Source organism: Antedon mediterranea, chromosome 7 (genome assembly GCF_964355755.1).
Source record: "Antedon mediterranea chromosome 7, ecAntMedi1.1, whole genome shotgun sequence".
Lineage (NCBI taxonomy): Eukaryota > Metazoa > Echinodermata > Crinoidea > Comatulida > Antedonidae > Antedon > Antedon mediterranea.
In genome coordinates, this window is record NC_092676.1 from 1,399,114 (window position 1) to 2,358,714 (window position 959,601).

The window sequence follows — 959,601 nt, forward strand, 5'->3', positions numbered from 1 at the left end:
TACTGTAATGGTTGTACTTATTTCTCCAAATACAAATAAAGAATGTTTATCCATCAAGTACACTAAGAGAACCATACACCAAAACATTTTCAAAGATTGCCAGCTCACAAAATCTTCTCTTTCTTGTTGTCCTAGACTTTGTAGATTATTCTTGGTCTTTACATAGCCACTGTCCCTGCTTAGTCAATCCTGTAGAAGAAATGGTTAAGATTTGTGTTAGCATTCTTCAGCAAATTTGACTCCTACTTCACTGAACCCACAAAATATTTGTGACTTGTGCATACACAGCATCTTTCTCACACATGAATTGTTCTATTATATCATATTTATGCCTGTCAATTTAACCTTTTAAAAAACAATCATTGATCATTTTAAAGGCTGTATAAAATCAAATTTCATATGATGTACTTAAGTAATAGTATTAGTAGACACTTTAACTTATTTTCCTCAAGAGAAATTTTAGCATGGCAATTAATGTTTGAGGTGACTTTCTTTCTGTTTAATCTATTCAACAGGCAGCCAAGTTACTGTCTGTATGCTTACTAGTAAAATAAATGATATGATTATGTAATGTCAGCAAAACTTAAAATGTAAGAATAAAAAGATATGATCACAGTGAATGGCACATAAAGTCATAATAACATTGTAATAGTTTATGAACAGGAAACTATTACATTTACTAACTAGAAAATATTTAGTTATTCATTGTAAGTTTATTCACATTGAAATATTCAAATTTACTTCCTTGTAATATTACCTTAGATTTGAAGGTGTATAAAATGAACACCATAATTTTAATACATCCAAATCATTGTTGAATATGATTTAAACTTAGAAAACAAATTAATATTTGAAAAAGGTATGTGGTCTTTGTTTTATAATTTTACAATTATTAATAATATAGCAAACTAGAAAGCAGTGACATAAAAATACTTTTTTTGGCAGAATTCTAATGTCCCCAAATCATCATGAGTACAATTTAAAACCTTATTGAATTTAAAAAAAAAATTAAAGAAATAGATAATTTTCATTTTCTAAACTAAATTGATGTCGGTTTTCCCTGACGCCATGTATCATTCCAGTTAGTAATTTTTTGATTTAATTGGACACATTGGTGTCTCAGCAATAGAGAGTGCAGGAAAAGTTTAGGTGAAGAAAAAAAAGTAAAACATAAATAAACACAGTACATTAATTATGAGTCCAACAAATATCTTAGAAAGGTGAAGTAGTCAAGATTCATATACCTATAAAAAAAACTTATCTGTTTTAATATAAAATTGACAAAAAGTTTATGTATGATATTACTTACCTCCATTAGAGAATACAACAAACTACATACTAAGTTCACTTCCTTATTGCCTGGTGTCACTGTCACTTTAGTGTTTTGTTATGTTGTATACCCCTGGGTGTTCTTTGTACATATTCAGACAATATACACTATTTGATTCTAATGTTCTATTTATGATCAATGATGCAAACAAATTATGACTGCTTGCATAATAAGTTTTAAAAATTGGGGGTCACCTTTGATCCTGAAGAGCTATAATAGATTCAAAATAGGCATGATTTTGACAATATTGTGTAACTTTTTCAACTAAAACGTGCACAATTTTCTAATTCAACATGTTCGTATGACGTGATTTAAAGTACAAATAGTTTTTAAAAATTTCAAATTACTAGGAAAAGCTGGAAAGATATAATTCAAAAGAAAAAAACATGTCTTTCATACACCGTACGCATAAAAAGTTTGCACGCGTGGGAATTTTCCTAATATCCATCCTCATCCAGTTTAAATTCATTGCTATCATCGTGTGTAGATGTCATGTTGGACATTCCATAGCGGTCAGTGTTGTTGTTGTTGTCTTCTGTTTGTTGACGCACAGTGTTCATGTTGTGTAGATTCTGTTTACATCAAGGGCTTTTTTATACATGATAAATGATGAAAATAACCAGAAATAGAATTATGACAGAAATGAGAAAATATCAAGACAATAGCTATACAATTCTGTTTATTGACTGGTTTAGAGAATAGGTTTTTTGCATTTTCAGTTGTAATTTATTTGTTGCTGCCTTTTGTTCTATCATCGTATTCTGTTGGAGTGGTCATGATACTTTGTAATGTTGATATTAATAATGTTGTTATACTTTTGCCTGCATATTATGCAGTTCTTTTAATTGAAGTTAATTATTTAGTTCATTTGAATAGAAGAATGTACTTTACTTTGCAGATTTTCTGTTGAGCACAAAATTAGTTTCCAATCAAAAATGGTAAAAGAATTATGAAAGTTTAGAACACAGTTTCACGTTACAGCTCAATGAGGAAGTAAACATCATTGTGCAATACAGATTTTTATTTTCAAATTCAAGTAAAGTTTCACTAATTTAAATTTTGTTTCTATTGTAAGACCATTAAAGCAGTAAAGATGGGCCCAAAAGTGGTTTCCTTCCTATAACGTTGGTTATATGTCAGATTTTAATGAGTGACTTATAATTTCTCCTTGTCTTAGGATAATTAAAAAAAGGTTATTTAATTTCTGCAAAAGCATTTTTGATTAATTTAAGCTCCGTCTGGTCTAAAATTGTTAATAGTTCAGTAAAGTTTTATTATTCTAGTTCTATTAGCACTTAAAAAGTTATTTTATTCTCCGATTCTAACAAGTAAAAGTTTAAAGTTTTGTTATTCTCATTTCATTTCATAAACATTTATTTATATTAATTAATTCTGGTTCTGTTAACACTTGCAAAGTTATTTTATTCTCATTCTAACAATTCAAGTAAAAGTTTCAAGTTTTGCTATTCTCGTTCCAACACTTCATAATGAACATAAGCTGGAATTTTAGTTCCTTTTTTGCCCGATTCCTTCTGATCTAACTTAGCATTATTTATATTGATGTCATTAAGAGATTCATATGCTTCATTTTCATGGTATACAATGATATCATTTGTTCCATCTTCATTGCTATTCTCTGATGCACCCTTCTTCTTAATTTCCATTTTTTGCTTCTTTGCAACATTACCATCATCATTAATCTGTTTCCCATTCATGTCAGCTGATTGATAAATCTGATTTTCCTCCATAACACTCTCTTTACTATTTTCCAGTATCTCTTGATTTTCACCGTTCTTTTGCTTATTTGCATCATTTTGTTTCCCATTCATGTCAGCTGATTCATAAATCCAGTTTTCTTCCATGACACTCTCCTTACTATTTTCTAGTATCTCTTGATTTTTTCCTTTTGTTGTAGAATTTACTTTAAAGTCAACCTCAACGTATTCGTGATCATCTTGTGGTGCTGATTTGAATGAAGGATTTTGTTTATATTGAGAGCATCTTCTTACAAAATAAATGATGAAAATAATCAGAAGTAGAATGATGACAAAGGCTACTGACATGATGGCTATTGGATGTATTGGAAAATCTGGATTTTCAGTTGAATTTATTTGTTCATTTGTTGCAAATTCTGTGGAAGTTGTAGGCATGATACTGGTTTGATTTACTGGTAACTCTGTAATTGTACCTTTGTCAATGTACTCTGTAGTAGAGAAAGATGTTTCAACTTTAGTCGATTGGTCTGGATTTTCTGTTGTGGATACGGTTTCTTTGGTTGTAATTGGTGAGGTTTGAAACATTGTAGTTGGTGGTGTATTTCTTATAGAAGATGTTTCAGAGTTTGAAGTGGTTTCAGTAAAAGATACACTAGTTGTGCTTCTTGGGAAAGACCGGTCCATTTTTGTTCCACCTGTTGATGTTGCAAAAGACATCTCATTTATAGAACATAATTTTGATACGCTTATCATTCCAGATACATTAACAGCACATGTGATACCATGTGGTACAATGTCAGCTGGGTTGTATGTGTAAGTTAATGTACATACATTAGATGATAAGCAGTTTATTGTGTTTAGATTCATTCCATTACTTCGCCATATCAGTGATTCCATTTCTGAAGGAATGTTGTAGGAACATGATGCGATAGAAGTGGTATCATTAATGTGTAAACTTGTGCATTTTGGTAATGACTGATAAATGTTCAAAGTAACTGTACTTAATATGCTATAATCACCACTCATAGGTGTTAACCTGCATTCATAGGTTTCTTCTAAAAATTCCCAGACATCAATGTTATCAGGAACCTTGATAAAAAGACTATAGTCTGCATCTTCACCACCAGGAATTGCAAAATAAGGTGCCTGTAAGCCAAGTGAGCTTTCATCTATCATCTTGTCAGCACTGATGTAAACTTCACGGGTAAACCACCTTACAACATTTGCATCATTCATGTTACCATTAGTACAAGGTAGAGATACATTCTGTCCAGATGTGGCTGTAATGGTTATCGTTTCTCCAAGCACAAACAAATTTGTATCCATCAAGTTCACAAAAAGAACCATACACAAGAAACTTGTTTTTCTCATTTTCAAAGATTGCCAGTTCACTTAAAATAAAAAATATTTGTCTTCTCTTTCTGTTGTCCTAGACTTCTCTATCTCTTCGTAGATTATTCTTGGCCACTGTTCCTGCATAGTCAATCCTGTAGAAGAAAATGGTTAAGATTTGTTAGCAAGCATTCTTCAGCAAATTTGACTCCTACTTCACTGAAAATATTTTTAACTTGTCCATACACAGCATATCTCTCACACATGAATTGTTTATTTAATAATTATATTATTATGCCTGTCAATTTAACCTTTTAAAAAACAAGAGGATGCTTGATAATTTTAAATGCTGTATAGTAAAACAAATTGTATATGGTGCACTTAAGTAATATAGTAGACAAATTATTTTTCTCAAGAGAAATATTTCAGGACTGCAAATAATGTTTGAGGTGACTTCCTTTCTGTTTAATCTATTCAACAGGCAGTTAAGTTACTGTTTGTATGCTTACTAGTAAAATAAATGATATGATTATGTAATGTCAGCAAAACTGAAAATGTAAGAATAAAAAGATATGGTCACATTCAAAGTACAGTGAACAGCACACACAGTCATAATTTACATTGTAAAAGTTTTGTACAGGAACCTATTTCAAGTTTGGTCTTTGCTAATTATTTACTTATGTTATTTCTCTATGTTTATTCACTTTGAAATATTCAAATTTACTTCCTTGTACAGTTTTACCTTAGAGTTGAAGGTGCAGAAAATGAGCATCCTCATTCTAATACCCCCAAATCATTGTTAGATATGATTTAAAAATTTAAAAAACAAATTAATATTTGAAAAAGGTATGTGGTCTTTTATAACTTTACTATGGGAAACTAGAACACTTTTTTTTGCAGAATTCTAATGCCCCAAAAGACAGAATACATTGGTATCTCTCAGGAAAAGTTTAAATTTCAGAGAAAAGAAGAAAAATAAACAATGATACAGTACAAGTCTAAGGCCCTGTTTCTGCTGCCAACTAAATACCGTATATTATACGGTATTTTTTGAATACCGTATATATACGGTATATTTTTGGCAGCAGAAACTGCGCTCATAAAAAATATACCGTATTTTGTATACCGTATTTTCCCCACAAAATTTGTGGATAAAATACGGTATTTACAAATTTATACCGTATTTTTTGTACCCGTTTCTGCTGCCAATAAAAAATACCGTATTTTTTTTTTACATGACAAAAGGTCAACATTCGTATTTTTATTTTCTGTCGCTGTCAGATGCTTTACACACGTGTATAGATATATTCGGCGAAAATGTGGAGCGAAGACGTCACAGTTTTACTAAATAAATGTGTGTGGGGAAGCTAAAATGTCTGGCCAACTAATAAAAGGGACAACCACATTTATAAAGACATTTCTAAAAAAATAAAGCAGGAGTATGGAATAGACTTGTCTCCAAAGCAAGTAAACTCAAAGCTGAAGAGCCTGCGAAAGCAATACAACATTGCAAAATACAATAACTCGGGGAGGGAACGAATTAATTGTCCCCATTACGATGTTTTCTGTGCTCTCACAACATCTCTATCACTAGGGCTAGGCTGTTGAAAGTGAGACGTAAAACTTCCTTTATTGCGACTTTTAATTATCGACCAAATAAATGAATGGCAATTTGGGTAAAAAAGATGGAATTTAACACGACCACCCAAGAAGTATTGTTAGCAGAAACGGGGTACTAAAAAATACGGTATAAAAAATACCGTATTTTATACCGTATTTTTATACCGTATTTTGAGCAGTTGCAGCAGAAACAGGCCCTAAGGAAGATCTCAGAAAGGTCACTAGTGAAGTTTGACATGATGTTTATGTAAGGGCGTGTGGCGCTGTGTGTTGGACGTTCAACTACTGATCTTGAGATCGAGTTTTGAATCCAACTCTCATCGCATTTCTTGTATCCTTAAGCAGGTACTTTTCTTACGTTTGCCGCTCCACCCAGGTGTATAAATGGGAACCCGGTTAGATCAAGACACAACTTTGCGCTGATTACTAGCTGCATTATGGGAGTATGTTTCAATATGTGTTTGATAAAAAAAAAATGGGGTAATAATGTTCAGTACTTATATGTTTCACAACATTAGGCGCTATATATATCCAGGATATTATTATTATTATTGTTAAAAAAATTGTAGAAAACACATACCTAATATTTGTGTTATTACATTATGAATACAATTTTAATAGAAAATTGACAAAAAGTATAATGTATCACTTACCTCCATTAGGATAGCAACAAACTACAGTACATACTAAGTTCACTTCCTTATTGCCTAGTGTCACTGTCACTTAGTTCACTGTTAATAATAAATAGTGTTTTGTTATGTTGTATACCCCATGACGTTCTTTGTACATTCACACAATATACATTATTTGATTCTAAAGGTCCATTTATGACCAATGATGCATACAAATGATGAATACAAACAAAGACATCCTGTAATTAAACATTAAAATGAAAGTAAAATGTAAAAATAAACAGATTTCATATCTTATTTTTATTTTATTTTTATTTATTTATTCGACTTCTCACTAATTCAGTTAGTGAAGGATCTGGACCAACAGGTGGTAAACACTTCTAAAACGGCCCAGTCCGAATTTGCACAGTGGCTGTGTGTGACAGTGGCTGTGTTTGTGTGGACTAGTACACCGGGGTAACCCCCCCTACTCGTCTCGAAAGATGTACTAGGTTCTTTAAAGTGCGCATGAGCTATGTGTACACTGGACCTACGGTTTATAGTCCTTATCCGAGAAGACTCGTTCTACCACCAGAACCATGGAGCGAGTGAGCCTCGAACCCTTGCCGATGTTATGGCTACTTAATTACGGTTCCACTGTCTTAACCGCTCGGCCACTCACTCACTATCTTATCTTTAACATTATTTTAAACACAAACCGTTTGTTTTATTTTGTTAATAGTATATATTTATATAGATTTATACTTAAGCATATGATTATCGATATTGATAATAAAATAAAAGTTTTGAAAGTAAGGTACTACCTGTACTGTTAAACAATAGACAAAAGTTTAAAATCTCAGTTTTCAATGTCTAAGTCAGAAATTAATATTAGTAGTAGACAGATACATTTAAAGTAACCGTTAAATATTTTCCCTCCATGTTTGGCTTATTTTAAGAGGATTGCCAAGTACAAGATTGATTCATAATATTGAAAGAATAAATTTATAGTGAATAGTTACTATTTTGTTATATATTCATATTCTTTAAAAACTTAGTCATTAATCATCAAGGACTGAAACAGAACACAGCATATGAGGAATTGTAGGAACATAAAGTAGATTATTGCATTTGACCCTGATGCGGAAATTTTTTGATATCACCCTATACTTACATCATACGTCTGTAGAAAAATAGAAAAAGTTTCAATTTTATACAAGATTTGTTTAGTGACAGAAAGACTAAAACAAAACATAGCATATATTACAGTTATTCAATATGATCTGGTAATAAGGAAATTTGACATAGCGCCCTCTATTTGTAAGCAACTATGAAATCTTTTAAAGAAAGTTAAAGCATAAAATAAGAACAGAGCATTTTTACAATACATAAAATATCCAAGTTTTATAGAATAAATTATTTTGCTTTGAAATTACATTATTTCAGTTTTCACATTACCTGTGTAATCATGTTTTCAATGATTGAACCTTAAATGAAATGTTCAAATTATGTCATGTGACAATCCTTCCATACATCCGATCACGTAGCAAACATCCGTCACAATTTGCATGTTTTGTTTTTTTTTTCACACAAATTCAATTCATATCCGTAAAGAATTGACGAAAACTGGAAGTGAGCAACATTGTTGTTTTCCCCTTTATAATGCAACTTTATTTTCAAATTGAAATTCTAAAGCAAAACTAGTTTGACAAACAAAAATTGTAATGTGCCCAAATATGGTTGTGATATGCCCAAATATTTATTTTTATTTATTTTATTTTATTCAATTTTCAGGCACAAAAATACATGGCAAGACAGCGGTGCAGCACCCTGAGGATTGCCATGAGTGCCAAGATGGCTCTCCATATACTGCACTTGAACATATAAGTAAACAATAAAAATACAAAGATATAACAATTGAAAAATTGCGAGGCATCAAATTGAACAATCGTTAAAATTGAATCTAAAAATAAATTGAACAATCGTTAAAATTGAATCTAAAAAATATAATATGGTAGTGATATGACATCATCATATCCATATATGAGCACATCACATTTTGTTGTCACATAAAGTTTAGACCTTTGCTTGGAGTGTTTGATTCAACATTAAGTCTAGCTTGTTTTTCATTTCCATCCACCTAATTTCCTCTACTACTACTTGCTTTTTTAAAGGCTCATGAACTTAACTATTATGCTGATACCAATAAAGTTTTATTCAGAAACTTCAGGCAGAAGAATATACTAAAAATGTAAGCACCACACTGTTGTATGTTAAGATGTGCAGTAATTGGGTTTTACTGTTTAAAGTCATTTCTTTCCATTTTTATAGAGTATCACGGTGTGACGTCACAACGATAGAGGGCGCTGCACGATTGCTAACCAACCAAAAAATGCGTTCAGCGCTACTATGTTGATAAACAGTAAAGATCTGTATTTCTATCAAATTATGTACCATAGCTTGATTTTTTTTAACTTAAACTGTAGTTGAAGAATAAGTATATTATTAAAAACAAATATTTAGTGATCTTAGGAAATTTTAGTTTGTTTTTATTGAAAATTATTAAGTTTTAAAATGACTACTTCAATAAGCCTATTCCAAACCATTGGTGACCTTGGAGTCACTCAGGCAGGCTGAACGCATTTTTGGTTGCGCTAGCAACCATGCAGCACCACTTACCGTCGTGACGTCAGCACAGTGATACTCTATAGGAAAATTTTTAATAATTTTAACTTTGAAATTTTCAACGTGTTAAAGAAGAAATGATTTACCTCACCTCAATTTCATTTGATACAAATCAGAGTTTCCATCGCCATGTGTTTAAACATATTTTGCTATTCATTAAATACATTTGCCATCTTCTCTTGTACTGGTTTGATTTCATGTTGTTCATGAATATTCATGATTTACTTTATATGACACCACTAAAAGCTGATTTAAAAATCTCAAATAAACACGACGACTTTACACAAACACAAGCATACCGAGATGTATAGTTTCACTGTATATTATTTATTTGTAATATTTACAAAATATAATTTATTTAAATTAAATATCATATACATGTTTTATATACATTCAAGATACAGTTATAGTCATTATTATGTACCAAATAACATTCTTTATGTTAACTATTTAATGTAACATTAATTTAAAAGTAGCCTTAATGTTATAACATTCTTTATGTTAACTATTTAATGTACCATTAACTTAAAAGTAGCCTTAATGTTTCAATGTAACTTAATTCAAATCTTTCTATTTCTCTCAAAATATGCAAGGCAAGTTTCCATGTAGTACTCTGTCGGACACACAACCGCAGAACACTATAAATCTGTAGACATGGTAACTTAAATCATGATACACAGCTAACTAATTAATCAACAGTAGTCAGAGAAATATTTTGAACAAAAATGTTTAAAATAGACTTGTTTTAGCATGTTTACTAAATATAAATACATTATGTTATTGATTAGCAAATAATCAGACTTTAATGTCCAAACTGTGTATTATTATTAATATTATTTAAAGTTGTTTTACCACATTTTTGTTATTTTTTTATTCAGTTTAATATTATTATCCACCGTTTAGTATATAAATCCTGTTTCACACAATAAAAAATGTTTTCCTACATCTCCACATTATATTCATTTTTTTACCACTGTTTTATCACAATTTTACTGGTTAAATTTCATATTTTGGTAACTTTTTGTTTACCAGCCTGACGATTTGTTTTTCTCATAAAATCAATTCACAAAGGACGTGACACACAGATCATCTGAGTTTTCCATTCTCGGCTGCCGACATCACTCATACCTCAACAACACAACTTAGAATAGAAGGATGCTCTCATAAGATGTCTGATTTCAGAACCAACACACATGTTTTTATAAAAAAGATCACATTTAACTTTGGAAAAACGGAAGTATTCTTAAACACTGTCTAAACTATCAAACTAGTTTGACAAACAAAAGTGTGATGTACCCAAATATTGTAGGGATATTCTCAAATATGGTATTGATATGACATCACCATGTCCATATATGGGCACATCACATTGTTTTGTCAATTAAAGTTTGATAGTGTAGATAGAGCTTTAAATATCTCAGTACACCATGAAATGTACTTTAATGTATTTCAGGGATTCGAAACGATAATGTATTACCATTATTACACTCACACACATTTATTCAGTACAGTATTTAAATATTAACCAATCAAATTAGAGAAAGTCAGGATGTTTAAATTACTTTCTATTATCATTGGATTGAAAACCTTTTTTGTATTCTTATTTACTTCACTTTTCTACTCATTTTATAACAATATGAATGTTATGCCTTTTTTATGTTTTCTACTATTTTTACCTTCTTATTGTACAGTAAGTGTTTTGTATTTGTTATCTTGTTTTGCCCTGCATATGCTTGGTCTTCCAAGCTGTAACCTGAGATGTTTGTTACATTCTTATGTTTTTAAAATAAAGGATGATTTTTACAATTTCTCTAATCCATTCATTTTTTCACTGTAAAGATTCTCGTTTCCGTGACCACCTCATTCTTTTCTCATATCATAACGCCTTTCATTAAACCTCTTAATGATTTGTTTACGTTTCTTCTACTTCCTATTACCATACAGCGAGTCACTCATTGTTACAGTAGGTTATATAACATTAAAACACATTATAAACACATTTCCTCAGAAATGATTAACTCATAAATATTTAAATGAAATCTGTTATGTAACAACTGATAAGTATTGTAAGGTATTTCCTTATACAAATTATTTAATTATTAGTTATAAAGGATTATTTGATATTAAAAACAAAAATGATGTTATATTTTGTTATATTCCTTGTTTAGTTTGTTATTTTTTATGATTATTGTATATTATTGTAGGTATTGACTGTTCCAGAGTTCTTTGTCATCAAAATATATCATCATCAAAGTTCTCTGCTCGCACAAAAATCAGGGTCACATTTTGTTAATGAAGTAAAAAATGTTTTAATTGCCAGATATTGGTAATTAAACATTTCCTACATGATGCATTGTTCAAACCGGATTAGATGGTGTACTGTCAGTCACTTGGAATTCTGTTTCAATGGGCAATTTAACTCCGGTCTTTGTCTTGAAACAAATGCAGTGACACGCAATTAAATATATCATAAACTGAAAAATTATTATTGCAGATAATGCTATGAAAAGTGTACCACCTTCAGAAGTTTTTAAATTAGAAATTGGAACATCTGGTAAAGAATATAATGTGTTTTCTGTAAATAAAGTCCTGTTTGTAGTATTTAGTATTGTGTTAGTTACTGTCTGAATTTCTGTAGTGCTCAATTGTTCCACTATTTTAAGTGTTTTTACTTTTTGAATTGTAAGGCGTGTTGTTGCCATTGATATACCTGCTTTTGTTCTCATATAACATGAAATAAGTTTGTTATCATCACTTTCAGATATTTCAGATATCGTAATCATTCTGTTATCATCAAAATATGAAATTCTATTTGTGCTGATACTCGTCTGTACTTGCCATGTATACTCTAAGATAGGCAGGTGTGATTCTCCTTTGCATAGATATGTGGCATCCCCTCCAATGCTTACAGATGGCTGCACAGATTCAATATAAGGTTCTTTGACAACATTTATATATCCCAGTAAACATGAAACTTCATAATTTGGAAAATGTGTTGACCTGGCGCGACAGCGAAATATAAATCCTTCCAGTTTGCGTGTGACGTTGACAAACAAGTAAACAAACGAAGGCTTGTACGAATAATCCAAATAAACTCCATCTTGATATACTTTACCGAGGTGATCCACAAGGTCAAGATGTATAGGAGGTGTACCGACCTGGGAGAAGCATAACGGAACTATCTCATTTTCTCGTATTCCACTTTCGCTTTCTCCTCGAATGCACTCTGGGTATTTGTCCGCTTTTGGGAGGTACGCCACTTGTACAAAAGACGTACGTGATTTTAACATAAGCATCCGATCTAGTGTTCTGTATACATGACACGTGTAATTCCCAGCATCGGCCCGCTGTGCATTTTGAATTCTAAGATTATACTGTCCTTTAGATAAGTCTCCAAAAATAACAAATCGCTTCTTATCTTTAATTGCCGTAATATTACGTCCAGTTGTTATCATCTGATCTCCTTTATACCATTCCACTGTATATTTGTTGTTAAGATGTGAGACACGACATGATAGTTTAATCTTTCTGTTCTCTGCAACTATTTTATCCTGCGGCTGATTTAATATTTCTAAATTTAAAGCATCCACTAATGTTGTTACAGATGCCATCAGTGTGAGTACAATCCAAGTATAAATAATCCTACGATACATTGCGTTCTTTCACTTCACAGACCCAGGAGAATTCCGAACACAAACGTTAAAGTTGGTCCGCCGCTGCAAGTTCTCGTATGTGCGTTTGCATCGGCAGTTATTCTCGAAATGAAGTATGAGTCAGACGTTGTTTGAATGCTCTCAAGCCTGAGCTAAAGCCATGTAGTTGTTCCCCTTGAGGTCAGACGTATTTCCTCTAGGTTTTTCTACGTTGACAGATGACAGTAGATTCAACGCCTATTAAACCAAGGTTTCAACCAACCACAGCCAAAAAAACCACTGTCACTCTCTTGTTTTTCAGCTTTACCTACGATGACACAGTTCGCAAGCAACAGGAAACAATCTCACTTTCCTAATTTTATATTCCTTTTATGTAATTGAAGGTATTTCTCTGGCAAATTGTTCAAAGTATTCAAACTTTAAAGGCCATTTTAGTTCATGAACTTTTAGGAATCGCTATTGAAATGTCCAAATTTCATTTATCTTATGAGTGTTTTCGGTCGGAACATAGCAATTGCACTTTTAGACCATGTTTCATTTCACATGTGCTATTCTTTGCTATTAATCAATTAAAGTGTGGTTTAAAACATGCCAAAAGAGAAGTACTGTAATAGTTGACAATATCCTTCTCATTATTTTAATCTACATAAACCTGACAATTCTAAATGTCACTCACTCAAAGTTCACTTATCCTTTAGAAAGCTCTGTCTATCAAACTTTATGTTATATGCCCATATATGGAAATGATGATGTCATATCACTACCATATTTAGGCATATCATTTGGCACATCACTACCATATAAAGTATGAAAGGTACAATGTCAAACATTTCATACTGAGTGCAGAATATACATGTTTTTATTGTTCTAAAGATTGAGTCCGTTTCTGTTTTTTGGTTTATAAAAAATAACTTTTTTTAGCCAAAAATTGCTCCATGGAAACAGTTTCAGAGACCCAATTCATTTTTTTGATTGATTTAGTAGTGTTAAACATAATTTGATGTATTTTTTATGGGTCTCCCCTATTTTAAAATCCCCGGAACTTCCACTTCAAAATATATAAAATCAGATATTTTAGTATGAATCAGCCTTGTCATACAATTGTAAGATGTTATGAAATCATAACCAAAAGATCTCCACTCATAAACTTTATTTGAAAAAAAAAATTGTACTGACATGTTATGAAATCACAACCAAATGATATCCACTGTTAAACTTTATATGCAAAAAAAAAATTGTACTACATGTTATATGTGGAGTGGAGCTGTGGCTTGGTGGTTATGATGCTTGGCTACCAATCTAAGGGTCCTGGGTTCAAGTCCTGTCATATGTCAGGGTTTTTTTCTCATGACAATTTACAACTCCACTCCCAAAGACTTAATAATAAGTCTTTGTCTATGTAGAGCATCTTGTGTATATGTTTGTCTTATATGTTCTAGTGCAGTATATGGAGAGCCATCTCGATAGTGCTTTGCACTCATGGCAATCCTCAGGGTGCTGCACCGCTGTGTTGTCATGTATGTTTGCCTGAAAATTAAATAAAATAAAATAAAATAAATAAATATGAAACCACAACCAAATGATTGATATCCACTGTTAAAGTTTAAAAACAAGCATATCCCTATTAAATGTAATATTAGCATGCTAATAAAACAATAACATCCTAAACATAATTGTTCAGAAGTACAACCTTCCTACACAGAACTCTGTCTTCTTGTATACTTTTTATTTTAATGATAAACATTCTTCCGTTTGTAGTAGAATGCTGACAGTCATTGAAATTTCAGTTATTGCCTTTGAGTTCACTAGCTAAAGTTTTGTACAACAACTCCCACACACTTATCTCAATTTACCGATCTTTATTAAACAATTAGTTTGTCAATTCAAACACAAAAACAACAGTTAGGCCCATTAAACAACAGTTGTGGTTTTTATTGTACTGTGTTGTTCCTGCCCACAAATGTCTTTTTTTCATAAAATGATTGAAAATTTGATTTATTCACTGTAGTGTCACTGTTGCAGTTTAATGGTGATCACTCAATGACACAATTCGCATTTATATACATAATGAAATTTATGGACAAACAAAACCAATGATATTTCAGATATTTCAGAAAAAAAAACCACAATTATGTGTTTAGTTTTGTTTGCTAAGCATTAAAGATATATGGTCCCCCTAAAAAAAATAAAACATAAAAAAAAAAAATTATTTTCCTAAAAAAAATGTAATTTAAAGCAAAAAATACATGAATTGTCTATGGTTAAATGCAACCATTTATTTCATATTTTTCTAGGCAAAATATTATTTTTTTTCATTTTTGGCTAATGAATAACTATAATTTGATATAATTTTGTTTTGCTGATGTATCTTTACTGATTTTTCTTTTCAAATTACAGCTGATGGTTCTTCTGGTGGGTTCAAAGCGGAGCCAAATCGGTACCATCTGTACGTTTCACTGGCGTGTCCATGGGCTCACCGCACGCTTATTATGCGCAAGTTGAAAGGTCTGGAAGACGTGATTTCATACACGGTTGTTGACTGGCTTATGGGACCAAAGGGATGGAATTTTACTGATAAGGTTTATCTTCTATTCTATCTATTGTTACATTTTATTAATTTTATAGTTTAAGTGTCAACTACATTTATATTAGATAAAGATAATTAAAGATAAAGTATAACATAAATGCAGCTGACACTAAAATTATAAAATTAATATTATCATCACAATCAAAATCTGTCTGCACACTTTTCTTTACGTTAAAACATACGGCAAACATCATTGCCAGATGAAGATTTGTTGACAACACGCACGTATCTTACTGGTTTAAGGTGAATAATTGTATACAGATAGTTATTAAATATAAAACCAGACGAACATTTGTTGTATTTTAAACTTTCTAATTCTTTCTTCTTAATATTGACCTTCCCAATTGTAAGCAGTTTTTCCCCAAAAGTTTTATTTTATTGTTTACCTTTCCCTATGATGTTATATTTACTTTTTACCTTAATCATTAAAATCTGGGAATGCAATTATATAATACAAATATAATATAAGCAGTTTACTATACAGTTGAAATTAAATTGTACAATACTGGTGCAACCACCTGCTGCTAAATAGCAGAAATATATTAATCAGTGTAATTTGCAACTGACGCCAATTTTCCTCGTTTCTGATCCCATAATATATTACTACAGTAAGCGTGTTATTTTAAGGGTCAAGCTATATACTGGAGCATTGCGCCAGTTTTCTATACGCTCTTCCTAAATTCCTCACGCCACAGCAATTTTTATTTCACTTCCTTCCGGATTTGTCGTGTTTATTTAACTTTTACTCATTCTATTGGCATGGTAATGGTTTATTTTAAATGGCCTTCGCTAATATTCTGTTTATTCTTGTCATATTTATGTATTTAGATAGTCCAAGGAGTTGTACTAAAGTTCATCAAACCCCTTTACCACCTCTAAGCTGCCTGATCACAGCAATTATCCTCTGCTTTTTGCATCGCAAAATTATGCAGTTTACTTGTCAAAATAATCTTGTTATATTATAAGAATTAAATTCTAATTTTAAATCCAGTCCTCCTTCAAGTTGTGAATCATTTCCCAGAATGCATTTGTTCTCTTTTACATAAAACTCAGCTACATTGTAACTGTTGGTATCATGTTTTTATTTTTGAGAAATAAATGTTGATTGACAGATTGACTGTGCACCATTTGAAATAAATCCAGTCATTGATTATTATTTCGTTATAAAATTTAGCGTCGAATCCTTTCTTGTTAATGTTATTATAAGAATTATTTTTCATAAAATGTCTTTATTTTCTTGTAGTGTTGACAAAAATGTTTTCTGGTTTTCTGATAATTGTTGTAATTTGAATTTGTTCATAGAATAGTTCTAGTAGATAAACAGTAGTATATTTTTCATAGCTAAAGAATATCTGATCTTTTCTAATCGAGTGTTATTTTGCGATTTTTCATAGAATACCTAATCTTTTATGATGGTTGGTGTTGTTTTGTCATTTTTTTCTAGTAGTATGTCTGTTTTTGCATTTGTTGACAAAATTGCAATTTTTCATAGAATAGTAGATACAGTAGTATGTTTTTTTTTTTATTTTTCATAGAAAAATTAATCTAATCTTTTCTAATAGATCAAGTGTTATTTTGCGATTTTTCATAGAATACCTAATCTTTTAATTATGGGTGTTTTTTGGTGTTTTTTTCTAGAAATGTGTTTGTTTTTGCATTTGTTCACAAAATTGCAATTTTTCATAGAATAGTAGATAAATTAGTATGTTTTTTTTTTCATAGAAAGAATATCTGATCTTTTTTAAAAGATCAAGTGTTATTTTGCGATTTTTCATAGAATACTGTAGCTAATCTTTTATGATGGGTGTTGTTGTGGAATTTTTAACTCGTTGAAGATACCTTGTATGGTTTGTGTTTTTTTGGTCCTATAGGACTAACTCCAAACCGGATATCCTCATCAAATACATACACCTGGAACTTGATAAAAAACATCTGAAGGTGTCAATCATCGCAAATTGGTGACCTTTGACATTGTTTGCGGCCTTTCCCAGAATCCATCATGCTACGGATACTTCCATCTATGCAGTCACCGCAAACTTTTTGTAAAATTATTCCGCTTTCTTGTTTGATATTGTTGTCGTGGAAATTAAACATGTGGAATGGATTTTTATCCCTTTCAAATTGACCTTACATTTCTAGGCCTGGGATTAAAAAATTATGCCCTAATGTTTTTCTTTCGCTTTTCCTAAACGATCAATAGATTTATCTCCGATAACTCTTTTTTATTGTTATTTCTTTCTTTCTTATTTGAGTTACCATTGTTGCTTCAAGGATTGTTTGGTATTTTATCATTATTAGGTTATATGCATGCATTCATGCATATAACCTCTTGATTCTGTCAGAATCTTTATTTATTTATTTATTTATTGGTTATCCGCAACGAAGTTGCAGGATAACCTCTTGTGATTGTACGAAATCATCATCATCATCATCATCAACTTTTTATTCTTCTTCTTTCTTTCTGTATGATTTTTGTGTAACGCTTTTCTGTAAAACTCGCAAACATAACATTTTGTTAACTATGTTAACATTTTGACATTTATGTAACGTCGTCAAGCGAAGCTTTTCATGATGTTTACAATTGCGCAACGTGACGTACGCGCGATTTAACGATTTTATCGTATTTAACATATGTCGAAAACCAAATAACATTTTAAAGTGAAACTTTGCAAAAGTTTAATTTATATCATGCGCTAAATTTCTGTTGAAAAAAAATTGCATGTTTTACACAAAGTTACGCGCGCACGCACATTTAAAATTTCAAAATGCGCAAAATTAATTTATAATCAACTTTCTACGCGTTTCATGTCGTTTTAAGCATGTCAAAAATTCCCACGCGTGCGCACATTTCTACGTGTGCGGTGCGCACGTAGCATTGAAAACGTATTTTTTTCGCGTGATTTATGTTTTTCCAGCCTTTTCTAGTAATTTTACCAAATTTTAAACAATTTCGACTTAAAGATACGTCATACGAGCACGTCGAATTGGACAATTTGCGCGCGTTTTTTATGAAAAGGTTAAAAAATTCGTTTAAAATATGCCTTTTTTTAAACAGTCGTAATTTCTAAACTAGACGGTCAAATTTTTGTGGATGACATATTCTGGAAGTAGATGAGTTGTAGATATCGGATCAGGTATTAATATGGCTAACCGGACATTGTGACGTCATCGTATGGCCACGCGAATATAAAATTTAGTATTTTTGTATCTTTCGTCATAGCTCATCACATTGAATAGAGCGCATCTCCACTTATCCGTTTTCCATTTTCACCCCGATTTTGATATTGTCTAGGTCAATCAACTATCTTTCGCATGAGTTAAAAATATTTTATTTTTTTTGACGTCATCATGCCTAAAAATTTAAATCACGTGTGGCATCAATTTCATGTTTACAGTAAATTTTAATCTGTTATAGCTCGTAAGAATAAAATGTGATAATCACGATTAAAACTTTTTCTGGAAGCTATTGGATTGTAGATATGGAATTATGTAAAAATGTTGCCAATCGGATGTTGTGACGTCATCATATGGCCAGTTAAATAAAAAAGGTCGTATTTTCATCTTTTTCGTCATAGTTCATTACATTTAAAAGAGCGCGCATCAATATTTAACGTATTCAAATTTCTTCTACACGCTAATACGTTGTTGCTGAGATAATTTGCTTTCGGAATTGCTAACTTCGCGTTTCATTTTAAAACCATCAACATGTTAAAAATTGCAATAAATAGCGGGTCCCGTAATTTCACCTATTCTACACTGTATGTGATATGGATACAGATTATACTGTGTATACTATATATGAATTTAAATAATAAAATTCAGCAATAACAACAGATCATATTCTTCAGTTCAGGTCATAATGCCAACGTGAACACTTCCTTTTGTCCTCAACCTATCCCCTTAATGTTAATGTTGCACCACTTGCGCGGCGGATAACCAAACTCGTCAAAGTGACGAGTTACATGTCTAGTTTATTTATTTATTCTTTCCTTAGCACTATTTGTCCGTCAATTATCTTGATATCAGTTTCATCTAACTAAGTCAATTTTTCAGAGTATATTCCTTATGGCCAGGAATCGATGTGGTTATGTTTTCACGATGCGCAATCAAAAATTACGCGGTCTACGCGCGATTTAACGAAATCACGTTTGTAATCATATCTTCACAAGCATGAATCACAATTAAACAAAATTTGGTACTCATAAATTTCAGGTCATATTTCATCATATGGCAATACAATTACGTGCGTAGCGCATATAACGCATGCGTACGCGCGCTTAAAATGTTGAAAATTGTCAGAATTTATTTTCGATGAAATTAGAGTACGTTTCAGGCAATTTTAAGCGTTTAAAAAATTGCCATGAGTGCGCAGATTATTGCACGCGCACTGCGCGTCAAACGTTAATGCGCACTGTTTTTGTCCGATTACTGTTGTATAACCTTTCTTTAATAATATCATCATATTTTATTCACTTTTCAACGCGAAACAGCGTTATACGAGCACGTCAAAAGTGACAGGCTACGCACGTGTAAGTTAACAAAATGGTGAAAATATGCAAAATTTTAAAATTAATATATATCGTTAGAATGCTCGGGAACACCTATTTTTTATTTAATTTTCTTGAAGTGTATGTATCATATGTATGATTTATTATGAAATTAGAAGAACAAAAGTTGATTAAGTCATCATTAATGGCATATTCACAAACAAGAGGTGAAATGGAATACGAGGAACGTCTCACTAAGCTAAATTGGCCTACACTATCTAATCGAAGAAATTATCTTCTGTTATCCTTTGTTTGTAAATCACTTATTGGAACGGTTGATTGTAGTAGTGTTCGTCAATCTTTAGTTGTTAATGGCCGTCACCTTGATACACTTAAGTTCATTCATCACTATGCTCGAACCAATTGTCTTCATCATTCCGCTATTAATATATTCCCTAGGTTGTGGGAAGAATTAACGGAAATGATTAAAAATTCTTTAATTTTAGACAGTTTTCAAATATTTTTAAATTCACTTAAATCACATGTTTTATATTGACTTTGTTGAATCGACTATTATGTATTTTATCCGTTTATTTTATATTGACACTGTTGATTCGTCTATTTGTTTTTTAATATTTTTATATAGTTTATTTTATATCATTGTTGTTACTTTGGGAGTACGGAACCTGAACTCTTGTTATAGTGATTAGGTTCACTTTTAGGTTCCTGCCTACTCCCTTAGTTTCTGTGTTTTGTTTGTTTGTAACTGGTTTTTGGCAATAAATAATAATAATAATAATAATTAAATTTAACAAAATTAATTTCGACAATCAAACAAATTATAACATTTTCTTAGGCCAAAATAACAAACTTAACATTAACTTTCTTCCTTAAGAAGTTCATATATTAAAGTTAAAAGTATATAGTTTGACAGTGCATCATTTTAAAAAATTGTTAAAGATGTCATCATAGTAAAACATTATAATTCATTGCGGTATGTAATAATCTATCTGCACCAAAGTGGTTACTGCATAGTAAATACACGGAGGAATTTTTCCATAACTTTTAGTCAGTTGTGTATGGCTCGGTGGTCTTTGCTAGTGTCTATAGCAGTCAAGTACCGAGTTCGAGTCTCACCTTGGGAAACCAAACGAAATAAGATTTTTTTTATTATCCGTATTGGTTGTTCAATTATATTTCTTAGTGTATAGATTATACACATGATTTATAATGAAATCTAAATAAAAACACCAATGTGGTTTATGACATTATATACGCAGAAAGATCTTTGATCGGATTATGATACCGGCTATTGTATTTGCGTTAGCAAGATCCTGTCATATATTATAAATAACTAATGATTCTGAGAAAATCAATCGATCAATATATCTTAAATCCATCAATTATCTTTATTTAAATCAATGCATATAACCTATAATTCGTCATAGTGACGAATTAAATCTAGTTTTTATTTTGAAATTATCAACTTTTCTACGAATCTGCTTGGGGTGTAATCATTGTGCCATGTTGTGCCATAAAGTGTAGGTTCAAATCCCCATTGTAGGTCACAGCATCCCTAACACTGTTCTTACCTTTGTTAAGTATATATTATTATAGATAGAAGAGAATTTTTCTTTCTTTTTTGTTGATCCATGGACCTATAAATTAGGTCCATGGTTGATCCAATAGATCGAAAGTACTAAACAAATTCTCTTCTATAATATTAGGATCCAAATGAAATTATTTCAAGATTATTTACATTATTCTCGAAAAAAATTCATCTGTTTTCAAATGATTTATGTTTTTACTAGTATTTTTTCCTTTATTATTTGTATTAGAAGCCAAAGTGTACGCTTGACAATGTCAACAATGCACAGTATATGCGAGAAATCTACCAAAAGGTTGAACCAGGTAAGTTTTCAAGAAATTTCCCTTTCTTTTCCTTACCAATCTTTTCCCTCCCTTTTTACCCATCTTTTCCCTCTATTACCTTAACCCATTCTTTTCTTGGAAAAACTTTTTACATTAATTTAACCAAAGAATTTAACATTAACAATTTATAGCGCACATTTCTATGATAAGCTCATAATCAGCGACGCTTCACATACTCTCATAACATTGGTTGAAATAAAAAGTCTTTCTTTTTTTTTTTACTGATAATTATTGTCATTCAATATTTTAATTGTTACTAAATTTCTAACAAGTTAACTCAGTAAATAAAATGATATCATAACTTTTTTTGTTATTTTTCATTCTCGATTTAATCCTGTATGTACAAGAAAATGTCATAATCAGTATGTGTATTTTTTTCTCAAAATTTTCCAGTGAAAGATTTTATTTTGCCAAAACTATAATTACATTTAAAAATGTCAGATTCCGTAATAAATTTCGTAACTGTATATTGATAATTTGGCATCAATTTAAGGATGTGTCTTCTAGACAGATATATCTTAATTAATCAACTTGTTCCCCCGGAAGAAATTACAAATTGAGAGCAAAAACGTGCAAAAAAAAAAGCAAATGTTGCTGGGAGCATTCGTCTCTATTGTCTTGCCAAGATTTTAATAGCAAAAAGCCCCAAAGAAACCCTGTGCCAATTAATAGCTACTTCCTAAACGCATCAAGTTTCCTGATATCTGTACAGATAGCTGTCCCATGTATTTGACATGTCAATGTAGAATTTTAAATGTTTGTAAGAATTTCCCTATTATCCCTTCCTTTGAATTTCCTCAAATCAGTGTAGATGAATTGCCTAACATTCTGACTACAGCAACCCTGAACTATTGTACATCTTTTTTCTATATAGGCCTATCACAATCTACTTATTTTTTTCAATATCAAAATGGTTCATTTGAATAATTATCTGTACTTATTATCTGTACTTATTATCTGTACTTATTATCTGTACTTATTATCTGTACTTATTATCTGTACTTATGATCTGTACTTCATGATTATGTGAAGCTCTTCTAAATCTTTTGCTTTCTTAAGCTCTGTCTACACTATCAAACTTTATGTGACAAAAAAATGTGTTGTATCCATATACTGTATGGACAAAAAGACATCATATCACTACCATATTTGGGAATATTACTACCATATTTGGGAATATCACTAACTTATTTTGGAATATCACTACCATTTTTGGGCACATCATATTTTTTTAATCAAAATAGTTTGCTAGTGTAGACAGAGTTTAAGATTTTGCCTCTCTTAATTTTACTCATGATCTAATACAGCTCAGAAAATAGAAATAAACATTCCAAAAAAATGTTAATAAAAGTTTTATTCAAAGGACATTGTTTTAGTGTCTAAAAGTTGAAATGATTTTTTGTAAACATTTATACTAGAAGGCATAAGTGTTAAATTGCTTTTTTTAGTTTTGCACTTAAACCGAATGCCTCGTATCTCAATCTTTCAGTTCATTCAAAATAAAAATATAATATACATTTTGTAGGATACTCTGGTGCTGTTACTGTTCCATGTTTGTGGGACAAAAAAACTTCAACAATCGTGAATAACGAATCTTCAGAAATTATACGCATGTTTAACAGCAGCTTTCAAGAATTCTGCAAAACAGACGAACAACGAAAGCTAGATTTCTATCCAGAGAATTTACGTGAAGAAATTGAAGAATTGAATAGCTGGATCTACCCGTAAGTGTTATACTTTTATACCTTGAATGGTACAGATAATGGTAAGGTTCATGTTGTATACACGCGCGGCAATTCCAGTATTTGTTGCTGCTCATGGTACTGTGGACTTACATTACAGATTTACACTTTTAAACGACATGTCCCATATCAGTACCCCCATAATTCAGGTACTCTTTCTACTGTTTATGACATCATGGTACCGCTATGATGACAGTAGGGGTATACAACTAGCCCCCTCAAATTTTGGTTGTTGGCAGTAGGGGAAGGTGTGTATATACACCTCAAATGTTGGTTGTTGGCAGTGAGGAAAGGTGTGTATATACATCTCAAATTTTGGTTGTTGACAGTGGATAGGTGGGGGGTTATACACCTCATTTTTTTTTTTCGTACATGATACATGGAGCATTATAGAGTTAACCACGCCCTTCCTAATAAGATCAACATTAAAATTATCTTCAATATTATGAACAAATTTTTGAGTACATTTAAACCTTTAATGACAGCCTTGTATGATAATGTTGAATTACAAATTCCTAAAATTTGCTATCTTTTTCGAAGGACAAAATTGATCCATATTTGTCTATTTTTAGTTTGAAGGTTTCAAGTGAGTCAACTAAAATCTTTACTAATTTACCAAATGTAAAAAAACATTGATCGAAATTGCAAAATTAATGTAATAATTCTTTATATATATATATATATATATAAACAAATCAGGCAAAGAACATTAATTCTAAACCGCCCGGTGATATACTGAAATTTAATTAATTAATTTGAAACGATAAAGATGAGGAAATCTGTGAGAATGAGAAAAAGTCGCCCCAACCGAGACTCGAACTCGGACCTATATATACATTTTTCCGGCACACACTAAACAAAGTTGTAATCTTTATGGTAAAAATGAATTTCAAAAACCAGAAATTATCAAAGGCATAATGTTCAGGGCATAAATGTAGAATGTATATTGGCATTTATAGTTTTTATGTTTTAACTTAACATTTCTTTTTTAAAATCACAAAATTTATTAACATTTCACAGTTTCACTTAAACCATACAAACAATATTCCACAATGCATTTGCTTTATAATTTAATACAATACTTTTAATTGATTGGCCGGATGCATTGCAAAACAGAATTGTTAAACCATGGGCCTATAAATTAATTTATAGGTCCGTGGTTAAACACAATAAAACTGTGGTAGTTAAGAATGATTTAAGGAATTATTTGTGTTTATTTAATTATCATCATCACAAACAATGACAGGATACAAATTTGTTTGTTTAATTAATATTGGAAGTCAACATTTGTGAAGTTTAATTAAACAATCTCCTACTCCAACAAATCCTTTTTATTAATTAATGATGGAAGTTACATTTTTTATGTTTAATTAAACAAAGTCCTGTTAGAATTCTCTAATTATTCTGTACTAGTCAAACAAGTTTGACAAAAATGTATGATGTGCCCAAATATGCTAGTGATATTCCCAAATATAGTAGTGATATGACATCATCATGTTCATATATGGGCACATCACATTTTGTTGTCACATGAAGTTTGATAGTGTAAACAGAGCTTTAGTTGGCAGATATAGGACTCGTATCCAAGTGAAATATTCCGGTTATTTACATTAATTTCTTATGAAGACAAATTTGTTACTCAACTTCATTCTCAACAAAATATAATCTAATTATTAGTGTGTGGTTTATTATGTAATAGATGGATATATCCAAGTTAATTAAGATACAGGACATGTAAGTCTAAAAATAAAATACTTAAAGGAACTTAAAATGACAGATACTTGCTTCTCTGGAAACGTCTTATTATTTTTGAAAGAACTATTTCACTGAAACTAAAATGGTGCTTTAGTGGTGTATGGTGCCTTTAATTGCTTATTTCACAAACAATTAATGTTTCTTGACTAGACGTTTATTAAGGTTCTAAAAAGATTGCGAAAAATTATATTTAAAGTGCATACATGTATATATTCTTAACTTTTGACCAGTTTAGATTGTATGTTCTGAAGTTGATCATTCTCAGGTTTTAAGCAGCAGATCTTTGGGTTTAGATTTTATTTAAGCATGTCTTGTAGCCTATATGCTGTACTGAATTAAATTATGCAAAGATAAGTCCATCATTCTTAACTTTTAACCAGCGGATCTATGGGTTTAGATTTTTTTAGCAAAGTATGGTATTAATATCCTGTTAAGAAATTGAGTTATACCATTGAACGACTCGTCATGTGGTATTTGGTTCATGAAAGGTCATCTCAACGGCTACCACGATGTTACAATTAGAGAGAGGGTGGTACCGCTTCTTAAGTTTCATAACAAAATCTGTCACGAAATTGTCTTTGGTTTTAGAATTTACTATCTTTTGAAATGATGTTAAAATACGATTTATTTTAAAAAAGAATGCCGAACTGCAGGAATTACTTTCAGTTTTGATGATTTGCGGAATATATTATTTTATACCTGATTAAACTTATTTCTTGTGCAATTTGTATTTTAATATATGAATTAGATACACATATGGTACTCAAAAACATGAACACAACTGAGACGCGCAATATCTAATGACGATTAACGTTTAAAATTATATGAATTAGATGAATAACTTAATTTCTCAAGTCAATTATTTATAATACAAATTAATTTTTAACATGTTTTTATAATTCAACCAATTACAACTCACCTCATTAAAACGTTTAACGTATAATTGATGTCATACTAAAATCAATTAAACTATCTGTATCTTATTTTCTTTTTTTCTATAAAACTGAATACTGTAGCGTTTAGGTTAAATATCACAGTTATTAGGACTAGAAATCTTGGATGATCTCAGGATGTTTCAAAGTCACTCATAAAGTATATCAAAATATATTGAAAATTTGATTTAGTTTACACACATGGTGAAAACCCTAGTAACCAAACCCTAGTAACCAAACCCTAGTAACCAAACCCTAGTAACCAAACCCTAGTAACCAACTTGTTAAAGTACACCAGCTTTTAAGTTTTATATAGTATCATATTACTTATAACTTTGTGAGATAATTTCCTGCATGATCGTAATCAAAACGGTACTGGGTTTGGTCTACTAGCGTTCCTGCTCCCAACTTTTCATCCATTCATAGAAGGCTTGATGAAGTAAGCCTACCTGGTGGTGGCCATAGAACAGTCCCGAGATAATGACTACACTTCGACCTTTATTGGCGATAGAAGATTGAAATATTGTTAGAGATAGAGTATACGATGTTTGATTATGTGTAGATCGTGAGGTAATTTCCCGCATGATCATAATCAAAACGGTACTGGGTTTGTATCATATTACTTATAACTTTTGGAGGACAGTTTACTGGGCCCATTTTGTCTTCAGTCATTCCCTCCCTCTATTCATTTAAGCATAGAGCAATTTGACTGTGATTTAACTTTCTTTTAATCTCACCACACTAAAACATCTCAAAAGCAAATTTTATATAGTAGATTTTTTTTTAAATATTTTTAGGATATTAAATACATTAGATTAGATTACAATAGTAGGCCTATATTATGCACTGCGACACACCCGACACACCCGACAAACCCCGCTCCCACTTCCAGCATTTCATTATGCCATAACATATACATGTATATAACTCAAAGCTAGATATGATTTTATCTGATGGATTTTGACAACTTCTACATATAGCCAAGGCTGATAGAATCAACTTAATTACCAAATTAGGATTAATTTAAAGTCGCAGAGCCCACAGCAAAGTTCTTGTTCTATTTCAATGTAATTAATTGTATAGCCTTGAATAGACCAAGAATTATTATGTACTTTTACTAGTTTAACAAACTGGAGGACTGATTTGGTGACCCTGTGACCTGCTATTTCTAAATTATTACTTATTAAGTTGTCACAAAATACCCTTTGTGTTTCCTAAAGTTTTGAGATGTTTTAAGGTTGGTCGGGTGATCACTTATTAGCTGATTTGATTATTTTATCAAAGGTACAGTAGCCAGTGAAAATGATCATTTAGTAGAGAGAGTTGGTCAGGGTAGAAAGATTGCCACTCAGAGAAAGATGGTAACTTAGTATGAGAGAGATGGCTACTTAGAGAAATGGCCACTTACTAGAGATATGGTGACTATTGTATAGAGCTCAGTTGATACTTATTATTACTGCAGCAATTTTGTATAAAGGTAAAAATATTTTGAAGCCCATAGTCAACTTCCGTTGAATGATAGTCTTTAGTTTGAATAGTGCCCATCGACAAAAAGAGAGGTGAGTGGAGGGTTTGTTCAATTAATTTTTGATGCAATTTTGGTTACAAAGCTAGAGAAACGCATAAAAGATAGACACCAAAAAAAACCAGAAAATATACCAACTTTCTATTACTGATTATATATACTACTTATTCTTTCTGATTTGTTACAAATATTTTTGACAAACACAGAGGGGATTGTAAAAAAATCCCCTTCCTCCTGCTCCATCCTGTTATTTTACTGAAACTGCAAGTGGGTGGGTAGCTACAAGGCAAACACAAGGGTCATGATATGTGACTAACACTTAAGTTAATTATATTATATATTGTGGGTTGAGACAAGTTAAATTATACAGTGAAAACAGATGTATTTTGGTATAGATTTTACAATAGATTATTATCCAAGTATTGTTAAGTCATTGTTCTGAAAACAATACAGTGTTACTAATTTAGAAATGTCTGGTAAACTTCTGTCATCGATGACATTGTTAGCAGTAATGCTGTATAAGCATTTTCCTGTATATATTGCATACCAACTTACTGTATAACCCGTCATATGGGACCTTAAAATATAGGAGATTTTATATAAGCATGGTAAATCAATTGAGGGTTCTATCATAAAAATAATGATACTTCAAAACATAGAGGGCTCAATTTAAACAAACAGTGACTGATTCAGGGAGCTTAGTGCGCGCTCCCTAATTTTGACAGTTAAAATGAATTCCTCTTTTGGACTATTTAAAATTAGCTCTCCCTGTTTGAAAAATGCTGGATCTGGGCCTGACGAATATCAGGCATCAGCATCTATAGTCACTTTCCGAAGCATAGCACCGTTACCATGTGCATTGTGCATTATCATATCTATATAGTAAACTATGGGTGTGCAACTCACAAGTCCAAGGCATGGCACCATATATATATCCAAAACAATCAAGAGAAATTACTTCTTGGACAAGAAATATGGTATTGGGAAACTCTTGTGATTATCAGAAGACTTTGGAGGTCTGTAAAGGCAGTGTTACTGATTTTGAAAATAATAGAATAATAATTATGCTATAAAGGATTTCACTATATGCATTGCATTTCACTATATGCATTGTATTTCACTATATGCATTGCATTTCACTATATGCATTGCATTTCACTATATGCATTGCATTTCACTATATGCATTGCGTCCTTTTAAAAAAATCCTATCTACTTTTACAGGTTATTATTTAAGTATCACATATCACATTATAACATATGATCACATTAAAAATGAACCTTTATCCCCGTAACTAATTACTAAATTAACATTAGGTTAAAAATTTAAAATTGAATGTTGAGTGATTGATGTTTAAAAGCGATTCCTGAGATGTGTTCGGTTTGCAGTGAGATGCATAATCCAATCACTGCATGTACATAGCATATCCTATCATAGCGCATGTATACATTAATATTAATGCAACTTTTTATTATCAAATATTAGGCTTCTTTCAACACGTGACAAAGTTGATATAATCATGTGCATTTGTAAGATTTACAAATTAGCGGGAGGAAATTAGCATTCATCGACAGAAGCTGTTTACACTCTCTTCTTTTAATGCATTCAAATCCTCAATTGCTAATTTTATTCAACTTTCTGAGAAGATTTAACAGAATTGTGTTTACTGAGAGAATGTTTAATAAGTTCTTTATTTCTTGTCCTGTCTGCTGATGAGACATCCTTATCTTTGTTTATCAAATGTTTATATATGGTCATACAAATTACAATTGTTATTTTTTTAATAAAAAAAAAATATTTCGGAAGAGAATTTAGTGATTACGTGAGTGGAGTCATGCTTCGTACGTAATTTATTAATGGATTTAACAAGATTGACATTTTTAGATTTAATAATTCATTAATTGTGAGAAAAGATTATGTGGCAAATAGTAAGATAATATAATTTGTATCTATGTTGTTATCTAAGTTTGCGGTACACCACGTATATTAGTTCTGAAAAGAACTGTTGAGTTTCTCGACGTTTCAATCAATATGCTTTGATCATCTTCAGGAGTGAGAATGCAGAAAGTCCAGGAACTTTTTATCTACCAACACTATTAAAGTACCATAAAGTTTTCATACATATTTTGTTTTAATGGTTTCTTTTTGTTTTTTGCACAGGTCCTAATTAGTATATAGTATATAAAGGTATATTCTACATAGTTTTTTACTTGTAGTTTTCTTTTCAAATCTGGACCTATGTGTGTCACAGACATACATACATAAAGATCTGGTCCACTGAGCTGTAAATGAGTACTTACAGTGCAGTAGTTGAAAAGAGAAAAAGGCTGCATGGAAGCCACCCTACCACATTCAGCTGATTTCCTTACCTTCATAATTAATTCACCTTTTCCTTACCCTTACTTACAAAATGGCAAAATAATATTCAATTTTAAGATTAATTAACAATGATTTGATGACATAATTTCAAGAACGAAAAATAAAAAGAGAATTGAGGAGGGATTGAGAGAAGCCCATATTTTTGCGGATCCTAAATTATACCTGGATGTAACATCAATTAGCTGTTTATTTAAATCTTTCTATTTTTAAACTTGTAAATTAAAAACAACACAGACAGACAAATGTCAAATAGTAGTTTTTCAATTAAAAAGAAAACCAAAGATTGTCCTCAAATGAAGGTCAGATATTCTTAGATCTTTATTTGTACTAAATATATGTATCCTGACTACATGTCATATATATGTATATTAGAGGGTCCCCAAGAGAGTTTAAGTTTACAAGATTATGAGCTAATTGTGATAGGAAGTGGGTTTAGTAAGGCTTTACCATCCACTGCCCCTGGCTTGTTATTTCACACTGATATACCTAACACATAGGGGCAGATCCAGGGAATTTTTAAACAGGGAGAGCACTAACATATAATGATATTAATAACAGTCTGTTAAAACTAAATAAAGAAATGTTAGTTCATAATGAAATTTTAGCTGTTAAGCTCTTCTACACTATCAAACTAATTTAACGACAAAAAAAGTGTGATGTGCCGCCCAAGTAGGGTAGTGATATGCCCAAATATGGTGGTGACATCATTATGTCCATATATGGCACATCACATTTTTAAAATAAAGTTCGATAGTGTAGACAGAGCTTAAACAGCCTCTTTTGGGTCACCCTCATTAAACAAGAAAATAATAATCTGAATCTGCTCCTCCAAAAAAAAGGTCCTACATGAAAAAGAATTATATATTATCAGTTAATTTTTGTTATAAATTTTGTGTTTAATCCTGTTGTACTGTGTATACTAATAAAAATTAAAAATATGTATCATACATTCAAATTCCAAATTTAATTTTTAAAAGCTGTTATTAGGGTAAAAAGTATTCCAGCATTAATTCAAAATGATGCAAAATTTAATTTAACATTTAATTTTATCAAATCAAAAATTTATTTGAAAATTAAAAGTGAACTTTAAAAGTACAAAGCTTTGAATCAAAAGGGCACAGAATCAACATTGGTAGGATTGAGTTTAAGAAGTATAGAAAGGGTGGAGAAATTAGTTTAAGTTTGCTTAAAACTAAGCCTATGTCCCTAGATTTTAAGACCGTCTAAATGACACCAAGGCCATTCCTGTACACGTGATTGCTATCTTTACTCTGCTCTTAATTTAACCCCTGCTAGCTTGTGTGAATCATTTGGTTTATTCAATTAATTTCCTTACAATTTCACTTTTTCATCAAATCTTAAACGATAGTTAAAATTAAATTTTACCATATCTGGTTTTACATCCTTTGATAAAATTATGTGTAGTGTAAATTACCTCGGGTATCATTTCATAATTATTACAATTTTAATATGAAATATTTGTAAATTCTGTGTTTTCAATTAGGAACCATATCAAAATTTTTCTACTGCAGTTACTGCAGAACTTGGGTTATCTAGACTAAAGCAATCTATTTTTTAAACCTTCTATTGTTAATGTGATGTTGTTTTTTTTTAGCAATTTAATGAATTAACCATCACAAATGCAGACAAAATCATAAACAGCCTTTATTTCACTTTTATTTCATATCAAAATTAGATAATGATATTACCAAAAAGAGTAAACAATATTACAAAGTGGAAGGGGAATTGAACCTAAAAAAAGCACCCATCACAGAGCAGGCCTTGCTGTTTATATAACTGTCCCATATATTATTACATATTAATTTGGCACCACTAAACCATGAACTTAGTGGATGAATAGAATAAGTAGAATTAATAATATAATCAGAACTGTCAATTTTTATTTTGCTGATAATTTGTTTTTGTCAATCATTTTAGTGTTATTGTTCTGTTTTATTGATGAATCGGCAAAAAAATAAATATTTTTGCCACGCTGAAGATAATTGATGATATAAAAATCAATCACTCATTCATTGAAATATTAATAATTTGAGACGACCAAGTTTGATCATACTAACAGTACCATCAATAACCAGGAATAAATTGCTGTCAAATTGCAGTCAGTAATACCACAGTCCAGGGTTCAAATCGTATATTGCTCACAATTGTTTTTTTAAATGTTCTTTTCTGAAATTATTTCAAATATATGTAGTAATCATGACATTTTCAGAAATTATTCAAACTGTGAATGTATATAATTGCCTACATTTTATTTCAACAATATTCTACAAGGTCTATCCAGCTGAAGCTGATCATTAGGGACCCTCACAAAAACACAATATGACAAGACATAAACATGAAACAATTGAAATTAAAATTAAAATAAATAGATTTATAAAGATTAACAAAATAAAATAATGTGTAATAACGAATGGCATAATAATGAATGCAAAAATGTATTTGGAAACTACACTTTTGAAACAGTAGCACACTTCTTGAATGAAGATGCGTCCGGAGTAAGTAAAATAGAAGTTAGAGAAAAAATGATTAACAATAGGCCTATTTACTAACTAAATTATGTACAAGAAAAAATAACATTGACAAACTAATACAGGATTTAAAAAGATAACGAATGCAATAATGACCTATATAAAATTATGATTGAATAGAATACAAAAATGTACAGTACTAACTCAATAAAAAAAAATTATGAGAAAGTGTAAACATGTATAATGTATATTGCAAAGTGGGAAATAATTAATAACCCTTCTTTCTTGATATCAGACTTGTCTGTCTACCTTAATAAGTATCAGAATGGACATACAAATATGTGGAATAAGAGTTTAGGAAGATGTAAGAGGAAAGATTGTCGTTTTACAGTATTTAAGATTACAAGAGACGTAATAATAAATCTGATAGACGCTTAATAAATCATCCTGGACGCCACGCCATCCTACTAAACCCAACATCCAATTACACAAGTTCCTGCTTTTTGCCGAGAAAATCACGAATAAATCCACCGTCAGTATTGCAGACTGTCAACTCATTACGACGAGAGTGACCGTGACATTGGGAATATACCCGGCACCAACTTTCTACGGGAAGTTATCACAAATACCAATCTTGTCAATCAGTTTTTGTCATGGCGTTATCGATGCAAACTATCTTGTCTGCATTTGTAATTTTTTAAACATTTTTCTTCATCTTTTCAAAGTGCAATGACATTACGATGCCACTTGTTTGTTTGCTTGCTTTCGGGTTTTGTTTGTCGTTGGTTTTTGCAGTCCATAGATGTTTCTGTTTTTTTTTTGACGAATGCATTTACTATTATTACTAATTTGTCCATAAACAAATAATTTTTTGTAATGAAAATTCCTTTACTATTATAAATTAATTTCTATAAATGTTGCATTTTCAAAATATCCCTTTTAAAATAAGTATTTTATTTTGCAATTTTTTTATTTTAGCAGTATACCTCTAAAAAAGTAATGATCTTCTTTTAATTACACTTTTCCAGAAAATTTCAAAAAAGTTAATATGTTATAAATCTCAAGGGGAAAAATGTGTTCAGTGTTGCACACAAAATCTAAAAATAGCATAAAATTAGTCGGATATCATCTTGCTATGTAAAATCTGGAAGTAAAATGGAATTGACATGTTAGATTTTAGGAGTTAGTAATTAAATAGTGACCATTCATCTGTTGTAAATTCTAACTCTCTGAGTCATCATATCCACTACAAGTTATCAAGGGTTTATTTTTTGTACCATTCAGGTTGTAAAAGCGATGTGTTGTTAACTTAAGCTCTGTTTACACTATCAAACTAGTTTGACAAAAAAGTGTGATGTGCTCAAATATGGTAGTGATATGATTAAATATGGTAGTGATATGACATCATCATGTCCATATATGGACACATAACATTTTTTTGTCACATCAAGTTTGATAGTGTAGACAGAGCTTTAGTAGCATTTTTTACTTTGAAAGAAACATTTCACATTTATAGAAATTCATTTAAATATTATTTTTTTTTTTAGATCATATTTTTTCTTCCAATATGAAAATTAAATAATCGTTACTTCTTTTATTATTTAACTAAAAAATAGATTTTTTTGTAAATCTACTGATTGCAACCTTCACTTAGCTAATGACAATATCCCGTGACTACATTGCCGCAGAATGCATTACTTCCAATTTTACATATAGTTTACTGGTTGTATAAAATAGTTTACATATTAATTTATAGAAATACTGATAGCTCTACATCAATTATGAAATGGTATATCAATAGGACTTTGCACAACAATGCCCTGATATTTTTTCAACTTCTTTTGAAGAACTTTACACTAGTGATTGTAATCCACATGTTGTTCAGCATCAAAACAAACAAGCCTGTAGTCGGGATTCTTACAGGAAAGTTCTTATTTTCCTCAAATGGCACTTATTTCCACAAACTAGCGGACAAAATCATCATAAGCTAGGCTTAGTCAGTCTCCTCCAAACCCAAACTCCAAAAAAGTTTTAAATTTATTCAAATATTTTAAATGTTTTTGTTGTTACAGGACAATAGTGATGGACTTAGTTTCTCTGTCGCCCAAAAATGACTTTTTATTTGTTTTGTCTATGTACATATGTTAATGTTTGATTTCGGTCTAAGTAAATGTTCAATTGAATGAGATTATAGCATTTAGAACAATATTATTTGGAAATGATATGCACTTTATATTTAGATTATTTTATGAACAATTGAGTGCTGAATAAAAGCTAGGAAGGAAACGAACGACAAATCAATCAAAGTGCATACTACATACGTCAAAGAAATAGTTGCTCACACATAAAGCTCTGTCTACACTATCAAATTTTATGTGACAACAAAATGTGATGTGTCCATATATGGATACGATGATGTCATATCACTACCATATTTGGGCATATCACTACCATATTTGGGCATATCACTACCATATTTGGGCACATTACACTAGCTTGATAGTGTAGACAGAGCTTAACATAATAAAGCTGAACACAGGAAACATATCCTCAGCGAAATCTGGACTAGAGAAGTCACAAACTTTGAAGCGGGTACATTTCATGGATATTGATAATGTACGCGGGAAACGATCTCTGACAAGTACAGTTCATGTTCTAATATAAACCACATGTTTACGGTTGTCCTTATGAAATCCAATTGCTTAGTATGCTATCTGTGTACCTTGCTAAAAAGCATCTTCATTGAAATAAGCAATGAATTTTAAAACACATTTTATTCAGATATTCTTTTAATGTATGATTGAATGTAAATGTTAATGTGCCTACAGTGTGCTTCTGTAATGACATTTTCAGATAGAAATGATTAGCTTTTCTTAATATACAACATATTATTATTACGATTATTCTATTATATTTTATAGTTTATGTACAGCGCTTAGAGGTTTCACAATATTAAGCGCTATAACTCCAGGATATTATTATTATTATTACTGTACAATGTTTACAAATTTAAATTTTTTTTAAAAATTAATTTTCAATTTAAACTATAAATTTTTATAATAATCTGAATTTTATGAGTTTTATACTATTTTTACTTTCTTATTTTAGTGTTTTGTATTTGTTTGTCTTGTTTTGCCTTACATATGTTTGGTCCTCCAAGCTGAGACCTGAAATGTTCGTTACATTCTTGTGTGTTTTATTTGAAACAAAAGATGATTTTACACATATTCTACTCTCTAAGATTTCTCAATGCAATAATGAGTGTACCTTAATACCTTTCAGGTATATTAACAATGGCGTATATAGATCTGGGTTTGCTACGACACAAGAGGCATATGACACAGCAGTGAGGGCTCTGTTTGTGCATCTTGACAAGGTAATAGCAAACGTGAAATGTGTACAATCAAGTGATTGTGATAATCATTTGTGAATAAAATCAAATCACATATTTGATGACTTTGATGTTAAAGCCACTGAATCATTTTAACTATTTCAAAAATAGTGAGTGAACTTCCCGACACATATCATTTTAGTTTATCATTTTCAGGTTGAAGAGATTCTTAGTCGCAAGAGATACCTGACAGGCAACACCCTAACTGAAGCAGACATTAGACTCTTTACAACTCTTGTGCGCTTTGACACCGTTTATGTTGGCCATTTTAAGGTATCACACACATTACATTACATATTTGACACCGTTTATGTTGGCCATTTTAAGGTATCACACACATTACATTACATATTTGACACCGTTTATGTTGACCATTTTAAGATATCACACACATTACATTACATATTTGACACCGTTTATGTTGGCCATTTTAAGGTATCACACACATTACATTACATATTTGACACCGTTTATGTTGGCCATTTTAAGGTATCACACACATTACATTACATATTTGACACCGTTTATTTCCACCATTTTAAGATATCATTCACAATATATATTTTATGCATTTCATACATCTTTTCAACATTTTTTTCCGATTTTTAAGAAATAAAATCACCCTTTAATGTAGACAAAACATTTTTTGGATGAAATAAAAACTCCTTTTTTTTATCTTTTTTTTTTACATATATTACCTCTGGATAGATTCATGATTTATGTCTGTTAGCTCTATGTCAATAGTTTTGTAAATTAACTGACTTTATTTTTATAGTGCAACAAGAAACGTATAATGGATTATCCAAATATTTGGGGATATGTACGAGATATCTACCAGATGGATGGAATAGCAGAAACCGTTGATCAAGAGCATATTCAAAAACATTACCAGGTTTGTAAACATTACATGTTTCAGAGGCTCCTAGACTGTGTGCGTTGTGAGGACCCTCTGAGTGAAATATTGAATAAAAAAAATGTAACAAACGTTCCAGTGTGGCAGGTATTTTGGATGCCAGGGTGTGGTCATATGTGGATAAAGCCAATTCAAAGAATGAAGAAAAAAAGATTTGGATTCTTATTTGGCTTTGTAGCAGTCCCAGTGTGGTTGGACCCAAAACAAATATTTTTATTTAATTCTCACAACATGCTTCCAAAGTTTATTTTTTCGATTCTGTGAAGTTCAGGGCATAGAAACCCTACTGTAGACCTCTGAGTAATCAATCAATCAATCAATCAATCAATATTGATATGCCACTATTATCCCTCAATACGTAATAATTTAATCTTTTCCTATTTTTTTTTCAAATCCCTGGCCACAGGCCTGCATTTCCGGGTAAACAGAGACCTATTGTCATAATGTAATTGGCCAAAACCCATTTACTTCGGCCATCTGTGTTTGCGCGTCACTTCCAATGCCAAGAACTGTCCCACAAACTATTTGATTCGACCTCGCGATCTCATCAGAATAGTGTGGCTCATCTTCAATGAAATGTAAGGCTCAATGGTCATGTATTCAGTTAGTTGATCACTCTTTGCTGTCCACTTGGCACAGGACTACCATAAACACACATTTTTTGGCCTTAAGCTCTGTTTACACTATCAAACTTTAAGTGACCAAAAAATGTGATGTGCCCATGATGTCATATGACTACCATGTTTGGGCATATCACTACCATATTTGGGCATATCACTACCATATTTGGGGATATCACTACCATATTTGGGCACATAACATTTGACATAAAGTTTCATAGTGTGGAGAGCTTAAGGGACTTTGTCAACATTATTCTACTGGACAGTTACTGCAGTACGTTTTTCATGCTGCTGCTCTAGCCTGCTACGTTACTGCAGTACGTTTTTCACGCTGCTGCTCTAGCCTGCTACGTTACTGCAGTACGTTTTTCACGCTGCTGCTCTAGCCTGCTACGTTACTGCAGTAGGTTTTTCACGCTGCTGCTCTAGCCTGCTACGTTACTGCAGTAGGTTTTTCATGCTGCTGCTCTAGCCCGCTACGTTACTGCAGTACGTTTTTCACGCTGCTGCTCTAGCCCGCTACGTTACTGCAGTACGTTTTTCACGCTGCTGCTCTAGCCCGCTACGTTACTGCAGTACGTTTTTCACGCTGCTGCTCTAGCCCGCTACGTCCCATTACGACTACTCAATCAGAAGCTAAAGCAAGCAGCAGTTATAGTTCTAAGGACAGACAGTTTTGTGAAAATGGAAACTCCACTATAATTTATTGATTCCAGCTGCTACAGTAGACCCAAAAAACGTCTGGGAAAGAGTCTATTAGGACATGTCATGCTAAAATTACAAATTCCTAAGCATTTCTGGTATATTCACTGTCAGATATTCATTGAATTATTATCGAAACAGTCCATTAAAGTTTGTGTTTGTAATAGGATACTTCACAATTGAAATATCTAGGGTGATGAAGTGACCCCCAGATTTGACCTTAGCAATAAAATTAACTAAAGTGACAGAAATTGAGTATTCACTTCTATAACAAAAAAATAATATTTATTCACATATAAAATAAGAAAAGAAACCCCAAAACCATTGTCTGACAGACAATTTAAGTATTTGTTGCTTTAAATTACATTTTTTTTCAGGTAAAATAACTATTATGTGACAATAAAATGACACATTCAAAAACATATGAAATAAAAAATATTTTTCAATAAGCGAGCAGCGTTTTTTGTAAGAAATATTTCTTGTTTAACCTGTTTATGCAATTATTTAGCAAACTTGTTATTTTTGTAATCACACACATTGTTTATTACAGGGACTGCTTAACTTAACTTAAATCATACATTGCATTACTGCAGTTACTGCAGTAAAATAAGTTTTGACAGGATCCATCATTGCAAATTTGATCTAGAGAATGTAATATTTGAAACATGTTTGGTTATAAAGACTTTATAAAATTCATTTTAACTATTAATTAAATTCCCCTAGCCAAAAAAGGTAATATATAATATAAATTCAGATGATATTCAACAACTTGTGTTTCACTTTTAGTCTAAAAAACTTTAAATGTCACATAAAATAATTCATTTTTAAACATTCCTAACATATCATATTAATCATACTATTTATTGTGAATGATTATTTATAGAGGCTAGAATATTAAATATGAATACTTTTTCCTATATGAATTTGACAATTGGGTTTACATATGGGGACTTGTTGACCATGGAATTGTAGTCTATTATTAGCTTATAATTAAACATTGTGGGTCAGGGATAAAGGAAGATATAGTCCCTTGGGTTTAGTAGGAACAGGAGACAGCTACAACCCACTGTCCCCATGTTTGTGTAGATGACAGGGAGCCACTGACAACTCACTCATGTCTACAAATGTCACACACAGGTCAATATGTGTTACTCCCCAGTAGAAACTGCTCTTCAATGTCTACAATGTTAAAGCTCTGTGTACACTATCATACTAGTTTGACAAAAAAGTGTGATGTGCCTAAAAATGGTAGTGGTATGCTTAAATATGGTAGTGATATGACATCATTTCCATATATGTGCACATCACATGTCTCATAAAGTTTGATAGTGCAGACTGAGCTTTACAGATAGTTTTATTCATTTACTTCGGATTCAGTTAGCTCTTTTTTATTAACAATTAAAGTAAAATTATTAACTACCTTTTCAAGACTTTTTATTTTACCCAATGTTATGAAAGTATGTAAAGCGCCGCTGTTTATGAACTTTTCATAGAAATGTATGCTATATAAAATCTGTTTACATTTCAGTGCTGCCATTTGAATCCTCCCAGTTACTTTCCGCCTTTACTCCACAGTCACATCCCCCCACCCCTAAGCAATTACTTTATCTCAGTGTGTACAAAGGTCACGTAACAGATAGTTAAATACATTCTACCATCAGACAACACCACTACAATGATCATGGCACATAGCTTGTGAGATGACCCGCAATTACTAATTATTTTATTGATTAGGTCATCAAAAATGGGCGACTACCTGCTGCCCCTTGTCAGTTGCGATTTGGCTGCAGGGAAGGGGATGTTAGCCAATGTGCAAGTTTTTAAATACTTCCCTGTTACCAATTAGCATCATTAATCAGGTTTACAGAATCAAGGTTGTTATCAGTTTGATTATAATTTGACAGCCTGTTCATGAGTAGTAAAGTTAATATGCAAATTATTCAGCAGCAAATTGGACTCTGTTGGGCTGCATGTCACCAAAGGCGTTACAAAACCATTTTCACACTGATCCGGCCGTCTCTTTTCGGTCCAATGGACACAGAAAACTCCGGCTTACATTTTTCGATCACACACATAGTTTGAATCAGATACGAGTTAATATTAAAGGTTATATTCTTAGGCTCTGTCTACACTATCAAACTAGTTTGACAAAAATGAGTGATGTGCTCAAATATATAGTTGTGATATACCAAAATATGGTAGTGATTTATTTTTGTTTAATCTGTTGACTGAAAGAGGTTAACAAACCAATTCAGTTCAGTTCAAAAAAGTGTAATATATAGGTGTATAAATTATTTAAATGAAACCCAAATATGGTAGTAATCTGACACCTTCATGTCCATATATGGACACATCACATTTTTTTTGTCACATAAAGTTTGATAGTGTAAACAGAACTTTAAACACTTTTAAAAAATGTTCACAGAATCCAGGCTCAGTGTGAGCATGGATTTTAAATTAATACACCGTAAATCTAAGAAGAATTTTAAAATACATCTGTTGTTTTATAGGCAAGCCATCTGAAAATAAACCCGCTAGGCATTGTTGCTATTGGCCCTGATGTGGACTTCAACTCTCCTCATGACAGAAAAGATAGGACTTAGATGGCAATTGGAATCTCTGAAATCAAACAAGAATTGAATGATGAATCTATTTATGATTGATAATTAATTGAAATTGGAAAAAAGGTTAATTATTTGTATAGTGATGGTCATTTTAAGTTTGTTTTAGTATTCATTTTATAAAATGTTAGTGTGTGTGTGGATATAGCTACATGGTGTGTGGGGTAAAAGATAATAATAGGTGTATATAGTACAGTAGTGTGTATATAGCTACATGGTGTGTATGTGGATATAGCTACATGGTGTGTGTGTGGATATAGCTACATGGTGTGTGTGTGGATATAGCTACATGATGTGTGTGTGGATATAGCTACATGGTGTGTGTGTGGATATAGCTACATGGTGTGTGGGGTAAAAGATAATAATAGGTGTATATAGTACAGTAGGTACAAAGTGGCAACAACATTAGAAATAACATTCAAAATAATTATATTTATTTAAGGTAATGATGAGAAATTTTCAATTTTTAGAATATTTTTACTATTAATAGATCCAAAGGCAAATTACTGAAAAAATGACAATTCTGTGGGTATCAGTTGCTGGATCTCAATGGAGATACCAAATAAAATAAGCACTGACAAAATGACAATTCTGTGGGTATCAGTGACTGGATCTCAATGGAGATACCAAATAAAATAAGCACTGACAAAATGACAATTCTGTGGGTATCAGTGGCTGGATCTCAATGGAGATACAAAATAAATAAGCACTGAAAAAATGACCATGCTGTTGGTATCAGTGGCTGGATCTCAATGGAGATACAAAATAAAATAAGCACTGAAAAAATGAAAATGCTGTGGGTATCAGTGGCTGGATCTCAATGGAGATACCAAATAAAATAAGCACTGACAAAATGACAATTCTGTGGGTATCAGTGACTGGATCTCAATGGAGATACAAAATAAATAAGCACTGAAAAAATGACCATGCTGTTGGTATCAGTGGCTGGATCTCAATGGAGATACAAAATAAATAAGCACTGAAAAAATGACCATGCTGTTGGTATCAGTGGCTGGATCTCAATGGAGATACAAAATAAAATAAGCACTGGGAAAATGACAATTCTGTGGGTATCAGTGACTGGATCTCAATGGAGATAAAAAAAATTCACAAAGAAAGGTTGAGTAAGAGACTGTACTTAACCATTACTACAGTATGAAATTTTATAAATTTGAAATATTTAATATAATAATGTACATATCATATGCATAAAATCGAATGAAAACTTGTTAAATATTTGGGCGACAAAGTTACTGACACAGTAACCGAAATTAACTTATTCTGGAGACGTATTTCCGCATTTAAAAATACATTTGTCATAAGTATTTTTAATCAGAGTAAAATTGTTCTTATATTGTTAATGAATGATTTCCAAATTATATTTAAATATGAACATTGGAAGGTTTTACCGGATACAAACTTATTCATTGGCCTTGTGTCCAGTGTTCTTGTTTGAAACAACAGGTGGTCGTTTCGAGTATGTAAATTTGATACTCACGAAAAGTAATGGAAATTAACATATCATGGTGCTTTTATGATAATCAAATATTTTTAATTGTATAATGATGGTCACCTTGACAACGCCTATGTCCGTATCAGTGTGTGATGCCGACTGTTCGTCGTAACAAAAAAAGGTTAAACTTAAAAGCTGGTACTGTACGTGTTACTGTTCGTCGTAACGCTACGTGGTACTTCAACTTTTAAGTTAAAGATAGGAGTATCCGATATTTACCCTATACACTGGTGTATCTGATATTTACCGTCCGTAATTGTATATTTCCAACATAAATGTCGGAGTTATAATAGTATTAGTTGTCGGTTATTGGATTATGACGTCATCAAATACGTCTAAAATGTGACGTCCGTATTTTCCACAACTTTATTAATATCTTCCTCTGTTTCTTCGGAATTTAATATCGGAAGAGTAAACACAGACAGGACCTTGCGATGTACACCATGAATTCACTTCAATAACATTTAAAGTTCAAAACACTGTTTTAGTTCCGTTTAGAGGAACTTTAATCTGTTTACGCTGTTAGCGGGGTTTAGCGATGTACAAGAGATAAACCACACATTCGTTTGATGCGTATGAATGAATTGTGAAGAGTTAATCGAGGAGAATTGACAGACACGTGCATGAAGGGTGACATATCGTACACACATCAGGCAAATAACTTGCTCACATCAGGATGAGAAGGGGAGGAGAACGACGCCAGTGATGTTCATGACAAAACATCCCGATGATATTTTTGAGAAAAATTAAATTGTCTAGGCCTATAACAACATCTTTCTGCTACCGATGCCGTTATTGTGTTGGGGATTGTTGAACTGTTGACATAAAGCATTGACAGCAGTCAACTTATAAATGGTCCTCCAGCAAAATTTATTTTGGCTTTTTAAAATAATATGGCCTATCATTTTGAATATTCATTAAAAACAAAATATAAACACAAACGTAGATAGATCCATTCATTTATTTGCCCGAGAAAATGTGTTTCATTGGCCATTTAGGCTATCTCTAACTTTGTTGAGTAGAGCTGGCCACCCTTACCAGGGTGAATATGCCTGAAATGGCCCCATACTAATGCTCGGACGATCGAAAACTTTTTGGAAAAAGAAAGAAAAAGGCATATATGGCGGAAGGCAGAAACCTTTTGCGCATTTTATCATCATATTTTATGATCTTTTGTGATTTGTGATCTTTTTTTAGTTCATTCAAAAATGTTTTTTTTAATTAGCCACCTAAATTTGTTCTTATCTTCTTTTCTTGTATAAAGAAAGTTAGAAAAAAAATCGAACTGTTGTATTTATCAAATTCTAATAATTGATGAACAACAGGTTTCTGTGAAATGGTGATTCCCACGTCACTTATTAAGTAATAAATGAACATATTTATTATGTCAAACAGTTTACTCATCAATTTATATCATTATTGTATGCTAAATTATAAGACATTTCTCAAGGTGTTCGAATACTTTCACTTCTTTATCGTCGATACAAAACTCAGGCCTAATCAGTTGAGATAATGCATGCAGGAGGAAGCGGCAGGAAGCCCGGGATAAAACGAGGAAACCAGGTGATGTGTGATGAGAGACATCATAATGAAGAGGAAATAACTAGGGCTAGGGGATCGCAAGAAAACATGAAAACAGACAACAGATGATGAGCTGAGTTACGAAAGAAAAACTGCAACAGGAAAGGAATGAAAGCCCCGAGGTACGACGGGGTGTTAATATACGGTTGTTTACATAGACCTAAGATGATGTTATCATTTTGATGTGCCTGTTACTTGTTAGCAATTTCTTCTTTGATGTTTTCATGAGTTTTAGCGTTATTCAGACCCTGGAAATAACGGTTGTTGTATTCTTCACAAAATTAACATTTATTTGGATACGAGTTTAAAAGATATCGAAGCATAATAAACTTTTACAACTCTTACGGTACTGCACTAGGAAAGGTTCTCCAATTAATGTCAGATGTTAATGTCAACTCAGAAAATAAGTTTGCAGAAGTCTACACTAGTAAACCTGAGCAAAATCCAAATTTGTCAAGAAAGGTTTTCCAACGTTTGTTCTGTAAGTTCCAGTCGAAGTTTGCAAACTTCGGTAAACTACAGAAAATAAGTTTGCAGAGCACTAGTAAACTTTAGTTTGATTTGATTTGACTTCATCACTGTAGGCCTAAACCGGGGCCTAAACAGAGATAGTTTTTTTTTAACCAAGCACAGCGAAAATTCGAGTAAAGTTTATTTATAGTAACATTACTGTGTTTTGTTGCGTGGTTATATTTGAAATAAAGTTGCGTGGTTATATTTGAAATAAAGTTGCGTGGTTATATTTGAAATAAAGTTGCGTGGTTATATTTGAAATAGTACTTTAGGCCCCTACTGTGTATTATTGTTCATTAGGCCTACATGTTCAACCAACAAGCTAACATCTGCATATGACAAAAAAAAAACCATTTTGATTTTAAACCACAAAAAAAAACTTGTTAAAAAGCCGGCATGAGAGTATTTCGCAATGTCTTTATTTAGGTTTACTGTTTCCTCTTCTAAAGTAGTATTTAAGAGCTTGTAAATTACATTTGTACGCTCAATTACATCTCGGTGGCAAATTGATTATGTCTTCCATTGTGTTTCAATTAAAAACTCGGAAGTTTTAATGCAAACTTCAACAACAATATTTCTTCACAAACTGAGTAAGGATCTTCTTACTATATACCGGTATATTGAATTATTCCAAGACAGGGAAGATTTTAGCGACATATTCAACGCGTATGCGCACTTTACTACGGAGTGCGATATCATTTTATGTTTGTCGCGACACAACAGGCGGTGCTTTTTAGTCTCGCGAACATTTCAACTCTATGCGCTTTTTACTATAATTATGGTGCCGTAGATGTTTGTCGCGACACAACACGCGGCGCTTTTTAGTCTCGCGAACATTTCAACTCTATGCGCTTTTTACTATGGTGCCGTAGATGTTTGTCGCGACACAACACGCGGCGCTTTTTAGTCTATCGCGAACATTTCAACTCTATGCGCTTTTTACTACGGTGCCAATTAGATGTTTGTCGAGAGACAACAGGCGGCGCTTTTTAGTCTCTCGCGAACATTTCAACTCCATGTGCTTTTTACTACGGTGCCAATTAGATGTTTGTCGCGACACAACACGCGGCGCTTTTTAGTCTATCGCGAACATTTCAACTCCATGCGCTTTTTACTACGGTGCCAATTAGATGTTTGTCGCGACACAACACGCGGCGCTTTTTAGTCTCTCGCGAACATTTCAACTCTATGCGCTTTTTACTACGGTGCCAATTAGATGTTTGTCGCGACACAACAGGCGGCGCTTTTTAGTCTCTCGCGAACATTTCAACTCAATGCGGCCGGTTGTTATTTTTACTACAGTACCATAGATGTTTGTCGCAACACAACACGCGGCGCTTTTTAGTTTACATTGAAATTTAGAAATGTATTAAGTCAATCTCTTGTGTAATAGACACATATAGTTCGTGTAATGTGTATTAACTATCAGAGACATTAATACCAAACATACGTACAATTAGACATCAATTCGATATTGTTGCAAAGGCGATAGAAAATCACATGATTTTAGCATTTCGACCTTATTTACATTGTTTGGTATGCTATTGATTATCGTATGAAAACGCATTTAATATGGGGAAACAATCACGAATGGAATTAATTTCCACAACCAACTTAATATATGGACAAGGATTTGCAACGATATACCCGAAATACTTTCCCTTTCTGCGATTCGATTGACTTACCAAACAGGCTTAGTAACAATTGAAAGTGAATCCTTGTTGACCCCCTAGCAGATGTGTTCAATTAACAAGGGGATGTGGTCGAGTCTTTCTTTTGTCGGCCTAAATTGAAAAGGTACATAGCTTGAGAGGGCAAGCAAGCCCCGGTCATATCTCTGCCATCTTTTCTCTAACGGCAGGTGAGAATATACGCGTTTCCGTTGTAACGCAATCCAAACGGAACAACGCAAATTAAACGCTTTTCCGTTTTCTGCTGCTCCCTCGTGTCGTTGACAGGGAGTGACCCTTCAATATCTATGGACTTTTACAGGAAAATGCCTGTGACGCACTATTGACGAATCCAGGGGACATGTTGACTGAATAAAGCTAAACGATCTTACTAAATAATTCTCACGTTTTAGACAGACACCGAGTCGAGGGACTTCAATATAGGCCTACTGGCCTATGGTACCTTTTTTAAATGCTCACGATCAGAAAACATTGTGGTCATATCTACGTTTTAGTCACCATATACTTACTTATACTTTTTAAGCATTGTGGTCAATCTACGTTTTAGTCAACCTACATTTTCTCTTTCTAAGTATTTTGTAAAAATGTTTCTCTATTTCGAGAAATGTCTCACACTGTAGTTACAAACAACCTGTGCAATTTGGACTAATACACCTTTTTGCACAAAACAATTAATTAAATAATAATTGTTAGTGTAAAAATGTATAAATTAAATAATTGTAGGCCTACGTAAACTTAAAACGATTCATTGAAATGATAAACATTTGTGGGGAGAGAGAGAGGGACGCAATTCGTCGGCGGAAGGAGGAACAATCCTTAAGCGGCATCTTATTCATGTTTATTGAAGTTTAGAAATTGTATTCGTGATTTGATTCGTGTATTCGTGATGACCAGTAACTCCTTTTAATACAGTAGAACCTTTTGGACACCCGGTGCCCTAAAAGAAGAGGACAATTTTGTTGGTCTGAAGGTGTTTATACATAAATAATAATTAGGTCTACAGGCAAATTTTAGTAAATCTCTGCTTAAACCTCGAATTATCAATTATGAATTTCAAAATCACAGCCTCTTCTTGCTGAAAGGTCGATCGGAAAACCCGCGTCCTGGTACGCATGCGCGTAAGCGACAAGATGGATAGATTAAATTGTTTATCGAGACCTTGACATATATCTCATTTTCCAATAAATCTATTCATCGGGGACTAAACTTGTTTTGTTTTATGTAGGTATCTGTCGTATCATATCTGTAATCGTTCAATTTTAGGATATAGAGATTAGAAATATTAAAATTGTCTAAATATATATTAAAGGGGATCTTTAATAGTGTGTAGTCCGACGTATGGCCACTACTTAATAGCAGTGATTTATTTACGATGTCACGAATAAGCCTATATTTGTATCGATTAAAAAAAGTGTCGCACCTTTAAATCTCTCTGGAAACCCTGATTTAAGTCCAGTTAAAATGTTGACATATCTTTGAGGTGTTGTGTGCGCGATTTGAGGTCTAAAACAAAATATTGAATTCATTTATATTTACGACATTCCGGTCTTGTTATAGCATTTCGCTCTCAAAGTTTCCCATAAAAAAATTCAAAAAATGAAAGCGCCATCAACGGTAGTGTAAAGTTTTTGATCGATGACGTAATGCAACAACCGCTTGTTTGAAACTTCATCATTATTTAATATGTAGGTTTATTTCCATCGTTTAATTTCAAAAGAATTTAATTTCCCATAGCAATGTCTCCGAAGGATACAACAAGTCTAAAATGTGACGTTTTATAAATATATTGACAGCGAAAAGAGCGCGTATCGCAAAATTTACAGTAGCTCTTTGAAGTATTGTAGGCCTACTTAAAACGGGTGACGAGGAGCAATTCAAATGTCATTTCTAATACTCGTAATCGTATTGTGGTTTTGGGAAGTCAAGTCGTAGCGAAGCCGTATTAATTAGAATGATGGAATACAAACAAGACGTTTAATTGATGATGTGAAGGGCCTGGCGCCGACACCGGTAGTTGAGTTCAGCTCTAAAGCAAATGCTTAGTTTAAAACAGTTGTTAGTTAAAGGAGAATTCTTTTCTTCTCGGCGAGGGCGCGATTGAATTTAAAGCAGTATTTTTCCTGTAATTTATTAATGTGGTAGTTCAAACACATAGGGAACATTCAATTTACAATCATGTAGGCCTACTAAGTTAATAAGTTAAGTTTATGGTTTGAAATAGAGTTAACCAAATACTGCGAAAGCTGTAGAACATCTTTTTAGGTGAGGTAGAGGCGTTTAATGTTGGTTACCACGCGCAAAGAAGTTCCACGTGACCACTCAAGACGAACTGACGCTTTCGATTGGTCAAATGCGTTGCGCGTACATCATTACGTTGTGTCTTTTGTGAGAAGGGCTCTTAAATGTGCTGTTTTTGGATCAACTCATTAAGTGATATGTCTACTATGGTATGCCTTCCTCCCCTTCATTACTCACACCTGCCCTCTCCCTCAATGACCACATCATTATCTATACACGACCTCGTTAAACGTTACACTATAATATTAGAATATTCAGCCTTATGAGTCACAGATCGATCACTTATACCTCTGACAGGCTGAGCATTCCACAAGTACATAATAACTTAATTATTTGTGCACTTGAAGCAATGCTTTGTCAGAGGCTCTTCGCCAAAAAAATGTACGCGTCGTATAACGTACTTCGTGCTCATATTTTACGCGTAATAAATTGTTAGCGTCTATCGAGAGGTGGGGCCCTGATGAACGCTGAGAGAGAGTCAGAGGAAATGCATTAATAGCTGTGAACGAAAGTAGTTTAGACAGGCAACCTTGGACGGCAGCCAGGCCTAATAATTCCGATTTATATCGGAGCCAAGTTGTGTACGTTGCATTCCGCCAATGTCGGTGATTTGCTTCGATGATATCTTTAATTGAAAAGTGTTCGGTGTAATAATGAATTTTCATGTTCTATGCGAGTGGTGAAATCGAAGTATTTCGATAATAAAGATAAGCTTAATAGACATAGCTAATATAAACATAACCGACTTTCTTTGAATTAGCACTTCCGATCGTCCACTGTCAAAGTTGATTATTATCGACAATTAGAGAGTCACGTGTCAATCAACTTTAAACCAATCGTTGATAGATATTCTGATCACATGGTACTAACGTCACGCAATGCTAGTAGTAATGTAATAGTATAATAATATTTATTTAATGTAACATGTTTATCTAAACCACATACACGAGTACAGAGGCCTGACGTGACGTGTTGGTGTTTTTATGGGGTGTACATTTAAACAGTATATGACTCGATTTTTTCTCTTGTCAAATTTGTTGTTTCTTGTGATATTAAAGAATTGCAATTACTCAGAGTAGCATATAGGCCTAGTGTCTATTGGCATCGGTAAATTCCCGAGCGGCATTGATACCTACACAGAGAGGTCCCCAAAAAAGCTAATTGTTTCTGGAACCAATCCTAATATTTTCTAAAAAGATCTGGTTTTTAAAATATTCTCAATGTACCGCTTTCATACGGTTTAATACGCCACGATCTAACCTATTCTCGAATAAGTTGGCATATACAGTATAGGCCTAGAACAATCCAAGGCTATATGAAACGATAAAGATAACGCCAGCCAATCTCATATCTTCACAATCCGGTTTTGTCAATCAGTTCTGTGTTGATGTTCCACCACTTCCCATCCCCTTCTTATAAATATGAATTATTTTATATTGTGTGATGACATCTGTTTTTGTTGTTTTACACTTTTTTTTTGCTGAATCAGTATATTTTGTATTATATTATTTGGCATGAGTTCAGTGAACAACATGCCAAGCTGAATGAGTATCAGGAAGAAGACGTGTTCCGTAAACAAGCCCAGACTATTAGATAACAATCAAGTATGTTTCCTTGGCGTTCCATACATTGGTGACTCATTCCATGTTGTAAAATATATAATAAATATTCTTCTCTTGTCTACACTATAAAACTTTATTTGACAAAAAAATGTAATGTGCCCATATATGGACACGATGATGTCATATCACTACCATATTTGAGTATTAGGCCTACTGCAATATTTGGCCACATCATACATGTTTTGTCAAACTAGTTTGATAGTGTAGACAGAGCTTAAAATATGAGAAAGCCGACTCTATGCATCCAACACATTTGGGATGATCTTAATATTTTTCGTGACCTAGTTAAAAATAAATCTTAATATGTCATTTAAAAGATTCACATCTTGGAAATTGCCGAATTTGAAATCACCGAATTAAGAATTGATAACACTATTTTATTGTAGTACTATAATGAGGGGCTTAAATAGTGTCAGTATAGAAAATTGACACTTAACACAGGCACGTGTATTGTTTCTATGATACTGTAGTGTATTTTATTTTCAATATCAATCCATTTTACTTTTTAATGGAGATTGTCAAATACACAACGCCCCAACTTAGCATAAACGCCCTCTCTTGGGAGAAAACTTCCGAAACAAAGTTTCAAGTTGTAGGCACACAATGCATGTTTAATATCCCAGGAGAGGTCAGTTGCTAAGACTTGATCTGTGCCCCTGATATGCACCAAGTCTTTAAACAAAACTTTGTTAAGAATTAATTCATTGTTTGGAATGACATGTGAGAATGCGTCACGTCAACACGTCCAATACACGTACGTTTTATTTTGTCTTTTCGTTCTCTAAATAATACAAAGATGAAAAGTATATAAATAACCTATTAATTGTAATTTATTTATTTTCAATGGTGTCTCCCGATCCAAACCATTCAAATTTAGAAAAGTGAGGATGTTAAAATCTTGAAAGCTGGAAAAAAGTGAACCTTTAAATTAAAAAAAAATATATACACAATCGAGCAACAGAACACTAAACTCGCCTTACCAAGATAGAAACTCATAACAGTCTTTGATCTTATGTCTGTCTGTATATATTCTCCGCGACGCGCGGTGTCTGATAAGGGGCGTGGAACTGATCGTGTCGCATCCACAGATAAACCTTTTGATCTCCGGAGCTCAGCATTATGTTGTTAAATTGCCTTGGTACTAGTAATACTACTGATTAGATTGCGTCGATGCTTAACACAATTCGAAACATCTTGATCAAGTGCTTATTGTTACAGGAGGCCTATGTATTGTTTGAACACTAAAAACGATATGATGTTCAGCACATTAATTCTCGTTAGTATGTTCTTTTGTAGTTAGCGTGCCTCCTTAAGCGTGGTTCCCACTAGAACGTAACGCAAGGACGTAAACGCAACGCAAGCGTTTTAACCAATGGCAAGCGAATATAAGCCATCGCTTGTGATTGGTCAATTCACTTGCGTTGCGTTACGTCCTTGTGTTGCGTCGCTAGTGGGAACCACGCTTTAATGTTCGTTTGGCGTTACTATTATTCTGTTTACATGGCATGAAATATTATAAGACATTAAAAAAACTTCAGAACAGTAGGCCTATGCAAACATTATGGGGATAGACGATGATAGTGTGCAGCAGCAGGAAATATGTTTGTGATCGTCGCTCGATATCACGCTCAATTTAGCATATCATGTAAAAAAGGTTATACTGTCATATAATACATTTAGATTGTGAAAGATTATTGGTTGGTTTGGCTGCTGGTGAACACGTGACATTTCACATTCATCAATGAGTATACCAGATGGTGGTGATATGCCAATGACATTCGTTTACCGTAAAAGGAAATTTGACTTCCTTATTTGGCCTCTTTTACCTTATTTGGCGCTGTATAGCAGTTTTGTTGGCAACTGTAGTAAGCAACTATTAAATTAAATTTTAAGAAGCGTGGGATAAGCAGGGGACTTTTGGGGTGTGGGTTGTGTTGGAAGAAGGTTTAGATAAATTCATAATCACTATTTTCAATAAATAAACAGTAAAACAACACCATAATAGCCATTGGTAACATGTATTTTAATGAAAAAAATACATGAATTGGTAGCACCTAGACTTGCCTCAAGTCTTTTTTAATTGGCTTTGTTAGTCTACCAGTCGGCGTTTCGATTTTTGTCCGAAAATACGAGCTAATGTATTATACGTATGAAACGCCATATGTGCCAAAATATTTATCTTTTTACTAATTTCGATCCACAACCAAGGCTTCAGCCATGTTTAGTCAATATTGCACAATATGTTACTCTATATCATCAAGTTTATTCAATTCAATTACTTAATTGTCCAGTTTATAATGTACTGTAGTATCTATTTTATTAACAATATCACGTAACTATTTGATATTTATTTCGTAATTTGATAATAAATTGTAATAGGTACATCTGTAATTTGATTTCTTGAGGATTGGTGGTGGGGAAGAAGCCAAGAACCCCGCTCTCTTGTAGCGTCACCTGTTGTTCATTCACGCGTTCATCCAACTGATTTACAATTTTTTCATCTAAGTTCTGAAGCTCTTCTTTTAGTCTTTCTTCAAGTTCCTATTATTATAATAAACAAAATATTTATATTAATGAAACCCGTAATGAAACCATCCAATATATACCAGAGATATATTGTCGGATAGAGGGCGAAATACAAAGAGATGAGAGGTACCTCCATATTATGTTATATTAAAATGTACTGCAAATAAAAACATCAAACCAGTTTAGTTTTTTATTAATTTGTCTATATGTAAAACATGCAGCATCTATACCTCCCTGTACATTATAATAGTTGCCAATGGTGGAATACTCGCCTGTTTTTCCCTCTCATTGGTTGCCTTGACAACATTCAAGTGATGCAGTCTGTTCTGACATGCTAGTAAATTAGCTTGGTGCATTCTTGCTTGTTCCAACTTTTGAACTGAAAAAACCTCTTTCTGTTAATTTTACTTTTCACATGTTTTTTTTTTTGTGATGTAGTGCAATTTACTGTACTAATTTATGTATTTAAATATAGAGGGCAGCAAACATTGATATTGCATGTACCACACTACCAAACTGGTTTGACAAAAAAAGTGTGATGTGCACAAATATGGTAGTGATATGACATCATTATGTCCATATATGGGCATATTTTTTTTGTGATAGTGTAGGCTTTAGATTTTTATATTGAAAGAATATTACAAGTAATTTATTGAAATAAACCTTTAATTGAATTTAGCAGTTTAGAACGCTGATCTAGCATCTTTTTTTCAGTCATTTGTTGAATTTCTTCCAAGTACTGAACAATTTCAAAAACGGTTCCATCAAGCAGAGCAAAGGCAAGATTTGACAATGTTGTATATGGAAGTCTTTGCTGGAAACTTCTGTAAAAAAAAAATTCATTTAAAAAAATCATATTATTGATCCCATTATTAGGTTCCCTATTAATGAAAATTGTACCATGAATTTGAATTTTTTTTTTTAAATCTAGATTGGATGATTATTGATTAAAATATATTTTTGTTAATTTCATATCTGCTATGCCATCAACTTACAAGGGTAAATCTCTAGACATTTCTTGAAAATCATTTAGCAATGCGTAATGTCGGTCTTGCTTTTCTTTATTAGAATAGTCTCCTCCAGATGATGATGATGGTTCCATCTTCTCAGATCTTATTCCTTCCTAGTACTACTAGTAGTATAGTAGTGTAGGTCTAACTAGGCTGGAATCTAGGGGGAAAATGTTTTACTTTAGTTCCACATAATTCTTCATAAAGATTAAGTCTAGGCCTAATTTAATCTCAACTTAAAAGAGTAAGGGTAAAGTTCAGGTAAAACAGTGTATGGATGGGGGCGAAACGACTCGAGCGAGAGTTTAACACTACAGCAGAGCAATACAACAGGCGACACAAACATCAGATACTCTATCAGGCCTACGCTAAGCCTAGACCGATTTTGTGAAATTGAAGGCTACCAGCATCATCCCAACTACAGAAAAATTATTAAAAAAACATAATATTGGGATTCGTTGGTTTAATTTACCCTATTTAGTCCTACTAAACGTAATTTATAAAGTCCTGTCCTGATTTTGACCTTTTGGCCGACTTCTTCTTTAAAAATTAATGTAGCGCCCTCTTTGGCAAAACATACTTCCGGTGGTAATTTAAAAAACGTTGATGGATCATATGGAGTAATATTCAAGGAAACCCTTATTTATTAATGTTTTTTATAATTAAATACTAATTACATTACATTTAATGTTACTTTACCGAAATTATTTGAAGTTATAGTCTAGAAAATAGCTAAATAAAGCATGCCCTGTTTAGCGCCTCCTACCTGCTGCTGAACAACTAGCCAATCACAGTCTGCTATTTTGTCCCTTTAAATCTCGCTCAAATTTTAAAATTTTAATTCTCAGCTGGTTTTCAGAGAGAGGTGAGCGTGTTTTTTTGATGATGATTTTTTTTTTCATAATTTGTTTTATTTCTAATTATTAATCCATTATTAATGTTAATTTAAGTTGTTCTTGATTTATTGTTTTCTTTTTATCGGTTATTTTAAGTTTGATATTGAATTTATTTCATTTAAAAATCATACACCACGAGAAAGAGATCATAACTTGTTTTACACGCGGCTGCTACACAGTTTTAGTGCAGCGCCGTCTTAGTTGTCTAGAATCTTCCTATGGCTAGGCTAGTGAGGGTACCTAAACTAGAGGTTTATATTTACAGTATAGGCTAGGCTGGGTCTAGGCTAGGCCTAGGCTAGCTAGCCTAGGTTTTAATTACCCTTAGTTAGTAGACTAGCTAGGCCTGTAGAGCCTACCTAGGCTAGGCCTAGTATAAGTAGGCTAGCCCTCTAGGTAGGTTTAGGCCTACCTACTAGACCTTAGGCTAACTCGAATCTCTGTATTTTTTCTAATCTCTGTTCTGACATTGCTTTTTTTTTGCTATTTAAAAAATGTAAATAGAATAGAAATGAATGTGTGGAGATAATTGATGATATTGATAAATCATAAATGATGTGCAGAAAACTGCTAAGGTGGTCTAGCCTTGCCTAAATAAATTCAAAGTAGGCCTAGCCTAGAACTAGGCCTACATGTCATGATAATAGATAGGACTCTTCTTAATCTTGGTAAACACAAGCAATTTCCTGGAAACCTGAATAATGATGCATATTAGACTGTATAAAAACTATATAAGCCTAGTAGTGTAGTCCTACTCCATTATTAAAAATTAACATTACAAATACAATTTTTAAATTTTTTTTTTTTCTTTTATTTCTTCAAGTATCAAAAATAAATTTTATAGTCACTCAGTTTTTCATCGAAACCGTTAGACACATAAACAACCAATCATGTCGAACCAAGAAAACCGAATGAAATCCTTCAAGAACAAAGGTCGCGACAACCAGGTATACATTTTTTTTTATTACTGTATTAACAAATTTTATCTAAAATAAATGGTAAAGTGTCACATTAAATTTTATCCTTTTTTTTAAACACAGGAAATGAGACGAAGGAGAGCAGACGTTTCTGTGGAGCTAAGAAAAAGTCGCAAAAATGACCAGCTTCTAAAAAGGAGAAACGTGACCGTTGATAATGAACCCACAAGTCCGCTCCAACAACAAAAACAGGTTTGTTATTAAGCTTGCTTTAGCCATTGATCTGCTGATTGTATATTAATACATCATAATTATTCTTTTTTTAAAGTAAAAAATTTGAAAGTTAGCAAGATAGCTATTCTGGTTAAAAAGCTGAGAATTTCTTCTTTCTTTTTTTCCAATTTTAGTTATAAAGATTTTAAAGATAATGATTAATTCAGGAAAAAATGCATTTTCAACATCTTTTGTTTGATAATATAAAATAATGTCTACACTATCAAATATGGTAGTGATATGACATCATCATGTCCATATATGGGCACATCACATTTGTTGTCACATCAAGTTTGATAGTGTAAACAGAGCTTAAGTTAACCATCTAATGACAGCTTTTCTCTTAACTATATTTAGCCCACCAATCAATTGTCCACATCAGAGATTGTGCAAGGTTTGAAAACTGTCAATTTCAAGGACACCAAAGCGTTATTCTTGGCGGTGCAAGCCATAAGAAAGCTGCTTTCACGTGAACTTCATCCTCCGATTAACGAAGTCATTGATGCTGACATCATACCGGTATTGAAAGCGCTTCTAGATCGTAATGATGAGTATGTTGGTTTGTGTGATGTCTATTGTCCTCCTTAATTTTAAAGCCAAACCTATAACAACTTCTGTGATACAGCCAGCCCCTATTAGGACCAGTTGCCTCCTTTTACAGGCACCACATGTGGCACTATTATTTGACTGTGATACCGTCCTTCAATGCTACACATTTGATGTAAATACAGTGTTCTTCATTTTATTGTAATTATTTAGACCCAGCATTCAGTTTGAAGCCGCCTGGGCTTTAACCAACATAGCATCTGGTACATCAGATCAGACAAGGACAGTGGTAAATTCCGGAGCTGTGCCAGAGTTCATTAAACTGCTCTCATCACCACATAAAAATGTGAGTGAGCAAGCTGTTTGGGCTCTAGGAAATATCGCAGGTAATTTCTCTTTACAAAAATAAGTTTACCTAGGCAATGTGGACCAAGAAGATTTTTGGGAAATTCACATTCTAACTAGGGACCTGTCTACACTATCAAACTAGTTACCCAAATATGGTAGTGATATGCCCAAATATGGTAGTGATGTGCCCAAATATGGTAGTGATATGCTCAAATATGGTAGTGATATGACATCATCATGTCCATATATGGGCACATCACATCTTTTTGTCACATAAAGTGTAGACAAGACATTTGAAAAATATATTTAAAAAAACTTTTTCTTCCAGGTGATGGACCTGATATGAGAGACTATGTAATTCGCAACGGGGTAATCCCGCCCCTAAAAGCTTTGATTGGTCCAGACACCGCTGCAACTTTTCTACGCAACATCACATGGACATTTTCCAATCTGTGTCGTAACAAGAACCCGTCGCCACCAGCAGCGGTAGCACAAGCCGTTCTACCCACTTTGACTGATCTCATTTATCACTGTGATAATGAAGTACTTGCAGATGCATGCTGGGCACTATCATACCTCACAGACGGCACCAACGATAGAATTCAGGTAACAATTTAACCATTTGATCAAGGCAATCTAACAATCGGGATGCTGAGCTCCGGAGATCAAAGGGTTTATCTGTGGCTGTGACACGATCAGTTTAGACACCGCATGTCACAGATTATGTACATGGTATAGAACTGTTGATATTTGTTGCAGCCAGACATAAGATCAAAGGACTGTTACGACTTCCTATCTAGGCAAGGCGAGCTCAGTGTCCTGTTGTTAGGACTGCCTTGGCTTGAAGTTTCTTTAGCCATTATGAATGAAACAAGCACGAATGTGCAATACTCGGGGTACAGCGAAAGAAGCTGTAATGACGTCATAAGACCGGATGTAACGTCACATACACATTAATAACCGCGCTACCAAATACTGCTATACGGTACCATCTTCGTGACGTCATGGCTGCATCCGGTATGAAATTACAAAATCCGGCTCTATAGCTTTGAGGACATGTCCCTGTAGTATATTCATATGCTAAATCCGAGCTCAATACTACAATAGTGTCCAGATGGAGAAAATGAGTAAGTACTAGACTCGGGTACCCCGAGTTAAAATAGTAGGGACATTTAAAAATTTTTAAATATTTATAAAATTTATTTTTCCATTGTAGCAAGTTGTTGCTGCCAATGTAATTCCACGACTTGTTCATCTTCTTAGCTGTGGTGAAGTGTCCGTTATGGTGAGTGTTTATTCAAGTAGTTTTAAATAAATTTTATGTTATATATCGTGGCTATAGTAAATTTAAGAGAGATTGAAGCAATTTTTTAAATGTCATGTAATTGTAATATTTCAGACACCATCACTACGAGCTCTTGGCAACATTGTTACTGGAACTGATGAGCAAACACAGGTATGGGAGTTCTTTTTTACTGCTTGAGCTCTGTCTACACTTTCATTGTCAAAGAGTAATGTGAAAAAAAAATGTGATGTGCCCATATATGGACATGTCACATCACACTTTTTTGATAGTGTAGACAGAACTTAAGTTGGCAAATAAATATATAATTTCTATTTTTTTCTACAATATGTATATTTATTGCTCACTGTATTCCTATTCAGCCCTTAAAAACAAATTCTAAAAACATTTGAATACTGTGCACTCTTTTTCAGGCTGTCGTGAATGCGAATGCTCTAGGCGGTTTTAAGACACTGTTGGAAAGTAAGCGTACCAATCTATGTAAGGAGGCTTGTTGGACATTGAGTAACATAACAGCTGGCAACGTAGATCAGATCCAGGCTGTGTGCGAGGCATCCAATGGCAAACTTATTGAAGCTTTGGTTACAGTTCTTCAATCGGTAAGCTTTGGACACCCTAGCTCGCTAAATATTCTTCTAACATAAATTGAATCAAACTAGTTTGACATGGTAGGGATATAAAAACATCATGTCCATATATGGGCACATCAAAATTTTCAAAGTTTGCTAGTGTAGACGGAGCTTAACAACATAAATTGAATCAAACCTCTTGTATAGTAACGTTTAGTAGAGTAATGAAATCAACATTATATTGTAGGGTGAATACAAATGCCAGAAAGAAGCCTGCTGGGCTGTGTCCAACTTTACAACCGGTGCCAACGTTCAACAGATTGTGGCTCTTGTACGTGCTGGTGTTGTTCCTCCACTCTGTAAAATGCTTGATGTTAAAGAAGCAAAGATTGTTATGATTTCACTTGATGCTCTTAACAATATTCTTATCGTAAGTTTGCTTCTTTTCTTTTCATACGCATCCAACAGAAAGCACAAACTGACTTACAGGATGGATAAACTATTTTATAGTTTATCATGCTTATAAACTAAGTCTCATGTGAGGCTTAGGGAGTGGAGTTAAAAGATTCGTGAGTTGCAACCCTGGCACTAGGTCAGGATTGTACCACGGACCTTGGGATTGGAAGGCAAGCACCAAGCTACAGCACCACTATTAATGATTTTGTTTACATTTGGTATACATGCATGCATGCATCATTTGTTTTATGAAATAGGCATTAATGTCTACATTTTTGCATGATTATGAAATACCAAGGTAGCTTCAGGTGAAGTTTTATAATGAATAATTGGTAGCATCTCTTAACATTATTACATTATGTTGTTACAGGCAGCGGACAAACTAGAACAGAAGCCTAAGATTACTGCAGTAATTGAGCAGATCGGTGCTCTTGACACCATTGAGAAACTACAAACACATACCAACGAAGAAATCTACCAGAAGGCTCTAAACATTATTGACAATCACTTCCCACTAGAGGTAGGTTGAAGCATAATTGACGTGAATAGCTTAAAGCTCTGTATACACTATCAAACTTTATGTGGCAATAAAATGTGATGTGACCATATATGGACATGATGATGTCATGTTGTATTACTGCTAATTATATATTGGGCTTATCAATACCATATTTGGGCCTATCACTACCATATTTGGACACATCACACTTTTTTGTCCAACTAGTTTGATAGTGTAGAGAAAGCTTAAGATAAAAAAGTTGGCGAAAGAACATTTTTGACTTTGCACATGTAGAATTGAATTCAATGGGAACGATAGAACCGTAGCATGTTTACCATTAATTTGTTTGATTTGTTAGGAGGAAGAGATTGTAGAAATTATGCCTGAAACAAACCCGCAAGGAAACTTCCAATTGAACGTAGCGGCAAGCCAACCAGTAGGTGGATTTAAGTTTTAGATCCTACTGTCAAACTACGCAAACGGTACCCTTTGACCTTTTAAATCCATTTTTATTTCAATCGTAAACTGGTCTGGTAGGTGCTGTCAAACTTATCAATGTCAGTCTATTCAGATAATACCTTTACTCATAGTCGCATAGTGAATATTGGATGGGTAACCCAGAGGTGGCCAAGCCATCGTCATACACTACAACTCAATCTTTGTAATTCCTTGTCTGGTTTCAAACCGTTTAAATTGAAAGAAAAAATAGAAAGACTAAGAAATTCAGTCTCTATAATTGTGAATATTTCTTGAAAAGATGTTTTCATATTAGAATAGTTTAATTTGTAGATAGATATAGGCAGAAGTAGAAAAGAACAGAAAAAAAACTTCTGTACAAAGAATTTGTATTGGCAAATTATCGGAAAAAATAATTGAAAAAGACCAAAAAAATGGTAAGAAATCTTTTAAATGTTTTTTTTTTTCAAAATCGTTTTTGCTTTCATTCCAGCCATTAATGTGATATATTTTTTGTATAAAGTTATATTTAATGTAGAATTGTATGCGAATGGTGCGTTGGAAAATTCATAATCCCCAGCTGCGTGTACATATCACCAGAAATATGATCTTCTAAACAAAATGCGAATAGCTGCAATGCGCGTGTATATTATGTATAATGCAATTCATACCAAATATGCGCAGCATGTATAGACAATGTACAGTGTATAAAATTCAAATGATAATGTAATAGGGCCAATAGACAATATATTAACAATATTGTGATACACAATGGTTTGTTTTGTGTTTGATTTGACTGATAGTAATAACGTATTGTAGCTGGATATAGAGCTCAGCTCTATGACATATGTGCCAAAATGGTTTCTTTATACGAATAAATGGCAGTCAAGAAACATTAGCTGTACACATGTTTCTATATCTGCTGATGTTATTGTCCATATGATTTTACCAAATATTCCCGGAATAAAGATACAGTACTTTCACATCGTGCCTGGATTCGGTTCAGCGGCCTAAGAAAAATATCGCGAGCGTCAAGTGTGCTTTCACGTCGAGCACGAATTCAGTCAAGCAAGGTTCTTCATGCTCACTAATTCGATTGTACGATTTAAGAAAACAATCGCTTCTTGATCGCTACTAATTCAGAGCCTGAATCCGGTTTTATCGCACAAATTTGGTGTGAATGATCTGACCCCATTTTCCACGAAATCCAGTTATATTTAGTAAGTAGAGATGGTTTTGTTTTGTTTATTTACTAACCAGCAATATATGCTACTGAACAGACAACATGTAAAGAAAAAGAACATGCTGAAATATTCACACAATTAAATACATTTTGCTTGAATAAATAGCTTACCTAAAATGGCAACTTCTTTAAATATTGTACTAAAAGGCAAGTTATATATAAACTCCTACATACTTAAGAAACCATAAATATGAATGAACCATAACATGAATACCCTTTAGTTTACAATATAATACTGTATATTAATGTAAATACAGTATTAAGCTGTACACAATACTCTAAAGTACTACTGTACAAAAAGTTATAAAAAATTACACACTTTGGTTGATATCTTAACTACTGTATATACTGTATCTAGTTATTTTGTATTTCCTCTACTGTTATGTTATAATAATCAAAGGGGTTGTCAACCGGTTTTCTTCATTGGATACTGTATAGGCAGGTGGGTGTGAGTGTTAGTGTTAGAGCCCGTTCGGACGGAACAAATTTACGTGTGTGGTGTAAATTTTGAGATAAACTTGCTGTTTTAAAAATCCACCTCGCCTTTTCAATTACACCTTAAACCGCAAGCTGATTAACCGCAAGATAAGGAGCAATTTGACCTTAATAGTGTAAAGAGATGCATGAAATATGACCTTCACATGTGTTAATTGTTCAAATTGTTCATCGTCCGAATGATCACGGATTACGCATGTAACGTTACTTACACATGTAACTGATTTTCGTTCGAACACAGCCATATAGATCTAAGAATGATATCCGTTAGTTCTTATCTTAGTTTTGGTCTTAATGATTTGTCTCGGATCTTGTTTTCTAGATTCATTTAGGGGCGTCAAATGCTGTAGCATGTTCCATTTCAAACAGATTTTAATTAAATTACCATGGGTTATATTATATATCAGGTCCTCCCGAGTATGAAGAAAAGAATCATCAGGTCCATATTGAGGTAATACTAAAGATAGGTAGTATTTTTTTGGCAAAAATACTGCATATCAAAAATTATTTGGCATCCCTATATTTTATACAGTATATTTGCCAATACTGACAATAGTGTGGTATCTATTTTGCAACCATATTATCTCTGCCATGCGGTGCATTGAAGTCCAGCTCTGGTCCAATAGCAACAATGCCATTTGGGTTAATGTGTCTATGGCTAACCTGCAATATAAACAGTTTGTCTTTAGTCAGGACAAATCCAAACTTTTTATTTAAACGGTTGAGCACTAACATAATATTAATTGTCTGTCAAAAATGGATATAAAAAGGTTAGTTAAAAAGGAGAGCATGTGCTAGGTGTCCAACCCTGGATCAAAATTGAATAACAAGGGCAAATGTTCTTAATTACCAACACATAAATAATGCCACATATTTGTGTAATTAGATGTAAATGTTTACCTGATAATGTTCTTGGATGTGTTGTTGGTCCACTGTGTCTGCCATGCCTTTCATCTGATATACCTCTCTCGTATAACCCCACATATTGGGGTAATCCATCACTCTCTTTTTATTACACTGTCAAAATAATTTATAAGATTATTGAGCCGTTGTCGAACATAATACTGTAATTGTAGTTTTTGCTACCAAACTAGTTTGACAAAAAAAAAGTGATGTGCCCAAATATGTTAGTGATCTTAAATATGGTAGTTCTATGACATCATTATGTCCATATATGGCCACATCAAATTTTTTTGTCACATGTTAGGTGAGGTAATTTCCTGCATCATCGCAACCAAAAACGGTACTGGGTTTGGTCTACTCGATATGATTCAGTTCTACTTAACTCTGTTCTATCCTAATTACTGTGGTAGTGATTTTTTGTTAACTAACCTTAAAGTGGCCCACGTAGACGGTGTCAAACCTCACAAGAGTGTTAAATAGACGGACGTCGGCTTCAGTGAATGTATCGCCTGTTAGGTAACGATTCTTTGACAGCACGTCTTCAACCTGTAACAAAATGTATTAAATTTAAAAGTTTGATCGTGAGAAGGCCAAAATGAACCTGGTGCTAACTGCATATCATTAGTACTTCAAACCCTGGTTAGTGACAATAAGGGCTATGCCTATACTTCAGTTTACCTGTTGGCATGAACCCCCTCTCTCCCATTTTCATTCATTTTTTATAAATTCAAACCTTAAATGTACAATTCATTTTATTACCCTGTCAAGATTTTCAAATAGGATTTTAACACCATTGTTGTAAGCTTCCTGAGTTGTGGCAAATCCAGCTTTGTAGACGGCCTGAGTGACATTCCTGTACACAACAAAGAAAACGTAAACCAATACGGTATTAAATTAGTATTCTACTTGTCTGTGTTTTATGCCCTTTTTATTTCTAGTTTATTGTTCATTGTTTGCAGAATGTTTCTGACTTCTGTTTACATAGTTCTGTATGAATGAATATAATATCTGAATATTCTATGAATTTAGAAAAGCATATAATAATGAAACACTTGTTCAAGTCTGGTTACTATAAAATATTTTAGCACATTTAGACACGTTGTATATTGTATAAATTTAAGCTGGAATTTATGGGATAAAAATTCCTGCGGTGGCGTTTGGTATTCAAAGTGAAGACTTTTTATAAATTTAGAAAGAAAATTCACAAAATTTTTACTTATTTGGCACGCTTAAATAAAAATTATTAAAAAATACTTACGGCGTAACCCATTCATTGACCTCGTCAATCTTGCCTCTCAGCAATTTCGGATAGAGGTCCAGATTCTTCTGTTCATCTGTAGCACAAAATTCATTAAATTCGCTGTTAAACATTCGCAGTATGTCCGCCGATTCATTGCTGACGATGGTGTTTTCCTTTTTGTCCCACAAAACTGGTGTAGATACTCTACCAGTATAATCTACAAAAAAATAAGATATATCAATTATGAGGTGGGAAAATTGGAGACATATCCCTGAATGGAAATGGTCCCCTCATTTTTCAACGGCATACCTCTTGCGTTGTACAGGTACTCTCAGAAACACAGTTTGATGTGGTTTTGCTTCCCTGATGTTACCCCTCCATCACCCTAACATTAAAAACGGATTGGCAATATGTTGGTAATAGTGCTGCATGGAGTAAACATGGGTGCAAATTGTGTGATCTCATCGTAACTGTGGGTAGGTATTAAAACATTTAATTTTTATATAAAGATTAGTTGTCTATTACTGTGCCACTACTTACTTGGGTTGGCTTTCAAGTAGATATCTCTGAGATATTTGGCATTAAACAGTGGATCAAGTGTACACTTTGGTCTCTGAAAATTGGGGAACAATGATACAAATTAGCAATTTGAATCTCATATCTACATATGTTCTGGTGTATTACTCATGCATTTAAAATTTAAATACAGTAATCTATTGGCACATCAATCTAAAGTATGTGGTCATGTCATAATATAGCTTTTTTATTTATTTATTTATTTGTGCTGGAAGTTTTTGCTGGGTGGTTACTGGTGCTCAGCTACTGGCGTCAGTGTCCTGGGTTCAAATCCTTGTCCTGTGTGTGTGTACAATGAGTGAATCCTTGGCAATTTTAAATGTTAAAATAAAAAAAATTACTATGGATTTTCGTACCTGGTCCGTAAAAGTCCAGCCATTTGGATCCAGTCTGATGTAATCAACGCTAGTCATAGAGATAACGTCCTCAAGGCCTTTAAGTTTGCGACCAACAACACAGCGACTAGCGAAGGGACATGCGTATGAAATGTAGAGATGATAGCGGTCACGTTCAGATTTGAATCCACTGCTGCCGTCCGCTGTAAATATTAGGGAAAAAATTGTAAAAACATAAAATGCAAATCATTTAATTTTTTTACCTTTTTAATTTAAATTTATTAACTTAGATGTATTGTTCTTGGCCCCTAAAAACATGAAAAATGAAGATTAATAAAATCGGACTTTAAATAGGCCATTTTGTAGTTTTAATAAAGTTATTCATTTCTGTAGAAAAAAAAAATATTATTTCACTTATTAAAGTATAATGTTTTGCTTTAAATTACATTTTTTTCAGGTGAATTATTTTTTTTTTTTAAGTTTAAAAAGCATAATAGGGTAATGCGCCTCCATAGTAACTGTTTAATTAACTGTATTTTCACCATTGTATTTGAAGAACCCGCATTATTTTTAAGTATTGTACAGTACAAACAGGTTGACGCACTTTTGCTAGTTGAACTTTTTCTAGGTCATTTCCGTTCCATTTTCACAAGGCTGTTTTATCTATATGATCGGAGTTATCACAATACGGAAATTTATTATCAATACTATGTTTAATTCATTTTCCTGGTACTGTATTTGTTTTATTTTTAATATTGATGAAATTTCTCCAGTTTAATACGTAAGAATCAATGAGCGAACACGCACTCATCAACCAAAGCTCAGACTCACTCGCTGATCATCACCCAGCTCACTCAGCACGACACAACCAATTCTCATTTGTCTCCCATCCAGGTACCACGACACCCAGGGACCAGCAGTAAAATTCTTACCTGTGATCCACTTTGTAAACTCCCCATCTGCTTTCACAAATTCTCCTTTAGCATTAGTAGACGGCAAAGACATATTTAAATGCGATATTGTTGAGAAGAAAATAAAATTACATCGAATACGAACTGACGCCGATAACCAAAATGGCATTTATTATTAATCCGTAATTTGATACATACGCCAAGCGCGTCATTTATTTTGATATAAAAACGCCATCTATTGGGTCGCCAATAACTAGGTCAAAGTTATTGGTTAAAATGGGATTATGGAACTATTGTGTGTAGCCCATATTTTGATAAAATTATCATCAGTTAAATAAATAATTTAAATCTTGTACGTTTTTATTAAATCATAGAGATATTAGAGTAGAGATATTATAATATCTCTGATTCAACCAAGGCCATCTACTAACAACAACGCGGAGCTCGCCTTGCCAACTCGTAACAGTCCTTTGATCTTTTGTCTGGCCGCGACAAATACCAACAGTACTGGACTATGTATATATTTCTCTGTAAGGGGCGGGTAACAGATAAACCTTTGATCTCCGGAGCTCAGCATCCTGTTAGTCCTGTTTCCCGTCGGTCTGACAGAATTAAATTGTCTATTAGATGGTTCTATTTATTTTAATAATAATAATTAATAAAGGTACAGTATTTCATTTTGTTTACACATGATTTTTTTTAATTTTTACTATAATGATTTGAATGAACGTTTTTATCTTAAATTTAACTTCTTATTTAGTAGTTTTTACTTGGCGTACTAGGCCTACTTTCTTTATATTTTTGACTTCAAATTTCCATGACTACAAATTAACATCTTTTTATTATTACGGCAGCGTATTCCAGACGCAACCCCATCTCTCCACGCAATCCCACATTCAAAACGGATAGGCACCAACATTGAGGCAAGACAAAAACCATTCCATACCATAATAGCAATCATTTATTGATATATACAATATTTTAGTTGTGTTTATTATTAGTTTTCATAAGTGTTTAAATTATGTTTTGAGAAGCTAAAATGGAAAATTAAATATTTCAATCTTTTGGAAACGAATCAATCTTATAGATTGAATTGCACTCCCACAGGTTTGAATGGTACTCTTGATGGATTGAATTTCCAGGTTAAATATAAATATTGTTCTATTACAAGCCTCAAGGCAGAGTGTCCAGTCAATTTATAATGTGTAGTTAAACCACTGGGCTAGTCATTTATAGAGTGTGTAGTTAAGCCACTGGGCTAGTCATTTATACAGTGTGTAGTTGAAACCACTGGGCTAGTCAATTATACAGTGTGTAGTTAAGCCACTGGGCTAGTCATTTATAGAGTGTGTAGTTGAAACCACTCTGGGCTAGTCATTTATACACTGTGTAGTTGAAACCACTGGGCTAGTCATTTATAAACTGTGTAGTTAAACCACTGGGCTAGTCATTTATACAGTGTGTAGTTGAAACCACTGGACTAGTCATTTGTACACTGTGTAGTTGAAACCACTGGGCTAGTCATTTATACAGTGTGTAGTTAAACCACTGGGCTAGTCATTTATACAGTGTGTAGTTGAAACCACTGGGCTAGTCATTTATACACTGTGTAGTTGAATCCACTGGGCTAGTCATTTATACACTGTGTAGTTGAAACCACTGTGTAGTTAAGCCACTGGGCTAGTCATTTATACACTGTGTAGTTGAAACCACTGGGCTAGTCATTTGTACACTGTGTAGTTGAAACCACTGGGCTAGTCATTTGTACACTGTGTAGTTGAATCCACTGGGCTAGTCATTTGTACACTGTGTAGTTGAAACCACTAGGCTAGTCATTTATACACTGTGTAGTTGAATCCACTGGGCTAGTCATTTATACACTGTGTAGTTAAGCCACTGGGCTAGTCATTTATACACTGTGTAGTTAAGCCACTGGGCTAGTCATTTATACACTGTGTAGTTAAGCCACTGGGCTAGTCATTTATACAGTGTGTAGTTAAGCCACTGGGCTAGTCATTTATAAACTGTGTAGTTAAGCCACTGGGCTAGTCATTTATAAACTGTGTAGTTGAAACCACTGGGCTAGTCATTTGTACACTGTGTAGTTAAAACCAACCATAGTCAACTTATCTTTATTTTGTGTACCAGTGAAAAGCATGCAGTAACTTAACAATTGTACCCTGTTATTTCATGAAGTGAATTTGGGCTAGTAACATAAACAGCTAACCAGCCCAGTGTGCAGAGAGGAAAAAAATATAGAATTGACTTTTCACTATTGACAACAATAATACAGTAATAATTTATTCCTTTGAGCAAAACCAATTCATACATGTTAGTTCCACATATTGACGTACTTTGAACAATACTCAACACCAAAGTGTGCATGCAACGGGGCAAGTGGTAAGAAGTAGACCCAGCGACAATCTTAAATTAACTCCAGTAGCAACGGGCAAGTGTCGGGTTTGCTTACTTTCAGTACAACAACAGTTTTTAATTTTTTTCATGTGTCTTGGTTCTTTTCATGTTGCTGTTTGCCCACTTCATCTATTTCGCGTTCCCAGTTACGAGACGTGTTCTGAAATCCGCTTTTGGATTTGTTGAATGACTTTGGTCCAGCAGACGTCGGAGTATCTCTATATTAACAACAAGTAGGTCATTATCAACATTTACATTATCTTAAACTCTGTTTACAATATCAAACTTGACAATAAAATGTGATGTGCCCATATTGGGACATGATGATGTCATATCATTAAAACTAGTTTGATAGTGTAGACAGAGCTTTAGAATAAGTTCTATTCTATTTATACAGTATTTCTATAGGATTCATATTTTATAATGAGCTGCCACAATAGATTAATTTCTTGTATGGTGTATTATACAAGACCAATAAAGCTTTCTGTATTTTTGTATTTGGACCTACCTGCCTATATTTTTCATCCTCATTTTTGCTGATTTTGGCATTTCTTCAACATCCTCCTAAAATAATTCAGAGATTGTTTAATGGATTGCCTATTGTACTATTCAAGGTACTGGACGCTGGGAAACAGAACATGGAATCTTAAAAAAAACCTTTAATTGCTTTTGGTAATTTGTATCAGAGAACGCTAAATAAGCATTCATTAGTAGTCACATATTATCTTACATCACTACTGTCTTTAAAAGCCGCAGCAACTGAAGAGCTTTGTACTGGTGGCAAGGGATCTGGCTCCTTAAGTTTCTGAAAAAAATAAAAATGTTACAAACGATAGATTTAAATTGTTTATTTTATGATCACTCAGTTTAACCACACCAGAGGTCAGAGGTCAGAACTGCTGCCACTACTACATTCTATAACAGGAACATTATTCATTCATAATTCAGAAGCCTACCTGAGAACCTAGTTTCATAGCAATTGAATTTGGTTTCTTGGTCATTGTTATCTGCATATTCTTTTTTGTAGAATCTGCTGAGACTAAGTTAACCTTTTAAGAAATCAAGACAAAATGATGTATTAATAAATTATACAGATAAAAAAGATGGTAATTAATAAAATAACTTTCTTTTATTTGAAGTCTTTTAAAATCTTTTTATTCGAAGTCTTTTCGGACCAGGTTGATAGTGTAGACAGAGCTTAAGTACTGTATTGCCAAGTAAAGTTACTCACTTTTGGTGTAAAACTTGGCGAGACTAATTTCACCTTGAAGAATAAGCCGTTAGTTAGTATGTTATGAGAAAATGAGATGACGGCTTGACATTGACCTTATCATGATTGTAATGAAAGGAAAGAAAACGAAGAAATAAGATTGAATGATAAAGAATAAGGCAAAACAGATCAACTTACTTTAGGCACTGCTGGCTTGGCAGAGAGGTTGATGCTAATACCACCAATTGATTTCGGTTTCTTTTCATCATCGTAAGTGAGTGTTTTAGAGCTCTTTCTCTTCACGGCTTTAGCTTCCATCTTGGTCCAGCTGCCAGGTGAGTCAGGTTGCGTCAGTTTGTTTTAGTCTGAAGTTGAAACAACTGGTAAACGTGAAACTCGATCTTACCTGCATTCTGTTGTTAACTGCATTTCAACATGAAAACAAATAAATATTTTATTTGTTTTTTTTTAAATTATTGTTTTTTAATATTTATTAATATAAAGACCATGAGTTTGTAAGTTGGGTCTCTCCCTCTTTTGGTTTCATCTCTCCCTTCCCTAAATGAATGCTTGGAACAGGAATTTTCCGGTACAATAGTCCTAGGCCTAACCAGCTGCTGTAGTCTAGTACTAGACTGCTCCATCTCGACTGAATAAATAAGGGCCTAAATCTACCAGCAGTTTTTAGGCCTCTAGCTAGCCAGTTGAGTTAGTTGAAATTAAAGGCATAATTAAAAGTCCCAGAGGTTTACATGCCGGTCTAGAAATAATATTGCATCATATTTACAAACCAAAAGGAAAACACCACGAAAAACACTCTTTACTTATGATAATTTAATGATGATGATGAGCTGGAAAAAACACAACTCTCACAAAACAACAACAGAGACCAGACCTGGACCACGACACCAATTTGGTATCCATGTGTTGAGGGCGATATCACAACAAAATTACGTCGTTTGCACGTCCACACGTTTGTTATGTTTTTCGAAAATAAATAAATAAATGTTACCTTAAATAAATATTACAATTTTGTATTTCAAGCTTGTGTTGAGATCCTGTGTTGTTTAATTGTAAAAATATAAACTCATAAACGTATTAGAGTAAGTAATAATAATTGGTAGCTCTTGTAAAAGATGACAACTTTTATAGGCCTAGCCTAGGCTAGGCCTTCCTTGATTTGTGAATTCCGACGAGCCAACAAACGAACAGAGAGGGGCACCGACTGCGGTCTGGTGGTGGTGGTGGCAGGAGGAGGATGCATTGTTGTATATCATGGCCTAGCCCTATAGTATGTAAATCCACTAACCAACTACAGTAATAGATTAGTGCTTTTAAGTAGGCTATTAAATCTTTAAATATATACATTCACTTTTTTTTCACCTGGACTGGAGTTCTGAGTTAGTTTTGTCATATATTTGATTGATATAGACCTAATTATAATTCTACTTATTTTATAAAATAATGAAAATAAACGTTTTCTTATTTACAGATACATCAGACACCAGATATGTAAATTTCATAGTTTAATATATAATTTTTTAAGTTTTTGACAACTAAAGATATTGTTAGCATGGCACTGGAAGAAGACTGCGTAAAACAAGAAGTCACAGACTTAAAATCCACCGAACCAGATAAAAATACAGACACTGCTCAACAAGAGGAGGTTGATGGTAGTGAACAGAAAGAATTAATAACAGAAAATAAAGATAATGATGTCCCTGTACCAGATGATAAAAGTGATAAACAAATAAACGATGACAAAGAAACAGTTAAGAATACTGAAGAAGATGAAAAGATGGATGTTACTGAAGAGAAGGGTGAAGTACAGGAAGAAAATAAAGAAGAAATAAAAGAAGAAGAAAAGAAACAAGAATCGGAGGATTGGATGATAGAATCAAGTGAAGATGAGTCTGAAGGAAAAGAGGGTGATATAAAAAGGAGGAAAAGATTATGGGAACCACCTGTAGATGTGATTGTTAAACTCTATGAAGAGTTGGACAAAAGGGGTGTTCTGGAACTGAACTGGAAATGTCCTGGTAGAAAAGATCTAGAGCAAGAACGAAGGGAGAAAGAAAAAGCTGTTGAAATAGTGACAGAAGAAGTTGTGGTTCCAGAAGAAAAGTATGCATTATTTTGTCCTATTTGTTTGCAAAATTCAAAATATTAAATACTTGTGTATAACATTGTTTTGATATAATAATTTATATTGTTTTACTAAATACACCAGTATTTTTATTGATTTTAGCTATAGATATATCTATCTACACTACCACATTTTATGTGAATATATATTAATTTTCTGTTAAATTTTGTTCTTTATGCAGAGAAGAGGAACCAACTGCTTTTGATGACTTTGAGGAAGAGACCACGCTAGTGAAGATAACTCCTCGTAGAAATACAGGTACGTAAGATGTCTCCGCGATCTCGTTCGCGAATCTCCACTTGCTCCATTCATCCATCAACAAGGCATTATGGTTATTGTTCTTTTACTTGACCTTTGTCCGGAATGTTTACCAACATTTAAAACAAGATGTTTTGATGTGTCCTGTACTACCTGGGGTGTAATGTAATGGACTAGTACACATACCTTTGTTTTGCTTTAAATTGCATTTTTTCCAGAAATTTTTTTTTTATCCAGTTTTTTAAACTATTATTTTATATATGTGACATTAAAATGTAATATTCAAAAAATTAAACAAACATTTTTTTAGGGGGACAATATATCTTTAATGATAATATAAAAAAAAATATAATAATTTTTTTGAAAACAGGTGACAAAGCACAAGGAAGTGGGCGGAAGCGGACAGCAAAGATGGAGAGCATTCTAGGTAATATGATGCGACATCAGAAGATTGATGAAGATATGGAAAAGGGAAAGACTGATACTGAAATTGATCCAATGCCAAAATCTGATATAACTCCACGTCGTCTTGGCAAGATTCATATAAGGAACAATATTGACAGTTGATGTTTATTTGTTGCTAAAGTCTGGTTCCCACTACGCAATGCAACACACGTATTGATGCAAAGTGCTGTATTGCATAATCACAAGTGGAATACGACAACGCAAGTTTGATTTCATGCAGCAGGGGTAAAACACAATTATTGGAAGGGCATTTTCTTACGTTGTGTAGGTTGTGTAACATTGCGTCACTAGTGGGGACCAAGCATAAAACAATTTGAATTATCTGCTGAATTTTAAAGCTTCAGTTGATCAACAAACAATAAAGTTTATGGGTTATGGACAGTAAACTGAGCCATATTTTGTAAATATGAATATGGCCATGGTGACCCTTCAAAATAGCTAAGAAGAGGAGGGAGGAGGGATAAATTAGCGTAATACCAATTTTGTTTAACTGTCATTTATGTATATTATATTTATACCTGAAGCAAGAAAGAAAATGTGAGTAAAAAGTGGCGAACACATTTGAAGTCCAAATAGTTACAAAGTCTCCTGATGTATGTGTTTTTATGATAGGAAATATGCCACTAAGTTGTTATCATTCCTAATAAGGATGATTTAATAAATATTGACATTTGTAATAATTATTTTCTTCTCATTATTTTATCATTTTATGAGATAATTAGTAAATTTATAGTACAGTATACAGCACTAATTTATAGTACAGTATACAGCACTAATTTATAGTACAGAATACAGCACTAATTTATAGTACAGTATACAGCACTAATTTATAGTACAGTATACAGCACTAATTTATAGTACAGTATACAGCACTAATTTATAGTACAGTATACAGCACTAATTTATAGTACAGTATACAGCACTAATTTATAGTACAGTATACAGCACTAATTTATAGTACAGTATACAGCACTAATTTATAGTACAGAATACAGCACTAATTTATAGTACAGTATACAGCACTAATTTATAGTACAGTATACAGCACTAATTTATAGTACAGTATGCAGCACTAATTTATAGTACAGTATGCAGCACTAATTTATAGTACAGTATGCAGCACTAATTTATAGTACAGTATACAGCACTAATTTATAGTACAGTATACAGCACTAATTTATAGTACAGTATACAGCACTAATTTATAGTACAGTATACAGCACTAATTTATAGTACAGTATACAGCACTAATTTATAGTACAGTATACAGCACTAATTTATAGTACAGTATACAGCACTAATTTATAGTACAGTATACAGCACTAATTTATAGTACAGTATACAGCACTAATTTATAGTACAGTATACAGCACTAATTTATAGTACAGTATACAGCACTAATTTATAGTACAGTATACAGCACTAATTTATAGTACAGTATACAGCACTAATTTATAGTACAGTATACAGCACTAATTTATAGTACAGTATACAGCACTAATTTATAGTACAGTATACAGCACTAATTTATAGTACAGTATGCAGCACTAATTTATAGTACAGTATGCAGCACTAATTTATAGTACAGTATACAGCACTAATTTATAGTACAGTATACAGCACTAATTTATAGTACAGTATACAGCACTAATTTATAGTACAGTATACAGCACTAATTTATAGTACAGTATACAGCACTAATTTATAGTACAGAATACAGCACTAATTTATAGTACAGTATACAGCACTAATTTATAGTACAGAATACAGCACTAATTTATAGTACAGTATACAGCACTAATTTATAGTACAGAATACAGCACTAATTTATAGTACAGTATACAGCACTAATTTATAGTACAGTATACAGCACTAATTTATAGTACAGTATACAGCACTAATTTATAGTACAGTATACAGCACTAATTTATAGTACTGAGTATACAGCACTAATTTATAGTACAGTATACAGCACTAATTTATAGTACAGTATACAGCACTAATTTATAGTACAGTATACAGCACTAATTTATAGTACAGAATACAGCACTAATTTATAGTACAGTATACAGCACTAATTTATAGTACAGTATACAGCACTAATTTATAGTACAGAATACAGCACTAATTTATAGTACAGTATACAGCACTAATTTATAGTACAGTATACAGCACTAATTTATAGTACAGTATACAGCACTAATTTATAGTACAGTATACAGCACTAATTTATAGTACAGTATACAGCACTAATTTATAGTACAGAATACAGCACTAATTTATAGTACAGTATACAGCACTAATTTATAGTACAGTATACAGCACTAATTTATAGTACAGAATACAGCACTAATTTATAGTACAGTATACAGCACTAATTTATAGTACAGTATACAGCACTAATTTATAGTACAGTATACAGCACTAATTTATAGTACAGTATACAGCACTAATTTATAGTACAGTATACAGCACTAATTTATAGTACAGTATACAGCACTAATTTATAGTACAGTATACAGCACTAATTTATAGTACAGTATACAGCACTAATTTATAGTACAGTATACAGCACTAATTTATAGTACAGTATACAGCACTAATTTATAGTACAGTATACAGCACTAATTTATAGTACAGAATACAGCACTAATTTATAGTACAGTATACAGCACTAATTTATAGTACAGTATACAGCACTAATTTATAGTACAGTATACAGCACTAATTTATAGTACAGTATACAGCACTAATTTATAGTACAGAATACAGCACTAATTTATAGTACAGTATACAGCACTAATTTATAGTACAGTATACAGCACTAATTTATAGTACAGTATACAGCACTAATTTATAGTACAGTATACAGCACTAATTTATAGTACAGTATACAGCACTAATTTATAGTACAGAATACAGCACTAATTTATAGTACAGTATACAGCACTAATTTATAGTACAGTATACAGCACTAATTTATAGTACAGTATACAGCACTAATTTATAGTACAGTATACAGCACTAATTTATAGTACAGTATACAGCACTAATTTATAGTACAGTATACAGCACTAATTTATAGTACAGTATACAGCACTAATTTATAGTACAGTATACAGCACTAATTTATAGTACAGTATACAGCACTAATTTATAGTACAGTATACAGCACTAATTTATAGTACAGTATACAGCACTAATTTATAGTACAGTATACAGCACTAATTTATAGTACAGTATACAGCACTAATTTATAGTACAGTATACAGCACTAATTTATAGTACAGAATACAGCACTAATTTATAGTACAGTATACAGCACTAATTTATAGTACAGTATACAGCACTAATTTATAGTACAGTATACAGCACTAATTTATAGTACAGTATACAGCACTAATTTATAGTACAGTATACAGCACTAATTTATAGTACAGTATACAGCACTAATTTATAGTACAGTATACAGCACTAATTTATAGTACAGAATACAGCACTAATTTATAGTACAGTATACAGCACTAATTTATAGTACAGTATACAGCACTAATTTATAGTACTGAGTATACAGCACTAATTTATAGTACAGTATACAGCACTAATTTATAGTACAGTATACAGCACTAATTTATAGTACAGTATACAGCACTAATTTATAGTACAGTATACAGCACTAATTTATAGTACAGTATACAGCACTAATTTATAGTACAGTATACAGCACTAATTTATAGTACAGTATACAGCACTAATTTATAGTACAGTATACAGCACTAATTTATAGTACAGTATACAGCACTAATTTATAGTACAGTATACAGCACTAATTTATAGTACAGTATACAGCACTAATTTATAGTACAGTATACAGCACTAATTTATAGTACAGAATACAGCACTAATTTATAGTACAGTATACAGCACTAATTTATAGTACAGTATACAGCACTAATTTATAGTACAGTATACAGCACTAATTTATAGTACAGTATACAGCACTAATTTATAGTACTGAGTATACAGCACTAATTTATAGTACAGTATACAGCACTAATTTATAGTACAGTATACAGCACTAATTTATAGTACAGTATACAGCACTAATTTATAGTACAGTATACAGCACTAATTTATAGTACAGTATACAGCACTAATTTATAGTACAGTATACAGCACTAATTTATAGTACAGTATACAGCACTAATTTATAGTACAGTATACAGCACTAATTTATAGTACAGTATACAGCACTAATTTATAGTACAGTATACAGCACTAATTTATAGTACAGAATACAGCACTAATTTATAGTACAGTATACAGCACTAATTTATAGTACAGTATACAGCACTAATTTATAGTACAGTATACAGCACTAATTTATAGTACAGAATACAGCACTAATTTATAGTACTGAGTATACAGCACTAATTTATAGTACAGTATACAGCACTAATTTATAGTACAGTATACAGCACTAATTTATAGTACAGTATACAGCACTAATTTATAGTACAGAATACAGCACTAATTTATAGTACTGAGTATACAGCACTAATTTATAGTACAGTATACAGCACTAATTTATAGTACAGTATACAGCACTAATTTATAGTACAGTATACAGCACTAATTTATAGTACAGTATACAGCACTAATTTATAGTACAGTATACAGCACTAATTTATAGTACAGTATACAGCACTAATTTACAGTACAGTATACAGCACTAATTTATAGTACAGTATACAGCACTAATTTATAGTACAGTATACAGCACTAATTTATAGTACAGTATACAGCACTAATTTATAGTACAGTATACAGCACTAATTTATAGTACAGTATACAGCACTAATTTATAGTACAGTATACAGCACTAATTTATAGTACAGTATACAGCACTAATTTATAGTACAGTATACAGCACTAATTTATAGTACAGTATACAGCACTAATTTATAGTACAGTATACAGCACTAATTTATAGTACAGTATACAGCACTAATTTATAGTACAGTATACAGCACTAATTTATAGTACAGTATACAGCACTAATTTATAGTACAGTATACAGCACTAATTTATAGTACAGTATACAGCACTAATTTATAGTACAGTATACAGCACTAATTTATAGTACAGTATACAGCACTAATTTATAGTACAGTATACAGCACTAATTTATAGTACAGTATACAGCACTAATTTATAGTACAGTATACAGCACTAATTTATAGTACAGTATACAGCACTAATTTATAGTACAGTATACAGCACTAATTTATAGTACAGTATACAGCACTAATTTATAGTACAGTATACAGCACTAATTTATAGTACTGAGTATACAGCACTAATTTATAGTACAGTATACAGCACTAATTTATAGTACAGTATACAGCACTAATTTATAGTACAGTATACAGCACTAATTTATAGTACAGTATACAGCACTAATTTATAGTACAGTATACAGCACTAATTTATAGTACAGAATACAGCACTAATTTATAGTACAGTATACAGCACTAATTTATAGTACAGTATACAGCACTAATTTATAGTACAGTATACAGCACTAATTTATAGTACAGTATACAGCACTAATTTATAGTACAGTATACAGCACTAATTTATAGTACAGTATACAGCACTAATTTATAGTACTGAGTATACAGCACTAATTTATAGTACAGTATACAGCACTAATTTATAGTACAGTATACAGCACTAATTTATAGTACAGTATACAGCACTAATTTATAGTACAGTATACAGCACTAATTTATAGTACAGTATACAGCACTAATTTATAGTACTGAGTATACAGCACTAATTTATAGTACTGAGTATACAGCACTAATTTATAGTACAGTATACAGCACTAATTTATAGTACAGTATACAGCACTAATTTATAGTACAGTATACAGCACTAATTTATAGTACAGTATACAGCACTAATTTATAGTACTGAGTATACAGCACTAATTTATTTCAGTAATTTTCTGAAGCTGAAATAATGGAAAAGGAAGCCTGCCATTGGTTCTTCCAATGACGCAACCAAGTAATTTGACCAATAACAAGCCACGATCGGTGATACTGCTCAGGGATTGGTCAACTTGTGGCACGTATACATCATCAGTCCTGGTGGTTCTGTTTCGTTTCCGATTTATTCGAAAACAGTTGATCATAATATAAATCCAACAACCGGAAAACTTGTGGGACAATTCTTTTGTGATTTATTATAAACTATAAAAAGGAAAACTAAAACCAAGTCTTGTTAAAATTAACTATTGAAAATGAACGGATTACGGATGGATAAAAATAATAATATGTATGTGTATGTGATTTAATATTTGTTTGTATCTCAAATAAAATGATTGTAAATGAGAACAGAAGTTTAGGACGAAAAAACGACAATAGTTATGTTACAATATTCAGTAGTACTACTACTAGTAGACGGATATTGATATAATATTATTATTTAGACGGAAGTATGCCGCCTGATTCATAAACTAAAATTGTTGTGGTTTTCGCATTGAATACATTGTGGTGGCGCTATTTTGTTACAAATATTTTGTTTTCAAATACAATAATAGAGAGCGTTCACACGACAATGGAATGGAATGTGATCGCTGCCAATTCTCACTACCTGTGGAATTTCCCAGAAGGCATCATTAAAATGGAGGATTGTCAGCTAAAGTGAAGTTTTTTAGTCGTATCGAAAACATCAAGAATGTGAGTGAAATAAGTCGACAAATGTGTTTTATAAAGTAAGAATTGACAAAATAGAAATCCTGAATCATTTAGTAATGTTTTTAAAATGTTACTGTATATTTTATAATTTTTATTTCGTGTTATAAAATTGATTTTACGCTTGTGATTTTAGCTTGGTGGGGGTGGTTGTTGTCGGCGATCCATGCATTTGGTGGTGGTGGTAGGTTGGGTTTGAGTTACGTATACCAACCTCTACTACTGGGCCTAGAATCTGCGGTTTTAGGGTTTGGTCACAGTAAATTCTTAATCAAAAATTAGATAAATAGAAATTAGACCAGGCCTAGTTAACTGATATCAAGAATATACATATGTTCTAAAACATTGTGAACACTTCCTTTTCGAAAACAAAAAAGGGAAACATTTTCCCCATGTTTTTCTTATTGTTGATTAGCCTAGGCTAGGCCTAGGTAGGTAGGCCTCTAGTAGCTAGGCCTCTAGTAGCTAAGGTCTGAGGGCCTACATATAAATGGACCAATGGGTACCCACTATCCCTATAGCCTATTAATTCATGGCAGTCTAAGGTCCCTAAAATAGTAATAATAATAATAGATAGCCCTAGCCTCTCTAGTTGGGATGAAATTATTGGGTGATCAACATTGTTCTAAATTCCATCCACACGTTTTAACAAATATGTAAATTAATTGTTTTTATTTTCCGTGTCACACAAACGTCTTATTAATTAGAATTTCATGTGGTAATGTTTTAATGAGTTTTTCATTTATTATACATTAAATACAAGATATATTTTATAATATTATGTTATGCAGCGAGCAGCTTCTAGAGAAGTCTATTAATTAATTGGTGTCCAAAAAGTCGAGGGTGGATCGAAATAAGTATTAAACAGTACAGTACTTGCTGGTACCTGAAGTTATTTTGGATGGGTGCTGTGTTAAAATTAGTCTGGTAGGTGGAAAACTGAAAAGTATTCCTTATTCTTGTGATACTGTACATTTACAAACACGTCTTCTTTATCATTGCAGGGTAACTGTTCAACATGGCCTCATTAAAGACTATCAGTTTATTTGTGAAAGGATAAAAATGACACTGTAGTGAGATACTAACTGTGAACATTGTATCCGGTGGCGGCGGCAGCGGGCAGCAGTGTGAAGGATGCAACAGAACACTGAAAAAGTGTTCATTAGCAACCACCGACAAATGCTCCTCGATATTAAACATAGTCTGAATCATCTACAATTAAATACCGACCCATCGGATTCAAGTACCGGCAACAGCAAACCGCAACAGGGACGACCAATGAGAAATACTGGTCGTCATAGCAATCATGATGCATTACAACGTATTAGAGCGGATCTTAACTCGCATTCAAAGGGTATCCCTAATGGACAAATAAGCAATTCCACAAGAAGGCTCGATAATGTAAGTTATGCTCTGTCCACACGATCAAACTAGTTGACCAAAAAAGTGTGATGTGCCCAAATATGGTAGTCATATGCCCAAATATGGTAGTCATATGCCCAAATATGGTAGTCATATGCCCAAATATGGTAGTCATATGAAATCATTATGTCCATAAATGGGCACATCAAATTTGTTGGTCACATAAAAGTTTGATTGTGTAGACAGCTTTATAGTACTATACATGCCAACTCGTAAATATGCAATTAACAATTACTGAATTAAAAATGTTTTCACAATCCATGACAGGAGGATGATTTGAATAACTATAAAAATGTATTTATTTTTTAGTCTAATGCTACTGTTCGTCCTGCTAAGAGTGTAATAACTTATAACGGGAAATCGAATTTTGGAGGACAACATACAAGTAAGTGTTCTTATTGGGTTTTTAAATATTTGATATGTGACGCATGTATTTTACTCAATTTAATTGATTTCACCATTTTTCTTAAAAAGTACACGTAAAATATAAAATTATCAATAAATCTAAAACTTATTGATTTTTGTCATTGTATATTGCATTGAAATGTTTTTTAATTTGTTTTTAATTTTAAAATGATTTTTTTTCTACTTTTCTTTGCAGATGGTGCGTACTTGCAAAATAAAACAAGTTTAGACGATAGAACACACATAGTTTCACCGTCACCAGAGTATCCTTCACGTGAAGGCACAAGAGTACCTATAAACAATGTTACAAAACATGTGCCCACAGACCCTAAACCTGGTTATACCACACGGTATGACGGTGCATTCGATTGGTCGAACTCTGTGCAATACAGAGGGCAGACACCGCCCCCTTCAAACGGAGAAGTTCGCACAACTCAAGGAATCGGTCATCAACCGCCATTGCGATCCAATCATCGTCAAATTGAAAGCATTCCAAATAGATATATGTATGTTGAACAACCTCCTCCTCCGCCGCATCCTTCGCATCTTGGTAACATGGGCGCTGGGCGTCTGAAACAACCTAATCGTGACTATCCCCAACCGAACTATTATACAAGTGATTCCCACACGAGGCAAAGACCTTATAGTACGACAATATCACCGCCTGTCTCGCAGTCTATAAACAAACATCAAAATGTTGATTTAACTTACTTAGAAAAAATACTTGATAGTCCATATAGTAATATACCGAGGTCGTCGCAGCACTCGCCGGCAAGCTACTCACCCGCTAGTTACTCACCCGGCTCAACTGCCGGTCAAGCGTTAGCTAAGCCTGATAGTTATTTAAGCACGTTTCAAGTGAGCATGACTCCGCCATCAGTTCATTTACCTAGCCAGTATTATATGGGACAGTCAAACCGCGTTAAGCCACCTCCAAGCTATGAGCGGAGTATACAAGACAAGAAAACAAATGATGTAGGCATACAGCAGCAGTCTAAATACATCGAACAGAATGAGAGACCGTCACCACCGGCTTACAGGTTACCAGACACTACTACAACTAAAGTTGAAAACGGTGTTTCAAATCTTCCTATCCCTGCAACAGCGACAACCACAACTACTTTTACTCCTGGGCCTTATAACTCGCCAATAACACAATACAAAACTAGTAGTTATATTGTATCAAAACCTGTATTGCAAACGGCTCACGCACCGAACGAACCTCCACCGACAAGGGGTGTGTCACCAGACACCATAAGTACGCAAAGCACACAGAGTACACAAAGCACACAAAGCTCAATGAGATCCGATTCTCCGTCTTTACGTAACTCTCCGTTGACCGCGATGCATAGTGATCAAGGAGAAACTAAAGATGACGAGGAAATTGCAGGAAAACAAAGAATCGAGTCGCCTAAACCTGAGCGTAAAACATTTCATGAAACTTCAGGTAAGCGATTAAAAAGCTATTCACCGCAAGCGTACAAGTTTTATATGGAGCAACACGTTGAGAACATTATGAAATCGCATCAACAACGAATTATGCGACGGAAGCAACTCGAGACTGAAATGGCGCGCGTCGGTTTAAGCGAGGACGCGCAGGAGCAGATGAGGCGGATGCTTTATCAAAAGGAATCCAACTACATTAGGCTGAAGCGAGCCAAAATGGCAAAGAATCTATTTAAAGTTCACAAAACCCTTGGAATTGGGGCGTTTGGTGAAGTGTCGTTAGTGCAAAAGAAAGACACTAAAGCGTTGTATGCAATGAAAACTTTACGTAAATCAGAGGTGCTTAAGCGTAACCAAGTTGCGCATGTAAAAGCCGAAAGAGATATCTTAGCGGAGGCCGACAACGAATGGGTAGTACGTTTATATTACTCGTTTCAAGATCAGAACAATCTGTATTTTATAATGGATTACATTCCTGGTGGTGACTTAATGAGCTTGTTGATTAAGTTCGGTATTTTTAGTGAGGATCTTGCGAGATTTTACATTGCAGAGCTGGTGCTTGCTATTGAGAGTGTACATTGTATGGGTTTCATACATCGTGATATCAAACCGGACAACATTTTAATTGACCGAGATGGTCATATTAAGTTGACAGACTTTGGCTTATGTACTGGCTTCCGCTGGACTCACGATTCCAAGTACTACCAAAAGGGTGAGTTAGTATTTTCGGTAATTTTTAACAATGACGACAGAACACAGTCATCTAGAACACCATTATGAATGCAATAAGCAATCTTTGAATTTTAACATAATTATGTTTACAGCTGGAACGCATGCACGTCAAGACAGCATGGAACCATCGGAGGCCTGGGGAGATGACAAGTGTAGTTGTGGTGAAGAGTATGGCCATCCTGTGAGATCAAAAAGCTTAAAGACGTTAGAAAGACGCAAACAACACAAGCGGTGCATAGCTCATTCACTTGTGGGGACGCCAAACTATATTGCACCAGAAGTGTTGTTACGGGAAGGTATGTAGAGGCGTGAAAATTAAGCGCACTTGAACGTCTTCTTGGTACAATGTTTGAATTATTTCTGTTTCAAACATGACCAATATCAATTAAGTTTGATAACATACATGTATTCAGTTCTTTTTCTTCTCAAGAAATATTCATTACCAAGGCCGTAGTGAGAGTTTAAAAACAGAAAGGCAAAGATGCTTTAAATATAATTATTAATATATGCTGGGGAATTGGAGTAGGTGGTGGAAATTGAAAATCTCAGACTCATGCTGGCGCCAGTCCTGATTACAGGTGGCTTACTATTTGGTTTCTTATTGTAATGTGTTTTTATTGTACTAGGTTATACAAAGGCTTGTGATTGGTGGAGTGTAGGGGTGATTATGTACGAGATGTTGGTTGGCCAACCTCCATTCCTTGCTGAAACACCAGGGGAAACTCAAAGAAAGGTAAGAATGGGATCAATTAATAGAAAAACCTCAAGCTCTGCCTACACTATCAAACTAGTTTGACAAAAAGTGTGATGTGCCCAAATATGGTGGTGATATACATAAAGTCATTTTAGCTGTCAAAAGAGAAGATGGTGCAAGTATGCTAATCCCTTATAAAGTCAATGGTCCATCAATCCATCCTTCCATTTGGTACTAATATCCATACTTTTTGCAGGTAATTTCTTGGAAGAAATCTCTTAGAATTCCACACGAGGCAGGACTGTGTTATGAAGCAGTGGACCTTATCTTAAAACTATGTAATGGAGACGATGTCCGACTAGGAAGAGGCGGAGCGGACGAGATAAAGCAACACGCGTTCTTTAATTCCATAGACTTTGCCAATAATATCCGACATACCAAAGCGCCACATCTTCCTCCAATCAACTTTCCGATGGATACGCAGAACTTTGACCCGATACCCTCCTCTGATCACGGCAACTCTTCGAGCGAAGAAGAAGAATTTGATTATTTCTACGGCCGGCCGAAGAATGGAAAACACCCGGAACATGCGTTCTTTGAGTTCACGTTTCGGAGGTTCTTCGATGAAGGAGGCCACCCGCATCCTTGCCCTATTCTTCCGATGAGTAGCAAAAGTCCTAGCCCATGCCCTAGTTCTACAAGTACAAGTTCTAAGTCTAGTAATAGAGAACAACAAGAACCTGTGTTTGTGTAACGCCATTTGCAATCATTAAAGCTGCAAACATAATGATTTAGTAAAACGTTAATTATTTCTGATTCGCAACTCAGTTCATTTATTTAATATTATTCATTTTTATTAACGTAATAATAAATTATCTGGAATGAATTGTGGGTAATTTGAGCTGTGCATCATGGGTAGCTATGTAAAATTATATATTATTGCTTTGCAGCCACGTTGATTTATTTTTTTTATATATATATTTTGATATTTATATGCTTGTACAATATTGATAGAAACTTGAAAAATTCCAGAAAATGTGTTTTAAAAGCTAAGACGTGCTGTGAAGTTGGGTCTCTTTAAGTCAGCTGTACTGCAGTAGTACAGTTGTTAGCTATTACCCTCGTGAAACAAAGTTAAATAAGTAAATAGGGTTAGAAGGTTGGGTGGTTTCAGACGGTAATCAACTGGATGCTTTACAGATATAGGATCTAAATCGCAGTGTAAACAGGGCTTTAATTTTACAACCAATAACTTATTGTGCATGATGCATTCTGGGATCTAATCTGAGATTAGTGCAACTACAGTATTTTCATTGGTTCCTTATTAATAATATAATACTCTAAATTATATAATAGATTATATTTTGTTCCTTTTACTAGGCAATATTTTATTTTTGTTAACCTACTATGTGAATGGATTGTAATTAACACATAGGGTCACAAAACAGAATGTAATTTTGTTAGGATGGCCTTAACATTATATAACCTTGATTTTGGGTTTTTGTGAAAGAAAAAATGTTCTAAATATTTTATTTTCATAATGAATCTTTGAAGGTGTGCTTAGGGATAAAAGAACAGTTTAGTAAATTAAATATACTAGTTTGAATTTGGTGAAAGAGTGAAAAAAGGTTTTAAAAAATACAACATAACCATGCTAATTTTAAACATGATCTCGTAATCGAATCGAAAATATCTCATTTAACTGAAGAACCGATTTTATTTGTATGAAGAAATGTATCTGGTTGGATTTGAACTTTGCAAACTTCACCAGCAGGTCGAGTATTATCCATTAGACCACAAAATATCATGTTGAAATATGAGTATTGTTTCTATAATTTATGATTTATATATACAGTGCTACGCAACAATCCTAATTATAATATTTAAATAATACTAATGCCTTGGGTCTAGTGTTTTATATTTAAGAGTAGCACAAACTGTACCTTGTATATACCTTGTGTTTTGTGCACCTTGTTGTACAGAGATGTCAAATCTATATAGCGGTGTTAAGATGGTGGTCTTAAATAAACCCTATCAATTCCACTACTATTAAAAGCTATTATATTTGCAAGAAATATCAAATAAAAGTTTATGTTATGGTATTGCTTTTTAAAATTCAATTATTAGGCCATAATATTGCCATACAAGCGCATATATAGTGTTATCATTATCTTAAAGTGCCATAGTAACTACTTTAACATGCGCAGAGTCGAATAATGTGTTCTGCGCATGTCAATTGTGCTATAGTAACCAGTTTTATCGAGAAAAAAAATGGTTACTTTAGCATAATAAACATGCGCAGAGGCGAATAATGGGTTCTGCGCATGTCAATTGTGCTATAGTAACCAGTTTTGACATAAATGGTTACTATAGCATAATAAACATGCGCAGAGGCGAATAATGGGTTCTGCGCATGTCAATTGTGCTATAGTAACCAGTTTTATCGAAAAATAAAAAGTTCGAAAAATCAACATTTTTTGAAAAGTCCCTGTACTATAGTACAGGAAAATTTTCGAAAAATGGCCGATTTTCGACCCTTTTATTTTTAGAAATAAATGGTTACTATTGCATAATAAACATGCGCAGAGACAAATAATGGGTTCTGTGCATGTCAATTGTGCTATAGTAACCAGTTTTGACATAAATGGTTACTATAGCATAATAAACATGCGCAGAGGCGAATAATGGGTTCTGCGCATGTCAATTGTGCTATAGTAACCAGTTTTATCGAAAAATAAAAAGTTCGAAAAATCAAAATTTTTTGAAAAATCCCTGTACTATAGTACAGGAAAATTTTCGAAAAATGGCCGATTTTCGACCCTTTTATTTTTAGAAATAAATGGTTACTATTGCATAATAAACATGCGCAGAGACAAATAATGGGTTCTGCGCATGTCAATTGTGCTATAGTAACAAGTTTTGACATAAATGGTTACTATAGCATAATAAACATGCGCAGAGGCAAATAATGGGTTCTGCGCATGTCAATTGTGCTATAATAACCAGTTTTATCGAAAAATAAAAAGTTCGAAAATTCACCATTTTTTGAAAAAATCCCTGTACTATAGTACAGGAAAATTTTCGAAAAATGGCCGATTTTCGACCCTTTTATTTTTAGAAATAAATGGTTACTATTGCATAATAAACATGCGCAGAGACAAATAATGGGTTCTGCGCAAGTCAATTGTGCTATAGTAACAAGTTTTGACATAAATGGTTACTATAGCATAATAAACATGCGCAGAGGCAAATAATGGGTTCTGCGCATGTCAATTGTGCTATAATAACCAGTTTTATCGAAAAATAAAAAGTTCGAAAATTCACCATTTTTTGAAAAAACCCTGTAGGCTACTATAGTACAGGAAAATTTTCGAAAAATGGCCGATTTTCGACCCTTTTATTTTTAGAAATAAATGGTTACTATTGCATAATAAACATGCGCAGAGACAAATAATGGGTTCTGCGCAAGTCAATTGTGCTATAGTAACAAGTTTTGACATAAATGGTTACTATAGCATAATAAACATGCGCAGAGGCAAATAATGGGTTCTGCGCATGCCAATTGTGCTATAATAACCAGTTTTATCGAAAAATAAAAAGTTCGAAAATTCACCATTTTTTGAAAAAATCCCTGTACTATAGTACAGGAAAATTTTCGAAAAATGGCCGATTTTCGACCCTTTTATTTTTAGAAATAAATGGTTACTATTGCATAATAAACATGCGCAGAGACAAATAATGGGTTCTGCGCATGTCAATTGTGCTATAGTAACAAGTTTTGACATAAATGGTTACTATAGCATAATAAACATGCGCAGACTCCAATAATGTGTTCTGCGCATGTCAATTGTGCTATAGTAACCAGTTTTATCGAAAAATAAAAAGGTCGAAAATTGGCCATTTTTAAAAAAAAATCCCTGTACTATAGTACAGGAAAATTTCAGAAAAATTGCCGATTTTCGACCCTTTTATTTTTTGACATAAATGTTACTATTGCATAATAAACATGCGCAGAGACAAATAATGGGTTCTGTGCATGTCAATTGTGCTATAGTAACCAGTTTTATCGAAAATAAAAAGGTCAAAAAGTTTCCATTAAAAAAAAAAATCCCTGTACTATAGTACAGGGATTTTTTCTAAAATAGGCAAAACAGCCACTTTTTAAATTCAATTATTAGGCCATAATATTGTCATATAAGTGCATATATAGTGTTATCATCATCTTAAAGAGCCATAGTAACCATTTATGTCCAAAAATTAAAAAAAGGGGAAATGTTCACAATTTTGTAATGGTGTCACTGCAAAAATAAAAAAAAGGAAAAGATGGATGTACGTTAAGATATTTATTTCAGAAAGTTGACGTTACTAACTTGGGCGCTAGTTCCGTTTCGCACCTGTTTTTATTTCAACTTCCTTTTGACTCCAAATTGTTAAGCAACTTATTGTGAATACCACACCTTAAAATTGGGCCTCATAAGTACTTTTATGAAGAAGAATCACATAAAAAGTAACAAATAAATCCTTAAATTGATGATTTTACAGACATGTTTCTCGTATACCGTTCGCCGCGAATTTAGCATACTCGAAGTTCAATATTTTCGTTTCTATGGAGCGCCAAAAGAGCAACAACAATAGATGGTTAAAACCTCAGTGGAATGCGTCTTCTTTTAATGCATTTATTATTGAAATACACGTTTAATTTTAATATATTTTGTCAATAAAAATGCTGTAACATTTTACTGCTAATAATTTGCTGTTTTCAAATAGCAACCAACCCTAGGCCTAAGAGTAAGACTAAGACTAACTAAGAGGCATATTATTTAGATTAAGGTATACCCCTACAGTACATGTAATATGATGATGAATTTGTCGATTTTCATTCCTAAAAGCTCCTGCAAAAACCATGTACAGTATTAACAGTAATATTTTTGTTGCATTGACATTGACAAAATATGATAAAATTGAACGTAATTTTCACCAATAAATGCATTAAATATACACAATTTACTGAGTTTTTAGCCCTCTATTATGATTGCTCTTTTGGCGCTCCATAGAAACAACAACATTGAACATGATGGAGTATGCGAAATTCACGAACCGATGTGCGAGAAACACGTCTGTAAATTCATCAATTTAAAGGATTCATTTTTTACTTTTTGTGTGATCTCCTTTGTAAAAGTATTTTTGAGACTTAATTCTAAGGTGTGGTACTCACGATAAAGTTACTTAACCAATTTTGAGTCGAAATAAACGACAGGTGCGAAACGGAACTAGCGCCCTAACTTGTTTTTGTTTTTCTCGTCAATCTTGAACAACTTGTAATAATCCCTCTGACCACATGGACACCAACATGGACAGACTTTCAGACTGACCAAGTTTCAGACTTTTTGCCGCTATTCCCATTTTTCCGGCATGGTTCAGTTGCTTTAGAGCTACAAGATGATCGTGACCAAATTTCAGTCCTGTTGGCTGGTAAAAATAAAAATAAAAAATAAATGCTAGAAGGTATCAGCAAGACATTACAATCAAGAACTACAGTAGAGCCAGTATAAATAATTTAAAGACTCAAAAAAGTTTCTTAGGGTCTGCTCAATATGTATATATGGGTTGGCTGTAATGTTTTTATGAATAATTTCAGATGAAAGTGTCTCCTGAACATGGATGTCCCAATGGAAGGGTTCTTTTGTACTGTTGTCGTTTGTTTTATCAAGTCAAGTCAAGTCAAGTCAAGTCAAGTCAAGTCAAGTATCATTTATTATCATTTGTTTTAAGAAAAAACATAGAAGTTCTGTTTGCTCTGTTGGCAGAGCACATTATCCAATGGACACAACACAAACTCAAAAACAAAAACATTACAAAAAAGTGTCTACATTATGTTTAAGGCTCTAATAGATCCTGGAAAGAAACTATTTGTAAATCGTGCCTTATTGGCCTTAATAGAACGAAATCGCCGACCACTGCGTATCAACTGGAACATACTAGAGGTAACTGTCCCTCTAATAGGGGTGTCCAAAAGGAGGAGTTTCTACTGTCTAAAGTATAGTTAAGAATTACATAGTAACCAAAGTATTTGAATAAAGATCTACTTGGGAGTTTTTCATACCTGACAATCATCGGCACTCATCATATGTTGATGGCGGTCATTTTGAAGGCAATGGTACAAGTAGACATATTTGGTACCATCCTCTTCCTCATTCTCCTCCTCCTCAACATCCTCATTTTCTTCTTCTTTTTCTTCTTCTTCATCTGTCATCTCAATGATTGACACAAAGTCTGGAAATCGGAGCTTAACATTATCTTTCATTGTTGGAATTGGACCTGAATAAAATACAATTAAATAACAAACAGTTTGTTTCTTAAGTTCTATTTTTTTTTTAGCCGAAACAGTTCAATTCATTTTAATGTAAATTTTTTTTATATATTTACAAATGACAATAAATTTACTTACCTAAATCACATCCCTTTTTTCTAATGTTATAAGTAGTCATAGTTGTGGCTTGTAGGAAGAAGGTTGGCATGGGGTGGGGATGTGGAGAGGGGGTAGGAGTGTGCTCGTTCATCTAATGCTGGCTTGTAGGAAGAAGGTTGGAATGGGAGGGGGGTGGAGAAGGGGTATGAGAGTGCTTGTTCATCTAATGCTGGCTTGTAGGAAGAAGGTTGGAACGGGAGGGGGGTGGGGAAGGGGTATGAGAGTGCTTGTTCATCTAATGCTGGCTTGTAGGAAGAAGGTTGGAATGGGAGGGGGGGGGGGGTGGAGAAGGGGTATGAGAGTGCTTGTTCATCTAATGCTGGCTTGTAGGAAGAAGGTTGGAATGGGAGGGGGGTGGAGAAGGGGTATGAGTGTGCTTGTTCATCTAATGCTGGCTTGTAGGAAGAAGGTTGGAATGGGAGGGGGGTGGAGAAGGGGTATGAGTGTGCTTGTTCATCTAATGCTGGCTTGTAGGAAGAAGGTTGGAATGGGAGGGGGGTGGAGAAGGGGTATGAGTGTACTTGTTCATCTAATGCTGGCTTGTAGGAAGAAGGTTGGAATGGGAGGGGGGTGGAGAAGGGGTATGAGTGTGCTTGTTCATCTAATGCTGGCTTGTAGGAAGAAGGTTGGAATGGGAGGGGGGTGGAGAAGGGGTATGAGTGTGCTTGTTCATCTAATGCTGGCTTGTAGGAAGGTGGTTATAATGAGAGGGGGTGGAGAAGGGGTATGAGTGTGCTTGTTCATCTAATGCTGGCTTGTAAGAAGAAGGTTGGAATGGGAGGTGGGTGGAAAAGGGGTATGAGTGTGCTTGTTCATCTAATGCTAGCTTGTAGGAAGAAGGTTGGAATGGGAGGGGGGGTGGAGAAGGGGTATGAGTGTGCTTGTTCATCTAATGCTGGCTTGTAGGAAGAAGGTTGGAATGGGAGGGGGGTGGAGAAGGGGTATGAGTGTGCTTGTTCATCTAATGCTGGCTTGTAGGAAGAAGGTTGGAATGGGAGGGGGGTGGAGAAGGGGTATGAGTGTGCTTGTTCATCTAATGCTGGCTTGTAGGAAGAAGGTTGGAATGGGAGGGGGGTGGAGAAGGGGTATGAGTGTGCTTGTTCATCTAATGCTGGCTTGTACTCACCTGCGCTTTGTAATTCTTCGGGTGTACTATGATACGGTGGCAGACGATTAGCCACAAAGTCCATCTGCATGTTCTGCATAGCTGAATTGTTAAAGCCAACAGCCAACATGTCCAGCAGAAATCTAATGTGATCTTTGTGATTTGAAACCTGTTCAGACAATAAACATTTTAGTAACAAATAGTAAAAATGTTTTATCATTTTAAAGCTCTGTCTACACTATCAAACTTTATGTGCCCATATAATATGGTAGTGATATATCAAAATATGGTAGTGATATGCTCAAATATAGTAGTAGTGATATGACATCATCATGTCTGTATGGGCACATCACATTTTGTTGTCGCATAGACAGAGCTTTAGAAAGAAAATATTTCTACAATGGAGATAAAGAGACCATACACAGAATGGATTATTAAATTAGGAAATTACCGATATTGACGACAGCCTGACACTAAACAACTATCCAAGTCTGTTGTACATGACATGACATGACATGACATGGTATTTAATTTATTAGAGTGAGTAAAAATAACTTGCAAAGCACAGAAAATGAGAAAATGGAATTGTAATGTTTTGAATCCTATATAAAGTAACTTGACAATAACCAATACATACATCCAATGGCTGACCAAGTGCAATTGGTAGACCTGTTCTTAATTCTCTCCTCTGACTCATCATCTGATCGACCAATGAGGGCAAAGATTGCTTAAATAGATCGCCCCATGTACTAAAAATAAATGAAGATATTACATTGTCAAAGTTCTCTCTTGTTTAGGGGTTGGTATTTGACAAGTTCTTTTACTTCTTTATCCGATCTCAGAAACAGTTCTTATTTTATGTTACCATTTAAGTTGTTGTAAATGTATGCTGCTTTCATTTCTTGTTGAACTGTTTCTAAATAAATATTACGTCAGAGTAGGGCAAAACATCTGACCAATAAAATACTTGCAGTTGTTTTTTTGTTGTTTTTGTCTTGTTTAGGGGTTGGTATTTGACAAGTTCTTTTACTTCTTTTTCTGATCCCAGAAACAGTTCTTATTTTATGTTACCATTTAAGTTGTTGTAAATGTATGCTGCTTTCATTTCTTGTTGAACTGTTTCTAAATAAATATTACGTCAGAGTAGGGCAAAACATCTGACCAATAAAATACTTGCAGTTGTTTTTTTGTTGTTTTTGTCTTGTTTAGGGGTTGGTATTTGACAAGTTCTTTTACTTCTTTTTCTGATCCCAGAAACAGTTCTTATTTAATGTTATCATTTAAGCTATTATAAATGTATGCTTCTTTTATTTCTTGGATTGTTTCTAAATAAATGTTGAATGAAAACACAAAGTAACACAAACTTTTCGTGGCATAAATGTCAAAAGCGTATAGCAACTTACTTATGCTGATAAGTACTGATGGTGATATGAGTTGAGTGAGGGCAGTGTTCAGGTGTATCAGCCTGATGAATTGTACCTCTCGGAAAATACATCAGGTCACCAGCCTAAAACAATAGAATTCCATTAAACTGTGCACAATCATATATCGTAAGACAACAGATCTAACTTATCTATTTTAAAAACACAAGGAAGATTTAACCTTAAAAATACGAAAAAAACGAAAATGAATTTCCCAAATTTGTGTATATTATTAATTAAATGGCATCTGCAAAATAGTATGAAAAACGAACCTTTAAAACAAAGTCATGCATGGGTTTGCCAAGAGTAGCTGGGTCCAAATCCCTGCTATAGTCTTGAGGCAGTCTGTCCTCTACAGGCAGTTCATACAAGCGCCAGTGCTTCTCTCCTTCCAATTGTAGTATGAAGACCTCGACATCATCGTAGTGAGGAGCTAAGCCTTGTGATCCTCCAGGAGTTATATACACATTGGAACCAACCAAGCATTGAAAATAACACTCCAATAAACAACAAATCTTCCAAAGTTTATCCTATGGGGGAAAAATATTTGAAACAATTAACTTATTTTGTATTTCTAAGCAACAAATGGAAACAAAATTTATTTATTCTTTGCTATATATGAATTAATTCACTATACTTCTCAAATGTTTTAAAATATACAAAGATAATAAACAAAGTCTTAAACTAGTCTCTTTGAGAGGTGACTGTAATTTGTCGCAATTCAGATTTGAACACAGGCCATGTGTTCAGTAGCCAAGCACCATCAAGCCACTCCAATGTTCCTAAGATAGAGTAGACAGTAGGAAATGCATGCATCTTGCATGGGTGCAATATTGTACATAGAAACATCTATGTAAAGTTTGGTTTCCACTAGGACCCAACACATAGGACAACAGTCCTTGCATTGTGTCCTAGTGGGAACCAAGATTAACATTGTACCTGAAAGCGTTGTGGTTGATGAAACTGAATAGTAGCACTCTTCTTCGCTATCAACTTCTCAAGATTCTTTATTTTAATAACGCCCTTATTATTCAAATTCTCACGATTCCCATTAACGTAACGACAAAAACTTAAATCTTGCACAAACTTTAAATTATTTTCCGTCACTAATCTTTTCAAGATATCAAGCGAAAAAAGTTGAGAATATTGGTTGGATATATCGGGGTCTTGTCTAGATATTATTAAAGGCTTTTTCTCCCAATAATCTGCAAAAAATTCACTTGGAGTGAGATTTGAACCAACAAGTAGAAACCTGAACACATCTTCTGAAGTTGTGTCAGATAAAGAATCATCAAAAAGACATCTTTTGCTAGTTATCATTTCAGAATCATCTTTATCATCATCTTTCCCTCTTCTTTTTCTTCCTTGTTTCCTTTTTGTTGCCTGCAAGAGAAAAAAATAAAAAAATTTTTTAATGAATGAAAGCTGATCTGTCTTATTTATTGGTGAATGTAGTAGCGTTGAGTGCAAGTGTGTTATCTCTCGCACCTGTTTCACACTAGCCTGTGTCCTAATTATTATTATTGCATATTATTAATATGAGTGTTCTATTAGTTAGCCTCTCTATGAACTTAGCTACCCTACGCCTAGTAGTAGAATAGAAATGCACCAATTTGTATTGGCCATCCCTCCGGAGCACCAATGCATGGCATATGGTGGACAAACGACTGATCATCAATCCTCTAGCTAGAATAATAGAAAAGCTTGGCCCCCTCTAGTCGGTGTCAGCCACACCGTTACTTACGGCCTACCATCTTATGATTATGAGCTAGCTAGACATATATACTACTATTTCTACCATTTCTTTAACATCTTCCTTGTTTCCTGACTTAGATTTTCTTTGCCGTTTATTCTCGGCCATGTTGGAATCCAAAAATTCTGTTTACCAAAACCATCGAAGCGTGAAAACATGTGCTTCACATTTAATTTATGTACGTCTGGACCTACCACAACTATGTTACTAAGATACAGACGCTTGTGGCGCCTGACAAAATCTTGTTTTTAATTTTGTGTTGTGATTTTTTGTTTTTTTTTCGATATTCATATAATAAAATTAAGTGGGTTTATTGAAGTAGCTTTTAGGCTCTTAGCTCAAGAGAGTGCAGCAGTGAGTACTAGTAAGACTAGTCGGGCACTAGCCATACCTAGCTAGCCTATTTTAGGCCTGGTCTAGCCTACCTAGCGTACTAGCCAGGCTAGTAATAGTTAGGCCTAGCCTAGCTAGTACTACCCTAGTACCTAGTCGTCCTAGGCTAGCCTAGGCCAAATAAGTACAAGGTAGGAGAGGGTCGGGACAGGAGGACATGGCGCCTTCCTTGCTTGCTTAGAAATAGAAGTAGATACTTCATCCATGGAGGTATCTCCACGCTTCACTGTTGTTATATATCGGCTTACATTTATTTACTCTGCTGGGCTGGGGTCCTAAGACAAATTTTGGATTATTTGATTTAGCTGTAATAAAATAGTAAATATTGATTGAAACATTTGACTTATTTACTTGTTTCCCGTACACTTGCGTCTACTTATTAAGTTTAAGTTTTCATCATAGTGTTTTAATTTGAAGGTGTGTTGAAACAGAATTAACTAGCCTCTAGGCCTAAATACATAGCATGGGGAAGAAAGGAAAGAAAAAAGATGGAAGTGGCAAGAAAAGTGGAAAGAAAAAGGGAGGAAAGAAAGGAAAAAAACCAAGTGAGCCTGAAATGACAATAAAGGAAGCAATATTGGCTTATCAGTAAGTTTGTTGAAACGACAATTAACTTAATTATAATTTAATAAATTGAAAATATATTAAAATGTGTGTACCTACCAACATGCTATACAAAATATAAATTATTTGTTTAATTTTACTAGAATAAATATAAAAGAGAAAAGCCTTGAAGAATTTATGTATGAAATTAAAGGATTGGAAGAACAGAACACAAGGCATAAAGAACGAGTAAGTATGCTGGACAGGTTCAAAGTACATGGAATGGCAAGTAGATTAAGTCTTGTACACAATGTACACTACAGTGTGTTCTGAGTTATGAGATGGTAACTGGTCTCAACAGAGCAGGGACTGTAGTTGTATCTGAAAAAAAAATACTATTCTAAATATTTCATGCTGAATTTATAATTAAAATGTTTTTATCTTACAGAACCAGCGTTTAAAAGAAGAACAACTTTACCACATTAAAACATTATTAAAAGAAGCGAAAGACGACGACAAAGATGTTGAGCAGAAATCTGTGATTAGCAAAGCAGAAGTCGAGACAACGATGAAAGAGAAATGGGCGATAGAAAAACAAGAACTTAAACATATCGAAGGTGTTTTCTTAGCAAATGATATTTCTAATATTTCGATTGTAGCTAATACAATTTGGCAATCGAAAGTAACCAGTGGTATTTAAACTGTTACATACTTGCAAGAAATGTTAACCTATGCAAACTGGGTCACACTCACAGCCAGCATTCAATTTTCTCCACCCATCCCCAATTCCCCAGCATAGATTGTCATATTTTATATAAATAATTATATTTAAAGCATCTTTGCCTCGTCTGTTTTTAACCTCTTGCTACGGCATTGGCAAAGCTAGATTTATGTTACCATCAATTTACCATAGTCTATAAAAGTATTTAATAATAACTATAAAATGTGTATATTACTTCTTAAAAATTTGATTTATTTCATTTTTCTCTCAGAAATTGAGCAGGAGATTGCAAAGAGAAAGCTTGAAGTTGAAGAAGCTAAAGGTCATGTGACTAAATGGCAGAACTACAAGGAAAAGGGAAGTCACGTGCACACCAAACAAATCATTGTTCTGGAACATGAACTTGGTGACATGCAAAACAGCTTCCTGGAAATGCAAGGTAATCCATATACCGTAGTCCTCCGGGTATAATCCCACCCCCCTTGTACGTGAAATTTGCCCGAATTTGGGAAGTGGGACTATACCCGGGGATTTCCCGGTGCATGAACTGAAAATGACAATATTTCTTCTGGCTACGATTTAGGCTATCTAAAGCTATATTCCGATGTAGGCCTAGACATTAGACTGCCAGGTCATCTAGGCCTAGGCGGCCTAATTGGTCTATGCCTACTGTATAGATTTTCTCCCAGATTTCTACTTAAAAAATACCCTAAAATGTGATCTGGGCCTGGCGACATAACTCATACAAGTTCTCCGTCTCTCCCGATTCCCCACGCTCGAGCTCTGTGCAAATCGCATGTTGTTGCATGGGACACGAACTACAGTACTGCTCCGGCCGGTATAGAGGGCGGTGTTTTTTTTATGGTAATCAAGCATGCAGTAGTGTAAACAAGGCATGCAGAATGTACACGGCGAGCGAGTGTGCGGCGAATGCATGATGTGCAGAACGCGAAGATCGGGGCGATGATATTAAGGTTGTATTCAATTTTACGACGGCCAATGTTTGATGAGTTTTAAGTCAGCCGAATTCAGAGAAATTACTCTATTTTTTGGTGAGAATTTCTTTAAAAAAAATCGACGTCGGCCAAGCTAGCTAGGCCTACCTCTTCTGTCCTAATGATAAATTATACACTGGGACTTTGCCCGGGGATATGCTTGCGTGCGAAGGTAATCGTAAAGTCGGGGGTGGGATTATACTCGAGGTGGGATTATACCCGAGGAACTACGGTACTATAAAGCACAGTTTACAAAAACTGTATGCCCAAAAGGCTTTTAGGCCAATATTTTTTTTTTCTTTTGTATTTTATGGTTTTTTGTTCTTTTTAAAGGGCATTTAGAGAAAACATTAGGTGTAGCAAAAGATGAAATTCGCAAATCAACTGAGCAACGGTTAGATGAGCAAAAGTACATTGCATCAGAGGTTAGTCATCTTTTTGGAAAAATTGTTATTGTTTTCTAATTTAAACAACACATCTGATAAGTGACAATTATAGCACCTTCTGTTGTTTGGAGGTGCTTATGTTTGTTATCAAAATGGTATAGCACCCTCTATTATAATAATACTAGGCAGTATGAAACTCAGGGCGCGTTTATACAACACGCTATTACACGCATATTCTACACGCCTACGAGAAGTGTGTTGTATAACAACAAAGAGATTCCGTGTAATGAGATTTTAATTGCAAAAAAGGCTACTTGGCTGAATCCTAAAATTTGGTGGATTCCCGGTCGCCGTTACCGTGTTGGAAGTGTCCTCAGGGTATATTTTGACCTCTCGTTAAACAGGTCGTAATATCAATCATGTCATGCGACGTCTAACAAGATTGGGCCCATTTATTGCTGCTTCGCTGCCAGCAATCATCCTCCTAGTCTTACGCCTAGCCTGGTAGGGCCAACTCGTAGTGGTAGTAGGCCTCTGTAGACTATCGTTTCCCACTCCAAACAGAATAAAAAATAACATCGCAAAAATGGCATCTTCTTCCATAGTGTATAGATGAAACAATGAAACCCTTAAAATAACTTTTATTAATTTAAATGAACCGAGAACAAAATAAACAACAATGCAAACGTGAACGAATACAATAATGAAAACGGTAAAAACCGCGCGAATACATCGGACAGCGAGGAGGCGACGATGATTTGTGGACAACCCAGCCAACAATTCAATTCAAGCGATCAACGATTTGACCTTTTATCCTAGCATGCACTGCGTGTTGATGAAACTTCCGGTACAACACGGTATCGTGATTTCTAGTATAACAGCAAACGTTAGGTGGGTTGACCTCGGTCCGAACAACACGCTAAAAATTAAAGCCGTGTTCAAATTTAGGGTGTTGTATAAACACGACCTAATTGACATCGTATATTTTAACATCATTTTTTAAATTATTTTTTTCAGAAAGCAATGACAACTTTAGATAAATTTAGCACACAAGAAGTAAAAGATAATGACTGGTTAAAAAGAGAGGTGAATTAATGGTTTATATTGTCAGTGTTTTTATAAAATGAATGATTACTTCAACAAAATAAATTAAAAATTTCACTAGCAGGGGATGTCGTGGACTACATCCAAGTGAATCAAGAAGCTAAACAATCTGCCTTGTATTTCAATCAAATAGCCAAAAAAAAAGTCTACTGTTGCGTTCTTGCAGCCGTCTTGTTCTGGTGACATATGGCCCTCATTGACAGATATTAGTATCACTGGTCAGTTGACTTCACTGCTGGTGTACTTGAGATCTACATTTTTACCATGTATACACTTTTATTCTAATTCTTTCTAGCATTTACTTTATATTTTTAAGGTGCACGGTACAAGGTAGCTCCCTCATAGCACCACCCTAAACACACCACAGTGTATTATTATGATATTCTTATTCTCTTCATAGACTCACATTCATAGAGAGGAAAAAAATTCTTTACAAGAGGAAGTTGAGCAGTTAGAACATGAAAACCTTGGTATTATGAGTGAACTGTTTGATTGTAAAGTGTCTGACCTCAAAATATCCAGGTGCACTACATATTTAAATATTAATATTAGCATAAACAGGTGTGCAATTTGATATATTAGATACACCACTAGGTATTAAAGTAACCAAATTATAAATTTTTTAAAACTTTTACTTTTCATTTGACAGAAACTTTTTCCTATCACAATATTCTGACGAAGATACACAACGTAAATTTGGACTTTTAGAAAATGATTTATCTCAAATTGAACCAACAAGTTCAAAGATTGTATCAGGTGTGTGCTTATTTTAATCAAATTTATAAATGCTATTTATATATTGTACATATAACTTTTAATAAAAAATAATATTGGCAGGGTAGCTATCATAGGATTTAGCTTATCATCTTAAATTGAGGTGCAATTTATTATTAGAAAAAGTACAATATTTTGAATTTACACTAAATAAAACGTTGGAAGATCCAAATTAGAATAAAGTTGTGTTTTTATCTTATTTATAAATAATGTGTATTCTCATACAGGTAGTAGGCCTCTCAGTGCAACCCAGAGGGCGGTAGAAGCCAAATTAGCTAGTTTGAAACTGCGTGAAGACGGTGCTTCCTCTGGTGCGGAGAGTGACCATCTGGATGATGACCCTACTGAATGTCTTCTGAGATATGAAGATGAAGAATTTGATGTAAGGAATAGCAATAACGATAATTAAATTGATTTATTTTACCAAAAAAAAAATGTGTCTTACATAAAGGGAGAATTGAATTACTTCCAGTTATGTCATAATGTCATATAAACTAACAAAAACAATTAAAAAGTGTCGCATCACTCTCATACGGTATACTGACAAGCATTCGGGGGAAATAAAAGGTTCCCCAGCTCCAATGGCGCGCTAGTATCAGTCGTGTGTTTTAGTAGATAGAGTAAACATTAGTGCTATTATAGATGTTACAAAGTTCGGATTTTTTTTCTTAATAGGAATACTTAAAACTCGGTCCTGTGGAGCTAAAGTTGTTGAGTATCAGTGGAGAACAGAAACCAATTCATCCTCCTAAGAAACTGTCAAATAAGGAAGTAGAAGCAAAGTTATCGGCACCTGATATTTGGCCAGTTACTGAAGACATGGTTAATAAGCTGGCTACTACATGATTACTTTTTATTATTAGGTTATATGCATGATATGCATATAACCTCTTGATTCTGTCAAAATCTTTATTTATTTATTTATTTATTTATTTATTCTTTCCTTAGCACTATTTTGTCCGTGCATTATCTTGGCATCAGTTTAATCTAGCTAAGTCAAGTTTTCAGAGTATATTCCTTATGGCCAGGAATCGATGTGGTTATATTTTCACGATGCGTAATCAAAAATTACGCGGTCTACGCGCGATTTTACGAAATCACGTTTGTAATCATATCTTCACAAGCATGAATCACAATTAAACAAAATTTGGTACTCATAAATTTCAGGTCATATTTCATCATATGGCAATACAATTACGTGCGTAGCGCATATAACGCTTGCGTACGCGCGCTTAAAATGTTCAAAATTGTCAAAATTTATTTTCGATGAAATTAGAGTACGTTTCAGGCAATTTTAAGCGTTTAAAAAATTGCCATGAGTGCGCAAATTTTTGCACGCGCACTGCGCGTTAAACGTTAATGCGCACTCTTTTTGCCCGATTTCTGTTTTACAATCTTTCTTTAATAATATCATCATATTTGATTCAGGTTTCAACTCGGAATTGCGTTATACGAGCACGTCAAAAGTGATTGGCTACGCACGTATAAGTTAACAAAATGGTGAAAATATGCTAAATTTTTAAATTAATATATATCGTCAGAATGCAGGGGAACACCTATTTTTTATTTCATTTTCTTGAAGTGTATGTATCATATGTATGATTTATTATCAAATTAAGAGAACCAAAGTTGATTAAGTCATCATTAATTGCATATTAAATTTAAAAAAAATAATTTCGACAATCAAACAAATTATGACATTTTCTTAGGCCAAAATAACAAACTTAACATTAACTTTCTTCCTTCAAAAGTTCATATATTAAAGTTAAAAGTATGTAGTTTGACAGTGCATCATTTGTTTACATTTTAAAGATGTCATCATAGTAAAAAATTATAATTCATTTCGGTATGTAATAATCTATTTGCATCAAAGTGGTTACTGCATAGTAAATACACGGAGGAATCTTTCTACAAATTTTAGTCAGTTGTGTATGGCTCGGTGGTCTGTGCTCGTGTCTATGGCATTCAAGGTACCGAGATCGAGTCTCACCTTGGGAAACGAAATAAGATTTTTTTTTTATTATCCGTATTGTTTGTTCAAATTTATTTCTTAGTGTATAGATTATACACATGATTTATAATGAAATCTAGATAAAAATTAACTTATGTCTTTATTATTATGTAACAACAAATGTGGTTTATGACATTATACGCATATGGATCTTTGATCGGATTGTGATACCGGCTATGGTGTTCGCGTTAGCAAGGTACTAGGTCCTATCATATATTATAAATAATTAAAGATTCTGAGAAAATCAATCAATCAATATATCTTTAAAAAATCAATTATCTTTATTTAAATCAATGCATATAACCTATAATTCGTCATAGTGACGAATTAAATCTAGTTAAATATTTAATTGTTTGATAATAAAAATAATGCACTGCCCTTGCAGCATTTATTTCGTTCAATAAAATAGAAAATTCTTTTCCATACACTACTGTATAACATCTAAAATATGTAAAGCAAAAACAACAAAGTTTACATACTATTCATTAATTAGTAATAAAAATCCATAAAATGTCTTACCAAGGACATATGCTAAGTGTACAGATTGCGATTCGAACTGCTGCCTCATAATCAAGACATCTGAACCGACTGGGCGACTTTAGCATGGTTCCTCATAATATTTAAGTATGTTAATGTATGTTAATGTATGTTAATGTATGTTGATTAATTCTGAAAATGAAAAGATAAATATTCCTTTAATGCAGAAATTCTTTTCAAATAAATTATTTATGAATTACCTGTTTTTTCCCTGTATTATTGTTTCCTATTTCAACTAAGGTACTAACTGCAACTAAAGCTCTGTCTACACTATCAAACTAGTTTGACCAAAAAAAGTGTGATGTGCCCAAATATGGTAGTGATATGACATCATGTCCATGTATGGGCACATCACATTTTTTGTTCACATAAAGTTTGATAGTGTAGATAGAGCTTTAGGTACAAATTGCAAATAACTAATTACATACAACCAAGATATGAATTACAACCAAGCTACTAATTACAACCATGCAACTCCATGAACTGAATACCACTTCTGGGCTGCAGCAGGCTTTTGATATTACCCATCATTCCTTTGGATAGTTTTAAATCTTTTTTGAAAGATTAGAAAAAAAAGTTTTTAAAAGGGTGTTTATACAAATTATATATCTATCTATATGTCTATACAAATTGTTGGGAATTCGCGATTTTCGCGCGCCCTTTATTTTCGCGATCGTAGTTCAATCGCGAAAATAAAGAGCGCGCAAAAATGTTGGGTTTTACAGTATCTATCCGTGTCTCTATTCAAATTGTATACAGTAACACAATGTTCCTATGGAAACATAGAACAATGGAAGACAGTATAGGCTACACCGTAAAAAAATACCGATCAAAATGACGACGACTCGACAACAATGTATGTGTATGCACCGTCCGTTTTGGCATTTAAGATTAATAGCTCCATAAAAGCTATGTACTACCAACAATTAGCAAACATAAGTCATCTCGCTACAATTAGCGCACGTTTCATCAGCCCGACAAAAAGGAATTTTATAACACAAGTATGTTTGTTAATACTGATCGCCTATTTCATTTACCAATCAACAAAGCCAAATGACTTTGTACGCGCGTTTACAAACGGCGATTCGCTAGTGCATCATCAGACAACTGACCAATCACAGGGTAGACTTTTGACTACCGGCAGACAAGTAGGGTGCTCCGAACGGAATTAAGCACCGCGCGGTCTCCACCTGCTTCGTTCCCATACTCTATTTTCAAATAACCGCGTATCATAAAAATCTTGAAGCTAGTTTATCGGATAGTAGGTAAATTACGCAAGATCGTCTCTCTGGTCCACAAGAGATGTTTTCGAGGTAAGAAGAAGAGCGACTGATGACGATGATGATGGAGGAAACACTATTTTCTCTCACTGTCAAATCGGCAGTCAAAGTTAGTAAGTACTAAAGTGTCATAGTTTTATTTACTTAACTTATCTTTCAGCTTTTTATCAATTAGGCCTGTATCATGAATAATAATAATTTTTACATTTTTATAATATTTCATGTTTTTTTATAAAATTACATTTTCAAGTGTTTGTTGCATTAATCCAATAAAGTCAGATATAATATGTACGTTGGTGGAACGGAACGATTTTGTCATGTTAGGAATATATATAATAACGAATTTGACGTATTGCTTTATACGTCAAGCGTTTGTGTCTGTATGATAGGCCGACTGTTACGTAGTCTATAGCACCTGAACAATGTCACAGGGTCCTGAAATAGACGCACGTCAACATAAATATTGTTAGTTTACGGTTCTGTCACTATAAAACTAATCTTTGACACAAAATTAAGATGTAAAACACAAAACTTTAACTGCATCGGCAACAACGAAATTAAATCTAAAGAAACATAAAAAAACTAAAAATTAAATAAGAATAACCGAAGTGCGACTGTGTTAAATATAGTGTATATTCTTGTCTTGTCATGTTGCTGTTTAACGGCAACTCATATTTGGCAAACAAAATTACTTTACATAATCAAATATCTCTGTATTAATTAGACCTAGGGCCTACCACAAACGAAAAGAATTTCAAATACAAAATGTATTGTTTTCTCTTTAAAAAAATGCATGCGTCAAAGCTTATTGCCATACCCTTTATTTTTATAGCGAATCCATCACAGGTTAATTAAAAACTATAAATGCATTGATTGGTAAATACGATACAGTAATTGGAATGGTTTCGGTAAAATACCAAACCATTTTCATGCCTAAAAAAAAATGATAACGTTTAAAGAATAATTTTAAAAAGTTAACTTGACATTTTGCATTTTATAGCGCGGCACAAACGCAATGCGCTCCGCACAAACGCAATACACTCGGTACAACGCAATGCACTCCGCACAAACGAAATGCGCTCCGCACAAACACGTTTAACTTGCACAAGACTCCTTATAAAGTGATACAATACTTAAAGGTTTTTTTTTATAAATTGAAAACAATGTTTAGGCTAATTGTTACAGAGAACAATTATTACATTTTATTCAAATATTAATTAATAAAATAATTATTTTATTTATAACTTGTAACGCTTGGAAGTGAAAGTTTGCTGTCAAGCTGTTGGATGATTACAATAAGTTATCGTTAAATGGAGCTAACACTTGTTAGGCCTGGCATCATCACGAATCAGTGAACAGTCCCAGCTGACTGCTGCTCTCGGTGTGAATGGCAACAAAGCAGTTAGCCGATGCTTGGCCTACGATGTACAAAACTACAGTAAATCACTAAACAGCTTATTCAATCAACCGATTATTACAAGAATGTCACAATTGCTTCGGGCCAATTTTTCTCAGTCATAAATTTCTTTTTTCACTTTAAATTCTATTCTCTATATTTATTCTACAGGATTAACAATTCTGGTTAGCATCTTTACATTTTTTAAATTTCATACGCATCCAATAGCGAGTAACTCGCCAATTATTACAGGATGGATAAACTATTTTATAACCCAGTCACCAGGTCAGGATTGAACCCTGGACCCTGGGATTGGGAGGAAAGCACGTTAACCACCAAGCTACAGCTCCACTACAATTCTGGTTTATTAATTAATTCAATGTTTATTTCATGATGATTCGACTTAATCTAGAAATATTGAATTTTATAAAGACGTTTTTGCTTTTCGTCGTTAAATTTTAATTTGAGTGCACGCGCGTGTAAGAAATTGGGCTGCGCAGTAATTGTGACTTACACAATTTTATCAACATACAAAAAAACGTAAAAAATTAAAGTATTTGGAATCAATTAGTAACCTGTTACGTTTTGAACACAAACAAAATACAACATATTACAACCTGTGACAAAGTTATCAAATTATTAAGCACAGATATTTCACAAACACAAACGAATATCATTTAGCAATTATTTCCAGTGTTATTAATTCAAAGACAGTTTTCGCTTTGTGACACTCGTTTTGTAGTGCAATGTTACCGTGCTTAGCGACGCTGTATTATAATACGACTTTTAGCAACTTGCTTATTTTGGTAGCATCTTTCTGACTAGTGATTGGCTAAGCCATCGGATAAGTTAGAGTAAAAGCGTCAAAAGCTCGCACACGCGGTGTACTTTTGCTTGGATTTTTAAAAGGAAGCCACGGCTAAAATATAAAATGACAATGAAAGTTACTAAAGGTAAGTTGGATTAATTAAGAAAATCTTACTAAGAGTTGTATGTTTAGGCAAACGGGACCGTAACCATGAGAACGAGAGGGGAAGGCGCGCGAAGTACACTCTCTTACATAATTATTTTAGTACATTATAAGCTACCGTATGTGTTTTCATATTTCTACAATTAACTACAACAAAGGTACGGTGTATATATACAAGGAAGGTTCTTGTTTTCATATTTCTTTTTCGCCACCAATCCATTGGAATATATAACACTGCAGATAAAATATCTGGAGTAGCCATCCCCACGACCAAAACGACAAAAACGACAAAAACGTATCCCGACTGCATAACTTTTGCTATTGGTCTACATTATTACAACTTTAACTGCGCTAGACACAAACGTGTCTCCTCTGATCCAAAAAGAACAACACAACTTTGACAAACTGTACATTTATCAATGGCGTAACGTGGAGACCCGAAGCCCCTGGTTTAGGAACCCGAAGTGGCTTTCCAACGCTGGCGGGCATCGGGCGTTTTTTTGACATTTTTCCGACATATTTTAATGTCTGTTTTTTCTTCTGGGCACTGCTCAGGCCCCCATAAGCTTCTTCGGGGCCAATGGGTTTAGCCAGTGAGCACTCATATACGTTATGCCATTGTTCATACTTATTTTGCGTCATTTGAATACTTGGGTAGCTATGATAGACCTTTAGATACAGACAACAATTCTCGACAGTGTTTACCAACGACGACGGAACGACGCGGCGACGTAACGCAAGTTGTTTCTCCGACAAAGTACTGCACTTCTCCGATGAATTATTAATGTAAACATACTAATTGATAATTAATAAGTGCTTTGTATATTACATGATGTATATTAAACACAATCAATGTGTCAAATTGTAATGTAATTCTATGTATTCATCTTTTAATACATTCGCCATATCGACTAATTAGTGTTGAATGTTTAATTCAACTCCAAATTATTTTATTTTTACTTGATGTGTTATCAGCGCATTCAGAGCTTGCTTATAATATGCTTCACTCTAAAGCTTGGTTCATAGAACGCAACGCAAAGACGTAAGCGCAACGCAAAGACGTAACCGCAACGCAAATACGTAAGCGCAACGAAAAGTCGTTAGCGCAACGCAAATGCGATTGGTCAACTTACTTGCGTTGCGCTTAGCGTTATGTCCTAGTGTGAACTAAGCTTTAATAATGATTAACTATCATCACATTAAAATGTGTCTTTTACAGGTGAGCGGTTGTTAGATATCCCATGTAAGGTGTGTGGGGACAGGAGCTCAGGTAAACATTACGGGGTGTATGCGTGTGACGGTTGCAGCGGCTTCTTTAAACGTAGTATCCATAGAAACCGCGCGTACTCGTGTAAGTTGTCAGGACAACGGAGTGGGAGCTGCCCGATTGACAAGACGCATCGTAATCAGTGTCGAGCCTGCCGACTTAGGAAATGTTTTGATGTCAACATGAACAAAGATGGTAAGATATTTATAACATTATTAGAAATAAATTATCGTCATAATTATTCTTATCACTAATTATTAGTCTTACTCAGCAATGTGGTGGTCCCATTAGTCCCATTTCGAGGAAAACCTCCACAAACCCACCATCAAATTTATGTAGGATTATATAGGTTTCAACTTTTAATCTTGGGATACCAAAGAAACATTAATGATTTATCTAAAATATATATCAGACATTCATCATATACATAAAACTTTGTTAAACATTTGTTACTAAACGTTCCTCAATACAAATATATTTGTTTTAATCTTACGCACGCATTCCTAAGCACGTCTCATGTATCCTTGTTACTTCGATTGATTTTTCAATTTCTCAACCGACTAAAAGCCCATCACAACACGATTGTGTGTTTGCCAAATCAGCGTAAAGAATAGGGAAAAAACAGTGTCAGTTAGTCGCTATATTCCCCGCGGCCTTATCTCTAGGAGTCGATCGTCTGGCATCTGTTTACACACCTTGATATTGGTTCGATAATTTTGAAACCGAACCCCGAAAAGAGGCAAAAAAACACTGTTACCGCTCCGGATTATGATGTTGTATATAATATGGCAATCGTGTTTATTGATTACCGATTGCAAGTACTTATGTTTCCTTCGCATGACCGATCACAAATTACTTATCAGTCAAAATGCATTAATAAATATTGCAAGATTATTATTAAGAAATCAAGTACCGTTACGCGATGACGTAATTAGAAGTATTGACCAATCGCAACACATGCCCGAAGTTATACATTAAGAGGTGCTTTTGCCAACACGGATGTATCTAATTAAAATAGTTTAACTATTCAACGGTTATAATAAAGTTATTATTATAAAATCGAGATATATATATATATATATACAAATGTTATCAAATCAAACTAGTAGTCGAACTATTCGGAACGGTTATAATAAAGTTATTATTATAAAATCTATCTACATGTCCACTTTTTATCCTCTTTTTTGTCCTCTTATTGACCAATCGCAACACACGCCCGAAGTTATACATTAAGAGGTGCTTTTGCCAACACGGATGTATCTAATTAAAATAGTTGAACAGTTATAATAAAGTTATTATTATAAAATCTATCTACATATCCACTTTTAGTTTTTTACAAGCTTTATTTTATCAGTGTGGTTGATCCCCACACCGTATGCCCCGATATTAACCAAACGGACACGTTAGAAGTAAAGTTAAAAAATTGTCTAATTGAAATACATATGGCATGCTGCTATGTCACAATTTAATATTTTGAAATATCGGATATTGATTAATTGATTGATCACTTCAGAATAAATATTCCATATATACAACAAACAATACAACGGAAAATCACACTAAAATAGGATTTTCTCTCATTTAGTTTAAGATGTATTGTCCCTTGAAACACAAAAAATGAAGATCAAAATATTCTAAATTTAAATTGGCCATATTAAAGCAATATTAAAGTTATTCACTTTAAGTCGAAAATTTGAGCCAAAAACAACAAATTTACGTAATTAACAGGTAAATTAATTTGATTACATTTCGTCTGGAAAATCACGAGCGAAAGTAAACAAAGATTTCAAACCACGAGTATGAATTATGCATGATGGTAATTAGGATTGTTTACAACTCGTCACGGTTGAGAAGGTGTTTTCACACAGATCGCGAGAAAGTTTTATGATTATGCATACAAAGTAGCCAAACAAGCGCGTTGCATTATGAGATATGTTTTGATCGAAAACAAAAAAACGTCCGTATTTCAGTTAAATTATTTTTTTTTCAACTAATTTTTGGTGAAAGTTAATAACTATTATGATACTTCAAAATGACCCACTTTTTTTCAAAACATTTTTAATTAGTCAAAGGGACAATACATCTTTAAGAGATATGAAGTAGTTCCGGTGTGTGCCATCATCATTGGGAATAATGAAAGTCAACTGTTCTACCAATATTTTACAAATTCCAATTGTTATTTTTACTACGGCTAGACGCATTGTAATACTTCCAACAAATTGTCCACGTTTATAATTACTTCGAATAACATGTATACCTTAAATAAACAAGTTCATTGATTTGATAATGACGTCAGTTGTTTAGCTTTTGTTCCCAACATTGATGCGACAAAATATCTATCGACTTCTTGACACGCGCTCTTCAGACGTCACGTGGTATGACACCCCTGTGTTGTTGCAACCGATTAGATGTTGTCCCCCTTGTTCTGATTTTCAATTATCAACTGTGACTTTAACAAGTCAACATATATTGATTATTGTTCATACCAACGGGTCTGAAAAACTGTTATCCTGACGGGTCAATTTCGTAGAAAAAACAAACAACTTTGTACGCACACAATGCAATCGTACATTTCTTTGTCTGAATTCCACCTCATGATTATAAACGCACTATTTTTAATTAAATTCAAAGTACATTATTAAATTAAAGAAATTATAAAAAGGCAGTGAAATGAGTACAAAATACAGATAGTAAAAACTTCAATGTACATTATAGAGTAATCAAATATTAAAAAAACACGTAACATTTAGAAAAAAAAACATGAAAAGAATAAAAAGACAACTAAACAATGTTGTAAAATTGGCATTCAAAACGCCTGATAATAAAATATTTAACATGTATAATGTATCATTGTTTCCATGTTTTTATTTTAAACGAATTTACGGTGAAAAAAGTTATGAAACTTGTTTTCATGAAACCACATATACAAACAAAATGGTTTACAATCTTTACAAAAGATGTGATACCTCGAAATTACATACATCGGCAGCTACATTCCGTTTCACGGAACAGAAGGCAGTGTGTCGTATTAAAAAATGGAAAATCATATACAGAATTGAACGGTGCCGTCTTCCGTTCCGGTAAACGGAAAAAGTAGGATGTAGCTTTATTCATTTAATGCGTAACGTAAATTCGTGTCACTGACACATTACGACTTTTACTTACGTTATTGATGATTTTTACCGAAAAACTAAGTTTTTGTTTCCACGAAAACCTTAATATATACTCTTTTATAAAATAAACGACAAACAAAATTGGTTTAATAATTATCATTGGGCAATAATTGAAAGCAGTCGGTACAAGTGACGATTGATCGTAGCCAATCAGTAGCTAGCGCGAAAACATCACTAACCGTTTTCACTTTAAGTACCTATATTGATCCAACTATTCCTTTCGATTGTAATCATTACGGACAACTTAAATCAACGAGCAATAGGTAAGGGAATACTGCTAGAAATGGATACATTTCTATTTGATTTGTTTGCAGATGACTGGTTATGAGCTAGGCCCAAGCTTTTTAGCTTTTTCCTATCGATTGGAACGAGCAGCAGAGCGAATGTGTGGGTAAAGCTGTGCGTAGAAAAGCGCCTGAACAAACATACATCTCAATAACATCAATAATCATCACAAGTCGGTTTCGTGTCATCAATCGACTACTGCAATTGATTGGTCGATTTTACTAACATGTCCATTGCTACCCGATACTTTGGTTCAATTTTATTACAAGTTTATCAGTGTACGCCCTATTAATGATTATTCTACTTGTTTTCTGTTTATTTATTATTACAATAGGCCTACGTTTGTTTTATTCCGTACTTACAATTAACATTCAGAAAGAAACATACCATGGTAGCTTAAACAGCTCATGTCAATAGGCATGAGTCCTGCATAACGAGTTCTCGAAAAACAGCGTTTGTTTACTTGGGCGATCAGGTCCGAATTCAGGGGGTTGTTAAATTTCACAAATTGTAAAGCAAAAGATAGGACATCAAATTAAGTTCTCCGCACTTCATTTCACTACTTTTAAGCCGATTTTCCACTAGGCGAATATGTTCGCGCGAATCGAAGGCGTCAGCTAATACGCATGCGTAGAGAAGGATTTGGAAGACGTAAACATGAATACACATGCGTACAAGCTGGCGCGTTCGATTCGCGCGAACAAATTCGCCTAGTGGAAAATCGGCTTTAGGCCCTACATCCTACTCCCCCTACCCTATATCAAAGCCATTGGCGATATGGTAATCAGTGTAGGCTTCCTAAAGTTAACCATACTCCTATAAATCTTTTTTCCCTCCGTTTTTACCCCAATATACACCCGTGGTTTAAGACTTTAAGAATTGTTTTACTGTTGGAATACAATAAACTCACCGCAACCGTGTATTTCATTATCATTATTAATCCTAAAAGGCAAGGTAAGGATCGACATACATGAAATGGCCGCTGATAACGGACACGAATGATTTTGATTTTTAAAAAAAATGTTTTTATACAACCGTACTATATCGTTACAACATCAAGAGAATTACTATACTCATCTCTACCAGTTCGGTTAAAATCGCGTAAAAGGCATTTTTTTTTTCAAAACGTCTCATAAAATTTAAAAAATTAATAAATAATTGTTTTAGTTTTGTTTATGGACCATAATCTTTTAAGACCACGAAGTGAGCGCGAACAATATTGACTGATCTCGCGTGCCTGGAAGCGCTATTTGAACAAGGCGATCATCAAATCAAACAAATCATTACATTTAATCGACATTTAATTTAATTCGGCTACGTAAATGATATGATTAATATAATGCTATTTGACCTTTCGCTGTCATTTCAAGGTAAATTTACTTATAGAAAATCGTTATTAACACGGTGTTATGAAAACTGTCGAGCTTGTCACACCGTGCGAGGGTTTATGCTCCATAGTGTGAAACGCATGTTATACGTAAACCTACAAGGTCATCCTCATTGGAGAGTGGGGGTGAAGGCTGTTCCACTAATGTAAGAGGGTTTATGCTCCATAGTGTGAAACGCATGTTATACGTAAGCCTACAAGGTCATCCTCATAGGAGAGTGGGGGTGAAGGCTGTTCCACTAATGTAAGAGGGTTCATGTTCCAACGTGTGAACGCATGTTATACGTAAGCCTACAAGGTCATCCTCATAGGAGAGTGGGGGTGAAGGCTGTTCCGCTTATGTAAGAGGTTTATGTTACAGCGTGTGAACGCATGTTATACGTAAACCTACAAGTTCATCATCATTGGAGAGTGGGGTGAATGCTCTTCTCCTAATTATAAGAGGGTTATGTTCCGTGTGAACGCATGTTATACGTAAGTGAGAGGGGATGGGAAATGTCCCTTGTGTGTAAGGTGGTTTATATTTACGTGTGAAACCAAAGGATGAGGGATCACTGTTCCTTAAGTCAAGTTATGTAACCGATTTTTTTATGGGGGGGGGGGGGCTTCACTTATTTACGAATTTTTAAAAATAAAATAAAAAATACAACGTTGTTGTTGTAAAAGTATTAAATTAAATGAATTTCGTTTCAGCTGTTCAACATGAACGAGGACCACGAAAGCCAAAATCCCTCGACACGTCCTTAACAAATTCACCAAACGGAGGACGTCTATCACCAGGTAGTGCAAATGGACACAGCAGCCCTAACTCGCCCACACAGTTAGCTTCAACTATCGTACGTGCTAGTCCTCCTGCTACGACGTACTACGGGACGTTTTACCACAGTTTACTCACGGCAGAACAATTCAATATCAACCCACTTCACATTGAAACATCGAGGAGTATAGTGAAGATTGAAAATGAGGGCACGAGTAAAGAAAGCGTTGCCGAAATTGCTGCACGACTGCTCTTTTTGTCCGTCAAGTGGGCCAAACATATTCCATCATTCCGCATTCTACCTTACAGGGATCAGGTACAAAACATACATTTATTTTAGTACTTTCTAAAAACGTTTATTTTAGTCTAGTTCACGTCGCGTATTGTACATCTTCGTACCCTTGTAAGGTATAACTTTACTATTTAATTTTCATCGATCTCAAAATTGATAGTACATTACCGTATAGTATCAGTACAACAAAATATATAGGCATAGCTCAAATTGTAAACGCGAGTACTTACCATACAGTCGACTCAACATGTGTAAGTGATTTAAAAAGACGTGCCTGCGTCACACATTGTCGTCTGCATCTGCGTACCACGTTTTCTGCGTGTCAGACGCGGCGTGTGGACATTTATTTTATAACTTTAAAACAAGGAACCATTCATCAATATTCTTTCTTTTTTTAGGTAATTTTACTCGAAGAAGGATGGAGGGATATTTTTCTTCTGGGTATGGCGCAATGGTCAATACCACTCATTGATGCCCACTCCGTCGACACCGCCGACAAACCAGAAACAGACGAGATGAGAAATCTGAGAGGGGTCCTAATGCGACTGCGCTCCTTTCACGTGGATTTCACAGAATACGCTTGCTTAAAAGCTATAGCACTTTTTAGACCCGGTAAGAACATCCCAGATGTTGGTACTAGCGAGTTTTCTTTTGAGGACGGTAAAGAAGACTTAAGCGTGGTTCCCACTAGCGACGCAACGCAAGGACGTAACGCAACGCAAGTGAATTGACCAATCACAAGCGATGGCTTATTCGCTTGTGATTGCTAACTGTCTATAACTTTGCTTGTCATTGGTTAAAACGCTTGCGTTGCGTTTACGTCCTTGCGTTACGTTCTAGTGGAAACCAAGCTTTAACGGTACTCGTTACGTTGACCAAAACAGTAACATACAGAGTCCCATACTTTGCCTTATGTACACATTAATATTTTAAAAATCACCGTCTAACGCCACTCGAGCCGGATATCGACTTTTTAACAGAGAACAATGTAGAAATTAATTTAATTATTTTTCCGACGATTATGGTCTTTTTTTGTAATAATTTTATAATCATGTGTAAATTGTGTCCAAACAAACTTTTTGAAAACCGGTTTAATTTTTTTTACAATTTTTTACTTTATTTTTGGGATAGTTTTGCACTGCTTTATCATCATTTCTGTATTTTATTTACATCAAATGTTGTCTTGTAAAAATTACAATTTCTTTTTTTTTTAGAAACGCACGCACTAAAAGAGCCACATCAAGTAGAGACATTACAGGACCAAGCGCAGGTGATGCTTAGTGATTACGAACGCACTGCTTACCCACGTGAATCCGTACGCTTCGGCAAGTTACTACTTCTTCTACCAGCGATACGAAGTGTTTGTCCAAAACTCATAGAAAATATGTTTTTTAGAGAGACGATCGGATCGGTACCAATAGAACGGCTGCTTGCTGATATGTTTCAAACAAGTTAAATCATCAAAGCTTATAAGGTCTAAGTCTTATAGGACTCCAATACAATTGCAATTTGATCAATCATCACAAGCGACGGTTCGATGCCATCGCTTGTGGTTGGTCAAATCACTTGCGTGTGCATCCTTGTATGAGCGAGTCTTACGCGTGGTTCCACTAGAGAGACGCAACGCAAGGACGTAGACACAACGCAAGCGAGTAGACCAATGACAAGCGACAGTTAGAATAATCCATTGCCTTGGTCAAATCACTTACGTTGCGCTTACGTCCTCGGCGTTGCGTCTCTAGTGGGAACCAAGCATTAGGAGTGATATTCACAGCATCTTACATAAAGACAATTGGAACAAAAACCTGTAGTTCACTACTAACGTTCCAAGCTAATCTATAAAGCCTGTTTGCACTAAACGCAAAAATATTCGCGCGAACATTCCTGAGATCTGATTGGTTGCGAATTTTTTCGTATCGCAAAATGTAATGGAAATACACCTTCACATTCGCGCGATAAATGACCCCAGTGGAAACCAGGCTTAAAAATATCAAATTTCTATAATTCTTGCAAGGTTAAAATAATAATCATCATCATTAATAATCTTGATGAGGAAAATGTAAATATAACATTGAAATAATTTAGGTATTTATCAGTATTTCATTCCGACCAAAGACAAATTTTACCAAAGAAAATGCAATAAAAAATTGAGAGTATTCGACACAGATAAACGTCCATAAACAATTAAATTAGGTGTCTTCACCAAACTGATGATAATGGTGACGTTGACCGAGGGATCAAGCCTTGCATTGACCGTGTATTTAAAGCTAAGAAAGGGGACCTGACAAAATGCGATGACCACTAAAGAGAGGGAAGAATCAGACTGCATGCAAAAAAAAAAAAACCAACCAAAAACTTAATTTAAAAAAAAAAGACAAGCGCCTCACTAAGATACATTTCTTGGGTTTATATTTTTTTTGACGAGCTTACAGCAATGTGTAGCAAAACAAAGCATGCAATAATAAACAAAAAATGTAAATTATAATTATAAATAATATATAATAATGATAACCATGGATGTCTACATGGAATTATGATCATTGTAGCAATAGTTCATTTATTAGTTTTTTAGACACCAGTTTTATTGAACTTTCCGCCAAGGCGCGTTTTTATATTTAAAGTGCAAATATGACAAAAATTAATGTAAACTGTGATATACTGTAGTTCGAAATAGGGAAGTGTGCAAAAGTGACGAGCAAATCGCTGGGAATGTATTCCCCCAATTTGCTGAGCTCCTAGGCTCTCTAGTAGTAGTAATTTATAAAGATAAATCTTGACAATAAATATTTATATTACATACAGTATTTTCAAATTATGAATAATGATAGATACATTATGCCTAACTGTAAACTGTAACTTAAAGACGCTTTAGCTGAAATTATCTAGACACACGAACGACACGACAACATTTAGTTTCGTGTAATATCAACGTTTACATACGATCCACCATGGAAATGTGGAAGACAAGCTGGCACAGCCTAGTTGGATGTTATACTAAAGACAAACACGTTTACATAAAATCAGACTTCGACAACCGTGTTCTGTACGAAAAATAAACGGTCGTATTGAACTCTGAATGTGTGCAAGTTGGTTAAACAAAGAGATTGATTTAATTCGCTCTTTGCAATCCGTTAAAAGTATGTTAACATTATAATACTGTCATAAGGTTGATCGCAAATAGCATTCGCGACGCATGGTGGGAAGGGTCTGGGAGAAAACCTCACGACGCGTACGTACGGGATTTGTCGTTTGTACCTACGCGCCGTGACGTTTGCTCCCAAACCTTTCCCATCATGCATTGTGCAATGACGTTCCTCGCGAAATCAAGCTATTTACAATCAACCTTATTATCATATGATACCTGGAACTGAAATAGTGTATTAAATGAATATTTAATTAATTTCGTTGGTGCAATATTTTTTTTGTGTGTTAACAAATGTGCTTAAACTCCAGACCTCTAAGGACAAAATGGCCACGAAACAAGACATCTCTGTGTAGTGTAGTGGCTAAACCATGCTAGTATTGAAGTCTCTCTAAAGCTTAGTGATCTATCGCGTCGTAATTGGTGTTTTGTTCCCACTAGAGACGCAACTCAAGGACGTAACGCAACGTAAGTTAGTTGACCAATCACAAGCGATGGATTATTCGAACTGTCGCTTGTCATTGGTCAACACGCTTGCGTTACGTTTACGTTACGTCCTAGTAGGAACGAAGCTTAAAGCTTGGTTCCCACTAGCGACGCAATGCAAGGACGTAACGCAACGTAAGTGAATTGACCAATCACAAGCGATGGCTTATTCCCTTGTGATTGCTAACTGTCTATAACTTCGCTTGTCATTGGTTAAAACGCTTGCGTTGCGTTTACGTCCTTGCGTTACGTTCTAGTGGGAATCAAGCTTAACTAGCGTTGCGCGTACGTCCTTGCGTGGGAACCAATCTTAAAGGACGAACTGCAGATTCTCCAAAATCGTTGATTGAAATTAGGGTATGTTGTGGTAGGAGAGCGTTTAAAGGATACACTGCATATGATGGTAACCTATATAGTTGTCTAATCTTCCAAATCTTTTTTAACTCAAGCACTGAAACTTCTTTAAAATCACCGTAGAATCAGTGTTGTACGTGGGAATGAAACTATAAACTTGAAGTCATCGAATGTGGAAGTTCATATAATATATTACCTGCAAAAATAAAAACAGTTTTCTCAGTTAATTTAAATACATTTATCTTATAATCGAATAAGCAATCCCTAAATGAAACTTCATTGAGTCATTTTAAGTTTCTGTTATATAGTTTTTATGAAATACACAAAGTTGCATCGCCTTATTGGCAAAAATCCATTATTCAATTTAGTGAATATTCTGGAAATTCGAAAATATGACTTTCAGAATTATAAAGAATGTGTCACTTCCTGCTGCTTCTCAGCTTCCTTCCTTTTGCTGCACTGCAACTCATTACATTGCAACATAAAACATTGAGTAGACATATTGAATATTAAACTCCTAAAACTACCACGATTTCAAGGTTAGTAGATCCGAGCAATTTTTCCATAAATTTTTCTATTTTCTATTATTATTTTTGTTAATAATTAGGTTTATTGTACACATTAAAATGTATTTTGTATTAAATTGCTACCAAGTATTTTAACAACATCATTTATGTATATGCATATACATTTGTACATGTAACTAATAAGAATCACTGGGTTTTTTTTCATTTTATCTTCTATTATCAACTTTATTCGTTTGTAATTGATGTTTTTACTTCTAATGACAAATTATTTTATGGTTTGTCTCATTACCTCCACCAAGGAGGTTATATAATCACCCTTTTTTCATTATTTGTCTTCTGTTAACAAGATTATATTATATTAGTTATGTTGTATACACGCGATTTTCCTACAGTTTTATATTTTCACCGGCCATTATCAATACAGGTACACTATATTTAGTGCTCGTAAACTTCAGGTCATAATATCATGAGAGAGTTAAAAACAAAAATGCGTCCCGCATGCAACACGCTCGCTGTTCTTCACTCTTTTCTTCGTCAATTCTTTTTTCAATTATAATTTTTTTCTCTAACGTTACTAGCATACTTTTTTCTTCTTCGAACTCTAGTTCTATCTTCAAAGCAGCTTCATCATTTAATAATAATAATTTCCGTTGTCTCAAAGACATATTGCTACCTGTATCTGAACAACGAGAAATACGTCTGGAATGGCTTGATGTTTGCGACATCGTTTCATATACGTTTAGACGAATGTCTTTAATATGTTCACGGGCAGTTATCGTTATTTCAAAGACTGCGCGCGCAGAACATTGGACTAAATAGTCTAAGCTATTCTTTTCTTCTCAAGAAACATACACAACTAATCCTCTAAAAGCATTAAGAAACGCTTCTTCTTCAATACCTGCACGTTTACCATCAGCTTCTGTTATCGGCGGTATGGTTGCATTACCAATCCGCCAGACCCTCCATTTGCACCAACAATTTCTTCGTCGGGGCCGAGACATATTCATGGATCAACTTTTACTTGTTGCAGCCGTACAACGCAACAATTCGATCAATTGGTAGAGAAAACAAAATTCGATTGCCCCTGTATTAAATACCTGTCGCGTATATCACTTTCTACTATTTTTTCAAGTTAAAATGGTATGTAATTTAAATTATGACTGCGATTTAATGTAAGCGCCTAAAGTTCTATACTACTCCATATTTATCCCTCCCCTACACCCACTTTAAAAAAAATATATCTCTATTTTCAATTGAAGTCCAAGATTATAATATATACAGATATCTATACATTTACAGTTATTATTTCTTTCCAGATGTCGAAACGAAAAGCTATAAAATTTAAAGATAAAAACGATCAATTTAAGTATGTTAAGAAGATTGAATCTGAAAAACCACAAATATGTTCAAGCTGTGATGATATAAACCAACCTGAATACTACTGCTCTGAATGTAAAATGTATCTATGTGGACAATGCACCCAACATCATAAGAGATTCCCTGTATTGAAAGACCATTCACTATACACATTGGATAAAAATAAGGAAGAACATCTGCCAAAAAAATGTAAATATCATGAAGACTGCATGCTTGAATTTTATTGTAGAACTTGCTTGAAGTATGGATGCAAAACTTGTGAGCATGTTTTCCATTGTTATCAAGATGAACATACTGTGATTCCATTCAAGATTGCTGCAGAAGAGTTCAACCAAAATGCGATAAAAGTTGGGAAGTGTGCTAAGGAAATAAAAAGAAAACTAATAAGAAAACGGGACGTTTTCCTATTAAAACGTGACAGTATAACTAAAGAAAGTGCAGACTTCGCATCTCGAATACAAATATGCAAAACAGCGATTGATTTACAAGAAAAAAACATTATCAAAAACATTCAGGAGAAAAGCAGAGAAATGAAGACAGATCTTGACAAGATTGAAAAAGAAACTAAAGAAAACGTTGATGATAGGGTTACAAATATTGATTTAAAGTTGACCAAAGTTGATGAGATGTTGCCAATAATTGACACAATGATGCATAAACCAGAAGATGGAGAAACACTTACATCTCATGAGGCAAATGTCAATGGCATTAGAGATGAAGTTTTAGAGATAAACATTGATGAATCAGATTTCAAGATAATTTCTCCTAGTTTCCTTCCATCTAAAAACTTGAATAAAGTGATAAATTTAGAAGGTATTGGTAAAATTTCAAACGTTGATTGCGAGTATAATGTTGCTGTAGGTGATACATTCATTACAGTCATAAAGAAACGGCAATTTTCGGTAACAGTATTCTCAAGTTCACAAGGAAGTGAGAACTCTTTATTGTCTGCCACTTTATTTAACAGGGCAGGTGTCCAATTCAAGGCTGAGGTGATGTCAATGAGAAATGGAAAGTACATGATAACAGGAAATTGCCCCGAAGAAGGAGATTGGAAGATGAAGATCACTGCTAGAGGAGAACAAATTACAGGATCACCAGTAAATATCAAGGTGGAAAAAACGGGAGTTGTACAAACCATTCGTTGTAGGCCTATAGAAGAAAGAGTTATAGATAAATATGGGTTTCAATTAGGACCTGCCAACAATGTTGCAGATGTAATACTAGATAAAGATGGATGTATACTTGTATCTAATTTAAGTAGATATTTATACAAGTTCAACAAAGAATATTCATTTATTGGTAGAATAGAGTTACCAGAAGATACCAGGGCTTCTTGTATGTATCGAATGGATGATGGTCACATTATGTATGTTAATTTTAACTCAAAAAAACAAGTTGTCATGTGTGATGATAAATTTCAGAAAATTCGTACATTTAGTGAAATATATGGGAAGCCATGTGGATTGACCGTAAACCAGGAAACTAGAACCTTGTATGTTGCAGACAGTGACAAAAAGTGTGTCTTTAAATTTGATGTTGATAGGGGAACATACCTTTCTACAATAAATACACAAAATTACAAAAAAGGAATATATTTTGGACCACATGCTGTTACAATATCGAAAGAGGGGAACTTGATTGTTGCAGACTGTAGAAATCAGAACATACACATGTTTGATGCAAATGATAGGTTTATGAAAATTTTTGTGGAAGGAGGTAGGGAAGATGGAAAAGTTATAAGTCCTCGTCATGTAACCATAGATTCTGAAGAAAACATGTTGGTATCATGTGATCACAGAATACAGTTATTTAATAAACATGGTTCTTTTATCAAGCAAATAGATTCTGGTGAGTTACATATTCCTGTTGGAATTGCAATAATCTCTAATAAACCAGAAAGAAGGGTAATAGCCGTAGCAAACACTGGGAGAGACAATGTCAAAATATATAATTATTAATTGTCACTGTATAAAGAATCACCTTCCTGTCTTCTTCTGTCCAATAGAATTAGTTTCTCCACTTGTTTGTAAAGCACTATTCTTCATGTTGGCATAACTTCTGTTCTTTTCCATCATGTCATCTAGTAACATTTCTATTGTTCTACTACAAGGGATATTTTTTTCCATTCTATCTTTTCAAATAAATTTGTAAATGTTATCCTTCAATCTGATTTCAGCATCTCTCTAGTTATTCACGGCATTTGATTTATTGTGTCCGATAATGCTTTCTTTATAAGCACTTTAATAATTTTTTAAGGTTGTTTAAATGATATCAACATATTAATTTTGCCATGCAAATCTTCAAACAAAATATTCTTTAAGGTTGTTTCACTGATCATCTATTTACTCTTACTACTGTTGTTCTTTTTTTTTTCTTCAACCAATCTTTGGTATTTTGAATTACTTTCTAATTGTTTGGTATTAGCTATCTTTAGGAACTTTAGTTTTACTCGGATCTTCATCACAACTGGCTACTCAGCTTTAAGCTTGGTTCTTACTAGGGACGCAGCGCAAGGACTTAAGTGATTTGACCAATCACAAGTGAAGGTATGTACGAACTGCCATGTTGTGTCTCTTACGTGGTCATACCCAATACCTGTTTCCATGTACATCGTTCTCTGTTCAAAACATAAAAAAAAAATTGCTTCTATTGATCAATGGTTGTAAAATGTATTTATCAAATAGAAGAACTTAAGTAAGATTTGCACAAGGATGTACTATAGTACTTGATAGAAATAGATGTATAGGCCTATATCAAGTTTTAGTAAAGATTTACTGTAGTTTAACAAAGCATATTCATGTTTTAGTAAATGTAGCTACTAGAAATTCATACTTTTGGTAACAAAGAAACTATTGTATTGAATGACAGAATGACAGAAATAAAGAAAGTAAGATTATGTATGTACGTAGATCATAAACACGCATGGTGTATTCAATGTAATATTTGTGTTGGTTTTCAATCATAATTTTTATCTGTAAGGCTAAATTTATAACAACTGTTAAGTATACTGTAATGAATTCAAGAACAAATAATAATGTAGACAAATGTTTTTAAATTGTAAATAAGAATAGAATATTACCTTCATTACCTTTCTTTTTATAAACAGTTGTACAACCAGATTTGTAAGTTGTGAAATTGTTAATTTCTTAACAGGAGTGGCATGCACATGATTCTATAACAAACAAAAACCAGAATTATTTCCTAAACAACAAATAGGATTTTTTTGTGGTTAATTCATTCATTCTCGTTATTTCGGATAGAACATCCATACACAAATCATACACAAAACAAACAGAGAAACAATTTCACCAAGAAATTAACAAGATAAAATAAAATGTATTGCAGATATAATTATAAATAACTTTCTCTACATTTTCCTGATCTTTGAAAATGAAGTGTAAATTAGGTCCTGCTCTGTCAAAAGTACCATAGTTGAAAGTCAACCAAAAGGTGACAACTTGGTGATGATGATTACGCTAGCTTTTTTACATGTATAAAGAAAAGCAAACTATTCCAGATTCTTGTTTATATCCCTCAAAAGATTAAGTTATAGAAGTCTTGTCCAATTATAAATTAATTTAATGAAATGTCGTTTTCAATGCCTTGCCCGGGCCTAATTACCTTACCTATTAAAACACTGTACCATGCCATCCATTATGGAAAACCATCCTTGTTGAAGTAATACTATTAGGTAATTAATTAATTAATTAATTATTTCATCTTCATTATACTGGTGTATTATTATTATGTAATCTTATCTTTATTTTGTATTTCAAAATGTATTTGAAATTTAGCCATATTGGCTAAAGTATTGATGGCATATGAGTATCAATAAAATAATTTAATTGATATTGCCAATGAACAGTTCTATTGATGCAACAATACAATCTGACTGATGAGAGTGAGGATGAGGATAACCAAACAGAAGGATATGCTTGATTGTATAATTATATATAATTACACAAACCAAGCTAATAAATTAATATAAAGGACCATACCAGTACAATTTTTTCTTCAAATACATAATAAATAAAATGTTGAGGCCAATTAAAAGCATGTGAAAAGTTAGTTACATTGGTCTATGAGTCTTTTCACATTATAACATTTTTTGAGCTTATTTGGCTTTCTTCCAGATTTTGCATCTTATTATTTTGTATACTTCTTACTTTACTTATAATCTATAATGGTACAGTATGTATGATGCATTGTGAAATAAAATGAATGAATATATAATATCATTTGTACTATGTATATTTATGCTACATTTATTTGTGTTTCACAAAATATTCTTAAAAGTTCAGACCTGAATGGACAACTACGCTTATGACAACAAGAAGTCTTTATACTTACGGGTGCTAGCCTGTAGGCAGTGAAACTTCTGAGAAGGATACAATGCAGCCTCTTTAAAACTTACTGTGTTTTAGTAGTTTCTAACATCTGTTGCATTAGAATACACATACACAACGGCTTCTCATAAATCAATTTTTCTTGGAGTAAATGTCATCAACTTTGAGCATTCAGATATTTAGTTAAATAATTGGTCAAACATATGAAAACATTAGCTAGAATATTAGTGTGTTTTGGTTTTAAACTCCTTTTTGCAGATATCTTTCATCTGAACCTGCAAGAATAAAGATTTACAAATAATATGTTAAATGTATTTATGATATGATGAATAATTTATTCATATCATGTGACCAGAAAATGTAATAAGTCCTAAAGGACTGCAACTCATTTTAACATTCTGTAGTTTTATGAAATTTGTTATGAAATTCATGATGAAAAAGTCTGTTTACACCATGGACTTTTGCCGTGCTTATTCATTATTCATTACTGTACTGAAATTATTAGTAAATATTCTGGAAATTCCCAAACCTTAGTTTCATAATATGATAATAATACACTCATTTCCTATCCTTCCTTTTTCCGGCATTGCAGTTCAATATAACGTGAGAATACACTGAATAGACGCATTGAATGTTGAACATCTAAAACAACAGCACCAGGATTTTAAGGTTAGTAGTAGATCTGAACAATTTTGCTTTAAATTGTTAAATTGTATATTTGTATTAAAATTGATAAACTATAGCACGACAATGACATAAACCAGTCAGAGTTTACTTAAAAAAGTTTTGGATGGGCCCGGTCCAAATAAGTTTAGATCATCACTTTGTGGTTTGATGTAATTCAGGACATTAGACTTCACCTTTATTTGTATCTTGCAACCGGGTTCGTGTGTTAATATTAAAAAAAAGTCTAAAGAAAGCTTTAGACTTGTGTTCTGCTGATAAGCAAATACTTGTATACTTTAAATTCAATAATTTGAACCTACCAAATTCAATTCTACAAAATGTATGTCTTTGTGACCAAAGGTCAAAGGTTGTATAAGGCCAGCAAATGGCACTATACACTATTTGGAAAGTACTTCAGATTCTCAGTTAATGCAAAGTTAATTTTCATTATATTAAACATCAACATTTTTTGTCTAGGTAATTTTTTGATAGTCAATATGTGATAATAGCTAAGAAAACATACTGAATTGCAGTGTGATGTGATTTACTAAGCTTTTATTTTTTCTTATTGACATATTTTTTACAGATGTCAGAACAAAAAGCAATTTTAGACAAGAAGAATCTTGAATGTGCAATCTGTCTAGAAAGATTCACAGAACCAAAAACACTTGAGTGTCTCCATAGTTACTGTCTTCATTGCCTGCAGAGTTTGATGAAAACAAGTGCCAAATTAAAATGTCCAAAATGCTATAAGATGTATGATGACCTAAATCAAGTTGATTTGAAAGATCTTACTACCAATGAAATGTTAAGTTATGAAGTTGAGCATTTTAAGAAGATTGAATCAGAAAAACCATCAACTTGCTCAAGCTGTGATAATCCACCTGAATACTACTGCTCTGAATGTCAAATGTATCTATGTGGTCAATGTACCCAAGATCATAAGAAATTCCCTGTATTGAAAGACCATTTACTGTACACACTAGATAAAAATGTTGAAGATGATTTGGCAAATAAATGTAAAATCCATGAAGACTGCATGCTTGAATTTTATTGTAGAACTTGCTCTGAAGATGGATGTAAGAAATGTGAACATGTTCTTTGTTGTTACCAAAATGAACATAATGTGATTCCATTCAAGATCGCTGTCGATGAGGTTAATCAGGACACTGAGGAAATCAAAAACAAACTAAAAGGAACACGTGATACAATAACTAAACACATTTCTGATTTTGAATCTCGAATACAAATATGCAAAACAGCGATTGGGTTACAAGAAGAAAACATTATTAAAAAAATTCAGGAAAAAAGCAGAGCACTGATGGCAGATCTTGACAAGATTGAAACAGAAAATAAAGAAGTTGTTGTTGATGTAGTGAAACAAATTGATTTAAAATTGTCCAAAGTTAATGAGATGTTCCCATTAATGAATACAAGGAACAAACAAGATGAAACACATCATGAGGCAAATGTCAATGCTTTTAGAGAAGAAGATTGGAAAACCACTTTAGATGAAATAATTTTAAGAATAAATGCGCCTAGTTTCATTCCATCTAAAAACTTGGACAGAGTTATAAATTTAGAAGGCATTGGTAAAATTGTGAATGCTGAATGTACATATGCGGTTGCTGAAGTTGATGAATCTATTACAGTAACCAAAGAACAGTCATTTGCAGTAAGAGTGGTTTCAAGTTTAGCAGGAAGTGAGACATCTTTATTGCATGCCACTATAATCAACGAATCAGGTAAAGAATCAGCCACTGAAGTGAAACACCATGGAAATAGAGTGTACAAAATAACAGGAAGATGTCCTAAAGAAGGAGACTGGAAGATGAAGATCATTGCTAGAGGAGAAAAAATCAAAGGATCACCAGTTGATATCAAGGTGGAAGCACTAGGACTAGTACATACCATTGATAACATACAACACCTACGATTACATCAGCACAATGTAAAAGATGTCATACTAGATAAAGATGGATGTATAATTGTATCAAGTCATAGTAAATATTTATTGAAGCTTAACAAAGAATATTCATTTATTGGTAGAATAGAGGTACCACAAGATGTACAGGTTGATCAGATGCATCAGATGGGTGATGGTCAAATTGTCTATAGTGATTTCTTAAACAATACTGTTGTTATGTGTGATGATAAATTTCAACAAATTATTCGTATATTTGGTAAAGGAAAAATAAAACATCCATGTGGATTGACATTAAATAAAAAAAAACTAGAACCATGTATGTTGCAGATTGGGAATGTCATTGTGTGTTTAAATTTAATGTTGATAATGGTGAATGCATTGGCACAATAGGTTCAGAAGGCACCAAAGGTGGCCAAATGGTTAAGCCATGTAGTGTTACTCTTACAAAAGAAGGAAACCCAATTGTTGCAGACTGGGAGACTCACAGAATACAAATGTTTGATGCAAATGATAAGTTTATGAGAATTCTTGTTTGTAGAGGTCATGAAGATGGCCATGTTTTACACCCTGATTATGTAGCCATAGATTCTGAGGAAAACATACTGGTAGTAACTAAAGACAAAGTACAATTATTTGATCAAAATGGGGCTTTTATCAGACGAATTGATGATGGTTGCTTTACTTCTCTTTTTGGAATTGAAATAATGACTAATCAACCAAGAATGATAGTAGTTACCACAACAAACAATGAAAAAGACAATTTAAAAATATATAATTATTAAAAACACATTATCTTACTTCAATATTCTAGTCGAAGAAATCAAAGTGGGCAAAATTTGCTAAAACAAAAATAAAACATGATATTTAGAGAAATATCAAAACTATAGGTCACTGTATATAAATAACATCACTGAAATTGTATTACAATTGTAAGGTAAGTCTCACATTTTATATTCAATATGTGACAATTAAAGTATGTCTATGTTTATGACAAGTAAACAATTCATTTAGAAGATGATGTCATAATCATCAGATCCCTAAATTATCAAACGTAAATATGAGTAAATAGGTGGTTTGTATAACCGGTGATTGTCACATCATTAGTGATTTCTTAAAACAAACTAATTTCTGATTGTAAATTTGAATCTTGATAATGGTGACTTTCTTGGTTTATTTTATTTACCTTTCAAAAGGCTGTAACCTCAGAACAAATGTCATTACCAAAAAAAAAGCATTACCATTTATTCATTAACTTTTTTTATATTATATGTAATGTAATGATAATGAACATGAGTCATTTTCAAGTGACATTTTTTAAGTCACTATAGACTACAAATCTACGTTTTCTTTTAACCATTTTTCTATCACTTGTCAAAATATAAAGTTAGATTGTTAAAAGTGTACATAGAATTATTAGTCACAGCTCACTATGTCGGTCGGTCAGTTGGTCGGTTGGTAAACACTAACTCAAATTTGAGCATGCGACTGCAGCCATGTATATGGCCTAGTTTATGAATGTGTATGTTTTCCTGCAAGTAGATTACCACCAATTATAGATATGATTCTATTCCATCTTGGCAATTTATGACAAGATTCTCTAATATTGCTAATAAATAAACATTCTTATATTAATACAAAGTTTAACTGCAACTGAAGGAATGAATTAAATGTATAATATTAAATATTGTTTGTACTTTGTGTTTCATTTATTTGTGTTTATTGTTTGAACAAATATTTAAATTTATTATTTTTTCAATTTTTCATTTCAATATGGCAATGCAAGAAGTTTCTTTATCTATAGAGATGTCAAAAAGTTGTAAAGAATACATAGTAGCTTCTTGTAAATCCATCTAAAATCTTCCATTGAATTAGAATATGTTGCGCCCGTAAAGCCTTTTAATACAAGGATGATAACAATGACAATGATTAGATAAATACCTTTTCTACAGAAAAAAAAATTAATCAGAAAAGTTTTCATCCTAGAACTATACCATAACCATGTATATTGTCTTGAAAATAAAATTTGAACAAATCAAATGACATCATGATTCTCTGATTAATATAATAATTGCTTATCAATAATCATTCTTATTAATATAAGCTGAACTGCTGGTTTGAAAGAACGTTCTTAAACTCCAAACAAATCTTTGCAGATATCATTCATAACCCCACAAAGTACTGTAATATTTTCTTAATATTATCATATTATCTAATAAGCAACTCAGTCGCAATAAAGCATACAACCACCAAATATAGGTATCAGTACCACAGATTTCAAATATGAATTCAAGTTTTAATGATTTATTTTTTAGATTATAATATTTCTAATGATTTTTATGATTCCTTATTTTAATAATTATTCATTGGCATCATACAATATAGGTAGTAAAATAAATTCAGTCCTTTTTTGTATCTGTTTTTATAGATGCATATGGTAACATTTCGAACATCAAATCCATAATCCTCACTCGGGCCCAAATTTGTTGTCAACATCTGGAATAAACCAACTGTAACAGTACCAAATCAATAATTTGATTGATTTCATTGTACTGACCAATCAGCTTCTTGGACAGTTAACAATGTATATCATAATACAGTAGACTGTAGACTACAAATAATCACTTCCTTCTCATCGCATTTGGACTAATGCTTCCATTGTAAAAGAAAAACTAGAACGTAAACGTAAGTGTAACACTTTAAAATGTTTAGAATGTTTAATTTGTTGTTAGTTTGTATCAATTGTAATAACTGTTTTTAAAGTTACAGAGATAATACTGAATATTTTAGAAATACCAACAAAATATGTTTAGAACACAACATCTTTCATACGGCATTAACATAATCATATGCTAGATACTGTTGAGACATACAGTACATTTGTTTTATTTTTTTATAGATGACGGAACAAAAAGCATTTCAGTTTTTAGATAAAAATGATCTTGAATGTGCAATCTGTCTAGAAAGACTGACAGAACCAAAAACACTTGAGTGTCTCCATAGTTACTGTCTTCATTGCCTGCAGAGTTTGATTAAAACAAGCGGCAAAATAAAATGTCCAAAATGCTGTAAGATGTATGATGACCTAAATCAATTTGACTTGAAAAATCTTACTAGCAATGAAATGTTAAGCTATCAAGTTGAGTATGTTAAGAAGATTGAAAAAGAAAAACCATCAACATGTTTAAGCTGTGATGATAACCAACCTGAATACTACTGCTCTGATTGTCAACTGTATTTATGTGGACAATGCATCCATCAGCATGAAATAATCCCTTTATTGAAAAACCATTCACTGTACACATTGGATAAAAATGAGGAAGATGATCTGCTACATAAATGTAAAAATCATGGAACCTGCATCCTTGAATTTTATTGTAAAACTTGTTCTAAAAGTGGATGTAACAAATGTGAACATGTTCTTTGTTGTTATCAAAATGAACATAATGTGATTCCATTCAAGATTGCTGTAGATGAGTTCAATCAGAATGCTACAGAAGTTAAGAAAAGTGCTGAAGAAATTAAAGACAAACTGAAAGCAGCCCGTGGTATTATAACTAAACAAAGTTCAGACTCTGCATCGAGAATACAAATATGCAGAACAGCAATTGATTTACAAGAAAAAAATATGATCAAAAAGATTCAGGAAAAAAGTAGAGCAATGATAACAGATCTTGACAAGATTTCCAAAGAAGATAAAGAACTTGCTGATGACAGAGTTAGAAATATTGATTCAAAGTTGTTGAAATTTGACGAGATTTTGCCAATAATTGACACAATGATGAACCAACCAGAAGAAAGAGAAACACTTAAATCTCACGAAGCAAATATCAATGCTGCTAAAGATGAGTTTTCGAAAACCAATTTTGATGAATCATCAACTTTAAGAATAAATGCGCCTAGTTTCATTCCATCTAAAAACTTGGACAGAGTTATAAATTTAGAAGGCATTGGTAAAATTGCGAATGCTGAATGTACATATGAAGTTGCTGAAGATAAAGTACCTATTACAGTCACAAAGGGACAGTCATTTGAGGTAAGAGTAGTTTCAAGTTCAGCAGGAAGTGAGAAATCTCTACAAATGTATGCCAGTTTATTTAATGAATCAGGTGAAAAATCAGCCATTGAAGTAAAACACCAGAGAAGTGGAGACTACAAAATAAAAGGAAGATGCCATAAAGAAGGAGATTGGAAGATGATGATAACTGCTAGAGGAGAACAAATCAAAGGATCACCAGTGGATATCAAGGTGGAAGCACTAGGTCTTGTACATACCATTGATGTACAATGCCTACAATTAGATAACAATGACATAGTAGTAAAAGATGTCATACTAGATAAAGATGGATGTATAATTGTATCTAGTCTTAATAAACATTTATTGAAGTTCAACCAAGAATATTCATTTATCGGTAGAATAGAGGTACCAGAAGATGTAGAAGTTTTTCTTATGCATCAAATGGGCGATGGTCACATTGTGTACAGTGATTACCTGAACAATACTGTTGTTAAGTGTGATGATCAATTTCAACAAATGGGTACATTTGGTAAGGGAACATTAAAATATCCACATGGCTTGACAGTGAATAAGCAAACTAGGATTATGTATGTGGCTGATAGACAATCCCATTGTGTGTTTAGATTTAATATTGATAACGGTATACTTCTTGGTCAAATTGGTTCAATAGGTAGAAAAAAAGGCAAAATGAAACAACCATATGGTGTCACTCTTACAAAAGAAGAGAATGTGATAATTACAGACTATGGAAATAACAGAATACAAATGTTTGATGCAAATGGTAATATAATGAGAATTCTTGTAGGCAGTGGTAATAAAGATGGTCATGTTCTTAAACCTCGTCATGTAGCTATAGATTCTGAGGAAAACATGTTAGTATCAAGTGATCACAAATTGCAATTATTTGATAAAAACGGGGTTTTTATCAAACGAATAGATGATGGTGGATTAAGTATTCCCTGTGGATTAAGCTTAATCTCCAACAGACCAAGAAGGGTAGCCGTAGTAAACCAGGGTAACAATGTAAAAATATATAATTATTGAACAATTTAATTATTTGTCACCGTCAACATAATATGCAGCTGTTGTTTTTTTTCCCAGCTATTTTAAATAATAATAATAGGATCAATTTGATTATTTTACTAAAAACAAGGAAATTCACCATATTATTTTTGCTTAGAAAGTAAATCATTGAAACTTGAAATTGAGAATAATATTAAAGTTCAACATAGAATGATAGCTGGCTTACTTCACATTTTTTTGGAGTTTTATATTATCATATAGTAATCTACTATTCAAACATTATCAACAATTCTCTTTTCTTATTTTATTATTCTCAAGCAACTGAAACAAATTCATATAAATAGTAATATTTTTGTTGATATTTCATTATGATATCAACCATTTGTTAATGGTCTCACCCAATTTATCTCCCATAGAACCAATTAATCAGCTTTGCGGACAGAACAAACGTTGGACTACAGACTATAGTTTTCCTTTTTCATTGCATTTGGAATAAAGCACACTCAGCTCCCATTGTATAAGCAATACACAAACGCAAGTAATAATAGGCCAACTATATAAAAAAAATGCTCTCAAATTCAAATTTTGTATCAAGTAGAAATAGAAAAAGAAACATAGTTGTCTATAGTTATTCCAACTGGGATTTTTCAATTATAGTTTACCACGTTATAATCTGCTTTTGCTTTTGCTAGATCAATAAAATACATTGTCGCGGAAGCTAGCAGCTGTCACTATAATGAAAACATTTTGGAAAGTCCAACTGAACTATTTTTGGAATATGACATCATCCCTTTCAGGCTCCGTTGAGTAAACATTTTTGATTTTATAAATGGGACTCGTTTCTGCTGCGAGAAAATGCAGTAAAGAGGAAAATACTGCAGTATGTGTATGAATTACCTTTATTTTTGGCAGCAGGAACAAGACAAATTTTAAATAGCTGTTTAAATGGTGCTCTCAAAATAATAAAAACATTCATACACATCCAAGGGTAATGTCAATTAAACGGTTCATACTGTAAAAAGATCTACAACAAATCTTGATGTTTTGTCCGCCTGAGCATATTGCATTTTTATGTAAAATATATAGATATTTACATAAAACAGATCATGGCCCAAACTTTTTAGCATAAATCTCAATTTCCAGGCATTTATATTTGCTTAATATTAAAGAAAATATTTTTAGCATTTTGTATATAAATTGTGATTGTCAAAAATGTTTAGGTCAATAACTATATTATCAGTCAGAAATGTTGGCCAACTCTGACGTAATTGTACTGAATGCTCATATGTTGGTGAAGTATCCACTGCTTCATTGGGCTTTTAAATATACTAAGGTTGAACTATAAAAGCCAGGCTTTAAATTAAAGTTTTCGCAAAGTGTTTCAGTCACACTAACATTCAGGACAATACACAAAACAATAGCAATAGTGGTAATCTATTGAATAATGGACTAATCGACTAACTATGTACTTACACAGTTGCCACATCCCAATGTATAACCATCTTCATTAAGTACAAATAACCTTATAAAATGCAACTTCAAATTGTCAAAATTATTACCAAAAAAATCCCAAACTTTATGGTAAAACATTCAGCATACAAAAGTATTTAGGTATCTGCTTATGAGAAATTTCACCACAGGCAGAATCGATTGTAGATTTTCATGAAATTTAGATAGCTCACAGATGTTCTTTTTGTTTTTTACACAGATGTCAGAACAAAAGGCATTGCAATTTTTAGACAAAACTGATCTTGAATGTGCAATCTGTCTAGAAAGACTGACAGAACCAAAAACACTTGAGTGTCTCCATAGTTACTGTCTTCATTGCCTGCATAGTTTCATTGAAAAATATGGGAAAATAAAGTGTCCAAAATGCTGTAAGATGCATGATGATGAGTTAAATCAAGTTGATTTGAAAAATCTTACTACTAATGAAATGTTAAGTTATCAGCTTGAGTATGTTAAGAAAATTGAAACTAAAAAACCACAAACATGTTTAAGCTGTGATGATCAACCTGAATACTACTGCTCTGAATGTCAAATTTATCAATGTGGACAATGTATCCAACAGCATAAAATAATCCCTGTACTGAAAGATCACTCACTGTACACACTGGACGAAAATGATCTGCCGAATAAATGTAAATATCACAGAGATTGCATGCTTGAATTTTGTTGTAGAACTTGCACCAAAAGTGGATGCAAGAAATGTGAACATGTTCTTTGTTGTTATCAAAATGAACATAATGTGATTCCATTCAAGATTGCTGTAGATGAGTTTAATCAAAATGCTACAAAAGTTAAACAAACTGCTGAAGAAATAAAAAAAAGTTCTGACTTTGAATCTAGAATACAGATATGCAGAACAGCAATTGATTTACAAGAAAAAAACATTATGAAAAAGATTCAGGAGAAAAGCAGAGCAATGATGACAGATCTTGACAAAATTGAAAAAGAAAATAAAGAAGTTGTTAAGGATGTTGTTAAACAAATTGATGCAAGGTTGACAAAAGTAAATGAGATGTTGCCATTATTGAATAGAAGAAACAAACCAGATGAAACAGAAACACTTAAATCTCATGAGGCAAATATCAATGCTTTGAATGAAGAAGTTTTGGAAGCAAATTTTGATGAATCAATTTTTAAAATAAATGTGCCTAGTTTCCTTCCATCTAAAAACTTGGATAATGTGATAAATTTAGAAGGTATTGGTAAAATTGTGAATGTTAAAAGTGCATATGAAATTGCGGAAGGTGATGAATCTATTACAGTCACAAAGGGACAGCCATTTGAAGTGAAAGCTGTTTCAAATTCAGTAGGAAGTGATGCATCTCTATTGTCTGCCACTATATTTAATGAATCAGGTGAAGAATCGGCCATTGAAGTAAAAGACCAGGGAAGTGGAGATTACAAAGTAACAGGAAGATGCCCTAAAGAAGGAGATTGGAAGATGATGATCACTGCTAGAGGAGAACAAATCAAAGGATCACCAGTGGATATCAAGGTGGAAGCACTAGGACTTGTACACACCATTGATAACATAACAGATCTTAAAACAGATATACAAGACCTAGCAATGGATCTGAGCAATGTAGAAGATGTCATACTAGATAAAGATGGATGTATAATTGTATCTAGTCATAGTAAATATTTATTGAAGTTCAACAAAGAATATTCATTTATTGGTAAAATAGAGGTACCTGAAAATATACAGGTTGATCAGATGCATCAGATGGGTGATGGTCACATTGTGTATCCTGATACATTAAACAAAACTGTTGTCATGTGTAATGATCAATTTCAACAAATTATTCGTACATTTTGTAAGGGAACATTAAAAGAACCACGTGGACTGGCAGTAAATAAGGAAACTAGAACAATGTATGTTGCAGATAGTGAATGTCATTGTGTGTTTAAATTTAATGTTGGTAATGGTGCACTTCTTGGTCAAATTGGGTCATATGGTATCAAAGGCGGCTATATGAATCGACCATATGATGTTACACTAACAAAGGAGGGTAACTTGATAGTGACTGACAGTGGAAATCACAGAATACAAATGTTTGATGGAAATGATAAGTTTATGAGAATTCTTATATGCAGAGGTAAAGAAGATGGCCATGTTAATTTTCCAAAATATGTAGCCATAGATTCTGAAGAAAACATACTGGTATCAAGTGATAGTAAAGTACAATTATTTGATAAAAATGGGGTTTTTATTAAACAAATACTTGGAGATAATCGCCCTGAAGGAATTGAAGTAATATCTAATCAACCAAGAAGAGTAGGTGTATTATTAAACACGCAACCTTTAAAAGCATTTCTTATAAGCAGTAGTAAATTTACTATATATAATTATTAATTGACATATTCTTTTCAATATTCTAAAAAGAATCACTTTTCAGTCAAACTAGCAAGGAAAAAAAAAATTATCCCAATGAACAGGAACTAAGGTAATCCTCAATGAAAACCAAGAAATACTTAATAAAACTGATATTTATTGTCATGAAACTGTATTTCAAATTAAAAGAACATGAAGTAAAAAAAAGAAATATCACACTAATATATTGTAGCAAATGTTACAAACGACAATGAAGTAAATTTGAAATGGTCAAACATGGGAAATTTTGATTTAAAATACTCTTTTTTGTTACTCCATAAGCTACACATTGATGGCAAAGTAAAAGCTTTCCAATTTAAATAACTACACAAAATTATTTTGACAAATGAAAGGTTGTTCAGGATCAGATTAACTGAATCCAACTTGTGTTCCTTTTGTATAAAAAAAAATAAAGACCAAATACAGTAAGTGGTTAAATCTAAAAAAAAAAAACCTTGTCTGACAGAAAATGTTAATTTTTTGCTTTAAAGGGTTATTGTCCTCATGAAAAAAAGTTGTTTTTTTCAAATTAGTTTATTGAATATGTCATTTTAATTTTCCCTAATAGATATTCCCTTTGACCAAAAATTGGATAAAAAACAATTATTCACCTGTAATTTAAAGCAAAAAATAGCTGCCAGCCAATGGGTTTTTGATTGAATTTAACAATTTGTTTTGTCTTTTTATATTAAGTTAAAACAACATTTTTTTGTTTCTGCAAAAGTGATTCTTTATTAAAACAAAAAAATGGCCTATTCAAAATCTGATTTTATTAATCATCATTTTTCAATTTTTTCGGGAACAATACATCTTTAAATTACAATTTTTCCAGTAAATATTTGTTTTTTGCTATTCGATGGAATATTTTAAAATGATATTGTAGAATCACATTTGTTTCATGTTATAATGTATTATAAATGAAAATGTCATTGTACATTATTTTATATTAGTTATTACAATTTAATTGTTCTCACCATACAATTCAATTAAGGTCTTTTTTATGTGGACAATAATAATTACATAATAAATATATTGAAACACTAAATTTATAATCTCTTTTTCTTTCGGGATATGCCAGACATCAATTTAATACTCAACGGCAACAGCTATTGATACTATTATTTTAGTATTGGTTTTACCAATGTTCCTTATATGGAACTGACCAATCAGCTTCAGGAACACACAATATTAACCACAGTTAAGACTTTAGACTTACAAATAGTCATGGACCAATGCACACTGCATTGTGAAAGGAAAACTAAGTGTGATAGGCTTATACAGAGTTTTTATTTTTTTGAAATAAAGAAAACATTTATTCACAATAACCATGTAAAATGCTATTATACTGTGCACAGTTTTTGTAAAATTTATTATATTATATTTATTGATAAACTTATTTCGTAGGGTTTCAGCAACGAAAGAATCTGCATAGTGAATATTTTGGAAAGTCCAATAAAGTATTTTTAGAGTGTGACATCATCACTTCCTTGAAAGTAGCTGCTCACATACATTGCATATAGGACCTCCTCACATTTACACCACTATATTTCTAAAATTCATCTTATATTAACGTAAGTATATTATGTACATTATTTTATTGTATACTCTTTTGTTAAAGTTATTAGTAAAACATGGAGTAAAAAGCATTGCAAATACCTGTTCATTTTATTACTGTACACTATTTATGTTTCGCCGTGACTAAAGATACGGTACCGTATCCTAACTTCCGTTAGCTAAAGGTACGGTAAAATTGCATTACGTCATAATCAGTCAATGGGGTGCTGGTACGTGTGTGACGTCATCGTATAAGGACTTTGGATTTATTTTCATATCGCAAAAACAGTGATTTGAACTGCTTAACATTTCTTTATGTTTCATTTATCGCTATTATCGCAGTCGTGTGTGACAAAAACTAAATGTAGCCTACGTCTGTACATGTTGATTTTGGTTCTAGAATACAGAAAACCGTTTCAAAAGAGGCCTAGGCCTACTTACTACGTACTATAACCTCATTATATGAGTTTGTTTGTGTAGAGAAAGCGGTGCCAGGCTGGGGACAGCTGCATGTACGTGTACGCTGATTTCTGTGACTCACTCAGCCCTGGGGCTACTGTCTAAATCATAGTATTTGAGGGCCCCTTAATGTCCGCATTTGCTTGTTGTTTATGGCTACGGGGGCTCTAGCCCCCTCATCGGGGAGCCTAGCCCCCCCCCGTCGGGGAACACGGGTACTTTTTGTCGGGGAATATAATATACAGTAAAAAACGTTCGCGTTCACTTCATACAGCGCCTAGAAAACCACGACGTTCCATTGACCGTGAGAGTACGTCAGAGGGCTATTATGCACTTTTATGCATTCATTATTGCCAGCGATCTAACTTACTACTAAACATTAGCTAGGTACGCACTTGTCTGGCGGTATCCCATTGTACGAATCGTTCAACATTGGGTCGAGACGCGTGATATCAAGTTCCATCCAGGGACTGAAATGTGTAATGTAGTTATTTTCCAGGCGAAGTTTACCGACGGTTTACCGAAGGGAACACGGGTACTTTTTGTCGGGGAATATAATATACAGTAAAAAGCGTTCGCGTTCACTTCGTAGCTAGCTTCAGCACCTAGAAAACCGCGACTTTTCATTGACCGTGAGAGTACGTCAGAGTGATATTATGCACTTTATATGCATTCATTATTGCCAGCGATCTAACTTACTACTAAACAATAGCTAGGTACGCACTTGTCTGGCGGTATCCCTTTGTACGAATCGTTCAACGTTGGGTCGAGACGCGTGATATCATGTTCCATCGGGGGACCAAAATGTGTACTGTAGTTATTTTCCAGGCAAAGTTTACCGACGGTTACGTTGTGTACTGTGTCGACGTACACTACACTACAGCAAAAAAAAATTAAGTTAATTGTTCGTATGTTCACCAATTTTTTAATTTACAAGTAACCTTCTGTACCGTGGGGCACCTAAAATAAATGTTTCATCCATTACTAAACAAAAAAAACGTGCCATTTTCGCTTAGCAAACATCTTATTATAGCTAAGTTATTACATTTTCAATGTCCTGTATGTCATGAATTTCTCACCACTCGGAAGTCCAGATAGTACGCACGCATACACTTGGGAGGAATAAACTTATTTCCCCGACTGAAAAAGGTCTACTTGCGTTTTTTAAGCCTCTAGGCCTGATGTTTCCAAAGTATGAAATGCAATTTTTTGAAGACCTGCAGCTCTAGTTTTCAACATTTTCTTAGCTCATCCCCAACAATAAAGCTGGTCATATTTCGAAGTACAAGAAGTGCATTTTCCGGGACCTAACATCTCTATTTTTCAAACATTTCTTAGCTCAATCACAACCATGATAGGGATATATTTTGTTTCATGTTTTGAAGTATAATAAGTCCAATTTCCGGGACCTCCAACTCTATTTTTCTAAATTTTCTTTGAACTTTTATTTTTGAAACAGTCATCGCGCATCGTTTTTTTGCACGCAGTATTTTATTTATGCATTATAAAAAATGGAAAAAATGGCTACCCTAAATCTGATTAAAATGACCTCAAATGACGCTAGAACGTTGCTTCCAGGGCCTTAGCCCCCTGGACCCCCACCGGGGGCCCTTGGCGGCCCCCTGGCCCCCAGCCTAGTGATGCTCGCTTTGCTCGCATAGCCCCCTCGTCGGGGAATGTAGCCCCCGCGTCGGGAACATCCTGGCGCCACCACTGCCACCAACCACATGAACTTGCTTTATTACTAAAGCATCGACGTTGTTGCCCGTTATTAAACTTCTGGATTCAACATTTCTGGGTCTAGCCCCAGGGCTGAGTCACAGAATCAGCCCACACATCCATGCAGCCTGTTGCCGCCATAGGCATTTTCTACACAGACGCGATATGAAAAAAAATCCAAAGAGCTTATACGATGACGTCACACACGTACCAGCACCCCATTGGCTGATTATGACGTCATGCAATTTTACCGTACCTTTAGTAAGCAGAAGTTAGGATACGGTACCGTATCTTTAGCCACGGCGTTTATGTTTAAGCCTGGCCCTACCTGGGATAGGATAGAGATTTAGGCAGGTTCTTTACACCCCTTATCTTAAAACACTTCATCATACTCACACCTTATAATTAGAAAAAAGTTATAAATTTATATCTTAACTTAAGTCAATCAACTTAAATATTTGCCAATTGAAATTTATTTTATAATTAGGGCCAAATTTATATTCTTTGCTTGTGAGTACTTTATTTGTATGTATGGCAGACAAAAAATATAGATAGTTTATAGAACATGCATTTGTTGAATTTTTTACAGATGTCTAAACAAAAGGCATTACAATTTTTGGACAAACATGATCTTGAATGTGCAATCTGTCTGGAAAGACTGACAGAACCAAAAACACTTGAGTGTCTCCATAGTTACTGTCTTCATTGCCTGCAGGGTTTATTTAAAACAAGAGGCAAAATAAAATGTCCAAAATGCTGTACACTGCATGATGAGTTAAATCAAGTTGATTTGAAAGATCTTACTACCAATGAAATGTTAAGTGATCAAGTTGAGTATGTTGAGAAGATTGAATCTGAAAAACCAACAAAATGTTTAAGTTGTGATGATAATCAACCTGAATACTACTGCTCTGAATGTCAAATGTATCTATGTGGACAATGCATCCATCAGCATAAAATAATCCCTGTATTGAAAGACCATTCATTGTACAAACTGGATAAAAATGTGGTAGATGATTTACCAAATAAATGTAAAATCCATGGAGACTGCATGCTTGAATTTTATTGCAAAACTTGTTCTAAAAGTGGATGTAAGAAATGTGAATATGTTCTTCGTTGTTATCAAAATGAACATAATGTGGTCCCATACATGATTGCTGTAGATGAGTTTAACCAAAATGCTAGAAAAGTTATAAAAACTGCTGAAGAAATTAAAGGAAAACTAAAAGCAACACGTGATACCATAACTAAAGAAAGTTCAGACTTTAAATCTCGAATACAGATATGCAGAACAGCAATTAGATTGCAAGAAAAAAACATTATGAAAAAGATTCAGGAAAAAAGCAGAGCAATGATGACAGATCTTGACAAAATTGAAAAAGAAAATGAAGAAGTTGTTGATGATCGAGTTAAAAATATTGACTCAAAGTTAATAAAAGTTAATGAGATGTCACCATTAATTAACACAATGATGAACAAACCAGATGAAAGAGAAACACTTAAATCCCATGAGGCAAATGTCAATGTTGTTAAAGATGAAGTTTTGAAACCAAACTTTGATGAATCAATATTCAAGAAAATTATCACACCTACTTTCATTCCAGCTAAAAACTTGGATAAAGTGATAAATTTAGATGGTATTGGTAAAATTTCAAATGCTGAATGTCCATATGAGGTTTCTGATAAAGATAAAGAACCTATTACAGTCACAAAAGGACAGCCGTTTGAAGTGAAAGTTGTCTCAAGTTCAGTAAGAAATAAGAAATCTCACTTGTCTACCACATTAATTAATGAAGCAGGTGAAGAATCAATCACTACAGTGAAACATCAAGGAAGTGGAGAGTACAAAATAAAAGGAAGATGCCATAAAGAAGGAGAATGGAAGATGATGATCACCACTGGCGGTGTGCACATCAAAAGTTCACCAGTGGATATCAAGGTGGAAGCACTAGGACTTGTACATACCATTGATATAGAACAGTTTAAAATGAGTGAGCAAGTAGCAGATGTAATATTAGATAAAGATGGATGTATAATTGTATCTAGTTTTAGTAAAGATTTATTGAAGTTCAATCAAGAATATTCATTTATTAGTAGAATAGAGGTACCAGAATATGTAAATGTTTATCGTATGCATCAAATAGGTGATGGTCACATTGTGTATAGTGACTTTTTGAACAAAAATGTTGTCATGTGTGATGATCAATTTCAACAAATTTGTACAATTGGTCAAGGAACATTAAAAGACCCACGTGGATTGACAGTGAATAAGGAAACTAGAACCATGTATGTTGCAGACCCTGAATGTCATTGTGTGTTCAAATTTAATGTTGATAATGGCAGACTTGTTGGTAAAATAGGTTCACATGGCAGCAGAATGGGCAAAATAGATCAACCAGAAGGAGCTACCCTTACAAAGAATGGAAACTTGATTATTGCAGAATTTGGAAATAGCAGAATACAAATGTTTGATGCAAATGGCAAGTTTATAAGATTCCTTGTAGGCAGTGGTGTTGAAGATGGTTATGTTAATGGTCCTTATAACATAACCACTGATTCTGATGAAAACATGCTGGTATCAAGTTATAACAAACTACAATTATTTGATAAAAATGGAGTTTTTATCAAACGAATTGATGCTTATGGTGATTTAAATGTTCCCGGTGGATTAACCTTAATATCTAACAGACCAAGGAGGGTAGCCGTAGCAAACAAAGAAACAAAAAATGTAAAAATATATAATTATTGATTAGCACACTGTTAGTTCTTAATACAAATGATGATTTACTAGTTTAGGATGAATTGGAAGCTAATGTTATTTTTGTAAAAATTTGTAACTAAAATATGTAAAAAAATTTTAATTAGTACTAGTAGTTGTGGTTTAAAAAAAATGTAAACATTATACTTGATGAAGTATGTGTGTGCGCTATAAAAATCTTATTATTATTTATTATTACTTAAACATTTCAATGGTTTTTTATCATTTCTGTTTGTACAATATGTCAAATTAATTAATGGGAAAAATAAATGAACAAAAGCTTTTTTTACAAGATAGATAACATTTAGCAGTACAGCTTCAAGAATAGTTTAGTTAAATAAAAAGTTAAATAACAATTGCTATACAATTGTTTACCTCTACTATAGTGTTATTTGGTTTATTTAAATGATTATTCATGGTACATAAATCAACATACATACCTGTACACATGATAATCTTCTTTTTACAAATAAACTTGACAGTTTCAGCCGTTTTTTGTTGGCAGTCGTTTGTTAGAAATAGAGAGTCAACCACAACGTCAAATGCACTCTAGCTCAGCTTGTAACACTAATGGTTTGTTATAATCATAGATTATAAAATCATCTCCATATATTGAAAAGTATTTATTAAATTCAAACAGTTTCAATGTACAGCCACATTTATCAGATTCTGAGTGTTGGCGTACATAGACATCCGATTCTGACAAAAAAAATTATCAAAATTATTATTAGTTCTTAATTAATGCTCTAAGGAATATTAAAATACATTTAACCATTCATAAACCACAAAGCTGGTTTTTGTTTTGAATATAAAGTGAATTATTGTAGCTACAGGATCAGTTACAGCAGTGGTTCATTTTGGCCACAGTAATGCCAACAAAAAAATAACATCCCTATGCAATTGTGAGTAAAGATGATGGTCACTAAAGATGAACGTCAGTAAAGCTGGCTAAAACCTTTCTACAGTATTTGATGGTTAGTAGCTTATAAATTATTAATTTAGCCCTTCACAACCAGCAACTGAAATGACTGCAGAAAAATTATTTACATAAAAAAACTGTAATTTAAATAAAAAAATAGTCAGCTGCCAGCCAAATGAATTTTTGGTTGATTATTTAACAATTAATTTTGTCATTTTATAAGTGAAAACATATTTTTCTGGTTTTTTTAATACAGAAGTGAATAACTTTGTTAAAATTACAAAATGGCCTATTATATTCAAAGTGTACTGCATAAAAGAAGAACATTACTTGTTATAAAGGCATTATTTGCGTTTCATACATCTGAATCCCTAGCGTTCTTCGGTCGTTCATAGATCACTTTGTTTCCAGTCAGTGGCCGAGGCTAGTCCCTTTCAACTATTACCCATCGACCGACCGAAGCCACTTTTTATTAGCCTAGCGTAACGGGCTAAATTTGTAATTGTTATAAAAGAAAATTAATTACCCAGTTTTCTTCAATATTTTCTACATTAGATGATTTATTTTTTTCCTTGCAGATATCTTTCATAACTTCACCTGCAAGAATAAAGTTGTACAAAATAATAAATGTATTGATGATATATGATGAATAATTTATTCATATCATGTGGCCAGAAAATGTAACAAATCCTAATGGAATGCAACTCATTTTATTCTGTATAGTTTTTATGAAACTTATAAAACTCATAATAAAACAGTTTGTTTTCACTATAAACTTTGCTGTGGATTAATTACAATGATCCATTATGAAATTTACCATTCTGAAAATTCCAAAACATGACTCTCATAATATAATAATCTAATATACACTGTCATTTCCGAGCTATTTTTCATAGAATACAATGTCAGGATACACTGAATGGACACATTTAAACTACAGACCTGGATTTTAAGGGTAATGTAGTAAGACAGCAATATCATTGTTGTCTATAAGGTAATAGTAGACTATGATTCATTATAGTATATACATTCTGTAGTTTTGATTGAACTTCAAATAAAATGTATAATCTAAAAAGTTTTGCATGTTTAAATGTTTAAAACATACACTTTGCTGTGCTTTATAAGCCATATAGCAGTTTCTAATCATCTATTGAAATTGAAATTTATATTTATACTGGGTAACCTCTTCAGTCAAAGACTGGTCTCCCAGAGGTCAGTGGCTGTGATGTACTAATACACCGGGGTAACCCCCTACTCGTCTCGAAAGATGTACTAGGTTCTTTAAAGTGCACACGAGCTAGATGTGTACACTGGACCTACGGTTTATAGTCCTTATCCGAGAAGACTCGTTCTACCATCAGAACCATGGAGTGAGTGAGCATCGAATCCCTGCCGATGTTATGGCTACGTAATTACGGTTCCACTGTCTTAACCGCTCGGCCACTCACTCAACACCCGTGCAATATTTTTGTCGCATAATTTTAAGATGGTCTGTACCTTCATTAAATGCCTTACGATATATTCTGGAAATTCCAAAACATTACTTTTTTTTTTTTTTTTTTTTTATTCAGTATATTACACAGAGGCGCCTTACAAGATGGAACCATCTTAGCTTCAAGGCGCCTCAGATTAACAAATACAACATTTTAAAATAACTAACAGAAACATCAATTAAATCTTCCAGAATTAACAAGAAATTGTTGTACATAATAAAATAATAAAGCATTTTCACAATTCGAAAGAAGATCGGAACCAAAAATAAAAATTTCACTTAAAAATGTAAAATTAAATGTTAAAGAAAAATCCTTGGCTAAGATATCCTCAATAATTGAGTTAGCGCTTACAAGTAGAATATCTCTTTGTGTATTATAATTAGGGCAGTAACATAAGAAATGAAGCGGATTCTCAACATTAAAGCCACAAGTACAATTTGGATTGTCCCGAAGTCCATGTAAGAATAAATGCGAATTGAGACAGCTGAAACCAAGTCGGATTCTAGTGTGAATTTGGTTAATCTTCTTATCACCTGTATCATAATAAGAACGTTTTTTTGTTTCAAACAAATTGGATTTCAGTAGCAATTTTTTAAACTCAACAAGAAATGAGGAATTTTTTATTTCATTATTTAACTCATTCCAATGTGTTATAATAGATGGGACAAAAGATAAACGATATGATGTGGTCTTACAAAATGGAATTATTATATTTCGGATGTTACGCAAATTATAAACTTCAATATTGTCAGAAAAATTAAATAAGGAGTAAAGATACACTGGTGTTAACTTATGAATAATTTTAAAAAACAGTATTAGGTTAAGAAATTGTCTACGTTTTTCCAATGATAACCAGCCTAATTCTTGTCTTAATGCATTATGACTTGTATGTTTCCACGCACCAGTACATATTCTACCTGCAGAAATCTGGATATTTTCTAGTTCATCACTTAATTTAACTGGGATATTACACCAAACAGGAGCTGCATATTCCATTAATGGTCTAACGTGTGATATGTAAATGTGACAGAGAGCCTGTCGAGGTAGAATATGTTTGACACGACGTAGCATATTTAAAGATAAAGACGCTTTGTTAATTACAGATTGGATATGGGAATCCCACTTGAGTTTTGCATTAAGCATTACACCAAGATGCCTATGATCATTTACAAATTGTAGATTTACATTATTGAAATTTAAACTAACATAGTTATCTAAATGTTTACGTGTAAACAGTATAGCTTTCGTTTTGTTAGCATTGAATGTTACTTTCCATTTTTTTGCCCAATTATAAATGACATTAAGATCACCATTTAATTTTTGTTCTGAAATATTACGATCTGTACAAATATCATATAACGAAGTATCATCTGCATATAAACTAATATTAGATTTGATATTATCAACCATATCATTTATGAATACAATAAATAAAAATGGACCCAAAACAGATCCTTGGGGTACTCCTGCTGTAATGGTCACCCAAGGACTGGTAGTTCCTTCAATAATAACACGTTGCTCACGTGAGTTTAAGTAACTTTGGAACCATTTTAGAAGAGTGCCATTAATTCCATATTGATTTAATTTGTATATAATCCCATTATGCCAAACTTTATCGAAGGCTTTGGAAATATCCAAAAATACCGAGATTACTTCTTTCCTTAAATCTAAAGCTCTATTAAATGTATCTATAAGATAAAGAAGTTGATACGTTGTCGAGTCACCTGGTGTAAAACCAGATTGGAATTGAGTAAGAAGTTTATTATCCACAAAGTATTTATATACTATATCAAAAACTGCACGCTCAAAAATTTTTGCAAAGTTGGAAAGTATGGATATAGGGCGGTAGTTCTCAATAAGGGATTTATTGCCTTTTTTATGCAGAGGAATGACATTTGATTTTTTCCATTCCACAGGAAAATATCCTTGGCTTATGCAGAAGTTATAAAGCTTTGTCAAATGGGGTGCAATAATTTCAGCAGATTCTATTAGTATGATACTGTGAATTTCATCAGGTCCCATCGCCTTGTTTTTATCCAGCATAGTTAATAATTTCATGATCTCATCAACAGATAATTTGAGAGTTGAGAGTCTCGATGCAGTTCTATATGTGAAGTCCGAAGGAAAATCATCATGATTAGGAATAAACGATTGAGATTTAAAATAATTGTTAAACGCTTTAACTTTCTCACTATTTAAAGTTAGGACATCATCGTTTAATTTGATTGGAGGAATCTTATAATATTGTTTGGAATTACAAACTGAATTTATGGTAGACCACCAAGTTTTTGAATCACAGTTTTTATTCATTAATAAATCAAATTGTTTATCCAAAAAAGTTTGTTTAGCTTTTCTTATTGCTTTAACAACTTTTGCGCGAATTTTCTTAAAACGTTGCATATGCGAATTTGAGTTATTTCGAGTGGAATGGGCGCGATTTCTTTTGCGAATAAGAGTTCTAATATGCGCATTAATCCAAGGCTTGTCATTAGGACGCACAGTTATAATTTTAGATATAATATAGTTATCAACACAATTATTAAATAAGTCAATCCAATTATGACAAACATCTTCAACCTTTGAAGATGAATAAACTTCTTCCCAATTTACAGAATTAAGAGCATTACGATATAAATTAAAATCAGTTTTTTCAAAAAGATATATTTTACGATTGTATGGCTTGTCCCGTGTGATACGAATATCAATATTTGCATATACTGGACTGTGATCACAATTTAAAAGTGGGCACAATGCACCAAAATCATTAATATATACATTTTGACTAGTAACTATATGGTCAATACAAGACCGTTGGTCTTTTATACAACGTGTTGGCATATTGATGTGTTGAGTTAAACCGTTTTGTTGTAAAAATTCGTAAAATGATTTTCCAAATCTATTTGTGTTTCCATCATTGTACCAGTTGTTATTTTGAGCATTCATATCGCCCATCATTAAAGTTAAGCTGTGTCGAGACAAAACAAAGTTATTAGTACTGTTTTGAAAATAGTCAAGTAGATCCTGATCAGATTGAACATCACTTTGTGGTGGCCTATAACATACATAAGTCAAAATCGTCCAGTTTGAAACTTGTATTTCACACCTTATCACATCTGACAAGAGATCATTACAAATATGGGAATTAACTAAGTGTATAGAATTAGATATGTAAAAAGCACATCCGCCGCCATGGCGGTTTCTATCATTTCTAATAGGTTCTTGATAACCGTCTAGTAAAATGTCATGGTTCAAGATAGTTTGATCTAGCCATGTTTCTGTTAAAGCAATAATATCATAGTTATTTAAATTTGCTAGGTGTTGAATTTCAGCTAGTTTACCTGGAACGATTAGACTACGTATGTTAATATGGCAAACTGTAAACTGTTCCGGACCAGGATTTGGATGTATATCGCCGCACATTAAAAGCATGCACATTAGAACATTATTACGCCCCAAATTTATGATAAATAAATTATCCATTATCAGTAAAAAAAATAAGTAAAGTACTCACTTTAAAAACGCTAGCACATATGAGAACACTTAGCCAAACGAACATAGTAAACATTGAAATAAAAACAAGAGAACACATTACTTTCATAATATAATAATACAGTGTCATTTCCTACTAACTATCATTCCCTTTTCCTGCATTGCAGTTCTATATAGTGTGAGAACAGAATGAATAGACACATTGAACGTTGAACAACTAAAGCTAAAGTACAGGATTTTAAGGTTAGTAGTAGATCTGAATAATTGTCTTCAAATTGTTAAATTAAATAGAAAACTGTATTACTGCTAATAAGCAAATATCTAAAGCTCTTTTAAATTCATTGATTAACTTTTGTTGTTTACTTACTGAATGATACAGTACCTGTCCTATAAACAAGTTGTTGTTTGTAGATAGGTAATATACAATAGCTAGCTTTAAAACCAGCTGATATTTCTAGGCCTATTGATTTTTAATAGTTCAACCTAATAAGAAATCCTAAAGATCCAAGGCATAATGTAAGGTAGGCCAGCAACTAACATAGGCCTAGTTTAGCAATAGACATGCTTTAAATATACAAAATAATTCATGATTGATGATAATAAGACATTCTCAATGTACAATGTGAATTAAAAGTGATTGAACATTTACCAACCTGTGTTGAGGCATTTGGCTATTTCAAAGAAATTGGTCTAATGCAACTCCTTTTTTTGTGGAAAATCGCCATGCTCTAAAAATAGCCTATCCATTTTTGGGAGAATTAGAAGGTGCCCCAGCACAAGTATAAGTTTTGTGGTTTAGGCTATTATAATATAGATTAAACCTCACAGTAGGTATTATTAAAATGCTATACTCTAATTATAAAATAATATTTGTATATATATACATGGAGGTATAAAAATAGAAAAAATGTTTATACCTCCATGATATATATATATATATAAATCCAAAGGCAAATTACTGAAAAAAATTACAATGCTGTGGGTATCAGTGACTGGATCTCAATGGAGATACAAAAATAAAAAGCGAAAAGCTAAATCAAAACGATACAGTAAACAGCCAGAAAAGTTAGCAGAGCTTTCGGGGAACACTAGCCCTTCATCAGTGCAAGACTATTGTATACGATATATATATATATATAAATAAAATAACAGCAGAAAACTTGGTTACTTCATTGTTTAAATCACTACAAATTTGTTTCGTACGACCAGCATGTAGCTGGCCGCACTCTTCAGGTGAAATATAAAACATAAGTGACACAGTTGTCTCATAGTGCTTAATAGAAGTGAGTCATCAGGAAGTCGTATACAATAGCCTATTGTTTTAGATAAACTATTTGGATCTACAATTTAGTAAGAATTTTTTCCTATGTCTACAAGTAGAGACTAACTCGTTCTTACGGTTCAGTGAGAATAGCTCTGGTTGACATATAATAATATACTTTTCATATATACATAAATTACATCTTTTGTTAATATTTGAGTAAGGTTTGCATTTCTTTATCATTTTCCATTTAATTGAGTAATTTGTTTTAGAGTCTTAAAGGGGGATTCTGGGTTTAAAATTGCTTTTAAATATCGTTTATTTATTAAATAAAAAACATTATAACAATATAGACATGTCAGAATGAAGAAGTAATAACGAGAAATTAAAAAAATTAAATTTCATATACATTTTAGGGTAAATTCATGGAAAGTCTGTTTTTCAGCAGCTTAGGGAAGCTCATTAATATTCATGAGATATTCACAAAATCACGTCATCAGTGGATTCCAAACTCGCGACGTCAAGCTTGTACGTTATGTTCTCTCTCCTCTGTCAAACGATGACCACCCGATCATTGTGAAATACATTTTTTTGTAGATTTGCTAAGCTAGGCCTAAAGTGTAATAATAACAGTAGTAGCATATATTTATTTGACATTTAATGAAATACAAAATTTAGTACAGATTACGGAGTCATAAATTATACTATTTTTATACCTCGAATTAATAGTACAGATCGTATATCGGCTTCACGTACTAGTAGGCTAGGCCTAGCCTAAATCATTTTATTCATGCCGGGGTGAGAGCCATTTCTGACTAGGGATTCCATGCCACGATGGCTACGTTAAAACATTGCATTGGGGCCATCATTCATGGGCCTAGCTAGCCTATTACTAAACGATTGGCCCATAAATAACAAAACTCAGTGGATTCCAAACCCATCCTATCAAAACCAAACTCCTAAACAATCTAGGCCTAAACCTAAAACGTTCTACAAAAATCGGCTGTAAATATTGAGGCAAAACAAGGTCCGATCGCCGTCCGCACGTCTAATAAGTAGGCCTAGTTAGTTTACTCTCCAAAAAAGCGGATACTGCATCAAGCAAGTAGACCGGTAGTAGGAAGGAGACCTAGCTAGCCTAGCCTAGCCGATCCGGCCCAGTTAAAAATTGAGCTAGCTAGTGTAGTAGACCCTATGCGAATTGATACTACCAGGCCTTTTACTATAGGCTACACTTGTTAAAATTAGCAATACTGTACTTATGTTTACAAATATTCCAACTCTTTCATTCGAGCTATATTATCTATACCATTCCGGTAGGTTGAGTCGACCTTCAATCAAATACTGTACATCGTTCATGTTGTGATATAGACGGGGTATACTCGACCCGACCAGTTTGGTATTGTATACTGTATCTGCTTATCACGTGACGATGCCAGGCATGGGCAGAGAGAGCACGTGTATCGTCGTCTCGCTCTCCTCGCTCAGCAGGTGGTGCAGGATTGTATACGTTACGCTTCATTGATTTTGAAGGCTTTCCCTAAGTCAGTGCGAAAATCGGCAAACGTAAAGTGCAAACTTATCTAATTTTTCACTGTTTTGATGGATTTTCATAGAAAATTGATTTTATAAATGGGAAGACCGACTAAAATTACATAAGATAAGTATAATTTTACAAAAGTAATTGATATGGTTAATGATAACGAGTCGTCGGAAGATTGACCATTTCACGAATTTCGTATTCTGTAACCACAGTGTGATTTTGCCGTAGCTGCACTTGTAATCTGGCCTCATTTCACAGCCTTCGTTCTGCTTCACTGGGCGCTTATATAAATTGAAACTTTTACCGTTCAAGAGACAAACAAATATATTTTACATTTTTTACTATTCAATTTAAACCCGGAACCCCCCTTTAAAGTGTCCATATATATTTACTGAGTTCCGGTGCGTTTCTTAGATTTTCGTTCCGGAATGAAGACGTATGGTTTCTGTATCTGGTTTTAAACTGGTTTTCAGTTAGTCCGACATATGTTTCTTCTTTTGATGAATCTTCTCTCTTTACTGTAGCTTGGTAAACTACACCTTTTGTTAGGCAGTTACCTGGGAGCGGGCATTCATTGGGATTGCGGCAGTTACATCCGCTTGTTTTCGCGTTGGTTTCAGTAGATAAGGTAGGTAATTACTTTGTCTACGCTGGGCATGCAACTGTAGCTTAGTTTCAAGGTATTTCTGTTAAATATTTTTCTGAGCTTGTTGCCGGCAGGAAAACAATCTTCTATATATATATATATATGTATATTCTATATTATATTTTATTTTCAAATATTAATGTGTAATGCTGTTGTAATCTGTTGATTGTCTGATTTAATCAATCAAAGTAGTGGGTCCAGACCATCCACAGACAAAGAAGGGGGTATAAGACCATCCACAGACAAAGAAGGGGGTATAAGACCATCCACAGACAAAGAAGGGGGTATAAGACCATCCACAGACAAAGAAAGGGGAAGGCCATCTACAGACAAAGAAGGGGGTGTAGGACCATCCACAGACAAAGAAGGGGGTGTAAGACCATTCACAGACAAAGAAGGGGGTGTAAGACCATCCACAGACAAAGAAGGGGGTGTAAGACCATCCACTGACAAAGAAGGGGATATATAGGACCACTTACAGACAAAGAAGGAGGTATAAGACCATCCACAGACAAAGGGGGTGTAAGACCATCCACACACAAAGAAGGGGGTATAAGACCATCCACAGACAAAGAAAGGGGTGTAAGGCCATCTACAGACAAAGAAGGGGGCATAGGACCCTCCACAGACAAAGAAGGGGGTGTAAGACCATCCACTGACAAAGAAGTGGGTATAGGACCACTTACAGACAAAGAAGTGGGTATAGGACCACTTACAGACAAAGAAGGGGGTGTAAGACCATCCACAGACAAAGAAGGGGGTGTAAGACCATCCACAGACAAAGAAGGGGATGTAAGACCATCCACACACAAAGAAGGGGGTATACTGTAAGACCATCCACAGACAAAGAAAGGGGTGTAAGGCCATCTACAGACAAAGAAGGGGGTGTAGGACCATCCACAGACAAAGAAGGGGGTGTAAGACCATCCACAGACAAAGAAGGGGTGTAAGACCATCCACAGACAAAGAAGGGGGCGTAGGACCCTCCACAGACAAAGAAGGGGGTGTAAGACCATTCACTGACAAAGAAGGGGGTATAGAACCACTTACAGACAAAGAAGGGGGCGTAGGACCCTCCACAGACAAAGAAGGGGGTATAAGACAAGGTGGTGTAGGACCATCCACAGACAAAGAAGGGGGTGTAGGACCATCCACAGACAAAGAAGGGGATGTAGGACCATCCACAGACAAAGAAGGGGATGTAGGACCATCCACAGACAAAGAAGGGGGTATAAGACCATCCACAGACAAAGAAGGGGTATAAGACCATCGACAGAGAAAGAAGGGGGTGTAAGACCATCCACATACAAAGAAGGGGTGTAAGACCATCCACACACAAAGAAAAAGGTGTAGACCATCCACACACAAAAAAGGGGTGTAATACCATCCACACACAAAAAAAGGGGTGTAATACCATCCACAGACAAAGAAAAGGGTGTAATACCATCAACAGACAAAGAAAAGGGTGTAATACCATCAACAGACAAAGAAAAGGGTGTAATACCATCAACAGACAAAACAAAGGGTGTAATACCATCAACAGGCACAGAAGGGGGTATAATACCGTCCACAGACAAAGAAAAGGGTGTAAGACCATCCACAGACAAAGAAGGGGGTGTAGGACCATCCACAGACAAAGAAGGGGGTGTAGGACCATCCACAGACAAAGAAGCGGGTGTAAGACCATCCACTGACAAAGAAAGGGTATAGGACCACTTACAGACAAAGAAGGGGGTATAAGACCATCCACAGACAAAGAAGGGGTTTTAGGACCATCCACAGACAAAGAAGGGGTGTAGGACCATCCACAGACAAAGAAGGAAGTGTAGGACCATCCACAGACAAAGAAGGGGTGGAAGACCATCTACATGCAAAGAAAGGGATGTAAGACCATCCACACACAAAGAAAGGGGTGTAATACCATCAACACGCACAGAAGGGGGTGTAAGACCATCCACAGACAAAGAAGGGGTATAAGACCATCCACAGACAAAGAATGGGGTATAAGACCATCCACAGACAAAGAATGGGGTATAAGACCATACAGACAAAGAAGGAGGAGTAGGACCATATTAACCAAGGAAGCATACAAAAAGAAGATACAATCAAAATACCACTTGGAAAACAATAAATTGTAGAATAACTGAGGCTTGATTGTTGAAATATAAAGGGTTCTTTGTAAGGTCATTAATAATATATTGATATAAACACGATCATCATACTTTTCATTTGACATTCAAATACAGTCCATCTCGAAAAGAAGCTCATACTATCACCTTTTCGAGGTTTTACGGTATTCCATAACATGTATGTTATTTCCTCTGTCAAACTATTAAAACTTTTAGCGAATCAGAAGGTGCCAACATCATTGAACTAATGGTACCACCAAGCACAATGTTTACCAATTTTATGTACTATATACAATTTAAGTCCATTAATCATTTAATATAATTACGCCTATCAGGTCAAAGTTCAAAGACCAACAAAAACCACATACAGTATATTCACCTAATTAAAAATCAATAAATAAATGTCAAAGGTCATAAATTGTATTTCCGGTCATTTTATGTGAGAATGTTTCATTACTACAAATATAAATGTATTTATTCTGAACAAAATGACACCAAAATCGATTGAAAATGACCAGTAGTTACAGAGATACAAATACGAGGTCAAAGGGCAAACTGAAAGAAACGTCATTTCCGGTCATTTTTGGACGAAAATTTTCATTAGAGCAAATAGAAATATATAGTTTGTGAACAATTTGAGACCATAATTAAGTCTCTAATATGTATAGTTGCCAAGATATGAACATTTTTTGTTTTTATGGTGGCCATTTTGAAATCAAGATGGCCGCCATACCGGACGTTGGACGCTTGGCACCCCCCGATATTTTGAATCTAAATACATTAAAGAAACTTTGTGCCAAGTTTCATGCTTTGGTAATAAAATGCACAGCACATGTCATTAACTGCTCTACTATATAGGACCTCGTCACCTCAGACATCTACACCTACTGTGTATTTCTAAAATTCATTTTATAAGGCAAGTATATTATGTACATTATTTAATTTTACAATCTTTTGTGCAAACATAATATTAATTACTATGTTTAAGCCTGGCCCTATAGTACAATGTACTACTCTGGGATGGGATAGCAGTAGGCAGGTTCTTACACCCTTTCTCTTAAAACACTTCATCATCGTCGGCCTTGATGAAAAACACCTTTTGGTGATTAAAGTGTTTCCGTGTGAAAATAAAGTATATTATTATTATTATACTCGCACCTATTATTACAAGGCCATACATGGTTGCCGTGCGCAAATTTGAGTTTGTGTTTACCGACCGAGTGAGCTTTAGTGAATAAAATTAAATATTTGCCAATTTAATTTTTTTTAATATAAGGCCTATATTTTGGCTTTGAGTACTTTATTTGTTTGTATATCAGAGAAAAAAAATGTAAAAATTTAGATAGTTTGTAGAACATGCATTTGTTGATTTTTTTACAGATGTCTGAACAAAAAGCATTACAATTCTTGGACAAACATGATCTTGAATGTGCAATTTGTCTAGAAAGACTGAGAGAACCAAAAACACTTGAGTGTCTCCATAGTTACTGTCTTCATTGCCTGCAGAGTTTTATTAAAACAAGCGGCAAAATAAAATGTCCAAAATGCTGTAAGATATATGATGACCTCAATCAATTTGATTTGAACAATCTTACGTCAAATGAAATGTTAAGTTGTCAAGTTAAATATGTGGGAAATATTGAATCAGGAAAACCTTCAACATGCTCAAGCTGTGATAATCAACCTGAATACTACTGCTCTGAATGTAAAATGTATCTATGTGGACAATGTACCCAGGATCATAAGAAATTCCCTGTATTGAAAGACCATTCACTGTACAGACTGGATAAAAAAGAGGAAGATGATTTTCCAGATAAATGTAAATTTCACAGTTACCGCATACTTGAATTTTATTGCAGCAATTGTTGTAAAAGTGGATGTGAGAAATGTGAACATGTTCTTCATTGTTATCAAAATGGACATAATGTGATTCCATTCAAGATTGCTGTTGAAGAGTTCAACAAAAATGTTACAGAAGTTATGAAAATTGCTGAGGAAATTAAAGATAAACTAAAAGAAACAAGTGATACAATAACTAAAGAAAGATCAGACTTTGAATCTCGAATACAGATATGCAGAACAGCAATTGGGTTACAAGAAGAAAACATGATGAAAAAGATTCAGGAAAAAAGCAGAACAACGATGGCAGATCTTGACAAGATTGAACAAGAAAATAAAAAAGTTGGTGTTGATGTAGTAAAACAAATTGATTCAAAGCTGACTCAAGTTAATGAGATGTTGCCATTATTTACCACAATGATGAACAAACCAGAAGAAAGAGAAACACTTAAATCTCATGAGGCAAATATCACTGATTTTAGAAATGAAGCTTGGGAAACCAAATTTGATGAATCAAGTTTTAAAAAACTTGCTCCTAGTTTCATTCCATCTAAAAACTTGGATAGAATGATAGATTTGGAAGGCATTGGCAAAATTGCAAATGCTAATTGTGCATATGAGGTTTCTGAAGATGACAAGTCTATTACAATCACAAAGGGACAGCCATTTGAAGTGAAAGTTTCAAGTTCAGCAGGAAGTGAGACATGTCTATTGTCTGCCACTATATTTAATGAATCAGGTGAAGAATCAGCAACTGAAGTGAAACACCAAGGAAGTGGAGAGTACAAAATAACAGGAAGATGCCAAAAAGTAGGAGATTGGAAGATGAAGATCACTGCTAAAGGAGAAGAAATCAAAGGATCACCAGTGGATATCAAAGTGGAAGCACCAGGACTTGTGCACACCATTGATAACACAGTTAATGAAAAGCTGATAGATGTAGTATTAGATAAAAATGGATGTTTAATTGTATCTAGTCAGAGTAAACAATTATTTAAGTTTAACCAAGAATATTCATTTATCGGAATAATGGAGGTACCAGGAGAAGCAAATGTATTTTGTATGCATCAAATGGATGATGGTCACATTGTGTATAGTGATTTCTTAAACAAAACTGTTGTCATGTGTGATGATCAATTTAAACAAATTTGTGTATTTGGTAAGGGAAGTTTAAAAGATCCACGTGGATTGACAGTAAATAAGGAAACTAGAACCATGTATGTTGCAGATTGGAAATGTCATTGTGTGTTTAAATTTCATCTTGATAGTGGTAAACTTCTCAGTAAAATTGGTCCAATGGGTAGCAACAAAGGCCAAATGATCAATCCAGAAGGAGTCACTCTTACAAAAGAGGGCAACCTGATTGTGGCAGACTCTAGAAATCACAGAATAAAAATGTTTGATGCAAATGATAAGTTTATGAGAATTCTTGTAGACAGTGGTGAGGAGGACGGTTATGTTGAAAGTCCTTATAACATAATTATAGATTGTGAGGAAAACATTCTCATATCAAGTATTAACAAACTGCAATTATTTGATAAAAATGGGGTTTTTATTAAACGAATAGATGATGGTGGATTAAGTATTCCCGGAGGATTAAGCTTAATTTCTAACAGACCAAGGCGGGTAGCCGTAGCAGATGAAGATCTAAACAATTTAAAAATATATAATTACTAGTAACTTTTGTACTTAAAGCCCCCTTCCCTACGTTTTTTAGATCTAATTTAAGATCACAAACTATATTTAATGTAAAAATAATACTATATGGTCCTATTGCGATAACTTTTTTCGTCTTTAAACGGTTAAAAATGTGAAAAATAAGTCGATTCTAATAATTATAGCGGCCCGCTATAAATCCCAAAATGCATTGCGCGCGGATTGATATTTTTGTTTTTCACCTGTAATTTGCCCACTTTTCGATCGATCGTGAGGCCAAAACAAATGGAAGACTCCTAACTTTTCAGCGAAAATACCGGGTTTTCCCCAATTTGTATCAACGGAGTCTGGCAAAAATAGAAAGACAATTAATGCAGCAACTATACAACGTCAGGCTAGGTATATAGCTAGCGTACGATGTTCGTACGTTACCGATGTTTACCAGCTAGGCCTACAAAACTAAGCCTAGCTAGGCTAGGCCTAAGACCGTCCACGAGAGGTCGATCGCCGCGAGCTACTTAGGTAGTGCATTGTTTCTCACTTTTTATCATAATTTACCATAAAAAAAACGTACATTTAAGACAAGGAATGACATGGTTTAATGTTTTTAAAGTGATATATATGTATTAATTTCCAAAAAACGTCCAAATTTGCAGGGAAGGGGTCTTTAATAATAATCTAAAAACATTCTATAATACATACTTACTTTCATCAAAAAGATGTATATATTTGTAGCTCACTTGAGTGTATACTTGCCACTTAAGAGCCATTGTCTGTAAGAATCAAAGAAATATCAAAAAGAGTGGCAGACTAAAAAAAAATGGATTTCTTTCAAATTTTGCATATGGCTATATATGTGTTGAGAGAAATCAAATATGAAGTATTTTTTATTTCACACGTATATTTCCATGGCAACGGCCAAATTTGTGTTTTTGACAAATTTTGTCCTTTTTTAAGGTTTTTAAAAATGGATATTGGTACTACTTTGATGAACGATATTTTTGTTTTGTTCATTTAATTATAAAAAATAATTAGTGTATGCATAATAACAATGCATTGTGTACCTGTTTCAAATTTTTTAATTTTTTTTAATTTCATACTTTGGGAGATACCATTTATTTAAAAAGGGGTGTTTTTCACTTTATTTAAATTGTTCAATGCAACTAAACTTTACTTCACCATAACGCCCAAAGTGGTGTATTTTTTTAGCTGATTTATTACAAATAGGTAGTTCTAATGTTTAATAATTGATTTCTAAAATAAAATACTGGGGTAAATTTAAAATCTACAAGCAGTGTTGCGAGAAACATAGGCATTTTTATAAAAAAAAAACATGGTATATTAGTAAAAACATTTTATTTTCTTTGATTATTTGATTTGAAACTCATTGGTCAGACAAATTCTTAATGTTTTATATAGTTCTAGTTGTGTTGTGAAAAAAAAAAAAAATTTTAATTATAGATTCTGTAATTCCCAGTTTTAATGTCATTTTATAGGTTATATCCTCTGGAAATTTGAATAAATTATCAGATCATAAATCGTCAGATTACTCCTCTTTTATTTTGAAGCTCCTCTTTCATTTGTTTACTTCTTTTATTTGCTAACCTAAGCAGATCCCACATGCCCATCCACCACCACTTTCGACTACCACCCCTCCCCCCCCCCACCCCGACTATAACCACAAAAAGATAAACTGCAACACTTTGGTCGATCATCCACTATAGAGTGTCAAATGCATGCATTCAAGCACCACCCACACTGCCGCTACTATCGCCCCAATGAATAGACCCTCGCCTTCAACCCCCTAACTATTTAAAAGTCCTGGATCCACCACTTTCCCCTCCCCAAAATAGAACCAATCAAAAGTCAATGATATACTCAGGTATGTTAATGCTACATAACAAATATTGAAGCCCTGATTTGAAATTTCATTTCATTTAAGGTCAGCATGTAAAATATCACACTTTATTATTAAATATTAGTTTTAAATTCTATATTTTTTTTACTGTCATGGTTGGATTCAGTATTAATTATTAATTAATAATTATCTGATAATTATTTAATTTCCCTTAGTTATGCATAGCAACAGTTACTATGGTAACTAAAATTGAGATATTCTTTAGATTTTGCATATTTATCTTATACAAATTTAAATTTGTAGATTATTAGCGCAGCAGGCATGCCTTATTTGCATTTTCAAATTACCGTTTCACAAGGTCATATTCGTAAGCACTTTCTTCTGTGATTATTTTTATTCATGAAAACCCCATATTTTATTTACAGCGGCCACCTCCCTTAACGGACGCACTTTGAAAAGTCTGTTTGTTGTTCCTATCTAATTAGTGCATTTGGTGCTTACCGTAAGCAGCTGCGGGCACCTTTTTATACAAAAAATGAGATTTTTTGTAAGCGGCCAATCGAAAAATGTGATACTTATTGCATGGACCTATGAATTAGAGGTGCATGTTTATTGTATTTCTTTATATATTAGCTTTATTTTGAAGAGGTTTTAAAAACATTACTGTGAAGAGATGAGAAAACTACAAAGATTTTGACCGACCATTTTTCATATGATAAAAGTTTTTAAAATTTGTCTGAAAATGCTAAAAAATACTAAACCACCTGATTATAAATAATAATAGGCCTACAATTATAAGCGGCCACTTTTCCAGGTCCCGAGGGTGGCCACTTACGGGAGGTTCAACTGTATTTAAAAAAACAATTATCCTTAGTTATGCATAGAAACAGGTTCTAAGATAACATAAATAATACATTTTGACATAACTGACCCAGCAAATGACCCTTTCACAAGGTCAGACATTTTCTGGGATCATTCAGTAGATAAGTAAATTTGGGAAAAAGTAGTAAAGCTATGTAATCAATTGTTTGTAGTCATGAAACCCCATATTAAAAATATTGTACTTAGTTAGGTATAGAAACAGTTGCTACAATACACTATAGGTAAAATGTTGATGTCATTTGACCTCAATATGTAAAAAAAATCATTAGTTACGTAAACAAATTTAAGATAACACTAAAGGTCATTTTTTTACCTTTATTCAGATTCGTCAAGACTTTCTTTCTGAGATTATTAGGATTCAGTATTTAAAGTAAATTTGGCAAAAAGTAGAAATGTAAAACTATGTAGAAAAAATGTTTTGTATTTATGAAAAACCCCTTATTTTTTTGGAAATTTTCGCATAGAAACAGTTACTATGGTTTGACCTCAAAATGAATGAATTTACAAGGTCAAGTTTGTCATTAATGGAATGCAGTAGAAGTAAAATTGAGAAAAATTACAAATGCAATCAATTCTTTGTATTTATAAAAACGCCATTTTTTACGTTTTTTTTAAAATTACTTTCCTTAGTTACACATAGAAATGGTTGCTAAGGTAACACTATAGGTAAAATATGAAAATTGTTGAGAATTGTTATGAACTATCTTGTAAATTTTGATCAAACATTAATAGTTGTAGTAAAGTGGGGACCTGTCCTGTTTTGCATTCTGACCCCTTTTGACCTCAAATAACCTATTTACAACGTCAGATTTTTTGGGAGGTCTTTCTGTATCTCTTTACACAAAATAGATTAAAAAATTTATAAAAACCATTGACGCAATTATTTCCAAGTTTAACATTATTTTCCATCAACTAAATATTTCAATGCAAAATACTGTTTTTCTGGCAATTAATTGAAATAAACCTGGCAACACATTCTCCTATTTTATCTAAACTATTCGTATGACTCTAGTAGCATTATGACAAGCCACATATACATTTTATTATTGGATTAGCCATATTTAAATTGTGTTTCATGTGTTTTGTTTGTTTATATTTTGTTATATTTTTTGTATTTTTCGTATTTTCCTGGCAACACAAAACCTATGTACGAAATTTACCCCAGTGTTTTTTTCGTGATTATTGTTGACAAACTTATTGACTATCAAATTAAAAAACCTCATAGATTTAAAAACACCACTTTGGAAGTTATAGGTACGGTTATGTATACTTTTATAAAAAAAATATTTTTTAAAAACACCCCTTTTTAAAATAATGGTATCAACCAAACTCCATTTTGTAATTTATTTTTTTTCTACATTAAATGGAACTCAATACATGTTGATTACACTGCTATAAACTAAAACTGTATACTGTAAGTATTTTTGGTTAAAATAAGTATACAAGTTTGTACTTTTTCACTATAGAAAATCTGTGAAAAATGGCAAAAACATCAACATTTTGATAATTGACCGTTGTCATGGCAACGGAGGCTAAAAATTACAATGAATGTTGTAGATATGCTTTTTATTGAAATGTCTATTCATGGTAAAAATTTGAGAGAAATCCATTTTTTTACATCTGCCACCAAATCTTTGATTTTTACAGACAATGGCTCTTAATGGGCTATGTTCTGTTTAGTATAGTTTTACTAAACAAATTGTGTTTTATGAAAAAGTATTTTATAACAGAACTGATTGTATTCTTACTATTTGATTGGTTAATTACACAACATGTGCCGTTATATTGTAATAATGAATGATGAATGTCACAATTGAACGTTCAGCTTTTGTAAAATATAGATACTTTTCTGCAGTGCAGATGACAATGACACATTAAATAATTTTCTTTGTGATTGTTTTCTTTCTTTTCCTTTCTGTTTTCTGTTTTTTTTTTTGTCATTTTATAAGTGAAAACATTACATTCAGAAGTGATGGCCTATATATATTCAAAGTTTACTGCATAAAAGAAGAACATTACTTGTTATAAGGCATTATTCGCGCTCCATACACCTGAATTCCTAGCGTTCTTCGGTAGTTGATAGATCACTCAGCGACCGGGACGCAGCGGGACTAACACCTTTCAACTATCACCCATCGACCGACCGAAGCCACTTTTTATTAGCCTAGCGCAACGGGCTAAATTTGTAATTTTTATAAAAGAAAATTAATTACCCAGTTTTCTTCAATATTTTCTGCATTACATGATTCATTTTTTCTTATAAAACTCTTGTAAAGCTGCTAATGTAGCGGCAGAGAGCTGCGGAATATCATCATCATCGGCGGACATCACACACATCGTGTGGTGAATGTCTATGTTCGCCTTTACATCAGCGTTGCCAGCGATAAAATTTAAATTATGCCGTATCCTGTCTCAAATAATGCCAGATTGGGAAAAATAATGCCAGATCCCCAAAATGTGGTCCTAAACAGCGCCACCAACGGTTGTATGTCTAATAAACGTTTGTAAAACCCCAACTGACACAAAATAGGGCCTAAATTGTATCCCTATGTCGTTCAAAAATTGTATTTTTAGTTTTGTGAGTAATAACTAATAATTCTAAAAATATCTGGGGTGCGAAAATGGTAATTGCAAATGACACAAACACCAACCCACGAACCCTTCTCCCCCCACCCCCCCCCCCCCCCAAAAAAAAAAACCTGTTACAGCCATGGAAATTTAGAATTTTTGAGCTGAATATGAGAGCTGCTCGATATTTGCACTTAATTTCAAATATGAAAGGATCTTAGCCCACGTCACCATAATTAGAAAATGGCAATTATAATTTAAAATAGGAAATTAAAATATATATTAAGTGTCTCCAGGACCTTAGCTCCACCATGGCTGGTGCTGAGGTAAGAAAATTTGGAAAAATAGAGCTGCTCAATGGGCGGAAATGGCACTTAATTTCAAATATGAAATAAAAATATATTTATTAGTACCTCCAGGATCTTAGCCCATCATAGTTTTGAAAATGGCAATTATAATTTAAAATAGAAAATAAAAATATATATTAAGTGTCTCCATGACCTCAGCCCCACAATGGTTGGGGCTGAGGTAAAAAAAAATGGAAAAATAGAGCTGCTCGATGGGCGGAGATGGCACTTAATTTTAAATAAAAATTACCTCGCCCACATGGTCACTACTGGGGCTGAGAGGTGAAGAACATTTGGAAAAATAGGGTTAGTTGCTACGACGATGCAAATGGAACATAATTTGAAATATGGAAAACAAATTCTCCTAGAAGAAATTCTTTTTAAAATTAGAGCTTCTAATTAGTTACTGGAAATTGCCATTTCAAGGGTTGGGGTAGGGGTGCGGCCACTTATAATTATGAACTGAAACAACAAAACCCCTTTCATAATGTTTTCGTTCAATTGTCTCTATATTCTGGGGATCCAATAACCTGCATGGTCTCTGAAATAGAGCAACATAATTGGCCAATAGCTAGCCTCTTCGGATTTGCTGTGCTGCCTATATCGCACACATGGTAGTTTTCGAGCAGCCTTCCTATCCGAAGAGTCTATTTAAGTCCGAAACAAAAGGATGGAAGAACTATTGTACCGAAAACCCGAACAGATCTGTTTTGTACGATATGATATTGTGTAAGGTGATGATATGTATTAAATTGCAAGATTAACAAAATATTTTATTTTTGTTCTGTGGTATATTATTTTTTTGGTTGTTCAAAAAACACAAAATTATGCCAGATTATGCTAAAAACGGCTAAATAATGCCGCGGCATTATGCCAGATGCCATGGGCCTCTAAATAATGCCAAAAAGCATAATAATGCCAGAAATGGCAACTATGCTTTACATGAATATGGAACGCCGAAAGTGACATTCATGATAGCAGCAAAAACAAATGGACCGTCAAAACTTTGCAACCAAAATTAGACCCTTCTCTCCTTCTAGTCAAGATTTCACTCCAGCCTCTTTTCTCCAGAAGTAAAATAATTTCAACATTTTCAAAATTCACTACTTTAAAAATCATGTTCAAATTAGAGAAAATCATATAACATTATCTTTTGAAATGCTTTCAATTAAGAATAAAATAATGCATACATTTCCCACTATGGTGGAACTTTTTACAGGTGCTAATACATTATGCGTGTTTGATTGGTCGGTAAACAAGCTCCTCAAACTGCTCGCAAAAAATCTACTAGCAGCGCTATTATAGAAACAGAGAGGAACTACATCTGCTCAAAACAAATCAGTCGGATAGGTTATGTTATGGTAATAATACCTTATCTCCATTTCATACACAGCTAGGCTTCCTCTAGCTGTGTGAGCTATGTTCCCAACATACTGGTTCCAATGTACAACACAGTCATATTTATATATCTAGGCTTGCTCTAGCTGTGTGAGCTATGTTCCCAACATACTGGTTCCAATGTACAACACAGTCATATTTATACATCTAGGCTTCCTCTAGCTGTGTGAGCTATGTTCCCAACATACTGGTTCCAATGTACAACACAGTCATATTTATACATCTAGGCTTCCTCTAGCTGTGTGAGCTATGTTCCCAACATACTGGTTCCAATGTACAACACAGTCATATTTATACATCTAGGCTTCCTCTAGCTGTGTGAGCTATGTTCCCAACATACTGGTTCCAATGTACAACACAGTCATATTTATACATCTAGGCTTGCTCTAGCTGTGTGAGCTATGTTCCCAACATACTGGTTCCAATGTACAACACAGTCATATTTATATATCTAGGCTTCCTCTAGCTGTGTGAGCTATGTTCCCAACATACCGGTTCCAATGTACAACACAGTCATATTTATACATCTAGGCTTGCTCTAGCTGTGTGAGCTATGTTCCCAACATACTGGTTCCAATGTACAACACAGTCATATTTATATATCTAGGCTTGCTCTAGCTGTGTGAGCTATGTCCCAACATACTGGTTCCAATGTACAACACAGTCATATTTATACATCTAGGCTTCCTCTAGCTGTGTGAGCTATGTTCCCAACATACCGGTTCCAATGTACAACACAGTCATATTTATACATCTAGGCTTCCTCTAGCTGTGTGAGCTATGTCCCAACATACTGGTTCCAATGTACAACACAGTCATATTTATATATCTAGGCTTCCTCTAGCTGTGTGAGCTATGTTCCCAACATACTGGTTCCAATGTACAACACAGTCATATTTATATATCTAGGCTTGCTCTAGCTGTGTGAGCTATGTCCCAACATACTGGTTCCAATGTACAACACAGTCATATTTATACATCTAGGCTTCCTCTAGCTGTGTGAGCTATGTTCCCAACATACCGGTTCCAATGTACAACACAGTCATATTTATACATCTAGGCTTCCTCTAGCTGTGTGAGCTATGTCCCAACATACCGGTTCCAATGTACAACACAGTCATATTTATACATCTAGGCTTCCTCTAGCTGTGTGAGCTATGTCCCAACATACCGGTTCCAATGTACAACACAGTCATATTTATACATCTAGGCTTGCTCTAGCTGTGTGAGCTATGTCCCAACATACTGGTTCCAATGTACAACACAGTCATATTTATACATCTAGGCTTCCTCTAGCTGTGTGAGCTATGTCCCAACATACCGGTTCCAATGTACAACACAGTCATATTTATACATCTAGGCTTGCTCTAGCTGTGTGAGCTATGTCCCAACATACTGGTTCCAATGTACAACACAGTCATATTTATACATCTAGGCTTCCTCTAGCTGTGTGAGCTATGTCCCAACATACCGGTTGTACAGTACAACACAGTCATATTTATACATCTAGGCTTCCTCTAGCTGTGTGAGCTATGTCCCAACATACCGGTTCCAATGTACAACACAGTCATATTTATACATCTAGGCTTCCTCTAGCTGTGTGAGCTATGTCCCAACATACTGGTTCCAATGTACAACACAGTCATATTTATATATCTAGGCTTCCTCTAGCTGTGTGAGCTATGTCCCAACATACCGGTTGTACAGTACAACACAGTCATATTTATACATCTAGGCTTGCTCTAGCTGTGTGAGCTATGTTCCCAACATACCGGTTCCAATGTACAACACAGTCATATTTATACATCTAGGCTTGCTCTAGCTGTGTGAGCTATGTCCCAACATACCGGTTCCAATGTACAACACAGTCATATTTATATATCTAGGCTTCCTCTAGCTGTGTGAGCTATGTCCCAACATACCGGTTGTACAGTACAACACAGTCATATTTATATATCTAGGCTTCCTCTAGCTGTGTGAGCTATGTTCCCAACATACTGGTTCCAATGTACAACACAGTCATATTTATATATCTAGGCTTCCTCTAGCTGTGTGAGCTATGTCCCAACATACCGGTTGTACAGTACAACACAGTCATATTTATATATCTAGGCTTCCTCTAGCTGTGTGAGCTATGTCCCAACATACTGGTTCCAATGTACAACACAGTTATATTTATACATCTAGGCTTGCTCTAGCTCTGTGAGCTATGTTCCCAACATACTGGTTCCAATGTACAACACAGTCATATTTATATATCTAGGCTTCCTCTAGCTGTGTGAGCTATGTCCCAACATACCGGTTGTACAGTACAACACAGTCATATTTATATATCTAGGCTTCCTCTAGCTGTGTGAGCTATGTCCCAACATACCGGTTGTACAGTACAACACAGTCATATTTATATATCTAGGCTTCCTCTAGCTGTGTGAGCTATGTTCCCAACATACTGGTTCCAATGTACAACACAGTCATATTTATATATCTAGGCTTGCTCTAGCTGTGTGAGCTATGTTCCCAACATACTGGTTCCAATGTACAACACAGTCATATTTATACATCTAGGCTTCCTCTAGCTGTGTGAGCTATGTTCCCAACATACTGGTTCCAATGTACAACACAGTCATATTTATACATCTAGGCTTCCTCTAGCTGTGTGAGCTATGTTCCCAACATACTGGTTCCAATGTACAACACAGTCATATTTATACATCTAGGCTTCCTCTAGCTGTGTGAGCTATGTTCCCAACATACTGGTTCCAATGTACAACACAGTCATATTTATACATCTAGGCTTGCTCTAGCTGTGTGAGCTATGTCCCAACATACCGGTTCCAATGTACAACACAGTCATATTTATACATCTAGGCTTGCTCTAGCTGTGTGAGCTATGTCCCAACATACCGGTTCCAATGTACAACACAGTCATATTTATACATCTAGGCTTGCTCTAGCTGTGTGAGCTATGTCCCAACATACCGGTTCCAATGTACAACACAGTCATATTTATACATCTAGGCTTGCTCTAGCTGTGTGAGCTATGTTCCCAACATACTGGTTCCAATGTACAACACAGTCATATTTATATATCTAGGCTTCCTCTAGCTGTGTGAGCTATGTTCCCAACATACTGGTTCCAATGTACAACACAGTCATATTTATACAGTATAACTTTTGTATTTTATTTCAAAATGTATATAATTACTAAACAATACATAATAAAGTGACTTATTAAATTGCTTTTGAATCAATAAAACATGTGTTTATTTCTAATAGATATTCAAACCTGACCTGATTAAGGTCAATGGAACTGTTAGTATGTCAATGATGAAATATACAAAACATTGTTTTCATCCAGTGTTAGCTAGTATCACATATATGAAAGCTATTTAAAAATGAATGTTCATACGTAATTGTACAATGAAGATTATAATATATTAGACGATTCTACATTAAAAAAAATTTGGTTTGATATTTGATCATATTGCCAACTTTGTATGTAATATTAAAAGCACCAATTTGCTAGCGCAAGCCTACTGCTATACACTAAGATGCTATTCAACAGTAGTATTGTGGGAACTTCTACAAACTTACTTTACACAAAGGAAGGTTGGTTGCTGAGGTTTATTGTACTGGACATGACAGTAAATCAAGTTCCAGAATTAACCGTAGCACTTTAAAGCCAAAGATTACACTAAAATACTGTCCTACTAGATGTCAACTGGGCTCATTTTGTACCAGCCCATTGGCCACAACCATGCGTCAATTGACTAGCCTGAGTAGACTGACCATTAAACTTAGCACTTAAAGCCATGGTTGCCAGCCAGGAAACAAACCAGCCAAATTCTTAACATCTCTAGCCTCTTGTATCAACCTGCTCACTTGCCCACTAACGCTAAGCACCACGCCATCCTCCTCTCCTTGTAGTTTTTGTCGTAACCTCAACAGCACCCTCTTTGCCATCTTATTGACCTCTTTGGTACTACTGCCACCAACGTTTGCGTTATCGTTGTAATCCAGAGTCCCTGTCAATGATGTATCTGGATCTTGTTGTATATTACGAGCTTTTAGTGATGATATCGTCCAATCAGATAGCGGATCGTAGAGTAACACCTGAAAGCCACAAACCAACATTTTAAAACATACTATCTTTATTTTAGTATTTTGAAAAATGGTTTTGAATTGATGTTAGTAAATTTGAGGACTGTCCTGCAATATAAATATTTCATTACTTTTACATCAAGAGAAACAATCAATTTACAAAATATTATTATAGATAATCTAATGCATGCAAATAGTAAAGATAGAGATTCCATCCTAGAAACCTTAAAGGGTCTTTCACATCTGTTCCGACACGGGTTCGGTCCGGCGAATCGAACATCAATGTTTCGTTTTCATGACTCTCCATGCGGCTATGCGCCAATCGATATACGCGTAGCCACGTCAAAACAAAACATTGACGTTCAGTTGCATTTTCCACCTCCGGACCGAAACAGGTGTGAAAGACCCTTTAGCCGTAAACATTACAAGTTTTAAACTCTGACCTCAAGAATAGTGAGAAGAGCTTCACATGAGTTGTGCATCACTTCCATAGTTTTTTCACAACATCTGAAATTAAAAAAAATATATACATATTTGTGTAATGTTTGTACAACAATCACTATGGAGACACAATTGACTTTGTGTTTAAAACAAACACCTAATGAAGTCTAGTATTGAGAGAGTTGACTGTATCAATGAGTATTTTACCTTCTAAAGACTCCTTCCACGCCAGCAACACCCATTCCATCTTCTATATCTCTTGTCAGTCTGAATGGAACAGTTTCTGGTGTCATCAGAATCTTGCCTTGCTCAAAAGCAACACCTACATGAAATAATTAATAATTGTTAATTAATGAGTTAAGTTAATCACCTTCCTATAAACTCATCCTCATTATTAAGCTAGGAAAACAACACTTGAAAAAGAGAAATAAGATAAAAATACAGATGTATACAAAGGGATGAATCTTCGTGACAATGTGAATGACAATAATGAAGATGATGATGAGAAGAATTACTAAGAAGAAAAGAGGTTTCAAGGAAATGATTGCGTACCATGATGATGATGATTACAAAGAGGATGGGAATGATGATGAAGATAATTTATAACAATACCAAATCTACTTACCCAAGTCAATGTGAATTAGTTCAGCTGTGTTACAGTCTATCAATATGTTCTGGACGTGTCGATCACCAAGGCCAACAATGTAACCAACTAAGATGGCAAAAAGAAAACAAAACATTTATAATAGAACAATTATATCACTTCTCTATCTACTTTTTAAAATGCATCCATTGGACCTCACCTCAAAAACAGGAATAGTGTTTCCAAAAGCTTGGTATATTTCCAATTTAGTTAATTATCATCTCTATTGAGCCACTGTAACCATATATTAATTTGCCTTTGCCAATTTTAAAATAGAACACAACTATTTATACAGTATTAACTATCGTGACAGAATTCATTTTCTATTTTCACAAATGCATTCAAGTATTTTACCTATGGATGAAGTAGCCACACTTCTAGTATACGCAAGACGTCTTTCAAACCAACAGGTTGGGTCAACAAAGTTCTCCATAAAAAAGTACCTGAATACAGGCCTGAAGTTCTTCATGACTTGCAGAAAGGTTGTGTACTTCTGTGCTTTATCATGGGCATTCTGAAAGACAAAATAATTTGCTTTTTTTTCTTTCTTAATAATGTAGAACATTAATGCAATATAGCATCACACCTCTATGGTTTAATATAGTTAAAGTAGCACCACTTCTACAGGTACTACTATCTGCTCTCTTAAGCTCTGTCTACACTATCAAACTTTATGTAACAAAAAATGCGATGTGCCCATACATTATGGGCATGATGATGTCATATCACTACCATATTTGGGCATAGCACTACAATATTTGGGCATAGCACTACAATATTTGGGCATATCACTCCTTTTTTGTCAAAAGACTTTATGTTTTTGGAATAGAGACTAGACACAACATACTGTATATTCCCTAAAAGTCTGTCTTGAAAATCAAACCACATCTTGATTAGGTTGTACAAAATAAACCTCACAAAAGCCAATGATTCTTTATAGATTGACACAAAAACAAACACAATTGCAGAATTTTCAACAATTTCATAGAAACATATTTCTGTTTTCTTGTCTATATAGTATAATTTTTCATTTTTTTATTCATTATTCAAAAATGCAGTTGAACAAATCCATGTTATTTCTTAATTCAAATAATGTATATTTCAAAACTAACATTACATACGCTCATTTTCTTGCGACACTCCAATGTTGTTAAGTCAGTTGGCCGATATCGTTTGTGGGCACCAGTCAATGGTTTTGTGTTTCCTGTTAGATACAGGCCTAACGGCATGGTTCCCGCACACCACTCCAACAAACCACTCCTCTGAGATAATGGAATAACCTAAACAAATTGAACAATAATATTCGTATTGTAAGAATTGTGGTTTAAAAAAAGTTAATTTTGGTTCTTAAATAGGCGCAACGCAAGTTACTTATAATACGTTGCATCAAAATGGGAACCAAACTCACAAGTAAACAATTTAATAAATTGAAACTAATCAAAAGATAAACTTATACCAGCCTCACCTTGTACGTTCTAACATGCAATTTTCGTTTCCTTGTTTCTGGATTCTTCAGCAACAGTGAATTGACCAATCCAAAGACTTGTTGCATAACCGCATCTTGACGCAAATCATCCCGACCCTAAAAGTAATAAATCTCACATTTCTGTAACAGCCGATTGTTTCTATTATCCCTTATTTTTTACAAGGGGTTCCGTTTGTCTTTTGAAAGCTAGAGGAGAGTTACCGATTCAATATCCTGGCCCATTTACTTACATATGAATAACGAATTAACCAATAATAATAAAATATTAATTATAACCAAAAATATCTGACCTTTACAAGTTGGGTATATTCACGTCCATTTGACCCGACACAGGTAAGGATTTTGGGAAGGTTCACGCCACCAGCCAGCTTGAAGGTTGGTTTAAAATCTTTGACATAAACTATATCGTCATAGTTACAAGATGGATCCACTGGTAAATCTAGTGTTGGCACGGCAACATGCTCAAGATCCTTAATCTGTACGAGTGGCTGATTGGATGGAATTTTGATGGGTTCTATGAAGGAAATATTCAGAACTTATTGATTAGTAAAGGTGTGTTTTGTAGTGTAAACAAAATGATATTTGTTCTGTTCTTTAATGCTTAAAATTCTTGTTCAAAAAAGATGTCCTGGTCATGTTAAATTTATATTGATATATAGATGTTAGATATTCATATGATTTTGTAAAAAGAAAAATATTAATAATGGATTGAAAGAAAAAAAAACTGATACTCAAAACTAGAATTCCTACTATTTTATTTTAAAACCAGATTTGAGACGGTGTCAGGTTAAGGAAGTGTTGCCTACTTACTTGTTTCTCTTTTATACATCATTACATCGTGGTAGGCCAGTTTGATATATGACAATGACAGTGTGTTTAGACTCTTGATAACTACACAGCAATCTGATGAGGATTTCAGATCCTCTAGAAGATTCTGAGCTGCTACCATTCTCTCCTAACAAAACAAATAATTAATCAAGAAATTAATTAACCAATAACTCAATCAATCAGGTCATCAATCAGGTCCCTTATTGGACAGTTGGGTGACCTCATTTGCATTTACAAGTGGCAGAAAAAATGATAAAAAACCTCAACATTTTGTCTTCTATAGATTGAAGACCGCTTATTGGACAGTTGGGTGTCCTCATTTGCATTTACAAGTGGCAAGAAAATTATAAAACAAACCTCAACATTTTGTCCAGCATCTCCTTTACGGCTTGCAGATCTCTTATTGGACAGTTGAGTGTCCCTATTTGCATTTGCAAGTGCCAGGATGACTGGTAATGTATGATGTGGATGATCAACTACCGTCTTGCGAATAACGTCAAGTAGAACCTGATGAAACTTGACCTTGCCGTTAACTTTGGTCGTCATACGAGCAGCTAGCTGGTACATCAACGGAAGGAATTTGCGACTTTCAAGCTTTGTGAGGGCAGTCTGTAATCAAAACAATTTGAAACAAGCAATTTAAGTAGTAATCTTAGATAACCTATAGCATTAACAAAATAAAATGTATCTATGTCAAGTATCGAAAATTTATTTATTTTTTTTTTTTTTCATACACAAATAAGAAAAATATTTTTCATTAATTGTTAACATTTTGTAGTCAAATCTTCCCATTAAATCATTTATAATCAATCATTTTACAGTAATACAAAACTTACTTCAATTGCGTGATTGACATCTGGGTCGTTGGCATTGTCAAACCAAAGTGAACAAACACGGAACGTCCGGATGTCGTTTTCATCTGATGACATCAAACACGTCAGATACCAATTAACGGCTTTGTGAAGATAATTTGATTTGTCATCTTCCATCGCTGCTACCTCTGTCTCATCTATTTCTTTCTGCTTCTCCAATGTCCGTTGATACCTTGGATGGAAAATAAAGTTTAAAAGTTTACTGTACAAGGATGTACATATTGGCAGATTAATCTTGTTAGTTTCTTTGGTTAAAGATGTATTGTCCCCAAAAACATGAACAATGAAGATTAATAAAATCAGACTTTAAAGAGGTCATTTTGCAGTTTTAATAAAGTTATTCATTTCTGTAAAAAAAAAAACAAATTATTTCACAATATTCACAATTTTCACCAAAACCATTTCAGGCAGTATTTTTTGCATTAAATTACATTTTTTCAGGTAATAAATTTTTTTTTTATCCAGTTTTTGGTCAAAGCGAATAAATATTATGGGACATTAAAATGGCATATTAAAAAAAAAGGGTTTTTTTTTAGGATACTAACTTGGTAGGCTGATGACCCATAGCCTCAAGACATTCCAGATCAGCCCGGCACTTTGACAACAATGCTTTCTTATCCTCAAACACTTTAGACTTCATGTAGGTGCTAATGTTTTGGTAATGAGTGTCAGCAAAGCGGGCCAGGGACAGGTAGGCTTGAATAGCAGGCCCACTGGTGTTGTTAGTGACGTCATAGATGTTCACAGCCTGTCAAACAAAATTACATTTTCCAGTTAAAAATTATTTTTTATAGATATTATGTGATATTGAAACGGCATATTCAACAAAAATTGTGAAAAAAACTTTTTTTAGGGAGACAATATACGTTTAAATAAGTTTAATTTGCATTACCTTTTCTAAATAGTCATCCATGATAGTATTGGGACTTGCTGTGTGTGTATCTGCCAACCATTGACCATAAATACCAAGGGATTGTGGGTAGATTAACCGAAATACTTCAGTTTGTTTTGGCGTCTGTTAAAATCAAATAGAATAAAAATTACAAAAGACACAACAGTCAATTATTGATTCTGCAGAACATGAAATTAATGTATTACCTTTGCAACCTGACAAATAAAGTTCCGAAGTAAGTGCTTAGCTGTGTCGCATTCCCCTCGTCCCCAAAACATCTTCGCCATTTCAAGTTGCCAAACCCACTTCCTGGTATCACCTACGTCACGTAACCCATTCAGCTTCGATAGCTGCATTATGGCTCGCTCAGCAATCTAAAATGAAACGAAATATATTCAATTATATTGTAATGGTAGCTTGATATAAAGACAAATATCGATATTTGTAACTGTAGTAGTGGAGGTTTAGCTTGGTGGTTAACATGCTTGCCTTCCAATCCCAAGGTCCAGGGTTCAATCCTGACCTAGTGCACAACTCTTTCAACTCCTCTCCCTAAGCCTAAAATTAAACTTAGTTTATAAGCACAATAAATTATTAAATAGTTTATCCATCCTGTAATTGGCAAGTTACTCACTGTATGAAAAAAAAATTAATATTTGTATCTTACATGGTATCGTTCAGCTTTCCTGGCCAGCTTTGATTGGCTCCATAGATGTTCTGACATCACATCCTGTATAGTTGTTGACCTAGGGGTCAAATCAGAAGCTATATCCAAGATGGATGACCTAATGGCGAGAATGGGTTCAACAAATTCAAACTCCAAATCTTGAGTTGTGTTTGCTTCTTTCCAGGATTCAGTGATTGCGTCTGAACTAGCGTTTCTGTAATAAATAATACCGCAATAATATACTCTTGTGTCAAGTACTGTATGTCTTTTAGCATTTAAGCCAAGTTGGGAATAAGTGTTCAAATTGCTTGTTGAAATTGAAGCAATATTTCTTCCAGATGAGCTAAAAATCTATATCTAAAGCTCTGTCTACGCTATCAAACTAGTTTGACAAAATTTGCCCAAATATGGTGGTGATATTCCCAAATATGGTAGTGATATGACATCATCATGTCCATATATGACCACATCACATTTTTTTTGTCACATAAAATTTGATAGTGTAGACAGACCTAAAGGTATGGCTAAAACCAATGAACTATCGATTGGCTAAAGTGCGGACTCCAATGTTATCACAGATCAAACAGTGATTCTTCATAAGAGAGGGGACTGTAACACATCTATGGCTAAAATTTGTTAATGGCTATACAGTCCACTCTCCCAAAATAAGACTTTAAAGTCTAAAAGGTTCCAAAAAACATATTCAGAATACCAGAATTTTTTTTAATAACTAGACATATTAGGCCAGCCCAAGGGTGTCCGGTAGTGGGAGAGTTGACTGTACCATGGTTCTTGCTTTATATAATGTCTATTACATTGTTTACTAATTGACTACTTACTGAATACACAGCATACTATGCTGAACCTCCATTAACATCTGTACTTGACACAGCAACGGATACACATTCTGGTTGCTCTCCAAGCTGACATGACAGAGGTCATCGATTACTTGACCTTTAGCCTTATCGATGTTAACTTTGAAAGCACGGTCATCTTTGTTCTTCATGGCAGTTAGAGCTTTGTAGATGCCTTCATGGAATCCAATATTTGCCTGTGAACTTTGACATTTACACAAACAAAATTACAAGTTTGATCATGGACCTATAGTATAAACTAATTTATCTTTTCAATCTTTTATTTTTACCATTGTTACAAGCACATCCCAAAAAGTCCACTACTATGATTGAATCAGACAATATGATTTATGTCAATAGAATTAGCATAAACTCACCTGGTATTGCAAATCTGCAAGTCCCATTGTCCTAGTCTCCATGCAGATTCATATTGAGCCTCACTGACCTCTTCTGACCTTTCACTTGTCTCACAACAATGCTTAAGATATGTATCCATCACATGGTTTAAACCAACATTTTTCAAACCCTATGAAAATGCAAAAGGTCAAAGATGAACAAAGTGTCTAGAAACTCTGTATTTTTCTTGAAATTCTTGTATTCCACAAATCTGCTCGCAGCATTCACTTGTAATTTTCAATTTCTAGTAATGAGTATTTTCAAAATTAAGCCTTAAAATTACAGCCTTTCATCAAATCAACTTAAAGCTATACACTTCTATGCATTTCTAAACGAGACAAAAGCTTCAATAACTTAATGCCATTAGGAAGCATTCAATTTGCGACTAACTAAACTATGTCATGTTAATTTATTTTGTGTATACATGGATATTGGAATGGTTTCTAGGTGCAGGCGACGACTGACGACACATACATTGACCTGACCTAGTGAGGTCATCGGTCGTCACAAATCGAAGGCTTCCCCTCCAAGCAACACTCTACCTCACCTGTAAGATGCCTGACACAGGTGCAGTTGGATCCTGTTGCAGGTGACAATCATAAGCAGACAATGACTTCATCCATTTCCCTTCATGCTCATATGTGTGGATTCTAGTAAACAAAACAATACTGTCTGTAGATGCACTTATCTTAGGCATGGTGGAAAGGTAATTATGATTGACCTCAAAGATCCTATCTTAAGCTCTGTCTACACTATCAAAGTAGTTTGACAAAAAAGTGTGATGTGCCCAAATATGGTAGATATGCTTAAATATGGTAGTGATATGACATCATCATGTCTATATATGGGCACATTACATAAAATTTGATAGTGTGGACAGAGCTTTAGTCGTCACAGTAGGAGTAGAGACCACCAAATACACACTGCATACAAGCTATAAAATGGATTCCACAACCAGGTGCACACAGACAACCAAATTGGTAAAACATCCTCCAGATGGTGAATTTCTGATTTAAATGTTCATATTGTTATGGTTGAATGTTTAAATACCTGGCACTGGTATCGGTTAAGCGACCTGCACCATAACCATAGATACCGTCTGGTTCACCAATATTGCGGTACGAATCAAGTAGAAGCTGTTGGACGTTGATTCCATGGTCACCACTTAAACTGGACAATACCTCAATGCCTGATGTCTGACCTGACCCATTCCTTCAAAGTTATAAAAGAAAAGAAAAAATAAAACCTTGTTTGATGAATTTTGCACTATATCATTTGAGTGCTGAATCTATTTATTCTAAAGTTTTATGTACACTATTAAAACTAGTTTTACAAAAGAAGTGTGATGTGCTCAAGTATGGTAGTGATATAGTCTAATATGATATGACATCACCATCTCTATATATGCACTTTTTTTTATCACGTAATAAGTTTGATAGTGTAGACAAAGCTTTACACTTATTCTCCCATTGGTTGATATTGTTTTGATTGCTAATTATATATTACCCATAATGCAACTCACTTTTGTTGATCACACCATATCTCTGTGTATAACATACAGGTGAAATGGGCGGAGCATGTTTTAGCTGCCATAGCAACCACTAGATAATCCAGATCTAGCCAAAAGTTATTGTCCCATGCTGTGTTTATTGCGTTCCTACCAAAAAAAAACACAAAAATCATAAAGATAAACACTGTTTAATTTGTTAGTAAATTTTCACTGTACTAGTAGCTAGTTCTGTTTTGAATGTGGTTGGGTAAACACTTACCTAGTGCTAGGTCTCTTCTGAGTTCGTAAGTAATGAACAACTTGTAACATCACTGATGTTGAGTGTTTACTCTTTGGTTGGCTAAACATGTCTAGAAAAATACAAAGACATATATCATATCTTGCTCTTCGAGGAGAAAGGGCTATTGTCGGTTTATCCAGGTAAGCTATGCACGAAATAGACAAAGAAATTTCTAAAAAAAACTTACCAATAGACATAGGTGTAGGGGCTCTATCACTACTGTTATCACCGCAATGTCTTGCGAAGAAGCTTTGAATGTGATTGGACAATATCTGACGATAGACATCATTCTCAGAGGTCAGTATGTCATGTATGAGGTAACCTAACACCTGCTCAGCAAACTCTACCTGTATACAAATTATCAGAAAAATCAGCTGAATAAATTAACTTCTACAGATATCAATTTAACAGTATAACCATGGAGAAATATTTATTTCTCCATGGTATAACATATAGGACATTAAACGGTGATATTGGAAGGAACCTGTTTTTCACAAATTAACTTTAAAAAAAAACAAGTTAAAAAATCTTTACAAACCTTAACTTTACAGACCGGCTTAACAAGCTGTAGAAATTCATCCTGGATAGCGCCACTGTCAATTAACGCACATGATAACTGACGAATCCAATCCTCATGACTGGTTGACTCGGGTTGCCATAGTGACGCATAATTCAAGGTGTCTTTAAAATCTTGATCATTTTTAGCTTGTTGAGAGAGTTTAGTTTTCTGTAAAGACATATAAAATACTACTTACAATACTATCTAGAAGGAAATAATGAGAAGACATTTACCATGCATCACTGAACATTTGACATGCTTCAGTGGATGTTTAACATGCTGAGCAGAACATTTGTTTCTGATTGGTTGATAATCAGACTTCATTTGAGTACTTCAATAATGTTTGAAATACCTCTTAAGCTCCACCAAACTATTACCCCCACTGAGCCCATTGACCCTGCATCCAACCAAGTGGTTTTAGTCTCACAAAAGCACTTTTAAAATTCAACAATGTTTTAATTAAATACCCTTTTCTTGTTAGGTCTGAATGGATGCAAGTATACAAAGAGTTGATCAATGTTCCTGTCTACGTAGTCATCTCTGAAGGCAATTCCAGATGGGGTTGCTAGGAGACACTTTAAACATTCAACAGCAGCTTGTTTTGTCTCAACACTAAAAAGTAATTAATTGATTTAAAAGTACTTTTTATTAGAAGAACAGCAATCTTCATCCAGATAATTTTTTTTAAATCAGATGAAAGTAGACTTACCATGCATCAGTGAGGTAAGACTTTAGCAAGTGGATTATTGTACATTTACGAACCATGTGTGGTTCATCCACATAAACTTCAACAGCGGTTGCGTAACTCTTATTCTCTTCTGATTGGTGGGATTTCAGTGACACGGTGCTAAGGTCAACTGGGCCTATCTCTCCTAAACAACATGCTGGAGAAACAAATTACACACAATACAGAAGGGAAGGTGAAAACATTGTTTTGGGGTGTTAATAACGATTTTTTGGGGAGTTGTTAATGATTGTTAATAGTTAATATATGTTATTGTTTCAATCCCCATCACATTTCATATTCATTGATGTAAAAACGTACCAGCCTGTTGTTTGATAGCATTGTCTTGGTTACCAGATCGTCTACATACACTCACTAAACTTGCAATCAGATTTCCAATGCTCTCTGAAAAAGGAAAACAAATTTTTATTAAAAGTGGTTGAATTATGACCAATATAATCATTGTTAACCTTAAGCTCTGTCTACATTATCAAACTAGTTTGACAAAACAAGTGTGATGTGTCCAAATATAGTAGTGATATTCCCAAATATGGTAGTGATATGACATCATTATGTCCCTATATGGGCACATCACATTTTTTTGTCACATAAAGTTTGAGATAGTGTAGATAGAGCTTTAGATCAAAGGCCAAAGTAATGTACTAGCCAATCTTCTCTTTTATTTCAGTTACCATATCACCAGCATTGATATTTTTATTTATTACCTAAATTATCTGTTAAAAGTAGTTTCATTTCATCTCGACACTTCGATAGTTTTTGATGCAAAAGCTGAAGACATTCAAGAGAGGGCACGTTGTTGTTTTGGCCGTCACAAACAAGAAAATGATTTATTTCCTGAAACGAACAAATATTTTACTTTTACATCAATTTTTACAAGCAAAAAAATGTATTATGTACCAGCATCAAAAGAAATAACAACTGATAGGAAAAACTGGAGGAATTGCCTCAAGGAATTAAGCAAAGCAACCGAAGCAGAGAATTTGAAAGATTTGCTGGTGGAACATCATCATTGCATCAGTAATTTACCTACTAAACTACTGTAGTTCTCTCTACAGTTCTTAATCTATAGCACATGTTGAGTATGAAACACAAGTGTACAATTGAGCATACCTCAAGAAGGTTGAACTTTGAACCCATATACTTGGCAACATCTAATGACCTCCTAGCAGCGTTCAGGCAGGGTACATCTGGTAAGGGGTCAACGTACTGTAAACTATCTGATATCTTTTTGCTGCCCTCAACCACTAGTAGGTTTACTACTAACACAGCCTAGAATGTAGATATTCATATAAGAGAATTTGAAATTAGAAATTTCACTGTGAATCTTTCAAAGTTGTAAGCTTAAAAGAGTCATGTGTAGCTATACTCAAAGAAGGTGATGAAAGATTCAGTTACGAAGAACTTAACTTAAGAATACTAATTAGAAGGTTGTAAATTTACATACTTGATTGCTAAGGTTTAAGTTTCTGTCTTGTTTTGCTAGTGGAACAAGCACTCTTACAATAGAAACTGCAAGTTTGCCAAGCTCCTGAAAAAATAAACATTTTAGATTAAGTACTTTCTCTATCACTGTCAATTTGTTCTAATACATATTGTTTTGTTTTTCTACTATTGTTCTAGAATCCACCAAAACTATGTAAAGGAATTGAGTGATGTCCCAACATGTGCACAATAAATAATTAATAATTGTTCCTTGGGGTCATAGGTCATCAAAAACTCCACAATACTCACCTTATGGTAGCACCCAAGAGCAACTTGGCAAATGTGATGAATGACAGAAACTGCCAAAAGACAAGAGCTGTCATCCTGACAACCAGATATGATCTGCAGGAGAGTGTGGATGGTATCATGAAGAACAAACGCCCAAGCGCCACCAAGACCAGTATCAAGTTCCTTCAGAAGGAGCGTCACAAAGAAACGATAGCACGTCAGTAGTCTTTGCTTTTCATAGTGGCAGTGACTTTGCTGCAGCTTTACTTGTAAGTTGAGAAGAATGTTTTGAATGCTATCCTGTTTATTAAAATTAAGAGTTTATTAAAATTGTTACAATTCTTTATTTCTATTCATCAGACACAATCATAAACATACATAAATAAGCATAGTATAAAGAGAAAAAAAGAAAAAAAACCTAAAAATAATAATAATATCCTGGATTTATATAGCGCCTAATGTTGTGAAACCTCTAACATTATTACCCTGGTAATTTTTGCATCAAACACGTATGGAAACATACTCCCATAATGCAGATAGTAATCAGCGCAAAGTTGTGTCTTGATCTAACCGGGTACAATAAGAGACCTCAATTACTACTTACAGGTGATCTTGACAGAAGTGAAATAAGAGTTTTCTGAGAATTTCCATGGCATGCTGTTAAATAATCCAAAGTAGCTTGGATCGTATAGGCTAGAAGGTAAGGTGGATTAGGCTCTGGGCTACAGCCACTTGGAATAAGAAAAAAACATTATTATAAACGTTATTCTTAATTTTCTTGGTTTAGTAAAACAATGATAAGCTCTGCATTCTAAAATTAGATAGGGACAGCTTTTGTAGGCTTTATGCATATAATGACTTTACATTAACACTCCACTTGCCTCTAGTAAGTAGAAGAGATCTTTAATAAAGTTTACATGAACATTTGTTTTACCTGCTTGAGGTCAGATCAGGGTCATAAAGCATCAGCAACAACTCGACTACAATCGTGTCCAGGTTACTCTGGATAAGTTGATCGATCTCCTTCATAAAAAATAAATGTTCAATGAAAATAAATACAAGAATTAAGAATATCAAATTTGATGGTTCAAAAGCGATTTGCATTATACATACTATATCTACTTTTGACAATCCTTGTGCCTATAAGTAAAACATTTACCCTTTTTCCTAATATTTCTTCCAATAATTTAAACGAAGCAGTAGCCTGTGCTTTTTTTTCAACATGAGACATGTTATTTGCTTCGTCCTCCTGCACATGAGCAAACAACGGCAAGATATGCACAATGCATTGTGGGAAGTCTTCTTGTATAAGTTGCTGTGTGGTCATTCCTATCTCTTTGGCAATTTTGTCAACATGATCAAAATTGTCACGATACATGACCAAATATGGAATGATGGTGCGATGGTATTTTCTGTACATGAAAAAGTAATAAATTGCGAATTTTACAATTAATTTAGAGAGCTATTTAAATTTAAAAATTAAAATAAACCTATGTATAATTGACAGATTTATCTTGTCATTTCTGTATAAATTAATGTTATATTATTATTATTATTTATAATTAATGTAATAATAAAACTATAACCCAGTTACATACGTGAAGAATTCTGCTTTGGTCCTACAGTCAATAAGTTGATAAGGAAACTCAAATATGTGATAGCCTACATCCAGCCACTGACTTATCAAGAAACCAAGGTGTGACTGCAAAAAGGCTAATGATGATGGATAACTGAGGCTGGATGATATACTGTGCACCACCTACAATATAATATTATATTTTAAGCTCTGTCTACAATATCAAACTAGTTTGACAACAAAAGTGTGATATTATACAGATATTGACTGCTTAGAGGTTAAATATAAGATTTGACATCCCCGAGGGAATGATATTAAGTTCGAGGAAATATATATTCCCCGAGAACTTAATATCATTCCCGAGGGGATGTCAAATCTTATATTTAACCGATATAAAAGGCAATATCTGTTATATTATATAGCCAAGAACAAGTCTGCTGGGTTGGGTGAAGCTAGGCTAGCTAGGCCTCCTTATAGTATTTGTATTGTATTTAAAACAAGCCTGCCTAGACACCTTACCTTGCGAAGAATAATATACAGATAATTACTAATTAATGATTCCTTGGCAATAAAATATTCACTTAGGCCTAGGTCGTTTAAATTAACAGAAGAATTTCCATCAATAAGCCTATTAATAATAATATTATAATCAGGTAGGCCGAATAAACAATTCGTCGTCTTCTCGATCTTCGAGGAGCCGAATCACCGGATGTTCAGCGCGTACTAGTTACTAGGTTACTACCGTGAGTTTTGACCAATCATAAACGGTGTTTCATCACATTTAGGGTGGACTTATAACAAATGAGGGCGCTATGTATGCATAGCTTAAATAGTTTAGAAGATTAAATTCTTCAAGCAAATTCCGTGGCCCAGCGGATGAAACGTTGTCTTGCGATGGAGTGACAATTCCACCCGAGTTCAAGATCGAGTAGATGACTTTTGTTTATTTATCGGCAAACTCGAGTGTTGCACACGAAAATTACACAGTCAATATCATCGTACTCGAGAATTTATATGATTAATGACAGGGGACACGATTATTACGCGAAAATTACACAGTCAATATCATCGTTCTCGAGGATATATACGATTTACGATCCTCGCAGCGGTAGTCATGTGATGCAGTTTCAACCAATCACGTTCGCGTATTTACATAGGCTATGTAATATACCTAAATATGGTAGTGATATGACATCATCATGTCCATATATAGGCACATCACATTTTTTGTCACATAAAGTTTGATAGTGCGGACAGAGCTTTAAATTAAAAAAATGTACTATCATCAAACCGTAACAAAAAAAAGAAGACAACATCAATAGCAACAGAAAAATAATCAAAGGGTAAATTTTACTACTACTTGAGGAAGAAACTAAACAATTTTAATAATTACAGTGAAAAATATCATCTAGTTTTTAAATCTAATTGGAAAACCAAAACAATGTAATTGAATTGAGTTTTGAATTATAATTGGTTGGTTAAAAAATATTGGAATTTCCAATTGAATAATTATATACCTTATCAAAAACATAATTAGTGACAAATTTGAGTAAACATTATATAAACTACAATTAAGTTACCCTTAACTAACATTCTAAATTGTTTTTTTATTTACTCACCCTGCTGATATGAGACGTAGTTATTCCGTTCAGTTTGACGGTCTGTGTAAGAGCAAACACCGATTTCTTCTGACATACAATACTTGATTTTGCTATTGTAGCCAACGTATGAAGCAAGGCTGAACTTCTGTTGACAAACTCATCACTAGAATCTCTTGCACCAGGCTCCTTGATAATGTCAGTCAAAAATATATTTAAAAAACATTATTTATTTTATTTTTATTTATATGAAAGTTTGGAGATTGGTTTTCTGTAGACTAGCAAAATAACCACATAGACATTAAAGCTCTGTCTACAGAGTTTAACAGTTATCAAAGAAAAAAACGATGACAAACCTGTTTAGGCATGGCCTCTTGGGCCTTCTGATAGATTAAGTCAAAAGCTGAATTCTGGATATCTTTTGAGAACATACGCCATGTTGCAGTCTCACCTGGGAACTGAAACAAACTACAAAGCAAAGAAATATTGACAAATGTCAAATTATTATTTAAAAAAAATCATAACACAATGGTTAATAAATATTTAAGGGTTTTACATGTTCACAGTTTCAATGATTCAGTGAATACAGCCATAGGATTCTACATACAATCCACCTAGCTAAATACTATCGCATTCCCATATGATTCTGGGATAGCTCATACAACCCGCCACACTATACTTACTATCGCACTCCCTCAGCAAGAAGCATTTGGATCTGGTGGTCAGAATCCAAGAGAAATTCTGGAAAATCAGCAATGACGGACTTGTAAGTGTTGTCAGTGTTGTTGCCAAGCGATTTCTGCCATACAGACCAGTTACCTTCAGGATCCAACTGAATCAGTGTTTTAACACATTTGGCAATTTCCATTCTGACTGCAGGGGTGTACATATTGTTTTCATTGATTCTCCTGCGAAAGGAAATTTAAAAAATGTTTTAATTAATTTTACTTTTAAGGTTAATTAAGGTAATTATTCATTTTACAAATGTAGCAAAAAAAACATATTCTATATTAGAATGAGAATATATATATATACATTTTTTATTTTTTTTTAAATTTTAACTTGTTAATATTACCTTTTAAAAGACATTTTATAATTCTAAGAGTTTTATATTTTATTTGGATGTTTTAATTTGTACTTTTGATTGTAAGCTGATGTAATCCATCTCCATCTTTTGTTAATTGCTCCATGAGGAATGAATGAAGATATATACTAATACTGAACATACTACCTAAATATACACAAGAGTTCTACAGCTAGAGTCTTGGCATCATCCATATCATCTGGTGAGTTTCCATCATTGGCTAGGTGACTCAAGAGAAGCTGTATCTGCTTCAGGATCTTGGCACATACTTTATGGTTTTTGCGCTGCTTTGATGCCATTTCTCTGCAACATGAAAATTGGAAATAAAAAAAAAAATTTACTATCATAATTTAATCTGTGAGAAGTGTTTATACACAAAAATTACTTACATCAAACTACAGTCAACTCTCTCAATTAGAAACTCTCTGCGAAACTGGAAACTTTCCCAATATCAGAATTTTCTTGGGGTTAAAATGGTTCCAAATTTTGTTTTACCATTATTAAAAACACTTTCATAATACCAGAATTTTCAGAAAACTAAAAATATCACCGCAGTCAAAAAGTATAAGTTTACTTTACCTTAGTGTTTTTAACAAAATGTCAGCCGTTGAGCCACTGAGACGTATGCAAGATGATGAATAGATTTCAATGATACAAAAACACTGAAATATGAACATTGTTAAAGTTTTAAAAAAAGGAAGAAATGTTCATTGGTAATTCTTAAAATAAAAAACAAACTTTACTTACAGATTGCAAACCAAATGATGTTGATTTATCCTGTAATGAAAATGAAAATAAAATTTAATATTTGGAAATGAATTAAAGGTCATCTTAAGGTCATCATGGTCATGGCTTAAGGTCATCATGGTCATCTTAAGGTCATGGATTAAGGTCATCATGGTCATCTTAAGGTAAATGTAAATAAGGGAATAACCTGCGACTTGCAGCATACTGGGTTGAATTGACACATACAACAACTTTATTTTCCTAAGGGACCATTCGTGTAGAGTGCTGCCACTAAAACGGTGCCGATTTGTCTGTCCACAACGACAGGGGCTGAATGGCTTACTCAAATCTAATAACTTTAGGTATCTATACAAAGCATTGTTTAAAATAATGTAGTCCCTCATTTATATTCAGCAACATTAATTTGTTTATACAAAATTTTATAATAAATTTTTTTTTTTTTACAAAAAAAATGTTTTCATAGATAAGTTACAATACTAACCTCATCATTCAGGTGTGTTAGTAGTTTCTGCATCACATTAGAAGAAGTTCCTGACAAGACATCTGGATTGAATGACCTCAGACAACTGTACGAGGTCAGTAGATGTAAACACTTGAGGGATAGCTGCTGTCGAGGCAGTAGGCTTTGGTTGGATACAATACTTGGACGATCTGAAAATACAACAAGTTGGAAATAAATATTGCAAAGAATTTATTTTTGAATAAAGCTTATGATTTTATGATGATATTATTATACAAGATTATTATACAATATATATTAAACTGGATTATTTCCTTTCAAAGTTTCTTTTAATTCACTATTCAGTCTTTTTCTAATTCTACTAATCACCAAAAACAGCATTTCTTTTCTGTAAAATGCATTAAAATCCAATTACTGAAAAATCAGACAATTTGGTCCAGTCCAAGAGTATCTGATTTTTTTTGGACATGTACAAGTTAACTACAGGCATTAAACTATGTGTAAATAAGAGTAAGTATATGACCTTTGACCTGTATGCTGTCCTCAACTTGAACTTTCTTTACGGATTCAATGTCGCCGAATCCATCATCAAAACTTTCACTAGAGTCTGGTAGGTCTATGTCCATCGCATCATCAAATGGGTCATATTCAACATCTCCCAACGGACTCCTTTGCTTCAGTGGGTTTAAAATCTAAATGCAAATAAATATTATCCATTAAGCTCTGTTTATGTGTCCATATATGGGCATGATGATGTCATATCACTACCATATTTAAGCTTATCACTACAATATTTGGGCCAATCATACTTTGTTTGTCAAACTAGTTTGATAGTGTAGACAGAGCTTTAATCAAATTTTGTGGCTGGGTAAATTGGGCTCTACTACTCCGATATAATATGTGAGGGCCTACAACCTACAACAAAAGAAAGTACCCTCTATATTATCAAAAATCTTTTTTAAAGCTCTGTCTACATTATCAAACTTTATGTGACAAAAAATGTGATGTGCACATATATGGACATAGTGATATCATATCAGTACCATATTTGGCCATATCACTAGCATATTTGTCAAACTAGTTTGATAGTGTAGACCATGGAGAAATATTCTCCATGTGTAGACAGAGACAGCTTTTGAATCTACTGATTATACTGCAAGTACCTCATTATTAGTGATTTTAAATAAATGTTTGATGAAGGCGGCAGGTACAGCATCTCGACTTATCTCTGTCACAGCATTCACTACATCAGTTGGCATTTCTGTTTCCTCCTCTTCTAGTGAAAATAAAGGTGACCACCTTGATAACACGCTGAACACAAATTCAATCTGTGTATCAATTGGCAAATCTTTCTTTTTGCATATTCGTAACAAACATTCCCAAGCATTTTGCAGTAATTTCTATGAAAAAATACACAAATTGATCAATACTTTACACTTTACTCATCAAATTAATTTAACAAAATATGTGCCTTCTTTGCACAATGTTTTAGAAATATCTTTAAAAACTTTAACATTATTATGAATAAGTAAACATGAACATTAATTATTTATGTTTATTTATTTACAGAATTTAATGTCGAATTACCTTAAACTGTTTGCATAGTTTGCAATCTGATAACTTATCGAAGGTCAACATTTGACCTTTAAGCAACTGCATTAGCACCTTCTGGATGACAACAGCCAATAGCAACACATACTCTACCGCTTTATCCTGTATTTAGTTACAATAACAAATGTAATGTATAAAAAAGCAATTACAAGAGAAAAAATACACAAAAAGAGAGTAATTGTACTTCATGGCGACATTGTAGCCCGGTCCTTGAAATGTTTGCTTACCAATTCCAAATTCTGGGTTCAAATCTTGACTGTACCATTATCAGGTTAGGTTTATAAATTTTATTTTAAGCGTGTATTTTCAACCAATCAGCATTGGTGACTAGGTGACACAATGTTAGACATTTTTTGAATCCCTATAAAGTATTTTATAAGTCTCACCTGTACTACTGCCGCATGTATCACTTGATTTGTAGCCTCGTCCAATCTCTCAATCATCATCTCCAATACCTCCTCATAGATCCTCTTTGTGCCATCCATTTCCCTAGGCCTAGTAACTTCTTTCGTTTCCTTCTCCTTCTTTAAGATGAAGCCTGATGTAAGGTATGACTGCGCTGCATCATCTAAGTAGTTTCTACTTGGCTTGGTATGTGAGGTTGTTTCAATCGTTGGCGTCTGTTCAACTAACGACACAAGCACTTTAGCAAATAAAGCAGGTGACACACTGGAACCAAAATAAACAAGTATTCGTTTATTTTATTTAAAATTTAAAAGTTAAAAATAATTGTAATTTTTTTTTTAATTCCATGGTCCTTAGTTCAAATTCCAAGAAAATACAATGTCACTACCAACGTCTCATATGAGAATTGGTTTATAAAAAATAGGTTTCAAATCCTGTATAGGTATGTCAAGTATTACACAATCCAACAGTGGTGTTGGTAGTCTATGAGTGAGATACCTACAGTACCTGTATAGACTATACAGATAGGGATCTCATGAAATAGACTCTGTTGGATGGTGTAAAAATTAAAATAAATTGGATTAACCTGGTTAGAGTCGTCTGAAGGAGGTCACTGCTTCCATCATCATCAGAGTCTTGCACACTAATGAGCCACTGCAGTAACTGACATCTCAGAGGGAATGGTGAATCTGAGAAACTCTGACCAAGAGACTGATAGTTCTCTGGAATAGTGGTCTTCTGAAGGCAGATAGCTAAGCACCTCACAGACACACTACAGTGGTGAAAACACAACACAATATTATACAATAAATACAAACCAAAAGCTCTCTGATAATAAAGTAAGTATTAAGGTTTGCCGCTCAGCATGTGATTGTAAAAAAAGGAAATGTGATTCCCAAAATATTTTAAGTGTTTCGGTTGTTATGCCACAAGAAAAGAATGCATTTATTATAGGTCTGTCTACACTATCAAACTAGAAAAGTGTGATGTGCCTATATGGTAGTGGTATGCCCAAATATGGTAGTGATATACCCAAATATGGTAGTGATATGACATCATCATGTCCATATATGGGCACATCACATTTTTTTAGACAGAGCTTTAGAAAAGTCTCTTAAATGTGTTAGATTACGACATCTTTACTAACCTCGTAGGCTGTGTAATACCAGGAATGAACAGCCTCCACTGGTCTTTATCCACAGTGACAAGGTCATAGGTCAAAAGTGTACATAACAGATCATATGCTTGATACTGGGTATCATTTGGTGATATACTCCTGTAAACGAATCAAACAGGTTGACTAAAAAATCAAAAGCTCATTCCATTTATACTGAAGTTTCGATTCAGCTAGAAAGTTGTTGCTAACAAAACGCAATAGTTGGTTGGTTAGTTCTTCTTCAATTCCGAAACAACAATTTTAATTTTTTAATTCTTAATTTCTCTTTTTGAGGAATTTCTAGGATTATGATTTCATGGATTTTCAAGGAACTAAAGAACGTAAATGAAGCAAACACCTTACCTTACAGCTGATGAGGCAGTGGACCACACCTTATTCCACAATGGTTTCAGTCTGTCTGCTAGCGATTGCCTTATTTTGATAGATTTCTGAGAGACAGCCAAAGCTGAAAGACACTGTAGTAGCAGGGTCTGTACCTCAGACCTGAAACAAATGATTTGTTTAAATTTAATTAAATATGAAGTTGTATTGCTTAGTTTAGTTGTATTGCTGTGATTGGTTTTTAAATAAAAACAAATTACAACTATTTTACCTTAGTATTTAAGTTTTACCTTTTGCATTGTACTCTAGCTTGAAGTAATGTGTTAAGAAAAACTGTAAGATCTTCTTTGGGTAAACTTGACGGATACTTTCGCAAAATTGCATTCAAAACTTGAAGCCTGTGAACAGATAAATTACTTTTAAATTTACAATATTTTTTGTAGTTACCAGAGTCTTTGGTTCTAATCCTGACATACACAAGAATTGACAAAAATTTACGTGGCCTCATTAAACCTGATCTAACATATACATTACAAAGTAGATCCATGTACATGTGACCGAGTACAGTCTCTGGGGGTATATGTACGAAAATGTGCAAAAAAAGGCGTGGGATTATATTTGAATTTCTTTAACAATGGAGTTGTATAATGTCTTGTGTCCAAATATGACAAAAAAATGTTTTTAAAAAAATTGTAAACAAAAAATGTAAAAAAAATGAAAAAAAAAATTATTTTTTTTTAATTAAAAAAAAAATGAAAAAAAAAAATAGGTATGTGGCTTAAATTAAATTTCTTAAGAATGGAATCAACCAAAATCTTATGACCATATTTAGCCTGAATTAGGGGTGGGATTATGCTCGAGCATGGAATTATGGTCAGTTGCACTTATTCAGTTACCATGCAATGCCTTGCAATGTTGACGCTTGCTCAGACAAATTGTCAGAGAGCACTTTCCATCCACAAACTATACGACGCCTCTTGGGGGCAGTAGATTGAGTTGCGCTAAAGTCTTGTGTCATTTCACAAACATAGTCTGAATGACTGGTAAACATCTAAACAAGACAAAGAACAGGTAAAATAACAACATGATGTGATGATAATGTTGTAAAAAATGATGATATCTGGATAATAGAAGATAATGTTGAAATCATAATGATGATGATGAAAATGATATAAATATTAATATTAATTTCAATAAATACCTGATAGAATACATCCGTAGCAAGATCAGTCAAGTTCTCATCTAAATAAAATACTTTTGCGCTACAAAATATCAAGTAATTACAATACAATATCATTTAGTGTTTTTAATTATTATAACATAGTTGTCCGAGTTGCTTCCTTCTCATTAAAAACTATCAATATGTACAGAATGTAATGTCTACATCACTGGCATAAGCTCTGTCTATACTATCAAACTCTATGTGACAAAAAAGTGTGCCCAAATATGGTAGTGATATGCCCAAATATGATAGAGATATGACATCATCATGTCCATTTATGGGCACATCACATTTTTTTATCACATAAAGTTTGACAGTGAAGACTAGTCTTCTCTTGTAATGCAAAAATATAATAAAAAAGAATATTCAGAATGCCTGTTGTATGCATTGTATTCACATTTGTCACCAAATTTGTTCATGCTCACTTCTAAGTTGGTTTTTGTTAGTTAGCAATAAGCCATATTTGTAGTAAAATATTATATATTTACCTGGTATTCTTTAACTTTGCCTTGTTACTTGTTTGCCTAATGTCTTCATATACTGCTTTATATAAACTTTTAATTAGCATCTTTAAAAGATAAAATAAAACCTCGTTAAAATGGGTAACTAGACAGGTGGCTGAATATGAATAATAGTGTGTTATTGGTGTATGGTACACCCTTGATATTAAAAAAGAAAAACCCAATAACAAAATAAAAATGGATTTAAAATAGATATAGTCTTAAAAATTGCTATTAAGCATTTAAATTCATATTTTCATTGAGATAAACAGTTATATTATTAAAAGTGTAGAGTTATTTGCATACCTTCCAGGTGTCTTGGTCATTTGCATATGCTCCTTGTTGTTCTGAGGCTGCTCCTAGTGGATGATGGACTGTCATCTGAATTTGCATAAATTCTATCATGTGATTCTAAAGAAAGAGCAAATAAAAATCACTGACCAGGCAAAATGGACATCACTGACCAGGCAAAATGGACATCATTGACCAGGCAAAATGGACATCATTGACCAGGCAAAATGGACATCATTGACCAGGCAAAATGACCATGTTACCTTAAAATGCGGCTCTGGACTACGATTCCAGAAGTGTAGAATGACTGGCAGTACATGCTCTCCAATATTACATAACTGCCTTCGATAGTTTGTCATCATGTGACATGAGAACTTGTTCAAGGAAGCAACGATTGAACTCCTTAAGCTGGTCGTTTTTTCATTTCTAAATTTAGAAGAATTTATGACATTTAAATAGAGAAAATAACAGTGAGTAAAGTAGAAACTTATATGCGACAGTTGAGTATAAAATGTATGGTATCTCAAGTTAAAATGCTTGATTTTCCATACCAAGTATTTTTAAAAATTTATTTATTAAACCTTATTTAAAGAGGGTAACCCTAAACAGCCTATACTATGAGAAGCCCTCATATAAACATATAAAACATACATATATGAAAGCAAACCAAAGAACTACACAAAAATATACTATACTATACGTGATTTGGTAAATTTTGTTTTAAGAAATAATGTAAATGTGTTTGCACATTAAAAAAGAAGAATTGAAGGTATGACGAACTTTAAAACTTACTTGATATGTGGCAGAACCTCTAAAAAGAACTTATACAGCCGTTTATGGTTGATTTCACACTGGTTCACAGCTTCAGTGATCAGAACATTTATGGCCTGACTTAACGATGTTTTGTTAATTCTACTGTCTTGATTCATGTAGACATTTGTACATAGTTTAATCAGATCTGTAAAGAATAAAAACAATGATCATATTTACTTAATAATAATAATAATCAGAATTCATTCAAATATGGAACCTATGATATCTACTTTAGGCTAAAAAAAAAAATTAAATATGAAAAGAAAGATATAAAAGACCACCTCACCATTCCATTCTTTTTGTTTTAATTCAGTAACATATTTCTGACTTCTTAGAACATTCTTGCAAAGAACACTAATTGCGTCTTCACCAATTGCACTTCTTAGAAAGTCGTCTGAGAATATTGAGAAGATGTACTGTAAAATGGCATCACATTTTATCCGTTCACCTCCTGAAAAAACAAGGTGACATGTTGGAACAAGGTGACATGTTGGAACAAGGTGACATGTTGGAACAGTGAAAACTAGTACTTGATTAAAACATAGACATCTAAGCTATTTGGTGGTCTAGATTCTTATTTTAGTTTTATTTAGATTTATTTGTTATGATGTCTTTTTTGATTTGTATAATGATCATTTCTTTAAATTCTATTTGTTTTTCTCCTCTCTCAGCGCAATTGCCTCGTGAGGTGGTTTCCCGAATGATCGTAAAATCAAAACGGTACTGGGTATGACCAACTAGCGTTATTGTCACCAACTAGTCATCCATTCATAGAAGTACTGATGTAGTAGCCTATCTGTACGGTGACCATTAGTTGATAGAAGATTGAAAACATTTTGTTAAGAAGAGTTGTACTGTATGTGGATGTTTATTGAAATGATGTCAATAATGTTTACACACTAGGCATATAAATATCTATTGATTGATTGACTCCCGCTGTTGATTGCGAATTGAAGTACCAACCTGGGCGCTGCTCACTGCGGACGACCAAGCTCACTTGTCCTGATTTTGTTGCTTTTTGGATGTGTGTAGTGATTTTTTCTGTATTTTTATTGTGGATTTTCGGTGTATTAATGTTGACTATTGTTTGTTCTTCGCTTTTTGTGGTGATTGTTAACATGATTAGACCGTTTTTTAACGTCAATGAGCCGACGCAAGCTAGGCCAAGGGTTGTTTGCTATACGCCTAAGGAAATGAAGGACATACGCAACCAAATCAAATACCCAGGTGCTGGAAAATGGCCTGACATACCTTTCGAGATGCGACGGCGAAAAAGAGGTAGGGCCAGTGGAGTTAGAAAACGGTTCCGTACTAGGAAATGTAGACCATATTTGCCTACAATCATTATGGGAAACGCACGTTCAATTGTAAATAAAATGGATGAATTAAATGCAAATATGCATTTGCATGAATATAGATCCGTTAGTGTGATGGCCTTTACGGAAACATGGTTAAGTGAAGAGAAAAGTGACGAACATTTTAGGATTGATGGGTTTACATTATTCAGAGGTGATAGAACGGTTAAATCCGGAAAAAATAGAGGAGGTGGTGTTATGGCATATATAAGCGAAAGGTATTGTCACCCAAATAATGTGCATCTAAAGAAAAACAGCTGCTCGCCTAACGTTGAAATAATGGTACTCTCAATACGTCCGTTCTACATACCGAGGGAATTTTCACATGTTGTTTTAGTGGTTGTATACATACCAAACAAAAATCTGGCCAAGGAAGCACAAAGAGAACTAACCGTAGTTATAGCGGAAATTGAAACGGCTTCCCCTGACGCATATATTGTAATAAATGGAGACTTTAATCATTGTACCCTAAAAAAGAGTAGCGTTTACTATTACCAACATGTGAAGTGCAGCACGCGGGAATCTGTTACCCTTGACGTATGTTATTCAAACGTAAAACACGCATATTTAGCAAGAAAATTGCCGAAACTTGGTAAATCTGACCATAATTTAATTATACTACAACCCAAGTATCGTCCATTAGTACAACGGCAGAAACCCAGGGTAATTACTGTAAAGAAGTGGACTCAAGATGCAATAGAACAGCTGAAATGCGAATTTGAAACTACGGACTGGAGTGTTTTTACGGAAAATTCAAACGGGTCAGACGAGGTAACGGAAGCGGTCAGTGCATATATTAACTTTTGTACTGAAAATGTAATACCAAAAAGGAAAGTAAAAATCTACGGAAACCGTAAACCATGGATAAATAGGGAGGTGACAGATGTTATTAAGAAAAAGAGACAGGCCTTCGATCGAGGTGATGTAAATGAACTAAATAAAATCCAAAAGGAACTTAAACGAGTAATACGTAAAAGTAAACTAAAGTACAAACGTGAAATAGAAGAACATTTTGTAGGTAATGATATGAGTAAGGTTTGGAGGGGAATGAGGCAAATGAGCGGATATGCAAAATCGCCACAAGGAAGTGGAATTGTGTCAAATTTGACTAAACAATATGCTAATGAATTAAATACTTTTTTTAATAGGTTCGATCGCTATAATTTTTCTGATGAACAGATCTTAATCAAAAGTAGGTTGGCCTTACCAGATGAAAGTGGTTTTGACCTTAAGACAAATGCGGATGAAGTTACCAGCCACTTTAAAGGTCTGAAAGCATCCAAATCAGCTGGACCAGACCAAATTCTACCCAAAGTTCTTAAATTATGCGCAACCCAATTGGCAGATATTTTTGTATATATTTTTAACTTGATTTTTGAAACACAAACCTTGCCAGAATCCTGGAAAACGTCATGCATCATCCCAATCCCTAAACGACAAAATATACAGTGTTATAACGATCTTAGACCTGTTGCGCTAACATCCGTCCCAATGAAAGTCTGTGAAAAGATTGTTCTAAAAAGCCTGAAACCATTAGTTGCAGATTTTTTGGACCCACATCAGTTCGCTTATCGGAGAAACAGGAACACTGAAGACGCATTAATATACAAAAATGAAAAAATGTATGCCCATCTTGACAATTGGAGAACATCCCCGTCTGTTAGGATTATGTACTTCGACTTTAGTTCAGCTTTTAATACCATCCAACCACACATTTTAATTAATAAGTTGTTCGGCATGAATATCCCCAATTTACTAATTTCGTTCGTTTTTAACTTCCTCGTTGGACGTCTCCAGTTTGTTAGGCTAAATCAAAATGTCAGATCGGACATTATTCGGACAAATACGGGAGCACCACAAGGTACTGTACTTGCACCGTTTTTGTTCACATTGTATACGTCAGATTTCCAACCTAGATTCCCGGACTGTCCAGTAATTAAATTTGCAGATGATTCTGCTATGATAGGTTTAATAAAAGAGGATGACGATACAAATTTCAAATCTGAAATAGTTAGGTTTACGAAATACTGTGATGAAAATTTCCTGGAACTTAATGTAGCAAAAACCAAAGAAATGCGAATAGATTTCCGCCGTAAAAAAAGAAGGGAAATTGAGCCTGTCCAGATTAAAGGACATGAGGTAGAAATCGTTAAAACATATAAGTATCTTGGGGTAACGTATGACAATAATTTATCATGGGGAGAGCATGTAGATCAACTAATTAAAAAATTAAATACTAGACTGTACTGTTTGAGGAAAATGAACGTTTTTAGGGTAAGGGAAGAGATACTTACTATGTTTTATTCATCTGTTATTTTTTCAATCTGGGATTATTGCCTATTAGGCTGGGGTGGGAACATAAACAAAGGAGATAAGGGCCGCATATGTAAAGTGTTAGAAAGGGCATTAAGAGTGATTGGCTCGTCGGCGCTGACAGCGGACTCAGTCTACGATTGTCACTACGGAGAACGATTGAAAAATGGTTTACAGGCGGTCATGGAGGAGGAAAGCCACCCCCTTCATTCGGATCTTCTTCGCTGCCACATTGGTAGAAGTGGTAGACTGAGGCCGGTGTTGGAGCGGACGGGTCGATACTCAAATTCGTTTCTCCCAGCTGGGATTAAAAAATTTAACGATGACTTTAAGAGGTAACTACAATAATTTTGATAACAATAATAAATAATATAATATAATAATTAATAATGAAATATAAGACAATTTTTAAACCGTTTTGTAATGATCTGTATTTTTAACTTAAATATTTTTGAGCTGTAATTTTATGATGTACTTTTTTAATCATTGTGTATTTTTATATTGTTATTCTGCATTTTATACTTTATTTTTATACGATATTTTTATGTGATAAGTGAGCAAATGCAATTTCCAGTTTATTTGGACAATAAAAGTTATCTGTATCTGTATCTGTATCTGTATCTGGAAATAAAAAATTTTAAAATAAAAAAAATTATATCCATGTTGAGTTTGTCAAAACATTCACTTGGCAACTTACTGCCATTTGCTACTTTGATAATCCACTTAAAAGTCGATCCTACATTTTTCTTTCTTGTTTGTTGTGATCTTGCAGTGGAGGCTGTGCCTATATAATGAAAATAATAAAGAACAAGGCTTACAATCATGGCTTGATAAATACAACTATTTTTAACCTATTTAAACATTTTACTAAAATATATTTCTAAAGCTCTGTCTACACCATAAATCTAGTTTGACAAAAAAGTTCCAAATAATGGTAGTGATATGCCCAAATATTGTAGTAACCTCCATCATCTCCATATATGGGCACATCACATTTTCTTTTTCATAAAGTTTGATAGTGTAGACAGAGCTTAATATTAATAGAGATAGAAATAATAGCTGAATTATATTCATGATTTGTATTTTACCTCATGAGATAGAGGCCAGATATATGAAACAAGTATTTTCTTCTTAAACTTTAAATTAAACCATTAAATGAAAATAAAAATGATTATACCAGCCTACCACTTTTGGATTTCTGGATAAGTTTTGCTTCATCTGATATATAATTCTGAATAAATTCAAATAACTTGTTCCAATTGAGTTCATGCTTTTTGTCTGTTGCCTCATCGAGTGACCTTTGAACTTTATCTTTCATTAGCTCTTCCTTCAATGTCTCTAGGCCTTGCTGTTAATAAACAAAAGGAAAGAAAATTGCAATAAATTGAGGATTTTAATGATTAAAAACAAAAACTTGCAAAAAGTTTACAAACAGGAATTGTACATTATTATCATTTCCTTTTTCAACAAATGTAAATTGTATAACTCTTCTAACTGAATTGATTTAATAATGTTTATTATGATTATGAATTAAATATACTTTACCTTTTTCTGAGTAATTTTTGCATCTCCCAGTTGAAGACATGCCGAACGTAGTCGAGACAATTCACTCATGATGAAAACGATCCTACCAATTTTTGAAAGAAAAAATAGAAAACAATTTTTTTATTTTTTTTTATTTTTTATTTACAACAATACTGACATTATTATTGTAAAATGCATTATTTCTTTTCATCATTTTAATTTTTTATTCTTTCACATACAAATAGCATATGTTTTAGCAATCCTATTACTTGGCCTGCCACTAGGAGTAGGCGGAGTAGTATTTGCAGCCACAACCTCTCGTTTTCTCTCAGTAGTCAGGTTGTTGACAATTGACACCAACCAATCAAGGTCACTAACCTAACAAGAACTACTAGTACTACTAAGCCTAGAGGTTAGGCCTACCACTCCATGCTACTACTGTACTGGCACTACATAATTAGCCTATCTTGAACATTTATAGAGTCGCCTAGTTTTTCTAGTTTATATTTTAAACATGTATTAATAATTATTACCTGTGTTACCTAAGTGTAAAGTCAATTTTTGGTTAAAACATTTGTTTACGAAACCTATCGTCTGCCTTGTGTGAGCGCACATGTTTTTACTTGTTTTGGAAATTTCCAAATGAAATGCTGCCACCTATTGATGAAAATAATTTTGAAGCTCTACGCGCAATTATTCTGCGCATTTAGTAACCAAACAAGACAATTCGAGGGCTAGCTGTCTGCCAAAAACGGCATTTTATTTGTGGAAATTCTAGATTTTTTTCTTAAATTTTTGCCGTAAATTATAGAATATGACATTTAGAGTATGAATATATTCAATTTTGTTACTTTTCGTTTAATTACTTTAGTAAATAAGGCATTTTAAGCTAGGCTTACAGAAAATACACAGGAGAATCCACCACCACACTGACTGACTCTGAGCGGCCAGGGCACTCACTACACTTTAGGCCTGTTTTTCAAGTTTTACTAGGCCTAGGCTAAGTATTATTCTCTAGACTACTAAGCTATATAATGATTAAATGGAATCATAAAAATAATCAAATAACAACAACTTTATTTTTTTAGCCTGCAGACTCGAAAAGAGAAGAGTTCAGGAAATACCTTGAGAAATCTGGTGTTCTTGATACTTTGACGAAGGTACTTGTCGGTCTTTATGAAGAACCAGAAAAACCAAGCAACGCATTGGAGTATCTTTTACAATTTAGCTGTGAAATCGCTTGCATGACTATTTTTAAATGTTTTTTCTAGAGCATACATCATACAAAAGCAGTTTTGATATACAAAATGTTTTTTTTTAATGTATCAATGTTTATTTTTCCTTTATTCAAATGTTTACCAGCTTTTTAAAACTCCATATTGGTAACACAGGACCACAAACTGCAGATGTTGAGGCACTTAGACTTGAGGTCACTGAACTTAGACAGAAAGTAGAACAGTTGACTGAAGAGAATGCTGAATTAAGAGCAAAGGTTTCTACCCTTTTCCATATTTGACAGTTGGATTTGGACATATAAATCAAATGTCAAATTAAAAGTTCGGAAAGATATTTAGAAAAGATAAGATATATCGTTTTTAATTTTTGCAACTAAATTTACCAAAAAGACTTTTTTTTACAGCTTCCACCAGAATCGCAAGATGCAGATGAACCTACCGAAAGCTGAAAAGACTTCAACAACATTCCATCTGTCCAGCTACTGTCTGTCTCCGTCACTCTCACTCTAGACTTCCTCTGACCCTGTTAATTTTGTGCATCAAACGTGTTTTATTTTAAAATAAATACATTTTGTAATGGTTTCAGTTTAAGTAGAAAGTAATTGTGCAAAGATTTCCTAATAAAAGCAAATGAAATATATTTTTATTTTAATATATGCATTTTTGATTCAAATTAAAACACCCAATGTTTAGCTATTTTATGGAGTTTGTTATTTAGGATGCACAACTGGTTAAGTTTGTTTGATATTATTGTAGAGATAGAAATGTTATGCTAGTTTTTTCTTTAATTGTGTAGAAGTTAGTTTAGTAGGAAACATAACATTTTATGTAGATTGTTAAATAGAAAAAAGTAGAAAACATTTAATTGATTTAATATTGAAAATAAAAAGGAACTATACAAAAGAATTGAATGTGTGGCGTTATATTTGTGCGTTTTTCGGCTTAATTTAAAAGAAAAATGTTGCCACACATGAATTAAAAAAAATCTTGTGACAAGCAGTCTATTTTACAGGCCTAATAAAAAAAACCACATCTTTCCATACACACTTAGTACATATTTTTATTATCAATAATTTTTAATCTTATTACTAAATAAATATATTTATATAGAAGTGCAAATATCCACTGTAAAATTCGATCAAAAAATAAAAATCGTATTTAACTGTGATTTTAGAAAAAAACCCACCCACAGACTCTTGCCTAAAGCATGGTTCCCACTAGTAATGCATTGCAAGAAAATGCCCTTTCTATATTTGTGTTTGCCCCCACTTGCGATGTTTGCAGCACTGTTTTGACGTTAGTTCCCACTTGTTATTACGCATTACAGCACGTTGCATGCTAGTGGGAGCCACGCTTAAATGTACCAATATTGTCGTGCATTCATTATTTTCCAAGTTCTTCTGTCTCCCCTTCCTCACTATCATAGCTTTGCAACACCGCTTTGTGTTGATTGTTCCACAGCTGTGTGTACAAACTATCGGGATTGCTAAGGAGTGTATAGTGGTTTCCACGTTCCTTCACAAACCCATCCTCAAAAACAAAGATCTCGTCGCAGTCCACGACGGTGGAAAGACGATGCGCTATGAAAAGCGACGTCCTTCCTTGTGTTACGGTTTCCATTGAGTTTAAAATGTTCTGAAAGAAAAGTTTACACATATTTTTCTGTAATTAAATTTGATTCACTTTTTCAAAGGCAAATGTTGACAAATAACCTCTTAAATTTTGGTAGTTGGCTTGGTTTATAGAAACTATTAGACATTCATCAGTGCTTTTTTGATTAGTGAATAGTTCTAAAGTAGAGGACTGAGCAGGTTGTAAAAAAGGGACTTTGTGGTAATTTTTCTTTTTGTGATGACTGATTTCCAAAGCACCTACTACCACCCTATCCCCCTACTCCTTGTGTCCACCTTTAATTACCTGTTCTGTTATAGAGTCAAGAGATGAGGTAGCTTCGTCATATAAAATAATCGATGGATTCTTCAAAATTGTTCTAGCTATTGCAACACGTTGTTTCTCACCACCTATAAGAAAAATATATCAATATATATTGGCCCATCATTTTTGTATCAAATTTTGATAATGTAGACAGAGCCTTAGAAACAGTTACTAATATGGCTTGAGAAGGGGATGTGTTAAGATAGTTCAGAGATGGGTCTTTCAAAAGCTGTTGCTCATACCTGATAGTTTCAGGCCTCGTTCACCAACTTGCGTGTCATACCCATGCGGCATCTTTAATATACTCTCATGAATGTTGGCCATCTTGGCTGCTGCATAAACCTCTTCTGCTGTTGCATTCATATTGCCGTAATTAATGTTATAAAATATTGAATTATGGAAGAGTACAGAATCCTACAAAATACAGAAAATTATTAATAAGAGCAACAATTTTGGCAAGGAATGAAATTATTAATAATTAAAGTATTTTGTTTATATAATATACAAGCATATTCTTCTTAAGCTCTGTCTACACTATCAAACTAGTTTGACAAAAAAAGTTTAATGTGCTCAAATATGGTAGTGATATGACATCATCATGTCCATATATGGGCACATCACATTGTTTTGTCACCTAAAGTTTGATAGTGTGGACAGAGCTTAATCAGCAAAACTCACCTGTGGAACAACACCTACATTGGATCGTAAACTTTCTAAACTGACGTCACGTATATTCTGACCATTAACTAAAATCCTTCCAGACTTTGGATCATAAAATCTGTATAATAAACGAACTATTGTAGACTTCCTATAAAAATAAAGCAACAAATTGTTTATTATATCATATCTACCAAGCTATCTTCATTGTTTTCAACTTTTAATCTCTCCACCCTCTATTTATCAGCCTGTGTCTCCTTTGTTTTTATTTCTTTCATCACTCTGTTTCACATTCTCACTTGCACTGATGAACAATCATTAATTTACAGAGGACAACAGCTTACCCTGAGCCACTTCCACCAACGATGGCAACCTTACTTCCGGCAGGTACATCAAACGAGATACCCTTGAATATAGGTTGGCCATTCACATATTCAAAACATATATCCTCAAATGTAATAGATGATTCCCGAGGACTAATTGACAACAATGGAGCATTAAGTTTTTCCTGAAGAATAAGTTAATAATAATAATGGTAAACATTTTTATATACAATACGATTGATAGTGGTTGTTTTCAATTAAATACATGTAATGTGCACCTTTTTAGCCAAATGAATGGTGAATATATAAGCATGTTATTTATTTGTTATTTATTTATACTGGGTAACCTCTTCAAAGACTGCTCTCCCAGAGAGTCCAGTTATGAACAGTGGCTGTGAGTGTACTAGTACACCGGGGTAGCCCCACTACTTGTCTCGAAAGATGTACTAGGTTCTTTAATGTGCACATGAGCTATGTTGTGGGAAAAATAATAACATTTTCTGAAAATTATCAAAAACTAAATTATAACTATACCTTAACATTTGGTTCCAGATTAAGGATATTAAACATGGTTTTCATGTCAATGAGAGACTGGCGAATTTCTCGGTAGACGGTACCTAGAAAGTTGAGCGGTAACGACAGCTGAAATAGCAGTCCATTCACCATTACCAGGTCACCAACCGTCATGTGACCTGTTTGAAAAAATTAATTCACATTTTACTATGCAGCTTATATGGCGACTTGGATACTAATTTATGGGTGGAGTGAGTGTGGGAGGAGAGATCTAATTAATTCCCAATTTTCTGTAAAGTCTTGTCTATACTATCAAACTTTATTTGACAAAAAAATGTGATGTGCCCATATATGGACATGATGTTATATCACTACCATATTTGGGCATATCACTACCATATTTGGCCACACCAGTTTTTTGTCACAAAAAGTTTGTTAGCGTAGACAGAGTTAAACATGAAATGAATGAATAACAGATCTGGTGCTGGTACACAAAACAAAAAATCAAAATGTGCACTAACATAACATAATCAATTTAGCAAAGATTTTATATTTTATTGGACGAAATAAATACTGCAAGAGCAGTGCATTATTATTATTATTATTTAATTGATAGGTTTGTAACAAACTATATCGTTTACCTGCAACGATTCCCTTACAAGCCATCACCATGATCAAAGCTAAGGACGAGCTGAATACAATATTCTGACCAAAGTTTAGCATTGCTAGACTCGTTGACGTCTTCAGCGATGCTTTCTCAAATTTCTCAAGTGACGAATCGTACATCTTTGCTTCATGTTGCTCATTGTTGAAATATTTAACAGTTTCGTAATTAATGAGGGAGTCAATAGCCAGATTGCCTGCCTGATTATCGGCTTTGTTCATTTGAACTCTGAACTTTGTCCTCCATGATGTAATACCAAGAGTAAGAGCAGCGTAGGCAGCGATAGTTGATAATGTTACTACAGCAAACTGGGGCCCACATCTCCAATACTTAAAATAATTATAAAAAACGAATATTAGGTATTAGGTATTAAGTATGGTATAGTTGACTATCTAAGTAATGTAGAATGTTTTATTTTAATTCATTGGACCAACTGGACGTTAGATACATACATTATTTTATTATGATCATCTTTGTAATAATCCAACTGATTCTCAGTACTGTATCTATATCCAAAGTATCATAGGAATATTTGGTAATACAACATCACATGTGTTTCACATGCATCTAGAGTAACCTAACCCTTAACCTAACTTTACATGATACAGGTACCACATGTGATGCTGTATTACTAAATATTCCTATGATACTTCGGAAATAGATTGTATGTGGAGATACAGCACTGGGAATCGGGTGTAATAATCAAGGAAAGGCTGCTGAGTATTAGCATCCAGCCATGACGACTGTGTTGCCTTCTGGTCCTGTTTCATAACTGGTCAAAAATGAAATAAAACTACTAAAATGAAATCTACTTAATAGAAAAGCTTACCAATATACCTGCAACTAAACTAACTTCAAAAGCAGTAGGAACAATGTTGAACACTAATGCAGAAAGTGTGAAATTAATGCCTCTGAAAAAATCAAACCAAATCAATGTCAAAATATTTATAGTTACCCAATTTAAATGAGGATTAATTAAAACTTTAAACAATATACTGTAATATCTTACCTACTACCTCTATCAATGGCTTTAGAGAGTGCTCCTGTTTGTCGACTTAAGTGGAAATTTAAATCTAAGGAATGCAGGTGAAGGAAGACATTCTTAGCAACTCGTCTGATTGAGTTCTGAGCTACTTTAGCAAATACTGCATTTCTAAGTTCATTGAAAAGAGATGCCCCTGCTCTTGCAGCACCGTCTGTACAAAATAAGTTAATATTAATGATTACGGTAAAGTTATTTTTTTTCAACATAATGGAATCAGCTGTTAAGCTCTGTCTACACACAAAAAAATGTGATGTGCCTAAATATGGTAGTGATATGCTTAAATATGGTAGTAATATGACATCATATCCATGTCCATATATGGGAACATCACATTTTTTTGTCACATAAAGTTTGATAGTGTGGACAGAGCTTTAGCAGCTCATTGTACTAAAGCAGGTGATGATGATCTCTACATATAATACTTTACAAGCTATAAATAAGCATCCAGTTGCTCTTAACTTACATCCTATTAATAATGTTGTAGCAACCGTGAGGGCGGTGCCTCCAGCAGCGGCAGCCACGCCCACTGCTTGCCCCGTGTTCAAAGTATCCACAGCATACTTAAACAGGAAAGGCACTGAAACACTTGCCATCTAAAAATAAGATAACAAAGTTGGGAAAGTGCTTTCTTCACTTTATAAAGTGTGACCAAACAATAGAGGGAGCTATTACTGAAACAAGAAAGTGTGATCAGCCAATAGAGGGAGCTAAAGATAACAATTTAGAACAATTAAATGATGAACTGTATAACTTTGATACTTTAATTTTATGGATAGATTTTAAATTTACCATACTATGAATTAACTGTATAGGTATTATTAAGCATGTACGGTCATTGAAAATTATATTATTAAGGATGCTTTGTATGTGAAGTTAACAGTAATAATATTCTATCATGCCATGCAGACAACAAAGTTTTTTAAATACCTTTGAGCCTAGAAGCAAGCTTACAGCGATAACTACTCTAACTTTGATAGAAGTTGCATCTTTTGGCCAAATATACCGGGCCATAGCCGTGACAATCTGCCAACCATTCACCTCGCCATTTTTACCATTTTGATTTCCTTCCCCCGGACCGTGTCCATGGAAACACGTCCTTGCCAACGTGCAAGAAGTCCATTTCTGAGAAAAAAAAAACCAATTAAATCATAATCAAGTGTAAACAACCCTTTAAAAATGACAATGTTGTAATTTTTTAGGAATAAAGTTTTTGTAGTTTACATGCAGCAAATAGATAACCAGATATAATAACAGTTCTGTAGTACAAATAAATAATACTATGCTTTTCAATTGAGTACTTACCTTTTTTATAAAAGGTACTTTTGAGGATTTTGAAAACTGTTGATTAACAAAACGTAAACAGAAGAACCTTGATGGATTCTAAAACGAAAAAAAAAAAAAAACATTTCACAAAATGTTGATTGTTTAATAAATAATGCATTACTACTACACAATATTTAATTTTTAAAAAGGTAATTTAATTTGATGTTAAGTAAAGGTATTATAATTTATATTACTAATTAATTAATTATTACTAATTAGGATTGCATTGACATAAATAATAGCAATGTTGTGTTGGGAGAGTGAAATCTGTGATAGGTGGGAGTGGCAGGCATCCAATCAGGAAACTGTCAAATCACTCTCCCTCCAAAAAAGGGCCAAAAAACAACAGGGTTGTCAGGGAGGGCCAATGTTTTGTTTCACTAAAAAAATGACAATGACACATGACGATCAGACTGCACCAAAACTGCTAGGCTTCTCCTAATGGTAATCAAATCAGATGATGATACATGCTATATAGAATTCTAGGCCTAGCCTACATGCATGTCTAGTGTTGAGCCGGCGGAGTCGACCCGACTTCATTCAATTCATCATAATACAATACAAGGCTACACAAGCAAGCCTAAATAATAAAAGTAAATGAATCGCTGACTCATTCTACCTTATTCAATGGGGATCTATTAAACCTAGTGCAGTTCTCAAAATACGATGAACTCAATTTTTTCCCGTAGTATTGTGAATACTGTAATATATTGGATTTTATCTTCCCTGTTCTTAAAAGCGCAACAGCCATTCCGATACCTTTTTTGCGCTCTCGTTTTTTTTACGCTCGAGTTGTTTTTCGCACAACAAATTTGCATGGTTGGTGGCAGCAGACAGCAAAACACGTTTGCGATAAATGGTTCCCATGCGGTGGTAAGATCTCGGTAATAATACCATTTTATAGCATAATTATACAGTTTTTATTAATAAAAAATACAGTACATATTATAGTATAGTATTATGTAACGTTTAGTACTGTTATTTATACTTTCGGTCGGTAATACGTTGTATTTTGGAGTCGTATAGTTGTAAGGCATGGTTGTCACTGCTATATCCAGCAAGTAGAAGTGGAAGCAGCCCGTTTGTAAATTGATCCAAAGTCGATTCGTCCCACACCATTTTAAAATTTACTTTTAATAAAGACAAAACTATATTTTTAGCCTTTTATTAATACTTTATTGGACTATTATAGTATTTAGTTCATTATCTGATATTACTTTTGATATAATTATAAATAATAAATTTTTTTCAAAAATGTAAAATTCATCAATTAATACTAGGCCTATACAGTATAAACTAGATTAATATCAAATAATATCCTTTTAATATTTTCACTAGCACGTCATAATGGAGGCAAGTAACAACGATGAAAAAACCAATACCAACATCTTAGAACGCTCAGAGTTTGGGGTTCAATTAAAGATTTTACGAATAAATGATCAAATACGAGAATTGCAAACTATTATACGAGACAAGTAGGTAGAACATTTCTCTGTCAATTGTATTCAAATGAATAGACAAATGAATATGCAAATGAATATGCAAATGAATATGCAAATGAATATGCAAATGAATAGACAAATGAATATGCAAATGAATATGCAAATTGGTCACTCAAAACTTCTATCAGTATGTTGATGTCATTCTAATTCTAATTCTGTTATATTTTTGTTAAAAAAGAACAATTTGATCAATAATGTTGGTCTTTCTTTTCAGACAAACAAGTAGGGGAGATTTCGTATTTTATGCAGATCGACTGGTATGGGATATTAATTATTATAATTAATATAATAATGAGTCTTAAATGACCATGTATTTCAATTTATTTTCCTATTTTAAAATTCTTGTATGTATGTATGTTCCTTGATTGTAAACCAAGAAAATGTTTTCACTATTAAGATAATATGTGTTGTATGTTTTATTTTACTTATCATTTATAGATTCGATTAGTGGTTGAGGAGGGATTGAACCAATTACCTTATACAAATTGTGTGGTGACCACCCCAACAGGCCAACCTTTTGACGGCATTCAATTTGCTAAGGGTAACTGTGGAGTGAGCATCATGAGAAGTGGTGAGTGCCAAATGAAAATTATTATTTATTATTATTATATATACATATACAGGTATTTATATTATATATCAATAACATGTTTTTAAATGCAAAAGACAGTTTATACTGTAGTATATATATATTATTCATTGAATAGGTGAAGCTATGGAGCATGGACTACGAGATTGTTGTCGCTCAATCCGTATTGGCAAGATATTAGTGAAGAGCAACGATGATACCGGAGAGGCTAAAGTATTCTATGCAAAATTCCCGTCAGATATTCACAATCGAAAGGTCCTACTCATGTACCCTATACTAAGTAAGTCTTCCTTTGATACAGACACTGGATCCTGTACCTGCTGTATATATAGTAATAAATAATTTAAAAGTGGAATTTCACAAAATAAAGTCTAGGGCAATTAGTAATTAAAAAAATGATATTTATTATGTATGTTTTAGTGATAATGTATTGACTGTTTTGTTGCTTTTGTGTTGTAGATTCAGGTAATACTGTAATCCAGGCAGTTAGAGTGCTAAGAGAACATGGTGTCAAAGATTCAAACATTATTCTGTTGACCCTATTCTGTACCCCACATGGTAAGTTACCACAGCAGGTGATATAAAACATTCAGTCTGTTTCAACCAAATTGTTAAATCATTGACATATATAAATCCATGGATTGTTAAAGACATAGATAACCATCTCCAGCAATAAACAATATCATTTTCTGTCCTTGAAACTACTGGGTATAAATCCTAAATTGAAGCTAAATTTGGACACAAGACTAAAGCATTAATTTTTAAAATCTGACCTACTCCCTAATTTAAACAAGAAAATCTAACAAAAGGATGCTGAGCTCTGGAGATCAAAGGGTTTATCTGTGGCTGCGACGCATCCTATAACAGGCACCGCGTGCTGCATAGAATATGTACATAGTACAGTACTGTTGGTATATTTGTTGCAGCCAGACTTAATTAAGATCAAAGGATTGTTACGAGTTCCTATCTTGGCAAGGCAAGCTCAGTGTCCCGCTGTTAGATTGCCTTGATTTAAGTAGCCAGACTCCCTCGGACAATACTCAATAATACATGGTTTTTGATTTATATTTTCTTATCTCATTAATATTATTCATGTTTTTAGGAGTGAGAGCCGTGATAAATAAAGCAAGAGATATTACAATATTAACATCAGAGGTCCATACGACGACTCCTAACCATTTTGGAACTAAGTACTTTGGAACAGATTGAACAGATTATACAAGTGTACTAAAATGAGGCCTGAAAAGACGTCGGGATGTAGAACTTGCCAGATATTTAATTTAGATATTTATTTTAAGATATTAAAGGATAGTGAGATGAGGGACATGCACTGTCAAGCAAAGATATAATATAAAGCAGAGGGTTTGGGATCTCAATGATGTTCTAAAAATGTCTTCTAAAATTATAATTTGTAAAGAGGTGCTTGGATGAAATCCAGTAATACCTGTATAAAGACCAATGTTTAATGCTCCAATTTTATCAAGGATTTAAAATGTTTAGTTTGTTAGTACATTAGAGAAAAGTGTAAATACAGTAGTGTAGTAGACAGTACCATACTTAAGTCAAGTGTCATTTTAATCATGTCCATATGGGCACATCACATTTTTTGTGAAATGAATTTTGATAGTTTAGACAGAGCTCAAGATTTATTTTCTGAGAATATCCATTTTGAGAATGGAACCTGTACCAGTTGTTTACTTACAGAACTGATTAAAGATGAAATTTTATATAGTATATCAAAGTGTGTTTTAATTTCTATGGACTAAACAAAACATTCACTGCTGGATATAAACTTAGTCTAGGTTCTAGACGGAGTTTTGGCACATATGGCATTTCATACGTATACTACTTGAGCTCAGAGACAAAACTCAAAAAGTCGATTGGTTAACTGACAAACTGGCACTTTCATACATATACTATTTGAACTCGTAGACAAAAAACGAAAAGCCAATTGGTGGAAGAACAATAAGAAAAGCCAATTGGTGGAAGAACAATAACTATAGACAAGAAAAAAAACTACAAGTACATCAGTGTATTCTTGGTGTTGTTAGATTACAATTTATTGATAACTTGAAACAATACACCATTCATGGTTTTATATTTTATACAATTGTCAGGTTGATGGTTTTCGATAGCATTCTTTTAGTTTTTTCTTTGTCTTATCGTTGCGCCAATCTCTTTTCCCTCTCCTCTGCAATTGACATTCTGATGCCCTTTCCTTTAGGAAGAGAAACCAGTGACTTGGTTCCCTTACCGATAATGAAGACATTGCTCAGACGGGTAGCAAAGGTATGGCCTACAGAACAAACACAAAATAAACATTTATAATATTTTTACACAGGAGTGAAAAAGTGAATAGCCGTGAATCTAGATATCCTAATCCTTACAGATATTGTATAAAGACTAATTTCACTGATACATTCAGGCAATTGTACCACACCACTCTCAGCTTATATTATGTTTAAGTATGTTTAATTGAAAGTGATTACATAAAAAAACAGGCAAAATATGGCAATATTTTCCAAAAACTCATTTCTAAAAAAATCGGACAGAAAATAGTATTTTTTAAATACATTACACTTTTTCAGTAACTTAGTGGTAATTAGTTTAGTATCTAACCCGAACCATTACACTTAAGTCAATCAAACCCAACTTAAGTACATACCTGTATTATCCTTGATATGTACAATGTCAAAAGATCCAGGATGTTTCTCACGGTGTACAACAACACCGACACGCCCCAAGTTACGCCCTCCGGTGATCATGCACATGTTGCCTTTAAACAAGAAAGTAAGTTAATCACAACATTTATCAATATAGCTCTAATAAAGTATATCATAGTATTTCCAATTCTATTTTTTAACATTGGCAGATGTTTCTATCATTTCAAGCTACCTTTTGTAGCCACGCAACTACGTAGCTATTGAGTCAAAAAGTCATTCAGTGCAGAAACATATGAGCATGCTTAGAATAACTTCTTTTCAACAGACAGTTGCAAAGTTTAAAAGATAAGATTTAAATACTAACCACTTTCAAACTTCAAGTAGTCTGTGATTTTTCCTGTGCCGATGTCGATTTTGACAGTGTCAAAGACCTTAGCAAGAGGGTCTGGGTAGCGCACTGTGCGGGCATCGTGGGTGCTCAAGAATGGGATTCCCTTTGGTCCTGTCCACACCTTCTTTACTTTACAAAGCTTGAACTGAGAATGTAATTTGTATGTTACTTAGTTGTATTTAGTAATTATATGGCATATAACAAAGTAATAGTACAGTAGTTCAGAATTGGAAACAATTATTGGAAACACAATTAAAGTGTAGTCTTAATATTGAGTGTAGCATTCTTGGGTGAATGCCAACAGAGTATGTAAAACCCTGCAGGCGACCGTTAAACGCAGGTTACTGTTGGCCTAATTTGACCATTTACATGACTAATAACATATAAATGACTTCGAATAGGCCTAATAAAATAACAGATATAATATAATGTTGGAATAAGGGATTCTGCAGCAGCATATTCATAAATCAAGTTCATCAAATTCCGATTATTATGTGTACTCTAAATGTTTATACTTTAAACTTGGTTGACGTTAATGGGTCGTTAAATAGCTTCCCTTCACCCTTCCTTTTCTTTATACTTTTTCAATACTATAATTACTGTAAAGAGGTTTGAGGGATCTGGGTACGAACATTGCTTATATTTAAAAGATAACCTGTATTGACAATATTTAGTTCAAAACCATTAATTAAATAAAATATATGTGTTAAAATCCTCATACCTTTGCTTCTTCAACTCCAATTCTGTGAACAGTAAATCGACCTTTGACATCATAAATGAGGCGGAAGTTCTCACCAGTTTTTTCAATAGTGATCACATCTAATAACAAAAAGCATAATTACAATAGTATACATTAAACTAAAATGGAAAAGAAAACAATTACTATTTATTGTAAACATTAGAATAAATGCGGGTAAACAGCATGTTATTGATTGAATTATTACAAAAAAAAATGAAATTGATTTTTGTCTCAATTAAATTCAAAGTAGAGTCATGTCTTGTGATCATTCTATTTTGACCTCCAGATAAAACTTTCTTTATCAGAACTATGAATGGATGACTAGACGAGAGCATGAATGTTGTTGTACCATTGAGCGCTGTACCGTTGAGCGCAGTACCGTTGAACGCAGTACCATTTTTTATTCAGGAAACTTACCCATGAATCCTGCTGGATAAGTGACGTCAGTTCGGACTTTGTTATCAACTTTGATTGATCGTTGCTTCATTATCTTCTTCACTTCATCATAAGTCAACGCATACTTTAAACGATTTCGGAGAAATACAGCCATTGGCAAACATTCTCGCAATTTGTGTGGGCCAGTTGATGGACGTGGAGCCTATATATTCATACCAAAAAAAATGTTTTTTTCCTTTTTTACTATGTTTTTGAAATCAACAAGACAATTAAAGTATTTTTAAGTCATTACCAACAAAGTGTTTGTTGGTGCCATATATTTCTGTTTTGGAAATAAGATAGAACATTTATTATTATAAATAAAGTATATATTTTTTTAACAATATTTCTGTTTAGTAAATCATTTTATTTTACCTATAATTAACATTTGTAGTACTTTTAATATCTTTAATTGACTTACGAATGAACCTGAAAGTTTGTCCAACATCCAATGTTTTGGTGCCGCAAGGCGCTTAAGATGCTTTTTAGGACCACGAGCCTGGAAGTAAAAACAAATTACATTTACATAGTTTTATAATATATACTATACTTTACCAGTACCTAGGCCAACTAAACAACAAGCATATTTCCTACACATGAACTGGTGACTGGATGTGTTATGCGCGATTTGAACGATTTGCGCAATTTGAAATTGCGCAAAAAAATCCTTGCGCAATTTTAAATTGCGCAAGAATTATTTGCGCAATTTCAAATTGCGCAAGGATTTTTTTGCGCAATTTCAAATTGCGCAATCAACTTGCGCAATTTCAAATTGCGCAAGAAAATCTTTGCGCAATTTTAAATTGCGCTGCACAATTTGTAAATTGCGCAAGATAGTTCTTGCGCAATATGACACCTTTGCGCAATTTGAAAACGAACTGTAAATTTTCCCATACATGGCTATAGGCTAGGCCTAGGCAGAGGAGTTTAAAATTTAGTATTTTATTATATAAATAAGACCATTTCAATGAAGATAATGTTTAATACTCACTTTTTAAGTTTTTAATATTAGTTTAAGCTAGGCCATGTAACCTAGTCAGTATCAGTAGTCCAGACCCTAGCTAGGCTAGAGTAGTATAGCCGGCCGCCCGCGCCGCGCCCGCCTGGTGGAACACCACCGCTTCGTTTTCCTTCGTCGGTTCTTCGACGGTATGCTAACTTATAACAATATTTGCACTACTAAAATAAGGAAATGCGATATTTATCTTTAAATTTGAATCATTCTTAGAAATTACTATAAAAATATGGGTGTACATGATTTCACAATCTGTCGAAAAACCTTGCGCAATTTGCAGATTACTTGCGCAATTTAATACGTTGCTTGCGCAATTTGAAACACATGTTTCAATTCAAATTGCGCAAGGATTTTTTTTGCGCAATTTCAAATTGCGCAAATCGTTCAAATCGCGCATAACAGATGAAATGATGAGGTTACTGTAGGCTATCTCATATATCTGTCTCACTCACTCAGAGAGAAGGACAGCAGGAATGCTAGCCTTTCTATGGCTTTCCCTGGACAACGTATAGTATAGATTAAGTAACCAAGTCTAGGCCTACCAATTTTCTTTAAAACCGCCTCAAGTTAAGTAGGAGTGCGGCTGCAGTTAATATGGGTCGTTATGCAACAGACCAATTTTAAATTAAAATTCACCACTATAATGACACCCAAATAAAAAAAAAGAAACAGTAATATTATGAACTAGTGTTATTAAATATATTTGTAGATCTTGTATGTAAATTTAAGCATTATTAAATGAGATTATAGCCGATTATTATAAGCTACATTATAATACGATACTCACCATTTTGCCAGTTTTGGCGAAGAGGTCGACTTTCCGGAATCACAAAATATCTGAGGTTAAATTTGATTTGTTTTAATTTTTAAAAATAATCATTTTTATTTTTTACTAACTGCTTAAAATAAAATATATTTTCGTCATTTTGCTTGAGTTTTTAGCGTTTGATGAGATTAAGTAGAAACAAATTAACAAATAAAAAATTGTAATTGGTTTTTTTTAAATATCATCGCAGCGAGCTAAAGGTCAAATGGCAAAGGTCATCTAATGTGTTTACGTTTTTGTCAAGTCAAATCTAGGCCACGGGGAATAAAATCGCTTTTTGTGTGGGTTATTCGTATTTATTTTTTTATTTTTCACACGCTGTTTAAACTAAATCGTTATTAAAATAATTTTGTATTAAAATGGAGGTGTTTAGTTCATGGTGGGGAGGAACTAAAACGCCACAAACTGATGAGGTAGGCAAAACCACAGAAAAGGACGACGAGACAAATGCTGACGCATCGACTGAGGAGGTTGTAATTTCGTCGTCGTCAGAGGCAGTTGAACAAGAACAAACAGAACAGGACCAAACTGTAGAGCAGCCTAGTAAAGACAATGAAGTTGATAATAAAGAAAATACAGATGATAAACCTCCCACAAATGCTGTTGATTCAGCAAAGGATTGGGGAAGTAAGTCTATACAAATACAGTCAAACTGAAAAAAAATATTAATTGTAGATTAAAATATAAAAATAAATATAATTCGCAATTCATGCTATGTTTTTATGGGATGGGCCTATCTATATATATTTTAAATAAAAATACCATTATGAATGAATGAATGAATATAGAATTAAAAGAATTGTTGTGCCCGATTTTAATTAGATTGCTGTAGCTGCGAATTAAATGGAATAAAGAAAAGGATGCAAGGAAGTCTAGTAAATTAAGAATGAAAATTATTTTATTTTATTTGTTTATGTCTACTTTTATTTTAGGTTACTTATATAATTTCGCAAAAGAAGGAACAAAAGTTGTGACCAACACCGCAACTAAAACAGCAAGTATATTGCAAAAAACTGTTCAAGATAAGGTATAGTACATGAGTAGAGTATGATGAAAATGTAGATACGCAATGCAATAATTGTAATGTTTGTACAAATTTAAATTGTTTTTCAATTCAACTTTTTTCCCCCCAATAAATGATTACACAAGCAATAACATGATCATTAAACGCACTTTTTATTATAGGTCTAAAGTTCAAACCATCCATTTTACAAACAAAAATTTAAAGCTCTGTCTACACTATCAAACTTTATGTGACAAACAATGTGATGACATATTACTACCATATTTGGGATATCACACTTTTTTTTTCAAACTAGTTTGATATTGTAGACAGAGCTTAAAGGTGAACATGTTTATCATATTAAAGTAGGCATAATAACTAATAAGTTAAACATTCCTTATTAATAAAGAAATGTTGTTTTAATTATTAGACATTCATGGGAGATTTCAACAAAGAACAAGAAAGATTTATGAAAGAGAAACACAGCAAACGATCCGAAGCTGCTGTTGCACCATGGGTAGGCTACAACGAAGAGGAACAGATGAAAGAACATATTCTAGCTCTATCAAAGGTAATCATTTACAATTCAACAACATTATTTTTTTTAAATTTATCAAATCTAGGATTTGTTTTTATCAAAATAACAACAAATTTCAATAACAACAAAATTAACAAAGTACATTATTTTTAACTGTATCATAATCAATTCTGATAAAAACAGTCACAGTATACGGTTATAACATTGTTTGTTAATTGTTTTCATTGTTTGTATTTAAACAAAGTAAGTTTATTTTTTTTAGGACAAGAGAAATTTCTTAAGAAATCCTCCCGCTGGTGTTCAATTCTATTTTGATTTTGACACTTCGTTTCCAGTTGCCATGGCAATGTTACAAGAGGACCCCAATTTAACCAAAATGAGATTTGAATTAGTACCTAAAAGGTAATTGCTGAATAATATTGGATTACAGTATAGTGTGAATGCTACTTTACAAATATAAGAATCTCTGATTTTTAACTGAGTTATGTTTATATGTTAATTTTTTTATTTTAACTCCTTATTTTTACATCCTGTCTTTACACATTTAAAAAAAATGAATGCTTTTTATATGACATCAATATTGCCCTGGAAGAAATTTTATAAGTTTTTTATTTATTTATTTCCACATAAACATTGCAACAGGAACAAAGTTTCCACTTACAGACGAAGTTATTAAAACATTGTTACTTGTAAACTGTGTCAAATAGACTAGGTACCAGATGTGAGCTTGTAAACTGTGTCAGATAGACTAGGGACCAGATGTGAGCTTGTAAACTGTGTCAGATAGACTAGGGACCAGATGTGAGCTTTTAAACTGTGTCAGATAGACTAGGGACCAGATGTGAGCTTGTAAACTGTGTCAGATAGACTAGGGACCAGATGTGAGCTTGTAAACTGTGTCAGATAGACTAGGGACCAGATGTGAGCTTGTAAACTGTGTCAGATAGACTAGGGACGTGAGCTTGTAAACTGTGTCAGATAGACTAGGGACCAGATGTGAGCTTGAAAACTGTGTCAGATAGACTAGGGACCAGATGTGAGCTTGTAAACTGTGTCAGATAGACTAGGGACCAGATGTGAGCTTGTAAACTGTGTCAGATAGACTAGGGACCAGATGTGAGCTTGTAAACTGTGTCAGATAGACTAGGGACCAGATGTGAGCTTGTAAACTGTGTCAGATAGACTAGGGACCAGATGTGAGCTTGTAAACTGTGTCAGATAGACTAGGGACCAGATGTGAGCTTGTAAACTGTGTCAGATAGACTAGGGACCAGATGTGAGCTTGTAAACTGTGTCAGATAGACTAGGGACCAGATGTGAGCTTGTAAACTGTGTCAGATAGACTAGGGACCAGATGTGAGCTTGTAAACTGTGTCAGATAGACTAGGGACCAGATGTGAGCTTGTAAACTGTGTCAGATAGACTAAGGACCAGATGTGAGCTGAACATTGTTCATTTTGACTTAAGTCAGAATATTCTTTGTACTTTAGTGTCTCTGAAGAACATTTTTGGAGGAATTATTTCTACAGAGTTTCTTTAATAAAACAATCGTCACAACTTACATCACTAGCTTCTGCCAAAGGTAAACAAGGTAATTTATGTTTAACATTTGACTTACTTGCTTGTTTCCCGTACACTTTCATCTAAGGTATCGAGGCGAAGCACTCAGTGCTTTAAACCCCTCTTGAAGATAAAGTCATATTCAATATAAGGTGAAAACTTCAGCGGGTGGTTGGACCATGCGACGTTAAGTTTAGCTTTGAACGAGTTTACAGTAGCACATGAAACATTACAGTTTTGTAACAGATTATATCATCCATTTCTTCATGAAAATTACTTTTTTATGCCACCACAAGAACTATATCAACTTCATAACTATTTTATATAATAATTCACAAAAAACACATTTTTTGTGAATTACTAGAGTATATACTGTACCTTTACATATTTAAAAAAACCTAGAATCGAAATTTTATTTAAACAGAATTACTTCGAAATTTATTTATCAAAAATATAATTTAATTTTTTTTACATTTTTCAGCAAGTAATGGGGAAAATGGTAAGCAAGATGGAACAATCAAAGATGACAGTACGACTGAGTCATCAAAAATAGGTTAGTATACAAATTGTTAGAAACAATTTCTTCACATATATTTATGACTGCTGTTTAATAGTGATATACTCTACTGTATATAAATGGTTAATAAAATGACAATGCTGTGGTTATCAGCGGATGGATCATAATTGTTTAATAGTGATATACGCTACTGTATATAAATGGTTAATAAAATGACAATGCTGTGGTTGTCAGCGGATGGATCATAATTATTTAATAGTGATATACTCTACTGTATATAAATGGTTAATAAAATGACAATGCTGTGGTTATCAGCGGATGGATCATAATTATTTAATAGTGATATACTCTACTGTATATAAATGGTTAATAAAATGACAATGCTGTGGTTATCAGCGGATGGATCATAATTATTTAATAGTGATATACTGTACTGTATATAAATGACAATGCTGTGGTTATCAGCGGATGGATCATATTTTACTGTAGAAAATTCTAAAAATGTTTCTATTTCATCCTAGATGTGTAGAATGCCTTAAGCTCTGTCTACACTATCAAACTAGTTTGACAAAAAATGTGTGATGTGCCTAAATATGGTAGTGATATACCCAAATATGGTAGTGATATGACATCATCATGTCCATATATGGGCACATCACATTTTTTTGTCACATAAAGTTTGATAGTGTAGACAGAGACTTAAAATAAACTTTATCCTTGGTGCTAACATCTTGAATATCTTTTTTTTTTTTGGTAGAATCAACTCCTCCAATTGCAATTGAAATTAAAGCCAATGAAACAGAGGAAGATTCATTAGCAGATCTTCCACCCGATAGTCCGCCAGCTAACGAGTTTGTTAGCGACGCATTTAGCTCTGTCGTTGATCAAGCTGACCTACAAAAAGGTATGGAACAACTGGGAATGACGGACAAAGAGGAACCATCTCCAGCCGGTATGTTGATTTGAAAACATTTTGACTATACTGACTCATCCTTCCCTGTTAATACAGATTTCAAGATTTCATGCTCTAGCATGGGCTTATGTCTTAGCATGGGCTTAGCATCAGTATACATATTTTTATTTATGTCAATTCAAATATTTTCTTTCATTGAATCCAAGCTGTTAAAAAAAACCAAATAAAAATATTTGGAAGGATTTGAAAAGCACAACCTTGTGTCTGGGAAAAATATATAAACATCAACAAAAATTGAGAACATTGGAAATACCGTACATATTTTTAAAGCAATTTTTTTTCTATTATTACATACATTTTGTAGCTTTTAGGTTGATGTGGCAGACAATTACAAAATCTGGTTTCAATAAGAAATTCATTAATAAATATGAAATATTAGTTTTAGCTATCTTCTGCCCTCTAGAGGCCAATGACAACATTTCCGTGAAGGATGAAAACAGTAGATGCAATACAATGTACAGTAATGTGAACATGACATGTTCTCTTATTGCACTACAGTCAATATATACCAGTAATTTTCTTTGTTTATTTTTTAAACAAAGACCAGTATTATTATCATATCTTGTGTAATAACATTTGCATACAATCATCTTTTTCCAAGTGATTCCAATATGTTAATTAGTTCAAATTCCAATTTAATTCATCTATTTTATGTTAAATAAACCCTTTCATACATTTTTTCCATTTTTTTTAATGCAAGTATAGGTATACAGATATATTTTATTTATTTGTTTATTCTCCAAAATGGAACACGTATACTAACACTAAAAACAAAATGTATATAATGTATCTTTACTATATAATAATTAAGCACTGAACATTATATTTTCCCCGGTCATTTTTGCATCAAACATGTATGGAAACATACTCCCATAATGCAGCTAGTAATCAGCGCAAAGTTGTGTCTTGATTTAACCAGGTACCCATTTATACACCTGGGTGGAAAGGGCAAATGTAAGTAAAGTATTTAGCCTAAGGATACAAGCAATGCGACGAGAGTTGGATTCGAACCTCGATCTTACGATCAGTAGTCCAACACACTGCGCCACACACCCTTACACAAGGCTATATTAAAATTTATTTACTAATTTATCCTATTTTTAATTTAAATTAAAATTTTAATTGGTTGTGTTGAATATGAGATTGTCTCTACAGTATTTTTTCTTCTGTAATTTTTGTTGTTTAGTATAGAGTATTCAAGATGTCAACAAATCTAGGCTGAATTATTGTGGGTTGCATCATCAAAATTGATTCATAAACATCTTATTAAATTGAGACTTATATTGTACTCAACAACAATATGATAAAAATACATATTCATTACAGAGATGATTTTTAAATAAATGGGTCATTTCATTGTTTTAAAGAGACATATTCATATTCAAAACATGTAAATGTGGACAGCTGTCGGATAGATTAGTTAAATAATAGATACAAGTCGTTCACATTCACATCATTTTAACACATTAAGTAGAGGTTAAGGATCGCTGCAACCTAGTTTTCACTTGTAAATGGGCCTTTGATGCTATCTCCTGAGAGCGATTCAAAGTGCAGTCTTAAACACACATTACTCAAGAGATTTCATGATATCAAAATGCTTTGTAAACAAACAACCTTTTGTTTTCGTATAGTAAACATATTTTTTGTTTTGCTTTTGTTTGTTATTTTTCTATGAATTTTGTGATCAAGTACACCAAGTGTCTGTCAATTGTTTGTACGATTTACTAGCAATGCATATATATGTAAATAATCTTAAAGGAGTTTGTATCTAGCCGGCACAAACAAACAAGCCTCTTTGAAACTAGAAATCAAACACCTATATAATAAACCATAAATAATTTATTTGATCATGATTGGGGTAGGGTGTGGCAGGGCTTTCAGAATAGTATTTTTTTGGTGTTAACCTTGCATTCACACTTCTGTAACTCCTAAGAACTATGAGTATAGTATTTGAACTCTACATTGTATTCATATTGTACTGTAGTAAACTTTCAACCAAATACATAACAGTTTCCACCTGTCCAAGATTCAAGTAAATAGAATAAAGGTCAACAAAGAATGAGTTCTTTGCAATTGGCATATATCCCAAATTACCTATTAAGCAAGTAATTCATTGACTGATATTTAATTTCAGTCTCTTTAGAAAGTCATCAACATGGTCTAGAAAAAAAAGAAACAGGTGAAAACATTGAATGAGAACATTGAGTGGGTGTGGTCTATTAGTGGATATGGTTTGAGTGAGTGGGTGTGGTCTATTAGTGGATATGGTTTGAGTGAGTCTTTGTAAATTACATTTTGAGGATGTAAAAAGTTGAAATATTGTAATGCACATATGAAATAAAAATCAAATCAGGACTTGAAAATTATCTATAAAAATGTAATAAATATCAATTTTCAATACAGTAGATTAGAACCCCCCCCCCCCCCCCACCCCTGAGAAAAAAACAAGGACTATTATATGTTTTAACACTACAGCCAACCCCTATTCAGGGGACACTTTGTTGGGCTCCTTCAGGACACTGTGACTTTGTTAAGCTCTGTCTACACTATCAATCTTTATGTGAAAAAAAGGTGTTTTTTGATAGTGTAGACCCAAAGTGTCTCTATACTTATAGAGATTGCACTGTATTTCTATTGTATATATATATACAGGCCACAAACAACAACATTAAACAAAATGATTAACAATAGGTACTATTGAATATAGATGCTGTTTTTCTTGTATATATGTTGGTAGCAACTGATGCATGTAACAAACACTTGTCCCAAAAATAAAACTTGGCACGGATGGTGAAGAGAAGCGATTAAATTTTGAAATTGGCAGAGAACCAAAATACTTTTGTAAGCTGATGAATCATGTGGTGCAAATCAGAGGATTTAATCAGATGTCCCTCAGGAAATCCTCTATAAATAAGATTCTAATTCTCTCAAATCCTTCAAATCTTGTCTTCTTGATTATTTAATAATTTATGCTCTGTTTTATGGTGTTGATGGTTCAGTAAGTAGATACTTCTTAATTCTTGGTTGGTCTTCTGGACAAGATTTTCATGCAAGCTAACTTAATTCAGACATACAGTACTAACTACTATTAGAATAGCATAACAATTCTGACAAAAAATCTTTAATTTGTCCTACTATGTTTTGAATGGTCACTAGCCCATGGGTGTAAACTTACGATGGAGAAGGTGTGGCATAACACAGAGGCTTAAGGCCTATGGTTCGGGAACCCTAAATGGCCCTCAAACGCTGGAGACCTTGGCCGTTTTTGACTTTTTTCGACATATTTTAATGCCTGTTTTTTCCTCCGGGCACTGCTCTGGGGGTTTAGGGAATCTGCTTTTCCAATTTTGTGTGGCCCTATACCTTTTCCAATTGAGTGTGGCCCTATACCTTTTCCAATTGAGTGTGGCCCTATACCTTTTCCAATTGAGTGTGGCCCTATACCTTTTCCAATTGAGTGTGGCCCTATACCTTTTCCAATTGAGTGTGGCCCTATACCTTTTCCAATTGAGTGTGGCCCTATACCTTTTCCAATTGTGTGTGGCCCTATACCTTTTCCAATTGAGTGTGGCCCTATACCTTTTCCAATTGAGTGTGGCCCTATACCTTTTCCAATTGAGTGTGGCCCTATACCTTTTCCAATTGTGTGTGGCCCTATACCTTTTCCAATTGAGTGTGGCCCTATACCTTTTCCAATTGAGTGTGGCCCTATACCTTTTCCAATTGAGTGTGGCCCTATACCTTTTCCAATTGTGTGTGGCCCTATACCTTTTCCAATTGTGTGTGGCCCTATACCTTTTCCAATTGTGTGTGGCCCTATACCTTTTCCAATTGAGTGTGGCCCTATACCTTTTCCAATTGTGTGTGGCCCTATACCTTTTCCAATTGAGTGTGGCCCTATACCTTTTCCAATTGAGTGTGGCCCTATACCTTTTCCAATTGAGTGTGGCCCTATACCTTTTCCAATTGAGTGTGGCCCTATACCTTTTCCAATTGAGTGTGGCCCTATACCTTTTCCAATTGTGTGTGGCCCTATACCTTTTCCAATTGAGTGTGGCCCTATACCTTTTCCAATTGAGTGTGGCCCTATACCTTTTCCAATTGAGTGTGGCCCTATACTTTTTCCAATTGAGTGTGGCCTTATACCTTTTCCAATTGAGTGTGGCCCTATACCTTTTCCAATTGTGTGTGGCCCTATACCTTTTCCAATTGAGTGTGGCCCTATACCTTTTTTGCATCTTTTTTTAGAAAATTGTTGTACTCTTTAATGTTGTTAGAATGTTTTTACTCTTCCTTTTTCTAAAATGTTGTCTTGCACAGTGTACTACTATACATACTGTTTTTGACACAGATCTTTGTTTCTTTGTGAAAGAATATTCTACATTGTCTGTCTAATGTCAGATTTTACATTATATATATATGTGTCTATAGTTACAGGCTGGTTGGTTCTTCTTGTCCTGACAGTAGTAAGAACAGCAGCTTATAGCATTTGCTATGTGACAGCAGGTTAGTGATGCTGCATGTCTCCACGACTGTTGCATCAACCTAACATGAATGGATTTGTCTTTATAACATGCTAGCATACTACATTATCTTGAAGCAACTTGCATATTTGCACATTCATTCATGTTTGCCGCCGTCAAAAGCCCTGGACAATGCTCCTCCTACTTTGTTTTTCAAGTACACCTTCTGAGAGTGATTTTTCTACAAATATTGTGCTTAGACATTGTGGTATTTGTAATGTATCAAGTTTTGATCTTATATGTATCAGAAAAGCTGGATTTTAGCAACTTTTTGCAACTCACAGCTAGCCCGAAAAAAAATATTGTGTACATTTAAAAGTAGCATTAATCTAAATGCAAACTTGATGTTAATGGCTACCAGATGTCTCTAAGAAGAAGGTTACTTGAACCAGTACCAGTATGTGTTGAAAACATTATCTGGTTTTTCACACTTTCCCATGACTCTTTTTAATCTTCCACTTGGTTTTTAGGAGATATCTGTACTTGTTACATTGCAATCACTTCATATGGAGATAATGTATCAGTATAAACTCTTGCAAAAGTATGTCCAATGTCACCTGTCATTTAATTCTATGCAAATCTATGATACACAATGTAATGAAAACAGATTGTTATGTTTATGTTTTGGCGATGCTTAGTGTGCTAGGTTGGCGTTTATCAATCTTTTTGCTTAAGTCAAGATAGTTGAACCATGCTTAAGTAAAAACACTGTTATTTATCCAACTTTTTTAGCTTAAAGAATGGACTAAGTAAGGTTAAAGAAAAGAATATGCACAAATATTTGCTTAGGTTATTTTGAAAAACAACATTATTGACTTAAAACAACAAAACAAAAGTTTAAATATTTGTTGTGTTAAGCATGTTTTGTAAATCTAACCCTCTATCTATTCAGTACCTACACTATTCTTAGGTAAAGGAAAACGAAAGTAAAAATATATTAAATAGTACTAGAAATACACATTGTGATATTTCTACTTAATGATGTCATCATCACGAATTTATATCAAAAGAAAATGAAATTATTTCACAACACATCATAACAGTATTAGTTATAAAAAGATTGAATAAATTATGATTATTCATAAGCAATAAATATGGCTAAATACAATAAAAACCCCTATTAAAGGACAATTTCAAGACCCAACAAAGTGTGCGAATAATAGGGATGTCTGAATTTGTGAGTTGTAGTGTTTAAATACCCCTCCACCCAAGAAAATTGTCCCAATAGGGTCTTTGGATTGGTTAGCTGTAGTGTTTAAACGTATATTCCCCCACCACTTCCACACAGGAAAGTGTCCTTTTCGTAGGGATGTCTGAACTGGTGAGCCTTAGTGTTTTAATATGTATTTCTCCCTCCACACAGGGAAGTGTCTGTTTAATACAGGTGTCTGAATTGGTGAGCCTTAGTGTTTAAACACCTCCCCACTCCCCCTTCACACAGGAAAGTTTCCTCTTAATAGGGTATCTCTTGGATATGGTGGTAAAGGACAGCTTCTACTGTATTTTATACAACAAAGTACATTTCTGCGAATGTCATTGCATTCACTAATCAGTAATACTGTAAGTAACATGTTTGTGAATGATTAAACATTCTTCTGTCAGAAATCATGTGGATCACATTAATGTGAATGTTTCTTCTTATGTTTCACCCTCAAGGTTAGCTGATGTTCTTTGCAAAATATGTAAGGTTATCCAACAAGTATGATTTATGATTTTTAGGTAGAATTTATTCTTTATCGTAACCAATGCAATGTCTTTACGAGGCTTGTATACTAAGGTATATGATTGATACTGAATTTTTACCGTAAGGCTTTTAGGACAAAAAGGTTTACAAACAATGAAAATGCAAATCAGTTTCTAATGCGAGGAAATAAATAGAACAATTTAGAGATAACCATTTAAATGGCCGCATCACCATTTATCGAACACTACTTTTCCTACATCAATGCAAAATCAAAAAATTTTACATCTCTCTGGCAAAATATAATACTTATTTGTTTACATTTTTATTTTTCGACAATGTTATTTTAAAGCTCTTTCTACTGTTCACCTATTGTACCTTTATTCTCTTTCTACACTATCAAACCTTATGTGACAAAAAAATGTGTCCAAACATGGTGGTAATATGCTCAAATATGGTAGTGATATGACATGTCCATACATGGCATACCACATTTTGTTGTCACTTAATTAAAGTTTGATAGTGTAGATAGAGCTGTAGGACCAAAAAATGCAACGTTCTGTTGTTTATATCAAAATATAACCGATTCCTAGTAGAAACACACCCTAAATCTCCTGTAGTTTGTTCTGTATCCATAACAAACATTTTAAAATGTCAGATTTGGTTTCCATAGGCTGGAACGCCTCTATCTTATTATGTATTTATGAACTATCTATTTTTAGATACAATTAAAAGAACTAATCTCCATTCATATACAAAACATATTATGTTGCTGCATTATTAAACAGATAATAACAATAACAATCAATGTACCAATGTACAACAGATAGCATGGTGTAGTGTATTTATATATCGTTATATAGCCTACCGTGGCTAAAAAAGATTTTCTAAGTTGATCCCTAGCATTATGATGGAATACGAGTTTGGTAGTTAAATATTTATTTATTTTATATTATTTACTTAGTGCTATTGGCTTATCTCTTGTATAGATACGACTGGAAGTATTTCATTTTTAATGTTCATATTTAAGTATTGACATTTAAAAATAACCTTATAAGATGCTCTAAATTCAAAATTAAATTTGCAGAGGCTTGGATCAGCTCAGTGGGGATCTAGTGTGCCTGCTGTATTTATCATTTAGTGAGTGTTGTATATAATATGGTGGTTTCATGGTTCTGGTCAAAACAACCCAAACACACTTACAACTTTTGTGTAAACCCTTGTCTACACTATCATTATCAAACTTTATGTGACAAAAAGTATCCAAATATGGTAGTTATATTCCCAAATATGGTAGTGATATGACATCATCATGGTCATATATGGGCACATTACATTTTTTTTTGTCATGTAAAGTTTGATAGTGTGGACAAGGCTTTACAATTTATAGTAGTAAACAATTTTGACAGGAATTATTTTATACAAGTTCTAGTGACTGCTGATTAGTTGTCCATTATAAATTCATATATATGGTTGTCCTGTCATGTATATATATATAGAAAATTATATTATTTATATGAATTAAAACACTATATTTAAAATTAAAAACATTGTTATTATTAGAATATTGTTGGGTAATGATAGAAACATAGGTGTCATCTAATAAAGGAGTCAGACCCTGAGTGAACAGGCTTCATTCCAAGAAATTGCTATCATGTTTAATGTAATAGCTCTGTATAGGGGGGAGGTGCTCTCATTGCCTCATCTTTTGGATAAGACAGTTAGCCGTTGGTCCAATCTACAACATTACATACAGTAGACCCTACATTTGTATGGCTATAATAAGTTAAGCTACATTAATATATTGACATACCTGGATTGACATTATTCAGTATGTGGTATAAATACATTAAATGACATAACATATGCTATCAACACATGGTCATGTTGACTGATAGGCTATTGATTTAATAACATATTCATGTTGCTCATAAAGTTACTGTCTCATTACCAACATTATTGTACCATTGGCATCATAGTATTAATAGAATTATATCATAAATGAATTATTTACATAGGTGGAACAGATCGAATAGAGTTAAGTTTCAGCAGTTTAAGTTTACAATGTTCAGACCCTATACATATATCTACCATTCATGTAGCTGGCCTTTATAAATCATAAAACTTTGTGCAAAAGCAGGTAGATTTTTAAGTAGTGTATGAACGGCGCCATACTGTAATGTAAAACATATAGAAAGTCTACTAAGTCAAGATATAATGTAGATTCATTTTCAATTTGTTTAGTATATTCTCAAGTGTGTAAACTAATTAATATATACTGATGTATCCAAAGGTTGTAATAAGACATAGCGAACTGGATTACATCTATTTATTCATCAAGCAGTGGGATTTACAGAGAGAGAGAAAAAGGAGATATAACATTCAGTGTATTCATGATAAAATAAATTAACAGGCACAGAAGAAATATTAAACCGCTCGTTATATATAATGAAAATTAATTATTTAAAAATGATAAAGATGAGGAAATCTGTGAGAATGAGGAAAAAAGGTGCACCAACCAAGATTCGAACCTGTAAGCTTCTGCTTGATATGCCTATCCATTCAACCACTGGGGCCCTCATTTATATATTGTATTTTATGATCTAAAACAGTACTGCTACCTATAAAGGTTATTTTATTTTCCATATTAATCAGAAGTTCACTCATCCAAAAAACAAATATTAAAGGGGGTATGATGACAAACTAATAACACACCTTTGGATGTCCGACACCTTTGCATGCATCCAATCAAAAGTGACTCCTACAATCAAATTATAATTAAAACTTTAATAATAAGCCTTGACTTGATCCAGGGTTTTATCATTCACACCCACCCTGGTAAAACGCTTGTTTGTTTACAAATTCCCTGGATGCGCTACTGTCGTACCACATGTTAATTTCAACACTTTGCATAATAATGTATTATAATAATGGGCTTTCATTACAATGCCAATATGTTTATCTTTTAAGTATCATCGAATATAATAATGTGTAGGTAGTGCTGTAGAATTTCTATGTCAAAGAAGTCCTAAATTTTAGTCTCTCAAATTGTGCTCAGAAGAATAGAATTTTTGAAGAGGGGTGGGCTCAGTATTTTTTGGGGGAGGGGGGTGGAGGGGGGGGGGGGTGTAAGAGTTGTACAAAAGTATGTTCAGTATTATTATCGGGAGAGTATGGTGGTACGATATTGATGTATCATTACATTAATGATGTATTCAGAATTGGAACTTTCTGTTTTACAATTTTTAAAAATATTTACTGTATACTGTAAATAAAAACGAAAAAATAACAAAATTGTGATACAATAAACCTCTGTTTCACTACTCCAATACTTAATACCATAAACCAAATAATATTGATTGTTATCTTTTCTTCTTGTTATCTTTTATCATACAATTTTTCTATATAATAATATTGAAGCGTTAAGTGTATTTTTGTACCGGTCACGGTTCAATGATCATGGACTTGGATAAGTGCCAAATGTTTTTGCATGCACCACCAGCAGCAGCAGCAGCAGCTAATGAAATCTGCTTGCATCAACAATGCAGAATATCGATAACATACTTATTATTGCTCAGTGTGCAGCGCTATTGTTATTATAATTATGTTGCGTTAAAATCATATATCAAAGGGTACTGGTGGAAATTCCAAACAGTTAATTTTGTCAACAATAACAAACACTATCGTATTGTGTACCTTTCGTAAATGGTGATTACATTTTCCAGGGGCGGATCGAGGATGGAAGCAGGCGCACTCTGCCCCATTTGGCATCTGAAATTAAAACTACGTTTTGATTTCTATTTTTTACATACTATTATTATTATTTAAACAAATTCTGGATCCGGCCCTTTTTTCTGTCAAATATTCCAACATTCACTATGATACCAAAAAAAATGAACGAAAATTTCCTTTGAAACATGGATTTTAGCCACTTAAAAGCAATCATCAGCTATCTCCGACACATTTGGCTGAAATAAAGATTTGGTAGCCTAATAATAAAAGTATACACAATTCTAGAGGAATAGTTGAATGGTATTAAACCATTGTGTCATGAGCTGCCCATTCAATAAACATTTTACAGCGAGCACATACTGGTAAATACTTGTAAACTTGCCAAATTCCATCCCATAATTGGGTCTAATACTACCTGCATATTATACAGATTTTAATATACATTTTAACTATTATTATTATTATTATTATCATTAATCTTATACAATAGAAGGTAAAGTAATTTAATAGAAATTTGAATTATTTCAATTTATCAGTTGCATAATTTCAGCATTTATTACAAATAAACGCTGTTTGTTTTCTTTTTTCTTGCTGTTTTCCTTCATCTGCCTTAATCTGCCTTAATCTGCCTTAATCTGTGTACACATAGCAAATGCTATTTTATTCCATGTATCATTATCTAAATATCAAAAGATGCTTTTTTTCAAAATCTTAAATAACAACTAATACTAGAAACCTAAAGAACGTTAAGAATTAGAAAAACCATCTGTTTAAAACTTGTGTCCTTAATTTTGATCCCTACTAATAGAAGATTAGAGAAAGCATATAGCTGTTGAAATGTCAGTAGCAGAACAAAGGTATGTTTATTCCTTTCCCTGGTTTTGCCAGCAAGATTTGCCAGACTTAATTGGGTCCAACCAGTGTTTAAAATGGTGTAAGAAAATTATACATAAAACAAGAGTAATCAATGGCTATTTTGTCAAATTTGATAAAAAAAAGTACAATATTATTTGACTCTTTTGTATTAATAGATTAGTTTATTTCATAGTATTTCAATAATTTGGTACTTCACTTAGTTGTCCGGACTTTGCAAATTGAGAGATCTAACAGCGAATACCTGCATCTTTCAAAGGTATCAAAGCCTGTAGTGTATCTCTTCTTTATTTTCAACCTATGACCTTTGACACATAATATTTTCTAAGAAAGTTGACAGGAATCTCGTTCTTGGAATTCGTATTATGATTTATATTACTCTATCAATTTTCTTTTCACTGCTGCAACTCTGATTTGCTATTGTAAATTACTAAAGCAAATAACTATAAATATATTTTATAAAATTAATCAAAATTTTGTATTGCATGTAAGTCTGTGCTAATTAGTTTTACAATCAATTCTTTGAAATGTGTAATATGCCTATAATTAATCATTTTTGTACAAATACAATTTTCAGCATTTTATGCTGCAATGTACTTGATTATTGAATGAAGATACTGAGTATATAATTGGAAAACTCAGTTCATCTATTTTTGCTTTTTTTTTTGTGAAATTAAAATGAAAAAATGTTGTATTTTTTTTTAGGAAAAAGTTTAGTTTCTAAGAGAGTAAATAAATAAATATAAATTTATAGTAAATTTTGAGTTGACCAATCACAAGCAACAGTTCAGACAATTCATTGCGTTGTGATTGGCCAAAGTACTTTCTCTCTGCCTATTTTGATACAACTGGGAACCAGGCGAAGGAATAACTTATTTGTAATTAAACTATTTAGATTGAAATATTGAATGATGTTATTTAAGTACAGTACACAAATTTCATTTCGTTAACTTCCCATCAAGATATTTCCTAAAATACTTAACTTTAACCTTGATGTTTATTTTTGTTTTGTAGGTGACGTTGAAGAAGAAGTTCCTGAATGGGAAAAGGAACTTCAGCAAGAGCTTGAAGTAAGTTGATTTAGTTACTTATTAATTAAGTTCATATAGTCACTTTTTAAGTTCATATAGTCACTTTGTAACTTCATATAGTCACTTTGTAACTTCATATAGTCACTTTGTAACTTCATATAGTCACTTTTTAAGTTCATATAGCCAATGGTCATCACTTGGTCTGATTATTCAATCATTCTATTTTTAATCGGAGAGGAAGAAATCCCACTGAGCATGCCCAGTAATTATAATCCAATTGATGACTCATCAAGTACTGATGTGTGATATTGCACATTGTTTCTAATCTTTCCTGTTTACAAAACATTAATATGAATAAAAAATGGATTAAATAGTTTATAAACTAATTCCTTCCGTGACACAAATAAAACAGGTCCAATTAAGATTCATAATCAAATCATCGTCAGATGTACTACAAGTGGTATACAAACTAATTACATTATTAATTTTAACTTGGTATCATAACATAGCATCCCAGAAAATAATTTTACCAATTTTTCACAATTGCTAGTTTAACATTTCAATACTGCTGGTTGGAATGTTGTTGTCTTGGACCTTGATCTGATAATTCTGACATGAATTAATGAATTTACCAACAAACTTGCTAGTTGTGTTGCTCATTTTGAGCAATAAATAAATAAATATCTAGCCCTGAAACCACGCCTTCTCTGTTTTCCTTTGAACTAGCTCCCTATATTATATATGTTGTTAAATTCCTGTAGGATTTTGAAGTAGTGGACGAGGCCGAGGGTGACGTCAACGATGAATGGGAGGATGAAATTAACCAGATGCTAGAAGCAGAGGTAGAGGCAGACCAGCATAAAAACTAAGGGTGTGTTCACACACCATGCTTACTGTAGCAGACCAACATGAAAACTAAGGATATGTTCAGACACACCATGCTTACTGTAGCAGCAGACCAACATGAAACTAAGGTTGTGTTCAGAAACCAGCCTTATTGTAGCAGCAGACCACCAACACAAAAACTAAGGGCATGTTCAGACACCAGGCTTACCTAGCAGCAGACTAACATAAATTCTAAGAGTGCGTTCAGACACACCAAACTTTGTGTAGAAGTAAATAATGTATTATACACTGTATATAAAAACTGTGGAATTGTGGGAATTATATACAACTAGATATTTAACAGGTAACACTAGTGTCACACTATTTTGTAAGATTTCACTAACTTATATTCTCATTTATTCGTTTCGAGTGTCAAATCCACACCATTGGTTGTCCACGTGTAAATACTGTACACAGAACAAGGATTTGTTAAGGAATGCATTTCAAAATTACTGATATTTGCATACATAAAGATGTTTGTCTTAATTCACTCTTCATGACTTGATATAATTAATAATTTATAATATATATTGCAATAAACTGAAAGTTATTAATACAATCATTAGAACACAGAAAATAACCACTTTAAAGAAAAGTGTCCAAAAAAAAAAATAAAAATAAATATATATACCGTATTTATGTGCCAGTATCCACCATCATTTAGATGCTCATGATGAAGAGTTAGGTTGTTCACACCACACTCATTGCAGACACAGAGATGTAGCATCAATGATCAACATTTAGATGCTCATGATTTAGAGTTAGCTTGTTCACACCACGCTCATTGCAGACACAGAGATGTAGCATCAATTATCAACATTTAGATGCTCATGATGTAGAGTTAGGTTGTTCACACCACGCTCATTGCAGACACAGATATGTAGCATCAATGATCAACATTTAGATGCTCATGATGTAGAGTTAGGTTGTTCACACCACGCGCAATGCAGACACAGAGATGTAGCATCAATTATCAACATTTAGATGCTCATGATGTAGAGTTAGGTTGTTCACACCACGCTCATTGCAGACACAGAGATGTAGCATCAATTATCAACATTTAGATGCTCATGATGTAGAGTTCGGTTGTTCACACCATGCTCATTGCAGACACAGAGATGTAGCATCAATTATCAACATTTAGATGCTCATGATGTAGAGTTAGGTTGTTCACACCACGCGCAATGCAGACACAGAGATGTAGCATCAATTATCAACATTTAGATGCTCATGATGTAGAGTTAGGTTGTTCACACCACGCTCATTGCAGACACAGATATGTAGCATCAATGATCAACATTTAGATGCTCATGATGTAGAGTTAGGTTGTTCACACCACGCGCAATGCAGACACAGATATGTAGCATCAATTATCAACATTTAGATGCTCATGATGTAGAGTTAGGTTGTTCACACCACGCTCATTGCAGACAGTACACAGAGTAATTAATATCTGTAAATTAAAATAAAGTATAACAGTTTATGGTATTAATTGATTAATTGGTGTCAGAATGTACCTTTATGGTATGGTGGACTAATTTATTATGTTTCACTGGTTAGATAAGTATATAGATAAGTATACAATTATTTAATTTAATTATACTTCTATTAATATTATTACATTTTTGTTATCACATTATAAATTGTTTTAGTAAAGATTAAAAATTAATATAACTTAATGTGTTTGATATCTGTTGACAGACTATTAATATTATATGTTCACGCCCTCTCAATAGCTCCTCTTCCCCGTTTGAAAATGATTTGATCCGTTGCCCATTCTCCCATACATTAAAGGAGATTTTATCAAGGGGAGGGTCATGTATATTACACTAGTACGGAATCTATGTCATTCATTGTCATTATTTTATAAATCCAAAGAAAGCCAATCCTACAAAAAACGCCAAAGTCAATTTTTTCATCCATTTTAATAAAACCAACCCAAAAACTACTGACAGTTTTACATGGTTTCCCTCATCATCCAGAGGAAATGATGCGTATTTTCAATGACCTAACATAAGTGCTTTTATGATAATTTAAAGGCCTTCCAATGAATGGAACAGGCAGGTTGTAAAAAGATAAGTGGACCATAACAGCGGAAATCGTTGTATAGGTCTACTATACAACGCAATAATAATACAAGGCAAAAAGTAGACTTCCAGTAGTCAGAGTCGTATCCGATGTAACGTAACCGGGGGAACGTGACACGCACATTTTGTGCCAAAAAAAGTTAAACCGATAGAAGAGTAGAAGCACCGTATTTAATTTTACTTTTATTGGCATCGCCGCAGTAAAGCACTTTTTACGCAACGCGCAGCTGTCGTGTGATTAAGATAAATTCAGTATAGATTTCCTTATTTGTTTGTCCTCCATCAATGAAATTACTGTGAAATTAAAACGACCTTGGTGGGGTTGATGACCTCTTAATACGCGGTTACTAATGGTCACCGTCCTAATTATGCAATTTAAAAACTTTGATTTTATTACGACGACGAAGTTCAATATTAATGATTACTTCCAGTCCGTATACAGCATACAAAGCGTCAATATTGTCGTCTGCCAACGATGTTGTCATGCATGAAACATGCTTTTGTCTCTCGCACTCAGTTTGTAACAATTCACTCGTTTGTTAATTATTATTTTAGAATGAATTATTAAGTTTCAGCGATGGTTTTATTGTTCGTGAATGCATGTGTTCGTAAATTTAATATAATATACATACTGTACATACAATTAAAATCAATGTGCAGGAGATACCATGCCAATAACATAATTATACGGTGATGGTTTAAGCTCTGTCTACACTATCAAACTAGTTTGACCAAAAAAAAGTGATGTGCCCAAAAATGGTAGTGAAATGCCCAAATATGGTAGTGATATGACACCAAAATGTCCATATGAGCATGTTTTTTGTCACATAAAGTTTGATAAGTGTAGACAGAGCTTAATATAACTGATATATTTTGATCTAGTGGAATTTCACACGCAACGACGACAACTAACGCGACGCAAGTAATTTGACCAATCACAACAGTTGCGGTAACCAACCTTAAAAAAAAAATGACGGATGCACAATGAATGTGCCACGATTTTAAATCGTACATAAGTTGGCCTATTGACTAAATAAAAAGAACAATATGCCCGACATAATCAACATCTGTAAAATCAGAATGATTGCATTTTGAAAGCCTTTCATTCGAAGGTTGCAAGCGGCTTAATTAATCCACCCATGGAGAAATGATTTCTCCATGATCCACCGGATCAAAAGGGCTTCTGTTACGTAATAAGAGAACCCTGGATTTAACCTTGCAACTTGACCTTGGTATTGACCATCATGACGTCACTTACACAAACGCCGATTTAAAAATCAATTGCACTTTGCAGTAGTATAGTAGATGTTCAAACATTATTTAGAAAAAAAGTGGACTTCATTCACAAGCGCAAAGCACCTATTATAAGAATAAATATTTATTTGATCCAATACAAATAACAAACACTACAATCAGTAAAATTTAAGAATGGATCAGTGCGACTTCCATTAATGCCAAAAATGGCGGCATACACAAGTTCTTTGATAAGAATTTAAGATCTTAAGTACGTATAGGCTATAACTATGGGATACAAACAATGGGACTTGAAAATGAATGTTATAAATAACATCTCAACAAAAGGTCACCATAGAGATAGCTCAATCGTATAATATGCTTTTATAATCTTAAAAAGATAAGCTTAACAATGAGGCATTGTAAAATAAGGACCGACATTTAATATAAAAAATATACTAGACCTACACTTGAGTGTTGTAACGGTTTTTTCACTTCGCTGTGTTATTGTTTTGATGTAAAACCACGCATGCGTAAAATGAAAGGCGTGAGTAATTCTAGCGGTTAACCGCATCTTCCAAACGGTATTCCACATTTTTATCTCCTTGCAGGCCGACTACGATTATGAATTACGATTACGTGCATCCTATCCGGTCATATCTCAACATTACGTGCAATTTAACATGAAATTAAATATCAGAATTATAAAATAATCGTTTACTTGGCCGGACATTGCTAATAACAACACTAAATACTACTAAATTGATGTGTTTTTGTTATATATAATAAAATAGATAAAGACTAACCAAGTACTATGTATCATAAATTGTTATAAAACGGTAAATAAAGACGACGAGAAAGCCATTTGAATTTTAAATGAAACTTCATCAATGCTTCCATATAAAGGTGTTTGTAATAAACAATAAGAAGTGGGGATGCTGTTTTTGTTACAGAGGAAAATAAATAAGTCGTTTAATAAAAACAAAGGCAGTACATTTACATAGTATACGCTACATTCCAACCACACGTGTTCTTTGTCTAATAATTGATAATACATTATGCATATACATACTATTTAATAAATCAATGCCTATTAATGTAATATTTATTATTAATATTTATTACATTACACGTTCATTTCTGAAAGCGTAATAAAAACATCAACCTGGGTTACTACCGGTTAAAATGAATTTTTCGTAGCTTTGTTTTGCTAATCTAAGGTTGAACACATGCTTGTGTTTACATCTACGGACAGTCAGCAAAAGCCTTGGCCTTGTTAATGTGTAACCAATCAGCTGCAAGAACTGCGAGCTACACCTGCAAGCCGACCAATCACAGACAATCAGCCAAAAAATCCGGGGTAGTTTTTCCCGGTCACCAATTTTCTCCACAGTTGTAAACATAACACAGAAAACCAAACCTTACGGTTGATGTGCTGAGCATTTTAGCTTGAAAACACCGTTTACTATCGGGCTTTTTACATTGTTTTTGTGATTTTATACATATTCACATGCCGTTTACCAAAGAAGAGAAGGCCAGGCAGCGTGCTGACCAATTTAGAGAGGTAAATAATAATGATTTAGAAGAAGAAGATCCGGATTATAAAACATGTTGTGTGCCGCCGTCTGGATGTGTAGTGGGTAATGCCGTGCATATACGAGACCCGGATGTTGTTATGAAAGTTGTATGCAACAACAAAGATTGTACCTATGGAGTGTATATGCACAAGCCGTGTTTTGCCGAGTGGGAAGAGAGTGTACTAACGTACCTACGATCGTCAGGACGGGCTAGAAGCTGGTCGGAAAAACAGCGTCGCCAAAATTTGTGGACAAAGAAAGGATACGACTTGGCATGGAAGGCATGTTCCTGTCGTTGCGGAAAGGGCCATCTACGAAAAGATCTCGATTGGCTACCACCAAAGTCCTTGGATGTAGCTGATCGTAAGAAAGCCAAGAAAAAGAAATCAAATGATAAGCCAACTATAGGTCGGGCTACGACTCTACAGCAACAGAATAGCAACGGATCGACAACATCAAACGGTGTTCATACTCACGGCGGTCATATATCAAACGGCCACCAACATACAGGCAATTCCGTAGGAGGAGGATCGTCGCATAACGGACGTCTTCGCCACACCTCCGGAGCTTCCGTATCTTCGACAGACAGCTTCAGCAGCACACCACCAACAAGTGCGGATGAGTTCCTGTACTCGCCTGGTCCATCACCACGTGTCAACAACGGACATATTATACGACTCGATTCGAATTCGTCGTCAGATCGTAGTTGGTCGCCGAATGGCTCCCAAACAAGCCAAAGGAATGGTTTTACATTCTCTCGCTCGAATTCGCTGAGCAGCAGCAAGGAACCACCGGTTGACAATGCTCCTCGACAGATGTCGCCGAAGACAGTCGATAATCTCAATGACTGTCTATTTCTACGCAGAATGGACTTGTCCACATTTTTCGAGGTCCTTCCACGACATAAGCTGAATCCGTACCACATCAAGATGGACGAAGACGGCTTTGCGGCAAACGAAGAGATTCGGAAATTTATATTCAACACCATGGTTCTGCACAAGGCAACCAGCATGGCATGCTCGATGTGTGCTCGACAACTACCAATCTTTGATCGGTACCCCTTGATTGACGGAACCTGTTACCTTACCCCCGTCAAACACAGCGATACCAATCTACAAGTGAACCTTAACGGTAAACTGCAGTATCTGGGCGCAGTGTGCATGTTATGTTTAGAAGGCGTGCACAGCGTTCTATGCCGCAAATGTAAGACACCGTGGGATGGCAGCCATCATCAACTCGGAACTCTATACTCGTACGATATATTCGCCGCATCGCCATGCTGCTCTGGCCGCGTTGGTTGCAAGCAATGCGGTAAACCGGTTATAGAACTGAGTCGTGGACCGTACTTCTTCAGTCAATATTCGCAGACTATACGTTGCCCTCATTGTGGAGTACCAGATTTCCATTTCATAAAACCATTGAGCAGCTACGAGGTTCGCGCCAACCAGATGTCTGCACAGCAACGACTAATATGTTAAGAAACATATCGTTTACGGGTATAATAACAGAACATTGTCGTATGTAAGACTATTTTTATAACGTTGATATTTTTAAACGCAAGTTGTGGACTAAAAGAAACATTTTTTACTGGAACATTGTTTTGAAAAGTGTTTAAAATGTGTTTACTCAAAAGAAGAATGAGTATTTGAACTTGAAGTTCTATAATAATCTTTAAAAAATAATAATTTGCATATTACGTTCATGATATCGTTATACGAGAATCTGTACGAATCCGATGTTACATTAAAATGTTGTAATGGATTCACGATATAGGCCTAAACAAAGTTAGGATCATCATACATAATATAGGCGTATAATATTACCGTAAGAGATATTTCCAGAACATAATAATAAATGATAGTTTTCTTTTTAAATTTATATATCATACACTTTATATATGATTACAATATATTAATATACAACTTAGTAAACTTAGTATGCCTTTAGGTAAATATAAGAAAATTGCGTTGCTTTGGTAACAACAATACGCATTATTCGCGATAACAATAAGTCAAATATTACCTTATCAGATATCAAGAAAAAAAATATATACTTTATTTTGTACTGTATATAAATTAAAAAATGCCTATATGGTTATTATCAGTCCTTTTTATCAAGGAATTTAACATATCATTTTGTGTGTAATTATTATTACTAATTAAGTTTAAGCAGCTTATTAAGGGATGTACAATTGTTGATCACCAAAGGACGGTTTTCATAGTAGAAAATAAGAAAAAACGAACGATGTATAAAATGTTTGTAAAGAAGTTAATAACAACAATTTTTGAAAAGTTGAATGTTTAATATTTGTTAAAAATTGCCTTGTATCGTCACGTGACGGATGCATAACCGAGAAAGTCTTTCTGATTGGTTTTTTTTTTAAATGAATGAAACTTTATATTGCCATATATGGTCAAATCAAACTAATAGGTCGTAAAATGTATTTTTTATCAGTAAACACGTTTTTCAGCAAGTACTACTTGTAGAGGTATTTACACTTTTGTATTTTTAGAAAGTTAAATCCTTACAACATTTATCATTTTTTTTAAATAATATTTAAAAATCATTTTAGGTTGGAATAGACATTTGTGATTGCAAATACTATTACGAAAATTCTTTTCAAATATTGTTATCAACTAAATAATATGTTTAAGCAAAATGTCTATAATGATTACGAAGTATAGCTAGCTAGGCCTATCATCATTTTGGCCAATAAGGTATTTTAGTTTGGAAGCGACAGGGTTATCTTGGCTTTCCGATATAGAGTGTGCCTCGTATTATAAGACTGATTTCTGCACTTGCCTATGTTATATCATCATTATTAAACTTTGAAGTAAAGTATAAGGAGTTGTAGATAGGCTAGCCCTATGTTTGTTTTGATTTCGATGGTGTTGTACCAGTGATGACAGGTTCATTATGTGTGACTTGTGGCGACGGCTATTCTTGCGGTTAACCACTAAATGACGAAACTCGCGATTTATATCGTATGGTGTTCAATGCATCCTATTTGAGTCAGTACGGTATACTATAGTACCCAAAACTTGGTTCCCACTAGGACGCGACGCAATGACGTAAACCGCAACGTGAATTGACCAATCACAAGCGACAATTGGATTCATCCATCGCTTTTGATTGGTCAATTCGCTTGCGTTGTCTCCTAGAGTGGAAAACTAAACTTAGAGGAACGCGCTATTAATGCTTGGTTCCCACTAGAGAGACGCAACGCAAAGTGATATAATTATTCGACTGTCGTTTGTCATAGGTCAACTCGTATGTGTTACGTCTACGTCTTGCATTGCGTCCCAATGGGAACCAAGCTTTAAGGAGACTCGGTGGTTCTCTCATTTGACGACGCAATGACGAAACCGCACAAGTACAGCGGCGGTTCACACTAATACACGCGCGCCATGCAAGTACACCAATCAGTCAGACGTGGTCTTACAGGAGGACAAGCGTTGAGCCTCGTGATTTTGGTAAATTACTTGCGTCCAAATTTGGAAACCAAGCTTAAAATGTAAGGTATACGATAAAATTGATCGATTTGGAATTTCCCATTTGCAACAACATCAACAGGTTCATATTATGAGTTTGTAGGGATGAGTGAAGTGTAACAAAATATTAATACTACCCGATGATTGGACGATGTTTTGTTTGTCTTCAGTAAAGAGGAAGAAATCAAGCAGATTACATCCGTCATAAAAAAAAACCTAAAACGCCGACACTTAAAAATCAAAACAAATGGCTTGCCTCGTATTTTAATACATCACCCTGGTAAGTTGTAGTCATGGGGGAATCGCTAATATACCTTTATGGGAAGGTTTACCCGAGTGAAGACAAAATATAGATACAAATTGGCATAGGTACATTTACCCAGTAAGTTGGTAGCTATACACACCAAAGTTAGCGATAATCGACCCGTGAGATCAACTTTATGAGGAACTAAAATAGCTGTACGCCTAATTTCCTCATGAAGCATGTTGATCATGATCACTCACGTTGATGACGACAATGATGATGTTGATCACGACGTCGACAAACGAATATTATGAAAACATGATGACAATTTGACAGCAGTAAATGAGAATGTTGTACAACAACAATGATGATGCGATGATTATGATGATGGTGATCACGTCAATGAGTAATTGATTACGGTGATGACAACCATTATGATCATGTTGATGATGGTGCAACAGACGACATGAGGCAAATGTTAATGTTTGATAATTGGACGGTTTACCAGAGCTTTTCTGCGACAGAGTGAATTTAAAAATACATTTGATGTCAAATTAAGATGTAGTACAACAAACACAATGTTTAATATCAACAATATAAACATCAATTTCTATATCATCGTCTCTTTATTTATATTTCATCCTATGAAGAAGATCCCTAGGAAAGGGTTTGAAGTCAACAGCAGTATTAAATTTCCCTTTGTGTTATTCATGTGGAACCAGCTTTTAAAATTCTTGGCACACTTCCAACATTCATCCAAGGGACGTTCTTAATTTCAAAATTCACATAAAAATAGCTTATGGTTTTTCCGAAATATTATTTTTAAACTTCGACACATTGACATTAACTTATATAGGTCTATATTTATTAAGGCATTGTTTGATTATTATTATTATTATTCATAATTACAATCCAATTTATATAGTGTAATATGTTTGATTGCAGATGTGCATATTCTTCTAGGGTGTGTGTGAAATATGATTTATATACATTCCATAATCCGTCTGTCGACTAGAGAGGGCCAACCGCGAATGAATAACAGTCGTTCGTAGTTGTTTTGTCTTATTTATACACTACAGTTAAAAAAAAAGTATATACACTAGTGTATACATTTTTTGTGAAGGATCGCCGGACTATGTCAATAAATAGAGTACGGTTTTATTTATTATATTGTCAATTAAACGACGATAAAATATATATAATTTACGTTTGGGGTAAAGTTTATTTTCGTATTTGGAATTTACAAATTTAAAGTGGCTTTAATCAATCAAAGTCCTCCACTAATAATCTTTGCTATAATACAGTTACTGCTTTTAAGCAGTTATTTAAAAATAACTTGAGGGCGCTAGACACATTTAACGTTCTATCAAGGATCTACGTCTCTCTGACCTGTTGGTAGAGGCAAAGCATGGGAAAAGTCATATTATTTAAAAAAATTATAAATATTTTTTTAAACAATTATACAAAATGTCTGGATGATGAAAATTGCATCCATACTGAAACATTGTTGTCTTCACAACATTTTTGTCTGAACTTGACAACATTTGTTTTTATTTTGGCCCAAATGGCTGCCCATAATCGATCAAAAGCACACCACCAACAACTTAAAAAACCGCACATCCATTTCGTCGTTGTTGCGGACTACCTACCTAGAATATAGGCCTAATACACGATTTGGATTAAAATCATCGAAGAAAATGGCTGAAACAAGCACAGTTACCCCTTTGGTAAAATGAATATTTTCTATTTAAAGTATAGCATAAGATGAATGTACAGACACTTTGCAAAACGTAATTTAATAAGTTACTAAACACATTCGTGTTTCTGTTAGGCCTAACCGTGCTAGCTAGGCCTCTCTGCTGCCTGTCCATGTATGGCCTACATTCCACACACGCACGCGGGCTTCCTTTGCAACTACCCTTACAGATTACAAGGTCATAGTTACTTAAATCTGAGGTAAAAGTGCGTGTTTAATCCTATATTCTAAGTGTTAACTTACGCCATTTGTAGGATGAAGGATCTTTGTTTTTAAATTAATGATTAAATTAATTTTTAATCTAAAAAATAAAAAAAATAAATAGAAGTTTCCTCCTAATAAAAATGCATGGTAAACTTGAAAATGATTTTTTTTTGTTTTCCTCTTTTTAATTTGTATATATACACATATGCATAAATCATAATTATAATGTTTATCAATGTAGGCATCTACAGAAGAAACTTCAGTGGAAGCTGTTGAGACAACCTTTGTCAATGGAGATGTAGATGAGATAAAACAAGTAAGACCGTATTGTGTGGTAACTTTTTATCACATTATATTATCAGATCCAAATGAACTTATTTAACAATCTAAGATCGTATTATATACAACTATAATAAAACATGTCATATTTAAAAAGAATTTTTAAAAAATATTTAGATTTTGCATAAATATAGCATACACATTCCACGGACAATTTTACATTCTCAGTTCAGTTAGACATTTAAATACAGTACTATGATGTGGTATATAGGTATATACAGTACTCAGTATAGTATATTAAATAGATATAAGTGATTTAATTAAAATTATGTTTTACAGTACATGACAGTAATCTTTTAACTTTTTAGAGTGAAAAAAGAGATCAGACACCATCGCCTAGTCCTATGGATAATTCGTCAGACGAAAGTAAAACCACCGCAGTGCCAGAGACGCAAATTGTCCCGCAAGACACCAATATAAAGAAGAAGAAAAAGAAAGGTCTTTAAAATAAAATTTAAAGGTTTCGATCAATTAAGAATAAAAATTGAATCTTAAATTGGATGGACTTCTTTTCTCTGAAGCTCGTCATCATTGGACAGTTTCAAGTCACTTCTAAAAACTCACTTGTTCTGATTTTCGTTTTGAAAGCCCCAGGAGCTATGATCGTTGGAATGGTACTTAAAATTTTAAATATTTATCTTAACTTTGTCAGGTCGTGATGCTGACCACATGAGTAGAGCCATCATCCAGGCATTAGATGGGCTTGACACGCCTGAAGAGAAAGTGACAGCTCTCAGCAAGAAATATGCAGATGTGGTAAATAAACATTGATTGATTATAATTCTAATACCAATAGACAAAGAATGATATACTCTCTGTGTCTCTGTTACGTATTGTGGTTATTTCAAATAAAAACTAAACGGCTCTTCAAAACTGTGGCCTTGAGGCTGTTCACAAACATACAAGGGGGAAAACATAACCTCCTAGGTGTAGATAACAACTATAAATATGTATAAAATATGCATAATTCTCTTGTTCATGGTGGACTAACAATTAAAACATATGTTTAAAAAGCACTGAAAAGGACAACACTATCTTTTAACTGTCTTTCGAAATGAATGATTTTGTATTTAATGCTCAGTATTTGGTTTTCACAATACCTAGTAAATGGAGGATTGGGGGTGGAGGGATGTCAGTTGAATTGCCAACTATTATTCCTGACATGCTGGTGAGAACCCTGTTCATAAGGTTTAATCAAATACTAGCTTGTATCTCTTGAAGCATTTAACGATAATATTTTCTTTAGTTAAGAGAACATCGTGAATTACAAGGCAAGTTGAAGCTTCACCAACGGCAACTGTCTCAACTGCAGAAGGAGCGAGATCATCTGCAGAGTGAGCATGGAAAGGCTCTGCTGGCAAAGAGCAAACTAGAGAGTCTCTGTAGGGAATTACAGAGACATAATAAAACTGTCAAGGTAAATTAATTATAAATTCCATTTGTATATCACCCTTTCATTGATAATGGTGCTGTGAACTTAGATGTCACACTTCCTCCCTAAGAGTCATGTCGTCAGTGCTGCCAATTCTAGCTCTCTTTCGGCCTGGATAACCCTTTACTCGTCTCAAAAGATGTACTAAGTTTAAAGTGCATGCAAGCATTTTGTAAACATTGGCTAGATGTCCTTTAAATAATCTTGACCCTTCAAGTTGACTCATATTCAATGGTTTAATTTCTTCCAATTCGGACTGCTGCATAATATGGAGAATCTTAATAACTTGTTGTTTTAGGAGGAGAGTTTGCAACGAGCCAGAGAGGAAGAAGAAAAAAGAAAAGAGGTTTCTGCCAAGTTTCAGGTAAAGATCCTCCTACTGTTCTGGGTTGATTAAATAAAAAAACATCTCTATCTAATCCTCTGGTTAGGTATAGGCAGGCAATCCAGTATCTGATTAATCATCATAGTATATCTCATCAACTTGTTTAATACACATTTAAATTTCAATATTAATAATTAATTTCTAAATTAAATTTTTAGCAAACAATAAATGAAATAACTTCACAAATGCAAGAAAATCATGCAAGAAATATGAAGCTGAAAGAAGAAAATCTAGAGTTAGCTACAAAGCTAAAGAACTTGGTTGAACAATATGAACGAAGAGAGGAGGTATATTAAAATTGACTCCCCAAGTTCTTCATATATGAAAAAAGAAGGCATATTAGAACTTGCTTCCTAAGTCCCTCAAATATGACAAAATAGAGGAGGTATGGTAAAATTTACTTAACTAAATCCCACAAATATTGACAACATTGAACATTGAATCCCTAAGTCCCTCAAATTTGAAAAAAGAGAAGATATTACATTGACTTGCACTAGTTAACTCCATTAAAACCAAAACTCTGATATTAAATCAATGTCATCATCATCTGTTTTTTCAAATATTTGTAGCATATTGATAAGATGCTAAAACACAAGGAATTAGAGGCTCAGCTGTTTGATGCTAAACTGCAGCAAGGTAACCTGACATTAGCAGAAGAGAAAGAAAAACACATCAGAGAAAAAGCTATAGTAAGAACTTTCTTTTATTAACTCAATTTCAGACTCTTCCATCTTGTGTCCATATTATCAATAACAGATTTCCTTGAATGAGGATCAACAATTTCAGACTCTTCCATCTTGTGTCCATATTATCAATAACAGATTTCCTTGAATGAGGATCAACAATTTCAGACTCTTCCATCTTGTGTCCATATTATCAATAACAGATTTCCTTGAATGAGGATCAACAATTTCAGACTCTTCCATCTTGTGTCCATAGTATCAATTGTCGTATTCGATTGGGAACTTTCGTTGTCAACGTAAAGATTCGTTGAGTACTTTTTGTATTCGAATTGTAAATTTGTGCTCAACAGAAAGTCATTCGAATAGAAAACATTACAACGAAAGCTTTTTCGTTAAGAACAATCTCAACGCTCAAAATACTCCGTTAAAGAAGTACTCAACGGAAAAACTGTACTCAACGGTGAAAGTCTAAATCGAATACGACAATTAACAGATTTCCTTGAATGAGGATCAACAATTTCAGACTCTTCCATCTTGTGTCCATATTATCAATAACAGATTTCCTTGAATGAGGATCAACAATTTCAGACTCTTCCATCTTGTGTCCATATTATCAATAACAGATTTCCTTGAATGAGGATCAACAATTTCACACTCAACTGGGATTTTTGCTTGTGTGAAGTAGTATAATTATTATTCCTTCATTATATTATGAATTGTACTTTATTTTATAATTATACAAGTTTGTCTTTACATATGAAATTTTTCTTTCTTTGATTTGTAGCTGCTTAATGAAACCGCTGAAGCGCATCGTAAGTGTGAAGTATTAACCAAGCAAGAAGCTCAGTTGAAATCACAGGTAAATTTTATTTTTCATTTTTTAAAAAACTTGTCGACAGCTAACAGCAACCAAAAATCTTTTCTCTTTTAAGAATATAAAAATATAGTTTATTGATGTTGTTTTTTATCTAATTTCAATTCAATCTTCCAGCTTGGTGTCTACACAGAAAAGTTTGAAGAATTTCAAACAACTTTGACTAAAAGCAATGAAGTATTTCAAACATTTAAACAGGAGATGGACAAGGTAGGCAATGTACAACAACATGGCTATGTACAATACTCTATTGTTATGATTTTCCTGCAGTAAAATACTAGATGCCTTTTGGCTGGCGTAATATGGTTTTCTGGAAAGTCTGGTACTGGGAATGTGTTTTTAAAACCATTTGGAACCTTTTGAACCTTAAGAAAAGGTGTTGGGAGAGTTTCTGGTTTTCAAAGAATTTGGTATTGGGAGAATTGACTTTAATACAACAAGATTTCTGAAGTAAAGGGAAATTCTTGAATATATATTATATTAACTAATATAAAAGTGCATATTGAAAAGTTGTTGTATTGTAGTAATACTGTATGCTTGTGTTGCACTTGTAGATGACTAAGAAAATCAAGAGGCTTGAGAAAGAAACAAACATGTGGAAAGTGAGATGGGAAGGAAGTAACAAAACACTGAAACAAATGACAGAGGAAGTAAGTGCCTGGCCTTCTAAACCAAAACATCTAGGTTCAAGCAAGTCAATTTGAAATGATTTTAATGAATGAACAGTAAAATAACAAATCTGTTTTTGTTTTTATTTTTTTAAAGAAAGTAGAGACTGTTAAACTAATGACCTCTCAAAAAGCTAGAATAGACAAACTAGAGAAGTTATGTCGCGCATTACAAGCTGAAAGAAACGCCATGGCGGATCAAGCTAAAACAAATGGTAAGCTTTCTTCATTATCTTTGTTGACCTCATCTGAAAAGGCCAAATGAGTGGCATGAACATTTGAATATTAACATAACAAACACCATTCTAGGAAACCAGTGACAATTTGCTAACATCTTTGTTTATAAACAAACTACCAAAAAAAGAAGGAAACCTGTTCATCATCATTGATCCTTTCCTCAATAGCAACAAGCCCTATGGTTGTCTTTGCCATCGTATCGTAGGGGACCTTTCAGGATGTAAATCACTTTTGAGGATTTAGAGAGAAAAAAGATTTTCAATTTTATCTGTTTTTGTTCATGTATGGTATCAAAATAAATCAAATCATCCTCATTATTTGTATCATTTTTGGGGAATATCAACTGTTCTATAAAATCTTTAATATTGTTTCTCAGAAGAACAATGCCAGGTTAGTTCACCATCTGTGAAAGAGGAACCAGATTCAGAAATAAACGTTGAGAATTCATCTGGAACACATGAAGAAACAACAACCGAAGCACAAGAGGAAACACAAGACACAGATAAAACAACATCATCTGAAATAATAGATAAAGATTTAGATAATGAAAAAGCTCAGTCACATGCCACACAATTACTATCAGAGAATTAAAAATATATTTTTGGAGAGTTATAACAAAATCAGATTAAGATAAGAAAATACGATATTGACTTTGTTATGATTAAAGTAAAGGTTTGCGGTACAACACATGTCTACAAAATCTCTATGGCCCTGTTTCTTCTGCCAACTAAATACCGTATATTATACGGTATTTTTTTAATACCGTATATATACGGTATATTTTTGGCAGCAGAAACTGCGCTCATAAAAAATATACCGTATTTTGTATACCGTATTTTCCCCACAAAATTTGTGGATAAAATACGGTATTTACAAATTTATACCGTATTTGTTGTACCCGTTTCTGCTGCCAATAAAAAACCGTTTTTTTTTTTTTACACGACAAAAGGTCAACATTCGTGTTTTTATTTTCTGTCACTGTACACACGTGTATAGATATATTCGGCGAAAATGTGGAGCGAAGACGTCACAGTTTTACTAAATAAATGTGTGTGGGGAAGCTAAAATGTCTGGCCAACTAAAAGGTAATAAAAGGGACAACCACATTTATAAAGACATTTCTAAAAAAATAAAGCAGGAGTATGGAATAGACTTGTCTCCAAAGCAAGTAAACTCAAAGCTGAAGAGCCTGCGAAAGCAGTACAACATTGCAAAATACAATAACTCGGGGAGGAGGGAATGAATTAATTGTCCCCATTATGATGTTTTCTCACAACATCTCTATCACAAGGGCTAGGCTGTTGAAAGTGAGACGTAATACTTCCTTTATTGCGACTTTTAATTATCGATCAAATAAATGAATGGCAATTTGGGTAAAAAAGATGAAATTTAACACGACCACCCAAGAAGTTTGTTAGCAGAAACGGGGTACTAAAAAATACCGTATTTTATACCGTATTTTTAGCAGTTGCAGCAGAAACAGGCCCTATCTGCACTATCAATGTGACAAAAAAATATGATGTGCCCATATATGAACATGATTTGGTCATATCACTACCATATTTGGTCATATCACTACCATATTTGGTCATATCACTACCATATTTTGGTACATCACACATTTTTTGTCCAACTAGTTTGATATTTGAAGCCTTGATGTTTAATCTACAGGACATTTGTATCATAGCAACCAAATTGTAAACACTCTCAATGTTGTTTCCTTTTTTTGGAAACATGCATGGTGTGTACTGCAAACCTTAATTTACTAGTACTAATAGTATGATTAAACACAAATTTAAAAGGGTATATTTTTATGTTGCTCACAGTTTAGCAGAATGTATGCACCACTTAAAAATGAGTCATTTTTGGTGAGAATATGTTTTTTTATGCCACCTTGGTTAAATATTAATCTACCTTGATAAATCTTGCTTTATCACCTCTATTGCATTGTGGGTTATATCATGGAGTTTACTCCATGGTTATATACAATACATTTATATTGTATGGTTTCAAGCCTGTCACCAGCATTATTTTGTAGGGGTTCTTTTTACCACAAAATGGGAAACAAAAATTCATTTATGGCTAGGCTTGTTATGGCCTATTTACCATCACAGTCCCTAGTCACAAAAAAGGTATAGGTTGGTTGGTTCGTTTGTACCCACCCCTTAAAGCCCTTGGCTTAGGTATTCTAATATAAAAACTATTTGTGGCATAATTTGTACTCAAGAATTATTTGCAGGAGTTTTTGTTATCGTGTTTGCAGAAGTAGGTGTAGAATTTGTGCTTTTTACTAATACAGTTGTCAACAATCATCACAATAGTTTTGTAAGGTATTTGAAGTGAATGCATGATTGAAGTACAGTAAAGTTTCACAGAGCTGGAAAACAACTTAGACTAAATGACGTAATGCATAATTTGCGCAGGTCGTAGGTCACAAATTGGACGCTTTTTACTGTTTATTTGAAGCATGTTTTGATCAGCACAAATTTACTTTTTTTAAAGGATTGAATGAATTAATTTGACAACCATCGAAGAAAATATTATTATTTTTTTTAGATCACAAACTCAACAGAAATACAAAACATGATTAATGTTTGATCATTGTATGTATGATCACACCTAATATTATTAGTGTGTGATCAACCGGTAAATGATATTACCGGTATGTCCTGTTTTTTACTGATAAGTAAATGATTATTATTAATTACTTAAATTGAAAAAAAAAAATAATAGAATTAAATCGAATAAACCATGGCAATAATTTCTTACCCCAATAAAATACAAGATTTCTGATGTGTAAGAGGTACAGCACTTACACAGTACGGACTTAAAAGTAAGAATTGATTTTATTCAGATGGATTAAAAGAAACTAAGGGATAGTAGATATATTTTCAAGATAACTTTTTGTAATTGTTAGACTATGCAGTCGGTCTGTGATCCTTTTCAGAAATAAAAGCGTTTGATATTTAAACAAAATGATTTTTCTTTTCTAAAAATCTCACTTTTTGACATCTCAAAAATCATTTGCAAAATTCCTCTACAAGTACAGTAGTACAGAGACTTTTTGTTTTAAAAAATGTTAATTTTTATATTCATATTTTGATAAAGCTATTTCCTATAAATATGACAAATAAAAATATGATAAAATAATGTGTGTATATATATACACCTGTAGTACTATAAATAATCAATATTTAATGATGAACATTTTCTTTACAAAAAATCTCTTATAGTAGAGATTTTTTATTTTCTTGCAAATACTATTCAAGAATTGAATGTTCATGCATACTGTATTTGAAAGACCATGAATAGGCACACCGCATACCAGCCAGGCCTTTTACAACTACTTACTAGCCTAGCATGGTGGGCTAAGCAGGCTAGCCTGCTCCACACTAGGCTGGTACTAAGCATGGAGGAAAGAACTAAGTAGGCCTATTTAGATAGATTTAGTTTGATAACTTACGTAGGGCCTGGGCCTGGCTAGGTTATATATTAATCTTCTCATGCCATGTTCCATGAAGTAACAAAGATAATCTTCATCATCGTAAAATCATGCAAAGTATAATTCAATTGATGTTCTTACTATCCGTTTTTATTTTGCCGTGATGGTCGTGAGGTGGTGGTATGTACGTCGTTCGTGGGACCTAGCTAGCTAGCACGTGGGTGATGACGATGTTGATGATGGTGGAGTTTCGTTGTTTTTGATTGGTCAGTAGTTCATTATGAATACGATTACGCACGCGCAATAACAATTTCCCCGTAAAACTACAAAATTAACGTTTAAAATAGTGTAGTGAACACCTGGCAAGGTACCTTGTGTTTTTAACGATATTTTCAATACATCATTTAATGGAGGTTTCTTCATCAGAAACTAACTTGGTAACTGATTGATTCTCGTGACCGGGATATACAAAAAATTCTTTCAGATCTCTGGATGTTTTTTTTTAATGCCAAAGCAATCCTCATTTAATGCTTTTTTTTTTCATTGAAAAGTTTGTAAGTGGGTGCAAACAAAAAATAACAATAACAACAACAAATGCTTTCCAATTTTTGGTTGATTTTACAATACAAGAATCTCTAGCACATAGAGGTACTACACAACTAGACAGTCAACTCCAAAATAGTTGTATATCATCTCTATGAGTACACATCATACAAAACATTATTTCAAGATTGGTTCCTACATAGGCCACCTGTCATGTATCTCCACATGTGAAGTGATCTGTCCAACATCATAAACACATTCTGTAATACAGTGTCAGGTTTGCAATCAAGCTTTCTATTGGCTATTCAACAAAATAATTTTTAAAATTTTCATAAAGTAGATTAAATTTTGTCATAACCTTAAACTAAACATAAATATTCCATTTCATTTATTTCGACAGAAAAGAAGAAATACAAAAAGAAAAAGAGTTCATAATCCAAATGACTGGTTAACCAAAAAGCAAAATGAATCACTGTCAAGTGGCTCACCAAAATGGAAATTGAAAACAAAATAAATAAATTACGCGATAAAAGCTTTCAAAATCTGTGTTACAGTAAAGCTGTCTACACTATTTTGACAAAAAAAGTGTGATATGCCAAAATATGGTATTGATGTGACATCAACGTGTCCATATCACATCACATTGATGTGACATCAACGTGTCCATACCACATCACATTTTTTGTCACATAAGGTTTGATAGTGTAGACCGCGCTTATTACACTATATTGGTTTTTTTTTAAATGTAATTTATAAACTTTTTGATCGTTTGATCTCTCTTTGAATAGTTTACTTGCATTCTCAATTTAGTAAATTTGATGGAATAATCATTAGAAACCCATCATTTTGATAATTAAAACAAATTATTTATTTGGAAAAATTTCCAACACCTTTACAACAACAATAACACTGGACACAGTAGTTTCAAATTTCAAATATACAGATAAATCAAACTAACTATTGCATATGTCTATCTACATTAAATTAAACTTTCTTTACATTCTTCCACACAGTATTGACCTTTGACACAGAGTAGATTGTACAATAATAAGATACTACTAAACATACTGTAATCAATTAACCATAATCCTAAGCTGAAATTACAACATCCAGGCTTGTTTTGTTTTTACTGTGGCATCAAAAGCGCAATAACTACAAGCAACCCATATTTGGCTACAAGCAACCCATATTTGGCTACAAGTTACCCATATTTGGCTACAAGCAACCCATATTTGGCTAAAAGCAACCCATATTTGGCCACCAGCAACCCATATTTGGCTATAATTTGTCCATATTAGGGCATGAACCTGTCATGATCTGTCTACATTATGGACCTTTTTATTTTTTTAAAGTACAACAATATTATTTCATAGTTGACAAAAAACCATATGCAATATGAAAAAATTTTAATTAGATAACTTTACCATATCGTCTAGTGTGAAGTGTCTATCACTACATTATTTACAGGTATAACAAAATAAAATTTATAAATTTGATTCCAATTCATTTTGAATGAAAGCATAATTGACACAAAAAAACAAAATAAATATATTATTTAGATAATTTGATTTCCAAATGTGTAGTGAATTGTCCATCAGAACAGGAAATAATGAAAGCAACAACAATTTATAATTGTTAATGTTATCCTTATAATTTAAATGAATAATCTTAAAAACCAATTTTTTCTAATAAGATAAATACTAACCCGTAAGATGAACCGATAATTTATACTATTAACAAAACAATTATATAAGGAAAGATAATCTTCAAAATAAAATGGATAAAATAATTCGATATATTAAATAAAAATATAATTAAATTAAAGTAATTCAACATGAACATAAAAACATTACATTATATTAAAAGATGTCATTATCATTGGATTGTCGTAGCAATGCATCTCTTTTATGGAAACGTGTCCAGTACAAGATTTATTGTTATCAATATCATGAGAATACAGTATTACACTCACTCTGTGTACTAAACCATTAGGTTAAAAATTTATACAAACTCTGAATTTTTCTATGGACAACATTTTTAGGAAACATCAATTTTCTGCAATCAAACATCTCACCAAAAAATGTAGCATTAATACACTAGTTTGATATTTAACATTCAATACGCCACATTACTGTACATAGAAAAATTGTGTCTAATCTTAAATTGTCTATAAAATTATAAAATAGTTTGTGCATAATACGACAGGCTATGAAAAGAAACTATAACATTGGTTATACAAGTTAAAATATTGATGAAGATCCTTAAAACGAAAACAAAAATTATGTGCATTTTAAACAAAAATATATTAATGTATATACTAATTAAAATTCAAGGTAACAGGAATTATTTCTCAGAAGGAAAAAAAAAATTTCCAGAATAGAGAATGTACATATTGTTGTCTTTTAAATATGTTAGTATTTTAGTAATATACAACTTTGATTAAATAGTAGGCCTACTAAGGTTCTGTCTATATTATCAAACTATGTGATGTGCCCATATATGGACATGATGATGTCATATCACTACCATATTTGAGCACATCACACTAATTTGATTGTAGACAGAGATTGAATAAGCTGTCATAGGAGAAGTACATGAAGAATAGAAGGTCTTTCAAAGATATTAATATTTAGTCCACGTTTTTTAAGTAAGTACTATCACATGCAATAATATTTAACACTAACAGTCCAATATATTAAGTGAGTGTGCAAATGATTTGAGCAATAAAACCCAGGCCAAAAGTCACAAATGCTGTCTCTAAATTTAACATGCTTAAGCTAAAAATGTTACTGGTGTCTCATTTCAACTTGAGTATGATTACTTAGCTATAGATTTTACTTTAGTGTCTCAGTTCAACTTGAGTATGATTACTTAAGCTACAAATGTTACTGGTGTATCAGTAAGTTCAACTTGAGTATGACTACTCAAGCTACAAATGTTACTGGTGTCTCAGTTCAATTTGAATATGACTACTTAAGCTACAGATGTTACTGGTGTCTCAGTAAGTTCAATTTGAGTATGACTACTTAAGTTACAGATGTTACTGGTGTATCAGTAAGTTCAACTTGAGTATGACTACTTAAGCTCAAAATGTTACTGGTGTATCAGGAAGTTCAACTTGAGTATGACTACTTAAGCTACAGATGTTACTGGTGTATCAGTAAGTACAACTTGAGTATGACTACTTAAGTTACAGAAGTTACTGATGTCTCAGTTCAACTTGAGTATGACTACTTAAGCTACAGATGTTACTGGTGTATCAGTTGTTGGCACAGTATTCCTGGAATCTTTGCAATCACAGGGACAGCTACAATGACAACTGCAATTTGAACAAGATACTGTGGACATACGATCCTTAAGGAATTCTGAATCAAATGATGATAATGACGGCAGATCATCAGGAATCTGTGAAGTTTGTCGCCCCTTCTGGTGCATTATGTCGTTCATAATCTCCTGCGTGAACCGGTTTAGAGATGCCTGACTGTCTTCTCCCACTTGTAAAGTATTTTCTTGCGATGTTGGTTGATTTATTGTGTCTGGCATGATAAAGTTTGGATGGTAAACACTTTGGGATGATACATTGCCAACTAATCCTGTGTTTGATGTAAGCGCCGTTGATGATGACGATACAAGTGTATTGATTGTGTTGATTACCTGTTGATCAGACTGTTGGAATATACTTGACGGAACTTGTCCGGTTTCTGTATCAACTAATCCTGAGTTTGATGTTAGCGTTGTTGATGAAGTTGACGCAAGCGTATCAACAGTGTTGATTACATGTTGGTCAGGATGTTGGAATATGCTTGCAGGAACTTGACTGGTCTCGCTACCACCCGATTGGTTGTTGATATTCTTTGCTGGAAAAACATTACAAACAGAATTTGATTGTAGTTCGACATGGCTCTGTTGTTGAGTAAGCTGAGTCAAAACAGTGGACGGCTGTGTGCACGCTGCGCCGCTGCCGGTTACTATTTGAATCTGCGGCTGTGTTGAATGACCATGGCTACAAACTCCTGAATTTCCATTGACCTGGATCACGCTGCTGCCTCCCTGGACTTGTATAACAGGTGCATTCTGGGATTCTGTTTGTGCTCCGCAATTTCCAGGTGTTATAATTAGTTTAGTAGGTGTTGCTCCATTATTTAACTGTATTACAATGCTTTGTGACTGGTTTGCAGTTGACTGTGTGTTACCTACTACTATCTTAGGTCCTCCCTCAACTTGAATCGAAGGTGCTGACAATGTTTCTAATTAAAATGATCAATTAAATTAATAATTAAATTTATATTGAATAAAACTTAAAGATAATGATAAACAAAGTCTCTTAATAAAGAATTAAAAATTCTTGGATCAGACAGGATGGTAGGCAAGAATCTCCTCCATCAAACCACTCTGAAAACAGATACAGCTTAACCACAGAATTAGAAGTCATTTTAAGTCATTAATTAATAGTTAATTAGTAGCAATCTGTAGCTGCAAATTACCTGAAGTTGGGACTGTGTTACTAGAAGATGGTACCACAATACCTGGAGATGATGCTACGATACCAGGAGATGGTGTCATGATAATGGGAGGTGGCGCTGTAATAGTCGATGGACTAACACCAGATTGTGTTACTGTAATTAAAGAAAACACTAACTTATTTACAACAAATAATTGAACAATACATACAGAACTTATCTATTCATTCATTGTCCCATGACCTAGGTGACCTAGGTGGTCGTAGGGGCGTAGCAGACAAGATACAGTAGTACTCATGATGATACGACACTCACGCATACGCCATATCTCAAAGCCCTCTCTGGGCTGGCGAGGGTATTATAACATACCTGAATAGATTCTTGTCATTTGATTGGCGGATTGTGGGTCACATGATTGTGATATACAAAGACCCAATTATGAAATAACATAGCTTAATTGTAAAGTTCAAATAGGTAAAAATTAAATAAAGGGAAGCAAAAATGGAAAATGAGCATAATAATGTGCAACCTACATACCAGCTTGTGGTACACTTATACCGACTGTTGGTACCGTAATAGTTGGAACGGTGGATGCCACAGCCTCATTGGTGCTTAGTGACCTGATGGTGACCCCTTGCTGGTCGTTTCCAAGTTCATTGATGGTTTTAAGTAACTGAGCTATTGCAACACTGGCTTGCTGATTTATCTGTTCACTCATTATTTTTTCACTCTGTGTAAAATAAAAAAAATAAAATATGGAGAACTTCATTAAATTACAGACTCAGGTTACAAATAGAGGGCATGCTTGACAACTGTACTCCTAGCAACCACTAACATAGTCATTGCCAGATGAACGGAACATCGTACACATACGTATTCATAAAATGGTTTAACGTAAAGAATTATAATACAGATATAAATGTAGTACGAAAACGATCCTCAAAAAGTGAAGAAATTCAAGTTAGGCTTTCTCCCAAGTTTTCTCAAGGTTTGCATATGCGTGTATGAAAACATGTAATGAATCGGGAGGACATGATGATGTCATATCACTACCATATTTGGGCACATCACACTTTTTTTGTCAAACTTGTTTGATAGTGTAGACAGAGCTTCAATATTGGTAACTGAACTTACGTCCTCTTGATCGTCTTTGCTCTTATCATGTCCTTTTTTGTGGTTTTTCAAACTATAATGCGTTGTAAATGATTTTTGGCATCCATCCTCAGCACAGGCAAATGGTTTTTCACCTGAACAAAAAAAAAATCATTATTTACTGGAAATAACAGGTTTAATTTACTCAACTGCATGCAAAAAAACTGATACTTTATAGCAAACAGTATACAGCAACTAAAATTTTTAAACAAAATCTATAAAAATTTAAAATATAGGAGAATGATTTACAGAAAGCACATGAATTCAAACTACTTGGTGTATATATCAACAGTAAATTAACATGCCACTCTCATGTAGATTATGTTTGTAGTAAGGCAAGCAAACTTCTTGGTTTTGTTTCAAGATGTAGTAAAGCAATGTCTTGGATGGCAATGCTAAATCTTTACAAAGCACTAATACTACCTGTTGTGACTTACTGTTGTTGTATGTGGGCACCTACTGAAATATCTCATATGTATAGACTTGAAAGGGTTCAGAGAAAGGCCACTAGAATAATTATGTACAGAAAAGAAGGAAATTGGGACACTTCATATTTATATAGGTTAAAGACCCTATATTTTAAGTATTGGAGATATATTTAAAGTGTATAGACTCACATTAGGTTTTAAAATAATGCATGGCCTCTGTCCATCATCCTTTAATGAGTTTGTGAGATCAAGTGAGAGGTGTGAAGGGCGGTTAATACATTGGAAGGCAAAGACCAATACATTTTTAAATTCATCGTTTGTTATTTTCCTTAGATTATGGGAGCAACTTCCCAATGAAATTAAACAATGTGCTACAATTTCAGACTTTAAAGCCCAACTCATCAAACATTTGATCTCAAAATATTAAGTTGTAATTGTTTATATTATTTATTCAATGCAGCTTATTTTTAATTGGTGTATCTCATTATAACTTTGTTTTGTTTTGTTTATTTTGACTTAATGTGTGCTACTTAGTTTTGTTATTTTTGTATTTTATAAGTAATGATGGAGTAAGAGCAGTTTTCTGTTTGGGCTCATGCCTATTACTTGCTCCTGGCAAGATGATTGTAAAATGTACTTTATGAACTTTTGCTGAATAAATATTATTATTATTATTATTATTATATGTACCACAAATACAGGACACTATAGATCTAAGTTCCCTGGTGTAGGCTGGTTACTCTGAAGCTCTGTCTACACTATCAAAAAGTGTAATATGGTAGTGATATACCCAAATATGGTAATGATATGACATCATGTCCATATATGGGCACATCACATTTTACTTTACTCATCATTTTACTTTTATCACATAAACTTTGATAATGTAGACATAGCTGTAGAATTAGCAAGCTGTTTCAGCAGATGAAGCAGAAGTAATTTTACTGTGGGTATTCAACTACGACGATCTGTTAAATTAAACGTCCCAAAGCTCACTATTATGCATTTTAAAACTGATTGTAATCAAATACCTGTATGAGTGCGTACATGTGTCTTGAGATGGTGACTAGCATTAAAGGCCTTCCCACAGCTATCAAACTCGCATCTAAACAAATATCAAAAAGAGATTTTAAAATAAACTGCTATGACTTGTCACAGATTTTAACACAAAAAAACATAATTCTTATAAAAAAAATCATATTAAATTGAAATACAGGAAAATCTCCCAAAACCAGACACATTTGCGCTGATATTATTGTTTTCCGAAAATTTGGTATTTGGAATGTGTTTTTAGAAAAGCCTGGTTTTGGGAGAGTTTCCAGTTCCCAGAAAATCCAGTTGGTAGAGTTGACTGTCCTTAATATAATTATGAAATCAATCAAATTTAAATTAATTCTTTTTAAATTATAAAATTCAATTAATGTTAGGACGGAAAACGTTAGCAACAACAATTAATAACATTACTTATTTCATTAAAGGAAAAAAGATAATACATATAAACTTAAGCTGTTTAGAAGTAGTACGTAACTTGCGGTACCTTGTCTTGCCATGACAAAAAAAATGTAAAAATACTTACTTGTACGGTCTTTCACCAGTGTGAATTCTGATATGTTTTCTAAGATCACTCAACGTTGTGAAGAACTTTGTACATCCTTCAGAATCACAGTTAAACGTGTTTCCTTCGTGTAAGCGTTTATGGGCTTTCAATCGATACAGAGTATTAAAACTTTTAGTGCAATTTTTCTCTTCGCATGAATACGGTTTCTCTTTTGTGTGAACGCGTATGTGAATTTTCAAACTATACGAGGTGAGAAACGCCTTACCGCAACCTCTCTCCTTACATGTGAAGCTGTATTCTCCCGTATGTGTTTTATGGTGCGTTTTAAGATTCCCCGCCGTGCTGTACGAACGTTGACAATTCTGGTATTGGCACTCGTAACGTTTGAATTCTCGCATTTTTGTATGAGGGTTGTCATTTTCAACAGTTAATGTTGCTCCATGAATATTGTCAGGCATAGGCTCAAATGAGCTAATTTGCATCTGAATTTGATCATCAGATATTGTATTATGTATAAAACCACCTTTAATATTGTGAACGGTGGTAGATGTACCGGGTTGATCAAACGAACCTAGGCCTAGACCCTCGGTATCCACAGATGAATATGTATGGTCTGTCAACCCACGTTCGCTGTCATGATCAAGCTCACTTGGATCGCCACCAAACAAATCGACTGGCTCACATTCTTCAATGAAGACAGAAGTTTGATCGAATGTCTGTTCAACTTGATGAATCCCCTGCTGTTGTTCATCCTCGTCCAGTTGCATTTCATCATTTACACTTTCAGGTTTATCCTCACCACTATTCATTTTTGCCATTTTTATTTTTTAATAAGTCTTCCAACGACGAGTTTGCCATATAAATATTTCAGTTGTATAAACTCTGGGTTCAATGCTGCTATATATATTGTACTACTAGTAGTATGCCTAGGCCTCCAAGTTGATTCATAATGGCATGCGGATGAAAGTAGGCCTTCTCTGCTTGGTTGGCCAAGCCTAGCCGAACCACCTACTTATCCTCTAGCAAAAGGCCTAAATTACCAGGAGATATTCTAGACGTGGTCTAGGCCTAGGCAGGCCTAAACTAAGAATAAGATCTTATATTTACTAAATAAACATTTATTTCGTTAACAACAAATGGATACTTGTTTCAGTAACGTATCGGTTCCTTAAGCTTCTTGAAATACTAATATTGATTGATAAATATAATATTTTCCAGAGAATTCCGTCACACAAAAAGTACACTAGCGAACAAAAAAGTATTTTCGCATGTCATTTTGGTGTCAAAGGTCGCTGGATAAAAACAAATTGAAAAGAGATAAGAACGGTCGCATACTAATATCTACGCCCGGTAGAACCCGGTAGGGTTTTATGATATAAAATGACGTATAGTACATTTTATTAACATGCTTTAGTGGTAAATTTAACTCATATATGTTTTTTCTTTCCACAAACGAGTTAAGATCAGTTAAAATATTGTTAATCCATGGAGGAGCCACAAAAAAAAAAATCACTTATCGCAGAGGGCGGTCTTCAGTTTCGGAATAAACCTAATCATCAGTTTGACAGTTTTTCACATTAAAAATGAAGCCTATAAACGTACATTTAAATATCACAATAACATTAAATTTAATGTTTGCATGTACTTGATAACATTTTATATCATAAAATCCTACCGGGCGATACCGGGCGTAGATTAGTAGGCTAATAATGACCCGATATAATTATCTTTGCTATAAATTAGACAAACTTTTTAATTATTTATTTGAATACGAAAATTGGGTGTGGTCATTTTGTGGGTCTAGACTCCTCTCCCATTATGTTCAATTCTATATTGTTTCCGACACTTTAGAATGAATGAGTGAGATGGAGTGAGGGAAGTTAGTATTTAGTAATACTGTAGTAGTCATATATAAATAGGACTGGGCGGCTGAATAATTTAAAAACAAAAATGATGCATATAAAAGAGTAGACAATTGGGTGACACCTATTTTATTTACATTATAAAAGGGAGGGGGAATTGTTTTCACGTGTACACTAATACACATTGATATTTCATTTCAAACCATAATAAAAAATAGCCTACAGAGGTGAATTGGTCAGGGACAGTGACTACTTGTACTAAAGTAAATAAGATTAGTTACTATAACTTATAACTAAAGATTCAGCATTCCCATGATCTGATATAAATTTATAATAAACAATTAATATTAGACGTGAATATACAGTACAAAAAAAATACCTTATATATACAAAATAAATTAAATATGCAAAACAAAAAAGAATTAAAGATAATTATCAAGAAGGAAAGAGTCAGTATTTCATAAAGGATGAAGAAGAGATTCATCATTATTAATAATACTGTACATATTAAAATTCAAAAATATTAAATTTATTTAGACTATAATAATAATATACTGTAGTTAATTTGAAAATATAGCAGCAGTTATTACTGAAATATGTTTTAGCGATTTTATCGTTGATATTTTATTACAATTGGAAGAATAAATGTACGGTTTTTAATTAGATTTATCAGTCATCATAGAGGAGAGCCAGGCCTTCACCTTTAGTTCAAACTCAAAAAATATATCCAAAAATCGCGCGAACAGTATTGCTAATTTACATACCTAACCATTCATTGGATCCCCTTATAAAGTCTTGATTGTGATTGGACATTTCATCGTACGCGCTGAAGCCTGGTAAAATGCTATAAATACCCGTGACGGAAGCACGTGGTTATTATTCGTTCGCCAAACACCAAGCTGCTTTGTCGTGTCGTTCAAATCAATACATTCTAAAATTACAAAATGTCTGGTCGTGGTAAAGGAGGCAAATCTAAAGCAAAGGCCAAGAGCCGATCAAGCCGTGCTGGACTTCAGTTCCCAGTCGGCCGTGTCCATCGTTTCCTGCGAAAGGGTAATTATGCTGGACGTGTTGGTGCTGGTGCTCCAGTTTACATGGCCGCCGTGCTCGAGTACTTGACGGCTGAAATTTTGGAGTTGGCGGGCAACGCTGCCCGTGACAACAAAAAGAGCAGAATCATCCCTCGTCATCTTCAACTTGCCATCCGTAACGATGAAGAGTTAAACCGCCTCCTCGGCAGTGTAACCATTGCACAAGGCGGTGTGCTACCAAATATCCAGGCTGTTCTTTTGCCCAAGAAGACTGCTGCTGCCAAAGGAAAAGGTGGCAAATCCAGCCAGAGCCAAGAATTCTAAACATTCTAGGTTCGTCCAGCAATAATTCAAACCAAACGGCCCTTTTCAGGGCCACCAAATGACAAAAGAAATTTGAAAGCATTTTACTAACTATACTTATTACTAGCCTAGGCATCGTACCTACCAGGGAGGGATATAATTTATAAATATACTGTAATATTAAAATATCGTTTCTAGTTTGCACGTGTGCTGATTTAGTAAATATTTTTATTTTTCAGGATTGAAGAAGAACTGCTCAGCTGCAGTGCAATAAATACAAAAATGGAGTAGGCCTAGTTTGATTGGCCAATGCAATATAGCCTTACTACTTACTGCACTACGCTAGGCTAAAAGTAAATAACTATATATAGTCCTACTAGGCTGTATGAATACATTATTTGGTCGTTTTACGCTGTAATATTACTTTTATTGTATGTACTTTTTAATAAAAGGTTTTTATATGGAATGTTCTCAATTTTATTTGTTTGTGCATTTAACAACTCCTGTATTACATAGGCAAACTGTTGTTAGGTTCTGTTGAATTTTTACTTCATACGTTGTTTGCAGAATTTTTCTGCCTTCTGTTTGTACTACTGTATTTATGTGTTTTATGAATAAATACCTACATATACAGTACTGTATATTAATTCCCATACACAGTACAGTGTTTCATTGGGTTTTCCCCCAGACGACCACACGCGACGATTGAAAAGGTAAAACTACAGAGGGCAGTCTTTCAGATATCTATGGAATGCCACAGGGTATAGGTTGGTTCAGTAATGAACAATACTAATACTGTACTGTGTACCAAACCGCAACCGTATCTAAATCGTGTAATTGAGATTGCTGTGAGATAAACGACATCCGCCTTCCATAGAAAGATTGTTAAAGCGGGGTTTTCTGATTCAGCAAAAAAACTGAACCGAGTAGTCGGTCTGAGATGGAATCTGCTGCATATTTTGGTGATGTTGTTAGACAAATTTCACGTGCTGTTGATGACGAAGAAGATGTTGAATTTAACGAATCCACATTGTAGGCTAGGCTCAATTGTTGTATTTAATTCCTAGGCCTATTTAGTACAGTATTTGTTTTCTGTAGGCATGTGCCAGGCCATGTCCAATAGTTGGCCTAGGCTATCCTACCACCAGCAGGCATTGTTCACTATGTATTTGTAGTGGCTTGTTGTACTCTAGCTGGGTATGGAACGTCAATACTGTATACAGTACTATATAATGTATGGCGCGCCACAAGTGCATATAAAGTAACCAAGATCCACAACATAGTGCTATAACATTTTGAAAAATATATCAAACAATAGAGGGGGCTATTTAAAAATCTAAAGATATTGGCAGAATTTATATTACTGTAGTAAACATGAGTATGATTTTATATCTGGAGGAGACTCCCATGATTACTGGGAGAGTTGTTAGTATATGCTTATTTTTTAACCAGATTTGTCTTAATTAATATTACAGACCTGTGTTAAGATGGTGTCCATCCATACGAAAACAGATTGAGGGCGGTAACCGTTTGACATGTAGTGTCCTAGTAGTGGCTGTTGGTGCAGAAGCTGTAGGTATGATCAAATTAGATCTGCATAAATATTTCATGTTTGAAACCTATTTAATCATCATCCAGACAGCTTGAGTCCCTTCCTTTACCTAAAAAAAAGAGATAAAAAATATGCAGTGACCTGATTGTCCACCATTCATTTTGGCCACCTTATTCGCCCAAAAAAACCACCATTGCTCTCTATGACATAGCAAGTAAAGGTAGCCTAATAACCCTTGTACAGTAATCTATGCATTCATATTGATGTACATACTGACATTGTTTTTCTACAGGATTTTGCCAAGCATACTTACTACCAGAAGATCCCGAGATTCTTGGCGTCTTCTCAACCAGGATGACCACTCTGGATAAGAACAGTTTTAGTCAGAAAGCTGATTTAGATAAAACATGTTATATACACAGAATCGCAAGTAGTCCAGAAGTTCTGGTTGTTTTATGCAAATCAACTGTTGCACCTGAGCAATCATTTACATGGACAGAACAGGTGATAAACACGGACGGGACATTTTTTATCTTCATTAATGTAGTAGTATAGTACAACTGTATAAATAAATTTTAGACCTTAGACCTAACCACTAGTAATTTGTAGGAAAACTAACTTCTATGTTTTGCATGTAAGGTGTTAGTCTGGGTTTAATATTAGTAAAAAGATAAATATTTTGGCACATATGGCATTTCATACGTATACTACTTTTGTTTTCAGACAAAAATCGAAATAAAAACAAATAAATGAATACAGAGTGGGGCAAGTCTAGTAAGGTGTATGAACCGTACTATTATAAATCCTACAAGTTTCTTTTCAGTAAGCTGGGGTGGCATAAAAGTACAGGCCCATTAAGCTTTTTCAACAAACTTCTTTATTACCTTAGTAATAATAAAGTAAAAGTTTGTTTTGTTTTTTTATCTCTTTTCAAATTAGTTGTTTGAACACATTAAGACTGAGAACTTGTATGTCACCGTGTTATCATCCAGTTTAGTAACGGAATACCGGAGCAGTCGACTAGTGTCCGAGTTACCGACACCATTTCTACGAGCGCTTCGCTCTACCGCATATAAGGCAAAACCGCAGAGCCCATTCTTGGAATCTCCAAATATGGTGAGCGGCTTACCAGCTGCAAGTATGTAAAAGCATTTTTGCTAAAATAATTGATTTATAAACATTTTAGTGAAAGCAACACGATTATGATTATTACATAATTGAACTGCAATGTTAGGTTTTCAATATTACAGTATACAAATGAATGTTTATTAGCTGAATGGTGAGAATATTTCATGATTTGAAAAATTCAGTCCTCTAACGAAATGGAGCCTAGTTAAATATACCTTTCCGGCATGTGATGCATAATTATTCAATCAAATTGCCAGAATACAATCAGGTGTGTTATAATAAGTATATATTTTTCCCATCCTCGCAGTTCTTAATCACTGTCAGATACAGTCCATAGCAGCTGTGTTGTATGTATCTTTCGTTGACTCACCACATGTGGACGTGGACTCTATGAAAGTATTCCAGCCGGTGCTAAGTGCAACACCTGTCAAACACCTTGTACAGGTATAATTATTCATTCTAAATATTTCACCTGGGTAGCTATTTAGTCTGGTTGGTACCATATATAGATAAAATAATAATAATAATAAAATCTAAACATGATATTAACACTAATAAAAGATGATTTGACCAATGGTCATAGCCAAAGCTAATGTTAAGTGCAGAATGAACATTATCAAAATGCCTCGTCTAAACTACTTATGCAAGCCCCCTAAGTCAATCAATTTAAGTAGAGACTTAAGTCAAGACACCTAACCTAATAATAGGCACTAGCCTGAATTTATTCCATCAAACAATAAGTGTATGTTTACTGTATAATAAAAAAAAAAGCCCAACCGTATTAATGTGTTAAAATATGACAAAAGCTGGTAATTATTTTTACCAGGTGGCATGTTGAAAGTGGTTAAAAACAATTGATGTTAACTACATGATGTAATTGGTTTTATTTTTGGATTAACAAAGAGACAAAAACTGATATTTTAGAAAGCTTTGTATAGTAATCACCAAGTCGTACCGCAATCCCTTCACCATTTACAATGTTGTAGACTTGTTTTCAATTATTGCAAGTATTAATTTAAGGTTGCCTTTCTTTTTCAGCCTGGACCAGAAGCATCTGACAGGCTCAAGAAATTTGTAGAAGTTCACCTAAACACAATCAACTTGTACACATGACCAAAGGTCACCTGCAAAAATAACTAACATAGTGAACGCAAGTGTTAACTAACTTAGTGAACGCAAGTGTTACCTAACTAACATAGTGAACACAAGCTTCAAATATAATTTTCATAAGTCATAAGAGTCATAATGTCCTTACAATCAGTAGATAGAACCCCAAGGTAACACCTTGGTGCCCAAAAAGTGTCCCTTAATAAAATATCTATCATTTCTTTCACCAGTGTCCCCTTAATCATAGAGATATTATAGTTCACTATAATATCTCTATGCCTTAATAGGGATGTCCCAATGTATTTTAATTGTATTAAAGAGGGCCCCTGAATATCAGTTAACCCACTGGGCTAAACTGGAAGGGTTACCCTCTTTAAAGATGGTTGAAATAAAAAAAAGCCAAATGCTGATTGATATAGTACTGTATCTTCTGTATCGTGCTGTCCAATAAACAACTACAAAAAACCTGACTATTTAAACATCAGACAGCCTTGGTATTGTATGTTATCAAAGGACAATTGTGTAACCAGTTGATTGACATAGTATTACATGTTCCACTAAATGACTACTGATAATGTGTTTATAAATTCTGTGAAGCTGTTTTGTGTATTTTTCAATAAAATAAACAATTAAATATTCGTTCGTTTGGTTATTGTTGCAATGTAAATAAAAGATTAAAAAAACCATACCTTTATTGGAAGCCACTTTTAATTTAAGTTATTATTAATGTACAATGTATTAAGTATGTACAGATAATTTTACAGACAAAAGGATTGGTTGTGATAAATAGAATAAGTTCAAATAGACACATAATTATATGTTCAAATAGACACATATAAGTTCAAATAGACACATATAAGTTCAAATAGACACATAATTATATGTTCAAATAGGCACATATAAGTTCAAATAGACACCCACTTACTGTATAGACATATTTGGCAAATATACATTTTTTACGAATTGGACAAAACATAGTAAACCCCAGGTTAACTCAGATGCTATGTATTTTTCATTTTCTATCGATACAAATTTATTGAAAAGTGGGGTGGGTGGAGTCAACAAAGGCTTTTAATTCCCCCGATTTCTGTTTTTTTTTAAATATGCCATTTTAATGTCACATAATAGTTATCCAAAATAAAAAAATAATGTATTTACCTGAAAAAACTGTAATTTAAAGCAAAAAATAGTCAAATTGGCTGCCAGCCAATAGGTTTTTGGTTGAATTTGACCATTTATTTTGTCGTTTTATATAAGAAAACATTTTTATTTTATTTTTTTATGGAAGGAATTAAATTGATTAAAACTACAAAATAACCTATTCAAAGTCTGAATAAATTAATCTTCATTTTTCATGTTTTTGGGGAACAATACATCTTTAAAGTTTTTTCTGAGACTGAGAGAGAAACTAGATGACCTAGCTACTATTACTAAATAAAAGGTCATATTACACATTTAGATAGTCTAGCTTTATTTTACAATGGCATATTAAAAACATTCTGTATTTAAAATTTAAAAAATACCATAAAATAGTGATTTGTAAATAATGATTTATGAACAATATATTCAAGGTGATTGTGTAATCAAGATTAATTTATTTTAATAATTGAAATATTTAATTATATTTATAGAAGAACCTCTTCTAGGTTGTCTTCAAAATCGTCGACTTCATTTACAGCTAATTTCCCAATAATTGGAGACTTTTTTTCAGCACCAAATAAGGAGTTATCGACCCCTACTGCCCTTCGACCTGTCTTGACACCACCAGTTTCTTTGCCACTATCAACGCCACTATCCCATGGAAACGCACTTTTATCCTTAATTGGTTTTGCTTTAGTGTTGGAGCTAAGTACGTCATCATTGTCTGACGAACCGTTTGAGTCTCCTTTACTAAATAGATTAGCAAGTAAGTCCGACTTCTTATCATTCGCGTACCCATTAGCAACTGGCTTATCCGGTTTCTTTTTCGTACTAGCTCCTTTACTGAATGTCGGTGCGTAGCTACCAAATGCGAGATCCTCATCATCTTCTTTTTGCAATGAGGCCGTAGAACCTAGCCCGTGCGATGGCCGACCATTGTGCAAATTTTCAACTGGATCTGTGAATTTGTAATTTTTGCGACTTCTACCTGATTCTGGTTTCTCGTTTTTCTGATCAATTTCTCTCATTTTTGCTAAGAGTTCTTCCTTCTTTCTTTTAGCTTCTTCTTTCTCTCTATTTACTCGTTCCAATTCCGATTTTCTTTCTGCAAGATAATTTAACAACATTTTTGTTTAACATTAACATTTTGAATCCTTCATAACATCAACAAAAGTTAGAAAAAGGTTAAAGTTAGTGGAAGTGATTAAAAATGAAGTACAAATGTCATTTAAAAGTTTGAGTCTATTTTATGACAGGTTTTAATGCTGTCTACACTATCAAACTTTATGTGACAACAAAATGTGATGTGCCCATATATGGACGTTATGTCATATCACTACTATATTTGAGCATATCACTGCCAGATTTGACACAACACACTTTTTTTGTCAAACTAGTTTGATAGTGTGGACAGAGCTTAACATGAAATAGTGTGGACAGAGCTTAAGAGTATGAAGCATGCTTTATGTGTGCAGGAAACATGAAGTATTAACAGTTAGGTTGAAGGTTTAAATTTAGAAATGTACTGTACACTGATAACAAAATACAGTGTACAAATACATCATTATTTTATTGCAGTAAACAATACCAATACTGCAGTAAATGTAGTATTGTTTGTAGTACTGTAGTAGTATCAATGAATACATCCCCAAGCAATGTTGTTTCACCTTTGTTGTTTGCTATTGCATTGTTTCCATTGTGCATCAGCGTTTGATTGAATTCTTCCTCAAAAACCTTTCCATTATTTGAGAATGTACTTGGATTGTAAGTCGGCTTTTGAGTGGTCTCCTCTCCAAGCACCTTCCCTCCCAACGGCCTGCTCCTTTTCTCGGCGCTTGAACTCCGTTCCGAATATTCCTGCAGACCTCGCACGCTATTTACCGCATAGGAGTTCTGATTTTTCTTTGGCTTATTAGAGCCAAAATATGGGACATTATCATCATCATCAGACGTCGTGAATAAAGATGAATTTTTAGGAAAAGAGTTGGGTTTATTTGCAGCAGTGTCTAGCAAGAAAAAGTGCAGAATAGAACAGAAATGTAAACAGCTAAATACATAGAATCTAAAGCTCTGTCTACACTATCAAACTTGTGCCCATATATGGACATGATGTCATATCACTACCATATTTGGGCATATATTTTTTGTCAAACTAGTTTGATAGTGTAGGCAGAGCTTTAGGGAAGGTTCAAACTTGGGGGTGGATCCAGGATTTTTTTTAATGGGGGAGCGCTAACATATAATATTATTAGGCTGTCAAAAAAAGATGTCAAAAAGCAGTTCATTTTTAGCTGTCAAAGATTGGGTTGGGGTGGGGAGTGCACACACTGGATCTGCCCCTGAGACAGACACTGATCTACTACTACTATAGATATAATATTATAAATGAACAGATCATTCTATTTTGACATTTTTATAATTTAAAAAAATAAAGAAAAATGACCATACCTTCTTCAAGTCTTTGCTTTTCCTGTATGAAAATGAAAAATAAAATAATATTAATTATTGGAATGTTATCTACAGTATTATTACATTATTAGACTATAAATTAGTATAGAAACATTGAGAATACATGCATTACTATGTTATCACATTAATGTATAGTTAGTAAGTATGCAACATTAAAAAATAATATAATGATCATGATGATATAATGGAGAATATTATATAAAATATATAAAAACACATGAAAGTAAACACAAAGTGCAAACACACAGACATGACTATACAGAATACTTTCTAGTAAATAAACAAAAGCACGTCGTAGAAAATATGTACCATATTAGAATTGCTTGAATTAGTTGTTTTTATCTCACTAAACCAGCTCGGTTTGTCTTTCCTCACCAAAGATGGCTTCGTTTCTGGCGAATTTCTTTTAGTTACCAAGTTATTTGTCTGTTTTGCGTCAACTTCAAGTGTTTGTTGAGGAAGAGCCATAGACTGTGCATTGCTACTGAGTGTGAGAGGTTTTGCGTTGACTTTAAGTGATTGTTGAGGAGGCTGAGCCATAGACTGTGCATTGAGTGCAAGAGGCTTTGCGTTGACTTTAAGTGATTGTTGAGGAGGCTGAGCCATAGACTGTGCATTGAGTGCAAGAGGCCTAGCAAGATTACTGGGTTTCTTAATAGAGGCAAATGATGGTACATAACCCTGATGAAAAATGAAAGAGACAAAACATGTGCAAGCGTGACAAACAATTAGCGGTGAAAACAAGTAAAAATGATCAAATAAGCTAAAGTTAAATATTAAAGAAAGAAAGAAGTATCACAAAGATTGAAAAATACCTCAAATTCTCCATATTGTATACAGTAGGGCTAAAGCTTGGTTCCCACTAGGACGTAAACCACAATGCAAACAATTGACCAATCAAAAGCGATGGATCATTCGAACTGTCGCTTGTCATTGGTCAACTCACTTGCGTTGCGGTTTACGTCCTTGCGTTACGTCCTAGTGGGAACCAAGCTTAAGGGGCCCAATGTCATCACATCACAGTGCTATAACAATGCTATAACAACAGCAGTGAATTGGAAGTTAATTTGACTTCAGAATGTTGCAATCTGGGACAAGGTTTAGCAATGAAATATGGAGAATGAGGCTGATTAGTATTTAACAATTAGAAGAACAAAGAAGACCTTTAGGAATTGTGAAGCATGTTAGAGTTAGTTAAGTGAAACATTACAACAGAAATTTTAAAAACAAATTACATAAATGAAACAAATAAGAATAAAGGCCCATTTACACTAGGGCGGTAACGATCGACGATAAATAGATAAACATACATTTTTCTTGGATAAAACGAAAGAAATTATTTGAAATAACATTTTGTTTAAATCCAATCAAATGACGTCATGATCAATAAAAGCAATAACATCGTTCTATCATGACGTCATTTGATTGGACGTGTGGAAATATTATTTTCATCAAAGGCAGCATAGGTGATAATCCTATAGTTCTAGGATGAAACCTTTTTTAAATTCTTTTTGTTTTAGGTATGAAAAATGCTTATTTATATTTTTATTGTCGATCGTTATCGCCCTAGTGTAAATGGGCCTTAAGCATATTAAGTTTTAACATCAATATTTAAAAAATAATAATATTGAAATTAAGAATTTAATATAATAAAACATGAAAGCTAATCTGTGTTAATGTTAGTGAATAATATTGTAAACGGAAAAATGGTAACTTTTGATTCCAACACTGAAACATTTTCGTCTATTGACTGCAGACTTCTTCAGTGAAAACGGGTCATCCTGCTGAAGAAGTCTGCAATAGTAGAGGAACAGTTTGACGAAGGTGGTGATCTAAAGTTTCAATTTTTCCCTTCAGTATAAATAAAACATTTAATTCTTCCACTTATTATAGCACACATTATACACACATTAAACAAGAAATTCTGATTAGTTTTGTAATCAAGTTCTTAATTTAGATTATAATATGTTTTCATTATTAAAGTTGTGACGTCCTTGTTTTGATTAAAAATAACCATTTTGCGTATTAAGCTGTAGAAAATGATGTTGCTATGGAAACAGTTATTAAATGTATTCCTCTTGTATTTTGTAAACATGTTATTACTGTGGTAAGAATATGCACAAACTGTACATTTACATTATAATATGCAATCAAAATGAAACAAATGATTTATTTATAGTCAATCCAGGAATAAATCAGAATTATAGTTTAACAAACTATTCGACATGTGCTTGGTGATTGTGACAAATTGTAGGTGACAAAAACTTACTGTTACTGTTAGTTCACAATTTACCTGATAATGATATCGAATCTGTTTGATGTAAAGAATATGTTATTGTACCAACCTGATTGGCTTCTTCCTTTTTCAATCTTAGCCTTTCTTCTTCTCTTTTTAATCTATTTTCTTCTTCTTTCTCTCTTGCTAACTCCTCTTTCTTTCTATTTTGTTCTTCCTCCTTCATTCGTTGTTGTTCCTCTCTACGTTTTTTTGCCATTGCTAAACTTTTCATCACGTCATCTTGATCGTCTTTCTTTTCTTTTTCTTTCAGTTGAATACCAAAGTCCAGCTGCTGTAAAATAAGTTCATGTTCGTTTAACTCTCTCTTTTCTTCAACGGGAAGTACCCTTTTCCCCTTTTCTTCAACGGGAGTTTTCTTTTCTTTCTCTACCGTCTTTTTCTCGTAAATCTGCTGACGGATTTCAGCGGAAGAAGCTCTCTTCGGTGCTTCTGGCGGATGCGGATTCGGAACCAAGTTTTCCGTCAACGTTGATTTATCAACCATCATATGTCTCGGTGACGTTGGTGACTTTGAGGTTTTTAATTTCACAGGTGGTTTGATCACTCTGTGACTGTAAATGTTTCTAATATCAAGTTCTTTATCTTTTTCCTAAAAAATAAATATATACATGTTTCGCAATAATAAATGATAGGTTTTTAAAATAGATTCTTCTGCTATTATTAAAAACCTAGCTTCACTCAATCAATTTCCCTAAACCTCTGTCAACACTATCAAACAAGTTTGGCAAAAAAAGTGTGATGTACCCAAATATGGTATTGATATGACATCATTTTCATTATGGGCACATCACATTTTTTTGTCACATAAAGTTTGATAGTGTAGACAGAGCTTTACACTTTGTCTCAAAATTAAGAGAAGCTACAATGTGTTTGTGTAATCAGCGATTAAAATAATCTTCTTACCCTGAGTTGCACTTGTAATCGTTCATTCTCCATCTCTAAAGTCGCATTTTGACCTTTCAACTCTTGTTCCCGAGTTTTAACCTCATTCATATGATGATTTTGATTTTTACGAATGTTTTCTATATATCGCTCCAATTCCTGGAAGGTAATAGAGAAGACTAATCATTTAGTGCGGAACACAAAAAATGTAGAAACCCATCTAGTACACCTCAGATCTGCCTGAGAATGGTACAGTGAAATTGAATAACTCCTTAACATTTAAAATTATTGAGAGATACCATCACTCTAAAGGTCAAATTTAGGATGTCTATTCACACCCAGACTTCATCTGAGTGTGAATAGACATCTTAAATATTAGCTTCATTGTGCCTGACTGGAATGCAGTACTTACAGTTATTCTTTTCTCCTTTTCAAAAATGTGCTCCGATTGTTTCTCTAATTTATGTTGTAATGAGTCTCTTTCTAGTAGATGTTTATCTCCGGCGACTTTCTTCATTTTTCTCAAATCTGCTTGTAATTTACAAAGTTCTTCGTGTTGTTCCTTCAACTGTTTATCCTTCATCCTATCTCTATCTTTATATTTTCTTACACGTTGGTGTAATGAGTCAATCTCCGCACTATGTTTGCGTAAAAGTTCTGGAAGCTCGCTTTCCGTGCCCTCAAACTTGTCTAACGCACGCTCTTGTTTTCTTTGCAGCTGTTTTAAAAGGCGGATCTCACGGACTGACTCTTCGTATTTTTGTTTTACTTCGTCATTTTCGCTCCTAAGACGATTGATTGTATGTCCCTTAGCAGACAGCATTCGTTTGGTAACTTCGTTGACATTACGTGGAGTAACGTTACCCGCAATGCTATTAGGACGCCCTTTGTTGCTACCTTTTTTAGTATTCCGTTTCGCTGCAAAATAATTACAAATTATTTAGTAAACACAATCAAAAGTAATATTGGTAAGTTTCATTTTATTCATTTATTTTGAAAACAAACTGGAACCAAAGCAGTGAATTGATTTTCCCTACAACAAGCAGCAAATATGGTCTCTTGCAGAGAGATTCAGTAAGGTAAATGTTTTTTTTTTAAATTTATTTATTTCAACAATATTTTATGAGGGTGGTCCATCCAGCATCAGCTGATCATTAGGGACCCTCAAACAATACAAACAGTAAATACAAAATAAACTATAAAAACACAAAATTAACAAAGATATAAAAAATAAATATATATAAATATAAATATAATTCGTGGTAAAATTAACACAGATCATGAAAGCGAAAATGCTCGATACAAAATGTAGAGCTAAATAGAAATAAAAAAATTATCATTTATTCCTATATATATAAATATACAGTAGGCCAACAATGAAAGAAGGATAAAAAGAAATAAAATCAGAGAGAGAGAAACAGGTGTTTTTTCAAAAGAGATTTAAAGGAGAAGAAATTGTAAGAGTTACGAATGCTTAAAGGTAGAGAATTAAAGAAAGAAGGAGCATTGAAAATGAAAATAAAATAATAATGAAAATAATAATTATTAACAAACAATAATAAATAACAATATTCATAGAACTAAAATGTTGATACTGTAAAAGCAAAACTATATTCAAATTACTATGTATACAATCATATTAATTTTGTTAATAAACAAAAAATAATAGATAACAGTATTGAGTTACGACAGTATTAATAATTAAAAATGCATTTAAAATAAATTCCTATTCTTAAATGTAAGCTGTTCTTTTGTGATTTTATTTAGTTAGAATTGTTTGCACATGGACTAGTCAATTTAATTTATTGATTGACACAATATCATTACTAAGTTTTAATTATACTGTATATCCTTTGATTTATTCAATTCCATTGGTTAACATAATGTAATACTTGATATGCATTTTGTGAGAAGAGTAATTAATTAATGGCTGTGATAAAATGATGGTACTTAATTTGTGACTAGATGTCAACTAAGCACTTACAGCAAAGCTGGTAAACAATGGAGTGTTGCTAAGCTAATGTTTACATGTCTGTTTGATAAATATAACAAGATAACAAAGTGGCAAAGCTGAAAATGTATGATAGCTCCTCAAACGACAACTTAAGGTTATGATGGCTCTTCCAAGCCACTTTCAACTGGTATAAGCATTGAGGAATAACTCCTAGTGAAGTTAAGTATGGGGGTTGATGTGTTTCATTGTGCATTATACTGTAGTGTGACAACATTTTAAAAAATGTAATAGAAAATATATGGCAAGTATCAATCATCTTATGGGAATAAAGCCCTGTCTACACTATCAAACTTTATGTGACAAAAAAATGTGATGTGCCTATATATGGATATGATGATGTCATATTACTACCATATTTAAGCATATCACTACCATATTTGGGCACATCACACTTTTTTGTCAAACTAGTTTGATATTGTTGACAGATCTTTACAGTAGTTTTATAAATAAAACAATAAAAATAGATGAAATGTTAATGGAAATGATGGAAAGAAATAATAACAAAAACACAAAATATACTCAAAATGACAAATGGAATGAAAAACATGCAAAATAAACAGAATAATTACCATGAATATCAACCAATCAGATGAAATGTCACAAAAGAAACAAACATTCCCAGGATAAAAAAAAAATGACAATTTTAGTTTTGAAAAATAATCATAATCTTCATGAATAAAGCAATATCAAAATCTGGAATTTTAATGTATTTAAAAAAAAAAGATATTTGAATATTTATAATCAAACGTGTTTGATCTGTAGCTGTTTTCAATTTTAATTCTTTATATTTTTCATGATATGCTTTAAAAAACCCTATATAAAATATGTGATGTGAATAAAAATATAACAATCAATAGTTTACCTGTACTATATGTTTTGCGTGCCTTGCCATAGCCACTGCTTGTGACGTTGGAGCTCCGACTATATCTACTATCCCGGCTATATCTACTATCCTGGCTATAGCCACTATTTGTACGTTTACTCGTAGTCGCTTTACTCTTCTTCCCTACTGTCTTACTTTTACCATATATGGATGCAGGCCGAGAGTCTTGTGCTGAATCTTCCGAATCAAAAGAGTCCGAGTAATTATCCGGGGATGGTGATCGTGACCTTGATGGTGACCTACTCCCCGATCTTGACCTTGAGTAGTAATTGCGGGATCCTTTCTTTTTAGACATGTTGTTTGGAGAGTGAATGGGAGAGTTTATTAAAGTCTTTTCTCTTGTTACTGGCGATGAAATAGTTTTATATTCTCCTTTTAATACAGCAGGCGAGTCGTCATGGGTATCAATATCAAAGAATGAATCTGCCCCTTCATAATTTGTCATCTTCATCTAACCTTTCTACAGAAAAAAAAAACCGATGAAAAACAAAAATGAAATATTTAATTTAAATATAGAAAATAATAATAGGCTAATGCAAATATTATCTAGCCCCTAGTAGGCCTATCTATCATGTCATTGGCTGGCCACATGAGTACTGTCAGTGTCACTGTCTTCAACTACCTAGCTAGGCCGGATACCCCCTTTAGTTGGCTCGACTACGGCTTCTAGGTCTATACACATCCGTCCATCATTTAAATTTTAAGTGATAGTCTAGCTAGGCCTAGTAGGCTAGGCCTAGCTAGCCTAAAGTAAACTCTCTACTATCCATCTATCTACCTAGGCCTAAAACAGTAACACTCTAACAACTACTAGGCCTACTAAAACTATCCTTAGTTAGGCCTCTCTAGTCTAGGCCTAGGCTTATTGTAATTTTATAAAAACTAAAAAAACCTTAGATTTCATATGAAGCTTCCTATTCTTATTCATCAATCAGTGTTTTTTACACATTGTCCATTGTTTACTTGCTATGGTGATCGTTGTTTATTATGCGGCCATGAAAAAAATGTGAGGCGAAGGCGAGCGTATGACGTCATTTATAGAGGGCGTCATCAAAATAAATAATTTATTTTGATGACGCCCTCTATAAATGACGTCAATTATTGCATTAGTACCATAATAATAATAAAATGTTATAAAGAGATTTTGATGTTTATTGTGTGATAGTTTTCGTTGGACGCCGCTGATACAAAACAAAAAATTAATTACAGTATTTCCAGAAACAACATTGCAGCAGAAACTGTGTTTTTAACTAACGATTCTCATTTTTATTTACAAATTACATTTATATGTGACCCCTTTTTTCTTTCAATCAATCAATCAGACAGAAATAAATTATAGGTAAATTTAAATGTTCACTTTTAATATAAACAGTAATTCAATAATGCACACAGTACTATAATTGGTAACTGTGTAAGCTATTCATTTATGTTGTAATGTGAAAACCAGGCAACAGTAAATCGTTCGATTTATATAGCGCCATTCCAACATTCATTGCTCATGGCGCTGTAGAAAAAATCAGAAAATAAAACATCAATTTAATATACTATCTAATTCTAGAATAACATAATGACGGAGACTAAATTGCCTGGTTTTCACATTACAACATAAATGAATAGCCTACACAGTTACCAATTATAGTACTGTGTGCATTATTGAATTACTGTTTATATTAAAAGTGAACATTTAAATTTACCTATAATTTATTTCTGTCGGTTTACTGTTCTATCAGTGGCAAAATTCTCCTGTAAAAAAAAAGAAATTTAAATCCAATATAATAGGTATGCACTGTTTATACAGCCAACCTTTATATATTTATATTTTTTTTAAAGTGAGAAAATCATATTTTTACTCTCTCAAACTAGATGCTTCACGTCTATTGGCTTATATAAATTTATTTGACATTGTTTTGTTAAGGCCAATTCAGACAGCGTCATACGACGAGTCCCGACGACTCATCTCGTCAGGAGAAAGTTAAACATTCTCATAAACAGTTCGAGTCCCGATGACCTAAAAACTACGCCCGACGCTATCTCAAGACGACTCGTCTCGTCGGGATTCAACTCTCAGACAGCACCGACGAGCCAATACGTTTCGTCGGGCCTCGTCGTACGACGCTGTCTTTTTCGAGTCTTTATAGTGTTATTTTTATTCCAAAGTTCTTCTTCTTCTTCATGTATCATGTTCTTCAAGAACATTGGCGGTTTGGTTATGGCTTTCCAAATAGTCCGGGTTCTCAGCGACTCTGAAAACTTCTTCAACGTTCAGTTCTTTTGCAATCCTTTCTATAAACATAGCTCTTTTTGATTTCCTTCCTTCGATCTTCCTGTACCGTATTTAAAACACTTTACTTGAACTTTCTGTATGTGCACGTAAATCCGGATACTGCAGTTTTTAATAACTTTACATTGCTAATTATAAAAACACAAATACACAGGTATCTGTACCGAATTACATCCTTTTGTTGCAATAATATCTATTTCACTGTTTTTCTTTCTAAAGCAAGATAGTACATTCACACTCATGTTCCGTTTCCCATTACCTTATTCGAATAATAAACGCCCCGCTTTGATAGAACATCTCATTTTGAATAAACGCCCTGCTTGAATAAAAATCGAAATAACGATGTCCTCAGCATTGTCTGTTAGTTTATATGTTTTAGTTCAAAAGTTGTGAATATTTTTACAACGTAAACATAATATGTTCATACTCATCTTCAATATTACATCGCGTTCAAAGTGGTGATTCAGTGAATTTCCATGAATACACAGATTTTCGTACGTAGAGATTAATTAATAATGCAGGAATTTAAAAGTAGCTAAATAACCAAACTTTATTCCAACACATTTTTTAACAATAAATAGGCCTATATTTCCCATTTTTCTTAATGTTAGGCTTAATAGTGGAGCTGTAACTTGGTGGTTAACGTGCTTGCCTTCCAATCCCAAGGTCCGGGTTCAATCCTGACCAGCTAATGCCAGGGTTGTGACTCTTTCAACTCCACCCCCTAAGTCTCAAGTGAGGCCCTCTGTGACATAATATCCTCCCTCTGTTTTAATAAGTTCTGAATCGATATTTATCATTATTTTTTTCATAATCGATCAGTTCTCAACACTATGTCAAAATATCAATAAAACTAAATTTGGTTAAATATCAGAATATCATAAACATTGGAGGGGGTTCGTTGTCACGGCATCCCCCTGTGACAGAATATCCCCCCTCTGCTTTAAGAAGTTCTATATTCATCATTATTTTTTTCATAATCGATAAGTTTTCACCACCATGTCAAATATTTAAACAAAATAAATGTGGTTATAATATCAGAATATCATAAAAATTGGAGGGGGTTCGTTGTCACGGCATCTATCAAGTTCAACCCCATGTGACAGAATATCCTCCCTACGGTTTTAATAAGTTCTGAATCGATATTCATCCTTATTTTTTGATAATCGATCAGTTCTCAACACTATGTCAAAATATCAATAAAAATAAATTTTGTTAAATATCAGAATATCATAAACATTGGAGGGGGTTCGTTTTCAAGGCATCTATTCAAGTTTAATCCCCCGACAGAATATCCCCACTCTCTTTTAATAAGTTCTGAATCGATATTCATCATTATTTTTTTCATAATCGAATAAGTTTTCACCACTATGTCAAATATTTAAACAAAATAAATGTGGTTGTATATCAGAATATCATAGAAATTGGAGGTGGTGAAAATGATGGGCGGAATTATGTAACCAATGACGTCATCTGATTGATACAGACCTCCCGCACAGGCGAGTTGGGAATCACGGGGATCAGGTTTAAGTTGGAATTTTTAGATGCCAGGCCTCTTGTTAGTAAGTAAAACCAGGTAAAAGCCTAGACTTCCTTGTATTTAAGCAAGGAATACAATAAAATTCATAGCCTTTGACCAAATTAGAAAGTTGGATTTTCACAAACTGATCAATACACAGAAAGATTGTTATAAAGATGACTTTAAAATTGCTTATTCTGTTTGTGATGACCTGCTTGTTGATATTCAGACATGGAGGAGCTACAAGAAGTTTGATATCATTTAACCAGAAGTTTCACTACTCATCAACAAGTAAGGTATACATTACAATCACACCAGTAATCAAACAACAGAAGGTTAATCGTTCAGGAAAATCTACACTAGTTAGATGTCCACTTTTCATTTCGTTTGGTTCTAATCAAGGAATATACGCATGTTACTTTGATGATAATACTCAATATACTATTTATACATCGTCGGGTGTGACATATACCACATCTCAACCAGATCTTGTAAAACTCTATTGTGACGGATTGAGAAACATCGTTGAAGGCGAGGAAGTAGACATTTCATGTGACTTGATCAGAAAAGATGACAACATACAATATGAAGTGACAACTATTTGGGCTCAAGGAAAGCACAACATTACACAGATTCATCGTGTAGATACTAACATTACAATTATTCAGACTCTTAAAGGTTTTCATTCTGGAGAAGGGGTATTTTTTTACTGTATTTCATTTGAGAATAGCATTAATTGCTATAGATTCACTATGACAGTTTATCCCCAATTAATGGTAGAGGTCACAAGGGTATATGAAAACTCTGAAGTTGATGTGAACCAGAATTGTTTCAAGTGTTATGCAGAAGGTGGGTCTGGTAAGATAATTTATAATTGGAGTTTGAATGGAGACGAATTGCAGTATTATTTCTATGAAACTGATGAAAGATGCTTTGGTAATTTACCAGCTGGTAACTACACTGTGAAGTGTCTGGTGAGTACTGATGTCCAGAACAGATCTGATGAGATAGCATTCACAATCAAAGATGACATGTTAAGAGATAAAATGGCAACTAGTAAAATAACCATAATCCTGGCAACAAGTAATATCATACTGATCATTGCACTTGTGTGTGTTGTGTGTTATGACAAACTTAAGAAGAAACATGACAACACACCACAACCTGCTGTGTACTATCAAAGAAACGGGGATTCAACTCGTACGTATGAATTCTTCTGACATTAGTTACTATACAATGGATGCACCAAAACATGGTGCAAATGCCTATGATTGATAATAGACTGATTAAAAACAATGAGTACAGTAACAAACTGAATGTTACAATTTATATGCATTATCTATATTACAGAACAATCAGAAAGTGCTTCTTTTTTATTTCTAATAAAAAGCATGCATTTGAATACCAATTTGTGTTTACACTTTGATATCATTAATAATCAATAGAAAATGTTTATAATAACCAATTATAAAGCCCACCATTTTGATTGTTTTGACACTCAAAAAGCATTAAACAGATAACACATGGTGTTAAATTGTTTTTAGTCGTGTGCAAACGCGACTATAGCTCACTATGTCGGTCGGTAGGTCGGTAAACACTAACTCAAATTTGCGCACGCGAATGCAGCCATGTATATGGCCTTGTTATTATTCTGTCTTGATTGATTAAAAGAAGGAACTAGATGTCACATTGATGATCTTACTGAATACAGTAGTTCAACTTAATTATAAAACAATAACTTTAAATCTGTAAAACAGCATTGCTTAGAATGACCTGTTCTGTTCAAGAAGCACACTATATCTGCTAGTTTATTGATAATTTATAATATAAAGTTTAGTTAATAATGATATAAAACATAATGTAGTATTAAACAATACTCTGGTATTAGACTGGTCCACTCTACACTCTCTGTGCATTGTGTTAGTATAATAATGAATACACAGTGTTACATTACTTTTAATATTCTGTCTTGATTGATTAAAAGAAGGAACTAGATGCCACAGTGATGATCTTACTGAATACAAAATTTGAACTGTAAAACAGCAATAGGCCTACTTAGAATTGATGTTTGCTTCATTTGTATGTTGACATACAATGAAGCACACTTTATCTACAACTTAATATAATCATTCCCAGCTAGCAATTTGACATTGGCCCGACGTCGGCAAGCGTCGGCAGACGTTGACAAAGTCGCGGGCAAATTGCCGACGTTATTACAACGTTATTACAACGTGTACTATAAGTCGTGAATTTAATGGTTGTTAACCTAACGTCCTGCCGACGTCGTATTTACGTTGAAAAATTGACAAAAAAATGTGCCTTGCGATTACATAAATCCAACGTCAGTTTGACGTCGTTATCTTTGGTTGGCACAACGTCTGCAAACGTCAACATATTAAAGTAATTTTGACACGTCGCATCAACGTTGGCAAAACGTTGTAAAGAGTTGTCAACAATCAAACGTCGTCACAACGTTGACAATTTGCCAATATATGACAACTTATCAAGTCGGCAAATTATTGTTGGTTTAACGTCGCCATTAGTCGTTGGTTCACCGTTAGCGAATGTCGACACACTAAAGTCATTTTCCTCACGTTGCACCGACATCGGCTAATGGTTGTAAAATTTATGTAGGCATTTTAACGTCTACCCAACGTTTGAAATTGGATACAAGACTTTAAGCATTTGGGTTGTTCATTTATGTCGATTCAACGTCAAATAAAAGTTGTTAAGCCAACGTCAGCAATTGTCAACAACATTACATTGACTTGTTCCACGTCATACAGACGTTGGCTTATAGTTGTATACGTTAAGTCGGATATCAAACGTCGTGCCAACGCTTGAAATTGACGCAAAATACTATCATTTATGGTCACTATTCTAGCGTCAGTTTAACGTCAAATAAAAGTTGTTAAGCCAACGTCAGCAATTGTCAAAAATATTACATTGACTTGTTCCACGTCATGCAGACGTTGGCTAATAGTTGTATACGTTAAGTCTGATATCAAACGTCGTGCCAACGCTTGAAATTGACGCAAAATACTATCATTTATGGTCACTATTCTAGCGTCAGTTTAACGTCAAATAAAAGTTGTTAAGCCAACGTCAGCAATTGTCAAAAATATTACATTGACTTGTTCCACGTCATACAGACGTTGGCTTATAGTTGTATACGTTAAGTCTGATATCAAACGTCATACCAACGCTTGAAATTGACGCAAAATACAATCATTTATGGTCACTATTCTAGCGTCAGTTTAACGTCAAATAAAAGTTGTTAAGCCAACGTCAGCAATTGTCAACAACATTACATTGACTTGTTCCACGTCATGCAGACGTTGGCTAAACGTTGTATACGTTAAGTCTGATATCAAACGTCGTGCCAACGCTTGAAATTGACGCAAAATACTAGCATTTATGGTCACTATTCTAGCGTCAGTTTAACGTCAAATAAAAGTTGTTAAGCCAACGTCAGCAATTGTCAACAACATTACATTGACTTGTTCCACGTCATACAGACGTTGGCTAATAGTTGTATACGTTAAGTCTGATATCAAACGTCGTGCCAACGCTTGAAATTGACGCAAAATACAATCATTTATGGTCACTATTCTAGCGTCAGTTTAACGTCAAATAAAAGTTGTTAAGCCAACGTCAGCAATTGTCAACAACATTACATTGACTTGTTCCACGTCATGCAGACGTTGGCTAAAAGTTGTATACGTTAAGTCTGATATCAAACGTCGTGCCAACGCTTGAAATTGACGCAAAATACTAGCATTTATGGTCACTATCCTAGCGTCAGTTTAACGTCAAATAAAAGTTGTTAAGCCAACGTCAGCAATTGTCAACAACATTACATTGACTTGTTCCACGTCATACAGACGTTGGCTAATAGTTGTATACGTTAAGTCTGATATCAAACGTCGTGCCAACGCTTGAAATTGACGCAAAATACAATCATTTATGGTCACTATTCTAGCGTCAGTTTAACGTCAAATAAAAGTTGTTAAGCCAACGTCAGCAATTGTCAACAACATTACATTGACTTGTTCCACGTCATGCAGACGTTGGCTAATAGTTGTATACGTTAAGTCTGATATCAAACGTCGTGCCAACGCTTGAAATTGACGCAAAATACTAGCATTTATGGTCACTATTCTAGCGTCAGTTTAACGTCAAATAAAAGTTGTTAAAACAACGTCAGCAATTGTCAAAAATATTACATTGACTTGTTCCACGTCATGCAGACGTTGGCTAATAGTTGTATACGTTAAGTCTGATATCAAACGTCATACCAACGCTTGAAATTGACGCAAAATACAATCATTTATGGTCACTATTCTAGCGTCAGTTTAACGTCAAATAAAAGTTGTTAAGCCAACGTCAGCAATTGTCAACAACATTACATTGACTTGTTCCACGTCATACAGACGTTGGCTAATAGTTGTATACGTTAAGTCTGATATCAAACGTCGTGCCAACGCTTGAAATTGACGCAAAATACAATCATTTATGGTCACTATTCTAGCGTCAGTTTAACGTCAAATAAAAGTTGTTAAGCCAACGTCAGCAATTGTCAACAACATTACATTGACTTGTTCCACGTCATGCAGACGTTGGCTAATAGTTGTATACGTTAAGTCTGATATCAAACGTCGTGCCAACGCTTGAAATTGACGCAAAATACTAGCATTTATGGTCACTATTCTAGCGTCAGTTTAACGTCAAATGAAAGTTGTTAAGCCAACGTCAGCAATTGTCAAAAATATTACATTGACTTGTTCCACGTCATGCAGACGTTGGCTAATAGTTGTATACGTTAAGTCTGATATCAAACGTCATACCAACGCTTGAAATTGACGCAAAATACAATCATTTATGGTCACTATTCTAGCGTCAGTTTAACGTCAAATAAAAGTTGTTAAGCCAACGTCAGCAATTGTCAACAACATTACATTGACTTGTTCCACGTCATGCAGACGTTGGCTTATAGTTGTATACGTTAAGTCTGATATCAAACGTCGTGCCAACGCTTGAAATTGATGCAAAATACAATCATTTATGGTCACTATTCTAGCGTCAGTTTAACGTCAAATAAAAGTTTGTTAAGCCAACGTCAGCAATTGTCAACGACATTACATTGACTTGTTTCACATTGACTTTATAGTAACAATTGTATTACTGGTTAAGTCGGATTTTAAACGTCGTACCAACGCTTAAATATTACAAACATATCGTGTTTATTCCAAACTTGTTAGAGTAACTGATTGACAACTTACTAAATAATACAATACCCCACATAGAAAAGTTGATTCAAACAAAATGCAATATTATGTTTTGATATGGATATTAAAGAAAAGTAGGCCTATATTCTTCTTTAGATTGTTTCTAAATATTTTTGAACATTAATTAGGACATCTAACTTTATATATTAAGAGAATGTCTGTACACTTATCGTTTGAATGCAGCTATTGAAATGGAATGATTGATTTAATGATGGTCATCCTAATTATGGTTCCATTTAAAATAAATGGCGCCCCCATTCAAGAAACTGAATGTAATCAAAGATCTTATAAAATTAATGAAAATACAAAATCTACAATTTACAAGGAACCAATTATTGGTATTAAAAGATAAATATTGAAATATGTACTTGGCTATTTTTCTAAACGGAAAAATGCAACCATACCACCATACATCATAAATGCAAAATAAAGAAAAACGATTAAGTTCATTCCACTGATAATACGTTTAATTGCATTTTCATTTCAACAGCCTAACATTAAATTTATTTAAAAACATTTGTCAAGATAGATATTGGGAATACACCTCCATTTTTTCGCAATATAAGAGAAGCTAATAACGAATTGACAAATGGTCAAACAATAAACGGTCTCAGAAAACGATGTTATAACGTTCATGATCTGTAATGTTCGCTGATATTATAAAAACTAAAAAGTAGGCATAGGTTAAGTTTAATTCGTAGTAAGATATATGTGTGTATTATATTATATACTCCAAAGTAACTAAATTCTACAGAGGCTTCAAATTTAATTTATGTAAAAATAAAAATTGTACATGAATGTTAATGAACTATTTGGGCTTATAAACTTATGTTATGTTATGTTCTAAATTACCGAACGTAAAACAAAAAATGATGAGATACAAAAATGTGGATAAAGAAAGAAATAATGCGCAAGACATAAAATTAAAATAATACATTATTATGTAAGCAGTGTATAAATTGTTGAACAAAGTATTAATATAGTTCATATGTTATATATTATTTGTCTTGTTAAATAAATTTGTAAGGCCCTATACTGTTATTCTTTAAGGAAAGTTGATATACCCTATTATTTTATGCCTATTAATAGTATTAATATTGTTTAAGTAAATATTTTGTCTAATTGCCTTGATTTTGTGTATAGGCCAATGGCATCAAATTTGTCTCAAAGCAAATTAAAGACACTTTTAGACACATGATTCATTGATTTCTGATATAATATTCTGTACTTGTGTATGCATTACTAAAATAGTTATATTATGTTTCATTTATAATGTATGTAAACATTTATTCATTTTTTTTAAAACAAATCGGTGCACTTTTTCTGTTGTTTTTGTTTAATTAATTTTAATTAAAATTATGACAACAATTCCTATCTAACCTAGATTCACACAAAAACAATTACTTCCTAATAAAATTGTATAATGGTATACATTACAGAGCATTGAATAAACTCGAGCGGAATATTAACGCACATAAAAAAACATTCATTTTCTTGTCGAAAAGTGCCCTCTCTAGTTTTCTATTGATTTAATAATTATTAATAATTAATTAATGGGTAATATTAAAATATTTTTAACTTTTAATGTTAGAAGTTGGTTCTACTCCTAACAAAGTTTCATATCTCCAAATTTCAACAAGGTAGACAAAGCACTTCAATAAATATCACATTTAACATCACAAATTAGGATTATGGATTGAATTTTTGCTAATAATTTTCGATAAAAAATACTTTTCGTATTTAAAAACATTTGATACTTGGTGTGAATATTCAATATAAGTTGCTCTATCCATATTGCTAAAGAAAAATAAATATCAAACCATAATTCACTGATTGTTGTGATTTAAGTTTTTACAAAATTTACACTTATGAACGACCATACAATTCCAACTCATTTTTTCAACCTAATAACGATTTAAAAAAAAAAAACCAACAGAAAAGGTTTATGAAAGCAATTTTGTTTCTGTGAATAGAGCAACCTATATTGAACATATAAAACGAGTTTCAACTGTTTTTAAATACGAAAAGTATTTTTTATCGACGTTTTTTATATATGTTTTTAGGCAAAAATTCCTTCAATAAACCTAATTTGTGATGTTAAATATGATATTTATTGAAGTAATTAGACAACGTTGTTGAAATTTGGAGATATGAAATTTTGTTAGGAGTAGATCCAACTTCCTACATTAAATGTTAAAAACATGTTAACCTTACCCAATAATTAATTATAAATAATTAATAAATCAATAGAAAACTAGAGAGGGCACTTTTCGATAAGAAAATGATTATGTTTTTTATGTACGTTATTATTCCGCTCGAGTTTATTCAACATACTGTATTGTATACTACAGTAATATACTATTTTATTGGAAAGTAAATATTTTTGTGTGAATCTTCTTGGAGTTCTTTGAAAGAGTATCCGCTTATACTTCTTTTCTTCAGATTCAACATCTGATTTAGGTCTTAAATGTGCACACACACTTCCTGAACCAACATAGTACATTGAAAGTCAAATGAATTGTTTTAACTTTTTTTATTGAAAACCATCTGACTCAAAACATATTATCAGTGACAATAATAGAAAGGTTAGATAGGTTTGTTGTAATAATTTTTAATTAAAATTAATTAAACAAAAAACAACAGAAAAGTGCACTTTTTTGTTTTAAAAAATGTAAAAAAATGAATAAATATTTACTTACATTATAAATGTAAACATTTCGATAAGAAAATGATTATGTTTTTTATGTACGGTATTATTCCGCCCGAGTTTATTCAACATACTGTATTATTATACTATTTTATTGGGAATACATTAATTTACACATTCATAGAAATATATGGTTCATACTTTTTTAACATAAATATTTAGCCATTTACTTTGATCGATACATTTATAATTTATACCGATAATAGTACACCTATTATTGTATAGCATTACCATGTTTTCACCCATATTAATAATTCTGCATTTTCAATTCAATAATCAATTTCATTTATTTATTTCAACACACATTTAAATCGGTGATTGACAGCAAAATAAATAAACAACAGGCGCGTATCTTAATACATGTATACTATTTGTAAATATTATAAACAAAAAACATATATATAGAAAATGAAATGAAGTACATTTAGACCATTTTGAGCATATTTTCACTTATTATTAGGCCTATGTCAAAAACCGAAATTGAAAATGATAAAAAAAAAAGCTGAATGAAAAAATATTTAGGCCTACACATGTTGCGGGGATATATTAAAAAATGATTTCGTAATTGGTACTTCTCTTTAAAATGTACTAATTTCACTATTTATTTTGTTTGGATTTTGAAATTATTAAATACGAATTATACTACTTTTATCCATATGTACTGTACGATATTTGTACTAAATCATTTCTCCAAATAAATATTGTGTTTAAAAACTTAAATTGCTCTCTGTTTGCGCTGTATGCAACATTACATATACGCATTGGCTCCGGTTGGGGGAGGAGGGGGAATTACCAACCTGACGTTTATTACAATATCGGAGCAACAGATACTGTAATGCGTAAGTTCAACAAAAGATGCGCGTAGGCCTACACAGTGTTTGTGCGAAATGTGTGTTTCATTAAAAATGCGAGACCCGTGACGTGTTAAAACTCTGTGAGCTGATATTATAGTTTGACAATAGGGAATGGTGTGTGGGGTGCTACAGTCCGCAGTAAATTGGAGGGATACGTGGGACTGTGGGCAGTAGCGAATTAAAAGTTCACACCATATTAATTCTAAAAAATAATTGATGAGATGCTCTTTAGTTTTCGTTTTAGCTATTAATGTATTTCATTCAGCAGAACATTTTATTTAAATTACATTCGTATACCCCTTCAGTTAAGATACATAAAAAGTGTGTGCGGGTGGCCGTTTCGAAAACGCGGATGTTAAGTTTTGATGGATGTAACTGAACATATTTGGAGGTGCGAAAAAGTCTCCACGACATTGGCCCATCATGTTTTTTACTTCATTTCCAAATAAACATATAGTGTTTTAAGGATGAATGATAAAATAATTTGATTTTTTTTTATTTGATTTGAGTATTTAAAAACTTTAATTACTCTCTGTTTTTGCATACGCTGTTTTTGATACTTTATTCACATGCCGATGTAAATGTCCTTCAATCCTGTCGGTTGTTTACGAAAACCGAATGTCAATGCTTATATCGTAAACAACCGACAGGATTGAAGGACATTCGCATCGGCATGTGAATAAAGTATCAAAAACAGCGTATGCAAAAACAGAGAGTAATTAAAGTTTTTAAATACTCAAATCAAATAAAAAAAAAACTCCTACCAGCGTGCAAAAATGCATTACTGTAGGTATTCTTGGGAATGGGATATGTAACTAATTCCACGTGTAAATCGAGTCGACTTGACACGGATGCCCGGATGTACTCTCCTAAATGTTTTTAAAAAAAGCCAGAGACGATATATATATATAAATCACTTGCACTGATGAAGGGCTAGTGTTGGCCGAAAGCTCTGCTAACTTTTCTGACTGTTTTACTTATCGTTTTGATTTAGCTTTCTCTTTTTTTTGTATCTCCATTGAGATCCAGCCACAGCATTGTCATTTTTTCAGTAATTTGCCTTTGGATTTATAAATCAATACATACTTTAATGTCCAATCATACTCAATTCATTCTATTGAATGTTTTAAGTAGAATTGGGCAATTGTAATAATTCATAATTATATTATTAGACCTATGTACAGAAAAATGAAAGAAATGTATCGGTTCAAATATACAGCCCAAACAACACATTTGAAATGTAACACAAACACACACACCCCAGACCCACTGTAGGTACAGAACATTCATTCTTAGCCGCCCGGTGATATAATTTAATTAACTAATTATTTTAAAACGATCATGTAATGAGGAAATCTGTGAGAATAAGAAAAATTTAGGAACCCTCGCTTGATATGCTGGTGCTTTCATAGTGTTTTTCAAATTCGACTGGGCATAATCAACAAACAAAAGCCCTAATGAGGTTTCGTAAAATAATACAGTGATATTTTATTTTACAAATACAATCAATTTTAGGATTTTCTTATACATAATAGTTTGGTTCTTTATCAGTATTGGATAGTGTAATAAATGGTCATTAATATTATACATAGAAATTATTTATTTAATTATAAATAGAAAATTAGGCCATATCAAATACCAGTGAACATCCATTTAGCCCGTTTGAAATTCAATCAAACCTATTTGGTTAATAATAATTTAATGAGTTCAGAATGTATACCTTTTTATCCGCATACGATATTTGACTATGTATTTATGTAAATTATTTGATATGTTTTCCAATAAACAATGTACTGATTTTTGTTTTAACACTTTGCAATGATGAATGATAAAAGGGTCTATTTTTTGTAATTGATTTGGGTATTTGTAACTTTCCATAGCTCTCTGTTTTTTACTTTATTCACATGCCGATATGAATGTCCTGGAGTCCAATCGGTCATTTACGAAAACAGAATACACTGTAATAAGCATGATTTGCATAGAATTCTCATAAAATCCTGTGTTTATATCTCAAAGGTCACTAAACAGTCCCAGAAGACAGATCATTCAAGGTTATGATATGAATGGTGAACTAGCAAATAGCTCAACATTTTGATTACAAAATGCTTAATTTAAACACAAAGGAGAATGTACATAGGTATACAACTCCCTGGGTAGACATTCTGTGAACACCACTACTCGTAGATTTGAATGTATAGATAGATAAACAATATATAATGTGATGATCAATGAAGAATGATAATCTCATGTAAAATCGAAACCTTGCATTGAATTGACAATGATTTTTAATACAACAAATTCAATCAAGGTGCTTGATATAAATATTCTTTTACATTTCACATTAACATTATACCGACGATAATGATGGTGTATAATTATATGTGACTTGGTGGAGACTCTTACCCCAACCCGGTTTATAAATTACAATTCCGTCTGCTGTATTGCTTATTGTTATTGGATATACTCTTGTTTTTAAACCGTAAATATTAAAAAAACGACGAACTCTTTCATGGTAAAGAAATAACCATCATCCATACAAAAAGATAGATCTCGCAGATTTTTCTTTGTTTAAAGGTTCATGTACAAAAATAAGGAAAAACTGGCATTTAGGGGTAATGTTGTATCAAAATAATCTGATTTAAAGTGTACATTTGAACCATCTCAAGGATGTATGGTATGTGGATGTTGGTTGAGAATGAGAGGATGAGCTGAGGTGGGGTTGGTGGTTAGATGGGGATTCAGAGATAATGAATCAAAATGAATTCTTCTGTGAAGGATTTAACCTGTGATTTCAATCATTGCAATCATGCATGGTCTCCATGAAGCAAATAACTCTCACCCTGGGGCAGGTATTTGTGTCTGCTACCTTCTAATAAATATAAGAAGTCTGACAGTTTAGCATACCAGATGATTTTAATGCATTTTTATTTTATACTTTACTTTTAACTTTATTAAATTGTACAATCATTTTCATAAATCATAATAAATAAATAAGTCTATATGCAGACTTTTGTACTAGGTTCTCCCAACCAAAGGGCCAATAAATTTACCTGTCATGGACACTTTTTGTGTGCTATACCAATTAAGGGATTGTGACTTAAAGTAAGATGTCATCTTTTTTGTGGCACGCCTAATTGGCGACAGAAGCTGTGTTAGCCTCTTTTGTTGCTCCATGGCGCAAAATCTAGCTATTTTTTGTATTGTTATGTTTGTATAATTGTTTTTGCCGAAATTAATAAAATAAAATATAATAATCTAAATTTCTTCTTAAAGATGATGAGTTATTTCAGTTTGATCAAAAACTAACTCATATATATCAAAGTTATGCGATGAGGTCATAATTGCTACACCCATTTTACAATCTTAGTTTGTGTACATTTTATCATCGAGTTGAACAACAACTAAAATACAACTGTATCACACATTCATCAAACAATACTGTATAAGTAATAATAATCCCTTCTACATTGTAGTTGTGGGCCCTGTACTCTGCTAAAGTTACTTTAAATACACGTAATACATTTGACATATGCCTACAATCATGTACTGTACGTGTACTTGAACAAAGCATGTATTTGTGTTTATTCTGCATGTTGTCAACCCCGATATCTACTCGCAGTTTCCGACTCGCAACTCGCACTTTCCGACTCGCAACTCGCACTTTCCGACTAGCAACTCGCAGTTTCTGACCCGCAACTCGCACTTTCTGACTCACAATTCGCACTTTCCGACCCGCAACTCGCACTTTATGACTCGCAATTCGCACTTTCCGACTCGCAACTCACACTTTCCGACCCGCAACTCCTAATAGGAGTTATCGCGGGAAAAACGAATACTGTAAGCCTATACTACAATGAATCATAATTTATCTGGACTCAAGAAAATAATTGAGAAGAATTGGGACAAGGTGGTGGTGATGGAACTGCAGTAATTTAATTTGATTCTATTTTGTATCTATACATACTGCTCTTATTCCGTTCTCTCATTCGGCTAGGATTTTTGTCAAACAGTTCGTTTAATCTTTAATCATCAGGGTCTATGTGTACTTGATGTAATACTTTTTTGTATGGAATCTCTGCCTCGACAAAATGATGCTTTTTGTTTTTGTTTTTTATTTTTATTACTATATTTTTGTTTATTAAATATACGTTGATGTTTGATTTTGGTAGAAATAAATGTTGAATTGAATGTTTGCGATATACTATGATATGACCTGATGCATATCTGATGCATATACAGTATATACACTTTTAGTACTGAGTGCCTATATTATTTGTACGTGTCATCTAGTTGATGAGCCTAGTACAGTATAATAATATATAGAATACAAATCCAACATTCTTCAAAATTCTATGATGTGGGTAACATGGGTACCTTACTGTCAAACTACTTTACATTGCATTCGTTTATCATGAACGGATTGTGATTGACTTTCCAGTCCGCGAATGTCCTTGCCTGTTGGAATTTGATTTACAAGCGTGATTGATTTTGACGGTAGCTTACCATTGAAAAGACCAAAAAACATTCTAGCACACGCTGTCGTCCCTGTATCACGCTCAGAACTTGCTGCTAAAAAACAGTGCAAGAAAAGATAAATGCTGGTGGCCTAATTACCGGTCCATCCAGAAAGTAAAACGTGCAATAGAAATACAGGAGAAACCAACAGAACTGTGGCAGGAGTTTGAAATACGGGTTCTAGAAGAGACAGGTATATTTTAATGTTCTTATTAGGCCCATACTTAAAATATTGGTAAAGTGTTTAAATCGGATCGTACTGGTCACCATAATTAGACGAAAATAATCATCATATTAGTAATTAGTATAGTAATTGGTAGTATATGTCTTCTTTTGTATAGCTACATATGAGAGGGTAAGGCAAAAACTGAAGAAAGCTACAGAAACGTCAGACTTAGAAACCACAGACAGTGAGGTTGAAATGCCCAGAAAGAGAAGGTATAAGACTAAGTACTTCATATTACGAACTATTGTACCCTTTCAGCAGCATTTTTCATTATTTGAAGGTTTTGATTGTTCATGTTATGTTAGATCTTATAATCAGCACGTCGTAACATCAGTACGAGCTTTTCCTTTAGTTAAATCAATTCATGTTTAGTTTGTGGATGAACTTCTGTTAATACTGTATGTAATGTTTTCTATGGATATTAAGGCCGAAATAAAGTTAAATGATTTACAGTAATGAATGAATAAGCACGTCAGCATGCAAGGTCCATAACAATTTGAGATCCCATACTTAATGTTTATGATACAGTATTTCTAATTATTTAATTCATTTATATATTTGTTAGTTTACCTGCCAGATTTTTTGAAAGCGATAAAGCTACAAGAACAAGCACGCCAGCCAAACAAAACTTGGGCCTACCTCCCGGCTTACCTGCTCTTCCTAATTTTGAGCCTGAAAATGACAGCATTTCTACCACCCCACCACTCGATGAAAGCATGGATTCGTACGGTATGTTATGTTTCTAGTACAGAGGAGGAGGGAATAGACAAATAGGCATATAGATACTGATAGATACAATAATAGGATCAAGGTTATATTGCACGTTATAATGTTACGTTTCATTTCTTTTTATAGCAAGTACGTCTTCACTTGAAACAAAAAGTAATGGTAAGAAATATTCAATTTTTCATCTATAATATTTCCATTTTATCTCAATATGACACACTTAGCTGTGGCTTGGTGGTTATGATGCTTGTCTACCAATCTAAGGGTCCTGGGTTCAAGCCCTGTCATATGTCAGGGTTTTTTTCTCATGACAATTTACAACTCCACTCCCAAAGACTTAATAATAAGTTCTTGTTTATGTAGAGCATCTTGTGCAATTTGCCTAAAATCAGAATAAATTTAAAAAAAATTAAATATAACGGAGGGAGACTTTTAGAATACTGTATAACTACAGCAAGCAAGTCATTATAGTGTTCATAGATGTAACTGTTGGGTTTTTGTTTTTGTCTGCTTCAATGTAACATTACTAATTATTACAACATTTGTTTAAACATAAATAATTTAAGTATTAAGAACGTTATTTCATATCAATAGATCATGAGATGTTTACGCTACTTGAAGAAATAAAGGGCCAGGTGCGGCAAAATTCCTTGTTGTTACAAGCAATTTTAAAAAGAGGTACCATGTCGGAGGAAGCCAGTGACACTAATGATGTTTTTGATTTGCCGGCGGCTTCAATGGATGACATCCAGAATATTGAAGAAAGAAAAGGCAAATCAAAAGGCCCTAGTAGGTTTAATATTTTACTTAAAATAATAATAACAACGTTCTCAATTAATTAATCATTCTGCTTTACATAGGATGTATTCAAATATTTCAATTAATGTTAAACCAAATTAATTAATTTTGAAGGTTTGCATGGCGAAATCAAATTTGCGTTTTGTGCTTTGATCATCCTCATGAGTGAGAATGAGCCTCCTGAGGAAGATTAAAGCACATTGATCGAAACGTCGAGAAACTCAACAGTTCTTTTCAGAACTAATTTACGTGGTGTGCCGCAAACTTTAATCAACAATATTAACTAATGTTTTTCATCTACGTTATGTTGAAAATGTCTTGTTTTAACAATTTCTTTATTTTTATATTTTAGATTTTGCGATTATGCAGTCTTGGTGGCCACAATGAAACAGATGTCCTCAATAGGATAATGGGTCATCTGCTTTCAAACACACTTGCCTCAGAATTTAATTGGATGGGAAGAGGGGATAAGAAGAGATTCAGAGGACTAAAGCTTTCAAAAATTGTAAAAGGTAAATACTCTAATAAACAGCACCCGCCATTCCAAGATATACACTGGTCCCAACATTGCTTCGGTGATTTGACGAGAACTGGTGTTTCAAAGTGTGTATATGAATTACCGTCTGACTGATTTTGGACGGAGATGCACACATAAAATTGGATGTCTCTTCCTCGTTTTCAAAATAATATTTTAAAAATCTTATTTAGTATTATTAAAATAATTATTTCAAATGCATAATTGCTTGTTTTATCTTGCTAATAGGGAAGCAAGAGGCTTTTGATTATATATTTTTCACATGAGATAAAGTATTCTGTTGATGCACAATGTTTGTACACTTTGCAGTTTCAGCTAGAAGATCATGGACCGGAATGACGGAGGCCACATGTGAAAATAAAATAAAATCTTGGCTGAAATACAGCAAGGACAGAGCTGGGGGAAGAAAACTTAGGGAACAAAAGAAGAAAGGTCAGTTCAATAGTTAAATTTAGTATTTAAAGATGTTTGTACTTTACTTGTAAATCAGGTATCAAGTCATTTTAAACCACCATCATGACGGCAACAACAATAATCCATGCTGGTGGTTATTTATTACGACTACTAATTTTCAAACTAGAATTTAATTCGTCTCTTTAACGAATTATAAGTGATGTCATTTTATAATTTTACTGACATTTATTTTAAAACAAATCATGCACTTACGTTAAAATACCATCGCAAAATGTTGATACTGTATAATTATGGCATCTTTTGACCTGATGCATTTACGCTTATAGTGCTGAGTTATAATTATCTACAGCATATGTACATCTATATACAATGTAGCATAGGTGAAATTACAGGACCCACATTATGTTCTATTTTTTTTGGTATGATGGCGTTATCAAAGTAAACATGAAGATGATGAATTGAGCAAAAAGATAAAAGATTTGGAATAAAATTAATTGGGCACGTAAAAGGGCGGCGGTGCGCGCTTTTTGAAATTTGTACAACTTTTACTAAAAACTAACATTGTGTTAAATAAATTGCAATGCGATAAGCTTTCTACTATAGCTTATGGTTTGTAATCACTATGTGTGTATTTAGTAAACGTATATAATTTACAGTTAATTGACAATAACTTGCTTTTCTTTTCTCTTTGTAAGCTCGGGCTCAGTATATTAGCAACATTAGGAAATGAAAATTCTCAAAAACAAATGTTGACGAAACATTTTATAATTGTTACTAAACTAAAGTGCAACATCTATATTTACTTCTCTGTTATTTTCCTCACATAATATTTATCAATGTAAAATTGTCAACAAAATGAATGATCGCAACTGGAATCGTGATTGTAACCTACGTTACATGTTTTATTTTCGACTTTCAATGTAAACGATTATAAAGGCAACAACATTATATTTCTATGAATATGAAACTATAAAATAGTGTATGTAATCAAACAAAAACATGTATAATAACTTACATATTGTTACATTCACTAGTACATATTGTATTTTATAGTTTATACTTTATTAACATCCATAATAAAATGAGTCGTCAATCAAAGGTTGTTGTTGATTTCTTGTATGTCCGCATACATTCCTGTCTTAAATTCACATAAAATAACACTCATTATTGTACTCTATTAAATAGTCATATGACAAAACTGGTGTTATCTTTCTTAGAAAATGTATACTGTGTTACAATTGAGTAACGTAAATTACGTATTCAGTAACGTAAATTACTGAATTGAAAGATGAATTCGTCATCAAAATAGTTAAATAAAAACAACATTTGTAACTTTTAACAATAAACCTCATTGGGATTTTAGATCATTGCCATCACTTTAGTAGGCAAACAAATTATGTGTTTCATTAAATCATCCTTTTTTTTTTATTTTCTATTAATTCAATGCATATTTTATTAATTATAATTATAAAAACTCCCATATGAAAATGTAAATTAGTGAGTTTTATAATGCTAGTGTACATACTATTGTTTTGGTTAATATGATTATTATTATTTATTATAATTCTGTGAACTTTACAGTTGCTTGGCCTAATGCTTATATCAGTCTCAACTTTCTAAGTAACGTAAGTTACATTTCCTTTAATGTTTCAACATTTTGATTTATCCGTTCCCTCTCCTGGTCTGAAATGTAGAACAATCTACCCGTACAACCCTTTGTTTCAATTTCAACACGGCAGATAACTTTATCAATAGGAATCCATATTTCATCCTTACTATTTGGCCACTGAAATATGTTCTTGTTAATTCTGCTGCCAGATTTTAAAAAAGACACCAACGCATCTTCATCATCTATATCAACAACTTTGCCGATGTACCATTCTTCATCATATAATGCCGATACCCAATCATCAACATGGAATTGAATTTTGCTGCTTTGCTTGGTATTTTGCTTTTGACGTTTCGTTAAGCTATGGACTATCCATCCGGGGCACATGTTATCAGCAGAAGAGGTTTCTTGACACGCTCTACAGTAGCAAGATACATCGCGTACCATCACTTCTCCACTGATGCCTCTCACTGCATGGAGATTTGTAGTCCCGGGAACAGGTCTTATGTTTGGCCATTTCATTTGTATTTCCGATTCTGCAGCCACACATTCCTCATTAGTAACAAAAAAGTACTCTATGCGTGAGTTTTCTCTTTCTTGACAAGCCCAAGCAAAGAAGTCGTGGCCATCTTGGATCACTGCCGCACCACGTTTTACGGCTTCGTCCGCCAAGCGTTTTACTGTTCCGCCAATGCCGTCGCATGGCCCTTTTCCATGCCCAGCTTCGAAGTAGTCCCAGCTGGCATTAATATTATGGAAAAGTATGTTGTGATTAGATATGATGGAGAATATTGTTTTATTCCGGTATTGTGATGTTGGACTATCGGTCCAATAATGGATAGTCTTTAATTCTGGCAAGATCCCTCTCAATTTTGGCACCAGCTTCTTTAAAATTGCAAACACAGTAGAAGCGTTGTGTGCGCGGGTGTCTGAAACCGCTACCATGCTATGATGCTTAATTTCGCCATCATGAAAGTAAGCAACTATAGGGTGTAAAGTAACACCGGTCTGATTCCAGTAGGCGCTTTGCACTTCTTCCATCGGCACACATGTGTAATTCTGAGCGAAATCCATATGTATGACGCATTCTCCTTCTTGCAGGTTTTCTTTACACTCTCTTATAGCAGTGTATTGTGCTGTAACCCGTTGTGCATGTTTTCGGAAATCAATAGTTGTAGTTACAAATAAGTCTGCAAATGTGCTTTTGTCGACTCTTTGTTGAACAAGTTTAGTTTTCTTCTTACCGAAATTGTCCGGGACACGTTTCCATTCTTCATACTGGATCTCTTGATCTGGTATACGTTTGGCAAGATCAGATATCTGTGTGTCGGTGATTGATTTGATTGCTTCATCGGGGCTTGTGATTGTGATCACACCTAGAGATTTTAATACCTTTAACTGAAGGGCAAAGTTCTGATGTTTTTGGCAAAGACTTGTGTTTCTTGCTGTGAATTTGACAAGTTTAATATTAGCATTTCTTTGTCGGATTTTCTTAAACGAGGAAAAAGAAACCTTCCGTTGCTCGGGATTTTCACTTTTGTACTTGGCAAACAAGTTCATCATGTAATCATTGAGGTATCTTATCTGGCGTTTTTCTTTGGTAGAAGATGTTTTGCAGGCATCTCGTTTTCCTGGCATCATCCTGGAGTTGTCATCTCTTTCCATGAAGCCTAATACTTCATTGTGAAGAACTCCCCACGCCTTTTTTACATACTTCGCAGCTGTGATTCCTTGCTTTTTCGTCTTGGATAGGTTACGTTGACCAAGGCCCGACTCCCTTGAAACACGCGCGATTAACCTGTATTTCTTGATTATCTTTCCAGATAGAACATTGCTAATCATTCTTCTGGCCTTCTGCCCTTGGTTTATCTCTGTGCTCTCTCTTATTTCATCAAGCAGTGCATGTGAAAGCAGGAGTTGTTTTTTCAACCCTTTGGGTACTGATCTTGGTGACATACCTAGAAAATTGGAAATTACATCAATACTAAATTAAGTACGGTTTAGAATATTTAAATATTATCTCAATTGATATGTTCAGGAAGATAATGGGTTAAGCGGCATGTAATGGGCAGAAAAAGAAAATACGTATATTCACATCACCATACACGACATGGAACAAGTTATCATTTATAAGGCCTTGAGTACATTTTGTGGATATTTGCTCTATATTATAAATAGCCAATATTATCATTATTAATAATAATTATGCGTGAATAAAACAGTACATTCATTCGTGACGTACCTGCATTTCGTAAATCCTGATTTGCTTTCGATCTTGGAGAGTCAGTACTACTCATGGACGAGTCATGACTGGTAGATGGGATGCAATTCTTATTTACTTTCTTCAGAGCTCTTTCATAGCGCTTGTTTATGGTTTTTTTTTGTCTGGTCATTTTCTGTAACTCCAGATTTAATTTTTCGATGCGACGATGGGCTCGACTTAGTGCTCTGCCAACACGTTTTCGAGTAGAAATACGTCTCTTAAACGACATCTTGATGCGTAGAGGAGAAGTTGGTGAAACCACATCGGAAGATATGGCTGAATCATCATTACTACTACTAGGTTCGTCAGCTTCTTCTGGTTGTTGTACTTGTAGTTGGGCTTGAACTTGCTTCACGTACCTTCGATGTTTCTGTACTCTTCTTTTCACCGTCGCTCTCCGTGCATTTCTATCTTTTGTTGTAAGTTCTGCTGACGGAACATAGTATTTCATTACACGTCTTGCTTCTGCTTGCAAGTACTCTGCTCCTCGCTTCTCTTTTTGTCGTTCCCGATACGCTGCCTGAATCTCGGCTCGTGACTTTACCATTATCACCAGTGTCACCTAGTGTTTAACAAAATGTATTAGTATTAAATCGAAATAAACAAATATTAAATTATATTTTTACATTTTAAATAACCATAATGTAAAAAAATACATTGACTTTGTATGTAGTAAATTATGTAACTTACGTTACCATGAACTTACTATTAATACTTGTGAGTATCGATATTACAAAGACACAAGATGTATCCAGGTACATGACATACGTTTGACAATGAATATTCATAAACATATATACACAGATATTATCTTAATATCATTGCTATGTTCGGTAATGTTACAACAACATAGACATACAACATCAATGTGAAACTTACGTTACCATAGTATCAAGGGCAAAGAAACTTCCCATAAAATAACCCTAAATAAAATCAACTCCGGTTGGAGGTAATGTTCATTATTGCCTGTATAATATAACTTAAATTATTTGAATATACTGAGTAGAAAAAAAACAAGACGTCTTAGAAATGAGGTATATAAAATGGTAACCTACGTTACATGTAGTGTAATTTACGTTACGTTGTTGCCTATGCTAGCTTACTAGTGTAAATTGTACAATGTAATAACATACTTGCATATCTGTCTAATTTCCTAAATTATGAACATTAGGAAAGTTGTTCTAAATGATCTTTAGTGAATTAAGCATTTGAATACTTACTAAAATATACTCGAAAATCTGATATGAAGAATAAACTATAAAATTGTGAAGACGTATTTATAAAAACGTGGTCAAAATTGCCGCTGTCTGCCGAATCACGTGGTTAAAACTTTTTATTGTGTCAGAGGGCGTTTTCTTGATCATAAGAATATCTGTATTCCTTAGAAATGTCCATAATATTAAAACTCATCAGTAACAATATATATGGTAACGTAAGTTACCATAACGTAAATTTCAAATGAACTTCAAAGGCTCAAATAATTAAATCTTAAAACAACAACAAAATAATCAGTTTAAAATTAAACTTGACGTAACTAATCTTATAAATTATTATAACATGTGTGTACACAAACCGGATCCTAAGAAGAAATGGGGTAACGTAGGTTACATCGCTTAACCAATCGTTTTTCATTAACACTTTCCAGGCAATTTTATAACGTATTTACATTATATTTCATCCGCGCAAGCAATATAATCGTTATCAAGAGTACAAATCACATATAATACGAAGAAAAATACTTTTATAGGTAATTATTAATTGATATTTAATGCATTTTTTAAAGTCTGTAACGTAAGTTACGTCATTTGTGCGACATATTTAATTGAAGAATTTTTTTAAATAAAACTCATTTTTTGTCAAAATTTCACTTACATGCGTTAAACGTATAGGTAAGGCTCCAAAATATACAGTATTTACAATGATAAATGGGATTATATTTAATTTTTACACTAGTGAATATTATGAAATTGGCCGGCGACAGGCAGTTTTGTGTCATATCATGAAGTTTAAAGTGACATTATTTTTTAAGGGCAAGGATTTTCAAAATAAAACTTGGCCAATACAAAGAATAACGTTTCCTGTACCGTCATAACGCTTTAAAACACACTTTTAGTGCATAGTTTTATATATATAACACAGTAATTATAGGCGACATTGGTTTTTCATATTCGTGTTGGTATAGTGAGCCTGAGCCTGTATAGCAGCTGCAGCAGCAGCAAATACCGACGAAGCCGAAGATACCATAGATGATGATGATGAACTTTTTATTTGAATTGTTGGTTATCCGTATACTGGATGCTTTTACGGCATCATATTGCCAGTAGATTTTGTAAAATAGGATTTGTTTTTTCTTTGGTACTATTATTCATATTTAAAAGAGCGCATCTCGCTTATCGATACCCCATTTCTCCCAGCTTTAAATATTTTCTTATTCAATAAATCATTCTTCGCATGAGTAGTAAACTTTTTAATTTTGATGACCTCATTATGTCTCAACATTTGAACAACATGGGTTAATTAATTTAATCTATATAGTAAATTGTAATCTATAGCCCCTCAGGATGAAAAGTGGCCCTCATGATTAAATGTGTGCTCAAATTAACTTCCGAATTGATGAAATGTTAAAAACTTGATTAAAATGTAATCAAACGTTGCAATTAATTATACATTTTTACATTCTTAAGAGACGAGTTCAAATCTATATAGTTTATTTGATTTTTAATTGTCTAGTTTTTAAATGTTTTACTTAAATTGTTTATCATTAAATAATTATACCTTTAATAAAAACAATTTCCAATCCAATATTTGCAGAGTACCGGCATTATTTAATTGTTAAGTTTCATTCATATTCATTCGATGGTACAATCTATTTACTACGGTGAATCGATGTAAATTAACACAGCTACTCCAACACGTTGTGCTCACGCATAACCGACGAATACAAAATACGATGACCGACGTAATCTATGACTTTAAGCCGACGTTGACCCAACACATTGGGCGAACTAATGCCCAACGAAGAACAATTACGTTAAACCAACGTCATCAAAAGTTGTTAGACCAATGTAATATAAATGACGTTAAGCCGACATCAACCCAACACGTTGAGCCAACCTAGACACGACAAATAAAAAAATACGTTGAACCAACGTCATAAAAAGTTATTAGACCAACGTAATGTATATGACGTTAAGCCGACGTCAACCAAACACATGTCGGGCCAACATCGTTAAAAGATGTTAAGCCAACCATAAATGACGACGTTTGTCCGACGTTGCCCGAACACGTTGTTGCAATGTCTGTCCAACGCGTTGGGCCCACTAAGGGCCGATGTAAAAAATAACGTTGGGTCTACGTTGGTAAAAGTAACGTCGGGCCTACGTCGGTAAAAGTTGTTAAGCCAACCATAAATAACGACGTTTGTCCGACGTCGCCCCAACACGTTGTTCCGATGTCTGTCCAACGCGTTGGGCCCACTAAGGGCCGACGGAAAATATTACGTCGGGCCTATGTCGCGGTATAAGATGTCGAGCCAACCATAAACGACGACGTTTGGCCGACGTCGCCCCAACACGTTGTTCCAATGTCTGTTCAACGCGTTGGGCCCACTAAGGGCCGATGGAAAAAATTACGTCGGGCCTACGTTGGTAACAGTAACGTCGGGCCTACGTCGGTAAAAGGTGTCAAGCCAACCATAAACGACGACGTTTGGCCGACGTCGCCCCAACACGTTGTTCCGATGTCTGTACAACGCGTTGGGCCCACTAAGGGCCGATGGAAAAAATTACGTCGGGCCTACGTCGCCTAAAGTTGTTGGCCCAACGTAACTGTTGACCTTACGCCAACGTCGGTACAACGTGTGATTGCTAGCTGGGTTATTATATATATATAGTTTACTGGTACAGTACAGCATTAGACCACTCGCCTACTCTACACTGTTAATGTAATGTCTTAGTATTAATTAATTACATATCCTTATTTCAACTTTATAACAAAATTATTCAACATTGTTCATTAGTGTGAGTGAACTTTCTGTGTATACATAATATATAGAACTACTTAAAGTACTTTTAAGTTTGAAAACAACTTTCAAATTAAAACTGAAAGACAAACATTTGTAGAGAATAACACAATGCTCCCTTTTGTTGCAATAACCACACCTAGAGTGAAGACTTTTACTACTTTTGTTTCTTTACAGTCAGAATATTCGTTTAACTGTAGTACGTATGAATGAACATTTTACAAACGTAGCGGTAAAAACAAACGATACATCCTTTTTGGCATATTTCCAAATTTCCTGTATACAAAATTCAAGAGAAACTTAGGAAACCCAAACAAAAGTTAAAATATCCTTATTGTTAAATCAAACATGATTCCTTATTTTATTTCAACTCATTAAACAACACTTTCAGTCTCTCATCTAATTCACAATTTAGAGGTTGGATGTTCACAAACTGCATAAACAGAAGTAGTTAATGATGACTTTGAAAATCGTTAATCTGTTGGTGATGACCTGCTTGTTGATATTCACACATGGAGGAGCTTCAAGAAGTTTGGTAAAATTTAATCAGAAGTTTCACTACTCATCAACAAGTAAGGTAAACATTACAATCACAGCATCAAGTATACAACTGAATGTTACTGATCGCTCAGGAAAATCTATGATACTTAAATGTCTAATTTTTTTTTCGTTTGGTTCTAATCAAGGACTATACGCTTGCGAAAATGATAATTCTCAATATACTATTAATACACCGAATGTAACATTAACCAAATCTCAACCAGAACTTGTAAAACTCTATTGTGACGGTATGAGAGACATCGTTGAAGGAGAGGAAGTACACATTTCATGTGATTTGATCAGAAAAGATGACAACATCCAATATGAAGTTACAATTGGTTGGATCCAAGGAAAGCACAACATCACACAGTCTCATCAAGCAGATACTAACATTACAATTGATCTGACTATAAAAGGTTTTCATTCTGGAGAAGGGGTATTTTACTACTGTATTTCAACTCAGAATAACATTAACTGCTGTAAATTGGAATTAACGGTTTACCGTCAATTAAAGGTAGAGGTTAAGAGGTTGCATGTAATACCTGAAGTTGATGTGAACCAGAATTGCTTCAAGTGCTATGCAGAAGGTGGATCTGGTGACAAAACAATTTATAATTGGAGTTTGAATGGAGAGTCCCAGTATCAGTATTATGACAATGATGAAAGGTGCTTTGGTAATTTACCAGCTGGTAACTACACTGTGAAGTGTCTGGTGAGTACTGATGTTCAGAACAAATCTGATGAGATAACATTAACAATTAAGGATGCCATAACAACAGACAAAATGGTAACATCTCAAAACATTAATAATATATTACCAACAGACACAATGACAACATCTCAAAATATCAATTATGTCATCCCAACAGAAACAATGACAACTAATGAAATAATCATAATCCTGGCAACAAGTAATATCATGATGGTGATGATTGCACCAAGTGTATGTGTGGTGTGTTATTACAAACGTAAGAAACACAGAAACAGACCACAACCTGTTGTGTACTATCAAAGAAACAGGGACTCATCTGGAAGTGAATATTCTGACGTTCTACCGATCGACATGGATGAACCGATATATCATGCAATAACACAGTAGATCTTGCGGAAAATGTATTCTAATGGTTGATTTTCATGCTCGCAAACCTTTTGTACTCAGGTGATTTTTGCCAAAGGAAAAATATATTAACGATAGCATACATCATCAACACTTGGATGAGACAAATGATAACGATTGGTGTTACGGTGTGGTGTCCTATGGCAGAATTTACTGCAACTTATTCACTTTATGCTGCATAACTAGTTTTAGCAAAATCATTCCAAGTGAAAGACTGCTTAATATTGATCTATAACACTACTATACATTTTTAAATCATACAAAAACACTTTAACTAACATAATAATGATATGTATTTAGTATGCTGTTTTTGTTTTCTAATCTTTACTATACAAAATTTAGTCTCAACTGTTTCATGTGAATTTTGTCAACACAAAAAATAAGATTCGTAGTGAAGCTGTAGCTTGGTGGTTAACGCGCTTGCCTTCCAATCCTAATGTCCGGGTTCAATCCTGACCTAGTGCCAGTGAGACGTTATAAGCATGATAAACTATTAAATAGTTTATCTCATCCTGTAATTGGCGAGGGAGTTTGTGTTCGCTGTTGGATGAGTATGAAATAAATAAATATACATATATATCTGATATCAAATAATAATTCATAAATATCTTTAGATTTTAATTTCTTAAATTTTCGGCTAGTTGTGATGTGCTTAAATGCATTTCAGATGTCACGAAAGGAGGCGAATAATTACATTTTATGTTTTATACTTTCGTTTAATTCTTAAATTGAAAGCCTAAAATCCAGCCAATCACGGACATTTTGACCGTTGTTCATTAGATATCATGGTCATCGGTCATGAGTCGAAACATTTTATCAATATTAATACAAAATTAGTCATTTTCATAATCAGTTCTCAACCCTATGTCAAATATCAATAAATCTGGTTATCTTCATCATCATCATTGCAGGGGGTTCGTTTTCACGGCATCTATCAAGTTCAGAATATTCCCCATCTGCTTTAATAAGTTCTGAATCGAAATTCATCATTATTTTTTTCTTAATCGATCAGTTCTCAACACTATGTCAAAATATTAATAAAAATAAATTTGGTTAAATATCAAAATATCATAAAAATTGGAGGGAGTTTGTTAGTCAAGGCATCTATCAAGTCCCAACCCCCTGTGACAGAATATTCATCAAAGATTTTTAACTTTTCATATTTTTATTAACATGATTGTACCTACTCTGAATTTTTAACTTTTTAACTTTTATACAATCAGAATTTTTAACTTTTATACAATCAGAATTTTTAACTTTTATACAATCAGAATTTTTAACTTTTATACAATCAGAATGTTTAACTTTTATACAATCAGAATTTTTAACTTTTACACAATCAGATTGTTCAGATAGCAATTGAATTTTTATAACACTTTTGTTAACATTTTATTATACTATATTTTTCTATGTATTTTTCTAAATTTGTTAAATGTCGGTTTTATTGTATCGTTCAAGTTGACAGGGGCTGGTCAAGCACATCACAAGATGACCGTTTTATACTTTTGCTTTTCCGCTACTCCCCTGTTATACTTATATGTTTGTTTTTTTAGAAAGATTGAAAATAAAATAAATAAATAAAATTCCCCCTCTGCTTTAATAAGTTCTGAATCGATATTCATTATTATTTTTTCATAATCGATCAGTTCTCAACACTATGTCAACTATTTAAAAATGTATTGTCCCTTTGACGAATTCCAAAAAAAAGAAGAAATATTTCGAAAAAATGTGGGTCATTTTGAAGTATCATAATAGTTATAATAACTTTCACCAAAAATTAGTCGAAAAAAAAACATTTAACTGAAAAACAGAAATGTTTTTGTTTAAAAAATAACTTTCGATCAAAACATATCTCATAATGCAACGCGCTTGTTTGGCTACTCTGATGCATAATCATAAAACTTCCTCGCGATCTGTGTGAAAACACCTTCTCAACCGTGACGAGTTGTAAACAATCCTAATAGCATCATGCATAATGCATAGGCCCCTACGCATGGTTTGAAATATTTGTTTACTTTTATATCAGGTTGGATTTTTTTTATGCCAGGCCTCTTCTTTGTAAAACCAGTTAAAACCTAGACTTTCTTGTATTTAAGCAAGGAATACAATAAACTGATAGTCTTTGACCAAATTAGAAAGTTGGACTGACCAGCAGTGCGCACAGAGGTTGCTAAAGATGAATTTGAAATTGCTTATTCTGTTTGTGATGACCTGCTTGTTGATATTCAGACATGGAGGAGCTACAAGACGTTTGGTAAAATTTAACAGGAAATATCACTACTCATCAACAAGTAAGGTAAACATTACAATCATACCGGTAATACACCAAAAGACTGTTGAGCGATTAGGAAAATATGAAACAGTTAAATGTCCACTTTTCATTTCGTTTGGTTCTAATCAAGGACTATACTTATGTCAATTGGATGATAATACTACATTTTCTATTTACACGTCGGGTGTAACATCGACCACATGTCAACCAGAACTTGTAAACCTCTATTGTGACGGTATGAGAGACATCGTTGAAGGAGAGGAAGTACACATTTCATGTGACTTGATCAAGAACTCTGACTATGATCAACACGAAGTAACAACTTTTTGGGTTCAAGGAAAGCACATTACACAGATTCATCATACAGATGCTGACATGACAATTAATCAGACTCTTAAAGGTTTTTATTCTGGACAAGGGATATTTTTGTACTGTATTTCATTTGAGAATAGCATTAACTGCTATAGATTGACTATGAAAGTTTATCCCCTATTAATGGAGAGGTCCAAGGTGTATATGAAAACTCTGAAGTTGATGTGAACCAGAATTGTTTCAAGTGTTATGCAGAAGGTGGATCTGGTAAGATAATATATAATTGGAGTTTGAATGGAGACGAATTGCAGTATCATTTCTATGAAACTGATGAAAGATGCTTTGGTAATTTACCAGCTGGTAACTACACTGTGAAGTGTCTGGTGAGTACTGATGTCCAGAACAGATCTGATGAGATAGCATTCACAATCAAAGATGACATGTTAAGAGATAAAATGGCAACTAGTAAAATAACCATAATCTTGGCAACAAGTAATATTATACTGATCATTGCACTTGTGTGTGTTGTGTGTTATGACAAACTTAAGAAGAAACATGACAACACACCACAACCTGCTGTGTACTATCAAAGAAACAGGGATTCAACTCGTACGTATGAATTCTTCTGACATTAGTTACTATACAATAGATGCACCAAAACATGGTGCAAATGCCTATGATTGATAATAGACTGATGAAAAACAATGAGTACAGTCATGACATTTTGAGCATGTCAAAAATTTCCACGCGCGCGAAAAAAATTACGCGTATGGTGCGCACGGACAATTTATATGCATTATCTATATTACAGAACAATCAGAAAGTGCTTCTTTTTTATTTCAAATAAAAAGCATGCATTTGAATACCAATTTGTGTTTACACTTTGATATCATAATCAATAGAAAATGTTTATAATAACCAATTATAAAGCCCACCATTTTGATTGTTTTGACACTCAAAAAGCATTAAACAGATAACACATGGTGTTAAATTGTTTTTAGTCGTGTGCAAACGCGACTATAGCTCACTATGTCGGTCGGTAGGTCGGTAAACACTAACTCCAATTTGCGCACGTGACTGTAGCCATGTATATGGCCTTGTTATTATTCTGTCTTGATTGATTAAAAGAAGGAACTAGATGTCACATTGATGATAGCTATCTTACTGAATACAGTAGTTCAACTTAATTATAAAACAATAACTTTAAATCTGTAAAACAGCATTGCTTATAATGACCTGTTTTTATAATAAGAAGCACACTATATCTGCTAGTTTATTGATAATTTATAATATAAAGTTTAGTTAATAATGATATAAAACATAATGTAGTATTAAACAATACTCTGGTATTAGACTGGTCCACTCTACACTCTCTGTGCATTGTGTTAGTATAATAATGAATACACAGTGTTAAATTGCTTTTAATATTCTGTCTTGATTGATTAAAAGAAAGAACTAGATACCACATTGATGATCTTACTGAATACAAAATTTGAACTGTAAAACAGCAATACTTAGAATGACCCGTTGACATACAATGAAGCAGACTTTATCTACAACTTAATATAATCATTATTATATATATCTAGTTTACTGGTACAATACAGCATTAGACCACTGGCCTACTATACACTGTCAATGTAATGTCTTAGTATTAAATAAGGATATACATTTACATATCCTTATTTCAACTTTATACAAAAATTATTCAACATTGTTCATTAGTGTGAGTGAACTTTCTGTGTATACATAATATATAGCACTACTTAAAGTACTTTTAAGTTTGAAAACAACTTTTAAATTAAAACTGAAAGACAAACGACACGTAGAGAACGACACAATGCTCCCTTTTGTTGCAATAACACCTAGAGTGAAAAGTTTCACTACTTTTGTTTCTTAATCTTTACAATCAGAATATTCTTTTAACTGTAGTATGAAAGAACATTTTACAAACTTAGCAGTAAAAACAAACAATACATCCTTTTTTATTTGGCATATTTCTAAATACAAAATTCAAGAGAAACTCAGGAAGCCCAAACAAAAGTTAAAATATTCTTATTGTTACATAACACGTTTCCTTATTTTATTTCAACAACACTTTCAGTCTCTCATTAAACTCACAATTTAGAGGTTGGATGTTCAGTCTCTCATCAAACTCACAATTTAAATGTTGGATGTTCAGTCTCTCATCAAACTCACAATTTAGACGTTGGATGTTCAGTCTCTCATCAAACTCACAATTTAGACGTTGGATGTTCACAAACTGCATAAACAGAAGTTGTTAATGATGACTTTAAAATCGTTTAGTCTTTTGGTGATGACTTGCTTGTTGATATTCAGACATGGAGAAGCTGCTTCCAAAAGTTTGATAACATTTAACAGGGAGTATCAATACTCATCAACACATGAGGTAAACATAATAATCAAACCATCAAGTTTACAACATGATGTTCTTTCATCAGGACAAGAAATCACAATTAAATGTCAACTTTTCATTTCTTTTGATCCTCAAGTAGGAATATGCATGTCAATATTATGAATATTATTATAGACAAAGTTACGTTTTTGCAGAGGTTATAAAATCATCCGCCTTATCTCAACCCCACTTGGTAACACTTTATTGTGACGGTTTAAGAAACATCATCAAAGGAGAGGAAGTACGCATTTCATGTGACATGAGGAAACAATTTGACAACATCCAGTATGATGGGACGATTGGGTGGATACAAGGAAAGCACCATGTTACACAGTCTTATTATAGTGCAGATACTGACATTACAATTAATCTGACTTTAAAAGGTTTTTATTCTGGAGAAGGGATGTTTTTCTACAGTTTTTCAGTTGAGAATACCATTAGATTCTATACAGTGGAGTTGATAGTTTACCCTCAATTAAAAGTAGAGATTAAAAGGTTATATAAAACACCTGAAGTTGATGTGAACCAGAATTGCTTCAAGTGCTATGCAGAAGGTGGATCTATAGACAAAACAATTTATGATTGGAGTTTGAGAGGAGAGGAATCTCAGTATCTGTATTACAATGAAACCAATGAAATGTGTTTTAGAAAGTTACCAGCTGGTAACTACACTGTGAAGTGCCTGGTGAGTACTGAAGTTCAAACCAGATCTGATGAGTTAACATTCATAACTGAAGATGCAATGAGAAGAGACATCATATTTACTTCATCTCAAAATGACAATAATGCATTACCAAAAGAAACCATGGCAACTAATAATAAAATAATCATAATCCTGGCAATAAGTAATATCATGATGGTGATGATTGCACTAAGTGTAATTGTGGTGTGTTGTTACAAACGTAAGAAACACAGAAACAGACCACAACCTGTTGTGTACTATCAAAGAAACAGGGACTCATCTGGAAGTGAATATTCTGACGTTTTACAGATCGACATGGATGAACCGATATATTATGCAATTAAAGATACAGTAGAAATTGCGGAAAATGTATTCTAATGGTTGATTTTCCGGCTCGAAAACCTTTTGTACTTTTGGGAGAGGGAAAATATATGTAACTATAGCAAACATCATCAGCACTTGGATGAGACAAATGATCATGATTGGTGTTCTGCTTTAGGGCTCCCATGGCAGAATTAAATGCAACTTATTCTTTTAAAAAAATTGTTTTTAAATGTGTACTTTAAAAAAAAATTTACACTTTTCCAACCTCAAAACTTTAAATAAATAACTTTAAATTGCATAAATAGTCTTTATTAAAATCATTCCAAAGGAAAACCTTAGTTTATAAGCATGATCAAATGTAAAATAGTTTATCCATTCCTTACTAAAACAAATTTTAGTAATGATAATTTTATCCATAATATTCAGAACATGCATCTATAGAAATATTGACAATTTCTTACTGTGAGTGTGGGTACTGTTAGATATATAAACACATAAATATACAAATAAACTTATTACTGATAGTTGCTTGTCAACATTTGTATTAATTAGTCATTTTTAAAAATCTAAACGTCGTAGTGATGTATCTTTACATATGTACTTTACTATTTCAATCGACTATGAAAGTGACAGTTCAACAAAAGTATTAAATCATCATTAGTGGTATATTATTTATAAATCATGAAAACAAATATTTCAATACTGAGTGGATAAAAGAATATATTTATAAATTGTTTCTCTTTGCACCCATCCTCTTACCTATTCCTGGCTCAACCCTAATGTTACATACAAAACAAAAATTTGGTTTGTTTAAATTTTCTGACAAGTTTTTTCTTTCAGAAGTGATTCTCAGGGTGCTAATTTTAATTGACTACATTCGAATCAGTGTCTATTTATTTGTTCCTGTAAACTACATGTATTTTATAGTCCTGCGGTATACGTACATTTGAAATTTCTTTTTTGAATTTTTTTTTTAATATTCTAAAACCATCTGTTGGCACGACCTCTAGTAGTTATCTAATTTGACCAAAAAATTGGATCGAGAAAAAAAATGTATTTACCTGAAAAAAAATGTAATTGAAAGCAAAAAATGGTCAAATTGGCTGCCAGGCAATGGGGTTTTGGTTGAATTTAACCATTCATTTTGTCATTTTATAAGTGAAAACATATTTTTTATTTTTCTTGTACGGAAGAGATTAACTTTATTAAAACTACAACATAACATATTCAAAGTCTGATTTTAATTCATCTTCATGTTTCATGTTCAAATTCAATGAGCAATTGTATTTACTGTAGTGTATGGGTGATGATTTTACTAAAGTGTCAACACCTTTTTGCTATATCATAACAATAATATTTTCTATACGTCAACAAAAGATATTTTTCTATTTCCTCAAACAAGGAATAGAAACTCTCTCTTAATCTTTACAATGAGCAATTGTATTTACTGAAGACTATGGGTGATGATTTTACAAAAATAGTAGGACAAACCAAAACACTATAAAACTAAAGTGTCATGAACTATGTTTACTTTTGTCACATCATAACAATAACATTTCCTATACAACATATTATATTTCTTCCTTTTCCTCAAACAAGGAATAATAAAGACTCTAGTCTCTGACTAAATTAGAAAGTTGGATTTTCACAACTGAACAACACACAAAAAGAATGTTATAAAGATGACTTTGAAAATTGTTAATCTGTTGGTGATGACCTGCTTGTTGATATTCACACATGGAGGAGCTACAAGAAGTTTAGTAATATTTCAAGCTAAGTTTCACTACTCATCAACAAGTAAGGTATACATTACAATCACACCAGTAATGAAACAACAGAAGGTTAATCGTTCAGGAAAATTGACACGAGTTAGATGTCCACTTTTCATTTCGTTTGGTTCTAATCAAGGAATATACGCATGTTACTTTGATGATAATACTCAATATACTCTTTATACATCGTCGGGTGTGACATATACCACATCTCAACCAGATCTTGTAAAACTCTATTGTGACGGATTGAGAAACATCGTTGAAGGCGAGGAAGTAGACATTTCATGTGACTTGATCAGAAAAGATGACAACATACAATATGAAGTGACAACTATTTGGGCTCAAGGAAAGCACAACATTACACAGATTCATCGTGTAGATACTAACATTACAATTATTCAGACTCTTAATGGTTTTCATTCTGGAGAAGGGGTATTTTTTTACTGTATTTCATTGGAGAATAGCATTAATTGCTATAGATTCACTATGACAGTTTATCCCCAATTAATGGTAGAGGTCACAAGGGTATATGAAAACTCTGAAGTTGATGTGAACCAGAATTGTTTCAAGTGTTATGCAGAAGGTGGATCTGGTAAGATAATTTATAATTGGAGTTTGAATGGAGACGAATTGCAGTATTATTTCTATGAAACTGATGAAAGATGCTTTCGTAATTTACCAGCTGGTAACTACACTGTGAAGTGTCTGGTGAGTACTGATGTCCAGAACAGATCTGATGAGATAGCATTCACAATCAAAGATGACATGTTAAGAGATAAAATGGCAACTAATAAAATAACCATAATCCTGGCAACAAGTAATATCATACTGATCATTGCACTTGTGTGTGTTGTATGTTATGACAAACTTAAGAAGAAACATGACAACGCACCACAACCTGCTGTGTACTATCAAATAAACGGGGATTCAACTCGTACGTATGAATTCTTCTGACATTAGTTACTATACAATGGATGCACCAAAACATGGTGCAAATGCCTATGATTGATAATAGACTGATTAAAAACAATGAGTACAGTCATGACATTTTGAGCATGTCAAAAATTCCCACGCGCGCGAAAAAAATTACGCGTATGGTGCGCACGGACAATTTATATGCATTATCTATATTACAGAACAATCAGAAAGTGCTTCTTTTTTATTTCAAATAAAAAGCATGCATTTGAATACCAATTTGTGTTTACACTTTGATATCATAATCAATAGAAAATGTTTATAATAACCAATTATAAAGCCCACCATTTTGATTGTTTTGACACTCAAAAAGCATTAAACAGATAACACATGGTGTTAAATTGTTTTTAGTCGTGTGCAAACGCGACTATAGCTCACTATGTCGGTCGGTAGGTCGGTAAACACTAACTCCAATTTGCGCACGTGACTGTAGCCATGTATATGGCCTTGTTATTATTCTGTCTTGATTCATTAAAAGAAGGAACTAGATGTCACATTGATGATAGCTATCTTACTGAATACAGTAGTTCAACTTAATTATAAAACAATAACTTTAAATCTGTAAAACAGCATTGCTTATAATGACCTGTTTTTATAATAAGAAGCACACTATATCTGCTAGTTTATTGATAATGTATAATATAAAGTTTAGTTAATAATGATATAAAACATAATGTAGTATTAAACAATACTCTGGTATTAGACTGGTCCACTCTACACTCTCTGTGCATTGTGTTAGTATAATAATGAATACACAGTGTTAAATTGCTTTTAATATTCTGTCTTGATTGATTAAAAGAAAGAACTAGATACCACATTGATGATCTTACTGAATACAAAATTTGTTTTGTAAAACAGCAATACTTAGAATGACCCGTTGACATACAATGAAGCAGACTTTATCTACAACTTAATATAATCATTATTATATATATCTAGTTTACTGGTACAGTACAGCATTAGACCACTGGCCTACTCTACACTGTTAATGTAATGTCTTAGTATTAATAAGGATATACATTTACATATCCTTATTTCAACTTTATAAAAAAATTATTCAACATTGTTCATTAGTGTGAGTGAACTTTCTGTGTATACATAATATATAGCACTACTTAAAGTACTTTTAAGTTTGAAAACAACTTTTAAATTAAAACTGAAAGACAAACATTGTAGACAACAACACAATGCTCCCTTTTGTTGCAATAACCTAGAATGAAATATTTTAACTACTTTTGTTTCTTAATCTTTACAATGAGAATATTCGTTTAACTGTAGTTTGAATGAACATTTTACAAACGTAGTGGTAAAAACAACACATCCTTTTTGGCATATTTCCAAATTTCCTGTATACAAAATTCAAGAGAAACTTAGGAAACCCAAACAAAAGTTAAAATATCCTTATTGTTAAATCAAACATGATTCCTTATTTTATTTCAACTCACTAAACACAAACAACACTTTCAGTCTCTCATCAAATTCACAATTTAGAGGTTGGATGTTCACAAACTGCATAAACAGAAGTTGTATGATGACTTTAAATTTGTATATTCTTTTGGTGGTGACTTGCTTGTTGATATTCAGACATGGAGGAGCTTCAAGAAGTTTGGTAACATTTGATGCTAAGTTTCACTACTCATCAACAAGTAAGGTAAACATTACAATCACACCATCAAGTAAACAACAGAATGTTACTCGTTCTGGAAAATCTATGATACTTAAATGTCCACTTTTCTTTTCGTTTGGTTCTAATCAGGGAATATACGCATGTGAATATGATAATTCTCAATATACTATTTATACATCAGATGTAACATTGACCAAATCTCAACCAGAACTTGTAAAACTCTATTGTGACGGTTTGAGAGACATCGCTGAAGGAGAGGAAGTACACATTTCATGTGATTTGATCAGAAAAGATGACAAAATCCAATATGAAGTGACAATTGGTTGGATCCAAGGAAAGCACAACATCACACAGTATCATCAAGCAGATACTAACATTACAATTGATCTGACTATAAAAGGTTTTTATTCTGGAGAAGGAGTATTTTACTACTGTATTTCAACTCAGAATAACATTAACTGCTATAAATTGGAATTAATGGTTTACCGTCAATTAAAGGTAGAGGTTAAGAGGTTGCATGTAATACCTGAAGTTGATGTGAACCAGAATTGCTTCAAGTGCTATGCAGAAGGTGGATCTGGTGGCACAACAATTTATAATTGGAGTTTGAATGGAGAGTCCCAGTATCAGTATTATGACAATGATGAAAGGTGCTTTGGTAATTTACCAGCTGGTAACTACACTGTTAAGTGTCTGGTGAGTACTGATGTTCAGAGAAGATCTGATGAGATAACATTAACAATTAAGGATGCCATAACAACAGACACAATGACAACATCTCAAAATATCAATTATGTCATCCCAACAGAAACAATGACAACTAATGAAAAAATCATAATCTTGGCAACAAGTAATATCATGATGGTGATGATTGCACTAAGTGTAAGTGTGGTGTGTTGTTACAAACGTAAGAAACACAGAAACAGACCACAACCTGTTGTGTACTACCAAAGAAACAGGGACTCATCTGGAAGTGAATATTCTGATGATCTACAGATCGACATGAATGAACCGATATATCACGCAATAACACAGTAGAACTTGTGGACAACGTTTTCAGGTTCCGGTGATTTCAGATGATGCAAACCAATTTTTAGTTTTGCTTTGGCAGAGGAAAAAACTATATGTACTATAGCATACATCATCAACACTCGGATGAGACAATGATCACGATTGGTGTTCCGCTGTGGGCTTTGCAAGGCAGAATTTATGAAACTGAAACTTATTCTTACAAACATTTTTTTTTAATGTGTGTAAACTTTTTTTAACCTCAATATACGGCTAATATAAGAAGGTTGATTTAAGAAGGGACAGTATCCTAGTAAATTAGTAACTTTAATTAACTAACTTTATACTGCATAGTTTTTAGTAAAATCATTCCAAGGGAAAGACTGCTTAACATTTAACTATAACACTACTATACATTTTAAAATTTATATGTACTACGGTATATATATATTAATATTATAAAATACAGTAAAAAACATATGTTTTTATTCAGATTAAAAAGCATGCATTTATATAAATTTGTTTTTACACTTGACTGATGTTAAGTTTGAGTATCTCATAATAATAGGCAATGTTTAAAACCAATTTTAAAGCCCACCATTTTAATTGTTGTTGGTTTTGACACTCAAAAGAATTACATAGATGAATACAGTGTTAAATTGTTTTTTATTAATTCTCTTTTGAATTATTAAAAGAAGGAACTAGATGCCACATTGATGATAGCTGAAAACAGTATTTCAACTTAATTATAAAGCAATTTAAATCTGTAAACAGCTTTGCTTTGCGTTGACATACAAAGAAGCACACTTAAAATTATGATCATTATAAAAAATATTAGTTTGTATAAAAGTTTACTTACAAAATACAGTAATATTAACGTTTTAAAAAATACGTTGTGTATGAAGCATATAATAATAAAAAAATTAAACTATTTATCAATGTAGAGTTAACTCTCAACACACACAAGTTTTTAATCAATCTTGTACATGTCATATATTATTTTATTTTATATCTTAACTTGTAATCATATATTAAATATGTCATATTGAATGAATGAATTGAATTTACCTAATGTTATTTATTTCTGTCATTAGTTACCATACTTTCTCTCATAACAACATTTTCCTGTCAAAAAAAACACAATTTAAATTGAATACTGTACATAGGCACTCAATACTCAAAAGCAAAAAAATTATAATAATAAACATACGTCTATGGAAACTTTAATAAAACATGCGTCTATGGAAACTTTAATAAAACATGCCTCTATGGAACCTTTAATAAAACATGCGTCTGTGGAACCTTTAATAAAACATGCGTCTATGGAAACTTTAATAAAACATGCGTCTATGGAAACTTTAATAAAACATGCGTCTATAGAACCTTTAATAAAACATGTGTCTATGGAACCTTTAATAAAACATGCGTCTGTCGAACCTTTAATAAAACATGCGTCTATGGAATCTTTAATAAAACATGCGTCTATGGAAACTTTAAGAAACTTTAATAAAACATGCGTCTATGGAACCTTTAATAAAACATGCGTTTATAGAACCTTTAATAAAACATGCGTCTATGGAAACTTTAATAAAACATGCGTCTATGGAACCTTTAATAAAACATGCGTCTATGGAAACTTTAATAAAACATGCGTCTATGGAAACTTTAATAAAACATGCGTCTATAGAACCTTTAATAAAACATGCGTCTATGGAACCTTTAATAAAACATGCGTCTGTCGAACCTTTAATAAAACATGCGTCTATGGAAACTTTAATAAAACATGCGTCTATGGAAACTTTAATAAACATGCGTCTATGGAAACTTTAATAAAACATGCGTCTATGGAACCTTTAATAAAACATGCGTCTATGGAAACTTTAATAAAACATGCGTCTATGGAACCTTTAATAAAACATGCGTCTATGGAACCTTTAATAAACATGCGTCTATGGAAACTTTAATAAAACATGCGTCTATGGAACCTTTAATAAAACATGCGTCTATTGAATCTTTAATAAAACATGCGTCTATGGAACCTTTAATAAAACATGCGTCTATGGAACCTTTAATAAAACATGCGTCTATTGAATCTTTAATAAAACATGCGTCTATGGAACCTTTAATAAACATGCGTCTATGGAACCTTTAATAAAACATGCGTCTATGGAAACTTTAATAAAACATGCGTCTATGGAACCTTTAATAAAACATGCGTCTATGGAAACTTTAATAAACATGCGTCTATGGAACCTTTAATAAAACATGTGTCTATGGAACCTTTAATAAAACATGCGTCTATGGAACCTTTAATAAAACATGCGTCTATGGAACCTTTAATAAAACATGCGTCTATTGAATCTTTAATAAAACATGCGTCTATGGAACCTTTAATAAAACATGCGTCTATGGAAACTTAAATAAAACATGCGTCTATGGAACCTTTAATCAAACATGCGTCTATGGAACCTTTAATAAACATGCGTTTATAGAACCTTTAATAAAACATGCGTCTATGGAACCTTTAATAAAACATGCGTCTATTGAAGCTTTAATAATAATAATAATAAATAACATTTATAAAGCGCAAGAGACAAAGGTTTCAAAGCGCTGTGTTTTCCAAGATCAGTGCAAGTAGTAGCGTGCGATTATGCTTCTCTGAAGAGATGAGTTTTGAGTTTAGTTTTAAATGTGATAACAGATTTTGATGAGCGTATTTCGAGTGGTAGAGTGTTCCAGAGTTTTGGGGCTGCGACAGCGAAAGCACGATCACCGTAAAACCGAGTTCTGGAACGGGGTCCAGGTTTTAGAAGAAGTCTGCTGGATGAACGAAGCGAAGAGTTGGTTGACGGAGTAATGATGTCACATATGTAGGCTGGAGCACATCCGTTGATGGTTTTGATAATAAAATATGCGTCTATGGAACCTTTAATAAAACATGCATCTATGGAAACTTTAATAAAACATGCTTCTATGGAACCTTTTATAAAACATGCGTCTATGGAACCTTTAATAAAACATGCGTCTATGGAATCTTTAATAAAACATGCGTCTATGGAACCTTTAATAAAACATGCGTCTATGGAACCTGGTCCAGTTTCAGGAAAATCGACTTTAAACACTATTATTCGACATTGTTTCTAAAAGTTCATTAGTTGTTAGTGTGAGTGAACTTTCTGTGCATACATAATATTATATAGAACTCCTTAAAGTACTTTTAAGTTTGAAACAACATGCTCCCTGTTGTTGCAATAACAACACCTAGAGTGAAGACTTTCACTACTTTTGTTTCTTAATCTTTACAATCTGAATATTCATTTAACTGTAGTTTGATTGAACATTTTACAAACGTAGCGGTAAACACAAACAATCTACACATCCTTTTTGGCACTTTACAAATTTCCTGTATACAAAATTAAAGAGAAACTCAGGAAACCCAAACAAAAGTTAAAATATCCTTATTGTTAAATCAAACATGATTCCTTAATTTATTTCAACTCACTAAACAACACTTTCAGTCTCTCATTAAACTCACAATTTAGAGGTTGGATGTTCAGTCTCTCATCTAACTCACAATTTAGACGTTGGGTGTTCAGTCTCTCATCTAATTCACAATTTAGAGGTTGGATGTTCACAAACTGCATAAACAGAAGTTGTTAATGATGACTTTAAATTTGTTTAGTCTTTTGTTGACCTGCTTGTTGATAATCAGATATGGAGAAGCTGCTTCCAAAAGTTTGATAATATTTAACGGAGAGTATCAATACTCATCAACACAAGAGGTAAACTTTACAATCACACCATCAAGTATAGAACATCAAGTTCGTTCATCAGGAAAAAGAATCACAACTAAATGTCAACTTTTCATTTCTTTTGATCCTCATTTTGGAATACACATATGTCAATATTATAAATATTATTATAGACAAAGTTACGTTACTCCAAAGGATATAATATTATCCCCCATACCTCAGCCACACTTGGTAACACTTTATTGTGAAGGTTTAAGAAACATCATCAAAGGAGAGGAAGTACGCATTTCATGTGACATGAGGAAACAATTTGACAACATCCAGTATGATGGGACAATTGGTTGGATACAAGGAAAGCACCATGTTACACAGTCTTATTATAGTGCAGATACTGACATTACAATTAATCTGACTTTAAAAGGTTTTTATTCTGGAGAAGGGATGTTTTTCTACAGTTTTTCAGTTGAGAATACCGTTAGATTCTATACAGTGGAATTGATGGTTTACCCTCGATTAATGGTAGAGGTCAAAAGGTTATATGAAACACCTGAAGTTGATGTGAGCAAGTGTTTCAAGTGTTTTGCAGAAAGTGGATCTATAGACAAAACAACTTATAATTGGAGTTTGAATGGAATGGAATCTCAGAATCAGGATTACAAGGAAACCAATGAAAAATGTTTTAGTAATTTAACAGCTGGTGACTACACTGTGAAGTGTCTGGTGAGTACTGATATACAGAGCAGATCAGATGATATAATTTTCAAAATTGAAGATGCCAGGCTAATGATGACAACACCTCAAGATATCACTAATGATACCATGTCAACAGATAAAAAAACAACATTCAATAAACTGATTATAACACTGGTAACAAGTACAATAATGATTGCACTTGTGTGTATGGTGTGTTATTATATTAAGAAGAAATACAACAACAGACCACAACCTGTTGTGTACTATCAAAGAAAGAGAGACTCATCTGGAAGTGAATATTCAGCAGATGAAGAGATCAACTTGGATGAACCAATTTATGATGCAATTAATGATACAGAAGAACTTGCTGAAACTGCAGTTTAATATTGACACTTATTAAACACTTTGTACTAAAATCATTTTGGAGGATGACTAATAACTAAACATAAAATAATATGAATATCATCAAAATAATATTAAGAAACCATATATGGACACATCACATTTTTTTACACATAAAGTTTGATAGTGTAGACAAGACTTAAATGCAGACAACTCTCCAAAGCTTTTTGTGTCTTTGGAACCTTTAAGTACCAATGTTTGAAGTAAAAAAAAAACCCAAAAAAAATTGACTGCACAGAAAATTATTTGACTTTGGTGTTTTTATTGTAGGTTGTTATATTTCTAATCCTAGTTCATTAGCTTACTAACAGTGAGCACACTTTCCGTGTATGCATAGTGCACTACTACATTTTATAAACAAACTTTTTACATTGAAAATTAATAAATGTATATTTGTAAAGAACAGCACATGCTTCTGATTGCTACAAAAAATAACAAATTTTGAGTAAATATTTCACAATTTTGTTTCTTAATATTATAATGAACAAAAATACTCTTCTAACTGTAGTACGTGTACACAATATTTAAAGATGTGTTGTCCACCAAAAACATGAAAAATGAAGATTAATTAAATCAGACTTTGAATAGGTTATTTTGTAGTTTTAATAAGGTTAATCACTTCTATAGAAAAAAAAGAAAAACAAATAATGTTTTCACTTATAAAATAACATAATAAATAGTTAAATTCGAGCAAAATTCCATTGGCTGACAGCCAATTTGACCATTTTTTTGTTTTAAATTACAGTTTTTTTTTAAATAAATTTTGTTTACATCCAATTTTTGGTCAAAGTGGATAACTGTTATGTAACATTAAAATGGCATATTCAACAAACAAAATTGTTAAAATTATTTTTCAGGGGAACAATACATCTTTTAAAAATATAGCAGTAACAACCTCATGACAGAAGTAAATGTATACATCCTTTTGATATCATAACACAAGATTTCCTGTGTATATACAACGTACTATATTCTTCTTCCTTTTTTTTTATTCAAACAAAAGAATGCAAACACCAGTCCAAATTACAAATTTAAATTCGCCATGCTTTTTAAAGATGAATATTGAAACACTGAAATTCCAATTCCATCTTTTGGTGACCTGTTTGCTGATGATTCAGACACGGAGCTTCAAAACATTTGGTAATTTTTTCAAGGAAGTATCAATACTTAACAACAGGTAAGCTAAACGTGACAATTACACCTTCACGTCACCATGAACTAGCTATTTTGTCAGGAAAAGGTGTCCCAATTATATGTCAAATCTTCATTTCTTTTTATCCTCAAAAAGGAATATACACATGCAAATATGATGACAATTTACAATATTTCATTTATACGTCGGATGTAAAATCAACCGTACGCCAACCAGATCTTGTAAAACTTTATTGTGACAATATGAGAAACATCATTGAAGGAGAGGAGCTACATATTTCATGCAAAATGATAGGAAAAATGACACCGAATATGACATCACAATTGGTTGGATTCAAGGAAAGCAACACATTACACAGTTTTATCATCTAAATACTGACAATACAATTAAAAGCTTTTCACTATGGAGAAGGCATATTTTTCTACTGTATTTCAATTGAGAATAGCATTAGTTGCTTTACATTGACATTGAATGTTCATCCTCAATTAAAGGTAGAGGTTAAAAGGTTATATGAAACACCTGAAGAATCGTCTGTTAGGAAGTTTGGTGAATGGATCACACAGTATGATTGGCTCCAAGTGTATAATGCGGATGATTGTTCTAGTAAAGCCGAAGAACTTCACTCCATACTTAAAGGTGAATTTTCGAAAGCGTTCCCGACCTCTACTAAGCGCAGGAGAGTATCTGAACCGCCGTGGTTAACACAAAGTGTTAAGAACGTCCTGGACAAGCGTCAAGAAGTATTTATTAAGTATGGAAAAAATAATGAATGGAGACGACTTCGCAATGCTGCACAAAGAGCAATTACAAGTTCGAAAGTATATTTTTTATGAGAGCTCGATTGCTAACCTGAAAAGTAATAACCCGTCTGGCTGGCATCTTCAATCCAGAAATTATGTAATCTTAAACCAAAACCACAATTTAAGATACCTGGTCTTGGACCACGCGATACAGTGGAGAAAATCAACGCTCACTTGGCCAGTGTTTGTCGTCAACTTTCATCCCTTGACAGGAAAACACTACCTGCATATTTACCATCAGCCGAACCTCCAATTATTTATGTTGGTCAAGTACAAGCAGAACTCAACAAGTTAATTGTTAGTAAGTCAGGACACCCAGATGACTTACCGTTGAAGCTCATCAAACAGTTTGCATTTGAGATTGCTCCACCTTTAACCAGTGTATTTAACTGCGCTTTGAAAGAAGGATTATTCCCTGACTCTCATGGAAGACTGCGACGATTATCCCTTTACCTTTACTTGACTAAATCTGCTAGTAGTTGTAATGATTTAAGACCTATCTCACTGACCCGCATTTTTGCACGCGTTTTCGAATCGTTTCTTGTGAAATGGATCGTTGAAGATACCAGTAGTAAATTGGATTCAAAACAGTTTGGAAGTAGAAAAGGTGCATCAACGACCCACTACTTGGTCAGCATGATTGACTCGATTGTTAAAGACCTTGAGGGGGGTAATAAGTATGTTAACCTTTGCACTATCGACTTCACTAAGGCTTTCGATCGTGTAGATCATTCGGTACTTATTCGTAAAATGATAGATATTGGTTAGACGATCCATTATTCCCACCTTCTGCAGCTTTCTTACTAACCGTACTATCAACACCAAGCACGATAATTTAGTTTCTTCTATTGCTCAAACTACTTGCGGCGTCCCTCAAGGAACTAAATTGGGCCCCATTCTTTTCCTCATCCTGATTAATGATGCTTGTTTAGAAAGCTGCAGACGGTGGAAATACGTAGATGACTTGTTTGTTTGTTTGTTTTATCTTTATACTGGGTAACCTCTTCAGTCAAAGACTGATCTCCCAGAGGGCCCAGTTGGTGATCAGTGGCTGTGATGTACTAGTACACCGGGGTAACCCCCTACTCGTCTCGAAAGATGTACTATAGGTTCTTTAAAGTGCACACGAGCAAGTTGTGTACACTGGACCTACGGTTTATAGTCCTTATCCGAGAAGACTCGTTCTACCACCAGAACCATGGAGTGAGTGAGCCTCGAACCCCTGCCGATGTTATGGCTACGTGATTACGGTTCCACTGTCTTAACCGCTCGGCCACTCACTCACTTAACTTTAAGTGAGATGAATAGAATTGGTGATAATTCAAATATGCAGTCTTTACTAGATGATTTTAACGAATGGAGTAACAATAATAACATGCTGGGGCGGTTCCAGAGGGGGGTCCACGGGGTCCGGACCCCCCCTAAATTTTAAGGGTGCCCTTTTTTTAGAGGTTCAATATTTTATTCGTGTGACATATTTCTGTGTATATTAGTATGCACAGAGTAGGCTACACTAAACCCCAAAAATAAAAACAGAAATTTATCACAATGAGCGCGATGTTAAGTTACGGCGGCCGCGGCCGATCAAAGAGCATCGTGAGAGGTGGTGACGCGTGATGATCTCTACTTAAACTTCTAAAAATAGATCGTTACACATACTACAGAGGGCGCATGTAAACTTTTTACGATTCAACTCCGCGTACGTATACCATGCGCGCTATGTCATTGACGCGATTATTTGTCCATTGGTAAACACATTTTTATGTATTATTATTCTGAAAATAATTGAACAGTAAACATATTTCTTTTTAGTATTTGTTTATTTACATATCATTCCATCAGATCAACTATTTTTTATTTCCATTACATCCATGGAGTAAAGAATATTACTCCATGATTACATCCAACCAAACATGTAAAAAATGTAGTTAAAATATCGTACTATCTAGCGCGTACGACCATACGCGGTAGATTGTTTACTCAAAAATCATCGAACGGTTCTTACACCAGGGAGTTGTTATCTAATAACAACTCCCTGCTTACACTATTCAACCTTGTTTTTGTAGTTGAGCCTCTCATGACCTGGGATTTGTTTGTCTTCCTACGCCAAGATAATATAGTTGTACAAGCCATGTGCTTTTTTCTCTGAGAAATATTTACTTAAGTTAAGTGCCAAAAAAATGTTTTTTTCTCGATATGAAGCCTTTATTACCTATCGAAAGTTGCAAACAAATGTAAAATAAGTATGTATGCTGACGATACTATAATTTATTGTTCTTCAAAAAATGAAAATGAAATATACCAAAGTATAAATGAAGAACTTATACAAATCGACGATTGGCTAAAAAATAATAAATTGAGTCTAAATGTCTCTAAATCCGAGTTCATGTTGATCGGATCGACAAACCGATTGGCAACCACCAAAGAAAAAAATAGATCAGTTAATATAGATAACGATGTTGTACCACGCGTTCTATATTGCAAACATCTCGGTATCATAATAGACGAACATTTATCATGGAAAAATCAGATTGAATACATTCGAGGTAAAGCTCTAAATGGATTGGGTATGCTTAGACGATGTAGCTATTATTTTCCACAAAACATATTAAAACATATTGCAAACTCTATTGTAATACCTTACTTGAGCTATTGTAACATAATTTGGGGAAATAGTAGTCAAACTCTAATGAAAAGAGTTCAAACTATCCAAAACAGAACAGCTCGAATCGTGTGTGGTCTAACATGGGACACACCTAGTAGTGAGGCACTAAGGCAAATTAATTGGTCACCTTTATTTTATCAAGATAGATATGAATGTTGTATGGTTATATATAAGGTTTTGACAGATAATGCCCCACCTTACCTAAATAATGTATTTACATTCAATGATATAAATTATAATCTAAGGAACAGTGATACACATCTATTCATCCCAAAGCCAAAAACAGATTTTAAAAAACGAAGTCTGTCTTATCGTGGAGCAATTATATGGAATAGTCTCAATGTTGATACCCTTCCAAAATCAGTCAAGTTGTTTAAAACGTATCTGAAAAATGCATTGTAAAACATAATGGTATGGTAATCTACGATCTACATCCAACTTTTAAAATGGCTAAATACTATGTAAAATGTGTGTTTTATCACTATTATTTTAACGTCAATGAAATCCAAAAGATTTATTATGTATTACAGTTGAATCCCCATGAATTATACACTTCGATAAGGGTTTCCGTTTACACGGGAAGTACCGGTATGGTGTACCCTAAATAGAGGTGTCAGATGAAGGGGATTCTGCTGTAATTTTGTTTCTTTTCAATTTCAATTTTTTTCGTTTCTGTTGTATTTATATGGTGTTGATTTTTTTTGTTTTGTAATACAGTATCACGAACTTGTGTAAAAACAATCAATATTGATTGAACGAGTTGTACTGCACATCAGTCTCGTGTCTAAATAAAGTTTATATATATATTAAAGAAGGTTCATTTATTTCATTTTTGAAACAATATTTGTGAAAATTACGTGAGGCTCAACTACAAAACCACCATTTTGTGATATGATGTCATCGTAAGCCAATCAAAGCTGAGCTTTCCCGCGATCGACAGAGCTCACGGTTGAATGATTTTGGATTATGGCTATTTGATTGGTGGACGCGAATCACCCACAGCGGAATGTTTTCTCTCGCTTGTACCAAGAAGTCACGTGATCTCTCTGTACTGAACGGTACTACACAAATTTAGAGCAATGAATTTGTACGAATTCCGTTAAATAAACAACTATATTTTATAAACATTTAATAACATATTTTATTGATATTTCCAATGTTGATATATAAAAGAAATTACTATAAAACGTAATTATATGTAATTATTTTAGCGAAAAATGGCGCAATTTGTTTACAACGTTCGTGGCTAAAAACGATCATTTTCGGCAATGTTTTAGACCCTATATTTCGAAAACTACAAGTCAGATTTTCGTAATTCTTTCTTTATTGGAATATTGAAACAAAATACCAACAGATAATGTTTAAATTGGTTGAAAAATAACAACTTTTAATTTTGCATCGTTATCCCTGCTAATAAAGTGTCATTTCCGGCGAACTAGAAAGGTATGGAACGCCTCCTCTGCCTTCAGTTCACATTTATCATGCAGTACACACCAATCGTCATGCAGTACACACCAATCGTCATGCAGTACACACCAATGGTCATGCAGTACACACCAATGGTCATGCAGTACACACCAATTGTCATGCAGTACACACCAATCGTCATGCAGTACACACCAATCGTCATGCAGTGAAATATTGCGTAATTTATACCGCCACCTATCGACAAAATCGAATATCACGTGACGTTTATTAGACGGCTGTAAAACTAGGCCATCGACTCTAAGATTTCTTTTATGTTTGACATACTGTACTTATTTTAACCGCTACACATCTCTGTGAATGCTCTGTTTTTTATATATACAATAATTTATTATGCGAGACACAGGCGCGGCTAGGAGGCCATTGCAATTATTGAATTCCATAAAAGAAGTTTAAATAGTCTTAGTTTTACAGCCGTCTAATAAAACTCACGTGATATTCGATTTTGTCGATAGGTGGCGGTATAAATACGCAATATTTGACTGCATGACGATTGGTGTGTACTGCATGACGATTGGTGTGTACTGCATGACAATTGGTGTGTACTGCATGATGTTTGGTGTGTACTGCATGACGATTGGTGTGTACTGCATGACGATTGGTGTGTACTGCATGACGATTGGTGTGTACTGCATGATAAATGTGAACGACGATTGGTGTGTACTGCATGACAATTGGTGTGTACTGCATGACCATTGGTGTGTACTGCATGACGATTGGTGTGTACTGCATGACGATTGGTGTGTACTGCATGACGATTGGTGTGTACTGCATGATGTTTGGTGTGTACTGCATGACGATTGGTGTGTACTGCATGACGATTGGTGTGTACTGCATGACGATTGGGGTGTACTGCATTACGATTGGTGTGTACTGCATGATAAATGTGAACTGAAGGCAGAGGAGGCGTTCCATACAACTACAAGGTGGACCTGGTGACACAGTTTATGATTGGAGTTTGAATGGAGTGGACTTTCATAATCAGTATTACAAGGAAACCAATGAAAAATGACTTAGTAATTTACCAGATGGTGACTACACTGTGAATTGTCTGGTGAGTACTGATGTTCAGAACAGATCTGATGAGATAACATTCACAATGCAATGAGAAGAGACATAATTACTTCATCTCCAAATGACAATAATGCAGTAATAACAGACACAATGACAACATCTCAAAATATAAATTATGTCATCCCAACAGAACCATGGATACTAATAAAATAATCATAATCCTGGCAACAAGTAATATCATGATGGTGATGATTGCACTTAGTGTAAGTATGGTGTGTTGTTACAAACGTAAGAAACACCGAAACAGACCACAACCTGTTGTGTACTACCAAAGAAACAGGGACTCATCTGGAAGTGAATATTCTGACGTTCTACAGATCGACATGGATGAACCGATATATTATGCAATTAATGATACAGTAGAAATTGGATGGTTGATCTTCCGGCTCGCAAACCTTTTGTACTCAGGTGATTTTTGGCAGAGGAAATATAAATAATAACTATAGCATACATCATCAGCACAATTAATGATCATGATTGGTGTTCCGGTTTAGGGTTTCCATGGCAGAATTAAATGCAACTTATTCTTTAAAAAATTGGTTTTTTCTAATGTGTACTTTTTTTTTAAATTTACACTTTTTTCAACCTCTAAAACTTTAAATAATTAACTTTATATTGCATAAATAGTTTTTATTAAATTCATTCCAAGGGAAAGACTTAGATTTATAAGCAGATAAATTACAAAATAGTTTATCCATCCTTTACTAAAACAAATTTTAGTAATGACAAATAACGATTATGATAATTTTATCCATAATATTCAGAACATGCGTCTATGGAAATATTGACAATACTGTAAATACATATTAACTATTTCTGTTCGCCATTTGAAGCGCAAATTTCTTACTGTGAGTGTGGGTACTGTTAGTATAGACACATGTACAAATAAATTCCTTTCTGTGAGTGTGGGTACTGTTAGATATATAAACACATGTACAAATAAATTTCTTACTGTGAGTAGGCCCTGTTAGATATATTAACTCATAAATTTACAAACAAACTTATTACTGACAGTTGCTTGTCAACATTTGTATTAATTAGAAATTTTTTAAAATCTAAAAGTCGTAGTGGTGTATATTCTTTCATATGTACTTTACTATTTCAATCGACTATGACAGTGACAGTTCAACAAAGTATTAAATCATCGTTAGTGGTATATTATTTATAAATCATGAAAACAAATATTTCAATACTGAATATATTTAAAAATTGTTCATTTTCCTGTAAACGAGATGTATTTTATAGTCCTGCGGTACACGTACATTTGGAATTGCCAGGTTTTTTTTATGTTGAAATGACTATATTCTAAAACCATCTGTGGGTACGACCTCTAGTAAAAAAACAAAAATGTATTTACCTGAAAAAATGTAATTGAAAGCAAAAAAATGGTCAAATTGGCTTTCAGGCAATGGGTTTTTGGTTGAATTTTATAAAGTGAAAACATTTTTTTTTTTTCATTTTTTTATACGCAAGAGATTAACTTTATTAAAACTACAAAATAACATATATTCAAAGTCTGATTTAATCTTCAAACACAATGAACAATTGTTTAAAAATAACTTTACATTGAAAAAAACCCCCAAATGTGTACAGAATTAACGAACAATGCCTCTTGTTAGTGTTGCAATAATACTACTGCCACTGAGGGATTATGGGTTGTTGGGAGTGATAATAACATAATTTGTTCTGGAACCGGCTTCAACACATCACCCAGTGTATCTGGGGTGTGTTTGTAGGGGGAGGAGGAGCGAAAATACTAGCGTAATGAAGTAGCCTATATGATTGGATTGTACTAGGAAAAGTTACTAAATTTGAACTGTCCAGGGGAGGAGTTAAGGTTTGTTGATGGTGGCTGGGGTGCTGAAAGGAGAAAGAAGGCTGGGGGACCGCAGTATCTAAATTACATATTTTAATTATCAGCCAATATGACACCTATTTATTTACACAATTTACAACGTACTTCAACCATTATTAGACCCATCGTAGCTATGCATACTCCTCTCAATTCGAAGCTTAGGTTGAATTGAATTTGTCGATCACTGGGAAGAATTTGTTTTTAAGAAAGAGTATGGGGTGTTATTGAAGAGGGGTGGAGGTTGGTGAGTATAGACAGATACTGCCGTCGGTTGTTATGTACTGAGAAGGCTGTAAACTAATTTTGAAACCCGCCCTGGGGCGGGTATAATTGCTAGTATTTTATATACCTGCATTGGCCAATGTTTAGCCTTTGTTACCCAGACGTGTGCAACTCGACTAAAAGCTCGACTTCATTAAGTCGAACTGCAAACTTTGACTACTTCGTTTTTGAATCGAATTTAAAGTAATAGCTCGAAATACGACTTTTTCAAGTCGAACTACGACTAAAGTCCGGTTTAAGAATACGGGCGTATGTTTGAGGAAAACGAAGAAATATATCATGTTGACGTATAGGAAATATTATTGTTATAATAATTATAGCAAAAGGAAACAGATGATAACACTTCAGTTTTATATTGTTTTGATTTGTCCTGCTATTTTAGTAAAATCTTCACCCATACTTCAGTAAACACAATTGCTCATTGTAAAGATCTATATCATAACAATAATATTTACAACATAATATATTTCTTCATTTTTCTCAAACAAGGAATAATAAAGACTCTAGTCTCTGACCAAATTAGAAAGTTGGATTTTCACAACTGAACAAAACACAAAAAGGTTGTTATAAAGATGAAAATCGTTAAGCTGTTGGTGATGACTTGCTTGTTGATATTCGAACATGGAGGAGCTTCAAGAAGTTTGGTAAAATTTGATTTAAAGTTTCAGTACACATCAACAAGTAAGGTAAACATTACAATCACACCATCAAGTGAACAACAGAATGTTACTCGTTCAGGAAAATTTACACTAGTTCAATGTCCACTTTTCATTTCGTTTGGTTCTAATCAAGGACTATACTCATGTCAATTTGATGATAAAACTCAATATACTTTTTATACATCGGATATACATACCACCACATCTCAACCAGAACTTGTAAAACTCTATTGTGACGGTATGGGAGACATCATTGAAGGAGAGGAAGTACACATTTCATGTGATTTGATCAGAAAAAATGACAACATCCAATATGAAGTGACAACTATTTGGGTTCAAGGAAATCACAACATTATACAGACTCATCATACAGATACTGACATGACAATTAATCAGACTCTTAAAGGTTTTCATTCTGGAGAAGGGCTGTTTTGGTACTGTATTTCATTTGAGAATAGAATTAATTGCTATAGATTGGCTATGACAGTTCATCCCCAATTAATGGTAAAGGTCACAAGGGTATATGAAGTTGATGTGAACCAGAATTGCTTCAAGTGCTATGCAGAAGGTGGATCTGGTGACAAGAAAATCTATAATTGGAGTTTGAATGGAGAGAAATTCAAGAATTACAATGAACCTGATGAAAGATGCTTTAGTGATTTACCCGCTGGTGACTACACTGTCAAGTGTCTGGTGAGTACCGATTTTCAGAACAGATCTGATGAGATAGAATTCACAATTGAAGCAGAAACCATGACAGCTAATAAAATAATCATAATACTGGTATCAAGTAACATCATACTGATATTGATAGTTTTACTCATGTTTGTTGTGTGTTGTTATGAACAACAAAAGAGACAACATCACAACACACCTGTACCAGCTGTGCACTATCAACGTAATAATGACACAAATAGTGTTGGTGACACTTTAAATGTTTCCGGTGAAAATAATGAGATTTACTGTTCAATTGATGATCATACAGAAGAATAAATATAGCACTCCTATGTCACCTTTGACACTGTGATTGAAAACAAAAGGTTACAAAATGCAAGAAATGAGAACAGAGAGACAGAATAACTATGTTAGCTCATGTAAATATTATTCTTCACAAAATTAGTTTGGATATTAAAGTAGCAACAAAAACCAAAACTCAAATACTAAATATTATTTTTTGTGTTACTATATTATAAACCTACACAAATACAAACTTCACTTTATCCCTGGCCACATCAGGAAAAGATTTGATTTTCACAAAAAACAATTCAGAGAGGTTTTTAAAGATGACTTTGAAATTCATTAACTTGTTGGTGATCTGCTTGTTGATATTCAGACATGGAGCTTCAAGACAGTTGGTACAATTTAAACGAGGTTTTTATTACCAATCAAACACAGACCTACAACCTGTGACAATTAAATCATTAAATGAAAAACAGGAAATGCTCGATTTACCAGGAAAAGATATAACTTTGAAATGCCAACTTTTAATTTCTTTTGGTCAACTAAATGGAATATACACATGTCAAGATGATTATAGTTTACAATATTTGGTTCCTTCATCAGATGTTTAAGAATACGGGCGTATGTTTGACGAAAACGAAGAAATATATCATGTTGACGTATAGGAAATATTATTGTTATAATAATATAGCAAAAGGAAACAGATGATAACACTTCAGTTTTATATTGTTTTGATTTGTCCTGCTATTTTAGTAAAATCTTCACCCATACTTCAGTAAACACAATTGCTCATTGTAAAGATCTATATCATAACAATAATATTTACAACATAATATATTTCTTCATTTTTCTCAAACAAGGAATAATAAAGACTCTAGTCTCTGACCAAATTAGAAAGTTGGATTTTCACAACTGAACAAAACACAAAAAGGTTGTTATAAAGATGAAAATCGTTAATCTGTTGGTGATGACCTGCTTGTTGATATTCAGACATGGAGGAGCTTCAAGAAGTTTGGTAACATTTGATGCTAAGTTTCACTACACATCAACAAGTAAGGTAAACATTACAATCACACCATCAAGTGAACAACATAATGTTACTCGTTCAGGAAAATTTACACTAGTTCAATGTCCACTTTTCATTTCGTTCTAATCAAGGACTATACTCATGTCACTTTGATGATAATTTTCAATATACTTTTTATACATCGGATCTACATACCACCACATCTCAACCAGAACTTGTAAAACTCTATTGTGACGGTATGGGAGACATCATTGAAGGAGAGGAAGTACACATTTCATGTGATTTGATCAGAAAAAATGACAACATCCAATATGAAGTGACAACTATTTGGGTTCAAGGAAATCACAACAACATATCAAAAAAGTATTAGTGACGCCATACAAACAGAATGACAACATCTCAAGATATCAAATGTTCCGTGCCAACAGAAACCATGACAGCTAATAAAATAATCATAATACTGGCAACAAGTAACATCATACTGATATTGATAGTTTTACTTGTGTGTGTTGTATGTTATTATGAACAACAAAAGAGGAAACATCAGAACACACCTGTACCTTTTGTGCACTATCAAAGTAATAATGACACAATTACGCCCGTATTCTCAAACTGGACTTTAGTCGTAGTTCGAGCTAAAACTTTAAAAATGACGTCATTTTAATTCATAAACCGAACTTCAACTAAATCGCCGACTAATTCAGGCCAACCTCGACTAAATCGAGACGGATTTTGATCGATTTTTTTAGTCCTGGAGGGAGCAGGCTAAATGGTCGACTAAATGGTTTTTAAACGATGTTTATGAAAAACGTAACAGTCATTGAGTTGTTATATTGGACAGATATTGAAGAATGAAATATCTATTTTTATATTAGCTTAATTAAACATACATTGGTATAAGTTATAATAATAATAATAATTTATCTGGAAAACGCTTTTTGAACAGCGGCACACATAATAATGGTGCATCCTTAAAACAATTAAACATACAATATAAAAATATATGAGTATAAAAATAAAGATAGACTAGATTAAAACAGATAATGCTCAGATAAAACGGAAGTTCGATAAAACCAAATTAAAAATAAACTGTAATACTAAAACCAATTAAATGCAACCCACATACATAAGCTTGGACACTAAATTAGCATATCAATTAGTATATGAACAAATGAATATACAGTACTTAGAATCTATGTTAAGATATACACATTCTTGATACACAGTGTCTACCAGCAAAAATAATAAGGAACAATAGGAACCCAAATTAGGGACATCAATAAACAGGAAAGCATAGATTAAATTATTTCAGCTGTGGTGAATTATTTGATGACTGTAAACAGAATTGATATAAAAAAAAAGAAAAAGAACAAAGTAAGATATAACTAAACCAAATTACATACAATAAAAAATATAAAAAATCATTCGATAATGTTAGACTTTATACGTTGTCTAAAGGCCCATGCTTTCTTAAGATATGATTTGCAGAATTTATCAAGAATGTCATGGGCTTTGTTTACCATATTAATCGACATTGTTGGAATGAGAACAAAACAATCACCACCAAGTATAATCATTAAGATAACCTCTGAATTATTTAACTGGAGTGAATTCCATAGATCTGAAAGACCAGAATCATTAAGGTTTTGTTCCAAGCATTCAAATTCTGAAATTCGCACTTCTTGTAGTACTTTACAATTTAACATAAAATGATATAAATCTTCAGGTTCATCCTTACATAACATACAATTACCAGTATTATTCATATCCCATTTACTTAATCTACTTTCAAGTTGAATAGTATTTGACCTTGCCTTAAATTTCAATTGAGCACCGTGAAAATCAGTTTTAACAGTAAGATAATTTTCTAACTCAGGCATTTTTTTAAATTTAACATAAAGTGATAATGATGGTTTGGTACAGCTTTTATTAAACCAATCCAATTAATACATTTTACGATTAACACACTTAAAAGATTTAAACCATGCTGAATCTATAGGTATGTTATTTGAAAATACATGATTAAATCCAGTATTATTCAGAATACTTTTAATTGAGTTTAACCATCGCCATTTTATATTAACATTATTATCATGCAAGGTAAATAATGCATGCAACAGCAGCTTTGGCCAACGATGGGCTTCTAAGTTGATAAGCCTGTCAAAATATTTAATTTTTATTTCATTAGGGGTATTTTCAATGCTATCCCATCCTAAGTCACCCAACAGAGCCAATGATGGCGTGTTCCTCGGTGCTTTTAGTAGTGTTTTAGCCATTTGTAGCTGACTGTTTTCGATTTTTTTGTAATCACTGCCACTATAAGCTGATATTGCACATGCGTAGTTAATTGAAGGTAGTGCTATAGTTTTCCACAAGATATTACCAAAATAAATCCTATTAAAATCTTCTTGCTCATTAATAATGGACTTGATATATCCAATTAATCTATTTCCTTTTCTAACTACATCATTAACATGTATACTTTCGGAGAAGTTTCTTGAAATATTCACTCCCAAGTATTTGTAACAATCTACTTCTTTGATGAAGTGGTTTGCAAGAGGCCATTGTTTAGTTTTATTAGTACGTTTACCAACAACCACAACATTTGATTTGTCATAATTAAAGTTAAGTTTCCATTTTTTGGGGAAAATTCCAGCGATAGATAACATTTTCTCCAGATCATTTTCATCTTTAGCAATCAAGACAACGTCGTCAGCCCAAAAAAGACAGCTAATTTTTGTGCCTAAAGTATGACATCCGACATTTTCATTATATAACATTTTGGAGAGTTCATTTATAAAAATACAAGGTCGGTGATAATACGCAGCCTTGCTTAACCCCTTCATCGACATCAAAATAATCAGTTACAAAATCACCAAACTTAACATTACATTTGACATTTGTCTAAAGTTTATCAATAATTTTCCAGACTTTACCATGGATACCAGTATTCCATGCTATTGACAAAAGGCCATTACGCCAAACCGTGTCAAAAGCCTTACGGAAATCCAGGAAGGCTAAGTATGTTAACTTATTTTCCGCATTTCGCGTAGCCAATATGCTTTTAAGTGTAAATATGTGGTCCTCACATCTATGATTTTTCCTAAAGCCTCCCTGGATTTCCGTAAGAATACTATTACTCTCAAGAAATTCTGAGATACGATCACAAATAATACGATTGAAAATTTTAGCAACACATGATAATAATGTGATACCTCTATAGTTATTTAAATCGTTCTTGCTACCTTTTTTATTGATAGGTATAATGATCCCTTTATTCCACTCGGTGGGAATTTTCTCTGATTTAACAAAATAGTTAAAAAGATATGTAAGTGACCTAATAAGGCAGTCACCTCCGTTCTTTAACAATTCGTTAGTGATGCCATCAACACCAGGTGCTTTATTGTTTTTAGAACGAAGTATTGAACTTTTAACATCTTCAAATGAAATTCTTATATCATCCAGTACTTTTTGTGGATCATCATTAACATAATTTATATAATTTTCCCTAACATCAGAAACATGACTATTGATAACTATATCATTATAAGTATTGACACCAGTTTGATTACCCAAGTTACTCCAATAAATTTTAATCAAGTTAGCCATAACCTGTTTGTCTGAGGTAACTTGTGTAGAGTCGGGAATTTTTAGGTTAGAAGGAACAATTACCTTCTTAGGCCCCTTAATTCGTTCCAAAAATCTTTAGAACTCTGACCACCTGCTTTCGCTATGGCAACACTTTTGTCAACTTTCAATTGCATCATTTTATTTTTTATTAAATTTTTCGCTTGAGTTTTTTTAATTTTATAATCCTTCCATAAAGCATCCCCCTTATCAAGATCTGTCCTATTATGTTTAGACCATGCACGGTGCTCCTTACAAGCACGTTTACGTTCTTGAATGGCGGCAGTGTCTATTGTCTTATCCACCATTGTTTACTTTTGCTTTTAACATCCTTAAAGCCAATTGTATTATTAGTAACTGAAATAAGAGTATCTTTCCATTTTCCCCACCATAATTTATATCACTAATATCCTCAAGGTTATTATTAAACCAAATGTTGTCAAATTTATCAATAATTGAATTTTTGTAAGCAGACCAGTCTTGATCGCTTTTAATTTTCCAAACTTGTCGTTTATTATCATTCGAATTTTTTACATTAGTATTATATTCAAATTTAAGATAGGCTAGTAGCACATTATGGTCACTACCCATGTGGACCATTTTATGTATAAATTTATCGACACTACACGAGGATTATTATAATAATGAAGATCATCTTTATTTACAACCGTATACAAATTACATTATTTTCTTCGCGCAAGTCCGACTTGAACTACGTCACGCCATAGCGACAATGGCAGATGCGGAAATTCACCACGCGATGGAATGTTTAGGGGGCCTGTAACGCCAAATGAAGTGACATTGCCAAATGAGGTTCGCGTGGTCTGTATCGCACAAGGCTAGGTCACTTAATTTGGCAGCACGATTCTGGCGAGCTAATTTTGTTATCAAATATTGATATTATTTATTTCCAAATAAACACAAACTGGAAATTTTTAACCTGAGTATTTCTAACCTAATAATCTTTACTCATTGTATGAAATTAAACCATTATAACTGAAACATACGACGAAAATTTACGATTTTAGTGTAAAAAAACGAAAGGCACTGTCATAGAAAAAGGCCAACAGCCATTAAGTCGCGTGCTACAATGCATAGTGATACCGGACCGACAGACAGACCGATAGACAGACCGACAGACAGACCGACAGACAGACAGACCGACAGACAGACAGACAGACCGACCGACATAGTGAACTATACTGACCGAAATTACTGAACATGTTTAAAAATGTTGAAATGTTTAAAAACATTTATATTTTTAGTCGCGTGGAAGCGACTCTATAGTTCACTATGTCGGTCGGTCGGTCTGTCTGTCTGTCTGTCTGTCGGTCTGTCTGTCGGTCTGTCTGTCTGTCTGTCTGTCGGTCCGGTATCACTATGCGTTTTATCGCATTATGACCTTATCTTGATATCAGTTTAATCTAGCTAAGTCAATTTTTCACAGAATATTCCTTATGGCCAGGAATCGATGTGGTTATGTTTTCACGGTGCGCAATAAAAAATTACGCGGTCTACGCACGATTTAACGAAATCACGTTTGTAATCATATCTTAACAACCATGAATCACAATTAAATAAAATTTGGTACTCATAAATTTCAGGGCATAAATCATCATATGGCAATACAATTACGTGCGTAGCGCATGTAACGCATGCGTAAGCGCGCTTAAAATTTTCAAAATTTATTTTCGATGAAATAAGAGTACGTTTCAGGCAATTTTAAGCGTTTACAAAATTGCCATGAGTGCGCAGATTTTTGCGCGCGCACTGCGCGTTAAATGTTATTGCGCACTCTTCTTGCCCGATTTCTGTTTTCTTGACTTACTTTTCAACTCGAAATTACGTTATACGAGCACGTCAAAAGTGACAGGCTACGCACGTTTAAATTAAAAAAATATAAATGTTTTTAAACATTTCAACATTTTTAAACATGTTCAGTAATTTTGGTCAGTATAGTTCACTATGTCGGTCGGTCCGTCTGTCTGTCGGTCTGTCTGTCGGTCTGTTTTTCTGTCGGTCCGGTATCACTATGCATTGTAGCACGCGACTTAATGGCTGTTGGCCTTGTTTTAATTTACACGTGCGTAGCCTGTCACTTTCGACGTGCTCGTATAACGTAATTTCGAGTTGAAAAGTAAGAGGACATCTTAATATCTGTTCTAAAGACTCCTTAATATCAGTTCTAGAATTAACCTTAATATCAGTTCTTTTCTAATGAAGAATCTTAAACTTAACAATATACAACAAAAAACAATGTACGATCCCGTTTAACACTGTTCTCAACTATAGTCATTTTGGTATGCTTGAGCACAGTGATAAAGAATAGGATAAACTTAACAATATACAACAAATAACATTAATGTACGATCCAGTTTAACACTGTTCTCGACTATAGTCATTTTGGTATACTTGAGCACAGTGATAAAGAATAGGATAAACTTCGATGCCGTTTAATACTGTTTAAACTATAGTCATTTGAGTATATTTAAGCACAGCTAAAGAATAAGATCAACTTTAATACTATTTATTAAATAAAAAAAACTAATTCTATATTAACGCATATTATTTACATATACTTTCACTGCTCATTTCTAGTATAAACAGGCCATAGGCCTATACATGGCTGCAGTCGCGTGCTCAAATTTGAGTTGGTGTTTACCGACCGACCGACATAGTGAGCTGTAGAGTCGCGTTTGCACGCTACTAAAAAGTTCACAAAAACCGTAGGACGGGGCACAGGGGAGTTTGTTCGAAACTCCAACCCCTCCCCTGGCTATGCGTTTTGACTTTTCATGCCTCCTTTACAAACCAAGATTATTAGAAGGATATTAGGAGGATCAAACACAATTCTTGTTGCCAGATTTCATTGACATTACAGGTATGAAGTCTATCAATATACAGTACCGCTTAATACAATACTTGTTGAGGCCAAAAAAAAAAGTCGATTTATATCAATATACTCATCAACATAATGTACGTGCAATTCACGTCTTTATTCATCTACAATCAATAGTGTTAATTCCACTTTTAAAAGTCGATTTATATCAATATACTCATCAACATATGTACGTGTCCACGTCATATTCATCTACAAATATTAGTGTTATTTCACTTTTAAAAGTCGATTTATCAATATACTCATCAATAAATGTACTTTTCCACGTCATATTCATTTACAAATCAGTGTTATTTCACTTTTCGAAGGCAATTATATCAATATAGGCCTACTCATCAACATGTACGTGCAATTCACGTCATATTCATATATGATCAATAGTGCCAATATGACACCTATTCATTTACACAGTTTACAACGTACCTCTCTCATTTTGAATTTGTCCTGCACTGGGAAGAATTTGTTTTTGAAAAAGAGTGTGGGGTTTTATTGAAGAGGAGTGGAGGTTGGTGAGTATAGGGAGATATTAAGAATTAGAAGAATTTATTTCTAACAAATCAGCCGAGTGTTTGGTGTGATTGAGTTGGTGAGTATAGGGAGATACTGACGTCCAGGGGGTTATGAGGTCCATCAAATTAATCGGAATTTCATTGAGACAGTTTTAAACTAACTTGGAAACCCGCCCTGGGGCGGGTATAATTGCTAGTATTTTATATACCTGCATTGGCCAATGTTTAGCCTTTGTTACCCAGACGTGTGCAACTCGACTAAAAGCTCGACTTTATTAAGTCGAACTGCAAACTTTGACTACTTCGTTTTTGAATCGAATATGAAGCAATAGCTCGAAATACGACTTTTTCAAGTCGAACTTCGAACTACGACTAAAGTCCGGTTTAAGAATACGGGCGTATGTTTGAGGAAAACGAAGAAATATATCATGTTGACGTATAGCAAATATTATTGTTATAATATAGCAAAGGAAACAGATGATAACACTTCAGTTTTATATTGTTTTGATTTGTCCTGCTATTTTAGTAAAATCTTCACCCATACTTCAGTAAACACAATTGCTCATTGTAAAGATCTATATCATAACAATAAAATTTACAACATAATTATTTCTTCATTTTTCTCAAACAAGGAATAATAAAGACTCTAGTCTCTGACCAAATTAGAAAGTTGGATTTTCACAACTGAACAAAACACAAAAAGGTTGTTATAAAGATGAAAATCGTTAATCTGTTGGTGATGACCTGCTTGTTGATATTCAGACATGGAGGAGCTTCAAGAAGTTTGGTAGCATTTGATGCTAAGTTTCACTACACATCAACAAGTAAGGTAAACATTACAATCACACCATCAAGTGAACAACAGAATGTTACTCGTTCAGGAAAATTTACACTAGTTCAATGTCCACTTTTCATTTCGTTTGGTTCTAATCAAGGACTATACTCATGTCAATTTGATGATAAAACTCAATATAGTCTTTATACATCGGATATAACACATACCACCACATCTCAACCAGAACTTGTAAAACTCTATTGTGACGGTATGGGAGACATCATTGAAGGAGAGGAAGTACACATTTCATGTGATTTGATCAGAAAAAATGACAACATCCAATATGAAGTGACAACTATTTGGGTTCAAGGAAATCACAACATTATACAGACTCATCATACAGATACTGACATGACAATTAATCAGACTCTTAAAGGTTTTCATTCTGGAGAAGGGCTGTTTTGGTACTGTATTTCATTTGAGAATAGAATTAATTGCTATAGATTGGCTATGACAGTTCATCCCCAATTAATGGTAAAGGTCACAAGGGTATATGAAGTTGATGTGAACCAGAATTGCTTCAAGTGCTATGCAGAAGGTGGATCTGGTGACAAGAAAATCTATAATTGGAGTTTGAATGGAGAGAAAATCAAGAATTACAATGAACCTGATGAAAGATGCTTTAGTGATTTACCCGCTGGTGACTACACTGTCAAGTGTCTGGTGAGTACCGATTTTCAGAACAGATCTGATGAGATAGAATTCACAATTGAAGCAGAAACCATGACAGCTAATAAAATAATCATAATACTGGTATCAAGTAACATCATACTGATATTGATAGTTTTACTCATGTTTGTTGTGTGTTGGTATGAACAACAAAAGAGAAAACATCACAACACACCTGTACCAGCTGTGCACTATCAAAGTAATAATGACACAAATAGTGTTGGTGACACTTTAAATGTTTCCGGTGAAAATAATGAGATTTACTGTTCAATTGATGATCATACAGAAGAATAAATATAGCACTCCTATGTCACCTTTGACACTGTGATTGAAAACAAAAGGTTACAAAATGCAAGAAATGAGAACAGAGAGACAGAATAACTATGTTAGCTCATGTAAATATTATTCTTCACAAAATTAGTTTGGATATTAAAGTAGCAACAAAAACCAAAACTCAAATACTAAATATTATTTTTTATGTTACTATATTATAAACCTACACAAATACAAACTTCACTTTATCCCTGGCCACATCAGGAAAAGATTTGATTTTCACAAAAAACAATTCAGAGAGGTTTTTAAAGATGACTTTGAAATTCATTAACTTGTTGGTGATCTGCTTGTTGATATTCAGACATGGAGCTTCAAGACAGTTGGTACAATTTAAACGAGGTTTTTATTACCAATCAAACACAGACCTACAACCTGTGACAATTAAATCATTAAATGAAAAACAGGAAATGCTCGATTTACCGGGAAAAGATGTAACTTTGAAATGCCAACTTTTAATTTCTTTTGGTCAAACTAAATGGAATATACACATGTCAAGATGATTATAGTTTACAATATTGGGTTCCTTCATCAGATGTTGCACAGAGAAAACGTCCACCACAGTATGTACAATTTTACTGTGACAAATATGAAAGACATTGTTGAAGGACAGAATGTATACATTTCATGTGACTTGAATAGGAAAAATGACAACTTCCAATATGACACAACAATTGGTTGGATCCAAGGATAACACAACATTACACAATTTCATCATCTAGATACTGACAACACTACAACCATTAATCAGACTTTAAAAGGATTTCATTCCAGAGAAGGAATATTTTTCTACTGTTTTTCAAATCTAAACCAAAGAACATATGTGAGTATTAAGTGCTACACATTGGTATTGCTGGTTCATCCTCAATTTAGGAGTGGAGCTGTGGCTTGGTGGCTACCAATCTAAGGGTCCTGGGTTCAAGTCCTGTCATATGTCAGGGTTTTTTTCTCATGAAAATTTACAACTCCACTCCCAAAGACTTTGTTTATGTAGAGCATCTTGTGTATATGTTTGTCTTATATGTTCTAGTGCAGTATAAGGAGAGCCATCTCGATAGTGCTTTGCACTCATGGCAATCCTCAGGGTGCTGCACCGCTGTATTGTCATGTATTGTTGTGCCTGAAAATTGAATAAAACATAAAATAAAACATAAAACAATTAAAGGTAGATGTTACCAGGTTGTATGAAACACATGATATTGATGTGAACCAGAATTGCTTCAAGTGCTATGCAGAAGGTGGATCTGGTGACAAGGGAATTTACAATTGGAGTTTGATAGGAGAGGGCTTCCAGTATCAGTATTATAATGAAACTGATGAAAGATGCTTTGGTAATTTACCAGCTGGTGACTACACTGTTACGTGTCTGGTGAGTACTGATATTCAGAACAGATCTGATGAGATAACATTTACAATTGAAGATGCTATGCTAGCAATGACAACATCTCAAGAAATTATTAGTGACGCCATACAAACAGACAGACTGACAACATCTCAAGATATCAAATGTTCCGTGCCAACAGAAATCATGACAGCTAATAAAATAATCATAATATTAGTAACAAGTAACATCATACTGATAGTTTTCCTTGTGTTTGTTGTGTGTTATTATGAACAACAAAAGAGGAAACAGCAGAACACACTTGTACCTTTTGTGCACTATCAAAGTAATAATGACACAATTACGCCCGTATTCTCAAACCGGACTTTAGTCGTAGTTTGAGCTAAAACTTTAAAAATGACGTCATTTTAATTCATAAACCGAACTTCAACTAAATCGCCGACTAATTCAGGCCAACCTCGACTAAATCGAGACGGATTTTGATCGATTTTTTTAGTCCTGGAGGGGGCAGGCTAAATGGTCGACTAAATGGTTTTTAAACGATGTTTATGAAAAACGTAACAGTCATTGAGTTGTTATATTGGCCAGATATTGAAGAATGAAATATCTATTTTTATATTAGCTTAATTAAATATACATTGGTATAAGTTATAATAATGAAAATCATCTTGAACTACGTCACGCCATATAATAGCGACAATGGCAGATGCGGAAATTCACAACGCGATGGAATGTTTACATTTATATATAAGTATATAATCTTACATGGCTTCCCAATTATATACAAGTTTTCAGTTGGATTTTTTTTTTCCAATTGATAGATAACTTTCTTGGGTTTTTTTGCCTCTTTCATTTTCAACTGAATCACCTTTTTCATACATTATGATTTACTTTATTATAACTCTAAAAAAAATATATATATAAAATATCAGTAATTATAATGTTTTACTTAAATATAAATATGAAAGAAATAAATGTTTATTTCAACCATTGAACACGCTATGAAGTGCGTAGTTCGTCGCGATCATACTTTGTTGGGGGCCTAGAAAATATAAAAGTTACCGTACCGCCATGGTTCCTAAATATAGTTGTTTGTTGTTAATCAAAAGTACTTCACTGTTAAATTAATACTGATCTTGTTCTAATAATTAACGATTACAATTATTTTTCATGTATATAGTCCTGATGCGTACCCTAAAAAGTGTTGTAAGAAAATGGAAAGTGATATCAATGCGCAAAATTTCGTCTGCTCCTCAAATACTCTCTTGTCATTGACCAATATTTAGCCTTTGTTACCCAGACGTGTGCAACTCGACTTCATTAAGTCGAACTGCAAACTTCGACTACTTCGTTTTTGAATCGAATTTGAAGTAATAGCTCGAACTATACGACTTTTTCAAGTCGAACTTCGAACTACGACTAAAGTCCGGTTTAAGAATACGGGCGAGAATCTTTACAATGAGCAATTGTGTTTACTGAAGTATGGGTGAAGATTTTACAAAAATAGCAGGACAAATCAAAACAATATAAAACTGAAGTGTTATCATCTGTTTCCTTTTGCTATATTATAACAATAATATTTGCTATACGTCAACATGATATATTTCTTCGTTTTCCTCAAACATACGCCCGTATTCTTAAACCGGACTTTAGTCGTAGTTCGAAGTTCGAGCCGGTCAGTCTAATTATCGAAAACAACCGAAAATAAGCAAAAACAACCGAAAACAACCATAAACAACCGAAAACGAACCGAAAACAAAATAAAACAATCTAAATACCGAAAACAAATTTGTATAATATTTTTTTAGGGACTATAAAGTATACTTAAAACAAGCTCACGATAAAGGATTCACAATAAAATCTATTTAGATTACCGTAGTCGAGTAAATAACGTTTTTATCCTTAATCACTTCAGTATCACTTCGAAAACCGGGGACGAAAACGCAAAGTTAGGTAAAATCATGCTTTGTTTTTTAAAAGACTAAAAACGAAATGTGTTTATAGATTTTGTAAGTAAATGTATTCTACGGTGTATTTCATTGAATTTGTACGATTTTGAGTTGTATTTTGTGCACACTACCATTTACTGAATTTTACAATTTATATGCACCACTATCTCTATAAGTATTACAAAATACAGTAAAAATAATATGTTTTTATTAATAAATAATAATATAGTCAGATTTATATTATAGCGCATATAAACGATGTCTCTATGTGCTCGATAATAAAGAGAAAGAGATTAAAAATCATGCATTTATATAAATTTATCATAGTTTAAGTTTAAACTTGACTGATGTTATAAGTTTGATAAATACACATTTGATTATCTCATAATCAATAGATAATTTTAAAGCCCACCATTTTGATTTGGTTGGTTGGTTTTGACACACAAAAGAATTACATAGATGAATACACAGTGTTAAATTGTTTTTATTATTCTGTCTTGATTGATTAAAAGAAGGAACTAGATGTCACATTGATGATAGCTACCTTACTGAATACAGTATTTCAACTTAATTATAAAACAATAACTTTAAATCTGTAAACAGCATTGCTTAGAATGACCTGTTCTTATAACAAGAAGCACACTATATCTACTAGTTTATTGATAATGTATAATATATAGTTTAGTTATTAAAGATATAAAACATAATGTAAACTAGTATTAAACATTACTGGTATTATACTGGTCCACTATACGCTGTCTGTGCACTGTGTAATAGGATAATATGAAGGAAGTACAGTAGGCCTATTTGGCATAGTATAGTGAGGGTGGCAGTGGAGTAGGCAATACGTAATTGTTCTGCTTGCATTTATCTAAAAATACACATTGGTTAAAACTAATTGACAATATTTCAAAAACTATATTGATACTAGTGTCTTGATCTATACTGTATAGTGAATAACAACCATCTGTTTAAAAATCTGAACAAAAAAAAACACATTAAGTTGTATAAATGTTTATCTTACAATAGTATTATATTAAAGTTTTAAAAGCCAATGTCAAATGATAAATCATAAAATAATTTATCCACGCATTCTGTAAATTGGTGAGTTACTCGCTGTTCGATGCGTATGAAATTAAAACAGATATACCGTATTGTTTCTAATAAATAAAAAGGGGGGGGGGGCGTTTATTGGAGGTAAATTTCAACACCCAAAATTACCTGAACAGGCTGCTTTAAAACAGTTAAAAAGTTTGTTATTTGTTGAAAAACAATTTAATGTGCAAGCTATATCTAGGCCATATTCCGTTTGCTACAGTAGTTATTTGAACAGCAATAAGTTCATCGCTAGTGGGTGAAATAAATATATTTTCTTTTATTACCAATCTAACGCTCCTATATGGACTGGATACACATGCAATTCTATTTGAGCACTCATTACAATATGGAAACAATCTCAGAGCGGGCGTTTATTAGGAAACAATACGGTAGGTATTCATGTGTAGAACATATAGCATATAGCATAACATAGCATTTGTATAGTGCAGAACAAAAGCTCATGAAGCTTAAATTAAAACATGGAGGTATAAAATTAGAATAATTAAATTTTATACCTCCATGATTGAAGGGTTATTTTTTCAATGAACTCCAAGTGCAAACAAGTTTTTAATTCATCTTGTACATGTCATAATATTACTGTATTTCATATATTTCTTTGCAATTGTAGTAGTGCATTAAAATATTACTGTTGAAAATGAATTAATTTACCTATATCAGTATCTGTCATTGGTTTACCATACTTTCTCTCATGGCAAAATTTTCCTGTAAAAAAATAAAAAAAAAAAAAAAATTTAATTTAGTACTGGACATTGACACTGGTTACAGCCGACACTTAACACTAAAAAGTAAGAAAACAAAAGTTAGTAAATCACAGATAATGATTATCTCGTTAAACTGTATGGGGTTTCAGGAAAATTAACTGTGCACAGAATTATTTTACAATGCTTTTTATAGTTAGCTTACACAAAATCTAGACTTCCTTTTGGCATAAATTATTATCCAATATTTCCGTATACAACAATATTCAACAATATTCTTCCTTGTTAAACCTATGCTTCCTTATATTATTAAAACACACTAAATGCAAACAGCACTTCAGTCTTTGAGCAAATTAGCAATTTAGATAATTGGATTTAACCAAACTGCATCAATACACAGAGGTTTTTTAAAGATGACCCTAAAATTCATTTTGGTAGTGAACTGCTTGTTGATATTCAGACATGGAGGAGCTTCAAGAAGTTTAGTAATAATTAGTGCTAAGTTTCACTACTCATCAACAAGTAAGGTAAACATTACAATCATACCAGTAATAAAACGACAGAATGTTGAGCGATTAGGAAAATATGTAACAGTTAAATGTCCACTTTTCATTTCGTTTGGTTCTAATCAAGGACTATACGCATGTCACTTTGATGATAATATTCAAAAAACTATTTATACACGGCCGGGTGTGAAATATACCACATCTCGACCAGATCTTGTAAAACTCTATTGTGACGGATTAAGGGACATCGTTGAAGGAGAGGAAGTACACATTTCATGTGATTTGATCAAAGAGTCTGACTATGACCAACATGAAGTAACAACTATTTGGGTTCAAGGAAATCACAACATTACACAGACTCATCGTATAGATACTGACATTACAATTAATCTGACTTTTAAAGGTTTTTATTCTGGAGACGGGGTGTTTTGGTACTGTATTTCATTTGAGAATAGCATTAATTGCTATGAATTGTTTATGACAGTTTATCCCCAATTAATGGTAGAGGTCAAAGGTGTATATGAAAATTCTGAAGTTGATGTGAACAATAATTGCTTCAAGTGTTATGCACAAGGTGGACCTGGTAAGATAATTTTAAATTGGAGTTTGAATGGAGTGGAATTGCAGTATCGGTTCTATGAAACTGATGAAAGATGCTTTGGAAATTTACCAGCTGGTAACTACACTGTTAAGTGTCTGGTGAGTACTGATGTTCAGAACAGATCTGATGAGATAACATTCACAATTGAAGATGCCAGGCTAGTAGCAATGACAACATATAAAAAAATCATTAATGAAGCCATGTCAGACAGAATGACAACATCTAATAAACTGATTATAACACTGGTAACAAGTACAATGGTGATTGCACTTGTATGTATGGTGTTGTGTTATTATATTAAGAAGAAATATACCAGCATACCACAACCTGTTGTGTACTATCAAAGAGACAGAGACCCATCTGGAAGTGAGTATTCTGATGAACATACCAACATGGCTGAAACGATTTATGATGCAATTAATGATACAGTAGAACATATTGAAACTGCAGTTTGATCTTCAGACTCTCAAACACTTTGTACTAACAATAACATCACATAAAAGAATGTTATTATTGTTGTCGTTATTGTCATTATTTGCCGCCATCATTATTACTGCCCCAGCGTGTGTATACTGTACATGTACAATAGTAGAGTAAGGTTTATGATACAACATGGGACTCTTCAGAAAAAAGATTGAGAATGTCTCAACACTTCAGTTGTTAGCAACTTCTGGAGTGATGATGACGAGGAGGCAGAGAATTCTTAACCTTTTTAGGAATCTCATGGTGCACTACAAAATTCATTTTACTAAAATTATTGTTTAGTATTTAAATGTAAAAAAAAGCCTGCAAATTTCTACTGTACTAAAATATTTGAATACGGTACTTGTTATTTTTAAACTATTTGAATCTACAACATTTATCAGATCACCTAAGATGTAAGCCTAAAATATTAATATACTTCCTTAATATACTAAAACATAGTATGCGTATATAACAATTTATGCAGGATGTGAAAAGGGTATTAAGACGTAAAACGCAAAAATATTATTATACAGTTGTATTAATACACTAAAACATAGTGGTTTTGACAAATTGGAATGCGAAAGCCTATAATATTTGAGCTACTTCCTTATTAGTAATACAGTAGTAATATAATACAACTAAACAATTTTATTATAATTATTGGCAATTAGTACAGATATTAGAAAACACATAGAAATATGTATGCAAAAGATTTTCCAACATAAACTGTTGGGTGGGTTTTTACTACAATTTATATTGTCTTACAAACATGTATGTATATATTTTTTTACTAGAATATATAATACATCGTATTTTGTATTTTTTTAACCCGAATAATACATTGCCATTGAAATGAATTAGGGGACTTGGAGAAAGAGGTAGTTTTCTAGTTTAGATGATTACCATAATAGTGTATGTAATATTCCACCCATTCAAAAAATTCAGAAACAGTATTGATCATATTAAACTTAATTAGTGTAAATATACTGTACAAAAAAATCAACAATAAATTCAGTATGTATGTTGTTATTGTTTCATGCGTGTGAACTTTTTACCAAAGTTTTGTTATTATTAGCGAAAACCAAACTAGAAATATATATATATATTCTTCCTTGTTGTCATAGTACAAACCGAAGCTTTCTGTATAAAAAATAAGCACAATTAAAACAATTTAATTGAAGAAAATAAATGAGTAACTCTTTAATCTTTGGCCAAAAATTATCAACATATAGAGACTTTTTTAGGAGGACTTTATAACTCCTTACCATCATACTACAAACATTTATACAAGTATAATGGTGTTAAGACTTACAGGCTCAATATTTCAAATTGAATTTTAGATAAATAGTTGTGAGATTACTCAGCACCAGTGCGCCCTCATGGACTGGCGTTGTTTGTTCGTTGTGGCTGTGATTTCCATGTTGTTTGTATTGAGTTAACTCAATATATTGACAGTTATTAAAATACATTATTCGCATTACATCAGTCTATGTGTGATCTGTAGCATATAACCATCAACCTTATTGGCGCAGCGAAAACCAAAACACAATTTAACACTGTATTTCATGTTGGCATCATATAAACCTAGACTTTCACACAAATAAAAAGAAATCAAAAACACTAATTCTGTCTCTGCTGATGATGATAACATCAAGAATTTAGAAGTTGGCTTTTTACAAACTGGTTATAGAGACGTTTTTAAAGATGTGGTATTTTTTTATCATCATTATTTTAATTGTTTCTGGCACTGGGTAATATTTATACTTGTGTGTGTGGTATGTTGTGACAAATGTAAAAACATAACAACAAAACACAACCTGCTATATACTATCAAAGAAACAGGGACTCAATGGCCAGTGAGAATTCTTTCTACAGACCAACGTCAATGAAGGACTTTACTGTGCAATTAATGAGTCACCAGAACATGTTGGAAATGCCTAAATGATACACTGTGGTTTGGAAACAATTGGTTTATAACAAAGCAAGTAGTGAGAACAAAACAATATAAATTGATATTATATTATTGCATTGTAATGATGAAGAAATGAATAAGAACATTGCAATGGTATGTTTAGACCTACTTACTTGCATATCATTTATAGTGAAGCACTTCTTAATTAGCATTGTTACAGCAATACAACGCTTTGTGATCAATTTGATGATTGGTTGTTGATTAGACTTAGGTGTTGTGGAGTAAGGTGCAGGATTGGTCCTTTTGGAGTTTTTACGCTTAGATAACTTAAAGTCAGTTTTGGAGAAGGTGGAAATCTTTCAGCTTTCTCTACTTACCTACTTCAGACGCTGTGTACAATGCAAAACCATACATTTGGAGGCTTGCAAAAAGCACTAGGGTTTTAGTCATCCTGCTCTCATCAGTATTTTTTACTATATTAAAAACTTGAACATTTATACTAAATAGTTAACAGGCTATGCATATCTAAACTGCCATATACACAGTGCACTAGCTAAGTCTAAAGTACAGTATTATGAAACATTTTTATAAAACATGTTACTTTACAGTTAATGTCCAAATTAATAAAACAATTATTAGTAACTTAGATGAAACAATATAATAATGATGTCACATGTTTAACTAACTGTATTGTGTATTGAAATTTCTTTCTTTATCTTTCTTTTGTTATCAGTGAAAACCGAAATAAAAACTTTAGAAATTACAAAATTAGTTTTGATTATAAAAACTATTATTATATTAGTATATTCTTCCTTGTAATATAGAAGAAATATTAACACCTCAGCAGTCCTGATGTCAGTCTTTGTCTACAGGACTTGGTTTTCCACAAACTGCATCAACACTAAAGTTTTTAAAGATGGTTTTGACATTTCTGAATATCACGATTGTATTGGTGACCTATTTGTTGATATTCAAACCTGGATCTTCCAAAAAGTTGGTAAAATTTGACAGAGTATTTTATTACTCAATATACCTCAAGCACAATGTGAATATTAAACCATCAAGTAGATGGGACACCATTAACTTGTCTGGAAAGTATGTTCAAGTTAAATGTCCACTTTACATTTCTTTTGTTGACCAACAAATATACACATGTCATGATGATCATAATTTACAATATTTGCGACCTTCATCAGGTATAAACGAGACCAGGCATCAACCAAAGCATGTGAAACTTTATTGTGAAGATATGAAAGACATCATTGAAGGAGAGGAAGTACACATTCAATGTGATTTTATCAAAAAAGATGACAACATCCAATATGAAGTGACAATTGGTTGGATCCAAGGAAAGCACAACATTACACAGACTCATCATCTAGATACTGACGTTGGAATTTATCAGACATTAAAAGGATTTCATTATGGAGAAGGCATATTTTTGTTCTGTTTTTCAAATATTAATCATTACACCGGGTGCTACACATTGATATTGATGGTTCACCCTCAATTAAAGGTAGAGGTTCAAAGGTTGTATGAAACACCTGAAGTTGATGTGAACCAGAATTGCTTCAAATGCTATGCTGAAGGTGGATCTGGTGACAAGATAATTTATCATTGGAATTTGAGAGGAGAGGAATATCAGTATCAGTATTACAATGAAACTGATGAAAGATGCTTTAGTAATTTATCAGCTGGTAACTACACTGTGAAGTGTCTGGTGAGTACTGATGTTCAGAACAGATCTGACGAGATAGGATTCATAATCAGAGTTGACATGCTAACAGACATGACCTCCAAAGATGACATGCCAACAGCCACAAAGGCAACTAAGAAGGCCAACACAATAATCATTATACTGGTAACAAGTACTATACTGATAGTTTTGCTTGTGTTTGTTGTGAGTTGTTATAAAAACCAGAAGAAACATCACAACACACCTGTACCTGTTGTGCACTATCAAAGTAATAATGACACAATTAGTGTTGGCGACACAATTAGTGTTGGTGACACTTCTGAGGTTTTACAACTGATGACAGAAAATGAGATTTACTGTTCAGTTGATGATAACATAACAGAACAAGCTGAAAATTCACATGAGAGCTGTGACACTGTGATTGAAAACAAAAGGTTACAAAATGCAAGAAATGAGAACAGAGAGACAGCAGAACAGACTGACTATGTTAGCTGTGACCCTGTGATTGAAAACAAGAGGTTACAAAATGCAAGAAATGAGAACAGAGAGACAGCAGAACAGACTGACTATGTTAGCTGTGACACTGTGATTGAAAACAAGAGGTTACAAAATGCAGGAAATGAGAACAGAGAGACAGCAGAACAGACTGACTATGTTAGCTGTGACACTGTGATTGAAAACAAGAGGTTACAAAATGCAAGAAATGAGAACAGAGAGACAGCAGAACAGACTGACTATGTTAGCTGTGACACTGTGATTGAAAACAAGAGGTTACAAAATGCAAGAAATGAGAACAGAGAGACACCAGAACAGTCTGACTATGTTAGCTGTGACACTGTGATTGAAAAGAAGAGGTTACAAAATGCAAGAAAAGAGAACAGAGAGACAGCAGAACAGACTGACTATGTTAGCTGTGACACTGTGATGGAAAACAAGAGGTTACAAAATGCAAGAAAAGAGAACAGAGAGACAGCAGAACAGACTGACTATGTTAGCTGTGACACTGTGATTGAAAAGAAGAGGTTACAAAATGCAAGAAAAGAGAACAGAGAGACAGCAGAACAGACTGACTATGTTAGCTGTGACACTGTGATTGAAAAGAAGAGGTTACAAAATGCAAGAAAAGAGAACAGAGAGACAGCAGAACAGACTGACTATGTTAGCTGTGACACTGTGATGGAAAACAAGAGGTTACAAAATGCAAGAAATGAGAACAGAGAGACAGCAGAACAGACTGACTATGTTAGCTGTGACACTGTGATTGAAAACAAAAGGTTACAAAATGCAAGAAATGAGAACAGAGAGACAGCAGAACAGACTGACTATGTTAGCTCAGACACTGTGATGGAAAACAAGAGGTTACAAAATGATGATTTGGAAATTATTGCAGAAAATGAGATATACCATTCAATTTATGATAATAATATAGAACAGGCATAAATAATACCGAAAAACACTAAAATATTTTGTACTAGAGTCTCAATAACTTGAACTCTATAAAGCAAACGTTTGTTCTCTCATACATTATGATACACTATTTTAATGTCAACAACTTCCTGTTACGTTTGAGATACATTTTATATTCTCAACTGAAGTGAAAAAGAGCAATAAAACTGGAAATGAAATATCGTGTGAAATTAGAGTTAACAAGAATGAATTCCTGGTGTATTTGGACAAAATAATTCTACCAAATTAAAATTAAAAACAAGAACCAGAGGTCATATTTTAAAAATAAAAAAATCAACAATGCAGAACTAGGAACAGGCAAAATCCATTTTTATTCAGAGCCATTAATAACTGGAATTCTTTACCCGGACATGTTGTGGAAGCCAACACAATAAACCAATTTAAATTAGTATTGGAGAAATAGCTAACCACCCAATGAAGTACGACCCTTACATCAAATGCACGCGAGAAGTAATGAGGGGCAAACAAATACCACCGCTTTCAGCCTCTACACCTAAATAAACCCAAGTAAGTAAGTAAATTGTTCTGAATAACTACTGCAGAACATTCTGAGTACAGTTTTTACTCTCTCTATGATTTTATCTGAACACTTTGCCTGGCTAAATTTAGCATTTTACATACTAATAAATTAACAGTAATATTTGTTAGTATAAACAGTTTTTGAGTTAATTAAGATATAAGGAAGAAAAGCAAAGAGACTATGGAGCGGCTATTCCTGAATATACAATACTAAGTATCGTAGATTTAAATTATAAATTTTAGGCGATCTTGTTAAATGTCAAGCACCAATAGCCTGCCACGTTTCAATTTTACACAAAATTGCTTTCAATATCGGTGAAAACATAAATAAAATCTGTTTTCAATCAAAACAAAAGGTTCTGTATAAAAATATCCACAAAATTAGTTTTGATTAGTAAAACTAAAACATAAAGTATATTCTTCTTCCTTGTTTCAATATTATAAACTGTGACTTTCTGTATTTTATTCACACTAACAGTAACACATGAAATGTAAACACCACTTCAGTCTTAAGCTACAACAGGACCTGGAATTTCTGCATCAATACATAGAGAAGTTGTTTAAGATGACTTTGAAATTCCCTAATATCATGTTTGTAATGGTGAACTGCTTGTTGATATTCAGACGTGGAGCTTCAAAAGAGTTGGTACAATTCGAAAGGGAGTTCAAATATGGAGCATACCTCAAGTCAAGTGTAGAAATTAAACCATCGGGTAACCTGTACACGATTAGTTTGTCTGGAAAGGATGTCATAGTTAAATGTCCACTTTACATTTCTTTTTTCCAAGAAGGAATATACACATGTCAAGATGATTATAATTTACAATATTTGATAGTTTCATCAGGTATAAACTGGAATATTAGCCCTCAACCAAACATTGTAAAACTTTATTGTGATAATATGAATGGCATCATCGAAGGAGAAGAAGTAAACATGTCATGTGACATCCGGAAATATGACAACATCAAATATGAAGTGACAATTGGTTGGATCCAAGGAAAGCACAACATTACACAGATTCATCGTACAGATACTGACACTGTTACAATTAATCAGACTTTAAAAGGTTTTCATTCTGGAGAAGGGGTATTTTTCTACTGTATTTTAAATAATTATTACACCAGATGCTACACATTGATATTGATGGTTCACCCTCAATTAAAGGTAGAGGTTCAAAGGTTGTATGAAACATGTAAAGTTGATGTGAACCAGAATTACTTTAAGTGCTATGCAGAAGGTGGATCTGGTAACAAAACAATTTATAAATGGAGTTTGAATGGAGAGAAATTCAAGAATCAATATTACAATGAAACTGATAAAAGATGCTTTAGTAATTTACCAGCTGGTAACTACACTGTGAAGTGTCTGGTGAGTACTGATGTTCAGAACAGATCTGAAGAGATAACATTCACAATAAAAAATGACAAAACCTCCAATGATATTCCTACAAAGACAACTCCACAAAAGGCCAATAAAATAACCATAATACTGGTAACAAGTAACATTATACTAATAGTTTTACTTGTGTGTGTTGTTATGAACAACAAAAGAGGAAACATCACAACACACCTGTACCAGTTGTGCACTTTCAACGAAACATTGACACAATTATTGCGAGTAACACAGTTGTAGAAAATGAGATGTATTATTTAACTGATGATAATATAGCAGAAGAGGTTGAAAATACATATGTTAGCTCTGACACTATTATTAAAAACAAGAGGTTACAAAATGCAAGAAATGAGAACAGAGAGACAGCAGAAAATAAGTCCCAATAACTCATTACAGTAAATAGTATTTGATCTCAATAAAACACAGAAAAAGATTTACAGTATCTTATGAAATGGAATGAATTCCTGAATTAATTTGTTTTTGGACAAACATAATTCTGAAACTAAAATTAAAATTGTACTGGAGTCCAAATAACTTGATTAATGAACAGTAACTGCAAAAAATGTTATTCTATGCTTCTATCTATCTAACACTTTGCTTCAAGGATATAATTGATCAAATGTAAAGTCTCTAATATAAATTTATTTTAATATGTTGGTTAGTTAAGTTTTAAATATTATAAACAGAAAATGCTACTGTATCATAATAATAATTGAATAATGCTAAACACAAAACACACAGAAATGAAAATAAAATAATGTTTTTGATTTTACAATTTTTGACGGATAGGTAGAAGGGGTGTGGAAGGGTTAGTATAAGGCTGGTGGAGGGGTTGGTAGAAGGGTTGTGGAAGGGTTAGTATAAGGCTGGTGGAGGGGTTGGTAGAAGGGGTGTGGAAGGGTTAGTATAAGGCTAGTGGAGGGGTTGGTAGAAGGGTTGTGGAAGGGTTAGTATAAGGCTGGTGGAGGGGTTGGTAGAAGGGGTGTGGAAGGGTTAGTATAAGGCTGGTGGAGGGGTTGGTAGAAGGGGTGTGGAAGGGTTAGTATAAGGCTGGTGGAGGGGTTGGTAGAAGGGGTGTGGAAGGGTTAGTATAAGGCTGGTGGAGGGGTTGGTAGAAGGGGTGTGGAAGGGTTAGTATAAGGCTGGTGGAGGGGTTGGTAGAAGGGTTGTGGAAGGGTTAGTATAAGGCTGGTGGAGGGGTTGGTAGAAGGGGTGTGGAAGGGTTAGTATAAGGCTGGTGGAGGGGTTGGTAGAAGGGGTGTGGAAGGGTTAGTATAAGGCTGGTGGAGGGGTTGGTAGAAGGGTTGTGGAAGGGTTAGTATAAGGCTGGTGGAGGGGTTGGTAGAAGGGGTGTGGAAGGGTTAGTATAAGGCTGGTGGAGGGGTTGGTAGAAGGGGTGTGAAAGGGTTAGTATAAGGCTGGTGGAGGGGTTGGTAGAAGGGTTGTGGAAGGGTTAGTATAAGGCTGGTGGAGGGGTTGGTAGAAGGGTTGTGAAAGGGTTAGTATAAGGCTGGTGGAGGGGTTGGTAGAAGGGTTGTGTAGGGTGAAACCACCATTATACCTTATCATTGGATTCGTTTCTGTGTTTGCTGCTTGCCATTCCTTGTTTCATGTCCCCTTGTGTCTTATAAACATCAACCATATTCACTGATTGTAGAGGCTGCCTACTAGCAGACCTTGCTTGCTTCGTTGGCGGTTGAGATAATGGGGGCGCCATCTCCAAGACTGGCGTAGCAGGAGGATCACTACCTAAAATCTAACAAAATCGCAGAAAACATTTTAGATGTAGATACTAGAAATGCATGTATTAAGCTATAGAGCCATGGCAGATTGGGTGAATGCTCAAATCTAACCTACTCTGAGAAAATGTGTGTGTAAATAGCTAGAGCGCCATGCCAGATTGGGTGAATGCTCAAATCTAACCTACTCTGAGAAAATGTGTGTGTAAATTTATACGGGGTAATAGCTTTTTAATTTTGGCATTTTCTCTTTACTTATATTTTAATTATGTACAGCCTGCTTATATAAGAATGAACTATTATTACAATTTTATTGGAGATATTAATAAAAACTTTTTGTGAAGCACACAATTCTTATCAATTCTATTTTAATGTTTACTTACTCTTTGATCGACCTCGGTTGATACTTCAGCCAGACCATTTCCTTTCTGAAGTTGTTCAATCAACACCTATGGAGACAGAAATTTTTTTTTCACATTGGGATGTCGTTGGGCAGGGTGTGGTTGGACAGGGTGAGGTGGGCAGTGTGTGGTTGGACAGGGTGTGTCATGAAAAACAAGTATATTTTGACTAAATGGTAATTAGAAGTGATTAAACGATACCTTGGCATTTGATATTGCACTCATACTTCTAGGAGAATGAACTCGTACTGACGACAGCTGACTGATCAACGCTTGCAGTTGATTGGATGATAGTTGACAGGTTCCAGAGTCAGATAAACTTCTACATTCTTCATCTACACCAAGAAGCACACATTAAATATAAGTTGTACTTTTAAAAACATTATTACATTCTGGCAATGATGTTGAGTAAAATAAAGTAATGTATTATGCGACTGTATAATGTCATTAACTTAAATATCAGCTATTTAGCAGAACTATTAGAGAGGTTTCGCAATCTTACGAATACGATAACGAAAACGGATACGTCACGCACACGTATTCGTAAGCCATAAAAAATCTGTTTCACATGGCAAAAAAATATTGAGGCGCGTCCAAAATATGACTGCGGTAAATTTGAGTGAAGCGCAGGTGGTACGTGTTGCTTGGTGCTTGGCTGCCTAGGCCTAGCGTAACATCAAAGCGAGTGATGGCCTTACAAACTGCTATTTATCAAAATTGACTTGGCATTTTAGTAAATTACTTTAGTAAATTACTTTCAATAAATCTATAATTATATTATAATCATGAATCATTCCTGATTCAAATGCAAAATGTGCAAAATAGATCATGAAATATGAAAAGGGGATCAGCTCTAAAGTTTCACAAAGTATGACGTATCCGTTTTCGTATTCGTAAGGTTGCGAAACCTCTCTATTATCATAATCTACTCAAGGATTGACACACAAGCAACAGCTGTCAAATTTTAATTGTTTTATTATTGTAAAGATCGACATAATATCTTACCTGGAGTCTTTTTCACCAGGAATGGATGCTCCAACAGTGTATCAATGGATGGACGGTGTTTTGGGTTACGAATCAAACATTTCTAATCACAAATAAACAGTTGATAAGTTTTATGCTATGATTTAGGTCATATAATGCAAAAGTAAAACATGTCACAGAAATAATAACTGAATTAAAACAATTTGAAAGGTTTCTGAATTGGGGTTAGGGTCAACAAAAAATGTAAGGATGCAAAGATTTGCCAATTTAGCAACAAATATGAGTGTGGTTTACCTGCAATACATCGTGAAGATCTTTATTACTAATGGCTGGAAAGTGTATTTCTTGATGAGGGTCAATAATAGCCTGTAACTTCATCAATCCATTGGTGATGTGTTGGAATGGTGTTTTGCCATACACCATGTAGTAAAGTATACAACCTAACGACCATACATCACTCCGACAATTTATCTGAAAAAACAAATTTGTCAATTACAGGATGGGAATCACATGCTGTCTAAAGCCTACACTATCAAACTTTATGTGACCAAAAAAATGTGATGGACCCATATATGGACATGATGTCATATCACTACCATATTTGGGCATATCACTACCATATTTGGACACATCACACTTTTTATGTCAAACTAGTTTGATAGTGTAGACAGAGCTTAAAACTAAGACTCCTATGAGTGACATTATTTTGGGCAGTGAGAAATATCCTGGTACTGTGACAGGATTTGAACCCAGGACCTTGCAATTGGTATGCAAACATATTAACCGCCACTCTATAGTGCCAGTCAAATTTTTTCAGTTTTTGTTTAAACAAAATGTACTGATTTAGCAAGTGTATTATGTATTATTACAGTAGGAGCATGAAAAGCATACACAAAAATTGAGCAAAATAATAAGTTTATTTTACCAACAGCTGGTTAAAGCACGTAAACTCACCAATTACAGGAATGGTAAACTTGGGGCCATGTTACAAACCAAGTTTTTTTTTATGCTTAGGAAGTGAAGTAGTTACCTTAAGCCTTGGTTTTCGGCGGCCAGATGAGTCGATTGGAGGAGGGGGAGAGGTGTCCTGGATTGCCTCAGGGGACATGTAATTTAGGGTGCCAATCTGTTGATCTCTTAACACACTAGTCTGGTCCACCTGAATTGCATTTGCAATGCCAAAGTCAATCAGTTTTAACGTAGCTTCTACAAATAGGAAGTTGGCTGGCTTCAGGTCACTGTGTACAATCCCTGTAGGAACAATTGTAAATATTACTACCGTATGAGAATCTGGACAAATTAGCATAGGTCTTCTGCAGTCCTCCATTCTTTCCCACAGAGTGTATTGGGTTCCTTTAGTTGTGTTCACATTACATTACAATTACCAGATTTTTCTTTATTAAAGAGAGAGCTTATGATGGTTTATGGTTTAAAGCTCTGTCTACACTATCAAACTAGTTTGACAAAAAAAGTGTGATGTGCCAAAATATGGTAGTGATATACCCCAATAATATGGTAGTGCAATGACATCATCATGCCCATATATGGGCAGATTACATTTTTTTGTCATATTAATTTTGATAGTGTAGACAGCGTTTAGTAGAAATGGTCACTGTCATTAAATATATAATGAAACACAATTAACAAAAATTTAGATGAGTATTGTAAAATTCAAGTATATAAAAGAAAAATGAAAGCATGGATATACAGAAAAGGACGACAAACCTTCTTGATGTATGACGTTGACGGCTTCAAGCATCTCACGCCAATAAAATCGTATCTTGTCCTCGCTAATGTTCTTGTTACGTCGTAAGAATGTGGATAAATCTATGCTACCACATTCCATCACCATTACAATGAACGAGTCTGTTAACTCACTGTATAAACAAAAGTTCATTACATAAACATCTTCTTTTTTTTTTTAAATGTCTTTAAGATACTGTATATAAATCCTTTGTTTAATGATCTTTATACATATTTATTAATTCAATCATTTGTCTGTATATTGGCATATTACACCAAATTCAGAACTTTGCTTTAAAGGCACAACTATTAGGCTCAGTCTACATTATCAAACTATTTTGACAAAAAAGTGTAATGTTCCCAAATATGGTAGTGATATGACATCATCGTGTCCATATATGGGCACATCACATGTGTTTGTCAAATAAAGTTTGATAGTGTAAACAGAGCTTAATAGATAATGATGATTGAATTACTTACAAATCATAGAGTTTAATAATCTTTTCTGTTTTCTTCTGAAGTTGTGTAAGCAACGTAATCTCATTGATGTATCCTTGTTTTGTGAGGTCATCGGCTAACTCTAGGTCGACTCGTTTAATCGCTAGCACGTTCTTTAAGTCTGGACTGTACACTTGGTACACCTGAAGAAAAAAAAATAAATAATAAAGGTCACTGTCACAAATAGATAGGTATCACACATTGAGGACAAATAAATTAATTCAACAGAAGTTTAAAGACATTTTTATTTACAAATTAACAATATCATATATTGAGGATACATTACCGTAACCACTTTAAAATAGGACTGAGCTTTTTAAAAAATGTGATTTATCTTAATAATAAAAGACCAGTAGTGTAACGCAGAGGCCCCTGGTTTCAGGACATTTAAATGGCCCTCCAAAGCTAGAGTACTTGGGCATTTTTCACTTTTTTTCACATATTTTAATACAATTTTTCCCTCTGAGCCCTACTCAGAGGCTCTCATAAGCGCTGGGTTTAGCCAGTGAGCGCTTATAGCTGTTACGCCACTGTACAAGTCAAAGAAAGCTAAATTAATCTGTACAACCCACCTTTGATGATCCTCCCTTGCCTACAAGCTTTAAAATTGTGTACAACTTGTTGTTAACGTAGATAACATTCTTACTTGTGTTCTATAAAAGCAAATCAAAATTGTTGCTTAAACTCTTTCCTTTATGTAAGTAACATAAACATATTTAAAAATAAAACATCAAAACATTTAGAAAATAAAACATATTTAATAAATAAAACATATTTAATAAATAAAACATATTTTATAAATAAAACATATTCTATAAATAAAATATAACACATATTTTATAATCAAAACAAATTTTATAAATAAAACACAAACATATTTCACTTACTTGCATTGGTGGTTGTTGGAAGTTTACCACTGGTGCAGAATGGACAACAGGAGGGGGTTGAACTATAGCTTTCACAGTTACAGGAGGGGTTACAACGGGAGAAGATTTTAGTACAGGAGGTGAAATTACTGCAGGTTTTATTGCTGAAGGAGGAGAAACAACAGGCTTGCTGCTGGCAGTGGCCATTACAGAAGCTGGAATGTCTGGTGGGGTGGTATTAATAGGGAGAGGGGTAAACACAGGGCCATGTGATGGATGAGGGGTGCTTGATGAGGGTGGCAAAACAGCTGTTGAGGCTTTACATGTTGGATGCTGCTTAGATGACATTAGGCTTGATGGTGCAGACACTTTTTGCGAATCTATTTGCATCTCTGATGGTGCTTGGCTGAAATTAAATGTTAGTTATTCCATGAAACTTATTTATTTTAGATAAAAACAGATTAAATAATAAAAGATTGTATTTTACAATTTAACAAATACCAATACTGATTTAAGAAAAAAATTTTTAATTAATTAATTCTAAATCTTAAAGCTCTGTCTTCACTATCAAACTTTATGTGACAAAAAAAATGTGATGTGCCCATATATGTACATGATGATGTCATATCACTACCATATTTGGAAATGTCATTACCATATTTGGGCACATCACACTTTTTGTCACACTAGTTTAGCTTTATGACAAAAATTATATTAAATTTACTAAGTACCTTTTATTTGGACTTAAAAATAGCTTGCATGATGCCCTCTTCTTATCATGTCGATCTGCACCATTATCCTGATTTGACCTTCCCAGCAAACTGAATGTGAGAGACGGTAGTGTGCTCTGGAGCGATGAATCTGTGTTATCGCTTGAATCTGAGCGAGATGAGTGACGATCACTTAGAGGCGCAATCCCGTGTAGCAGGGGTTTGTCATCGTCTTGAACATCTTCTTGTACGTTTGGTAACACATCTCTTTTGACTCGCATCGGAGCACCTAATGACCTAGTTAATGCATAAAGAAGATGTGTGTGAATTTAAATACAAGATGTAACTTGAACTATAAACATATAAACAAATAATGTAAATAATTTAATTCTTTGATTTTAATTGATTTCCCGTTTGATTGTAATCATTTTGTGCATTATACTATTTTGATTATCTTTATAAATTCTATTTATTTTAATTTTAATTGTTATTATTATTGTTGTATTTTTGTGAGGGTCCCTAATTATTAGCTTCCCTCGTAAAATATTGTTGAAATAAATAAATAAAATAAATGTACTGAGACTTAGTTTATAAGCATGATAAATATATATATATATAAATAAAACCCGTAATTGACGAGTTGCACGCTGTGGATGCTTTATGAAATAAAATTAAATAAACTAGTGATAATTCTACCTCATTTTGTGTTTTCCAGCCGTACTTGTACTTGTTACTACAGGTGGTTTTGTTAGCGGAGTGACACATGACTGTTTTGAAGCGCTCTGTGACAGATGTTTTTGTCTCTTCAGCCACATCATCGTGTCTGTTTCTTCTGTTTTATTGTCGCTGGAATTCATCTGCCTAAAACAAAAAAAATAATTTTAAAACGGTAATGAAATTCAAACAAAATATGTGTCGTAGCTTGCTAGGCCAAAATGGTCTCAGTCATTTAACAGATAAAAATTAATGTTATGATTGAAGCACAATTATTTTTTTTCATTTCCAGAGTGAATTTAACATTTCATGGTTTTAGCTCTAAAAAATACAAAATTACAGCGGGTCGAATTGGCACCATTCAAAATAAGTTATGGTTTGGTGGTTAAGGTGCTTGGCTTCCGATACAAGTGTCCCGGGTTCAAATTCTATTTTGTGAGCAGACGAAACAAAAATAAGACCATATAGTATTTATTTGTACATTAAATGTAGTTTGTGACCTGAAATTAGATCTAAAAAATAATACATTTTAAAACAACTATCTTACATGCTATGGCTTGATGATACGGTCTGTTGATTGGTTGCTGCATCGGCTAAAATAATCCCATTGCATTGTGGGTTTAGAATCTTCTCGCCATCTTCTAACCTTGCTTGTGCGGTCTTTAAGTATTCAATTGGAGTTGCTCCGACCTCAATTGCTTTGCACAAAATTCTCCTGCATTTTATTGTATCACCTGTCAAATAATAATATTTTTTAAAACTTAAAGATATATTGTCATAAAAAAATTTCTTTCTCCACATTTTTGTTTAACATACCATTTTAATGTCACATAAAATAGTTCCCTTTGACCAAAAACTGGATCGAAAAAAAAAAATATTTACCTGACTGAAAAAAAATATAATTCAAAGCAAAAAATACTTTAAAAATTGTCTGTCAGAAAATGGTTTTTGGTTAACAAACCTTTTCTTTGAAATTTTATAAGTGAAATAATTATTATTTTTTGTTTTTTTTACAGAAATGAACTTTATTAAAACTGCAAAATGGCCTATTTAAAGTATGACTTTATTAATTTTCATTTTTCATATTTTGGGGGACAACACATCTTTAACTATTCCTTTTTTAAAAATCATTTTTTTATTGTCTTTTTTTTGTAATGTAGCAACGTAAAAAAAAAAAAAAAAAAATGTTGGCATGTAATGAAGACGACAAATGATAACATATGAAGACCAACCGGTATCAAGTTCTAGCTGTGCGGCTGCAATGTGTATTCTTGAGATAAACCTAACATTAGCTCTCGCAAATTTAAACAATCTTCTTGCTTCATCCACATCTTGCGTCCTGTAATTAAACAAATTCACTTACTGGTATCCTGCATACATATCTAGCTGGAGTTGATTTCAGTAATAATTATTAAGTACTTTAGTATCAGCAGATATTCATCAATTCATTACGGGCAACAACAGCCAGGCAGTCAAAAGTACCATTTAGTATAAAGGTAAAGGTGAGTCCCATACATTTATTCTGAACGTAGGACAAATGAGCGGTTAGGAGCTCATGTCACTAAAGCTACACTATATGCCCATATATGGACATGACGACATCATATCACACACCATATTTGGGCACATTACACTTTTTTTTCAATCTAGTTTGATAGTGTAGACAATTTTAGACTTGGTATTTTGTGTTAAGGTATCCCGTTCCTTTCCATGTTCCCCTTTCCACCCTAGTATTTTTCAACCAGGTACTCATTTACATTAGGCTGTCAGTTGTTTTAATACAAATTAAACCTCCTTGGTCTTTCTCTAGTCAAGTGTCCTTATAGTATAGTATTTTATAAAATTATAATTATTTATAAAAAGTATAACTTACGCATTTAGTCTGGCAGAATTAATAAGTATTGTTGCATAGTTGTCATTTTTCTTGTGTTTATAAACTGGAATATCCCTTATTGCTTTATTGTAGATTATATTCAAAGTTGATGCATTGCTGTTTTCTCGTTTCTCAATTACTTTGAGATATTTTAACCAGTCCTCTGGTTTGTTTCCATCTTCAGCAATCCTATTGAGCCAATCTTTGTCAGTAGAACCTTGAAGGGCAAAAAAATGAATGTTTATTTTTGCAATCATTAGTGTAAATGAATTATGAAATATTACATATCTACTACTTGGGGGCGGACACAGAGCCTGGACAGCCTAAAAAACAGTGCTGGTTGTGGTTGAGCGGTTAACCTGTCCACAGCCTAAAGCTTTGTCTACAATATCAAACTAGTTTGCCAGAAAAGTGTGATGTGCCCTGTAGTCGTGTAGTGATATGTCGTCATCATGTCCATATATGGGCACATCACAGACACATAAACTTTGATTGTGTAGACAAAGCTTAAAACATTAAGCTGTACACAGCTATACAGGAGTTTCTGGCAAATTCATAATAATTCATTCAGTACAGCTGTTTTATTGTAAAATAAAAGTTGACTTACAATCTTTAAGTTCGGCAGTTAAGTTCTTTGTCGATGTACTTGATGTACTATTTGCTTTTAACGCTGAAATGCGTTGTTGCAGCGCCAACAATGACGTCGTTGAAGTTTCCAATTTCCTGAATAGATTATAAAAATTATACAAAGAAATTAACTTGGGTTAGAAAATTCTTTAAATTGATTTTTTTATACCAAGGAATTTATACAAAGCTGTAGTACAGCTGTTATAGCTGCTCTTGTAAAACAAGTTGAAATAAATATGCTGTTAAGCTTCAAATACCTTATTTTGTGTGTGGTTGCCAGAGTATTGCTAGCTGATGCATGCTGGGTATCAGGCATTTGTTTCAACATTGAATCTGTATCTTCAGTTATACCACTTGGATTTCGCTGCCTAAGTCAAGAGAAATAATTATCAAGTATCGACCAATATGCTTTGAACGTCCTCAGGAGTGAGAACGGACGATCAAAGCATATTGATCGAAACGTTGAGAAACTCAACATTTCTTTTCAGAACTAATACACTTGATGTACCGCAAACTTTATACCAACATTTGATTTCGCCATGTAAACCTTCAAACAATATAAGTATGGTTTAGTAAAAAATATCACTCTTCTCACGTGTAAAGGGAGTTTATTTAAAAGTATGTACATCACATGAGGTTCTCTTTATTTACACTGTCAGGTCTAGTAGTGGCAAGAGTTAATTTTATTATTTGTTTATCTGTTTTGATATGTAGCATACTACACAATGGTTTACTTCTGCATATTATGAATGGTTTGCTTTGTGAATTTTTAATACGCAACAGAATTCTTCCACTTTAGTGCTTTCCAAATTGAACATTTCTGATCCATTGAAGTTGACTAGTTACCTTTTCTTGAGACTGACAGCAGGATCAACTTCTAAATAGCTTGCTGTGTTTGTGCTATCCTCACTGTGGTCATGTGACGAATACCTAATTTGATGACCTGCCACGTCTGCTATGTTAAGCCCATTGCATTGTGGGTTGAGAATCTTCTCACCAGCTTTTAGACGAGCTAGTGCGGTCTTCAATAACTCAATTGGAGCAGCTCCGACGTCAATGCCCTTGCGTAGAACACTTCTACATTTTAATGTATCACCTGTGTATATGAAGTTATCGTAAACCTTACATTTCAAGTACAATCCTTAGTATTTTATGATTTTACACTCTCTTTGTTATCTTTTTTTTTATCTGTTTATATGAAAATAATGTCATTATAAATTGAAATAAATAAATATGATTTGTAAGCAACTAAGTTAGTAAATCACTAAACTTAAGTCTCTAAAAACGAGAGCTATATATTTAGTACATTTGGATTGTTGCTATCATGATATTCTATTGTTAACTTCAAAAAGTTCTGTTTAAAAAGTATTCTGTAAAATATAAATCACAGAATTAAATGAAACAGCATTTATAATTGTTAGTCAATATTTAAAGCTCTGTCTACAGTATGTATGTGACAAAAAAAATGTGATGTACCCAAATATGGTAGCGATATACTTAAATATGGTAGTGATATGACATCATCATGTCCATGGGCACATCACATTATTTTTTGTCAGTCAGATAAGTGTAGACAGAGCTTAACACAGAATTCACAAAACATACCAATATCAAGTTCCAGCTGGGCAGCCGCAACATGGATCCTTGCAAGAAACCTAATATTAGCCCTGGAGAATTTAAACAATGTTCTTGCTTCATCTACATCTTGTAGTCTAAAAATTAAAGAAATGTATATTCTAAGTTATGTGTACAAGCAATTGAATATTCTATTAGCTGCAAAAGTCCATTTACAAAATTCTTTATTTAGAAAAAAATATTTTAATCGATAAACTTGAAAACTCACGCTCTCAATCGGGCAGAATTGATGAGTATCGTTGCATAGTTGTCATTTTTCTTGTGTTTATAAACTGGAATATCCCTTATTGCTTTATTGTAGATTACATTCAAAGTTGATGCATTGCTGTTTTCTCGTTTCTCAATTACTTTGAGATATTCTAACCAGTCCTCCGGTTGGTTTCCATCTTCAGCAATCTTAAGTAGCCATGATTTATCATTATTAACTGTTGAGAAAAATGATAAGCATATATAATTTTACATTATTAATCAGTTGAGCTGGAGGTACAGAAGGCTACATACATACAATTGCACATTTTTCATTGTAAGGCCTTCCACAATATTGTTTATAGAAATCTACTGTATTTCACTTCTGAAAACCATCCAACAGCAAATGCATGAGGCTAAGGTAATTAAGGCCCTCAGAAAAATCATGGAACTGGGACACGGTTCGAACAAAGAACCCTGGAATTGTTAAATTAGCATGTCAACAACCAAGCCACTATATTAAATAAACATTGATCCGTCTTACAATGTGTAAATTCAGCAGTTAAGTTAGTTGATTTAGTTGTTGATGTACTGGTTGCTTTCAACGCTGACATGCGTTGTTGTAATGCTGACAATGATGTATTCGAATTGGTCATTTTCTGAAAGTGAAATGAAAAAAGAGTGTAAACTTTAACAACAAAAAACAAATTAAAACTAGGCCTAGCCTAATATTAATAATTAATATAATAGTATTAGTAGTAAAAAGTTTAAATTTAATTAATTATTAGAAAATAGGGTTAGCCTAGTTTAAACTAGTTTAACTGGTTTACTTTAGGCCTAGGCTAGTAGTCTAGCCATATGTCGAGATAAGAGGGCTACTACTACTACTACTAGGCTAGGCCTACTACTACAGCACTAGCACATTCCAACACAGTACAGTCTCTACACACACAGACAGGCAGGGGCCTAGCTAGGATAGGCGGCTTATAGTTATACATAAGGGCCAATAGTGATACAGCCTAATCATTCAATATATAAAAAAACTATCTTACGTTTAAAATATCACTTTTGCAGCCTAATAAACCAACTGTTCATCAAAACATTTGACGTTCTACATGGATCGATGCGATTCACCGCCGCCGACAAAACACTGAATTTTTAAAATCATATCTGCCGCCAGTTTAACTCCAGAGGGCGCTATTTATCATTTTTAGACAGAGCCATAATGGCTCTGTTTTTAGAAATTTCACTCTAACGCGACTCTAAAGCTCACCACTATGTCGGTCGTTTGGTTGGTCGGTCTGTAAACACCAACTCAAATTTGCGCACGCGACTGCAGCCATGTATATGGCCTTGTTAGTAGTAGGCCTATTAGCCTCGTGTCCCTATTAATAAGTACTCCATTTTTTTGAAACTCTATTTATGATACCATCGATAATCTCAGCAGAACGTCAATAGGCCTATTGTTTTATATTTTTTTAATTTAACTTAACTTAATTGGTTAAAGTGTTTAATTGTTTAATCATCAAACTTGCAAGCCAATATCAAACTTCAACTAAATATGCACCTGGACAATAAGTTAATTTATTGTTAGTAGGCCTAATCCATTGATATCATAACATCATAATGGAAACTTAAAGCTCTGTCTCTACCACTATCAAACTTTAGGTGACAACAAAATGTGATCTGCCCATATTTGGGCACATCAAACTTTCAAATTTGTTTTCAAACTAGTTTTATAGTGTAGACAGATAGTGCATTTACGAGTTCAAATATTAGGCCTATTTAACGATCAAAATCGCACTTGTCTTAAGAATAAATTCTGTTGAAACGAGTGAAAGTAATAGCACATGCTAAGTTGTCTGGTGATAAAACAGTAAAAAACGATTGATAGAATTCGCATTGTCTCTCCAGGGCAACAGATATTAGAAAGTACAGAGACCTACAAATACATTACAATAATAGGAATACTTTCGTGTGTTTGTTGCTGTGGCATCTTAAACTGTGTATGCAGTTAAGCTCTGTCTACACTATCAAACTAGTTTGACAACAAAAAAGTGTGATGTGCCCAAATATGGTATAGTGATATGCTTCAATATGTTAGTGATATTACATCATCATGTCCATTATATGGGCACGTCACAATTTTTTGTCACATAAAGTTTGATAGTGTAGGCAGAGCTTTAAATTTGAAACATACCAAACGAAAATTGTCAATAACATTCGTAAGTTCAGAAAACATCAAACTTTACCACAATTTTCATAAATTTCTCGATACTTACATTTATTAGAATTATTAGAATTATTATCGGTTTTTTTTACATGATTTATTGTTAAATTTTCTGACGTCACTACTTTAATCATGGAGCTATATAATCATAAATATCAATTTTATTTCGCGATGCATGTACGATAGCAACCAGGACAATTATGAGCGATATTTTTTTAATTGTTTATTTTACGAGGGATTAACGTACCATTATTGATGAAACGAATGGCAATAACATGACAACATAGTGTTGAAATCGATAGCATTCTATAAGGGTTATACAATATTCAACACGATTTTTCTATTTATGTCGGTATATGAACGTCTTAAACAAGGAAAACCCCTGATAGAGTAACAAATATCGTATCATCATAATGTACTCCATACAAAAACGTACCCAGATATGTTTTTTTTATTTCATACTCATCCTACATCGATTATAAACTCGACAATATTACAGAATGGATAAACTATTCTATATTTTATTGTGCTTATAAACTAAGTCTCATTTGAGGTTTGGGGAGTGGAGTTGAAAGAGTCGTGAGTTACAACACTGGCACTACGTCAGGATTTAACACCTGGACCTAGGGATTGGAAAGCAAGCATGTTAACCACCAAGCTACAGCTCCACTATCCGCATTTATACAATTTATACAATTCATAACTATCAATTAGTACGATAAAAAAAATACCAATTCCACGTATCAACAGGGATCTTGTCCAAAAAAGTGGGAAGGAGAGATCAATTCGCAGTTCAATATTTTGATTGGACGTAAAGCCGTCGGTTCGTGTACATAGTGCACTTGGCACACTATTTGCGAAGAGAGTAGGGGATCGTCTTCCGGTGTGCTTATCTGGTAGGCGATGCACTACTGGCTGTCGTGGATCCGTGGAGGGCCAAATCCAAATTTCCTCAATTTGAAGACAAATATAATATCTGTACTTTTTTTTCATTATATCTCCATTTCCCTGATGATGACATAATGCATACTGAAATATATTTGTACACCGCCAGGGCATGCATGTAGAGTTATGTAGGCCTATTTCATATTACGTACATTTTGTCACCGCGCTTTAAAAGGGCTAACACTGTTTGAGTCCTGTTCCTTGTCGTTAAACATGATGTGCTGATAAAGAACTAATAAGTTACTTAAAGGTATTGCAGCAAGAAGACAATATATCATTAATGTCGACGCTCTGAATCGACATCTCACGTATTTTAATAATTAATGATTGAAAAAAAAATGTTATAATCAATTTCAAAAACAATTATAACTTCAGTTCCCACAAGAAAAAGAGTCTCTTTCGCTGACACATTTATGATAGCATTCACACGAACGATGAATGTTATGAATTCATTTTATAAATCCATTGAGGGTATACGCCTGCTCTAAATCTTGGTTCTCACTAGAACGCAACGCAAGGACGTAGACGCGACACAAGCGAGTTGACCAATCACACGCGACTGTTCGAATAATTATTCATCGCTTGAGATTGGTGAAATCACTTTGCGTTGCGTTACGTCCTTGCGCTGCGTCCTAATAGGAACCAAGCTTAAAGCACTGTCTACACTATCAAACTCTATGTGACAAAAAAATTATGATGACGTCATATCACTATCATATTTCAGCACATCACATTTTTGGTTCAAATTAGTTTGATAGTGTAAACAGAGCTTTAATTCGCCATTTTAAGAAATCCAGTAACAAAAATTGTAACTGTAATATTTTTGATGATTTGTAGCTTGTGGTACGGACCACACTATTTAAACTTTTGTAAAGCATTGGAGCGCCCGCTACAATTCATGAACTCAACTGTGTTCGCATGTACTAAAATAATTATTTAGTGTGAACAGTTTTATATACTACTACACCCACTAATTTTCACGACTCTTTATCCGGCCATCGGGCCAGAATACGAAGTTCGTAGTATGAATGCAGCTTTAAGGTGATGGAACCATAGTAGCTGTTGCTCTGTCTACACCATCAAACTTTATGTGACAAATGTGATGTGCCCATATATGGACATGATGATGTCATATTACTACCATATTTAAGCATATCACTAGCATATTTAAGCATATCACTAGCATATTTAAGCATATCACTACCATATTTAAGCATATCACTACCATATTTAAGCACATCACACTATTTTTGTCACATAAAGTTTGATAGTGTAGACAGAGCTTTAAACGCATACATCCCAATTTAGATACTCCACGAATTTATCTTCTCGCTGTTGATCATCAACTTTGCAGAGTTTTTACGCATCAGTGCGCAAGGAATCGGTTCGCTACGCGGCTACTGTACAGTTGGTTAAGGCGGCATTAAAACCATATTAAATAACTTTAAGTATATACTTAATCTTGAATATTAAGCATTAAAATATAATTTATATAAATGTTGTTATGATTCGAAGCACATCAGACCTGTTGTCGTTCACGGGGGTTAATTACCGGACTACTGTATTAGCATTTCGATTGGAGTAATGTCTTCAATACAATATAATACAGACATAATTAGTAGTATAATTTAGAGTTGTTGATCAAAGTATCATGATAACATATGGGGCGGTTCACGTCACAATATACTTTTTTTTAAATGTTGTAAACATGCTGACATATTTGTGCTACATTTGAATATAAATAAGTAGGCCTACTTACGTTATGCGCCGTAAAACTCGTCTGAAATAAAACAAAAAATAACAATTTTTTTAAATCGAAAATAACGAAATGTGAGACTATAGTTTTGGGGACGGTGTAAGGTGGCAGCATTGAGGGGGTGAAATCATTTCAGTATTGATCCAGGTATATTTCTATAAAGCGTGTTTCCCACTAGAACGTCCTTGCATTGCGTTCTAGTGGGAACCAAGCTTAAATATTAGTTCCCACTAGAGTCCTACGGAAGTGAGTTGACAAGCGACAATTCGAATTGGTCAAGCGTTGCGCCTAAAGCTTGGTTCCCACTAGCGACGCAACGTAACGCAATCTACGCAACGTAAGAAAATGCCCTTCCAATCATTGTGTTTTCCCCCGCTAACGTGAAATCAAATCAAAGTTTGCAGCACTGTTGCGTCGTCGGTTCCCACTTGTGATTACGCAATTTACGCTTTAGTAATTGTGTTGCGTGGAAACCAAAAACTTTTAAGAACAGAAGGAGAATGTAAACGTACCACCCCATAGGGTTCAGTTAAGTCATTTTCAGTATATGTTCTTGGATTTGGATTGAAATAATATTCATTTAAACAAAATAATTTACCGTATAATCAGTACAAGATTTCCTTTTTAAAAAGAAAAAAAAAACCATAATATAAAATCGATATCTATGATGATATACATAATATATCGGTAAACACTGATGTAATATTGATTAGGTACGGTAAGCTTCTGATTAAGATGATAATAATTTTATCATAGAAGCCAAACATAACGTCGGTAGAGTTTAATTAGTTCCCTAGTTAATGACGTACAACATTGTAATATATACACTTTTAGTCAACCAAAGTAAATACAGCCTACAGAGTTATAATTACTGTTATCACTGCGTACATAATAATATATAATATGATAATGTAAAAAAAAAACATGGTGAGTGCACGTGCGCGTATAAACAATAAAATATGCATGTAGAATACATCTCTAATAATAATAACCGCCATTGTGGTATAAGATATTATTAAAGGTTGTAAGTTAATCAATCATACTTATTTCTAATGATAAATTATTACATTAGTGTCCATAAGAACAAATACTTATGGCGCATTGGCTGCAGAACAACTTAAACTAATTTCTACTACGTAGAGATCATCAAATGGAAGAATAGAGAGAGTATTATTTTGATGTTTTAGGAACTTTTTGGAATAATATAGTAATAATAATAGTAATAACGAGACATCAGATATATAAACACAGTTGCATCTGTTGTTGAGCCTCTCGCATTAGTCCTGTTAACATTTCAAAATAACGGGATCGGATCCGATAGACAATCATTAAATCTATTTCTATCACCTTGTATCATCGACCATATAACCTAAAGTTTGGATCTCACTAAAGCTTGGTTCCCAACTAGAACGTAACGCAAGGACGTAAACGCAACGCAAGCGTTTTAACCAATGACAAGCGACGTTATAGACAGTTAGCAATCACAAGCGAATAAGCCATCGCTTGTGATTGGTCAATTCACTTGCGTTGCGTTACGTCCTTGTGTTGCGTCGCTAGTGGGAACCACGCTTTATGCTTGGTTCCCACTAGCGACGCAACGCAATGATGTAGACGCAACGCGACGCAAAAGCGAGTTGACCAATGACTTGAATAATCAATCGCTTCTCATTGGTCGACACACTCACGTTGCGTCTACGGTCTTGAGTTAGGTCTTCAGTGGGAACCAAGCTTAACTCTTAATAACCAAACCTTACATGATACAGCCACCACATACGGCGTATTAGTTTTCATTCCAAAAATACACACATATAAAAAAGAAAAGTTTGCTGGGTTATCAATCAAAACAATTAGAGCTCTCGCGCTGAACTTACAGTTGCGCGTAACAGCTTTAAATGTTTCGTCTCGAGAGAGCTAAAATCTATTACTTCAAATGTCAAGTCTTTGAGACCATTTTTTCCCGAAATAAAAAAAAATGAGAAGCCGGTCGTCATTTACGTAATAGGATTTCTTGTATTGCTAGAATCATATCGCTTGAAAATAATAACAATGACATTTCTAAATACTTCTGAGTGAGTAAAATATAAACTATTGTATAAGGCAATGTTTATCGCAAATAGCTTGATTTCGCGAGAACATCATTGCACAATGCATGATGGTTTGGGAGAAAACGTCACGTCAACAAACAACAAATCACGTACGTACGCGTCGTGACGTTTTCTCCACAATCCTTCCCACCATGCGTCACGCACGGTATTTGCGATCAACCTTATGGTACAGATATGGCTTTAGAGGAGCATTCTAGAATATCATAAAAGCTATTTATATCGGAGTATCAAATAAATCTTATAATATTATTTAACATATAAAACTCGTTCACCGTACCAAAAACAAGAGAAAGGGGGTGGGGTAGGAGGTCGAAGCGTTTTCCGAGCAAAATGAACGACGGAGAAAGCAGAGGAGCCAAAAGGAGGCATATCAATACCATATTTGGGCACATCATATTTTTGTCAAACTAGTTTGAAAGTGAATACACACAGCTTAACACACATTTTAATACGTTACATTAAAATGTAAAGTCGATCATGAAGAATTGGAATCCTGGGCATCTGACGTGACAAATTAATGAATATTTTCAATTACCAAATCCCACATCATCGAAGTATCACTAAAATTAATGAATATACTGTATAATGTTTACACCGTAATGATATACTTGTCTGGTTTGACGCGATCTTTGTCAAATAAGTACACAAACTTAACAGCTGAATCTGTTGCGCGATAATGTGTTCAGCTAGAACAATTTAGAGATGTTTCCTACGTTCTAAATGTTATATTTAACATTATAACTTAGCACTATAAATCACACATTTAACTGTTAGATTTTCTAACTCGTTATTCTATAAACATTCCATTTGAACATTAATGTTATTGATAAGAATAGCGACGAAACATGAAATTGTAGCAGATGAAAATATTAATGAACATTCACGTAGGTACACATTATGATAAAAGAATACACATTTTTTGTATCCAGTTATAAAGCCTGGTTTAGATTAGACAGAGTAATTCGACCGAATCGATAGATTAGGTTTATACGTATTTGCTTCGTACGCATCGCAGCAATAAAAACTCATGTCTGTGAAATTGGTTACAATAAACTCGCCATGATTACCCAATGCACAAGCGGTTTTACGTCGTCAAACGTGATACCGTACGGGAACCGAATGCAACGATGGATACACTATAATCAGTGGCGTAACGGCTATGAGCGCTCACTGGCTAAACTTAAGGGCCCCGGAGCTTATGGGCCCGAGGCCTCCAGCGTTGGGGTTCCTAAACAAGGGGTTTCAGGCATCTACATTACGCCACTTAATATAATGACGTACGTTTGCCGTACCTAAAGAGCCAACAATATCAGCATCATGGGTTCGAGGTGGAACAAGTTTTCTACTCGGATGGACTATAACCCGTAGGTCCAGTAATTTTTCCATGTGAACCCAGTTCATCATTCGAGACGAGTTGGGGTTGTGGGGGTGGGGGGGTGAAGTGGATCAGTGTAGTGGGGGTGGGGGTTGGGAGATAGGACAGGGATATAATTTACTATTGGTAATCCTTGGCCATATGCATGAAGATACAGACTAAAATAATAATGACGTATGGTGCTTAAAACCCTGTAGGCACTAACCACAATTGAACCCTGGATTCAATCTACTTCAGGTCCCTGATTGTGATAAGAAACCAATACGAGAATGAACGATTCGCGTGAGGCAGATTTACTAGAAAAAAACAAGTCGATTTTGAAGCAATAGAAAATTATTATCATAATAAAACTAGATTTGAAAAATCAATTGTGTGTAAATGTAGGTTAGCATACTGTTTTATCACTGAAGTCGTAAAAAGTCATCTACATTTCTTCAAAATTGCTTCATTTAGGTTTATTATTAGCGTCAGTATTCAATGTTGGTTCTTTATTTAGAATTAATTTACACTTTGAATATTAATAATAAATAACATTAGCCCGTTTAGAAGAAGTAAAACAAACTAATGTGTTATATTTACGTAATATTAACACGTATATGTCGGTTAAATTTAATTAAATACTGGTATACTACAAATTGTTTCATATGTCCAAGTCATGCATAGTAGTGTTTTTAGTGTGCGCATGAGTCGTGCTCTGGGAGACGTAACAATTTACGCACATGTGATTGTGAAAACGCCATTGAAAACGGTTGAGCTCGTAAACTTAATTCAATTCAAATTGATTTGCAATCATCGTGTATTTTAAAAGGTCTATAGTTATTTACTAGGATAAGTTCATTATCGCTAACTTAGGTGGGTAGGCTTTTCACTACCCGGGTAAATATCTATAGCATGAACTGGCCCCCAATGATGTATACAGTGAGAAGATGTATATAATGAATGGCATTATCTTGTGCCGCCGACGGTATGATTTCATTTCATTCACTTTTATTGCGAGGAGAAAAAACAAGCAAAAATACATAACAGCAAATTATAAAATATCAATTAATGGAGGTTCAAAAAGATATTACTGTTATTGTCAAAAGGCAATACACCAACAAAGGAAAAAAGTCTAAAAATATGAGTCCAATGGAACTGGTGTTATAACCGGTGGTCTAACTTAAATTAGCAAAAAAAGTTCCTTTGAGTTTTATCAGTCTCACAAATTTAAAGTGATCAACACTAATTACCCAACAAGAAAAACATTACTCTTGTAATTCGAAAGGCAATACACGTTTAAAAACAAAACATTACCAAAAGGTCTAAAAAATATGAGTCAAAAGGAACCGGTGGTCTAACTGAGATTAGCAAAATAGTCCCTTTGAGTTTTATCAGTCTCACAAACTTAAAGTGATCAACACTAATTGTCTACTGATATACATCAAGTGTCGGTCTATATTCATTGGCGTGGCTCCGAATAATACTGTATTGATTTAACTGCAACATTACTTGAGTACATTTCTTTTCCCAAACGTAATCTATATAATTATGGTAATGCATCTTTATAAACCTAATAACTATACGTGTTTTCACCAAGAGGGTTTAATTATAAATCACAATATTGGTTAACAAAGATCAATTCAGATTAGATAGACTACAAACTCAGACAAATGAGCGAGATTATAATATGGTTGAACGCGGTGCGTATAATTGTTGAACGCGGTGCGTATAATGGTTGAACGCAGTGCGTATAAATATGGTTGAACGCGGTACGTATAAATCCCTGTGAATCCTCAACAATTCATATTCAGAATTCAAACATTTTTTTTATTCATTTCTTCTCCATAGGAGGACCCAAAGGTCTGTTCTAACAGAGGGCCATGGAGTAGCCTACTTAAGGCACTTGAGACAGTGGCTATGTGGACTACACCGTGGTATGAATTATTTATGATTTCTGCCTTAACATACTGGGAAAAAATAATGCCACCAGAGTAACCCCCTAGTCTCGAAAAAAGTACAAGGTTCTTTAAATCATAATCGCCATCATTTTTCAGAATCATGATGACGGCTTATATTCAAGTGTATTACGTAATTAACCACTTGATTTCGCATTTTGAATTGAACCACTACCGTACTATGGGTAGTAAAAGAGCATGTGACAGCATCAAGAGCATTCAGTGACGTCACGAGTGGTAATCACTAGTATCCTTTTATCAGATTGCTCTCTCAAGTTAAGACGCTTCTTGTTTTGTTGATTTTGTCAGAATACCCCTGGGCGCGCGGCAGCTAGCAATAATACCATAGTATGCCATTTGTGTCGTTGCGATTAAATTGTCGTCAGGCAGATCCTAATCGTCGCGCTTCACCATTCTATTCAGTAGGTTAATGATATTGCAAATAAAAATAAACGATATATAACGATGGTGGCGCTTGCTAATTAAACATTTAATTGACCGTTAAGTCGCCTGCACTGGTCGTCGTGTCTGAACAACATACGCGTAATGTGTGTAAGACCCGATCGTTAACATCATGTACGTATGTGCGTGAAACACCGATATCTAAAAACGCGTAATGTGTGTACAGTCCCGATTGTTATGTGCATAGCATGCGTAAAACACCGATATTGTTTTTAAAAAATAAATAGGCATATAGGGCCTATGCACAATTTACGTCAAGACCACCAACGCGGTATCAATATTACACGATTGTTATTCGATCGTAGATCCGACATTTGGGTGACATGCGTGACGGTCACAACGACAACGCGTCGCGCTCAATTTGAAGAAATCTTCGACTGAAAATGTAAGTCAATAGCCTAATTATTGATTATTAATAAAAAAAATAAAATAAAATATGGAGATAATATAACATGGCCTGCTCTACGGGTGGTATTCATTACGTCACGTATGCAAATCATTTGAGTAATTTGCATATTGGCGGTATAATTCTCATATAGAGTAGGCTAAAGAGTTTCTGACACGGGTACAAGAAAAACTGGTGTGTTTTAAACCAGTATCTCTACTGAGATGATAAGAATCTGGTTAATCGCTAAAGCTTGCTTCCCACTAGCAGGCGCGGGCAACACAATTATTAGAAGGGCATTTGCTTACGTTGCGTAGATTGCGTTACGTTGCGTCGCTAGTGGGAACCAAGGATCTATATTTGTTTATGTCTTGTACCACGAAATTCTAATAAAAAAAATACATCAAAAATTCTGTTCATGATGGTGTTTTTACTTCTTTAAACATTTTATTATCGCTGATATAAGACACAGATCACGTATTAATAAAACATAATAATATGGCTACATAAAACACGTAGGCGCAGCCTACAAATTAAGTTATAGATCATTTAGCATTGAAACAATTGTTCGAAATTATGTTTAGATGGCATTTATTGTATAAACGTGAGTTGATAATGGAATAACACGGTAAACATGTATTAGTGTACAGATGTATGATATTAATCAATAAAACATTTGATATATATCTTTGTGTAAATGTATACGTAAGCTGTTTCTACTACAAACTCTATTTCTGCATTTCTATTTCTGCATTGTTTGAATTATGTTTCGTCGTCAAAATGACGTGTTTAATAATCATAAAATAAAATCGTAAATTTACGTTGTGTGGATTATAGAGGAATTCCAAGACATACATTCTACATGTCTTCAACTCACGTGACCACCGCGCGCAAAATATATCTTTCTTTTTTTAATCATGATTGAGACGTAGGATACTTCACATGTTTTTCGTTTATCTTTTGGCTCTTTCTTTTTTTAAATCTTTTTTATAAATCCTGACCTCAAAATCTGTCTTTTTCAAAGCATGTCTATAATTTTCGTTTTAAATTTAGAATTAATATTGACAATTACACGGTCATTGTACGAGGAGGTCGTATAATATTTCGAATATAAACTTAAATTGTAAAAATGATATGAAATTATGACATTTATTTTATGAGTTCCTTATTGTATTATTGATATAATAGGTTATCTTGAACTTGTAAGAACTAGGTCCTATCTATACTACATGATGAGGCACATTCAATTAAATTATACAGTTCTAAAGTTGTATAACTAACTTTTTATGATACACAATAAGAAAGTTCATTCTGAGTTTCACAACTAATTGGTTCACACTATATGTAAGACGCAACGCATGGATGGATATACTATACGCGCGCGTTGCAAATAGTTGACCAACCAAGCGACGGATCATTAGAACTGTCATTGTGCGTTGCGTGCCAGTGGGAACTATAGCATGGCTTCCACTATAACGCAACGCAAGCTGAAATGCAAGCGAATTGACCAATCAAAAGCAACAGTTGGACTAAACCATCGCTTGTGATTGGTCATTCGCTTGCGTTGCGGCTTACGTTCTAGCGTTGCGTCCAAATGGGAACCAAGCTTAAGCTTACAAAATTACGATTAATTATGATTGTAAATATTATTACCTAAGGTACTTATAAATTAAGAAAATGAAGGCCTTGTACTCAATCAATGTATTGAGTTAGAAGGTTAATTACAAGCGGGGCCGAATCTGTTATTATTCTATACAAATTATCGTTCATATCGATTAACAACGATGAATAGACGTAGCCTATAACGAGAGAGTTAATACAAGAAAACGCGAGCAATTTATTAATTCAATTTATTTCACTAAAGAACAACGATTTACAAATAAATTGGATTTTGTTACTACGTAATTAGGAACTAATTTATTCATATATTTTATAGTATTTGAATTAACTGTCTTGCAGTGAATAGTGTAGTATTCATTCATTCATTTATTTGATCAAAATCACATAAAACAAGTAAATAGGTTCATGAATAAAACAGTATTTTAAAAAAAACATATACAAAAATGGTAAAATATTTTAAAACATCTAAAACCGTATAAAAACAAAGTTAAAAATATTTAAAAACCATTAAAAATTCTTAAAAGAGATAAAAAGGGTGATAAAAAGTGATTTCGATCAGGATCGTCCAAGAAAACCAATAACTCAGATTTATTTCCATTGGAGTCTTTGAGGTAAAAAAAAAATTAAAAAATAGTTAAAAATAAGTTTAGATGCTATGCCATAGAGTGACGATCCATCTATGACGCAACGAAAGAAATTGAACGCAACGCAATATCGTAGCAACGCAAGCGAATTGACCAATGGCAAGCGACAGTTCGAATTTTTTTCATCGTTTGTTATTTCGTCGAATTTCTTACGTTGCTCTTCCGTCCTTCTCCGGTTGCGTCTCTCAAATTCAAATTCAAATTCAATTCACATTTATTTACTCATCGTTTATAAATACAGTTTCATAGTATCGGACAAATTAGTTTGTTTTAATTGTTGATTCAATAATATTATATAGCAATAGGACAGAGTGTGTTTTTTAGGGGATGTGATTACGGGGCGCCGTTTGGGACTTTGCTAATGTGATGGGTGTCGGATCGCCTGAAGGGATTACGTGTAGTATTACACACATATCGTTTTATTCATGAACCCTTTACTTGTGATTTTGATCAAATAAATTAATGAATTTCCTCTCGTTCATCGTTTCAACGGGATAAAGTGTCCCTTAGTAATAATAATAATAATAATAAATACTTTATTTTAACACGGAAAAGCTTGTGTCACCATAAAGGTGTTCTTCTACAAGGCCGTGATCAACTAACAGTAGTACATTACACATTTAAAAATAACAAATTTTAAAAATAACAAATTTTAAAAATAACAAATTTTAAAAATAACAAATTAGAGAACAAAAATATATGAACAGAAACCTTAATTACATTTGTGATAAGAGTACAAAATAAATAATAAATCACACCAATAATTTTTTGAAAGTATTCAAATTTGTGGCATTTTGCATTGGTAAAGCAGCTCTGTCTACCAAACTGTATGTGACAAAAAATGTGATGTGCCCACATATTGACAAGATGATGTCATATCACCATATTTTGACATATCACTACCATATTTGGGCACATCACGCCTTTTTTATTCAACCAGATTGATAGTGTAGACAGAGCTTAAAGGTGATCCTGAACATGGTGTACTAAAGGAGGGCTCTACTGTATTTGTACTTGAATTACCCGTAGGCTTCTGAAATCATTCCTTAATATTGTAAATACTTGAGCTATACTTATAGAATACAAAACAGATACTATAAATTCCTGTAATAATTGCAACATTTACTGAAAATATTTAAAATGATACGAAGCACAAAAAAAACAAGAAAACATGATTCATGCATATTTTCAATTGCGTGTGCGAAATGCCAATCAGAGAAAACCATTGGAAAGCATACGAAGGAATGCTTACATAAATTAATGACAAAACACAAACAATATATAGAGCAATCTAATCCGATATGACAGTTCTGATTTCTTAACACGTTAATGCAGAAGGAATAGGCCAGTATTAATATGTTAATATCAGTATTATACATCAATGCATTTTATTTCGCCACAGTACAATGACCCCGCTCCACAAGAAACCTAAAGCTCTGTCTACACTATCAAACTAGTTTGACAAAAAAAGTGTTCCCACATATGGTGGTGATATACCTAAATATGGTAGTGATATGACATTATCATGTCCATATATGGGCACATGTATTTGTCACATACAGTTTGATAGTGTAGACAGAGCTTAATAATGCAAAAAGAAGAAAGGTAATAACAGTGCGTACAGTTTATTCGCGTATTTGTAGGTGTGCGCGTTAACTGTACAATGTGACGTAACGTGCATGTCGTCACTGATCAGACAGTTAATTGGTTTTGGAAATTAGTAATAAATAAAAAGCAAGGAGTTGGTCCAGTTTTGGACAGTGGCGTATACGAAAAGACATGAGGCCCCTGGTTTAGGAATCCTAAGTGGCCCTCCAATGCTGGAGACCTCTTTAGGCTTTTTCGACATATTTTAATGCCTATTTTATTCCTCAGGGCACTGCTCATGGGTCCCCATAAGCTCTGGGGCCCCTGGGTTTAGCAAGTGAGCGCTCATAGCCGTTACGCCACTGGTTTTGGATCGAATGGTGTAACTGGTATTATTTTTGTTGAAAACCATTGTTTCTTTAATTCTCTACAAGGCAATATAATACAAGTAAACGAAGTCAACGGTTTATTTAAATTGCAAGTTGGATTTGTGATTCATCTCGTATTTTTCGGTCTTTTGAGATTTGTATCAACTACTCAACCAGTTAGTCTCTGCACGTCGATATCAAATTACAAACACAATCTCTACAAAATTAAGATCTTTCGATTTTCAAATATAATATATATATGTATGTGGTTTCCTCATCTGCGATTTATAATATTCATTCAATTCATTTTTTTTCTGTAAGTCTAAAATATTAGGACTTAACTGATACGATATTTAATATGACATGCATGTATTTATTTACATAGATCTGGCAAACGATACAGACGGATTTAATTCGCCTAAATACCTCCCGTAAAATTTCATTCATTTCATTTCTGAGTTTTTTTTAATTTACAAATGGTAAAAATTAATTACTTACACATATAAAAATTGATTATTACAACAAACATAAACAAAATTACCACAGAAACGTAGAAATATAAAAAAGGTTCACAAAAACGAGACGTTTTTTACCCCGGGTCATTCTGGATCTAACACGTATGGAAACAACCAGCGTGTTGCCTTTTGAATCTACAGGTAGCGTACGCTTACACACCTGGATGGAGAGAAGCACGTAAGTAAAGTGTCTACCTTGCTTTAAAGCGTAGTTTCCACTAGAGACGCAACGGAAGGGCGCAGATCCAACGCAAGCGAGTTGACCAATGACAAGCTATACTAATAATCCATTGCTTGTGATGGGGTCAAATCATTTAAGTTGCGTTACACGTCTCTCGTTGCGTCTCAAGTGGAAACCCAGCTTAAAACAAAAAGCAAAGAGACGAGCGTTGAATTTGATCAGAAGTTCAACGCAACAATACGCTCTGCATATAATGCCTGGTTCCCACTAGGACGCAACGCAAGGACGTAAACGCTACGTAAAGCTTGGTTCCCACTAGAACGTAACGCAAGGACGTAAACGCAACGCAAGCGTTTTAACCAATGACAAGCGTTGCGTTACGTTCATGTGTTGCGTCGCTAGTGGGAACTACACTTAAGCGAGTTGACCAATCACAGGTTTTGGATTATTCAAACGCTTCTCATTGGTCAACACGAGTTGTATTGCGTTATGTTCCTGCCTTTTGTCTCCAGTGGAAACCAAGCGTTTAATAGTTAACAGTGGGTTTATATAATAGTAGGCCTAAATGTTAAGCTCCATCGTTCAATACAAATACCTTAAAAGTTAAGTACGGAGTCTTATGTAATTCCTCCATGCTTTAAGTAGATCTACTGCGAATCGCAAATACAACAAATAAATTAAATCTAGAATTATTATAAGCATATAATATATAATATAGAAGTATAATTTCTGCCTCACATACCGACGAATACTGTACATTACACGCACATCAAAGCAATTAATACACGTGGTCAATAATCGAGTGATACAATTTTGTGCTATAGACTCTTTTCAACCAAAAAGTGCATTCAAATCAGTATTACGATGGATGATTGTTTATAGAACAAAAGAACAACAATGACAAAAGGCGGTGTTAAAATTTAATAACCTCTTAACTTTCATTGTTATTTCAACTAATTATAAATATAACCTTTACTATACTGCGGAATGATGATTATTTATTAACCATTGACAAACTGAATTTACTTTCTGTATTATCGATTTATTAACATAATTCATTAATATATTTGTTTTTTTCCATTAATTGTGTCATAACCATTTTCTTGCTAATCATTCAAAGGAATTAGTCATTTTATTTCTATTGTTTAGCCTTATTGGTGAATCGTCATTATGCACAGTGTGAATTGGATCTTAAGCTTGGTTCCACCATGGAGTAATATTATTACTCCATGGCTCCACTGGGACGAAAGGTAAAAGAGTACGGTAGATAGACTTTGCTTACGTTGGAACAGTGATTCTTCTCGTAAGAAATTGATAGAATAGTATAGTTTTACGTTGCGCCGCTACGTTAAGTTGCGGCACGTTTTTTTTCTAGTGAGTAACTATATGTGACTTAGTAAATAACAAATGCGCGTCTTATATCACGAACGAATGACGCCAGCCAAACAAGCGCAACTTGCTTTATAAAGCTCTGTCACTATCAAACAAAAAATGCGATGTGCCCATATATAGACACGATGACGTCATATCACTACCATATTTGGGCACATAATACTTTCTTGTCAAATTGATAGTGTAGACAGAGCATAACACTAGCTATTATTATTATTTATTATTACTACTTTGTTTACCCAGGGTAAGCCCAAACAGTTAAAAACTGATTTCCATTGGGGCCCTGCATTGACTATAAGTACAATTTCATTAACATCTATATTGGCAATAAGCATATGTATTTCTTATTCTTAAAGCAGCAACGGATAAAGCAAATCCTATAAACCCATTCCATTTGAAATGGACTTAGGCTAAGCTTATGCTGGTACAATCTTACAATGCAACATGATCAATAAGACATACACGTTCTCGTCGTCGTCGTACGCGCAATATGCACATTTTTACAAGACATTTTATCTAACTTTCATCGCTTTCTTGATGTCTGTCAAACGTATCATTTCAAAGCTCAATAAAAAATAATGCATTTCTGTTTTACATATTCGAATCACTGTTTCGTGATTATATTGTTGAAATATTTTCCAATAGCCATCGGTTTTAACCATTCAAACTATTATTTACTTTCAACTCCACTCCCTAAGCCTCAAATGAGACTTAGTTTATAAGCACGATAAATTATAAAAAAAGTTTATCCATCCTGTAAGTTACTCGCTGTTGAAGCGTATGAAATAAAATATATATTCAACAGCAACATTTCCATGGTCTAATCTTGATATTTTAACTGCCTTTCTTTAGGAGTAACTACATCATACAGTTTAGCTACTATTGAATCAGATATTTGTTGTGTACATGGAGTTAAGCTGGGCACGGAAGAAATAACTTTTGTCATAACGTCACATTCAATTAATGGGAATCAAAACGAAATCAAATCCACTACGATCTCCCGTTGGTTTTAGAAGTTACACATCAGTTAAGATAAAGCTAGTTAATATTGTACTCTGTTCATTTTTCCAGTACAATTAATAGAGGCCCAATAAATACTTTGTTTGGCTGTTCTATTAAAGTCAGTTTGACCACCACGATGGATCATTGAAACTGTCGCATATGATTGGTTCCCACTAGATACGCAACCTAAGGACGTAAGCACAACCAATCACACACGATGGATTATTCGAACTGTCACTTGTCATTGGTCAACGTGCTTGCGTTGCGCTTACGTCATTGTTGCGTTCAACCATGCGTGGGAACTCAAGCTTTATGCTTTGTGAAATCACTTGCGTTGCGTTTACGTCGTGCGTTACGTTACGTTACGTTTTACTGGGAACCAAGCTTTAATTCCTGTCGTAATTGTTGGATTATATTAATTATTAATATTTTATGACGATATAAAAATATTCAATGTAAGAACAATCTCTCATTTGAATTCTTTTGGTCGGAATTTTGGTTTGATGTATTGATCAGAAACGCGTTCAACACGATCTCAACGCTTTCGGTTTGCTTTTGTCATAATTGCGTTGTTCTTTCTACACTTTATGTGACAAAAAATGTGCTGTGCCTATATATGGACATGATGATGTCATATCACTACCATTATCTGGGCACATCAAACTTATTTTGTCAAACTAGTTTGATAGTGTACACAGAGCTTTAGATTGGAATTTATTTATATGGTTTAACTGTCGGTTTTAGTTTTTCTGCAAACAGCGTATAGATTAGTTCAAAAAGTCATGCCTGGCGAGACTACTGTTAACTTATACGTCATCAATACTCACTTAATGCTAGGCTACAATACCGTCATTATATTTAGATCATCCTTCATTACCATCTGTAAATTGGGTAGCGAAACATCGAGTAAGACATTGCCAACGGCTGGCTGCCTCACTTCGCTACTGCTCTAATAATACTATATGTTACTATGATTCGTCATCGGTTAAAAGATTATAGCTTGTAGCTAGCTTTTTCAATCAATTATATCGATTGCAGTTAATGCCATTTAAAAAAAAATGATTTTATTAATTTAATTGTATAATGTACTTTGTGCATGCGTAAGGATCAGGTTTGATCATGCTTTCATTACCTTAAGGCTGCTGGCCGTGTTTGCAATAGTCGCCGTATCACATTTAAAGCTTGGTTCCCACTAGAGACGCAACGTAACGCAACCTACGCAACGTGAGAAAATGCCCTTCCAATCATTGTGTTTGCCTCCCTCTCAATCAAACCTGCGATTTTTGCAGCACTGTTGCTGCATCGCAGGTTTGATTTCACGCAGGCGGGGGAAAACACATTTATTAAAAGGGCATTTGCTTAAGCGTGGTTCCCACTAGCGACGCAACATATAGCGTGGTTCCCACTAGCGACGCAACACAAGGACGTAACGCAACGCAAGTGAATTGACCAATCACAAGCAATGGCTTATTCGCTTGTGATTGCTAACTGTCTATAATTTCGCTTGTCATTAGTTAAAACGCTTACGTTGCGTTTACGTCCTTGCGTTACGTTTTAGTGGGAACCAAGCTTTAGGACGTAACGCAACGCAAGTGAATTGACCAATCACTAGCGATGGCTTATTCGCTTGTGATTGCTAACTGTCTATAACTTCGCTTGTCATTGGTTAAAACGCTTGCGTTGCGTTTACGTCCTTGCGATACGTTCTAGTGGGCTTTACGTTGCGTAGATTGCGTTACGTTGCATCGCTAGTGGGAACCAAGCTTTAGGGCTCTTATTATTTACTTTGTATCCTATCCCGGAGAGTAGATAGGCACCAATAGGAGATATGGATTATGCCTTCTCTGTACCGTATCATGATGAGTACTACTACTACTACTGTATCTCATCTGCTACGCTCCTACGAACGACCCTAGGTCATGGGGGACAACTAGACCTAGATCCTGGGGAAGGAGTATAAGTAAAAGTACTTTAGTAATACGTTTGTCTGTCCTCCAGTCTCCATACCCATTCTGAATAATATGCAAAAAAATGAAAATGAACAATGTCATGAAAGCCTCAGTGGAAAAATGGTTGTGACATATCAAGAAGAAGGTTCCGGGTTCGAATCATGGTTGGATTTTCTTTCATTCTCACAGATTTCCTCATCTTGATCGTTTTCAAATAATTCAATTTCAGTTTAGGGCGGTTTAGAATTTATTCTGTGCCTGTGATTTTAATATAATATATATATATATTAATAATGCGCACAGTATGCATGCTTTTGAATCTGAAGGCATTGAACCCATACGATACGACAGATTGCTCAATGAATGTATTGATTTGTGAGATTTAAAATCAGCATTTAACATTACTTTCTGTACAATCATGTTAGTCAGACACAATTCAATTTCAACCAGTCTGTTAATGCATTTGCCTCTTTCAAGTTATATATAAATAAATTAACCAATATAGCTTAATGAAATGATTGATATGTCTATATATTTAAAAGACAAACATTGTAGTGATTGATTCAAATGTAGTTTTAAATAAAATAGTATTTTAATCAAACATCCACTATTTGTACGCCTACCTAAAATGTTCTTGTGTACAATCATTTTTTCCATTACATTACAACTTTTACAGATAATAACATTGATAATACCACCGTATAGAAAGTCTACATTATAATTGAAAGCAACATTCAAGGGCAATTTAACATTATACAACATTCAATTTCTGAACCTAGTAAATTGACTTACAACATGTGTTGTAGCAGATGATTTAATAAAATTGTTCAATAAAAGGGCGATATATGACAACATTTTGGATAGCGCTTTCTATCTGATTTGCTGCTATGGAAACGTCAATGCTATAAAAGGCAGCCTATAAGCAATGATTAGTGTAGTGCTGCTGTAGTGTCCGTCACACGCGCAGCTAACTTCATTCGGAGGAGAGGCATGTTCACGTATGTGTACTGCATATACGCCTGAGGATGTACTTATACTTGTACAACATTTGACCAACAACACGATGTTGCTGACCGCTAATGTAGCATTTACCAGTGGAGTATTAATAAGCACTTGATTCTGTCAGAAGTTGGATATGCACTTGATAAGCACACAATGTTTACTACACAACGATGGATTTTGATTCTATTACTTCTAACAGTTTCCATAAGTTTGGTTTCCACTGCAACTTACGAAAGAAAAGTTGCAATTATGAAAGGAGATATCATGTTTGGAGCTTTGTTTTCCCTGCACGATCCACCAGAGAGCGGCTCCAGAGTTTGCGGGATGATCCGAGAACAGTACGGAATACAAAGAGTTGAGGCAACGTTTAAGACGTTAGAAGAAATAAACAACAATACGAAGATTCTACCGAATATAACTTTAGGTGTAGAAATACGGGATTCCTGCTGGTATGAACAAGTAGCATTAGAACAGAGTATTAACTTTATCAGTGACTCGATACAAAAAGATGCTGAACCAGACACAAAGCAAGAAAACCAAAACTGCAGCAAAAGAACCACAAAACCAATTGTAGGTGTTATAGGCCCGGGGTCAAGCCAGGTCACGATCCAGATCCAAAATCTTCTTCAGTTATTTTCTATTCCACAAATTGGATATTCCGCAAGTAGTCCTGATCTGAGTAATAAAAAGTTGTATCAATATTTTTTACGAGTGGTTCCGTCAGATAAACTTCAAGCTCGCGTTATGGTGGACTTTTTAAAAGAGTTTAACTGGACGTTTGTACATGCAGTGCATTCAGACGGTAGGAATCTTTATTTATACTTCCTAATGTTGAAAGTCAGATTTGTTATTCTAAAGCTCTGTCTACACTATCAAACTTTATGCGACAACAAAATGTGATGTGGCCATATATGGACACGATGATGTCATATCACTACCATATTTGAGAATATCACTACCATATTTGGGCACATCACACTTTGTTGTCAAATTAGTTTGATAGTGTAAACAGAGCTTTAGGTATATATAACTCAGTCTACAGTAAGTACCGTAAATATTTATATCAACATTTGAAATACATACATTTTTTACAAAAGAATGGAACTCAATCAAAGGTTTTTATATTCCACAGGTTTTAATACCATAATTTACATATTCATATTTTTTATTTTTCATCGTGTCAATAGCCAATCATTAGGTCTATAAATACAGCGCATTATACATTTTTGTTCAAAGCAATATTCATAACAAGTGTCAAAATAATGGAATTTTAATGCATATAGCTATATCCATCGATTGACGATCATAAAATAAGACTCCTTTCACATGATTTTTATGTTAATAAATATCTAGATTGCGTTCACATGAATATCATGTTTCTTATGAATATCAAGTCTAAGTTTGATATTTTATAAATATCTTCACAATTTTAATTTCTAAATAACTAGACTGCTTCCATAAAGATTTTGTTACATTTTTCCTAAAAACCTGTCTGTGCCTGTGCACGGTATTATTTCACTTATAGGTTTGTATATATCATCAAACATATCATTCGCTTCCCTTGCGATTATAGCAACACTTGGCTTTCATAGCGTATTATACTTTCTTGATGATGGTGCCAGAATTATTATAGTCCAGCTTTTCTGTGTAATTTGCTTCACATCATTGCCATCTTGTGGATTCAAATGACGGTGTACAGATCAATTTTCTCATTAAAAAATATCGTTCTAATAATGGCCAATGTTTGCACTGTTTGCATTGCGCACCGTTGCACAATGCGCACCGTTGCATTGAACACCACTGTACTGCGCACTGTTGCACAATGCGCACCGTTGCATTGAGCACCATTGTACTGCGCACTGTTGCATTGCGCATCGATAAAATGTGCACCTTTACATTGCGCACCATTACACTGCGCGCTGTTGCATTGCGCAATATTGCATTGTACACCGTTTTATTGCGACCATTACTCGTACATTTTCGGAAACACCGAATTTGCACATTAAATGCTAGTATTAAGCTGAATGCCAATGTGCAACTTATTAAACACACTCTTGATCCATATTCATATCTTTTACTGTATATAATTAATTACAATATGAAAACAAATTTAGCTGACTGTCCTTTAGACAAGAACGTTAAGCCGTTGGTCACGTGCATTACAAATTTACGTACATCTGTCTGTATAAATAATCTAGTATAAATTATACTAAATTACCCATTATAATGAATGGCTATAATGTATCTATATTTTGGATTATTTATAATAGTGTTACCCATTATAAAAGCCATCCATCAGATATTTCTATTACCCCATGGGACACTGAAGACTTAACGTCATAATCGCTTCATGATTGCTCCTCTCCAAATATAATGTTTCCACACATCCCACAAATACATATTTGACTACGTTAAATTAAGGTTGTTGTTTTAGTAGTAATGTGTTGTCGATGCATTCAAGTGGATTTTCTTTATGCATCGCAAGTTATAGTTGCTACTGTTTGTCACAGCAGTTAAGCAACGATATATCATTCGAATCATACTTGATATAGCAAATGTACAATTCTTTTGACAACCACTCACAGCATATTATCAATAATTTTTATGCAAAATATCTCAATCGAGTTTTTGTTTCATATATTGTTATTCTGTCATTGATATGAACATGAAGGACGTGACAGTATTAATTAATATTTTTGAGAGATATTGAGAAATCAATGTACTTCCTAAATAAATCAAGATTATTTTGGCCTAAAGCTTTGTCTTACACTATCAAACTAGTTTGACAAATATGGTAGTGATATGATCAAATATGGTAGTGATATGCCTAAATATGGTAGTGATATGACATCATCATGTCCATATATGGGCACATCACATTTTTTTGTCACATAAAGTTTGATAGTGTTGACAGAACTTAAGTTCAGATGCTTATAGGCTTTGGCTATAGGTGTGTTACGCGGGGCATGGCTAAGAGGAAGATATATCAAATTTGGTTATATTGAAGAGATTTGGTAAAAGTGAAGAATCATCTTGGAGTAGATATTATAATTGAAATATGTGGCAGAAAAGTACATATACAACACTAACGACTACCAAATAACGATTACAATTATATAGGCCTCTATAGTAACTATTATTCCACTAAAACAATATTGGAATAAAGAATATAGGCCTAAAATAAGTAAGAACCTTTCCCGTTACATTTTGAAAATAGAGTAAAGAACCGAGTTTCATGCAAAGACGTATTTCTAATATCCCCTGTATTTGAATCGTTTTATTATTGTTTTTAAGTACATGAAAGTAAATTGTAACCGTAGGCTTAATAATATAAAATGACTTTGTACTTTTAAGTTCACGAAAATCAGCAAATTACAATGATTGGTATTCTAGTGATAATGTGTGTACTGACACAGGGACACTAAAGAGTTTGAAATGACTGTCGAGATATGACAAGACTCTTATATTGTTGTTTCTTAATAAGCCTAGAGCATCATCTGCATTATGAATATTGTACAATAAACGGTTTAACAACGTCTATTGTCAGTGAATCTTAAAAACATATGGTAAACTGTTATATAATACACTGTCAGTGATTAATACGCTGAATTAACATCTATGTTCGATCTTTTGATTTCTTTAGGTAATATTCTAACGTTTTCACAGGTGGAAATTCAAATGATGAGTCGCTTATAGATCAGCTTTAATTTCCGTGTCTTTGTTAACATTTTTTCATTTCTACAGAACCGTTTATTATTGTGTTGTTGTACGCTTGTACAGTTACCTTGATAGGGTTTCACTGGACAAAACTAATTTTAGCGATATATCATCGTGGCATTGGTGTAATTAATGAGATACTGGATTAGCCTATACATGACAAGCAATGTTGAACGTGATTGTAGATTAATTCTCTCCGTGTGAATAGCAACGCCTATTGGACCTGGAAATCTCATAATCTCTAATATACAATTATGAAATCTTTGCAAGTTATTTTGACACATATCATTTCGCCACAGTTGACCATTTCAATCCGAACAATTTAATGCATCATTTGAAATTCACACATGTAGATTTTGAATATGCTTACTACGGTGGCCTATAAGTGTCACGGCAACTTTCAAAAAATATCACGGCAATTTTTTCAAAAAAAGCCACGGCAATTTGAAAAAAGCCACGGCAATTTGAAAAAAGCCACGGCAATTTGAAAAAAGCCACGGCAATTTGAAAAAAGCCACGGCAAATTAAAAATAAAACATCACGGCAAATTAAAAATAAAACATCGCGGCAATTTAACAAAAATACCAGGGTAACTTAAAAATGAAACACCACGGCAAATTAGTATTGAAACACCACGGCAAATTAATAGTGAAACACCACGGCAAATTACAGAATGCCACGGCGGAAGTGAGTTACCACGGCGGAAGTGAAACCTTTGGAACCTTCGATTTTTTCTGAGGTAAGTAATTATTTGTGCATTGAAGTAAATATTATATTAATTTATTTAACTGCAGCAGTTTACGTGTTTATTGCACTCTTCTTGAACTTTCTAGGCCGGGCTAGACCATAGGCCTTATTACAAGGTAGGCCTAGGCCCTATAACATTCTACAATGTTTTAATATATTTACAGTAATCTGTTTTTTATATAACAAGTTGTTTTTACAGTAGACCTAGCTACTACTGTAGGCCTAAGGCCTAGGGCTAGTAGTAGGCATAGCTAGGCCTAGTGCAATAAACACGTAAATGCTGCAGTTAAATATTATAATAAATTAATATAATAATATTTACTTCAATGCACAAATAATTACTTACCTCAGAAAAAATCGAAGATTCCAAAGGTTTCACTTCCGCCGTGGTAACTCACTTCCGCCGTGGCATTCTGTAATTTGCCGTGGTGTTTCATTACTAATTTGCCGTGGTGTTTTAATACTAATTTGCCGTGGTGTTTCATTTTTAAGTTGCCGTGGTATTTTTGTTAAATTGCCGCGATGTTTTATTTTTAATTTGCCGTGATGTTTTATTTTTAATTTGCCGTGGCTTTTTTCAAATTGCCGTGGCTTTTTTTGAAAGTTGCCGTGATCTTTTTTGAAAGTTGCCGTGACACTTATAGGCCACCGTAGCTTACACATTCGTTTTTTCAATTTATAGATTTTGACGCTTCCGCGTGATTCTTATGGTTTACAGTACGTAGGCCTACATATACTCTTTCACAAGTTTCGTTAACACTGCAAAAAATAGACATAAAGTTGGAGCGCGCGTGCGCGTATCATCATTATCAACACTTTTACGCCGTCTTAGCCATCAAGATATGGAGAGTGCTGAAATCAATACAGATTTGATCTCGTTACTGTCTGTACGACAGTGTTTATTGCATTTTTTTCACTCAGTATTTTGCAATGCATTTGCTCATGTTTTTATATAATTAGTGTTTTAACGTATGATTATAAAAGAGAAGTTGAACAGTATGATCGCTCGTCAATGAAAGTACGTTTAATTGTTTATCAATATTCCTGTATTCGCCAAAATAAAGCCCCGAGCGTAGTAAAAACCATTACGCGCATGCTCACTTGTTACGCGCATGTTCAGTTGGACATACAGCGTTATTTTGTTCGTTTAAATCAGCAATGAAAATTATTTTATTTCTTACAATATAATTACAATATACATTAAATTATTTGAATAACAATTCAATTTGTTTTAAATGAGAACGGAAACGTCTTGAAGCATATGTTTATTAATTAATGCATGGTGAGTTGACCAATCACAATCGATGAATTCTAATTGTCACTTGTCATTGGTCAACTCGATTTCGTTGCGTATACGTGCTTGCGTTGCGTCTCTCTAGTGGGAACCAAGGTTAAAGAAACAAATCCCATTTAATATATTTTATAAGTGAAGTTCCACTTGAGCTGTACACCTATGAGTGAGATTATAGGCTAAAGCTCTGTCTACACTATCACACTTTATGTGACAAAAAATGTGATGTGCTCATATATGGACATAATGTCATATCACTACCATTTAAGCATATCACTACCATATTTGGGCACATCACACTTGTTCATTTCCAACTAGTTGATAGTGTAGACAAAGCTTTAGTAAATTTTGGGTGACACAGTACCACTTTCATTCATTTAATTAGAACATCAACCATTTTCAATATGCGAAGAACGTAATGTGTGAAATGACAGCAGTAAATTGGCCTAATAGCCCTATGGTGTAACATTCTCTCGCATCTGTTCACTGTTAACAGTAAATGTAATTGCAGTACTTTTCCATAGCAAATACAGTATATCGATACAATTATGTCATTACATATCAGGATTCCATTGCTTCGACGTACGTGAACATAACTCACCAAGTGTGAATGGGTGCACACTATGAACCAGTTAGGCTTGGTTCGCACTACAAAGCAACGCACGGACGTAAGCGTGACGTAAGTTGACCAATCACAAGTGATGGGACTACCTGTCGCTTGTGATTGGTCAACTCGCTTACGTCGCGTTTACATCCTAAAGCTTGGTTCCCACTAGAACGTAACGCAAGGACGTAAACGCAACGCAAGCGTTTTAACCAATGACAAGCGAAGTTATAGACAGTTAGCAATCACAAGCGAATAAGCCATCGCTTGTGATTGGTCAATTCACTTGCGTTGCGTTACGTCCTTGTGTTGCGTCGCTAGTGGGAACCACGCTTTACCCAAACCAAGCTTTACGTTTGCGTCCTATTGCAAACCAAGATTTACGTTGCCTCCTAGTGCGAACCAAGCTTAACGTTGCGTCCTAATGCGAACAAAGCTTTACGTTGCGTCCTAGTGCGAACCAAGCTTTACATTGCGTCCTAGTGCAAACCTAGCTTTACGCTGCGTCATAGTACGAACCAAGCTTTACGTTGCGTTTAGTGCGAACTAAGCTTTACGTTGCGCCCCAGTGCAAACCAAGCTTTACGTTGCGTCCTAGTGCTAACCAAGCTTTACATTGTGTCCCAGTACAAAACAAGCTTTACGTTGCGTCCTAGTGCGAACAAAGCTTTACGCTGCGTCCTAGTACGAACCAAGCTTTACGCTGCGTCCCAGTGTGAACCAAGATCTACGTTGCGTCCTACTGCAAAACAAGCTTTACGTTGCGTCCTCGTGCGAACCAAGCTTTAGCGTCGAGCATGGTAAAGCTTGGTTCCCACTAGAACGTAACGCAAGGACGTAAACGCAACGCAAGCGTTTTAACCAATGACAAGCGAAGTTATAGACAGTTAGTTAGCAATCACAAGCGAATAAGCCATCGCTTGTGATTGGTTAATTCACTTGCGTTGCGTTTACGTCCTTGCGTTACGTTCTCTAGTGGGAACCAAGCTTAAGCTTCGTTTGAAGCAATTTGTAAATTTAAATAAGATATATAATAATATTAATAAATTATTTCCTTTTACAATTGAATGTGGCCATGAACAAGCCTGTGTTGTCATTCATCGTCAATCGCATTATCGAATAACCTTAAAATTTTAATTTGCATCTTAAATGTGTTTAATATGCTATTAAACATTGTTTTTATCGATTACATTGACAAACGATAATAATGTTTCACATCGTTTCTATAGACTCAAAGAAGTACTTATTTTATTATTTGTTTTAAGAATTGAAATTAAAACGAATATAAAATTCATTAAAAAAAACGTTTCGTTGTATATACAGGTAATAAATTCATTTGTGTTAGTACGTCTGGAACAACACGGCTAGAAAAGTTATCAAGAACACGTGACATCATGATGCTTAATTGAATTATGATAATTATAATTAGACGTTAATTTACCAATGTAAACCTATTTTGAACAATAAACGGGAGAAGTAATACTGTTCTATCAAAGTTATCAAGTGAATTGGGAATTAATCTGAATGCTGATTTATTGTGCGTTATAACGAATAATGAAGTAACACATTTAGTTGTTTAATTGAAATTAATGATTATTCGCTGTAATAGACCTAAATATTAAGTAGAATAAATGAATTATATCCACATTAAATTTGACGACGGACGAACTGACTCGAAAAATGAATTTATTCGCAACATGGATGAATTAGCCCGATCCTATTTTTAAAGTTCAAGGGATGTTTATAGGTGTGGGAATAAAGCTTAGTTTCCACGTAACGGCGTTGGCGCAACACAAGTTGACCAATCACAAGAGACCGGTCAGATGATCCATCGCATTGTGATTGGTCAAATTGCTTGCGGTGCGCCATAGTTAGAACCAAGCTTTGTTCAAAGAGTTATGTTCAAGACGTACGTGCATTAATCTATATATAATTAAATGAATACATTAAATAAGAAATATTAATAAATAAAGAAGTCTTATATGTAAGTTTTTGAAGAAACAGCTAACTACTGTAACACACATTTATAAGAATAAACTCATAATCTATCAGCACATTCTTTCTTGTACACATTGTGAGCTGCTATCTACATTTCATACTAATTTTTAACAATAGAAATTGAATATCTTGTAGATGCATTAGGAATCAACATGTCTAACATAACTAAATTAATGTGACATGACAGTCTTATTTGAGCTTATAAGTGATTTGCACGTGACGCAATCTACCGCCTGTCAAATATCACTTTGTAAAACTAGCGCGACGCATTCACGTATGAAACGCCACATGTGACAAAACAGGAAACACATATATGTATTTAAGCTTATATATGTATTTAAGTTTATTCTTTTTAAATTTAAACTCGTGTCAAATGAGTGATCTCTAGGTGTCAATGACGTCATGTATGAAAACAATAATATTGGCTAAAACCGCGGTTCATTACCAAGGACACGGTGCTGCATTCAAAAGCGTTATACACGATTCCCATGTGTTTTCACAGTTGCTACGAAGTTGGTATTATTAATCACAAATGTGTGAGAGTTGTCACAATATAATATTTTTTACGTTGTATAACATTAATTGGTTCTATCTTCCATCCCTATTATATCTATTTGCCCGTCTCTGTGTCGCATTGTCTATTTGGCCATATGTGCCGCTAAATGCACGCACAACAGATCTGCGCCGCTTTACGTATTTATTCACGCATTTCTATGTACTAATGTCACATGACTCATCTATTTCACCGTACAGGTCCTATATATTTTGCTTTGCTGTTTTAAGTTTGGTTCCCAGTACGCAGGCGCAGGGAGGTAAGCGCAACTAAAGTAATTTGACCAATCACGACGCGGCGGATCATCTAGACTGTCGCTTGTGGTTAGTCAACTCACTGGGATTGGGCTTACGACGTCCTTGCGTTGCGTCCAGGTGAAAACCACAAAGTTAAAGTTTTTACACAATATGCAATGCAATAGGCAGATCATATTTGAAAATGTCTGCCTCACGCGCAAATATATCTATTGCGTTACAGATATTTTCCCCACATATTATATTTGCGACACATTTACATTTTGCTCCATATCTACATTATATATTCCCACAATTACGTCACTGTAATATTTTAGTCATCCAGTTAATGGATTGAATTGAATTATAACTCCCAATAGCATAATATATTCTACCATGAAAATTAATTTAACAAAATGTGTTAAACAAAGGGGAAAGTGAACATTTAATTGTAATTGCATCAAAGGCATGACGATGCACGTACAGCAACATCGATTTATTAGTGGGGGGTCTAAATATAATTTACTTTGTAAAAGTAGTAGACGAAGACATTCCGTAGAGTAACAGCGCGTAAAAATAACCGTTACAATATTTACACTAGTTTAGGGCACGCGTCTCTAGTTTAAGACACGCGTCTGTAGTTTAGGACGCGCGTCTCTAGTTTAAGACGCGCGTCTCTAGTTTAGGACACGGGTCTCTAGTTTAAGACGCGCGTCTCTAGTTTAGGACACGCGTCTTTTTCGCGTCTCTGATTTAAGACACTTGTCTCTAGTTTAAGACACGCAACACAAATATTTAAACGCAATGATGAAATGCTAGAAAGTCATCTACAATCATGAATGAACGAAACGCAAAATGAATGCGAACAATGACAAGGATCGTTACAATACACGTATTTCGTATCCTTGCATTGCCTCATCCCCATAGGTCGTGGCAGCCGAGTATTAATATAATTTAACCACAAAAACAGTAATTAATGTAACAAAATTAAATAAAAATTTATTGCGCATTAGCTTTTGTAAAAATTCAAAACTACTTTTTAACAATTAGGTATTAATGAATATAGATACGGTATCATTTACTCTATCTATGGGATGGGAGGCAACGCAAGGATGTGAGATTAATTTAAAATAAGTAAAATTGATTATTTATCTATGTAATTCTGATAGCATGCAATGCATTAATTAATTCCGAGCCCACTCTGCTTTGCCATAGAATTACCATATTATGTTGTGACAACAACAAAAACAGAACGTTTGCAGAGTGGCATGAATTTTTGTTTGCATATAACAAATAAAATAATTAATTTTATTTTGAAATATTTAATGTTTATATACGTCATGTATTTGAAATACAGAAGTCAGGGAAGAAGAAGTATAAAGCGGTAGTGACATGCCCAAATATGGTAGTTATATGACATCATCGTGTCCATTGGTACATCACATTTTTTTGTCACATAAAGTTCGATAGTGTAGACAGCTAGTGAGCTTAACGCATTTAAAGTTTTAAAAGCACTCAGTTTATATGGTCGTATGAACTCGAGCGTCCGTGAAAAATATAAATGTTTTGAAGCATTCCGTATGAACAGAAGTTTGTGTGAGAGTTTTTCAGATTACTGGCTCGAATTAATGAACAGTTGAAAAGTTCTAGTGTTAAAAAATAGCGTAACAATCTTCAAATGTTTTAAATGATATGCACAATATTCTGTATGTGAACAAGTTTGTGTGCGTATTATTGTGAATATCAATGAGAATGTATTGTAAAGAAAGTGTTAGTGTGTTAGCTTGCAGAAAGAAGTGTTTCATTAGCTATAGAAATAGAGAATGCGTTTGTGTGTGAACTGGTTATATATTCTCTAAAGTTGGATCATATTTTTGGACGCAACGACACGAGCGTGACCCAAGTGAGTTGACCAATCACGACGCGATGAATGATGATCCATCACACTGTGGTTGGTCAAACGTGCGTTGCGCTTGCGCTGCGTCCAAATTAGTGGGAGTCAAACTTGAAAGAGTCGAAGCCGCTTAATGGAAAGCTTTTGTTTTTTAAGTCAAGCTCTGATATACAGTTATTTCAGTTAAATGTTATGTTTTAACCTCTGTGCTTTTGTATTATTATGGATTCCTATAAAGAAAATGCAATAAGTTGAGTGGTGTGAGTTTACGGACCTGTCAATACCGATATTGTATGATCGGTAATGTTTACAAGTCACATATTGTTGCATCTCAACTTCTCTCAAGAGAATATCTTTCCATCTATTTATAGACACGATGAGCCTGTTTGTTTTACGGAGCTTTCTCCGAATGTCGTATAAAGCACCGGATCGTGCCACTGGGTCTTTTTATTTCAATGTATACATTTTAGTATACGGGAACTTTGGATGGAGAACATTAATGGGCCTATAACATAGTACGAAATAGAGGTTGTTATTGCAAGTTAAGAGGTTTCACAGATTAAAATCGTGTCTTTATCATTAGCAATTTAATTGCAATAGCGATGTCTATTTGTTGATTCATTCAACGGATATCTTAAAGATAAATAGTGTAAATAGACTTAACAACCTTTTTAATGATAACAAAACATAATACGAGGTGCGCGTTTAATAGTCGATGATGGATGTAATTGTGCTATGGCGAAGATTCAAAGCTGTCGTGTGCAATCATCAACCTAATGAATATAACAAAACCAATCGGTACATCAGGTCAATTGATCAGAATAGATAAGTTATATGTGTAATAAGAGGTCAACCGCTGTAGGTATACACCATACGCATTACACACAAAAAGAGATCGGCATGTTAAGAATTATATATTATTCGGGTATGTCGATTCTTGTAAAAATCATCATTAAGGGAATGATAAGCAAACGACAGCAGGTAACATTCTGAATTTAATTGTAAATAATTACCCGAAAGAGCCATACGAAATTAGATAAAAGTCACGTGCTAATATCCAACTGCTGAGCCGACAGACGTGTTATATGTTATGCAACCTTTATGATCCCGTCATCATCACCCAATATTATAAATTATTTATTGTCAGGTTTTAATTTTCGGCTTATCAATTAGGGGTTATGATCAAAAGTAGCAGTGGTTATCGCTTGGCGTAATCGTTTTAAAGTGAATGTTGCATGCAGGTGACATCAAAGTATTATGTAGATTAATCTATATGAAAAGGTTCATGCAAATATATTAATCAGGTTTTTTGAAATTATGTTATTTTCACGCTCATCTACAATAACAAAAAACAAAGGTACATACGTGTTAATAAATTAAATTGTTAACCTTGTTCTCATCTGAGATATAATATTAAGCCAAGACAAAATTTGAATTTACAGTTTCTAAATTGACGTTGATACAACAATAAACATAAGTTTCATAATTGACCATGTTTGTCTATGACGACACAACGCAAGGATATACGCGCAAGTAATTTGACCAATCACAATTACCGACAGAACTAGCTTTGTTTAAAACAGCCTAATGAATAATATAGGGTTCTTGTGAAATCATCCAAATAGTTAGGCCTACTCAATCAATATACGAAAACTTAAAGCACCTTTTTGTATTTAATATTTCTCGTCAATTACCGCTTGCATCCATTTATCAATTTAAGTTGTCGAGATGTCTCAACACTGTCGCAAAATAGTCAATTCTAAAAAGTTGAATGATAGGGCTTCATAATCATGTTAGCACTTGCTAACATTTTTGCGCTTTTTGCCCTTCAGCATAAATTAATACGCGCGTCCACGCCCGCGTAATCTGACGATAGAGGTCAAAGGTGAACTAGATATATCGGATATAAAACGTTCAGAATGATAATACATTAATGTCATGGCAACTGTTTTAACAAGTAAACGAGTTGTGTTAACGGACGACCATTAACTATATTTTTACTTCATTATCGGCATGACATTTAAGATGAAGGAAAATGTGAAGGTAATTCAAACGTAGTATTAACTCGAATTTGTTGGAAGACCTGGTTAGACGTCCAGTGATAATCATACTAAAGACTAGAGCGCGCATAACCCGACAAAAACAAATAACTCATGTCATGTACACGAATGGAATTATGTTAAATGAGAAAGACAAATTTAGTTTCATCGATACATTGTAGAGAGAAAAGAAAATCTTAATAGATTATGGAGAAAAACATGAGTTTACGACTCAATCAACCTTTACGGGACTTGTTTGTTTTCATGACGTAGGAGATTTCTCGATCATGGACCTATTTTTATAACATTATAATAGCTGAAACAAACTGACTATCTCTACTTATATCATACAATGGCTGTTTTATGGCAACTAATGTGCATTTAATGTTTAAATATAATAAATTGGTTTGAATGAAGGTCTGGATGTTTTCTATCTAAATTTGTACGTATTTAATGTATTTATTCTATTTCTAAAGTTACTATTAATAGAACGTTTGTTTATTTTACGCATTTGGCTGAATCACTTTTCAATTGTATTGTATATTATTATTTTTTATTGTAAGACTCGAAAAATGTTTTAACATCTCCAGATAGAGCATACTTTCGGAATCCGACTAATCCTCTTAATTTATGAATGTCCCTTAAATAGGGGTCAAAATATACTTCCTAATGTTCGTTTCATGAGAAAATACAGGGTGTCCTCTGTATATGGGGGTGTCCTAAATAGTGTCCCTTTTATGGGATGTATAAAATAGTGTCCCTATATAGGGGTGTCCTAAAGTAGTGTCCCCTGTATATATAGAGATGTCCTGAATTAGAGGTTTCACTGTATATCAATGTCAATACTAAGGTTTATTCACCAACTGTGTTTTTCTTTCATAGAAAACTATGGAACAAAAGGCATGGACGCCTTTGTCGAGGAAGCAGGAGAAGCAGGAATATGCGTAGCAACGCGACAGAAGGCCAAACAGAGTGACTCGGATGATATAAATCTATTTACCAAAATGGTACAGAGGTTCTTTGAGAAGAATACGACAAGAATTGTCGTATGTTTCTGCCAAGCAGACACCGTACGGGGACTTCTAAAAGCCATCGGTAAACTGGGCTATAAAAACAAGTTTCTGATTATTGGAGGGTTAGTATTTATTTATAGTATTAAAGATAGCTGTTCTTCTGATACTTACTGTACACTGCGCATGCGTAATCAGATTGACGATACCTATTCTGAGTACTCTTAGAAATTAAAGGTCTTCAAGATTTGAAAACCATGTGATTCGAATTTTGTTATAAAACATCCAATAGTATTATCTGTATCTAATTCGTTTAGGCCAAGCGTAAACTATATAAAAAAAAGGAACAGATAATGCGTACGCTAGGTAGATCAGAATGTATACTTGTTACGGAGCATTCTTGATACAAACGTCTGTCTATAATCAATTAGCCCAGATACGAAATCAACTAAGCCTATTATAATAATAATGTACAATTGTGCTATTTTACCATATTGGTATAGAACAGTAACTGGAATATAATTAAAACCGAAAATTGTCTTTACTCTTAGAGATGGATGGGCGGATAAAGACAATGTCGTGGAAGGTCTACAGAAAGAGGCGAACGGTAGTTTTACCATCAAGCCGAAGAACATTAGGATCGATGACTTTGACAAGTACTACATGTCTTTAGACCCGTTTACATACAAACGCAATCCTTGGTTCTGTGAATTCTGGGAGGAAAAGTTTAACTGCAGTTTGGGTCAATGCCAGAACGGTACCAAGCGTCCGAACTGTACTGGTAAGTTGGAGTTTGGTTCCCACTTAAGACACAACGCAGGGGACCGTGTAAACGCAACGCAAGCGAGATGACCACTCACGAGTGACAGTTCGGATGGTAAAATCGCTTGCTTAATTGTGCAAACATCTTTGCGTCCTATAGAAACCAATCTAGACAGAGCTTTGGGGTATGTACGGTGCAAAATCTAAATCTGAGAAGAGGAGTGATAACGTAAATTTTAGATCTAAAAACCCCTACTTGTGAAATGGTGGGAATGTGTTACACATCTATGATAGGGCCTATATCTCAAAAGTCAATATATTTAATTTATGAATATAGCGTTCGTTTCTCTGCATCTCTGTGACCTATGACCTAAAACAGAACTTAAACTATCTTTTTACTACTTATAACTTGATTTCTTTTGAAGACTTTAATGAATAAATGAAAGTAGAACTATTCTATGAACTTGTAATGATGATGATGATGTGAGGAAAATAATTAGTATATGTGGAGTATACAACGACGTAGGCCTAGATTAGAAGGCAACCTAATTCGCCCTCACGTATTGTCAATAAATTCATATAGAAATATCATGTATTTAGTCATTCAGTCAGCAAATAGGTGTATGATTAAGCATGAAATTTCAACATTTGAGACGTGATTTTAGTTAGTTGAGGTCGAATAAAGTTAAACTGTTAAATAAACAGAGAAACTAGATCCGTGTATATGTTTTACGGCCGATATTTATCTATCTCCTGAGATACAGCTGTTGATTAGTGCAGTAATTATCATTGCTGTTCATTATAATGATCCATGCATAGATAGATACAGACCTACGGCTAAGTTTCCGATCCAGGGGACGTGGTAATTGAAGTTGATTGGTAAATAATAATTGCTGTTTATCGGCTTCAGTTTTCACCCAATTCTCTGTACTGTATTTCCACATGACATAATTTATTTAGTATAGGGAAATCCCTTAATACATTGTCACATGGATCACATGCGATTCCTGTATTATGCTAACTTATGTTAGACTTAGAGTATGATACAGTCTGGTCTGGGTTCCAGATGGAGTTTTGACTTAATTTAGTCAAAAAGATAAATATATTGGCACGTATGGCGTTTCATACGTATAATACTTGGGCTTGTATTTTCAGACAAAAATCGAAACGTCGACTAGTGGACTAACATAACAAAGATAAATAAATACAGACTTAGGGCAAGTCTAGATACAGGCGTGTGATACTGTAAAGAATTAATCTATGAATTCTGATGAATTTTATTATAATAATTGAAATTATTCATAATGTACAGGGAATTTACCTGAGTTAGTTTTTACCATATTCGATCTTTTTTTTTGTAAAGGTCACGAAATGAAAAAGCGTGATGATTACCAACAAGATACTAAGATGGGTTACGTAATCGATGCGATCTACACGTTAGCGCACGGACTGCATAACCTACAGACAAAGTTGTGTAATGGTAAACCAGGCTTTTGCGAAGAATTTAAGAAAATGAATGGTAGCCAATTGAAGGCGGCGCTGTTTAACGTGTCTTTTAGAAGCGAGGTTGGACCAATGACGGTATCGTTTGATGAAAGTGGCGACCCTAAAGACGCAAGGTAAAAATGATATCAATAACAATACTAAAAACTGAACAGCATTTAGATTGGTAAACAAAATTAATTTATGTTGCTCCACATTTACCGGTTTACCGGTCTTAGGACTCAAACGAGTTCAAAAGAAAAGAGTGGTGACGGAGGGGGAAGTGGAGTATGTTGGCAGAACGTTAAAACCACTAGAACGTCATCGATCCCAAGAACACAGCATACAACTGCTCAAAAGATGGAACACCACACCATGAAAACATATTAAAAATAAAATGTATTCCTTCTCTGCCTTATAGAGAGAGACCTTACATAATACAACTGACCAATAAAAACACTACAGGAAACAATATGTGCGTAACGGAGTCTGGATGTCACTGCAAAACACTAAGACATTTCTAAAAGACAATTTCTTCGTCAGGGCTAACTAAAAATAGATAAATTTGTTAGACCACTGATGATAAACACTATACGTACAGTAGGTCTAGTTTGACACGAACAACTTTGTTGTAGCAATCTCAATTAGGTTAAATATATGTTTATGAGGTCGTTTATATTTATAAGAATATGAATGAACGAAATAACTCAATATAAACCTTACCACATGTGATTAAAGCAAGGTTCCCAATTAGCGACACAATGTACTTAAACGCCACGCAAGCGAGTTGACCAATGACAAGCGACAGTTGGAATAATCAATCGCTTCGGATTGGTCAAATCACTTGAGTTGTGTCTCTAGTGAGAATCAAGTAATATGTTAAGACTTCATTCAACGCTAATTGTTTACATGCATTTCAATAACTAATAATATCCGTGCAAAAAAAGCCATGCAGATAATTAGAAATGTATTCATGAATATATCTAATATATTAATAGATCCAAGGCTACAACAAAACTACGTACCTCATGGCTTAAATTATTCAATTTTTTTTTAGAGTCAATTTAAGTTCATTAACTTAAAGAAGGAGAAAAAATATATCGTTTTGTTTATTAATTCATGACAATATATTTTATGTTTTAATAATATATAATAAATTGCATGCTTGGTATCGTAATTATTAAATATTAAATATAGTATAAATAAAATTTACAATATGTTTTCTAACATTGAACTATTTCAGCGCCACACTGTTCTGCTTTGCTTTGTTTATAACAATTTAATATTTAATAATGTAATAGATAACTTGAGATTATATTTTCTTTCAACTCTCCTCTCTTTATTTTTAAAGCATCACACAGACCTCTTTAATGGTAAACACTCAATACAATAATTACATTGATAATAAAGATACGTAGATACATAGTTTATGGGTTAAGAAAAAAAACCAAAGTGAGATAAGCAAAATATTTACAACCCCAAATTTGAAGTAGCAATAGTAGCTAGCAATATGTTTCAAATATCATCTTTTTAATATTGTACTTTAGCATAGTGAGTGAGGTCTTGTGATTTTGTTCTAGAGTAGACTGAAGTTTATTCCAGTAAGTTGGTCCTTATACGAGTCAACAACCATTTCAATCAGGACAAAAATGTTTTCAAAAAACTATAATTCACATTTTCTCATCGTCACCGCTTATACAATAATTTCCAATATAATTTCTCTACCATAAGCACATGTATGATAATGATTGGTTCCCATTATAGCAACGAAAGTGATTTGATTTGCGTTGCGTCTACGTCTTTAAGTTGCATCTTAGTGCGAACCAAGCTTTACATACGATATATATATATATTTTAATTTCCTAACACTCTAACAATTTCTCTCATTTCTAGATATACTATTTATAATTACCGAATGAATGAGACAGGCGACTATTCGTACGTAAATGCGGGAGAATGGCTGAATAACAACTTAAGGTTACGTAGACCGACTCACATTAATCCGAGTTTCACTGGTTACTGTAGTGAGCCTTGTAAGCGAGATGAAATCAAAATAAAAGTAAGCACATTATGAGATTATATTATCTCTTTAAACGAACTATTCTAGGAGAAAAAAAAGAAACGCCTGATGAAAAAAAAAAGAGGAATCAGTGATATTTTGACGAACTATCTGGATTTCTAGAGTTGAAAGACACTTCTGATGAAAAAAAGAACAACATTGATATCTCTTAACGAACTATCTGGAAATCTAGAGTGAAAGTAACTGAAGTTAAGTTTTGATAAATAATAGTAGTAGTATGTTAGCACTATTTTTTTTTCTTCTAGAATGATTTGGTGGAATTGGCGCCATGTTGTTGGACGTGTAAACCTTGTGATGACGATTCTATTGTCGTTGGAGGCACCTGTGAAAAATGTGATCGAGGAACGTGGCCGAATGAAGACAGAAACTGTAAGAATAATGTTATAGTTTTCTTCTTCTTTAAAAGGAAAATCCAGAACAATTTAAAAAAAGTTTTTAAAAATACAAAAAATAAGTATTTCTCTCTATCTTATTTTACACCTTTAGATTGTTATGAAATTGAGAGAGAGTACAACAAATTTGGTGACGTAACGTCAATTATTGCCATCATATTTTCATCAACGGGAATCTTGCTAACAACTTTCATAACTGCAACTTTTATCCGATTCCACAACACTGCCATCGTCAAATCATCAAGCCGAGAAAACAGTTACATCATTTTATCTGGCATTTTTATGTGTTATTTTACAACATTTATACTTGTTTCCAAACCATCTACTGTCGTCTGCTACATGCAACGAGGTATCATAGGCTTCAGTTTTTCAGTTATTTACTCCGCGTTGCTGATTCGAACCAATAGGATGGCTCGTATCTTAGCTGGAAGTAAAAAGAGAATCATGACACGCCGACCACGGTTTTTAAGTGCGACTGCGCAGATTGTGATGACGTCAATATTAGTGATATTACAAGTTTCGCTAACAATTACGTTTATGTTTCTTGAACCACCAAAGGGTGTTTTTCTGTATCCCACAAGGCATCGAGTACTCCTAGTTTGTGAATTGGACACGTTGGGGATGCTAATGCCTTTAGCGTATGATGTTTTTCTTGTAGCAATGTGTACTTTATATGCATTCAAAACTAGAAATTTACCGCAAAATTTCAACGAGGCAAAATTCATTGCTTTTACAATGTACACAACTTGTATAATCTGGTTAGCATTTATACCTCTGTACTTTGGCGGGCCTGATATTCGGCCGATTGTGCTCTGCTTTACAATAAGTTTAAGCGCTTCTGTTGCCCTAGGTTGTTTGTTCTTTCCAAAGACTTATATCATTCTTTGTAAACCCGAAAGAAACTGTCGTGGAAATATGACCACGTCTACAATAGTGCGCATGCACGTTGGAAGCATATTTGACGCATCATTAAACAGCGCAAACTCCAGGAAAGATAGCTTTCGTTCAACAGCAGGGTAAGATAGTATTTTTTGTTTTGTCAAGAATAATCATAATTTTTCTTTCTTCAAATGAAACTACCGTATATTATTCAATCATATATTGCTATTTTTAGTAAATTCTAGAAGATTTGATTGATTCTTCTTTAAATATCCGTGCTTTTAGCCTTACTGCATATGTTAAGAAATATCATAATTGTGCCTTGGAGCTAAAGTTTACCTTGTAGGAGCCTTTGTAAAATATGCAGAATAACATATTTAGCACTATAATGAAACGTAACAGCTTAATAGAAGTTTATCTGAACATGGTCGTAAAGTCTTAAATTTAACATTGCCAATGGAAATAACCAAAGTTTGTTTATTTATTTCAAGTTCATTTGATCACGACTTGTTTTTACAACATATTATTTTGATATTTTCAGGGAATCACAAAACGGAAGTCTTCGTAAATCCGTACGAAGAGAATCGCTTCCAATTCTTCACCAAAGAACAACCACTCACAAGACCAGGTTTCTCAGCTTTCGTCGACGAAGCTTCTCCGACAAAAGACTAAAAGCCATCGACCGCGATCTTGCTCTACGAAGACGAGTTCCACCAGTTTACCGTTATGCGTCTTTGCCACAAGAAGACACCATTAGGACGTCTCCTAATGAAACGTGTAACGGAGACACATCATTAAAACAAATGTCTAAATCAAGATTTAAAAACTTGCGTCCAAAATCTTTAGAAATTGAGTCCGTTATGGAACCACTTCACGAAGCCGATTCAGAAAGATTAATTCCAAAGGAATGTGAGGATTGTGTGGACAGCGAAACGCAACAACTTCAGCCGTCTGAAGAAAATCTTGATACGAATTATCAAATTTTAGACTCTCAAAAATTAAATTCTATGGATACAGTCTTAGAAAATTGTGAAATATATTGTAATAACAACCATCATTCATTAAATGAAAATCTGTCGACTAATACTCATGAGAATATAAGCAAGCACTCTGACGATTTACCGTCTGAAAATAAACCACGTGATCGTTCTCAGTCTGTGATTACGTTTGGAAATGGCCGCATAAATCGAAAAAAACTTAAAGTTGTACCAAGATCTTTCAGTCAAGACTATAGTTCACAATATTCAAATGAATCATGTAGACAAGTTGATTTTTCAAAATCTATGCCAAATGTCGCTGCATTATCTCCACTTGATACAAAGAAATTAGAAGACAATGTACAAGAAATTACACAGGACAGTCAAAAAACTGAAAAGGAGTTACCTGGGGATGACGTCACGCAGTGTTCTACCGAGGATCTATACTGGAGCCAGACTAACCAACAGAATTTGGAACTATTACTGGAATTAGATTCATCAAACGTATAGTAACGGACCTGTTTTATATCCAGATGTTACTTCTAATGGAAACGAGGTACTTCATGTACATCAGTTACTAATTCATTGTAGGCCTACGCGCAAAGCAAGTGTTTTGACCAATCAAAGGTGTGGTTTGGTCCAATTAATTGCGTGTGCATCCGAGTTGGAATCTTTAAAAGGCAAACTTGTAAAACATTTGTATCTATGCTGAATGTTATTGTTAGCTTTTTGGGTCAATAATGTCGAGTAATTACGTCATTAATTGTTTAAACTTTTGTTTTTTGAATGTTTCATGTTCTTTATCGTGAACCAAAACTGCCAAGATGTACGTACCCCGCGCATGCGTAGTGGTAATGTTAAAATGGTGACGTTTTGTAAATGTCAATAGTGTAGCCTACTGTGCAAAACGCGTTTCTGTATTCCATTGTATGTAAATGAAATTACTAAAAAACATGTTATACCGTATGTGTCAAATTGTATTGCATTTGATAACACATAGTTGAATAAATTAAATCTGCATAATTAATGATTATGACGGCTATAGTTTAAGTTTACAAAAAGAGTGAATCTGTCTATTTGTAAACTGGTATAGAGTACGTTTATGATGATATAATGGCAAGTGATTAATATTTATATTTAAAAAAATGACAAGCTGATGATGATAATGATGATGTTGACTATGATATTGATGACTGACGTTGGAATACTGACACTGCTACTGATGACGACATAATAATAATTTATTTTAAAAAGTTACATCACGATAATAATAATAATAATAACAGGAATAATATTATACCATTTTTATGATGTCATAACCATGACGTAATCATCATTTTGATGATTGACGTAATCATAAATAATACATAAACTGTATTTTTTATAGTATCACCTGCTGCTACGTTCATTGTGCCACAATATAATAATTATAAAATATGATCCGTATCCTTCGTAGCTTAAGTGTTGTATATCTGTATATATAAATACTGTATACTGAAACTAAGTTAAAAAATGACAATTAAATAATATTATGTTTGTTTATTGATATTTTAAATTATTACAGTACTCACACAGATGATTGAGTTATGTTGTTTTAATGTATTCATTTTTCAATATACCGAGGACGGTAAAGCAATCTATCATATTATTTTATCAATAATGTTTATAAATCAATTACAAATATTAATAATGTTATATGTCATATAAATAAACTCACGGCCTACTGTATTATTTCTTTATTTACCAGTATCAACTAAAACTAATTTCACAATTCCTTGAAATCTATTTTTTTTTACCGTGTAAGGTGTAACATATTTATTAGTTCTTAGGGGATAAACCTAGGTGTCTACTCTATGATTCTGTTGTTACAACCTGCGTATTAAACACTGTAATGTTTGCACTGTCAAATATCATGGGCTAATATTAGGCATGTATATTTTATAAAAGATCGCATGTGTTCAATTATTTTGTCGCATGAATTATTATAAAATTTATGTTGCGTGAAAATACTGCAGCATCCAATCATATTGTTTTGCTGATGACTGTTGTTTATGAAAAAATAAAAATAAAAATACATATTAATTTGAAAAACCCATTATTCATTCTGAGAGATGAATTTGATTGTAAATTCGAACTCATAGGCCAAGTATAATTCGTAGAGCTACCGCGATATTATTGTTGTTCATTCATTTATTCATTAATTTTAAAAAATAAACAATTCACAGGAATATATAAATACAAAATTAATAGACATGATATATAAAAGTCAAACAAATGTATTTTCATGTTTTCTGGTAATTTTTGTACGGTTAAATGCGCATGCGCAATATTTACCCTCGTTGGGAGCAACATTAACTGGTAGGCCTTCGGCATTTTATGTCCTAATTCAGTTTTTGGTCTTTACGCAACGATTTTAGCAATAATAAAATATAAATTACACAATTTAGCTACGTAAAAAAGAATAATTGATTCTGATTTTGTTTTATTAGCCTAGAAATCGACAATCAGAAATAATTATTATTAATGTTTTACGTCATGCCGTGGGTGGGTGTCTTGATAAAATAGCCATGAGCCATATTCCTAATAATATATATCATATATAATATATATTACAAAAGTCGTCAAATGCAATATTATTAAAAATAGAATAATTCTGAATTTTTACAATATTTATCACTTGAACGTTAAAAAAATGAATCCTGACCATAAAAGAAAGATACGACACACGACGAATTTTGAAATACAGTTTGTTTGATTGATTGATTGGAATATTCATTTATAAAATTATAATTAGGCCCTATCATAGGGCCTAATTATAATTTTAGGCTATGCTATCTATAGTGTCTTCATTTGTGATAATTGACTTGAGGGGACGGGTTGCTTTATATCATATAATTAATATAGGCCTACACGCGATCAAATAATTTAACAATGTTTTTTAAAGTGTATAGTTTTCTAAGGATTTTTTAGGACAAGTAACGACGTTATAATTATTTATTACCTCTTTGGACAGACCTAGGCCTAATTAAAAATGTTTAAAAAAACACACATCACAGAGTTTGCATTCATTTTTCAGTACAGTGGCGTTAGTGTTGATTGATGGTGTGGCGGTAACACACACACACGGCGGATAGACAATTATGAATTGCGCCCTCACGCGTATGGTATTATAAACTCGAAAAATGGCCGCGAAGATCGGAGTCAAGTTTATCTCGAAGAAAGTGAGTAAAACACGATGGCAACCGGAAACATTTCAAAATGATAATGATATTTTTGCTACAGGCTCATGGGACAATAATGTAAGTATATCAATACAACCATCGTTAGTGTTGTTTATGAGTAATATTACAATAATAGGTCTAGGCCTACCTCCGTTTGGTCACGTTTGCATGAACATCCCTCGCTGCTGGCCTGCCTTCCCCTTTCTCCTCTAGTAGGCTAGTTCCGATCGATGTAGCCTAGGTAGGCCTCCTAGTCCTTGATGCTGGGCTTGCATATATCACAATATTAGTTGATGGTAGCTTTGCAAAAAAGTCAGTAATAATTATATTGATGGTATATAAGAATCAAGATGTTCTTGAAACTTATTAAATCACTCACACGTCACACAGAGTGACAGTCTACGTACTAATCGGATCGTCTGCTCTCCTCCTAGGATTCTCAGGACGCGCACCGGAAGGACGGACTTACGCGCAACGCAAGTCATTTTAACCAATAGCAAACGAAGTTGCTTGTGATTGGTCAATACTTTCTAGTCTCTAAACCACAAGAGTTAAGTTACTTCTTAAGAATCTTTTGACATATATTATGGTCTGTCTACAGGTAAATGAAATAGAAGTTTGGAGTTTACCTAAGATGTCCCATTTAACAACAGAGGTTGCAGATCCTGAATACGTGTGTGGCTGTGATCATATTGGGGATGTAACTGAACTAAAGGTACTATAAATTGTTTTTTATTTTTATCACCATAATGAGAATGAGGGAGACATTTGAACTGTGCATCTGTTCCCATCAATATGATTCTATATAACATTTAATTCAATTCCTTCATTATTTTAATTTAATAGCTTTATTTTTGTGGTATATTTCAGTTTGTTGGTGCTAACAGGTTACTGGCATCGTCTTCGACAGGAAGTGTAACTTTGTATCAGCTACAGACCAGGTCAAAGGTGAATAAAACAAGTATTCATATTATTTTAGATTGTATTATAATTATGCATTGACTCCAAAATAATAGGATTATTATGGATAATTATCTTGTGCAAAATGTGTTGTGCGTATATACAGACACGATGACATCAAATCACTACCATATTTGAGCATATCACCACCATATTTGGACATTATTCTGTCACATAAAGTTTGATAAACAGAGCTTAATGAATAAAATATTTACTACTTTAAATATTATAGACACTAACACTAGATCAACGCTGGGAAAAGCTGCACACACTGTGCGGTAAAGGCAGTGCATGTACAAGTATTGTTGTAAATGGTAGTGATTTTATCACAACTGGTGAAGATGGGAGTTTAAAGGTGTTAAGAATGGGTCAGCAGGAACCAGTAAGGTCTATGGGTAAGTAATAAACTTAGTAAAAAACTTAAGTAGCAAACTTAAGAACAAACTTAAGTAACTTAACCCAAAAGTAAAAAACTTATTTATATATGAAATTCACTGTATCACTGCCATAATGCAATTGGTACACCTTAAATACAAGCTTACAAACTTGTGTATTTCTACTCAGATTGCGCTGATAGTTGCTGTATAAATGCTGCCGTACAAGTAAAAAATCATGAGATTGTAACGGCCAACAGTAGAGGGCAGTTGAAGCAGTGGGACCTCCGACAGCCTGGTAATCAACCAGTCAATATATTCCTACTGTAAGTATGCCCTCTATGGACAGAACAATCTATAAAGCTCTGTCTACACTATCAAACTTTGTGATAAAAAAGTGTGATGTGCCCAAATATGGTAGTAATATGAAATCATAGTGTCCATATATGGGCATATATAGCTTAAAACAATGTACATTTTATCCATAAGTAAACTCTTTAATTATAATATAATATTGTGTTTTGATTGTTTTAGGACAGGTGAACAGTCCGGTCTGGTGTCTGTGGACAGGCATCCAAGCCAGGCCCATGTAGTCGCAGCAGGGGGTGAGGATGGCTGCCTTAATGTATGGGATCTAAGACAACAAAAATATCCTGCGACATTATTCACATCACATGATGGACCAGGTGTGTTAATTTGCATATTAGTTAATTTTCTGTAAAACAACCCAGGCAACAACCAATTTTAATTTTTCACAAACAGGATTAAACAAAGTATGCTGTAAAGGTTTATGATAGTGTAAAGCTTTGTCTACACTATCAAACTAGTTTGACCAAAAATGTGTAATGTGCCCAAATATGGAAGTGATATATACGGTATAAATATGGTAATGAAGTCACATCATATATAGGCTCATCACATTTTTTTGTCACATGAAGTTTGACAGAGCTTTAGATCAGAATATTAAAAAAATGTATATTTTGAAAATGTGCGGTTTATTTTTCACAGTATGGGACGTTTGTTTCCACCAATCAAGTCCTGATCATCTATTCACCTGTTCCAATGACGGATCTCTTCTCCACTGGGATAACTCTTCCACAAGTCTTCATTCTTCATCAATCCTAGCGTCACATGGACTACCAGAGCACCCACCACACACAGAAAGGAGTTCTGTGTCATGCTCCTGGTTATCTGGCGAGACGGGACAATCCGATGTTCAAATCAACTCGTTACTGCCCCCAAGCACAATGTCTATAAACTGTTTTGATATCTTAGGACAGAATATTGTGTGTGGGACAGACGGTGAAGCAGTCTATTTTCTTTATGGAATAAATACCAGATAAATATGATGGATTACATTGACACGCATGGATGACATCAACCTTTATTTGAATAATGTACCCACCGAAATAAGTGCAAATATATTATTTCTCTTGTTAAACATACAAAAGTTGGTAGGTGACTCATACTGTACAAAAGTCGACCGGTTACTAAACAAATCGGACCATTGCAATGATAAATAAAAGTTTAACTAGGTTCTGAGATCAGATGACTCAACATCAACCCTCATTTACATAATGTACACACTGAAATAAATGCGAATATATTATTTCTCATGTTAAACACAAATAAAAAAGGTTGTGTTGTACAGACGTCCCCCAGTTACTAAACAAAACGGACCATTGCAATGATAAATAAAAGTTTAACTAGGTTCTGAGGTCAACAAGATAAACAGGAACAATTTTAAAAACTTACCTTGGTTATTGTTGAAAACTGCTGAAAGAAATTTTGTATGAATAAAATGGTTTATATAGTATGTTGTAATGTATTCTAGTTTAGTCAATGCATGGACCTATTACAAGTCATTGTACCCCTTTAGTCAATGCATGGACCTATTACAGGTCATTGTACCCCTTTTCACCATACACTTTGTATTTCGTTACATTGTATATTTCACGCAACGTCCGTAAAATACAATGATCGTTTGCTCTTTTGACGTTGAAATAAATAAAAAACATTTGAAACGTTAGAAACATAACCGTCACTATATACTCCCCTATGATTGAACTGAAGCTTACGCAAATACACACATGCCTTATAAAGACGACAATCGTATTTTTTAAAAAATACATGGGTACACGCTACGGTTTACTGATAAATTGAGGGTCCTTCCAGATGTACAAAAGGGTCTAACCACCAAGTAAGTAAGTAAGCCTCCTGCATGGTGAATCTACAATTATAAAATCATCACCAACCCTATCTCAATAGTGAGTGGTGGGGGTGGGGGACGGGTGGTAGTAAAATACGTTAGAGGTGGATGCCATTTTCTAGGCTTTCAAACGGAACATCTGCATTTTCGAAGAAGTAGTGTATAATGCCAACTTTACTTTATATCAAATGGGTTAGAAACGGAGGGTGAAAAAGCAAAAAAAAAATTCATTTTTGTTACACAACCATATTTTGGTAATAATATTTTAATTGATAATAATTTAAGTTACTTAATACATCAATGTATATTTTAACCGTTTATTGATCCCACATAATACTTGTGTTTTGTTCAACAATTTGTAGACATCCATCATCACATTGTGCTTTTTGTTTGCCTGCACATTCCAATCGTATCTCGTATGCTTTCATCAATTTTCAATCATCATTAAACAAAAATCACAATTCCTTTCCTTGTAACCAAAAATTCCTTAACAAACATCGCCGTATCGGTTTAAAATTCACCGAATAGTAAAAACACATCTTTTCATTTCGGAACAAACAACGACTCTTGCAATAATACAGTAATTATCACAATTAAAGGAGAATAAATATTTTAATAGTTTTATTTATATTCCAATTTGCTTGTTTTGTGTTTTTTGCTTGTACATAAATACCGTACATACAATAAATGTGGCAAACCGCTCATGCGTGTAGCATTCCTGAAGGTTGACGCACTCCTGTGAACTCTACATCACCGACTGCCGTGTATACACGTACCTTTTACCATCTAATCAGCAATAATTTATATACCCGTTCTCATAAAAAATTGTATTTATGTAAACCATCAAAACCAGAATGGATCTTTACTTGAATCTTGATTATCTGTCATTGAGGTAGCTGTAGCTAGAAAATGAAAAATAAGTTTTTAAATTTAGTTATATGCTAATTTTTCTTACAGTATTTTATGATTATAAAAACATCAACCTAGTCAGAAAATTATTATAGAACTAAAAAGACATTGTATCTATAACAAACTGTGATTTTTATTGTATTTAGTTATGGCCGTAGGAATAGATTATCGTACCGTAAGTATACAAAATAGCTTATTAAATCGATTAAACTTGGTTCACATTCCAAAGCTTGGTTCCCACTAGCGACGCAATTCTCAAGGACGTAACGCAACGTAATGCGTGGTTCCCACTGGCGACGCAACACAAAGACCTAACGCAACGCAAGTGAATTGACCAATCACAAGCGATGGCTTATTCGCTTGTGATTGGTTAACACGCTTGCGTTGCGTTTACGTCCTTGCGTTACGTTCTAGTGGGAACCAAGCTTAAGTGATTTGACAGATCACAAGCGATGGATTATTAATTCGAACAGTGGCTTTGCGCCTACGTCCTTGCGTTGCGTTCTAGTGGGAACACAATTTAGGACGTATATGTAACGCAAGCGAGATGACCAATGACAAGCAACGAATAATCTATTGCTTGCGATTGATTATTTGCGTTGCGCGTACGTCCTTGCGTTGCGTGGTTGTGGGAGGAAACAAGCGTTAAGAGCAGCAATCGAGGCACCGTAAATCGTCTGCAACGCAGTATTGCGTCGCCGAGAAACAAAGCACATCATAATTAATATGTACAATCATGTTATACAATGTTCATATAACATAATCATGTTATTAAAGTACATATAAACTCCGTTGTTTAAAATGATAACAATGGCAATAAAAAATTATCACTTTTAGGTTTAAGTTTTAAACTGATAATGAACAAACTGTATGCCTACATGTACTATACACTCCGCTCTTCCTTTTCTTAAAGATATATTGTCCCCCTAAATCATTTTTTTTCTAAATTTTTGTTGAACAAAAATCGGAAAAAAAAAATTTACCTAAAAAGAATGTTTTTTTGTTAAAATTATCCGTTTCGTTTGTCTTTTTATAAGTGAATTAACTTTATTAAAATTGCAAAATGGCCTATTTAAAGTCTGACTTTTTTAATCTTCATTTTTCATGTTTTTGAGGGACAACACATCTTTAAAAATCGATATTACAGTACTTGCAATATACACACGCACACACATTTTTTGTTGTTTTTATGAAAATAACGTCATTAGGTCGTCAACCATATGAAGGTACAGTATAATTATGTATAATCATGTGATTAATGGCCCAAGTTCAAAATGTAATTAGACCAAACCGTAAAATAGTCTCTGAAATCCATGATTAATCGGAGTTGCAATATGAACAAACTAAGTACCGGTACTGAGTGGGATGGAATCAGATCAGTCCATCTAATTATTACCGCGTCGATGCAAGTTTACGCGGACGCGGACTCTACTCTCATTCATGGAATTCCAACAGCAATCCGAAACCCTGAAATATAATTAGCTATCCAGGTGAAAGCAACATAAATTAAGCTAGAGTTACTAAAAAACAAATTAGCAAACTATTTCATAAAATGTAATGGGTTGGAAGTCGGTGTTAATAAATGAGAAGAGTTGATGTGGTGCGCGTTGGTTAATGGTGCGCGTTGGTTAATGGTGCGCGTTGGTAATGGTGGGTGTCGGCAACGAGTGCGTGTCGGCAACGAGTGCGTGTCGGCAACGGGTGCGTGTCGGTAGTGGTGCGTGTCGGTAGTGATGGGGAGAGAACAAAAAAGAAACGATCTAACAATCAAACAAACCCGTTACAATAATTGGTAAAGGGTGGTGGTTGAGAGCTGTGTATGGTGGTAATGATGGTACTAGTGAAGATGATCGTACCGTGGTGTTGGTGAGTGGTTGGAAGTGTTGTCATAGATCAATAAAATGACGCTTTCAACGCGTTGTGTCATTCTTACCATTTGCTACCTCATACGAGTATTCATGTGGATTAGTGTACGCGATAGACCATCCAGGATCAGACGGCTTAGTATAATCACCATGATTCTCTAATCCGGGTAATCTACTCGCCCTCACTGGCGGCTGAATTAACAATGAAGAGTATCTAGGGTTGAACACTCCACAATTACTCTGAGCAACTCCATAACTTAACTCTGTGATTGGTCGATGATTGTACGCGCTCTGCGTCATGCTGTACTGCTGCAAGCACGCATCTGCACGATTGAAACTGAGATCACCAGTGACGTCACCAAACGCAGTCTGTTGGATTGTTGAAGTAATACCCATATTCATGTTGTTTCTCTTGATGTTGTGATAGTTACTGCTCCAGAAGGAAGGCGGGAAGACACGTTGGCTCATAAGAGGGCCTAAAAAACAAAACATCAGAATTCAACATTAATCATTTTTCTATTTAATTGGTAATTTATTCTACTTAGAGCAGTTGGTTCTGTCATGCCCGTTTGTCTTTCGACAAACCAATGGTAAATTTTACTAAAAAATATAAAACGTTGGTTGGATTGGATTTATTTGCTTCACTCACAAGTTAAATGAACTCAAATAATAATAACACACAACTCTAAACTCTAAAACAAATTTTGGCGATATTTGCCTTCCATATGTACACATAAAACATTAATAATGCACATACTACTAAATCGTGTAACATACTCAATCATTTCTAGCAGTGACATAGTTCAATGCCAACCAAATAAAAATACCTGAAAATATTTGTTGTTAAAATCCAGGAATGCGAATCGGCAGCTGTCTCGAGAACCAGCCGCTTCAATTCAATATCGCTATTTTTGGACATGACATTTTCTATGCTTAATCTGTATTTTTGTAACAATTTTGTATAATGACGTAATATTACACGGTTCTACGCATTGATCTGACACTTATTCGGTATCGCACACGTAATTCATAGAATTTAGCATGTGTCGTGTAATGTATACAACAATAGTCATAGTTCAGTCAGCCTATACTGTGTAGTAAAACACTTTCCACACTTTTTGACCAAAGTTGACTAATTCGACTTCTCTAAACATACTTTGCTGTGCATTATGGAATATTTTACATCTAATCATAATTCTTAGAACTGCATAGTTCAATATCCTATGTCTTAAGAACGTTTGTGAACTTGTGTCGAGTGGAACGCTCCACCGTTAAAATACGGTACCGTACTACGTCAAGTTTAACGTATACAAATAAACCGATATTCTAATCTTTGATAATAATAATAATATAGTTGAAACACTACTTACCGCTATTGTTATTGTTTATATCACCATTGTTATCATTCACTGATTTATTAGCCGTCATTATCACGTCTGACGTAAAACTACTCGGTCGATTCAACGCCTTCGTAAAATGGTCATCTACAACTTTGCTTGTATCCCCGGTAAAGTACGTAAATATAACACATTTAGCACTGACATACTCGGCCTCTGGGATCATTTCCTTATCACTGCCACCAGAATCAGACGAGTCCTCTTCCTCCACCTTAACATCACCGCCTCCTCCGACACTCAAATCCTGAGCTCGAATCTCAGACTCCTGCAACGAAACGTAACAATTACCTTGCATATCGGTTTTTTCTGTTATTGATCGTTTTAATGTCTACTTTAAAAATTCCGTAGCATTTCCGCATACGAATTACTGTGTGTTAAAATAGATATGCAAATTAGGTGCGACACATGTACACGCACTGATTACGTAACACGCGCACTGATTGCTTCTGTACCGTGAACTAAATACTAAGTATTTTCAAGCATATGAACAGGCATGTGATATTAAAACTATATTTTTTTATTACAAAATTAAACTATGTTTAAGCCAATACCAAACGTAGTACGCGTCTTATTGTCATCTCTCGTGTTTAGTCAAATATTAAAGTTTATTAGAGAATAACAGTCTGGTGTGTTGCATGCTCAATGTAAGAACAAAGAAAAATAACCAGTTTATTAGATGTAAAGTATTAATCTTGTCTGGGTGCAGGTATTTAAAAAGCAGTATGATTGGCTTTGTCGTGGGCAATTGGTCCGCATAGGCGTATCCAATTTGAAGGAGGAGGGGAGAAGGGGAGGGGAGAAGGGGGAGGGGAGAAGGGGAGGGGGAGAAGGGGGAGGGGAGAAGGGGTAGGGGAAAAGGGGAGGGGAGAAGGGGAGGGGAGAAGGGGAGGGGAGAAGGGGGAGTTCCATTTTCTTTTACATTTATATATAGGTTATAGTTCTTATTTCATATTCCACCCCTCTCCACTCCACCCCTCTCCCCTCCACCCCTCTCCCCTCCACCCCTCTCCCCTCCACCCCTCTCCACTCCACCCTCTCCCCTCCACCCCTCTCCACTCCACCCCTCTCCCCTCCACCCCTCTCCCCTCCACCCCTCTCCCCTCCACCCGTCTCCCCTCCACCCCTCTCCCCTCCACCCCTCTCCCCTCCATCCATCTCCCCTCCACCCCTCTCCCCTCCACCCCTCTCCCCTCCACCCCTCTCCCCTCCACCCCTCTCCCCTCCACCCCTCTCCCCTCCACCCCTCCACCCCTCCACCCCTCCACCCCTCTCCCCTCCACCCCTCTCCCCTCCACCCTCTCCCCTCCACCCCTCTCCACTCCACCCCTCTTCCCTCCACCCCTCTCCACTCCACCCCTCTCCCCTCCACCCCTCTCCCCTCCACCCCTCTCCCCTCCACCCCTCTCCACTCCACCCCTCTCCCCTCCACCCCTCTCCCCTCCACCCCTCTCCACTCCACCCCTCTCCACTCCACCCCTCTCCCCTCCACCCCTCTCCCCTCCACCCCTCTCCCCTCCACCCCTCTCCCCTCCACCCCTCTCCCCTCCACCCCTCTCCCCTCCACCCCTCTCCCCTCCACCCCTCTCCCCTCCACCCCTCTCCCCTCCACCCCTCTCCCTCCACCCCTCTCCACTCCACCTCTCTCCACTCCACCCCTCTCCACTCCACCCCTCTCCCCTCCACCCCTCTCCCCTCCACCCCTCTCCCCTCCACCCCTCTCCCCTCCACCCCTCTCCACTCCACCCTCTCCACCCCTCTCCACTCCACCCCTCTCCCCTCCACCCCTCTCCCCTCCACCCCTCTCCCCTCCACCCCTCTCCCCTCCACCCCTCTCCACTCCACCCCTCTCCCCTCCACCCCTCTCCCATCCACCTATTTCAAAATCATGGATCCTCCATTCGTCCAATATACCAACGGTTAACCCAACGCACTTATGATAATGATACTACTGTATGTGCTGTACGAGTACGCTTACCGTAATAATACGTATAACGTAATAATAGTAATACGCATAAACCGTGGTTCCCACTAGCGACGCAACGCAAGGACGTAACGCAACGCAAATGAATTGACCAATCACAAGCGATGGCTTATTCGCTTGTGATTGCTAACTGTCTATAACTTCGCTTGTCATTGGTTAAAACGCTTGCGTTGCGTTTACTTTACGTCCTTGCGTTACGTTCTAGTAGGAACCAAGCTTAACGTAAAATCGTTACATAAATAATCCCGAAATAAATATAAACATATGCCTACCTTTCTACAAGGATACTGAAAATATGGATGTCTTTGTAGTGACTGGTATACAACGTCTATACAACTCATCTTGTAATGTAAAATGTTTCACAAAATACATGAATTTATGTTCTGTTGAAGAAACTATTAAAAGTCGAGACATGAATATATTATACGTAATACGAACGGTAATTACACGCACAATACAGTATCGTCAAAGTTTGTCACCTGCTCATCAATACGTTGTCAGTATGTAACGTAAAGTTGTCACTGTCCCTTTGGCGCGCATCCGATAACATTAATGACATCGCAGATATTTCACAAATGAGCTGTGATGTGATTTCATTTTAAAAAGATTTTAACGAAAACCTTGATACCGCATCGTATATGAAGCGCCGTCGGTAATTGTGGCTTATAATGCTGCACGACCGTGATCTTTCCGGCGGTAACTTTTACTTTACTACTTTCTACGTTATATTCCTGTATTGGTAGTAGATCGAACGGGAGATCGAAGAAACAAGCACTTCGAAATCATCAAATAAAATCCAATCAAATTGTAAATGAAACTGTTTGAACGGGACATCAAAACTATACGTAGACGTCCTTCTCCACTTCTCCAGTCCAGTAAGAAAAATAGGCCTATACAGTATATTTTAAGTAGTAGCCAGCCTACTTCCAAACAATGTGTTCCGTTTACCCATTTCAAAAGATTGATACAATTTCTTAAACAAGTTCCCTAGACTCTCGACTCTAGCTCCAAGAGTGCAATGGCCCAGTCACGTGATGTAACATCATTATGTGACGAGTTGTCGTGGAATGCGTCGATCGCTACAAACTCCGCCTCCTAATTTATGAGATCACGGAAATTATGCGAATTTGTAAACAGTTTTTACCTCCCTGGTATTCATGTATGATTAAATCGGAAAAATAAATACAGTATCCTTTCCAGCGATCAACTATACTGTACAATGAATGAGAGAGAAGTAGATTATCTTAGATATATTGTCCCCCTAAAATAGTTTTTCAAATTTTTTTTAATATGCCATTTTAATGTCACATAATAGTTATTCACTTTGACCAAAAACTGGATCGAAAAAAAATGTAATTTAAAGCAAAAAATAAATTTCTGTCAGAGAATGGTTTTTGGTTAAAATTAAACGTTTCTTTTGTCTTTTTATAAGTGAAATGATTATTTGTTTTGGTCTTTTTTTTACAAAAGTAAATTAACTTTATTAAAACTGAAAAATGGCCTATTTAAAGTCTGATTTTATTAATCTAATTTTATTAATCTAATTTTTGATATTTTTTGGGGACAATACATCTTTAATCAAACGATATTTGCTTCCAACAAAAATTCCTAAACCCAATTGTAATGAAAAATGAGATGATTTGGCTGTGTACCCAATTACAAAACACCAATTAAAGCACTGATTGGCAGCTACGAAATCACAAACTAATTGTGACAAAAAAAAATGATCTGCTCTTGATTGATTTTGCAAAAACGAAAAAAAGGTAAGTTAAAATTTAATGCAAAAAATATGAAAACAAGTATAGGCTAAAACTAATTTGTTAACAGTTCGTTAATTAATTAAAGAGTGACCCACACGGTGACTCTCTGCTGCTCACTCATCCGTGCAAGATTAATAAGCTACTACCCAATTCATAAAGCAAGGCAGAATTACACGTCCGACAGCTAGACTTGCAAATTAAAGGCTCTCATTACAATTTTCTACTCATTTACTGTGTGCCCATTAGTACTCCTTGAATGATTATGGAGATTACACTCATGGAAGAATGAAGACTTGTTAATTACTCATCATACATAATATAGCATTTCTTAATTTGAACATTAATACCAGACCACTACCAAAACTAAAAACAAAGCAGATCTGAGATTGGAGAGCAACAAACTAAAACCTTTATGTTACAAAAAATTGTGATGTGCCCATATGGACATGATGATGTCATATCACTACCATATGTGGGCATATCACCACCATATTTGGGCACATTAAATTTTTTGTCAAACTAGTTTGATAGTGTAAACAGAGCTTAATACTTGGACACCATTTGATTACCTTATCTTCGCACACACAAATTGTCACAACAACCCTTGTATATACTGTTGTAATGTTTTATTATAAATTAATCATTCCGGTTTTGTAATACAAATTGTTAATTCAAATGATCTGAATACAGTATTGCTGTAAACTGAAATTAAAATACATGTTTTAAAAAATATTAAAGATATAAAATAATTAAGAATAGTGCAGATAAAATTAATAAATACATCTGATTTTGTTGTCATCAAAAATTTGTGAAAGAGATGACATTTGTAATGATAACATTAGTTTGTTATACTGTGTATGACAAAATACTTAATTCTGACTAAACGATGTTTTCTCAGAAAATTTTGTATGAGCAACTTTTGAAAAGACCTTAGAAGTGCAAGGTTGCATGCATTATGCTAATAAAGTACTCCGTGCCTTGTGTGCTTATTATAGCCTATCTCGTCAACCTCATTGAGAGAGGCAAGTCTCCTATCTTTTTGGTAATGATTTTTTTATACAAAATACTAAGTATGTGTGTCACTTATCGGAGGTGAAAAATCCCTCATTAGGGTAATGGTAAAATTGGCCAAAATAAATGTTCACAGTCAAACAAATTAAGTAACTGCAGTAGTAGTATTTACGGCAGTAGTAGGCTCTTGTTTATCATCAACTGACACTTCTTTGTTTTCTGTTTTATTAGGCTCATCATCTTTTTGTAAAAATTCCTCCCATTTTTGTAATCTTGCTTCCCTCTCTGTTTCGGTTTCTTCTATTTTGTAATCCGTTGTCCCGTCCCACTGCGTGGCAACGAGTTGACGCTGTGCGAACCATCTGAACGCAGAAAGAAATGGCGGGTTAATTTAATTTATGCAAGAGGTTAATAAATGGTGGCAAAAATGAATTAAACCAAAATAAAAGTACATTAAAATTAATCTATGAAAACTAAAAACAATAATTTTTAAAAGAAATTAAAATATTCTAATAACACAACACACCTTCCATTCAATCCCAGAATGCAAATGTCTGCTGCCTCCGCTGTTGAAAACTTTACCGAAGCCACGCCCTCTGCATGTTGCTGTAAAAGATACATGTTTACGTTATCAATCAATTGTTAGAGGAGTAATCAATCCAGAATGATTGAATTATCAGTACATGGATTGAAAATTAAATGTAATAATTGTGGATGTTATCACATTTCACTCTATAAATACACAACTAGTATAAAGTGAAAGAAAGTTTGAAAAAAAAAAAAAAATTTTTGAATGGCTCAGAAATTAATAGACACATAGAAGAAGTTTTATTTTGTTTATTTATTATTTAATAATAATAATTTTTTTTTTTGCAATTCATGAATGTTATATTGTATGTATTTCTTATATATATTCTGTTTTCGTAAATATTATGAGAAAAAGTTACACTTACATCAAATATCATCACTTTCTTAACTTCTCCAAACTTATTACACTCCATTGTTAAATCATCTTTAATTTCCGTGATAATTGTTGCATCCTCCTGTTAAAAAAAAAAAATTTTTTAATTTATTTCATTACTCTAGGACCATTAAAGATGTATTGTCATCCAAAATCATGAAAAAATTTTAAAAAAATCAGACTTTGTATAGGCCATTTTGCAGTATTGATTAAGTTATTCACCCATAAGAAAAAAACAAAAACAAAAAATGATTTCACATATAAAAAGTTACATTTAACCAAAAATTCATTTTGACTATTTTTTGCTTTAAATTACAGTTTTCTCAGGTAAATAATTTGTTTTGACCCAATTTTTGGTCAAAGTAAATTACTATTATGTGACATTAAAATAGCATATTCAACAACAAAATTTAAAATATTATTTTTTCAGGGTGATATAGGCCTATATTTAAATTTATTTTTTTTTACATAAATATATTTTTAAAGATAGGCAAATATTAGTCTGATAAAAAAACAGATACATATAAAATATAAACAACAGATTAATATATAGAATACACACACATACAATTAATTCATGTTCTGTGCAAATACCTCTATTATGAACAAAGGGATGTAGAAGAGCATATGACCATATAAGGAAGCATTGGAACAAATTATACGCTTGATGTATTTTGATTGATGTTTGCATAACAGTAAAGATCTGATTACTTTTGCTGAGGTAACACTACACTTGTAACTTAAATCAAATACTGGCCAATCAAATTGATTAATGCATGAAGCCTGGTGTAAAGTGGATAATGTACTAGCCAAGTAAATCTAGGTCTTAGATGTCTCTCTATGTTTTTTTTATGTACCAAAATGAAAAAATATGCAAATGTAATTTGGATGAATGAATTAGAAAATCATATATGATGACAGTGTAGCTAAATGCTACATAAAAAAGAGCTTAAAGATGTATTGTCCCCTAAAAACATGGAAAATGAAGAATAATAAAAAAAGACGTTGAAGAGGCCATTTCGCAGTTTTAATTACTTTTTTTAATCAATTCTGTAGAAAAAACATTTTTTTAAATATAATGTTTTCACTTAATAAAATTAAAAAGACAAAATAAACTATTAAATTCAACCGTAAATCCAGTAAATTTGATTCTTTTTTAAAGTTAAATTTCAGTTTTTTCAGGTAAATAATTTTCTTTTTTTCGATCAAAGTGAATAAATATTATGTGAAACAAAAAAAAATTGTTATTTTTCCAGGGGTAATACAGAAATAAATAAAACCCCCTCGAGGATTTTTTTAAAGATAGTAAACACAAAAATAAACTTACATCAAAATCTGTAGGATGAAATAAATGTTTAATTATGACCACCGTTTCATTCCTTTTTCGCTGTTGATCTTTCTTTTCAGGCCTCCAATCAAGCAACCTTAAAAGGAGAGAGGAAGTTTAGTGAGAAATAGAAAAAAAATTCAACCAAAAAAATGACCAAATTTAAAATATGCACATCATATTTTGAAAATATACTGGTATGTCTTACTTTTGTTGTGTACTTTTTTTCTTTTTCTTCTTCTTTTTCTTCTGTGAGCGGTACTCTCCTCTTTGTGAAAACTTTGCAATTTCTACCGATAATTTATGACCTCTTAAATCAGAATCATCTAAAATTTGCAGAGCAAGATCTACGGACTCTCTCTAAAAAAAATGCAGAAGAAAATATTTATGAAAGTTACTAGAGATGACTCGAGTAACATTGGTGATGAGATGGTAGTATACAGTAGAACTCATAAAAATGTAATGGGTATACCCAACATATTCATAATATAAGTTAAATAAAGTTTGACAAAAAAAAGTGTGATGTGCCCAAATATGGTAGTGATATTCTCAAATATGGTAGTGATATGACATCATCGTGTCCATATATGGACACATTTTCACATAAAGTTTGATAGTGTAGACAAAGCTTTACATATTGCCTTACCTTGAGGTAGCAACACAGTCCATCTCCTTTCAAGTTCCCTTCATTATCTCTGTACAGTTTCATCTTGAGTTCTTCCGTCTCCTCATTCATCATAATGATGCCACATTTGCCCATCAACTCCTTGAATTCATCCATCGTGACATCATCGGGTAGTCCTGATACGTACACATTTGTGTTCTTATCGTCTTCTATCTCAAACCATTCTACAGTAAAATAATGGGAAATTTATTTTAACTTATATCGGAAGCATACAGTTAACTTTGTTTTTGTTTGGTAAGACCAAGGCAATCTAACAACAGGACACTCAGCTCGCCTTCCCAAGATAGAAACTTGGAACAGTCATTTGATCTTATGTCTGGTTGCGACAAATAATGACTCGTAAATAAAGATTTTCTTTTCTTACGATCCTGTTGTTTCCGTTTCTTTGTACCAGAGTCTGGCTTTGATTCTCCAGCAGCCTGCGTTGCAGCACTTTTTGTATCTGTGACTTCTTTTGCATTGCTTGCATTATTCTCTTTGGTTGTCTTCCCATCTGTTGGTGCGGTATCTGTAGCAGTGTAGCCGTAACTAGCTTGGTAGGCAGCAAGAAAATCTTCATCTACCTAAAATAATTTATATAAAATTTGAAGGTGGTTATAAACAAATACAGTTTACATTTTTACTTTCATTTTCTAAAAAGCTGTAAAAATATTTGCTTATTGAGCTGCAAACTCAAGTTATGAGTTTTTGGTTTAAAAGACTTTTTACTCAAGCAATACTGCCTTATCTAAAGCTCTGTCTACACTATCAAACAAATGTTATGTGCTCATATATAGTCATGATGATGTTAAATCACTACCATATTTGGGCATATCCCTGCCATATTTGGGCACATTACACTTTATTTTCCAAACTAGTTTGATAGTGTAGACATAGCTTTAGAAAACATCAAAATGTCATTTATAAATTGTTGATTAACTCAACTTGTCTAACAATTATTTAACAAAAACAGCTACATATTTTTTTTAAACTTCTAGTCAATCAAAGTATCTCATTTTTATTATTATTTTAACTTGTGTGTTATTCCTTTTTTTTAGATCGAAAATAAATAAGAAATCTAAAAGAGATGGTTATTGCTAACCTTTGGAAACCAAGCCCTCTTTGACTCATCCCATTCGTACACAGTTCCGTCATTAGGGTCTGTATAAGTGCGGCTGGATTCATCCTTCTCTGCTGCTAATTCTTTTTCCAATTTTAACTGTCTTTCAAACTCAGTTTGATCATTCTCCATGTTAATCAATATACCTTAAAAAATGCACACTAATTTGCAATAACTCAAATGATTCATACTTTCAAAATTCAATCAATATAATATGAAGAAGTCATTTTATCAATATTGTAAAATATTAAAACAGAACATTAAACTTAATTTAAACAGACATAGGCCATCTAGCTGGGGCCTACATAAATAATTATTTTCAATGAAATTATTTAGGTTAATTAATAATAATAGGATACTAGGCCTAGCAGCTACACTTAGTGTGCATAACTAACAAAACTAGCCCGGCCTAAATAGTCAATAGGTCCCTCCCCTACTACAGTACTACTAGGCCTAGTATTAATATACAGTACCACACTAAAATATTACTAGGCTAGCCTCTAGGGCCTAGTCTAGGCTAGGCCTCTAGGCCTACTAAAAAAAGAGAGCTGGTAAGTTGTTAACAAGGTCTAAAGTTAGCTCTAGGAGTACTGGGGTCATGCTGGGTACTTTATATTCATACAATTATATCAATTACCATATAATTTGATTTGTCCGCTTTCAAAAAAAGCATACCATCAGGCTAGGCCTAAAACTTGAGACAGACCGCCACGGTGAATTTTGAAAATCGTCCTGTATGCGATTCGATTTTTTGTAGTGATTTGTACAAAAAGAGAGGGCGCAATTCATAATTATTGGTTATGGTGCGATTTAATTGTTTGTACATTTCAAAATTTTACAAAACTTTAGAACTGTTTATTTTATACCGCCTCTATGACGTTGTTTTCATCTACACTGTTTATTCATATATAGTATGTGAATTTATTAACATAACCTACTTATATGTTTTGTATTTGAATATATCTATGCATTTCTGTAGAATGAGAAAACACTACAAATGAAATTGCTTTAAAAGCATGATTTATACATATACTTTACAAACTATATTATACAAGTGACTATATATAAAAGATGAGAGTTGACACATTAATTTTGGTGGACTAACTTTTTTTGTTACTTTTCTCTTTTGTTGTAAACTTGATTATGGTTTTTCTCAAACCAATAAGCAAGCCAATTAAGCTAGGAACCACCAAAAGACTGGCACTGGTAAAGATTGACACCAGAAAATATTGGCACTGGTAAAGATTGACACCAGTAAAAGATTGACACCAGTAAAAGATTGGCACCGGTAAAGATTGTCACTGGTAAAGATAGGCATCGGTAAAGATTGGCACTGGTATTAAAGACTATACTGGTGATAGCAACGGCAGATACAAAGACAGATTGTATTCTGCATATGTTTATCTCTGACAGCACTGCTGTGTCTTTTCAACCAATACATTTTTTCCCATTTAATTAAAATGTTTTAATCCTAAAAAATTAATCCTCAATTTCAATATCGTCGTCTAAATCAAGATCATCGATATCTTCAAATAATGATTCATCTACTTCAACCCGGTCACCTGTAAAAAAATGAATTAAATCATGAATTATAAATTTTTAAAAATCAAAATTCCTATTCCCACTAGAGACTCAACGCAAGACGTAAGGGCAGTAATTTGATCAATCACAAACGATGGATCATCAGAACTGTTGCTTGTGATTGGTCAGCTCACATTTGTTGCGCCTACATCATTACATTGCGTCTAAGTGGAAACAAAGCAAACTGCTACTACTATCATATACAAAGTTTAATTGACATGTGTCGATAAAATATCTTTTCTCTTTAAAATATTGAATTATGAATAAAAATACCTTTTCTTTTTAAATTATTTATCAATTATATGACTTACTTTCATCCAATAGAGTTAAATCTGAATCGTCTTTAACCTTTCCATGTAAAAATAATTCTCTGCCTGCAAAGATAAAAGAAATAATCGATTAAATTTTAAAGGCCAAAACTTGATAACCCAAAGCATTTTTTGGTCTTTTATTTTAAGTTTTGATTTTTTTTTCAAAAAAGAATAATCTTCTTTAACAATCATCAGAAAATTGGGTAATTCATCACTGGAAGATGTTTATTAAAAAATTAAAATATTCAAATTTGATGGAAAAAAATCATGTTTAAACTGAACTGACTAATAGACTGACCTGTGAGTTTCTTTGACTTTATTTCAGTAACTTGTTTTGTTTTCATTTCACCTCCAAATGTTGTTTTCCATTTCAAGAATGACTCTATTGTTACTGGTGTGCCTATAAATACTTTTTCCTGCATAAACAAACAAAAACCATTGTATGTATATATATGGGAACATCACATTTTTTTGTCACATAGAGCAGATAGTGTAGACAGAGCTTTAAGGTACACAGAATGAACAAATTAACTGCCACGCTAACAATAGTCTAAACAGTCTACACTGTGTGTGGTGTGTGGATTATTTGTAGATTTAAGAATAAAATTCAGAAATACCTCCTCCTTCTTTAGCCTTTCTTCTTCTGCTACTTTTGCATTTTCTTTTTCTATTTTTATTCTGTCTAAACTTTCATTCAGGTATTCTTGTACAGCTGATACTAAAGTGAAAACCATTACCATTCCGAGATTTTCCTCTGCCTAAAAAGTAAAACATAACAGCAAACACTTTGAATATTTTCAGTGTTGTTACTAAAGATTTGTCTACACTATTGACACGATGATGTGATATCACTACCATATTTGGGCATATCTCTACCATATTTGGGCATATCACTACCATATTTGGGCACATCACACTTGTTTTTTGTCAGACTTGTTTGTAGACATTTCTTTAAGCAAGACAAACATTACATTTACATACATACAATAACATTTTAAAATCATTTTAATTAAATAATTGATGATAATCAATGTGATAATTCACCTGTTCTTTTAAAAGTTTCAATATCGCTTCTTCATCTTCTTCTTCTAAACTACAAGATACTATTTCAAAATTTGGGGATTCATCGGGGTACATTGCGGTATATTCAAAGTGTAGCACAACACAAACTGTAAATAAAAACATTTAATAATCTTGAATGTAGAGTAATAAAAATGATGACAATGAGGATGATTAATTAAATAATGTCTTAAGGCTCTGTCCACACTATCAAACTGTATGTAACAAAAACATTGATGTATATATGGACATGATGTCATATCACTACCATATTTGGGTATATCACTACCATATTTGGGTATATCACTACCATAATTGAGCACATCACACTTTTTTTTTGTCAAATTAGTTTGATAGTGTAGATCATTTTTTATACTCACCACTGTCTACTGCTTCATCTAAGTAATTATTTGATTCTGATGATATACTGATATCAAAGCTATCTGATGATATACCTACAATTAAATTACAATAAATTAATAATAAAAGATATTAAAGTTACATATTACGCAATACACTTACACTTAATGTTTGATGGAAATAGTTTAGGCTAGTGCCTATTAGATTCCATTTCTAGCCGAAAATAGTTGTCAAGTCTAGACTTAAAGATGTTCACTGAAGAGGCTTGTATTACATATTCAGGCAGAGAATTCCAGTGATGTATGACTCTGATGGTAAAAAAGTTGACCCTGCACTATGCAATATGCAATATACTATGCAATATGGAATGCAATATGGAGTACATTAATAAAATATAGTAGGCCTATTTATCGATACAAATACAAATAAGAGTAGACTACGTAGGTCTACTAACTAACATGAACTAGGCCTAGCCTAGCTAGCTAGGCCCTACCAAGACCGGGCACCATCACAATACTTCTACTACTACTCTCTCTATCTAGGCCTAGGCTACTAGGTTTTAGGCCAGCCAGGCTAGGACTCTGAGTCATGGCCTGCCGGCCGTGTGTGTTCGATAATGCGAAAGCAGCACATATTTTGACATTTCTAAATACCTGAGAATTCTTCTGGGTAAATACATTGCAGCGCTTCAATCTCGTTTCGTTGTTCTTCTTTATAATCTGTCATTTGTACAAGATTTTCTCACTACACCACCAAACGAAATGACTTCACTTCTTTTTTTTTTCCTGTTTTTGTACATGTGGTGAACTTTGACCCTTGTACCTACCCGTTCCGCAACAGTAAGTTTAGATCATAACACAAATCGGCTTGGTTTTTTCGTTTTAGTATTTACTCCATGTGTTAAAAAGTATACAGTATTTCATATGTTTTAATTCTTTTTTCTGAAGTCTTATTTGGTGTTTAAAAATCAATGTTCACTCCAATTTCTACTTTCATTCTCTATTATTATTGATTTGCATATATGAATAAATCAACACAACACAAAACAACATAATCATTGATTTCATCATTTATTTTATTCCATAACTATATTTTTTCACATGTATCTATTGTATACAAAATGACAGAATATATACAATAATTAATAATCGAAATATGAATATATATATTTAAGTGAAATTTGAATTACTTTACATAACAATGACAAATATTTCATTTGATTAAAAAGTTTATACAAATTGTACATATATATTATACTTTTTTGTCCAATTTGTACCAAAAAAAAGGAAGACAATTTTACCACTACAGACCAAAACTGACTCTCATCCTGAGGTATATGTCTTTGAGTGATGACATTGTTTAGTAGTGACAGTATAGACTGAGCCCCTTTTTTGGAAGGGATGGGGTTATAGTACTAATTCCTCTATTACAACTTCTACAAAATCGTATAAAGTTGAGAGTCAGTTTCAGAACACTTTTTACAAACTTCTGTCTTTTATTTTTAAGTTACAAATCAAATGACACTCTTCAGATTAGACATAAAGTAGTGATACTGTGTGCAATATGTGAATGTAATAAACATGAATATTTATATATCTAGGGTCTATAGTGTTCTTCCTTGTTTGATTGACAAACTTTGCGGACAATATTAATATTAATATTAATATTAATTCAATTAGTACACCATCATTTTGAATAAGAATACAATTTATAATCATTTCATTTGATTGAGGTATCCACGATTCATCTGCCAAATTTTAATACAATACAAAATTTCAAAAATAACTAACATTATAGTGTTGAAAAATAAGAAAGAAAAGGAATTAGGGTCATATAAGCTTTTTAGCTTGTTAACCAAACCATTAACATCAATCAAGTATTTCCCCCCCCCCCCCACCCACCCCCCACATTCATAACTATGAATAAACTTTATGATTATAAATTTAATGTTGTCTACATCATCATAATTCTAACACTCTCCTAATCCTATTGTTTAGCATAGTACTTTGATTTGGTCTCATAAATAAAGACACACGGTTAGAAAAAGTCAAAGGTCAAGATCTATAAATAGAAATCACCTGTATTGTATTAACACACAGTAAAAGTAAAAGAATATATTTTAAACAAATTAATTTACATTCAAATAATTTCAGATTTTAAAAATACATATTTACAATTATGTTGATTAAAATTATTTAACTTAATGCAATAATATAATATTTATAATAGAGTTTATATAATTATACAAATATATTTAAATTATTAATATAATTATATATATTAAAGGTTAATCATATTTATTTCTTTATTTATTTATTCTTTCTTTTGACTGGATTGAATTTTCAGTAACGCAGTACTGCTTTCCAAAATGGTCCAGTTATACGTTTAAAAGTAAATAAAATTTATAACATATATAAATACATAGTAGGCCTAATTTAAAAGATATACACAGAACAGTTAAAAAGAAAATTAAAAAAATAAATGTAGGATCACTTAGATGACATTAGAGTTGCTATATTTTTGAGTTTATAAATATTTTTCCCAGTTACTTTTGTTCTAGTTTCAGTTGGTAAAAGATTCCATTCTTTTGTTGCTCTGTATTTAAAGGTTCTTTTACCTTGAGCATTTTCCCAGTTTGGTGTTATTAGTGTTTTTAATTTCCTGCACGCGTATCTCGAGTCTACTGGTGAACTACGTTGTGAATTAATATTAATTATTTATGTACATGTATATGGTTATGGTAGTAATTTATTTATTAATATATTTTATACATTCAAGCCTAAAATGTTAATATTTTGTATCAAAACATATGAATATATTGTTACTTTAAATGAATATTTGAAATTAATATAGTAATCAGTTTAAATTATTAACTTTATAGGTGAAACATTATACTGCCCCCTATTGCCAATTCATGAACTAACACCATAATGCCCGAGTATCATCCTATGCTTGAGTATAACCCCACCCCTTAATTGTTGGCTAAATTCACACAAACATCCTTTTTTTTGGAATCCAAGTATAGACCCACCCGGGACTATAATAATACTCAAAAATATATATTTTTTGTGAATTAATATGAATGATGAATGAAATAGATATACAGTTTTATACTGACTGATAACCAACCTAAAATAAAATATTTTATAAATGCGTTTCACTTCCCTTCACACAAATAATAGAATTTTCCTGAATATCTTCTTGCATTTGCTGGCGCCCTCTAGCATCATCGTCAATGTCCGTTTCATTGTTCATATTTGATTCATGAGAATTATAAGTTGCACTATCAGTCTCTTCTTGTGATTTATTTTCATTTAAAGAATCTTTAGTTTCAGAATCTTTTGAGTCAACTATTGATTGTTCTTGTGAATTTCTATCACTGTTTTCAGTTGGTACAGTGGTGTCTTCTATTTTATTGTGTTCCACGCGGTTTTGACATGGTACCACTGTGTCCTCCTCCTCCTGTTCATCACTCTCTTGAGATGTTGCATGCATATCTGTTATTCTATATTCAACATTGTTTTCAACAGCTGTATCTCCTATTCTATCTTCTTCAACAACATTGTTTTCAACAGCTGTATCTCCTATTCTATCTTCTTCAACAACATTGTTTTCAGATGGTGCAATTGCTTCTTCTAATTTGTCACTACTTTCTTCATCTGTTAACCTATTTGATATTTCAGTCACTTCTTTTTCTTCACCATTCCTTTTGTTTTCTAATTCTTCATCTCCATTCTCCTCCACTTCCTGTTCTCCTTCACTACTTACATTATTCTCCTCTTTATCAAGAATGTTACCATAAATGTTTTTCCATTGCTGTAGAGTCTCTGAGGTAACTGGTCCAGACAAAATGTCCATTATGCATCCTAACTCGGATTGTTTGGCCTAAAATTAAGACAAAAATGTGAATTTTACAGTTGTGAACAACTGCTTATACGCAGATAACAAAAAATAATTATAGGCAAACAATAGACACACTGCAATACAAGAAGAAGTTAAATATTTTAAAGTCTCACCTTGATGGTTCTTTGTAGAGTTCTCTTTTCCAATAGCAGTTTGTTCCTCGTTGGATCCCTATGTAATACTGTTTGCTTGCGTATCAGACTTTTTCTTCCAGACATTCGTCTTGCCCTATCAAAGCCCTTTACCTCAGCGCCGCTAGACCGAACCTCCGTCATCATCATTAATAATGGATCCTTTGCGTCTATAGATGCAAGTAAACTTATTCATCAAATTTTATATTACATTCATCTTACCTTTAGAGTAGGTTCAAACCCAATGTTCACAAGTGAACTAGGGGGATGGATTAGCATAATATATCTGCTATTGGAGTAAATTACACAAGAATACACCACATAGGGTAGGTTATTCCATTTTATGTTACAGGGGTGTTACTCTCTACTCTAGATGTCAAGGAAATAAAAATATTATCTGATTTATTTTATTGAAGAATAATATAAAACTATTTGAATTTATGAAGTTGAAATAAGAATACTAAATAAATTAAAGAACTTGATAAAAATGATTTATATAAAAATGATTTATAATATAAAATATATAAAATGAATTTAACATAAAATGAATGTAGTGTATGACCAAGATAGTGAAACAGGAGCATCAATCTGCATAGAAAATGATGCAGAGCTGTAATTTGAAAAAATATTTGAACGATCAACAAAAATTAAAATGTTTTTGTTTGTTTGTTTTATTGGTTTCTCCCCACATTTTAAAATAAAAGATAAAAATTTCAAATTGCAAAAAAAATGTGTGGTATGGTAAACATAAAATGTGGATGATAAATGAAAACAAAAATATTCAAACCAAATACTACCAAACAAAAATATGGCAAAAGTAACAAAAGAGGAATTTAATAGAAATGATAGGGTTGTTAAAACATCACAGAAAGAAATTCTGAAAAAAACTGATTAATGAAACCACAGCAGTAAACCAATATTAGTAATAGGTACATTCAATGAAACAACAATATTTTTGGAGCAAAAGATTAAAAGCAATAAAAAAAACTGCAATACAATCATTGTAATAAAGGACTATCCATGGATGGCATTCACTAAATAAGTAATATAGTCACTCTAATTGAAATATAAAATAATAACATGTTATTATTTATTATCATCTTCATTACCATTAGTACTTTTTTGGTGTTGTTTTATAGACATATAGCTCTGTAATAGGTAAACAAATGATGTGAAATATGTTTTTAAGTTGCAACAAGGATGTTAAGGGCTTATTGGCTGTTCAAGCATTTTTTTTTCTTGTGCAATGAAGACGCCATAAGTGATTATATTAAACGTGATTGGCATGTTAGTACAGACAGAATGTCTAAAGCCCTGTCTACACTATCAAACTAGTTTGACAAAAAATGGTGATGTGCCCAAATATGGTAGTGATATGCCCAAATAGGGTAGTAATATTACATTGTCAAACTAGTTTGATAGTGCAGACAGAGCTTATGCATAGGGCATAGTCAAATATATGTTAGTACAGTAAAGACAGAATGAAATGAAATATTCAATTGTTTTACTTCTGAAGAATAAATGAAAAATTAAACTAAACATTCATGTTAAGGTTTGAAAAATAAAAATTATAAATACAACAAACAGTTAAAACATTTAATTATGATTAAATCAAGTGCAAGGGTAAATAATTAATTTTGCTTGCATACACATTATTAATTTGTTAGTAGAAATAATAATTGCCATAACATGACCATTATCAGTATACTATAGTGGATAACCAAAGCAATCAAATAATTCCAAATAATTAAATCTTTGTGGAGGCAACATGCTATTTCCCCACTGGGAGGTTTACATTTTTATTTTATTAGAGGTGCATTAAACCATGGAGGTATAAAACTAAATTTAAACCTCCATGATTAAACTTGAACTTTATTTAAAACAGGGTAAAATGGTGAATGATCAAAATTCTTTGTATTCGTAGAAATTAGATTGCTTTAGTTTAAATAGATATAAACTAAAAAATACCAAAAGTGCATTAGTAAATAATAATCACCAAAGGAAAGAAAGTATGAAAATGCTTTTTTGCCATTTGTGATTGGTAAGTACCTGGTTCTTGTTTTGTATCAACATCATCTGTCGCCATAGCAACATCAATTAACGATGTTGCCTTAGCATCAACTAACGAATGTTTCTTTGGTTTGGAAGATTCAGCGGCCGTAGTGTAGCTGCGTTTTATTTCGTTGTCTCCTCTGGATTTAAGGGCGTTCTTTAAGCGTCGCATTACACCCGGACTTGCTGTACCATTGAATATGTTTGATGCTGATTTGGCTTTAGGCCTGCCCTGTGTTGAATGTACACTGAGACTAGCATATGAATTTGATTTAGTAATATTTCCCAATTCAGTATTTGGCACGCTGCCATTTTGTGTTTGTATGCTGCCCTCTATTGCTAATGTACTCATGGACGATGCTCTTTTTATGGAATTTGGTTCTATTTCATCACCTGTGCTGCTGGAAGATGACCTTTGACTCTTGACTGACCCTTCTCCATTAATTGTGATATTTGGATTTGTATCACTATCACTCTCATCACCACTTTCGCTATGGTAACCAGCCATATCTAAATAATATTAAACAAATACATTACAATGGATTGTAAAAATATGTAATAAATCAAAAATATATTTATAAAAAAATGTATATACAGGAGAACATTTTTATTAAGGGGACATTTTCAGGACCCCACAAAGTGTTATTTAATCAGGATGTTCCCTAATAGTGGGTTGGCCATGCGTTAAAAAATATATATCAGAAATCTTCATAGAAAAGTTCCCTTTACTGTACTGCTGCTACTACCTATTGTATTGGTTTTTTAAAGAAACTTTCTAGAGTCGTAGACAGAGCCCTGTTTGGTGGCAGCTGTATGACACCAAAAAAAAACCTTAGAGAGAAGAAAGTCGCTGTCCACACCTGAGTCGCAGGTTAATCCCCCACATTTACAATTGATTAACTATTTGTATAGCTCCACAACTAAATGCATTAATTAGATACACCAAACTCACCATTCACCATCTGAACAAGTTCTTCATTTCCCTCCTCAGGTAGAGCTTCAGGTATATTAAACGTTACAGAAGCTAAGTGAAGTTTTTCCACCCAAGAATCCAAGTCTTTTTTGCTTTCAGCAGAAAATATAAAAGGTTTTAAACCTTTATGGCTGATTCGAAATTGGCTGAAATATAAATTAATTTGATAATTATCAAGTGAATTATGACCCTAACATAATAAAGTCAATAATAATGCTTACTTATTTTAATAAAGTTATGTGTAGAAAATTAACACCCAATAACAGAAATACTGTAAACGAATTTGTTATATCATACACACACTTAGGTGATTAGCAATAAAGCGTGGTTCCCACTGGCGACGCAACGCAAGGACGTAACGCAACGCAAGTGAATTGACCAATCACAAGCGATGGCTTATTCGCTTGTGATTGCTAACAGTCTATAACTTCGCTTGTCATTGGTTAAAACGCTTGCGTTGCGTTTACGTCCTTGCGTTACGTTCTAGTGGGAACCAAGCTTAAGTATTAACATGCCATTAATAACTGTTTCATTAATTTCATGATTAATTAATGTGTATATATTTAAAATAGAATCACATGGAACCAGTAATTATTTGTATACATTGTTAGCATCATTAAGACACTATGGATGTGTTACAGTTGGTTATGTGGTTTTGAGGATCTTAGTGGAGTGAACTCTTTCCTAGGATACATGCTAATGTAAAGTTTTGTGTTTTATTTTTTAATAGTAGTACTGTATATAAGAGTATAAAACCAGGGGCCTTGGTTATAAAATTTGAGTTGGTATTGTTTATATTAATAATGGATTGTGTCTGAATAATATAGTGAGGGGGGGGGGGGAGATATGCTTGAGCCTAGCATTATAAATAGCTATATAAAGTACATGGTAATAATTAACATCATCAAATCATAGCTTAAATGAAATTGAAACAATTAACGCTTTTGATGTCATAAAAGTGAACAAAAATGTTGTTTGACAGAAATATTGTGGATTGGTTGTCACTGTTGGTGACTAACTTAGTGTCGTCATTTATTTAGATACGTACAATTGTTTCTTGTGTTCTTCTTTTTTCTCCTCACGTTTTACTTCATATCCCACCAAACATATTATTCCTTTTGCTTTTAAATCCTGAAATCAAACAACATAGTTTTTATGGATCATGGATTTTTTCAGTAATTTACCTTTTACATTTAAAATAAAATCACCCAATTTATCACCAATATAGGATATAAAGATAATAATAATCAAATAATTTTGATACCTTTTTACTTTTGTAGTAGTAGAAAGCCAAGTCTTTGAGCACGCACCAAAACGGAGTCCATTTACCAAAGCGTGTATCCGCTTTCTTTTCCAGCCAACCCTCATACTGACCTGGACCGAGGTCAATACACGATACATGTCGGTCTTTGCGTGACCTTGTTGAGCCTTTCTTTGGACGTAACTTGACCTTTTGAATATATGATATGTTAGAAACTTTATGACTTTGCTTCTTAATAAAAGATAATTTGTTGATTTGCTAATCAATAAAACATTAATATTATATGTTTATTTAAAACCAATGATGCACTGATTATGTATAAATAACATAGTATAAAACATTAATTCAAATAATGAAAAGAAAGTCTAGATTTAACAGGTAGATATTAGTAACAATGAAAATTATACAAAATTACTGAATCATGACTTCCCTCTCATTAAGTGGAGTAAGTTTTATTCAATGTTATTTTCATTTTATTTTCACTTTATTTATTTGGCACAAGAGGTCAATCAGTTGCGTCAGCCACAACACAATAGTATTTGTAACTACAACCTCCAATCAATTATTGATCAATTATATTTACTTGTGACCGTGTTGATACAGTTAAACCTACAGGCTCTGACTTGATAGACGATGGTTCTGAGTTGATAGACGACGGTCTCTCACTACACACACTGTGAAATATAATCATTATTTGTTCATCTTTATTAAAATAAGTAAATACATAACTTCTGTCTACACTATCAAACTAGTTTAACAAAAAAAAGTGTGATGTGCCCAAAATGGTAGTGATAAGCCCAAATATGGTAGTAATATGACATCATCATGTCCATATATGGGCACATCACATTTTTTTGTTCCTAAAGTTTGATAGTGTAGACAGAGCTTTACAGAGAATGTCTTTAATTGAATGCTACACAAACAGTGTGCCGATTGCAGTTGAAATAACATGGAAAGTCAACAACAATATTCGATTTTTTAATAAAGAGTTTACGCTTTTTGGAGAAACAGAATAAACATGCCAGAAGTTCTCGCTTAATTACAATTTAAGTGAATTTGTGCTTTTCCATTTGTTGTACTTAATTATGCATTAGCACTTAAGATGATTATACAATGTATTTTGTACTGTTGAAATTGGTTCCATTAAAAATAAATTCAGAAACCTCAATCTTTTGTGTCAAACACATTAAACTCTCAACTTGACGAATGTTAAAGTGGGACATTAGAAAACTTAACTAACAATAGAAATCCCTTAAAAATGGAAAAACGTGTCCTGTTAAACTTTTGTCCTGGATTCCTTAATTTTTTTTAGAGACAAAATCTTAAAATTCCAATCTTTTGTGTGAAACACATTGAACTCTCAGCTCAAGTGGGACACTGGAAAACTGAACTAACAATAGAAGAGAGAACTCAAGTGCTTTTGTGATGTTTGTAAAAGTAAATTTCAAGAAAACAGTGTGGTACAACTTGTGGATAAGTACATGTAAATTATACCAAAGTCATGGTTACCTATTTGTATCTGTGGTATCAGACAAGTCAGAAGGTACAACTGGTTCCGGTGCAACTGGTTCCTCGTCACCCTCTCCAGCTGGTACCACCTCTTTGATGTCATCTAAAACCATCTTACTCTCATTCTCTTCATTTAATTCAACCTCTTTCTCCTCTTTTTCAATTGATTCAATGTCTTTTTCATTTATTTCATCCTCCTTGTTCTCCTTGTTGACATTTTGGTTCAATTCAATCTCCTCATCCTTTAATACACCATCTGATTGTGTTGTGTCTTCTACAATGTTGTCTGTAGATGTTTCAGTAGCATTTTTGATATTGTTTAAATTCTTTTCATCTTCGTTTGTTTCTTCTTTTTGTTTTACTTCAATTTCTACATTTTCCACTATAAAATCAGGCAAAATTATTTCATACATAAAAATAAACATTTTAACTTAAAATATGATTTATCAAATGATAATGATTTACCAAATGATTATCATTATTCATGTTAAGGATGGGGAATTGAATAATCACTATCATTGGGAAAGATGCTCGACATAATAAAGTCTTATAACAAATCTTAAGTGTTGTATTGATAAAAAAAAACCTGGCAGAAATCAGAATTATCAACTCAGTAGCCAGCATCTTAACCCTCAAACTACAGTTACATATTAAGTGTTAATCATTTTAAACTTATTTTTAATATATTGATTGAGTTATTATCAAATAGCCATGCATATTTTGTGTTCTAATTATAGAAGTAATCATTTATAAAACAAACATACACAAACCATACTTAATCCTATACTACATAGATATTTTAATACAATGTATATCCAAGTTTTAATGATGATAATGATTATGTACACATTAACCACCATTCCATCAATAGCTCATGGTTGTGTGGGCTTAGATGTTGACATTTTAAAGTGCATTCTTTTCCCCTAAGGGTCATGTCAGTGCAGTGGGATCTACTGAAACAGGGTAACCCCTTTAATATGGTGTTAGTAGAAAGATACTATATCAACTTACATTGCACTTTATCAGATTCAGTACTCATATCTGAAGATAAAGAGTTGATCTTCTGCTCCTCTTCTTTTGCATCAAGATCTGTTTCAACATACGGTCGATACGCACCATTCGTATCGTCCACTCCCGTACTCGGTTCTTTTGTTCCCAGTTCGCTGCTCTCTGCTCGATTCAGTCCTCCTGGTGGACTGTCATCCTTCTCAATACTGTAAAATATAACAAACAAAGAACAAAATAAAAAAGTATTCATTTACTAATTGCATTTATGACATGTAGTTTATAATTTCTTACATCCTTGATAAGAAATTAGATATCAATAACGATATCATAACTAACTGTGATGTAGCTATTTTATTGTTGTATATGATATGGTAACAGATGTCCGCCCATACATTGCCCATTGATTCAATATATGTCCAATCAATTTTAATTTATTACTATACAATTGACACGTTTGTTAGTTATGTCCAGGGATGTCACCAGCTTTTGGTAGTGCCGACCGGCTTGGATATAGTTCATAGTTCATTATTTGTCCAAAAGGAAATTCATGTCCAATTTCTAAAAATTAGTTGAAGGTTGTATAGTATTACAATTGTTTTTAACAATTTTAGATTAAATACATTAATATTTTGATTTCGCTGAGTGCCAACGTTTAATTGTTTTATGCCGTATGTTATGTCCTCGACGGTGAATATAAATGGAAATAGAGGTACTGGTGAACCTCAATGAACTAGGCCAACTTTTTAATTTACAATCGTTAAAATAAACTATATGCATTATACTATTCAATTGTTATCATCATACTCTCATATCCAAATTTTTTCTTTACCAAATTTCATTTGTACCTCGTTAAAGTGACAATAAATAATATTGTATCATAACAATGTATTTTATCATACTCTCATATCTTAATTAAAATTAATAGTGTATGATTTATTATATTATACTATTACAGTAGTATAAAGTCTATTTCACACCAACAATATCTATTTATAACATTTTCAACTGTAGCTAGAAGTTTTAATGTTAGATAATGATAAAATCCCTGTGCATTTGAAATCATGTTATAGCGCAACCACAAACCACTCCCTGTACTAACACTCCTGGCATGAGGTTGGATTGATGAACTAATATAAACTCTAGTTTCCTGGTACTTCCATGGAATAATAATAAAAAGTAGTCTAGTAACTGTGAACTTTACATTAAAAAAAAAAAATTTATATCCAGAAAAATTAGGTAATATAGAATGCTAGTTATGGAAAGGAATTAAAATCTTTTATTATACAGAGACGCTAAGCAACAACAAAATAAATAGAAACAAGTTCAAGTTCTATACTAAATAATATTGCCCTTTTCTTTTTTTGATATTTTAAAGTACAGTAAAATACAGTATATGGTTTGAAATTATTTTTTTGTTTGTTCAAACTTAAAAAGTTAAAAATTCACATAAAAATACAAAAATAAAGTTAAATCTCAACAGGGTAAAATCTTTAAGTTGATTGATATATCATCAAGACATGATTGCTCATAAAATATTTAGCAAATAAATCATTTATTCTGTCTGTCATGTGTACATAATGTGATTTAGTAACAATCACAGCTTAATGAATGTAATAATGTTGTGGCAGATAACATTTACTATCTCCCCTCTCAGGCCTAAGTACGATAACAACACTACAAATGAAATACACAATTCCTAAGTTTGATCTTATTTCTCCATGGTTTAAAACACTGCTCTAATCTTTGCATAAATTTGCATAAATTAACAAAGCAGACCCTTAACAGAGATACTACTACAGCTAAATGTTCATTTTGATAAATTTTCTAGTTTTATAAGGAACAGCATTTTTTATTAAAAAAGGAAGGAAATACATAAAAACACCTTTTCCTTTCATTTTTAGTAATTTCTTACCGAGAATGGTAGACAGAAACTCGATATATTCCCTTGCGTCCGGTCACAGACGACACAACGCCCCTGAAACAATTCATATTATCCTTGAATTTATACAAAATATAGCTTAAAATTCCATGTGAAAAGTTCCGTTTGGAAGATGTATCTCAGCAATGCTAACAGGTAATCACTATCTCTCCACGAGCAAATTATGATGTGATTGAATTGAAGAACGGAGATTTATTGTATTGTACTATTTCCTGCGGTGTAGCGTGAAATAAGGCGGCTTAATTGCCGAAGTACACCAGGTACTTGTGCCACGATAACTACATCAAAGTAATTAACTCAATGGAAAGATCTGTTGAAGTGAACGGTGCGAAAACGTTGCAATCTAATCTATAAAACTAGATTTAATCAATAAATCTGCAACACAACAATGTTTTCATTCCTCAATTAAATCAACACAGATACTGTACTACAATACATGTTTTGTCCAATCGTCACTAATATTAGTATTAGTAAGATCAACTAGATAAACATAACATCAAAGCATAAAATCCAACATCCCCCAATTTGCACGCACTATATACAGCTGGATACGCCAACGACTGTGATCAATTTCCCGAATTTAATCCTTGATAAAATCTGTTACGATTAAGCTAGTAGGAGTAGATAGACCGGACAAGGTTGGTGGTACACCTATCACAGCAACTGAACTTTCCAATCACTGACAGTAGGTTGTACTACGTCACAGTTCCCACTTCCGACGTCAATTTTTCCTGTACAACCTACTTAAACAATATTACTATTCAGTACAAAAGCCAGCTTGTTTATTTGCAGCTATACTTCTATTAACCACACCTCACAATTGAATGGATTAAAACAACTGAACGATAGTTGATCAAGTAACGCTCCGATAATCATAATAATATTTTATTTGAAAAACATGTCGGCTCTTATGTCAGATTATTAGATGAGTAATATTATTATGAATTCGCAAAATTAGTCATTAAATAAAAGAATATAGAACAGGTTTTGATTATAGTAACCATCATGTCTACATAATAAATATAGAATTTAACCTTGATGTGAAGGATATGTTTTATTTATTCAAATTATATTGCTATCAAAAATTGTTCTCGAAGCCGAAATTGCAAGTTTTACAAAAAAGCAGCGACCTCCTAAGTGTGGATAAATTTATTTTTAAATTATGTAGGACACAAAAATAATGTAGTGTTTTTTCCTGTGCACAAGACCAACAGCTAATCTCCCATTTGAAGGATGAGGAATGAGTTTAAAACATATTTTATATCTTTAAGATTTTGAATAGGCTATTTTGGGGTTTTAATAAAATTATTCACTTCTGTAGAAAAAAAAATCCATTATTTAACTTTTAAAAAGACAAAAAAAAACGGTTTTACCCAAAAAACCATTGTCTGACAGACAATTTAGGTATATTTTGGTTTAATACATTTTTTTCAGGGAAAAAAACTTTTTTTTTCGATCCAGTTTTTGGTCAAAGTGAATAACTATTATTAGACATTAAAATGGCATATTGAACAAAAAAATGTTTACAAATAATTTTATATATATTAAAATTTTTTTAGGGGGACAATATATTTTTAATAAAATAAAATTTACATTTGGAGGTTAAGCATTGTTATGTCACAATTCGCTAATGATATAAACACTCATTGCTTTAATGTATTATATACAGTATAAACGGTTATCATTTGAATTGAGTTTGTATAGATTGCCGTTTGTATATATTAGCGTGGCATTTGATGATTTTAAATGAGACACTGTACAGATTGCAGTCACATTTCTTGTGTTTAGTAATCTTTTAACATTTGATGAGGCTTTAATGTATCACTACTGGGAATTTTATCAAAACATTTTAAATATCACATGTTTATAAAAAATAACTGATTACATTCAATGCCTGTATTGATTCCATTTCTAAAATAAAAACTTCTTTTATAAATTAATTTATATATTTACCTTACTAAAACCTAAAAAATAAGAGTAATATTTCTTTTGTCAACTAAATTAGTTAATTGTCTTTTTATCCAAAATTTAACATATCAGAGATGACTTGCCAGGTTTAAAGCTCTGTCTACACTATCAAACTTTATGTGAAAAAAATGTAATGTGCCCATATGGACATGAAGATGTCATATCACTACCATATGTAGGCACACTACCATTATTTGGGCACATAACACTTTTTTGTCACATAAAGTTTGATAGTGCAGACAGAGCTTTAGAATGACTCTGTAGTCAGAGTCATTTCTCACCCAGCAAAAAAAATGTTAGTTCTTCTCTTCAGATATAATGACTTAATTTAACTCTGTCTTGAAAATGTTGCAAATCAGAAGGGGGACATACTCTAAAGCTCTGTCTACACTATCAAACTTTATGTGACAACAAAATGTGATGTGCCTATATATGGACATGATGATGTCATATCACTACTTATGCAGGCATATTCCTACCATATATTGGCACATCACACATAGTAATGTATAGACATGGCTTATACATACTTCCCTGTTGTTGTCATGCATGCTATCAAAGCAGACCTCCTCTCTAACTATGTTTCCCACTGGGCTACATTATACAACCTTTTGTCATTTTCTGGGCCTTGCAAACAATTTCAAACAAGGAAATACTAAGTCTACCAAAATAAACACAAAAATAACCCCACCATCATGAAGTAAACACACTCACCTAATCTAGGTACTTCAACAATGCAATCATGACATTACAACCTGCATGGTCGAAATCAACAAGTAGCCCTACATTCAACACAGTTATACTTTACTATACAATCAATTCTGAACAGTCAAATACTACTAGTTGCAGTCATAAAAACCAGTGACACAAATCGACCTTCTAAGGTACGCAGGTGAAATTCAATGCAAACACAGAAGCCCAAGGCAAACAGGGTGATGTTTAGCTACTAAATCCCTACAGAATACAATCAACTGGTTATGGTTAGCTACCTACAGTGCTAATGTCTATAGAAGATAACAAAAGTAAAAGAGGGTAATAACAAAGGAAAAGATAACAATTGAATCCAACATACATACTTGTATTGTTGCAAGATGTCAGATTTGTTCAATACAGTATCTGAGCAGGAAACAATGACATATTTATTAGAGGTCAGGAAATAAACTTTTCTAGGTTTTCCCCCAGTATGATTACCTATTTTAAACCTATCAACAAAATGAATCTATTGAGTATTTATATTACATTCTTATGTGAATACTAAACACACATGTCATGTTTGAGGTTGCTGCTGGCTTGGGATTTCTAAATTATGACACCGCCCCTTTCTCCTCAACTTTCTACTTCCCCCTCCACCGCCTCCTTCCCCTCCACCGCCCCCTTCCCCTCCACTTCCTCCTTCCCCTCCACTTCCTCCTTCCCCTCCACTGCCCCCTTTCCCTCAACTTCCTGCTTCCCCTCCACTGCCCTCTTCCCTACCCCCACACTCCAGATATTTGGTGCAGAAGTCAAAGAAGTTAACAATCACAATTATCAAGATCAGAAAATGCAAACCTATTTTAACTGTGTAATCAAATAGTCATTTACCAATATAGCATTTTTCATAACATTTTTTAATGTTGTTGTTTTTAATTACATATTATTTGCATCTGAAAGTTACAGTCAGTTATATAACATCTGGTGGTGAGAAGCCATGTTGGCAACACGCATTTCTAAATATATCTACAAGGTCGTGAGTGTCATGCACGTACTCAATGAAGCATCATAATGAATCCTCTACCGCAATATTGAACATGAATCAGTTTCGACCTTGAGAATAAAATACACTCACCATATTTGTAATCATTATCCTCAACCTAAAGATGACATAATGATTTATAATCGTTATCATTCTGATCATAATGATAATCAGGATTCAGTTCTAGTGGGTTATAAAATTATTGTATGAGTCCTGTTTTAAACAAATAAATGGTTAAATAATAAGTAAATCATCAATTTTCTCAAATAATTCCAAACATATGAAAATGAAAGAGTATATAAACATAGGATTGTTTGTAGGCTATCCTTGTTATTAAGAGTGTTTTTAAAATGATAAATTGTTAGCACTGTGCAACGTTTAGTTCCAATAAAAATGGTTTTTATTTTGACTGCCATTGACCGTTGAGTCAACTACCGTATCTGTAATCTTTTTGAGCTTTTAACTGCTGTGTGATGTGAGTGCAATACATTTGGGTAATGACATCATTAGTTTGTTGTTGATGATCATCACTCACCACAGTAAAAATTAAATTTTTTTAATCTTTTTTAAAATAAATCGCTTTTGTGTATGCAACAGGAACAGGTGGGCTGAAGATACAAAAAGTGAAGATATATACCTCCATGCTATTTCTATTTCACAAAAATTTAAAAAAAAATATTGTGGAATAAATTATCTAAAGAGATAAAGTCATCTCAAGCAATGATTTGTTATAAAAAGAATGTTTTTAAAAAGTCATACCATGATGTTAGCGTTTATATCAGGATATCCTACACATGATCACATCATGATTTTGTTAACATAATGAATGAACACAGTAAAAGCATCTTATAGTTAAAATAATTGGCTATAAAAACTGAAAACTTACGAGAAATTAACTTCAATAGTGACAACGGCTCTCAACCCTTCCTTAATCCACAATGGTATAACTTCTTTATGAATCAACATCTTCCGGTTACAATTAACCCGTTAAAAGAAACCCCAAATCATTACTAACAAGTGAAACAATTTAAGTAATAGAACACCAACTTAAAAATGTCAGAATTCTCTCCGCAACAGAACAGGAAATGGTTGAAAAGTTTTCAAGTTTCTTTCACAGCTACCATGAATTGACAACTTCATAATAGCATTTGAATAATCCTATAAAGGAAACTGACGACCGTCAGTGACAAAAAGGTAAACCGCTTTTAAAATCAAATCATTAAGTAAAGCCAACCTAATGAATGCAAAATAGACAATGACACACTATGGTACTGTACACCGACACTTGTCATTTACTGTGCTATCAAAATATTTTTTTTTACAAATTTATCTACCAAGCAGGAAGCCTTGAGGTAATTTTTTGGGACATTCCATTTAGTTGAACTTACTAGGAGTTCGTCTTGGAGGTACAAAATAACAAAAGTTTCTACCTCCATGAAGTACACCAACTGGGAGATAGTAGACCAATCAGACGCAGTGACAGGACAGGTAAATTAAACTCCCGGAGTGCCTCCGTTACCATGGTGAGGAAATCCCCAACGAGAGCTTCCTAATATTCTTCTGATTTCCTTCTTATTGTTTTAGTTTTCTCATTGCATTCACTTTCACAATTAACTTTTTGCATGTTGTTTTCAACTTAAAATTTTGCAACAAAGTTATTTATGCCAACTCATGCATATATAGAATTATTTAGATATTTCTTAACATAAAAGCTATTACATTTTACTGACCTGGGCTCCAACAAAACAAAACGAAATTTATGGTAGGGGTGTTGTATAAGTTGATTTCATTGGTTAGGTTCAACGTTCAATTGCAATAATTATTGGCGTCTTACTCAAAAACACTATATATAGAATAGTACCATCTGCACCTATCCTAAAGCTCTGTCTACACTATCAAACTAGTTTGACAAAAAAAGTATGATGTGCCCAAATATGGTAGTGATGTGCCCAAATATGGTAGTGATATGCTCAAATATGGTAGTGATATGACATCATCATGTTCATATATGGGCACATCACATTTTGTTGTCACATAAAGTTTGATAGTGTAGACAGAGCTTTAGATCATAACATGTTATTAGCACATATCCTCTAAATAAATCAACCTCACTTCTAAATATAACTGAACCTACCCCTCTGATTATTTCCCTCTATACCTATAATGTATATCACACCCCCACCCCTCCCCCATGTCATACATTTAATTATGCATAGCTTTGTGTTTCGTCGGTTTCGTATGATGTTAAAATCAAACCATGGATTCTTCTGGAATAATGACTGAACACAAAACTTAACTTATGATCAAACAAAAAATTACATTTATTTTTAACAATATTAGTAAGAATGAAAACCACCAACAAATGATAAAATTACCAAAGTTGTGTCCATCATAGAAAAAAAAAATCGATACCACATATCCGGGTTAATTATCTAGAATTAATACTTTAATTTTGTTTTATAGCAGGACATTGTTTCATCATGGATTACGATTTAAAGGAAAATCCATTTAAATATTACTGAGAACACAGAACAATGTTGGCTATTATCCCTAGTGTATATATTAAAATATTAATTAGTCAATTCCCTTAGGAAACCAACATCGGAAAACAGAACAAGGATTGAAAATAATGACAGGACACCACAAGATTTTACGGAAACATTTTTTTTAAATGACTAAATTTAGCTAAATAATTATTATTACATAATAAATTGGATAATTTTGTACTATTCCTATATTTTTTTATAATTGATAATGATAAAAGGTGTATGTATTAGGATATGACAATGATGCTGATATTATGATAAGAAGGGAAGCAGCACAAAGAAAAAGCTTAAGTTTCCACAATTAAGTAATGAGATAATGATAATAATGATGATGATGAGGATAATAAAAACGTATGAGTGAATAATGACAAAAAGACGGTTCATCTATTTAACAACAAAATGTTTACAAACATTAAAATGTTGGCAAACGGTTTTAAAGCTCTGTCTACACTATCAAACTTTATGTGACAAAAAAATGTGATGTGCCCATAATATGGACTTGATGATGTCATATCACTACCATATTTGGGCACATCACACTTTTTTTTGTCAAATTAGTTTAATAGTGTAGACAGAGCTTAAGGAAATATTATGTTCCGCTTGAATGAAGCAATCAAATGAAACAAGTGAGTACAGTATCCAAAACTTTGCTTTACATAATTAGTATTATGAAATATCACAGAAAAGGAAAGTACAATCCAAGCTGAAATAAAAATTGCCAAGGTAAACTATAGTCATCCTTATCTAAGCTTCCTGATTCCATGATTTCCTTCCTGTATTCCCAACGGATCTAATCCATTCACTCCGCAATTTAACATTTCCTTCTGAGTTATGTCAACATTGAACCAATCATAAAAGACAAAATCAATCTATCGCGACTATTTTGTATATAATAACATATGACCTGCTAGTTGTAGCGTTAAATATTGTCGCTGCTGTGTTTAATAGTTATACTGTATTTTATTATTTATACTTTTGTACATTTCTAGAGCTTAGATTACATATTTCGATAAGGAACAAACAATGTTAAACAAACACTTTTACAAATGGTATACAGTCTCTTAAGGGATAAGCACTATAAACACAAATTATTTCAACAAACTTTCATATAAATTACATGCAATAACGATGTTATAAGAGAAGTCTGGTGACCCAAAAAATATCTAGACTACATACAATGGGAGGAAGTAATAACAATTTAAAACTGAAAAAAACTTGAATGAACATAAATTTGAGAGCAGAAATACAGTAAACGTGGATAAAAGGAAAATGGCTAAGAGAGTCTGATTTAAAAAGAAACAAAAACAACAATATCCAAATTAGTGGTAGGGGTCCTTCAACAACACAAGCAAAACACCACATACTGCTACTATACTTAATAGTACACATACCCTAGACGCCAATGCATGTTAGTGCTCCTATCAACATGAATGAACCTCTCAAATATAACCGAAACTAACCATCTAAATACTCCCTTCAAGTACTAAAGTCCATTAGCATCCATACAAACCCACATACAGTGTATTCAAAGTTGGTTCAAGGGTAGGTGAGAATGGAACCAAATTGGCCCCTTTTTTATACCTATACAAAATACAACACATTTTGTAGTTTCCACTTTCCACACTTAGGCATTGCTAAAATACATTTGTCAGAATCTCACTATCTTTATACACTAATGCAAAGGCATGCCCAGTCCCAGTGGTCTAATGGTAGAGTGCCTGCATATCAAGCACAAGTTTCCAGGTTCATGTCTTAGTTGGGTAAATTGTATTCAAAGATTTTGTCCAGGTCTTTTTTTTTTTATTAACCATGACTTTTAATTTTTTACAGAATCAAATCGCGGACTGGTTACCGTTTACAACTTTAAAAATGTACTTAAAAGCATTCCAAACACTTTTATGTTCCTCAAGCCTATACAAAAAGATAACAATCTTTATCAGCTATTTCACAATGCACCATTTAACTCCTTTTCACAACCAAACGATTACTGACCTACAGCAGGTAAACTTGTCTTACCTTTTACTTTTGAAAAACCTTTGCAACAACTGACCCATGGTCAAGCACTTCCTTCCAGTCCAATTTTGAGTCCCGTCCTAACGCCAAATTCTGTTCTATATCGTGTTTACACAAACAATACAATATTCCATTTATACCAACGCAACAAAGCAATTGTTAGTGTTTAACCAAACTATGTACTATAACTCCTACACTAAAAATATTTAATTATATTTATCCAAGGTTCTGCTACTATATAACCCTTGCATGGTATCCTGTATAAGTCTATTGATGACATCACAAACACAGAGAATTACTTGAATCGCTCACAGCACTTAGCCTCCAAATAATAATTCACCTTTCGAAGCATTACAAAGTGATTTCTTTTCTTTGTAAAAACTGCCAGACTTGTTGAATTCATGCAAATAAAATAAACTATTAGAAATTGAGCCTTTCCCTATTGTTTGCACGTTTTTAGTTCCTGTTTTGCAAACTGCAACATAATCTAAACAAGGAAATTTACCAATGAAATGAGAGCTATAGACATTTACAGACCTATCACAGATTAGAGATTTTCAGCATGATATAGAAGAAGTTAATGGGCTGTTAGGCAATAACCGCTTGCTTTTGATAACATTCCTACGTAATAACAAACTTTAATGTTTAAATCAAGAATAAGGGAGAATAAGACAATGAGCACAAATTAATACTTATAGGCCTACGTGCTCTTAAATTGCAGTAGACGAGAACTAAAATTAAACGGTTTGATTTGAAAGTGATAATACATTTTTTTCATAACATTTTTAGAAAATTATTTTTACTTTCAAACCAAACTGTTACTTTAAACTTGTTTGCAACATCAGGAAATAGATACTAGGCTCTGTCTACACTATCAAACATGTGATGTGGCCATATATGGACATGATGATATCACTACCATATTTGGGCATATCACTACCATATTTAGGCATATCACTACCATATTTGGGCATATCACTACCATATTTAGGCATATCACACTCTTTTTTTTCAAACTAGGTTAATAATGTAGACAGAGATTTGTATTGTCTACTTCATTCATCTGTAAGCTTGACATGTCATATAAGTAACTCTAAATTACATTTAAAAAATATCTATATATGTCGATGTTGTATAATATATTATACAGAATTTCATCTTTAGGCATAATTTCTAAAAATATGATGTTTCTTCAAACAAACCAGTACCTAGACAACTCTTAATAATCCAATCATCTGATTGGTCAATTATTAGGGCAAGTATGAATATTCCTAATATGGAAAGTATTGTAGCCCAATTATACTCCTGGATAGTATAGTGTATATTTCCTCCATGCCTGGAACAATTACATGACTAATTTAGTCATTAAGATTTTTCAAAATGTATATAGGTCTGTTTACAAATAAAAGTTTATGTTTTAATTTTGGTACACTACTCCAGCTAGAAACCAGCTTCATAAAAAAAGAAAGAGGGCAGTAGATGAAATCAACTTGTGAAATTTTACAAATTTTGCCATCAATATCATTGATATAATATGTTTGAAGTCTTACAACTGAATACTCACAACCAAATACTCACAAAGAAGTCTCAAAAAGAAGTCTCACAAACTGCTCTCACAACCAAATACTCACAAACAAGTACTCACAACCAAATACTCACAACCAAATACACACAACAAAATACTCACAACAAAATACTCACAAAGAAGTCTCACAAACTGCTCTCACAACCAAATACTCACAAACAAGTCTCGCAACCAAGTCTCACAACCAAATACTCACAACCAAGTCTTGCAACTAAGTCTCACAACCAACACTCAAAACCAAATATTCACACTCTAGTCTACAACCAAGTACTCACAATTAAGTCTCACAATTAATTCTCACAAGTTTGAAAGATGGTCATAATCAATAACATCATTGTTATCCTTATCATCATCTCCTTCATATCAACATAACATATTCACTTCATATAGCATTCTTGTTAAAGTAGCGGTTTAGTAGCTTTAGCATATTAAAGACAGCCGAATAAAGTTAAGCAAACTGAATGTATATTAAGCACATAAAGTAAAATTAATGTTCTAAATATCCTATCTTCAACTAAGTATACAAGCCTAAAAGATTAGCAACATGAAGCAGTAGATTACAACAAACATTCAAATTATTAAACTATAATCAACAAATAAATTCATATCAGTATTACTTCAAATCCAATGTTCATTTTATAGCACAGAGGAAAAATGGCTAAATTCTAAAAATCAAGATTTGAGATTCTGCCTACTATTATAGATCACAAGTTTGAGCTGGAGAATAATCTTGAAGATCAAATTAAAATCAATCAAGCATTTACAGTTAAACAAAATGATGAGGAACTGTTGTCATAACGCCTATTTATCAACTGATAATGTAAAGAAACATTTCTGTCTAGAATAGAATCTTGAACTGAAAAATACTAGAGTCTTCCAATACTGGACACCTTTGGGCTGGCCTAATATGTCTGATGGTTCTGCGGAAAGTCCGGTATTAGGAATGCGTTTCTAATGGTAAAAATGACTTTGGGATATTTTGGACCTAAGAAAAGACTGGTTTTGGGAGAGTTTCTGGTTTTATCAAAGAGTCCAGCATTGGAAGAGTTGACTGTATATAAAAGAGTCACTTGAACCTGACGGGAGACACTCTCTACACTATAGCCCTACTGCAATTTAAGTATTAAATCTGAAATGCTACGAAATACTATAGTTCAAAAAATGAATTATGATAGAAGCAAAGGTGTTAGATTTTTAAAGCTGATGTACAAAATAAGTTTTTGAGTAATGAAAAATTAAATAAGTAGTTAATAAGGATTGAGAATCCAGCTTAATTAATACAAGTAAAAATAAAAGAGAGTTGATGGTGGTGAAGAGTGATTTCTAAACTCACAGTAAAAACAGTTTACCTAGTCATGGTTACCTAGTTGACTGACAGCAGGCAAGAGAATAACCTAGCATTCTATAAACATAACAAATAAACCTAAATCTCTCAAAAACAACTTCCTATTAATAATATGTTATAAATCATAAGCTTTCAAATTTAATAATCAAATAAAATTTGCATTTTTTGTTAATATTGCAAGCAATTTATCTTATTAAAACTTTGCCAGAAAGTTAAAATAAATATATACTTGACACATATCCTTTTAGATTCTTTATTATTTCATTTTCAGAATTTATTTTTTTAATCTAAAAAAAAGTTTGATAGAAAAATGTGTTTTATCTGTTGAAAAATACAAACTATTAAAAAAATAACAATTGATATAAAAAGTATTTTTTCTTTACCTCCTAAGTAACTGGTTTTGGAATAAACTATTGGAACAAAAACGACAACTTTAAAATTAAAAACAAACAAACTAACAAAAAGAAAAGGGTTAATATTTCTCTAGTACCCACCCATTGATGAGGTATATTGTACTATAGTACTGTAACCCGTAAATGGAAGTGATGTTGTATAACTGTATATATTGTATTAAATATGTATCATCATTAATTCTACATATACTCTAAATATGTTAATTATTAATTTTATTCTAAAACACCATAAGGTAGTAGTTGATTAGCACCATTATTTGTATTTTAGATATGCTAATTAAATCTAAAATCAAACTATATGTATAGTTATTGATTCAAATCCAAAAACATTATTTTTTAAATTTTGAATCAGAGTTAATTTACAAATTTGAACAAATAATATAGTAATATAGAAAATTCTAAAAATGCACTATTACTATATTAGTGATCATTTTTATCATTTTAATGAAATTAGTAAACCCATTATGAATAGATAAGTATATTAACATTACAATTCTCTCAATATCAGACAAGTATAGTATTGAAAAGAACTGTTTAAAGTGCCGACTAATATAATATATGAATACACAATAAATAAACCATTTGTTCTTATTGTTACATTAAGACATGAAGGCTTATCAAATTTGCAAATGAATACACGTACAACATGAATATCGTTTAATATATGAATATTCATTAAAATTTATGAATATTAATTAGTAATATTCAACAGTGAATGCATAACAACGAGTAGATGAGAAATGAACATTTCTTATTAAAATTTCAGTGATAAAGAATATAATGTAGAATACAATTAATGATATGTATGATTTTGTGAGGATAATGTTCTTGTTGACTTTAATAATTCACTAAGAAAACTCGCAAAGGTGAGGAAACAAGAATACAACGTGCAAACAGTGAATGACACAAGTATAATATATTATTGCAATAACTATTTAGTGGTGTAAAGACTAACTAAAGCACAACAAACACACAACAGTGGAGTTTGTATATAATGTAGTCTGAAGAAAGTTAACATTTTGATGTAGATTATGAACAAAACGGACAGAAATAACTCAAAAGGGAAAAATGCAGTGGCATAATACCTATGAGCACTTACTGGCTAAACCCAGGGGACCCAGAGCTTAAGGGATGAGCAGCCCCCAATGCAGACCAAGGGCCTTTTCCACCTGCGTTACACCACCGGGAAAATGGTCATAACAAAATTTACTTTCTTCAAAATACATATATATATAATGTGAAATTGAATACGTATTACATTGCATTTACCATTTCCTTGGTCTTCCGGTGTCCTGAGGGCGCTCTTCACTGTGTTCTTCCAACCTACTTTTACTTTGTTCAAGAAGTTTCCTTCGGCTGTAACTCTTGCTGGCTGGTTTGCCGGGCGGTGCGTGCGCCTTGCCGGCCCATCTGTGTGAGTTGATAACGTGACCAGGTGTTTTTAGATTACACGGCCGCTTTTTTAACGTTAACACAACACCAGTTTTGTCTGCCTTCAGTGCACCTATCAATTTGTTGTGACTCCATCCAACCTGTAAATAAAGAAAAAAAAATATGTTGACAAAATTGTTATTGTCATGACTCCATTCAATCTATATCAAGAAAAAAATGTGTTGGGACACTGTAGTGACTTAAACTTGTCTTCTGTTTAAAAGAAGTAAAACTTAATTTAAATTTTTATATACATATCTTGATATTCCTTTTATGAATATTTAATTGTTTCTTTTTAACATTTGTTTTCTGAGAAAGATAATTTTGTACGTAGTCATGTTGAGGTATAAAGAAAAAAAATATATGTTGTAGTTGTAACGTAATGTTGAATAGGAGTTGCAACATCTTATTATTTATTATTACAATATAAAACAGTTGTACAATAAAGACAGACCATAGTGAAAATTAAATATGTATTAGTTTATTCATTAGTAAATATATGCGTTGTTACTTTTTCAGTTTGTCATAAAATGAAACAGTTAAACAAATAAAGACAAGGAACATATGGACAATTAAAATGTGTTTTTGTTCGTAAGTAAATATATGCGTTTGTAGAAGAAGATGTTTGTTTGTTTGTTTTTATTTCTTGCTCATAAAAAAACAATTGTACAAAAATATACATCAAAAGTCGCAGACTTTAAAAACAACAAGAAGATGTTTGTTACTTCTATTGTTCGTCATAAAATGAAACAGTTATACAAATCAAGAAACGGAACAAATGGATAATTAAAATGTGTCAGTTCATAGTAAATATTTATTGAGAAAAGAGTTTTTAATATAATAATACATACAATCGGAACAATAGCTTAGTCAACATCATTTTCTTAAAGTGAAACCAGAAATTTAAATGACATTGTCCTTTGAGATAAAAAACAATAGACCTTTCCGCTGCTCAACAAGCATTTGTTTACTTAGAGTAGGTCTTGTGATGCTTAACACATATTCTATAAAAGACTGCAAGAAAGGATCCAGTGAAGACACACATTTTTTCCTCTGGACATATTTTAAAAGAATACTTACCACAGTTTGTTTGTTGATCTGTAAGACTTCATCTCCTGGATGGATCTTTTCATTGATATGAGCAGGAGACTAAAAAAACAACAAATACATATATTGATAATAATTGTTTTTGTTTTAAATTTAAAAAAAAAACTTTATTAGTAAATACCTAATGAAAATGTTAACATCAAATATTTTTTAAATCAACCAATTTTTTTTGTTTTTAATTTTTCAGATATCAGTAATTACATTCACAAGATATTTTTCTAATTTCAAATATTTACTAAATGAAGAAAACTGAAATGAGCAAAGCTTAATTTGTAGACAGGTCAACTTATACTGATTAGCTAATATATGCACTTCCTGCAGGAAGTAAACAGGCAAATGCCTTTACTAAAGAAATGTTTCAATTGCAGCAATTCATTCTCAACAACTGAGAAAATATAGTGTCAAGAATGCACATACAATGGAATGCCTTGTTACATTGACTTTATATATATATGTTTTTGTTTTTGTTCTATGAGCTCTTAGATTAAGATAATTGGTTTTCTCTCTTGCTATGGATATATTATGTCACCATGGTATTCCGAAATAAAAAGATGAAATGAAAAATGAAATAGACTTACTCCTCTTTTTGTTTCTGTTATATAATGAATGCCATCCAGTGTTGACGTCTTAATGTACAACCCCTACAAAATAAACATTTTTATTTAATATGAAAATTTGGTTTTTCTCATCCATTCCATCTCACCCATCCAAACTATGGTTTATTTTATAATTAGTATACATTTTATAAGCAACTGATTTGTAATTCTACTATTTTATAAATTAGTAAATTTGTCAGACCAAATTGGAATCTATTGATAAATATATGTAAATTGTAATTAAATGGAAAATGGACCTAAAGGGGTTTTAATGCCAAACAACCTTTTATACAAAGACCCTTAAATTATTATTAAATATATCTCGTTACCTAAATTTTAAATCGATCGAAGTTATGAAGTATATTATTATATTATTATTATTATATATTTTGTTATATTTCTTTTATTCCTGTCCAGGCAGCACTTGCCAGCTCTTATACTATGACGTTATTCAAATTCCTTCACTTGCACTGATGAAGGGCTAGTGTTGCCCGAAAGCTCTGCTAACTTTTTTGGCTGTTTTACTTTATTGTTTTGATTTAGCTTTTCGCATCAACTTTTTACTAACATTTTGTTCAATTGCATTATCTTTTATTATTTATTATGTATTTTGTATTGAGGACAATGAACCCAAGCCAAGTTAAGTTTATCAAAATAATTGTTTCTATCATCAGAATGCTTCACAGTGAGTGAGTGAGTGGCCGAGCGGTTAAGACAGTGGAACCGTAATCACGTAGCCATAACATCGGCAGGGGTTCGAGGCTCACTCACTCCATGGTTCTGGTGGTAGAACGAGTCTTCTCGGATAAGGACTATAAACCGTAGGTCCAGTGTACACAACTTGCTCGTGTGCACTTTAAAGAACCTAGTACATCTTTCGAGACGAGTAGGGGGTTACCCCGGTGCATTAGTACATCACAGCCACTGATCACCAACTGGGCCCTCTGGGAGATCAGTCTTTGACTGAAGAGGTCACCCAGTATAAAGATAAAACAAACAAACAAACACATAAACCATCTGAGACGATGGGGCTGCAATCTCTTAAGTCAAGTCATTGCTAATAATAGTGTAGGCTTACCAGTTGGACATCACTGGTGGATTTCCTCAATGTTACTAACTCAATATATGCTGGTTGTATTACCAAAGGATCACATGCGTTTCGGATAAACACTTCGCTCAAACTTAACAGCTCTTTACTCTGGGGAAAAAAACAAATATTGAAAATCAATTGTTAATTCTTAATAAAAGTCATTGTAATAACTATCAGTAAAAGTAGCATTATGTTGTAATTAGCATTGGTTGTCTATAGCAATTTACCTACCTATGGCTTGGTAGAAGTCCATAGTCTAATTGGCACAAGTTTTTTAAATGAAATTGACATTATTATTAATAAAATCAGTCATTACTTCACCATAAAGCTCTATCTACACTATCAAACTTTATGTGACAGAAAAATGTTAAGAGACCATATAATATATATATATTTACATATTATGTAAATGATGATGTCATATCACTACCTTATTTGGTCACATCACACTTTTTTTGTTTGATAGTAGACAAAGCTTTACATTAACATTATTATATTATCACTAATGGTGAAGAGATATTATATTATACAGATATTGCCTGCTAAGATGTTAAATATTATACAGATATTGACTGCTTAGAGGGTAAATATAAGATTTGACATCCCAGAGGGAATAATATTATGTTCGAGGGAATATATAATTCCAGAGAACTTAATATCATTCCCGAAGGGATGTCATATCTTATATTTTACCGATATAAAAGGCGATATCTGTTATATTACAGTACATATAGCCAACAACAAGTAGGCCTAGAATATCTGCTGGGTTGGGTAGCTAGGCTAGGCCTCCTTTTTGTATTGTATGTAAACAAGCTGCCCAGACACCTTACAGTACCTTTCAAAGAAAAATATACAGCTAATTACTAATTAATAATTCCTTCGCAATAAAATATTCACTAGCCTAGGTCGTTTAAATAATAACAGAAGAATTTCCATCAATACGCCTACATTAATAATAATATTATTATCAGGTAGGCCGAATAAATAATAATTCATCTTCTTCGTCGATCGAGCCGAATCACCGGATGTTCAGTGCGTCGCGCGCGTATCGGTTACTACAGTGCGTATTAACCAATCACAAACGGTCTTTCATCACATCTAGGGAGGACTAATAACAAATGAGGGCGCTATGTATTCATAGTTTAAATAGTTTAGTTGATTAATTTCTTCAAGCAAGTTCTGTGGCGCAGCGCATGAAGCGTTGTCTTGTGATAGAGTGACAATTTCATCGCGAGTTCAAGACCCAGTGATGACTTTTGTTTATTTATCGGCAAACGCGAGTGTTGCCACACGAAAATTACACAGTCAATATCATCGTACTCGAGAATTTGCTGGATTTTATATGTTTAATGACAGGGGACACGATAATTACGCAAAAATTACTCAGTCAATATCATTGGACTCGAGGATATATACGATTTACGATCCTCGCAGCGGTAGTCATGTGATGCAGTTTCAACCAATCACGTTCACGTATTTACATAGGCTATGTAATATAAGATGATATTTTGTTCGAGGAAATATATATTTCCAGCAGCGGTAGTCATGTGATGCAGTTTCAACCAATCACATTCACGTATTTACATAGGCTATGTATTTACTGTTATAAGCTTATCTAGTTGATTGTGACTGGTATTATTAAATTGCAGAGTTAGACTGAAATATTACAGATATCTTTATACATTTATGTACATTGCAAACTGCATGCAAATGGTTTATATAAAAATTAAAATCAGACTCATTTATATGTACAGAATACAAGAGCATGATAATGATATTCTAAAGTACAGAGATCAAAGGTCAATAACTGACAACAAACCTTGTGTACATTAATATTGAGAAATGTTATATATTAAAAACATCCTTTAAATTAAAAAAAATGAAATGCCGGTGGTACGTTTGGATATGCTCAATAGAAAAGTGGACTGTCCCATTGTGTGGTAGGGGGTGTTCTTGATTTGGTCGCAACATACCGTGGTTAATATTGCACGTTCAACAATTGCTGCATCGCCAGTGAGTTGAGAAAAGGAATTTAGTTTCATCACATGTTCCAATACTTTATTTCGAACTGCGATGTATTCAGGATTTCCGCAGAATGGAAGCCTGAAAATACAAATATTTTCTAAGATTATTCAATAAAGTTTAAAATAATATAATATCATATAGAAAAAAACCTAACATTTGTATGGATATATATAAGTGTTTAATATGTCACATACAAATATTGGGTATATGGGTATATTAATCTCCAAATCTGCCAACTTTTGCCACAAAAAAATAATTTGATTTGACAAAACTTTGCCTGGGTGTGGGGTACAGTACAATACCATAGTAATGACATATTCATCATAAAAAACACATTTACATAAGATAAATATCAAACAGCCAGCATATGAATATTTCATTATAGCCCTACTAATACTAAGTGAGAGAGAGCAGGCCTACTTTATATAGTAAGTTAGTAGTTACAGGTATATATTATCCTTTTAAAGAGTCAGTAGTGATAACACAAATTCTATTATGCTATATTTCATTGTATAAACGAAGGTTTCATTATATATTTATACACGCCAATAACCATGGTATTTCAAATATTGGCAAAATATACAGAATAGCTCGGATTAACAACACACAGATACACCTTTTGTCGGTAAACAATAATTTGACGTTTACAAGAATCAAACTGATACAGAATAAAAAGCTGTTTGAGTTTTGTTATTAGTGATTTACTATATGGTGTCTATTTTGGATAATTTATTAGAACACTAAAGGAAAATCCCAAGAGAAATAAGTACTTTTCATTTCAACTGCTAAATGGTATTACTGTTTTATAAGTACTTCGAAGGTTAATGCATTCAACATATTACCTTTACATTACATCATAACCACAACAACTATCATTTCTTTCTCATAATAATCCCATATTTTATCTTTTTTCCTGTTGAATTTTTCATATTTTTTTATATAAGGAGCTATATAAGTACTACACTGATAATAATTAATGTTAAAATTGTGACATTCGTCATAAGGAAATTGTTAAATAATAAAAGTCACTATCTCATATTAAATAAACAAATGTGTCAACAATAAAATGCTCAGTTGATTAATGTGTTACTTATTATAAAATGTGTAGCCACAAGTGTAAAGTACATTCAATGATTACATTGTTATATAAATAATATTTGATTTTATATATTTAATTTTTTGAATCTGTTAATCTTTAATGTGTATAAATTTCAATTTCTTGTAGATGTTTTAATATTATTTTTATTTGTGTGTTTTAGGTTTGTTTTTAATTGTTTTTCTGCACAAAAAAATTCTCAGAGAGCATAACTAAGAACAAAACATAAACACTACACTGCCTACATTTACAAACTTTATGTGTCCATATGTAAATGTTTAATGTTCAATATTAAAATGTTGTTTAATGTTCCTACCGATCTAGCCATGAAATAAGCAGTTTTGCTGATGTTATCACATGAGTGACAAATGTTAATACGTCCGATGTTAACCCATCTGTTCTAAAAAACTGTTCGTCGACTCTGGAGCCTTCCCGTTCCTGTTGTCGTTTGGAGACCACGCTGTGTAAGTGTTTGGCGTTGCAACTCAAGGAGAGTGTCACAGACTGCAGTGTGTCAGTGGGCAAGTTGTAATTCTGTGTGATAGGAAAAATAAAGTGACAATTTAATCAGGTGTATTACATAAACTTTCGTTGTTTTTGGTTTTTCTATTTTCAGTTAGTATATTTACTTTATTATTGTTTTATTCAATGCACAGCCAACACAGGGGCAGATGGGGAAGATCCCGGGAGATGGGTTTTGCAAATTGTAATGCAAAAGATAGGAGACCCTCATTTCACAATTTTTAGACCCTGGGGCCCTCCTACTTCAATTTCCCGGATCCGCCATTGCTAACAAAACAACTTCCAATAACAGGCTAAGAGACGCCCCCCTTGAAAAACCCCTGTTCAGGAGACACCAGGACATTTATTTTTGATAAATTTGGTAACAAAAACATTGACTGTGTTGGTCTATCTTCCAATTTTCTCACCGTACTAAGACCTAGCCTACAGTATGGCTTGTATGGGAAGAAACCTACTAAATCATGCAGAAGACAAATGGCTTCCAGTAGAAGTTCTTGATGGCCTATTTTCTGAATGTTAAGATCTTCTAAGTCTTCAGCAGACGTAGATAACAATCTTGTTCCATTGACTTGGTTGTCTTCAAACGTGCCACGATAACACTGTAAGTCATCGTCCAATCCTGTCAGCAGAATTATAAGTAATTGATTATTATTTTTCATTTATTAGTTTCAATAATGGCAAAACATAATACAATTAATACCTTATTGAGGACCCAGTAAAAAAAGAAAACAAGTTTCTGGTCAAATGAAGGATCCCAAAAAAAAAGATAACAAGATAACTAAAGCCATTCATTACTTTTTTAAACATTGTACACTCAAAAAACAAACAAACTTTTCACAATATTTGTAAATTTAGTGTTTACAAGATTCTTTTATCTAGTATACTAGTGTACCACTACTAGTGCCATTGTCACATACAGACACATAACTCATAATGAAGGCCCCTTGATTGTAAGAATACCCTGTTTAAGGGTCACCCTCTATAAATAAGGTTAAATAAATTCCATGTCAAAAGTTTGTCATGCAATTACTGTAGGTCAGCAGTTTGAATCAGTGTTAAAAGTACAGATTGAGAATATAGGCAAACTCCTGGCACCTTATGGTGTACAGTCAACTCCCCAAATATTTATTCTTTAAAAAACATTTTTTTGAAAACCAAACACTGTGTTAAACCAAACAATTTGAGAAAAATCCCAACTTTGTAGAAAATCCCACCAGAGTGTCCGGAGTAAAGGAGTTGATTGTATATTGATTGCATTGTTTGAAACAAATTTACTTCATACTATTAGAGAGCAAAACAATCATGCTTAGTTTTAACAAAATAAATGTTTTTTTATAACTCTGATACCATAAACAATAAATTATTTGTGTTGCAGATCAGAAGGGACAAAGATGAAAAGCATTAAAACAACAGTATTTAGATTCCATTGTATTCAATAGATTCTAAGATAAACAAATCAATTCTGAAACTTTTGTCTGATTTTATTGACTAATATAGATCCCAATTACTACTGTATGTGGACAGTAAGCCCATTCTGGTAGAGTGATTCAGTTTTAAACTGTGGGCAACCAAACCAGAAAAGACAAGGCCCATTCTGGTAGAGTGATTCAGTTTTAAACTGTGGGCAACCAAACCAGAAAAGACAAGGCCCATTCTGGTAGAGTGATTCAGTTTTAAACTGTGGGCAACCAAACCAGAAAAGACAAGGCCCATTCTGGTAGAGTGATTCAGTTTTAAACTGTGGGCAACCAAACCAGAAAAGACAAGGCCCATTCTGGTAGAGTGATTCAGACAATTTTTATGAATCACTCACTCAATCAATTCAATGAAATTAAACAAATATCACAGAACCGACGAAAACAATCGCGTTTGCATCGATGCGTGAAAGCAAAACTGTCAAGGCTAAGAAACTTTAAGCCAACAAAAGATAGTTTATGTACTGTATATACATTTTTTTAAATAGGCTCAATCACCAAATATTTACAGTAATATTATTTAAAAAAACATAAAAATAGTACAGTAAAAACAGAAGATTCTAATCTCTTTGGAATTTTTAGTTGAGAAGGTGGGCGGGTTACAAAGTATACAGTACCAAGGATTACATTTTTTTTTTTTTGGGAAGTTGTTGACCAGATCTACATACACAGTAAATTTATGGTTTAAATGTACTGTATGTATAGTAGATCCATCCAACCCCACCCTTTATCAAAAACATATCTAAATAAATATTTTTAATTATCATCAGTAATAATGGTACTATATAAGTATATTGACATCCATCTGGTTCAATCATTTCATACCATATTGTTTTTAAATAAATAAATATTTAATCACTATCAGATTATTCGGCAGCAATCTGTGAAATTTTAATTGTATTTGTAAATGTCTTGTTTATGACTGTCATAAATAATACATTTCTTATATAAACTTATATAAATTATAAGTTTTGTTCAATAAATGTTTGGTTTGTTTGTAACACAAAACCACCTGTTAATTAGCATAAACTTGCTTATTGTAATATTGAATAAAAAAATATTAGACTCTAAAAGTTGTTAAAAATTTCTAAACTAAGCTCTCATACAATAACTTCCGGGTTGTTTTTGATGAGTATTGTTGACTCTTCCAGGCCAGGGTCGTGTCTCTAGAGGTGATAAATCAGTCAAGTTTGTAGGTACCTCAGGCAGCCTCTTACGGCTGCTCATTCGTATATCCAGAACACAAACTTTTGGCTTGAGGAAACACCCCACAAACACCATACCAACAAATAAAGAAAGCGTTATTACCTTTCATCCATTCTTGAACATCTTGGACCGTCCAATTAGGTATGTTCACAATTTGAATCCATGCCATCGCATACAACAATCATACCGAAAATGTTGTCTATAAATTATTTAATTCACTTTCACAAAACTCACACTCTGCTGGTTCCAACGATTTGTGAACTTGGGACGAGCCATCATTTCCTTTTGTCATGGGAGAGTCCATTTAGTAAAAAAAGGGGTAACTGCTTTATATTTTTATGATTACAATGCTAAGATAAATAAATTTGCATATTAGGATATTTTCTATAATAACTATAGAATTTATTAAATATATTGATCATTAATGTATTATTCATACCATTTTATAAGTATTGTTTGAATATACTTACGCCATCACTACCCTTCCCAACAATGGTTGATCGTATGTTTTTTTTGTCGTGTTTTTAGTCTGTGAAATGAAAAGTTGAGTATCAAGGCTTAGCCTAGCCTCAAACAGATATAAACATGTCAAGACAAGGTAGCAGAACAACAGACTCCAAAAAAGTGGTATGTATTGCAGCTTTATAGCCTAGGTTATTCAGGTATTATTTTATAATTACGATGTTTGCACGATTTTATAACTAATTCGTTGCTTTTTAGTTAGGCCTAGCATATCCAATACAATAATGTGGTACGCTTCATTTTTAGTTGCAGTGGACCAGCTGCAGTTAACCGGATAGAATCTGAGTAAGCGTCCTACTAACCCAGGCCTAGCCCTGCACTCTTTAGCTATAATTTATTTTAGAAGCACCTAAGCAGGAATGTAATATTAATAATAGGTAGATTATATGTCCTAGAGCTAGCCTAGGCTAGATAGATTTTTTAACATTTAGATTCTACTATTATGACTATGTAACTATATGGGTTTTTCTTTGCCCAATGGTAATTTATATTGTACTTATTGAATCATTTAACTTCAACAATTTTTATTTTGTTTTAATAGAGTCAAGAACTATTCACCCTTACATATGGATCTCTTGTAGCACAACTTGTCAAAGACTATGAAAGTGATGAAGAAGTCAACAAACAACTTGATAAAATGTAAGAAGAAAACATCAAACACCATACTACTAATTACAGTAATTAAATATTACATACATGTACTTATTACTGAGGTGGATTTCTTACAGTAATATACCTCAGAAATAAGCAGCCTGTAAAGCTCTGTCTACACTATCAAACTCCTTTGACAAAAAAAGTGTGATGTGCCCAAATACGGTTGTGATATGACATCATCATGTCCATATATGTGCACCTCACATAAAATTTGATAGTGTTAGACAGAGCTTTATTGGTGGGTCAAAAAAACCTTAAGAATTTCACCCCCTGCAAGGACTTCTCTACTATCTTTTTGTATCTATCTTTACAATCTCGATATAGGGGTTACAATATTGGTGTACGACTAGTAGAAGATTTTCTTTCTCGTTCAAACGTTGGAAGGTGCCATGATTTTAGAGAAACAGCGGATGTAATCGCAAAAGTAAGTAGTTACACATTTAACATAGGTGTAGATACATTTAATATAATATTTTCCATCCATCTATAGTAAGCTCTGTCTACACTATCAAACTTTATGTGACAAAAAAATGTGATGTGCCCATATATGGACATGATGATGTCATATCACTACTATTTGGACACATCACACCTTTTTTGTCAAACTAGTTTGATAGTGTAGACAGAGCTTAAGAAGAATGTGTTGAAAAATGTATTCATGATCTACCAATTCAGATGATGAACAAAGGACTATGGCATTGCATTGTGAGCTCCATCTTAGATGATGAGGATATTATTCAGATGGAATAATTCTCATTTAATTATTTTTGTTTTTTAGAATGGTTTTAAGATGTTCCTGGGTATAACACCAACAGTGGCAAATTGGAGTGCCGGTGGCGATGAATTTTCTCTCATATTGGACAACAACCCACTCACAGATTTTGTGGAGCTACCTGAGGAGCACAACAACCTTAATTATTCCAATTTATTATGTGGTGTAATTAGAGGTGCTTGTGAAATGGTAAGCAACAGAAATTTACAATCAAAGTAGAACCATTCTATAGCTCTGTCTACACTATCAAACAATTTGACAAAAAAAAGTGTGATGTGCCCAAACATGGTAGTGATATACCCAAATATGGTAGTGATATGACATGTCCATATATAGGCACACATCACATTTGTTTCACATAAAGTTTGATAGTGTAGACAGAGCTTATGCCTATGTGTTGTACTGTAAAGTGAGATACGAGACAGACATTCTGAATTGCTTCTGACATTGGATTGGAGTAAAGATTCTTCAATTTTTTTAATTTTTGGATCATAATTGTTTTTCAGGTCCAAATGGAAGTAAATGTACGATTTGTTCAAGATGTACTTAAAGGAGATAACCAGACAGAAATTAAAGTAAAATTTATCAAACGGTTAGAAGATGCACTCCCAGCAGGAGAGGAGTGAGGTGAATGAAGTGTTACCTCTCAACAACTCAACTATATTATCATTATTTGTACTATGATTATTGCACTTTACCTAATATGTGCATTACTATAGTATATAATACCCCAATTATTAAAACCAGTTGTGCACCTAAGATTTGTAAAATGGGTGTGTACTGATGATGAAACCACACCCAAAATGCAGCACTAGTGATGATTTGAGACCACACCCAAAATGGTTTAAACAGCACTATTGATGATTGAGACCACACCCAAAATGGTTGAAACAGCACTAGTGATGATTTGAGACCACACCCAAAATGGTTTAAACTGCACTAGTGATGATTGAGACCACACCCAATCTCATCTAATATGGTTGGAACCACACCTAAAATGGTTGAGACCACATCCAAAATGGTTGAGACCACATCCAAAATGGTTTAGACCACATCCAAAATGCATTAAACTGCACTACTGATGATTGAGACCTCACCTAAAATGGTTGCGACCACACCTAAAATGGTTAAGACCACACCCAAAATGGCTGGGATTAAGATGTATATTTATTTATGTGGTTTGAAATTTCCCAAATGCTCAAAAATTTCAGGATTCTTCCACAACAAATTGAGGATGTCATTTTATTTAAAATAAGTAAGAAAATAAAGAAAACTAGAAGATCATATTTATCATTAATAGTAAAGTTAAATCTCTTTCTGTTTTTAAAACAAAAATCAATAATATGATTATTCCTCCCTCATTCTGTTTTATTTAAGATGTCACCATTTTAATAAATATGTAAATGCAAAAAAAAAACATATAAAATATTATAATTATGTAAAATATTGTTTTTCCGATTGTATTTGGAGAAAAGTAAAAATAAAAGATAAATGGTCAAGTCTACATTATAGTTATATTGTTATAAGCCTAGTAGTAGGTTTAGAATTGTCTAAGCTTACTTCTAAATTTAAAGAGCAGCGCTTGCACATATACACATATATTTAATATTCGAATTTATATAAAAAAACACTAAATATACGGTTTATAATAGAATAATCATTTTAATGATATTACTATTAAATTAGACTTGCCCCAAGTCTGTATTTATTGTCTTTTTTTATATTTATTTGTTTTTATTTCGACCGCGATTTTCTCTGAGTATCCAAACTCAAGTAATACACGTATGAAACGCCATATGTGCAAAAATATTTATATTTTTACTAATATTAAGACAAAACTCCGTCTGGAGCCCAGACTACTATTAAATGTACAAATATTTTAAGTTTCCCCAGTTGATGATTTTTTAAAGGTCGCCCTCTATTGGTAGAACCAAGGCAATAACAACATAATGCTTATAGCCCCAAAAATCAAAGCAGGGACGAGTTGTTATCAACTCCCTGATCAAAGTGTTTATCTGTGGCTGCGACACGATCAGTTACACGCCCCTTAACAGACACCGCGTAGAATATGTACATAGTACAGTACTGTTGGTATTTGTCGCAGCCAGACATAAGATCAAAGGACTGTTACAAGTATCTTGGTCAGGTGTGCTCAGTTGCCTTAGTAGAATCATACGCAACACATTTTACCAAACAATGAGACCAATATTATTATAAAAACGGAATAAAACTACATTTTTTCATTAATTCTGTTACTTTCCATTTTTTTAATGTCTAGAATGCCAAACTCCATATTTCGTTATGATAAAATCCTGAATCTTACAAATTTCAAGAAGTCCGTTTATAATGTACAAGTAATATACTTGGCACATTTAAAGTATTTACAGCAGCATTAAAATATATTGGCCCAAAGATTTTGAATTCCTCCCTTTTACAAAATATATAATGTGTATATCTTTAATTGTCTTCAATCTGAACAACATGGTCAGCATCAGAATGTAGTTCACTTTCACCACGAATTGGTTCCTCTGATCGTGGACTACATTGGTTGATTTCTGCATATACAATGGTGCTTGCTTGAGATATAGGAGATTGTTGGACGTTATTAGGCACACTTGCTGCAGGTATATCTCTTGCAGTAGCTGCATCATTCACCGGTGGTACACTATGTTGTATATTACTGCTTCCTCTTCCATCTGTTGTATCTATTGGTGGCACGACTTTGTTCGATTGTTGACCGGTTTGGTTACCTTGAATAGGTATTCTTCTCGGATCCCTTGGTGTTGTTGTTTTGCTTCTTATCCGATCTCTTTCACCTCGAGTTTTCCGTTTCTTGTATAAATTCTGTTGAGATGATGCACCTATTACATCACTAGCGTTGTTTGAGTTCGGGTGTACTCTATCTCTTCTGCGATGGTGGTATGAAGCCAAATTACGCATTTTATCGGTGGACGAATTTCGCTGATATTTATGTTGTCTGTGTCTGCTGTGGTTGTTGTTGTACTGCGATATATGTGGGACTTTCGATCTGTGATGACGATTACGTGTAGCACTCCTATGTGTACTAGACGAGTTATTAGCTTCTGGACTTGTCCTCAAAGATGAATGTCCACTGTCAGTCAATGGACGAGTGCTCTCGCTGGAATATCGATGTTTGCGGCGTGTAGAGGAGGACGGGGTTTCCGTAAGGTCACCACGAATGGCTCTTGTAACGTATTCACTGCCTCTCAAACCACTAACGTTGACATACCGTTGTGAGTACGGGCGTCGATCGACGGTAAAGACTTGCTGCTGCTGTTTTGGAGGTATGTTCTTATTGGCAGCATGCGTTTTATTTTGATTTTGTTCACGCTTTTTCTTAAAGTAAACATTACAAATAATTATTAACATTAAACCTCCTATTCCCAAACATCCTATAATCAAAATTAAGTACCAGTCACTTTCTGATGATTCAGCAGTATTGTCTCCTTCATTTTCAAATCGAATCCTTCCGGTAGCAATTGACGCTCCAATTGCGTTCTCGATTTCGCAGACAACATTCGTACCGTCGTCTGCGCTGATAATTTGATATATTGTAAGTTCGTTCGACACACTTGAAATTGTTCTTATTGAAAATCTATCTGAACTTGTGCTAATAATGTTACCTGCCATGAACCATGTGAATGTGACGTTAACTGGGTACGCATCTATGGCAGAACAAGTAAATGATATGACGTCATTCTGGTTAGAGATAACAGCCAGTATCGGATCCAGATTGACATAGGGTCTGAAACTAACGTGTAATGGTTGGAATAAGCATGATGTTTGTACCTCAAGACCTCCACCAGAAGCAAAGCATGCATACTCAGCTTCATGGTGATCTCGTTGTAAATTAAGCGTCATTTTAAGGTTTATGGTGTACTCACTTGCGGTATAAGTTGTCGAGCTCATTGCTAATGTTTCAAACCCTGTGGAAGTTTTCTGTTTTAGCTCTAACTTTTCACCTGATAGAGACGCCTGTTTAAAAGCACACACAACGTCTAATTGCTCATCAAGTAACACAGTTCCAGTTCTGCTTATCAAACATGTTGGGAAATTACTTATAGGAATTGGTGTGACACTAACAGTCATACTGACACTTTCAAGAACACCGTTCTCGTCATCCACTAACGCGCATACGTAAACGCCAGCGTCGTCAGCAGAAACGAACGGTATTCGCAAGTCGTAACTTCCCGATTCGTACCCGCCGAATACCTGCCACTGGCGTGGAATCGTGCCTCCTTCGACGGCTGTAATAGTTCCAAAAGACCATTGTAGCAGATATTTCTTACTAATAACAGTACTTGGTGTGAATGTACACATAATATATAGCGTGTCCTCTTCTGCTATGTTGATGCTGTCAGGGAAGACGTCTAAGCCACCTGACGTTAGGCCTATCTTTAGGCATAGCATTACTATCAGAAATAAAAAACAGTTCGTAATACAGCATTTTGATTCTTCGATGTAATTATCTATCTTTCTCCGTTTTCTAATCCTATAAAAACCACTGTATTTAGGTAACATTTCATCATTTGTTTGAATGAAAAGGCTGAGACAAGCGATCCATGACGAATGGCGGTAGGGGATGACGCTATAGCGTTTATTGCCATGGCAAACCAACTTAGTATTGATTAGCTTCTAAACAACAGCAGTGCGAAAAATGTTCAACGGTTGAATATGACAGACATTTTGAAAAGAATCAATTCTTTAGATCTCTAAAATATTTCACATTTTTTCTATTTCATTGTTGTTTTTTTTTAAATTCAAAATAAAATTAATATCGCATACACCCCAAATAACTACTGTCGGATAAAAAACGAACTTAATAATAACCTTTTCGAAAGGTGTTTTAAAGCGAGTGGAACAAAGCAAAGGGCTTTATTGATTTCCGTAATGTCTGCATGTGTATACATAAGACATTTGTGTCAATAGGCCAATTGTAAAATATAATTGCATATAACTCTCTCACACAGTAGGCAGACCATTGAGGCAGTTATTTTATACCTCCATGGGTACACCAGAATTCCGTGCGTCCTCAAAACGAACTCATTACGTAGGAGGAGCGTATATTTTCTTATAGGCCTACTTATAAAACAGATTAGTTTCAAAATGTAGTGTAGGCTATATTGGCCTGCGTGTTGAATTTGCATTTCCAACAGAAAGATATAATCTGCCTTCCTTTTTGGAAAAGATGAACATTTTTTGATCATTACAACAATAATGTGACGTGGTAAAGTTACCAAGACAATTTATAATTCCGGTGATCTTCTTCATTCCTCCTCCATCAATAATGGTAGGTTCCATCAAACTCCTAGGCAACAGTAATGAGTGCGCGCCACGGGTATGGAACGTCAATGTATTGCGTGCTGGGTGTGCCATACCTCGGTACATCAACAGATTGGGAAAATACAGCACATTAACACAATTGAAGGTGATAATTTAAACAATAAAATGTCAGGGATGAAAAATATATTTCAGCGATCCGATTTCTGTATTCTGTAACCTCCGAGGCCTGGAAGGGCCGATGCTCTACGACGGGTCAGGGTTGACATCTGCGCTGAAGACAGAGGGCCCTACTGCAATCGACACGTGATGTCAGTCAAAACCTGCCGCTGGAACACGGATCCGCCAGGAAGCGGACGCACAGACGACAGCAAAACCACTCAGATCACCTATACAGCATTATGTGACTGTATTCTATATAAATATAAATAACATTGTATTGTTGCCGCATTGGTGTTGAATACATTACATAATATTCATAAACCTAGCCTACATTTTAAACATGTTCTGTTTATTAAATAAATAATATTTTTGATAATTTTAGAAAGTAACCCAATGTCTCCTTTTGTTAAAACACACATTATTAAATATAAGAACATAACTTATATTAACTCTTAATCATTTTCGGTGTAGGCCTATAGGAAACAATTATATAATGTTAAAAGTCAGAATGGACCATTCCAAACAAAGGGAAGTCACATAGGTTTAAAACTTGGGTCCCACACAATAGTAACCTACTTAATCAGGCTCAATACATTTGGATAGTATAATAATTATAGTAGTACAAGAAAACAAATTTAAATGTTCTCAACTTACTCACTAGTATAGAGTCGGTTTTTAACCGGAAATATCTACTAGTGTAGGAAATTTTCTGTGCAATTATCAATTATGTAGATATTACGAGGTTCAATAGAAGACGGATGGAGTGCATGTCCACAAAAAAAATGTTTAAAATAAAAAAATATAAAATATTTATCGAATACAACCTAATATCGAAATAATACATTTCAACTTCTTTTTCATACGTCAGAAATGTCTACATAGCTAATAATTCGATAATAATGTTTGCTATAGAGTGGCACGAATAGGCTTTCGTAGTTTTAACAGTAAAGGTATGGAAAGGCAAATACGACATAAACAGAGTACGCTAACTGATATTTGATTTATAAGACTAAACTTCTTTTATTTACTTTAAACGTCTTTATGTATACTAGATTATATTTTGCCAATATTTACGATCTCTGGATGACCGAGACACAACTGGTGCTGACCAGAGTTCAATTTAGACCTACCCTGGCGAGAGCGCATCCTATCACATTCACATGGCATTGTTTCTCTCTTAGTTTCGATGTACAGCGCTTATTAGAGGTTTCACAACATATGATGCAGTATATTGTTATTATAGGCAATGACTATATAACATTATTTAAAAATAGCAAACGTTTATTTTATCAAAATTTGTTATCAAAGTTGTTTTGGTTCGCAGCACACTCTGTTGTAATTGACAACGTTCACAACATAAGATTGCGCCTGTGTAATACTATTCCACTCATATAATTAATATTACCAAATATGCCTACTACACATTAAACAGGACAAAGAAGAAATCTTTATTTTACATCAGTATTCTACATTTGGCAAACAAACATTGAAATGGAAAATGGTTTGTGTTTTTATCTTATCATCTAAAAATGTTATAATAATTATTTGTCAATTATTTATTGCTGCCAGATTGGTTGGGTGAGAGGAATGTTGTATGCATTTTTTAACAATTTTCTACAAAAATGGTTTCAGTGATCCAAGTGACAAACTAGTCCAAACCTTCTCACCTTGTGTCCTCCTTTAAGGCCTGGTGGAATCGGCTTTTATTCTTGCTTGGTGCATGCAGAACGCATACGTCCTATCCTAGCTAGTGACGTGGTTGTATGCCAGCAGAAGGGGAAATCCTGAGTTTTGATGCCACCAGGAGCGGCCGACTAGGACACCTTACAATCTTTCCAATACTCTCGTAAATGTCACTTGAACCACCTGACTTTATTCAACGTTAATCATTCTATTTATAGGCATTAAAGGTGTATTTTGTTGGTAAATAGGTGTTGAATTTAATACTTATTAAATAATAATAATCTTTCATTCGAATGTACAGCAATTAATTATGAAGTTTTTTGCACATTTTACAAATAGAAATGTATAAATAATATCTGCCTTTAGAAAAATTGGAAAAATATCTTTTGTGTGAACATGAAATGGCTTACTGTATTAACAAATGTTAACAAGAATTCAAGATTATCGTTACTCAAAATGGCATAATTAACGTTGATTGACGCGGGGTACGACGGACACATAAAAAGAGATGAGGTATAATCAAATGTCATTTTATTTATTTTCTTGACAAAAATAAATTGGTTGAGAGGATTAATTGCATGTAAGCATTTTAGTAGAAGAGAAAAAAAGTGGTTTCAATGATCCAAGCTAGAACAAACCTCTCTTCGTCCTGTGTCCTCCTTTAAGGCCTGACGGAAATGTGGGTGACGGGAGTTGACGCCGAACGCCCTCTGGTATTCGTCGTATCCTTCCGCCTACCAAACACCGCACAGGAGCGGCCACTAGACACCTTACAAGCTTTTCGGAACTCTCGTAAATGCCACCTGAACCACCTGAGTCTATTGAATGTTAACCATTCTATATATAATCACTACATGTGCATATTGTTGGTAATAGGTGTCGAATGAGAACAGCATCCATGTTTAGTTCATTCTTATTAGACCTACAAAGCATTTATCTTTGTTTTAGGCCTACATATTTTACAAACAGAAAAGTATAAATAATATCTGCCTTTTTGGGAAAAAAAAAATACTATCTAAATGTTGTGACCATGAAACGAGTAAATTTAATCAGATGAAGGTACCATTTCAAAATTGAATAAGGCCTACCATTTCAAAATGAAAGATCGTCGTTACTCAATGGTGTTAATTGACGTGGGGTACTAGTCTGGGTTCCAGACGGAGTTTTGTCTTAATATTAGTAAAAAGATAAATATTTTGGCACATAATAATAATAATAATAAATAACATTTATAAAGCGCAAGAGACAAAGGTTTCAAAGCGCTGTGTTTTCCAAGATCAGTGCAAGTAGTAGCGTGCGATTATGCTTCTCTGAAGAGATGAGTTTTGAGTTTAGTTTTAAATGTGATAACAGATTTTGATGAGCGTATTTCGAGTGGCGTTTCATACGTATACTACTTGATTTTGGATACTCCGTCTGGGGAAACACGCACAAGTCACGTGGTTTGACACCAAGAATTCTTGGTGCATACGATTATCCGGTTGACTAGTTTCAGCTGCATGCGATTGGCTACTCACTCGTACACCGTTTTAATATTCATATTTCAGAAGTTCAAAGACTCAACAACTAAGATGGTGCGCATGCGCTATGTTACGTTTAGACAACGTGTACTTGGTACATTGATGAAAGTTTCTGAAGGCTAGAAATGATTTTATATGGCTAGTAGTTTGGTAAACATTTGATGGGATTTTTCCCAAGAACATGAAAACTCGTCTTGATAAGATAGGCTGCTTCTCCGCAAATCAAACATTGAATGGATCATTTATTACGCGGAGATAATTTGATTTAATTCCCACCCAGACCCTGTCCTGTTCTGTGTAGTGTGTGGTGTAGCTTTGTTGTGTGCCGGTGGCATGTAGGCCTACTTTATTGGCGTTTTATTTGGCAGGTCATACGTGCGAGTTGAGTAGGACCTACGAAAGAGGCCTAGGCCAATGACTAAACAATTAATAAAAAAACAACTTGGCAACACGATTTTATCAACAGTCTCGTCTCGTACATTCAGCACTTTTTCATTTTGAAACAAGATGATCATTGGTTGATTCGAAATCCATATTTACATACCGCCCGCCCCATATAGCCAAATACGGTATGATTACCTACGTCATTCTTATCGGACGTTTGCGGTCTACAAATCGATTTCTATACGCGTTTCACAAGTCTGTATTTTGAGACAAAAATCGCGGTCGCAATAAAAACAAATAAATAAAAAAGAAAATACAGACTTGGGGCAAGTCTAGTGGGGTACAGACACGTCAGGCAAGTGAAAAACCCTAACACAATAATGTAGGACATCGTAATGTTTTTACTGGAAAAGATGTTCAGCTAATCTTCTTCACTATCACCTTCCATGTCAGAAAATGGTAGGTTCCCACCAAACTTAGGTAACATGATAATGATTACCGCGCATGTATGGTATGGAACGCCCGTATGGTATGGAGCGTCAATATGGCATACTAGAAAAAATGTAGGTTGATCCGCACGTCACAATCTACGCATGTTTGTAACAATTTCACATTATTTAGGCTTAAAATCAATTAGTTTGTGAGCATTCAAAGAATGAAACCTAATTTTCTCTTAGGCCTAATAAGTTTTACTTAGACTTTGTTGACAAAAATAGATTGGTTGGGTGAGAGCATTATTGCATGTAAGCATTTTATTTATTTTTAAGTGAAGAGAAAAAAATGTATACAAAAGGTGTCTTCAGCAATTCAAGGAGCTCCGGGGCAGGTGAGTGGGAAACGTCGGATACCATGGCCAGTGGCGTCCTCCGTCGCCGGTAACTCTTCGAAATCCTCGCCAGGAGCAAGGAGGAGGCGGGGCGGCCGGCCGACCTTAGACAACCCTCACTTGAACCACCTGTCTTTAGTGGATGTTAACCATTCTATATCTAATCAGTACAACAGTATATTGTTGGTAATAGGTGTCGAATATAGTACAACATCCATGTTTAGTTTGCTAGCATTTACATAATTTACAAACAGAAAAGTATACTAATCTGCCTTTTTTGGAAAAGATGAAAAACTATCTAAATTTTGTGACCATGAAACGACGTAGCTACTTAACAAAGTTTAATTAGATGAAGGTACCATTTCAAAATTGAAGTAGGTCTACTGTTTCAAAATGGAAGATCACTCAACACTACAGGGCATTGATGTTGATTGACGTGGGATAGGCCTACAGACATGCAAGTGATAAAATACAATAATGTAGGAAATGATAATGTTTTTACCGGATAAGATGCTAATCTTCTTCACCTTCCATGTCAGAAAATGGTAGGTTCCCACCAAACTCAGGTAACATGATATGATTACCGTCCATGTATGGTATGGAACGCCCGTATGGTATGGAGCGTCAATATGGCATACCAGATGACCATGTGTGTCATAATTTTAATTTTTAACTGAAAAAATGTAGGTTGATTGGCACGTCACAGTACCAAATATTATTCGATTTATCTACGCATGTTTGTAACAATTTCAAATGTTTTATTTAGGCTCAAAATCAATTCAAAAGAATGAAACCTTTTTGTCTTAGGCCTAATACGTTTTACTTAGGCTTAAAATCTGTTGGTTTTGTGAGAATCCAAAGGCTGAAACTTTGACGCATTTTTCTCGTAAGCCCAATAAGTGTTTACATTATTTTATTGTCGAAATTAACCATTAAAAGTGATAATGACAAATATCAAAGCAGAAGGTTCCAATTCTTTGGAGAACAAAGTTCTTGTCTCACAGTGGCTTTCTACCTGAGAGTCAGTGGTTTCGATTAATACAGTTTTCTTTAGTTTATAATAATAATAATAATAATAATAATAACACTAACAATAATAATAATAATAATAATAATAATAACTTTTCTTTTATCAAAATTGTGTTGCGTCATTTTGATAACGGTTTGCTGGGGGAACGCTCTCTTTGTTATTGACAACGTTCACAATATAAGATCGTTTTTGTTTTACATTTTTAACATTAAGTTGATTATAAAGACTTCCTATAGCTTTTTGGTGTTTCTTGACATAAATGCCATGAGGTCGTATTTTACCAGAGTTCGACGCTTTTGAAGAAATCGGTACAAAACCAGCGTTGTTCCACAACGCACGCGTACTATCGTGATGAATTGTTTGCGTAGTGTCACGCACTGGTGGTCTGCGTCCGGTTTTGGCGGTTTTAGATTTGTTATATCGGCTAGACACTGGCCTATCGATATTATCGTCTGCGATTCTTTCTGAAGTTGTTACCGATACTCTTTCATCTAACTCTTCAAAGGTGATATCTTTAACTGACCATCTGTCTAAAGATTTATCACTTGTGTTTCCAGTTTCTTTAAAGTCCAAAACATACTTGTTACTACCTTGTTTAGATTTTGAATCTGTGTTTTTCATTTTTGGACCTCTAAGTACCGTAGACTGACCTCCACTAGATTTTTTATTTTTCACTTTGCCTTTTTCTCCTATGATGTAAATGTCCGCTTGTTTTATAACCACTTCATCGTAAACAAGACTCGCATTTTCTTCATAACTAACTGGTGATGTACTGGATGAATTCGATAATAGTCCAGAACGAGTTGATGGTGTCCTTTCACTAAGGTAAATACCAGACGTGGATGCTTCGGTGGCACTATACAATTCCTTCGAATCTGTACTAGATATTGATAAGGTAGTTTCTCGACCTGATGTTATCGAGGTGCTCCTTGCTTCGTCTGAATCTCTATCCGAAGGCCTGTGGTACTTCTGCAAAACTATGGGAGGCATTCTACGAGAACGTCTTCTGTAATTATTCATCACAAATAGTTCATTTTGATCATCGTCTGGCTTGACAGTATATTCATTCTGCCATTTAAACGACGCTCTGGCACAAGTTCTCAAAAACACACGTAAAGACTTTTTGTTTCTAGTCGAAAGATATAAAATCAAACCAGCTATCAAAATAATACCAACAAGTATTCCAGACACCATAGGTCCCACGTACTTTAAGCTATTTTCTACGAGTAGGCGTACGCTATTTTTACCTCTTCCTAAAGAATTTATGGCAAAGCAACCAATAATAAGCAAATCATGCTTTGTTTTATCAACATTTGGTATGTAAAGTCGTTTTCCTTGCACAATATATCCTTCTGTTTCATCAACTAGATAACCGTTTATATACCATTCGTGCTGGCTTGCGAACGGATTAGCGTTTGATTCACACGTCAGCGCAACCTCGTCTCCGTCTCGTACAGTGCTTGGTGTCATGGTTACACGCACTATAGGTATATATAAAATATTGAAAGGTCCCACAACACAGTCATGTGACATGCCATCAGAAAACACAGCTTCACACGTGAGTTGAACGTCATTGTAAGATGGACTCGCATAGAATGAAAACCCAATGTTATACCACAGTCTAGAATTCCAATTATCAACCCGTATGAAATATCTCGAAGTATCTTCTAAACTGGTTGCACCCTCCCACCAAAGAGTGCCTTCGTTTTCATTGCGATGATCATTCCCTTCAATAAGTTTTGCACACGTAATCGTCACAAGATCATTTTCTCTGACCAACGTTGAGCTTGCTGCGCAAACATGTGGTTCTGTCGTCGCTGGAACCAAAATGTTTAAGTACGCGACAGAAATTACTTCTTCGTCGTCCGACCTCCAGACGCATTCATATCTACCTGTGTCCGAGGTCTCACAATATTTGATGTCTAATCTTGAGTATATTTTGTTCCCTTGATACGTTGCCGATACAAACCACTTGTTGGAGTTTAGACTATTATCAATAAGTTGGCCGTTTGGCAGTTTCCATTTTAAGACGCCCCCGGACACAATCACTTCACAAATAAATTGAGTTCCATGCAGCTGGAAGGTTGTAGTGTTATGAGGTCTTGTTGAAAACTCCTGACAATTGGCCACCATAAGTGTAGTGATGACGAAAGAAAAAACAAATGCTGCCTGCATGTTGTACCGTCACACAAACGATGTTAGCGGGTTTTTCGGAAGTTTACATGCTGTCTGCTGTCTTCTTGATGTTGTCGCCTGCCATGTACTAGTGGTTGAAGACCTACCGACCTGTCAATGGCCTTGGTTATACAGAAGGCTTATTTCAACTATGGCTAATGAAATGTCATGATTATAGTTGGCAGATCAAAAATCTACAGATGGTGTGGTGTTGACGAACTCAGCGCCATAAAAACCTATTTGCTTGCCAAACTTGCTGAAAGCGGCAACTCCTGTAATCAAAAGAAGACGGCAACGGCGAAATATATGAAGAAGAGAGATGTAAAGTAGGTAGAGGATAGCAGTGCCATTACGGTTAAATGACAAATAAAAGGCGGAGGTGCCAATTCATAGGATAATATGCGCTTAAATCAATCATTTACCAGCTTGTTACGCGCACTGCTGTGTTTTCAAAAGCAGTTTCATGTTTGTAGTTGTGGGACAATTCTATATGTTTCGATTTTGACACTTATCTTGATTCGATTGTACTCTTTGTGACCTTCAATGGGTCACGGGCGCTCTATGACGGTGACATGCACTTTGACATTTCAGAATCGATGACGTCATTTATTTTATTTTATTAATATCAGTTACATATTTCTAGACCTATTTAATTTGTAGATGCGTAGAAACGTTAAGGTCTTAACATTTATATAATTATAAAATGGAATAATTTAGAAGATGATGACTTATTGACTATTATTATTATTATTATTATTATTATTATTATTATATGTTATCATATTATTATATATTACGGTACCATTTTATTTATAATAATCAAATTCAAAATCGCATTAACCAAAATATGTAGGTTTTTTTCTCTACAAATGCAGTGTAATTCTAGTATCTGCTAGTATCATTTACCAATAATCAATATGTTTTTGTTTTATCACACAGAAGAAGCTAGCCTGGACATTTTACGCAGCTGGAGGTATACACACTGTAAAACAACTCATTTTGAAACCGATATCATTAAAAACCTAATAACACGTCAGAGATTGTTTTTATAATATCTGGATAAATATTTTTATTTCATCAAGAAGAAAATTAATATCAGACGTAGTAAGCGCCTCCGATGATAATAACGTAGTGCGTTCAATTAATGATGATACATGCCTTCTTCATTGATAACGTAGTGCGTTCAAATAATGATGACCCATGCCTTCTTCATCGTTCAAATCACGATGATACATGTCTTATGATAACGTAGTGCGTTCTAACGCGCATTTAATTAAGAATGCATAATGTATTGAAATACAAACATTCACTCAAAATGTTTAGTTATTCTTTTATTATCAAATTTACCAACTTAATAAATATAACATTGAATTACAAAATAATACAATATTATAAATTATAATGAATTTGTTGTAAGGGACATTAAAATTTTGCGCGTATAATATTTTATATTATATAGTATAGGTGTTTTGTACTCGCATGTAATGTATTCTTGATGGCCCTGACGATTGGATTTCACTGTCGATCACCAGTAGTAATGTTCATATCACATTGATACCGTATATTGTTACAGAATCGATAAAACCATAAATGTAATGTGACGACAATATATATTTTACCCATTATGATATTATTACAAAAATACATTAGGAAGGCTTTTTTATTAAATACGTTTTCATAATGTATAAAAGTGATATTAAAATAACAAAGACATTATTATTGAAACTGCTTTTTCAAACGTTATATTTAAATATTTCTTCAACAATATTATTATGACATAAGGGCAGTGGTACATCTTGGTTTCTTTTACAATGTGAAAAAACTGCATAAAAGAATATTTTGCAAAATATAAAAGTTTACATTAGTTTACGCGTGCGTACGTAAACGCACAAGGTACGCACACTTGTACAAAAGTACGTACCATGCCCATCAGGATGACGTTAACTTAATGAAGAAACACATTATTTCAACTACACTGCGCCCAACACAAATACATCTAATTACTTGTAGCGGGCAGCACCGGTATTTATTAAATTTATTACAAGTATAACTTTATTATGAGTGCAACTTAACATATTGATATAAAAATATACATAAATTACCCTGTTGTTTAACGAACATTTTGACTTTGAATGTATATCCGTCAATAAAAGTACGTTTTTATTGTTACAAATTCAATATAAATAATATTACACTTACATCAAAACAGTATTATAGATTACCAATAAGAATATTAACTTAATAATCGTATTAAAAATAAGTGATATGTCCAAATATAGCAGTGAAATGACATCATCATGTCCATATATGGGCACATCACTTTTTTGTCACATAAAGTTTGATAGTGTAGACAGAGCTTTAGTTTGCCTGAATTACGGATATTAACATTATAGATAATTATATTATATTATACAAACATTCACACAAGGTATATAAAATTGAGTTATTAGTACTATTGCATTTAATCTGATGTTTTAGTTTATTTGTATCTAAACAAATTTTTGACCTACTTCAAACAATATAAAATGTATTTATATACATTTTTTTAAAACCTACACAATATATTTAGAATTCATAAACTAAAAAAAAGTGTCAATTATATATCTATATCATCTTAATGTTTAGAATTCAATATTTCATGTTGGAATATCAATTTAAACGTTGTATGCCGAGCCGACCTGGTATTCACTCGTAATAGGTATTCTATTAAAAATATACTTAAAATATTTCCAATGTATTATAGACATATCCCTCATATATTTTTAAAAGTGTAGTACAACTGTGACAATGGTATCTATAATATAAATATTAATTTATTTTTTATTCAATAAATGAATATATCATATAACATCTGTATTTTCAACTGTAGACCTAATCCATATTTTAAAATTAGCCTCGATACCCACAAAACTTTTTCAGCAAATTGGCTTTAGATTTATATTTTCGAATTAAATGGCTGCCTGGCGCGCCATAGACAACAGAAGAATAAAAACGAATGCTATAAATCTGTGGACGGGATAATGGAATCAATGTCTTCGGTAGAATCGACTTCTGATGGCAGTGAAGGATCATCCACATCTATATTGACGGTGTACGAGCCTTTCTTGCTATTAAAGTCTGTAACATGAGGATTCACTTGGTAAACGTATGAGGCATCAGATGGATCTTCTTCTTCTGTCGTAGGCATATCTTGTACAATATAATCCGACATACTACTTTCGACACTGCCCTTTTTACCAATACTCGAAGTTTCGCTTTTCCGTCTAGGAATTGGTCGTAACCGATCATCGTCCTCGTCATTTTCACGTTGACGAGGATTAATATCGGGCAAATACCCGACATTAGTGTTCCCTCTTAATGAATTCGTTTGCCTCATTGGAATAATTACTGAACCGTTTTGTCTTTTTCTTCTTGCTGATTCCGCTCGTCGAATCAATTCTTTCTTTTGTATCTTCTTAATGGTTTTCTTTTGTCGGCAATACCAGGTCGTAAACGCAATCAGGATCACTAATATAATGAACAACACAATGGTGACCAATATTGGCCCTACAATTTCAACTGTGGATTTACCGTCTACTGTCACAATAAAATATTCGTTTTCCCCTTCTCCGACCTCATTGGTCACCTGACAGGTCAACGTGACACCGTCATCGTTAGGGTCAACGTCAGGAAGGGTTAATAGTTTACCATTATTGTCCAGTTGAAACCCATTTGTCCGGCCATATTCTGTGATTAAACTTCCAGAATAAAACCATGTATATGTAAACACACTTGGATTGCCAGTGGCTTCACAAGAGAAGCCAACAGACTTACCAAGTTCGACATCTTCTGTGGTGGGTGTGACCTCAACTTTTGGTGGATACTGTACAGATAATACTAGATTACATTCCGAAAGTAAAAAAATCGAAACACACGAATACCGGCGGCCGTCATCGTTCGCACTAAAACTTAACTCACTCGTCGAAGGTGCGTATTTTGTAGAAGATGTTGTCGGCAAGTGGTTGCCCTCTGACCTCCAAACCAGATCAGCAGTAGGACTACTGGATATACACGTCAATGTCACTATTTCATTTTCAACAAGTTCTCCACTTGGATTGGCAAAACATGTTGGCCTTCCGTCGCTACTTGGACTCATAACATACACATCTGCTGAAACTTCAGCAACAATGTTAGAATCAAATAAAACCTTACATTTATATTCTCCTCCATCGTTATCGTCCAGATTGTGTATGACAAGTATAAAGGTGTATTCATTCGCCGCATCATTGATGGTTTCTGTCTCTGTTGAAAATCTGTTTCCATACTCGGATGGAATAGCTGCTTCGTGGTTTATAAGTATCGAGCCTCTGGGAACTTCCCAGAGCACAACTGTCAAAGAAGACACACCGTTAACCGTGCATGCTAGTCGTTGATCTGTACCAGATACACCTGATGTATCGCGAGGCCCAGCTATTATCGTCTGTGTGTTCACATCATGTGCGACGATTAACAAATTCGCTGCCAAAATTATCACCTTCCAGCTCCACATTTTAATATTAAATCTCACAATTTGAGTAATTTATGTCCATTTCCTTTCTATATGGTCCTTTTTGGTCATGGTATTGCCTTTTGTGGGTGGAAAAAACCGTCGTACCAAGCACCAACACTCGTAGTATTATTATTACAGTGAATTTCAAATAGTTCTCACAGTAGATCACTTGCACTATTGTCATCTGCTTCTATATTACGCATGCGTACTGATGCAATCTAATCTATCAATAAAAGCTCCACCTTTTTTCGTTTTGTTGGTTGAACAAACACAAAAGATGATTCACTTGCTTTCTTTACAGCGAACAGAAATGAAAGGAGATCCTTGCCAGAAAGGTTGATTACGCCAACTAATTCCTCCATATTAAAACGAAACTAATTGTTAACCAAAATGTTACAAGGACCAGCTGCAGCGCAGCAAATTAAAATAATAACTTGATTACTTCTACTGATTAACGATGATAATGACGGTCGGTCTGTTTATCAAGATAAAATGACGTCAAATATAATTATGATGATGACGATCGAGAAAAATATCTTAGGCCTATCTTAAACATATCTAGTAAGTTAAAAAAATAACAGTTCACGTATTTGAAAATATCTCTACTTTGAGCATGCGTATTATGTGATTTTGTCTACATCTTTGTAAACGTTGACACATAGGTCATTACACTTGTTTAGACATATACATTCAGATATTAAGAATATTTTTGTTATGATTTTGAATTCGATAACAAAGGTTTTTTTTAATTAATATATAAATGATCAGTGAAGAGTGTGAAAGATTAAGATTTCAGAGTTTTGTTTCCCACTACAGTTACCACTAGAAGTATCGTCAAATTCATTTTGATTCGCTTTAACTGTATTTTGTCTTTATGTGTAAGCTGACTTTGAGGTTTGGTCAACCGGCTCAGCTACAGTGATTAAGTTCACTTAGGTTGACCCTGTCTCCCAATTTAAGTTTTGTTTATGTATATACTGAAATAGACCGAATAAATAATGAAATTAAATGAAAATATAACTTCACTTCAAGATAAATACAATAATAACAAATTTATAATACATTTAGATAACAAGAATATTATATTCATTCTAATTCGCCGATTGAAATTCAGGTTGTGTTTTGTTTCATTGTTACAATAGTAGATCTATAGTCATATTTCATGTAATACGTGCTAAATTATATGTATATTGCACTTTGTAAAAATCAATATAAACGCTAAGGTTAATGAAATGCAGAAAAGTGAGGAAAAAAAACGAAACATCGATATTCTAATATTTTGAATTACATTTATTTATCAAGATTTGCAGTATTCAAATTATAAACTATGTATAACCCTTTTATGCAAAACATTAATTACCAGCATTTTTTATTTTAACCTTAAGTTCTGTTTCATGAACACTATGCAGTATATTTTTAAAGTACCAAATACAAGATTTCGCCAGGAAAATATTGCACAGAAGCCAACCTGCCCACCAGCAGAAAACATAGAGAAATACTGTAATCATCATTAGTATTGGAATATAACGTGCTGACAAAACGTATTTTAGAACTTGAAGTTGAATGCATTATATTACCAAGTTTAAGATTTTTAATAATGCAAACTTTAATCCGATATCAGAGGTCATTTTAATTAATGTAAATCTGATTAAGATTTCAGGGTTTGTTTTTCATACTACAATTACTAGAAGTAGGCAATGGCCAAATGCTTGACGTGTGAAACAATCGCTTTACGCCCAACTTACAAAGACGAGCGGTAAACGGCGTAGGTAGCTTGTCCCACGTAGAGTCTGTATCTATCAGGAGCGGAACCGCCCGTCCGCTCCGCATTGTGTGTAGGAATGGTCATAAGGAATAACAAAAAAGATTCTATATTGTTTTTTACCGTCACCGCTCGTCTGTGTAAATTGGCCTTTAGTTATCCACCTATAACAATTACATTATACTGTAAGTTTACAAAGGTCGATGAACAATGAACACACAATTATTATATCACAGCAAATAAATTATTATTAGAAATGTATGATTCTGGACCGATGACTGCAACAAACATTCATTTTAATTTATAAAAGCACACTAAGCAACAAAGTTGTTTGAAATATTTTAGCTACGTTTTAGGAATACTCTTCTTTGACAATGTTCAATCCTGGATTCCTGGTAAAATTGAGATCCGCGTACACAACTGTATCGTCTGTTTTTTTAATATTATTGTCTGCTTTTGGCTGTGTTGAGCGCCCGTTTCTACCAAGATTATTTATTCGTTCGTTCGTTCTTCTAGGTTGTAACGATCTAGGCCTAGTTGAAGAGGACACTTTTGTGGACGGATGCTGTCTGACAGGAGATACGGGCACTCGTTCAGACTTAGTCCTATTTGACTTAGACCTACATCTATACTGTTCTAAATCATTATCCACAGTTTCTTTTGTAGAATTAAACACGATGTCTTTTGTTTTTGTTTCGTAACCTTTAGATTCGTCTTTTTGGAAATTGTCCTCAAAATTCAATCTTGCATCTTTTTTGTGATGACCTCGTGAATGATTTGAACTAGTCGACTTTATTTTGGATTCAGTTTTCGCTCTCATAATAGTTTCAGTGTTCACGCTTGTTGTCTGTTTATTTGAGTTGGATGAACTCACAACTTCGTCTTCGGAAGACTGATCGGATAGAACTGCAATTGGAACACCTACTCCTTCTCGAAGAGATGACATATCCAGCACCTGTTGAGGTTGAGGAACTGTCTCCTTACAATACTTACACTCTCTGAATCGAAATGCAAAGACGATTACGATGGCGAAAAGAATTAAGGCAATGATGCTAAGAACGGCCACAATTATGTATGGTACGATATTGCTATTGCTCCAGTCAACATGGAGTGTCACGGAACAGGAGAGTGGATTCTGCATGTTTGGTAAAGACGCCTCACAGACAAACTGTCTACCGTTATCGTCCCTATTCACAATTTTATTATATTTAACAGATGTGTATGTAGCATTTCCATTTGGTTTATTACTTATTACGACTCCATTTTTAGTCCATGTTAGATCTGGTACTTCTTTTATATAATCTAACGTCGATGAGAAGCATGTCATTTCAACATTATCTCCTGACGTTAGGCTTTTCGGTTGTTGTTTACAGTTTGGTAACCATGACAACGTAGGGTTGTAAACTCTTAGAGTGGCAGTAGATGAATCTGCACCATCTGATTCACAAAACAGCATAATATCTACAAACGTTTCTGTCATAGAAGAGTTACCTGTAATTGATAACGTCGAACGTTGATCATTTGCAGTTATATGATACATGTCCGAACGTTTAATCTCGACGTCTTTTTCATTATATGTTTTCCTGAACCATTTTATTTCGTTTGATTTGCCAATACAATCAAATTTGGCAGAGTGAGTAGGAATAGCTATCAGTACAGTCTGCAAAGGGCGAATAGTCAGAGTACATTCGCATTTTGAAAACAGGAAATACGCAATGCATAACGTTACTAAATGGAAAACATTCATCTTCAATTTATTTTTTACTTTCTTCTTCTTAAAATTGTAGTATCTGAAACATAAAATCAGATAAACAAGGTGAAAATACTAAAATTTACTCAATAAATTATTTAAACAGCACATGCCTATAATACAATTTCAAGCTCAACATATGCTGGGTACAATACATTCCATGGTCATTTTAGTACAACAACAATTCCAAATACGTTTTTTTTCCACAATACTTTAATTTGTTTCGACGCCTGCAGCAATACTCGGTGGAAATATTTAATAATAAGGATTATCATTATTAATATCATTATCATAATAATTACGTAAAAATGATCTGAGTATTATATACCCCATCTATATGGATGATAATTTAAAGTTATAATTGTCTTAAAAAAAACCAATTCTTTTCTTTTACAAATTTATAATGCAATCCTGATTTTAAAATAACTACTATAAATAAGCCTTCGATATGCAGCGTGGATTACGAAGACTATCAATGCATAACATCTACTGAACAGGTTAGGATAAAAGATGTGAATTGTTTAGTACTTACCACACCAAATAGTACACTGTCTACCAAAATGAATAGGCCTACATTCGCTCAGTCGTATTAACCATTTATGGTCTTTTAAACTTGGTAGTTAATTTCAGTTCTTTTCCATTGAAAACAAACACACAGAGCCGTTTACATTGTTGCTATTCATCCATACTTCATTGCCAAGTCTTTCAGTAAAAATTAGCATATTGGTTTCATTGAATTAAATAGAGTCTTTTGTTATGTCATGAAAAGGCCCGTTATTTGTAAATCATCGATGCGTCTAGTTCGCCAGTCATTCTGTGTTCGTGTTGTCGTTCGGTATTAAATCAATCGTACAAGTGTCGCGCTCTCAGCTACTTGTAACACGGTTTCACACAAGCAAAACGCATCGGACCTGTCTGCTTCTAATTCGATTTATACTGTATACACGAATTGAATGCATTCCTCCAAATAAAAACCGTCACTCATTCAATCAAATCTCTTCTATTTTATTTCTGATTATCTCGTTAAAACTGTCCAGTTTGGATTCAATATCAGAGACTATGTTTTGTAAAAATTCATATCAAAATAGATCTACATTAATAATGGATTTTTAATAAAGTTTCGTTTGTTTCGAAATCAGGCCTTTGCAGTACAATGAAAAGACAAAATCTAACGCACAGGTTAAAGGTTGGTTCCCACTAGGACGTAACGAAAGGGCGTAAGCGCACCGCAAGCGAGCTGACCAATGACAAACGACAGTTTGGATGCTCCACCCAGTCGTGATTGGTCAAATTACTTGCATTGCGCTTATACGTCCTTTGCGTTGCGTCCGTAAACCAAGCTTTAAAAACATAGGCCTATGTGTACGCATAACTGATTGTTTGTGTGGCGTGACTCTCTTAGAAGGCAGGTTATGTGGTGGGGAAAAAATGCATACAAAATTAAAGACAAGACACACAATATAATATCATAGAGGTAACTGCTATGATAATAATATGTATGCGTTTATTTCGTATTATCCTGTCTGGTTTACAGTATCGATTTCCTATATAGCCTAGAGGGCGTGTACACTTTGTTTACCGTTCATTATACGACTCTTGGAGCTGTAAAAATGTCCCTGTGTATGAAGCTTTTTATATTTTCACATTTTACTGGTTAGCAGTTACTGCGATCGAATAAATAGATGGATGAAAGATATGGAAAGACAAATGGTATCGCACTGCAAGATATGTACCGGCCGTGTGCATTGTATAAATCCATCATGTTGGATACCATGCTTTATGGCATTAATAACTGTGAATTATAGTATGGGCAGATTGGCAGTACCACATTAAGGAAATACATCGCACATCCACGTATCTGTCAAACTTTGACATAATATGGCTCTCGGCTTATAATAGTAAGCACATGGCTTAATATAATAATACCCATTGTTATTTTTATGAATACAATGTAGAAGCACGGTATATATTGATAAGGATAGGACACATGGATATTTAACAAAATATTAATACATTGTCAATGAATGCATGAACTATTGGGTAAGTTCCCAAATAATTAAGTGGCGCGCGTTTTATTTTTAAAAAAATATACACACATTTAATTTAGGTCTTTCAGTAACTTATAATCAGGCCTATCCTACCGTTGAAATTACCATTTTACAATACGGTATACACCCATAGTCCAATTTGTCTTTATGTCCTGATTTTAAGTAACATTTGCTCTTTCTCTAAAACAATGATTTTAATTTTGATGTTTAAACATTCAGATACGGATGCACATATTCACAAAATGTAAAAATAATAATGCGACATTAATTTTAGGCCTATATAGCGCTATTTCGCTCCATTAAGATCAGAGCGCTTTGAGTGTTTGCTGATTATTAAAATTATCTAGACTCTGAGCAGGAAATAGGATAACCAACCCAATAATGACAAAACAAATATAACGAAGAAGATTAAAACCATAACACATCTCATTATTTCGTTCCATTTTTTCGTTCATATTTTATTATAAAAAATTGCATAAATTTAGTAACTTTTCATATGGAAAAATAGAAAATACATATGCAAATATAACACTACCGGTACAGTATTTAAAAGCTGCTATATTAACGAAATACTATAGTTTATAACGACCTGTCTTTTTAAAGCAATAGTTATATACCATAATGAAGATAGTATTTAAAGCTATCCATATTTAAGTAAAATTCATATTTAATTGTAAGATAACCATTTAAAAAAGAAAGGTTTATGTATGAGTATAATAACAAGACTTTTATCACATGTTATGGGACAACTTTCGAATACCAAATCGGAAACTTAAAGGTGCCCCGTCACATTGTAAATCCTTCCATGAACTTGACATAAGCTTGCTTCCCACTAGACGCAACGACTTACGCGCAACGCAAGCAAGGTGACCAATCAGAAGAGACAGGATAATCCGTCCCTTGTGATTGGTTAAATTGCTTACATTGCGTCTATTTCCTTGTGTCTAGTTGGAAGCAAGCTTAATGACAGAAAACGCGGTTTACATTTTCGTTCTAAACTTTCTTTTGTTGATATTAAATGAAAAGTCATTTCGTACCATAAATAAGTATGGAACGCGCATAAATGACACAATATATTAGTTTTGTTGAGAAACATAAAAGCATTAATTAGGGAAGGGTAAGCTTACGATTTTAACTCCTAACCCCTATCGTACACCGCTCCAGTTAATTAGTTTACAGCAATCTAAGATACCCCTAATCTACCCTGTATTGAATTTAATTATATAATATACATGATTCATTAAGCTCTGTCTACACTACCAAATATGGTAGTGATATGTCCAAATATGATATTACATCATCATGTCCATATATGGGCACATCATATTTTTCGTCACATAAAGTTTGATAGTGTAAGAGCTTAAGATACTATAAAATTAGAATTATATATCGATCATAAATTGCAATTATCTAAAATTTGATTCGTTATTGATTCACTGTTGATACTTATACAGTAATAAAAAATAATAAAATAAAACAAGTTGTTTGTAGTAAAATTATTAACAAATGATACAGTACAGTATTATTAAACACCATGAGAAACAAGTTAAACTCTCCATAAAAAAGCATTACGTTGTTTTAAAAAAAACATTTAGATTAAACATATTTTATTTCAGTTTAAAAGGAAATACAATTATGTCTTATTAGAATAAATTCAAAAGGAATGAAATTGTCACATGTTCTAGTGACACATTTGCTATATTCGGTTTTGTTCATGTTGTCCTATTATTAATTCAGGACAAAGGCTTTCGATCTTTATAGTTTTAACAAACTTGATAATTGAACAAGTGGTTATTAAAGAAGTTCTAAAAATAATGTGTAACGCTTAGTCTACACTATCAATTTTGTGTGACCAAAAAAAAAGTGATGTGCCCATATATTAACATGATGATGTCATTTCACTAGCATATTTGGGGATATCACTACCATATTTGGGCACATCACATTTTTTGTCAAACTAGTTTGATAGTGTAGACAGAGTTTAATACAAAGTATTGGCACTATACGAACATTAGTAGAAAGACATTTCTAATATAAAGGTGTATTAAATTCTACGTCATCGATATTACCATTTTCTATATCTGGTGAGTAAGCTTGATTGTCAATCGTGTTCACGTCATTGTAATCATTACTACGTACAGACGATCGGTTATCGGTATACTCGGAAATACCCGAACGCTGAGAGGCTCGGCTTTTTTGGGATACACGACTTTTATGCGATTCATCCCGAACTAGATTAGCTTCAGAGCCTCCACTAAAGTCGTCATAACCATCAATAAGGTCATCTTCGTTACTGCCCTGTTGTCGCATAGACGTCTGTCGCGATTCGTTTACATGATAATTTGCATTTTTCTCTTCGTCATCTCCGGAGTCTCTCTCACAACAGCAAATGATACAGATACATGTTAGGAAGAATAACAGCAGCCCTCCACAAGCGATGATTATAAGGAGGATGTAGGTTTCAAACGGAAGTAGTCTGTCCTCCTCTTGAATGACGATGCTAGCTGATCTTGAACCAATAGTGTTGCTCGCTGTACATGTGATGTTTTGTCCGATGTAACTCTTGCGAATACCATCAAGCGTCAGTTTGCTCGTAGTCTTATCTTCAGTTGCAGGCGTAATTATGTTTCTTTTGTACGTCCACTCAACAGAAGAGTTTGTAGGTGGGTTAGCGATAACGTTACATTCCAATATAACCGTTTCATCAGAGTCATCATCGTATATAAACAGTTCATTTGGGCTTATACTCACAACTGGTGAGTACATCACTTGGATTGGATTTAAGGTGGAGGTGGTGTAGTCACATGAAAACTCATCATCAACAGCAGGATGCATCGCTTTGCATCTGTAAGATGCTTCATGATCCTCATAAGACAACTTAAATGTCGCTGTCTCGGTTGTCCGACCATTATCTTCTATAACAGTAGAACTTGGAATAACCTGGTTAAACCCGGAAGATGTTATTCTGATAATTTGAAGAACTGGCAAAGGAACTCCACCATCATCAATCACACATTCCAACGTAACCATTTCATTTTCTGTAAAAGGCGACATGTCCGGAAGACTAGCTGTAACGGAACAGGTTGCCGGATCGCCACTCGGCGATATAGAACGTTCATTTACCGCTAGTTCAGCAGTTGCCATTTGCGTTGTTCCTTCATTGACAATAAGACAATAATATGTCCCTTCGTCAGCTTTCACAGTTTCAGATATTAGTAAGTTGTAAACACTATCCTCTGGATAACCATTCATTATTGACAGTCGTGGGTATCCTGTCGGGTTCCTATTGGTGTAAGGTCCGATGGTTATTGTATCGTCCTCTGGATTACTTGGTTGAAAGTGCCAGTACACTTCATCTCCGCCACTAATGTCAATGTCTACACTACACAAAATCCTTGTAGTTGCACCAACAGCACTTGTAGTATTACTGGGAGAGGTAATGTACGATCCAGCACCTACAGATGTACCAATGGAACACGCCAGGCAAACCATCAACAGACATATTTTCCAGGCTACCATTTTGATTCCAAAATAATTAACAATATTCAACATTGACATTTACATCGCCCAAACTGAAATGGTTTTCGTTTGGTGAAATAATATCGAGTGAATTGTTAAGGTAAATAAGGATTCGCTTGATGGTTTTCTTGGGTGTGGAGCAAACAATGGTTTAGAAAAACAACCATTCAAACAGGATTATTCGATTTTTCAAATAGGGATCGCCAAAATTACCCCATCATTGTGTACCTTTTACCTAAATAAATCGAATATTTTACACATGCAACATTTCCAGAGTCTCAATCAACTGGTAAACTAACTAATAACTCATTCGATAACGTTTTAGTATAAGGAAACAGAAAAAAAGGAAAAACATGTAAAAATGGAATATCTTCTTGCGTATAAAGCGTTTTACGGTGAACGAGTATTATGAATAGGAACTTAACCAAGAGTAAGTATAGCCTTTAATTATGTATGTTGATTTAACAATGACTCAGTCGTCTGAAGGTGTATGCTTTGTTGCCGCTGACATTCCTAATACTTCCCCTACTTTACACCTATTATTAGAAAATGGGCTGAGAAGAAGAATCCCAAATGTTTTCGTTATTATTCAGATAGAAAATACAATGAGTGGAATCAGGATAGTGACAAATCGAAACTGAATTTCAAACTAACGTCAAATACGAACAAGTATTATTTATATAGATAAGCCTCTATACCAAGTAAGAATACATGTCGTATGGGTTCAATAGTTCTATATAATTATCATATGCCATAATCCTGAATTTAATACTGTTAATGAAAATATGGTAATGATTCTCAATGGATACAGTATTTTGGCATTGTTTAATCATAAATTAATATCATCACAATCAGGAGGATTGAGTTAGTTGTTGCTGCTTCACGTGACAAAAGTCGGAATCGTTAAATTCCTATTTTGTTTGCAACAAGTATAGTAGGTCTAACCTGTTACACCATTGTTGGAGACATACATATTTTCTGTTTGTTTGAAAGGACAGAGGAAACAAAAAGTGAAACGAAATATCTGTGCTGAAAAGGCATTTCAAGTCTACTGGGACATTCCATTTGGCATCGTGTGAACACAGCTTTACGATGACGTCATGTTTTCAAGTTTCAATTCAATTCAATACAAAAGTGAAATAGATTCGAATAAAAGAGCATAATAAAAATTACTGTGATTTATTGATTGATAGTAGGAAGAAGTAGAAAACCGTAATTAAATTGTACACTATCTATGTTGTATTGAATACTGTACAGTTAAAATAAAAAGCCTACAACGTCAAGTAGGAGAAACTATGTTTTGTGTTCTTTTTTCTTAATTATAAAATGGCTAATTCTTTACGATGATAATGATCTATTGACTTGATGATAATGAGCTATTGACTTGATGATAATGATTTACTGACGTGGTGAAATGGCCTCTTGCGTGGGAGTGACATTGCACCCCAGCTGGTCTCCCCAGTCGATGTGGCCATACTCTGTAGTCAGCTTGTCCATGTTGTGAAGTCTACACTCCATGTCAGAGTACTCAGAGTCCATCCTTTTGAACCGTTGTTCTATGTTAAGATTAACATGACTAAGTTGCCTGATGACGTTCTGCAAGTCGCCTTTAGTTTCCACCAATCGACTGAACTTACACTCCAGCTCAGTGCTTCCTTTCTCAAACTTATGCAACTTTGAGCGCAACTTTTCGTTTATTTCGTTCAATTCATTCACTGATGTTTTCAGGTTTTCATTATCCCCTTTTAGTAATCGCACACTCGATTCTAACTGGTCATATTCACTCGTTAACGCTGTAGTTTTTATTTTCTCTTCGCTTAATTCATTTTCATTTTCCAAGCATCGCTGTTCTATAATTTCAAGACGTTTCTGTGATTCTGTTTTTTCTGCGAGTAACGATCTGTTTGCACTTTCTAGATTTTCTGTTCGTGTCTTCAATTGTTCAGCTTCGTTGGTAACAGCATCATGACTTAATTTAATACGTTCAAGTTCAGATTCTAAGATGCATTTCTGTTCGTAGCAAGCTAAATTTGCATCTTCCAGTTTTTGCAGTTTCGTTTTAAGTTGCAACAACTCAATCTGTCTGTCGTTGTTGTCTTTTCTCAAACTACCTAATTCCACCAGCTTGTGAGTGTTTTCAGTCATTGTTGACGATAGTTTTGATTGCAACTCGAGTGTTGTCATTTGCAACCGTTCATTTTCTTTACGTAGCCTGTTTGCTTCACTTTCAAGCTTTGTTGTATACTTCAGCTGGTCATTTGTCTCCCGCTCCATCGTTCGCAGTTTAGTTTTCACACAAACACACTCGTTATTTGATTCTTCAAGTTGAGCTGATAACAGTACATTTTGTTTTCCAGTGACTGTTGATTTCGTTTCCATTTCTACGATTTCTCTCTCAAGATCTCTCATATTTTGATTCCATTGAGATTTCGAGTCTGATGAACTACGAAGACATTTGTTTAAATCTTCGTTTTCTCTTCTCAATTTGCCAACTTCGCCCGTAAATCTTAAATTGTCTTCTGTCAGTCGCCGTACATTAACGGATAACTCTTCATTTACCGCTCGTAATCTTAAGATTTCGTTTTGAAGAACTTGGTTCTTAGTTTGAATACAATGTTGTTCCTGGTTCTCACCATCATTATAGTATTGATTTTCCATTTGTAATGATTCAATCGTTGGAGTTGGTGAAGATCGGCTATTGCTACTGAGTTTGTCTATTGAGAATGTTTCACCCAACGTCGTCTGCGTGCAAATGGTGCGAGTATCGCTCTTCTGATTGTCATAACAGTCGTCCAGGTTGTCATAAGACGTCACCAGCAAGGTATGATTTTGCTGGAGAGATTGGGTCTGATACTTAATGCCGTCAAAAGATTTCTCAGACACTTGTCTTAAACTTAAGATTGATCGACTTAAGCCTAACTGTTTAATGTCATCTGTGATCGACCATGAGCTATCAGTGATGGATACATCGGCAGACAAACACTCATCTTCGTTGGCGATTCCACCATTCTGCCATTGAAATACTGAACTTAATTCCACCATTGACTTAAACTGATCAATCATCCTTTCAAGTACAATTGCAACTTTCTTCTGGTCACACTCTATGGTGGCGCTGTCTGCGATGTCAGGTCGATCAGCTAATTCCATTTGTAAAGCGTCCTCTTTACATGACACTGTATCCAATATCTCTGATACGATGCTTTCCAGGCCGAGATTACAACATCTGGTTACGATCTTTCCAAACAAATTTTCAAATTCCGATAGCTGCTTATCGAAGTGCAGTTTTTCAGGCTTTCTACGTTTAAGAAAAATGATTTTAATAAACATTAGCGACTTTTATAACAAATGATTAGTAACTTTGTGAAAATACAATGATATTTAATACAGTGTGAATAAGAAGCATGTTTGATTAGGGCCTCTTTGGAGATGAAACTGTGGTACAGTATTATAGTATGGTGGCGCTACACACAAGTAGGCCTATGTAACTTTAAAATGTATAGGCATAACCTAAGCCTAGGCCTAGGCTAGTCCTATATCGGTATTCTACTAGCCTATGCCCAGGCTAGTCCTATATCGGTATTCTACTAGCCTATGCCCAGGCCTAGGCTAGTCCTATATCGGTATTCCACTAGCCTATGCCCAGGCCTAGGCTAGTCCTATATCGGTATTCTACTAGCCTATGCCCAGGCCTAGGCTAGTCCTATATCGGTATTCTACTAGCCTAGGCCTAGGCTTAGGCTAGTCCTATATCGGTATTCTACTAGCCTAGGCCTAGGCTAGTCCTATATCGGTATTCTACTAGCCTAGGCCTAGGCCTAGGCTAGTCCTATATCGGTATTCTACTAGCCTATGCCCAGGCCTACTAGATTTTACTAACATTGGCCTACTCTACCTCATTAGTGTTTTTCCAACCATTTTACCTGTTTGTTCCGGTTAAACTTCGTAGTAACTTCTTTGACGATTCTTGAATGATGTGATTCTGCTCATCCGCGTCTTTAGACATCAATTCGTTTGATACAGAAATATTTTTTTCCATTTGCTCTCCTAAATTTTCTTGTCTGTCGCGATTTTCTTTAATCGTAAGTGCTCTGTCATAGTAATCCTGCATTTTGACGTCCCATTGACCTCGGGAGTCCATGACCTTTCCATCTGGCGACAAAATTATCTGCTGACCGTTGATAAAACTCCTATCAGCATACTGTACCAAAACAACACGTTGTCTGTCTTTAGCAACACACCACGTGATGTCGAAGCTACCAAAATTCTTACTGTATGGTAAAGACGGCGGCTTTAAGAATGTCGGAGTCCTTCCTTCTGCTTTCAGTAAACCAAATGGGTTGGGCCTATCACTTAGTTGTTTCAAAAGATTTGGGTCGAATTTTTTACGGTTGCATTTTCTTTCTTGTGCTTCTTTCCTTCCCTTGTATTGCTTTTTTGGAGGTGAAGTAAAAAGTGATCGAAAAGGCATGATTGCTAGCTAGAAATGGTAATTATTATTAAGGTGTCGGTATTTCAGCATTTTTTATTTACATAAGAACAAAATTAGTAAACACGCATATGTTGTTAAGCGACGGTATCCATACCAATACGCGCGTGAACCTACATCCGTTTTGCGCGCATTCTTTACGTACGCACATCCGTTTATACACACTTCCTTTTTGTAGCCATGACGACGCGGCGCGATCGACTCAGCTCTCTCTCGTTTGTAACTCATCTTCTTCTGCATGCAAAACTTTTCTTATAAATAGGTGGCGCCCTACAGACCAATAATACTTTACTTGGAAGTACATGCTCAGTTCGCACACGAGGCGGAGAGTTCGGTCAAGCGTGGTGCTGGCATATCCTTGAGAAAAGTTCATGCATTAGCAGACAACGAAGTGAGGAGGAATTTTATATTTTACATCAGACAGAACATCTTACAGGTGAAACCTGTTAGAAAATCATCGATTCTTGTCGATTCCATCCGTTTTATGAACATTTTAAAACTATGGAAATATGCTAGCCCAGAATTTTATTCTGTGAGGTATTTCTGCATGAATATCATCTCCCGCAGTTTATCGTTTTTGCAACACGGCTCATCATCATTCCATCAAGAAGTCAACGACCATAGTTAGTATGGCTGACGGCGGTAAAATTCAAGCTAAATTTCGTCGTGAAGGGGGAAAACCAGCTAAACGAGTAAGTACATAAATAAAATAAATTAATTATAATCTTGGTTTATCAATGTACTGTCAATTCGCTAAAAATATTATTTATTCCTACAAAGAGAGGCATAATAATTAGTAGGCTACTCACTGAGCACTGGAGTAAAAAAAAAGTAGAAGGTCCCATGAACTGTGTGTGACTACTGTGAACGAAGACCAGGTCGGAGAGGTTGTTGGGAATGAATTCCCCATACGTTAAAAGATAATAAGGGGATTATTAATAGTGATAACACAGGATTTATATACTGTATATTTGAATAAAACATTTATGATGTACAATATTTGCACCTTTATAAAATATTTTCACATGTTGTCGTCTGATAATAGAATAAACAGCCGCAAAAAAAACCCAGAAATTTTGATAGGAATTAAATGCAATCTAGAAATAAAATCTACTAAATGACCTAATCAACATAAAGGCCACAACTTAAGTAAGCCACTTAACCACAAAGCATTAATACCACAAAATCCTCAACCTGCACAATAACAATATTGTATTAGTCACCCAGCCTGTGACTTCACAAATGAACCTGATTTGAGCCCTTAGAACCTTAATCTCTCACTTCGTCCCAAGCTACCATTTAAAAAAAATTAAATTAGTCCTGCCATTGAAATTGTCAAAATCAAAGAAAAATTTATTTGTCTATTTCATGCCTAGCTTACCTAGATAAACCAACAATAGCCTTTCTCCTCCAAGAGCGAGATATAACTCGAAAAGTTTTAATTGAATCCCCCTCTCTACACAAATGATATAGTCCATGAACTATGCCCTCAAGTGGGAGGCTGCACATAAACCACTGTGAAAAGAAGACCAACATTAAAAAACTGTAATACTTCGAACATTGAAAAAAAAATTCCACCAAAGTCATGTGTGAAAATTATACTCTTTAGGCTTAGCCTTGGTGGTTTAAAACTGACCATTATTTACTTTTTAAGAGTGAATGATATACTGTTTACCTTCTAGGTGTGATACAAAAGGCCTACAAGGTTAATCTATTGGTATTTGCTGTACATGAATAGTGTAAAGCACTGCAGATTAATGTGTCCTTATAATACGTTTTAAAAACTCATTTAATGTTGCTCAATCGTGGTTTGGGAATATAGAAACTTAAGCTCTGTCTACACTATCAAACTGTATGTGACAAAAAAATATGATGTGTCCATATATGGACATGATTATATCATATCACTACCATATTAAGGCATATTACTACCATATTTGGGCACATCACACTTTTTTGTAAAACTAATTTAATAGTGTAGATAGAGCTTTAGATAACACTATTGAATGATTACTGCAGTTTATAAAACTGGCTTCTTATAGATGTACTTATACCCTAGTTATATTACCATAATACTGTATATATAAATATCATACTTATTATAATCCCACCCTCTTCTTTACAAATTTTGTTGTTGAATATGCCATTTTATTGTCACCTAATAGTTATCCACTCCAACAATGTTTGTTGTCTGATTTTTAGTAACCTTTTTTTTCTTCATGTTTGTGGGGAACAAAACATCTTTAATTGAGGCTAAATTCAAATACAAAATCGTAATTTACATTTCTAGTGCAATCAGGCATGGAACTATACACGGCCATATAAGTAATATAGTTGTTTTACCTTTTCAGTACGAAAGGATAAATATAATATGAATGCCATTTATTACTTTCTATGGACCAGAGATTCCGAAATAAAAGATTGAATGGAATTGAATAAATAGTTTTACCAGCTCATATGTTTGTTTATAAACATGGTCCGACACTGAACCTCTATCTCAACACAAACTAGTAACCACCCCTGTAAAATATAAATATTGATTTATATTAATATTAACAATACTATCTTACAGTACCTATCATTCTACAATAGACAATAAACCCAGTTTGTAGACATCTACTATTTACATATTTTTATCTCTCGGTTGCGTTTCATACTTATTTATATCCGTTTCAAAAGATAAAGAATTAAGATGAAAGGGTTATAACTGAATATATCATTTATAAATGTAGTTAGCGGATACAGTGATATATATTTTTTTTTAAATTCAATTGTCTGCCATATACAATACAAAGAAAACAAAACAAATATAAAAGGCAAGGAAAGACCAAACAGGTGCTAAACACCTATGCTAGTAGGCCTTGGCTGTTATCAAGACCTGTTAATTAGCCCCAAATATAATCATGTAGGCCTATATCAACAAAGTTTAAAAGTTTTCCCTCATCAATGAATGAGAAGCGTAATAATATGATAACTTATGTGTCATATAAGTGTCTAGTTTCCTCAACTAACGTCATCGTGTAAGCCAAATCTTGTTATGAATGAAATATTATCTTATTGTAAAATATTTATGGTATAAAGTATTATTAATTATATTAGGTTAAGTAGCATACAATGTAATTTAATCATTTTATTATAGTGGAGCTGTAGCTTGGTGGTTAACGTGCTTGCCTTCCAATCCCAAGGTCAAGGGTTCAATCCTGATCTAGTGCCGGGGGGGGGGGGGGGGGGGTTGTAACTCACGACTCTTTCAACTCCACTCCCAAAATTGTCATCAATAATTTGACACATTACACAGTATATTAAAATTAAAATTAATTAATATGTATGGAAAACTCCAAAAATATACTGGAAATTAATTTAATTTTTAAATGTGTAATACCAGGAAATCTGAGAATTTGAAAAAAACCGAACCAAGATTTAAAACCTTGGAACCATTCAGCTAGTATGCAGACATACTAACCATTTTATAAGATAAAATAATGTTAAAGGGATATAAGTCATTGTTGATGTGCCTAATAATCGTGTCATGTTTTGACAGATAAAACAACAGCATGGTTGCAGAGGTCAAATAGGCCATGTACTATTAAAACATACTTTGAATCAATGAGATATAACTAAGACCCTGTTCACATTCAACCTATTGCCCGTAGCACAATTACTGTTTTGCTCCTGAATTGAGTTTGATCTATGAGATATAACTAAGACCCTGTTCAAATTCAACCTATTGCCCGTAGCACAATTACTGTTTTGCTCCTGGATTGAGTTTGATCTATGAGATATAACTAAGACCCTGTTCACATTCAACATACTGCCCGTACCACAATTACTGTTTTGCGCCTGAATTGAGTTTGATCTATGAGATATAACTAAGACCCTGTTCACATTCAACCTACTGCCCATAGCACAATTACTGTTTTGCTCCTGAATTGAGTTTGATCCATGACATTCATTCAACAAAGAAGAAAATGTCAACTACATAATTAGCTGATTGGATATTGTACGATTTAAAAATAATTCCATTGAATGTTTTCTTAGAATTTATTGGCACAGTAATATTACTAGTGTAAATGCGACTGAAAAAAACGATATTATTAAAATATAAATCTGGTTTAAACCCCACATAATATAAATATTCTGACCATATTAGTAAAATATAAATCTGGTTTAAACCCCACATAATATAAATATTCTGACCATATTAGTAAAATATAAATCTGGTTTAAACCCCACATAATATAAATATTCTGACCATATTAGTAAAATATAAATTTGGTTTAAACCCCACATAATATAAATATTCTGACCATATTAGTAAAATATAAATCTGGTTTAAACCCCACATAATATAAATATTCTGACCATATTAGTAAAATATAAATCTGGTTTAAATCCCACATAATATAAATATTCTGACCATATTAGTAAAATATAAATCTGGTTTAAACCCCACATAATATAAATATTTTGACCATATTAGTAAAATATAAATCTGGTTTAAACCCCACATAGTCTATATCGTGCCTAGCTTACCTGGATAAACCAACATAAGCCTCTCTCTTCGACGAGAGGTAAACATTACGAAAAGAAGAACATTAATAACATTAATTTTTCCCCACCCCCGTCGGATAATGGATCAGTCCGCCACCAGTACGCCCTCAAGTGAGACACACCCACTTATCATCGTCATCATTTCTTTTCGTAACGTCGTTGTGTACGCACGTCTTTTTTGAACACATTCCTGGAATTCCTGAGGAATTTGCGATAAAGACCTTTATACTGTAGACTGGAAGAGAAGAATAGAGCAAGAAAACGAAGCTAAGTGTAGTAGATCGTTATCTTGTGGTGGATACGTTTAGAATCGTTACCCTTGGCTAGTTGCCAGGAGTTAAAATTTAGCGTTGTAAGCCGTTATCCAGTGTGTTTCACCTGGATAGAAATACTGGAAGATCTTTTGTTGTTCGTTAGGCTAGTGGGGAAAAGTAGGTCTGTTAGATCACCATGCCTAAGCAGGACTGTATTAAATGTAGGGGTCCCCGCTCTACCGTGAAGTGGGACCGCCACTTGGAGTGTATAAATTGCCGCACGTGTACCGAGTTGTCGCCGTGCGATGTTTGTGTCCGCTGGACACCGTCCAAGTTCAAATCGATCCCTAAGCCTAAAGAGCGCACGGAAGCGGTACCACCTTCGGAGGTGGGTACCGTTGATACGGCAGGCCCTCCTGTCGTCGCGCCGGAAGTTAGCCTTCCAGATATGCCTGCACCGGCTGCGGCCTCTGCGGTTCCGGGGGTGAATGAGTTTTCTCCGGGGTTACTGCAAGCCATTGTTGCAGCTGTGAGAGCTCTGCCGAGGGATGAGCCTGAGGTACCCTCTCAGATTAGACCTCCTCCCCATATTCCATACATTGATGTTGGCCCACAGCAGACCTCGTTTTTCGATGGTTCGTCCGTCCGGCAAAGGGATTACGATAGTGACAGGACGATGGCCTCGCTCTCTGACGATGATAGAGATAGCTTACGAGAGCAGGCCGGGCCAGGGGAGGAAGGTCTGCAGGCGCTAGTTATGCGGACGGTCCCCGCGGTGCTGTCCTTTCTCGGCGTCGATTTCACGTATCGAGAGCCTAAGCATACTCCTTCGTCTAAGCGGTTTTCCACTTTTGGCGTACGCACGCCCTTTAAGAAGGTATCTTCGTGTCCGGTTACGCCTCTCGATCCAGAACTTGTGGAACGTGTGGAGCTGATCGCTAAGGAGTCCAAGATTCGTAGGCCTATGCCTTATAGCCTGTCATCGGCTTTTCCGGTGCCGCAGAAACAATTCGAACTGTACATCGCGGCGCCGAGCGTCCCGGAGGCAGCGAAGGAACGGGTCCGTGAGGACCAGAACCTGGACCCGTCCAGGACTAATTTTTTGAAGCCTTCGGAATCCCGGACAGAGGACGTCCTTACGTCCGTCGACAGGGCCGCACGCGAGACGCTTAGAGCCGCCTCTATGGCCGGGTACTTGCTATCCTTTCTGGCTGATCCAGAACATCCGCCTCAGGGCGATTCGGACGTGATAGCTCTACTGCAGCAGATCATGGGCCTGGTTGTTGATCAACAGGCAACGATCTCATTGTCTGCGGCCGCGGCCCGTCGCGTTAACGTCTTGGGTGCAACTGACATCGCACCGACCGATTTCCGTAGGTTTACTACGTCTGACTCCTTCGGGGCGCAGGACTTGTTCTTTGGCTCCTTCTCACAGAAGGAGGATAAATGGGCTCGTGAGAGGGAAGCTCGTCGGGAGACAAGAGCGCGCTTCCCGCAAAAACGCCGAGCTAGCAATTCACGCTCAAGGACAGCCGCACGACCGCCGCCTGTCCCTGCTGCTCCTCAGCAGATGCAGCCTCCCCCGCCGCCACCGGCTCAGCCTATGCAAAGTCAGGCTTCTACATCAAGACAGGCTTCACACCCCCCTCGCGGAATGCGAAATAGGGGTGGCAAAGGCGCCACCAACAGAAGTGGTCGCCGGTATTATAATGTGAAGCGCCGGTGACGGCCCGGGGACGCCCGTCCCTCCAAGCGAGGGCGGGCAGGTGGGGGGTCGCTTGAAACGGTTTTCACGGGTTTGGGAGACCCTGACCACAGACAGATGGGTTCTCTCCACCGTGACACACGGGTATCGTATCGAATTCTCGAGCCCTCCGGTGAGCGGAGGTGCCCGGCACACGAGGATTCCGTCAGAGCCGGAAAAGAGTCAAGCGCTCATGACGGGCCTCGAAGCACTGCTCCAGAAAGGAGCTGTGGTGCATGTTCAAAAAGAACAACTTACGATCCCGGGACACGAATCCACCGTTTTCCTCGCCCAGAAAAAATCGGGCGATTGGCGACCCATCCTAAACCTCAAAAGTCTGAACAAGCGGTACATCCGGCCCCGCAGGTTCAGGATGGAGACTGTCTCATCTATCCTGTTGGGGCTAAGACGAGGGGACTGGGCAGCCACAATAGACTTGAAAGACGCGTACTTTCACGTGCCTATTGCGCAAGAACACCAGAGTTGGCTGCGCTTCCGCATTCACGATCAGGTATACCAATTCGTAGCTCTGCCGTTCGGCCTCTCAACGGCCCCACGAGTGTTTACTCGTCTAGTGAGAACCCTGGCGGCGTTCTTTCATCAACACGGCATCAGAGTTTTCATGTACTTAGACGATTGGTTGATCGTGGCCCAGTCCAGGGACCAGCTGCTGAGCAGCTTATCTTTTGTCCGCCTCGTGACGGAACAAGCAGGGTTCATAATAAACGAGGAGAAGTCATGTCTTCTCCCTTCTCAGAACCCTCTGTATCTCGGAGCCCAAATAAATTTGGTTACGGGCCGTGCGTGCCCATCCATCGAGCGTGTGGCCAAGGCAAGAACTGCAGTGCTACATCTTATCAATGCTCAGGCTCCGACGGCGTACGACTGGCTACGCACCTTGGGGTCACTGGCCAGCTTCGTCGCCCTCGTTCCGTTCTGCCGGTTAAGGATGCGGCCTCTACATCTGCACCTTCTGGCAGCGTACCGCCCAAGATCAGACTCTCTACACAAAGTGGTTCCAACGAATGCGTTCATTATCTCGCATCTCGAATGGTGGCTCGTGGAAGACAGGTTACTTGTGGGCACACCTATACAAAGGTCAATTCCGGATGTCCGTGTGGAAACGGACGCATCCGAAGTAGGCTGGGGCGGTCACATACCGTCTCCGGACATTCGCGTCTCCGGCCTCTGGTCGCCCGAGGAGACGCGCGCCCACATCAACCTGCTCGAACTATGGGCAGTCGAGCGCTCGTTGGAGGCTCTTCTTCCCCATCTGGCAAATCGCCATGTTCTCGTCAATTCCGACAACACAACCGTCGTGGCATACATAAACAGGCAAGGGGGTACACGGTCCCCCACGCTATGTTGCCACACGTGGACGTTGCTAATGTGGTGTATAAGACACAACATCCAACTGTCAGCGGCCCACATTGCGGGTCGTCTGAACATAGTGGCGGACGCACTGTCCCGTCCACTTCTACGTCCTACGGAATGGCGTCTCCTTCCAATAATCGCCACCCAAATCTTCAACCACTTTGGGCGGCCCCATGTAGATCTGTTTGCGACGTCAGGCAACACGCAGCTCCCGACGTTCTGCAGTCGATATCGGGATGCACATGCGTGGGCGGTGGATGCCCTGTCCATACCATGGGACAACCTTTGGGCATATGCCTTTCCACCGATTTCAATACTGCCACTGGTACTGACGCACATTCAGCGCCATCAATGCCGAGTCCTACTAATAGCGCCGTATTGGCCCAGGCAGCCGTGGTTTCCACTGCTTCTAGGCCTTCTGTACGATCAGCCGTTACGTCTTCCGATTCGGAACGACTTGCTGACGCAGGGCCGAGCTCGGTTTGCTCTACCGAACCTCATATCCCTCGACCTGACTGTATGGCCATTGTCAGGGATCGTTTCAGAGACTCAGGCATTCCAGATGGTCCGGCCGCCCTCGCGGCGAAATCCCGACGGGAATCCACTCTTGCTGTCTACAATAGCCGATTAAAACACTTTTTCGAATGGTGCAAGCGCCAGAAGACCGACCCTATGAAAGTGACTTTGGGCCAGGTCTGCGCTTTCCTACATTACCTGTTTGAGTCAGGTCTGCAGGTTCGCACCGTATCCGGCTCTCGGTCTGCCTTGGCTGCAGTAATTCCCAACTTTAAAGACGGCTCGACCATCTCTTCATCCCCTGCAATTTCCAGTTTGCTTCGCGGGATGTTTCGAGAACGGCCTCCTACTAAGGCCCTGATTCCACGTTGGGACGTCAATGTCGTCCTAGCCGCTCTTATGCGTCCACCCTTCGAGCCCCTGAGTAGGGCATCACTTTACAACCTGACTCTCAAAACTGCCTTTTTGATTGCACTAGCCTCGTGCAAGCGCAGAGGTGAACTGCACGCTCTTTCTCTGGAGCCAGGGCACATCAGGTTTGAACGGGGTGGCGCGCGGTTGGTTTTTAGGAAAGATTTCCTTGCAAAATCTCAGACATTGAACTTCTCGCCGCCGACTGTGTTTATTCCCACCATTGCTGCATATTCAGGGGTTGAGGAAGACAGACTTTGGTGCCCGGTGCGGGCACTAAAGTTTTACATCAAACGCACAGAGTCCATTCGGGTCTCAGCGTCACATCTGTTCGTATCGACAGTTGCACCCTTCCGACCGGCTGCTCGGTCGACGCTGGCAAACTGGGTCGTGGCAGCCATCCGGGCTGGTTACGACTCCACAAATACGCCTCCTCCGGCACATATGCACCAAGTGCGTGGCATAGCCGCTTCATGGGCGCTGTTTGCTGGGGTGCCCCTTCCAGACATCCTGCAAGCGGCATGGTGGCGATCACAGTCCACCTTCACATCCCACTACCTGTCGGATACCTCCGCAAACCAGTCTACGGTGGCGGCTTCAATCTTGAAGCCCAGACACTAGGTATGTATGACAATGTTTACCTTGCCTCCCGCCTCCGACTAGACTCTAGTCCGGTGCTACACTGGCTTATGTTGGTTTATCCAGGTAAGCTAGGCACGATATAGACTACACAAACCAACAGTGGTGTTGGTAGTCTATGAGTGCCGCTTACCTGGATAAACGCCCTCCCTACCGTCCCCTCAGGCAGGTGGTCTTGAGAAATGATGACGATGATAAGTGGGTGTGTCTCACTTGAGGGCGTACTGGTGGCGGACTGATCCATTATCCGACGGGGGTGGGGAAAAATTAATGTTATTAATGTTCTTCTTTTCGTAATGTTTACCTCTCGTCGAAGAGAGAGGCTTATGTTGGTTTATCCAGGTAAGCGGCACTCATAGACTACCAACACCACTGTTGGTTTGTGTAATATAAATATTCTGACCATATTAGTAAAATATAAATCTGGTTTAAACCCCACATAATATAAATATTCTGACCATATTAGTAAAATATAAATCTGGTTTAAACCCCACATAATATAAATATTCTGACCATATTAGTAAAATATAAATCTGGTTTCAACCCCACATAATATAAATATTCTGACCATATTAGTAAAATATAAATCTGGTTTAAATCCCACATAATATAAATATTCTGACCATATTAGTAAAATATAAATCTGGTTTAAACCCCACATAATATAAATATTCTGACCATATTAGTAAAATATAAATCTGGTTTAAACCCCACATAATATAAATATTCTGACCATATTAGTAAAATATAAATCTGGTTTAAACCCCACATAATATAAATATTCTGACCATATTAGTAAAATATAAATCTGGTTTAAACCCCACATAATATAAATATTCTGACCATATTAGTAAAATATAAATCTGGTTTAAACCCCACATTATATAAATATTCTGACCAAATAGTAAAATATAAATCTGGTTTAAACCCCACATAATATAAATATTCTGACCATATTAGTAAAATATAAATCTGGTTTAAACCCCACATAATATAAATATTCTGACCGTTAGTAAAATATAAATCTGGTTTAAACCCCACATAATATAAATATTCTGACCATATTAGTAAAATATAAATCTGGTTTAAACCCCACATAATATAAATATTCTGACCATATTAGTAAAATATAAATCTGGTTTAAACCCCACATAATATAAATATTCTGACCATATTAAAATAATATTACACATATTGACTCTCAAAAGAGGGGTTCTGCTTATAATAAACATTTAATCTAATCTTATTTGCATGAATCAATCCATAAAATTAAATTACCAATTAATAAAGAAATAATTAAAACCAATTTACTGTTTAATTGTATTATGACTTTCATCTAATTTGCAAATGGGATGATGAATCCAATGCTCATTTTCTAGTAATCATTCTTGCTTTCATAACTAAAGCATTGTTAGTTTTTTTTCCCAACACATTTAGAGTCTTTAATATAACCTGAAAGGTAAGCAGTCAGAGGTATTGTGTGCTGGCTTTTATTATAATTTGGCTGAAATAAAGATCTCTATGACTCGATGGTTCCATTATCTGATAGGGGTGATGATTCAACTGATTTCTTCTCTTTGTATAAAATGTATCCTCTCTTTGAAGTAACATTGGTTTATCCAGAATAAGTGGAACTAATAGATTTCGTGATCGGCACTCGTAGATGTTTGAATTGGAGTATTTATACCAACACTGTTCCTATTTAACTCAACTCAGCCTTGTTAAATAGATTCAGTCAACTATTGAAATATTCTTGCCATTCAACTCATGACATATTCTACCCATTCAACTCATGATTTAATTATTTCCATTTAGCTCATGAAATATTCTCACCATCTAACTCATAAACATACATTATTTGTACCATGATTTTGTGATGTGTTGCTGTAATAATTTTAAGTAGTCTTTATAAATTCAAGCATTAAAATCAGAATGCATGATGCACTAACTTTTCACACATTTACAAGAGTCAAATTATGAGCCGAGGCATCAGACAAAAGAGGCACACATGCTGTAATGATCTATGCTTTAATGAGCCTTTCCATATTATGATATGCATCATTGCCTAATTATTCCACCATCCACTCCTGTCAGAGGATTAACTTGGGAGAAACAGCCGCTCGCTGTTATGCACTAGTTTCCCAATGTTTCTCCACATATCTGTTTCAATGAGTTTCGCTCGATAATTATTCTTTCACCGAACAATGAATTGATTGGACCGTGTTACCCGGGAGCAAGTAATGTTGTTTACATTACAGCGAGTATGTGAGCATTATGCGTAGCATGAACATGACGACGATGGCAAATCATAAAATCACTAAAATAATCAATCATTTCTTGTAATTCAATGTTAATGGCTACAATTGATGTACAGATGTAGGTACAAAGACGAGGCTACTTACAATTGATATGTCAGTCTGGCAGTCAGTCCTTTGATAAAGTTGGCAGTAATTTAATTCAAGTACATGAATATTTAAATTAGTATAAATTTGCCAAACACTGAATTTATTATTATTATTATTATTGCAAACTTTCTTTGATATACATTTATTTTGTCGACGTAATCATAACATTTTAAGCAGTGAATCCAGGGGTAGTGTTTAGGTCACCCCATTGATAGCTAAAATGACATTTTGATGTCTATTTTTGACAGATTATTATATTCTGGCACTTTTCGTTAAAAAAAATAGGTTCATCCTATAAAGATTTAAATTTAATTTATTTCATGATATCACTAACATTATATGCCTTCTATATTATATGTGTATTGTTTTGCTTGTGTTTTTCTTCCAAGAAAACGCTTATCATTGTACTATATGTATGAATGACTTAATAAATCGAATCTGAATCTGAATCTCCTCCATCCAAGCCTGGTTTATAGAATTTAGTGGAAAAGTGGTGTACAAACAGTGTGTATTAACACAATTTTGCATTTAAAAAAAAACTGCCATAGAAGATAAATAAAAAGGCGTAAATACATTAAGTTACAAATTGCCGTTATCACTACCATTGGAAGATAAAAAGTGATTTCATATTATCTAGGACGTACTAATGTGTAGGTTTAAATTTCATCAGTTTGCTTCTACAGCTGATAACACTAGATGATTAAAGGGAGAGTAAACGTGTTCTACTTCTATTTGACCTTTAAATCATTGCTGTTGATTATCTCCCTATAATTACATTTAATGATTGAAAGTTTAAAAGAGTCATGCTCGCATTTGTGAATGAAATTGATAAAAACAGCTATTCTTGATGATAATTAGTTATATTTATTTTTTAAAGTAAGCGCATTTGGGATTTAAGGTGTAATGGGACTATATACCATTTCAACAAAGTCATAACTTGTTGATATTTATCAATGTAAAACATAATGTATACATTAAGGATTTGATCTCAATCCATAATTTGTTTACACTAAGTTATTGCATTAAATTTCAATCAATAACTTAATAGCATGGGATAGATTGAATATTAATCAACCTAACGCTCTGTCTACACTATCAAACTAGTTTGACAACAAAAGTTTGATGTGCCCAAATATGGTAGTGATATGCCTAGATATGGTAGTGATGTGCCCAAATATGATAGTGATATGACATCATCATGTCCATATATGGGCACATCACATTTTTGTGTCACATAAAGTTTGGTAGTGTAGACAGGGATTTGGTTAATGAATTTGTCAAAATAGTAACTACATGAAAATTTAGAAAGATAATGGTTTATTGATTTTCTTGCCTGTTATGTGTAGTATACTAGAATGTTACCCTAGTGGATGTTTGACATCCCTAAAATATATTTTGCATGTTATTCTAATTTTGAGATGGCTTTTTCTCATTCTCACAGATTTCCTCATCTTTATTATTTCTAAATTAAATAATACTCCGTATATAACAGGGTTTAGAAGTCTATTTCGTGCCTAGTTGCTGGATAAAACGACATTGGCCTATTCTCTCTGAGAAGAGAGCTAGAATTGGAATATATAAAGTTTATGAAACACCCCCATCAGATAATGGTACATCCCATGTGTATTTGTTATGTTCAGCTTTGATTACTACTAAACTTTACAATGTTAATTAATTAATGTTGCAAGAGGTTTTGTCACTTTCAACTAGGTTGCATAACATTCATCAAAGTCTATACCTGCTATAAACCTACATTTTGTAGACAATTTGAACTTTGGTATTGTTGCTTATTCCCACAAATTGATTTGTATCGTACCGTTTTATATTGTCTATGAATTCCAAAGGTCAGCAAGGCTTAATGCCGATTGTGTGTGTTTCTGTCCAATCAGACCGTATCCAGTGTGTTGTATTTTACTGACAGTAAAATTAAGACTAGCTACAACTATTAACATTTAATTACTGCAGCAATTATAACATGCTAACTGCAGTAATTATTGTTGCTCTTATGATATATAAACACATTGAGATATATGGTGATAGACTGGTTACCCAATCTGATCTGCAACTTTTTGTCTAATTTGCGTCCCCTACGTTTTTGCCTGTGCAGTATATCAATCTTTTTTTTTAGGCAGGGGGGGGGGGGGGGTATAATAGATAAGGTTTATTATGCTGAAAAATCTGATAACATTGTTTACCCAGACTGCCATACTTATTTAAATTTTAAGAATTGTGTGTTTTTAAAACTATTTAAGGTATTTAATATATTTTTGGTTTAATATCAAACTGTCATATTTGCATTTAAGAATTGTCTAATTTTTAAAAACTAAAGATATTTTGGTTTGATAATCAAATTGAATTAAAACACCATTGTATCAAGCAGTTAATTAATAGTGCTACTGCTGTACGTATGGCAGAATAGAAACAATATATGAAACATCATAAAATGTTGAGTTGACCTGCGGAACACACCTGTATATTAGCGTGAAAGGCAGTTAATGATATTCAGTATCTAGATTGATAATTCGCCTCAAAATGATCGCAACCTCGTACAATCGCTAATAGCATTCGGATTATTAATGAGCCTGACTTCAGTAGCGACTAATATGCTACACTTTTCACAATGGTTTCTGTAGTTTAGGCCTTTACAATTTTATTTTATAATCAAAATACTGTGACTGAAGATGAATACAAATCTATCTATCAGATATCTATTCTATTGTATTGTCCTATCTCGTCTCTCATTGATTCTTGCTGCTGATTTGTGTTTCAATTTAACCATGGAAAAATAACTTCACATTTGTAGAATTATTTTAAAATGTTAAAGAAAAATTTTCTTTAATGAAAAATATGACATCATCTGATGTCCATATTATGGGCACATCGCATTTTTTGTCACATAACATTTGATAGTGTAGACAGGGCTTAAAAATAAATAAAAAATGTTTTCCTAATTGTATTTTCTAAATCCTTGGATACAACATTTAATTTAATATTTTAATGATTTTGTATATACAGTATTTTGGATAATTTATTCCTCTTTGTCAATATCATCTTCCGAAAATTAAATATTTCTTGTTGATCGATTTTACTGAAACCTTGGACAATGGCTTTTAAATTATCAATGCCTTGATAAATGATTTTAATATTTCATGAAGGTTTTTATATTTTAAAATATTATTAGTCTGATCTTTGTCAATGCCATCTCAATCTTTCTGAAACCTCAGACAATGATTATACAATGCCTTTAGTGGAAGGTGATAGGTAGGTTACCCAATGTGATCTACCACCCATTGTCAAATTTGTGACCCTACTTTTTTGACTGTGCAGTATATTTTTCTGAAATGTTAGACAATGATTATACAATGTGTTTGATATTTTCTTAATTGTCTGGTTTTTATATTTTAAAATATTAATACCATTGTCATTGTCATCAATGTCATTGGGATTATTTACCCATCATACTCATTTATACAATTTTAAAATATCTCATGTTTAAGGCCACACTGTGTCATTGTTTTGGATCACTTTATATAATTTTATGTCTATTTCGTGCCTAGCTTACCTGGATAAACTGACAATGGCCCTTTCTCTTCAAAGAGCTAGATATCACGCGAAAAGTAGAAATTATCATTGAACACCCCTTTCCAAATAGTGTAACATATCCTATATATAAGTATTTTACTAGAGCAACCTAATGTATACTTGAGTTGTTTTTACTTGCTTAATATCCAATATGTAAAAGATGTATATTATGACATATATATGATTATTATCATTATTATGAGATATATATATATAAACACATCAGGCAATGAACATTAATTCTAAACCGCCCGGTGATATACTGAAATTTAATTAATTAATTTGAAACGATAAAGATGAGGAAATCTGTGAGAATGAGAAAAAGTCGCCCCAACCGAGACTCGAACTCGGACCGCCTGCTTGATATGCAGATGTCCTAACCATTAGACCACTGGGGCTTTCATGGCATTGTTCGAACTCGATTATATATATATATATATAAGTAAATGCGTGAGTAACTAAACTGAACTGAAATTGAAACATATAACCACTATTAAAATTATGCAAACTGGAAGAGAACTGTAAATATTTTTTGTTTTAATTTATCCAGTTGATTTTAACACAGAATTATTTTTAAAATAAAATTGAAATTTTAGCAAAATAGTGTTGTATTTTGTATCTTGCATTTTCGTCTCAGATTTCTAAGATGATATCCAATTTTGATTCTAGATTCTGATTTTTTATCAAATGATTTGGTCAACGTAACGTATCAGCATATTGCGTTACAGTCACACTTTTCTAGGATAATGTGCATACTAATTACCCTGTGTGTTCCACTGCTAATTAGTCTTGTAGAAGCGTAATCATAACAGATTATCTTTGTCAGGTCATATTGAATTTTTTTTTACCAAGGAACATAGAGCGAAGGTTGAATTGGTGAGGTGAAAATATTGTTTTACTTTGCACCTCTGGAGAAAATTCTACAAAATATGAGTGCCAGGCTTGTGATCTGGAGATGAGTCCCATTTGCAAACATCTTGCAGTTTGTTTAGTTTTAAAAACATACTGAGAATTTGATACAATGATGACACAACAAAAAGTTGTTTGATTGTAAACAATATATTGAAGTACTGTGCTGTTTTTTTTCTCTCTGAAGGTGATCGCTAAATCTCCTGTAGCCTTGTTTAGATAATGGTCTGCATTCTATATATATAATGGTGGTACAATCACACAGGGTGCCAGTGTAATGTTATGCTAAATCTGAAAGACAACTGACATAGATAGCCTAAGGCTATTCTAGCCAATATCTTCTCTCTGTTGGTATCCAATACCAATAGTGTAAACTCTATGTAGTAAGCTAGCCACTAAAGTATATGTACTATTTTTATTAAATTAATTTTTCTTTGGACCGACCACTTCGTTTTAAATTTGTAGAGGAATATTTGTAACATACAACTGAATATTGATAATATTCTAATCTATTTCGTGCCTAGCTTTCCTGGGTAAACCGACAATAGCCTTTCTCCTCGTTGAGGTGAGATGTTTGTTTGGGACACCCCGTCACTTTCACTACAATCAAACCCTATTTAGATGACACCCTACTAAGAGACACTTTCCTGTTAAACGAACGAGGGGGTATCAACCCCTATTTAGAGGACATAAGGGAACACTTTGTTGGGGCCCGAAGGTGTCCCCATAATAGGAGTTATACTGTATAGATATAATATATGCAAGATTAATGAACTCAATGATCAATCTGGTGGTCAAAGTCACTACCTTGAATCTTAAGTACGTACTAACGTAATTATGATGACATTTTCATTGGATTAAAAATCCTACAAAATAATTGTACCCGATGGAACTCTTCAGCTGAAAGTTTCACATAATTCATCGTCAGTGACTTTATCAGTTTTTTTTTTATTAAACTCTTGTTAATTACAATTACAAATAAAAACTTTATCCATTTTGTGCCTAGCTTACCTGGATAAACCGACAATATTCCTTTCTCCTCAAAGAGCGAGATTTAACTCGAAAAGTAAACATTTTCATTGAACACCCCTCTTCATAAATGGTATAGTCCATGAACTATGCCCAAAAATGGCATTAAACCATAATTGCTACTATATGAAGGTTATATTGTTTAAAGGTTTGCATGGTGAAATTAAATGTTGATATGAATTTTGCAGTATACCAGGTCTATTAGTTCTGAAAAGAATTGTTTAGTTATATGAAGCTTTTACATAACAGGTTAAAATATGTTGTCACTGTTTTATTTGTGTGATATAAATATTTACAGTACATTTACTTATAAGAATATGTAGGTGTGTGTACAGGCCTCCACGGAGCGTACAATTACAGATCTTCAACATCTTTCAATTTTCTGCTTTTTTTGTGTCAGCATGTGTTTATTACAAAGATAAAATTGACCACAGGAGGTAGATGTAATTTGACACATCATATTCTGATAATTATATTTGTTTTATTTGTAGTTACTATTTTAGGGTGACCAAACCTGGGTTTCAAATGTACTGAATTCTGTTTACTTACTTGTTTACTTGTTTCCGGAGCTCAGCAATGCTGGGTCCGGAGTCGAGGCTAGGCTATGCCTATAAGCCCCTCTTGATAATTACATCAACTCTTGAATATGGCGCAAATTTAAGAGGGTGGTTGGACCATGCCCGTTCAAGACCGGACTTAAATTGATTGGTTGATCTTGAAGCTACTACATCCTCCGATAACGAATTCCATAATATAATAGCTTTTCGACCAAATGAGTCCCTCATCCAATTTGTGCGTGAGAACTTAAATTTCAATTTAAAAGAATGACCACGTGTTCTAACATCTTCATCACGCTCAAAAAAAGAATCAGTATTCAGTACAGAGATACTGTAGGGATGTTACTTGAATAGAGGTGTCCTATGATATGGGTGTCACATGATAGGGGTGTCGCATGATAGGTGTGTCCCATCATAGGGATGTCACATGATAGGGGTGTCACAGATGAATAGGGGTATCCCACGATGAGATGTCACATAAATAGAGGTATCACATACTTGCTTGATACTTGCTTGATGTTATGGGTCGGTTAGAAAGCTAAGTATCCCATGATAGGGATGAATAGAGGTGTCACATTATAGTATCCCATGATAGGGTGTCGCATATGAATAATAGAGGTGTCCCATGAATAGAGGTGTCACATGAATAGCAGTATCCCATTATAAGTGTGTTACATATGAATAGAGGTATCCCATCATAGGGGTGTCCCATATAGCAGTGTTCTATTGTTTGTCTTAAAAGAGGGATTCTACTGTTTAGTATAGAGTATAATTATTATTAAACCTACTTCAGCACCACTAGGCCTACCAGTAGCACCACTAGGCCTACCAGTAGCACCACTAGGCCTACCAGTAGCACCACTAGGCCTACCAGTAGCACCACTAGGCCTACCAGTAGCACCACTAGGCCTACCAGTAGCACCACTAGGCCTACCAGTAGCACCACTAGGCCTACCAGTAGCACCACTAGGCCTACCAGTAGCTCCAAGAACAAGTCTTTCTAATATCATTCATAGCGTAGTAGAACATGTTTACCTGGTGTATTTGATCTTCTAGGTCATTTAATATGAATATGAATAATTTGATTGGATTGCAGTAATACTAATAATGGTATTAGTAATTCAAGTATAAAATGTAATATGATTATATTGTGATATCGATTCATACATTTTGATTTTAAACCTGCATGCTTTTGTTGACAAATACAACATCAAAATGGAAAAAAAATGATTTGATATAAAAATGAATACCAAAATATAAATCATGCTAAAATTTTATAGGTTTTAATCTTCATCAAAATGACATTTATACAGAATTTTTCACTGTTTTTACTGATTGACGTAACTTAATTTATTTTTGTATACAGAAGGTAGTACTGTACTGCAAATACTGTTAATATTCATAGCATGAATCGTCCAATGGGATTACACAACAGATGTAACATAGATTAAACAAGCCAGCAATATCAAACCACATAAAACTCCCCAATGAAAAATAAAATTTGCGTTTCTGTATAGTGATATTAAGTGGCATGGTGATTGCAAATATGAATAGCCTGACAAAACATTTTGTACAATATTACCATAATGGGAGAAACTTGAAATGCTGTAAACTGTGAAGTCGAGCCATTGTTTATTGTGAGAGGAGGGGTGTTGTAGAAAAATGAATTTAAAAAAAATTGAAACGGTGTTAATACGACTACCTGATTCTCTGTCCAGAATCATAGCAAATCTGTGATACAGGATCTCATGTGTTTCACATGTGATACTGTATCATAGACCCTAACTAATAACCTAACCTTCCATGATATAGGCATCACATGTGATGCACATGAGATGCTGTATTCTGGAATGTCCCTATGGTACTGGATAATATAGCACTGACAATTGTGTGCACAGCGCATATGCAGTGGTTTTATGTAAAATACGACTTCTGTTTTGATTTTTTTTCTTTTCATATGTTTTTAATTTTATAGAATAATATAATTCTCTGAGAACATCTGATATATAATAATTCCACAATAGTAGATTACCTTATGGTGTAAATAAAGCATTACAGGATTACACATGTTATAGAGTACTCCGCCCCTCTCGTCTGGAATGAATATATAATTAATGGTTGAAAAGACAACAATGAATCACTGCAAATGGTTTTTAATTGTTGGATAGATTGGCAGAGTCCTAGTTTTATTTATATTATATAGTTTAGGGAATACTACAGTATTTAATTTTACTCAATGAAAGCATTTAAATTATGTCATAACCAATATATTTATTCATAGTTTACAATGGAACATTGATCAAAATGACTATCAATATCATGCTTAAATAATTGGTCAGATGTTTTGCCCTACTCCGACGTAATTTGTACTTCATACTAAGTACATTTGAGAATACTTTCGAAAAAATTCGCAAGTAATTCTTGGTTGGGACTCAACCCACAACCTCCAGATCACTAACCTGGCGTTCATACCTACTTCATAGAGTAGGGCAAAAACATCTGACCAATTACTCAACTCCCTGACGCAAAGCTACTACACAGTAGTTTATATACAATTACAACCATACTTAAATAAGTTTTAAAATCCTACCACAAGTCTCATCAAACTTTAGGTAAAAAGAAATTCTGAAATAGGAACATTATACCTTTATTACTGGTATACAATAGCAGAGTAAATCAAAAGGTGAAAGGTATCATAGGTATGCCTATGTAATGTTAAGTACAAGCAATTAAAGTCAAAAGGCTTAATTAAAATACCAATTACCTTAAAGTATTAAGAGCAAGAAATGGTTATTTTTAAATTGTTATGCCAAAAAATATATTATATTTTATGGAATCCATGAAAACAATGTTATTATATAATATGAATTTACAGGCGCAGAACAAATTCTAAATTGCCCAGTTTCTGATATACTGAAAATTAATTAATTTATTCAAAGTAAAGATATAGAAATAAAAGCAATAGCCTCTGTAAAGCCACATCACTAAAGGCAGAAAAATGACCAAAAACATAACACATTTATTTTTACCTTTTCTGAAAAAAAAATATGCATATTTTTACTCTTTCCCATTATATCTTCACTCCCTCCTTTTATATCTTCACTCCTTCCCATTATATCTTCACTCCATCCCATTATATCTTCACTCCTTCCCATAATATCTTCACTCCCTCCTTTTATATTTTCACTCCTTCCCATTATATCTTCACTCCTTCCCATTATATCTTCACTCCATCCCATTATATCTTCACTCCATCCCATTATATCTTCACTCCTTCCCATAATATCTTCACTCCTTCCCATAATATCTTCACTCCTTCCCATAATATCTTCACTCCCTCCCATTATATTTTCACTCCCTTCCCATTATATCTTAACACCCTTTCCATTATATCTTCACTCCCTCCCATTATATCTTCACTCTCTCCCATTATATCTTCACTCCCTCCCATTATATTTTCACTCCCTTCCCATTATATCTTCACACTTTTTCCATTATATTTTCACTCCCTTCCCATTACATCTTCACACCCTTTCCATTATATCTTCACTCCCTCCCATTATATCTTCACACCCTTTCCATTATATCTTCACTCCTTCCCATAATATCTTCACTCCTTCCCATAATATCTTCACTCCTTCCCATAATATCTTCACTCCCTCCCATTATATTTTCACTCCCTTCCCATTATATCTTAACACCCTTTCCATTATATCTTCACTCCCTCCCATTATATCTTCACTCTCTCCCATTATATCTTCACTCCCTCCCATTATATTTTCACTCCCTTCCCATTATATCTTCACACTTTTTCCATTATATTTTCACTCCCTTCCCATTACATCTTCACACCCTTTCCATTATATCTTCACTCCCTCCCATTATATCTTCACACCCTTTCCATTATATCTTCACTCCCTCCCATATAACCATTATATACAAACTTTTCGAGTGTAAGTTATTACAACATTGTAATAAACTGTTGTTTGTTTTTCCTTTAGCGTTTCAGCTATGAAGAAATCGATAAAGGCCAATCATGTTTAAGGTGTGGCGATCGTTGTCAAGGATTTAGTTTACACAAGTGGAGGTAAGAAAAATGTTTATTTTATGAATTTATTTACAGAGAAATAAGTTGATTAAAAGACGCAGAGATTGTTGTATTGATTAGTGTGACAATGATGAAGTTGTTGAACACGTGAAGTAGATGATAATGGTAACATTGGCAAGAGTTTTCAATTAGATGCAAGCCACTTAATTCTTTATTACAAGCTGATCAATCACAAACAAACGAAGATGAGTTAAGCTCTGTCTACACTACCAAACTTTATGTGACAACAAAATGTGATGTACCCATATAAGGACATGATGATGTCATATCACTACCAACTTTTGGCATATTACTACTATATTTTGCCACATCACACTTTTTTTTGTCAAACTAGATAGTGTAGACAGAGCTTTACATATTCTTGGCTGTACCATCATGTTGTGGTATGTTACTGCAGTAAGTCAGCCACTATCAATGTCAAAATGTGAAGTGGATGATAATGGTAACATTGGCAAGGTTTCAATTAGCTGCAAGCCCGTTAATTTTTTATTGTCAACTGATCAATCATGAATGGATACAGATGATTTACCTTTAAACACAACCAGTTCTGTAGTTGTAATGAGCAAAAGGTGCCATAGCCACAATATGAACCCTGATGCAGCTCTTAAGCTCTGTCTACACTATCAAACTAGTTTGTGATGTGCCCAAATATGATAGTAATATGCTTAACATGATAGTGATATGACATTTTCATGTCCATATATGGGCACATTACATTTTGTTTTCACATAAAGTTTGATAGTGTAGACAGAGCTTTCAACAGTTCTTTCTTCTATCTACTATTTTTAACCATTCCATTCTACTTCAACACTTCCTTCAACAACACCTCTCTTGATACATCATAAACATCTCTTCATTTTGCAAGTTAATTTTCACTAATTTTCATCTCACTGAACCGGTGTATTGCTTTGTGAAAGGATTATATGAGAAAGTTAATGTTCAGTGCAAATGGTAAATCATAGAGGTAACAGCGTTTGGCAGGTACTCAAGTTTATCTCTTGCCAACACCTGTTAGCTGATGATGGAACAACTGTTGATAATGCAGAAAGGACCAATATCATTAGTTTTGTTTTCCTCTATTGCAACTGTAGGTTTATCCCTCATTGTCTTGTTTGTAGGCCTACATTCATTTCAACACCTTTTTAGACAAATTGGTGTATATTTATGTGACAACAAAATTTGTATTGGTATTGGTAATTGGTATTATTGAAAAGTTTATCTGGGGTGGTTTTTATGCTTCTTTCACAAGATGATATGTAAATGCTCATTTATTTGATAAATATTCCTTGAAACTCTAATAGCAACACATCTTTACATGACTAAAGTCTGGAGTCTCAGAATAAAACATGTTAAAGTCTTTCAAAAAAAGTTTTGATTTTTGGAATAAAATTTGGCAATCTCTGAATAAATGTTTATAAGACTCTTGGAATAAAAGTATAAAATAAATAAAAGCAGCAATTTCCAAAGTAAAAGTTTGGCGAGAGTAAAAGTTTGTAGTAATTTTCAAGAAAAAACAACAAAACTAAATTCACCGTTAACATACTAACAATAGCCTAAAATATTTGTATTGAAACAAGATTCTATGTATCTGTGCAAATTCTATAATACAATTTCACGTATGTATCACATGTGATGCCTATATTATGTTAAAATTAGGCTTACATGTCACATGTGATGCCTATATTATGTTAAAATTAGGCTTACGTGTCACAGGGCATCACGTATGCAAAACCCAGGAGAGCAACAAATCGCTCTCCTCAAATCACCGAGGAGAGCAATTCGCTCTCCTTGCAAAAATTTTAAATCGCTCTCCTCAAATATTTATGTTGAAGTTGAAGGATGGTCGCCCATATTAAAAATGGCTGGCCCTTATTAATTTTTTGTACACATTTTTTTGCCCGACAGGGGATAAACCCCCCCCCCCCCAGGCACAACAAATGTATACTGTACCTCTCCCCTAAAATCCCCCACACCCACCTTTACACACAATATTTTCCGTGGGGATCGTATTATTCTACAGTACAAAAAACTCAAGCTTTATGGCCTGCCTGGGTAGATTGGGTTTCAGGAGCCCTGGAGAATCCTGTCCTGGCCAACTATATATAGGGCCTACTATGCCTTTAGCCTAGCTTTTCTAGCCTAGCTTGTTGGCCTAGAAATCAGACAGAAAACCTGAAAAGTATTTACCTGCAATTCATAAATTATACAATTCTAACATGCAACAGCCATTAAAATATTGATAATAAGTTACAAAGTGTCATTTTAAAATAATTAAGAAAGATATTTGATCGTGTTTACATGTGTCACACATGGGCGCACGCACAATAGGGGGCTGAGAGAGCTTCTAGAAGATGCTGACTCACACATCAGCACGTGTTTTGAGGAGGATTTGAGTGACCAAAATTGGTTAGAACTTTCGAAGAAATAATCCATCTTCAAAATGACATAATTAAAGCAACCAGCAGCTAAGCTTTTTTAAATAATAAACATTATATTTAGGCCTCCTATATTAATGTTTCCTTTTAAAATTAAATATATTTTATTAACTCGTTCCATAAAAACATAAAGGGAAAAATTATTGGTTGGGACATGATCTTCCTGTAAAGGAGGTGTTTCTATGACACCGTACTGGTTGCACTATGAGGCGATGAAGTAAACTCGCCCTTGAATGCGCGCAGGCAGGGGAATCCCCTTTGTTGGTACCTCGCACTGTGAGAGATGGAGCGCGATGAATTGCTCTCCTTTTCGAAGGTTGTTGATTGCGATCGCGCTCGCGATCCTTAAAAACGAGGGACTGCCATTAGGCTTGTAGCTTTATAACTTAGCTTATATATTATTAGCCTAGGCCTAGATTGGTTTTAACTTTTAAAAATCCACGTGTTTTTAGGCCTCTTGACAGAAAAATCAACACTGTCAAAAGCTAGGCTCTATTTTGAAAATTAAGGAGCGCGATAAATTGCTCTCCTCGAAGCCTGTTGAGGAGCGCGGAGGAGCGCGGTCGCGCAGGCGCTCCTTATAAATGATGCCCTGGTGTCACATGTGAAAGAACAATTTTGTTTTGTATCACATCATTTTCCTGTACAAATATACAAAGAATTGACTGGTATTACTTGATACTGTATTCAACTTTATATATTGCCAACTTGATATGGTAGCCATATGGTTTGATTACCTCTTTATGATAATATCTTGGTAATGAGGTGTTTGAAATGTACTATAAACATCTTTTTATCATTCTAATTCAAAATTATAATTTAAATAATATTATCATTAACACGTTACATAATTATACGTTATACTTTTTTTTGGTATTAAGCCATATATAGTGAAAAAATTAAAAATAATTTTTTTTTCTTTAAAAATATTTGATTTATAATAGAATAGAATTAAATGACGTATATACTTCAGTTATTTGTTTTATATTTATTATTTTTGTCTGCTGAATTCCCATTGAAACTACAGATAATACTTAGATGTTGAAAGCCCATTGAACCATGGTACATAAAATAAAAAAATGAGATTTATGAGTCTTAGCTTCAGATTTGTGGTTGAACCATCACAGTTATATTTGGTAAATATTCATTTTAAATATATGTTCTTGGTAAATTCAACCAAAATTATTTTCTCTGAGGTAATGATTTGACTTTGATTCAACTATTAACATTTGCCATAAAGAAAGATGATTTTTTTATGCTTTCACACAACTTTTGTATGGATAAACATTAATATTAAGAAAAAATCTACTCTCTGCAGTAATTGCAGTAGGATAATTTTCCCATGATTCCTTGGTGGTTTGATATGAGGAAACTCATGAAGAATGTTTAGAAATTTTTCGTCTAATATTTGCTTTTATTCATGAAAATGAATTGTGAAATTTTAAAAGCATAATATGTATATTGTTAGTTTAAACTAATGTATGGCTTTCGTCAGTTGGTTGAGAATTGAAATTGATGAATACAAATTTGTTTAAATTAAAAACAAGCCAGAAAAATTTATTAAATACTAATAATTATCATATTTTATTACACCTTCAACATTTTTTATGATTAATCCAAATTTTTTAATGCCTGTTTCAGAAATTACAATTTGATACTTTTAATCTAGATAAGTACCATAGTACGTCTAAAAATATAGCTTATTAACATTTAACAGAGACCGCATACGGCAATGGACTGTCCCCACCGTTGCTTGTTGTTACGTTAAACATAGCGCCAGGTACATAGCAAGGTCACGCTAAGTATGATTCATACCGTACGTATACTGTGAATGCGGCCTACTTTTATCCTCTGAGTGCGAATATAATTTATCTCGTGCTTTGTCTATCACACTTCATTATAATAAGTGGGTGGTTGTAATGGTTGCGGTATCATTTTTTAAACTGATTTTCGCATAATATATATTAAAAAAATATTATAATCAGATGTGATATTAATGTATAGTCCCATTCATATGTTATGGATATAACATATTTTGTCGATCATTTTCACCATCTATTATTAGCGATTTTGTAATATTCTAAATTAAAATTTGCATGTGATAATATAACATTAATGAAAGAACATAATACTGTAATGTAATATTAATGCATAATAACATTTTCAAATGTTGCGTTACATGCTATACATAATTTAATGTTTTCTTTGTTTTTATGTGGGTGTTAATAATGTTAAATTGAACATTTTTTTAATACAATTTCACACAGAATGGCAAACAACAATAGATTATGTAATTATACATGAATTTAATGCATAATTTTAATAACATTATTAATGTTACTTTGATATCATGTTACAGACATTAATGAAACAACACGTATCTAGTATCGATCATATGTCCATCATTAATGTAGGTAATACTCAGACAGGCAGGCCATCTCATAGGAGAATATTCCTCTTGTTAAAAGAATGACTGTATTGTTATAAAAAATTATTATTTCATCATTAAAAGGGATAAATGTCAACAAAAAACCCCAAATTTAATTGTACTTTTTATGTTCACCTTGGTTTTAATAATTGCTTTTTGTGAATAGGGTGGTTGTTCTGTGTAATAATGTAAAATTGTTGAGCTAGCCTATGATCTAATGCTGCTAACATTTCAATGGCTTTGGTCTGCCATCCGTTGATTTATTTCTCCTATGGGGATCTAAGTTAGCAGGTAATAGCAGCTTAGCAGTGTAAAACATAGTTTTTATTATTAACATAAAATTTGAATAGTTGTAGGGTTTTCGATGATTGATGGCCGCCGTTGATGCGGAATTTTGTTATTTTCGTCTAAAAATAGTATTTGAGATTGTCAACGTCTTTTGAGGCTTGTATTGTGAATACTGTATGTAACATTAAATGCATTGTATTCTAGTCGTTCCGGTTTCCGCATAAATTGCTCTTTCTCGTTTCCTTCACTTTCATTTTAATAATCATCAACAAAAAAAAAAAACCTTACCAGTTTTTCTGCCGTGATATCAGCACAGGTTTGTCAATAATTTGATCACTTTATAAAAAATATGTTCCTAAAAATAGATTAAATTATTATTATTAATTCCATTTTAATTATGAAAAGATTGCAGCTTATGTAATCACGTCCTTTAATTCAATTTTTCAGTCTTAACCCTCCCCATCTTTCCTCTCTCCAACTCTCCTCTCCCCCACCCCTTCTCTCCTTCACCTTTCCTCTCCCCTACCCATCCTTTCTCCCACCCCTCTCAAATCTATTGTTCTATTACTAATGTTCCGATTTCAGAATCTGAAAATGGAATGTTGTTGAGAAATAGACATGACATAATTTCTGTCCAATTTAATCTTAAATGTCGGACATTGCACCTAGTTTTGCATGCAGAAGGAAGTGCATATAGGTTTTATGTTTACTAATCCTAATAAATAAATAATTATAAAAATAATTGAAAACAAAACTGTAAGGAAATGTGATGTGTTTACTTATCATCAAATTGTTAAAGAAAACAAAAGATTTCATTCCAATTGAAGAAACAAAATCATGCTACTTAAGAAATAAAATGTTTACCAACTTTAAAGAAAAGATAACATTGATAAAATTAACAATCGGGATTGACTGTTCCGGGATAGATTCATCCGTTCCCCATAATTTCAACTTGATATTATTTATTAATTTAGCCTTAACAAATAATTGAATATTAATGAAATTTTCACTGAATTTTAATAACAGTTTTTTCTTAAGAGTAATTATTTCCTGTATAAACTAATCATGAATTTTATTATCACCTTATTTAAGTAACAGTTTTGTTAATAAGACATTGACATTTAAATTTCTTGAAAATAAAAAATAAATAAAGTACCAATATTTCATTTAATTTATGTGGGAGGTATGTTTAAAAATTTAAAGAATAAAGCAGTTTTATTGAATGTAAAATTCGTTGTCTGAGCATTTTCCTGGAAGTGGTTGTAAGAGTTATTTGTGGTATTGGTATAGTTTAGAGGAGTCAGGTTGTATATGTGATTCAGTTACCACATTGTGTATTGTTTTTCGAAAGGTTAACGGTGTATTATACTTCAGCATGTATGTTTCTTTTGTGGATGTAGCATACATCCGTTGAACTCTCTTTAATTTTCTTTAATGTTCATAATGTCAAAGTTGGAACATTTGGGGGAAAAGAATACTTTCACCTGTTCTTGTGAATCACTGGTGTTTTGTTTCTTATGACTGTTTAATCTTTTTATGATTTATTATATTAGTATAACATAATGCTACTTATCCTAACATTATGTTTTGTCAAATTCTCTAAAGCTCTGTCCACACTATCAAACTAGTTTGACAAAAAAAAGTGTGATGTGCCCAAATATGGTAGTGATATGCCCAAATAAGGTAGCGCTATGACATCATCATGTCCATATATGGGCACATCACATTTTTTTGTCAGACAGAGCTTAACATTATATTAGTTTCTTTTTTTTTGTATATTTAACCAAGATTGTTGTTGCCTGGTACAATTGAAAATGAGCTTCTTTTTAAAACTTGTTTTAAATTTTTTCTTGATGTACTGTATATGATATTGAGAAGGATTTTCCAGTCAACTAAGTGAATAGATATGATAACTTATTGTTAAATTTATATTAACGCAAAGTAAAAATTTAAATTTAGTATTTTGATCATAAAGCCCACCTTGGTGATAAGCTCACCTTGGTGATAAGCCCATCTTGGTGATATGCCCACCTTGGTGATATGCCCACCTTGGTGATAAGCCCACCTTGGTGATAAGCCCACCTTGGTGATATGCCCACCTTGGTGATATGCCCACCTTGGTGATATGCCCACCTTGGTGATATGCCCACCTTGGTGATATGCCCACCTTGGTGATATGCCCACCTTGGTGATATGCCCACCTTGGTGATATGCCCACCTTGGTGATATGCCCACCTTGGTGATATGCCCATCTTTTTAGTGATAAGCCCATCTTTTTAGTGATAAGCCCATCTTTTTAGTGATAAGCCCATCTTTTTAGTGATAAGCCCATCTTTTTAGCCCACTGATAAATTAAGTAATATAATATGTAATATTAAATTATGATAATTCATCATATTTTTAGTATTCTGTAAACTCACTCCCACATTTATCCCATTTTTTTGTTAGCACTTTGTTTCAAACTTATTTATGACAATTAACAAAACCTGTATGCTGCCCTCTATAGATCTATTGTCTCGTATAGTTGTGTGGGTGCTGTACAGTAATTATTAGCATTTGTCTGTGCTTTCATCATCCATAAAGCTCTGTCTACACTCAAACTAGTTTGTGCCCAAATACGGTAGTGATATGCCTAAATATGGTAGTGCTATGATATTATCATGTCCATATATGGGCACATCACATATTTTTGTCACAAAAAGTTTGATAGGGCCTGTTTCTGCTGCAACTGCTCAAAATATGGTATAAAAATACGGTATAAAATACGGTATTTTTTATACCGTATTTTTTAGTACCCCGTTTCTGCTAACAATACTTCTTGGGTGGTCGTGTTAAATTTCCTCTTTTTTACCCAAATTGCCATTCATTTATTTGATCGATAATTAAAAGTCGCAATAAAGGAAGTTTTACGTCTCACTTTCAACAGCCTAGCCCTAGTGATAGAGATGTTGTGAGAGCACAGAAAACATCGTAATGGGGACAATTAATTCGTTCCCTCCCCGAGTTATTGTATTTTGCAATGTTGTACTGCTTTCGCAGGCTCTTCAGCTTTGAGTTTACTTGCTTTGGAGACCAGTCTATTCCATACTCCTGCTTTATTTTTTTAGAAATGTCTTTATAAATGTGGTTGTCCCTTTTATTACCTTTTAGTTGGCCAGACATTTTTGCTTCCCCACACACATTTATTTAGTAAAACTGTGACGTCTTTGCTCCACATTTTCGCTGAATATATCTATACACGTGTGTAAAGCAGCTGACAGCGACAGAAAATAAAAACATGAATGTTGATCTTTTGTCATGTAAAAAAAAAAAACGGTATTTTTTATTGGCAGCAGAAACGGGTATAATAATAAAATAAATTTGCAAATACCGTATTTTATCCACAAATTTTGTGGGGAAAATACGGTATACAAAATACAGTATATTTTTTATGAGCGCAGTTAGTTTTTTCTTTTATGAGGCAGTATAAAATGTAGATAAAAGTAAATACATTACATAATAAATGATATAATATTGTGCTGTTTATTTTGTTGTTTTAGGAATGCTTGTACAAATTGTGGTTGTATGCGGGAAGACCACGATTTAATACATGATAACCTAGTGACAGTGTGTGAAAGGTTAGGCCTAGAACTCAAAGATCACAATGAAACAGAACGAACAAAAGAGGGAGCTATATCACTTGGATATTCATGGACACCAGTCGGTCTTTCAGCTTCAAAGGTTTCGATATTTTATTCAATTATATGATAATAAAAATAGTTCATTCTTATATAGCGCATATAAGCAAGCTGTCAATGCGCTGTAGATCATAGTAAATAATGATGCGTAGATCATAATCATAATAATTTGTTCTTGATTTTATGCATTATCCTTTGTGCTTTACATAAATAAAAAATAATAAAAATTAATCAAACTGTAAAAGAATTCATCAATAAAACTTGCTTGAACAATAAAGGCTAAGTTCACCCAAATTTCAATCCCTGGAACTATACTAGTCATATATATAAGAGTAGATATATTTCAAGGATCATTAATAGTTTACTGCAATATCTTTTTTTTTTCTCTTATTTCAGGTAGAAGAATTTATGAACTCGCTACCTAGTCCTATTATACCAAAGTTACACTCAGCCGGAGAAAAATACCGAGATCGTCAACTCATTTTACAGATACCAAAGCAGGACTTAGCGCCCGAATACTGTCGTCATTTGAACGACTCTGTTGCCAGAGAGAATTTTTATCAGTTTTTGGATATCAGAGATGAGACAGCGTTTGGATTAGGACAAGTTGAAGATTATCTTACAGATGACAAGGTTTGTATATTACAAAGGGATTAACAATATTTGATATTGTCATTTTAATACCAAATATGGTATCCATATAAGTTCAGTGTTTTTTTAATTTAGAAATAAATTTTGGACAATTAAATCAAGGTTTTAGAGTGGGTTTTAAATAGTAGACTACTTAACTGTGGGTTGAGCTTATACCAAAAGGTAGACGAATATGCTGGGCTGGGCTTATACCAAAAGGTGGAAAGGCTTCTAAGTTACTATTAATAAACTCTCATGATTGTTTACAGCCTTGTTCTAGATGTGGTAAAGATGTGGAAGCAGGTGAGATTGGGTTGTATGTTGATGGGAAGCAGGAGGAGGAGTGTTGGCATCCGGCCTGCTTCACCTGTACAACCTGTGAAGAGATTCTAGTTGATCTCGCTCACTTTGTGAAGGATTCACAAATATACTGTGAACGCCATTATGCTGAGCTAATAATGCCACGATGTGCTGGCTGTGATGAGGTAAATATTATTATTTATTCTTTATACTGGGTAGCCTCTTCAGTCAAAGACTGTTCTCCTAGAGGGCCCAGTGTATATACATATATATGAGTGGCTGTGTGTGAACTAGTACACTAGGACAACCCCCTACTCATTTTGAAAGATGTACTAGATTCTTTAAAGTCCACATGAGCCAGATGTACACTGGACCTACGGTTTATAGTCCTTATCCGAGAAAATATAAACTACAGTCAACTCTCCCAATACCGGACATCTTTGGGCTGCCTGGCCTATTATGTCTGGTTTTCTAGAAAGTCTGGTGTGTTTTTAATTATAAAAATGAATTTTGGACCTTTTAGATCTCAAGAAAAGTCCAGTATTAGGAGTGTTGACTGAAAACAAAAGTTTCCTTCTTTGTAATGTTCTTTAATAATAAAAAAAGTGGGTCATATATTTGAGGTCAATGACCCAAAACAAACACTTCTTTATTGTCTGTGTTGGCAATGATTCCAGGTAAACCACATCCGTTTTAGCCTATGAGTGTGGGTGTATTGGCACCCCAAGGGCTAGCAGGAATCATTACTCTACCAGATGACCTACACAGTGGTCTCAGTATATACATGGATTTGAGCCTAGAATTGAAATACCAATATATGCATTTTTTAGCCATATAAATGATATTTATCTAAATAGAAAATATAATTTATTTACTCCTTCCATACAATAAAAACCGTTAAATAAAACCTTCGAAAAGATAAAGAAAATTAAACACTTAATAGTAATACGAATAAAACTAAACATAACATGATATAAAGTGTTTTGTTGAGTAGCCTTAAATTATTATTGAAATTGTTTGTGAACTTCATTTGGTATTGCAGATTATTCTATCTTTTTTATTTGAATCACATCAATTGTCCTTAGATTATGATTGACATTATATTACAAATGTATAATTCAAGTTCTCTTTTCTAATACATTCTGTATTCCATTTATGGTAGCGAAAACATTATTGAATTTATACTGTATACAGAGATCCCAGTGTGGAGGCACTGCCGTGGGCCTGTAGTGTCATTTATGTCACAGAAATTGTGATTATTGAATGTCCATGACCTTATCAGACTAGTCTATCCTAGCATGCAACCGATATTCCATACACATCATTTATTTAGTTGATTTAATCAAATATATAGTAACAAATGATGCTCCTATAAATGTACATTTACATTTACTCTCATTTTTAGGCTGATTCCAGAAGGGCCAACCCAGCCCAGCCCCCACAATTCTGAATGTCTAATACAAAGCAACATATTTCTCCATGGTAACATTAATTTAAGTTTAGTTCAACACTTAGTTTTACAACTTTTAGGCCCTGGATCTACCACTGATCATAATTGACTTTCTGCCAATTATTTTGGTTAGTTAAAGATCTGTCTACACTATCAGACTTTATGTGACAAAAAAATGTGATGTGCCCATATATGGACATGATGATGTCATACCACTACCATATTTTTTGTCAAACTAGTTTGATAGTGTAGACAAAGCTTTCGAAACACTTTGTGTAAACAACATATCAAAGCATTCTAATGACAACTTGAAATTTGTTAATTTCACATGTCATATTCTGTCATTCAATTGAAAAGCTATATACTGCCCTCAATTTCGAAGACTTTCAATGATACATCCCAAATATGGAATTTATTTAAAGACAGCTCCATTTTTTGTGGGGAATTAATTGTCTACACATGACTAAATCCATAAATAATATGATAAATTAAGCTATTACAGGTAATGCTCTTAGTACACTCCTCATAGAAATGATTTACTTGTCTGATATGAAGGAGTTGGATAATACATTAATGTAAGTGGGCGCAAGTGGTTGCTTCCAGTTTCATATTACTATTAAGTGATGCTTACTTGTGGTGGTGCTGGTATATTGTCATTTATGCTGTATCCATTGACAACCCTAGGCAGCTAGACAATTTACATTTTTAGCATCAGGACTTGTTATTAATATCACAGGTATGTTAGTATAGTATTTTGTGAAGTTTTCGGAATTTAAGATGGGTTTCAACAATATTTATAAGACTCGGTTAGGTGGTCTTTCCATTCAGTATGGTTTGTTTGTGAAAAAAATAATGCTCAAATCCTGCTTAGTTTATTTAAATAACGATGGGTTTGGTATGGGTTGAATAGAAGAAAAATGTAGCATAAACTCTGTCTACACTATCAAATTTTTTTAATGTAAAACAAAATGTGATGTGCCCATATATGGACATGGTGATGTCATATCACTACCTAATTTGGGTATATCACTACCATATTTGGGTACATCACACATTTTTTGTTTTTAGTTTGACAGTGTAGATAGAGCTTGATAAATGGAGAAGAAGTTTATTGTATGCAAGCCAAAAAGTATATACCATCAGATAGAAGCCAGATGAAATTATTACTGGATACTGTAAAGTCATATACAGTTTATTAATATTAACATTATGTAGGCCTAATGCATATCTAGTATATATAAATACATAGAGATATACAGAGTCTATTTGACAGTTTGCTGTTTGTAAATCATTTTTATTAATATATTAATTGCTCTTCCTCCTCCACAATGAATTACATAATTTTGACATTGCCCCAGTTTGAGAGAATCTAGATATAAGAAACATTCAATGTTATGTTAAATAACTAGATGTGATGATGATGAGAGTGTCTTGTTGTAAACAGCATTTACCTCTAATCTTGGCAGATTCATAACAAAGTTTTTCTTATTTCAACAAATAAGTCTCGATGGAACTAGACCTTTTTAAAAACAAATCAGCAAGAAACGGACAGTTACATCATACTTGTAAAGTTTTGCATTTAAGACTTGGAATGAAGAAAAAGTTGCGAGTTATAACCTCGACACTCTGTCAGGATCGAACCCTTGGGATTGGAAGGCAGGCATGTTAACCACCAAGTTACAGAGAGGGAAAATTCAAGTTACAGTGAGGGAAAATTTAAAATGAAATTAGTCAAATATTGATTTTTCTGAAATTTAGAGAGGGGACCACCTATGAGCCGGTCACAACTCTCATAATCAGATTTTTTAAATTAGCGTGGACTCTGGCAAAAATAAAGTAAGAATAGATTTTCATCAATAATGAATCTAATTTGATATAACTATCTGGCAATGTTGATGTGGGTGACAGCAAGTACAGTTGTATATTCTGTTGTGTGATATGTCAACTTGATAGCCTTTCGGATTATTAAATCTAAAAACAGAACACACAACAATAAATTATACTACAAATGTCATGAGAGTAAATAACAGAAATATGACACTGTAGAAACAGTAATTGAAAGTTTATCCAAAATTCAAATTAACTTTAAAATGATTTGTGTTTAAAGTTTCTTAGCTTTGCCTGTTGTGAGTTAACTCAAAATAAGCTATTTAAAGCGCTCATATGTCTGATCTCCACTCAAACACACTCTCCTAATTAAATTAAATGAAAGTATAGGCGGAAAGGCCCAAATGTAGAATAATATGCATTTAAACACATGTTTGTGAAGTTTATTGAACAGCCCTCAACTGGCTCTAGTCAAATTTGATCTACCTATGATTTTGTATTAAAATATTAATAAATTAAACTGGTATTTCATTTTATACCAGTATTTCATTTTCAATTAAAATAATTTTCAACAATTTGGAGGAAATTTAAAATTTAACCACATCAAAAAGTGGCGTGCCGAAGCTGTCATTTATTCAAGCAATAGAGATATCTTAGTTTTAAATAAAGATATCTGAGTTTTAAATAGAGATATCTTAGTTTTAAATTGAGATACGTATCTTAGTTTTTAAATAGAGATATCTCTATTAATAGAGATATCTTAGTTATAGTAAAGCTATTAATAAAGATACCTTTATTTCCAAATAAATGGAAGGATCCAAGTAAGTGTTCAATATTTGAGCTTTAGAAAACAAAACAAGTGTCCTATATTGGACACAAATGCTGCATAAACTTGAAATGGAACACGGCCAGTAAATGCATTGTAGAGATTGCCATAAAAGAAGCTAGCAAGGTAGCCTAGGAATTAGTGAGATTCCATAGACTTTACACATCAATGAAACAAGCATCTAGTCTCAATGATATTTGGATAGACTGCTTAGAAATCACAAATCTGTAGGCCTACTGAATGAACTTGAAATGTCAATGATATGTATGACCCCTTAGAGGACGACTTGCGTTTGATAATTTACTATCTGCATGCTGCTCAAATGTTGGCTTTATTAAAAATAGAAGCAAAAAAAGAATTTCTTAATTCTATGCTTGAGTATAAACCACCCTAAATTTAGTCTAAATTCAGACACAAGACTTTTAATATTCTAATTAATTGTTAAAGTGTGATCAGGACATAATTCCACGCTCCCCTAATTAAGTCTAATTCGTAACTATGTTCCCTGGATCTACACTCAGTCATATATGGTATAATTTAGATATTATTGAAAATGCATATGATGTGCCATAAACATAAATCTACAATCTTATTAAATATTTAAACATTTGGTAACATTAACAATATATTAACTTTTAATTATGTATTCAATTTATCAATTAACCCAGCATATGGTGGTATAATTATGAAATAAATGAAAAATATGTAATCGTTAAACCATGGTTTGTTTAGTACTAGTAATACTTAAGCCTATTGCAGGTTTTCAAATTTATTAATAATTTAAAAGTTCAGATTATCCCAGTTGGCTAGTGATCTTATCAATGTCTCGTGAAGAGTTGGAAATGACAATTTGATCACTATTAATATGATTTGAACATCCTTGGCATTCTTGCAGCATAGTTTGTGGTACAGCAGACATTTGCTTTAGGACGAAAATGTTATGATGAAGGTACAATAGTATTTTGTTGAAGCCTCATTTTTAATTGACAAATTTATACACAGTAGGTAAGAGTATGTTGGGCCTAACATCATCGTTATTTACCAATTATCAGTAGTGGTATAATAGAGATTTACTCTAGGACAAAAAAGTTATGATGAAGTGAAGGTACAATTGTATTTTGTTAAGCCTCATTTAATTGACAAATTGAATTTCTAAACAGTAGGTAAGGTATTCTAGGCCTGTTAGGAAAACTAACATCATAGTTAGTTAGCAACCATTCCTGCTTTGTACCCCATAGCTTTTGGAGGCGTGCCTTTTATATTACTATGCCTTTTGTTTGTTAACATCTTTGATTGGCTGATTTGTTTTATTATGTAATTTTGTGACTTATATATGTTATCCTTTGTTACAATTCTTTTCACCTGATGATGGGCTATGCCCGAAACATGTCGTTAAAATAAATCTATATTGAGGCAGTTTTAACTTATTTGATCTTGATTTTTTTCTATATCCTGCCTATGCAGCTCTTTGATTAACATCATAGTTAGATACCAATCATCTACCAATGGGTACAAAGTATAACAGAGGGTTGAAAACTGTTCAAAAGTACTGCTTTTAAATAGTATGTAAAGCGAATTCAGGGGTGGGGGGAGTGGAGGGCCCCCACCAAATTTCACAAATTTTAATGCAAAAGATAGGACATTAAGTTCAGCAGTTCATTTCACTTGTTTTAGGGCCCCCCCCCCCCCCTTTATTTCAAAATCCTGGATCTGCCACTGGTATGTTTTAATGTATAGACAGCTGGCATGATATCAGTTTATAAACTGCATAATGTAGTTTATGTGTGGGGGCTGTGAAAATGTCACTTAATAGTTCAACTCCGTGTAAACTTTGAAAGGCATGGTTGCCAGGTTACTCGTTGGTTTTTAACCTTTTAGAAGCAGACATTAAAGCATGGATATGTTTTATGCTATAACTCGTTTTCAATATTATAATCGTCTATGTTAAAAAATTAAGTACCCTTTTTTGATTTTCTTTAATTTGTTTATACATTTATTTATAAACCATCATTTGAATGAAAACAAACAAATCAATTACTAATTTACAGGTATTTTTCTATGAGTCTACAATGACATCAAACAATTTGTTTTTGCGTTAATCTGTGATCCGTCAGGTAACTTGTTAACCCATGCAACTAAAATGTACAATTGCATATTTTATGCCCGTTGCAATTTAACAATGCCATCATACTCATGTTTAACTTTTGCCTATTCACGTACATGGAGTAGCAGCCTAGGCTGTCACAGCTATTTGAACTCCATACAGTTTTTTTTACCAGGCACGTTAAATTCAGCCTAATCGTGTGTAGAATAGGGAAGGAGTTTATTTATTTATTTAAAACCTGAACAAAATGGCAAAAGACAAAAATGCCATTGTTTAAAAATTTGACACGGTTTTCATTTCTGACAGTTTCTGTAATGTCATAATCAAGATTTTGGAAATTTTTATTTATTTCACCATATTTCAAGAGTGACCCAGTGAGTGTGAGCTGATTTTAAAAGGCCTTCAACAAGACAAACAACAAATAATTAAAAAGTTAAGATACAGGTATAGTTATATACAATTAAAACTCAAAAAGCAATAAAAATATTTTTTTAAAGATTAAAATATAAAAACAAAAAGAAAGAAAACATTTCTTAAGTTTAGTTTTAAACTTCAAAACAGTACTAGAGTTTCCAAAAAAAAACATCAAGCTAGTTTATTTTTTGGCTCCTTTAAATTAAATGTAAGTAAAAGTAATTAACCAATTAATTTAAAGTCGAGTGCAAATATATTTTTTCAAAATAGAATATAAATAAATGTCCCTTTAACAGCATTGCTCCACAAATGAATACTGATGAATGCATCTTCTAATTAATAGGCCTATTAATTAGTGTATCCTACCAATTAGATTAATCTTGAATCAGTACCTGGTATACGTTTTAAAATTGCATTACATAAACAGCCTGAAGACATTTGTCATTTTTGACGGAGTAAATATTCTCAATTAAGAACGTTATTGCGTATAGAGCAGCCTTGAAATGAATGTCTTTTCCTGTTCTGGTATAAACTACCTGTACTATTACCTATTGTTGATCAAATATATTTTGAAGTGGAATTAATTGAAGCTTATGTAATTCTTATTTTCCTGTCCAAAGTCATTGCCAAATCTTTCCCATGGATTTCAAATGCTTCTTGCCACTTGCCATAATTATTTACCTGAAATTTTTGTAGTTGAATTTAAATGTTTATTTTGTCTTTTTACAAGTGAAAACATTAATTTTTCAGGTTAACTTTAATAAAACTACAAAATTGCCTATTCAAAGTTTGGTTTTAATAATCTTCATTTTTTATGTTTTTGGGAGATAATACATATAAAACATTCGAGAAACCTTACGATTTTTTATATTTCTTCTATAGCCAACAAAACAGAAATATCGTTGAACTTGTACAGCCAAACCCTAGTTTTTTTAACAGGCAAATCCCACACTAAAAACCACTCAAGATGCTAATCTATGCACTTCAGCCCAATCAGTTGTTTTCTCTACAACAATTAGAAATTTAATGGTCCATATAAATTGTGATATACTTCCTGACAGGGTTTGCGTTCTTCCTTTATTATTGTCAATATTATTATGGAGGCTGAGATCAAAGAAGTCAATGGTATTATATAGGCTGACATCAAAGATGAGAGATAGGTAGGTTGGTAATAAAACAGCCTGTCGAGTTGAAGTCGTTGTAGTGTTGGATTCTCTGCTAAACAATGTAGTATTTTGTGGTTGTGATGATGATTATAATTTAAATCTGAATTAAAATCATGCGGTAAACTTTCATAGTGACTTTTGACTTGTAAAAATCGATAGGGCATTGTAGATGAAGGTTAAATTGTTTGGTTGGGCAAGCCTTGTTTTCAATGGAGAAGAGGCAATTAAAAATAAAATACATTTACAAGTATTGCTTCAAAATTTGGTTAATTTTCATTGCAGAAAAGAAAAAACTTTGTGAAAAAAACGATAAGAAAGATTTTACTGTCCGAGTTTGAATATCAAAATATTATCTGAGAATGGCAAGAATGTAGTAGATAACTTATCTATGTTGAATGTTGATGATTGAAGAAGTTATTATACATTAATAGTCAAATATTAATTTATATCTCCAGATTAGTGGATTAAAATGTCATTGTATTACATTATTATTTGTTTGATCCAAAAAATGACCGGGGTAATAATGTGCAGTGCATTGAGAGATTGTAAATATGCGCTATATAAGAATGAACTAAATATTATTATTATTGGTTCTCCTGGCTTTTGGTACGAGAAATATTAAATTTACAAATTCTTTTTTGTATGTATCTATATTTGTATATGTCAAATTTCTAATATTGTAGTTTTGTATATATATATTAATATATATAATATTCAAAGTTCAGCAGATGTTGTTATATACAGACATATTATAGAAACCTGTTATTTACATTTGAAGTAATTAGTATAATACTCTTATATGTTTATGTCAGTGATTGTCAGCACATCAATATTTGATGCTGGAGTCCGATGTTCTTTGAGATGAAAGCTTTTCAATCCCCTTTATCCACGCTGGCGGCAAAGTTTTGGGATAATATTAAATAATAATCATATAACTATATCATATTTATGAAATTTAGAGAAAACATATTAGATAAGGAAAAAATTTTTTATTATTATATGAAGGTTTTGTTTTTTTGGAGTTCTTAATTTTGTAATATTATTTATATTTTTTTATTTTATTTTGAGGAGCCTATTCACTACAAACTATGTTTTTAAGGCTCCTCTACTTTATATATGTTATTAGTAAAGTGAAATGAAATAAAAAAGTTGCTGTATATTCCTAATATGTAAAGCTTTGTCTACACTATCAAACTAGTTTGACAAAATAAGTGTGATATGCCTAAATATGGTAGTGATATGTTTAAATATGGTAGTGATATGACATCATCATGTCCATATATGGGCACATCACATTTTTTTGTCACATAAAGTTTGATAGTGTAGACAGAGCTTTAGTTCCAACTTCGACTTTATCAAATTTAACATATTCTTATTATGAAAGGTAATAAGGTATCTTGTCAAAATTATTCTACTGAAGTTACTGTGTATTACTATATTACTGCAATAATGGTTCACATAGAATTTTATGAGGCAGTCACTGCAATAGAAAGTGTCTGTACAAAAAAAAGATTTTCAAAATTACATAAACAGCTTAATGAGTAAAGAATGTAATTACTGCAGTAACTGCAGTGGAATAATTTTGACATGGTCTATAGTCATGCATCTTTACACGTATTCATTGTTTCTTTTGGTTGTGAACTTTACCTAAAGTTGTAAAAATGAAGTGTGGTCATAGTTATTTATTTATTTAAGCAGGATACAACACTTATCTTGTTTCAAACACTGTTGAAATATCTACTATTAAATTTGTCAATATTTGCTTGACCGCTTCGTGTCTAGGAATGACCTTTTTGAGTTTTATTTACTAATTGAAGTGAGCAATTGTCCATTTGAGGGTGTATTAACCTTTCTGTTATTATACATTACTGGATACCATAAGCATGACCCTTTAGTAAACTTACAGTAAAGCTATGTCTACACTATAAACCTTTATGTGACCAAAAAAAAAATGTGATGTGCCCATATATGACCATGATGATGTCATATCACTACCATATTTAGGAATATCACTACCATATTTGGGCACATCACCCTTTTTTGTCAAACTAGTTTGATAGTGTAGACAGAGCTTTAGTAAAGTATAATGCAGGTTTGTGACTGAAATGGCAGATTTACTGTCAACTAAGCTCACTCTGCAGACAGATGAATTCTACTGTAATATTAAACACCCTTGGTCTGTCTACTACAATTAGCAAAACTTGATTACGGTAATAACAACAATATATCCTTTAAAGTGCATACATTTCGTCAGGCAAGTGATCTGGAGGTTGTGGGTTCGAATCCCACCCGTAAATTACTTGAACATTTTTTCTCAAGTATTCTGAATGTACTTAGTAATAGTATAAAGTACAAATTACGTCAGAGTAGGGCAAAACATTTGAAAAATTATATACATTTTCTCAAATTTAATAAAAATGAAGCCCATTGCGTTGTGTATTGTGTACACAGCAAGCAAAGCTACATAACAAAGCATGTTTAAAGCTCTGTCTACACTATCAAACTTTATGTGACAAAAATATGTGATATACCCATATATCAACATGATGATGTCATATCACTACCATATTTGGGCACATAACACTTTTTGGATAGTGTAGACAGAGCTTTAGATTGCCTTCAAACTAATAAACATTTTTATTGCAGTTCTCAATCAAAGTTCATTTCTTGTAGTAGTTTGTGACTAGACACCTGAAACTAGTATGATGTTTCCAACATACTATGTCTTACCATGTTATATCCTGGTTTACTTGTGATACAAAACTCCCAAATTGAAAGAAGATCTAACACCTACTGTGCAATATGCTTCTTACAATGTTGTTGTTTGTAACCATACACAGTTGGTTGGGTTCCATCTAGGATGTGGGATACGTCATCATTTTGAGTAATATTTCTAGACAACTTTCACAAGGTTACTGACTTGATATTCTGTGGTTTCTATCAATAAAAACCATTTGTTTTCTTAAATTAATTTCAATTTTCTTGTTAATTTTCAGTTAAATTTTTCTCAATTTAACAGGTTACCTTTATATAAAGAGGATAAATAAATGAAACTGGGCTTACGTTGTTTAATAATTTATCAAAATAGGTTGTAGAATGGAAAGTAATTGAAATATCTTCCAGATAGTATGTCCAAATAATCATTTTACTTTTACTTTTTATGAAGATGCAAAGATGTGTATTTAGAAAATATTATTTAGAAAACAATTGGATATTGTTTGTGTATTAGCGCAATATACTGAAAACATAATTAGGTACAGTTAGATATTTATTTTACAATCAAATGCGTAGACAGATTAAATGGTATACATACATTCAACTTTCTCAGTACCCTTGGGCTGGGCTAATAAGTATGTCTGTTTTCTGTAAAGTCTTATAATCAGATTCAGAATGTGTTTTTAATGATAACAAATGAATTTGGGATCTTTTTTTTTTACCTCAAGAAAAGTTTTATTTTGGGAAAGTTTCTGGTTTTTAGAGAGTCTGATATTTGGGGAGTTCACTGCACAAGTAAATTTTAATAATCTGTCTCGAAAATAAATTATTAAAAAAAATCAAAGCAAAACAATTTTTTTGACCACAAATAGTGTATGATTTGTATATATTATAATACGTGCAGTTGTACATTGTTGTCACTTGAAAAAGTGCAAAACAATTGGGGAAAAAAATATATTTTATTTTGTCTTTCAATTTATTTTGTTTGTTTGACCACAAATGGTGTATGATTTCAAAATGATTTGTTAGAATTGTCTATAATAGTGTAGTTGTACATTGTTGTCACTAGGTCTGTCATAACCAATGACTGAACGTTGTTGACCCATAATGTTTGTTGTTATAAGGCCACACATGACTATATATACAGACATCCTGATAATACAGTCAACAAACATTCATTCATCATTTCTTATTCATCATTGCTAGCTGAAAGGATATTAAAGCTTCACATTATATAAAGAACGTTGGAAATATAATTTTATAGATTGGTATGTTGTGTTTATAATTGTTATGGTAAATCAATAATTGTTGATAAATTACTGTGATCTCAGTACATTTGCATTGCAGGGAAGACTGACGACCACTCTACAGTATATATCTTTCTTTTTTATAGTGTTATTTAAAGCTTTTTATCTTTATAGTATCATACGGCATCATTCAACAAGATTTCAAACAGATTGCCCTGACGAAGGAATAACGTTTTCCCGAAAGCTTGTCTATTTTTTTCTGGCTGTTTTACTTTATCATTTTGATTAGATTTTTGCTTTTTTTTCCCCAGAGATGCAGCTACTGATACCAATAGCATTGTCATTTTTTCAGTTGATTTTAAATGAATGTTAAATTTTATTGTTTCATTTTAACATTTTTTGAGTAATAGCATATTCTTAAGATATTTTTATTTAGTAAAATGTCTGTATATGTCTGTATATTGCATGTCACTACAAAATTCTTAAATATTAACATTTTATCTTTCGTTTACAGTTGATCTTTTCAGGAGAATACATCCGAGCGATGAACGAAAACTATCACAGCGGTCATTTCTGTTGTCACAATTGTGACAAGACGTTGAGCGGTCATCGTTACATTTTGAGAGAGGAAAATCCATATTGTATTGGGTGTTACGAAGATGTGTTTGCCAATATCTGTGATGAGTGTGGAGACAAAATTGGAACCGACTCAAAGGTAGGTAGTTCTCTCTACACTATCAAACTTTATGTGACAAAAAAAAATGTGATGTGCACATATATAGACATGATGATGTCATATCACTACCATATTTGGGTATATCACTACCATATATATATATAAATCCAAAGGCAAATTACTGAAAAAAATGACAATGCTGTGGGTATATATAGAAGTGGTTAAGTGAAAAACTTAGGTTTATCAGACCAGTAAAGGTTGTGATTTTTCTTATTGTTTTATTGTTAAGTCATGATATACTATGTTGTAAATATTGCACAGCGAACTCCAAAATAAAATTGCAGTTTGATTTATAACATTTTCTGATCTTTACTGAAATCTTGAAATGCATGAACTCATATCTCAAGTAGATACTCCACTCCAAAATGTCACATAACATTAAGGTGTGAACTGATAAAACTGATGACTCAATGGTCTTAAAATAGAGCCTGCTTCAAGTATTTTCATTCAAGACAAGAATGTTTGTTTCCCTAATGCCAAAATTCTAATTGACAGCTAGATGCCTGGAATTTCTTGAGTGTTTTCCATGTTTTGAGGTGTTTAGTTACCACATGTTAATACCATTCATTAGTCATATTGGTTTCATCATAAAGTTCACATTGTGTCAATAATGAACATGTATATTAATTATTAAATTAAATTTTTTTTTCTAATTAAAGACTAATTAGTTAATTTATTGTTTTTCATATCAGTAGAATTACTGCATTCATTTATTTCAGGATCTATCTTGCATGGATTGTGTTCTATTATTAATTTGTGTAGAATTACCCAGTGGGCAAAAATTGGTTGAATTAACGTTAATTCAACGTTATCTGCAAACGTTGAAATAACGTTGAAAAAGTGGTTGAAAATGAAAGTTTGCCTCAACGTAAATGTCAACGTTGAATCAACATAGAAATTATCAACGTTGAAACAACGTTAAAATAAGTAACGTTGAAATAACGTTGAAAAGATGGTTGAAAATGAAAGTTTGCCTCAACGTAAATGTCAACGTTGAATCAACATAGAAATTATCAACGTTGAAACAACGTTAAAATAAGTAACGTTGAAATAACGTTGAAAAAATGGTTGAAAATGAAAGTTTGCCTCAACTTAAATGTCAACGTTGAATCAACATAGAAATTATCAACGTTGAAACAACGTTAAAACAGGTAACGTTGAAATAACGTTGAAAAAATGGTTGAAAATGAAAGTTTGCCTCAACGTAAATGTCAACGTTGAATCAACATAGAAATTATCAACGTTGAAACAACGTTAAAATAGGTAACGTTGAAATAACGTTGAAAAAATGGTTGAAAATGAAAGTTTGCCTCAACGTAAATGTCAACGTTGAATCAACATAGAAATTATCAACGTTGAAACAACGGTAAAATAAGTAACGTTGAAATAACGTTGAAAAAATGGTTGAAAATGAAAGTTTGCCTCAACAAAAATGTCAACGTTGATTCAACATAGATTATCAACGTTGAAACAACGTAAAAATGTCTACGTTGAAATTATCAATGTTGATTCAATGTTGAAATTATTAACGTTGAAACAACGTAATAATTAAGTTGAAATGAAAATTTGCATCAACGTAAATTTAAACATAGATTTAAAATTTGATTTGTTGAATTACTATATCCAATTTGAATCAACGGTTTTAAAGTAGTTAGTAGTAAAGTTACTGTTACGTCGCAGAATCCATCAATAGAGACATTTTATAAATACTGTATATCTTACTAATCTTTAATTTCTATAAAAACATAAAATAACATTTAATCAGGTGTTATCAAATCATCAGGCAAAATCCAAGCAACAATCAAATAATGTACATCCTCACTGACAGTTCTCAGGTACCAATGTTAAGTATAAAAAATATACAAATAACCAGTTTGTAATATGTTTGCCAACTAACATGATTGAATAACTATAAATATTGGCTGATTACAGTAAAACACAATAAATACAACACACGTCACAGGTGCCTTGTGCTAATGTTGCAGAAGTCCAAATGATGGCAATAACACAATACTGTACTGTAATTGCATTGTTCCGATTAGTCAATAAACAGTTGCCTCGATTCCTGTGTTGACATTGTCCTATGCTTTCCAAAAGTGTGGCAATATTATTTTTCCAAACCTGAAACAAATTCAATCAAGTTACTGTAGTTTTAAACAAAAATAATACAGTAAAAAATTAATTGTTGAAAGATTTATTGTCCCCAAAAAACATGAACAATGAAGATTAATACAATCATACTTTGAATACCTTGCCATTTTGCAATTTTAACAATTTAGATATTCACTTGCCGTAGAAAATAAATAAAAAACAATAAAGATTTCACTTAACAAAAATACAAAATAAACAGTACATTTAACCAAAAACCAATTGTTTGTTTAAATTGTCCCCCTTTTAAGGTACAAATGCATTTTAAAAATCTAATTTTTGGTCAAAGTGAACAACTCTATAGTGACGGCATAGTCAACAAAACATTTAAAAAAAAATTGTTCAGTTCAATTATATCTTTAACACATTGTTCAAAAATCATACTGTACATAAACAAAAATTCAATTCAGAACATCATTTCACACATACACGTAAACTATGCAATCAATTCAATTTATGTAAATAATATTGCAACACTGTATTAATATTTACGCCGTGGTTAGGATTCCGGCACCGAAACTCAACTGCCCAGCGTTAGGGAATCCGACACGCTATTGCGCATGCCCAGAGCAAGGTAATCGGCGACTCTATTTTTGTCTACAACAGACCAAAGCGTGGTTCCCACTAGGGACGCAACACAAGGACGTAACGCAACGCAAGTAAATTGACCAATCACAAGTGATGGCTTATTCGCTTGTGATTGCTAACTGTCTATAACTTCGCTTGTCATTGGTTAAAACGCTTGCGTTGCGTTTACGTCCTTGCGTTACGTTCTAGTGGGAACCAAGCTTTACAGCGATGGATCATTTTAATAGCTGCGCCACGGCGAACTAGCCGGCCTACATGCCTACTAATACTAGTAGGCCTACCAGCTAGATGTGACCATTGGGCCTATTTATTTCGTAATTAAATTTGCTTCATTCATATATAAACTTTATATATTTATGAATTATAATTGCATGACTAGTTTTATTTTTTATGATTTTTCAAGTACAAAATAAAAGATTTCATATAACGCATTTATACTGTACATAACATCATGCAATAGTATACAAGTTGATTTGTTGACAGCAGCCGCCGTGCGGATGTGAAAAAAAAAAAACAGAACTGTTCGGGAGAAGTCGGTGTCGCAACGCTACGCTATTCATTTTCGTACATTTCTTGAAATACGCAAGCTGATTCTTATCAATATCATAATAATTATTTTAACGCGTGGCGTAATTATTAATTCATGTATGGCCTAGGCCAAGTTTCATCCATCGCTCTCTCCCCCGCGCGCCGACTAACTAGGCCACAGCAAAGATATCTTTGGCTACACAGTACATCCCTAGTTAACACTCCGACTCTCGGGTAATGTGGTGCGCGGTCTGTGGCACTAGTGCAAGCTATAATTACTTCGCTCTGGGCATGCGCAATAGCGTGTCGGATTCCCTAAACGATGGGAAGTTGAGTTGCGGTGCCGGAATCCTAACCACGGCGTAATATTTATTCAATTCAATATTAAAGTTAAGAACTATAAATACCAACCTTTTGTATATAAAAATATTGATCATCCATTAGATTGTTCTCGTTTGATTCACATAGAAAAGATTATAGGCCTACATGTACTTCATTATTTTGTACTCTAGCTAGGCATAGGCCAGGGCCTTAGCTAGGCCTACAATCTGAAATAAAGAAAGCGAGTAAGTTTAACAAATAGCCGTCCTAGGCTAGCAGCATGTGTTTGTATATTAACACTAATATTAATAGCATTAGCAGCTACTGTAGACAGCCTAGCAGAAAGCTAGCTAGGCCAACTAATTATATATTATAATGTTATATTTATGTATACTTTTGGATAAATAAAGAAAGTATTGAACTAAATAAAAGGCCTAATACATACCATTTTATAACCATATAAGTACAGTACTGTAGTTATCCTTGGCCAGGCAAATGTTTGCCCTTGACATGCATAATACTAAATGCTTCCACTAGGCCTAGTGAGTGAATTCAGTTCATCAGTTTGGCAGCCTGCCTAGCCTACCAGGCTATAGCCTAGCTATGCATGTGTGGCCTACTAGACTAGAGGCTAGCTATTGATAAGGGTAAAATAGTCAAGCTCAAAGCTTATAAATTAGTAGATTACAAATAAAAAGGATTGTTTTCCTACCTCAAAACATACTTATTTGACAATTTCAATGATGAGCCTTTTTTTTCTACACACACACCACTACTGCTGTAGGCCTAGCCTACGTCGAAGTAACTGAAATTACTGACACCAGTTTCAAAATTGTATCAAAACGAAACTAAACCAATGACAAGCTCGTATCTTATGAAATTTGATCTTGCATGAAAGGATCATTCAATTTTCAACACAACTTCTAGAACATTTTTGTATTATACAGAGACAATAATATTTGCCAATCTAAAATTCCTAAATAACCAATAATCATTTGTTTTACAATAAAGGATGATAAAATAAACCGCCAACTGAAATCTAATGTTAATTTAACGTTGAAACATCAATGGCAACGCACTTAGTATTAAAAAATGTAAGAGAATTTATCTTTAATTTAACGTTTAATTAACATTGAAAAACAAAAATAATAATTGTTTGAAAAAACAACATAATTTCAAGAGTTTTTCAACGTTGAAAACATGTCATTTGAAAATGGCAACTGGATTTCAACGTTAAAATAACGTTGGAATAACATTGAAAAACAAAAATAATAATTGTTTGAAAAAAATTATTAGTTAGAAATACAATGTTATTTCAACGTTGGATCAACATTGATAAATTAACGTCAATTACTAGTTAGAAAGACAATGTTATTTCAACGTTGGAGCAACATTGATAAATTAACGTAAATTTCTTGTTAAAAATACAATGTTATTTCAACGTTGGATCAACATTGATAAATTAACGTAAATTACTAGTTAAAAATACAATGTTATTTCAACGTTGGATCAACATTGATAAATTAACGTAAATTTCTAGTTAGAAATACAATGTTATTTCAACGTTGGATCAACATTGATAAATTAACGTAAATTTCTAGTTAGAAATACAATGTTATTTCAACGTTGGATCAACATTGATAAATTAACGTAAATTTCTAGTTAAAAATACAATGTTATTGCAACGTTGGATCAACATTGATAAATTAATGTAAATTTCTTGTTAAAAATACAATGTTATTTCAACGTTGGATCAACATTGATAAATTAACGTAAATTTCTAGATATAAAGACAATGTTATTTCAACGTTGTATCAACATTGATAAATTAACGTAAATTACTAGTTAGAAAGACAATGTTATTTCAACGTTGGATCAACATTAATAAATTAACGTAAATTTCTAGTTAAAAATACAATGTTATTTCAACGTTGGATCAACATTGATAAATTAACGTAAATTACTAGTTAGAAATACAATGTTATTTCAACGTTGGATCAACATTGATAAATTAACGTAAATTACTAGTTAAAAATACAATGTTATTTCAACGTTGGATCAACATTGATAAATTAACGTAAATTTCTAGTTAAAAATACTATGTGATTTTAACGTTGGATCAACATTGATAAATTAACGTAAATTACTAGTTAAAAATACAATGTTATTTCAACGTTGGATCAACATTGATAAATTAACGTAAATTTCTAGTTAAAAATACTATGTGATTTTAACGTTGGATCAACATTGATAAATTAACGTAAATTACTAGTTAGAAAGACAATGTTATTTCAACGTTGGATCAACAATGATAAATTAACTTAAATTACTAGTTAAAAAGACAATGTTATTTCAACGTTGGATTAACATTAATAAATTAACGTAAATTTCTAGTTAAAAATACAATGTTATTTCAACGTTGGATCAACATTAATAAATTAACGTAAATTTCTAGTTAAAAATACATTGTTATTTCAACGTTGGATCAACATTGATAAATTAACGTAAATTACTAGTTAAAAATACAATGTTATTTCAACGTTGGATCAACATTGATAATAAAACGAAAATTTCTAGTTAGAAATACAATGTTATTTCAACGTTGGATCAACATTGATAAATTAACGTAAATTTCTAGTTAGAAAGACAATGTTATTTCAACGTTAAATCAACATTGATAAATTAACGTAAATTACTAGTTAGAAAGACAATGTTATTTCAACGTTGGATCAACATTGATAATAAAACGTAAATTTCTAGTTAGAAATACAATGTTATTTCAACGTTGGATCAACATTGATAAATTAACGTAAATTTCTAGTTAAAAATACAATGTTATTTCAACGTTGGATCAACATTGACAAATTAACGTAAATTACTAGTTAGAAAAACAATGTTATTTCAAAGTTAAATCAACATTGATAAATTAACGTAAATTACTAGTTAGAAGGACAATGTTATTTTAACGTTGGATCAACATTGATAAATTAACGTAAATTTCTAGTTAAAAATACAATGTTATTTCAACGTTGGATCAACATTGATAATAAAACAAAAATTTCTAGTTAGAAATACAATGTTATTTCAACGTTGGATCAACATTGATAAATTAACGTAAATTTCTAGTTAAAAATACAATGTTATTTCAACGTTGGATCAACATTGACAAATTAACGTAAATTACTAGTTAGAAAGACAATGTTATTTCAACGTTAAATCAACATTGATAAATTAACGTAAATTACTAGTTAGAAGGACAATGTTATTTTAACGTTGGATCAACATTGATAAATTAACGTAAATTTCTAGTTAAAAATACAATGTTATTTCAACGTTGAATCAACATTTATAAATTAACGTAAAACATTTGTTTGAAAAACAATGTTTTTTCAACGTTAAATCAACCTTTATTAATTAACATAAATTACTAGTTAAAAAGAAAATGTTATTTCAACGTTGATTCAATGTTTAGTACTAAACGTAAAAAAAATAGTTAGGGAAAAAATGTTATTTCAACGTTGATTCAACGTTTGAAATACGCTGACAACATGATTTCAACAAATCAACTATATTTCAACGTTGATTCAACGTTGAAATTATGTTCTGTGCCCACTGGGTACTGCAGTAATCTAGTATTTACGTTTTCATTTCACGATCTATCTTGCATGGATTGTTAATTTTTGTAGAATTACTGCAGTAATAGTAATCTACAGTAGTATTTACGTTTTCATCTTGCATGGATTGTGGTTTCTGTAGAGTTACTGCAGTAATAGTAATCTTGTATTCACATTTTCATTTCAGGATCTATCGTACATGGATCGTCATTGGCACGAGTCGTGTTTCTTTTGCGCAATGTGCAAAAAATCGCTTGTAGATAAATCGTTTGGAACAAGAGACGAGAAGCTGTATTGTAATAAATGTTTTGAAGATAACTTTGCTACAAAGTGCAATGGATGTGGCCTTTGCTTTAAACCAGGTATTTAACGATTTATTTTTCATAATGCCTAAAATGTTCCAAGGGGCTTTATGTGTGAGCTCAATGAATGATCTAAGAGTCACAGTGTCCTCATCCAGAAAATGTATAGCACTCCATTCTAATGCCTGCATCACACAGTGATGTGTCTTAGTTTCTTCTCCTTCTAATGTTCACAGAAGTTTTAAGTCATAAATGCACTCTACACTTCTTCTCAATGAGGCCATGTCAAAGTTCACACTTAAAAAATTGATAGATAAATTATTTTCTCCATTGCTATCAATTGTTTCAGGTACTAAGAAGATGGAGTACAAAGGCAAAGAGTGGCACGATAAATGCTTTAAGTGTAAAAATTGTAGCGAACCAATCGGAACTCGCAGTTTTATTCCAAGAGAAGATGTTATATATTGCCTTACATGTTACGAGGATAAGTTTGCAACCAAATGTAAAGGTTGTAAAAAGGTACGTTAAAGAGTTGTGAGTTTTTTTCAGAGGTCAAGGATCTAGAGTACCACATTTTGATATTTAAACAGTTTTTATAGAATTGATACACATACAATGAGATAATATATATTTGAACAGTACTGCCAACTCCTGTTCAGTGGACACCTCTATTAAGGGGACACTTTGTCATGTCCTCAAGGTTTTCCTGCAATTCTTGGTTTTTATAGACACACAACACAATATAAGTGATTTGACCAATCACAAGCGATGGATTATTAGAACTGTCGCTTGACATTGGTCAACACGCTTGCGTTGCGTTTACGTCCTTGCGTTGTGCCCTAGTAGGAACCACGTTTAATAGTGATTCTACCCATTACTGACTACTGATAGAAGCTGAACCCCTTGAACATAAAAGCGGATAGGTTCATACTTGAGAACCAAACTGTAACGCTGTCATACTATAACACACACACATATTACCTCCATATAGCGGGGGTGACTTGTATCCCAGGGTGGGCTTATGTTTGCATCATTGCATTAATCAATCATGAAATAATTGAATGTAACATAAAGAGTGTGAAACGTAGCGGCATAATGTCTAGCACAGCTCCATAACTCTTCATACTATTCTGTCAGTCAAACATTCTTATAAATTAATCCAGCCACAAAATGTATTTGTATGTATATAGGTACAACAGTCATAAGCACAATTTGGAATTTGAACGCATTTACTTACTAAATCTCACACTATAAAGTCATTATAAATAACCTTTATAGAAATGTATTAGTGGATGGTTGAGGGTGTTGAGTAGGGAGGGAGGGTAGAGTAGAAAGGGAGGAGTTTCAAATAGGGAGGAGTTGTTTCAAATAGAGAGGGAGTCGAGTGGGGAGGGAGGTCGAGTAGGGAGGGAGGGGGTAAAATAGGGAGAGAGAAAGATTGTATCATATACTGAACCTCTTTCCTCATTTGATACCTTTCATTGTATTGGTTGTATTAAGTATTTTCCATTTTTTAGGAAGAGGGCACAGTACAAATAATTTTTTTTTTTTCAATTTTTCAATCTTTCATTTCAATAATACATTACAAAAAAATACTAATACAAAGAGTAACAATCAATTCTAATGATTTGTTCCTTTGGTCGCTATTATCAAAGTTAACTTAATATTTTTTTTCTATTAGTTTTCAATATGTTTATTATAAAATCAACCATCACTTTGATGACAAAAAAAACTTGAAATGAGACTTCTGAGATGATAAGTTTAGTACTTTATTTGTTTAGGTTATCTCTGACGGTGGTGTGACCTATCGAAACGAACCTTGGCATCGTGAATGTTTCATCTGCAGCGGGTGCAAGACCTGCCTGGCACGTGAACGATTCACATCCCGCGACGATAAACCTTATTGTACTAACTGCTATGGTGAACTGTTTGCTAAGAAATGCTGTGGTTGTAAGAAGCCTATTACAGGTAAATACTGTTGTTATATTTGTATTAACCTCTGTTTACACTGAGCTGAATTCATAACATAAGAAATGGGTTTTTTTGTTTAAAGCTCCGTCTACATTATCAAACTTTATGTGACAACAAATGTGATGTGCCCATATATGGACACGATGTATCGTATAACTACCATAATTGGAAATGTCACTACCATATATGAGCACATCACACTTATTTTGTCAAACTAGTTTAATAGTGTAGACAGAGCTTAAGAAATGGGTGTATTCTTTAAGAATAGAACTGGTCATACTACACTAACTCATTTCAAAACTTATGCGAACAAATCCATTCTCAGTGTGAATGTACCTTTGCTTAATTTTGTTTATTAGCTCTTGGTTATGTTAAGAACATAAAGTACATATTTTAGAAGCTTTTTGGAAAAACTTTCATGTAAAAATTTTATTTCATCATTCAGGTATTGGTGGAACACGATTTGTATCATTTGAAGAGCGCCATTGGCATAACGATTGTTTCAACTGTAAACGATGCGATACGTCGCTAGTCAATCAAGGCTTCATGACGGAGAATGACGATGTGATTTGTGCTAAATGTGGACAGGACTAAGCATTCATTCACACATGATTTAAAGCTAGATGATCAAATTGCTTAATGGTCAAAAGATGAATGTTACTCTGATTGACATTGTTAGTTTCTTTTAATGAACAAGCAGGAATGTTAATTGGTTTGATACAATGGTGAGGCTTGTTGCACAAGTTGGGTATTAGACTCTTCTTCGTGTTCACACTTTGAATTATTTTAATACACAATGTATAGAAAGTTTGGCGCACGTAGAGTGTCGATAAGACGCTTTAGATATTTGACCAAAATGCCAATATTTTACAATTTCATAGTTGGTATTACAAACTGGATACTGAACCTGACGTCGTCGTAAACGCCCTACGGTGATTTAAGCGCGTCGTTTGTAAAATGTTCGTACCAAGTTTGCAATAGACGAGAAAATTAATTGCTGTAAAATGTGAAAAATGTATATTTATGGAGTGTTTACGTCAATAGGTGATTTATGAATTAATTTAATATAATGTATATGTACAGGGCATGTATAGATTTCATGTGTGTCCCATGCTTCAGTATTGCCAAATTTAACGCATTCATTTTACAGTATTTCAAGTTGTGTGTTTGTAACAATTTTATACGTGTAACTACTAGTTATATAAATCTTAATATTTAAATATTGTGCTACAAAAAAAGATCAAATAATTCCACTGTACATACTACATAAAGTGGCTCTTTTACATTCGTTTTTCAATCAATATATTACTGTTAATTACATTTGAAATACTTAATGTTAAATTTTGTTTACTTAATGAATTTAAAGGTGTAAGATACACTAATAGAAATAGATGCAAATGACAGCATAAAGAAAAAAATGAAAGCAAAGAGTCGTCAGCATAGTATGATAAATCATACTAGTAGACACTATCATAAAATGCTGATTTAACAGCCTTTTGAATTAGGAATACCATTCACTACACAATTGCAGGTCCATGCACATACTACACAACTGTGTAGTGTGTATTGGGAGTTCCACGCATGTACTACACACAGTAGTATTGTGTAGTGTGAACTGGAGTTCCATACATATACTACATACACTTGAGTTCCATGCATGTACTACATCAAAGTAGTATTGTGTAGTGTGAATTGGGAGTTCCACGCATGTACTACACACAGTAGTATTGTGTAGTGTGAACTGGAGTTCCATACATATACTACACACACTTGAGTTCCATGCATGTACTACACACACTTGAGTTCCATGCATGTACTATATCAAAGTAGTATTGCGTAGTGTGAATTGGGAGTTCCACGCACGTACTACACACAGTAGTATTGTGTAGTGTGAACAGGTGACAAGTTATGCGTCATGAACTACAAGATTCATGTCATGTCTGAACGTAGCCTTGTTTTGTTGCTTTTAGAATAGCTAAGGCAGCAGTGTTTGTTTATTATACAATTTCATAATGCATTATTAATATTTTTATCTAATATTTTACAACCCATGTGTTCTTCCAGCAACCAGAGTTTGATGTTTATATACAGGCTATGCTTGTATAGCTGTAGTTTACTTGCGGTCATTTACTATGACAATAAAATTAGACAAAATATACGTTTTGTGTTATTTGTCAGTAATGTAATGGTCAATTTTTGTATCATGTCTTGCCTTGAGCCGCTCCACAAAATTGTTCTGCAAAGTTTAGATCTTTAAAATTATCTAGGTAAGAATGGTATTGTCTGGGCATACAGGTAGCTTTACCCTTTCACATTGCCTGGCAAAACTTTTATTTTACACCATATAGTCATCTTTCATGGCCAAAAAGCAGCACTTTTACAAAAAAACTCAAATCAAGAGTTTTAAAAACCATTTTTTATTTGTACTACCGTTCTTGTAGACAAACTTCATACGCATCAGACCAGAAACAATTAAATATAACTTGTACAGTACTAGGATATTCAGATTATGGGCTTTCTGTTGTCAAATAAATTGATGTGAAGGCATTTGTTTCAACATTTTAAGCATTAAGTTCTGTCTACACTATCAATCTAGTTTGACAAAAAAAGCGTAATGTGCCCAAATAATAAGTACGGTAATATGACATCATCATGTCCACATTTTGTTGTCACAAAGTTTGATAATATAGGCAATTTATGTATTTGCCAGATTAAACAGTGACTTGCATGTACACTATTAAGCCAAATTAATATCTGGCTACAGTTTTGACTTAGTGTAATAGACAAGGTTTAACCTGAGAATTCTTATATTTGGTCCATGAAAACATTTTTCAATTCAATCCTAAACTAAAGCTCTGTCTGCACTATCAAACTATTTTGACCAAAAAAAGTGTTATGTGCCCATATAATATGGTAGTGATATGCCTAAATGTGGTAGTGATATGACATCATCATGGTCATATATGGGCCCATCACACTTTTTTTCACATAAAGTTTGGTAGTGTAGACAGAGTTTAACACCTATTTATTATTTTTGTTTACTATTCCAACACCTATTTTTTATTTATACCTACTTAGAAGTATATTATTTTATATGAAATCATTTTTATCTATCTCTCTAGCACAAAGCTTGAAATTATTTTTTTTTTAGTATAGTATATTTTAATAGATTCTTGAAAATGAAAGTCTGTGATCTTAGATTTTGTCTTAAAGCTTAATAAGTTGTTGTGATGTCTGCAATTTCTTAAACATCTGTGTTTTTACACAAGTCTTTTCCCATTATTGTTCTTCTTTAATTTCATATTTTTTCCAACTAAATCCTTCCAATTTTTTCAGTTTTATTTCCACCTTTGTTCCTAACATTTTTACTGAGCTTTTTGCTGGATCAATTGCCTGTTAGAAAAAAATAGGTTATGGTTAATTAACCAATTATGGGGAGGGAGTTTTTTGGCTGGCTTTACGTATATACATTCATGCGACTACTAAGCTTTATATGTTGAAACACTTTTATATCAAATTTGTTCTCGATAAATACCAACATAATCAAATTATTTATAGAGAGTAACCCTTCCAACTGGACAATATAATTCCAGTTGATATTAGGGTTTCAATTCAATATATAGACACTACTTCATATCCAGCTATGGTGATCTAGCTATGATTGACCCTAGATTCAACTTTATCCATTTTCAAAACGTAGATTTCTGTGAGCAATTATCTGAAATTTAAAGGTTTTATTATGCAGAAAATAAAGATGTTATTACCGCTTCTAAGATGATGTTCCTGTCAAAGGTACTTCGTCCTCCGTCGTACGCTATATGAACTTGTAGGTTCACTTGGTTCGTTAATATCGTTGAGGTATTTGGATCAGCTACTTTACAGTATACGGTGAGTACGGCGAAGCCAGCCGTTTGATGCCAATCGTGTCTAGTCAAAATACATAATAGTGGTAAGCGACTATTTTAAAATCATTTTAATGCAGTAACTACATTTGATTTACTCTGTGTAATCATTCACACTGTTTATTGCAATGACTGAATCATATACTATACTAAGATCATTACTGCAGTAAACATAGTAACTGCAGTAGAATAATTGTTCATGATTCAAATCCCTAAATACCTGTGATACCACGGTGTGTGAAAGGGGGGTTTACTGCAGTAAAGGGGTATATGTTGATTATTGCGTACCTACATACAGTTGCTGTACTCATTTCTTGTTCAGATTTCAGCCACTGATGCCTATCTTTGGTACAACCTGCCTGTTTTAGAAAATCATCAAAATTGCTTGTTTTCTTTTTACAACAAGACCAGTATTTCATTCTGTTAAAAAAAAAAAGAAACATCAATTTTATTTCTCATACGACCCTCCGTTGAGGAGTTACGATCTTTTAATTAACATGGTGTCCCGAAATCCCCTGAAAATGCTATGTTGTTTCTGTTGGTTACACTTCCCTGTACAGCATTGCTTGTCATCGAATAAAGATGTCTTCCGTTTCGTGAAAAGGTGTATCTATTATTGCAACTACTGTATATTCCTTTGTGTATTCTTAAAACTGTACTTAGTCCATCAAGAACCTGCACTTTTAGGCCCTCTGAGGCTTAACATATGTATTATCATCTATTTCCTTACCCTTCGTGAAATATAGCAGTGCCAGCGTGGTACATACATGTTTCATTGTTAGATTCTGGGCCTGTATATGCCTATAAAAAGAATGTTTCAAAGTAAAAATGTACATCATCAAATGTAAGGAAATCCAAATTAGGCCCTCTATAAACTTGCTACAACTGTAGAGGGAGACAATCAGCTAATGTATTGTTAGCATAGATGGGCATAGACAGAGAGCAGAACAGGAAAACCTTACCACGCCACAACTTGTCCGTTTACAAGCAGTTCCAATTTTTACTTCTTCAGAATCAGCTAGAAACAAATTAAAAAATTTTTAAATAATTATAATTTTTAAAACACAGGTAGATTGATCAAATTTACCAATAAATTAAAATGTATTGTAGGGAGCAATGTTGGTATTATGAACTAACATCTGAAGTGTTTGTAACACAATATTTCAAATTGGTTTCCAGGATGTGTATTGTATATCAAGATGTTGTACTTTCTATAACTTTACTATTTATTATTGTGGATTGAATTTCTTGGTTCTAAGCTCTGTCTACACTATCAAATTTTATGTGACAAAAAAATGTGATGTGCCCATGATATGGTAAAATATGGTAGTGATATGACATCATCATGTCCATATATGTGCACATTTTTTGGCGCATAAAGTTTGATAGTGTAGACAAGGTTTTAAACCAGAAAATGTGTAAAATAACCATGAATTACCATTATTTTCCAGACTAACTTGCATCTTCTGCATTTTTGCAATAGCATCCTTCAACGTAGCACCAATCGTAACAGGTATTGCAACTAAAGGTTCATCATTCCTGTAAAAACAACAAGTTTTTGTTTCTATTCAGTGAACAATATTCCAAGTTCAAGTTTCTTTATATGGTATAAGAAATTTTCCTACACTTCCAAAAGTGCACTTACGGTAGTTATTTAAAGTGCATACTACACTGGACCTCACTGTTGTATGTCTGAGAAGACTTGTTCTAGTACCAGAACTATATTATGGCTGTTTGTAGTGCCCCGGTCTTAAACACTCGGCCACTCAACTCAAATGTGTGATAGGAAAGCCTAGAAATTGTGTATGGTAGATGTGTTGTGTTGTCTATCCCATAAAATTTAAAGGTCATCTCTTTATTCCATATGCACTGCAACTGCTTCAGTATATAGAACTCCAGTTTTCCCAAAAAACAGACATTTTGGTCTAGTTCAAGGGTGTCTATTTTTGGGAAGACTGGAGTTCTATATACCTGCCCATTTTGATGTTTGGGGTCTTCTTATATATTTGGTTTGCAGTTGACTGTACCAACTGATATCTTACCGTGGTCTCTCAACTGGTTTAATCGGGTTTGGTTCACGAGGTGGTTTCGGTTCTTCCTGGAATATAAGAAAAAGTTAAAAACTGGTTATCATCCACTCATAGAGTATTTGTACATACTGTGTAACTGGGACATGGTAGACATTTGTTTGGCCAATGGACTGGTATAGAAAACTATAAATAGAAATAAAAAAATACATTTTGATATTCAGTACTGTAGAACAGTATTAGCCAACATATTTCTTTACATTTTTGACGAGACAAAACATAACTTGTTATTAAAGGAAAGGTGAAAGATTATATTCTTCTGTCTTGCAATTCTATGAAACCATGTCTCTTTCAGATTTCATCAATCAGCCATAATTTACCTTTATACTAACTTCATCTTTTTCGGATTGTGTTGGTTGAGGAACTGGTTTTACAGGATTATGAGGACCCTTCGCACAACCCTAAAAAGAGAAAATTTGACATAATACATTTTTAATATCTGTACAGTATTATGGGTAAATAATTATAACATCTAAACATTAACATTATATTTATAAACATAACATGAGTGAGTTACGGTGAGTGAGTTACAAGCTGGTACAGCACCCATCATGACTAAAATACCTTAATGTTTAAAAACTCGGTGAAGTCTGTTGTTCTTTTCTTGCAACAGGACCAGCCTTTATAAGCATCATGAAAGATGGGCCCTCCAAGATGAAACTTGCATGCCTCTATAAAGAAGAAATGTAGGTATTAAAAGTAGGCCTACTTTGTAGTAAAGAGGGGGTGGGGGATGGATGGCTTTTTGTTTGCTAAATTAAAAACCTCCAAGTCAAGTCAGGGAAAAATTTCATTTTAAAATTTTGTTTAGCAATTATTGCTAATCAAACTGATTTTTAGGCGAGAAACATAGTTTTGTATTGTCTTTTTTGCTACACAATTTTAGAAATGTGTAGCAATAAGGTTGTTTTGTATAGCTTTTTGCTATGCTACACTGGCGAAATTATTCCCTGCAAGTTATTTTTTGTTTTACTTTAATTTTAAAGTCTTTTTAGTTTTTTTATTTTATTTTACTGAAATTCTAAAAATTGATTTGATAAAAAAAAAGACTGAGGTGAATGGTCAACAAATAAAATAATAATATTGAAATAAACAAACAATTCTTAATTACATAGCAAAGATCTTACGCTTATCTCCTTCCGCCGGTTGGAAGATTCTAGAAGCCTGTGGGGAGCCGAGAGTTTCTCTCCCAGCAGGTAAAAATTAATCAGCCAGCCTAGAAGGGTCTAGCTAGGCCTAGCCTTGGTAGATTATAAAAATTGCTCTTACCTGGACCATCTTCATCATTATTATACTGTTTCCCACATCCTGTGTTGTAACAAGTTAAACTCCTCATTCCAGAACTTTCTTGAGTTGTCATTTTTATTCGAAAGAGAGATTTTAAAAACTATTTTTGTCTCAAACTAACCTTCCGGCGTAGAGTGGCGGCGTGTGTTGAATGTTTCCTCCACACACACACAACAAAAACAGTAAACTACGGTGACCTAAAAAGAACCTTATACTACGGAGAACCTAAAGTGACCAACATACACATTTTGTAAATTGTCTTGATTTTGAAATTTCAATGTCATTTTGGCACTATTCTTTTCATTAGTTATCCTTTTTATTTAATTTTGTGGATTCTGATTTTTATTTTTTTCCGTTTATGATTAATCTTTTAAAAAAGACTCATATATCAAAAAGCATGGTGATAACTTTAAATATTTTTTTAATTACGTATACGGTTTTAACTTTTGTTCCAAACGCAGTACACACTTTCAATTGGAAATTTCGATATTTTAAATTTTGCAATATCTTGTATGTTTGTATCATATGCTTTAAATGTACTTTATAATTTAAAATGTTTTAAAATTATTATTATATAATTATTAGTATTTTCATGAAGAAATAAGTTAATAACGTATTTCTCAGAAATAAGTTAATAACGTATTTCTCCATGGTATTATGTAGGCCTATTTAAAGATGTATTATCCCTTGAAACACAAAAAAATGAAGGTCAAAATATTCTAAATTTAAATTGGCCGTATCAAAGTAATATTAAAGTTATTCACTTTAAGTCGGAAATTCGAGCCAAAAACAACAAGTTTACGTAATTAGCAGGTAAATTAATTTGATTACATTTCGTCTGGAAAATCGTCGCGAGCGAAAGTAAACAAAGATTTCAAACTGCAAGTATTCATTATGCATGATGCTAATTAGGATTTGTTTACAACTCGTCACGGTTGAGAAGGTGTTTTCACACAGATCGCGATAGTCTGGGCTCCAGACGGAGTTTTGTCTTAATATTAGTAAAAATATAAATATTTTTGCACATATGGCGTTTCATACGTGTATTACTTGAGTTTGTATTTTCAGACAAAAATCGCGGTCGAAATAAAAACAAATAAATTTTAAAAAAGACAATAAATACAGACTTGGGGCAAGTCTAAGATCGCGAGGAAGTTTTATTATGCATACAGAGTAGCCAAACAAGTGAAGTGCGTTGCATTATGAGATATGTTTTGATCGAAAACTCTTGACTGGAAGTCAAAAAAACGTCTGTATTTCAGTTAAATGATTTTTTTTTTCGACTAATTTTTGGTGAAAGTTAATAACTACAGTATTATGATACTTCAAAATGACCCACTTTTTTTCGAAATAATTTTTAAAATATTTTTTGGGAATTAGGGACAATACATCTTTAAATATCCTACCTTGCTAAGGAATACAATTTTTAAAAAATGTTGAACAAATAAAGTTTATATCTATGGAACAAATATTTTTCATATACTAAAATATAGAACTTTTCTGCAAAATGCAGGAGTGTCTCATTCTCTCCAAATTGGAATGATTGTTCATTTTTTAAGTCGGTATATTTAATGTATTTTTTATGCCGGTTTATATTGTTCACAATAAATTGACTTCATAAAAATCTTCAGAAAGAATAAAGGAAATATATTATTATTATTTCCTGTTAATAAATCTGGAGAAGCAATGTTTACAGTGGAGTAACAAGATCTTTCACGGTTGAGTGAACTCATGGACCTCAAAACCTCAAAGCAGGTAATTGATTGACCCTCCGCGATGTTGTCTGTCTCCATGGTAATGGATTTTCCGGATATCGCCTGCTTACATTTCAAAGTAGTTCGTACTTTCAAATTATGTTTTATATATCTAATAATAAATCTAGAATTTGTGTTACAGAAGTGAGACATTATTAAGATTTCATATTATCAAATTATGTGGATATAAAACAAGTTGATCGCGTTTTACTACGTTACTGAAGCGTGCAAACGGCGCGCAGTGATTTGTGAGTTTGTGTGCTGTTTAGTTTAGCTAAATAAGTATCGAAAAGATTTATGTCTGGGTTTACTTACTGCTGAATTCGTGCAAATAAGTACGAAGTGTTTGCCTTGTTTGATAGATTAAAGCCTGCGAATAAACTGACTAATCTAGGCCTAGCATTTAATCAATTAGTTAGCTATGGAGGACGGGGAAGGTAAAGGAGAAGATGCTGTGCCCCAGGCTGCACCACCACCTGACGGGAATGCCATTGAAGGGGGACCAGTAAGTGATAAAGAAGCCAATAAGCCCGACTCTCCTAAACCTGATCAGGACATTGGGCCTCCCCTCATCTCCGTATCAAAAAAACGTAAGTCTTTATTAATTTTTTTTTGTAAATAATGCCATTTTAATATTGTTGACATACTTATTACTTGCGTTTGCATGTTGTTTCTGTGATCATTTTAATTAATTTAATTAAAAAATAAAATTATTTGTTAATGACCATACTCAATATACCATGGAGTATACCTCCATGCTCAATACTGTGTACTGTTTCTGCATATTGATTATTGTATTGTCATTCTGTCAATCATTTTTCCCTGACACCTGCTTCTTTATTTATAAAAATGGAGATAATTTCCTATCATTGATTTACCTTTATTAATTTCCTTTTCAGAGCATTATCAAATTATTTTAAAAATCTCATTTATCTTGATATTCTACTCCTTTACTGTATTGAATTGAATTGAAATTTGTATTTATACTGGGTAACCTTTTCAGTCAAAGACTGGTCTCCCAGAGGGCCCAGTTAATGAAAAGAATTGAGTATCCATATATTTTATCAGTGTGTAGCGCATGGAACATTTTTCATTGTAGTAAGGAATAGCATAGCCAAATGCTACACAATACCACCTTATTGTTACACATGAAATAGCCACAACAAAAATATAAAAAATGTTTTAAATGAAATTGTTCCTCGATACGCAATATAGGTTACTTTAGTTTTGTATGGAATGCAAAAAAAAAAAAAGAATGTAAATCTAAATAAAAGAAATCATCATCTTCGATAATGTTGTGCGTAACCTTGTTTGAGTATAGTCGCACATTTTTATTAAAAGAGATGATAATTGATAATACAAAAAGGAAATAAAAAATGTAAAAACCGACAAGAGTCAAGATGGCAAGACAACACTAGTATTCTACAATAAAACACTTAAAAGTTGAAATGTTTTGTTATTAATTTCTTTTTTTAGCTGAAAAGAAAGAAGAAAAAGATGAGGGTGTATCAAAGGAGAAGAAAAAGATACCAGGAGGAACGGGACACAGAAGAGGACCACCAGCACCGGTAATCAGTGATTGACTTTACCTTAAACAGAGTGGCACCAGTGATCATCAATAAAGCTCTGTCTACACTATCAAACTTTATGTGACAAAAAAGTGTGATGTGCCTATAGACATGATGATGTCACATCACTACAATATTTGAGCATCACTACCATACAGTATTTGGGCAATCACACTTTTTTTGTCAAACTACTTTGATAGTGTATACAGAGCTTTATTTTCAAGTTTGAAATCATTCTCTAAATAAAGATATATTCATCTAAAATAATTAACATATTTAACCAATTTTATAAAATGGAATGATTATCAAATCAAGGTTGAAACATAAATTGTGATTTTTTTATCTCATTGTTTAAAAATTATTTTGTTTTTGAATTTAGTCGGTGACAAAAAAAAATGTTGTGATGTCAAGTGAAGCAATGAAGGAGATGGCAAAACAAGCAAAAGCCAACAGAGATGAAAGAAGAACAATGGTAAGTTGTCTTGTTTTTGTTAATCCACTTAATAATGACAATGGGATTGTGAAGTCCCAATAAATAGTTTGTAATGTAGCAGCATTAATTCTATAGGCTTTAGGCCTATAAGTCAAAACAATAGGATGTTTGTCAAGTGCATTCAGGATTATACATTTTGTACCTACCCAGGTAAGTTGGTTAGCCCATCCATCAGTGTCCATGAGGCAAATTAATGGGTAATTTAACTAAGCTGAACGGGCAGATTGTCTTCTACCAGGGATGAATCCAGGATGTTGAGAAAGAAGGAGGGAGAAAATGAGATCATCTATAAAAAAAAAATACATAAAGACTTTTGCATCTTTTTGAAGAAATAAAAAATGGGAGGTAGAGGATTCCCTTTAAATCTATGCGTGACTATTTTACTTTTTACAGTATTGTATTTATGACATTATAAAGCACTTTAATATTAAGTCTTTACTTAATACTAATAATATACACAAAAATATAAAAAACAGTATATAGTCAATATACAATGTTTGATAATTCAATAAGAACTGACCTTTGTGCTTGGCTACTGAAGAATGTTGAATGTATGACTTAGTTAAATCGTATGACATGATATGATGAAATCAATCAAGTTGTTTGATGAGGGTTAGTTTGAATTACACAGTAGTTATTTAAATAGATGAGGGTTAGTTTGAATTACACAGTAGTTATTTGAATAGATGAGGGTTAGTTTGAATTACACAGTAGTTATTTAAATAGCAAAACAACAAATAATGAATGTATGAGTTGAATGGGGAGGATATTGAAAGTTGAACGAGTTTAATATTCTTTTTTGATTCAACATGAAAACTGTTATTGCAATTAATTCACTGTTTCCTTGTCAAATGCTACAGTAGGCCATTAGAGAATAGGCACCTCTCAGTCAGATTTTCAACATGGAATCAAACAGTTTGTTACAGACAGTGTACATAAAGGTCAACAACAGCTTGTGTTGTAAACATTTCTCAAAGTACCATTATATGACAATAAATATAATTTTTCTCATAATAAAAACTAAGTAATACTGAACGGCATGCGATACGTAATTGAAGGATACAGTTACATTACATGTGCTAAACTTGTCACTTCTATAGCATGAATATTCAAATTGCAATAATAAATATTAAATGGCTAAATTGCCTGTCTAACTCTAAATGGAAAACAAAGTATAAAAAAAAACATATTTATTTATTTATTTATTTATTTTATTTATTCGACTTCTCACTAACTCAGTTAGTGAAGGATCTGGACCAACAGGTGGTAAACACCTCTAAAACGGCCCAGTCCTAATTTGCACAGTGGCTGTGTGTGACAGTGGCTGTGTTTGTGTGGACTAGTACACCGGGGTAACCCCCTACTCGTCTCGAAAGATGTACTAGGTTCTTTAAAGTGCGCATGAGCTATGTGTACACTGGACCTACGGTTTATACAGTAGTCCTTATCCGAGAAGACTCGTTCTACCACCAGAACCATGGAGTGAGCTCATAATAGGGACATACAGACAGACATTTTTTAGCCAAAATTGACTAGTATTCTAATAAAATGTTACCGTTGTTAAACTGCCATTTCAACTTTACTTAAAGTTGTTTTTTATATAATAAAAATATTTTTGGGTTTGTTTTTTCAGATGGATGCCCGTCACCAGTACCTATTTGCAAAGGTATGTTGTAAGATCTATTTCGGTCTATAATAGGGTTTCACCTCCAAATTGGAAGTGCTCAGCTACCCGCAGTCATGGGTTCAAATCCTGTCGGATGCTTACAATAACAAAATATATTCACTCTCTTCTTTGACTTTGTTAATGTAGAGCATCTTGTGAGTACGTTTAATACAGTTACCTGTACAATGCTTGTGAAAATTCTTCTTGGTAACTGCTATGCAACCGTACATACAAGGATAGTTTTGGCACATGTAGTCCTGTCTTGTTTGTAATATGTTTTTGCCCATCTAGCATAATACTTAGATACTATGAGGGCCCCTTGATTGTCACCATATGCTGTTTAGGGTGACCCTCACTAAATAAGGTTTATTAAAAAAAATACAATTAATAAAATACTATAAAATAAAGAATACTGAATATTGAAGAAATAACTACACAAGGTGATGCACCATGTTCAATAGCTTTTTTTATTTATTCAATACAAAAAATCAATCTCATATTATTGCAAATGAGGTAACACTGGAGTAAATTTTAAAATCAGTAAAAAAGTTACATCAGATAAACTGGAATGTATCTACATTATTAGTATTACACAAAACTGTACAGTAAATCAGTATAAAGGGAAATAGTATAAACGACAATTTGAAAAAATATTAATTCCATTTTAAGAAAGACAACACATTTAAAAAAAATTGTGGTTTTGTGAGCCTAGGAGTAGAAAAAATGCCCAAAACACATGCTACAACTAGACTAACTTAAATTAGTACGCTAAATAAAGTAGAAGTTGATAATAATTTAAGAATTTATCTTTTTTAAAAATAAAAATCAATTAATAATAATAATAATAGTTTATTCTTATATAGCGCATACAAGCAAGCTCTCTAAGCGCTGAACATTATTACCCCAGTCATTTTTTGGATCAAACACGTACAGTATGGAAACATACTCCCATAATGCAGCTAGTAATCAGCGCAAAGTTGTGTCTTGATCTAACTGGGTACCCATTTATACACCTGGGTGGAGAGAGGCAAACGTAAGTAAAGTATCTTGCCTAAGGATACAAGCAATGCAGCGAGAGTTGGATTCGAACCTCGGTCTCACGATCAGTAGTCCAACGTCCAACACCCTGCGCCACACGCCCTCACGCGTTTTTATTAATAATAAAATCATTTTTCATGTAATTAATGAAATTCATTCCAAACAAGGCCATATAAATGGCTGCAGTTGCGTAATCAAGTTAGTGTTTACCGACCAACCGACCGACCAAACAACCGACATACCGTAGTGAGCTGTAGAGTTACGTTGCCCACGACTAAAAAAATTAGGGAATAGGAAATGAAGATAAATTATTTCAGAAATTAGATCTTTTCAAGTAACAAGTCAAAGAATTAATTGATTATTTAAAAATCGATTAATTAGACAAAACAAAAATGACACGTTTTTATTATATATACTGTATGTAGAAACTTTGCAGTTTCACTACGTAGTATTTACATTACACATTTTGATTTAAAAATGAAACTAAACAAACTTTGGAAATACACAGAGCACTTTATGCAGAAGATTAAAATCTAGTTTAAGCTTTACTTGATTTTCTACATCGGAAGTTGATTCCATAACCCTTACAGTCACTTCTGATGTGATAAAAACAAAAAAAAGCAAATTTGTAAAAAAAGCAGTACATTAACAATAATATTTGTAAGCCAGCAGGCCAGCTTAAAGTTTGTTTTACATCTGAGGTTAATTTTGCATCCAAGTCAAATGCATGTTTAGAATGTTTGCTGTACTGTAATCAAATGCCAAATTAATCTGATTCCAGAACAAAATACTCAGTTTCAGTAGTATTGATGTTAGCATCTTCTCTGTTCTCATTTCTTGCATTTTGTAACCCCTTGTTTTCAATCACAGTGTCTGAGCTAACATAGTCAGTCTGTTCTGCTGTCTCTCTCTTCTCATTCCTTGCATTTTGTAACCCCTTGTTTTCAATCACAGTGTCGGAGTTAACATAGTCAGTCTGTTCTGCTGTCTCTCTGTTCTCATTCCTTGCATTTTGTAACCTCTTGTTTTCAATCACAGTGTCTGAGTTAACATAGTCAGTCTGTTCTGCTGTCTCTCTGTTCTCATTCCTTGCATTTTGTAACCTCTTGTTTTCAATCACAGTCTCTGAGTTGACATAGTCAGTCTGTTCTGTTATATTATCATCAATTGTATAGTAAACCTCTTCTGTAATTATTTGTGGAACATCAAAAGTGTTGCACACGCGATTTTCTGTGTTTCTGTGAAAGTACACAGGTACAGTTACATGTGTGTTGTGATGTTGTCTCTTTTGTTGTTCATAACAACACACAACAGAAACCAATAAAACTATTAGTATAATGTTACTTGTTACCAGTATTATGGTAATTGTATTGGGCTTCTGAGTTGTCTTTGTAGCTGTTGGCATATCATAACTGGAGGTTATGTTTTGATAGTTGCCTTGAAGTGTTGTCATTCTCTCTGTTGTCATGGCATCTTCAATTGTGAAAAATTTCTTATCAGATCTGTTCTGAACATCAGTATTCACCAGACACTTAACAGTGTAGTTACCAGCTGGTAAATTACCAAAGCATATTTCATTCTTCTTATTTAAATTATAATGAGTCTTGAAGTCCTTTCCTATTAGCCCCCAATTATAAATTGTTTTATCACCAGATCCACCTTCTGCATAGCACTTGAAACAATTCTGGTTCACATCAACTTCAGATATGTCACATAACCTCATAATCCTTACCTTTAATTTAGGGTGAACTGGCAATATCAATGTGTAGCACCTGGTGAAATCATTATTTGAAATACAGTAGAAAAATATTCCTTCTCCAGAATAAAAACCTTTAAAAGTCAGATTAATTGTTGTAATGTTGGTATTTGTACTATGAGACTGTGTAATGTGGTGCATTCCTTGGATCCAACCAATTGTGATGTCATTGTCATATTGGATGTTGTATTCCCTAATCATGTAACATGAAATGTTTACTTCTTCTCCTTCAATGATGTTTTTGATATCATCACAGAAAGCTCTTGCAATGTTTGGTTGACTTCTGCTCATAGTTACACTTGATGAAGGAACCAAATATTGTAATCTTTCATCATCTTGACATGTGTGTATTCCTGTTTTTTGTTCATCAAAAGAAATGAAAAGCTGGTATTTCACTATGACGTCTTTGTAGCCAGGTAAATTGACCTCATCCTGATCATTTGATTGTACAATTTTTACATTTAGCTTAATATATGTTGAGTATTGAAACTCCCTTTCAAATTGTACAAAATGTTTTGAAGTCCCATTTCTGAATATCAAAAAGCATGTCATCAAAAAGATAATGAATTTCAAAGTCATCTTTAATCCTTTCTCTATTGATGCAGAGTTAAAATATGGTATGCATACTATAGGTATTGCAACACATACTTTAACAATAATATTTTTATTTCCTGTGTTTCAGATTTTTATGCTAAAATCAAAACTAATTTCTTATTAAATTATAAGTTTGTAATATCACAACAAGGAAGAATATATTTATTTTTAGTTACAGTTTTTGATGTTGAAATCAAAACTAATTTTGTGAAATATAAAGAATGATGGCTCTAGATAAAGAAAATAAAATACATAGTATATACTGTATTTGTATAGTATTATAAATTTGTATAAATTACAAAGTGTTCTAATTAACACGATAAACACTATTTATTTACCTCTGATTTCAATACTCAACTATATTTATCCAGTGGAATGTTATCTGTTTTTATAAAATTGCCACACCACAAACAAGTTACGAGGAAGAAAAACTTACTTAAAGTTCAGATGATCCAGAATGTGAAACCATAATAAATAATAATTTCAAAATTATTGGTATTTAGATTATGAAACTGCGTATTGGGTGGGTTTTCCTTGAATCCAAATAATTGTGGTAATTTCTTCCCGATTATGTAATTGTAACACGATATCCCAGCGCAAAGAGCTCAATCTGAATCTATGAGAAAAGTGAAGAGACCAAAAGGATGACCCAAAACAACATGGATAAAAATTATAGAAAATGATACGAAATAGAAATAAATATTAGTCTCTATGCACACTTCAGCCAATAATCGTCAATCATCTTGTCTGTGCTTGTGGTACAGTTGTCTGTGCAATGCTTGTGTATCAGGACACACAGAAGAAATTCATAATTGACAATCCTTGGAAACTGCTGTGGACGTGACCAAGCACCAAGTTCAATTATTTTTTAATATTTATTCGGTACAAAAAAAATGAATCTTATATTACCACAAATGAGTTAACAGCGTAATTTTAAAAATCAATACAAAAGTTACATCAGATAGTATTAGTATTACATAAACTGTATAGTATAAAGGACAATTTAAAAAATGTTATATTCCATAATAGAAAAACAACACATTTAAAGACAATTGTGGTGTTGTGAGCCTCAAAGTACAAAAGTTCCCAAAGGATATACTACTCCGCCATTAAACAAATACAAACAACAACTAGACTATCAGGACATTTCTTTTTTTAGTTATTCTTTAATTAGTATGCTAAATACAGTAGAAGTTAATATCAATTTCAGAATTTATCTATTTTTAGATATAAAAAGCAATTACAAATAAAATCATTCTTCATGTAATTTATGCAATTCATTGAGGGAAAAATGAAGAAATGGGATGTTTTAAAGTTATAAGTTTAAGAATAAGAAAGTGAATAACTTTAATATTACTTTGATATGGCCAATTTAAATTTAGAATATTTTGACCTTCATTTTTGTGTTTCAAGGGACAATACATCTTTAAAAATTGACTAAGCAGACAAAGCAAAAATAACACGTTTTTATTATATAAACACAATAGGCATAGAACATTAATTTTAAACCGCCCGGTGATATACTGAAATTTAAGTAATTAATTTGAAACGATAAAAGATGAGGAAATCTGTGAGAATGAGAAAAAGTCGCCTCTACCAAGATTCGAACACGGACCTTCTGCTTGAAATGCAGATGTCCTAACCATTAGACCACTGGGACTTTCATGGTATAGTTCAAACCCGATTGGATAGCGACTCTTTAACATCCTTGGCGTGGTACGGCACTAGTCCCTTTATTGTACGCACACGCACATGTAGAAACTTTTTGCAGTTTCACTACATAGTATTTACATTACAGTGTTACACATTTTGATTTTGATTTAAAAATTAAACTAAAAAAACTTTGGAAATACACAGAGCACTTTACAATTATGCAGAAGATTAAAATTTAGTTAAAGCTTTACTTGATTTTCTACATCGGAAGTTGATTCCATAAACCCTTACACAGTCACTGCAATAAGTGAAAAGCAAATTTAAAAAAAAGCTCAATCACATATTCACATGTGTACATAACAATAATATCTATGAAGCCAGTATGCCAGCTTAATGTTTGTATTTTTACATTACTGAGGTTAATTCTGCCTGTTCAACAAAATGAACAGGGAGATTGTGAGCAGTTAAAAGAATGTCAAACCCATGTTTAGAATGTTTGCATCTGATTCCAGAACAAAATAATCTGGTGTTTCAGTAGTATTGATGTTATTGTTCTTCTCTGTTCTCATTTCTTGCATTTTGTAACCTCTTGTTTTCAAACACAGTTTCAGAGTTTGCATAGCAAGTTTTTCTGCTGTCTCTCTGTTCTCATTTCTTGCATTTTGTAACCTCTTGTTTTCAAACACAGTTTCAGAGTTGGCATAGCAAGTTTTTTCTGCTGTCTCTCTGTTCTCATTCCTTGCATTTTGTAACCTCTTGTTTTCAAACACAGTTTCAGAGTTGGCATAGCAAGTTTTTTCTGCTGTCTCTCTCTTCTCATTTCTTGCATTTTGTAACCTCTTGTTTTCAAACACAGTTTCAGAGTTGGCATAGCAAGTTTTTTCTGCTGTCTCTCTGTTCTCATTCCTTGCATTTTGTAACCTCTTGTTTTCAAACACAGTTTCAGAGTTGGCATAGCAAGTTTTTTCTGCTGTCTCTCTCTTCTCATTTCTTGCATTTTGTAACCTCTTGTTTTCAAACACAGTTTCAGAGTTGGCATAGCAAGTTTTTTCTGCTGTCTCTCTCTTCTCATTCCTTGCATTTTGTAACCTCTTGTTTTCAAACACAGTTTCAGAGTTGGCATAGCAAGTTTTTTCTGCTGTCTCTCTGTTCTCATCCCTTGCATTTTTAACCTCTTGTTTTCAAACACAGTTTCAGAGTTGGCATAGCAAGTTTTTCTGCTGTCTCTCTGTTCTCATTCCTTGCATTTTGTAACCTCTTGTTTTCAAACACAGTTTCAGAGTTGGCATAGCAAGTTTTTTCTGCTGTCTCTCTCTTCTCATTCCTTGCATTTTGTAACCTCTTGTTTTCAAACACAGTTTCAGAGTTGGCATAGCAAGTTTTTTCTGCTGTCTCTCTCTTCTCATTCCTTGCATTTTGTAACCTCTTGTTTTCAAACACAGTTTCAGAGTTGGCATAGTTCTCATTCCTTGCATTTTGTAACCTCTTGTTTTCAATCACAGTGTCAGAGTTAACATAGTCCAGTGGCGGATCTAGCGGGGGCGTATTTTTAAGGGTTTTTTTTTTTTTGAAAAAAATTAAATAGATTTTAAAAACACGTATCGTTTCGACGGTCATCTATCACCGATGGTTTGCACATTTTTATAGTGAAAATAGTACGTCGGAGCACATCGTCAGCTTGATCGCATTCCACCAAGCATGTATGTCGACATCCTTTGTGTACTATCAATCTCTAGCGTTACCAACGATCATTAACAGTTATGTGTAAAAGGAGCAAGTTGATAAAAGCCACGTGGTGAGCTTGGTCGCGTTCCACTAAGCAGGTCGGCATCCTTTGTGATCGTCACTCCCGTATTGTAGAGTAGTGGTACCTCCGACGATCAATCACAGTCAATGAATAGAGTTGATGAAGCCACATGGTCAGTGCTACTATACTACGCGCCCATTTATTAAGTACAATAAAAACAAAGGCTAGGACTGATAGTGCCTATGAAAATTATCCCGTTAGGCCTATATTTTATTAAAACGTATATTACTATTAAAATATTAACAATGCTGTAGCATTTCATGACCCTTGTTGTTTTATTTGCTTTTCCGTCGATGATTCTCATAAACAAATCGCGATGACAAAAGATGTGTTTTGTTTTTTTCAAATCACTAAATATAATGTAATCATGATCGAGCCGGACCGCTAATTTTAAAACGATCGTTTAAACCAGGCCGTTGAATATGCCGTGATTTTAATTGTAAAAAACATGATCGTCAGTCGATGGCTCGGAGTTTCGATAAATCTCGCGTCGCATGTGTTACGTGGTGGTGGAAAACATTCTCAGCAAGTTTGCTTCATTAATATGCATGAGACTCTGTGACGACCCGCTTCAACGTGACGTCATTTTACTAGCTGCATGCGAAGAAGTAGTCACCGCGATCGACCCGGCGCGCGTGTAAGAAAATAATACCGGCCTCTAGGCTAGGACAAGTTTATGCTTATATAAAAGCTGAAAAACATCGTCGCGTTGTAAAAATTTAGATGTAAAGTACAGGCAAGTTGTTAGCTTGCTTTGGTACCCTAGGTAAGTATCAGCTTAGTTCCACATGTCGTAATTTGCGAGCTTTAGAGTGTTTGGTAATGACAAATATGAGATGTTTGTAAATCGTTTTAAACGACTTACAATGCGCTAGAACGCCAAAATTTCCAGGGGCCCTCGACCCCGACCGGGGGCCCTTGGCGGCCCCTGGCCCCCACCCAATGTTTGCTCGCTTCGCTCGCAAACCTACGCCACCCCTATTTTAATATCCTGGATCCGCCCCTGTAGTCAATCTGTTCTGGTGTCTCTCTGTTCTCATTTCTTGCATTTTGTAACCTCTTGTTTTCAATCACAGTGTCTGAGTAGGCATAGTCAGTCTGTTCTGTTATATTATTATCAATTGTGTAGTAAACCTCTTCTGAAATTGTTTGTGGAACATCAGAAGTGTTGCACACGCTATTTTCGATGTTTCTTTGATAGTGCACAGGTACAGGTACAGGTGTGTTGTGATGTTTCCTCTTTTGTCGTTCATAACAACACACAACAAACACAAGTAAAACTATTAAGTATTAGTATGATGTTACTTGTTACCAGTGTTACAGTTATTTTATTGGGCTTCTGAGTTATATTTGTTACTGTTGGCATGTCATCAGTGGATGTTATGTCTGTTGGCATGTCATCTCTGATTATTAATTCTATCTCATCAGATCTGCTCTGAACATCAGTACTCACCAGACATTTAACAGTGTAGTTACCAGCTGGTAAATTACCAAAGCATTTTTCATTCATCATATTGTAATTATATTGAGACATGCTCCCCTCTCCCCTCAAACTCCAATGATAAATTCTCTTGTTACCAGATCCACCTTCTGCATAGCACTTGAAGCAATTCTGGTTCACATCAACTTCAGGTGTTTCATACAACCTCTTAACTTCTACCTTTAATTGAGGGTGAACTAGCAATATCAATGTGTAGCACCAAGTTTTTACAGGATTTATACCAAATGAAAGGCAGTAGAAAAATATTCCTTCTCCAGAGTGAAAACCTTTCAAAGTCAGATTTATTGTAATGTCAGTATCTGCACTATGAAACTGTGTAATGTTGTGTTTTGCTTGGATCCAACCAATTGTGATGTCATATAGAAAATTGTATTTCCTGATCATATCACATGATATGTTTACTTCTTCACCTTCAATGACATTTTTTATATCGTCACAATAAGCTTTTACAAGGTCTGGTTGATTCATGCTCCGTGTAACAGCCAATGAAGGAACCAAATATTGTAATCTATTAGTATTATCATCTTGACATGTGTATATTCCTGTTTGTTTTTGACCAAACAAAATTAAAATTTGGCATTTGATTTTGTTGCCAAACAAATTAACCAGGTAATTTGATGGTATAATTGTCACCGGTACCTTATAGTATGTTGAATATTCAAACTTCAAATTTTACCAAACGTGTTGTAGCTCCTCCATGTCTGAATGTTAACAAGCAGGTCACCACCAATAAAATAATGATTTTCAAAGTCATCTTGCAGTTGTTAAAATGCAACCTCCAAAGTCTGTGGCTAGACTGAAGTATTGTTTGTATTTCGTGTGGTATGTATAGGTATTAAAATCCGGAAGAATATTTTTTTTTCCTGTTTTTCAGTATTTTTCTGCTGAAATTAAAACTAATTTATTATTATTATTTTTTTACAGGAAATATAAGTTTGTAATATCACAACAAGGAAGAATATATATATATTTAGTTACAGTTTTTGATTTTAAATTCAAAACTAATTTTGTGAAAATATAAAGAATGATGGCTCTAAAAAATAAAATACACTGGTAATAGTATACTGTATTTGTATAGTATTATAACCTGCAAATAGTTCATTAACATGATAAACACTATTTCAATACTCAACTATATTTATTTATCCAGTGGATTGTTATCTGGCCACAACACAACAAAGGTTAGAGGAAGAAAAAACTGACTTAAAGAAAACCATAATAAATAATAATTTCAAATTATTGGTATTATTTAGATGATGAAACTGCGTATTGAGCTGGTTTTCCTTGAATCAAAATAATTGTGGTAATTTCTTCCTGATTATGTAATTGTAACATGATATTCCAGCGCAAAGAGCTCTATCTGAATTTGAGTAAAGTCAAAAGACCTAGAGGATAACCCAAAACCACATGGATAAAAATTATAGAAAATGATAGGAAAAAGAAATAAATAAGTCTATGCACACTTTGGCCAATAATCGCTCTGATTGGAGAAATCGGTATTGTCGCGAGACGTTCAGCGTTTGAGATGATGATGAACATAAATACTACTTCTCCTTCAATGATTACCATTATTTTAAATCGTAGGCTTCTTATTGACACTCATGTTGTCAATTTTGCTAGCCTGGCATCATAAACCGGTTCATTTATGTTGACCTGTTCTTTAGAATGCTCACTTCCAGATGAGTACGTGTTTCCTTTATAGTATAAATATGTATTACAGTGCTGTCTCTCTGTTCTCATTTCTTGCATTTTGTAACCTCTTGTTGTCAGAGCTAACATAATATCCATTTTCAGCTTCTTCTGCTATATTATCATCAATTATAGTATAGTAAACTTCTTCCTCTGTAATGGTTTGTGGTTTGTAAAAAATGTCATGCACACCACTTGTGTCAATGGTTCTTTGATAGCAGTGCACTACAGGTTCAGGTGTCTTTGTCTGCTGTTTCCTCTTCTGTCGTTCATAACAACACACAACAAACACAAGTAAAACTATAACTATCAGTATGATGTTACTTGTTACCAGTATTATGGTTATTTTATTGGGCTTCTGAGTTATCTTTGTAGCTGTTTGGATGTCATCATTGGATGTTATATCTTGGTGGTGGTTGACTTTGTCTGTTGTCATGTCACCATTGGATGTTATGTCTTGGTGGTGGTTGCCTTTGTCAGTTGGCATGTCATCATTGGGTGTTATGTCTTGGTGGTGTTTGCCTTGGAGTGTTGTCATTCTGTCTGTTGGCATGTCATCATTGGATGTCATGTCTTGGTGGTGTTTGCCTTGGAGTGTTGTCATTCTGTCTGTTGGCATGTCATCATTGGATGTCATGTCTTTGTGGCGTTTCCCCTGGAGTGTTGTCATTCTGTCTCTTGTCATGGCATCGTCAATTGTGAATTCTATTTCATCAGATCTGTTCTGAACAACATCAGTACTCACCAGACACTTAACAGTGTAGTTACTAGCTGGTAGATTACCAAAGCATCTTTCATCAGTTTCATTGTAATATAGATTCTTGAATTCCTCTCCTTTCAAACTCCAATTATAAATTCTTTTGTCACCAGATCCACCTTCTGCATAGCACTTGAAGCAATTCTGGTTCACATCAATATCAGGTGTTTCATATAACCTTTTGACATCTACTAATAATTGAGGGTGAACTAGCAATATCAATGTGTAGCACCTTATGCTCCTATTGGCTGAGTAATAATATGAAATACAGTGGATAAATATTCCCTCTCCAGAATAAAAACCTTTAAAAGTCAGATTTATTTCAATATCAGTATCTGCACTATGAAACTGTGTAATGTTGTGTTTTCCTTGGATCCAACCAATTGTTACTTCATATTGGTTGATGTTATATTTCCTGATATCACATGAAATGTTTACTTCTTCTCCTTCAATGATGTCTTTTATATCTTCACAATCAGCTCTTACAAAGTCTGGTTGAGCTCTTCTCCATTGTACATTATCCGATGAAGGAAGCAAATATTGTAAATTATCATCATCGTAACATGTGTATATTCCTTTTTGTGGTTGACCAAAGGAAATAAAAAGTGGGCATTTAATTGTGACGTCTCTTCCGTACAAATTATCCAAGTCCTGTAAACTTGATGGTGTAATTATCACAGGTAGCTCAGTGTATGATAGATAATAAAACTCTCTTTGAAATTGTACAAGATGTTTTGAAGCTCCATGTCTGAATATCAATAAACAAGTCACCAAAAGATTAAGCAATTTTAAACTCATCTTGAAAAACCTTTGTAATGATGCAGTTTGTGAAAATCCAACCTTTAAACCGTGATGCTATCAGAGTCTAAGTCTGGTTTGCAATGTCTTTTTACAGTATGGCAACATAGAAGAATATATTTACTTTATTTGAGTTTGTTTTTTTGCTACAATAACAAAACTAATTTTATGGCGAAACTTATAAAGATTTAACTTTAATATACGTAGTGGTTGACAAGTTATCTCATAATTGCTTCTGTTATATTATCAAGGAGTTGTGTTTTTGCTACAATAACAAAACTAATTTCAGTGAAATATTGATACTGATTGACAATAATATTTATTTAGCAAAATTGTTTATTTGTCTTCTGTACTGTAGCTAGTTTTAATCTCTTTCAACTAAATGCTCTTGTTTTAGCTTTCTAATCTCATCTCATTTTTTTTCAGTTTATTAAATTTTTTAAATAACAGTGGACTTAAATTTAAAAAGTTACCAGAAAACAATATGAACTGAAGATTTAACCCAAGAAAGTTTTAAAAGAAAATATTATTTCTATTGAGATCCTCACAGTCTATCCAATTTTACTATCTGCAATCTCAATGTTGTGGAAGATCAAAGCATACAGATAGAAACGTTGAGGAACTCTTTTCGACTACATACGTCGTGTACCGCAAACTTTCAACGTATTGGTTTTCACCGTACAAACAGTACAGTAGGGGCCTATGTTTATGTTATATTATTAGATGTACTGGATTAGAAACATTGTTGGTTTCGGTTTTGAAAATGTTAAACTTTACATTATCTTGACCTGTATGTAGATTAATAATAATATCATCTATCAAAAGCCCTATACTAATATAGTAAACAATGCAATCTATGTCTTTGAAGAGAAATATTATATTGTATATAAGCCTGACATTTGTTTATTAAACTATTCATGCAGACAAAAGAAGAAGGTTTCTATTAAAATATTATAGACGGACAATTAAGACATAATAAGTTATCTAATGGAACAATAAGTGAATGTACAGTATACATAAGTTATTTACATAAATAGTCTCTTATTGTAAATTACACATAATAATATAATAATAATAAATACTTCATTTTAACACGGAAAAGCTTGTGTCACCATAAAGGTGTTCTTCTTCAAGGCCGTGATCAACTAACATTAATACAATACACATTTAAAAATAACAAATGAGAGAACAAAATATATACAGTAAACAGAAACATTAATTACATTTATGCTAGGAGTACAAAATAAATTACACCAATAATTTTTTTTAAGTATTTAAATTTGTGGCATTTTTCTTTACGGGAGCCCGGCACCTGATGATTGAAGAGTGATTTTTATCACCTTCATGTAATAAGTCTGCAGTTTGCAATAACATGTTGACATTTTAACCGAGTCATTTATTTATCTATATTGTATACAGTGTATTATAACCTTGGCTTTCTTCTAAATAAATTTAATTAAATATCATTTTCCATTGATATTTAATGTTATTGATACATATTTTCAAATTATTAGGAATTCAGTGGGCCTACAAATTAATACAGTTTTTCAATATTATTTATGACATCCTCTATCATCATTTCTTGCATTTTGTAATCTCTTCTTTTCAATCACAGTGTCAGAGCAAACATACAACTGTTCAGCTCGTTCTGCTGTCTGTCTGTTCTCATTTCTTGCATTTTGTAACTTCTTGTTTTCAATCACAGTGTCCGAGTTAACATACAACTGTTCAGCTTGTTCTGCTGTTCTGTCATCAACTGAACAGGGAACCTCATCTTCTGCATTTATTTGCAGAACATCAGATGTGTTTCTCGCACTAATTGTGTCAGCGCTTCTTTGAAAGTGCACAACTGGTGCTGGTGTGTTGGGATGTTTTCTCTTTTGTTGTTCATAAAAACACACAACACACACAAGTACAGCTATCCATATGATGTTACTTGTTACCATTAGTATTGTTATTTTAGGCTTCTTGGTATTAGTATCTTGAATTGTGAATGCTCTCTCATTAGATCTGTTCTGAACATCAGTACTCACCAGACACTTCACAGTGTAGTCACCAGCTGGTAAATTACTAAAGCATCTTTCATCTGTCTCTAGCTGGTCATCATTCTCTGTCAATTCTTCCTTATTCAAACTCCAATTATACATTTTCTTGTCATCAGATCCACCTTCTGCATAGCACTTAAAGCAATGCTGGTTCACATCAATTTGAGGTGTTTCAGAGTATAACCTTTTAACATCCACCTTTAATTGAAGGTGAACTGTCAATATCAATGTGTAGCAGTAAATATTTCTATTGTTTAAAATACAGTAGAAAAATATCCCTTCTCCAGAATGAAAACCTTTTAAAGTCTGATTAATTGTAACAGTGTTAGTATCTGTAAGATGAAACTGTGTAATGTTGTGCTTTCCTTGGATCCAACCAATTGTCACTTCATAATGGATGTTACGATTTCTGTTCATGTTACATGAAATATTTAATTCCTCTCCTTTAATGATGTCTTTCATGTTGTCACAGTAAAGTTTTACACGTTTTGGTTGAAGTGCAAACCATGTTACCTGTACATTGGACGTCGGAACCAAATACTGTAATCTATCCTTTTGACATGTGTATATTCCTGTTTGGTGACCAAAAGAAATAAAAAGTGGACATTTAACTGCAACATTTTTTCCAACTATTTTCCATTTACTTGATGTCATTTTCACAGTTATTTTGGAGTTTGATGAGTAATTAAAACTTCTTTCAAATTTTACCAACTCTTTTGAAGCTCCATGTCTGAATATCAACAACCAGGTCATAAGTACAATGATGATATTAAGGAATTTCAAAGCCATCTTTAAAACCACTCTGTCTTACTACACTTTATAAATAACCAACTCCAAGTCCAAATGTGGTAAGAGACTGAATGTGTTTGTAATAGTTTACTATACCAACAAGGAAGAATATACTTCAAGGGTTTGTTAAAGGTTTTTAACAGGAAGTCTTTAAAGGAAAGTTTATGCCAAGAAGATAGAATATGATTTTTGCTGCTAATATTCAAACTATAAATTTTGTGCAATGAAAAATTAACAAAAACAACTTGCTGATAGTACTGTACCTATAAAATTTGTGCATTTTGTGAAATGAAAAATTTACAGCTTTACAACAGCTTTACCTAATAATACTAGATGTGTCATCCCACAAACACAAAATAATCCGTCTTTTAGCAACCACCTACTTTAATTTGATTATCAATATGCCTACTGAGTGTTTGTGTTTTAATAATAGTACATTCGGTAATTTAAGGAAGTACGTTATTGGATATTATAAGCTCTCCCATTACAATATTTAAAACTAAATTATTTAGATTGAATGCTATACGGATATTTTAATGGGTTTTTTTTTCATTATGTGAACTTGTTGGTTTCCTTCTTGTTATATGATCTTGATTTAATCATGTTGTTTGTAGATTTTACCAATTTAGAAAAAAAGCATTACAAGTTTTCTGATATTCTGGTGCTAAATTATATTTATTTTTACTTTTGAAGCAAACAGTAACATTGCTGTTTTTTACATCACAGCATTTTGTTGAATCACATTGTCAACTAGAAAGCCACTCCGAGAGTGCATACCTCCGCCTACTGTAAAATTCTCGTACATAAGATTTCTCCGGTTAAAAAAAATATATATATATTTGTGTGTGTCTTAATGCTGTTTGTGATTTAGGCTAATTTCACTACAAGCATGTGTATGCGAGTTTGGTGTAGTGGTTATGTAACAAGCCTTTCAATTAACAATAGCTTCAGTTGACTAACAATAGAACAGCAACGCGAAAATCAAACGAGTGAATTTGAAAAGAAAATAGGTTTTTTAAACTACTGGCATCAATAAACGTGCACATTAAATCAAATTATGTTTTAAAATTACAAATCACAAATTATAACTCTTGCCTCTTGTACAAAAATGAAGTTTTTTGGACAAGTAGTTCTCGAGAAAATGCAATTTCAGTATACTACTTGTTACTTTAAGACTGCTCGCCGGCTTTCGAAAAATTCTGTCCTACCTTTTAACACTAGCAGGTCTGAAAAGTATACTAAAAAGTGGTCCAGAATTTGGACAATGGTCCCAAAATTTAATCGAATGGTCCTTGACCACATATCTATCTGTATATTCATTTTGGTAAAGATCTTGTAATTACTTTTTGAGTAATCCTGCTAACAAATAAACAAACAAACAAACAAACACACGCTACCGATTACATATACCTCCTTGGTGGAGGTAAATTACTCAAATTTATTATTGTCAAGTGTACATAATACATCAAAACCATTTTATAAGCAAACAAAAAATTTAATAATTGAATCACCTTTATTAGACAAATCTGTGTGATGAAGTTTTTTACAGGAAGTCTTTAAAGGAAAGTTTATGCCAAGAAGATACAGTAGAATATGATTTTTGCTGTTAATATTCAAACTGTAAAATTTGTGCATTTTGTGAAATGAAAAGTTAAACAAAAACAGCTTACTGGTATTTACTGTACCTACAGTTAATACTAGAAATGTGTAATCCCACCACCACAAACACAAAATAACCCTGTCGTTTAGCAACCACCTACTTTAATTTGATTGTCAAGATGGTTCATAAATGTTTGTGTTATATTATTTATAGTACATTAAGTAATTTAAGGAAGTACATTATAGAGATATAGGTTTTGCATTATAATATTAAAAACTAAATTGTTCAGATTGAATCCTGTACGGAAGTTTGAAAAATTTTTTTGTTTGCATTATGTGAACTTGTTGGTTTCCTTCTTGTTATATGATCTTGATTTAATCATGTTGTTTGTAGATTTAAACAATTGAAAAAAACAAAATACAAGTTTTCGATATTCTGTTGCTAAATTATATTTATTTGTACAAGACAATTTGCAGGCTTTATACATTTGAAGCATAAAGTAACATTTGTGTTTTTTTACATCACAGCATGGACATATAACATCTATGTTAATTTGTCGTTCATTGCATAGTAAACCTCATCTTCCGCATTTGTCTGTAGAACATCAGATGAATTCTCACCCACACTTGCACCACTGTTTCTTTGATAGTACACAGCAGGTTCCACTCTGAATGAGAACGTGTTTTATTCTATTGTATCTATTTTTCCTGTGGAATGTTACCTATAATTTGGTAAAACATTGCCTTTTCTGCTGTCTCTCATTTCTTGCATTTTGTAACCTCTTGTTTTCAATCACAGTGTTTGAGCTAACATAGTCAGTCTGTTCTGGTGTTTCTCTGTCCTCATTTCTTGCATTTTGTAATCTCTTCTTTTCAATCACAGTGTTTGAGCTAACATAGTCAGTCTTTTCTGCTGTCTCTCTGTTCTCATTTCTTGCATTTTGTAACCGCTTCTTTTCAATCACAGCATCAGAGCTAACATAGTCAGTCTGTTCTGCTGTCTCTCTGTTCTTGTTTATTGCATTTTGTAACCTCTTGTTTTGAATCACAGTGTTTGAGCTAACATAGTCAGTCTGTTCTGATGTCTCTCTGTTCTTTTTTATTGCATTTTGTAACCTCTTCTTTTCAATCACAGTGTTTGAGCTAACATAGTCATTCTGTTCTGCTGTCTCTCTGTTCTCGTTTATTGCATTTTGTAACCTCTTGTTTTCAATCACAGTGTTTGGGCTAACATAGTCAGTCTGTTCTGCTGTCTCTCTGTTCTCATTTATTGCATTTTGTAATCTCTTCTTTTCAATCACAATGTCAGACCTAACATAGTCAGTCTGTTCTGATGTCTCTCTGTTCTCATTCCTTGCATTTTGTAACCTCTTGTTTTCAATCACAGTGTCAGAGCTAACATAGTCAGTCTGTTCTGGTGTCTCTCTGTTCTCATTTCTTGCATTTTGTAATCTCTTCTTTTCAATCACAGTGTCAGAGCTAACATAGTCAGTCTGTTCTGCTGTCTCTCTGTTCTCGTTTATTGCATTTTGTAACCGCTTCTTTTCAATCACAGCATCAGAGCTAACATAGTCATTCTGTTCTGATGTCTCTCTGTTCTTTTTTATTGCATTTTGTAACCTCTTCTTTTCAATCACAGTGTTTGAGCTAACATAGTCAGTCTGTTCTGCTGTCTCTTTGTTCTCATTTCTTGCATTTTGTAATCTCTTCTTTTCAATCACAGTGTCAGAGCTAACATAGTCAGTCTGTTCTGCTGTCTCTCTGTTCTCGTTTATTGCATTTTGTAACTCTTGTTTTCAATCACAGTGTCAGAGTTAACATAGGAATGTTTGGTTTATTCTGCTGTATGATCGTCAATTGAACAGTAAAGCTCATTTTTTTCAATGGTTTGCAAGACATTAGAAGTATCACCAACATTAATTGTGTCAATGTTACTTTGATAGTGCACAACAGGTACAGGTGTGTTGTGATGTTTTCTCTTTTGTTGTTCATAATAACACACAAACACATTAAGTAAAACTATCAGTAGGCCTATTATAATACAGGTGCTTGTTACAAATATTATGGTTATTTGATTAGTTTTCATGCTTTCTGTTGCATCTTCAATTGTGAATGCTATCTCATGAGATCTGTTCTGAACATCAGTACTCACCAGACACATAACTGTGTAGTTACCAGCTGGTAAATTACCAAAGCATCTTTCATCTGTCTCTAGCTGGTCATCATTCCCTGTCAATTTTTCCTCATTCAAACTCCAATCATATATTTTCTTGTCACCAGATCCACCTTCTGCATAGCACTTAAAGCAATTCTGGTTCACATCAACTTCAGGTGTTTCAGAGTATAACCTTTTAACATCCACCTTTAATTGAAGGTGAACTGTCAATATCAATGTGTAGCAGTAAATATATCTATTGTTTAAAATACAATAGAAAAATATCCCTTCTCCAGAATGAAAACCTTTTAAAGTCTGATTAATTGTAACAGTGTTAGTATCTGTAAGATGAATCTGTGTAATGTTGTGCTTTCCTTGGATCCAACCAATTGTCACTTCATAATGGATGTTAAGAAATCTGTTCATGTTACATGAAATATTTAATTCCTCTCCTTCAATGATGTCTTTCATGTTGTCACAATAAAGTTTTACACGTTTTGGTTGAAGTGCAAACCATATTACCTGTACATTGGACGTCGGAACCAAATACTGTAATCTATCCTTTTGACATGTGTATATTCCTGTTTGGTGACCAAAAGAAATAAAAAGTGGACATTTAACTGCAACATTTTTTCCAACTATTTTCCATTTACTTGATGTCATTTTCACAGTTATTTTGGAGTTTGATGAGTAATTAAAACTTCTTTCAAATTTTACCAACTCTTTTGAAGCTCCATGTCTGAATATCAACAACCAGGTCACAAGTACAATAATGATATTAAGGAATTTCAAATTCATCTTTAAAACTTCTCTGTCTTGATGCAGTTTATAAATAACCAACTCCAAGTCCAAATGTGGTAAGAGACTGAGTGTGTTTGTAATAGTTTACTATACCAACAAGGAAGAATATACTTCAAGGGTTTGTTAAAGGTTTTTAACAGGAAGTCTTTAAAGGGAAGTTTATGCCAAGAAGATAGAATATGATTTTTGCTGCTAATATTCAAACTATAAAATTTGTGCATTTTGTGAAATGAAAAATTTACAGCTTTACAACAGCTTTACTTAATAATACTAGATGTGTCATCCCACAAACACAAAATAATCCGTCTTTTAGCAACCACCTACTTTAATTTGATTATCAATATGCCTACTGAGTGTTTGTGTTTTAATAATAGTACATTCGGTAATTTAAGGAAGTACGTTATTGGATATTATAAGCTCTGCCATTACAATATTTAAAACTAAATTGTTTAGATTGAACACAAAATAATCCGTCTTTTAGCAACCACCTACTTTAATTTGATTATCAATATGCCTACTGAATGTTTGTGTTTTATAGTACATTCGGTAATTTAAGGAAGTACGTTATTGGATATTATAAGCTCTCCCATTACAATATTTAAAACTAAATTGTTTAGATTGAATGCTATACGGATATTTTAACGTGTTTTTTTTTCATTATGTGAACTTGTTGGTTTCCTTCTTGTTATATGATCTTGATTTAATCATGTTGTTTGTAGATTTTACCAATTTAGAAAAAAAGCAATACAAGTTTTCTGATATTGTGGTGCTAAATTATATTTATTTTTACATTTGAAGCAAACAGTAACATTGCTGTTTTTTACATTACAGCATTTTGTTGAATCACATTGTCAATTAGTCAAATTTATTATTGTCAAGTCTACATAATACTTCAAAACCATTTTATAAGCAAACAAAAAATTTAATAATTGAATCAGCTTTATTAGACAAATCTGTGTGATGAAGTTTTTTACAGGAAGTCTTTAAAGGAAAGTTTATGCCAAGAAGATACAGTAGAATATGATTTTTGCTGTTAATATTCAAACTGTAAAATGTGTGCATTTTGTGAAATGAAAAGTTAAACAAAAACAGCTTACTGGTATTAACTGTACCTACAGTTAATACTAGAAATGCGTTATCCCATCACCACAAACACAAAATAACCCTGTCGTTTAGCAACCACCTACTTTAATTTGATTGTCAAGATGGTTCATAAATGTTTGTGTTATATTATTTATAGTACATTAAAGTAATTTAAGGAAGTACATTATAGAGATATTATTATAGGTTTCGCATTATAATATTTAAAACTAAATTGTTTAGATTGAATCCTGTTCGGAAGTTTGAAAATATTTTTTTATTGCATTATGTGAAGTTATTGGTTTCCTTCTTGTTATATGACCTTGATTTAATCATGTTGTTTGTAGATTGAAAAAAACAAAATACAAGTTTTCGATATTCTGTTGCTAAATTATATTTATTTGTACAAGACAATTTGCAGGCTTTATACATTTGAAGCATAAAGTAACATTTGTGTTTTTTACATCACAGCATGGACATATAACATCTATGTTAATTTGTCGTTAATTGCATAGTAAACCTCATCTTCCGCATTTGTCTGTAGAACATCAGATGAATTCTCACCCACATTGGCATCCCTGTTTCTTTGATAGTACACAGCAGGTTCCACTCTGAATGAGAACATGTTTCATTCTATTGTATCTATTTTTCCTGTGGAATATTACCTATAATTTGGTAAAACATTGCCTTTTCTGCTGTCTCTCATTTCTTGCATTTTGTAACCTCTTCTTTTCAATCACAGTGTCAGAGCTAACATAGTCAGTCTGTTCTGCTGTCTCTCATTTCTCGCATTTTGTAACCTCTTCTTTTCAATCACAGTGTCAGAGCTAACATAGTCAGTCTGTTCTGCTGTCTCTCATTTCTTGCATTTTGTAACCTCTTGTTTTCAATCACAGTGTCAGAGCTAACATAGTCAGTCTGTTCTGCTGTCTCTCTGTTCTCATTTCTTGCATTTTGTAACCTCTTCTTTTCAATCACAGCATCAGAGCTAACATAGTCAGTCTGTTCTGCTGTCTCTCTGTTCTCGTTTTTTGCATTTTATAACCTCTTGTTTTCAATCACAGTGTCAGAGCTAACATAGTCAGTCTGTTCTGCTGTCTCTCTGTTCTCATTTCTTGCATTTTGTAACCTCTTGTTTTCCATCACAGTGTCTGAGCTAACATAGTCAGTCTGTTCTGCTGTCTCTCTGTTCTCATTTCTTGCATTTTGTAACCTCTTCTTTTCAATCACAGTGTCAGAGCTAACATAGTCAGTCTGTTCTGCTGTCTCTCTGTTGTCATTTCTTGCATTTTGTAACCTCTTCTTTTCAATCACAGTGTCAGAGCTAACATAGTCAGTCTGTTCTGGTGTCTCTCTGTTCTCATTTCTTGCATTTTGTAACCTCTTCTTTTCAATCACAGTGTCAGAGCTAACATAGTCAGTCTGTTCTGCTGTCTCTCTGTTCTCATTTCTTGCATTTTGTAACCTCTTCTTTTCAATCACAGTGTCAGAGCTAACATAGTCAGTCTGTTCTGCTGTCTCTCTGTTCTCATTTCTTGCATTTTGTAACCTCTTCTTTTCAATCACAGTGTCAGAGCTAACATAGTCAGTCTGTTCTGCTGTCTCTCTTTTCTCATTTCTTGCATTTTGTAACCTCTTCTTTTCAATCACAGTGTCAGAGCTAACATAGTCAGTCTGTTCTGCTGTCTCTCTGTTCTCATTTCTTGCATTTTGTAACCTCTTCTTTTCAATCACAGCATCAGAGCTAACATAGTCAGTCTGTTCTGCTGTCTCTCTGTTCTCGTTTTTTTTCATTTTGTAACCTCTTGTTTTCAATCACAGTGTCAGAACTAACATAGTCAGTCTGTTCTGCTGTCTCTCTGTTCTCATTTCTTGCATTTTGTAACCTCTTGTTTTCAATCACAGTGTCAGAGCTAACATAGTCAGTCTGTTCTTTCTGCTTTCTGTTGCATCTTCAATTGTGAATGCTATCTCATCAGATCAGTACTCACCAGACACATAACTGTGTAGTTACCAGCTGGTAAATTACCAAAGCATCTTTCATCTGTCTCTAGCTGGTCATCATTCTCTGTCAATTTTTCCTCATTCAAACTCCAATTATATATTTTCTTGTCACCAGATCCACCTTCTGCATAGCACTTAAAGCAATTCTGGTTCACATCAACTTCAGGTGTTTCAGAGTATAACCTTTTAACATCCACCTTTAATTGAAGGTGAACTGTCTATATCATGTTTACTTGATGATTTAATTATCACTGGTTGCTTTAGTGAATGATTGGTAATAAAACCTCCTTTCAAATTGTACTAACTCTCTTGAAGCTCCATGTCTAAATATCAACAACCAGGTCACAAGTACAAAGATGATATTAAGAAATTTCAAAGCCATCTTTAAACCTCTCTCTGCTGATACAAGTCCAGATGTGGTCAGAGACTGATTGTGTTTGTAATAGCTTACAATACTAATAAGGAAGATACTTGGGGGATTTTTTTGTAAACAGTTTTTTACAGGAAGTATTTAAAGGAAAGTTTATGCCAAGAAGATAGAATATGATTTTGACTACTTACAGTATATTGAAACTATAAAATATTTGCATTTTGTAAAATGAAAAATAGCTTACTGGTACTATATACTGTACCTATTAATACTACAAATGCGTCATCCCACCACCACAAACACAAAATAACCCCTGTCTTTTAGCAACCACCTACTTTAATTTTATTATCAATATGCCTACTGAGTGTTTGTGTTATTATTAGTACATTAAGTAATTTAAGGAAGTACATTATTAGATATTATAAGGTCTCCCATTACAATATTTAAAACTACATTTTTCAGATTGAATGCTGTGCAGAAGTTTTAACATTTTTTTGGTGCATTATGTGAACTTGTTGGTTTCCTTCTTGTTATATGATCTTGATTTAATTATGTTGTTTTTTGTTTTTTCTCTCTTCTGTGAGGTTCACTCACCTTTATTTCAAAACATAAATAAACAATTGTATTATGTTTGTATATTATCTTTTTAAACATATACTATTTTCATCATGTTGTTTGTAGATTTAAACAATTGAAAAAAAACAAAATACAAGTTTTCAATATTATTCTGTTGCTAAATTTTATTTATTTGTGCAAGACTATATTTGAAGCATAAGTAACATTTAAGTTTTTTTACATCACAGCGTGGACATATAACATTATGTATTTTCATCATGTTCTGCTGTGTCATTAATTGCATAGTAAACCTCCTCTTCCGCATTTGTCTGTAGAACATCACATGAATTCTCACCCACACTGACACCATTGTTTCTTTGATAGTACACAGCAGGTTCCCCTCTGAATGAGAACATATTTATTCTATCTATTTTTCCTGTGGAATGTTACAATCACAGTGTCAGAGCTAACATAGTCTCTCTGTTCTCATTTCTTTAATCCTCTTCTTTTCAATGACAGTGTCTAACATAGGTTAATTTAATTATTCTGCTGTATGATCATCAATTGAACAGTAAATCTCATTCTTTTCAATGGTTTGCGAAACATTCAAAGTGTCACCAACACTAATTGTGTCATTATTACTTTGAAAGTGCACAACAGGTACAGGTGTGTTGCGATAGTTTCTCTTCTGTTGTTCATAACAACACACAATAAACCCAAGTAAAACTATCAGTAGGCCTATGATAGTGCTTGTTACAAATACTATGGTTATTTGATTAGTGTTCTTGCATTTTGTCGGCATGCCAAATTTGATATCTTGAAATGTTGTTATTCTTTCGTTTACATCTTTGATTGTGAATGCTAACTCATCAGATCTGTTCTGAACATCAGTACTCACCAGACACTTGACAGTGTAGTTACCAGCTGGTAAATTACTAAAGCATCTTTCATCAGGTTCATTGTAATTATATTGAGTCATGATCCCCTCTCCTCTTAGTCCCAAATTATAAATTGTTTTATTACCAGATCCACCTTCTGCATAGCACTTAAAGCAATTCCGGTTTACATCAACTTCAGGTGTTTCATATAACCTTTGAACCTCTACCATTAATTGAGAGTGAACCATCAATATCAATGTGTAGCAGTAAATACTTCTATAGTTTAAAATACAGTAGAAAAATATCCCTTCTCCAGGTTGAAAACCTTTTAAAGTCTGATTAATTGTAACAGTGTTAGTATCTGTAAGATGAGACTGTGTGATGTGGTGCTTTCCTTGGATCCAAATTATTGTGACATTAGTTTTGAAGTAAGCTCTGAAGTAATGCCTGTATTCCCTAATCATGTCACATGACATGTTTACTTCCTCTCCTTCAATGATGTCTTTTATTTCATCACAATAAAGTTTTACATGCTTTCGTTGACCCTTTCGTTGACCCTTTCTCTGTGTAACATTTGATGAAGGAACCAAATATTGTAAACTATCATCATCTTGACATGTGTATATTCCTGTTTGGTGACCAAAAGAAATGAAAAGTGAACATTTAACTGCAACATCTTTTCCACCCACATGAACTATGTTCTGTTTACTTGACGATGTAATTCTCACAGTTATTTTGGAGTTTGATGAGTAATAAAATATTCTTTCAAATTTTACCCACTCTTTTGAAGCTCCATGTCTAAATATCAACAAGCAGGTCATCATTACAAAAATAATATTAAGGAATTTCAAAGCCATCTTTAAAACCTCTCTGTCTTGATGCAGGTTATAAAAAAAAAACAACTCCTGAAGTCCAGACGACGTCAGAGACTGAGTGTGTGTGTGTATAGTACTAGTTTACGATATACCAACAAGGAAGAATATACTTGGGAGATTTTGTTTACAGGAAGTTAAAGGGAAGTTTATGCCAAGAACAGAGAATATAATTTTTTCTACTTATATTGAAACTATAAAATGTGTGCATTTTGTGAAATGAAAAACAGCTTACTGGTACTGTACCTACAGTATTAATACTAGATGTGTCATCCCACCACAAACAAAAAAAAACCCAGTCTTTTAGCAACCACCTACTTAATTTGATTATCAATATGCCTACTGAGTGTTTGTGTTTTAATAGTATAGTACATTAAAGTAATTTAAGGAAGTACATTATAGAGATATTATAGTTTCGCATTACAATATTTAAAACTAAATTGTTTAGATTGAATTCTGTACGGAAGTTTTAACGGTTTTCTTTTATTGCATTATGTGAACTTGTTGGTTTCCTTCTTGTTACATGATCTTGATTTAATTATGTTGTTGGTAGATTTTAACAATTTAAAAAAAAAAGCAAAATACAAATTTTCTGATATTCTGTTGCTAAATTATATTTATTTGTACATTTGAAGCATATAGTACAGTCACATATGTAAGAAAAACTAGCTCCAGCTCGGTATTTGTGCCAAAATAGATTTTATTGGCTAACTTTGTTATTCTTGAGTTGCTGAATTCAAAAAAGTTAAGTGCCATTTTTTTCGACCACTCCTTCAGCCGCCATTTTGTATTTCAAAATGGCCGACATTCCACACTGAACTTTGTCATCCATGGTATCATCGGAAAGGGAATATAATACTGATCATAGTTACATAGTTATTTAACAATAAAACAAGTCACGTGACCAAAAAGGTCAAAAGGTCAAAATTTTAATTTTCTCAAATACTTTACTGTTTGGTATCGTAGGATAGCTTTTTTTATTCTGAATACAGTTTTACTAATATCTATTCGATTTTCCTTTATTTATTGTCATAATTTTCCAATTATTAAATTGTTTTTAAATTTACAATAAAAAAGGTCTCCTTCGATCGTATTAAAATAAATACGGTTTTTCTTATTGGTTTTTATACCGTAATTCATTCAAATGTTGGTAACATTTATCTGGTTATAATAACAATTTCAGTGTGAAAATACTTTAGTATAAGTTAAGTTTAACTATCAAGATCCTCGATATGCCAGGTTTTCGCATTGCAAGTACAGTAAAAAACAACATCAAAACAACCATTGCTTTGCAGGTTGCGACGCAAACATGATCTTGGAGGTAAAGTAATTGATTTTAGTACCTTTTATTTGAGCAAGTTCATACAACTACTACAGCAGAAACGTAACTTTGGAAAGTAATTTAGATTTGTCTTAATTCTGCTAGTTAATGCAGTTTTATTATATCCAGTGCAATGGCGTCTATGTTGTTTTCAAACATGGTTTTCTGCCAATAGCATGATTGCATGTTGTAAGCCTAGGCCTATATATATAAAGTAAATCGATAAAAAGTTGTTTCTTATTTAAATTAATTGATGTACACATTCTTATATTATATATATTGGATATTTGTGTGACCATAAAGGCAGGATAGAAAACAGCTCATCTATACTGTGTAAGTAGTCGAATAATCTTCTACCGTTCCAGATGATAACATAATTTATTGAATATACAATTAAATTGGTGGCATATGCTCATACACATAAGAATATAAATAATAATAATAATTCAAAACGCATCGATGACTGAAAAGCCAATTCCATCCCCTACCGGTGTGTGGTCACACTTGAAATGCAGTAAAAGTAACAAAATTAAAATACAAATTTATAAAAAGGAATTCAATAACTGAAATCGTTACATACGGTATATATTTATAAAGTGTCTGTAGTTAAAAGATTTCGTTTTTCTCAAACTAATTTGAATATTATTGCTGGAAAGCGGATTTTGTTTCCCTTATTTCCGATAAGTTCTTAAAGTTAAGTTACACCACAAACAAGTATAGTTTGATTAGTTATTCTATGTGACTTTTAATAATAACAACGTATAGTTAGGATTTATATTGCGATAATCACAAACCATACGTAAAAATCAAAGGGAACTTTTAGACGTTAAAAACACCGAATTCGTTTCTTTACAATATCAATTGGTAGTTTGTAAAGGTAGTAAAGGCAGCAGTAGGACATTGACTTTTCTATATTTCGTGTAAACTTTATTTGAGGAAAACTAATTGATCTTAATTTTTTTTTTTTTAAATTCTTAAGATTTTTTCACTGTATAATAATATCAAATGAAAACATTCTGTTTGCTGCTGCACTTCATCTGAGGTTCAAAGGGAAAGGCATGCCAATTAACATTGGCATTGTGCACAGATGGCTTTATATTGTGTGGTACCCGCTTTGACAAAAATACAAATGATTTTGAACGCTACGCAAATGATACCATGACCCGTAGCATTTTTTTCTTTTTACGAAAAACAGAAATGTAAACTACTAAAAATAAGATAGATTCAGAATTTCAATCCAACGAAACAAAACAAAGATGTGACTTGACAACAGTTTATTTCACCTTTGTTCACGGACTATAGTTATTTTGATTTTAAATTAAATAACTCGGAAACTTGACATTGAAGTTAAGTGTAATCCAGTACCGTACGGTACTTATTTAGTATTAAGATAATATATAATATAATATGAAACATATAAATGGACAATAACAAAGTAGAATGAAAATCAAACAAACATTTCAATGAACTGTAAAACCAATAAGAAAAACCGTATTTATCTTAATACAAAGGAGACTACTTTTTTCATTGTTAAAATGAGTATAGCAAAGCATTTAATGAATAGGCAAACTGCCTTAAAATGTGACATGTTTCGAGAAACTATTCTTGTCATCAGAAGAACAGAAAACAACGACTAAAGTATACTTATATACCAATAGGACAGGCTGTATGTAAATAAGAAAGTAATTAGCATGATAAAACAACAAGGATCATTTAAAAACAATTTATTTACATAATTGGAAAATTATGACAATAAACAAAGTAAAATAGAATAGATATTAGTAAAACTGTATTCAGAATAAAAAAATATATCCAACGATACCGAACAGTACAGTATTTTGGTGAAATTGCATTTTGACCTTTTGACCTTTATTGGTCACGTGATTTGTTTTATTTCGCAATTACTACGTAACTATGCATTTATTGATATGGGTGTAATGGAATAAAATAATCAGTATTACATTCCCTTTCCAATGATACCATGGATGACCAACTTTAGTGTTGAACGTCGGCCATTTTGAAATACAAAATGGCGGCTGAAGGAGTGGTCGAAAAAAATTGCACCTAATTTTTTTGGATTCAGCATCTCAAGAATAACAAAGTTAGCTGAAAAAATCTATTTTGGCACAAATATCGAGCTGGAAGACATAATAACCCGTACTAATACAGTAACATTGCTGTTTTTTTACATTACAGCATGCAAATATAATAGTTTTTTTAGTTGAATAACATTGTCAATTAGTCAAATTTATTATTGTCAAGTGTACATTACTGTAAAACCATTTTTTAAGTAAAAAAACTAATTAAAGATTGAAACAGCTTTATTTTGAGTTAAGACAAGTAGTGTAAACAGATTTAAAATAAGTAGTTTTTAGAATAACGAAGACAGACAACAGTCAAGAAGAATTGAATAATATAATAATCTATGATGATTTAATTATAAATTTATTTGGTATTTATATAGTCTTATTTCAATAGACTAGGGATATGTTTCAACATTACAAATACGTTAAAAATACATCAAAGAATTTCTAATATTATAAAAACATCAATATCAAAATTTATGCAGTAACATAACTGTAACTACAATTAAAAATCACTTGAACTGATAATTAATATTAAAGTCTAGAAAAACTATTGCACCTGGCTGATTGTTATTTTCTGTATATGACAATACATCTTCTACTAACCTAATATTCTCTCCTCCAAATCTCCCTTTGACATAACCTTTCTGATCATATCCAATTATAGATCAAATTACAATTTGCATTCTATTGGAGAGAACATGAGCCATTACTACATCTACATTCATTAGTCTTATAGGCCTCCAGTTTTCTAGTTTTTCTCTTTGTCCGCCTTAAAACAGTTGATTTATAATACCTAGTCTTTGTGAGCCGCCTAATCTTTTGCTAATATAGCAGTGATTCAAATCGTCACATAACATATCTTTAATATCAACCCAAAAATGTCTATAAAATTCAACACTCAAACCATCCGAACCTGGACTTTTGTTGAGTTTCATTTTTTCTATAGCATTTGTAAGTTCTTCTACTGATATTAATCCTTCACATTTCACAGAGTTGTCATAAGAAAGTGTATTTATTTTAGTGTTTCTTACATACTTATTTATCCTACCCTGTGGAATTGTTTTACATGCATACAACTTTTCATAAAAGCTTACTTGTTCTTTTAATATTTCATCTTCATTTGATGTTTATTTTCCATTATTTTTTAATAGTTTTGTAATATGTTTCCTTTTTGGGTTTTTTTTTTCTAATCCTAGGAAAAATTTATAATTTTTTTCTCCTTTCTCAAACCATTCAATCCTAGATCGAATTGTGGCGCCTTGCGCTTCTATTAGATATATATTTTCCAAGTCGTTTGATTTGCTTTTTAATGTGCTTTCTATCTTTATGTCATATGTATTGTCTAATTTAAATGTAAGTCTGTCTGTTCTCATTTCTTGCATTTTGTAACCTCTTCTTTTCAATCACAGTGTCAGAGCTGACATACAACTGCTCAGCTTGTTCTGCTGTTCTGTCATCAACTGAACAGTAAACCTCATTTTCTGCATTAATTTGCTGAACATCAGAAGTATCACCAACATTAATGGTATCATTATTACTTTGATAGTGCACAACAGGTACAGGTGTGTTGTGATGTTGCTTCTTTTGTTGTTCATAATAACACACTACACATACCAGTAAAACTATCAATATAATAATATTTGTTACCAGTATTATGGTTGTTGTATTAGGTTTCTGAGACTGTGTAGACATGTTGTCATTGGAGGTTTTGTCTTGATAGTTCCCTTGATATGTTGTCAGTCTGTGTGTTGGCAAGATGCCATCTTTGATTGTAAAAGCTATCTCATCAGATCTGTTCTGAACATCATTACTCACCAGACACTTAACAGTGTAGTCACCAGCTGGTAAATTAGTAAAGCATCTTTCATCAGTTTCATTGTAATACTGATACTGAGATTCCTCTCCATTCAAACTCCAATTATAAATTCTCTTGTCATCAGATCCACCTACTACATAGCACTTGAAGCAATTCTGGTTCACATCAACTTCAGGTGTTTCATATAACCTCTTAACCTCCACCATTAATTGAGGGTGAACCTGCAATATCAATGTGTAGCATCTAATAGTAATATGCATAGGATTTGTACGCTCTATTGAAACACAGTAGAAAAACATTCCCTGTCCAGAATGAAAACCTTTTAAAGTCTGATTAACTCTAGTGTTGTCAGTATTTAGATTATGAAACTGTGTGATTTTGTGCTTTCCTTGGATCCATCCAATTGTGACATTGTACTGGTTGGTTTCATATTTCTTGATCATGTCACATGAAATATTTACTTCTTGCCCTTCAATGATGTCTTTGATATCATCACAATAAAGTTTTACCAAGTTTGGTTTACGTTTACTCCATCTTACATCATCTGATGAGCGTTGCAAATACTGTAAATTATAATCATCTTGACATGCATATATTCCTTTTTGAGGCTCAAAAGAAATGAAAAGTGGACATTTTGTGGTGAATTCCTTTCCAATTAAACTAGTAACTGTGTCATTTTTACTTGATGGTGTAATCGTCACAAATGTCTTGAAGTCTGATTTGTAATAAAACATACTTTCAAATAGTACCAACTCTTTTGAAGTTCCATGTCTGAATATCAACAAGCAGGTCACCATTACAAAGATGATATTAAAGAATTTCAAAGCCATCTTTAAAACCTCTGTCTTGATGCAGTTTATAAATAACCAACTTCTAAAGTCCAGACGTCGTCAGAGACGGAGTGTGTGTGTATTATAGTTTACGATATTCCAACAAGGAAGAATATACTTGGGGATATTTTGTAAAAGTTTTTTACAGGAAGTCTTTAAAAGAAAGTTTAAAGATAGAATATGATTTTTGCTACTTATATTGAAACTATAAAATTTGTACATTTTGTGCAATGAAAAATTGAACAAAAACAGCTTACTGGTACTGTACTGTACCTATTAATACTAGAAATGCGTCATCCCACCACCACAAACACAAATTAACCCCCGCTTTTAGCAACCACCTACTTTAATTTGATTATCAATATGCCTACTGAGTGTTTGGGTTTTAATAATGGTATATTAAGTAATTTAAGGAAGTACATTATAGAGATATTATAGGTTTCGCATTACAATATTTAAAACTAATTTGTTTAGATTGAATCCTGTACGGAATTTTTAACGTTTGTATTGCATTATGTGAACTTATTGCTTTCCTTCTTGTTATATGATCTTGATTTAATGTTGTTTGTAGATTTTAACAATTTAGAAAAAAAAAGCAAAATACAAGTTTTCTGATATTCTGTTGCTAAATTATATTTATTTGTACATTTGAAGCAAAAAGTAACTTTGCTGTTCTTTACATCACAGCATGCAACTATAATAGTTTTGTTGTTGTTGAATCACATTGTCAATTAGTCAAATTTATTATTGTCAAGTGTACAAAACATTTATAAGATTGAATGAGCTTTATTAGACAAATCTGTGTGATAGATGGCATGTAAATAGATTTAAAAGAAGTAGTTTTTAGAATAACGAAGACAGACAACAGTCAAGAAGAATTGAATAATATAATAATCTATGATGATTTAATTCGAAATTAATTATTTCACTAGATATATATGGGATATGTTCCAACATTACAAATGCATTCAAAATATACCAAATTTATTACTAATGTTATACAAACATCAAACTTTTGCTCTGTCTAAACTATCAAAATAGTTTTGCTCAAATATGGTAGTGATATACCAAAATATGGCAATGATATATGACATCATCCTGTCCATATATGGGCACATTTTTTGTGTAGTGTAGACAGAATTTTTGTGTTTGAATTCAATGAAAACTTATTTTACTCTATCTATTTTTCAAGTGAAATGTTACCTATATTTATAGTCTATTATTTGATACAAAATATCACAACAAAATTAGCCCCCTTCTTCGAGCAACTGTCTTACTTTAATTAGAAAACCAATAATGTTTTCTAAACCACAAGAGATATTTTGTATTTTATTGTTTTTGTTATATATTAGTACATTTACATTAATAAGGATAGTATAGATAGATAACTATTTTTTCATTTAATTATATTTAAACCTAAACTAATGTAATTCTTTACGTTGATTGCTGTACAAAAGTGTAACAACCGTTCCATTGCACCACTACTGATATACCATGTACTATAAGGTTGTTTTTATTTTTATTTTATTTTATTTATTTTATTCAATCAAAACCAACAGCGATAAATACCGCCACTAACAGGTTTGAAACATAAAACAATACAACATCAAAAACGGTTGTTGGTTTCTGTTGTGTTAGATGATTAATTTGTTTCTGTTGTACTTTACATTTGATTCACAAGCAATCAAAAAACAAGATCATTATTCTGTTTATTCAACAGCAAGTGTGCAGGCTTTTATTTGTTTAAAGAATAATATGGCTAAAGAAACTAACTGTTTGGTTTTTGTGTGAACAAATTGTAACCTTGCCATTCTTCTAAAAATACTTATTTTATTTATTTATTCAAATTTCTGTCAAATAAAGGTAAAAACAAACTGATCTACAATTACAACTTTCTACAAGAAATTGTCCAACTGCAAACATTTCGACATTGACAGACATTTTTTTAATAAGATAAATAATTATTTACTTACTTACTTAAATTTAAATTGAGAATTTAACCGGGAATTGTTCCAAATGCAAATAAATGTGGAACGCAAGACTTCTTACTTTTAACATTACCAGTTCAACCAATGTGTGTTCAAAGATATAAGCAAATTTTGCTTTCAATTATTCTTTTGTATTATTGGGACTCCAGTACAAACTAATTTGGTGTTTCGTAATATTTATGCTCACCACTCTTTTTTCTTGCATTTTGTAACTTCTTGTTTTCCATCACAGTGTCAGAACTAACATAGTCAGTCTGTTCTGCTGTCTCTCCGTTCTCATTTCTTGCATTTTGTAACCTCTTGTTTTCAATCACAGTGTCAGAGCTAACATAATCAGTCTGTTCTGATGTCTCTCTGTTCTCTTTTCTTGCATTTTGTAACCTCTTCTTTTCAATCACAGTGTCTGAGCTAACATAGTCAGTCTGTTCTGCTGTCTGTCTGTTCTCATTTCTTGCATTTTGTAACCTCTTGTTTTCAATCACAGTGTCAGAGTTAACATAGAACTGCTCAGCTTGTTCTGCTGTTTTGTCATCAACTGAACAGTAAACCTCGTCTCCTGCATTCATTTGCAGAACATCAGATGTATCATCGACACCAATTATGTCATTGTTTCTTTGAAAGTGCACAACTGGTACAGGTGTGTTGTGATGTTTTCTCTTTTGTTGTTTATAATAACACACAACAAACACAAGTACAGCTATCAATACGATGTTACTTGTTATCAGTATTATGGCTGAGGTTTTGTCTTGATAGTTCCCTTGATATGTTGTCATTCTGTCTGTTGGCAAGATGACATCTTTAATTGTGAATGTTAACTCATCAGATCTGTTCTGAACATCAGTACTCACCAGACACTTAACAGTGTAGTAACCAGCTGGTAAATTACTAAAGCATCTTTCATCAGTTTTATTGTAATAATGATACTGAGATTCCTCTCCTCTCAAACTCCAGTTATAAATTGTTGTGTCGTGAGGTTTACCTTCTGCATAGCACTTGAAGCAATTCTGGTTCACATCGACTTCAGGTGTCTCATATAACCTTTTGACTTCTATCATTAATTTATGGTGAACAGTCAATGTCAATGTGTAGCAATTATTGATATACCTAATTGAAGTACAGTAGACAAATATTCCCTCTCCAGAATGAAAACCTTCAAAAGTCTGAGTCACTGTAGTATTCTCAGTATCTGCATTATGATACTGTGTAATGTGGCGCTTTCCTTGGATCCAACTTATTGTAACATTTGTTTTGATGTAATATTCGTTGATGATGTCACATGAAATGTTTACTTTTTCTCCTTCAATTATTGCTTTTATATTGTCACAATAAAGTTTTACATACCATGGTTGACTTATAAAACTTGTTACATTTGAAGAAGGAACCAAATAATATTGTAAATCATCTTGACACATATGTATTCCATTTTTGGGATCAAAAGAAATGAATAGTTGGCAGTTGACATTTTTTCCAGTCAAATGAAAGGCTCTGTACTGTTTACTTGATGGTGTAATTGTCACTAGTTGCTTAGTGTATGATTTGTAATAAAACCTACTTTCAAATTGTACTAACTCCCTAGATGCTCCTCGTCTGAATATCAATAACCATGTCACCATTACAAAGATGATATTAAGAAATTTCAAATTCATCTTTAAAACCTCTTGATGCAGTTTATAATAACTAACTCCAAGTTCAGACGTCGTCAGAGACTGAGTGTGTTTGTAATAGTGTACAATATACCAATAAGAAAGAATATACTTGGGGGATTTTTGTGTAAAAGCAAGAAGTGTTTAAAGGGAAGTTTATACCAAGAAGATAGCATATGATTTTGGCTACTTACAATTACAGTATATTGAAACTAAAACATTTGTGCATTTTGTGAAATGAAAAAAAGAAAACAGCTTTATCTATTAATACTAGAAATGTGTCGTCCCATCACCAGAAACACAAAATAACTCCTGTCTTTTAGCAACCGCTTACTTTAATTTGATTATCAATATGCCTACTGATTGTTTGTGTTTTAATAATAGTACACATTAAGTAATTTAAGGAAGTACATTATAGAGATATTATAGGTTTCACATTACAATATTTAAAACTAAATTGTTAAGATTAAATGCTGTACGAAAGTTTTAACATTTTTTTTTCCATAGTTGAAGGCTACTGCTCCACTGGCTATATAGCTGTTGCATTTTTTTTCTCTCTTTTGTTCAAACATTTTTTATTGCATTATGTGAACTTGTTGCTTTTCTTCTTGTTATACAGTATGATCTTGATTTAATCATGTTGTTTGTAGATTTAAACAATTGACAAAAAAATAAAATACAAGTTTTCAATATTCTTTTGCTAAATTTTATTTATTTGTACAGACAATTTGCAGGCCTTTTATACATTTGAAGCATAAAGTAACATTGCTGTTTTTTTACATCAGAGCATGTATACATACATCTATACATTTTCATCACGTTCTGCTCTATTTGCATAGTAAGCCTCCTCTATCACATTTGTCTGTAGAACATCAGATGAATTCTCACCCACACTTGCACCACTGTTTCTTTGCTAGTACACAGCAGGTTGTGGTGTTGTCACGTTTATTCTTACATTACAGCTCCACTACCCAATTTGATGCTACAATTGTTAAAGACAGTGGAAGGTATTTTGAATTGTACAAGATGTCTTGAAGCTCCTCTATGTCTGAATATCAACAAGCAGATCACAAATAGATTAAAGGATTTCATCATTAAACCTCTCTCATTGATGCGGTTTGGTTAAATCTAACTATCAGTCCTAATGCGGCCTGAAACTGTTATTTGTATTTATAAACTAATTTTATTTACATTTTATACAGAAAGTCTAGGTTTGTAATATCACAAGGAAGAATATATATTTAGTATTGCTAATATACTTGAAAACAATAATGACTGTTTTCTATAAAGATTAAAAGCACAAAAACATCTTCTGTATTTGTTATTTTATTATAATTTTACATATTTTTGGTTTTTAGAATTGTTTTACTGTAACTTCCACAATCCTCCAATCAAATGATCCAATCTAAAATAATGATAATTTAATTCGAAATATAATTTTGTTGTTGCTATTATAGTCTTATTTCACTATAGGGATATGTTCCAATATTTAACAAATACACCACCAAAGCATTACTAATGTTATATGGTATTATAAAAACACCAAACAATATCAAATTTATGCAGTACAGTACATAAAACACATTTTTATAATTAAAAATCACAAATTAATTTTCCCTGTGGTTTAGAAAGAGTTTGGAATTATGGCTATAATTGTATATATTACATTTTTTTTTCCAAATTGGTATTATTAATATTTAAATAATATTTATTAAAGATAAACAGTCTTCCCCTCTGATTGAGAACTTACTATATTTTATTTTATCTATTTTCCAATGAAATGTTACATACTGCCTATTATTTGATTCAATCAGTGTCAGAGTTACCATAGTCAGTCTGTTCTGATGTCTCTCTGTTCTCATTGCTTGCATTTTGTAATCTCTTCTTTTCAATCACAGTGTCAGAGTTACCATAGTCAGTCTGTTCTGATGTCTCTCTGTTCTCATTTCTTGCATTTTGTAACCTCTTGTTTTCCATCACAGTGTCTGAGCTAACATAGTCAGTCTGTTCTGCTGTCTCTCTGTCCTCATTTCTTGCATTTTGTAACCTCTTCTTTTCAATTACAGTGTCTGAGCTAACATAATAGTCAGTCTGTTCTGCTGTCTCTCTGTTCTCATTTCTTGCATTTTGTAACCTCTTGTTTTCCATCACAGTGTCTGAGCTAACATAGTCAGTCTGTTCTGCTGTCTCTCTGTTCTCATTTCTTGCATTTTGTACCCTCTTCTTTTCAATCACAGTGTCAGAGCTAACATAGTCAGTCTGTTCTGATGTGTCTCTGTTCTCAATTCTTGCATTTTGTAACACCTTCTTTTCAATCACAGTGTCCGAGGTAACATAGTCAGTCTGTTCTGGTGTCTCTATGTCCTCATTTCTTGCATTTTGTAATCTCTTGTTTTCAATCACAGTGTCTGAGTTACCATAGTCAGTCTGTTCTGTTGTCTCTCTGTTCTCATTTCTTGCATTTTGTAGCCTCTTCTTTTCAATCAAAGTGTCAGAGCTAATATAGTCAGTCTGTTCTGCTGTCTCTCTGTTCTCATTTCTTGTGTTTTGTACAGTCTTTTCTTCAATCACAGTGTCAGAGCTAACATAAAATGCATTTTCAGCTTCTTCTGCTATATTATCATCAATCGTAAAGTAAATTTCTTCCTCTGCAATGGTTTGTGGTGTGTAAGAAATGTCATGCACACTAATTGTGTCATTGTTTCTTTGGTAGTTTACAACAGGTACAGGTGTGTTGTGATGTTTCTTATTCTGTTGTTCATAACAACACACAACACAAACTAGTAAAACTATTAGTATGGTGTTACTTGTTACCAGTATTATGGTTATTTTATTGGGCTTCTGATTTGTATTTGTAGCTATTGGCATGTTATCATTGGAGGTTATGTATTGGTTGTTGCCTTGGAGTGTTGTCATTCTCTCTGTTGCCATGACATCTTGAATTGTGAATGCTATCTCATCAGATCTGTTTTGAACATCAGTACTCACCAGACACTTAACAGTGTAGTTACCAGCTGGTAAATTACTAAAGCATCTTTCATCAGTTTCATTGTAATATTGATTCTTGAATTCCTCTCCTAGGCCTTTCAAACTCCAATTATAAATTGTTTGGTCACCAGATCCACCTTCTGCATAGCACTTGAAGCAATTCTTGTTCACATCAACTTCAGGTGTTGTATATAACCTCTTAACCTCTACCTTTAATTTAGGGTGAACCAGCAATATCAATGTGTAGCACCTTATGCTCCTATTGGGTGAGTAATAATATAAAATACAGTGGACAAATATTCCTTCTCCAGAATAAAAACCTTTAAAAGTCAGATTTATTGTAATGTCTGAATCTTCACTATGAAACTGTGTAATGTTGTGTTTTCCTTGGATCCAACCAATTGTTACTTCATATTGGTTAATGTTATATTTTCTGATGTCACATGAAATGTTTACTTCTTCTCCTTCAATGATGTCTTTTATATCTTCACAATCAGCTCTTACAAAGTCTGGTTGAGCTCTTCTCCATTGTATATCATCCGATGAAGGAAGCAAATATTGTAAATTATCATCATCGTAACATGTGTATATTCCTTTTTGTTGTTGACCAAAGGAAATAAGAAGTGGGCATTTAATTGTGACGTCTCTTCCGTACAAATTATCCAAGTCCTGTAAACTTGATGGTGTAATTATCACAGGTAGCTCAGTGTATGATAGATAATAAAACTCTCTTTGAAATTGTACAAGATATCTTGAAGCTCCATGTCTGAATATCAATAAACAAGTCACCAAAAGATTAAGCAATTTTAAATTCATCTTGAAAAACCTTTGTAATGATGCAATTTGTGAAAATCCAACCTTTAAATTCCGATGCGGTCAGAGACGAAGTTGTGTTTGCAACGTCTTTTTACAGTACAGAAACATAGAAAATATATTTACTTTATTTGAGTTTGTTTTTTTGCTACAATAACAAAACTAATTTTATGGCGAAACTTATAAAGATTTAACTTTAATATACGTAGTGTTTGACAAGTTATCTCATAATTGCTTCTGTTATATTATCAAGGAGTTGTGTTTTTGCTACAATAACAAAACTAATTTCAGTGAAATATTGATACTGATTGACAATAATATTTAGCATAATTGTTTATTTGTCTTCTGTACTGTAGCTAGTTTTAATCTCTTTCAACTAAATGCTCTTGTTTTAGCTTTCTAATCGCATCTCATTTTATTTCAGTTTATTGAATTTTTAAAATAACAGTGGACTTAAATTTAAAAAGTTACCAGAAAACAATATGAAGATTTAACCCAAGAAAGTTTTAAAAGAAAATATTATTTCTATTGAGGTCCTCACAGTCTATCCAATTTTACTACCTGCAATCTCAATGTTGTGGAAGATCAAAGCATACAGATAAACAGTACAATAGTGGCCTATGTTTATGTTATATTATTAGAAGTACTGGATTAGAAACAATGTTGGTTTCGGTTTTGAAAATGTTAAACTTTACATTATCTTGACCTGTATGTAGATTAATAATAATATCATCCATCAAAAGCCCTATACTAATATAGTAAACAATGCAATCTATGTCTTTGAAGAGAAATATTATATTGTATATAAGCCTGACATTTGTTCATTTACCAAGGAACAAACTATTCATGCAGACAAAAGAAGAAGGTTTATATTAAAATATCATAGACGGACAATAGATACATAATAGACTAAACTTATGTTTCTCTACTCATCGATTAACTCCCTAAACCCACCTCAATTTACAAATTTATTCCAACCAAACGCATCTTTTCACAATTATAGAACTCGAACTGTACAGGATATGCATATCCCTCTTCATAAAAAAACATCATTTCAATATAACATAAGATTTAGTGGACCTAAACTATGGAATAAACTACCTTCAAATATTAAAGTTGCTGTATCTAAGAAAAGCTTTTCATTTAAACTTAAAAGATATATCACATCCAAGTATTAATTTTTATTATATTACATTTTATGATAATAATTTTAATCATATTACCTTTCTTTACACCATTTTGTAGACTGTTTTATTTTTAAGAAAATAAATGTTACTTTGAATCGAATATGTATGTATACTGTACATTCAGTTATTGTTATTTACATATTTATTCTCTTATTGTAAATTACACATACTAATATAATAATAATAAATACTTTATTTTAACACGGAAAAGCTTGTGTCACTATAAAGGTGTTCTTCTACAAGGCCGCGATCAACTAACAGTAATACATTACAAATTTAAAAATAACAAATGAGAGAACAAAATATATACAGTAAACAGAAACATTAATTACATTTATGCTAGGAGTACAAAATAAATTACACCAATAATTTTTTTAAAGTATTTAAATTTGTGGCATTTTTCTTTACGGGAGCCCGGTACCTGATGATTGAAGAGTGATTTTTATCACCTTCATGTAAAGTCTGCAGTTTGCAATAACATGTTGACATTTTAACCGAGTCATTTATTTATCTATATTGTATACAGTGTATTATAACCTTGCCTTTTTTCTAAATAAATTTAATTAAATATCATTTTCCATTGATATTTAATGTTATTGATACATATTTTCAAATTATTAGGAATTCAGTGGGCCTACAAATTAATACAGTTTTTCAATATTATTTATGACATCCTCTATCATCATTTCTTGCATTTTGTAATCTCTTCTTTTCAATCACAGTGTCAGAGCTAACATACAACTGTTCAGCTCGTTCTGCTGTCTCTCTGTTATCAATTCTTGCATTTTGTAACCTCTTCTTTTCAATCACAGTGTCAGAGCTAACATAGAACTGTTCAGCTTGTTCTGCTGTCTGTCTGTTCTCATTTCTTGCATTTTGTAACTTCTTGTTTTCAATCACAATGTCCGAGTTAACATACAACTGTTCAGCTTGTTCTGCTGTTTTGTCATCAACTGAACAGGGAACCTCGTCTTCTTCATTTATTTGCAGAACATCAGATGTGTTTCCCGCACTAATTGTGTCAGCGCTTCTTTGAAAGTGCACAACTGGTGCTGGTGTGTTGTGATGTTTTCTCTTTTGTTGTTCATAAAAACACACAACACACACAAGTACAGCTATCCATATGATGTTACTTGTTACCAGTAGTATTTTTATTTTAGGCTTCTTGGTATTAGTATCTTGAATTGTGAATGCTATCTCATTAGATCTGTTCTGAACATCAGTACTCACCAGACACTTCACAGTGTAGTCACCAGCTGGTAAATTACTAAAGCATCTTTCATCTGTCTCTAGCTGGTCATCATTCTCTGTCAATTCTTCCTTATTCAAACTCCAATTATACATTTTCTTGTCATCAGATCCACCTTCTGCATAGCACTTAAAGCAATGCTGGTTCACATCAATTTGAGGTGTTTCAGAGTATAACCTTTTAACATCCACCTTTAATTGAAGGTGAACTGTCAATATCAATGTGTAGCAGTAAATATTTCTATTTTTTAAAATGCAGTAGAAAAATACCCCTTCTCCAGAATGAAAACCTTTTAAAGTCTGATTAATTGTAACAGTGTCAGTATTTGTATGAAGAGTCTGTGTAATGTTGTGCTTTCTTTGGATCCAACCAATTGTCACTTTATAATTGATGTTACGATTTCTGTTCATGTTACATGAAATATTTAATTCCTCTCCTTTAATGATGTCTTTCATATTGTCACAGTAAAGTTTTACAAGTTTTGGTTGAACTGCAAACCATACCTGTACATTGGACGTCGGATTCAAATATTGTAATCTATCCTTTTGACATGTGTATATTCCTGTTTTGTTACCAAAAGAAATAAAAAGTGAACATTTAACTGCAACATCTTTTCCACCCACATGAACTATGTTCTGTTTACTTGACGATATAATTCTCACATTTATTTTGGAGTTTGATGAGTAATAAAATCTTCTTTCAAATTTCACCAACTTTTTTGACGCTCCATGTCTGAATATCAACAACCAGGTCACAAGTACAATAATGATATTAAGGAATTTCAAATTCATCTTTAGAACTTCTCTGTCTTGATGCAGTTTATAATAACCAACTCCAAGTCCAAATGTGGTAAGAGACTGAATGTGTTTGTAATAGTGTATACCAACAAGGAAGAATATACTTCAAGGGTTTGTTAAAGGTTTTTAACAGGAAGTCTTTAAAGGAAAGTTTATGCCAAGAAGATAGAATATGATTTTTGCTACTATAAAATTTGTGCATTTTGTGAAATGAAAAATTTACAGCTTTACAACAGCTTTACCTAATAATACTAGATGTGTCATCCCACAAACACAAAATAATCCGTCTTTTAGCAACCACCTACTTTAATTTGATTATCAATATGCCTACTGATTGTTTGTGTTTTAATAATAGTACATTCGGTAATTTAAGGAAGTACGTTATTGGATATTATAAGCTCTCCCATTACAATATTTAAAACTAAATTGTTTAGATTGAATGCTATACGGATATTTTAACGTGTTTTTTTTTCATTATGTGAACTTGTTGGTTTCCTTCTTGTTATATGATCTTGATTTAATCATGTTGTTTGTAGATTTAAACAATTGAAAAAAAAAAACAAAATACAAGTTTTCAATATTATTCTGTTGCTAAATTTTATTTATTTGTACAAGACTATTTGCAAGCTTTTTACATTTGAAGCATAAGTAACATTTAAGTTTTTTTACATCACAGCATGGACATATAACATTATGTATTTTCATCATGTTCTGCTGTGTCATTAATTTCATAGTAAACCTCCTCTTCCGCATTTGTCTGTAGAACATCACATGAATTCTCACCCACATTGGCACCACTGTTTCTTTGATAGTACACAGCAGGTTCCCCTCTGAATGAGAACGTATTTATTCTATCTATTTTTCCTGTGGAATGTTACAATCACAGTGTCAGAGCTAACATAGTCTCTCTGTTCTCATTTCTTTAATCCTCTTCTTTTCAATGACAGTGTCTAACATAGGTTAATTTAATTATTCTGCTGTATGATCATCAATTGAACAGTAAATCTCATTCTTTTCAATGGTTTGCGAAACATTCAAAGTGTCACCAACACTAATTGTGTCATTATTACTTTGAAAGTGCACAACAGGTACAGGTGTGTTGCGATAGTTTCTCTTCTGTTGTTCATAACAACACACAACAAACACAAGTAAAACTATCAGTAGGCCTATGATAGTGCTTGTTACAAATATTATGGTTATTTGATTAGTGTTCTTGCATTTTGTCGGCATGCCAAATTTGATATCTTGAAATGTTGTTATTCTTTCGGTTACATCTTTGATTGTGAATGCTAACTCATCAGATCTGTTCTGAACATCAGTACTCACCAGACACTTGACAGTGTAGTTACCAGCTTTTAAATTACTAAAGCATCTTTCATCACGTTCATTGTAATTATATTGAGTCATGATCCCCTCTCCTCTTAGTCCCCAATTATAAATTGTTTTAATACCAGATCCAACTTCTGCATAGCACTTAAAGCAATTCCGGTTCACATCAACTTTAGGTGTTTCATATAACCTTTGAACCTCTACCATTAATTGAGAGTGAACCATCAATATCAATGTGTAGCAGTAAATACTTATATTGTTTAAAATACAGTAGAAAAATATCCCTTCTCCAGAATGAAAACCTTTTAAAGTCTGATTAATTGCAACAGTGTCAGTATCTGTACGAAGAGTCCGTGTAATGTTGTATTTTCCTTGGATCCAACCAATTATCACTTTATATCGGATGGTATAATTTCTGTTCATTTTACATGAAATATTTAATTCCTCTCCTTTAATGATGTCTTTCATATTGTCACAATAAAGTTTTACACGTTTTGGTTGAACTGCAAACCATGTTACCTGTACATTGGACGTCGGAACCAAATACTGTAATCTATCCTTTTGACATGTGTATATTCCTGTTTGGTGACCAAAAGAAATTAGAAGTGGACATTTAACTGCAACATTTTTTCCAACTATTTTCCGTTTACTTGATGTCATTTTCACAGTTATTTTGGAGTTTGATGAGTAATTAAAACTTCTTTCAAATTTTACCAACTCTTTTGAAGCTCCATGTCTGAATATCAACAACCAGGTCACAAGTACAAAGATGATATTAAGGAATTTCAAATTCATCTTTAGAACTTCTCTGTCTTGATGCAGTTTATAATAACCAACTCCAAGTCCAAATGTGGTAAGAGACTGAATGTGTTTGTAATAGTTTACTATACCAACAAGGAAGAATATACTTCAAGGGTTTGTTAAAGGTTTTTTACAGGAAGTCTTTAAAGGGAAGTTTATGCCAAGAAGATAGAATATGATTTTTGCTGCTAATATTCAAACTATAAAATTTGTGCATTTTGTGAAATAAAAAATTAAACAAAAACAGCTTACTGATAACTGTACCTACAGTTAATACTAGAAATGCGTCATCCCATCACCACAAACACAAAATAACCCAGTCTTTCAGCAACCGCCTACTTTAATGTGATTATCAATATGCATAACTGATTGTTTGTGTTTTAATAATAGTACATTAAGTACATTATAGAGATATTATAGGTTTCGCATTACAATATTTAAAACTAAATTGTTCAGATTGAATCCTGTACGGAAGTTTTAACATTTTTTATTGCATTATGTGAACTTGTTGCTTTTCTTCTTCTTATACAGTATGATCTTGATTTGTAAATTTAAACAATTGAGAAAAGTTTTCAATTTTCTTTTGCTAAATGTTATTTGCAAGCTTTTTATACATTTGAAGCATAACGTAACATTTATGTTTTTTACTAATACCTACTTTAATTTGAAGACAAATAATATTTTCCAACTACAAGATACAGTACATCATTATTGTTTTTGTTATATTATTAGTACATTAGGTACTGTATGTCTTGCTTGGTATATAAGGGTGTTGGTTTCTGTGTTTGTTAGATTATATTGATTTGATCATGTTGTAGATTCAATTCGCAAACAATCAAACAAACTAATCTGGCGTTTCATAATATATGCTCACCACCCACTCTTTTTTCTTGCATTTTGTAACCTCTTGTTTTCAATCACAGTGTCAGAGCTAACATAGTCAGTCTGTTCTGCTGTCTCTCTGTTCTGATTTCTTGCATTTTGTAACCTCTTGTTTTCCTTCACAGTGTCAGAGCTAACATAGTCAGTCTGTTCTGCTGTCTCTCTGTTCTCATTTCTTGCATTTTGTAACCTCTTGTTTTCAATCACAGTGTCTGAGCTAACATAGTCAGTCTGTTCTGCTGTCTCTCTGTTCTCATTTCTTGCATTTTGTAACCTCTTGTTTTCAATCACAGTGTCAGAGCTAACATAGTCAGTCTGTTCTGATGTCTCTCTGTTCTCATTTCTTGCATTTTGTAACCTCTTGTTTTCAATCACAGTGTCAGAGCTAACATAGTCAGTCTGTTCTGCTGTCTCTCTGTTCTCATTTCTTGCATTTTGTAACCTCTTGTTTTCAATCACAGTGTCAGAGCTAACATAGTCAGTCTGTTCTGATGTCTCTCTGTTCTCATTTCTTGCATTTTGTAACCTCTTCTTTCCAATCACAGTGTCAGAGCTAACATAGTCAGTCTGTTCTGCTGTCTCTTTTTTCTCATTTCTTGCATCTTGTAACCTCTTCTTTTCAATGACAGTGTCTGAGCTAACATAGTCAGTCTGTTCTGCTTTCTCTCTGTTCTCATTTCTTGCATTTTGTAATCTCTTCTTTTCAATTACAGTGTCTGAGCTAACATTATAGTCAGTCTCTTCTGCTGTCTCTCTGTCCTCATTTCTTGCATTTTGTAATCTCTTCTTTTCAATCACAGTGTCTGAGCTAACATAGTCAGTCTGTTCTGCTTTCTCTCTGTTCTCATTTCTTGCATTTTTTAACCTCTTGTTTTCAATCACAGTGTCAGAGCTAACATAGTCAGTCTGTTCTGCTGTCTCTTTGTTCTCATTTCTTGCATCTTGTAACCTCTTCTTTTCAATGACAGTGTCTGAGCTAACATAGTCAGTCTGTTCTGCTTTCTCTCTGTTCTCATTTCTTGCATTTTGTAACCTTTTCTTTTCAATCACAGTGTCAGAGCTAACATACAACTGTTCAGCCTGTTCTGCTGTTCTGTCATCAACTGAACAGTGAACCTGATCGTCTTCTGCATTCATTTGCAGAACATCAGATGTGTCTCCCGCACTCATTGTGTCAATGTTTCTTTGAAAGTGCACAACTGGTGCTGATGTGTTCTGATGTTTTCTCTTTTGTTGTTCATAAAAACACACAACACACACAAGTACAGCTATCAGTATAATGTTACTTGTTACTATTAGTATTGTTATTTTAGGCTTCTTGGTATTAGTATCTTGAATTGTGAATGCTGACTCATCAGATCTGTTCTGAACATCAGTACTAACCAGACACTTAACAGTGTAGTCACCAGCTGGTAAATTACTAAAGCATCTTTCATCAGTTTCATTGTAATACTGGTATTCCTCTCCTCTCAAACTCCAATCATAAATTCTCTTGTCACCAGATCCACCTTCTGCATAGCACTTGAAGCAATTTTGGTTCACATCAACTTCAGGTGTTTCATATAACCTTTTTACTTCTACCTTTAATTTGGGATGAACAGTTAATATCAATGTGTAGCAAGTAATCCTATAATTGGTATTGGTAAATTTAATTGAAGTACAGTAGACAAATATTCCCTCTCCAGAATGAAAACCTTCAAAAGTCTGATTAACTGTAGTATTCTTAGTTTCTGCATTATGAAACTGTGTAATGTTGTGTTTTCCTTGGATCCAACTTATTGTGACATTAGTTATGATGTTATATCTCTTGATGATGTCACATGACATATTTACTTCCTCTCCTTCAATCATATCTTTCATTTCATCACAATAAAGTTTTACATACTTTGGTTGACTTCTTCTCCATGTTACATTTGATGAAGGAACTAAATATTGTAAACTATCATCATCTTGACATGTGTGTATTCCTTTTTTGTGATCAAAAGAAATGAAAAGTTGGCAGTTGACATTTTTTCCAGTCAAATAAAAGGCTCTTTACTGTTTACTTGATGGTGTAATTGTCACAGGTTGCTTAGTGTAAGATTTCATTAGGCGCAGGAGCCCCGGATAGCGTTACGTTTGAAAACCCCAAAAAGTGAGGTTTTCAACCATTAGCGGCATGACTGATGTGAGTGATTAATGTGTTTTACGGACGGTTTCAAGGACTATCCTACCAGTGGGCTGTTCACTGGTCAAATGATTGACACTTTGTATCACCGTTTGTAACTGGAGCTGTGACGACCTTTGTAACTGGAGCTGTGACGACCTTGCAAGAATACTAGGCCAGAATTTTTAATTGAAAAGTGCCTTGGTATTAACAATAACATGGAGATGGAAACAAATTTGTCTATCTTTCTTTCTAAAATAAATGGTCACTATAGTTTCAAACTAGGCTTAGTCCACCACATTAGTAATTACGAATCGAAACCTAAATTAAAATTGTTGGTATTCTTTGGCCGTTGTTTGATTAATTACATCTTCATGCCATGTTTTTTTTTTTCTCTAATGATTTGGCGATACGCTCCTATATTAATTAGGCCTACTAGCAGAGGGTTCGATGAGTTTTGAAAAGTTATGGAAATGTGGTCTAACATATAGCAATTCAGTTTTTTAAGGCCCTTCTTCCTTGTCCGAGCCTTTGGAAATATTAAAAAGTTATATTAATATAATATATTCTGTGTTTTCATGTTTTGAGAAATTGTATATCATTTCAGATGTTTCGCGCTGCGCTTTTATTTGTTTCGCGCTTCGTCTAGTTCGAGCTTCCTCCGTACATACCGATAATTAATATGATTTTTCATTTCATTTTTTGTACATCATTAACAAATAGCATACAGAACCCCATACAGAACATACCCTTCTCTGAGAAAACACTTGTGGGCGATTCCCCGAATACGACATGATGGAATAGCTTTGGAGACTTTGACTTTGGAGTAGGCCTAAATCGAAACGTCAAGCAACTCAACAGTTCTTTTCAGAACTAATATAGGCCTACGTGGTGTACCGCAAATTTATTTCAACAAATATGTAACTTGTTTAGCACGTTTAAAATGGATAGCAAACCATATTTTTAAAAAAAACCTGAATTATTTCAAACAGACAGCACATTAGTTCAAACAGATAGCACAATAGATAGCTCAATCAAATGGATGATATAACTGTACTGTGCATTCTATACGGATTATCGGGTAGCACGTTCTTTCAAATGGATAGCACATTTTTTCAAATGGATACTGTAGCACATTCTTTCAAATGGATAGCACATTATTTCAAATGGATAGCACATTAGGTAGCACAATCAAATGGATATAGTACTGTACATTATTCTATGATTATCGGGTAGCACATTCTTTCAAATGGATAGCACATTAGGCCTATTTCAAATGGATAGCACATTCTTTCAAATGGATAGCACATTATTTCAAATGGATAGCACATTATTTCAAATGGATAGCACATTATTTCAAATGGATAGCACATTGGGTAGCACAATCAAATAGATATAGTACTGTACATTATTCTATAAGGATTATCGGGTAGCACATTATTTCAAATGGATAGCACATTATGTAGCACAATCAAATGGATATAGTACTGTACATTATTCTATACGGATTATCGGGTAGCACAGTCTTTCAAATGGATAGCACATTAGGTAGCACAGTCAAATGGATATAGTACTGTACATTATTCTATACGGATTATCGGGTAGCACATTCTTTCAAATGGATAGAAAATTATTTCAAATGGATAGCACATTCTTTCAAATGGATAGCACATTATTTCAAATGGATAGCACATTATTTCAAATGGATAGCACATTAGGTAGCACAATCAAATGGATGTAATTGTACTGTACATTATTCTATACGGATTATCGGGTAGCACATTCTTTCAAATAGCACATTATTTCAAATGGATAGCACATTATTTCAAATGGATAGCACATTGGGTAGCACAATCAAATGGATATAGTACTGTACATTATTCTATAAGGATTATCGGGTAGCACATTATTTCAAATGGATAGCACATTAGGTAGCACAATCAAATGGATATAATTGTACTGTACATTATTCTATAGCCTACGGATTATCGGGTAGCACATTCTTTCAAATGGATAGCACATTCTTTCAAATGGATAGCACATTGGGTAGCACAATTAAATGGATCATAGTACTGTACTGTACATTATTCTATACGGATTATCGGGTAGCACATTCTTTCAAATGGATAGCACATTATTTCAAATGGATAGCACATTAGGTAGCACAATCAAATGGATATAATTGTACTGTACATTATTCTATACGGATTATCGGGTAGCACATTCTTTCAAATGGATAGCAAATTATTTCAAATGGATAGCATGGATTTGGGTAGCACAATCAAATTGAGCACATTGGGTAACGCATTGCATCAAATGGGAGCCTACTGTACAGTTATTCTATTGAATTGAATTGAAATATATATTTATACTGGGTAACCTCTTCAGTCAAAGACTGGTCTCCCAGGGGGCTCAGTTGGTGATCAGTGGCTGTGATGTACTAATACACCGGGGTAACCCCCCACTCGTCTCGAAAGATGTACTAGGTTCTTTAAAGTACACACGAGCTAGATGTGTATTCTATTAACGGGTGTAGCACATTAAAATTGAGAGGATAAGATGGACATCATAATTTATTATTAAGGGGAAAAACAGCAAATCCTTACTGAGGGGACACTCCTATAAAGCGGACATTAAGGGGACGGGGAACATTTAAGCTCAGTGCCAATGTTCACTCAATATATTTTCCATCACAAAATAACAAAAAAGACGAAATATTTATATCCATTTATCGTTATTAAATAAAAATGGATATCATGATAATTATGATACTTTGTTTGTCTTGAAAGTTTTCATTGGTGAAACGTTGCCTGCTACATTTTGAATTTCCGAGTCCAGATCAGTATTGGTATTGGTTTTCCGTGATCTATTCTAACTAATGAAACAATTTTTAGAAAATGATATATCTGATAGATATCATCTAAGTGATGTTTTACATATAAGTTATAACGTTTAACTTTTCATTCTCCATACATTCAATTCTTTTAATATAGTTCTTGTATAACACCATATCAAGTAGTAGTAGAAATTGTTGAATTGAAGGGTTTTCTTATTATTCAGTCAATTCAGTGTTTCTATACAGAAAAGAGTAGTCAGTGGCCTTAACATCAATTAATTGTATAATTTGCACCCAAGGTCGAATAGCAAGAAACTCAGGTCCAGTTACATTGGTGTTCATTGGTCAATAGGAAATGAACAGCACACTTATGGGTGGTGACAAAGTTTAGTTATTGATAAGTTGTCCTTGGGAAAAACACATTAGTTGGGTTGACCATGGGCTGACAGAGTTAACGACTTCGTAACGCTATCCGGGGCTCCTGCGCCTAATGGTAATAAAACCTACTTTCAAATTGTACCAACTGTCGTGATGCTACTCCATGTCTGAATATCAACATCCAGGTCACCATTGGGCCTACAAAGATGATATTAAGGAATTTCAAAGCCATCTTTAACCTATTGATACAGTTTATAAATAACCAACTAAATAACCAGACGTCGTCAGAGACTGAGTTTGTAATAGTGTACAATACTAAGAAGGAAGAATATACTTAGGGAATTTTACAGGAAGTCTTTAAAGGAAAGTTTATGTCAAGAAGATACAGTAGAATATGATTTTTGCTGTTAATATTCAAACTGTAAAATGTGTGCATTTTGTGAAATGAAAAGTTAAACAAAAACAGCTTACTGGTATTAACTGTACCTACAGTTAATACTAGAAATGTGTAATCCCACCACCAGAAATACAAAATAACCCTGTCGTTTAGCAACCACCTACTTTAACTTGATTGTCAAGATGGTTCATAAAATGTTTGTGTTATATTATTTATAGTACATTAAGTACAGTAATTTAAGGAAGTACATTATAGAGATATTATAGGTTTCTCATTACAATATTTAAAACTAAATTGTTTAGATTGAATCCTGTACGGAAGTTTAAAATTTTTTTTTTTTTGCATTATGTGAACTTGTTGCTTTCCTTCTTGTTATATAATCTTGATTTAATCATGTTGTTTGTATATTTAAACAATTGAAAAAAAAAAATACAGGTTTTCAATATTCTGTTGCTAAATTATATTTATTTGTACAAGACAATTTGCAGGCTTTATACATTTGAAGCATAAAGTAACATTTGTGTTTTTTACATCACAGCATGGACATATAACATCTATGTTAATTTGTCGTTAATTGCATAGTAAACCTCCTCTTCTGCATTTGTCTGTAGAACATCAGATGAATTCTCACCCACACTTGCATCCCTGTTTCTTTGATAGTACACAGCAGGTTGTGATGTGTGTTTGTGCAATCATCAGTATAATATTACTTGTTAGTATTATTTGTTACTTAATTAGTATCCATGGTTGGCGTGGTATAATTGATATCTTGAGTTGTTGTCTTCATTCTTTCTGTTTTGCATTGTACCGTACCTTCAATTGTGCCTTGGAGTGTTGTCATCCTCTTTGTTGGCATGATGACATCTTTAATTTTGAATGCTGTCTCGTCATGAGGTGGTTTCTCGAAAGATTGTAAAATCAAAAACGGTACTGGGTATCACCAACTAGCATAGCTAACATAAAAATGTTCATTTTATTCATCATTCATCTGTGTGATTAACAATTGAACAGTAAATCTCATTCTTTTCAACAGTTTGCGAAACATTCAAAGTGTCACCAACACTGATTGTGTCATTGAATCATCTTTTTATACATTATGATTTACTGTATTCTATCTCTAAAAAAAAATAAAAAAATAATTATTTATAAAACATCAGAAATTATAATGTTTTTTACTCAAATATGAATGAAAGAAATAAATGTTTATTTGAATTGAATTGAATTGTTTCTTTGATAATGCACAACTGGTACAGGTGTGTTGTGATGTTTCTACTTCTGTTGTTCATAATAACACACAACAAACTTGAGTAAAACTATCAGTATGATGTTACTTGTTACTAGTATTATGATTATTTTATTAGTTTTTATGTTCACCATTCTGTCTGTTTGCATTGTAAACCCTATCTCATCCGATCTGTTCTGAACATCAGTACTCACCAGACACTTAACAGTGTAGATTGAAGCAATTCTGGTTCACATCAACTTTAGGTGTATCATACAACCTTTGAACCTCTACCTTTATTTGAGGCTGAACTGTTAACATCAATGTGTAGCACCAAGTGTCTAAACAATTGTTAATTTCAATTGATAAACAGTAGAAAAATATACCTTCTCCGGAATAAAAACCTTTAATAGTTTGAGTATAGCTAATATTTCTTTCAGTATTTGAACTGTGGAACTCTGTAATGTTGTACACTCCTTGGATCCAACCACTTGTGACATTATATTTGATAAGATTCTTTCTGATAATACATGTAATGTTTACTTCATCTCCTTCAATGATGTTTTTCAAACTTCCACAAAAGACTTTTTCATCATATTTTTCTGATTTAACTTCAGATGAAAGAAAAACATATTGTAAATGGTCATCATCTTCACATGTATAGATTCCTTGTTTTTGTTTATCAAAAGATATAAATAATGGACATTTTATAATGAATTGTTGTGTCAAGTAATTGTTGAACATACGCTGTCCGTTCTCGCCTTTGTTAAAGTATTTACCACCCACATTAATCTGGAACTCCTTACTTGATGTTATGATTGTCACAGGTTGTTTAGAATCTGATGAGTAAAAGAAATATTAATGAGATCCATCAGGTGATTTTTAAGTTCCGTGTCTGAACATTAGCAAGCAGGTCACTATTCCAACGATGATGTTAAGGAATTTCAAAGTCATCTTTTAAAAAAAGAAATGTATTGACCCGTGTGGAAATCCCAGAGAAACAGTGTCATTTGCTTTTACTTTGCGTTTGATTAAAGTACAGAAAGTGTAGGTTTATATTTAATATGGCAATAAGAAAGTACAAATATTATACTGTACTTAGTTTTGTTTTGATTTTTGTTGTTTGCACATTTTGGTATTTTACTCAAACATGAGAAAAGAATGTATGCCTTGCTTGTAACAATTACTGTAAATAGAACAATTACAAAAACACAAAACATTTATTTCTTTTCTTATTTAGATGATTTTATTTATAAATAAATCGTCATGCAAATATAATTTTTTTTCCCAGAATAACATTGTCAATTAGTCAAATTTATTTTTTCCAATTAAAACTATTTTCTAGGCTAACAAAAAAAAATGAATGAAATTTATTTTGAGATAAGTCATAGTGAAGAAGAAAAATCTGTGTGGTATAGATGCAATACAGTACAAGTAGATTAGATATAGATTTTGGAACAACAAAGACAGACAATATGAACATAAACAGTCAAGAAGATTTTAATAATATATTAATCTATGATGATTTAATTCGAAATGTGTATATCTTATTTCTCTAGGAATATGTTTCAACATTAAATAGGTTCAAAATAGCCAAATCATTACTAATTATAAAAACATCAAACTTACAGTACAATATCACATTTGTTCAGTGACATAACTACAATTAAAAATCACATGAACTGATCATAAATAATATCTTTATTCTGTGAAAAATTTGCAGACTTATAGACTACAGTATATTCTTCATCTACAGTAATAACTATTTAAAAATTAATTATTAATTTACAGCACTGGGCTGTTCAGAGTTTCATGGCTGTAAAATATATACATGTATATTAATATATATTTTTGTATTTGAATTCAATGAGAACTTATTTTACTCTATCTATTTTTCCAGTAAAATGTTACCTATATTTAACATAATACATGATGCAAAATGTGCTGTCAAAAGTAGCCCCCCCCCCCCCCACCTCTCCAAGCAACTGTCTTACTTTAATAAGACCAATAATATTTTTTATTTAATTGTGTTTTATTTGTACATTAAGGAAGTATCAACCACTTTCCTTTTAATTATATTTAAACCTAAACTAATGTTTTACATTTATTGCTGTACGAAAGTCTAACTACTGTAACAACATTTCATTGCACCACTACCGGTATGGAAGGTGACAAATCTAAATTAACAATTTCATCAGGAAATTTGTTCCAAATGCAAATAAACTCATTAAAAAGATTCATTCGGTTGGTATTCCAAATAAAATATAATAGTTAATTATATCTCAACCGTAATAGTAATAGTAAATAACGATTATTTTATTTACCTGACGTTTCGCCAACTATCAAATAAACTAAACAAAATAAAGACTTCTTACTTTAAACATTACCAGTTGAACCAATGTGTGTTCAAAGATATTTATAGCTAATTTTGGTTTCAATTTTTCTTTTGTATTATTGGGACTCCAGTACAAACTAATTTGGTGTTTCGTAATATTTATGCTCACCACTCTTTTTTCTTGCATTTTGTAACCTCTTGTTTTCCATCACAGTGTCTGAGCTAACATAGTCAGTCTGTTCTGCTGTCTCTCTGTCCTCATTTCTTGCATTTTGTAACCTCTTGTTTTCCATCACAGCGTCAGAGCTAACATAGTCAGTCTGTTCTGGTGTCTCTCTGTCCTCATTTCTTGCATTTTGTAATCTCTTCTTTTCAATTACAGTGTCTGAGCTAACATAGTCAGTCTGTTCTGCTGTCTCTCTGTTCTCATTTCTTGCGTTTTGTAGCCTCTTCTTTTCAATCACAGCATCAGAGCTAACATAGTCTGTCTGTTCTGATGTCTCTCTGTTCTCATTTCTTGCATTTTGTAACCTCTTGTTTTCAATCACAGTGTCAGAGTTAACATACAACTTTTCAGCTTGTTCTGCTGTTTTGTCATCAACTGAACAGTAAACCTCATTTTCTGCATTAATTTGCTGAACATCAGAAGTAATACCAACACCAATTGTGTCAATGTTTCTTTGAAAGTGCACAACTGGTACAGGTGTCTTTTGCTGTTTCCTCTTTTGGTATTCATAACAGCACACTACACACACAAGTAAAACTATCAATATAATAATATTTGTTACCAATATTATGGTTGTTGTATTAGGTCTCCGAGACTGTGTAGGCATGTCGTCATTGGAGGTTTTGTCTTGATAGTTGGCTTGATATGTTGTCAGTCTGTCTGTTGAAAAGATGCTATCTTTGAGTGTAAATGCTATCTCATCAGATTTGTTCTGAACATCAGTACTCACCAGACACTTAACAGTGTAGTTACCAGCTGGTAAATTACTAAAGCATCTTTCATCAGTTTCATTGTAATACTGATACTGGAAGTCCTCTCCTTTCAGCATCCAATTATAAATTGTTTTGTCACCAGATCCACCTTCTGCATAGCACTTGAAGCAATTCTGGTTCACATCAACTTCAGGTTTTTCATATAATCTTTTAACTTTTATTTTCAATTGAGTGTGAACTGTTAATATCAATGTGTGGCAGTAGATACTCACATAATGGGTATACTTGAATGACATGCATACAAAAAATAATCCTTCTCCAGAATGAAAACCTTTAAAAGTCTGATTAAATGTAGTGTTCTTGGTATCTGTTTGATGAAACTGTGTAATGTTATGCTTTCCTTGGATCCAACCAATAGTGACATCATTTTGGATGTAGCCATATTTCTTGATCATGTTGCATGAAATGTTTACTTCCTCTCCTTCAATGGCGTCTTTCATATCTTCACAATAAAGTGTTATGTATGATTGAGATAGGTCCCATGTTCTATGTACCCTCAATGAACGTCGCAAATATTGTAAATTATAATCATCTTGACATGTGTATATTCCTGTTTGGTTACCAAAAGAAATGAAAAGTGGACATTTAATTCTGAAATCCTTTCCACTTATACGAAATACATCATATTTACTTGATGATTTGATTGTCACAGGTTGCTTAGTGTATGATTGGTAATAAAACCTTCTGTCAAATTGTACAAACTCTCTTGAAGCTCCATGTCTAATTATCAACAACTAGGTCACAAGTACAAAGATGATATTAAGGAATTTCAAAGCCATCTTTAAAACCTCTCTGTCTTGATGCAGTTTATAAAATCTAACCCCTAAAGTCCAGACATCGTCAGAGACTGAGTAATTTTACTAATAGTTTACGATATACCAACAAGGAAAAATATACTTGGGGGATTTTGTTGTAAAGGTTTTTAACAGGAAGTCTTTAAAGGGAAGTTTATGCCAAGAAGATAGAATATGATTTTGGCTGCTTACAATTACAGTATATTGAAACTATAACATTTGTGCATTTTGTGAAATGGGGGGAAAAAAAACCAGCTTATAGTACTTACTGTACCTATTAATACTAGAAATGTGTCATCCCATCACCACAAACACAAAATAACCTGTCTTTTAGCAACCATCTACTTTAATTTGATTATCAATATGCCTGCTGATTGTTTGTGTTTTAATAATAGTACATTAGGTAATTTAAGGAAGTACATTATTAGATGTTGTAGGTTTCCCATTACAATATTTAAAACTAATTTTAGATTGAATCCTGTACGGAAGTTTTAACATTTTTTTTATTGCATTACGTGAACTTGTTGGTTTCCTTCTTGTTATATGATATTGATTTAATCATGTTGTAGATTTAAACAAATTACAATTTTTCAATATTCTGTTGCTAAATTTTATTTATTTGATAATTTGCAGGCTTTTTATACATTTGAAGAATACAGTAACATTTCTGTTTTTTACATCACAGTATATACCGTATATTACATCTATGCATTTTCATCATGTTCTGCTGTGTCATTAATTGTAAACCTCCTCTTCCGCATTTGCCTGTAGAACATCAGATGAATTCTCAACCACACTTGCACCACTGTTTCTTTGATAGTACACAGCAGGTTGTGGTGTTGTCATGTTTCTTTTTACATTACAGTTCCACTACCCAATTTGATGCTACAATTGTTAAAGACAGTGGAAGGTATTTTGAGTCACATTTAAACTCGCTATCTTCTTCTTCTTCTTCTTCTTCTTCGTATTAGGAGCCAACTTCATATGTGAAGACACTGCTCCTTCAACTCTGTTTTGCTAGCTCTACTGTATTTGGTTGTGTATTATTCTATTTAGTTATTCTTTTATTATTATTATTTTTTTTTTTTTTTTTTTTTTTTTGGGGAAATTGTACAAGATGTCTTTAAGCTCCTACATGTCTGAATATCAACAAACACAGATCACCAACAGATTAAAGGATTTCAAAGTCATCTTTAAACCATTGATGCGGTTTGGTTAAATCTAACTATCAGTCCTAATGCGGCCTGAAACTGTTATTTGCATTTATAAACTAATTTATTTACATTTTATACAGGAAGTCTAGGTTTGTAATCACAACAAGGAAGAATATCTAGTATGCTTAATTACTGAAACTAAGTTTGTAAAAATAACAATGATAATTGTTTTCTATAAAGATTAAGAACACAAAAATATTTTCTGTATTTGTTATTTTTTTATAATTTTATATATTTTAGGTTTTTAAATTGTTTGACTGTAACTTCCACAATCCTCCAATAAAATGATCCAATCTAAAATAAGGATGATTTAATTCAAATTTACGCAGTACATAAAACACATTTTACAATTACAAATTATTTTCCAGTATATCCCCTGCGGTTTAGAAAGAGTTTGGAGTTATAGCTATACATATATATAATTTTTACTTTTTGTTTTCTAATTGGTGTTTCTAATTAATAATGAAACTTGCCCTCTGAATAAGAACTTACTGTATTTTATTCTATTTTTCCTGTGAAATGTCACCTATTAGCCTATTATTTGGTAAAATATAGCCTGTTCTGCTGTGTCTCAATTCTTGCATTTTGTAACCTCTTCTTTTCAATTACAGTGTCAGAGTTAACATAGTCAGTCTGTTCTCATTTCTTGCATCTTGTTTTCAATGACAGTGTCTACTGTATGCTAACATAGGGATGTTTGGTTTATTCTGCATGATTATCAATTGAACAGTAAAGCTCATTTTTTTCAATGGTTTGCAAAACATTAGAATTGTCACCAACATTAATTGTATCAATGCCTCTTTGATAATGCATAGCTGGTACAGCTGTGTTGCGATGTTTCCTCTTTTGTTGTTCATAACAACACACAACAAACACAAGTAAAACTATCAGTAGGCCTATGATAGTACTTGTTACAAATGTTATGGTCATTTGATTAGTTTTCTTGCTTTTTGTCGGCATGCCAAATTTGATATCTTGAAATGTTGTTAGTCTTTCTGTTACCATAACATCTTTAATTCTATCTCATCAGATCTGTTCTGAACATCAGTACTCACCAGACACTTAAAGACCCCTTCCCTGCAATTTTGGACGTTTTTTGGAAAATAATACATATATATCACTTTAAAAACATTAAACCATGTCATTCCTTGTCTTAAATGTACGTTTTATGGTAAATTATGATAAAAAGTGAGAAACAATGCACTACCTAAGTAGCTCGCGGCGATCGACCTCTCGTGGACGGTCTTAGGCCTAGCCTAGCTAGGCTTAGTTTTGTAGGCCTAGCTGGTAAACATCGGTAACGTACGAACATCGTACGCGAGCTATATACCTAGCCTGACGTTGTATAGTTGCTGCATTAATTGTCTTTCTATTTTTGCCAGACTCCGTTACAAATTGGGGAAAACCCGGTATTTTCGCTGAAAAGTTAGGAGTCTTCCATTTGTTTTGGCCTCACGATCGATCGAAAAGTGGGCGAATTATAGGTGAAAAACAAAAATATCAATCCGCGCGCAATGCATTCTGGGATTTTTAGCGGGCCGCTATAATTATTAGAATCGGATTATTTTTCACATTTTTAACCGTTTAAAGACGAAAAAAGTTATCGCAATAGGACCATATAGTATTATTTTTACATTAAATATAGTTTGTGATCTTAAATTAGATCTAAAAAACGTAGGGAATGGGGCTTTAACAGTGTAGTTACCAGCTGGTAAATTACTAAAGCATCTTTCATCAGTTTCATTGTAATGTAATACTGATACTAAGATTCCTCTCCTTTCAAACTCCAATTATAAATGGTTCTGTCACCGGATCCACCTTCTACATAGCACTTGAAGCAATTCTGGTTCACATCAACTTTAGGTGTATCATATAACCTTTTAACCTCTACCTTTAATTTAGGGTGAACCAGCAATATCAATGTGTAGCACCTTATGCTCCTATTAGTTAAGTAATAATATGAAATACAGTAGATAAATATTCCTTCGCCAGAATTAAAACCTTTAAAAGTCAAATGTAATATCAGTATCTGCACTATGATACTGTGTAATGTTGTGTTTTCGTTGGATCCAACTAATTGTGATGTCATATGGTTGATGTTATATTTTCTGATGTCACATGAAATGTTTACTTCTTCTCCTTCAATGATGTCTTTTATATCTTCACAATCAGCTCTTACAAAGTCTGGTTGAGCTCTTCTCCATTGTACATCATCCGATGAAGGAAGCAAATATTGTAAATTATCATCATCGTAACATGTGTATATTCCTTTTTGTGGTTGACCAAAGGAAATAAGAAGTGGGCATTTAATTGTGACGTCTCTTCCATACAAATTATCAAAATCTTGATAACTTGATAGTGTAATTATCACAGGAAGATTAGTGTATGATAGATAATAAAACTCTCCTTGAAATTGTTGTGAAGCTCTATATCTTGATATCATCAATAGACATGTCACCATGGTTTAGCAATTTTAAACTCATCTTTAAAATCCTCTGTATTGATGCAGTTTATGAAAATCCAACCTTTAAATCGTGATGCTGTCAGAGACTAAGTTGTGTTTGCAATGTCTTTTTACAGTATGGCAACATAGAAGAATATATTTACTTTATTGGAGTTGTTTTTTTGCTGCAATAACGAAACTAATTTTATGGCAAAAATCATCGTTAAACCTCTCTCATTGATGCGGTTTGGTTAAATCTAACAATCAAAGTCCTAATGCGGCCTGAAACTGTTATTTGAATTTATAAACTAATTTTATTTACATTTTATACAGAAAGTCTAGGTTGTAATCACAACAAGGAAGAATATCTAGTATGCTTAATTACTGAAACTAATTTTTACAAAAATAACAATGATAATTGTTTTCTGTAAAGATTAAGAACACAAAAATATCTTGTGTATTTGTTATTTTATCTATATTATCTATATTATAAGTGAGAGAGTTTGTACGTCTGTCTGTTTGTTTGTTTGTTTGTTCGTTATACAAATTTTTGTTACTGCACGTAATCTTACATATGGGGTATCAAAATGACCGCAATTGTACCGGGAATGTTTTAAGCTGTATTTGAACATCATCCGCCACCTAGGATCGAAGCTTAGGTTGAATTGAATTTATCCATCACTGGGAAGAATTTGTTTTTAAGAAAGAGTATGGGGTGTTATTGAAGAGGGGTGGAGGTTGGTGAGTATAGACAGATACTGGCGTCGGGTGTTAAGTACTGAGAAGGCTGTAAACTAATTTTGAAACACGCCCTGGGGCGGGTATAATTACTAATTTTATATATTTTTGATTTATAAAATTGTTTTAACTTGTTGTATAATGACACTGCACTAATAAGAAAGAGTGCTATAGTACATTTCTTTGGTATCATGTGATCCACAATCTTCCAATCAAATGCCAAGAATCTAAAATAATCTATGATAATTTAATTAGAATAGAAATATGCTAATTCAATTCAATTTCTTTTTATTTCGGAAATATCATCCATATTAATAAACGTATAAATAGAAAAAAAGAGAAATAAAAAATCGTAAACTTTAAACTTAAGTATATAGACTGCTTCTCCATCTACAATACATTTTGGAGTTATGGAGCATATTTTTGCAAACACAAGCAACAAGGATGTTACCACTATTCAACATACGTTGCATAAAACCATAGGTAGATTTTCGCATGTACTCATTAAAGGAAGGGACACCATGTTCAATAAACATTGCACTGGCACTGCTACTTCTAGAGACATTAAGTATACGGCGCAGAGCATTATTGTAACATACATTAAGAGATCTAATATTCTTCATACGATAGTTACACCAAAGGGCTGCACAATACATATTAATACAGTAAGATCTAAAGAGACAACATTTAACATTGGTAGAGCATTTCATAAATTTGCGATTGAGTGAGTTGCTTCTAATACATAAAGATCTGTACTGACTTTGAATGTCAGCCTCATCACTGCAATCACACATAAGAATATGACAAACCTTTCTCAACATAAGCAAGTTTTTTACCAAAAAGTTTAGTAATAGAATTACCTTCAAGTTTGCATGTACGAGGACAGAAACACATACAAAAAGATTTCTTATCATTAAATAAAACATCATTCTCTTGCGAAAACTCTTCACAAACATGTACCAATTGATGGAGACCAGACAATCATCCGCATAACTAAGATGATTCAAGATAATGTTTCTACATTGGCAACCCTGGCACAAACCACTTATTACTAATATAAAAACATCAAACAATATCAGATTTATGCAGAACATAAAACACATTCATTACAAATTACATGAATTACCTACATTCTGTGAAAAAGTTAGCACGCATACAGTATTCTTCATGTTAACCATTTCAGATTTATTTATTTTCCAGTATATCACTTGCTGTTTCCTATATGGCTATACATTTATATATTATTACATATTTTTGTTTTCTAATTGGTGTTATTAATAATTCTCTCTGAATGAGAACTTACTGATATTTTATTCATATCTATTTTTCCTCTGGAATGTTACCTATTAGCCTATTATTTTGGTTATTTAATTCTGTACAAATGTCTAATCCTTTACATTGCTTGGTATATAAGGGTGTTGGTTTCTGTTGTGTTAGATGATATTGATTTGATCATGTTGTAGATTCAATTCGCAAGCAAACAAACAAACCAATCTGGCGTTTCATAATATATGCTCACCACCCACTCTTTTTTCTTGCATTTTGTAACCTCTTCTTTTCAATCACAGTGTCCGAACTAACATACAACTTTTCTGCTGTTCTGTCATCAACTGAACAGTGAACCTCATCTTCTGCATTCATTTGCAGAACATCATTTGTGTCTCCCACACTAATTGTGTCAATGTTTCTTTGAAAGTGCACAGCTGGTGTGTTGGGATGTTTCCTTTTTTGTTGTTCATAATAACACACAACACACACAAGTACAGCTATCCATATGATGTTACTTGTTACCATTAGTATTATTATTTTAGACTTCTTGTTTTTAGTATCTTGAATTGTGAATGTTATCTCATCAGATCTGTTCTGAACATCAGTACTCACCAGACACTTCACAGTGTAGTCACCAGCTGGTAAATTACCAAAGCATCTTTCATCAGTTTCATTGTAATTCTTGAATTCCTCACCATTCAAACTCCAATTAATTGTTTTATCAACAGATCTACCTTCTGCATAACATTTGAAGCAATTCTGGTTAACATCACCTTCAGGTGTTTCATACAACATCTTTACCTCTACAATTAATTGAGGGTAAACTGGCAATATCAATGTGTAACAATAAATATCTTTATCGGTATCCATTATTAAAATACAGTGAAAAAATATGCCTTCTCCAGAATGAAAACCTTTTAATAAAGTCTGATAAATTGCAATGTCAGTATCTAGATGATGAAACTGTGTAATGTTGTGTTGTCCTTGGATCCAACCAATTGTCACTTCATATTGGATTTTGTCATTTTTCCTTATGTCACATGACATGTGTACTCCCTCTCCTTCAATGATGTCTTTCTTAATATTGTCACAGTAAAGGTTTACATGCGATGGTTGATATCTGCTCTGTATAACATCTGATGAAGGTACCACATAGTGTGAATTATCATCATCTTGACATGTGTATATTCCATGTTGGTTACCAAAAGAAATGAAAAGTGGACATTTCATTTTGAAATCTTTTCCCCCCACACTATATGTGTAATTTTTACTTGATTGTGTCATTATCACAGATTGTCGTGTTTGCAGGTAGTAAAACCTGCTGTCAAATTGTACCAACTCTTTTGATGCTCCATGTTTGAGTAACAACAACCAGGTCACAATTATAAACGTGATATTAAGAAGTTGCATCTTTAAAATTTCTGTCTTGATGTGGTTCATAAATACATTTAGTTCAAAGACTGATTGTGTTCTTAATAGTGGTATAATATACCAACAAGGAAGATATATAAAGCAGTAACCCTAACCCTTTTTATACAGGAAGTCCTAAAGGACATTTTATGTCCAGAAGGCAAAATATAATATTTCTATTATTTTTTTTTGCTAATAAAACTGTTGTTACTCAAAACCTATCCAGTGGAATGGTACTGTATGTCCCAGTACTAGAAATGTGTCATCTCACTACCACAAACTTAAAAACAACTTGAATTTTTTTGCAACCTGCCTACTTTAATTTGATTCTCAATATTGCTTGCCAACCACGTCAAGAGTTTTCATAATTGTTTGTGTGACACACGATAATGAACGGCACGTCAGACATTTGTGTATCAATGGATCTTTTATTCACATAGACTCTGGAAAAACCCTATAGCATAAAAGAAAAACATATTAAATTCGAGGTCAAGCAAAGCTGTATGAAACATGGCAAAATGCTTAAAGACCCCTTCCCTGCAAAATGCTTAATCTTTATCAGCTTTAACACATCAATTTATTATACTACAGTAAGGGATTTATCCTAGTTTTTATATCTTCTACTTGCCTATATATGATCATGATATGAATCAACCGTACACGCACGCCAATAACAATAATTCTAAAGTAACGCTAAATATAATATATGTCAAAGATAGTGTAATAATATAGATTAAAACAGTGAGAAGTTAATGCTTTAGCATAGTATTATAAAAATACTACAACACTACTATTACCAATGCTAACATAAGCTATCAATATAAGTATACTAATCCCAATACATACTCAATCCCTGGCCTTATAATACTGTTACAGTATTGATTGATAGGCCGAGATAAAACAGGCCTCTGTTGCCATGGAAACATCTGGTTTCCCAATGCTGCTTATAGAGTTGACATTCCAAAGAAGTTACCGCTACTAAAAACAATGTGACCCTACTTAACCTAGGTAGCCTACTGTACCTTAGTATGGCACGCCAAGACGGACAAAACCATTTCAAATGCCAATCCCTAGCTGTTGAGTTTACAATCCCTACTAGTCGAGATCGACTAGACACATACCTATCGGTCGAGTTTACCACACAGCACTAGTAGTTAATGACAAACTATACACATCACTAATGGTCGAGCTTTACACATCGCGCTACCGGTCGAGTTTTAAACACACATCGCTACCGGTCGAGTTGTTTTTATACACACATCGCTAGTTGTTGAGAATTATTTTAGTAGACATGCGCAGTAAGGGTTTGTAGAACGCCACCAATTGGTCAAATATTTCACATAAATAACGATCCGTCATTTTGCTGCGAACACCAAAAATGATCCTACTCTGGTTTTTGTCTGGGCGCAACAAGTATATTTAACTTTTCTGAACGGTTTTGTCCGTCCTGGCGTGCCATACCTTAGTATGAGCATGGAGGTATACCTCCATGGTAAAGTTGGCATGAGAGCCTTGTCACCCTATCTAAATCTAATACAGTAAAATGTTCTAATAATAATTACTTAATGATTAATCAACACATATAATATCCAATGGTCATATACAAATTACTAATGATTTATCGACTCGATTGTATCTCAATACAAAAGCTCATCAATTACTGTAGATGGGTTTCGGAGAAATACGGAATTTACATCCGACCCATCATTCTTGACTAGGGACTAACTATGCGCACAATATCCCTTACTTCAACAACTTAACTTAAATAAAGTTTAACAAGTTGTGACATTTACATACGAAACTTGATGATACTATAAACATAAAATCATAGCAATATACATACGACCATTGGTCGCTATACCATAGCTTAACTTTAATTAATACATATAGTAACTTATAATAATGAAACATATTGACTCACCCCAGCTGGAATTCAGTTGGTTTTGATCAAAAAAAGGAAAAGTTTAAAATGTATTCTACAGAAGCTGAGGACTGACTGGTAATGAGGTACAAGTACGCCCATCTACATTCCTAGAGGACATTGGGTTATCCCATTTCCTGCAAAGGGTTATCACTGTGACAGGATCCCCCTGTCACATTTGTTATATATATTATTAGTAATTTAAGGAAGTAGTTATATGGATGTTATAGGCTTCATATTTACAATATTTAAAGCTAAATTTTACGGATGTTTTTATTGCACCGTTATACTTATTGGTTTCCTTACTTGTTGTACATCATGGACCTATAAATTAATCTTGATTTGATCATGTTCTAGATTCTAGCAATTAAAAAATAATCTATCCACAATGTTAGTCACCATAGTTATTTCTTGTACATTCTTTTGCAAAGTTAAATATAGAAAGACATTTTATATAACATTTTGAACATAGAAGTATAATTTTATACCACCATAAGCTACAGTATAAATATATTTTTATATAACATTTTTTATTTATGTTTAAAAAGATAAAAACACAAATAAAACAACCTATTTTGTTTCTATCTAGAAATGATTTATACTGGTAAATAGTTAATAATGTTTCCCCCTTATTGACCCAAAGGTCATTTGTTGAGACTTTCATTGTTATTATTATTTATATTTTCCTATCAAGCTTGCCGAGGCTACAAGACTAGAAGTGAGTCAGATTGAAGATTTCTTACTGGGAGATGAGAAAGTAAGTAAAATGATTTTTAATATATTTTGTATATACACTAGTACATACTGAACTTTACCGAAAAACTCTGTTATGATCAAAGTTGTCTTTTTGAACATTTGTTCTTTTATATCTTGATAAAGAAGAATGATCAATTATTTCTCATTTTACTTATGTAAATAATTTTTTTAAACATTTAGTTTGACTTGATTGCTGATTTCTTTGCTGTTGATGGTTCACGTAAACTTATGTTTTTCCACCAAGAGGCTGGCGGTAGGGAGACGCTGTACTCTCGTTCAGGTAAGAAGTAGTTTAATATTTAATCATGGTTAAGGGAGGAAACATGGCAGTGATTCTGTTAAAGGAAGCTACAGTGTCACGCTTTCATTACGCCTAGTAAATATAGCATGGTCTACCAAACATCATAAAGACAAATTTACACAGACGAGCAGTAAAGGTAAGCGGAAAACCTCGTAGATTGTCCCACGAGGTTCTGTGTCTATCCTGAATGAAAATCACCCATCCACTCTGCGTTGTGTGTAAATGGTTATAAGGAATAACATAGATTCTATATTTTTATTACTGTTACAGCTCGTCTGTGTAATTTGGCCTTAATAAACTAATTTACAGATATTAGAAATGCTAATAATAATAATAGTATTATAGTATATTAGTAGTATATAGGATTGGATGTTCTAATAAATGCAAATAAAGAAACTAAATCTTATACTATAGTTAAGAAACAGACAGACAAGATTTTTGATTCATTGATTTTTCTACACTGCAAAATTAAAAACAATTGAATTATTTTTTCTCTTACTTGGGCATCTTGAACTTGAATTTAAGTTAAGTATTTATCAATTTCAACGTTATTTACAGGAGATACAGCTAGTGTGGGAACTATTCCGCATCAGAAGCGTGTGTTCATCACTACAGGTACCGCGGAAGGAGTCAATGGGCTCTGTTACTTCTTCCTACGTCCCACCAGCAAGCCCATCACTGTGGCTAACATTGCTCAAGAGGTCACATTTACGTTTGTTGATTGTAATGGTGGGAAGCTTCTAGATGGATTCAGTATGCTGTTCTCAAAAGTTCTTGTTCCTTGCCTGAAGAGTCAAGAGGTAACATGCAATCATCTCAATAATTCTAATCAAATTTTCTTTGCAAGCTTCTTAAGATAAAACTTAGCTAAGAGGTAATTAATACTAGATTTTTCAGTAGAACCCCTTCTTTCGGACATCCCTATTTGGGGGACATCTCTATTAAGTATAAAGGGGACATGTTCCCATGAGGAGGGACAATAAAAATTCAATTCAATTCAACTTTATTTCAGACAAACTGTCCATATGAAACATATAAATACAATAAAAAATACTACAAAGCATAAAGTTTATGTTTCAAAACTGCAGCCAATCCTGTTCACTAGAGAGCATTATTATGGCAACATTCCCATTTAAAATGACACTTTGTTCGGACTGAAAGGTATTCCCTAATTAGGGTTTCTACTATATTAAATACTGAAATGATTTCATATTCTTTTGGCTGTTTAGAGTTGGGGCGAATTGACCAACAATAACCAGATGTCAGAATTCCTTGAGCAGTTAGAGCGATTTGTTGGCATGCTGTCTGGTGCCAAGGCTAACATGGATGGCCATATCCAGCTGGCTGAGCATGAGTATCTGGAGTCAATGTTAGATACATTGAAGACACCTGCTGACTTCCAAGTAGCTGGTAAGTGATCATGATGTTAAAGATAAGATTAATGATTACAATGATGAGGATGATTTTTAAGTTGATGATAGTGATGCTGGTGATGATGATGACCACAATGATGTTAATGAGAGGGGGGGATGGTGATGCCAATGCTAAAGTAATGTTCAATATGGCAATGATAAAGTTGATTATTTAGCTAGACAAGAGAGAACCTGAATTGGAGGCACATGCCTTGGCCTATAGGAGAGAAGCATGTAGTTAAAAGGGTAACATCACATGAATAACACGACATGAACAATGTTCGATGGAATGTCACTATACAAATGGGCATTATCAGTATCATCATAACTATGATAATGATCTGATTTAAAACCATTTCTTATTACCATGATTAATTATTTCCAAATTTTATGTAGAATTTTAATTAGTATATAATGACTTTGTGATATAAGTTAATGCCCAGTTGTTTTGAATTGTTCAGCATCAGTTCCCGACACGGTAGACAAACTGGAAGCGCTGATCCAACTATGGGCAAGGCAGATAGAGCAAGTTCTAACTGAGAGTGAACAGATGCGAAAAGAGGCCGATGATATCGGGCCGACTGCTGAACTAGACCACTGGAAACAAAGAATGGCCAAGTTTAATAGTCTGCTTGAGCAGATTAAGAGCCCTCGTTGTAAGTCAGTTGTCGGGGTGCTTCACTTGGCTAAGTCTAAAGCGTTGAAGCAATGGAAAGAACTTGACAGTAGGATCACCGATGCAGCGAACGAAGCCAAGGATAACGTCAAATATCTTTACACTTTGGATAAATTCTTTGGGCCTCTAGTGAAGTGTGATCCAGTAAGTTGTGGAATTTTTACTTTTCAAAATTTTAATTTGACTTTTCATGATTAGGTAAATATGTAGCAAAAATTCTATATATTAAGATTGAGGAAAAGTGGAAAAATAAAAATATTAATTTTCCTATTAAATATACACTTATCTATAACATTTGTTTACTTATATTCAGGAAATCTTGATACTTGATCTACAAGTACAAGATGCTATTGTTCTTGTAGATCAAGTATCAAGTATCTTGCTCTCTTGAAAATAGAAAAAAAAATCTCAACTTCCAAAGACTTGTAATAAGACTTTGTTAATTAATGTAGAGCATCTTGTGTATATTTTTGTCTTGTGAACAGGATTGCTAACTTTAAGAAAGATAGTGGATGAATTCGCTTATGGTTATCCTTGGCAATTTGCCTAAATATATAAACAACACATTTATTTTGCCTTATTTTGTAGAAAACCATGGTGGAACACATTCCAAGCCTGATGAATGCCATCAGAATGATCCACAGTATCTCCAGATATTACAACACCTCAGAGAGGATGACCTCTCTTTTTGTAAAGGTCACCAACCAGATGATCAACACCTGCAAAGGGTATATCAATCAAGGAGTCTCCAAAATTTGGGAACACGAGAGGTGAGTTATCTAACTAAATCAATCAATTTGAAGCATGACGTTTATGTAATCAGAAATCCTTGGGGGTTAACATGCTTACTTACCTATACCACGATTCTGAGTTAGGTCATTGGCCAAAACTACACAATTTTGTACGACCGGACAGTTAACACTATAATTCACATTCTAATTATCATTCTATACTTTAATTACAGACCAGAGCTTCTGAAAAGACTAAATGCGTGCATTTATTTGAATGAAATGTACCAGCAGTGTTTTCATAAAACCAAGGAGAGGTTAAAAGAGACACCAGAAGAACGACAATTTGAATTCAGGTGAGATTTTAAAGAAAATGAAAAAAAAAATTAAAAAAATATAGAGTTGAAAAATGTACTGCTCTATTTTTGTTCAATTTATCCATCATGAATCATTGACGAATGCTAAGAAAAGGCAGTGCTCCAACTTCAGAAACTCTCATAATTAGCGGGGTATTTTTTGTAAGGTACTTTTTATATGTACAACAGTGGCAGTAAATACAATCAATATCACATATGTTTTTGTCTATTTAAAGTTCAAAGGTTAAGGTTCAAATTATCTTGTTTTTAGTGAAAACTACATCTTTGGGAAATTTGACACGTTCTGTAAAAGACTGCAACGGATTGCCGACATGGTGAACACGATAGAGAACTTGAGCGGTCTTGCTGATGTACGCATCGAAGGCATTGAATCAATTTTCATCCGATTCCAAGGAATTGTCGCAACGTACAAAAAGAAAGGTTATGATATTCTGGATCACAGAAAGGGAGAAGTAAGTCAAGAAAACAAATTATTTTATCCATGATTTATAATCTAAGAAACAGAAATATTTTATTTTATTCAATTTCATTCAAACCAACAAATACATTATACAGTACAAAGCTTTCAAAGAAAACAAAACATACACACTATACATTAATGTTCGTAAATTAGAGGAAAATAAAACTATTAAGAGATTATTGGTGGTTTTTTTTTTGTATGTATTGTTTACAATAAATAAAATATATTACGTAATTCAATTCAATTCAACTTTATTTCAGACAAACTGTCCATATGAAACATATAAATACAATAAAATATAATACAAAGCATTATGTGACAACCGTCATGGAGAGAGGACTAATAATTATTTGTTGACATATAGTGCCTCTTAAAATACATGTGGATTATGTTTTGGGATTTATTGGATGTAGACTGTAGACATTATTATATTATTGATTACTATAGTTTACAAATCAACACATTATTATGGCTATACTGATACTAGTTAACACACGTAAAAGTATACATGAGATTATATATACAAAAGTTCTATCCATTTTCTATGTAATGAAGTTCAAATAACATTTTAATGTTCGTAAATTAAAGGGAAATAAAACTATTAAGAGATTATTGGTGTTTTTTTTTTTTGTATGTATTGTTTTTTTTCCTTTTAATACATAATTTAAATCCAATAATAGAATATATTACGTAATGAAGTTCAAATAACATTTTAGTAGAAAAGAAAAGGAGGAAAGAAGTATATATAAAAGTAAATTGTTGATATTGAGGTGGTACGTATACTGTATTTGTGGATTGCTAAAAAATAATGAAATTCATTTTATTTTTAGTTTGATGCTGACTACTTTGAGTTCAAAGTTCAAATAGACAGTGTGTATACCCATCTTCAGAACTTTTTAGATTCATGGTTTGAAAGAAGTTTGTCTGTAAGTGTATTTTGAATATTACGTTGTTTAGTTTTTAGAAATCTTTTCCATGAATATGAGATACTTTGCTTGCAACAATTTCTGTTACTGTTATTGTAGCCATCTTTTCTGAAGACACATGGCTCTTTGACGGATACTTAGTATCAGCTGACTTCACTGCTGGTGTACTAGAGATCTACGTTTATACCATGCTATCACTTTTATTTTATTTTTATTTATTTTTTATTTTAATTATTGATTTATATAACATTGAACCTAAAAGTTGTCTTTAATTTTTATGAATGAGTATTGTTGACTAATTAACAACCATTTAAATAATAATATATCTATTGTTTTAAACATTATTTTCTTTAGACTGAAAAGGCTCTGGATTTATTGGGCAAATTTGAACGCATCAATGCTTCGGATAATCTCAACTTGAACGAGAAGTACATGCGAGTTCTATCCAGCTATGGCCGCGACCTAGAAACAGTGCGTAAGCTGTACCAAAAAGGCAAAGATGATCCAACCATTCCTCGAAACGTTCCCCCAGTCGCTGGCAAAATCACATGGGCCAGGCAGTTGTATCGAAGAGTGGACATACCAATGAAGGCATTCAAGAGAAAAACTGATATTCTTAGGGTATGTTGGTGGTCGTGTTGTTGTTTCTTAGGGTATGTTGGTGGTCGTGTTTTTTGTTTCTTAGGGTATGTTGGTGGTCGTGTTGTTGTTTCTTAGGGTATGTTGGTGGTCGTGTTGTTGTTTCTTAGGGTATGTTGGTGGTCGTGTTGTTGTTTCTTAGGGTATGTTGGTGGTCGTGTTGTTGTTTCTTAGGGTATGTTGGTGGTCGTGTTGTTGTTTCTTAGGGTATGTTGGTGGTCGTGTTGTTGTTTCTTAGGGTATGTTGGTGGTCGTGTTGTTGTTTCTTAGGGTATGTTGGTGGTCGTGTTGTTGTTTCTTAGGGTATGTTGGTGGTCGTGTTGTTGTTTCTTAGGGTATGTTGGTGGTCGTGTTGTTGTTTCTTAGGGTATGTTGGTGGTCGTGTTGTTGTTTCTTAGGGTATGTTGGTGGTCGTGTTGTTGTTTCTTAGGGTATGTTGGTGGTCGTGTTGTTGTTTCTTAGGGTATGTTGGTGGTCGTGTTGTTGTTTCTTAGGGTATGTTGGTGGTCGTGTTGTTGTTTCTTAGGGTATGTTGGTGGTCGTGTTGTTGTTTCTTAGGGTATGTTGGTGGTCGTGTTGTTGTTTCTTAGGGTATGTTGGTGGTCGTGTTGTTGTTTCTTAGGGTATGTTGGTGGTCGTGTTGTTGTTTCTTAGGGTATGTTGGTGGTCGTGTTGTTGTTTCTTAGGGTATGTTGGTGGTCGTGTTGTTGTTTCTTAGGGTATGTTGGTGGTCGTGTTGTTGTTTCTTAGGGTATGTTGGTGGTCGTGTTGTTGTTTCTTAGGGTATGTTGGTGGTCGTGTTGTTGTTTCTTAGGGTATGTTGGTGGTCGTGTTGTTGTTTCTTAGGGTATGTTGGTGGTCGTGTTGTTGTTTCTTAGGGTATGTTGGTGGTCGTGTTGTTGTTTCTTAGGGTATGTTGGTGGTCGTGTTGTTGTTTCTTAGGGTATGTTGGTGGTCGTGTTGTTGTTTCTTAGGGTATGTTGGTGGTCGTGTTGTTGTTTCTTAGGGTATGTTGGTGGTCGTGTTGTTGTTTCTTAGGGTATGTTGGTGGTCGTGTTGTTGTTTCTTAGGGTATGTTGGTGGTCGTGTTGTTGTTTCTTAGGGTATGTTGGTGGTCGTGTTGTTGTTTCTTAGGGTATGTTGGTGGTCGTGTTGTTGTTTCTTAGGGTATGTTGGTGGTCGTGTTGTTGTTTCTTAGGGTATGTTGGTGGTCGTGTTGTTGTTTCTTAGGGTATGTTGGTGGTCGTGTTGTTGTTTCTTAGGGTATGTTGGTGGTCGTGTTGTTGTTTCTTAGGGTATGTTGGTGGTCGTGTTGTTGTTTCTTAGGGTATGTTGGTGGTCGTGTTGTTGTTTCTTAGGGTATGTTGGTGGTCGTGTTGTTGTTTCTTAGGGTATGTTGGTGGTCGTGTTGTTGTTTCTTAGGGTATGTTGGTGGTCGTGTTGTTGTTTCTTAGGGTATGTTGGTGGTCGTGTTGTTGTTTCTTAGGGTATGTTGGTGGTCGTGTTGTTGTTTCTTAGGGTATGTTGGTGGTCGTGTTGTTGTTTCTTAGGGTATGTTGGTGGTCGTGTTGTTGTTTCTTAGGGTATGTTGGTGGTCGTGTTGTTGTTTCTTAGGGTATGTTGGTGGTCGTGTTGTTGTTTCTTAGGGTATGTTGGTGGTCGTGTTGTTGTTTCTTAGGGTATGTTGGTGGTCGTGTTGTTGTTTCTTAGGGTATGTTGGTGGTCGTGTTGTTGTTTCTTAGGGTATGTTGGTGGTCGTGTTGTTGTTTCTTAGGGTATGTTGGTGGTCGTGTTGTTGTTTCTTAGGGTATGTTGGTGGTCGTGTTGTTGTTTCTTAGGGTATGTTGGTGGTCGTGTTGTTGTTTCTTAGGGTATGTTGGTGGTCGTGTTGTTGTTTCTTAGGGTATGTTGGTGGTCGTGTTGTTGTTTCTTAGGGTATGTTGGTGGTCGTGTTGTTGTTTCTTAGGGTATGTTGGTGGTCGTGTTGTTGTTTCTTAGGGTATGTTGGTGGTCGTGTTGTTGTTCCTGAAATTTATCTCTTATAAGGGGTTTTACTATAATTTCAGTTTCTTTTAATTAAAAAGTCCCATATCAAAACAAAAACAAAAAGCCCTAACAAATGTATATTATATCTCTATAGAAATAATCTATGTAAATATTTATTATTGTACTGTAAATCTTAAGCCCTGTCTATACTATCAAACTAAGTTTGAGAAAAAAGAAGTGTGATGTGCCCAAATATGGCAGGGATAGGACATCATATATGGGCACATCAAATTAGTTTGAGAAAAAAGAAGTGTGATGTGCCCAAATATGGCAGGGATAGGACACCATATGGGCACATCACATTTTTTGTCACATAATGTTTGATAGTGTAGACAGCGCTTTATAGTCTAAGAACATAAATTTACAAAACTATCAATCTAATATACCATATAAATCATATGATTCTATATTCAATTTATGTCTATTGACTTACATTTAATTATAATATAACCATAAAATATGTGTTTTTACGCTTTTTTTCACTTGCAGACTGCTGAAGCCAAGAAGATTATCCGTAATTTCAACAAGATGGCAGCAGTGTTACTAGAATATGAGGTTGGTTCATTTTTATTTGAAAAAAAATAAAACACAAATAATTATAATAATTTGTACTAAAAAATATCAAGGAAAATCCAAAACATTATGTGATGTGCCCATATATGGACATGATGATGTCATGTTACTACCATATTTGGGCATATCACTACCATATTTGGGACATTACACTTTTTTGTCGAACTGGTTTGATAGTGTAGAAAGAGCATAAGGACAGCTAGCCTTTAAACTGATTTTTATGTTTTAAACCTTTAATTTCGTTTTGTATCAGCTACTGTTTCATCGAGGTTGGTTCCGAGCGGTTGACGCGATAAAGTCTGGACTAAATTCATCCCTGCTTGTAAGTCATCCAGAAACGAAGCAATTGTTTGTGAACTTTGACCCCCAAGTGTTGGAGTTAATCGCTGAGACTAAGTACTTGTGTAAGATGAACTTAGAGGTTCCAGAAGCAGCGCACACATTGGTCTTAAGAGAACAACAAATCAAGGCACATTATTACATGTAAGTGGTCAGTTTGGTTAACGGTAGTGGTGACTACAGTCCTGGATTCCTTGACCTACTGTTTTTTCAGTTATTGTTTTTGTCAGGTATCATAGTAGAGCATATCAGTTAATATTTGGATGTTTTTTATTCATTTTGATATTTTATTTTTTTCCATAGGTTGGTTGATATAATCAAAGAATATGAGGACATCGTGTCTCATATACCATCTGTGCTTCAGCCTCTCATGGTTCCTTATTGTAAGCGTGTTGAAGAAGCGCTTGAACCAGGACTGACCAGACTTAACTGGACATCACTCAGTATTGACCAATGTAAGTGTCAACCCCTAAAATTTTAAAAATATTATGCAAAAGACAGGACATTAGACTAACATGACAATTGCAAGTATTATGAATATAGTATGATACAAACTGTATATTGGCAATAAATGACTGATTAAAAATTTTGAGCATAAAAATAAAAATATCTTGATGATAAAAAAAAGCAAAAATAACAAGAGCATTTGTAAATGTTGATAAGTTGTTTATCTTGTACGTTTTTCATAAAATTACAGACAGCATGAATATTCATGAAGAGTTGACATTCTTGAAACGTCTGGTAAAAGAGCTGAGTGACCTGTTGGAATGCCGTATTGACACCGGACTGAAAGAGATGGCATCCACTGCCCTTTGTTACCTGCCAGATGAAGCCATTACCATTCAGGAGTTTCTGGTTAAAACTGAACAGACGTGTAATGAATCATGTAAATCTCTAATAAGGTTAGCTTTATAAATTGTTTACATCATTTTTGTTTTTTGTTTTGTTGTTATTTTATAGCTTAGAATCTCTAATACTAGCTTGTGTGCACTTTAAATCAAACCCAGTGCATCTTTCGGAAGAGTAAGGGGTTACTCCGATTTACTGGTCTGTCTCAGCATGTGTCGTCATGGACAAACGAAGGAGTGCCGTTTCATGACAGCTGTATTGTTGTGTACTTTGTCCACAACTTTGCCCAATTAAGATTAGTTAGGCATCAAACACACAGGTTATTCCCACACATTTACATTTGATATTTTTATATCACATCTTTTGATCAAAATCTTGTAATCTCTTTTTTCTTGTAGACAAAGCGGTGCCGTGGAACGTGCAGTGCAAGAACTTGTGGAAACATTAAAAAGCAACTTGCCCGAAAACGGACGTACAAGCCTCCACGATAACTATGCATGCGTGCATCCAGACTCACGCAACAAAAAGCAGCGATGCTTGGAATGTCTTCCATGCAGCTATCATACAATGATGGCAAGCTTTGCTCAAAGAAACACAGAGGCCCTTATCAAATGCTAGTACTTTATTTTGTATCACCTTCTATGGTATTGATGGTATTAGTATCGATGATACACCAATAATACTAGTATGAGTGGAGTTGTGGCTTGGTGGTTATGATGCTTGCCTACCAATCCAAGGGTCTTGGGTTCGAGTCTTGTCATGTCAGGATTTTTTTAACAATTTACAAAGTTTGCGGTACACCACGTATATTAGTAACATCGAGAAACTCAACAGTTCTTTTCAGAACTAATATACGTGGTGTATCGCAAACTTTATATCAACATTTGATTTCGCCATGCAAACCTTCAAACAATATGATTCACAACCCTATTCCCGAAGACTTGTAATAAGACTGTTTATGTAGAGCATCTTGTTTATATGTTTGTCTGGCGAACAGGATTGCCACATTTAAGAAGGATAGTGAATGGATTTGCTTATGATTATCCTTGGCAATTTGCCTAAATATATAAATAAATAATACAGATAGTACTGATAACAATAGTGGTATAATGTCAATATTACATAGATACATTATCTACAATATAATTTATGACAATTATCACTTTTTATGATTTCTTCTCCTAATTGTTAGGTACAAGATTGTCCTTAGATGCAATCAAGCGTAGAATGCAGACATCAACAAATAAGTACACGCTTACCGCATCCGATAAAGACGATGAAAACAAGATAGCTCTTTTTAAGTCCGACATCGTCCTTGCAATCCCAACTGTTGTAATGCGACCGAGTCTTGACGACGTTCAACAGACTGTGAACAAAGCAGCGCAGGTCATATTAAAGATGGCGCAGAATATCCCACAATGGGAACAGACCTTGATTAATCAAAGGTCCGCCATAAAGGTAAACTAAACATTTATTTTTTATATCATTATTATGATATTCAATTTAATTCAATTATTTTATTCCGTCAAGCACTCTGTCTCTTCCTTGTCATGTATATAAAATATTAATAAAATGATCATAAAATGGTTAAAATACAAACAATACAACACCAAGCGGTACATAAAAAGGTTAAAACATGACATGATACAAACTTGTATTGATGTTAATTACAAACAACTTATAATAAAAAAAATAAACGCTTGTCTAGAAATACCCGCTGTATACGGTATAACCTTTTATGTGCTGATTTTTTTGTTAGGAAATTGAAGAAGGGGATGACAAGGACGATGCGAAGGTTGCTCTATTGAACATGACCCAGAAGCCCTTGTACAAAGTGATCTCGGAACATAAGGACATTATTAAAGTTGTGATTACATTGAACTCCATCACCAGTACCTTCAAGGCAGAGTGCCTGGAGGTTCTTGCAAGTTATAAGTCTTTCTCAGAATTGTGGAATGAGGTAACTTTTAATTTTAACAATAGTAGTAGAAATAAACCAATGGAAATATGTCACAAGGAATTTTAACTTCTTGTTTTGTATGTATCTGGAATCTTAATTTGCACTGCTTTTAATAATCTAGTCTTAATCTGTAGATACAAAATACATATTTCAATTTTATACATAGACTGCAAATACATTGTCTAAAAAGCTCTGTCTACACTGTCAAACTTTATATGACAAGAAAATGTGATGTGCCCATATATGGACACTATGATGTCACATCTCACTTTTTTTGTCAAACTATTTTAATAGCGTAGACAAAGCTTAACATAAAAATATTAAAAAGGAAAACTAAACTAAAAAATGTTTATTTACTTAATAGGATCCAGAAGATAAGGTAAAGCAGTTTATGGAAGAGAAACCGCTTCTGTCAGAGATTGAAGCTCAAATCAGATACTATCAAAACTTACAGTCATCAATAGAGGAATTACCAGTCACTCGTAAAGTAGGAGCAATAGTATGCGTAACAGAGAAATTACTTAACGCCCTCACCGCGGAAGCAACAGCTTGGAAAAACGCATTTGGACGCGCATTGAACACGAAAGCCAGCATGGACATGATGGAGATCTTCGATTTCATTGACAACCTTCAAAAGAAGTTGTCGCGACCAATCAAAGACCTTGATGATGTTCGAGCAGCCATGGATGCATTGTCTGTGATCCGAGAGTCGGAGGTTAAGATTGATATGACGATTGGGCCAATTGAGGAATCGTACACGTTGCTGAATAAGTTTGAATTACATTTTAACGACGGGAATGCTGAGAAGGTGGACAGCTTGACGTACGCCTGGCAAAAGGTTGCTGCTCAGGTAAGTCTCTTGCCATACATTCCGTAAAGCTCTGTCTACACAATCAAACTAGTTTGAAAAAAAGTGCGATTTACCCAAATATGGTAGTGATATGCTTAAATATGGTAGTGATATGACAGAAGCATAACACCAGGTAGCATAACAACAAAAACATCAAAGATATTCCCAACATCTTTTTGGAAACGCATGACATGTACTGCAAACCTTTAAACAATATCATTATTTGAATCATTAATGTTAATTATAAATTTATTTATGCCATTTTATTTTCAATATTCTGACAGGCATTACAAGTTCAATCACATCTTCTGATCATTCAACCAGAATTCAAGTCTAACCTCCTAGAGGGCGTGGCACAATACCAAGGCAAAGTTCAAGCCTTCTATTCAGATTATGAAACCAGGTAATTTTCTTTTCACTTAAATTTTATAGCTCTCGAACCCTGTCTCTCACATGCTAGTCTTGATTCTCTTACCATTACGCCATATTCCTCTTGCCTAGTTTGTATTAGTTGAAATATGAATATTGAAATATTTATTGTTCAATTATTACTTTTCTAACTTTTACTTCTTTTCAAACAGTGGGCCAATGGTGCATGGAATCCCACCGACTGAGGCTAGTGAGCGACTCCAGCTTTTCCAGGCTAGGTTTGATGAACTTTGGAGGAAGTATGAGACCTACTCTGGAGGAGAGGAGTTGTTTGGTCTTCCAATCACAGAATACCAAGATCTACAACGTATCAACAAAGAGCTGAGACTGCTACAGAAGCTGTATACACTGTATAATCTTGTTATTGATAACGTCAATGGCTATTATGATATTCCATGGGTTGAAGTCGATATTGAGAAAATCAACCAGGAGTTGTTAGACTTCCAAAACAAGTAAGTGAAGAATTGTGTTATTACTCATATTACTGGGACTGTTCAGGCTTAGTTATTTACACAGTTAGTTATTCACACACAATTATCACTAACTTTGGTCGGGTAAGTTACCAACTTAAGTTGAACAGGCCCATAGTTATCAGTATTACAATTAAGATTGATCAATTTATGAAACTCTATTTCAATATACTAAATTACAAAATACACAAAACTTTATTTGCTTCATAAAAGTACAAAGACATTTCGATTTACTACAATTTCGATTTAAAAAGGTCAAATAACAATATTTATTTTTTTTTTCAAGATGTCGAAAGCTTCCCAAAGCACTAAAGGATTGGCAGGCATTCTTAGATCTGAAGAAGAAGATTGATGACTTCAATGAATGTTGTCCGTTGTTGGAACTAATGGCCAACAAGGCTATGAAGACACGTCACTGGGACAGGCTAGCGAAGCTTACTAGTCATACGTTTGACGTGGAATCCGATGCATTCCAATTGCGCAATATCATGATGGCTCCTTTGTTGAAATTTAAAGAAGATATCGAGGTAATAAATGAACTAAAGTATATATTTACTGTTTTCAGAAATCAAGGTATTGCAAAACAAATTATAAATAATAAAAAACATACTCTCAAACCTGACTTTTTTTTAAGAGTCTTCTTCACAGTCTACCGCATTCTCGATTTTATTAAGCTACTGTAAACACGCTTTTTTTGTTAATACTCGCTAAATGGAGAATGATGATGAACAAAAGGCTCGCAATAAACCAAAATATAAACTCATGGAAGCTAATTATCTTTACATCTATTAACATTATATACCAGTTCCTTCCCTACAGTATTACTCTAAATAACAGTACTATTAAAGAACAGTAAATTAAACTCGCTTTGGCCACTTGCAGCCAGACCTGATTTTTGTTTAAATACTCCTCATTCTCTACAGTCTACCTCACAAGGTCAGTATTTCAAGCTAAACATGCGTTTCTGTCTCTTATTAAATATACCAGTTCCTACCTTACTATCACTTACTACCAATTTATGTTGTATTTCAGGATGTCTGCATTTCAGCAGTAAAAGAGAAAGACATCGAAGCCAAGCTGAAACAAGTTGTGCTAGAGTGGAGTCAGCAAGACTTCCAGTTCATATCCTTCAAGACAAGAGGTGAATTGATGTTGAAAGGAGATGCCACGACAGACACTATCTCATTGATGGAAGACAGCCTCATGGTTCTTGGTTCTCTCATGAGTAACAGGTTAGTCATGAAAAATGTTAAAGCTCTGTCTACACTATCAAACTTTATGTGACAACAAATGTGATGGGCCCATATATCGACATGATGATGTCATATCACTACCATATTTTGGCACATCACACTTTTTTTGTCATACTAGTTTGATAGTTTAGACAGAGCTTAACATTTTAGAAATCCCTAGAATTTCTTTGTCTTTTTAATAAGTAGTAAAATTATTAGAAGCTTTAGAATTTGTTTATGGGGCAGTGTTACTCTCTCTCATAAACAGCCTCAAATGTTGAATTAGAAATAATACTTTAAAATCAGATTCTTTTCCTCATTTCGTTCACAACAATGTTATGTCAGAAATTTAGTACATTATAGAGCACACACTTAGGAGATGCATTTGGTACCAAAGAAGGTGTTCCTGAGTAGGTATGTCCTAAAAGAATGGCTCTACTGTATTTTACAATTTCCACTTTCAGGTATAATGCTCCCTTCAAACCAGAAATTCAGAAGTGGGTTCAGAAGTTGTCAAACACGACAGAGATCATTGAAAATTGGATGCAAGTACAGAACTTGTGGGTTTATTTGGAAGCTGTGTTTGTAGGAGGAGATATCGCTAAACAGCTGCCACAGGTAATACAATTTACAATACAAAATCAGAGATATTTTAGTCCCTCCTGTTAGACTTCGACATAGTGGCAGCCGGTTGTGGAAACAAAGACCTTCAGGAGCTTCTGTGCTGTTTATTTGAGACCATATTTGTTATGTTCTAAATTAGAAAAATGTTACCTTTGGATATTGTTAACTAAAGATTTCTTTTTTAATTTTAGGAAGCTAAGCGTTTCAGCAACATTGACAAGTCCTGGGTTAAGATCATGCAGAAGGCTCATGAGAACACCAACGTGGTGCAGTGTTGTGTTGGAGATGACACCATGAACCAGCTGTTACCCCATCTACTAGAACAGCTGGAGATTTGCCAAAAGTCATTGACTGGATACCTGGAGAAGAAACGACTCGTCTTTCCAAGGTTCTTCTTCGTGTCTGATCCAGCATTGTTGGAGATTCTTGGACAGGCTTCTGATTCTCATACAATCCAGGTAAGAGGAAGATGTTTGCTGTTAAAGATTGTCTCTTATTTATGCTTTGGATTATTTTTTTAATGAATCAAATTATAAATATTAACCCATTTTATTTTTTTTTTCTTTTAGGCTCATCTTGAAGGATTGTTTGATAATGTGAAGACAGTTGATTTTCATGAAAAGAATTACGACCAGATTCTTGCCATTGCTTCCAGAGAAAAAGAGAAGATTGATCTGGACGTCCCAGTAAATGCTCAGGTAATTAAAATTAGCACTATTCTACAGTTTAACTAAATATGCAAAGAGCACCTATTGCTCTACTAATGTTATATGTTACCTCTTTAGATCTTATTGTATTAATCTATATTGTGCTGCCCTTTGGTGTGAATGTATGCTACAATAATTCTTTGCGCTGTATACTGAATGTCTCTAAAAGCAGTAGTGGCAGTATGATGTTTATTGAACATGGTGTCCCTTCCTGTTATGAGTATATGCGGAAATCTATGGTTTCATGCAACGTATGTTGAATAGTTGTAATATTCTTGTTGCTTGTGTTTGCAAACATATGCTCCATAACTCAAAAATGTATTGTAGATGGAGAAGTGTCCTATATATTTAAGTTTGTTTGCATCTTTTTTCTTTTTCTGTTTGTACGTTTGTTGATATGGATGAAGTTTTTTTTAAATAAAACAAATTGAATTGAATTATTGTGGTGTTTCAGCAACTGTTATGAAATTTGAATTATATATTTTTTTCTGCAGGGTAATGTAGAATTATGGCTTGGAGAACTACTAAAGACAATTAGACGTTCTATTCATGGGGTTATCAGAACGGCTTATATTTCAATTCAAGACAAGGAAAACTTTAAGTTGATTGAGTTTGAGAACACATATGCAGCTCAAGTAGGCTTGCTAGGTATCCAGATGCTGTGGACAAGAGACAGTGAAGATGCACTGAAGAATGCCAGGGCTGATAAGAAGGTACATACTTGGTGATTGTATATCCTCTAGTATAATCCCACCCCTCTAGAACACGTAATTAGGCCGACATTGGGGTGTGAGACTATACCTGGGTAAAACCCTGGTTGAGGAAGAAAATAATTGATAAGCATATCGTGTAAAGATTTATCTGAACTGACTAGAGAGAAGCCTACAACATCCAGACCAAATGTTAATACTTGGACTATACCCAGGGGTATGCCTGTTTGTGAAACCAGACATAATGTGAGGGTGGGATTAGACCTGAAGTGAGATTATACCCGAGGATATATGGTAATTCTATCTATACCAAATTTGGAATTTCATCTGCCTACTTTCCAATTTTTTTATATATTTTCTAGAATATTATCACATTTTCACTATTATAACATTCATTTTTATTATGATACACTAATATTGTTGATTTGTTAGTAAATGATTATTTCAACTTTTTATTGATTTATTGTTTATTAGATAATGTCAACCACCAATCAGTATTTCATGGATATTCTAAACACGCTCATTGATGTGACAACGCAAGACCTAACCAAATACGAGAGGACAAAGTTTGAAACACTTGTTACGATTCATGTACATCAACGCGACATCTTTGATGATCTGGTTGGTTTAACTTTCTTAATTTAGATTGTTATCGACAATTAATTATCTTTTATTCTGGGAAAGTTTGGGTGCAATGCTCCTTGAAAACTTATTATATTGATATTTCTTTAGAAACTTATAATAATGATATTTCTATCATTGCATTATTCTAGGATAAAATGTTTTGATAAATGCATAGTTCTGCCACAAGCCTTGTCTTCTATGTGTGTTGGTCCTCTCTGTCTCTGACGGACAATAATCTTTGTATTTTATTGATTACAGGTTCGTATGCACATCAAGTCTATCAATGACTTTGAGTGGTTGAAGCAATCTCGTTTTTATTACAATGATGACACAGACCAGTGCTTGATATCGGTCACAGATGTTGATTTCAGTTACATGAATGAGCCGGTTGGATGCACTGATCGTCTCGTCATTACACCACTCACTGACAGGTATGAATTGGGATACAGTAAACTGCTCCTATGGAACGCCTCCATTCATTGAACACTTCCCCATAAACGAATAATATACATGCATGATAGTGAAAAAATAAAGAGTGCACATTTCAGCGCATCTAATTAGGTACATCCTTGAACCAATGTTATAAGATACAATATATATTGCAAGGGCCAGCCCGTATTCAAGGGACACCACTTTAAAGGAGACATTTTGTTATGTTCAGAAGGTGTCCCCTTAATAGATTACAGAAGATTACAGTTGCAAATATTGGAAAACTACATTTATTCAGTAGATGGTTTAGTTGATTGATTGATTGATTGCATGTTATATTTATATAGGTGTTACATCACACTATCACAAGCCTTAGGAATGAGTATGGGAGGTGCCCCAGCAGGACCTGCTGGTACAGGCAAGACAGAAACCACCAAAGACATGGGCAAAGCACTTGGCAAATATGTGGTAGTGTTTAACTGTTCAGATCAGATGGATTTCAGAGGGCTAGGAAGAATTTATAAAGGTAATTAATAAATTGTTGCTTATTAGAGCAATTATTAGATTAAATTGATACATTGGATTGACTTTAGGTTGAAATAATTGCTAGCCAATCTTACGCTCCTGCGTCCAAATCCTTAACCTGCTCTGCCACAGTAACCAGAATGTGTTACCAGTCTCAAATGCTTGCTTAATACTCTCAGGGCCGTGGTTCAAATCCTAGATTTCCTCTTCCACCGTACCAGTCCTTATCACCAATATCAAATGCTTGCTTACTAATCCCAGAGCCCTGGTTCAAGTCCTAGCTCTGTTACGCCACAGAAGCCGAATTCTTTATGACCCCAATATTGCCACAAAACTCGTAAAAGTTAGTTATAGTAAACATACTGTAATTCATATAAAGCTCTTTCTATAAACAAACTAGGTTGACCAAATGTGCCCAAATATGGTAGTGATATGACATCATCATGTTTATATTTGGGCACATCAAATTATGTTGTCAAATAAAGTTTGTAGACAGAGCTTTAGGTGTCCTTCGATTTATTTCTGGTTGCTGAAATAAGCAAATCCTGTGTCATTTATATCAACTTCAATGCCATCTTTTTTTTTCTTTGTACAGGTCTTGCTCAGTCTGGTAGTTGGGGTTGTTTTGATGAGTTCAACCGTATTGAGCTTCCAGTCCTGTCTGTAGCTGCCCAACAAATTGCTATTGTACTCACTTGTAAGAAAGAACGCAAACCTACATTCATCTTCACTGACGGTGATGTCGTCAGCATGGACCCTGAATTTGCCATATTTTTGACGATGGTAAGATGTTATTTTATCTTTTAGAAAAAAGGTGCTTTTATAATACTTTTTTCATCCTTTAAAATACAATTATATTTTTGTAAAATAAAAAGTAACATCTTTTCATTTTTCTCTTTAGAATCCTGGTTACGCAGGAAGGCAAGAACTTCCAGAAAACCTAAAGATTCAATTCCGTACAGTAGCCATGATGGTTCCCGACAGACAGATTATCATCAGGGTCAAACTTGCTAGTTGTGGTTTCCAAGGCAACGTTTTGCTTGCCAGGAAGTTTTACACATTGTACAAACTTTGTGAAGAACAGTTAACGAAGCAAGTTCACTACGACTTTGGATTGAGGAATATTTTATCGGTGTTGAGAACGCTAGGAGCGGTGAAACGATCAAGTCCAAATGACAGTGAATCCATGATTGTGATGAGAGTGTTACGGGACATGAACTTATCAAAATTGGTATGATTTTAAATTAATTTGTTTAGACTTAAAGATGTATTGTCCCCCAAAAACATGAAAAATGAAGATTAATTAAATCAGACTTTGAATATGTTATTTTGTAGTTTTAATAAAGTTAATCACTTCCATAGAAAAAAAAATAAAAAAAAATTATGTTTTCACTAGTAAAATGACAAAATAAATGGTTAAATTCAACCAAAAATGCATTGGCTGGCAGCCAATTTGACCATTTTTTGCCTTCAATTAAATTTTTTCAGGTAAATACATATTTTTTCGATCCAATTTTTGGTCAAAGTGGATAACTATTATGTTATGTTATGGAATATTCAACAAAAATTTTTTTAAGAATTATTTTTTCAGGGGGACAATACATCTTTAAGTATCTGTCTACACTATCAAACTTTATGTTACAAACAATGTGATGTGCCTATATATCTACATGATTGTGTCATATCACTACCATATTTGGTAATATCACTACCATATTTGGGCACATCACACTTTTTTGGTCAAACTAGTTTGATAGTGTGGACAGAGCTTTATGCCAATCACAAGTGAAAGTTTGAATGATTCCTCCGCTTGTGATTGGTCAAATTACTTGCGTGTTGTTTGCATCCTAGTGGGAACCAAGCTGCAAGTATAAACTTTTATTACACATATGGTTTTAACAAATATGTTTATACTCATTATAGTTTTATTTTTTATGTTTAATGTTTTATATATAAATCTTGTTATAGGTTGATGAGGATGAGCCCCTATTTTTGTCTCTGATTGATGATTTGTTTCCTGGTATGCAGTTGGACAAGGCTGGCTACCCTGACATTGAGGCCGCTATTGAAAAACAGGTACATATAAATATTTCATTCTTAATGTATAAGTTTTTAGGTTGTCTTGTAAAACTATAAGCAAAGTAATATATTCAGGAATTAATTAATTAATTAACTTAAATGTATTCAAGAATTATCTAAAGTGTCTTTCTTTAACAGGTAAATGATGCTGGCCTTGTTTTCCACCCACCTTGGGTACTAAAACTCATACAACTGTTTGAAACACAAAGGGTTCGACATGGAATGATGACGTTAGGACCAAGTGGTGCAGGTAAATTTGCTTCCTTACTTAATAACATAAAGTGTTCTTAATATTCTTACTGGTACTGGTTCAGGTAACCATACTACATAGAGACATCTGGTAGCCATTGACATCAAGTTGGCATTTAGATTAATGCTACTTTTAAATGTACACAATATTATTTGTTTTTTGAGAGTGACATATCACAGACATTGAAAGTCTGACAAAGTAGTCAGTAATATACAAGTTTGGAACTCAGACTTCTAGTGAAGCTGGCCCTGATGTAGTTGCATCTAGCAAATTGAATTGTTTGCTCAAGTACTGATGTTACTCTCTATTATTGTGTATGAAAAAATATTGTTTTATATTTTAGGAAAAACAAAGTGTATTAACATCTTAATGAAAGCTATGGGAGATTGTGGCTCACCCCATCGTGAGATGAGAATGAACCCTAAGGCTATCACGGCACCTCAGATGTTTGGAAGACTAGACGTTGCAACAAATGATTGGACAGATGGTATATTCTCAACATTATGGCGAAAAACTCTCAAAGCTAAAAAAGTAGGTCTATTATAGAGTGTCACTTGATTTTCTTTCTAAAGGGGGTTTTTGAAAGGATCTAAAAGTAGTGTAGGTTGTCCTCTAACAATATCACCATTATTATTATTTTAGAATGAGAGCATCTGGCTTGTGCTTGATGGACCAGTTGATGCCATCTGGATTGAGAACCTGAACAGTGTCTTGGACGACAACAAAACGTTGACCCTAGCTAACGGCGATCGTATTCCAATGTCGCCAAATTGCAAGATTATCTTTGAGCCTCATAACATTGATAATGCATCACCAGCGACCGTGTCCAGAAATGGAATGGTGTACATGAGCTCCTCCATCATGGACTGCAGTCCAATCTTCCAAGTAAGTTGCAAAATAACTATATATCCTCTGGTATAATCCCCTGATTTCACAAACATATACACTAATATAGTCCCCGTATTGACTTTTGATCTGGATGTGGGCCTCTCTCTAGCCAGTTCAGATAAGTTTTCACAAAAAATGTTTACCAATCATTTTTTTCCTGAACCAGGGTTCCCCTGGGTATAGTCTTACCAAAGCCAGCTCAATTTCGTGTTTCTAGGTGGTGGTATTATAAGAAAAGATATACTGTACATTTTTCTGAAGTATGAAGTGACATTAGAATTACAGTAACTTTCACATAATCTAGTAAAGAGATTGCAACGTCTTTCCAAAATGAAATTTAACATCTCTATTGATTTCTAGGGTTGGATAAACTCACGACCAGTAGCCCAGCAGGGTGTCCTGTCTTCCTTATGTGAGGAGAACTTTAAGAAGATACACACCTACTCAATCCAGAGCCTGAACCCTCGAATGGACTTACTTGAGTGTATGTACACTAGGCAGACTATTGACCTCTTAGATGGACTAATTCCTGCTGAAGACAACCCTAACCAACCAACTGCAGAGCATCTGGAGAGACTCTTTGTCTTTGCTGTTATGTGGTCTGTAGGGGCATTGTTGGAACTTGAGGACAGAAAAAAGGTATCTTTGAAATTTACCCTATGGAACTGTTAAAGATATATTGTCCCCCTAAAAAATGTTTTTACATTTTGTTTTTATATGCCATTTTAATGTCACACACACAATAGTAGCAAAAAATACCTAAATTGTTTGTTTATTTGTCTTTTTAAAAGTGAAATCATTATTTTTGTTGATTTTTTTTTTACAGAAGTGAATAACTTTATTTAAACTACAAAATGGCTTATTTAAAGTCTGCTTTTATTTATCTTTATTTTTCATAAATCTAGTATTCCCTAAATTGATACCGATTATTTTTAACATTTTTGTCTTGTTTCTTTCAGTTGGAGATGTTCATAAAGTCTGATTGTTCTCTTAACTTGCCTAATATTGATGACAGCAGTCAGGATACAATATTTGAGTATGTTGTAAATGATCAAGGAAAATGGGAACATTGGTCTATCAGGGTATGAAAAGAATTTTAAACTTTACTGATGGCTTTTTATTTTTTTGTCTTTTGTGAGATACACTCACCTTTATTTTTTTTTTTTTCAGAGTACATATACAGAGAAAAAAAAACACTTTTATGTATTAACTTTGTAAAAATACTGTATTATAAATGTTTGTTTGCAACCAAAATTGCTGTTTTTGTTTCATTTCTTATATGTTTTTTTAAATATTTATTAGTTTCATTCTTACAAATATAATAGAATAAGTATGTACATCGTCAATAGCTATACATTATACATAAATGGCTTTTTATTGTAAGATAAGATATAATTTATTCATCCAATAACTTTTTGAAATTTGCTTTTTTTTTGGCATTGATATATAGCTTGCATTGTAGTTTTAGTTAACATTCCTTCCAACCATAAAGCCTCAATTGAAATTGTAATGATGACAAACATATCCAGTAACAATATCTCAATACACTGTAAGATACATCACATGTTATGAGGAATAAATCAAATTTAAAATCTAGGCTCATCTCATGGCCAAAACATCATGGTCATAATGCCATTTTAACAATATAAACAATTAAAGATGGATTGCCCTCCAAAAACATGAAAATAAAGATTAATGAAATCAGATTTTGAATAGGCCATTATGCAGTTTTAATAAAGGTATTCATTTCTGTAGGAAAAAAATTAAAATTAATTATTTCACTTATAAAAAGATAAAAGAAATGGTTAATTTTTACCAAAAATCATTGTCTGACAATTTGGGTATTTTTTCTTTAAATTACATTTTTTCGGAAAATAATTTTTTTTGGGATCTAGTTTTTAGTTAAAGTCAATAACTATTGTGACATTAAAATGGCATATTCAACCCCAAAAAATTGGGAAAAAATTATTTTTGTAGGTGGACAATATATATTTAACACTTGAATCTTGTAGGTACCACAATACCTGTATCCTACTGACAGTACACCAGAGTATTCCTCCATCCTGGTTCCAAATGTCGACAACATCCGTACAGACTTCCTGATCAACACCATCGCTAAGCAAGAGAAAGGAGTGCTTCTGATTGGTGAACAGGGAACAGCAAAGACGGTCATGATTAAAGGATATTGTAACAATTATGACCCAGAGCAACATTTGGCAAAGAGTGTCAACTTTTCCTCAGCCACAACACCAAATATGTTTCAGGTATTTAATGCATCATCACGAATGGTGTACGTCTTGTGACTTGGCTTGTATTGTAATAGCGCATTTAACAAGACTTTTCCAATAAGTGATTATCGGCCATGGACTTAATAACTTTATAACTCTACAAAAACTAGACTGGAATATCTCCTAAAACAAAACTTTTCTTATGCATAAAAATGTCCCAAATTCTTTCCTATTAAAACATACATTTGGAAAACCAGCGTTAGTATTATCCTTTTGAAAATCCAGCAAATGCACTACCCACTATAAATTTCTGTGTAATCAATATAATGTAAGCAGTTTAAATAAAAGGTTTAATTACTGAGTTTTTTATCCTGAGTCTTCTTGTGTTTTAGCGTACTGTTGAAAGTTATGTTGACAAACGTGTTGGTACAACATACGGGCCTCCTGCTGGAAAGAAGATGACAGTCTTTATTGATGATATCAACATGCCAGTCATCAATGAATGGGGTGATCAGGTAAAGAACATACTTCATATTTTGTATTTTAAGTTTTCAAGTTTCATAACATTAAAAAATATAAAGAATAGGTCAGAGGTCAGAGTTTGAAGGCAGATGGCCTGAAAGATGAAGAAAAACATGTTGTGTTGGACAAGCCTTAAAAAAAATATTGAATAGACTAACTAGATGAATGAACAATGGTATAGATAAAGAAGAATGAATTGAATTGAAATATTTATATTGGCCGACCTCTTCAGTCAAAGACTGATCTCCCAGAGGGCCCAGTCATGATCAGTGGCTGTGATGTAATAGTACTCCAGGGTAACCCCCTACTCGTCTCGAAAGATATGAGCTAGATGTGTACACTGGACCTACGGTTTATAGTCCTTATCTGAGAAGACTCGTTCTACCACCAGAACTATGGAGCGAGTAAGCCTTGAACCCTTGCCGATGGTATGGCTACTGTACGTAATCAGGTTCCACTGTCTTAACCGCTCAGTCACATATATAAAGATTGAATATCATAGGCGGATTTGAGGTGTTTGAGGGATGGGAGATGATATTTCAAAAAAATCCTGGGTCTGCCACCGGTGGTTTAATACTACAAATCCAGCCTAGTAATATGGAGGTCATGGGTTCAAGTCTACTATTTACATATCTTATTTTTCTTTAGATCACCAATGAAATTGTAAGACAAGTGATGGAGAACAGAGGGTTTTACAACTTAGAGAAGCCTGGTGATTTTACCAACATTGTAGACATCCAGTATATCGCTGCTATGATCCAACCTGGTGGAGGACGTAACGACATCCCTCAGCGTCTTAAACGACAGTTTAACGTCTTCAATTCCACGCTGCCTTCCAATCAGTCCATTGATAAGATCTTCTCGACTGTAGGGACAGGTCATTATTGTAAGGTGAGATGTTTTATTTATTTATTCTTTTTACTGGGTGACCTCTTCAGTAAAAAAGCTGTTCGCCCAGTACACAAAACAGTAAAATTACAAAAGAAAAAACAGACCAGATTACAGTTTTTAACTTAAAACAGCACATTGATATTTTTTTAATTTTAATCCATGCTAGTATAAAACAAAGCAAAACAAGGAAAAAAGCTTTTACAAATAAAGGTCCCTTAAAAAAGAGATATTAATGTTTTGTATATCCAAAGGCAAATTACTGAAAAAATATTAAAATATTTTTTAATATATAGTACAGAATATTGTATTATTATGGTTACAACCTCTAAGTTTGAGACAAAAATATTTTATTACAATCTGTATAAAATAGTAATTTAACTACTTTTATATTATAGTATTTTATTATAATATTTATGCTAATTTCAATTTTTTGTAGGAGAGAGAATTCTCTGATGAAGTCATTGACCTTGCCGCTATGCTAGTCTCTTGTACCAGACATCTATGGCAGAGTGTTAAAGTAAAGATGTTACCAACTCCAGCAAAATTCCATTACATTTTTAATTTGAGAGATCTTTCCAGAATCTGGCAGGTATGTACATTTTTAATTGAAAACCCCTAATATTATAATGAAACAATCCATATAAATTCAAAAATTAATTAATAATTTACTCATTTTGACTGTAACATTTTCTGTATAGGGTATGTTGAACACCAACAGTGAGGTTGTGTGTAACCAGTCAGTGTTACTAGCATTATGGAAGCATGAATGCAACAGGGTTATTGCTGATAGGTTCACCAACCAAGAAGATAAGAATTGGTTTGAAGCACAAATCAAAAAGGTATGTAAATAGATACTTGGGACAGCGACCTCGGTTTGAGAAGTTATTGTTCCCAGAGTTATTTCATCCCTTTAGGATGACAAACATAGAAAAGTATTTTTAATTTGTTTTGTGATTTTGCTTCAAATTATGTGAAATTGTTGTTCTTTGATATCAAAACTAATTTTGATTAACACAAAACTAACCACAATACAAAAAAGCAATCCTTGTCTCCAGACAACCTGCTTTATTTAATTGACAAGATAATTCATAATCGTTTGTGTTATTTTTAGTAATGAAGTAAGTTAGTATTATAGGTTTGGTTTCGGTTTTACAAACCTAAACTGATTTTTTAAATATGCTATTCACTAAAGTGTAACAATCTTTTTATTGCATCATGAGGACATTTTCATGATGACACCATGTGAACCTTGTTTACAGGATTTTAATGAAATTTTAAAAGAAATTATAGCCCTGCATTTATTCTAATACATTTATTTATTTATGTTTTTGCTCATGAAAAGTTAAAAATATATTTTGGTCAGTATTGTAGTATCAATCAGCTGTCATAGTCATTTTGTCTCTCTGTTTTTTCTTCTTCTTGTATATTGTACCTCTTGTTTTTAATCACAGTTTCATATCTAGCATAGGAATGTTCTGTTTGTTCTGCTGCATGATCATCAATTGAACAGTAAATCTCATTTTTTTCAATAGTGTCACCGACACTAATGGTTTCAATGTTATTTTGATAGTGCACAACAGGTACAGGTGTGTTGTGATGTTTTCTCTTTTGTTGATCATAACAACACACAACAAACACAAGTAAAACTATCAGTATGATGTTACTTGTTACCAGTATTATGGTTATTGTATTAGCTGTCATTCTTTCTGTTGGCATGTCATATTTGATATCTCGAGATGTTGTCAGTCTGTCTGTCGGCACAACATCATTACGAATAACTTGTGATGTTGTTAGTCTGTCTGTTAGCTTGGCATCTTCAATTGTGAATGTTATCTCATTAGATCTGCTCTGAACATCAGTACTCACCAGGCACTTCACAGTGTAGTTACCAGCTGGTAAATTACCAAAGCATCTTTCATCAGTTTCATTGTAATACTGATACCTAGCTTCCTCCCCATTCAAACTCCAATTATAAATTGTTCTGTCACCAGATCCACCTTCTGCAAAGCACTTAAAGCAATTCTGGTTCACATCATTATCAGGTGTTTCATATAACCTCTTAACCTCTAGCTTTAACTGAGGGTAAACCGTCAATATCAATGTGTAGCACCCGATACCCACATATGTTCTGTTTTTAATAGAAATACAGTAGACAAATATTCCTTCTCCAGAATGAAAACCTTTTTAAAGTCAAAGTAATTTCAATGTCAGTATCTGCTTGATGAGACTGTGTGATGTGGTACTTTCCTTGGATCCAACCAATTATCACTGCATATTGGAGATTATCATATTTTCTGATGTCACATGAAATAGATACTTCTTCTCCTTCAATCATGTCTTTCATATTGTCACAATGAAGTTTTACATACCGTGGTTGGCGTCTGCTCGGTGTAACATCTGATGAAGGAACTAAATATTGTAAACTATAATCATCTTGACATGTTCGTATTCCTGTTTGTTGACCAAAAGAAATTAAGCATACGCAGTTCAAATTTAAATCTTTTCCCAACAAATCAAGAGTTTCCTGTTTTTCATTTGATGATTTAATTGTCACAGATGACTTCATGTATGATTGGTAATACAACTTTCTGTCAAATTGTACCAACTGTCTTGAAACTCCATATCTGAATATCAACAAACAAGTCACCAACAAGTTGAAGAATTTCAAAGTCATCTTTAAAAACCTCTCTGTATTGTATATTCATTTCTTGCATTTTGTAACCTCTTGTTTTCAATCACAGTGTCAGAGCTAACATATACATTTTCAGCTTGTTCTGTTATGTTATCATCAACTGAACAGTAAATCTCATTTTCTGTCATTATGTTTGAAACGTCAGTAGTTTTACCAATGCTAATGGTGTCATTATTACTTTGATAGTGTACAGCAGGTACAGATGTCTTCTGCAGTTTCCTCTTCTGTTGTTCATAACAACACACAACAAACACAAGTAACACTATCAGTATGACATTACTTGTTAACGATATTTTAGTTATCTTATTAGCTGTCATGGTTTCTGTTGGATCGTCATATTTGATATCTCGAGATGTTGTCGGTCTATCTGTTGGCATGCCATCTTTAATTGTGAATTCTATCTCATCAGATCTGTTCTGAACATCAGTACTCACCAGACACTTAACAGTGTAGTTACCAGCTGGTAGATTACCAAAGCATCTTTTATCAGTTTCATTGTAATACTGATACTTGAATTCCTCTCCATTCAAACTCCAATTATAAATTGTTCTGTCACCAGATCTACCTTCTGCATAGCACTTGAAGCAATTCTGGTTCACATCAACTTCAGGTGTCTCACATAGCTTCATAACATCTACCTTTAATTGAGGGTGAACCAGCAATTCCAATGTGTAGCACTCAATACTCACATATGAACCTTGGTTATTTGAAAAACAGTAGAAAAATATTCCTTCTCCGGAATGAAATCCTTTTACAGTCTGATTAATGGTTGTAGTGTTGTCAGTATCTAGAAGATGAAATTGTGTGATATGGTGCTGTCTTTGGATCCAGCCAATTGTGATATCATATTGGATGTTGTCATATTTCCTGATATCACATGACATGTTTACTTCCTCTCCTTCAGTTATGTCTTTCATATCTTTGTCACAGTAAAGTTTTACATACAGTGGTTGATGTGGGCTCCATGTGACCTCTGATGAAGGTACCACATAGTGTGAATTATAATCATCTTGGCATGTGTATATTCCTTTTTCTTGACCAAAAGAAATAAAAAGTTGGCATTTAACTATTAAATCTTTTCCCGGCAATACAACTGTTTTTTGTTCATTTGATGGAATAATTGTCACAGGTTGTGGCTTAGTAGACCAGTAATAAAAACCTCTTTCAAATTGTACCAACTCTCTTGAAGCTCCATGTCTGAATATTAATAAACAGATCACCAACAGGTTACAGAATTTCAAAGTCATCTTTAAAACCTCTCAGTATTGTTTGTGAAAATATACCATTCTAGTTCCCGATGTGGCCAGCGATAAGACTGAATTGATGTTTGTATTTTTATAGGTTTATAATATTGTAATATTTAGTATTTTGAGTTTTGGTTTTTGTTGCTACTGTAATCTCGAAACTAATTTTGTGAAGAATAATATTTACATGAGCTAACATAGTCATTCTGTCTCTCTGTTCTCATTTCCTGCATTTTGTAACCTCTTGTTTTCAATCACAGTGTCACAGCTAACATAGTCAGTCTGTTCTGTTGACTCTCTGTTCTCATTTCTTGCATTTTGTAACCTTTTGTTTTCAATCACAGTGTCAAAGGTAACATAAGAGTCCCAAGTTTATTCTTTTGTATGATCATCAATTGAACAGTAAAGCTCATTCTTTTCAACCGTTTTTGAAACATTCAAAGTGCCACCAACACTAATTGTGTCATTATTACTTTGATAGTGCACAACAGGTACAGGTGTGTTGTGATGTTTCCTCTTTTGTTGTTCATAACAACACACAACACACACAAGTAAAACTATCAGTATGATGTTACTTGTTGCCAGTATTAGGATTATTGTATTAGCTGTCATGGTTTCTGTTGTCAAGACACATTTGATATCTTGAGATGTTGTCATTCTGTCTCTTGTCATGACATCTTCAATTGTGAATGTTATCTCATCAGATCTGTTCTGAACATCAGTACTCACCAGACATTTAACAGTGTAGTTACCAGCTGGTAAATTACTAAAGCATCTTTCATCGGGTTCATTGTAATTCTTGAATTCCTCTCCATTCAAATTCCAATTATAAATTCTCTTGTCACCAGAGCCACCGTCTGCATAATAACACTTGAAGCAGTTCTGGTTCACATCAACTTTACATGTTTCATATAACCTTTTAACCTCTACCTTTAATTGAGGGTGAACCAGCAATATCAGTGTGTAGCACCAAACTGCTTTATAATTAAGTGAAATACAGTAGAAAAATATTCCTTCTCCGGAATGAAATCCTTTTACAGTCTGATTAATTGTTGTAATGTTGTCAGTATCTAGAAGATGAAATTGTGTGATGTAGTTTTTTCCTTGGATCCAACCAATTGTGATGTCATATTGAATTTGGTCATATTTCCTGATGTCACATGAAATGTTTACTTCCTCTCCTTCAATGATGTCTTTCATGTTGTCACAGTAAAGTTTTACATAGAATGATTGACTTCTGCTCTGTGTAACATTTGAGGAAAGAACCAAGTATTGTAAATTATCATCATCTTGACATGTGTATATTCCATTTTGTTGATCAAAAGAAATAAAAAGTGGGCATTTAACTATGAAATCTTTTCCTGGAAATACAAGCGTGTTCTGTTTACTTGATGGTGTAATTGTCACAGGTTGTAGCTTAGTGTGTGATTGGTAATCAAAACCTCTGTCAAATTGTACCAACTCTCTTGAAGATCCATGTCTGAATATCAACAAGCAAGTCATCACCAACAGATTAAAGAATTTTAAAGTCATCTTTAGCATCCTCTCTGTATTTTTTGTGAAAATCCAATCTCTGAGACTGAAGTGATGTTTGTAGTTGTATAGGTTTATAATACATGGAAACACAAAAGGAAATACAGTATTTAGTATCTGAGTTTTGTTTTTGTTGCTGCTGTAATATCGAAACTAATTTTGTGAAGAATAATATTTACATGAGCTAACACAGTCAGTCTGTCTCTCTGTTCTAATTTCTTGCATTTTGTAACCTTTTGTTTTCAATCACAATGTCAAAGGTGACATAGGAGTGCTATGTTTATTCTGCTGTATGATTGCATTTATTTGTTTGAAAAAAACATTTAAGACTTCTAAAAAGTCAATGATGCTCTATATCTCGCAAGCCAGAAGTCAGTTGAATAGTAAATCTCATTCTTTTCAATATCAATGTGTAGCACCCAATACCCACATATGTTCTGTTTTTAATAGAAATACAGTAGACAAATATTCCTTCTCCAGAATGAAAACCTTTTAAAGTCAAAGTAATTTCAATGTCAGTATCTGCTTGATGAGACTGTGTAATGTTTTACTTTCCTTGGATCCAACCAATTGTCACTGCATATTGATGATGTCATATTTTCTGATGTCACATGAAATATTTACTTCCTCTCCTGTAATGATGTCTTTCCTAATATTGTTACAGTAAAGGTACTGTGACTGGCGTGTGCTCATTGTAACATCTTGTGTAGAAACCAAATATTATATCATCTTGACATGTGTGTATTCTTGTTTGTTGACCAAAAGAAATTAAGCATAAGCATTTCAAATTAAATCTTTTCCCACCAAATCACAAGTTTCCTCTTTTTCATTTGATAAAATAAAGTGTCACTGATAGTGATAGTGTAAGATTGATAATAAAACTTTCTTTCAAATTGTACTGTCGTAAAGCTTTGAATATCAACAAGCAGATCACCAACAGGTTAAAGACCTCTCTGTATTGTTTGTGAAAATTCATCCTCTGTTTGTATTTGTATATGTTTATAATATTTAAAATAAACAAAAGAAAATAATTAGTATTTGAGTTTTGGTTTTTGTTGCTAATAGGCATATATCAAAACTAATTTTGCGAAAGTAAGTAGGTAATATTTATTGCTTTTTGCTTGCTTTCTTTTCTATTTCTTGCATTTTGTAACCTTTTGTTTCAAATCACAGTGTCAAAGGTAACATAGGAGTCCCATGTTTATTCATCTGTATGATCATCAATTGAACAGTAAACCTCATGTTCTGCATTAATTTGCTGAACATCAGAAGTGTTACCAACACTAATTGTGTCAATGTTACTTTGATAGTGCACAACTGGTACAGGTGTGTTGTGATGTTTCCTCTTTTGTTGTTCATAACAACACACAACAAACACAAGTAAAACTATCAGTATGATGTTACTTGTTACTATTATGGTTATCTTATTGGCCTTCTTTGTAGCTGTTGTCATGTCATCTTTAATTGTAAATGCTATCTCATCAGATCTGTTTTGAACATCAGTACTCACCAGACACTTCACAGTGTATTCACCAGCTGTTAAATTACCAAAGCACCTTTCAACAGTTTCATAGAAACGATACTGGAATTCCTCTCCTCTCAAACTCCAATTAAAAATCTTTTTACCAGATCCACCTTCTGCATAACACTTGAAGCAATTCTGGTTCACATCAACTTCATATACCCTTGTGATCTTTACCATTAATTGTGGGTGAACCGCCATAACCAATTGATAGCAATACAGTAGAAAAACATCCCTTGTCCAGAATGAAAACATTTAAGAGTCTGAATAATTGTAATGTCAGTATCCGTATGATGAGTCTGTATAATGTTGTGATTTCCTTGAACCCAAATAGTTGTCACTTCATATTGGATGTTGTCATCTTTTCTGATCAAGTCACATGAAATGTGTACTTCCTCGCCTTCAACGATGTCCCTCATACCGTCACAATAGAGGTTTACAAGTTCTGGTTGAGATGTGGTATATGTCACACCCGGCAATGTATAAATAGTATGTTGAAAATTATCATCAAATTGACATAAGTATAGTCCGTGATTAGAACCAAACAATGAAAAGTGGACATTTAACTGTTTCATATTTTCCTGAACGATTAACACTCTTTCGTTTCATTACTGGTGTGATTGCAATGTTTACCTTACTTGTTGATGAGTACTGAAATTTGTAACTAAATTTTACCAAACTTCTTGAAGCTCCTCCATGTCTGAATATCAACAAGCAAGTCATCACCAACAGATTAACAATTTTTAAAGTCATCTTTAAAACCTCTCTGTATTGTTTGTGAAAACACACCCTTCTAGTTCCAGATGTGGCCAGCAATAAGACTGAATTGATGTTTCTATTTTTATAGGTTTATAATATTGTAATATTTAGTATTTTGAGTTTTGGTTTTTGTTGCTACTGTAATATCGAAACTAATTTTGTGAAGAATAATATCTACATGAGCTAACATGGTCATTCTGTCTCTCTGTTCTCATTTCTTGCATTTTGTAACCTTTTGTTTCCAATCACAGTGTCAAAGGTGACATAAGAGTGCTATGTTTATTCTGCTGTATGATTATCAATTGAACAGTAAAGCTCATTCTTTTCAACAGTTTGCAAAGCATTCAAAGTGTCACCAACATTAATTGTATCATTATTACTTTGATAGTGCACAACAGGTACAGGTGTGTTGTGATGTTTCCTCTTTTGTTGTTCATAACAACACACAACAAACATGAGTAAAACTATCAGTATCATGTTACTTGTTACCAGTATTATAGTTATTGTATTAACTGTCATGGTTTCTGTTGTTGTGTAATGTTTTCCTTGGATTCAACCAATTGCGATGTCATATTGGATGTTGTCATTTTTCCTGATGTCACATGACATGTTTACTTCCTCTCCTTCAATCATGTCTTTCATATTGTCACAGTAAAGTTTTACATACCGTGGTTGATGTGGGCTCCATGTAACATCTGATGAAGGTACCACATAGTGTGAATTATCATCATCGTGGCATGTGTATATTCCTTTTTCTTGAACAAAAGAAATAAAAAGTTGGCATTTGACTTTGAAATCTTTTAATGGCATTACAAGCGTTTTCTGTTTATTTGATGGTGTAATTGTCACAGGTTGTAGCTTAGTGTATGATTGGTAATAAAAACCTCGGTCAAATTGTACCAACTGTCATGAAGCTCCATGTCTGAATATCAACAAGCAAGTCACCACCAACAGGTTAAAGAATTTCAAAGTCATCTTTAGAAACCTCTCTGTATTGTTTGTGAAAATCCAAATCCTCAGTTCCTGATGTGGCCAGAGACTAAAGTGATGTTTGTATTTGTATAGTTTTATAATATAGTAACACAAAAAATAATATTTAGTATTTGTGTTTTGTTTTTGTTGCTACTGTAATATCGAAACTAATTTTGTGAAGAATAATATTTACATGAGCTAACATAGTCAGTCTGTCTCTCTTTTTTTCATTGCATTTTGTAACATTTTGTTTCCAATCACAGTGTCAAGGGTAACATAGGAGTGCCATGTTTATTCTGCTGTATGATCATCAATTGAACAGTAAATCTCATTTTTTTCAATGGTTTGCAAAACATTCAAAGTGTCACCAACACTAATTGTGTCATTGTTTCTTTGATAGTGCACAACAGGTACAGGTGTGTTGTGATGTTTCCTCTTTTGTTGTTCATGACAACACACAATAAACACAAGTAAAACTATCAGTATGATGTTACTTGTTACTAGTATTATGATTATTGTATTAGCTGTCATGATTTCTGTTGTCAAGACACATTTGATATCTTGAGATGTTGTCATTCTGTCTCTTGTCATAACATCTTCAATTGTGAATGTTATCTCATCAGATCTGTTCTGAACATCAGTACTCACCAGACACTTAACAGTGTAGTTACCAGCTGGTAAATTACTAAAGCATCTTTCATCGGGTTCATTGTAATTCTTGAATTCCTCTCCATTCAAATTCCAATTATAAATTCTCTTGTCACCAGAGCCACCGTCTGCATAATAACACTTGAAGCAGTTCTGGTTCACATCAACTTTACATGTTTCATATAACCTTTTAACCTCTACCTTTAATTGAGGGTGAACCAGCAATATCAGTGTGTAGCACCAAACTGCTTTATAATTAAGTGAAATACAGTAGAAAAATATTCCTTCTCCGCCGGAATGAAATCCTTTTACAGTCTGATTAATTGTTGTAGTGTTGTCAGTATCTAGAAGATGAAATTGTGTGATGTAGTTTTTTCCTTGGATCCAACCAATTGTGATGTCATATTGAATTTGGTCATATTTCCTGATGTCACATGAAATGTTTACTTCCTCTCCTTCAATGATGTCTTTCATGTTGTCACAGTAAAGTTTTACATACAGTGGTTGATGTGGGCTCCATGTGACCTCTGATGAAGGTACCACATAGTGTGAATTATAATCATCTTGGCATGTGTATATTCCTTTTTCTTGACCAAAAGAAATAAAAAGTGGGCATTTAACTATGAAATCTTTTCCTGGAAATACAAGCGTGTTCTGTTTACTTGATGGTGTAATTGTCACAGGTTGTAGCTTAGTGTGTGATTGGTAATCAAAACCTCTGTCAAATTGTACCAACTCTCTTGAAGATCCATGTCTGAATATCAACAAGCAAGTCATCACCAACAGATTAAAGAATTTTAAAGTCATCTTTAGCATCCTCTCTGTATTTTTTGTGAAAATCCAATCTCTGAGACTGAAGTGATTTTTGTATTTGTATAGGTTTATAATACATGGAAACACAAAAGGAAATACAGTATTTAGTATCTGAGTTTTGTTTTTGTTGCTGCTGTAATATCGAAACTAATTTTGTGAAGAATAATATTTACATGAGCTAACACAGTCAGTCTGTCTCTCTGTTCTAATTTCTTGCATTTTGTAACCTTTTGTTTTCAATCACAATGTCAAAGGTGACATAGGAGTGCTATGTTTATTCTGCTGTATGATTGCATTTATTTGTTTGAAAAAAACATTTAAGACTTCTAAAAAGTCAATGATGCTCTATATCTCGCAAGCCAGAAGTCAGTTGAATAGTAAATCTCATTCTTTTCAATATCAATGTGTAGCACCCAATACCCACATATGTTCTGTTTTTAATAGAAATACAGTAGACAAATATTCCTTCTCCAGAATGAAAACCTTTTAAAGTCAAAGTAATTTCAATGTCAGTATCTGCTTGATGAGACTGTGTAATGTTTTACTTTCCTTGGATCCAACCAATTGTCACTGCATATTGATGATGTCATATTTTCTGATGTCACATGAAATATTTACTTCCTCTCCTGTAATGATGTCTTTCCTAATATTGTTACAGTAAAGGTACTGTGACTGGCGTGTGCTCATTGTAACATCTTGTGTAGAAACCAAATATTATTATCATCTTGACATGTGTGTATTCTTGTTTGTTGACCAAAAGAAATTAAGCATAAGCATTTCAAATTAAATCTTTTCCCAACAAATCACAAGTTTCCTCTTTTTTATTTGATAAAGTAAAGTGTCACTGATAGTGATAGTGTAAGATTGATAATAAAACTTTCTTTCAAATTGTACTGTCGTAAAGATTTGAATATCAACAAGCAGATCACCAACAGGTTAAAGACCTCTCTGTATTGTTTGTGAAAATTCATCCTCTGTTTGTATTTGTATATGTTTATAATATTTAAAATAAACAAAAGAAAATAATTAGTATTTGAGTTTTGGTTTTTGTTGCTAATAGGCATATCAAAACTAATTTTGCGAAAGTAAGTAGGTAATATTTATTGCTTTTTGCTTGCTTTCTTTTCTATTTCTTGCATTTTGTAACCTTTTGTTTCAAATCACAGTGTCAAAGGTAACATAGGAGTCCCATGTTTATTCATCTGTATGATCATCAATTGAACAGTAAACCTCATGTTCTGCATTAATTTGCTGAACATCAGAAGTGTCACCAACACTAATTGTGTCAATGTTACTTTGATAGTGCACAACTGGTACAGGTGTGTTGTGATGTTTCCTCTTTTGTTGTTCATAATAACACACAACAAACACAAGTAAAACTATCAGTATGATGTTACTTGTTACTATTATGGTTATCTTATTGGCCTTCTTTGTAGCTGTTGTCATGTCATCTTTAATTGTAAATGCTATCTCATCAGATCTGTTCTGAACATCAGTACTCACCAGACACTTGACAGTGTATTCACCAGCTGTTAAATTACCAAAGTTTCATAGAAACGATACTGGAATTCCTCTCCTCTCAAACTCCAATTAAAAATCTTTTTACCAGATCCACCTTCTGCAAACACTTGAAGCAATTCTGGTTCACATCAACTTCATATACCCTTGTGATCTTTACCATTAATTGTGGGTGAACCGCCATAACCAATTGATAGCAATACAGTAGAAAAACATCCCTTGTCCAGAATGAAAACATTTAAGAGTCTGAATAATTGTAATGTCAGTATCCGTATGATGAGTCTGTATAATGTTGTGATTTCCTTGAACCCAAATAGTTGTCACTTCATATTGGATGTTGTCATCTTTTCTGATCAAGTCACATGAAATGTGTACTTCCTCGCCTTCAACGATGTCTCTCATACCGTCACAATAGAGTTTTACAAGTTCTGGTTGAGATTTGGTCCATGTTACACCTGATTTATAAATAGTATATTGAGTTTTATCATCAAATTGACATTAGTATATTCCTTGATTAGAACCAAACGAAATGAAAAGTGGACATTTAACTGTTTCATATTTTCCGTAACAAATAACACTCTGTTGTTTACTTGATGGTGTGATTGCAATGTTTACCTTACTTGTTAATGAGTACTAAAACTTTAAATCAAATATTACCAAACTTCTTGAAGCTCCTCCATGTCCGAATATCAACAAGCATGTCATCACCAACAGATTAACAATTTTTGAAGTCATCTTTAAAAACCTTTCTGTATTGTTTGTGAAAATCCACCTTTCTAGTTCCTGATGTGGCCAGAGACTGAAGTGATGTTTGTATTTCTATAGGTTTATAATATGAAATAAACACAAAAGAAAATAATTAGTATTTGAGTTTTGGTTTTTGTTGCTAATGGGCTATTTTGTGAAATTAAGTAGGTAATATTTATGGCTTTTCAAGAAATGTACAATTTATAAAATAGCATAATATTTGAATGAAAGTAAAAGGATTGAATAATATACACATTTAACATTGAGAAATTAAACATGGAAAGCAGGGGATAATAAGAAAGAACAATATTTAAATCAGTAAGTGTCTATAAAAACTCCAATAAAGTACAAGTTTAAACTGTAATCTATTGTTCTTAAAGGTTGCAGAGGCAGACCTTGGCACAGCATTAGCAGAGCAAATCCCTGCTGAACCGTTCTTTGTTGACTTTCTACGAGATGCTCCTGAAATAACAGGTTAACTTTTTTGTTAAAATTGTTTGTTTATGCCAAATCTATTTCATGGTGTTGCCATCGCTATATTTATATATTAACATAGATTAATAGTAGTTTACTAACTAACATTTTTCATGGCTTTTTACATATAAATGTTGTATACTTTTTTTTAGATTGTTTTGAAAATTATCATCTATCTGTAATGAAATAAACTCATGCAGGATTTGGACCCACAATTGTGTAACTTACTTATATCTTGGTATCTTTGGTTTTGACAAGAAAAATACAAAATTTCTGCATTGTTTACAATAAAAATTACAATAAAAATGCAATATTCAAATATTAAAATTACATCAAAAATTTAAAATGTATGTATAAAAAAAACAATCGATTTCACGATAAAATTACAATATAATATAAAAATGACATCAAAAAGTTCAATTTAAATATTAAAAAAACCTTCGTTGAGAGACGTAAAATATCTAAGTATATAAAGTGACATCAAAAGAGTAACGATAAAAATATTTAAACAAAGTATCATTGATCATAGACAGTTTTGGTTATTTAGTAATCTGGTTTTACAAACGTATATTTACTAAAAATGTTACTTATTATATTTTGTAGGTGATGAACCCGATGATGCTGACCTAGATGCACCTAAGATATATGAACCAATAGAATCCTATCAACAACTAAACGACAGGCTGATAGGGTTCATGGCTCAGTACAATGAAACAGTGAGAGGGGGCAAGATGGATTTGGTCTTCTTTAAGGTAATACATATGAGAGTTATCAACCTGTAGCCGTATTCACCAATCACACTTAAGTGAGATATATTAAGTGTTTATATATATAATATTAAGTATTTCACTTGAACTCAATAAATACTTAAGTATTTCTCTTAAATTGTATTCACTTTACGTAGAAGATTTTTTTTCTTAGCTTAAGTATGAATGGTGAATTCAGCCAATGAGTTGTACTAGAAATTACTAAAGGTTACAGCTTATTTAATAACAGTATGTTAGTAGAGTACACAGTACAGTATACCTGTGAAACGAGGGGCAATATGTGTTTTAAAAACCCCTTTCCTGCAATTTTGGACGTTTTTTGGAAAATAATACATATATATCACTTTAAAAACATTAAACCATGTCATTCCTTGTCTTAAATGTACGTTTTATGGTAAATTATGATAAAAAGTGAGAAACAATGCACTACCTAAGTAGCTCGCGGCGATCGACCTCTCGTGGACGGTCTTAGGCCTAGCCTAGCTAGGCTTAGTTTTGTAGGCCTAGCTGGTAAACATCGATAACGTACGAACATCGTACGCTAGCTATATACCTAGCCTGACGTTGTATAGTTGCTGCATTAATTGTCTTTCTATTTTTGCCAGACTCCGTTGATACAAATTGGGGAAAACCCGGTATTTTCGCTGAAAAGTTAGGAGTCTTCCATTTGTTTTGGCTTCACGATCGATCGAAAAGTGGGCGAATTACAGGTGAAAAACAAAAATATCAATCCGCGCGCAATGCATTTTGGGATTTACAGCGGGCCGCTATAAATATTAGAATCGATTTATTTTTCACATTTTTAACCGTTTAAAGACGAAAAAAGTTATCGCAATAGGACAATATAGTATTATTTTTACATTAAATATAGTTTGTGATCTTAAATTAGATCTAAAAAACGTAGGGAATGGGGCTTTAATGTGACACTTATGCTGGATTCCTAAAGCCTGTTTTCCTGTCGACGTTATTCACGTTGATCGTTAACAGTTCAACGACGATCGTTTGAAAACGATCAAGTTGAAATGATAACGATAGCGTGTACTTTTTCCTGTAAATCGTTAACATTTCAATGTTTTTTTATGTAGAAGATCGCCGATTATTGTTAACCATGGCGTCAACTAACGTCGACAGGAAAACAGTCTTAAGGTGTCCTCTTATAGTGACTCTACTGTTTTTTTTAAATCGATAAGAAAATATGTTCAAGTTTATTATTTATTTTATTTGCTATAAACTATACCATGGGTTAATTTGTTTTAGGTAATTAGGTAATACAGTATTAGGGTAACAATAATGGTTCACTTGGTTGTAGTAGGTGGTAATGGTACACAGGTAATACCTCCCTGGTTACCAGTACCTGTAAACATTGGTTATGGTTTGGTGGTGGTATATGGTATTGGGTGCTTGTTGTGGCAGTGGTGCTAATATCAAATACATATTATACATTTATATTTTCACTAGGATGCTATGGTGCATTTAGTTAAGATATCTAGAATAATCCGTACGCCACGTGGTAATGCTCTGCTAGTTGGTGTTGGTGGTTCTGGTAAGCAGAGCCTAACAAGATTAGCCTCATTCATTGCTGGATACAAGAGCTTTCAAATAACACTGACAAGGTTTGTCTTTTAATTATTGTATTTAAACTGGAATAAATTCAGTTCCAAATGTTTTACTCCCCTTATCTTATATCTTATTTTGCAATACATTTTAACAATACAAACTTACGGTACTAATTTGTCTGACAACAATGATAGGGACTAAGATTCAATTCAATTCAATCAACTTTATTGTCAAACTCATGAATGGCTTGAAACTTTGGCTGAAACACACATTAAAAGATGGACCAATACACCAGGGTACCTCAACATATGCACTGGTTTCTTTGTGCGCACAAGCCAGATATGTACACTGGACCTCCAGTTTTAAGTCCTTTCAAGAAGACTTATTCTACCACCAGAACTATGAGGAGGGACTTGAACCGGTGCTATGGCTCGGCTATTCAACCCCACAAACTTATTCAAGTTTACTTGACTTACCAAGTTTCCATATTTTGAAATAAAAAAATATGTCTCCAAGGTGAATTAATATATGGAAATAAAAATATATTGTTTTTTTTTAATTTTTACTCTCATTTTCTTAGATCGTATAATGTTGCCAACTTGATGGATGATCTAAAGCATCTTTATCGTACGGCAGGTCAACAAGGTCAAGGAATAACGTTCATCTTTACCGATAATGAGATTAAAGATGAAGGATTCTTGGAGTATATGAACAACGTACTAGCATCAGGAGAAGTAAATAAACAAAACTGAAATTTTGTCCACCAAACATTTAGCTTTAAAAACTTCCTTATTTTGTCTAATTATTGGTATTTATTGTTTTTAATAAATAATACTTATTGTCATCTTTCTTTTCATAATTAATTTCTTCTTATTTCAGGTTTCAAATTTATTTGCCCGTGATGAAATAGATGAGATCACAGGTGAGCTGATACCAGTTATGAAGAAAGAGTTTCCAAGACGACCGCCGACCAATGAGAATCTTTACGAGTATTTCTTGAGCAGAGTCCGCGCCAACCTACATGTGGTTTTGTGCTTCTCACCTGTAAGTCAATCTCTGGATGTTTTGCTTTGTTAAAATCTTGAAGCTGATAAGGTTATCACTATGATTTCCACAAATTAATAGAACTGTAGCTAGATGGTTAACATGCTTGCCTTCCAATCCCAAGGTCCAGGGTTCAATCCTGACCTAGTGCTTTTTTTAAAAATGGTAGTTCTAGAGTGTTGACATGATTTGAACCGAGGACCCAAGAATTCTTGTTAACGACTAAGCTACAGCGCCACTATTATAGATTTATGCTCAGGGTTGACAGTCACATCAATATCAGTATACGAAAGCCACAATTATTATCATGATGAATAAAGAAAAACAAATTATTTTTTATTTTATTTTCTTATCATGTCAGGTTGGTGAAAAGTTCCGTAGCCGCTCGTTAAAGTTTCCCGGTCTGATCTCCGGCTGTACAATGGATTGGTTCAGCCGATGGCCAAAAGACGCCCTTATAGCAGTGTCGCAACATTTCCTGTCAAGTTTTGAGATTGTTTGCACAGATACTGTCAAACAGAGTGTTGTTAACACTATGGGTGTCTTCCAGGTAATGTAAAACAAATTTTCAGTACACCAATGCTGTGTCTACACTATCAAACTAGTTTGACAAAAAAATGTGATATGCCCAAATTTGGTAGTGATATGGCCAAATATGGTGGTGATATGACATCATCATGTCCATATATGGACACATCACATTTTTTTGTCAAATAAAGTTGGATAGTGTAGACAGAGCTTTAGACCATTTTCAGCTACAATCAATCAATCAATCGTAATTTCATTTTTCAATTTAGGACATGGTTGCGGAATCTTGCATCGATTATTTTCAGCGTTTCCGGCGACAGATGCATGTCACTCCAAAGTCGTACTTATCGTTTATCGACAGCTTCACTCAGGTGTATGCTGAGAAGCTCAAAGCTATTGGTATCCTTGCTAATAGGATGCAAACTGGTAAGCATTATTTTTAAATTGCTTAATTTAAACTTGCGGTTATAGGAAAAACTTTCCAACACACAAGAAATGTTTAAAAGCTATGGCCAACACCTTTAGGGGTTCTAAACCAGAATTATATGTATGTATGTACGAGTAAGAGATATTAAACTAGATCATCTGTATGTATGTACGAGTAAGAGATATTAAACTAGATCGTCTGTATGTATGTATGAGTAAGAGATATTAAACTAGATCATCTGTATGTATGTATGAGTAAGAGATATTAAACTAGATCATCTGTATGTATGTACGAGTAAGAGATATTAAACTAGATCATCTGTATGTATGTATGAGTAAGAGATATTAAACTAGATCATCTGTATGTATGTATGAGTAAGAGATATTAAACTAGATCATCTGTATGTATGTATGAGTAAGAGATATTAAACTAGATCATCTGTATGTATGTATGAGTAAGAGATATTAAACTAGATCGTCTGTATGTATGTACGAGTAAGAGATATTAAACTAGATCATCTGTATGTATGTATGAGTAAGAGATATTAAACTAGATCATCTGTATGTATGTACGAGTAAGAGATATTAAACTAGATCATCTGTATGTATGTATGAGTAAGAGATATTAAACTAGATCATCTGTATGTATGTATGAGTAGGAGATATTAAACTAGATCATCTGTATGTATGTACAAGTAAGAGATATTAAACTAGATCATCTGTATGTATGTATGAGTAAGAGATATTAAACTAGATCATCTGTATGTATGTACGAGTAAGAGATATTAAACTAGATCATCTGTATGTATGTACAAGTAAGAGATATTAAACTAGATCGTCTGTATGTATGTATGAGTAAGAGATATTAAACTAGATCGTCTGTATGTATGTATGAGTAAGAGATATTAAACTAGATCATCTGTATGTATGTATGAGTAAGAGATATTAAACTAGATCATCTGTATGTATGTATGAGTAAGAGATATTAAACTAGATCGTCTGTATGTATGTACAAGTAAGAGATATTAAACTAGATCGTCTGTATGTATGTACGAGTAAGAGATATTAAACTAGATCATCTGTATGTATGTATGAGTAAGAGATATTAAACTAGATCATCTGTATGTATGTATGAGTAAGAGATATTAAACTAGATCATCTGTATGTATGTATGAGTAAGAGATATTAAACTAGATCGTCTGTATGTATGTATGAGTAAGAGATATTAAACTAGATCGTCTGTATGTATGTACAAGTAAGAGATATTAAACTAGATCATCTGTATGTATGTACAAGTAAGAGATATTAAACTAGATCATCTGTATGTATGTACAAGTAAGAGATATTAAACTAGATCATCTGTATGTATGTATGAGTAAGAGATATTAAACTAGATCGTCTGTATGTATGTACAAGTAAGAGATATTAAACTAGATCATCTGTATGTATGTATGAGTAAGAGATATTAAACTAGATCGTCTGTATGTATGTACAAGTAAGAGATATTAAACTAGATCATCTGTATGTATGTACAAGTAAGAGATATTAAACTAGATCATCTGTATGTATGTATGAGTAAGAGATATTAAACTCGATCATCTGTATGTATGTATGAGTAAGAGATATTAAACTAGATCGTCTGTATGTATGTACAAGTAAGAGATATTAAACTAAATCGTCTGTATGTATGTACAAGTAAGAGATATTAAACTAGATCATCTGTATGTATGTATGAGTAAGAGATATTAAACTAGATCATCTGTATGTATGTACGAGTAAGAGATATTAAACTAGATCATCTGTATGTATGTACAAGTAAGAGATATTAAACTAGATCATCTGTATGTATGTATGAGTAAGAGATATTAAACTAGATCATCTGTATGTATGTACGAGTAAGAGATATTAAACTAGATCATCTGTATGTATGTATGAGTAAGAGATATTAAACAAGATCATCTGTATGTATGTACGAGTAAGAGATATTAAACTAGATCATCTGTATGTATGTACGAGTAAGAGATATTAAACTAGATCGTCTGTATGTTGTATGTATGTTATTCTTGGTCCTCAAGTCTAACTGAAAACTAAGGAAATTTAGATTGAGCTCTCCACAGACACGGCAGCCAGCAGTACTGTAACAGCGCCTACCAGATGAGCACACCAGGAGACGATCCCCTACTTTTTCGAATAGTGTACCAAGTTCTTGTTCAGTACAGTTTCGTTCCTCCCACTAATGCCAGTCGCATCCAAGAGGTAGTCTTCTCTAGCATCTAAATTTATGCTGGGTCCTACTGTTGAAAGCCTTCCTTGACTGGGTTAGCTTCTTTAGCTTGACTAGGATCGCACTGAAGGAGATTGCTTAATTAATGTTGTCTTTTTTTAGGTCTTGCTAAATTAGTGGAAGCTACAAGTTCTGTAAATGAACTGAGCAAAGAACTGGCTGTGAAAGAGAAAGAACTGGCAGTGGCATCCAAGAAGGCAGATGCTGTATTGGCAGAGGTCACTGTTAGTGCTCAGGCCGCTGAAAAGGTCAAGGCACAAGTCCAAAAAGTCAAAGATAAAGCCCAGGCTATTGTAGATGAGATTGAGGTGAATACACAATTCAATTTTTGTCAATAAAACTTTTGATACTTTTTTGAAATTCTGTCTATAATGTTTAAATTTTTAAAAACATGGGAATTTTTTTTAAATTGAGAATTTTACAATTTTGTTTAGGCTGACAAAGCTATAGCTACCGAGAAGCTAGAAGCAGCTAAGCCAGCATTAAAAGAAGCCGATGCAGCCCTCAACACCATCAAGCCAACCCACATCTCAACAGTGCGTAAGTTAGCTAAGCCACCTCATCTCATCATGAGGATTATGGACTGTGTGCTGTTACTGTTCCAGCATAAGATGGACTCGCCTTCGTTAGACCCAGAGAAGCCTTGCATGAAGCCATGCTGGGGGGAATCATTGAAACTTATGGGAGGCAGCAACTTCTTGCAAGGACTTCTCTCTTTTCCAAAGGTAACAATTCAATTTAATTCTTTATTAATACATAAAAAAAAATATGATAAAATTAACTTCAAGAAGGTAAACAACAAAACAAACAACATCAAAACTTTCAAAAACAATTATTTCTCCTGTTAACATAATTATTAACCGGCAAAATCATGCACTGCCATAAGAAAATTTAATTAATCAAAATAAAAAAATAGTTCCCTCTATAACAATGCTATACAAATCATAACGCAAATCTGAATAAAATGAGCATTTGAGTACAAAATTAAATTCATCTTCATACCTAGTTAATCATAACGTGATTATGTCTTTCAATTCTCTATGATAATTATAAAAAGTTATATGTAGCAAAATAAGGGTAATGAAGAAAAATGTAATGATTTTTGTAATAGTTGCTTTTATGTTGTTTTATGTAATAAGATGTACATAGGGAATTCCTTCATATTTTAATTCTTTATTGCATTGTAAGTGAAGATCGAGAATAATGAACTTAAAATCCCTCTTGCTGTGTTATTGTTCCTACACACATTATTTAAATGACATATTCACTTAATTATTTTGTTGTTCATCCATTTTAGGATAGTATTAATGAAGAAACGGTAGAACTATTACAGCCATATATGGACATGGAAGATTACAACATGGAGGCTGCTAAGAAGTCATGTGGTGATGTAGCTGGTCTCTGTTCCTGGACTAAGGCCATGTCTTTCTTCTACGGGATTAATAAACAAGTGCTGCCGTTAAAAGTAAGTTTATATATCATTATTATAGTTCCCTTTTTATGATGGTGTGAGTATGTCAAATGTACGGTACTGTGTGTATTTACATGTGCAAAGAAAACAGAAAGTGTGGAACATACAAAAATCCATGTTAAAACATGCAATAATATGCAACTAAACAGACTAAGCACCCCCCCCCCCCCCTACCTCCACTCCCTGCCTCGTTTATGTTTATTCATGTTGTTATGAAATATATTTTGCCTTTCCTAACTTTGATCAGAGTTTTATATTATCATTATATTTTCGTTATTTATGTAAACTTCTGTCTTTGTAGGCAAATCTCATTCTACAAGAAGCACGTCTTGATAAAGCAATGGAAACATTACGAGAGGCTCAGAGTCAACTAGATGAGAAACAGAAGGAATTAGATGTGGTACAGGCCATGTATGATAGTGCCATCGCAGAAAAACAGGTAAGAATATGACGTTTCATAGACTTTTTATTTGTAATGTTACATTTCTTAAAAGTTACAAGCACCAACAAAGTTTTTTTAGTAGAAGAATTAATTGCACTTTCAAGAATTATAATATGTAAGCTCCTCACCATTATTTGATGAAGAACTTGGCAAAAAAAATGATACCTATTATACAGCAGTCTCTGAAAGCTTCAAACACATTGTTGGCTAATACTATTATTTTGATTTGATTTCTAGGCACTGTTGGATGATGCTGAGAGTTGCCGTAGAAAGATGAACAATGCTACAGCTCTCATAGAAGGTCTTGGAGGTGAAAAGGTTCGTTGGACAGAGGCTAGCAAATCATTTGAAGAGCAAATCAACAGGTAAACAACAACAATCCTATCTATTCTTGATTCATAGAAAATATATCTTTCCAGATAGCATCCCTGAGGAGGAGAGAACCTTTTATCATTTTGGCAATCTAGTTATCAGTGGTTTTTCTGTTCATACTGTACTGTTGTCTCCTTAACCTCTGTCTACACTATCAAACTAGTTTGACAAAAAAAGTGTGATATGCCCACATTTGGTAATGATATGACATCATCATGTTCATATATAGGCATTTGGTAATGATATGACATCATCATGTCCATATATAGGCACATCACATTTTTTTGTCACATAAAGTTTGATAGTGTAGACAGAACGTAAGAATGTAAACATTTTTTATATTTTATTCCAGACTTGTAGGAGATGTCCTTCTAGCTACTGGGTTCTTGTCCTATTCTGGACCGTTCAATCAGGAATTCCGAGAATTGCTTATCAAGAATTGGAAGAGAGAGATGAATGTCAATAAAATTCCATACAGTGATGTAAGTAGTGGCACTGCAGCTTAATGGTTAACATGCTTGCCTACAAATCCCAAAGTCCTTGGTTCAAGTTTTTTTTCCATGGTCAAAACATTTCCACTACCTTAAACCCTGTCTACACTATGAAACAAGTTTGATATGCCCAAATATAGTAGTGATATGCCCAAATATGGTAGTGATATGCCCAAATATGGTAGTGATATGACATCATCATGTCTATATATGGGCACATCACTTTTTTTTATTTTAACATGTTGCTTTATTCATATGTGTTTATTTCAGGACTTGAACATCAGTGGCATGTTGACTGATTCAGCTACAATTGGTGAATGGAATTTGCAAGGCTTACCAAACGACGAGCTGTCAATCCAAAATGGCATCATCGTAACCAAGGGAACACGATTCCCGTTGCTCATAGATCCGCAAGGTCAAGGCAAGACTTGGATTCGCAATCGTGAAAGCGATAATCAGTTACAGGTCACGACGTTGAATCATAAATACTTTAGGACTCATCTTGAAGATAGTTTGTCTTTAGGGCGCCCTCTGTTGATTGAGGATGTTGGCGAAGAGTTAGATCCTGCTTTGGATAATGTACTTGAGAAAAACTTTATCAAATCTGGAAGTACATACAAGGTTGGTTTGTTTAAATAATTTATTCGATAATTATTGTTTGAAACATCAAAAAACTCAACAGTTCTTTTCAGAACTATACATGGTGTACCGCAAACTTTATATCAACTTATCCAATAATTTTAATGATTCAAAATGACCTTGTACTCTTTTAAAAAAACAAACACTGTAGAAGTTGTGTTTGCTGTAAACACAATTTGTTTCCCTTAGCTACTTAAAATCTAAGTTAAGCTTTATTTATATATCATGGAGGCTAGACCAACACTGGGGTGTTCCTCTGTTGACTATGCATGAAAATGTACGTACAAGATACAAGAAACTTTATTTGTCTTCGTAAAAAACAGCAAAAGAAAAGTCAGCAAATCCGATTAAAAGATACATATATAAAACGGACTAAAAAGGACAAAAAGACATTCCTCAAAGTAGCTTACTGCTTTATATCAATAATGTATCTCAACAAATATTACAAAAACAGCCACTTTTCATTCTGTGTATTCCTACATTTCTATGTTACTATTGTAGGTGAAAGTTGGAGACAAAGAAATAGATGTGATGAATGGATTCTGTCTGTATATAACAACGAAGCTGGCCAATCCTGCATACACGCCAGAGGTCAGTGCCAGAACGTCCATCATTGACTTCACGGTCACCATCAAAGGACTTGAAGACCAGTTGCTAGGAATCGTCATCTTGACGGAGAAGAATGAACTGGAAGCTGAAAGAGTCAAACTTATGGAAGAGGTTGGTGAACATTTGTAATTTCGTTTCTAAAGCTCCGTCTGCACTAGCAAACTTTATGTGAAAAAAATGTTATGTGCCCATATATGGACATGATGATGTCATATCACTACCATATTTGGGTATATCACACTTTTTTTGTTAAACTAGTTTGATAGTGTAGACAGAGCTTTACAGAGTGAAGTATTAAGGGCGTGTTCAGACTTATTTACCTGTGTAAATTAGTAATCTACCCACCAAAGTTAACTATAAGTGTTCCATAAATCAGCTTAGCGGGTAAGTAAATAAGCCTGAACAAACCCGTGGAATGTCAGTTAAATGTGTTTATAAACTTTTTCACAAAAAAATAGTTTTATTTATTGATTCTTCTTGCTTTGCACAGGTCACAGCAAACAAGCGCAAGATGCAGGAACTAGAAGATAACCTTCTGTACAGACTAACAAGTACAGAGGGCTCACTAGTAGAAGATGAGTCACTGATTGAGGTGCTGAAAGTCACTAAAGAAACGGCTGAAGACGTTAGTGAGAAACTGACGATTGCTGCTGAGACAGAGATACGTATAAACACAGCAAGAGAGGAGTTCAGACCGGTTGCTACTAGAGGAAGTATCCTGTACTTCTTGATAGTGGAAATGAGTATGGTGAACGTTATGTACCAGACGTCTCTTAAACAGTTCCTTGGGATCTTTGACTTATCCATGGCAAAGTAAGTTTATTTGTCTCTCATAAATCCCTTTCACATTGCCAGCAGCAAAACTTGGTGTGTACTCTAGGGCTTGGCAATGTGAAACGGGTTATTTGTAGATTTAAAAGACTTTGAAATGGCTTGTTTTTTACATTGTTCCATTCAAGGTAGAAACAGATCTCCTATATCACATATGCACAATCAAGTTTTTAAATACTCTTTTAAAACCAGTGAGAAAAGTTTAGCTCTTTCTTGAAGTGTTGTGTATATATCTTGACCTCAAATGTTTTTTTACATTAAATCTCACCTTTTATTCACAGATCTACAAAAAGCCCCATAACAGGTAAGCGTATCAACAACATAATTGAATACCTGACATATGAATCGTTCCAGTACACAGCCAGAGGGTTGTATGAAAACCACAAGTTCCTATTTACACTCCTGCTTGCGCTCAAGATTGACCTGCAAGGAAAGAAGATCAAACACGAGGAATTTCAAACACTTATCAAAGGTAAGATTCTGTTGTTCCAATGGACTTAAAGTGAATTACTATTACTACTGTGTAGCTATTCTATGCAAAATGTACTACCAAACCCAAGTGTAAGCCCACTCCGAGATATAAGTCCATCTCCTGAATTTTGAGACATTTGTATGGAAAATTATCTTTCATATTGTGGTTGTTGCATATAATGCCACCAAAGAAGAGGCTGGGCTTATCTGAAATCAATACAGTTAAAAATGTTTTATTAATAATTGTCCATTCCACTGTAAATGAAATGAAGTTAAATGTTGATGTTTACTCTTGTGACTATAGGTGGCGCTGCTCTAGATTTAAATGCAGTGGAACAAAAGCCCAAGAAATGGATCTCAGACATGACCTGGTTGAACCTGGTCCAGTTGAGCAAACTTCCGCAGTTCTCACAGATCCTAGGTCAGATAGGTCGCAACGACAAAGGCTGGAAAGGTTGGTTTGATGAAGATGCACCAGAAGAGGCTGTGATTCCAGATGGATATTCTGCTTCTCTTGATGTCTTTCGTAAGCTTCTGTTGGTGAGGTCGTGGTGTCCGGATCGTACCATTCCGCAGGCTAGGCATTATATTGCAGGTTCTATTGGTGTTAAGGTAAGTCTTGCTTGCTGTAGTATGGTGGTATGGTATGGTGCCCAAACATGGTAGTGATATGCCCAAACATGGTAGTGATATGCCCAAACATGGTAGTGATATGCCCAAACATGGTAGTGATATGCCCAAACATGGTAGTGATATGCCCAAACATGGTAGTGATATGCCCAAACATGGTAGTGATATGCCCAAACATGGTAGTGATATGCCCAAACATGGTAGTGATATGCCCAAACATGGTAGTGATATGCCCAAACATGGTAGTGATATGCCCAAACATGGTAGTGATATGTCCATTAAAGGGCACATCACATTTTTTTGTCACATAAAGTTTGATAGTGTAGACAAGGCTTTAGAAGTGTTTTGTCTTAAAAATAAATTTTATGCAACAATTGTTTTTTTGTAGTTTGCAGAGGGTGTTATTCTGAATATGGAAGAAATGCAGAATGAAAGTACAAAGCGTGTTCCATTGATCTGTTTCCTGTCAATGGGATCTGATCCTACTGAGAACATTGAGAGACTAGCCAAGAAAATGGGAATCAGTAAGTTTAAATGATATCATTCAATGTAATAAGTTATATAAAGCTCTGTCCACACTATCAAACTAGTTTGTAGACAGAGCTTTATTCATTCATACATTAATGTATATCTCTTTTATTGTTCAATTGTATATTGATTACAGGATGCTCTGCCATCAGCATGGGACAGGGACAGGAAGTGCACGCGAGACGACTCATTTCAGGATGCATGCAAGATGGAGGATGGGCACTCCTCCAAAATTGCCATCTTGGTTTAGATTTCATGGATGAATTACTTGAAACAGTAAGTTCACAGTACAATATAAATGTATTATCTAACAAATATAAACATGGCAAGCTATTTTGCATGCAGGTGTAATTTATACCGTACATGATTAAGTATAATCCCATGCTCAAGTATTTATACACCTGATTTAGACTAAATATGATGGAAAAAAAACTTTGATCAATTTCCATTGTTATTTAATTCCATGTTAGTATAATCCCACCCAATAATTTACCCAGACTATACTCAGTCATATAGAGTAAAAATAATACTAATATGATAGGGTATTGTTCTGCTACTGTATTTCATACTCTACTCTCCATGCTGTATCTCTCAATATTCCAGCACTATGATATTGATAGGAAATGTGATGTGTTGCCTGTATTATTTATAGTCTATGATACTATCCAACACATTTGATGCTGTTTTATGGATTTTCCTATGATACTGGGTCAATCTAGATACAGTACTAAGAATTTATCATATCTCTTGGTGTATTTCAATGATATATTACACTGACTCAATATGTTTGTTTTCGCATTAAGGTGTTGAACACAGAGAGTGTCCATGAAGCCTTCAGAATCTGGCTGACCACAGAAGTACATCCAAAATTCCCAATCAATCTCTTACAATGCTCAATCAAATTCACCAACGAGCCTCCGCAAGGAATCAAAGCCGGTATCAAGCGCACATACGCCGGCATCACTCAGGAACAGCTAGACATATCCAGTATGCCCCAGTGGCGTCCCATACTCTATGCTGTTGCTTTCCTACATACAACCGTTCAGGAGAGGCGTAAGTTTGGTCCGTTGGGTTGGAATATTCCATATGAATTCAATCAAGCGGATTTCACAGCGAGCGTTCAGTTTGTTAATAACCATCTAGATGATATGGACCCCAAGAAGGTAAAATATTTACAATTGTATTTACCAGATACCTGTGCCAGAAGGCAAAACAACCATATAACTAAAACAATTCAATTTTAAATATATTAACTATAGTAATGCTCTGTCTACACTAACAAACTTTATGTGCCAAAAAATGTTATGTGCCCATATATAGACTTGATGATGTCATATCAATACTATATTTGAGCATATCACTACCATATTTGGACTCATCACAATTTTTTGTCAAACTAATTTGATAGTGTAGACAGAGCTTAAGAATCTACACAGTAGCCTTCCCATTACCTAAAATACTTCTCTCATTACCAGGGCGTATCATGGAATACCGTTCGATACATGCTTGGTGAGGTGCAGTACGGTGGCCGTGTGACGGACGACTTCGACAAACGTCTCTTGAATACATACGCCAATGTCTGGTTTTCAGAAGAGATGTTCAGTGACAAGTTTGAATTCTACAAAGGTAAATAATTCTGAAAAATAAAACAATATTTGTGAATTAATTTATTATTATGGCCTAAATGTGTGTGAGGTGAATTTTTGTTCTGTGTTTTTTTTTTCACTGATAACCTGAAACATGTCAAATTGTCTTAATTTAGGATATACAATTCCAAAGTGCCGTACCATAGATGAATATCGTGGAGCAATTGAAAACATCCCGTTGGTTGACACACCAGAGGCGTTCGGTCTCCATCCCAACGCTGATATCACCTACCAAACGAACATGGCTACAGAAGTAAGTGACCAGTACATCAGCATTAAGTTCTGGTTGGAAAAGCAGACCTTCCCCCTGCAATGGTGACATAGTAGAAAGAGTTACTTTATCTTAAGCTCTATCTACACTATCAAACTGTATGTGACAAAAAAAATTGTGATGTGCCCAAATATGGATATGATGATGTCATATCACTACCATATTTAAGCATGTCACTACCATATTTGGGCACACACACTTTTTCAAACTAGTTGATAGTGTAGACAGAGCTTTAACCCTGGGTTTGAAACATTGTCGGCAGCAAAGATTTAAATGTATACATGGCCATTAAGAAAAATCTCTCATTTTCTTCTTCTAGGTTCTTGATACCATAGTGAACATTCAGCCTAAAGACAGTGCAGGAGGTGGAGGAGAGACACGTGAGGCTACAGTGTATAGGCTAGCCAATGAGATGCTGGAAAAACTACCGGAGAACTACAACATGTTTGATGTAACCATTCCTATTACAATAACAATTAAGCAAACTTATATTTATTATACTTAGACATTTATATTGCTATATATTCAAAGTAAAATAGTTCTTTAATAGTAAAGTATATTTCAACCATTAAACTGATTTCTTACTAGGTGAAAGCACGTCTGCAGAAAATGGGACACCTCCAACCCTTGAATATCTTTTTACGACAAGAGGTCGACAGAATGCAAAAGGTCATAATAGCAGTACGCAGCACTCTCAACGACCTTAAACTCGCAATTGACGGTACCATCATCATGAGTGAAAACCTGCGTGACGCCCTTGACAACATGTATGACGCCAGGGTACCAGCATTATGGCGCAAGATCTCCTGGGATTCTACCACTCTCGGCTTCTGGTTTACGGAATTGATTGAAAGGAATCTTCAATTTTACAGCTGGGTGTTTGAGGGTCGTCCAAATGTGTTCTGGATGACTGGGTTCTTTAATCCTCAAGGATTTCTGACGGCTATGAGGCAAGAGATCACAAGAGCTCACAAAGGCTGGGCTTTGGATAGTGTGGTGCTCCATAATGATATGACTAAATTCCTGAAGGAAGATATTAGTACGCCTCCTAATGAAGGTACACAGCCTAAAGCGTAATAAAAAGTAGTTCATAGAAATGCTGTTTCTCTTTTATTAACTCATAACTTTATTCTTTATAGTAAAAATGAATAAATATTAAAAGACAGCATAAATCTGAAAGAAATAATATATAAATAATTAAAATAATATATTGTATATTTTGGTTTTATTTCTAGGTGTTTATATTTACGGTCTTTTCCTTGACGGTGCTGGCTGGGATCGACGAAACTGCAAACTCATTGAACCGCAACCAAAAGTATTGTTCACACCGCTTCCCGTGGCTCACGTGTACGCCATCAACCAAGTTGGAGGCAAGGATCCAAGACTGTACGAATGCCCAGTTTACAAGAAACCTCAAAGAACGGACCTGACATACATATTCCCGCTGTATTTGAAGACCGTTCAGCATCCAGATCATTGGATCTTGAGAGGTGTCGCCCTCTTGTGCGACACAAAATAATTTTTTATTCCTAGAAATCAAAGTATCAAAGTTTTGTCTTCCCAAATTGTTTATTTATATTTGTCGATTTTCTTAAATACATACATTTTTTATTTACTTAATTTTGTTTTTTTCATTGATAAATTTTTTAAGATTTATCAAATACTTTTAATAATGTTATTAGGTTCATGTTTTCTTTTTTAATTGCCAGATATTTGGTTTTTTTTGTTATTCATATTTTTTTTAAATATTTTTGCTACACACTTGCGCAATATATTACCCTATATACTTTTTACTTTATATATTATGAAAACGTTGAACTTAAAAATAAAAGAGTTTATACTATACATGGATAAACTATTATAAAACAATGAAGTGTTAAACACCTCTTGAAAATAATAGAACAGTCCACTCACCTAAACTTTACCAATTGTTATGTACGATCTTTACAGAATAAACCAAATAGTATAATATTGGACCAAAGTAGATAAGATAAAGATAATGTTATTTTTTAGTGAAATTTGCTGTGAAATATATATAGATATTTATGTGTATCATTTTTATTTTAAAATCATAATAATATATAATAATAATCAAGTGATTGAGTGTACTGCAGTAATAATACAGTATGTACTGCAGTAATAATACAGTATTAGTAGTTTGAAGTGTTTTTGACGTATACACAGGTCACTTTAGGTGATACAGATTAGGACCATAGAGGCCTTTCTAAATTATAATAAAACACAATATAGATGATAAAATGCAACAAAATATATGATGGTAAGAATCCGTCCAAATGTATTAACTTAACTTAATATAGCAATTTACATTAATAATGAATAATAATTAAAAAGTCCAAATAAACTATATTAATTCAGCCTACACAAATATTTTTTTTCTGTTTATTGAGTTTTGTGAATTTTAAATAACATAAGTTCTTGGGAATATAACCTCGTCGAACCCCATGACGCTAGGTTGCTGTTAAAAAAAGGTGTTTGTATTTGATTCCCACGTGCATTTTTAAAAGTGATTCCCACGTGCATTTTTAAAAGTAATGGAATTTTGATGACGTTATCATGAAAGGGGATTCCCCGTACGGTTTATCGTTGAGCTCCTATTGTTCAATTGTAGATAGCGCCCTCATTTGGTTCCTGAAAGATTGGCTCTCAGTGGGCCTTCTACGTCACAAATCCGCTTCGTGGAATGCACGTACGGCACTGTTACAGTAGGCGACTTATTATTATCAAATCATTACAGATTATTAACACATTATGTTTTCCAGAAAATGTACAGTTTGATGGATTTAATTGACAGTAAATAGAAATGAGAGATCCTGAATTCATTTTAACAGCCTCCGTTTAACCGTGTTCTACGAAAAATAATTATTGTCTCCGATCTCATCTCAGTCGAGATTTTGAAACATGAAAATTGACTGTCTGGGTTTTAAATATTGTAGGTCTATTATCGAGGTATATTATTGTGAATTAATTAATGTACCTTCTATATAGGCCCTATAAGGTATAGGTTCTCAAAAGGAGAATTGTAGGCCTATTTGGTGGTGTGATATTTATTGGTTGTATGTAGTAGGCTCCAAGTCTGTATTTATTGTCTTTTTTTGTTTTATTTATTTTTTATTTCGATTTTTGTCTGAAGCTCAAGTAGGTCTAGTATACGTATGAAACGCAAAAATATTTATCTTTTTACTAAAATTTAGTAAAACTCAGACTAGTAGTAGTAGTAGTAGTAGTAGTAGTAGGCCTATATAAATTAATTTACTGTATGCCTACACGCTATAAAAACGGCGTTGTTTTTTAATTTGAACATATTTAATACAAAATTCAATCATGCCGATGATATTTTACTAAAGTGCTTGGTGATAACAGTAGACCTGTCTATTAGGCCTACTAATACTACACACTCTAAAAACAATGATTTATGTCCGCTGAAAATATCAAATGATTTTTTTAATAGATGGACTTACGTAAGTTGGTTCATTTCAAGTTTAAGTATCACGTGATGCTAACTGCATGTTAAATGCATTTTATCAGGAAATTACATTGAAAGTCAAAAGTTCAATCTTGGATACATTTCAATAATGTTAGCCTTATTTGATGGCCTTTCTTAAAAATTGTAGAAGGACTAATTTAAAATGATTTATCTAAAGTGTACACACTCACTCTACACTATCACATTTTATGTGACAAAAAATTGGGATGAACCATGATGATGTCATATCACTTGGGTTGGGTATATCACTACCATATTTGGGCATATTTTTTTGGTCTAGTTTGATAGTCTAGATAGAGCTTTAGTATATTTTGGTAATTGAAGTAACACATTTATAATTATGTTTATTCTGGGTTTTTTTTAAAACATATATTTATTTGTGGGTGTTTTTCACATGTTGATTGGTTTTGTCTTTAAGAAACTGAATGAGACGTAAAATACCGAAACTAAAAATAGTCTAGTTCTGTGATGTTGATGAATCGTAAACAAGTATTATGTTAAGTAAAAGCAATACTAGATATTGCGTAGGCCTAGTACGTGGTACACGTATAGCAACTATATAATACAAATTCACAGGGTCTGTATAATATTACGACTGAGTCATGTAATGAACATAGACGGGGGAGTTATCCCAGACGTCGAATACGTCTAAAATGTGACCTGTTACCCTACCCTAACCATCTTCACTCCTCTCGTGTGACAAGGTCATTATCAACATAACTATGTTTCAATGAATCGATTTACTGTGTATATTCTTAGATAAATTTGGAGGTGAAATTTGTAACAAAAACGACACTTTCTCATTACTCTGATTTTATGATCTGGTTTAATCTTGGATAAATTTGGAGGTGAAATTTGTCACCAAAATCGACACTTTCTCATTACTCTGATATTGCGATCTGGTTACATTTTCCCCAACAGTTTTAACCCCCGCAGCAATAAGCTGGTCCTCTGGTTCCATTGGTCGACGTGTATCTTGAACAGCTGTAATATCGCACTAAAGAACCCTATGGTAATATGATACTAGACTTCCTATATTAAATAGGAAAATATTGTAGATGAAAGCTAAATATTTCCGGTGCGTATAAAGTGTATCTTTTGTTTATTAGGTCGATCAACCCTGCCCTACTACTGTAAGAAGAACGAGAGAGGAACAAGAAAGACCTTGAGGCATACTTCACGTCTAACGTAATCGTCTCGGTTACTTGGAAAATCGCAGGAACACGAGGCGAATTTCAATACTTTAACACCGTTTTGTTTTCTTCACGGTGTTATACGCTTAGTTCCGGCGACTTATTTAGTTAGTCATTAAACAAGCCCGGCCCACATGCTTTACCGGACGCTGATTGGTCGGATAGAGAGCATGTGGGCGGATCTACTAAGTTCGTTGACGTTTTACCTTACGTGTGATTCATCACATTTTTTACAAGAATTACAACATCTAAAAAGTAAATTCACAATCCAAGTTGTTCACAATTTATGTAGCCACGTATTAAATCAGAGCCGGTTGTTGTTTATGGTTTAAGTCGAGTGTTTTGTAATTGTTTTTACCAGAATAAGTACGTTTTAATTTTAGCGATTAACACAAACGGGACCACGTTGGACTGCAATATAGTAATCCACTCAATCAACAAATAGTTGCGGTTTTGGTCGAGTCCAATCGCGCCTAAGGTGTTTTTAGCGGCGTTATACAACGAAACAGTATATAGTGGTCGTGTTGATCCATTATGCTAGAGAACATTAATACGACTGGAGTTAACTTGAACTTGAAACATCCCTACCCGATGCATTTAGATCGTTCGCGCCAACATATGCCCGTTTATGAAAACGAACATAGAGTTGACAATACAATTAAACACAGCCCGTCTTCGAAAAATAACCACAAAATGACTGGGAAGCAATCATCCTTCAAAGGAGGAGAACGAAGCATTGTCGAAGCGTTTGCGGAATACCCAGGCGAACTTGTACGAACGGAAAGTCCTAACTTTGTCTGTAGTGTCTTACCGTCGCACTGGAGGTGCAATAAGAGTCTACCGGTGGCTTTTAAAGTTGTATCTCTTGGACCGATTCCTGATGGCACTCCGGTTACTATCGCAGCCGGTAACGATGAAAACTACTGTGCTGAACTTCGTAACTTTACAGCCGTAATGAAAAATCAAGTAGCAAGGTTTAATGATTTGCGGTTTGTGGGCAGATCTGGGCGAGGTAAGCAATTATATCATTTGGTAATTATGGTTAGGTAACAACTTAAGTATGGTTACGCAAATTAAGTTCTTGTTTGGGTGGGTATCAACATTTATCAACTGTGTTTTACCAAAAGTTTTTTATTTATCTGTTGATGATTTTAAATAGTTTTTTTTTCTTGATTCAATAAAAATCATTCCAGATCCTGTTTTAGAGTTTTGGTATAATAATAATCTTTTGTGAATACTCTTCCGCCGGAAGAATTTGTAAGCGCTCAACACGCACGTTCTCTTATCGGATAAATTTTTAAAAACTTCCGGTGCACGATCTTGGACTTAATTAATTGCCCAATATAGTGCTTACTAATTGCCTATAATAATAATAAACCTAAATGTTTACTTAATATATACACTATGTTAATAATTAATATGATTCAGATATTGGACTCATGGTTTCTATATTTATGATGATTAATTTACAAGTAATTCGTAAACAATGTGATGAATAACTGAATTCATCTACCATTCCTGCCAAGGTCACTCTAGTGTGACCCGACGGAAATTAAATGTTTCGAACTTGGTGTTTGGTATCACGTTTATGAGTTGTACTTTCTTTTAACAAAGAGACATACTTGGCATATCTAACGGTCTTATATAGTTTGTAATTTATTTTTTTGGTTATCGTGTAGTATTGTTGTTTTACTGTTATCTTTACACAATGGTATAGAGAGCAATGAAGCGATAAGTCGCCGTGCTAGGGTCGGCTATTGAACTTGGTACAATGTGACCTATTTGAGGGAATGAACCTTTACTACTGTACTAAGTACTGTGCAGTCTGTGGGCCTACTGTACTAACATTTCATAGTTTCCTTGAACTTATGAAGACTTTTTTAGTGAATTTAATTATGCCAGGAGTCAGGACTACCCTGCTTTTTTTCATAAATGTTTGCTTAGTTTAAAATCCGGATTATGATGCAATAACAATTATCTTTATTAGACTGAATTAAAACTAATTAGGCCTACAGGAAGTGATGCGTTAAAAGGATCGAATCTTCGAATCTCGTAACATATCGGCATGTAATTTTTCCAAGTTTGTATTTATCGAAACCTGAAGACACTGTTAATATTGTTAAAACCTAACTTACATTTATATAAACAAAATATTAATAGTATATTGTCCGAAAGGGAATAATTCAGTACAACCAAGAAACCAGTATAATTATTTAAACAATCCAAAATGATGTATTTATTAAAGCAAAAGCCTAGGAAATACATTACTGTAAAGCCCAAGTAACATCCTGTTTCGCTATGTCTATGACCCCAAGTAACCTTTGAACTCTCTTAACATGAACTGTCATATATTTAGGGGAAAAATACTCAAAAACATTTGTATGAGAAATGGTATAAGGAATCAAAGTTATGCATGATGACCTAAATGTATTTGTCATAAATAAGGATTTTATTAAACAATTTTTTAAGAATTTATACAAATAATATTAGTATGTAAAAAAGGATTATTTATTAATTAATTTTTGTGTTATTGCTAAAAAAATATGGAAAAAAAACTACATTGGAAACTTTAGCACACGAGAACAAATAGATTATAGAAAAGATTGTTAACAATGGTATATACTTAGTACAATTGGTTGTTTTATTATGAATGGTTTTAAAAGTGTATGTAGTTGAAAGGCGGCCAAGGCCGTGACTAGTAAGTCAGCCTTGTACGGCGTTTGTCCTCACGTACAACTCACTTAAAAGCTATACAACAAACCTAGCCTAAAGCTGGCCATTCTTAATAAATATATATGTATTCAAAAGCCTACGCACACGCTGGTGTAAATGCCGGGAATTATCTCTGTGTGTTATATTAAACTGTTTTGATTGTTATAAAAGTGTAAATGTTTTTTTTATATTTCAATCTGATGATCACTAATTTGTTTGTGGTTTTTCAAACCGCAGCAGTTATAATTTCTGTTCTTATTTCATTCCTACTTTATACGTCGTTCGTCGCTAGTATTTATTTTTATGGAAGGGTTTTTAAGTATTTAATAATGACCTTTTAATTTATCTAATATGCGGTTTTACAGAAACCACAATTGATTTGGTTTCCACTCTGGATATTTTAATTTTACGTTTTGTTATTTTGTTGGTACACAGCTAATTTCATCATAAATTGCTACTGCCAAGTCAGAATTGTTTGGTTTCATAATCATTTTTTAAATTTTTATCTTTTTAGGAAAGAGCTTCACATTGTCCATTATCATCAATACCAACCCACCTCAAGTAGCGACGTACAACCGAGCTATAAAGGTCACCGTAGATGGACCCCGAGAACCAAGACGTAAGTATTTGTTATCTGCAATTTCCATCTGGAAGAAAAATATGTACAAAAGTATCCTCCCAGGATGTCAAACAATGACATCAAGTTGATATTTCAATGACCATATTCTTACTGTAGGTTAGGCCATTCTGATTTGGAAGTCAAGTTGGTCCTTTCGGCCTCCACATTCAATTTCTGCGATAAGGCAGATCAATAGAGATAAAGTACTGTTGTAATATGTGTATGCTTCCACTTGACTTTTTACAAAATTTGTAGAAGGGAACTGTCAAGGTGTCAAGAAGGACCTCTCCAAATTTTATAAATTATAATTAAAAATATAGGAATTATTTTCAGCACTGCATTTTACACTTTTTAGGCCCTCAATTCTCCCTATTTCAAAATCCTGAATCCTCCATTGAAGGCTGGGGATGAGGGGAATTATTTTCTAAAAGATATGCCAATAAAAAAATAAAGAGGTAAACAAAATGCGTATTTCCGAAAACTATTTGACTTTGTTCGGAATGCGTCCAGACTCCCAGCAAGATGAGCATAGTTGTGGTGAGAGGAAAATCACAACTAAAATGATTCCAAGAAATTCACCATAGACTAGTTACATGTGTTAAGTGTAATGACAGAGTATAAGATTATTTTATTATGCTCGTAATCTTTTCTCAGAAAATTTGTCATTAACTATAAATTGTCATATTTGTCATGATAGCGCTATTGATGTACTTTACTAGATATACAATTTTTAATATAATAGTTCAATTAGAATATTATAAATGTTTTTGACCATAAAACCTTTATCAAAGTAAATTCAACTTGGATATTGAAGAGTTGAAAAAAAGTTCACAGTCTATAGTTAGAAACTGATAATTTATTTTTACAGCTAACTAATTGGCGACCCTTTTCTCTACATATCACATCACATATGATAAAAATCATTTTCTGTTTTTATTGTGTCAATTTTCATCTGCCTTATCTGTTATTATATTAGTTCTATTAATTATTAATATAAATATCCACATACATTAATAAGTTCAATATTTCACATTTATATAAAAGCAAGTACAGGTATGTTATAATATAATTCAAATTTGAAACATTTTAAAACAGTTTTATTCAAACTGAAACGTCCAAATACGTGTGTCAGTCAAAAAGTTGAAACAATAAGGATTTCCCGAGTTTCCGAATTTCTTTCAATATTGTTCCTGCTGAAACACAGGTCCTTTACATTCATCTTCCAAATATTCCCCAGGATTTCCCCTTATTTAAATTTGATAACAGTTACATTATTGATGTCATATTTTACCAATTCATTCCTTTAATCACTTTTTAAAAAAATCAGCAAGAACGCTGTGATTCCAAACTTGGGTTCTATTAAACGTCATGTTAGTTAATAATAATGTTTCCTAGACTTCTTATGAACTCTTTCGCACCATAAATGAACTCATTCTGCAGTAGCTGTTCAGTTTACGGAAAAATCCCAAAAGAAGAATAAAAAATACCACAAAAAAAAAAAGACTCCAGTTGAGATTATTCATGATTGCGGTTCTTGTGCCGCTACTAAGTTTTGCTGAAGAAGTTACAGCAAAACTTATGTTCTTAACTTTTGTCAGAAGTGACATCTTGAAAGATGTCTTGATGTTTCAAGTTTTGTCTGATACCAAAAGTTGTGGCTATTTGACTTCTCATCATCATCTTCCACTCCTGTGATATTTTGTTATGTTAGTGTCAACAGTGGGATCAGTTTATTATGAATATTCTAGCATGAAAGGTCATTGTCATCAACACTGATGACTAATTACAAACACACCTTTAAACACAAATACTGCATTGTGATTGGTTGATTGAAATTTAAAGAGGCATGCTTCACTGATTATGTTTTTTTTTCTTTTAATATCTTTTTAAAGAATATTACTCATTTTATTCTTTTTATTTTGTTTTATTAATAATAAACTTTATTTTTTTAAATTTTTCTATGATTACATCATTTTCATATTGTATCACTGTTTCGCTATTTCTTTTGTCGTAAACTCCAAAAATAAAAATTCAACAAAAAGTCAAAATTGAATAACAATATAAAACCACTTTGATTCATCACAAAGATATGATTGATTTTATTTAAATTAAAGAAAACTGTGAATAATTTATTATTTTACACAAAATAATTAATATAAGTTTTGATTTATGATAAAAACTTCTACAAGACCACCAATGATTCCTAAGCATTATGGGATAGTATTACATTTATTCATAGACTAATTTATTGATGATTTAATTATTTAGTGTGTCTTATACAGTGTGCTATTAATAAGTAAGGTATTATCAAAGTTGTTATCGCATCTCCAGAGGGGAAGCCGAGTACATCAGCTGACTGGCGCATGAGCTGGGTTATAATTTGTGATTTCCTTTATGCGTACATATGACTCTATTGCATGTGTTGTAGATAAGGAAGTTATTAAAAACCTCTCAACGACTACGACGGCTAAAACTTGGACTAACTAAACTCTATCCATTTGGATTGTTTTCCCTTTCATTTACACATGAAACTGACTACCTAGTGTTTAGTTTGACGTCGTCCTATCGATACCACCGACACCTGACTACCTAGTGTTCAGTGTGACGTCGTCCTATCGATACCACCGACACCTGACTACCTAGTGTTTAGTGTGACGTCGTCCTATCGATACCACCGACACCTGACTACCTGGTGTTTAGTGTGACGTCGTCCTATTGATACCACAGACACCTGACTACCTAGTGTTCAGTGTGACGTCGTCCTATCGATACCACCGACACCTGACTACCTAGTGTTTAGTGTGACGTCGTCCTATCGATACCACCGACACCCTTTTAGTTACTAAACATTCCTTTGTGTCAGACTCTTCGGCCTGCTTTGTATATTTACATATCACTTAAGTCGGCTATTGTTACCAAACAATACAAATCATGCTCTATATATATTTGTAACAAACCATTGGCAAACTGTTCATTGCGCAATAGCAAATTATTTAATAATTAATTGAAGATTATTCATGGGCATTTTGCCAAGCCGAATTTTAAGAAGGTAGAGAAAATGATTTGTTAAATATCAAACTAAATTCAAAAAGTTGTAGGCAGTTGTGACGTCCAAGGTAAGGGGATAAGAGAGGGGCCCAGAGGAGTGAGGTAACATCTTTTTAAAGGTCAAGCAACGATGGTAATCCATTCGTGACGGCCGCAACATTAATGTTAGTTCAACGTTGAGTGACTAACATTATCGTATAATTATTGATTATATTATATTTTTTACAATTGTCATGAGAATATTAGAAATGTGTTGATTGATTTATCTATGACTTTGTCTTGTTTAGGCCCGCGTCAGAAGGTGGTGGAAGACGGTCGAATGCACTCCCCTCACCACATGAATCCGCATGGAGGGGGATTATGGAACCAAGAAGAGATGCCTGATATACAGAGGAAAGCAATTCATCATCAACCTCTCAGCTCCTTACCAACCACAAGCAATTTAATGAACCATCAAACTCATGGTATGTAATACTCTCTTAATTCACTCAATCAATTCAGTTATAAATATATTAGAATGACGTTAGAAAAACAATCAATGTAATTTTGATTTACTTAGCAAACGTCAAAATTAAAATATTAGTCATAATTATAATGTTACTCAATATTAGTAGTTAGGAAAGGGATAAACAAACATGTTTTATTTTTATTTTAACAGCAATACAGTATTATAAGTTTTTTTTGTAATTTTCCCAACAAAATGATCTTTAAAATTAATATGAAGAATGTAGAAAGTGAAGCTGTAAGGAATTGAAAGTTTTTTTTTTAGATGGGCATTTTGTTGCCATGGGTTGCTTAGCAACTGTGGAAATAAAACGTTCCTGTCACATGTTACTAGTCAGAGGCAAACAGGAAAACTCACAGACATATCTTGATAAACGACAAATCATTGATAGACATGATTGTATCAGTTCATAAACATTGTTTTTTAGCCTATAAACAGAAAGAAAGACAAAAAATGTATTTCAAAATCTCAATATTTAATTTATTTACATGAATGCGATGCTTGCACAACATCTGATATTTTCTACATCTAACCCTCTTCTGTGATTTTGTGATGTCACCCGCTCGCACCCTATTGGACTTTGAAACTTATTACCCCTTATTTCTTATCCATTCTCATCAATTACCCCCCTTTTTTAGTGTGTGGTGGGGGACTTTTGCTTTTCCCTTTTCTTGGTCTTTGACATTTGCCAGATGCTTTTATAGCTTTATATTTCATTATGAAAGCATACACTCATCATTAAAATTATCTTCCTTTTTTAATAACATCTGTGTTATTATTTATACACAATAATAAATCACCATAAGTTTGTTATTCAATCATTATTATCATAATCATTATTATTTATCATTTGTACAATCCTTTTTCCCTGTGCATATGTTCTGTACAAGAGTGGCCTTAGCATTTTAACTATAATCTCCAGTATATCCATGTATTTAGAATACTAAACAACTAGAGTAAGTATCACATCTATAGTACAAAGTGTACATATTATCTTTCCAATAATACAATAAGACCTTGAAAAATGGGTCATAGTATTATAGCCAGGGATAAATAGAGAAAAACACAATGTAGAATTGTAGACAAACAAATTATTATATGTAAATCTTTAGAAAAGTTGATGCTAACTTCAAAACAATTTTATAAATTTTTAAATGTTTGTTATAATTTGTTAAAAATGTTAAGATCAAGGAATTTCCAGTACAAATACGTAGCTAAACAATAATTCTTTAACATTTAAATATTTTTTTTTAAATTCATGGCCGATATTTGCTTGCTTCCAATTCTGTAGAAATTAAGACTTAAAAAAGAAAGATCCATCTTGTAAGATTCTCCTTTGGCAAATTGAAGTGAGGCACACTTCCCTTCTATCAGATGGAAGAAGCGATTTATAATTCTTTTTATTTGAAGAACAAAAATACAAATTTAAGTGTGCCGAACTTCATTTAACGCCATTGGACGAATATTTACAAATAATGGCTCTTTCTTTTTTCCAGGCCATTCAGTAGCCTCCAGTCGATCTTCTTCGGTCAGCGAGTACGAAAATACCGAAAGTGTTTTTTGCCGACCACCTTCGGTTTTGTCGGAACAATCGCATAATGATCAAGAAGAGAACGGTCATAGTTCAAATGGTTATGGCGCACAATACGGTCAGCAACAGACTGTGCAAGTCCATTTAGACGTTGCTAACTTGGAACTTCTGACGATTCGTAAAAGATTTATCGAGCAAGAACACGAAGCGGCGATGGCTTTAAATTGCGCTGAAATGGAATTGGTAGAGATTAAAAAGAAGATGCTATTAATGAAAATGAATCGGTTTCTAAAAGAAGACATTACTCCGCAGCAATAGAGTTCGGAATGACTTATGCCAAGCAGTATTGTAACCACAAAGACAGATATAAAAATCACTTAAAAAATGAAAAGATTGCGGATTTTGTCCCTGGGTATTCACATCTAGAAACTACTTCATGTTTATAACGAAATTAGTTTTCCTAAACATTTAAAATTCAAACAACATTTCAATTGTAATTGTTAGAAAATATATAACCTCAGGAATTTTTGAAAACAGTAAGCATAATTAAATAAACAATAGTGTGTTTGATCATCGACAGTATTTGATTTATATTTCATTGGAAATTTAATTATTCATTGATTGAAAGTTAGTTGTTCTATTTATAGTTGCTTAGCAAAAAAATTACTTTGCAGCTATGTGGTTTCTATTTTCGTTCATTTGATATAAAATTGGTTAAATTTAGCAATATCCAACGACAAAAATATTTGTTTTATCTTAATTCCATCTGTTCGTGGAAAGGAAAGTCATAGGACATCTTGGAGAGATGTGATGAGCGTTTCTTTTTTTACCTTCATTTGGGACAAATTTAATTGCATCAACATGCTGTGGTTTCTATTACCTTAAATAACATTTCAATTTATGTATTTTGAATGACAAAAATAGATGTTGCCGTTGGTTGTTTTCTTTTACACCTATGAAGAAGAGAAAGTGACTAAATTTGACATTCTTTTACACCTATGAAGAAGAGAAAGTGACTAAATTTGACATTCTTTTATAATGTAATGTCGGTGCTTTTGCATACAGAAATACAAATTCGTGAAACTATTCAAGGAGAGATTTTAAATATCGGATCTCTCTAATATAAACAATAACAATTTCTTGCAAATTCTCTGTTTTTATAATCAAGAATTATACAATATGTTCCTATAGCAGAATTTCTTTCTTTTTTACAATGGTCTTTAAATGTAATAATTGTTATTTGATATTAGATGATATAAATTTTAGTAAAATCGTCCTTTATTTCAAATAAAAAAACATAAGAATTTAAAAAACATCCCAGGTGACAGCTTGGAGGACCAAACATATGAAGGCCAAAACAAGACAACAAATACAAAACACTAAAATAAGAAAGTAAAAATAGTAGAAAACATTCAAAAAGCATAATTTTCTTTGTGAAATAAATTTGGTATCCTATTTTTTCTCAATAAAATCTTTGCAAGTGATTTAAATTTGATTCCAAGTACTAACCAAGTTACATCTTGTTTTCATCTCTTGTAAAATTTGATTGCGAAATTGTTTCTTGGAAACTGACAGGATGTTTGGATACCCAAGTAGGGAGTAAAGAGTTCACTTGAGGACATTCAAATTGTCATGTGACAAGCAAATATAGAGGCAAGGTCATTAATATACTCAATCAGTTTAACATTTAATAGTACAATATTTGTCCGTGCTAAAGGACAGTATTACAGTATTGGCACCTCTGCTAAAAAGGAGGTTATGTTTTCAAATCTGTTTGTCTGTCTGTCCATGTAAAAGATATCTTAAGTTTTTGATTAATCGGTTTTCATATCTGTCTGTGTGTCCTCCATGTAAAAAATATCTGAAGTCCTTGCTTAAATCTTCAAATAAATTTCTAAACACGTTCATCTTGGCCTATAGTAATCATGGAGGACAAGATATTTATTTTTTCCTCCATGTAGTAATCATCATCCATTTTTTTTCTTTTTGAGCCTGTATGTTTATAATTATGTGGGCAGTTCTAAAAAATGAATTTATTAAGTATCTTCTGTGTGTTAGTAAGTATAGTATTCCGTTAAGTGTGTGATCTTCCTGAAATCAATTCTGAAATTCATCTTTATTAATTACTAATAATATATATAATAATATAATAATATGTTAGATCAGAAGATTTGTAAATTTCTTGGAGCATTTTGTAAGCTCAAAACATATCAATAGTGTGACCTTGTCCAGACCAAGCTATGCACAAACTTATTAATTTGTTTTTTATTTATTTTACATTGTTATTATTTATATATAAATATATGAAGAACTTTATTTTTTTATATAAATAGTCTTAACTGTACTGTTATCATCTTATAAAAGTTATATATTATATAAACTAAATATGTTGTTTTTATGTATTAAAACTAATGTTTGTTAAACAAGATAAAAAGTATTCAAATTAGATAATAAATAAATAAAATACATTATAAATGCGGTTCCAGCAATATTCATACCCTTTTTTGATGAGTTTATTAAGAAACTTGTTTTGAAATTATGTTATATAGTATATGTTGAAAAATAATAAATGTTTATGTAGTTACTGCAGTAACTGCAGTGGAATAATGTTGACATGGTCCTTAATTTCCACTTGCACACAGCTAGATTAGAAATTTCTAGATTATTATAACTTTAAAATTTCATTACAAACACATGCATAATTGATATAACTGATGGTTTATTGATATTAGCCAGTTCACTAAGACTAGACATTGCGATATTAATTTACAGTTAGGCCAAATAAAAAAACATACTTGTTAAGCGTCACCGCCCGCTCCTGATTATCCAGCCGCCTCTCTTTTTATTTTTATTTTTTTTTTACCGATATACAACGGAAAGTTCAGCGGCCCGGCCCAGCTCCAGAGTAGGGCTCGAAATACACGCTAGCAAACTAGCATTTTGCTAGTAGATTCTTCATAATTGCTAGTTGAAAATTTCAAAACTAGCAAATGTTTGTTAGGCTAGTGTAATTTTTGAAAAATACGTACTTTTTAGCTTAGCCAACGCTAGCCGCCGATCGCTCTATGGGCAATTTGGTGAAAACAATTGTTTCATTTACACGCCGCCGATTTACGTCAAGGAAACGCGAATAGCACCGTGAATCATGTAATGTGGTAAACAGCAAGCTTTTTCCCCAACACATTAAATCATGTGCATTTAGTACGTCGCTGAGGATTACATCATCAGTCACGTGATTACAGAATACGCGATTATCAATTTAGGGATTTAACGAAATAAATATTTTGCCTACACAGTGGTCGAAGCGCGTTTTTTTATAGGTTCGTAAATAGGAAACACCCCATACATAATGGACTCTACCAATTTTGTTTACGATGATCTCGCGCTTGAGATCGGCACACCACGAGGTCCTGTTGGGCGATGGGTTTCCTTATGCCTGGTTTACCTGTGGAATACATACACTTTTTGCATCACAACTTTAAATACTGATTTACACAGCAATTGGCAAAGGATTCATCAAAGAAGAATGAATAAGTTGAATAAAAATTCACTTAAGAAATGCCGTAAGCTGTTTTCAAACTATAAATCAGCCCACTATTTAGTATTATTGAGACCAAATCATGCTTCTCGCGATAGGGAATTTCCTGGATAGATGAGTCGAGCGAGAGACGGCGGATGGCCGATGAGTGAGGCGGGGGTAGCAGCTTGGACGGATTAGTTAGCCTAGGGCCTAGGATATAAACAATACAAAACTCTCAATTTTGTCTTAGGCAATAATATTTCATACATAGTCAATTTTGTTCTGTTTCGCATTTTAAAAGTTTGACGTTTCGTCCTAAAAAAAGTGGGCCAAAGCGTCCACCGCGCAAAAATATACCTCCATAAAAAGTAAAAAAAAAAAAAAAAAAACCGTCCCCCCGCCCCTGAAAATTTATGAGGATGTGACGCTTAACAAGTATATTTTTTTATTTGGCCTTATACAGACATTACTACATAGGAAATAATGAGTGTCTAAGTCTGCTGGTCAGTAATTGTCTTGATTGTTTTTATTAATAATAATACTAGATTGGCATAAGGCCATCATTGTTGTACAACATACATGGTGTTAGCACAGGGTGACTCACTGCCTTTCAATTGGTTATATATATCCTACAACAACCTTTAATCTATGGTAATTGTTTACACATGGTAAAGTTATACAGACATTCTTTTTATGAACTTTGTTGGCCAATTGTAAATAATTTGTTAATAGATTGGCTACTTTGTGTAAATCTTGGGTACTAGGTAGATTACGAAATTTGGATCAATAAGCTCTTAATACACTGCTGAAAGAGATACAACGCAACTTACAGATCGAAATGAGTTTTTCCTGGAATTTTTTTTACTGTACTTATTTTTAATGTTCTTCTTTTATTTGTTCTTGTAGATGTTTCACAAGCTGTAATGCCTCCAAAGCCTACATCATGGCCGAGCCCATATTACACAGCCAGTTATTTCACACCCACCCAATCATCATCCCTACACACGGTTGCGAGAACAACAAGCGAGACTCCGATTTCAATTTCAGCTGAACACGAGGCTGCGCACCAACTAACACAATTGAACTCTATCGGAAGTAACACTTTCACAACATTGACTCCTTACGGTAAACACGATTCACGATATCCTATGCAGAGGCAAGGAATCGCAACGGACGACATACGCTTTTCATATCCAAATGCGTCGACGTCTTTCACGACTAACCCGCTCTCGACCTCCATGGAAACAAAACCGTTTTTCTCTCCGACGTCTACTTTCCCTCTTCCCTCACCGGGGGATCTTTTCAGCACGCCGACAACCCCAGTGTCTCTAACGTCGTCTCCATTTTTCCCAACCTCGCCAACTTATCTGTACCCTCATTTATATATGACATCACCAACGACACACAGCTCACCCGCTTCGTTCTACGATGCCCCGCCGCATCTGCAGATGTTACCATCAGCTCACGATAAGCCTGAAAGCAAACAAACTATTAAGGAAGAGAGTAACGTGTTGATGAGGCATGATCACATGTTGCCGTTTGACGATATGTCACGACGCATGGACTTGCCAATGAGTAACCAACTCGGACTGCACTCTAACGATGACCACTTGCGTGTTATCGATCATCATTTACCCGTTGTTACATCATCTGGTCATTCATTACCTCCTAGTGATGATCGAAAAGAAGATGTTTGGCGGCCATATTAGAATATTACCCAGACTTCTTGTCTTCTACAACGAGGTCCCCTTAACTCTTCCCAATAACTCTATTCTCTCTCATGGTTTCTGATAATCATTGCAAACTTTTATTCGTCTTCCTCAACAAACACTGAAAAAAAATAATTTCATGAAATATTCAAAAACAAACATTTTTTAAAGAAATAATGAACTGAAATGAAAATGATTAAGCAACTGAGTGTAAATTTAAAATATTTAAGATAAATACAAACAGGTTTTGTAATAAAATAAGTATAATTATAGCAAGTATTGTATAGTTTAGGTTTTTTGTTTTATTTTATAGAAAAAGGTTTTGAAGTTACATAAAACATTTCAATAGGACAGTGACACTTAATTTTATAAATGTAATGAAATTGGGAAATACCAAATTCATCATCGACTATAACATTTATTTGAATAAAACAACTACGCCATATTTGAAATAATGTATTCAATCTCATTGTGATTGCCGCCACATGTATTTGATTTCTTGGGCCATGTATTATTACTGTGCCATTTATTATTACTGTGCCCCTTCAGTTTTACATAGCTATGCATTATTCACAGGAACTCTCTCAAATTTATTCCGACAATTTTACTTTTCTATCTAATTCTTATTTCCCCGCCAACTTCTAACAATATTTTATAATGAAGCAAGAGAGAGTTGTATGGAAATGAAATTGTAGAAAAGAATTCTTGTAAATAATGTATTTATTTGTTCTTCTTTGTTGTTGTTGTATACATTATTTTCTTTTTCTGCAACTGTTGCTTTAAGTCAGTGCTTACAGAATCAGTTGCTTACAAGTCCATCGCAACGGGCAACCTAACAACACCTAAAAAACTAGTTCAAAGGTGAAGAAATTTGAGAAAATCAATTAGAGGGAAACCAACAAATCTTAGACATGGTTGCCCTGTGTGTTAGGTGGGCAACTAAATCTTAGACTTTGGTTGCCCAGGATTCTGGAAGCACTGTAATTGTATGTTACCCAGTATTCTGGAAGCACTGTAATTGTAACACGTTTTGTGACGTAACATTCCATCTGTTGTACCTAGCAACAACAAACTCTGTGTCTATTGTTCTGTACCACCTTTAATGCAGTATAGTACAATCATTTTTTCTGTAAATATATAATTTATTTCTACTTTAATTAAGATCATTTGTTTGTACATTTAATTATTCATATGGACAAGGTGCATATTTGTGCCTCAAATTAACTTATAAATATCATTGATTTTAAATCAATAAGTTTACTATAATATACGTTTGTGTATTTATTTAGAAAATTATTACCGACCAAAAAATGAGATTCTTACTGAGACTGCATCTATCAATATTTATCAATATCTATCCAGGAAGTTAACTCCCTCATCTATCTAAATAAAATAACTACAGTTAAATCATTTATATAAATATTTCCTAATAAGGGAGTATGATCATTCAATCCAAAATATATCTAAAAGTACCCTATCTCTTCTAAATAAGAGGTAACATTTGATTACTGTATCTAAATATCTCTACCAATTGGGTGGGACTGATGTGGGAAAATATAGATATGCCACCTTTATCAAAATATATAATTCAATTTACTTACGTTGTATTCAATGTTCAACGTTCCACTTTGTTTATACCTAAAGCAGGCGTATCTGCAATGCTACCAACTTAGCAATAATAAGTATTGTACTTAAGTTATAGTTGGTAATAGATGTTATTTAATTTAGCTTTTAAGGAATTTGTATATAGTTATTTGGTTATTAAAGCGCTAGATTTTCTATAAATATTATTAAGACAAAGCAAAGCAAGATCTGAAATTGTCCGCCGTCTTTCTTGCATGTATTTGCATATATTTATATATATATATTTGCATATATTTTGCATACAGAATGATTTTCAAATAAATGCTGATTTGATATAAATTATTTTGTAAACTGTCTTTGTTTTACTTTGACAAAATTTAGGTTGGAGAATAACATAATTGCAATTCACAGAATCTTTGTATGTAAATAATATCTGTTTTCTAAAATGCATACAATTGCTGTTTTACAAAATTGTAAAGATGTCTTAAAAATTTGACAATTTGTAAGTTTTAATTATCTTTTATTATATTTATTATATGAATATATTTATTATTAGGAAATAGATTTTAAAATATTTTAAAGAGCAAAACATATTTTTTTACAGTAAGGGTGTGTTAGAGATAATACAAGATTATTCAGAAACATAAAATTTAGTTTAGGAGTGGCCAGAGCAGGAAAAAACATGGTTATCATATTGAGATATTGCAAATTATACAAATTTGTTGTTAAATCTGATGGAAAACTACAATATATATCAAAATATTTTAACAAAAAATGTTACCTTGATACAGTACAAAAGTGTGAAAGTTTTATACCTCTCTGTAAGATTTCTGGGAATAATCCATGTAAAAATTTGTAATGTAAACCGGGTATAAAAACCAGTAATTATAGAGTAATCACTAGAGACGCACGGATATACTGTAAGCGCAGCGCAAGTAATTTGACCAATGACAAGCGACATAGATAGAAGCCCAGTGCAAAAATTGAAATGCTTAATCTTACATGATTTTGTAGAAACTGAAAGGCCTAAGTTATAATATAAAGATAATATGTTAAAATTGTCCGCATATCACGTTCATTTCCTATAGGAAGAAAGGATTTCAACTTTTAACAAGCCTTACATTACGCCGTAAAATTCAAAAGAAAAGCATATGTTCTAGATTATCTATAATTGTCGAGGAAACAAAATAGATTAGTTTGGCAAATATTACAAAATGAATTATTAAAAAAAAACAATTATATCAACAATAAATAAGATATCGAAATTGCTAAAGGATTGCCAAAATTAGATTATACAACAATTTTTTAATGGCAGTAATTTTAAGATGTTCACGTATGCACCTGTTGTATTAATTATGCAAAGTCATGCATTAGCCAATTGTAAGACAGGAAGCTAATCGCATGCGTATCTATCAAACACTATTACCCCACTTGTCATTAACAATTGCTTTCAACGTTCTACATAATTGATGTACGATTAATAAAATTAATCACATGTGCTGCAATTGTGGGTTTTGGGGGTTATTTTATCAATTTGAAACGACAGGAAAAGATCCTATAATACTCAGCTGATGATATGAAAACAACCAGAACACAGTTGCAACCAATGCATGCATCTCGTGACGGACGAACGTAGGCTAAAATAGCGAAGGCAGGATCATGTGCAGTGTGCTGTCTGTTATCAGATTCTGTCTGTCTGTCCTACAAATAGAAGGTTACAGGTTCTTATAAAACTACAACATTCAATAAAGATGATAAATAGCAACAGTAGAAACATTTAGAAACATTTGAGCATGCGCACAATTATTTTTGTTTCAATTTATGGAGGAATGTTGGTTATAATGGATGCGATCTAAAAGAATCACAAATGCCAGCCGATTTTACTGTCCAAAACCATAAATATCTCCAATTCAAAAAAAGGAAATTTCAACATTAATTGATTTGACTTTTATTAAATAAGGAAGAGAAACACCTGTTTGTTTAGGTAATAATATTATTTTGGTAGATAAACTCTACAGTAATGTGAATCACTCACGATAATTAAATTACAAAATAAGAAAATAAACTATTTTTTCCGAAACGTGGACCTTTCCAATATTCAATTATGATATATGGATAGGGATTTTTTTGAAAAATGGCCAAAATAGCCACTTTTTAAAATTCAATTATTATGCAATAATATTGCTATATATGTGCATATATTGTGTTATCATCATCTTATAGAGCTATAGTAACTAGTTAAATCGAAAAAATAAAAATATATCAAAATTTCCCTGTACTATACTGCCCTGACTCAACTGACACATTTTTCAAAAATCACTTTTTTAGCTTTTGGGGATATTTAGGGAATGATACACCTTGTGGTATATTCAGATATTCAAAATTTTAACAAGAAATATGAAATTTAAAAATCATTTATGTCAAAACTAGTTACTATAGCACAATTGACATGCGCAGAACGCATTATTCGTCTCTGCGCATGTTTATTATGCAACTTTAACCATTTATGTCAACAAAAAAAAGGTTCGAAAATCGGCCATTTTTCGAAAATTTCCCTGTACTATAGTACAGGGATTTTTTCAAAAAATGGCCAATTTTTTACCTTTTTATTTTTCGATAAAACTGGTTACTATAGCACAATTGACATGCGCAGAACCCATTATTCGCCTCTGCGCATGTTTATTATGCAATAGTAACCATTTATGTCAAAACTTGTTACTATAGCACAATTGACATGCGCAGAACCCATTATTTGTCTCTGCGCATGTTTATTATGCAATAGTAACCATTTATGTCAAAAAATAAAAGGGTAGAAAAACGGCCATAATAAACATGCGCAGAGACGAATAATGGGTTCTGCGCATGACAATTGTGCTATAGTAACCAGTTTTGACATAATATAAGGTCGAAAATTGGCCATTTTTTAAAAAAAATTTTCGAAAAATGGCCGATTTTCGACCCTTTTATTTTGGTATAATGGTATAGTAACCAGTTTTGACATAAATGGTTACTATAGCATAATAAACATGCGCAGAGTCGACTAATGGGTTCTGCGCATGTTAATTGTGCTATAGTAACCAGTTTTATCGAAAAATAAAAAGGTCGAAAATTGGCCATTTTTTTGTACTATAGTACAGGAATTTTTTTGAAAAATAGCCAAAATAGCCACTTTTTAAAATTCAATTATTATGCGATAATATTGCTATATATGTGCATATATTGTGTTATCATCTTTTTATAGAGCCATAGTAACTAGTTATGTCCAAAAATAAAAAGCTCGTAACTTGGCCATTTGAAAAAAAAGTTATTTTGGCGTAATAGTCTTGATCTCTTCTAATAAAGTTATTTTGGTCTAATAGTGTCTTCGAACACAGTTATTATTATAATTATAGTAGATAATTGATTGTTGTACTGCAAACGTAAATTTCAAACTAAAATTACCTTTCCAGAAGTTGACAACAAAAGAATAGAAAGGTAATATTTATAATAGTATATTGTTTGCCTGGTAGTATACTAGTAATAAAGTAGTATTACAACAAAAGTTAGCAACGATAATAGCATGGGGTCAAAGCCCAGGATGTGCATTGTTTACGATGAAAGTGAGAAACAACAAGTTTGGTATTGTAATCAAGAAATCGATGATTGAAAAAAATTATTTATTTTTGATTGGTTCATACACAAAACAGTTTTGAATGCATCACAGGTTAAAGGTCGGGGTGATCCTTCGCTTACATTAAGGTTGTTGTTTTGCATCCAAGCAGGAACTAAAGCTCTGTTTACACTATCAAATTTTATGCGACAAAAAAAAATGTGATGTGTCTATATATGGACCTGATGTCATATCACTACCATATTTAGGCATATCACCACCAAATTTGAGAACCTCACACTTTTTTTGTCAAACTAGTTTGATAGTGTAGACAGAGCTTAAGCTTAACATTATGGATCATGGCAATTTTTTTAGGCCGTCTATATAGAAACTCCAACAAGAAGAGGACGCATTTAAAATCAAACAAATGGTCCCTTTAAAAGGGTGCCCCTTTAATAGGATGTCCCTGTAATAGGATGTCCCCTTAGTCGGGTGACCCCTTAGTCGGGTGACCCCTTAGTCGGGTGACCCCTTAATAGGGTGACCTCTTAATAAGGTGTCCCTTATTAGGGTGTCCTCTTAATAAGGTGTCCTCTTATTAAGGTGTCCTCTTAATAGGGTGTCCTCTTAATAGAGTGACCTCTTAATAGGGTGTCCTCTTAATAGGGTGTCCTCTTAATAGGGTGTCCTCTTAATAGGGTGTCCTCTTAATAGGGTGTCCTCTTAATAGGGTGTCCTCTTAATAGGGTGTCCTCTTAATATGGTGTCCTCTTAATAGGGTGTCCTCTTAATAGGGTGTCCCATATATAGGTCTGACTTCTTTTTCTATTAAAATACAATTTATCTTTAGCTTTGTCTGGAAAACATGTTAAAATAACATTATTTTAAAATTCCATATCGACATACATTACAATTCAACATTTTCTCATGTATATAAATATCCTGGAGCAAATAGATTCTAAAAATAGTGAAATTCTCCCCGACAGCCTGTAGCAGAATCACAAATATCTAAATTTAGTAATTATTTATAACCTAAAAAGTTTATAAAACAACATAAAATTTAAGAAAAACAAATTACAGATTACACATACAATATAATAAATATAAATAATTATAAATTAAAAAATGCTTATTGTTCTTTTAATTCCCAATATATAAATGTATTTATAAATATAATCTAAATGTTCTCTTTAAATATATTCTATTAATTAGGAAATCATTGACATATTTAAAACATAACTTACAAATTAAAGTACAAAGCAGTATAAAACTTAATATAGTATGTAGTTTATAAGTTATAAGGTTTCATTAAATTCCTGTTTTCTCTGAAATTAAAGATATCATGGCTGTACATGGACTTGTATGCCCTTATATAGGCATATAACGGTTATAAGGTACGGTAATATGTAATAGTTAGAACAGAGGGTTAATTTCCTCAAACTATGATTTCCTATGAACGGTATAACAGCATCCTGTATGCGCATACGGGCCCTACAAGATTTCCATACTCGGCCACTTCTTCCTTGTCTGCGTGCGAGCCTTGCATCGTCTTGTAAAAACCGTACTCCATCGCCCGCCCTTTGTGTAGAGTCAAGATTTGGTTTATGTCAACCTCCGAATCAGCTATGATTTAAAAAAAAAGTAAAAATATTTTTATTGTTGTGAAGAAGATATGCGAGAAAATTTTTTTCCGTACAATAGTACATACTATTGTATGACATGTGACCCACAATTGTCCAATCAAATGACAGGAATTTATTTAGGTGTTATATAACATATCTTATATGATGAAATAATTAATTTTAGGTATCAAAATAGTAAACATTGTTACCTGTATTTTTATTGTCTAATCTAATGTACTTGTTTTCATCTAGCTTAGGACGGCAGTCTTCTATTGGTTGCCAGGTGTACGCCTCTGGACATAGTAGAAATGAACTTCCTATCTGTCCCTAAAATGGACAATATATCATTTTAAACAGACAATATAGCACAAACATGTATCGAACCCATGCTTTCTAACATGCAGGTTTGATTCTCTACCATTGAACCATATCACATAAAAATATGCATGTCACATTAGAAATCTGAGATAATTTTTCTATCAATAATTTCAGAGTAAATGCCATGTACAACCCGTGTTTAGTAGGGGTATCCTCTGAATAGAGCTTGCCCCTTAGGATTCCACAGTAGTTTGAATTTCACTTAAATATTTATAAATAGTGAATATGGTTAAAATATATTAATACTAATATCAATGGGAAGAATGCAAATACCTCGGTAGTAACTTGGACACAGAAAAAGACATTAAAAGAAGAAAATCACTAGCAGCTATGGCATATAACAAGCTGAAGTCGTCGCTAGAACACAAAACGATGTCTATAGACGTGAAATCCCGTTTGTTTGACGCATACATAGCAAGTATTTTCTTATATAACAGTGAACTCTGGGTACTAAACAAAAAATTACAAGAGAGGAAAATCACAGGAAAATGTTGCGAAAGATGATAGATATTAAATTAACAGATAGAGTGTGTAACACGAAAATATACGAGATAACAAAACAAGAAGAATGGAGTAAAAGAATTAAACGAAGGAGACTAAAATGGTATGGACACATAATTAGATTACCAGATGATACCCCAATCAAACAAACAATGAAGGAAACTAACAGGAAAGTAAAACGACCCGTAGGAAGACCAAGAAATAACTGGATGAATCAAATAAAGAAAGACTTACAAGGACTAGTAAACACTAACACAATAACAAACCATCCTGCCATAAACAGAAACAAATTGTGGAAAGCGTAATGTCGGAAGACGGAAAACGTTAACAACGTAACAACGTATCAATGTCACAACTTCACTATAAACTTGTGTCTACTAATTAATGTAATATCACATATTAATAAATGGATAATCAATAAATAAATATATGCAGAATGAACAAAAATATATGTAATGTAATGATGTAAATAAATCAGACAATAAACACACACGTTTGCTCACTAAACAACAATATCTGTCAACAATAATAATGTCTATCATCAATAAATAAACAAAAACACTACACAGTATTTTATAAATAAATATTGTGGTTCACCGCAAACCAAAACCTGGTTGCTTTACCACAAATATGTTCGGTAGTGTAAATATGAAGATATGATATTATCAATGCATTATGTATTAATATGATTACTATATAATATGTAACAGCAGCAATGTGTTAATTTAAAGCTACTGTATATAATGTTATATTAATATTTTCTGTAATGGATTGCTTTCTAAATTTATTATGGAAGTTTACTGGGACTACAATAAGTACCAAATCAATATATATATTTAAATCATTGTTTAAAGAATATTTATTATCATTTTACAAATAATTTTAAAAATAATACTTGTTGCCGGATTTAGCTTTTTTATTATTTATGTTTTAGTTTTTTAGGCTAGTTAGGGACATAGGGGGACACAACTAATCAAGCTCTTTTGAGTTTTTATGTGTTTCCTTTTCATCTTTTTTATGTTCTCATATATTGTTGTTGTATATTTTCATGATTGAGGATGAATAAAGAATATTTGAATTTGAAAATTTGAATAAACTTTTCAGCCACTGATAAGTTTATTCAAAATCTCCCAATGATAAAATATTATAATTCATGAAGTGTGCCTTGTCTCTTTAAAGCTTTTATACCATGTCTATATAAGGCACGCAAACTGATTAAATAAAATTAAATATAAAAATGAAACTGAGATATTATACATTATACATGTAATAACTTAAGCTTTGTGGTTGTACTGTATTTCCATATAAAGATAAAGAAGATATGATATGATAACTACTCAGGAAGTGCTGAATGTCCCTGACTGATGTTAAACCTTTACCATCATCCCACATTACATTAGCATAGCCTTCATAAGTGCAATGAGGGCTGTGAAAGAACTCTAGTTCAAGGAATTCACATGCACCCTGACACACAAAAAATGGCCTTTTAAGGGACCCTACTCAAAGGATAATGGCCCTGAGTTAACATAACTGGCTTTTTATAAAACCATACATTGACATTGGCCCCTGGACATTGATTTTGGCCCTTGGACATTGATATTGCCACTGGACATAGATATTGGCCTCTGGACATAGATATTGGCCTTTGGACATAGATGGTCTGTCACCACAACATTTTACCTACTTAATTTAAAACGGTTGATATTTTTTCATTCTGTTTAAACCATATTACTTTTACATTACATTCATTCAAACTTAAATGTATTATTAAAATATGGAATACAAACAAATACATAAAGTTTATAAATCACAGTCAGTGTAAGATTTTAATTAAACACACAGGATATTATAGAGCCATTTTGTTGTAGGAAGGAATACCATGACGATGATGTACTTTGGATAGAAGGACGTTGTATTCATACAATATAGGAAAGGAAGCATAATAAGTCCACTTCCCACATGATTATTATAGCAGAAGTATGGCCTGCCAATCATACACAAGATGTGTACTGAGGACAGATACCTACTCAGGTGGTAAATAGGCATGGCTAGAAACTGATGTCTAACAGTAGAATGGGAGCGGCTAATAATACCATTCGGTGGTATCGAACTTTAAAATGGGAGTGGCTAATAATACTACAAGCATCTAAATATAAAATGGGAGGGGCTAATAATACTACTTGCATCTAAATATAAAATGGGAGGGGCTAATAATACTACTAGTATCTAAATATAAAATGGGTGGGGCTAATAATACTACTAGTATCTAAATATGAAATGGATGGGGCTAATAATACTACTAGTATCTAAATATGAAATGGATGGGGCTAATAATACTACTTGCATCTAAATATAAAATGGGAGAGGCTAATAATACTACTAGTATCTAAATATGAAATGGGTGGGGCTAATAATACTACTAGTATCTAAATATGAAATGGATGGGGCTAATAATACTACTAGTATCTAAATATAAAATGGGAGGGGCTAATAATACTACTACAGGTAGTATCTAAATATGAAATGGATGGGGTTACTTTCATCTGTGGTATCTAAATATAACAAGAGCGTGGCTAACTTGATTGGTATTTAAATATAAAATTGGTGGTATTTAAATATAAAATGGTGGTATTTAAATATAAAATGGTGGTATAAAATTACAAATCAATGAATAAATATTGTTATTAAATACAGTACAGGTAACATTCCAATACCACATATGGCAATTAAGCAATATATCATTAAGGATGATAAACAGTACTCATGTGAGAGCTATAAATATCACTTCAATCAATCCCATTTATTGTCTGAATAGCTTTAAAATAATTAAGTATGGAACACTGGTAGAAATATAGGTCCTGTTTCTGCTGCATAAAAATAACCGGTTAAAAACGGTGTGAATAAATTAATTGTATTTTGGGTAATTCCAACGATTTTTGTCAAAGATCACCCACTGATTTAAACGGTTATTTTGTAGCAAAAATTGAACAGAAATGCAGTAAATATAAAAATGATACTTTAAATCTATTTTGAAATGTTTTTATGTAAAAGGGTCCTGCGTAAACAGAAGTGTAAACTTCTCTATGCAGGATCCTTGCCATCATTTATGCTATGAAACTATATTAAGGATGAGTAAATAAATGTGAATTTGAATTTGAAATAAACAGTTAAATTATTGGGGCTATGCAGCAGAAACAGACCTACAGTATAGACACCATTGATTTTTTATATTGTGTTTATAAATTAGTGTTCAAGTATCAATACATTTTTTAAAACACCAGATTACAAATTTAATCAATTGGATCATCAACAAGAAAATTGTTATCAATAATGTATATAGATTGTTTGTGAGACATAAAAATAGAAAAATAAATTTTGATGTATATTTAAAAAATTAAAACATTTTTTTTATTGTATTATACAAATTATTTTTTAACTTTTAAATATTATCTGTACTTTTTTTTAAATTAATGTTTTTGACATTGTTGATGTATTTTAACTGCAGTGTATTAACAAGAATTTTCTGATTTTATTTTATATAAATTAGACCAATAAAAGATGAATTGAATTGAATTGACCTGTACACTAATTAGTGTACTAGGAAACTGGAAAGACATGTCTGGTAGAATGTAAAATTAAAGTGATAAATTAACAAAGTATTTAGACTAAGTTTAACATGTACTTTGTCACGTGCAGCCAAGGGGGTAAACACGCCAATAATTGTCTGTCTGTAAGTCCTATAGGAAGGATTCTTTCCTGTCAGGCGTTCTCCAGAGGGTTCCATTCTTGGAATAAGTAATACGAGAATAGGTAAAATGACTGGAAAGCTTCCTAACAGTGGTTTTTCGGTTCAAACAAAGTCAAAATACCGTAGTGTTTACATTAAATAATACAATACTGTCACCAGTTGTTGAGTTCATTGACCCTGAGTTTATCAGCAGCAGGTAATGCACGCAATATTTACTCTCCTCCTCCCACTCGCAGTTCAACCTTAGGGTATTTACCTTTGTGCTCAAAATAGTATAAAAGGTAATAATATTGATTTACCTGATATGAAACCAGTTCAAATAATATATTCAAGTTCATTAAATAAAATCTGGCTGTTTTCTTATAAATGTAAAGGAATTCTTTGAATAGTAGCATGTAAAATAAATCAACAAGATATAAATAACATTTTTCAAAACATTGCTTCTGTTTTGTAGGTGGGAAGACAATAAACAATTTTAGACTGGGGTTTGTGGAAATATTCTATTTTAAACAAGAAACAACTTTGTGTCTGTCTAGAGCTGATCTAACTCCAAAAAAATACTATTGATAGTCATGCTAAACTAAAACCTAAGATATTAGTTTATCTTTGCCGTACTAGACGACGTACCATTTAGTATTATTTGATAGGAATTGAATTATGTAAATATCCAGCACAAACAAACAAAAATTATAACGTCATAATTACTACTAATGTACAACAAACGAAAACAACCGTTATTGTAGAGATGATGTAAATATTTTAACCATAAAAATACAAATATTATTCATATCCAAATAAAGGATATGCTAAAAGGAAATAAATATTAATTTGTAGACCACAAAAAGAAAGAAGAAAACAAAATAAAAGAAACTATAAATAAAAACAAAACCACTTGATAAAACAATGTGGGCTTTCTGTAGTTAGAAACATAGGTCAACTATCCTACATAATTAAACAAAGTTAAGTATCGTATTTTTAAAATAAAAAGATGAATTCTAGTCTGGTTTCTATTTTGGTTTCGATGGCCACTCCTACAGTATTACTAACTAAACAACGTCAAGACTAGATCAAGATAGTTGCATATTTTTTATGAAGAATTTTATATTTGAAGAAATACAATAAAACCACGGACCTATAAATTAAATTAAATTATAGGTCCATGGTAAAACGGCTATATATTATTGGGATCAACACTGTTTTCCCCTAATATGGGTGTTCCTAGTGGTTGGTCATACTGTTAAAACAAGAAATAAAGTAAAACCATGAACCTACAGTATAATATAAATTAATAGGTCGATGGGGGTCTATAGTAAAATGGTTATCTAAGGGTGCCTCTTCAGGCATCAACAAAGTGTTTCTAGAGAGTGGTGTCCCTAGAGTGTCCCCTGAATAGGAACGTCTCACTGTCTCAAAGGTCCTACTCACTCTACTGTATACCAATTTGTTATTTCATTAGCTATTAAAATCATTGGTCCATACCCCCAGTTAAACCTCCTATATCATTAGATAATATAGAAGTCATAATATATACTATCGGCGTCAGAAAAGGAGTATTTTGTAGAAAATAAGCAAGTCTAGTTTATGGTTTTACATTCACATTCCATCAAGTTCTACTTGTCAATTACTAACATTTGATGAATGGTCCCCAGTAATGTAATCTTTTTCTTTGTGTATCTCCATCATCAGGCACAAATTTGTCAAAAAATAACATTTGTGACAAATGTTATTTTGTGACGACCTATGACCTGTGAATATTGTGTTCTTAACCTAGAATCTATAAAATCTGTGTTAATAAGTATGTTCAACCAAATGTCTTACATACACACAATAAATTAAATTGACTATTGTTTGTAGTTCCTAGTTTGGCAGAAAACAAAAGTTCTCTATCTTAACTCCTCAACCTGTTGTTACAAAAATAATACATTGAGTAGTATACTATACTATTGTCACCTTTCCCCACACCCTTTTCCACATTAATAATAATACGAATTTGTAATGCGCCAATTCCAGCAGTAAGTGAACAACGGCGCGGTGTATGAGAGAGCTCAATTTAAAAGAAAAAGATGAGTTTTCAAGGCAGATTTAAAGGCAATAGTAAAAGAACATGATCTAAAAGAGGCGGGTAGGTCATTCCATAAGCAAGAGGCAGCAGAAGTAAAGGTGCTTAGGCCATACGTTTTAGTGTTAAAAGTCGGAATGGAAAGGAGATTTTTTTAAGACGAGCGAAGGCGACGGGAAGGTATGTTATTTTGTCACAAATTGAAAGCTCATAATCCTAACTCTTCAACCTGTTATTGAAACTAGGGAGTTGTATTAACAAATACCTGCTGAAACTATTGATATAAGTATACTACTAGTACTACGTCCCTTTCCCCACCCTTTTTTCACGATGTTATTTCCAATAATGATTTCATAATTCTAAGGGTCATATAATAACCTATATCAACAGATGTGACCTGCTGCTGCCCTCAAGGTGAATCTCAAGTGTCTAGTGTATAAGCGCCCTAATCTTTACATTTCTGATATTATGACAAGGACATCTGACATATGCATTACATTGAAAACAGCAGGTATATTGATGACGACAATGACGAGTACGATTCCTGATATAATTATACAATAGAAATCAACTTGTTGGTAGGGAATTACCACAAAATCTAGCATAATATTAATACCTAATAAATTGTATTGTCGCGCTGAAAAAAATAATTTTTTTACATTTTTGTTGTTGAATATGCCATACCTATTATGTGACATTGTTTTCCAAAAAAAAAAATAAAAAAAAAAATGTATTTACATGAAAATTAAAGTAAAAAATAGTCAAATTGGCTGCCAGCCCAATGGGTTTTTGGGTGAATTTGACCATTTATTTTGTCATTTTATATGAAAAAACATTATCTTTTTCATTTTTTTCCGGGAAGGGATTAACTTTATTAAAACTACAAAATAACCTATTCATTTATTAATCTTCATTTTTCATATTTTTTGGGGGACAATACATCTTTAATAATAGTATTATGATTAATAATTCATGAAATCAGGAAAAAATGTATTACTTCTTTCTAACTACAGTATCATTACTATACTAAAAAAATGTAAAGGATAAACTGAATTTAGATTGTAATAGCTCCATAGAAACAACTAATATAATACCAATACAAAAGAAATCGACTTGTTGTTAATCTATCTAATATCTAGCATAACATAAACAATAACAACATGTTTATTACTAATACAGTATTATGATTAATAATTTAATATATGAAATCATGAAAACACTGTAATTATTTCTTTCTAACTATCATACTATACTACTAGTGTATTACTATACTACTAGTGTATTACTATACTACTAATTTCAAATGTAAGTATTAATGTTTGTATTAAAGACAACTCATTTTGAATAATACATATTCAATCCCACAATCTAATACAACTACATTCGCTATTACAGTATTGCTAATGTAAATTCTTTGAAGTAGTTGATTTTTCCAGGTAAATTCAAATACATTTGTTTATTATTATTTATAATAATATTAAAAATCATAACATTCATTGCTTGTTTACCTTTCTGCTTGAGTAAATCGTGTGTGTGTGTGTGTTGTAGACCAATTATCAGAGATAGCCTGTCTGTGGTTTTGACCACACCAAGTACCTGATTGTGGTTAGTATTGTTTACTGATCTACCACACTTAATAAATAGTTACTTAAAATGAAAAGTGGAGTCATTAATTAACTTATTAATTGATTTATACAACTTTTGATTAGTGGTAATAACAATAATATTTATTTAGTAATCATACTATATAGTGTACTAAAGTATTACCAGATATAGATCAATTAATTTAATCAAACAGAATAATCATATTCATGTAGAATCTTTGTCCATATGATAATATAATGGACTGTATGTATCTATTTTTAATTTTTAGAAATTAACAAGGTATAAATTAATAAATTTATTATAATTATTGAATAGCTCACCAAAATTACTAACTGCAGCGTTGCGCGTCGAGAAAACGAAAAGTCGTTATGCAATACTGGACTGTACATCTATATTTAATTTATACGATTAACAAAGTAAAAATTTATTATAAATTATTAAATATAATACCAAAATTACTAACAGAGGCGTTAATTCTGTAAGTACAATCTGAGGCAACTTGAATCAAATACCGAAAGTTAAAAACGTTAATAATTCAATTGATATTAATCATTATAGTAATAATTCAAGTTGAATGTTCACCAATATGGCAATGACCTGGGAATACACAGCTTATTTAAATACAAACTATCATGACTACACTATCATATCTACAGTCTTAATTTTCACTTGTTGATTGTTTATCAAACGTTGATGACCTTGGAATCTTAGCGTGTATATTTATACGTGGGCGGACATTTATACGCAGCCGGGGACGGACAATGCTATCATACTGTAAGTTCAATAAGTTTGCGTATGTGGAATATTTATTTAAGATGATAATGACCTACGGAATAGTTTATAATTAATATATAGCAACAATGAATGGTATCTATATTGTATCTACTGTATTCACAAACATTTACAAAATTTCAATTGTTATATTAAATCTGATAAATAAGTTCAATAAATTAACGAAAATTGAATCCAAATGACTCATAGTTATATCTACCTTAATGTTTCAGTTGGTATAATAAAGTATTTTAATCTGATATTGAATAAGTTCAATAAATCTGATATTGAATAAGTTCAATAAATCTGATATTGAATAAGTTCAATCAATCTGATATTGAATAAGTTCAATCAATCTGATATTGAATAAGTTCATATAAATCTTTAATTGAATATGTAAGTTCATTTGAAAACATTTTGAAAATCTGATATTGAATAAGTCCAGTAATTTTGATATAAATCTGATATTGAATAAGTTCAATACATTTTTTATATTTAAATCTGATAATGAATCAAGTTTACATTTGTTTATACAGTAAATCTGATATTGAATAAGTTCAATACATTTTTTTACAAATCTGATATTGAATAAGTTCAATAAATTTTTTTATAAATCTGATATTGAATAAGTTCAATACAATTTTTATATAAATCTGATATTGAATAAGTTCAATACATTTTAAAAATCTGATATAAATAACTTCAATATTTCCATATCAATTTCATATCACATATAAATATGATCTTGAATAAGTTCAATATGTTAATAATAATATTTTAAAAATTGATGAATAAATGAGCGCAGTACATTGAATGCAGCTCATCTAGATGACAATGACCTAGTGGACATTTGAAAACACTTACAAAGTGCACAAGTATGCTATTGTACATTGAGCTGCATTGATACTCATGAACTACAATCCTGATAGGCCAACAAGGGCTATTAAAAACTCTGAATGGGGCATTGTAAATAACGAACAACTTACAGGTCATCAACCTTGCACACCTTTTATACTATGATCTCTTAGCATCCTAGTTTATGTGATCCTGTAGTGTTACTTTACAAGTTAAATGTAGTACTGTAGAGGTTTGAATATATGCCTCCAATTTAAGATCTAGGGTTTTGATAGGACTGGATAAAGTCTCCGAGAACAATGCATTTAAGGGTTTATGGCTATTAATTCAGTACTACTACTACTTTAAAGTGTTTGGATATAGGTCTCCAATATAAGACCAGTGTATTCAAGGGTGTATGGCTATTATTAGTATAATCCAGTATTACTTTACAGGTGTTTAGATAGGTCTCCAATTTAAGACCATGGCTTGGGCTATGATAAAACAAGACTGGATATTCTAAGTCTCCAATATACAGTAAGACCAATGTATTCAAGGATTTATGGCTATTAATCCGGTACTATTTTTAGAAATGTTTTGATAATGTCTCCAATATAAGACCATGGCTATGGTTTTGATAAAGCAAGACTGGATATCTAAGTCTCAAATACAAGATCAATGTATTCAAGAGTTTATGGTTATTAATCTATTAATTTACATGTGTTTTGATATAGGTCTCCATATAAGACCATGGCTAGGGTTTTAATATAGCAGAACTGGATATAAGTCTCCAATATAATAAGACCAATGTATTCAAGGCTTATGGCTATTAATCCGGTACTATTTTTAGAAATGTTTTGATAAGGTCTCCAGTATAAAGTAAGACCATAGCTACAGTTTTCCAGAATGATTGTGGCTACTATACTACTAGTTTCAGCCAATGTTTCAATACAGTATCAACCACCAATATAAGACCAATTTATTCAGGTGTATTGCTATAGTTCAATCCTACTAAATGTTTTACTTTATTTTTTTTTAAAAAGAGGAATCTAGAAAGAAAATGAATATACAATGGAGAGAAGGATCAACTCCCAATGATATAAAAGAAATTCATCTGCAATTTTAAAAGTTATTGTTCTGTCAAGCTAAAAATTAAAGTTCACATTTCTGGCCTTTATAAAAAATTGTATTTCTAAATTTGAAACTATTATACATATTTTACCAAAGAGAGTAGATTGAGGTTAGTAGTGGATTGTTATAGGGTAGTTTACCATGGTCTACCATATCTTCCTGTATTGGGTGGTCCATCTCTACTAACCCAACTCCCATGAGCCCAGTATATACTAAAACAAAGACAGTACTAACTGTTCTTTTACTTCACCACATGGAGTTCAATATTGTTTTAACTTTTACTAGAGTATTTCTCATTAGTAATTTACGAGCAAGCATTACTCACACTTATTGTACAATATGAAAGAAGCAACATTCTTATGATTTATTATTTATAGTAAAGATTTTTTGTTGGCTAGGAAGGAGGGGTGATATTTATTTATTTATTCAACTATATTTGACAAGGGTAGCTCTCACATCTGTACTACAGCAGTACAACTGACTTGAAGATATTAAAAAACAAATTTATTATCATCAATACCAGGGTAATTCAAAAAAGAAAAAATAAAATTTGATATTTTTTTATATCGATTTTGAGAGACTTATTAATGTTATATGTCAGCACCATTACTCTGTTTAAAAAATCCTGGATGCTCCCCTGAATAATATCAGTATTAAATCACTGGGTGAAATAGCTGGTAATACTGTATTACCATATTTAAATAGAGGGCGCCAGCACCGAAAACACAACTCTTCAACATTTGTAGTGAATAGTATTCATAGAGACAACAAGAGACGCAAGATTGCCCTTAGTAGAGGTATCCCCTTAATAGAGGTCACAATGGGCGAGTTCTACTGTGTTATAACATTATTACCAAAGTGGGATATCAATCTTAAACATGGCTGCCATTTCATCGAGCTGTGAACATAGCCAATTGTGTTTTTACCACTAGCCCACTGGGCTTTCACCACTAGCCCTCAGGCCTCTAACCACTAGCCCATTAAACTGTCACCATCAGTCTATTAGCCTGCCACTGTTGATCTATTGAGCTGTCACCAATAGCACACTGGGCTAGATCACTGTAGATGTTATTTTACCAATGCAAACTAACACAACAAAATTGTCTAAGTAAATTTGATTTGATTTGATTTGATTTGATTTATTTCGGCATCAGTACATAAAATATCACAGACATACAATTAAAATTGGCAAATATAAAAATACCAAAATAAAACAAGGAGGACCTAACTTTTTTATAAAACGAACCATTTTGTTTTGAGTCGTTTGTAATTTTGATTTTAAATTTTTATTTACCGTAGAAGACCATGAGCAAACCGAATAATCGAACATCGGTTGGATTAAAGCAAAACTAAGAATTTTGCGACAATGTGAATTAAGAAATGATGATTGTCGGTACAGAAATTTCAGTCTGCCGTTTGCTTTGTTTATAACAGAGCGGGCAATGACGTCACCTGATACATTTTGGTCACAAATAAACTACATTGTAAGGAACAACTTTGGGACAACACAAAGTGTTCCCTTTAATAGGGTCCCCAAAGGAGGAGTTTGTCTTCAATTTTTGTTCTCTCTTTTGTGGAGTTCACCACTACCTTTATTCATATTAACTTTAAAAAGTTTGTCTTCAATATATTCAAGCATGCACAAAAATATTGAATGGAAATAACTTTGTCTTACCTTATACTTCATCTTTGGACAGGAATGTATATAGAATCCCATATAATAGTACTTTAAATTTGCAGCTTCCTTTTGCAGTGCTCGGGTAAATGCTATTTCTCTGGAAAAAAACAAGAGTAAAAATAGCTGAAAAGAGGTTTTTTCCAATATGTATGGAAAAAAAAATGAAGAGAGCGAAGAAAGAAAAAGAAAAACGTGATGGCTATAGCTTGATCAGCGCCCTCTAGTAAATAAAAGTAAAGAATGGCACACCTAGGATATTCAACGATACCAACTTAGCCAAATGCTAGAAGACAGAATTGGGTTCTAAATTAATCATTTAAAATAAATGTATAGCAACTGCTTAAAGGCCAATTTACACAGACAAGCGGTAACAGTAATAAAAATATAGAATCTATGTTATTCCTTATGAACATTTACACACAACATGGAGTGGACAGGCAGTTTCCACCCAGGATAGATACAGATTACGTAGAACAAGCTATGCGGTTTTCCGCTTACTCGTCATTGTAGCATAACTATTGCTTAATAAGGCCCTGAAAAGGTGTATTAATTGCTTAATAGTGAATAAGTATGGGAGTTCTTTTTTACTGCTTAAGCTCTGTCTACACTGTTACTGAGTGAGTGGCCGGCTTAAGCTGTCTACACTGTTACTGAGTGAGTGGCTGAGCGGTTAAGACAGTGGAATCGTAATTACGTAGCCATAACATCGGCAAGGGTTCGAGGCTCACTCGCTCCATGGTTCTGGTGGTAGAATGAGTCTTCTCGGATAAGGACTATAAACCATAGGTCCAGTGTACACATCTAGCTCGTGTGCACTTTAAAGAACCTAGTACATCTTTCAAAACGAGTAGAGGGTTACCCCGGTGTATTAGTTCATCACAGCCACTGATCATAACTGGGCCCTCTGGGAGACCAGTCTTTGACTGAAGAGGTCGCCTAGTATAAATATATATTTCAAAAAAAAGTTTAATACTTATTACTTGAAGTGCTCTTACCTCAATGAGCTATACGTTCCAAGGTTAAGAAAGTTGTAATCTGGGTTGTAATATAAATACACTGATGATATAGAGTGAGGAAGAATGTCTAAAACACCGACCGCAATGAGGACACCACCCAACCAGTATTGCTGATGAAATGATCCATAACCACAGCTTGGACCATCCTCCCTGTACTCCTCTACCAATGGTGACTCGCATAAGAATCTCTTAAACTAAAAAATTAAGAAGAAATATAAAGGAAATTTTAATAATTACTGTATAAATTCTCTTTCTCTTCCTCTACTAAATTTCAATCTTTACTCAATATTTTAAATTAAGTCTGACAAAAGTAGGATCTAATTTCAACGCTGATAACTAGTGTTTATGAACACAGTAAATATTCAACTTGCATTGTCAGTGGAGGTAGCCCATGGCGCTTTCTCTGATAAAGGCCATGTTTCTGCAGCCAAAATAAAATTATCCAGTTAATTTTTTAACCAATAAAGTGCGCATGATCAGTCATTACCAAAACAACCAGATGCCTAATCACATCACAATTTTTCCAGAGGTAAAAGGTTAAAAATTATTGCATTCACTCAATAATTATCGGTTAATTTTTCTCGTTTGGAATCGGTTAAACCATGTTTCCACCGGTAGTTTATTGGTTAATTTTCGGTTAATTTTTGGCTGGGGAAACACGCCGTAGATTTACTGGGTTATTATATTAATGAACTTACATCATGTGCAGTACAGTCCGATGCTGGTTCTTTATGAATTGTCATTTGATATTTGCGAAATAATTCATACGATTCCTTGAACGATTCTTGATATTCTAAACTAGGGGGTGCTGTCCTGATCAATTTAATCTAAAATTAATTAAAATAGAAAACAAGTGAGCTTGAAGAAAAGAATTTGTAATGGTCTGTTCACACTAGAATTTGTAATGGTTTGTTCACACTAGAAATTGTAATGGTTTGTTCACATTGTAATTTGTAATGGTTTGTTCACACTAGAATTTGTAATGGTTTGTTCACACTAGAATTTGTAATGGTTTGTTCACACTATAATTTGTAATGGTTTGTTCACACGAGTATTTGTAATGGTTTGTTCACACTAGAATTTGTAATAGTTTGTTCACACTATAATTTGTAATGGTTTGTTCACACGAGAATTTGTAATGGTTTGTTCACACTAGAATTTGTAATGGTTTGTTCACACGAGAATTTGTAATGGTTTAACACTAGAATTTATGCCAGCAAAAGTGAAGAAAATTGTGATCAGGTACATTTTCGTTTTTTCAAGCCCATTTTTTTTGTTTAATATCCGCACCTGTCCCGTTGTACACTTATGGGGTGGGTCTTTGTGTATTGTTTCTTGGTATCGTTTATATAATTTATATGAATCATCAAAGGTTTCTTCAAACTCGGAGCTTGGAGGATTTGAGCGAACAAGTCTTAACTGAAACAAACAAACATGTTTTAGCAGATACTCAGGAGACATTATTAAGGTCATACTTAAGTAGCCATTGGGGCCAGTAGATTCATTCTTACTGGCCCAAATTCAAGTTGAATGGCCAACAATAGTTTTAAAATAAATCAGTTTAATATTGTATGTGAAAACATGTTTTAGCAGATACTCGTACTATAGTGGCCATTGGGGCCAGTAGATTCATTCTTATTGGCCCAAATTCAAGTTGAATGGCCAACAATAGTTTTAAAACGAATCAGTTTGATATTGTATGTAAAAACATGCCTTGACAAGAGAAATATATGAATATTAATGCAATTGGTTATGTGTTTAATTCCACCACAAATTATTCGATTGATTACTACTGCTTTCTAGAAATAATGAATTCTGGAAAATCTATTTTTTTGATCTATGGATTTGCATTTTTGATTTTCAGTCATATGAATAATAATATGCATGATTGATTTTCAGCCCTCTACAAATATCATATCTAAATTATTGTTGTCATAATGAAATGTTTAATTGTCAATTATAAAATCTTGTACTGTTATCGTTTTTGGCTTAGTTGATTTTAGATATTTATCATTTATACTTTCTTAAGCCTTGTCTACACTATCAAACTTTATGTGACAAAAAATGTTATATGCCCATATATGGACATGATGATACCACTACCATATTTGGGCACATCACACTATTTTTGTCAAACTAGTTTGATAGTGTATTCCATCCTATGATTAGTGATCTATCTTGTATACCTTTATGTTTAGAGCAGTAGACATCATTGTTTCTTCACTTAAATAATCTTCCAAACTTTTCGGTTCATTTGAAGACTTTTGATGATTTTTTGTTGGCTGTGATTCTAGACTAGATGATTCTGCAGAATGGGTTTGTTTGTGCCGTTTTGCTTCCATTCTCAATATTTTGGCTTTCTTCCGTAGTGGTTTATTTGGATCTGGTCCAACTCCTACAAAACGATTTAGATTAAAGTTATCCATTAGTATTTATTGTTTTTTATTTATTTATTTTAAAACATATTTATACAGGATAAAAACATATCAGGTATAGATATTGTACCTGTTTTACATATGGTCCTGATTAAAATTACTGTAAATTGTGTTAATGTAAAATATAAGGAGATCCCTCGTTTTCTAATTTATTATCATTAACTTATTTAAGCACATTGACAAGACATATTAAGAGCAATAGCTGCTCACTGTGCATATATAGGTGGCAATTCATTCATAAAACAAACACAAGTATTTGGAAGTGGAGTTATTTTGTCATTCATTTGTATACTATTTCATTGTTATTTCATTGTATAATAATAATAATATAATATATAATAATAATAAATTGTATAATAATATCTTAATACCTGATCTTGTCAACTTAGTGCGTTTTACGTGGGTTGACTTGGAGTGATCACTAGCATCACTTGTACTGCTGACGTCATTTGTACAACTTCCAGTTTCATCTTTAGTTTTACTTTCATTCTTTGACTCCGCATCTTCCTCATCACCTTTTTTGGAGTCTCCTGGTTTGATACCAGTTTGTAGATGTTTACGAACTGTTATTAAACATTTCTTTTGTGATTTACTCAGTTTGAAGTCAACAGCTTGACATCTGATTGTGTATGCTGGACAACACATAATTTCCATAGATGGCTTGTACACATACTTTCCACTCCTAAAAATATAATGTCGTTATTGGTTCTCATTTATACTTTAATTAGAGCATTAAACTAGTGTTAAATTCAAATTTTAAATATTACTTCTTCTTTATTGTATCAAACAATTTAATACAAAAGGTAGCCAAGGTATAGCCGAAGCTAATCAAGCTTGGTACCTTTTATCTTAACTAACTTAAGCTACGAAATTAACAAATAAATAACAGAACTTTGATAACGTCAAAAACAAAACAAAAAATTTTGAATAAAAAATAAATAACATAACATAACATAAAGTGATGTATGTACTGTACTCTTTTTTTTTCAATTTACGCCCACACGTAAGGGCGTGTGGCGCAGTGTGTTGGACGTTGGACTACCGATCGTCAGACCTAGGTTCGAATCCAACTCTCGCCGCATTGCTTGTATCCGTAGGCAAGATACTTTACTTACGTTGCCTCTCTCCACCCAGGTGTATAAATGGGTACCCAGTTAGATCTACACACAACTTTGCGCTGGTTACCGGCTGCATTATGGGAGTATGTTTCTATACTGGGGTAATAATGCTTGTAAAGCGCCTTTGAGCATGATTACTCATGAAAAGGGCGCTATATAAATGTGGTATTATTATATTATTATTATTACTCTAATAAACAAAACCCTATCAGTTCAATAGATAATATCTGATGGATTAACAATATATAAAATATTGTAAATTATAGATTATTCTTTTATACTTAATCCAACAAAGTTCTTCTTAAATATGTCCCTTTGTTTGGTAATAGCATCACTATTATTTCTCAGGAAAATGTTGACTAATTTAATTTTAATTTTATAAATGCAATATAGTAACAAGTACATTATAGCAAAACTCCTATTCAGTGGTCCCCTTAAATGTTCTACTATATCAAGCAATCTTGATTATGACTATGGATTGGTATTGACTTTTTTTTTTGACACCAAATAAAAACATCACAATCTGTAAACTTGTTCATACCTTCTCCATCCTCTATCAATCAAATCCTGATAGTCCTGTGTCATCATCTTATGTGCCCACATACCTGAAATAAAGACAAAATTTGACGAGGACAATTTTTTTTTGGTGCCAATTATTGCAATTTGAGAACTTGTCTAGTCTGTTGGAAGCAAATTATTAGTTAGAACATATTTATTAATCATATCATAATTATAATACAGTATTTAGTTTATTCAAAAGTAAAAGTGAATTTCATGATTTATTCTTATTGTTTCCGTATTACTTAGGGTAGCAATTGGGGAAATTCCCTACAACAGCCTGCCGCCAGAGGGACGGCAAAGTGGATTGCAACACTAGCTTCGCCAGCGCAGTCTGCCCAACAGCCCACAAGCCAGCACCAACCGGGATCCAGTCAAGTCGCCCCATCGCAAAGTCGCCCCATACAAAGTCGCCCAATACAAAGTCGCCCCATCGCAAAGTCGCCCCAAAACAAAGTCGCCCCGGCACAGTCGCCCCATTACAAAGTCGCCCCATCGCAAAGTCGCCCCAACGCAAAGTCGCCCCATCGCAAAGTCGCCCCAACGCAAAGTCGCCCCAACGCAAAGTCGCCCCATCGCAAAGTCGCCCACGGTTTTATTTCGGAAGTGCCGCCGCTAGTAGTACGCTGTTTTAATCATATAGCGGTTGCGTTTGATATCGATTGCGTTGTTACTTTGGTCGCGCTAAATGTCGTATATTTTATAATGTTTATCCAGCTATTATACATAATTTGTGTTTTAATTTTTATTTTACAGGTTATAATGGAGTGATGTGCTTTTTAAAAATCATTAAAAAATAGTCCCTTGTTTGAAAGTTCTAAAAAGATTTCGAAAAGATTATCCCTGATTTATAGTTTCGAAAATGTTAATTTAATATGATTTTAAAATTAGTTACCAGAGCCACAATTACGAATCTTTCTTCAACCTACGCGTGGATACCAGCTCATTTTTTAGGATAATATAATAAGTGTATAAATAGTAGGCCTTCGTATATTTACAGTAGTTAAAACAATAACAGCGTTGTAAGACAATAAATGTTATATAGGCTACTTATTGATCATTTTGCATTTATTGACAAGTTATGTGTCTATAGTTATTTAATTTTAATTATGACTTTTCAAAATGAAGAAATAAAAAAAAGGGGATTTCTTTGCCGATATGATCGTTTTACACATGCAGGTATTTTAGTAAAATTAAAACGCTACATTTTGACCATGGAAAAACCATCGTACAGTATGATTATCGTGTGCGTGTTTTTTAAAAAGGGGAATCCCCGACGGGCAGCAGAAAGACGTAGCAGCTGTGAGAAGGAAACAGATACCAGAAGGAGCAGCTCCGATTGGTTTCAGAGAATGTTTCAGATTGCGAGTCGCTTTTTATTCAACAGCAGAATGATCATTTTACTGAAGAAATTCTTTTCAACCCTTTTGGTTATAGAACATTCTAATTATCATGCCTAATAAATATCCTCATATCGGGTGTTTATTTAATTTTAATAAACAAGACAGTGAAGAGGCACGGAATAATACGTACACGGACGTACGACGAATACACACATGCACGTCATCATTTACGACATAATATAGTGGCGATATGATGCAATTTTATAATGGATATAATGATGGGATTGCATTTCCAGGCTTATAATCAATGTTCATTGTAATACTATGTATATAATAGTAAACTGAATGTTTATAAATAAATTGTTTTACCTAATTTGTTGCATATAAAAAATAAAAGACACAGACGTAGCCTACGTTCCCTATAAAATATTTCACATTTAAATTTATGTACTGTTAAATGACATTATGCTGAATAATAGGCTTACTATAATCTTAAACTATGTTTACAAATTGTCATTTTTAAGGCACACATCTTTCTCTCATCATAGACCTCAGTGTAAAATAAAAACAAAAATCAATTATTAATATAGGCCTAATAATAATAAATATTCATCGACCAAAGTAAAAATAATCTAGATCGTATAACATCATTTTATCGCGACCAAAATTAAACGCCACCGATTTCGAACGCGACTGATATCATCGTAAAACTCCGACGGGGTTTCCCCATCTTCAGATGGTGCGTTGTAGTGCGACAACGGCGGAGTAATTACGGGGGTTTCCCTCTGGTGAAAGCTAGCACGTTAGAGCGACCGCGGAGTGATTAGTTGGGGGCTTCCTCTCTGATGATTGGGGAGCGTGCCGATCGTGTGACCTGAGACTACATGGAGGGGCTTCCCCTTTTATGCCTACACGTTCCGTGTTATTTTGTGTATCATTGCAACATTTTACGCACTTTTAACAGGGCCGTAGCCAGGATCTGTCAAGGGGGGGTTCGGACACTAAATATTTGGGTCAATTTTGTTAAATGACACCCCTAGATGGCCGGAAAAGACACTCTCGTGCAGCATGCTATATAACCAATGAGCAAAAAGATCATACTTTTTTCCTCCTCCTCAAACACGTCGATAATTTAAATGACGATAACTATTTGTTGCCGTATGTTAGATGCGCGTGCTCTGTGTGGAACCGCCGATTGTTTGATCATTTACTCCGTATTTTGTTTTGCGTTCAAGTTCAATGCGAACGTATATCTAGGAGCAGCCCCGAAAAAAGCACACTGGGTGAAGGCAAATGCTATTTGCTAGCTCTATCTATAATATTTATTTACAGCAATTTGTTGAGGAATATAAATATGTAAATAGGTGATATTGATACATTTTAGTACGTATCGGCTGGTGGTCTAGAAAAAAATAATCGGATGCCATAATGTGAACTACGTCAGTACTTGATACCATAGATATTATAGTGTAAAATATTAATATTCACTACGGTATAATCCTCTATGATACATTATACTTCATAGTCACACATAAATACTGATGTACGTCGGAAGGCTATATACTTTATGCATGCTGCCTGACTGCCAGTGATCTAAACAATTATAGGTACGCAGTTGTCTGGCGGTGTCCTTTGTACGAATCGTTCGTGCGCCAGCTCGCGATGAGACGCGTCAATATCATGTTACATGCAGGGACCAAACATTTATTTTTCAGGTTAAAATCGGCAATTCATTTGCAGCTTTTAGAAATGTACAGACACGTATCACTAGTTGACGCTCATACAGAGAAGAAGGTTCACGAACAAGTTTACGAATTTTTCAATTTACAAACAACTTTTTGTACTGTGGGGCACGTATTTGGAGGATTTTTGGAGATGAGGGTGAGGTATTGGGCATGTCGGGGATGGGGGTTCGCAGTTGGTTAAGGGGGGTTCGCTGTAAAGGGGGGGTTCGCCCGAACCATAAAAACCCCCCCTGGCTACGGGCCTGTTTAAACTATTTTTTAACGTTTGGGGCGACTTTGCGATGGGGCGACTTTGTGTTGGGGCGACTTTGCGATGGGGCGACTTTGCGTTGGGGCGACTTTGAAATGGGGCGACTTTGAAATGGGGCGACTGTGTCAGGGCGACTTTGTTTTGGGGCGACTTTGCGATGGGCGACTGTGTATGGGGCGACTTTGTATGGGGCGACTTTGCGATGGGGCGACTTGACTAGCATCCCACCAACCAACCAGAGAGGCATGCAGCACGCAGGCCTAGGAGGTAGGCCTAGCTATATTTACAACTCACCCCGTGAATAATTCGTATCTTTTGAGCCACAGTAACCACATCGTGACCCATCATTTCCAGCAAAGTATTCTACTATACTAAAATCTTGCCCTGTCCTACTCATGGTTGTGTTTTTATATCAAACATTCAAAAAATTAATTGAGTTTTTACTTGTTGTTCTGGCGGCTGGCAGGGAGAGATGTTTTTGTTGACTTTTATACATTTCTCTCAAAAACCCAATTGAACAATTTGCGTTACGTAATAGTTACAATGCGTTAATCGCGAAACAGAAAAGTTCCGTATTTTGGCTATAACTGTGCATTTCGCTTACATAAAACGGTAAAAGAGTGTTTTTAATCAAATCTTGGATCGAACCCAAATCTGTACTGAGTAAATTTTTTTTTAAAAGAGATAAAAGCACAAAAGTTATGTTGGCGCAATAACGCGTTCAAACTCGAAATATGTATCTATGCACGCAACATGTAGGTGCCGACTGAACAGAATTTATTTTAATTTTCAAGAAAACAAAATGGACGCCTTTGGTAGCCATGCGGGTGGAAGTGGTAAACTTGATAGTTCGCAAAGAGAACAATTGATGGGCCAAGTAAAGTCTCAAATAGCTTTAGCAAATGCTCAAGAATTACTTCAAGTGAGTATGATAAATTTTGTACCTCAAACTTCCATTCTATGAGCAGTGTAGGCCTCCTATATAAGTTAGGCCTAGCTAGAGAGTATTTTATTTTGCAGACTGCGATGGACACGGTCAAGCAAGGGATTGGCCGATCAGCCTGTCTGATTCTGCACGTGGTGGTGGTGTATGCTTAGGCCTAGAAATTAAATTTTTCGCATCACCATTGGTTTAAACAGTGTTGTTTTTTAGAATTATACAATGTAATGTTACTTTTTAAAAACCATTTTTTTTTTCATTTTTATTTAACAAATTAATTTATGGAAAAATTTGGTTTTGTTTACAGAAAATGACAGATAAATGTTTTAAGAAATGCATTACAAAACCAGGGACATCTCTTGACAACTCTGAACAGGTAACCCTAAACTTTTATTTTTAAAATGTTATTTTAAATAGCGTTCTGCAGTAATAAATATACATGATGAATATAATATGCAATACTTTCATAGTGTTAATGTTATAATCAAATCAATAGTACTGTTATGCGCGATTTGAACAATTTAAAATTGCGCAAAAAATTCCTTGCGCAATTTGAATTGAAACATGTGTTTCAAATTGCGCAAGCAACGTATTAAATTGCGCAAGTAATCTGCAAATTGCGCAAGGTTTTTCGACAGATTGTGAAATCATGCACACCCATATTTTTTTAGTAATTTCTAAGAATGATTCAAAATTGAAGATAATATCGCATTTCCTTACCCTCCCGGGAGCCTCCCTCCCGAATTTTGTTTTCCGAATAAAAAAAATCTCGAATTCCCAATGGTTCTATAAAATACCATATTCACAGTCACACATAATATGAGGAGAAGGCATAAATAAATACCAATAGTAATATAATAATTTCAATTCAAATATCAGTAAGGACGATTAATAAGACTAATAACGATTGGATTTTTTTTAGAAACAATAATTATTACGAATTATTAGACGTTTACTATTTAACTTAAAAATTAAATTTAATGACAAAAAAGATCGACCTTTCGGTACCATTCTCAACAACAAATGAGTACAATAACAAAAATAACAAACAGTTTGTTTTCAAATTGCGCAAAGGTGTCATATTGCGCAAGAATTATCTTGCGCAATTTACAAATTGTGCAGCGCAATTTAAAATTGCGCAATGATTTTCTTGCGCAAGTTGATTGCGCAATTTAATATTGCGCAAGAAAATCCTTGCGCAATTTCAAATTGCGCAAGAATTCTTTGCGCAATTTTAAATTGCGCAAATCGTTCAAATCGCGCATAACAGTACCATTATAAATATATAGTATATTTAATAACTTGTTCTTCTTTCCTTTCAGAAATGCATAGCAATGTGCATGGATAGATATATGGACGCTTGGAACACAGTTTCTCGTGCCTATAATCAAAGATTACAAAAAGAACGTCATAGATGAAGAAAATATAATTAAATTTGTAAACCACATTAAAAAAAATGATGTACCTCACTCAGAGAGATGGCATTATTCCTCTTGAACTATTTAATAACAAATTCAAGTTTTAATGTAATTGTATTTCAATACCATGTATTGATTGCTGTGGAAGTATAGATGGATAGCTGTGACAGAATAATGATCAGAAGAGGAATTTCTTTATGAATAACAATAATGTAACTACAGAAAAGTGTATTGTGTTATTGGTTATAAAATTCAATAAATAGCATAAAAACAAAAAATATTTTGTTGTCTTTGTATTACTGTATATTACCCAGTTATAGTCCCAGGGTGGATTTGTAATTTGGCGAAAAATATGGGTGAGCTGTTTGGATCGCTGTAATGGAATTTACTGAAAACAAATTAATATAATTACGGTAATACATTATTAATTGTTTGAATACAAAATTATAACAACTACTACCTAGTCATGTATTTATATTTGGAGAATTGCAAATTAATTTTTCGGAACAAATCATCTGACTTCTAAAAGAAAGCAGAACCTCTCTGAATAGATTCTATGATTGTGGGTCACAACATCTTGGTACAATAACAACTGACTCAATTAGACTACAGTAAGAGTGTTTAAATATGTTTTTAATAAGAAAGAGAATGTCTGAATATAAAAACATCCAGTCTAGTCTGCTGCCCTCTATAGAAAAAGATCTACAAAGGCTGTCAATCATTTCACAATGCGATGAAAAAACGACGTCAAATTGATTCATTTTTATACTATTTTGGTTAATTAATAATAAAGGATAGCTTCATTTTTGTAAGTAACATACCACTTTTCTTATAATATAGTAATCTGAGGCCAGACCTAGCCTGTTTCAGTGATGTATTACAGTATAGTATATGCTAGGCCTAAATAAAATATAAAACACCCACCAGGCCCAGCCAACGTACCAGCACACTCAACTTTCATCTGCCGTTCCTCATTGTCACGACAGGCAGGCCTAGCAATATCAATACAGGTACTCTTATTTTCTGTGTACTAACCAATTGGTCGAAAGAGTTGGAAATTAGACCAGTAAATATGATTTTAAAATAGGCTAGGAGGTACATACATTATTGGGATAGGCCTAGTATTGTTTACATTGAAAAAAATGTTGATTGACATTAATAATAATAATATTTAATAATGACAAGGCCAATAATTGTTGATAATTTTTAAATTTCAGATAATTTACTATGGCAATGCACGACTTTGTAGAAGCAGAATGTGGGGCAAGTAATCCACTGAAGAAGCTGACCAGCCACTTCATGGAGGACAAGTCACGGCACCAGGAAGGCCTGCACATTTCTCCAGGATTCGGTCATCCTTCCGCGTTATCCGAACAACAAGTTAGTTTTATTTTGATTGCGAAATTAAGTTAATTATTCAGTTTGACTAACACAGAACAGTTATATTATCACATTTCTAAGTAAGTAAATAAATAATGACCATGTTTTTTTTTCAGCTGGTTGGTGAGTTCCTGGCAGATCACCAATACAATGCAGCTCCTCAAAGTTTCCACATGAGTGCACTTTTACAGGAGATGCAGGATATAGAGGATGCTGCACATAGAAGACAACTCCCAGCACAAGGTAATGATGAAGTGATGGAATGATGAAGTGATGGCATTAAAGTGATAGAAGGTGAAAAGGAGAGTATTGAGGTGATAAAGATGGCATTAAAGTCATAGAGATACAAGAAGGTTAAAGACAGTATTGAGGTGATAAAGTGATAAAGAAATGTGAAAAAAAAAGAGTATTGAAGTGATAGGTGATAGGAAGTGATAAAGTGTGAAAAATGTGATGAAAATGATAGAAAGTGTTAAAGCATTAATATTAAAGAGATAGGTCATAAAGATAACATTAATGTGATACAGATAGCAGAACATGTACATAGGTCGCATAGAAAGATGAAGTATTGAAGATATATGATAACAGATGATAAAAAAAAAAGATAGAATTAAAAAGTTAATGCAGATATCAGAAAGTGAAAAGTTAAACTATTCTTTATTCTAATTATTCTTATGCTAATTACTCTATATTTAAATATTGTTCTTAGCACCTGCTATAGCTGATCTAGCAAGTCAACCAAACTGGGCGCAAGAATTCCTTGTTGCAGAACAGGAAAGGATTGTAGATATCACTACGGAAAGACCGTCAAATTGGACGAGAGATTTCTTAGAGAGTCAAAAGGAAGCAGGTATTTCAACTTTGACCTTTGTGTGTGACCTTTAAAAATATAATTTTTTTTATGTTATGATAGGACAGATTTATAATTTGGCTGTATGAAATGTTTTTTTTTATTTTTAGTTGGGCCGGAAGTTCTTCCTGAAAATATAAACACAAAATGGGCAGAGGAATATCTTTCTGGTACTGCTGATAAGCTATGGTACGCATTCTTCAATAGATCAAATCCTATCTTATAGACACTGTATTGTATCTAAATTCTGGTATCATAGGTAAATTCTGTGATACAGCATCATATGTGAAACACATGTGACACCTGTATCATAACATTCCAAGATACATGATGCTGTATTACTGAATGACACTAGACAAATATAAGGTGATACAGTACTGAAAATTTGTTGGGGTCCCCCTGCCTCCTAATATCAGGCACTTTTCCTTTTCCTCTAAATCTCTATATACACTATCAAACTAGCTTGACAAAAATGTACCCAAATATGGTAGTAATATGACATCATCATGTCCATATATGGGCACATTACATTCGTTAGTGTAGAGAGAGGTTACTACTCTTTATAATTATCAAACTGTTTATTAAGTATTTGGGTTTTGTTTTATTAGGTTGAATGAATATGAGGAGAAGTCAGAAGATGTATCATGGTGAGTACAGTATTCAATTTCTTTCCAACAATATTATTATTTGTAAACAAAACATTATATAATATCATATACAAGATCAATGATATTAATTCATATTCTATTGGTCCATTATTTTGGCTAAGCCACATAGATTCATGTGACCGGTTTTTACAAATTTTTTTTCTTAGGATTGATGATTTCAAGAGTGATGATGACTTGGCAAAGACAGCCAGTGAACTTTTAGGATCAATAGATGATCCCAAATTTAGTAATTCTGAGGTATTCTAGGATTTTTATATACGGGTATCTTCCTTTGCATAAAGTATACAAGCAACAAGAATTTGAATTGTTCTGGTGAAATTTGTTAACATAAAACAAAAACAACCACTTTGTAAATATCAGCCCAAAATTACCTGAAAATTGTTTTTATAACAGTTTATGAAGTTTGTGAAGAAATTAGGAGATGGGGAATTAATAGTTGAAGATAACCAAATAAAAGAAAAAGACGGCAAAGTAATAGACAGTACGGCCGATAAATGGGCTCAAGATTTCCAAAATGAGCAGGTATTGTTCATTTATAGATTTATATAAGTTCTTAGTAATTATGACGATGATTGCACTCCATAGGTATGGAAGGCAACAAATGTAAAAATCAATTAAATAGGGTAGTACCATTCATATGCAGGTATTTAATATATTTCTACGTTAACATTTATTTTAAACATTTACAGAAACTCAGTGAAGAATGGAAATCGGAATTTATGTCAGATATTAAGTCAAATACTATTCCTTCTGATGAGGAATTCTGGGATCGTTTGCAAACGGAATGGGAAAAGGCAGCCAAAAGTGAACTAGCAGAATCGCATCCATGGTTGAACGAGTTTGAAAATGCAACAACTGACCAGGTAATATATTATAAAACTTCTTTGAATACTATGAATTGCTATAGTAAAATAATTTAGGTCAAGGATCATAGCAGATGTATTTGTGTATGTATAAACACCAATGGTTATTGCATACATTGGTCAGGGGTCAAGTGCAAAAATAATTAACTGTATCAGGGTTCATAGAGGTTAAAATTAAAAAGCATTGGTTACAATATTCTATTAATGGTCAGATCAAAAGTGGGTCAGGGGTCAAGTTCATAGATGTTCAAATTAAACAGCATTGGTTACAATATTCTATCGTTACAGGTATATCAATTTGAAGAAGATAATCCACTTAGGGATCACACAAATCCGTTTGAGGAGGGATTAAAGAGATTAGAAGAAGGTGACCTAGCTAATGCTGTCTTGTTGTTTGAAACAGAGGTACAACAAAGACCAGATAATGCCAAGGTAAGCCAATTAATATTCAAACTATTACAGTGCTTTACTGCTATTAAAATTCGGCCTATTGTTGGCTGCGAATAAAGCGGCTATGCAGTATTGCTTGACCTTGGACCTATGAATACTACAAGGGTATTAACCAATTAATTAACTAAACTAATAAACTATTTCAATTTTAGGCGTGGCAATACCTTGGCACAACACAAGCACAGAATGAACAAGAAAATGCTGCAATATTGGCGTTAAAAAGGTATAATTTGCACATGAAAATTACAATTTATTAAAAATGACAAGCATTCCTGAAATCACAGATTGGAATTCAGTCAGATGTATGTAAACAATTTCCACAAAGTGTTTCAGATTTTCAACACTGTACATGGCATGCAATTTATTTAATCAAAACTTAAAAAGATAGTAACGTACTTGTATTCATTGGTCGACAGAGGTGTAAATTAGACTAGTAAAAATGATTTTAAAATAGGCTAGAAGGCACAGACAATATTGTTTACATTGAAAAAATTGTTGGTTGACATTAATGACAAGGCTAAATAATAATTTATTTAATCAAAACTTAAAAAGATAGTAAATGTAATTGTATTATTTAATGATTCTACTAAAGGTACAAAACATATCTCAACATTGTAAGATTTTGACAACAAAATTGACTTGTATCTTGTATTGTGTTCATCAAGGGTTAAGAAGGGTCCCTATATAGAGGTAATCAGAAGGACATTTTGTTTTAATTAATTTTTGTTAGGTGTTTGGAGTTGGAGAAGGACAACCTAACAGCGCTGATGTCCTTGGCAGTAAGCTATACAAATGAAGCTATGCAAAATCAAGCACTATACGCCTTGCAAGATTGGATTAGAAGCAATCCAAAATATTCACATGTATTGAAAACACCAATGGATCATCCAGATGGTGGACCATTCAACTCAATGATGTTAAGGTATGCATAAGCAAGTACTATTGAATTATAGGTAAAAAAACGCAGGTACTATTGAATTCCAGGGGGAAATGCAGGTATTATTGAATCACAGAAAAACAAAGCACAGAAATGATTGAATAATAGAAAGACAAAGCACAGATAATATAATAATAATAATACCACATTTATATAGCGCCCTTTTCATGAGTAATCATGCTCAAAGGCGTTTTACAAGCATTATTACCCCAGTATTTTTTTGGGATCAAACACGTATGGAAACATACTCCCATAATGCAGCCGGTAATCAGCGCAAAGTTGTGTCTAGATCTAACTGGGTACTCATTTATACACCTGGGTTGAGAGAGGCAAACGTAAGTAAAGTATCTTGCCTACGGATACAAGCAATGCGGCGAGAGTTGGATTCAAACCTAGGTCTGACGATCGGTAGTCCAACGTCCAACACACTGCGCCACACGCCCTTACAGATAACTTGCATTAAAATAGTAAATGTTAAGATAAAAACAATTTTGGACCAGATTTAAATGTTCCGTAATAGTTCTTTCAACAATCTGCTTATCAATGATATTTTTATGTTTTTAGAGAATTACATCACCATGTTCAAGATTTGTATTTAGAAGCAGCTAGACTATCACCAAATGAAATAGATGCTGACGTTCAAGGGGGCCTAGGCGTTTTATTCAACCTGTCACAGGAGTATGATAAAGCTGTGGATTGTTTCAATGCTGCTCTAACAGTCAGGCCTGATGTAAACATTTTAATTTATTGTAAAATAACAAATACAACTTTAGAACTACACGTGTATGAACTGCATAGATATATTAAACTACTAGTGTTACTGTAACTAATTCCAGTTCCTGTTCACCTCACTTGGCTGTAGTCTAGTTAACACTCTAGGTATATAATGTCTCTATGATGATTGAGTAGGCCTGCCATATATTTAATTCAGTACCACACTACCAGAGACTACAAACTGGTTTAGATTGGAATTAATCGCTCTTAAAATAAACTTACCTTAAAATAAAACCGGAACATTACTATTATTAATACGATTTGAATAGGTTATTTTGTAATTTTTATAAAGTTAATCCCCCTCCATAAAAAAAACAAAAAAAAAATGTTTTCTCATAAAATGACAAAATAAATGGTAATATTTAACCAAAAACCCATTGGCTTTAATTTTGATTGCTAATTGCTACAAACTGCCCTTTTTTCAGGACTGTTTGTTATGGAATAAACTTGGAGCAACACTAGCAAATGGCAACAGGAGTGAGGAGGCAGTGGAAGCCTACAGACAGGCCTTGCAACTGTACCCTGGATTTGTCAGGTCTAGATATAACCTTGGTATTAGCTGTATTAACCTACGCTCCTATAGGCAAGTAGTGCTCAATCAATGATTGATACAGTAATAGTACAGAGGTGTTTTAAATGGGACACAGGGGCATCCAGTTTGGAAGGGAGCACAGAAGCACTCTGTTTTGAAGGGGAGAGACCATTTTGGAATTTGAATTTATTTATACAGTACTGGGTAACATCTTCAGTCAAAGATTGGTCTCCCAGGGGGCCCAGTTATGATCAGTGGCTGTGTGTGGAGCTCCCTAAGCCTAAGCACGATACATTAGTTTATCCATCCTGTAATTGGCGAGTGTGTGCTCGCTGTTGGATGTGTATGAAAAAAATACTACTGCCAAAGACCTGACTAGAGCAAATGTAAAATTTCATGTTTTTTTTTTATACAGGGAAGCCATAGAACACTTCCTGTCCGCACTTCACTTGCAACGGTCAGGGAAATCACAAAGAGACACAGAAATTACATCGGATAACATCTGGTCAACACTACGCATGTCAATATCATTGTTAGGCCGACCCGACCTCTACAAAGCGGCTGAAGAAAGAAATTTAGAAGAACTAAGTAACGCCTTCAATGTTTCAACATGACACGGTATGTCATGTCCGCATTTGATGCTGTTCAAGATTCCTGGAATGGTGCCATTTTATTAAATTATGCTTTAATATTAATTTCAATCGAACAATTCTAATTATGTAATGTGTCTATTGGAATGTTTACTTTACTAAATTTGTATAAATATTATTGGCATGGCATGGTAAGCATGGCTAAACGAACATAAAATTGATCATGTTTGATTTAAAATATATTAAAGGTGGCTAAATATTATACAGAAATCAATATATTTTATTATATTTAGCTTTTAAAAGTGCAAAAGGTAATATTAATTATGCTATAAATTTGGCTTTCAAGAATGAAGACACATACAATGTACACCTTTGTATATTGTAATAAAACTTAATTTCAATAAAATGAATAAAGTATTTGAGAGATTGTACTTCATTCTGTCGTTGATAAAGGGTATTGCTACATCAATATTAATGTACAGTATATTCACTATTTTTACACCACCAGTGAATGTATCTTTGTTCTTTTTTACAAACATTAAGCCAAATTATCAGGATACATTGTAGTGAGAATGCGTACATATAGCATACCACTCCAAGTCGATCTGTGCTGATGTGGTTTGCAGCAACAATCACTATTAGACTATATTCCTGGTGGTAGAACAAGCCTTTTAGGCTGGTATGCATTTAAAAGAACCCATGCATATTGGAAAGGTGTGCTGCTCTATTTCAGCCTTGTCGTCGCTTATCACTGCATTTTATAGAGCTAACAACCCAACCAGTTGAACCAAAAGTGGCCTTATGTTCCATTTTGTATGACAAAAATGGCCTTATGTCCCATTTTGTATGACAAAAGTGGCCTTATGTCCCATTTTGTATGAAAAAGTAGCCTTATGTCCCATTTGGTATGAAAAAGTGGCCTTATGTTCCATTTTGTATGACAAAAGTGGCCTTATGTTCCATTTTGTATGAAAAAGTGGCCTTATGTCCCATTTTGTATGAAAAAGTGGCCTTATGTCCCATTTTATATGAAAAAGTGGCTTTATGTCCCATTCGGTATGAAAAAGTGGCCTTATGTCCCATTTTGTATGAAAAAGTGGCCTTATGTCCCATTTTGTTGTCCCATTTTGTGTGGAAAAAAGTGGCCTTATGTCCCATTTTGTATGACAAAAATGGCCTTATGTCCCATTTTGTATGAAAAAGTGGCCTTATGTCCCATTTGGTATGAAAAAGTGGCCTTATGTCCCATTTTGTATGAAAAAGTGGCCTTATGTCCCATTTTGTCTGAAAAAGTGGCCTTATGTCCCATTTTGTATGACAAAAGTGGCTTTATGTCCCATTTTGTATGAAAAAGTGGCTTTATGTCCCATTTTGTATGAAAAAGTGGCCTTATGTCCCATTTTGTATGACAAAAGTGGCCTTATGTCCCATTTTGTATGAAAAATGGCCTTATGTCCCATTTTGTATGAAAAAGTGGCCTTATGTCCCATTTGGTATGAAAAAGTGGCCTTATGTCCCATTTTGTCTGAAAAAGTGGCCTTATGTCCCATTTTGTCTGAAAAAGTGGCCTTATGTCCCATTTTGTATGAAAAAGTGGCCTTATGTCCCATTTTGTGTGGAAAAAAGTGGCCTTATTTTCCATTTTGTATGACAAAAGTGGCCTTATGTCCCATTTTGTATGAAAAAGTGGCCTTATGTCCCATTTTGTGTGGAAAAAAGTGGCCTTATGTCCCATTTTGTATGAAAAAGTGGCCTTATGTCCCATTTTGTCTGAAAAAGTGGCCTTATGTCCCATTTTGTATGAAAAAGTGGCCTTATGTCCCATTTTGTGTGGAAAAAAGTGGCCTTATTTTCCATTTTGTATGACAAAAGTGGCCTTATGTCCCATTTTGTATGAAAAAGTGGCCGTATGTCCCATTTTGTATGAAAAAGTGGCCTTATGTCCCATTGATATGAAAAAGTGGCCTTATGTCCCATTTTGTATGAAAAAGTGGCCTTATGTCCCATTTTGTATGGAAAAAAGTGGCCTTATGTCACATTTTGTATGACAAAAGTGGCCTTATGTCCCATTTTGTATGACAAAAGTGGCCTTATGTCCCATTTTGTATGAAAAAGTGGCCTTATGTCCCATTTTGTATGAAAAAGTGGCCTTATGTCCCATTTTGTATGAAAAAGTGGCCTTATGTCCCATTTTGTGTGGAAAAAAGTGGCCTTATGTCCCATTTTGTGTGGAAAAAAGTGGCCTTATGTCCCATTGGATGAAATGTCAGTGATATCATTGGATTGACATATCACCAATTCAAAAATCAATACATATTTATACTGTTCATAATGTGTTAACTTAAACTTAACTATAGTGGCGTAAAGAGGCCTCTGGTTTAGGAACCCCAAGTGGCCCTTCAACGCTGGAGGCCTCAAGCATTTTTAGCCTTCTCAAGCATTTTTCGACATATTTTAATGCCTGTAATTTCCTCTGGGCACTGCTCAGAGGCCCCCATAAGCTCCAGAGCCTGTGGGTTTTGCCAGTGAGCGCCAATGTCAATACACCGTACTGCAGATACTGTTCCACCAAATAAAAGAATATTACTTACTTTAATTTAATTTCTGTTAATTATGCAAATCATAATTCCACCACTTTTAATTTCTTTCTTTTATTTTTTTCTGATTTTATAACAAAACTACAGCAGCAACACACTTCATCTTGACACTACAAACATGCCATTATGTACAAATCTTTTGCAACATTTAGTGCTGTGTTGGTGGGAGCCATGTCCTCCGGTTCCCCACATATATTTGCACCAATGAGTGTGTCCATAATTAATATTTATATTCATAATAACTGAAAACTTGTATAGCGTCGGTGTCTCCACCCATGTGGAGCTCATGGCGCTTCGGTGGTCTAGTGGGATGCAGGAGTGATATTATTTTGAGTATCAACATGCACTGCAGTGTCCGTAAGAGCTAACTGTATACAGTCAATAGCCACCATGTGATCTGGTATGCACTAACTGTATACAGTCAATAGCCACCATATGTGATCTAGTATGCACTAACTGTATACAGTCAATAGCCACCATATATGATCTGGTATGCACTAACTGTATACAGTCAATAGCCACCATGTGATCTAGTATGCACTAACTGTATACAGTCAATAGCCACCATATATGATCTGGTATGCACTAACTGTATACAGTCAATAGCCACCATATATGATCTAGTATGCACTAACTGTATACAGTCAATAGCTACCATATGTGATCTAGTATGCAATAACTGTATACAGTCAAAAGCCACCATATATGATCTAGTATGCACTAACTGTATACCGTCAATAGCCACCATATGTGATCTAGTATGCACTAACTGTCAAAAGCCACCATATATGATCTGGTATGCACTAACTGTATACAGTCAATAGCCACCATGTGATCTAGTATCATGGTTACAAGTACCAATACTGGTGATACCTAGCACTGGTTGTTACAAAATTATCAATAAAGATCATTTACTCCAATTCACAGTACTGTATTGCCAAATGAGCGCTGTTTGGTGGCTGGTTAAAATTGCGAAGGAAGATGACTGTTGTTGTTGGAATCGATCATACCTGTGCACAATTCAGCCCAGTAAGCTACAAATGAACGGTTGTTCTCCCATATTTTAATAATCACAATGAAGATGTATTGTCCCCCCCAAAAAAAATAAATGGATAAATTCAACCAAAAACCCATTGGCTGGCAGCCAATTTGACTATTTTTTTGCTTTAAATTACAGTTTTTCAGGTAAATCATTTTTATTCATCGATCCAATTTTTTTTATTTAAGTGGATAACGATTGTGACATTAAAATGGCATAGTCAGCAACAAAAATTGTAAACATTTTTTTTCTGGGACAATACATCTTTAATGTACATTATACACAGTCATCAATTCCTGATTTTTTTTTTTCATTTTCTTTCTTCCCATCCTTTTTCATTCATCACCATTATCTATTTTTGCCTTTTTATTGTCATCTGCACTGCCTTCAACTGCTCCTCTCTTCAGTCCTTTCATCTTCCTTGTCTGTAGATTTCCCATGTCTTGTTTCTGCATGTGTATCCTGCCATGAGTTGTGCCGAATACATCTACGTTAATGTTCTTCTTTTTCTTTGCCTTAAAATCAAAATAAAATTATAATATTAACCATTACACCGATCATATTTTATCCTAATCTATTGTATGATATGCATATCATTATTCTATAAGCATAAGCACTTTTATTGAACATATTTTAAACCATTTTGATATCGATCATTCTGGAATTTTCCTCTTGAATATTGACCATGGGCTTGATTTCAATGATGTGAATTGAAGACTTTGAACTAGAGTAGAACACGTCTTTGGGACACCTCTAATCTGGGGACACCTCTAGTAAGGGGTCATCTCTAATCTGGGAACACCCCTAATCAGGGGAAACCCTTAGTAAGGGACATCTCTAATCAGAGAACATCTCTAATCAGGGGACACCTCTAATCAGGGGACACCTCTAGTAAGGGGACATCTCTAATCAGAGGACATCTCTAATCAGGGGACACCTCTAGTAAGGAGACATCTCTAATCTGGGGACACCCCTAATAAGGGGACACCCCTAGTAAGGGACGTATCTAATCAGAGGACATCTCTAATCAGGGGACACCCCTAGTAGGGGGACATCTCTAATCAGGGGACATCCCTAGTAAGCGGACATCTCTAATCAGAGGACATCTCTAATCAGGGGACACCCCTAGTAAGGGACATCTCTAATCTGGGGACACCCCTAATCAAGGGAAACCCTTAGTAAGGAGACACCTCTAATCAGACAATGGGCAATACATGTTTCAACACTACAGTCAACCACTATTCAGGGGACACCTATTAAGGGGACACTATTTTGGGGTTATTAATATGATAGTGATACATCATTATGTCCATATATGGGCACATCACATTTTTTGTAACAATTTGATAGTGTAGACAAGGCTTTAATTTTAACATACCTTTAATGCCTTTGGTTGTTTTGAAGCCCTTTTGAATAAATCGTCGGATGCAAGCTTTGTCCTTCTAAATATCAAGTCTAGAGACGGCCCAATCTCTTCCAATTCTACTCTTGGTGTCTTGCAGCCAGACTTTTTTAGGATTGTTCTAAAGGGAAAAAACATCAAAAGTGAGGTATTGAAATACAACTCTCCCAATACCAGACACCTTTGAGCTGGCCGAATATATATGGTTTTCTGGAAAGTCTGGTATTCAGAATGCGTTTTTTATGGTAAAAACAAATTTGGGACCACTTGGGCCTCAAGATTTGATGTCGCAGCATCTTAACCATTGTGAATCTATACTTGCAAGTGTAGATTCACAATGGTCAAAAGAGAAATCTATTTAATATTACCTGTAACCACGCATTGAAATCTTGTTAGCAATAGCAGTGAAACTGATCACATGTTCAAGGCCTGCCAATCGTATATTTGAAATCGTTTCCCCATGGAAAAAATCTGAAAAAAATGTTCAATATTAATTTAAATGTAGTTTAATAGCACTCAATAGCACTTTATACTGAGATTATTTATTATAATTAATTTATATTAATAATTTTTATAAATAATTAATAGACCGATTTGGTGATGCATGTTGAGTACTTGTCACATTAGAGTACTTGGGTGTCAGATTGTCAAAACAATAATATTTGCATAGAATTTTCAGACATTTTTTTTTTAAAGCGGGCAGGAGCAGGAACAATTTTTATGGAAACGTGTACGTGCATGACACCCAGTGCCAAATATGTCTATATGTCTAATATGAATATGAGATCAAGATGAGAGGGTACCTATAAATAAACTCTTGAGTCTCTTGTGCTCTGCATCATTTTCAAACAATTCACCAGCAAACACCAAACAAGGCTTGGCACCTTCAGTCACCTTTAAATTCTAAACAAGAAACATGAAAAATAAATTAAAAAAATAAAGTTAATCACTTCCGTAAAAAAAATTATGTTTTTACTTATAAAATGACCAAAAAAACGGTTAAATTCAACCAAAAACTAGTCAAATACATTTTTTAGCCAATTTTTGTTCAAGGTGGATAACTATTAAGTAACATTAAAATGGCGTATTAAAGATTTTTTTATTTTTCAGGGGGAGTTGAGTTCAAATTTCGTTGCATGTTTTCTTAATATACTTAGTATAAAGTTCAAAATTACGTCAGAGTAGAGCAAAGATCTAACCAATTAAGTCTACATGTATCATTTTAAACAAACCTTAAACATCTTTAGTGAGTGAAAACTTTGGATTTCAAACTCAATCATATCCAATATGTGATTATTAAACGTCCGACCTGCAATTAAAAATTATTTTAATTTAAATATAAAAAATATAATTAAATATTAATATATACTGTATTAAATAAATGGGCGGCTTCTTCACATTCTCACAGATTTCCTTATCTTATCGTTTCAAATTAATTAATACATTTTCAGTATATCCCCGGGCGGTTTAGAATTTGTTCTGTGCCTGTGGTGTTTATATTAAATAATAAATATATATAAGTTTAATTTAATTACTAATAAAATCATGATGATGAAATAATTATAATTATATATACCAAAAACTAGATTGTTGGGTCTTTTCTTTGAATGAGAACCAAACAAGAATAGTGAAGCATCGTTCATGTTAGAAAAGAATTCCTGCAAAAAAAACACACAATTTCAACTCATGATAGAAAATGAACTCTTTAAATTTCAAAATAATCATGTACACTTTTACAAAGTATGATTTAATTTTTATCCATGTCAAGTTTTAATATATCAAATTTAATATTCCCTTACCAGTGAAGTCTGATCATCAAATGGTCTCATAATATTTTTTCTGAAAATAAATATTATTCCAATTAAAACAAATATAAATATGCAAGCTAAAATAATAATAAGAGCTGTAAGAGTTAATATTTCATAAAATAAACATATAAAATGTTGAAGAATACAAAATACATATATATACAAATATATTTTTTATTTTGTTTTATCTCAGCCCGTTAGTGGAGGTTTTTTTCTCTGTTGGCTGTGAATAAAAATATTGTTCTCTGAAAAATTGTGCGAAATCATTATTTTTGCTGGTTTTCATTTTTTTTCGGAACGTAAATAAATCTATTGGGCTATTCAAAGTTTGATCAAATTGGGGGAGAAAATAAATGAAATAAATAATAATAAATGTTTATAATAAGTAACCTTTTAAACATAACAGCATGTGGTTTCTTCAACATGCATAACTCTTTGAGAACTTGAGTAACTTGTTCACTGGTTCGACCACCACGAACAAACATGGCGGTTTTTGTATTCTCTATCAACTTGGGTGCTCGTTGTTCGAGAGCTCTTTTTGTTTGTTGATTTTTTGGTTTTCTGGAGAAAAAAAACCATATTTTCATATTATTTTTTAAATAAAATATAAAATAGATATCTAGACCTATAAGTTTGTCTACCTCCAACCAACAACATTTTTCAGCCTGTGCGATTCTCATATTATGCTACAATGACCCTAGGCCTACAACAATATACACTACTGACACAATCGTGCACTGAGACGACAACTTGCTTGCTGTCCTGTCTGCGAGTTATAGAACAACAAGTCAAATAATAGGCCTAGCATAGGACTTTTATTAACAAAAATATAATATAGAGCCTTACATTACACGTTGCTTGACTGACATGGTGATAGACTAACAGTTTCTAAGCAAGTTCAGCAAATAAATTACAGAAATTAGGCTTATATTAATATTATTTATTTAGTTTATATTTTGTCAAAATCACAGATATGACCATGTGTCCGTCTTCCATGCTCCCAAAATAAACAGAGTACTCCCTCAACGGTCAACAAGTTTTGGATTATTCCATGCACAACAGCAGGCAGAGGAGTAATTATATTTAAATATCGTTATGGCTAAAGATACGGTACCGTATCTATACTTCTAAAAACTAAAGGTACGGTAATTATAGAGTGGCTATTAATCAAATAGGTTATTGCATTGCAACGGCGAAATATAAAACACAGCATTGACATCAAGACTAAGACAATAAGATGTTGATAACAGTTTTAAACTTTATGTCATTTGTTGCTCAAAATGGCAGCCATTAAAAAAATGTCAGTTTTCATCATAGAAACATTTGAATTATATTGAAAATAATTAGACATAATAAAGTTTGCAAATCTCAGCCTGGGCTAAATAAGTAGACATCAAGCCAACAACTTAGTTTAGGTAAGCGCCGATCGATAAATCCTGAGTTTACATTAAATAAACTAACTTTACTGGGCCTAGCCTAGTTAGATTTCAACAAAAACATGCATAGAATTTATTTTTTTAAATATTTAAACAATGTAATAAGTTAAAATTCTAAATGTTACTTACCGTAGGCCCTACTACTCGTCGTTCCATGTTTTCAGGTAAGGCAAATAGGTAATCAAAAAGCAAATCAAATAGTCGAAAGCAATATAATATAAATCAAGTCGGAATGGCAGTCAAAATAAGAATAAGGCGAAAACTAAGATTTTCGCTGCAACTCGAAAATTGTTACGTAACTAAAATAACTTTTTTTTAAATGATGAACATAACTGAATAAACAATACAGACAATTTTAATTTTAAATAAAAATACTTTTAAATTAAATAATATCTGAAATGGAATTAGGCCATAAAGTATAGTTATTAATTATTTTTCATCTTTATTTTTTTAATTTTGTTAAAACTGTTGCTATATTTGAAAATTAAGTTTCCATGATTGGTTTTTCGTCGTCACATGACTTTTCACGTGTTCAATTAAAAGTAAAATAAGTATCTACTATAAGTGTTTATTTTAATGACCTGTTGTACGACAGTTCAGTTAGCGCACAGTGTAACGCTGTGGTAGGATTTGTGGGTTGATGTTAGATCTCGGTATTGGAGTGTAGCAACTTCTAACCCTTGTTATGATTGATGGAAACACGAAATTACTTTTTTTTATATAATTCTACCAAATTTGTTCATGCGTACGTCCTTCATCTTTCTATTATTATTCTATTATTAATGTTTTATGAGGATGGTCCATCCAACCGAAGTTGATCATTAGGGACCACCAGAATAACACAACATTTATAATAGAAATCGTCAGAAGTTGATTAAAATGAATTAATATGCTACCTGGGTGGTTTTTGAGTAAATATTTGAAGGAAGAGTAAGTTGAAGCATGTCTGGATCTAAAGAAAGAGAACAAGTAAAGAAAGCTGGAGCATTGAAGCTAAAATATTGTTTTAAAGTTTCAACTGAGACAAGTTGTTCTAAGTAGGCCTGGTACGGTCCGAGGATGATGTGGAGATCACCATAGTAATTTTTATACGCGCATAATTTAAGAGGATTGATTTCACATTTGGATGCGTCGTACGCAATGATGTAGGCATGCACGACGAAATCAATCAATCACAAACAACAGTTCTTATGATCCATCGTGCCGTGATTGGTCAAATAAATCGTGCGCTCACGTCCTTGCATTTCGCAAGTTGAAACCTAGTAGAATTGATCTTGGTGTTTGTTTTAAATTTGTAGATTCACAATTACGAAACAACGTTTATAATTACGTTTATTGTCCACCACAATGTCCACTCAATTACAGCCTGATCTATTTCCACAATCACAATGAGTTCTTTGCCGTTTTCCACAATCGCAATTAGTTCTTTACCGTTTATCACAATCACAACAATCCCAACAATCCTCCTCCAAGAACAACATGGTTGCTACTTGCTAGTTTTAATTCCAGCTCCATAATGCCTCTCCTTGTCCTTTCACAACTCCACGATTTGCATAATAATGCAGCAGTACTAATTTGCATAATACAGTACGACACTTGTACGCAACGCAACTTCACGTGACAATATGATTATTCGGCCTATGAGCATTGAATCATTTCGAAAATTATTGAACAGTTTAATTTTTAAATTAGAAATACTAATGGTGAGTTTGAGTGACTATAACTAGAGAGAGATTAAGCGCATCAACCCCAGCAGCTGAAAATTATAAAACACAAAGATAAAGAAGAGAATATTATTATTATTATTTTTCAATTGATTGATTCATTTATTTATTTAAATTATTGATAGTGTTAATTTACTTATTCGGAAACGTTTTTTTCCATATTTATTATCGTTCCATTCTTCCCTCGGTGATTATTCCTCTATTAAAACTCCCGCCTTTTTTTCGCGCGAAACTAAAAGTTTTTTAACGTATGGGGGCGCTATCCAACTAAATCGAACAAAAATCGCGAAGTGGATTTCGGTTTGCTTTCGCACTCAATAGCACAAAACAATAACACACCACCAGAGTGATCATTAAATGCAAGAACAAATTTGTCTATGATAACGAATGACAAAAGAGAGCAATAGAGAGATTGAAAACATTTGGAACAACTGTTGTTTTCACAGCTTAAAATCCACCAAAAAACACCACAGTGTATAAGCATAGGCGTTTGTCACCACCGTTTTTCCGCGGCGGTACCTATGTATATACACTGATTTTTTCGTTAGATTTTAAGTGGTCCGTTATTGTTAAGGAATTACAAATCTTTAAGTAACTTGTCCTCCAAAAATAATATGCTCGCCATACTATGTTATTTCAGTTGGTTACGCTTCCCTGCACAGCTAATTATATGCGACATAATATCTATTTAAATCAAGTTTTCTTTAGTCTGTATACATCCACCCTCATGAGGGCGGGCATTCACGCTCTGTTACAAATTCCAAATGCAATAATCGTCGATTGCTCATTCTTCTGATATATATTCTTTGGTTGGGTTGAGATCAGCCTTCTCTAAAGCAGATATAGGGAGACAATGATGACATATTTCCATTCATTGCACAATATACTGAAACATGTATTTGTTAGCAATACCACTATTTTACCACAAAGATTTTACATTAGGCTTGCATAAATATACTACAGTGTATGTTTATACCAGAGAGGTATACTCCCAGTTTATACCGTACCGTATTATCTAAATTATTGAATAAGAAGTGTAGCTACCACTAAATAAGTAAACAAACATTTTTTTAATTATCTTACCATTCTGATTCATAATTTAATAATTATATATAAATTGATAAACTACAAGCATTGAAATTAGCCTATGAGAAGGAAGTATGGAAATGCATCATACAATCTGGAAGCATTAACATATGTTACACATGGCAGAGGTAATATTAAGAACCAATTTTGTCTTCAAGTATCATTTAATAGCTTTACTATATTCTAGGCAATTTTGGAATGCCTAATGGAAGTCTGGAGAAAATCCCTGGGAGACTTGGTCGCCTAATTGGAATACTTATAAAGTAGTTATGGAATTTGTGCTATGAGTTCAAATAATGTATAGTTAAATAATAGGTAAATAATCTACTTAATATTAAATGGTTTTAACAGTGGAAGATACATGCTATTGGAACAGAACTTTTTCCTCACCAAGAAAACCAATTCCTAGACAAATTTCATCCTTTTTTTAATTGAGGTCACAGTTTGCATTCCCTGTGGATCATTGTTATACACATTTTTCTTTACAAAATTAGATATTATGATATATAAAGCATTTTTTTAAACTTATCACATGTTGTATCCCAACTCAAATACAACAAATCACATTGTAATTAAAAGAAAACATTGTCTCTATCAAAATTTTTTTTTTCTTTTCAACTCTCCACTGGCCTTGTATGTATTCTACGCACAACAATCGGTACTAAACCTCAAAATTATAAAATTATTCAGTCAATATCATTTTTTAACAAATATTACAGCACCATTTGATGAAAATCGGATGTACTAATTTTATATAATAATGTACCATGTTTCTTAATATTGCTGTGTTGCGCACATTCATGACATTCTCTTGTCTTAACCAATCTCCACTTAAGCTCTGTCTACACTATCAAACTTTATGTTACAAAAAAGTGTGATGTGACCAAATATGGTAATGATACGAGATCATCATGTCCATATATGGACACATCAAATCACATAAAGTTTGATAGTGTAGACAGAGCTTTACACATTTTGTTTTCTGTGCTGATCTTAAATTCTTATTGGTGTATACCAAATAAAAATAACAAAATTAAAATACAAAACTTGAATTATATATAGAATTATTTTACCTTACATGTTTTTCTTCGGTTATTATGGAACATACTTAATAAATTAAATTTTTCATAAATAAATGATGTAACAAGTACATGTTATATTCTAAAATGATAATTGTTTCTTGTCAACTTTCAGAAATCTGAAAGCAGAATTTTCATATGGTATAAAAGAACTTGGAACTTTCCAGAAAATTATCAAATATGGCCAAACAAATACGTTATTAAAAAATGTAATCTTATGTCTGAAAATATAAATATTTAGACTTTTAGTATCCTTGGAAGATTCATCTTAAAACTATATGAAATATAGGATTGAGTGCTATAGTATATAATACAGTGCATTAATCCAAAACAGACCTTAAATATCAGAAAATCTACCAAAACACAACATTTCTCAAGGTCTCAATGGTGACCAAAATCAGACATTTCAAGTCCATGAGTCTCTGTTTATGGAAGGTTGACTGTACTATTGTTTCGCTTTGAGTGCAATAGTATGTACTATAGTTTCGCTTTGAGTGCAATAGTATATTCCATTATCGTTCAGTGCAATAGCATATACCATATTATATCATTCAATGTAATAGAATACACCATTTCAATGACTTGCATTTATTCTTAAAGCGTTTGACATCTGATAAGTCATCATCTCTTCTTCCGTGTCAGACAATTCAGTATCGCTAAACGAGCTTCTTGGAGACAAGCGACAACCTCTAGCGATGTAGCTGGACAATTGACCAATTGAAGCTAAGATTAGACCTAGGTACGGTGGTGATGGCTTGAGAGGGCGGGATAGATACTCCGGATGGTACTGGACACCAACAAAATATGGATGATCTGAAAAATGAATATTTCGCAAAATAAATAATTGTAGTTTACTGCAGCTTAGAGGTTTCCATGCTTGCCTTTTGATTCCAAGGATTTTCTTGACATTAGTGCCATTATAAAAATTGTATAATATAATATTTTCTCATTCTCACAGATTTCCTCATCTTTATCGTTTCAAATTAATTAATTAAATTTCAGTATATCACCGGGCAGTTTCGAATTTATGTTCATTGCCTAATGTGTTTATATATAATATATATATATATACTTTATAATATAATGCTTATAAAACATAAGTTTAGATCTAGATTACTATGTTTTATGTAACAAGTCAACCAATTGTTAATGTCGTGCTACAAACTATTAGAAATTAAACATTGTATAATGTAAAGTTTTTTTCAAAATATATTTTTTGAAAACGTAGAAGAAGAACGGAATAAAATAAAAAGACTTAACAGCATACCTCTTAATTCCATAATCTCCATTCGTTTTCCGTCTTCGCTTCGTCCCACAAATTTCAAACCCTTCTCCTCGCATTTATCAACCATAGTTGGATTTACCTACAAGTAAACAAAAAAAGTCTAATCAGTAAAATATGTAGAATGTTATACATAATACACCTTAGATTCCCTGATTTTAAATCTCTGTCTACACTATCAAACTTTATGTGACAAAAAAATGTGACATGCCCAAATATGGACATGATGTCATATCAATAGCATATTGGGGTATATCACTACCATTTGGGCACATCACAATTTGTTTTTGTCAAACAAGTTTGATAGTGTGGACAGAGCTTAAGAAATATGATGTTTGATTTTATCTGAAACTCAGAAAATACCGGCTTGATGTGAACAAATGAATTTAAACTTAAATTTTATAAACATATTATTACTCACCTCATATCTGTGTCTGTGTCTTTCTTCCACAACTTCAACATCACCATATAATTTTTCTGCAAAGAAAAAAAAGTAGAGTAGAATTGGTATTGGTTAAGGTAAAAAAAAATATTCTACAAAGTGATTCATAAGGGCTTATATACTGTACATGACTTACTTATCACAGATTTATCTTTGTTAAACAGTGTTTTGCGTTTTCCCAGTCTCATTGTACCGCCCATGTCACCTGGATTATGTTCTGGCATCTCTATTATCTACAAAAAGAAATAACTAACTAAAAAATGTATATACATTGAATATTGGATATGCATACAAAAGCTTTTCAGTAACAATATCAAGAAATTTGAACAAGCAATATAAATTAGTCAATGAGCGCACTATTTGACCAAATAAAGCAACAAAATAGGTGGCGCTGTTGTATTTAAAGAGTAACAGTATAAAAAAAATATTTTCCAAACGTGAACAGATTTTTTTTTTCATACACGAAAAATGTACTATTGAACGACCTTTTCAATAGTGCAACATGCCATGTGACTCACAATCGTCTAATGAAATGACAGGAATTGATTTAAGTGTTATATAAAAAGCATTAACATACCACTGTTTCATCATCTTGAGGCGCAAACTCGCCTGAGTTAGCTTTCTTCATGTCAAGAACATTGCGTGCAAAGTCTATTACAGCCACTTGGAGACCCAAACATACACCTAAAGAAATATATAGAAATATGATCATGTTGGTTGGTTTTATTTATTTTTATAAAATGGGTGTATTCAACAGGAAAAACTTCAAACTATATAAGCTTACCTAGATATGGTTTTTTATTCTCTCTTGCCCATTGGGCTGCTTTTATTTTCCCTTCAATTCCTCTTGAACCGAATCCTCCTGGAACTAGAACACCGCTGAAATGACAAGACCAAACAAATTCAAACAATTACATTATAGAGTGACAGTCTCTATGTAAAAATCTATTTAAAGGCAAGATACACAGTAAAGATTTCATAGGTATTAGGATAGTGGATCTCAACAAATAGACAAACAAAAGTTCATTTTTTTTCTTGTATAAATTTGGCAGTTCCTACTTACTCGCTACCACACAATTTTTGCCATGCCTCATGATATTTTACTGGGTTTTTTTCTCGCATGGTATCTTCAAGTTCCTCTGAGTTGATATACTAAAGAAAATTAAAAAAAGAAACAATGTAAGACTCTATATAACTCTTTTAAATTATCCAAAAAGTAAAACATATTTTATTTATTTATACAAACTTTGGCAAGATTGGTGGGATCATACTATAATTACATTAAAAATATACTAAAGTCTTTGAATTTCAGTCTCATAATTTTGCATAAATTAGGGTTGGGATTATACTTGTAATTTTTGTGTTGGAGAGACACACCTTACCGGTGACAGCGTTTTGTTTAATGCTTTTGTCTCTCCTCGGCTTCGTGTCTTGTATTTCATATATATATATATTTCTATGTTCTTTTTTGTAATTATTATTTTATGTTTATTGCCGAAATGAATAAAATAAAATAAATAAAAATACTTGAGCATGGGACTATACTTAAGCATGGGACTATACTTGAGCATGGGACTATACTTGAGCATGGGACTATACTTGAGCATGGGACTATACTAGAACATGGGCCTATACTAGAACATGGGCCTATACTAAAACATGGGACTATACTAGAACATGGGACTATACTAGAGAATGGGATTATACTAGAACATGGGACTATACTAGAGAATGGGACGGACTATACTACTATACTGGAATTAAGACGATTTGTGACTGTTATGAAGCTTACCTTGACTTGAAGTCTATGATTGCAGACCAAAGCAGCATGCATCAGCGATTTATTGATTGATATGTACGCATCTTCTAATTTTATATACTTTCCTACCAATGCGACTTTCACAACACTTGTGTTACTGTCATACCTAAAATATTACAAATATACAAATTCATTACTTACGAGAGCTTGGTTCCTACCTGGGTGTGACGCAAGTGAATCGACCACAAACAACAGTTCGGTTGATCCACATATTTTACAAATCCGTTTTAAAATGCATTTTAAAGAATAAAAAATTATATTTTACTCTGATTATTTTGTTTGACAGAAAAAAAAATGTTTACCTATCTGCTAGCTCATTCCACTTGGACAAAGGTCGTCCAGGTCGTAAGGGGAGGTCAAGGCCAAGTCGACCTTTAAAGAATGGAAGTATATTTTGTTCAGCAAGAAGAAGAGGTACACGGTAAATGCTAGAGCAGTCATGGACACAGATAACCTGCAAATGAATAACAATCATATTAAATGTGATTTATTTGTGAAATGTTAGTAATTTTAATTAAATAAAAACCAAGATTTTTCTTCAAAATGTATCAACGGAATTTAGTATACTACAATGCTCTATACAACAGGTAACAATATTAAATAATAATCACAAATTATTTTTAAAAATTTTAACTAAATATATATTGCTTTCTAACTCTAAAGCTTTAATATAAAAATTAATTTCTTTAAGTCAGTTTAGTAAACACTATTTTTAAAATTGCCAAATGATTACGGAATGAAATATTTTTAAATTTTATATAACATGTATATAATATATTGTAGTACCTGTTCCTTAGCAACATGGCAGAAATTAGATACCTTCTCGCGAACGCCGTCGTGGATTGGAAGAGAACTACGACAAACAACCTATAAAAATAAAAGTTATTTATTAAATGTTATTAATAAACATAATTTTATTTGATTGATTGATCAATTTATTTCAGAATAAATATTCCATACACAACAAACAATACAAAATCAGAAAATCACACTAAATAGGATTTTGAAGATCGTAACAGATAGTTCGTAGTACACCTAACAAGATAATTTTCACTATTCAAAACTCTTAATTTAAAACCCTAGATGAACTTGTATTAATCTATAATTAAATTTCCCTTCAAATAAAAAGGAACTTACTTTTGATCAATATCAGCCAAGAAAAAATATACTTTATCTTTTTTATATTTCTCTGTAAACACTCCTTACACATTATGTAAACAGCCAAGCTAATGTGTAGCAATGGTGGTATGTAAGTAACTGTACTTACGGTGGTTTAAGTCTTAATATAAGTACTATCAACAAATCATTAAAACAAACATAGACAGTGACTGTACTTACAAGGTCTGGAGAGAGCCCAAGTCCTCGCAATTCACGCACACTGGCCTGCGTTGGTTTTGTTTTCTGTTCACCGGTGGCTTTTGGTTGCGGTACAAGACTTACATGGATGTTTAAAAAGTTTTGTCTTTTGACTCTAAACTGAAACTGACGGAACGCTTCAACAAAGGGCATGCCCTCTATGTCTCCTATTGTACCTCCGAGCTGATAAACAGATTACAGAAAATAAACAACAGATTACAAAAAATAAACAATTGATTACAAATAACAAAAGGTATATCATTGAACAATGATTAAAACCCTATCAGGGAACATTTTTCTTAAAACATTTTGATTAGCAATAACAGCTGATCCACCTGAATTTAGGAAACATAGTTTAATTGCCTTTCATGCTACAGTATACAAGGTCTAGAGATAATTTGTAGCAAAAATTTGGTATTTTGTAAAATTTTCCAATCTGGTTTATTCTAGCGCTTGTGTGATGCCTATAATAATTTCTCTGTTTTTTGTGATTCTGATATTTGTTTATTTCATCTGCTTTTGAGTAATAAACTGTATATAAAAAACTTTGTTTGATTTTAATAAAAACATTTTTGTTAACAATTCTAATGGCTTGCGTTGGATTAGTACATCTTGTTCACTATTTCTTAGCCCTAGTGCATCTAAACAGTCGCAGGATATTTTCTCCCTTACATAACCATCATTTTCTCTATTTGGTATAGCTGTAGTACTTACCTCAATAATACAGACATCCGGTTCTTTGTCATTCCCATCAACTGGTATTTTGGACACTCTTTCTACCCATTCTTGAATTGCGTCCGTCACGTGTGGAACAACTGAAAATAAACATTTAAACATCAGTTTATCTGCCTTTTTATTTCAGTTTTTAAATTCACTAAACAATCTCAATAGCAAAGCTCATGAGATTCGAAACAACATGGCTCTGATTAATACTCAATTTTAACAACAAAATGGCAAACATGTGGCACAGTGGCTTAGCGGTTGACACTTTTGCTTAACAATCCCAGGGTCATTGGTTCAAATCCTACGAAACATAATAGGACCATTACCTAAGCCCAGCATATGAGATTTGATTTAAAAAGCATGGGTTTTCCATTCCTATAATTGGCAAATCATCTATTTGTTATTAGATAGAAAATAAATATAACCGACAGGTCAGTTTTTCTCTACCTTGCACCGTCTTGCCTAAATAGTCGCCCTTTCGTTCTTTACTTATGACAGATTGGTAGATTTTTCCAGTGGTTATATTGTTATCGCGGCGCAGTGTGATGTCCATAAACCTCTCATAGTTGCCTAGGTCCAAGTCTACTTCTCCTCCATCATCAAGAACGAAAACTTCACCTAAATTCAAACATAAAACTCTTTAAATAAATAAAATGCAAGCATTCATAATTTAATTTAAAAAATAATTCCATTAATTATTCAAAGATGTATTGTCCTTCAAAAACATGACAAATGAAGATTAATAAAAAGTCATTTTTTCCTTATGTAAAAGTGTTTTCATTTATAAAAAGACAAAATAAACAGTTAAATTCAACACAAAAACAAATTTACCTCCAGTCAATTTGACTATTTTTGCTTTAAATTACAGTTTTTTCAGGTAAATTTATTTTTTTTTGTCGATCCAATTTTTGGTAAAAGTGAAAACCATTACTGTATGTGACATTAAAAAGGGATACTTCAAAAAATATTTTTTCAAAGGGGACAATATATCTTTAAACATTAATAATATGTTTAGAATGGTCAACATTATTACCATGTTCATATGGTGAAAACGTTCCTGCATCAATATTGAGGTAAGGGTCAATCTTAATGGATGTGATGCTGATTCCACATGCTTTAAGCAAGGTACCAACACTACTGGCAATAATGCCTTTACCAATGCCACTAATCACACCCCCAGTCACTAAGATATACTTCATGTTACACAGACGGCTGCAGTGCTATACCTGAAAATAAATTATACAAAAATATACATGTTACAATTATTACTAATACAATTACTAAAAGAAGTAAAATGCAAAACCTTGGAGAAGTCATCTGTGCCGATAGTCATTAATATAATATTTTGTGTGGCTATTTGGTACATTCAACAGTTCATAAAATTCATGGTTTTCTATCAATGCTTCTTAAATTATATTGGCATAGGTAACTAGGAGGCGCACAGTCTACCATGGCGATAAAACACTTTTGATGCACGGTCAACCATTTTTATAGAAATAATAAATTTACAAATAAATTGCAAAACAATAATTGGGCAAAAAATCCTTTCAAAGTTTCACAATTTGGATTGTAATGTAAGAAAATTCGGAAAATTGCGCAATTAATTACAAATTAGGCCTAGGCAATTTGGCGCTAGTTCCGTTTCGCACCTGTTTTTATTTCGACTTCCTTTTGACTCCAAATTGTTAAGCAACTTATTGTGAATACCACACCTTAAAATTGGGCCTCATAAGTACTTTTATGAAGAAGCATCACATAAAAAGTAACAAATAAATCCTTAAATTGATGATTTTACAGACATGATTCTGTTCGCGAATTTAGCATACTCGAAGTTCAATATTTTCGTTTCTATGGAGCGCCAAAACAGCAACAACAATAGATGGTTAAAAACTCAGTGGAATGCGTCTTCTTTTAATGCATTTATTATTGAAATACACGTTTAATTTTAATATATTTTGTCAATAAAAATGCTGTAACATTTTACTGCTAATAATTTGCTGTTTTCAAATAGCAACCAACCCTAGGCCTAACTAAGAGCAAGACTAGGCTATAGACTAAGAGGAATATTATTTAGATCAGGTATACCCCCTACAGCAGTACATGTAATATGATGATGCATTTGTCGATTTTCATTCCTAAAATAAAAGTTCCTGCAAAAAGCATGTACAGTATCAACAGTAATATTTTTGTTGCATTGACATTGACAAAGTATGATAAAATTGAACGTAATTTTCACCAATAAATGCATTAAATATACGCAATTTACTGAGTTTTTAGCCCTCTATTATGATTGCTCTTTTGGCGCTCCATAGAAACAACAACATTGAACATGGAGTATGCGAAATTCACAAACCGATGTGCGAGAAACACGTCTGTAAATTCATCAATTTAAAGGATTTATTTTTTATTTTTTGTGTGATCTCCTTCGTAAAAGTATTTTTGAGGCCTAATTCTAAGGTGTGGTACTCACGATAAAGTTTCTTAACCAATTTTGAGTCGAAATAAACGACAGGTGCGAAACGGAACTAGCGCCGGCAATTTAATAGAAATTGCAGATAACAAGTCCTTTCTTTCATGCTACATAGTAGTATCACTATTATTAATTAACCGCTGCACTTCCAGGCGGCCAGGCTGAAAGCAGATGTCCACCTCATGCTCACCTTAAGTGAGCCCTCAAAATCAATGTCTGGCCCTGAAAAAGACCAGCTGAAATCAAAGAAAGGAGTGGATGCCTACCGATGGAGGGAGACTCCAGCAGGCAGGGAGGCCTAGCCAAAAACTTCATTTTAGTCCAGTATTTGAACACTTTATCGATTTACGAATCTACAAGTATGAAATATATCTACTTATTACCTATTAAACGTTTTACCTTATTATTTTGAATTATGTGTATTTCTTTTCTACGTTCTATTACGACACTTCTTTCACGACACATGCAGCGAACAACAACCTCACATGTGAAATAAAAATGGAATTTTGTTTATAGCGCCCTCAAAAAAGTGTTTGCGCCAAATTTAAAGATGTCCGTCCAGTGCAGTGTACTTTACCATGGAACTATCTTATAGTTCCATGACTTTACTATTATTGATGTCGGCCCTTATTTACACGAGACATAAATAAATTATAAACTCAACAATTAAATATTTTATTCAATTTATTATCAAAATATTAATTAAACTCCATTTATAAATTATGGAATTCAACAATTCACATATTTCAAAAGAAAACAAGGCAGCGCTTCCAAATTAAAATACAAAGGTACCTGCTGTAGGAGTAAAAAAAATAAACTCAGAAATGTTGGGGTTGTGGTTGACATAAACACCTAATGGCACATTAAAATGACAGCACACTTATATTTTAATGATTGCTTGGAAGTTTGTAACAACAATAATAATCTGTTTGCTCTATTAAATATTTCTTTTTTTTTCTCTAGCATTTCCCATTGTGAAATACAGGTAAAGTATATACATTTCTTCTATATGAGTTGTTCATACTCAAGTTTATAGCTTTTATTTACTTTACTTTTTACACAGTGTTGTATGTAATTGTGCTCTGTATTTTGGCCGTTTTTCAATATTTGATATACGAATAATGCATGAATTCATTTGATTCTGTCCCATCTCCATATGGTGGCATCATCGCAGGCATAAACCAGAACACTGCCATCTCTTGACAACGACGTCTGACGTATCGCTGAATTACAATCAGGATGGCCCAACTTGATGAACCTTTGGAAAACAGATTATCAGTTAAGTTATTTACGTAGTAAATGTAAATATATAAAACATTATGAAAAAATACTGTTTCACCGGATCTATCCTTTAAGTCAATTAACTTACTTTGCTTGCGAAGGGTCGTCAACATCTAAGTCCCATACGTACGTTTTACCAATTTGGTTGCCTTGCGCCAAAATCTGAAATATAACAGTTTTTAACATTGCATTTCCTAGGATCTCTTTTCAATTTAATTGTTGTTCTCATTGTGTTTTGGCTGGCAAGGTGGAGAACATGGTAAAGTGATTACAGTACAGGAAAAAATGGTTTAAAGAAGTATTATTAGTTATCATTATTATGATGATTTTAAGTATGTTAAATAAGATCTATAATCATTCAAATTAAAAAAAATTTTTTTTTTTTTTTTCACATTTATATTTGTGTACTCATGCAGTAATTTATTTATTATCATTTATTCAACTTTATTTTACAAGGGTAACTAACAGCTGTACTACAGCAGTACAGATGACTTGAAGAGGCCATCTTAAAACCAATAAAAAAATATAATGTAATGAGATAAAGAGTTTTACCTTTTGAAAGTAGTCCATACTGAACCTCATAAACCAGATATCACAGTTTGCGTATTCCAGTTTGTGAAGCATTGTTACTTGCTTGTTGTTGGATTTCTTTATTTTATTAATATCTTCATCAATGTCACCAGGTTTCCAACATACAATACGGTTTTCACAGGACTGAAGATTGAAAAGAAACCAATTTATTAGAAAATCCCCTGAATAATATCTAATTAAATAATATGAGTGTAACAATTTAACAAATAAAGAGACAGAACACGTTTTAAAATTAAATTTATTTCGATATATTGACCATTTTCAAGAATCTAAGGGCTCATCTTTGTCAACGAGTGATGAATTAACTAATGTGATTTAGTTGATTGACTGAGCATGCTCACAATAACAACAAACATTTGTGTACACTAACCTTAGAGAGGACAAAGTTTCCGAGCCATCGAACGCAATCAACATAATTGCGATGAATATCACGAGTTGTGAAATTAGGTATGTGTACGTACAATGTCTTAAATGGACTAGAAAAAAGATTAAATATAAAAGAAAAAAATAATATGGATTATTCCATGCTTTCATGTGAAATTCTCAACATAGTTGGTATAAACTAAACACACTCAATTAAAAAAAAAGCAAGTAATATATACAGTAATGCATAAATAGGTGAAATGGCATAAATATTTAAACGTTAGATTAAGCTATATATTTTACCAAAATCCTCCCTCACTCTCTTTTTTTAAACCAAGAAAAAACTCTGCTTTCTTACACCTGTATCACCCTTAAATCGTCTTTCTATTACCTTTTAAAGCTAAACAAAATTGCTTACCGGTTTGTCTTTGTTTGGTTGTACGTATACGATGTCTTGATAGCCTCCTCTACATCGTCCGTGTTCATACACCATATTTTAAGCGAATGATCCATACCACATGACACGACTCGCTCGCCATCTACATCAAAATCCTACCCCCAAAAAAAAAAAAAACCAAACGACTTTAAAATAAATGTAATGTAACCTACAGAATGGTATTCTAAAAGTATATATTGGATGAAAACAATTTAGCCAGGCTTTGGGTCTGTTCTATAGTTACCAACAATAGATTTTCTTCATCTGTACTTCTGTACTATGAATGGATGATTGACTATTTGGAGCACAAAACTAGTTCATAACCATAACCAGTATAAGTACCATCTACATTTTAAAACTTTTTAAAGATTACCTCGTGCATTAAGCAACTTCTAGAGGTTTAGGTATATACTTACTGCACTTAAAACTTCGTCTCTGTGACCTTCGACCCCTCCAAGAACCACCACTACTAAATCAGTCTTCAAATTCCATAGACGAATTGATTGATCTAAGAGAAAGACAATATTAAAATTAGGATTAAATAACAGAGACAAAACATTTTTCTTTGAATTGAAAATAAACAAAATTGACATAGATATTGCCTCATATAGACGTAGTGGCGAGTCTTCAACTTACCCTTACTAACAGATAACAACAGATTACAATCTTTGGGGTGAAATTTCAATTCATTTATAGCGTTTCCATGAGCACCATAATGCTGAAAAGTAATAATTAAAATCACAATCATCACACAATTCTTAAAAGGGGAATTTTCTATGACAGTTAAAGATATTGGTCCAATAGTGCAAGTGATATCCCAACAGACCTGCTATTAGGGAAATCCCCTATTACATCACTAACCTTAACACACTGCATAGTAATTGGGCTGATAATTCGAATGATGCCTCTAGACCCTGCAACAGCTAACAGTGGAAGTCCTGTTGATTCCTCATAAGTCCAAGCACATGTGTAGAAATTTTCCATAGACTAAAATGTTGTTATGGAATAAAGATGCTATAAATTCTGGGTATTATGTAATCTAGTCTATTATGATTTCTTAATTCCTTATCAGCCATTCAAATATGAAGTTCTTTATTTAAAGAAGAGTTAATAAATTGGAGTATGTTAGTTCTTTAGAACATTCTAAAGCCTTGTCTACACTATCAAACTTTATGTGACAACATATATGGACATGATGTCAATGATGTCATATCACTACCATATTTGGGCACCTCACAGTTTTTTGTCAAACTAGGTTGATAGTGTAGACAGAGCTTAAAGGGAACACTTTCCTGTGAAACAAATAAGAGAAAACATTACAGCCAACCCTTCAGGAGACACCAATATAAAGGGGAGACCCATAAATGTAATGAATAATAAATACATACAATGTATATTATATAATAACAATATTTTCTTAATAAAAAACTTATAAAGGATACGTCAGCATCAATATAACTCTGTAGTATATTGATTCCTCCATCTTCCTGCAACTCATAAATACTAACTCTGTTACTGCCAACAGTTGCAAACACCAGCGCATCACCTGGTTTATGGTAATGATTAAATTGAATACCAAATATAGGCAGGCCGTGATCTTCTTTGACGCTACAGCGATATTTATACTGTAACTTACAACGTTTGATCTTACATCTTCCTCTCCCCCAACGTCCCCTACCCGGACCTGTTGTTGGTGGCGTGTCCGAGCGGGGGACGCTATCGATGGTTGGGGTACTGGTTTCTGATCGATCACACAACTCCTGAGGAAATAATTTACATTACAAAGTAACAAAGAAAGTTTATACATTTTTGGGGATTTTTTTTTACGCCGTGGCTAAAGATACGGTACCGTATTCTAACTTCTGTTTACTAAAGGTACGGTAAAATTGCATTACGTCATAACCAGCCAATGGGGTGCTGGTACGTGTGTGACGTCATCGTATAAGGACTTTGGATTTTTTTCATATCGCGAAAACAGTGATCAACCGCATTTTCTTTATGTTTCATTTATCGCTATTATCGCCGTCGTGTGTGACAAAAACTAAATGTAGCCTACGTCTGTTATTATTATTGAAAAGCCAAAACATGTTGATTTTAATTCTAGAATACAGAAAACCGTTTCAAAAGAGGCCTAGGCCTACTTACTACGTACTATAACCTCATATATGAGTTTGTTTGTGTTAGAAAGCGATGCCAGGCTGGGGCCAGCTGCATGTGTGCGCTGATTTCTGTGACTCAGCCCTGGGGCTACTGTCTAAAAATCATAGTATTTGAGGGCCCCTTTATTGTCCGCATTTGCTTGTTGTTTATGGTCACCATTGTAAACAAAGTTTAATAAAAAATATAGGCCTAAAGGCCATTTGGAATATAAATAAAACCCTCCGATCAGCGCACACACATCCATGCAGCATGGCGCCGCCGACAGGAATTGTCTACATACAAGTACAACAGACGCGATATGAAAAAAAATCAAAAGTCCTTATACGATGACGTCACACACGTACCAGCACCCCATTGGCTGATTATGACGTAATGCAATTTTACCGTACCTTTAGTAAACAGAAGTTAGAATACGGTACCGTATCTTTAGCCACAGCGTTTTTTTTATTTCGGAGTTTTAAAAAAATATTATTTTTATAGGCACTATTGATAATTAACTTTATTGTTTTAAATCAGACTACTTATGTATCTATCATTTGTGGTTTAGCTATAACTAACTTAGGCTAGGCCTAGGCCCAGAGTAGCACACCGGTTGTTTATTCATTTACACCTGGTCGACGGACGGACCTCACTCAGTCACACATGTTAATTGTTATGTTGGTGTGTGTCCAGCTAGGCCTAGCCTAGAATCTTTTCGTTGAGTGTTACAGTATAAAAACCACATTAATATTTTTATAAGTTACCTCATTTAGAAGTTCATCTCCAGAGGCTCCATTAGATGATGCAGTATCGGCTGCTTTTTGACATCTTTTTAAGGAATTATCAAGTTCTTCCTCATGAATTTCATCCATAGTTTAAAAATCTAAAACCGCGAAATTTATTGTTTTGTTATATATAGCGCCTCAAACGGCGAACAAAACTAATTTAGTCTTCATGAACCAGTTTGTTTTTCACAAAACACACCAATAAAATCAACACATTTGAAAATAGTTTTCAAATTAATAATTTACTGAATTTAATATATTTTGTTGCAATAACGACGGTACTTTACCATGCAGATAGTACATTTATTTAGTAATAAAGTTTTACATTCACTCATAAAATCACAATCTATTTAAACATATAAAAATATATAATATTGTATTCCCTAATATATCTGAGAACTGACACGGACAAAACATTTAAAACTGCATTGGAAAATAACTATATAAGCATACACTCAAGTACGAAAATAAAAACTTAAGGCAAGAGTCCATTCACGTGGTATCCATAGTTACAGTACACATTTTAGACTTATGAATAATTCATAATTACTTGGCTGCAATAATTCATTATGCAAATACAAGGAGGGTTAGGAACTCACCACGTATCTCCTTTTGTATACCATACTGGCTTGTTAATAGAAACTTATAGAGAAGTTCAAAGGTTTATATTACTATTACTACACACTACTACCCAATTTCAATTCAACAGGTCATCCAACAATTTCGATTCAACAGGTCACCCCAACAACCCCACCCCGCTGATGAGGCTACAGTGCTTGTTGTAACAATTTTACCAATTGTAACAAAATTATCAATAAAATACTAATTTCAATGCCACAATAACATATACACAATGTGTACTAAAAGTAGGTGAGGTATGGAATTTTAAAATAGTCTGTACACAGGGAAGGAGAAATGAAGTCCTGAAGTTAATCTAATGTCCTTAATTTTTGCATTGTAATTTTCAAAACGTAGGTGAACTGGTCCCAGGTCTTTGAGAAGAAATCTTAATCATTAAATAAAATACATATACTGTATAGACAGGTAAATTTTTGCTTACACAGAAACTTGACTACATTTACCATAGAGGAATACAGTAGATGACTTCTGTACCATAAAATTGGGCAACATATGTCAGCTGTACCATAAAATTAGGCAACATGTGCCCACTGTACCATAATGTTTTGTTGTAAAAAAGATACTTCAATCAGTTAACATGTATGACCACAGTGCTATCAAACTGTGTAACATATTTACTTGTGGGCCAAACAACTAGATACATTCATTTATTTGAGTCGCTGAGTTATATTTGCCAAGGCAACAGCAAATGCTTGTATTGAGGAGAATGGATACTGGAAATCCAAGGTATAAGCATGTCCATCGATACGACCAAATTGTAGCACCTAAAATAAAAGAAAATTGAAAAAATATTGTTTATCAAATTATTAAAAAATATATATTTAAATGGTTTGTTTTTAATAACAAATTTTTATTTTTCATTTTCAATCTTTCTTTAATACATTGGAATACAAAAAAAAAGCAAATATTTAATAAATTTGGTAAACAGTATGCTTTGATTTAAAAAAATACAACTAAAAAAAAACACACCGGGTCGCTTTCTTATTTCTGAACATTATATCATATTCAACCCCCAGTATTTATTTATTCATGCATTTTAAACATCACAGTAATTATTTACCTGCTTGTCATTATGTTCCACTTGAAAATTTTTAGCCGATTCTTGCGTCACCCTGCCGCCAAAGTCCAGCTGATAAACCTGCGTGTTCTCGTTCCAAAGGGGCGCTTTATTATGCATAAAATGAACCTCAGCCTTACTCGATGAATACTCTTGTATTAACTTTGCTTTCTTACTGACCTTTGACCCATTGCTATCTACACCAACGCATAACAACTCTTCAAAGTTCAGCGACATTGGTTGCTGCGCTTTTGCATTTATTTCAACCGGTTTCTGCGTATCATCAGGTGCAGCTTGTAAAGATGATTTCAACTTGATACTGTTTACATCACCTGGTTTTGTGTTTCTAAATGGAATGGGGTATCTTTGTTTAGGTACATTTGATGCCGTATTACCGCTGGCAATTAATTGTTTCGTTTCCGTGGTATCAATCTCAACATTATCATCTCCTGCCGGATCCCCAACAGGAAAATGCGTTTCATCCGGTAACAGACCGTTCGTTTTTGACGTATGATCTACATAATTATTCCTTTGTTTGTTCAATGTTTTTTTATGTCCATTTACGATTCCAAGGTGTTTGCTACATACTTTACTTTTTGTTTGAGCCCATCGCTCCTCGCTGTCGCTATCCTCTAAACCAAGGTTAAGCTGTGCATGCGCGCCATTTTCAATCACCTCGTCACCATCGTCTAGAAATGCCGCAGTCCGTAAAACTCTCTGTGAGGATTTTGGTATTGCACCTTGTTTTATATGTACAGATTTGTCCGTTTTTTTCGTCGGTAATAACACCTTATTTACACTGCCTGTAGTATTGTCTTCATAATCACAATAATTCTCTGTCGATTGTCTTTCTTCTTCTTTTGTTTTTGAATCTCCCTGTTTTTTCCTTTTTTCAAAATTATTTACTGGAGCTACCGTTACTTCTTTTAAAGGAGTTTGCCAGTTCTTAAGGTCTATTTTATCATTTGCTTCATCTAAAAAAGAAATAGGTTAAATCATTTTAATGAATCTTTTTATCATGCATGAGATATGCAGTATTTCAGAATCACTAATTTAGGTACTGCTTTATATTTATTTTGGTAAAAATGTTGTATTTACAAAAGTACTGTACAGTTTAAATAACAATAACAAATGCAATAAAAATGAATAAAAAGGTACAACAATATCGCTCTGTATCTCGCTTTGGCTCTATGAACTATTTTTTAGCATATTTATTGTAGGATAGGTGATTCTGTTTAAATCTTTCGGTTCTCGTTTTTAAATGTCATCATGTAGTGCCTAAGATAGTACTAAAGGATATAGTTAAAGCACAAATACTAAAGAAATGTATGTATAGGATATGATTGTGTGTACAGGATAGCCTTAGATTAATACACTTAAATATTTGTATTATGTTTTACTGTTGCTTTATTCTGGACAGATACACAAACATTTGATAACAAATGAATAGTAATAAATAGAAATTACCTGAATCATCGTCATCATCACTGAATGAATTCAAACTAAGTGCTGTATCAGTGTTTTGTTGTAACTGATCTGTCAACTGTACCAACGCTATACTCATCTGTCTTGGCTGTAGATGTAGCAAACTTGTCTTGTAGTTCACTTGACCCATGTTAGCCGGTAGGAATGACGCTAAACCGTGGATCTTGAACTTTGTACCCCATATATTTGACGTTACTGCAACCAATTTTTCATGCTTAAATCAAAACAATATTTTTGTCAAATAATACAAAAACAAAATAAGTATTTCAAGATTATTTACATTAAAGTTATACAGCAAAAACATTCAAATAAAAGGGGACACCTTTGTGTCAAAGTGTCTCTCTACTGGGAAGGCCCTGAATAGGAGTTGGTCCTAGTGTTACTGTAACATATATAAGAAATTTCCCCTTAAATTCTGTATCTAACCTGAGGCAGATTGTCTATAAATAGACTATCATATTTGCCTTCTGCTATACTGCCATTTGTGTTTACATGCTTAGTGTCATTGCTATACTAACCTGTGGCAGATTGTCTATAAATAGATTATCATAGTTGTCTTCTGCTATACTGCCATTTGTGTTTACATGCTTAGTGTCATTGCTATACTAACCTGTGGCAGATTGTCTATAAATAGATTATCATAGTTGTCTTCTGCCATATTGCCATTTGTGTTTACATGCTTAGTGTCATCAGACACTTGAAAGCAGGAGTTGCTTACAGACTTGTTATCATTTAAACATCCTTGCTCATCATTATCTATGATAATAATTAAACAAATTTATTATGATTATGAACGTATCAAAATCCCCGTTATCATTTCAATTGACATAATCTTTACCATTTTCAAAAATTATCCTCTACTTTGTTAATATGCTATCATTACATCATCTTCATATTTATTATCTTTATCATTACCATCACAATCATTAATTTAGAGATATTTTAATAATAATAAATAATATCAAACATTTATAAAATAGGTGAGTTTTTAGGAGCGATTTGAATTGAAAAAAGGATGGATTGTAACAGATGGAACGAGGAAGAATTGTATGATAAACACTTACTTAACTTTACATCATTCTGTGCTTTTGGATCATAAATAACAAACTCAGTACATAACTTGCTGATCCTACGCCCTTTTAGAAGGGGTACTAAACCGCCAAGGTATTCCAAAAACAGGGTATAGCATGGGTTAGAGTTGCTCGTCTCTTCACCGGCTTTCACCATGGTGCAATGAAGGCGTTGATTATTAGGCGGTGGTTGACTTATAAACTCACGAAGCTTACACGGTTCTGGAATGCATCCCTAAAGAGAATAAATACATTCATTATTTAGAATTTATTTCTTTCTGATAATATTTATTGTCTAAATATTATCAATAAAAAGAAAAATACAAATTTGAGAAAAAAAATGACGTCAACAAACCTTAACTGTATTGTAGTATCTTTCAGATACAAAGTTCTTCAACCTTCCTGGCAAGGTGAGGCTACTAACCGCTTTTTCCTCTTTCATAATCGACACGACGACTTCTCTACACAGAATTTGTAACGGCGCAATCTGTTTCTCTACCCAAGCCACGTGTAGAAGCGGACCGCATGCCACAAATATACGTTTATCGTCATGGCCCCATGTGAGCGCCGAAAGAGGATGCTGAAATTATAAAAATCGTATTAGTTTTAATATTGTGTGTATATATCGAGCCAATTCGCAATATTGTATCTAAATTTGTCCACTACTATAGGCAAATTCTGTGACACTGTATTACTTTGAATATATTTCTTTATTATGTGAATTAATAAAATAATGATAAAGACGTTGCAATTACCTGTGAATTAACATCTAATGAGAATCGCAAACGGCCATAAACATTATAAAAATGAACGTAGTTGTTTTCATTTTGTTCCAGAACCCCTCCAACGGCCAAGAATAACCCACATTTACTCCACTCCATTACAGTATCTAAAAATGTAGTAAACATTTATCTGGTTATATAATATAATCAACAAAAACGGCCAGAAGTGATCGTCATATTTCAAGGAGTCAAATAATCTTCTTTAAAATGATTATTTTTTTATATTTGGTGTATGCCAGACTTGCGTAGCATCCACTTACTTTACAACACAAAATTGGTTTGAAATGTGCTTTTACCAATGTACTTAATTACAGCACGTTAGCTTTTATCCACATTATAGTAATTTGTGAATGAAAAGGTTACTTAGTTTTCTCATTAAAATAATTAAATACTTAAATACTATACAAATAACGTGTAATGATTGATAATTACCTTTCATTCCGGTCCTGATTAAAATAGGTGTAATATCATCATGTGATTTCATTAATTGGATATCTCCATTTCCTATATCAACCGCCATGATAGCTGGATGCTTTTTACTGCTGCGACGTTTTGCAACATCTAAGAAAGAAAAAAGAATTTGATGATATTGATTCTTGTAAAACAACATCTAAAATAATGTTGTTGCAAATATTAAATATCAACAAATACTGTAATGAAGTATACTATATATAATTTATAAACAACAAATTATTACATGTGTCAACTTACTACTTTTTTTCCGTCTTCTTTCAGGTTTTTCATCTGATTCTTCTTCGATAACATTTATCATGCGAAATTTTTCTACGGACCACATGATTTTCCTGATTTCACGATCCTCGCATAACATTGATTGCAGGACAATAGCCCCATGGATGTCCATGATCATTACTTGACCACTGTTTGTACCAAGAATGACCTGCAAGAGGAGTGTACATTATATTAGAGGACAACTTTACCGAGGACCATATTTTAACAACGTATTAGGGATGTACATATGATTTCAGAACCACCAAAAAATTAAGGATATCGCTGCACGTGCTCGGTATACAGCCGTCGCTGATTTTGCGATGCACCTGTGACATCACAACAATTTACGGCGACGGCTGTACAGCGAGCGCGTGCGGCGATATCCTTAAAGATGTATTGTCCCCCAAAAAATGAAAAATAAAGATGAAAAAAATCAAATTTTGAATAGACCGTTTTGTAGTTAACATAAAGTTATTCACTTCCACCGAAAAAAAATCCGAGAAAAATATTGATTTCGCTTATAAAAAAATCAAAATAAGTTTACCATTTTTTCGAACTCATCGGCTCAGAAATTAGGCCGGTAGAGCTAACTCATACATATGCATGATATGTTAATGAGCATCCACACAGCAGAGATCTGATCTAACAATGGACGATGCACGTTGTATGTACAACAACACCACCAGAGATCGACGCGACTCGACTGTGGGTTTCCCTGGCCTGATCGTATAAATATGTAAAGCTGAGCTGTTAATTTGTCGGTAAGTAGGCCTAGACGGTTATTTTAAATATAATAATATATATAACGCAATAATAACAGGAAGGTAAATTAATTAACTTAGCCTGGGATTTTTTTCCGTTCAGGGCTAGGCCTAGAATAATTAATACATGCTGCTGCATATTACTAGGCTAGTAGTAGTAGTAAGCAGACTGTGACAATCGGGTCCGTGCAGAAGATGCCCAGCTAGGCCCTATACATTGTACTTCATAGACTGGCCTAGGCTATATGCCATCAATCTTAGCTACATTCCGAAAATACAGCCAGCTTGCTGTACCATATATATTTACAGTTGAAGCTTGTTTAACTAATTTTTATGATAAAAATAAAACAAACATTTTTCAGGGAAAATGGTTGCAATACAAGCCTGAAATTGAGAACCTTCCAGCACCACTGTACAAGTAGACAGAGGGGAAAAGCCAGCTTAGCCATTTTACAAACAACACAAACAAATGTTTTCTGTACTGTAGTAAGTCAAATATTTATTTTCTCTTTTTATAAGTTATAACATTATAAGTAATGTGTTTTAATTACCATAGAAAGGTAGTATACTTATTTGACTGTCAAAGTAAGCAATTTCACTAGCCCAATTTTGCACTAAATATGCATGATCTATTTTTTCCAGATTTTCATACTTTGCTTTTACTTTTTTTAAAGACGTTGAGCTGATGAAGACTTGAACAGAGGTCACCCAAAGACAATGATAGACTCGGTATTGGAATATGATTAGATATTGCAGGAAAAATATTTCTGACTCTCCTGCTGCATTCAGCCAATATGTTCTTGTCCAGCTTGTAAAATATTGTATAATTTTTTTTGTATTATATGTACAGTATATTATTTTGTAAACATAACATTCAATAAATAAAAAAAAACTACTACAACAGTACACAGGATAAATTCTTCAAATTTACTTACACTTCATAATTTTACTGTAAATATTACAGTGCAAAAGGAGTTAATAAAATATATATATACAGTATATCTTATTGAATTCCTGTATTGTTTTTTGTGTCAATTTGTCTACTAATTATCAATGTGTTGATTGTGGCAGTAATTACGACAGCTATAGTCTTCTAAGATCGCTCACATCCATTACAAAGTGTCATTTTAATAGTAAGAAACGTTTCAATAAATTGTGAATGTTGCCACACTGTACGATACGTTTTATGTTTCTCACTACTTGCTCTTATTGTTCAATCAATCAACCTAAAAAAAAAAAGAAATTTGTGTCAAAATATCTGCATAAAATGTTTATTTGCGGAATGTTAATTTGAACCTATTGCATTTGATACAGAAAATATTTTTTAAATAATGCATCAGTAAAACATCCAAAACAATATTTAGATTTTCTTTTTTTTTAATTTTCACTGCCGAATAGATAGTTGAAATCTTTAAAAATTAAACCAATTCATCATGATTAAAACAAAAATACATCCCTTCTGGTGGTGGTCTACTGTAGCCCTAGCTAGCAGTGTACTGCCTAGCCCTACTACACTCTACTTCTAGAGACTAGACAGAAGTAGGCAGCAGTTAGGCTACTCGAGACTGTCAGTGCTAGTAGTAGTTAGTAGACTAGTAGTACAGTAGCAGCAAATTCGGGCCTAGGCCTAGCTAGGCCTCTCCTGTTAGCGAAACAAAAACTCACCTAAGTTACCAACTGTAATTCTAACTTAGCATTCTGCTAGCTATAGTTTTCGTGTTTTCTTCAAGATTCGTCTCGCATCACTACTCGACTCTCTCGCACGCATGCATTGCTATCGTTGTTGGCTGTTGATTTGGAAAGCATCATCATCCACACGATGTATCCATACAATATGAATATTTATGAGCTAACTCAGGTCAAGGGTTAAATTAAACCGGAACACATTTGTCTTCCAGACAAATAGCTTCCGGTTGGTTAATTTTTGCATTAAATTGCGATTTTCCCGTGTAAAAAAATATTTTTTTCAATCCAAATTGAGGTCAAAGTGAATAACTTTTATGTGCAATTAAAATGGCCCATTCAACAAAAATATTGAAAAAAAAATTTTTTTCAGGGGGACAATACATCTTTAATATCGCGATTTTAATTACTGCTAAGATATTAGTGTACATATACTATTGAACATACTGCAATTACTGTTGGATAATTATTTTTATTTACAATGTCATTACATATGGCTCTACTATTGTATACCGAAGCCTCAACCATGTGTAAATTTCATTGTGTGGTTAAAATAGTGAAAAACTATTAATTGTTAACGAATGTTTTACTAGTACAGTAACTCATAAATTGAAAACTACATTTCCAAAAACTTTGTAAATGATGATAAGGCCTAAAAAAAAAAATTGTTTGTTTGCTGTCAAGTTTTTTTTTTTTGGTAGGGGGGCGGGTGGAAAAAAGTTTTTTTTTTTTTTTTTTTTTTTTTTTTTTTTTATGTTAATTTCTCTGTTAATTGCTCGCGAATTTGAGAGTAACAAAACACACTGAATAAAACAACGAGCTCAAACATCTATTCATAATTTGTTTCACACTTTAATTCTGTTTTGGGCGCGTTAGGCCCCGTGTCTAAACTAGCCTATAGGCTAGGCCTACTACACAGTAGGTCGTTGTTAGCAGGCCTAATTAAATATTTTTATTTTTAGAAGTTAGTGTACCGTATATTTCGATGTATATAAAGTCGCACCTGTGTATAATAAGACGCACCCGACCCCTAACTGAGAGTAAAATATCGGTATTTTGTATATCGTCGATGTATAAGACGGCCGCGCCCAGCCTCAACAAGAAGGGAAGTCCCCCATTCCGTCAGTTCTTTCTAACTTGTTATGAATGAGTTTCGCACCCGCAACATCGAGTGCATGACCGCACGTGTGAGTCGGGCAGCAAAGTGGTTGACCTCGCGAATTATTACCAAATCAAAATTTGAATTGCCGCCATCTTCGAATCGCGATAAAGCAAGTAGTGCGGAATTACAAAATGCAGCAAAAAAAAATGTCAATAACATTTAAATAGCATATTCATACAATTAAATTTATATTAATAAAATTTAACTAAGGATTTTACGAAAGATAGGCTACTTAAGAAATACTGCCGAGATCGGTTCCCCCACACGGCGTAGGGTACCGCAGTGCTAAGGGGCCTAGGTAGGAAAAAATCTGATTTTACCTGTTAAACATGCTTGAACCAAGGCCATTTTGATATATATTATCCAGATTATATATCAAAACAAACTGATAAAAGGATTTGTTGATTTGCTTCTGATGAGAAAAGTGCCGGATTCATTTCGCTGACGGCGAATGAATACACGAATTTTCGCCATTTTCTAGCACTAGCCTTGGGTACCCAGACAGCTGATAACGATTATATTCGATTGTCCAGACGTCTCTGCTACTGGTGCTCAATACTACAGTATGTATAACTATGGACCTATAGGTCCATGGTATTACTGTACATATAGTACTGTATGTTTAGTTTTTGCTTTCTTTATGGCAAAATAAATATTTAATTTTTATTATTGCTTATTTTGCTTTAACTTTATCCAAGAAGAAGTAAATATTATTATATATATGCATATTACAGTCAAGTTGCAACTGCCACGAATCCACTCCACTTTGGTTACTAACTAAATAATTAATAGTATAACATCATAACTAACAAACAAATTAACAAGTTAATAAATTAACCACCATTAAATAACTTTATTTACAAAAAAGTATTTTACATACAGTATAACATAACATGTAATATCTTATTTACATCGAAGTAAAATATGCCTATCAAACTATCTTATGTCAATATTTGAGTTAAATCATCGCGATAATAAACATTTTTATTTTTAAAGACATCTGTTACGTACATCAATTTACAAATATCAAAATAGGATTGTTTTTGCAGCACAAGATGAATCACAAGTCGGATAGTTTATTCTTAGAAACCTGAAAGAAAAAAAAAACACCAATAATGAGCTATTCATAGTTAAATAATTTTAATGTCAACTTTAGTCATCCTAAATTTTGTCGCCATGATCACTACTATACACAATACTGTATATATAAATATCATATGTACGACCATCCAAATTACCTCATCCTACCTACAGTCCTTCCTAGCCTAGGCTACATTATTGTCATATATTTACAAACCTCCAACAGCCACAACGTATTTTCTTTTCTTTGGCAAAGAATTTCCCGTAATATATTCCTAAATTAATTAAATAAAAAGGTCTAGGCCTTTCTTTAAATATCCGACGATATATATTATATCCATAATCCAGTGGATATAGATTCAACATTTTAAACATAATAATAATATGGCTTCACATTGATTATAATAAGTCGGCGATATGCCACTAAAAACTAGCCTGCGGCCCTCTCTATCCGCCTACAAATAGCATTGGGTTTCCGTCAAATGGGCTAGGCCTAGCCTAGGCCTAGATAATACTACAAGTTGGGTACATTTTTTTACAACCAAATAATCTACAATTATATTGCAATATTTACCAAACTAGCACCAAATCCAAAATAAAAAAGCTACTAATAACATATTTTGGTATATTAACTGGTTTAAAAACGGATTGCACATAGTGATTTTGAAGGATTGAAATTACTCAACCACACGGCCTGTACTAAACATACGAATCCAAGATGGAGTCTGCTTAGAATATATCCCCAGCTTTGAACGGATATTGAATCCGTCCCACAAGCTGAACCAAGCTTAAACTTTCAGAAAAGATAGATTAATAACCTAATAACCAACCACTAAGTTTTTATAAAGGTTCCGTGCTGATGAGAAAAGTGCCGGATTCCCTACGAAACCAAACAAATAAATCATGTAGCCTACCTCAACGAACACCTCCATCTGCACTTTTTTCTTCAATAAGCTCTGTCGTCCTTTCCTGGGCTATTTATACCAAAATTTTGTGGCGGGAATAATCTTCCATATTAGGAGTAACAATTTCCAAATATAGAAAGATATAATTTAACCCGGATGGTGGAAATTGCAGCAGATTTGTAAGGGTATTCCCATGCAAAATGCTTGCCGCGAAGTGAAAAGCGAACCGGAAGTCACTATAACTTGGCGATGCTCAGTGACCTGCGCAGTTAAAAAACAGCGTTTTAACGGTTAAATGAGCACTTTGCTGCTCGACTGCGAGAGGCGCACGTTTTCACGGACAATCGTATTCGATTAGTATCTATGTATCCGGGTATGTATCCTAGAAGTGTGTACGCTAGGTCTATGCTATAATCAACTGGAGAATATACTAGTCGAACACTGTGTACACAATGTGGTTGCCAAAAGGAGGGCTCGCTCGCGCTGGGGGTACGACGGTCGTGCGTATAACTATAATACTATTCCAATCGTAAACGTTTTCAAATGAAATTTTATCGGAGCGCCTAAAAACAGCTCCATAATAAACAAATCTTTTCATCATATTTAGTACAAAATCACGCTAAAATGCCTTGAAAACTAGCAGGTTGCTGTTACGCTAGTACACTGTAGCTAGGCTAGGCCTACTCTTTAGACTTTAGTAATACTAATAGGCCTAGGCCTTACCTTAAAAAGCCCAGGCCTAGCCAACGAGGTGGCGATATCTGTGTGTTGAGGCATTTATGTTCGGTGTATAAGACGCACCCTTAATTTAGAGGTTAAATTTGCGTGTCAAAAGTGCGATTATACACCGAAATATACGCTACGTTATTATTTTTATTGTTTCATTCTCGCACACTCGATTTTTACACCTTTTCGGCCAAAAAAAATCATTAAAAAAACTTTTTTTTTTAAAGCGCCCTCAACGTAAAAAAAAAACTTTTTCTTATTTCCGCCCCAAATTTTTGGCGAAATTAGGGGCGGCGGATGACAGCAAACAAACTATTTTTTTTTTTTGGCCTAATTAATACATACTATTAATACTATAATTTATAACCCTTTATTGACAATATGCATAGAAAATGTAATTGGAAGTATTATTTTCCCATACATTTATAATGAAACTTGTATGCATGACAAAAGAGGACTGGATAAAAAATTACCCGCATGAGAAGCTCCAATTAAAATTTGTAAAGATTTAATTAATTAGCGGAAGTATTGTACTTCATGTCATGTTTTATTAGTTCTTATTATTGGTTTCATTAAATTGCAATAAGTCCACTTCCCGGGGGAGCTACTCCTATCATAGCGTGCCAATACCACACTCCCCAGGGGAGTGTTGCTATCATTCTCACTAATTGACTATCTTCCCAGGTACCCATTTACCTACTCAACTCATAAGTTCACAGATATTATTTTGATTTGCCAAAGGTCGCAAGTGTTTGAAATTGAAACTGTTGACCTCCTCTTGAGCTTTTGATGTTTTTCTGTTGTTACATTTGACTACACTCAGTGGTGTAACGGCTATGAGTGCTCACTGGCTAAACCTAGGGGCCTCAAATTCACTCAGTGGTATAACGGCTATGAGCGCTCACTGGCTAAACCCAGGAGCCTCAAATTCACTCAGTGCCGTAACGGCTATGAGCGCTCACTGGCTAAACCCAGGAGCCTCGAATTCACTCAGTGGTGGAACGGCTATGAGCACCCAGGGGCCCATAGTATGAGCAGTTCCAATGTGCTTTTAGGTGTACAAAATCAGGGGCCTTTTGTCCCCTGCGTTACGCAACTGACTATATATTCTTCAATTTATTATTAATTAACTCATTAGTGAGTGGTTACTTTTTTGATGATTTTACCAGTGAAATGAATGTCTCAACGGTCAAAAAAGTTCAATAATATTGTTGTTTATTATTAAAATTTAAAATCATTATAACAGAAAATTATTGTTTTATTACTTGATGATATGACTACTATTAGTACTGTTGTACGTTGTTATTATTATATTTCTTAAAATTATTCATAAAAATATAAATCATACTAAAATACAAAGAACTTAGGAGGTCAAAGTTTATAAGTTTGATAATTACAGTATATATGAAGTTTATCTTGAGCTAATTATACCACATATAAATCTGCAATAATAACAGATTTAAACAATTAACCTTTTTCTGACAAAAAATGAGAGATTACACAAAAGGATGAAGAGTATGTGATACGTAAAGGTAAAATATATTTTTTTTATATTTAATGAGAAATTGCTGATTTTAAGATAATCTATTCAAACATTTATTTTATCCTACAACAGGAACGGGAGAAGATTACATTTCAGGACACAAAAACAAATTAAAAGTACAAGATACTAAACATAAAAAAAAGACACCAGAAATAAATCACATTAAATATAAAGGGGGGAGGGGGAGAAACAGAAAAGAGGTTCAACGTCAAGAATACCTGTTTGTCATCTGGTGTCCATGTTCCACAGGTCAATCTACCATCTAATTGTAACATAGATGACCAGTACCGTTGACCAGCCACTGAGCCTACCAATACAAATCCATCTTTATAACAAATCAACGCCGTTCTTCCATCATGGCTCCATGCAAAGTCACTCACCTAAAAATAACGTATTTACATAGGAACTTAAGCTTTGAATTGGCTACCAAATATATGAAGCTCTGTCTACACTATCAAACTAGTGATATAACTTCATCATGTCCATATATGGGCACATCACATTTAGTTTGATAGTGTAGACAGAGCTTTAGGAATAGTAATCAAGCTATATTTTACCTGACATGCACGATCATTGACCAGTTCTATTGACCATCGTCCTTCATATTTAATCCAAACAAAAATGATTCCATCAACATCGCATGTTGCTAATTTTTGGAAAGGTTCATTCCAACGTACTAATACTACCTGAAAAACGAAATGTACAAACATGATTGCGAGTTTTCAATAACTGTGAATAATGGGAAATGGTGTTTTTTTATTGGAATTTCAATAACTACCATCTAAAGCTCTGTCTACACTATCAAACTAGCTTGATGTGCCCAAATATGTCTATGGACACATCAAATTTTGTCACATAAAGTTTGACAGTGTAGACAAGGCCTTAAATTATAATAAAATAGCATTGGACAGTACCTCACTATTGTGACCTCTTAAATTAAAATTTGTTCTAGTTGGAGAGTTGGTAGTTTTCTTGCAGTGACTTGTGGTAAATGTTGTGCCGATAATTCCTTTTGCGTTTCCACTTGCCAGCCAGCCTTCCGACACGCATCGTTTCCGTACATGCGTCTTATCTTTTTCGCTGGCAGGAACCGCACCCTTCCACGATAATGATCGAATACAGCAGTCACTTCTTGATGCAGGGTTTTGTTCCAATACAGCATACATGGTAAACAGGAATGATTTTAGGAACCGCTTTATTCGCGTTTATTTAATTGATTTCTGTCCTGCAAATATAAAAAAATGTTTGTTTAAAACAGTTTGGAATTATCTTGAAAAAATAACAATAGGATATTATTATTACTAATACTAATTTAGGCCTTCTACACAGTACTAATTTAGGCCGAGCCTATGCCTAGTACAGTAGTATAATTTGAATGAAAAAATGATGGCAAGCTAAAACAATATAAAAAACTTCACATTTTAATACTAATAATAGAGTAATACTAATACTAATAGAGAGGTCGATCTTTCTATCGGATACGCTCTGTTCTGGTATGGCATGGGCTCAACTAGCTAAAGCTACAAGTACATATTTATCTCTGCAGCCTAGGAACCTACGCTACAGCCTAAAGGTAACACTATAGGGGACCTAGGCCTAGCTATAGAGGCCTAATAATTAAACAAGAGAGGAGATTATTGGAACCTGCTCTCTGTCTTGGCCAGCCTACATTTTTCATTAAAATAACACAAAATATAGTACTAACGTATTGGTTTGTCCTGTAGTTCAGTGTGATTCATAAACAAAAGGAGATAAACTACCATACAATCATACTTTATTATCATTCTCTCTAGCCTGGAGGTGTCGAATCCCATTCATTGCGATGTCCTTTTAAGTGTTCTTTCCACCGTCGAAAACAAAGAATCGTCCTCGTCGTCGGCCTTGGTCTGTGGCTCTCTCAGCTCTGCTCTCTCTGATCTCGCGACGTACGACGACGATCGACGGTGATGAAATGAGAGAAATATAAAACGCAGGGCGCCCTCTCTAAATATCTACGCAATTTACTTCAAAACGAAAAAGATCTTTGCTTCAAAATAATTTTTGGTCAAAGTGAATATAAAAATGATTAATAAACTTATACAGTATATATTTTTGCATAATTTTTCAGGGGAACACTATAAATAAACATAAAAGAACAACATAATCCTAATTCTACAGTAAGCCAGTCAAAAAATATTTCTATTTATTTGTAAATAATTTATTTCTCAGTAAAAACTAAAAGTAAGAAAATAAAAGGTTACAGTAAATAAAATTCAATAAATAAAAAAATAATAATATTATTTTATAGCAACAATTATAATAATAAAAAAAAAAATAAGAGTAGTAAAACGAGTAACGTGAGACCAACAAAAAATGTATAACTATAATACATCTAAATCAGCTAAAAGGGTGTCACTGTCTACTTTTTTGAAAGGGTTGTCTTTTATTTCCACCACGTAAATAAAACAACAACTTCCTAAAAACCAGAAACTTTCCAACATCAACTGAATGTATCATAGTTGTGGAAATTTTCAGATGATCGAATCATGGAACTTTCCATGATCGAATAGAAGAATGACTAAATTGAGGGCAGCAGACTATTTAATACACTGTATATAATTATACTGTCATTCTTGGTACCGGATACTGTGTACAATAAGGAAGTGAATCCAACTGTACAATACGAACAAGTAATTGTAGAAAGAACAAGGTAAGAAGACTGTTTAACTTCCCTTACACATTTTTAATTTTTATTCAATGTAATTGTACCAGGAAAGGTACAATTAAAATGTTTATACCTACCTGATTGTTCCATATTATTATTTTATGGCCTTTGGTGTATAAAAATAATTATATAAAAGGCATATAGGATATAATAATATATAGGCCTACGTTAGGTACTGTTATTTATATAGGGCATTTTTTGATTGTAACAAAAACAAATGGCAATACAAAAATTGTGTGAACATTCTCTCATACTGTAGATATGAGAAGCAATTTAAAAAAGGTTATTTATAACCATTCATGGTCACTTTCCAACCCTTATGTAAAATCTTGTTCACTCGACTCCCAACAGGGCGGGGCTGATTTTTTACCTTACTTGGAAAAGCTTTTCTTTTCTTTGAAAGCTCACTTCTGTTGAATGATCAAATAAAACGAGAACAAATTTTACAAATAAGATTTTCAGAAATATTATCAGTAGATAAATATAAATGGAATTTAGCATGTCATATTTTATTTCATTTTATTTTATTTCATCTTCATATCCAACAGCGACCAAAGTCGCCCATTTAAAACAGTATATTTATGATTGTTCACAGGTTAATCCAAGATGGCTGCCAGTAAGGTGAATAAGTTCCTAGAAGACATCAACGAACATCTTGAATGTAGCATATGCACTGATCAACTTAAGGATCCAAAAACTTTGAACTGTCTACACACCTTCTGTATGACATGTCTAGAAAAATGGGTGACAACTAAAGGGACACTAACTTGCCCCACATGCTGCAAAACATATCCAATTCCAGAGGGCGGGCTTCACAAGCTTGCACCGAATACATTTCTAAACAACATACTTGAAACTGTTGAACACTTTTTGGAAAAGGATGAAAAGACTTGTGTTTGTGGATTGGGTGAAAAAGTGGAAAGTTACTGTCAGGATTGTAAGGAGTACATATGTTCCATTTGTTGCGCCAGTCATAAAGGAATTCCAGCCTTGAGAAGTCACAAGCTATATTCCATGAATGATATGAAAGAAATGAGTCAAATTGAGATTACCTCATTGCATCCTTCACAGTGTCTGCTTCATGGTGAACCTTTGGAATATTACTGTCAGGATTGTGAAGACCCAATCTGTATGAATTGTACAATCATGGGCCACAGAGATTGTGTAGGAAGGCAAAAGCCAATAGCAATTTCAGAGGCATTCAAAACATTAAAGGAAACTTCAGCAGAATTAGAAAAGGATGTCTATACTTATACAACAGAATTAGAAAACAGCTTAAAAGAGGTTCATGAGGTTGATACAGAACTGGAAAAAAATAAAGCAAAATCTTTGCAAGATATTGAAAAGTATGTACAAGAAACCATCAAGACAATAAAAAAGAATGGAGAGGCAATGGAAAAGCAAGTGAAAACAATTTATGAAATGAAAAAGACAGAGATTGATGAACAAAGAAGTGAATTAAGACAAACAGTAACTGATGTGAAGACGAAACTGAATTTACTTCATAAATTATTGAAAGGCAATGAAGTATCAGCAATGAAATTAGGTAAAACGGTAGTTAAAGGACTGGCAGACAGGGTTAATGATTTACCAAAAACAGACAAAATTGATGATGGACAAACTGACTTTTGTCAAATCAAACAGCAATTTGTTCAACTACAAGAGTTCAACCCTGACAATTTAAAAAAAGTGACAGCTAACTGTCTAACATTAACAGGAAATAAGTCTGTGATAGAAAATGAAACCATTGTAATAAAAGTAAGAAAACAAACGGAATGTGAAGTAGATGCAAGTCAACTGAATGCAACATGGATAACACAGCATGCACAGGAAGAAGTAAAGTTTGAAGAAGAAAATGGAGAATATGTCTTGACAAAAAAAATTACAAGCATAGGAGTTTGTAGATTAGATGTGACAGTTGATGGTAAATACATCAGAAATTCACCAATGAAAATCACAGTAGAAAAAGAACTAATCAATTCTATCAACCTAGGCTTGGTTGGTCAAGATGTACTCAGGTATAAAGATGATTGCTTGCTGGTTTCATGTTGCACAAATGTAATACTTAAGTGTAAGACATCAGGAGAATACATTGGTAAAATTGAACTACCAAAAGGTACACAAGTTTACAGAATGTTCAAAATGAAGAATGGTGACATAGCATTCAGTGACAATGTCAGGAAGTGCATTACAATATGCACAATGGATGGTGAGGTGGTTAGAACATTTGGTCAAGGAGTATTGAAATTTCTAAGAGATATCTATGTAGATGAAGTGTCAGATGTTGTCTATGTAGCAGATTCTGATAATGGTACAGTGGTATTGGACCTTGGTAGTGGACAGGTCATCAATAGATGGACACAACCTAATACTTATGTCCGAGATGTTACTATGACGAACCAACGACAGATTCTCATATTGGACTCGCGTCATGGATTACTACTAGCTGGTAATAATGGAAGACTAATCAAAGTTCTTGTTGAAATATCGGATAATGTTGTGTTTGGAAAACTGACAAACCCCAGTGCAGTAGTAGTTGATAAACATGATAACATCATCGTATCAAGTCGGTATAATGTGCAACTTTTTGACAAAGATGGTAAATTCATAAAAGTGATAGGTGAAATAAAGGGTTCATTAGAAATATGCATCATTTCACATCAGCCGCGAAAGATTGCTGTAACTAATCAGTATGACAAAACATTGCAAATATTTAATTACTAAAACATAGGAATATGTTTTCCTTAAAGTGTCTTTTAGAAATAAACTTTGTTCTTCTGAAGAAGTCGGAGTGCTAGCAGATTAAATACAGTATGTTATTATCCAGTTTTGAGATTCAAAGTTTAAATGGTTGAATTGTTATATTACCTACACAGATGAACTTCTTTACTAATATATTAAAAACGCACTTAAAATCAATCTTAAAATTATTGCTCCAGAAACAACAATTTGGACGGACAGATGGGCTGCCTACAATCACATCCAAAATCAAGGATTTGACCATGGTACTGTAAATCACTAAAGACATTTTGTAGATCCAGCGACAGACGTCTGTACAAATTGAGTTGATGTGGTCAAGAGTCATGGCTGAAATAAAGGTGCAACAAGGGCCAACTAATCCAGAATTGATCCCCGAGTACCTGGCAGAATATGTGATTGGGAGATTTGCTGTCTCGGCATTTTACAATCTGTGGCACAGATATATATGCTGTTAATTAACGACAAGGCAGTCTTACATTTTTCCGCTTTCTATACAATTGATAAGAAGAAGAAAATAGAGAATAAGTCTTGACAAATATAAAGATAATTGCTTGGTGGTTTCACCAAAAGTATAAGACATCTGGAGAACAAATTGGTAAAATTAGACTACCAGAAGGTACGGAAGTTTATCGAATGTTCAAAATGAAGAATGGTGACAGAACGAAGAATATTTACAATGGATGTTAACAGACAGATTCTCATATAGGACTCACGTCATGGATTACTACTAGCTGGTAATAATGGAAATATATAAATAAATCAAAGTTCTTGTTGAAATATCGGATAATGTTGTGTTTGGAAAACTGACAAACCCCACCCCAATGCAGTAGTAGTTGATAAACATGATAACATCATTTTATCAAGTGAATACAATGTGCAACTCTTTGATAAAGATGATAAATTCATAAAAGTGATTATTGAAAAAAAACTTTCATTGGGAATATGCATCATTTCACATCAGCCGCGAAACATTGCTGTAACAAATCAGTGTGACGAAACATTGCAAATAATTAGTTACTAAAACATACGAAAATGTTGCCTATACAATTGTATCAACAATTATACTAAAATTAAATATTTTAAAATTTAATTACCATTCTCTAGGATATATACAGTATATATATTCGGCCCAATGCCATCATAACAGATAATGACCTTAGATCCAAAGATCATTAATATTTATTTTTACTCATTATTTATTTATCATTTGAATATTATTAAACTAAGTTTATAAACTATTCCTGCTATTGTATACAATAAAGAAAAAAAATGCAAGATTTAATGATCATTATTTATTAAACATTTCTATATTATTATTTATTATCATCTATTATTAAGTTTATAAACTCCTCTACTGGTGACAGCTACTACAGAGCCGTTCTCCAGGACAAATAATGTAAGAAAATATTATTATTATTGGAAAATATTAAACCAATCTGATACTGATAGTGAAAATGAGCTAAGCTTTGCATTTAATAGAAATATTGCAGGATCTCGCAAAATAATAAAAAGCAAAAACAGAATGTTTTTTTAATTGTTGGATTCCAGAATGTATTGTTGATGGTTGGTACATAATGCTTGTATTTCTTGTCATGTGTTTATATGTATCATATAGACATAAAAGCTGAATACAATTTATACACAATAACAAAATAAAAAAAGTGAAAAGTGTACAAAATAATAAACATAATATAGTTAAAAAGTTATAGTTATAAAATAAAGTTTGCTTTTAAGAATAAAGGTAACTTGGTTTAATCTGTTCTGATTTTTTCAACTTTGGAAACTTTTAAAATGACAAACCCATCAGCAGTAGGCACAGTAGTTGGTAAGATACATTGACTATTTGATGAACAAAGTATATACAGTACATAGTGATTGGTCAAACATGGGCACAAGGATTACGCATCATTTGACATAGCCAACGGAATAACAAATCAGCTTGAAAAAATACTACAAATATTTAATTGCAAAAAACATAAGTATCAACCCAATTTAAAAAATCTTTTTTAATAGAGCGTTTCAATTTTGTAATACAGGTACCTATTCTAAGTAAATCAATTTAAAGCTGGTAAAATAATCAACTTGATCTGATTTCAAAATGGCAGGATATTCCTTTTTCCCCTGTAGATTTTGAAAAATTAGGTGACTAAGTTAAAGGTTAACAAAGAACAAAGAACTAGTCGCCAATTTCATAGAAATCAGCTAAAAATTGAACAGAAAGCACAACAATAAGGAAATAATTGAAACTGTATCCATGGTAAAATAGAGAACATGATCTTACGTGCAAAAATGAAAATGAAACAATAAAAGGAAATAAAACAAAGAAAAAACAACCAAACTAACAGTAATTACAACATTGAGTAAAGAGGCAGGATCACAGAAACTGCTAACAAAGTTTGTACATCTAGATGTGACTAGGTTGATGAAAATTACTTCAAATGACTAAAATCACACTTGCAAAAAGTTTTTACTGTGAAGGTAAGCGGTAACAGTTCTTTTATATTTTCTTTTCCACCAAAACCCAATCTACAGTATTAGTCCTTTGTTGTAAATATTCATGTATAATTAAAATGTTTGACGATAACTGTATATTTTGTTTTGAATTTTCAATCATTTTACAGTATTTTAACTTTGGCCAATTCACCATATTTTATAATTGTGCAATATGATGTATTTTTCTTGCATATTTTATTGTCTTAATTATGCTAAGCAAAATGAATTTCCATTTTAAGTGGACCAATAAAATTGAATCTTGAACCTTTATATTGAAAGAAAAATATATACTATAGTAACCCTCTATTTTGATGCAAGATTTAAGAAATTTTAATCGTCAACTTTAAAAGGGAAATTCATCTTTGCATAATTAAGACAATAAGAAAATACATCAAATTGCTAAAGGCAATGTTAAAATACTATTTGTAGGCCTATGTTAAAATACTATTAAAAACTGCAGATTCCAAAAACGCCAAGTCTGCAATAATAATGTTACTTTAAATTCTGAATAAACCATAAATAATTTGGACTACTTAAAAAAATATACTTGTCATTTTAGGAAAATATAATTTAAATTTGCCTAATGCATGGATGAATGGATTTTCTTCCTAATGTAGTTTAGAGGATGCGGTAGAGGACGTTTAAATATATTATAGGCAAAAGGTAATGCAGTATAAAGAGCCTTAGCCTTAGCTGCAGGTAGTTACCGTTTCCGAACATTTTCATTTTCAGAAATTTAGAAAATCAATACTGTTTTATTTGGTAAAATGGCTGCTAAATCAACAGGTACAGTATAAATTATAATAATTTAACCATATGAGGATAACTCCAAATAAAAGATAATCATATTTTTTAAAATGTTAACGTTAAATTCTTAAAACGTGTTCTGTCTTATTTGGTGTTATACCCTTGTATTATTTTACCTGAAACAATTAGTACAGTAGGCCTATAGTACATCACCTGGATTGTAGAGGATGCTCTAATTCACATAACCCTTTTGCTCCTGTAAAATTCTATATACTGTATTTACAAATAGGCCTATACTGTAAACTGTATTTTTTAAATCATCACTTATTACTTAAAATTTTTTCTTAATACAAGTTTTCTTTCCTTTCATTTTCTTAGAAATATCTGAAAAATCTTTTAGACAGGCTTTAGTAAGTTTTTCAACTTGGTATGATGAACGGTCACTTCTAAAGCAACTGAAAGTTTTGTATGAAGGTTACATTTCAGTAGCTGCATTAGATAAAGCTTCTACAACAATGGACTTGCTGAATAACTTATGTGATTCTAGTGACCTGAGTTCAAAGGATCTCACCCTTCTCTATGATACAATAAAGGCCACTAAACAGTTCGGTATTGTAGACAAACTTCGAATTTACATTCCATCCTTTCCTGAAGTTAAAGAAATCATTATTACAAAATTCAGCCATCATCAACAAAAGATTCTGAATTTAGGCAATGAACTGATACTGGAGGATGTGAGAAAAATTGATAATGTGCTTAATTTTCCTCCAATGAACTATCGGGATGGATGGAGTCTTCTTCTGGATTTACACCACAAACAAATCATTTGTGAAGAAAAAGAAAAAATGGATGAATTTATTACGACCTTAAAGGATCTTGGACTACCACGAGCTGTAGCAACTCTTAGTAAAGGTATGTCATGATTTTCATGGAATATTTCAAAACATGGTTATTATTTTAAACAATGTATAAAAAACCTGATACAATCAACTCCCCCAATACCGGACACCCTTTGGCTGGCCTAATATGTCTGATTTTCCAGAAAGTCTGGTATTGAGAATGCGTTTTTAATGGTAAAAATGAATTTGGGACCTTTTAAACCTCAAGAAAAGTCTGGTTTTGTGAGAGTCTGGTTGAGAGTTGATTGTAATGCCATTTCATTATAGCCAATTGTAAATAATTATTATTATTAAGTCAAGGAACACATCAATAAATTTGAAGGCAAAAATCCATTCTCATATATTACTAATCAAATCATCAAACTGTATTACAGATGTTCAGATATCGGTAACTCTGCAAAAGACCAGTGGATCTACGAAGAGAAAGTGGGTCGCAAAAAAAACAAATCTGCTCCCTTTTAAATCTCTAAAAAAGAAAAAAAAGGCATGTGATGTAGACATTAGTGAAAACAGCCCATTTAATCTTGATGAAAAACTGCAATCATTACAAAGAACTGTTGATGAAATTCAGCACACTTTGCAAACTGTCTCGGAAGTTAGTCCACTATTACTAAGCGCTATTAATGGAAAACTTCAATCTTTACCACTTAGTAGAGGAAATAGGTCACCTGTATTAGCAGTTATTGATAGTAACCTGCAATCATTGCAAAGGACTATTAATGGAAATCTTCAGTCATCACAGGGTACTCCCATTGATGTTAGATCATCTGAACTAAGAAGCATTGATAACAACTTGAAATTTTTACGAAATTTTCTTGAAGAAAAACAACAAACTTTGTCAATCGTTACACCAAACGTGTCAGAATTTATTTGTCAATTTGACAAACATAAAGATGCTGTACCATTAGATGAGGGGGAAAAGATGATTTTGAAACTGGAAAACCTAATTGATTTTTTCAAACAACGTGGGTTAAAATTAACCAAAGCAGAACACGGTTCTATAATATTCAACTTATCTGTGCTGGATACCATTGCTCTGATACATCTAAGAGAAATGTATCAAAGTGGAGAGCTTCTTTTAAAGCTATCAGAAATATTAGTGGCAGAGGAACATCAGCCCACATTTCAAATGGAATGGATAACTTATATTAATGAAACCAAATACAAAGAAGCACTTTGTATGCTTGAAGAAGGTAAGAAATAATTTGTTGAAATTACATTTTATACACCTGATCAGAAATAGGCCTCTATATACTGTAGCTACTGTTGTCTACTGTATACATGTAATCTATTCGATCTATTTTATTCTGCAGAAAGATAGATATAATTTCACATGAAATTTTAAATGAAATGGAAATAATAAACAAGTTGTTTTTAATCGTTAGGGAATGGATTGAGCTGTTAAATTGTTTTGAGCTATTAAACTTTAATTATTATTTCCAAAAGTGCAAAGAAACACCATGTTATCATGTTATTTATCTTGAATTTCAGATGACAAGTTATATTCCATACATGATATGATGGAAATGAGCTCAGATGAGATAGCATCTTTGCATCCTTCACAGTGCAAGATTCACAGTAAACCTTTGGATTATTACTGCAAGGATTGTGAACACCCAATCTGTGCAAGTTGTAGGCCTTCAATGTTGGGTCACAGAAATTGTCCATGCAAACAAAAGCCCATAAAAATTTCAGAAGAATTTAAATCATTTAAGAAAACGTCAAAAGAAATCGAAAAGGATGCAAATACTTATAAAACAGAATTAGATAACAGGTTACCAGCAATTTATGACATTGATACAGAACTGGATAAAAATAAATCAAATTGTTTGCAAGATATTGAAGATTACGTACAAGAAACCATCAAGACAATCAAAAAGAATGGAGAGATAATGAAGAAACAAGCAAAAACAATTTATGAAATGAAAAAGACAGAGATCGATGAACAAATGAATGAATTAACAACAAAAATATCTGATGTGGAAAAAAAACTTAATTTTCTTCATCAAATATTGAAAGGCAATGCAGTATCAGCAATTGAATCTGGTAAAATGATTGTCAAAGCACTGAGAGACAGAATTAATGAGGTACCAAAAACACACCCAATTGATGATGGACAAATTCACTTTTGTCAAATCAAGCAGGAATTTGTTGAACTGCAAGAGATTGCCACAGAAAATTAAAAAAACGTGACAACCGCTGACTATCTAACATTACAAGCAAATGAATCTGTAATAGTAGGTGAAACCATCGTAGTAAAAGTAAGAAAACTACATAAATGTAAAGTAGATGAAACTCAACTAAATGCAACATGGACGACACAGGAAGTTGAGGAACAAATAAAGTTTCAAGAAGAAAATGGAGAATATTTATTTACAGGAAAATATGAAAGCCCAGAAGTTCGTAGATTAGATGTGACAGTTAATGGCAAACACATCATAAACTCACCAATGAAAATCACAGTACAAAAAGAACTAATCAATTCTATCAAACTAGACTTTGTTGGTCAAGATGTTCTTAAGTATAAAGATGATTGCTTGGTTTCATGTTCCACAAATGAAATACAAAAGTATAAGCCATCAGGAGAACATATTGGTGAAATTAGATTACCAGAAGAAACAGAAGTTAACAGAATGTTCAAAATGAAGAATGGTAACATAGCATTCAGTGATAAAGTTAAAGAGTGTGTTAAAATATGCAATATGAATGGTGAGGTGGTTAAAACATTTGGTCATGGAATACTGTCAAATTCAAGAGGTATCCATGTAGATGAAGAGTCAAATGTTGTCTATGTAGCTGATTATCATAATGGTACAGTTGTATTTGACTTTATTAGTAGAAAGGTCATCCGTAGATGGTCAAAGCCTGATATGCAAGTCATGGATGTCACTTTTACTAATCAAAGGGATATTCTCATATTGGATTCACATTATGGATTACAACTAACTGATAATGATGGAACACCAATTAAAGTTCTTGTTGAAATATCGGATAATGTTGTTATTGGAAAACTGACAAACCCACGTGCAGTAGTAGTTGATAAGCATGATAACGTCATTGTATCAAGTGATTACAATGTACAACTCTTTGACAAAGATGGTAATTTCATAAGAGTGATTAGTGAAAGAAAGGGTTCATTGGGAATATGCATCATTTCACATCAGCCGCGAAACATTGCTGTAACAAATCAGGTTGACGAAACATTGCAAATACTTAGTTACTAAATCACAGGAAATGTGTTTCCCATAAAAATTAACTATATTATGCTGAAGAAGTTTCCGGCTAACAGATAAAAATTATGTAATATCTAGTGTTGAGATGGAAAAATGAACTTTCATTCTAATATTAAAAGAGCACTTTAACCATTTAATTTTTCTATTTGTTTGTATTGTATTATTTTTTTTATTACTGTTATATTGTTATGGTGCTCGATATGTTTCAGGTAATATATTACAGAGAGACACCGGACATCCGAGGATCTGATATATCTACACAACAGACACGTGCGATGAATAAAGTTAAATAAAGTTACTGATGTATTGTCGTATATAATTTGTTAATCTACTAACCATTAGACAACCAAAACATATATGTTCTGTACATGTGTGTGTAATTTTAAGCATCAAGGAAAACAAATGTCATGTTCACCTTGTTGTGGTCATGACAATAAAGATTATTTTATCTTATCTTAAAATGAATCTTTAAAATGAATGTTAATCAAGTATCAAAAATTAATGTTAATGTCCATTCTACCATGTAAAACATAAAACCTACTTCTCTTGGTATGGAAAGATACAATTTGATTTATTTAAAATGGTCAACATAATTAAAGCAATGTTCAAATGTGTAAGTTTAATGAATTTTTTAAAAAAGTATTAAAGAATTTTAACTGCATATACATACCATAAAAAAACACTGAAACAATTATGCAAAATTTGGCCTAAAATATTATCTAAAAGAAACGATTGTAAGTCATCGAATATTCTTTTAAAGAAATGCAAAATAAAAACAAAGGTATTTTGTTGATCAAAAAAAGGAAAATTTCACCAGCAGCTATGTGATTTAGAAAGCTTTTTTTCTACTATTTCTTTTAAATAAACAAGTTTTACAAAGATTTACAGTACTGGTATTTATTTTCTATGATTTACTAAAAATAGTATTTTTTTTTTTTCGGAATACCAAGATGACATAATATATCCATAGCAATAAAAAATAAGAAGCTTAATCTAAGAACTCATAGCACAAAAAACAAACAAATTTAAGTTTTACAGAATAACAGACAAAAATATATATATATATATATATAAAGTCAATGCAACAAGGCATTCTACTGTATGTGCATTATTGACACATTAAGAATGTGGCGATTAATGGCCATGATCAAAGAATTACTTGCGTTCACACGATTTCTAAAACTAAAAACAGATGAAGTCATCAAAAGATGGAACCTCATTCAAAACAAAAAACATGCTAGCACTACACTTTCTAGGCTGCACTGATCAACTTAAGGATCCAAGAACTTTAACTTGTCTCCACACCTTCTGTTTGACATGTCTAGAAACATGGGTGACAACTAAAGAGACACTAACTTGCCCTACATGCTGCAAAACATATCCAATTCCAGAGGGCGGTCTTCACAAGCTTGCACCGAATACATTTCTAAACAACATTTTAGAAACTGTTCAACACTTTTTTGAGAAAGAAGCAAAGAATTGTGTTTGTGGGATGGTTGAAAAAGTGGAAAGTTACTGTCAGGATTGTAAGGAGTACATATGTTCTATTTGTTGCACCAGTCATAAAGGAATCCCAGCCTTGAGAAGTCACAAGCTATATTCCATGAATGAGATGAAAGAAATGAGCTCAATACAGATTGCATCATTACATCCCCACAGTATGAGGCCCACAGTGAAGCTTTTAAGTTTTACTGCAAGGATTGTGAACACCTAATCTGTGTGAGTTGTACAATCCTGGGTCACAGAGGTTGTGAAGGGAGACAAAAGCCAATAGCAATTTCAGAAGCATTTGAAAAATTTAAGGAAACTTCAGCAGAATTACAAAAGGATGCATATACTTATAGAAAAAAATTAGAAAACATCTTAAAAGCAGGTATATCTACTCATGTAGAACTGGACAAAAATATATCAAATTGTTTGCAAGACATTGAAGATTATGTACAAGAATCCATTAAGACAATCAATGGGGAGATAATGAAGAGGCAAGTAAAAACAATTTATGAAATGAAAAAGACAGAGATTGATGAACAAAAGAATGAATTAAGAAAAACTATTTCTGATGTGGACACAAAACTTGATTATTTTCATAAATTATTGAAAGGAAATGAAGTATCAGTAATTGCATCTGGTAAAATGGTAGTTAAAGGACTGACAGACAGAATAAATGATTTACCAAAAACAGAATTGATGATGGACAAATTTACTTTTGTCGAATAAAACAGCAATTTGTTCAATTACAACAGTTACACACCGAAAATGCAACAGCTGAATATGTAACATTACAAGCAAATGAATCTGTAACATTACAAGCAAATGAATCTGCAATAGAATATGAAACCATTGTAATAAAAGTAAGAAAACTTAATGAATGTGAAGTAGATGCAAGTCAACTGAATGCAACATGGATAACACAGCATGGACTGGAAGAAGTAAAGTTTGAAGAAGAAAATGGAGAATATGTCTTGACAAAAAAAATTACAAGCATAGGAGTTTGTAGATTAGATGTGACAGTTGATGGTAAATACATCAAAAATTCACCAATGAAAATCACAGTAGAAAAAGAACTAATCAATTCTATCAACCTAGGCTTGGTTGGTCAAGATGTACTCAGGTATAAAGATGATTGCTTGCTGGTTTCATGTTGCACAAATGTAATACTTAAGTGTAAGACATCAGGAGAATACATTGGTGAAATTGAACTACCAAAAGATACACAAGTTTACAGAATGTTCAAAATGAAGAATGGTGACATAGCATTCAGTGACAATGTCAGGAAGTGCATTACAATATGCACAATGGATGGTGAGGTGGTTAGAACATTTGGTCAAGGAGTATTGAAATTTCTAAGAGATATCTATGTAGATGTGTTGTGTACTAACACCATTTAAGGTAAATATCTGAACAATAAAAGCACAACAAGTAAACACACGTGAGTCTAGGTTTAGTCGTTCTCCATCTTCCCCGCATCCGGGGCTTTATTCATTCTCCACAACACTATATATATAGAGGGCGTTAGACCATTACAATCGGTTACAATTACAGTACAAGTAATGTACAGTATATGACAAGATGAAGTGTCAGATGTTGTCTATGTAGCAGATTCTGATAATGGTACAGTGGTATTGGACCTTGGTAGTGGACAGGTCATCAATAGATGGACACAACCTAATACTTATGTCCGAGATGTTACTATGACGAACCAAAGACAGATTCTCATATTGGACTCGCGTCATGGATTACTACTAGCTGGTAATAATGGAAGACTAATCAAAGTTCTTGTTGAAATATCGGATAATGTTGTGTTTGGAAAACTGACAAACCCCAGTGCAGTAGTAGTTGATAAACATGATAACATCATTGTATCAAGTCGGTACAATGTGCAACTTTTTGACAAAGATGGTAAATTCATAAAAGTGATTGGTAAAATAAAGGGTTCATTAGAAATATGCATCATTTCACATCAGCCGCGAAAAATTGCTGTAACAAATCAGTATGACAAAACATTGCAAATACTTAATTACTAAAACATATCTATGTTTTCCTTAAAGGCCAGGTGCGGGCAAAAAATTTCTATTGATCATACATTCCAATAATTATCGATCTATAGTTTCCCCTATGTTTCATAATTTTTGGGATTTTATTTGTGTTACATGAGTTTGTTGAAAATAAGCACTTTCTTATCAGTGGGGGGATAGTTCAAATTACACAGTAAAATCTCTATTCGTTTGTACACACATTTTGTAAATAGAGAGGCATTTTAAAAAGCTATGAAAAATAAACGGTGTGGTAAAAAATGTTATCAGATGACTAAATATAGGTAATATAACTTGAATATTACATTTCTGATATTTTTATTCAGCTTCAGATTTTTATTTTCATGCTATAGCAAAAATTATCCACCGTATATCCACCATCTTTTTTCACCGTCTAGGGAGTCACCAGACATGTTATTACATTAGGTTAACTACCTAACTACTGAAAAAAAGTCTTTCTGGTTTTTATGGAAGAATTTTGCCAAATTTTGTATTTGACCATATTAAGTGAAATTCATGTTTTTTCGTCTAGATTTCTGTTACAAATATTTGATTTATGTACAATTAACCAAATATTAAATTTAAAATTCATGCTTGTACCTGAGCTTTAAAGTGTCTTTTAGAAATAAACTTTGTTCTTCTGAAGAAGTCGGAGTGCTAGCAGATTAAATACAGTATGTTATTATCCAGTTTTGAGATTCAAAGTTTAAATGGTTGAATTGTTATATTACCTACACAGATGAACTTTTATACTAATATATTAAAAACGCACTTAAAATCAATCTTAAAATTATTGCTCCAGAAACAACAATTTGAACGGACAGATGGGCTGCCTACAATCACATCCAAAATCAAGGATTTGACCATGGTACTGTAAATCACTAAAGACATTTTGTAGATCCAGCGACAAACGTCTGTACAAATTGAGTTGAGTCGAAGTGGTCAAGAGTCAAGGCTGAAATGAAGGTGCAACAAGGGCCAACTAATCCAGAATTGTCAGAGATGTTACTATGACGAACCAAAGACAGATACTGATATTAAACAAACATTGTGGATTAAAACTCACTGATAAAATGGAAAACTAATCAAAGTTCTTGTTGGAATATCAGATACTATTGAAGGTGCAAAGCTATACTCTCTCAGGCAGTAGTTGTTGATCAACATGATGATAACATTATTGTATCAATTCATTACAGTGTACAACTTTTAATTTCATTAAAGTTATTTGTGAGACAACATTGACAGATGGATTATGCATCATTTCACATCAGTCATGGAAAACTTCAGTAATAATTCAGCTTGACAAAACATTAGAAATACTTATTTACTATAAACACAGGAAATATATTTCACTATACAGTACCTAGTAAACTTTACAAAAATATCTTTTAAAACATAAATTATATTTAAAAAGCACTCTTCTAATTCTATAGAATAAATGATATAATAAATCTATTCTTGCTGAAGTGAATTCTACCATGTAAAATATAAATCCTACTTATCTTGGAAAAGATACAATTTCTTTTATTTAAAATATAAATGCAGCAAGCAATGTTATACTTTTGAAGTTTAGCCATTTTGTTTATATTAAAGAATTTCAACTGCATAAACACACCAATAAAATTCGTATACAAAATGTTGCCTAAATATGATCATCTTGGTAAAATAAATTATTGTCATCAAATTTACTAGAATCTCTGCTGTATTTTGTAAATTTTCAGACTATTAGTACTACTAAGGAAGTAATTTTTTGTCCTCTGAACCTGCCTAAACATTTTGAATAAAACAGTTGTACAAGGATTTAAAGTACTGGAATTTTTATGATTCACTAACAATTGTAATAAACTCAGTAGCATCTAAATATCAGACTAAAAACAAATATAAGTTATCTATTTGGTGTTTGTATTGAATGGACGATGAAGATATTAACACATCAATACTAAAGTCTAGTTTACATAGGCTATTTAACCTTTGCACACAAACGAAAAAATTATCAGAATATTCATGATTCTATTCACTATAAGCACCTACTGCAGAAGGAAAGAAGCTCGTCGGTTACGAATTTCAATTTAAAATTCTATAAAACTACAGGTATTTTGCACTATTTTTTGTAAATACATTTATCTATTATTTGTTAGTATTTCTTTTTATATATAATTGCACTTGTAGATACACATGTCCTAATTGTACCTCTTGTACGAGGGTGCGAGTCTAACTGTTTGTTCTACCTGTATGTAGTTTCATTCCACATTTTAACACGGAAGTAATTATCTTAAACAAGTCACTTTTTACAACAATTAAATAAAGCTCTTTAGTACTATACAGAAAAATTTCAACTAATCAACTTCAGTGATATCAACATTATCATATCAAAAGTATATTTAATAATTACAAATTATGATTTCCAATATTATCAACTGTTCACAGATTATTCTAAGATGGCTGCCAGTAAGCCAAATAAGATTCTAGAAGACATCAACGAACATCTTGAGTGTAGCATCTGCACTGATCAACTTAAGGATCCAAGAACTTTAACTTGTCTCCACACCTTCTGTTTGACATGTCTAGAAAAATGGGTGACAACTAAAGGTACACTCACTTGCCCTACATGCTGCAAAACATATCCAATTCCAGAGGGCGGTCTTCACAAGCTTGCACCGAATACATTTCTAAACAACATTTTAGAAACTGTTCAACACTTTTTTGAGAAAGAAGCAAAGAATTGTGTTTGTGGGATGGGTGAAAAAGTGAAAAGTTACTGTCAGGATTGTAAGGAGTACATATGTTCCATTTGTTGCGCCAGTCATAAAGGAATTCCAGCCTTGAGAAGTCACAAGCTATATTCCATGAATGAGATGAAAGAAATGAGCTCAATACAGATTGCATCATTACATCCCCCACGGTGTGAGGCCCACAGTGAACCTTTTAAGTTTTACTGCAAGGATTGTGAACACCTAATCTGTGTGAGTTGTACAATCTTGGGTCACAGAGATTGTGAAGGGAGACAAAAGCCAATAGCAATTTCAGAGGCATTCAAAACATTTAAGAACATTTCAGCAGAATTACAAAAGGATGCATATACTTATAGAAAAAAATTAGAAAACATCTTAAAAGCAGGTATATCTACTCATGTAGAACTGGACAAAAATAAATCAAATTGTTTGCAAGACATTAAAGATTATGTACAAGAATCCATTAAGACAATCAAAAAGAATGGAGATACAATGAAGTGGCAAGTAAAAACAATTTATGAAAGGAAAAAGACAGAGATTGATGAACAAATGAATGAATTAAGAAAAACTATTTCTGATGTGGACACAACACTTGATTATTTTCATCAACTATTAAAAGGAAATGCAGTATCAGTAATGGAATCGGGTAAAATGGTAGTTAAAGGACTGACAGACAGAATAAATGATTTACCGAAAACAGACAGAATTGATGACGGACAAACTGACTTTTATCAAATCAAACGGCAATTTGTTCAACTACAAAAGTTCAATCCTGAAAATGTAACAAAAGTGACAACAGCTGACCATTTAACTTTACAAGGAAATGAATCTGTGATAGAAAAAGAAACAATTGTAATAAAAGTAAGAAAACAAAGTAAATGTAAAATAGATGCAACTCAACTGAATGCAACATGGTCTACAAAGCATGAGCAGGAAAAAGTCAAGTTTGAAGAAGAAAATGGAGAATATGTCTTGACAAGAAAATGTACAAGCGTAGGAGTTTCAAGATTAGATGTGATAGTTGATGGCAAACACATCATAAATTCACCAAAGACAATAACAGTAAAAAAAGAACTAATAAATTCTATTAACCTTAACTTTGAAGGTAAAGATGTACTTAAGTATAAAGATGATTGTTTGCTGGTTTCATGTTGGACAAATGAAATACATAAGTATAAGTCATCAGGAAAATACATTGGAAAAATTGTACTACCAGAAGAAACAGAAGTTAACAGAATGTTCAAAATAAAGAATGGTAACATAACGTTCAGTGATGTTGGTAAGAAGTGCATTACAATATGCAATATGAAGGGTGACGTGGTTAAAACATTTGGTCACGGAATACTGTCATATCCACAAGGTATCCATGTAGATGAGGAATCAAATGTTATCTATGTAGTAGATACATACCAAGGTTGTCTAGCTGTATTTGACATTGATAATGGTCAGGTCATCCATAGAGATTGCTTACAGCATGTTAGGTCCAGGCCCAGACCTCTCATAGATGTCACCTTTACAAATCAAAAACAGCTTCTCACAATATCAACACATCATTTTGGATTAAACCTCATTGACCTTATTGATGGAAGGCTAGTGAAAGTTCTTGTTGAACAATCAGAATTTTGGAAATTTGGAAACGTGAATGAATCACGTGCAGTAGTTGTGGATAAAGATGATAATATTATTGTATCATGCAAATATCATGTACAAATCTTTGATAAAGATGGTAAATTCATAAAGGAGATTGGTAACATAAAGAAGAGACATGGAATATGCATAATTTCACATCAACCAAAACAAATTGCTGTGCTAAATCTGATCGATAATACATTAGAAATATTAAATTATTAAACAACATTCTTACAAAAATATTCTAAAATATACATTTATATGTTATTTTTTCATACTTAGACGTAATGTTGCATGGTCAACTTTCTGTAATAAATATGAAGTTGCTGTGCAATGCAGTAAGTACAACTAAACAATTCTTCTAAAGTTATCATTGAAATACTTGTGGTGTAATGATCAGCAACTTACAAAGTTTATTAGCTTATTAAACACTGTACTGTATTTTTAAGTTGATTTATTTTTTTTCATTTTGGTAAAACAAATTTCAATGCTTACATTTTATTTGGACTATAGACAGGAGTAAATAAACATGCTGCATATTTAAATGAATGAAAATATACTAAAATAGTCAGAACTATTTTCACCTTTAAAACAAATACTATATCATATTGTATTGATATGTCCATCTCTATGGAAAAATAAACTTTGTAATATACTGTAATCTTGTTTGGAATGTTGTATTTTTTTTTGTCTTTTATTTTCTATTTAGCCCGTTGTTTCCAACATAGTTTTGTAATTATGGTTGCTTTTAACAGATTACATTATCTGGTAAACACGTCTTGTCTTTCTTTCTCAAAGAAGTTTATTTCACAAAGTACCCTCGATGCTTTGAGTCAATGAATTACAGAAACAGTACCTTTTTAAAATTTTATTGAAATTATATTGTGCCCTCTAATTTGGTTAAAATTCAAGCAAAAGAAACTAAATTCAGAGTTGATTACATGCGCTGTAAATAAAATGTATGTAGTAGCAAACTATAAAAAAACTTATCCAAACAATCTTATTAAATCACCTAGAATACACATGTGCATGTTTGTTTTGTGAGATATTATAAAACATAACAAGGCCAAAAGAAAGTAAATGCAGATTGAATAAAGTTTGCTTTAAAGCAATGCACAATAAACAATAAGGGTTACTTGATGCAAATTTTAAATGCAAAGAACATGTTTAAAAGTTACCAGCATCTGTGTGTTATTTTCTGTGTTACTAACCTTTCAATTAAGTTGTTGCACTGTATAAGTCAATATGCAATTTCATTTTGGACAAATAAAATGAGCATTGTTATAAAAGGCATTGTAAAAATGTTGATACTGCTGTTGTTTGTATATTTCTAAACATTTGTTTGCATATTATACTTTTCAACTATGCACCTAACAGAACCATTGGACTGAAATCCGCTTTGTCTATTGTCAACACATAACTTAGCAAAGTTGAGTGCTGCCATGGTGATTGGCTATGTTGTTCTCCCTTGAATGGGATGCTATAGAAAAGTTTAGTGTGCCTAAGATTGTAGACAGAATCACAACTTATTATCAGAGTCTCAAGTGGTCCAGTAAACAAAATGTGCCAACTAAATTTATTAGTTACATAATCATATTAAAGTTGTAGAGAGAATGGACAATCTTTTCTACCTACTGAGATGCCTCCAATATTTTAAGATTGCTTGCTCATTGTGACAGATTTAAACCTATGAATATGCAACATTTCAGTTTTGCTCCACTCTGATTTCCACCCTATTTTTGCCTTTCTTGAGCTGTGTTTTTTTAATATTGCCTGCGATGCAATACAGTAGTTCCCCAGGGTCTGCAATAAGTAATGCAACATAGAAACAGTTTTTTCCATCTTTCAGAATTTCAGACAATATACAAAATAAGTAATATCATTTGACAACATGGCTGAATCAGGTACGTCAATAGAACTAGAAAACCATAAAAAAAAATCCTGGAGATCATCAAATTATTCAAGTCTTCCTTATAAAAAATGTAATCCTGCCTCAATCTGACCAATAAAATCAGTTTATTTTGCCAATATCTCACCTGTTCTCTTTGGAGTTAAAAAAGGTGTACACATAATTTCTAAAAATCTTTAAAATGTGTTGTAAAGTTCTGTTTCAATAAAATGGTATGAGTAAAGTATATTTTGATCTTATCTTCTTTTATTCCTCTTTCATAGAAACATCTGACAAATCGTTCAATCAGGCTCGCTTTTTCAACTTGGTACGATAAACGAAACCTGATCAGGAAACTGAAAGTTTTGTATCAAGGTCACATTGCAGAAACTGACTTGTATAATGCCTCTACAACAATGGACTTGCTGCAGCAGTTGATTGATTCTGGGGACCTAAGTTCAAAAGATCTCACCATTCTCTATGATACCATAAAGATCACTAGACAGTTTGCTATTGTGGACAAACTTCAACTTCACATCCCATCTTTTCCTGATGTTAAACCCATCATTATTACAAGATTCAGTCTTCATCAACAAATGATTCTGAATTTAGGCAATGTACTAATACAGGAGGATGTGAACAAAATTGATGGTGCGTACAATCGTCCTCCAAAGAATTATCAAGATGGATGGAGTCTTCTCATGGATTTACAACACACCAATGTAATTTGTGATAAAGAGAATCAAATGGATAAATTTATTGAGACCGTAAAGTTGCTTGAATTACATAGAGCTACTGAAACTCTTACAGGTATTTTGATGGAAAATGTTTACATTTAATAGTTATTCGGGAATAGTTTAAAATATTACTTAATTGTAACCATGCACCTGAAATTGTAATAATTGATATTTAACCTCAAATATCTTTATTTATAATGGATTTTACTTCATGGTAAGTAAACTTAAATTTAAAGTTAAAACGGTCAAAAAAGTTTAGTGCATCAAGTTAAGGTAAAGTTTAGAATGTCTCAAATGCATAAAAATAAATAATCTTTATTCGAGGGAGGAGTTTATTTGGGTGAGGTGTTTATTTTTTTGGGTGTAATATGGTAACATGTATACCATATTTATTTGAATAAATGGCAGCCATTTATTGTTCAGGTAGGTTTTTAGGGGGGGGGGAGTTTATTCGAGCAGTTCCATTTATTATGGGGAGGCGTTTATTTTTTTGCGTGTAAAATAGTAACATGTAATCAAATAAAAATCGAGAAGTGATAAAATACAATACAATTTGTATCAAAATGCTTGTAGATCATGTCAATCAATGAATTCAACTACAAATAGTAATGGAGCTGTAGCTTGGTGGTTAGTGTGCTTACCTTCCACTCTCAAGGTCCAGGGTTCAATCTGACCTAGTGCCAGAGGACTGACTATTTCAACTCCACTCCTTAAGCCTCAAATGAGTTTATAAGCACGATTAAATATAAAATAATTTATCAATTGGTGAGTTTGTGCTCGCTGTTGGATGCGTATCAAAAAAAAAGAAAAAATATAAATGTGTTGTATTTGTGTATAATTCATGTGGCGGGATGTTTATTTTAGAAAATAAATAAATGCCCCGGGGCGTTTATTTGAGAGGGGGAGGTTATTCTTCAAAATGATGTTTTATGGGGGGGGGGGGGGTGAAATTTGTGCGCGTTTATTTGAGGTAGGTGTTTATTCAAGGCGGAAAGTTTAATCGATTAACTACGTTAAAGCCTATAATACTAGTATTTATTCTATTTTTGTGTTTATTATTACAGATGTTCAGATACCGGTCACTCTAAAACGCAAGACAGACTCTAAAGATCAACTGCCTAAAAAAAAGATCTACAATAAAACTTTATCACAAAGTACTTCCACTGAAGATAAACCATCTATTAAAAGAAACCTAGATGAAAAACTTCAATCATTACAAAGAACTATCGATAAAATTCAGCAATCTTTATCAAATGTCTCTGAAGTTAGTCCATCATCACTACAAGCTATTGCTGACAATCATTCACAAAAAAGCACTGAGAATTGGTTATCAATAATAACTTCAAAAGATAATCGACTACCTTCACAATATCTTCATCTTAATAAATCTGTACACGATATTGATACAAATTTGCAATTATTACAAAGAAAAATTGATAAAAATCTGCGATCATTACAGAGTACTCGCACTGAACTAAATAAACTTAATAACAAACTGCAAACTTTACACAATATTCTTGAAGAAAATCAACAAAATTTGTCAAGGTTTACACAAAGATCTTGTGATTTCTTTCTTCAACTTTTTCAATATGAAAACATGATGACAAAAGACGATGAAGAAATATTATTTTCAGGAATACAACTATTTATTAATTTCTGCAAAGAACATGGGTTAAGATTAACCAAAGCAGAACACAGTTGTATCATATTCAACTTCTCTGTACTGGATCCTGTTGCTTTGACGAACCTTTGGGAAATGTACAAAAGTGGAGAGCTTCTTGTAAAATTATCAGAAACATTAGTGGCAGAGGAACATCAGCACACATTTCAAATGGAATGGATGACAGAAATGGATAAAGATAAATACCAAGAAGCACTCTTGAAACAGATGGTGAGAAATATATGTTGTTAGTGTCTTAATCTATAACAAAACTTACAGTGATAATGAACAACATTTTGCATGTAGTTATGTACAAGTGCATTTCAAAATTGCAACCAAAACATAATATCTGTAATGTTGTTTTACAATTCCATTCTAATATTTTGTAGAGTCAGGGAAGAAGGAACTTCCTGGTGGACTACAGTATTAGAGACAAATTGATAAAAATGACTTCTATTATACTAATTTGAGAATATTATTGGAAATTAAGGTTTAATACTGTTCTACGACACTCACAAGTGTGGTAGAACAGTATTGAACTGATATGTATAAATCTCTTCATTCTCGATTATTGGAAATGTATTCATAGTTTTTTTTATATCTTCTGAATTAGACATATCAGCGGAATCATCCTTTGAATTAAACACAGGTGAGTTAATGTATTTATGTTACGAAGTGTTTGTTGTCCAACCAAACATGTTACCATTAAATTTAAAACCATTACTTAACCTTTACCTTACATGGAGTCACCACAGCATAGTATGAACACTGCATCATTGATTCCTTATGAACACACAAAATTAAACCACTCTGGCCTACATTTGCTGTACAATCCTGAACTTGTAAACCAAAAAATTTAGAAGAAATATGAATTATTTAGACTCTACGAAATATCTTCATCTTAAAAAATGAGATGAAAATAAATGAGTAACAATTCGTTTTTAATTATCATTAGAAGACAAATAGAAAAAATATAAATAAGTTTCTTATTTTATTCTTATTTGAATAAGGTAGAAAAATAGTATACATATTTTGTCATAGTAATAACTTCTTCAATTCCAGCTTCACCACCACAGTGCAAGATTCACAGTAAACCTTTGGATTATTACTGCAAGGATTGTCAACACCCAATCTGTGCAAGTTGTAGGCCTTCAATTTTGGGTCACAGAAATTGTGCAGGCAAACAAAAGCCAATAACAATTTCAGAGGCATTTAAAGCATTTCAGAAACTTTTCGCAGAATTAGAAAAGGATGCCGATACCTATACAAGAGAAATAAAAAACATCTTAAAAGGAGTTCAAGAGATTGATACAGAACTGGAAAAAAATAAATCAAATTCTTTAAAAGATATTGAAGACAATGTAAAAGAAACCATCAAGACAATCAAAAAGAATGGAGAGGCAATGGAGAAGCAAGTGAAAACAATTTATGAAAAGAAAAAGACAGAGATTGATGAACAAACAAAAGAATTAAGTAAGCCAATATCTGATGTGGACACAAAACTTTGTTTACTTAAAGAAGTATTGAAAGGCAATGAAGTATCAGCAATGGAATCAAGTAAAATGGTGGTTAAAGAACTAAGAGACAGAATTAATGAGGTACCAAAAATAAAACCAATTGATGATGGACAAATTCACTTTCATCAAATCAAACAGAAATTTGTTGAATTACAAAAGATTGCCATAGAAAATGTGAAAAACATTGAAAAGGAAATTAAAGTGACAATGGCTGACTATCTAACATTACAAGCAAATGAATCTGTGATAGAAAATGAAACCATCATAGTAAAAGTAACAAAACTGCATAACTGTAAAGTAGATGCAAATCAACTGAATGCAACATGGTCTACCCAGCAAGAACGGGAAGAAGTGAAGTTTGAAGAAAAAAATGGAGAATATGTCTTGACAAGAAAATGTACAAGCCCAGGAGATTGTAGATTAGATGTGACAGTTGATGGCAAACACATCATAAATTCACCAATGACAATCACAGTAGAAAAGGGATTAATCAATTCTATCAACCTAGACTTTGTTGGTGAAGATGTACTTAAGTATAAAGATGATTGCTTACTGGTTTCATGTTGGACAAATGAAATATTTAAGTGTAAGCCATCAGGAGAACACATTGGTAAAATTACATTACCAGAAGGTACAACGGTTAACAGAATGTTCAAAATGAAGAATGGTGACATCGCATTCAGTGATTTTGGTAAGGAATGCATTACAATATGCACAATGGATGGTGAGGTGATTAAAACATTTGGTAAAGGAGTATTGTCACTTCCATATGGTATCCATGTAGATGAGGAATCAAATGTTGTCTATGTAGCTTGTATTAATCATACATACAAATTCAACATTGATAGTGGACAGGTCATCCATAGATGGCCACAACACAATAATGCAAGTGTAATTGATGTTACCTTTACAAACCAAAGACAGATTCTCATATTAGACTGGAATAATGGACTACAACTGACTGATAATGATGGAAGACCAATCAAAGTTCTTGTTGAGGCATCAGATGTAGATGTAATGGGAAAGTTGACAGAGCCACGTGCAGTAGTAGTTGATAAAGATGATAACATCATTGTATCAAGTTATCACAATGTACAACTCTTTGATAAAGATGGTAAATTCATAAAAGTGATTGGTGAAACAAAATGGGCATACGGACTATGCATCATTTCACATCAGCCACAGACAATTGCTGTAATAAATCGGTGTGACCAATCATTGAAGATATTTAAATATTAAATGCTATGTATTATATTGATTTTTGATTTACTATATGTTCTGAATATTAATTATAATACATAAAATTCAGATGATAAGATACCAATACAGATTGAAAATTAACCATAATAACAGAAAGACATTAATTGGTGTAAGCCAGAAGGACAAACCTACACAAGCTATACAAAGTTAAATTGGAGAATCTTAGTATCACCTCTAAACAATAACAAACCATAAATTATAAAAAACATGATTGTTGTAATTCAATTCAATTCAATTCAATTCAATTTTTATTCTACTGCTATTTGACAACATGGCTACATCAGGTACAGTAGGACTTTCATTTGAAGTATTTTGCAAATCCTGGATTACACTAAATGCCTTTTGTTATAACTGAATAATGTAATCCTGCCTCCATCATTTAAAATATATTTATTTTACAACTTTAATTCTTAAAATGAAAGTTAAATTTATTTGTGTCAGTTTTAGATTACAATAAAAATATATTAAAAGTTAATTTAAAGTGGTTTAATCTCTTCTACAACTTTGTTCTTCAGGTTGTAGCTTCCCATTTTAAGTATACTAGTGTAATGTAAGCGTATGTATACCGTGTTCTGTGTTCACAATAAAATATATTAAAAGTAAATTTTTTTAAAGATTTATTTAATCTCTTCTACAACTTTGTTCTTCAGGTTGTAGCTTCCCATGTTTTCATTCATATAGACCTACAGTTAAAAATAACAGCAACGGAAACTGGACAAATTTTCAATAACCAGCAGTCTGAAAATAACAGTTAAAAACACCCAAGCAGTTGGTGATTAAACCGTAAATTTGATTGGCCACCGTTGAACTTAAATACTGTTACATCCTATCGTTTAGCCGCCTCACTGCATTGCATTTTGGGTATTTTTAATGTTTTTTGTCGACAACCACAAATTGATTCAATGGTTAGACACAAATTTATCAGAAATGCAGTCAGTATAAACGTTATATTTGAATATAAACAGTTTTATTTGGTGCTATGCAGCAGAAACAGACTCTTAGATTTCAAAACATATTTGCAATAATTTTTACAATTTTTTGTTAATATGCCATTTTGATGAATATTTATCCACTTTGACCAAAAATTTGAAAAATATTTACCTGAAAAAATTGTAATTTAAAGAAAAAAATAGTCAAATTGGCTGTGGATTTTTGGTTGAATTTAACTATTTATTTTGTCATTTTATAAGTGAAAACATTATTTTTTTTCTTTTTTTTTTCTATGGAAGTGATTAACTTTAAAGATGTATTGTCCTTTTGACTAATTCCAAAAAAATAAAAAATAAAAGATTTCGAAAAAAGGTGGGTCATTTTGAAGTATCATAATAGTTATTAACTATCACCAAAAATGTTTCGAAAAAAAAAAAATTTAACTGAAATACATACGTTTTTTTGTTACAAAAATAACTTTGACTTCCAGTCAAAGTTTTCAATCAAAACATATCCCATAATGAAACGCGCTTGTTTGGCTACTCTGTATGCATAATCATAAAACTTTCTCATGATCTTTGTGAAAATACCTTCTTAACCGTGACGAGTTGTAAACAATCCTAATTTAGCATATGCATAATGCGTACTCATAGTTTGAAATCTTTGTTTACTTTCGCTCGTGACGATTTTCCAGATGAAATGTAATCAAAGTAATTTACCTGTTAATTACGTAAACTTGTTGTTTTTGGCTCGAATTTTCGACTTAAAGTGAAAAACTTTAAAATTACTTTGATATGGCCACTTTAAATTTAGAATATTTTGACCTTCATTTTTTTGTGTTTCAAGGGACAATACATCTTTAATGAAATTACAAAATAACATATTCATAGTCTGATTTAATTAATCTTCATTTTTCATGTTTTTTGGGGACAATACATCTTTAAGGGAGGAGGTATTTTGGCAAATTAGGTCATGTTAAATATTGGTCCAGCATGTAATGATCACCTAAATTACAATATTTTTTTGAGATATTTATATGAAATTTGTTACTGTCCTTTTAATTGATTGAATTTGAATAAAACAGATCAGGTAAATTGAGGGCTATCGACTGTCTATGAAATGAACCATTGCTAAAATGTCCAACAGATGTTGTTGGACATAAAACGAAAATACAATAATAGATGCAAATATATGACATTCAATACTTTAGACAAGTGCAATATATGACTGGCACAGCCTTGGTGATAGTCTATAGAAAACTGGCTACCGTGAAGTTAGCTACTTGTAGATGCAACGAAAGAAAGAGAATCAAGGTAAGAAGAAATATAGATATTCTTTTGACATTTCTCTTCTTATTGTGAAATGTGTGATAATGTATGTAGTTTGCAAAGTTTTTTTATTATTTATTGTAAAATAGTGCCATGAGCATATTTTTTTTTCTGATGGACACTTGCGCACAAAAAGCCTACGTTATTATTTTTACTATATCTGAATCGAAAACGGTGGGTTTGTTTGACATCTAACCCACACATCTATTTGAAAAAACTATGATTGAACACTCTTACCACAAGTGCCTCATCTAGCCTCGTTTACTGTAGAATGATCGATTAAAAGAAATATAAATAAGAAATATATTGTCTACAGTATATGTATACATGTTTGAATAATACATTACACACTTAAAGGAAAACTAATTTCCTTTAACTGTGACTGTTTTAACCTCACATAAGTTATTCACTTTTACCATAAAGGATAAAAAAATTATTCACCTGATAAACTGTAAATTAAATAAAAACTAAAAAGTGTTGAATTTGTATTAAAAAAATTAATAATAAAGTAGTCAAATGGAAGAGAAATCATTATTTTTGTTTAAAACAAAAGTGAATAATAACTTTATTACAACTGCAAAATGTCCTACTAATAGTTTTACTGTATTTGAGGACAATACATATTTTAACCTGTGACATTTTAATATAATTTATGCCCACAGAATTGCAAGAAAAACTATCCCATGATTACATTGTAAGCCAGAGAAACACAACATTACATTGTAAGTTATCAAATCAGTCAAACTATTAATATAAATCAGATTCTACTTAAATAAATTTCATAAATGCTTGATACAATATTATTGATTTTTCACAAGGTATTTCAAAGATGGCTGCTGCTGCTGGTAATACAAATAAGTTTTTAGAAGACATCAATGAGCATCTAGAGTGTAGCATCTGCACTGATCAACTAAAGGATCCAAGAACTTTAAGCTGTCTACACACCTTCTGTTTGACATGTCTAGAAAAATGGGTGACGAAAAAAGGGACACTAACTTGTCCTACATGCTGCAAAACATATCCAATTCCAGAGGGCAGGCTTCAAAGCCTTACACCGAATACATTTCTAAACAACATTTTAGAAACTGTTCAACATTTTTCAGAAAAGAAAAATTGTGTTTGTGGGATGGTTGGAGAAGTGGAAAGTTACTGTCAGGATTGTAAAGAGTACATATGTTCCATTTGTTGCGCCAGTCATAAAGGAATTCCAGCCTTGAGAAGTCACAAGCTATATTCCATGAATAAGATGAAAGAAATGAGCTCAATACCGATTGCATCATTGCATCCTTCACAGTGTGAAGCTCATAGTAAACCTTTAGAATTTTACTGCAAAGATTGTGAACACCTAATCTGTGTGAATTGTACAATCTTGGGCCACAGAGATTGTGAAGGGAGACAAAAGCCAATAGGAACTTCAGAGTTATTTAAAGCATTTAAGGAAACTTTGACAGAATTGGAAAAGGATGCGAATACTTTTACAACAGAATTAGAAAACAGCTTAAAAGAAATTCTAGAGATCAATACAGAACTGGAAAAAAATAAATCAAAATCTTTGCAAGATATTGAAGATTATGTACAAGAAACTACTAAGACAATCAAAAAGAATGGAGAGACAATGGAGAAGCAAGTAAAAACGATTTATGAAAAGAAAAAGACAGATATTGATGAACAAATGAATGAATTAAATACAACAATATCTGATGTGAACACAAAACTGAATTTACTTCATAAATTATTGAAAGGCAATGAAGTATCAGCAATTGAATCTGGTAAAATGATAGTCAAAGCACTGACAGACAGAATTAAAAATGCACCAACAACACATCCAATTGATAACGGACAAATTTACTTTTGTCAAATCAAAGAGCAATTTATTCAACTAAAACTTATGGACACTAAAAAAACAACTGACTATACTGACTATCTAACATTACAAGCAAATGCATCTGTGATTGAAAATGAAATCATGGAAGTAAAAGTAAGAAAACAAAAGGAATGTGAAGTAGATGCAACTCAACTGAATGCAACATGGACGACACAGCAAGGAGAGGAAGAACTGAAGTTTGAGGAAGAAAATGGAGAATATGTCTTGACAAGAAAATGTACAAGTCCAGGAGTTTGTAGATTAGATGTGACAGTTGATGGCAAACACATCATAAATTCACCAATGATAATCACAGTAGTAAAAGAATTAATCAATTCTATCAAATTAGACTATGGTGGTCAAGATGTACTTAAGTGTGACAATGATTGCTTGCTGGTTTCATGTCAGACAAAAGAAATACTGAAGTATAAGCCATCCGGAGAACACATTGGTGAAATTACATTACCACAGCGCACAAGAGTCAACAGAATGGTCAAAATGAAGAATGGAGAGATAATATTCAGTGATAGAGGTAAAAGGTGCATTACAATATGCAATATGAATGGTAAGGTGATTAGAACATTCAGTAAAAGAAGAGGATTGTCATCTCCAGAAGGTATCCATGTAGATGAAGAATCAAATGATGTCTGTGTAGCTGATGGTTACAATGGTACAGTGGGCTATGATATATCTAGTGGTCTGGTCATCCATAAATGGTCACAACCTGATATATGTGTCATGGATGTTACATTTACAAACCAAAGACAGATTCTCATATTAACCTCGCATCATGGACTACAACTAACTGATAATGATGGAAGACCAATCAAAGTTCTTGTTGAAGCATCAGATAATGAAGCTGTGGGAAAGTTGACAAATCCATGTGCAGTAGTAGTTGATAAAGATGATAACATCATTGTATCAAGTTATCAAAATGTACAACTCTTTGACAAAGATGGTAAATTCATAAAAGTGATTGGTGAAACAAAATGGGCATTAGGATTAAGCATCATTTCTTATCAGCCACGAACAATTACTGTAATAGATCAGTATAACAAAGCATTGAAGATATACAATTACTAAAACTGCAATAATCTATGAACTGTGGAAATCAATCACTCTGTAACAATAACACTTTTCAAAATTTGTCTAACAGTATAGAGCACCCTCTCTAAAATCCTTACAGCTGCCAGTTACTATATTATATTTCTGTACTGTATAGGCTTAGTATTACCTGTGTTTACAATATTGTATTATACTGTATCTATATATAAATTTACGTAAGGGCAAAATTCGGTAAATCGCGCCTTACTTTTAGAATTTTTACTCGATGGTATGTAAAGTTGGTTCGTACTTTCGGTACTGATTTTAACCACCTGATTTAACCCTGTTTACTAATTAAATTAAGTTAGATAATTAGTTATTGACGATTAAAACGAATTTAGGTTCAAAGATTTGCCCCAAATAGGGGTGTTTTCCGATCGTGGTATACACTGTCTAATGGATGTCCATCTTGAAAAATACCCGCCACAAAAATGCGAGGAGGCTTCGCATTTTTCTATCTCCTCCTACGATAATTGTTTTTAATAGCTGAAAACCGGTTGAACAGTTCGAGTACAGCATCATAATGTTGAAGACAGGCCGATTTTCTTTAAAAAATACTATTTTGATACATTTAATATACGTTTTTACAAATGTATTGATTTGTGATAAATGGAACATTCCAAATTATTTGGTTTAACCATACAGGTATAGATTTAGATTTATGGGCCTCCTTGGAGAATAAACATAAATAGTATTGCAATGCTGTACAATACTGTTAAGGTATTAACCACTTTTGATCGCAATTTGAATCGCAAATGTCTTACTGTGAGTGTCGGTACTGTTAGATGTAATATAAAAATATAAACAAATAAACTTTATTACTGTGAGTGTGGGTAGGCCCTACTGTTAGATTATAAACATATAATATACAAATAAACATTCCAAATTATTTGGTTTAACCATAGAGGTATAGATTTAGATTTATGGGCCCCCTTGGAGAATAAACATAAATAGTATTGCAATGCTGTACAATACTGTTAAGGTATTACAAATAAACTTTATTACTGTGAGTGTGGGTAGGCCCTACTGTTAGATTATAAACATATAATATACAAATAAATAAACGTTATTACTGACAGTTGCTTCTCAACGTTTGTATTAATTAATAATTTAAAACTATATAAACGTCGTAGTGGTGTATCGTTACATGTACTTTACTATTTCAATCGACTATGACAGTGAGAGTTTTAACAAAGTACCGTATTAAATCGTAAATGTTTTACTGTATTTAGTGGTATATTATTTATAGGCCTATAAAACATTAAAAACAATATTTCGTTACTGAGTGGTGGATAAGAATATATTTTAAAATGTTTCCTCTTTGTACCTATCTTCTTCCCCCATCCCTCAACCCTTAATGTTACATACAAAACACAAATTGGGTTTGTTTAAATGAGTCCAAATAAAAAATTTTGACTCATTTTGTTTCTCTCTCGGAAGTAATTCTCAGGGTGCTAATTTTGGTTGATTACATAAATCATTGTGTATATTTATTCGTTTCTGTAAACGACAATGTATTATAGTCCTGCGGTACGTACATTTGAAATCTCCATTTTTTTCTCGCTGGAAATACTGTGTATTCGAGAACCATCTGTGGGCACGACCTAGATGGTACGCGAGCGAAGCGAGCGTGCCATCTAGTTTTTATAAATTTGGATCCAATATCATTCCACAAAAAGGATTTCCAAAAATGATTATTCTAATTAGTATTGCACACTATATTTGGTTACGGTATATATTTTGATTTGTTTGTTACTACTAACATAATATGGTTTAATTATCAGCAACAGTATAAAAAATGATTGACATTTTTTAACCAAGGTCAAATCCGCCTCTCAAAACCAGAATTCATACAACATCTGGAAAAAAGCCAACATTTGTACTTCAAGAAACAAAGTTATTATAGTGAAAGTTTAGCTATTACATTTTATGTGACAAAAAAAATGTGATGTGGCCATATATGTATATGTATGCATATCACTATCATATTTGGGCACATCACACTTTGTTGTCAAACTAGTTTGATAGTGTAGACAGAGCTTTAGTAATTCAGCTTTTAGTTGACATGCTTTATGTTACTTTATATTTGTAAATTATAAATAATAATTATATTACATATCGTATTTCATTTATTTTTATTCTATTAGTTTAAGTCAATATCAAATCCAAAAATGATTTTGATAATTTAAATATTTACCAATTTGGCTGTCCTGTAGAGAGAATATGTATCTGTATTGTAAACCTCTTAGCACTACAGTGTGTGTAAAGATAGAGTATTTGTTATTGTTGTTTAATATATACATAAACTGTGCTGTAATTCAGAAAGAGTGAACATTGAAATAAAATAAGCATTATAAAGGGAATTGCAATATTTATATTAACTGTCTTTTCTAAACTTTCTTTTACAACCTTACAGCATACAGAACCATAGCAAAAGGTCTGCTGTTATACAATCTATTATACCACATTTTAGTTAGCCATGTTGGTTGCCATTTCCCTCTCTATTGAATGGGCTGATAAATTCTATAGAAAAGTTTAGTTTTGTGTGCATGAACAAATTATCAAAGTCTTAATTATGATTCAAGTCACTGAATATAATAATAATACACCAATACTAAAATAATAATACTAAGGTTAAAAGTCGAATGAACACAATATCAGAGGCTGAACTGTTCAGATGACTGAACACCCTATTCTTTAAGTAAATTTTACATAATAAAAGTATGCTTGCAGAAAGGCTGGTTGTAGACAGAATTTATGAACAAATTATTATCAGACTCTCGCATGATTCTGTTGACAGTTGGAGTTAGAAGCTAAGGCCGATCAGTTAAGAATATATTTCAAATTTGGAATAAAGGTATTTTTCTTTTTAATTAATAAATACATTTATGTACACATTTTGTACTCATTTTATCATTAAATACACAGTTGGATTGGTGTACCTGGTGGATAAGGGCGGGGTTACAGTCTTTCCTACCAACTGTACATTTGGAAGCTAATTTTCCCCCATAAGCTTATTGTCACAAGATTTTAACGTTTATCTATAAGCACAGTGGCACATTTAGCCCAGGGTGTTCCTTTCCTTTAAACCTATGAATATTGCATGTTTGAATCTATAGTCATAAGCACAGGCTCGGTGGTATGAACCCCAGGCTAGTAATCTGGAGGAAGTACAGTAGGCAGGTACAAACATACATCTGACGTTCAATTGATTTCAACTTGACAATAGTTATGCTATGGGATAATAATAATAGAATTATACTAAATAGAATACAGCAATGGACCATGCCTGGCCATACAGATTTTTTTCTTCATTTTTCAGAAATACACCAATAGATAGAAAACAAGTACTGTTATTTGACAACATGGCTACGTCAGGTACAGTAGAACATTTTAAATACAATTTTACAAACTCTGTATTTAAATAACTATTCCCATTATTATGAATGACAATCAAGAAAAAACATTGTGTAATTTTGTAGTAATTTTAAGTAGTAATATTTGAATCTGGATTTTACAAATGTTAAACTTTAAATGGAAGTAACCTCATTTGTGCTGAGTTTTAGGCCCTGTTTCTGCTGCCAATCCCAAATATACCGTATAAATATACCGTATATGAAATTCGTGCACCGTTTCCGCTGCACATACTTTGTAGGTGGGCTGTAAAAAAGTTGGCTTTTATTACCCAAAATGCATTTCGTGAGACGGAAGTATGGATTGACCTAGAGTCTCGTGTAGTGAGGTTTATACCCGACAAAAACAAAACAATGATGGTTTCTCAAAACGTCGTTGTAGCATTGCTTTCTATTTTAAATGTAGAAATGTAGAATGGACATTGACTAGATTTATGCAAAGAAGACGACGGCGTTTGCCGATGACTTTGGCTTAAGTCTACCACAAATTCTGCTTTTATTTTGTGTGAGATACTTTTGTCAATCTCGGTATCTCTTTTGTTGCCATGCAGTCTTCCCCCAACCTTCGCTTCTCCCCACAATTGAATTGTAAAAATAGTTATTTCTTCAGTCCACAGTGACATTTTGATCTGTTGCTTGCTTATACACGTGTGTGTCAATGCAGCAGAAAAACCAAACAAACAAGTCACGCTCTGTTATTTTTGACCTCGGGTCACATATACGGTATATTTTGAGTGCATCAGAAACGGGGTACGAAATATACGGTATATTTTGGAATATACCGTATAATATCCACAAACGATAGGGATATTTATGCGGTATATATACCGCATATATATACGGTATATTTTTTATGAGACCCGTTTCTGCTGCCAAAAAATATACCGTATATAAAATATACCGTATATAAAATATACCGTATATATACGATTACGGTATATTTAGATTACTAAATTAGAAGGAATTAATTTGTTTAAATATTTACTTAATAAAGCAATAATTAATTATTCAAGAGAAGTTTAAACGTTAATAAATTTAATAACTCTACAGTATGTGTTGTAAGTCCTGTTCATGCATCCCACTCCTGCCTCAAGAATGGGATGGAAAAATTATATTTTACATTTTTTTCTTCTGTTTTCTTAGAAACATTAAATAAATCATTTAAACTGACTTTAGACAGTTTTTCAACTTGGTACGATAAACGAAACCTTATCAAGAAACTGAAAGTTTTGTATCAAGGTTACATTGCAGAAGCCGACTTACATAATATCTCTAAAACAATGGACTTGCTGAATCAATTAACGGATTCTGGAGATCTGAGTTTAACAGATCACACCATTCTCTATGATACAATCAAGGCCACCAAACAGTTTGGTCTTGTAGGCCAGCTTAAAAAGCACATTCCATCTTTTCCTGATGTTAGAAAAAGAGTTATTACAAAATTCAGCCATCATCAACAAAAGATTTTGAATTTAGGCGATGTACTGAGACAGGAGGATGTGAACAAAATTGATCGCATGTACAATGATCCACCAAACAATTATCAAGATAGGTGGAGTCTTCTTCTGGATCTACAACACAAACTAATCATTTGTGAAGATAACAAAATGGATGAATTTATTGAGACCTTAAAGGGTCTTGGACTACATAGAGCTGTAAAAACTCTAACTAAAGGTAATTCATGAAACCTTCTTACATTATAAAAAAATTCAATTCCATTCTCATGCTAGATAGTTGATCTAAAATCCTATAGTACTCCAATTTTAAATGTTATCAATATAATTTAAAACAAAAATTTGCTGTTAACAAAGAAGATGAAATTTATAGAACTGGCTTAATAAGTTTTCTTAAACTGCATGAATGATGATGCGCAGGCCCGTAGCCAGGGGGGGTTTTTATGGTTCGGGCGAACCCCCCCTTTACAGCGAACCCCCCTTAACCAACTGCGAACCCCCATCCCCGACATGCTCAATACCTCACCCTCATCTCCAAAAATCCTCCAAATACGTGCCCCACATTACAAAAAGTTGTTTGTAAATTGAAAAATTCGTAAACTTGTTTGTGAACCTTCTTCTCTGTATGAGCGTCAACTAGTGATACGTGTCTGTAAATTTCTAAAAGCTGCAAATGAATGAATGAATGAAACGAGCTGGCCCACGAACGATTCGTACAAAGGACACCGCCAGACAACTGCGTACCTATAATTGTTTAGATCACTGGCAATCAGGCAGCATGCATAAAGTATATAGCCTTCCGACGTACATCAGTATTTATGTGTGACTATGAAGTATAATGTATCATAGAGGATTATAGTGAATATTAATATTTTACACTATAATATCTATGGTATCAAGTACTGTAGTTCACATTATGGCATCCGATTATTTTTTTCTAGACCACCAGCCGATACGTACTAAAATGTATCAATATCACCTATTTACATATTTATATTCCTCAACAAATTACTGTAAATAAATATTATAGATAGAGCTAGCAAATAGCATTTGCCTTCACCCAGTGTGCTTTTTTCGGGGCTGCTCCTAGATATACGTTCGCATTGAACTTGAACGCAAAACAAAATACGGAGTAAATGATCAAACAATCGGCGGTTCCGCACAGAGCACGCGCATCTAACATACGGCAACAAATAGTTATCGTCATTTAAATTATCGACGTGTTTGAGGAGAAGGAAAAAAGTACGATCTTTTTGCTTATTGGTTATATAGCATGCTGCACGAGAGTGTCTTTTCCGGCCATCTAGGGGTGTCATTTAACAAAATTCGCTTCGCATCAGGCCCCACCCCCAAATATTTAGTGTCCGAACCCCCCTTGACAGATCCTGGCTACGGCCCTGATGCACACAGTATTAACAAAATATTGATCAAATGCTAACATGGCAAATGCAAGTAAAGTAAGATTTGTAATACACCATGCAATATTTACAAAGGTAAAGTAGGTATTTTAATATAATAATATAATAATAAAAATGTATTTTTTATTTATTACAGATGTTCAAATACCACTTACTCTAAAACGGAAGACAGACTCTGAAGATCAACCACCTCAAAAAAAGATCTGTGATGAAATTCCATCACAAAGTACTTCCACTGAAGATAGCCAATCTATTCAAAAAAACCTAGATGAAATATTGCAGTCATTACAAAGAACTATTGATGAAATTATGCAATCTTTACCAACTGTCTCTGAAGTTAGGCCATCACTACTAAGAGATATTGATGAACATCTGCAATCTTTATCACTTGGCACTCAGACTATTAGTCCATCTGTACTAACTATTGATGAAAGTCTGCAATTATTACACAGAACTATAAATCTCACTGATGACACACCTACACAAACATCTATTGACAACAATCTCCAATCATCGCAGATTCCTCTAACTGATAGGCCATCAGAACTAAGAAGTATTGATAGCAAACTGCAATCTTTAACAAATTTTCTTAAAAACAATCAACGATTTCTGTTAATGTTTACACCAAGTGCTTGCGATGTAATTGTTCAATGTAGCAAATCTGCAAACATGAAAACAACAGATGAGCAGATATTATTTTCTACACTACGGGAACTGAATTACTTTTTCCAAAAACGTGGGCTTAATTTAACACAAGCAGAACACAGTTCTATAATTTTTAATCTGTCTGTGCTGGATCCCATTGCTTTGGTAAACCTTTGGGAAATGTACAAAAGTGGAAAGCTTCTGGTAAAATTATCAGAAATATTAGTGACAGGAGAACATCAGCAGACATTTCAAATGGAATGGATAACAGACATTGACAAAGACAAATACCAAGAAGCACTTTGTATGCTTGAAGAAGAAGGTGAGAAATAAGTTTTGATTTACGATTCATTCTATCTCAGTTCATCCCCAAAATAGGCATTTTTAAACTCGATAGTTCAATCTAAAGAAAACTAATATTTTACAAGCTGATGGGCAGCAGGCGTATTTTAAAAAAGGTTGAATTCCCGAGTAAAATCCTTGATGCTCAATAAAAACTATGAAGAGCGTCTTTAATATTTTGTTGAAGTGAAAGATTATGAATTTAAAAATGTTGTTAAATAAGAAATTTTAAAACTTTAAGAAAAGTGGAAAATGGATTATTGCTAAATTAAACTTACTTGCTTGGAAATAAAAAAGGGGGTGTGCACTTTTTAGAGTGATTTATTTACACAAATTATCAACAAAATATAACACTTTATGGAGGCATTGGGACGGTAAATAATATCACTGAATTTAGAATATTTTATTGCAACTTCACTTTTTTTATTAAATATCTTTTGAATTAGATAAGTCTGTTGATTTAACCTCCAAAGAAGATTCAGATGATGAAAATGTTGATTCAAAAACAGGTGAGCTATTAATTAAAGTTATCTTAAGAGCAAGGAAGAGTGAAATTACACTCACTATTCCCTGATTAAAAGATCACTCTATATGTTTGAAGTCATAAAAAATGTATATTTTGTTGGAATGTTCACTCCGTTTTGAAAGCTTTATTTAATCTTTACCTTAATTTTAGCACCTCATTGACAATGGTTAACAAACACACCAATTCAATACTATTTTAAATCAACTTTACTGCAATGCCTAATATTTTAACAGCAGTGTTCAGATTTGAGTGGTTACATCAATGCATTTTTTGATAATCAATTTATCCACATCATTTTACATTTTACAAGAAATTGTTGATTTTATTTATCCTATAAGATACATTTGGCCATTATATTATAAATTCAATTTGAATTGAAAAAAATATAATCTTCTCATCTGTATTCTTTATAAGAAGCAATTAATGAACAAACGGTTAGTCAGTCACAGGTTGTCATACATGGTTGATTTTATTCAGTTAAAAAATTCAAGTTTGATTTTAGTAATTTTTCAGTGAAATTAATCTGATGTTTATTTATGTTAAAACAATTTATAATAGTTATTCTTTCCTTAATAAAACAATTACACATCTTATTGACGACCATTTAAATTTAAAAATATGCATTGCTTATAAAGTACTTATAATTGTTTACAGGTGATTCCAGGATGGCTGCCAGTAAGCCAAATAAGTTTTTAGAAGACATCAATAAGCATCTTGAGTGTAGCATATGCACTGATCAACTAAAGGATCCAAGAACTTTAAGCTGTCTACACACCTTCTGTTTGACATGTCTAGAAAAATGGGTGACAACTAAAGGGACACTAACTTGCCCCACATGCTGCAAAACATATCCAATTCCAGAGGGCGGTCTTCACAAGCTTGTACCGAATACATTTATAAAAAACATTTTAGAAACTGGAGAACTTTTGGAGAAAGATGCTAAAAATTGTGTTTGTGGGATGGGTGAAAAAGTAGAGAGTTACTGTCAGGATTGTAAGGAGTACATATGTTCCATTTGTTGCACCAGTCATAGAGGAATTCCTGCCTTGAGAAGTCACAACTTATATTCCATGAATGAGATGAAAGAAATTAGCCAAATGCAGATTGCATTATTAAATTCTTCCCAGTGTCTGCTTCACAATGAACATTTAGAACATTATTGCATAAATTGTGAAAACCCAATCTGTGAGAGTTGTACAATCTTGGGCCACAGAGATTGTGAAGGAAGACAAAAGCCAATTGCAATTTCAGAAGCTAATAAAATACTTACGAAAACTTCAACAGAATTAGAAAACAGCTTAAAGGAGGTTCGTGAGATTGATACAGAACTGGATAAAAATAAATCAAATTCTTTAAAAGATATTGAAGATTATGTAAAAGAATCCGTGAAGAATGGAGAGGCAATGGAGAAGCAAGTAAAAAAAATATATGAAAAGAAAAAGACAGAGATTGATGAACAAATGGATCAATTAAAAAAAACAACTTCTGATGTGAACACAAAACTGAATTTACTCCATCAATTATTGAAAAGCAATGAAGTATCACCAATAAAATTAGGTAAAACGGAAGTTTCAGGACTGAAAGATAGAATTATTGATTTACCAAAAACACACCCAATTGATGATGGAAAAATTCACTTTGCCCAAATCAAACAGCAATTCATTCAACTAAAACAGTTAGACACTGAAAATGCAAAACCTGTGACAACAGCTGACTATCTAACATTACAAGCAAAGAAATCTGTGATAGAAAATGAAACCATCGTAGTAAAAATAAGAAAACAAAGTAAATGCAAAATAGATGCAAGTCAACTGAATGCGATATGGACAAAATATGAACACAATGAAGTAAAGTTTGAAGAAGAAAATGGAGAATTTGTTTTGACAAGAGAATGTACAAGCCCAGGAGCTTGTAGATTAAAAGTAAAAGTTGATGGCAAACACATCATAAATTCACCAATGACAATCACAGTAGTAAAAGAATTAATAAATTCTATCGACCTAGGCTTGGTTGGTGAAGATGTACTTAAGTATGAAGATGATTGCTTGCTGGTTTCACATTATACAAATAAAATACTTAAGTATAAAACATCAGGAGAACACATTGGTAAAATTAAACTACCAAAAGGTACGCAAGTTTACAGAATGTTCAAAATGAAGAATGGTAACATAGCATTCAGTGACAATGTTGGGAAGTGCATTACAATATGCACAATGGAGGGAGAGGTGGTTAGAACATTTGGTCAAGGAAAATTGAAAAATCCAAAAGGTATCCACGTCGATGATGAATCAAATGTTGTCTACGTTGCTGATTATAATAATGGTACAGTGGCATTGGACATTGATAGTGGACAGGTCATTAATAGATGGTCACAGCTTAACATGCGTGTAATGGATCTTACTTTTACAAACCAAAAGCAAATTCTCATATTAACAGATAATCATGGATTACAACTATATCATACTGATGGAGTTCTAATAACAATTCTTGATGATCGTGATGATGATGATTTTTTTTTTATGCAAAGGCAAAGACTGACAAAGCCAAGAGCAGTAGTAGTTGATAAATTTGATAACATTATTGTATCAAATTCTCAAAATGTACAACTCTTTGATAAAGATGGTAAATTCATCAAAGAGATTGGTAAAAGAATACAGGCAGAAGGATTATGCATCATTTCACATGAGCCACGGAAAATTGCTGTAATACACAAGCCTACAAAATCATTACAAATACTTAATTACTAAAAGTATGTAAAAAGCTATCACCAAACTGCATTCTACTACTTGTTTTTAGTCGCGTGGAAGCGACTCTATAGTTCACTATGTCGGTCGGTCGGTCGGTCGGTCTGTCGGTCCGGTATCACTATGCGTTTTTTCGCTTTCTGACCTTATCTTGATATCAGTTTAATCTAGCTAGGTCAATTTTTCACAGTATATTCCTTATGGCCCAGGATTCGATGTGGTTATGTTTTCACGATGCGCAATAAAAAATTACGCGGTCTACGCACGATTTAATGAAATCACGTTTGTAATCATATCTTCACAACCATGAATCACAATTAAATAAAATTTGCTACTCATAAATTTCAGGGCATAAATGGCAATACAATTACGTGCGTAGCGCATGTAACGCATGCGTACGCGCGCTTAAAATTTTCAAAATTTATTTTCGATGAAATAAGAGTACGTTTCAGGCAATTTTAAGCGTTTACAAAATTGCCATGAGTGCGCAGATTTTTGCATGCGCACTGCGCGTTACATGTTTGCGCACTCTTTTTGCCCGATTTCTGTTTTCTTGACTTACTTTTCAACTCGAAATTACGTTATACGAGCACGTCAAAAGTGACAGGCTACCCACGTGTAAATTAAAAAAATATAACTGTTTTTAAACATTTCAAAATTTTTAAACATGTTCAGTAATTTCGGTCAGTTGGTAGGTTGGTCGGTCGGTCGGTAAACACTAAGCACGCGGCTGCAGCCATCTATATGGCCTTGTTCTCTAAAATTTAACTTTGCTTCTTTTTTTACTGTAGAGAATACTGGCATCATTTATTTTTTAATTTAAACTAAGAACTATGGAATTGGTAACCAGCACTTAAATATAACTCCACTTTTTATGAGTCACAAATCTTTGTATTAACTAAAAACAGTTTTTATTTTGAACAAATTGATAAATCTTTCTGTAAATTTTGTAAGAAAATGTCATACCATATACTGTAAATTATAACACATTTGCTTTCCAAAGCCTGGACAAAATTATATGTTATTTTGGATTAATATGTACAATTAGTAATCTGTGTTCACAATACAAATAAATTAAAAGTTTTATTTCTAAAAAATACTGTGTTTTTTCACCTGTTCAGGAAGTATTTGAAACTCGAGGTCATAGGTCAACTTTGTTACCTTCCGCTTGTGAGAGGTACAATACAGTAGCTGCACATTATAATCTTTCATCTAAAATAAAATTGAACAATAGCATACAATAAATTATCAAAAACATGATTGTTATAATTTTCATTCTATGGGCTTATTTTTAGTTCACTATGTCTGTCTGTCTGTCTGTCGGTCCGGTATCACTATGCGTTTTATCGCTTTTCTGTACTTTTTGAACTGTTTTGATGTCAACATGTGGGCATTTACGTGAAATTGTGCACCTCCTGTTGTGAATGAGTTGCGCAACGTGATTTACGCGCGATTTAACGATTTTCTCGTATTTAAACATAGGTCAAAAACCAAATAACATGTTAAATTGAAACTTTGCAAAAGTTTAATTTATATTAGGGGCTAACTTTCTGTTGAAAAAAAAATGTGTGTTTTAAACAAAGTTACACGCGCACGCGCATTTAAAATTTTAAAATGCGCAAAATTAATTTTTAATCAACTTTCTAGGCGTTTCTTGTCATTTTGAGCATGTCAAAATTCCCATACGCGCACAAATTTTTACGCACGCGGTGCGCACGTAGCGTTAAATACATACATGATTTCGCGTGATTTATGTTTTTGCAGCCTTTTCTAATAACTTTACCAACTTTTAAACAATTTCGACTTAAAATTACGTCAAACGAGCACGTCGAATTGGATAATTTGCGCACGTTTTTTATGAAAAAGTTCAAAAATCCGTCAAAATTATGCATTTTTAGTCGCGTGGACACGACTCTATAGTTCACTATGTCAGTCGGTCTGTCTGTCGGTGTGTCTGTCGGTCCGGTATCACTATGTGTAGCACGCGACTTAATGGCTGTTGGCCTTGTTAAGTAGAGGTGCAATGTAAGCATAAGGTATTAATATAGTGTTATATTCACAATACATACCAAAAGTTTTGTATTAATTTACCTCTTTACCAGAAAGTACTTGAACCTCTTATGTCTATGATTTTATTCTGCAAGCTTTCTAAATACAGCAGAACTAAAATTAAGAATAACAACAACAATATATAAATGATAGTTGTTATTACTAGGTAGTGATTACTAAAGTTTAAATATTAAATTGAAGAATAAATTGTGAAATAGTTTGCATTACAAAGACTATTTTAGAATTTATATACAAAATATATTTTAAAAATTTAAAGACCCCTTCCCTGCAATTTTGGACGTTTTTTGGAAAATAATACATATATATCACTTTAAAAACATTAAACCATGTCATTTCTTGTCTTAAATGTACGTTTTATGGTAAATTATGATAAAAAGTGAGAAACAATGCACTACCTAAGTAGCTCGCGGCGATCGACCTCTCGTGGACGGTCTTAGGCCTAGCCTAGCTAGGCTTAGTTTTGTAGGCCTAGCTGGTAAACATCGGTAACGTACGAACATCGTACGCGAGCTATATACCTAGCCGGACGTTGTATAGTTGCTACATTAATTGTCTTTCTATTTTTGCCAGACTCCGTTGATACAAATTGGGGAAAACCCGGTATTTTCGCTGAAAAGTTAGGAGTCTTCCATTTGTTTTGGCCTCACGATCGATCGAAAAGTGGGCGAATTACAGGTGAAAAACAAAAATATCAATCCGCGCGCAATGCATTTTGGGATTTATAGCGGGCCGCTATAATTATTAGAATCGGCTTATTTTTCACATTTTTAACCGTTTAAAGACGAAAAAAGTTATCGCAATAGGACCATATAGTATTATTTTTACATTAAATATAGTTTGTGATCTTAAATTAGATCTAAAAAACGTAGGGAATGGGGCTTTAAGTATTAAATTTGAGATGTTTTGTTATAGGAATGTAATGGATGGGTGCTTATTTATATTTGATTTGTAAATATGTAAATGTAATTCACTCACCTTGTAACTTTATAGCAAATGAAAAAGGTAAATTGTATATTACAAAAATTAATTGACATCAATAAAACAAACTTTAGCAATTTATGGGAATGAAGGTTTATTTTTCAATCTACCTTACAACAGTCAATCTTTCAATGAATGAAATATTATTTCTATTCCTACTGTGAATTATTTCAACCACATACAGTAAGCATAGTCACTAGGCCTAGACTTTTTGTGTAGAAGGCATATTAGCAATATAAAACATCACAAGAAAAAGAAAAAACTGAAACTGGTACCATCAGTCTTCAAAATGTATTTAGTTCTGATTCATCGAGTAAACACAACAAATCCTTGAGTTGCCATTTTGAAGAAAAAAAACGGTGCCATATCGTTTTGGTCGCAGAGACGAGGAGCAATTATTACAACCGCATGTTTATTTATCACCAGCTTCTATCGCATGCAAGAAAATTGTCAACATTTTTTTACAGAAAGCTGAACATTCATTAGTACCATTCATTATCATCATTAGATATCAATTTTCCATTCATTAGAACAAATAGTGAATGGCATGTGATACATCAATTGTCAAGGATACACTCAGGTGTGTTATAATCATTATATTGCCTAGCTAGGCTATACGGCAAAATAATGCACTCATCACACCTCCTCTTGATACATCAGTTTTTTTTAAACCACCTGTTTGTTGTTAAAGTATTTAATATATCTGAAAGAACAATACAAACAATAAAAACATTTAATTGACAATAAAAATATATTTGAATGATATTTAAAATAGTGTTACAAAATGGATGCTTGTGAACGACAGAAGACATTATCAAAATCAATGGTCTGTTGAATTAAATTACATTTGTAATAAAATAAAACCTACTATAATTGTCCATGTGCAAATTTCCTTTCTTTTTCTGTTGTTGAAAAAGTTGAGCAGCTACTGTGGTAAAGTGCTTTTCCTTTTAAAACCTGTGAATTTGAATCTGTGATCTGAAAATAAAAGAAAATCAATATTTTAATGTTTTGAACGTAGTAGTAGTATTGAAAGCACTAACTGTAAAAATTAAGAATAAATTAATTTTCTTTTTTTTTAATTGCTACCTTAACAATCTGTTATTTTTTAATATATTGTATTTTTGTATTGTACTGTATATAAAGAGCTTTTTATTATATGTTATACTTTTTTATATGTTACTGATTACAAAATAAAGAATAAATGAATCAATGAAATGAAATAAATGTCTTACAACACAGTAACTAGGAGTGAAGAACATTCTTGACATTGACCCTTGATATTGACCTTTGACATGGACCTATGACATTGAACTATCAAATAAAATAAAATGAAGAATTACTTGAACAGCAATGAAGTCACCAACACTTATTGTTTGCATATGAGCAGAAGTTTCGCTTTCTGGAATCGTTTTATCCGATATGATAACTTTTGTGTTTGCGTCAATACGTCCTGCAAAATCCTCTTGTGATCTCTTACTTTTCTGTTAATAACAAATAACAAAAGAAATTATTCAAAAATAATTTCAATTAATAATTAAGTTAGCAAAGCACAACTTCCAACTTGATTTTGATCGAAAAATTCAACATGATAAACTTTAACCCTTCAATTAACACCAATTCCTGTCTTTCTACATATTCTTCATCTAATAATTTAACATGATAAACTTTACCCCTTCAATTAGCACCAATTCCTGTCTTTCTACATATTCTTCATCTAATAATTTAACATGATAAAACTTTACCCCTTCAATTAACACCAATTCTTGTCTTTCTACATATTCTTCATCTAATAATTTAACATGATAAAACTTTACCCCTTCAATTAACACCAATTCTTGTCTTCCTACATATTTTTCATTGACTTTCCTCATTGATTCTCTTGTGACTTTAATTATTTCATTTAATCTTCTTTTTTTAATCTCCTCAGGAACGTCGTCCTTCATTCGATGGTAGGCATGTGTTTTCTAAAAAGTACATTAAAAATTAAATTCTACATATTCTTCATCTAATAATTTAACATGATAAAACTTTACCCCTTCAATTAACACCAATTCTTGTCTTCCTACATATTTTTCATTGACTTTCCTCATTGATTCTCTTGTGACTTTAATTATTTATCTTACAGAAAGCCACAGAAAATGTAAAAAACTTTATTAACACATCCAAAAAGAAGTAAAATGTAACTAATACACATGTGTGAGTGCAACCAATAGAGCTAAATGCTGACTCTAAAGACCAATTTACGGTAACGGTAAGCGGGAAAACGGCCTAGCTTGTCCCATGTATCTATCCTGAGCAGAAACCATCTGTTGCTCAATGTTGTGTGTAAATGGTCATAAGGAACAACATAGATTCTACATTTTTATTACAGTTATCACTCGTCTGTGTAAATTGGTCTTAAAACCATGACTAAATTATCACATTGTATTAGCCTGACAAACAGTAACCCTGTAAATCTGGCCGTACAGCCATTTGGATATATTAATAAGTTTGATCCAAAAACTTGACTGCTGAAAATCATCATACTATTATCATTTTCTTTCAGCGTACCTCGGAATCTGAAAATATTATAATATCCAATTTGTAGAATGTTATTTCTTTTATTTCCCCTTTGTATCAAGTGGAATAGGAATGAGGTTAAGTGATTGAGTAGATTAGGTTGAGGGGGTAATTCTGTTGAGTGTATTACCTGTCGCATACTATAAGCAAAGAGAAATGCATAGTTGTAATTGACTTGTTGAAGCAGTGACAACGTGTCTTGATGTTCAGCTTCTGTTTCACCACAGAATCCTGTGATAAAGTCACTCGTCAACGAAACATTAGGCAACACCTCCCTCACATGTTCTACAAGTTCAAGATAGGCTTCACGTGTATACCTACAATTAATAGCAAAATATTACAACTTTAAAAGTTTAGGTTGTTGTTGAGTTTAAGTATAGACTTTATTCATGCTATAACTCAAGAATGAAAGTGTTGGCAAAGACGTCTGTCAAAAAGTGGTCAGGTTGAAACCTTACCAACCGTACTGGTGGGTGCCTAAATAAAAATATTGCACACAAAGATGATTATTTACCCTCTTCTCATTCTATGAAGTACATCTGAGTTACCGCTCTGAGCTGGTAGATGTAGGTGATTGCAAATATTGGTTCGATCCTTTATTACATCAAGTACCTGCAAGAGGACAAATATTTATCAAAACTATTTATATACATTATAAGCCTATTTCAAATAATGACTCTATTCTTTCTTTTATTTGGAAATCGAATTTCTTTATTTGGAAATAGAACTTCTTTATTTTGAAATCAAATTTCTTTATGTGGAAATAGAAATTCTTTATTTGGAAATAGAATTTCTTTATTTGGAAATAAAACCTCTTTATTTGGAAATAGAACTTCTTTATTTGGAAATAGAACTTCTTTATTTGGAAATAAAATTTCTTTATTTGGAAATAGAATTTCTGTATTTGGAAAAAAGAATTTATTTATTTGGAAATAGAATTCCTTTATTTAGAAATAGATCTCCTAAACTCCTTGGTCAGAAGTGACAACCATTATGGTCAAAATAATTTTTCGAGATATCATCAATTTCTTTTGACAATTTATCTGCCAATTCCATTTTTAAAGGATGTAATAAAAGAGTAAGAGCAATTTTTAATTGACACAAATGTTAATCTGATCCGTTTACCTCATCTGGGAAATCTTTAGGATGCGGAGAAGTAAATCTTATCCTCATTTCTGGATCAACAAGTGAGACTTTATCAAGAAGATCTGCAAAGCGTAAACCACCAACTTTTGGCTTATAAATCGAACTGAAACCTTTCGCAATGGAATCAACTGCACTTTGTTTTGAATAATATACATCTTCAGATACATCACGATAGCTGTTAACATTCTGTCCAAGTAAGGTTACCTCTTTCACGCCCTGTAATAGAGAAATTATGGATAATTTATAGTCCTTGTTAGAAAAATTTGTTAAAGTATGTGAAACATATTGGCCTAATTTTTATAAAAATGATATTGTTACAATCTAACCTTAAAACTACTGACCTATTGACAGAGTTTTTACAAACCAAAGACATATCCTCATGTTAACAGATTAAAATTCACCAATAATGATGAAAAACTAATTAAAGTTTACGATAAAGATGGAAAGCTGAGTTACCCACAAGCAGTAGTAGAAAGATGAAATCATTATTTGATAAAGATGGTAAATTCATAAAAGTGATTGGTGAAACAAAATGGGCAAAAGGTTGTTGTTTTCATTTCACATCAGCCACGGAAAATGTCTGTAATAAATCAGTATGATAAAACACTGAAGATATTCAATTACTAAAATTGCAATAATCTATGAACTGTGAAAATCAATCACTCTCTAACAATAACACTTTTCAAAACGGTTTCGAGCACCCTCTATAAAATCCTTACAGCTACAGTGTACTATATTACAGGAATATGGGCAAAAGGATTACGCCTCATTTCAAATCAGCCAACAATTGCTGTAATAAATCCGTCTACCACCAAAGCATTACAAATAATTAATTACTAAAACTATTTGATAATCTATCACCAAACTACACCAGAGTTACCTCTTTTATGCCCTGTAATATAAAAAACTATGATGCAAGTTGCTACCAATAAACTTTGGTAAAGAAACTAAGGTGCATTAATTAACCTGGATCATTGTTAGCTAATTTGCATAAAAGTTCTGTAAGGTAGTTTACTTATTTTAAATAACCTTAAAGGTATGTTAGTCAATAAAATAATGTTTGATGATAATCATCACCCTTCTTTCAATATAGACTTATTAGGACACAAGGTTAAGGTCAATAACAGTCCAGTCTGTTAATAGTCACATGGCAAAATATATTAGTTTATGTTACTAAATAGCATAAGCATTATCCAATACAGGAACTTGTGTTTTAAGGTCAAACCATTGTTTGAAACAGGATATAAACAAGAAAAAACAAGGATTGTTTATATATATATAAATATATTATATTGCAACATCGAATATACAGCAACAAATGTGTGTTAACAATGTTTAAAAGTTTTTAGATTAAACGCGACTATTGGTGTAAATTACAACCTAATCAATCTAGACTTTCTTGTAAAGGTAAGCTTTTTTTTTAATGACAAATATATAAAAGTATGAATAATAACACTCATATAGAATTCTTGAGATGGTTAAAGCGTGACGGTTTAAGTCATATGTCTAATAAAAGTCCTCAATGATCCAGATATTGACAAGATTTGCTGCCTAAAGTGCCATTTTATTGTGAACAGGTTTTTCAAGATGGCTGTTAGTAAGGTGAATACATTTATAGAAGACATCAACGATCATCTTGAGTGTGGAATATGCAAGAATCGACTTAACGATCCCAAAACTTTAACTTGTCTCCACACCTTCTGTTTGACATGTCTAGAAAAATGCATGACAACAAACGGGACACTCACTTGTTCAACATGCTCAAAAACTTACCCAATTCCAGAGGGTGGGATTACAAAGCTTTCCACAAACACATTTCTAAAAAACATACTTGAAACTGTTGAACACTTTTTGGAAAAAAATGAAAAGAAATGTGTTTGTGAAAAGGGTGAACAAGTAGAAAGCTACTGTCAGGATTGTAAGGAGTACATATGTTCCATTTGTTGTGCCAGTCATAAAGGAATTCCAGCCTTGAGAAGTCACAAGCTATATTCAATGAATAAGATGAAAGAAATGAGCTCAATACAGATTGCATCATTACATCCTCCACAGTGCGAGGTTCATAAAAAACCTTTGGAATTTTACTGCAAGGATTGTGAAAACCCAATCTGTGTGAATTGTACAATCCTGGGTCACAGAGATTGTGAAGGTAGACAAAAGCCAATAGCAATTCCAGAAGCATTTAAAATATTTAAGGAAACTACAACAAAATTAGAAAAGGATGCAGATACCTATACAACAGAATTAGAAAAGAGCTTAATAGAGGTTTACGAGATTGACATAGGACTGTACAAAAATAAGAAAAATTGTTTGCAAGATATTGAAGATTATGTAGAAGAAACCATTACGGCAATCGGAAAGAAAGGAGAGACACTGAAGAACCAAGTGAAAACAATTTATGAAGAGAAAAAGACAGAGATTGGTGAACAAATAACTGAATTTAAAAAAACAATATCTGATACGAAAACAAAACTGAATTTACTTCATCAAATATTAAAAGGCAATGAAGTATCAGCAATTGCATCGGGTAAAATGATAGTTAGAGCACTGACAGACAGAATGAATGATTTACCAAAAACACAGCAAATCGATGACGGACAAACTGACTTTTATCAAATCAAACAGCAAGTTGTTCAACTACAAAAGTTCAACCCTGAAAATGTAACAAAAGTGACAACAGCTGACCATTTAACTTTACAAGGAAATGAATCTGTGACAGAAAATGAAACCATTGTAATAAAAGTAAGAAAACTAAAGGAATGTGAAATAGATGCAACTCAACTGAATGCAACATGGTCACAGCAAACTAAGTTTCAAGAACAAAATGAAGAATATGTATTGACAAGAAAATGTACAAGCCCAGGAGATTGTAGATTAGATGTGACAGTTGATGGCAAACACATCATAAATTCACCAATGACAATCACAGTACAAAAAGAATTAATCAATTCTATCAAATTGAACTATGGTGGCCAAAATGTAGATGAAGATGATTGCTTGTTGATTTCAGATTGGACAAATCAAATATGTTAGTACAAGTATAATTTATTAGAAGTATATATTGGTACAATTACACTACTATAAAAGTAAAAGTTTACAGAATGTTCAAAATGAATAAAAGTTCTTGTTAAAGTGTCTGATAATGTTGAAGTTGGAAAGCTGAAACCCCCATGTTCAGTAATATTTGATAAAGATGATAACATCATTGTATCAAGTCAATATAATGTATAAAAATGTTAACTTTTCACAAAAAGTTGCTGCAATAAATCAGTATAAAATATTAGAAACATAGACAGACATATTTAAGAACTGTACAATACGTAATAATGTTTTACCTGTTCAGAAAGTACTCTAATCTCTTCTAAAATCGAGGTCATAGGTCGACTTCTTTCTCTTCCTCTTGTGAAAGGCACTATACAGTAGCTGCACATGTTATCACAACCTCTCATTATAGAACTACAATTAAGGACAATAAAAACAATATATTTCTTTGCCTATTGTGTTTATATATACACATAGATAAATGATAATCACCAGTAGTAAAATAATTCTCAAGTAGGAAGATGTTTTGCTTAACTCTGCAAGTAAAATGTAGATCATTGGTTGAAGGTGTATTGTCCCCCAAAAACATGAAGAATGAAGATTAATAATAAAAAAAAACCTTGAATAGCATTTTTAACAAAGTTAATCACTTCCGTAGAAAAAAATGTTTTAACTCATAAAAAGACAAAACAGTTAAATTCAACTGAAAGCCTATTGACTTCCAGTTTTTGGCTTTAAATCTTTTTTTTTTGCTTTCTTTAAAGATGTATTGTCACCCTAAAAAAATAATTCTTAAACATGTTTTGTTGAATGTTCCATAATAATTATCCACTTTGACCAAAAATAGGATTAGCTAAAAAAAACTGTAATGCAAAAAATAGTCAAATTGGCTGCGAGCCACTGGGTTTTTGTCGTTTAATAAGTGAAAACATTATTTTTTTTCTTTTTAACTTTATTAAAACTAAAAAATAAGTCTGATTTAATTAATCTTCATTTTTCATGTTTTTGGAGGACAATACATCCTGAAAAGGTTTTTCAGGTAATTAATTTGTTTCCATCCAATTTTTGGTATTAAAAGTTAAAAAAAACATTTGCAAAAATTAAATTTTTTCAAGGGGAAACTATATCATTAAGAGAAAAAATTTGTATTCAGATGGAACTTGACCAACTATCTTCCTATTATTATCCTCTCTCCCACAACCCTCAAGAATAAAAAGAGAAGATCAAATAAAATATGTTTTAATTGTTATCATATGCATCCTTTCCCTGGTTGCTAAACCCAGAGTTTAAACAAAAAAACAAATAAAAGATTGTTTGTTTAAGAGTATAAAATAAAATCCAAATTATGTATTTTTGCGCTATGTATTCCTTCTTTTCTCATTGTTTTCTAAATCGCAAGACTGAGTTTACATACACAAATGCAGATGGTGAGTTTTGGTTGAGGCGTACAGGCATCACGTCTGCATACGTCTCATCAATAGATAACATAGTGTTAATGGCAGCTTGCCGAGATTCTGAAACATCCAGTAAACGTGGTAGATCTCTATATGCATCAGGACCGGCAATTACATCAATTATTTTACTTTTATCAAGAATCTTCTTCTTCAGCCTCTCTGCCATACATCCTGTAAAAATAAAAGTTAGCAAATCAAGTTGATCAACCTGGAGAATGTTCATAAAGCTCTGTCTACACTATAAAACTGCCTAAATATGGTAGTGATATGCCCAAATATGGTAGTGATATGCCCAAATATGATAGTGATATGTCCAAATATGGTAGTGGTATGACATCATCATGTCAATAGATGGGCACATCACATTTTTTTGTCACATAAAGTTTGATAGTGTAGACAGAGCTTAACACATGGGTACCAAAACACAAACCAGATATTGTAACAAATGATAATTTAATTTAAATTACACTTATGGTGTAGTAAAGTTTTAAACAAAAGTTTAAAATTTAAAGAAAGAGTATAGAAAGAATTTCCATATTTTTAAAGATTTTTTACATTTTAGTTTTGGAATATTCTGTACAGCAATTAAATTTTATATAAACAAACTGGAAAATCATTATATCTACTCACCGAGCAAACCTATCTTGAGTGGTACTTGTTTTCCTCTCCTTGATTCCTTAAGAGAATGAAAGTGTTGTAATCGATTCCAGATTCTTGTTTCTGCATTCTCTCTTATTGCACAGGTCATTAATAAAATTACATCAGCCTAAAAAGAGAAAAACAATGTTTTAAAGCCCCATAATTGATTTATTAAGAAGGGAAGCGAGAGGGTTCATCTTGTTTTCCTGCCGACGTAATGTTACAGTGTACCTCGGTTCAACTTCATCAATTACAGATTTCCACGATTTTTAACATTAATTTTTACCCCCTTTCCTGTAAAATCGTTAAATCGTGTAAATTCAACGCAACTTGCCACAACGGTATATCGACAGGCAAACAGTCTTTAGACTTGCCCCAAGTAGTTATTGTCTTTTTTGTGTTAGTGGGCAAGTGCAAAAATATTTTACTAATATTAAGTCAAAACTCTCTCTAGAACCTAGACTGCAACACCACAGGTTGAATATAGAAACCTACTATCTATACTGTTTACTGTTAAAAACCAATTATAATTATTATGTCGCTCTTTGTAAGACCCAAGTTATGTTTTCATACCTCTTTTACATCATCAACTTTTTTATAACTGTTGGTTTTTAGTATCGACCAGACAATCTCCATGTCATTAACATTCATCTGACAACCATACGTCTCAAAGTAGACTAAACAGAAAATAAACACAAATTGTTGTTAGGTTCATCAACAGAGATGATGCGATATTAAAACCACATTTATTCACATAATATTTAATAAACACTCAAAAGAATTATTTTGACAATTGTGTTTACCAATTAATAATAATTGCGTCAATGACATTGCGATCATAGTAACGTGCAAGGAGTTTAATCGTGGCATTAACAATGAAGTAAACTCTTGGTAACCATACTAGACCTACAACTGCAGTCATTATATACATATAACAAATTCATACCATTTATTTTTACAAACCTTTTCTATTTTGACCAGAAAACGTAGATGTAGATAAATATGGTATTTTATCATCATCATCATTCTCAAGTTTATTTAAAATATCATACTGTAATGCTTCTTGCTTTATAAAGTCTTTTAAAGAAGGACCTTCCTGCAAATTGTTAACTGTGTCATTGTTACTTGACCTGTTTCTGTGAGCTAGGCCGCTGAGGTGAGCTTGGAGCCCTCTATGCCTCAATTCACCGGCGAATAAAATACGACTTTGGCCTACTGCTCGACACGTTGCCCTGCTGCTTGAGCTGACGATAGAAAACATGCTGTGGAAACGAGAATGCTTTCATAAACAGCTAGATAAAAGGGAACATATCATTTATAATTATACTATTAGTGTAGTAATATACTGCTAAACAACAATACTACAGTGGTATATGCACAATAATAGAAATTATCTCGACTTTTCTAGGCCCGTCGAGAGATCCGAAATCAAAACAACCGCGTTTCTCTGCGCTATGTGAACCATAGTGTTTCACCTTCTCGTTGTAACGCCTTTGAGCGTTTTACCTTCTCGTTGTAACGCCTTTGTCATGTGTAACGCAAACTTTCAGAGCGATTTTTAAAATATGAAACAGTCATAATTCCGTTTTATCGACAAATAAAATATAATAAAATTACCAAGAAAAAGACAACATATTATCGTTTATGAATTATTATTCCTTATATACAAATTTAAAAATGTAAATATATTGTCGCACGAAAAAAATATTTTTTGGTTTAATAATATGCCATTTTAATTTCACATAGGCCTAATAGTTAATCACTTAACTTTTTACTTTAAAAAATGTAGTTTAAATAAAAAATGAATCAAATTGACTGAGAGCCAATGAGTTTTGGGTTTTCATGTTTCTGGCGACAATACATTTTTAATAAACAAGTAGAAATTATTTATTAATTTAAGCTGTTATAAGGCGGTTTATAGTTACCACCTCTATTTTGTCCAATTTTAATCAACATGAATAAAATGTGTATCGTAATTCAGTCGTGCAATAAATCTTGTTTGTATAAATAATTAAGAGCCATTGTCTGTAAGAATCAAAGAAATATCAAAAAGAGTGGCAGACTAAAAAAAATGGATTTCTTTCAAATTTTGCACATGGCTATATATGTGTTGAGAGAAATCAAATATAAAGTATTTTTTATTTCACACGTATATTTCCATGGCAACGGCCAAATTTGTGTTTTTGACAAATTTTGTCCTTTTTTAAGGTTTTTTAAAATGGATATAGGTACTACTTTGATGAACGATATTTTTGTTTTGTTCATTTAATTATAAAAAATAATTAGTGTATGCATATTAACAATGCATTGTGTACCTGTTTCAAATTTTTTTATTTTTTTTTATTTCATACTTTGGGAGATACCATTTATTTAAAAAGGGGTGTTTTTCACTTTTTTTAAATTGTTCAATGCAACTAAACTTTACTTCACCATAACGCCCAAAGTGGTGTATTTTTTTAGCTGATTTATTACAAATAGGTAGTTCTAATGTTTAATAATTGATTTCTAAAATAAAATACTGGGGTAAATTTAAAATCTACAAGCAGTGTTGCGAGAAACATAGGCATTTTTGTAAAAAAAAAACATGGTATATTAGTAAAAACATTTTATTTTCTTTGATTATTTGATTTGAAACTCATTTGTCAGAAAAATTCTTAATGTTTTATATAGTTCTAGTTGTGTTGTGAGAAATCTAATTATAGATTCTGCATTTCCCAGTTTTAATGTCATTTTATAGGTTATATCCTCTGGAAATTTGAATAAATTATCAGATCGTTGTGAATTTTAATCTTTGCAACAGATTACTCCTCTCTTATTTTGAAGCTCCTCTTTCATTTGTTTACTTCTTTTATTTGCTAACCTAAGCAGATCCCACATGCCCATCCACCACCACTTTCGACTACCACCCCCCCCCCCCCCCACCCCGACTATAACCATAAAACTGCAACACTTTGGTCGATCATCCACTATAGAGTGTCAAATGCATGCATTCAAGCACCACCCACACTGCCGCTACTATCGCCCCAATAAATAGACGGATTCAAACTCCTCCATCCCACCCCCTGCCCCTTTCTCCAAGCCCCCACCCACCCCAAGTTAAAAATTGCAATGCAAAAGATAGGACATAAAGTTAAGTTTTTAGACCCTCGCCTTCAACCTCCTAACTATTTAAAAGTCCTGGGTCCACCACTTTCCCCTCCCCAAAATAGAACCAATCAAAAGTCAATGATATACTCAGGTATGTTAATGCTACATAACAAATATTGAAGCCCTGATTTGAAATTTCATTTCATTTAAGGTCAGCATGTAAAATATCACACTTTATTATTAAATATTGGTTTTAAATTCTATATTTTTTTTACTGTGATGGTTGGATTCAGTATTAATTATTAATTAATAATGATCTGATAATTATTTAATTTTCCTTAGTTATGCATAGCAACAGTTACTATGGTAACTAAAAATGAGATATTCTTTAGATTTTGCATATTTATCTCATACAAATTTAAATTTGTAGATTATTAGCAGGCATGCCTTATTTGCATTTTCAAATTACCGTTTCACAAGGTCATATTCGTAAGCACTTTCTTCTGTGATTATTTTCGGCCACCTCCCTTAACGGACGCACTTTGAAAAGCCTGTTTGGTTCTTCCTATCTAATTAGTGCATTTGGTGCTTACCGTAAGCAGCTGCGGGCACCTTTTTATACTAAAAATGAGATTTTTTGTAAGCGGCCAATCGAAAAATGTGATACTTATTGCATGGACCTATGAATTAGAGGTGCATGTTTATTGTATTTCTTTATATATTAGCTTTATTTTGAAGAGGTTTTAAAAACATTACTGTGAAGAGATGAGAAAACTACACAGATTTTGACCGACCATTTTTCATAATTATGATAAAAGTTTTTAAAATTTGTCTGAAAATGCTAAAAAATACTAAACCACCTGATTATTAATAATAATAGGCCTACAATTAGCTGGAAAATTGAGAGGCTCGTTTCGTTAAGAATATCGTATATAGCCATAATAAGTGATTTTGGCCCTTTATCGGCAGAACCTCCCGTAAGGGGTCACCGCCCGTAAGCGGCCACTTTTCCAGGTCCCGAGGGTGGCCACTTACGGGAGGTTCAACTGTATTTAAAAAAACAATTATCCTTAGTTATGCATAGAAACAGGTTCTAAGATAACATAAATAATACATTTTGACATAACTTGACCCAACAAATGACCCTTTCACAAGGTCAGACATTTTCTGGGATTCAGTAGATAAGTAAATTTGGGAAAAGGTAGTAAAGCTATGTAATCTATTGTTTGTAGTCATGAAACCCCATATTAAAAATATTGTACTTAGTTACGTATAGAAACAGTTGCTACAATACACTATAGGTAAAATGTTGATGTCATTTGACCTCAATATGTAAAATTTTTTTTTTTTCATGAAACTCCATATTTAATTTTTTTTTTAAATATCATTTGTTACGTAAACAGGTTTAAGATAACACTAAAGGTAATTTTGTTTACCTTTAGTCAGATTCGTCAAGACTTTCTTTCTGAGATTATTAGGATTCAGTATTTAAAGTAAATTTGGCAAAAAGTAGAAATGTAAAACTATGTAGAAAAAATGTTTTGTATTTATGAAAAACCCCTTATTTTTTTTAAATTTTCGCATAGAAACAGTTACTATGGTAAAATGTTGACCTCAAAATGAATGAATTTACAAGGTCAAGTTTGTCATTAATGGAATGCAGTAGAAGTAAAATTGAGAAAAATTACAAATGCAATCAATTCTTTGTATTTATAAAAACGCCATTTTTTACGTTTAAAAAAAAATTACTTTCCTTAGTTACACATAGAAATGGTTGCTAAGGTAACACTATAGGTAAAATATGAAAATTGTTGAGAATTGTTATGAACTATCTTGTAAATTTTGATCAAACATTAATAGTTGTAGTAAAGTGAGGACCTGTCCTGTTTTGCATTCTGACCCATTTTGACCTCAAATGACCTATTTACAAGGTCAGATTTTTTGGGAGGTCTTTCTGTATCTCTTTACACAAAATAGATTAAAAAATTTATAAAAGCCATTGACGCAATTATTTCCAAGTTTAACATTATTTTCCATCAACTAAATATTTCAATGCAAAATACTGTTTTTCTGGCAATTAATTTAAATAAACCTGGCAACACATTCTCCTATTTTATCTAAACTATTCGTATGACTCTAGTAGCATTATGACAAGCCACATATACATTTTATTATTGGATTAGCCATATTTAAATTGTGTTTCATGTGTTTTGTTTGTTGATATTTTGTTATATTTTTTATATTTTTCGTATTTTCCTGGCAACACAAAACCTATGTACGAAATTTACCCCAGTGTTTTTTTCGTGATTATTGTTGACAAACCTATTGACTATCAAATTAAAAAACCTCATTGATTTAAAAACACCACTTTGGAAGTTATAGGTACGTTTATGAGGTATACTTTTATAAAAAAATATCTTTTAAAAACACCCCTTTTTAAAATAATGGTATCAACCAAACTCCATTTTGTAATTTATTTTTTTTCTACATTAAATGGAACTCAATACATGTTGTTTACACTGCTATAAACAAAAACTGTATACTGTAAGTATTTTTGGTTAAAATAAGTATACAAGTTTGTACTTTTTCACTATAGAAAATCTGTGAAAAATGGCAAAAACATCAAAATTTGGATAATTGACCGTTGTCATGGCAACGGAGGCTAAAAATTAAAATGAATGTTGTAGATATGATTTTTATTGAAATGTCTATTCATGGTAAAAATTTGAGAGAAATCTATTTTTTTACATCTGCCACCAAATCTTTGATTTTTACAGACAATGGCTCTTAATTTAACATTTAATATATTTAATATTTTAGTGACACTATAGAGCGCTTTATAAACTGGAATAGGGGACGACTCCCTTTGTTGCCCATTTATTTGAAAATATAAACAATTATACAAAATTTAGTACAGACGGGAGTACAGACCATCCACCAGTAATTTTCATCTCCGTTGTGTACTAATTTACATCTTTTTGAAATTTTTATCCGGACGCGGTTTAAGAAGCGCAAACGGGAGAGGAACGCATTGTGAACGAGAGAAAAACGTACTTTAAAATCCCAAAACGAGGCTGTGTGTGTGCATCCGAGCAAAAAATTATAGATTGTTGAAATTGACAACATGGCAGCTTTGCACTGGCTAGAACTTTTGGAAAAAGAGTTTGATAAAGCATTTGTAGATTTAGATATACTTCTTGGAGAAATAGATCCTGATCAATGTGATATAACGTACGATGGCAGACAAAAAATGACAGCATTGAGTGCAGCATTTGCTCAACTTTGCCATAAATCACAGACGATTTTTCAGAATAATGCAAAATATGAGGTAGGCAGCACTTGTTGTACAGATAGGATCCGAGAGATTACTCGGGCTCGGCCTGATCTCATATCAGGAGGAAGTGACTCGGTTACTAACCGGTCTGATGATATTGAAGCCTAGCTAGCCTAGTAGTTAACAAAATTGGTAAAAATATAAAAATAAATACTGTCTGTAATGTAGTCTGTAGGCCTATTTTTTGATAAACATATTTATTCCCTTATTAAAATAAAAAATTATTAATAATAAAATGCATATCAAAAATATAATAGAAATAGGCATAGAATTTCACCATCCCTCCTCCTAAGGCTAATCCTATTATTAATATGAGTAGGCTTGGCTATAGTATATCAACTATTTTATATAATAGTAAGTTACTACTTTATTAGAATCAATTGACTGAATTTGATATTAATGACTATTATTTAGTTTATTTGCCACTGTGAACATGAAAAATTGCCAGGCAATATTAATTAGGCCTACACTGGTTCGTTTACCTACATGTGTCACATGGAGAAAAAATAATTAAAATAGACTGATTATTATTGTATAATGTATTTACACAAGCTGTGCATAATTAGTTATTGGTGAGCTTAGAGCGATGCGTACTCTCATTTAATTAGAAAATACCATCCTCCTGCATTATAATATTAACATTATTATCCATTTACTGTAATTAAATGATGACTAATTTTTCTATTTAATTATAAATTAAACAACTACAATATATCTTATACAATACCTGACATTGATTGAAACACACTATGTATAAAAAATTCTGTAAAAGTATAATTTAAAACTAAATTTACAGTCTTTTAATTTTAAATACTCTTTAAATATTTTATTACTAATGTCAATTTTTTTTTTGCACCCAGGTTTACTCATTCCTGATTTAATGACTTGCATAATATTAAATCATAATTTTATAACAATTGAGTTTAAATAAAATGCTCAATTATTAAATATGCAAATAAAAATGTAATAATTACACAGTTGAATATTAAATATACCGCACAAAAGCTTGCTTATTTCACAGTCAAATGTGATATGACAGATGTACAATATTTAAATATTGAATACATTTTTATCTAAATTCTGCATTCTAACTAAAATTACAAAATTAAACACAACACATAAAACAATATTTTAAATAAAGATTTAACTAAATTTTAAACCTACTAAAAAATAGTTAATTTCATCGGCCAGAAAGTGAACCTGGATGACGTATCTGTGATAAATCACAATGTGTAATAACAAATAAAGATCTTTTATTTTTGCGTTTTTAGGCCCAAATTATGAATCTAAGAGCAGATCTATGTGAGGTGCAAGCTACCAAGGCAGTGCTAGAAAAAGAGCTACACAATCAACTTCTACAACTGCATGCTGTACAGTTACAATTGCACGTCAGCACCGGACAGAACGTTGACTCAGATGCTATTAAGGCTAAATTAGTAAGTACACACTTATTTGTACATGATTTATGTTTTCCATTTTAAGCTACATATAAAAAATTAGTATTGAAAAGGTTTGGCAAAACACTCAAATTGAACAAGCAACGTATAGAAAATTGTTAATAAACAAAAACTTACCTTAATACTTATTATTTAACTAGCTTACTTAATATTGAACTTACAGTAAATAGAAATGTTCTATAATAAATGAAATGATCTCTAATTAACAAAATCAGAAATATTAACAATGCAATAAACCTATATAATTTACATATTTCAGGAAATGTCCTGGTTTTTCCAACCCAGTAATTCATTTATACTGTGTGTCTGATACAAACACATGGACATTGGTCTAGGTAGCAGTATACAAATCTCTTGGACATGTGATTCTGACATGTTCAATGTATTCCCTTTGCAGTCGTATGGAATTCAATTACAGTCATTACATACCTTTAATGGACACAGTTAGAGTAATAAGAACCATTTAGAGTGCACAATAGATTGGTTTAAGGTAATAACAGCTAGAAGCCTGAAACTGAATAATTGAAACATTAAATTGAATCGCCTTTTGTTTTGTTTTAATTTGTAGGAAAAAGAAATGGATAATCACATGGCGGACTCAATTAAAGAAGCTCGTTTAGAGGCAGAGGTAAATGAGTTTATTAAAGAAAACGAAAGGTTAAAGCATCATGTTCTGGCATTACAAGGTGAAGTGTATGGATCTAGACTTGCTGCAAAGTATCTAGATAAAGAATTAGCTGGCAGGTGAGTTGTCAGACAAATTTCTAAATACAGTGTCACATATGAGTTACTTACCTGTATCTAATAACAAAGAAGATTATTGCATGTGTTTCTATATGTGTACAGTATCTAGGCAATTGACATTTAGTCAGGCACATTTCTAGTTACAATGTCTCACTTAATGAACTTTTTGTTTCCCTTACCTTAATAAAGAATTTGCGGACAGGTGAAAATAGAAAAACAAATATATTATATAAACCTACAGTATGTCGATTCTCTCACAGTATCTAGGTACAGTATTAATGACATGTTTAGTCAGACAAATTCCTAGATACCATGTCACATGTGACCATTTTCCCTAAGCTTAGAATAACTCTTACGATACAGTTGAGTGTGTGTAACATGTGAAAAACAAAAACAAATTTGTCTAAAAGATACTTAATAAATTAAAATATAGTAAGCATTACTTCTTAAATTTGATTGTTGACATGTCATTTACCTCTAGAATCCAACAAATTCAGCTGTTAGGACGAGACTTACGTGGTCCAGAACACGATAAATTGTGGAACCAATTAGAGGCTGAGATACATCTTCATCGTCATAAAACGGTCATCAGAGCGTGTAGAGGAAGAGGAGGAATCAAGAAAAAACTACCTCAACCAGTGGGACATGTAAGTATTTAAAGTAGAGAGATATCAATAAGGCCATGATGGTTGTATGTCGTGTAGCTTGGTCTTATGGGATGAATAGTTTCATACATTCATTGTGTGTCTCATTCTTAGACAGGCTTAGAACTGTCAACCAGTTAATAACAAGATAATTTCTAACCATTAGAATTCAGTCAGTTTGTTTCTGCTGTAGTTTTGATTTTGAGAATGTGAGTTGTTTGTACCTTTAACTACATTTTTACTTTTTTATTTTAGGAAAAAGCAGTTCAAAGTCGTGGAGTTGGTGACGTTAGGAAAGTTCTGCTAATTAAAGAACCAAACGAAGGTTTAGGAATGTCAATCACTGTGAGTTGATACAATAATTATTATTACATAATGATAATATTAACTGTCTATTATTTGCCTAGCTTACCTGGATAAACCAAGATTGGCTGTTCCCCATTAGGAAAGAGGAAATAACTCAAAAAACAAATAACAGTAAATTAAGGAGTACAATGAGAAATATAATAAAAATGTTGCTGATATTACAATTGACAAAAGCATGATGAAAGGTCGTTCCTAATGCTAGATTGGACATGACATGACCCGTATGTAATTTCAACACATAACATTGATTGACACATTTATATTGAATCTATTAACATTTATTGATGTCAACTGTTATTTATCAGGGTGGTAGAGAACATGGTGTCCCAATACTGATTTCAGAGATTCACGAAGGAATGCCAGCTGAGCGATGTCAGGGACTATTTGTTGGTGATGCGATAATATCAGTCAATGGTTTTGATCTCCGCACATCGAAACATGCGCAGGCTGTTGATATACTCTCACAACAGGTAAATATCATAATACTTTCACAACAGGTAAATATATCATGATATACTCTCACAACAGGTATTTATGTCATGATATACTCTCACAACAGGTAAATATGTCATGATATAATCTCACAACAGGTAAATATGTCATGATATTATCTCACAACAGGTAAATATCATAATACTCTCACAACAGGTAAATATATCATGATATAATCTCACAACAGGTATTTATGTCATGATATACTCTCACAACAGGTAAATATGTCATGATATAATCTCACAACAGGTAAATATGTCATGATATAATCTCACAACAGGTAAATGATGATATATGATTAATATTAATTTTTTTTTTAATATTTCATTTTTACTATTCATAATATAATTATTATAATAATATAAACAATATATTAATTTCATTAAATCTACTAAAAACTGTTATTACAATATTTTTTCCCTCTAAATAATGAAGATATTGGTTGTCATGTCAAACATAAATACTAAGTTATCAAAGTGCTTTCTGTATAATATATACATTTAATAATCCAGGATATGTTTAGTTTTCAAATTTATTCATAATCCGTGGAATATATTACGGATGTGTAAAGCTTGATAGATGGAAGATGGCAACAGTGTTGCTAACATGTTATTCACTCAGCATTCTTTAGTTGGGTGCCTGGTGGATAGATACATATTTTCATTTTGTTTTATAATTATTGTTTATGAATAAAATGTTATTTTAGAGTAATTTCTGTGCCAGGCATGTCTATATCACTATTATAGCTCAGAAATAGCTGTTAGCCTGTTTTGATTATAGAGCCTGTCTAGGGCATACACATGTGCTTGCCACCCCCATATCTTTCATTAGAAACCCCCTCCCCCTTCCTCATTTTAATTAAACAAGCCTTCACACATATCAACATTATAATACTATTTAACACAGAATAAAGGTTTAATATATTGTAGGCATTTTTATTAATATATTTTTTAATTAATTTTGTTCATTTTATTTTTCAGCAAGGAGAAATCAGAATGGATGTACAATTTGTTGCGCCTGACTCGGACACGGATGACGACGATGATGATGGGTGTGAGGATAATATCCGGTGAGTAATCTAAATTTGTTAAAAACAACCTTTTAATGTACAGAAAATTGATTAGGTATTTATAACATTTGAAACATTTAAGAGAGCACTGACAAACAACTTAGAAATCAAATGTACTGACGTATGCTGTAATAAGCACTTCTATATATAGGTATCTTGTGATGTTGCCTTTATTAATCAAATAGTTAGATAAAATGTTTAAAATGTACCTTGATTTACTAGAGCTTGTATCAGGGATGCCAATAGTTATATTTTAAAAGGGTTTATTTTTAATAATGGTTGAACATGTTTTGGTCGTTGGTGTTACCATTTTGTGGTTGTTTGTGCCAAATTCTACTATACACATCACACAGGGGTCACAAGAATTACATTTCATAATTATAGGATTTTACTCTTTCTTTTCCTAGAAATTTAATTTGAAATGTTGCCTTTTTTTGTGATAAATATGTTTACACTTTTTATCGTTATTATTTGATGTTACTTCTTCTAAATCTAAGTTGACTATACATCTGTAATATCGTTGTATTTTTATGAAGATGAATAATAGGTTTTTGTATCCTTGATGTTGTCTAATCCATTACTACCCTTTTGTATTGGTGTTGTCTAGCAGGACCCATTATTGCTCTTCTTCACTGGTGTTGTCCAGAACCATTAAATACATTTTAAATTAATGATTTTTGTTAAAATTTATTTTATGAGCAAATTTACTAAAAAATAAACAAAAACCAATGAATCTATGTCTATAATAAGACTTTTAAGAGATTATAAATAAAATGGGTTTTTTTTATTTGTATTTTGTATTCAGTAACGCTAGTTGCCCTGTAGGTAGATCGACATTTAAAATTAGAAATAAATTGAAAACATATCAGGAATACTTGCAGGCTACTTCTAATAATATAGTACAATTTACTGCAATAAAATGCAACTTAAGTACACGTATCCATTACAATTGAATGCTCATTGTGTTGTAAATAACGATCTATGGAAACAAATTACTTGAAATTTGTGGATTATTAAGAATAAAATGAGTTTCGTGCTATACAATTTAAGAATAAATACTACTTAATGAATCTCATGATAAAATAGTACTTTGTAGTGTACAATTTACTATTAGTAAATTAGAAGTAAATTATTTTTTATTTTGCTTCCTTTGTGCAAGTTAATATGCCAGAAAGGATCAGTAATTGATGGAATTGCTCTTAATTTGAAGTAGAGTATAAGTCGCATAAATACTGCAGTTGGATCAATGCAGAATTCCAGCATTTTATTTGACCTATGACATTTAATTTGTAGCAATTTGTTCCATAAAAACGTTACATATTTTGAATCTTTTATTATTTTAACTTTGAATTTGACCTGTGACATTAGTTTACAATAGAATCTATCAAGTGGTGACACTTTCCATTAAACTAGCTTTTTAAACACTACAGTCAACCCCTATTTTGGGGACACCGTATTTAAGGTGACACCGTATTTAAGGTGACACCGTATTTAAGGTGACACCGTATTTAAGGTGACACCGTATTTAAGGTCACACCGTATTTAAGGTGACACCGTATTTAAGGTCACACCGTATTTAAGGTGACACTTTGATGTCCCCTTTATAGAGGTTCTTAAGCTCTGTCTACACTATCAAACTAGTTTGACAAGAAAATGTGATGTGCCCAAATATGGTAGTGATATACCCAAATATGGCAGTGATAGGACATCATCATGTCCACACATGGGCGTCACATTTAGGATGTAGCAATGAGTTCCATGCATATAACAATGTCAAAGGTTAATATTGATTTATCCCTATTCATTGCTGCGTTGGTCTAGGATGAAACTTGTGTCTGATCGATTGGTAAGTTAATGATGAAGATATGTAAGTGTCTTTAATACTGACATTTGTTTACAATTATGTAAATCTTGGGTAGAATTGCGCATTATCAATTGTTATTAATTTTTTTTGGTTAATTTATACGTAATTTTACTTTCTATAGACCAGAGATTCCAAAATAAAAGATTGAATGAATGAATTATTATTTCTAAATCTCAAAGCAAAGATTTTTATTATGAACGATAACAAAATAATTTTTCTTATCTGTAGTTTTATTATTCATTGTATTGAAAATCTATTGTATAATTTAGAATACCTTGATCTAAAAGGTTGTCACATTGGTGGGCACATGATAAATTTAAAGTGTTGAAAATTATTATGCAAACTTGTGCGTACGACATACAAAACTCGCAGTTTGCACCAGCTCAACTATGTAAATTAAAACATATTATATATATATAATGTTAATTTTTGTTTTAGTAATATAATATTATAACCAATGCTTGTTTTTAAACATATTTATATCATCATGTATGTCGTAACCTGCATCATAATACAATATTAACTTTTGATATTGTATCGTTAATCTGTGTTCTGTCTACATATCTATATATAAATTTACGTAAGGGCAAAATTCGGTAAATCGCGCCTTCTAGAATTTTTACTCGATGGTATATAAAGTTGGTTCGTACTTTCGGTACTGATTTTAACCACCTGATGTAACCCTGTTTCCTAATTAAATTAAGTTAGATAATTAGTTATTGACGATTAAAACGAATTTAGGTTCAACGATTTGCCCCAAATAGGGGTGTTTTTCGATCGTGGTATACACTGTCTAATGGATGTCCATCTTGAAAAATACCCACCACAAAAATGCGAGGAGGCTTCGCAATTTTCTATCTCCTCCTACGATAATTGTTTTTAATAGCTGAAAACCGGTTGAACAGCTAGAGTACAGCATCATAATGTTGAAGACAGGCCGATTTTCTTTACAAAATACTATTTTGATAGATTTAATATACGTTTATAGAAATGTATTGATTTGCAATGAATGAAACATTCCAAATTATTGCATACCTCCATGGTTTAACACAAGTAGGTAAATTTATAGACCCTTGGAGAATAAACAGAAATAGTATTGTAATGCTATACAATACTGCAAATAGGTATTAACCACTTTTGATCACCATTTGAATCAAAAGTGTGTTGGTACTGTTAGATATAATATAAACAAATATACTAATAAACTTTATCACTGTGAGTGTGGGTAGTCCCTACTTTTAGATTATAAACACATAATAATATAATACTTTATTACCGTCAGTTGTTTCTCAACGTTTGTATTAATTAATAATTACAAAAATATAAACGTATTAGTGGTCTTTAAATGTACTTTACTATGTCAATCGACCATGAGACAGTGACAGTTTCAATAAAGTATTAAATCGGAAATGTTTTACTCTATTTAGTGGTATATTATTTATAGGCCTATACAAAAAATACTTCGTTAATGATTGGATAATAAAGAAATATAAAAAATAATTTAACAAAATTGGGTTTGTTTAAATGAGTCCAAATAACAAATTTCGACTCATTTTGTGACAAGTTTCTAGGTGTTAATTTTGGTTGACTACATAAATCATTGTGTCTACTTATTTGTTTCTGTAAACGACAATGTTTTATAGTCCTGCCGTACGTACATTTGAAATCGCCAGCTTTTTACGCTGAAATTACTATGTATTCGAGAACCATCTGTGGGCACGAACTAGATGGTACGCGAGCGAAGCGAGCGTACCATCTAGTATTATTAATTCTAACAGCGTTGGAAATATTCTAATTATAACTGTTCAGTTCTTTTGATTTATTGTTTTGGTTCGTGAGTTTTATTTTGCGAGAGAAAAAAAATGGGTAAATGTAAACCAAGAAATATAAGTATCTTGTAGATGAAAATACATTGAAATTATTCCAGATTTATTAATTATTAAACAGCATATTTGAGATCATTTTTAAAAAAAAGGGTTTATTTTCAGGGGCAAGGCTTATAAAGTTTAGTTATTCACTAACGTTAATGTTTGCTTGGTAATCTCTTTCTAAGGACTGTTTTATTTGATTTTTTAAATCTAGTTGAGTATTAATTTTAAGGAGAATATGGTTCAACCGTTGCAGTTTGACCATCTAAACGTAAGGTTAGGGTTCAAATCCTCGCTGGTCTTTTTTTAGATGTTGCAAAACACTTAAACAACCTTTTGTTTGTGATGATTCTACTGTAGTTACTGCAGCATTAACTATTTTACTGCAGAAATGACTAGCATTACTCCTGTATAAAATCAACTCCAAATAAAGGCCCTTAAGCGTGGTTCCCACTAGAACGCAATGCAGTGACGTATCAACACAAAGTGCATTTTTGCGTAATCAAAAGTACAAACCGACGATGCAATAGTGCTGAAAATATCGTAGGTTTGATTTCATGCAGGCGGTGGAAAACACAATGATTGGAAGGGCATTTTCTTACGTTGCGTAGATTGCGTTACGTTGCGTAGATTGCGTTACGTTGCGTAGATTGCGTTAGCGAACTAAGCTTATATAAAACAATCACAGTAGAACCTTTAGGACATCTATAAATATTTTTTAACTGTAATACATTCTCTGCAGTAACGTCAGTAGAATTATTTAAACATTTTACCTAAATGCAGTCAAACAAATGTAATAAATTTGCATATTTAACTTGATGTTTCCCTAATTCTTATCCCTATTCAAGTGTGATATTATCAGTTAAGTGGTGAGTGATGTCAGCGCAGCATATTTCGTTCACATGAGACAATTTAGCAAACAAACGCAAGAGAATTCTGTTTAGCTTTGTTCACACAGAAACTTGAGCTGATGCACCTGGCAATGCATATAATTTAGTCTACTCATGGAGGTATAACATTGTTTTATATCTCTATGGTCTACTACTACTAATACAGTACTACAATTATCTAGTACAGTAGTTTGTGATTAACACCCAATCTGAACACAGCTCTAACAACTTAGAGATGAGTTGAAAAACACTTCTAAATTCACAAAACTCGACATATTCTCCACCCGTTTCATTCATATTAAAATGAGGTGGACACATTTTTAGGTTTTCCTATGTTAATTGGCTGATTTGTAATTCTCTTGCATTTTCTTTGCGCCGTTTACATTTCTCTTACGTACTTGGATTTGTTAAGTTGCCCAATTTGAGTTTTCTCATTGTTCTTGTCTTTCATTTTTAAGTACCATCAAGTTGCCATGTTGCTTATCATTTCAGCAAAGACCTATCACTTGCTTAGGAATATTATTTTATTTGATACTTTTATTATTTGTCAAACACACGAATCAGGTTTATGGTGATATTTTTTATTTAGCATGATGGTTTATTTTTGTTCTCATTCTGAGAATTTCTTTTTTTTTTTCCATGTCACTAGGTGACTAATTATTTATAATGATAGCTTATTAATTAGTAATATGGTCAAAACAAATTAATGCTTTGTGGACGCGGTGGAAGTTTTTTATAATTAGCGGGAGATGATACACACTATTTGGAGACTTTGGTCATTATCGGGAGAGTTGGGAGGTCTGAATACCAAACTTAAGGTGACCAATGTGATCAACAATATTTACTAGATAACACCTTAGTAATAATAATATATACAATATGAGTTAAACGCAGCATTAAGAAATGAAACTCCTAAAACACAAATTATAATCTACAAATAATCTTGAAACCAAAATAGTTAAACATTTTTAGGGGAATGCTTTGTAACCTTACATTGTAAGCCACAGATGCACGATGCATGTGTACAGTATATGCATGTTTGCTGTATAAAGGAATTAATTAATGTGATATAATGTGTTTGTGATGTAATAAGCATGAGAGGTCAGGTACATTTCAATCAATTTTTATTACATAATTATTTTTTTTTAAATTTCAGCACAGTTGCTTTCAAATTAATTACTGTTTATGCTACCTTATCACATGTGATTTTCAACACAATTGTTCTCTATCATTTGTTAAGTGTACATTCATTATGTCTGCTATATTAATGTATTCGCTATAATTTTGTTTGACCCCACTTGACCCCTGCTTGTTTATTTCAGATCTCATGTATTTGATGAGAACGCTAGCGAGTACGTGGAGCCTTGTCAGTACAACGGAAACGGCACACAGACGCCACCACTCCTAGAGAACAAGGCCGTTATTAACCAAGATACCGACTGTCAACCAATGAACACAGAACAAGCACAAAGTCCGCAAAGCAAACCAAGTCCATCCGATTCGCCAAAGAATACACAAATTTCTGATAGTAAAGCTGATTCTAGACAGATAGTGGTAGGACATGTTGAAATGGAAGCAGTACAGAAGTCGCCAGGAGCAACCGGTGATGGCGCCCTCTTTACAGCTCATTGAGGTCAATATCCTATAAATTATGTAAAGCATTTATTTCCATTTTAAGAAATTTATCTAAAAATAAAATAATCGAAAATCAAACTTAGCTATTGATTTTATTAATGTAAGTTATACTCAAAGGGAAGTATTATTAGTTACATTAATTATATTACTAACTAGGAATTTGAAGCAATATAGGTTGTACCTTACCTCTGGGAGACATTTAATATATAGAATCCATTGAGTATATTAAAAATTTATGTTGAAGTTGCCTGAATTAAAGGTGCTCCAAACAGCTCCATCCATGATAAACTGTACTGTGTTAGTTCCCATTGTATAATGAAATACTATACTGTTGTACTGTGTTGGACCATGGAGAATTACTCCATAGTTGGACCAACAATCTAGATTATTAGTTTACACTGAATAACAGGCAACTCTCCCGAATTAGGCCTTCCTGGAAGCTTGCCCAATACCAGACGTTACCAAATGCTCCCCTGTTATTTAAAATATTTTTAGGTCTAGTTATTTGGTATTGAGAGAGTTGACTAAAATTATGATTAGAGATTAAATCAACGGATGTACTGTAGTTTCTGTGTGGTGTTGATTGACATCCAGGTATTAAGACTTAAAGGGGCCTATGCTTACATTATCTTAATGTTTATATGGACTTAATAATTTATTGTTTAACATTTGAGTTGGTTGTGGTTGTATGTAGAAAAAGACCTAGATACAATATCTGTATTGTTTGTCTTTCAACGGACGTTGGACTGTCGATATATTATGTATAACACTAACACAGATTACCATTACTCTAATAATATGTGATTATAAAATGAATACTGTGTCCAAGTATGAAATAACAGAATCGATATTACAGAAAAAAACAGTAACAACTAAATTATAAAGATAAAGATGCGTTTATTCCTAAATTTCATATATTAAGCTGTTTGATGTTACCCATATTTTGTTGTAGAATAGAATGGGTCTAATATTTCTATTGTAAATAAAGTTATTTAAAATAATTACTCATTTGTATAGATGGATTATGAGTTAATAGAGAGAAGGCGGTTAATAAATAAATAGTGGAGGTGGGTGGGTAATACTGCTTTTTAGAAGAAGGTAAGAGCAAGGAGCCGCTTGAAATTGGTGTAGATGGGGAACCCTGAAAATGGAATCTTTACTAGTGGTTGTATGTTTGTTTGTTACTATTTTGCTCCTCCATAGACATGGAATATCAAAATTATTGTACTGGTCGTGGGAAGGTTTTAAACTACATTTAAAAACTGCCCTCAGATGGGTATTTCTACTAGTAGAGAGTAAGTCCGATACTAAGTGCCATAATCTGTAAATTTGCTCACCACAACTCTCTTTTTAAACAGAGAATAAATTTGGTGTGGTCTTCCCTGCAACGGCTGTTCATTTTTTTACAGCCAACACTTGAATTTTGCAGTACATTTTCTGTATATATACATTTATGTGCATTTGTGATAAATTGTGTAAATTTACTCTATGTTCATTTGTATTGTGAGCGATGGCCAAAGTTTTACATTATCAAATCACTTTCGTTTTCTTGTAATATCTTCCAACGTTTTGCATCTTTCTTTTAAGAATTTTTAACTTTTGAATTACATAATTAACAGAAATTTATAATTTTTTAAATTTACAATATTTAATGTTTTTCTAATGTTGGAAGGGTGTAGGGAATTAATTAGCATTTATTTAATGAAAACATTTATTAAATAAATAATTGTTAAATGTGGAAAATGTTAAGCTATCCAATCATACTGTGAAAACCCCAGTGGTCCAATGGTTATGCATTTGCATCATTCAGGTGATTTCGAGTTCGATTCTTGATTGTTGTTACTTTTTTACTTGGATTTTCTCAGCTTTTCTTTATCACATAAAATTTATAAGAATTTCAAATATAAAAATGTAACAGCGAGATATATCAACACCTTGGTAATATATAGTATACTGATTGCCAAATATTTAATGTATTTTGTAGTTTCCTTTTCTAAAGTTCCCGTAGAATTTCCTAGATAGATGAATCTATAGATTTTAACATCAATATTATAACAGTCACTGGTAGTAAAGATATAGCATTTGGAATATCTGTAAAATGTACTTAGTTGTAGTAGTGTCATTTGTGGCCCAGAGGTTCACTGGAATATCATTTGCTATGAACTTATGGGCCACCATACATGTGTTTAATTCAGAAAATAACACCTAATTAATTCTGTAATTAAAAATGTGAATGATTTAATATCGCTATTTGATTATCATTAATTAATAATTAATATCAATTTATTGATCAGAATAGGTCAATCGATACATATTGATTGATTATTTAATTGATAATATATTGAATTGATTACATTATTCATTATTGATTACATTATTGATTATTGATCACATTATTGACTATTGATCACATTATTGATTATTGATCACATACTGATTATTGATTACATTATTAATTATTGATCACATTATTGATTATTGATCATATTATTGATTATTGATCACATTATTGATTATTTATCACATTGATTATTGATCACATTATTGGTTATTGATCACATTATTGATTAGACACGCCTACACCTTACATCTAAATTGATTAGTGCTCAAAATAGTATTTTCTAGAAATAAGATATTTGTTTATTAAAAAGCAATTTAAATTTTAATACTCGTCTTAAATTTAAAGCAGTACTTTGTAGTTTAATATCAATGGTTGGTTTTGTTACATGGAAGTTAATATATATTTTGTTCTAAAAAATATATTATATAATACATATTGTCATGTTTCTGTTAATGTAATGTTATCATGCCTATATAACTGTCTTATATATTTCATAATTCACTAATTTCAATATGCTGTAATGTACATTATAATCAGACACAGTGGATGGAGCTAAGGGTTGGGATAATTGGGTGAAACCAGGGGTACATTGGGTGAAACCAAGGGTACATTGGGTGGGTTGCCATTTGTTGAGGTCAGGGGTGGGTGGTTGGTTGGTTGTAGATAGTATTATTTTTAAAGTTAATACATACTGTACTTATGTACACTGGAACACTTTAATTCACTATTTCTCCGTCACATATTAATAGTACAATAATATATTCAAATTTGTTTTATTCTGTGTTCCAAAAGAGTAAACAAATATATACATTTTAAGATAACAAATGTAATAAATATGATATAACCAAACTATGTTCCAGAAATTATTTTTCTGTTTGTTTTCTTGTTTACAGTATACTTTATTGTTAATGTTTGTTTGATTTTCAATCAAAAGCCTTTATAAAATTTATATAGATGATTTATTAATCACAAGAATACTTTTGGTATTATGTGATATTAATTGGTTTTATTTTAGATTTATGTTAATATTGTTTTCTATTTGTTATTTTCACTATAATCTTTGTTATTTTACCTTCAACGATAATTTGTACATAAATGCGTTCATGATCTATTGTGTTGACGCATTGGTGACGCGCAATACCAGAATTGACCGTATGTAAGATGTAATCAAAGCAAGTATAAATATAACAGTGTTTCAACTGATCTTTTTGTGTAAACAAATAGTTAATGAGAGTTTTGAATTTCCACTAACGTGCGTGTGCGTTTGGTGTTGACGTCATACTTTGAATACTACATCATTGCAGCTGCTCATATTAAGGAATGCGAATACAAGTACAGTACTGTATTAGCGAAGTACAGTTATAGCTCTAAAGCGTGGTTCCCACAAGGACGTAAACGCAACGCAAGCGAATTGACCAATCACAAGCGATGGCTTATTCGCTTGTGATTGCTAACTGTCTATAACTTCGCTTGTCATTGGTTAAAACGCTTGCGTTGCGTTTACGTCCTTGCGTCACGTTCTAGTGGGAACCAAGCTTTACAGAGCATAACGTGTGGTGCAGTATCAAATAAAGAAAATGTAAGAGAAATATATGCTGTTATTGATTAAGTTGGATTGAGGAGAACGACATATCCATAGAAGATGTGCCGCATAGATTAGCTTACTCGTTCGAGCACTCATTTCAGTTGCAATTTTAATTTTTTATATAAAATATTTTGTTTGCTCACACACCCCACATGAGCAAGATGTTATGCTCATATGTAATTTCAATCTGTTATGCTGTATACGTCGTCACTATGCAATGTATACGATCGATATCAGAGCAAAGTTCTTTGTTTTAATCATCTTTTAATTTATTTCGATTTTAAAATAAACAACTACATCTGCAGTTTCTGTTTTGTCATTTTTTTAAATATTGTGTTTTTAAAGATAAAGATTAAGTACGGTAATTTATTAAGTTGACACGTGATTTCAATTATATGAAAGTTATATACTGTAGTCGTTACTCATACTCATAGCGGTCCGTGTTGTTCGACGCGTCGTCGTCGTCACCGCCGCCGTTGTGTAGCAGGATTACTGACATATAAGATGAATATTCCCACCGTCGCCGTCACCGCCGTCGTAGCAGGATTACTGACATATAAGATGAATATTCCCACCGTCGTCGTCACCGCCGTCGTAGCAGGATTACTGACATATAAGATGAATATTCCCACCGTCGTCGTCATCGCCGTCGTAGCAGGATTACTGACATATAAGATGAATATTCCCACCGTCGCGTCGTCGTCACCGCCGTGTACTACAAAACCGGTCAAAGGATACTCCCAACGTCGTCGTGACCACAGTCGTATCAGGATCAGTATATAAAAAATAACTCAATGCATATTCCCATCGTCATGTCGTCACCGCCGTCGTAGCAAACTTCAACAAAATCGCTCTATGCATATTCTCGTCGTCACCGACTTCGTGGCAGGATTCCTAGCGATACCCGTGTATGCCTTAAATAATGTCCACCGTAGTCGTCACCGCCATCGTAACCTATGGATATTCCTAACGTCATCGTTCGTTATGATCGGCTTCTTACTGTTGTCGTCGCGTCGTTGTGTCGTCGTCACCGTTGTCGTATGTTCATTAAAATTACATGTACAGTAGTAGTAAAACGTGGTCTATTTATAATATTTAAAACAACTATTAACATTTGTATTTATGATGTAGTTTCAGCTTGTTCCGTCACACCTGCTACGGATACTTGTGTCGTATTTTCTCTGTTTTCCTGAATCGCCGGCATGGCGTCACGGATCGATGTCTTCGTATTTGCTCTAATGCGAGACTGCGTAAACACATTCATCTCCTCATCATTTACAAAGTACAACGCATATATCTTAACTACAAACAAACATATTAATGCAATTGTTCCATTAATAACCAATCCATATCCTTTGTATATAGCCTTATATTGAGGTTCATTCGTTGTAAAGTATGGTGGGCTAAACGCGACAATTATCACCAGTGTGCTAAAGCTACAGAAATTGATAAACCGTGTTTCGTTGTAGTTGTCTGGTAATTTGCGTGTCATAAACGCATAGACGCAGGATATTAAGACTAATATAATATTGTATGCTAAGGATCCGATGACTTCAATGTCTACAGTTCCTTCAGTGTTATCCCACGCTGAACAGAGCATGATCACGGTACCTTCGTTTTTGTTTGGCATTATGTACTTAACTGTCGGTGGTACAATTAGCAACCAAATAAGCATCCATAATATCTGAAAAAGGTGATGATTTGTTATTTTTTAATATAAGGTTTAACATAAAGAAATTATTGAGTGTTAGTTAATTAGCAATCTTTCGTTTTCACGATGTGCCATAACGCACCTGTCGAGTCGAAAAATCATTCCATGGAAGATCATACACATAATTTAATGAGCATGCGCAGAATGACTGTTTGCCTCAATAGCTGCGTATTATCTGAAGTTGGTTAGGTGACCAGATTACAACAAAGAAGAGTTATGTCGGTACAATTCACACTAGGGAAGAGCGACATTACATTGTTACTTACTATAAACGAAATGTCATCGTCTACCCGCCTTCCCTCTCTCATCTTAACTTAAACAACATTGATATAGGCCTATATATAACATTTAAGAAGAGACATACCTGAAAAATAGCCACCGAGAACGCAATGAGTAATTGAGACTGGGAACTGATGAACTTCGGTCTCCGTGCGCTCTTCGCACTAGTTTTAAATATACGATATACTCGAACAGTTTTTGTCGTTACTGAAGCATATATCAACGCCACTGAAATCGGTGATCCTATTCGTCGAAAGACGCATACACTTGGACCTGGACGAATACCGTGGAATAAGGCACAGACGAACCCACAGAATATGCCACAGAAAATGATGTAGCTAAGTTCTCTACTGGATGCCTTGATCAACGGTGTGTTTCTGTTTTTGATGTATGCAACCAGTATGACGAAAGTCACAGTGATTCCAGCACTTGACAACATGATGAGAATTATAGCCCACGGATGTTCTTTAGTTACAAACGTTCCATCGATAACTTCACATCTTGTTCTGTTTTCATTTGGAAAATAAAAAGGCGGTTCATTTGTATCGCATGGTTCGCAACGTGTACCGCGGTCGCTATCAGTGACTATCGACGAAGATAGGCATTTGACGCACGTCCAACAACACGGCGTTTCTTCCGAGATTATGGTCGCATAACCCGTCTCACACGGATCACTACAAGAGGATTTCGGTTTAACGGTTGAATTATCGTTTGTTATGTTCCATTTCACTTCACTATCATTTTTAAAATTACTTTCTTCACTCCAAGATCCAACATCCACAAATGTATACACGTCGTTTATCTTTTGTAAATTCTTTATTTTATACCTTGGTTGGGAGTCTCCATTTTCGTCAAATGTTACCTGTCCGTTTGAAGGACTGTCAAATCTGGTTTTCAAAAGAAAGGGCATGAGAGCTTTGCCGTCATCCGGGGTGAATTTTGAGCATCTTTCGCTATTTATTTGACACTGTTGGTCCTTCATATCTTGTAGGGCGTGAATAAAAGATAACACGCTGTCCATGACTAGACTATCGTGCGCCGGTGAATCGGTGTCATTTGCTATCGGAGCAAGAGTAAGATGGTCGCAAGGAGGGAGACCAATTATAGGTTCTCTACTCGAACAATTCCTGTACCTCTCCCAAAATTCAATAGCCCAAGGATTATCTGTATCTGAAGGGGTGATCGAGTAAAAATATTCGTCAAAAGTTGGAATAGAATTGGAGTATGGCTGGATTGTGAGAGCACCTGAAATGATAAAGAAAACTTACGATTACAGTAAAGCTTGGTTCCCACAAGAGACGCAACGCAAGGACGTAGACGCAACGGAAGCGAATTGACCAATGACAAGCGACTGTGCGAATAATCCATCGCTTCGAATTGGTCAAATTACTTACGCTTACGTCCCTGCGTCTCTGGTGGGAACCAAGCATTAGATTCTGCTAATTACCAATTGGGCAGTCGATCTTTTGAATGGTCGGTTGGTAAACTAACCATGACACTCGATTACTTACCTAACGCTGCGTCTTCGTTTCCTTTGACTGCATTTAAACCATAGTTTCCCCATCCATCGCTACCAATCCATATGAACCGATTTTTTATACCCAACCTGCTCACAGCTTCGAAGATTCCACTGGCAACCTCCAGTTGTACGTACAATATGACAACAGTAGCTTTCTTTGCCATATCCAAATCGTTCACAACCTCATTGTAATACTCGTCAGGGGCGTGTATAGAAACGGATTTAGTCGTAGCTAAGCATATACCCAAGTCTTTAATTCTGAATTTAAACGCTTTTAACGCATTCTCTCCATATGAATCATCGGAATTCACGAATGAAACATACGTCCAATTATAGAACACTAATATATCCACTATTGACTGTATCTGGTATTTATCAGGAGGAACGGTCCTTAAGAAATATTTGTATTTCAGTTTATTACTTAGTTCGTCACTTGTTGATAGGTAACTTATCTGTGGGATACCATACACACCGAACAGGACGGCTGCTTGCACGGATGAGCTGCTTCTTTGTGCGCCGACGACTCCGGTTACGCGCTTAGTAGACTCAGTACACGCACCCTCCGTACTGTTTGCGCAGTCGCATTTACAATGGCATTCATTTGTCCTTTGTTTGGGAATTAAGTTTAACGAACATTTGAGCGTCTCGGAAGGATACGAACACGTATCGTATATTTCATAACCTATAGTCATATTAGGAAAAATATTATCTTCATTTATTTTATTGATTGTATATACCATTGCTTCTACACGCTTCAATGAATTTAACTCCCGAATTTGTCCACAAGTACCGGTCGTTTCATCGTACAGGTGTAATGGAAACAAGCCGCCTAGTATTATATCTCCTTGCTTGGTATAGTTTTTAGCCTGCAAAGATTCTCCAAATTGTAGACTACAAACGATAATAGAGATCAGTATCATTTCTATCGATAACTCCATTGTGATAGGCCTACACTAGGCTTATTAAGAGCTTGAACGTGGCACTTGTTCTAAAATAGAAACAAATAATACTTTAGGCATAATTTTGTAATGAACAAAATAAAAATGCTTTCGTGGTAAACTTTCTAGCACAAATAGCTATAAACAGCATGTTGTTTTAGTCTTACTGGTTAGAATATTCTTATCAAATGGAATTCTGTTCAGTTGTTAAAGTTCTCAATGTTGGGGTATTGGAAGGGGCTCCTCCTTATTTACCAAAACAATCTAATATTTTTTGTTACAATCCTTTGGTTCAATAACCGAGTTTGACTTTCAAAGGTTTTTACTGGTAAAGCTTACTTTCAAACGGACATTATAGTCTACAGTTGCTGCATGGTGACATTTTTATAAACTATATTTTGACTGCAGAAATAATGGTTAGTTGGATCAATTTGTTAGAACACCTAAATGGAAGTTTCCATCAAGGTTCTTTCATCTGAGTAAGAAACGGTTGATTTGGTTGTCTGTAATTAGGCTATTTAGTGATCAAACCAAAGCGAAGATTGCCTTATTCAATGAAACATAAGGTTAGTTTCTATTCCAATAATATCAAACCTGAAAGCCTAGCAAAACCTATATGCAGTTGGTCATTTTTTATGGATGGGATAAGACACAATTTAGTGAATTCTAGCATCATGTTTACCACCGCGATACTAGAAACACCTGCGCTAGGTTTGCTGTAATAATGTCGATTCTATGTAATTACTAAACATACTCACCTCTTACATCAAGAAGATTGAAAGCAGACTGAGATGACAAAACACTTTTTTCTCCAGCTAAAATCTATCATCAGGTTTAATCGTACAACACAGTACTAGAATTGCACAAGGCGGTTTATAGTTTATTTGATTCCATATTACTAATAAACACAAACATACTCACCACTTATACCACATACCCACAGTTTACTACTATCGTGTACCAACAGTTGGTAAAGTTATCTTTAAATAAATATACTCAGTGTTTTTATTTAGCAGTGATCGTCACAATGTGGACTTTACTCTCAACAATAGAGAGACTCTGAGAATTACTTAAAATTAACACCTCAACATTATACTTGAAAACGTGTTTTTGTAAATTTAAAACATCGTCTGCTGGCACTTCATATACCCGCAACTAATTATTGTCTGCTAACACTTCATATACGCGCAACTGATGATCGTCTGTTAACAATTCATATACGCGCAACTGATGATTGTCTGCTAATACTTCATATACGCGCAACTGATGATTGTCTGATAACACTTCATTTACGCGCAACTGATGACTGTCTGCTAACACTTCATATACGCACAACTGATGATCGTCTGCTAACACTTCAAATAGGCTCAACTGATGATCGTCTGCTAACACTTCATATACGCGCAACTGATGATTGTCTGCTTTTTACTGAAAGTCATCAGAGACTGATTATCAATTATTAACTATGTTTAATATGGATCGATATTAGTAGGCTTATAATAACGGTCTAACGAGACGGGTTTTAGGTCATAAGGCACTCTGAAGATAAGTGTATCTTGTTTTCTGATAATAGTACTCAAGAGAAGGAGAGGATGTTTAAAGCTTCCAAATGGGTCCGAAGTGTGGTTTTAGTAGAGCATAACACGCAACATTTTACAAACATAAACAAGATAAATTTATTTACACAAGTGAAAAAAACATGAACAACTATGTAAGTTGCGGTATCTATAAATAGTTTGAATCACTAACAAACACTTTGTAGGAATAGCCTAATTATGATTGATCAATGCTTTAGTAAACTAAATTATGCGTCAATTGAATTTGATATATAAGTTCCCATGTCTGCGAATAGGCATACCAATTTTATAGAAAAACATGGACTTTTTAAAAATTTTAGGTCCATGATAAAAGGTAGTATTTAAGCTAAGCTAAGAAACCGGTATTTTTTAAACCGGTATTTATATATAGGCCTATAAACTTTATTTATTCCCGAATTTGACGATAGAAACCAGAATCAATTGTTTTTTTTTAAGCTTATTTAAACATCGGTTCTTTATGTGAACCCATTTCTGGTGTCAACAAAATACCGCTATTTCAAAATCCGTATCTGCTCAGTAGAAACAGGCCGTACTACTATAATATACTGTTGTACTTTATCTACATTATTAACGATGACATTATTCAGTTGAGATTAAAATTCAACACGGCGCTAACTTGAAAAAAAAGTGGAAATCAACATTACGTACAGAAATTACTTTATAATGAAAAGTTAATAGATCCTAATTTGATTGAAGTGCCGTGTAAACAGCATCTTAATGCAGTATGGCGGGTATTTGTAGAGGTGTTAATGTCAAATACTATTTACAGCTACTTTTAGGAAATCGTAGAGTGCTATCTATAATGAGTAAGCAAATTCTCCAAGTGTATCTAGGTAAATGTCATCCTGCTTAAACAATATATGATACAATTATAACATGTGACGAACATATGACGCCAGTATCAAGGAACTTTCTTAAGATAGTGAAATCAAGATTATTGAGAATCGGGTAAATTAGTTATCATGAATGTGGATAAAATTAATTGCATTAGAACTCATCATACAAGTAACATGTTAATATAAAGAAGGTAGAATGGTGTGCGAGTGAATGACGAGTAAGTGTCGAGTGGGCAGTAAATAGTTTGTTGTTTTTGTTTTCCAAGATTGTTGAAACTATTAAATGTAAACTTATTTCCAGTTCTATTTACCTTCGTAGATTGTCAAATATTATAAGTGAATGCAACTCATCAGTTATTTAAGAAGTGTAACAAAGTCTTAAATATCATTTTCCGGGACAAAAACAAATCACGATCGTACTTTGCACTCGATTGACTCGACACTTTTTAGACTTCTCTCTCATCTATTATGTTAGAGAGAAATCACTGTTAGCTTCGAGCGTTAGTATGAAAAATGACGTCAGTCAAAAATATTAATAAATCATGACATATAAATAACTGGTTGTTTTATAATATAGTCAACCACATTTTAATTAGATCACTGATTATGTGTTGGGCTTATATCGAATACAATACAAGGAGAGCATTATACCCACACATTTCAAACCCATTAACTACACGTCCCCTATGGGCTTTCGTAATATTTAAAGATCACCACAGAACAATTATTGCCCCGGTACGTCACACAATATCAACAATGGAATGACAACCATACAGTGTTATGTACTATAGTTATTCAAACGGACTATAAAATTCCTAAAGTGAAGCCATCACAAAAGAAGTTACCTATATCCGACATACAGGTTGTATTTAAACCGTAATACTGCGAATCTTATTGTACATTGGTTCGTTTTACCTCAAAAGTAATCACTCGGAATTGTAAGTTGAGTGGGTTTAGCATATCTTACTGCGAATCGAAGCGGGAAACTTTATTCGATCGTCTGCTAACAACTTGATGTACTTTTATTATGATGGATATTATTTCGAAGAGGTTGATTTCTGTTTATTTTCTTGTAATCGTTTTGGCGTGTTTTTCGAGTTTACGTACTACATGTGCTCCTGTACAACAAGACGAACTTCGACCATGGGAGATAAATGAAGGTTGGTCATTTTGCAATTGCTAATCCGCCCCCTTTCCAACCCCGCAATTACCTTTTAATTCGATTAATTGATATAATATTATTATAAATGTGAAATACAAAGGTCTATTTTACGTACAACGAACGTATACAAAGTTTGTTTGAATTTAGATAACTTTATTTGACAAATAGGATAATTATACGATTTAAATACCTATACAAATTGGTATAGTAGACAGTAGTTCTTAGGAATATTATGCTACGATACGTCTATTCATCATGTCATGATGTGAAAATAATGATATGTACAGTAAAAAAAATGGTGATAAAATGGGGTCTTCGGAAAGCAGAAAGGTATATATTTAATATCATATTATAACAACACTTTAAATAATAAAATAAAACAAATACATTTTTCTTGTCAACGAAAGTTTTAAATTGATAAAATTAATTATCAACCTACATTATTGTTATTCTCCTATTAAAAAACAATTTAATTTTATATATTTATCACGTTTTATTGTATGTTATTTTTATATTAATTTATTTGTTATCATCTCATTTCGTTATTTTGATTCTTTTTTTCGTTTGTACATTCATTTATTTGTAGGCTTGTGCCCACCCGCATTGGCCGATCTTTGCACGTCTGGAAATGATGGTATGTATTTTGTGTTTGTTTATTGTTTACTTCACATTTTCATTCAGTATGCAGTATTACTCATAAAATGATAACATAATTCAAACAAAGCCGGTGTGCTTATGGTGTCCAAAAAAAGTCTGGAAATAAACTTTAGGATGATGGTAAACATTGAAAAAGAGAAAAAGAGGGGAAGGCCGGCGTTTTGGTTGCTTATTTAGATTTAATTTTGTAGGATAGTATGTTTTCCAATGTTAGAGATTCCATTCCATTTATTTGTACAAAAGCTCATCTTTATTTTTCTCAATCCTTCTTAGATAAACCAACTTCTATTACACTTATCCAAACCGATATGTAGTTATTCGAAAATCCTTTAAATTAGCCATTTCTAAACTGTTGTATGGATATATTATTTACTTTTGATTGGTCCATGTTTTTTTAAAATCAAATACATCAGATATCTTTTTTACCATTTTCTCAGCAAAAGCTCCTTCTGATGTTAAAATGAATGACGTTATTTCAGTCCAAACTCAGTTTCATCTCTTACGAAACTCAGAACCTGGTAAGCTCCACCATATTACTTAAAATGTAATTTTTCTTTCTTTGCACAATCACGGTGGTGGATAGCTTATCATAATCATATAATTTCAATAACAAAAATCATTTTGATGACATAAGCAGCTAAATTAGTATGTCAACTTAGACCTCCCATATCGACAGGATTGCCTGAAGTATTAGGTCATCTTCTGGTTCCAGGAAAGCCAAAGCTTTCTCAAGAAATTAAAATTACTCCAACCAATCATGACCGTTTTAATAAAAGATGTTTGGAAACAAATCATAATGTTCATAATTTGTATACATTTATTATAATGAATATCTTTCTACTAACATTATTGAAAACATGTAATAACATTACACATTTTATGTACATTCACTTAATTTTACTAACAATCAAAATATACGACATACTTTAATCTGTTATTAACAGATTAAAAAATATTCTCTACATTTATTTTGCTTACAATATAAAAAAATTCTGTGAAAAACTACCTATAATACCAAATGCTGATACAGTGTTTATTTAGCATAAGAAGCTTAACTACAATTTGGTGTATTTTGTATCAAAATAAAAAATAATTGTAACTATCGGTTGACCACAATAGTGATAACAATAATATCTGGCATCTATCAACAAACACAACGTCAAAATTGTGACACAAGGACCGACATTGTGTGTACAAATTGTTTTGACGTTACCTCATTGAAACTACTAGTATTTATTTCACAAAGCGCCACAGGCATACAGTATATATAGGGACTTAATAGGGTTCTTTACACAAGAGATACCACAGGTCTATATTATATACAGTATTAAAAGATTTCTATTCAAACGATATATTTATTTGTACAAAATGTTTATTATTTTTATATAACAAAATTTCAGGTTCATAAAATAGACAAAGAAACACCTAATGAACAACCCACGCTAACCAAAGATTTTCTAAAATTAGACTATTTCATTCTTATATTTAAATAAGATTGTAATAATTTTTGACTAAACACCTGGATGATGAAAATTAACAACCATTTAAAAAAATTGAATAGGACAGCGTTGGCTTTAACACAATAAATTTATTACAGCGAATTAGTTTTCAATGTTTGAGACACACTATAATACAATATTTAGAAAAAAGTAAACACAATCATTATTTTAATTTAGCAGTTGGATAACTACAGTACACTTCGGAGCATGAAACGCTATACTTAACCCAAGTATTATTTTGAGGCTTAGGTAGTAGTGTGATTTGGCACCTTAAAAATACTGGACCAGAGCCAGATTTGAACCAAGGGTTATGGTATGTTAGCTTGTTCACCCAAGGTACTATGAAATCACAATAAAGACAGGAAATAATTTGTAACAGACTCTCGCATATCACAGACACAATAATCACGAGTTATTGAACATATTGACCTGTTTGGAATGCATGTACTGTGTATTTACCAAGCATACCCATACTCTATATGCTACCTTTATACACAATACCCATTATTTAAATGGTATTTCTAACTGTCTCCAATCCAACAATACATCTACCGTTTTCCAACCTTTGTCACGTCGAGTCAATATCCTTGCTAAAGTTCATTACAACTAATTTCAGATGCTTATCAGTATTCAATATTCTGTCGCAAATTTTTACGGTGTTTCTCTCCGATCATTATGAAGCGGATATTAGTATCTGTAGAGGAAAAAAAATGTGGTTATATGTATAATTCATTCCAAATAGTTTACTTCCCGTCATTGTATAGGATATAACTTTTAATTTGTGGTTTACCAAATGAATATAAACATATCACCTACAATCACAAGTAAGGTTGTAATACTAAGCAAAAGAAAGTTTTCTTTGTGTTTTGTTTTAATTGGTTGTGAAATCAATACCTGTCAATATTACTTGCAGTAAAACCACATAAAAAGGTATAATGTAGGAAAAATTAAAATAGATTTGTTGATAAAACGAAAAAATGTCAAGAATGCAAATTGTCAGCATAACGGATATATCAGAAAATGTTAACAATGTATTGTTATAAAAAACAATTTTTTTTTTTAAGATGAACTTCTTATATTGTAAATATGCAAGCATGTAAAGCTCTGTCTACACTATCAAACTTTATGTGGCAAAAAAACTGTGACATTTATATAGTCCATATATGGACACGATGATGTCATATTACTACTATATTTGGGCACATCACACTTTCTTTTGTCAAACTAGTTTGATAGTGTAGACAGGATTTTAAAGGGATTCTCTTGTCCACAGCATTTTTACCATCACTTTCACTGCTGGTACAAATATAGTTTAAAAAGGGCATTTCAAGTTATAAGGGTATTATATCTATTTAATGATAATAATAACATATGTTCATATGTACCTTTCATTTTAAGCACTTGGCATACTTCATTCTCAAACACATATCCAAATTAATTTAATTTAGGCTACATAGAAATATGATATTATACATTGGTCTTAGCACGCTGGAATCCCCTGTTAGGTCAAACTTAATGTTAGTGGCGTGGAAAATAAGTAGGCTTCTTCGCCAACAGGTGGTCTCTAACTCAGTCCATGCTCAGTGTGATCGTCTTCTATTGCACTTGTTTGTCAATGTTTAGTATGAAAATAGTTTTTTTAATATATAAAGATAAAAACTCTGTAAATAATATGTTTCACAGTGTAGTTTGGTTGATTTTAATATTTATATACTAATTGTTTATATTTATATTTTCATTTACGGTAGGGATATTGTCAAAATTATTATACTGCAGTAAACAGTACAGTTACTGCAATGTACAAATTTAATTTATTTCAATGTAGAACTTATGAGTCACTGCAATGTATGATTACACAATAAAGGTTGCTAAATAACTGCATAAACAGGTAAAGAGAAAACAAAATGTAGTTACTGCAATAGATTAATTTTTACATAGCCCTTATGTAGTGAATTTATTTTAGTTGGTACCGAGCTTTCTCAGGCGTATATAACTCCACGCGACGTACACAGCTGTCACTGAATGATAACTCATACAAAAAGTATATTTTACTCAACTAGAACTTTTATTCCTTGTAATTCGTTTAATACATCTTTCTACCACTACCAGTCAAGCCTTATTTTCTTTATCATCTTTCCGTTTATCTACTCTGATCTTATTCTCTCTTCTCCCTTAATATCTATTACATTCCACTTTTATACTGGATATGCAAATTTTAGGCTTCAGAGGAGGATAACATTTTCCCTCCAAAATTTACACGATTTTGATTGGCTAATATAAGGCGGACCTGGTCTAAAGCATCCTTCTCTAAACACAGACAATCACAACATCAATAATATGACAAAGATTATCAAACAAATTGCAGTTAAATTGAGCTTAGATTGAATTTTCCATATTCTAATTGTGCATAATTTATTAGAAACACAAGACAGCTTTACTTCACCGTTCTTTGAGGGCGATATTGTCCTGGACTTGGACAGTCAATTTCTTTTGGCGAAACAGAATCTTGAAATGGACAGTCGGCGGTCAAGACGAGCAATACGAAGACCAAAGGCTAGGCTATGGCCACGTGGCGTCATTCCATATGAAATTGACAATGGATTTGGTGAGTATATTTCTATCCGACATTCTACACATCTTTATGAACAGAAGGTACAGTGCCTTATTTTATTATTTACTGTATATTTATCTAAAAACTTTTTTTTTTTGGTACTTTCAGATGAAAAGACAATTGACATCATAAAATTGTCAATGAGACAATGGGAACGAAACACTTGCATTGATTTTAAAAAGAAGCGAAAGTCGGACAAAGATTATTTGCAGTTTAGGTATCAGCCTGGGTAAGCAGCAACTCAAAAGTAGTAAAAATGGTATTTTTGGTTTGCACCATTTATATTGTCTTAAGCATTGTCCACACTATCAAACAAGTGTGATGTGCCCAAATATGGTAGTGATATGACATCATCGTGTCCATATATGGGCACATCACATTTTTTGTCACATAAGGTTTGATAGTGTTGACAGAGCTTAAGAACTTGGTGTTTTATGATACATTCTTGTATATTTGTAGTTGTTGGTCATACATTGGCCGGCAAGGAGGAAAGCAGATAGTATCATTTGGACCTGGTTGTGCCATACCTGGAACTATCATACATGAACTGGGACATGCAATAGGATTCTGGCATGAACAGGTAGGTGTATACACTCTTACACTCTGTCTACACTATCAAACTTTATGTGAAAAACAAATGAGATGTGACCATATATGGACATGACATCATATCACTATCATATTTGGGCACATCACACTAGTTTGATAGTGTAGACAGAGCTTTATGAATATATAATTTAGCAATGGTTGAATACTTTGGTTAGGTTTCAGTCTGTGTGTACTGTGTGATCACCAAACAGAGATAAAGCAGAGAACTCAAGAGGAACCCAAGAAAAGTGCTGCTATTGGCCGATTTTTTTAGATAAATCCTAAATTAAATTAAACATTTTGCATATTTAACCTTTGAACTATCATCGGAATCATAGAAGTCAATAGAAACACAGCCAGTCCCAATGTCACAAATCAAGGCCTACTGAGTTCAGTTGTGTTTAGTACCATTTGAAATTGGAACTACAATCTTCAAAATGTAAACATTTCAGGGTTTTTGGATGAATATAAATTCATACTCAATCAGTTAATAAAATGTTTTGTACTTAACAGGGACGTAGAGACAGAGACGATTACATTACAGTACTGGATAAAAACATAGCTCCTGGCTTAGAAAAGAATTTTGGAAAAATCGATAAAGGTAACATCACCTCAATGGGTTTTGCCTATGATTATGAAAGTATCATGCATTACGGGGAAAAATACTTTACGAAAAATGGTAGGCCGACCATCAAGGTGAAGAAGGAGTACAAAGATCGTAAATTTGAAATAGGACAGAGAGACCACATAAGTGATTTGGACAAGGCGCAGATAAGAGCCATATACAAGTGTAATAAGACTCCAGTTAAAGGTATGTGGGTTTGTCTAGCACTAGACTGGCAAAGAAAGAAACATCAGCTATTCTTTCAAATAAGTTTACAAAACTATTGTAAAAAGGTTAAATCAATAAACAAAAGATTAAAAAAAGCACTTAAATTTTATAAATCTATGGAGGTTTGTCTGTTTGTTCGCTATACAAGTTTTGTCTACTGCATGCATCCATACACAAGGGGTATAAAATGACCACCACTGGAAGGTTTTAAAGAACATTTGAACTGGAACCAAGGTGGGGTATAAGAGTAAAGCCTGTTTTCCTGTCGACGTAATTCGACGCTATCGTTAACAATAATCGGCGATCTTCTACGTAAACATTGAAATGTTAACGATTTACAGGAAAAGGTACTCGCTATTGTTACTATTTCAACTTGATCGTTTTCAAACGATCGTCGTTGAACTGTAACGATCAACGACGATAGCGTCGAATAACGTCGACAGGAAAACAGGCTTTAGGTAGGGGGGGAAACAATATAATATGTGGGATAATGATTGTGGTATCAAAAAGACCAGAATTGTACTTGGAAGGGTTTAAACTACATTTTAACCCTCCATCAGGGGCAGAATCCCCTAAATTTCACAAATTGTAATGCAAAACATTGGAAATATAATGCAAATTAAGTTTACCACTTCATTTTCACTTATAGGCCCCCACCCTCTCTATTTCAAAATCCTGGATCTGCCACTGTCCATTGAGTGGAAGGGGAGCACCTACTGAGGGGTAGGTATCTTTGCTAGTAATGTATAAAGATACCAATTAATTCTTGTAATTTATTTTCAGGTGCGTGTTTTAAAAGCAAAGCTGGAGACGGCCGTGAATACCGAGGAAAATTAGATTACACGGAAAAAGGGATAACTTGTCAGAAATGGTCATCGAACTGGCCGCACCGGCATAACTATTATTCCGAAGTCAAAAAGGTACAAGACAAGAAGGGCTTCGGCGATCACAATTACTGTCGAAATCCCGGTGGAAGGAGAGAAAGATTATGGTGTTACACGACATTGAAGGACAAAACCTGGGACTATTGTGACATCAAGATTTGCAACAAATAGTTGAAGGTGAAAGAATTATTTTGTAATTAAAAACAGAAAAAAAAACAAAATGTACAATGGTTATACCAATCTGTGAATAGAGGTTGGAGTATTATGTATTGAAGCATGAAATTACTGTACAAATGCTGTATCTATATACATATTATTTTAGTAAGCAGTATTTATGTACATAATAGCACGCCAGTGGTGGATCTAGGGTGGGGGGGGGGGGGAGCTAACAACCCACATCCCTGCCAACACAATCCCACAATATAATCTGAAATTCATTTATCATACTAAAAAATATAAACAAATTTCATAAACTTCACACACAATTGTGATGTATAAATTATTAATATAATAGAGTGATCAATGATACTTTCTTTTTGTGGCTCCCCTACCACCCCCCCCCCCCCCTCTTGTGAATGAATTTCTAGGTTGGTTACTGGATTTACATTGGTTCCTATTACTGTACAAGATCTCTATAGAAATCTAAATCCTTAGTTTAATATGAAATGTTGTTTGTGTTACTCAATAATTTAAATAAGTTTTTAATATTATTTATTATATAACATATAATATTATTTTATCATCATTCTTTATTTAATAAATTATAACATTTAATACTGCAAATATGTTGTTAATTTAAAATATTGGTATGCAAAATTATATCAATTCCTCTATCAATATTATACCTCAATTTTTTATAATTAATTAAAAGTTATAAAATCAGTATTTTAACAAAATTGGTAAAATTCCAACAGTGTATATAATCTATATTAAAATAAAGTATTATATTTAAGCGCATAATCGTATATATTGAATTCTGAATTAGAAAATTTAGGTTTTACAAAAGAGGAATGTTTGAAATGTTTTAAAACTAATTATTATTTGAATATATATATAAATAAGGTTATCAAAATATTCTAAACAGGGTATAACATTAGTAAAAAACATCCCAATTGGAAATTATTGTAATGCAAAACAATTTAAAGATATATTTTCCCCAAAAAACATGAAAAATGAAGATTAATAATTCAGACTTTGAATAGGCCATTTTGCAGTTTTAATAAAGTTATTCACTTATAAAAAGACAACAGTTAATTGTAACAGAAAACCATTGTCTGAAAAGACAATTTAAGCACTGTTTTGCTTTATATTACATTTTTTTTCAGGTAAAAATATTTTTTTTTTATCATCCAGTTTTTGGTCAAAGTTAATAACTATCATGTGACATTAAAATGACATATTCAACAACAAATTTAATTTTTTTTTGTAGGGGGACAATATATCTACAATAAATGTAAATTAAACAGAAAAATAGTTTACATTGAATTGCACAAAGGGCAACAGTATATTTAGTTTTACATCTTAGAAAGTTTGGATAATTTACCTGTATATAAATTGTGTTTTTTTTTATATTTGTATATATTATAAATTTTAATTGAATACATTTACCATTCTGTATATTCTTAAATAAATAAGAAAATTTTTTGTAACCGGTAAATTGGTTTTAGAAATAACATGTATATTTTTAATAGTATTACAACCTTATACTCATTACCTGGTTAGACATCTTGTTTTCAATTCTTCTTGAGCCAATTAAAGTATTCTGTATATTAAAATTGAAATAAAATTAACAATCTTAAAATATGTATGTGTAATATTTTATTTCATAGGTGATGCAATCGGCCATGGGCCCAACTAAGAATGTGTACTAGATAACTACTACTTTTATCTCCCCTATTGGTCTATTTGTGTCTAGCTGCCAGCTGGAGTAATGGCTATGAGCACTCACTGGCTAAACTCAGCGCCCAGAGAAAAAAACAGGCCTTAAAAATATTTCGAAAAAGGCTAAAAAACGTGCGAGGCCTTCAGCCTAGGAGGGCCAATTAGGGCCAATTAGGGTCCTTAAACCAGGGGTCTCAGGCCTCTGTTTTAAGCCACTGTAGCTGCAACAAAGGTTTACAGTACATTCATTCAACAGGAGCAGAAATGAACCAGGTGTCTAAATAGTCAAATGTGCCATTTACATTCTTAAACACTAACCTAATACTTCACTTTACAAGATCAAGTGTCGTACACATCTGCTTGAAAGTCATTTTTCCTTTTGTTAACATCATTCTGATAGACTCCTTTAAAAAAACAAAGCGCATTATTAGTTGTTATAACCCACTTAAGTGAATTCTTGTCATTTGATTTGATGATTTTGGGTCACATGATATGTACTAGTCTATAGCACTCTCTGGAGTGCAGTGTATGCAATGTATACAATCGATTAAGATTGGTTCCCACTAGAACGTAACGCAAGGACGTAAACGCAACGCAAGCGTTTTAAACAATGACAAGCGAAGTTATAGACAGTTAGCAAACACAAGCGAATAAGCCATCGCTTGTGATTGGTCAATTCACTTGCGTTGCCTTACGTCCTTGTGTTGCGTGGCTAGTGAGAATCACGCTTTACTGTAATATTAATAACTACATAATCAATGTTTAAATGTGTGGTATCTGTTGTTACTGGGAGGGATAACATGTTAATAGGGAGTTTCGCAATCTTACGAATACGATAACGAAAACGTCACGCACACGTATTCGTTTTTCGTAAGCCAGTAAAAATCTGTTTCGCATGGCAACAAAATATTGATGGCGCCGTACAAAATATGACTGCGGTAAATTTGAGCGAAGCGCAGGTACGTCTTGCTTGGCTGCCAAGGCCTAGCGTAACGGCGATCAACATCAAATCGAGTGAGGACTTTTAAAAAAGCTGCTATTTATCAAAATTTACCTGGCATTTTAGTAAATTACTTTAATGAAGAAGGATATACTGTACCTCGTCTGTTATGTGTTTCTGATTTCTGAACTCTTGCCTAACCCACAATGTTAACTCCTTTCGTTGACTTTCATCTGGAATTGTGCGTATAGTTTTCATAATATCTTGATAAAGCTGTAGAACTTGTCGTCTAAGCATAAACTATTGAAAAGAGGAAAATTATTATAAAATTATGAAATTTGTAATTAATTTTTTGAGCATTACAAATTCATTGATTTTCTTCAATTCAACGAGAGGTATCTCAATGTCTAAACTTAATTTTAGGGCCTGGAATAGCAATAAAATCAGGTAGTGAGCCCTCTCTGTCTAGCTGGCCTTAGCTAGCCGGCCTCCTAGTTGATTCTCCCTACATGTTGTAGGCTGCGTACGAGCTGGCTCTGGGTGGGCAAAACTAGGCTAGGCTAGGTAGGGGCCCGGGTAGGGGCCTAGCTGTAGGCTAGATAAGTCTGATAAAAACGAAGGTAAATATTTTCTAATAAAATATCAGCTTCATTAATTGCAATCTAACCTACCTGTTTCAATGAAAGCATTGTAAACTTTCCGGAAAAACTAGTAAACACAAATTTGTATTTGTCAGAGCGAGAGAGACACAATCGACTCCCTAGCGCCACACTTCGCTCGCTCTATTTATTTATTTGGATAGCGCCCCCATACGTTAAAAAACTTTACGAAGTTTCGCGCGAAAACCCAGAGGAAAATGTTTTCACTAAAAAGCGGTTGTTTTAATAGAAGTTTTAACAGACGGAGTTGTAACTAAACAACTCCCTGGAATAATAATGAATATTCAGATGACATCGGATATTCTAATTAGGACAAAGACGTTTCCGAATAAGTAAATTAACATTAAATAAATAATTAAATGAATCAATCATTTAAACTTTAAACAAACTTCTGCGCACACGCGCGCAATTAGTCTCTTTCTGTATATTTATTTTTCAGTTGCTGGGGTTGATGCGCATAATCTGAATATTTCCAAATTTTCTATCATTAGGTGCCACCATGGAACTATAATATATTATATTATAGTTCCATGGTGCCATCGACGATAGTGGTGGTTAATTGTGGATTTTACAGAGAAATATAAGTCAGTGAAACAAATTAAGTCAAAATGTAAGTTATTCACACTTCTGAATTAGTGTGTGAACGCTACATACACCCATTACACTATTTGTTCTCCAGGCAGCCTCCGTGTGAACGTAGTTATAGTCAAACTCATCATTAGTATTTCTAATTGAAAGATTAAACTGTTCAATGATATTCAAAATTAATTAATCATATTGCCACGTGAAGTTGTGACTGTAATGCATTTTGAGTGGACATTGTGGTGAACAATAAACGTAATTATAAACATATGAGAGAACGTTCCGTAATTGTGAATCTTTATAAGCTTTGACTAAATGTTGAATTAAAAATCTTGAATGGCAGTTTATGATTTTTGGTATGTTTTACCCGTGTATGTGACGCATATCTACTTTGTGTTTTAAGAGAAGGCGTCCACAATAAGTAATCCGTCCTCCTGTAATCAGTTTTAATGTGTTTTATACTCGGATTATATAATTGAATCCGGATTGCAATCCGAGAATCTATCTATATGTTTATTTTCCATCATCATCATGTATCTTGTCATGTTGTATTTTTGTGAGGGTCCCTATTGATCAGCTTTGTTTGGATGGACCACACTCGTAAAATATTGTTGAAATACTACTACTAGGTTTCAGCTTGACGCGCGCGCAATGAGAGGACGTGAGCGCGCGATTTACTTGACCAATCACGGCACGATGGTTAATAGAACTGTTGTTTGTGATTGGTCAATGTCGTCGTACATGCTTACGTCATTGCGTACGATGCATCCAAATGTGAAATCAATCTTATTTAAATGCGCGTATTACTATGGTGATCTCCACATCATCCTCAGACTGTAGGGAGCATACTTGGAACAACTTGTCTCTGTTGAAACTTTGAAAACATTATTTTAACTTCAATGCTCCAGCTTTCTTTACTTGTTCTCTTTCTTTAAATCCAGACATGCTTTAACTTACTCTGCTTCAACTTACGCTTCAAATTACGTAGCCATAACATCGGCAGGGGTTCGAGGCTAACTCACTCTATGGTTCTGGTGGTAGAACGAGTCTTCTCGGATAAGGACTATAAACCGTAGGTCCAGTGTACACATCTAGCTCGTGTGCACTTTAAAGAACCTAGTACATCTTTCGAGACGAGTAGGGGGTTACCCCGGTGTATTAGTACATCACAGCCACTGATCACCAACTGGACCCTCTGGGAGACCAGTCTTTGACTGAAGAGGTTACCCAGTATAAATATAAATTTCAATTCAATTCCTTCAAATATTTACTCAAAACCACCCAGGTAGCATATTAATTAATTTAAATCAAATTCTGAAGATTTCTATTATAAATGTTGTGTTATTTTGGTGGTGGCCTAATGATCAACTTCGGTTGGATGGACCATCCTCATAAAACATTAATAATCGAATAATAATAGAAAGATGAAGGACGTACGCATGAACAAATTTGGTAGAATTATATTTAAAAAAAAGTAATTTCGTGTTTCCATCAGTCATAAGGGTTAGAAGTTGCTACACTCCAATACCGAGATCTCACATCAACCCCCAAATCCTACCACACAGCGTTACACTGTGCGCTAACTGAACTGTCGTACAACAGGTCATTAAAATAAATACTTATAGTAGATACTTATTTTACTTTTAATTGAACACCTGAAGAGTCATGTGACGACGAAAAACCAATCGGGGAACCAAATTTTCAAATGCAGCAACAGTTAAAAAAAACCTTTAAAACTTAGGATGAAGAATAATTAATAACTATACTTTATATGGACTGATTCCATTTCAGATATTATTTAATTGAAAATAATTTTATATAAAATTAACATTAAATTTCTGTGTATTGTTTAGTCAGTTATGTTTATCATTAAAAAAAAAGTTATTTTAGTTACGTAACTCTTTTACCGGTTTTCATTTTCCACCTCATTCACTTTTTGACTGCGCTTTCTTACAGACTTGATTTAACTATATTATTGCCTTTGCCTTCATTAGTTGCCTTACTTGAAAACATGGAACGAAGAGTAGAACGGTGAGCAACATTTAGACATTTAACTTATTAACATTGTTTAAATATTTTTTTTCATAAATTCTATGCAAGTTTTTTTAAAATCTAACTAGGCTCGCCTAGGCTAGGCCCAGTGAAGTTTGTTTATTTAATGTACACTGAGTAGGCCGCGCCTATTTATCGATCGGCGCTTACCTAAACTAAGTTGTTGGCTTGATGTCTACTTATTTAGCCCAGGCTGAGATGGGATATGACCGGTTGGGCCGCCGACAAGTTGAGCCGCCGGTAATTTCTATGAAACGCCCAGTGCGTCAAAATAATTCAAATGTTTCTATGACGAAAACTGACAAATAAAAGAACATTTTTTTAATGGCTGCCATTTTGAGCAAGAAATGACATAAAGTTTAAAACTGTTATCAACATTTTTATTGTCTTAGTCTTGATGTCAATTTTGTGTTTTATATTTATTAAGATTCACCAAATAAATGTTTGCTTCTATTTTCTTCCACTCCGGATTGATGAATTTGAGTTCTGTCATCTGAATTTATTACAGTTTGTTAGTTTGGATATATGTCATATAATTAGCTCAAGCTCAATAGGCCTATGTGTGCCAACAGATGTTTTTGGGCTAACATAACATTTGTTATTCTTGAAACTTGGTGACTTCAAAATTAATTCCATTTTATTTGACCACCTTTCAGCCGCCATTTTGAATTTCAAAATGGCCAACATTCCACACTAAACCTGGTCATCCATGATGTCATTGGAAAGGGAATATAAAACAGATAATTTTTTTCCATTACACCCATATGAAAAAAATGCATAGTTGTAGTTACTTTAGCAATTCTGTTGAAGGATTGTTGAATATGACATTTTACTTACACTCTGAAAATGGAGAGTAGCCAATGATGTATTCATATTTTAAATTAATATTAACATGGATAGAGTTCAAATGGATATAGAATAATTATTGAATATCAAAGAAAACAATTCTTTCAATAAGTTAAAATGAAAAGTAAGATTTAGTTGACTTTAGCATTCCCTACAGTGGCAATATTACTCCAGGGAGTAACTTGGAACTAACCCAATCAGGTGTGAGAATGTCTTTCTATGACAAGACACTGACCAACAGAATAAAACAAATCCATTTAAAATAGTTTTCCCAAACTGTACTGTTTAGTGCCTGGGTTGGTTTCATTTGATAGTTTTTACAGTTTTACTACTTACTGTCTGTCCCAATTTTTTCAAGTTTATGTGTACATACTGTAGATTTTTGTTATTGTGTTTGTCAACATGAGGTGTTCCTTCCCTTTACCAATTTTGCTGATTTCTGACCATCATTTTAGGGATTAAGGTCTAGGACTATTAATTGCATTTTAATTGGATTACGATAATAGCTTGTTTAGATTAGGAAGTTTATTGCTTAAGCAAGTAAGCAAGGTCAGCTAGTGCTCTCTGCCAAGTAAGCTGGAACTACTTTCTAAATTCATTAGCTCTGGTGTTATGTTTGTATTATACTTTATAGGATTCCTTTTTCTACTATAATAATATGTGCTTTATTATAATATATATATGTACAGTATTGTCACCCAAAAACAATGAATATTTTATTTATTTTTTAAATACGCAATTTTGCAGATGCAAAAAAATGTTTTCTCTTTAATAAAAAGGTAAATTCAATCAAAAACCATTGACTTTCAGTCAATTTGATTTTTTTTTTCTATAAATTGTTTTTTTTTTATCCAATTTTTGGTCAAAGTAAATATCTTATGGGACTACATACACCTCCTTGGCCGAGATAAAATATTGTCTTGAAAAAGTGAATAAAATATTGAATATGTTATTGTCATTTATAGGTATTTCAACTCCTTATTAAAACATTTTTCTACCAATTGCAATTTTCTACCCAATTGAAACATTGTACTATCCATTTTAGCTTTCATGCTAGCCAAATCAGGGGCGTTTCGGCCTATGGACGATTCGTCCCGAGACGTTTCGGCCCACTTTTTTATGTCGAAACGTCAAACTTTTATAATTTTAAGCAGAACAAAATTGTATGTATAAAATTTTATTGCCGATAACAAAACTGAGTTTTATATTGTTTATATCCAGACGTAATTAAAATTATAAATTTAATTGCCACCGAGCGAAATTGTAGTGTAGACCCTAACTAATCCGTCCAAGCTACGCCCGCCTCACTCATCGGCCGGCCATCCATGGTCCGCCGTCTCTCAATCGACTCATCTATCCTATCGCGAGAAGCATGATGTTGGTCTCAATTTATAGTGGGCTGATTATTAGTTTGAAAACAGCTTAGGGCATTTCTTAAGTGATTTTTTATTCAACGTATTCTTCCTTGGTGAATCCTTTGCCCATTGCTAGGCTGTGTAAATCAGTAATTAAAGTTGTGATGCGAAAAGTGTGTGTAATTATTCCACAGGTAAAACAAATAGGCATAAGAAACCAATCGCACAGGACCTCGTAGTGTGCAGAGGAGAGACTTTCTTCTCGAGCGGAAGATCATCGTAAACAAAATTGGTAGAGTCCATTAAGTATGGGGTTGTTTACTATTTACGAACATATTAAACACGCGCTTCGACCACTGTGTAGGCAAAATATTGATTTTGTTAAATCCCTAAATTGATAATTGCGTATTCTGTAATCACGTGACTGATGATGTAATTCTCAGCGACCTACTAAATGCACATGATTTAATGTGTTGGGAAAAAGCTTGCTGTTTATAATGCACATCGTTAACATCTATGCTGCCACATGATTCACGGTGCTATTCGCGTTTCTTGGCGTAAATTGGCTGGCGCGTAAATGAAACAATTGATTTTACCAAATTGGTTCCTATTACTATTTAGCCGTTGTCGACATAGCGATCGGCGGCTAAGCTAAACTTACACTAGCAAACATTTGCTAGTTTTGACATTTTCAACTACCAATTATCAAGAATCTACTAGCAAAATGCTAGTTTGCTAGCGTGAATTTCGAGCCCTGTTATATATAAATTTAATACGCCATTCAATCAAGTAAACCATCTACATGCTCTCGACCACGTGTGCAGCGGCAACAAAACTATTGTATTTTTTCTTAGCAGCCGCGCGACTCGGTCACTTAATTACGCACAAGAAAAATAGTTTGGAAATTTTATTACATCAAAATAAATTAAATCGTTTTTTCTCAATAATTAGTATAATCATAATATTGACATTATAATATAACAATATTTACTGCAAAATAACGTGATTTAAGTGTTACAAATGGATAAAATAAAACAGCATTGCGTCTTATGTAGGCCTAGTGCATGCATCATCGAGGAATTACTATCACTACGCTCATTGACATGATTGAAAATGTATCACGTAAACTTAACTGATTTTCACGATTCGAACATGTAAAAACAATATTTTTTTATAATGAATACAACTGTATGAATACTTTTATTTTTTTCTTTACGGAAACATTTATTTTATTTCGTTTGCTATATACACTGTATCTGTTTATCTTGCACTGTCAGACCACAAGCTGTGATTTATTGCAACTGGCTCTCGTAAATCGCAGCTCTTTACTTTGATACCAAGGTTAGTTGTCAATTAGGCCTTATTGAAAATTGAGGTTGGCCGACCCGCTATAGCTTTATATATGACGGGTTAGCTGGTAAAGGGAAGGAACACGGCATGACACTTTTTTGATTGAAATTTGAAATTGATATTTATACTGGGTAACCTCTTCAGCCAAAGACTGGTCTCCCAGAGGGCCCAGTTGGTGATCAGTGGCTGTGATGTAATAATACACCGAGAGCTATTGTCACAGGTGTTTTATGGTTGGAAGATAAATTAAATAATAGAAAGCGATGGGATAATATTAGACGGGGTTAAATTTGCACGTCGTTTTCATTACGAATTCTAATTAAACATTGCGCACCTTTTTTGGTTTTATCAATACCTTTTTTAAAAAATGAACTACCGCCTCCAAACTGCATGGATATGTGTTGAATGTTAAAGGTTAACCCACCCCCCACTAAAATATCCATGTGCGATTGAAGGACTTTAGTTATCTCAGCTAAAATGAATTCTGGCGTTAGATGTTCTCTTAATAAAAAAGGTAAAGAAATTGGTATACAGTATCTAAACCGTTAGCGTTAATAACAAGCCTAACTCTATCATGTGGCTGAACATTTTGGCATAATGTATTCAGCACATGTTCAAATATCCTAACTAATAAAGGTAAAACATCAATAACACGAAATTGGTCTAACCCTACTAAAGTAACTAAATGATCACTTGAAAATAAATTAAAACATTTGTTGAACTTATCTCTAAGTCTCCTTATAATACAAAGATCTTCAACATTTACAGCGTTTATGTTACGCTCATCCTCTTCCTCTTCCTCTGAATCAATGCGAGGTCTCTTAGCAGGCTAAAATACAAGAAATAATAATAACAATTTACTCCATTTATATTATATTTTATCATTGAAAAAAATAAATAAAGATCTATAAGTAAAGAAGAAACAACCGTACAAGCTTACCATTTGTTTACGAAAATTTCCAGCTCCATGCTGCACTAATTCCTCGTCAAATTCATTATTATCTTCTTCATTATTCTCGTCATATCTTTTCTCTCCTCTTCTCTTACCGTGCTAAAATATGAATAAAACAGATAGACTAAGAACAATATATCTTACATAATTATACTATTTATAAAAAAAACAATGTTTAAAAAAAGAACTTACCATTACTTTACGGTATTTTCCTACTCCTTCATAATTAAATTCAATCATATCTTCTTCGTTATTACTGCTTCTATTCAAAATACCGTACTGTAATACAAAATGTTACAATTTTTTTATATTAGACTAAATATCATATATTATTACCATTTTCAAAATAAATTTATAGAAATAGTAACTTGCCATTTCATTACATAATTCGTTCTGATCATCAATTAACTCTTCTATACATCGAATCTGAAAATTAAATAACAAAACCCATGTAACAGGCAGAACAAAGAAGTCATTCTTAATAACATTTGGAAAATAATATACTTAAATTTTAATTTTTTGTACAAATTGATTCAACTTATCATTTCATCGTTGTCATCAAGAATTTCTAACAAAAATTCCTCGTTACCGCTAAGACTGCTGTCTTCAAATTCTTGTTCATTACCGGTATGCACGTTAGAATTCATCTTTTAACCTCGTGTAGCGGTAATACTTTGGAACTAGTACTAGAGTTTGAGTGACTTCGATGTAATTGATAACACTGACATAGAATTTCAAATTATACCCCCCCCCCCCCCCCCCCGATATTTAAACATAAACATGACATCAGAAGCGTCGTTTTTATTTCTTTTGTTTTTTCCTTTTATGATTTAAATTAAAGTTAAAATTGTATAGATAAGTTACAGTAAACTTTAGTATGTCAAACACCCCGTGTCACTGCTTTCGATTTATCCTCTTTGTTAACAAATCCGGAAGATGGTTCAATCAAGACATACTTATTATTTAACTTCATTCATTCTTATCTTTTTGTTTTAGTCATTGTTATAATATCCGGATCGAATAACTTATGTCTTTAGATTATGTCGGCTTAGATCAAGCAAAAACTAGTTTTAATTATAACCAGGTGCATCTTTATTGAATCCATGACTAATTCAAATCTTACAAAAACTATATTGTCTCACATCCTTACCTATGTTAACCATTGTATTATAATCCGAAACATACTGTAACACCTATTGACTTCAACCAATTGTCTCTGTGAGACGGTTATTTGAACCAGTACCAGTACCAGTACTAACATACCAACAACTTTACACACAGTCCCGAATAATACACACAGTCCCGAATAATACACACTGTAGTGCATACTGTACATATTACCGTAATCTGCAATAACACTTTTTTTTTTCTATTATCAATGTTTCTCTTAATATAGTTAAATTGAATACCTGTATGCGTCCATCTAATGTTCTACGAATGGTAACACATGTAGTTTTTTTAGTGCCATTTGAAATAACTGCATTTATCAGTTCTGTCAGTTCGGAGTTTTCAAGTTTTTTGACCAAACTGTTTATAGCAGAGGTTTTGAATCTGTCTGGTCGTCCTTGGCTATGGCAAATTAGATTGTCTACAGCATCCATATTTATATTCTCTCACAATGTACCTGTAGTTTAAACATAATTGTAAATAATGTGGTACGACAAGCAGAAATATCATTTTATCATAATTTCAAAAAGTGGAGTTTGATAACTGGATGCCCATGGTTTACTGTAGGTATATTTATTCATAAAAAGACATCAAAATACAACGGCAGCCAAAAGGCTGAAAAGTAGTATTTTACAAAATTTGATAAAAATATATAAATACATTATGTATAAAAGGTAAAACTAGTTTAAAAAAAAAATAAATAAAAAAATTTACCACATTAAAATTGTTCCACCTGTAAGTTAAAATAGTGCCAGCCTATTCAATATTCATCATTAATGAGTCGGACTAAAAAAGGGACTGGTGAAGATCTAAATCTTTCTGTACGACCAAACGGGATTTTGAGTAGAGGCTTACTCGCAGACCTCAGGGTTCTGCTAATGTCACGAACAGGGGGAAGAATGCTTCTTTGCTACAAATCGTGGCAAAATGTTGGTTAATTACTTCAACAGCCGCTTGCGTTGATAGACCAGGGATGTTAACGTGTCCTTTTTCTTTAGATTGCAGAGATTCACAATTCCTTTGTGCCATCTAGCAGGGCTATTGCTTTTTAGACACTTTAATGAGGTCGCGTAAAACTTCTCCTTCGCGTGCGTAATTGCTCTTTGTATGGAGTTACGTATCCTTCGCCATTGTTGGGTATGGTTACTAGAAAAGGCCAACTGTCGTTCTACAATCAATCTCTTGATTCTCGGCGTCATCCACGGCTTATCGGTTTTCTTATGGCAAATCGATTTTACGGGGAAAAAATCCGCAAATTTCCCATTAAGCACAGTAAGAAATTAATTTGTTTTAACACTTGTTGATTCGCTATCAAGAACATGGCACCAGTCATGGGCAGTGATCCACGATCCAAATGATCTAACCGACGAGTTACGATACGGTTGGATAGTACAAGTGGTGTAGTTAGAGGTAGGTATAACATGGATTGGTTTCAAAAGTATACAACAATGGTCGCTACGTCCTAAGGGGGCCAACTTAGTGGCTTTACTGTATCTCTCCGGTCGATTCATGAACACTTTATCAAGGATGTTATTTTTCCTATGGGTAGGAAAATCAATCATTTGTTCCATACCTAATTCAGATTGCATATAGGTAGTGTTTAGATGGTTGAAGTCACCAAGTACTATGATATTTGCCAATCTATCCATTCCATAAATACTATCAATTACATTTCCAACATGCTCTAAAAGTTGGTTGGGGTAGTTGGCAGACGGCAGGTAGTAAATATAGCTCCGATATATATAGAACGCGTTTTGCTGTTCTGTGTAGAGCGATAGCTAATTTTTGACCATAGGCATTCGAATTTGCAATCAGTATGCGTAACAATCGGATGGATTTCCAGGTGGTCCGCTGCAAAGCATGCTACGCCACCGCCGATTTTATCAGTTCTGTTTTTAAAAACGCCTTTATAATCGCAAAAGTTAACAATACCTTGTGTTTCCTCTGTTTCTCTTAATATAGTTAAATTGAATACCTGTATGCGTCCATCTAATGTTCTACGAATGGTAACACATGTAGTTTTTTTAGTGCCATTTGAAATAACTGCATTTATCAGTTCTGTCAGTTCAGACTTGTTAAGTTTTCTTACCAAACTGTTTATAGCAGAGGTTTTGAATCTGTCTGGTCCTCCTTGGCTATGGCAAATTAGATTGTCTACAGCATCCATTTCTATTTCTATTTCTATCCATTTGAAACTCCGAACTGCAATCTAATGTGTAGTAATGGAATAGCATAAAATGTCGTATTCGGGGAATCGCCCACAAGTGTTTTCTCAGAGAAGGGTATGTTCTGTATGGGGTTCTGTATGCTATTTGTTAATAATGTACAAAAAATGAAATGAAAAATCATATTAATTATCGGTATGTACGGAGGAAGCTCGAACAAGACGAAGCGCGAAACAAATAAAAGCGCAGCGCGAAACATCTGAAATGATATACAATTTCTCAAAACATGAAAACACAGAATATATTATATTAATATAACTTTTTAATATTTCCAAAGGCTCGGACAAGGAAGAAGGGCCTTAAAAAACTGAATTGCTATAGGTTAGACCACATTTCCATAACTTTTCAAAACTCATCGAACCCTCTGCTAGTAGGCCTAATTAATATAGGAGCGTATCGCCAGTCTATCGGGGCGTGGACAGAACCCTGTCTCAAGTCTTTCGAGACGCTCAGTGATTTTATTCAGACTTTCTAATATCGTTTGGTCTGTACCCTTTTGCTTACATGGAAACTCACATTGAAGAGCAAGTCTCTCTTCTCTCTGTGTGGTTTCTATCAATTCCTGAACCTCATCTATTTGCCATCTTTTTAGAGGCTTTGTCTTTAGGAGGCTCCTAAGCGTGGGGCACGGACAATTTCGAGCAAACATTGAGATTAATTCTGTTTCTTCGTTGACACTTTGCCCTTGCTTATTTAGTGTTTTGTTTGCCGATTCTATCAGTCTATTCAACCTGGCCCAGTACTCGGAAGCGGTTTCACAAGCCTTTGGGCCTGTGCTGTAGAAATCAGCCATAGGAGTGTCTGACAGGAGCTCATCACTAAAATTTTGTCTTAAAATTGAAAAAATGACTTCTGGATCATTGGTTGATTTGCTTCGAAGACCAACCTTTACAATTGATTTTGCTTTTCCTAGGAGGAGGGACAAAATTTCTTCCCCGACCTCTTGTATAGGAAGCTGTCTTTTTCTGATATATGATCTTAGTTGGTCCTCCCAATCTAAATAGGGTACTTTATCGGACTCGCCACGAAAGACTGGATGTTGCCTTATCTCTTGCCTCATTACTATTTGTGGTTGTATTAGAGGGGCCGTTATGGTCTAAGTTCTATCTGCTCTTAACCTAATATTATCAACATGGGTTGGTACAGACTGTGGTCCTGGTCTTATCATCCCACGACCCCTTCCTCTCCCTCGGGGAGTCGATACAATTGACATGATAATATTATATACAGATTGCAATTATATTAAATATATAAAAAAATTAAATATATTAAACTTATCAGATTTAAGTTGTACTTGATGTAAACTAGTCAATGGCACGTCCGACGGATGAACTATTAAGCGTAGCTTGGTTGCAGTAGATTACTTGAACTTCAGTTGGTGATCTCTTCCTCAAAATCCTGGTCACGGCACCAAAGAATGTAACCGGTTCTTGCTGGTTACACACCAAATTCAGGATTTGAGGTGACGTTCACGCAATGAATACTCCGAGACGGTTTTGTTGGCTTTCAAATAGTTTTATTCTCACTGCGGATCACGTGATACTTAATTAACCAATAAAATGGCAAAGATATGGTGTGTTATAAACTTTGATGACGTACGAATTGCTGCTTTTCTTTGTGCAGCTTTTAGGCATACCTAGTACTGGATTGTGATTCTTCCTCGCCGTCATGCAGTACTTGCTGGTCTACAAAACTTTAGGCTGAGATATCTCAGGAAGTAGACATGGTATCAAGATATTTTTTTTTTAGCACTTTAAATCTTGGATTATGTAGGTTATGTAGTATTTGTGAAAATCTCAATTTTGAAAATTGCGACTTATGTCTGCTTTCCCTTGCATGTGCCACATATCTGAATACGTGAATAGCATACTGCATACAAAATGGTGACTTTAGAATACTGTTTGTAATAACAATGCAATTCAAATTGAAAATCATGTTTTGAAGGATTATCTTCATTTATGGGCAATCTCACAGTAACCTAGGCCGCAAAAGTGTCTCACAGGGAAAAGACAATTAAACATCAGTTACAAACACGTTTGTATCACCCACTATTTAGATTTTAATTGAAATTTGTATTGAATTACCACATAACATAATACGTCCAACTGGTATTTTGATTTAATAAGTCAGGAGTGTCGGTGACAAACCAAGAATAGAAAGGCCACACCCAATATACGAAATATAAGAGAGAGCCAATTGATGCTTCTCGGGCAGCTCTGCCGTATCACCATATACATCCTAGAAAACAAAATGCATTTATATTCCTCTGGTATTTTTTACACATAGCTCTAATTATTCAGATAATGAAAGCACTTACCATAAGTAAAGCAAAGTTTGTGAAATGATTGCATTTACACGTTGTACTTGTATCATTTGTTGAATCAACCCAGCACCCATTAGTTGACCAACCTCCGATTCCTCCTGAAATTTTGGATTATAAAAGAAATTGTTAAAATGAACAACTGATTCCCATCTACAAAACTACCCCAATTTACTTTAAAAAGGTAAACGTATGGATGCTACAGTAGACACATTTTAGTATTTTATGTAAAAACCTTTACAAAATTGCTATTTTATAACATTACCGTTAGCAGTAAAATTCCAGAATACACATTTTGGATTTCCAACATTCTAAAATAACGAAAAATAATAATCCAAGTTAAACAAAAAAACAAAACTGTTATAATTCAAAGAAACTTTATTATTAGAATAAAAAACTGTCACTATTTTATGCAAATTTACGTTGTGTTTTATGAATGAAATATAAAAAAGAATGTATACAGTATCTTCAACTAATATGCCTATGGCATAAACACAGATTAAAAACTTACGTCTGTTTGTCTGTGAATAAGAGTTATGGAAATTGGAGATAACGGATCTGTCGGAGCCAAGTCCCCAATTGTAGCCAATATAACAAAACTGTTCAATACGTTTGTTTTAATTGGTTCTTCAAATGTTTCGTAATTAGAAAAAGAAAAACTGGCACTTCTGATCGACAATATTATTATACAAAACTACAAGTTACAATACTAGACTATCATTAAATACTTTTTCAATACATAATAATTATTTTGTTATAAATGATTTTAACTTCAATTCATTTTTAAAAAAAGATGAAAACGTTCTAATTTACGTAAAAGAACTTTGACAGGACTATGCATCAAAGTAAACTGTGTCTGTAAAGAAACAAACTGGCATCTTGGTATCGGTCCGATTTGCTCGAACATAGATCTCGGCATAGTAACAGATGTAAAATCACTCACTCAGTAGAACGAATACTGAACGACACGTGATACTTAATTAACCAATAAAATGGCAAAGATATGGTGTGTTATAAACTTTGATGACGTACGAATTGCTGCTTTTCTTTGTGCAGCTTTTAGGCATACCTAGTACTAGATTGTGATTCTTCCTCGCCGTCATGCAGTACTTGCTGATCTACATCTTCTGCCATTTGACTTGCACTTTCCGTCACGTTCCCCATACCTGTATACTGTACGTCCATCCAAGGTCCTTCGAATGGTAACACATGTAGTTTTTTTTGTTCCATTAGATGTAACTGCATTGATCAGTTCTGTCAGTTCAGACTTGTTAAGTTTTCTTACCAAACTGTTTATTGCTGATGTTTTGAATCTGTCTGGTCGTCCTTTGCTATAGGAAATTAGATTGTCTACAGCATCCATATTTATATTCTCTCACAATTTACCTGTAGTTTAAACATAAACCGGAAGCGGTTTCACAAGCCTTTGGGCCTGTGCTGTAGAAATCAGCCATAGGAGTGTCTGACAGAAGCTCATCACTAAAATTTTGTCTTAAAATTGAAAAAATAACTTCTGGATCATTGGTTGATTTGCATCGAAGACCAACCTTTACAATTGATTTTGCTTTTCCTAGGAGGAGGGACAAAATTTCTTCCCCGACCTCTTGTATAGGAAGATATTTCTGATATATGATCTTATTTGGTCCTCCCAATCTAAATAGGGTACTTTAGCGGACTCGCCACGAAAGACTGGAGGTTGCCTTATCTCTTGCTTCATTACTATTTGTGGTTGTATTAGAGGGGCCGTTATGGTCTAAGTTCTATCTGCTCTTAACCTAATATTATCAACATGGGTTGGTACAGACTGTGGTCCTGGTCTTATCATCCCACGACCCCTTCCTCTCCCTCGGGGAGTCGATACAATTGATATGATAATATTATATACAGATTGCAATTATATTAAATATATAAAAAATTAAAATATATTAAACTTATCAGATTTAAGTTGTACTTGATGTAACTAGTCAATGGCACGTCCGACGGATGAACTATTAAGCGTAGCTTGGTTGCAGTAGATTACTTGAACTTCAGTTGGTGATCTCTTCCTCAAAATCCTGGTCACGGCACCAAAGAATGTAACCGGTTCTTGCTGGTTACACACCAAATTCAGGATTTGAGGTGACGTTCACGCAATGAATACTCCGAGACGGTTTTGTTGGCTTTCAAATAGTTTTATTCTCACTGCGGATCACGTGATACTTAATTAACCAATAAAATGGCAAAGATATGGTGTGTTATAAACTTTGATGACGTACGAATTGCTGCTTTTCTTCGTGCAGCTTTTAGGCATACCTAGTACTGGATTGTGATTCTTCCTCGCCGTCATGCAGTACTTGCTGGTCTACAAAACTTTAGGCTGAGATATCTCAGGAAGTAGACATGGTATCAAGATATTTTTTTTTTAGCATTTTTATAAATCTTGGATTATGTAGGTTATGTAGTATTTGTGAAAATCTCAATTTTGAAAATTCCGACTTATGTCTGCTTTCCCTTGCATGTGCCACATATCTGAATACGTGAATAGCATACTGTATACAAAATGGTGACTTTAGAATACTGTTTGTAATAACAATGCAATTCAAATTGAAAATCATGTTTTGAAGGATTATCTTCATTTATGGGCAATCTCACAGTAACCTAGGCCGCAAGTGTCTCGCAGGGAAAAGACAATTAAACATCAGTTACGAACACGTTTGTATCAGCCACTATTTAGATTTTAATTAAAATTTGTATTGAATTACCACATAACATAATACGTACAACTGGTATTTTGATTTAATAAGGAGTGTCAGTGACAAACCAAGAATAGAAAGGCCACACCCAATATACGAAATATAAAAGAGAGCCAATTGATGCTTCTCGGGCAGCTCTGCCGTATCACCATATACATCCTAGAAAACAAAATGCATTTATATTCCTCTGGTATTTTTTACACATAGCTCTAATTATTCAGATAATGAAAGCACTAACCATAAGTAAAGCAAAGTTTGTGAAATGATTGCATTTACACGTTGTACTTGTATCATTTGTTGAATCAACCCAGCACCCATTAGTTGACCAACCTCCGATTCCTCCTGAAATTTTGGATTATAAAAGAAAATTGTTAAAATGAACAACTGATTCCCATCTACAAAACTACCCCAATTTACTTTAAAAAGGTAAACGTATGGATGCTACAGTAGACACATTTTAGTATTTTATGTAAAAACCTTTACAAAATTGCTATTTTATAACATTACCGTTAGCAGTAAAATTCCAGAATACACATTTTTAAAAAAAAAAACAAAACTGTTATAATTCAAAGAAACTTTATTATTAGAATAAAAAACTGTCACTATTTTATGCAAGTTTACGTTGTGTTTTATGAATGAAATATAAAAAAGAATGTATACAGTATCTTCAACTAATATGCCTATGGCATAAACACAGATTAAAAACTTCAGTCTGTTTGTCTGTGAATAAGAGTTATGGAAATTGGAGATAACGGATCTGTCGGAGCCAAGTCCCCAATTGTAGCCAATATAACAAAACTGTTCAATACGTTTGTTTTAATTGGTTCTTCAAATGTTTCGTAATTAGAAAAAGAAAAGCTGGCACTTCTGATCAACAATATTATTATACAAAACTACAAGTTACAATACTAGACTATCATTAAATACTTTTTCAATACATAATAATTATTTTGTTATAAATGATTTTAACTTCAATTCATTTTTAAAAAAAGAAGATGAAAACGTTCTAATTTACGTAAAAGAACTTTGACAGCACTATGCATCAAAGTAAACTGTGTCTGTAAAGAAACAAACTGGCATCTTGGTATCGGTCCGATTTGCTCGAACATAGATCTCGGCATAGTAACAGATGTAAAATCACTCACTCAGTAGAACGAATACTGAACGACACGCGATACTTAATTAACCAATAAAATGGCAAAGATATGGTGTGTTATAAACTTTGATGACGTACGAATTGCTGCTTTTCTTTGTGCAGCTTTTAGGCATACCTAGTACTGGATTGTGATTCTTCCTCGCCGTCATGCAGTACTTGCTGATCTACATCTTCTGCCATTTGACTTGCACTTTCCGTCACGTTCCCCATACCTGTATACGTCCATCCAAGGTCCTTCGAATGGTAACACATGTAGTTTTTTTTGTTCCATTAGATGTAACTGCATTGATCAGTTCTGTCAGTTCAGACTTGTTAAGTTTTCTTACCAAACTGTTTATTGCTGATGTTTTGAATCTGTCTGGTCGTCCTTTGCTATAGGAAATTAGATTGTCTACAGCATCCATATTTATATTCTCTCACAATGTACCTGTAGTTTAAACATAAACCGGAAGCGGTTTCACAAGCCTTTGGGCCTGTGCTGTAGAAATCAGCCATAGGAGTGTCTGACAGAAGCTCATCACTAAAATTTTGTCTTAAAATTGAAAAAATAACTTCTGGATCATTGGTTGATTTGCATCGAAGACCAACCTTTACAATTGATTTTGCTTTTCCTAGGAGGAGGGACAAAATTTCTTCCCCGACCTCTTGTATAGGAAGATATTTCTGATATATGATCTTATTTGGTCCTCCCAATCTAAATAGGGTACTTTAGCGGACTCGCCACGAAAGACTGGAGGTTGCCTTATCTCTTGCTTCATTACTATTTGTGGTTGTATTAGAGGGGCCGTTATGGTGGAAGTTCTATCTGCTCTTAACCTAATATTATCAACATGGGTTGGTACAGACTGTGGTCCTGGTCTTATCATCCCATGACCCCTTCCTCTCCCTCGGGGAGTCGATACAATTGACATGATATTATATATAGATTGCAATTATATTAAATATATAAGAAAATAAAATATATTAAAGCCCCATTCCCTACGTTTTTTAGATCTAATTTAAGATCACAAACTATATTTAATGTAAAAATAATACTATATGGTCCTATTGCGATAACTTTTTTCGTCTTTAAACGGTTAAAAATGTGAAAAATAAATCGATTTTAATAATTATAGCGGCCCGCTATAAATCCCAAAATGCATTGCGCGCGGATTGATATTGTTGTTTTTCACCTGTAATTCGCCCACTTTTCGATCGATCGTGAAGCCAAAACAAATGGAAGACTCCTTACTTTTCAGCGAAAATACCGGGTTTTCCCCAATTTGTATCAACGGAGTCTGGCAAAAATAGAAAGACAATTAATGCAGCAACTATACAACGTCAGGCTAGGTATATAGCTAGCGTACGATGTTCGTACGTTACCGATGTTTACCAGCTAGGCCTACAAAACTAAGCCTAGCTAGGCTAGGCCTGAGACCGTCCACGAGAGGTCGATCGCCGCGAGCTACTTAGGTAGTGCATTGTTTCTCACTTTTTATCATAATTTACCATAAAACGTACATTTAAGACAAGGAATGACATGGTTTAATGTTTTTAAAGTGATATATATGTATTATTTTCCAAAAAACGTCCAAAATTGCAGGGAAGGGGTCTTTAAACTTATCAGATTTAAGTTGTACTTGATGTAACTAGTCAATGGCACGTCCGACGGATGAACTAGTAAGCGTAGCTTGGTTGCAGTAGATTACTTGAACTTCAGTTGGTGATCTCTTCCTCAAAATCCTAGTCACGGCACCAAAGAAGGTTCTTGCTGGTTACACACCAAATTCAGGATTTGAGGTGACGTTCACGCAATGAATACTCCGAGACGGTTTTGTTGGCTTTCAAATAGTTTTATTCTCACTGCGGATCACGTGATACTTAATTAACCAATAAAATGGCAAAGATATGGTGTGTTATAAACTTTGATGACGTACGAATTGCTGCTTTTCTTCGTGCAGCTTTTAGGCATACCTAGTACTGGATTGTGATTCTTCCTCGCCGTCATGCAGTACTTGCTGGTCTACAAAACTTTAGGCTGAGATATCTCAGGAAGTAGACATGGTATCAAGATATTTTTTTTTTAGCATTTTTATAAATCTTGGATTATGTAGGTTATGTAGTATTTGTGAAAATCTCAATTTTGAAAATTCCGACTTATGTCTGCTTTCCCTTGCATGTGCCACATATCTGAATACGTGAATAGCATACTGTATACAAAATGGTGACTTTAGAATACTGTTTGTAATAACAATGCAATTCAAATTGAAAATCATGTTTTGAAGGATTATCTTCATTTATGGGCAATCTCACAGTAACCTAGGCCGCAAGTGTCTCGCAGGGAAAAGACAATTAAACATCAGTTACGAACACGTTTGTATCAGCCACTATTTAGATTTTAATTAAAATTTGTATTGAATTACCACATAACATAATACGTACAACTGGTATTTTGATTTAATAAGGAGTGTCAGTGACAAACCAAGAATAGAAAGGCCACACCCAATATACGAAATATAAAAGAGAGCCAATTGATGCTTCTCGGGCAGCTCTGCCGTATCACCATATACATCCTAGAAAACAAAATGCATTTATATTCCTCTGGTATTTTTTACACATAGCTCTAATTATTCAGATAATGAAAGCACTAACCATAAGTAAAGCAAAGTTTGTGAAATGATTGCATTTACACGTTGTACTTGTATCATTTGTTGAATCAACCCAGCACCCATTAGTTGACCAACCTCCGATTCCTCCTGAAATTTTGGATTATAAAAGAAAATTGTTAAAATGAACAACTGATTCCCATCTACAAAACTACCCCAATTTACTTTAAAAAGGTAAACGTATGGATGCTACAGTAGACACATTTTAGTATTTTATGTAAAAACCTTTACAAAATTGCTATTTTATAACATTACCGTTAGCAGTAAAATTCCAGAATACACATTTTTAAACAAAAAAACAAAACTGTTATAATTCAAAGAAACTTTATTATTAGAATAAAAAACTGTCACTATTTTATGCAAGTTTACGTTGTGTTTTATGAATGAAATATAAAAAAGAATGTATACAGTATCTTCAACTAATATGCCTATGGCATAAACACAGATTAAAAACTTACGTCTGTTTGTCTGTGAATAAGAGTTATGGAAATTGGAGATAACGGATCTGTCGGAGCCAAGTCCCCAATTGTAGCCAATATAACAAAACTGTTCAATACGTTTGTTTTAATTGGTTCTTCAAATGTTTCGTAATTAGAAAAAGAAAAGCTGGCACTTCTGATCAACAATATTATTATACAAAACTACAAGTTACAATACTAGACTATCATTAAATACTTTTTCAATACATAATAATTATTTTGTTATAAATGATTTTAACTTCAATTCATTTTTAAAAAAAGAAGATGAAAACGTTCTAATTTACGTAAAAGAACTTTGACAGCACTATGCATCAAAGTAAACTGTGTCTGTAAAGAAACAAACTGGCATCTTGGTATCGGTCCGATTTGCTCGAACATAGATCTCGGCATAGTAACAGATGTAAAATCACTCACTCAGTAGAACGAATACTGAACGACACGTGATACTTAATTAACCAATAAAATGGCAAAGATATGGTGTGTTATAAACTTTGATGACGTACGAATTGCTGCTTTTCTTTGTGCAGCTTTTAGGCATACCTAGTACTGGATTGTGATTCTTCCTCGCCGTCATGCAGTACTTGCTGATCTACATCTTCTGCCATTTGACTTGCACTTTCCGTCACGTTCCCCATACCTGTATACGTCCATCCAAGGTCCTTCGAATGGTAACACATGTAGTTTTTTTTGTTCCATTAGATGTAACTGCATTGATCAGTTCTGTCAGTTCAGACTTGTTAAGTTTTCTTACCAAACTGTTTATTGCTGATGTTTTGAATCTGTCTGGTCGTCCTTTGCTATAGGAAATTAGATTGTCTACAGCATCCATATTTATATTCTCTCACAATGTACCTGTAGTTTAAACATAAACCGGAAGCGGTTTCACAAGCCTTTGGGCCTGTGCTGTAGAAATCAGCCATAGGAGTGTCTGACAGAAGCTCATCACTAAAATTTTGTCTTAAAATTGAAAAAATAACTTCTGGATCATTGGTTGATTTGCATCGAAGACCAACCTTTACAATTGATTTTGCTTTTCCTAGGAGGAGGGACAAAATTTCTTCCCCGACCTCTTGTATAGGAAGATATTTCTGATATATGATCTTATTTGGTCCTCCCAATCTAAATAGGGTACTTTAGCGGACTCGCCACGAAAGACTGGAGGTTGCCTTATCTCTTGCTTCATTACTATTTGTGGTTGTATTAGAGGGGCCGTTATGGTGGAAGTTCTATCTGCTCTTAACCTAATATTATCAACATGGGTTGGTACAGACTGTGGTCCTGGTCTTATCATCCCACGACCCCTTCCTCTCCCTCGGGGAGTCGATACAATTGACATGATATTATATATAGATTGCAATTATATTAAATATATAAGAAAATAAAATATATTAAACTTATCAGATTTAAGTTGTACTTGATGTAACTAGTCAATGGCACGTCCGACGGATGAACTAGTAAGCGTAGCTTGGTTGCAGTAGATTACTTGAACTTCAGTTGGTGATCTCTTCCTCAAAATCCTAGTCACGGCACCAAAGAAGGTTCTTGCTGGTTACACACCAAATTCAGGATTTGAGGTGACGTTCACGCAATGAATACTCTGAGACGGTTTTGTTGGCTTTCAAATAGTTTTATTCTCACTGCGGATCACGTGATACTTAATTAACCAATAAAATGGCAAAGATATGGTGTGTTATAAACTTTGATGACGTACGAATTGCTGCTTTTCTTCGTGCAGCTTTTAGGCATACCTAGTACTGGATTGTGATTCTTCCTCGCCGTCATGCAGTACTTGCTGGTCTACAAAACTTTAGGCTGAGATATCTCAGGAAGTAGACATGGTATCAAGATATTTTTTTTTTAGCATTTTTATAAATCTTGGATTATGTAGGTTATGTAGTATTTGTGAAAATCTCAATTTTGAAAATTCCGACTTATGTCTGCTTTCCCTTGCATGTGCCACATATCTGAATACGTGAATAGCATACTGTATACAAAATGGTGACTTTAGAATACTGTTTGTAATAACAATGCAATTCAAATTGAAAATCATGTTTTGAAGGATTATCTTCATTTATGGGCAATCTCACAGTAACCTAGGCCGCAAGTGTCTCGCAGGGAAAAGACAATTAAACATCAGTTACGAACACGTTTGTATCAGCCACTATTTAGATTTTAATTAAAATTTGTATTGAATTACCACATAACATAATACGTACAACTGGTATTTTGATTTAATAAGGAGTGTCAGTGACAAACCAAGAATAGAAAGGCCACACCCAATATACGAAATATAAAAGAGAGCCAATTGATGCTTCTCGGGCAGCTCTGCCGTATCACCATATACATCCTAGAAAACAAAATGCATTTATATTCCTCTGGTATTTTTTACACATAGCTCTAATTATTCAGATAATGAAAGCACTAACCATAAGTAAAGCAAAGTTTGTGAAATGATTGCATTTACACGTTGTACTTGTATCATTTGTTGAATCAACCCAGCACCCATTAGTTGACCAACCTCCGATTCCTCCTGAAATTTTGGATTATAAAAGAAAATTGTTAAAATGAACAACTGATTCCCATCTACAAAACTACCCCAATTTACTTTAAAAAGGTAAACGTATGGATGCTACAGTAGACACATTTTAGTATTTTATGTAAAAACCTTTACAAAATTGCTATTTTATAACATTACCGTTAGCAGTAAAATTCCAGAATACACATTTTTAAACAAAAAAACAAAACTGTTATAATTCAAAGAAACTTTATTATTAGAATAAAAAACTGTCACTATTTTATGCAAGTTTACGTTGTGTTTTATGAATGAAATATAAAAAAGAATGTATACAGTATCTTCAACTAATATGCCTATGGCATAAACACAGATTAAAAACTTACGTCTGTTTGTCTGTGAATAAGAGTTATGGAAATTGGAGATAACGGATCTGTCGGAGCCAAGTCCCCAATTGTAGCCAATATAACAAAACTGTTCAATACGTTTGTTTTAATTGGTTCTTCAAATGTTTCGTAATTAGAAAAAGAAAAGCTGGCACTTCTGATCAACAATATTATTATACAAAACTACAAGTTACAATACTAGACTATCATTAAATACTTTTTCAATACATAATAATTATTTTGTTATAAATGATTTTAACTTCAATTCATTTTTAAAAAAAGAAGATGAAAACGTTCTAATTTACGTAAAAGAACTTTGACAGCACTATGCATCAAAGTAAACTGTGTCTGTAAAGAAACAAACTGGCATCTTGGTATCGGTCCGATTTGCTCGAACATAGATCTCGGCATAGTAACAGATGTAAAATCACTCACTCAGTAGAACGAATACTGAACGAATACTGAACGACACGTGATACTTAATTAACCAATAAAATGGCAAAGATATGGTGTGTTATAAACTTTGATGACGTACGAATTGCTGCTTTTCTTTGTGCAGCTTTTAGGCATACCTAGTACTAGATTGTGATTCTTCCTCGCCGTCATGCAGTACTTGCTGGTCTACATCTTCTGCCATTTGACTTGCACTTTCCATCACGTTCCCCATAACCTGTCTGCTAGAATCTTTATAAACAGCAATATTGTTTGCCAAGTTTTCCATTACCGTAACGACAATCTCGAAGTCATCGGTCGTGAAGTCGCCAGCAGAGGACGTCTTATCCATCAGCATAGTAGAAAGTGGCAATGCACTTTCTGAAAAAAAGTACAATAATGACCAATACATAACAGGCACACAACTGAAAGTTGTTTGAAAACAATGTTTTAGGATAAAAACTTTCCCGTTGGCGCAATATATGCTATGCCACACCCATCGATTAACGTTGATCACCTTTGTACATATTGGCAGCTGCTTCAATATTTCTTTGTCGATACAAATTATCTGGTGTTATGAAAGTTAGGCGCGGGATCCATCATCCGATTGTATGTATTTCTGATATATTTCTTATTAATTTAAAAAATATTCATAATATCCATATTATTTTCAATGTGCACGTTTGACTTCCTGCAGTGACCTCTGTTGACACCAAAGCCTAAAAATTGCGTGTCAAGACGCTTTCGTAAGAGAATTTGGTACGATTTAAATTTGGAAAACATCTTTAATTTATTTTGAAAGAATTAAATATAGAAATAGATATATTGGTCACAAAAAAAGGAGAAGAAAGTGTGTCTTGATTGAAAAGCAGAGGAAGAAAACTAAAAGAATGTAAACGATAACGAAATACTGTCTACTGTAGATGTTTTCAGCTAATGACGACATGGACACAATACAAAAACGAGAAGTAAGAAAATAATTCTAAAAGAATTATAATATAGGTTAATTGATTTATTTTATTTATTTTATTCATTTCGGCAATAAACATAAAATAATAATTACAAAAAAAACATAAAAATATATATATATATATGAAAAACAAGACACGAGGCCGAGGAAAGACAAAAGCATTAAACAAACGCTGTCACCGGTAAGGTGTGTCTCTCCAACACATAAATAACAAATAACAAGAATATATACAAATATAGTAGACATATCATTTCATTTAAAAATTTAAAAAGTTTCTCTCCGAGATTTAAAATATAGCTTTAGAGATAATTTAAAATTAATAAAAGAACCATTAACAAAAACATCACGAATCAGATTGGGTATGGAATTCCAAGTTCTAGTGAATCTGGTCGGGATGCAAAATGATAGATGTATATTTAAACATTGGTATTGGTAGTACGTCATAGTTGTATTTTTACCATTTTCTTGTTGAAAAGTTGCCTGGGTTGTATGGACATTCAACTTTTGCTGTGGTTTTTCCTTCAGTTTGTAGCCAAACAAATGTGCCCTGGAGATCTGTCAACGTTTCACCTCGACTTGTCTGCACTGTCTCTTGTCCAGATGTTTCATTTAAGAAATGAGTTGTTGAATTCTGAACAAGTGATGTGGTCATTAAAGTTGTTGATGGAGTCGTATTAGTGAGAGTAGTTGACAATGCTGGTTCTGTAGTTTCTGCCCCAGGATGGGTAGAAGGTGGCTGTGTGTGGTATCATTACTTTCTTCTTCATCACTGTAGGCATTTAAATAGCATAATTAATAAATTATTTATAAATTGAATACCTGTATACTGTACGTCCATCCAAGGTCCTTCGAATGGTAACAAATTAATTTTTTTTTTTAGTGCCATTTGAAATAACTGCATTTATCAGTTCTGTCAGTTCGGAGTTTTCAAGTTTTTTGACCAAACTGTTGATGGCAGAGGTTTTGAATCCGTCTGGTCCTCCTTGGCTATGGCAAATTAGATTGTCTACAGCATCCATATTTATATTCTCTCACAATGTACCTGTAGTTTAAACATAAACCGGAAGCGGTTTCACAAGCCTTTGGGCCTGTGCTGTAGAAATCAGCCATAGGAGTGTCTGACAGAAGCTCATCACTAAAATTTTGTCTTAAAATTGAAAAAATAACTTCTGGATCATTGGTTGATTTGCATCGAAGACCAACCTTTACAATTGATTTTGCTTTTCCTAGGAGGAGGGACAAAATTTCTTCCCCGACCTCTTGTATAGGAAGATATTTCTGATATATGATCTTATTTGGTCCTCCCAATCTAAATAGGGTACTTTAGCGGACTCGCCACGAAAGACTGGAGGTTGCCTTATCTCTTGCTTCATTACTATTTGTGGTTGTATTAGAGGGGCCGTTATGGTGGAAGTTCTATCTGCTCTTAACCTAATATTATCAACATGGGTTGGTACAGACTGTGGTCCTGGTCTTATCATCCCACGACCCCTTCCTCTCCCTCGGGGAGTCGATACAATTGACATGATATTATATATAGATTGCAATTATATTAAATATATAAGAAAATAAAATATATTAAACTTATCAGATTTAAGTTGTACTTGATGTAACTAGTCAATGGCACGTCCGACGGATGAACTAGTAAGCGTAGCTTGGTTGCAGTAGATTACTTGAACTTCAGTTGGTGATCTCTTCCTCAAAATCCTAGTCACGGCACCAAAGAAGGTTCTTGCTGGTTACACACCAAATTCAGGATTTGAGGTGACGTTCACGCAATGAATACTCCGAGACGGTTTTGTTGGCTTTCAAATAGTTTTATTCTCACTGCGGATCACGTGATACTTAATTAACCAATAAAATGGCAAAGATATGGTGTGTTATAAACTTTGATGACGTACGAATTGCTGCTTTTCTTCGTGCAGCTTTTAGGCATACCTAGTACTGGATTGTGATTCTTCCTCGCCGTCATGCAGTACTTGCTGGTCTACAAAACTTTAGGCTGAGATATCTCAGGAAGTAGACATGGTATCAAGATATTTTTTTTTTAGCATTTTTATAAATCTTGGATTATGTAGGTTATGTAGTATTTGTGAAAATCTCAATTTTGAAAATTCCGACTTATGTCTGCTTTCCCTTGCATGTGCCACATATCTGAATACGTGAATAGCATACTGTATACAAAATGGTGACTTTAGAATACTGTTTGTAATAACAATGCAATTCAAATTGAAAATCATGTTTTGAAGGATTATCTTCATTTATGGGCAATCTCACAGTAACCTAGGCCGCAAGTGTCTCGCAGGGAAAAGACAATTAAACATCAGTTACGAACACGTTTGTATCAGCCACTATTTAGATTTTAATTAAAATTTGTATTGAATTACCACATAACATAATACGTACAACTGGTATTTTGATTTAATAAGGAGTGTCAGTGACAAACCAAGAATAGAAAGGCCACACCCAATATACGAAATATAAAAGAGAGCCAATTGATGCTTCTCGGGCAGCTCTGCCGTATCACCATATACATCCTAGAAAACAAAATGCATTTATATTCCTCTGGTATTTTTTACACATAGCTCTAATTATTCAGATAATGAAAGCACTAACCATAAGTAAAGCAAAGTTTGTGAAATGATTGCATTTACACGTTGTACTTGTATCATTTGTTGAATCAACCCAGCACCCATTAGTTGACCAACCTCCGATTCCTCCTGAAATTTTGGATTATAAAAGAAAATTGTTAAAATGAACAACTGATTCCCATCTACAAAACTACCCCAATTTACTTTAAAAAGGTAAACGTATGGATGCTACAGTAGACACATTTTAGTATTTTATGTAAAAACCTTTACAAAATTGCTATTTTATAACATTACCGTTAGCAGTAAAATTCCAGAATACACATTTTTAAACAAAAAAACAAAACTGTTATAATTCAAAGAAACTTTATTATTAGAATAAAAAACTGTCACTATTTTATGCAAGTTTACGTTGTGTTTTATGAATGAAATATAAAAAAGAATGTATACAGTATCTTCAACTAATATGCCTATGGCATAAACACAGATTAAAAACTTACGTCTGTTTGTCTGTGAATAAGAGTTATGGAAATTGGAGATAACGGATCTGTCGGAGCCAAGTCCCCAATTGTAGCCAATATAACAAAACTGTTCAATACGTTTGTTTTAATTGGTTCTTCAAATGTTTCGTAATTAGAAAAAGAAAAGCTGGCACTTCTGATCAACAATATTATTATACAAAACTACAAGTTACAATACTAGACTATCATTAAATACTTTTTCAATACATAATAATTATTTTGTTATAAATGATTTTAACTTCAATTCATTTTTAAAAAAAGAAGATGAAAACGTTCTAATTTACGTAAAAGAACTTTGACAGCACTATGCATCAAAGTAAACTGTGTCTGTAAAGAAACAAACTGGCATCTTGGTATCGGTCCGATTTGCTCGAACATAGATCTCGGCATAGTAACAGATGTAAAATCACTCACTCAGTAGAACGAATACTGAACGACACGTGATACTTAATTAACCAATAAAATGGCAAAGATATGGTGTGTTATAAACTTTGATGACGTACGAATTGCTGCTTTTCTTTGTGCAGCTTTTAGGCATACCTAGTACTGGATTGTGATTCTTCCTCGCCGTCATGCAGTACTTGCTGATCTACATCTTCTGCCATTTGACTTGCACTTTCCGTCACGTTCCCCATACCTGTATACGTCCATCCAAGGTCCTTCGAATGGTAACACATGTAGTTTTTTTTGTTCCATTAGATGTAACTGCATTGATCAGTTCTGTCAGTTCAGACTTGTTAAGTTTTCTTACCAAACTGTTTATTGCTGATGTTTTGAATCTGTCTGGTCGTCCTTTGCTATAGGAAATTAGATTGTCTACAGCATCCATATTTATATTCTCTCACAATGTACCTGTAGTTTAAACATAAACCGGAAGCGGTTTCACAAGCCTTTGGGCCTGTGCTGTAGAAATCAGCCATAGGAGTGTCTGACAGAAGCTCATCACTAAAATTTTGTCTTAAAATTGAAAAAATAACTTCTGGATCATTGGTTGATTTGCATCGAAGACCAACCTTTACAATTGATTTTGCTTTTCCTAGGAGGAGGGACAAAATTTCTTCCCCGACCTCTTGTATAGGAAGATATTTCTGATATATGATCTTATTTGGTCCTCCCAATCTAAATAGGGTACTTTAGCGGACTCGCCACGAAAGACTGGAGGTTGCCTTATCTCTTGCTTCATTACTATTTGTGGTTGTATTAGAGGGGCCGTTATGGTGGAAGTTCTATCTGCTCTTAACCTAATATTATCAACATGGGTTGGTACAGACTGTGGTCCTGGTCTTATCATCCCACGACCCCTTCCTCTCCCTCGGGGAGTCGATACAATTGACATGATATTATATATAGATTGCAATTATATTAAATATATAAGAAAATAAAATATATTAAACTTATCAGATTTAAGTTGTACTTGATGTAACTAGTCAATGGCACGTCCGACGGATGAACTAGTAAGCGTAGCTTGGTTGCAGTAGATTACTTGAACTTCAGTTGGTGATCTCTTCCTCAAAATCCTAGTCACGGCACCAAAGAAGGTTCTTGCTGGTTACACACCAAATTCAGGATTTGAGGTGACGTTCACGCAATGAATACTCCGAGACGGTTTTGTTGGCTTTCAAATAGTTTTATTCTCACTGCGGATCACGTGATACTTAATTAACCAATAAAATGGCAAAGATATGGTGTGTTATAAACTTTGATGACGTACGAATTGCTGCTTTTCTTCGTGCAGCTTTTAGGCATACCTAGTACTGGATTGTGATTCTTCCTCGCCGTCATGCAGTACTTGCTGGTCTACAAAACTTTAGGCTGAGATATCTCAGGAAGTAGACATGGTATCAAGATATTTTTTTTTTAGCATTTTTATAAATCTTGGATTATGTAGGTTATGTAGTATTTGTGAAAATCTCAATTTTGAAAATTCCGACTTATGTCTGCTTTCCCTTGCATGTGCCACATATCTGAATACGTGAATAGCATACTGTATACAAAATGGTGACTTTAGAATACTGTTTGTAATAACAATGCAATTCAAATTGAAAATCATGTTTTGAAGGATTATCTTCATTTATGGGCAATCTCACAGTAACCTAGGCCGCAAGTGTCTCGCAGGGAAAAGACAATTAAACATCAGTTACGAACACGTTTGTATCAGCCACTATTTAGATTTTAATTAAAATTTGTATTGAATTACCACATAACATAATACGTACAACTGGTATTTTGATTTAATAAGGAGTGTCAGTGACAAACCAAGAATAGAAAGGCCACACCCAATATACGAAATATAAAAGAGAGCCAATTGATGCTTCTCGGGCAGCTCTGCCGTATCACCATATACATCCTAGAAAACAAAATGCATTTATATTCCTCTGGTATTTTTTACACATAGCTCTAATTATTCAGATAATGAAAGCACTAACCATAAGTAAAGCAAAGTTTGTGAAATGATTGCATTTACACGTTGTACTTGTATCATTTGTTGAATCAACCCAGCACCCATTAGTTGACCAACCTCCGATTCCTCCTGAAATTTTGGATTATAAAAGAAAATTGTTAAAATGAACAACTGATTCCCATCTACAAAACTACCCCAATTTACTTTAAAAAGGTAAACGTATGGATGCTACAGTAGACACATTTTAGTATTTTATGTAAAAACCTTTACAAAATTGCTATTTTATAACATTACCGTTAGCAGTAAAATTCCAGAATACACATTTTTAAACAAAAAAACAAAACTGTTATAATTCAAAGAAACTTTATTATTAGAATAAAAAACTGTCACTATTTTATGCAAGTTTACGTTGTGTTTTATGAATGAAATATAAAAAAGAATGTATACAGTATCTTCAACTAATATGCCTATGGCATAAACACAGATTAAAAACTTACGTCTGTTTGTCTGTGAATAAGAGTTATGGAAATTGGAGATAACGGATCTGTCGGAGCCAAGTCCCCAATTGTAGCCAATATAACAAAACTGTTCAATACGTTTGTTTTAATTGGTTCTTCAAATGTTTCGTAATTAGAAAAAGAAAAGCTGGCACTTCTGATCAACAATATTATTATACAAAACTACAAGTTACAATACTAGACTATCATTAAATACTTTTTCAATACATAATAATTATTTTGTTATAAATGATTTTAACTTCAATTCATTTTTAAAAAAAGAAGATGAAAACGTTCTAATTTACGTAAAAGAACTTTGACAGCACTATGCATCAAAGTAAACTGTGTCTGTAAAGAAACAAACTGGCATCTTGGTATCGGTCCGATTTGCTCGAACATAGATCTCGGCATAGTAACAGATGTAAAATCACTCACTCAGTAGAACGAATACTGAACGAATACTGAACGACACGTGATACTTAATTAACCAATAAAATGGCAAAGATATGGTGTGTTATAAACTTTGATGACGTACGAATTGCTGCTTTTCTTTGTGCAGCTTTTAGGCATACCTAGTACTAGATTGTGATTCTTCCTCGCCGTCATGCAGTACTTGCTGGTCTACATCTTCTGCCATTTGACTTGCACTTTCCATCACGTTCCCCATAACCTGTCTGCTAGAATCTTTATAAACAGCAATATTGTTTGCCAAGTTTTCCATTACCGTAACGACAATCTCGAAGTCATCGGTCGTGAAGTCGCCAGCAGAGGACGTCTTATCCATCAGCATAGTAGAAAGTGGCAATGCACTTTCTGAAAAAAAGTACAATAATGACCAATACATAACAGGCACACAACTGAAAGTTGTTTGAAAACAATGTTTTAGGATAAAAACTTTCCCGTTGGCGCAATATATGCTATGCCACACCCATCGATTAACGTTGATCACCTTTGTACATATTGGCAGCTGCTTCAATATTTCTTTGTCGATACAAATTATCTGGTGTTATGAAAGTTAGGCGCGGGATCCATCATCCGATTGTATGTATTTCTGATATATTTCTTATTAATTTAAAAAATATTCATAATATCCATATTATTTTCAATGTGCACGTTTGACTTCCTGCAGTGACCTCTGTTGACACCAAAGCCTAAAAATTGCGTGTCAAGACGCTTTCGTAAGAGAATTTGGTACGATTTAAATTTGGAAAACATCTTTAATTTATTTTGAAAGAATTAAATATAGAAATAGATATATTGGTCACAAAAAAAGGAGAAGAAAGTGTGTCTTGATTGAAAAGCAGAGGAAGAAAACTAAAAGAATGTAAACGATAACGAAATACTGTCTACTGTAGATGTTTTCAGCTAATGACGACATGGACACAATACAAAAACGAGAAGTAAGAAAATAATTCTAAAAGAATTATAATATAGGTTAATTGATTTATTTTATTTATTTTATTCATTTCGGCAATAAACATAAAATAATAATTACAAAAAAAACATAAAAATATATATATATATATGAAAAACAAGACACGAGGCCGAGGAAAGACAAAAGCATTAAACAAACGCTGTCACCGGTAAGGTGTGTCTCTCCAACACATAAATAACAAATAACAAGAATATATACAAATATAGTAGACATATCATTTCATTTAAAAATTTAAAAAGTTTCTCTCCGAGATTTAAAATATAGCTTTAGAGATAATTTAAAATTAATAAAAGAACCATTAACAAAAACATCACGAATCAGATTGGGTATGGAATTCCAAGTTCTAGTGAATCTGGTCGGGATGCAAAATGATAGATGTATATTTAAACATTGGTATTGGTAGTACGTCATAGTTGTATTTTTACCATTTTCTTGTTGAAAAGTTGCCTGGGTTGTATGGACATTCAACTTTTGCTGTGGTTTTTCCTTCAGTTTGTAGCCAAACAAATGTGCCCTGGAGATCTGTCAACGTTTCACCTCGACTTGTCTGCACTGTCTCTTGTCCAGATGTTTCATTTAAGAAATGAGTTGTTGAATTCTGAACAAGTGATGTGGTCATTAAAGTTGTTGATGGAGTCGTATTAGTGAGAGTAGTTGACAATGCTGGTTCTGTAGTTTCTGCCCCAGGATGGGTAGAAGGTGGCTGTGTGTGGTATCATTACTTTCTTCTTCATCACTGTAGGCATTTAAATAGCATAATTAATAAATTATTTATAAATTGAATACCTGTATACTGTACGTCCATCCAAGGTCCTTCGAATGGTAACAAATTAATTTTTTTTTTTAGTGCCATTTGAAATAACTGCATTTATCAGTTCTGTCAGTTCGGAGTTTTCAAGTTTTTTGACCAAACTGTTGATGGCAGAGGTTTTGAATCCGTCTGGTCCTCCTTGGCTATGGCAAATTAGATTGTCTACAGCATCCATATTTATATTCTCTCACAATGTACCTGTAGTTTAAACATAAACCGGAAGCGGTTTCACAAGCCTTTGGGCCTGTGCTGTAGAAATCAGCCATAGGAGTGTCTGACAGAAGCTCATCACTAAAATTTTGTCTTAAAATTGAAAAAATAACTTCTGGATCATTGGTTGATTTGCATCGAAGACCAACCTTTACAATTGATTTTGCTTTTCCTAGGAGGAGGGACAAAATTTCTTCCCCGACCTCTTGTATAGGAAGATATTTCTGATATATGATCTTATTTGGTCCTCCCAATCTAAATAGGGTACTTTAGCGGACTCGCCACGAAAGACTGGAGGTTGCCTTATCTCTTGCTTCATTACTATTTGTGGTTGTATTAGAGGGGCCGTTATGGTGGAAGTTCTATCTGCTCTTAACCTAATATTATCAACATGGGTTGGTACAGACTGTGGTCCTGGTCTTATCATCCCACGACCCCTTCCTCTCCCTCGGGGAGTCGATACAATTGACATGATATTATATATAGATTGCAATTATATTAAATATATAAGAAAATAAAATATATTAAACTTATCAGATTTAAGTTGTACTTGATGTAACTAGTCAATGGCACGTCCGACGGATGAACTAGTAAGCGTAGCTTGGTTGCAGTAGATTACTTGAACTTCAGTTGGTGATCTCTTCCTCAAAATCCTAGTCACGGCACCAAAGAAGGTTCTTGCTGGTTACACACCAAATTCAGGATTTGAGGTGACGTTCACGCAATGAATACTCCGAGACGGTTTTGTTGGCTTTCAAATAGTTTTATTCTCACTGCGGATCACGTGATACTTAATTAACCAATAAAATGGCAAAGATATGGTGTGTTATAAACTTTGATGACGTACGAATTGCTGCTTTTCTTCGTGCAGCTTTTAGGCATACCTAGTACTGGATTGTGATTCTTCCTCGCCGTCATGCAGTACTTGCTGGTCTACAAAACTTTAGGCTGAGATATCTCAGGAAGTAGACATGGTATCAAGATATTTTTTTTTTAGCATTTTTATAAATCTTGGATTATGTAGGTTATGTAGTATTTGTGAAAATCTCAATTTTGAAAATTCCGACTTATGTCTGCTTTCCCTTGCATGTGCCACATATCTGAATACGTGAATAGCATACTGTATACAAAATGGTGACTTTAGAATACTGTTTGTAATAACAATGCAATTCAAATTGAAAATCATGTTTTGAAGGATTATCTTCATTTATGGGCAATCTCACAGTAACCTAGGCCGCAAGTGTCTCGCAGGGAAAAGACAATTAAACATCAGTTACGAACACGTTTGTATCAGCCACTATTTAGATTTTAATTAAAATTTGTATTGAATTACCACATAACATAATACGTACAACTGGTATTTTGATTTAATAAGGAGTGTCAGTGACAAACCAAGAATAGAAAGGCCACACCCAATATACGAAATATAAAAGAGAGCCAATTGATGCTTCTCGGGCAGCTCTGCCGTATCACCATATACATCCTAGAAAACAAAATGCATTTATATTCCTCTGGTATTTTTTACACATAGCTCTAATTATTCAGATAATGAAAGCACTAACCATAAGTAAAGCAAAGTTTGTGAAATGATTGCATTTACACGTTGTACTTGTATCATTTGTTGAATCAACCCAGCACCCATTAGTTGACCAACCTCCGATTCCTCCTGAAATTTTGGATTATAAAAGAAAATTGTTAAAATGAACAACTGATTCCCATCTACAAAACTACCCCAATTTACTTTAAAAAGGTAAACGTATGGATGCTACAGTAGACACATTTTAGTATTTTATGTAAAAACCTTTACAAAATTGCTATTTTATAACATTACCGTTAGCAGTAAAATTCCAGAATACACATTTTTAAACAAAAAAACAAAACTGTTATAATTCAAAGAAACTTTATTATTAGAATAAAAAACTGTCACTATTTTATGCAAGTTTACGTTGTGTTTTATGAATGAAATATAAAAAAGAATGTATACAGTATCTTCAACTAATATGCCTATGGCATAAACACAGATTAAAAACTTACGTCTGTTTGTCTGTGAATAAGAGTTATGGAAATTGGAGATAACGGATCTGTCGGAGCCAAGTCCCCAATTGTAGCCAATATAACAAAACTGTTCAATACGTTTGTTTTAATTGGTTCTTCAAATGTTTCGTAATTAGGAAAAGAAAAGCTGGCACTTCTGATCAACAATATTATTATACAAAACTACAAGTTACAATACTAGACTATCATTAAATACTTTTTCAATACATAATAATTATTTTGTTATAAATGATTTTAACTTCAATTCATTTTTAAAAAAAGAAGATGAAAACGTTCTAATTTACGTAAAAGAACTTTGACAGCACTATGCATCAAAGTAAACTGTGTCTGTAAAGAAACAAACTGGCATCTTGGTATCGGTCCGATTTGCTCGAACATAGATCTCGGCATAGTAACAGATGTAAAATCACTCACTCAGTAGAACGAATACTGAACGACACGTGATACTTAATTAACCAATAAAATGGCAAAGATATGGTGTGTTATAAACTTTGATGACGTACGAATTGCTGCTTTTCTTTGTGCAGCTTTTAGGCATACCTAGTACTGGATTGTGATTCTTCCTCGCCGTCATGCAGTACTTGCTGATCTACATCTTCTGCCATTTGACTTGCACTTTCCGTCACGTTCCCCATACCTGTATACGTCCATCCAAGGTCCTTCGAATGGTAACACATGTAGTTTTTTTTGTTCCATTAGATGTAACTGCATTGATCAGTTCTGTCAGTTCAGACTTGTTAAGTTTTCTTACCAAACTGTTTATTGCTGATGTTTTGAATCTGTCTGGTCGTCCTTTGCTATAGGAAATTAGATTGTCTACAGCATCCATATTTATATTCTCTCACAATGTACCTGTAGTTTAAACATAAACCGGAAGCGGTTTCACAAGCCTTTGGGCCTGTGCTGTAGAAATCAGCCATAGGAGTGTCTGACAGAAGCTCATCACTAAAATTTTGTCTTAAAATTGAAAAAATAACTTCTGGATCATTGGTTGATTTGCATCGAAGACCAACCTTTACAATTGATTTTGCTTTTCCTAGGAGGAGGGACAAAATTTCTTCCCCGACCTCTTGTATAGGAAGATATTTCTGATATATGATCTTATTTGGTCCTCCCAATCTAAATAGGGTACTTTAGCGGACTCGCCACGAAAGACTGGAGGTTGCCTTATCTCTTGCTTCATTACTATTTGTGGTTGTATTAGAGGGGCCGTTATGGTGGAAGTTCTATCTGCTCTTAACCTAATATTATCAACATGGGTTGGTACAGACTGTGGTCCTGGTCTTATCATCCCACGACCCCTTCCTCTCCCTCGGGGAGTCGATACAATTGACATGATATTATATATAGATTGCAATTATATTAAATATATAAGAAAATAAAATATATTAAACTTATCAGATTTAAGTTGTACTTGATGTAACTAGTCAATGGCACGTCCGACGGATGAACTAGTAAGCGTAGCTTGGTTGCAGTAGATTACTTGAACTTCAGTTGGTGATCTCTTCCTCAAAATCCTAGTCACGGCACCAAAGAAGGTTCTTGCTGGTTACACACCAAATTCAGGATTTGAGGTGACGTTCACGCAATGAATACTCCGAGACGGTTTTGTTGGCTTTCAAATAGTTTTATTCTCACTGCGGATCACGTGATACTTAATTAACCAATAAAATGGCAAAGATATGGTGTGTTATAAACTTTGATGACGTACGAATTGCTGCTTTTCTTCGTGCAGCTTTTAGGCATACCTAGTACTGGATTGTGATTCTTCCTCGCCGTCATGCAGTACTTGCTGGTCTACAAAACTTTAGGCTGAGATATCTCAGGAAGTAGACATGGTATCAAGATATTTTTTTTTTAGCATTTTTATAAATCTTGGATTATGTAGGTTATGTAGTATTTGTGAAAATCTCAATTTTGAAAATTCCGACTTATGTCTGCTTTCCCTTGCATGTGCCACATATCTGAATACGTGAATAGCATACTGTATACAAAATGGTGACTTTAGAATACTGTTTGTAATAACAATGCAATTCAAATTGAAAATCATGTTTTGAAGGATTATCTTCATTTATGGGCAATCTCACAGTAACCTAGGCCGCAAGTGTCTCGCAGGGAAAAGACAATTAAACATCAGTTACGAACACGTTTGTATCAGCCACTATTTAGATTTTAATTAAAATTTGTATTGAATTACCACATAACATAATACGTACAACTGGTATTTTGATTTAATAAGGAGTGTCAGTGACAAACCAAGAATAGAAAGGCCACACCCAATATACGAAATATAAAAGAGAGCCAATTGATGCTTCTCGGGCAGCTCTGCCGTATCACCATATACATCCTAGAAAACAAAATGCATTTATATTCCTCTGGTATTTTTTACACATAGCTCTAATTATTCAGATAATGAAAGCACTAACCATAAGTAAAGCAAAGTTTGTGAAATGATTGCATTTACACGTTGTACTTGTATCATTTGTTGAATCAACCCAGCACCCATTAGTTGACCAACCTCCGATTCCTCCTGAAATTTTGGATTATAAAAGAAAATTGTTAAAATGAACAACTGATTCCCATCTACAAAACTACCCCAATTTACTTTAAAAAGGTAAACGTATGGATGCTACAGTAGACACATTTTAGTATTTTATGTAAAAACCTTTACAAAATTGCTATTTTATAACATTACCGTTAGCAGTAAAATTCCAGAATACACATTTTTAAACAAAAAAACAAAACTGTTATAATTCAAAGAAACTTTATTATTAGAATAAAAAACTGTCACTATTTTATGCAAGTTTACGTTGTGTTTTATGAATGAAATATAAAAAAGAATGTATACAGTATCTTCAACTAATATGCCTATGGCATAAACACAGATTAAAAACTTACGTCTGTTTGTCTGTGAATAAGAGTTATGGAAATTGGAGATAACGGATCTGTCGGAGCCAAGTCCCCAATTGTAGCCAATATAACAAAACTGTTCAATACGTTTGTTTTAATTGGTTCTTCAAATGTTTCGTAATTAGAAAAAGAAAAGCTGGCACTTCTGATCAACAATATTATTATACAAAACTACAAGTTACAATACTAGACTATCATTAAATACTTTTTCAATACATAATAATTATTTTGTTATAAATGATTTTAACTTCAATTCATTTTTAAAAAAAGAAGATGAAAACGTTCTAATTTACGTAAAAGAACTTTGACAGCACTATGCATCAAAGTAAACTGTGTCTGTAAAGAAACAAACTGGCATCTTGGTATCGGTCCGATTTGCTCGAACATAGATCTCGGCATAGTAACAGATGTAAAATCACTCACTCAGTAGAACGAATACTGAACGAATACTGAACGACACGTGATACTTAATTAACCAATAAAATGGCAAAGATATGGTGTGTTATAAACTTTGATGACGTACGAATTGCTGCTTTTCTTTGTGCAGCTTTTAGGCATACCTAGTACTAGATTGTGATTCTTCCTCGCCGTCATGCAGTACTTGCTGATCTACATCTTCTGCCATTTGACTTGCACTTTCCGTCACGTTCCCCATACCTGTATACGTCCATCCAAGGTCCTTCGAATGGTAACACATGTAGTTTTTTTTGTTCCATTAGATGTAACTGCATTGATCAGTTCTGTCAGTTCAGACTTGTTAAGTTTTCTTACCAAACTGTTTATTGCTGATGTTTTGAATCTGTCTGGTCGTCCTTTGCTATAGGAAATTAGATTGTCTACAGCATCCATATTTATATTCTCTCACAATGTACCTGTAGTTTAAACATAAACCGGAAGCGGTTTCACAAGCCTTTGGGCCTGTGCTGTAGAAATCAGCCATAGGAGTGTCTGACAGAAGCTCATCACTAAAATTTTGTCTTAAAATTGAAAAAATAACTTCTGGATCATTGGTTGATTTGCATCGAAGACCAACCTTTACAATTGATTTTGCTTTTCCTAGGAGGAGGGACAAAATTTCTTCCCCGACCTCTTGTATAGGAAGATATTTCTGATATATGATCTTATTTGGTCCTCCCAATCTAAATAGGGTACTTTAGCGGACTCGCCACGAAAGACTGGAGGTTGCCTTATCTCTTGCTTCATTACTATTTGTGGTTGTATTAGAGGGGCCGTTATGGTGGAAGTTCTATCTGCTCTTAACCTAATATTATCAACATGGGTTGGTACAGACTGTGGTCCTGGTCTTATCATCCCACGACCCCTTCCTCTCCCTCGGGGAGTCGATACAATTGACATGATATTATATATAGATTGCAATTATATTAAATATATAAGAAAATAAAATATATTAAACTTATCAGATTTAAGTTGTACTTGATGTAACTAGTCAATGGCACGTCCGACGGATGAACTAGTAAGCGTAGCTTGGTTGCAGTAGATTACTTGAACTTCAGTTGGTGATCTCTTCCTCAAAATCCTAGTCACGGCACCAAAGAAGGTTCTTGCTGGTTACACACCAAATTCAGGATTTGAGGTGACGTTCACGCAATGAATACTCCGAGACGGTTTTGTTGGCTTTCAAATAGTTTTATTCTCACTGCGGATCACGTGATACTTAATTAACCAATAAAATGGCAAAGATATGGTGTGTTATAAACTTTGATGACGTACGAATTGCTGCTTTTCTTCGTGCAGCTTTTAGGCATACCTAGTACTGGATTGTGATTCTTCCTCGCCGTCATGCAGTACTTGCTGGTCTACAAAACTTTAGGCTGAGATATCTCAGGAAGTAGACATGGTATCAAGATATTTTTTTTTTAGCATTTTTATAAATCTTGGATTATGTAGGTTATGTAGTATTTGTGAAAATCTCAATTTTGAAAATTCTGACTTATGTCTGCTTTCCCTTGCATGTGCCACATATCTGAATACGTGAATAGCATACTGTATACAAAATGGTGACTTTAGAATACTGTTTGTAATAACAATGCAATTCAAATTGAAAATCATGTTTTGAAGGATTATCTTCATTTATGGGCAATCTCACAGTAACCTAGGCCGCAAGTGTCTCGCAGGGAAAAGACAATTAAACATCAGTTACGAACACGTTTGTATCAGCCACTATTTAGATTTTAATTAAAATTTGTATTGAATTACCACATAACATAATACGTACAACTGGTATTTTGATTTAATAAGGAGTGTCAGTGACAAACCAAGAATAGAAAGGCCACACCCAATATACGAAATATAAAAGAGAGCCAATTGATGCTTCTCGGGCAGCTCTGCCGTATCACCATATACATCCTAGAAAACAAAATGCATTTATATTCCTCTGGTATTTTTTACACATAGCTCTAATTATTCAGATAATGAAAGCACTAACCATAAGTAAAGCAAAGTTTGTGAAATGATTGCATTTACACGTTGTACTTGTATCATTTGTTGAATCAACCCAGCACCCATTAGTTGACCAACCTCCGATTCCTCCTGAAATTTTGGATTATAAAAGAAAATTGTTAAAATGAACAACTGATTCCCATCTACAAAACTACCCCAATTTACTTTAAAAAGGTAAACGTATGGATGCTACAGTAGACACATTTTAGTATTTTATGTAAAAACCTTTACAAAATTGCTATTTTATAACATTACCGTTAGCAGTAAAATTCCAGAATACACATTTTTAAACAAAAAAAACAAAACTGTTATAATTCAAAGAAACTTTATTATTAGAATAAAAAACTGTCACTATTTTATGCAAGTTTACGTTGTGTTTTATGAATGAAATATAAAAAAGAATGTATACAGTATCTTCAACTAATATGCCTATGGCATAAACACAGATTAAAAACTTACGTCTGTTTGTCTGTGAATAAGAGTTATGGAAATTGGAGATAACGGATCTGTCGGAGCCAAGTCCCCAATTGTAGCCAATATAACAAAACTGTTCAATACGTTTGTTTTAATTGGTTCTTCAAATGTTTCGTAATTAGAAAAAGAAAAGCTGGCACTTCTGATCAACAATATTATTATACAAAACTACAAGTTACAATACTAGACTATCATTAAATACTTTTTCAATACATAATAATTATTTTGTTATAAATGATTTTAACTTCAATTCATTTTAAAAAAAAGAAGATGAAAACGTTCTAATTTACGTAAAAGAACTTTGACAGCACTATGCATCAAAGTAAACTGTGTCTGTAAAGAAACAAACTGCCATCTTGGTATCGGTCCGATTTGCTCGAACATAGATCTCGGCATAGTAACAGATGTAAAATCACTCACTCAGTAGAACGAATACTGAACGACACGTGATACTTAATTAACCAATAAAATGGCAAAGATATGGTGTGTTATAAACTTTGATGACGTACGAATTGCTGCTTTTCTTTGTGCAGCTTTTAGGCATACCTAGTACTAGATTGTGATTCTTCCTCGCCGTCATGCAGTACTTGCTGATCTACATCTTCTGCCATTTGACTTGCACTTTCCGTCACGTTCCCCATACCTGTATACGTCCATCCAAGGTCCTTCGAATGGTAACACATGTAGTTTTTTTTGTTCCATTAGATGTAACTGCATTGATCAGTTCTGTCAGTTCAGACTTGTTAAGTTTTCTTACCAAACTGTTTATTGCTGATGTTTTGAATCTGTCTGGTCGTCCTTTGCTATAGGAAATTAGATTGTCTACAGCATCCATATTTATATTCTCTTACAATGTACCTGTAGTTTAAACATAAACCGGAAGCGGTTTCACAAGCCTTTGGGCCTGTGCTGTAGAAATCAGCCATAGGAGTGTCTGACAGAAGCTCATCACTAAAATTTTGTCTTAAAATTGAAAAAATAACTTCTGGATCATTGGTTGATTTGCATCGAAGACCAACCTTTACAATTGATTTTGCTTTTCCTAGGAGGAGGGACAAAATTTCTTCCCCGACCTCTTGTATAGGAAGATATTTCTGATATATGATCTTATTTGGTCCTCCCAATCTAAATAGGGTACTTTAGCGGACTCGCCACGAAAGACTGGAGGTTGCCTTATCTCTTGCTTCATTACTATTTGTGGTTGTATTAGAGGGGCCGTTATGGTCTAAGTTCTATCTGCTCTTAACCTAATATTATCAACATGGGTTGGTACAGACTGTGGTCCTGGTCTTATCATCCCACGACCCCTTCCTCTCCCTCGGGGAGTCGATACAATTGATATGATAATATTATATACAGATTGCAATTATATTAAATATATAAAAAATTAAAATATATTAAACTTATCAGATTTAAGTTGTACTTGATGTAACTAGTCAATGGCACGTCCGACGGATGAACTATTAAGCGTAGCTTGGTTGCAGTAGATTACTTGAACTTCAGTTGGTGATCTCTTCCTCAAAATCCTGGTCACGGCACCAAAGAATGTAACCGGTTCTTGCTGGTTACACACCAAATTCAGGATTTGAGGTGACGTTCACGCAATGAATACTCCGAGACGGTTTTGTTGGCTTTCAAATAGTTTTATTCTCACTGCGGATCACGTGATAATTAACCAATAAAATGGCAAAGATATGGTGTGTTATAAACTTTGATGACGTACGAATTGCTGCTTTTCTTTGTGCAGTTTTTAGGCATACTGTACCTGGTACTGGATTGTGATTCTTTCTCGCCGTCATGCAGTACTTTCTGGTCTACATCTTCTGCCATTTGACTTGCACTTTCCATCACGTTCCCCATAACCTGTCTGCTAGAATCTTTATAAACAGCAATATTGTTTGCCAAGTTTTCCATTACCGTAACGACAATCTCGAAGTCATCGGTCGTGAAGTCGCCAGCAGAGGACGTCTTATCCATCAGCATAGTAGAAAGTGGCAATGCACTTTCTGAAAAAAAGTACAATAATGACCAATACATAACAGGCACACAACTGAAAGTTGTTTGAAAACAATGTTTTAGGATAAAAACTTTCCCGTTGGCGCAATATATGCTATGCCACACCCATCGATTAACGTTGATCACCTTTGTACATATTGGCAGCTGCTTCAATATTTCTTTGTCGATACAAATTATCTGGTGTTATGAAAGTTAGGCGCGGGATCCATCATCCGATTGTATGTATTTCTGATATATTTCTTATTAATTTAAAAAATATTCATAATATCCATATTATTTTCAATGTGCACGTTTGACTTCCTGCAGTGACCTCTGTTGACACCAAAGCCTGAAAATTGCGTGTCAAGACGCTTTCGTAAGAGAATTTGGTACGATTTAAATTTGGAAAACATCTTTAATTTATTTTGAAAGAATTAAATATAGAAATAGATATATTGGTCACAAAAAAAGGAGAAGAAAGTGTGTCTTGATTGAAAAGCAGAGGAAGAAAACTAAAAGAATGTAAACGATAACGAAATACTGTCTACTGTAGATGTTTTCAGCTAATGACGACATGGACACAATACAAAAACGAGAAGTAAGAAAATAATTCTAAAAGAATTATAATATAGGTTAATTGATTTATTTTATTTATTTTATTCATTTCGGCAATAAACATAAAATAATAATTACAAAAAAAACATAAAAATATATATATATATATGAAAAACAAGACACGAGGCCGAGGAAAGACAAAAGCATTAAACAAACGCTGTCACCGGTAAGGTGTGTCTCTCCTACACATAAATAACAAATAACAAGAATATATACAAATATAGTAGACATATCATTTCATTTAAAAATTTAAAAAGTTTCTCTCCGAGATTTAAAATATAGCTTTAGAGATAATTTAAAATTAATAAAAGAACCATTAACAAAAACATCACGAATCAGATTGGGTATGGAATTCCAAGTTCTAGTGAATCTGGTCGGGATGCAAAATGATAGATGTATATTTAAACATTGGTATTGGTAGTACGTCATAGTTGTATTTTTACCATTTTCTTGTTGAAAAGTTGCCTGGGTTGTATGGACATTCAACTTTTGCTGTGGTTTTTCCTTCAGTTTGTAGCCAAACAAATGTGCCCTGGAGATCTGTCAACGTTTCACCTCGACTTGTCTGCACTGTCTCTTGTCCAGATGTTTCATTTAAGAAATGAGTTGTTGAATTCTGAACAAGTGATGTGGTCATTAAAGTTGTTGATGGAGTCGTATTAGTGAGAGTAGTTGACAATGCTGGTTCTGTAGTTTCTGCCCCAGGATGGGTAGAAGGTGGCTGTGTGTGGTATCATTACTTTCTTCTTCATCACTGTAGGCATTTAAATAGCATAATTAATAAATTATTTATAAATTGAATACCTGTATACTGTACGTCCATCCAAGGTCCTTCGAATGGTAACAAATTAATTTTTTTTTTTAGTGCCATTTGAAATAACTGCATTTATCAGTTCTGTCAGTTCGGAGTTTTCAAGTTTTTTGACCAAACTGTTGATGGCAGAGGTTTTGAATCCGTCTGGTCCTCCTTGGCTATGGCAAATTAGATTGTCTACAGCATCCATATTTATATTCTCTCACAATGTACCTGTAGTTTAAACATAAACCGGAAGCGGTTTCACAAGCCTTTGGGCCTGTGCTGTAGAAATCAGCCATAGGAGTGTCTGACAGAAGCTCATCACTAAAATTTTGTCTTAAAATTGAAAAAATAACTTCTGGATCATTGGTTGATTTGCATCGAAGACCAACCTTTACAATTGATTTTGCTTTTCCTAGGAGGAGGGACAAAATTTCTTCCCCGACCTCTTGTATAGGAAGATATTTCTGATATATGATCTTATTTGGTCCTCCCAATCTAAATAGGGTACTTTAGCGGACTCGCCACGAAAGACTGGAGGTTGCCTTATCTCTTGCTTCATTACTATTTGTGGTTGTATTAGAGGGGCCGTTATGGTGGAAGTTCTATCTGCTCTTAACCTAATATTATCAACATGGGTTGGTACAGACTGTGGTCCTGGTCTTATCATCCCACGACCCCTTCCTCTCCCTCGGGGAGTCGATACAATTGACATGATATTATATATAGATTGCAATTATATTAAATATATAAGAAAATAAAATATATTAAACTTATCAGATTTAAGTTGTACTTGATGTAACTAGTCAATGGCACGTCCGACGGATGAACTAGTAAGCGTAGCTTGGTTGCAGTAGATTACTTGAACTTCAGTTGGTGATCTCTTCCTCAAAATCCTAGTCACGGCACCAAAGAAGGTTCTTGCTGGTTACACACCAAATTCAGGATTTGAGGTGACGTTCACGCAATGAATACTCCGAGACGGTTTTGTTGGCTTTCAAATAGTTTTATTCTCACTGCGGATCACGTGATACTTAATTAACCAATAAAATGGCAAAGATATGGTGTGTTATAAACTTTGATGACGTACGAATTGCTGCTTTTCTTCGTGCAGCTTTTAGGCATACCTAGTACTGGATTGTGATTCTTCCTCGCCGTCATGCAGTACTTGCTGGTCTACAAAACTTTAGGCTGAGATATCTCAGGAAGTAGACATGGTATCAAGATATTTTTTTTTTAGCATTTTTATAAATCTTGGATTATGTAGGTTATGTAGTATTTGTGAAAATCTCAATTTTGAAAATTCCGACTTATGTCTGCTTTCCCTTGCATGTGCCACATATCTGAATACGTGAATAGCATACTGTATACAAAATGGTGACTTTAGAATACTGTTTGTAATAACAATGCAATTCAAATTGAAAATCATGTTTTGAAGGATTATCTTCATTTATGGGCAATCTCACAGTAACCTAGGCCGCAAGTGTCTCGCAGGGAAAAGACAATTAAACATCAGTTACGAACACGTTTGTATCAGCCACTATTTAGATTTTAATTAAAATTTGTATTGAATTACCACATAACATAATACGTACAACTGGTATTTTGATTTAATAAGGAGTGTCAGTGACAAACCAAGAATAGAAAGGCCACACCCAATATACGAAATATAAAAGAGAGCCAATTGATGCTTCTCGGGCAGCTCTGCCGTATCACCATATACATCCTAGAAAACAAAATGCATTTATATTCCTCTGGTATTTTTTACACATAGCTCTAATTATTCAGATAATGAAAGCACTAACCATAAGTAAAGCAAAGTTTGTGAAATGATTGCATTTACACGTTGTACTTGTATCATTTGTTGAATCAACCCAGCACCCATTAGTTGACCAACCTCCGATTCCTCCTGAAATTTTGGATTATAAAAGAAAATTGTTAAAATGAACAACTGATTCCCATCTACAAAACTACCCCAATTTACTTTAAAAAGGTAAACGTATGGATGCTACAGTAGACACATTTTAGTATTTTATGTAAAAACCTTTACAAAATTGCTATTTTATAACATTACCGTTAGCAGTAAAATTCCAGAATACACATTTTTAAACAAAAAAAACAAAACTGTTATAATTCAAAGAAACTTTATTATTAGAATAAAAAACTGTCACTATTTTATGCAAGTTTACGTTGTGTTTTATGAATGAAATATAAAAAAGAATGTATACAGTATCTTCAACTAATATGCCTATGGCATAAACACAGATTAAAAACTTACGTCTGTTTGTCTGTGAATAAGAGTTATGGAAATTGGAGATAACGGATCTGTCGGAGCCAAGTCCCCAATTGTAGCCAATATAACAAAACTGTTCAATACGTTTGTTTTAATTGGTTCTTCAAATGTTTCGTAATTAGAAAAAGAAAAGCTGGCACTTCTGATCAACAATATTATTATACAAAACTACAAGTTACAATACTAGACTATCATTAAATACTTTTTCAATACATAATAATTATTTTGTTATAAATGATTTTAACTTCAATTCATTTTAAAAAAAAGAAGATGAAAACGTTCTAATTTACGTAAAAGAACTTTGACAGCACTATGCATCAAAGTAAACTGTGTCTGTAAAGAAACAAACTGCCATCTTGGTATCTGTCCGATTTGCTCGAACATAGATCTCGGCATAGTAACAGATGTAAAATCACTCACTCAGTAGAACGAATACTGAACGACACGTGATACTTAATTAACCAATAAAATGGCAAAGATATGGTGTGTTATAAACTTTGATGACGTACGAATTGCTGCTTTTCTTTGTGCAGCTTTTAGGCATACCTAGTACTGGATTGTGATTCTTCCTCGCCGTCATGCAGTACTTGCTGATCTACATCTTCTGCCATTTGACTTGCACTTTCCGTCACGTTCCCCATACCTGTATACGTCCATCCAAGGTCCTTCGAATGGTAACACATGTAGTTTTTTTTGTTCCATTAGATGTAACTGCATTGATCAGTTCTGTCAGTTCAGACTTGTTAAGTTTTCTTACCAAACTGTTTATTGCTGATGTTTTGAATCTGTCTGGTCGTCCTTTGCTATAGGAAATTAGATTGTCTACAGCATCCATATTTATATTCTCTTACAATGTACCTGTAGTTTAAACATAAACCGGAAGCGGTTTCACAAGCCTTTGGGCCTGTGCTGTAGAAATCAGCCATAGGAGTGTCTGACAGAAGCTCATCACTAAAATTTTGTCTTAAAATTGAAAAAATAACTTCTGGATCATTGGTTGATTTGCATCGAAGACCAACCTTTACAATTGATTTTGCTTTTCCTAGGAGGAGGGACAAAATTTCTTCCCCGACCTCTTGTATAGGAAGATATTTCTGATATATGATCTTATTTGGTCCTCCCAATCTAAATAGGGTACTTTAGCGGACTCGCCACGAAAGACTGGAGGTTGCCTTATCTCTTGCTTCATTACTATTTGTGGTTGTATTAGAGGGGCCGTTATGGTCTAAGTTCTATCTGCTCTTAACCTAATATTATCAACATGGGTTGGTACAGACTGTGGTCCTGGTCTTATCATCCCACGACCCCTTCCTCTCCCTCGGGGAGTCGATACAATTGATATGATAATATTATATACAGATTGCAATTATATTAAATATATAAAAAATTAAAATATATTAAACTTATCAGATTTAAGTTGTACTTGATGTAACTAGTCAATGGCACGTCCGACGGATGAACTATTAAGCGTAGCTTGGTTGCAGTAGATTACTTGAACTTCAGTTGGTGATCTCTTCCTCAAAATCCTGGTCACGGCACCAAAGAATGTAACCGGTTCTTGCTGGTTACACACCAAATTCAGGATTTGAGGTGACGTTCACGCAATGAATACTCCGAGACGGTTTTGTTGGCTTTCAAATAGTTTTATTCTCACTGCGGATCATGTGATAATTAACCAATAAAATGGCAAAGATATGGTGTGTTATAAACTTTGATGACGTACGAATTGCTGCTTTTCTTCGTGCAGCTTTTAGGCATACCTAGTACTGGATTGTGATTCTTCCTCGCCGTCATGCAGTACTTGCTGGTCTACAAAACTTTAGGCTGAGATATCTCAGGAAGTAGACATGGTATCAAGATATTTTTTTTTTAGCATTTTTATAAATCTTGGATTATGTAGGTTATGTAGTATTTGTGAAAATCTCAATTTTGAAAATTCCGACTTATGTCTGCTTTCCCTTGCATGTGCCACATATCTGAATACGTGAATAGCATACTGTATACAAAATGGTGACTTTAGAATACTGTTTGTAATAACAATGCAATTCAAATTGAAAATCATGTTTTGAAGGATTATCTTCATTTATGGGCAATCTCACAGTAACCTAGGCCGCAAGTGTCTCGCAGGGAAAAGACAATTAAACATCAGTTACGAACACGTTTGTATCAGCCACTATTTAGATTTTAATTAAAATTTGTATTGAATTACCACATAACATAATACGTACAACTGGTATTTTGATTTAATAAGGAGTGTCAGTGACAAACCAAGAATAGAAAGGCCACACCCAATATACGAAATATAAAAGAGAGCCAATTGATGCTTCTCGGGCAGCTCTGCCGTATCACCATATACATCCTAGAAAACAAAATGCATTTATATTCCTCTGGTATTTTTTACACATAGCTCTAATTATTCAGATAATGAAAGCACTAACCATAAGTAAAGCAAAGTTTGTGAAATGATTGCATTTACACGTTGTACTTGTATCATTTGTTGAATCAACCCAGCACCCATTAGTTGACCAACCTCCGATTCCTCCTGAAATTTTGGATTATAAAAGAAAATTGTTAAAATGAACAACTGATTCCCATCTACAAAACTACCCCAATTTACTTTAAAAAGGTAAACGTATGGATGCTACAGTAGACACATTTTAGTATTTTATGTAAAAACCTTTACAAAATTGCTATTTTATAACATTACCGTTAGCAGTAAAATTCCAGAATACACATTTTTAAACAAAAAAAACAAAACTGTTATAATTCAAAGAAACTTTATTATTAGAATAAAAAACTGTCACTATTTTATGCAAGTTTACGTTGTGTTTTATGAATGAAATATAAAAAAGAATGTATACAGTATCTTCAACTAATATGCCTATGGCATAAACACAGATTAAAAACTTACGTCTGTTTGTCTGTGAATAAGAGTTATGGAAATTGGAGATAACGGATCTGTCGGAGCCAAGTCCCCAATTGTAGCCAATATAACAAAACTGTTCAATACGTTTGTTTTAATTGGTTCTTCAAATGTTTCGTAATTAGAAAAAGAAAAGCTGGCACTTCTGATCAACAATATTATTATACAAAACTACAAGTTACAATACTAGACTATCATTAAATACTTTTTCAATACATAATAATTATTTTGTTATAAATGATTTTAACTTCAATTCATTTTTAAAAAAAGAAGATGAAAACGTTCTAATTTACGTAAAAGAACTTTGACAGCACTATGCATCAAAGTAAACTGTGTCTGTAAAGAAACAAACTGCCATCTTGGTATCGGTCCGATTTGCTCGAACATAGATCTCGGCATAGTAACAGATGTAAAATCACTCACTCAGTAGAACGAATACTGAACGACACGTGATACTTAATTAACCAATAAAATGGCAAAGATATGGTGTGTTATAAACTTTGATGACGTACGAATTGCTGCTTTTCTTTGTGCAGCTTTTAGGCATACCTAGTACTAGATTGTGATTCTTCCTCGCCGTCATGCAGTACTTGCTGATCTACATCTTCTGCCATTTGACTTGCACTTTCCGTCACGTTCCCCATACCTGTATACGTCCATCCAAGGTCCTTCGAATGGTAACACATGTAGTTTTTTTTGTTCCATTAGATGTAACTGCATTGATCAGTTCTGTCAGTTCAGACTTGTTAAGTTTTCTTACCAAACTGTTTATTGCTGATGTTTTGAATCTGTCTGGTCGTCCTTTGCTATAGGAAATTAGATTGTCTACAGCATCCATATTTATATTCTCTCACAATGTACCTGTAGTTTAAACATAAACCGGAAGCGGTTTCACAAGCCTTTGGGCCTGTGCTGTAGAAATCAGCCATAGGAGTGTCTGACAGAAGCTCATCACTAAAATTTTGTCTTAAAATTGAAAAAATAACTTCTGGATCATTGGTTGATTTGCATCGAAGACCAACCTTTACAATTGATTTTGCTTTTCCTAGGAGGAGGGACAAAATTTCTTCCCCGACCTCTTGTATAGGAAGATATTTCTGATATATGATCTTATTTGGTCCTCCCAATCTAAATAGGGTACTTTAGCGGACTCGCCACGAAAGACTGGAGGTTGCCTTATCTCTTGCTTCATTACTATTTGTGGTTGTATTAGAGGGGCCGTTATGGTCTAAGTTCTATCTGCTCTTAACCTAATATTATCAACATGGGTTGGTACAGACTGTGGTCCTGGTCTTATCATCCCACGACCCCTTCCTCTCCCTCGGGGAGTCGATACAATTGATATGATAATATTATATACAGATTGCAATTATATTAAATATATAAAAAATTAAAATATATTAAACTTATCAGATTTAAGTTGTACTTGATGTAACTAGTCAATGGCACGTCCGACGGATGAACTATTAAGCGTAGCTTGGTTGCAGTAGATTACTTGAACTTCAGTTGGTGATCTCTTCCTCAAAATCCTGGTCACGGCACCAAAGAATGTAACCGGTTCTTGCTGGTTACACACCAAATTCAGGATTTGAGGTGACGTTCACGCAATGAATACTCCGAGACGGTTTTGTTGGCTTTCAAATAGTTTTATTCTCACTGCGGATCACGTGATAATTAACCAATAAAATGGCAAAGATATGGTGTGTTATAAACTTTGATGACGTACGAATTGCTGCTTTTCTTTGTGCAGTTTTTAGGCATACTGTACCTGGTACTGGATTGTGATTCTTTCTCGCCGTCATGCAGTACTTTCTGGTCTACATCTTCTGCCATTTGACTTGCACTTTCCATCACTTTCCCCATAACCTGTCTGCTAGAATCTTTATAAACAGCAATATTGTTTGCCAAGTTTTCCATTACCGTAACGACAATCTCGAAGTCATCGGTCGTGAAGTCGCCAGCAGAGGACGTCTTATCCATCAGCATAGTAGAAAGTGGCAATGCACTTTCTGAAAAAAAGTACAATAATGACCAATACATAACAGGCACACAACTGAAAGTTGTTTGAAAACAATGTTTTAGGATAAAAACTTTCCCGTTGGCGCAATATATGCTATGCCACACCCATCGATTAACGTTGATCACCTTTGTACATATTGGCAGCTGCTTCAATATTTCTTTGTCGATACAAATTATCTGGTGTTATGAAAGTTAGGCGCGGGATCCATCATCCGATTGTATGTATTTCTGATATATTTCTTATTAATTTAAAAAATATTCATAATATCCATATTATTTTCAATGTGCACGTTTGACTTCCTGCAGTGACCTCTGTTGACACCAAAGCCTAAAAATTGCGTGTCAAGACGCTTTCGTAAGAGAATTTGGTACGATTTAAATTTGGAAAACATCTTTAATTTATTTTGAAAGAATTAAATATAGAAATAGATATATTGGTCACAAAAAAAGGAGAAGAAAGTGTGTCTTGATTGAAAAGCAGAGGAAGAAAACTAAAAGAATGTAAACGATAACGAAATACTGTCTACTGTAGATGTTTTCAGCTAATGACGACATGGACACAATACAAAAACGAGAAGTAAGAAAATAATTCTAAAAGAATTATAATATAGGTTAATTGATTTATTTTATTTATTTTATTCATTTCGGCAATAAACATAAAATAATAATTACAAAAAAAACATAAAAATATATATATATATATGAAAAACAAGACACGAGGCCGAGGAAAGACAAAAGCATTAAACAAACGCTGTCACCGGTAAGGTGTGTCTCTCCAACACATAAATAACAAATAACAAGAATATATACAAATATAGTAGACATATCATTTCATTTAAAAATTTAAAAAGTTTCTCTCCGAGATTTAAAATATAGCTTTAGAGATAATTTAAAATTAATAAAAGAACCATTAACAAAAACATCACGAATCAGATTGGGTATGGAATTCCAAGTTCTAGTGAATCTGGTCGGGATGCAAAATGATAGATGTATATTTAAACATTGGTATTGGTAGTACGTCATAGTTGTATTTTTACCATTTTCTTGTTGAAAAGTTGCCTGGGTTGTATGGACATTCAACTTTTGCTGTGGTTTTTCCTTCAGTTTGTAGCCAAACAAATGTGCCCTGGAGATCTGTCAACGTTTCACCTCGACTTGTCTGCACTGTCTCTTGTCCAGATGTTTCATTTAAGAAATGAGTTGTTGAATTCTGAACAAGTGATGTGGTCATTAAAGTTGTTGATGGAGTCGTATTAGTGAGAGTAGTTGACAATGCTGGTTCTGTAGTTTCTGCCCCAGGATGGGTAGAAGGTGGCTGTGTGTGGTATCATTACTTTCTTCTTCATCACTGTAGGCATTTAAATAGCATAATTAATAAATTATTTATAAATTGAATACCTGTATACTGTACGTCCATCCAAGGTCCTTCGAATGGTAACAAATTAATTTTTTTTTTTAGTGCCATTTGAAATAACTGCATTTATCAGTTCTGTCAGTTCGGAGTTTTCAAGTTTTTTGACCAAACTGTTGATGGCAGAGGTTTTGAATCCGTCTGGTCCTCCTTGGCTATGGCAAATTAGATTGTCTACAGCATCCATATTTATATTCTCTCACAATGTACCTGTAGTTTAAACATAAACCGGAAGCGGTTTCACAAGCCTTTGGGCCTGTGCTGTAGAAATCAGCCATAGGAGTGTCTGACAGAAGCTCATCACTAAAATTTTGTCTTAAAATTGAAAAAATAACTTCTGGATCATTGGTTGATTTGCATCGAAGACCAACCTTTACAATTGATTTTGCTTTTCCTAGGAGGAGGGACAAAATTTCTTCCCCGACCTCTTGTATAGGAAGATATTTCTGATATATGATCTTATTGTTATAAATGATTTTAACTTCAATTCATTTTTAAAAAAAGAAGATGAAAACGTTCTAATTTACGTAAAAGAACTTTGACAGCACTATGCATCAAAGTAAACTGTGACAAATATATTTCCCTTTTATGAGAAAAAACATCAACAACAACAACAACAACAACAACAACGTTTTCATCAAGAAAGGCAACACCAAAGGTCTTCGTAGAAACGCCTAGGGTTGTATCATTTAAAATGACATCACGTGCAAACACATCGATGTGTAATATTATTATTATATTATTTCAGTTACTTATCAATTTGTATTTACTGCAAATACTTCCTATACCCTTCACACATTTGTTACCCTTCACACAATCTTCCCCAGTCCCTTCCTTCATGGCAACATTGATTACTTTGTCCCATTTTATATTTTTTTCAGTTACTTATCAATTTGTATTTACTGCAAATACCTCCTATATCCTTCACACATTTGTTACCCTTCACACAATCTTCCCCAGTCCCTTCCTTCATGGCAACATTGATTACTTTGTCCCATTTTATATTTTTTTCAGTTACTTATCAATTTGTATTTACTGCAAATACCTCCTATATCCTTCACACATTTGTTACCCTTCACACAATCTTCCCCAGTCCCTTCCTTCATGGCAACATTGATTACTTTGTCCCATTTTATATTTTTTTCAGTTACTTATCAATTTGTATTTACTGCAAATACCTCCTATATCCTTCACACATTTGTTACCCTTCACACAATCTTCCCCAGTCCCTTCCTTCATGGCAACATTGATTACTTTGTCCCATTTTATATTTTTTCAGTTACTTGTCAAATTGTATTTACTGCAAATACACATGTTTTACCCTGTATTACACAATCTTCCCCAGTCCCTTTCCTTTGTCTCATACTTTACCCGTTCACATTTCTTTGTATTCTTGCTTTGTCTATTTGATTGATAAAACATTATAATTTCAATCTTTGTTTTTGTAAAAAGAATCTTAACAGCTTAAGTTGAAATTTAAAATTAAACTTCAGTAAATAATGCTTATACATATGAAAAAACACCAAAATCCAGCTACTGTATTTACAAATTCAACAGTTCATCGTGTTCCATTATTTACCAATAAAATGTGCTATTTTATTGAGGTCTTGCCTCTATGTTCGGAGGTTTGAATTTAATTTAAATTTTTTTCAATTTAAAGATAATCTTTACCAAAATTTGTAATAAGAAAAGCTTTATCAAACTACCTAACATTTTTTTGTGCATAAATCTCAAATGTTCGACAACCATTGTGTTGGACAAACTCATGCTGAACGTTTCATACGCTGCAGAATGTACACTTTATAAGAAATGTTCACCTCTGCTACCAATACACAGTAAATCAAGGTTTGCAAACAAGAAATTGATTACATCAACAAGAAGATAGTTGGAAGAATATTACAAAAACAATTGTTGCTGCTTATTAACTAAAATAATGTTTTGATGAGAATATACTGTACCTTACTCGCCTGTGTTTTAGCTGCAAAGCTGAAATTCAAGTTTAGTATAAATCAGTGGATTTCATCTGGAAAACATTGTTCCTGTAATAATGAATGATCTTCTGAACTAGTTGCCTGTGAAAAATGTGTTGATGTGCACATGTTGTGACAAGAACTTTTTGATCAGATGGTATACAAAAGGATGTGAACAATTTGATATTGGCATGTAAAGAATTGGTTGATTCATTAATGATGTAACAAGAACTCTATAACTCAGTTTAAACTTTATGCAACACAAAAGGATCTGATGATTTACTATTTGCGAAGAGTTATTTGATGTGCTGTAAGAACATTGGACCTAAAAGAACTGGAACAATTTAATATTTGTGAACATTATGAAGAAACAATTAACTATTTACTTTACCTGTTTGTGGAGAATTGTTTGTTGATTTAGATGCACATATGTAAAGAAAGAGGTAGTGATTTTGTCTTTCTTATTACAATTGATATCTTGATTAGAACATTGTCAATTTGCATTTAAATAATTCAGTAATTCACCGCGTTTCATTTATTATTCACCCAAAAAATTGGCAAATAATCAACACAGATAATTTATAAATTGCAACCTCGTAATGGAGTCAGGACCTCAATAAAATGAGCTCATTTTACTGAGGTCCTGCCTCCATTACAAGGTTGTAATTTATAATTTAACTGTCCTGATAATTTGCCAATGTTTGTGATCCTCATGCTTTACCAAGTTTCATACTGTATACATTTTTTTTTTTCACCGCTCGTAGTATTCCAATAAAATGTGTTATTATCTTCTCATTAGTGGTACAATTAACAAAACATCTTAAAATTGACAATCGAAATGTTTATGAACTGTTCGTTTGAAACACTGTATTGTTGGATTTTTAGATTTACTGTAATATTCTAATAGAATTTAAAACATAAAAAATAAAAAAGTAACATTACCAATTTACAAATGCATAAACTGTTTTGTAATTTTGTTTACAGTTTATTGACAATTCAATTGTTTTCTATGTTACTGTTAGTAACAGATATTCCTTTAAAATTACAATTTCTCCTTTAAAATTACAATTTCTGCTTATTATTCAAACTCCTTATATTTACAGTACTTCTCCCCCCCCCCCACCCACCTCACCCACCTATCCTCTACATATTTGACTGTCAAGGCCATAGCTACCAGTACGGATGGTAAGGTTTCAACCTAACCACTTTTGACAACCCAGCAGCTTGAACAGAGATTGTTCCCTTTTCTAGCAAAAACCAAACCACTTTATTTCTCGTAGCTACTGTACATCATTGACTGTTAGCTACAAACAGTACTAATGTTTTTTAGTAGCTGAATATGCTACTATATTCCACTGTTTTCTTGATTGTTCATCAAGAAAATTGTTTCTGATTTTATATTTTATACTGTTATCAATCGCCATTTGTATAAAAAGCCATTTTCTTTACTCTTCATTACTATTATTCTTAATTCTTCTTCAACCAAATTGTTTCCATTGTCTTTTTTTAGATTACTAGGCTATATTTACTCACCACTTTGCATAAAAATCCCGGCCTTTCCTTTTCATTACCGAAACTTGTATTTCCTTGTTGTTATGATAGAAACTAACTGTTTTAAATTTTTGTCAAAATGGTTTTGTAAATCAAGGTCATGAATAATGAAAATGAATAATTTCTTTGATTATTAATTGAAATATGTATTTTATTAACCGAATGCATTAATCAATCAAGTCCAGGTAACGTCCTTAACGTTGTTACTGGTTTATTATTTAATATTTGACTGTATATTGACATTTGGACAATACAGATGTAACATGGTGGGACCAAACCCTGTTAGTCACACAGGCTATTCACCCCTTACTCTCCCCGATGCCTACTTAACTTGGAACACTACATTCCTGAGGTGGGTCTTCCAAGGAAAGTCAATCGGGATGTGGTACCATTTAATTAGTCATCCTTCCGGTCCCCTTAATATAAATATATGTTTTGTAGTTAAGTTCAGAATCGCTACGTTTCACATTGTTTTATAATATTACTTTTTGATTGAATAAATATTATATTTTGTACATTGAATAATTGTGTGCCATCGTTATTGCCTTGGCCCTCGACACGACTACCATTACAACAGAATACAGAATACAGAAATTTATTGGTCCAAAAGGAAATTTGGTTCGTTAACAAGCTCTCAAACAATTAATTAAAAATATATAAAGTCATGAATACAAAAATACAAGATCTTACAAAAATATGAATAAACATCAAAAAATATATATCGTAACATATAAGATATATAAAAATATTATCAGTATTATATACAAATTACATATTCAATCTATCTTTTAATAGTTGCGTTATATAAATGGCAAGAATTTGGAACAAATGACTTTCGAAGACCGATCATGATCTCCTCTTAGTGGACGTAGCCTGATACCAGATCTGTTTAAAACATAGTACTTATTTAGTGGGTGTGTGTGGTCATTCATAATCATGTTAACTTTATGTAATACTCTTTTTTTCATATGTTTGTTGAATAGTTGATAGGTCAGAGCCAATAATTTTGCCTGCACGCTTCCTAACTCGTTCTAATTTTTCTTTGTTCTCATTTGTAAGACCAAAAAACAACGATATTAAACTAATAGTTAAAACACTTTGCACTATAGCCCTATAGAAAACGTTATCAATTTTATATAGTTTTAGTTTTCTTAAGAAATATAGCCTTTGATTTGCTTTTTTAAACACGGTATTTATTTGAGTATTAAATTTGAAACCTTTGTCAATAGTTCCTAAGTATTTTTGTTCGTCTACTTGATCTATTTCTACACCTTTAATTAACTTATCATGTCCAAAGATTTTACGTCTTGTATCAAATACTATTTCTTTAGTTTTGTTTTTATTTAGTTGTAGGTAGTTTGTATCACACCAGTCCACAAATTTGTCAACCTCATTTGTGTACGGTGACGCATCTGCTCCACGAAGATAACCGGAGATTACAGTATCATCCGCGTATTTTATCATTGAGGTTGTACTGCGCCTAACGTTTCATAGTCGGAAGTATATAGTGAAAACAAAAACGGCGAAAGGACGCATCCTTGTGGTGCTCCCGTATTGCAGAGCGTTGTGCTGGAAACGTTGCTGTCCATGCGAACGTATTGAGGTCTCTGTTGCAGAAAGTCCATGGTCAGAAGTGAAAGGTTGGGATTAATATCCATCCCTCGTAATTTCCTAATCAACAAATGCGGTTGTAAGCAATTAAAAGCGCTCGAAAAGTCAACGAAGAGTGCCCTGACAAACGTATTCCTAGTGTCAATATGCTGAAAAATATTATGCAAGAAAAGAATAATAGCGTCATCAGTTCCTCTCTTGGGTCGGTAGGCAAATTGAGTAGGATCAATCGATACGCCCACTTGGTCAAGTATACGATTCAAAATAATGCGTTCAAAACACTTCAAAACATTTGAAGTGATTGCGACTGGTCGGTGATCGTTTTGGGTTACTGGATATTTTATTTTCGGAATCGGTCTAATTTCTGAAGTTTTCCAGATCTTAGGAATTTTTCCACATTCCATGGATGTATTAAAAATATCGCAGAAAACTCCTGACAGTTGGTCACAGCATGACTTTAGAACCAGATTTGGAACATAGTCTGGACCTGTCGCCTTATTTATTTTAACTTTCTTAAAACCCGATCGAACCTCTCCTTTATTTATTACGATTTTTCCACTCACCTCCTTTTCCTTATTTAATTGTTCCTTTAAATCATCTATCTCTTTTGAAAAATCATGTTGATCAAAACGGCAAAAAAATGTGTTAAGATCATCTGTAGTATTCGACTCATTTTTTGGCTGTGACGACTTCCTTTTATTTTGACTACCATAGCCAGTGATATCCTGCATGGTTTGCCAAGCCGCTTTAACATCGTTTCCTTTAAAACTTCGTTCTAACTTTCTTTTGTACTTTGCCTTATTCTTTTCAATTTCTAATGCAATCTGTTTTTGCTTTTCTTTCACTATATCTATATATATATTGGTAATGACTGACAAACTGACGTGCCTCTTCTGACAGTTTCTGCATTCAACAAGGCAATACATTCGCCAAGGCAATACATGTAGGCAAATGGACAATAAGTCAATGATCGTTGGAACCACAAAGCAGTCAGGTGAATATTGAATATTTGCAAACGCATTTTTTAAATATATAAAGAAACAGAAAGTCTACTGTTCTTCAATATTCAAAAGTAAAAATACTTTGCTGGAAAATGAATGGACATTTTAAAGATAGTCCGTCAAATTTACATTTGTTTCAAAGATACAGTTCTGGTGCTGGAACAAAAATAGTACATTATATATACAATATAACAGTTAAATACTGTAGCACAAAGTATCATCATTTGAAATGTGAATCAGCATATGATCGGCTTTAGGGAAATCTTGACAATGCCTGGAGTATTTTCATAAAACTGATAATTGTGTTTTTTTAGTTGTTCTTGGACAGCTTGTCTAATTCTAGCAATACCTTGAGGGCTGTTCTTGCCTCTCCCTGTTATCACTGACAAGTGGAGAGTCTTTGGCTTTTGTTCCATCACCTTCAGTTCTTGCTTCTTCTTCAACAAAGCTTCCTCCAACACATTGATGGCTTCATCAACGTGAAAGTGATGCAAGTCTAGGATGTTTGACTTCAAGTAATTCTTATTTAAAGTCTGATGAATTCTGTTAGCTGCATCTTGATTTGCCTCTTTGATTTTCTCCTTATGTTCACGACCCTTTTCGGCATAATAGGAAGCAAGTTGTCCCTGTCCTTTCTGGTGTGCCTCAGACGCTTTTTGTAAACATTCAGCCTGGAGTCGCCTGTGCAGAATTGCATGGACACGGAAATCCACATACTCTGCATCGTCCGGGTAATCAATATCCAACTCTTCATTTTTATTGAGTTGGTGGTCAACAGTGTCAGAGGTCCCCTTCTGGATTTCTTCTTCTGCCTGAAGCAGCAGCTGTTTCTCAAGCTCTTCTCTTGCTTTGGCAGAGAGCACGATGTGGATTGGTTCAGGATGCAAGTTGTACGAGCTCTCAATATTACGAATGGTATTACTAAGATTGTACTGGCTAGCAGAGAAGAAGTTCTCTAAAACGTCTTTATCAATTTTTGGAAATCTTTTGAACAGCATGCAATATTTAAATTATCTTGCACTTGTGAAGCCTTTGATGAAATATCCAAATCAGTGGCGATGTCAGAAGGAATACAAGGCTTCGCAGCAAAGCTTTCCTCTTGTAAAGCTGTCGCTCTTTCCTATTGGATACACATTTACTGCAGCAGCTTTACGAGTTACTGCAGTAACTTTGTGATTTGATTCTAATTGGTTCACATCATCGAAAAATATGTCTGGTTCAACCTCAAACGAATCTCTATGTATGTTTCTGTCGATTTCGTCATCATCACTTATTTATATTTTATCTTCTTTGATAAGAGAATGAATACGTTTCTTATTACTGATTCTCTTGGTTTCTGAACTAGTCCCTTGGTGAAGTGGTCTATCAGGGGGCACCTTCTTAATCTTCACCTCTGACCTTTGATCTACAGAACTTTCCTCCGTAGTGTTAAAACCAGCGCAGTAACAATATTATTCTTTCTTTTGGAACCCCATGAACACATCGCTTTGCCAACTGATTCGGATTCCGTTTCCATGACGTATCTGGTTCCCTTATCACAACATGATAATTCATCTTTTTTGCCATGTCTATGTATGGCCTCATTTCATGTTTTTGTATGTTTGTATTATCAACTATCACAGGAGTTATTCCTTTCTCTAAAGCCTCATAGACTCTTTTCTGGTTCCATTCATGTGCCTTTGTTAACAGCTCTCTTTTATACTCATAATCTCCATTACGTTTCATGAAATAATCATCTGTACTGTATATGGCTCCCTCTCTCTGCAACTTCCTGGCTAATGTAGTCTTTCCAGATCCTGGAAGGCCTCTCATCAAGCATAACACTTTACCATCTGGTAATCTTTCTGGTTCTTCAGGACTAGTTGTTTCCGTCTTCTTCTGAGTTTTGTAATTTGTGGTTCGAATCTTCGGCCAGATTGGCACATCACTGACATTCACTGGTTTTGGTATCATTGACTCCTCTTTAGATGATATCTTGGATGGGACATTGTCCATTATCACAGATGTTCTATTACTGTCATTTTCATCAATGCTTTCCTTACTTAACTGACCTTTTGGTTCTGAATCCTTCTTACTTTTATTCTTTCTTTTCTTCTTCTTAGTACCTTAACCGGCATTTGTTGGTCTGCGGCTCAAAACTGGACTACCAAGATGACTATTCGGTGGTGTAGCATTTGATTGCATGTAATGGTCAACAGGACTGACCGGTTGCACAGGTAGTAGAACATAAGGAACAGTACAGGCACTTACTAATACATACTTGCTTGCTTCATGGCCATTAGGTTGTTGAAAAGCTAACTTTCCACCAGATGATGGCACTATCAACTGAACCATAAAATGTACAATATCAATATGTACTGGATATTGCTGGAAACTATGAAGTTGGTCATTAGAATGAAAGAACATTTTATATGCAAGCAAATTTACACTTTTTTTATATAACAATAAATACTGTAGCACATAAAGTTATGGTAGAAAAATGAAAGCAATACTGGATATGAAACTTTAGACTTTACTTTTACTTTTAAGGATAGGTGTATTTATAGATCCGGCCATGGCGGTACACAAGAGAGGAGGTTGCGTAGTTTAAACAGTTACGTAATATGGTCGCTACACATGTGACTTAAACCCAGGACCCTTTGAGTGGTAGCCAAGCATCATAACCATCAAGCCACAACTCAACTCCTCGGTTTAGCCTGCCTTTCAATCTAAGGTTACAGTAATTACTATTTTCATTATACACTTTTTATTATTATCGGGGAGAAAAATAATAAATGTTGTGATAAAAATAAAACAATACCTAACTGAGTTTGTCTACTCCCCAGGATGATTACACTACAGTACCTTTGAATTCCTAATATCGAAGCTTTCCCGACCCCACAAAGGTTATCTATAGCTTTGCGTGCATGGCCTTTGGCCCGTTGGGAATCAGGCTTCTCTGTCAGGCTATTCCTCACGCACACAATACAGAAAATATAAAATAATTATTATGTCATAAATCCATGCTGATTCATATACTTTTTACATTTTTTTGAAACATAGATTGATGATATTTCGGCATACCTTTTGCAAGTGATGGCAGAGAATGTGCCTGATGCAAAGTAAGCAAAACCATTACTCTAAAAAATGATACAAAATACAAAATCTACACACATTATATTATAATGATTATAAATGAAACAACATAAGCTGGGTTACATGAATTACTAATTAATAATTTACAAACTAATGTATACGGTATTTCTTTCTGAAGAAAACGGCACCAAAAATATTTTCGTAATCCAGAAAGATGTTTGAACGTAGAACGAGACCGATTGGGATTTGGAACAATGAAGTAAGTGAACATAATATTTTCAAGAAAAGCAATTAAACAATTTAATGCATTGTGATGTGATTATGTCCGACGTTTAAATAATTTTTATATTTCTCTGTTTTACATATAGGCTCTCTATCATTTAATGGTAGAATTACATAAAAAAAAGACACGTGGCAAGACCCAAGGTAAAAAATAACGACCAGTTAGTATTTATTATTGAAATATTTGGGTATAGTGTTCTACATAGTGTAGTATTCCCCTAACCCTTAACCTTACCTTACATGAAACAGACACCAAATATATTCATCAGAACGTAGGCCTATTACCCAATTTCATTGTAATATCAATATCGACCAGGAAATGATAAATAATATCGGTGGCAATTTCATTTTTGTTTTAGTTTACAATCTACGTTCGATACTGAACCAATCATATTTGTTTAACATTTTAACAGAAAACCATATACAACCAAACGTATAAGCTGCATACGCAATCTGCCACTGTCAGCCACAAGACTTGACAATCATTGTCGTGAAGATATTCTGTAAGTAACGATTTTTTGTCATTTACCTCAGAAGACTGTTGAAATACTGTATGTGTGTATAGCATTGAATTGCGTGGTGGTGTGAAGGAATGTGTGACCGAAAAATAAAGAAGTCACAAGTTCACATTTTTATTTAATCCCAATATTGTTTATATAAAAAAAAAGATACAGGAGATCTTTGTGTAACACATTACCCTAAATTATTGTCCAATACAACTTTTTGGTGCGACCCTTAAAGAATACGGAATAAAATAAATATTTTTTTTTTTACTTTTTCTTTTATAGAAATACCAGCAATTATATGCGATGTGTTGCGGCGAAAGAAGGCATTATTTATTTTGTACAAAAAAAAAATTTCTTCAGCTACGTCGAAGAAGCAGACGCGGCCTGTAGAGCCACAGAATTCAGTCGCCGGGAATTCATCAGATCGCATAAAGCATGAAATCAGTTCCTCTAAGCTTACGAATGTTGAGTTTTCCGGTTGATCTGGTTTAAAAAAAAATTACATTATTTTTTGTAAATACTTTTTTTCAAACCTAATTTTCCAATAAACATGAGTTAAATTAAAGTATGTTATGTTGTCTTTTGTTCTTGATCAGCTCGCTATATATAGGCCTATCGTTCATATTGTAGCAAGTCGGAGGGGGAGGAGGTACGAAAAAATTCTAGTGAAGCTGTTACGTCATTTAACATTAGCTTAAATAACATATAAAATAAAATACCGTAAATCTTCTAATAGTAACCGACACTCTAATACTAATAGTAACCCCCTTCTAATAGTAACCAACACTCTTATAGTAATCCCCTTCTATAGTAACCAACCTTATGTAAGTCAATCTATAATAATAACCCACTACTCTAACAGTTACCCATGGGTTTTTGTCACAAAAACTGTTGACAAAATGACTGCTCGTGATGCAGCCGTATTTTGAAAATAAGGAGATAATGCATGTTGATCTTGGTAGTGGCGCAGGATTGAGTGTTTTTTAGTTTATAAAATAAAGTCAGAATTCAACCAATTTGTTTATTCATACTGTTTTATTATTTTGTTATGAGTTGCTGACCGGAAAAGTTAAAGGTGGGACTATTTTCAGGTGCCTAATTTAAGATTAGTAATTAGTATAGTAACCCACTACTCTAATAGTAACCCCCTTCTAATAGTAACCAACCTAAAAAAAAGAATAATAACCCAGGGTTACAATTAGAAGATTTACGGTAAGCATATTATTTCAAAAAATTTCATTTATTTGCCAACAGAGGGCTTAAATTGTTTATATCGTTCGCGTGGCAAGAAACATTTTTTTGGGTGCATATTTGGCATATCATACGATTTTGCGGACCGTGACCGAGCACTTTTGCTTTCGATCGATCCGACAAAATCAAAATAAGCTGATTACTTTTGTGCTTTATTTTTCAAATAATGATGTAATAATAATTCAACATTTATTAGTTTCTATCAATGGTATAACAATACAATAAAAAGAGAATACTTGTCACGCAAGACCCATAAACAAAAGAAAAAAATACATTTGTATATAATTATTTTTTACGAAAAGTTGGGAGAGAGGAAGAGTTAACAATACTAGTATCTAATTGATTCCAATTTAAAGGGCCAGAAACAAATAAAGTGGGAAGAACTAGTTAATCTTACAAAAGGAATAGTTAACTGAAACTTATGAACAGTACTTCTTAAATTATGACCATGGTTGAAATCAGCAGTGTTAAATAAATTCATCATGGGAGAAGGAAGATTGTGATGTGATGGATAGTCAGCAGCCCAAATAATGTTACAATAATAAAGATGAGGTAAAATTAAAGAATTATATAGTGAAATAAGGATACGCCAGGGAAAAGTGTGCTTAAGATTATTTATAATCCCAATTGTTTTAGAAATTTTATTTGCAATATGATTCTGATGACTGGTCCATCTCAAGTTTTCCTGGATTAAAACACCAAGGAACATAGTCTCTGACGTTTGTTTAATGTTATCTCCATTAATAAATATATTGTAATCAGTAAGGTCTAACGATTGACGTTGTGTATGAAAAAGAATGTAATTGGTTTTCATGGAGTTTATAAGGAGTTTATTTGAGATGAACCAGTCATTATATTTTGACAATTCATTATTAACTATAGAAAATAAAACATGGTGATGTCACAACAGGGATATCGATACATTTAATATTGTTGTTAATTTTGCAATAGTACCTAATTTGGCGCCTTAGACGCCAAATCAAGTGCGGTACCTCATTTGGCAGTGGTACCTCATTTGGCGTGAAAAAGCCAATGACGAGAACAGACGTTTTCATTTTCCCTGTTGGACGTCGCTTGTCTTTGTAGACTTTGGGCGGGTATGAATCAGGCATATTTCTTTTCAGATCCATCTTATGTGCTCTTAGGCTTTATCATTTCTAACCTTGACGGTGCCCGGTAGTTGACGGGAACTGTCTATTCGTCAGTTTTTAACTAAATAAATTACATAAATGCTATTTGGATATTTAATTGTTAGTAGTGTAGTTGATAGCATTTTGTATCATGAAAACACTACCAGGCTTAAATTAGTAGTGTGACCGTCACAAAAAGTTATAGTATAGGCCTATATCATGCGGTGTCCTACTTACCAAAGATACAGTACTGTTTTAGGTTTTACTCTCTTCTGACATATATTTTTTGACCCAACTAAACATATTTGTTGTTCCAAACTTTCTGACTCGTGAAGCTTTTCAATATCTGTAAAATGAAAAAATGTCTATCCAAAAAAATCCAAAAATGTGATTTAGAAACTTATTTATATCCTGTCTAAGAAATCAGCTTTTCATGTCTAGGAATTATATTAACTAAACAGATATCTTGGAAATCTTCAGTTGTCCTTATTGAAGTTACATAAATAATGAAAGTAAAGGTTATTTTACATGAAGTTGCATAAACACGGAAACTTTGATTGCGCAATTTCAGCATTACCAGTTTTCTATTAATAGAGATGAAGCCCGCCATCATTAAGGTTTACGCATGCTCAGTTTACCCGGTACCACACGATTTGCACGATTTCGCGTTCTCAGCTCTCTGTAATTAATAAATTTCATTACTAAATTTGATCATTCTTACATTCAAACGTTTACTGATTTTCGTGATAAATTATTACCGTTAGTTAATAAACTCAGAGATTAAATATGCCGAAGAATAAAGGTAATTTATAACGACTATTTAAAGAACTAAACCAAAATGATTTCCCTGTGAACGTATTGTATGTAAGCCTCCGAGTATTATATTGATAGACCTACCTACTAGCTAGTAGCTAGGCCTAGGCCTAGGCCTTAGTTAGTGAGCCGTGTAGAGATAGAGGAGGCATGACTGGCCCGCCTAAGCTAACATTACTCTGTAGGCCTACTGTTTGTGTAGAACTTAATTAGGTATGGCTAGTTTTTGTTTGGGCTGGAAAGAATTTAAGTAAGATAAAATTAAAATATTCTTTTGTTTAAAATAAATTAAAATTTTGGTTAGCCTGGCCCTAGAGTAGCTAGGCCTAGGCCCTAGGCCAGGCTAGGTAATTAATATATCCAGGGAGTTAACAACTCCCTGATATATCTACTATACTATTCCATCTGTTATATATTTAATTGTGCTATTGTGTTTATTTACTTTGTTATATATAGCGGAATCTTTTAAAATATATGCCACAAGAAATTCTGCCATCCATATGTTGCTAATAATTGTGTTGAACAGTATGTTGACATTAATAAACTCACATAATTATAGAACTCAATTATAATATTATACTTCAGGAAAGGGAGGAAAAAATCGAAGAAGGGGAAAGAATGAAAATGAAGATCAAAAAAGAGAATTGGTTTTTAAGGATGATGGCCAAGGTAAAACATTGTTTAATAATATTATGTTCTGATCCTGAAGAATTGTAACATTTTAATATTTTTCCAATTTCTCTTCAGTTCTCTAGGTGGTAGAAGATTGATCTACTTGACTCTGATAGCTGGTGGTTCCATCCCATAATAGGAGCTCCCATAGAAATCATGAAGAAGCGCTGCTTATTGATCCTTAAGAGAACGACTGTGATAGCTTTTCCACTTGTGACCTTTTAAACTCGTGACCTTTATGTTTAACATGATAATTATGTATCTCTTCTCAATTTTAGAATTAGCCTGTAAAGTAAATTTGGTAATCTGCATCTTTTTTTCGTATCCACAAGTCTTCTTTTGTTTAAAATATATACATTTCTTTTTGTGTTTTTAGAATATGCTCAAGTTATAAAGATGCTTGGAAATGGTAGATTAGAAGCAATGTGCATTGATGGCGTAAAACGATTGTGTCACATTAGAGGAAAACTGAGGAAAAAGGTTTGTATTAACCTTTGACCGAGTTAACTCGGTCAATCGTTAACTCAATCGTGGGTAAATTAGTCTTGATTAACATATGTTTATTTATTGTGTGTAGGTTTGGATAAACCAAGCAGACATAATTCTAGTTGGTCTACGAGATTACCAAGATGCTAAAGCTGATGTCATATTAAAATACACGCCGGAAGAAGCAAGGAATTTGAAAACGTACGGAGAACTTCCAGATACATTTAAGATTAACGAGACGGTGACATTTGGCGAGGAAGATGATAACGAGATCACATTTGATTTTACCGAAGGAGGTGCTGATGACGAAGAAATTGATAATGTAGGTCATTTTTAACTGAGGTCAACTCTCCCAATACCAAACATTTTTTAACTGGTTCAAACTTTTTTTAACGAAAACATTGTTTTGTTGGATGCAATTTTTAGTAGTGTCATAAAATTTGAGACATATAATCAAAATTTTAGTTTTGCAATAGTGTTAAAAATTAGTTTGTGAAAGTTTTGCGGATGTTTGGTTTCTTGGGAGTTTTCATCAAGTCATAATGAATAAAAAGACTACCCAATAACAAAAACTGATCCATTAACTTTGATGGTTGAAATGCTTGTCCATCAATGCCATAATCCCTGGTTCAAATCTTGTGTAATAGAGTATAATAAATAATAATAATCTGAATATTTATGAGGCGCAATCTTTACCAATTGTTTTCACAGTATAATTTATTTTTGTATATAATTACTAGTTTAACTTTGTTATTTTTATGTTTTTTCTACAGTTGTAGATGAGGGGACATGACACAAAGTGGATGGTTATAGCCAGTGTATGATGTAGTTGCAGCAAGCTAAACAGCAACTTGTACAAAAATGGGAAAGAAACAACTTTATTTAGTATGTTTGTCTTCAGTCAAGGCATGTGATAGGCTTGTTGTTCCATGGAATGGACTGTTTCATCCGCCGGAAATAAACCCTAAATGATACAAGCGTTTTTATATGTAGATTATATCAGAATTATATCATGAACAGACAAAGCTGTTTTCAGTGATATGGACTTATTAAGCAAATATAAAATAGTTAGTTACGTGTATTAATCAGTTCATTACGTGTTATAATATGTGGTCCATCGAAGTTATTTTCTAGAAAGAATCACTCATCAATTATTGCTTGGTGCTTATCTTGTTGCTTACCGATCCAAAGGTTTTGGTTCAAGTCCTTGCTGTCGTTAGTTTGGAAAGCATTGGTTTATTTCTATGGCGTTTAATGCTGTTCTGATGTTGAAATATCAATAAAAAATGTTGGTAATACCATGGAGTAATAACTAATTATTACTCCATGGTAATACTTTGTATATAAATCATTTTTATTAAGCAGTTTTTGTGATCTGCTGTCAACTTTTTTCTGGAGAATAACTGGATATATTGTACTGCCTTAATTAATTCCATCTATTTTGTGAGATTTTTGTTGGTATATATTTAGCATCTTAATCTGCCAATGAAACAATGGCAGGCCAAGTATTTCTTTTGTATGAAGCATAAACTAATTATTTCAAACGTAAGTTTATCAAAAATTGTATTCGTAGTAAATATTAATGTGATTGTTCTTCCAAACTGTTAAGTTTCTAATTAAAGACCAATTAGGACCTAAATAAAAATGTACAGAATGGCCTGTTTGCTTATTATGTTGAACACACAATGTTGAATTTGTAACAGGATATTAAGACTCACTAAATATTGTATTATTCTTTTATGCAAGTATCTAAAGCTCTGTCTACACTGTCAAATATGCCATATATGGACACGGTGATGTCATATCACTACCATATTTGGGCATATCACTACCATATTTGGGCATATCATACTTTTTTGATAGTGTAAGACAGAGCTTAAGAGCAGGTGTTCTTTGATTTGATTCTAATAGAATAAGAATTTATATAAATATAAAATGCTAATGTTTATCTTTATCAAATGATATATGGATATGATGGTGTCATCAATACCATATTCGGTCATATCACTAGTATATTTGGACACACTTTTTTATCAAACTAGTTTGATAGTATAGACAGAGCTTTTGTGCTTTTTGGTACTTACTGATTGATTATTGGTTTAGTGATTGATAACTGATCGATTAATAGATGAAATCGATTGGCTTACACTGTAGATTAAATATATTTACTGACAATCATATGCTGTAGTAAGAATTTAAAACAAGATAGGTATATAAGTTGTTTTTATATTGATTATATACGAGGCCCATGGATATCCCATGGACTTATTTATAAGCCACTGGATAGATGATTGACCTATTTATAAGCCCATGGATAGACCATTGACCTATTTATAGGCCCATGGATAGACATACATCTGTTGAGGGTGCACTAAGAGGGTCATGGAAAGATAGTTGAGGATATGTCTGTATTTCAAACTTTTTCAGGGGTGTCTAGAAAACTTAATTTTACTTCTTGGTATTATATCTGAGTTTTCTAGGCACCCTCTATGAGCCCAAATGCATTACTAAGTACATCGTGAATAAAAAATATAAATTGGTTACCACATTGTTTAAAGATTTCTTTTATTTATTGGTGTAATTTAAATTTCAATATTTTGCTATGGGAAATGCAAGTTATATTACAATTAAAGGCAGTTATGCGTGCACGGTACACGCATAACTGCCTTTAATCCTTTGATCTTAAGTCTGGCTGCAACAAATATCAACAATACTGTACTATGTGCATATTCTCTACTGTGCGAGGTGTCTGTTAAGGGCCATGGAACTGATCGTGTTGCAGCCACAGATAAACCCTTTGATCTCCGGAGATCAGCATCCTAGATTGCCTTGGTTTAAATAATAAAAATCATCCTTGTGCATAATTTTTTTTTATTATACTTAAAAATAATAGTGATTTTAAAATGTTTGTGTTTAGTTCTTTTTTTATTTCTTTTAATATCAGTTTTGTTTGAATGTGTAATTCACCTGTTAGAAATATGCTGAACAAATTATATCACAGAAAAAACAAGAAAATGTTATGTAATAGTCTCAGTACTGAATAGTCTCTGCTCAGTGCAGACTTTATTGTGATTTTTGGGATCGAATTTCATGAACGCCGCAAGAGTGACGTCTACTGCGCAAACTCAGTACAAATCTCCGTCAATGAACTGTCTGCTGCCAACTTCGCACAAAAAACTAGGCCTAACATACTGTATGCTGACTGTACATTGCTTTATATTTTCAGCAATATTTGTGCAAAATTGGCAAAAATTGGGAATATGAAGAGGCGCAATGCCGATTGTGGCAGATTAAAACGTCCAATTAAGCGTAACAAGATCACAGAAAACATATATGGAAGGTAACTTTTATAGATTATTTGTCTCTCTTCTTTCCACATCTTTTTCTTTCTACCTAGTTTTTACGGTGGCGGCGACAGAGATGAATCCCGCCGCTGACGACGAGAGGGAGGCTTCTCTAACTCTGTCTACATCTAAATTGAGCCTAGCCTTCCATTATCTTTATTATTTTGCATCTTTTTTAATATTATGGTTAGAATTTGTTATAAAATCTATAGACATGAATTAAAATTCAATTTAATGTAGTGAAACAGAAGTAAAATGTGGCAATGATGGTGCATGTGCCATCTTCTAAAATTGACACCGGAAAACAAACCCATTCTCATTTTCTACATCCTACTACAGTAGCTAGGCCTAGGCCGACTTTATATAAGTCTACTACTAGTATATACTGGCTAGGCCTAGTGGTTTGACACTCTGAGTAGTAATACATCATTACTAGCCTAGGCCTAGGAATTCTGATGGATGTCAAGTTTGATTATTTAGCTACATTATGAACTTGACAATGTCAATACAAATAATGAATGAATTGTCTGATCTTAAAAATGTTATTAATATTAAAAATATTCAATATTAGGCCTAATACTTAAAAATTAGATTGTTCTTAAATTCATTATGACATATATAAATACTAATAGGCCTTATAGTCTATGGATCAACCTGAGTTTTCGGCATGTATTGAATATAGGACTATTCCATTATTATTTATAGGGGTGTTAGTCAATATGTTGGGTTGGGTGTGCCAGGCTTGTTGAGGCTTCTATTGTTCGTGTCATTGTGCCAATTGTTTTGTATTTCACTGTGTTTGATAAAAACAAACAAAAAACTGCTGCTGCAGCCTATGTGTCTGTAAATTATATCGTATTTTACACTATATTTATATAGCCTATAGGCCCTAACATGTTTTTTTACCGTCAACAGTTAAATCATATCATGTTTTATTTTACATTTCATGTAATATTATTATATGTTTTTTTTCTCAACAGCCGAATCAAGTTATATAGCCTCTTACAAATAACAAGAAAAAATACATTCAAACGTTATTCACAATAAGGAGAAAACATATACAACTTATTTAATTTATGTTTTAATTTATATAAATCCAAAGGAAAATTAATGAAACAACGACAATGATGTGGGTATCAGTGGCTGGATCTCAATAGAGATACAAAAAAAAAAGCGAAAAGCTAAATCAAAACGATAAAGTAAAACAGCCAGAAAAACAATTTATATAAATACATCCATGTTTGTTTTTTTCTCAACAGTTTATGACTTTAACAAATTCAGTACACTTAAAGGCATAAGATTAAGCAAAACATACATTGTGTAACATATTTAATTTAAGGTATATATGTTTTATTTCATCGACCCAGTTTTAAGTGTTATTTAGTAGTGTCATGTTTGGTTCAACTCAATGAGTTAGCAATGTTCGTGAGGTTCTCTCTCCAGCTGATCCTGACACAAAAACTAAAATAGTCGGAAATAAAATTGCAGAACTTTCTCTCATGCAACACACACTAACCCTTCCCCAGTACAGGATATATAGGGCCTACACTGTTAAAAAAATTCTTATAAAAAAACTGTAAATTACTGGCAATCTGGACGCCAGTAATTTACCGTAATGTAGAATTACAGGTACTGTTGAAAATAAATTACTGTAAAACTACAGTAAATTACTGTTGGTCATAAAGTCGGTTGTCTACCGTAATGTAGAATCACAGGTACTGTTGAAAATAAATTACTGTAAAACTACAAATTACTGTTAACTTGAAAGTCGGATGTCAATATAACGTAAAATCACAGGTACCGTTTCTAATAAATTACTACAGTATAATTACTGTTAATCTGAAAGTCTGTTTGTCAACAATAACGTAAAATCACGGGTACCATAAAACTACGTAAAATTACTGTCGATTTCAAAGGAAGTGGTCTACCATTAATGTAGAATAATGTTGATAAATAACTGTAAAACTACATTAAAATTACTGTCGATTTCAATGGTCAATGGTAATGTAAAATCACAGGTACCGTTATTAATAAATTACTGTAAAAGATTCAGTGAATTCCAACCAAACAAAATATTACAAAAATATAAATACCATACAAACAAAATAAATACATGCCAATAATCTTATTTCAATAACTGATTAACAATAACAAACTCCATTATAACATTTCTTTTTCTACTTGTCTAAACATCTTGTTTCTGTCATGTTCTTATGTTCCCTACAATGTTCATTGTATCTGAACTTGATCTGGGATTCTCTGTAAACGTTTCTTTTTTAAAAATAAACAATAACATTTTTATAAATCTATGCCTATATTACATAGATGTTTTCAATCTTCAAAGTACGTCTTCTATTAAAATCTGTTTATCACCTATATTTAGATTGATTTCAATATAAAATATTTAAGTAATTGATATTTACAATCGATCGAAAATCTTTAAAAAAACCAATCTATTAAAATTAGACCTACAGTACCATCTATGCTTGATCATTAAATAATTAATATGGATGTTACAATCATCAAAATATGCCTTATATTAAAATGACCATCAAATAAATGGAAGGTTTATTCCAGAGTACAGGACCTGGATGTGGTAGATGGACACTTAACAGTAAACCACAGTAAGAATGTTGTTGATCCAATAACAGGAGTCCACACTCATGTCAAAACATAGAATCCTACTGGAATCGTGAAAAATTAAAGTTAAAAAGAATAGGTGTAAACGGGAATGGTTACCGGAATACCTTGACGAATTTATGTGGCGAGAAAGATATGGCATAATATAAATTAAACAGATTAAGTAAGTTAAAATAGTATATGTTCCTTGTGCCTTATTAAATAATGTTAAAGTTCTTGTGCCTTATATTTGAATAAAGTTTGAAGAATGTATCTTTCGATCTATCAATTTTTTTCTTGTTGTTTGTAGAGGCTATTTGCAACTGTTGAGAAAAAACCAAACATGGATGTATTTATATAAATTAAAACATAAATTGGATATTTTATATAAATTAAATAAGATTAAAATGTATATGAATCTTTTTCTTGATCTTTTCTTGTTATTTGTAGAGGCTACTTGATTTAACTGTTGAGTAAAAAAACATGTTAGGGCCTATAGGCTACTGTATATAGTGTAAAATACGATATAATTTACAGACACATAATAAAAGCTATAGGCTAACTACAGCAGCAGTTTTTTGTTTGTTTTCATCAAACACAGTGAAATACAAAACAATTGGCACAATGACACGAACAATAGAAGCCTCAACAAGCCTGGCACACCCAACCCAACATATTGACTAACACCCCTATAAATAATAATGGAATAGTCCTATATTCAATACATGCCGAAAACTCAGGTTGATCCAAGTAAAATGTGGCAATGATGGTGCATGTGCCATCTTCTAAAATTGACACCGGAAAACAAACCCATTCTCATTTTCTACATCCTACTAGCTAGGCCTAGGCCGACTTTATATAAGTCTACTACTAGTATATACTGGCTAGGCCTAGTGGTTTGACACTCTGAGTAGTAATACATCATTACTAGCCTAGGCCTAGGAATTCTGATGGATGTCAAGTTTGATTATTTAGCTACATTATGAACTTGACAATGTCAATACAAATAATGAATGAATTGTCTGATCTTAAAAATGTTATTAATATTAAAAATATTCAATATTAGGCCTAATACTTAAAAATTAGATTGTTCTTAAATTCATTATGACATATATAAATACTAATAGGCCTTATAGGCTACACTGCAGTGCTGCATGACATACAGTACTTATTGTAAACACCTACAGGAACTGAGATCCAGGATTTTTTAACATAATAATTCTGTATAAAGCAGTTCATAATTTCATTTTAGTGGTCAAAAGGGGGAGCGCACATCCTGGCAGGCCTTGTCTTTTAAGGTGAGTGAGTGCGATCACTCACCTAACACTGCCCCTGAGGAGTGCTATTTACAACATTCCTTAATTTGGTAAACTTCTACACACCAAAATACAAACAGCACACCTACAGCACCCCTGAATGTATTGAGGAGTGCAATTTGTAGCACACCTATGATTTTCAAAAGACATGGCCTGTCCTGCAAATGAACCTGACTGCCCAGACACTGATACAGACCTGACACTAATGCGATTCATTGTGATCACTATAGCCCAGACACTGATACAGACCTGACACTATTGCGATACATTGGGATCACTATAGGCCAGACACTGATACAGACCTGACACTATTGCGATACATTGTGATCACTATAGACCAGACACTGATATAGACCTGTCACTATTGCGATACATTGTGTTCACTATAGGCCAGACACTGATACAGACCTGACACTATTGCGATACATTGTGATCACTATAGGCCAAAATAATTAGGACCCTAACACTCTTTCTTGGCCTCAACACATAAAAAATGTCTAAGCAATGTTGATTAAACGTCGATGGTGGGTAAAAATAGTCAATCAAGTGGGACATATTCAGTGCTTGTATTTGTATGACCATGGAACACTGTTTATTTACTATGCCCATGTTAAACTAAATATTAAAAGTAGCATTCCTTATCCACATGTATTGTTTTTTCTTATAGTACATTTATGTATTTGAAGTTTCTTATGCTATGGGGTTTGGTACTGTTTCTGGACTTCATCTTGGAGTTCCGTGTTGAGTACATTTGGCCATTGTGGTTGCTGTTTCGTAGCCTCTACGACTCATACCGATATCAAGGACTGGTGTGTATTGTTCACAGTATTAAATAAAACATATTTGTATAATTAAAACCACTAATAGTACTGTTGGGTTTTCTTTACCTTGCAAAGGTGTGTACCTCAATCCAGATGGACAGACATCAAATACTGAGTTAAGGGTCTTTTCACACCTGTTCCGGCAAATCAAAGCAAACGTCAATGTTTCGTTTTCACGATGCTCCATGCAGATATGCGCCAATCGATATGCGTGTAGCCTTGTGAAAACGAAACATTGCTGGCGGACCAGAAGCATGTCAGAACAGGTGTGAAAGACTCGTTATGCAGGGACGTACCCAGAATTTTTTGTAAATGCATCTTAGATAACTCATGAGAAAAGTATTTTATTGGTCAGATGTTTTGCCCTACTCTGACGTAACATTTATTTAGAAACAGTTCAACAAGAAATGAAAGCAGCATACATTTACAACAACTTAAATGGTAACATAAAATAAGAACTGTTTCTGGGATCAGAAAAAGAAGTAAAAGAACTTGTCAAATACTAACCCCTAAACAAAAAAACAAAAAGCAACTGCATGACAAATCATTAGCTAATGATAGATCTATAATTATAATCCTATAGTACATTGAGAATACTTCTGAAAAGCTACTCCACAGTAGTTACAATCAATTACATCTATATATACTTGTTTCTTTTCAGGCATTTTCTGTGTTTTTCGTCTTTATTGCCATTACTTCAGATATGATTTGCCTTCTCTTTATTCCGGTGCACTGGTTGTTTTTTGCTGCCAGTACTTATGTATGGGTTCAATTTGTATGGCACACAGGTAAGCTTATCTGAATGATACAATAGTGCGTCTGTATTAAGAAGGCAAATCTTGGATCCTTATTATTGCCCTTTCACTTTTGTTAGCACCTTAAAACCCATCTTATAATATATGCATCAATTAAGATACTATTTGAAATATTGATGCCTAAATTGTAAAGCTTTATCACCCATATTTTTTTGGCATTCAATTTACTCTTATTATTATATAAACAAAAGAAGATTTTTTGAAAGATAATTGTTTATTTAGATAGGCTCAATCAACGTCTTCTTTGTGTCCCCTAAATGGAAGTTTGCCATATATATTCCTTTTTATTTTCACCAACGTAAAGCGTCCCCTTAATAGGTGTTTCCGCTGAATAGGGGTGTTCCAAGCGGGAGATTTCTACTGCAATTTGTTAAATTTAATTATCTGTCTTTGTAAATTTTATTTTTTTTTCATTTTGATCATTTAGATAGAGGAATATGTTTACCAACTGTATCGTTATGGTTACTATTTGTTTATGTTGAGGCAGTAGTAAGATTACGGGAGGTGCGAACCACGATACCTTTTCATTTAGATCTGTGTCGTCCTTTTGCAGCTCATTGGTAAGTTACGTGACTTCCGTATTCACATTAAATATACAGTAGAATCCCTATCAAGAGGATATCTTCAGGACCAAATTATTCCCATATTTAGGTGTGTCCCCTGAATAGTGGATTAGCTATAGGAGAGATAATGGAATGGCAGATGCAGATTTGTTTTTGTATCCTGAAATATACAGTATAGCAGTAAGGAAACATCTTCGGAACCCAACAAAGTATCCCATATTTGGGTGTGTCCCCTGAATAGTGGATTAGCTATAGGAGAGATAATGGAATGGCAGATGCAGATTTGTTTTTGTATCCTGAAATTTACAGTATAGTAGTAAGGAAACATCTTCGGAACCCAACAGAGTATCCCATATTTGGGTGTGTCCCCTGAATAGTGGGTTGGCCATAAGCGAATGGAATGGCAGATGCAGAATTGTTTTTGTATACTGAAATATTTTTCTTTTTTTCTAGCATTGGCTATCCTGTAGTTACGCTTGGTTTTGGTTTTAAAAGTTATGTTGGATATAAAATGCGATTGCGGAAACAAAAAGAAGTAGAAAAAGAAAATGAGTTTTATATGCAGCTTTTACATCAAGCTTTGCCGCAAGAACAGCAGCAACAGCAGCAGCAAGCTACAACTGAAAAACCTAAAGGTACTATCACCTCTGTCAGAGAAGGTTATTCACCTTGTCAGTTTTTAAAAAACTAAAAAACACTTATCCTGTTAGTACAATACCCACTGCTTCCTTGGGCTTAAATCTAACCCTAGCCATCAGTGGCAAGTTCAGTGTTGTATGAATGCCAGGCTAGTAATCTAATTTGAGTCTCACCCAATATTTACTTAACATAAAGTTTAATTACATCAGAGTAGGGCAATAACATCTTAAATAATCAGCCACATTAAATACAAAATAATGATGAAATTGTTAAAGATGTATTGTCCCCCCCCCCCCCAAAAGGAAGATTAATTAAATGAGACTTTGAATAAGTTATTTTGTAGTTTTAATAAAGTTAATCACTTCTGTAGAAAAAAAACGAAAAAAAATAATGTTTTCACTTATAAAATAACATAATAAATGGTTAAATTCAACCACAATTCCATTGGCTGGCAGCAAATTTGACAATTTTTGCCATAAATTACAGTTTTTTCAGGTAAATAATTTTTTTTTCAATGTAATTTTTGGTCAAAGTGGGTAACTATTATGTGACATTGAAATGGCATATTAAAAAAAAATTTTTTTTAAAGTATTATTCAGGGCGACAATACATCTTTAAGGAATTTGTAAACAATATTCTATGTTTTTTTTGCAGCTATTTTGTCAACAACAAAGTCCGATGAAAAGGATAGTTCTCAAGCAAGCAGTAATGTTAAACCAAAAGGGTCGCCGTCGCAGAAAACTGTCGACGGTGAAAATGTAAAAGATAAAGAACAAGCTAAGAAGCTTGCATCCACAAACAATCTAAACTTAAAAACAGGAGAGCCAGATGAAAGGAAATTAACACAACGCATTGTCAATAGCTATGAAGGAACATCAGAAAACATTATGAATGAACACACGCTTGCGAAAAACAATAAACACGTTGTGACAAACGGCGTGAGTGGTAAACACAGAAGTAGTGCTGCTGCGGCGGCGTCTAGGGAGAGTATGAGAGAAACGCAGGGAAGCACAAAGAAAGGAAAACAATATTCCAGTAAAGTAGAAAATAAAGAAAAGGAAGTGAACGTATCAGCTGATATGCAAATATCTAATGGTGCGGCAACTTCAGTATCAAAAGATGAAAAAACAGCTAGGTATTCTTTACATTTTTTAAATATCTCATTAAACAAATTTTAAATAAATGTACTGATTTTATTACATAGCCCCAGTGATGACGATGATGTTATGATCATCATTACAGCCATGTCGATGATGTCATGATCATCATTATAGAAATATCGATGTCAGGATATTGAGATAGGCTTGAGAAATGCAGTGCTCTGGGAAACAATTAATGGAATATACACTTTAATTAAATGCTTTAATATCTGATTACTGTAGAATCACTCAGTTATAACCCCAATTTACAGTAACCCGCATTAACCTTTAAACTTATTCAAGGAAGTGAAATGATGTACCAGAGCTCCAAATCTTGAAATTAGCAAATGAGAATAAAAAAATGTCTTTCTTAAGCTCTGTCTACACTATCAAACTTTATGTGACAAAAAATGTAATGTGCCCATATATGGACACGATGATGTCATATCACTACCATATTTGGGAACATCATAACCATATTTGGGTACATCACATTTTTTGTTGTCAAATTAGTTTGATAGTGTAGACAGAGCTTTATACAATGCCTTGCTAGACCTATCGTATTTACCCTATTTAGGCCTATTAGTACTATTATATCTATCCTATACAATGTCTATCCTATTTAACCTACGGTATATATTGCTTTGCTAGGCCTATTAGTACTAAGTTGTTACATTGTTGCAGATATGAAGTGGACATCAAAAGGTTGAAAGCCGATTTACAGGGTAGTCGTCAAAATGAAATTGAGATGAAAGCCATCGTGAAATCATTAAGAGCGCAAGAAGAAGTTATTATGGCCGAGATAGATCAAATTAAAAAGGATAACGAGCAGTTACAAACTAAGTAAGAAAACTCATTATTATTTCCAGAATTCGTCGTCAGTAAGTTGTCACAAAGAGGAATAAATGTTTATTAGATCAAATTAAAAAGGATAACGAGCAGTTACAAACTAAGTAAGAAAACTCATTATTATTTTGCAGAATTCGTCGTCAGTATGTTGACACAAAGATGTAATAAATGTCTTCATTTTTATTTCTCATTTTCACAGTTTTTTATAAATTAAAAAAAAATTTTACAAATATTAATTATGTGTGCTATTGCTTTTTGTATTATGAACATTTCAGTGAATTCTTGATTATAACGCAGACATAACAAATGTCAAAATATATTTATTTTGATTTAGTATGTTTTATTTATATATTTTGCGTGAACACCAATTAAAAGATATAAATACAAGTAATAAATGAATAGATTCAAACACAAATCAAGAATATTTAATTTAAGGTGTATTTAAGTGAAAGATTGTTATATTTTCAACCTCTAGCACAATTTCATCTTTGATTCAATCTCTTGTCTACACTATAAAAGTTTATGTGACAACAAAATGTGATGTGTCCATGGACATGATGATGTCATATCACTACCAAATATTTGGGTACATCATGCTTTTTTTGTTAGTGTAGACAGAGCTTTAGGTTATAGATGCAGACCTTGTCTTTTGAGTTCAGCGAGTGCGATCGCTCACCTAACACACTCCTAAACTGCCCTTGAGGTGAGCGAGTGCGATCACTCAGCTAACACACTCCTAGACTGCCCTTGAGGTGAGCGAGTGCGATCACTCACCTAACACTCCTAATATGCCCTTGAGGAAAATTTGGTAAACTTCTACACACCAAAATACAAATGGCACACCTACAGCACCCCTGAATGTATTGAGGAGTGCAATTTGTAGCACACCTACAATTTTAAAAAGACAAGGTCTGTAGATGTGATAGATATTAAATTTAAATTGGTTTTAAACATTTTAATTTTAAAGGTTGCATAATCTTGTCACTCAAAAACAACAAGACAAGTTGACACTTAGTAAGATAGAACAGAAATGGAAATCAGAGATAGCTAGTCGTAACGTTGTTGAGAACCAACTTAAGGAAGAGCGTAAAAGCAAACGAGCAGATGAAGCCGCAGCCTCACGTGCAATTGCCATGGCAGCTGCTAACGCTGCAAGGTAAATAACAGTACATTGCCTTTTTCTTGTAACTTAAGGAGTCATGTTAATTTGTATCTAAACCAAGTGACTTAAAGAGTCATGTTAATTTGGATCTAAACCGATATCCTAAGGAGTTTTGTTAATTTTGATCTAAACCAATTGAATTAAGGAGTCATGTCCATTTGGATATGAACAAAGTGACTTAAGGAGTCCTGTCAATTTGGATCTAAAGTGATTAACTTAAGGAGTCATTTCAATTTGGTTCTGTCCTGATCTAAATCAAGTGACTTAAGGAGTCATGTCAATTTTGATCTGAACCAATTGACCTAAGGAGTTAATTTGTATCAACAATTTACCACATTTTTTGTTGTTGAATCGACTGGCCGAACTGTTAAGAGACGGCTCCGCAACTTAAAGTTCAAGGCTCTCTTTCACCATTCTCTGGTGGTAGAACAAGTCCTCTCACATAAGGACTTAAGTCCTCTTAGATAAGGATTATTATATTATTTTTTATTTAATTTTTATTTTTTATTACTTAAGTCCTCTTAGATAAGGACTTAAGTTCTCTCAGATAAGGACTTACAACTGGATGTCCAGTGAAGCCTAGTTGCTTGGCCGGCCATGCATACTAACACATCATTTGATTTAACTGTTTTATTTTTAGAATGAATGAATGCAACGGCAGTTGTAAAATGCGTCAAAGTGAATTAGAAAAGGAGTTAAAGATGTTCAAAGAAGAACTTAAAGATAAACGTGACTCAATGCGGGCATTGGAAAAAGAAGCAGAGGTAAGCTTTGTAGTCCTGTATGTTATAATTGTCCTTTCAATTCTTCTTAAGCTCTGTCCACACTATCAAACTTTATGTTACAACAAAATGTGAAAATGTTCCATACAGTATATGGACATGATGATGTCATCACTACCATATTTGGGTACATCACATTTTTTTGTGTCAAACTAGTTTGATAGTGTAGACAGAGCTTTATTAATAATATTATTAATAAGCCCATTAATGCTTTAGTAATTTACCCTGGTATTTTATGGTACATTTGTCGCTTACTTTGGTGGGTAAGATCATCAACTACCTGGGTAAATACCTAAGTCTGAATAGGCCCTGTGGTACATATCCATGTTGTCTTTACTTTCTTTGCTTTCCAGATATAGGTGCAATTTCATTTCTTTATTTGTCACTCTCATAAACATAATATAAAAACCCTCATTAATATGACAAAAAAAGACCCAAGATAAATCATCTTTCACTATTTGAGTTGTGGCCTTTAACGTAAAATGCATTAATTATTAACACAATTGATTGTAAAGATAAATTAAATAAGTTTAAACAAAATAGTAAAAGATTATTTATCTTAAACATATTTCAAAATAACTAATCATGTTGTTCAGCATGCTAACATTTAATGCTAATCTGTTCTATTTCTTAGAACCTACGTCATAAACCAGAACAGCAACAGCAGACTAAGGCTCTGATGGCGGCACTGGCGGTCATCAAAGATCAGAATACTGAATTGGAGAACAGTTTAAGCGCAGAGACTCGTGTTAAACTGGACCTGTTCTCAGCATTGGGAGAGGCTAGACGTCATCTAGAAATAGCTCAAGGTAAAAGACATTTTTTATTAAAGGTCAACTCGCATCATCGTACGATGAGGCCCGACGAGAATTAAAGCAAAACACTACGCCTGACGCTATCTCAAGACGAATCGGCTTGTTGGGATTCAACTCTGACAGCACTGACGAGTCAAGACGTTTATCGGGCCTCGTCGGACGATTCTCTCTGAGTTGGCCTTAAAGCTCTATCTACAATATAAAACTTTATGTGAAAAAAAAATTGTGATGTGCCCATATTTTTTTGTCAAACTGGTTTGATAGTTTTTGTAGCGAATTAATTACCTTGTCTGAACCTGTGATTATTGTAAAGCTCTGTTTACACTATCAAACGATAATTGTGATATGCCCAAATATGGTAGTGATATGACATCATATCCCATATATCACATTTTTTTGTCACATGACAAAGTTTGATAGTGTAGACAGAGCTTTACATGGTTTGTCAGTGACCCTAATCATCATCATCTACATTATTGTCATCAGGTTTTTAATTAATTCTTGTTTACAATTTTTCCTACAGCGCAATTGTTAAAGAAAGATCAAGATATCCACGAATTGAAGACAAAAATAGCCGAGGTGATGGCCGTTATGCCACAGAGTACGTACCCGTGCACAACCACCCCCATCACCCCAACGAAGCCACATTACTCGGTAGCGTTCCGACAGCAGCTGGACGACACAAGCAACTCACAGAGGTCGTCACTCGACCCAAACGCTGCCGTCTACCGACCCAAAAGCAACTAAATACCACCATTGTTGTAACTTAATTCAACAGTTCTATTTCACCTGTATGTTAGCTGATGTTTGTTTTTTTCTTTATTTATTCATCTTATTACGTACTACATTACAGTACAAACATTCCATAGTTAATTGCATGTTTATCAACCCATTTTTTTTTTGGCAAGATGCTTACAATAATCCATTTAAAAGTTGTCACAAACTGAAAAAATATAAACATATTTTGACACATGAATCTCAAAGTTCTTCCAAGCTCATTTTGATATTATGTCAAAAATATTCTACTGCAGTTACTGCAGTAGCTTAATTTTTTACTGCAGTAATGTAACACATAGTTTCAGTCACTGTATCATGTGTATGATGATTACCTAATCATGCATGCTAAAGGGTTGCATTAACTGGTAAAGAGTAAACAAGATACAGTCACTGCAGTAGCTTAATTTTTTACTGCAGTAATGTAACACATAGTTTCAGTCACTGTATCATGTGTATGATGATTACCTAATCAAGCATGCTAAATGGTTGCATTAACTGGTAAAGAGTAAACAAGATACAGTTACTGCAGTAGAATAATTTTGACATGGTCCCTATCTCAAGTACTACACCTGTTCTCAACTCATTTTTTTACTGTATGGTCCTGGTGACTATATGGAAGGATTATATTATAAAGAAGATATTTTTCAGATTGTTTTTACAGAAAGAGAAAAAAAGTTTTGGTTAAAAGACATTAGCTTATTGATTCCATCAATCAATACATTTTTTAAATAACTGATTCAACAGATTCAACCAATCCTTGGTACTGTATGCCTACAATTTGTCCCATATATGGAAAATTATGTGATACAGGGTAACATGTGATGCACATGTGAGACTGTATTATGGAACTTAACTGAATACTCATTAAAATCCCCTATCTTGCCATGTGGTCAATATGTTCATACAAGTTCTGCTTCCATGTTGATCTTCTAACCAATACAATCAGTTATTGTGCTGAAAGGTGCTTATTAAGGTTGAAAATAAAAACCTGATACTATTATTTAAAGTCTGTCCACACTAGATAACAATGACCATCTTTTGCTTTATATTGCAGCATTGATAGTAATAGGCTTCTTTAATACTATTATTTAAAGTCTGTCCACACTAGATTACAATGACCATCTTTTGCTTTATATTGCAGCATTGATATTAATAGGCTTCTTTAATACTTTAATTTAAAGTCTGTCCACACTAGATGATAATGTGATGACTATCTTTGGCCGGCTTTATATTGTACCATTGATTGTAATTATTATGCTTCTTCAAGATTTTTCTTAATAGTGGACATTTTTACTGTTTTCCCAATTTTTTTTTTCCCACAATGGTGCGATAGAACTTTGTTGTTATAATAACTTGCTCTTTCTTCCAACTTTGTCATATTTAAAACTCTGTCTACACTATCACATAGCTTGTTAGTGTAGACATAGCTTAACTACAGTATTATGTTTTTCTTTCACTTTGAGATTGATCAGCAAAATACAGGTTGTTTGTTTGTTAGACCTGTCGTTAAAATATGTATAACCTAATCTTCAAATCCGCTGTTTTAGCAGAATGTGTTTATCGGTGCTATTATATATTAATTCTGTTTAGAAAACAATGGGTTATATTGACATGTTTACTGTAAACATGTTTAAAAATATTGTTTATTGTTCTAAACATGCTTTAAGGTGTAATCTAAACATGTTTATGACATCTAAACATGTTGACGATGTCATCTAAACATGTCTATGATGTAATCTAAACATGTTGACGATGTAATCTAAACATGTCTATGATGTCATCTAAACATGTTTATGATGTCATCTACACATGTGTAACATTATACACATAATGTATACTGTAAATGTGTCTTAAAAATTGAACATTGTAAAAACATCTTCTAAATAGGCATTCTGCCAACACGGTATCTTAAAAGGTAAGCGCCACCAGGTGGTACGTAATAATTGGCGTTGTTTCTTCTCTTTAACGTTGCTTTGTTTTGTAGTATGTCCGTGCTGTATTGTTCCATGATCTTCTGTAAAGCTAGGTCTATCTGCATTAGTGTTACTGTAGGCATAGCTCAGCTATTTATCAACCTTCTATTTAAAATATGCCCTAATTGATTTTTGCTGGTATGGTAAACTTGTTTCAATCTATCTGGACTTAATTGCAATATATGTTTCTAAATGTGACTTAAACACCTCTCTCCCCACCCTCCCCCATCATAATGTATTATCCTGACGAGAAAAATGTTTTTGTTCAATTTCAACTGAAAGAAACATTATTTATCCTTATCTAATTTCATGTGCCTGTTGTAGATAAAAAATGATTTTAAACCTTTTTTTTAAAGAAAAGTTTAAATAAAACCAACTTTATTATTTTGCTTTTATTGAAAAGAACATATAAGAGATCCAATTATTTTTATATCGAAAAATTCCTTTTTTCTTTCTTGAGATTATAACCAATAACAAAAATTGTATTGAATTTTTTATTGTCATAATTATTATTTATTCTCTAAAACCATTCAATGGTTATATATATGTAGGCTTCAGTGTAACATCAACTATAACTGGCCTTAGGTGGTTATCTGGGATATAATAAGTATTCCTTGATCAACTATAACTGGCCTTAGGTGGTTATCTGGGATATAATAAGTATTCTTTGTTTAATTGGTTTAACCTTTAACCTTTTGTGCATCTGTAACCAATGAAAAAAATGGATTTTTCAATCTTTTTTATTTAATCCTATAATAATTTGAATTTGTTTTTAAGTTCCCATAAAAAACATAGAAAAACAATCTAGTATTAACTACTTTATAATTAAAAACTATTAGAGTTTATAACCCTTTTACAAATGTCAAATCTTCTACTATAATAGCTTGCAATACTGTTATTGTTTCTTTAAAAGCAACGTGCCTTCTGTATTTGTGTATTTTCATCACCATGACTACTGCAGCAGCAGACAGATTCATATTTTACGCTTGTTGATATAAAATTGCCGCTACACATAGTGTTTATGTAATTGTGAATCAATCCGCTAGGATGGAGTGATGGTAAATAAAACTAAGTTTTCGTTGGAGGTTGATTCCTCCTCCTCCTTCTTTCTTGTTACCATTAGTTGCACTAGATTATTCCCGTAAAGCTGCTAAAGCAAGTTGTTCAGAGAGTTGTAGACAAGATTAGAGTTGGTTGCACCTTTTGTTCTTGCACAATTCTTTGGTGATAACTGTGCCATCTAAGTTCAGCACAGCCGGTGTATTTTGACCAATAAAACTGTGCTTTTATTTATTGCAGTTGATGTTGTTTGTTTTTGTTAGTTTACACAGGTTTCAATACTTTCATCATATATACTCAATCTTTTCAAATCTCTGTGAACGCTAACATATAATAATAGTCTGTAGTATAATTTAATTTTAGCTTTCAAAAGTGGGGAGCATGTTTTCCCCAAACAGAAGCCTGAATCCAAAGGCAAATTACTGACAAAATGAAAATGCTGTGTGTATCAATGGAGATAGAAATAAACTGGGTTGGATCTATGACTAAGTCACCACTAACATATAATATTAATAGTCAGTCAAAAATAGATATGAAAAGGTAGTTAATAATTTTTATTTTCCTGTCAAAAGGGGTCGCTTTCCTAAATAAACTAAACCAGGAGCCAGAACAAAATAATTCAACTGCCCAGAGATGAGAGGGGAATTTTGAATACAACATATTTATTAAATGGAATGGAATAGTAATAATAGGCATGGATGAAGGAAGAGAAGTTTATTCTATATAAAAAGGTTTCCACTACACTATGCCTATTATATTAAAAAAGCGTATTATTTCCATTTCCATGCGAAAAAATGCGCAACCAATGGGGCTCGTGAATCTTCGATACGTACGTAACGGTACATTACGTTCATCCACGCGCGTAAATGTTAACGCGCTCTAGCACCACACACGTAACTA

The 959,601-nt window shown here is 33.4% G+C and overlaps 65 protein-coding genes and 4 long non-coding RNA genes across 109 annotated transcripts in view; 32 read left to right on the forward strand and 37 right to left on the reverse strand.

Annotated features, from left to right (window-relative positions):
* The window catches only part of LOC140054732 (uncharacterized), a 3,377-nt gene extending 2,051 nt beyond the window's left edge, over window positions 1-1,326 (reverse strand). The window contains exons 1-2 of the mRNA XM_072099808.1: window positions 1,310-1,326; window positions 1-189 (exon numbers count right to left, since the gene is read on the reverse strand). The exon at window positions 1-189 is cut by the window's left edge and continues 2,051 nt beyond it. Coding sequence (XP_071955909.1) covers window positions 1-87 — 87 coding nt within the window. The 5' untranslated portion in view covers window positions 88-189; window positions 1,310-1,326. The remainder of the gene's footprint in view (window positions 190-1,309) is intronic.
* A 684-nt stretch (window positions 1,327-2,010) lies between these two features.
* LOC140055318 (uncharacterized) lies at window positions 2,011-6,697 on the reverse strand. The gene is made up of 2 exons (XM_072100632.1): window positions 6,651-6,697; window positions 2,011-4,532 (listed from the first exon to the last, which is right to left on the reverse strand). The coding sequence occupies exon 2, from the start codon at window positions 4,414-4,416 to the stop codon at window positions 2,794-2,796; it is 1,623 nt and encodes a 540-aa protein (XP_071956733.1). The 5' UTR covers window positions 4,417-4,532; window positions 6,651-6,697; the 3' UTR covers window positions 2,011-2,793.
* A 45,497-nt stretch (window positions 6,698-52,194) lies between these two features.
* Window positions 52,195-54,316, reverse strand: LOC140054742 (protein DGCR6-like). The gene is made up of 5 exons (XM_072099819.1): window positions 54,248-54,316; window positions 53,761-53,935; window positions 53,429-53,589; window positions 53,038-53,144; window positions 52,195-52,780 (listed from the first exon to the last, which is right to left on the reverse strand). The coding sequence occupies exons 2-5, from the start codon at window positions 53,865-53,867 to the stop codon at window positions 52,568-52,570; spliced, it is 588 nt and encodes a 195-aa protein (XP_071955920.1). The 5' UTR covers window positions 53,868-53,935; window positions 54,248-54,316; the 3' UTR covers window positions 52,195-52,567.
* A 307-nt stretch (window positions 54,317-54,623) lies between these two features.
* LOC140053992 (importin subunit alpha-1-like) lies at window positions 54,624-60,874 on the forward strand. Its single transcript, XM_072098784.1, has 12 exons — window positions 54,624-54,640; window positions 55,495-55,618; window positions 55,712-55,840; window positions 56,219-56,412; window positions 56,621-56,793; window positions 57,084-57,361; window positions 57,972-58,040; window positions 58,155-58,211; window positions 58,472-58,657; window positions 58,875-59,057; window positions 59,454-59,603; window positions 59,941-60,874. Exons 2-12 carry the CDS (start codon window positions 55,562-55,564, stop codon window positions 60,037-60,039), a joined length of 1,575 nt encoding a protein of 524 aa, XP_071954885.1. The 5' UTR covers window positions 54,624-54,640; window positions 55,495-55,561; the 3' UTR covers window positions 60,040-60,874.
* Window positions 60,875-61,263: 389 nt separating this feature from the next.
* Window positions 61,264-65,914, reverse strand: LOC140053993 (glutathionyl-hydroquinone reductase YqjG-like). Its single transcript, XM_072098785.1, has 8 exons — window positions 65,763-65,914; window positions 64,852-65,033; window positions 64,460-64,532; window positions 63,938-64,136; window positions 63,439-63,532; window positions 63,109-63,225; window positions 62,677-62,793; window positions 61,264-62,439 (listed from the first exon to the last, which is right to left on the reverse strand). Exons 1-8 carry the CDS (start codon window positions 65,908-65,910, stop codon window positions 62,341-62,343), a joined length of 1,029 nt encoding a protein of 342 aa, XP_071954886.1. The 5' UTR covers window positions 65,911-65,914; the 3' UTR covers window positions 61,264-62,340.
* A 1,494-nt stretch (window positions 65,915-67,408) lies between these two features.
* Window positions 67,409-70,273, reverse strand: LOC140055082 (PEST proteolytic signal-containing nuclear protein-like). Of its 7 annotated transcripts, none has more exons than XM_072100283.1 (7): window positions 70,191-70,273; window positions 69,565-69,789; window positions 69,388-69,420; window positions 69,113-69,205; window positions 68,887-68,961; window positions 68,665-68,720; window positions 67,409-68,374 (listed from the first exon to the last, which is right to left on the reverse strand). In XM_072100283.1, exons 2-7 carry the CDS (start codon window positions 69,682-69,684, stop codon window positions 68,242-68,244), a joined length of 510 nt encoding a protein of 169 aa, XP_071956384.1. In that variant the 5' UTR covers window positions 69,685-69,789; window positions 70,191-70,273; the 3' UTR covers window positions 67,409-68,241. The 7 variants fall into 7 exon arrangements, with proteins under 7 accessions (XP_071956384.1, XP_071956382.1, XP_071956383.1 ...); XM_072100281.1 differs by having other exon boundaries at window positions 69,565-69,731; window positions 70,158-70,261; XM_072100282.1 differs by having other exon boundaries at window positions 70,158-70,261.
* A 58-nt stretch (window positions 70,274-70,331) lies between these two features.
* On the forward strand, window positions 70,332-72,901 carry LOC140054451 (PAXIP1-associated glutamate-rich protein 1-like). Of its 3 annotated transcripts, none has more exons than XM_072099435.1 (4): window positions 70,332-70,469; window positions 70,859-71,490; window positions 71,694-71,770; window positions 72,141-72,900. In XM_072099435.1, exons 2-4 carry the CDS (start codon window positions 70,940-70,942, stop codon window positions 72,335-72,337), a joined length of 825 nt encoding a protein of 274 aa, XP_071955536.1. In that variant the 5' UTR covers window positions 70,332-70,469; window positions 70,859-70,939; the 3' UTR covers window positions 72,338-72,900. The 3 variants fall into 3 exon arrangements, with proteins under 3 accessions (XP_071955536.1, XP_071955539.1, XP_071955537.1); XM_072099438.1 differs by having other exon boundaries at window positions 70,338-70,469; window positions 70,913-71,490; window positions 72,141-72,901; XM_072099436.1 differs by lacking the exon at window positions 70,332-70,469 and adding an exon at window positions 70,510-70,657 and having other exon boundaries at window positions 72,141-72,901.
* Window positions 72,902-78,930: 6,029 nt separating this feature from the next.
* LOC140054398 (uncharacterized) lies at window positions 78,931-85,822 on the forward strand. Its single transcript, XM_072099377.1, has 7 exons — window positions 78,931-79,016; window positions 80,001-80,397; window positions 80,728-80,803; window positions 81,020-82,981; window positions 83,094-83,297; window positions 83,628-83,734; window positions 83,952-85,822. Exons 2-7 carry the CDS (start codon window positions 80,131-80,133, stop codon window positions 84,447-84,449), a joined length of 3,114 nt encoding a protein of 1,037 aa, XP_071955478.1. The 5' UTR covers window positions 78,931-79,016; window positions 80,001-80,130; the 3' UTR covers window positions 84,450-85,822.
* Window positions 85,823-88,114: 2,292 nt separating this feature from the next.
* LOC140054857 (ribosomal oxygenase 2-like) lies at window positions 88,115-161,013 on the reverse strand. 7 transcript variants are annotated; one of them, XM_072099956.1, is made up of 13 exons: window positions 160,879-161,013; window positions 156,632-156,698; window positions 142,396-142,466; window positions 141,391-141,649; window positions 122,954-123,224; window positions 121,683-121,775; window positions 93,630-94,073; window positions 92,963-93,220; window positions 92,673-92,776; window positions 91,907-92,018; window positions 91,291-91,438; window positions 89,799-90,013; window positions 88,115-89,164 (listed from the first exon to the last, which is right to left on the reverse strand). In XM_072099956.1, exons 6-13 carry the CDS (start codon window positions 121,686-121,688, stop codon window positions 88,997-88,999), a joined length of 1,455 nt encoding a protein of 484 aa, XP_071956057.1. In that variant the 5' UTR covers window positions 121,689-121,775; window positions 122,954-123,224; window positions 141,391-141,649; window positions 142,396-142,466; window positions 156,632-156,698; window positions 160,879-161,013; the 3' UTR covers window positions 88,115-88,996. The 7 variants fall into 7 exon arrangements, with proteins under 7 accessions (XP_071956057.1, XP_071956058.1, XP_071956054.1 ...); XM_072099957.1 differs by lacking the exons at window positions 156,632-156,698; window positions 160,879-161,013 and adding an exon at window positions 147,811-147,844; XM_072099953.1 differs by lacking the exons at window positions 121,683-121,775; window positions 122,954-123,224; window positions 141,391-141,649; window positions 142,396-142,466 and adding an exon at window positions 101,890-102,039.
* Window positions 94,681-101,897, forward strand: LOC140054858 (coiled-coil domain-containing protein 83-like). The gene is made up of 12 exons (XM_072099959.1): window positions 94,681-94,797; window positions 95,254-95,424; window positions 95,544-95,628; window positions 95,828-95,996; window positions 96,372-96,539; window positions 97,429-97,520; window positions 98,499-98,567; window positions 98,986-99,107; window positions 99,235-99,341; window positions 99,587-99,741; window positions 100,035-100,218; window positions 101,708-101,897. The coding sequence occupies exons 2-11, from the start codon at window positions 95,300-95,302 to the stop codon at window positions 100,203-100,205; spliced, it is 1,263 nt and encodes a 420-aa protein (XP_071956060.1). The 5' UTR covers window positions 94,681-94,797; window positions 95,254-95,299; the 3' UTR covers window positions 100,206-100,218; window positions 101,708-101,897.
* On the forward strand, window positions 103,136-114,335 carry LOC140054668 (nuclear receptor subfamily 2 group E member 1-like). Of its 2 annotated transcripts, none has more exons than XM_072099742.1 (5): window positions 103,136-103,300; window positions 106,773-107,015; window positions 112,359-112,738; window positions 113,113-113,326; window positions 113,929-114,335. In XM_072099742.1, the coding sequence occupies exons 1-5, from the start codon at window positions 103,240-103,242 to the stop codon at window positions 114,168-114,170; spliced, it is 1,140 nt and encodes a 379-aa protein (XP_071955843.1). In that variant the 5' UTR covers window positions 103,136-103,239; the 3' UTR covers window positions 114,171-114,335. The 2 variants fall into 2 exon arrangements, with proteins under 2 accessions (XP_071955843.1, XP_071955844.1); XM_072099743.1 differs by lacking the exon at window positions 103,136-103,300 and adding an exon at window positions 105,352-105,536.
* Window positions 124,202-126,324, forward strand: LOC140054868 (uncharacterized). Its single transcript, XM_072099966.1, has 2 exons — window positions 124,202-125,711; window positions 125,870-126,324. The coding sequence occupies exons 1-2, from the start codon at window positions 124,202-124,204 to the stop codon at window positions 126,322-126,324; spliced, it is 1,965 nt and encodes a 654-aa protein (XP_071956067.1).
* On the forward strand, window positions 128,204-150,232 carry LOC140054861 (uncharacterized). The gene is made up of 3 exons (XR_011846581.1): window positions 128,204-128,224; window positions 147,019-147,094; window positions 150,180-150,232. It is a non-coding gene; the product is annotated as an uncharacterized lncRNA (long non-coding RNA).
* LOC140054788 (uncharacterized) lies at window positions 135,936-140,941 on the forward strand. The gene is made up of 2 exons (XM_072099879.1): window positions 135,936-136,031; window positions 138,782-140,941. Exon 2 carries the CDS (start codon window positions 138,782-138,784, stop codon window positions 140,939-140,941), a length of 2,160 nt encoding a protein of 719 aa, XP_071955980.1. The 5' UTR covers window positions 135,936-136,031.
* Window positions 153,811-155,969, forward strand: LOC140054869 (uncharacterized). Its single transcript, XM_072099967.1, has one exon. It carries the CDS (start codon window positions 153,811-153,813, stop codon window positions 155,944-155,946), a length of 2,136 nt encoding a protein of 711 aa, XP_071956068.1. The 3' UTR covers window positions 155,947-155,969.
* A 5,193-nt stretch (window positions 161,014-166,206) lies between the features above and the next one.
* On the reverse strand, window positions 166,207-196,574 carry LOC140054870 (serine-protein kinase ATM-like). Its single transcript, XM_072099968.1, has 60 exons — window positions 196,493-196,574; window positions 195,981-196,062; window positions 195,621-195,783; window positions 195,133-195,219; window positions 191,054-191,218; window positions 190,747-190,912; window positions 190,218-190,380; window positions 189,970-190,074; window positions 189,652-189,731; window positions 189,143-189,203; window positions 188,838-188,992; window positions 188,232-188,339; window positions 187,963-188,103; window positions 187,591-187,719; window positions 186,961-187,215; window positions 186,425-186,707; window positions 186,015-186,140; window positions 185,591-185,827; window positions 184,951-185,119; window positions 184,449-184,618; window positions 183,968-183,997; window positions 183,800-183,882; window positions 183,368-183,523; window positions 182,820-183,044; window positions 182,493-182,604; window positions 182,158-182,325; window positions 180,561-180,721; window positions 180,122-180,374; window positions 179,897-179,985; window positions 179,567-179,693; window positions 178,984-179,262; window positions 178,697-178,780; window positions 178,363-178,521; window positions 177,957-178,086; window positions 177,553-177,636; window positions 177,217-177,391; window positions 176,975-177,119; window positions 176,487-176,675; window positions 176,136-176,295; window positions 175,928-176,018; window positions 175,681-175,815; window positions 175,209-175,370; window positions 174,706-174,808; window positions 174,140-174,288; window positions 173,748-173,966; window positions 172,909-173,122; window positions 172,448-172,615; window positions 172,242-172,364; window positions 171,895-172,097; window positions 171,314-171,521; window positions 170,835-171,086; window positions 170,460-170,604; window positions 169,940-170,163; window positions 169,629-169,745; window positions 169,276-169,443; window positions 168,518-168,677; window positions 168,146-168,232; window positions 167,728-167,842; window positions 167,523-167,586; window positions 166,207-167,091 (listed from the first exon to the last, which is right to left on the reverse strand). Exons 2-60 carry the CDS (start codon window positions 196,047-196,049, stop codon window positions 166,783-166,785), a joined length of 9,057 nt encoding a protein of 3,018 aa, XP_071956069.1. The 5' UTR covers window positions 196,050-196,062; window positions 196,493-196,574; the 3' UTR covers window positions 166,207-166,782.
* Window positions 196,575-196,653: 79 nt separating this feature from the next.
* Window positions 196,654-197,834, forward strand: LOC140055129 (c-Myc-binding protein-like). The gene is made up of 4 exons (XM_072100348.1): window positions 196,654-196,785; window positions 197,048-197,169; window positions 197,322-197,451; window positions 197,599-197,834. Exons 1-4 carry the CDS (start codon window positions 196,774-196,776, stop codon window positions 197,641-197,643), a joined length of 309 nt encoding a protein of 102 aa, XP_071956449.1. The 5' UTR covers window positions 196,654-196,773; the 3' UTR covers window positions 197,644-197,834.
* Window positions 197,835-198,028: 194 nt separating this feature from the next.
* On the reverse strand, window positions 198,029-204,509 carry LOC140055126 (iron-sulfur clusters transporter ABCB7, mitochondrial-like). The gene is made up of 13 exons (XM_072100343.1): window positions 204,274-204,509; window positions 203,634-203,711; window positions 203,259-203,453; window positions 202,795-202,924; window positions 202,296-202,482; window positions 202,116-202,197; window positions 201,264-201,615; window positions 200,644-200,801; window positions 200,131-200,294; window positions 199,808-199,937; window positions 199,372-199,543; window positions 199,112-199,215; window positions 198,029-198,829 (listed from the first exon to the last, which is right to left on the reverse strand). Exons 1-13 carry the CDS (start codon window positions 204,403-204,405, stop codon window positions 198,578-198,580), a joined length of 2,136 nt encoding a protein of 711 aa, XP_071956444.1. The 5' UTR covers window positions 204,406-204,509; the 3' UTR covers window positions 198,029-198,577.
* Window positions 204,432-207,636, forward strand: LOC140055127 (uracil phosphoribosyltransferase homolog). 4 transcript variants are annotated; one of them, XM_072100344.1, is made up of 7 exons: window positions 204,432-204,527; window positions 204,993-205,129; window positions 205,371-205,413; window positions 205,595-205,727; window positions 205,864-206,025; window positions 206,205-206,303; window positions 206,848-207,636. In XM_072100344.1, exons 1-7 carry the CDS (start codon window positions 204,471-204,473, stop codon window positions 206,952-206,954), a joined length of 738 nt encoding a protein of 245 aa, XP_071956445.1. In that variant the 5' UTR covers window positions 204,432-204,470; the 3' UTR covers window positions 206,955-207,636. The 4 variants fall into 4 exon arrangements, with proteins under 4 accessions (XP_071956445.1, XP_071956447.1, XP_071956446.1 ...); XM_072100346.1 differs by having other exon boundaries at window positions 204,490-204,538; window positions 204,993-205,133; window positions 206,848-207,635; XM_072100345.1 differs by having other exon boundaries at window positions 204,496-204,538; window positions 206,848-207,634.
* Window positions 207,637-207,778: 142 nt separating this feature from the next.
* On the reverse strand, window positions 207,779-260,968 carry LOC140055360 (small ribosomal subunit protein eS4-like). Of its 2 annotated transcripts, none has more exons than XM_072100687.1 (7): window positions 260,965-260,968; window positions 210,395-210,473; window positions 209,956-210,136; window positions 209,521-209,618; window positions 208,773-208,944; window positions 208,411-208,521; window positions 207,779-208,041 (listed from the first exon to the last, which is right to left on the reverse strand). In XM_072100687.1, coding segments are annotated over exons 1-7 (780 nt in total). In that variant the 5' UTR covers window positions 260,967-260,968; the 3' UTR covers window positions 207,779-207,904. The 2 variants fall into 2 exon arrangements, with proteins under 2 accessions (XP_071956788.1, XP_071956787.1); XM_072100686.1 differs by lacking the exon at window positions 260,965-260,968 and adding an exon at window positions 211,776-211,806 and having other exon boundaries at window positions 210,395-210,472.
* Window positions 212,033-230,693, forward strand: LOC140054642 (synapse-associated protein 1-like). Of its 2 annotated transcripts, none has more exons than XM_072099712.1 (9): window positions 212,033-212,441; window positions 212,747-212,841; window positions 213,248-213,388; window positions 213,618-213,757; window positions 214,846-214,946; window positions 215,397-215,468; window positions 216,190-216,384; window positions 228,229-228,284; window positions 229,007-230,693. In XM_072099712.1, the coding sequence occupies exons 1-9, from the start codon at window positions 212,174-212,176 to the stop codon at window positions 229,112-229,114; spliced, it is 1,176 nt and encodes a 391-aa protein (XP_071955813.1). In that variant the 5' UTR covers window positions 212,033-212,173; the 3' UTR covers window positions 229,115-230,693. The 2 variants fall into 2 exon arrangements, with proteins under 2 accessions (XP_071955813.1, XP_071955814.1); XM_072099713.1 differs by having other exon boundaries at window positions 214,846-214,937.
* On the forward strand, window positions 233,790-237,065 carry LOC140054780 (headcase protein homolog). Its single transcript, XM_072099867.1, has one exon. The coding sequence runs from the start codon at window positions 233,961-233,963 to the stop codon at window positions 235,503-235,505; it is 1,545 nt and encodes a 514-aa protein (XP_071955968.1). The 5' UTR covers window positions 233,790-233,960; the 3' UTR covers window positions 235,506-237,065.
* Window positions 239,379-246,449, forward strand: LOC140054689 (beta-taxilin-like). The gene is made up of 13 exons (XM_072099768.1): window positions 239,379-239,489; window positions 239,964-240,038; window positions 240,370-240,499; window positions 240,714-240,817; window positions 241,308-241,478; window positions 241,792-241,857; window positions 242,037-242,165; window positions 242,448-242,567; window positions 243,346-243,420; window positions 243,553-243,645; window positions 243,990-244,085; window positions 244,201-244,318; window positions 244,717-246,449. The coding sequence occupies exons 1-13, from the start codon at window positions 239,460-239,462 to the stop codon at window positions 244,929-244,931; spliced, it is 1,422 nt and encodes a 473-aa protein (XP_071955869.1). The 5' UTR covers window positions 239,379-239,459; the 3' UTR covers window positions 244,932-246,449.
* On the reverse strand, window positions 248,242-256,995 carry LOC140055356 (uncharacterized). The gene is made up of 6 exons (XM_072100682.1): window positions 255,942-256,995; window positions 255,397-255,470; window positions 253,920-254,032; window positions 253,323-253,515; window positions 252,810-252,941; window positions 248,242-252,572 (listed from the first exon to the last, which is right to left on the reverse strand). The coding sequence occupies exons 1-6, from the start codon at window positions 256,739-256,741 to the stop codon at window positions 251,560-251,562; spliced, it is 2,325 nt and encodes a 774-aa protein (XP_071956783.1). The 5' UTR covers window positions 256,742-256,995; the 3' UTR covers window positions 248,242-251,559.
* LOC140053926 (histone H2A, embryonic-like) lies at window positions 258,646-259,645 on the forward strand. The gene is made up of 2 exons (XM_072098677.1): window positions 258,646-259,149; window positions 259,359-259,645. Exon 1 carries the CDS (start codon window positions 258,730-258,732, stop codon window positions 259,138-259,140), a length of 411 nt encoding a protein of 136 aa, XP_071954778.1. The 5' UTR covers window positions 258,646-258,729; the 3' UTR covers window positions 259,141-259,149; window positions 259,359-259,645.
* On the forward strand, window positions 259,860-263,503 carry LOC140055359 (proteasome assembly chaperone 1-like). Its single transcript, XM_072100685.1, has 6 exons — window positions 259,860-260,151; window positions 260,595-260,695; window positions 260,964-261,175; window positions 261,611-261,809; window positions 262,107-262,243; window positions 262,838-263,503. Exons 1-6 carry the CDS (start codon window positions 260,060-260,062, stop codon window positions 262,910-262,912), a joined length of 816 nt encoding a protein of 271 aa, XP_071956786.1. The 5' UTR covers window positions 259,860-260,059; the 3' UTR covers window positions 262,913-263,503.
* Window positions 263,504-263,600: 97 nt separating this feature from the next.
* Window positions 263,601-273,586, reverse strand: LOC140055354 (uncharacterized). Of its 6 annotated transcripts, none has more exons than XM_072100676.1 (9): window positions 273,486-273,586; window positions 272,573-273,053; window positions 270,109-270,593; window positions 269,718-269,855; window positions 268,861-269,403; window positions 266,825-267,196; window positions 266,495-266,516; window positions 265,714-266,052; window positions 263,601-265,151 (listed from the first exon to the last, which is right to left on the reverse strand). In XM_072100676.1, exons 2-9 carry the CDS (start codon window positions 273,042-273,044, stop codon window positions 264,532-264,534), a joined length of 2,991 nt encoding a protein of 996 aa, XP_071956777.1. In that variant the 5' UTR covers window positions 273,045-273,053; window positions 273,486-273,586; the 3' UTR covers window positions 263,601-264,531. The 6 variants fall into 6 exon arrangements, with proteins under 6 accessions (XP_071956777.1, XP_071956776.1, XP_071956779.1 ...); XM_072100675.1 differs by having other exon boundaries at window positions 270,109-270,614; XM_072100678.1 differs by lacking the exon at window positions 266,825-267,196 and having other exon boundaries at window positions 270,109-270,614.
* A 17,175-nt stretch (window positions 273,587-290,761) lies between these two features.
* Window positions 290,762-410,219, reverse strand: LOC140055362 (uncharacterized). The gene is made up of 3 exons (XR_011846665.1): window positions 410,193-410,219; window positions 369,648-369,668; window positions 290,762-291,091 (listed from the first exon to the last, which is right to left on the reverse strand). It is a non-coding gene; the product is annotated as an uncharacterized lncRNA (long non-coding RNA).
* Window positions 342,840-365,042, reverse strand: LOC140054791 (dual specificity protein kinase TTK-like). The gene is made up of 22 exons (XM_072099883.1): window positions 365,033-365,042; window positions 364,736-364,952; window positions 364,498-364,604; window positions 363,739-363,988; window positions 363,150-363,260; window positions 362,873-362,988; window positions 362,266-362,482; window positions 361,625-361,731; window positions 360,940-361,126; window positions 360,375-360,539; window positions 359,700-359,975; window positions 358,990-359,374; window positions 358,675-358,755; window positions 358,085-358,245; window positions 357,587-357,738; window positions 356,892-357,112; window positions 356,156-356,332; window positions 355,883-355,964; window positions 355,079-355,212; window positions 354,860-354,925; window positions 354,299-354,493; window positions 342,840-344,182 (listed from the first exon to the last, which is right to left on the reverse strand). Exons 1-22 carry the CDS (start codon window positions 365,040-365,042, stop codon window positions 344,144-344,146), a joined length of 3,456 nt encoding a protein of 1,151 aa, XP_071955984.1. The 3' UTR covers window positions 342,840-344,143.
* Window positions 386,248-408,945, forward strand: LOC140055353 (metabotropic glutamate receptor 1-like). Its single transcript, XM_072100674.1, has 8 exons — window positions 386,248-386,967; window positions 400,124-400,376; window positions 400,803-401,032; window positions 402,377-402,632; window positions 404,389-404,554; window positions 404,821-404,944; window positions 405,062-405,983; window positions 406,388-408,945. The coding sequence occupies exons 1-8, from the start codon at window positions 386,319-386,321 to the stop codon at window positions 407,331-407,333; spliced, it is 3,546 nt and encodes a 1,181-aa protein (XP_071956775.1). The 5' UTR covers window positions 386,248-386,318; the 3' UTR covers window positions 407,334-408,945.
* LOC140055357 (nucleoporin Nup43-like) lies at window positions 409,887-413,194 on the forward strand. Its single transcript, XM_072100683.1, has 7 exons — window positions 409,887-410,122; window positions 410,646-410,759; window positions 410,915-410,992; window positions 411,237-411,399; window positions 411,569-411,704; window positions 411,913-412,064; window positions 412,387-413,194. The coding sequence occupies exons 1-7, from the start codon at window positions 410,006-410,008 to the stop codon at window positions 412,719-412,721; spliced, it is 1,095 nt and encodes a 364-aa protein (XP_071956784.1). The 5' UTR covers window positions 409,887-410,005; the 3' UTR covers window positions 412,722-413,194.
* Window positions 413,195-413,779: 585 nt separating this feature from the next.
* LOC140055358 (uncharacterized) lies at window positions 413,780-420,676 on the reverse strand. Its single transcript, XM_072100684.1, has 4 exons — window positions 420,012-420,676; window positions 417,732-418,023; window positions 416,430-416,837; window positions 413,780-414,489 (listed from the first exon to the last, which is right to left on the reverse strand). Exons 1-4 carry the CDS (start codon window positions 420,078-420,080, stop codon window positions 414,431-414,433), a joined length of 828 nt encoding a protein of 275 aa, XP_071956785.1. The 5' UTR covers window positions 420,081-420,676; the 3' UTR covers window positions 413,780-414,430.
* Window positions 420,677-422,093: 1,417 nt separating this feature from the next.
* On the reverse strand, window positions 422,094-427,302 carry LOC140054241 (17S U2 SnRNP complex component HTATSF1-like). The gene is made up of 9 exons (XM_072099159.1): window positions 427,220-427,302; window positions 426,565-426,728; window positions 425,848-426,046; window positions 425,445-425,647; window positions 425,007-425,158; window positions 424,799-424,895; window positions 423,464-423,553; window positions 423,037-423,116; window positions 422,094-422,872 (listed from the first exon to the last, which is right to left on the reverse strand). Exons 2-9 carry the CDS (start codon window positions 426,712-426,714, stop codon window positions 422,656-422,658), a joined length of 1,188 nt encoding a protein of 395 aa, XP_071955260.1. The 5' UTR covers window positions 426,715-426,728; window positions 427,220-427,302; the 3' UTR covers window positions 422,094-422,655.
* Window positions 427,303-427,433: 131 nt separating this feature from the next.
* Window positions 427,434-430,677, reverse strand: LOC140055361 (RWD domain-containing protein 1-like). Its single transcript, XM_072100689.1, has 7 exons — window positions 430,547-430,677; window positions 429,914-429,988; window positions 429,519-429,643; window positions 429,092-429,232; window positions 428,773-428,890; window positions 428,475-428,537; window positions 427,434-428,144 (listed from the first exon to the last, which is right to left on the reverse strand). Exons 1-7 carry the CDS (start codon window positions 430,617-430,619, stop codon window positions 428,062-428,064), a joined length of 678 nt encoding a protein of 225 aa, XP_071956790.1. The 5' UTR covers window positions 430,620-430,677; the 3' UTR covers window positions 427,434-428,061.
* Window positions 430,678-430,959: 282 nt separating this feature from the next.
* On the reverse strand, window positions 430,960-465,075 carry LOC140053873 (CNK3/IPCEF1 fusion protein-like). 2 transcript variants are annotated; one of them, XM_072098606.1, is made up of 17 exons: window positions 464,922-465,075; window positions 462,594-462,757; window positions 461,933-462,150; window positions 460,469-460,598; window positions 458,484-458,603; window positions 457,388-457,450; window positions 456,783-456,851; window positions 455,541-455,803; window positions 440,734-440,936; window positions 439,723-440,104; window positions 438,797-438,887; window positions 438,217-438,402; window positions 438,001-438,083; window positions 436,932-437,098; window positions 436,373-436,489; window positions 433,910-434,097; window positions 430,960-433,778 (listed from the first exon to the last, which is right to left on the reverse strand). In XM_072098606.1, exons 1-17 carry the CDS (start codon window positions 464,986-464,988, stop codon window positions 433,038-433,040), a joined length of 3,252 nt encoding a protein of 1,083 aa, XP_071954707.1. In that variant the 5' UTR covers window positions 464,989-465,075; the 3' UTR covers window positions 430,960-433,037. The 2 variants fall into 2 exon arrangements, with proteins under 2 accessions (XP_071954707.1, XP_071954706.1); XM_072098605.1 differs by having other exon boundaries at window positions 435,977-436,489.
* A 280-nt stretch (window positions 465,076-465,355) lies between these two features.
* LOC140054497 (trafficking protein particle complex subunit 3-like) lies at window positions 465,356-468,502 on the forward strand. The gene is made up of 5 exons (XM_072099504.1): window positions 465,356-465,446; window positions 465,883-465,980; window positions 466,320-466,419; window positions 466,774-466,956; window positions 467,274-468,502. Exons 1-5 carry the CDS (start codon window positions 465,405-465,407, stop codon window positions 467,391-467,393), a joined length of 543 nt encoding a protein of 180 aa, XP_071955605.1. The 5' UTR covers window positions 465,356-465,404; the 3' UTR covers window positions 467,394-468,502.
* A 512-nt stretch (window positions 468,503-469,014) lies between these two features.
* LOC140054496 (uncharacterized) lies at window positions 469,015-471,358 on the reverse strand. The gene has a single exon (XM_072099503.1). The coding sequence runs from the start codon at window positions 471,307-471,309 to the stop codon at window positions 469,225-469,227; it is 2,085 nt and encodes a 694-aa protein (XP_071955604.1). The 5' UTR covers window positions 471,310-471,358; the 3' UTR covers window positions 469,015-469,224.
* A 9,790-nt stretch (window positions 471,359-481,148) lies between these two features.
* LOC140055124 (cell adhesion molecule 4-like) lies at window positions 481,149-484,498 on the reverse strand. The gene has a single exon (XM_072100342.1). The coding sequence runs from the start codon at window positions 484,374-484,376 to the stop codon at window positions 482,847-482,849; it is 1,530 nt and encodes a 509-aa protein (XP_071956443.1). The 5' UTR covers window positions 484,377-484,498; the 3' UTR covers window positions 481,149-482,846.
* A 1,181-nt stretch (window positions 484,499-485,679) lies between these two features.
* LOC140054508 (uncharacterized) lies at window positions 485,680-488,578 on the reverse strand. Its single transcript, XM_072099524.1, has 2 exons — window positions 488,421-488,578; window positions 485,680-487,928 (listed from the first exon to the last, which is right to left on the reverse strand). Exon 2 carries the CDS (start codon window positions 487,883-487,885, stop codon window positions 486,491-486,493), a length of 1,395 nt encoding a protein of 464 aa, XP_071955625.1. The 5' UTR covers window positions 487,886-487,928; window positions 488,421-488,578; the 3' UTR covers window positions 485,680-486,490.
* A 1,787-nt stretch (window positions 488,579-490,365) lies between these two features.
* LOC140054144 (uncharacterized) lies at window positions 490,366-493,709 on the reverse strand. Its single transcript, XM_072099029.1, has one exon. It carries the CDS (start codon window positions 493,492-493,494, stop codon window positions 491,965-491,967), a length of 1,530 nt encoding a protein of 509 aa, XP_071955130.1. The 5' UTR covers window positions 493,495-493,709; the 3' UTR covers window positions 490,366-491,964.
* Window positions 493,710-494,129: 420 nt separating this feature from the next.
* Window positions 494,130-498,058, reverse strand: LOC140054143 (uncharacterized). Its single transcript, XM_072099027.1, has 2 exons — window positions 497,376-498,058; window positions 494,130-496,750 (listed from the first exon to the last, which is right to left on the reverse strand). The coding sequence occupies exons 1-2, from the start codon at window positions 497,921-497,923 to the stop codon at window positions 494,854-494,856; spliced, it is 2,445 nt and encodes an 814-aa protein (XP_071955128.1). The 5' UTR covers window positions 497,924-498,058; the 3' UTR covers window positions 494,130-494,853.
* Window positions 498,059-498,271: 213 nt separating this feature from the next.
* LOC140055626 (prickle planar cell polarity protein 3-B-like) lies at window positions 498,272-553,893 on the forward strand. The gene is made up of 10 exons (XM_072100968.1): window positions 498,272-498,633; window positions 519,914-519,999; window positions 528,711-528,891; window positions 529,245-529,481; window positions 529,748-529,963; window positions 542,042-542,242; window positions 549,650-549,824; window positions 550,114-550,283; window positions 551,546-551,732; window positions 552,181-553,893. The coding sequence occupies exons 1-10, from the start codon at window positions 498,571-498,573 to the stop codon at window positions 552,327-552,329; spliced, it is 1,665 nt and encodes a 554-aa protein (XP_071957069.1). The 5' UTR covers window positions 498,272-498,570; the 3' UTR covers window positions 552,330-553,893.
* LOC140055630 (uncharacterized) lies at window positions 543,869-546,666 on the reverse strand. The gene is made up of 3 exons (XR_011846677.1): window positions 546,561-546,666; window positions 545,939-546,075; window positions 543,869-544,384 (listed from the first exon to the last, which is right to left on the reverse strand). It is a non-coding gene; the product is annotated as an uncharacterized lncRNA (long non-coding RNA).
* Window positions 553,894-554,136: 243 nt separating the features above from the next.
* On the reverse strand, window positions 554,137-563,030 carry LOC140055627 (cysteine and histidine-rich domain-containing protein 1-like). Its single transcript, XM_072100969.1, has 11 exons — window positions 562,973-563,030; window positions 558,994-559,208; window positions 558,289-558,395; window positions 558,045-558,125; window positions 557,680-557,735; window positions 557,076-557,176; window positions 556,600-556,655; window positions 556,368-556,438; window positions 555,926-556,057; window positions 555,500-555,662; window positions 554,137-555,128 (listed from the first exon to the last, which is right to left on the reverse strand). The coding sequence occupies exons 2-11, from the start codon at window positions 559,082-559,084 to the stop codon at window positions 555,015-555,017; spliced, it is 972 nt and encodes a 323-aa protein (XP_071957070.1). The 5' UTR covers window positions 559,085-559,208; window positions 562,973-563,030; the 3' UTR covers window positions 554,137-555,014.
* LOC140055629 (dynein axonemal heavy chain 5-like) lies at window positions 561,060-684,868 on the forward strand. Its single transcript, XM_072100972.1, has 72 exons — window positions 561,060-561,355; window positions 562,242-562,333; window positions 562,713-562,805; window positions 564,460-564,492; window positions 629,761-629,823; window positions 630,003-630,102; window positions 630,682-630,923; window positions 631,353-631,533; window positions 631,997-632,355; window positions 632,800-632,981; window positions 633,176-633,295; window positions 633,567-633,768; window positions 634,607-634,702; window positions 635,057-635,323; window positions 637,877-637,942; window positions 638,214-638,443; window positions 638,603-638,754; window positions 638,997-639,201; window positions 639,547-639,761; window positions 640,341-640,606; window positions 640,908-641,108; window positions 641,473-641,958; window positions 642,243-642,361; window positions 642,540-642,839; window positions 643,144-643,384; window positions 643,890-644,089; window positions 644,554-644,707; window positions 644,905-645,171; window positions 645,283-645,411; window positions 645,915-646,133; window positions 646,605-646,751; window positions 647,013-647,185; window positions 647,531-647,709; window positions 648,304-648,491; window positions 648,610-648,939; window positions 649,677-649,784; window positions 649,926-650,037; window positions 650,381-650,568; window positions 650,680-650,922; window positions 651,286-651,564; window positions 651,885-652,007; window positions 652,938-653,189; window positions 653,546-653,668; window positions 654,324-654,566; window positions 655,003-655,155; window positions 655,265-655,405; window positions 667,395-667,488; window positions 668,092-668,240; window positions 669,714-669,868; window positions 670,393-670,546; window positions 670,692-670,856; window positions 671,218-671,406; window positions 671,654-671,810; window positions 674,197-674,402; window positions 674,529-674,819; window positions 675,392-675,559; window positions 675,867-676,004; window positions 676,245-676,372; window positions 676,732-676,861; window positions 677,141-677,491; window positions 678,011-678,229; window positions 678,609-678,931; window positions 679,231-679,421; window positions 679,725-680,032; window positions 680,439-680,574; window positions 680,715-680,854; window positions 681,382-681,741; window positions 682,054-682,204; window positions 682,341-682,477; window positions 682,815-682,946; window positions 683,084-683,552; window positions 683,731-684,868. Exons 1-72 carry the CDS (start codon window positions 561,187-561,189, stop codon window positions 684,012-684,014), a joined length of 13,956 nt encoding a protein of 4,651 aa, XP_071957073.1. The 5' UTR covers window positions 561,060-561,186; the 3' UTR covers window positions 684,015-684,868.
* LOC140055628 (uncharacterized) lies at window positions 562,884-583,432 on the reverse strand. Its single transcript, XM_072100971.1, has 2 exons — window positions 582,671-583,432; window positions 562,884-563,112 (listed from the first exon to the last, which is right to left on the reverse strand). Exons 1-2 carry the CDS (start codon window positions 583,334-583,336, stop codon window positions 563,029-563,031), a joined length of 750 nt encoding a protein of 249 aa, XP_071957072.1. The 5' UTR covers window positions 583,337-583,432; the 3' UTR covers window positions 562,884-563,028.
* A 1,899-nt stretch (window positions 684,869-686,767) lies between the features above and the next one.
* LOC140053874 (runt-related transcription factor 1-like) lies at window positions 686,768-702,760 on the forward strand. 2 transcript variants are annotated; one of them, XM_072098608.1, is made up of 4 exons: window positions 686,768-688,205; window positions 690,420-690,524; window positions 693,860-694,036; window positions 695,574-698,088. In XM_072098608.1, exons 1-4 carry the CDS (start codon window positions 687,728-687,730, stop codon window positions 695,924-695,926), a joined length of 1,113 nt encoding a protein of 370 aa, XP_071954709.1. In that variant the 5' UTR covers window positions 686,768-687,727; the 3' UTR covers window positions 695,927-698,088. The 2 variants fall into 2 exon arrangements, with proteins under 2 accessions (XP_071954709.1, XP_071954708.1); XM_072098607.1 differs by lacking the exon at window positions 695,574-698,088 and adding an exon at window positions 700,035-702,760 and having other exon boundaries at window positions 686,801-688,205.
* Window positions 702,761-703,441: 681 nt separating this feature from the next.
* LOC140053903 (arginyl-tRNA--protein transferase 1-like) lies at window positions 703,442-729,457 on the reverse strand. Of its 3 annotated transcripts, none has more exons than XM_072098650.1 (9): window positions 729,097-729,442; window positions 725,448-725,511; window positions 724,160-724,470; window positions 723,540-723,748; window positions 722,052-722,180; window positions 721,333-721,547; window positions 720,335-720,434; window positions 707,842-707,959; window positions 706,057-707,633 (listed from the first exon to the last, which is right to left on the reverse strand). In XM_072098650.1, the coding sequence occupies exons 1-9, from the start codon at window positions 729,197-729,199 to the stop codon at window positions 707,461-707,463; spliced, it is 1,422 nt and encodes a 473-aa protein (XP_071954751.1). In that variant the 5' UTR covers window positions 729,200-729,442; the 3' UTR covers window positions 706,057-707,460. The 3 variants fall into 3 exon arrangements, with proteins under 3 accessions (XP_071954753.1, XP_071954751.1, XP_071954750.1); XM_072098649.1 differs by lacking the exon at window positions 722,052-722,180 and adding an exon at window positions 722,644-722,772; XM_072098652.1 differs by lacking the exons at window positions 706,057-707,633; window positions 707,842-707,959; window positions 722,052-722,180 and adding exons at window positions 703,442-704,122; window positions 722,644-722,772 and having other exon boundaries at window positions 729,097-729,457.
* Window positions 729,034-731,420, forward strand: LOC140053904 (mitochondrial import inner membrane translocase subunit Tim13-like). The gene is made up of 4 exons (XM_072098653.1): window positions 729,034-729,069; window positions 729,597-729,724; window positions 730,050-730,118; window positions 731,065-731,420. Exons 1-4 carry the CDS (start codon window positions 729,048-729,050, stop codon window positions 731,158-731,160), a joined length of 315 nt encoding a protein of 104 aa, XP_071954754.1. The 5' UTR covers window positions 729,034-729,047; the 3' UTR covers window positions 731,161-731,420.
* Window positions 731,421-731,865: 445 nt separating this feature from the next.
* LOC140055657 (peroxisomal targeting signal 1 receptor-like) lies at window positions 731,866-738,570 on the forward strand. Of its 2 annotated transcripts, XM_072101016.1 has the most exons (15): window positions 731,866-731,968; window positions 732,378-732,540; window positions 732,657-732,783; window positions 733,250-733,390; window positions 733,501-733,579; window positions 733,999-734,037; window positions 734,205-734,295; window positions 734,452-734,580; window positions 734,748-734,921; window positions 735,210-735,353; window positions 735,524-735,594; window positions 736,102-736,293; window positions 736,873-737,038; window positions 737,508-737,665; window positions 738,030-738,570. In XM_072101016.1, the coding sequence occupies exons 2-15, from the start codon at window positions 732,388-732,390 to the stop codon at window positions 738,226-738,228; spliced, it is 1,863 nt and encodes a 620-aa protein (XP_071957117.1). In that variant the 5' UTR covers window positions 731,866-731,968; window positions 732,378-732,387; the 3' UTR covers window positions 738,229-738,570. The 2 variants fall into 2 exon arrangements, with proteins under 2 accessions (XP_071957117.1, XP_071957118.1); XM_072101017.1 differs by lacking the exon at window positions 734,452-734,580.
* Window positions 738,571-740,822: 2,252 nt separating this feature from the next.
* LOC140054024 (ribosome production factor 2 homolog) lies at window positions 740,823-746,051 on the reverse strand. Its single transcript, XM_072098823.1, has 9 exons — window positions 745,897-746,051; window positions 745,441-745,611; window positions 745,042-745,081; window positions 744,819-744,900; window positions 744,475-744,551; window positions 744,046-744,145; window positions 743,611-743,713; window positions 743,219-743,363; window positions 740,823-742,355 (listed from the first exon to the last, which is right to left on the reverse strand). The coding sequence occupies exons 1-9, from the start codon at window positions 745,917-745,919 to the stop codon at window positions 742,176-742,178; spliced, it is 921 nt and encodes a 306-aa protein (XP_071954924.1). The 5' UTR covers window positions 745,920-746,051; the 3' UTR covers window positions 740,823-742,175.
* A 2,946-nt stretch (window positions 746,052-748,997) lies between these two features.
* Window positions 748,998-758,967, reverse strand: LOC140055625 (CTP synthase 1-B-like). The gene is made up of 15 exons (XM_072100967.1): window positions 758,867-758,967; window positions 757,031-757,223; window positions 756,445-756,615; window positions 755,989-756,089; window positions 755,257-755,457; window positions 754,705-754,785; window positions 754,221-754,372; window positions 753,892-754,024; window positions 753,163-753,251; window positions 752,884-752,978; window positions 752,677-752,783; window positions 752,236-752,332; window positions 752,079-752,134; window positions 751,643-751,739; window positions 748,998-751,188 (listed from the first exon to the last, which is right to left on the reverse strand). Exons 2-15 carry the CDS (start codon window positions 757,194-757,196, stop codon window positions 750,950-750,952), a joined length of 1,785 nt encoding a protein of 594 aa, XP_071957068.1. The 5' UTR covers window positions 757,197-757,223; window positions 758,867-758,967; the 3' UTR covers window positions 748,998-750,949.
* A 79-nt stretch (window positions 758,968-759,046) lies between these two features.
* Window positions 759,047-764,165, reverse strand: LOC140054082 (polycomb protein eed-A-like). The gene is made up of 10 exons (XM_072098920.1): window positions 764,042-764,165; window positions 762,581-762,898; window positions 762,000-762,125; window positions 761,775-761,856; window positions 761,555-761,646; window positions 761,121-761,254; window positions 760,710-760,815; window positions 760,301-760,462; window positions 759,837-759,910; window positions 759,047-759,725 (listed from the first exon to the last, which is right to left on the reverse strand). The coding sequence occupies exons 1-10, from the start codon at window positions 764,147-764,149 to the stop codon at window positions 759,599-759,601; spliced, it is 1,329 nt and encodes a 442-aa protein (XP_071955021.1). The 5' UTR covers window positions 764,150-764,165; the 3' UTR covers window positions 759,047-759,598.
* Window positions 764,166-764,324: 159 nt separating this feature from the next.
* On the reverse strand, window positions 764,325-779,615 carry LOC140055644 (tubby-related protein 4-like). Its single transcript, XM_072100995.1, has 13 exons — window positions 779,390-779,615; window positions 778,599-778,909; window positions 778,242-778,370; window positions 777,903-778,064; window positions 769,807-769,993; window positions 769,528-769,656; window positions 769,069-769,202; window positions 768,669-768,893; window positions 768,308-768,548; window positions 767,854-767,999; window positions 767,226-767,457; window positions 765,762-766,732; window positions 764,325-765,465 (listed from the first exon to the last, which is right to left on the reverse strand). Exons 2-13 carry the CDS (start codon window positions 778,848-778,850, stop codon window positions 765,349-765,351), a joined length of 2,925 nt encoding a protein of 974 aa, XP_071957096.1. The 5' UTR covers window positions 778,851-778,909; window positions 779,390-779,615; the 3' UTR covers window positions 764,325-765,348.
* On the forward strand, window positions 770,214-771,586 carry LOC140055651 (uncharacterized). Its single transcript, XR_011846681.1, has 3 exons — window positions 770,214-770,585; window positions 770,948-771,071; window positions 771,260-771,586. It is a non-coding gene; the product is annotated as an uncharacterized lncRNA (long non-coding RNA).
* A 503-nt stretch (window positions 779,616-780,118) lies between the features above and the next one.
* LOC140055016 (tripartite motif-containing protein 2-like) lies at window positions 780,119-784,829 on the forward strand. The gene is made up of 2 exons (XM_072100162.1): window positions 780,119-780,373; window positions 780,984-784,829. The coding sequence occupies exon 2, from the start codon at window positions 780,995-780,997 to the stop codon at window positions 783,110-783,112; it is 2,118 nt and encodes a 705-aa protein (XP_071956263.1). The 5' UTR covers window positions 780,119-780,373; window positions 780,984-780,994; the 3' UTR covers window positions 783,113-784,829.
* A 1,138-nt stretch (window positions 784,830-785,967) lies between these two features.
* On the forward strand, window positions 785,968-789,470 carry LOC140054418 (uncharacterized). The gene is made up of 4 exons (XM_072099397.1): window positions 785,968-786,427; window positions 786,767-787,300; window positions 787,662-788,480; window positions 788,779-789,470. The coding sequence occupies exons 1-4, from the start codon at window positions 786,409-786,411 to the stop codon at window positions 789,468-789,470; spliced, it is 2,064 nt and encodes a 687-aa protein (XP_071955498.1). The 5' UTR covers window positions 785,968-786,408.
* A 33,851-nt stretch (window positions 789,471-823,321) lies between these two features.
* LOC140054598 (mitochondrial tRNA methylthiotransferase CDK5RAP1-like) lies at window positions 823,322-834,542 on the reverse strand. Of its 2 annotated transcripts, XR_011846534.1 has the most exons (13): window positions 834,099-834,542; window positions 833,709-833,812; window positions 833,127-833,262; window positions 832,457-832,667; window positions 831,336-831,456; window positions 827,980-828,216; window positions 827,369-827,466; window positions 826,985-827,171; window positions 826,110-826,259; window positions 825,636-825,776; window positions 825,161-825,270; window positions 824,867-824,995; window positions 823,322-823,392 (listed from the first exon to the last, which is right to left on the reverse strand). XR_011846534.1 is itself a non-coding variant. In XM_072099651.1 (12 exons), coding segments are annotated over exons 1-12 (1,794 nt in total). In that variant the 5' UTR covers window positions 834,397-834,542; the 3' UTR covers window positions 824,363-824,994. The 2 variants fall into 2 exon arrangements, 1 of the variants encoding a protein (XP_071955752.1); XM_072099651.1 differs by lacking the exon at window positions 823,322-823,392 and having other exon boundaries at window positions 824,363-824,995.
* On the forward strand, window positions 829,578-831,349 carry LOC140054599 (E3 ubiquitin-protein ligase TRIM45-like). The gene has a single exon (XM_072099652.1). The coding sequence runs from the start codon at window positions 829,588-829,590 to the stop codon at window positions 831,031-831,033; it is 1,446 nt and encodes a 481-aa protein (XP_071955753.1). The 5' UTR covers window positions 829,578-829,587; the 3' UTR covers window positions 831,034-831,349.
* Window positions 834,543-839,259: 4,717 nt separating the features above from the next.
* Window positions 839,260-854,776, forward strand: LOC140054677 (Golgi-associated PDZ and coiled-coil motif-containing protein-like). 3 transcript variants are annotated; one of them, XM_072099754.1, is made up of 10 exons: window positions 839,260-839,550; window positions 840,828-840,992; window positions 841,582-841,757; window positions 842,239-842,404; window positions 842,657-842,746; window positions 843,073-843,237; window positions 844,240-844,328; window positions 846,150-846,174; window positions 848,909-848,929; window positions 850,273-850,324. In XM_072099754.1, exons 1-9 carry the CDS (start codon window positions 839,347-839,349, stop codon window positions 848,924-848,926), a joined length of 1,098 nt encoding a protein of 365 aa, XP_071955855.1. In that variant the 5' UTR covers window positions 839,260-839,346; the 3' UTR covers window positions 848,927-848,929; window positions 850,273-850,324. The 3 variants fall into 3 exon arrangements, with proteins under 3 accessions (XP_071955855.1, XP_071955854.1, XP_071955853.1); XM_072099753.1 differs by lacking the exons at window positions 848,909-848,929; window positions 850,273-850,324 and adding an exon at window positions 848,275-848,392; XM_072099752.1 differs by lacking the exons at window positions 846,150-846,174; window positions 848,909-848,929 and having other exon boundaries at window positions 850,273-854,776.
* An 855-nt stretch (window positions 854,777-855,631) lies between these two features.
* On the reverse strand, window positions 855,632-858,958 carry LOC140054874 (metabotropic glutamate receptor 3-like). The gene is made up of 3 exons (XM_072099974.1): window positions 858,013-858,958; window positions 856,587-857,764; window positions 855,632-856,195 (listed from the first exon to the last, which is right to left on the reverse strand). Exons 1-3 carry the CDS (start codon window positions 858,956-858,958, stop codon window positions 855,632-855,634), a joined length of 2,688 nt encoding a protein of 895 aa, XP_071956075.1.
* Window positions 858,959-862,075: 3,117 nt separating this feature from the next.
* On the forward strand, window positions 862,076-870,017 carry LOC140054585 (zinc metalloproteinase nas-4-like). 2 transcript variants are annotated; one of them, XM_072099631.1, is made up of 8 exons: window positions 862,076-862,552; window positions 863,141-863,188; window positions 863,649-863,729; window positions 867,130-867,315; window positions 867,430-867,550; window positions 867,781-867,901; window positions 868,423-868,720; window positions 869,525-870,017. In XM_072099631.1, the coding sequence occupies exons 1-8, from the start codon at window positions 862,420-862,422 to the stop codon at window positions 869,794-869,796; spliced, it is 1,260 nt and encodes a 419-aa protein (XP_071955732.1). In that variant the 5' UTR covers window positions 862,076-862,419; the 3' UTR covers window positions 869,797-870,017. The 2 variants fall into 2 exon arrangements, with proteins under 2 accessions (XP_071955732.1, XP_071955733.1); XM_072099632.1 differs by lacking the exon at window positions 863,649-863,729 and having other exon boundaries at window positions 862,079-862,552.
* LOC140054586 (LYR motif-containing protein 2-like) lies at window positions 864,191-873,305 on the reverse strand. The gene is made up of 5 exons (XM_072099633.1): window positions 873,118-873,305; window positions 872,606-872,746; window positions 871,825-871,910; window positions 871,340-871,387; window positions 864,191-865,404 (listed from the first exon to the last, which is right to left on the reverse strand). The coding sequence occupies exons 1-3, from the start codon at window positions 873,133-873,135 to the stop codon at window positions 871,833-871,835; spliced, it is 237 nt and encodes a 78-aa protein (XP_071955734.1). The 5' UTR covers window positions 873,136-873,305; the 3' UTR covers window positions 864,191-865,404; window positions 871,340-871,387; window positions 871,825-871,832.
* Window positions 873,306-885,594: 12,289 nt separating this feature from the next.
* Window positions 885,595-897,509, reverse strand: LOC140055649 (uncharacterized). 3 transcript variants are annotated; one of them, XM_072101005.1, is made up of 4 exons: window positions 892,474-893,524; window positions 888,925-889,028; window positions 886,220-886,265; window positions 885,595-886,055 (listed from the first exon to the last, which is right to left on the reverse strand). In XM_072101005.1, exons 1-4 carry the CDS (start codon window positions 892,505-892,507, stop codon window positions 885,931-885,933), a joined length of 309 nt encoding a protein of 102 aa, XP_071957106.1. In that variant the 5' UTR covers window positions 892,508-893,524; the 3' UTR covers window positions 885,595-885,930. The 3 variants fall into 3 exon arrangements, with proteins under 3 accessions (XP_071957106.1, XP_071957104.1, XP_071957105.1); XM_072101003.1 differs by lacking the exons at window positions 885,595-886,055; window positions 886,220-886,265 and adding exons at window positions 887,147-888,845; window positions 895,393-896,309 and having other exon boundaries at window positions 892,474-892,577; XM_072101004.1 differs by lacking the exons at window positions 885,595-886,055; window positions 886,220-886,265; window positions 888,925-889,028 and adding exons at window positions 891,474-892,394; window positions 895,393-895,496; window positions 896,437-897,509 and having other exon boundaries at window positions 892,474-892,577.
* On the forward strand, window positions 891,048-958,940 carry LOC140055645 (macoilin-1-like). Of its 2 annotated transcripts, XM_072100997.1 has the most exons (12): window positions 891,048-891,294; window positions 943,255-943,368; window positions 947,975-948,116; window positions 948,790-948,916; window positions 949,371-949,503; window positions 949,960-950,141; window positions 950,800-951,280; window positions 951,969-952,127; window positions 953,101-953,289; window positions 953,936-954,059; window positions 954,712-954,886; window positions 955,416-958,940. In XM_072100997.1, the coding sequence occupies exons 2-12, from the start codon at window positions 943,289-943,291 to the stop codon at window positions 955,637-955,639; spliced, it is 2,016 nt and encodes a 671-aa protein (XP_071957098.1). In that variant the 5' UTR covers window positions 891,048-891,294; window positions 943,255-943,288; the 3' UTR covers window positions 955,640-958,940. The 2 variants fall into 2 exon arrangements, with proteins under 2 accessions (XP_071957098.1, XP_071957097.1); XM_072100996.1 differs by lacking the exon at window positions 891,048-891,294 and having other exon boundaries at window positions 943,223-943,368.
* Window positions 897,506-910,301, reverse strand: LOC140055648 (uncharacterized). 3 transcript variants are annotated; one of them, XM_072101000.1, is made up of 4 exons: window positions 907,292-907,858; window positions 902,802-902,905; window positions 899,883-899,986; window positions 897,506-899,803 (listed from the first exon to the last, which is right to left on the reverse strand). In XM_072101000.1, the coding sequence occupies exons 1-4, from the start codon at window positions 907,323-907,325 to the stop codon at window positions 899,701-899,703; spliced, it is 345 nt and encodes a 114-aa protein (XP_071957101.1). In that variant the 5' UTR covers window positions 907,326-907,858; the 3' UTR covers window positions 897,506-899,700. The 3 variants fall into 3 exon arrangements, with proteins under 3 accessions (XP_071957101.1, XP_071957102.1, XP_071957100.1); XM_072101001.1 differs by lacking the exon at window positions 907,292-907,858 and adding an exon at window positions 903,846-904,918; XM_072100999.1 differs by lacking the exons at window positions 897,506-899,803; window positions 899,883-899,986 and adding exons at window positions 900,944-902,722; window positions 910,211-910,301 and having other exon boundaries at window positions 907,292-907,395.
* On the reverse strand, window positions 910,233-924,066 carry LOC140055650 (uncharacterized). 2 transcript variants are annotated; one of them, XM_072101007.1, is made up of 4 exons: window positions 921,766-924,066; window positions 918,840-918,943; window positions 913,141-913,244; window positions 910,233-910,314 (listed from the first exon to the last, which is right to left on the reverse strand). In XM_072101007.1, the coding sequence occupies exons 1-4, from the start codon at window positions 921,797-921,799 to the stop codon at window positions 910,290-910,292; spliced, it is 267 nt and encodes an 88-aa protein (XP_071957108.1). In that variant the 5' UTR covers window positions 921,800-924,066; the 3' UTR covers window positions 910,233-910,289. The 2 variants fall into 2 exon arrangements, with proteins under 2 accessions (XP_071957108.1, XP_071957107.1); XM_072101006.1 differs by lacking the exon at window positions 910,233-910,314 and adding an exon at window positions 912,651-913,061.
* LOC140055647 (NEDD4-binding protein 2-like 1) lies at window positions 932,994-934,206 on the reverse strand. The gene has a single exon (XM_072100998.1). It carries the CDS (start codon window positions 933,806-933,808, stop codon window positions 933,242-933,244), a length of 567 nt encoding a protein of 188 aa, XP_071957099.1. The 5' UTR covers window positions 933,809-934,206; the 3' UTR covers window positions 932,994-933,241.
* On the forward strand, window positions 938,682-942,574 carry LOC140054608 (eukaryotic translation initiation factor 1A, X-chromosomal-like). The gene is made up of 5 exons (XM_072099666.1): window positions 938,682-938,859; window positions 939,456-939,539; window positions 939,919-940,022; window positions 940,120-940,350; window positions 940,802-942,574. The coding sequence occupies exons 1-5, from the start codon at window positions 938,844-938,846 to the stop codon at window positions 940,805-940,807; spliced, it is 441 nt and encodes a 146-aa protein (XP_071955767.1). The 5' UTR covers window positions 938,682-938,843; the 3' UTR covers window positions 940,808-942,574.
* Window positions 958,941-959,601: the final 661 nt, after the last annotated feature.

Excerpts from the sequence above, each read along its gene's own strand:
- LOC140055318 (XM_072100632.1), bottom strand. The coding sequence starts at position 4,416 with ATGAGAAAAACAAGTTTCTTGTGTATGGTTCTTTTTGTGAACTTGATG.
- LOC140054742 (XM_072099819.1), bottom strand. The coding sequence starts at position 53,867 with ATGGAACCATCATCATCATCTGGAGGAGACTATTCTAATAAAGAAAAG. Across the intron at positions 53,590-53,760 it reads ATGTCTAGAGATTTACCCTT|AAGTTTCCAGCAAAGACTTC; the intron begins GTAAGTTGATGG and ends TTTTTTTTACAG. Across the intron at positions 52,781-53,037 it reads CCAATGAGAGGGAAAAACAG|GAACTTGAAGAAAGACTAAA; the intron begins GCGAGTATTCCA and ends TTATAATAATAG.
- LOC140053992 (XM_072098784.1), top strand. The coding sequence starts at position 55,562 with ATGTCGAACCAAGAAAACCGAATGAAATCCTTCAAGAACAAAGGTCGC. Across the intron at positions 58,212-58,471 it reads GAACTGATGAGCAAACACAG|GCTGTCGTGAATGCGAATGC; the intron begins GTATGGGAGTTC and ends ACTCTTTTTCAG. Across the intron at positions 58,658-58,874 it reads TGGTTACAGTTCTTCAATCG|GGTGAATACAAATGCCAGAA; the intron begins GTAAGCTTTGGA and ends ATTATATTGTAG.
- LOC140053993 (XM_072098785.1), bottom strand. The coding sequence starts at position 65,910 with ATGCCATTTTGGTTATCGGCGTCAGTTCGTATTCGATGTAATTTTATT. Across the intron at positions 65,034-65,762 it reads GTTTACAAAGTGGATCACAG|CGGACGGCAGCAGTGGATTC; the intron begins GTAAGAATTTTA and ends TAATATTTACAG. Across the intron at positions 62,794-63,108 it reads TCTACGTGGGCCACTTTAAG|TGTAATAAAAAGAGAGTGAT; the intron begins GTTAGTTAACAA and ends TTATTTTGACAG.
- LOC140055082 (XM_072100283.1), bottom strand. The coding sequence starts at position 69,684 with ATGGAAGCTAAAGCCGTGAAGAGAAAGAGCTCTAAAACACTCACTTAC. Across the intron at positions 69,421-69,564 it reads CCAAGCCAGCAGTGCCTAAA|GTGAAATTAGTCTCGCCAAG; the intron begins GTAAGTTGATCT and ends TTATTCTTCAAG. Across the intron at positions 69,206-69,387 it reads CGCCAAGTTTTACACCAAAA|GTTAACTTAGTCTCAGCAGA; the intron begins GTGAGTAACTTT and ends ATTTCTTAAAAG.
- LOC140054451 (XM_072099435.1), top strand. The coding sequence starts at position 70,940 with ATGGCACTGGAAGAAGACTGCGTAAAACAAGAAGTCACAGACTTAAAA. Across the intron at positions 71,491-71,693 it reads GTTGTGGTTCCAGAAGAAAA|AGAAGAGGAACCAACTGCTT; the intron begins GTATGCATTATT and ends TTCTTTATGCAG. Across the intron at positions 71,771-72,140 it reads AACTCCTCGTAGAAATACAG|GTGACAAAGCACAAGGAAGT; the intron begins GTACGTAAGATG and ends TTTTGAAAACAG.
- LOC140054398 (XM_072099377.1), top strand. The coding sequence starts at position 80,131 with ATGCAACAGAACACTGAAAAAGTGTTCATTAGCAACCACCGACAAATG. Across the intron at positions 80,398-80,727 it reads CCACAAGAAGGCTCGATAAT|TCTAATGCTACTGTTCGTCC; the intron begins GTAAGTTATGCT and ends TTTATTTTTTAG. Across the intron at positions 82,982-83,093 it reads TTCCAAGTACTACCAAAAGG|CTGGAACGCATGCACGTCAA; the intron begins GTGAGTTAGTAT and ends TTATGTTTACAG.
- LOC140054857 (XM_072099952.1), bottom strand. The coding sequence starts at position 94,551 with ATGGCCGAGAATAAACGGCAAAGAAAATCTAAGTCAGGAAACAAGGAA. Across the intron at positions 92,777-92,962 it reads TGCATGACTTTGTTTTAAAG|GCTGGTGACCTGATGTATTT; the intron begins GTTCGTTTTTCA and ends CTATTGTTTTAG. Across the intron at positions 89,165-89,798 it reads TGAGTGCCGATGATTGTCAG|CCAACAGGACTGAAATTTGG; the intron begins GTATGAAAAACT and ends TATTTTTACCAG.
- LOC140054858 (XM_072099959.1), top strand. The coding sequence starts at position 95,300 with ATGGGGAAGAAAGGAAAGAAAAAAGATGGAAGTGGCAAGAAAAGTGGA. Across the intron at positions 95,997-96,371 it reads AGAACTTAAACATATCGAAG|AAATTGAGCAGGAGATTGCA; the intron begins GTGTTTTCTTAG and ends TTTTTCTCTCAG. Across the intron at positions 98,568-98,985 it reads ATGACTGGTTAAAAAGAGAG|ACTCACATTCATAGAGAGGA; the intron begins GTGAATTAATGG and ends TTCTCTTCATAG.
- LOC140054668 (XM_072099742.1), top strand. The coding sequence starts at position 103,240 with ATGACGATGATGATGGAGGAAACACTATTTTCTCTCACTGTCAAATCG. Across the intron at positions 103,301-106,772 it reads CAAATCGGCAGTCAAAGTTA|GTGAGCGGTTGTTAGATATC; the intron begins GTAAGTACTAAA and ends TGTCTTTTACAG. Across the intron at positions 113,327-113,928 it reads TATAGCACTTTTTAGACCCG|AAACGCACGCACTAAAAGAG; the intron begins GTAAGAACATCC and ends TTTTTTTTTTAG.
- LOC140054868 (XM_072099966.1), top strand. The coding sequence starts at position 124,202 with ATGTCAGAACAAAAAGCAATTTTAGACAAGAAGAATCTTGAATGTGCA. Across the intron at positions 125,712-125,869 it reads TGATCAGATGCATCAGATGG|ATTGGGAATGTCATTGTGTG; the intron begins GTGATGGTCAAA and ends TGTATGTTGCAG.
- LOC140054788 (XM_072099879.1), top strand. The coding sequence starts at position 138,782 with ATGTCTAAACAAAAGGCATTACAATTTTTGGACAAACATGATCTTGAA.
- LOC140054869 (XM_072099967.1), top strand. The coding sequence starts at position 153,811 with ATGTCTGAACAAAAAGCATTACAATTCTTGGACAAACATGATCTTGAA.
- LOC140054870 (XM_072099968.1), bottom strand. The coding sequence starts at position 196,049 with ATGAGTGAATTGTCTCGACTACGTTCGGCATGTCTTCAACTGGGAGAT. Across the intron at positions 179,986-180,121 it reads AAGAAATATTAGGAAAAAGG|GAGATCGATCAACTTATCCA; the intron begins GTAAATGTTTTA and ends TTTTTTATGAAG. Across the intron at positions 178,087-178,362 it reads CAAAGTTCAACCTTCTTGAG|GAAATAAATCATTTTCTTGT; the intron begins GTATGCTCAATT and ends TGTTCGTTTCAG.
- LOC140055129 (XM_072100348.1), top strand. Across the intron at positions 197,170-197,321 it reads AAACCAAGCAACGCATTGGA|CTTTTTAAAACTCCATATTG; the intron begins GTATCTTTTACA and ends AATGTTTACCAG. Across the intron at positions 197,452-197,598 it reads ATGCTGAATTAAGAGCAAAG|CTTCCACCAGAATCGCAAGA; the intron begins GTTTCTACCCTT and ends TTTTTTTTACAG.
- LOC140055126 (XM_072100343.1), bottom strand. The coding sequence starts at position 204,405 with ATGGCTGTTGCGCTTTTAAGAACAGGGAAGATAAAATCCAATATATTA. Across the intron at positions 202,483-202,794 it reads TACAACATTATTAATAGGAT|ACGGTGCTGCAAGAGCAGGG; the intron begins GTAAGTTAAGAG and ends TATTTTGTACAG. Across the intron at positions 200,802-201,263 it reads TTGTAAGGGAATCGTTGCAG|GTCACATGACGGTTGGTGAC; the intron begins GTAAACGATATA and ends TTTTTCAAACAG.
- LOC140055127 (XM_072100344.1), top strand. The coding sequence starts at position 204,471 with ATGGTTGGTGGCAGCAGACAGCAAAACACGTTTGCGATAAATGGTTCC. Across the intron at positions 205,130-205,370 it reads CAAACTATTATACGAGACAA|ACAAACAAGTAGGGGAGATT; the intron begins GTAGGTAGAACA and ends CTTTCTTTTCAG. Across the intron at positions 205,414-205,594 it reads TATTTTATGCAGATCGACTG|ATTCGATTAGTGGTTGAGGA; the intron begins GTATGGGATATT and ends TATCATTTATAG.
- LOC140054642 (XM_072099712.1), top strand. The coding sequence starts at position 212,174 with ATGGAGGTGTTTAGTTCATGGTGGGGAGGAACTAAAACGCCACAAACT. Across the intron at positions 216,385-228,228 it reads AGAGGAACCATCTCCAGCCG|GTGACGTTGAAGAAGAAGTT; the intron begins GTATGTTGATTT and ends TTTGTTTTGTAG. Across the intron at positions 228,285-229,006 it reads AACTTCAGCAAGAGCTTGAA|GATTTTGAAGTAGTGGACGA; the intron begins GTAAGTTGATTT and ends AAATTCCTGTAG.
- LOC140054780 (XM_072099867.1), top strand. The coding sequence starts at position 233,961 with ATGCCGTTTACCAAAGAAGAGAAGGCCAGGCAGCGTGCTGACCAATTT.
- LOC140054689 (XM_072099768.1), top strand. The coding sequence starts at position 239,460 with ATGGCTGAAACAAGCACAGTTACCCCTTTG. Across the intron at positions 241,858-242,036 it reads AGGTTTCTGCCAAGTTTCAG|CAAACAATAAATGAAATAAC; the intron begins GTAAAGATCCTC and ends TTAAATTTTTAG. Across the intron at positions 244,319-244,716 it reads GGATCAAGCTAAAACAAATG|AAGAACAATGCCAGGTTAGT; the intron begins GTAAGCTTTCTT and ends ATTGTTTCTCAG.
- LOC140055356 (XM_072100682.1), bottom strand. The coding sequence starts at position 256,741 with ATGGCAAAAATGAATAGTGGTGAGGATAAACCTGAAAGTGTAAATGAT. Across the intron at positions 254,033-255,396 it reads ACATGTACGCACTCATACAG|GTGAAAAACCATTTGCCTGT; the intron begins GTATTTGATTAC and ends TTTTTTGTTCAG. Across the intron at positions 253,516-253,919 it reads GCAAAGACGATCAAGAGGAC|AGTGAAAAAATAATGAGTGA; the intron begins GTAAGTTCAGTT and ends TATTTTACACAG.
- LOC140053926 (XM_072098677.1), top strand. The coding sequence starts at position 258,730 with ATGTCTGGTCGTGGTAAAGGAGGCAAATCTAAAGCAAAGGCCAAGAGC.
- LOC140055359 (XM_072100685.1), top strand. The coding sequence starts at position 260,060 with ATGGAATCTGCTGCATATTTTGGTGATGTTGTTAGACAAATTTCACGT. Across the intron at positions 261,176-261,610 it reads CATTTACATGGACAGAACAG|TTGTTTGAACACATTAAGAC; the intron begins GTGATAAACACG and ends TTTTCAAATTAG. Across the intron at positions 262,244-262,837 it reads CTGTCAAACACCTTGTACAG|CCTGGACCAGAAGCATCTGA; the intron begins GTATAATTATTC and ends TTTCTTTTTCAG.
- LOC140055360 (XM_072100687.1), bottom strand. Across the intron at positions 209,619-209,955 it reads TTATCCAGCAGGATTCATGG|ATGTGATCACTATTGAAAAA; the intron begins GTAAGTTTCCTG and ends TTTTGTTATTAG. Across the intron at positions 208,945-209,520 it reads TTGGAGTTGAAGAAGCAAAG|TTCAAGCTTTGTAAAGTAAA; the intron begins GTATGAGGATTT and ends TTACATTCTCAG.
- LOC140055354 (XM_072100675.1), bottom strand. The coding sequence starts at position 273,044 with ATGAAGATGACAAATTATGAAGGGGCAGATTCATTCTTTGATATTGAT. Across the intron at positions 269,404-269,717 it reads GATTACAAGTGCAACTCAGG|GAAAAAGATAAAGAACTTGA; the intron begins GTAAGAAGATTA and ends TTTATTTTTTAG. Across the intron at positions 266,053-266,494 it reads AAAGCAAAGACTTGAAGAAG|ACACTGCTGCAAATAAACCC; the intron begins GTATGGTCATTT and ends TTTTCTTGCTAG.
- LOC140054791 (XM_072099883.1), bottom strand. Across the intron at positions 362,483-362,872 it reads AACTGCCGAACTTAAAGATT|GTTCTACTGACAAAGATTGG; the intron begins GTAAGTCAACTT and ends TTGCCCTTCAAG. Across the intron at positions 358,246-358,674 it reads GCAAGGGAGGATCATCAAAG|GTGTACCAAGTGTACAGTCC; the intron begins GTGGGTTGTACA and ends TTTTTTCTTCAG.
- LOC140055353 (XM_072100674.1), top strand. The coding sequence starts at position 386,319 with ATGTTTACTACACAACGATGGATTTTGATTCTATTACTTCTAACAGTT. Across the intron at positions 386,968-400,123 it reads ACATGCAGTGCATTCAGACG|AAAACTATGGAACAAAAGGC; the intron begins GTAGGAATCTTT and ends TTTCTTTCATAG. Across the intron at positions 402,633-404,388 it reads GGCGACCCTAAAGACGCAAG|ATATACTATTTATAATTACC; the intron begins GTAAAAATGATA and ends TCTCATTTCTAG.
- LOC140055357 (XM_072100683.1), top strand. The coding sequence starts at position 410,006 with ATGGCCGCGAAGATCGGAGTCAAGTTTATCTCGAAGAAAGTGAGTAAA. Across the intron at positions 411,705-411,912 it reads CCAGTCAATATATTCCTACT|GACAGGTGAACAGTCCGGTC; the intron begins GTAAGTATGCCC and ends TGATTGTTTTAG. Across the intron at positions 412,065-412,386 it reads CACATCACATGATGGACCAG|TATGGGACGTTTGTTTCCAC; the intron begins GTGTGTTAATTT and ends TATTTTTCACAG.
- LOC140055358 (XM_072100684.1), bottom strand. The coding sequence starts at position 420,080 with ATGAGTTGTATAGACGTTGTATACCAGTCACTACAAAGACATCCATAT. Across the intron at positions 418,024-420,011 it reads TTCAGTATCCTTGTAGAAAG|GAGTCTGAGATTCGAGCTCA; the intron begins GTAGGCATATGT and ends GTTTCGTTGCAG. Across the intron at positions 414,490-416,429 it reads CTCGTATGAGGTAGCAAATG|CTACAGCTACCTCAATGACA; the intron begins GTAAGAATGACA and ends TTCATTTTCTAG.
- LOC140054241 (XM_072099159.1), bottom strand. The coding sequence starts at position 426,714 with ATGGAGAATGATCAAACTGAGTTTGAAAGACAGTTAAAATTGGAAAAA. Across the intron at positions 423,117-423,463 it reads AGAAAGTGATGATATTTGAT|CAACATGCAGAGGGCGTGGC; the intron begins GTAAGTGTAACT and ends TATCTTTTACAG. Across the intron at positions 422,873-423,036 it reads ATTCTGGGATTGAATGGAAG|ATGGTTCGCACAGCGTCAAC; the intron begins GTGTGTTGTGTT and ends TTCTGCGTTCAG.
- LOC140055361 (XM_072100689.1), bottom strand. The coding sequence starts at position 430,619 with ATGACAGATTATAAAGAAGAACAACGAAACGAGATTGAAGCGCTGCAA. Across the intron at positions 429,233-429,518 it reads TGAAACTTTTAAAAGAACAG|GCAGAGGAAAATCTCGGAAT; the intron begins GTGAATTATCAC and ends TTTACTTTTTAG. Across the intron at positions 428,145-428,474 it reads TTTAACTCTATTGGATGAAA|GTGACCGGGTTGAAGTAGAT; the intron begins GTAAGTCATATA and ends ATTTTTTTACAG.
- LOC140053873 (XM_072098605.1), bottom strand. The coding sequence starts at position 464,988 with ATGGCATGGATTCAAATTGTGAACATACCTAATTGGACGGTCCAAGAT. Across the intron at positions 457,451-458,483 it reads CCACCAGTGATGTCCAACTG|GGGTTGTACATTAAGACGTC; the intron begins GTAAGCCTACAC and ends TTTATTTTGTAG. Across the intron at positions 438,888-439,722 it reads GATACCACAGATACAAATAG|TGTGTGTAGTGAGAGACCGT; the intron begins GTAACCATGACT and ends TATATTTCACAG.
- LOC140054497 (XM_072099504.1), top strand. The coding sequence starts at position 465,405 with ATGTCAAGACAAGGTAGCAGAACAACAGACTCCAAAAAAGTG. Across the intron at positions 465,447-465,882 it reads CAACAGACTCCAAAAAAGTG|AGTCAAGAACTATTCACCCT; the intron begins GTATGTATTGCA and ends TTGTTTTAATAG. Across the intron at positions 466,957-467,273 it reads TTAGAGGTGCTTGTGAAATG|GTCCAAATGGAAGTAAATGT; the intron begins GTAAGCAACAGA and ends ATTGTTTTTCAG.
- LOC140054496 (XM_072099503.1), bottom strand. The coding sequence starts at position 471,309 with ATGTTACCTAAATACAGTGGTTTTTATAGGATTAGAAAACGGAGAAAG.
- LOC140055124 (XM_072100342.1), bottom strand. The coding sequence starts at position 484,376 with ATGTGGAGCTGGAAGGTGATAATTTTGGCAGCGAATTTGTTAATCGTC.
- LOC140054508 (XM_072099524.1), bottom strand. The coding sequence starts at position 487,885 with ATGAATGTTTTCCATTTAGTAACGTTATGCATTGCGTATTTCCTGTTT.
- LOC140054144 (XM_072099029.1), bottom strand. The coding sequence starts at position 493,494 with ATGTCAATGTTGAATATTGTTAATTATTTTGGAATCAAAATGGTAGCC.
- LOC140054143 (XM_072099027.1), bottom strand. The coding sequence starts at position 497,923 with ATGCCTTTTCGATCACTTTTTACTTCACCTCCAAAAAAGCAATACAAG. Across the intron at positions 496,751-497,375 it reads AGTTTAACCGGAACAAACAG|AAAGCCTGAAAAACTGCACT; the intron begins GTAAAATGGTTG and ends TCTTAAACGTAG.
- LOC140055626 (XM_072100968.1), top strand. The coding sequence starts at position 498,571 with ATGGCTGACGGCGGTAAAATTCAAGCTAAATTTCGTCGTGAAGGGGGA. Across the intron at positions 498,634-519,913 it reads GGGGAAAACCAGCTAAACGA|CGTTTCAGCTATGAAGAAAT; the intron begins GTAAGTACATAA and ends TTTTTCCTTTAG. Across the intron at positions 551,733-552,180 it reads TTGTAAGAAGCCTATTACAG|GTATTGGTGGAACACGATTT; the intron begins GTAAATACTGTT and ends TTCATCATTCAG.
- LOC140055627 (XM_072100969.1), bottom strand. The coding sequence starts at position 559,084 with ATGACAACTCAAGAAAGTTCTGGAATGAGGAGTTTAACTTGTTACAAC. Across the intron at positions 557,736-558,044 it reads AAGATGAAGTTAGTATAAAG|GAAGAACCGAAACCACCTCG; the intron begins GTAAATTATGGC and ends CTTATATTCCAG. Across the intron at positions 556,439-556,599 it reads AACGGACAAGTTGTGGCGTG|GCATATACAGGCCCAGAATC; the intron begins GTAAGGTTTTCC and ends TTCTTTTTATAG.
- LOC140055629 (XM_072100972.1), top strand. The coding sequence starts at position 561,187 with ATGGAGGACGGGGAAGGTAAAGGAGAAGATGCTGTGCCCCAGGCTGCA. Across the intron at positions 647,710-648,303 it reads GCTAGGAAGAATTTATAAAG|GTCTTGCTCAGTCTGGTAGT; the intron begins GTAATTAATAAA and ends TTCTTTGTACAG. Across the intron at positions 682,478-682,814 it reads AAACGAACATGGCTACAGAA|GTTCTTGATACCATAGTGAA; the intron begins GTAAGTGACCAG and ends TTCTTCTTCTAG.
- LOC140055628 (XM_072100971.1), bottom strand. The coding sequence starts at position 583,336 with ATGACATCAAGTAAATGGAAAATAGTTGGAAAAAATGTTGCAGTTAAA. Across the intron at positions 563,113-582,670 it reads ACTACACAGTTATGTGTCTG|ATGATCTCATTTTCTCCCTC; the intron begins GTGAGTACTGAT and ends TTTTTTTTATAG.
- LOC140053874 (XM_072098607.1), top strand. The coding sequence starts at position 687,728 with ATGCTAGAGAACATTAATACGACTGGAGTTAACTTGAACTTGAAACAT. Across the intron at positions 688,206-690,419 it reads TGTGGGCAGATCTGGGCGAG|GAAAGAGCTTCACATTGTCC; the intron begins GTAAGCAATTAT and ends TTATCTTTTTAG. Across the intron at positions 694,037-700,034 it reads AATGAACCATCAAACTCATG|ATGTTTCACAAGCTGTAATG; the intron begins GTATGTAATACT and ends TTGTTCTTGTAG.
- LOC140053904 (XM_072098653.1), top strand. The coding sequence starts at position 729,048 with ATGCAGCACGCAGGCCTAGGAG. Across the intron at positions 729,725-730,049 it reads ATGCTCAAGAATTACTTCAA|AAAATGACAGATAAATGTTT; the intron begins GTGAGTATGATA and ends TTTTGTTTACAG. Across the intron at positions 730,119-731,064 it reads CTCTTGACAACTCTGAACAG|AAATGCATAGCAATGTGCAT; the intron begins GTAACCCTAAAC and ends CTTTCCTTTCAG.
- LOC140053903 (XM_072098650.1), bottom strand. The coding sequence starts at position 729,199 with ATGAGTAGGACAGGGCAAGATTTTAGTATAGTAGAATACTTTGCTGGA. Across the intron at positions 723,749-724,159 it reads CACTAAGTTGACAAGATCAG|GAGTTGGACCAGATCCAAAT; the intron begins GTATTAAGATAT and ends ATCGTTTTGTAG. Across the intron at positions 720,435-721,332 it reads GGAACGTATAGCTCATTGAG|AGAAATAGCATTTACCCGAG; the intron begins GTAAGAGCACTT and ends GTTTTTTTCCAG.
- LOC140055657 (XM_072101016.1), top strand. The coding sequence starts at position 732,388 with ATGGCAATGCACGACTTTGTAGAAGCAGAATGTGGGGCAAGTAATCCA. Across the intron at positions 734,296-734,451 it reads CCAAATTTAGTAATTCTGAG|TTTATGAAGTTTGTGAAGAA; the intron begins GTATTCTAGGAT and ends TTTTTATAACAG. Across the intron at positions 734,581-734,747 it reads AAGATTTCCAAAATGAGCAG|AAACTCAGTGAAGAATGGAA; the intron begins GTATTGTTCATT and ends AAACATTTACAG.
- LOC140054024 (XM_072098823.1), bottom strand. The coding sequence starts at position 745,919 with ATGTCAGTCAAGCAACGTGTAAT. Across the intron at positions 745,612-745,896 it reads TCAGTCAAGCAACGTGTAAT|AAAACCAAAAAATCAACAAA; the intron begins GTAAGGCTCTAT and ends TTTTTTCTCCAG. Across the intron at positions 745,082-745,440 it reads CATGCTGTTATGTTTAAAAG|AAAAAATATTATGAGACCAT; the intron begins GTTACTTATTAT and ends ATTTATTTTCAG.
- LOC140055625 (XM_072100967.1), bottom strand. The coding sequence starts at position 757,196 with ATGAAGTATATCTTAGTGACTGGGGGTGTGATTAGTGGCATTGGTAAA. Across the intron at positions 752,979-753,162 it reads CAAAAATTGTGTGGTAGCGA|CGGTGTTCTAGTTCCAGGAG; the intron begins GTAAGTAGGAAC and ends TTGTCATTTCAG. Across the intron at positions 752,333-752,676 it reads CTCAAGATGATGAAACAGTG|ATAATAGAGATGCCAGAACA; the intron begins GTATGTTAATGC and ends TTCTTTTTGTAG.
- LOC140054082 (XM_072098920.1), bottom strand. The coding sequence starts at position 764,149 with ATGGATGAAATTCATGAGGAAGAACTTGATAATTCCTTAAAAAGATGT. Across the intron at positions 760,816-761,120 it reads AACCAAACAAAGACAAACCG|TCCATTTAAGACATTGTACG; the intron begins GTAAGCAATTTT and ends TCTTTTTTCTAG. Across the intron at positions 760,463-760,709 it reads GAAACTTTGTCCTCTCTAAG|TCCTGTGAAAACCGTATTGT; the intron begins GTTAGTGTACAC and ends TTCAATCTTCAG.
- LOC140055644 (XM_072100995.1), bottom strand. The coding sequence starts at position 778,850 with ATGTATGCTGTATTGGAACAAAACCCTGCATCAAGAAGTGACTGCTGT. Across the intron at positions 778,371-778,598 it reads TAAGAGGTCACAATAGTGAG|GTAGTATTAGTACGTTGGAA; the intron begins GTACTGTCCAAT and ends TTCGTTTTTCAG. Across the intron at positions 768,000-768,307 it reads ACAGAATGATGTAAAGTTAA|ATAATGATGAGCAAGGATGT; the intron begins GTAAGTGTTTAT and ends TTATTATCATAG.
- LOC140055016 (XM_072100162.1), top strand. The coding sequence starts at position 780,995 with ATGGCTGCCAGTAAGGTGAATAAGTTCCTAGAAGACATCAACGAACAT.
- LOC140054418 (XM_072099397.1), top strand. Across the intron at positions 787,301-787,661 it reads TGTAGCAACTCTTAGTAAAG|ATGTTCAGATATCGGTAACT; the intron begins GTATGTCATGAT and ends ACTGTATTACAG. Across the intron at positions 788,481-788,778 it reads ACTTTGTATGCTTGAAGAAG|ATGACAAGTTATATTCCATA; the intron begins GTAAGAAATAAT and ends CTTGAATTTCAG.
- LOC140054599 (XM_072099652.1), top strand. The coding sequence starts at position 829,588 with ATGGCTGTTAGTAAGGTGAATACATTTATAGAAGACATCAACGATCAT.
- LOC140054598 (XM_072099651.1), bottom strand. The coding sequence starts at position 834,396 with ATGTTTTCTATCGTCAGCTCAAGCAGCAGGGCAACGTGTCGAGCAGTA. Across the intron at positions 833,813-834,098 it reads TTCTGGTCAAAATAGAAAAG|TCTACTTTGAGACGTATGGT; the intron begins GTTTGTAAAAAT and ends TTTTCTGTTTAG. Across the intron at positions 833,263-833,708 it reads AAGTTGATGATGTAAAAGAG|GCTGATGTAATTTTATTAAT; the intron begins GTATGAAAACAT and ends TTCTCTTTTTAG.
- LOC140054677 (XM_072099752.1), top strand. The coding sequence starts at position 839,347 with ATGGCAGCTTTGCACTGGCTAGAACTTTTGGAAAAAGAGTTTGATAAA. Across the intron at positions 841,758-842,238 it reads GATAAAGAATTAGCTGGCAG|AATCCAACAAATTCAGCTGT; the intron begins GTGAGTTGTCAG and ends ATTTACCTCTAG. Across the intron at positions 844,329-850,272 it reads GGGTGTGAGGATAATATCCG|ATCTCATGTATTTGATGAGA; the intron begins GTGAGTAATCTA and ends TGTTTATTTCAG.
- LOC140054874 (XM_072099974.1), bottom strand. The coding sequence starts at position 858,958 with ATGGAGTTATCGATAGAAATGATACTGATCTCTATTATCGTTTGTAGT. Across the intron at positions 857,765-858,012 it reads AAACGAAGACGCAGCGTTAG|TTTTCTTTATCATTTCAGGT; the intron begins GTAAGTAATCGA and ends TGTAATCGTAAG. Across the intron at positions 856,196-856,586 it reads TCTCGGTGGCTATTTTTCAG|ATATTATGGATGCTTATTTG; the intron begins GTATGTCTCTTC and ends CACCTTTTTCAG.
- LOC140054585 (XM_072099631.1), top strand. The coding sequence starts at position 862,420 with ATGATGGATATTATTTCGAAGAGGTTGATTTCTGTTTATTTTCTTGTA. Across the intron at positions 863,730-867,129 it reads CTTACGAAACTCAGAACCTG|AAACACAAGACAGCTTTACT; the intron begins GTAAGCTCCACC and ends ATAATTTATTAG. Across the intron at positions 867,551-867,780 it reads CAGTTTAGGTATCAGCCTGG|TTGTTGGTCATACATTGGCC; the intron begins GTAAGCAGCAAC and ends GTATATTTGTAG.
- LOC140054586 (XM_072099633.1), bottom strand. Across the intron at positions 871,911-872,605 it reads AGAAACACATAACAGACGAG|GAGTCTATCAGAATGATGTT; the intron begins GTACAGTATATC and ends GTTTTTTTAAAG.
- LOC140055649 (XM_072101003.1), bottom strand. The coding sequence starts at position 895,426 with ATGCAATCATTTCACAAACTTTGCTTTACTTATG. Across the intron at positions 892,578-895,392 it reads CAAACTTTGCTTTACTTATG|GAGGAATCGGAGGTTGGTCA; the intron begins GTTAGTGCTTTC and ends CCAAAATTTCAG. Across the intron at positions 888,846-888,924 it reads CAAACTTTGCTTTACTTATG|GATGTATATGGTGATACGGC; the intron begins GTTAGTGCTTTC and ends TTTGTTTTCTAG.
- LOC140055648 (XM_072101000.1), bottom strand. The coding sequence starts at position 907,325 with ATGCAATCATTTCACAAACTTTGCTTTACTTATG. Across the intron at positions 902,906-907,291 it reads CAAACTTTGCTTTACTTATG|GAGGAATCGGAGGTTGGTCA; the intron begins GTTAGTGCTTTC and ends CCAAAATTTCAG. Across the intron at positions 899,987-902,801 it reads CAAACTTTGCTTTACTTATG|GAGGAATCGGAGGTTGGTCA; the intron begins GTTAGTGCTTTC and ends CCAAAATTTCAG.
- LOC140055650 (XM_072101006.1), bottom strand. The coding sequence starts at position 921,799 with ATGCAATCATTTCACAAACTTTGCTTTACTTATG. Across the intron at positions 913,245-918,839 it reads CAAACTTTGCTTTACTTATG|GAGGAATCGGAGGTTGGTCA; the intron begins GTTAGTGCTTTC and ends CCAAAATTTCAG. Across the intron at positions 913,062-913,140 it reads CAAACTTTGCTTTACTTATG|GATGTATATGGTGATACGGC; the intron begins GTTAGTGCTTTC and ends TTTGTTTTCTAG.
- LOC140055647 (XM_072100998.1), bottom strand. The coding sequence starts at position 933,808 with ATGGACAATGTCCCATCCAAGATATCATCTAAAGAGGAGTCAATGATA.
- LOC140054608 (XM_072099666.1), top strand. Across the intron at positions 939,540-939,918 it reads TTTTAAGGATGATGGCCAAG|AATATGCTCAAGTTATAAAG; the intron begins GTAAAACATTGT and ends TTGTGTTTTTAG. Across the intron at positions 940,023-940,119 it reads GAGGAAAACTGAGGAAAAAG|GTTTGGATAAACCAAGCAGA; the intron begins GTTTGTATTAAC and ends TATTGTGTGTAG.
- LOC140055645 (XM_072100997.1), top strand. The coding sequence starts at position 943,289 with ATGAAGAGGCGCAATGCCGATTGTGGCAGATTAAAACGTCCAATTAAG. Across the intron at positions 949,504-949,959 it reads CGTCCTTTTGCAGCTCATTG|CATTGGCTATCCTGTAGTTA; the intron begins GTAAGTTACGTG and ends CTTTTTTTCTAG. Across the intron at positions 950,142-950,799 it reads TACAACTGAAAAACCTAAAG|CTATTTTGTCAACAACAAAG; the intron begins GTACTATCACCT and ends TTTTTTTTGCAG.